Raw genomic sequence first — 1,153,433 nt, 5'->3', positions numbered from 1 at the left:
CTCCACCTAGCAGGATAAGGAAAGTAGACGATAGATAGGACTACCACTACCAGCAACCTCTTCTCCAAGCCACACACCATCCTGACATGGGAAAAAAAAATGTTCCTTCCCTCACTAACGTAACTAAAATACACAAAGTTTCCCAACTCAGCACAGTTTTGGACCCACATTGATAGGAAGCACAGACCAGGTTTCCACACTGAACAAGAATCACTATTTATTGCAAGTAATTAGATTCTAGCTAAACAAGTTAACAGTTTAAACTGTTAGCATTCAATACTACGAATTTAAACTCTAATTCACTTATAAACTGCCACTTAACAACTTACACACATGAATAGGTTATGGACAAAGGGGAAAAGTCTAGAAAGTCAGTTCAGTAGTCTTGGTTCCCAGACACTGTTTTTGAGACGATCTTCATGACTCTTCTGCTGGCCATCACGTTCCTTCAGTCACTTTTCTCTAGATGCTTCTACTTGTTGATAAAGAATACGAGGTGGCTGGGTCCCTTATAAAAAGTCTCTGTCTTAGCAGTGAAAGTCACAGCTTACAATGACAGTTACAGCAAAGTTAAACTGGTTTTCTTCAGGCTTACACTGAGTTTTGACTGCAGAGAAGAAGGGAGCTCCTGAGATGGTTAAGAACTGAACACTTCTCACTTTCTCTTGCTCTCAAATCTTGTTCTCAGCTCCAAGCTGTTCAGAAACCTGAGGACCAACAGAGTTGTTGGCAAGCAAAAAGGTCTCTCCTCAAAGCTGAAATAGTGTTCAGCTTCCAGTGAACCACAGTAGCAAATCTCCTCAGCATACTTACCTTGGACTCGAAACTGTTATTGTAGCGTTACGTTTCTAACTGGATGTAATATTCCACTGATGCCAAACTAATTATTTATAAAATTTTAGAATAAATTACTTGCTTTAAATCCTATGCCTGTATTTATGAAACCAATGTTTCTTATGGATTTAAAACAGCATTCTCAATGCAGCCAGCCATTTTCAAAGAATTGTATAAATGCACCCAAGTCGCTGCAGCATTTTTAAAATGGTACCATTTAGTTTGCATCACTTCTTATCATTCTCATCAAAATTTATCACCTCAAACTTCTCTGCATTAAATTTCATTAGCTATGGGTTTGGCAATTTCACCAGTCTATATGCTGTTCACTGTTTACTGCATTTTCAAACTTTTTTGTTTACAAATTATTCCCTTCATACTGAAGTCCAAGTCACACTGGCAATAGTACAAATGTAACAGAATAGCAGTTCATCTATTATTCCTTTATTCTAACCAAATAGTTTCGTGACATGTAACTTCATCTATATTCCACACAGTACGTCCTTACTTAAAGTTGCAGGTGTGTTTCTGGAAATCATGACAAAGTGAAATAACACTGAAAAATTAGAAGTTAAAATCTGAATTAGACTTTTCCAGGCAAGAAATATCCAAAAGATCCGATGTATATTGTGCAATTATATTGTACATGTGCAGTTACTGGATAAAATTCCTGGATGAAATAATTTGTAAATATTTAATATAGGAAATTATTGTGTGAAGTCAAATTATATAATACTAATCAGCCTCTCTTCCTTCAATGCAGATACTTAGGGTTTGGGAATGATTCACTTCCACTTCAATTTGCCAATCAAGCTGCCACAAGTGGCCCAGGTGTTGGCTGGAGGATCAGACAGATGAGTTCTTTGGACGTTTTTGCGTATGGTCTGCTGTCAGGGAATGCTCCTAACAATGTCTCTGTTCAATGCCTTCCTGAATGAACCTTCTCCCAAGTTGGTTAGTCACCATGAGTTGGTAGATATCTCCAATCTCTTATCTCTTCAGAATGTTATCGGAACATCCCAAAAGTGTTTCAGTGGAGGTGGCTTTGAGACACCAACATCTCAATAGAATGTTGGCTTGCTAGCTTCAGCTTTGTTCACCAGCTATAATAGCCCCTCTGCTTCACCAACAGCAAAAGGTGAAAAAGGACCTGACTTGGGGCTCAAAGTCAAACAGAAGATTGCAGACTCATGGTCCGAAAGACCAAGTACTACATGTAGTATTCTCAGCTAAATGAGCCCAAAACAAGTAAAGGAAGTTTACCTGCTTTAAGTAGTAAATCTCCCTCTCTCTGACTTTAAAAAGGGCTCCTTTTTAAGGTTTGCTTAACGTGAAAGAAACCCTCAGTTGCCCTCAGTTCAGAATGACACCAAACAGGCCAACCTTACGGACAAGAAGTGTAATTGTGAAAGAATACACAATGAGGAAAAACATGAAATTGTATGCACAACAATATTAAATCTAAACTGAAGATAAGATTGGTATTCCAAATTGTAAAAGCATTGAAACTTTAAAGCACAGTAACTCAACAAGGCCAACTTAAAACCGGGCCTTAAAGTACGTACAAGGACAAGGGAGATCATTCTCCAATGTGTTCAAATTTAGACGAAAAAAATCCATCCCCTCCATCACCGCCTCCACAATGGAGAATTTCTTTTCTTTGGCATAAATTGACAAACAAAACTCAATCCCCAATAATGAAACTTACTGCTTTGTTTTGCTTCAAAAGCAATAATTTTATAACACCACTCAATAAGGAAGACACAGTTCCACACAACTTCACACAAAATCTCCCCTTCCCCCACTGCATCCCTAAACCAGCCCAGTTCATCCCCTCCCCCCACTGCACCACACAACCAGCCCAGCTCTTCCCCCCCCACCCACTGCATCCCAAAACCAGTCCAACCTGTCTCTGCCTCCCTAACCGGTTCTTCCTCTCACCCATCCCTTCCTCCCACCCCAAGCCGCACCCCCAGCTACCTACTAACCTCATCCCACCTCCTTGACCTGTCTGTCTTCCCTGGACTGACCTATCCCCTCCCTACCTCCCCACCTACACCTTCTCCACCTATCTTCTTTACTCTCCATCTTCGGTCCGCCTCCCCCTCTCTCCCTATTTATTCCAGTTCCCTCCCCCCATCCCCCTCTCTGATGAAGGGTCTAGGCCCGAAACGTCAGCTTTTGTGCTCCTGGGATGCTGCTTGGCCTGCTGTGTTCATCCAGCCTCACATTTTATCATCCACACAACTTTTATTGCCTTCTGATCTCCAGTTTCCAAGCCCTGTTGAATTCTCCACCAACTCCACTATTTATCCTGTTATCCGAGTGCTTTTTAATAAGGTTTGATCTAAATACTATTTGTGTACAAGATCACCGGATAGTCCGTGACATTTATGCAACTCTTAAAGTATAAAGATCAAATGTTATTCCCCTACGTGCTTTTTATGGATAATCTTATGTACGTTTAGTTTAATATATGTCTTCCAATAGACACTGCGCTAATGTATGCAGTTATACAGCTCATAGACTTCTGATCTAAAAATTGATTAGTGGAAGAGTCTAGAGCTTAGTAACGCTAAAACATCAAAAATAGAAAGTTTGAAAAGACCAGTGCTCACAACACAGCCACTACCATTGGAACAAGCGCAGCAGTTCACATTCATAATATGAACTAACAATTCTGGGGTTTGGTGGCAGGGTATTATTGTGCAACACAAATATACTTTATTGATTCTTTTTTCCACAATGTAACAGCTTAAGGATCATTTCATTTCAAAATAGTTTGCACCACTCACCAATGCAGTCATTCACCTCCAGTACAAATATAAAATATCACAAATAGGAAAGTAAATAAAGAACAAGAATTACTTTCCCTGGAAACCACGAAATAACCAATGACATAGGAGTCATTGCATCTTATTAATGCCAATCTTCTTTCTTATTCTCTGTAAAACAGTTATCTTTCAGACAGTTAAGGAGTGGTTAACAAGCTCAACCCAGCTACAGTTAAGTCAAAGCAAGGAAATGCTCGTGGACAAGCATTTCCATTCTGTAGATATCTTTATAATGTTTACTTCTGCTTTAAATCCTTTTCAATAAATGATAAACACAGTACCATGCTCAACAAATTCCAAAAATAAATAACTGAAAAAAAGTTACCTGGCAAAATAACCTGGTCTTCTCTTTTTCAAATCTTTAGTCTCCATGGTAGAATATTTCAAAGCTGATTACTTTTCCCTTCCACGCTGTTCAATAAATTGCTTTTGTTTCCAGTTTCATGGCATCTGCACAGGAATGGTGCCTGTAATAACAATCTTGTGACTCAGACTGCTTCACAAACAGAATGATAGCTGGTACTTGTTGTTTACCTCGAGATGAACAAGATTTCCAGTCACATGCTTTATTATGTAAAACCCTCTAATGTTCATTCATTTTAATAGATTGTGCAACGTAAAGCATTTTTCACATTGCACTAATTGAAGATAAGCGATATAACCTAAACATTAGCATCAGCAAAGTCAATTTACTTCAATTACCATTGGCACACCACCACCAAAAAAAGGCAGTTATTTTCACTAAACACTTTATAGGAGCATTAACTCCTAGAGTCCAAGATCCCACTGGCTAATATGAAAGGAGGGGCTTTCAAGATGCAAGGATCCTTGCAGAGGTAATAGCCCTAATTGCAAAGGAGTCCAAAGCGCATTCTGAATTATGAGGGCATGGTAACTATTCTATTGCAATTTCCAAATTCAAACTTAAAAATCATCAAATTGTCAATGGTTAATAAGAATGGTATGAAGTAGTTGCAACTTAAATGTGTGAATCACATTTCAAAGAAAACAGACAGTATGGATGTTACTGAAAGAAAATCAATGACATTGGTTGAAGTGGATTGTGAAGTAACCAATTCTAACAAATCTCTCAAATAGCTATGGGAGTGCAGTAGCTGGAAGAGAGATTTTTAAAAAATGATTAAGTAAAACTGATTTTGTGATGTTTTGTCATTGTCTACTGCCTGCCAAAAATTGAGAATGAACCAAATATTTGCCACTTGGTCAGCTCTGACCTCACTGGCAAGGTCAATATTTACAGACCATCTCCAATTGCTGCCATTCCCCATCCATAAGCAAACCCCAATACATATATATGCATGCATGCTGCACTAAACAAAAAAAATGGAAGAACTGCAGATGCTGGAAATCAGAAACAGAAACTAAAATTGCTGAAAAAACACAATAGGTCTGGAAACACGTGTGGAGTTTTTCCAGCGACTTTTGTTTTTGTTGTTGCGTTGAGCAGTAGCTTCGCCAGGTTGGCATTTCATATTTAGGTATATACTGTTTCTGCTTCCCATACTTTTTAGTGAAGTTCTTGGGTTTTTCTTGAAATATTTCTGCAATGCATATCTATATTCAAACTTATGGCTGCGATGTCTATTTTCTTGACGTGTAAAAGAAGTTGAACATTTAGTCAATTCAGGAGTCCAAGCTGCTATTCTTCGAGTTAGCCACTGGAAGAGGTCAAGAAGGCGGAGATTGGTTCTTATTGGGCCATTGGGGAAGTTGATGAATGAAGGTAAACTGTTTAAATTGCCCTCTAATTTTTTTTGTCTGATTAGCTGTAAGCCTTTTCTTTTTTCCCAAATCATTTACTGGCAATAGACAGATTATGTAAATGACTGCTTCAAGTACAGTTGATTTTAAATTTCAACAAGCAGCTCCTGCAAATCAAAAGTAACCTACATAAATAAAAAAGTATCCCTCAAAAGTAGTAACTCATTCTGACCAGTTTCAAACCAATCCAATGTATTTGATGTGTTTATTTTTCAAAACTTATCGGTCTCCAGACCAGACTAGTACAACCTATTATTAAACATAATAACAGCAAAATATATAAAACTGCAAAAACTACACAGACATCACCCCAACATGTAGAGCACTCTACTGCCAATAAGGGTTAAATTTACCATTTTTACAGATTCTTAGGGAACAGAATTTGGGAATCAGTTGTTAATTGGACAGATAAATCATTGAAGAGATAGTGTGATAATCGCAACCTCACCAGACAACTATCATCTCATAATGTCACTGTTGGACTTCTTCAAGTCAGAGAGGTCCTAGGCTTAATCATCTTCAGCTGTTCCATCAAAATCATTAGTCTTTCTACTCCTCTGATGCTGCTTGGCCAGCTGTTTTCATCCAGCTCTATACCTTGTCATCTCACCGTTCAGAATCTGCCTGATTGAGAAAATCATAATGCAACATCCTGCTGTTACCTTCTTGTAAAGGATTTTGTCACGTTTCCATGACAAAAGTCGAACTAAATTACCTATAGTTTTTGCTTTGTCCACCTCCTCACTTGAATAGAGATGTTCCTTGTTATACACAAGAAAGGGACAGTTGGCTTTGCAGTGCACAGACTTTTCAACAGAGATCCTGGCTAGGGAAGTGAAGGAATACAGCAATTGCTATGAACAGGTTGGGGCCAAAAGATTGTTTTTCTGTTTGGCACCAGGCAGAATGCTTCTCAGAGCTTGTTCTCTGGTTGAAGAGATAGGATCTGTGAGAACTTAAGGACACTGGAAGATTTACATTGTTCTAGCCAAAAGAAGACACAGTGGTCCTTACAGGTGGAAATTTTACTCAGTGAATTCTCAAAGTCTGAGGAGAATAACCTTGCTGTAAACATGAGACGCCAAGACTCAACAAAAAAAGTGTTAAAACAAGTCTTTTGGAAGCCAAGTGTAACTTTGGACTGGTTCCTGCTTTTAAAAAAGTGCCATTCTACAGCGACAATGTTGTTAATATAAAAACGTGAGAGGGATCTTTAGCCACATTTCACTAAATGACATATCTTCTGTAGTTCAGTGTATTAGTTGACTACTACGTAGTGTTTAGCCAATGTGATTTTAGTTTGTTGCAATTATTGTTTCAGAGCAAAATTTTCTTTTGTTAGTCTCTACATGGATTCTAATATTGAGCAATAAATGCTACCCTTACCAATTAATGTCAACAAAACACCATGCTATGCTCCCTTTCACACTGGACATATGCTGCCATTCACTTACCATCAATTCAAAATGCTAGAACTCTACTAATGGCACTGTAGATGTACCTTCACCACATCAGAGATCAAATTTGCAAATCAGAGAATGCAGACAAGGCAAAAGGGAAAGATACTAATATGGGAAATGATAATCAGACCACAACAGGAAGGAATTGAAGGTACAAATCGAAATCTAAATTAACAGTTAAGGTTACAGCAGAAACTATGACCCAAGGCCACAGCCTCAGACTGTAGGGACAATCCTTTAGAACTGAGATGAGGAGAAATAAATCCAGCCAACCTGACCGAGTCCCATTTGCTAGCATTTGGCCCCTATCCCTCTAAAACCCTTTCTAATCATGCCTTTTAAACGTTCTAATTGTACCCGTCCCTACCACTTCCTCTGTCAGCTCATTCCAGTGTCTGTGTGGGTTTCCTCTCAGTGTTCCTATTTCCTCCCATAATCCAAAGATGTACAGGTTTGGTGGACTGGCCATGCTAAATTGTCTGTAGTCTCCAGTGATATATATTGGCTAGGTGAATTAGCCATCAGAAATGTAGGGACACAGGGATTGGTTAGGAGGTAGGTTTAAGCAGAATACTCTTCGAAGGGTTAGTTTGAACTCAATGGGCCTAATGGCCTGCTTTCACACTGTAGAGATTTTATGAAAGTGTTTAACAGCTTTGTCAGGCAATGACATTGCCTTGATGCCATGCTGATTCGGCTCTATTTTAACAGGCACTTTTAAGTACTCTGCAATCTCATCCCTAATAATGGACTCTCAAAACCTTACCTACAACCAAGTTCAGGTTAACCAGCTCACAGTTTCCTGTCTTCTGCCTCTCTCCCTTCTTAAGCGGGGGTGTTATAATTGCCATTTTCCAGTCCCCTGGAGCCTGCTTTGACTCCAGTTATTCCTGAAAGATCACCTATGAACAGTACAACAGGACCTTCAGCAGATGGGCTAACAGATTAAGCAGTGGTAGATGGAGTTTAATCTTTTCACCCATAGATATTTAAAGAAGATCTTGCTGTTTATTGTAAGTTTACTCTCAGAGTTTATTTTCCCTTTTTTTATGGCCATTGGTTTTGGTTTTTAAGGCTTTGCTGATCTTCTGGCAAACTTCTAACATTTGTTACATTGTACGGTTTTTCCCTTTCAATTTTTTGCTATGTTTAACATCCCAACTTTTTTGAATCATCCCTTTCCTAGAATTCTTCATTCTCACAGGAATATATCTTTGCTGTAAGCCAAGAATTGTTTCTTAAACGTCTGCCATTATTCAAATATCTTCACTGCTCAACTCCTCTCCCAGTCCACCCCACCTAGCCACAAAGTATTACGGAATCATAGAAGTTTACAGTGCAGAAGCAAGCAATTCCAAATCCTTACAACTCTCTGCATAAAGACGTTTCTCATCTCATTCCTAGCTCCCTTGCTGATAAACTTCAAATTATGATCCATCTAGTTCTCAATATATCAACTAATGGCATCAGAATATCCTTCTTTACCTGTGCATTACTATTGAGCCTGTACTGTCTCTCCATGTCGCTTCGACCGAAATGCATTACCTCACATTTTGAATTATGGTTTGGCGAAGCAGGTGTGGAAGATAATGCAGTAATTTTTGTCAAGGTTCATCCCAAGCAGTTCTGGGATTCAGGACCTTGTGCTGTACAAGCTGCTCCGAGGGACACATAGACATAGGTAAACATCAATTGTAACATGGAGGGTCATCAACCTGCTGAGAAATGCCCTTTGGTCTGCCCAAAACATGTTGGCCACCCACTGAAACAAGCTTATGATGAATGTATGTTGCAGATGGGCACATTCCCAAGTCGAAGGCTACTTACGGAGGGATCCATCAAAACTTGGGACAGCAGTTGCACAAGCGCATGAGTGTGAAAATAACCACTTCCTAAGGCCCAGCGTCAGAACACTTGTTCTGAGGAAGGGTCACAGGACCCAAAACGTTAACGCTGATTTCTCTCCACAGACGCGGCCCAACCTGCTGAGCGTTTCCAGCAGTTTCTGTCTGTTTCTGATTTACAGCATTCACAGATCTTTCAGTTGTTATTCACTGAGGCCCTCCTGCCATAGGATAACAAGAGACTAGAAACTGTGTAAAACCCCTTGGGCCGAATCTTTGATATGGAATTATGTAAACATAAGCTACAACACCTCAGACGACCTCACATTGCAGCAAAAGAAACCGATCTCAATCACACGTCACGTAAAGTCAAATTAAACTGTAATGTTTTGTTAAGTTTAGGAGTAAAGTATATCTTTGGAAATCAATTATGTGACATGAACTGAGTACTCTAAATATACCCTGTAAATGGGAGTGCAATGTTGCAACTCAGAGTGCCAAGTAATGCACTGAAATAAACTGATCTGTTCTGAACTTTATGTATTGTTAAATTTGAACTGTGATGAAATGCACGTTTACAAATTCTATGAATAAAGTACATTTTCGGGAGAAAATTATAAATATCAGCCTCGAGTTTCTCTCTTTTAATATAATTCCCTCATTGCCAGAGGTCTGCTGATCACGGCTCCCATTGGGACAGTTAGAAGAGGACTATTCAAGATCCATCTCAGCTGGTAAACAATTTAAACCCAAGCATCAACATTATTTAGCACCACGTTCTAACCAACTGAGCTAACTGGTCCCCTATCATGATGCATAACACACTACACAACTGAAATATTGTCAATGAATTTCTTACTCAACCTTGCACAGTCAAGTGACAAGCAATTTTTTTAAGTGCAATGTTGATGACAATAATGACTTATCAAGGGTGGGGTAAATGTGTTTGGAAGTCAGCCAATTGACAAATAAGTCAAGTTTTTAAATCAGGTAAGTTCAAATACACATGGTAAAGTCAATAAAATAAGACTGCCCAAAACTACCCCTTGCCAGCTAACGTACAGACACGGTGGCTCAGTGGTCCCCAGTGCCAGGGACCCAGGTTCAATTCCATCCTCGGACGAATATCCGTTTGGAGTTTTCACATTCTCCCCATGTCTGCATGGGTTTCCTCCGGATGCTCCAGTTTCCTCCCACAGTCCAAAGATGTGCAGGTTAGGTGAATTAAATTGCCCATTGTGCTCGAGGATGTGTAGATTGGGTAGGTTACAGGGGAATGGATCTGGGTGGGATGCTCTGAGGTTTGGTGTGGACTTGTTGGGCCAAAGGGCCCATTTCCATCTTGTAGGGATTCTATGAGAAGTCTATGAAAAGAAATTGCCATTGTCTTATCAACCTGCAGGGCTGCTCTCTCACTTGAGAGAGATGACAGGTGATAGGTTAACCTGAGAGTTATCACACCTCAGGTGAGGAGACGGATTGAGAAAAACAGCTTTTCATAATAACCTGAGCCAGTGCAAGAATTGAGCCCACATAGTCTGCATCACAAACCAGCTGTCTGGCCAACAGAGTTAACTGGCACACCAGGTCAAAAATGTTCATGTTAGCCAAATGTTCCAATTAGTGCTTGCTAGACTGTATATCAAAAGTCCTGAAACGGAATTTTAAAATCAGTATTCCTTTTAAACTTTCCTCTACAGCAAGATAAAGTTCTGTGACCGTTACCTAATAAGCAGACTAGGTTGGCCCCTGTTGCCAAGGAAGGGAGCGAGGGAAGGGAAGGGAGCAAGTGAATTTGATGAAATACTCCTTAGAAAATGCTACCCCACCCACCTTTTCATTCCTGTCTGTCCATTCAATAATACTTCTGAATATTTAGTTACCAACTTTGAACTACTTGTAAATATGTCGCCTTAACAGTTGCATAGAAGTGTTTATCTTCCAACAGTAATATCCCTTAACATGACCACATTCTTATTCCATCCTCCAACTTGAATAGACCCCTGTACCAAGGTGCCTTGGTCAGTTTACTCATTCTCCCTGCAGTCTCCAATCATTCACACACCTTGTGTGAATCTTAAACTGCTGAGTAATTGTAGGGGTCAAGGCTCCTCAATATTAATCCCATGGGTCCTCATACCTGCCTCATCTGCAGTCACATCCTCCTGTCCTTGATCGTAGGCCAATTCTGAATTACCTAATCAGATCACCCTCTGGAACAAAGTGTTCTGTTAACTCTCCCTTCCCTAAAATGGCACAATGTTTGCAGCTCTGTTTCCAGTTCTTCAACGCTGATCTGACATTCCTCACGCTGCGAACAAAAATATCATTTTTTTATTGCAAGTGGAATGGAATACAAAAGTAGAAGTTATGCTTCAACATTACACGTATTCGTAGGACCACATCTGGAGTATTGCACACACTACTGGTGCCCTTATTTAAAGGAATGATGCATATACAATGGACGAAGTTCAGGGAAGGTTTCCTAAATACCTGGAATAGGTACAATGTCTAATGTGGAAAGACTGATGTAATAGAATCATACAGTACAGAAGGGGTTCTTTGGCCTATCAAGTCTGTACCACTAAATCTACGCTATTCCCAGTTTTGAACACATGTACAGGCTACTGGAATTAACAACAGCAGGTGACTTTATTGAAAAATGAAAGATCTGAGAGGTTTTGACAGGCCAGATGTGGAATAGATGCTTCCCCTTATGGCAAACCCAGCGCTTGAGGTCATGTTGAAAAATAAGATGTCACTCATTTAAGACAGAAATTAGGTAAATTTTTTTTGCTGAATGGTTCAATGTCTTTGGAACACACTTTTTCAAAAGGCAATGGAAGCAATTTTGAATATTTTTAAAGTGAAGGCAAATAGATGCTTGATGGGGAGAGGTGGAGTGAAAGGTTATCAAGGATATATGGGAGTGCAGAGTATTCATTACAGTCATGATCTTATTGAAAGGCTAAGCAGGCTTGAGGTTGAGTGTCCTATTCCTGATTTTTATGTATATAGTTCAGTTGCAGAAGGCAATACACTATCTTAAAGGACAACAAAAGATGAACAATAAAAATTGGCCTTGCAAGCAATATTAAAGACTGAAGAAATGTAAAAACCCCCCACATGAAAACTCTATTCCAATTCCCTTTTCCACAAGGCTAAATTTTTTTTTAAAAATTCATTAACGGGATGAGGGTATCGCTGGCTAGGTAGTATTTATTGCCCATAAGTGTGACTCCCATTGCTGTGGATCTGGAGTCACACGTAGGTCAGACCGGGTAACAATAGCAGTTTCCTTCTCTAAAGGACATTAGTAAACCAAATGGGTTTTTCTGACAATCAGCAATGGATTCATGGTCATCATTAGATTCTTAATTCCAGAGTTTTTTTTGGTGGAATTCGAATTCCACTATCTGCTGTGGTGGGATTCGAACCTGGGTCCCTGGGATTAACAGTCCAGCAACAACAGCACTAGGCCATCACCTCTCCATACTCCTCAGCTCAGACAATTCTGAATTCATTTTCCTTCTCATGCTTTAAGGTAGCTTTTAAAGTCAGCATTGCAAAGATGAACTTCGAACCAAGACCTGCAATTATACCATTGACAAACCATCAAAATACCAGCTACCCAGCAGTTGCAATTTCTCAATCAGTATCGTTCCCCAGAGCAGACAAATCACTTCTCACTACCACCTCTGAAATCATTATCAAAACTCAGCAATTTAAAAATTTCTCAGAAATAGATCCATTCCCATCCGAAGCCAGCTCATTTACTCAAGGTTTACATATGGCTCTCAGAATTATCAGACTGAACTGCTTAAGTCTGCCAATTAAATCTAAAGTACGAAGTAAACTGATTTTATTTCTACCTGTAAGTTAAAGTAGCAATATATACAAAGACAGCAAGACAAAAGCCCCAATTTTTGGCAGAACGAAGATTATTACAATTTGTGAATCCTTTGATTATATTCAAAATTAAAATCAGAAGCATCAGCTTTTAATCAAAGTGTTCATTAATCAAATGTTCTAGGGATATTAAGCAACATTATTAACTCATTTTCTTGCCAACAGACATAAATGTGACCCCCATTTTGTTTCATGTCAATGATTTGTTTTGTATCTTTTGGGGGACTGGTGGGCATGATCGTCGATACTGGGCAAATGCTATAAATTGCAAAATGACATTAACAAACTTGCAGAATCAGTAAATAATAGGCAAACAGAAACAAATGGGAGATTGGTTAAAACCTTATCTGGGCACAATTTAAAACTTCAGATTATGATGTTACTGCTACCAGAGACAGGTTTCAGAGACATGCAGGATTGGCAGCTCAACAGTCCAGGACATGGGGGTCATCAGGCAAGACAGAAAAGGAGGTAACAGAGGTGGTGGCATTGCAGTTTTGACAAGGGAATCCATTACAGAGTTAAAGAGGAATTACATCTTAGAAAGCTCCTCAAATGAAACCAAATGTAGAACCTAAAAAAACAAAAAAAAGGAGCAATCACATTGTTGCAAGTGCCCTATAGGTCCCCTAACAGTTCAGATAAATAAACAGATGTGTAGAGCAAATTTCAGGAAAGTGTAAAAAGAATAGGGTCAAGACAAGTCAGGATTTCTACTTCCCTAACATTAATTGTGGTAGTCATATAGTGTGAATGGTTTAAGAGGGATCAAAATACTGAAGATAAATCCTAGAGAGCTTAAAAGAGAGGGGTGGCACTGGACTTAATTTATAGTAATGAAACTGGGCAAATGGCTGAAGTATCAGTGGGGGGAGCATTTTGAAGACAGTGATCATAACTCCGTTAGTTTGATGATTATTATGGAAAAAGACAGAATGGACCTGAAATGAAAGGTCTAAACAGAGGGAAGGCTAATTTTAAAAGATCAGGTACGATTTGGCCGGACTGGACCAGGAGCTGTTATTTTCAAGAAAATCTGTCGCAGAATAGTACAATGTACTCAAGGAGGAAATATGGACTTGACCAACATGGTCCAATAAAGAAAAAGGGTGGGAACAATCAAATCTTGTCAATCTTAGATAGAAGGATGTAGAGATTGGGTTAAGAGAAAAAGGTAGGCTTAAGGCTGATTACGGAAGGCTCAAAACAGCAGAAACCATGCATGAGCATAAAATGTGCAAAATGAAACTTAACAAGGATATTAGGAGAACTAAAAGGACATTGAAAGTGGACGTGAAAGGATATTGGCATGTCAAATAAAGGAAGATCTTATCTTATTTCACATGTACATTACCTTGTTATCCTATTACCCTTAAAGAGTAGTGCCAATTAAGGAACACAACAGCCAGAGAATGTTGGTAGGGTTATAAATGAATATTTTGTGGCAGTGCTCCCCAGTGAGAGGGATGATGTAGAGAAAGAAATCAGCAGAGGGTTTGTGATACAATTAAAGACATTAGCATTGATACGGAGGAGGTTCCGAGTGATTTGGCAGGCCTAAAAGTAGATAAATCACCAGGACTAGATGAAATGAATCCTAGGATCTTGACTGAGGCACAGGAGGAAACTGCAGGGCTGCTTGCAAAAATTTTTTTAATTCCTTTTGGGCCGCAGTACAGGTGCTGGATAATTGGAGGACACCTTTTATGGTAGCACTATTCAAGAAGGAAGCAAGGGATAAACCAGGAAACTACAGGCCAGTCAGTCTACCCTTAGTGGTAAGGAAACCACCAGAAGATGGTCTACAGAACAGAATTAATCTGCATTTGAAGAGGCAGGGATTAACCAAAACAGTCAGGATGAATTTAGGAGGAGGAGATCATGTCTGACTAACTTGATTGAATTTTTTGAAGAGGTGACAGGATGTGCAGTAAGGGCAATGCTTTTATGTCATACACCTGGACTTCAGCAAAGTTTCTGATAAGGTCCCAAATGGGCGACTGATAGCAAAGGTCAGAGCCCAGGGGATCCAAGGAAATTTGGCAAATTAGATCTACAATTAGCTGAAAGGCACGATGTAGAGGGCGATGGTTAAGAGGCACATTTGGGACTGGAAATCTATGTTCAGTGGGATCTCACAAGAATCAGTTTTAGGGTTCATCTTGTTTGTGGTTTATATAAACAATTTAGACTTCAATGTTGGCAAATTGGTCAGATGTTCGCACATAATACAAAAACTGGCATGATGGATGAGAGTTTGCTTGCTGAGCTGCAAGGTTCGTTTTCAGACGTTTCGTCACCATTCTAGGTAACATCAATGAACACCAGCGCTTCGTCGGAGGCTATGTCCTGCTTTCTATTTATCTGGTTAGGTTTCCTTGCGTTGGTGATGTCATTTCCTGTGTTGGTGATGTCATTTCCTGTTCTTTTCCTCAGGGGGTGGTAGATTGGCTCCAAATCAATGTGTTTGTTGATGGAGTTCCGGTTGGAATGTCATGCTTCTAGGAATTCTCGTGCGTGTCTCTGTTTGGCTTGTCCTAGGATGGATGTGTTGTCCCAATCAAAGTGGTATCCTTCCACATCTGTATGTAAGGATACGAGTGATAGTGGGTCATGTCATTTTGTGGCTAGTTGATGTTCATGTATCCTGGTGGCTAGCTTTCTGCCAGTTTGTCCAATATAGTGTTTGTCACAGTTCTTGCAAGGTATTTTGTAGATGACGTTTGTTTTGCTTGTTGTCTGTATTGGGTCTTTTAAGTTCATTAGCTGCTGTTTTAGTGTGTTGGTGGGTTTGTGGGCTACCCTGATGCCAAGAGGTCCGAGTAGTCTTGCAGACATTTCAGAAATGTCTTTGATGTAGGGGAGTGTGGTTATGGTTTCTGGGCCCGTTTTGTCTGTTTGTTTGGGTTTATTGCTGAGGAATCAGTGGACTGTGTTCATAGGGTCCCCATTCTTTTTGAATACGCTGTATAGGTGATTTTCCTCTGCTCTGCGTAGTTCCTCTGTGCTGCAGCGTGTGGTGGCTCATTGGAATAATGTTCTAATGCAGCTTCGTTTGTGGTGTTGGGATGGTTGCTCCTGTAGTTCAGTATTTGGTCCGTATGTGTTGTTTTTCTGTAGATGCTGGTTTGAAGTTCCCCATTGGCTGTTCGCTCTACTGTGACATCTAAGAATGGCAGTTTGTTGTTGTTTCACTTTCAATAACAAAACCTACAGACAAACCAACGGTACACCCATGGGATCTCCAATATCAGGGTTCTTAGAGGCAGTAATGCAGAGACTCGAACAAACAGCTCTGCCAATCATCCAACCCAAACTTTGGGTCCGCTATGTGGATGACACCTTTGTCATCACTAAACAAAACAAACTAGAGGAAACCTTCAAGACCATCAATAATACCCTTACTGGCAATAACATTCACAAAAGAGGAGGAATACATAGAAAATGAGTACTGGGAATTAGTAATGAAGGGTTAAAAAAAAAGGCAGACAACTTGAACAGATATTGTGTTGGCCTTCACTACACAGGGTACAAGTAGCATCCAAGAAATAGGTGTAAACCCAGAAATAGAAAGGGAAGCAGAAACAAGAAAAGTACAATTATCAAGGAAGTAATATTTAGTAAATTATTGGAGGTGCAAGTTTACAAGTCCCAGGTCCTGACTAATTTCATTCTTAAGTTTTAAAAGCAGCAGCCAGTGAAATAGTTAATGCATTGGTTTTAATTTTCCAAAACATATTAGATTCAGGGAATGGAAATAGCTAACGTAACTCCTCTGTTCAAAGAGAAGCAGAAAGCAAGAAACTAAAGTCCAGTAAGCTATTAAAGATCTTATAACAGGGAACTTGGATAAGTTCAAGGTCAAGCAGGCAGAGGCAACATAGCTTTGTCAAAGGAAAATCATGTTTAACTGATTTAGTCAAGTTCTTTGATGAAGAAATCTGTCCTGTTCATAAAGAGGAACCAGTGGATACAATGTATGTCGATTTCCAAAGGGCAAGTGATAAGCCACATCTGTGGCAGCAGTGATAGCAGGCAGCTCGAGACCTCTCAGAATCTGAGGCAATGGTGACAGCAGGCAGCCCAAGGTTTCCTGGTATTTGTGAAGGTATCGAGGGCAGTTGAGAATGAGGCAAACAGAGGACACTGAATCATTATGGGGAGTGCAAGCCCAGAATGGCTAAGCACTTTAAGACCAACATGTTGAATTTTTAAACTTAATTTCTTTATTTTTCAACTTTGTACGAGGCAACATCATACCCTTTTCACTGTACTCCTGTATCCCTGTACTTAAATATACATGACAATAAAAATGAATTCTAAATCTAAAAGCTCATGTTATAAAGGATAATCAGTAGTAGATTCGCCAACTTTAAGTACATTTAAGTCGTCATTGGACAAGCATATGGATGTACATGGAATAGTGTAGGTTAGATGGGCTTCAGATCGGTCTGACAGGTCGGCACAACATCGAAGGCCAAAGGGCCTGTACTGTGTTGTAATGTTCTATGTTCTATGATAGAAGATTGGCTCACTAGCACAAAGCAGTGGGTAGGAATAAGGGGTCTTTTTCAGACTGGCGGGATGTCACGAAGGGCGTGGTACCAGCATCAGTGCAGGGGACTCAACTCCTTACAGCCTAGAGAAATGATTTAGATGAAGGAAAGGTATGATAGCTAAACTTGCTGGTGATATAAAAACTGGTAGGAAAATGAGTTGTGAAAAGGACAAAGGAATATAGAATCAAAGAATCCCCACAGGGTGGAAGCACACCATTTGGCCCATCGAGTCCACACTGACCCTCTAAACAGCATCCCGCTCCCTACCCTGCATTTTCTGTAGCTAATCCACCCAGCCTCCACATCCCTGGACACCATGGGCAATTTAGATTGGTTAATCCACCTAACCTGCTCATCTTTGGATCACTGAGCCATTGTGCCACCCATAGGTCAAGTGAGATTCCAAAGATCTGGCAAATGGAGTACAATGCAGAAGTGTGTGCAAATGCCCATTTTGGCAGAAATAATAAAAATGAAGTGTGTTATCGAAATGGTGAGAGATTGCAGAGCTCTGAGATAGAGAGAGATCTTGGTGTCTTGCGCAGAGGGTTAGGATGCATGTACAGCAAATAATTAGGAAAGCTAATAAAATGTTGTGGTTTATTATGAGAGGAATTGCATGCAAGAGTAGTCCTTTTTCAGTCAGGCACTGGTGAGACTGAATCTAGGATACTGTATACAATACAAGTCACTTTACTTCCAGAAGGATGTTAATGTGTTGAGAGCAGATCAGAAGGTTTATTTGACCAAAAGCAAAGATGAATGAATGAGCTCAATACTGAATCAAGACAGGACTGGCTAGGCCTGTATCTTTTAAAGTTCAGAAGAGTTAGAGATGACATCATTGAAACATATAAAATCCAGAGGGAACATGACCAGGTGAACATCAAAAGGATGTTTCCTTTTGTGGAAGAATTTAGAACTAGGGATCAGAGTTTAAAAATAAAGAAGTTGGTCATTTAGACACAGAATTGAGGAAATACTTTTTCCTCTCAGAGGATTAAGAATCTCTGAGCCCCTGCCTCAGCAGGCAGTCCGTGTATAATCATTGAATATTTTTAAGGCAGTGGTAGATAGTTTCTTGATTACTAAAGAGAGAAACGGGGATATGCAAGAATGTAGATTTGGGGTTAAAAATCAGATCAGTCATGATCCTATCGAATAGCAGGGCAGGGTTGAAGGCCAAGTGGCCTACTTTTATTCTTTATTCAGCTCGTGCATTTGATTGGAAACATAGGATGGCAAGCTTGATGAAGGTAAATGCAGACAGAAAAAACAATGGGAGCATGAAATATAAATTCATCTAATACTAAAAGGTTGCACGACTGGTTCACAAGGCCATAAAATAAAGCAAATCAGCGCCAGGGATTATTTCTAGACAGATTAAATTGTAAAGCAGAAAAAAATCTGCACCTAATCTGTATTAAATACCAGTTACACCAAACTGAAATACTGTGTACAGCTCTGGCCACCACAACATAAACTTTGGGGAAAAAGCAAAGATCAACAAGTCCAATATCACCAATATGTGGGTATTAAAACTGGGAAAGGATGAACAAGCTGGGTCTCATTTCTCTTCAGAAAAGTTGATGAATGCTCTCTAAAGTAGGGGTTTCTGAAATCATGAAAGGTTTGGATAAAGACAGAATGTTTCCATTTAAACAACAGCTACAGTTAGAGGCCATCAAAACGAGATATTTACTGAGAAACCCAAGAAGGAATTCTGAACAAACAGGGAGTGGTTGATGATGAAGTAGCTCAAGAAGCTATGAAGGCAAAAAGGAATACATGGTTACACTTTTGGATTTTCCTTATGTTACTAGCCAGTGGTTTTTCTTGCACCCTCTTCATTCTCCTAATTTATTTAAGTAACCCCTGCATTTTCTATGGTCCTTGAGGGTATCCTTTTTTGAGCCTTTGGCATCTACCATACATTTCCTTTTCTTTTCCTTATTGAATCCTGCAAATCCCTTAACATCAAAAGTTCTCTGTACCTGTTAGCCTCACCCTCACCTTCACTGGAACATGTTGATCCTACACCTTCACTAACTATTACCCTTTTGAAAGGCCCCCACTGCTCTGATGTGGATTTTCCTGCAAGTCATTGTTCTCAGCCTACTTTGGCTAGGTCCTGTCTTATTTTATTTAAAAATGGCCTTCCTCCAACTCAGAACATTTATTTTCTGTCCATCTTTGATATCAGTGATTACCATAAAGCTTACTAAATTATGGCTACTATCATAGAAATGTTTCTCTACCGCCACATCGACCACTTACCTGGATTTGTTGCCTAAAATTGGTCCAACACCATTCCGTTCCTTGTAGGACTTCCCATTTGCTGACTTAAAAAGAGCTCTCCTGGACACTTTTTAAAGAAGTGCACACCCCCCCCCCCCACCCCCGCCAAGCCTTTCACACTGATCTATTCTAGCTAATATAGAAAGTTGATATCCCTTATTACCCAGTTGTATCTACATCTCAGGAAGACAGATGGATAAGCAAATCTCTTTCCGTGACTGTTTAGGGGTCTCTCGTACACTCTCAGTAAAGTGTCTGCCCCTTTTTAGTTCTACCCATTTGGTCTCATTTGAAGACCCTATGATATCATACCTCCTTACTACAGTAATTGATCCCTCAGTCAATTATTTCATACTAGCTTCTCTTTAGTAGCCCACCCATATTGCCCATGGGTTATATATATATTAAGCTGCAAATCCTGTTCCTCCTTCAACTGTCTCCATGATAGCAGTGGCACTGTATCCTTAAGTGTTAATGAACATCCTCAACTCATCTGCATCATTTGCAAGACCCAATGCATTAAAATAAATGACACCCAGTCTTGCCAAACTCCCTTGTAGCTGAATTTTACTATATTCACACAGCCTTCTGGACTGACTTAGTTATCTGCCTTTACTTGTCTGTCTCTGTATCATCTTCCTACTGTGTACCTCCACTAGTTGGTGTTAAAACTCCAATCACACCAGCAAACCTCCCTGCAAGGATGTTTATCTCGTTCTGGTTCAGGTGCAACCAATCAGACTTGTACAGGTCCACCTTCCCCAGAAATGAACAAAGTGAATGAGGAACTAAAGCCCTCGCTCTCTCCTGCTCTCTCTCTTCAGCCATACATACATCTGTTCTATCCACCTATTCCAAATCTTATTAGCATTTAGCACCAGCAACAATCCAGAGAGATGATAACCTTTGTGGTGCTGCATTTTAATCTGAAACCTTGTTCCCTTCATTGTTTTGCAGTCAGCACTGTACTCTTCCTGGACTGCTTCCCTGCAATACTGACTGCAGGAAACACTTAAGTATCGCTGTGAAGCAGTCTAACTGAAGGAGAGGCTTCCTTTGGTTTCCACAAGTTGAAACAGAATGCATTCGTACATTGCTCTGTAATTATGAGGACCTGACTTGGTTGTTTCTTGGAAGTCACATCAGGGACAGCAACATTTAAAACAATTAATACATAACAAGTACCAGCTTGTATTTTGAAAGCCTGAACCCAGTGCTATCAAACTTACATGAAATGAAATGCTGAGAATTTATTTCACTTGGGTAGGGCCTGTCTAGGTTTTCCCCAGAATTAAACATTTGAGCTGAACTTTCAGACTATGTTTCAATACATCATGCTTGTGAGCCAAAAGGAGTGTTTCTATCTGACTGAATGGAATTTTCCCACAACCTACAGCAATACCCTCCTTGATCTATGCTTATCTGAACTTTTGACTTTTAACTGATCAACAGCAATAAAAATGGTAACTCATTGGGGGAGATCATTCAGTCATGATCTGAAACCTAAAAATTCCTTTCACTTTTAAAAAAAACTGCTGCACAGGTGCAGATTGTGCATTGTATTGACAGGCAAAATGGAACAAAGTGCTTTCAGATCATGGGAATTGATCAACAGTAAATTCAAGTAAGCATCACGCAGAGTTCAATAATAAAAGCAGCTGAACAAGTGCCTTAACCACTCCAGGAAAACACTGCATTGCCATGAGAACTAAGCATCTTCAATCAAATAAATTTAGTGGAGAAACATCAAGTTAGTGATGTAAATAGAAGCAAACAAAACTCTGTCAAATCAACATCTGTAATTTAGCTGGACATCAAAAGCAGAATAAGTTTCATGCAACAAAACAAACAGGGTGGCTTCAGAATTTTGCCAAATGTCAACATTTTCCAGATTTTCTTGCTGCCTCACCAGTTTTTGCATGGAAACTAATTGGGATGATTAAACAAGCTGAATAAAACAGATTTCTTTGATGAACTTATTCTAGCATTCCACATTTTAGTTCAACCTGAAATTTTGATTATCCCTGCATTGCACACATTACAACTTTCAAAACAAAATCTATACACGTTTTGCATCAATTTGTGTCATGACATATCAATACAAATTATATCTACATGTGGAATATGTACATGGACAATATTTGATAGGACAAATAAACAGGATCCGTTTCACAGCATTTTCTTTAAACTCATGGTTTATTTGATTTTTTTTGTAAGGTGGCAACATGTCACCACAACACAGCAAAATGGTACCATTTATGGGCCAGATGCAAATTGACACGGCGAGCATAAATCACGCAGCCTACGGTCCAATACAGAAAAAAAAATCGAAATATTCTAGAAACAAAAATGCCTCCGAAAGCAGTTAGTCTATTTCAAACATTGCATGTCAGATCACTTTACAAGCAAACCATGTTTAAGATGTCAGAAATGCACACCCCTTCAATTTCATTAAATCCATTCAGCACAAAGAATATCATCAATAACTGTTGGGCTTCGGGAGAATTGACGGTGCTGATCAAACTTTCAGGAAGTGACACAACGTGTTTTCTTTTGACAAAGCAAACATACATTGGTAGGTTTACATGTTGCAGCTGAGGCCAGGGGCGTTTCCAAGACGGCCGAATTTAGGCAGGGAGACAGCAGACTCCTGAGAGGGTGTAGGAGTCTGGTGTGAGCCCACCCCATGTAGAGAAGTCAGGGCGGCTCGGCAGCAAGAGCAGGCCTCTCCCGGGAAGAGACGCGAAGTACCGAGCTCATCAGTCGGGAAGCAAAAGCCGCCCGCCAATTGTCCCTCGGTTTCAGCATCTTATCATCGACACCGGAGCGAACAAGGCCCTCGCAATTGGTCACTTTACTTACACCACGGCTGGGCACAGCACCGGTGCCGCTCCTGGTCCTCGCTCACATCACCCTCCCGCCGCACCGTCTGGATGGACACACACACACACACACACACACACACCTCCCCCCGCGCCTGCGCGCCCGCTCCCGGCGTCATAACGGAATCGAACGTTGCAGACCCGTGCCGATCAACAACAACAGCGTCTGTTGATATAGCGCCATGGGTCGAACTGAACTCCCCAGGAACGTCACGGAGCAAACTTTAACGATGAGCTGTATCAGGCTGGATTTACCAGAGTCTTTGTCGAAGAAGTAGGTTCAGGAGCGTATTTCTTAAGGACTGAGTTATAGAATTGAGGAATAAAAACAGAAATTGCTGCAAAATCGCAGCAGGTCTGGCAGCATCTGTGAAAAATAAATCAGAGTTAATGTTTCGGGCCCAGTTCTTTCGTTTTTCTATTTTATATAGAATTGAGGACCTTAGTACCCGAAAGGCAATGATGGAACGATTAAAATCCAGAATGGTCAAGGAGGTTATAACTAGAGGGGCTCACTGCGGTGTCTGCAAGTCAATCTTCTTTAGATTGTTCTTTTTTCCGACCTCCAAATTCTTCTTTGCCTGAAAGTGTTATCGAAATAAGGTCTCACAGGACCAGGAGTCCTGATGAAGTGATTAAAGTGATAGATTGAAAATCCAATGGACTTTCCCAAATATAGAATAGAATGGAATCCCTACTGTTTGAATTCTGCTGAATGTATTTTTTAGGGGCTTTTATGGTCAGTGATAGCGTCCCTATGTGAAGTCCCATCTGTCCACAGGTATATGTTATAAATGTCTAAGCAGGTTGATGAATAAATTTTTATTATAAAGGCTAATATTTGACAAGAAAACATATGACAGTTATTGATTTTACCGATTATAACCTAGGGCTCGGCTGCAATTGACCTCAACAAGAAGTCATATGACTTAGTTACACATCTAATTAAGTTATGTTTACGTTATAAAGCTTGTTTTCTAGTGACGATTAAACAAAGCCACTATTGTAACTGATGCAATTAAACTTAAAGCTGACAACCCTTTTGTAAAAAAAGGGCATTAGCAGCTCTAATTAGAGCATTCTCAATTTTATATCGTGTGGATTTTTAATACGAATACTTTCTGGATTGTTCCTAATACTACACTTGTCAAAATACACGGAAAATAAATAACATTTTTAAACAATCTTCATTTGTACCCACATCGAAAACGTATGAAAATGACCTGATCGCCATTTGAATCTGTCCCATTTAGCCATTTTAATAGATATATTTGATTTTATAGTCACTTTGTACTTTGATACAAAATACAGTGAAAAGTGTTGTACAGTGTCAACACTCTCTGGCACCGTCCTAAAATAAACCAAACCATAGATTATGAAGACAGAAGAATGAAGAAATAATTTAGTTTGGTAAGACAGCCCCTGATGTTCTTTATTTACTATGCAACATACAAATACCTGAAGAGACAATTTTTTTTCAAATAATTTTAGATGGAAAATAATTCTTCTCTGGCTCATATAGGCAATCAAAAAGAAGTTCCAGAAGTCAACTGTAACCATGATGTTCATCAACCAATATCTCACCTACTTCTTATATACAGAAATATAAATTATAGTCCACAGCACTTAATCCCCAATCTGTATGGGTTCCTCAGTTTAATTTATTTTATCAATCTCTTATTGATCCCTTGCAGTGTAACTAATGTACATGCTGTCTATGTTAAGACACTTTGAATAATTTTAAATAAATCATCCTGAACATAGCATGAAAATCAAAATAAACAATCATTCAATGAAAATATATGCATAGTTTACTGTTGCAATTGACTGTTTATTTTCCTTTAAATAACTGAGTCATAATATATCCTTTAAATAACTGAGTCATAATATATCTTGTTTGCACCAAACATATATCGATTTTAGCACTTCATGTTAATTTTGTAAACAAGGAGTGTTATTTCATTATGTAAAAATATGTTATTGCACAAGTGCTGTGGGAACACTGATGTACCATGGCATTGTTTTGTGGTATTTAAATATGCATATTAGAATTATTGAAAGGTGTGAACGAACTGTTTTGCTGTAAGTAGATTTTGCTGAAAAGAGGTCATGTAAATACAAAACTACAATGTCATGGTGCCTCAGTTTTTGAACAGAAATATAGCATTCATATGCCTTCACAGAATAAAACAGCGTTCTCTACTTTCAAAATTAACTTTAGTGCTAAAATCACAATGTTTGATATAAACAAGAAACACTGGCTTAATTATAAACCATAAATTAGCATTCAGTTGGAGTTGTAAATTGAACATCGTTTTTCACTGCTGTTTTTGTTACATAAAATATGCACAAAAAGAGAGACCTGTGATTTAAACAGATCAGCATTTGCAGAATTTGAGAGCCCTAGATGCAACGTAGCACAGAGCTAAGATGGTTCAAGGGTTAAACAGCAATGGGCAGAGAGTTATGGATAGAAAGATGAGAATAAGCCTCAAAGGAAAGTAAGTATGAGCATCAGGGAGGGAAGTACAATGCCTAAAATGACACCAACAAAGTTGAAATTGATGGGAGAGTAGCAGGTGAGTTATTTTTGTCTGGATTGGTGACAAATCTTATTTCTCACAAATTTAGATAATATTCTAATAGAGGCAGGCAAAGTTCCAATTCATTCCCGTTAAATGTTCCTGCTGTGCCATGTGGGAACTCGAAGGCAGTTCTCGTATCCTAGACAATTATGTTTACAGGATGTTTACAGAACAGTACTGTCAATTGCAGAAACTTAAGCTCAGTTTTTGGAGCATCAGCAACAGCTGCAAACATCACATTTTATTTATAAGTGTGACAGCTATGTGAATGTATTTCTGAGGAGGTGGTCGCTGCACAGTTTGTGAGTCTGCACACAGAATAAGCAACTACTCGACAGACAAGAACAACTACATCAGTAGGGAGGAGTCCCCTGAGTAAATCTAATTGTTATTAAATACTTTAAAAGATGGCAGCAGAGTAGGACTCCTGAGCAGAGCTCATTCTGTCTGTCCATTTCTTTCCTTTTTTTAATCTTTTCATTTGTTTTTCTTCCTTCTTACCTGTTATCCTCAGGCAGAATTGGTGATGTCCAGGGTAAAGCCAGCACAGACTCCTGGCCTCAACGACCTCAAGTGAAACCAATGCAGATTCCAGGCTTTGAGGTGAAACCCGAGTGAACTCTTAACCTTGGGTGAAGCCAGTGCAACTCCCGGCCTCGGGTGAAGCTAACACAGACTCATAGCCTCGGACTGAATCCAGGGGAGACTCTCATCCTCAATGTGAAGCCAGCAAGGACTCCTGTCCTTGATATGAATCCGGACTGGACTCCCATCCCCAAGGTTAAGCCTCAGGTTATCTGGAGGTTTGGTACGATGCTGTCTGGATGTGAGGTCAGGCAAGGTCCTAGCAAGGTGCAGAGCTGATGCCTGGCACAGACTGGAGGTCAGCGCGGACTCGTGTGCTCCCTCTTCTCTGCTTGGAAGGACTGTAATTCTGAAGATTTTATTTCTTTATTCTCATAATTTCATCCTAAGATTTTGTACCTAGGTACGTTTTGTGTCTAACAATGGCATGAAAGTCTGTAATGCTAAATTTTTAAAACATTTATTCCTAAGAATCTGTACCTAGGTAACTTTGTACCTAAGATGGCACGGTATGAGGTGACTTTGTAAATTTTTCACTGCACTCATGTAAATAAATGGGACAATAAACCTAATTTTAATTTTTAAAGAATTCTGAATACAAGTCAGGAAATGGTTATTCTGTGGAGTAGAACCTCAAGTGTGGCCAGAATGGTATGTTGCTTTCATGTGCCAGGGTGAAAGATGTGATTGAGCAGCTGCAAAACATTCTCAGGGTGCTGGTAAACAGCAAATGACAGTGGCCCATATTGGTAACAGAAACACAGGGAGAAGGGCAGATGCAACCCTCCGGACAGATGTGAGGAAGTAAGGAATTAATAAATTGGGCTTCAAAGGTAGTAACCTTCAGATTACCACCATACCATGTGCCCATAAGTAGATAAGCAAGGCAATACAGCAGAGAATCTGTGGCCAGGGATATGGGACAGAAGTGTAAACTTTAGATTCCTGTGCTTTAACTTTGATTCTCAGTGCGGTGGGAGCTTTACAAGCCAATGAGTTGCTCTTGAACAGAACTTGGATCAATGTTGTTATGGAGGGATATACTAAAGATATTGGGGAAGACTTAAAATCAAAGGGGCATGGGAACATAACGATAGATTCAGAAGAGAGAAGCAAAGCTGAAATAAACAAACAAAATTTGAAAGTTATTGCAGGAGAGAGAAGGAATAAAATTTGGAAAGTAGACTGTAAATTAGTTTGGCAATGCTTACTGGTATATATTTCAATACATGGAATCCAATGGCAATTGAACATGCTGGTTAAAGGATTTTCAGATGATACTGTGAGGGTGTTAAGAAAGGAGATCGGAATATTATATAAAGAACATTTACGGCTCTGAAGATGAATGCAGACTCAAAAGATGAAAGAGGTGATACAGGTTGAATGAAGAACAAGATGTAACTCTTGCTGCTTTGTGTAATAATGATCTCCATACCGAGAGATGATCAAAAATTGCTGGAGAAGGGTCACTGGACCTGAAATGTTAACTCTGCTTTCTCTCCACACATGCTGCCAGACCTACTGAGTTTTTACAGCAGTTTCTAATTTTGTTTCTGATTCCCAACATCCATGGCTCTTTGGTTATTTTTCGAAACAGAGAGAGAAGGAAGAATAAATGTTACGACAAATTCCTGAAAAATACAAAACAGTAAGATTAAGTCCAATAGTTGTAGGGTTAGCTTAAAGGCATGAATATGGGCAGGTGGAATAGGTTATCAGTGGGAGGGAATTTATTGGAAATGATAGTTTATTTAAATTTAATAATGAAATGGTAATAAAAAAGCCAGACTAAAAGAAAAATGATTTCAATTGAGTAAATAGTCAAATTTTCTAATTTGAGATGTGATTTATCAAAATAGTTAGAAATAGCTGCCAAAAGAAAATCATTCATGACAAGAACAGAAGGTGCTGGAGAAACTCAGCAGGTCTGACAGCGTCTCCGCAGAGAGAAGCAATTAACGTTTTTCATCTGGTATGACTGTTCTTCATTCTGTAGATGTCATATTGAACTTGAAACGTTAACTCAGTTTCTCTCTCCACAGATGCTGCCTGACCTGCTGTGTTTCTCCACCACTTTCTGTTTTTGTTTTAGATTTCCAGTATCCTTGGTATTTTGCAATTATTCGAAGAGAAATCATTGTCAGCTATATGAGAGTATTCAAGAAGGATGCGCTGGCTTAGTGGTTAGCACTGCAGCCTCACAGTGTCAGGGAACCGGGTTCAATTCCAGCCTCGGGCGACTATCTGTGTGAAGTTTGCACATTCTCCCCCTGTCTGTGTGGGTTTCCTCCGAGTGCTCTGGTTTCCTCCCACAGTCTAAAGATGTGCAGGCTAGGTGGATTGGCCATGCTAAATTGCCTGAAGTGTGGCAGGCCATGTGGTAACAAGGCCTGGTGTGTGGGGTGGGGGGCTGGGACATGGGGGAGTTTGAGTCCAATAATTTTAGGGCCTAAACTCCCCCATGTCCTAGCTCCCCACCCCACACACCAGGCCTTGTTACCACATGGCCTGCCACTACACACCCCCTGTTGTTAGTCACTAATAGTCCCCCTTAACAACTATTCACCCTCCCAGCCTGATCGTTAGCAACTCCTTTGTCTGTCCAACTGTCTTTCTGTCTCTTTGGGCTCTATCCTATCGTTTACTGCCTATCCCACCCACATCCCTAATTTCTGCATATAAACTGACGTTTTCCCTGCCACCATCAGTTCTGAGGAAGGGTCACGAGACCTGAAACGTTAACTGTTTTCTCCTCCAAAGATGCTGCCCGACCTGTTGAGCTTTTCCAGCAATTTTGTTTTTATCCCTTGAATTAATCTAGTCCCATTTGCCAACATTTGGCCAAAATCCCTTTAAACCTTTCCTATTCGGTATGGAGGGAAGGTGTTATGAGGAAAGGCTGAGGGACTAGAGGCTGTTTTCGTTCAAGAGAAGGTTGAGAGGTGACTTAATTGAAACATATAAAATAATCAGCAGGTTAGATAGGGTGGATAGCGAGAGCCTTTTTCCTAGGATGGTGACAGTGAGCACGAGGGGGTATAGCTTTAAATTGAGGGGTGAAAGATATAGGACAGATGTCAGAGGTAGTTCCTTTACTCAGAGAGTAGTAAGGGAATGGAACGCTTTGCCTGCAATGGTAGTAGATTCGCCAACTTTAAGTACATTTAAGTCATCACTGGACAAACATATGGACATGCATGGAATAGTGTAGGTTAGATGGGCTTCAGATCAGTATGACAGGTCAGCACAACATCGAGGGCCAAAGGGCCTGTACTGTGCTGTAATGTTCTATGTTCTATGTACTATTCATATACCTATCCAGATGCCTTTTAAATGTTGTAAATGTACCAGCCTCCACCACCTCCTCTGGCAGTTTATTCTGTATGTGCACCACCCTCTGTGTGAAAAGTTGCCCCTTAGGTGCCTTTTAAATCTTTCCCCTCACCTTAAACCTAGGCCCTCCAAGTTTTGGACTTGCTTACCCTGATGAAAAGATTTTGGCTATTCACCCTATCCATGGTCCTCATGACTTTATAAACTTATATCAGGTCACCCCTCAGCCTCTGATGCTCCAGGGTAAATAGCCCCGGTCTATTCAGCCTCTCCCTACAGCTCAAACCCTCCAACCCTGATAACATCCTTGTAAGTCTTTCCTGAACCTTTTCAAGTTTCACATCTTTCCTAAAGCTGGGAGAGCAGAATTGAACACAGTTTTCCAAAAGTGGCTTAACCAGTGTCCCCTACAACTGCAATGTGACCTCCCAACCCCTATACTCAATGCACTGACCGATAAAGGCAAGCTTATCAAATGCCTTCTTCACCACCTTGTCTATCTGTGACTTCACTTTCAAGTAACTATGAACCTGCACCCAAGATCTTCTGTTCAGCAACACTCCCCAGGACCTTAACATGGAGTGTATAAGTCCTGCCCAGATTTGCCCCACCAAAATGCAGCACCTCACATTTATTTAAATTAAACTCCACCTGCCACTTCTCAGCCCATTTTATCAAGATCGTGTTATACTCTGAGGCAGCCTTCTTTGCTGTCCATTACACCACCAGTTTTGGTATCATCTGCAGACTTACAGACTATACCTCCTATATTCACATCCCATCATTACGTAAGTGACAAAAAGTAGTGAACCCAGCACCGATCCTTGTGATGCACTGCTGATCACAGGCCTCCAGTCTGAAAAGCAACCCTCCACCACCACCCACTCTTTCCTACCTTCGAACTAATTTTGTATCCACATGGCTAGCTCTCCCTATATTCCATGTGGTCTTCATCAGAAGAGAAGCGGGAACAGTGGACGTGAGGGGAGGAGGAAACTGATACGTGGTGGGAGACGTGGAGGCAGGCATCTGGGATAAGGCATCCCTCATTTCATCACTGCCAACTAGGATTGAATTCTGGAGTCTATGAAGAAAAGGAGGAGTGTCCACTTCCTAGAGGCTGACTAAAGAAGGCCACTTGTTAGGTTTGTTTTTCGGAGACCCTCACGGACTTGATGCAACAGCAAGACACTGATGTGGCTACAAACACACAATCCTTCATTATTTAGCAAGCACAAGCTGTGGAGGATCGCTGTACTCAACCCGGCACAGCGCGTTGAGTTTCATAAGCGATTCTCCCCGAACAGCGGACAGTCCCCGCTTTTTATACTCTATGAATTGGCTGATACATAAAACAATTATTTGGAACATAAAGAGAACAGGATACAGCATTGATCGTTCGTGAAGTGACTGATGACGACAGGATACGATTTCAAGTCACCAAAGTGTCTGGCTTGAACAAAGGTTACTGACCTGGCCACTTCAATAGAAACAGAAGTTTCATACCTTTGCAGAAGTTTCACCCCTTTACAGAATTACTGAAGACTCACACCTTTACAAATGTTTCCCACCCAATCCTACACAGGCAGGAAATTTAAAACAGTTTCCACATACCCCTGTTTAAGAAGATAAGGGGCATAAAAATTAATAGGATGTTATCCCATTAACATTTCACACTTTTTAATGTACCAGGGGCATCTCCCTGTTTAATGTCATCTTCTGCCTCATTTTCCTCCTCCCCTCTCATCTGCTGTTCCAGCTCCTCTTCTGATGAATTTTCGTTTTTCAGGGACTCTCAATCTTCAAGTTCCACAACTCTTCCCCCTTTTTAAAAGCAACTTCAAATCCCATCAAGCATATGATAAGCTTTGAAACATTTTTAGTTAGCGTCAATTGAAAGGGAAGTGAGATTCCTGTTCTGCCTTTCCCCAGTCTAGCAATTATTGCCAGCAGTGAGTTAAGCATCTTGAAACCGCCTGGTGCTGGTATTTTTGTGACTTCCACTTCGGTTGCAGTTTTCAGGGGATCCCAAAATTCAGCCAGTTGTATCTGTTTCCAGAATCAAGTGGAAGAAAGTACACAATGTTGTTGGGTGTGAAATGTTAAAAAATTATAGACTGTAGAAAGATACCATTGGACTGGTCAGGTGGGCAATAGAGTGGTAAATGTCATTCAGCTCAGAGAAATGTGAGGTAATCCATTTCAGGAAGATAAGCAGGGCAAGAAGTGCAGTATATGTGGTAAAATATTGAGAAGAGCAGAGGAATATTGAAGTATATGTCCCCAGATCACTGAAGATAGTAGAATGGGTAGATAGATTGTTAAGAAGGCATACAAGATACTTACTTTTACTATCAAAGCATTGACTACAAGAACAGGGATGTTATGCTAGAATTGTATAAGACTATGGTTTTATTCCAGTTAGGCTACAACTAGCATATTGAATACAGTTTTGATCAATCCATTTCAAGAAGACTGTGACCACATTAAAGGGAATACTGAAGAGATTATAAAGGTGGTGTTAAGAGTGGAGAATATTAGCCATGAGGAAAAATTGCATAGGCTGTGTTAGTTTCTTTGGAAGAAAAGCTAAGGGGAAATTTAATTGATGTATATAAAAATGAGGAGTTTGTATGGAGTCAGGGTGGACCTTTGTTTACTGCAGTCATGAGATCCATGCAGGGGCATATATTATAGTAGCTGGTAGAAGAACTAGAGGGGAGTTGAGAAGAAATTAATTCATCCGGAGGATGATGAGGATCTGTATCTCAATAACAAGGCAGAAATCATCACTAGGCTAAAAAAGCACTTAGATTTGAGGTGCTGTAAACTAATGGCTGCCAAGTGTGGACCACAAGCTGGAAAGTGGGATTAGGTTCAATAGCTTTTTTTTAACCAATGGCCTCCCTTTGTACTGTAAACTTCTTTAACTCTGTAATAATGAGCAAAGAAAGTCTGTCGGTGCAGGCTTGGAAGGCTGAAGGGCCTGTTCCTGTGCAGTATTGTTCTTTGTACGTACATGCAGTGGGTCACAACAAATAATGGAGAAGTCATATTATAGTTTGTTTTATCGTGCTAATAATATGTTCGAAATTCATCTGTTAAAAATACAAGAAAATTTGAACTCTGGGAACCTTGGGGGATTATTTCTTCAGAAGGTATATATTTCTCCATTATAATATAACAAGTTTGTTCTAAGTTACAGACTGTAGCTATGTAGCTCAATCCATAATTGCCTCTCACAAATGAACCATTAACCACAAACCATTCTTGGTGAAGAAAGCAGAGTCTAAATGCACAGATGAAGTCAAGAGAAAAATGAACACAACTTGTAGTTTTAACAGAGATAATGGGAACTGCAGATGCTGGAGAATCCAAGATAATAAAATGTGAGGCTGGATGAACACAGCAGGCCAAGCAGCATCTCAGGAGCACAAAAGCTGACGTTTCGGGCCTAGACCCTTCATCAGAGAGGGGGATGGGGTGAGGGTTCTGGAATAAATAGGGAGAGAGGGGATGGCGGATCGAAGATGGAGAGAAAAGAAGATAGGTGGAGCGAGTATATGTGGGGAGGTAGGGAGGGGATAGGTCAATCCAGGGAAGACGGACAGGTCAAGGACGTGGGATGAGGTTAGTAGGTAGATGGGGGTGCGGCTTGGGGTGGGAGGAAGGGATGGGTGAGAGGAAGAACAGGTTAGGGAGGCAGAGACAGGTTGGACTGGTTTTGGGATGCAGTGGGTGGAGGGAAAGAGCTGGGCTGGTTGTGTGGTGCTGTGGAGGGAGGGGACGAACTGGGCTGGTTTAGGGATGCGGTGGGGGAAGGGGAGATTTTGAAACTGGTGAAGTCCACATTGATACCATTAGGCTGCAGGGTTCCCAGGCGGAATATGAGTTGCTGTTTCTGCAACTTACGGGTGGCATCATTGTGGCACTGCAGGAGGCCCATGATGGACATGCCATCTAAAGAATGGGAGGGGGAGTGGAAATGGTTTGCGACTGGGAGGTGCAGTTGTTTGTTGCGAACTGAGCGGAGGTGTTCTGCAAAGCAGTCCCCAAGCCTCTGCTTGGTTTCCCCAATGTAGAGGAAGCCACACCGGGTACAGTGGATGCAGTATACCACATTGGCAGATGTGCAGGTGAACCTCTGCTTAATGTGGAATGTCATCTTGGGGCCTGGGATAGGGGTGAGGGAGGAGGTGTGGGGGCAAGTGTAGCATTTCCTGCGGTTGCAGGGGAAGGTGCCGGGTGTGGTGGGGTTGGAGGGCAGTGTGGAGCGAACAAGGGAGTCATGGAGAGAGTGGTCTCTCCGGAAAGCAGCTTGTAACTGATGTCCATTTCACAGCTTGTAACTGATGTCCATTTCAAGCCCACTGACTCCCACAGCTACCTAAAATACACCTCCTTCCACCCACCCTCCTGCAAAAATTCCATCCCCTATTCCCAAATCCTCCGCCTCCGCCACATCTGCTCCCACGATAAGACATTCCACCCCCGCACATCCCAGATGTCCAAGTTCTTCAAGGACCGCAACTTTCCCCCCACAGTGATCAAGAACGCCCTTGACTGCGTCTCCCGCATTTCCCACAACACATCCCTCACACCCCGCCCCCGCCACAACCGCCCAAAGAGGATCCCCCTCGTTCTCACACACCATCCCACCAACCTCCGGATACAACGCATCATCCTCCGACACTTCCGCCATCTACAATCCGACCCCACCACACAAGACATTTTTCCATCCCCACCCCTGTCTGCTTTCCGGAGAGACCACTCTCCCACCACACCCGGCACCTTCCCCTGCAACCGCAGGAAATGCTACACTTGCCCCCACACCTCCTCCCTCACCCCTATCCCAGGCCCCAAGATGTCATTCCACATTAAGCAGAGGTTCACCAGCACATCTGCCAATGTGGTATACTGCATCCACTGTACCCGGTGTGGCTTCCTCTAGATTGGGGAAACCAAGCGGAGGCTTGGGGACCGCTTTGCAGAACACCTCCACTCAGTTCGCAACAAACAACTGCACCTCCCAGTCGCAAACCATTTCCACTCCCCCTCCCATTCTTTAGATGACATGTCCATCATGGGCCTCCTGCAGTGCCACAATGATGCCACCCGTAGGTTGCAGGAACAGCAACTCATATTCCGCCTGGGAACCCTGCAGCCTAATGGTATCAATATGGACTTCACCAGTTTCAAAATCTCCCCTTCCCCCACCGCATCCCTAAACCAGCCCAGTTCGTCTCCTCCCCCCACTGCACCACACCACCAGCCCAGCTCTTCCCCTCCACCCACTGCATCCCAAAACCAGTCCAACCTGTCTCTGCCTCCTTAACCTGTTCTTCCTCTCACTCATCCCTTCCTCCCACCCCAAGCCGCACCCCCATCTACCTACTAACCTCATCCCACCTCCTTGACCTGTCCGTCTTCCCTGGACTGACCTATCCCCTCCCTACCTCCCCACTTATACTCTCTCCACCTATCTTCTTTTCTCTCCATCTTCGGTCCGCCTCCCCCTCTCTCCCTATTTATTCCAGAACCCTCACCCATCCCCCTCTCTGATGAAGGGTCGAGGCCCGAAACGTCAGCTTTTGTGCTCCTGAGATGCTGCTTGGCCTGCTGTGTTCATCCAGCCTCACATTTTATTATCTTGTAGTTTTAACATCAGCCAAAAGGACAATAATGTGTTCATAGAATGCTTCTGTGTTTGTAGGATATGTTTAAGTGTATTTGTAAGAAAAGCAATGATTTAAATAGCAAAGACAGTAGGATCTGCCGATGCTGGAGAATCTGAGATAACATAGTGTGAAGCTGGATGAGCACAGCAATTGTTTTACTTAGCCACATGTATCGAATCTGACATGCCTCACTTTCAAAACACTACTGTATTCATACAGTCCTCACATTGTGTGGTTTAGTTTTTATAAATTATAATGATGTGCTATGCATCTTTAAGAAAACCAATGCTAGTGAACAAATCCTTAATCTACAATCATAATCACATTTTAAATAAGTTAACCACAATTCTAAATGACAGTCTGTGAAATGACATGCTTGCAGCATATTTATTTTCATTTTCTTGTTCTGTAAACCCAAAGATTACCTTAACTGAGGTGATCAAAACAATGTAACATTTAAAAGTACAGTTTGTCCTTAGAAGAACAAAAATGTTTGGTCTCCATTAGAATGAATCAACATACAATTTGAAATGGATCCGCAAACTTTATTCTACTCTAACTATTATTTTAGGCTGACATTTCATTCTGAAAGTGAGAAACAGTCTGAACAGACATGCAACAGTGTCAACCTCACGCTAATACTAATTGTACATAGTTGTTAGATTATTAAATTAGCAGTTACCTATAAAAGGAGATAACAAAATGTGAAGCTGGATGAACACAGCAGGCCAAGCAGCATCTTAGGAGCACAAAAGCTGTTTCGGGCCTAGACCCTTCATCAGAAAGGGGGATGAGGAGAGGGTTCTGAAATAAATAGGCAGAGAGAGGGGACAGATCGAAGATGGATAGAGGAGAAGATAGGTGGAGAGGAGAGTGTGGATGGGGAGGTAGGGAGGGGATAGGTCAGTCTGGGGAGGATGGACAGGTCAAGGGGGCAGGATGAGGTTAGTAGGTAGGGAATGGAGGTGAGGCTTGAGGTGGGAGGAGGGGATAGGTGAAAGGAAGAACAGGTTAGGGAGGCGGGGATGAGCTGCACTGGTTTTGGGATGCAGTGGGGGGAGGGGAGATTTTGAAGCTTGTGAAATCCACATTGATACCATTGGGCCGCAGGGTTCCCAAGCGGAATATGAGTTGCTGTTCCTGCAACCTTCGGGTGGCATCATTGTGGCACTGCAGGAGGCCCAGGATGGACATGTCGTCTAAGGAATGGGAGGGGGAGTTAAAATGGTTCGCGACTGGGAGGCGCAGTTGTTTGTTGCGAACCGAGCGTAGGTGTTCTGCAAAGCGATCCCCAAGCCTCCGCTTGGTTTCCCCAATGTAGAGGAGGCCACAACAGCTACAGAAAGTGAGCATCAGGCTAACTGGCCTGTAGTTCATGTCCTCTCTTCCTCATCCCTTAAATAGCAGTGGATATTTGCTAATTTCTAAAATAAATGCTGTAAATGCATCTGCTCTGCTGCACAACCTCTTCTTTGCAGTTGGATCATCAAACCACGTACAAATGTAAAAACAGTCACTGATTAAATTTGACTCATCTCCCTCTAACAGGGTCCGATTTGAATAAGGCCTTTTGATGGGAAGTCATGTTCATTGTTTACTGATTCTTTTAACAGAATCATTTATTGCTGGAATGAACACATTTAACCCTTAGAGTTTCACCTCACTCTTAACAATGCTTTTCTTTAGATGTCTCTTAAATCTTTTTTTAAAGGCACAGTACCATCACATAACCAATGCAATTCACAAGGAGATACTGCAAGAATGGAATGGCATACTTACAGGAAACAAGGTGTGAGGTTGATTAGTCTAGATAGCTGGGAGTCAGTGGGTTCATAATGGACATTTATATGGACAAGTATATGTGATGTTCAAACATGATACTCTGTAGGCACATTAGTGTTAGGGCTATATTAAAAGTCTTATTTAACAATAGAAAAACATGTTGCCAGTGGAGTGTCATGTCTCAGATGATCTAGGTAAGATAGAGTATGAGACCTTTATGCTGTCAGGTTATAGATTCTAACTGTATTGTAATTGGGACCTTTACCAAAAAAACAGAACAGGACACCAATAGGAGATAGCAAGAACTGCAGGTGTTGGAGTCAGATAACACATTGTGGAGGTGGAGGAACATAGCAGGCCAGGAAGCATCAGAGGAGCAAGAAAGTTGATGTTTCGGGTCAGGACATGCTTACTATTGTAGGTATGACTACGTGGTTTCCAGTGGCAGTTCCCTTAAGAACAATTACCACTTAGATAGTATTAGAGATTAATCCATTTTTTCACTCTAACGATTACCAATTGAGATTTAGTCAGATCAAACTTCCAATTTTATATCTAAAATCTTTCAAGATGTTATAAGCAGTTTGGGTGAAGCACAATTAAGTCTTCAGCAATATCATCCACAGACACAAGGGACTTTAAAACTGTAACATCAGATCAATGATCAGGACATACTCACATAAATGGGCCAAAGGACTAGAATTTATTTTCTTTGTCACACCGCATTCATCTAATTAATCTATAAGGTTTTGTCCTTTTGAGTTAGTTTATTGACAGGAGGTCCTCTAAAACTAATTGAAGGTTTTAGAACAGAAGGACAAATCTTCCATGTTGAATTATGTAACAAGAACAGATTTTGCTGGAGAAACTCAGCAGGTCTGACAGCATCTGTGAAAACAGAATTAATGTTTCAAGTCCAGTAGTTCTTCTTCAGACCTGATAGCAGCTAGTAAAAGATGGTATCTAAACTGATAACTTGGACAGGTGCAGGGAAAGCCCAGAGAAAGAGAGAAACAAAAAGATAGGAGTTTGGTGACAGCAAACTAGGGTGGAACAGAAGCTGAATAGATAATAATGGGGACTTTGAGTAGTTGAAACCATTCTCCCCTGAGTCCCGGTTATAGTCTCAAAATGAGGGATCTGCCATTTTGGACTAATGAGAGAATTGATGCATTCATTCAAACAAAGATGTGAATGTTGGAGTCTTCTGTCCTAGAGTTAACTGTTGAGTGTTTTCAAGACAGAGATCAATAAAGCTTTGGATTGTAGACAGTAGACAATTAGAGATAATATAGAGAGATGGAGTTGTGGCAGAACATCTGCTATGATCGTGCTGAATGGTGGCATGGACTCAAAGGGCCCTCTCCAGCCCTTTTTCCTATGTTCTGATGTTTTTTGTTCTAGTTTGCCTTATGACGTAAAGATTCAGTGTACGTTTTTATCTTGCATTAATTTAGACGCAAAGCAATTCAGCAACCTTTTGGTTCTAACTTATTAATTAGTCATGTTTCCAATGTCAAATACATTCCTGGAAGCAACTGTTCAATTAACTTGTAATTGAATTTGCTTATGATGAGAATCAAGATGTGATTTAATGCCTGATGGCTCAGTAAATTTGCCTAGTTTGAACCAGCAAATTATCAGACATAATCCATAGTCTGTGCTGAGTTGGCTGATTTCTGTTGAAGTGGTAGTGGGTATTATTGTCTTGCAATGTTCTTGAGGAAGAAGGATAACTGTTGACAGAAAAGATAACTTGCAAATTAAAAGAGTACTTTGCTTTCCAAATGCTGAACATCAAAGTAGAATAGTTGATGAATACTTCAGGGAATATGATTTCAACAGGGTATATCCTGGGAGTTACAGCTGCTGAGCTGGCCTCAAATTCATACTGACAACTCATCTAATTCATTCTTATAGCAACTTTTAGCTACAGCCCTCACCCATATTGGATTGTCTGAGACAGCCAGATTTCAGTCAGGGTAAAGTGGCTTGTGCTACATACCTAGAATGCATCAGTTTTACAATGCAGAACAATTACTTGATTTTGATTTTATTGTCACATGTATTTTACAATAAGAGTACAATAAATTTCAGTGATAAGCTTTCATTTGTCACCACAAAATGATGCTATTTTGAATAATTTAAGAATAAGAAAATAAGAAAGACCTAGCTTGAAGAGAATCCATCAGTTCTGAGCCAGCTCATCACCCACAATGACCCCTGTGACACTATCCCTCCACCACCACTTCACCACTTCACCACTATCTACACTGGACCCAACGAACATCAAAGTCGATAGTCCTCAGGTGCCATTTTTGTTCCTGGGCTGACACTCTTATGCCACCGACTCCTGCAGCAGACCAACCAACGTCAGAGTTGCATTTCACACCACTGGGGCTACGTCACTGATGTTGCTGTGATGACCTTCCACTACTGCTTCGTCACCGCCAGTGCTGGACTCAACCAACATCTACGTCACCAATGGTGCCATCTTTTGCTGGTGGGCCTACCTTGCTGACGTCGTCTCTGGCCATGTAGTAGCTGCCAATTCCAGGTCCCATGCTTGTTCTAGAAATGGAAGTAGGGGGCACTCTCTTCTGCACTGGGCCCAGTCAGTGTCTGTACCCTGGGCCTGCTTGAGGTCTGTGGTTGGCCCTCTGGAATTCTGCGCCCTGGATCCAGGTTAAGGCCACATGAGCTACACACCCCGGGATGGCTTGAAGGGCCACAGGTTAGGGTCTTGTTGCTGTCGATGTTGTCCAAGCTCAGGACATGGTAGGTCAGTTAAAAAAAAGGTACTTTATTTAATGAGTATGAGCAGGAGAATGTTGAATTAACCCTACTTTCAAACCAATCAAAGTAGAGTATGAGATAACATGGTGTGAAGCTGGATGAACACAGCGGGCTAAGCAGCATCAGAGGAGCAGGAGCAGAGCTGCTCCTCTGATGCTGCGTGGCCCGCTGTGTTCATCCAGCTTCACACTGTGTTATTTCAGATTGTCCAGCATCAGCAGTTCCTACAATCAAAGTACAGTAGTTGCTGAATACTTCAGGGAATATGATTTCAACAGGGTATTTCCTGGGAGTTACAGCTGCTGAGCTGGCCTCAAATTCATACTGACAACTCATCTAATTGATTTGTTTGCTGATTATAGCAAATAATGCTTGACTAAGAAAGAGTTCCAGTGAATTAAGGATATATGTTTACCAATTAAATGCTAAAATACAACATTTACACCATTTTGAAGCAATTATTCAGTTAATCGGTTTCCTATATTAACAAAATGTTTCGTGTTCCCCATGTTTTCTGCTCAAACCCAATCGTATGGTGTTAAATACAAAATTGATTACTTGTTTCTGTTGGATTTGAATGCTCCTACGACCAAATTAAGACCCACCAATTTTAATTACGAGGCCTCACTTACATGCTGCAAACCTCTTGCTGGCTGGAATCAGAACAATGTCAGGGGATAACAGCATTAAAATGTTGAAAGGGATTTCAGAGACATCTTGCGAGAGGAAATGTGGGGAGAAGTTTATGTAAAGGAAGGTCAAAGTTTCTCTGTGTTACCTGGAGGTCATTTTTGTAATCCATGATCCATTTTCACTAGCCTCTGTCTGGTGGGCACATTGAAACAGCTTTCCCACTCAGGCTGAATTTAAAATTGCTATCATCAAACTCCAAAAAAGCAACTGTGAATTAAATATGCACCTATTAAAAGCATTACAATTGTAAGCCACTGGATTCAAGTGACTTTCTGGTAGAGAAGGAACCCAAGCATTTTAATTACCCTCTGCATAATGTTGCTAAAATTTGTGCTAAATCAGTTGCAATAAGCAGTTGGTTTATTTGAGAAACGTTATACTGTAACTTTTATGCTTATTCAGAAAAATAAACAAAGTGCATAATGACAGTGAAAATATAAATGGACAGCAGATCAATGTCATCTCAGGTTTATTACCTTTTAGGTTATACTTATGTTTCTGTTGGAGTAAATCATATTGTTTTTTACTTACCAACATATTAATAAACTATTTTCAACAGATCTATTATTGCATTACAGCTACTTTGAATATACAGATCGGAACCAGGCCTTTTGACCCAAGTGGTCTATGCAAACACTTGTGTTTCACATGAGTCTCCTCCCACCCATCTTCATAGAACTCTAAGCAGAACCTCCCATTCCTCCATTCTTTATGTGAATCTGGATTTCCTTAAAATGCATCTGCTTAACTGCACCATTTGATAACAATTGCCATATTCTAATCATCCTGGGTAATAAAAAATGACTCATAAATTTCTTAGGGATGACTCTTTTATATTTATAGACTTTAGTTTTAGATTCTTCCACGAATAGAAAAACTTCTGTATTAAACATTTTCAAAATCTTAAAAGCATCTCTCAAATTCCATTCTGCCTTCTCTTATCCAATGAAAAGAACTCTAAATCTTCCTGTCTCAGACAACCTCTCAATTCTGGTGTTACCTTTTTAAGTCTTTCTTGCATCTTCTCCAATACATCAACATCATTTTTTTAAAGTATATGCTTTTGTACAAGTGTTTTTTTTTAGCTGTCCTATTAACAAACATTCCTATGTTTAGGAACTTTCGTAACTCTGGAACTTTTGGCTGCTCAGCACCATTTAGCCTCTTATTTTCCAAAAAGTATGTGTCTTTATTCTTCTTATGAAAATGCACCACCTCACAACCGACTGCCGTTTTCTTTGGTTAAAGACTGAATGCAAAGCTGATCTGTATTATAAACACTTTTTATGGATTGTCCACTAAATCAAATATCTTGTGCAATTTTTTATTTAACATTTGCGATTTCTATGATGCTTTCCTGAGTGAAATAAGTCAGTTTTATTTTAACTGCCAATTCTGAACCCTTAACACTCTTTACAGCAATCAAAGTCATTTTAACTTGTTGACAGTCTCTGTACTTCTCTATATTTATGTTTTCTTTTTGTTTTTGGATTTAAAATATTTCTGCAACTAGAATACATTTTTCCTTTGGGTAGTGAACAGTTCATTTTGGATAACTTTTGGAACTCCTGAGGGCATCCATGGAACATACCAACATTTACATGGGATCTTTTACCCAAAGATTTGGAAACAATTGAAAAAGAGACATATCTTTCCCTCTTAACTCAAATTTGTTTAAGTTGAAATATTTAAAGAGAAATTTATATTTATGTAGAGTCATAGAGCTGATCAGCATGGAAACCGACCCTTCAGTCCAACTCGTTCATGACGACCAGATATCTTGGAATTAGTCTCATTTCTCAGCATTTGGCCCATATCCCTCTAAACCCTTCCTATTCATATACCCATTCAGATGTCTTTTAGAAGTTGTAATTGTACCAGACTCCACCACTTCCTCTGGCAGCTCATTCCATACACGTACCATCTCTGCATGAAAAAGTTGTCCCTTAGTTCCCTTTTAAATATTTCCCTTATCATCTTAAATCTATGCTCTCGAGTTTTGGACTCTGCTACCCTGAGGAAAAGACCTTGGCTATTCACCCTAAACCTGCTCCTCATGATTTTATAAACTTCTATAAAGTCACCCCTCAGCCTCTGACACTCCAGGGAATATAGCCCCACACTACTCAGCTTTTCCGTGTTGCTCAAATCTTCTAACTGTGACCACATCCTTGTAAATCTTTTCTGAACTGTTTCAAGTTTCACAACATCCTTCCTATAGCTGGGACACCTGAATTGAATGCAGTACTCCAAAAGTGGCCTAACCAATGTCCTGTACAGCTGCCACATGACCTCCCAACTCCTGTACTCAATGCACTGATCAATAAAGGCAAGCATACCAAACACCTTCATCACTATCCTATCTACCAGCAACGCCATTTTCAAGGAACTATGAACCTGCAGTCCAAGGTCTCTTGTTCAGCAACACCCCCCAGGACCTTAGCATTAAGTGTATAAGTCTTGCCCTGATTCACCCTACTAAAATGCAGCGCTTCACATTTATCTAAACTAAACTCCATCTGCTAGTGCTCAGGCCATCCGCCCATCTGATCAAGATTGCTTTGTACTCGTAGGTAACCTTTTTGGCCACTACACCACCAATTTCGGTGTCATCTGCAAACTTACTGTTATGGTGCTTATCATGATAGTTCGACGTCTCCAATGGCTATAAGGCACATGAACTGCTTTCAAAGTGTAATTGTTATTGTAATGTAGGAAATATCGCAGTCAACGTGCACACAGAAAATTCCCAAAAACAGCAGTGATAATGGGAGAATTTTTTTTCTGATGTTGATTTAGAGGTACATATTGAGCTTGACACTGGGGATATCTACATTGCTCTTCCTTGAAGTATTTCCATGGGATGTTTTACATCCACCCAAGGATGTTGATGCAACTTCAGTTTAATGTGGCATCCAACAATCAGCACCTTCAAGAGTCTAACACGGTCTAAGTATTGTGCTGTCGTTAGACTTGATTTCTATGCTCAATCTCAGGCATGGGACCTGAACCTATAACCTTGTGACCCATAAACAAAAACACTACTAACCGAACCATAATAAATTTTTGAGCACGAAATTGATTAACAGTACCGTACAAATCCAAGGCTTCACTCTCCCAATGAAGCTGTAAATTTGAGCAAAAAGGTTCCTTGTGTCATACACACTATCAGGTAGGACATCTGCTGTGTAGGTTACAAACATCTTTCAACTAACGGGAAAGAGATGACTCTCGGTTAAGGCCAACTGACATGTGCAACCTATAGATTTCATTCAAAACTCACTCACTTCTACAGAGTTGCCATTGGGCCTAATGCCTTGTTCTTGGCAGAAAATCCACATTGCTAGTGGAGCTGGTGTTGCAATAACTTATTTTTCTACCCCAGACAGATCAGTGTACCAAACATCAGTAAGACAGTCAAGTAGAATAAGTCTGAACTAGGGTGGTAAGTGTGATCAGAGATAATGGGAACTGCAGATGCTGGAGAATCCAAGCAGCAAAAGTGTGGAGCTGGATGAACACAGCAGGCCAAGCAGCATCTTCGGAGCACCAGGCTTGGCCTGCTGTGTTCATCCAGCTCCACAGTTTGTTATCTGGGGTGGTAAATGACTGCTAAGGTAGTTTTTGCAGTCTCGTTGGAATCATGAATTAGATGTATGCCAAATGTCAGTCTTACATATCTTTTACATTCTATTTCCACCTTTGTAACACTACCCAACTTCATCCCTATCTCAGCTGCAGCAGAAATCTTTATTCATTTCTTCTTGATCAAACTATTCCAACACATTTGTGGTTGATTTCCCTCATTTTATTTTATGCAAATTTGAGGTTGTCCAAAATTCCACTGCTGATGTCTTAACTCAATACCAAATCCTGTTCTCCTATTTCTTATATTGTTCTGAGCTGCACTTGAGCAAACAGCATCTTGGCTTCAAAATTCTCAAATACCTCCTTGACTTTGCCCCGCCTATCTATTATCTCCGCTCCACAACCTCTACCATATCTGTCCTTTTCTAATACAGTCCTGTTGTGCGTTCCTAATTACACTTGCTTCACCATTGATAGTCATGTCTAAAAGGGCAGTAGAAGTGGGAAACTTCAAAACATTTCAAAAGTGTTTAGATGAGCACTTGAAAATGCATACAGGACTTTGGGCCTAATGCTGGAAACTGTGATTGAAATGGATGGATGCTTGATAATCGGTATGGACCTGATGGGCCGAAAGGCTACTTTTAATGCTGGAAATCTCTATGACTGACACTATAAGTGCAGATTAGGCAAATCCTGATATCTGCGGTTCCTTCCCTACACCGCTTCAATTTCTCACCCCGCTTTTCTTCTTTAAAATACTCTTTGACCAACCTTTATCATCTGACCGAACATATCCTTACCAGGCTTGGTGTCGTACTTCATTTTATCACGTTATGAATTATGTTGTTAGCATGCTTTGAAGAGTCAGAAAGTCAGTTACATTACAAGTTCAACAACTGTGAAATCACTTTTTAAATGAATTAAAATGGACAGATTTTAATCTAAAATAATGTGGGGCATGGCAATACACGCACCTGAAGGGGTCAGGATTTAGCATTGTACATTTAAAAATTATTGCCAAGGAACTTGAAACGATAGGAAGGAAGTTTTGTTCGGAACATGCAAATAATAACAGTTTAAGAAAGTCTGTATGCTGGTTCCACAGGGCTGTCGGTCGTTACCAGTTTACAGAACCTTAATCTTTTGTGTCATGTGTACAATTGTTATTCAGTGGAATGAAGGGCCAAAGACCACCAGAAAAGGTCAAGCTTGTACATGTGTAATTTATGGCGGCTGGTTTGTGCACAATGCAGAACATGTAGGTTTTGACAACGCTGCGCCGGATGGAAAGGGAAATTGCCAGTTCTTGTCGAAGAATTATAAAAAACCTGTTTCACAATAAAACTCAGTAACATTTAGCAGCGCTGTCGGCTTTGGTCTGGTGCCCACATCAAGTCCAGTCCACGTGGCGCGAGTAACGTCCGATGGCAGCATTTCAAATAACAGTTAATAATCTACCGTATGCAACTGTTGCTGTCAGATTATATATGAATACCTAGAGCGGGCTAATGGCACAGTTCCCTGGTGGTCTAGTGGTTAGGATTCGGCGCTCTCACCGCCGCGGCCCGGGTTCGATTCCCGGTCAGGGAAAAATGATTTTTTCGTTGCTGTAATTATTGTATTTTAAAAGAAAAGTCGAATTTTTAAAAGTTCTACATATTTAAATATATGACCAGCAACGGTGATTTCCTTTTCTTGGAAATCTATGAACTTTATTTGTACGGATACGTTAAGTGCAATTACTAACTCATTGATCTTCACTGGATAGTTCGTGTTGATTGCGTTTGTGATCGTTATTGTTAACACCCGTCTGCTGACAGCGCAGAGCTAAATATATCAATGACACTAAATTAGAAGCAATAATTTAAGTGGGCTGACTACATAAAAGCACCTTCCACTACCATCTACTGCCTTCCTCCAGTTCTGAGAAAGAGTCACAGCACCTGAAAAGTTAACGCTGATTGGTAGATGCTGCCAGTCCTGAGCTTTTTCCAGCAATTTCTGTTTTTGTTTCTGCTGCCATGCGCGGCGGACGGTAACCAAAGCAACTTCAAATTTGCAAATTTCAATTTACTCTATTCATGTTTTATCCCCAGCCTTATCAAATATGCAACCGGTTATTTTGCGTTCAGTTGCAATTTACTGCTTCCTTCCTACACACCACCATGTTTATTCTGTTACATATAAAATGAGAACATAACTAGTTTCATGAAGTCAAAGAATAGAATCAGAAAGATTATCAAGCAGTCTGACATACCTGTACATCCAGGTTGTAAGAGGGATACAAACAGTTTACAAAGAGATATTCCAAGATAATAAAATGTGAGGCTGGACGAACACAGCAGGCCAAGCAGCATCTCAGGAGCACAAAAGCTGACGTTTCGGGCCTAGACCCCTCTCTGATGAAGGGTCTAGGCCCGAAACGTCAGCTTTTGTGCTCCTGAGATGCTGCTTGGCCTGCTGTGTTCATCCAGCCTCACATTTTATTATCTTGGAATTCTCCAGCATCTGCAGTTCCCATTATCTCTCATACAAAGAAATATTGATAGGTTAGTTAAGTGGACAAAAAATTGGCAAATTGTATATAATGTGGGAAAAATGTGAAGTTGTTCATTTTGGAAGGGAGAACAAAAGAACAGAATATGAGAAAAACTGCAGAAAATTGTGACACAAGGGGACTTGGGGGACCTGTGCATAAGACATGGAAAACTTATACATGGGAAATCAGGAAGGATAATAAAATGTTTGCTCTTTTCTCAGGGGTTTGCAGTATGAGTAGGGAAGTCATACTGCAGCTGTACAAGGTGCTAATGAGACTGCATCTGGACTACTGTGAACAGTTTTGGTCCTCTTATTTAAGAAAATATATAATTTCATTAAAGGCAGTTCAGAGAAGGTTTACAAGGATGATCCCTGCTTTAATAAGGAGAAATTAAACAGGTTGGGCCTCTACTCATTGGAATTTAGAAGAGTAAGTAGTGATCTTGTTCAAACATACAGGATTCTTAAGGGGCTTGACAAGGTAAATGCTGAGAGGTTGTTTCCCTTCATGTGAGAGTCTAGAGCCAGAGGGCATAGTCTCGGGACTAATGGAAACCATTAAGATACTAAGATTATTTTATTCATTCATGGGATAAGGGCGTACGGAGGGCAATCTGGAAACACAATCAGGTCAGACCAGGTAAGGATGGCAGCTGTCTTCCCTAAAGGATGTTAGTGAACCAGAGTAGACTCTTAATTCATAGAATCACTACACTGTGGAAATAGGCCATTTAGCCCAACATGTCCACATCAACCCTCCAAAGACCATCCCACCCAGACTTATTCCCTGTAATAAAGTGTGGAGCTGGATCAACACAGCAGGCCGAACAGCATCTTAGGACCACAAAAGCTGATGTTTCAGGCCTAGACCCTTCATCAGTTTTTTCTGATGAAGGGTCTAGGCTGAAATGTCAGCTTTTGTGCTCCTAAGATGCTGCTTGGCCTGCTGTGCTCATCCAACTCCACACTTTGTTATCTTGGATTCTCCAGCATCTGAAGTTCTCATTAACTCTCTCCAACGATAATACCAGCAGGCTGAGGAGGAGTTTCTTCTTTTGGAGGGTTATGAGTCTTTGGAACTCTCTGTCATAGAATGATGTGGCAGGATGGTGGGGGGAGAGTCATATTAAATATATTTAATGAATATTTAGTGTATATTTAAGCCTGAGATAAGCTCTTATTATAAATAGCATTCTACCTATCAATGTGAAATTTGTGTCTTAAACTTTGAATGAATGATGATTTATTGTCACTTGTACTCTACATTGAACAACACAGTTACGCTTCAAGTGTTGGCACAATTTGGTGCAATTTTGAATTTTTCAAGAATAAAATGATAAAGCTGAAAGACAGTCCATCTTCATTCTGACACCTCCTCCCTGAGCCTGGCTGACTGATGACACCTGCACTTCCACCCCTTCGCTGCCTGTCATGGACCCACAAACAGCAGAGTCCCCAATCTTCAAATGCCACCGTTTTGTCACTGGGTCCACCTCACCAACAGGTCATCAATGCTAGGCCCTGCGCTGGGCCTACACTGTCCCTACAACCGAGGGCTCCTTGCTCCACCTCTGCTGTCCCCTCACTGATAGCTGGGAGTCCCTGGCTCTGCCCTATCACAACCAGAACCTGTCACCACAGCTTCACCAACAACCCCGCTCAAGGCATTCCATACCGCTGCTACTTCAGCCACTGCCTCGTCAACACCTGAAGTCTCTAATCTGGGCCTACCACAACCAGGAGTCCCTGGCTCCACTGACAGGCTAGGCTGTTGCCACGCATAGAGTCCCACCCTGGCCATCCTCCTCCATAATGTCACCTTCTCTGCCATCGCCACCAAGAAGAAAATGAAAAAGAAGGAAGACAAAAAGGGCCAGGAAAGAAGGGAGGAAATGACCAATCTGAAGCAGAAGCGTCCAGGAACCTGAATGCTGCCTACTTTGGCTGTGCACTATCTTGAGAAAACTTAAGCTGAAAACATTATATTTTTCTTCAAATATTCTTGATTAAATGGTTTGAACAATAAAAGAATGTAGCAAATGTAACTCTTGTGGGATAATGTAGTCAGCTAGATTGCACCAAAACAAAATATAAAATTTTACATAACAAGGTGTAGAGCTGGATGAACACATCAGGCCCAAGCATCAGGAGAGCAGGAAAGCTGACGTTTCAGGTCTGGAGATAATGGGAACTGCGGATGCTGGAGAATCCGAGATAACAAAGTGTGGAGCTGGATGAATGCAGCAGGCCAAGCAGCATCTTAGGAGCACAAAAGCTGATGTTTTGGGCCTCGACCCTTCATCAGAAAAAGGACCCTTCATCAGACCCTTTTTCTGATGAAGTGTCTGGGCACAAAACGTCTGCTTTTGTGCTCCTAAGACGTTGTTTGGGCTGCTGTGTTCATCCAGCTCCACACTTTGTAGTTTCGGGCCTGGACCCTTATTCAGAAATCCTACTATCTATAAAATTTTATAATCTTTTTATTTTAAAATAATTATTACTTGGTCTCAATGTAGAGTACAGGAGTCAACCAATCCTTTAGAGTTCAGTGCTGAGCACTTTCATTCCTGTTCAACTAACAAAATAGATCCAATCTTTAGCAGTCCATTGTTGGTATGATTTGCATCAGGTATTGAGTTTCGTTTTTTGACCAGCTAATTTTAAAGAAAACCACATATTTATTGCTACAGCAGTTACAGGGTCCGAATCTATTGCTCTGAAAACAGGTGCCACAAATGGAAGCTAGCGAAAGAAACCAGGCATGTCATTAGGAACAGGGTATCATGCTAGAGGTCATAGCCCGTTCACCAGAAATGTATGTAACCTGACCAAATTTTGTCGAGAGCCAAGAAAGTACCATTCTGATTAAATTTTATGGCCACTTTGGAGCCACCCAGATTTAATATTTGCATCACTGTACTATCTTGTGGGCAGCTTGACCTGCATCTGAGATCAACTATAATACAGTATTTTGGTGTTTGTAGAAATGTAAATCTAATTTCCATGGCTGTTTTCTCTTAGGAGGGATGTAAGAATTTTTACCTGAGCAATACCAACTGCCGTCGAGACATCAATCGCCTCAACCTCTCCACCCCTCTCACCCACTCCAATCTCTCCCCCGCAGAACGTGCAGCCCTCCGCTCCAATCCCAACCTCACCACAAAACCCGCAGACAAGGGAGGCACTGTTGTAGTATGGTGCACTGACCTCTACATTGCCGAGGCCAGACACCAACTCTCCAACACCTCCTCCTACCGTCCCCCTGGATGATGACCCCACCCCCGAACACCAAACCATCATCTCCCAAATCATCCACGACCTCATCACCTCAGGTGACCTCCCACCCACAGCCTCCAACCTCTTATATCTCCTTCCCAAAATCCACAAACCTGACTGCACTGGTCGACCCATTGTCGCCGCCTGCTCCTGCCCCACCAAACTTATTTCCACGTATCTCGACTCCATTTTCTCCCCTTTCATCCAGGAACTCCCTACCTATGTCCATGGCACCACCGACGCCCTCCACCTCCACCAGAGCCTCCAATTCCCTGGTCCCCAACACCTCATCTTTGCCATGGACGTCCAGTCCCTATACACCTGCATTCCCCATACAGATGGCCTAAAGGCTCTCCGCTTCTTCCTGTCCTGCAGGCCTGACCAGTCCCCCTCCACTGACACCCTCATCCACTGAGCCAAACTCGTCCTCACCGTCAATAAATTCTCTTTCAATTCCTTCCATTTCTTACTGACAAGGAAGGTGGCCATGGGCACCCACATGTGCCCAAGCTATGCCTGCCTCTTTGTAGGTTATGTGGAACAATCCCTTTTCCGTACCTACACTGGCCCTAAACCCCACCTCTTCCTCCATTACATTGATGACTGTACCAGAACCACCTCGTGCTCCCATGAGGAGCTCAAAAAGTTAATCAGCTTCACCAAAACCTTCCACCTCAACCTTACGTTTACCTGGACCATCTCTAATACCTCTCTCTCCTTCCTGGGCCTCTCTGTCTCCATCTCCGGCAACCACCTAGAAACTGATATCCATTTCAATCCCACCAACTCCCACAGCTACCTAGAATACACCTCCTCCCATTGCACCTTCCTGGAAAATGCCATCCCCTATTCCCAATTCCCTTGCCTCCGCCATATCTGCTCCCAGGATGAGGCATTCCACTCCCTTAGATCTCAGATGTCCTCTTTTTTTCAAGGACCCTAACTTCCCCACTCAGTGGTCGACAATGCCCTCAACTGTGTTTCCCGCATTTCCCAGAACTCATCCCTCTTACCCCCTTCCCGCAATAACAACAAAAACAGAATCCCCCTCGTCCTCACATACCACCCCACCAACCTCCGGATCCAACTCATCATCCTCTGACACTTCCACCATCTGCAATCCGACCCCACCACCAAAGACATTTTTCTCTCCCCATCCTCATCTGCTTTCCAGAGGGACCATTCTCTCCGTGACTCCTTTGTCTGCTCCACACTCCCCTCCAGCCCCACCACACTGGCACTTTCCCCTGCAACCACAGGAAGTGCAACACCTGCCCATACACCTCCCCCGGCCCCTATGCCAGGCCCCGAGAAGACTTTCCACATCAAGCAGATATTCACCTGCTCATCTGCTAATGTGGTATATTATATCCGCTGTACCTGTTGTGGCCTCCTGTACATCAGGGAAACCAAGTGGAGGCTTGGGGACCGCTTTGCAGAACACCTATGCTCGGTTCACAATAAACAACTGCACCTCCCAGTGGGGAACCATGTCAACACCCCCTCCCATTTCTCAGATGACATGTCCATCCTGGGCCTCCTGCAGTGCCACAATGATGCCACCCAAAGGTTGCAGGAATAGCAACTCATATTCCGTTTGGGAACCCTGCAGCCCAATGGTATCAATGTGAATTTCACGAGCTTCAAAATCTCCCCTTCCCCCTACCGCATACCAAAACCAACCCAGCTCGTCCCCACCTGTCTAACCTGTCCATCCTTCCACCTATCCCCTCCTCCCACCTCAGGCCCCAACCCATCTCCTACCTACTAACCTCATCCCACCCCCTTGACCTGTCCGTCTTCCCTGGACTGACCTATCTCCTCCCTACCTCCCACCTACACTCACCTTTACCGGCTCCATCCCCGTCTCTTTGACCGGTCTGTCTCCTTTCCACCTAGCTTCTCCTCTATCAATCTTCTTTCCACCTCCCCCCCTCCCTATTTATTTCAGACCCCCCTTCCCCTCCCCCATTTCTGAAGAAGGGCCTAGGCCCGAAACATCAGCCTTCCTGCTCCTCTGATGCTGCTTGGCCTGCTGTGTTCATCTAGCTCTACACCATGCTATCTGAGATAGCAAAATGATGTATTTTATACTGCTGAGTAAAGGGGGATGAAGAAATTACATGACAAAGATCCTGTGGCAGAAAAGGCAATGGACTTAAACCCTGACAGAATCACAATCTTCCCTATTTCCAGTTCTGTAGTAAATAGATTAGATTCCCTACAGTGTGGAAACAGGTCCTTTGGGCCAACAAGTCCACACTGACCCTTGCAGCATCCCACCCAGACCCATCCCCATGCCCCTAACCACTATGGGCAATTTAGCATAGCTAATCCACCTAGCCTGCGCATCTTTGGACTATGGGAGCACCTGGAGAAAACCCACCCAGGCAGGGGGAGAATGTGCAAACTCTGCACAAACAGTTGTCTGAGGCTGTAATTGAACCTGGGTCCCCTGTGCTGTGAGGCTGCAGTGCTAACCACTGAGCCACTGTGCTGCCCTAAGTATGAAGCTTTGGAGCTAAGTCTACTGTTGTAGATGGCCAGGATCACCAATTATTACATTTCAGGAAAGTGGTGAGAAAGGACTTTGACTCATAACACTTAGTCATTGCTCTTCTGTTTTTCAGGTATATCTAGTCTTTTTCCTGGTCACAAGTTTGGGGATGGTGAGGTATGGGGTTTGCTGTTCAGTGCTTGCAACTCCGTTTAAATCCCATGTAAATAATATTGGAGCTATGTAACCACCTTATTTGTCAACAATTACATTCTATTTGGGTGTCCTACTGCCAGCTATTGCCTGAAAGTTCCCTTTGGAGCAATTGGAATGAATCACTGCAGATGGTCAGTCTGAAAGAAGCTGGAGGAGAAAACACAAAAGGCCTGCCCGCTGTGCCAACAAGCATTTGCACCCAACTTCAGAAACAGGTTTCCTCTTCTCAAATGCTCCCAATGATTTACTACTATGTTGCTCAGAAATTATTCTCCTGGCTCATTGTTATTCATTTTCTCCCCCAGCTTTTTGTCAAAGAGTTCAGCTGTGGAAATTACTAACCACAGGATTCATACAGTCATAGAAATGTACAGCACAGAAACGGACCCTTTGGTCCAACTTGTCCATGCCGACCAGATATCCTAAATAAATCTAGTCCCATTTACCAGCATTTGGCCCACACCCTATAAACCTTTCCTATTCATATACCCATCCAGATGCCTTTTAAATGTCATCGTACCAGCTTCCACCCCTTCCACTGGCAGCTCATTTCACACACGCACTACCCTTAGTTGCCCCTTAGTGTTCTTTTAAATATTTGCCCTCTCATCTTAAGCCTATGCCCTCTAGTTTTGGATACCCCAACACAGGGAAAATACCTTGTCTATTTACCATATCTATGCCCCCCATGATTTTATAAACCTCTATAAGGTCACCCGTCAGCCTCTGACACTCCAGGGAAAATAGTTCCATCCTATTCAGCCTTTCCCTATAGCTCAAACCCTCCAACTCTGGCAACATCCTCGTAAATCTTTCCTGAATCATTTCAAATTTCATAACATCTTTCCTACAGCAGGGAGACCAGAATTGCATGCAGTATTCCAATAGTATTCCAATGTCCTGTACAGCTGCAACATGACCTTACAGCTCTTATGCTCAGTGCACTGACCAGTAAAGGCAAGCTCACCAAACACTTTCTTCACTACTCTGCCTACCTGCAACTCTACTTTCAAGGAACTATGAACTTGTACTTCAAGGTCTCTTTGTTCAGCAACACTCTCCAGGACCTTATTATTAAGTAAATAAGTTCTGCGCTAATTTACCCCACCAAAATGTAGCACCTCACATTCATCAAAATTAAACTCCAACTGCCACTCCTCGGCCCATTGGCCCATCTGATCAAGTTCACATTGAACTCTGAGGTAACCTTCTTGGCTGTCGACTACACCTCCAATTTTGGTGTCATCTGCAAACTTACTAACCATACTTCCTATGTTAACATCCCAAACCATTTATATAAACAGTGAAAAAATAGACCCAGCATCAATCCTTGTGGTCATGGGCCTCCAGTCTGAAAATAAACCCTCTAACACCACACTCTGTCTTTTATCTTTCAGCCAGTTCTGTGTCCAGGCACCTAGTTCTCCCTCTATTCTGTGTGATTTAATATTGCTAACCAGTCCGCCATGAGGAATCTTGTTGAATGCTTTACTGAAGTCCATATAGATCATGTCCAACACTCTGCCCTCATTAATCCTCTTTGTTACTTCTTCAAAAGACTCAGTCAAGTTAGTGAGACACAATATCCCACACACAAAGCCATGTTGACTATCCCTAATCAGTCCTAGCCTTTCCAAATATGTGTAAATCCTGTCCCTCAGAATTCCCTCCAACAACTTGCCCACCACCGATATTGGACTCACTGGTCTATAGTTCCCTGGCTTTTCCTTGCCACCTTTCTTAAATAGTAGCACCATATGAGCCAACCTCCAGCCTTCTAGCCCCTTGTCTTGACCATCAATGAAACAATTCCGATGCTTTTGTGAAACAAAACAGGATTAATTCAGTCCGACTGGCCTAGGCCATCTGTTTAAAATACTTTTGTGGGACATGGTGTTTTTGACAAGGATCAGTATTTATTACCCATTCTAAATTGCTTCTGAACTGGATAGCTTGCTAGACCTACTCAGGTGGCAGTTAAGAGTCAGAGTCATTGACGTTTACAGCATGGAAAAAGGCCCTTCAGCCCAACTTACCCATGCTGCCTAATTTTCACAATTTAATCTAGTCACAATTGCCTGTTGTTTGGTCCATACCCCTCCATACCTATCTCATCCATGTACCTGCCAACCTCGTTGCTATTGATCTGGAGTTACATGTAAACCAAACCAGCTAGGGTTGACAGATTCCCCACCTCCCCACCAGAGGGCATTGCTGAACAAGATGGGTTTTACAACAAGCAATTATAATTTCATCATCAATATAACGCCATTCCAGATCGTTTTTCCAATTAAATTAGTTTAAATTCCACCAGCTGTCATGACTGTATTTGAATCCATGTACCCAGAATATTAGCCTGGGCCTGTGGATTTCTAGTTCAGTTGCATTACTACGCTACTGTTGCCCCATCACAAACTGTTCATACCCTGCTTCAGTTAAGTCAGATGGAAAACCATGATTTAAAAAGTTTATAATACTTTAAAATGGACATACTGGTAATATTGGAGCTTCATTTTGAAGTAGATAGAGGAATTGGACCCACATGCATCAGTCAGATATTTTACTGGTTTTTCCTTCACGGAAATCTGTCAGCCTCTCTATTCCTTTCTCCCTACATACTCGTCTATCTTCTCCTTAGATGCATATTAGTCTTTGCCAATAAGAAAGTGCCCAGCAGGAGAAATTCTCAGAAGTAGGCGCCAAGCCTAACAGGACAGAGGATTTGGGCAGGAAGTGGATGAAATCCTGTAACGCCAATTACTTTCTGTCTTAGGTTTGTGAAAAATCAATTTGGGCCTGGAGGCCTCTCAGATTGCAGCAGCAATTGGTTTATGACTCCTGCAGTGTGAAGTCCTATTGAGAGAAAGGCCTACATCTTGGTAGGTGCTCAAGGACGAGGGTTACCTCATTACCAACCTGAAACTATGATCAGTTATGGACCTGACAGGTGGTGTGCACCCTGACGTTTGATCTGTTTGACAAGCCCAGTCAGAAAAGGAGAGAAAATTTGTCTTTCAGGTCTTCACTGTAAGGTCACATCGAGTCACCATAGTCTTACCAGATTATAGGGTGAGTAGTCAGTAGACAGAGAAAACTGGTGGTGATTTAACCTGAGAGGCACCATGCCTCTGGCACAGGAAAGATGTTGAGAAGGTGAGTCATTCATAGTAACGTCAGCTGGTGTGGAGATTGAACCCTAGCTGTCAGCATCAAATTGCTTCATAAACCAACTTCCATTACAAGGTATACAAAGACCAGTGACTAATCAGGATAATAAAATGTGAGGCTGGATGAACACAGCAGGCCAAGCAGCATCTCAGGAGCACAAAAGCTGACGTTTCGGGCCTAGACCCTTCATCAGCTCTCTGATGAAGGGTCTAGGCCCGAAACGTCAGCTTTTGTGCTCCTGAGATGCTGCTTGGCCTGCTGTGTTCATCCAGCCTCACATTTTATTATCTTGGAATCTCCAGCATCTGCAGTCCCCATTACCCCAGTGACTAATCAGATTAATATTTAAAGGCAGAAACAACTACTAATGTTTTTACCTGTCTCCTACAACTCTTGTCACATTCACTTCTTAGGAATGCTTTACCCAGAAAAGCATCCTAAATGTGCAGTTTTCCAGTTTGAACCCAAGCACCTTCTTATTTTTCAATTCAAATTAATTTTCCAGATTTACCTTCTGCATACAATTCACTATCCTTTAAATCTCTTACCAGATTTTCACTGATTGATTTTTCCTGTAATTTTATATTTAATTGAGAACAGGCAGGCACAATAAAGAAAACGTCTTACAATAATCTTACATCACTTATTAGCACAAATCACAATCTCAGCTGGCCACTTTGTTAGAATATCCCATAATCCCCTGCTTGGCAGGATCAAACGCTTGGGAATAAAGTACTGTCTGTAAGCAGCTTATATGTACTCTGTGTACCAGAATAGCAGCTTTGATTAAAGAAAAGCATAAACCAAGAAACTAAGGATGTAACAAGCCCCCACAATGGAGAAAGTAATTGGAATTGAAACCAGTGTGGATCTTCCTTTCAGGAAATTTGCCTTACACTACATGTAGGGGATACCTATTGATTACTAAAGCACTCACAGAACATCATTTCAGTGTAGCAGTTGTAATAAATACCATGCCATGATTATTTGCTGCATGCCACAACTAAATGACCGTACATTGTGACAAAACTTAATGTTTTCAAAAACTATGGACTTATAGCTAATTAATGGTGCACCTATGATGTGAGCCCCAAACTCCAAATTGCAGTGCTATATATCCATACATACTGTCAGAGTTATGCCACCTGTGACATTAAATAGGAATGCTCAGTGAACATTCAGGAGACATGCCTGGCATTAGCTCCTATGCCAATTTGGATTGTGAATGACTGAAGTTTGTGGCATTCAGGCTGTGGTCAATTTCTTCAGATGCTGGAGGCTTCCACCTGAAAGGTAAGCTTTGTTAATCTTACGTTGTCATAGGAAAGTTTATTCAGACATTGTATTATAATCTCAAATCACCGCAGGTGACTGCTAATGTCACTTCTCAGTGTCTAACTCTCCTCCTGGGCCCACTTGGAAAATCAGAGAAATTTGACTCTCAATCTTGCTGCCCTTCTTCTACTTCCACTCCAACCATAAAACAATGCACTACCTCTAGGACATGTGACATGCTGATAATAAGTAAATGAAATTTTTGAATAAGATTGCTTTGTTCCAGCTGCCGGTCTCATTAGGCACCTTCAACATACACTGCATCAGCCTCGAGCCTAACTTAGGTGTGATCCAATTTCTTGTCCTACACAGCTCTGTTGATGTCCCTTTTCAAAGTTATTAAGCATTGGTTGACAAAGAGCCATGTTCAACTGGGAAGGTTATCTCAGTTGCTCACTCCACAGCTGCTGTCAGACTTGCTGAATATTTTCAGCACATTCTGTTTTTGTTTCTGATTTCCAGCATCTGCAATATTAAAGGACTGCTCAAACTAGGTATATTTCCCTCCATTTTAAAGGTTATTTTTCTCTATTAGACTTTGTTCCTTCATTTTTGGAAAGACAGATCTGACTGCATCCACTTGAATTGAGCGAGCCTTTCAGAAATGCACAACTGACATTTTGATTCATCCTTGTGAGAAATGTCTCCCCCTATTGGATTATAAAACCCTAAAATAAAGCACTGAGAAGCCTTGAGATAACAAGGTGTAGAGCTGGATGAACACAGCAGGTCAAGCAGTATCAGGGGAGCAGGAAGGCTGACGTTTTAGGCCTAATCTAGGCCTGAAATGTCAGCCTTCCTGCTCCTCTGATGCTGCATGGCCTGCTGTGTTCATCCAGCTCTACACCTTGTTATCTCAGATTCTCCAGCATCTGCATTTCCTGCTATCTCTGAGAAACCTTGACTGCTTCAGTTAAATGTAAATAGCTGACATTTTTTCTGAAATGGGAAAGACTTCCACAACTTCCAGAGAAGGTTGGTTGGAAAAGAAATGCCAAATTAAGAAAAACAGAGAGAATAGTACAGAGGTTATATATCTCATAATATAGGTGCCTTTACTTTTTACTCATTTGATATCTAGGATGGGTAACTATCAAAGGGAGACTATTAGTGATATTGGTAGAACATGGCTGTTGTAAAAAAAAGTCTTGTTACAGTCTTGATATTGAAGTATATAATTCATGCTTCATTTCTACTATTCAGTGTAGGCATCTAACTATAATCGAATGTGATTTAAAAAAAATTAAATCTTGGTTTCTGATAATTACCAACCAGAAAACAAAACAGTTACCAGATTGTTTACTAGTAACTGAGATAATTAGTATTAACTAGGTAACATTTCTTAAAGTATTGCAGATGACATTGAATAAACATCACTTTTTTTGTAAAAACCAGTGTATATTTAGAAACATTTAATGCATAACAGGTTATAGAATGCAGGTACACATGCAAAAAGTGTCATTTTATATTGTATCATCTCCTGCATACAGTAAACATATTCATTATCACTGACTTCTCCACACAGCAGAGAATTCAAGTGCAACATATTAACTACAGTACTTTATCTTTATACAAGCTCTAATTTCTGACTTTACATACAAATTTCTAAGTCATCTGAGTTAACTGGGTGAATAAGCTGCATTTGCAACAGAGCTCAAAATTATATGTCATTTGCTTAACCTTGTTACAGTGTATTAGAAAGAGATTGGTGCTGTGGGAATGTAACTGGAAAAAAAGAATGAAGGAACATATTCTGAGGATGATCCAAGAGTGTAACTGCACACCCAGGAAACTTCTTGTTCAAACTTCTTATTACAAAATTGTCTTCTGCATGCAAACCTAGAAGTATGAACACATTTCAAAATGCTGTTCTAGACTTAGGGTAGACCACAGGCTTCAGCTATGGGTATACATATTCAGCAATATTTAGCATGTGTTCATGTATTAACTATGATGGCTTGCTATGGAGAATGGAAGTTAGCTTTAAACTGAATTGATTTGATGCAAATAGACAAAATGCCCGGGTCATAGAATGTGATCTCTTAAATTCCAGAGAAGCTTAACTGGACATGAGATTTCAGTTTTTGTATAGTTACTGTGTCAGCTAGTGCTCTCATTTCCAAAAGCAAAAGGTGAGACTTCAGCCTGTTTAAGAGTCATTGTGTGACAACATTTTCCTTTTCAATGTGAGATCATCGTATAATCAATATTTTATTAACAATTTTCACGCTTCACTTGAAGCATTGTGAACAATCCCTTCTCCAAAAGAATCATCCCGCAGCAATTGTTGAGCGAATTTATTAATCTAGCATTAATACAAGTATTCTAGGCATGAAAAAGTATGTGATGCAAAACAAGAATGCAGCAAAAGTAAATTCATTGTCAGAATTCTGCTTGCCTACAAATCTTAACAACCATTTACTAAAATGTTCTTTAATTTGGTATTGTTTTGCTGCCATGAAGTGACAATTTCTCTGCTGAATAAATATGTATGAATAATTTTTGCTCACTTCATTGCACACACGTTAGTGTGATATCATAAAAAGTCACTGTGAGAAATTACTTCAAAATATTACATTCAAGCAGATTAGAATAAAAACACACTGGGCAATTCCAAAGAAAATTAGTGAATGGCATCAGAGATTAATCCTAGTACCATAATATTAGCCTGAAGCTTTAGGGTTAAAAGAATAATGACAGGTCATTTGATGTACTCTGAAAACAATTGTATTATAATGGATGAAGAAGGCAAATACAGCACATAAAATTAATCAGAATCCCATCACAGTGCATCTGTTCCCTTGTTCACATTGCTGCACAAATCTCAAATCAAGGTAATTCAAGGATACTGAATATGCAGAGCTGTAAATGACTAACCCATAAAACAGACACAGAGTGTAATCTGGTTTAAAAACATGGATGTTAATTTGCAGGAACTTTCTCACTCTAGGTCACGTTTTAAATGAAATTACCATTCTTACTGTGTGTGGTGGTTCTGAAGATGCACAAAAAGAATCCTTTTCACTCTGTGGTCAGTTCTGTTAATGTTTAATTAATAAGATTAGACATTTATAATCCGGGCAAACAAAATTTTGGATTTGCATCAGTAAAATATATGCAATAGACCAGCGATCAAAGAAGTTAACATCAGGTCCTGTAACTCTTGTTTTGCTCTTTAATTTTATAATACATAAATCGGATCAAACATTTCGTTGCATTGTAGGGAGTGTCCAATTCAGCTTGGAGCTTGAAAATTAGCCCTTTACTAATTCTCCGCGGAAATACAGATGAAACGATATTGCCTTATTTGTTCCCAACTAAATATATTTCTTACAATGGCATCAGGGTCCACTTAGCTGCTGACCATTTTCAAACCAAATACAGGCTAGCATCTGATCAACATTCAGAGGAGAGGCACGGCGGTGTGAGAATGCTTACTCGCTGTTACTGTTTTGGATGCTTCAGATACGGTGACCTTAGGAGAGACCGGCCGATTCTTGGTTCAGCGCGTTTCCTGCAACTGATTCCTCCATCCGATTGTTTTTGGTGATTGACTGCTGTAAGTCCCCATTTCACTAGAAATCGCTCTTGAGAATTCCAAAAGAATACTACATTGAAAATCGGTCAAGACAGCCGAAGCTAAATATATTCCATTGGTCCGCCAAACATTCCAAGCTATATGTTTCTGACAGGCTGGTTCATGTTGCGGTAAAAAGTCTCAAAAGGGAAAGGTGGGCTATGTATTCACAAGAAACTCGCCTGAGTTAGAGAAGGCATACTGTAAATGCAAGAGATGGCGCTACTAATGAGATGGCTTCAAAATCACCAAGGGTTGCTTTACTCCTCTACTGTCTTTATAGTCAACTTGCTGGAGATATGGGAAGGCTTTTTCTCCCCCTACTAGCTGGGCTGAAAGAATAGCCGATTGAAGATAAATCTCTTCAGTGAGTCGCAGTCGATTGGCTATAGTTTGTGTAAACAAAATAGTCAACATTGGGGTATTTAAAAGAAGAAAGCTGCCGAGTCGAATGGCTGTCGACTTGCTGGTAACAGTACTGGTGGCTCTTGCAGTGGGTTATCAGCCAAGGTCCTGCAGAGAGCAAGTGTTTTCAAGCAATTATTTTACTGTTTTCATCAACTTTTTGTTTGTTTCTGTTCAAGGTGTCAGAGGTCAAATAGTTCAAATGCATTGAGTTGGACTACAGGTTTGCCAGCAAGGAGTCTGATGCAATTGGAGGGAAGTGGCAATGGATGGGACTAGCCTTGGCAATTTTCTGCAGCGAGTGCCGGCACCGCTGTGGGTGTCCCTCCTTCCCCCCAACATCCCTCCGGCAGGGCAGGGGTCTGGGGGCAGGATGATGGGGCTGGGGAGAGCGGCGCCCGGGGCAATGTAACTGGTGTCAGTCTTTCTCCCCGTCCGTCCGTTCAGAAAGCTCCAATCTCGGTGCCCCAAGGTCTGTAAGGTTTCCCGACCGCGCCGCCGCCGGCCCCACTGCCGCTCTGCGGGACAGCTGCGATCCCCGGCGGACTGAGACTCGGCCCGCCCGGTGTCAGCACGGCGGTGGGGGCGGGGGCGGGGAAGCTGCCCAACGAAAGCGGGAAGCTGTGAGCGGCGGCGGCGTGCACGGTGGCGGACAGCGAGAGGAGGGAGGTGGAGAGCGGGGGCATGCGGCCACTCATCGCCGCCCCGCCGCCGCACGGGGCCCCTCTCAGCGCCGTGTCGCCGTGAGCTGCAGCCGCCGCCGCCGCCGCCGCCAGCGTGGCAGTGAGCAGAGCGGAGCCTCCTGCTCCTGGAGCCGGGACCGCGGTACCTGGGTGCAGCTCGGAGGAGAGGCCGTGGTGCTGCAGCAAGGCGGAGGGCAGCTGGTGGAAAGCGGCGGTCCAGTGCGGCTGGTGTTGATGGACCCTCTGCTGGTGTTGGTGCTGGTGGTGGTGATGGTGAGCGACCGACGAGGTCATGACAGCTGCTTCCCGCTGGGAGGCGTAAGTGTTCAGGTGGGAGACCAGGCGGAGCCGCAGCGGGTCCGAGCTATCGAGACCCTCCACCGAGCTCAGATACCGGGCCACCTCGGCCAGGCACTCGCGGAAACCGATGCTCATGAAGTCCATGGCCAGGGCGTGTGCGTCCAGAAACCCTGCGGAGCGAATAAATAACCAGGAGAACCGGTCAGGTACCAGTGGCCCAAAAGCTAACATTGGAAGTAACATCGCCACGAGTTTAAACAGTACTGAGGGCGGCTCGTCACGCGTGGGTCTTTCAGCGTTAAATCTCACACAGCGGTTTATCAACACTGTAACCGCTCAGTAGTGTCCGTTCGCTTATATTGCTAACGGCTTTTTTTCGGCGTCCAGCAATGAATATTTGTTAGTAAATTATACTGGTGTATTTAAATATCTGTATTTCGCGCGATGACGATGTGGCAAAAGGATGAAATTTGTTAAACAAATTAATTTATTTGCAGCGAATTGTCTCTTGCCAGATGGAGTCAGCTCTGGACCTGACCGATTTCACAGGGTGACAGATTTGTGGCTCCGTTTTGACATTAGGGGGCAGTGTGGAGACGTTGCTGAAAGACCCTGTTTGAGTCTAATGTGTTTGTTTTGTCTCCCCGGGCAGGTCTGACTGCTTTAAGCAAAAAAAAGCCCAAACAATCTCTGCATGCGGCTCCCTGGTTTTCACAAAGCACTCAATCCCGCAGTGTTAGGAAAGCAAACAGAAGCCGAGGTCAAGTGCTGCTTTTGTCCCGCCGGCTCTTTCCCACGAGCTCAATGATTCTATTAGCATTTCCACTGCACTCAGCCGGACCCGCCCACAATTGTCAATGTGCTATTTGCGCAGTCTACCTCTTCAAATCGCTTCTGAAGAGGCACTCAATTAACTCCTTACCTTTACCTCCGGTCGCCCGCAGCATCTTTAAATGGTCCACTGTCATCTGAAGTATTTCCGCTTTCTCTAACTTGGCTGAACCCTTGGGAAAGAAGGAAATTATGGCAATTATTTTGACAGATTCTCTTTCAGATTTAATCTGGTGACGTGAGCATTGCTCTTAGATCAGCATTTCACTCGAGCATCCGTAAAAGTGGTTATGTAGCACACGATCAGCAATTAAATCCATTATGAATTTACAATTTGTTCGTCACTATGATATGGCAGGGGTCACAAATAACACTTCGAAAACTATTTGACTAATCGAGCGCAAGACCGAAGGACAAGACAATCAGTATTAAGTACCTGTTTCTCAAAAGCGGTCGGAACTAGTCGACGAAGCTCCGACAAACTATTGTTAATACGATCTCGACGTCTTTTCTCAATAATCTAAAAGAAAACATAAACCGTACAGTTACAGCATGTTAAATATTTGAACGAACGTGTACAGGGGTAGATAAAGTAACAACTCACCCCTCTTCTCTTCTTCCTGGCCAAAATTTGCGACGTTGTAGACGGGGAGCCAGCTCTTAGAATTGTATTGTTGCCCTGACTGTTGAAAGAAAAAGTCGTCTCGTCAGCCTGGTTCTCGTTCTAGACAAGTGTCAGGGAATAGGATTAAGAGGTGTCACAAAAGTATATACCAAGTTGAAAACGACCCTACACTTACCTTCCGTAGTTATTTTCGCTCCCCACGTCGATAGTTTCATCAATATCACTCTCTGAAGAGCTCTCTTCGCAAGGGCGCTTCATTTCCACGGGAGAAAACTGTCAACGACCTGTATTTGGAAGCGTGGTCTTTGAGTCGAAAGCACAGATCCTGCTCGCTGTTGGCAGCCTGAACCCGGTCTAATGCTCTTTCCCACGGTATAAGCTATATCAATGTTGCAATGTCTGGCTGCTTTGATTGACAGGTTCCACTGTCGGTCCGCCCCTTCCACTTTCCGATTGGTGGACAGGCGAGATGACGTCTCCTCCGCACGTCAAACACGCGGGTCGAGGGAAGCGTGGGAAAGCTCAGCACAGAGCACACTTAAAAGGGAATCGACTGGTAGAGCAACTTGCAAATTTTGTTTTGGGGAGGGCAAACAGTTCTATGCAATGTTAACAGATGTCTTACATTTGCAGTAAAGCTTCTCGACTCCTTCCATACTGATAGACCCTATACTTAAATCTATAAAATGTAAGTTCATGCAATTGTCTAAGATTCACACTGGATTATTCTTTGGAAAGTATTGAAACATAAATTCTTATTATGTCTGTCTTGTTAATTGGTAGAAGTATGGTTCAGTATTTGGACAGGAACCTGCTTGATTTTAGTGATAAATGAGTAGATTTGTGTAGTGCGGATTCTACTTCGCACAGTTGCAAAAACAAGGTGGCAAATCTCTCTAGAGAAAGAGTATTGACTTCTTTTTCCCTTTACAAAATCACAGTTCAATTAAGGCTGCATTCGAAGGAAACATAGTTTTAACACAAGCTCAGGATCGATAACACAAATAGGCATGTACTCCACGAAGTTCAAGTCCCGAAGTCAAATCTCAGAGGCGATTATAAACGCATGTATATGTACCATGTAAACCAAGCTTGGTTGTTAAAAGTGTCTATACACAGTGAAAGACAGAAGCACCCATTGATTTTCTTTTTTTAAAAAAAGTCGCTTTTGTACTTGGTGCATGTCTAAGCTGCGGTATAACCGTGTGAACAGAAACAGGACACTATTCTTCAGCACTTCCCCAGTAATTTGAACTTTCTGAATTACACGTTGCCTGCACAAGAGGTGGTTTGAAAAAAAACATTACAGCACCCAGTATACATATCTCCAGCCAAGGTGTTCTGGGCAAAAGCACAAGAAAGGAGATAAAACAGACGAGTCATTGTTGCTCAGTCTCAAGGCAGCCGAATTATTGTCCGAAATATACCAACCACTTTAGTCATATGTTCATTTAGCTTGTTATTCCTTTCTTATGTAACGTGCGAAGAATAAATACATCCCTGAAAAGAAAAAAGCAACATTTCCAAATGAACATTTTTTGGTATATTTAACTTCAGGTTGTTTTTCAATGATTGAATCGCCCGAAAACATTGAAAAATATGATTAAATGTCATTTAGTCAATTCCAAAGTGTAGCAAAAGTCGTCCCAGAGCGATTAGTTAATGCACATTTGCGCATTGTATATTTTGGTTGGACGTCTTCCGCATCCATATTTCCACCACACCAGTCTATTGGCTGTTATCCTGACCTCAACTCTCAGACTGTCCCGAGCCGTGATTCTGGTGTCTGTATTCAGTCGGTTTACGGGACTTTGGCAAATCTCCGCAAGTTTAACTCTAACAGCTGTGTCTCAAAGTGCAGACTGATCTCAACTTCGGGAACATAAAGCACCAAAGGGATTGTTGCTTCTATGAAATAAATCCACTGGCAACGTTCATTTGTCGAAGAATTAAAGAATATTTTCTGAGTATGGATAGATATTTATGGAATCGTTCAGTCGCGTAACTTTGATTCTAGTATGCATGCGATTAACTACTTCGGAAGTAATCACCCCTTTTGTAAATTTAACTGAACAACGTGAAAACGATATTTCGCAAGCGAACAGAACAAATTAGTAGAATTTTTAAACCAGTAGATCTCAATTAAAGCAACAATGCATGAAAGGGTAACAATTAACTTTTTTGTTCTTTTATTAAATCACAAGTCTATTGTGTATAAGTATTTTACGTTTACAACTTGCAGCAATTATAAACGATTTTAAAGTAAATTAACTATGTTACATTTCCATGTTTGTAACCTTGGGCTCAACTGCTTCAAACGCAGTGAGTGAGACGAGCTTTTAAAGATGTGCCTGTTAAATGCCTGGAGATCCTGTCACTTCATGGATCAATACTTAGTGGAGTCAAGATCAACAGGCATGTCATTGTTTTGACAGTAAACGCGGATCCAACCTGTTGATCTCGTGATGTTTCGATCACGTTTGAACACATTGAATACGAATGGCCGATTCAAACACTGTAATAAGGGGCGATTTCTCAGCCCGAGGGGTATTTGGATATTGAATTCTATGCATCCCGTGTGTTTGTAATGCTGATGCCATTGACGAGGAGGTACTTGGCCCATTTCAGACCTCATTACTCTGATAGTGTTGCTTGACGCAAAGTTTGCACAACATTTACAGACAGCAGGAGGATAGGTACCAAGCCAATTGCTTTCGCAATATTTCTAATTTTTCTCTTATCCTAAACAGCTCCGTGTAGAAATATTTCCCATATATTTTTATTAGGGGTATTTCATCGTGGTTTTGATTTTGAGACCGCCACAACTTTGCATATTTTACCGCGATTCCTATAAACGTTGGTAAAATCTAAACCAATAGTAAATCGGTCGTTATAATCACAGGACGTTAGAAAACAGCTTGCTAATAATAGCGAGCAAACTGACAAATAATTAGCATCAAGACTCTGTTGGAATTTAATACAAATTTTAAGTGAAAATTGAATATAAAATTTGAAATTTTAAAATGAATCATATAAATTACTGCCAGAAATCACCCAAGTATTAAAGGAAATTCTATACACAGTATTTCGAAGAATGCGCGATATTATAATTTGACTTGAACGATATTAATGATTTCCAACCGACGTTTTCTCGCAGTGATAAACAGGGGCGTATAGGTATTCAATATATTGGCAATTGAAATAGTTGGGTTACACATTCAAATAAAAAGGTTCTGACAAACCGTATCCCATTCCTATTAAAAAATACTTTTCCTCAGTATGCCTGCTTACTTTTGAAACTGATTGCTCTTAGCAAGCAATTTAAATACTTGGGGTTGACCATACTCTTCTCGATGCTTTCAATACAAACAACTAGTAGAACTGTCCTAGGGACAGGTTGAATCCCAATCAAAAGCGAATTCGATTGTTAGCTCGAAAGGAAGAATGTGCAGAATTATGGGGGAAAACAGGGGAATGGGACTTAAGTGAATTGCTGATTCGGAGAGCGGGCAGGCCGAATGACCTTTTACAAATGGATACGTCGACATATCAGCAGATGGGAGTTCAGCAGATATGTCAACAATATTTAATAGAAGCGTCGTATTCCCATGGAGTAGTGAAACCATATTAATCAGCATGGACCGTTGCTTTTCCACATTCATATAGCTGCACAGGCGCAATAAAAATTACATGTATAATTTGCGTATATTGTATCTCGTGTATATCGAACTGAGCAAAGCCAGTTATACTGAAAAGGCTGTTGGATATAGTATATGGATTAAAAAAACTGAAATACTTAGTTGAAAACTAAGTAATTACATTGTGCAACACTGAACAATATCTTCACAAATAAATATAACAATTATTTCAACAAGGAAACAATGACAGTTGCATTTTGTCAGGAATATCAACCGAATTCCTCAAAACGAGTGAGAAGACATTTAAATGCATCGATAACGAAGCCTAACCTCGCACTGATCTAGACTATTATAACAGCTAGGTAATATTAACTAAAACTTTGAAATAAGGGAGAAAGTGCCAACGTTTGGCAAATGATTTATTGAGCTGTGCTCTTGGGGGAAATGCACTGCGTGCAGTATCAGTAAAGTATATCCTGACACAAGCTAAAAGCAGAAGAAATATTTAATTCACCAATTCTGAGAATGCGGTCTGAATACCGCAAGGGTCTTGTAAATCACATTATCTCGGATTCTCTATGACCCGGAATGATAGGTGCAGCAGTGCTAAACACTTCGAGTTGTGGCGCTCAAACACTGGCACGAAGAAGATTAATAAAAACATTATATATTTCTTTCAATACAAACCAAATCATTGAGTTAATGCGATGTCAACAAAATATACTCCTATTAACGTAATGGGGTTATCGATAACAAATTTACCATTGTTTAAGAGTAAAGTTACAACACATTGGTTGTGTAGAAACGTATTTGTTTAGTGCTTAGTTAGTCAATGTCGAGATTATTCTGATTAGCCACTTTAGATATGGCCCTTTAAATGACATTCTTTTCGAGAAGTTATAGTCTATATTGCGAATCAGGTGCAAAGTGCTTAGTACCTGCCGTTGCTAGCGGTCGGGGATTAGATTTATTGTAAGGCTTCAGAAGTGGTCACTGGTCGAATAGACACGTGTTCACTGGTCAAAGATTCTACAAAAGTCAACTGTTCCGGGACTAACTGCAACAATGGCGCACCATTACAGAGATCCCAGGGCAGTTCGGGAGTCAATGTACCCTCCACCAGATCTGTCGCTCCCTCGAAAATCTTCGCAGTAATTTGAAAAGAGAGTGACAACGTATTAAACGACTTTTCCCCTGCGTTTATGACAGGAAGTATTATTGTTCACTTGATAGTGTTATATTTTCAGTTTGAACTTTTAGGCCGAAGTCATAGTTACGAATAGAGATAAAACCACGCTTGGGCAGTAGTAAAGTAGGAATGGTAGCAACATGAACAAATTGAAGTCAGGCAGGTCTAGGCGATAGATAAAGATAGTAAAAGATAAAGATTAGTTCAAATGTTAGGGAACCAGAGATGAGAAGATCCGAAAGGTAGAATGCACGTAAAATATTTTAGATTGTCAGGCATTTGCTAACTTTGAACAGGTTGGAACCTTCTCGTAATAAAAATGATGGCGATTTGCAATCTATTTGAAACTTATAGCAAGGAAAACTGTAGTTTGGCTAGTCAATTATTTATTGTATTAGTGGACCCATTATCTATGCAAACAAATGATACATGTTAACAACTGCAACAGTCAAAAACTTAAAATCCTTCAGCATTTTTATAAAGCGTTTTTGCAAATTGCTACATAGATGAAATACTGGACTGTAATGGTGCTTATTATTGAGAAATAGGAGTGGACTTTACACTTCGCTGTAACTGAGAATTAAGTATTTATATTGAACGATCACTGTTTGATCACTTTTGTTCTGTTGCTGGAGTTCTGATGGAGAGTTTTGCAGCAGTGGGATCTGTGCCAAACTCTATGCGCTTTCCCACAGCTCGCCCTGACTGCAATGTAACTCTATCGCCGTGTGAGCGCCGTGCAGAGCGTGCGCGTCACTCCGCGGGACCCGCCCAGCGAGGCTTTGGGTAGATCACATTGCGCCGCACATGCATCTCGGAGCCTTCAAAGGGCCGCTCCACAATATACACGCACACAGCAACCCATCCAACTGCTGCTGTACTGTGTACACGCACACAGCAACCTAACCGACTGCTGCACTCCCTTCGCCGCGCACGCAGCAACAGATCAGACGACTGTTGTGCAATAGAAAGGCACCCAGCAACGTATTATGCTACTATTGTAAAATGCAAGTTCACACACAGCATAATGTTAAACTGCTTTACTACAATGAATGCCAGTTTTCGACTGCATTATCATACACCTAGCTCTAATGCTGATATGTAACACACAACTTGCACGCTGTGAGTACCGGGATATTTTTCTTGGGATTGGGGTCAGGTGCAAATTTGCACAGAAAAAAAAACTGTTTAGTGCTTTATTCGTTTCATGTTTCACACCTGTGTTGGCCTTTTTAGGTACTTTCAAGTATGTATACTACGTTAAAAGACATTAGATAAGCCATATTACAAAAAAAAGTTTGAACTAGATGCGAAGTGACAATCATACGCCGCACTACAGTTAAAAATAAATTCTTTTTCGTAATCTCAAGAAGTCTCAAATAGTATTTTTTAAAGTAATGTTGATTGAGGGCTAAATGTCAGCTGAGATACCAGGATAACTCAACTGCTCTTCATGGATCAGTGCTAGTCAGATATCGTACATCCGCTTCATAACACCTCCGTCTAAAGTCTCTCTTCAGACAAGCAGTACTCACTGCGAATCGCACGAATGATTATATGCTCACGTCTCTGAAGAAGGGAAAGGACTTAACACAAAGCTTTCAAAATACGAGGTAATAGTACAGCAGTAAGCCAAGCCTGACACGAAGACTCCTTACAAATGGCTTCTGCCAAATTAACCTGATTATTTCTTCAGTCAGAAAGAAGTGTTTATGTTAAACTGCAGCACAAACAGACATAGGCACCCATTTAGAAAGACAAGTCAAAGACTGATGTCAAGAGGCAAGCAAAACTGGAAATATTTTTGAGCAGGGTATAGGAGGCAAAAATTGTTTACGTCATTCTAGAGCGAGGTAGATGTCCTGATGTGGGGATAACTGGTTTCGATGAAATGTTATATGAAATGAATCAATAAGTAGTTATTGATATTTAGCAGCAAATTTAAGTTTGCACTCAACAATGAATAAAGAATAAATAAAAAATATTTACAATATGTGTGCCTGGGCATTAGAATGTAGTGTAAAGTTGTAGATGTGCTGCTGGATCTAGGACTGCTGTCTCATCAGAGACAGACAACTGGCGGTGGTTTAACCTGAAGGTCAGCATCCCTCAGTTGAGGGGAGAGGTTGAGAAGGAGAGTCCTTCTTGATAGCATCAGCTAGTACAACAATTGAATCCATACTATTAGGCTCACTCTGCACTGCAAACCAGTTGGCAGCAAACTGGTCCCTGACATGATGGACATATCAGCTTAATCTATGTTATCTCCCAGATTGCAATTCTGGAGCGCATACTCCTCCCTCCGAAAAAACCTCAGTAGATCTCTGAACCACTGCAACTCCTCTCCACCTATCTTCTCCTCTATCCATCTTTTAACCACCTCCTCCTCTCTCCCTATTTATTTCAGATGCACTTCCCCTCCCTTATTTCTGAGGAAGGGTCTAGGCCCAAAACATCAGTATTGCTGCTCCTCTGATGCTGCTTGGCCTGCTGTGTTCATCCAGCTCTACACCTTGTTATCTCAGGTTCTCCGGCATCTGCAGTTCCTACTATCTCTGAAACAATTTTAACCCCACTGTGAAGCCTCTTCTAAGGATGCCTACCCTGAAGTAGTTACCGTCCTCCTTCCGGACAAACCTCAGTGGATCTCTCTCCCACTGCAGCTCCTCTCCACCTAGTTTCTCCTCTATCCATCTTCTATGTCTCTACACCTTGTTATCTCTATTTACTGAACCACTTTGGATTTCATCAATGAAAGGTGACACCAAACTTAGGAAAATATTAATTGCATTCATTGGTTAAGTTAGACTTGGAATATTACATCCATTTTAAGCAAATCATTTGATCCTGGTGCAGTCAAAATGCATTTATTAGGAATTGGGTCTGCAGACTGTCTGATTTGGCAAATAACTTTGCTATGAGCAAAGAATGCAAAGAATACTGCAGCACAGGAACAGGCCCTTCAGCCCACCAAGACTACACCTATACATAATGACATTATAAACTAAAAATCTTTCGCCTCTAGCTGGTCCATGATGTGAGCAATAGGTTTGAAGGATTTAATAGCTTAATTCTGTAATTGGCTTCATACCTTTGTAAAGTGGTTTGTGTATTCTTGGCATTGGCTGCCAGTTTGCTTGGAGCAAAAAGCATATTTTAGAGTGACAGGTTTTCCCATGCATGCCCAAGTAGGTACATCTGGTTCTGTAAATGTGCATTCTGTGGTAGCGACCAGTGTGGATGTAACACCTGATTTGCTGTCACACCTACAACTGATGTCTGTCTTTAATCGTGTTTTATCACCTCCATTTGGCTGTACTTTAGGAACCTCCAAAGAAATTCCATTCTCACCACTTTATTGTACTACCAATTGCAGAGAAACTTAAAAAATATCAATCGACAAATTCTCTTGCTCATTGAAAAATTGACACCTTACAGAAAAAATAGCACAGGGAGTAAAATATATGTGCTCCCTTGAAAAATAGTTGTTGTCACTTCTTTTCAAAATAATTTGCAGTATTAAAAATCAAAACTGCGTTGGCTATATCAACAATAAGTTAGGCATACACAGTTTACACAACAGAATTTCTGATACTCATTCCTTACTGGGAATGCTTTCTGCCTCTTGTGTCTTAGGGTCTAATGGAATATAACTTTGGAAAAATGGCAACAAGTCTGACTAGTTGCTAAATATCTAAAATGCTTTAAATATATTTTTTCTGGAGTTACGAGAACACCACTTCAATGAAATGTGGTAGAAACCTCTTCAGAGATTGTTGTGTTGATTTACTGCTTAGCTACCGCAGCTGGTATTGCCTGCCAGAAGTGATATTCAGTATAAAATACATCCACCCAATTATGGAAATTGATGGACAGACGCAGCAAAGCAGGTAATATCTATGGAATCAAAAGCCAAGTTAATTATTTAGATGTGGACTCTTAATTTATATGTTGTTGCTTGAACACCATCATCCAAAGACATGGGACTAAATTTTAATGGGTGATGTGGTTAAACCCTTCCCACCATTCCCAGGCTGGCTAAAATGTCAGGATGAGTCTGCTCAAGATCCCACTGTCTGCCTCACACCTATTTGAAACGAGTAGCATATTAATTGCTTTAAAGCGAGATGTCCGCCCTGTCTTCAGAGGGAGCCCATCTTAGTGAACTACTGGTTGAATGGATGTACAGTAGCTCTGGGGGTATTTGGTCACTACAGGCACCACTGCTCGCTCCACCATGCTGAAGATCCCATGAAGTTGGGGTCAAAGGTCTTGGAAAATGGAGTCAGGGATTGATGGACTGGAATCATGTTGCTGCATGGATGATTAACAAGAGAGGAATGACTTTGGAGGAAACTTCAAGAGAGATGGGAATCAGTGGTGGGTGTAGAGTCCATGACTAAGGAGAAGGTACTGGGGAAGCTGAAGGGCCTGAAGGTGGACAATTCACCTGGATCAGATGGACTATACCCCAGGAGGAGATAGCTGAGGAGATATAGAGGCATTGGTGGTGAACTTTCAGGAATCACTGGAGTCAGGGAGAGTGCCAAAGGACTGGAAATGGCTAATGTACCACACCTGTTTAAGAAGGGAGGGAAAATACAGTAAACCAACAGTTGGTTAGCCTGATCTTGGTTGTTGGTAAGATTGGTAAGTCCATTATTAAGGGTGAGATTGCAAAGTATTTGGACATAGTAAAATAGGGTTGATTCATGAGATAACAAGGTGTAGAGCTGGATGAACTCAGCTTTTTTTTAAGAGGAGGTCACACCTGGAAAATCTGTTAGAATTCTTTGAGGAGGTAATGAACAAGTTTGACAAAGGAGAGGCAGTGGATAAGATATATTTGGTTTCTAGAAGGCCTTTGACAAGCTGCCACACTGGAGGCTGTGAAATTATAGCCCACGGTATTTGAGAAAGATGCTGGCATGTTAGAAGATTGGCTGACTGGCAAAGGCAGAGAGCCGGCATAAACAATAGCAGATAGTGACTAGTGGAGCTCTGCAGGAGTTAGTGTTGGGACCACAACTTTTTACATTATACATTAATAATCTGGATGAAGGGACTGAGGGTATTGTTGCTATGTATGCAGATGACAAAAAGATGAAACGACAGTAGCGTTGAGGAAGGAGAGAGGCTGCAGAAGGACTTGGGCAGGCTAGGAGAATAGGCAAAGAATTGGCAGATTGAATACAATGTGGGAAAGTGTGAGGTTATGTATTTTGGTAAGAAGAATAGAGGCATTGGCTGTTTTCTAAGTGAGGAAAGTCTTCGGAAATCTGAAAGACGAAAGGACTAAGGAGTCCCAGTTCAGGGTTCTCTTAAGGTTAACCTGCAAGTTCTGTTGGTGATTAGGAAGACAAATGCAATTTGAGCATTCATTTCAAGAGATCTCGAATACCTGAGCAGAGAGGTATTGCTGATGCTGCAAAGGTTCTGGTTAGATTGCATTTGGAAACTTGTGAACAGTTTTGGGTCCCATATTTAAGGAACAATTTGCTGGCATCAGAGGGAATGTAGAGGAGGTTTACAAGAATAATTCTAGAGATGAATGGCTTGTTATATGAGGAGTAGTTGAGGACTCTGTGTCTGTGCTTGAAGAAGTTTAGGGTGAGAGGAAACTTATACACTACTGAGATACCTGGTTACTGTGAATGTAGAGAAGATGTTTTCACTGGTAGAAGAGACTAGGGCTCAAAAACACAGGTCAGAGTGAATGGTGACTCTTTAGAAATGAGGTGAGGAGGAATTTCTTCAGCTGGAGCTTGGTTAAACTGTGGAACTCATTCCTGTAGAAGGGCCTGGAGGTCAAGTCATTGAGTGTAGTCATTGATAGTGATCGATACGTTCTTGATTAGCAAGGAAATCAAGAATTGTGGGAAAAAGGCAAGAGAATGGGATTGAATGGTGGAGCAGACTGGTTGGGTTGAACGATCTAATTCTGCTCCTATACTGTGTGGTATTATGGTCTTATGGAAAATAATAGTGGGTGAAGATTCATATTGTGAGGGTCACAGCTGAGAGAAAAAAATCTTAGTCATTCCTGTGCTGCAGGTAAAATCAAAGGAACTTTCCATTTGCTGCAGGAAACCAAAAAGCATGCAAAAGTACATTCAAAGGGAAATAGAACAAAGGACTTTTAGACAATCTGCAAACTCAAGCATCTTAAAATCAATAGCTCACCTACAAATATCAGTGCTATGAGTATCACACAGTGTACCATCTACAAAATGCCATTGTCCACTCTTCACAGAGTTCAGAGAGTGATCTGTACACTCTTTCAATGTTTAATTTTTTTGCAGTCACCTCTTATTTATAATCAGTGTGCATGCGTGTTGCGTAATTATTTCTTCTCCCACTTAGTAACTAATAAACTTACTCTTTTGGTAACTCAAGAAAACCTCGTTCAATTGACTTCTTATAAAATATTTGGTCTAGGAGAAAAGTATCCACAAGGCACAGGTCCTTTTTAAGTCAGCATCAGCAACCAGCTGAGGATGTGGTGAGTAATAAGGGGTCCTGACTTATCCCTTTTCACCCAGAAGTTTGACAATTTGGGATAGCCCTTCTGGAACTGTAATAAATTCTGGAATGTCACCTGGGAACTGATTGTAACAATTGGGTGTTTGTGTTCTTGACTGGAACCTCCAAGACAAAACAAAAGAATTGTAGTGAGCAAATTGTTTCTTTGAAACTGTTTCCTTTGAACCTGTCTCTATTTTGTACAACCATTCCCACTCACTCTATTATCTTCTGTGACAGTTTTGATTTCTAATTTAAATCAAACTCTAATCTTCCTTTGACTTTCCTTTCTGTTCTACTTGCTTTTCCTCAGCTTTGTCTGCAATACAAAATCCATCTTTTTTTCTACTCCATTTTTCAGTTCCAGAGAAAAATCATATGGAGTCGAAATGTTAACTGTGTTTTACTCTCTCCACAAATACTGTCGGTATGGCTGAGGCTCTCCAGCATTTTCTGTTTTTATTGTTAAAGAAATAGGCTTTCCTAGCCATCAAAGCAAATCAAAGCAAATTTACTTTTAATTTGCAATGTGCTGCGTGAGTCCATCATATCTGAAACTGGCACCACCAGTACAGATCTTAATACAATATAAACAACTCTTAACAGCAGGAAACAGAGGAACAGCAAGCCAGTGGAAAATTGCAAAAATTATGCAGTGTGTTGAACTTGGCAGGAAAAAAGTCATATGGTAACCAATCCTTGTTCAATAATAGAATATGCACAATTTGACCTTAATTTCGTTCATCAACCACTTACCACTCCCACTGCTGTCAATACCCATAACTTTAAGGCTCACTTATAATCTCTTGAGAGAATAATTACATAATCCTTTCAAGTCATTAATTGAGACTCTGAAGTAATGGTCTATCTTAAGGTGTCATGATGCCATGCTAGATGCACCATCCTTTGGACCATCCTCTCCCACCCCACCTTGGTCAGCAACACAGCAATCATTGTGTACTATGTCTTTGATTGCACTCTATTTACTCTGTATCTTTTAGTTGCTCCTGCTGCAAGTCTCTTCCTCAAGTCCAAAATTCTTTGGGGTAAAAAGTTGTCATAAAATTGGCTGTCTTGACAAAAATTGTGAATTATAAAATCATGCTCTCTTTTTTGTGCTTCAGGTATTTTAAAGTGCACTCTTACTGTCACTGTCATAGAAATACAGATACAGTTTGTGTAGCAAAGCTCAAAGTGGTTTTAAAATTTTGTCATTTTGTTTCTGGTGTGTCTCTCAAGTGACTTCATCAGGAAGCAATCTTGCATTGGTTTGACTTCATATAATGCACAAAAAACTTTATTATGATATTTTCTAGCAGTCACATTTCAAATTCTTGATTAGAAACCGATTGTTGAAAGGAAACTTTTTTATGGGTCCACTTAAATCTGATCAGCTATGCTTCAGGTGACATGTTCATGCAGATACCTGTGTCGATAACAACATGCACAAACAGTACTTGCTTCTTACGGATAGGTTGTTATAGCAATGTACAATCTAAATATTGAAGCTAGAAGCTTCTACATAAACTTAATTAAATTTCAACCTTCTCACAGTTTGTTCGATCACACATATACATTAAATAAAAATCATGTATGCAGTCATTGCAACTGACACTTGATAGTTAAACATTCATAAGTTGGATGGGAATATGTCTTTCTAAATATCAAATATAGGGTGCAAAACATCTAATTTCCTAACTGCCATCATTTCCCTTCACTTTAATTCCATTAGTTAAAGATCATTTTAAGTCTCATCTTCACATTATGGCTTCACAGGACTGATTTTACAGATCTGTAGACCCAATGGGAAATATTTCCCACTGAGGTGGCATTTTTCTAACTCAGGGTGCATTTTCTATTTTTAACCCTTTAATGTTGTTAATAGTTTATTAAATGAATAAAATACAACTAAATAAGTCAAACAGTTATAACCCAAGTTAATTATCAAGCTATCGACTGTGAAAACAGTACCTAACATTTATGCATCATCTTGGAAATCTACACAAGTGTTTTGTAAAATTCTACAAAGTTATGGCAACACCCAGCCCTCTCATCAGCACAAGTGCCTTGCTTTGAAGCAGGTGAAGTACATAAACAGTAACTAACAATTCAATTAACCAATATTAAGCATTCATGGGTGCTTATACTGATATTTTTATAACAGCATAGTTATTATATTTCTTATATATGCTGTATTGGTAAGTAATGTAGATTAATTAGTGTGGATTCTGTTTACCTGAATAACTCATACAGATTTATTTAACTATGTGAGGCTGGATGAACACAGCAGGCCAAGCAGCATCTCAGGAGCACAAAAGCTGACGTTTCGGGCCTAGACCCTTCATCAGGGTCTAGGCCCGAAACGTCAGCTTTTGTGCTCCTGAGATGCTGCTTGGCCTGCTGTGTTCATCCAGCCTCACATTTTATTATCTTGGAATTCTCCAGCATCTGCAGTTCCCATTATCTCAGATTTATTTAACTGTTCAGATTACAGATTTCAAATTTAATTATGCATCCACCCTCCTTCAACCATTCTTCTGCTGGGCTTGCATTTGACAGTTGGCCATGTGATTTTATTTTAGTCCTTTGTTCATTGGCATATCCAGGTCTGAAAGCAAAAGTAGGCACCTGTCCTTTTTTCAAAGTAAAATTAAACACACTGAGAGGGAAAACATATATACATTAGGGAATTTGCAAAACTACTTATACAGAAACACGAATTGAAAAATTGAAGAGGTATAAAGTCTAAGCGTTTGTATAATGCATTAATTATTGACAATCTAGACATGCAATACTATAACTTTCCAGAGATTTAGACTTCACACTTGGTTGTTCCCAACTTGCAGGTGTGTTGAAACATACAAGTTGTAAGCTTGTTGATTGCTGTCTTGATTGTCTTCCAAATCTTCTTTATTTAAAATCGATTTTAAGTGTGAGATTTAAGTACAATTTACACTATTAAAATATTGTGCAATTCCCTGATTTAGCTTCTGCTTCTCCTTAATGTCGCTCTATTGAATGTTGTAAATTGCCACTTTGGACAACTATTCCCTGTGTAGACATATAACTCTGACCTCCTGTCCTACGTGCACACTAAGCAGTACTGCAGTTGCTTAACTGTGGTTGAAGCTTCAAACTGTTCGATCTCATTACATTATGTGTCATATTCACAAGGTGGAAAAACTGTTTACTTTTCCTCAGAATTTTCACCCTAATATGTTTTGTTGCTAAGTTCATGGATGTGCTTGAGTTTCTGTCTCTGTCACACTCCCTGTGGTTGTTGCCGATGTGTTGCACACGCTTTCTTGTTCAGTTGCATACTAAAGTGACCTCTTGTCATATCTTTGGAACTGGATTCCTTGCAAACACGATCCCACTATTCTTTGCACCACATGACTTGCAAGATATCAGAAAGCAAGACGGATTTGCAGTGGGTACAACAACTATACTTCCTACACAGCTTTCTACATCCTGCCTACTGCAACAATACTGGCAGCTGAACTTTGTGCTTGCAGATGTTGATTTCTGGATCTATACATGCATATTTTCTGCCATCTTTAAGCTAAACTTTAATTCCATGACCTTTCTTTTTCCAAGAGGTCTTTACAGAAGGGTTTGATAGGTCTTGAAGCTATAACCAGCTCCATTATCCACTCAGACAGTTTTACCTTTGCCCCTGTCACAGCATCTACTAACAAACTAATCAACTGATTCTTATGGCTGTTGCCTGTAAAACGTCAGCTCGAGAAGGTGAATTTGGAGATTTATTTAAGACAAGGCTGATTCTCTAGATTTTCCTATAGCCTAGCAGAATCCCTACTCTTATCAAAACAGCCCCATGTGTTGATTCTGTGCAGCCCTTTCTTTCCAACCGCTAACTTTATTTTCATTGCTTGCTTATCTGGTTCTCTGACAGCTAAATGTAAAAACAAACTTCATGTCTTGATTAAGGAGCCTACAATCAGATAGGACATATGTAACCTCCAATTCATGCTTGGAAATTTGGCAGTCATCTTTCTGATGTTCCCTGTCCTTACAAGAAATCTAGAGTGTATAGTAGTCTTGCTGCTATAAAGTTACTCTGTGTGAAAATTCAGCATGCAGCAGGTATGTTTCCTTTGCCTTTAAAAATTCTGCCATGTGCTGTTTTCAATCGTGTCTTGCCCCTTTTTGTTTAGCTTTTGTTTTAAGTACAGGAATCATACCCAAGTTTGTTTTGAAGGCCCTTCAGCTTTCAGAGCTCAATTAGAGCCGTCACAGCCTGATGAGGATCACAAATCAAGTACTCGTTGGAGTTGTGGTGATTTTGTTTTATGTGTTCCCAATGCAAATGTACATGTAACTTAGGCGCTTCTTCTGCTGAGACCCTTTCCTGTGGTTTTTGAGCTTGCATTACTGCTTGCTTTTAAAAGGGAAATCTCGAGCACTGATCACCAGGTTGTATTTCTCGTGTAAATAACGCAGAATAAGTAGCATGGATTCAGTTTACTTGAAAATCTCATACAGGTCATGCTACAACTTATAAGTTACAAATGACTATGTATGTGCACATGGCAGTTGGCCATGTGGTTTAAGCCTGATACTTAGCTAATTAGTATACCCAGCCCATAAAGCAATAATACATCAGCTATATTCATTCTGCAACTGCAATAAATATGCTTTTTATATCCAAATAGATAATAAAGTGTGAAATTATCTTTTCTGTTGTAGTTCCACCATAATTTTGCGAAAATATAACGCTTTGCTGCACTGTCAACCACATAAATCTGCAAATTGTTGTCACCATGTGCTAAAGCCAAATTTTTGACATTGGCATCATACGAATGCTGTCAGCAAATTTCAGGTGAAGCAGCCCATCAGTTGAGTTTGGTGGAAAATTGCTGAGCTGGTCGTCAGCGGAGCTTTTAGTTCTGAAGAACTGTCCGTGCATAATCTGACAGCAGAGTGTATTTTTGTGACCCTATGAGAAACAATCAGTTTCTTCTGGTCCTCCAAAAAAATTAAAGTTGAAAATACCTTGTAAAACCTTCTGAAGAAAAAAATGAGTTTAAATCTCCCACCTGCCCAGTTCATGTTTCTTTTTTGTTCGTTCATGAAATGTGCTCATCACTAGTAAGGCCGGCATTTATTGCAATCCCTAATTGTCCTAGTGAAAATGGAACTGAGCTGCCATCTAGAGCTGCTGCAGTCCTTGGGGTTTAGGGGCAAACAAATTTCTGTAAGGAAGGAAGCTCCAGGATTTTAACTAGCATCAGTAAAGAAATGATCATGTATTTCTAAATCAGGATGGTGTGTGGCTTAGAGGGGAGCTTGCAAGGGATGGTATTCCCAACCATCCCAGCAAAACTGATCGACAAAGACAACTATATGGCACTCGATCCCAGCTTTTCCGCAGCAATATGAAATGGAACTAAGAAGATTGATGAAGGCAGAATGGTAGACATTATTTACTTGGGCTTTAGTAAAGCCTTTGACAAGGTTCCATATTGTAGATTAATTAGCAAGCTTAGATCAGATGGGATTCAGGGTGAATTTGCTATCTGGACACAAAATTGGCTTAATGTGAGGAGACAGAGGGTGTTGGTGGAATTTGTTTTTTGAACTGGAGGCCTGTGACCAACGGTATACCACAGAAATCAGTGCTGGGTCCACTTTTGTTTGTCATGTAGGCTTGATTTGATGAGAACATAGATGTGACTTTGATGAGAATATAGAAGGAATGGTTAGTAAGGTTTTGGATGACACCAAGAGTGGTGGTATGGTGGGCAATGAAGAAGGTTATCGAAGATTATAAAGAGATCTTGATCAATTAGGTCGATGGACTGAAGAGTAGCAGATGGAGTTTAAGTTGAGTAAATGCAATGTGTTGCATTGTGTTAAAACAAAGGCAGGACTCAAACAAATAAAAGTAGGGCCTTGGGTAGTGTTGTTGAACAAAGAGACCTAAGGATTCAGGTTCATAATTCTTTTGAGGTTTGCATCACATGTTGAGAGGATAGTTAAAAATCCATTTAGCTGTTTGCCTTCATTGATCAGACCTTTTCGTACATGAGTTGGGATGTTATTGTTGAAGTTGTACAGGGCATTGGTGAGGCCTCTACTGGGGTGCTCTGCAGTTCTGGCTGCCTGTTATAGGGAGGAAATTATTAACCTACAGACGATTCAGAAAAGATTTACCAGGACTTTGCTGGGAATGGATGGTTTGAGTTATAAGGAGAGGCTGAATAGAACGGGACTTTGTTCACTGGAGCATGGGAGGTTGTGGGATGACCTTATAGAGGTTTATAAAATCATGAGGGATACAGATAAAGTGACTAACTGGCATCTTTTCCTTAGGATGGGGTATTTCAAGACTAGGGGACAATTTTAAAGGCAAGACGAAAAAGATTTAAAAAAACACGGGTGGAAATTTTACTTTAAAACACAGAGTGGTTCATGTGTGGAAAGAGCTTCTCGAAGATGTGATGGTTGCGAGTACAGTTATCATGTTTAAAAGGCATTGAGGTAAGTACATGAATAAGAAATCTTTGGAGGGATATGGGCCAAGTGCAGGCAGGTAGGACTAGTTTAGTTTGAGATTATGGTCAGTGTGGACTGTTTGGACCAAAAGGTTGATTCCGGGGCTGTATGACTCTGACTCTATGACCTAGTGTTTTTTGATGGATTCTAGCAATCCTTAAAAGCTGAGTTGGCTGCCCAATACTGATGCAATTGAGTAAAGCATTGGCAATACACTCTCTGCCCATTTGTATCTCAAACTTGAAATTTATAGGGCAATTTTATATGTAACTGCTAGCAAATTGTGGTCCTTTTCAGGACCTCTCTAGATGTCTGAGCTAGATTGTTATTATTATCATGGCAGTAAATGTTCTGACATCATTCTTAATTTTGCTAAGTAATTTAAATTGGCTGCATCAAGTTGTTTCTTTTGGTACAGTAAATTTTACCAACCATACAACAGATACCCCATGCCGCATCCATTTCACAGTGATAATGGTTTTTGTTTAGTCTCAATGTTTTGAAAGAAGAAATGAAATGAGCACAATAAAGTTTGAACCTTCCACAATCCCAGACAAAAAAAATGTTAAAAAGTTAAAAAGATCTGGTGCATTTTTGAAATGAACTCTGTCACCAGTAAGGAATTGTATCGGAATTCTGCCAAGTTGTGTGCAGATTGCTGACCAGAGGAATCAGTTTAATTCCAGAATGAAATTTAACACTTGTTAGAATTCTGAAGACATGTTGACAATTAGATAAATGCTCTGTCCGGTGCAGCACTAATATATATAAATGAAAAGGCTTTAAGTTAACTCTTTACTATACGTAAAAGATAAGACTGAAGCAGTTCTAACATTTTCAGCCAATAGATAAATGGATGATCTGAAAAACCCAAAGAACTGAGGATACTGGAAATCTGAAACAAAAGCTGAAACTGCTGGAAAAACTCAGCAGGTCTGGCAGCATCTGTGGAGAGAAACTAGGGTTAATGTTTTGTGTCCAGTGACCCTTCTTCAGAGCAGGATGGATGATCAATATTGCCTGCTCCTGAGGTCCTGCCATGTCAGTTACTTATATATTCCACAATGGCTGAATCTATTAGATATAGTAAAACAGAATGATAGCTGTAATAGAAAAAACTTGTGCTCAGAACTAGCTTTCCCTCTACAAAGCTACAACAGTACAGCTACAACACTGGCATTGATTCCACAATAACCCAGATATATCTGTTTATTGAAATTCAGCCGAGATTTGCCACTGTCCCAGTAGACCATAACCCAGCATTAGAGAGGGAGAAATGACTGATAATGGTTTAAACCTGAAGGTGACCATACCTCAGGCAAGATTAGAGGTTGAGAACGTGAGTCCTTCATGGTAATCTCAGCTTGTATAGGAATTGAACCCATACTGTTGGTATTGCTTAAATTTGCAAAGCAGCCAACTGAGCTAAGTAACCACCTGCAGTTTGGATTGTCAGTCAGATAATCAAAGGATGTGCTAAATATGCAAAGGAAGCAAGGGTGGTGTGAGGGGAAAGAAAATTTACACAGTGTCTAGTTAGGCTATGGAATTCATGAGGGCATTTGGATGACAATTTGGATAGAAAAGAGTTGTGAGGGGAAAAGGCTGAAAATTGGCACTAGTTAAGAGAACTGGTGCAGGCACTATGGACCAAATGGTGTCCTTCTGTGCCATTAATTGTTGTAGCCTTGAAGAAAATGAAGAAACTATGATGGTATGTAATGCTTAACTTTTTAAACTTTGTTTCTGTCTTTCACTATTTTGTACCCAAGGTGGTGCCGTGTGTGGCAACATTGTACACCTTTCACTGTACTCATGTACTTCTGTACAAGAGTATGTGTGAAAATACCATCTAACTCTAAAACCTAAACCTAAATGCAGGACATACATCCTATTTTAGGAAAAGTAGCCTAGTTTGCAATAATTTACTTGGAGATAGCAAGAACAGGAGTCAGAGACAATACAGTGAGGAATCGGAGGAATACAGCAAGCCATAGCATCAGAGGAGCAGGAAATTTGATGTTTCTGGCCGGGACCCTATTTATTTCGCAGCTTCCAGAAATGGAGACCCATTTCTGAAGAAGGGTCCCAGGCGACATTAGCTTTCCTGCTCCTCTGATGCTGCCTGGCCCTACTGTGTTGTGTCTGTAGTTTGAAATAAATTCATTTGATTGTTAATGTCCTTTCTCCTTGGTGTAAACAGTTACCAAATGCTATTATAATGCTTTATAATCTTTTCTAGATAATTATACTTTCTGACCCCTCTGAGTGAATCTTCAACAACAAAAATAGAAATTGTTGGAAAATGTCAGCAGGTTTGGCAGCACCTGTGGAGAAAATCAGAGTTAACTTTCATGTTGAATGACCCTTCCTTAGAACTGATGGTAGCTAGGAAAATGTTAGTGTATATGCGGAAGATAAGGCGAGGGGTGGGATGGGGAATTGAGGATTAAATGATGGGTGGGGATTAGGCCCAAAAGAGAAAGAAGAACAAAAACGATATACATATTACCTCCCTATACACCTGCATTCCCCATGTAACTGGTCTTAAGGACCTCCGCTTCCTCCTGTCCTGCAGGCCCGACCAGTTCCCCTCCACCGACAACTCCATCCGCCTAGCTGAACTTGTCCTCACCCTCGCAAACTTCTCTTTTGATTCCTCCCACTTCCTACAGACAAAGGGGGTGGCCATGGTTACCCGCATGGGCCCAAGCTATGCCTGCCTCTTTGTAGGTTACGTGGAACAATCCCTCTTCTGTACCTACACTGGCCCTAAACCCCACCTTTTCCTCCGTTACTTTGATGACTGTATTGGTGCTGCCTCATGCTCCCACGAGGAGCTCGAACAGTTCATCCAGTTCACCAACACCTTTCCACCCCAACCACAAGTTCACCTGGACCATCTCCAATAAATCTCTCACCTTCCTGGACTTCTCTGTCTCCATCTCAGGCAACCACTGATGAAGGATCTAGGCCCGAAATGTCAGCTTTTGTGTTCCCAAAATGCTGCATGGCCTGCTGTGTTCATCGAGCTCCACATTTTGTTATCTAGAACAAAAACAAAGTTGCTGGAAAAGCTTAGCAGGTCTGACAGCATCTGTGAAGAAAAAAAATCAAGAGTTCACGTTTCAGGTTAATGTTAGAAAAGGTCACCGGACCCGAAATGTTAACTCTGATTTCTTCTTCACAGACGCTGCCAGACCTGCTGAGCTTTTCCAACAACTTTTTTCCTGATTTACAGCATCCGTAGTTCTTTCAGTTTTTATTTTAGAGAAAGAAGAACAGTTAGAGCAACAATAGAGTTGATAACAATCTGGCTCGGAGGATGAATAGCTATTAATGGAGAAGGTTAGTGGCTGACAATGGGTCATGTGTACAGGCAGAATGTGTGATAACAAGGCCCAGGTGTGTTAGGGTTGGGCTGAGAGGATACAGGAGAGCTCAAATCCTAAAGTTATTGAGTTGGAAGGCTGTAGGGTCCCCAAATGGAAAGTAAGGTGCTGTTCTTCCAATGATAACAAGGTTTAGAGCTAGATGAACACACCAGGCCAAGCAGCATCAGAGGGTTTTGCAGTGGGGTTAAAATTGTTTCAGAGATAGTAAGAACTGCAGATGCTGGACAATCTGAGACAGCAAGGTATGGAGCTGGATGAACACAGCAGGCCAAGCAACATTAGAGATCTGATCTCCGATCTCATCTCTGACGCTGCTTGGCCTGCCGTGTTCATCCAGCTGTACACTTTGTTATCTCAGATTCTCCAGCATCTGCAGTTCCTACTATCTATTCCAGCATGAGTTTTGGTTAGACAGAAAATTGCAGCAAGCCTTAGGCAGAGATGTAGGCCAAGTAACACAGTGGTGCATTGAAGTGGCCAGCAACTGGAAGTTCAGGGTCTTTTTTGCAGTGAATCTTCCCCTGTTAAACTGTTTAAGTTTTAAAATTAATTTTCTGTCCATCAGGGTTAAAAAAATGGACATTTGTATACAGTTCTCAATTGGTCAATGGCAACATCATTCTAAATGTGTGAGTTTTAGTTTTTGAAATGTACTTATTACCATCCCACCAAATAATCAACCTAGCACTGTAAGAACAGGTTTGTAGTAAAGAGGAGGTGCTATCATTTAGCACACTTAGCTGAATAGTATCATGTGTGAGTCGTAAAATGATTTATTTTATTTACCAAACGTTAAGGTGGCAGAGAGGAATGTATTTGTTGGTGCAGCTTCATGGTCGAAATCATAACCATATCTGGGCCTTACTGCCAAATTCAAGCCTAACTAAACAAACCCTTGCTCCCTGGATTCTCTGTTGGTTAGTTTTAGGCCTATCAGAAGCACATTTTTAGGTCTCCTTATTTTTATTCACTTGAAGAATTTCAGTTCTTTAAAAAGTCCTGATCCCACATCTGTGACTGACCGCTGGGCTTTCATGTGCGAAACATTGTGCACTTTAATTCGATCAAAATATTGACATGCACTTTTGAAAATCAAAACAAAATAGGAGGGTACGTCTATTTTGCCCACCGAGTGCCGGAGAAATCCACGCTACAGTGAATGGTTAATGTCAAAACATAGAAAGGTGTCATTGTGCAATACTTCAAAAAGGTGATCCTCTGCAATTTTTTTAATGTTAGAAAACATCAAGGGTTTTCAAACAAAATGGAGAGATTGTTTACTGCGTATTCATCTTGGAAACATTCTTTTCATGCCCACTCATTAAAATAAAGGAGAAATAAAGGTCGACTCACGTCTTCGGCTGAGTGAGTAAAGGCTGTGCCCCTTATACGCCACTCAATCAGCAGTTCCCAAGGCTGGTTGCATGGGAAAAGCTGGATGGAAGTGGTCCAAAATCAGCATTACATGCATTTATTGTTCTCCCTGCGCTGATTAGAGAGCACACAATGAAAACAGCGGCTCTATTTTCTAACGGTTCTCCCAACCTCACGCTGCCATTAGTGACTGCAGTTCAATGCCAACTTTCTCAGTGACTCCCAGACCATATCTGAGCGATATTATGACTCGTTAATTGATGCTTAAGGTCACCGAGAGACACGCAAGTGCATCCTATATCAGGAAATGTCGAATGTCTCAGGAGTGAAATATTTGGCTTTCAGGGCAAGTCTGGCTGTGACTCGGAAATCATGGGAAGTTAGTTTAAAGCAGTCTCCAGGCGCCACACTGCCCAGTGTCATATATAATGTAAGGGAATAATAGAGGCTTTCCTGCCATTCACAATAATATATAGCACTTTCACAAATCTCATGTCAGAGGCTTTAAATTGGGATTTAAAGCTAAAGTATTTGTGCTTCAATTCTCGGTCTCTATAAAGCTGCCCTACTCTTGCAAAGATTCGCCCTGATATTTCATAAGTATCTGACCCAGCAGTGATCTCGGCATTTGAGCTACCTGTGGGACCGACTTCCTCCAGTAAGTTGATCAGAGAAATGAAGTGTAATGAACTTGTGATCATGAAATCAGCGAGAAACAAATTCAAAAGCCTTATGTCAGCGGTTTTGCTTTAACCGATTGTGATACAAACGCGCAAACCTCAGAATGAAAACTCGGATGAACTGCTCAAGTTCTGGTTATCTCACGCCTGGCTTTATCAGATCAGTATCTTGAAGTGCAGTTAATGTGTGCTGTTTTTTTAAAAAAGTATGTATATGATTGACATACAAACCCTTGAGTGCTTCTATGTACCTCCGTATCTGAGTGGCCGTATATTGGACAGTCAAATAAAATATCGGTCAGATATTTTTCCTACTGTTCGGCAAAAAGCAGCTGGCCATAATTGTTGACTACGGATGTGTATTATTCAGTAACACCCTTACATGGGTCAAAATTTCATTTGTATGATACACAGGTGAAAATGTATTTGGAAAATATATTTTGGAATTACGTTTATGTTAAACTTTTCGCAAAATACAGTGATGGATATCTAAAAAGCTAATCCTAGTTAGTCCGCTTCAGTAGGTAACCCAAGAAGCAGTGAGATGAAGTGGAAGTTAAATCTTATCAGTGGATTTAATGAAGGAAGAAAGTTGGTCAGGCAAAAAAGGCATTCTGTTCCCTTTATCAAATGATAGAATACTTTCCAAATTGTAGGTTGTGACCCAGCCTCGACTTGTGGAACGGGCACTGCCCGCCTCCTGAAGCTGCCTCCTTTACCGTCTGCATCTCAGTGTTACCTTCCTTTCTGATATGCTCAGCCGGTGGGCTTTGTGATGCGTTTTCATTGGAATTTATAACAACTGGAAATGTTTGCATTTATATAGCTCTGCTCATAACCGCTGGTCATCTCAAAGTGCTCAACAGCCAGTTCTGAGCTTTTGAGGTGCAATCACTGTTGTCATGCAAGAATCACATTGGAAAAATACGGACACGCACCAAACTCCAACAAACAGCAGTGATAATGAGCTGGCAATACACTTTTAGATGTTGATTGAGAGATAAATAATGGTCAGGACACCCAGGATACTCCCTCATTCGTTTCTTGGAGCCATACACTGGGATTATTTGCATCCAGCAGAAAAGGCAGATGAGCCTCATCAGGCTAGGTAGATTGGCCATGCTAATTTGCCCACAGTGTGCAGGCTACATAGATTAGCCTGGGAAAGGCAGAGTTACAGGGATAGGGTAGGGGACCTCATTCTGGGTGCAATGCTCTTTGGAGGATCAGTGTGGACTCAATGGGCCAAGTGGCCTGCTTCCATGCTGTAGGGATTCTATGATCCTATGAAGCTGTTGTTTGAACATTTCAGCTGAACTGTGTGGATGTCCTGCAATGCATCCATAGGCTGAAATGTCAGCATTGATTTTGTAGGCTCAATCCTTATATGGGACTTGAACTGAAAAGATTGTGACATAGAAACAACCCAGAGTTAAAACAAAACAGTAAAATTGCAAGCAACATTTGGAAAACAATGTACTGGTTATACTTGTCATTTGTTTTAAAACATACAAGATAAGTTAGACCAGTATATCTCATTTACAAGTGTTAGTTTTTCCTTTTCAAAAAGAGTGCTGCCTACTGAGCCACAGCTGGGATTGAGGCGAGGCATGAGGTGTGTTCTTAAATCATCAACAGTTTGTAAATCAACAGAGATTGTGAGATAAGGGACAAATAAGATGCAAGACAATGAATAAATTCAATGTTAAAACAATAAAAATAGGAGCAGGCATACACCATATGGCCTCTGGTGCCTACTGTGCCATTCAGAGTTATCCTCATTGATCTTTTGTCCCAAGTGCATTTTCCTGCCCCCTTCCCAAAACCATGCCAATGTGCTTCCTTTGTTTGGATTCAAATCTTGGTCACAACATTGAAAGCATCAAAGTCTAACAATGAGACTACCAGGGAATGCTAATACCAGCAGTTTAATATTTCAGAACTGCTGAAAAGGCCGCAGCAATAGCTACACAAATTATCCCTGTATGTTTCTGAAAGTCAAATTTGTCAACTGCCATGTCCTCCAGTTAACATGTCCTGCAAGAAGGAGGGCATGTGGTGCAATGGGCTTTGGTGTTGTGGCTGTCATCATTGACAAGTTGGTAGCTTGTGCAAGCTTTGACATGTGGCTATTTGACGTGTCGCTAAATGTCTGAGGCCAAGATGTAACTATAAATGCTGTTTATGACTTCTGATCAGTAGGTGAGTGAAGGGGCATGGCACATTGGGCAATGCTTGTGCTTAGTGGGGCAGTTGTAAGGATATGGCATTTGAGGATAGATCTATGTGGCCATTCGTGTTAGGCATTGAACCTTTTGCAACACAGCATCCACATCATCAGGGTCAGAATTCTGCTACTGATTTTCGCAGTTTTCATATAACACTGTTTTTACAAAATTTGTCTGGTGTGCTTCCTGATGCCCTACGGATAGATCACACTCTACCTGTCCACCACCAAGGCCTTCTGTGCAGCGTCAGAATATCCTGGCATAGGCTACCTCCTATTTTTTACTTTCATTGCTGAACACTCAAAATTACTATTAGAATTTCTCCCAGCAACTGCTCCATTCATAAGGCAGCTGTCCTTGAAGAGATGAAGGCTAGTATGAACTTGTGCTAAATTCTCGTATTCAGTACCTTATCCTTGGCCATGAAGCCATTCACCAGCTGCTTAGTGCTGCCTGCATTTACCTTAGTATTATAGGGGACAACATGGTAACCCATCACAATTCTCTCACACATTTTAAATCATGACTAATTTTGCAACAAACCATTGGAAAGGCAAATGGTGCAGCAAACAGTTAGGAAACAAACAGTGTGTTGGCACTAATTTTAAGGGTATTTGAATACAGCAGGCAACTAAGGCTGGGCAATAAATGTGCCCAGCCAGTGATGTCCAGGACCATGTGTGAATAAAATAAAAACTGTCCTGTTACAGATATGCTTGTGAGTGATATCTCAACTGAAGTAGTGTGTTTGTTTTAGTCTCCATATGTAATGGAGGATATACTTACTAGAGAAGAAGCTCTTTGGAGGTTCATCAGGCTAATTCCTATGATGTCAGGATTGTTTAATGAGGGGTCATCAAGGAAACTGGATCAATGTTCTATAAAGGTTTGAAGAAAGAGAGGTGTTCTAATTGAAACTTACAAAATTCTTACAGGGCTTGTCAGAGTGATTATAAGTTGGATGCCTTTCCTATTTGGTGGCTTAAGAAATAGGACACCATCTCAGGTTTGGTGGCAGACTATTGACAGCAAATATGAAGAATTTCTTCTGAAAATGGTGAATTGTCAGAATTCTGTACCTGAGAGATCACAGAAGCACATTCTTCGAGCAGGTTCAAGACAGAAATTGATAGGTTCCTGGAGACTAACATTAAGGAATATGGGAATGTGGGCAAGTGGCACTGAGATAGGAGATCATTCATTATCTAATTGAATATTGGGTCCGGCTCAACGGGCTGAATGGTCTGCACCTGTTTGTAGGTTCCTATGTTGCCCTTTCAGTGTTTTTCTTCACCTCTGAATTTCTGTCTAGAAGATTCAGGAACAAACAAAATACATCTTTCACTAATTTCAGTTGGTCATGTGCCAGATTTATTGAAATGCTTTTAAAATAATAATTGCTTGCTTTAGGGTCATTCGAATTAACATTTTCAGTATCAAATGCATAATGAAAGAAGTAATTTAAAAATGACACTGATTAAGATGTCTCATGGGCCAGCTGCATTTTACCTTGATTTAACATCATTGATGATAAATTGTAAAATTTGTTATAGTTACAACTGATTAAGTGTGTATTGGCTTATCACAAACTGTATAAGATCCTGACTAGTCTGATGCTCCAAATTTTAGTTAAATTGCACAGCTAAAATAAAAAAAAAGCTGAATGTGGGATAGCCAGATCCTGACTAAATTACATCTTTCACTAATGATCAGACTCCAATGAACTGACATTATGTGTCATTAAATCGGGATGAACAACGTTCCAATTGGTCAGACTGGCATGAAAATCCATCCCTCGTTCAAGAACGTCCAAACTAACTTACTGGGGAATCCACAAAGAGATATCTTCTGCCCATTACAGATTGTGTAGACTGCCCTGAGAGAGATACAATGCACTCATGTGGATCCAGATGGTTCAGGGATGAATCATCAGAGCCAAAGCTCATGAGTTAGAGGTGTGTACCAAACTGCTGCTGAGGTTCAACCAGCTAAAACTGTGCTACTTACCAGTCAGGAGCACCAAACTGCCTACTGCTTATCTGACCAGAAATAACCAATTTGGACATTATAGGCTGAATTTTGCATTTCTTTGGCAAAATACAAGTTGCATTGAGCTTCTAACATCGTTTTTCACCTTGGGGCTAGCATGTTTCCTTGCCATATCTTACCAGATACACTCATTGAATACCTTATTCAATGGCATCCATCATGTCCAACTCCAAATCCATTTTATGACACACTGTTCCCACAACAACTCACCACTGCCAGGATATCCTGGAACTAACAGGCATTCTTGCATCTGTGCCATCTTTAAAAGCCTGTGTGCACACAGACAAGCATTATCAATGCTGACCTGCCCTGTATAGTTCTTGCCATTTGCCTTGTACATGGCAGACAGAGGGAAATTGGCACTCCACTTTGCAGTTTTTTTTCTCTATTCATTCAGGGGATGAGTGCATCGCTGGTTAGGCATTTATTGTCCACCCCTAATTGCCCAGAGAGCAGTTAACAGTCAACAACATTGTTGTGGGTCTGGAGTTGCATGTAGACCAGACCAGGTGAGGATGGAAGTTCCTTCCCTAAATGGCATTCCCTAAGTGAACCAGATGGAGTTTTCTGATGATTGGCAATGGATTCACGGTCATCATTAGATTCTTAATTCCACATATTTACTGAAATCAAGTTTCACCATCTGCGTGGTGGGATTCGAAATCAGGTCCCCAGAACATTGCTTGGGATAATGGGTTAATAGTCCAGTGATAATACCACTAGGCCATTTCCTCTCCATATTCAAGCTGTGACTTGAAACCCCCACAGGAAAAGGAATGGAGGCAATGACACCAGATTTTGCCAGTCTGGTCCAGGTGACCACCTGTGTCAGAGCAGTCTTGGCTGGCTTGCGGAATGCCCTGCAATGTAGGAGGATGGTCACTACTCTTCTCCACTTTGCCATGTAACTGCTACCCTCTTCTCTCATGCCTCACACAATCTATTTTTCCTTCTGTACTCGCCTCCCACCAAGGGTCATTCTTTAACACACTCACTATTACCTGCAGCACCTTCCCTCACTGTTGTCACCCACCACAACCCACAATGTTAAAAGCCCTGCGTGCCCTCTGTGCTGCCTATGCACTGGTTCTGGAAACCTTCTCACCTACAGGGAAATGAAAGGTTATGCCACTTCCTTTCATCTCCTTTAATACCTGCCTTTTTCTCATTTCAAGAGAAATACAGCTCCCAGTAGTACAGAATAAAAATGCCCACAGTGTGGAAGCAGGCCATTTAGCCTATCATGTCCACACCAACCCACCCCCTTACTCTATCCATGTAATGCTGCATTTTCCATGCCTAATTCTCCTAGCCCACACAATCCTGGACACTATGGCCAATTTAGCATGACCTAACCTGCTTATCTTTGGACTGTGGGAGGAAACTGGAGAACCCAGAAGAATCCCACACAGATACGGGGGCAATATGCAAACTGTGTGCAGACAGTCACCCAAGGCTGGAATCGAATGCGGGCCATTGGCATTGTGAGGCAGCAGTGCTAACCACTGAGGCACCATGCCACACCAGGGCAGAAAGAGTCAAGACGTCTTTTGGCCTTACTGAAATATGGCTCTTCAACCCTGATGTGACAAGCATCATGACTCAAACTGACCATGTCCAAGCCCTAGGCTGATATCAGAGACTGCCCTTAACTTGCTGTGCTGGGATCCTGTAGTGAAAGCTATTCCCTGAACCTGACTAACAACTGCTGACAGCCATGATACTCTTCCTGACTTTGCATCTGCACTAAAAGGCAAGGCAAATCAGAATTATTTTGAACCTGGTAACTTTGGCTGCGGAGGCAAAGCACACAAAGGCAAGGCAATTCAAGACAGGAATGCTGTGTGCATCTGGGTAGGTTCAGAATGAGTGAGCACTATGACAGCAAACAAACAGGTCTAGTCCTTAAGCTGGTTACGTGCTCCTGAATGCATTATATCCTTGCTCTAGGATTGCAATGATAGTTGCCAGTGTAGCTAGAGGTACAGCATTGAAGTGCATAAGTGTACTGTAAGTGAATTAAAGATGAGCCATGAACGTTCTCAGGTTGGCTCACATTGGATGCCAATAACCATGAACAATGCAGTATGTGTGGCTGTTGCCCACAGAGTGTGTGCTGAGATATTGGTATTTGATGGCCAACATAGAGGTCATTTAGAGCAAGCAGTGAGTTTGAAATCGTTAGGTACACGTACTAATTTCCATGTCGAGATTTCATAGAATCCTAAAATTGCACAGTACAGAATAGGCCCTTTAGTACATTGAGTAAACACCAATAAACAAAACTATCCTAAATCTACACTAGTCCCACTTTCCAGCCCTTGCCCCATTGCCTTGAATGATACAACATTGCAAGTGCTCATCTAATATGTTTTACCCTGGGTGAAAAAACCCTCAATTTCCCTGTAACTCTCCAGCATTTCACCTTCAAATTATTCCCCCTTGTTACTGTACCTTCAACCAAGGAGACCAGCTGCCTTTTATCCACCCTGTCCATTTCATCAATCAGGTCCCCTCTCAGCCTTTGCTGTTGTAAAGAAAAACAACTCAAGTCTTCCCAGCATCTCTTCACAACTGAAGTGTTCCATCATAGGCGACATCCTGGTAAACCTGCTCTTTATCCCTTCCAGTGTGATTACATCCTTCCTGTAGTTTGGTGATCAGAATTGCATAACTTGCGGCCTAACCAAAGTCCTATATAGCTCCAATGTGACCTCCTTACTCTTATGAACTATGCCATAACTGATAAAGGCAAGCATCCTATATGACTTTCTAACTGCCCTAGTAACCTGAGCAGATGCATTCAGGGACGAGCACACCAAGATCCCTCTGTTCCTTAGCTTCCTGGCGATGTGCCATTCATTGAGTACCCACTTGTCTTGCTCCTTCTTCCAAAGAGCAACACCTCATTTTTCAGAGTTAAATTTATCTGTCGCTAATCTACTCAAAGTGGGCTGGATAGGCTGGGAACTTTTTCACTGGGGCATAGAACGTTGTGGGCTGACCTCAAAGTTTATGATATCATGAGAGGTACAGATAAACATAGAACATAGAACATAGAACATTACAGCACAGTACAGGCCCTTCAGCCCTCGATGTTGTGCCGACCTGTCATACCGATCTCAAGGCCATCTAACCTACAGTATTCCATGTATGTCCATATGCTTGTCCAATGATGACTTAAATATACCTAAAGTTGGCGAATCTACTACCGTTGCAGGCAAAGCGTTCCATTCCCTTACTACTCTCTGAGTAAAGAAACTACCTCTGACATCTGTCCTATATCTTTCACCCCTCAATTTAAAGCTATGCCCCCTCGTGCTCGCCGTCACCATCCTAGGAAAAAGGCGCTCCCTATCCACCCTATCTAACCCTCTGATTATTTTATATGTTTCAATTAAGTCACCTCTCAACCTTCTTCTCTCTAATGAAAACAGCCTCAAGTCCCTCAGCCTTTCCTCGTAAGACCTTCCCTCCATACCAGGCAACATCCTAGTAAATCTCCTCTGCACCCTTTCCAAAGCTTCCACATCCTTCTTATAATGCGGTGACCAGAACCGTACACAATACTCCAAGTGCGGCCGCACCAGAATTTTGTACAGCTTCACCATAACCTCTTGGTTCCGGAACTCAATCCCTCTATTAATAAAAGCTAAAACACTGTATGCCTTCTTAACAGCCCTGTCAACCTGGGTGGCAACTTTCAAGGATCTGTGTACATGGACACTGAGATCTCTCTGCTCATCTACACTACAAAGAATCTTACCATTAGCCCTGTACTTTGCCTTCCGGTTACTCCTACCAAAGTGCATCACCTCACACTTGTCTGCATTAAACTCCATTTGCCACCTCTCAGCCCAGCTCTGCAGCTTATCTATGTCTCTCTGCAACCTACAGCATCCTTCGTCACTATCCACAACTCCACCGACCTTAGTGTCGTCTGCAAATTTACTAACCCATCCTTCTACGCCCTCATCCAGGTCATTTATAAAAATGACAAACAGCAGTGGACCCAACACCGACCCTTGCGGTACACCAGTAGTAACTGCTCTCCAGGATGAAGATTTCCCATCAACGACTACCCTCTGTCTTCTTTCAGCAAGCCAATTTCTGATCCAAACTGCTATATCTCCCACAATTCCATTCCTCCGCATTTTGTACAATAGCCTATTGTGGGGAACCTTATCGAACGCCTCACTGAAATCCATGCACACCACATCAACCAGTTTACTCTCATCTACCTGTGTGGTCACCTTCTCAAAGAACTCAATAAGGTTTGTGAGGCACAACCTTCCCTTCACAAAACCATGCTAACTATCCCTAATCAATTTATTCTTTTCTAGATGATTATAAATCCTATCCCTTATAACCTTTTCCAACACTTTACCAACAACTGAGGTAAGGCTCACTGGTCTATAATTGCCAGGGTTGCCTCTACTCCTCTTCTTGAACAGGGGAACCACATTTGCTATCCTCCAGTCATCTGGCACTATTCCTATAGACAATGACGAGTTAAAGATCAATGCCAAAGGCTTGGCAATCTCCTCCCTGGCTTCCTAGAGGATCCGAGGATAAACCCCATCTGGCCCAGGGGACTTATCTATCTTCACCTTCTGAAGGATTTCTAATACCTTTTCCTTGTGAACCTCAATCCCACCTCGTCTAGTAGCCTGTATCTCAGTATTCTCCTCGACAACATTGTCGTTTTCTAGAGTGAATACTGTTGAAAAATATTCATTTAGCGCTTCCCCTATCTCATCTGACTGCACACACAACTTACCACTACTATCCTTGATAGGGCCTAATCTTACTTTCGTCATTCTTTTATTCCTTAAATACCTATAGAAAGCCTTAGGGTTTACCCTGATCCTATCCGCCATCAACTTCTCATGTCTCCTCCCGGCTCTTCTGAGCTCTCTCTTTAGGTCTTTCCTGGCTACCTCGTAGCCCTCAAGTGCCCTAACTGAGCCTTCACATCTCATCCTAACATAAGCCTTCTTCTTCCTCTTGACCAGAGATTCCACCTCCTTCGTAAACCACGGCTCCCGCACTCTACAGTTTCCTCCCTGCCTGACAGGTACATGTTTATCTAGAACACACAGGAGCTTTTCCTTGAATAAGCTCCACATTTCTACTGTGCCCACCCCCTGCAGTTTCCTTCCCCATCCTATGCTCCCTAAATCTTGCCTAATCTCATCATAATTGCCTTTCCCCCAGCTGTAACTCTTGCCCTATCCCTTTCCATCACTAAAGTAAACATAACAGAATTGTGATCGCTATCACCAAAGTGCTCACCTACTTCCAAATCTAACACCTGGACGGGCTCATTACCCAGTACCAAATCTAAGATAAGGTGAATAGCAAGGGCCATTTTCCTCGAGAGGGGGAGTTCAAAACTAGGGGGCATATTTTTAAGGTGAGAGGAGAAAGATTTAAAAGGAACTTGAGGGGCAACCTTTTTACACAGCGTGGTTAGTGTGTAGAATGAACTGCCAGAGGAAGAGATGGATGGATGGAACTATAGTTACAATGCTTAAAAGACATTTGGGTAAGTACAAGAAGAGGAAATATTTGGAGGGATGTGAGCCAAGCACAGGCAGGTGAGACTAGTTAGTTTGGGAACATAGTCATCGTGGATTAGTTAGAGCAAAGGGTCTGTTTGTATGCTGTATGACTCTATGAAGATTGATGAGGGAGAGTGGTGGATGTTGTTTATCTGGACTTCAGCAAGGCATTTGACAAGGTTCTGCATGGTAGACTGGTTATCAAGGTTAGATCACATGGAATACAAGGAGAACTAGCCATTTGGAAACAAATTGGCTTGAATGTTGGACACAGAGTGTAGTGGTGGAGTGTTTTTCAGACTGGAGGCCTGTGACCAGCGGTATGCCTCAAAGATTGGTACTGGGTCCATTGCTTTTTGTCATTTATATAAAAATGATTTGCATGTGAATATAGGAAGTGTGATTAGTACGTTTGCAGATAACACCAAAATTAGTAATGTAGTAGATGGTGAAGAAGATTATCACAGAGCACAACTAGACCTTGGTCAGCTGGGCCAATGGGCTGAAGAGTGGCAGATGTAATTTAATTTAGATAAAAGTGAGGTGTTACATTTTGGAAAGGCAAACCAGGGCAGGACATATACCCTTAATGGTAATGTCCTGGGGAGTGTTGTCAAACAAAGACCTTGATTGGTGGGGGGTTCCAAGTTCATAGTTCCTTGAAAGTAAATTCGCAGATAGACCGCATAGTGAAGGTGGTGTTTGGTACACCCGCCTTTATTGGTCAGTGCATCGAGTGTAGGAGTTGGGAGGTCATGTTATGGCTATACAGGACAATAATAAGGCCACTTTTGAAATACTGCATTCAATTCTGGTCTCCCTGCTACAGGAAAGATACTGTGAAACTTGAAAGAGTTCAGAAAATATTTACAAGGATGTTGCCAGGGTTGGAGAGTTTGAGCTACAGGGAGAGGCTGAATAGGCTAGGGCTATTTTACCTGGAGCAAGGCTTATAAAAGCATGAGGGGACATGGGTAGGGTGAATAGCCAAAGTCTTTCTCCCAGGGTAGTCGAGTCCAAAACTAAAGTGCGTAGGTTTAAGGTGAGAGGGGAATGAATTAAAAGGGACCCAAGGGGCAACACTTCAACACAGAGGCTGGTGTGTGTATGGAATGAGCTGCCAGAGGAAGTAGTGAGGTGTGGGTACAATTACAGCATCTAAAAGGCATCTGGATGGGTATATGATTTGGAAGGCTTTAGATGGCTGTGGGCCAATTGCTGGCAAATGGGTATAGATTTATACAGGATATCTGGTTGGCATGGTCAAGTTGGATTGAAGGGTCTGTTTCCGTGCTGTCTGTCTCCGACTCTGGCTGCTGTTCCCAGACCTTAAGAAACTATGGAGAGTCGTGAACACAGCCCATCGTGAACATCATGCAAACCAGCCTTTCATCCCTCCCATGTCAGTTTGAATACATGTAGGAATTGATTCAAAAGCTGCTTCTTCCCTGCTGTAAAACTTTTGAACGGACTTCCCAAATTTAATGTTGATTTCCCTCTGCACCCTCTCTGCAGCTGTAACACTGTATTCTGCTACCCTGATGCACTTTGTATGGTACAATCTGCCAGTGTAGCATAGAAAACAACACTTTGCACTATAATTTGGTATGTGACCACAATAAAAAACAAATAAGGGTAATATATGTAAAGAAAAGCATCATCTACAGGTTACGCCCCAAACCACACTCATTCCTAACCTGGAATTGAATTGCCAATCTTTCACTGTTGTTGAATCTAAATCCAGGAACTTTTCTGAATAACATAGAGGGGGTACTAGATTGTACTGGTTTGCAGAATTTCCAGAAGATAGATCACTGTAACCTTCTCAAGGACAGTTAGGGACGAGATTAAATGCTGGCCCAGCCAGTTACACCCACTCCCTGAACAAATTAATAAAACCGGTGAAACCTTGAAAATGTGACGTACAGGATATCTAAAAAACTTCCAACCAGGTTCCCATGATAAGAAAGTTTAAATTAAAGGTGGTGACCATCCAAGTTACACGAGGCAATGGATAATAATTTGTTGCTAGGTAATTGCTATTTATTGGAACAATAACAGTGGTGGGGTAGAAGGGGTGCTGAGTAAGTATCAGGTGTGGTTTAGAGGTACCATGCTTGTCGTTAAACTAGGAGGCTGTGGGTTCAAGCTCCACTCCAGACATGTGAGCCTAAAATCAAGGCTAACACTTCAGTGCAGCTTTGGACGAGGTACTATCCTTTGGATTCGTCCTGATGAATTAAAGATGCTTTAAAAGTAGTTCTTATTTGCATTCTGGCAAATATTTGCCCTCTGACTGACACCACCAAAACAGATGATCAGGTCATTTTCATACAGTATTGCTGCTTGTGGGAACTGACACATTGCTCACATTACAGCAGTGTCAGCACTTGAGGATGGCCTGAGCTCAGGAAAAGCACTAAATAAAAGATTTTATTTTTTAATGATATGGAACCAAATACCTATTAATTTAAAGTAATTATTCAAGTCTGTAAAAATAGAGATAATTGATCTTATAATCAAATGGTACCAAACTAAAATCAACTTTGCACAGGCAGTGAAGAACCCTCAAAAATAATTAGATAAAACATGGATATAGGTGAATTATTGGAATATTATAATTAATAGTTGTGAATTACTGCATATCAGAAGAATCTTAGCAACATATTAAAGGTGAAACTGAAAGTGAATTGGTAACTATATTAGACTTGACACATCCAATGTGGAGCAGTGTGTAGAAAATAAAATAAGGTTAAATTATGTAAGTAAAACAGAATGCACAACTTAGGAAGTCATGATTAAACTGTTTAGTGCTCTTCTCAAGCTGGATCTTAAGCCTAATACGGCTGCCTGAAGACTGTACCTTTGGTGCGAGTCCTATGAAGTGATATTGGTGCCTACACAAAATGGGCTCACCTTGCTGTCTACTACAAAATGATCACATGCGCTTAAATTGTTACTATGTATGTGTCTGCCAAGATGCACCAAGACTGCATTCTTGGATTTTTAATTATTTCTTCATAGCTTGTGGGCATTAATGGCTAGGCTAGGAAAAGTAATGGCCAACTTGTAAGCTTATTCCCAGTTCTTTCTCCAGCAGTTGCTCTGGGGCATTGTGAAAACTTTGAGATAATTGCAGGTTGCAAACCTCCATGCCTGATTATTTGGAGCACCACGCCCAGAAACATACTCTCCCTCGACCACCAACACTCAATATCAGCAGTGAATATTATCTACTAGATGCACTGCAGAAAATTGCCATTGCTCCTTAGACAACACCTTCCAATCCCATGACCACTTCCATCTAGAAGGATAAGGGTAGCAGACACTCTAAGGCACTCACCATCCTAACTTGCCAACAAATTGTTGGTTACCTTGTGTGTTATGCAGAGCTCTGATTATCAAGAAACAAAGGAAACATTCAAATCTTGGAGGGGGTACAAAGAAGGGCTGTAAGACTGATACTGATTGCTTGAACAATTAGAAAGAAAGATTTGACAAATTTGAGATGAAGAGCTGACCAAGAAGGCATGTATATCGTAGAGATGTGTAAAATAGTACAGATGAAAAAAATCCATGAAATTGCTCCAAATTAAGTAGTTGCAGTCTGCAGAGGTCGCACAAGCGAAGAGCAAATTTTGGACTGGAGTTTCTGGAAGTTCTGCTTTACACTTAAGGTGGTCAATATTTGGATGCATAGGTGGAGTAGGAGACAAATTCCATGGCAACATTTAAGAAACAACTAGGCTCTGTGATGGACGTCTTAATATTTATAAGTGAGTTCATAGGTTCATAGAATCCTTACAGTGTGGAAGCAGGCTGTTTGGCCTATTGAATCCCCTTGAAATGCCTGCTGGTAAGTGATGGCTCATTATCTGTGAACAATACATTTGGGAGTCAATGCATTGGAAAAGATGCACACAGTTTTTCTATCATCATCTCTGTGTTTGACAAATGAACTCCGTGTATGTCCAGCCATTTTGAATGGGTGTTCACAATGACTAAGAACATTGAATCCATGAGCAAGCCTATACAGTTAATGTGCAACTGAGTCTAGGGTTTGCCTGGCCATTCCCACAAATGTGGGGAGCTGCTGGTGTCCTTATTGGTGTGGCAGTGTTCAGAATGCCAATGTGGTTAGGGCTACATCCAATCCTGGTCACTAGACCTAACTTCTTGCCAATATCTCCATTTTGGAAACTCCTGGATGACCCTGCCTGAATTCAGCCAGTATCTGGTGGTGACCTTCACTCAGGACAATCACTCCTGTTCTCCATAATATGCCATTCTCCGCTGTGATCTGGTCTCTGAGTCTGAAAAGGTTCCAATTCTGGTTGTGACAGCCTTTGATGTCCCCTATCACCACTAGCTGTTGCAGTTTTGCCAGGACCGGATCTTGCTGTGTCCAAAGTCTGATATTGCCAGTTATAACTGGAAATGTGTCCTGAAAATTTAAAACTCTGAAGAACACTTCCAGCAGCTGTACCGCTGGTGGTGTATCTGCCTGCAGGAGGAGGGTCAATGCATCCTCATTTGCTACTGGGCCTCCTGGATGGTGTTCCAACTTGTAATTTTATGCACATAGTATTAGAGGCCATCTCTTCATGATATGGGTGGCACTGCCTTGTCCTCTAAGTAGATATAGCAGGGGTTTATGGTCCATTATTATTACAAATTTACTTTACATAAAATACTTTGTGGGTATTTATCCAGCTACGAAGAACAGTTTATCATTTGTTTAAAATCCCCACAAGACAAATTGACCTGTTGGGCTTCACAATTAGTATGTTTGGTGCTACCAATTCTACATAGTGGATTGGTTTGATGATTCTTTTGCTTTCCTGCCTTCTAATTTCTGCCTCTATTTTTGCCCTTATGGCACTGGATGGGCTTGCAGAATCATGGAATTACTTCCTGGTCAACATGCAAAGTGGCCTGGGTTGCTTCGATAGTCTCTCGACCTTCCTGAAAAGTTCCATTATTTCACTCAGGCAGCCATTTTCAACACAATGAGATGTTGATCTAATCTAGGTAAATCTTTCTCTTCCAATTTTGCTCCATCAGACTTGGGGCTGAGGCTTTTATTACAATCTGTGGTAAGTGCACCAACTGCTTCTCATTAGAGACTAGAACTGAAATTGTACCATTGATCTGTAAAGGTTCCCCAGTGTAGGTTTCAGTCTAGCTGATGTCTTGCACAAACTTAAGAGTTGGAGTCCAAAGCCGATTTTGTTAAAGGCTGGTTCTGCAATCGCTGAAAGGGTCAAGCTGGTACCAATCTCCATTAGAATTGAGTGACCATTTAATCAGACATTTATTTTAATTGATTCTGATTTTGATTTGCTAAGTAATTTAACTATTCTAAACCTGATGGAGGTGGACTTTACAGGGTGTGCATCTCCTAGATACCGGCCTGTTGTAGGTAAAATAATACCAAATAAAATTTAGTGGTGAGTCAAACACAGTTTTATTTAACAACACCTTTGGGAGAAGGAGGGACCTTAAAGGGGCCTTACCAAACTTCTTGACCTTTACAAACAGTTTCAAAACTTATATCTAGACTCCAAACAGTTGTGGTCTTGCTCGTAGCTTGTCTTCATGCTGTCAGTCACGTACACAGTTCTCCTGCCGCCGACCTACCGTCCGAGCCGTTGGCAAACACCATCGTTAAACTCTTTACTTACTCCTTCAGTTCCCCCCTTGTGGTTAGAGTAATGAATACTCATGGTCTCTAGACCACTTAAAGCCATACTTTTAGTGTTTCTGTGTCACCCATCAAGGGGCGCTCAGCAGTCTTGTCCATGTGCACACTTGCACTTGACATAATTCTCCCAGGCAAAATTTTACAGCATGAATTAAAAATGGCTTTAACAACACAGCACAGAATTACAATTACGATAAGCATAATGAAAGCAAAAAGCAAGTATGACCCCCACGAGCCACCCAAAAACCAGCCGAGCCAACCGTCCCCATTCTTGGGGCCTTGCCTGAAGTTATCAAGCTGTTTTCGTATATCGCTAATGACTTGGGAGGTGTTATAGGATTCATCCATGTCACGCGTGACGCATTTGTCCCTCACAATTGTGCATACTCCGCCCTGCTGGGCCCACTGGTAATCGACGGCGTACCAGGTCTGCTGTGCAAAGTGTGTTAATCGGGCAAGCTCCCGATTTATAGCATCTAAAGGCTTTGCGGTGCTGTTTCCAAGGATGGTCAATCCACAGACAAGAGAGTTCCTATTTTTGGCAGTAATGACACTGGCTGCTCCCCCCCAGAGACAGGGTCCTGAAGAACCCTTAGCCAAGTGAGGACCTCAGTGTTACCGGGTCCGTCCAGTCTGCACAGAATTCTTCGTTAATGGCTCGGGTCACCATCTTCCTGTGGGTGTGTCCTCTCTGGGGGCATGGAACGGTAAGCGGTCCTATTGTCTCCACTGCAAAGAGGACAGGGAGGGTTGGTGTGGCGGTTGTGAAGGTCCCATTGAGGAGGAATACAAAGCAACTCTTGGCTCGATAGCATTTGACCTCCTGATTATTTTTCTGCATGAACTGTTTGTCCCACCAGCTCCTTGGCTGGCTACAGTTTTCGCCTGACCCCCTCAGTTGTTAGGTGTCAAATGGATATGTCTGGGTGGCTGAACTAGCATGTGTCCCCTTACACTGTCCACAAATAAACTGCCCACCTGCAGTTATATTTAAACATTTTCGCTCATCACAAGTGAATGCAAAAGGCTGTTGTTCACTTGGCAATGCTGGAGGGAGCACTGCTCTGCACGCAGCAGGCATCCTTAGGGTCTAGAGTGTATGCGCACCCCCATCTGTGTCCTGAGAGGCAAAGTGGGTAACTTAGCAGGTTTGAACATGTTGTGCCATTCTTTCCACTCCCAACTGGGGGAGTGTACCCTATTTAAGTTTATCAGTTTGACACATCTCCCTTGTATACCTTGTCGGTATGTACCGGTTTGGCCCACACAGGGTGTGTCTGAAATGTCTGCCATGTAAAGTTTAAAGGGGTGCCTCGACTGACTGGGCACACGGTCTGATTACCATGTGGACGAATGTGGGTCTTGTAAAACAAGTTATCCTCCAGACCCGAAATCGGTGTAAACACAATGAGACAGAGCACTGTGACATAGTGCATGACAGAGGATGGCAGATTAATCATCGTCAAATGACACAACGTCTTATAACTCTAAGTTAACAATGTTTCAAAGATTATACTGCCCGCGCGCAGATTCTGCGGTCCAAATCAATTTGCTTGGAGATCTAGTAAAGGGTCACTCTGTGAAGCAAATATATCAGGTAAGATCTTAAGTGACATTCACACATTCTTTAAGTTGCGACCAATGTTTCCAGACACCCTTCCCCCACACATCTATGCAGTCGCAAGTGTCTCCACTGATGATAACTACATAGGGGCCATTCCATTTAGGGGCAAACCCAGGTTTACTGGGTAAGGTCTTTACCATAACCTTGTGATCTGCCGGCGGGACCTCGGGACAAACCTCCAAGTCCCTTTGTTCATCATGGACTTCCTGTCTGTCCCGCACGGCTTGGCGCAAGGATTTCAACTGGGCACTCAGCTCCAGCACACAGTGTCATATTCTATCCCGGAGTGGGCTGACGCGGGAACCCCCTGTTATGATAGACATGGGCAGTTGCATTGCTCTGCCGGTCATCAATTCGTACAGGGTTAGTCCGGTTGTGCGGCTTGTAGTAGCCCTGAGCTTCGTTAGTATCACAGGTAGGACTTCTGTCCATCTTTTACCAGAGTCTTGCAGAGCTTTTGCCAGGCAGGTTTTAAGGGTTCTATTCATGCGCTCTACCAGTGGTAGTGTATGTGGAATTTCTGTTTAATGCCCATCAGTTGGCATATGGTTTTTACCACCCTTCCAGTGAAATGGTTTCCCTGATTAGAGTCAATTTGGAGCAGTCCTCCCCATCTGGGGATTACTTCTTCAGCCAAAATTCGAGCTACTGTGTCAGCCAAACAATTGTGGGTCGGATATGCCTCTGCCCATCTGGTAAACTGGTCAATGATTACCAGGCAATTTTTTTTCCATGGGATCAGGGCAGTGGGCTGGTAAAATCTATCTGTATATGTTCCCAGGGCCCCTTCGGGTATGGCTGGTGTCCCATCCTGATCTTGACAGGCCTGCCCGGTGTGCTGGGCACAGTTTCGTGCTCTATCCCTGCCCATGCCTTTCTACCACCATTCTTTCTCGATACTGGTAATCATGGTGTCTCGCCCCACATGGGATATGCCGTGGTGTAACTGCATGAGGGTACGCTGGATGCACTTGGGGGCCATAACCTTGCCATTCAATCTCCAGATGCCCTTCTCATCAGACATGGCCCCCAGTGACTTCCATATAGCACGTTCTTCTTCAGGGGCATCTGCGTGTAGTTGGATAATACTAATGGTATGGCCGTCCTCAGCAAAAATGGCTGATAAGGGCTGGATATCCTCCATTTCCAAGGCTAACTGGGCTGCTTTATCAGCAGCCTGGTTCCCTTTAAAAATGTGCTACCCGGGATTTTGGTTGTCAGGTTCCCGTTAGTGGGCCTTGACCTTCAGCACTACAGCTTTTGACGGGAGCTCGCTGGTTTCCAGTAAGGTTTCTATTATTTATCTATGCTTGATCGGGGTGCCTCCTGTGGTAACAAAGCCCCATCTTCCCCAAACAGTCATATAATCATGCACAATTCCAAATGCACACCTACTGTCAGTGTAAATATTGACCCTTTTCCCTTTTGCCTTCGTGAAGGCCTGGGTCAGGGCAACTAGCTCTGCCACCTGGGCCGATAAACTTCCTTCAATCCCCCCTGCCTGGACTACTCGTAAGTCAGGACTAACTATTGCCCATCCTGTTTGTGGCGACCCACGGACATACTTCCGTGAGCCATCCACAAACAGGGTCTCATCTGGTGCCTCCAGGGGCACATCATTTATTCTACCTACATTTACCTCAGTGTCTACATTCCCACAGTGTGGCTCACCTTCTCCTAACATCCCTTCTGCCGGGTTATTTCGGGTGTCCCGCAAAATGGTTGTAGATTTGGCAGGTGGCAAGAGGACAGCTTCCCACTTTGCCCTTCTCATGTTGGAGATGGAGCGTAGTTTTCCCATATTTAACATCTCCACCAGTGTATGTTTGGTATGTAAAGCAATATTTCCTGTCATTACTATGGGTTCACTGATCCTGACAGCCCACATGGCATAGTCCAAGACTGCCACACCTTTGGTAAACCGTTCACCACCAGGCCTTCTGCAGTAGAATAGTAGCCTATTGGCCGCTGTCTATCTCCATGGGTCTGGGTTGCCACTGATGAGTAAAATCCTCCCTCGTTATCACAATAAATGTGAAAGTCTTTACCAGCGTCGGGTAGTCCCAGTCCTGGGGCTGATATTAATTCAGCTTTTAGTTTTGTATAAGATACATCTTGTTCAGGCCCCCAATCCACAGGGTCCGTGGCTGGTTTCCCCCCTTTTACCAATCATTGTATTGGTTCTACCAATTTGGCAAACTCAGGAGTAAAATTCCTGCAATAATTAAGCAAGCCTAAAATTTTCCTCACACCACGGACTGTCATGGGTCGTGACATTTGTTGTACAGCGGTTCTCCTACCCGCAGGCATTCCTTTCGTGCCTTGGGGGATCAAATGTCCCAGGTACAGGGCCTTATTTTTCCCTATTTGGGCCTTTTTCGGACTCGCTTTAAGCCCTTTGTCCTCCAAGTGTTTCAGAACTAAGTATAGTGCCTCTTGGTGGCCAGGTTTGGATTCAGAGGCCAATAAGATGTCATTGACATATTGGAGTATCCTCTTGCTGTGGGGCAGTTCGATTTCCTCAAATATATTGCTCATTACCTGATGAAAGATAGCCGAGCTGTTATGGAATTCTTGGGGAAGTCGGGTCCACGTGCACTGTTTGTACCCGACGGTAAATGCGAATTTATCTTGGGAATTGCGATGAAGTGGGATGGACCAGAATCCATTGGCAATGTCCAGTACAGTAAGGATTTTGTGGCTCAGGGAGAGCCCGTTCAAAATTGTGGACGGGCTGGCCATGATGGGGTGCAATTTTGGTGTGACTTTATTTCGGGCTGTGTAGTCAATTGTGAGTCAATAACTACAGTCCGGTTTGCTCACTGGCCAGGTAGGGGAGTTGGTGGTACTTATAGATTCTTGGAGAATTCCCCTTTCCCTCAATGATTTCCACAACTGCCCACTTAGCCTCTGGTTTGATGCGAGACTGACAGTGTGGTTTACGTTCCAGACCTTCTACTACTATGGGGTCGATTTTAATTAGCCCAGTGTCTAGTTTGGTTTCTGCCCAACAATTGCCAATCACGTCCAGTGGCAGATGCGGCTTGGACAATTTCCAAATGGTTTGCATAGGCTCCCATTTTCTCCTTCCTCCCATTGGGACGGGGCCAAAGTAATTTGCCTTTCCTGCGATCAATTAGTACTTCGTACCCTTTCATCAAATCATTTCCCATGATAGTTCCTCCATTATTTTTACACACATAAAATCGCATCAGTATGTACAAGTTATTAATTTCTATCAAAGCGGTTTCGCTCAAGTACGCAGGGGTCTTTTGCCCGCTAATGCCTTTTACCTAAATGATTTTGTTGGTTGTGGGCAGGGGTAAGTCAGTGATGGATATGGAGGCTCCAGTGTCCACCCCCATCTCACATTATCTTCCCCCTACCAGTGCAGATACATAAATCTTACCTTCCTTATTGTCCGTGCCCATGGGGACTGCTGGATGTTGTCCATTTCCTTTTTAGGAGTGGCAGTTGTTGGCTTACCATGTTTTTCCCAACAGCTGCTCTCTAAGTGGCTCAGTTTGCCACAATATTGGCAGATGCCCCCAGGTCTCCCTTTGTTCTGTCTGGGGGTTCTACATTCTCTAGCATAGTGTCCTTTCTTATCACAGTAATGACAAGTGACTTTAGGTTTTATCTTTGTCATGGCAGTCACATTTTCCTGTCTGATACGGACAGGGGGTTTTCCTTCCATCCCTTCCATTATCCCAAATGCCCAATCTACCAATTTATCATAATCTCTGGTGGCAATTACACTCTTTTTCAGAATTGCCTGGTGGGTGGATGATAACCCATCTTTGAAAGCTTGTGTAACAGCCCTATCTGTACAAATTGTCTCTGGCATCCCTGAACATTCTTGGTGTACCTTAAACAATTGTTCTCCGTACTCAGAAGCCCCTTCTCCCTTCTGTTGTTTTGTGTTTGTGATCTTAGACCAATTAGTAGTGGCATTACCCAGGGCCCTTTGGACCTCAGCTTTGAATAGATTGAAGGGTTCCTCCTGTGCCTGTCTCTCTGCTGTTAACTCTACAGCATACGTCCACCGTCTGCCTCGGTAATCATGTCTGGCCTGGTCTTAAGCGTTAGCCTGACCAGAACCATCCCTCATCAATCGCCACTTGTCTTGTGGACATGCTGCCCAAATGAGTTGATATATGTTTCATAAGTGTAGTTGGTGTCCCACCCAGATGGTGTCTAATTCCGCCCAGAACTTAGCATTTGCACTTCTGGGTTGTAATCTTCCCAGGGACACCAAGATCTGCTCCCGGTAGGGTTTGCCAGGGTCCCGCCCCAGGTCACTGGGGTGAGGTTTGCTTCTTCACTTAGACTCCTTTCTGGAGCTTTAGGCCCCTCCCTGGGATGGTGTGGGGGCAGAGACCCCCACTGGCCTTCTGCTAAAACCTGGTTCCTTTTTTCTAGTTCTCTCATTCGTGAATCTAGGATCGTGTTTTCCTCTGTCCACCTTTCAGTGAATTCTAATGTTTCTCTTACAAGGCCGGCCAATTGTTGTATTGAAAGAACTGCAGTTTTTTTAGCCCTAAGGGCGGCACGGTGGCTCAGTGGTTAGCACTGCAGCCTCACAGCACCAGGGACCCAGGTTTGATTCCCACCTCAGGCAACTGTCTGTGTGGAGTTTGCACATTCTCCCCGTGTCTGCGCAGGTTTCCTCCTACAGTCCAAAAATGTGTAAGCTAGGTGGATTGGTCATGCTAAATTGTCCGCAGTGCTCAGGGGTCTATGAGTTATAGGGGGATGGGTCTGGGTGTCTGGGTGTGATGCTTCAAGGGCAGTGTGGACTTGTTGGGCCAAAGGGCCTGTTTCCACACTGTAGGGAATCTAATCTTTCTTGTGGCCTGAGAGCCAATTTCACTGTTGTTCCATGGCCTGGGATGGATCCCATCCCCCTTTTTTCATTTGCTTAATGAGTGAATGTCTATCTGTTGTATATTAATCGATGAGAGACCCAGGGGTTCACCACTGACCTTCTTTTCCTGCCATAATAAATAATAGATTTATACTCACGATCTTCCTCCAATCTCTTGACCCACTGTTATCAGTTTCTAGGTGGTTGCTGGAGATGGACACAGAGAGGCCCAGGAAGGAGAGAGAGAGATATTAGAGATGGTCCAGGTGAACTTAAGCTTGGAGTGGAAACTGGCCGCGCCTCACCCAGGGCCTACCGATCTATCGACTACTGTTACTCATTTGGTCACCTATTCGTCTTGTGCCAGTAACGTCTCACTTGGGATCGATTCTTTCTGAGTCCAGTGATACCTAGTGTGGGAGTGATCAAGTCCCGTATCTTGCTTATTTCACTGGCCCGTGACAGTTCCACACATCACATCCTCGTCTCCTGGTTAAGCATCACACTCCAGGTATGTCTTCCCCAGTCTCTACATGTTTAGAAAGGTCCTGACGTTCGCGTAGGGGGTTTCCCCTTTCAACCGGTTCAGGAAATGTGTTAGAGATGAGGATTTCACACCCAATTTGCTCAAATCAAATGGCAGCCAGCCACACGTTCACTCTCAGCAGGTAAGACACACATTCACTCTCAGCAGGTAAGACACACATTCACTCTCAGCAGGTAAGGCATACATTCAGTCTCAGCAGGTAAGTCATACATTCAGTCTCAGCATCAGATTATTGTAAACTGTAGTTTGACTCATTGAACTTTTGTTCAGTATCCTGTCCCGGTGCCCAGGCCGTGCCCATGCTGTCCGGACCGTAGACAGGATCCTGCCGACTACGCCAATTTGTTGTAGGTGAAATAATACCAAATAAAATTTAGTAGTGAGTCAAACACAGTTTTATTTATCAAAAGCTTTTGGGAGAAGCAGGGATGTCAAAGGGGCCTCACTAAACTTCGTGACCTCTACAAACAATTTCAAAACTTATATCTAGACTCCAAACAGTTGTGGTTTTGCTCGCAGCTTGTCTTCATGCTGTCAGTCACATACACAATTCTCCTGCTGCTGACCTACTGTCCCAGGGGTCAGCAAACTTCATCATTAACTCTTTACTTAGTCCTTCACAGCCTATGTGTTCTTTTACTCAATTGATGTCTAGTGGGTCTCCTTTGCTGTCTTGAGTCTGCATTCCAGTAACAAATACAAAAGCTTGACAGGCCAGATCATGAAGAAAATTTTAATCACTTGGCAGAGGCTTGGCTTTGCTTCAAGGTTTTGCTGTGGGCTGACCTAGAGTCCCTTTGTTCAACATATGTCCTGAGTGAGGCTATGCAATTGCCTTCAGTCAAGGGGTGTTCCCAAAGCTCAGTTGGACTGGTGAGAGTGTTCCCTTCCATCAGCATATCTTGCAACTCATATGCTCCACTTGCTGCAGTTTTGAATTATAAAGCCATTTACAGTGCCTGTTTGAAGGTAAATTGAGCCTCAGCTAATAGACCCTTTTGCCTGATTCCATCATTAATCCCACGGACCAAATTGTCTCTTAGCATCTCATTAAGGGTTGAACCAAAATCACATGCTTCTGTCAGTCATCTTAACCTAGTCAAAAATCCAAATATGGCTTCCCCTGGCTCTAATTTCCAAGTAAAACAGATAGCATCTCAGAGATATAGGAGGCTTGGGGCCCTGAATGAAATCTGTCAACTCTTGAAAGATTTCAGTATCTGGTGCCTCGGGGAAAGCTAGGTTCCTAATAACTGAAAAAAACTGCAGGTCCACAAGCTGCCAGGAGAATTACTCATTGCTTTCCATCTGCTCTAGTGTTATTTTCCCGGTAAAAGTAATACATTCTTTCCACATACTGGGCCCAGCTTCCCAAATAACAGCATGATGCCAGAAATGCTTATCCCAACTCAAAGACAACCGTTGCAACTGAATTTTTTCAGGAGTGTGCATTTTTCTTATCAATACTGAAATAACTCAGCAGATGCTGGTATCCCAGCCTTTATTTCCAGAAGGAACATTTTGGAAACTGGGCCAGCTCTCAAAGTGAGCAGAGCTTCTTGCACTCCTGTTTTAATCTGTCAGCCAGGGCTCCCTGATTGGACCAGATTAACAGCCCCAGCAAGTGAATTCATATTCTATGAGGTCTATGTGGATGGCCTTGTTGCAAACACTGCGTCAGCTTCTGTTTAATCTTTGAAGCAGGTAAAAATTGCTTTCTTAATTATCTCAACTATTATGAGTCTAAAATCCTTTTACAAATAAGGTCTTTATACATCCTGTTTTGTGGTTTTTATGCCCTGAGATTTTGAGATAAGGAACCATCACAATACAATGAAATGTCAATAAGACCAATTTTGTATTTGCACAACACCAACTGAATTTCCACATCTGTTTTGACCGTGGTGAGACAGGAAGTTGACTCAATTGATGCATCATAGTCCTACTTGTAGATAATTTACACTAATGAAAGGGTTTGTGTGTTTCACACGTGGCTGGATTGCTCATATATTAGTGAGGAGTTTGATCAAGTTTTAGGTCTGTCTGGAGTCCAAATCACCCACATGGCACCAACCATTTTAAAAGTTGTTGCGGCACTTTAGAAACAAGCTTTAAAATTTGGAATATGTTCATGCAGTATATTTCAATTGTACTTCATGGAAAACAAATAAACAAGGTCACTTAGAGCTTTTGCTGGGTCAGAAGTGGGGAAGATTGCCGATTATTGCACAATGTTCAACACAGTTTGTGATTTCTCAGATACGGAAGCAGGCATGTCCAAATGCAGCTAGGCCTTGACAATATCTAGGCCTGGGTTGAAAAGTAGCAAGTAACATTCACACCACACAAATGCCAGGCAATGATCATGTCCAATAGAAACAATTTGCCTGCATTCAATAGCATTGAATGAGTCCCACACTATCAACATTCTGGGGGTTACTATTAATCAGAAACTGAACTGGACTAGCCGTATAAATATGGTGACTACAAAAATAGGTTAGAGGCTGAGGATATTGCAGCAACTAAGTCACCTCTTGACTGCCAAAGCATGATCACTATCTACAAGGCACAAGTCAGCAGTGTAATGGAATACTCCCTTGCTTGGATGAGTGTAGCTCTAACAACACTCAAGGTGCTTGACACCATCTAGGACAAAGTATCTTGCTTGACTGGCACCACATCCACTCCTCCTACCGCTGCTACTCAGTATCAGCAGTGAATGCCTTGTGCACTGTGGCAATTCACCACTGCTCCATAGACAACACCATCTAATCCCATGAGAGAGGAGGGTAACTTCTTCAGGGAGGGCATCCTTAGAAGAGGCTTCACAGTGGGGTTAAAGTTGTTTCAGAGATAGTAGGAACTGCAGATGCTGGAGTATCTGAGATAACAAGGTATAGACCTGGATGAACACAGCAGGGCAAGCAGCATCATAGGAACAGGAAAGCTGACGTTTCGGGCCTAGACCCATCTTCAGGAAGGGTATAGGCCCGAAACGCCAGCTTTCCTGCTCCCCTGATGCTGCTTGGCCTGCTGTGTTCATCCAGCTCTACACCTTGTTATCTCACCATCTAATCCCATGACCACTTTAATCTAGGAGGATAAGGGCAGCAGATACATCATCTACAAGTTTCCCTCTAAGGCAATCACCACCCTAACTTGGGAATACATTACTGATCCTTTGGTATTGCTGGGTTAAATTCTTAGAATTTCCTCCCTAATAACATTGTGGGTTTACATACAACACATGGACTCCAGCACTTCAAGAAGGCAGCTGACCACTACTTTGTGCAGGAAAATTAGGTGTGGGCATCAAAGGCTCCCAGCTGGTAATGCCCATGTCCAATGAATGAATAAAACAAATCATAAATCTATTTCTTAAATTAACCCAGATATGATGGAATTTAGTTCTGGTGCAATCCAATTTTTTTCAGCCTGCATAATGTTTGTACATCTGCACTGCCCATTGAAACTTTAGTATGGATTGTTGAGCCAAATTAATTTGGACAAAGGAAGCAGATGGAGATTGCTAAATACCTCATTTTTAATGGGGTTTTCTAATTTTAAATGTATTTCCTGTAGTTCCAAACATATATCAAAATGTCCCACCTGAGTGTTCTCTGATTTAAGGTTATTTTCCTGGAAAATATATTGTGCAGATTGTAGGCCACTGAGCTTGCTTGGAACTAGCCTTCCAAAGCGTTTTCATTGGACAGTGGCCAGGGTAATGACAAGAAAAAGTAAACAGTGAAAGTTGCCTACAAAGACCCACTACGCTTAGCCATTTTGCCATGGCACAGTGCAGAATGCAAGATAACCGTTTGTAGCCTGATATGGTGTCAGAAGCTCTTATCCTTCTCCTGATCTAATTTGTTACTACTTTTGTTATTACAATGTGTTACACCCTGGCTCCAAACTGTGTTATTCTTTGCAATGTTACGAATGCCAAGTAATCTACATTTGGAATATGTTTAACTGCTGCTATCCGGCGATACAGGATAAAGGGAAGTATTCTAATTTGCATAACTTGTTTATAGTGTGAAGGATTTCTGTGAAATTAATTTTATTGTATAATCATGTAAAGCTATTCTTACAGCTAGCTTTTTTTTATTGAAGTGTATTTGTTTTACAGTGTACTTAATGAAATATTCAGGAAGGTTTTTTCTCCCCCCGTTTGTGATTCTGTCACACTGACCTGAAGGTGCAGTGATCAGGGTTCTTTGGCGACAACATAAACATGTCATTTTCCTTCTGAAGTTTTGGTTTTGAGATGTTTTACGTCTTGTTTGAGGTTCAGTCGTATAAGTTAATGTTTGATGTTACTTATAAATCAGACCTTGCAATAAAATTCACTTCTTGTGATTTTGCTCTTCCCATGTAGTTTAGTTTGATGATCACATTTACTGTGTTCAACGCTCACTCCAGACTCAGTATTATTAATCCCATGTCAAAGTCAAGTTTCAAGATTCACTGAATGGTCAGAGGGTTTATTGTCTCATTCCAGATTCAGAGGATTCATGGTGATATCCTTGCAAATTCAGATTCTGCATGACCCTTCTCCAGATTTATAGAGGACAAAATTCAAAAGCATACAAAACAGGTGTGGTGAACATAATGCACAGTTAATTTGCACATTATGCTTCTGATGTAGAGCTAGCTTTTTGAAGTGTTACAGCGAATATACTTGCTAAGTTCAGGCAATACTAACTGCACTGGCAAATGGCTGAATGCCTCAGCAAGGGACCAAGGGCAGCACAGCAGCTCAGTAGTTAGCACTGCAGCCTCACAGCACCAGGGACCCGGGCTCGATTCCAGCCACGGGCAACTGTCTATGCGGAGTTTGCACTTTCTCCCTGTGTCTGCGTGGGCTTCCTTTGGATGCTCCGTTTTCCTCCCACCGTCCAAGGATGTGCAGGCTAGGTGGATTGGCCTTGCTAAATTGCCCATAGTGTTCAGGGGTGTGTGGGTCTGGGTGGGATGCTGCAAGGGGTGGTGTGGACTTGTTGGGCCGAAGGGCCTGTTTCCACACTGTAGGGAATCTAATCTAAAAGTCATGAGATGCATGTGCACTACTTAAAGCCATACCACCTCCCAAAGGCGAGGTACATTTTAACTAAAGAACATGTTAGATATCATTTTACAAATGATTCATATCTAGGTAAGTCATGGGAGACATAGAAAAACAAAAGGCCTTTGACACAACTTCTCAGAGGGCAATGGGAGAAAATTGCTATGGTGGTCACTTTCAGGAGGCTAGTCCCTAAAATGTGGATGCAAAATGGCAAGACTTCCAAAGATCTTACAAGGCTGTTCAAGATCTGTGAATATATTGTCAAAACCATGTCCTTATAACTATAACACTGGCCTCAGCAACTGCTCAATGCATCACACATATTGTGCACATGCTGACAAATTTCTATTAATCACAGCATACCTAACATTTATAGATCAGAGATAATGGGAACTGCAAATGCTGGAGGATCCAAGATAACAAAGTGTGAAGCTGGATGAACACAGCAGGCCAAGTAGCATCTCAGGAGCACAAAAGCTGACATTTCGGCCTAGAACCTCTCTCTGATGAAGGGTTAGGCCCGAAACGTCAGCTTTTGTGCTCCTGAGATGCTGCTTGGCCTGCTGTGTTCATCCAGCTTCACACTTTGCCACCTAACATTTATAGATTTCTTTTACTGTCACATAACCAGGACAATCACAAACTTCATACCCACTTCTCACGCTGCCAGCTATTGCATCAGAATATGAATGATTACAGCAGAAAAGTAAGCTATTTGGCCCATCATGTCTACGCTAGCCCTCTGTAAGAGCTAGTTTCACTAACTGCTCTTTCTCTGTAGTTCTTGCAAATGTTTTCAGTTCAGCTGCTGATCTAATTTCCTTTGGAAAGCCACCATTGAATTAGCCAATGCCACATTCTCAGGTAGTATATTTCAGATTCGATTAATTGACTGGGTGGAAAACGTTTCAAATGTCACCATTGCTTCTTTTGCTAAATACATGAAACATATGCCCTGTAGACTTTGATCATTCTGCTCTGGGAACTGTTTTGCCCAATCTCCTCAATATAAGCTTGCAATGATATTGAAAAACCTATCAAGTTCCTTTTCTTTTATCAAGAGAACAATCCAAGATTTATCAGCCCATCCATTTGACTGAAATTCTTCATGCTAGTAAATCTTTTCTACATCCTCTCCAAAGTCCCCACATCCTTCCTAAATTGTGGTGCTCACAATACTCCATTTGAAATTATATAAGTGTTTTAGAAAGATTTAATATAGCTTCATTGCTTATGTACTCTGTGTCTTTTTTTTAAAGCCTAGGTTCACACTGTAACAACTTCCTCAACACAGCCTACCATCTTCAATAATTTGACAACCCCAATGACACAGATAGCACTACACTCACTAGCAAGCTTCCCTCTCTTTTGCAGAATAATATGGCACATTACTGAAGACAGAAGCAGCTTTCCGCAGGGGGCAGGTTTCCCTGCATGCCCCTTATTAGAATGGCTATTGTAGATGACTTGACCAATGACAAGGCTGAATCAATAGAGAAACCTTCTATTTATATTCCACTGAGCCCTGATGCCACCTTCTCCTCTTTCTTTGAAGCTGCAGGTAATACAAACAGACACTTGCACTGACTCTTCTTCCCACACCACAACTTCACGAAACTGACTTTCTCTTTCTGGCACCCAAGAACTGTTGACTAGCCCGGCAGTGATGATAAAAAATGTTCAACAATTGATTTTCCTCTCATAGTCACCAGTTTAGATATTGACACTATCGGTAATTTTACAGGTTAATTGAGAGGAGGAATTTGCACATGAATATACACTGAAGCATAACAGGCTGCAGGCAAAGGACACACCTAGTACAGGTGACAGAGGGCAAGGCTACATGGGAGCTCTGCTTTGAAGGACTTAGTTGAGAATTTCAATTGGTTAGATATGAAACCAGCTGATGGATATGCATGTTGATGGTTCTTTGGCAGGCCACAGAAAGCTTGCAAATAATGCTCAGGAATGTGGAAGATTTTGGCATCAGTTTTGTGTGGTGTCCTGAAGGAAACTCATTCTCTCCATTTTAGAAGTGATGGCCTACTCTATTAGAACATTTGTGCAAGCAACCATAATGCGGCATCAGATTGCTGATATCTCACATTCCATTGCAACGCAAGCAGTAGCCATCCAACATCTGAGCGCCGCAGAGGAAGCTCAGATGGGGGTTATGCAAGATTGGTTTGCTGTCATTATGGTCATGGTTAGCAATGTTGGAAGAAGAGTGTCACAGCTGTCTATAGCAATTGTCCTTCGATAGATTATAACAATTACTGAGATGCTGCTCTTGTGGAGAGGCAATGGCCCCATGGAATACAAGATTTCTCAGGATGACTGCATTCCTCTTCCTAGCAATGTGAGAATGTCAGTTCTCTTGTTATTGCCTGCCAGCCAGACAACCCAAACTGCTTTCACCTTTGCTGAAATTGCCACAGAGCTTCTCAAGATCAACCTCAAGAACAGTGTTTCAGTGTTTCCGATAGAAAATTAACTGACTTCTGACATCAAATGCAGTAGCATTGCATAGAAGCACAAGAACAGGCATGTAGAATGTACAAGGGTAATTAGTTGATGATTGTATGCACTCGGGGATGGTTTAATTTATAAATTAATTTTGATCGTTTATTTTGTGCTAGCATTTACTTATGCAATGAGTGATGACTAGTCACAGATGGAGGTAAGAATTGAGACTGTTTGTTGGTGTGGAATACGAAATGTCTGTGCTGATATTGCGGTTAGATGAGCTGCTCATAGGCAGTACATTCAGAATGGGGCTGGCTGTGCTGCATGTCTCTTCTTGTTCCTCACCCTCCTCCAATCTTCAACTACTCACCATATAGCTGGTGACAATAGCAGTACAACAGGCAGCATACAACTACAGATCTTTAGAAACCTCAGCTGACTCCTGCAGCAGTCCATGCAGAGGAAATACTATTTCAGCAAGTCACTGGTCATTTTACGTGGGAGCAGGATACTCATTATAAACATACTGTCCGCGAATGTAATTGCGCAACAGAGTCTTGAGTGATGTGGTCAATGAAAATCCCCTGTCATCCGTTAATAATTCTTTGGTTTGCCACAGATACAGATGCCACAGAAAATCACCGCAGAAGTAAGGCACCATAACTGCTGCCAGAATGCCAGGCGTGAGCCCACATTATATGTGTGTACGTTTGCAAATCAACTGGACACTAAGGAAGTTGAGCTCCTTTTGTCTGTAGTACATTTCAGAGTTGACATCTGGCGCCCACAAAGTGATTTGTCTGCAGTTAATGACACCCTGCACCACTGGAAGCCTTTAATCCTTACATAGCGTGTGCCTTCTCCCTCTGCTCGACATTAAAAAGAGAAAGAAAATGTCACAACTACACTCCGGGCACATCCTCAGAATGAGTGGTGAATGAAGGATTTGTGTAAACACGTTTGTAGCTGCCTTTTAATTTTCAAGTGTTTCAATTAACAAACAACTAGCAGCTCATTTTTAAGATTTAAACAAGATAAAATATTAATGTATTACAGAAATAATGCTGAGAGTTATTTAAGTAAAATGTGATGAAGTTAAAATACAGGTACAAAGTAACTAAGGATAAACACTTAAAGATGAACATGAGATTTTTCTCAACAACTGATCCAGGCATTGCTTGCTTGAAGGAAAGGGTTGAAAATGTAAAATTAGATTCAGCAGCTGGAATGACAGGTCCTGGAAGTGAGTGAAGGCTTGTTTGTCTAACTTTACGACACTTCAGATTGTTGTTCCTGGTAGTCTGTTCCAGTACAGAAGTCCTGGGTACCTTCCTCTGTCTCCCATGACTGCTTCAAGATGCTTTTCTCATGGCGTTCAGATGATCTCGCTTGAGTTTTCTGAACAAAATGACTGTTCACAACTAGTGGGAAAAGAGCACTGAGTAGGGTGATCAACCATGATCATACTGAATGGCAAAGCAGGCTTGAAAGGCCTATTTTCCGTGTTTCATAAAATATCTTCTATTTTTCCATAAAGACTCTTACAATTTATTTACAATTGCACCATTGAACTCATTCTATCTGGATGCATCACAACATGGTATAGCAACTACTCTTCCCAAGACCAAAATAAATTATAGATCTATATTTCCTGCTGCTTTGGGAAAGCAATCAACATAATCAAAAATCCCTCCCATCCATTTATACCTTCCTCCATCCTCTACTGTTAGGCAGATGATATAAACATTTGCATACACGTACAAACTAATTCAAGAACAGCTTCTTTCCTGCTGTTATCAGATTTTTGAATGGATGTCTTTAATATTAATGTTGATTCTCCCTCTGCACATTCTCAATAGCTGCAACAGTGTATCCTGCACTATTTTGTTATGCTGATGCACTTGTATTGTATGGTCTGCCTATAAAACACATAAGATAACACTTTTCACTGTACCTCGGTAAATGTGACAATAATAAATCAAATTAAATCAAAACTTCTTAACAAGCTTTCTTATTAAGTGTTGGTTTAGCTTATATCAGGTGCACTGATTCTGTCTTTTAGTTAAGATAATTAACTTTTTATCTGTCCCAGTCATTAGTTTGAATGACTCTCATTCTGTCAGATTTTTGGCGAGGTGGGAAGAATTATTTACACCTGCAGAGAAACTGTTGTCAAGAAGTTTCTGTTTATTCTTGGAAATGTTCATTTAATTTTAAAGACCTGCTTTCCTTGTACTTTTCTTTATATATGGACAGTTTGATCATAACATCAGCTGAATCGACAAGAAAAGTCAAATGATTTATGGGACCCATGATGTAAGACACCAGGGCTAACTTCCTTGATAATAAAATGTGAGGCTGGATGAACACAGCAGGCCAAGCAGCATCTCAGGAGCACAAAAGCTGACGTTTCGGGCCTAGACCCTTCATCAGAGAGGGGGATGGGGGGAGGGAACTGGAATAAATAGGGAGAGAGGGGGAGGCGGACCGAAGATGGAGAGCAAAGAAGATAGGTGGAGAGGGTGTAGGTGGGGAGGTAGGGAGGGGATAGGTCAGTCCAGGGAAGACGGACAGGTCAAGGAGGTGGGATGAGGTTAGTAGGTAGCTGGGGGTGCGGCTGGGGGTGGGAGGAAGGGATGGGTGAGAGGAAGAACCGGTTAGGGAGGCAGAGACAGGTTGGACTGGTTTTGGGATGCAGTGGGTGGGGGGGAAGAGCTGGGCTGGTTGTGTGGTGCAGTGGGGGGAGGGGATGAACTGGGCTGGTTTAGGGATGCAGTGGGGGAAGGGGAGATTTTGAAACTGGTGAAGTCCACATTGATACCATATGGCTGCAGGGTTCCCAGGCGGAATATGAGTTGCTGTTCCTGCAACCTTCGGGTGGCATCATTGTGGCAGTGCAGGAGGCCCATGATGGACATGTCATCAAGAGAATGGGAGGGGGAGTGGAAATGGTTTGCGACTGGGAGGTGCAGTTGTTTGTTGCGAACTGAGCGGAGGTGTTCTGCAAAGCGGTCCCCAAGCCTCCGCTTGGTTTCCCCAATGTAGAGAAAGCCGCACCGGGTACAGTGGATGCAGTATACCACATTGGCAGATGTGCAGGTGAACCTCTGCTTAATGTGGAATGTCATCTTGGGGCCTGGGATGGGGGTGAGGGAGGAGGTGTGGGGACAAGTGTAGCATTTCCTGCGGTTGCAGGGGAAGGTGCCGGGTGTGGTGGGGTTGGAGGGCAGTGTGGAGCGAACAAGGGAGTCACGGAGAGAGTGGTCTCTCCGGAAAGCAGACAGGGGTGGGGATGGAAAAATGTCTTGGGTGGTGGGGTCGGATTGTAAATGGCGGAAGTGTCGGAGGATAATGCGTTGTATCCGGAGGTTGGTAGGGTGGTGTGTGAGAACGAGGGGGATCCTCTTGGGGCGGTTGTGGCGGGGGCGGGGTGTGAGGGATGTGTCGCGGGAAATGCGGGAGACGCGGTCAAGGGCGTTCTCAATCACCGTGGGGGGAAAGTTGCGATCCTTAAAGAACTTGGACATCTGGGATGTGCGGGAGTGGAATGTCTTATCGTGGGAGCAGATGCGGCGGAGGCGGAGGAATTGGGAATAGGGGATGGAGTTTTTGCAGGAGGGTGGGTGGGAGGAGGTGTATTCTAGGTAGCTGTGGGAGTCGGTGGGCTTGAAATGGACATCAGTTACAAGCTGGTTGCCTGAGATGGAGACTGAGAGGTCCAGGAAGGTGAGGGATGTGCTGGAGATGGCCCAGGTGAACTGAAGGTTGGGGTGGAAGGTGTTGGTGAAGTGGATGAACTGTTCGAGCTCCTCTGGGGAGCAAGAGGCGGCGCCGATACAGTCATCAATGTACCGGAGGAAGAGGTGGGGTTTGGGGCCTGTGTAGGTGCGGAAGATGGACTGTTCCACGTAACCTACAAAGAGGCAGGCATAGCTGGGGCCCATGCGGGTGCCCATGGCCACCCCCTTAGTCTGTAGGAAGTGGGAGGAGTCAAAAGAGAAGTTGTTGAGTGTGAGGACGAGTTCCGCTAGGCGGATGAGAGTGTCGGTGGAGGGGGCCTGGTCGGGCCTGCGGGACAGGAAGAAGCGGAGGGCCTTGAGGCCATCTCCATGCGGAATGCAGGTGTACAGGGACTGGACGTCCATGGTGAATATGAGGTGTTGGGGGCCAGGGAATTGGAAGTCCTGGAGGAGGTGGAGGGCGTGGGTGGTGTCACGGACATAGGTGGGGAGTTCCTGGACCAAAGGGGAGAAAATGGAGTCCAGATAGGTGGAGATGAGTTCGGTGGGGCAGGAGCAGGCTGAGACGATGGGTCGACCAGGGCAGGCAGGTTTGTGGATTTTGGGAAGGAGATAGAAACGGGCTGTGCGGGGTTGGGGAACAATGAGGTTGGAGGCTGTGGGTGGGAGGTCCCCTGAGGTGATGAGGTCATGAATGGTGTTGGAGATGATGGTTTGGTGCTCGGGTGTGGGGTCATGATCGAGGAGGCGGTAGGAGGTGGTGTCGGAGAGTTGGCGTCTGGCCTCGGCGATGTAGAGGTCAGTACGCCATACTACCACTGCGCCACCCTTGTCTGCGGGTTTGATGGTGAGGTTGGGGTTGGAGCGGAGGGAGCGGAGGGCTGCCCGTTCTGCGGGGGAGAGGTTGGAGTGGGTGAGAGGGGTGGAGAGGTTGAGGCGGTTAATGTCTCGACGGCAGTTGGAGATGAAGAGGTCGAGGGAGGGTAGGAGGCCTGGGGGTGGTGTCCAGGAGGAGGACTTGTGTTGGAAGCGGGTGAAGGGGTCAGTGGAAGGAGGGTTGGGTTCCCGGTTGAAGAAGTAGGCATGCAGGCGAAGACGGCGGAAAAACTGCTCTATGTCCGACCGTGACTGGTATTCGTTGATGTGTGGTTGTAGGGGGACAAAGGTGAGCCCCTTGCTCAGGACTGACCGTTCGTCCTCAGTCAGTGGGAGGTCTGGGGGGATGGTGAAGATGCGGCAGGGCTCAGTGTGGCTGTCTCCTCTGGGGTTGCTGGCTGTGGACCCAGAGGAGACAGCCACACTGAGCCCTGCCGCATCTTCACCATCCCCCCAGACCTCCCACTGACTGAGGACGAACGGTCAGTCCTGAGCAAGGGGCTCACCTTTGTCCCCCTACAACCACACATCAACGAATACCAGTCACGGTCGGACATAGAGCAGTTTTTCCGCCGTCTTCGCCTGCATGCCTACTTCTTCAACCGGGAACCCAACCCTCCTTCCACTGACCCCTTCACCCGCTTCCAACACAAGTCCTCCTCCTGGACACCACCCCCAGGCCTCCTACCCTCCCTCGACCTCTTCATCTCCAACTGCCGTCGAGACATTAACCGCCTCAACCTCTCCACCCCTCTCACCCACTCCAACCTCTCCCCCGCAGAACGGGCAGCCCTCCGCTCCCTCCGCTCCAACCCCAACCTCACCATCAAACCCGCAGACAAGGGTGGCGCAGTGGTAGTATGGCGTACTGACCTCTACATCGCCGAGGCCAGACGCCAACTCTCCGACACCACCTCCTACCGCCTCCTCGATCATGACCCCACACCCGAGCACCAAACCATCATCTCCAACACCATTCATGACCTCATCACCTCAGGGGACCTCCCACCCACAGCCTCCAACCTCATTGTTCCCCAACCCCGCACAGCCCGTTTCTATCTCCTTCCCAAAATCCACAAACCTGCCTGCCCTGGTCGACCCATCGTCTCAGCCTGCTCCTGCCCCACCGAACTCATCTCCACCTATCTGGACTCCATTTTCTCCCCTTTGGTCCAGGAACTCCCCACCTATGTCCGTGACACCACCCACGCCCTCCACCTCCTCCAGGACTTCCAATTCCCTGGCCCCCAACACCTCATATTCACCATGGACGTCCAGTCCCTGTACACCTGCATTCCGCATGGAGATGGCCTCAAGGCCCTCCGCTTCTTCCTGTCCCGCAGGCCCGACCAGGCCCCCTCCACCGACACTCTCATCCGCCTAGCGGAACTCGTCCTCACACTCAACAACTTCTCTTTTGACTCCTCCCACTTCCTACAGACTAAGGGGGTGGCCATGGGCACCCGCATGGGCCCCAGCTATGCCTGCCTCTTTGTAGGTTACGTGGAACAGTCCATCTTCCGCACCTACACAGGCCCCAAACCCCACCTCTTCCTCCGGTACATTGATGACTGTATCGGCGCCGCCTCTTGCTCCCCAGAGGAGCTCGAACAGTTCATCCACTTCACCAACACCTTCCACCCCAACCTTCAGTTCACCTGGGCCATCTCCAGCACATCCCTCACCTTCCTGGACCTCTCAGTCTCCATCTCAGGCAACCAGCTTGTAACTGATGTCCATTTCAAGCCCACCGACTCCCACAGCTACCTAGAATACACCTCCTCCCACCCACCCTCCTGCAAAAACTCCATCCCCTATTCCCAATTCCTCCGCCTCCGCCGCATCTGCTCCCACGATAAGACATTCCACTCCCGCACATCCCAGATGTCCAAGTTCTTTAAGGATCGCAACTTTCCCCCCACGGTGATTGAGAACGCCCTTGACCGCGTCTCCCGCATTTCCCGCGACACATCCCTCACACCCCGCCCCCGCCACAACCGCCCCAAGAGGATCCCCCTCGTTCTCACACACCACCCTACCAACCTCCGGATACAACGCATTATCCTCCGACACTTCCGCCATTTACAATCCGACCCCACCACCCAAGACATTTTTCCATCCCCACCCCTGTCTGCTTTCCGGAGAGACCACTCTCTCCGTGACTCCCTTGTTCGCTCCACACTGCCCTCCAACCCCACCACACCCGGCACCTTCCCCTGCAACCGCAGGAAATGCTACACTTGTCCCCACACCTCCTCCCTCACCCCCATCCCAGGCCCCAAGATGACATTCCACATTAAGCAGAGGTTCACCTGCACATCTGCCAATGTGGTATACTGCATCCACTGTACCCGGTGCGGCTTTCTCTACATTGGGGAAACCAAGCGGAGGCTTGGGGACCGCTTTGCAGAACACCTCCGCTCAGTTCGCAACAAACAACTGCACCTCCCAGTCGCAAACCATTTCCACTCCCCCTCCCATTCTCTTGATGACATGTCCATCATGGGCCTCCTGCACTGCCACAATGATGCCACCCGAAGGTTGCAGGAACAGCAACTCATATTCCGCCTGGGAACCCTGCAGCCATATGGTATCAATGTGGACTTCACCAGTTTCAAAATCTCCCCTTCCCCCACTGCATCCCTAAACCAGCCCAGTTCATCCCCTCCCCCCACTGCACCACACAACCAGCCCAGCTCTTCCCCCCCACCCACTGCATCCCAAAACCAGTCCAACCTGTCTCTGCCTCCCTAACCGGTTCTTCCTCTCACCCATCCCTTCCTCCCACCCCCAGCCGCACCCCCAGCTACCTACTAACCTCATCCCACCTCCTTGACCTGTCCATCTTCCCTGGACTGACCTATCCCCTCCCTACCTCCCCACCTACACCCTCTCCACCTATCTTCTTTGCTCTCCATCTTCGGTCCGCCTCCCCCTCTCTCCCTATTTATTCCAGTTCCCTCCCCCCATCCCCCTCTCTGATGAAGGGTCTAGGCCCGAAACGTCAGCTTTTGTGCTCCTGAGATGCTGCTTGGCCTGCTGTGTTCATCCAGCCTCACATTTTATTATCTTGGAATCTCCAGCATCTGCAGTTCCCATTATCTCAGGGCTAACTTCCTTGTTCTTGTTTGAAATAGTGCCATGGGGAACTTTATACCCACTTAAGCAGGCAGATAGGGGTCTTTATTTCACATCACATCTCAATGACAGCCCCTCTGACAGTGAAATGCCTTGTTGGAATTGCTCTGGAGTGGCAGTTTTGATTTTTGTGCTTAAGACCTAAACTGGGACTTGAGTGTAGACCATATGAGACAAAGCTAAGTGCGTTAACAACTGAGCCACATCTGACATGAGAGAATGAAATGTATTGCTGAAAAATTATACATTTTGTTGATTTTTTTCATATTGCACTCATCAGGACAAATTGCAAGTATGACAGTTTCAGGTGAAACTAATGAGAATGGAGTACAAGATAACAAAGTTGCTGGATGAACACAGCAGGCCAAGCAACATCTCAGAGTACAAAAGCTGACGTTTCGGGCCTAGACCCTTCATCAGAGAATGGAGTACAGATTAGTTGGCAGTTAGAATTTGATTGATAGAAATGTTACCATGAATAATGCACCAATTAATGATGACTGACAGTTAACTGCCAGGCTTGTTTAAATTTTGAAGCAGCTGGATTGACTGTGACTGTTCAAGTTCTGTCCTACATTCATAATAAATTATAATTTTTGATAATTAATAAACTTAGCCCTCTTGGAATAAAACATCAAGTGATCTCCTTTATGCATTAATATTGGGCAGACTGGATGGTGTTGTAAACATTGCTTTCTGTAGTCTGGATAAAGCCAAACAGCTAAATTTCATGGTCATGCTCACCTTCCAAGTCACTGGCAATGCAAAGACATACTGTTACGAGGCTACAGTTGGTGGCAACATTTGGAAAGGATGTCTTTCATACCATATTGTCTAGTATACTGTTTCTCACTCGGGTTAGTGCTCCTGAACACTCCAGAGGGAATATGGCTAACTGCTAAAAGGCAATCTTTACTTTTTTCTTGACCCTTTCCCACTAGCTTGTTCTGTGTTGCCTCTGTTCATTTTCCAAGTGATGCTGCATGCCAAGTGGAATACAAGAAGCGCAACCATGTGTGTGAATAATTGGTTCTGTGCAGAACCCTTAAATTTAGGACTGAGTCCTTCAGCACATACAATTTTGCGCCCTTTAAAAATTTCCAGAAACCAAAAAATGCTACAATCACAGGAAAACCTAGCAGAAATCAATCAGCAACTTACTTATAAGCATTTGCAACCCAGTTAAGGATCAGTGTGGGCTCCTTTCTGCTGCTGAACAGAGGGTCAACTGTGCAAAATTAAGAGACGGGTCTAGCATGAGGTCGTAACTGATGCTGTAGTGTGACTGGAGAACAAAGCAGGAAAGTTTCTGCTTTGTATTGGTAAATTGCTATCTGTAAACCAACTTCACTAAGCAACCTATTGTTTCTAATATGTTAAAACAGTGTCTAGACTTCTGTTAACTGTGAAGCCCCTTTACAGTTACCCTGAGATTCAGAAAGGAGCTGCAAGAATACAAGTTCCCTCTTTATGTTTTTCTGCAACTTTCTGAGCAGGGAAATGTGAGAACTCCTGTTTATAAATTGTTGGCTGATGGCATGGTAAAGTGGCCTCCTGTGTTTGTACAGTATCATATGAACTGTGGCAATATTAAATTTTGCCATGACATGGAGTTGGTTTGTGGAAACAACCTAATTCATTTTTCCTTGTTAGCAGGTGTCACATTGGACAGTGATGGATGGAAAGTTCCCGTGATTCAATCATGCGATGTGTACTGATGGGCTATTGTATGTGATGTGAACTGTAATAGTATTGTGTTACATTTCAGTTGTGGGGGAATAGGATATCTAACAGGATATCTAACAATACCATTTGGGAACAATGAGCTCTGATTTATACTTTCAGTCATTGTCTTCCCACATACCTCACTCAGACTTGTTTACAATGAGTTTCAGGTCATATCACTGGTGGGATATAACTGTTGGGTCATTGCCCCTTCTGTAATCAGAATGTCGTGTATCATTTATTTAAAAGACTGTTCTGATGAAAGGCAATATGTGGTTTCAAATCATGCTGTTCAGAATGTGCTAAGTATGTTAAGTCAGGAAATTAATAAAAATTATATTCATTCAAAGCAGAGGAACTGGTTTCGTCCCTGATTCACATGTCACAGCCTTAAAGATTTGTGACTTTGCTGCCAGTGAGCAAGGATGAGAAAGAAAACAAACTTACCTCTTAGCATAGTTCAGAAATTGTTAACAGCCACCAGGCTGAGATACCAATCATAGATTCTCTACAGTGTGGAAGCAGGCCATTCACCCCACTGAGTCCACACTGACCCCACTCTGATGCACCCTCCTACCCTTTCCCCATAACCTAGCATTTCCCAGGGCTAATCCACCTAACCTGCACATCTTTGAACTGTGGGAGGAGACAAGAGACCCCAGAGGAAACCCACACAGACAGAGGGAGAATGTGCAAACTTCACACAGATTGTCAACTGAGGGTGGAATTGAACCCAGTTCCTTGGTGCTGTGAGGCAGTAGTGCTAGCCAGTAATTCACCATGCTGTCCCAAATGATGGTTTGCTATTCTTCCGAAGGCATGAGGCAAGAAGTTGAAAACCTTACAAGAATGAATGAAAACAATGTTAACAGAAACAATAATTTAAGTGTGCTTCTTTCTGTTTGTAATACTGAATTTGCTGCCCCATGATGTTGTCTTCTCTAAATTCGGGGCACCAAATGCATCCTGAGAGACTGCTTTACAGCAACCCTCCATGTAGTCTGCAGACATGACCCTGGACTTCCTGCCACTTGTCATTTTAATTCTCCATCTTACACCTGCATTGACCAGTCACTGTTTGAAAATCAGGCGTCTTCTGTTTAAGACAAAGATGGTGAGATTTATTTTTTTCCCAAAGCGACCATGAGTCTTTGGAACATTCTTCTTTTGATATCTTTAAGGCAGAGATAAATAAATTCCAGATTAGTAAGGGGTGAAAGGTTACTGGAGTAGACAGGAAATGGTTTAATCACATCAGCTATGGTCTTATTGAATGGCAGAAGAGATTTGAGGGTTGATTGGCCTGATTATGCTCCTACTGTGTATTTTTGAATGAGATTCTTAAGTGGCTGATTGTGGATAAGCTACTTTTCACCCTTTCTGCCATGGTTTTGACTGCAGGGGGATAAAACGGTTGAGGAGCCCCTTCCTGCCCGATCGAATCATCCCCCTGCCTCTGAAAACATCTCTCAGGGTGGGATCAAAACAAACTGGGTTACATCTTGACAGGACCAGGACTGATGTAAGACAAGTATTTGCTAATGTGATTGGGTGGATTTGAACTAGAATGGCAGGGAAATGGGAACCTAAGCAGGATAACAAGGGAAAAAGAAACAAAGATGTTAATAAAAGAAGCAACAGAAAAATGCAAAAAATGGTACGCAGGGTAATCAAGGGCAAGAGGAAAATAGAGCCACAGTACAGTGAAAAGTTAGGAGGGTAAAAAATGCCAGAAAGGCAAACTGAAAAGCTTTGTGTCTTAATGCATGAAGCATTTGAAATAAATTAGATGAACTGATGGCACAAATTGAGGAAAATGGATATGATTTTGTAGCCAATACAATGAAATGGACACAAGGAGATCAGAACTAGGAACTTAGCATTCAGGGATATTTGAGAAAGACAGGAAGGAAGGAAAATGCGATCGGGTAACATTGTTAAAAGGAGATGAAATGAGGACAGCTGTGAGAAAGATCCAGGCTCCGATCATGTAGACTCCATTTGAGTGGAGCTAGGGAAAGAAACTTTGGCAGGTGTAATGTATACACATTCAAACAGTGGCTGCACTGTAGGAACAGGTATAAATCAACAAATAATAGGAACAGGTAAAACCAAGAGTGCAATAATTATGGATGACCTCAACCTTCATATTGATTGGGCCAATCAAGTAGAAAATGGCAGCTATGATAATAAATTCACAGAGTGCACTACGAATACGTCATGTAGCCGATCAGAGAAAAGGTTGTCTTGGAGCTGGTAATGGATAATCAGGTACATTTAATAAATGAGTTCAGTTTAAAAGATGCCTCGGAAGTAGTGATAATGACATGTTAGAATTTAATATTTCCTTTGAGAGTGAGAAATTTGGGTCAGCAACAACTATGTTTAAATTGAATAAGGGGAATTACAATGAAATAAGAACAGAGTTAGAGGATATAGTAGACTAGGTAGCTAGATTAGCAGGAATGACAGGAAGCAAACAGTGGCAGACATTTAAGGTGGTAATTCACAATTCTCAGCAAAATGGTATAAAAGACAGGGATAAGCCAAACATGGCTAACCAAGAAAGTTAAGAGGAGTATTAACTTGAAAGCAAAAAACACATAAGGAGGCAAAAGTCAGTGATTGCCATGAAGTCTGGGATAAATTCAGAATCCAGCAGAGAAGGACAAAAAAAAGATAAAGAGGAAAAAAGATAAACTAAGACGGCATACTAGTGAAGAATATAAAAACTGACAATGAGGTCATTTAAATATGTGAAAAGGAAGAGAGAAATCAAAGTGAACATAGGCCCCTTAGAAAATGGATCTGGGCCTGTAGTTATGGGGAACAAAGGAATAGCAGAATAGTAAACAGATACTTTGCCTAAGTCTTTACAATGAAAGATACTTTGAACTAATGAATATGGGGCATGAGCTAAGTACTATTACCATCACTGGAAAAATAGTATGAGACCCACAAATGGGGCTAAAGGCAGTTAATTTCCCTGGCCCTGATGGTTTTCATCACAGGATGGAAGGGCAGGTTAAGAGAGAGATGCAAACAGTTTACAGACAGATATTGAAGGTCAAATAAATGGGCAAAAGTTGGCAAATGGAGTATAATGTGGGAAAATGTGAAGTTGTTTACTTCGGAATAGAGAACAATACAATGCATTATTCAAATGGAGAAGAAAGAAAGCTGCAACAAAATGGGACTTGGGGTACTTGTATATATGAAACACAGAAAGCTAATACACAGGGAGCAGAAGATAATCAGGAAGGCCAATGGAATGTTGGGCCTTATTTCAAGTAGATTGAAGTTTAAGAGGAGGGAAATCTTACTTTGACTATACAAGATATTGATGAAACCACATCTGACATACTATGAGCAGTTTTGGTTTCCTTATTAAAGATATTATTTCATTGGACACAGTTCAGAGAAGGTTCACTAGGATGATCCCTGCTATGGAGGCATTATCATATGAGCAAAGGCTAAACAGATTAGCATTGTACTCATTGAAGTTTAGAAGATTAAGAGGTAATCTCATTGAAACTTCTGGGATTCTTAAGGGTCTTGACAGGGTAAATGCTGAGAAGCTGTTTCTCCTCAGAGGAGAGTCTAGGACAAGAGACCTCAAAATAAAGAGGCACCAATTTAAGACTGAGATAAGGAGGAATTTCTTCTCTCAGAGGATTGTGAGTCTTTGGCACTCCTTGCTACAGAGAGCTGAATGGGAAGAGTCCTTGTGTATGTTTAAGGCTGCAATATATAGATTCTTGATCAGTCGAGGAATTTAAGGTTAGGGGAAAACAGCAGGAAGTTCGGATGTCAGATCAGCCATTATACTATTGAATGGCAGCACAGGCTCGACAGGCCATTTGTTCTCTATCTCTTATAGTCTTATTGTCTCCTGGACTCCTCCACCAATACTGCTTCACCATGCTACCTCTGACATGTGAGCATCCAGCTTCTGCCATGGACAGATTGGTGGCTGCATGAGGTGCCAGGTCCACCATGTTCACTGTCTGTTTTATATATGCACAGACCTGCATTTCATCCCTCTAGTCATTGGTGCTCAACACCAACTGCAAGGGAACCAAGAAGATGATAAACATAACTTTATTGGGGAACTGCCTTCTTCATAAGGAGACCAGGTGGTGCTGGTAAGCACCCAGTGGAGAAGGAACCACACAGACAGCCCTCCTAGAAATCTCCTCTGAGGACATTTCAAACGTGGACCCCCAGATTACACTGAAGCCTAGTGGGAAGGAAGGAAAGAAAATCTTCTGAGAGCAAATTGGTGGCATAGGTGAAACTTCATTGTAAATATGTTCCCATGTTTGGAAATATATGTTCACTTTTTCATCATTAGCTTTATAAGGGTCATTCTAATTATAACAATAAGAATGAAAGTGTAGATGCTAGCCATTGTTATCCCTACATCATGTTTTACAGTGCAAGGGGTGAAGTGAGCAGCTCCTGCATTGTGTGCAGGGTATGGCCCCCAGGAATATGAATACTCCTTTGGCAAGTTAAATGAATCTTTCCATGCTGCAATATATTCATGGTGCATCGTAGCCATTAGTGGGATTGCTTTATGGTGTGGCCTAATGGGCGTCATGGATGCCTGGGGCCAGTGTTTGAACTCCACGCTCATCAGGCCACTGTGTAAGGTTCACATTTTGAGATCACAGGTATCTTTCACTTGCTGAGAGATGACGTGATAGAGGTGTACAAAATGATCAGAGTTGGACCTTAAGAGTAGGGTAAATGTTCGGCACAATATTGTGGGCCGAAGGACCTGTACTGTGCTATACTGTTGTATGTTCCATATTTTCTATGCGCTCTATGGGCTATTGCTCTTTGAAGGGCCTCAGATTGTACAAAAGTGGAACGTCCTCCCACACAAATGAAATACCTACTGCATTAATTCTGTTGTAAGCCATTTTCATCTCCCTTGCACACTTGCTATTTGGATCACAATGGAAAATAACAGTGCTTGTGCTTCATAGAGTGAGTCCCAAAGTCTGCTTTCATCTACTCACCCCCCAAATCTTCATATCCCCTTTCTGGTTACCCTTGCTATCAACCCATCAGCTTTTTCTCAGTTCCCACTCAACCTGCCAATTAACTGTTTATCTCCATGCTTTATTCCCTGAACCCCAGGCATCTTGGTTGTTATGCCAGATGAAGTAGTGCACAGTCTCCCATCGAAGTCAAGATGGTACTATATGGTTACACCCTTCCCTTTTTACCCCTTTCCCTCTGATGGTCTATTTTTCCCCCTTATATGCTTGTCTCTCTGAGGGGGCAAAGCAAAGAAGTCAAGACAAGGAAAGGTGAGGCAGAGTTGGTATAAGCATCCAAGCAGACACAAGGTAACTGAGCACTAAGAAAACAAATTGAGGAGCCCTAAGATGTAGCCTGGTCGAATCTGTAAATGGAGTGTCTGTCCTTCTGCGCCAAGTGTCCTGGCGTATCATTCCCATGAAGGGTGCCCATGTGTTCCAAAGTGCAGTGACGAAGTACAGAATCAGCTTGTAAATGGCTTGGAGTTGTGCCATGACAGTACAGTGATGTTGATACATACCTGTTGCCAATAACAATGGACAGGGAGTGCATGCAATTGCTGCCCATGGAGCACTCTCTGAAAAGTTGGTGATTGCCGTCTAAGAAGGAGACTTGGAGAAACAAGTAGAAATCTGGTAACTGCTCTAACATTCCTGTCAATAATAGTCACTGTTGAGCTGCTACCTATTGAGTGGGAGAATGGGAATTTGCACGTGAGGCGAAATTAGCTAACATCAGATGTAAATGCATGCAAATAGATGCAAATAAGCTTTCTGGTTTTATGAGATTCATGTCTCACCATTCAATGCAGAACTAGATTGCTCTTGATTTCAAGAGTTTCTTTACTATGGATCTCAGACTATTTTCCCAACCTCTCACCAACATTCACATTGTTCAGAGACTGGAACTCTCCTGAACCTTGTGGTACTTTACACTTGTGCATAGAACTTAGCCCACCTCAAACAAGCTCGTGACAGAAAACTATAACCTGCTTCTTTATTACTTACTTTCTGGCTGTCCTTAGTGTTGTAGAACTGTAACATGATGAACCATCTCAAAGACCATTGATATTGACAAAATTGCCTGATAGATTTTGATCTCTCTGTTAATCCTTTTTTTGTGGAGGAAAAAGGATAACTCCATTGTTAATAAAATAAAGAACAGTGGATGCTGGAGATCTAAAACAAAAACAGAAATTGCAGGCAAAACTTAGCAACATCTGGCAACATCAGTGGAGAGACAACAGAGTTAATGTTTGGAGTCTAGTGACTCTTCAACAGAACTGATAGCAGTGAGGAAAAAGTGGCAGTTATGCTGAAGATAATGTTGGGGGTGGTGGAGGGAGAGGCAGATAGGTGGAGATGAAGCCCTGAGAGAGAGAGAGAGGTATGAAATGGGCAGGCAGGCAGGCAAGAGGATTAGAAAGCTAGGATGGAAGAGAAGCTGAATGGCTGATAATGTGAGCTGAGAGTAGGCCAGAAAAGGTAGGCTGTGCTGTGACCCACCCATGTAATGGTGGAATAACAAGGTGCAGAGCTGGGTGAACGCAGCAGGCCAAGCAGCATCATAGGAGCAGGAAAGCCGACGTTTCAGGCCTAGACCCTTCTTCAGAAATGGGGGAGAGGATAGGTGTTCTGAAATAAACAGGGAGAGGTGGATAGAAGATGGATAGAGGAGCAGATAGGTGGAGAGGAGACAGACCGGTCAAAGAGGCGGGGATGGAGCCAATAAAGTTGAGTGTATGTGGGGAGGTAGGGAGGAGATAGTTCAGTCCAGGGAGGACGGACAGGTCAAGGGGGGGGGGGGATGAGGTTAGTAGGTGGGAAAATGGGGGTGGGGCTTGATGTGGGAAGAGGGGATAGGTAGGAGGAAGGACAGGTTAGGGAGTCAGGATGAGCTGGGCTGGTTTTGGGATTCGGGAGCGGGAGGAGAGATTTTGAAGCTTGTGAAGTTGAGGTGGGAAGAGGGAATAGGTGAGAGGAAGGACAGGTTAGGGAGATTGGGATGAGCTGGGCTGATTTTGGGATGTGGTAGGGGGAGTGGAGATTTTGAAGTCCATGACTCCCTTGTCCACTCCACACTACCCTCCAGCCCCACCACACCCAGCACTTTTCCCTGCAACCGCAGGAAGTGTTACGCCTGCCCCTACACCTCCTCCCTCACCCCCATCCCAGGCTTCAAAAAGACTTTCCATATCAAGCAGATGTTCACCTGCACATCTGCCAATGTGGTATACTGCATCTGCTGTTTGCATTGTGGCCTCCTGTACATCGGGGAAACCAAGCAGAGGCTTGGGGACCACTTTGCAGAACACCTACACTCAGTTCGCACTAAATAACTGCACTTCCCAGTCGCGAACCATTTCAACTCCCCCTCCCATTCCTCAGACGACAAGTCCACCCTGGGCCTTCTGCAGTGCCACAGTGAAGCTACCCGAAGGTTGCAGGAACAGCAACTCATATTCCGCTTGGGAACCCTGCAGCCAAATGGTATCAATGTGGGCTTCACAAGCTTCAAAATCTATGCTCCCCCACCCCATCCCAAAACTAACCCAGCTCGTCCTGCCTCCCTAACCTGTCCTTCCTCCCACCTATCCCATCCTCCCACCTCAACTTCACAAGCTTCAAAATCTCCTCCCCGACTGCATCCCAAAGCCAGCCCAGCTCGTCCCTGCATCCCTAGCCTGTCCTTCCTCCCACCTATTCCCTCCTCCCACCTAAGGTTCCACCCCCTTCTCCTACCTACTAACCTCATCCTGCCCACTTGATCTGTCCATCCTCCCTGGGATGACCTATCTCCTCCCTACCTCCCCACATACACTCAACTTTATTGGCTCCATCCCCGTCTCTTTGACTGGTCGGTCTCCTCTCCATCTATCTTCTCCTCTACCCATCTTTTATCCACCTCCCCCTCTCTCCCTGTTTATTTCAGAAGCCCCTTCTCCTCCCCCATTTCTGAAGAAGAGTCTAGGCTCAAAACGTCAGCCTTCCTGCTCCTCTGATGCTGCTTGTCCTGCTGTGTTCATCCAGGCCTACACCTTGTTATCTCAGATTGTCCAGCATCTGCAGTTCCTACTATCTCTGAATCATGTAATAGTGGGACCAGGATGTGATTGTTAAAAAAAAACCATGGAAGGATGGAATCAGGCTCCTAAGTTATTGAACTCAATGTTCAGCCCTAGAGGCTTCTGGGTCACCAAGTGGAATATGAGATGCTGTTCTTCAAGCTTGCAATCAGACTCGCTGGAAAACTGCAGCAGTCCTGGCTTGTGGCAGAAATGTTGGCATGGGAACATGATGTGTGTTGAATTTCCAGGCAAAGCACAGGGTCATATTTACATACAGAATGTCATGTTCTCCAAAGTGGATTTATAAAATCATGACAGGGATGGATAGGGTGAATAGCCAAGGTCTTTTCTCCAGAGGGCGTAGGTTTAAGGTGAGATGGGAAAGATTTAAAAGGACCTGAGGGGAAACTTTACCATACAGAGTGTGGTGCATGTGTGCAATGAGCTGCCAGAGGAGGTGGTTAAGTTAGGTAAAATTACAACATTTAAGTGGCATCTGGATGGGTACATGATTAGGAAGGGTGCAGAAGGAAATGGGCCAAATAGGACTAGGTGGAAGCATGGTTTTAGAATTAGAATTCCTACAGTGTGGAAACGGGCCCTTCGGCCCAACAATTCCACACTGAACCTCAGTGCACCCCACCCAGGTCCATCCCCTTATAACCCACCTATGCTACACATCCCTGAACACTATGGGTAATTTAACACGGCCAATCCACCTAACCTGCACATCTTTGGACTGTGGGAGGAAACTCACATAGACAGTTACCCGTGGCTAGAATCGAACCTGGTGCTGTGAGGCAACAGTGCTAACCACTGTGCCACCGTGCCGCCCAAAAGTCAGTTTAGGATATCTGATCGGAGCGGATGAATTGGACTAAAGGTTTCGTTTCTGTGTTGTATAACTCTCTCTCTACGACTGTCTGGTCACCCAATCTGCACTTCATCTCGCCGCGGTAGCGGAATCCATTTTGAGAACAGCGAATATAGCAAACACTGGCTTGAGTAAAGTGCGGGTAAAATGTTGCTTCACCTGGAAGGTGTGCATAGGATCTTGGATAATGAAAGTGAGGAGATAAGCAGGAATGTTACACCATCTATAATTGCAAGTGAAGGTGCTTTGGGAAGGGATTTGTAGCGGAGGAGGAGTAGACCGGAGAGTTCCAGAGAGTACAGTCCCTGCAGAAGGCTGACAAGGGAGGGGAGAGGAACATGTGTCTCGTGGTGGCATCCTGAAGGAAGTGGCAGGAATAGCAGCTCATGCTCCTTTGGAAAAGGAGGCTGGTGGGGTGGTAGGTGAGGAATGGGAGTTCCTATTATTGGAGAGCAGAAATGTGGGAGATGGATAGACACGGCTAGGGGTGGCCCACGCCTCCTGATGTTGGGCCTCAACTGAAATCATATTCACTCACTTTGAAAAAAACAGTTTCAGGCCTGATAGCTGGCACTGTTTAAAATCTGTCATTTCCTTCGTTGCCTGCAGCAACAGTCAGCTCTGATGGTTACCAGAACCACACCCTCAAGCACAGCAAGAAGAGAATTGTTTTTTCTCTCGCTCTGCTGTTCGGTAATGATCACAGTCATGTGAGGACTCCTGTGGCCATATTAGCTTTGCACATACACAGGGGAAAATAACAGGCATTCTGGAATGATTTCTGAGAAGAAGCAAAGCTCAATTCTGGATATGTTCATTTTTGCCATAAAATATAGACATAAATCAGCAGGTGACATCTCTTTAAATGCAACCCAGAGCCTGAAGCCACAATAGGTTTGGTTTGTCCAAGTCAGTATCACAGAAGGTAATGCATTGTCCACATAGAAACCTACAATTGTTGATACAAGGGTTGCCTGATTCGCTGCTGATCATTAATGTTGACTAATGTTCCTAGGTATAAGGAGAAAGTAGCAGCTTTGAAATAAGAAGGTTACAGCATAGCATTCAGAATAAGGCCACGAAGCCCGAATGATGTTTGTAAATTTAGCACAGTTTTTGGTTTTCATAACAAAACTTGATGAAGCCAGTCTCCTGGACCAAGGTAACTCTGAGCTATATCACCTTATCTAAACCTATTTTGTCCAACCTAAGTTTTAATAATGCATTGGGGGTAGACATTTGCTAATGAGCCAACATGATAGAATCCCAAGAAGAAAAGGTACTTACATACTTATAGTTCGGTCGGTGAATGTAGCAGCTGCAATGTGTTGTCTTCCACCCCTGGTCATGGTACGTGTTTCCAGTACGAGGAGTTCAGGTGATACCATTAAGTACATTTGTCTGATTACATTCGCTTAGCTGAAATGATAAAAAGACAATTAGAATGCGCAAAATGCAATGGACATGATTGCTTGATGTGATCATTTTTAGCATGCTTTCCCGGACAATATATGACGTGCTGATGAGGGACAAATTAAAGTGAGCTGTATGGCCTTACTGAATCACTGCAGTCAGGATTATTGCAATTGTCCCTGGCAGGGGCTTAAATTCACAATGTTTTACTCTGTAATTTACTCCACCCATTTTATATGTGGTGTCAGCCATTTTATGCAGTTATTGCTCAGTTCAGCATTGATCCATGATGGCAAGGTTACAACCGTACCCAGATAAGTCTCCTTAACATCACTGAGCAAATCTTCCAGGACTAAGTGTGATTGATCCCCTGGATTGAATTAGCCGAATAGTCCTAACTGAAGATGGCCTAACCTTGGCCTACCATTTCCACCGCACTCTGATTGACCAACCCACAGTCCCCCACTGTTTGCACTTGGCTTTCAGCCTGAGCTGCAAGAACATGGATCCCCAAACTTTGGAAGGTCCGAGTGCCTGACTGACTGTGACTCTAGACTGCAAAAGGGTAAGCCCACCATTGACTTTGATGGAATCCATTGATGAACTGCAGTTATCCTTCATCCACATAGGTCTGCTTTGCTTTGACTTTTGCACATGACTATTTGCTTAAGTACATGGAGTGTGCTTGCTGCCTTAGCTGCTGGCATAAATGTGACCTTGACTGCTCAGCGCTTTCCACCATGACAAGCTGCCTGCGCCTACACGACAAGTGATGCAAAAGACAGCGGCTGGCAGCCCATAACTGAGCCGTGAACTGACTGTGCTCTAAGAGGCTGTGCAAACTGCACAAGTTGGCAGTCGCTGTATAAGCACAAAATGAGTGAGCACTAAGAAAGCAAATTAGTAACCACAGTAGGCACTCTGTGTAGATGCATAAGATACATGCTTGTCAATCCACACAGTGTTACCTGTCTCACCATGTAAGTTTGGGTGTGTTCTGAACTAAAAGTGAAATGATTCTGGTTTTTCCATTTTTACTGTACTGCCCCAACTTTCTCCTTGTTGCCCCCGTCACACCAGAGAGTGGAAATTTCTACTCAATTTTTCAAGCTGCATATTATTCCATTTCTTCCTTTGTGTTTTCGAAAAAAGATGAAAATTGTGCAGAAAATAATGATTGAAACACGCAAGTAATTCCAGTAGTGAAGTTAAGAAAGGTAAGATGGAAACCGTAGAAAAATAGCAGAGTAAAATAGATTTCAAAGGAATGAACGCAAAATGAAATCAAGAATAAAGGAAGCCCTTGCAATCAAATAGCACCTTTCATGGCCGCAAAGACTTTATAGCCAATGAAGTACTATTGATCTGTAAATGTTGTCAGAAAATTAAATGAGAAATTTCAATAGTAAAGTAAAAGAATCTCAACTACGCTGAAACAATCTCTGCTTCATGTGTGCTCGTGAGATGCTGCTTGGCCTGCTGTGTTCATCCAGCTCCACACTTTGTTATCTTGGATTCTCCAGCATCTGCAGTTCCCATTATTTCTGCTTCATGTGTGTTACTTGGAATTATTGTGTCTCAATAAGAAATTTCCCTTTCCCAAATTAATCATGCTCTGTAGTAAGTTGTGAGAAGATGTTACTTTTACTCTGTGAATTATAAGAAATATTGATATGTTAAAGTGAAGGGGCTTTGTTATTATGAAATTAGTTTAAACCCACAGGGAGATAGGTTTGTTTGATAAAAATGGCACCATTATTCAAACTGTAAAAGATTCAAAATTTTCCTGATTGTTTAAAAAAAATCACTTCATTCACTCAACCCCAACCAATAAAAAATTTTGTTGATCTAAACCAATGTTTTTAGATTCAGATACAATTTAGCTGTAATATTAATGCTGACTTACTTGCCTGTTCATTCAAAATACACATTAAGGCAATATCTAAATGATCTCACATTCTGAGAACTAATTATTTTAAAAATCATTTACTAACAGTCAAAGGTTTGTATTTTTTAAAATTTCCTTCACTCAGGTCCTAAATGCAGTTTGCTCCTTAAAGGTACTTCACACAGTTGGACTGAGCTCAGATGAATGGCCGGTGACAATGTCTATTGTAAGGTTTTGGCGCTATTACATTCTTTCTTTTCAGAACAGTCATCAATCTCATTATGCCTCCCCTTTCTAATTCTGACCAGGTTGGAGAAACTTCCTCCAATTCTCACATATCTTCTTAATGTTCTTTAGTTCCTCGTATCTTGAAAGGTGTACTTCAGACTATTGTGGCCCTTTCTAACACAGTTTGTGATTTAAAATGATTTGAACAATATTAACTTAAAAGAACAACATCAGTGAGTACCTGAATCATTAATAATTTATATAAAAAGTTTGATTTTGAAAAACCTTAAATTTAGCTTTATATTTCAGAAAATACATTCAATGCTAAGTAAGAAACAAAATCAATATTTTTTTAAAAATGTGTGTTTCATATGCTGTCCATTACAAGCAAAAAAAAGGGTGCATATTTGGCTTTTATTCATCCTATTATTAGCATGCCTTTTGGCCAACGTTAGGTCTTAAAGTCATCGTAGAGTTCAGTCCAATGCGATTGCACATTTTCTTCTTTCCATTTTGCTTTAAAAGAGAGAGGCCATTGAATCAAATCAATGCAATTGTAGATGTTGCTAAACACGCAGAAAATAGGAATGCAAACTTATTGCAGAGGAAATGTTTATCAAAAGGTCACTGATGGGCTGCTTGCCCAGTTTAATTTAAATTATTTAGTTCAAAAACTGTTGAATTTAACAAAAAAGCTGCTTGAACATGGCTGCAAATGCTAAGTGAACAAAGACAAACTTTCTGAAATTGTTCTATGTGACTTAAGTCTCCACCCATGATGATTTGAAAAGTAATTTATTTTTGACAATTTATTCCAACTTTTCTGTAACTCTTGATGACTCTAGTAAGTAAGTGTAGGGTGTGTGAACAATTGACTGTGAGTTATGAGTTTTCCAGTTCAGTGTTTTGGAGAGGGTTTGAATTGATAGAGCTGTATCGTTTATGCTTACTGTATAGCTGGACAACTTCTTAGCAATTTCCTGGACTATAAAATGCACCCATTCCTAGAGGGCATTCTCATGACAATTTTAAGTCCCAGTCCAGCTGTTACAAGGCTTGATTTGGAGAGTATACAAGACTGTGCCTTGAAGCTGATAATAATGAGATGACCACAATAAATGTATAAAACTTACAAAACGTCGTCCTAAATATTTGTACTGCAGCCTTTTGCGTAACCAAACTGCCTGTCACTTTACTGACCCATCCTGGATTCTCCTTTAAGTAATCTTGTCATTTTGCCAGTCTTGAATGTTTTGTGTAACCGCGCGGGCTTAGAAATGTCTTGCCCAACGTCTGGAACATTTTAATGAATTCCATTTTATTGCCTTAACTGTATGACCTCTGAAACTGTTATTATTATAACTCAATAAAAATAAAACGGATTAAAGCGAATAAACAAACGTCAGTACATTGTATGTATTCTTAAAGAGAATTTCTCAGTCAACACTTTCAAAGAAAGAAAAGGTAAAACGAATTAGTTGTGGCTTTCATATCCTTTTCCTTGACTTGTTTAATCCTGTTGAATACTCCTGGAATCTGGGGTGGGGGAAACAGCTTGGATGAATTAATCAACACACTAGAGAAATTTATGTCAAATTGGCCAACAAATCTGAAATAGCCTATTCAGTAATATTGGGACAAAGTACTGTGGATGCTGGTATCCGAAAGGAAAATGACACTAATTATCTGTGGGAAATGCAACAGAAAAGGGCCATTATTACAACACCATTGGATAGCAGATTTGGAGTTGGCTTGATTTGGGTTGGGAAGAGTTTCTCTCATCAGGTACTCGACCACCTAAGCATTGCAAGATATTAAATGTTACTCCAGAAAAGGAATGAGAAATCAATCTAGAGTTATGGACCAGTTAGCCCACATCCAAAACGATAACAATTTCTTTATCCTTTCATTGGCAAGTGTTTGTTGCACATTCATAATTAAACTGAGATGACTGGCTTGCTGCATCACCTCTGAGGGCAGTTAAGAGTCAATTAGACTGCTGAGGGTCTGGAGTCATATATAGGGCAGGCTGGGAAAGAAAAGCCAATTTTTTTGCCACTTTGTGATAATTGTGATGGTTTTCATAGTCACAAATACCAAGATTAGCTTTATTCTCCATATTTATTTAGTGAATTTAAATTCCACCAGTGGTTGTTGTGGGATTTAAATCCACGAACCCAGAGCATTAGACCCTGGGGCTAACTAATCCTGTGACATTACTATTGAGCCACCATGATATAATGGCAGCGGTATACAAAATATTCATTATTAATTCAGAAGCTGCCCCCACCTTCAATACATTTATTAATTTGCAAACGCATGGTATGATCAACTGGTCCATCAAATCTGAGTAATTTTTGCTCTGCTGCAATGAGGTAACACATTTCCCAAGTATTTTCCACCTCACCAGGAAAACATTTTAGAAACAGTAGATAAATTCAGAGTAAAACTAATTCTGGGAAATTCCTCATGAACTGCCTAGATTGAAGTGAGCACCTGATGCTAACAATATATATAAGGTAATAATCCAGTATCTAACCCACTTTTGTGTGATACCAGTTACCTTCAGGAAATATCCAGCTCCTCTTGAGTATTTTCCTCAAATATGCACATTTTCCCAAGTCAGTGACATTGCCCAAGTGTTAACGGTTTTCTGTAAAAATAAACTTTGGCAGAAAGAGAAGACTGTTTCTTAAATGGAGAGCAACAACAGAATTTCAAAGTGCAGAGTGATTCAGATGTTCTCGTGCAAGACACAAAAAGTTAAAATGAAGACTAATTGAATGATGCCCCTTATTAAAAGAGGAATTGAATGTTGAAGTAAAGATGTTCTACTTCAGTTCTCTGTTCCATTGGTAACACAATAAAAAATATCAACAGGATTAGGTCTGCCCTGCCATTCAATAGAATCATGGCTGACCCCATCCATTTTCCTGCCCTTTCCCCATTGTCCTTACTTGCCTGACTGATTAAGACTCTATCTATCTCAGCCTTACATATATACACAAGGGCTCCATCCCCACAACTCTCCGTAAGGCCATAAGACATAGGAGCAGAAATTAGGCCATGCAGCCCATCCATTCTGTTGTGCGATTCAATCATGGCCGATAAGTTCCTCAAACCCATTGTCCTGCTTTCTCCCCCTAACCCTTGATCTCCTTAATAATTAAGAACCTATCTGTCTCAGTCTTAAATGTAGTCAATGACCTGGCCTCCACAGCCTTCTGTGGCAGTGAATTCCATTGATTCACCACTCACAGACTGAAGAAGTTTCTCCTTATCTCCGTTCTAAAAGGTCTTCCCTCTACTCTAAGGCTGTGCCCGCAAGTCCTAGTCTCTCCTACCAATGGAAGCATCTTCCCAACATCCACTCTGTCCAGGCCATTCAGTATTCTGTATGTTTCAATTAGTTCCCCCCTCATCTTTCCAGACTCCAGTGAGTATAGTCACAGAGTCCTCACATGTTCCTCATATGTTAAGCTTCTCATTCCTGGGAACATTCTCGTGAACGTCCTCTGAACTAGCTCCAGGGCCAATATGTCCTTCCTGAGATATGGGACTCAAAACTGCACGCAATACTCCAAATGTAGCCTGACTAGCGTCTTATAAAGCCTCAGCAGTACATCCCTGCTTTTATATTCAAATCCTCTTAAAATAAATGCTACCATCTCCAACACATCTCTCACCTTCCTGGACATCTCCAACACATCCCTTACCTTCCTGGACCTCTCTGTCTTCATCTCAGGTAACCAGCTAGAAACCGATGTCCATTTCAAGCCCACCGACTCTCACAGCTACCTAGAATACACCTCCTCCCACCCACCCTCCTGCAAAAATTCCATCCCCTATTCTCAATTTCTTCGCCTCCACTGCATCTGCTCCCAGGATGAAGCATTCCACTCCTGCACATCCCAGATGTCCACGTTCTTCAAGGACTGCAATTTCCCCCCTGCCCCGCAGTGTTTGAGAAAGCCCTCGACTGTGTCTCCCGCATTTCCCGCAACACATCCCTCACACCCCGCCCCTGCAATAACTGTCCAAAGAGAATCCCCCTAGTCCTCACATACCACCCCACCAACCTTCGGATAGAACGCATCATCCTCCGACACTTCCGCCATCTACCTTGTCTGCTCCACACTGCCCTCCAACCCCACCACACCTGGCACCTTCCCCTGCAACCGCATGAAGTGCTACACTTGCCCCCACACCTCCTCCCTTACCCCCATCCCAGGCCCCCAGATGACTTTCGATATCAAGCAGATATTCACCTGCACATCTGCCAATGTGGTATACTGCATCCACTGTACCCGGTGTGGCTTCCTCTACATTGGGGAAACCAAGCGGAGGCTTGGAGACAACTTTGCAGAACACCTCTGCTCAGTTCGCAATAAACAACTGCACCTCGCAGTCGTGAACCATTTTAACTCCCCCTCCCATTCCTTAGACGACATGTCCATCCTGGGCCTCCTGCAGTGCCATAATGACGCCACCCGAAGGTTGCAGGAACAGCAACTCATATTCCGCTTGGGAACCCTGCAGCCCAATGGTATCAATGTGGACTTCACATGCTTCAAAATCTCCCCCTCCCCCACTGCATCCCAAAACCAGCTCAGCTCATCCCCTACCCCCACTGCATCCCAAAATCAGCTCAGCTTGTCCCCGCCTCCCTAACCTGTTCTTCCTCTCACCCATCCCTTCCTCCCTCCTCAAGCTGCACCTCCATTTCCTACCTACTAACCTCATCCTGCCTCCTTGACCTGTCTGTCCACCCTGGACTGACCATGCCCTCCCTACCTCCCCACCTATACTCTCCTCTCCACCTATCTTCTCCTCTATCCATCTTCGGTCCGCCTCCCCCTCTCTCCCTATTTATTTCAGAACCCTCTCCCCATCCCCCCCTCTGATGAAGGGACTAGGCCCAAAACGTCAGCTTTTGTGCTCTTGAGATGCTGCTTGGCCTGCTGTGTTCATCCAGCTTCACACTTTGTTATCTTGGATTCTCCAGCATCTGCAGTTCCCATTTTCTCTAACATTGCCCTTGCCTTCCAGACTACTGACTCAACCTGCAAGTTTACCATGAGAGAGTTCTGGACTAGAACTCCCAAGTCTATTTGCACTTCACACTTCTGAACTTTTACCCCGTTTAGAAAATAATCCATGCTTTTATTCTTCTTACCAAAGTGCATGACCTCACAACTTCCCACGTTATACTCCATCAGCCACTTCTTTGCCCACTCTCCTAATCTGTCCAAATCCTTTCTGCAGCTTCCCTGCCTCCTCAGTACTACCTGTCCCTCCACCTATCCTTGTATTGTGAGCAAACTTAGCCAAACGTAGCTCTCTGTGGCAAGCAATTCCAAACACTCACAACCTTCTGAGAAAATAAATTCCTCCTGTTGTGTCTAGCCCTAGAATCCCCCATGAAGAGCAACATCTTCTCAACAGTATCCTGGCAAACCCCTTAAGAATGCTATATGTTCCAGTAAGATCACCTCTCATTATTCTAAACTCCAATGAATGGAGTCCCAACCTGCTTAGACTTTACTGGGGAATATCCTAGTGAATATTCTCTGAGTTGCTTCTGATGAAATAATATCTTTCTTTTAATAAGGGGACCAAAACTGCTCACAGTGCTCCAGATGCGGTCTCACTAGCACTTTGCACAGTTGCAGTAAGACTTCCCTCCTCTTATATTTTAACTCCCTTGTAATAAGGGCCAACACTTCATTATTGTTCCTGATTATCTGCTACACTTGTATGTTGGTTTTCTTTGTTTCATGCATAAGTGCCCCCAAATTTCTTTACATTGCAGCTTTCAGCAGTTTTTCTCCATTTAAATTTTATTCTGTTCTTATGCTCTCACTTCCAAAATGAACAATTTTACATTTTTCCAAATTACACTCATTTCACAACACTTTTGGCCACTAACTTAACCTATCAATATCTCTCTGCAAACTTTGTATGCTTCTCACAATCTGCCTTTCCACCTATTTTAGTATTGTCTGCAAATTTGCCTACATTATGTTCAGTTCCTTCATCCAAATTATTAATATATATTTTAAAAAGTTGCAGTCCCAGCATTTATCTCTTGGAACCCCACTGACCACAGCTGACCAACCTGTGAAAGAACTCCCTATCTCCACTCGCTGTTTCCTGCTCATTAGCCAATTCTCTATCTATGCCAGTATACTACCTCCAACAGTTTAACTGATGATTTAACCCTTTGTGAGGTACCGTATCAAATACCTCTGGAAATCTAAATACAACACATCAACTGGTTCTCCTCAATTTACTCTGATGCAGACTTTCTAAAAAAACTCTAACACATAAGTTAGACACAATTTCCCTTCCATGAAGCCATGCTAACTCTACTTGGTTAGATTATCATTTTCCAAGTGTTCATGAATATGAATGTTCATCAACATCATGAATACAATGAGCAAACTTGGTTTCCTTGTTTAAGGAAGTATGTAAATACATTTGAAGCAGTTCAGTGAGATTCACTATAATGATACCTGGAGTGAATAGGTTGTTTTTTGAGAAATTGTTGGACTGACAGGACTTGTTTCCACTGGAGGAAAATAGAGAAGGAAGGGTGACTTGGCTCAAGTATGTAAGATCCTGAATAGTCTTGACAAACTGAATGGGGAAATGATGCTTCTTCCTGTGCATGAGTCCGGAACCAAAAGTCTGAAAATTAAGGATAACCCTTTTTGGGCAGGGATCAGTATAGAGGTTTGGAACTCTGAAGCCAGTGGTAGTCGGGGTTGCAGGGAGGTGTCATTGAATATTTTTAAGGTGGCGTTAAGCAGCTCATGTTATGCAAGGGAGTCAAAGATTATAGTAGATAGATAGAAATGTGGAATTCAAAACATAGAGTTCAACCATGAGTTAAATGAATGGTGGAGCTGGCTTGAGGGCTGAGTGGCTGACTTCTACTCCTAATTTGTTTCATGCACGACCCCTTCCTTTTTACTAACTGAAACTATAATTATGAACATGTCTTTTCATCAAAAAAAATGCCGGATACTAATCTTGTGACCCTACTCTGAACTGTTTCTGTTGCCTCTAAATTGTCCATCGTGTGAAGTGACTGGAACTAAGCACCAAGCAAAGTATTCTGTTGTTACAATTGTGGCTAATGCACTGGTAACCAAGCCCCACTACTCCACAAGCTGTAACATTGTGTTACTGCTTTGATTCAATTACCAAATGTGAGAACCATGAGTTTCCTGAAACCGAGATTGAATTGCTAAAAAGCCATAAAATCAATGGGTGAACTTCTAAGAACAAAAACAGACATTCCTGGAAAAGCTCAGCAGGCCTGGCAGCATCTGTGAAGAAAAATAAGAGTTAGATGTTTTGAGTCTGTTGAACCTCCCTCAGAACTCTGAGGAACTCTGGTGAACTTTCAACCAGACTTTAGTTTGGTTGAAAAGTCAGTTAGACCTAGGTCTTTGAATAGAAGAAACAGCTCAGCTTTCACTGTTTAGAAGGTAGTCAAAAACAGATATCTGGAACTTGTTTAGCTTCCCAGAAATACTTCATTGAGAGCACATTTCAGCTGATCCTACCTGAAGGTTTCTTCTGATTTTTTTTTAAAAGAGAGAATCTGGCTCAAAGCAAGATTGACACCCTTTTCCTTACTAACTTATCCGAGTGTCCACTGGAAAAACAGAAACTAACTTCAGTAGAGTTCTGAAATGAAAATAGAAATCACCGAGAGAATTCAGCAAGTCTAGCAGCAATTATAGAGAGAAAGCAGAATTAACATTTTGGATCCAATTACCCTTTTCCAGAACAGTACTGAACAGGGATCACTACACTTGAAATATTAATCTGTTTTCTCTCCACGGACGTTGCTAGATCTGCTGAGTTTCTGCAGCAATTTCTATTTATGTTACTGATTTCCAGTATCTGCAGTTCCTTGTTTTTTTTTGTCCAAGCAATCTTCACTTATAGGCCCCATTACTTCCAAACCAAATTTGACTCACAATTAAAGCAATAAACCTCACCTCTCATCTCATTGCTTGTCACTTTTCCAAATTTACTTGAATTTCCAGAAAGAAAGTGTGAATAACAGCTCACAAGGCCTATTTTATTTCTTTTTACAAAAACAGCGTCGCTTCAAACCTTTGCCAAATCCTGTTAACCCAGAATTTATTTTTTTATTTGTAAACTTTTTTACTTATCATTATCCTAATAATCAACTTTCAGTATAGACTCTCTGAATTATTCTGTTCCTGTAGTGAATCATGCAATAAGACCCAAGATTTTCCTTCCAACATTTTGATCATTTTTGTTCATTCAGGTCTTTGCCCACTCGCTTAACCAGTCTAAACCCCTCTGCAAACTCTTTGTGTCATTTTCACCACTTACCTCACCACCTATTTCTGTGATATCCGCAAATGTGACAATAGTACATGCACTTTCCTCAGTCAAGTCATTCACATACATTGCAAATAATTGGATCAACATAAAAGAAAGTGATAACTCTAGAAGAGTGCAATGAAGAGGTGGTAAGTGTCCCCTTTTCTGCCTTGCATGTTTTTTTGTTTTGAAAACCAGTAAAACTGTTGTGCGAATTTCCTTTAAGTAGTATTAACTGGAGTAACTACTGTGAGACCTATTGCCGTTTTCTCAGAGTGCAATAGGCCACTGAGCGCCTCCTCTGTGCCTGGTGAAAACTCAAGGTTACCTGATTTCTAGCCCTATATGTTTTCTATTTTTCTCATTTTGTTGCATTTCTATAGTGTCCTGCATCCTCAGCTGTTCACATGCACTTGTATCATTAATATAACTTGTTTCTTCTGTGATTCTTTCTCTTACCTGAATGAATGATCAGATCAACCAATATTGTTTGTTGTTTGATGATTCTTGGACTATTAGGACTTATTTACGAGGGAAACAAAAATTAGCTTCATTTGAGGAGTGAGACTAGGAGGCAAATTTTCCTGCCCTAGTTCAGTACCCTACTTCCATGATGCTGAACTTGATAGTGCGCACAAACTGTGCTGTGACTATCCAAGAGCAGGTTTGTCTCAGTCTCCTGTCTCAGGCATTAAGATAGATCAGGGACACAGCCCAGCTCAGGACCATACTGCCTTCTAGCTGTGTCCAATATTGGAAACAGGAAGGCAGCTGCAGGCTTGATAGGTCTTCAGTAATATGGTTAGCCTCAGATTCTACAGCAGCCAACCTGGTTAAAGAAGCTGTTCACTGCTTGATGTCAAGAATACTGGACCCCAGACCAGCAGTGCTATGGTGTAGGGTGTTACAATCAGGTGAAGAGGGGTGATCTACTCATCCTTTTAATTCTTCTGAATTGGTCACAACAAAATTTTTTTTTATTTTTAGTGCCCAGCTATCATAGTTCAATTAAACTTCGTTGACTGCCCCCTGTCCAAAAATGAAGGAGATCTAATTCTGAGGTTTGCTTGGGTGAAAGAGAGTGACGTTTCATTATATATTAATCTGAGAAACATTAGAAATGAAGACATCAAACACATACACAAGCATAGGCGTTTAGGTAATAAGCTTGCAAAAGGTGGGTGGTATAAAGGGATGTCTAGTACAGATAGAAGGTAATGATATTTGCAGGTTAAAAATTTTATAGTTCTTGTTGTGGAACTAAAGCTCTTGTTATAATTATGAAAGTAAAATGTAAGTCCCAACATTTAAGCTAATGTCCTGTTTGCTCAGGAGTTGTGAAGCATGCAGATTACCTTGGTTTCTTAGTGAATCGTGGTTTCTCCAGCCTATTTTTTTCACCAGTTTGTGTTTCTGAAATTCAGAGAGAGAGAAGGAGGGGAGATCTTTCAGTTTCCTTGCTGATATCAGTCAAAGTTGCTTTTTGTCTCCTTTGCTGCACAGAGAAAGCTACTGAAATGTGGCTCACTTATATATTCTATGTCTAACTCAGTTATACTTTTCAAACTGAAAACTTTGCAGGTATCCTTTTGTATCACAATATGTAGTTATCATGTAAATGTGACAAAAATAAGAAATGTTAATTTCTTGGCGTTTTACTCAGTTGCATGGATTTGTGATTAAAATGGAAGTTCTGAGCCAGCTGGTTTTATATATTCTATGCAGGTTGCCTGGGCTTGTCAGATTATCACAATAGCCACAATAGTCTTCTGATGGGTGGTAGAGGTTGCGGGTCAGATTGCCTGAGGAGCCTTGACGAGCTAATGCAGAGCGTCTTGCAAGTGGTACACATTGCTGTGACTGTGGATCGATGGTAAAGCGAGTGCATGTTGAAGGTGGTGAATGGGATGCCAAACAAACTGGCCACTTTACCCTGGATGGTGACAAGCATCTTGAATGTTGTAGAAGCTAAACACATTCAGGCAGATGGAAAGTATTCCATCACACTCCTGGCTTATGTCCTGTGTAAAAGATGGACATGCTTTGATCAGAACCAGAATTTCTAGTGTCTGACCTGTTGTTGTAGCTACAGTACTTACACGGTTAGTCCAGTTCAGTTTCTGATCAATGGTAACCCTGATAGTGATGATAGTAGAGCATTCAGGGATGTTAACAGCATTGAAAGGCAAGTGGTGATGGTTAGATACTCTCTCGTTGGAGACAGTAATTGCCTTGCACTTGTGTGGCACAAATAGACCTTGCCACTCATCAGCAGGATATTGTGCAGGCCTTGCAGCATACGGACATGGACTGTTTCAGAATCAGAGAATTCCCAATTATCAAAGAACTTCTGAACCAAGGAGGAATCATAATAAACTCAAAACATTAATGCTGTTCTTGTCTCCTCAGAGGCATTCAGTCCTGCTAAGTTTCTCCAGCACTTTCTGTTTTTACTTTCCCACTGTTTGATTGGCTTTTATGAGGAAACATTATGAAGGAAAGTTAGGAATAGAAATTATAAACTGACTGATTTATGACAATCTCTCATTGAAAGCTTGCCTTACAACTCACTAACAGCCTTCTCTTTCTTTCCAAATATCACATACATCAAATGTAATTATAGTATTTATGTTGACCTATAACCAGTTCAGTGGTTAGTTCCTGGAAAGAATGCAGTCCTTTCAATGAAGCATAATTTAATCACTATTCAATTGAATGGTCAGTTCGAATATGTACTTTGTGATGATTTATAGCTTACTAATGCCTGTTAAATTTGCAGCATTTGTAGATGCAGTGATGCCTTTTGATAAATGCTATACTCCATATAATGAACTGTTTCTCACTGTCAAGTAGCTATTCTAGAAAAAGGTTAAACATTATCCTGCACACAACTCAGAACCTTAATGATAGAAAATTAATGAGGATTCTTAGAGCTGCTAGATGCTGAAGCTGCAACATAAAGTTCGATTGTTAGATTAGATATGGTTCCTACTGAAAAATCCATACATGAACTCAATTTTGGAAATGAAGAGATATCATGTATCTCCATTATGCGGATAGAAAAATGGAAAGATGTCATTCTGGCTTAGACAGGAAATTTTCTAGCAGCTGACTAAACAGCAGGATTGGAAACAGACTGAAATAAGCTTTGTGAACCTAAGGTAAAGTAAGACTTACTGGTCAATAGAGTGATTCATGCTAGTGAGCAATGAACAAATGGGAACCAGGAAGTCAGTTGGAGACCCTTATCACCAGATCCTCTAACCTCTTTTATGCAGTTTATATGCATGATTTTTTGCAAAACAGGCTCACTTTAATATATGTTGAAGACAGTGTGTATACGTGCCTCAAATCAATCATGTCAAAGGGAAAGCCGATTCTGGGCTATTCAGGAAATCAGTGCTCATACTTATAGGTATGGATGGTTCATTGTTGTGATCAAAGTTCTGAAAACGGACTTTAAATTGAGACATCTTCTTCGTCTGAATATCTGAACAAAACAAAGATTGAAGGGAGAGATGCAAAGTAGGTTTAGAGCACAAGAAGTGGGTCATATACTTCCACTCTAACTCATTCAGTCATGTTAAAGATTCAGGTGCTCCCCTCTGGGAGCATTCAAAGGAAATTGTCTTCATGTTTCTGTTCATCAGGGAAGAATTATAGGGAGGTGATGACCTAGTGGTATTATTGCTCGACTATTATTCCAGAAACTCAGCTCATTTCAGGCACTTGGATTCAAAATTTGCCACGGCAAATGGTGAAATTTGAATTCAATCAAAAAAAATCTGGAATTAAGAATCTGCTGTTGGCAGTGAAACCATTGCTGATTATTGAAAAAAACACATCTGGCTCACTAATGGCAGCACGGTGGCTCAGTGTTTAGAACTGCTGCCTCACAGCGACAGGGAACCAGGTTTGATCCCAGCCTTGGGTCACTGTGTAGAGTTTCCACATTCTCTCAGTGTCTATATGGGTTTCTTCTCTAGTTTTAGGTGCTCTAGTTTTCTCCCGAAGTCCAAGTATGTGCAGCTTAGGTGGATTGGTTATGCTAAATCGTCCACAGTGTCCAGGGATGTGCAGGCTAGGTGGATAAATGTGGGGTTACAGGGATAGGATGGGTGGGATACTCTTCAAGGGTTGGTGTGGAATGGACTACTTCCACACTGTAGGGATTCTATAATTCAATGTCCTTCAGGGAAGGAACTCTCCAATGCTCACCTGGTCTGGCTTACGTATGACTCCAGACCCACAACGATGTGGTTGACTCTCAAATGCCCTTTGAAATGTATAGCAAGCCAATCAGTTCAAGGAAAGCTAAGAATGGGCAATACATACTGGCTTAGTAGTGACACCTACATCCAACAAGTGAATTTAAAACAAAAGTGCCATCATCTAGTGTATGAGATAACAAGGTGTAGAGCTGGATGAACACAGCAGGTCAAGCAGCATCAGAGGAGCAGGAAAGCTGACGTTTTGGATCAAGTCCCTTCTTCAGAAATCTTTCCTGCTCCTCTGATGCTGCTTGACCGGCTGTGTTCATCCAGCTCTACACCTTGTTATCTTAGATTCTCCAGCATCAGCAGTTCCTACTATCTCTGTAATCATCTAGAGCATGTTTTATCGTTGAGTTCAGGGTTGGCAACACCAGACAAAGTCAAAGTCATTAAATCCAGATTTTTTTTATTGTTTAAATGACCGTGGGAGATATTGGCAGCATCAGTCTGTCCATGGCATATATCATCAAGCAAATCACAAATACATTATATATAAGACCAATTACCATTATCCAAATCCCCGCAACTAATAAGTAACAGAGGGAATTGTCGATTTTCTGTATCTCAGAATTCCTCAAAGTTTCAGGCATTATTAATTGCTCTAAAAATACTTCATTGGCTCTGCAGGCAATTCATGATTTGAATGAAACATAGTGAATTTCAAAATCATCAATGTACTGATATGCAGCGAGAAATGATATATAGTCATGTACCATAAAGCATCTATGATTTTCTTATTTTTTAGAAATAATTTATACCAGAGTTAATTGAAAGAGAATTCAGATTCAATGGACTTCTTCAAGGAGACAAAGGCCCCTTTTCAATCTGGCTCATATCAATTTTGTGACTACCAGAAAAACCAAATGAACATTGACGTTACATGGTGCGCAGAACCATTATTGAGAAATGTTTACAGGGATATTCAATCTTTTTCTAACATTTATATTCAATTGTCTCTCTTATCTTTGATCATTCAGAAGTTTTCTATCCCTGCCTACCTACAGAAGTACCTTGAGCTTAGTGAAACCATCAAATCCTTCAGCATGTTAAAGTTGGGCATGAGAGTCTGCTGTATGCTAATGCCCAAGGTTTGTGTAGCAATAGTTGAGCTTTCGTGAAAGTTATTTCCAGTCTGCAAAAGTATTCTGTTTTCTTTCCACAGATGTTGCTAGATTTGCTGAATTTCTCCAGCAATGTTGCTTGGTTTCAGATTTCCAGCATCTGCAGGTCTTCCTTTTATCTTTTACAGAAGTAGCTACCCTGGCCTTGGTAAGAGATCTTGGTAAGCTTTTCATGATGTGCCTGGAAAATAAATTGAACAGACAACCTTATGCATCCTTGAGTTCTCACTCCGGTTAGTGAAACTAATAGAATGTCACTTTATACCCAACTGCCAAATTTAAAAGTTTATGTAAATTTCCTCCTTGAACAAACACTTGGTTAACATTTGTGTTACATCAAATATCCTGAATGTAATCTGAAATAGACAAAAAAAATTCAAGAAAAAAGATTCATTTGTGAAGAATGTTTATGGAAAGCAGTGATTTTAATGCCAAATCTTCCATCAACCTTGTTTAACACCAGGCATTTCCATACTGACCCTCATAAATCTTTTTGAATTCAGGGAAGTTCCATAACTTGCTTGCAAATGGGAAATGAAGCAGACACTAGAAATGTTGCCGGAAGCACATCTAGGGTTCCTGCCATTTGATGGAAACCTCTGCTTGGGGTCCTCTTTCACTAAGCTCACCAAAGTATGTGGGAACCGACCTTTGGGCAGTGATGAGATCAGAGAAACCATCGGATCCTTCAGCATGTTGAAGTTGGACATGACAGTCTGCTGTATGTTAATGCCCAAGGTTTCCATAGCAACAGTTTGAGCATTCATGAAAGATATTCCCACTGTGCAAAAGCATTCAGTCACTGTCAGATGATAGAAGCCTGTGGGATCACAGACCACACTTCTGATCAGGTGATTTCCGACAGTACACAGATGTAGGGCATGGGTTTATCCACGGGGATAAAATTTGCAAGGTGTGTTGGAGGGAACTAAATGGCTACAAATAATATTAATTCTCAGACAGCAAGCCACTTCTATATTTAGCCTATGCAAGGTCTGTGACCTAGAGCCCTGTAAATTGAGCAAAAGCATATGGTCGATAGGTTTCTGATTCTCTTTTGCCACCACCACAACCTCCTTGTCACTTTGTGCTCTATTCAGTTATCCCTCAGTGTAACTATGCAAATTCCTCAGGATAAACCTATGCCAATGTTTGCAACAGGCAAACTGCCAAATTTTTCTGTGATGTTGATAGTTCTTGAGAATCCTATGGAAATAGAGGGACATGGTATGCAAAAGCAGAATACTTCGGATGCTGCAAATCTCTATCTCAATGTCAGAAAAACAAAACAACTAATCATTGATTTCAGGAAGAAATCTACACCTCTACCTATATAGGCAGAGGTGAGGTGGAGAGGGTCGAGAGCATGAAGTTCCTAGAAGTAATGATAACCAACAATCTATCGTGGACCTCCCACACAGATGTGACGGTCAAGAAGGCTAGACAATGCACCTCCTTCCCCAGGTGGCTCCAGGAAATTTGGCACGTCCCTGTGGACCCTCACCACTTTATGCAGATGCATCATAGAAAGCATTCTAGCTGGGTGCATAGCAGCCTGGTATGGCAACTGCTCTGCCCAGGACCATTAGAAACTACAGAAGGTTATGTGCTCAGCCCAGACCACCATGGAAGCCAACCTCCTGTTGATGGACTCCATTTACACTTCTCATTGCTGCGGAAAGGCTGCCAACATCATCAAAGAACCCTCCCCCAACACCTGTAATACTCTCTTCCAACCTCTTCCATCAGTCAGAAGGTACGGAAGCTTGAACATATACACCAACAGGTTCATGAACAGCTTCTTCCCTGCTGTTAATAGACTGCTGAATGGACCTCTCTAACTTCAAATAATGTTAATCTTATTCATGTTGATCTTACCTTGTGACCTCCTGTGCAGCTGTACTCTCGTACGCCTTTCTCTGTCTGAGTACCCTATGATGCGTATGTCCCAATTTGCTATGATCTGCCCGTATAAAACTTTTCACTGTACTTAGGTACATGTGACTACAATAAATCAAATCAAATGATATGAAAACAAAGAAATGCTGGAAATACTCAGAGGGTCAGGCTGTATCTTTGGATAGAGACAGAGTTGCTGTTTCAGGCCAAGATAATCTTCCATCAGGTTCGAATGAAAGGTCATCTTGACCTGAAATGTTAAGTTGGTTTCTGTCCACAGACACAGCTTGAGGGATGTAGAAAGTTGACAGCAAAATGTTCCATCAAATATTAATAACATGATACTTTACAGTGTGTCAATATTACAATTAAGCATCTGCATGTGCGAGGGTGAATAAATGAATAGGAATTGGTATAAGAAGATTAGCATAAGTTACTAATAGAAGTGAACTTGGAGGTTATATTTTGCTTTGCAGTGACCCTTTCCCATTCATTTAAGCTGTATTTGGTGCCGTTTTTCTGTGCAACCAGAAAATTGTTTTTGAATTGCGAATGAACTGGCAACAAACATATTTTTGGAAACTTGAGTTGTCAATTCAGCTCCATAGGTCACAATCATTTCTCTTGAAATTGCAATTAAAGAGTTTGACTTGCTGCAACATGTCAAATTAGGAAAGGATTGCAAGGATGTTTGAGTGGTTAGCATAAGTTTGCAATCAATATTTAACAGGTTCAGAGGAAATATTTTGTGCACTTAATTTGTATCAAGAAATGGTGGGTACTCTGACTAGGGCAGATTTTCCAGGAGTGGTAGGGTATTGCGTTATCTGCTATCACTTCATCTGACTGGTATCATTTGAACCCTTTGTTCCTGCTATTCTTGATTCTTATGCATCCCAAATTCCTTTTGCTCTGTAATGGTGGAGATGCCTTCAGCTGGCTGTCCCTTATTCTGTGGAATAGTAGGGCAAACAAAGCCAGAGAATCCTTCACAATGGAAGAGAAAGGCAGTAAGATGAATAATAGAGAGAGTTTGTACGACAGATATCAAGTGATATTCAGGCTGGATATAGAAGCTACAGAGACAAGTAAAAAATAATTAGGGGAGAAAATGAAAAGCGATTGGAAGTTAGCATAAAAGGGTGAGAAAAGCCACCAGGCTTCGCAATGGAAATCTTTCCAAAATCTCAATGCAGCTCAAATTTAGCCATAAAAACATATCCTACATGGTCAATTTTAGGGAAGATACTTTAGGAAGGATTTGAAGGCTTTTGGGAGAGCATAGAACAGATTTATAAGAATAGTTCCGAGAATGGGGGTATTTAAGTTCCATCGATTGAGGAAGTGTGGGTTAGAGATTGAGAGAAGATTTGTTCAAGGTCTTCAAAATTCTGATGGATCAAGAGAGAATAAATGGACAATAAGAGTTCCCATTAGCAAAGGGTTGAGAATTGGAAAACATTGATTTAAAGTGATTGGCAAAAGAATCAGTTGTGTTGTAGAATCATAGAATGATCACAGCTCAGGAGGATGCCATGCAGCCTGTGGTGTCAATGTGGGTTCTCTGTAAGGACAACACAGTTGATCCCACACTCCACTTTTTTCCCTTAGTGCTGTAATACACTTCTCCTCAGTTAGTTGTGCATTGCTCTTTTAAAATCCACATTTGGATCTGTCTCCATCACACTGCCAAGCAATGCATTCCAGATCTTAACTACTCATTGCATAAAAGGTCTTTCCTCACATTAACTTTTGTTCTTTTGCCTTTCATTTTCAATTGGTGCTCTTTGATTCTTGACCGTTGTGCCAATGGGAGCAGTTTTCCAATCTCTTCTGTTTAGACTCCCTATGATTTTGAACATCTCAATCAAATCTCTACCTTTCCCAAGGAAGAACAATCCCTATTTTCTCCAGTCAGTTTATATCCCAAATGTCCATCATCCTGGAACATTCTTGTAAATCTCTTCCACATCCACTCCAAAGCCTGCACATTCTACCTAAAATGTGCTGTTAGAATTGGATGCAACACCTCTATTGATTCCAAAGCATTGTTTTTTATAAAGGATCAACATAACGAGCCTACCTCTCTGCTTCTACTTAAAACCACCTACTTAACCTGGCCCGCTACCTTCAATTAGTGCATATACAACTCTGGATTTCTTTGTTCCCACACCAACTTCAAAATTATACCTTTTGTTTTATATTGTTTCTCTCCATTGTTTTACCAAAAGTATCACTTCTCTGCATTAAATTTCATCTGCTGTGTTAACCTATTCCATTAGGCTATCTGCAACCTTGTGAAGTTTATTACTGTCGTTCACATATTTCTCTGTACTTGCAAGCTTTGCACCATCAACTAATTTTGAAATTATGCCTTACACAGTGAAGTCTGCATTGATATATATAAAGAAGAATTGTGGTCTTGGTGATGATCTCAGGGCAGCTCTACTTTCCTCCTGTTTGGAAACACACATTCACCTTTTTAACATTGCACCTTTAAAATTTAATATAGCCCAACCAGTGTCTAAATCAGTTCCTAGTCCCCTCTGTCTTTGGTATCATCTTTATAGAAAAATGAAACACAGTCCTCATCCAGTTATTCAGATGCTCCCCATGCTAACATGTATAAATCACTTTTTTGCTCTTCAGTCAGCCTCATCCCACTGCTACGATTTACATGGCCACAGAGGGACATGAAGAAAATGTGTTTTTTAAGCAGTGATTGGTTGGACAAGCAGATTCAATCCTGGCTTTGAAAAGGAATTTCAATTTATTCAGCACCTGAAGACAAAAATGTGCAGGGCTACAAGGATAGGGTGTTGAGTGGGATTCACTGAGTTGTTATTGCAGACAGGCAGCAGTAACATTACAGACTGATTCAGCACTGCAAACATTCTGTGATTCTATGCAGACATTCTTAAAACTTATCTTCCTCGATCAAGCTTCTGGTTAACTGTTCCTAACCTTTTTAAGTGGTGGGTGTCAAATTCAATCTGATACTTTGGCCGTGAAATGCTTGGGGTGATTTACTATGTTGAAGGTGCCAAATAAGTGCAAATGGTTGCTGCTGTCGATTTTTAGCCAGAAAACTCCATCATGAGCTTTCAGAATCGAAGAACAAGAAACCTGCAAGTAAGTTAAGTGTTCCAAGGACTTTGCAATTTCAAGGTACAACATAGATTCTGGGCCAGCAGGTAAAACAGTGGGAGGAAGGAAAACATATCGGGAGAACCAAGGAACAGCATGTGTGGAAACAGCAAAAAAGCAGTTCTGCGGGGAATGGAACAGTTAAAAGTAAAGTAAAAATATTCAAAAGAAGAAATAAAGAAAACAGAACATCATTCCACATGTAAAATCTGAATAGAATTCTGAATTGAAGCAGTAAGCCACAAGGGAACTCAGGTTAACCTCCTTGGAAACAGTAGAGCCAGTTGCATCATTGAATATTGGCATTCTATCTTAATTCCTCATGATTGCTTTTTACTGATGTGCAATTGTGAACTTGTTATCTGTGACACTCCTATTGCCAACTAAATGAATGTTAGCTGCAGCATTATTACTATTTCCAGCTGGGGTGGAGGATTTCCTACACTCTACCATTGCTGGGTTAATTATTCTGAACTTAAGGCAACACATAGCTTGCAACCCTTTAGATTTCACTGTTTTGGTATGAGGGTTGTAAGAGGTGACCTGACATTTTAAAAGAAACAATGGAACTATTTATTATATTTTAATAGTATCTTTTAAAACATATTTCAAACATCATATCTGGCTTCATCAGTTTTGTTTTTAACTTTTGACTGAATAAAATCCAGATTTCTTCAATGAGAGAATTACAGATTTCAAGAAATTCCACACTGCTGCATTAGTTTACTTGGAATTGGAAGCCACTGATCAAACTACTCAACGTGGAAACAAAGCAAAAGATCAACCTCTAGGCTTCAACTCAGCAACAAAAGTGTACCAGAGAGTTTCATGTCAAAATTCACAGCAAAACATGAATGACATAGAAGTCAAATGCGCTCTGTTCAATTTCCAGCAAATGGGCATGAGTTCTTATCTTAAAATTTCAGTTTTGCTGTTTTATGACTGGGTCATTTGGAGTTGAAGTGAAAGTGAAATGTCTGTCATTGAGGTTTGGGAGCTTGGTGCAGGTGGTGGTGGAGCGAAAGGAATGGAATATAGTCCAAATGGTACAACTCATTCTAATGAATTGGCTCACCGCCAATTAAAATTCCTGAGAGCTTTCAGCTGAAACTGAATCATTTTAATGTATTTTAATAATCTTTTGTAGTCTAAAAGAAATTGTAACTGACCCTATTTTATCAGTGCGCTGTCTCTTGAGGCGCAATTTTTCAATTGCACTTCACCAATTTAGACATATTGGAAATAAAACAACTAAGAAATCAATTTAGTAATAAAAACTGAAACAGTTGAAGAAGGGTCATTGGTCCCCAAATGTTAGCTCTGCTTTCTGTCCACAGATGCTGCCAGACCTGCTGAGTTTATCCAGCAATTTCTGTTTTTGCTGCTTAGTAACAAGTTTACAAATCAAACAATCCAATCATTTCAATGATTAGGTGCTTGTTAAAAAATCACATGTAATGTTACCTTGATAATAAAATGTGAGGCTGGATGAACACAGCAGGCCCAGCAACATCTCAGGAGCACAAAAGCTTAGCGTAATGTTATCTTCACTGTTTGAGTTCTTGCCACTTCTCTGAACTGTTTTCTGATTCACAGAATTGTTATGGTGCAGAAGAAGGCAATGCAATCCATCATATCTGCTCTCCCAATCCACAACATGACTTAGTGTCATTCCCCCATCCTTTTTCTTTAATCCTGTGCAAAATTTTAATTTAAAAAATCAGCTAATGTCCATTTGAATGCTTTGATTGAACCTGTCTCCACTATACTTCCAGGCAGTGCATTCCAGACCCTATCAATTCACTGTGTGAAGATATTTTATTTCTTGCATCATATATACTTTATTTGTAAATCAATTTGAATCTGTGCCCTGTCATTTTTTATCCATTTATGAGAGGGAACAACTTTGCCTGATCTACACTGTCCAGACGTCTCATGATTTCGAACACTTCACTTAAGTCTTCTCTTAGCCTTCTCCTCTTGATGGAAAACAGTCCCAGCTTCTCCAAGCTATCTTCCTAAGTGAAGTTTCTCATCTCTGGAACCATTCTTGTGAATCACTTTTGCATTCTCTCCAGAACATTCACGTGCTTCTGAGAAAATGGCACTTAGATATGGAAACAATATTCCCACCGAGGGTCTGACTACTGTTTTATGCTCAATCTCACTAGCACTCAATCTCGCTAGCATTTTCTGTTTTATTTTAAGCTCCCCTGCATCTCCAGTACTTTGCTTTTATTTAAGGAAAGCTTGTCTGCTCCTGTGCTCTTTGTCCCTATTGATAAAGCCTATTATGCTTTACTAACCTCGCTGTTTACCTGTCCTATCACTTTTTATGATTTATGAACATATGCACCCAGGTCTCACTTCTCCTTCACCCTTTTTGAATAGTTTGCCTTACTTCATCCTGTTTCCCCATGTTCTTTCTACCAAAATGTATCACTTCACACTTCTCTGCATTGAACTTTATCTGCAACAAATCCACCCGCTTCACCAACATCCTTTTGAAGTTCTACATTGTCCTTTTCATAGTTTACATTGCTTTTGAGTTTTGTATCATCTGCAAGCTTTAAAATTTTACTCTGCATTCCAAAGTCTGCATTTTTGTAGCAAATCAGAAAAGGTAAGACTCCCAATACCAGTCCTTGGAGAACTCCAATACACAAGTTCCTCAAGCCTGGAAAATACCAATTAATCATTTCTTTCTGTTTCTTTTCACACAGCTAAATTTGTATCTATTTTGCTGCTGTTCCTTTTATTACATCAGCTATGATGTTGCTCAAAAGTCTGATATATGGCACTATATCAAATGCCTTTTGGAAGGCCATGTACACTGCAACAGCAATACTCTCATCTCTCTCACCAGTTTGCATAACTCCAGGAATTTAGTTAAACACGATATTTGCTTAAAATTACATGTTGGTTCTCCCTAAATAAACTGTATCTGTCCATGTAACTATTAATACTATCCTGAAATATTGTTCCAGAAGTTACTTCAGCACTCAAGTTAAACTGGCTGGTCTGAAGATGCTGGGCCATTCTTTACATGATTTTTGAACAGGAATTTAAATCTTGGTAATTCTCCAGTCCTTTGGCACCACTTGCTGTGTCCAGGGAAGATTGAAAGATTATGGTCAGTGCCTCTCTAATTTCCATTCACATTTCCTCCAATATTCTCATCTGTTCCAGGTGCCTTGTCAACTCAATGAACCAACATCTTATCTAATATTTATTGAATGTAAGCCCTTCTAATGGCCAGGCTTCTTTTCCAATGGCTTGGGTAACATCTGTTCCTTTCTTTGCTGATCTATTTTATCTTTTGGCTTATTCACAGTTGATGCTAAGTTTGTTTCTTCTTGTTTGTGTTTTATTTCCCCATTAAAAATGCAGAGCATGATTCAATTTTTACTATTAACAATGAATTAAAACTGAGTTTTGAGGAACAACCCCACTTAAGATGTTAGGGAGAATCTTGTGTATTGTTAAATTGCATCATCTCAACATTGGGAACACCAGCGTATTGGGTTCCTTTTGTTGAGGAGAGATTTTCTCTAGGTAGTGGTGAATTGCCTCTTAAGGGGATTATTATTTGTTAAGAATCTTATTAGCTGCACATCTCACTTCATTAATATGCAGCTTTTTATTATACCACCTGTCGAATTCTTGACAAAGAAGTCAGAGCAAGTACTTGATGGCTTCAGCTCACTGCTTACTCCAAAGGACCTCCATGTTGAATACAAGACACCAACATCTTGGAGCATGTACCATGGGCACTGGACACATATAGTTTACCTCCACAGGCATTAGCATTCAACACATCACAGTCTTTAAGAATCTTCATGAAATATGTCCAATCAACTCAAGTATGCTCACAAACAAAAACAAAGTTGCTGGAAAAGCTCAGCAGGAGTGGCAGCATCTGTGAGGGAAAAAGCAGAGTTAATGTTTCGGATCTGGTGACCCATGAGGAAGGGTCACTGGACCCGAAACATTAGCTCTGTTTTTTCCTTCACAGATGCTGCCAGACCCGCTGAGCTTTTCCAGCAACTTTGTTTATGTTCCTGATTTACAGCATCTGCAGTTCTTTCAGTTTTTACCAACCAAAGTATTCTTCTGCACTTCATTGATGCACATCAGGGTGCAAAGGCAACTATCCTATGTTGGTTGGTCTGGTGGCTGAGTGGTTAGCATTGCTGCCTCACAGGACCAGGGACCTGAATTCAGTTCCAGCTTTGGGCACCTGTCTGTGAGGAGTTTGCACATTCTCCCCATGTCTACACGGGCTTCCTTTCATGCTCCCATTTCCTTCCATCGTCCAAAGATATGCAGGTTAGGTGGGGGATTGGTCATAGTGTACAGGGATGTGCAAGCTAGGTGGATTAGCCGGGGAATGCAGAGTTACAGGGGTTGGTTTGGAATGTCTTGGGATTGTTGGTGTGTCCTGATGGATCAAATGGTACACTTCCACGCTGTAGGGACTGTATGATTCTATCATTGTACAGCTGCAGTGAGCCCACTTTGAGCTCAGGCCCATGCACTCAACTCATGGACTGGACCAGGCTGCATTGGTGAGCTCTTTACCTGCTCCCTTAGTACTCACTCACATTGAGCTTACGAGGATGCTCACAACATCCCTGCTTTGCCTTGCCTTGCCTTGCCTTTTTGTGCTTTTTCCCCTTAACCAGGGATACCAGGCTCTCAATATTGCTGTAGTGCCACACTATGTATAAGAGACACAAAGTCAGGATGTTTGACATGCCCTGAAACAGTAAGTCAAGGGTAGTCTCTGATACCAGACCAGGGGCATGGTCAGTTAGTTGCTCAGAGTGGTCAGTGTGAGGATTCTCTCCTCATAAATAGTGAGGAGCTAAATGACAGACAGCCCTTTGCTCACCCTGACTCTTGAGTGAAAGGTATTATGAGAGATGAAAGTGGAACAGCTGGAATTTCTGGTGTAGTTGGGGGGGACATCCAGGGCAAGTGACTAGGCAGCACGCAAGGCATGCAGAATTAATGATGTCGGGGTTTGGGGGATGGCAGCAGGAGTGAGAAGATTTTGCAGGTGACAGTGAGTGTGGTAGGGCATGTGCCTGGGTAAGAGGTGGGTACAATAGCAGAGATTGAGTGAACGTGAGGCACTGGAGAAAAGATGGTGGCATTTAATGCCAGTGGAGTGGAGAAAGTCATTGACCTCCTTCCAACAGTATTGTACATTTCTTAGACAGCTGGGGCTGCGCTGACTTCGATGAAGGGCCACTGCTGGTCCTGCAGGAAGAAAATGTCCTCCTACTCCATCACTCCATCCACTAGGGCCGCTAGGTGGCTGCCCACAAAAACAGGGCACCAATTTATCTTTGTCTACCATACACATGGCAAATGTTTTGTGTATGCGCTCTTCCGAGTGTAAAATTATTTCTTAAGGATGGAGCTGGCACCAGGAATGTTGGTCCATTCTGGGATATCCCGGCAGTGGCAAATCATTCTGGAAATGTCATGTGGTTGAATAGGAATAGAATTGTATGAGAGGGGCACCATTGGAGGTTATCAGTGGGGTGAGCTTTACAAGATACAGTGAGAAGAATTGCTAGGCTTCATGGAGAGAAACCCTCAATAAAATTCAACGAAACTGATACTGTGCAAAAAAACTTAGGCTTTGTCTGGTTGACATACTTTTCTATTCCAGTTACTGACTGATCTGGTGCATATTCCCAGACTTTTTCTGTTTTTCATTCCATTATTCCAATTAGAATGGTAAAAAGTCAATTTCATTCAACTGAAGTGGCATTCTAAAACTTTTAATTGTAATTTCTCATACGAAGAACTAAAGGCAGCTCAAGTTCCCTTTAGACAGACTACAGCCATACAACTCATACCACATTTTAATCACGACTGAAATGAGTGTTACTGTTATCATGTTTGGTTAAAGTTAAGAAAGAGATTGTAAATTATAGTGTTACAGGAAATGATAAGATACATAACTAATTGGAAGGAGAAAATGACAAGCAAATGATCTCAGTTGGCCTCCTGATGGCCTTTTCCTTCCTATGAGCTCCTACTTGGCCTGGGTATGAGACTTGAGTAAAGATCCCGTGGTAAAGGACTGGAAAAACTCCAGACATATCAATCAGAAAAACACTGTGGGTTGACATAGTAGTTAGTGATTTGCTTGTGACCCTGTGCCTGCTCCACTGTTAAACCACTGTCTCCACAACTTCCAGCCACAAGCTACACAGGGGGAGGTTGTCTTTTATTTCAGAGACAATGCCTGAGTGGAAAAAACAATGTCTCAGACGTGTCGATGATCATGTGTGGAGTCGTTGGATCCATGCATGATTTTTCTTACTTTGCTGCAGCATTTATTGTGAGTGTATTTGCGACACACTGGAGGTAGCTCACATTTCAGCTGTGTGTGGGATGGAGGAAACCACACGTTCGCCTTTCAGTCCGGTTTTATTTACCCACACTTGAGTGCCCATTCACTGAAGCACATCTGACGTTGAAGCATAATATGAACTTTTATTAGAAAAAGAGTTGTGCAGGTCACATTTACAGCATATTGTTCTATTTATTCAAACCTAAATAATAAAACAGTAATCTTTTGTTTGTGGTATTGGCAGGGAGTAGCATATCATCCAAATGATGAATGCAGTGCAGTGCAAGTTAATGTAAATCCACTGTTTCCTTGTTTTGCTTAAAGATGATTAAGCTTTAAACAGGTTATGGTAGCTGTATTCCCATCATATGACAGCTATGGTAATCTATTTGGTCATTGAAAATAATCTTGCCTGACAAAAATGATTCACTCCCTTTAAAACATTTTACCCAACAGGACATTCCATTCCTGGATATCACCATTATTTGTCCACAGCAGTATTCTTGTTGCTGTAAAGAAGTGAGTGCCTTTAAGGGATTCCTGATGGATGAGAGGCATAGTTTTGTTTCAGAGGAGTAAATTGTATTTGCTCTTTGAAAGAAACAGACAAGGGTCAAGAAGCCTTCACTCTTATGTGTTTTATTGCATTGCTCATCAACTCACAGTTGAGTTTTTGACTCTCCTTTGATGTGAATATATATATATATATTCTCTGGTACTTCCTATCTTTAAGTTGTTTCCATTGCTTGATTACCCATATTTGTTTTCTGTGATATTTCTCCTCACCTTGTATCAAACCAGAGAGCCATTGGACTTTTATGATGATGAACAAAGGCCAGAGGCTTATAGAATCCTACATGACATGGGCTACAGCTCAATCTGTGACAGACTCACACAGGAAGTTACAGTGAGACCTGTTTCAATGCTGTGAGCAGCTCACTGCAATTTTTTTTATGCAATTGCCAAGCAAAGGGGCGAGTTTCTCATTGGACAGCGATGCATTGCCAATTAAGGAGAATTATTGCTGGTTAACTGCCTTATTAAGGTGCAACTTGCCTGATTAATATTCACACTCCCATTTTACCAAATGTGCCAAAGAAGCTAAATGTTGAAGATTTTCAACATGAAAGGCAGAGTGGATACCTGGCGGCTGCAGCTTGCTCTGAAGGACCTCCATATTGGATACAGGGTTATCAGCCCTCAGAGCACACTCCACCTACGCTTGCCACATGCATCCCATATCCAAGTCCATGACAGCCAACATATGCCAATCTCTAAGAGCTGCTATGGCTCATTGGGGTGGCACAGTACCTCACAGTGGGTTAGCACTGCTACCTCACAGTGTTAGGGACCTGGGTTCGATTCCAACCTCCAGCGACTGTGTGGAGTTTGCATATTCTCCCAATGTCTGCGTGGGTTTTTGCCGGGTGCTCTGGTTTCCTCCCACAGTCCAAAGATGTGCAGATTAGGTAGATTGGCCATGCTAAATTTCCCATAGTGTTCAGGGATTTACAGGTTAGGTGGGTTTGCCATGGGAAATGCAGGCTTACCATAATGTTTGGGTGGAACGCTCTTTGGAGGTTTGGTGTGGACCGTTGGGCTGAGTAGCCTACTTCCACACTGTAGGGAGTTTATGACGATTTCCAATCCACTTACAGTGCACTTCTCTACTTCAAAGCAGTAGCTCAGGCTGTACCAGTGACTTTCTTTGCAATACTGCTGCAAGGACATTGTGTGTTCAGGCAAATGCACCCAGCTCATGGGGTGGACCAGGCTGCATATGCAGCCTATTTTTTTGCTTTCATAGTGTTCACTCACTCTGCGTGTTCCTGAATGCTGATAGTATCCCTGCCCTGTCCCTTCAGCCAGAGATGCTGTGCTGTCAGGGTGTGTTGGGGAGACTTTTTGGCAATGTTGACCAGAATTCTCAGCAGCAAATATTTCTGGTGTGCAGACTGTGTGGTCAAATAGCACTGCAGGAATTGTGCTAGGCAGTGATGGGAAGTGGAAAGTACATTGGGAAATTAACGTTGAGTCAGAAATGTGATCTGAATATTTGGAACACTGGACTGGAGATAAAGTATATATTTTTTGGAGAATTAGAGATAGCATATGGTGAAGGGTACAAAACTGGCAAAGAAGCAATGGCAGCACTTGAGAGGAACAGAGCAAGGGATAACCATTGCAAAGAAGAGAAGAGATTTTGAAGCCAGGTAGTCTAAATGGACAATAGAGGAAACAACAGTTTGTTGTCGGGATTGGAAGTATGGAACTGCTGTACAATTACACAATACAGAAGGATGCACTTTAGACAATTGAAATTGCTCGAGGGTTTTCAGAGATTTGACTGGATAGTCCTGCTCTCCTGTTCATTCTCTATAGTATTCAATTTTTACCCCTTTAGTTATTTGTCCAATTCCACCACTCACTTGGGTGGTGCAGTCCAAGTCCTAACCGCTCATTCAATAAAAAAAAACTTTTCCTCGAACTGGCTTTGGTTCTTCTTCAAATTACCTTAGATCTGTGGAAAATTTGTAACCCTTCATAATTTTTTACATCTATTAAATATCACTTTGTCAAAAAAGGCCATTCATTTAAGACAGATCAAGAGATTTCTTTTATTCACAGAAGTGTGTGAGTCTTTGGAGCATTAGATCATATGAGATTCAGGGGAACTTGTCAACTGGATATGAAATTGGCTTGACGGTAGGGAACAAAGAGTGGTGATGGAGTTTTTTGGAGTAGGGGCTTGTGACCAGTGATGTTCCACAGGCATCAGTACTGGGTTCACTTTTGTTTGTCATTTATATAAACAGTTTGGATGAGAATTTAGGAGGTATGGTTAGTCGATTTACACCAAAATGGTAGCATAGTAGACTGTGAAGAAGGTTATGTAAGATTACAAAGGGATATTGCTCAATTTGGGCTAGCAGGCTGAGGATTGGCAGATGGAGTTTAATTTGGATAAATGTGAGCTATTGTATTTTGGTAAGACAAGCGAGGGCAAGACTTATACAGTAAATGATAGGGCTTTGGGTAGTGTTATCGAACTATGTACCTGAACATAATTCTTTGAAAGCTGCATTGTAGGTAAACAGGGTGGTTAAGAAGGCATTTAGCATGCTTGCCTTCATTGCTCAGATCACTGAGTAAAGGAGTTGCCATGTCATGTTGAGGTTGTACAGGACATTAGTGAGGCCACATTTGGAGTATGGTGTACACTGAGGATGTAGACTTGCTTGCCAAGCCAGTGTATTTCATTGAAGATGTTTCATTACCCTGGTAGGTAACATCATCTGTATGCCGCCGGTGAAGTGTGATGTTCTGTCCCATTTGTTATTTATATGCCTTGGTTTGTTGGCGGCGGTCAGCAAACCGAGGCATATAAATAATAAGTGGGACAGAACACCACTGCTTTAGCACAGGCACACTGATGATGTTACCCTGCAGGGTGATGAAATGTCTACAACCAAATACACTGGCTCGGCGAGCATGTCTACAACCTCACTCACAACCTGAGCTACAAATCTTCTCAAAAACTCTATGGTGTATACTTCTGATCGCCCTGCTGTCGGAAAGATATCATTAGATTGGAGAGAGTTCAGAAATGATTTACCAGGGTGTTGTCAGGACTGGAGGGTTTGAGTTATAAGGAGATGCTGGGATTTTCTTGACTGGAGTGTACTAGGTTGAAGGGTGGCCTTCTTGAGATTTAATACATAATGAGGAGCTTTGATAACATCAATAGCAAAGGATGCAAATAGCTAGGGTGGGGTAGTTCAAAACTAGGGGCAACCTTTTCACCCAGAGGGTGGTTTATATGTGGAATGAACTGCCAGAGGGAGTGGTTGATGCAGTTACATTTACAAAATTGAAAAGGCATTGGAAAAGGAAAGGTTTAGCGGATATGGGTCAAATGCAGGTATATGGGACTAGTTTACTTCGGGAAACTCGACTGTCAAGAACAAATTTGTCAAATGATCTGTTTCTGTGCTGTATGATTATGATTCTATAAAGGATGTGGAAACAGAAACTTTGAATTGATTCTTAATAAGTAAGGGGTGAAAGGTTATTTGCTAAGGTGAGAATGAGCAGTGATCAGATCTGCCTCGGATCAGCCTTGAGGGTCCTGTGACTTTCTCTTGATACTGACCGCATGCTAGCATGTCTCTTCCTAGCTTTGTGTGTTCTGAGGACAATGACCCCAAAGTCTACAGTTCATCTGCATAATTGTAATACTTGGGACTATTTTCACCTGTATACTCTCCAAAACCTTCTTGCTCATTTTAATGAAACAAAGAACTATGGATGCTGGAGATCTGAAATAGAAGCAGAAAATGATGGAGAAACCAAACAGGTCTGGCAGCATTGGTGGAGAGACAAACAGAGTTAATGTTTCAAATCCAGTGACCCTTTGTCAGGACTGAAAAGAGCTGGGAAATGGCAGTACTTATGCTGAGGATGAAGGTGGAATGGGAAGGAGGGAGTCGAGCTGATGGGGATGGTGACAAGAGACCGTCTTCCTTTATTTGACTCAGTACTCACCCCTACCCACTGTTTAAGGCCATTTCCCATATGTTTTCTGTTCTGACGAAGGATCACTGGACTCAAAATGTTAACTCTGTTTGCTCACTTAAAATGTGGTATCCAGAATTAGGTTCAATATTGCAGCTGGTGTGAACTATTATTTTGTAAAGAATAGGTCTTGCACTCAACATCTCTAGTTATAAATCCAAGGATTATTTATCAGCTACTTTATTTAACCATTGTGTCACCTTCAAGCAATTGCACACAAATAAATATTTGTCTCTCCGTTCTTAAGGCCTTTTTAAAATGTGCTCTCTCCTCTGTCTTCCTACCAAGTATGAGATATTACTTTACACTTTGCTGTGTTGCATTTCATTTGGCATCTACTTGCACATTCCACTGGCATGTCTATGTGCCTTTGAAGTCTATGTCTATGTTTCTCACAGCTTACTACATTTGCTAATTTCATGTTGTCTGAAAACTTTGAAATCATATCCTCTGCCAGCATAAATGCAAGTTATGAATCTATATCAAAAACGCCAATGGCCCTAGTGCTAAACTTGGTGCATTCCACTTCTCACAAATCCATTAAACAGCTTTTATCATGACATCTATTTCTTATCCATTAACTAATTTTGTATTTATGCCGCCATTACCAGTTTTATCCTGTGGGCTTCAATTTTGTAAACAAGCCTACAATGTGGTACTTTATCAAAGACTGTTGGAAGCTCACAACCTCACTTGCAAAGCTCTTGGTCACCATCTCTGTCAACTCAATCAAGTTAATCAAACTTTAACAAATTAAGGTTGGCTCACTGAATCATACCTACTAAAGTGTTTTCAACAGGACAGCAAGACAATATGAAGGGCAACTGCTTAACAATCAATGCTGTATTGCTAAAGCAAATATTACTTTCCAGTACCAAAACTATTAACTACTTCACCACAATAGAAGAGGTAAGGTTTATGAGACCAATAATACTTCCCTGCATTCATTGTATATGTTTTTTTAAAACTGCACTGTATTAAATATTAGTTACACCTGCAATACCATCCTCGCTGAATTAAATGGATAAAATATCAACAATCCATCCATCATTACCAGAAACAGTGTAATTGTCAGAATTATGATTTAATATTCCCCACACCTTAAAATGAGTCTGAAATTCCACTACTGTACAGATTGTAGCCTATCTCTGAAGATAATAAGTGGGAGAAGAGAGGATTAAATTCTGAGGAAAATCTACCACCTTAATAGCCACAAATGATGAGAGTCATAGAGTCATACAGCATGGAAACAGACCCTTTGGTCTAACTCATCCATGCCAACCAGACGTCCCAATCTGACCTAGTCCTATTTGCCAGCATTTGGCCCCTACCGCTCTAAACCTTTCCTATTCATATAGCCATCTTTTAAATGTTGTAATTGTACCCGCTTCTACTACCCACTCTAGCAGCTCATTTCATATACACACCACGCTCTGCGTGAAAAAATTACCCCCTAGGCCCTTTTTAATTTTTTTCCCACTCATCTTAAACCTGTGTCCTCTAGTTTTGGACACCCCCATCCTAGGAAAAAGGCTTTGGCTATTCACCCTATCCCTGACCCTGATGATTTTATAAGCCGCTGTAAGTTCACCCCTCAACCTGTGACACTCCAGGAGAAGAAGTCCCGGCCTATTCAGCCCTTCCCTGTAGCTCAAGCCCTTCAATCCTGGTAACACCTTGTAAGTCTTTTCTGCATCCTGTCAAATTTAACAACATCATTTCTATAGAGAGGAGACAGAATTGAACACAGTATTCTAAAAGTGGCCTCACTAAGGCCACAACATCATTTCCCAACTCCTATACTCAATGTTCTGACCAATGAAGGCAAGCATGTCAAATGCTGTTTTCACCACCCTTCTATCTGAGACTCCCGATATGGACCTGCACCCCTCGGTCTTTTTGTTTTGCAACACTCCTCAGAGCCCTACCAAATACTGTACAAGTCTTGCCCCAATTTGCCTTACCAAAATGCAACGGCTCTCATTTATCCAGATTAAACCCCACTTTCCACTCCTCAGCCCAATGACCCATCTGATCAAGGTCACACTGTACTCTGAGATGATTTTCTTTGCTGTCCACAGCACCATCCTATTTGGGTGTCATCTGCAAATTTACTGATCATGCCTCCTACATTCACATCCAAATCGGTTTTATATATATGGCGAAAGGCAGTGGATGCAGCACTGACCAACTCCTATTTTCTTTTAACTTCATTACAAAACAAAATTAAGAACATGTGAGTGTAGGAATACATGATTTGGCCCTTCAAGCTGGTCCACCATTCAACAAGATCATATTTCGTTTTCTACATCAACCTTATTTTTCTAGACTGTCCTCACAACTATTGATTCCATTTGTAGTATAAAAATAAATCTATGAATTACTATCTTGAATTTGTACTCAAAGTTGAGTATTCACTGCTGTTGGGATGAAAGGTTTCTGAAGATTCGCTATGCTTTGAATGAAGAAATTTCTTTTTATCTCAGTCTTAATCAAGGGGTATGATGGTGTAGTGGTCATGTGACTAATATACCGAGCCTAAGTTCAAGTGACACCGCTGAATCCCTGGTGGAATTTATATTAATCATAGAATCCCTACAGTGTGGAAGAAGGCCATGCATCTCATCAAATCCAGAGGACCCTCCAAAGTGAATCCCATCCCCATCCCTGTAGCTCTGCATTTTCCATGGCAAATCCGGGTGGTCTGCATATCCCGCAACACTATGGGCAATTTGGCATGGTGAATCCACCTAACCTGCTCATCTCTAGAATTTGGGAGGAAACCGGTGCACCTAGATGAAACCCACTCAGGTTCAGGGAGAATGTGCAAACTTCACACAGGCAGTTGCCGAGTGTGTAATCAAACCTGGGTTCCTGGAGCTGTGAGGCAGCAATGCTAACCACTGAGCCACCGTGCTGCCCTAAATTAATAAAACCCTGAATTGAAAAGTCTTCTTAGTAATGGTGACCATGACGCTATCATTAATTGCTGTGAAAGCCCATCTGATTCACTCGTTTCCTTTTGGGAAGGAAATCTGCAATCCTTCCCTTGTTTGGCCCACATGTGGCTCTAGATCCAAATTAATGTTGTTGACTCTTAAATCCTTTCTGAAATGGTTGAGCAAGTCACTCAGCTCGACAGCAATCAAGAATAGGCTGCAAATGGCCTTGCAATTGATACCCACATCCCACAAAGGAATAAATAAAATAATGGCTGAATGCTTATTCTATCAGATAAATGTTGTGACCAAGTCTTCGGTCATTTGACAATGTCTACTTATCTGGATTGGTGCCATATTTTGTTTCACAATGATCCTGTGAAGCTTGCAGGGATGCTTTATTTTCTTAAACATGCTACATCAATACAAGTTACTCCTGTTGACAGTCAGAATTGGCAATGTTAGACATCTTGTAGTTTAGCAAGTCAAGAAAGTATCTCATGTATCTTGTAGAATGAATCTTCAGAAACCTTTCATCCCAACAGCAGTGAATACTCAACTTTGAGTACAAATTCAAGATAGTAATCATGTAGGTTTGAGACAAATTAGATGGAATATTAGCTTCAGTGATGACAGATTTGACAGAAAAGATTACGGACTTGGTATCCCATCTTTTGCATAGGTCACCTCTTTACAGGTTGGCATGGTTTCCTTTTACTCCATTACACAGAAATTTGTGGTGTATTTTTGGAAGAGAAATTCTAGATTACCCAATTCTTGTTCCAAGTTCCGAAAATCTCACCATACACTAACACCACTGCCCCGCACCCCTTCCCCATCTGTAAACAACTGCTGAATTTCTAGGCTCCTATCAATGTGTTCAGCCATGATAAGGGTGTGGTCCAGATCAACAGGCAATAACAAGTGGTAATCTTTTCTTTAAAGGAACAATTTGCTGCATTCTTTCATCCAAATACTTGAATAAATGAGTATAATCCTTGAGCTCCCACTAAGTAGGACAAGTTAAATTGATATAGTCATAAAACCTTATTTATATTTTCCACTCGGTCATAAAGTTCAGTGAATTAAAGTAATGAATTAATCACTGCTGCTGACAGCTCCTTAAAAGTAAGCTTCAAGTTCTAAATGACTGCTTAAAGAAGCTGGAATGAACTTGGAGCAATTTTAAAAGGTAATCTGTCTCATAACTTATGGTTTTACATTCGATCTATGTGGAATTGTAACAAGACATCCTGTTCCCTCTGTTTGAATTAAATGATTTAAGAGTGCCATGACTTCTTGCAAAACATAGTTGTGTCCAAATTGACCCTTGATAAAGTTCAAAAGGTTCCACATAAATTCAGTGTTTAAATGAAATGCACAGCTACTCAGTCATGAGGAATTCAAAGAGCTCCTGGTGCTCTGGGTCACTGTCACGCTGCTCAAATTTAATTGACACACCCTTGACTCCTACAGTGTATGCATGATAATCTAAGACAAGGGAATCTAGTCATTGCTGCGATGTGACAACAGTTTGGAACTTTTTGCTCCTCAGCATCAGCTCTCTTCCACAAGACAAGCACTGCAGTCTAGGGATCACTCACACTTTGGCCAAACTGACAAACGCTTCATGTGGGAAATCTCCCACAACACTGATTGCTGCATGTGTTGCTCTGGAAAATAACTGTCATCAGGGCGTCTGTCATAGGAATGTCATTGCATGCATGATGCTTTTACATCTTTGCCTCTTCAGAAAGAAGAAGCATTCTCTGTTTTGTTTTAGAAGTGAGTTTTGGTACTAAAAAAAAGTGCAAAATTTCAGTTACCACAATTTGTGAATTTAGTTTTGCATAGCTATTTCGGTGAAATAAATGTGCAAACATAGTTTTCTTAATCTTTGTTTCAGAAACAAAAGAGTAATCTTTCACCACTCAAACCTAGGATGAAATCTAGTCCGCAATGATGAGATACAAGTCTCTGCCTTCTGATTTTCATTTTCCAATGTGAAAAATATTAGGTCAGTTTCAATTCTATTCTTATTTGGTCTGAGCATTCAGCCCAAAATTAATTTGGCGGTTTCTCTCAGCAAGGCTGGTATAAGAAATGGAGCAAAGTTGCACAGGAGCAGTGAGGGGGTGTGGGGATTGAAACATTCTGTTGCAGAGAGCAGAGTTTATTGTGATGTAGTTCCATTACAATTAGAAAATTTCCATTCCTCAAGCGTTCCTTACATTGAAGAACATTTGTGAAAATATGCAATATGTTTGCCTGCACTTAATAAAACTCTATGTACCAAAAAGAAGGAAACAGGTTGACAAATGCATAATAATAAAGTGTGAAGCTGGATGAACACAGCAGGCCAAGCAGCATCTCAGGAGCACAAAAGCTGACGTTTCGGGCCTAGACCCTTCATCAGAGAGGGGGATGGGGTGAGGGTTCTGGAATAAATAGGGAGAGAGGGGGAGGCGGACCGAAGATGGAGAGAAAAGAAGATAGGTGGAGAGGAGAGTATAGGTGGGGAGGTAGGGAGGGGGTAGGTCAGTCCAGGGAAGACGGACAGGTCAAGGAGGTGGGATGACGTTAGTAGGTAGGAAATGGAGGTGCGGCTTGGGGTGGGAGGAAGGGATGGGTGAGAGGAAGAACAGGTTAGGGAGGCAGAGACAGGCTGGGCTGGTTTTGGGATGCAGCGGGGGGAGGGGAAGAGCTGGGCTGGTTTTGGGATGCGTTGGCGCATCCCAAAACCAGCCCAGTTCGTCCCCTCCCCCCACTGCATCACACAACCAGCCCAGCTCTTCCCCTCCCCCCGCTGCATCCCAAAACCAGCCCAGCCTGTCTCTGCCTCCCTAACCTGTTCTTCCTCTCACCCATCCCTTCCTCCCACCCCAAGCCGCACCCCCATCTACCTACTAACGTCATCCCACCTCCTTGACCTGTCCGTCTTCCCTGGACTGACCTACCCCCTCCCTACCTCCCCACCTATACTCTCCTCTCCACCTATCTTCTTTTCTCTCCATCTTCGGTCCGCCTCGCCCTCTCTCCCTATTTATTTCACAACCCTCACCCCATCCCCCTCTCTGATGAAGAGTCTAGGCCCGAAACGTCAGCTTTTGTGCTCCTGAGATGCTGCTTGGCCTGCTGTGTTTATCCAGCTTCACACTTTATTATCTTGGATTCTCCAGCATCTGCAGTTCCCATTATCTCTGACAAATGCATAAAGCTGTATTTAACAATGAAACAATTTAATTTGTTGAACCAACAGATCTGAGTTGCTCAGTTCAGAGATGCTGCTGCTTCTTAATCTTTACAATCCAAATGGAGCAAAGCTTTTCATCAACAATGATTCTTATTCTACACAATCTTGGAACAAATACAATTTTAATTTGTGAAGTAGATTGATAGATTTTGCAAATATTTCCCAGTCTGGTCTAATTCAGCCATAGTCTGGGAAATATTCTCAGTGAAAACAAATGTAAGGGCAGGTTTAGAAAAGAAAATATATGAATGATTTATAGTTTCTCCAAATCATTTTATTGACAGAACTTTTAAACGAACTCTTATAATGAGGGACATTCGTTTATGACGACTGAATGAGTCAAATTCCACTTTTATTACATGGAATTCCAGGATTTACAAAGTGTTATGGAGTCATACAGCATGGAAACAGACCCTTTGGTCCAACTAGTCCATGCTGATCATGTTTCCAAACGAAACTCATCCATCTGTGTTTGGCCCATATCCCTCCAAACCTTTCCTAATCATGTACTTACCCAGATGTGTTTCAAACATTGTAACTGCACCTGCATCCACCACTTTCTCTGGCAGTTCATTCCACAGATAATATGTTATTAACAGGGAGGGCCAATAAAGAGCACTTAGAGAACTTGCACATAGCCTTAGCTATTTCTCCCAGGCAGGTGTAAGCCTTCGAAGGAGAAAATGTATGTTCCAGGCACCCCAAGTGACCTACTTGAGTTACAGACTTGACAAGACCATTGGAAGATAGAGTGGGGTCAATCAAAGGCACCCCAGCTCCAACGTCTGTACCAGAGCTTACGTCTTTCCTTGAGTTTGTGAATTATTACAGAAAGTATGTATAAGGATTCTAGTTCTCAATTCTTCACATTTTTCTGTGAATGTGACTCAACAAATAGTTAACTTGTTTCCCAAGTAGGAATTGGGGGCCACAAATAGTGTCACAGAATCCTTAAGTCACACAGTACAGAAGAGGCCCTTCAGCCCATTGAGTTTGTCCCAACAAAAAAACTCCTCGAAAGTGACATGAGCCCCACTTTCCTGCATTTGGCCCTTATGACACTTCAAGTGTTCATCCAAGTAATTTTCAAAGGTTCTGAGCTTTCCTGCCTGAACTACCCTCCAACGGGTGCATTTCCACCACCCTCTGGATGAAAAAGAACTTCCTCAAATCTCCTGTAAACCTCCTGCTACCCGCCTGAAAATTGTGCCCAGCAGGCCAAGCAGCATCTCAGGAGCACAAAAGCTGACGTTTCGGGCCTAGACCCTTCATCAGAGAGGGGGATGGGGGGAGGGAACTGGAATAAATAGGGAGAGAGGGGGAGGCGGACCGAAGACGGAGAGTAAAGAAGATAGGTGGAGAGAGTGTAGGTGGGGAGGTAGGGAGGGGATAGGTCAGTCCAGGGAAGACGGACAGGTCAAGGAGGTGGGATGAGGTTAGTAGGTAGCGGGGGGTGCGGCTTGGGGTGGGAGGAAGGGATGGGTGAGAGGAAGAACCGGTTAGGGAGGCAGAGACAGGTTGGACTGGTTTTGGGATGCAGTGGGTGGGGGGGAAGAGCTGGGCTGGTTGTGTGGTGCAGTGGGGGGAGGGGACGAACTGGGCTGGTTGAGGGATGCAGTAGGGGAAGGGGAGATTTTGAAACTGGTGAAGTCCACATTGATACCATATGGCTGCAGGGTTCCCAGGCGGAATATGAGTTGCTGTTCCTGCAACCTTCGGGTGGCATCATTGTGGCAGTGCAGGAGGCCCATGATGGACATGTCATCAAGAGAATGGGAGGGGGAGTGGAAATGGTTTGCAACTGGGAGGTGCAGTTGTTTTTTGCGAACTGAGCTTTTCCGCCGTCTTCGCCTCCATGCCTACTTCTTCAACCGGGAACCCAACCCTCCTTCCACTGACCCCTTCACCCGCTTCCAACACAAGTCCTCCTCCTGGACACCACCCCCAGGCCTCCTACCCTCCCTCGACCTCTTCATCTCCAACTGCCGTCGAGACATCAACCGCCTCAACCTCTCCACCCCTCTCACCCACTCCAACCTCTCCCCCGCAGAACGGGCAGCCCTCCGCTCCCTCCGCTCCAACCCCAACCTCACCATCAAACCCGCAGACAAGGGTGGCGCAGTGGTAGTATGGCGCACTGACCTCTACATCGCCGAGGCCAGACGCCAACTCTCCGACACCACCTCCTACCGCCTCCTCGATCATGACCCCACACCCGAGCACCAAACCATCATCTCCAACACCATTCACGACCTCATCACCTCAGGGGACCTCCCACCCACAGCCTCCAACCTCATTGTTCCCCAACCCCGCACGGCCCGTTTCTATCTCCTTCCCAAAATCCACAAACCTGCCTGCCCTGGTCGACCCATCGTCTCAGCCTGCTCCTGCCCCACCGAACTCATCTCCACCTATCTGGACTCCATTTTCTCCCCTTTGGTCCAGGAACTCCCCACCTACGTCCGTGACACCACCCACGCCCTCCACCTCCTCCAGGACTTCCAATTCCCTGGCCCCCAACACCTCATATTCACCATGGACGTCCAGTCCCTGTACACCTGCATTCCGCATGGAGATGGCCTCAAGGCCCTCCGCTTCTTCCTGGCCCGCAGGCCCGACCAGTCCCCCTCCACCGACACTCTCATCCGCCTAGCTGAACTCGTCCTCACACTCAACAACTTCTCTTTTGACTCCTCCCACTTCCTACAGACTAAGGGGGTGGCCATGGGCACCCGCATGGGCCCCAGCTATGCCTGCCTCTTTGTAGGTTACGTGGTACAGTCCCTCTTCCGCACCTACACAGGCCCCAAACCCCACCTCTTCCTCCGGTACATTGATGACTGTATCGGCGCCGCTTCTTGCTCCCCAGAGGAGCTCGAACAGTTCATCCACTTCACCAACACCTTCCACCCCAACCTTCAGTTCACCTGGGCCATCTCCAGCACATCCCTCACCTTCCTGGACCTCTCAGTCTCCATCTCAGGCAACCAGCTTGTAACTGATGTCCATTTCAAGCCCACCGACTCCCACAGCTACCTAGAATACACCTCCTCCCACCCACCCTCCTGCAAAAATTCCATCCCCTATTCCCAATTCCTCCGCCTCCGCCGCATCTGCTCCCACGACAAGACATTCCACTCCTGCAAATCCCAGATGTCCAAGTTCTTTAAGGACCGCAACTTTCCCCCCACGGTGATCGAGAACGCCATTGACCGCGTCTCCCGCATTTCCCGCGACACATCCCTCACACCCCGCCCCCGCCACAACCGCCCCAAGAGGATCCCCCTCGTTCTCACACACCACCCTACCAACCTCCGGATACAACGCATTATCCTCCGACACTTCCGCCATTTACAATCCGACCCCACCACCCAAGACATTTTTCCATCCCCTCCCCTGTCTGCTTTCCGGAGAGACCACTCTCTCCGTGACTCCCTTGTTCGCTCCACACTGCCCTCCAACCCCACCACACCGGCACCTTCCCCTGCAACCGCAGGAAATGCTACACTTGTCCCCACACCTCCTCCCTCACCCCCATCCCAGGCCCCAAGATGACATTCCACATCAAGCAGAGGTTCACCTGCACATCTGCCAATGTGGTATACTGCATCCACTGTACCCGGTGCGGCTTCCTCTACATTGGGGAAACCAAGCGGAGGCTTGGGGACCGCTTTGCAGAACACCTCCGCTCAGTTCGCAAAAAACAACTGCACCTCCCAGTCGCAAACCATTTCCACTCCCCCTCCCATTCTCTTGATGACATGTCCATCATGGGCCTCCTGCACTGCCACAATGATGCCACCCGAAGGTTGCAGGAACAGCAACTCATATTCCGCCTGGGAACCCTGCAGCCATATGGTATCAATGTGGACTTCACCAGTTTCAAAAAATCCCCTTCCCCTACTGCATCCCTCAACCAGCCCAGTTCGTCCCCTCCCCCCACTGCACCACACAACCAGCCCAGCTCTTCCCCCCCACCCACTGCATCCCAAAACCAGTCCAACCTGTCTCTGCCTCCCTAACCGGTTCTTCCTCTCACCCATCCCTTCCTCCCACCCCAAGCCGCACCCCCCGCTACCTACTAACCTCATCCCACCTCCTTGACCCGTCCGTCTTCCCTGGACTGACCTATCCCCTCCCTACCTCCCCACCTACACTCTCTCCACCTATCTTCTTTTCTCTCCATCTTCGGTCCGCCTCCCCCTCTCTCCCTATTTATTCCAGTTCCCTCCCCCCATCCCCCTCTCTGATGAAGGGTCTAGGCCCGAAACGTCAGCTTTTGTGCTCCTGAGATGCTGCTTGGCCTGCTGTGTTCATCCAGCCTCACATTTTATTATCTTGGAATCTCCAGCATCTGCAGTTCCCATTATCTCTGAAAATTGTGCCCCCTTGTTTTTGACCCTTTTAGGGGGAACAGGGGTTTTCTATCCATTCTGTTTATGCCTCTCATAATCTTATACACTTCAGTCTGATCCCCTCTCAGCCTTTTCTGCTTCAAGGTAAACAACCTTATCCAACCTCCCTTCATAGCTAAGCTGCTCCATCCACAGCAACATCCTGGTGAATCCCTTCTGTATCCCCTCCAGGGCAATCGTATCCTTCCTATAGTGTGGTGACCAGAACTGCACACAGTACTCCAGCTGTGGCCTTATTAAAGTTTTGTGCTGCTCTGATGTTACCTCAGCTCTTATAATCTATGCTACAACTGATACAGGCAAGTGTCCCGTATCCCTTCGTAACTATACTACTAACCCGTTCTGTTGCCTTCAGGGATCTGCAAAAGAAACACCAAAGATCTTTCCATTCCTCTGAGCTTTATAGGCTATAGACAATAGACAATAGACAATAGGTGCAGGAGTAGGCCATTCGGCCCTTTGAGCCAGCACCACCATTCATTATGATCATGAATGATCATTCACAATCAGTATCCTGTTCCTGCCTCATTCCCATAACCCTTGATTCCACTATCTTTAAGAGCTCTATCTATCTCTTTCTTGAAAGTATCCAGAGATTTGGCCTCCACTGCCTTCTGAGCTTTCTTGTATCATTCCATTTACTGAGTGCTTCCTTGTCTTGTTACTTCATTCAAAGTGCATCACCTCATACCTTTCAGGGTTAACTTTCATCTGCCATTGATCTGCCCATCTGACCAATCCTCCTGTGACCTCAGACCCTTCATAACTGTCAACCACCTGACCAACATTCATATTATTCACAAACTTACTCATCACACCCTTGTATTTTCTTCTACATTGTTCACTGGTAGTGTTGGGCCTGGAACTTAGAAGCTGGATGGCAGCCAAGACAGATGAGCTTCAGAGCACAAAAGGAGTAAGAATCTTAAATTTATTGCTTCAGTTATTTCCTTAAGTTTATCATGTGCCATAGGTAGGTTGTGGCATGTGACTCCTTCACAACTACTATTCTATCCAGTTTTAGAGGTGGCATTTTACAGAGTGTATTTGAATGAAGTTCATGTCCATATTACATACTACCATCTGACTGATGGTTTGTGCGTCAATATGAAAGCAAACTTGAACACCATATTCAGAACTTTCTTTTCGATTATTCTAGCAGTTCTCCTACTGCTTTGTTCAAGGAGTGAAAGAACCATCAAGGGCCCCAAACATTCCTTCCAGGTGAAACACATAGCTCTTTCAATTTCTTATATAACATTCACTGTTCATGATGCAATCTGCTCTCCACTGGGGAAGAATAAACACAGACTGGATATTGGGGCCACTAGGGACTATGTTCTGAGATCTGAAATAAAAACAGAAAGTACTGGAGAAACTCAACACGTCTGGCAGCATCTGTGGAGATTGAAGCAGTATTAATGTTTTGAGTCTGATGACTCTTTTTCAGGAATCTTAGGTGATCATTTTGCAAAAATGCTCCATTAAACCCACAAGACTGACTCTGAGCTTCCAGGCACCCATCATTTTAATTGTCCCATTTCAAATCTGACCTCTCTGTTCTTGCCTTAATACAATGTTCTATTGAAGCTGGAAGAGCAACATTCACAGGAGGAATTCTTTCATGTGGGAGCATTTTACTATACATGAGCAGGGTGTTGGTGAAACAAAATCTAGATTATCATGCATTGCTTTTGTCCCCTTGTTTAAGCAAATAATTGCATTGGAAGCAGGGTTCGCACTGAAAAAGTATTTTCCCATGCGGTGAGAGAATAAAATCAGTGGACACAGTTTTTTAAAAAGAGGAGTCTCCCGCTTAAGATGGAGATGAGAGTGGATTTTTTTATTCTTTGAGTTTGTGGAATTCCTCTCCACATAGTGCAGTGAAGGCAGTGTTGTTTCATATCTTTATGGTAAGGTTGGATAGATTCTGGACTATTCAGCGAGCCAAAGAATATAGACAGCGAGAGGAAAGTGCAATTGAAGCCACGCTCAGATTGGCCGTGATCTTATCAAATGACACAATGCACAATTGACTTCCTCCTGTTCCTAATTCATGTGTTTGTCCAAGACTGTATGTTGATGACAAGCTGAAAAATTCATTGTACAAGGAGATGCTTTGCCTCCAGTCGAATGCTTCCGATCAGCTCACAATTTGTTTTTGTCAACTTTTCAACCTATTTGTAAGCATTTTTTTTATTTATGCCACAAATGTTTTCCACATCCTGCTCTAAAGTGATTCATGCTGAGCAACAAAGCAACTGAAAAGGTTTTTAAGGCCACAATAATACATCTTCTGCCAATGAGCTTTAGAAACCATGTTAAATAGACCTTAGCTGCCAGGTAACCTGATGTGTAGGTATTAGAATTCTGACTGGGGTGATGGAACTACTATTTGCTTCAAATGCTTGCAAAGAGCAAATTAACTCTAGAACATACAAGTTCAACCACATAATGCATCATTATTGATCTATTTTTATGAGCTTTAGCTTTAGAGCTGCCAGACACTCAAATGTTCCAACAGTAGTCTCAGTTTTGATTTTGAATATCACTTAAAAACACACACACATTTTGTTAGTGATAATGGGAACTGCAGATGCTGGAGAATCCAAGATAATAAAGTGTGAAGCTGGATGAACACAGCAGGCCAAGCAGCATCTCAGGAGCACAAAAGCTTTTGTGCTGCTTGGCCTGCTGTGTTCATCCAGCTTCACACTTTATTATCACACATGTTGTTGAGGCTTTTTGCCTTGCATTCATCAGGACAGAGAAACATGGAAACATAAATGATCAAAGCAGCAGTTGGCCATTTCATCCTTGAGCCTGCACTCAATATGATCATGGCTGATCATTGGGCTCAATACCCTAATCCTGCCCTCCCCCATTTCCCTTGATCACTTTAGCCACAAGAGCTAAACTTACCCCTTCATGAAAACAATTCACATGTTGCAAGAAAGTAAAATGTGAAGCTGGATGAGCACAGCAGGCCCAGCAGCATCTCAGGAGCACAAAAGCTGACGTTTCGGGCTTAGACCCTTCATCAGAGAGGGGGATGGGGTGAGGGTTCTGGAATAAATAGGTAGAGAGGGGGAGGCGGACCAAAGACGGAGAGAAAAGAAGATAGGTGGAGAGGAGAGTATAGGTGGGGAGGTAGGGAGGGGATAGGTCAGTCCAGGGAAGACGGACAGGTCAAGGAGGTGGGATGAGGTTAGTAGGTAGATGGGGGTGCGGCTTGGGGTGGGAGGAAGGGATGGGTGAGAGGAAAAACCGGTTCGGGAGGCAGAGACAGGTTGGACTGGTTTTGGGATGCAGTGGGTGGGGGGGAAGAGCTGGGCTGGTTGTGTGGTGCAGTGGGGGGAGGGGACAAACTGGGCTGGTTTTGGGATGCGGTGGGAGAAGGGGAGATTTTGAAGCTGCTGAAGTCCACATTGATACCATTGGGCTGCAGGGTTGCAGCCCAAAGGTATCAATGTGGACTTCACCAGCTTCAAAATCTCCCCTTCTCCCACCGCATCCCAAAACCAGCCCAGTTTGTCCCCTCCCCCCACTGCACCACACAACCAGCCCAGCTCTTCCCCTCCACCCACTGCATCCCAAAACCAGTCCAACCTGTCTCTGCCTCCCTAACCTGTTCTTCCTCTCACCCATCCCTTCCTCCCACCCCAAGCCGCACCTCCATCTCCTACCTACTAACCTCATCCCACCTCCTTGACCTGTCCGTCTTCCCTGGACTGAACTATCCCCTCCCTACCTCCCCACCTATACTCTCCTCTCCACCTATCTTCTTTTCTCTCCATCTTTGGTCCGCCTCCCCCTCTCTCCCTATTTATTCCAGAACCCTCACCCCATCCCCCTCTCTGATGAAGGGTCTAGGCCCGAAACGTCAGCTTTTGTGCTCCTGAGATGCTGCTGGGCCTGCTGTGTTCATCCAGCCTCACATTTTATTATCTTGGATTCTCCAGCATCTGCAGTTCCCATTATCACTGACACAAGTTGCAAGAATACCACTTGAAGAGGAAAACCAACTTATACTGCATGAGAGGAGAATGCTGCTCAGTTGGCAAGTGGACTCTGAAATGCAAAGGTATTGCAATGGGGAATTCAGCGATTAATGATGATTGACGGGTAATTCTCAGGCTTTGTTTAAAAGCTAAACCAGGCAGGTTGCCTCTGGATGTTCAATGTATTGCCCTGAGAAATGGACCAGTGAACAGCTATCACTTATTTTGTTGAGTTGAAAGAGATGCAATGTGTGTATGTGTTCTTTCTATCAGCAAAGAACAGGGCCCTATGAATTAATAGAACCATTGAAATCATACAGCACAGATAGGGGCCATTTGGCCCACCTTGTCCAAGCTGATCCAAAGACACTTGAAAGAATCTTTTTTCTAGACATAGCTATAGAAATGAACATACGTAGCTTTTATTTTGTTCAGTAGTGTGGGTGATGGTGAATCAATGTCCCATTTAACATTTCTGATTTTTATATTCATTGCCTTATTGGAAATGTAAAATGTGCTGCTAATTTTCTATACTCTGTTTTACTTAATCGTACAGAGTCAAGCACACCTCTGATCTTTCCTTGGGGAACTTAAAAGCAATCGTGGTCATTAATAGCTTTCACCACGTTGTCTACTGTCAAGAGGTTGTTGATAAACTATGACATGTTTTCTGGCCACAGATAGGTGACAATGACCCATTGTGTTTAAATTGAACATATGGAAGATCGCAGCTTACCAGTGGGAAGGGAAACATGCCCTAATACTTTTGCAACAAGATTAGAATCTGTAGTTTCAATGCTGCTGGTGTTGTTTCATTACCAAAATGACCAACACACTGTGTATGTGCTTTTGGCGGGACCTGTACTGATAATATCTTGGTGAGGACATTGGCATGGATATTAGGAGCGTGCACTAGAAGCATGCCGAGTGGGCACTTTATGACATCAAACAATGTGAAATGTTGCTTTGACAGCTGTAACTATTGACCTTGTTTCTCTAACTAAAGTCTGCTCTTAATCTTGTACAGTGGACACGTGTCAAGGCAGCAGGAAGGACCATGGCCTGACCAGCAGTTCTATTTAAACGGATCATTAATCAACCTCAAATTATTTTCGACTGTTTGAGTTTGTGAACTTGCTGGGTAATCTGAAGATTTGGTCGTAGTGAGGCCTGCAGGAACGGTGCTGCTCTTGACAAAGGCTCTGCTTGTGGCTGTGAGGGCTGTAGTCAGACTGTTTGCTCCCAGTCATAGTGTGATGTTTGCAATACAAGAAGGAGAGGGAGCAGATGCAGCACACAGGGTGGATGAGAAGAAGGGCTCCTCTGCAGGTGGCCTCATTCAACTAGGGACTTATGGTAACTCTTCTTCTACTTTCACCTCAGCCAGGAGCTACATGTGTATTGTCTAAAATTTACAAATGAGGAGCTTGCAGATGTTTGCCACTTCATGGAATCACCGGAGTCATGGAAGGTGCCATAGGACTGGAAAATGGCTAATGTAACACTCCTGTTTAAAAAAGGAAGGAGGTAGAAGACAGGAAATTATAGGCCCGTTAGCCTGACCTCAGTGTGAGTGAGATTTTAGAGTCCTTTATTAAAGAAAAACCAAAAGAACTGCAGATGCAGTAAATCCGGAACAAAAACAAAGCTGCTGGAAAAGCTCAGCAGGTCTGGCAGCATCTGTGGAGGAGAAAACAGAGTTAATGTTTTGGGCCTGGTGCCCCTTCCTCAGAATAATTCTGAGGAAGGATCACCAGACCTGAAACGTTAACTCTGTTTTCTCCTCCACAGATGCTGCCAGACCTGCTGAGCTTTTCCAGCAACTTTGTTTTTGGCCTGTATTAAAGAAATTGCAGAGGACTGTCAAGGGCAACTAGGGACATGCAATAAATGTTGGCCAGCCAGGGACACCCACATCCCACACATGACTATAAAAAATTGATAATAAAACTTAGAAATGGCAAACTAGGGCTAAGCCAACAAGGCTTTGTCAAGGGGAGGTCATGCCTGACAAATTTTTTAGAATTCTTTGAGGAGGTAATGAGGAAGGATGTTAGACAAAGGAGAGACAGTGGATGTGATCTATTTGGATTTCCAGAAGGCCTTTGACAAGGTGTGGCACAGGAGGCTGATAAATAAGATAAGAGCACGTGGTGTTAGGGCTAAGGTACTGGTATGGGTAGGGGCAACACAGTATGGAATTGGAGGAACGCTGCAGGCCAGGAAGCATCAGAGGAGCAGGAAAGTCCATGTTTCAGGTTGGGACCCTCCTTCAAAACTGGGGAAGGGTAAGGGAGCTGGGAAATAAATAGAGAGAGAAGGGGCTAGGGAAGGTAGGTGATAGGTGAGTGCAGGTAGGGAGTGGTGGGGATTGGTCTGTGGGATGGGTGGGGCAGATGGGTGGGGAAGAAGATGAACAGGTTGTTTCAGGTCAAGGAGGCGGGAATGAGAGGGAGGCTTGGACTTGGGATGAGGCCGGGGTGCTGGGAAGATTTTAAAACTGATGAATTCCATATTTAGGCTATCAGGCTGTGGGGTCCATACTGTGTTGTCTCAGACTCCAGCATCTTCAGTTCTTGCTTTCTCTGGTGTGGGTAGAGGATTGGCTGACTGGCAGAAGGCAGAGAATGGGAATAAAGAGGTCCTTTTCATGATGGCAGATGGTGACTAGTTGAATTCCGCAGGGGACAGTGTGGGGACCACAACCATTCACATTAATAATCTGGATAAAGTATCTAAAGGCATTGTTGCTAAATTTGCAGATGACACAAAGATAGATGGAGCGACAGACAGTATTGAGGAAGCAGGGAAGTTGCAGAAGGGCTTGGACAGGCTAGGCGAGTGAGTAAAAAAGTGACAGATGGAGTACAATGTAGGAAATTGTGATGTTATGCACTTTAGTAAGAATAATAGAGACATTGACTATTTTCCAAACATTGAAAAGCTTTGGAACTCTGAAACACAAAGAGACCTGGGTGTCTTAGTTTAAGATCCTCTGAAGGTTAATATGCAGATTCATTTGGCTGTTAGGAAGACAAATGCAGCCTATTCACTCATTTCAAGAGAGTTAGAATGCAAGAGCAGAGATGTACTGCCGAGGCTATATGATGTTCTAGTCAGACTGCATTTGAAAGATTGTGAGCTATTTTGGGTCCTGTACCTAAGAAAGGATGTGCTCGCAATGGAGGGGGTCTCGAGGAGGTTTGCAAGCACGATTCTGGTGATGAAAGGCTGCCACAAAAGGAACAGTTGAGGACTGTGGGTCTGTACTCAATGGAGTTTAGAAGGATGAGAGTAATCCAACTGAAACTTACTGAATACTGAGAGGTCTGGTTAGAGTGGATGTGGAGAAGATGCTTACATGAGTAGGAGAGACTAGGACCTGAGGGCACAGCCTTAGAATAATGGGCCAACCCTGCAGAACTGAGATGAGGAGGAAGTTCTTCAGTTCGAAGATGGTTAAAATGGAGCTCATTGCCACAGAGGGCTGTGTTGGCCAAGTCATTGAGTGTATTTAAGACAGAGATAGATGTGTTTTCGCCATAATCCTGAGTATTGTTTCCATTTAAGTAATGATCAGATAGCGTCTCTAATGCCTAATTGAACCTGGCTCCACTATACTTCCAGGTAATGTGTCCTAGACCTTAAATGCTCATTATGTGAAAAAGCTTTTTCTCACTTCATACTTGCTTGTTTTACAACTTACATTGTATATGCCCTGACTCATTATTGACCTTTTATGAGCAGGAACAATTTTGCCTTACTGCCTTTGTCCAGCATCCTCACGATTATCAAGAATTCTATCAAATCGCCTCAGCTTCTCCTTTTCAGGGAAAACAGACCTGACTTCTCTCTTTATCTTGTAACTGAAGTGTTTCATCCTCGGAATCATTATTGTGAATCTTCTGCACTTTATCCCAATGAGTTCACCTCCTTCTAAAGTGGCACCCAGACCTGTACACAATACTCCACTTTAGGTCCGACTGGTGTCATATACACATTCATCCATTTGCTCCTGTATGCTATGCAGTGCACCTGTTAACAAGGCTAGGATACGCTATGCTTTATTAATGGCTCATCCAATCTGTCCTGCCATCTCTATAGACTTTTGTCCACTTGTGACGCCCCTGCATACCCTTTAAGGTAACATCTATTATTTTATACAGTTTTTTTTCATTTCCTTTCTACCAAAATGGTATCACCACACATTTCTTTGCACTGATCCGTTCACTCCACCAACAATTTTCATGTTCTTGGTAGTCTAATGCTGTCCTCCTCACAGTTAACAATACTTTCAAGCTTTGTATGTTCCATAAACTTGGAAAATATTTCCTGCATACCAAAATCTCGATCAGTATTGGTATAAATCAGAAACATCAAAGGTTTTAAAACTGACATCTGAGTAACTCCACTCCAAGCCTATTGCCAACCTGAAAAATACCCATTAACCATTTTGTTTCGATATCTATTCCTCAGCTAACACTGTATCTGTATTGCTACTGTCTTGCTTATTCCAGAAACTGTAATATTTCTTACAATTACATTGTGTGGTACCATATTGAACATATTTTTGGAAATCCATGTACTCATCTACGGCATTACTCTGATCAACTCTCTTTAAAAATCTCCAGCAAATTAGTTAAACATGATTTTCCCTAATTAAACTATTTCTTTTCTTGTGAGTGTTAATTTTATCCTGAATAATTGTTTCCAGAAATTTCTCTACCACTAAAGTTAGACTGACTGATCTGTAATGGCTGTGCTGAGCCTTACAATGCCCTTTGAACAAAAGTGTTACATTTGCAGTTCTCCAGTTCTCTGGTACTGGCTCTGAGTGAAGGATGAGAGTTTGTGTCCAGTGCCTCTGCAATTGCCACACTCACTTCCTTCAATGTCCTTGAGTAATTGTCATCCAGCCCCCAGTGCCCTATCAACTTTAAATACTCTCAGCTTATCAAATACCTCCTTCTGATCAATTTTAACAGTTTCTGGTTCCTGAGCTTCTTCCTCTGCCACCATGGCCTGGCGACCATCTCCTTCCACAGTAGAGATATGCAACATATTAATTTAAAACTTCAGCCATTTTTCCTATCTTCATGTGTGAATTTCCTATTGCTCCCTAATTAGTCAAGCGCTTCCTTATATCATCCTTTTTCTGTTTATTTACCTATTGGAGATGCTGGGATTCCCCTTTATGTTGTTAGCTGCAAGTTTTTTTTAAATGATCCCTCCTTGTTAGTCTTATTTTAGTTTTTACTCTTTCCTGAGCCTTCTGAATTCAATTTGGTTCTCAGATGATTTTTCCACCTTACACTCATTATGAGCATATTTTTTCCTTTTTATTTTAATCTCTCTTTTTTTAATCCTTGGAGCAATTGTCATCCTTTCACTTTCAAGGGAACATATCACTACTGTACCTGAGCTATTTCTTCTTTGATCTTAGCCTATTGTTTAGCTGCGATATTTCCTATCAAGCTTTGGTTCCAGTCCATCCAGCCCAGCTCCATTTTTGCAACATTGAAGTTAGCTGTTCCTGGGTAAATTATTTTTACTCTGGATTGTTCTTTATCCTTTTCCACTATTACCCTAAACTGTATGATACAATGATCACTCTCTGTTAAATTCTCCTTCTGCAGATGTATGCTCTACTTGGTCCACCTCATTTCCAAAAACCAAGTCTAGAACCTCCTTTTTATTGTATTTGATAGGTACTGCTGTAGAAAAATTCTCTGAATACAATCTAGAAATATTTGCCCCTTGCTGCTTTTTATTTTCCCACTATCCCAGATTATTTGGGTAATTAAAATCCCCTGTTATAACTTCTTTATCGTGTTTGTACCTCTCTGTAATTTCCTTGTGCATTTGTTCCTTTTCATCCTTTCTCATAGTTGGCCAACAGATTTATAGAGCCAGCAGGGCAATTGCTCTCCTTTTGCCCCTCCATTCTAGTTAAATCGACTCTGTTCTTGAACATTCTGAGTCATCCTTTTTCTCCAATCCTGGAATGCTCTCTTCACCATTACGACTACTCCTCCTCCTTTTCTCATTTCCCACATTTTTGAACATCTTGTAACCAGGAACATTTAAAACCCAGTCCGGCCCTTCCAAGAGCCATATCTCTGCTACCACCAGACATTATAATTCTACATTGCAACCTGTAACATTCTTGTTGACTAGACTCCATACATCTCGGTACATTCAGTATAATCCTAATTTAGACTCCAGTACTTTCTTCCCATCTGCACTTCTACTTGGTAATTTAGTATTCTCTATTCTAATGCTGTCTATCTCTCCCAGTGTTTTGTGCACTCTGGTATTACGCTGTGATATTTTCTCCCTACTCCCACACCGCTGCAAGTTAGGTTAAAGGGTCCCCCAACAGCACTGGAAAATGATCTGTCAGGAATTCAACAACTCTGTCAGGTGCAATCTGTCCAGAATGAAGAGTGTCATTTCCACAGAGCCTGTTCCATTGCCCCAGCAATCTTAGTCCTTTTTCCTGTGCTATCTTTCCAGTTATCTGTTCTATACTCAAATTTTTGTACTTATTTGTACATGACATTCGGAGTAATCTGCTGATCATTACTTTTGAGATGCTACTTGCTAATTTTCTCCCAAGTTATGACTGCGTGATCATATTCCTCTTCCTACCTATGCATTTGGCACCAGTGTGAACAAGGACCTTTGACTGTTCACTCTCTCCTGAAGAATATTCTATAGCCGCTCTGTGATTCCTTGACCTTGGCACCTGAGCGAAAAGATACCATCCAAGAGTCATATCTACAGCCACAGAAAGACTGTTTCTGAACAAGAACTATTCCTTTGAATTTCCTAGCATGACTGCTCTGTTCCTTACCTTCCTTCCCTTTTGTTCAGCTGGAGAACACCATTATTCTACGGGCTTGGCTCTTGTTGTACACCTCTATTGAACCACCACCGTCATTAATGTCCAGAACAAAAAGCTGATTAGTGAGCAGGACCTCAGAGGATTCCTGCAATACTTGTCTTCTACCACCATGTATTCATCTACTCCCCATCTTAAGATCCTAAGGGGTGGCAGGGGCAGCCGTGGCTGGCGAGGGAAGTTAAGGACTGTATAAAGATAAAAGAGAAGAAGTATAACATAGCAAAGATGAGCGAGAAGCCAGAGGACTGGGAAAGTTTTAAAGAGCAACAGAAAATAACTAAAAAGGTAATACGTGGAGAAAAAATGTGGTACGAAGGCAAAATGGCCAAAAATATAAAGGAGGATAGTAAAAAGCTTTTTTAGGTATGTGGAAAGTAAAAAAATGGTTAAGACTAAAATTGGGCCCTTGAAGACAGAAACGGGTGAATTTATTATGGAGAACAAGGAAATGGCAGAAGAGTTGAATAGGTACTTTGGATCTGTCTTCACTAGTGAAGACACAAATAATCTCCCAGATGAAATAGCGGCTGAAGGACGGAGGGTAATAGATGAACTGAAGGGAATTTATATTAGGCAGGAAATGGTGTTGGATAGATTGTTAGGTCTGAAGGCTGATAAGTCCCTGGGACCTGATCGTCTGCATCCCAGGGTACTTAAGGAGGTGGCTCTAGAAATCGTGGGCCAATGGTAATCATTTTCCAATGTTCTATAGATTCAGGATCAGTTCCTGCGGATTGGATTGTGGCTAATGTTGTCCCACTTTTCAAGAAAGGAGGGAGAGAGAAAACAGGAAATTATAGACTGGTTAGCCCAACGTCAGTGGTGGGAAAGATGCTGGAGTCAATTATAAAAGATGAAATTACGACTCATTTGGATAGCAGTAACAGGATAGGTCTGAGTCAGCATGGATTTACGAAGGGGAAATCGTACTTGGCTAATCTTCTGGCATTCTTTGAGGATGTAACATAGAACATAGAACATAGAACAATACAGCGCAGAACAGGCCCTTCGGCCCTTGATGTTGCACCGACCTGTGAACTAATCTAAGCCTATCCCCCACACTATTCCATCATCATCCATCTGCGTATCCAAGGACTGTTTAAATGCCCCTAAAGTGGCTGAGTTGAAGATGGACTATGAAGATGGACTACTATAAAGATGGACAAGGGAGAACCAGTGGATGTAGTGTACCTGGGCTTTCAGAAAGCCTTTGATAAAGCCCCACATAGGAGATTGGTGAGCAAAATTAGGGCACATGGTATTGGGGGCAAAATACTGACTTGGATTAAAAATTGGCTGGCTGTCAGGAAGCAAAGAGTAGAGATAAATGGGTCCCTTTCAGAAAAGCAGGCAGTGCCCAGTGGAGTACCGCAAGGTTCGGCGCTGGGACTGCAGCTGTTTACAATATACAGTAATGATATAGATGAAGGCATTAAAAGTAATATTAGCAAATTTGCTGATGACACAAAGCTGGTTGGCAGTGTGAAATGTGAGGAGGATGTTATGAGAATACAGGGTGACTTGGACAGGCTAGGTGAGTGAACGGATGCACGGCAGATGCAGTTTAATGTGGATAAATGTGTGGTTATCCACTTTAGTGGCAAGAACAGGTAGGCAGATTACTATCTAAATGGAGTCAAGTTAGGTAAAGGGGAAGTGCAACGAGACCTAGGTGTTCTTGTACATCAATCAATGAAAACAAGCATGCAGGTACAGCAGGTAGTGAAGAAAGCTAATGGCATGCTGGCCTTCATAACAAGAGGAATTGAGTATAGGAGCAAAGAGGTCCTTCTGCATCTGTACAGGGCCCTGGTGAGACCGCACCTGGAGTATTGTTTGCAGTTTTGGTTTCCAAATTTGAGGATGGACATTCTTGCTATTGAGAGAGTACAGCGTAGGTTCACAAGGTTAATTCCCGGAATAGCAGGATTATCATATGTTGAAAGATTGGAGTGACTGGGCTTGTATACACTTGAGTTTAGAAGGATAAGAGGGGATCTGATTGAGATGTATAAGATTACTAAGGGATTGGACACTCTGGAGGCAGGAAGCATATTTCCGCTGATGGGTGAGTCCAGAGCCAGAGGACACAGTTTAAAAATAAGGGGCAGGCCATTTAGGACAGAGTTGAGGAAAAACTTCTTCACCCAGAGAGTGGTGGGTATATGGTATTCTCAGCCCCAGAAGGCAGTGGAGGCGAAGTTTCTGGATACTTCCAAAGGTCGGAGGTGTCGTTGACAGTGTAGAGGGCTGTTGTAGGCTGCAGCGGGACATTGACAGGATGCAGAGATGGGCTGAGAGGTGGCAGATGGAGTTCAACCTGGATAAATGCGAGGTGATGCATTTTGGAAGGTCGAATTTGAAAGCTGAGTACAGGATTAAGGATAGGATTCTTGGCAGCGTGGAGGAACAGAGGGATCTTGGTGTGCAGATACATAGATCCCTTAAAATGGCCACCCAAGTGGACAGGGTTGTTAAGAAAGCATATGGTGTTTTGGCTTTCATTAACAGGGGGATTGAGTTTAAGAGTCGTGAGATCTTGTTGCAGCTCTATAAAACTTTGGTTAGACCGCACTTGGAATACTGCGTCCAGTTCTGGGCGCCCTATTATAGGAAAGATGTGGATGCTTTGGAGAGGGTTCAGAGGAGGTTTACCAGGATGCTGCCTGGACTGGAGGGCTTATCTTATGAAGAGAGGTTGACTGAGCTCGGTCTCTTTTCATTGGAGAAAAGGAGGAGGAGAGGGGACCTAATTGAGGTATACAAGATAATGAGAGGCATAGATAGAGTCGATAGCCAGAGACTATTTCCCAGGGCAGAAATGGCTAGCACGAGGGGTCATAGTTTTAAGCTGGTTGGTGGAAAGTATAGAGGGGATGTCAGAGGCAGGTTCTTTACGCAGAGAGTTGTGAGAGCATGGAATGCGTTGCCAGCAGCAGTTGTGGAAGCAAGGTCATTGGGGTCATTTAAGAGACTGCTGGACATGCATATGGTCACAGAAATTTGAGGGTGCATCCATGAGGATCAATGGTCGGCACAACATTGTGGGCTGAAGGGCCTGTTCTGTGCTGTACTGTTCTATGTTCTATGTTCTATGTTCTAAAGAGATGGATAGAGCTCTTAAAGATAGTGGCATCAAGGGTTATGGGATAAAGCAGGAACAGGATACTGATTGTGGATGATCAGCCTGATAATAATGAATGGTGGTGCTGGCTTGAAGGGCCGAAAGGTCTACTCCTGCACCTAATGTCTATTGTCTATTGTCTTACCCACTGGTGTGACCATCTGTCTATAAGTGCTATCCAGGTAGTTCTCTGCCTCATGGATGCATTACAGTGACTCCAGTTGCTGACTGAGTTCCAAAATCTTTCACTCAAGCTTGTGCAGTTGACGGAAATTCCTCCACACATGCTTTGCTAGACCATGTGAAGTGTTCATGATTTACCATCTGCCATGGAATGGGCATTCCACTTGGCTGAATTGCCTTGTTGTACCTAAACTCTTTTTTTTGCTCTGATGAAGGGTCTAGGCCCGAAACGTCAGCTTTTGTGCTCCTGAGATGCTGCTTGGCCTGCTGTGTTCATCCAGCCTCACATTTTATTATCTTGGAATTCTCCAGCATCTGCAGTTCCCATTATCTCTTTTTTTTACTGTTTATTTTAAATTTATTTTTCTTATGCGAGGTTTTTTTTAATCTTTAAAATTCCTGACTAGAAGACACAGCCCCTAACAGCAGCAGCTCACAAAATAACACCTCTTCACCTCTTCACTGAACTCTCTGCTCAGCAAACTTAACTTCTTGTAATAAATCTGCTGAAGCACCTTTTCATGCTATTCACTGAAATCCCACTTTAAATTAAGTTCCCCGAGATCTCACTTAGTTACACCTCACGTTGGTGTAGTTTTACCATACACCACTTACAAAAAAACTTTTTGTGGAGGAGCTCATGTTGCAGGGAGTAACATTAAGTGCAATATCACCAGGTTGCCGATAATACAAAGCTGGGTGGGAGAGTGACTTGTGAGCAGGACACAGATGTACACGTCTATCACAAATATTATTCATTATATGATTATAGCTTATGTGTTCACCTTTGTTATAAAATAAAGGTGCTTGGCAATTTAAACTTAAATCAAGGTTAGATGTATGATCTAATGCTTTTCAAGACTCAGTTAAGATGTAAGGAAAATCTGTTAACTTAAAGTACAGACTAGTGTTTGTATTCTTGAGTACTTCACTTTGAATGTCTTTGAATGTCAAAACAAGGATAAATCAAAGAGGGATCTAAGAAATGGCAGTTGAAATAATTTGCGGTAAAAAGAGTCAGAAAGTGCCTAAAAAACATATCACTCCCCTTTCTGGTTCCAATGTGTTCTCACTCTTCCATTCTCAGGGGCTTTATTCTGCCCTTTTTCCTTATTTCTTGCTCACCTTCGATCATGTTCAATTTTCCTTTACAAAATGCAATAAGCTCCCTCAATTACTTCTGTGGCAAAGCTCCAATGACCTGCAACGCAGAGAGGTTTCGGCTCATTTCTCTTCTCTTATGAGACATTGAAAATTCATTTGCACTACAACATTGCTTTTATTTTTCTCTAATCACTTAGTTTTTCAAAAAAAAAGTCAAGCACAATTTACTTTGACCCATCTATATTAGTTGTTGTCAATGAACCTATGTATTTATAAGTGTTCACTAAATTTTGGGTTCTCCAGGGTAGATTTTAACCAGACCTTCCCAGAATTCACTGTCCGCAAAAGTGAAAATCACCTCCAATATATTTGCTTATCCACTAGCTCATTTGGAGCAACTTTCCTACCCAGTATTACCTCATATTTTCTACACTACACTTGTATTCTGATTTGCCTGGTACCTATTTGTGGATCCAGAAAACATGATGTTAAAAACCGATATCTTTTCTGATGTGGTTTGTAATCAATTACTTCCTGATCACAAGGATAGTCTGGTACAAGCATATAATTTGTCTTTGGATAAATTGGTGATCCAGTGGTGGCCCATACACAGCAGGCATCCTAAAATTTCACTGTACTGTTGCTGTATTTAACAGTGTAATTTAAAACATAATAGTATGAGTCAAAGCTCCCCAGAGCACTAAAATCTGACAAAACACAAACACGGCTTATTTAATTCTCATCAACATTATAGCGCACACAAGAATTGCACCCTTCCTCAAATACAAATGTACAGGTGGATAAATACCTTTTCATGTGAGTAACATTAATGTAACATTCCTCACTCCATATGGAACAGGTCCGTTTGTATTTTTAAGGAGGATTATGATTTAATTTGTAACAAATGGGTCCTGAATGACTGGACAGAGAAGGAAGACTCCGAGGCTTAGCTTGCAAGCTATGCATAGTAGGCTCACCTTGCAGAATTTGCACATTATAGATCATAGATCATAGAACACTACAGTACAGTACAGGCCCTTTGGCCCTCGATGTTGCGCCGACCTGTAAAACCAAACTGAAGCCCATCTAACCTATACTATTGCATTATCAAACATATGTTTATCCAATTACCATTTAAATGTCCTTAAACTTGGCGAGTCTACTGCTGTTGCAGGCTGGACATTCCACACCCTTACTACTGTCTGAGTAAAGAACCTACCTCTGACATCTGTCTTATATCTATCACCCCTTAGTTTAAAACTATGTCCCGTCGTGCTAACCATCTCCATGCGAGGAAAAAGGCTCTCACTGTCCACCCTATCTAATCCCCTGATTATCTTGTATGTCTCTATTAGGTCACCTCTTAACCTTCTTTTCTCTCATGCAAACAGCATCGAGTCCCTCAGCCTTTCCTCGTAAGGCCTTCCCTCCATACCAGGCAACACCCCGGTAAATCTCCTCTGCACACTTTCCAATGCTTCCACATCCTTCCTATAATGTGGCGACACATTCTGCTTGGCATTTTTTAAAAAACATCTATTTTTCATTCAAATCCTGTGAAGCAAAGGCAAAACCATAAATCTATTGCATTGCACATATGTGACATGATTACCTTGTGATCATGTCATTGTGCCCTCCACTATGCAAGAAGCATGGCAAAGGCTTCAATACCAATCACAGCAATGTCCAAGAACATTTCAAGTCTAGCATCCTTTGGCAGGGCAAAAAGTAGAAATAGCCAACTTCTGTGAGATTAAGTGGTGATGGTATTAAAGCTGCTCAGAGTAATATATCCACACACGCCAGTCAGATTTTGGTGTTAGACCTGGTTTAATACGTTTGAAAATTTAACATGATATAATTAATTAATTTCTTAATAGTGACAAATAAAGATCACATATACTTTGTAAATGCTCTGAAAGAAATTCACACATTTATTTTATTCAGTCTTCAAAGTCAACCTTTGTTTACTCCAGCATGTGAATAACAGAGAACATTTCTCGAACACTTTCAGCTTGTATTTTGCTATTAAAAATGAAATATGCTCTTACAAAAGAAATCTGCCCTGAACATATAAGTCTATTTAGTTGACAATATGTGCCTTTGTTAAGAATGGAACTCAGTAATGTCTCTGTAACACATAGATAACTACTGGATTTACAGGACTCGTATTTCTTCTTCATTCATAACTTTGATGTTTTCTTAAGCTCTTTAGATATGATATGAGTTTGAGATGGCAGATAGATGTCCCAAGTCAACTGGAATGTTGAAATTTGGGACTGTTTTTCTTTGAGAAGGAGATTATGAACAGATCTGACAGCAGTGCTCAAATTAGGCAAAGGGCAGAATAATATTAAATGTAAGAGATTTAGGGCACAGAGTCAGAGAATATTTATTACACACCAGATTACAAGGATGTGAAATGCATGACAGGAGTTAGCGATTGAAGTATGTTGATAGATGGTTAGATATGTAGTTTAAGAAAAAGGCGACAAAGCATTATAGGAACAAATCAGGCATGTGGGCTGAAGACTGCTACTCCTGTAGAGGGCCAGCATCAACATTGTCTGATTAGGTCAAACAACATATTTTCAGTGTGCAATCCTGTATAACACAGTATGATGTTGTGACAGCAATGACTGCAGATATGCCCCAGTTTGGCAGGATTACTGTGTTTTCTCTCTCTCAATAGTAAAGTAGCCCAGATGGAGTCTTGGTTGGCTGTTGTTCATGACATTACAGCCTGATGTTCTCCTCAGTTGATATCCTCCAGTTTTCAGTTGGCTGAAATTCTCTAGATTAACTCATGAGGTGACTTTAATGCCCTCTTCTATAATAGGTTTGGTGCCTGTATGATATTTAAACAGACAATGGAGGCAGTTAGGGACCATTTCCCTCTTGCCCTCTATAATGATTAAGCCTGTGGATGGGCTTTCCTACCCTATCACCAACTGAGGCCTTTAAGGGAGTAATTACTGGCACAGTTTGGCATGGTGGATAGGTGGTTAGTACTGCTGCCTCATAGCACCAGGGACTTGGCTTTGATTCCAGCCTCGGGTAACTGACTGAGTGTAGCTTGCACATTCTCACCTTGTCTGCGTGGGTTTCCCCTAGCTGCTCTGGTTTCCACCCATATTTCAGCGATGAGGTGATTAGGCAGATTGGCCATGCTAAGTTGCATATAGAGTGCAGGGAAGTGAAAGCTAGGTGGGTTAGACATGGGGATTGCAGGGTTACAGGGATAGTGTGGGTGTCGGTGTGGCTGTGGGAGAGATATACTTAGGAGGGTCAGTGTGGTCTTGATGTGCTGAATGGCTTCCTCCTACACTGTAGGGCTTCTACTTAAGAGCTTCTTGCTACCACTTCTAATATTAACCAAGCAGCAGACAGATAGGGGATGTCAGCAAACTGTGAGGTTTCTTGTAGTTGAACTTCTAGGCAATTGGTTATCAGGTGAACTTCAAGTTGCAACAGATTGATGGCAGTCTTTTCCACTACCTGGCTCTCCCACTTTAAAGGGATGGCTGCTTGGATGACTTGGAGCTAGTTCAAAGGTTTCTGTCTGCAGAACACCTTCAACCTGATTTTAAAGAAGTCACAAAGTGTGGAATCTTATGCTTCTTTTTGGTAGTGGTGAATTGCATTGCGTTCTTTGGAGAGATTCTCACTGCAAGACCTAACGAGATTTCTTGCGATATGATTAAAAAAGTGCATCATTCTCCTCTCTGCCATTGTGAGTGTCACTCTCCTACTTTACACAAACTCTTATAGCTGCTATGCACCCACGTCCCAACAAGACACATGTTCTACTACTCTCAGCATTTCCTTCAATATCTTCCTTTGCACGGTCTTGTTCCCCTGACTTCTCACACTACTAACCCCACATGCCCAGCGTTTGAGAACATGCATTAACAATGTGCCACCCATTTACACCTCAGTCACTCAATCCCTCCCCTTCTCTCATTCCAGGAGAAGACAGCCCACAATAGGGCAAAAAGAACCCAGATGTGTAAAGGCATTTCCGTCATTCAATTCTCCAAGTCCTATGAAGAGAGAATCCTAGTCTGCGCAGAAGGGGGCCAGGACTGTTCCTGTGGGGATGCCGACACGTTCTTGTCCTCTAAGGACCATGCTCTATCCTACTGCAATTCTCACATTAAGCCCCACTGCCAGTCACATTCAATATGCACCACTTCTCATTACTGCCCCTGACCCTTTCTGTCTGTCGTGTCTTACAAACACATCCAGCAAAGTACACCACCTCCGCCGAGAAGCAGCCCAATTTTCCAGAAGCCATGCCCTTTGACTTTTGAGGATGAGAGGCCACAGAGGAAGCATTGACAAAGCTGCCTCCTGCCCCCTCCACTATCGCAGATACACATGCCTTAGTGGGATCATTAGAATTAGAAAGTTTGGGACACTAATCGAGTGAGCCTGTTGATCCGTAGCTGGTCAAAGGAGAGATGCCCCAGGTCATGGACACCTGGAGGGTTTCCAGAGTCCAGGAACCTGCTCAGTCCCAGATAGGAGAGGAGCCTGCGGTGTCAGCAATCACAGACTTTATCAACAAACACAAGGAGAAGCAGGAGCAGAAGATAGGAGTGTGGAAGGCAATGGGTCTCAACATCCAGCAGATGCAACAGTGCGGAGGGTCATGTGATCGTCTGTACATTTCCATGGGCAGGTTAGAAGTTACCATGGAGAGTAAGATCCAGCACCCTCAGGATCTCCTGGAGAGGCGTACACCTGTATTCTACTGCCCTAGCCATTGATCGTCAGACTCAAAGACATGCCAACAGAGGGTTAGGGAATGTACTGGCATGAACTTCAGGTGCCCCTTCTTCACTAGAAGATACAACGGTGCCAACAGGCTCCTCAGATATCTCCTGCTAGGAAATAGCAGAGGTGGTCAAACCTTCCACTGCCAACCTGCCTGTCCTGTTCCATTTTTTTGACCTTCCTGTTTGTTTCCTTGGTGCCTTATGAATAATGGTGTGTTATGAGTTAACGATGGTCATTTGGGTGTTTATAAGAAGGACGTATATTTGTTTTGGAACTGCTTTGTGCTAGTGCATGTTGAGTTCAGGACTGGTGCACGAGACAGCTGCACTGCCTTGGGCTCGCTGAAATGTGGCTGAATGAGACCATCCCTTAAGCTGAGTATGCACCTATAGGTGGCCTTGCCACATCAGGATCCTCCTTTCCTCCTCCAAAGATGCAGCATGCTCTTCCTGGAGCCCCACTTACTGCTGTGCATTGTTGCACAGTGAGTGTTCTGCAAATCCTCACATGTGCATATCGAAATGTTGTCCCAGTTCTATCCAGATGTGGGAATCACAGCTTCTGTGTTTCGACTGCATGTTCATCTGCAACTCAGCTGTTCAAATGTACTGTGCTGTAATTTCCCTGGATGTCAGTATTTGGGTTGCTCACAGCCATCACAAGGCAAACATTCTTAGAGGGTATTCCTGTACTCTGAGATTTTGTCTGCTGATTCTGCTTAAGGGAACAAATCTGTGGGAAAATTTGATTTAGTCAGGATGAATGCAGTGTGGCGGCTTCCTGGGTGCGTTGCGCTTTCCCCAGTTCTGATGAAAGGTCCTTGATTGAAATATTAACTTTGTTTCTCTCTCCACAGATACTGAGCACGGTCTGTTTTCAAACAACATAACCTTCCAATGTAACTAAAATAAAAATTAAAGGAGTGACCCCTCCACTTCGAGCCATGGTACAAAAGAGCTGATATTAAATCAGCCATTTGTTATGCACTTTTCACAATTTTTGCTTATTTTTTACACTATAACTCAAAGCCAAAATTATCCTCAGGATTATCAATTTGAATTTCAGTGGGCTGGACAATGTCCTGTGACTATCCCTTACTCTCACTTTTTCCCAGGCAGCCAAAGAACAAAAGCAAAGTTGCTGGAAAAGCTCAGCAGGTTTGGCAGCATCTGTGAAGGAAAAAACAGAGTTAACATTTCAGGTCCGGTGACTCTTCCTCAGAACAAATGACAATGTCAGCTTCTCTAGGTTTTTTGTGATGTTGTCATTCCAGCTGTTGGACAGAGGTCAGCTCGATGGATTTCTTTGATTTTGTTAAACAAAATTAACAAAGCAAACCACCCCTGTTAATTCTGAGTTGGACAACATAGGTAAAGATATTTTAAAGGTATCGATTGTGGAACTTGGCTTGTTTCAAAGAACTACATCCAAACACAAAGGTGAAAAGCTTAATTTTTGGTCCCACCAGGAATGAGAACTGAGGCTGACAGGGCCCAAGAATGTTTGCTTTGGCCAGGTTACTCATTTCCTCATGTCACAGAATCTCTTCTGTACAGAAAGAGACCATTTGGCCCGTCGAGTCTTCACTCACCCTCTGAAGAGCATCTGACACACACCCAGCAGCCCCCATCCAATCCCATAACCCTGCCATATGCATGGCCAACCCACCTAGCCTGTACATCTTTGGACTGTGGGAGGGAACCAGAGCACCCGAAGGAAAACCACATGGGCACGAGGAGAATATGCAAACTCCACACAGACAGTCACCCCAGGTTGGAATTCCAATTATGTGAGTTTGCCTCCAGCAGGGTATTTTGACATGATGCAGCAGTACTTATATTGTGCCTCATAGAAGAATAGAAGAAGCCATGTGTGAATATTGGGGTAATGATGAATCTGATGGATATTTATTACAGCCGCCTATTATATTCAAAGACATGTTCACATTCACAGGTACCTAAGTATCGGGGCTAGCATCAAGCTCAAAACAATTGCAACAACTTGAACACCATGTTTCCAGTGGCATGGCACGCTTCAATTGATCCAAATTAAGATGGGATCTGACATCTTTTAAGCCTTACAAGACAAGCCATGGTGCAATGATGTTATCATAAGCATGACTCTTAAAGCATTACTTACATGTCTTGAGACATGACGCAAGAGCCGTGACTATCCATTTTTGAGGAGATGAGTTCAGGGCCAGCCAAGCCATTGGCTCCACAAGGTGGCGGCTAATTAAAAGCCCTGTTAACAACAGCTGAAGGACGCTGACTAGATTTATCTGGTTGGTGAACAGATTAACTGGAGGAACTTGATCGGGACATAGCCAGTGCTCAAAACAGGCCTGTGGTTCTTCCTTCCTGCCCTGGTCTGCCAAAGGCTATCTTGTAATCCTGTTGAGAGATCTCTCACCCATTCCCGTCCATCTCACACACACACACACACACACACACACACACACACACACACATACACACACACACACACACACACACACATCCTGGCAAAAATGGTGAGTGGTCACCCTGCTGCTGCACCTCTTACACTTTGATGTGTTCTACTTGCCCTGTGGTTTTGAGATCTGCAAAGCAGTTCCACAGAGAGTATTTCTCCGTGCCATTTAAAAAGGTGACTGTGAAATTCAGGAATGCCAGTTGGCCCAGAGGGAGATTTAGGACCCAGAAACAGTCCTGACACTTATTTCTTGCCTCTAGAGGGAATATCCAATTCTAAATGTTTCAGGCTTGGCAATGCACTGTCTTTCAAACTTTCTTCCAGAGTATCTCTCATTAAGCTTAACTTACGTTCTCTAGTCTCTTATCTGGCAACTCAACAGGGGCTACCTAAATGCAAGTACACATCATTAAAATGTCTGCTGTAATAAATTATCAACTGCCACGTGTGTACAGAAGCTTGGTGTTTTGTTTAACACCATGCTGCTACCTGGTGGAGCAGTCAGTCAGGTTGATGAAATTCTACTATGCATGCTGGGTTCTTGGAGCATGCATGGCAATAAATCCCAGTTATCATTGTAGGCCCAGTCAGAAAGTATAATAATATTTCAGTTTTCAAGTCATATGATCGGATCACAATCATTTATTACCCATTGCTGGCTGCCACAGCACCTGCTCCAATAATAAAATAAACAAGCCTGGCAAAGTAGAAATTAACTTCCACTCATTAATCCCATGAGTAAATTAGAGTAATACAGCTTGGAGTGTGTTTCCAAGAATTAATGCATCTTGACTCTGAGAAGACCTTGATACAATGTGCTTGCTGTTAATGATATAATCAAACACCTCGAAATGCTCCAGCCTGGAGTACATATAATATCAGATCGAAACAGAATGGCTTTTCACTTGCAGAGACACATGTCTCAATTGAAGAGCATTTACACATGCTGTCGAGGCAAATACACTATCTGTTCTGGTTTATCTCCCATTAATAGAAATCATGACCCTGAATCTCCTCAGGGATTCTGCCAGATTCCCAGCATCAATGCTGCAAGAATCTAGCAGAACTCATGGGAAAAATGGCAAGAGCAGAACCGTGCCAAGTCCCTGCTGATTCTGTGGTTTCCCGGCTGGGCTTGTTAGGGATAAAACCTCTGTTCTTTAACAGATACGTCTTCCCACACCGCGCAGTGATAATTGACCTGACAAATTTTGCATCCTTTTATTTTGTGTGAATCATCTGCTTATCCCACCAAGGAATGCTAATAAATGGAACACATAATGTACAGACTAAACATTGTCCTTACCCCTGTTAAGTGCATGGTTTGGTCTAATTGATGAAATAGCATCCTTTTGCCTATAGGCTTCAAGAGTCTTATGTCAAATGCAGTTGGATAATCTCGATACAATTACTGGTAGACAAGACTAAATGGTTCTTAAATTAGACATTTTGCTCAGTGAGGCTGGTACATGCAGTGGCCAAATATCACATTGCTATATGTTCTTCTGTGGTTAGAACTGAAACAATCATTGGTGCAGAGTCATTTCGAGCTGTGGAATAACTGAGCCTATTTTGGGTGCTTGAATTGGAAATGGATGTTAATTAGTCCGGTCGACATTTGCAAGCATAAACTTCATAAAGGATAATTTTATTCTTACATAATTTTAAAATGTCTTTTTATCCTCCCTTCTTTGTTCTTTTCTCTGATATTTTATGACCTTTGCCAATCTCTCTCTCCCTGTGATTGTTACAAGAACAATCTCCTGGTCAGAAAGAGCTCCAACATTTCTGTCAACCCCAATTGTTCATTGGATCGTGGGTATGCATTACAGTGACTCTGTCTTACCTCTTATTCTCTTTCAGTGCCCCTCCACTGCTTGATACATGAATGAAAACTGAAGTGTAGGTGTAAGGTGTCAGCAAATAACTACTTGCTGCTGGGCTATAGGAACACTGAAGGGATGTCTACAAGTCTATTGTGCTGCTAACCCATCGTGTGTGTGTGGTGTGTATGGTCTTTATGGTGAGCATCAGATATGATGTGTTCATTTCCACTTCATGATGCCACTTATTAGTGGTGAAAAATGAGGAAACATTTGAACTGTGGGACCTTTCACAGCCACACCACCCTGACCTGGATTTCTCTCTGCTACCCCAAATCTATCGACAACCCAACTGATAAAAGGAATAGCGAAGGAGAAGGGCTGGGGTTCTAAATAGATTTCCTTAACTTAAAGCTTACTTTCAGGAGGCTATTTCTGGGGATCTGTGGGAACAACTCACAACAAAATATAATTTAAAACAAGCACATCTCTCTGGATTTCTTCATTCAGCATTTAGTAAGAAAGCCAGTACTGCTCCACTGCAAAGGCCTCAGCTTGAGCAGATCAGGGTTTGTGACACAATGTGAACCTAACCTGCGAAGTTACAACAGAGTCACCTAGCTTGGGGAGGCACAGTGGCACAGGGGTTAGCATTGCTACATCACAGGCTCAGGGATGCAGGTTCAATTCTACTGACACGTAACTGTGTGGAGTTTGCACATTCTCTCCGTGTCACTGTGGGTTTGCTCCATTAGTCCAAAGTTGGATTGGCCATGCTAATTGCTCATAGTGTCTTGGTGGATTGGAAATGTGGAATAAAGGGTGGGATACTCTTCAGAGGGTCAGCATGGACTTGATAGACCTCACGCCCTGCCTACATACTACAGGAATTCTATGGCTCTAGCTTGAGGTAAATTCTATCATTTGCATTTGCACTTGGTAGGAAGAGGGTCAGTTTCCTTATTTTAATTCTTCCCTCCATCCCAACATTTTTCAGCAAACATGGCAGGAGTTTAATGTAGAATGTTATCCTAATTTTAGAAGTAAACCAAACCTGGAAGTGAGAGAAAGCATGATGAAAGCAGTTCTCTCTCTGGGCCACTCCAGAGATTTCAGTCTGCAGATCCCATCGCACTCTCATGGATACATTTCTAAATTTCAAATCAGATTACTTGCATTCACAAACAAACACAGAAATTGCTGAAGAAACTCATTAGGTCTGGAATCATCTGTGGCAAGAAAACAGAACTCAGGCCCACCGATGCCACCAGGAATGTTGAGTTTCTCCAACAATTTCAGCGCTTTTTTTTGTTTCAGACTTCCAGCACCTGCAGTTCTATGTTTTGTACATATTTTCATTTCACTGATATCCAAAAGTTTGCTTAAAAGCCCATTCAGTGTCATAAAAATTGATTCAAAAACACTCCACTCTTCAAATGCCATTGAAGAAATTCAATCACAGTTGAATAAGCTGCTGTTTACCTTCGTCACTCCCACACCTTAGTATGGTAAGGCAAATGACCAACACTTGGTCCTGTGCTTAGCGAAAAATTTTTCCTGAAGTGCCTCTTAACTTATAAATACTTTTAAATTCACCTAGTTGTTACGCCATTAGCAAAACCTTCTGAACCATGTAATCTGAATATTAAGTGCACGAATAGCTGAAGTGAATGTAAGCTAATACACCAGAACTTATATCAAAACATTATTTCACGTTTTCCAGGGAGAATACTCTCTGGCAGCCATGGAGGCATGGCACAACCAGCAGCATGATGGGACATCATAACCCCAGGGTAGGACACTGCAAACAGGAAGGGTGTGGATAAGATATAGTGCAGCTGCAGTAGTGCTGCCTGTTTCCATAGTCTTTGATCTGTAGGCAAGGGTTTTAGACCCCAAGATAATTGTGCTAGGACAGCGGATTGTTTATGTTACGCCCGATTTCTTAATGAGATGTGCTCAAGTACAGATTGTAAACACACACAGTGAAACACGCAAACATAAAGGTTTAGCCAGTGAAGGGCATTGGCTTATTTTCCCTCATTAGGTGGTGGTAAATCAGGTGTAGGAAGGGTAAATAATTGTGAATGTTGTTCCCGGAGAGATGCTTGACTTCTTTCTGCCACATCAGCTTTCATGTTCTGGGCAATAAAGTTCATGGGCATTATCCTCAAATTTGTCATGTTGCTCCCCAGCAAAATGTCTCCTTCTTGTGTGACCAAACTCAGGATCACACTTGTTGTTACTTTTCCAGTAACAAATACATTGTGCAAGTAAAGTCTAGTTAAAGGAACCTCTACACATTCTCTCTTGAGTCCGTTGATGAGTAGACAGGAATTCGCCCTGCTCGTGGCTGGGACTTCCATCCTCCCCACTAGCAAAATTTATAATCATCTACATTATCCAAGAATAGAGACCTTTTTCTGTTCTTTTAAACACTGAAAGTCATTTCATCCCTCAATACAAAATCCCGTTAAGTGTCTGTCCACTGTGCTGAGATTGTAGATTTAGTGACTGCAGATATCACTTGACAGTGGATTCCCAAAGGCCAACAGTTTCATTTACATGAGATAACAAGGTGTAGAGCTGGATGAACACAGCAGGCCAAGCAGCACCAGAGGAGCAGGAAGGCTGCTGTTTCAGGCCTAGACTCTTCTTCGGAAATGAGGCCCGAAACATCAGCCTTCCTGCTCCTCTGATGCTGCTTGGCCTGCTGTGTTCATCCAGCCTCACATTTTATTATCTTTACTACACCTTGTTATCACAGATTCTCCAGCATCTGCAGTTCCTGATATCTCTGAAACAGTTTCATTTACTTGCCCTGGTTTCCCACATTGGAAATGTTTGGTGTTTCTCAAATGGTCTGACTTCTGGGTTTTGTCTTTTAAAAGTTAGAGACTGTTCTGCCTTTGTCTCATTGTTTCCCTTTTCTATCAAGCCTACTTCATTCTTGTCAACCTCTTATCTATCTCTCTCCCAATCTGCTATAATTTTCAAGTCTTAGTTTACGCTGGGGTAGAGATCTCAGAGTTAACTCATAATCATCTTCCAGAACTGCTGTCTGTCTGGCATTTGCCATTTTCTGTTCCTTTACTTGAATTTTGATAAAGGGAGGGAATAAATTTTCTAACTCTTAAAGGACAATTATTCCTAAAAGGTTTTCATATGTGGTTTCTACTTGAGGTGAGGTAAAAATATGAGGGCACCTCATGGTATTATCGCTGGACTGGTAATCCAGAGACCCAGGTCATGTTCTGGGGTGCTGGGTTCGAAACCCCCAAGGCAGATGTTGGAATTTGAATTCAATAAATATCTGGAATTAAGAATCTAATGATGACTGTGAGCTGATTGTCGGGGGAAAAACCCATCTGGTTTATTGATGCCCTTTAGGGAAGGAAACTGCCATTCTTACCTGGTCTGTTCTGCATGTGACTCCAGACCCACAGCACTGCAGTTGACTCTTAACTGCCCTCTGGGCAATTAGGGATGAGCAATAAACGCTACCCCACCAGTGATGCTGCCATCCTGTAAAGGAAAATCATTTCCAGCTGGTAAAAGCAAGTTGCTAAGCTATTCAAATTAAATGTATGTCCAGTTAAATTGCTTTCTAAGGGTACACAATTATTGATTCTCTACCCTCTGACACCAGTTCATATGAGCTTACATTACAAGGGTTTGACTACCTCTTGATTTTCTGAATTCTCATCAGGCAACAAGGAATAAACTTTGTCAGCTTTGCCTGTTAGTTTGCACCATCCAGTTATCCTCTGGCCACTTTCACTGCTACTTCTACTTCTTCCTCACCAAATTTAGGGATCACTGTGCAAACCCGAAAAATCCAACATTCAAAACTAAATTACAGATGGTTCCCTCACCAGGGTTGCTTTCAGTGGAACTATCCCTAAGCAGTTCAACCATTTTCAACCCCTATGTGTATTGCTTCTGTTTGGAAAATTCATTAGTTTTTCCTTTCATAGTTTTATCTTTCTTCCTTCCATTCCTGTCTTTCTGTTTTTCTTATTCCTCACTTTTTATTCCTTGAAATTACTTTTCATCTTTCCTTTCCTTCCAGCTGTAATCTCAGCTGCTGAAGTTGTGCCTTTTTGATCAGTGGTCAGCTTATTTCAGATTCAAAATTCAAGTTTTTGAATTTCAGCTTTCCTGATTTTTGGGTGGAATGAGCATTTTAATTGTTGAGCTGAATGCTTTTTAGATTAGACTCCCTCCAGTGTGGAAACAGGCCCTTTGGCCCAACATGTCCACACTGCCCCTTGGAGCATCCCACCCAGACCCATTCCCCCTATAACCCACACACCCCTGAACACTATGGACAATTTAGCATGGCCAATCCACCTAACGTGCACATCTTTGGACTGGGGGAGGAAACCCACACAGACAAGGGGAGAATGTGCAAACTCCACACAGTCGCCCGAGGCTGGAATTGAACCCAGGTCCTTGGCTCTGTGAGGCTGCAGTGCTAACCCAAAGCTTTAATGCCCTTTAACTCTAATGCTTTAACTCTTTGAAGGATAAAAAGGTGAGTTCTTAAACCACCCTATGTTAGCTCATTTTAGCACCAGGGACCTAGTTAGCTCGAGGCGTTAAATATTTCAGAAGAGAAATTTTATTTCTTTCAAACCAAACTTTCCTCCTTCTCCTTTGGAGCTCGTACACTGCTCGCCTCATCAATTCAAAATCCCTCCTCTCTCTACACACATTCTTTAATTTAATTCTCCTGGGACCCTTCGCCACTGTCCCACCTCACTGTCCAATTATCTGCTGGTAGTCCCAACTCTTCTCCCCTCCTCACCCTCAACTACGAACACCAACTCCTTTAGTAATAGGTCTGTGGTCAGCAGACCCAAATCTCCAGATCTCCCTGTAGGTTTTCTCCAGGCTGTCTGGGAATTGCAAAACCATCTGCAGCCTCCAACTGATGGTGAGAAAGACGCTCCTGGCTGACCTCTTGAACAGCGACTGCAGATGAGGTAAGCTCAGGATTTCAAGGTCCAGTTCCACAGGAGGGTCAACAGCCTTAGATTCACCAGGCTAAATGGCACGGTGCCATAGGCAATTGGTGTGCCTTGGTCTTCCGACAAATCCTCTTCTCCTACTCCGAGGTCACAATAATACTGAGTGAATGAGAAGCATCGTGAGTTCCCAAAGTAAATGCAGTGGTGGGGGGAGGGTAAAGTCAGGCAAAGATATGAACACCTCAGTGTACCTGGGCTTCAGAAATAGAGTAGCTGCAACTTACCAATAGGAATTCCTGAGCATCCCATGAGCCATGCCCAAGACTCTTTTCACCTAACAGTGGCAACCTTCCACTTGAACCTGGACTTAGAATCATGGAATTCCTACAGCATGGAAGCAGGCCATTTGGCCCATTGAGTCCACACTGACCATTCAAAGAGCGGTCCACCCACACGCCTTATCCCTGTAGCCATGAATTTCCCACAGTCAAACCACTTAACCTGCACATCTACGAACTGTGGGAGGACACCAGAGCACCCAGATGAAGACCACACAGACACAGGGAGAATGTGCAAACTCCACACAGACAGTTACCTGAGGGTGGAATGGAACCTAGGTCCCTGATGCACTGAGGCCACAGTATGAACCACTGAGCTACCATGCTGTGGACTTCTCTCAGCTGAACTCGTGTTTACAGCAATATTGCCAGACACATCAAGAGTTACCTTGCAACTGCCAGCTATTGTCCTCCACCAACTATAGGTATTTAAGGAATAAAAGAATGACGAAAGTAAGATTAGGGCAATCAAGGATAGTAGTGGTAAGTTGTGTGTGCAGTCAGATGAGATAGGAGAAGAACTAAATGAATATTTTTCGACAGTATTCACTCTAGAAAACGACAATGTTGTCGAGGAGAATACTGAGATACAGGCTACTAGACCAGGTGGGATTGAGGTTCACAAGGAAGAGGTATTAGAAATCCTACAGAGGGTGAAGATAGATAAGTCCCCTGGGCCAGATGGGATTTATCCTAGGATCCTCTGGGAAGCCAGGGAGGAGATTGCCGAGCCTTTGGCATTGATCTTTAACTCGTCATTGTCTATAGGAATAGTGCCAGACGACTGGAGGATAGCAAATGTGGTTCCCCTGTTAAAGAAGGGGAGTAGAGGCAACCCTGGCAATTGTAGTCCAGTGAGCCTCACCTCAGTTGTTGGTAAAGTGTTGGAAAAGGTTATAAGGGATAGGATTTATAATCGTCTAGAAAAGAATAAATTGATTACGGATAGTCAGCACGGTTTTGTGAAGGGAAGGTCGTGCCTCACAAACCTTACTGAGTTCTTTGAGAAGGTGACCAGACAGGTAGATGAGAGTAAACCGGTTGATGTGGTGTATATGGATTTCAGCAAGGCATTCAATAAGGTTCCCCACAATAGGCTATTGTACAAAATGCGGAGGAATGGAATTGTGGGAGATATAGCAGTTTGGATCGGAAATTGGCTTGCTGAAAGAAGACAGAGGGTGGTAGTTGATGGGAAATGTTCATTCTGGAGACCAGTTACTAGTGGTGTACCGCAAGGGTCGGTGTTGGGTCCACTGCTGTTTGTCATATTTATAAATGACCTGGATGAGGGCGTAGAAGGATGGGTTAGTCAATTTGCGGATGACACTAAGGTCGGTGAAGTTGTGGTTAGTGATGAAGGATGCTGTAGGTTGCAGAGAGACAAAGATAAGCTACAGAGCTGGGCTGAGAGGTGGCAAATGGAGTTTAATGCAGACAAGTGTGAGGTGATGCACTTTGGTAGGAGTAACCGGAAGGCAAAGTACTGGGCTAATGGTAAGATTCTTAGTAGTGTAGATGAGCAGAGAGATCTCAGTGTCAATGTACACAGATCCTTGAAAGTTGCCACCCAGGTTGACAGGGCTATTAAGAAGGCAGACAGTGTTTTAGCGTTTATTAATACAGGGATTGAGTTCCGGAACCATGAGGTTATGCTGCAGCTGTACAAAACTCTGGTGCAGCCGCACTTGGAGTATTGCGTACAGTTCTGGTCACCGCATTGTAAGAAGGATGTGGAAGCTTTGGAAAGGGTGCAGAGGAGATTTACTAGGACGTTGCCTGGTATGGAGGGGAGGTCTTATGAGGAAAGGCTGAGGGTCTTGAGGCTGTTTTCATTAGAGAGAAGAAGGTTGAGAGGTGGCTTAATTGAAACATATAAAATAATCAGAGGGTTAGATAGGGTGGATAGGGAGAGGCATTTTCCTAGGATGGTGACGGCGAGCACGAGGGGGCATAGCTTTAAATTGAGGGGTGAAAGATATAGGACAGATGTCAGAGGTAGTTTCTTTACTCAGAGAGTAGTAAGGGAATGGAACGCTTTGCCTGCAACGGTAGTAGATTCGCCAACTTTAGGTACATTTAAGTCATCATTGGACAAGCATATGGACGTACATGGAATAGTGTAGGTTAGATGGGCTTCAGATCGGTATGACAGGTCGGCACAACATCGAGGGCTGAAGGGCCTGTACTGTGCTGTAATGTTCTATGTTCTATGTTCTAACTCTCTGCCACTTTCCCTTTGTACTTTGACTTTCCCAATCTCAGCCTGTGCTTTCTCTCATCACTCTTGAGTCTGCCATCATTAATTTTGACTCGTTGACAGTTTTCTGCTCCTTGGCGAATAGCAGAGAAAGAAACTGGAAGCAGGATGCGCGTGTAGTTACAAGGAAGTGACTGGAAATGGTATTTTATTTAATTCAGTGTCTCTGGCTGTCCAGCATTTATCCCTGAGCCTAGGCACCCTTGAGAAGTTGGTGATGAGCTGCCTTCATGAACCACTTCAGTTCATGTACTGTAAGTTGACCCTCAATTTACTTGGAAAGGGAATTCTAGGATATTGACTCAGGGTCAGTGATTTAATGGTGTTATATTTCCAAGTCAGGATGGTGAGTGGCTTGGAGGGGAACTTGTAGGTGGTGGTATTCCCACATATCTTTTGTCCTTGTCCTTCTAGATGGAAGTGGTCATGAATTTGGAAAGTGCTGTCTTAGGATCTTTGGTGAATTTCTGCAGTGAGGCTTGTAAATCGTATACACTGCTGTTTCTGTGCATCGGTGGTGGAGGGAGTGGATGCATGTGGATACTATGCCAGTCAAGTGGGCTGCTTTGTCCTGGATGATGCCAAGCTTCTTGAGTGTTGTTGGGGCTGCACTCATCCAGGCAAGTGGGGAGTATTCCATCACGCTCCTGCCTTGAGCCTTGCAGATGGTGGACAGGTTTTGGGAAGTGTGGAGGTGAATTACTTCCCACGGTATTCCTAGCTTCTGACCTGCTTTTGTAGCCACTGTGGTCAGCCCAGCAGAGTTTCTGGTCAATGGTAACCCCCAGGATGTTGACAGTGGTGGATTCAGTGATGGTAACACCATTGAATCACAGGGGGAAGTCATTGGATTGTCTCTTATTGGGGATATTCTTTACTTGGCAATTGTGGGTCATGAATGTACTTGTCACTTGTCAGTCCAAGCCTGAAAATTGCCAGATCTTGTTGCTTTTGAACGTGGACTACTTCAGTACTTGCGGAGTCTTGAATGATGCTAAACATAGTGGAATCCTCAGCAAATGTCTGTACTTCTGACATTCTGATGGGAGGAAGGTCATAGTTGAAGCAGCTAATATGCTTGGGCCTAGGACACTACCTTAAGGAAGTCTGTAGAGATGTCCTGGAGCTTAGATGACTGACTCCCAACAACCACAACCATCTTCATTTTTGTCGGTTATGACTCCAACCAGTGGTGAGATTGCCTCTGATACCCATTGATTCAAATTTTGCAAGGGCTCCTTGATACCACATCTGGTTGAAGAAAGCCTTGGTGTCAAGGGCTGTCATTCACCTCACCTCTGGAATTCAGCTCTTTTGTCCATGTTTGTGACTGACTTAATGGGTGCAGTGAGACCGCAAATGGCACGGTGACTATGATTATGGATGGGGAAGTTTAAAAGGAGGGAATTATTGAGGGTTGATAGGAAGGCAGTAACTTCAGAGTGCTCACCAATTCTTTGGGAATGTGTGGCAGCTTCTAGAATGTAAAATTTCCAGAATAAGATGGAGAATGGGAAAAAAAATGGAGCTGTAGGAGCTTCTTCTTTTTTGAGGTATTTTCAGTGTTGTGGCTGATTTCCTCAAATTCCAGGAGCAGTAATTACCGTTCTATTAAATGTCGCATTGCTTTGGAACTTTGAGAAAAATAAGATCAAAACAACTTCACTTTGAATAGGAGGAAGGCAGACAAAGGCAGTGACCACATGGGAAGTGATTCAAACTGAGAAAGATACCTGCATTGTTGTCTGGCCCAGCAGTAACATGCTCAGCTGCAGCCTTTGCTGTCTGGTTTCAAGTATCTCTTGAATTCATTCTAAGAAAAATAAACAAACAGCAAAATTCACAGCTTACCTTGGAGAAACCTATTTGTGTGAGCTCGAAGCAAGGGAGCAGCTAAGTGGCTTTTAAAGTGGAATCTTATTGTTTACCTTAAACTTTAAAAATATATAAACATAGGTACTAACCTGACCTGGGGCAGTGTTTTTAGAGCAGCAAGACTGTGCTATTTTCTGGGTCTGTAGATCGTTAAAGTGCAAAGATAGCCTTCAGTAGAGTGATGCACTCTTCCTGTCGGAGATTAGGTAGAGTTTCCATGTTACTAATGATTATATCTGCAGGAAATGTGTATGGTTGCAAATTCTATTGGATTGCATGGATAGGTCGGAATGGCAGTTAGAGATAATGGGGAATTTATGGGAGCTAGAGGGTGTAATGGACAGCAGTTACAGAGAGGGACATAAACTGAAGATACAGTAAGGTCGATGGGTTATTTCCAGGAAAGGAGAAGGAGGCAGGTAGTGCAGGAGTCTCCTGAACCTATCCCTATCTCAAACAAGTATGCTGTTTTGGAAAATGTAGGGAGTAATGGACTTTCAGGGGAATGTTGAACCGAAGACAAGATTCTGGGACTGAGACTGGATCTCATGTAATGAGGGGTATGTCGGGTTCCAAGCAATCGATTGTGACACAGGCCTCTCTACTCAGAGACACAGATGGGCGATTTTGTGGCTGACAGCAAGATATCAGACTGGTGTGCTGCCAGGATCAAAGATATCTCACAGAGCGTGCAGGATATTCTCAAAGAGGAGAGGGAGCAAGGGGAGGTCACTGTACACATTGGACTAATAACATAGGAAGAGAAAAGGACAAGATTCTGAGGAAAGAATACAGGAAGTTAGGCAGGAATTTAAAAATCAGGTCCTTGAGAGTGGTAATATCTAGATTACTCCCGGTGCCACGAGCTAGTGATAGTAGGAATAGGAGGATAGAGCAGATGAATGTGCAGCTGAGGAGCTGGTGCAGGGGAGAAGGATACACATTTTTGGATCATTGGATAGAAGTGATCTGTAAAGGAAGGATGGATTGTACCTGAATTGGAAGGGGTCTAGTATATGGTGGGGAGATTTGCTAGAGCTGCTCAGGAGGATTTAAACTAGTTGGGGGTGGGGGGTGGGGGGCAACATGGCAAGGGAGATAATGAGGACACAGATCAGTCTCCGACCTGTGCAGTTGGGGAAAGGAGCAAGTCAAACAGTCAGAGTAGGCAGGAACAAATAAGAGAATGAGGTAGGACTGATAAATTAAACTGCATTAATATCCCCCTATGTTTAGAGGCCTAACAGATAAGGCAGATGAGCTCAGATGGTTGGGAACATGTGACTGGCAAATCATAGTAATTCCAGATACCTGGCTCAGGGATAGACAGAACTGGCAGCTTAATATTCCAGGGTATAGATGTTATAGGGAGGATCAAAACAGAGGCCAGAGAGGAGGGGGAGTGGTGTTTTTGATTAGGGATAATATTACACCTCTACTTAGGGACAATATTCCTGGGAATATGTACAGGGAAGTTATTTAGCTGGAACTGAGAAATAAGAAAGGGGTGATCACCTTATTGGGATAGTACTATAGACTTTCCAATAGTCAGCAGGAAACTGAGAAACAAATTTGTAAGGAGAGCTCAGTTATCTGTAAGAATATGGTGGGGTGGTTATGGTGGAGGTCTTTAACTTTCCAAACATATTCAGGGACTGCCACAGCATTAAGGGCTTGGATGGAGGAAGTGTGTACAAGTTTATGATTCAGTATGTGGATGTGCCAACTAGAGAAGATGCAAAACTCTTGGGAAGTAAGGCAAGGCAGGTGACTGAGGTGCCAGTGGGAGTGCACTTGGGGGCCCGTGACCATAATTCTATTATTTTTAAAATAGTGATAGAAAAGGATAGACTGGATCTAAAAGTTCTAAATTGGAGGATTTTGACGATATTAAGCAAAAATGTTTGGAAGTTGATTTGGGGGTGGATGTTAGCAGGCAAAGGAACGGCTAGAAAATGGAAAGCCTTCAAAAATGAGATAATGAGTACCTGTTAATGTAAAGGGCAAGGCTGGTAGGTGTAGGGAATGGTGGATGACTAGAGAATTTGCGGCACGGTGGCTCAGTGGTTAGCACTGCAGCCTCACAGTATCAGGGGCCCGGGTTCGATTCCAGCCTTGGGCAACTGTCTGTGTGGAGATTGCACATTCTCCCTGTGTCTGCGTGGGTTTCCTCTGGGTGCTCCGGTTTCCTCCCACAGACCAAAGATGTGCGGGCTAGGTGGATCGGCCATGCTAAATTGCCCGTAGTGTTCAGGGGTGTGTGGGTTATAGGGCGATGGGTCTGGGTGGGATGCTTCAAGGGGCAGTGTGGGCTTGTTGGGCCAAAGGGCTTGTTTCCACACTGTGGGTAATCTAATCAAAAGGAGGAAGCAAATGTCAGGCATAGGCAGTTGATATTGAGCGATTCCCTAAAAGAGTATAAAGGTGGTAGGAATATACTTAAGAGAAAAATCAGGAGAGCAAAAAGGGGACATGAGACAGCTTTGGCAAATAGGGTTAAGGAGAATCTAAAGGGATTCTACAAATACATTAAAGACAAAAGGGTAACGAGGGAGAGAATAGGGCCCCTGTAGATCCACAGGAGATGGGGAGATACTAAACAAGTATTTTGCATCAGTGCTTACTGTGGAAAAGAATATGGAAGATAGAGAATGTGGTGAAATAAATAGCGGCATGTCGAAAAATGTCCACATTACAGAAGAGGAGGTGCTGGATGTCTTAAAATGCATAAAGGTGGATAAATGCCTGGGAAATGATCAGGTGCACCGTATAACTCTGTGGCAAACTAGGGAAGTGACTCCTGGGCCCCTTGCTGAGATATTTGTGTCATTGATAGCCACCGATGGGTGAGGCGCTGGAAGACTGGAGGTTGGCTAATGCGGTGCCGCCATTTAAGAAAAGTCGTAGGGAAAAGCCAGGGAACTATAGAGCGGTGAGCCTGATATCGGTGGTGGGCGAGTTGTTGAAGGGAATTCTGAGGGACTGGATTTACACATATTTGGAAAGGCAAGAACTGATTAGGGAAGGTCAACATGGCTTTGTGTGTGGGAAATTGTGTCTCACTAACTTGATTGAGTTTTTTGAAGAAGTAACAAAGGGGATCGATGAGGACAGAGTGATGGGTGTGATCTATATGGACTTCAGTAAGGTGTTTGACAAGTTCCTCATCATAGACTGGTTAGCAAAGTTAATTCACACAAAATAGACAGAGAACTAGCTATTTGGATACAGAATTGGCTCAAAGGTAGAAGACAGAGGGTGGTGGTAGAGGGCTATTTTTCAGATTGGAGTCCTGTGACCAGCAGTAGGCCACGAGGATCAGCGCTGGGGCCACTGTTTTTCATCATTTATATCAATGATTTGGATGTGAACATAGGAGGTATGGTTAGTAAGTTTGCACATGACACCAAAATTGGAGGTGTAGTGGCCAGTAAAGAAAGTTATCTCAGAGTATCCTGATCAGATGGACCAATGGGCTGAGGACTGGCAGATGGAATTTAGTTTTGATAAGTGTAAGGTACTGCATTATGGAAAGGCAAACCAGGGGAGTGGTGCTGAATAAAGAGACCTTGGAGTGCAGGTTCAGAGTTCCTTGAAAGTGGAGTCACAGGTAGACAGGATAGTGAAGAAGGCGCTTGGTATGTTTGCCTTTATTGGGTAGTGCTTTGAGTACAGGAGCTGAAAGGTCATGTTGCGGCTGTACGGGACATTTGTTAGGCCACTTTTGGAATACAATGCGCAATTCTGGTCTCTCTGCTATAGGAAGGGTGTTGTGAAACTTGAAAGGGTTCAGAAGAGATTAACAAGAATATTGCCAGGTTTGGAGGATTTGAGCTATTGCGAGAGGCTGAATAGACTGGGTCTGTTTTCCTTGCAGCATCGGAGGCTGAGGGGTGACCTTATAGAGGTTTATAAAATCATGAGGGGATGTATAGGGTAATAGGTAAGGTCTTTTCCCTGGCATGGGGAGTCCAAAATCAGAGGGCATAGGTTTAAGGTGAGAAGGGTAAGATTTAAAAGAGATCTCAGGTGCAACATTTTCATATAGAGGGTGGTGCATATATGGAATGAGCTGCCAGAGAAAGTGGTGGAGGCTAGTATCATTACAAAATTTAAAAGGCAGCTAGATGGGTATATGAATAGGAGGGATTAAGAGGGATGTGAGCCAAAACTTGGCAAATGGGACTAAATTTATTTAGGACAACCTGGCCGGCATGGATGAGTTGGACTGAGGGGGCTGTTTCTGTGCGATATATCTCTATGGCTCTGACTCTTAACAGATTTGAGTTAACAGCCCAATTATCGGTGATAACAAAATGTAGAGCTGGATGAACACAGCAGGCCAAGCAGCATTTTAGCAGCACAAAAGCTGACGTTTCGGGCCGTAACCCTTCATCAGAAAATGTCTGCCTCAGATGTTGTTGGTGGGGCGTGATTCCCCAAAAAATGTTGGAGATGGTGACATGGTGGTAATGTCACTGATCTAATAATCAGGAGGTCCAGGCCAAATTCCCTGGGGTTGTGAGTTCAAATCCCATCATTGCAGCTGATGGAATTCAAATTCAATTAATAAATCTGGAATTAAAATGTAATCTCAGTAATAGTGATCATGGCAACTCATTCGTTTCACTTACGTCCTTTAGAGAAGGAAGCACTCTTTCCTTGATAATCGGTCCGCCTCCCCCTCTCCGATGAAGGGTCTAGGCCCGAAATGTCAGGTTTTGTGCTCCTGAGATGCTGCTTGGCCTGCTGTGTTCATCCAGCTTCGCACTTTGTTATCTAGCATTCTTTCCTTACCTGTTCTGGCCTGCAATATAATGCCGGACACACAGCAATGCAGCTGAGTTTTATCTGCCCTCAGAAATGGCCTGGCAACTTGCTCAATTGAGGGGCAATTAGACATGGGCTACAGATGCTGGGCTTGTGTCACCGAACTCCCATGAAAGTTTATCCATGTTCAGTGCTTGTCCAATTCACATCTGGACAGCACAACTTTGTCCTAATTGAAAGTGGTTGGCAGAAAAGTGAAGATGCAAATTAGTTCAATTTTAAATTTAATTTATTGTTCTTCACAAGAAGAACTCACACCATAAACGGAGGGGGCATTTTACCCATTTGCTATCCTAGATAAATGATCCTCCCTGCTCTGAGATACATATTAATTTGCAAGGAAAAGAGTACATTTCTGAATAAAGACCTGCAGCAGCAAGTCTGCATGTGTTCATTATTTTCAATTGGAATCAGTCCCTTTTAAATTTTCAGCTTTGGAGCCAGAATGGAACTTCCAACCTCCTTCAGCAGAAATCCTGAGCCTATGTGGTGGAAATTTCAAGGTAGCTCAGGAATGATTTTAAATCCCCCTAAAGCTCCTTCAGAGCGTGAGAGGAAGCTCAGCAGAAGATGTGCCCACCCACTCTCAGCTTATTGCCATTTGCTGTTCATGTTAAAGTAGGTGAATGTATATTGAACACACTTTGACCTCTCGTGCCTACACCACTCAACACAGGAATTGCACTGGCATGTTACAATTTTAATTGTTTAAATCTGAGCATTATTCACTTATCTTTCAAACACATATCATAAACACTTACTTGACCTCCCTCAGCACATCTTTTACAAATATCTTTCTAAATTTCTCAGTAGTGATGTCCCTGACTCCCACAGCATATTATAATCTGACTCATCATGAGCAGCACCAACGGAATGTGCACTTGCATTTTCTGAAGCCTCCTTCTCACTCTTAAAACTCACACACAAAGAAAAAGCATCTTCAATTCTTGGTAACACCAAGAAAAATATTCCCTCCAGGCTACTGCTTTAATTTTTTTTTACAATTCTTGCCAATGATATAGTTACTTTTTTTTAAAATGGCATTTTGTTCAACCTTGAAAGTATACATTCCCACATCATTAGAAAAGTCAGATAAAGATCAGCAATTCAAATCTCTCGTAACTGCTGCCTAGCAGCAAATGTGCACATGCAAAAGTTGGTGAATGCATGCCTAATTATCTGTGCACTTTACAACTCTGATAAGGAAAGAGCTTTAGAGAATGGTTAGATGTGAAAGATAAGATCACTCTATGGCTTTTCTCCACACTGCTGACAGCCACCCGTCACACTTGTCCAGTCCTCTGCTTGGTGTTGCTGAATAAAAACAAAGAACAAAATCTGTGCCTGCAGCTTTGATGTTGTATTTATACATCATCTGCACTCGAGCAACAAAGACGCAATTGTTTTTTATTGGACCCATTAGTAATATGTGTTGCTTCAGTGGAAATGCTTAGAAATAATCAACGAATTTTTCGTTAAAAATACAATATGTCCTTTTAAATAGATCGGTTCTTAAAATAATGTTTTTCTTTCGAACGAGTTCCTTTTTCAGTGCAAATGCTAAGTCTCATGCTTGCTAATTTTGTGCCTGAACGGTACGGCGGGAGGAGACCTGTTTATGTCCTAACGACCTGAACAAGTGAATTGAGTTGTGATTGTGTGATAACTTCTATCCATTTTTATGTAAACTGATGTTACTGCAGAGTCACTAAGGTAGAAGCGATATCGAATTGATGAGGAGTCAGGTTATAAGGAATGGGAGGGGTCACCGGACCCAAAGCATTAACTCGGATATTTTCCTTCACAGGGGTTGCCAGACGTGCTGAGCTTTTCCGGATTTACAGCATCTGCAGTTCTTTCAGTTTTTACGCATTTATCTTCTTAAGCAGAAGTAATCAATACAATATAAGCTTGCTTTTATTGTAAAGCTACTGACTGACTTGTTGTGTCTTTAGGAAGATGTTGCACTTTAGACACTAGTCATAGTAGTGTGAAAAAAACATATAACCTCATTTGGCTTGTTTTCCCATCACACAAACAGTATGCATCACATAACAACAGAGCATAGTACAAGGGTTTATGATTGCCATGGGAATTGTAAAGTGCAAGAATGAGATCTTTATAACCAGGGATACACATTATTCCCCCACCTAAACCCTTGTTACTCTTGAATTAATTTAATCAAAAATTTGTTCACTTTTCTTCTCCGGGGAGATTTACTCCTTGTCTGGGAACTGGTATTGGACCCTTCCACGACATTCCTGAATGTTTCCAAGCTACTGCCCCAGGGAGAGTTCGATAAGTAATAAATGGGATGGAATGGCTCATACTGGGTCCCAGACATGTAAAACTATTAAAAACAAAATGCTTGCCTTCTGTATGTCTCAGAGGATTATTTTAGAGGAAGTAGAGCATGAAATGGATTTGTTTGGCACATGCTTGGGGAAAGGTAGAATTAAGCTTTCGATTTAAATTTTGTTCTAGATAAGATTTTATAAAAATGACTGTGACAGTACATTTAAGAATGATGCCTGTAATTTAGTGTAACAGTTGTTGGTGAGTGGGTCTGGCAACATTGCCAAAACAGACCCAGGTATTAATTCATTAACTCTTTATGTGCCAGGGAACAACTGAAAACCCATTTTACTCTGAGAAGGGGGAATTGCGAAAAAGTGTTCAGCTGAATGATTCCAGTCAGCCTTCACACGCATTTCTACTGGAGAATAGAAGTTCAGGGACGGGAGTAAGTTGTTTATTTCTTCTTTTGGTCAAGTAATAGTTGTAGGGAGGGAACAAAATGTTGGCTTCAGAGCTTCATCAGAATTCCATACCAAACTGCTGCCTTCGATTTCAGTGGCAGTGGCTGTGGGGGTAAAGGTGATGTTGATGGTTTTTTTATTTCACTGGCGAGCATTTTTTGCCTGTCCCTAGTTGACCTTAACTAGATGGTGGTGATCTGCCTCCTTGAACTGCTGCAGTCCACATACTGTAGGTCAATTCACAATGTGCCCAGGAAGGGATCTCCACGATTATGACCCAGCAACAGTAAATTAACAGCAATGCATTTCCAAGTCAGCACGGTGAGTGGGTGCTGCCCCTGTCCTTCCAGACGAAGGTGGTAGCGGGTTTGGAAGGTGCTGTCTAAGGATCTTTGGTGAATTTTTGCAGTGCATCCATTAGACAGTGCTGTTACTGAGCATCAATGATGGAGGGAGTGGATGCTTGTGGATGTGGTGTTTGGTTGGGGGTGCAGGTGTTCCAAGGCTGTATGGGATCTTCTTCTTGCACATCCTCAATAGATTTATATGCCCCATAATAAAGATATACATGACCTCATCTCAATATCAGCCAAAGACTTTAGCTTTCCATCTGTTACACTTAGAATTTGGCCCAGGTGAATGAACCTCAAAAGCAATGTCTCAGTAGCAAATTTTCTTTCTTTCTATCTCATTGGCATGAATGGAGAGGAGTATGGGGCATAATGTTATTAGTATCTTGGCAGCTACTGCACTGTTTTTGGCTGCTGAAATATGCCTTTGAAAACTGACAAGAGTCCTAAAGTATCTTATCACTATTATTATTGTCTTCTATGTCCTCCTGTTCTGAGGCATTGATTCTTCACTGGCATGAGTTCACAAGTACCAGACACCCAAAAGCTCAACATCCAGGTGATATTATTTGCACTTGACCTTTGGCAGTGCATGATAAACAGTTCAAATTACCGGAAGAACATAAGAAACAGAAATAGGAGTCAACTACATGTTTCATCAAGCAAGCACCTCTGTTTAATATGACGATGGCTGACCCTTAACCTTAACTTCAGTTTCCTGTCCATTCCCTGCAACCATTAATCCCCTGAGAGAGCAAAACATCTGGCTATCTCATGCTTAAATAGATTAAATGTGGAATATCAACAACTTTCTAGGGTAGAAAATGTCAAAGCGTCACAACCTGTTGAATAAAATAAAAGTCCTCCTCATCTCAGTTGATTGTGGTTGTTCTTGTATCCTGATCTTTGCCACCATGTTCTAGATTCCCTATTAGAGAAGCAACCCTGACATGCTGCTTCAAAATATTGAATATTTCAGTGAGAGCACCTCTAATTCTTCAAAACTTCATGGAACAGTGACTCCAGTATGGGGAATGAGCGAGCTGTTCCAACAGGATGAGCTCTACCTGAGTCATGCTTGACCAGAATTCCGTAACTAGGGCTTTGCCCAACACTTTGCCCAAGAGCTCTTGTTGGTGAGACAGACAAAGGGGCAGAGATTTTGGTTTGCTGTTTAACTTAATTTTATTTACAGAATATTCCTCTACCGGTTTGAGAAAGGATATTACCCATAATGATCCACATGTTTGAGCTGGGCTGTTGGAATATCCGTCCTCTCCCATGTAGGGCTGGCTCTCTTCCACAAAGGTGGGTCTTGCAGGGGTCAGGGTGGATTGTGTTCTGGGTCTTCTTGGGCTCATAGAATCCTATTGTGTGGAAACAGGCCATTCAAGTACACCCAACAAGTACACGCCACCCCTCCAAAGAGCATCCCAACCAGACCCATCGCCATTCCTTTTCCCCGAATCCCTGCAATTCCTCTACCTAATCTACCTAATTTACACACTCCTGGACACTACGGGAAATTTAGCATGACCAATCCACCCAACCTGCACAACTTTGAACTGGAGCACCTGGAGGAAACCCACACAGACATGGGGAGAACGTGCAAACTCTACACAGACTGGTGCCCGAGGGTGGAATTGAATCCGGTCCCTGGCGCTGTGAGGCAGCAGTGCTAAGCATTGAGACACCATGCTGCCCAGTTGGCACATTATCTTCTGCCATGAGTTTTGCTGAAAATCTTCCCTGTGAGTCTTCATTGAGTGATCACCATGTCTTCACTGAGGATCTGGTTTCCAGGTGTATATGTATTTTATCCCCCTTGCCCCTGACATTCAGGAATGTTCTGTGGCCTTTTGCACAAGGGATCCCACCAACACCCTTCACGGTTGGCATATCAGGAGACGTAAAGTGCACAAACTCAAGCAATCAAGTTGCCAGAATATCTGATTGACACTCCTGCAATACACAACCCCTGGGCTGGTCATAACTAGTTCCATTGAAACTGCGTCCTCTTTGATCTTAGTTTCCAGTTTTCTTCATAGTACATAGCTGCTGGCTGCTGTTTAATTTAGTTTGGCTATTTTCGGTCATACCTGATTTTTTCTGGCTGTGGGCCAATTTAGAATATCCAATTTCGGGCCTGTGTTCGCTCGACCACAGGTTCAGTTGCATAGAAAATTATGAAAGCAAAGGTGAAGGAGAAGGTAGATTTGTTGGCTAGTGATGGGGTTGGTTGTTAGCAGAAAATTAAAGGAAGGGACAGAAAATGTAAATGTAATCCTGTATCGGAGAATCATAAAGGTGCAGGGAGTAGAACAAGTGTAAAGGTTTTGTATCTTAATGCCAATGTGTTCGGATCAAAGTAGACAAACTGATGGTGCAAACTGAGGTCACAAAGACTCACAAAGTCAAAACAGGGAGGGCGCAGGAGTGGTTTTAAAGTTCCCTGGACAAGTAATAAGACTGAGAGCTTAGAATGGGTCAGGGACCTAACTTCAGGAACAGCACATCAGGGGACAATTAAGAAAGGTGGGGCAGTCAGTGCAAGACTGAAGTATTTAAATGCTTGCAGTATAAGATAAATGAGTTTGTAGGGCAGAATTGAACCTTGGTGAGTATGATGTTGTGGGCATCACACAGACATGACCTGCAAGGAGATCAGGGATGGGAAGTAAACACCCAAGGATACACGTCCTATCCAAAGGACAGGCAGGTGGGCACCTAGGGCAGGGTTGCCTTGTTATTAAGGAATGAAATTAAACCGATAACAAGAAGCGATATAGGTTGGAAAGTATGGAATCTGTATGGGTAGAGCTGAGGAACTGTAAAGGAAAAGAAGGCCCTGACTGCAGTTATGTACAGCCCTCCTAGTAGTAGTCAGGATGTAGGGCAGAAAACAAATCAGGAGATAGGAAAGGCATGTAAGATAGACACAATTACAATAAATACCAAGGACTTCAACATGCAGCTGGGCTGGGAAAATTAGGTTGGCAATGAATTCCAAGGAAAGGTATTTGTGGAATGTTTATGAGATGGTTTTATTTGGAGGAACTTATGGTAGAGCTCGCTAGGGAACAGGCAATTCTGGATTTGGTCATGTTTAATGAGGCAGATTTGATTACGGAGTTTGAGGTGAAGGAATCCCTAGGGGATAGTCACCATAATGTGATAGAATTCAACCTACAGTTTGAGGGGAAGAAGCTGGAATCAGATGTGACAATATTATGAATGAGTAAAGGTAATTACGAAGACATGAAGGAGCACCTGGCCAGAGTTGGTTGGAAGGGGAGTCTATAATATTAAAGAAGATTGCAAGAGCTTTTTTTAGATATTTAAATGGTAAGAAACAGGCTAGTGAAGAGTAGTGATGGGGAACAAAGAAATGGCGGATGAACTAAATAGATACTTTGCATCAATCTTCATGGTGGAAGACCCAACCAGTAGAATACCAGAACTTCAAAAGAGTCAGACAGAAGTAAATGTGTCACTTAGGCCATGACTAAGAAGAAGGTGCTGGAGAAACTGAGAGATCTGCATATGGATAAATCACCCAGACCGGAAGGATTATACTCCAAAGTCCTGAAGGATACAGCTGTGGAGATTGTAGTGGCATTGCTGGTAATTGTTCTGGAATCACTGGAATCAAATAGACTGGAGATTATAAACCAATTGGCCTGACCTTGGCTGTTGGTGAGATTTTAGAGTCTGTTATTACAGGTGAGATTTCAGAATACATGGAAGTTTGTAATAAAATAGTGCTGAGTCAGCACAGCTTCATCAAGGGCAGGTCATGCTAGACAAATCTGTTAGAATTCTTTGAGGAGGTTATGAGCAAATTAGACAAAGGAGAGCCACTGATGTTATCTATTTGGATTTCCAGAAGGACTTTGACAACATGCCACACAGGAGGCTGCTAAATAAGATAAGAGCCAGTGCCTACTGGAGTTCCGCAGGGGTCAGTGTTGGGACCACAACTGTTCATATTATACAATTACAAAGGAACTGACAGCATTGTTGCTATGTATGGAAATGACACAAAGATAGATGGACGCAAAGGTATTGTTGAGGAGGTGTGAGGCTGCAGAAGGACTTCGGCAGGCTAAGAGAATAGGCAAAGACATTTTGGATAGAATACAATATGAGAGACTGTGAAGTTACCCATTTTGGTAAGAAGAATAGAGGCATAGACTATTTTATAAATGGGGAAATGCTTCAGAAATCTGAAGCTTAGGAGTTCTAGTTCAGGATGTTTTAAAGATTAAAGTGTAGCTTCAGTTGGCAATATGGAAGGCAATCGCAATGTTAGCATTCATTTTGAGAAGACTAGAATATAAGAGTAGGCATGTACTTCTGAGGCCATATAAAGCCCTGTTCAGATCAAATTTGAAAAATTAGGGACAGTTTGGGTCCTATATCTGAGGAAGGATGTGCTGGCCTTAGAGGGAATCCAGAGGAAGTGTACAAGAATGATTCTGGGGATGACGGGCTTGCAAATATGAGGAGCGGTTGAGGTCTCCAGATCTGTATTCAGTAGAGTTTAGAAGGATGAGGGGGATCTGCTCCTATGTCCTATGGTCTTATAGTCCAAAGACTTTAGGCCCAATTTACTCAGTGCCTCATCACAGGACAACCTTCTCATCCCAGGGATATTTGCTTCTGTCTCGAACACAAGCATCCGTGCCATGCAAATGAATCACAACCCAAAAGTACAATTGGCATTGTTAACTTTAACTCCATATTGTATATTTTAGAAGACATCCAGTCCAAATAAAATATGACTGTCGAGCCAGGTAAAGTGCTATGTGGGATGCATGGAATGTTGCACCTGTACAGTGTCAGGGAAACTTCAACTAGGTGGTGAACTGTAGCAGGAAGCAGTATTGAGGGGGACTGACTGTCTCCTCTCTCTCAGGAGAAAGCTACCCCTTGCAGAAAATTTATGGTTTGACCTTCTATGAATACCCAAAAAATCGCTAGCGACTGACTGTGACATGAGTCTGTGTGTGCATTGCTGGCCTGATGTTCCAGAGTATGGACTAGCGTACAGTGAGGATCACAGTTCTGAAAACAGCCAATTAGTACTCCTATACTGCTCTGAGTGTTCCCAGTCAGCTAGAGCTAAAAAGAATCAAGACAAAAGAGTTTCTACCAACATATAAAAAACCAAGAATCTTGGCATTATCTCTTGAACTACCAGTATCAATGCTACCAGTAACATCCTGTGCAATGGCTGCAAATTTCAGCTATCTGCTTGTGAAAAATTCAGAGACTGATCTGTTTATCTTTTGGTAAACTTTTATCTTCTTGAATTCACCTCTTATTTCTGATCTGTGTACGTGTGCATTGTATTATTTCTTCTCATGTTGATTATTAATAAACTCATTCATTTGGTTTATTCAAGAAAGCCTGATTAAATCGATTCCTTTTAAAACATAAGTTAATTTTGATCCCGGGGAAAGTTATTCGCAAGGGAAGATCCTTTTAAAATTAACCTTGCTGCAATAAACCTTTGGAGAAATTCAAACGACAGTCTGCTCATTCTTAACTTTCCTGTGGGTATCACTATGTTGTTGATTATATTAATACTGAGATTATTATAAAATCTAATGCATGCTGGAATTTAAAGTTTTATCTCACAAGCCACAAGAGATACAATATGTGCAATATTCCCACGGATGTAAGGAGTACACGACTTCATCCAAGATGTTTCACCTCCTGTAATCAATTCACAAGGCTTGAAGGTTTTTCAAAAACAGCCACATTTCAGACCTAACTTTCTCAGAAACCAAAAGCCAACTGTTACCTTGGCCTGTATTGGCTGCAATGAAAACTATTATATCCCAATTTCCGCATCTATTAATTACTTACACATATTCCTATATCCCTTCATTCTGATTTCCAGATTGATGACCTCAATTCCCTGAGGTACTGTGCCAATCCCTGGTCTCAACCTCTCACTGCCTATTAGATACTTTAAATTTGGAGGGGTGCTGTGTTGATATTTTTGCAAAACTATTTCAAAAGCAACATGTACATGTTATTTGCTCTGGCAGAAAGAGGGACAAAAAAATACCAATGTTGTGGCAACATGTTCTCTGCCAAACAATGCCTACGCTCATCTAATGCCATGTTAGCTTACGTTATCTAAGTGCTTGGAAGCTATTTAAAATCAACATTTACAATGAGTGTCTATCAAGTGTATCACAAATTTACTCGAAACGCAACAGGAATTCAATCTATCAACTTCTTCTGTGAACTTACTCCTTAAAGGCACCACTGAATACCAGCAAAAAGCAATTTTTATGAGCTTTAACTTATTTAATAAGGAAGCAGAGGAGCAAAGGTACTGCTCCTCACTCCACAGCATTACTGTGAGTCTTTACACATCTACAAGCACTTGTTTTACCACTGCTTAGCCTCTCCCCTCAGAAACCTTATATTATCTGCCTACAAGGACTCAGCTAAGGTTCAATTGCATTACAGCAAACCCACATTGGAGCCCTGATTTGGATAGGTTGCTATAGTGACCAGAGCTGACTTCTACCTGATACCCTCTGTCTGGAAGAATACATACACAAGTTAAAACAGTCTACATTAGCAAGCTAGATTTACACAACGGATATTGGCAGGTTCCCTTGATTGCCTGCACAATGGAAATCTCTGCCTTTGTAAATTTGTATGGGTAATACCAGTGCCAAGAAATGCCACTCAGAATCTGAAATGCCCCAATGCCTTTCAAAGGCTAATAAACCAGTTAATGTCAGTTTTATCTAACTGCATCCAACTTTTGCCTTCAAGAGTACCTGGATGACCTTGGAAATGTATTTAGAGCAACTGGAACCCCCCTTCTGGCAAATACTGTCAGCTAATTTGCTGTTTAATCTTACAAATAGCAAGTTCTTTAAAGCCTGATTGACCTCAAGAACATGTAGCAGGTGAAGAACATGGTATGCCCAACATTGCAAAGCTAGAAGCAATGGCACAGTTCCCCATTCCCAGAACAAAACAGAAACCAAGAGGTTCTTTGGAATGTGTAGATTTTGCTAAAAGTTCACTTGAAACTTCAGTAGATTAACTGTGAAATTGACAGGCCTACTGCAGATAAAGGCAAAGATAGTATGGAACTGAGCAATGTCCAACAACTTGTGAAAAGTTGAATGTTAATTTAACAAGCAAGTCTGTACTTGCAGCTCCAAGCTTTAAACAAGCTTTTAAAATACCACTGATGAGAATGATATCACAATAGGGCCTCTTCTCCTTCAAGGAGATGAGTCTGGAATAGAGACACTAATCAAGCATTTCTCCAAAAGTACTAAACAAATTTCAGAAACGATACTCCACAGGAGAGATGAGAAAGTCCAAAGATGTGCAGGTTAGGTGGATTGGCCATGCGAAATTGCCCATGGTGTCCAGGGATGCTTAGGCTAGGTGGATTAGCCATAGGAAGTGCATCGTTGCAGGGTTAGGGTAGGAAGGAGTAAGTCTGAGTGTGATGTTCTTCAGAGGGTCGATGTTAACTTGTTGGACTGAATGGCCTGTCCCCACACACTAGGGATTTTATAAAATGAAACCCTCAGTTTACCATTGGCTTTTAAACATTTTGATATATATGACCGAAATGGGTACAAAAAGACCAAAATCGATACTGACAACAACTTGTTACCTTTCATGGAAATGTTTAAGGTCCAGATTGCCAAATTACTTCATTGGAATTTGTTCCTTCAGTCATACCACTTAAAAATCACCCATATTGCGAGAAATCAAATGTGATTGCAAACTCCTTGACAGGAACCTAGAGAAACACAGTTGGAACTGCAGACAGAGTATTGACTGAGTCTGGAGGCGTAAATATGTGTGAGTGAATCATATTTCAGTTGTTTTGTGTGGTGCAAATGTCATGACCATGGATCACTAACCCAGATTGCCTATGGACATAGCAAACTTTAATTACAACATCTGTTTTTTTCAAAAGTGGTCAGATATCCAAACATTGACTGCAGATATAAATTCAGTGGTTGCTGGGACAGAGATGAAGTCTGGAATGTCACATTTGATGACCTTCAAATGGAGAAGAGTCACTACAAACTACATTTCTAATCTCCTGAGAGCATCTCAGTCTGTGGGGATGATGGTACAAAAAAGGACGGCAACTTGAATGAGAGACTTCATTTACTTCCCCCTCCCCCACCTACATTTTTTAAGAATACACATGTACAGGGGTTCAGCCCTGCTCTGTGTGTGTTTGTTTCTTGATGTCCGAGTATATGGATTAGTGAGCTGTGAGTGTGACGCTGTGGGAACAGCTTTAAAGCACTCCTGTACTGCAGGTAAAGAAAGTCAAAATAACTATTTCTCACTCTGTTTGCTGCTGAAAGGAATCAGCTCAAAAGTATTGTAGTCAACCCACAAAGCCACGAATCTCAAAACTAACTGTTCAACTACTCACCCAAGCTATTTTTCCATCCCCACCCTTGTCTGCCTTGCGGAGAGACCACTCTCTCCGTGACTCCCTTGTCCGCTCCACACTCCCCTCCAACCCCACCACACCCGGCACCTTCCCCTGCAACCACAGGATGTGCTACACTTGCCCCCACACCTCCTCCCTCATCCCCATCCCAGGCCCCAAGATGACCTTCCATATTAAGCAGATGTTCACCTGCACATCTGCCAATGTGGTGTACTGTATCCATTGTACCCAGTGTGGCTTCCTCTACATTGGGGAAACCAAATGGAGGCTTGGGGACCGCTTTGCAGAACACCTCCGCTCGGTTCGCAATAAACAACTGCACCTCCCAGTCGTGAGCCATTTTAACTCCCCCTCCCATTCCTCAGATGACATGTCCATCATGGGCCTCCTGCAGTGCCACTATGATGCCACCCGAAGGTTGCAAGAACAGCAACTCATATTCCGCTTGGGAACCCTGCAGCCCAATGGTATCAATGTGGGCTTCACAAGCTTCAAAATCTCCCCTCCCCCCATTGCATCCCAAAACCAGTCCAGCCTGTCTCTGCTTCCCTAACCTGTTCTTCCTCTAACCCATCCCTTCCTCCCAACTCAAGCTGCACCTCCATTTCCTACTTACTACCTCATCCCGCCTCCTTGACCTGTCCGTCTTCCCTGGACTGACCAATCCCCTCCCTACCTCCCCACCTATACTCTCCTCTCCACCTATCTTCTTTCCTCTCCATCTTCGGTCCGCCTCCCCCTTTCTCCCTATTTATTCCAGAACCCTCACCCCATCCCCCTCTCTGATGAAGGGCCTAGGCCCGAAACGTCAGCTTTTGTGCTCCTGAGATGCTGCTTGGCCTGCTGTGTTCATCCAGCATCACACTTTGATATCTTGGATTCTCCAGCATCTGCAGTTCTCATTATCACTGCTCAACTACCAATGTCAGTGTTGCAGGTAACATTCACTGCAATGGCCACAATGCTCAATTTTCACACTTCATGAAATATTCAAAGATCTGCCTGGCCATTTTTTGAAACTTCCATCTTTTAGGTTTTGTTTCTTATTTGTAAAAGGTGTGCATGTGTACTTTGTTACTATTTCTTCTCACGTGTAGTGATTAACAAATGCATTTTTTATGAATTCAAGAAAACCTGGCGAGGTTGGCTTCTTTTAAACTTCAATTTATTGGTCTCAGAGAAAGGGATCCACAAATTTGTTAATCAACATTTTTGTGACTAGCCTGGAGAGAAAAAGGAAGGGACGCCAGTTCATCTCTCTTTCCCTTGAACTTGATCGTCTGAGGTATCCAGCCTCCGTCACAAACTGAAGAACTTTACCTGGGGTCCGGTTCCAGCATAATGTCACATGTTCCCTTGGAAATATATCTCTTAACATGAAATGATACACTGGTCGGGGAGAATTGTGGTTCTCTGCGCAAATATTTGAGGCAATCAGGGCAAGTTTGCTCTGAATTTGGAGCTACTTTTAAATGATGAGATAAGTTGGTGACATGAACAAGTCTCCCATAGTTAACTCAGCCACTGAGGATCAGTTGTCTCTTGTATATTCGCCTTTTTATCAATTTTAATAGAACCAAAAATTGAGGGAAATGGCAATAGAGCCTTGATGTGATCTCCTGATATCTGATGGCTGCATTGATTCAGATAGCTTTTGCTAACTTTATCCAGCGTTGTTTTGCTAAACGCTCTGAGACATTTGACATGGTTCACTTTGCTTCCTTCTTGATGTAAATCTGCGTTGTGACCTGTGTGCGCACATTTGCTCTATTTCCACTGCACGAGGGCTCACATCCTTCACCTGATCGAGCAATAAAAGATGCAGAAAAACAAAGTGCATTCAAAATTTTGATTTGTTATTTGTTCCCTAGAAACCATATGAAGCGTAGATATATACATGTAGCTAGAACATGTGATAAATGGAAAAGTGAAGTGTGTTGAGGTTAGTTTTAAAATTTTAAGAGCATGTGCCATTTGCCATAAATATTACCCGAAGAACCCTTGCCCTAAACCAGGATCTATCTGAGTGTATCAACTTAGCATTCTTCCCACACACTCCCAAAGTTTATCACCTTGAATGTGATGAAATCTTTTTCCACATTTTCATTGTGGGTGTTCCAGTTTCATTAAAAACACAGATCGGAAAGTTCCACATCAAAAACAAGGCTTAATAATAACTTGCATATCTTACACCATACACACACCTTAGAGTGATTTGGAGCACTCTGCTTTGAACTGATTTAATTATAGACATAATTGCAGTAAGTTTCCGGTTCAGAGTGATTCTGATCCCTTGCACTGTGGAGAATAAGCAGACCCGTCTTCCTGTAATGGTCAGAGTCAGACGGGCTTCTGAAGAGGAAGTCTAAGGAGGTTGTGATGTAAACAAGCACATCAAACATATTATAAACGAGAGCTGCTTTGGAAAGCCACCTGTTCTTGTTGGTTACAAACAGAGAAATGAGGCACTTGGAATGCATTCACTGTACAATCATTGTACACTTTGACCTGCTGTTATACAATCTTTATCACAATGCTGCCATTCATCTAGCAGCTAAATACCATGTGTTTCACAGAACGCAATGAATAAAAGAGACACATCCAAACACGGGTTGCTATTTAATACACATTTGAAATTGTTCAGCAGTAGGTGTAAACGTCTAAAAAATAGTTAAAATGAAACATTCCAGTTTCATGATACTTCAGCCTAACTTTATTTGTTTTTGTTGCACTTAAGATTCAGAATGAGTGAACATATGTGGCTGAAGAAACAACAAATCTCTCATGGTTGGTTCTGAACTATAAAACAGCAATCTGAATCATGGTTTTGATTGTGGGCTGAAGACTATAGCATTAAGTTTAATTGGGGATGTAGAGACAAGTATGAAGCCAGTATGTGGTCAGTAGGGGGGTTTCCCTTGATACATTAATGGAAAGTTCCAGCCAATTTAACTTCCAGGCCTCATTGAAATGAGCCACACTTAGCCTCTGACTAAACTTTGTTACAATGATGCGGTGCTAGAACAGCTGAATGCGTATAAGGATGTCATTGAGGTATGTGGGAATGATCTCTACAAAAGCTAAGTCTCAGGGAATGGCATTGTTTCTGAAGGCAATCATGAGGAAAAGTAAGTCTGGACATGGGAAGTGTACGGCTTGCTTGTGGGATCTGAAGGAGCCTAGAAAGAAAGCTTTAAATAATAAATATTATTCACATTCCTGGTCTGCTTTCGGACCTCCTCCTCTTGATGCTAGATTTCTCTGGCAAGCGTGGCACTTGGTGATGACTCACTGAAGCTAAAATAGTTTTGTGGTCTGGCATATCATCAGAACCATTGACGAACTTTGAATCTCAACGAGTTCTTCAAACTTGGACCAAAATGCAGTTGTTAAGATTGCACAAAATGATTGAAGATGAGTGTGGAGCTGTGATGATGTAGCCTCTGACAGCTTGTTTACAATGGGTGGGTCTGGAGGGTGGGTGAAGCGTTGGGAGCATTAAAAGTGTGTGTGTGTGTGTGTGTGTGTGTGTGTGTGTGTGTGTGTGTGTGTGTGTGTGTGTGTGTGAGAGAGAGAGAGAGAGAGAGAGAGAGAGGAGAGAGATGGGTGGGGGAAGTTCTTGAATTTCATTGTAGCAACAGGCATGTACATGAGATGAATCATTTTGCTGAGCTGACCAGGAAGAACAGCTGTCAATGTTGGACACCAACAGGGGAATAGAGGGACAAAATAGAGTGGGAGAGGAGAGTTATCAAAAGAACATCCTAGAACAAAAGAACTGTGAGTGAACAGCTCCTTAATTTTCCCTTTCAGTGAAGGCCTTTGATTGTGTTCTTTGATCGTTTTGTGGGCTTTTTCTTAACAGTAATGTATTTCTGGTGAAATCATTTTGTTTTACAATAGATGGCTTACTGCATTCACTCAAGGGATCGTGTGAGTAAGAGAAAGGTCCGATGAAATAGCCATACATCGCTTGTCATAGCACCTATTATACAGCGTTTTGTTCAATCACAACCCAAATTCTGACTAGCCACTCCCACACCAAATTATAATGTTTGAAAATAATCCTTTGGATTGAGTACCAAAACTGGCAAGACAGAGGCTTTAAGCTTTTGGTTGTGTTTTGCCCTCTAAAGTACTTAGGTCCTAAAATGTAATAGCTTGACATTTTTGAAAAGTATCTTACAAATTTCATTTGGATGGATATTTCTGCAAACCTAAGCTGTGTCCCTGTCACTGTGCACATTTACAGTGGTTAATGGATCAGAGCGCAGTGAGGTAGGACTGTGGAATGTGTTTTGTCCCTCCCCTAGCGCAATCCCCCATAGAAGACAGAACTCTCTAATAACTGCCATGATTCACACATGTGCAGAATCGTTTCCCAATATTTAAAATTTTAATGCCACAATATCAGTTGAGTAAAGCCTGTATTTTCAAAGCTAAGCTATGATTTTGGTACACAATTGGCATTTAAGATGTACACACACATCAGATTTGGGCTGTGCCTGCTTCCATTTTCGGTCTTTTGTAAGCATGAGTGCTGGGGGCGACTGTTGGAAAAATGCTCATTGACTAGATCATACAACGAGTTGACTGTGGCGGAGCCTCCATGCTCAATCACGTTCTAAACACTGTCTCTCTTGAAGTCTTGGAGAAGGTAATGGCATCATCCTCGCCTGTCTTGGTGTGTGGCTGAAATGCAGGCAGCAGTTTTCACCTTTGTGGAACTGCTGAAACCACCATACTTTGCACCGTAATGCAAAGGCATTATGTCAGACATCTGTCAGAGGGGTCAAGGGGGCTGACAATGTTAATGGTTGGCAATCACTTGCCCTTCAGTGGCTGTCTCAGCTCTTTGCTTGCACACTATATGGTGAGAAGGGAGCACAAACGTTTGCACAACAAGCGTCCCTTCCTGTGTCACTAACTAGTCCATGCAATATGGTGTACAATAATGCATAGTTCCTGAATACACTCTAACTATTGCTGCATATGGCTTTCCACAAGGTAGACCACTCTTTTAAAGGAAGAGTTCATGCACTCAAAGCCTTGACATGATAGAATTGAAGGGCTGTTCTGCCCTGAGTTCCAGGCCATTGTCTAGCCTAAGACATTTCAAGTTTCTCTGAATCTTTGATCTTACAAACAGTTGTACAACAATAAAATAACATTGCAGTTATAGATGCCTTGATCTGCATGAATTGGTCCTATACTTGAACAAACCTGTCCCTCTTTCCAGACCCACAGCCAAAAATTGGCCATTAAATCTGTCTTCAGGCTAACTAAAAGGCTACTCCAATAAAACTTGGGGCTGGGGGCAGTTTCCACCAAGTTCAGAACTTGAATTCTGTTGCTTGCATTCAGGAGGAGATCCCTTTCCTGGGTATTTATTGCTGTGAAAGAGGGTATGCTTGCAGGACTGGAAAAAAGAAGTTATCTTCTTCTGTGACTTATTAATTTTCTTTTGTAATGACCTGAAATGGGTGAAGAAAAGTAGATCGTAGTGGATGAGGGATCGAAACAATGCTCCAGACATGTTTACACTGAGAGCAGATGCTATAGTCTGGCTTCAGGAAGGACATGTGTACTCCTTCTGGAAACATAGAAGTCCAGCAATTGCCATTCTTTGAAATCTGCTGCTTAGCCTCTGAACTCTTTGTTTCCTGCTGTTTTGGTTGCTAGACTCCCAGATAGATCCAGACCCCCTTCGTCATGAGTGTGAGAGAGCTAAGGAAGACTTGGCCATATATGTAACTTCATCCCTGATGTTGTGCATCATCATCTCTTAGATGTACAATGGTGAAAACTGAAGTAGACTGTGTACAAATGGGTGAGAACATGTGTTACAAACTTAGAGATGCATCGAGAGGTGTCTTTGGACTTTCCTGGGAGGTGGTCAATGTAATTTCAGTGGCTGACCTTTGAGAAGTGGAGTCTAACTTCAATGTTTATGGATAACTCTAATGTGTCAGAGATTTTGGTCATGTAGCAGCCATGGTCTCAGTAAATCATGGAGACGCATTAATGGGCTAAATGGCCTACTTCTGCTCTTATTTGTTCTGGTCATTCCTTAATATGGTCAAGACAGACCTGACAGAGGACAACCAAATCAGTTCTGCATTTGGTGCATTTCTTTAAGCAGTATTGAAACTTCAAGATAGGGCATGGGACTTGTACAAAGTAAAATTAGATGACAGGTCCTGAGTAACTTTAACTAGATAAAGGCATCACAGACAAAGAAACTTGCAGGATAGGTTTAACCTCTCTCTCTGGTGGATTTTAATATCCTAAGTAAGAGATTTTTTTATCAAACTCAATCCAATTCCAAACTTGTAACACTGTGTTGAGCTGTTCATGTATCTAAGCTGGAAGCTAAATGTCTTTTTTCTCCTTTATTTATTCATGGGATGAGGGCATCACTAGCTAGGCAGCATTTATTGCCCATCCCTAATTGCCCAGAGGGTAGTTAAGAGTCAACCACATTGCTGTGGGTCTGGAGTCACACATAGGCCAGACCAGGTAAGGTTGGCATTTTTCCATCCCTAAAGGACATTAATGAACCAGGTGGGTTTTTCCCCAACAATTGACAATGGGATCACGATCATCATTTGACCATTAATTCCAGATATTTATTGAATTCAAATTCCACCATCTGCCATGGCAGGACTTGAACCCAGGTCCCCAGAGCGTTATCTGTGTCTCTGGATTAACAGTCCATCGATAACACCACTAGGCCATTGCCTCCCCTTAATACACAGTAAGGGGAGGAACTGTTGAGAATGTTCCCCGATATAACTGAAAATATGTGAAAATGTGGTAAAATATTACACTATTGTTGTGACTCTTCTTGAGGAAAATCAAAACATTCCAAGAATCCAAGGATTCCCTATTTACGTTTAAAACTTTTCCATAAATAAACATACATGGAAAAACTTTGGTATGGTTTTGCAAGATAAACATCCTTAATCAGATCACATTACATCCCAGTCATAAGCACCATGTTCAACACCGTGATCGACAACAAAAACAAAAATTGCTGGAAAAGCTCAGCAGATCTGAGAGCATCTGCGAAGAGAAATCGGAGTTAATGTTTTAGGTCTGGTGACCCTTCTTCTAAAATGACTTAGCTCTGAAAATGTTGGTTTATATACAGAAGATAGGGACGGGAGTGGGACAGGAGTGACGAGTACACTATAAGTGGGGATACAGTTGGACAGACAAAGGTGAGGATAATGATCTGGCTAGGAGAGTGAATAGTTGTTAACAGAGACTGTTGGTGGCTAATAATAGGTAGTGGTGTAATAGCAGAAGATTTGGTAACAAGGCCTGATGGATGGGATTGAGAGAGTTCAGGCCCTTAAATTATTGAACTTGATACTGAGTCCGGAGGGCTGCAGGGTCCCTAAGCAGAAAATGAGGTGTTGTTCTTCCAGTTTGCACTGAGCTTTGCTGGAACACTGCAGCAAGCCAGAGATGGAGATGTTGGTCAGGGAACAGGGTGGTGTATTAAAGTGGCAGGCAACAGGTAGCTCAGGGTCTTTTTTGCGAGTAGAACGTAGATGTTTTGTGAAGCAGTCACCCAGTCTATGCTTTGTTTCCCCAATATAAAGGAGACCACATTGTGAGCAGTGAATGCAGTTGAGTAGATTGCGTGAAGTGCAGGTTAAGTGCTTCTTCACCTGGAAGGTATGTTTGGGCCCTTGGATACTGATGAGCAATGAATTAATTGGGCAGGGGTTACACTTTTAAAGGTTGCAGGGGAAGCTGCCATAGGGCTGTGGGTGAATGTTGGGGGTGAAGGAAGCGGAGACTAGGATGTCACGAGGGAACAGTCCCTCCAGAAGGCGGGCAAGGGATGGGAGGGGCATATGTGTCTTGTGGTCGCATCTTGCTGGAGGTGGTGGAAATGTTGACTGCATCACACAATTTGCAAGTTTTAGTCCAATGACACATTTCTTGAATGATATTAAATTACTGCATAAACAACTGAAAATCCACTACCTATTTTGACAGGTTTTCTGAGGTCAGTAGGGGTGCAGTGGAGTGAAAGGAAAGATTGTTTGGCTTTAAAAGGTAATTACAAAATTATTGAGTGATCCCTTGAAAGAGATGAACAATACTGGAAATGTTTTTAATTCCAAAATATTTGATGGAACCAGATCAAACAACGACAGTCAGAATCAATGGTTAGAACATAAAGAGGATCCACGTGATTGTCAATTTCATAAACCTCATTACAATATGCATACAACATCACATCATTTACTGTGCTTAATGCGGTGCATTGGGCAGAGGCTATGGAGAGGGGATGTGGTGCAGTTGAGGGAAGGTGGTCAAACTGAAATATGCTTCAATTATGCTGATACAAAAATCATTAGTATAGAGCTTCAGCAACACTTAAATTTCATTGCAACTTTTATCAGTATAAAGAAATATCCTGACATCCTTCACAAATAGTTGTCAGAGTCATAATTGATTAGTCAGGAAATGACGTAAGAGAAAAGATGACCAAAAGCTTTGTCAAAGAGATGGGCTTCAAAAAGGTTTTTAAAGTTGGCGAGTGATGGAGAGGTGATGGGCAAAATTATTTTGGGAATATTTAAGGCATTAGGAGATTATAAAAGTACAGTGACACAACACTATATTGGATCTACAAACAAAAATAAGCATTTTAAATTTAATGCCTTAGTGTTGGAAGCTCATGAAGATTGCAACATGCAAGAAGCATCTGTATGAGCACTTAAATGCCAGGACACGGTAGACTATGGACCCATGGACACATTAAATGGGATTAATGTAATTTGGTGATTGTTAGTTGGCATGGACTCAATGGAGTGAAGGACCTGTTTCAATGCTGCATGACTATGTCTCTATGGCTCTATCAGCAAAGTTTATGGGTAGATGAGGCATACTGCAAGGACGTATCTGGAAGCTATGGGTTGGATTTTCTTCTGGCCAGACAGTGATTATTTCACCCAAGGCAGAAGATGAGCATGGTGAACCTGAGGAATTCCAATCATAGTATATAATGAAAAAAATGCACTGGAAATTCAATATTCCACTGGGCAATTTCCCTACTTGGAACTCCCTGAAAGCCTCCATTTCAATCAGAGAATCTGGATGTTTCCAATAAAATTAAGTAAAATAGTTACTTAGGAGAAGGTACACCATTAAATAAATAAGTCTGGCCTCTGAGTAAGTATGACTTCACACACTCCTAACTACACCACTCTCAGACTACTTACACCTCTCAGTGGGCCTGGTGGTATTTTCATTGGACTACTAATTCAGAGACCAAGCTAATATTCTGGGGGCCTGGGTTCGATTCCTAGCATAGCAGACAGTGGAATTTGAATTCAATAAAAATAACTTCTGGAATTAAAAGTCTAATGACTATTGTCAATCAATGGAAAAACTCATTTAAGGCTCATTAATATCCTTTGGGGAAGGAAACTGCCATCCCTACCTGGCCTGGTTTACATGTGACTCCAGACCCACAGCAATGTGGTTTAGCCAGTGACACCCTCATGCCATCAATCCTACAACCCCAGAACATGATCCCGCTTCCCTTCTCCATCATGAAACACCACAGCTAGACCCAACTTCTCTGTTCATTAACCCTTTGTGGCCCGATTGAATTTTTCCACACCACTTACTGGACCTGACCTGACTCTCAACCTCTGCCAGGCTGGATTTCTCCCATACACCCTACATACCCTTAGTACTGCATTACTTGCCTGGCCACCTATCCAACTTGTACCCTACCCACCTGGCACCCTACCTCCTTCTGACACGGCATCCTTCCTACCTAGCACTCTATGCAGCTGGCACTCTACTCCCTACTCATTTGGCACCCTGACCCTGCCGTCCTACTCAAATGTTATCTCTTTATCTGGAACCCTGCCTACCTGTCATCCTACCCCTGCACAGCTGGCACCCTACTTAACCAAGACATTTCACACTACCCCATCACTCCGCTGGCACCGTACCTTCTCCGCAACCAAACATCATTCTTACCATTATGTATTGACTACAGACTGTCAGAGTGGCTGTCAGGGCCTTCAAATTCCAGAATATGGCTACTGGCTCCTTGGAAAAGGGAATACAGTTTGCCTTCTTCTGACATTTCTGCACCATCAGAATAGAAATGCGGCTCCACATTTCTGAACGAGCCCTGCTCAGAATCTATGGGAGATTTAATGGATAAGTTAGAGCTGACGAAGATTGAGTTAGGAGGTCTGCTGGAGAGTATTAAAATAATGAAACGAAAACAGAAATTGCTGGAGAAACTCAGATTTACAGCATCCACAGTTCTTTGTTTCATTCCTGTTTAGACTTGACAAAGGCATGTTTAAGGTTTTTATAGCAGAACCACTTACAGGGAAAAGCAATACACTATTGTACTTAAAAAACAGATCAAAGTCAAACAAATTAGAAAAATCACAAATTGTTTTGTTCAGTTTCTGTGAATTTCGGTAAGGTGGATGGTTAGTGACAAAGAAATAGAGTTTGCGTGGAGGCTGGAGACAATGGGATAACATTCAACTTCAATGAGAGGGCTAAATTTGCTGCATAGATCAGTGGAATATATAATAGCATGTTGAGCCAATACTGTCAGTTTGACACCCCTGCTGAATTTGAAAGTTTACCTCTAACAATTTTGTTCTTGCTGATTTTGAGCTGCAGGATGCTGATGCATCAGGATCTGATTTCAGGTAAGACATCTGGTAGAATGGAGCCTTGCAGAGAGTAAAGAGAAGGATTGAAGAATTAGACTGACTCTTATTAGAGTACATTAAAATGAAACAGACATTGGGTTCAGGAGAGATCTTTATCAATACTCTTGCTAGAAGTACAAACACAGCAGAAATCCTGTACTCTAGGTCTTTACCATTTTCCACCATTCTTTTAAGCTGGAAACTGGTGTACATGAATAGTTTGAATTTTGCCCTGGAGGCAGGACAAAGAGTTTGGCGTTGTTTTGTTTTCCACCAATTAAAGTTGGCAGACAGGCCTTGAAGCAGGGATGGGGTCTGGGTGTGCAATGAATGAATTTTTAAATTGCAGCAAACTATAATAAGAGGCAAATAAAAGACAAAGTATCTTAAAATGAAAGTGCCATCTCACCAACTATTTAAAATCTTAAATTAAGAAATGACTGTTAGAGACAGGTCATCATTGTCATATGGGGTTACAGGAGTGAGTATGTAGGGGGTAGAACCATCCAGACAGGCAAGAGTGCTGGCTCACTGCCTGCGGTTGGGGGGCTGCTTTCAGGCAACTAAATTAGCCTCCACTGCCTCCAAAAACACAGTTTATTGGAAAACTCTGGTCAACCTCTTTGAACTGGCCACATGGAGTTCTTCAGGAGCCTGATCGGGTAATTGTCAAGTGTAGACAGATAGTCCTGCTACCCTTCCTAATCCCCCTCGCAAAAACTGGCACAGAGCTGGAATGGAGCTGTGGACCCAACTTAGCGGCCAGTGGGGATATTCCTACCTGCTTCCTTTTCTGGTGCTAACCTCAAGGGTTGGGAAGTGAAAACTTTGCCCCTATGTCATTTCAAAGAAACACTGAAAATAGGAGCATTTTTGTCCATTGAGCCTACTCTACCATTTAACATGATCATTACTGATTTTCTGTCTTAAAGTCATATTCCCACTCTCTCCCTATGCCTCTTGGTGCTATTAATGTGTAGAAATCTATTTCTTTCTTAATGGTATTCAGTGATTTGGCCGCCAGCACTTAATGTGGTAGTGATTCCCACAGGATTACCACCTTCTGAGTGAAGACATTTCTCCTCATTTCCATCCTACATTTTATATCCTGTCTCTCTAGCCTGTGCCCCTTTGTTTCACACCTTCACCCCTTCCCCATGGTCAGCGGGAACCCAGCGTATAGTGCGTCCAACCCTGGAAGAGAATTCCCTCCTGACACATGAGAGATTACTATCTTATATTAAAATACAGCAAGAGCATCAGACAATTCAATGCTCCTGCCTGTGTTATATTGAATGTTCAGGTTTCAGTAAGCTCTTACAAAGTGGGCTCTCTTTCATCTATTTAGAGGATCACTGACATATGAAAATTATTAGAGTTTCCATTTAGTACACTGCTACTCAACACTGTACTGACATTGTCATTGAAATCTGTACCATTCCATCAAATGAAGTGACTAGCTTAATGCAATCATTATTTTCTGCAATTAACCACACATAATTTGAACTACTTAAAATAGAAACCCAAACTGGTAAATTCCGATGTTGTACGTCTTGTCAAATAATATATTCGCTACCTATAAAAATGTAGTAATGTGGGTTTGCTAGAAATGTCAAACACTGCTTCAAGTTTAACTTATTACATTTCTGCAACAGTATCAACAGGACAATAGCAGTGTTGCCTGCTAAAGTAAGGTGCCTGTGAATAATTGTTTTAATTGCTGTTTTAGTCAACTGACTAAAACTATTCAATATAAATTGTGTTTACTGCATGAAGTATGTGGAATGGCAATAATTACCATAAGTGTTGGATTATAATTGCAGTAACACAAACAATCTGCAGTAAATGTGTGCAGAAACATTATTTGCATAAAACAATGTAAACAAAAGAGTGGCATTTTCCCAAATCACTGGTAATGTTTTAGTCACCCTTTAGACAGCATGTAACTGTCATGGTTCTTTTTCTAGATCAGTGCTTCAAACTATGGAAGCTTTGAATAGGTTTTATGCTAAATTATGGACTGCTTTCTATTACACACTCGTGGTACAAGCAGATGTATTGAGAGTTTGTGGGAGAGAAACTGGAGACCTGCTTTAGGAGATCAAACAAATTAATGTAAGTTTATATTGCTAGACTATGGAGCAGAGCAAGTGATTTGGAATCAATTTCTGTACTGAGTGTCATCATCCATGGAGGTCTTCCTCCATATTTGTCCCAGGTTTGATGTGGGTCTCTGGGTCTGGACTCAATGGAGGTTAGAAGGATGAGGGGGGATCTCATTGAAACTTACAGAATGCTGAGAGGCCTGCATAGAGTGGACATGCAGAAGCTATTTCTCTGAGTAGGAGAGACAAGGACCTGAGGGGAGAAACCTTTAGAACTGAGGTGAAGAGGAATTTCTTCAGCTAGGAGGTGGCGACTCCATGGATCTCATTGTTGCAGAAGGCTGTGGAGGCCAAGTTATTGAGTGTGTTTAGAGAGATATATAGGTCCTTGATTAGTAACGGGATCAAAGGTTACAGGGAGAAAGGAGTAGAAAGGGTTTGAGAAACATATCAATCATGATCAAAAGCAGAGTAGATTCAATAGGCTGAATGGCCTAATTCTGCTCTTATAATCTTTAATCTGTCATACCAAGTGGCTGTGATAGGGAACTATGGTACTTCATGGTCTACTGATATTTATTTTACCTATATTTAATACAATATGCATTTATTGAGAGCAGTTGACAGTAATCTAAGAGTCAACATGTTTTCCTGTTTTTCTACTTGCATCCTAGAAGTCACTAACTCTGGCTGGAGCACATCTTCACAGGTAGCCACATGTTTTGTATTTCATTCAAATGAATCACGTTTACACGTGAGTCAAATCAATGATGGCAACATATCATTTCAGTAGAGCAGAAATCAAAGGTGATACTAAATTCTTTCTCACCCAATCTCCACACTTTCACTTTGGACAGGATTGGAAGCAGGAGCTCCAGTGGTTAACAAAAACACTCTGTCAACGTGCTCAACACAAAGTTCTTTGGAGTTGGGTTGCCATTTTTCTTTCTATCTCCATTGGGTTTTTATATCCTTCAGGATGATGCCAAAGCATCAGAAAGAGCGTAAGGGGAACATTTACATAGAAATAGAGGGAATGGTACCTAGGAGAGAGATTTCAGAGGGTCTAGAGAAGCTGGAACCATTTTCCTAAGAGGCGAAGAGTTTTTTCACAGCAAACTAATATGATTTAGAGTGTGCCCATCTGCATGAAAGCATTTTGCATCCTATGGACATGATTTGTTCCTCCCTGGACAAAGGTCAAGAATATGGCTGGAGGGCAAATAATTGAGTGGGTAGGTCCTGGAAGAAGACAATTCCATCCCAAGAATTATGTACTGGGTAAGAATCTTCCTAGGTGATCTTCTCAATGAGCTACTAATTAACATCCTTAAGTAGTTAGTTAATGGCTAATTAAGGGTTTCAACTACCAGCAGCAAACCCCCTCTCCACTCTGAAGCCTACTGACCTCAATACTCATCATCCTGGTAGGAGAGAAACCAGACTGACTTGCCTATTGAACTACCGCTGGAGGCATCCATTTGCTTTTTTTCTGGCAGGCATAGAGGGCTCGTAGCGAAATTCAAATGCCATCTCTGTGCCCTTGCCTGCAATACCTCAAATCCCATTTCCCCATGGCTTCCATCCTGCAAACCTTCTGATAAATATACAAATTTACTCACCAATGCAGCTCTTTCTGGTTGCAAAGCCTGGTCTCTGAGCAACTCCTTTGAACTCCCTGTGGCTACTGGAAAGCACTTCAAAAGCAAGGTTCCTGATTCGATATGAAGCTTGCCACACAGCACTTAAGTGCACAACTGGTGCTTCACATTCCCGCTGATGAGCATGGGGTATGGAAGCATGGGGTTAATCACCCATATATTTGCCTGCCCCAACTATTTCTTACCACTTGTTGTTTGCACAGTCAAGCATATTTCACCTTGTGCCCATAGAAGTACACTTTCAATGATGACAATATAGTTTTCAAGAGTAGAAATTTGATAATTATCCTCTTCTAGAGTTGCTGAGACCAACAATAACATTCCAACTGCCAATTTTCATGTGAGATCATCATGCAGTCACACAAAGCAGAATGAAATCATTTGGATCATCATTCTTGCCCCAGCTCTGAAAGGACAATCCAGTTAATGCAACATCCCTTCTGACTGCCCTTAGCCATGCAAATTTCTCAAGTTGCTATCGAATTCGCTGTTGAAAAATATTAGGACAATTTCCAGCATCATTTCAAATGATGCAATCCATATCAAAACGCCTTCCTGTCAAAAAGTAACATTTCTTTTGAACTTACCTCTGACTCTTTTGCCAATTATCTTCACTACAAATACTTTCAATGCTATGGAACACTCTTTCTGTCCTGGTGTTTGCTTTGCAGCAATTTACATTCCAGGAAAAATTTTAAACAGTTTCCCATTATAATATGAATAATACTGCCAGCACACCCTGCAGCATGCCACAGGCTGCTTGGAAGTACAGATGTCATATTGGAACAGCTTAGGTCAACATTACAATCATGTTGGCATTCCTCATGAACAAACATTGCGCCCTGAAGAATGTGGGTAAGCAATGTCTAGCTTTTAATGTCTAAGGACAAAAGGAACAATGGTCATTTGGCAGAAATACGACTGAGGAATGAACTAATATCTGAGAAATAGTATCGGAAAAGTAAGAGCCAATACCATTAAGAAATGAAGGATAGAAAAGAAAGGACCTTGGTATCTCAATGGGTAAATCCACCATATGAAATGGTATTGAGAATAATATGTCAGATCCTTACTTAATTTCTGATTTGTGTTGAGTTAACTAATCCTGGGTCAGATCAGCAAAGCTTTTATTTGAAATTGCAGCTCTAATACATGAACAGCTTTGGGGTGACACAGAAACTCCAAGAACGTTACTTTTATTTACAATACTCTTCAAGGTGTCATATCCTGGGATGTAAATTTAGTTTGCAATGACTTTCATGAACAACAATTGCAGTTAATTGAGTTTGTAGGTGTGAAAGATTTCCTGTGATTTGTGACCTCTTCCTTTCTGCATCAGCTAATCATTTTCCTGTCAAAATTCCATTTACAGATTCTCTTGACATTAAGCCAACATACTGATAAAGTTCAATGCACTTAGGCATAGAATGCAACTTGTACATCTTACCTCCAGATTTTCAATGGCATAAAAGTTTTCATTTAAAATCTTTAAGGAATTTTCTCAGTTTATGGTGGCTACAATGTTGAAATGATAACAAGTTTTTGCTGATACACCTGGCAAAAAACACCGAGGTGTGCATCTTAAGTCTTTATGGTCCTAAGATGTTAACAAGTCAGAACTTTTCAGTAATCAGCTTGAATGTATTGAGTCAATGTGCTCTGTTGAGCAATGAGCAAATATGCCAAAATATAATCACTACTGTGAAACGAAGGGTAGAAAGCATAATAGCTCGATTATAAACTTCCTTTTTTACTGAAAAGAAATATTGTTTTAATGCCACTGTTGTGATGGTCAAGTGTACCACAGGAATGTGTCAGCAATTATGGCAATCAGTACAGCACACATTACTCACATTAACTTATCTAAAATCTACTAAATACTAAAAGCTGCAGTGTCCTTCTTGGCTTAGATCACACAGTTAAATGAGAAAGCTCATGCAACTGGAACCAAACTAGAGTATAAAGAGTAAATTCAGCAAAAATATCACCTTATCTGACTAACTACAGGTAGCTTTCTGAAAATGAAAAATGGACGAAAACGTTTGGCTGTAAAGTAACAATTATTAATAGTTCACAATTCACATTTATTGCATGTAAAGGGCCTGAGAAAATAACTCAATTTTTACAAAGGCATTGGATAACCATAGCAACTAGCCTGCTACTTATTGTTTTTGCAGGCGTGTATGGATCAAGTTTGTTTTTGATGCATTGATATACATGTAATTATTCTTTTAGTAATGTAAAACATTCCCAAACCCATATACAATTGTTTTTAAATTGGTTGTTGGAATTAACAAAGGCAAGACTTGCATTTGTTGACCTATAGCCTCTTAGCCATCTCTCAGACGCTTTTTGATTAGTGAAGCATGAATTGTTTTGCAATATGGGTGAGCAGAGCATGATTCATAAAAATAGAAGTGGGTTGACTAACCAATTAGCCTGTTTCTAGTGACATTGGCATTGAAAGTTGGCGAGAACATTAGGAGGATTTCTTGTTCATTCAAAATCCACACGAGCTGCTGTGTTGGGTACGTGGACCAAAGATTAAGATTTAATCCGAAAGACAGCACTTCTAAAAATGCCATGCTTCCTCACTATAAGCATGTTCAGAATTTTAAAAAAGCATCAGTTTTTTGACAGAGAGTATAACTGCTAAGTGTCAAGATATTTAGCTATGCCAACATAATTGCATTCTTGCAGGTGTCCAATCATGGTAAAACTAGTTCATGTAAACACATGTTGCAATTAACATCTGTGTGCTGAACTTCAAACAGCTTCTCTTTGTTATAAGCTGGAATGCTAGAAGTTCCTGATGTCTTTGGACTACATTCTGGCATTCAAATTCCAGAATGAACAAAACTTTGTGGAAGTGATATATAATGTTTGGATACACAAAGAATTATCCAGTTACATTATTTGTTGCCCTAAAAATCAGCCACATCCACTTTTGGAGTTTGTTTATCTATTAAGACTTTTGGTTTGATAGTCCCCAAAATTACTAGTTGTAAAATAGGACCTATTAATCAAGCAAGCACATTTTAAATGGAAAATATTCATCAATCAGGCTCAGCTATTTGGTACTTTCACTCATAGTGCTACATGAAATTTATTTGCAAGAAAAGAATTCAAAAAATGGAACTTTGAAGATGAAAAGTAAATTCCATTCATATTGATATTTTTGAGCGACCCTTCGCTAGATATTGTGACATTTTTCTGATTTTAACAATCATTTTTGATGATGCACCATCTATCCACAAACCATCGGTTTCCATTATAGTGAGTCAGTAAACAGTTCCTTAGAATACGCAGCAGTGTGTCCAATAGGCACCACAATGTTTGGAATGTTTGTTGTTCACAAATATTACTGTTTTTCTTTAAGAATTAATTTACAGTAGAGGCATGTTTTATTTGTCTAATAACATGGGTCAAACCCAATGTCTCCTTCTGCCTAATTAAAGAAAAGTTATATCTACTACATTGCAGACTGCTAAGTATTGTTTATTCTGCTGCAGATCATTTTTCAACTGGAGGAGGTCATACACTCAAAAATATTATGAGCTAACATTAAGCATTAGAATACTTAAACCTCCATTATTATACATTGGGGAGATTTTAATTCCTCTGTATAACGTCCTTTCACTGCCAGTTACTGAGCCATTGAAGAAAGCGCCTGACAAATGTAAAGCTGGGCTCCATTCCAATTGTGCTAACCACGCATTTTAGCAGCTTTTGTGGAGCAAGGAGGAGTGGCATAATCAAACAGAGGAAACTCCTTTTTAAATAACACAGGTGCACAATTTGATTCTTCCAACATTTTGCACCTTTAATGTAGGGTAGCAATCGACTTTTGGTGAAATTAACGTCTCAGATCTGAGCATTCCAAGACACTTGCCAATGAGCATTGCATGTAAACAGGTTCGTCTAAAGTTTCTGGGCATCCCTAGATCTGTTTCTGTAGACTTTTAATCCTTCATGCCCATTAGCCCTAAAATTCCATTTTATTGGGATTTTCTTAGGAGCAGAATCTCATATGGGCCTGAGTGATGTGGGCTATCTCAAGCTTTGCGGCAGAATCAGACAAGAAGTTTGACAGGGCCAATGTCAATGTTGGGAGCATCTTGCTGCATCTGCTAAGTGGTGAAGCACATTTCTTGCTAGGCAATGGTGAGCTGCCAATTATGGTGGATTATTATAAAAGCAAAGGGAACTATAGTATGTTAAATGTCTTATTAAGAACTCACCTCATTAATATTCAACTTCCTCTCTTACCACATGCACCAAACAAGCTAAATGTCAAGAATTTTCATTGGACCTTCATGTTGGACACTGAGCGCCAACATTCCAGGGCATCCTCAATGTGTCAATGTGTACTAGCCACATCCACCCTTCACAACAGGCATTGGAATCTGATATGTGCCAACCTCTAAGAACAGTCATGGCATAATTGTGATTCATTTACAGGAAGCTTCTACACTTCAATGCTACACCTCAGGCTGCACCGGTAACTATCATTGTAAAGCTGCAACAAAAACACTGTGCACCCAGATCATGGACTGAACTAAGCTGCATCACTGTGCTCACTGTACTCTTCCCTCACTATTGTAGTGTTCACTTTCTCTAAGTCAGCCTGGACGCTCACAGCATCCCTGCCTTGTCTTGCATCATCTTCTTGCATATTACTCCCTCATTCAGAACTACTAGGTTCACATTACTTTTATCTTCCCTTCCTGTATAGCACAAAGCAAAGGCAGCAAGCTTATTAACAGGCCTCAATCAAGTCGAGGGAAATAGCTTTTCCTCAGGAAGCCCCAGCACAGTTAGGGAAATGCCATCTCTGGTATCAGCCCAGTGGCTTAAACATGGTCAGTCAATCACTCAGGGCAGTCAGATCCAGGAGGCATCCAGACAATGGGTGAGGAGCTAAATATCAGACAGTCCAGGTCCCGCTCCCTTGACCTGTCCGTCCTCCCTGAACTGACCTATCTCCTCCTGAACTCTTGACCTACACTCACCTTTACTGGCTCCATTCTCACCTCTTTGACCTGTCTGTCTCCTCTCCACCAATCTTCTCCTCTATCCATCTTCTATCCGCCTCACCCTTTCTCCCTATTTATTTCAGAACCCCCTTTCCCTCATCCATTTCTGAAGAAGGGTCCTGGCCCGAAACGTCAAGCTTTCCTGCTCCTCTGATGCTGCTTGGCCTGCTGTGTTTATCCAGTTTCATACCGTGTTATCTCAGATTCTCCAGCATCTGCAGTTCCTACTACCTCTCATTCTAGGTTTCCCCACAAGAGGAAACATCCTTTCTACATCTCAACTTAGACAATCCCATTTAGTATATTATATGCTTAAATTAGATTCCTTACATTCCTCAAACTCCCTTCATAAAACAAACTCCTCACACCTGGAATTAATTGAGTGAATCTCGTTCAAACTGCCTCCATTGCAACTTCATCTGGCTTCAACTAAAGGGGCCAAAACTGTACTAAGTTCTCCAGGTTGGACAGAAGATGGTACATTTATGCTACAGAGTGAAATGGTCATTGTTTTAATTCCTTCACTGCTGTGAATTCCTCCTGACAGCTGAGGCTGCAGCGAACCAGATGGCAACCTCAGACTGGCATGGTGTAGTGTCATAGCTTCACTACTGGTCCTGGATGAAGAGGATGTTTCATGGCCACAGCATTTCTTCAATGGGGCCTCTGGGTCCCTGCCTGCACCACATTTCCTCTTACTGCCATGACTGGGACAAATGACAAGGCTGTGCAGGGCAGTCCCAGGCTGACAGTCCTTGCCCCCGTGCACAATGGGATTTTACAAATGGCATAGCTGCAAGGGATGTTGGTCTTTCGACAAGCATCTGCTGAGTGGCAATCATTCTGGAAATGGTATGTGCTAAGATGGGGATAGAACTGGGTGTGGGGTAGGTAGTTAATGAGGTGTGTTTGGTAACATTTCACTGGGCTTCATCACGAGAATTCCTCCCAAACACTTGACAGAACTCACAGCAAAAAAAAATGCACGTTTCAGCCCTGGAGCTTTAATTGTTGCAATTCATTTTATTAGAAAATGGAAGTTGCTTCTGCTGTCGCAAAAAAAAAGTAAAAAAAATGAATTTCCGAATGGGATTTCAAGCTTCCTACAATCTGATCACTGAGCCCCTCAAACCTGAAATTCATTTAATTGAAATTTAGGGGCATGTCAGCTCCAACTTGCCATATTTCCATTTGCAATGCTTGAAGGGAAATAGGAATGAGAAATCCAAGGTTGAGTATTTGCCACAATCCTAACTGGCAGAAATGAGCAGAATGTTTTTTCAACTGAAGGTAGCTCCAAGTTTGAGCAGAGTTGAGTTGAAAATTACTTTCAGTTTGATTCTTTTTGATTGCCTTTAAGCATAAGCAGTCTTTAATTAGTTCATAATCACCTGTCGGAGGGTAACACCACTTGGAAATTTAAATATCTTCATTACAAGAGCTAAACAGGTTCAGGTTAAACCTCAGTCCCCTGCACAGCCAACTTTCACTTATGATGACATACAAACAACGCTGCATATTCCTGAAGCATGTCCACTCTACGGATTAATTGGTAGATTAATTACCTTAAACTCACCAAGCAAAGAGGCTATCACTTGATTTCAGGAATTTTAATTTCTATTCACAAGGGTAGGTTGAGTGGGCATGGTCACTACCTTGCTGGTTACAAACAACTGGAGGGAATTTGCTGTTTGATACAATCATCCAGCCTTTGAGATGTACCCTTCACATGCCTGACCTCACGCCAACACTGAGTTTCATATACCGCATCACTTACTGTGTGATAAGCAGAACATCTTTTGAGTTTGATGGCAGCATTCAGTTAATGGCAACCATCAATCATGTCGCTATTTCATCGTAGCAGCAAGAAACAGCTAGCTTCATTTCTTGCTCAAGTCTTTGAGATACCTTGCCCTTCCGGGGTAATCTGAGGTTGAATGGAAACTTTTCAAGACTAAGCATGGTTGCCTGCACTTGCGAAACCCTCAACAGTATGTCCAACATTAGATATGATTCTTTGACATTTGCAAAGGAGGTAGGGGTGTAATAGTAATATACTAGACTGGCATTCCAGAACCCAAGGTTAATGTTCTATAGACAGAATACCTTGGCAAATGGTAAAATTTAAATTCAGTAAGAAGTCTAGAAATAAAAGCTAAACTATTAGTGACTATGTAACCATGATTCGTTGTCATTTTGAAAGAAAAGTTCACTGGTGTCCTTTAGGGATCTCATCCAGTCTGGTCCAATGTGACGCCAGACCCTTAACAATGTGGTTGAATCTTCAATACTCTCTGGCAATACGTGCTGACTTTGCCAGTGATGCTCACATTCCGTGTGCATTCCAAATTGAAAAAAAAATTGCTGGATAATCCTGATTGTGTGAAGAATTGTGTCGACAACCAATGTAGAATTGTCAGTCAGACTCTGTGTGTGCATTTTAATGTTGCACTGGAGTTATATTCCTTAATACACAGCACCCTGTAAGAAAGCTAATATACATGTTCTGTCTCTGTTTTAACACAACAAAATAGTTAACGCCTATTCACTGGTTCATTCCTCAGGGTAAAGCACTGACCAATCAGAGTCAACCTGCCTGGTTTAAAGTTTAAACTAAGCTTGGCAGTTAACTGTCGATCAGCATTGATTCGTGCATCCTCCATAACAATACCATTACTACTACCAGAATTTGCTGAGCAACCAATCAATACTCCCCTCTCAAACAGTAAAAATATTGGTTTTCCTCTTCTAACTTCTCTCGATGAGTTCAAGGCAGAAAGCTTCAACAAAATGAGTTTTGTTTTCAGTAGTATTTATGATCGTCGTACCAAATGTCAAGTTTCCACATTTCAACCATATCACCTCTCATTGTTCAAAACCTTTAGAGAACATCGGCCCAGTTTTTTTGGCTGGTCTTCATAAGGTGTTTGATCTATTCTTGTTCCTATTTCTTGCATTCTTGTGAATCCAGTTTCACACCACAGTGCTATCATTTTCTGAACTCACGAGCTATAGCATTTCAAGAGGTTAGCTCACAAAGTACTTTCTGAAGTGACGTTAAGGATGGGCAAAAAATGCTGGTTTTGTTAGAAATGCTGATATGCCATGGAAGAATAATAAAAAGCAAATGAGTGCAAGGGACGAAACTACAATATTTCCACCCATCTTAAGCCAAAAACATGAAGTAGAAAACATTAAGCAACCTTCTCCTGAGATTGTCACTGCTGCTGGTATCAGTGTCAGCAAATATAGCCTATTCTCATGGTCTTATGAAAGATGAGATGCAGAAAAGTCTGAGTCCTGACATCATTCTAGCTACAACGAAGGTAGCATATTGTTAATGCTATTAGATTGGTAGTCCAGTCACCCAGTGTGATATTCTGGGAATATGAGTACATAGCCACAATAATGCAGCTCAAGGAACGCAAATTCAATAAATAAGACCAGAACTGAAAGCTTACTTCAATAACGGTGACTATGAAACTATCATTGATTGTTGTGAAACCATATCTGATTTGCAAATGTCCTTCAGGACGGGAAATCTGCTCTTCTTACAGTATCTGGCCTACATGTGGCTCCAGACCCACAGCACTGTAGGTGTTTCTTACCTTACCTCTGAAATGGTCTTGTAAGCCACTCATTTCAAGGGCAATTTTGAGGACAACTTTCTTAGCTAACCCCTTCCATTAAAGCCATGACACTTGCATTTAACTCATCTTGTACACATTTGCCCAGGTGTGTTATATCCACAAAAGTACGGGATAACTCATTTGATGAAGAGTCAACACTGGTGCCCTACAAGTATGCATTCTCAGCCCCTAACTGTACTCCCTGTACACCATGAATGTGTAGCCAAATTCCAAATGAATGCCATTTACAATTTTGCTGATGACACCACCGTGGTAGGACAAATAATAAACGATAATGAGCCAGAATACAGGAAGGAGATATCGTGCTTGGTTATGTTGAGGAATGATAACAATCTCTCAATGTCTGCAAAGCAAAAGAGCTGATCATTGACTTCAGGAACAAAGGAGCTGAGGTGGAGAGGATTGAGAGTGTCAAGTTCCTAGGGGTGACAACAACCGACAATCTGTCCTGGAGCTCCCATGTAGATGCGACAGTCAAGAAGGCACAATAACGCCTCTTCTTCCTCAGGTGTCATATTGAAATTCAACATTATTCAATCAATATACATTAGAGGGTACACCAGGGTCATTTGGGCAACATGGGCATCATGCCAGAGTGTGAAATTCTAATTGGTGGTCTGGCCTTTCAAAATCATTAGAAGAGATAATACTGAATTGCTCACATGTGCTATCCATCAAGAGGAGCAAAGTAAACTACGGATGATGTCTTCATTTCCACTTAAACCATGGCAATGTCCCTGAATGGATATTCTTGAGTTCAACGGGAAAAAGGATTTTAGATATCGGATGACTACTATTCAAGACAGATAGACGTAAAATGTTCATACCTCTGAAGTTGACATTGCATTATTGAAAGAAGTTCCTGAACTTGTGTTTTTGAATAAGGACCCACAATTTGGGAACGAAAACTTCAAACAATTCACAGAATTTTACGGGTTTGTCTAAACCACCAGCTCACTGAGAAACCCATGCACTAATGGTGAGGCTGAAAAGGAAGAATGGAGTGTAAAGGCTTTATTAAAAAAGAACAACGGCACCAACCTGGCTGCACTAAATTATCATTCCACCCCAGAATAATGTAGTAATGTACGAACTTTTGATGGGAAGGAGCCTGTGGTCATGACTTTCAACACATACACATTATCATAGCAGCAGAGTTGCGTAAGATGAATGAGAAGGAAGATGCATATAGCCTTTTAATCAAACGTAGGATTACAATCATTGCCATAGATTACTCCAGGTCAGAGCACTGATGTCAATTTGTGGACAAAATCATCATTTTTAAATTCTTGAAGAAACATTACACCCACGGTCTTGCCTCATGGAGATCAAAAATGGGTAAGTATAAAGAAACAGGAGCGCACAAGTTTCTACAAAGAGGAAACCTCCCACAGAGTCAATCAGATCTTCAAGAAATCTGGAAAATGGTCCAAATGGTGAACTGGTATCATCACATAATTTTTTATTCCACCCAATGGAGTTGGAGGGAATGCTTTGAGAAATCAAATTTGCAATCCTCTGAGAGGGAGCTCAGAACACAATTGAATAGCGTGGTATAACTGTCACAGGGGTTACCTATAGAACATAGAACATAGAACATAGAACATTACAGCACAGTACAGGCCCTTCGGCCCTCGATGTTGCGCCGACCTGTCATACCGATCTGAAGGCCATCTAACCTATACTATTCCACCTATAATCAGGTATAACATCAGAGAATTAAGATTGGGAAGTGGTTGTGGAGAAGGAGCATGAAGGGTTAATATCAATATTGAGTAAGATAGTTTACATTGTCAATGGAAATGATATACAATTATACAACTACTTTGAGATTGTTCTCTCTAGCAGCCCTGAAACAAGCATGAAGCCTTGATCCGTGTATAGTGTTACCATGTTTAAATCAAATGATAATGTTTGACACTACACTAAAAGACCTTTGCAATGTTTATTAATCATAAAACCAGCAGGTGTAGGCCATTCAATGCCTTGAGGCTGGTCTACCATTCACTATGATCATGACTGATTATTGAGCACAATACCATAATCCTGCACCATCCCCTCCTGCCAAATCCCTGATCTCTTTAGCCACAACAGCCATATCTGCCTCCTTTTTGAAAATACATAATGTTTTGACCTCAACCGCTTTCTACAGTTGTGAATTCCACCAGCTCACCACTCTGTGGGTAAAGAAATTTCTCCTTGTCTCAGTTCTAAAACCATATATTCCTAAACTATGACCCTGGTCTGGACTCTCCTACCATCGGGAACACCCTTCCCACATCTAGTCCAGTCATAATTTTATATTTTTTATATGAGATCCTTGCTCATTCTATTAAACTCCACTCCTAACCAATCCAATCTGTCCTCATATGTCATTCTTGCCATCCTAGGAATTAATTTAGTTTCTCTTCAGGACCTAAATTTAACATAGAGAGTGCTTGCCATGTCTACAGGGGTGAGATTTTGATTTGATTTGATTTATTATTGTCACATGTACCTAGGTACAGTGAAAGGTTTTGTTGTGTGTGCAGCAGAGACAAATTACAGCATACAAAGTGTATTATTCTAATAAAACAAAGTGAAGAATACAATGTTACAGCTGCAGAGAAGGTGCACAAAAGAGTGCAATCAACATTATGTTTAAAATTTGAGAAGTTCATTCAGGAATCTTATAACTGCAGGGAAGAAGTTCTTCTTGAATCTGTTGGTGCATGTGTTTAAGTTTTGTATCTTCTGCCTGATGGAAGAGGTTGGAAGAGATTATAACAGGGTGGTAGGGGTCTTTGATTATGTTGGCTGCCTTCCTGAGGTAGCGAGTAGTATAGATGAAGTCAAGTGTTGGAAAGTTGGCTTATGTAATGGACTGGCCATGTTCTTAGCTCTCTGTAGTTTCTTACAGTCCTGGGCAAAGCAGTTGCCATACCAAGTCGTGATGCATTCAGATAGAAAGCTTTCTATGGCACATCTATAAAAATTGGTAAGAATAACAAGATTGCTTGGGTTCTTTCTTGCAGGAATTTTGTGATCAGATGAAGTGGTAAGTGGTGTTGGGATAACTTCATGTTTAAGGGGCCAAAGTCTGAGATCTCCTTGTGGGTGCTAAAGAAGGCCTCTTGCACTATGGCTCACAAGAAGAGTTCATTTAAAAAAGAGTTGCATCTACAGGCCATTTTGTTTTTGGTCTGAATCTGTCAGATTTATCTGATGGTAAACTCGTTGCCAATTTAAAATTGTAGCCTGGTTTTGATGATCGCGTCAAGATCTACTTGCATTTTTATCTAAAAATGGACTCTGCTTTAAGTAGATGTCCTTGTTGCTTTCTCAGTCAAGTAGGCTCCTGCTAACTACAGTGCAGGAAAGTAACTTCATTTGTACCGGATGGATAGAGTTAAAATTGCTCCGAATTCTAACTTGCAAAGTTCCTGGCTTGCATACCTCATTATCACTGGGACATCTATTTGTCATTACAGAAATTTCTTCCATCTGTGCAAATATATTTTTGATTCATATTCAGTTATAATTACTAGGGACAAAGAAGTATCAGTCACCACAATATGAATTGAAGATAGTCATTTAGATATTACTTCAGAGTGGTCAGTAAAGCCCTTAAGTAAAAGAGCTCAATAAATAAGGTACCTAGATTTCACGTATTTACAATGTCAATTGGATATTTATTGTGTCATTGTTAATAATTCACCCTATAGTTAATTAAAGTGACAGTTATTTAGGCCTGTGTCTTGCAATCCAATTAGAAAATAGAGAATAAAATTCCTAATGTACATGTTATAATTAACATTATTATTACCAACCTAATAATGAAAATTCTGATGGTTAAAAGCCAAATTTGTGTCTGACATTTTGCACCGCAGCCCAAATACCATATGCTGAAAAGTAGCCTCTCCCCCATGTTCAGGAACTGACCTTGTCTGAAAATTCCCCACTGAGCCAACACCACTATTTTAACTGGGTCAGGACCAAACACATCGAAGTGACCCTTTCCCCGCTTTTTAACAAGACAATTAGGGGAAGTCTGAGGGAATGTTCTGTACAAGATTTGTAGAGAGTAAAAATATCAATGTGCAAACTTAAATTGTGTTCTTTTGGCTTTGTTGCAGATGTGGATAGAATGGGCTCTCCTCCAGATCAAATCCCAAGAGCCTCTGTCATTGTGCAGTCTAAATCCTTTTCCCAGAATACTAAACTGTTGATACATCCATATCCACATCAGTTAATTAATGCTAAAGAGCTGAGACCAATCCTCCTGTTGAACAGTTATGAATTTAAATATATGACTCGTACATGTGCAGCAATTACTGTTTGAACCTAGAGAACATCTTTATACTAATCTGCAAAAAAAAGAATAAATTGGGTTCTTACTGAGAAAATGGCATTACTAGTGCAGAAACTATTTTAACAACCCAATTTGAAATAAATGGTGGCAACAAGGATTAAACCTGAAATCAGCAACTGAGATTGTGAACTCACATTGTCCACCCAGAGATGTGAAACACTGTGACTTGAGTAAAGTAGCCACAAGTCTCTGATTCCGTGAGTACAAGTTCTCAGTTATAACGTTGTGGAAATATAACTTCATACAACATGTGGGAGTCTAATTTGAAGACTCAAAACAACAGTTTTACAAAATAAGTTTGCTTTTCATCCAGCACTCCATGGCTTTTTTTTTGAAACACCCTTCCCTAATTTCTTTTCTTGTGTCAGCGGGTTTGTAGTTTGGCAGGACAACATTGTGCTGAGCAGCTGCCAGCTCTGACATGTGAAGAGGAACACAGCAAAGACTGTGAAGCAGTGTCTGTATTTGGATCTACTTGTGGGTTAGCAGTGGAAATGAGGGGGCCTGTGAAAAGAGCTGACATGCTGGCTACATTCCAATAAGCACTTCTCACAGGCTTGTTCTCATGGCTTTCAATTCTGGGGTTCAAGAGCGAATATCAAATGAGTTAGCAGTTTATGAACATCACAGGGATATGTGTTTTTACGAAAACTCCAAGTTTGTTTGCTTCCTTCCCATTCGATCCCAAGAAAGAAATTGACCCACTGCCCACAGGATTGACATTGGTATTTGAACAGGTGCCACTTCAAGCCTTTCTCAGCTCATGAGAGCATCCTAATGAGAAGTGCGGGTACTTTGAGCAACTCCAGAAGCACTGGAAGTAGTCATAAGCCATTCATTTGCAGCGGGCAAAAACTGAATGTGCACTTAAGTTTCGCACATTGAATGAGAATAATTAACAACCACTTACTGTAAGGACCCTGCAGCTGCCCTAAAACATGCCACCTATCAAAGGGCTGCTTTCCTCTTGAACTCATTCCCTTTTTACTGCTTATTCAAATGAGTAAATCAAGTATCAAGAGAATTCAATTTACTTAGAGAATTTTATATTTTATACGTAAATCTTTATAATACTAATATATTTTTATATTTTAATTGATGTGAATTCCTTAACTCTACTCTCTCCCCATGACACTTTCACTTCTTGGAAACAGTGGTTGTTACATTTCCAAACTGGATCCAAAACTAATACATGTTTTGTTAAGCTTCACTGCACATTTGTCCCTTGTGTATATGCTGTTCTTTCATACTGTTCTAGAATTTTTCATATTTTTGAAGTCACCATTCTGGGAAAGAGGAAATCTAATGGGAAGAAAATATGTATCTCTAGCTAAAGAGAGACCATTTTGTTCAAGTGTTTAAAGTCATGATTTTCAAAATTGCTGTTTGTGTACAAGTCAGGGTGAGCAGTCGGCTACAGAAAGCTTTGGTGTTAATTATAGCATGCTGATTAACTCCCATACGGCTGTAAAATTATGCACAAAAATGCTTTCCAACAGGGAGACCAAAGAGTTGTCTTTCCATAATAAGCCACAAGAGATCATAGGCATTCTGTTCATTCTCACAGGCTGTCTGTTCTGAGATGGAGTGAGAGAGACGAGTGTTTATAGCTTGAGGAACATCATTTAACATTAAGCATGGCAACAAAGAAATTTTTTCTCTTTTATCGTACAGCTTGCCACAGGAATAGCATTTTGGTTATCACCTTGTTTGGCTGCTTCAAAAATATTGTTTCCAAGTCCTGGAGTGGTGTTTTGACCCAGAGCTTCTGGCTAGAAGGCAGCGACACTATCCACGGAGCCAAAAGACCAAACTAAAAGAGCCATTCAATATTGACCAGATGGGCACACTATCAGAAGACCCTGCTGCAATAGTCTCAAGAACTCAATAGCCTTGGAGAGATGGAAGAATAAAGATGGCTTATCTCAAGAAATCATCTAAGTCAAGGAAAAAACACTTTGGAATACCACAAGTAGCCATGTAACAAGATGTACTTTCACAGGCTGTAACTCATTTAATGCCGAACACCACGATAAACATTAGTAGTACGGAAATGGGTTTGTATGCCTCCCATGCACGTTGATACCTGGCATGGTGACATACAGTGACTAACTGCACAGAAAAACAAACTGTGGGCAGCAGAAGTTCTTAACTTGCACAGTAATTCTTAAAGTGAACTTAACAGTATGAGTCTTGTTCATTTTATGTGCGACAGAATGGCATGGTAGATAGGCAACTAGGTGACTGTGTCTGTGTTAATATACAGAATTTCAACATGACTTACCTACCCACAGAGCAGGATGGAACATTATAGAAGGGAACAGAGATTGAGCCAATTCGAGAATATGTCTTCTTCTCAAGAAATGACTCTGGATAGGATGTTGAGTGTGTTGGGGTGGGATGATTCATTAAGTATGAATCAGGGCTAGCAGCATTATTTTCTTCATAGAATGTCTACAGTGTGGAAACAGGCCGTTTGCCCATCAGGTCCACACTAACCCCCGAAGAGCAGTAGTACTAACCACTGAACCACCATGCCGCCCTATAACTGTGTTATGTTTTGTCTCATTTTACCTTTTGACTTCAATTATAAGAGAATGAGCAACTGGCTGCAAGTACTTACTGAGGTAATGTTTTCTTTTCTTGATTTTGTAGGTGAAAGAACACAGTGACATTACAGCCAATGTTTCAAAGCAGCATTTCTAACATTTTAAAAATATATTTATTCACGGAATGTGGGCATTGCTGCCTGGGCCAGCATTTATTGCTTATCACTAGTTTCCCTTGAGAGGGTTGTGGAGAGCTGCTTTCTTGAATTATTGTAGTTCATTTGGTGCAGGTCGACACATAATGTTGTTAGGGAGGGAATTCCAGGATTTTGACTCAGCAACATTGAAGGAATGGTGATATATTTCCACTCCAGGATGCTGAGTGGTTTGGAGTTGAACTAATAGTGGTGATATTCCCATATATCAGTTGCTTTTGTCCTTCTAGTAGGTAATATTCATGATTTTGGAAGGTCCTAGATGAACACAGCAGGCCAAGCAGCATCTTAGGAGCATAAGGTGCTGCTTGGCCTGCTGTGTTCATCAGCTCCATACTTTGTTATCTCGGATTCTCCAGCATCTGCAGTTCCCATTATCACTGCACCATCCTTGTATGATCACCTACATGTTGACATAAAAAGCTCTCCTGTATACTTTAAGAAATCTGCCCCCTCTGAACCCTTTGTAGTATGTTCATCCCAACTGATATTGAGGTAGATGAGGTCCCTTACTATAATTATCCTCTTATTGTTTATATGCATCTTCATGAATTGACTACGTATCAGCTTCTCAATTGGCCGCTGACTGGGGCTTATATTACTTTCCTAACAGTATGGTTTACCCCCATTTTTATTCACATACTAAATCCCTCCACATCTTCACCTTACCCTTCTTCTTAAGATCCTGCTTAAAGCTCATCAAACTTCTTTGTCACTCCTCCTGCTTTGGTTCAATGAACTTGTGTAAAACGTAAACTGTAACTGGAGCATTGTGTCCAATTATAGGCACAACACACGAGGATGGATGCAAAAGTTTTAGAGCAAATGCAAAAAAGATTTAAGAGAATGCTTTAGGGTAAGAGACTTTGCTTTTATGCATAGTTTGGAGAAGCTAAGGTTGTTTTCCTCAAATGAAGTTTGAGAAAAGATTTCATTGTGGCGTTCGAAATCATGGGGGTTTCAGGTAGAATAGGCAGGGAGAAATTGTTACTATTGTGAGAAGGGTCAAGAATCAGCAAACACGGATTTAAAGTTATAGCCAAAAGCAATAAAAGAAAATTATATAATAAGTGGTTATCATTTGGAATGCATCCCCAGGAGTGCGCGAATGAAATTTCAATTGGATCCTTCAAATGGGTATTAGATAAGCACTCTAAGGGAATAAAGTTACAGGGCTACATCAAATAAAAAATGAACAGAAACTATAAGAAACATTTTAAAATTATTTTTTATCCAATTAATGCAACCAAATGATTGAGGCCTTTATTTTGCTGGAAAACAGAAGACAATCAAGTGAAATAACACCACAGAGGTCAGTATCCTGTCACCAAATCACCCTTTACTTACTTGTGAAGTGTCCTTGACACTGGTACAGCTCCCTCAGAGCCAACTCACAGAGTGAACAGGCTAATATTCGTCAGTCAGGATTCCCTGATTGGGCCAGATGAACAGCCCCAATCAGAGAACTCATATTCTATGAAGTCCACCTGGCTGACCTCATTACAATCATTACATCTTTCCCCCTCTGAGGCCTTTTTTTTGTAGCACCAGCTCAGGTACCTCCAACTTGGCCTCTGTAACACACAGTAGCTCACCTCTTGTGCCTGGAGCATCTCGGAAGAAATTAATTCTTTTCTCAATGGCAGCAAAGGCGTCGAGGTGGTGACATCTGCCATGTACATCTCAGATTCTGAGATATTTTCAATGCCTGGCAGAGAGGGAGAACTCACGGGCTTCGGAACAGTCAGAAATTCTGTCGAGGAACTCGGCACATTTTACTCCCGCACCGTTTGCAGCTTTGTTATGGTCCACCTGGTTGTTCAGGACCATTGCATCTACCCCACCTTTAAATGTTACTGGATCTGACCTTGCGTCGACCATGACTCTTACCCACACAGGCCATTCCCATTATTCCTACACCAAACTTCGTCTCCTGAAATAAACTGTCTCTCTCGCTTAGTGAAGTCTTGTGTCTGGACTTGGTATTTCTGATGTCATTTCAATCTCTCCACCAGGTCTAGGAAGACCAGATTTAGCTTGTTGTGGAGTCTTCTCCCATTAGCAACTGTGCTGGAGCTATCCCTGTAGTTGCATGAGAGGTTGTCCTATAATCAAATAGAAACTGGGACAGTTTGGTATGTAGTGGGGCTGTAGGCTATTTCTTTAAGCCTGCCTTCAAAGTTTGGACTGCTGTTCCGTTGGATGATGGATGGTATGGAGCTGTCCTTACATTAGAAGGTATGTGGATTCCCTACCAGTGAACGATGACCCATTATCTGTGACCAACACTTCAGGCAGTCTATGTATTGCAAAAGATTTGCACAGTTTTTCTATTATTGGGTCCTTGTGTTTGATAAATGAACTGTATGCACATCCAGCCACTTTGAATGGGTGTCCACAATGACAAAGAATGTTGAGACCATGAAAGGACCTGCAAAGTCAATGTGTAACCGAGTCCAGCATTTACCTGCCCATTTCCATGAATGTGGGAAACTGCTGGTAGTAATTTTTGTCCTTGTTGGCACTCTGGGCACCGCTCCACCAATGTGGCTATGACTGCATCCAATCCTGGCCACCAGACATCTCACCAACATCTACATTTTGGAAACCCCTGGATGACCCTGGTGGATTTCAGCCAGAATCTGGTGGTGACCTTTACTGGGGACAATCACTCTTGCTCCCCACAATATACTGTCCTCTGTGGTGATCTGGTTTCCAGGGGTCCAAATAAGTTTCACTTCTGGTTGTGACAGCCCTTTGGTTTCCCCATCATCACCAGCTGTTTCAGTTCTGCCAGGACCAGATCTTTCTGTGTCCAAAGTCTAATATTGTCATTTGTGACTGGAAATGTGTCCTGAAAATTTAAAGCTAACATGGACTTTCCAGTGGTGGTACCACCAGTGGTGTTTCTGACAGCGGAATGCAGCTCAATGCATCCTCATTTGCTACTTGGTCTCCTGGATGGTGTTCCATCTTGTAATTATAGCCACTTAGAATTAGAATTAGAGCCCACCACTCAATTCATACTGAAGTTATGAGTGGCACTGCCTTGTCCTCTTTAGGAGAGCTATGACCAAATGCTACCCTGGTGCCGAATGGAGAAGCATCTTATGTCAACACCAGATCTTGTTTGGGATCTTAGTGTGCCAAAACCTTAGAGAATGACAGATGTTTCTTCACTTCCCTGAAAGCTATGGTGCGGCCACACGACCATTTCCAAGGCTAACCCTTTAAGAGTTGACACGAAGGTACCAGGATGGAGGCCAGGTGATGAATGAACATCCCACAATAATTCACCAGCCCAGGGAAAGACCTAAGCTCTGGTACTGAGGTGAGAGCCAGAGAATGTTTGATCGCCCTAACTTTATCTTCCAATGGGTGTAAACCGATCTTGTCGATTCTGTAGCTCAAATAGGTCACTTGGGGTGCCTGGGACACATTTTTCCTTCTTAGGTGTACCTGGGAGAAACATCTAAGGACTATATCTAAGTTACCTAAGTACTCCTTATTTGTCTACCTGTTATTAGCATGTCACCTAGATAAATGACAACCTATGGTAGACCTTGTAAATTATTCTCCATGAATCCACTGACAAATTGCGTGGGCTGACGATACCCCCAAAATCACTCTCCTATATTGATACAAAAACACTTATGGGTATTAATTGTAGCATAGTTCTGGGAATCCTCATTCAACCGCTAGTGAAAGTATGCAAGGCACATGTCCAGCTTTGTGAATGACAGCTCCCCTGCCAGCTTTGTGTATAAATCTTCAATGCAGGGCTTTGAGTATTTAAACAGCTGTGAGAAGCGGTTCACTGTTTGTTTAAAATCCCCACGAAGACATACCAATCCACCGGGCTTCACAATCGGTATAGCCAGTGCTACCCATTCTGCAAACTGCACTGGTTTGATGATTCCTTCGCTTTCCAGCCTTCCGATTTCTGCCTCTACCTTTGGCTATATGGCAAATGGCACAGGGTGGGCCTTGCAGTATCATAGAATTGCTTCCTAGTCAACATGCAAGGTGGTTTTGGCTTCTTTGATAGTCCCTAGACTTTCCCAAAAAACTTCCAGATATTTAATTAGAACTTCACTCAGGCAGGCATTTTCTAATTGAGAAAAGTTGAGCCAATCAAAGTGAATCTTTTTCAATTTCATCACGTCACGTTTGGGCCCGAGCCTAGTATCACAATCAGTGGTAACTCAACCAGCTGCTTCTCTAATGAGGCCACAATCAAAGCTGTACAGTTACCCTTGCAGGGCAGCAGGATGGCACGGTGGCTCAGTAGTTAGCACTGCTGCCTCACAGAGTCAGAGACCTGGGCTCGGTACCACCTTCAGGCAACTGTTGTGTGGGGTTTGCATATTCTCCACATGTCTGCATGGATTTCCTTTGGGTGTTCCGGTTTCATCCCAAAGATGTTCATATTAGGTGGATTGGCCCATAGGGATGTGAAGGCTAGGTGGATTAGCCATAGGAAATGCAGGGATACAGGGATAGGATAGGAGGGAGAGTGTGGGTGAGATGCTCTTCAGAAGATTGCTGTGGACCTGATGGGCTGAATGGCCTAATTCTGCACTGAAGGGATTCTATGATGAATCTGTAAATGTTCCCCGGTATAGGTTCACAGACTAGCCAAGGCCTTACAAAAACTTAAGGGTTGGAGTCCATAGTAATTTTTGTTAAAAACTGGTTCTATGATCGCTGAAATGGCCATGCCAGTATTGCCCTACATTAGAATCAGGTGACCACTTAATCAGATGTTTATTGTTGATTGACTCTGAGTTGGATGTTGCTAAGCCATTTAAATGTTTCAAGCCGGATGTAGGTGGATCTTCCAGGGTGTGCACTCTCCTAGATACTGGCCTATGAGTTCTCCTATTCAATTCAGGTCTGGTAGGACTCCTTTGCTGTCTGGAGTCTGCACACAGGCAGCAACTACATTAGCTTGCAGGCCTGGATCCTGAAGAAATTTTAACCATTTCACCAAGGCTTGGCTTTGTTTTGGGTTTAAGCAGTGGGCTGACCTAGTATCCTTCTGTTCAGGCTAAGTCCTGAGGGAGGTTATGCAATTTCCTTCACTAAAGTGGTGTTCCCCATGCTCAGTCGGACTGGTGAGGGTGTCCGCTTCCATCAGAATACCATGCAACTCATATGGTCCACTTGCTGCATTTTCTGATGATAACGCCAGGTATAATGTCTGTTTGAAGTCCAGATGGACTTTAGCTAGTAGGTGCTTTTGTATAGATATATCATTAGAGTAGGATGCGCCAGCTGGAGTTGCTCTGCTTCACCTGTTTTTTTTCCTTCTTTTTCTGGTTTTTCTCCCTCCCTCCTCCCTTCTCTCAGATCAAAGTAATGACCAGTGGTCCAAAACAGGGATTCCAGCAACTGACCAGTTTGGAATGTGTTGTCAGTTAGAGGTTAGCCACATGGAGGGCGCCTGTGCTGGTCTGCGTTTGGAGCTTTTGGAGAAAGGCTGTGATGTTTGTGTTTTTAATTCTTCTTCTTGTTTGAGGGTTATATTGTGATTAATTATAATGTAACTTTATTATCTTCATTTCTCTATTCTGTAGCCAAGAATTGCACCTAGTTGCTTTTGTACCTAAGATGGTGCAGTAAGTGGCAACATGTAAATGTTTCACTGTGCTCATCTGAGTACGTGTGACAATAAAGCTAATTCATTCATTCATTTGTAATCCCACTTACCAAATGGTCTCTCAGCATCTCAATATGGGTTAAACCAAAATCACATACCTCTGCCAGTCATCTTAACCAAGTCAAAAATCCCAGTATGGAGTTCCCTGGTTTTAATTGCCGAGTAAAACCGATAGCACTTGATAATTAGAGGAGGCTTGGGGTCACAATATTCCTGAACTAAATCCACCAACTCTTGTAAGATTTTAATGTCTGGTGCCTCAGGGAAGGTCAGCCTCCTAATAACCAAAAATGCTGGGGGTCCACAAGCTGTCAGGAGAATAACTCATTGCTTGTCATCTGGCCCAATGTCATTCGCCTAGAAAAGATAATGCATCCTTTCGATATACTGGACCCTTTGACAGCAGGATCAAATGAGTCAAGCTTCCCAATTAATGCTGATTTCAACTCAAAGTCGGCTGTTGCCAGTGAATTTCTTCAGGTGTGTGCTTTTCTCTTGCTATCACTGAACTAACTCCACACAGGCCGGTATCCTGTCATCAAGTCACCCTTTATACACACATGGAGAGTCTTTGAAACTGATCCAGCTCTCTTAGAGGCAGCTGTCAGAGCGAACAGGATGTATGACACTCCTGTTCTTATCTGCCAGGCAGGGCTCCTTGACTGGAACAAATTAACAGACCCAGTTGGAGAACTCATATTCTATGGCATCTGCCTGGCTGACCTCTTTACATTCATTGCAAATAGTAAAATTAAGCAATGTGGTAACAGGCAAGTGAAATAGGTTGTGTTGAAGGAAATCACAAAAGTGTTCTCTTATAAAGCCATCTGGTTGTTCTATAAACATCTCATTGCAGTATTCTGTTAGAGTACATGTTGCCCCAAACCCCAAAGGCAGAAGTCTAACACAGCTGATGATGGTACTGTTGGTTTTAGTTTAGGACATGTTCACTATAGACAAACAGCGACATTCCCTTGCCGAGCCAGGCCTCTAACAATATAATGTATGAGAAAGGAGAGGTTGTTTATACTAACAGAAATAAATTTAAAATCTTCCTTATCCCTCGTGAAGTCTATAGAGAAGATTAAGGATTAGAGGTGTTTTTAAAAGTTTACAGGTAAAGAAAGACTAAAAGAACAAAAACAGAGCGGTATAATTTTAAATATAGAGTATAATTCCCAAAAATATAGTCTGGAGAAGATAGCCTGGGAGAAACACATTAAACAAATATTCACTGTGATTACACTTGCATGAAAATCATTGTGAAAAGAGAATGGATCTGCAATAGGTAGATGTTTTTGTTCAGTGATTCCTTGGAACATTATAAGATTTAAAAAATAAGATATTGGTCCTGATTTACACCAAAACCAATTACAATCAATTTCAGTGTATTGATGGGTATTTATACGCAACTTGAAGAATAGAATTATAAATTGTTTTTCTTCCCTCAGAGTCATTCCAGCTTCAAACCTGTCAATACATGTAGTTCAGAACAACAATTTGTTAACCCCAGCCAAAGACTTACTTCCAACCTCAGAACGCTTTGTGCTCCCTCGGAGTGATATTTTTATTTTCCATACTAAATATCTTTATAAACGCTAAGTGAGACTACTCAGTGACTGTTGAATTATGGTATCCTTCCTCTGGGACTTAAGCTGAGACTGCCTGTCACAACAGTCTGGAACTGAACTGGAATCAAATCCCAGAGATTAAAGGGCAGTGTTCCAAGTTAATGTACCAACCACCAGTAAAGTAATTTAAAATCAATAGTTTTCTTTCAAAGCCTCTTATAAAATAGATCCATTTGGGATTTTGAAAAGCGTGTTCATGTTATGACATTACATTTAATTAAACTAGATACTGCAGATCATTTGCACTCAAAGCAAGATCTTGCATTGGAAAACATTATCCAGATTGTGTTAGAAATTGAGATTTAGAATAAACCACAGAACAACCTGAGAAACAGGAAGACAAATCTACACCAGAAGATCATCAGAATCGATTAACTTGAGGTACAAACATGTAAAACAATCACATGACAAACTAAGGCAAAAAGAGTGTTCAAATCTTTTGATGCTAAGAATCACTATCCAAACATTGAACAGAAAAAAACCCAAGATAAAAGCAATCTGTTAATGGGTTGTGGGACTTGAAACATCAACACTGTTTTTTCTCTCCATAGACCTGCTGAGTTTCCCCAGCACTTTAATTTTGTTCTTTAACAAAGATGTTCCTTCAGCAAGAAAGTGCATTATTTTCAAATATGTTAAAAAAATCCATAAATAATTCTTAAAAAACAAAAACAATACTAATTTGATTTGGGAAGAAGGCATACTTTATAACAAATAGAAAATTTTGATTCCAAAAATATGAACATGCAAATGAGAAGCAGTGTGCTGGACAGGAACATGGGTTCGATTCCAGCCTTGGGTGATTGTCTGTGTGAAGTTTGCATAGTCTCTCTGCGTCTGCATGGGTTTCTGCTGGGTTCTCCAGTTTTCTCCCACGGTCCAAATATATGCAGGTCAGGTGGCTTGGCCATGCTGAATTGCTCGGTAGCATCCACGGATGTGTGGATTAGCCACAGTAAATGTGGGGTTTTTATGGGGAAGGGGTGGGATACTTTTCGGAGGGTCAGTGCAAACTTGATGGGCTGAAGGGCCTCTATCTGTACTGTAGGGATTCTAAGTTACAGCACAGTTTCCTGTGGGACTCCACGTGTCACTTTGCTAATTAGACAATGATACATTTATACGAAATTATTATTTTTGGCCATCCAGCCAGATAACCTTCCATCAATGCAAATATCCATACATCATGAGCATTTATTTTCTGCAATAACCTTTGATGTGATACCTTATCGTATGCATTCTGGAAATGCAGGTGTTGCATCTCTACATGATCCCCTTTATTGAGAGAACATGTTATTCCCTCAAAGAACTAAATATACTTCCAGCTGAACATGTATCCTTAGATGCTGACATACCTCTTTTAGAAGGAACACTACAGCCACTGAAACATATTGTCTTGTTTTTGAAAAAGAGGCTTTCTCGGTCACATGGGCAGAAGAGAACTTTTCAATTTATATAAAAGCCGAAAGAACTGCAGATGCTGTAAATCAAGAGCAAAAACAAATTTGCTGGAAACGCGCAGCAGGTCTGGCAGTATCTGTGAAGGAATAAACAGAATTAACGTTTCAGATCCAGTAACCCCTCCTCAGAAGGGTTCTGAGGAAGGGTCACCGCACCTGAAACGTTAACTCTGTTTTTTCCTTCACAGATGCTGAAGAACCTGCTTAGTTTTTCCAGCAACTTTGTTTTTGTTTTTCAGTTTATATATTTGGCCTTATGGAGAATGTCTATAAACCATTGGTCTCACCCTGAGATCAGAGGAAATTGGCAAAGATGCTTTCATGGATATAAAATTTCTAGGGCTACCTTGCAAGGTTTGCTTATGAGATCAAATACAAGCATCAGCAGATGGCCTCTTCAGAGCAACTACAGGCAACCTAACAATAGCTGATCATGACTTTGATGGTGAATTTAATTCATACAATCAAGCCACAGTACTACAATGGCTAGCTATACCACTCAGACTCGATGAAATCAGAAAATGAGCAATAAGATTATCCAGAATACATTACCATCCACTGATATTGTTTTGAAGACTGGCCAGATTAAAACCCAATGGTTTTACGATGTAGACTTACTTCAATGACAATATTACTGAAGTAATAATGGTTGATCTGAATTTGGATCCTGTATGAGAGAAGATTGTGAATAATTCTTCTGGTGATAGTCATTGTTTGGTGCATCCCACTATAGTGGTCATGGTCTATCATTGTGAAGTAATACAAGCTTTCTACAATTTCTGCACCTGCTTCCCTTTGACATGCAAATCCTGTGAGTAGGAAAGAATTCATATAGGACCCTGCCAATGCATCAGTGGTGATGATATGTAACTGTTTCACCTTGATTCACTGTAAGAAATAATTAACATCAATGGGATAAGAGCAACCATTGAACAAGAATATGTCAGTTCCCGTTAATTCTCATGGCCTAGTATGGAAGGTAGTAGGGAATTAATGTCTGTCTGTGTTCAAATCTGTGGATAGAACATGTTTCATTGGGTGCTCTGGCTTCCGACCACAGTCTAAAGATGTGTTAGGTGGATTGGTCAGGCTAAATTGTTTGTAATGTTCAGGGATGTGTAGATTAGGTGGGTTATGGGGGATGGGTCTGGGTGGGATGCTCTCAGGATCGGTGTGGACTTGTTGGGCCAAAGAGCCTATTTCCACACTGTAGATATTTGATGATTCTATGACTCCAAACCTAGGACAATGCAGTGGACTCTTAAATGCCCTCTAAAGTGGTCTAGCAAGTGATTCAGTTTGAGAAAAAGCAAGGATGGGTTATAAATGTCAGCCATGTCAGTGATGCCTACATCCCATACAAAAATAAAGAAAAGGAAGGCCTCTTATCTTGGTTAGAATTTTGTAAACCTATTCTTGTTACTCAAATAAATTACTTTTCCACTGAAAATTAATCCTTCACCACTTAACATTTGTAAGTCTCAAGAGACTTGCATTATAAAAAGGATTGGCTGCGGCCTATCTACCCAAAGGAGATTCTAGCAGAGCCAGATTATCAGCTGAGGACATCTCTCATGTCATTAGTAATCTCTTACGTGGCTTATTTTGCCTCAACTAAAGTACATATCCCCGTTCTGTGAAATCAAAAACACAAACAGGGAATCATGAAGTAGGATTTCATGGTCATTTCTTTCAGTCAAATTCCCCTTTTCACTCCAATTCAGGACAAAAATATGGCCGAGGTTTTAGGCATGCAGCCTCATTAAATATATTAATTATGGGCCTGTCTTTAGAGACCAGGTTGTTCGCCCATTCTCTGACTTGAATCTGATAAAACAAGAAGTGGTCAAATTGGAGGCATATTGAATTTTGTTTTCCCAATTTTTAACTTTTGAACTCAGCAATCCAGGAGTGTTAAGATTGCTGTCTCATTTCCTGGTGAGAAACACAACTTCCTGGTGTATGTCTCCCTCCATCCTTAAATAATGGAATCATACTTGCAATTTCCAAATCCAAGAATACAATTCAAGAAGCAAAATATTGTATACACGATTTTTGAATCTGTGTTATTCAGTACGGGACCATGGCGAACATTCAGTTTCTGATACTTTAAAGAATAGTAGTTTTGAAACTTAATAGAGATCCCCTCTGGCTCAGTTTATAACACCAGTACAAAGTTGAAAATTTAGGCCCGAAGGATCCATGTCCAAAATTCTTTTTTCTTAATTCATAAGATGTGGGAGTTACTGGCAAAGCCACCTTTTCATCTCCATTTCATCTTGAAAAGATAATGATGAGCTGCTTCCTTGGACCAGTGCAGTCCATACATTACAGGTACATCCAGAGTAATGTTAGATGTGGAGGCACAACAATTTGACCAGTGATGAAGAACAACAATAACGTGTGTTTTGGAGACTGGAGTTTCCATGCATTTTCTGCCCTTGTCATTTGAGGGGAATTTAGAAGGTGCTGTAGAAAAGCTATTACTGCATTACAACCTTTTACATGATGTACACTAATGCCACTGTGCACAAATGGTAGAGGGATGCTTAATGTGATGAATTGGCCATTGATCAAGTTGACTGCTTTGATCTGGATGATGTGAACCTTCTTCAGTATTGTTGGAACTGTACTTAGCCATGCCAGTGTAGAATGGTTTTGGGAAATCAGCGGATTCAGCAAAATTCCCAGCTTCAAAGCTGCTCTTGTAGCCACAATAATGAAGTTTGTAGTAAATGGAGATTTCCAAGATGTTGATTGTGGGAAATGTAGCAATGGCAAAGCTACTTAAAAGTCAAAAAAAAATTCTATGTTGTTGAAGATCATTACCTGATACTTTTGACTTGGTTGTTAAACAATGAGCGTTATCTAAAGCTTAGGTTTTCACAATGGCTTAGAGTCTCTGCCAGAGAAAAAGCGGTAAATGAATCCCAAAATTACAAGATCCATTCACTAACATGGCATTCCCATCATCATGGGGGTGAAATGGGGTCATGTTAGTATTTTTATATAGGCAGTTCATTGCCAATATAATCATCAGCTCCCTCCATGAAGTCTGATTTTGATAGCCCAAAGTAGTGGACAACCCTATATATGTAGATTGGCCAGGTAAGAGCAGAATAGAACTTTGTGCTTTTTTTTGCATAGTCAAAATATTGTTTGGATATGAACCAACTTGACAGGAGGTCAGATGACTTTTGGGGAGATAAGGTGCACCTTTAAGTGAAGAAATGTAAGCAAGAATGTACATAAACCCTTTAACAGCCAAGCTTAGTGAAACAGTCAACCAACCTGTCAAAATCAGCTGCCAAAAGTGTCAAGAGCAACTATGAAGAGGACCTTTTGAGAAGATGTGTAAAAGCAAACTGTCAAAGTGATCTGTCAAGACATTTAAAAGTATGGTCCTTTAAATCTGGACAAAAAGTACCAGGAGTATTAAAAATATTGTTTGCTATTATTCTCTGTGATAAGCCTAAAGATTTTCATTACTGGATTACTTCTCAAAACATGATTTCATAGCCATCCAGTATCACAGTGGGGAGCCTGCCATTTCATATTTTGTTTGACAGCTCCAAGTAGTTATAGGCGTTTTACAGTGTGACTATAATAAATGTGAAGGAGCCTCATGTTAGAAAGGATTATAGACTCAAATGAAATACTTGTTTGATGTAATTGAAAAATCGTAAATGAAATAAATTGTTTTTTTAAATAGGAATAGTGTGTTTTCCAACACAGCAAAGACTACAATACACCCTCAGAACTTTATTTTAGTTGAGGTTTATTTCATACCATCTCATATGCATGCCCATGAAGCAATTAGGAGAATTGGCATGAAAGGTACAAAGGGAAAGAGTAGTGGCTGGAGAAGAGTTGTATGGTATGAACTGTTGTATGGGCAGAACAACAACGTGTGGTGGTCTTCAGGGTGTCATCTGGCATAGTTAATGGGCTAGAATTAAGTGCATCGGTTGTCATAGGGCATATAAATGGTATCTTTGGTGGGTAGAGGGATACAGGTTGGCATGAAGGGTATGAAGGATTATGGTGGTTGCATATAGGGCGAGATCAGGTATGGATTGAGCGTGGGGATTGTGTGGATGATGGAATGTGAGGAATGAGGGATGGACGGCTCTTCTAATTTTTGTTGTTTTCTTCTGAAACTTCAGTTCAGTGATCGTGCATTGAGGCAGGCCTACTATCCAGCTCATCTCTGCACCTGGCAGCCACCATTTACATCCTGGCTAGGGTTCTAGCCAGTCCCCCAGACTAAAAAATCAGGTCTGCAAAGCTGAGATTTATCCCAGATTTGCACGTGGTACTCACAGACAAAAGTCTGGGTTTACATGTGTGCACAGACTGTGTCATTATTTGTTGAGTTGTGAATGGAAAGGAGACTGTACCTCATTCCACTGAACACATGATGGATGGAAGAATTTTCATGACAGAACTGGATGTGATTGGACGTAGGATGTGACTCAAATGAACTTTGACAAACATTATCCAGCCAGAGTTTTCTCCCTGATTCCCACTGCCTTCAAATTTTATGAGAGCTCCTTGATGTCTCACTTACTCAAATGCTATCTTGGTGTCAAGGACATTTTCTCACCTCTGGAATTCAGTTTTGAACATGCTTGCACCAAAAATAAAGATAAATTAACTTCGCTGTTTGGAGGTTCCAGAATTATGGGGCATAGCCTAAAAATTATGGAATGTGGAATTGTTTTAGTTCTTGATTTCAGAGGACAGGGGCATATAGTCCATTTGAGGCAAATTAGGAAACATAAGACACTGTTAAGAGATGTCCTCAGCTAGAATACCTGGTTCTGCTAGAATATCTGCAGAAGTTTGTCAGGGTAGAAATTGAACTAGACTAGCATAGACATAGATAACAAGATGTAGAGCTGGATGAACACAGCAGGCCAAGCAGCATCAGAGGAGCAGGAAGGCTGATGTTTCAGGCATAGACCCTTTCCTACTATCTCTGTAGCAATAGGCATTATGTTACTACTCAACAATGGGTCAGGGGCAAAGATTCCTGCAACAAGTGGCCCGCCAAAGCCTGCCCACCATCTACAAGGCACAAGTAAGGACTATGATGGAATACTTCCCACTTGCCTGGATGAATGTAGCTTCAACAGCACTCAAGAAGCTTGACATCATCCAGAATTAAGCAGCCCACTCAACTGGAAGCTCATCCACAAACATTCACTCCCTCCATGAACAATGCTCAGAAGCAGCTGTGGGTGCCATATACAAGATACACAACTAAAATTCACCAAGAATTTGACCTTCCTACGACATGAACTTTACCAGTTGAACAAAGGCAGCAGATATATAGGAACAACAGCTCTTGTAAATACATCTTCAAGCCTGTCACCATTCTGACTTGGAAATATATTGCTGTTCCTTCAATGTTACTGGGTCAAAATCCTGAAACTAACTCACTGACAGCATTCAACAAAAACAAAGTTGCCGGCAAAGCTCAGCAGGTCTGGCAGGATCTGTGAAGGTTAAAACAGAGTTAACATTTCAGGTCCGGTGACCCATCCTCAGAACTGATCGGGGCTGGGAAAATATCAGTTTATATGCAGAAAATAAGGGGTTGGGTGGGGTAGAGAGTAAAGGAAAGGATAGAGCCCAAAGAGAGAGAAAGACAGTTGGACAGACATGCTAACGAATAGGCTGGGAGGGTGAATAGTTCTTAATGGGGGCTATTAGTGACTAGCAGCAGGGGGCGTATAATTGCAGGCTGTGTGATAACAAGGCTTGGTGTGTGGGTTGGGGGGCTGGGACATGGGAGAGTTTAGGCCCTAAAATTATTGAACTCAATATTGAGTCCGGAGGGCTGTAGGGTCCCCAAGCGGAAAATAAGGTGTTGTTCCTCCAGCTTGCGCTGGGCTTCACTGGAGCACTGCAGCAAGCCAGAGACATAGATGTTGGCCAGAGAGCAAGGTGGTGCATTGAAGTGGCAGGCAATGGGTAGTTCAGGGTCTTTTTTGTGAGTAGAACAAAAATGTTCTGCAAAGTGGCCACTAAGTCTACACTTCGTTTCCCAGTGTAGAGGAGACCACATTGTGAGCAGCGAATGTAGTAGACTAGGTTCTGGGAAGTGCAGGTGAAGTGTCCTTGGATACTGGGGAAAGAGGAGGTAAATGGGCAGGTGTTGCGCCTTCGCCGGTTACAGGGGAAGGTTCCATAGGGCTGTGGAGTGGTGTTGAGAGTGAAGGAAGTGTGGACCAGGGTGTCCCGGAGGGAACGATCCCTGTGGAAGGCGGGCAAGGGAGGGGAGGGGAATATGTGTCTGGTGGTGGCATCTTGTTGGAGGTGGCGGAAATGGCATCTGATGATCTTCTGGATGTGGATGCTGGTGGGATAGTGGGTAAGGATAAGGGGAACCCTATCACTGTTGTGGGAGGGAAGAGAAGGGGTGAGGGTGGAAGTGTGGGAGATGGCTTGGACCCGATTGAGGGCCCTGTTGACAACTGAGCTGGGGAAACCTCGGTTGAGGAAGAAGGTGGACATTTCAGAGGGTCCCTTGTCGAAGTTGGTCTCGTCTGAACATATGCGATGGAGACGGACAAACTGAGACAATGGGATGGAGTCTTTACAGGAACTGGGTTGCCAGGATGTCTAGTCCAGGTACCTGTGGGAGTCAGTGGGTTTGTGATGGATATTAGTGGCCAGTCTATCCCCAGAAACGGAAACAGAAATGTCGAAGAAGGGAAGGGAGGAGTCAGAGATAGACCAGGTGAAAGTGAGGGCAGGGTGGAAATTGGAGGTGAAATTGATGAAGTTTTTCAATTCCAGATGAGAGAGGGAAGCAGCACCGAAGATATCATCGATGTATTGCAGAAAGAGTTGGGGGTGGGGGCCGGAATAGGATTGGAACAAGGAATGTTCCGCATAACCCACAAAGAGGCAGGCATATCTAGGGCCCATGCTGGTACCCATGGCAACCCCTCTTACCTGAAGAAAATGAGAGGAGTTGAAGGAGAAGTTGTTCAGGGTGAGGGCAAGCTCAGCCAAGCGTAGGAGGGTGGTGGTGGGTGGGAATGATTCAGGTCTTTTCTTCAGGAAGAAGCGGAGAGCCTTAAGACCCTCCTGTTGGGGAATGGATGTGTAAAGGGATTGCACATCCATGGTAAAGAGGATGTGGCTGGAGCTGGTAAACTGGAAGTTTTGAAACTGGCATAAGGTGTCAGATGAATCATGGATGTATGTGGGTAGGGATTGGACCGGGGGGAGAAGACTGAGTCAAGGTATGAAAAGATGAGTTCTGTGGGGCAGCAGCAGGCTGAAACAATGGTTTTGCCTGGACAGTCCCATTTGTGGATTTTTGTCAGGAGGTAGAAATGAGCTCTGTGGGGTTGGGAAATGATTAGCTTGGAAGAGGAGGGAGGAGATCACCAGATGAAATGAGATCCATAACCGTAGTGGATACAATGGCCTGATGTACCATGGTGGGGTCATGGTCCAGGGGAAGGTAGGAGGAGGGATCCGAGAGCTGGCGCTCAGCCTCTGCAATGTAGAGGTCAGAATGCCAGACTACAACAGCACCGTGCTTATCGGCAGGCTTGATGACAAAGTCAGGATTAGATCTGAGTGCATGGAGTGCAGTCAGTTTGGAGGGAGATAGGTTGGATTTGTTGAGAGGGGCAGAGAAATTGAGGCAGCTAATGTCATGTCGGCAGTTCTCAATGAAAAGATCGAGTGCAGTAAAAGGCCAGAGGGAGGCAGAAGGTTAGGAGGGATGGTGAATATCTGACAGGAGGTGAGATAGCATTATGGGGGCACTTACACCAAGTGAACTGCAACTGTCTAAGCAGGAAATTCACCACCAGATACCCAAGAGAAACTAGGGATGGGCAATAAGTGCTGACCCAGCCAGTGATGCCCACATCCCATGGATGAATAATGAAAAAATGGCTCACTAACTAATCACTTACCCATCACCCTGTGCTGTTCGCATTCATGCTTATTGGAATGTGGTTAGGGGTAGCGGGGTTCACAGAGTTTAACTTCCATAAACTCCCTGTTCCCTTTCATGCAGCTTCCTGGAGGCTGTCAATGTTAGAAATGGAGAAAAGGGCCTTCCCACTGCCCCTTATTCTCCGGTTCCTGTACACCCAAGAGTTACAGCCTATTTTAATGGACTCTAGTATTGTTTATTTATATAACTGACATTTAGATGAGTGACCTTTCCGGGGTTACTGATCTGGATCATTCCAGGTGCTGAATGAACTGATCTTACCTGCTCTCCAGCAGAGACGTCGTTTAGCCCTGCCCATGTCTGAAAGAAATTTAAAACAGTAAAGCTAAGGTAAATCCTCATTATAAGAAAGCAATTCTAGATTCTGTAAAGAGATCAGCCTTTAAGATTTATGCCCTTGCTCCTGAACTTCAGGGTTTACATCCTGTTCTGCTGCACATTGCACTCTTAGATCTGTTCCAATTTAACTCAATTAACATGGGTGGTGCTACATAACACAACTGTGGGTATCATCTCTGCACAGGTAGTGCTGCTGTCACTTCTCCCATTGCAAGTATGGATAAGTGCCTTGGGAGCAAGAATGCAGGTGAGGATGAGATTGGGTAGGTTGTTCTGTCTTGTTTGTTCTCTCACCACCTGCTGCATGTCCATTCTCAAAGATACATCCTTTAAGACTTGTCCAGCTTCATCAATAGTAATGCCATGGAATTATTCCTAATGATGAACGTTGAAATTTCCTATCCAAAGTATGTTTAAAATATCCCCAGTGTTTCTTCCAAGTGTTGTTTAATGTGAAGAAGTTCTGATTCATCAGTTGAGGGCTCAGCACTGGGTGATAACCAGCAGGCGGCCTCCTTGTCCTTGCTTGATTTGATCCTGTTAGACTTCATAGAGTCAATGTTGAGGTCTTCTCACTCAACTGTATATCTATGTCGTACCTGCATTGATGTGTTTGCCTTGCTGGTGGAACAGAATGCTGAGATGGCAAAGGAAAGTTCTGGAACATTGGCTGTAAGGTATGATTCGATAAGTATAACAATATCATGACATTGCTTCCCGAATCTGTGGGGCTGTAGCCAAGATTTTGAGACAAGCGCCCAGTTATTAAATGATGAAGACTTTGTAGGGTTCATTGGGCTGCTTGTGTCTTTGTTCTTCCAGGTGGACGAATTAATGCCAGGCAGGTTTTATTCTTGCTATGCCTGACAGAGTGATTTATTACACCATTTCACAGCAGAGATAAGAATCCACTGCATTGGAGTACTACAGTGTATAGAATTATAGAATTCCTACAGTGTGGAAGCAGACCATTTGGCTCATTGAATCCACAACGACCCTCCAGAGAGCATCCAGACCCACATCCTACCCTATCCCTGCATTTCCCATCCTAGACACTACAGCAATTTAGCATGGCCAATCCACCTAACCTGCGCAGTTTTGGACTGTGGGAGCACCCAGAGCAAACCCACACACACACGGGGAGAATGTGCAAACTCCACACAGATAGTCACCTGAGGGTGGAATTGAGCCTGGGTCTCTAGTGCTGTGAGGTAGCAGTGATAGCCACTGAGCCACTATGCCATCCTACATATGTCCAACTGAGTGAGGAGTATTGGTTTCATTCCCTCAAGGACATTGGTAAGACAGATGTTTTTCTTTAATACACAAACACAGAAAATGCTGGTGAAAGTCTGCAGCTCTTGCACCATCTGTGGGGAGAGAAACAGATTTAATGTTTTGGGTTCAGCATGACCGTTGTATATTTTATGACAAGCTATTGGTTTGATGATCACTAATGTCAAGATTTTATTCCATATTTATTAGGTTTATTGAATTTAATTCCACAGCAATTCCTGGGGGATTTTAACCTATATGGCAGTATTAGAAGACCAGGTCTCAAGAATACTAGTCCAGTAATGTGACCTCTTAATTTCCATAGTCCTAAGTCTGTAAACTGTTTAGAATTAATTTCAGCATCTTACAGATTGTATTATTTTCCTGGCTTTTACAGCAAATCCAACAGGTAGGCTTAACACCCGCATGGGCCCCAGCTATGCCTGCCTCTTTGTAGGTTACGTGGAACAGTCCCTCTTCTGCACCTACATAGGCCCCAAACTCCACCTCTTCCTCCGTTACATTGTTGACTGTATCAGCGCCGCCTCTTGCTCCCCAGAGGAGCTCGAACAGTTCATCCACTTCACCAACACCTTCCACCCCAAACTTCAGTTCACCTGGGCCATCTCCAGCACATCCCTCACCTTTCTGGATCTCTCAGTCTCCATCTCAGGCAACCAGCTTGTAACTGATGTCCATTTCAAGCCCACCGACTCCCACAGCTACCTAGAATACACCTCCTCCCACCCACCCTCCTGCAAAAATTTCATCCCTATTCCCAATTCCTCCGCCTCCACCGCATCTGCTCCCACGATGAGGCATTCCACTCCCACACATCCCAGATGCCCAAGTTCTTCAAGGACCGCAACTTCCCGCCCCCCCACCCCACAGTGGTCGAGAACTCCCTTGACCGTGTCTCCCGCATTTCCCACAACACATCCCTCACACCCCGCCCCCGCCACAACCGCCCAAAGAGGATCTCCCTCATTCTCACACACCACCCCACCAACCTCCGGATACAACGCATCATCCTCCGACACTTCCGCCATCTACAATCCGACCCCACCACCCAAGACATTTTTCCATCCCCACCCCTGTCTGCTTTCAGGAGAGACCACTCTCTCTGTGACTCCCTTGTTTGCTCCACACTGCCCTCCAACCCCACCACACCCGGCACCTTCCCCTGCAACCGTAGGAAATGCTACACTTGCCCCCACACCTCCTCCCTCACCCCTATCCCAGGCCCCAAGATGACATTCCACATTAAGCAGAGGTTCACCTGCACATCTGCCAATGTGGTATACTGCATCCACTGTACCCGGTGTGCCTTCCTCTACATTGGGGAAACCAAGCGGAGGCTTGTGGACCGCTTTGCAGAACACCTCTGCTCGGTTCGCAATAAACAACTGCACCTCCCAGTCGCAAACCATTTCCACTCCCCGTCCCATTCTTTAGATGGCATGTCCATCATGGGCCTCCTGCAGTGCCACAATGATGCCACCCGAAGGTTGCAGGAACAGCAACTCATATTCCGCTTGGGAACCCTGCAGCCCAATGGTATCAATGTGGACTTCACCAGCTTCAAAATCTCCCCTTCTCCCACCGCATCCCAAAACCAGCCCAGTTCGTCCCCTCCCCCCACTGCACCACACAACCAGCCCAGCTCTTCCCCTCCACCCACTGCATCCCAAAACTAGTCCAACCTGTCTCTGCCTCCCTAACCGGTTCTTCCTCTCACCCATCCCTTCCTCCCACCCCAAGCCGCACCTCCATCTCCTACCTACCAACCTCATTCCGCCTCCTTGACCTGTCCGTCTTCCCTGGACTGACCTATACCCTCCCTACCTCCCCACCTATACTCTCCTCTCCACCTATCTTCTTTTCTCTCCATCTTCGGTCCACCTCCCCCTCTCTCCCTATTTATTCCAGAACCCTCACCCCACCCCCTCTCTGATGAAGGGTCTAGGCCCGAAACGCCAGCTTTTGTGCTCCTGAGATGCTGCTTGGCCTGCTGTGTTCATCCAGCCTCACATTTCATTATCTTAACATCTGCTTTGCTGTGTTAAAGAACAAATGGAAGACGTGATTGCATCAGCTTATTAACTTATTGTACAGTGATAATTATTATTGATTGTCCAACAAATAAGGTCATCTCATATATTGAACAACTTTCTTTGGTATGAAAAGGAAGATTAGAAAAGAAAGTTAAAGCTAGTGTGGGGTATGTGGATATGAGTTTCAGTGGAAAATATAGGTTTTTATGATTGAGAGTACTCTTCTCAGTTAATTATAATTCACATTGACATTTATCTCATCCCCACATAGGTACTGAGGTCCGCCCAAAGTGGATACTAGTTGAGTTGGCATGGTAGATGATGAGTAGTGAAGATGGGTTAGCATGAGATGTCACTATGTAGGCGCAGGGGTTACAGAAGCCATTGAGGTCAGTACAGGCATAACTTGGCATTGGGCTACAAAGCACTATGGAGTTGGGTAGAGAGGCAAAGATGTGGGCACAGGGGCGGAGGTGACATGGTTTGGCATGGATAAGGGTGGAAGTGTATCTGGTGTGGTGATCAGTCTGAGGGCTAGAGTGGTTCATTCATCTTCTATTCCTTCTTCTTAAATATTGGACTCAGTGCCAGACCCGTAGGTAGGCCTTTTGGCCAATTCATGTCTAAACTTGACTGCCTCAAGAGTCTCTTTGGGGTCGTTTATCTTGACTTGCAAGCTATAGGATCACTGCTTTTCAGTTCTGTCCTTCTAGAAATGAATTCCAGTACTTATTTTTCCTCTAATGGGTTTATTAACCTGTACCCCTTTCGGCGATTTTTCTTTCAGTCCCCTAAATCCCATTGTCTTTCTGTCCCATACAGATTTATAGATTTCAAGGAATCTGTACCCATTTTATTCTTTCCATTAAAATACAACATCTCACACTTAACTCATGCTATTGCTTCAAGAAGAAGCAGTTCTGCAATCAGATTAATATAAAACAAGTTGCTAAATGAAGTAAAAATACAAATTACATTCTCATTTGAACAACCTGTGGAAATATCAAGAAAAATATCAATGCAGTGTCAACTGGGGTAAATCTATTGGAACAATATTATGCTCTGAAGAAGAGTACTTTAAAAAAAATGATAATGGTCGGGGAGCAACAGTAATAAATGTAATACAGGAGCAAAATGCCATGGAAAAGCAAAATTCAAACATAAAATGCTGGAAATACTCAACTGGCCAAACAGCATCTGTAGAGAAAGAAATAGAGTTAATTTTTCAGACCAGTGAGTGTTTCGGGTTCCGGTGATAAATCATCTGCCTGAGACGTGAACTGTTTCTCTCTCCACAACTGCTGTATAACCCATTATGTATTTCTAGCATTTTCTGTATGTATTACATTGAAAAAATATGCTCTGTTCTACAAAAAAAGAGTCATCAGTTAATTTCTAATCTTAAGTATTCAAAATAAACAAAAATTTACAAAACCACAGCACTATTTTAATTACTGGTTTAGTTTCTAAAATTAAAATATTTACTGCTATAAATTGTAGAATTTATGTTCTGGGAGTACTATTTAATAATTTGAAGATTTCAAACAAAGTAAAACTCCAGAGAATATTTGTCCATAGCCCTATAGGAAATTTTTCTCTTGTTGAACTAATGTACTGATAAATTTTTAAGCATATGTTATTATAAGCATATTCTGACTCAGTGCTCGATAACAAAAAGACAAACAATTTGTGGAAGGACATTGAAGTGGCTTCCAGGTGTCTGTCTTGTTACATGTACGTCTGCAGTCATTGCAAAGGAATGCAAAAGGCTAAACACTGAGAATGAAACTACAAGTTTGCAATAAGCAAGTATGGTAAGCGAATATTGGGAAAGAATGTGATGCATTTTTCTCGAGTAGTTAGGATTTTAAATTAAAAATGTTGTACTCATGTTTTGCAATGTTGCACATGTCTTTCTATCAACCTTCTGTCTTGTTCTGACAGATCTTATGCGGATTCTCTTTGACAGATAAAGTGGTACACATCACGTGTCAGAAAATAAACACTTGTCAATCATAAATGAAGAGAAGAACGAGAAGATCATCTGGAAAAATTGCAAGTGTTTTTTTTCCCAGGAAAGCTTTCAAGCTATTTTTGTTTCTCATAAAATCTCAAGGACCTTTCAGGGAACATATATATCTTTTCCTTTGCTTCCTCTGAGGCTGGAGTTTGGTCTATTATCCAACTACTCCTCCACATACCCAAAACTTTGTGCAAACTGGCTGCAAAGGCCAAGTGAGCTGGCATGCAGTGCCCTTTTGGCACATGACCGTGTGTGTGTGTGTGTGTGTGTGTGTGTGTGTGTGTGTGTGTGTGTGTGTGTGTGTGTGTGGGAGTGGGGGGGGGCTGTGGGGGCAGGGGGGTGGGGGGGAGTGGGTGCAGAGCGGGTGTGCGGTGGGGGTGCGTGGTACCATGCTTTTAAACAGGGCTAGAAAACTTCTGGCCCTGGGCTGGGTTTCAGACTTTTGGGCTGACAGCATGCTTGGAATTTAGAGATCTACAAGTAATGAAGCCATGGGAGTAGACCTTGGGAGGGCAGCAGCATGCTGCAAGCCTCCCCTTTCCCCTTTCATTTGTTTTTAATCAATCAAAGCTTCTAAAAGGTCAATTCCAACTGTTGGAGAGAAATGAACATGTGCCACTAATATCAACGGGCGTAGAATTTCTGCACAGAGCATTCGTTGCTAGAAAAATGCTTTCAGCTAATAGTGCTGAACTAAATGTCTCAGACTCACAACAGCAACAAAATTGGAGGAGGAAACAGTCGCCCCCCCCACCGCCCCATCCTTTCTCCAGAGCGTAAATTTAGTCAGTATCATCGAGCAAATCTACATGCCATAGCTTTGTTCCATTGTCAGATTGTGTTCTGGAAGTGTCTTTTCAATGTTTTAATTCGAAAGATCAGCATCGAGTTTCAAACAAAATGTTTTCGGAATATATAACATGTAATTATTAATTCCAGTCCACATTGAACAAAAATAATACTTGCATTAATCATTTTTAAGAAAATCAATTCTCGCTCAAACTTCTCCAAAATGCAATTTCTGTTTGTTAACTTATTCAAGCATATAAAATGTACATAGGACATGAAATGGCGTAATTTCGTGGAATATAGCATTTCTGACAAGACATTCTGTGATAGACTTAAATTTTTAGTAGGAAAGTGAAGAAAACAAGCAAGAAAGCCTTTTTCCCATGTTTGAAGATCTTTTGTCTCAATAAAACTATGCTATATTCTTAAAACTCCAACTTTTTCCATCCTATATCCAGAATATTGTGTAGTCTCGGTAATTGTTTTCCAATCACAAATAGGCTCATATTTTATCTGCAAAAGCCCTAACCTCAACCTCTTCACACACAAAAAAAGAAACAGAAGCCTCTGATGTTTGACAGAGACTTGACACAATGGCCTGACATGAGAGTGCAAGTGATGCCTATTTGTTTGCCACAATTTCCACGGTATCAGCACTGACACATCGTCCTCAGCAAACAGCATGCTGTGGCATACAGAATAACCAGCTGGGAAGATTCCAGATGATAATATCAAGTACTTGTTCTCCTAGCAACACACAAGAAAACGTAATGTTTATTTATCGTCTGAAAATGTTCAGAATTATCAAAAGACAGTCAGAAGCAAATGGAATGTTGCATATATAGGACAATGACACCACAATTTAATACAATGCAAAATGAAGCTTTATCAGATTTATGTTATCATTGATGATTTTTTTTGACATAGTTGAAAATGTGTTATTTTCTCTTTAAAGTTTAAAAGCTGTGAAAATTCTGAATGATAAACCTCATGTGGAGTATTGTGTACAATTCTGAATCCCACACTTTTGGAAGGATGTGAATACAATTAAGAGAGTGCAAAAGAGATTTACAAGAATGATTCCAGGGATGTAAAACTTCAGTTATGAGGATAGTTTGGAGATGTTGGGACTGTTTTCCTTGGAGAGCAGGAAGCTAAGCGGAGATTTGATGGAAGTTTTTGAAATCAAACCTGGACAGAGTAGACAGTGAGAAATTGTACATTGATCAAGGATGAAAGGGCACAGATTCAAAGTGATCTGCAAAAGAAGTAAGTGTAACGTGAGAAGAATGTTTTCTACATAGCGAGTGGGTTGAGTGTGCAGTACATTGCCTGGGAGTATGGTGAAAGCAGTTTCAGGTATAGGAGTTTAAGAGGGCATTATACTGTGTAGGTTTATGGGGAAAGGGCAATAGGGTGGCTCTAAATCCATAATATTTATTTGGAGAGTTAGTGCAGACGTGAAGGTGTGACTGACATTCATTTGCATCAGAATGATTCTATAATGGTGTGCCCCTTGGCTTTGAATCTACAATATAATTCCAGAATGACTCATGCCAATGCTGTACAAACCTATTAAAAGCAACATTGCAATTTTCCATGCCATACTGTTTCAGTAGCTACAAACAGCATTAGGTGAATAAATGCACACATTGAGTAGAATATTCCTCTCCCTAGTCGTGTTGACAGAAGTCACAAGAGAGGGAAATCATTGGGTAAGATGGCTCCACAGAGATATTCATCCTTTTCTCAACTCATCACCTATTAATTGCTGGGAAGAAAGTCCATGGCAGACTTTATGGACACCAGTTAAACTGGTAAATTAATGGCCAAAAAAGGTCCTATTCTACCATCACCTAATCCTCAACTTCGGGGCAATTGGAAGTACAAGAGGAGTCAAGAAGGTGGTGTCTGAAGGCCACTTCCTACTTTTGCCACTGACTCCCCTGACCTCCCTCATGCCATGGCTCTCAGCCTGGGAGGCCCAAAAGAAAACTATTTACTTTCTCAGCACTGGATCCTTTGAAAAGTAGACCTCAACAAACAGGCTTTAGGGCCCAAAGCCCACTAATTTCTAGCTGGGAGCTTCTGTTGTAGCTGAGGCCTGTCATTCACCAAGAAGCACTTTGGTTAGTTCTTTACAAGTTGATTGAAGCCCAATCTGTTAAGTTCTTTTGGTGATGGTAGTGGCAGGTTAGTTGTCACTGAACATACTAGCCTTCACATTCATGCTGTTAATTGGTGAGTCACAGCCATTTCTCAATCAGGCGTTTAATCTGATACAAAATGCTCTATGTGAATTTGCTTGGTAATGTCGAGAATAGAAAATAGAGCCAAAAGTAGTTGTTGGGTCTTGATGGGGAAACCTTTATAACTAAATTACTCTAACAATGTAAGTAAATAAGGCAAAACTGGTCAAGCTTCAATCCTTCATTAATTAAAAAAAAATTGAGAACAAATTTCGACGGAGAAATGAAAAAAAATTGATGAAGCAGCATAAAAGAATGACATTGACTACCATCATGGTGCACTGTTTTGGGACCTTGGTATTGTATCGGTATACTTAAGGTTTGCACTGTGATCTATGCAGGATTAATTTGTGACAATTGCAGAAATGGGAAGAAAAACTGGAAGGAAAGCCTTATCGGACTTTGTTAATGTGTTAAAGCAAAGAGAAAATGTCCAATTGAAAAACTCGCACTAAAACAAATGGGTAGTTATGAAGGGTCTAGGCCTGAAACGTCAGCTTTTGTGCTCCTGAGATGCTGCTTGGCCTGCTGTGTTCATCCAGCCTCACATTTTATTATCTTGGGTAGTTATGAATGGTTGCCATCGGCTTGTTCAATTCTATGACCTTAATATAACTCCTGGTGACTGACTATGGAACAATATTAGCAGAGGCCTTGATTCTTTGCCTGTTCGGTAACCTGATGAATGTAACTGATGATGTACAAATGATAATGTACAGAGAGAAAAACGGAACAGCAGAAGATATGAACCTCCCAAAAATAAAATAATTCAATATTTTGTTCTCTACTGAAAAACTAGGAAAACAAATCATGAATGACTCATTTTATTTGGCTTTAGCTAAATAAAGTTAAAGTAACAAGAATATTGCATGTGTGCAATTGTAGAAACATCTGCATTGGATGGAGAGACATGTAATTTGTCTGACTGGATATCAAACATATTGCACAAATGTTATCTTGTAAAATTGTGACTGTATTCTTACTTGGCCTTTCCCCGTCAACCCGATAAAATACTATTTTTTGCCAAACCCATTGTAATGGTGAACAGTGCTTTTTACATTTGAAAAGTTCCACCAGGTTCTAAATATTGAACTCTTGGAACAAGAACTCTGTTGAACTCTTTACTATTCCCCATAGTTCATGACCTGACTGTTGGGAAGTGAGGTTACATTAGAATCTGGTCTCATGAGAAACTCTGCAGACAGAATGTATCTGTGTCACATACATGCGTATTTAGAGAGCAGGATGGAATCTCAGCATTGAGTAATGCTCCAAATCCTACAGAAGATTATTTCCCAGGCTATTTATAGATTTCAGAGTCATTTATAGCACAAGTTAAGTACAGAAGGTAAATGTTGTGATTTGTACTGCAAAGAAAAAGTTAAAAATAATGAAAGACAATACTAATTTCCAGTCTTGCTGTAAGATGAATGGTACTTGGCTGTTCTCTGTCAATCTATGATTTGTCTATTTTCTGCAATGCAGTTAAAAGAGCAATGTTAGGAAGGAACCCTTTGCTTCCTGAAAATAAAAAATGTAGCCTTAATTGTTTGGACAATGGAAGCCCAGGGAAGTTTGCAAAAGGCATTTTCTGACAGGTTCCATGTCACTCATTCAAACACATCCTCAGGCTTTACTGTAGGCAGATCTAATGGTTTAACTGGTAACACATCTGAATGTCTAAGTATATTTGGATCTAATTGTTAGCACCTTGTTCAAAAGGAATCTGGCAGTGTTTTGAAGTCAGTACTTAATGAAGACGACAATCTAGCACTGTGCATGTTTATACTTGAAATAGGAAATAGGTTTAACCTTGTTTTCACAGCTTGAAGATCTGCAGTTGATATTATTAAAGAACATATCCATTATAAAAATTATCATTCATTTTTGCAGGAAAACAGCAGTTTTGTGTAAATCCTAAAATTAAATTGTTGCTCCTGATGTCATAAGAATGTATTTTACTCCTTATTTTCCTTCAGCCTGATGAGAATAAATATGGAAAATCATAAAACTATGTTTCAATCTCCATATCTGAGGGAAGAGCGTGTGACTGGATTAGTAATTCAGAACTCCAGACTAATATTTTGGAGAAATAAAAATAGAAGGTGTTGGAGAATCTCAGTAGGTCTCGAGAGAGAAACAGAGCAAAATGTTTTGATTTTCGAAATGCAATTTTATTTCTACCTCCATAGATGCTGAGTTTCTGCAATATTTTCTGTTTTTATTTCAGAACTGCAGTGTTTAGTTTTTCTTTAATGTTCTGGGATATGGGTTTGAATCCAATCCATGATAGATAATGAAATCTGATTTCAATAAAATCTGGAATTAAATGCTTGCATACTGGTTGTTATAAAAACCTATCTGGTTCACTAATGCCCTTCCCTTCCTTTAGGGAATCGACCATCCTTACCTGGTCTGACATTTTGTGACTCCAGACCCACAGTCATGCAGCTTGTTCTTCATTTCCCTCTGTACGGTAAATACTATCCTGGCTAATGATGGCTATGTCACTGTGAACAATTAAAAACAAATTAAAGTGAGTATGTTAAAGATTTATGTAAACATAATTTTCTTTTGCTTGGTATGGAATATACACAATGAGTGAAAACTTAAGTGGGGACAGATGATGCAGGTAATAGCAAGATTTGTAGCAGAATTGGACAAGATGTTCAGTAAGGTCTACCTTGAGTTTGGGAGCAACTTGCTACTCCTTTTATGCATTTCCAAGCAGCAAGGTGACTTCCGCAGTAGACAGTGAGAAGTTCCAGTTAAGGTGCATTATAGCTAGCTAAATGCCTTATTAATGCCACGCTAGTTTCAAAAATATTCTTGCCGAACAAGCTAGATGTTGACATTTCTCGATGTGAATTTCCAGTGGGTGCCTGACAATTTCAACTCGCTCCTAAGGATCTCATTTCTGGACACAGGATACCAATACCTCAGGGCATGCTTCACAGGCAGCAGCCACACACACCCTACATCCACAAACATAAACACCTGACATGAGCCTCTCTCAAACAGCCCTTGTGACGCATCTCCAATCCACGTGCAGGATGCTTCTGCACTCCAGTGTACCTCGGGCTGCATTGGCAACTATCATTGTAATACTGTTGCAAGCATGCTATGCCCTCAGGGACGATATACCCAGCTTATGGACTGGGCCAGGCTGTATCTCTGGCTTGTTAGCTGCTGTTGTAATGTTCCCTCATTGAACCCACCTGGCTACTTACAGCATCCCAGCTTTGCATTACCTTTCCTTATCATTGAATGGTTTGACCCCTCAGCCAGAGTTCCCAGATTAATGTTACTTCTGCCTTGCCATTTAGTGCAGTCCTAAAGCTAGGAAGCTTATTGTGACCATCAGCAAGCCTCAGTCTAGGCCAGCAGGATGGCTTTTGGTCAGGGGGCTTGAACACTGTAAATCAAGGGCCTCCAATTCATGTCCAGCAGCTTAGATGCAAACACCTGGGGTGATTGGAGTCGGGATGCTCTCCATATCAGGGGGAAGGAGTTGAATGTGAGGACCCACTACCCATTTTGACTCTTTCTACCCAAATTGTCTCCGTTTTCAGCCTGGATTCTTGCTACAATACAGCAAGAAAACCCACTGGATGCAGATAGCCCCCTCCTGCTCCTATTTCTTATGTTTCTGGCGTTCTTATGAAAATGGGTGGCACAGCTGCCACTTTTGGTGTATGTAGGGGCTGAGGTGGGTGATAGCAAGTGAGGGAAGATGCTGCAGGTAATATTGAGCATGGGCGATGAGTGTATTAGCAGAGTTAGGTTGGGGTGCTAATTACCCCCTGCCTGCAGGGCACATGGCAAATGTTAGGAATTGTGCAGGGTAGCTCTGGACTGACAGTGCTCGTCCAGGTGCACTATGGATTTTTACAAATAGCACCAGCATCAGGAATGCTGGCCGATTCCAGAATATTCAGTGAATAGGGAATTAATCCCAGAATCGCGTGTGGTAAGAATGGAATAGAACTGGGCATGAGGGAGGCTGCCAGGATTGGGTATGTAGTTAATTCGGAGAGTTTCTTCCAGTAACAGCAAGAAAGCATTTAGTCTCACACCTCAAAAGTCTCCAAAAAACTTGCACAACCTGCACTTAGCCACAAAAACATAAGGTTCGGTCCTTTCTTTCCATACAACACATTCCTCCCACACAGAAACATGGACGTAGGAGCAGAAGTGGGTTTTTGGTCCATTGAGCTCACTGTACTACACAACATGATTACATCTAGTCCTCTATCTCGATACCATGCTCCTACATTGTCCCTGTACACCTTCACACCTTTAACTGCAAGAAACCCATTTCTTTCTTTAATATATCCAGTGACTTAGCCTCTACAGCTTTCTGTGGCAGAGAACGCCACAGATTCACCAGCTTCTGTGTGAAGAACCTTCTCCTCATTTCAGGCCAAAATAGACTATTCTGTACCTGTGATGACGCGGTATGAAGCTGGATGAACACAGCGGGCCAAGCAGCATCGGTGAGTGTGACGTTTTGGGTCGGGACCCTTTTTCAGAAATGTTTTTCATTCTTCCGTTTTTCTGAAGAAGGGTCCCGACCCGAAACATCAAGCTGTCCTGCTCCTCTGATGCTGCTCGGTGCCTGTGCTCATCCAGTTTCACACCGTGTTATCTCAGATTCTCCAGCATCAACCGTTCCTACTATTCTGTACCTGTGTCTGTGACTCCTCGTTTTGGACCTGCAGTCAGGGAACGCATCATCTCTGAACCCATTCTGCCCAAACTTATCAGATTTTCGATGATTCAATGAGATCCCCTCTCATACTTCTAAATTTCAGTGAATACAGGCCCAGTTAACACAATCTCTGCTCATATAATAAATCTGCCATTCCCTGGAATGAGACTGATGAGCCTTTGCTGCACTTCCTCTACAACAAGTATCTATTTTCTTAGATAGGAAAACAAAATTGCACACAATACTTCACGTGGGGTCTCATCAAGGTCCTGTACAGCTGCAATAAGACTTCCTTGCTCCTGTACTCAAACCTCTTGTAATGAAGGCTAACATGCTATTTGCCTTCCTAATAGTTTGTTGTCCCTGCATGCTTGTTTTCAGAGACCAGTGTACAGTGACACCCAGGTACCTTCGCATGTCAACATTTCCCAACCTGTCATTATTTACATAATATAATGCCACTTTGTTCTTCTGTCCAAAGTGGACTATTTCAGATTTATGCACATTATACTGTATCTGCTATGCATTTGCCCACTTACTCAAGCTGTCTCGATCACTTTGAAGGCTCATGTCACTCAGAATCCCACCTGGTTTTGTAGCATCAGCAAGCTTTAAAGTATTACATATGGTTACCTCATCCAAATTGTTGATATTTATTGTGAATAGCTGTACTTAAACATTAATCCCTTCAGTACTCCACTTCCACTCCAAAATTGATTGTTTATTCCTGCTCTCTGTTCCTGTCTGCTAATTCTCAATCCATGTCAATATATTAACACCAATACTGTGTACTTTGAATTTGAGCAATAACTTTTTACGTGGCAATTTATCAAAAGTTTTTTGAAAATTCAAAAGTATCATGTTCACAGGTTCTCACTCATCTATTCTGCTGGTTACATCCTCAAAAAACTCCAGTAGCTTTATGAAAAATGGTTACCCCTTCATATATTCACATTGACTTTGTGTAATCTCGTTGATATTTCTAAGTGTTTTGTTATCACATGCTTTATACCAGAGTCCAGATATTAGAATAGCCAGTCTGTAATTCCCTGTTTTCTCCCTCGGTCTTCTTTTTAACACTGTAGTAATATTATATATGTCACATTCCAATCTGCTGGGGCTATTCCAGAATGTACAGAAGTTTGGAAGATGACATCCAACAAATCCACTATTTTAGGAAGCAAGCTAAAAAGTAGGACCTCAAAGATAGTGATCTCAGGATAGTGCTCCATATTGGTCAGATAGAAATAGCAGGATATTTCAAATGAGCACATGGCTAATGAGATGGTGTGAGGGGGAGGGTTCCAGACTCCAGGGGCTTTGGGGCCGGTTCTGGGCAGAGGTGGGACCAATATAAACTATGAAATACAAACAGGATTAGACACATTAGATGCAGGAAGGATGACGGTAGAGAAATCTAGATCCAGGGATCAGAATTTAAGGATAAGAGGAGAAATGGTGAGCCTGTGTAATTCACTACTACAGAAAGTGGTTGTGACCAAAATATTATGTGTCTTTAAGAAGGAGGTAGATATATCTCTTGAACTAAAGGGATCAAGGATGTTGGGGGGGTGGTGCGGGGCGGGATTAGGGCATAGAACTTAGTGATCAGCCATGATCATAATGAATGCCAGTGCAATCTCAAGGGCTCAAATGATATACTCCTAACTCTTTTGTTTCTGTGTTTATGGTTTCAGATGGATTACTTTACTTCCTGTCTTAATGAAGAATTCTAACATGTCATAATCACTTTTCTTAAAAGACCTGTCATAACTTATGTCTGGAGAATCTAGATTGGCTGGAGCTAAAGCTTAGGAACCGTTTTCAGAACACAAGGATACCATTAGAGTGTAACCAGTTAAGACACTGAATCATACCAGAACAGAGCACTGGGAAACCTCTGTATTGTTTAGTCAGATATCCAAGTGTTAACTCAAATCCCAAGCTTACTTTCTACACAGTTTTAATACATGTTCTCATCTATGGATTTCGGTAACCAAAGGACGAGCTCCATGTTCTGTTTTGATATCCCAATGGTGTCACCCTTGTCATTAAACTGCTCAACAGAGACTTGAGTAAACAATTTAGGCTAAAGATTCAGTTAAATGATCAGGGAATACTACACTGTCAGTGGGTGCTGCCATTTTGATGAAGTGTTAAGATCTGTCTGCTTTCTCCAGGAGGTGTAAAAGATTCTATTCCATGACACTTGTCTAAGAAAAGCAGAAAAGTTGTCCTCTTGTTCCACCTAAAACATTTGTTACTCAAATTTGGTAAAAACATTCCAAGTGGTGATTTACCTCATTACCATTTGATAATTCATCACGTAAATAAGCTACTCATTTACCTAAGTCACAACATAGAATCAGAAGTAATTCATTGGCTGTAAGATTGGAATATTGCAAATTCATGAGAGGAACTATACAAATATAAGTTTGTTGTTTTTTGCTAAAGTACTATGCCATACAACCCAAAGACAACTATATTGTTGCATACCTTTTGAGTTCTAAATTATGAAAAATTGGGGTTGAAATAATTCTTGCACATTACCAACATGTCAATTTTACTCTTGATGAAGAAAGGTAAGATCAGCCAGTGGAAACACCGTAAATGTAAGAAAGTTAAAAAAAAAGTTAAAATTGTTCTCAGGAGATTACAAATATCTCATGACAGCAAAATTAGCAGCATCACAGAACTATTACAAAGTAAAGAAGCCTTTTTGCACATCATGTCTGTACTGGCTCACCATATATACAATTTCACTAATGCCACTCTACTGTCTTTTCCTAATAACTCTGCACCTATTCCTTTTCTGATAAAAATCCAATTCTGTCTTGAAATTGTCTCCGCCACATTCTCAGGCTGTGCATTCCAGATCCTAAGCACTATGAGGAAACATTTTCCCGCAAGTTGCCATCACTTTTTTTTGCCAATCAACTTAAATCTATGTCTTCTTATTCTTGATACTTCTATCAATGAGAATATTTTCTTTCCTATATCTCTTCTGTCCAGGCCCTTCATAATTTTGAACACCTCAATCACATTTCATCATAACTGTCCCTTCTCCAGGAAACACTGTCCTAACTTGTCTAATCCACTTACAGAACTAAAGTTTGTTATATGTGGGACAAGTCCTGTAAATAATTTCTGCACTCACCCTGATGCCTTCACATTTTTCCTAAAGTGGGGTGCCCAGTCTGTCCCAGTATTCTGTTTGAGGCCAGATCAGTATTTTATGCAAGTCTAACAAAATTTCCTGGCCATTGGTAAAGGATGTTGTCTGTTTTACTAACTATGCTCTAGCAGATGAAGAACAGCTTCTTCCCTGCTGTTACTAGATTGATGAATGGACTCTCTAACTTCAAATAATGATCTTGTTAACGTTGATCTTGTTTTGCACACCTCCTATGTAGGGTAACCTGCATGCCTCACTTTGCCCAAGCACCCTATGTTCTGTACGTCCTTGCTTACAATAATCTGCCTGTACTGCTTGCAAACAAAGCTTTTCACTGTACTTAGGTACATGTGACAATAAATCAACTCAAATCAAATGAAACCAACCTGTTCTGCTACTTTCAATGATAGATGATGTGCAAGTAGAGAGGGCAGAAAGTGATGTAGCAGGTGGACAGATTCCTATATGAATGCAGCTGTTGGTCATGTTGTTAATGGCTAGATTGAAGCTGGAAATATCATAAAAAAGAGATTTCGAATTTCTAAATAGTCGCACTTAAATGCAAAAAGAGTGAAGAAACTATACAAATTCATGTATCGTGTACAGTTTTGTAACAAATTACTAATGATCTTATCTCCAGTATTATCAAAAGAAAGCTTGTGCATATTTCATGACATTCGATGTCTTTTTCATTTTTCCTTGCACCTATTTATAATAGGATGACCCAATTTAATAAGTGACAAATGGTGCAAGACTATAAAAAGCTGAACAGATTGGCAAGTGAACAGAAATGTGATAATATAGAAGTATTATATATTCTTCAATTCATCTTGGTGCAGTGCTTATCAAATATAAGATCTCTGAATGTAAATCAGTTTTTCCCTTAATGTGGCTGTAAAGAAGCATAGTTGGAGATGAGGAACATATTTGAAGGGCTAAATGGCCAATTCATTTCCTATGTTTCCCTGTGGGGAAAGGGTCAAGACTGCAAACCTCATGAATTCCTAATTTTTACTGAAGAGCTGTGGCTGCAGAAATCTTTTCAATGAATATTCATTTTGTGAAGCTCCCTTTCCTGGCCTACCTCATACTGTAAACTCGATATTTATCTGAAGGATTAGCCTGCCACTAACACCATGCTGCTCAGCCACTTTGGGCATTGCTCTTTGTGTAGTGATTTTCAGATCATTGTTGAGCCATCAAAAAGTGAAAACAGCTTTTTAAAATAAATAATCATCTGGGATACAATACCAAGTATTCAAAAGGAAATGTTACTCCTCCTAGAAAAACTATTTGTTTTACCGTAATAAATTGGTTTTCTGGTTTATATGCTTCCCCATGTATTAGATTTCTTCGATATATGCTGCTCCCCAACTTAAAACTTGTTTAACCAAGAGATCAAAGCAGAAAAGGTAGCATACCTTTGTACAGCTGCTGCAAAGCTACCCTTTAATCAGTCAACAACCAATAACGTAGTTTATGTATAAAGTGGCAAAACATGGCAACATAGTTGAGCAAAGTTTGTCATCTCTCTGCCTTGCACCAAAAGCTATGCACCACAAACAATGAAACCTGTGAATCTCAGCACAGCCGAGGATTAAAATAATAGGTAGCACAGTCTAACTCACTGAATTAAATGTGCAGTCTCTGAATAGTGAAGTGAATGCTTCTCCCAGTGCAGCCAAAAAGGAAGACTCATTTTTAAATTGACTGACTGCTGTTCAAAGAAGCTGCGGGTGTTTAAGCTGTGGTTCTTGCTGTACTTATTGTTTTAAGTGTTTTATGAGGTGAAGGGCACTGTCGAGTACATTTTGCCTTTTTAAAAGCAGGTTTAATGTGTTGGTATTAATTATGAGAGAAGATGGAAACAGATAAGTTACTGTACCTACACGCAGTCTAAAGTTTTGCCCAACTATGGTACAGTTTGTGCATACTAAGAAACAGCAGAGCACAGTACAAGGATCTCTTTGATAAGCTATTTTGCAGCAGTATATTCTGTTACTGTTTAGTATTGATTACTAGCAAGTTATTACTGTATTAGTAACCTGACAACAATTTCAGCACTCATTCTATTTCATCATATTGATCCATGGGATGCCTTCAATTTTAAATAAACTTATGAACAGTTTTGTCCAATGCGATTTTGACAATTTCTAGAGTATCAGACAATATCAGTGCAGCTTGAAAGAATAGACTGTCACCAAAGGAAGAAAGAATCAAATTGCATCATACTAATTCCCACTAGAAATGCAGTACTAGAACTATGTACAGTTCATGTACATGTAGATAATCAGAATATTTGATCTAAGTTGTAATATTGTGACCAGGATTGATCCGTATTATTGAGTGCTAGTTCAGCCATTTGTTCATTTTCAGCCTTGACATCAGGAAGAAGTGTGAAGAGATGAATGTTTCTCCATAAGAAGTTGTGAATGTAAATCAGAGGCAAGTCTGAAATAAAAACAGAAAATACTGGAAGTATTTGTCAGGTTAGGATTCACCTATTGAGAGAGAAACAGGGGTGCTGTTTCAAGTTCAGTACCTTCAACTGAGGGGAGGGGCAGTCTTAATTGTCTGTTTTCATGTACTGTCCTTGGCAAAGTGTCAGGACATGTTTCCTCCCCACCTTCTCTCATGGGGTATGATATGCAATCCATGGACTACTAAAAGAGAGAGTTGAAAGTCAAAGACTGCACTAAGTACTTAATCACCATGAATGAAAATTTTCATCTCCAAATTTCAAAGTTCCTCATGGTCTACACTACAGACGAGGCTGGCACTGACCCACTGTCCGTTTGGTCAGCTCTACTTTTTATTAACCTCTCCTGTGCAGTTCCCAAGCTTGAAATGGTGCAAGTACTCACCAGATTTAGTAAAATGTGCAGGACCCTCCCTGATCTTTTCTTTCAACCTTTTTATTTTCATTGCTGAAGGGAGTCCTGTTTAAAGACTCATGATACCTAAATGTAATAAAACACAACTCTAAAATGTCAAAGAAGGTGGCACATTGATGCAGACGTTCCATAGCACCAGGGACCTGGGTTTGATTCCAGCCTTAGGCGACTGTTTGTGAGGAGTTTGCACGTTCTCCCAGTGTCTGCATGGATTTGCTCTGGTTTCCTCCCACAGTCCAAAGATGTGCAGGTTAGGTGGATTGGCCGTGCTAAATTGCTCATAGTGTTTAGGGCGGGAAATACATTGATTGAGTAGGGGGTAGGTCTGGGTGGGAGGGTCAATGTGGACTTGAATGGCCTGCTTCCACCCTCTAGGGATTGTATGATCCCCAGATCTTCATTATTCGATCCTGGCTGTTTGCCCTCCACAGAGACAGCAGTCCTCTTCTGGTCTCAAAGCACAGGAAGTATTATGTCTTGTGGATTATTTCACCATTTCTGTTTATACTTATCCTTACATCTTTCAATCCCAATTCCAAACATCTATTTATCCAGCTGTTTGGTTTTTTGAAGAAGATAACTGACACATAATTAATTGCTTTTACTGGGAGTCTGGTGTACATAGTTGCTTCTCTGCGGGAAACAAAAATCTTCCATTGTGGAATTTCTGTCTTTTCTAGTCCTGCATTAGACTCAAACTGGTAGTAAAATATCACACTAAAGTGCATAAGTGAAGCATAAAGCTGAATAAAAGCCAGGGCGCTGAAACAATACTGTGGCAGTATTAGCATATAATCGAGCAAAGAATGTGTCTGAAATTTTTCCACAATTTAGCAGAGACTTAAAGTGGGTTAACAAAAGGCTCATATTGTTGAGGGGAAATTTCAAATAAATGTATTATGCAACTGTCAGCTAACATCCACCATGTAATTTCCCTGTGAATTTGCAGCATGCAACATCAGAAGTTTTCTACTATATTGAGACTATTCTGCTCCTTGAGTTAATGTGCACTGCATATATAATCATGTTTTCTTCATATAAATGGTAGCAAAATAAAACCAAAGAATAAAGGTTGCCGGAGTTTTAAATCCTAGCTCCTCCTGTGTTCTCTGTCCCTCTGTTGAAGATGCTAACTCATGTGTAGCCTCACAAGTGGTATCCGCTCCCCAGCACTCCATCCAGTTGGCTATTTTCATCCACAAAATTGAAATTCAGGGTCCAAATCCGTTAGCCCTTCCACTACACAATTATTGTAACTCTAGCAGAGGACAACGGAAAGATCAGAAAACAGGCTGTTTTCTGAATTTTCCGAAGAAGGCTCCCCAGCCAAGACGTCAACTTTCCTGCTTCTCTGATCCTGCCTGGATTGTTGTGCTTCTCCAGCTCCATACTGTATTATCTCTGACTCCAGCATCAGCAGTTCTTACCATCTGATTTCTGAATGCATCAGGATGTTTGCAGAAAGTAGTTCAGACCTCAGACTGTTCCCAGGACCAGGGCAGCAAGGCCTTTTGCATCTCCTGAGGAAGGAAGGTTGTTAAAAAGGGGCATTCAAATAGCGTAATATGTAGCCCAGTGGGATCCATGCCTACATTAACATAGGGTCCATATGGCAGTAATTGTTTCCCGAACATGTTTTAAGGTTAACATAGCTTCGTATTTTTCAGGTAGCATGAAGCACAGAAATCCATCTATGTATAGCAAGGTCTCACAAACATGAATGAGCTAATAGCCAGAAGAAGATAATAAAATGTGAGGCTGGATGAACACAGCAGGCCCAGCAGCATCTCAGGAGCACAAAAGCTGATGTTTCGAGCCTAGACCCTTCATCAGAAAGGGGGATGGGGTGAGGATTCTGGAATAAATAGGGAGAGAGGGGGAGGTGGACCGAAGATGGAGAGAAAAGAAGATAGGTGGAGAGGAGAGTATAGGTGGGGAGGTAGGGAGGAGATAGGTCAGCCCAGGGAAGATGGACAGGTCAAGGAGGTGGGATGAGGTTAGTAGGTGGGAGATGGAGGTGCAGCTTGGGGTGGGAGGAAGGGGTGGGTGAGAGGAAGAACAGGTTAGCGAGGCAGAGACAGGCTGGACTGGTTTTGGGATGCAGTGGGTGGAGTGGAAGAGCTGGGCTGGTTGTGTGGTGCAGTGGGGGGAGGGGACGAACTGGGCTGGCTTTGGGATGCGGTGGGGGAAGGGGAGGTTTTGAAGCTGGTGAAATCCACATTGATACCATTGGGCTGCGGGGTTCCCAAGCGGAATATGAGTTCCACAACCGCAGGAAATGCTACACTTGCCCCCAAAGCTCCTCCCTCACCCCCATCCCAGGCCACAACATGACGTTCCACATTAAGCAGAGGTTCACCTGCACATCTGCCAATGTGGTATACTGCATCCACTGTACCCGGTGTGGCTTCCTCTACATTGGGGAAACCAAGCGGAGGCTTGTGGACCGCTTTGCAGAACCTCCGCTTGGTTCGCAATAAACAACTGCACCTCCCAGTCGCAAACCATTTCCACTCCCCCTCGTATTCTTTAGATGACATGTCCATCATGGGCCTCCTGCAGTGCCACAATGATGCCACCCGAAGGTTGCAGGCACAGCAACTCATTTTCCGCTTAGGAACCCTGCAGCCCAATGGCATCAATGTAGACTTCACCAGCTTCAAAATCTCCCCTTCCCCCACCGCATCCCAAAACCAGCCCAGTTCGTCCCCTCCCCCCCACTGCACCACACAACCAGCCCAGCTCTTCCCCTCCACCCACCGCATCCCAAAACCAGTCCAGCCTGTCTCTGCCTCCCTAACCTGTTCTTCCTCTCACCCATCCCTTCCTCCCACCCCAAGCTGCACCTCCATCTCCTACCTACTAACCTCATCCCACCTCTTTGACCTGTCCGTCTTCCCTGGACTGACCTATCCCCTCCCTACCTCCCCACCTATACACTCCTCTCCACCTATCTTCTTTTCTCTCCATCTTCGGTCCGCCTCCCCCTCTCTCCTGATTTATTCCAGAACCTTCTCCCCATCCCCCTCTCTGATGAAGGGTCTAGACCCGAAACGTCAGCTTTTGTGCTCCTGAGATGCTGCTTGGCCTGCTGTGTTCATCCAGCCTCACATTTTATTATCTTGGATTCTCCAGCATCTGCAGTTCCCATTATCGCTCACCAATAGCCAGAAGAAATCTGTTTTGGGTGATACTGGTTAAGGGGATATTATTGATTAGGATACCAGGGATAACTATCCTATTTCTAGAAATAATGTTAGGAAATCTTTTTCACCCACCTGAGAACGATTCAGTTTAATGTGTCACCTAAAGGTGATACCTCTGACAGAACAGCACTTGGTACTATCGGGAAAGGTTAGAAAATGTGTGTGAGTCCCTGGAGAATGGTTTGAACCCATAAACTTCTGAATTATAGATGAGAAGGATAAAACTGAGCCATGGCTGACATCCAATCGTTCAAGAAACTGAGATCATTTGATCTGGTAGAGAATAATTAGCTCAACACGGAACAAAAACTGAAGTTGGGACATTTGACCAGCGCAGGACAGTGCAGAAGCGATCAGAGAAATCACTACAAATTATTTTTAAAGAAATCAGTAACAAGATTGAATTTCTTAGCTTCAGTGGAGCAAAAAAAATGCTGTTATGAGCATAGTAATAAATATCTAGAAACACTATTTAACTTGGGAGAGTATAATTGCATGTTTTATTCCACAAGGACAACTTAAGTGTCTGTTTGAACATCTAGCTGACAGATTTCTCCTCAGTGCAGTTCCCAACCATCTGTAGCCCGAGAGCACTTCCCCTTCAAGAGATATCGACTGCCTTGAAGTTGCATCAGTGAAGCACAGATTCTCACTCGAATGTTCCCCAAAACAGATTTGCAGCCTATAAATAGAATAGTGCTGGTTGAATGCAAGAATCTTCCTCCCCTAAGACAGTCCCTCAGGCTTGAAAATGGCTGGCTCCCATTTCTGGATAATTTAAATTGGCCTCATCCTGAGGTCCCCATCATCACAAATGGCAGGTGTGCCCCAATTTAACTCTCTCCTCATGATATCTAGAAACTGTTGAAGACATTGGATATGGCAACAGGTATGGGCCTTGCCAATATTCTGGCAATAGAAGCTTTTCCTAAAACACTGATAGTTGCTGAACGATATGTAAAGTTGCCTAGGTGTGCCCTATGCTCAAAAAGCAGGACATATCCAACCCAACCGATTAATTTTCTATCAATATACTGTCAAATATCAGCTAAATGATGGAAAGGTGCTACCAAACAGTGCTACCAAATGGAACTTGCAAAGGAATAGCCTGTTCACTGCTAACCAGTGTAGCTTCCAGCAGGGCAACTTAGCTCCTAACCTTCTTACAGCTTTGAACCAAGCATGGGCAAAAGAGATGAACTCCAGAGGTTAGGTCAGCATAGCTGCCCTCGACATCAAGACAGTATTTGATCAATTGTAGCATCAAGGAGCCCAACAAAATTGGAATCAATGAGAAATAGAGGAAGGCTCTTTAGTGGAAAAGCTCAACAGGTCTGAGTTTGGAGTAAATTTTTCTTCACAGATGCTACCAGATTTGTTGAACTTTTTCAGCAACTTCTGTTTTTGTTCCTGATTTACAGCATCTACAGTTCTTTTGGTTTTTATAAAGCTCTTTATTGGTTGCAGTTGTATCTAGTACAAAGAAAGATGGTTGTGATTGTTGGAGGTCAGTCTTTTCAGCTACTAGATGTTACTGCAGGAGTTTCCTAGTGTTGCTTCCTAAGTCCAACCATCTTAAGTGGCTTCATTAATGATCTTCCCTCCATCATAAAGTCAGACATGGAGATATTCGTTGAAGATTGTACAAAGATTGGTGAGATTTCATACTGAAGTACCCAATTCCAAATGCAAAAGAACAATATCCTGGCTTGGGCTGAGAAGTGTCAAGTGACATTTGTGCCATGTAAATGCCAATCAATGACCATCTCTACCCAGTGAAAATCTAACCATTGGCTCAACATTCAACGACATTACCATTGCTGAATACACCCCAGCCATATAAATCCTATTGGTACAAGACAGATCAGATACTAGCATTTCTGCAGTAACTCACCTTTTGACTTCCAATGCCTGTTGAATATTACAAAAGCTTAAGTCAGAATTGTGATGTAATACTTTCCACTTACCTGTTTAGGCGCAGTTCCAACAACACTCAAGAAGTTTGAGACCATCCAGGACAAAACATCCCCACTTGATTTGTGCCTCTCCACCATATTCAACATTCATTGGTTTCGGCAAAGAATTGTAGTAACAGCAGTATACAATACCATCTGCAAGTTGCACTGCAATACCTCACTAAGGATCCTCTGACAGCACGTTTCAAACACACGAACTCTACCATCTAGAAACCCAAGAGTAGCAGGAATATCATGGTGTGCAAGTTTCCTCAATGCCATATACCATCTTGGCTTGGACCTATATCACTCTATACTGGTTTCACTGAAACTCCCTTCTTAATAGCAGTGTTAGTGTCCATAGTGGTTAAGTTCTGTAATGGTTTAAGAAGGAAGCTCATCATCACCTTTTGCACGAGTGTAAAATATTGGCATCTGCCGTTGGCTTAGCCAGTAAGGGCTACACCCTTTGAATGAATTTTTTAAAAAACCCTCATTCAATACATTGGTAATTTCAAGATGCAGTTTTCTACATATTAGGTAGCTGGTACTTGAAAGGTTTGCAAGATGAGGTTTTTGCACTCTTTCTGATGCATAACTTTACATCTGAATATTCCTGATGAAGTCTTTAAATGCGCTGAGCCTTCCCGATTGACCTTGTGCAGTGAGTTTATACAACAAAGAGCTGATCCAAATAGATAAAGGAAGCCAAAATGTAGTTCCCGTATTTGCTGCTGAATTAGAAGATGAAAGAAGAGACGTGAAATTTAAAAAATAAAATCATGGAATGTGAATATTGCTGGGATGGCCAGTATTCATCACCCAGGCCTTTTCTGTTTTGCACAGTGCAGTCAGGGGCTCCCATGAGAAGTTTTACATCTTCTACAATACTCTGAAGACATCCGGACAGTTCCTGCTGTTCTCTGGCAAGTTTCCTGCCATGACTGAGTTCTGTCAGGAGAAGTAGTTTTATATGACTAAAGCCAGGCGTATGAATAACATATCCAGTATAGCAGTGTTTGTTTTGAATGATTAGCGACTCAGTAATGGGCATTGTGCTTTGGGAGCAGATGCTGCTATTGAACTGTCTTTCTGGCCATTAGATTTTGGCCAGTGGTGGTCCCAATCGTTATAACGAGGTTGTGGCCACCAATTACAAAAGGCCCTGTAGACCATGTGAACATTACAGTACCTGTCTCCTGTGCGTCATTGTACACAGCAGAATTTCAATGGCATGATGTTAAGCTTTTTGATTTAAAATAGAATGGTGGACAAAGGTAAACATTGGTAACTGGTGTTATGTCTAGTCCCCAGGCAAAGTTCCCCAATTTGTTATGGTCCCGATTGGGTACCTTAAACTGTTAAGTTGCGTGGGTGATCACAAGTGGACTGGAAGCAGGAAAATCTACATGAGAACAGTGGGAGTGTTTCTAAAAGGAAATGTTGAACGTAGAGTTGTAGCATGTTCTTGAAAAGGCAAAGAGTGGGACCAAAAACTCCAGTGATTCTTGGATATCAAGGAATGTGCAGGATTGGATAAGAAAAAGCAGGAAGCTGGTGAGCTTAACATCAGTCATAGGGAAACTATTGGAAAAATCCTGATGGACAGAATTAATTAATCTCTACTTAGAGAAGCAAGGATTAATTAAGGACATCAGCATTGGTTTGCCAGGGGAAAGATCAAGTCTCACAAGTTTAACCAAATTTTTAAAGGAGGTGTGGATGAGTATCGTATAGTGGATGTTGTCTACAGCATCATGAGTAAGAGACTAATCAAGAAGGCAAGAGTCCATGGGATCCAGTGTGATTTGGTAAATCCAAAGTGATTTGATAGGATTCAGTACTGGGTCCCATGTTGTTTATAGTGTATGTTAATGATCTAGACATGAATTCAGAAGGTATGATCAGTGAACTTGCAGATGAAGTGATAATTAGTGGCAAGTTTAATAGCGATGCAGAAAGCCTTAGGCTACAGGGCAATAGAGGTAGGCTGGTCAGATGGGCAGAACAATGGCAAATGGAATTAATTCTGAAAAGTGTGAGGTGATGCATTTTGGAAGGACAAACAAGACAAGAGAGCACACAATGAATGGTAGAAAGTACAAAGAATCAATGGATCTTGTTGTACATGTCCATAGATATTTGAAGGCAGCAGGACACGTGGATAAGGTGTTTAAGAAGGCATTAGTATACTTACCTTTATTAGTTGAGGCACTGAATATATGAGCAGGGAGATTGTGATGGGGCTGTTTAAAATGATAGTCAGGACGCTGCTGGAGTACTGTGTGCAGTTCTGGTGACCACACTATTGGAAAAATGTGATTACCCTGAAAGGGGTTCAGAGGAGATTCACCAGGATGTTGCTGGGACTGGAGTGACTCAACAATGAAGAGAAGCTAGATAGGCTGGGGTTGTTTTCCTTAGGCTAGAGAAGGCTGAGTGGGACCTGACTGAGGAATGCCCAAAGATCAATAACAAGGGACACAGATTTATGGTGAAAGACAGGAGGCTTATCAGGGTTTTAAGGCAGAACTTCTTTCACCCAGAGGGAGGTGGGTAACTGGAACTCATAGCTTGAAACGATGATAGAAGTGAGAACCATCATGTCATTTACAAAGCATTCAGATGATCGATTGTAGTGCCATCGTGTACAAGGCCAAGTGTTAGAAAATGGGACTAGAGTAGATCGGTGCTTGATGACGAGCTTAGACATGATGGACTGAGGGGCCTCTTTTGTGTTATAAAACTCTATGACTGAAAGTTTATTTGTTTGTATTAAATTCAGGAGATTAGATTAGATTCCCTACAGTGTGGAAACAGGCCCTTCGGCCCAACAAGTCCACATCGCCCTTCGGAACATCCCACCCAGACCCACCCCCTTTAACACATACACCCCTGTACACTACGGGCAATTTAGCATGGCCAATCCACCTAACCTGCACATCTTTGGACTGTGGGAGGAAACCGGAGCATCCGGAGGAAACCCACGTAGACACGGGGAGAATGTGCAAACCCCACACAGACAGTTACCCGAGGCTGGAATCGAACACGGGTCCCTGGTGCTGCGAGACTGCAGTGCTAACCACTGAGCCACTGTGCCGCCCCAAAATATTGATATTGTTGGTAAAGTATGCCCATAATGTAGTTCTCTAGTTGCCCTGATAGCAGCTTGATACAGCTGAATTACCTGTTAAACCACTTTAGCGGGCAGCTACGAGTTCATCAAATCGGTGTGGGACTGCAGTCACAAACAGGCTAGTTTGGGTAATACTGCCAGATTTCTTTTCCTAAAGGATGTTAGCACACGAATTGGGTTTTTACAACAATCCAATAACTTAATGGGTTTTTTAAAAACTGGCAGCCTTTTTTTTATTTCCACATTTTTTTAAAAAACCTGATATCAAATCTTCAAACTCCCAGTGGGATTTGATTTCTGCATTAGTCCAGTACAAAACCAGACACAGCATTTAGCAATTTTCTCTGTAATACTCCTCATTACTTACAGCAAAGCAAACCTCATTTTGAGAAAATAGTACTCAAGTGATGTCTACTTACATCGAAGCTCTTATCCCAGTTGGTGCATACTACCATCTATTGCTCAAAGGTAGATCCTGCAGACTGCTCCTCTGCATCTTTTGATCTTTACGTAAAATAAGGTTAGCACAAAATGGTACATTCATCAAATTATACAAATTAGATGTTTATAAACAACATCGATTGCATTTATTGTATTTTTCTTTAAAACCATAGCTTGTTATGCTCTGGAACTGGAGAAAGACATTTGGGAAATAATCTAACCGCAAAGAATTTGGATGAACAGATTTTTTGAATGAATACTATGTTTGATTTAGCATTTCTGCAAATTGCCAATGAAACAAAGCTGAAAAGTATTTATAATTTTTGTACCTGATCCCACAAAATAACTCTGATTGTCAATTGAATTCCTATTAAACACTAAAAGCAAATCTTCCCAGTCATTGAATGGTGTGGGAATTGGCAAGAACATTTGTAAAATTACATGAGACCAGGAGTGAGGATCTTCTCAATGTTGAGAGCAAAATGTCCAATTTGCCAATCAGGTGTTGAATGACAAGACTGATTTTCATGTAGTAACATCTTTAAAATTACCACCATCTTGTTTCATTAACACAAGGGAGGTAGTAGCTGAGTGGTATTATCGTTAGACCATTAATCCAGAAACTCAGCTCATGTTCTCGGGACACGGTTATGAATCCAACCATGCAGATGGCAGAATTTGGTTTCAACAAAAATATCCAGAATTAAGAACCAACTGGTGACCGTAAACTAGCCGAACGCGTCCTCACCCTCAGCAACTTCTCCTTTGATTCCTTTCACTTCCTACAGACAAAGGGGGTGGCCATGGGTACCCGCATGGGCCCAAGCTATGCCTGCCTCTTTGTAGGTTACGTGGAACAGTCCCTCTTCAGCACCTACACAGGCCCCAAACCCCACCTCTTCCTCCATTACATTGATGACTGTATCGGCGCCGCCTCTTGCTCCCCAGAGGAGCTCGAACAGTTCATCCACTTTACCAACACATTCCACCCCAACCTCAAGTTCACCTAGGCCATCTCCAATGCATCCCTCACCTTCCTGGACCTCTCAGTCTCCATCTCAGGTAACCAGCTAGAAACTGATGTCCATTTCAAGCCCACTGACTCCAACAGCTACCTAGAATACACCTCCTCCCACCCACCCTCCTGCAAAAATTCCATCCCCAATTCCCAATTCCTCCGCCTCCGCCGCATCTGCTCCCACGATGAGGCATTCCACTCCCGCACATCCCAGATGTCCACGTTCTTCAAGGACCGCAACTTCCACCCCCCCCGCCACAGTGGTCGAGAACTCCCTCGACCGTGTCTCCCACATTTCCCGCAACACATCCCTCACACCCCCCCCCCCCCGCCACAACCGCCCCCAGAGGATCCCCCTCATTCTCACATACCACCTAACCAACCTCCGGATACAACGTATCATCCTCCAGCACTTCCGCCATCTACAATCTGACCCCACCACCCAAGCTATTTTTCCATCCCCACCCTTGCCTGCCTTCCGGAGAGACCACTCTCTCCACGACTCCCTTGTCCGCTCTACACTCCCCTCCAACCCCACCACACCTGGCACCTTCCCCTGCAACCGCAGGAAGTGCTACACTTGCCCCCACACCTCCTCCCTCACCCCCATCCCAGGCACCAAGATGACCTTCCATATCAAGCAGATGTTCACCTGCACATCTGCCAATGTGGTATATTGTATCCATTGCACCCGGTGTGGCTTCCTCTACATTGGGGAAACCAAGCGGAGGCTTGTGGACCGCTTTGCAGAACACATCCTCTCGGTTCGCAACGAACAACTGCACCTCCCAGTCGCGAACCATTTCCACTCCCCCTCCCATTCCTCAGACGACATGTCCATCATGGGCCTTCTGCAGTGCCACAATGATGCCACCCGAAGGTTGCAGGAACAGCAACTCATATTTCGCTTGGGAACCCTGCAGCCCAATGGTATCAATGTGGACTTCAGAAGCTTCAAAATCTCCCCACCCCCCACTGCATCACAAAACCAGCCCAGCTCGTCCCCTCCCCCCACTGCATCCCAAAACCAGCCCAGCCTGTCTCTGCTTCCCTAACCTGTTCTTCCTCTCACCCATCCCTCCCTCCCACCTCAAGCCTCACCTCCATTTCCTACTTACCACCTCATCCTGCCTCCTTGACCTGTCCATCTTCCCTGGACTGACCTATCCCCTCCCTACCTCCTCACCTATACTCTCCTCTCCACCTATCTTCTTTTCTCTCCATCTTCGGTCCGCCTCCCCCCTCTCCCTATTTATTCCAGTTCCCTCTCCCCAACCCCCTCTCTGATGAAGGGTCTAGGCCCGAAACGTCAGCTTTTGTGTTCCTGGGATGCTGCTGGGCCTGCTGTGTTCATTCAGCTCCACACTTTGTTATCTTGGATTCTCCAGCATCTGCAGTTCCCTTTATCACCATAAACTGATTGTTGGAGAAACCCATTTGGTTCACTAACATACTTCAGGGAAGGAAGCCTACCATCCTTACCTGGTCTGGCCAACATGCAACTCCTGACTACAACAGTGTGGTTACTCTCAACTGTCCTCTGAGATTGCCTAGCAAGCTATTTAGTTGTATTAATCGCTACAAACGAAAGGAAATGGACAGATTACCTGGAATTGACCTTGACACTGGAAATGAAAACCGCATAAACAGCCGCATCACTTCTGCAAAGTCCTCCTTACTGACATGTGGGGATTGGTGCCAAAACTGGGAGAGTTGCTTCACGGACTAGTGAAACAGCATCCTAATATAGCCTTAATCATAGCCATACCTCAGAAGCAATTTCTCAGACACCACCTTCACCATCCCATGATACGTCTTGCTCCACCTCCAGCAAAGGTGGCGACACAGTGGTATACAGCCGGGGAAGGGGTGGGGCAGAGTTTTCCTGGAAGTCCTCAACATTGACATCAGACCCCATGAAGTGTCCTGGCTTCAGGTTAATCATAGGCAAGGAAACCTCCTGTTACCACATATTGTCCTCCTTCAACTGCTGAATCAGTCGACCTCTGTGTTGACCTACACTTGGAGGATGCACTGAAAGTGGCAAGGACACAAAATATACTCTCGGTAGGGGATTTCAATATTCACCACCAGAAGTGGCTCAGCACAGCAATACAGATCGAGCTGGTCAGGTCCGAAAGGACAATGCTGCTAGACCGGGTGTTTGGCAGATGGTGAGGGAAACAACAAGAGGGGAGAACATACTTGACCTCATCCTTACCAATATGCCAACAGAAGGTACATTTTGTCCATGACAGTATTGGTAAGAATGACCACCACATTGTCCCTTGCGGAGACAAAGTACTGCCTTCACATTGAGAATGCCCTCTATCCGGCTGTGTGGCATTATTACCTGCTAAATGGGACAGATTTCTAACTGATCTAACAACTCAAGACTAGGCATACCTGAGGTACCTGAGTGCCATCAACACCGACAGAATTGTACTTCAGCATAATCTGCATAATCAAGTCCCGGCAAATCCCCTTTTCAACCATTACCATCAAGCCAGAGGATCATCCCACTGAGACAGTGCAGGACAGCATACCAGGAGCTGCAGCAGCCATAACTGAAAATGAAGTTTCAACCTGGTGAAGCTGACAAATAGGATTACTTGTGTACCAAACAGCATAAGCAGCAAGTGATAGGCAGAGCTAAGCCATCAACCAACAGATCAGATCTAAGGTCTGCAGTCCTGCTACATCCAGTTGTGAATCGTGGTTGACAATTAAGTGGAGATCACTGGAGAAGGAGGCTGGACAAATAACCCCATCCTCAATGATGGAAGAGCCAGGACATCAGTGTAAAAAATAAAACAGATCGATTTTGCAGCAATCTTCAGCCAGAAGTGCTGAGTAGATGATCCACCTTGGCCTCCCCAATTGTCCCAGCATTACAGATGCCAGACTTTAGCAAATTTGATTCACTCCAAGTGATATCAAGAAACAGTTAGAGACACAGAATACTGCAAAGACTATGGGGCCTGACAACATTCCAGCAATAGTACTGAAGACTTATGCTCCAGAACTTGCAATACGCATAGCCAAGCTATTCCAGTACAGTTACAACACTAGTATCTACCCAACAATGTGGAAAATTGCCCAGTTATGCCCTGTACATAAAAAGCAGGACAAATCCAAGCCAGTCAATTACCATCCACGGTCAATCATCAATAAAATGATAGAAGCTATCATCAACAATATTATCGAGCAGCACCTGCTCAGCAATAACCTGCTCAGTGACATTCAGTTGGGGTTCCACCAGGGCCACTCAGCTTCTGACCTCAATGCATCCTTGGCTCAAACAAAGAGAGTTGAATTTTGGAGGTGAGGTGAGAGTGACAGCCCTGGACATCAGACAGCATTCAACTGAGTATGGAATCAAGGATTCCTAGCAAAACTGGAACCAGTGGTAAAAAAGAGTAAACTCTCTGCTGATTGCAGTTATACCTGAGACTCAGGAAGATGGTTGTGGTTGTTGAAAGCTAGTCATCTCAGCTCCAGGACATCACTGCAGGAGTTCCTCAGGGTAGTGTCATAGACCCAACCATCTTCAATTGCTTCAGCAATTACATTCCCTCCATCATAGGGTCAGAAGTGGGGATGTTCACTGATGATTTCACAGTGTTTAGCACCATTTGCAACTACTCAGATCCTGAAGAAGCCCATATTTAAATGCAACAAGATCTGGGCAATATTCAGACTTGGATAGACAAGGGGCAAGTAACATGCAAAGCAGATGAATGCCAGGTGATAACCATCACCAGTAAGAGAGAATTTAACCACAGCCTCTTGGCATTCAATGATGTCACCACTACTGAATCATTGTCAACATCCTTGTGGTTACCAATGTCCAGAAACTAAACTTTACTTGTCATATAAATACAGCGGCTACAAAAGCAGGTCAGAGAGTAGGAATGCTGCAGCAAGTAACTCACTTGCTGACTTCCCAAAGCCTGTCTATCATCTACAAGTCACAAGTCAGGAGCTTGATGGAATACTCTCCACTTTCCTGGAATATCTCCAACAATACTTCACACCATCAAGGACAAAGCAGCCTGCTTGACTGTCAGAAAAAGAGCATTTAGTCTGACTCTTCCATGCTGACCAGCTTTCCCAAATTAGTCCCATGTGCCTGCGTTTGGCTCATAACCCTCTCAACTTCCCTATTCATGTACTTGTCCAAATATCTTTTTAATTGTTTTACTGTACTTTCCTCTACCACATCTTCTGGCAGTTCATTCCATAAACACACTACCCTTTGTGTAAAGAAGTTGCCTCTCAGGTCCCTTATTAATCTTTCCTCTCTCACCTTAAACCTATGCCCCCAGGTGTGAATTTCCCTACCCTAGGGACAATACCTTTGCTACTCACCTTATCTATGCTTGTCACAGTTCTATAAACTTCTATAAGGTCACTCCTCAACCCCCTATGCTCCAGTGAAAAACATCCCAGCCTATCCAGCCTCTCCTTATAACTTCTTAGGCTGCATCTTCCAAATGCATAACCACTTCTATGAGAAAGGACAAGGGCAGCAGATACATGGGAATACCACCACTGCAATTTCCCCTCCAAGCCACTCACCATCCTGACTTGGGACTGTATTGCCATTTCTTCCGCTGGGTCAAAGTCCTGGAATTCCCTCCCTAATGGTATAGTGAGTCTATCTACAGCACATGGACTGCAGCAGTTCAAGAAAGCTCACCATTACCTTTGCAAGGGCAACAAGGGACGGGTAATAAATGCTGGCCTAGCCAGTGCACCCACATCCCACAAGTGAATTAAAAAAGAACTTCCCATTCTCCTGTCAGATGAATAGAAATTACAAACTGCCATTCCTGACATGGGTGGATAAGTGGTAACTCCAGATTGTGACTTACTCCTCTGGGCCTCCATCTTGGACAGCAGTTTCCAACATCTGAGGGCATGTTCCATAGGTGTTGATCACCCATGACAGACATTGGCATTAGACAAGTACTAGCCTCACTGCAGCTCTCAAAGCAGGTCTCTAATCCACTTACAATAGTATTCAGTACTGCAATTTAGAGCATTAGGACACTTTTTATTGAAATGCTGTTGTAAGGGCACTTTGCATGCAAGGACTCATTGAAGGATTCAAACAGAGTGCACACCAGGGCTCCTTGTTTATTCACTCTCTTGCCGTTAACTTTCCTTGTATCTATTTCGATGCTCACAGTATCTCTGCCTTCACCTGCTATCCTTTGCTATGCCCTGTATTGTTTGCACTGTTCCTTCTCAGCCAGAATATGAAGCCATTCAAAGAACAAAAGCATTATATAGGCACCCACATATTAAAACTGAGACATTGCTGTGGGAACCTTCGGCATTAACCTCCTGTGTGAAGTCCAGATCGTTGCCCCAAACTCTTGATTATGTGATAAAACATCAGGAATCAATCTCACAAATGGCTTCAGTGTATTTGGATTATTTTGGTTGCCTGGCAGAATTGATCCTCCTTGCCAAAGTAGCAATTACCTTCCAAGCTCCAGTAGCACGCGTATGGTGTAGTGTTTGCTCACTTCTTACCTTAGACCATAAAATACTGTGTGCCACTAAGGATGGTTAGTCTCTGCACTTTCAGTTTTATAGTTGTGGACAGATATATATTTGTACACACAGTGAGTAAATAAAAGTAAACATATACTTACAAATATCGGAATGTACTTAAAATGAATATCGCCTAAATCATCTATGTGTCCTTATAACATAACAAAAGTACATAAAAGCATAAGAACTAGGAATAGGATTAGGCCATCTGGCCATCTGTTGAGCCTACTTTGCCATTCATGGCTGATCTTTTCATGGACTCAGCTTCATTTATCCATCTGCTCACCATAACCCTTAATTCCTTTACTGTTCAAAAATATATCTTTACCTTAAAAACATTCGATGAGGAACCCTCAACTGCTTTACTGGCCAGGGAATTCCACAGATTCACTACCCTTTGGGTGAAGAAGCTTCCTCTCAACTCAGTCCTAAATCTGCTGCCCCTTATTTTCAGGTGATACCTGCTGGTTCTAGTTTCACCTGGCATTGGAAACAATCTCCCTGCTTCTATCTTATCGATTTCCCATAATTTTATATATATCTATCAGCAAGGTCTTCTTCTTTCTTTCTCTCTCACTACAAGTCAGTGCAGTCCAGGTTCCACAGCTGTGGCGAAGAAACCTGCCCTTATAGCTCGGCCTGCTGGTCCTAGAGATTTGGTTGGGGACCCCTGGGGGGTATTTCAGTCCAGAATGTCCTCACATGTTGATTGTGTCCTGCCCAGCAGCAAATGCCCTTTCCTTGGATTGACTTACCCTAAGAATGGAGGTGGCAGGCAGGTCGGATAGCCCAGCCACTTCTGGATTATTCAACTGGGTGTCTAATGATACACAGTCTCACTGTCTGCTTGGGATGAAAGATCACCTGGGGTGAGGCCTCTTGTCCCTCTGTCGCCTTGCTGTGGTACTGAACACCACCAGTTAGAGGGATGGAGTGCAGGTCTGTGGGCCGACCCAGCAGACTCACACCCTTGGGCCCAGCAGCCACCAACCTTTCCATGGAGGCAGCTGGACGTGACTGAGGCTGCAGCAACCCAATGATGTTGCTGTAGTCCTGCAGCCTGTGTGTCATGTTTCCCACTGCCTCTGACAGACTTGCATGCTGCTCCTGTTTGTGTCTGTTCATGAATTGCTGACTCTATGGGGTGCTCTCCTGCCTGGGGCTGAGCAGGTACCTGGTCTGTGACAGTCCTCCAAGTGCCAGTGACGTGCGGTGTTTCTTTTCCAATGAGTTGCGGGAGACGTGGCAGTGAAAAGCTCACCAGCCAAATCTCTGGACTCGAATCTAGCTGAAGTTCTCTCTGCGGGAGGCAGCCTAAATGGTGTTTCCTTTGAGGTACGTGGGATCTCTTCCAAAGAGGTGGAAGAGCATCTATCTTATGGTGCTGTGGTCTGGAGCACAGAGACTATTGTAATGTTCCTCATTCCTGCAGGAAACAAAGGAGAGAATGCATTGGGACCAAGGGCTAAAACCTGTAGCATGTTAACAATACATTCACAGCAGGGTTAATTGGAGAATTGTGCAGCAATAGAAAATGCTTCTCCAAGGAATGGATGTTTCTGTGTCTCCACAGCACCAGTGTTAGCCTCTCATTGTAACAGAATTTTGAAGGGACAATAGATTAGTTCTGAGCAGACACCTTATACATGTAAGCAATGGGAAGCACCAGGTTCACAAATACTTTTGCCACATACACAACTCACTCATAATAAAAATTAACTGCCAGCAGTTTGTTTAAACTTAATGCTTGTTTCCACAGTCATCCATTAAATGACCCGGGCTTTCAGTGCTCCCTAGTGCACATGCAGTGCTTGAGACGAAGGCTGACCTCATCAGATTCTGCAGAGCTTGCTCATATAAATAATTGAACTGTACTTAATGCATTCTTTTTACTTAAATGAGAGCTTTGTAGTTCTGAGTGGTATGAAAACAGGAAGGCTGTCACTCTTAAAAGGCAGGCAATACTTTAATTGAAGGCTGAGTCTGGCCAAACAGACAACACTAACTCCTGATCACCCAAATTCACGGCACGGTGGCTCAGAGGTTAGCACTGTAGCCTCACGGCACCAGGGACCCAGGTTTGATTCCAGCCTCGGGTGACTGTCTGTGTGGAGTTTGCACATTCTCTCCGTGTCTGCTTGGGTTTCCTCCGGGTGCTCCAGTTTCCTCCCACAGTCCAAAGGTGTGCAGATTAGGTGGATTGGCCATGCTAAATTGCCCGTAGTGTTCAGGGGTGTGTGGGTTATAGGGGGATGGGTCTGGGTAGGATGCTTCAAGGGGTGGTGTGGGCTTGTTGGGCCAAAGGGCCTGTTTCCACACTGTGGGGAATCTAATAAAAATGTCCTTTCTCCCATGCAGCAATATGTAACACATATCAAAGCCTTGAATCATAGACACTGGGTAGATCGATAATAGTGAGTTTTATGCCATGCCTTCTTTGGAGATGATGCACTGATTTAAGGGCCTGTCAGTGTTAAGCAATGGGGCCTTCCCAGGATCGAAGATCTCAGACAGTGGTGGATGTGTGGAATTTTTTTTCTCAAGGCAGCCACTGATCAGTCAGGATCCAACTTCTGTGCACTGCAGTTGGCACCAGCAAGTGACTGCTGTCAGTAAAGCCCTCACCAAGAGGCTTTGAATTGCTAAGGGACCCAGGCCATGGATCAGGAACAGCGGAGCAGGTGCATTGGAATAGGGAATGTGCTTACGAATAATACCAAGGAGTTTGTTTTCCCTATTTTAGTTTGAAAAACTCCCTTGATTTAGGAAAGTTCCCATTAAATTTGGAAGTTTGTCAATGTAATTCCTTTATTTAAAAATGGAGGGAAACGAAAAGCAGGGGTCTATAAATCTACCAGATTAACATTTGTCATTGGGAAATGCTGAAAAGTATTGTGAAAGAAGATGTAGGTCCTTAGATGATTTCACTGTAATCAGGCAAAGTCAACATGATTGTGTGAAAGGGAAATCATGTTTGGGGGAGGTCACACAAGTTGTAGATGGAAGGAAACTTGTGGTTGCAGCTGATATGTAGATTTCTAGAAGACACTTGATAAAGTGCCACAACAAATGTTATCATTGGAAAATAAAAACTAGTAGGAGGTAGACTGGCTGGCTAACAGAAAGCAGAGTAGGCGTATAGAGATAGCAAGAACTGCAGATGCTGGAGTCAGAGATAACACAGTGTGGAGCTGGAGGAACACAGCAGGCCAGGCAGCATCAGAGGAGCAGGAAAGTAGACACTTTGGGTCAGGGACCTTCTTCAGAAATGGAGGGGGTGGGTGGAGGAAGGGAGCTCAGAAATAAATAAAAAGAGGAAGGTTGGGACTGGGGAAGATACGTGGGATGGTGATAAGTGAGTGCAGGTAGGCAGTGGTGGGGATTGGTCAGTGGGATGGGTGGGGCATAGGTGGGAGAGAAGATGGACAGGTTATTTCAGGTCAAGGAGGTGGGAATGAGAGGGAGGGTTGGGTATGGCATGAGGCCCAGGGTGGGGAGATTTTAAAACTGGTGTAATCTATGTTTAGGCCATTGGGCTGTAGACTCCTGAGGCAGAATATGAGGTGTCGCTCCTCTAGCTTGCATGTGGCGTCATTGTGACACTGGAGGAGGCCCAGGATGGACATGCCACCCAGGGAGTGGGAGGAGACATTGAAATGGTTGGCAACTGGAAGGTCTTGTCGTTTGTCACAAACACAATGCAGATGTTCTTTAAAACAATCTCCAAGTCTCTGCTTGCTCTCAGCGATGTAGAGGAGGCATATAGGCCTTTTTCACTTTGGCAAGATATATACAGGGACTTGTGCTGGCACCTCAAATGCTTAAAATTTAAATATCTGACTCAAGAGAAGGGATGGAAGATATGGTTGTAAAATTTGCTGACAACACAAAAATAGGCAGAATTGTGAAGAGGATGTGAGGAGGCTGTAAAAATAATAGATTAGTTATGTGCATGGGCAAATATGTGGTAAACAGGGTATAATGTGGAAAAATGTGAAGCTGTCTGTTTTGATGGGAAAAACAAAAAGCATATCTATCTGCGCTGTAGGGATTGTGTTATTCTAGGCTTTTGTGAGACATTGTAATTCTAAGATACAGAAGGATCTAGCCATCTAAGTGCATCTACCAGAAAAAAGTTAGTGTACAGATACAGTTAGTAATTAGGAGAGCTAATAGTATGTTATCATTTATCGTGAGGGAAATTGAACACCAAAGTACAGAGCTTATGCTTTAATTATACAGGGTGCTGGTAAAGCCACATCTGGAGTATTGAGCGTAGTATTAGTCACCTCATTTGAGGAAGAATGTAAATGTGTTGGAAGCAGTTCAGAGAAGGTTAAACAGACTAATAACTGTAATGTTGAGATTGTTTTATGAGGAAAGGTTGACAGCCTAGGTTGTAACTGTGGTAGCTTAGAAGAATGAGAGAGATTTGATTGATGAAATTAGAATCGAAGGCACCTTCACAGGGTAGGTGTGGAAAGGATGTTTCCTTTTATGAGTCAGTTTAGATCTAAGGGTCACTGCTTAAATATTAGAGGTCATCCATTTAAAACACAGTGGGCCGTGAGTTTTTGTAACTCTTTAACTGAAAAGGGGGTGAAAGTTGATGGGGTAGCTGGGAATAAGATTACATGCTGATCAGCCATGATCTTATTTAAAGATGGAGCACGCTCAAAGGGCTGAATGGCTCACTTCTGCTCCTTGTTTGTACATTTATGTCACTGAGAAGCCTGGAGCAACTCTCAGGCAACCCAATCAGCCTGTTACAACAGTGTGAATTTGGAGAATTTCCATTGGATTTGTTGTCCCAATGGAGCAAACTTAGGGGGTTAGGATCAGGCTTGGTGATTGGGGACAAGTAGCACAGCAGCTCATGAAAGTATAAAGATCAACAATTCAAAGATGTAAGTATCAAAAGGAGGCTTTCAAATGCTTGAAAAAAACTTTTGAAAATTGGCGGGCTTCTGCTTCTGGTTCACTTGATACTTAACTCTTGGAAAGTTCTATTGGTGTGTGTAATGCAAAGATGGAATGCAACAATACTTAATTCCTTATCGGTATTGTCCCACTTATAAGTGCAAATTAGGTAATGAACGGCTCAAAATTACACCCTCCTGACCATATATAACTTAGACAAACAGGAGGCATTTAGCCTTCCCAATAGAGAAATGTAAGGAGTAGGTTAAAATTCCAAACATCTAAAACCAGGCCCTAACTTGACTCTATGTACCCATTTCCAATTCTCAAAGAGGAGGACCGGGGAGCAGAGTACTAGCCTGCTCTTGAGAGATGTGATCAATTAATTAAATGCATTTACGACGCTGATGTCTGTTCTTCACACCCTGCCCCCTCCTGCACCCCAACCAACCACATTGACTCAAGATCTTCCTCCGAGCCTGAAATCTACCCTCTCAATCCATGAACTTACCCCAGGTGGAATCTTTTCCCAACCAGTGATCTCCCTGTCTCAGTCTACAATTGTCTTTCTAGAGGTTCAATCTCTCCCCAGATTAACAATCTTCCATTTCCCACTTATTTGTAATTAGTCCAAATTCAGTTAAGTGTCAAAAGCGTCAGACACCTGAGCTGCGAACTTTGGCAATCGCCCTTTATGAAATGAAACAACAAGAAGGCTCTTAATTGTTTGTTTTACCTCACTCAAATGAAATGTCCAATTGCAGCAATATACCTATCCATGAGTTTTCGTGGCTCATCCCTCCCTATTTCTGTAATCTCTTTCAAACAGCAGTAGCCCCTATCTCCTCACTGGCTGACCAATGAACTGCATTCTTCATATTCTGGCCTTCTGTGTAGCATACCTCCCTTCACCTCATTATTGATGACTGTGCATACGGACCCTTCTTAAAACACACCTCTTTGTTTGAGCTTTTGGTCATGATCCCGAGCACCTTTGTTTTACATTCAGTATCTTTTGTTTCCAAATCATAGAATGATGCAAAATAGAAAGCCATTAGTCCCATTGTGTTTGTTCTAGCTCTTGATTGTCCTTTCCAATTAAAGTCACTCCACAATTTTAATACAGGATCACAGTCTAAGGATATAAATTAGGTCATTCAGGACTGAGATGGGAAGAAACTCCTTCAGCTAAAGAGCAGTGAGCCTGCGGAACTCTCTGTCACAGAAAATAGTCGAGGACAAAACATTGCAGGGCTTCAAGAATGGGTTTGACCTAGTTCTTGGGACAAAAGGGATCAAGGGGTATAAGGAGAAAGTGGGGACAGGACACCAAGATAAATGGTCAGCTGTGATTATATTGAATGGTGGAGCAGGGTGGAAGGATTGAATAGCCCTCTCCTGCTCCTGTTTTCTATGGTTCTATGTTAATAGTCCTATAAATTATACCTCTGAGCAACAACAGTTAACATTTTTGTATAATTGATCTCTGCAAAAGACAAGTTGGAATTTTCTTGTCAAAAATGTATAATTGTGTTGGAAGCAGAGAAGTCACCTTAACTCATTCCTGGAATGAAAGGGTTATTTTATGAAGAAGGTTTGAACAGCTAGTCCTATACCGGTTGAAGTCTAGAAGAACGAGACGTGATCATGTCAAAACATATAAGCTCCCGAGGGTAGATACTATGAAGATGTTGGCTGTAATGTGAGAGACGAGAACTAGAGGAGGCAGTTTACCAAATAAGACATCTCTGTTTTAGAAGAAAGGGGGAGAGACTTGTTTTTCAACAAGGTCATTTGTGTTTGGAGTTCTCTTCCCCAGCAACCTATGAAGGATAATTTATTCAAGCCTGAGTAACGGTGGATTGTTGAATAACAAAGGAGTCAAGAGTCCTGGGGCAGGCAGCTGGGTGTAATTTACATCACAACCAGACCAGCTATGATTATATTGAATGGTAGAGCGCGCTTGAAGGGCTGAATAGCCTAAACCTATTCCTAAGACTTATGGTTGACAATATGTTTTAATCAAGAGCATGCAGCAATTTGTGTCAGATTCCCACTGGGTCAGTTCCAAGGTCAGACTAATTAGATCTATCAGTAATTATGGGCTTATTTCGGATCTGAAAGCAAAACAAATTATAATATGAAAAGCCGGACATGATAGAACTTCCTGTTAGAGACATCCTTCTGTGAAAATACATATTTAATGAGGAAATGATTTTCCAAGCTGCATGGCAGAAAAAGGCTTTCAACAACTATTAATTTTTTTGCATTAGGATATGTGATACACACAGCCATTCTGTTGCTCCACCAGACACTAAACCACCCTTGACAATACGCTTCATATCATTAAGTTACCATTTGTGCAAAGAAGATTATTGGTAACATAAATGTTTTGTGTACTCCCTCAGAATCATTATACATAACTTTCTCAGCAATGATAAACAATCATCTTTGATGGAATACTTCACACTTCTCTGGACAAGTGCGTATCCAACAACACTGTAGAAGCTTCACGTAATCCAAAGTTAAGCAGCTTGCTTGATTGACACGCGCTGCCCTCGTCAGTCCATCCACCAAGACAGCATTGTGCACCATCCACAAGAAATACCACAGTATTTCAACAGCCCATATTGTTTTCTCTGTTTTCTTCCTTATTTTTTGATTGGATATAGGCGGCACTGGCAAAGCTAGCATTTGTTGTCTGCTCCTAATTCCCCTGGTAGTAAATGGCTTGCTAGGCTATTGCAGTGGGTAATTTAGAGTTAACCTTTCAGAGAGTCAAGGAAGAAGATGCAGCAGATGCCTATGCACTGGACTTTTGTTGGCCAGAATGTACAGCCACTTCAATTTGAGCCTGGATGTGCCTCAGTTTCTTTTTTCCAGAATCATGTTGCTTTTTTGCAGATGCTGGCAAACACTCATCTCTTATTTCTGCACACTTTGAGACAAAATCTGCTGCAGCAAGTTAGCAATAGCCTAATGTCTCTCACTACCAACATGCTGGTTATGATTAAAATAAAGGTTAATAGAGCCAGTCTCTGAATTGCTCAAAATCTCAAAAGACAGCATTGTGGCTGTTTTTGGGCTGCACTGGTAACTTTGATGTTGGCAGTTGAACTGTTGGTTTTCAAGATTCTTGGTCTGAGGAGTGCTTATCTCAAGCTGTGAATTCCACAGTGTACCAGATAGACTCCAGTCCACAGCAGCCTAACAATAAAACACAGACTAGCATTGTTGCTCAAGTTAAAGCTGTTGTTTGTATATTTCTGATGATGTGGAGGTGTCAGTGTTGGACTAGGACGGACCACCTCACCTGGAGAAGGAACAACACTCCAAAAGCTCCTGATTTCAAGTAAACCTGTTGGACTATAAACTAGGGATAATGGGAACTGCAGATGCTGGAGATTCCAAGATAATAAAATGTGAGGCTGGATGAACACAGCAGGCCAAGCCTGCTGTGTTCATCCAACCTCACATTTTATTATCTTGGACTATAAACTAGGGTTGTGTTACTTCTGACTTTGCATATTTCTGGAAGGGGAACCCACAATGTTTGCAAAACCACAAAATGTTTGCAAGAGGTGATTTCCTCTGTGCAAATTGGCATGTGGTATACTAAATTAGAGTGATGAGTGTGTGGCTCAAAAAAGAAACAATGTAGGAGAAGTATGTTCTGACTGTGGGCAAATGGAACAAAAGCTTGGGAAAGTGGGAACTGTGCCATTGGAACAGTCTTGTGATGATAATCAACACAGATACTGTGAAATATATTCAAGGGGATATGTTAGAATACATAGAAATGTAGCAGCATAGAAAGTAATAGCAGGAGAAGGCCACTTGGTCCTTCCAGCCTATTCCCCCATACAATATGATCATAACTGACCCTCCAACTCAATATCCTGTTCCCACTTTCTCCCAATTCTCTTTAATCTCTTTTGCCCTAAGACTATATATAACGCCTTCTTGAAAACATTCAATGTTTCAGCCTGAAATGTTTTCTGTGGCAGGGAATTCCATAGGCTCAGCACTCTCTGGGTGAAGAGATTTCTCCTCATCTCAGTCCTAAATTATCTACCCCACATCCTTAGACTATGGCTCCAGGTTCTGGACTCCCTGGTCGTGAGGAACATCCTTCCTGCGTTTATCCTGTCTAGTCCTGTTAGAATTTTGTAGTTTTCCATGAGATCCCCCCTTATTCTTTTAAACTCCAATGAATACAATCCTAATAGGCCTACTCGCTCTTCATACATCAGTCCTGTAATCCCAGGAATCAGTCTAGTCAACCTTTTCTGCAATGCCTCTGCAGCAAGAATATCTTTCCTCAGATGAGACCAAAACTGCATGCAGAGTATTTCAGATATGGTCTCACCCAGGCTTTGTCTAATTACAGCAAGACATCCTGCTCCTGTCCTCAAATCTTCATGGTATCTAAGAATCATAGAATCCTTTCAGTGTGGAAGCAGATCATTCATCCCATTGAGTCCACAGCACCCTTCTGAAGAGCATCCCACCCAGACCAACCCTTTTTCTGTAAACCTACATTCCAACATATCATTTGCATTTTTTTATTGTTTGCTGCTCCTGCAGGCCTATATTCAGCGACTGATGTACAAGGATACTGAGGTCTTTTTGCATATCTCCCTTTCCTGATAAATTGCCATTCAGATAATAATCTGCCTTCCCATCTTTACTGTCAAAGTGGATAACCCCACCTTTCACATGTGTTAAACTTGTAAAAACACCAATTCGCAAATTATCTGTCCTCCAAAAACTGGCTCAGTGATAGTAAAAACTGCAGATGCTGGTGTCAGAGATAACACTGTGTGGAACTGGAGAAACACTGCATGAATGACCCCAACCTTCAGAAGAAGGGTCCCGACCTGAAACAACAACTTTCCTGCTCCTCTGATGCTGCCAGGCCCGTTGTGTTCCTCCAGCTCCACACAGTGTTATCTCAGAAAACTAGCAACTGTTTGCAATTGACTAAAATTAACAAGAGCAATTGTCAATATACTATGCCAGCGAATTCTAAGAAAGCATATACCCAGAGACATGGGAAACCATGATGACACATACAAATATAAATCTCTTAGCATACAATAGTTTACCCATTCCATGTGCAGCATCAAGTGTGCTGGAGTACAAGTAAAATCAATTCTTTTGAATGCACCTATGTTCTGCCTCAAAGACGCTATTGGACCCTGCAAGTGCAGGTATTAATCTAGTCATGATCAACTGCATCAATCAATGAGAGGCAAGAAAACAGAAACTGCAGAAGACTATTCAAGAAACACTTGCAGAACTGAATATGAAAGAAGAACAGAAGACATCGATTTCTTCTGTAGAGAGAAAAATAAAAATACAAGAATAAAAGGCTGAATAACTAGCTCAGGATAAATCTAAACTAGAGAATACAAAGTCTTTATTTGAATTCTTCGCTCATTTCAAAGGCGGAAAGCTGACACCTTTTAGAAAACACTTTGTCATCCGTCTAGTTAACCCTGATCTCCCGCTGTCAGTCCTTAAGGAAGTCATGAAATTCTGCATGACGGCTTTTTCAGTTCTCTTCTCTTTCAGCTGAAAGCTTTCTTTAAATGTTTCAGATGAATGACTCCAAACAAAAAATAGGTTTCTCCCTGATTCTGGTCCTGGCGATTGCACTTTGTGATTTTCTAGTGCCCTGTCCTATTGAGGGAGGTAGCGAGCAAACTTTGTGATGCCTCAATTTCCCTGACTATAGCATTCAATCCATTCAAACGCAACTTTGAGGCATCCACATACTTCCAGTATCTCAGTTATGCCAGCGCAGCAATCAAACACAGTACAACACAATCCCTGATAATGAAATGTGAGGCTGGATGAACACAGCAGGCCCAGCAGCATCTCAGGAGCACAAAAGCTGACGTTTCGGGCCTAGACCCTTCATCTGCAGTTCCCATTATCACAACACAATCCCTGACTTCCTTTTCCCTCTTTCAAAGCACTGCATTTGGCATGACTGCAGGGAACAAAGCAGAACTGGTGAGGTAAGGTTGCCTCCAGCGGCTGGTAATCCACGTGATGCAGATAATCACCATAGGTGCCTGTTTACTTGACAAAGTTGCAAACATTCTGAATTATGATATGTTCCTGCCTGTGCTGCTTCTCAACACATAATTCAACCCATTTTTAATGTATGGTGAGAAGAGAGAGTTGCTGATAATGCAACCATTCACTGCTTGCCTTTCATCACGCATCCTGTTTTCTTTTGGTTTTCTACTTTCGGATTCCCAAGAACTGGTGCCTAGACCATCCCAGCAGCTGCAGGCAGAGGACTGAAATCCATCACTGATGTAAAAACATTGTCGCTGAAGTTGTGTAAAACAATCAGCTTGGAAGATTTAACTGAGGAATATTTGCTTGGCTCCGTCCACTGAAACTTATGTGACAGTCTCTAGGAGGAGCTACTTAGTTTGCATCAGTATACAGTTAGACCCTGCATTTTGTAATCATGTAGCTTAAACCCAGCTACTCTCAGAGGAGATAACAATGTTTCTAACCTGGTGCAAATGCAGTTATCTGATTTTACTTCGCTGTAATTTGCTCTATTACTACTACAAAATAAGCCTTTCCTGTTACTCAAGAACATGCCCCTTCTTCTGTGACTTCCATGTGGTCATCTTTCCCCACCTAGCACTGGTAATCTTTAGATTTGAAGTAGAAAGGAATTGGTGGCAGCTTTCTACCTAGAGTCTTCATACATCTTTGAGGTATCTAGCAAAGTTCCTCTTACCAGCTATGGGCATCTCCTACAACAACTTCACATGACTTGCTACCAACAGTGGAAATGTTGGAATTGGTTGATCTTTAGGAGGGGCTATAATTTTGGATATGCCTGTGGCAGATCATGGGAAAGAAACAAGCTTCAACCAGGTCAGGGAAAAGGAGAGGCTATGATCCAGTTCCCTAGAAAACTTGGTGGCACACACTTTATGTTACATATAAGGATATCAATGGGACAGTATGCAGAAGACTGCTAATGACCATGGTGGTTGGTGCATTGATAGGTCAGTAAGGCCATTTCCCATCACTGTCAAGGAACATGGAGGAAGCTAGATCAGATGTGTTAGAAGGCTTTGTAAGGAGCTTAGAGATAATACTTTACACGATGGAAATGGTAGCTAACACTACAGCAGTGCTTTTACACCCAGACATGGTGCTGCATCTGGTGACGGATATTTCAGCTTCATTGTAGCACAAACAGAACACAAACATGGCAGTGTTCCACTTATATTGAGGGTGTGCTGGTGAAATTGGAAGGAATGACTGCAAGAGATCAGGGTGGAGTATGAGGAAGAGGGTTACTGATGAAATCCGGGAGATGCTGGTAGCTTGGGGTGGAATCCCACGTACTCACCCACACATGAAAAGAATTAGGCTCTCTGCGCATATCACCATTTAATAACTAATGTTTGCACTCCCAGAGGGTTTTACTACAGCTGGGCAGTTGTAGAGATTACAAAATAAATTGTAGCATATATAATTTCTGTTGTATTATGGCATAGATCCTGGATCACACATGCATTGTACCTTAAAGACAGCATATGACATCATGGCATGTGATGTTCTGCTTGAAAGGTACCTGCCTCAACTTCAGTCAACCTATGATTGGACTCGGTGTTGTCGGTCAATTATGCCTATGTAACAGTAAATCAATATTCACAGACCATGTAAATCTGTGATATCACAAATAGTATTATAAACAAACTTCAAGAAGAATTCAACTATTTGTAAAATGTCAATTTAATAATGTGCCATCTAACAGTGAAATCACTACTGAAGGCATTTTCTTTGAGGTGGAGGATGGCTCTGGGTATCATTGAGATTTAGGAAAGGGGCAAGTTTGAAGGCAAATCAGGCAAGGACATTGTGGAATTCAATCTAAAGTCAAAACAACTATCCAAGAAGGAAAAACCAGTATCATTTCTGTTCTTAAATAAAGTAAAATACATTCTGCTTAGAGGTCTTCCTTCTGTTTTAATGTTTAAAATGGCAGAATTCCCATTATTTCATAAACATTATGTTGAACATTTGTTTTATCAAATATTGAAAGAAATCGCTACAAACTAAATCTTATTCTAGGGGATTTTAATGGATTTCTGGATGTTCTTTAGATAATTTATTTTCATTGTTTGAGGTTCAATGCAGTTTTGTCCAGATTTTGAAGTATAACAAATCCCGATTGATTTGTTACATTCCTTGGCTTGCACTCAAAAAGGCTAAGTCATAGCCCAAGATTGAGATGAGAGAAAGACCTACTGTCACATAGAGACCAAACTCCCCATTCCTAAGCCTCTTTCATGAGTAACCAGAATGAACAAATATAGGACCACCCCTTTGCTGCCTTTGTGTGGATTTCATTTTGGCCTTAGGGAACTGCTATTAATTTTAGTTAAGCCTTGAACTATTTTGTAATATTTCAGCAACATGAGTCTCTTACTGATTTTTTCAGTGACTGATTATTATCAATTGTCTTATATAATGCTAAACATTACTCAATAACAGAAGTTAATTACAAAGGCACCACTTGAAACTATTAAATGCACTAATTCAGTCGATAGTCCTAAGTCTTTCATACATCGTAAATCCTTGTATTTACTAACTTATGTACTGCTTCCCAATGCACCTACATCTGTACAATATGTATACTTTATTTGGTTAAGATTTCTGTGACAAATTGTATAATTACAATTTAACTGTGGACAGTTGTAAAAATGAAGATAATATGGTTTTGCATATCTACAGGATTCAAAGGAACCTTGCAAATTACAAAACTATAGGTACTTGTAAAAGTGAGTACATTATCCTGAATTTACCATGTCAATTACAGAGCACATGCGGATGATGGAAATATGCCACTGTGTTTTTTAATTATTGCTGGTTTAAAACTAGGCTTTTTGTTTGTTTCTCCACCACAACTGTAGAGGGTGCTCTTGCTGCTGCAATGCCTTCACCATCACTGCCAGTGACCACACAGGACTGATTTAATGGCTTCGTATTTTCTTTCATGTAGCAGCCTGAGATCCTGAAATGATTTAGAAAGCTTCTCACCAATGGAAGTACTCAGAAGGAGCATGCTGCTCCAAAACAGACATTTCAACCCAATCTGTGCTAACGTTTATAGACTACATGAATCTCCCCACGCTCCAACTGTCTCACCCCAGCCTTACATATCTTGCTATTTCCTCTTCTCTCGTGTACTAGTCTGGCTTCCTTATGAAAACATCTCTGCTATTTGTCTGAACCACTTCCTATGGATGGTCTTTCTTCTGGCAGGACCTGTGGTTGAGAAATCACATCACCAGAGATATTTGGAAGATTCAGTGTGCTCTGTACATTCCAGGTGATGAAATTTAATGTTGAAATAATTACCCAATAAAGCCTTGTTAGGGTGTGGTGGACAGTTTCAAGGCAGCAGCTACCTTGTTTGCAAAATCAGTTCTTCTGCCATGTTAGACAATCCTTTGTAAATTTCTGTTCAGCTTGGCTATTTTCAAGTCAGGTGACTTGGGTGCCCATTTAAAAGAATTATTTTAAATGTTGTATCTCAAAACAATGTCCAAGTTTGTAATTTAGTGAATGAGTTTTCAAGGGTAATAGTCTATATTTAATATCATCATGCCATTGTGTATTAGTTATTTTAAAGCAGAGGTTGACACCCCCCCATAACTAAAACTGAAACACCCCAGAGAGGAGCACCGTGCCTTATAGTCTGCTAAAAGGAAGTGTGAAAAGTGGTGTAACCTGCTTCTCAGCAATGCCTAGTGGTTAAATAAAACAGGTCCCTGGCACTCACTTTACAATCAACAAGTAACAATTTTCTAACACTAACAGTGAACAAATTAACTATTTTATTAACAAATAAAGCCCTTCTGACTATTAACTATTCCAGAGTAAAACAAGATACTATCAGTATGCTGTTCCAATAAATATGAGTCCCAATTGTGTAAAACAAAAATAATAAAAAAAATTTACTTCTCCAAAACACAGCCAGGTTATGTGTCTTCCAGAATGTTCTGTACATTCTCCATCAAACGTTCTGTCAGAAACGTCTTCTCTGTCAAATTCTTCTGTCAGGGATATTAACTTATTGTGCTATCGGCACCTTTGATTTAAATGGTGCATTCCCTCAAACTTAGAGAAGACTGTGAGAGCTAGTAATTCTTTCCTGAGAGCTGAGAGCTGTTAACTCTTGCAAATGGCAGTTCGCTCTTCTGTTTTTGCCCAATTGCCCTTCCTTTCATACGCTAGATGACATATCAATATTGACAATAAATGGACCATGAACTGTTTTCTCCCCCCACCACCAGTATTTTATAAATACTAATATTTTATAAATGCCAAATTTTAACATCCGGCCTTCCAATCCACAAATACTCTACCCAACGTTGCAACATAGTACTTTCAGAACTAAACACATAGAGAAAATAAGCCGTGATACAACTAAATGACAGAAGGCTTGAATGATCTATTCCCCTTAGTCTGCTGTTGATCTCAAATACAAGGATCTGATCAACTATAAATGATGACATTGCAATATGATTATAATTGCAGACAAATTGTGTTAATTGGGAGGTAACGGCCTCGTATTATTGCTCTATTGTTAATCCGGAGACCCAAGTAATGGCCTGGGGTTCCGGGTTTGAATGTTGCCATGGCAGATGGTGAAATTAAGAGTCTAATGATAACCAAGAAACGAATGATAACCATGGGGGAAAACCCTTCAGATTCACTAATGCCCTTTAGGGAACAAAACTGGCATCCTCACCTGGTCTGACCTACATGTAACTCCAGGCCCACATCACTCTTAACTGCCCTCCACGAAATTGGGAATGGACATTAGTTGCTGATCTGACCAGTGACACCTTCATCCCATGACTGAGTGAAAAAAAAAATGCCTGATACAGAGTGGATTCTTAAACACATACTTTGCTGCTAATTTAAAAGGCCATTTGCTCTCGGCTTCTTGCCTTGGCAACAAAAACCAAGGCAACCAACATCCTATTTTACGATTGTACTTCTCGTGTTTTTTTTTATTTTTACATAGCTGGAAGATCTGGAAGAGCCTGTTACTTAATTGATGGACCAATCCTAAATAATTCTACTAAGTGCCTGTTAGTCACATCTGCAAGGAGAGACTAGTTGTAGATAATCTGTGCAAAAATCTAAAGACTGCCTTCCATCCAGCATTGCATTTCTTTCCCAAAAGATTGCAAAACTAACTCAGCCATAAACTGACAAATATTTCTGAGGTAATTTCTGACTCAAAATCTATTTTCAAGCTTTTATTTGAGCTTCAGGTATTGATTAACATTTATACTTCCAGGACTTTGTCATTTCACTTCAGATTACCAGTATCTAAATGGATGTTTTTATTGATATTGCTGAATGAAAAGGGAAGTTGGCTTTTCACCTTTCAAAACAGTAGCAACATCATACACAAACCACAACTCATCAAAATGCCTGCCAGTAACACTCTATTCTACATCTAAGCTGCCAGTTGAGACCTTTTAAGCAGCAAAGCTACCCTATGTCCATGAAATCAATTTTGTGGAAGCTTCTAAATGTGGAAAGAAGAAGGTAGTTAACAGAGTGACTCCAGATTTCAGACAACTGAGAGTTCTCTTCTCAAAGGTACAGCAGAAAACAAAAGACACAAAGTAGAGCAACTTGTGAGCAGAGTATAGCATGCTATGATGTAAGAGTGCTAATGTTTGAATTTGGTGTGGTTGTAACAAAAAAATAATTTTTTCTCAAGTTATAATTTATGTTAACAGCCAGACTTTGAGTTAGAACTTTAAAACTACAAGTTAATTAAGAAACAAACATAGAAAATGCTGGAGGAACTCTGCAGGTCTGGCAGCATCAGTTGAGAGAGAATCAGTTAACTTTTCAAGTCCAGTATGACTCTTTAGAACTGAACTACAGAACTGCTGGCTTTCTCCAGCAATTTCTGAGTTCATTTCACATTTCCTGCATCTGTAGAGTTTTGTTTTTATTTAAGCTAGTTAAGGAGCGTGGTAAAAGTAAACTACCTGCATGTGGTATTTATTAATCAAATGAAATTAAACAGATATAAATTATTGTAACAGGAAACTTCCTTAGTAGTTGTGATTTGCAAATACATCAGCGAGGATGTAAGTTACCTGGACACTTCTGTTCCATAAGACAGACACAAATCTTAGGCTACTTCAGATTTGGTCCAATGTGAGATGTAGAGGGGTGACACTGGATGACACAGTATGGTATCCAGAAGGCAACAATGGAGGAGTCTCAGGCTTTATAAATAATCAAAAAGCATGAGACATTTGCAATTTGTATCTGCAATAGGAGTCTGAAGTTAACTAGGGCACTGTTGTGCTGGGAGCCATTAAAGTTGTGGAGTTAATAAGAAAGTAGAAATAGTTTGGTACAGTGCAGTTACTGGAATACGTACTGTTCTCTGTATCTGATAATGAGTCCCAAAGGCTGTGTTGCGTGCCTAGTATCATGTCCAAGGACATCTCATGTCTGAAGACAAGATTGGAATGAAAGGAAAATAAATTTTTTTAATTCACTCATGAGACATGAGCATCACCATTTGGGCCAGAGTTTACTGTCTGTCCGTAGTGGCTGTTGAGAAGGTGGTGGTGAGTTGCCTTTTTGAATCAGTTCAGTCTATGCGCTGTAGTCAATCTTCAGGATGAATTTCAGATGTTTGACCCAATGATACTGAAGGAATACCAATATATTTCTAAGTCAGAACTGTTCTGAGAAAGGGTCACTGGACCCAAAATGTTAACTCTGATTTTATTTCTTCACAGATGCTGCCAGACCTACTGAGATTTTCCAGCAACTTCTGTTTTTGAACCAAATTGCTCCACCTGACTATGTGTCAAATTATTTTTGAAGTCTTTCTTTATGGCATTTCCTCCCTGTGATGTTTTGCAAAAAAGGGCAATGCCTGTTTTTGGCCCATGTAATTTGTGTTTAATTATATCATTATCCTGTTCAAGGCTATTGCCAGCTGCATATTCTATGACCTCCCTTTACAAGGTCACACTTGAATAGACATAAGCAGTCATCTGGGCTGGTACCCCTGACACTTTCATCAACTTCTGGAGTGGAGCAGGCAATTTATGGTCACAGAAACAATAGGGCTACAATTGTCACAATTCCAGCACAGTTTAAAAATTATTTTGCAAATTTTGGAATATCTATGTTTTATGTCCCAACCTGTCTCTCTGTTCTCATATCCACAATGCAGTCTTTCAGTCAGGGTGCTAATTTCTTCTTTGACATTCCATCACACCATCATAACCACATTACATCCATTAACATGAAAGAAAAAATACATGATTTGCAGTGATAAATACAAGAGTAAAAAATGCATTACCTTGTCCTTGTGTGAACATTGGCTTATAGATGTGAGCAAATATAGAAAAATGTGAGGTTCATTTCAGACAGAAAAAACCCCAGAATATTATTTAAATTCAAAGAGTGTAGAAACAAGCAGTTGAGAGGGATCTGGCTGACCTTGTACGTGAATAATGCAAGGTTTGCAAGCAGGTATAGCAAGTAATTAGAAAGGCGAATGCAATTTTCATCTTCATGAAGGGGATGGAATATAAAGATAGTAAAGTCTCACAACAATTTGGGGCTTAGTGGTTAGCACTGCTGCCTCACAGCACTAGGAACCTGGTTTGATTCCATCCTCAGGTGACTGAGTCGAGTTTGCACATTCTCCCTGTGTCTTTTTGGGTTTCCTCTGGATGCTCTGGTTTCCTCCCACCATCCAAAGATGCGTAGACTAGGTGGATTGGCCATGCTAAATTGCCCATAGAGTTCAGGGATGTGTAGATTAGTGGGATGGGTCTGGGTGGGATGCTCCGGGGGTCAGTGTGGACTTATTGAGCTGAAAGGCCTGCTTTCCACACTATAGGGATTCAAAGATGATGAATTGTATAGAGCACAGAAGTGACTTCTCCAAGTGTGTACAATTTTAGTTTTCTTACTAAAGCAGTGATATATTAGTGCTGGAAGCAGTTTATAGTTTAGCTGAGCAGATTTTTGGGTTGAAGGGTTTTATCTAATGTGAAAATATTGAGCAGGTTAGTCTACATACATACTGGAATTTAGAAGAATTAGGTGATTTTATTGAAACATATTCTCAGAGGAGTTGACAGATAGATGTTAGGTGAATGTTTCCTCTTGTGGAGATCGAGAACGAGGAGATACATTTTACAAGTAAGAGATGGACCTTTTAAGACAGAGATGAGGAGTTTCTTTTCTCCTACAGGTTCATTCATCTCTGGAATGCAACGTTTCCAATGTGCAGAAAAGCCAGAAATATGTTTCTTCTGCGATCATAATTTAAACTAGAGCCATTAGTCAGTGCTTTTTGTTTTTATAGATCTAGTCTCTGGAAAGCAGCATAGGAATAAAGAAAGCAAACTGAAGTACATACCCTTTAATATTTGCTAATGGACTATTCATGTCTGACAGGGCTATGACTATTTAACATTGTGCGGTGAAATGATTAAGGGCTATCTAATTGCTCTACCAAGTTCTTTTAGCTACATGGAACAGTTAAGAATTTGCTAGTTTGTACTGTGTGTATATTGTTGTTGATTGTCCCTTAACTGTTCTTTAAATATAGGAAGTAAAGGAGCCTTTACCCCATAAGAAGTTTAGAGCAGAAGGACTTATTCAGTCTTAATAGATCCTTACATTTAACTCACGCAGTTATTTCAGCCACATTATTTTTCCGGCACATTCCTTGGCCAGTTGGCCTCCATACCTCAACTAAATGAACATGATATTTTAGCAAAAAAAACCTTTTATTTAAAATGAGGAGTGGCATAATTATATCTAGCAGCTGCACTTCCTTAGAACAGTAAGAAATTCTCTCTGTTGATACATTGTGAAGGTTCATGTTCTGCATTGCAAAATATACATTCACTGTACATCAGTGAGTAGCTGTAATAGGTGCTCGTGCAGCACTGTGGGAGAGCAAAGAAAGAATCCGTTCAAAGGCAGTGGTGTACTTGTGCAAGCTACATGAGTTCACAGTGACTGAGTTTGCTGTTATCGTTGATCCATCTTAACTCCAAGTCTGGGAATGGAATAGGCTGAGTCTGGTGCTGACTCTGCGTTTCATAGCCTCTACTTACTTCCAGGACCAGGACGAACAGTAAAAATAAAACCATGGTGGATAAAGATGTTAATAACTTTGCTGGTTGATTAATCTTTAAGATATTTTGCTGCAAACCATCTGCAAGAAACAATGGAAATAAGTAGCTTGATATTTTCTAACAAGACAGTGTTGGAGGACTTCAGCTGGTCTGGCAGCATCTGTGAAGAGTGAAGCAGGGTTAATGTTTCGAGTTCAAATTAGCACTTCTTTAGAACGTTCAAATGTTACAATCAATGATTTTGACAAAACACTTCAAACAATCTCCATCTTGTCCAGGAACACTCTTCCAGTCGCGAACCATTTCAACTCCGCCTCCCACTCCCTGGGTGACATGTCCATCCTGGGCCTCCTTCAGTGTCACATTGACACTGGAGGAGCAGCACCTCAGATTCTGCCTTGGGAGCCTACAGCCCAATAGCCTAAATGTGGATTTTACCAGTTTCAAAATCTCCATAACCCTGGTCTCATCCCATAACCAACCCTCCCTCTCATCCCTGCCTCCTTGACCTGACACAACCTGTCCATCTTTCTCCCACCTATCCACTTCTCCCACCTCACTGACCAATCCCCATGCTACCTTCCTGCATTCATCTATCACCATCCCACCTACATTCCCCAGTCCTACCCCTCCTCTCTACTTATTTCTAAACTCCCTTCCCCCACACCCCCACTGCTTCCCCCAGTTCTGAAGAAGGGTCCCGACCTGGAACGTCAGCTTTCCTGCTCCTCTGATGCTGCCTGGCCTGCTGTGTTTCTCCAGCTCCACCACACTGTGTTATTTCTGACTCCAGCATTTACAGTTCCTACTATCTCTGACGTTTGATGTTGTTTCACCAAGGATGTAGTCACTGAGCTGTGCCACTTCCTACAACAGGATCTATCGTTGCACAACAGGGCAAGGATAATAATGCCATTGACTATAAAAATCAATGTATCCCCTAACTTTCATGTTATTGGTTCAGTCCAGGCAGGAAAATTGCCAACAGTTCATAATTCATTGCACATCAATGCATCAAGGAAGGAATAATGGCCCTCTGGCACTGGATTGGTGGCAGCTTCACCAGAAATTCCATGTGCGCCAACAGCATTCCTGGAAAGAAGCAGTGGATTTACAGCAAGTGAATTTTCTGATTTCTGGCTTTCGTGCCAGCCCTCATCATTCAGAACCCTTACCAGGGTGGAAGAAACATATCAGCGCAGCTCTTCCCTTTCTCTTCTGTATAATGCATTCAGGAAAAGGGTCAAAATTTAGCCTTTAACTCTGAATCCCCACAGAGGCTAAATAACCCCCTTTTTTTTCAAGATTCTGCTTCACATCCTCACAATTCTCAAGGGGGACAATCTTTGCTGCTGCTGTAGTCCTCACTCTCCAGGATAGCCTTGTCTCACAAGCCCCTTCCCTCTCAATCTCTTATTTGTAACATCAGCCAAGAAAAACGAAAGAAATTAAATCCACTAATGGCACTAGATTGCTAATCCAATCTCAATATTGTGTATTTTACCAAAGAGCAGAGAGGGGTTGTGGGAGGTGAGGAGGTGGCCTGCTTGCCTGATTTATGGCTATAAAATCTAGTCCTACGGTTTATACATGATTCATCACCAAATAACACAAAATCATTTCTTCTATCAGTTTCTCCCATTTTGTTTAAGTTATCACATTGATGGCTGACATCATACATGTCTCAATCTCGTTCTGTCAGTCACAAACTCTTTCTTCCTTCTCCTTGCTATCTGTCTCATCTCCATCACCAGCTTCATCATGTTTCCTCTATCTTACTGCAATATTAAATCATTATCTTACAAGTTAATGGTACACTAGATTGAGATGACATAGATCTAATTAAAAATTTTATTCAAAAGAATTTTGTTTAATTTATTATACTTTGAAAACCAGTCTCCCACTTAACAATCACTTGCTGTGGAGAACAAGAATGCAGTGAAAAAAATTCTGAAGCAGTATCTCAAAATTCACTTCAAAATGTACAACAAGATGCAATCAGGCTAAAAACATGTATGATCTGTTTGCTTAAATCCATTTATAATTATAAGTCAGTCAGAATATGGTGTAATTTTGAATCAATGTGCCAGAATAATGCAGGTCAATTCAACTTGGTATTCTGAACTCCCAATAAACTCCGATCTCAGAAGCAGTTAACAGATTGAACCAAATTTATTTTCTGGCAAATGGGAGATCTGGGTGAATCACTGCTCCCTAAAAGATAGTAAATTAGTAAAATCATAGAATCCTACAAAGCAGATAGAGGCCAGTTGGTAAATTGAGTCAGCACTGACCCTCCAAAAAGTGCCCCACCCAGATCCATTCTCCCACCCTATCTCATAACTTCATATTAACCATGCGCTATCCAACCTAGCCTGCACGTTGTTGGAGTATGGGAGGAAGCCGGGGCACCCAATGGAAACACATGGAGAAAATACACATTCCTTACAGAGTCCCCCATGGCTGGAATTGAACTTGGGTCCCTAGTGTCATGACACACCAATGCAAACCACTGTGTCACCATTAGTAGTCACCAAGTAGGCAGTAGTTGTTGTTCTGATCACTTCACCAAATGATTTTCAGACAGATATAGCTCACAGAAATTGTTCTGTGTATCTGAAAAACCTTACATAAGTGTCTAATGTAAATGCAAGGAGTATTCTCTTCTGTAAAAATTTTCCTTCTATACCACTATATTTTTGATCGTTACCTAGTGAACGTTGACAATAATCTGGATTAAAATAAATTGGCATTTGTGGATCTATGAGCTAATAAATGAAAGTCAGCATAGATTTATTAAAGGCAAGTTGTTTGGACTAACTGATTTAGGGCTTTGACAAAGTAATGGGGAGGGTTGATATGGTTTAAATTAGATTAGATTCCATACAGTGTGGAAACAGGCCCTTCAGCCCAACAAGTCCACACCACCCTTTGGAGCATCCCACCCAAACACATCCCCCTATAACCCACACACCCCTGGCCAATCAACCCAGCCTGCACATCTTTGGACCAGTGATAATGGGAACTGCAGATAGGAAACCGGAGCACCTGGAGGAAACGCATGCAGACATGGGGAGAATGTGCAAACTCTGCACAGACAGTTGCCTGAGAGGCTGGAATCGAACCTGGGTCCCTGGTGCTGTGAGGCTGCAGTGCTAACCACTGAGCCACCGTGCCGCCCAGTTGATATTATGCATCTGAATTTTCAGAAGGGTTTGACAAAATTTCACATAATAGACAATCAAAATTAAAGTTCATGTGATTAATAGGGAAGGATCTGTGTGGGATAGAATCAGTAAATCGGGGGACTTTAGGCTGGTTGTTCAGCCAACTGAAGTATTACAGAAAAAGGAATGGAAAAAGTCATTACAATCAGAATATAAGAAGGATTTTGAGGCTACCAGAGAAAGGGCTAATTGGAACAAACATCTGCTGTGGATTGGCCTTTTCCACTGCCATCACTAAATCATTTTATGAAAGTTCTTGTTTACAGATATCCATCCTTAAACCACATTCTAATAATGCATCTTTGTTTTAAAGTGTTCTACTCAGTTGCGAACTTACTAGAGTAGCACTGCTGGCTACAACCTCCATTTACAGCACATTCATCAAGAGTTATTTATTACTGCATATTTATTACTGCAATAAGTCATCACTGCACATGTAGTAAGAAACAAACCAATATATTTAATAATCGTTGGTCTAAAACATTGTTCTGTAGAAGATTGTGTATGTAGTTTGAGATGTATGAGCTAATAAATGAAAGTCAGCATAGATTTATTAAAGGCAAATTGTTTACACTAACTGACTTAGGACTTTGACAAAGTAGTGGGGAGGGTTGATGTGGTTTATACAGTTGATATTATGCATCTGAATTTTCAAAAGGGTATATAGTTATGTTGTAGTCTTTCTTCTGCATTAGTACGTTAAATTAGTATTATAAAGGTAAGCTTTAAATCTAAATCATTGGGGTCAGAAATTTAAAATATTCTTCTTACGTGCTTTCTTAATGGGCAAGGGATTTTTATTCAGCAAAGTATATTTTTGGAACACATTAGCAATGCTAAACAAGATATAGCTGTATTAAAACAAAAACATGAAATGTTGGAGAAACACAGCAGGTCTGGTGACATTCATGAACAAGAAACAGCATTTTGAGTCAAATATGAGTTTGGTTTTAAATTAAAGTGAAATGAAAAAGTGGGGTAACAAGGTGTAGAGCTAGATGGACACAGCAGGCCAAGCAGCATCTTAGGAACAGGAAAGCTGACGTTTCGGGCCTTATCTCTTATATGTAAAAGTGTTGGATTTATGCTGTGGAAAAAGGTGGAGTGCCGCAAGTTGAACAAAAGGAAAAATCAGGGAGTGGTTAGAGAGTGAAAGTTAGCAATCAAAGGCTTCATGGAATAAAAAGCAAAAATTGTGGCACTTTTCCATTTCACTTAAGTTCCGAAGACTCATATTGGACTTAAAACTTAAATTCCAGACAGAAACTTCCTGACCTCAAAAGACATGGGCATTGGCAAAACATGGGAAAATTAGATGATAAGACTTAGCCCTCTGTCCCTCTCTCCACAGATTCCATCAGACTTGCTGAATGTCTCCTGCAATTTGTTTTTACTTCAGATATCCAGTATGCATAGTATTTTGATATTATGACAGCTGTTTTGAGACAGGGTCCAGGGAAGTGCTTAGAAATAAAACAGAAGATGCTAGATACATGCAACAAAAAGAAAGAAAAATAAAGAAAATGGTTTTGGAGCAATAGCTTTTCATCAAAGTGGACAGTTTCAGTTTTCTTCGTTTGTATTTCAGATTTTCAGCATCCATATCATTATTGCCATATTAGTTGCTCAGAAACGCAATGAGCTGAGTTTAGGACATCGTAATCTGTGCACACTTCCAGAAACACCAAGTTTGCATCCTTTATGTGTGATGTTTCATTTCGGTTTAGTTCTGATTGGTTTCTGCCAGCCACTTTTGATGTGCAGTGTCTAAGTCCAGACAAGGTTTGACCAAGGCTCTCAGCTGGATATCACTCACACACACCGTGTGGGCTCAGTGATGGTGATTAAACATTGCATGCGCTGGTGAGTCTGACCACACCTTGTCCCAGTGCAGGGGATTTTGGGCATTCATCCGTTGACAGGTGTACGTCTCTAGGCAGATTATTCATTTTGATAGGATTAATACCTACAAACACAAATAATCCTGGTGAAGTTCCGCAGGTCTGGTAGCATGTGTGGTGAGAAAAACAGAGTCAATGTCTCCAGTTCGATATGATTTCTTCAGAAGGTATTGCCAGACCTGCTAAACTGCTCCAGGATTCTGTTTCAGATTTCCAGCATCCGCAGTATTTTGATTTTCAGTATAGTACAAGTTGGTTAGATAGTGAGGCTCAACATCTCCCCCCTCTTACACATGGGCTCTGAGTGAATGATAAGATTGGTTACAGCATTGGTATTACTGTTAGTCACTGGGTAACCCTAGTCAGTTACTGTGGGAGTTCTAGTTCTTGTAACTCCCCACACAGCCGCTGGCGCAAAAAGCACCAGCAAAACTTGTATAAACTGAGTGTGTTGAAATGGGGGGCCCGAGAACTCAGCCGTACTGACCCGGAAACGTCTTAATAAAAGAAAACCGAAAGCACTGGGGATGCTGTAAATCAGGAACAAAAACAGAAGTTACTGCAAAAGCTTAGCAGGTCTGGCAGCATCTGTGAAGAAAAAAAATCAGTTAACGTTTTGGATCTGGTGACCCTTCCTCAGAACTGGAGACATCTTTGTTTCGTTTCGGTTAATTTGCGTTTGTTGACAGTGCATCGGGGGGGGGAGTTCTCTCTCAGCTGCTCCGCGCTGCCTATTGCAACCCCCGGGACTGCGCGGACAATGGGCCCACGCTGTATTCCTGAGAGAGATAACGGGAACTGCAGATGCTGGAAAATCCGAGATAACAAAGTGTGGAGCTGGATGAACACAGCAGGCCAAGCAACATCTTAGGAGCACAAAAGCTGACATTTCGGGCCTTGACCCTTCATCAGAAAAAGGGTCTGATGAAGGGCCAGAACGTCAGCTTTAGTGCTCCGAAGAAGCTGCTTGGCCTGTTGTGTTCATCCAGCTCCACACTTTGTTACCACACTGTATTCCTCACGGATTCTCCACCATGTGCAGTTCCCATTACCTCTCTCCCCCACCTTCCGCTGCGGTTCCAACCCCGCCGGGGGGGAGCTATGACGTCACCTCGTTTCCCAGAACATGGCTGCGAGCACGGGAACGGCCAAGTTGAAGACTTTGCTGCAGTTCATCCATTGCATGGGACAGCTGAAGGTGAGAGCGCTCAAAGAGTGTCGGCTCCCCCGCCCCCCGACGTGCAGGTCTTTGGTTTTTTTTCATTGCAACGGAGTTGCTTCTCCAGCGGCTGCATCTGCAAGCCCAGCGCACGCGCGAGCGCGAGCTCTCGCTCTAGGCCGGCTCGAACCCATTGTCTCCATTGTTTCCCTGGATCGCGTAACGTTCCACGGACGGTTCAGCTTCATTGTTCCCGGGGCGGGGAAGAGAAGCAGCCCGCTGCACACTGTCTCCTCACATCTTCACAATAACACCACAGTCCCAGAACCTCCTGAAGTCTTCGACGGACAGTAGAAGTATAATCACTCGTGTAATTTGGGAAACGCAGGAGAGCCAGCTTTTGGGTAGAGCAAAATGCTGTTTCATAACGTGGATTCATACCGTAGTGTAAGGACGCCAAAGACAGTCAATTGAAACAGCAATAGTTGGAGAAATTCGGCGCGCCTTGCAGCATCGGTGTGGAGAACTAGAAACAACTAGGGAGAGGTGATAGTAAGGGCTGCAGGTGTTGGAAGTCAGAGACGGTAAAAGGTGGAGCTGGAGGAACCCAGCCGGTCAGGCAGCATAAAGAGGAACGGGAAAGTCGACGTTTCGGGTCTCTGCTGCCTGATCTGCTAGGCTCCTCCAGCTCCACCTTTCACCGACTAGGAAAAGAGGGTATCTGTGTTGATAATGGAAAGGAGGAATCAGAGATGGGTGGAGACAGAGGCCGAAGAGAGAGATGGGAAAAATAAAGGGGTGGGTAGACGAATGGATTATTGACATAAGCATGGGAGGCCGAGAAGGTGATGATGGGGACTGGGTGGTTGAAAATTGGGTGGTTGTACCTCTTTTACAACTCCTCCTAGTTCTGAAGAAGGGTCACTGAACTCAAAAGGTTAACCCTGTTTACTCTTCACAGACGTTGCCCGACCAGCTAATTCTGTCTTTTGTTTGTGTCAGATTTTCAGTACCTTCAGTCCTTCGTTTTATCTAAGCGTAGCTAACTCCCCTGCTTCTGTTTAAAATAGCGCTGTGCAACCTAACAATCAGGAGTTAAGGGGAAATGGGGACCTCAGTCTAACAAGATTGATCCAAAGGAATTAATAACAAGCTTGAAAATTTCAGTACCGGAACGGGTTACTCGACCTAAGTAGAATGTTATGGTGCTTATAACTACAAGGCTTTGCTCAGTGATAGTTCTTTCACCTGGGAGATTTATTGGTCAATACAGAGACAGGAAGACAAAAGCCTGGAATGAGACTGCAGCGCTGAAAGAATGCTGCGCTATTGGAAGTGCCGTAAGCGTCTTTGTAGATGGACTTAAAATATCCCATGGAGCGTTTTCCCAATATGCTGGCTCAAGGTTATTCCTCAATCAATGCCAATGATAGCAAATGATCTAGTCAAAGATTTCATTGCTGTTCAGTGATTTTCTATGTCGTTTGGTACCACTTCCCAGCAGCAACTACAATTCAAATGTAATGATAATAAAATGTGAGGCTGGATGAACACAGCAGGCCAAGCAGCATCTCAGGAGCACAGAAGCTGACGTTTCGGGCCTAGACCCTTCATCAGAGAGGTCTAGGCCCGAAACGTCAGCTTTTGTGCTCCTGAGATGCTGCTTGGCCTGCTGTGTTCATCCAGCCTCACGTTTTATTATCTTGGAATTCTCCAGCATCTGCAGTTCCCATTATCTCTGATACAATTCAAATGTATTAGCTATAAAATGCATTGGAAATTCCTGAGGTTGTGAAAGAATTTAGCATTCATTTTCTTCATCATTTAATTCAAATATTCATAAGAAAACTTCAAATGAAAGGAAATGTTATCACATTCTTTAATGTAAATAAACAATTAGATTAGATTCCCTACAGTGTGGGAACAGGCCCTTCAGCCCAACAAGTCCACACTGCCCCTTGAAGCATCCCACCCAGACGCAACCCCCTATAACCCACCCACCCTTCCCAGGCGCAACCCCCTATAACCCACACACCCCTGACCACTGCGGGCAATTTAGTGTGGCCAATCCACCTAGACTGCACATCTTTGGACTGTGGGAGGAAACCGGAGCACCCAGAGGAAACCCACGCAGACAGTCACCCGAGGCTGGAATCGAACCCAGGTCTCTGGTGCTGTGAGGCTGCAGTGCTAACCACTGAGCCACCGTCCTGCCCAAATTGATTGTGAAAGACTAGTTTTCTTTTTGCTGGTGAAATGTGCAGCAACTGGACGGCTACTTATTGATATGCTTGGGCAGATTTAAAACTTTAGTTTTATCATTTAAAATTTGATTGTTGAAATTATTTGTACTTGATATGCTGGAATATCAGACTTCTGACAATATATTTTTACATTTGCTTGTTGAATGATCGAAGTTATGATACATGTGTAATATCACCATTTAGAAATACTCTGGGACCAATGAATAATCTCAATAATGGTGCAATTATTACACAACCAATTTTATTTTGGGATCTGTATCTGTGTACAGTAAAGCGGAACTGGCATCATCCAGATAGGTGGCAGATGGAGTTCCATCGAAGAATCTGGAGAGACTGCATAAATCAAAGAATACTGTTGTAATATGTTCAGGAACAAAGAGACCAAGGTGTATATGTGGGTGAGACACTAAATGGAAGGACAGGTAGAGAGAGCTATTAAAAAAAATGCAGTATTCTAGACTATATCAATAGGGGCATACTGTACAAGAGCAGGAAAGTGCTGCTGAACTTATATAGGACACTAGTTAGATCTCAGCTGGAGTATTGTATACAGTTCTGAATGCCACAGGCGAGGAAGCGTATGAATACTTTGGAGAGAGTGCAGAAGAGGCTTATGGGAATGGTTCCAGGTTTGAGAAATCTCAATTATGAGAGTAGATTGGAGAAATTGGAACTGTTTTGTTGGACAGAAGGCCGAGGGGAAATTTGATATGCTTTTGAAAACTTCTGAGGGATCAGGACAAAGATGGCTGAATGGCCCCTGCTGCAATGAAATTATTCTGTGATCATCATTTGTATCAGGTAAACCTCTGCATTTGCGTGCTGTTATACAGTCATTCCGGTGCTGGTTAGAATTGAATGTTAATTTTTAAAAAAAATCAATGGGATAAGAAACAAGTTTTTTTAATATAAAGATTGTTTTCATCTTAAATTTCCAGGTGAATTTTAAGCACAGCATTTGAGATATGTGTGGTATAAAGATTTTGTTTCTGGTTTAAACTAAATTGTTTGTGTAACTTATTTGTTATTGTAATCAGCAGGTTTACATGTAATTCCAATTTCTCTGTGGTTAAATATAAGCAATTTATGGATAACCATATGTACAGGTTGATTGTTATGGCACTCTTAACTGAAGGTCAAGAAGGAAAAATGCAGTTTTTCAATACATCATTTATTTAAAAAAGAAGATTGATATACAGAGTGTTGCCTGGATTTCCACAGTTCCATTGAAGTTAGTGGTTTAATGGGAAATATTATTGTATAAATTTAATGTTTCATATTTTCTAAAAATAAGGTGGCTAGTGGAAATAAATTAGATTTAGTTTGGGCTCCACCAGTGTTACTTATGTTGAGTTTTAAGGTGTTAAGTGTAAGCAATCTCCAGTATTTTGAACAATTTGAGTAATATCTAGAGGTAAGGTGAATGTGAATAAATAATAATGTCATTATAAATACATTAGGAGCCTTTGTACATAATTGACCATTTCTTTGTTTCTTCAGAGAGTACCTCGAACAGGTTGGGTATATAGAAATGTAAAAAAGCCTGAAAGTGTGTCAGATCACATGTACAGGATGGCTGTTATGGCACTCTTAACTGAAGATCAAAAACTTAACAAAGACAGGTGCAGTATATTAGAAACTTTACCTCAGCATATCATTTATTTAAACAGAATTAAGTTAAACTTGTATCTAGTTTCACATTTAAGTTTTTCATAATATGCTGTAGTTTTCTATTTTTGTCAAAATGGCGACACTTGACTGTCATATAAATCTCAACTAAATTGGTTTTTCAGACTTAAAGGTTTTGTGAATTGAGATAAGAACAATGGTATTTTCCACATGTTCACAAACAGTAGAACCAGTAATTCTATAATTTTTGTTCTTCAAAATTTAAAATTTAATTTGTGTTGTGGATTATAAAGAGGGACTTGCAAGTTTTGGAAGCTTGCTCAAGGGAGCAAAGAGACTGCTTCATGTTTTATTTAAATGGAAAAGCACTCCTTGCCGTACCCCCTTCCATTCAAATTGAATTATGTGCATTTCATTTGCAGGTGCATAAAATTAGCATTGGTTCATGATATGGCCGAATGCATTGTAGGTGATATAGCACCAGCAGACAACATCAGTAAAGTGGAAAAACACAGGAGAGAAGAAGTAAGTTCAAGAGTGATTTCTTCTGTTGAGTTTCTTTGTGGATTTCTGAGGAAAGCAATGTTATTTCTTATAGTTTGTGGATTGAGTATTGACAGTACAGCGAACACTATCAATGACAGTTGGACAATTTTCAAAACGCAACTTGAATTGGTTACAATATTGTTATTGCTGACTTTAGTCTCCTTGAAAAGAGGGCTATGAGGTTCAGATTTCATTACTCTTTGTGTGATTTTGCTCTTGAAAGTCCTGATTTAGAGATTATGCACTGTTGTTCATAAGGAGATAGAAAAGAAACATTATCCAGTCAAAATGCTTTCAATCACAATACACCAACCATCAAAACTCAAATGAACACAAACCAAGTTTATGTATCTCATAATGCTAACCTCTTTAAACCCGGATATCGTTCTGTTGAATGTGTATTGCATCTCTTCCAGAGCCAATGTACTTTTTTTTTAGGTTCATTGCTAAAAACTAAGTGTAGTACTTTAGAAGGCATCAGAACAAGTCTTGCTTTCAAAAGAACTTGAAACAGGTTTTCTATAATACTTTAGCACGTGTCATTTCTCAGTATATACTGGGGTATGAAGTGAGGGCTGGAATTACAGCAGGCTTTCCGCAGCACTGCATACCAGTATCTGTTGTATAGGCAGGCGAGGTCACTGTGCTCTGTGATCTGCTGCTCACCTCGAAGATGGCTGCCACCATCCATTTGCAGTGTAGGAATCTGCAGGGCCTGCTCGATCTTGAACGACAGAGGAAAACCACTTCATCATCTACTAGAGGAGTACCTTGTTGCTGACAGGATGTGCTTTATTTCATGTTAACAACTTATACAGGTGGAATGACTTGAACAACTTATGCTAATATGAAGATATAAGATCCTGAACCGTACAAAATCCTGTAAGGTATTGACAGGGTGCATGTGGAAAGGACTTTTCTGCTTGTGGGAGAATATAGAACAATAGGTCACTCTTGAAAAATAAGGGGTAACCCATTTAAACCAAAATAAATGATTTCTTTTTTCTCTGAGCATGGTGGGTTCTTGAAACTCAGTTCATCAAAAAGCAGTGGAACCAGAATCTTTGAATATTTTAAAGACAGAAGTATACCAAGAGGTGAATGGTTATTGGAGGTTACTCGGAATGTGAAGTTGAGGTTACAATCAGATCAACAATGATCTTGTATTTTTTTCTTGAAAGGTACAGCAGGTTCAATGGCCCAATTGACTCACTCCCATTCCTATCTTGTATGTTTACGTATGATGGATTTTAAAGAGACTTCTTTAGATCTCACTCCTTCAAGGTCCAAAGCTGTTTTCCTACAAGTCCGTATAACATTATCATTGTGGCCTGTGTTTAAGGCACAACTCAGTTTCAGCCATCTCAGACCCATGTACAACTGAAAATGACAGAGGCAAACACAGTGTTGGAGAAACTCAGATCTGGCAGCATCTGCGGAGAAAGAAACAGTTAATGTTTTGAGTCCAGTATGACTCTTCTTTAGAATTGAATGGTGTTTTCTCTGTTTCTTTCTCCTCAGATGCTGTTAGACCTGCTGAATTTTTTCCAGTATTCTGTGTTTGCTTCAGATTTCTAACATTCGTAGTATTTTGCTTTCAGTAAATAGTGGAAACTTCCCTGCTTTGAGCTGGCACTAACACGTCACTTCTGGAAAGTGAAAGGAATTAACTCGCTTTTCCAATTTTTTTCAGCTTCTGTTATTTGTTACCAAGTTGTCTGTTGGTACTTTTACCTTCCACACTTTCCTCTAGCACCTTTCCATGCAACTGTAGGTGACGTAAAACCAATTCTTCTCACTTCCAGCAGACAAAGGGGGTGGCCAAAGGTACCCGTATGGGCCCAAGCTATGCCTGCCTCTTTGTAGGCTATGTGGAACATTCCCTCTTCCATACCTACGCTGACCCTAAACCCCACCTCTTCCTCCGTTGCATTGATGACTGTATCAGCGCTGCCTCTTGCTCCCACGAGGAGCTCGAACAGTTCATCCACTTCACCAACACCTTCCACCACAACCTCAAGTTCACCTGGATTATCTCTAACACCTCCCTCACCTTCCTGGACCCCTCTGTCTCCATCTCAGGCAACCACCTAGAAACCTACATCCATTTCAAGCCCACCGACTCCCACAGCTACCTAGAATACACCTCCTCCCACCCACCTTCCTGCAAAAATGCCATCCCCTATTCCCAATTCCTTTGCCTCCACCGCATCTGCTCCCAGGATGAGGCATTCCACTCCCGTACATCTCAGATGTCCTTGTTATTCAAGGACTGCAACTCCCACCACTATCCCCCCTCCCCCCGGCACAGTGGTCGAGAATGCCCTCAACCCTGTTTCCCACAACTCATTCCTCAAACACCTTCCCTGCAATAACCACCAGAAGAGAATCCCCCTCATTCTCACGTACCAGCCCGCCCAACCTCCGGATCCAACGCATCATCCTCTGACACCTCCGCAATCTGCAATCCAACTCCACCACCAAAGACATTTTTCCTTCCCCACCCTTGTCTGCTTTCCGGAGGGAACATTCTCTCTGTGACTCCCTTGTTCACTCCACCCTCCCAACCCCGCCATACCCGGCACCTTCCCCTGCAACCACAGGAAGTGCTACACCTGTCTCCATACCTCCACCCCCCCCCCCAAAATCCCAGGCCCCAAGAAGACTTTCCACATCAAGCAGATGTTCACCTGCACATCTGCCAATGTGGTATACTGCATCCGCTGTACCTGTTATGACCACCTGTACATCGAGAAAGCCAAGCGGAGGCTTGGGAACCGCTTTGCTGAATACCTACGATCAGTTCGCAATAAACAACTGCACCTCTCAGTCGTGAACCATTTCAACTCCCCCTCTCATTCCTTAGGCAACATGTCCATCATGGGCATCCTGCAGTGCCACAACGATGCCACCCCGAAGGTTGCAGGAACAGCAACTCATATTCCACTTGGGAACCCTGCAGCCCAATGGTATCAATGTGGATTTCACAAGCTTCCAAATCTCCCCACCCCCTGCTGCATTCCAAAACCAGCCCAGCTCGTCCCTGCCTCCCTAACCTGTTCTCCATCTCACGTAGCCTCCCACCTCAAGCTGCACCCCCATTTTCCTTCCTACTAACCTCATCCCACCCCCCTGACCTGTCTGTCCTCCCTGGACTGACCTATCCCATCCCTACCTCCCCACCTACACTCACTTTTACTGGCTCCATCCCTGCCTCTTTAACTTGTCTGTCTCCTCTCCACCTATCTTCTCCTCTGTCCATCTTCAATCCACCTCCCCCTCTCTCCCTATTTATTTCAGAACCCTCTTCCTCCTCCCCCATTTCTGATGAAGGGTCTAGGCCGGAAATGCCAGCTTTTCTGCTCCTAAGATGCTGCTTGGCCTTCTGTGTTCATCCAGTTCTACACTTTACTATCTCAGATTCTCCAGCATCTGCAGTTCCTATTATCTCTCTAGCTTCTGTCTTCGCAACATCCAAACCCCTCAATATTCATTCCAAGTGGGACAGTGAGTTACTTGCATTCATTTGGATTTAGTATACTATGTTCAGTGCTCACATGTGGAATACCAAATGAAGATGTTGTGATTGCCTTGCTGAACATCTCTGCTCAGTCCCCATACATGACCTGAACTTTGTTGCCTGTCACGTTAATTGTCTACCTTGCTCCCACACTAACCTATCTGTGTCACACTAGTGTTCAAATGAAGCTCGGGACTCAACTTTTAACTTCATAATTTTGGATCATCACCTTGGTTCCCATATTGTATTAAAAGTATTTTTGTTAGTTCGTTTTCTACTCCTCTTAATTCCTTTACTTTGCATTCACACAGCTGCCACTCTGCTATTTACATCTAGACATATTTGTCACTTCTTTACTTGCCCCAATACCACATTATAGGCTTTTGTAATAGGATCATTTTTCAACTTAATCTGTTATGCCCTTCACCCTCTTAAGTGCCTTCACTTATGATTTTCCCTCTGCCCTTCCCTCTTCCGCTTGCACAAAAGTTATTATAAAGGTCATTTTTCTCAGTTGTGATGAACATCTACTGTTTCTCTCTCTACACGTACTGCTGACATGCTGAGTATTTCCACTATTATCTATTTTATTTCAGAATTCAGTATCTGTAGAATTTTACTTTTGTTACACCAAACTCCATTCATGTGCCACCAAAGAGGCATTTTAGAAAAGGGAGAGAGCATAAAAACAAATTTATCACGAAGTTGACTGATGTTAAAACTCCTTAGAGAAAATTCTTAGATGGCATTATGGTAGGATCAATAAGGAGTCGAAGATATGTAAGAAGGACAAAAAAAAAGTTCAAATATTGATGAGTGAAAGAGACCAATAGCCCACAAATTCATCAGGTGATAAAGTTGTGTCTTGAAAAACATTATGTATAAATATATGTTCTTCTTGTTTTGACAAATGGACTTTGAATCAGAAATGCTATCCTATCCTGCAGGAAGCTATGAAACATTTAACTGGACTATTAAGTGATGAAGTTGGTAAAGAGGTCCTGGGGCTTTGGGAGGTGAGTTGCGAATTGAACCATTTTTATCAGTATAAAATGAACTAAATGGCCTCCTTTGGTCACAGGTTTTCTGAATAGACTTTTTAAAAACTAAATATTGCACCAGTGCTTACTAAATTTCTTTATTAGACAAATTAAGTAAATACACAAACCCTGTAATCCAGAGTGTGCTCTGATTTGTATTCTACCGTTCTGATTCTGAAGGAAATTACAGGCAACCTAAGCATACTGCTGATAGGCTTAAATAGTGCTTGAGGATCATAGGATAGAAAGGACATCAGAAATGTGATGTAGATATAGAGAACTGGTTGAGCAAGACTTTCCTTTATAAAATTGGGGTGGGAGGTGTGTTGAAAGATAGAGGCATACTTAAGAAAGAAATCAGAGGGGAAAAAAGGGGTAGCTGAAAGAGAGAGCTTTGACTGATTAGGCTAAGGAGAATCCAAAGAAATTCTACGAGTGCGTGAAAAGCAATAGGGTAACTAGGGAGACAATAGGGCCCCTTTAAAGATCAATGAGGACGTCTACGTGTGGAACTAAGGAGATGGGTAAGCCACTAAATGAATATTTTGTGTCAGTATTTACTGTGGAGAAAGACATGGAAATGAGGGGACTTGAGCAAATAAATATTGATGTCTTGAAAACAGCCCACATTACAGAAGAGGAGGTGCTGGAGGTCTTAAAAAAAGCAGAGGTAGCTAAATCTCTAGGACCTGATAAAGTGTATCACAGGACATAGTGGGAAGCTGGAAGAAATTGCCAAGTCTCGAGTAGAAATATTTATATCATCTACAGCCATGGGTGAGATGCTGATGGACTGGAGGGTGGTTAATGTTGTGCCTTCATTTAAGAAAGGCTGGAAGGAGAAGCCCGAGGACTGTAGACCAAGGAGTCAGATATCTGGGGTGGGTAAGTTGTTGGAGGGGATTCTGAGAGACAGGATTTACGTGTATTTGGTAAGGCAAGAACTGATTAGGGATAGTCAGCATGGCTTTGTGTGGGAAGCTGTGTCTCACAAACTTGATTATTTTTTTGAGGACGTAACCAAAAGTATTGATGAGGGCAGAGCAGTAAACATTGTCTACATGGACTTTTAGTAAGGCCTTTGACAGGATTCTGCATGATACTCTGGTAAGTAAAGTTAGATTACATGGGATCTAGGGAGATCTTGCCAATTGCCTACAAAATTGGCTTGACAATAGGAGATAAAGGGCAGTGGTGGAGGGTTGTTTTTTGGCTGGGAGGCCTGTGACCAGCAGTGTCCATCATCTATATAACTGATTTAAATGAGAATATAGGAAGTGTGATGAGTAGGTCTGTGGAAAATTGGTGGTGTAGTGGACAGTGAAGAAGGTTATCTAAGAGTACACAGGATCTTGATCAGCTGTGCTAATGAGCTGATCTCATAAGAGAGCAGATGTCTTAGTCTGTTTTTTACAGCATGGAAAGAGGTCCTTTGGCCAATTGTGTCCACTGGTCATTAAGCAATCCATCTACTTTAATCCCATTTTTCAGCAATTGGCTTTGTGTGTTCCTTACCATAAAATTGTTTATTGACACACCTCTGTCGAGGGAAAAGAATTTCCCTATCTACCTTTTGTTTATGCCTCTCATAATGTTGCATATCTCAGTCAGGTCCCTCCTTAGCTTTCACCCCTCGAAGTAAGACAACCCCTGCCTATCTAGTTCCTCCTTATAGCTGAATTGCTCCAATCCAGCCAGTGTCCCAGTGAATCACCGTTGTACCCTCCAAGTAAAATCATATCCTGTAATGTGGTGACTAGAACTGCATACAATACTCCAACTGTGGCTTAGCTTCATTGTAACCTCCTTGCTTTTGTTTGCAGTGCCTTGAGTGCTAAAGGTAAGTATCCTCTATGCCTTAACCACCTGTTCTGCTGCCTTCAAGGATCTATGGACACACACACCAAGGTCCCTCTGGTCGTCTGTAATTCAACATGTTCTCCCTTGCGTCAGTAAACAGCAGCAAAGGGCTTGGGAGGAGTGTAAATGACAAGTATTTTCAAGAGAAGTGGGGTCCCTTTAAGGGATGAGAAAAAGAGGAGTAAGGGGTAAGCGGAGGGGAATTTTGGTGGTTATTATTGCCACAATAACTTCGGTGGGGCGGTCAGTTGAACGCACAGCCCGATGAAGAAGTCTGAGGGAGAAATACTCTCCATCCATAGTACAGTCAGCTGCTGATAGCAAGCTATTAATAGTTTTTATTGATGCAATCATGGATAGCAAAGATTTATCCTGAAAGGGCCAAATATTCTGGAGGCTGAGACAGCAAGGTTGTGATTAGATGAATGATGGGCAGGGACAGTAGCTTTTGTGGTGCAGATCCTGCTGTAATGTAGGAACCCACAGCAACGTGATGGCAAGGTCTAAAATTGTACTGAGCTAAATGACCAAATCGAACTGTAATTTGCAGAGTAAAATTTGGATAAACTTGGATTTTGGTTTAATGTCACATCCAAAAGACAGCATGTCTGACAGAATGCACTTCACTTAGAGTTCTATACTGAAGCGCCAGGCTACATTATGCTGAAATCTCTGGAGTGGGATTTTTGAATCAAGACTCTATGGAAAATAAAGTTTTTAGGTGAAAACAGCAGTTAAGTGCTTGTAATGAATTATAGACTTGTACAGTCGTACTCCAAATTCAGTGCTCATGTTTGAAATAAAAGGACCATTAACGCTTGTGATACCTTGTGCTAAATTTAACCCACTTTCTTTTACCTTTGCTATGCAGTATATTTATCATGTACACATAGTGGCAAATATTCCTAACAAAATGCACCTTTCTACAGGAATATGAGAACCAGTCCAGTGTTGAAGCCAAGTATGTGAAAGAACTGGATCAATTTGAAATGATTGTGCAAGCTTTTGAATATGAAGAGCTGGAACAAAGACCTGGTCAATTGCAGGACTTTTACGATTCGACAAAAGGTTAATGTTGTTTTTGACCTGTATTAAGCAAGGGCACAAGTGATTGCTTATACCCTAGTTCACGCTGCTCCTAATAATTTTTTTATGTAATATGAGTGCATGGTATTTTCTTTCTGCTGTTTATTTGTTCACAGCATAGAAATGGGCATCCTGTTCGGTGAATTGTAGGCACAGGCATGAGAGCACTTCACAGCTCTGAGGCAGTGTAAAGGACATTCCTGCAGTCTGTCCTGTCATTGAATGGTTCAGACATGGTTGTACACACCTGAGGCAACTCCATTTTCAAGCTATTATAATGTATTTCCAATAGTATACCTGGGACTTGTAGCCAACGTAGTACATTGTTCTTCAAAACTCAACTGAAAGATTTAACCTGAGGCGTTCAAGACAACATTGGATAAACAAAATGTTTGAGATTGGGGGAAGAGAGCAGGCGATTGTCAGTAGGTAATAATGCTCATTTAATGAGCTGGAGCTAAATGGCCTCCTGCAATTCCCATTCTTTGCTTGGAAGGCCACGGTAGCTCAGTGGTTTGCACTGCTACCCACAAAACCAGGGACCTGCTTTTTTTTCCCCCAATCTTCGGCAACTGTTTCTGTGAAGTTTGCACATTCTGCACGGATTTCCTCTGGGTGCTTCAGTTTCCTCCCACAGTCCAAAGATGTGCAGGTTAAATAGACGACTATGTTAAATTGCACATAGTCCAGGGATGTACAGGCTAGGTGGGTTAGCCAGTGGAGAAGGGCATGGTGACAGGGATGAGGTGGCAGGGCTGGATGCTCGTTGGAGGGTCAGTGTGAACTCAAAGGGCCAAATGGCCTGCTTCAACACTGTAGGCATTCTGTATATTGAGGGTAGAGTCTGAATTTCACAATATTGGTCTGCACAGAGGGATAGAATTCCATTATTCTGCTCTTTGTAATTATTGCACCAAAGTCTATTATATAAAAAACAAATAATATGAAGTTTTTCTTGTCTTGCATTTATATAAACTTGTATCTTACAGAAAAATTTCATCACCCTGAAATTCTTCAACTGGTAGCAACATTAAATGCAGAAAGAAATTCCAGGCGAACAAAGGACAGCACTTCAGATTCACAGTATGCTTGGGAGAACGGGCCACGCATATTACCTCAAAGCACAAAACTCTAGCACAGCATTGTGGATTGTAGGAAAAAATGTTTTTTTTTCCTATGATTGTATCTATTTATTTTGAACCAGCAAATACATGATTGAGCAAAACCAAATATTTAGCATTTGATACGTTCTCCATATGCTGGAAGTCAGTGCATGTATTATTTCCTTCGACAGGAGTGATTATTTAAAATTTTAATTGATTTTCTAACAAGTTAACATTCAATTTCTTTATTTTCAAAGAGGCATTTTTAAATATTTGGATGAAATGGATATAAAGTTATTGATGGGAGCGGTGTGTTCAAATTTTTAATTATGCAAACTATGCTAAAAATCCATAGCAAAAGAGACCCACCCAGTTGGGGGGATGCTTTATTTACTGCAGGGAAAAAAAAAATCATACGTTTGGAGCAGTGGCCACTCATTTGAACTTGAAAATTGGAAAAAAAGGATCTAACAGTGAGCACATAACTTGGCTTGTTTTGGTTGATGAGAAGTACCTCGTGCCCATGAATAAATCTGTTAAAGACAACACTTGAAGTGGCAGCCACTGTTTCCTCACTTTTCATGGGGAAGTTACCATTTTAAAATTTTCCGCAATATCTCAGCAGAGATGTTTTAATTAAACAGTGGTCCTAGGAAAACAACCAAAAATGTCATTAGGAGCAAATTACTGCAGATCCTGGACTCAGTACTGAAGACAAAACAAATGCTGGAAATCACAGCATCCATGGAGAGAATAATGGAACTGAGTCCAGATGACTCTTTGTCAGACTCATCTAATGAAGAATGATCTAGACTTAACATTAGCTTGTTGTCTCCCCATGGTTGTTGCCTGACCCGCTGTGATTTCCAGCAATTTTGTTTTCAGAAAATGCCATTAAATGTGCAACTATTTAAAAGTGAACTCTATTTTGAATCCTTACAGAGCTGCAAAAACTCTGAGGGCTCATTGTTTGAAGGTCTCCATGGTGATAAAAATACTACAGTTGCACCACGTAAAATACGTACTACCTTTTATGGACTTACTTAAAGAACTGGGAACTTCTGGTGCCACATACCTTACCTGTCATCTGGAGAAATGACTGGAACAGCAGAGAAAGGTAGTTTTGTATTTTGCAGGTTGGGCCTTGATCAGTCAGTGGTAACAACCCACCCACATCTCCACCATACAAAATCACCTCTTTCAATTCTCCAGTCATTCTGCAAGATGAATGAGGAATACCAATTTCTTTAAGGAACTCTGCTGCCGTAACAACAAAAATGTCCTGTGATGTAGCCATAAAGTCAGAGTTAAATGACCTCAGATAGCATTATAAATCTGCTCCAATAAAGCCAAGTGGATTTTAGCCTCGTTTTGTTTTGTGTCTCTACAGTGGTTATTAAACATAAACCTGAAGCAGGCTCGGTGTATACCTGATTATTGAAATTAAGAACTACAAGTAAGAGTTAGTCAGGGCCTGAGTAATTAGTGGAACAATCTTGAGAGAACTTTCAGCCCCAATACCTTGGGAATGAACTACGACCAGTGTTCTGGAGTGCAACTAAACAGTTAAGTAATGCTTGCATGTATTATCAGGGCCATTTGGATGAAGTACTCAATGGAAACTGGTGTCCATAGAAAATTAATCTGGCAGCAACTTCCATGAAGGCAAATAAATAGGGGGACAAGTGTCTCAGTTTTCTTATACAGGTTGTGAGATGAAATAGAATTGAACAGTCATCTTCCACTCCTAAAAGTACAGAAAAGGCTAACTGTCACACAGTACTGAAAGGATTAACTTAATTTGCTCCTCCCATAAAAGGGTATTTTCCCTGGGCGGGGGAGTTCTGAACTAGAGTGCATCTTTTTAAGGTGAGAGGAGAAAGATTTTAAAAAGGACATAAGGGCCAACGTTTTTACACAGTGGTTAGTTTGTGGAATGAACTGCCAGAGGAAAGTGGTGGACACAAGCACAGTTACAATGTTTAAAAGACATTTGGAGGGGTGCAGACAACTGGGGCTAGTTTAGTTTGGGAACATGGTTGGTGTGGACAGATTGAACTGAAGAGTGTTTTCATGCTGTGGGACTCTATAAAGAGGTAAAGCTGAGACTACATTAGAAATACTGTCTGTCTGTTCTGATATTATATCTAAAGTGCTCAAGTTATTTTAACAGAACAGATTGGTAATATCTATAACACGTTGTAAATAGTTAATTCTACTTCCAAATATATATTTTCAAATCATTTCACTTAATGAACAACAAGGAATTACAAATGGACCCTTCAAGAAATTTATTTTTTTTCTGTAAGACTTCAGAAGCACAATACATTTTGGTTCAATTAACATTCATTTAACAGAAGTGGTTTGACAAAACTTGTAAACTTACTGCATTGCAATACAAGTACAAATGGAGTTTAGAGTCAGCACTTCATAAATTAGAAAGACAGTCCAAGAATAAAAGTATGTGAAACAATTTTATATTGATATAATGTAGCAAGTTCCTTGCCACTATTTTGTTTTAAATAATTCCAGGCTATATTTCTCAATATAAACAGGAGACATAGATATACTGAATTTTAAATAAAATCTAATAACACCAAGATTTATGCATTTTAAATCCTACAGAATTGTAGAAAAGATTTAAAAAAATTCGATATCTTTAGTTGAACGATTTCCTGAAATTGATTCCTGAACACTGGCATTGGCAGTAGAATTCAGCACATCTTCAAAACTTCCACTGCTGTGGGCAGGTACACCAACTTTACACTAAACAGACACAAGATTATTGAAAGTGTTTTAAAAAAAACTACTACCAGACACATGATAGCTTATCAAAATCTCCAAACAGCAACATATTTTTAATCAGACTGAATATTATAGTTGCCTTTCATTGGTTAACTTGGAGATCAGGACTTTTAAAAATAAACAATTCTAGAAAAGCTACACATCCAAGAATATATAACCATATCACCCAAGGTAAGTAGCTAAATCACTCTGGGGTGATGACTACATTGAGAAATGCAATGCAATAGGCCAACAAAAAGATGATTACCAATATGAAGTGGTCGAGAATCATAATCACTGCCAGGAAAAGCAGCACACAACAGGTAATATTAGCACAGAAACTCTCACATGACCTTAATGTAATCTTAGATGGGGGTGAACACCAGGAACTCAACAGCCTTCAGAATTCTGAAACAGTAATCTATTATTTAGTCTGTTGATTACTTATGAGTATTAGGTTCCCCTAGCTTCATTATTAGTATCGCTGTTGGACAAATTTGAGATACAGACAATTTAACAAAGTAACACTAGTTACTAAAATACTAGGCATTCAGCTGGGTTAGGCAGCATCTGCGGAGATGCTTCATGTCTGTGACCTTTTATCAGAATTGGGAAAGGTTGAGAATTGTGATTTGTTTTAGGCAAGGAAAAGGGAGGATAGGAAAAATGTCAAAGAGGTTGTCCTCTGACACCAACCATCTGATGATGGATTCCAGCTGTGCATGCGCAATACAAACCCAACTTAAAAGTTTTTTTAAAAACCTTTTCTCTGCACCTTCATATTTCATAATGTAATTTTTTTCATTTTTTAAGGGTATGTTAGATTTGTAATCATTCTTTATTTCAAATATTTTGCTGTTAATCATGGTTCTGGATGTAGGCAAAAGCATCTGAACAGAATAGTTGCATCTGATAGCAGGCGAAAGACATGAGACAAAATAACTCTGTTTTCGCCTTTGCTTTTGGGTACATCCATTCATCCTTCAGCCAATCACACCATTTCCAGATACATCCTTTGTATATTTCCTTAATCCATTACAACTTCCTTTGTCCTTGTGCGATCAAAACATGTTCTCACTCTAAACTCTGAAGTATGCTCCTTTTCCAGCCAGTCTCCTCTCACTTGGTTAGAGCCTATTATAATTCTAACAAATTCCAGTTCTGATGGAAGATTACATATCTGAAGCATGAATATTGTTTCTCCAAGATGCTGCCAGACCCTTTAGGTATTTCTAACATAGGGTTGCCAACTCCAGCTGGCCATATTCGGGGGAATGATGGCACAAGTAACATCATCGAAAGCTGGTGAGGGGACAAGGATTCACTTGCCTCCACTCAGGAACTCAAACACTCTCCAGAACCTGCTGTAAACACATCGTAGCAACTAGGTTAAGCTCTGTTCTTTAGCTTTCAGAGAGGTTAACATGAATAAACACAGAACCCTCCAGCGTGGAAGAGGCCATTGAGCCCATCAAGTCTGCACCAATCCTCAGAACAGCACTGCAGTCTATTCCTGTGACAGAAACATTTGCAGTAAAAGCATATAATTTCGCCAACATGAGAGAAGAATTTAGATGTTGGCTTCCTCACTGACCTGATCAGAAGTCCCCCTTCAGTGGGAAGCTCCAAAACCAGCCCACACTAATCTCCCTCTTTCCAGGCCCATCCCACCTCGTTGCTCCATGTTAGTATGACTTCGATACTCCACTAAAGTGTCAGATTACATTTCTCCTTCAAGTCTCTGGATTGGGATGGAACCAACCTTCTGACTCAAGTGCAAATCCTGTGGTGAGCTTTCTCAGAGGAAATGCTAAGAACAAACACATTTTCAAAATAACATTTTATTTGAAGAGCTCTGACAGACTTTCACTGAAAGGGGCCAATAACAAATGGGGAATATGGCCATTCATTCCCCTTCTCCACCCCCTCCAAAGTAAGTCACTTTTTACACTAATCTATATTGTGAAAGGAGTTGAGGACTTGTGTTTCTTTGAAGTCGAGTTTGCTGTATGGGAGAATGGGTAGGTTGGTGTTCTGGCTGTGGCAGGCACTGCAGCACTCTGTACTTGATGCTGTGCAGCTTGACTGTCTCACTGATGACACAGATTATTCAAAGCAACCATTGACTGGAGCACCATTGAGATCACCAGGCATTCCTCTGAGCACCTTGCCAATGGTTGGGTCCTGCACCCACTCTGCCACTAGTCTAATCCAGGAGAGTATCCCTGGCCTATCCTGCCTTGTTCACTGTTATTGGGTCAAATTCCTACAGCTTCCAACCTCACAGCATCTTTGATTTATGTACGTTATACAGACTATAGAAATTTAAGAAGGGGACTAACCACTGCTGGTCATTCCGTTATACCAGATTCAACATTAAGGAATCAAAGTTTCTTCACAGCAGCAAAATCTGAAATCCTGAAATGTGACATGACCCCTATTTGCTATCTCTCTCCTTTCAGTGACGGGGTCATACTAGAGCCTTTCCCCCCTCCCACAGGGTAATTTTGATTTAGGACAATGGTGTAAAATCACCTTCTCTAATTTGCACTTCCACAGAACTAAGTGACTAAGTTCAAACTTAAGTAAGTTCAGAGAGTTGGGTATATTTAAACTAAACTTGTATTGAACTTTTGCCTGCACCACACCTCGAGAATCATGTTCAATCCTAGTTGCCATTTCATATAAATGACAGGCGTACTGGGGACAATACATTGAAGAATTACAAGGATGTCATCAGAAATGCATAGCTATAAATACCAGTAAAGGATTCTATTTTTAAATAGGACCTAGGGGTTGTAATTTTTTAAATTATGAACAGCTCGACAGAGTGGAAACAAATAGAATGTTACATCTTGGCAGAAAGAGCATAATTCAAAACCATGGATGTAATATAGTTACTAAGAAAACCTATCAGGGAGCTCATTCTAAAGATTGAAAATAAAGTAGAACCCACCACTTTAGGGAGCAGTTGAAACAAACAGTATAATACATTTAGAGGAAGCTGTATAAACAAGTGATGGAGATAGGAAAACATGTTACAATGCAAGACTTTTTTCAGAAATGATGGGAGGAAACACAAATAGAGCTTAAACACTAGCATGGACTGGTTGTTATGTCACATATCCTATATGATATGACAAACCACATCCTGTAAATGTGAAGCTTCTGTACTTTAATCAGATGAAATTTTGACAAAAAAAATCTACAAAATTCAAATGCCTAAAGGAAAGATCAAACCAAGCTAATTGGCTTGGTTTAGGAAGTAGAGCAATGCTGGCAAATTCCACCACCATATCATGGCAGTCAAATCTTTACCTTCAAACTGCTAACAGTAGTTTCCACCTGTTCTTCAAAGGACTTGAATGCTGGAGAATTTCTGTGGCAACAAGAAATATAATGATTTTGTGTTCTGCAGTTTTATTAATTTAATAGAGACAATTTTAAGTGGCTAACACATTTTTATTCATATTTTATAAATATTAACAATCTTATGAAGAATCATGTTTTATACAAACTAGTCTGCTGTATGCACTTCCAGTTTATAACTAACTTCCAAACTATTGATGTAACAGTAAGCCCAAAAACTTTCTGGTGAGTCAAAATAAGTTGGCTTTATGAAGAGATGCCCAGACACGAAATGGATAGCAGTCCAAGATTTCTCAAAATACAGGCACAATCAGTAGAAATTACAGAGCTACATATACTCTTACGACAGAACTAAAATTTAACATATAATAGGAATCTTTACCATGCTAGCAGATAGTGTGGTTTCATCAAAAGAAAGACAATAACAGAACTGTGAGAGAGCTGAGGGGCCAGCAGGTATGAAGCACAAGGGGATGCTGGGTGTGGTGAATGAGGATAGTGTGGGAGCTAGGGTGAATGAGAACAGTACAAGGCATTAGAATATGAAAGTGGGGCTTGGGGGAGATGGGGTGGGGATTTTGGTGGTGGAGGGGAGAAGATTCATTCTGTGGGCTAGCCAAGTTGAGAGAAAAATCCAAGAGTGATGCCAGTAAAACAGGTGGTTGATTGATTAGTTAGCTTTTCGTTCTATTTGTTTTTCATAATTCAAGTGATGTTTTTGAAATTGTAATTTTTATATCTGCTCTGAGCTGAAGAACAACATCCAGTGGGAAGACGACGATCCGGTTATCATGGGCAGTTGTTAATATCACAGGGAGGGCCAGAAAAGATGTTCTGTTCAGGGTTTATGAGTAGTCTGGGGCTTAACTAAAAAGCCAAACCTCAAAAGTACCTCTGAAATCAGAGCCCTGAGTGAACTGGAGTAGGGTAAAAGAAACTAGAGAGTAATGGCACGAGTGAAAGATTGTGATGGCAGAAATGGGTTTCAATATACGGAGCACTTGAACCATACTGGAGAAAGTGGGAGCTGTAGATTTGAGATGGTCTTCAACTGACCATATTGCTCAGCCTAGCTATATAAGTAGGTAATGGATTGAATTAGATGAAATAAATTAAAGAAGAGCATGGGCAATACAGCAAGTAACAATAACAGTAATAATAATCTGAAATAAAATCAGATTTGGCAGCATCTGTTGATATTTCAAATCCAGTGAACCTTCTACAGGTAGACAAACAGGAGGCTGGAAGAACACAGCAGGCCAGGCAGCACCTGGAGGAAAGGAGCAGTCAACGTTTTGGGTATAACCCTTCTTTAGGACTGGACTGGTGCAACCACAAACAACCCACTATCAGCCACTAACAGTTCCCTTTAGCAGCTATTCACTCTCCTAGACTGACCATTACCCTTTCCTTTGTTTGCCCAACTGTTTCTCTTTGGGGTCCATCTCCACTTATCATTTACTCCTCTCCCTACCCCATCTTTAGCAATATATACCAATTTTTTTCCAAGCTACAATCAGTTCGGAAGATGAGTCACCAGTCCTGAAACATTGGCTCTGCTTTCTCTTCACAGATGCTGCTAGACCTGCTGAGCTTTTCCAGTTATTTCTGATTTTGTTTTCAATTTCCAGCATCTACAGTTCTTTGGTATTTTGCTTACTGATAATCAGAATGTGGCAGGAAGTGACAGCATGTAATCTTAAGAGTGTGCCTGCAGATAAGGCTGTAAATTGAACACTAATAAATGATAGACCTAAAAGCATCCAAATGCATATCACCTTCAAAGGAAAATTGGTGAATTGTCAGTTCAAATAGAAATAAATATGTTAGATCTAAAGCAATTACAGAGATATGGCTGCAAGATCTGAATATCAAGAGCTACAACATTCCTGAAAGCTAAGGAAAGGGGGAGAGTTCTGTTATTTAAGGATGACATTAGTACAATACAGAGAGATGACGGTAGTTCTAAAGATTGATGTGAAATCAGTTTGGTTGTGGATAAAAAAAACAGCAAAGGCAAGAAGTCACCTATGGAAAGCACTGTAGCCCTCTGAACAGTAACTACACTTTCAGTTTTTACTACACTATAGGATTGGGAATACAGGACGAACTAGTGGGAGCTTGTAAAATCATGGGTAATTTTAATCTACATATTGATCAGACGAATCAGATGGAGTAAAATAGCCTAGAAGATGAGTTACATAGAATGTTTTCTTAAAACAGCACATTCTGGAACCAACCAGAGAACGGGTTATTCCAGATCTGACTGTGCAATTAAATAAGACTAAATAATAAAGTCACCCCTCTGTGGCACTGATAATGACATGATTGAATTTCACATTTAATTTTAACAGTGGGTCTCAGACTCATGCTTTACACTTATTTAAAGGAGATGTTTCATAACACTCTGCAAAGACAGATTCCAGCGAGAAAGAAAGACTCTAAGGGAAGGACACACTATCCATGTCTAACTAAGGAAGTTAAATGTATCATCAAATTAAAATAAAGTGAAGATAGTTGTAAATCTGACTGGATATAACATAAACAAAAACAACAAAGAATTACAATAACCACAGCCCAGTCCATCACAGAAGCCAACTTTCCATCCACAGAAGCTATTTACATGGCTCGCTACCACAGAAAGGCGTCCAACATCATCAAAGACCCATCGCATGCTGGTAATGAGCTCAACCTCCTCCGTCAAGCAGAAGATACAGAAGCCTGAACACACGCACAAACAGGTTCAGGGACAGCTTCTTTCCAGCTGTTATCAGACTGCTGAATGGACTCCAGCCTCAAATAATGTAACTTGTATACTTCCAAGTCTTTTTAATCTGTGCATCCTTTTCTTGCTGTGATCTGCCTGTATCGCTCGTTAAAAAGCTTTTCGTTGTATTTTCGTACACGTAACAATAAAATCAACTGTTGTTGGGTGACAGAAAGCTTGGTCAGGTTCTAAAATCTGCCTTATGCACTTGACGAACGTATTGCATTTGTCTACATCCTTAAGAATTTCCTTGTAGCCAGTCTGATGGTGTTATACTGTATCTGTGGTGAATTCTGTTTTGTTCCAGGGTCTGCTGTGGCTTTTCGAACCAGATTTCCTGTAGGTGCGTCCAATGTCTTTTGAAGCTGCATGCTTTGCAGATGTGAAAAACTATTAGACAGCTTTTGGCTCTGCCCAGGAGTGTAAAAAATTACAGAAGGTTGTGTGCACAGCCCAGAGAATCACGCGAACCAACGTTCCATCCATGCACTCCATTTATGCTTCCCGTTGCCGCAGAAAGGTTGGCCACATCAAAGATCCCTCCCACCTCTCTCCTTCAACCTTTTCCAGCAGGCAGAAGATACAGAAGCTTGAATACATGCGCCAAAAGGACATAGACAGATCAAGTTACTCACCAAAAAAGGCAGATAATACTTTTTCATTTTGACAGGAAGAATAGAAAAAGCAATGATAACAAAGCCAAATACCAATAACAAGGCACACTGGGCATGCTGTGGGTTGTAATCAAAATCAAACCAATAAAAGTAGCGTATTATTTAAATCAACCGAGAAATTGCAGACCATTGACACAGAAGAATGTGGGTATTCTGGTAGATGAATAATAAAAGGTTAGTATTCAGATACACAGCAATGTAGATCAACCATTTTTAGAACACTTGTACAATGACTGATATCTAGAACTGACAAATCCAGATGATATTGTTCAAAATTACTGTTGCTAGTACGAGTGAATAAATGCTTAATATGTTTGAGTAGCGTTCTTCTGTTTACTAATTAATTAAATGTCTACATTACAGGCAGAAGTAAAGTATTGTGAATGTCTTATTGTCTGCAAGTTATCAATAAATATGTTATTGTCTTCTAGAAATGTTAACGAGGCTAATGCTTAACAACTGCTTTCTCTTCTTTCTTCCAGCTTAAACACTTTTTGTAGAAGCTGTGGTACAAGTAGATGATTAAAATGACTTCAGATATTTTCTAATCCAAAACCACTTCAACGGAGGATCAAGAGGACAGCAATCAAACCAAGCAATACGATGTTTTCTGGTTGCTGTTACTGCATTCATATTAAATGGGAAAGTACCTTGTCAAGCCAACTAAAAATTTATGTTTGTTTGAAATTGCCTTCCTGGACCTGTGACGTTCATAGCTGGCAAAAGGGAATGACTAGGTACCATGCATTTATTAAGCAGCTGTTTATTATAATTACCAAATTAAAATACATTATTAGCAGCTACAAATATTAGTTCAGGTCTCTGACATCAATGGGCCATATAATTCTTATAAGATAGCTACAGAGTCATAGACTAATAGAGCACAGAAACAGACACTTCGTCCTATTCATCCATGCCGACCAGACAATCCATAATGACCTAGACCCAGCTGCCAGCATTTGATCCATATCCCTCTAAGTGCTTCCTATTCATATGCTCAACCAGACACCTTTTAAATGTTGTCACAGAGATAGTAGGAACTGCCGATGCTAGAGAATCTGAGATAACACGGTGTGAAGCTAGATGAACACAGCGGGCCAAGCAGCATCAGAGGAGCAGTAAAGCTTGACGTTTCGGGTTGGGACCTTTCTTCAGAAAATGGGTCCTGACCCGAAACGTCAAGCTTTCCTGCTCCTCTGATGCCGCTTGGCCTGACGTGTTCATCCAGCTTCACACCGTGTTACCTTTTAAATGTTGTCTAATTACGTTTTTAATCAAAATAAAACAATTCTAATGAAGGTGAAAATTGTTAGAGGAAATCACAAAATTATTTTGATTTTTAAGAGGCAAATGATGTTAACATTTAATTTTAGGGGAAGAAACCTTAACACTTTACAAAGTCCAAAGTGAATTGATGTGATTCTATTGATGATCTGGTTTTACAACCTTAATTGATAAAGCGCAATCCACCACATTTGACAAGCATACATCTCCGTAAAACAAGACAGAACACACAAGAAATCAACATTACTGGCTTAACAAAAATATTCCTAAGTATTGCAGAAAGTTTCAAAAGACTTGGTTTCTCCCCAAAATGAAAAAAAATGTATAGTTAAAGCAGTTCAAACAGAACTCAAAATTTTAAATTTAGCTTGGTCTTAGTTACATTAACACATATGACATTACCTCTTTGCTGGTGCGCTAATTGAATGCTGCACAGGGTAACTGACACATGGAAGCATTAAGGGAAAAGAATTGAATGCGCTTAAGTCAAGCAGTAAGTATACAAAAAAGGCAGCCACTAAAACATTTATCAAAGCTACTTAACACACAAATTGGTGACAATGTTAACGTATAAGAAATATTTTAAAATGGTAGTATAAACATAAAAGAAAGCTATTTGTGCCTTTGCGACGCTGCGGTCATCCAATATACTGTCCAGGCATTTCCTCCAGCTCTGCATCTCTGATGAAGGGTCTAGGCCCGAAACGTCAGCTTTTGTGCTCCTGAGATGCTGCTTGGCCTGCTGTGTTCATCCAGCCTCACATTTTATTATCTTGGAATCTCCAGCATCTGCAGTTCCCATTATCTCTGCATCTTCCATTGTTTTATTTATTCACTCATGGGACATAGGCTGTCCAGAATTTACTACCCATTCCTAGTTGCCCTTGAGAAGGTAGTGACACTCGTCATAGAATTTCCAGATTGGGGCAATAATTCTTTATTTACTCTGAAAACACTTCATAAAGTTAAAGCTGTACTAAATTTCTTCCTAGCTGGCTGTATTCCTGAGATAGTTCTCCACATGTAATTTCATAACATATCATTTCTCTATTCTAATGCATCTGTAGCTTTAATGTCCTTTAATTACAGGGGCATCTAAAACTGCACTGAATATTTCAACCACGGTCTAACCAACACATTTATTAATACTACTCCTCAACTTTTGTACTCTGCCTTTCTACTAATATATACTAAAACATTACTGGCTTTAAAACTGTTTTAACTACTAGCACACTCACTGTTTGAGATTTATATATAATTATATTTGCCTCTCCGCTTGCCATTAATGCAGATTTCACTCCCTTTCCACGAAATATATATTCCTGTTCCTGGTTATATGTTTCAAAATGTATTAACTCATTTATATAGACAATAAATTGGTTCTCCCTCCTCCATGAACTTTCCCCTTCCTGGTGTGGCTTGAACAATGGTCAGCTACCCTGCCAAGCTCACCAACTGAAGCACGAGACATCAACCTGCGCTTTTTTTTAAAATCAAGGTAAATTCAACTTTGTTTCTAGTCCTCAACATTCCTGAGGTATTCACAAGGAACAAGTGCCCACAGCTGGGAGTCTGGTTCATGAGTGCCAGAGGGTATCTACAGGACAGTGGCCCTGCAAGCTGCATGTCTAGAAGGTAAACTTCCTCTAATTTATTTGAAGTTTTAGATTTCTAGAATCCCTACACTGTGGAAGCAGACCATTTTGCCCATCAAGTCCACACCAACCCTCTGAGGAGCATCCCATCCAGACCCACTCCATCCTTGTTACTCTGCATTTCCCATGGCTAATCTATCTGGCTTGCACATCCCTGGACACTACGCACAATTTAGTATGGCTAAACCACCTAATATGCATATCTTTGGACTGTGGGAGGAAACCCATGTAAACATGGAAAGGGTTAGCAAACTCCACACAGTTGCCCAAGGGTGGGATCGAACAGCAGTGCTAACCACTGAGGCACCTTGCTGCTCTTTAGCTTTGTTTTGAAGGAGCCAGTTGCCACAAAGAGACACAGCTGAGGATTCACCCATGGAAAGGCTGTGTACTCTTCCTCTTCTATGAGAACGGTGGGATCACTGAATATATCAGTATCTTGTCCCACTTGAAAGTTGGATTAGAGTTCTCAAAGCTGACAATGTCAAACTTTGGGAATTTTGGCTGCTTATCTAAGTGGTTTTCTAACCAGAAGACAGTAATCTAGCAAGAATCTGCATTAATTGCATCTTAATCATTTTCACATATTTAACTAATAACTGTTATCTCTCCATCCTTAATCCTTCATTTGTTCAAGAATGGTCTTCCTTTGACCTCGATGAACACCTCCACATTACCTTGATATCCTCTATCATATTAATACTTTACCATTCTTAAGTGTTAATGTCAAGTTCATGCCCATGAAAGATTTGGAGAATACACACATCTGAAAATGATCCTTTGGTACTTCACTTGCCTGTAGCTTCAATCTCTTTCTTTCTCTCCTTACTGTTGTTTTTCCCATTTTATTGATAACGAGGTGGAAGGAACCATTCACCACCATTCAAATGCACAGCGCTTCTTTCTTGGACACAAAATAATGCATGAAATGCATGCGAGTACAGGGAATATATACTAATGCAGAACTTTCTGAATGAGATGAAACTTAGTGTTAACATAATTGCTGTAGTTCTTAAATCAACTGAAATTTCCAATAGTATTGGAGATAATGGGAGCTGCAGAATTCCAAGATAATAAAATGTGAGGCTGGATGAACACAGCAGGCCAAGCAGCATCTCAGGAGCACAAAAGCCGACGTTTCGGGCCTAGACCCTTCATCAGAGAGGATGACCCTCTCTGATGAAGGGTCTAGGCCCGAAACGTCGGCTTTTGTGCTCCTGAGATGCTGCTTGGCCTGCTGTGTTCATCCAGCCTCACATTTTATTATCTTGAAATTTCCAATGTTGTCTTTCATACTTAACTTATTGATCCATGCTTTGCTTTGCACCTGATACATTACACAGCACAGAAGTATGAAAGATAAAAAAAAACTGTATCTAGCTACAAAGAAAAGCAAATGAAAAACAACTAGAAGATGAAAATAAATAATTCAAAAAGGTTACACTGATGTATTACATCTGAGAAATATCACAGCACAACACAAAATGTCGTCAACTATGCGTTATGTAATTGAAGTACGCATACCAGTCGTTTGACAATTTAATTACATCTTGTATACCACATGCCATGGGTTAATACTTCCTTCAGGTTTAGTGATTTCAGCTGTTGCTCAACAGTTAGTTTCACTTTATGAACCCTGGAATCTCCACAAACTGGGATAAATTGAAATGGATCTTCATATGAATCCTTTCCAAAAACTATAAGCACTCCCTGACAGTTCAATTTTAAAAGAGTATGTATATTTTAAACATTGATTCTTTAGTCATAAAAGATTAATAAGAACACAGTTGAAAAAGGAGCTGAAGTCTTTCTTTCTAACTGGTTTTGTAAATTTATCTAGTGAGTAGCTAAGCCACATAGACTGGACAAACTTCTAAGTTTGATTTCAGATTTATGTCAAACTGGATAAACTCAACTATTGCTCCAGTTGTGATGCTATTTTGGTCCTCTGTATCAAATGTTCAGGACAGAAAGCTACATAAATGCCTTCTCAACAATATTAAGTACCACTGTGGGAAATGTCCTTTTCCTTGATTAGTCATCAGGTTTTCGCTGCAGTCTTGTTACATGGCCCGTGTATACCCAACATTAAACAGCCATCAAGCATTTCAACTGGCTCAAGTGTGGATAGGCCCCCATGACATTTGCGCTACCACTAGTAAAATTGCAGCTTAGAAAGGGAGGCATTGACCTCTCAACAGCTCTCCATCCACCATACATATCAGACCGAACAGACTACCAAGCCCCAACCACTAGTCAGTCTGCTTTTGACCTGAGGGGTGGGTGACTGCACTATCAGGGACATTACGCAGGGTTCAAAATTAATCTCATAGTGACAAGATGTGCCTGGCAACTGTACAGCTGAAAATCAGTTCACACCTAGGAGGTGGCTGCAGGCAGTAGAAAAACTGATAGTAATGAATTACAAAACAAAAACAAAATCAAAAAATGCGACATCACTATTCTGGCCAACATCGTTCAAAAATCCTTTTCACTTCTCACATTCTCTAGAGGCGCAATGTATCACTTGATCATTCTACTAAAATATCAGTTAGTGAAAACTAAAACATGCTCACTGTAAATTTAAGAGATAAAACAACACTTAGAGCTTCGAAGTCTTAACATGATTCAAAATGGTAGATTATCACACAGAAAACAACATCACTCAGAAAGAAATGTCAAGAAGAAAAAATAATGATCAACTCTTCATGCATGGACCAGTACATTAATCAGAGAGGAAATGAGAATGTGGAGTTGTGTCAAACTTGCATTTCCACATTAATATCTCAAAAGACAAATCAAAATATCAAAACTGTTTGATCTCACCTGCTTGGGAGCAGAAGTCGGAGGTAATATAAGCTATAGCAAAACAGTCAGTCAATCAGTAATCAATATCAAACAGCACAAATTGGAATAGTTGGAAAAATGCATGATTAAAAGTGAAGCTAGCTAACATATTTGCGAATTCCACAGACTTCCTGATAAAGCTGCCTTTGGGATACTTGTTACTTTCCCACCAAGACTGATAACTTTGAAAAAGATATTTGACTTCCAACATCGAACTGAAAAGATCACATAACTTGAAATTTGCTTTTAGGATTTTTACTCTGACTAATAAAATAAAAGCAACACCAACTAAACCTATTTTTGTAGGCACCATACTCCAAAGGATCTCTATTTAATTTTGCTATCAATCAAAAATATCACACCACAATTATACATTACAGAGTCTTTAAACAGATGCTTTCTTCTCCAGGAACCAGTCCAAAATTAATCCAAGTTCCTGAAGCTTGCTTCTTTTTCCCTTTACCCACCATTTACCTTCTAATTCCAGAACTAATTTTCATTTTGAGAGTTACTTTAGAGATTCCTTCTCTCTAGCCCAAGCTAGGCAAATTGTCAATGTTCCTTTTGATTATCACAATCTATCTGTTCAACCCAAGTCAGACAGTGTAGAAATAGACCCATCAGTCCAAGCCATCGATGCCAAGCAAGTTTGGATGTAAAATTGGCTTGATGGAGGGAGACAGAGGATAGTGTTTGGGGGTTGTTTCTCGGACGGGAGGTCTGTGACCAGTGGTATTTCGCAGGGATCGGTGCTGGATCTGCTGTTGTTTGTTACTGCCTGCATTTAGCACATATCCTTCCAAACCTTTCCTATTCATGTACCTCTCTAAGTGTCTTTCAAATGTTGTAACTGTACCTTCATCTACCACTTCATCTAGCAGTTCATTCTACATGCAAATTATCATCTGTGAAAAAAGTTGCCCCTCATGTCCCTTTTAAATTTTTCTCCTCTCACCTTAAAAATATACCCCCTACTTTTGAACTCCCCTTCCCTTGAGAAAAGACCTTTACCATTCACCTTATCTATGCCCCTCATGATTTTATAAACCTCTATAAGATCACCGCTCAACCTCACATGCTCCAATGAAAGAAATCCCAGACTATCCAGCCTCTCCTTAAAACCAAAACCCTGCAGTCCTGGCAATAAGCTGGTAAATCTTTTCCGAACCTGCTCTGGTTTAATAATTACCCTCTTATAGTACAGCAAACTAGGTCTGTACTCCAAAAATGGCCTCAATGTCCTGTACACCTGCAATGTGACAATCCAGTTCCTATACTCAATGGCCCGAGCAATGAAGGCAAGTGTGCTAAATGTCTTCTTAACCATCCTGACTACACATGGTGCAACTTTCAAAGAACTATGTACCTGAACCCCTCGGTGTCTCTCTGTTCGACAACAAAAAAATACCCGGGGCCCTGCCTTTAACTGCACAAGTCTGACCCTTGTTTGTCTTAGCAAATGCAACATCTTGCATTTATTCAAATTAAACTCCACGTATCACTCTAAGGAGTTGGCCCAATTGATCAAGATCCCTTTGTAATCTTAGATAGCCTTTTTCACTGTCATCTGTACCACCAATTTTGGTGTCATCCACAAACTTACTAATCATGCCTCCTATATTCTCATCCAAATCGTTTACATAAATGATAAACAACAGCAGATCTAGCACCGATCCCTGCGAAATACCACTGGTCACAGACCTCCCGTCCGAGAAACAACACCCAACCACTATCCTCTGTCTCCCTCCGTCTAGCCAATTTTACATCCAATTGGCAAACTCTCCCTGATCTAACTTTACTAATCAGTTTATCAAGCAGAATCTTATCAACGGCCTTACTAAAGTCCATGTGGACAACATCTAGTGTTCTGCCCACATCTTCCTTTTTGGTCATGACCTCAAAAAACTCAATCATGTTTGTGAGACATGATTTTCCACACGCAAAGCCATGCTGACTATCCCTGATCAGTTCTCGTCTCTCCAAATGCATGTAAATCCTATCGTTCAGAATCCCCTCCAACAACTTACCCAATGGTTTATAGTTCTCGAGCTTCTCCTTACAGCCTTTCTTAAATAAAGGCACATTATCCACCTCACACACAGCTGTAGATGATACAAGCACCTCTGCTAGGGGCTTCACAATTTATTCCCTAAGTTCCCACGATATCCAGTAATACAATTGATCAGGGCCCAGAGATTTATCCACCTTTATATTGTTTTTAAGACTCCAGCACCTCCTCTTCTGAAATGTGGACCATTTTCAAGACATTAATACTTATTTCCGAGAGTTTCCCAGGCCTCCATGTCCTTGCTCACAGTAAATACTGGTGCAAAATGTTCATGTCATATCTCTCCTATCTCCTGTGATTTCACACATAGATGACCTCATTGGTTTTTAAAGGGTCCTGTTCTCTCCCTAGTTGTTCTTTTGCTCATGATGTACTTAAAGAATCTCTTTGGATTATCCTTAAACTAGTCTGCTAAGGCTATGTCATATCCCCTTTTGGTGCTCCTGCTTTCTCTCTTAAGAATGCTCCTAGACTCTTTACACTCTTCAAGAGATTCACGTGTTCACCGTTGTCTATAACTAACATACGCCTCCTTCTTATTCTTGACTAGAACCTCAATATTTTTATTTATCCATTGTTCCCTTTTCCTACCAGAATGTTCAACTACATACTGCATGGTGAACAATAGGGTTAACATTTCCTCTGCTTTAGTTGCAATATTGGTTTGTACACAGACTCGTTTCTGTTAGGCTAAGCAGCTTTTTATAAAGAGCTGTAACTCAACAAAACATGGCTTTCTGTGGATTCTTCCCTCCCAAAGTACATGTGTGGTAATGTGAATCACATGGGCAATGTACACACGGTAGAAATGTTCAATGGCTACATCTTCGAGATCTTCATCCCTATTTTATTTAGGAATTAAATAAGACAGTTTAAAGTAAAACTGTTTACAAAACCTGACATTCCTTGTACTTCCCACCGTCTACACAGATGTACACAAGTGTAAACATCTAGCACTTTCTCAGCGGATGGAGAGAGTTGGGCACCTCTTGCCCAATAACAACTAAGCTACCCAGGCTTATTATCAGATAGAATTTAAAAGAAGAATTATGTGACTTAGTTGTTCCATTTTGCTTTAAGCTAAGAACACAGAGCCAAAATGTAGTCTTCTGTACTAATCACAATCTTCAGTGCTAAGTTATAAGTAGAATGAAGGGACTAATGTATGTGCTACATAGAGTACGGAAGTTAGAATTCAAATCTATTGATTGAATAACATTCACTTTAACTTACTTCATTTCTCCCAGTTTCTTGCCAAGTGTAGAGCTTACATTATTCAATGCTGCTGAAGCCTTCTGCCCAGTGGCATTAAGAGTCTCCTGTGTTTTTTTATATCTATGGAGGGAAAGAAATAAAAATAAATTAAGTATATATGCTGCGGAGAGGAAAGTGATGACTTCTATCAGACTTTTTTCTTTTAAAAAAGCTTCAAGTACTATCTAACAACATACAAGAAAGAACATAAAGTCCAGATCATTTATTTCATTTAATTGTGATGAATATGAGTAACAATCTTCACAATGTAATCTCCAGAGAAGCAAAAAAAGCTCGGAAAAAAAGACACCAGTTTAGGGAGAAAACCGTTCTGGGAAATACTTCCCCATCCTGTGAAGATAGTCAAAACAGGGTCCAGAACAGTACAGTGACCAAAATATATAATGCCCAACATTGTACCTACCACATATCATTATGGGTGGGCTTTTGTGGTTGTATCTCTACTTTTGAGCCAGGAGATTGAGGTTCAAATCCTACCTGTTCCAGAGTTGAGTAATAACATCTCTGATCAGGGTGATCAGAAAATAGTTTTCTAATGCATGGTAGATTGGTTAGTGAGGTTAGGTCACATGGAGTCCAGGGATAGCTAGCCGTTTGGATACCAAATTGGCTCAAAAGGAGGAGCCAGAGGGTGATGGTGGAGGAACGCTTTTCACATTGGAGGCCTGTGACCAGTGGTGTGCCACAAGGATCAGTGCAGGCTCCACTGCTTTTTGTCACTTACAAAATGCTTTGGATGTGAATATAGAAGATACAGTTAGTAACTTTTCAGATGACACCAAAATTGGTGGTGTAATGGACAATGAAGGAGATTACCTTAGAGATCATAATGGGATCTTGATCAGATGGGCAATAGGGCTGAAGAGTGTTAGATGGAGTTTAGTCGAGATAAATGACCTAGATTAAATGGTAAGGCAAATAAATCAACATACATCTTATACATTTAAGGTAAAGTCCTGGGGAACGTTGCCGAATAAAGAGACCAGTGTGTGCAGGAGGGCTTCCTGACACAGTATGTAGATAGGCCAACAAGGGGCGAAGCCACATTAGATTTGGTACTGGGTAATGAGCCTGGCCAGATGTTAGATTTGGAAGTAGGTGAGCACTTTGGTGATAGTGATCACAATTCTGTTATGTTTACTTTAGTGATGGAAAGGGATAGGTGTATACCACTGGGCAAGAGTTATAGCTAGGGGAAAGGCAATTACGATGAGATTAGGCAAGATTTAGGGAGCATAGGGTGGAGAAGGAAACTGCAGGGGGTGGGCGCAGTAGAAATGTGGAGCTTATTCAAAGAAAAGCTCCTGTGTGTTCTAGATAAGTATGTACCTGTCAGGCAGGGAGGAAGCTGTAGAGTGCGGGAGCCGTGGTTTACGAAGGAGGTGGAATCTCTGGTCAAGAGGAAGAAGGCGGCTAATGTTAGGATGAGATGTGAAGGCTCAGTTAGGGCACTTGAGGGCTACAAGGTAGCCAGGAAAGACCTAAAGAGAGAGCTCAGAAGAGCCAGGAGGAGACATGAGAAGTTGTTGGCGGATAGGATCAGGGTAAACCCTAAGGCTTTCTATAGGTATTTAAGGAATAAAAGAATGACGCAAGTAAGATTAGGCCCAATCAAGGATAGTAGTGGCAAGTTGTGTGTGGAGTCAGATGAGATAGGGGAAGCGCTAAATGAATATTTTTCAACAGTATTCACTCTAGAAAACGACAATGTTGTCGAGGAGAATACTGAGATACAGGCTACTAGACAAGGTGGGATTGAGGTTCACAGGGAAGAGGTATTAGAAATCCTTCAGAAGGTGAAGATAGATAAGTCCCCTGGGCCAGATGGGATTTATCCTTGGATCCTCTGGGAAGCCAGGGTGGAGATTGCCAAGCCTTTGGCATTGATCTTTAACTCGTCATTGTCTACAGGAATAGTGCCAGATGACTGGAGGATAGCAAATGTGGTTCCCCTGTTCAAGAAGGGGAGTAGAGACAACTCTGGTAATTATAGACCAGTGAGCCTTATCTCAGTTGTTGGTAAAGTGTTGGAAAAGGTTATCAGGGATAGGATTTATAATCATCTAGAAAAGAATAAATTGATTAGGGATAGTCAGCACGGTTTTGTGAAGGGAAGGTCGTGCCTCACAAACCTTATTGAGTTCTTTGAGAAGGTGACCGAACAGGTAGATGAGAGTAAACCGGTTGATGTGGTGTACATGGATTTCAGAAAGGCGTTCGATAAGTTTCCCCACAATAGGCTATTGTACAAAATGTGGAGGAATGGAATTGTGGGAGATATAGCAGTTTGGATCGGAAATTGACTTGCTGAAAGAAGACAGAGGGTGGTAGTTGATGGGAAATGTTCATCCTGGAGACCAGTTACTAGTGGTGTACCGCAAGGGTCGGTGTTGGGTCCACTGCTGTTTGTCATATTTATAAATGACTTGGATGAGGGCGTAGAAGGATGGGTTAGTAAATTTGCAGACGACACTAAGGTTGGTGGAGTTGTGGATAGTGGCGAAGGATGTTGTAGGTCGCAGAGAGACATAGATAAGCTGCAGAGCTGGGCTGAGAGGTGGCAAATGGAGTTTAATGCAGACAAGTGAGAGGTGATGCATTTTGGTAGGAGTCACCAGAAGGCAAAGTACAGGGCTAATGGTAAGATTCTTAGCAGTGTAGATGAGCAGAGAGATCTCGGTGTCCTTGTACACAGATCCTTGGAAGTTGCCACCCAGGTTGACAGGGCTGTTAAGACAGCATACAGTGTTTTAGCTTTTATTAATAGAGGGATCGCGTTCCGGAACCATGAGGTTATGTTGAAGCTGTACAAAACTCTGGTGAGGCCGCACTTGGAGTATTGCGTATAGTTTTGGTCACCGCATTATAAGAAGGATGTGGAAGCTTTGGAAAGGGTGCAGAGGAAATTTACTAGGATGTTGCCTGGTATGGAGCGAAGGTCTTACGAGGAAAGGCTGAGGGACTTGAGGCTGTTTTCATTAGAGAGAAGAAGGTTGAGAGGTGACTTAATTGAAACATATAAAATAATCAGGGGGTTAGATAGGGTGGATAGGGAGAGCCTTTTTCCTAGGATGGTGACGGCGAGCACGAGGGGGCATAGCTTTAAATTGAGGGGTGAAAGATGTAGGACAGATGTCAGAGGTAGTTTCTTTACTCAGAGAGTAGTGAGGGAATGGAACGCTTTGCCTGCAACGGTAGTAGATTCACCAACTTTAGGTACATTTAAGTCATCATTGGACAAGCATATGGACGTACATGGAATAGTGTAGGTTAGATGGGTTTGAGATCGGTATGACAGGTCGGCACAACATCGAGGGCCGAAGGGCCTGTACTGTGCTGTAATGTTCTATTACACCTCTATTACCTTGGGGTGCAGGTTCATAGTTTCTTGACAGTCAAATCACAGGTAGACAGTGTGGTGAAGGTGGTGTTTAGTTTGATTGCCTTTCTTGGTCGGTGCATTGTCTATAGGAGTTGGGAGGTTTTGTTGCGGCTGCACAGGACATTGGTGAGGTCACTTTTGAAACATGCTGTTCAATTCTGATCTCCTTGTTACAGGAAGGACGTTGTGAAACTTGAAAGGGTTTAGAAGAGATTTACAAGGATATTGCCAGGGTTGGAGGGTTTGAGCTATAGGGAGGGGCTGAATAGGCTGGGATGTTTTCCCTGCAGTTTCGGAGGCTGAGAGGTGACCTTATATAGGTTTATAAAATCATGGGGGGCATAGATTGGGTGAACAGACAAGGTCTTTTCCCTAGTGTAGGGGAGTCCAAAACTTGGGAGCATAGGTTTAAAAAGTGAGAGGAGAAAGATTTATACGGGATCTAAGGGGCAACTTTTTCACGCAGAGGGTGGTGCATGTATGGAATGAGCTGCCAGAGGAAATGATAGACAATGGTGCAATTACAACATTTAAAAGACATTTGAATGGTTACATGAATAGGAAGAGTTTAAAGGGATATGGGCCAAATGCTGGCAAATGGGACCAAATTAATTAAGAATATCTGGTCAGAGCTGGACCAAAGGGTTTATTTCTGTGCTGTACATCCCTTGATCCTCTGACACTTGGAAGCAACTAAAATTGTTGTATACAAGTCCTCTTCCAGTTTCTTTGGAATGGTTGTAGTGAAACCTAACTCTCTGCATACTGCAAATCCAACAGCATGGCTACAGTTGCTCACCATTCTAGTTTACCCCTTTTGTTCATTAAGAATTTTTTTCGGTGATTACGTATGACAAGTATGTTTTTTAAGAAAACAATTTTATAGTAAACACACAAAAGAAACAATTTAAATATTTTAACAACAGCAAACAAGTATCCTGGGCATAGTTGAAAACTAATCATAAATTCATTGAGGGATCAGTTATTAAACTTGATCTCCTGGCCTTCTCATGGTCAGTTCTCTTAAATCACAACTTTACTATCATTAATACGCCTTCTCACATGCAAGTATCTTCCCATAGCAACAATGACCTACGCTTGGAGAAAGAAGTCTATTGTACTGTGTTTTGGATGAACCCAAGGTCTGACTGAATATGGCATCAGATCAAGGCTGCACATGCTAATTTGCTGTTTTGACAAAAATTAAATCGGTACAACTACCCTTCAAAGTATGAGGATACTGAAAAATGTTGTTCAAAGTTATAAATAGGGCTGATATACCAAAATGTTCAGAAGTAAAATAAATTCAACCCAAAATTTGGCATTTAATTTTATCATTGTTGTGTTCAGGGATTTTCAGCTTTTGACCTTTGAAGAGGACCTTGGTATAATTGATACAAAAATGTGTTTTTAAGTTAAAGCTTTCTTTCAAGGAGTAGAGTCACAGAATAGCCACATGCTGAAGATACAGATCAAAAATCAGAGTAAACATCTCTGCAAATATCCCAGAAAAAAAATTACATTCTACAGCTGAGAATGTCTCATCTTTCTATGTCTGCAATGAAAGGCAGGTAATGCCTATGACTGTCTCCTGGAAGAGGTCTGAATTAATGACGTGGTCAGTCATATGACATGCAACTTCATCCACCAGCTAGAAGAGAATGGCACATCTTTTCCTCATCAAGAGATAGTCTACAGAATAATTTGAAGTGACAAGTGTTAGAACAACGACTGCTTTGTTCAGTTACAGACAAAAATAAAGTAGCCTAACAATTTTTACATAAACACATCTCACCAAAATATTAACTAACTGCTTTCTTGAAGATTGGAGAAGCGTATAAAAAGTTCAAGATGCCGAATTTAAAGGACAAGGGGAGCTCATAGCCACAAGATCCTGGTTATACTTTTTAAGTATTAAAATATTTTTGACGAACCCATGAACACAGATGTTGTTTATGGAAGTGGCTAGGGTCCTTGAATCTGAAAGAATATCAAACATGTATCCAAAGTATGTATCAATCTTGGATGAGCTTACAATACCTGAGATAAACAGGAGGAAAAAAGTCTACCAAATTCCTGTCTTACTACTTTGCAATACAAATTCTGTCTACCCTTTTACAGTTCCACCAGTCAGCAGGTAAAATTCTGGCATCATCTAACATTGAGGAGAACTGCCCATTTATAACCTGTATAGATAAAGCAAAACACGTCCAAACTGGCCAGTTAGTGCTCTATCAATTTAGTCCAAATCATCAGCAAAGTGGTGGAAGCTGTCAATGACAGCAATTATATGCCAATTACTTGCTCACTGATACTCATTAAATCAGGTGGAAAATGCTCTACTATTTGGAGTCATACCCAGAAATTTGGTTGGGATTCTTGGAGACAAATCTTAAGTCTAAGGTCATCAATGCAGGAGTTCCTCAGAGTATTAGGCCAAAACATCATCAGCTGCCTCATCACTATACCTCCATTATAAAATCAAATGGATGATGTTTACTGATTGTAGAGTGTTAAATACCATTGACAACTCCTTAAATGTTGGAATACACCAGTAAGTGCTAAAGAAACTCGGCAGGTCTGGCAACAGTCGTAAACCGAGAAACAAACAGAGTTAACTTCCTCTTTCCAGAGAACGGTCAGACTTGCTGAGTTTGTGATACTTCGTTTTTATTTCAGATCTCCAGCACCTGCAATATTTTGCTTTTATTTCCTGAAATATTGGAGAAGTCTTTGCCCAAATGTGGCAAGACCTGGACAACATTCAAGCTTGGGTTGATAAGTGTTAGATAACACAAGTGCCAGGCAATGATTGTCTCCAAGAAAAGAGAAGCTAACTACCTTCACTTGAAATTTAACACCATTACAATCACTTACCCCTCCATCAATATCCTGGTTGTTATCACTGACCAGGAAAATAACAAGAGTAGCTAAATAAATACTGTGGCTACAAGAACGGGGCAGAGATTCCAATTTGGCAGCAAGCAATTCTGGTCCTGATTGCCAAAGCTCACACACTATCTACAAAGCACAAGTTAGGAATTTAATAGAATATTGTCCACTTACTTGGATTGGTCAAGGTCCAACAACATTCAATTATTTCAACACCGTGCATGACAAAGCAGCCTGTTTGACCAGCCTATCCACCACCTATCGATCTGATCCACCAGTTTTCAAGCATTCACTCCCTCTGTCACCACTGCATAGTGGCAATAATGTACTATATATGGGATGCACCACAACAACTCAAAGCTGTTTGTCACACCTTGCAAACACGTGACCTTTACCACCTAGAAGGTCAGGTACAGTAAATGCATGCGAACACCACCAACTTCAAGGTCCCCGCAAAGTCACACAACATCCTGAGTTGGAACAATATTGCCATTCCTTCCATTTGAAATAAGTCTTTCTTTAAAAATGAGTATAGTAATTGCAAATGTAATCTAATACTGAGATGCAAGCAATACATAAGAATTAAACCACAATGAACATGGTCAGTTCACTCAATACCTACTGCCACTCAGCTGTGGTGTGGCAACAGTATAATCAGCTTTCAATTCATATCTAATAGCAATATTTCTTCAGCACAAAATGCAATCAAAGCAAAGTTGTGATTATTTTCAAAAACAAAAGCAACCACTGGTTTTACATCAATGCTTTCATCTCATTATTCATTTCACAAACATTCTAACTGTAACTTTCCAACATTTTTTAAAATTTAGGTTTTGAAATTGACATTCAGCATAATACATGCATTATCAGCCAATCTTATTTCATAGTCCAAATCCCAAGAAGGTGAAAAGGCCACAGTGCTACCTTTAGGCCTAGTTGTTGATCTGAGGAAGTTCTAACCCTTACAACTCAAATGCTTACTTTGAAGGAAACACTGAGGTGAAATTAGGTCCTTTCAATGGTACAAGAAAGTAAAATATGTAAAACTAAATTGCAGCATGTGGCATTTATTTTATTTGGCTTAAAAAGACTCCAATAAGACAGATAATTTGCAAAGATTGCAATTTTTCCCAATTTACTCACATTAAGGAAAGTGAAGCAGGTTGAAGTTTGTATGACCTGCATTTATCTGCCATTAGCTTTCTCATCTTCAAATAGGTGAAAAATACATTTCTTGTGAAATATTCACTCAACACACTTTCATGTTTAAAATAAACTACTTGTTAATAGAAAGCTTTCCCCTAAATTTATTAATATGGAGATTCCAATTCTAGTATAAATCTATCTGGATGCAGACAACTTACAGGTACTTTGACCAAGTTTGAGAATACACAATGATGATGGAGAGCATTCAAATGTGGCTCAGTCCAACTCAATCCTTGCTGATGATGTCAACGAGTGCAGTTTTCTCTTTTTCATCTGGACAATTCAGGATCAAATACAGCAAATTTACATCACTAACATAACTGGGAGAAATGTTCATTTTAATTTTTAATAGATGCTTCCATTAAATAGTTAAAAGTTACCCAGCATCTAAAAATATAACTTGTATCGAGAAAATAAATATTTAGATGAATATAGCAGCAGGAATACAGTACACTAGGTTCAATCAAGTATCAGCAAACTCCTTCACTCAAAAACTTACATCACAGAAGTCTGCATGTCATGCCAGCTTTTGCTTATGTTGTGCTTTATTTCATTCAGTGGGGTAATGCCCATCTTCTGCTTTATTTCCACTAGATGTTTCTCCTTGGCACTTAGAGCTTGTCTCAAGGTAGAGATTTCATCTTCTAGCTGACATTTAAAGAAAACATTTAAATTCTCCATGCACAACTCTAAAGTAGAAATTTCAGTAGGTTATATTACAATCAAAGTCAGAACTACCTTCTAGCCTACTGGGCATCTTGTTGAGGTAAACCACTGCATAAATTACAGCAGCGCTGAGTGCACTTACTTTGCAAATCGTTAAGTCCTGACCTCTCAAAAATAACTGAGTGTAGACAAAACGTGAGTTGGATTCTTACTTTTTTTAAAAAAGAAATTCTCCTAAGTGTACCTTTTTTCTCGAGAATTCTTGACAAGCTATGCAATTTCTGTCATTGAAAAGGCAACCTGTTCCCATACTTTTCATCAGCAGGCCACTGCTCCCAAACTTAACAGGGCGAAATTTGTGCTCCAAGTTCTGGATGCCAGATAAGCAATCTGATAATTCAGCAACAGTAGGAAAGTTGAAATAAGTGCCAGGAAGCTGCAACTTAATGTTGTCAACAGACGAGAAAGATAATGCTGTGTTTATGGTTAATGTAGGATGTAGAGACTTGGGGGACATCAGAGATAATGGTGCAGAAGTCGGAAGGCAAGCCATAATTGCAGGGATACACTGTCTATAATAAATAAGCGTACAAGTGCATTCCTGTCCAACGTGACAACGACGAAGAGGCACTAAAGGAGGACTTTGTGGTCAATAATGTCAAAGGCAGTGGATGAATCAAAAAGGATAAGCTGCGAGAGTTTAGCAAAAATGCCCGCATCTCAACAAAAGCTTTTTTAAAATTTTCATCTTGATATTGGAAATGTTGCATTTACAATCCAATATTTGTTGTGTGAGCATCTTATTATAAGTTTTATTCAGAGCTCGCTGGTGATTTGCTCCTGTAATAATGCTACAGAGTACTAGAATGCTGACACACCAATATTGAAGGAACAGTTACAAATGTCCAATTCAGCTTTCAGCATGACTTGAGAGCAGTCTGTTTCTGGGGGGACAGGGAAAGATTTGAAGGGGGAACACATTTCCTTATAGATAAAAGCAATAGGAGATGAAGTTGTTGCAATAGTCCACGCCAACTATGTTCCCAAGCTAAACTAGTCCCACTTGCCTGCACGTGGCCCATATCCCTCCACACCTTTCTTATTCATGAACTTATCCAAATGTCTTTGAAACGCTATTACTGGACCAGTTCATTCCACGTATGAACCACACTCTGTTAAAAAAAAAAGTTGCCCCTCGTCTCTCATTTAAATCTTTCTCCGCTCATGTTAAAAGTATGCCCCCTAGTTTTAAACTCCCCCACCCATGGAAAAAGACACTTGTCATTCACCTTATCTATGCTCCTCATGATTTTATAAACTGCAATAAGATCACCCCTCAACTTCTAGGCTCCACTGAAAAACGTCCCAGTCTTTCCAGTCTATTTTTAAATCTCAAACCCTCTATTCCTACCACCAGCATGGTAAATCTTTTCTGAACTGTCTCCAGTTTAATAATATCCTTCCCATAACAAGGCAATCAGAACTGACACAGTACTCCAGAAGAGGCTTCAACATGACGTCCCAACTCCTATCCTCAAAGGTCACAGCAATGAGGGTAAGCATGCTAAACATTTTCCAACCATCCTGTCTGCCTGTGATGCAAGTTTCAAAGAATTATGTACCTGAGCCCCTAAATCTTTCTGTTTCACAACACTACGCAGAGCCCTCCCATTAACTATACAAATCCTGTCCGAGTTACTGGGCTACGTTCACATATTCTGCAGTCATACTGTGCCAGTGCAAGTGAATGCAGTTCAGATCTAAAGACAAAGAAGAATCGAGCAAACTCCCCCGTTCTGGTGAAGAGCAAGCTTCTCTACTATTGCTGCAATTATTCAGATAACTGGCAAGCATCTCATCGAGACTACTAAAATGCAGACATGCTGGAGGGTTTTGAGATATCAAAGTGGTGAACCACAGAGTTCCCAACATACAAACATATTTGATTCTGTTAAGCTTCTGGTCAATGATTGTGAGGGTGACAAAAACTTTGGGTCACCACAAGATAGCTTTGCTTTTTGCTTTTGTGATGTCATTATCAGCAGTTACATGATGCAAACATTATCTGTCACTTGGACCAAGCTGGAATATTACCTACATCGTACTGTCAGCTGAGATGGTGGCCTTCATGATCAAAAGGACTGTGAATGGAGCAGTACACTGTGCAGCTATCTGCAAGAAGATTCCTTTCCTGACATCATAAAAACAATCTTCCCAGCAAAAATGAATTAACTACGCAGAAACCAGGAACCAAATCCAAGACACTGCAGATCCCCGTGGCTCAACTAATTTCTGGACAAACTCAAAAGTCATTGGGAAAAGCTTGGAAATTTGGGTATTATGTCAATTTTGTTTTAAAGTGAGTTATTTTCAATTGAATTCAAGGCAATAAATTTCATACTTGTGTGCAGTTTTGTGGAATTCATAGCTAAAGTTTTCTCACCAAAAAAAGTATAATCTCTGATTACCTTTGCCAATTCTACACCAAGATCTTCTTTTTCCTCTTCAGGGAGCACTCCGAGGTCAATATCAGAACCCAGATCAGAAAAACATCTGGCTTCAAAAAGGGCTGTTAAAATATAAAAATATTGTTGTTTTTGTCTTCCAAGGTTAGAATTTGAATTACATAATCATACTTGAGCTGCTGAATCTTTCAGTACCAGCGTTGAGAGTTATGAAATGTTAACTGCCATTTAACATTACTGCTGTAGATTGGCATGAGCTGCTTTATTACTAGAAAAGTTGGAAACTTGAGCTAAAGACTGAAATCATTATTCCTGATCTTCAGATGGATGGAAGATTGTCAAATTATCAAGCATATATCTTGTGCTCACATTTGAGCATTTATCATTACACATTGAATAGCTATAAGTTTTAAAAAACTAAGTCAATATATTTTATACTTAAGCACATACGATTCCTAGGTATTAATCCGAGGGTTTAGATTGCTGAGCCATTATGCATGAGGAAATTTTTACAACTTATTTTTGAGGTAGGAGTGGTGTTTCTGGCAGTCTCAGTTTAAATACAAACAGGGAAAAGGCAGGAGATTAGCACCAAGGATAAATTGTGCAGCAGCTGGTGCAAATGACCTCTTTCTGGCACCATAACACACATCCGACTGCACTTTTCATTGAATAAGCACCAATCTCTTGGCTTGATGCCAATTGTAGAGTGGGGGTACGCCATGCCATGACATGAAATTGCAGATAGTATTTGAGTACAATTATGCTTGCTGACGGTCCACAGTGCTTCAAAGATGCTGAGTCTTGACTTGCTAGATCTGCTTAAAGTCTACCCCACAGAGCATGGTGATAGTGCAACATACTCAATGAAGGGTATCATCACCAAAGAAAGAACTTTGCTCCCCAAGGACTGTGCAGTAATCCCTCTTATTGATGCTCCAGCCCTCCTCCTAATCCCACCTCTCCCATATATTCACTTTACACCTTGACTTTTGATATGTGCTCAGCAAAGGACTTTTACACCTCCTTTATAACTCCACCTCAATGAATTTCAGGCACATGACGTCAAAGTCTTCCTCCATTGACTTTGGCTCCATGCCCACTTCTGTGGATAGGGGTCCTCTCTCTATTTCACATTATACTAGCCACCTTCATTTCTCTGCTCCCTTCACCCACTCTAATCTCTCTTCCCCTGAACTGCCTGTACTCCATTCTCTCAGGTCTAACCCTGATTATGATATCAAATCTGTTAATGAGTATGGTGCTGTTATAATCTAGCTTACTGTCGTCTAACTTAGAGGCTGACCGTCAACCCTTGGACACTTCATCCCATCTCCTCAGCATTGTGACCCGACTGACGAACATCAAGCTGTTGTTTCCAGGACCGATGCTGACCTCGTTGTCTTTGGACATCTCCCCACCTCATAATCCCCCCAAGCCCTGCACAGCCCTTTTCCACCTTCATCACAAAATTCACAAACAGGACTGGTCCTGGCAGACCCATTCTTTTCAGCATGTCCCTGCCCCACTGAACTTACTTCTTCTCATCTTGATTCTACGTTATCTCGTGTTACTCAGTCTCTTCCTGCTTACATTCATGATTTTTCTGATGCTTTACTTCAGTTCCATCATTTACAATTTCCTGGCCTTAGCCACCCCCTCTTCATAACGAATCTGCAACCCCTCTATATGTCCACCGCCTACTAGGACATGGTGAGCTTTCTCCATTTCTTCCTTTAAATGAGACCCGAACAGTCCAATCAACCACTATCCTCCTTCGCCTGGCTGAGCTTATTCTCATTTTGTACAACTTCTTCAACTCATTCCTACTTTCTCCAAGTCAAAAGCATAGCTAGGAGTATCCACTTGGGTCCCAGGTGTGCCTGTGTCTTTTATGCAGTATGTGGAACATTCCTTGTTCCAGTCCTAATCAGGCCCCAACACACAATTCACTCTCGTATACGCTGATGATGTCATCATGATGTTTCCTGTTTATGCAGAATTCGATAAATCCATCAGTTTTACTTTCATTTGCATCCTTCACTTACCTGGTTCATCACTGATTCTTCCTGTCTTTGACTTCATTGCTTACATTCTTCGTGACAGGCTATACAGTAATATTCACTACAAACCTACCAAATCTCAGTTATCTTGACTACAAATGCTCAAAACCTGCTCCTGCAAGGACTCCATTCTATTCTCCCAAATTCTCCATTGCATCTGTTCTGATGACGACACCTTCCACTGGTATGCCTACAACATCCTCTCCTTTTTCCTAACCAATGATTTTTCCACACCATGTCTAACCCATTTCTGTCTTCTGTCCCCACTCATTCGCCTCCTTTCCAGAATAAGGATAAGGTTCTCCTGGTCCTCACTTCCATCCGACCAGTCTCCATGTTCGAGTGATCATCTTCTTCCATTTCTGACACCAAACACATATTTCCTTCCCCTCCTCTGTCAATATCCTGCAGAGACTTCTCTCTGTGACATTCTGCTACACTCTTTCATCATTCCTTACACTTCTTCATCCCCCCAAGACACCGTCCAACGCAACTGCAGAAGGTGCAACACTTGCCCTTTTACCTTCTCCTTCTTCACTGTGAGGTCCCAAACACACCATCCTGCTGAAGCAGTAGTTTACTTGTACTTCTTTCAATCTACTCTACTGCATTTGATGCTCACAAAGTAGTCATTTTCAGACCGTTACACACGTGAGACCAAATGCAGCCCCAGTGACTGTTTGGGAACACATCGGCTCTCTCTGTAGGATGATCCCTATCTTCCAAGTGTTTTCCATTTCAATAAACCATTTTGTTTACATGCTAACATCTCTGTCCTTGGTCCGTTGCAATGCTCCAATGAAGCTAGAGGAACACCACCTTACTTTCCACTTAGATACTTTACAAGCTTCAGAACCCTCCAACAATCCACCATCCAGGCACTCCCACCACATCTTACTTGTCTCTTTTTGCTATCAGCAAAGCCCATTTACATTTTTCTAATCAAATTTATTATTCATACTTATCCTACATCTCAATTTCTCCATCATTAATAATATTACCTTTCTCTTTGCTTAGGGCACCTTCACCATTTGTTCCATCTGCTTCTTCTCCCAATTTGTCAATAACATAATCCACTACAGTGTGGTGAAAAAGTGTGTCTGGACTTGAAGCATTAAATCTCTTTTGCTGTCCACAAACGCAGCCAAAGCTGCAATTTTTCCAGTATTTTCTGTTTTTTTATTTCAGATATCCAGCATCGGTAATATTTTGCTTTCATTATGTTGGTAAGAATGGCTTTGACAAGGCTGAGATCCATCCTGTTTAATTGCATTTTTGATGCTTTTAATATGCTTAGAGTCATAGAGATATACCACACAGAAACAAACCCTTTGGTCCAACTTGTCTATGCTGACCAGACATCCTATTTCAATCTGGTTCCACTTGCCAGCATTTGGCCCATACACCTTCCTATTCATATACCCATCCAGATGCCCTTTAAATGTTGTAATCATACCCACCTCCACCATTTCCTCTGGCAGTTCATTCCGTATAGACACCACCCTCTGTGTGACAAAGTTGCCCCTTAGGTCCCTTTTATATATTTTCCCCCTCGCCTTAAACCTATGACCTCTAGTTTTGGACTCTGCACTCTGGAGAAGAGACCTTGCCTGTTTACCCTTTCCAAGCCCCTTATGGATTTTATAAGTATCCATAAGGTCACCCCTCAGCCTCTGACTCTCCAGGGAAAATAGTCCCAGCCTATTCAGCCTCTGCCTACAGGCAAACCTGCCAACCCTGGCAACTTCCTTGTGAATCTTTTCTGAATTTTTTTCTAGTTTCACAACATTTTTTCTATAGCAGGGAGACCAGAATTGCACACAGTATTCCGAAAGTGGCCCGGCCAATGTCCTGTACAGCCGCAACATGATCTCCCAACTCCTATATTCAATGCACTGACCACTAAAGGCAAACATATCAAATGCCTTCTTCACTACCCTGCCTACCTACAACTTCACTTTCAAGAATCTATGAGCCTGGTCTCTTTGTTCGGCAACACTCCCAGGACCTTACCATCAAGTGTACAAGTCCTGCCCTGATTTGCCTTTCCAAAATTCAGTACCTCATGTTTAAATTAAACTCCATTTGCCACCGTTTGCCCCATTGGCCTAACTGATCAAGGTCCCATCGTACTTTGAGGTAAACTTCTTGACTGTCCAGAACGCCATCAATTTTGGTGTCATCTGCAAACTTACTAAGTGTACCTCCTATGTTTACATCCCAATCATTTATAAAAAAGACAAAAAGCATGGGCCCAGCACCCATCCCTGTGGCACACCGCTGGTCACAGTCTTCCAGTCTGAAAAGCAACCCTCCATCACCACCCTCTATCTTCTACCTTTGCCCCAGTTCTGTATCCAAATAGCTAATTCGCCCTGTATTCCGTGTGATCTAACCTTGCTAACTGGTCTAACATGAGGAACCTTGTCGAATGCTTTACTTTAGTCCGTATAGATCACATCTGCCTTCATCAAACCCCTTTGCTACATCTTCAAAAAACTCCAAGTTCGTGAGATACAATTTCCCATGCACAAAGCTATTGACTATCCCAAATCAATCCTTGTCTTTCCAAATACATGTAAATCTTATCCCTCAGCATTTCCTCCAACAACTTGCCCACCACCAAAATCAGGCTTATCAGTCTATGGTTCCCTAGCTTCTTCTTACCACTTTTCTTAAATAGAGGCACAATGTTAGGCAATCTCCAGTCTTCTGGCATCTCACCTATGGCTATCAATGGTACAAACATCTCAGCAAGGGGCCCAGCAATTTCTTCCCCTGTTTGATAGAACTGAGCTTTCATTTTAGAGTTAACAATATTTATCGGGGTCTAGACTTGCATGAAAGTCAGACCAAGAAAGGAAAGCAGATTTCCTTCCCTTAAGGAATTCCCTGGTGAATCAGTTGGGGTTTTTTTTAAAATAACAATTGACATTGATTCATAGTCATCATTAGAATTTTAATTCCGAGTCTTTTTTTGAAATAAAATTTCACCATGTGCTCTGGTAGAAATCGAACTTGGGTCCACAGAATACTATTTTTAGGTTTCTGGATTACTAGTCCAACAACAAAGCCACAACACTATTGCCTCCCTCAACTAGTAACAATATTCCAATATTCCAGTATTAGAACTCAGCAACTGAATCACCTCTATCATAAGGCTGTAGATGAATGTTCCACTGAACGAAAAAAAAACACATACTTCAGCCAGTAGTTTCTTGTGCATTTTCACAAGGTGTCTCCATGTGTTTGAGATACAGGAAAGCAAATATTTAGTATTTACTGAGTTGTTCTGTAACTGGAACCTGAGACACAAACAACAGAAAGAGTAAAGAAAAGCAGAAATGAATACAAACATTATAAAGATAAAATAACCTGTTTAAAATTTCAGAAACAAATTCAAGACAGTCTCTGAAAGTATAAAAACAAATTCTTCACTTCTAATTGTTGTATTTAGGCCAGTGAATACACACGTTTTGAAACACAGACAACCAGGAAACAACTGATTTTTCACCTGACCTTTCCATTAGGTTGGTGTAAACAACTATGCTACAATTTAAACAAGAAATGATTGACAATCATACTTGGTTACAGTAGCAGCTGCTTACGTGACACTGCCACGGTTTTACTGCTTTTGAGGTCAGATTTAAGGTAGATAACTGTAGTACAAAAATAGTTTTACCTTGAGGTCTGATCTGAACTACTGTGATTTCCCCCAACCATTTTAGGGCATGCTTAGTTCTAACATTGGAAAGTTGTGAAAGTGTTCTACTGTGCAATGCTTTTATTTCTGAAAAACATAATTTATTTTTGGCACAGTTTCAAACTGAAAACCGCACTGGAAAGAACTCACATTGCATACATCCAAGGTATCTTAATTAGTGAGTCCTAAGAAACTGGAGAGAAGCCAGCCTCAAGACTGACAAAACTCACACCTTTTCAATTGCATTAACTTGTAATTCTTCTGGCTAAACAGTGATTAGCTTCAAACTAATTAATCAACTGCACAATACTTGGGCAAGTCACAAGACCATGAAAGGTACTATGTAAATACACATTTCTTCTTCTGAACATCACATTAACTGTTTCCTTTCCAAATACCTTTGGAGATGAGGTGCTCACTTTACATTTAAATTAAACCGTTAAAACCCTTTGTGCTGCTGCGTTTGGTGCAACTTTTCAAGATTCTCCCAACTATTCTGCATGGTGACCGAACAAAAAAAACAGTTCATTCAGAATCCTGAAGCAAAACAAAAAGAGAAGTTGCTGGAGAAACTGAGCAGGTCTGGCAGCATCTAAACAGAGGGTTAGATAGGGTGGATAGGGAGAGCCTTTTTCCTAGGATGGTGATGGCGAGCACGAGGGGGCATAGCTTTAAATTGTGGGGTGAAAGATATAGGACAGATGTCAGAGGTAGTTTCTTTACTCAGAGAGTAGTAAGGGAATGGAACGCTTTGTCTGCAACGGTAGTAGATTCGCCAACTTTAGGTACATTTAAGTCGTCATTGGTCAAGCATATGGGCGTACATTGAATAGTGTAGGTTAGATGGGGTTCAGATTGGTATGACAGGTCGGCACAACATCGAGGGCCGAAGGGCCTGTACTGTGCTGTAATGTTCTATGTTCTAAACAGAGAAAAAGCAGATTCCAAACGGATGCTGTCAGACCCATTGAGTTTCACTAGTAATTTCTACTTTTCGTTTGTTCCAAAGTCTCCAGCGTCCACTGGTGTTTTATTTTGAGTTAATTCAATTTCCCCTCTGTCCAAATCATGGAAACAGGGAAACGGATCCACAAGGCTGCAGCTCCAAGGCAACCGCATCCCCTCGTATTCAGCCTAACACTGCCGATCGTATCCAATCAGAAATTAAGTTTTCCCAAGTCAAACATTCAATGCCAAATTAGAAAAACACGTCAGATTTAAACTAGATAGTGACTCCAGCCTTCAATGACATTTTAAGATATTAACAAAACATTCCTGCTGCACTGGAAGGTTTTGGGAAAATAAGAAAAAGAAACAGTAGGAAAATTTAACGACATTACTTATGGGAAATTTCTCTTTCTCCTCTCTCCTGTGAGTATACTGTGGAGATGGAGGCGAGCCCTTACCTCTCTCGTGGAGCTCCATTAAATTCGCTCTCAATCCCGGATCCGTTGGGAACCGAACTCTTGATTCACACCTGCGCTCCACTTCACCTTCAGGATACGGGACTCTCACTTTACATCCGATGCTGCAACGACCCCGCTGGCTGGAGGGACTCTCACTTTCAACCGATACTGCAGCGACCCCGCTGGCTGGAGGACTCTCACTCTCGTCCGATACGTTAAAGTCAACTCTTTACACTGGAAGACCAACAAGTTTTGGGCAGATGTAAGAGTGTTTTTCACTGAGTTGATTGTCCTTCAGGCGCAGTTAATGTTTGTCTCAGTGTACATCGTGGGGAACAGCCTGTAAAGCACAGATCCTGCGTAATAGAGCTGCTTGTGACGAACCTTAAAAATCTCTCTAACCCTGTTTGCAAGGGCACATTCCAGAAGGAGATAACAAGTTGTAGAGCTGGATGAACACAGCAGGCAAGCAGCATCAGAGGAGCCGGAAAGCTGACGTTCCGGGCCTAGACCCTTCATCAGATGGCGATGTGTTACAGTCTCTACCTCCACCGCCCCCCATAGCTGCTTTGAGGGCAGTGTGTGGTGGCACACAGACCAGGCATGCATGAAGAAGCTGACAGGCAGTGCCCTTCTCACCACTCACCAAATGATGTCTTGGCCCTTGTTAGAAAGTTCTGATAATGAGACATTCTGCCAGATGACTTTGACAGTCTGCCCAGGGAACAACCTGACAGGCTCCATCCTCTGTTTTTCCTGTAGTGTCTGGAGCACGCTACTTGCTGAAACAAAGTTGTTTCTCTGTGCAAATTTTTCCGTGAATGACAGGTGTTACAGAATGATCCAAATACTTGGAGCATCCCATGGCACTGAGGCCAGGCCCATCCTTCACAACACCAGGGGCAGGTAGATCCTCAGTACATGGTGACTGTCGGTGTTTGCGTACTGAGGGTCTATGCCCAGCTTGTTGTAGCCACACACAAAGGTGGCCATCAGAATGAGGCAGTGTTGTGTACATCCTAGCACTTTGTCCAGAGCATTGTCCATGGTATCCCTGCAGCCACAATCTATTTCTGACCTCCAGATGCGGTTGAAGATGGCTTGGGGTACTACAGTTGCGCAGGTTTGTAGATTGCCAGATCTGTGCAACACACAGCAACAACAGGAGTATCTCATACTTAATGACCATGTTTTTACCCACAATGGAGAGGGAGTGGTGCTCCCATCTGCCCAGTTTCTGCCTCACTTTGGCCATACACTTCTCCTAAGATTCTACGCATGCCCCGGCCCTCGTGAACCACGTTCCCAGCATCTTTAAGTAATCTGTTTCCAAAGAAAATGGCCTCTTCTTGTCTTAATTTACCTTGGTTTCTGAGACAGTTCGAACTGGTTGCAGATGCTCACGAGTCAATGCACTCACAGCAGATCTGAGCAGAAAACTGTGCTATCAATCATGTACAGGGAAGCTTTGATCTGCAGGTCTTCACTGCCTGGAGCTTGTATCTTTCTTGATCGAGTCAGGAAAAGATCTATGTGACACACAAACAATACAGGAGACAGTGGGCTCCAGATCCAATCAGGAAGATTTCTGATTCCTATCCTTTCATTGAGATGGTACTAACAATATTAGTGTAGGGCAGTTGGATCCAATTTGGGATCCCCTCACCAAAGCCCATTCTGGAGAACATGTTGCACATGGAGGTGTGTGCTATCCTATCAAAGGCCTTCTCCTGGTCAAGATTGATGAGGCAGGAATCTTCACCCCTATCCTGCGCATAGGCAATCATATTCCTGAGGAGGACGAGGGTCTCAAAGGGTCTTATCCTGCCCAGTACAGCATGTGTTATTTGGGCTGAACCATGGATATGATTCTGGAGCAGGTGGAACATGTACCTAGACTTCCTGGTTCAGAAGTAGGAACATCGTCACTGCACCACAAGTGTCCCCTTTAAAGTAATATTGATGTTTCTGCTTAGTTTCCAGCTGACAATCTTTGGCATGTTACATGAATGCGATGGCCACTACACCTCAGAAATGCAAGTGCTGAGGGAACCTATTCACCACTTCGTTGCAGCCTTGTAAAATTTCCTCTTCAAATAAGTGGCCTGTTTTTTAAAGCCACAATTGAATCTGCCTCCACCACATTCTCATGGAGTATATTCTGGACTCTGTGTAAAAATGTATTTCCTCATGCTGCTGTATATGGGTCTGAAAAGCTATGAAAGGGTTAACACTGAGGAGTAACAGAAAAACCACTGGCGATGTCATATGGTCAGAATAGTTTATGATCTGAAATGAATGAGACCTCAACATACAGCCCTGCTCAATATCTCTGTACCAATGTCGAGCGTAAAAGGCCATAAAATGTAGGAGCATAAGTAGGCCATTCAGCTTATCAAGCCTGCTGCACCATTCAATGAAATCATGGCTGATCTGATAATTCTCAACTCCTGTCTTTCCTGTCTTTTCCCTTTAACCCATGATTTCCTCACGGATGAAAAATCTGCCTGTCTCAGTCTTAAATATAATTAATGACCCCGTCTCAATAGTCCTCTGCGTTAAAGAATTCCACAGGTTCACCACCCTCTGATAGATTAAATTTCTCCTCATCTCTGATTTAAATGCACCACTCCTTATTGTGAGATTAAGCCATAGACTTTTCGATGAAAGGAAACAATCTTTCTGTTTCTATCCTTGCAAGCACGCTAAGAATCGTTCATGTTTTAATAAGGTCGCTTCTCATTCTTCTAAATTCCAACGAGTACAAACCCAACCTGTTCAATCTCTCCCCATGGTACCAGCCTGTACTCTGAACTGCCTCCAATGCTGGTATGTCAGTTAATCTATCACTTATACCAGTTTTGTTAAGGGGTGTTCATCTGACCAACTTGATTGAATCTTTCAAAGAGGTGACCAGCTATGTAGAGGAAGGTGATACAGTTGAAGTAGTCTACTTAGATTTCAATAAGGTTTTGATAAGGCCCTGCATGGGAAATTGATTGAGAAGGTAAGAGCCCTTAGGAACCAAGGAAATTTGATTAGTTGGATCCAGAGCTGTCTGAGTAGCAGGAAGCAGATGGATGTTTTTGTGACTGGAAGCCTGTGTCCACTGGAGTTCCACTGTTGGGGACTTTGCTGTTTGTGCTTTTATTACAAATGATTTAGACTTAAATATAGGATGGTTGATCAGTAAATTTGTGGATGATGTGAATTGGTGAGATGGTGAACAGTGAGGATGATCACATCACAGACTACAGGAGTAGGCAGAAGGGGTTGGTCAGATGGGCTGATCAGTGGCAAATAGAACTCAATCTGGCCCAGTGTGAGATGATGCACTTGGGCAGGTCAAACAAGAAAAGGGAATCCATGATGATTGGTTGGACCTTCTGAAGCAACAATGAGAGATCTTGGTTTGCATGTCCCTTAAGGTAGATAATGTGGTTAAGGTGGCATGTAGGCTACTTACATATATTACCTGAGGCATAGAATTTAAGTGCCGGGAGGTTATGCTGGAACTGTATGAACAGCCTGTATTGCATGCAGTTTTGGAAACCACATTATAGGAGGGATGCGATTGTACTCGAGAGGGTGCAAAGGAGATTTACCAGGATATTGCCTGGCCTAGAAAGTTTTAGTTATGAAGAGAGATTACACAGACACAGACTGGGGTTATTGACCTCAGAGCAGAGGAAACTGAGAGGGGACGTGATTGAGATGTGTAAAATCCTGAGGAGGATGGATGGAGTAGACAGGAAGCAACATCTCCCTTGGTGAAGGGATCAATGACCACGGGGCGTAGATTTAAAGTGAGGATCAGAAGGTTTAAAGGGGGCGTGAGGAAAAACCTTTTTAGCCCTGAGGGTGGTGGAAATCTGGGATTCACTGCCTATAGGCATGGTAAAGGGAGAAATTCTCATAACATTTAAAAAGTATTTAGATGTTAACTTGTCAAGGCATACAAAGCTATGGGCGAAATGCTGAAAAATAGGATTAGAATAGTGGGGTGGCTGTTTCTGACTGGTGGACCAAAGGGTGCTGCAGACCTCAACAACTCCATCTTTCCATAGAGAAGGGGTAGTAGCTGTTCACACTAGTTCCAACATGTAATGTAACCTGGAGCTAACATGCAATAAACCTCATCTTGTTAACTAGTAGAAAGTTTCCTGGTTAGACCAAGCAGGCCCAGCAGTTTCCCATTCTTAAAGAGGATGATAGTAGTAAACACCATCACAAGTATCAGCTCATACAGTGTAATGAGTTGGCATGTCCTTACAACAGCTGCTTTTTTTGGGTGCTTTTTTTGCCAATTATTTTACATCTGTGCTCTCTAATTCTTGATTCTTCTGCTAATGGTAAAAGTTTTTCTCCCTAATTACTCCATCTGGACACTCCTAATTTTGAACTTCTCCAACAAATTCCTCAGTTCTGCAAGGAGAACAGTCTCAATTTGACCAATCTTCATCAACACAAATTAAGTTCCACATCTTTGGATCTATTGTCATGAACTTTCCTTTGACCCCCTTGCTTGACATGTGCTACCATTTTCAATAATGTGTTCATGCATTCCCCAATGTCCTTCTGCCCCTTCAATTACCCCCTCTTTAGAATTGCACCCTTTGCTTTGTGTTGTTTCTTCTTGCTCTTCCTGTCAAAATGAAGCTCTTCAGCAGAGTTCTTCATATCCAACAGTAGCTGGGCAGGCTTTCCTTCAGGCATTTAACCTAATTCAGTCCTGATAAAGAGTCAGACCAGCCTCAGAACGTTAACTCTGTCTCCTTCTCCGCAAGTGCTGTCAAACCTGCAGAGTTTCTCTGGCAATCTCTGTGTTTGTTTTAGAATGGTTGTCACAGTTCTAGGAGCTCATTTATTTAATCAGCTAAAAGTAGTGTGATACAAAGGTTAATTTTAAAAAGATCCAGAATTGTGCTCCTTTTAATTTAGTTTCAAATTTGTCATTAATTATAACATTGCAGGAAAGAATGGGCACAGCAGCATAACGACTTTGCTGAACAGTTTGTGTGTTTGGCAGGTTTTGGTGGAATATAAACTTAATGGAAAAGCTGAATAACTGAAAATTCATCATAATGCTAAGCATTTACTGTAACTATAAATACTTTGCTAAGGAATCTACGATCAGTCCTGGTGCCTCAATTATCTACATCAATGACTTGGAGGAGGGCACAGAGTGTAATGTATCCAAATTTGCTCACAGTGCAAGAATAGGCATGAGATGTTGTAATGAGGCAGATGGAGTTTAATGTAGGAAAGTGTGAGATTGTGCACTTTGGGTAGGGAAAATCAAAAAAACAAGTTAATTAAATGGAGACAGATTCCAAAAAAAGCATCGCAGAGAGATCTGGGTGTTCTTGACGATGAAATATAACAAAAAATGTATGCACGCTAGCAAGTAATAAAGAAGATAGAATATTGACCTTCATTGCTAAGAATTGCAGTTTAAAAATAGCGAAGAGAGATAATGGGAACTGCAGATGCTGGAGAATCCAAGATAACAAAGTGTGCGGCTGGATGAACACAGCAGGCCAAGCAGCATCTTAGGAGCACAAAAGCTGACGTTTCGGGCTTAGACCCTTAATGTCAGCTTTTGTGCTTCTAAGATGCCGCTTGGCCTGCTGTGTTCATCCAGCCCCACACTTTGTTATCTTAAAAATAGGGAAGTCTTGTTATAATTGTACAGGATTTTCTAAGGTCACATCTAGACTACTGCATGCAGTTTTAGTGTTCATATTTAAGAAAGGATGCGCTGGCATTGGGGACAGTTCAAAAGAGATTCACTAGCCCGATTCCTGGGATGATTGGCTTAACAGGTTAGGCCTTTATTCATTAGAATTTATAAGAACAATTGGGGTTCTTGTTGATTTTGAGAGGGCATGACAAATAGATATTAAAGAGATGTTTCCAGTAGAGAGAGAACTTTCAAACTAGGGGACGCAGTTACAGAATAAGAAGACTCCAATTTAAGACTGAGATGCAAGGGAAATTCTTTTCCCATAGAGTAGTAAATGTCTGGAACTGCCTCTTCCAGAGAGCTATGGATGCAAGATTACTGAAAGTATTTAAAGAGGAGTAGATATCTTTTTGAAAATATTGAGGAGTTTAGGGCTATGAGCACTTGGCATGGAAGACAAGTTGAGGCATAGGACAGATTAGCCATGATCGTATAAGAGGGAGGTATAGAAACGGGCCGTGCGGGGTTGGGGAACAATGAGGTTGGAGGCTGTGGGTGGGAGGTCCCCTGAGGTGATGAGGTCATGAATGGTGTTGGAGATGATGGTTTGGTGCTCGGGTGTGGGGTCATGATCGAGGAGGCGGTAGGAGGTGGTGTCGGAGAGTTGGCGTCTGGCCTCGGCGATGTAGAGGTCAGTACGCCATACTACCACTGATGAAGGGTCTAGGCCCGAAACGTCAGCTTTTGTGCTCCTGAGATGCTGCTTGGCCTGCTGTGTTCATCCAGCCTCACATTTTATTATCTTAGCCATGATCGTATACACTGGTTAGGCAGGCTTGATGGGCTAAATGGTCCATTCTTGCTCCTTATGTTCTGATGTTAATATGAAGGGAACCAAATGCAATGCAACTTGCTGATAATAGATGGATGGGAAAGTAAGTTCTGAACTGTACTTAAGCAGTCTGCAACAGAATGTGGGTAGGTTAAATGGGCAGATATTTGTTAGATGGGAATAATGTAAGAAATAGTGGACTTATCAGGAAGAATCTACAAACATCATTATTGTATAAATGGTGAGAGATTACAGAACGCTAAAAGTTAATATGCAGGTACAGCAAGTGATTTTCTTTGTTCATGGGATGGTGGTGTCACCAGCTTGGCGAAGATTTATTGCCAATCCCTAATTTCCCGAGAGAAGGTGCTGGTGAGCCGTATTCCCAAACTGCTGCAGTTTGTTAAGGTGCAGAGAAACTCAGGACTTTTAGTAAAAACAATTTCCATGATTTTGACTCAGTGATATTTCACAATACTGAGAATAAGCATATTTGCTTTTGGTTTCCTTATATTGTCGTAAAGTATCAGAGTCATACAACACGAAAGCAGACCCTTCGGTCCAATTAGTCCATGTTGAACAGAATCCCACTTGCCTGCTCAGGGCTCGTATCCCTCCAAACATTTCCTATTGGTGTACTTATCCAAATATCTTGTAAACATTGTAATCATACCCCCATCCACCATTGCTTTAGGAAGTTCATTTCACATGCGAACCACCCTCTATGTAAAATATTTGTCCCTCATCTCTTTTTTAAATCTCTCTTCTCTCACTGTAAAAATTGTGCCCCTAGTCTTGAAATCCCACATCCCAGAGAAAAGACAACTACTATTAGCTCTTTTTACGGCCCTTGTTATTTCATTAACTTCTATAAAGTCATCTCTCAACCTCCAACGTTCCAATGAAAAAAGTCCCAGCCAATCCAGCTTTTCTTTATAACTCAAATTTTCCATACCCGGCAAAATCTTGGCAAATCTTTTCTGAACCACTCCCTCCCTCCCCCCAGCTTAATAATATCCTTAATCCAGAGAGTTGTGAGCGCATGGAATGCTTCGCCAGTGGTAGTCGTGGAGGCAGAGTCATTAGTGACATTTAAGCGACTGCTGGACATGCACATGTACAGCAGTGAATTGAGGGGAATGTAGGTTAGGTTATTTTATTTTTGGATGAGGATTATTCCACGGCACAACATCGTGGGCCGAAGGGCCTGTACTGTGCTCTACTTTTCTATGTTCTATGTTCTATAACTGGGAGACCAGAATTGGACATGGTAAAGGGGAGAGGGAACTGGAATAAATAGGGAGGGGGGGGGGGGTGCGGACCGAAGATGGAGAGAAAAGAAGATGGGTACCTATCCCCTCCCTACCTCCTCACCTATACTCTCCTCTCTACCTATCTTCTTTTCTCTCCATCTTCGGTCCGCCTCCCCCTCTCTCCCTATTTATTCCAGTTCCCTCTCCCCATCCCCCTCTCTGATGAAGGGTCTAGGCCCAAAACGTCAGCTTTTGTGCTCCTGAGATGCTGCTTGACCTGCTGTGTTCATCCAGCTCCACACTTTGTTATCTTGGATTCTACAGCATCTGCAGTTCCCTTTATCACAGGAGTCTCCATTTATTTATTTATGGTTATCTATTGCAAAAGTAAAGTGGTATCTGTGACATGGTCACTGTAGTGAGGAAATGGTAATTAGAAAGACAGAAGAAGAAAAATGTAAATTATTTTACATACAGGTGGATGCTGAGTTTTGGACTGAAAATCCTCAAATTAACAATCCTTATGCTGAATTCCACTCAGTGGATTAGAAGTAGGTTCTTTAAGATTAAAAAAAAAGCTTCTCTCATCTTTGAGATCCAGGTCTTTTTTTGCAAAACAATTAACCAGCACTACTGAGTAACAATAAAATATTCAAGGCTGTGAAGAGTTACGATAAGGTGAATAATAACAAATTACCTTTTTCACTGGTAGGACAAAAGCAAGTAAATATAAATATTGTCAAGAAATAATTAAACAGGAGGTTTACATTTGGTATGGCTTGAATGTAATTCTTTTTGAGATAAATCCTACTGCGAATTAAGTTTAATACATTCTTTACAAAGACAATTTGAAAATATCTTGAAAAAAAGAATAGAAATCGTAGTGGGGAATAAGCAGGTCAGTGGGACCAAATGAAGACTTGGAACAAGAAATCAATAACAGAGATTGAAGGGCAAATGATTTATTTCTGTGATATATCATGGTGGGGGGTAGATGCTGGTGAGATGGGATTCCTGCTCCTAACACCATGCTGGAAAGCTGAGAGCACCATTTCAGAAACCTCTGACTGCATCTTTTGGCATTCGGGCAATTAACTGCATGGTGTCCCTTTAAAAGACGGTATCTTGTCTCAAAGAGCCGCTACCCAATTGGAACAAGGCAGTAGTCACGACCCAGAGTTCAGCAGTCCAAAACAGAAGCTGACTTCTCCACAAGTTAAGTGGAGTCAGTGGAGCCAGTGAAACAGAAATTAAGGTCAGATTAGTGAGGGGTTGGGTGGAGGCTTACTTCCATGGTTTTGGTCACTGTTGGTTCAAGTACCCAAAACATAAAGATTTCCTCCATCAGTCCAGAGTGAGTGCCACGTTTTACTGGGAGCTCTCTCCATGTGGCACGAACCACTGGTGAAATACTGGAACCAGTGGGGAGAGGTGGTCTCCAGTGGTCTTTAACTGGTCACTAAAGGGGCTCATCTGGTCTTTTGGTGGGAAGGCCATCCTCCTGCCTCACAGCACTGACAGAGTTCCACGGCATCGGGAAGTTGAATGGTATCTGACCTCCTCATAATCTTTCATTTGTTTCTGGCTGCCACTAACTCCATCAAACTTGTCTCTCGAGGGGCTTGTAGAATATCACCCACTTTGTGCCAACCCATCAGACTTCCAGGTAAGAGTGATACTGCCACAGTCAAATCATAAAATCCCTACAGTGTGGAAGTAGGACATTCAGTCCATCAAGTCCACACCAACCCTCTAAAGTGCATTCCACCCTACCCTATCCCTTTAACCTTGCATTTCCCATGACTAATTCACCCAGCCTGCACATCTTTGGACTGTGGGAGGAAACCAAAGCACCTAGAGGTGCAGGGAAAATGTACAAACTCCACACAGACAGTCGCCCGAGGGTGGAATTGAGCCTGGGTGCCCAGGCATGGTGAGGCAGCAGTGCTAACGACTGAACCACCATGCTGCCCCTAGACTGATTCTTAAACGGGAGCCCAGAGGGGCAAATGCACTGTGGAAAGTTACAGGGAAAATTAAATCGGTGACAGTAACATCTGGCAGTCTTCCATCTCATGAGATGATGGTTTGCACCTTTTTGGTCAACTCTCGGTTAAACACAGGGTGACTACAGTAAAAACAACCTAATCTGCGGATTTAAATAAATGTTAAAAGTCACCATATTCCTAGGAGACCAGATAACTGGTGGTCAGTTCAATGCCATGGTCACCATGCCTCAGATGAGAGGCGATAGTGAGAAGATGGGACCTTAATGGTGATGTCAGCCTTTGCTGGAATTTAAATAACAATTCAGTTATGACTAATCACTTCACCCATTATTCTCTATTTTTATCTCAAGGCAGAGGTAGATGCTGTGGAATGTGTTAGTTATTTTAACAGTGTTGGCAAATGTTAACAAATTATAACATGGAGAGAGCAAGTATTGGCTGAGTATTTTATCAACAATAATTATGTATGTGGTTTGATACTGCACCTATTGAAATAAAAATAGGGAGAGGTAGAAGGTGATCTGCCAATTTGTTATCATGCAATTAACATTATCATACAGCCAACATGACCTCCAATGTGAGGATATCTGTAGAAAGGTTATTATGTATTAAATGTGATCAGGAGGGTGTAAGTTTAAGTAAAGATACATTATAAGAGCCATACTTACAGTTTATATTACATTTGTGATAACTGCGAGGTGCAGAACAGCGTAACTTACCACAAAGTCTTCAAACTTGTTAAATCTTGTATGATCACCATTATTACCTTTCTTCCATTCTTCAATAAAAGGTAAATTTTAGACAGAGCATAGTACTATAGATTTCTTTGTGTCCACATGAACCTTCTTCTTTATTAAAACCGGCTCATAAATGACCATATGGCACCCTGCTGTTCTTGTATCATGCCTCCCAATGGCATGTAAGCATGTTTCGCCCATATCCCTTTAAACCTTTCCTATTCATGTACTGGTTCAAATGTCTTTTAAATGTTTTAAATTTACCTGCATCTACCACTTCCTCTGCAGATCACGCCATGTACACACAACCCTCTGCATGAAAAAGTTGCCCCTGAGGTCCCTTTTAAATTTTTCCTGTCTCACCTTAAACCTACGCCTTCTAGTCTCAAATTCCCTTAGCTTAGGGAAAATAGCTTTGCTGTTCACCTTATCTATGCTCCTCATGATTTTATAAACCTCTGTAAGGTCACCCTTCAACCTCCTACATTCCAGGAAGCAAAAGTCCCAGCCTATCAAGCCTATCCCTACAGCTCAAACCCCCCAAGTCCCTGTAACATCCTCATTCTTGCTCTAATTCCAAAGTTCTTCCTGAGTGAAGTCTTGAAAAGCAGTTGACTATTCTTGTGCTACATCTGTAACTGACCTTTCTCTTTTGCTACCTTGGTCCAGGGAAGAAACTGCTGCTGGATGAATTTTCTAAGTTTCTTTCTTCTTGGTGGTCTTCTTGCATGTTACTTGCACAAACAACTGCAACTGTTTTCAAGTACAGCAGCCTCATCCAATAATGTTTCCACTGGCCAACCATCAAATAAAACCTGTAACACGCTTTCGATTGTACGCTGTTGCATGATATTGATGGGTTTGGGTGTGAAAAAGAAAGCCTGGTGTAGCATACAACATTGGCAAACCTGGCTCAGTGGAATTTAAGTACCATTATATTTTTTAAATGTAACATTTATTTAAATCTGCACAATATAAATCTAGCATTACTGAAACTGAATAACTATACAGTTTCAGCACTTACTCCATTGCCAGAGCTGAGACTAAAATAGCTCACTTCAGCCCTCTGCTGGGCGAGAACATCCACTGCCCTCTTTATTCAAGAAAAAGATTTTCCGGCTTTCATTTTAATCCCAGTACTTTAAACAGCTTACTGTGGTTTTCAATCAGGAGTTATAAAAACATGTTTCATAAAATCCTTGGCAATTTAGCAAATGATTTTTTTCAATTTCTTTAAGAAAATTGTGAACTTACAGAAGGAACTATTATAATACTGCAGGCCTGGAGTTGGGAAGATATTGGGGATAGTTGGGTTGTGATGGACAGTTTTCACAGGGATTGGATGGGATGTGGGGCGGTTAAAAAAAAAATCAAAGTTGGTGCAGCAGAGAAAGGGTTTTATGAGCGGCTGGCCTGAGGCAGATTGTGAGCTTCATGGCATTATTGAAGTGGAGCAGATGGTCTTGAGTGATGGAGATGATATAGGGTTAGAAGCTCAGCTTGAGGTCAAATGCAACTCTGAGATTCCACACAATTTGGTTTAGATCCAGACAATGGCTAGGGAGAGGGATAGAATCAGTGACTGGGGCTGGATCAAAGCCAATTGACTTACAGCCTTTCCAGACTGAAATACAAGATTGCTTTCTGTTCACCCAGCGATGGATGTCAGACAGCAGGGTGACAAGGAGAAGACAGGGAGATCGATGGTAATGAGATAGAACTGCATGGAACCTGACATTGTACATGTGGAATCTTGCTGAGGAGGCAAAGTCTGGAAAGCCATTGGACAGGAGGCAAGACATCCACACTGACTCATCAAGGCAAGGGTCAGCGTACCTAATGCCAGTCAGGCATTGGTGAGACCACCGGCATGTCTACTGCTGGAATTAGGGCCCTTGAGATGGAAGTCCCACCTAGCAAATGATGCCAGCCAATCAGAACGCCAAAGAGGGCGTCATGACTGCTGCCAGAAAGACACCCAATGTCACAAAGGAACAAGGTGTAAATTGTATGAATTGGGTGGGGAGGCAGTGGAATTTCTGGGGTTTGGCATTATGGGGAGAGGGCAGCAGAGAGCATAAGCAAAGACAACAGGGTTGTTCATTGTTCTTTGTTAAGTTAACTTATTATTTAAGGGCTTCAGTTGGATGCAAGTGTGAAGGCCAATTATGCAACTTCCTGCTCTGAACTTAATTCCACTGCAAGCAGGGATGGGGTTTAGGAGCATCACCATCCCGCCTCTAAGATCACCAGCTCTGGGAGCAGAAGATTCCACTCAATGTTCCCAGGAGCAACACGTATAAAACATGGAAGTGATACTAGAGAAACCAGAGGGTTGAAAATATTATATCTCTGTTCAAAACGTGGGGTGTGGAGATGTTGTGGTGGTGGAAGTGTATTGTCCTGCGTTATCCCACTGTCTGTCCTTGACCAGTTACAATTTCAAATGAAGCTCAATACAAGCCCAAGGAACAGTGCCTCATCTTGCAACTCAGGACCCTACAGCACTCTAAACACACTGATTTCCACAATTTTAAATCATAACCCTGTGGACAGGGGATATCTGTTCAGTTTCTACTGAATTTGGATTGGAGTGGTGAAGAGGAGGAAGTCAGGAACATAAAACTGCAAGCTGTTGAAGTGATGAAGGGAATCAGAGATGTTATTAATGTAGGTTGGAAGACTCTGAACGAATGGAGAAAAAATAGTGTCATCATATGAGGAAATAAGTTCCATGGGGCAAAAATAGGGAGGTATCTCATTCTGGATAGGAAGTAGAAGTGCACTGTTTGCAGATTGGTGATTATGAGGTTTGAAGATGCAGACTAAAAATCTCCAGTGGAAACGAAATATGATAGTCCTGGATACAGTGCCATTATGCTCATTAGTGAGGTTTTCTTTCGACTGTTGCTTATTATTTCAATTATCCTGCGTTATCCCACTGTCTGTCCTTGACCTGTTACAATTTCAAATGAAGCTCAATACAAGCCCAAGGAACAGTGCCTCATCTTGCAACTCAGGACCCTACAGCACTCTAAACACACTGATTTCCACAATTTTAAATCATAACCCTGTGGACAGGGGATATCTGTTCAGTTTCTACTGAATTTGGATTGGAGTGGACAGTGAGGAGTTACTAACCCTGCATCTCTAGCTGCACTGGTAGTCCACAACGCCCATAAATGGCAGTGGATCTTTACATCATTGCTCCAGTAATTTCTTTTTGCTTCATGTTTTTTCAGGGTTGACTGCAAATGGAAACATTTCAAGAAGTTCACTTTCACACAGCAAGGCAGCACAGGTATTCATATAATCATAGAAAGAAAGGAATAGGTTTTGTAGTGATTGTAATGAGGTCAATCAGGTGGCCATCATAGAAAATGAGTGCTCTGGTGGGGCCATTAATTTGGTCCAACCAGGGAGCCCTGACTGTCAGATAAAAACAGGAGGGTCAGGAGTTCTGCTCACTCTGAGAGCTGGCTCTCAGTGTCAAGGACTCTCCATGTGTAAATACAGGGCAATTTGGTGATGGGATACCAGCCTCTGTGGAGTTATTTCAGTTGTAACATTAAAATGATGTTCAGTTTTATTCAGCTTGTGCTATTCAAATGACAGCAACGTGTAAAATGAATATTTGTCATATGTTTAGTGACATTGGCAGCTTGCTTGCAGATTGAGATGAGCATTTCTGAGGTATAATAGGGATAGAATGAAATGAGTTCTTCATTACAACAATACATGTCATTCATGGAAGGAGGGGAGGCTTTTGTTTAATGCTGCTTAATGGCGATTAGGTAGTTGGAAGTGGGTCAGTATGAGGATATCTCTTGCTCACAGACATCAACTTCTACTCGTTGAATATTGGCAAATTTACTCTCTACTTCCTCATCCTACCATCACATGTGGCCTATGCCTCCTCTTCATTGACATTGTCCACTTCTGCATGATGATGTTGTGCAGTGCGGTGTGCCACAAATATCTGTGATACCTTTGCTGGGTATCATTGGAGAGAGGCGTTACAATGATCATGACAACAGAAGTGTATCCTAAGCAGTTTCATGGTTTGCTCTGTGACGACTCGTGCTGTGGCATTAAACTTGGCATTGAACCTCTCTCCTGAAGGCTCCCAAAAGGCTTCATCAGTCATGTGCAAAGAAGGTCGTCCATTTCATCTAGGATCCAAGCTTTGATTTATGGCCTTGGCACAAATGAGTACAGAAACTGAGTGTTGGAGCAGATTGCCATTGCAATTGCTGCATTAAAACAAGCACACACATGAATGATTTGTATCTCATGGTCACAGATTAGCTTGCAGGAATAGAATTATTGTCTGCTGCTAAACACTGCAAGCTGCTCACGTTTGCCTTGATCACAACACCTCGCAGATAGGGAAAGCCAGCATAACCTTCTCCTCTCTGCATGGCTGCTCTGGTCTGTCTGGAATCTTATCAATCCCCTTGTACGGTGCACTATTCATCTCTTTGATACAGTGGCTAGTGGCTGCTTGAAATGTCACATCTATGTCATGGAGTTAGGTTGTCTTGAATTAGGGCAAACAATCCTGTGATGGTCTGTCTGGGGGTGTGTGGGGGGGGGTGGTGCCCTAGTCTCCTCAGACACGCTGTCTGTGATTTTTTAAATACATCATCCCAATTATGCAATTTCCAAGATGCCCTGGGGTTAATTCCCAATTCTGCCTTGCTGCCTGCTCTCCTGTTATTGTGCTCCTTCCTGTTGCTGGGCTCCTTGTACTTGCTCCTGCACCATACAGTGTTCCTGCACAGTGCTGATGGACAGCACTCAGGAATGAAGGATTACAAGGTGAATGATTCTCATTGTATCCTAACATCATCTTTTCTTTAGAGGCAGCCACCAATGTGCCTTCTTCTCTTAGGGATTCTGAAACATATTGCCCCTTCCATCAGCAGCTTCTGTATCCCTTAGCAATGCACGCCCCATTCATTTTTGGGCCCAATACTTTTGGCTTAGGTACTTCCTACCTTTGACTCTACTTTTCATGTTGTCAGAGTATCATGCTTAAATACAGAGAAAATCTCCAAGACAGTGCTCCCTGTGAGTCATTCTCCTGTTAGTCAAAACTGCTTTCACCAGTGTAATATAAGGTCCGAACACTTCTGAGTGAACATTAACAGGCTGTGTTAAGTATAACTATTTACAATATCTGGTAAAAGAGGTAATTCTGCTGGAATTTTAGAAACTCAGTCTTGTGCTCCACCCTATCACTTTTTACAGAAGCAGCTTACGGCGGCTCTTCACCTGGTCTCTGGGCGACTCGTGGTGGTGCCTCAGCTTGGCACCTGAGGGGATCCTGTCTGGGCATGTGCTCGAGGCCCTAGGGGAGAGATTGTGGAGCTGACAGCTTCAGCAGCAGTGATAGCATTGTGGCCCAATGCAGGAAGAGTGAGAAGTGAGGGAGGTCCCCTAGTATCTGTGGTGTTGAGAACACACAGCTTAAGTCTCTTGGAGAGCAAGATAAGCAGAGGTTGCATCAAAGACTGTTGAACTTTTAACTTAATTCCTTTATTTTCTAGTTTAAATTAAGAAAGACTTTGATATTAACTGTTATCTGACTTCTTTATTTTTCTGCTTAATCTATGAAGGTAATACTTAACCTTTTAAGTCTGATTCTATTACTACTTTGAACCTAAGTTTCTGTACCTGGATGGGGAATGGTGGAGCCTGTGGAATTCATTACCACAGGAAGTAGTCGATGCCAAAACATTGAATGCATTCAAGAGGCGGCTAGATATAGCACTTGGGATGAATGGGATCAACGATTATGGGGAGAAAGAAGGATTAGGCTGTTGAGTTGGACGATCAGCCATGATCGTGATGAATGGTGACAAGGCTCGAAGGTCCAAACGGCCACCTCCTGCTCCTATTTTCTATGTAGTCACCTAAGGTGGTGCCATGTGTGGTGACATCAGACACATTTCAGTGTACTCCTAGATTTCTGTACCTCAGTACATATGACACTAAATTTAAATCTAAACATGTTTGTTAGTTATTCTTGGAGTTAGAATATAGTTAATCCTTTATTTCACACTCAAAATGAATCAGGTAATCCACTTGTAAATTGCCAGTGTTCAAAGTGTTGTTTATTGAAGACACCAGTGACTCATGTCAGATTTCTTTGACTGGCGAAGTACATTCTTTGTGGTGAATTACATTTAAATTGCATTCAACCAATCAGTTTTGGATAATTGAGTTTCCTGCCGCTAATGGGTGAGTTTCCTGTTTGCTGACCTTCCTGCCACTGATGTAATCGGGATCCATTTTCCTGTTGCTAGGGATGAGACACACGGCTTCTTTGCAATATTGCACTTGGCCACCAGTTTTACAGCTCCTCAAATCCATCCCAAGATGTTAGTAATGTCAAAGGTGAATCTTCGGAGGAGGATAGATGTCAGCTTGCATGGGACCAGGAAGTGAGTTGAGATGTCAATGTGGAAGTGGAAATGAGGTTAAGGAAGCAGAAAGCGGGACTCACTTTCTCAGGAAATAAACACAGAAACATTGTTGGGGTCAAATGCCACGATCGGAGTTAGAGGTGGTTAAAACTTATTACAAATGAGCAGCTGAACTATTCAAACATCTACTTATTTCTCTCAAAGTCTCTCTGTCAAAGTCTGCCTGTCTGTTTTTTCCTGTTCCTTGAAGCCTGTCTCTAACATCAAGTTTAGCACAGTTTTATTTGTACAAAATTATCAAAAACAACTGACTTCCAAACATTCTTGGTCTTATCTGGTCTGCACATTCCATGCCTTTATCTACAGAAGAGCACATCCTATCACATTCACATTGGCAAACAGACTGGTAAAAAGAGAATAGCTTGAGTTTATAAACTACAGTAGTGTAATATGCAGCAACTCTATCAATAGCTTAATTTTCCATATCATAAGGAAGAGGAGCTAGAGAGGGATGGGATTCCCACACTAAGGACTGGGGAGGAGAGAGGTTATGGTGTGAAGCTGAGTTTAGTGGCAAGGGGAAGGAGACTGAATGGATGCTTACCATCTCATGAAAGAACCCATGATGTCATAGAAGTATGCAGCACAGAAACAGACCCTTGTGGCTAACTCATCCATGGTGACCAGATTTCCTAAGCTAAACTAGTCCCATTTGCCTGCATTTGGCCCACAAACCTTCTACACCTTTCCCATCCAAGTACCTGTCAAAATGTCTTTAAATGTTGTAGTTCTTGTAAATGTGAGAGTATATAGCACAGAGATAAGGGTTTAATGAAACAGTTGGAGATAGTGAAAAGAACGTGAGGGTAATGTTTGCTTCCACGGTGGTTGGAGAGTAGTAGGTGATTTTGGTAAAGGACAGTGAGGCCTGATAGACATTGATATGGTCCAGTCAGATCCAAAATGGATGGTGAAATTATTTGTGCACCAAATACACCAGAGTGTGTATTCCTAGGGCTTGAGAGAAAACATAGCTACTTCATTTGTTATGTATTACAGTGTACTGGTATATATTAGCAAAACAGTCAGCCAAAAATCGAAATTAGTTTTCAGTGGAAACGCTTACTAACATATTTTCAGAGACACAGGTTTTTTCTTATTTATTTCATCCACATTCATGGTAAATAAGTCTGTAACTGTCCCACTTATTAGTTAGTCTTTGTTTTAATATTTCTCCTAATTGGTCCAGTTAATTCCATCACAGCCTGTCGCTTTTGCGAGTTGCTGCCATTTTTCAGAGTGGAAGGACTGGTCCATTGCGTCCTGAGATTTCAAAGCGGAAATATCCTGATTGTATTTCTGAGTAGATTTGAGAACGTTCTTCCTCCTTACTTGAAAGCTGCATTGAAAAAATTTAAATTTTAAGCAGATGAACGTGATTTTGAAAAACAAATTACTCTATATTTCAGTTTTAACGAATACAATTAAAAAAGAAAATGAACTTTGACACAGAATTTGACCAAGTTAACTCAAATCAAGCTAAATTTAGTCCACAATTATGGTCAATAGCATTCCAATATAGTAGACCTAAAGTTTAAATGTAATGGGGTGGGTTTTCAATTTAATATCCAATCTCAATTGTGAGCATGAAAAGTGACATTTGGGATTCTGGACAGAGACAGGCAGGTTTTTAAAAAAAGGGCAGAGAAGCCTTCTAGGATTCCTGCACCATTCATGTCACTTGAAATTTTTTCATATTAGTATTGTAATACCTCATGATGAGTAGCAAGCCCACAAGCAGCATTCTCTTGCCTACTGGCTTGATTGAAGGTGGGTTTTTAGAACCACTGCCATGTTTCTTTAAAATAATCATTCATGGGGAATGGGTATCACTGGCTGAGCCATCATTTATTTCCCATTCCTAATCGCCCTTGAGGAGAGTGGTGAGCTACCTTCTTGAGCTGCTGTGGACCTAGGGGGTGTAGGTATTCCTACAGAGCTGGTAGGGAAGGTTTTGACTGGGCAAAAGTGAAGAAATGGACTTATCGATCCCAACCAGGATGGTATGTGGCTTAGAGGGGAACATGTAGCTGGTACTGTTTCTGTACATCTGCTGCCCTTGTTTGAGGGTTTGGAAAATGCTGTCAGAGAAGTCTGAATGAATTACTCCAGTGCATCCTGTAGAAAATACATACGCTGCCACAAAATGCCAGTCATGAAGTGAAAGTGAAAGTGGAAGGCAGTGGATGGGGTGCCAATCAAGCAGGACACTGTTCTGGATGGTATTGAGCATCCTGAATGTCGTTGGAGTTGCATCCATTCGGGCAAACGGAGAGAGTATCCCATCACTCCTCACTTTGTCTAATCAATGTTGGTCAGGAATTGAGAAGACAGGAGGCAAGTTACTGGCTGTGCAATTCAGTTTTTGACCTGTTCTTGTAGTCACAGTATGTGTGAGGTGGTCTAATTCAATGTCTGGTCAAAGGTAAAGTCCCTCCCCTCCCTTCCCCCACAGATGATGGTTGTCGGGAAATTCAATGATGGTAATACTGCTGAACAATAAAGGACAATAGTTAGATTTTCTGTTCTTGCAGTGGGTTATTGCCCAACACTTTTGTGTCATTTTTTCCCTCATGCCTACATGTTGTCCAGGTCATTCTGCTCATAAACATGAGCTGCTTCAGTATCTTGTGGTATAGACTGGAATTTTGGATTTTGAATGAATGTCATATTGGCTTCTCATGGGTCTGAATCAATTAATAATTAACTTGAATGTTTCTGAAGCCATTGTATCTTTTCTAAACAAAAAATAATTTATGAGAACTAGTTTTCAGAATAGAATGGATTTTTATTTACCTTGTGAGTTGCGGTTTACAATCAAGCAAGGTAAACAATTTATGCCTGATAGATTTTGATCAAAATTTCTGGACATTTTTTATACTTAGAGTAAACACCTGTAAGCTTAGAAAGAGAGACTTCTCAGTGTCACTTTCAGTTTGAGCAGTTCTACTGAAGTTTTCACGAGTAAAGTTGCTCCCAAGAGAGGGAGAAGATATTGTTAGATTTGTTAACACTAGATTACTTAGGGTGAGAAGCTGATGATAGTCCTACACCAGAAGTGGTTGGATTAAAAGCTTGAAGACGTTAGTTGAAGCTGAGACCACTTAAACTTAGGTGTATGATATCCCCAGGAAGAAGCTATCAGATTTTCCAGACTGGAAGTTTTCTGATGTGAGTGCTGTACAAATTTGCTTTTGGGTACCAGACAGGGGTGTTTAGGGATCTGTAAAGAAGTGTTTTTGGGATTAATGTGATTATATTTCATCATGTGTTTCAAAATTTTTGTTTGTGTTTATAATAGTCTGACTTATGCTCTACGTTAATTCTTCTTGATTAATAAACATCCATTTTATTGTTAAAAACAAAGCTGCAAAATCAAGTGCTTATGTTTCAGTTAAAATCAAAACAAAATATGACCTACCAAGCCAGATTTTAGTGTGGGATCTGACCTGACCTGACCAGTAATAACATTAGCTGGGATCAAACCATCTGGGGAGCTACAGATGTTGGTCAGCATTGTGCAATCATCAGTGAATGTCTCACACTTGAGTGTATGATGGGAGGACGGTCATTGATGAAGCAGCTGAAAATAGTTATGCCTAGGATAGTACTTTCTAGAACTCATGCAGAGATGTCCTGCCACTGAGAGGCCTGACCTCCAACAATGTTTCACTGGAGTATATGCAATTGAAAGGTGACCTTATAGAGGTTTATAAAAGCATGAGGGGCATAGTTAAGAAGAATAGCAATGGTATTTTCCTAAGGGTTGGGGATTTCAAGACTAGAGAGCATATTTTTAAGATGAGTGGAGAAAGATGTGAAAGGAACCTAAGGAAAAACTTTTTCACTCAGAGGATGGATCAGATTAGAATGAATTGCCAGAGGAAGTGGTAGATGTAGGTACATTTACAACATGTAAAAGACATGTGGACAGGTACATGAATAGGAAAGGTTTAGAGGAATATGGGCCAAAAGCAAGCAAGTGGGTCTAGTTTACTTTAGGAAACTTGGCCAGGGGCTAGGATGTGATCAGTCCACTTTTTGGAGCGACCAGGATCAGTGGTACCATATTACACCACGTTGTTAGGCCACAGTGAGTCCTGCAAGTCCAGTGCATACAGTTTGAAGAGTAGCAAATAAAAACCAAAAGAACTGTGGATGCTGTAAATCAGGAACAAAGACTGAAGTTGCTGCAAAAGCTCAGCAGGTCTGGCAACATCTATGCAGAGAAATCAGAGTTAATATTTTAGATCCAATGACCCTTCTGTTTTTGTTGTTAGCAACATTAGTTGGGATGCTGCACAGAGATCAGTCAAGAGTCTGGGTATTCACGAGCTGAGGTGTGTGCTAGTTATACAGGAAACTGATTCATCAGCCAAGAGATTTCAGGACAATTTTCTCCTGATTATACACCACTGTCTTGCCACCTCTGGTTGGGCAGGATATAGCAAGAGATGATGATATCTGGGACATAGTCTCCCATTTTGGCACATGCACCCAGAGGCTAGTTTGGAAGGCATTTCTGTTGACATTGTCCTTGTCATTTTTCAATGTCTAGATTGATACTGGGTTATCCATTCTGTTTTATTCTTTGTTTCAGACCATACAGTGGTTTTGATACAACTGAGTGGTCAGCTAGACCATTTCAGAGAGCAGTTTAAGAGTCAGTTATAATTCTGTGGGTCTGAAGTCATACATAGGCCAAACCAGAGTTCCTTCCCTAAAGGATATCAGTGAACCAAACAGGCTAACATGATTGCAATTAGATGAACATTTTAATTCACTCAGAGATAGTAAGAACTGTAGATGCTGGAGTCAGATGTAAAACTGTGTGGAGTTGGAAGAACACAGCAGGCCAGGCAACATCAAAGGAACAGAAATGGTGACATTTTGGGTCAGGACCCTTCTTCAAAAAAGGATCCCAACCCGAAGCATCAACTTTCATGAGTCCCTACCTAAAAAGTCAACTTTCCTTGTCCTCTGATGCTGTGCTCCTCGAGCTCCACTCTGTTATTTCTGAGCATTTTAATTAGTGGTTTTTAATTCAATTTAAATTTCATGATCTACTGTGATGAGATTCAAACTCCTGATCTGAGAGTATTAGCTTGGTGCTCTGTATTACTATCCAATAAAATCATCACGATGCTACCACCTCCCTTTCAGGATTCAGGCTTGTTTGGTCGAGAGCATGGTTCATGACAGCTCAAAGAAGCTGTGAAAAATGGGAATGCTAGTCTGAAGTTGGGCATTTTTTGAATTGCATATACACAGTTACTAACTTTTCATGTCATACTGTAAATGGTTGTGATAAATTAATTATTTTCCTAATAGACTGAATTTTAATTGCGCTTTGTTTTGAAAAGTGACAAATAAAATGAACTGACATTATGAAAGAGGAATAGTCTTCGGGTGCATTGTAGTAAATTATGACTGATTAAAGCACCCTTTGGTATTGAATAGTTTTGGGCTTCCAGTTTCCCTATGTCAACTAGTCTTCTATTATCGAGGTCAGCCATCTGCTTAGTTTTGAAAACAGGAACAGTAAATTAGTGTAACATCTTCAAAGTCGTTAATAATTCTCTGCCCTGGAGACATTGTTGACACAGCTGTGGAATGGAATTTTATTATCAATGCTTGGTTGAACATTAAATCCCAATGATAGTTTCAGCTCAGCAAGGGTTGTTGTTATAGCTATCAAGAGTACCATGAGTTTTATTCTGATTGACAATTTTACGAGCTCTGAGATGATTATGTTTATTGATGAGATTTTTGAATGCTTCTTTTATTTTGAGTTTTGTGAATATGATTAATAACTGAAATTTGATTAACTACATTTGAATAGTTTTATGCACTCCTGTAAGGAGAGCAAGGCAGATTGGGAGGGAACAGTGAATGAGAAAGCTGAGATGTAAAATACTGAATGGAGTAAGGTTTAGTGTTAGGGAGAAAGAACTGGTGAATGAGAAGAAGCAAAGGATTGCGGAGTAGGAAATGGAGAGCAATGAGGAGTAATAGTGGCTACAAGCACAGGGCAGGAAGAGGTGAGTTAGAGCAAGTAGTAAGAGTATTATGTCAGAAAAAGCAGCAAGTTGACAAAGTATTTTTTACCGATTAAGTTCAATAGGTTTTTGATGTAAAATTTGCAGTCATGAAGTTAAGCCACCCTTCTTGCATGTTTTCACATGTGAAAGTGATTTTCATTTAGCATGCTGTTTTTAGGAACACATCAGGAGCTCCAAATGAAGGGTAGCTATTTCCAGTTCATATGTCACTGAGCACACATTGAATAACCCAGGAGATAAATTTCAAGTTGGTATTGAATGTTAAGAGTCAAACATGGAGTTTAAAAGTAAGTTTTGAGAAGATTTGTAGCTCAGGTTGAGGTTCTGGATGTGAGTTTGCTCGCTGAGCTGGAAGGTTAGTTTTCAGACGTTTCCTCACCATTCTAGGTAACATCAACAGTGAGCCTCCGACGAAGCTTCGTCGGAGGCTCACTGATGATGTTACCTAGAATGGTGAGGAAACGTCTGAAAACTAACCTTCCAGCTCAGCGAGCAAACTCACATCCATGGAGTTTAAAAGAATAAGAGATGATATAATTGAAGTACTTTATATACTGATGGATTGTTACAGGGTAGATGTATAGAGAAATTTCTTCATAAAGGAGAATCTAGCAGTAAGGAACTACTTTTTAAAAATGAGGTTGCCCATTTTAAACAGAGACCGAGATTATAGGGTTGTGAAACCTCTCAGTCTACAATGATTCTTGTTGATGAAAATGAATTGCTGACAGCAGTTGAATGATGGAAAAGTCTCCAACAATTCTGTTTGGATGGAAATCAAGCTGACTCTGTCTTTGGAAACTGCTCAAAGTTTAGTTTCTTAGGACTTACAAGTGCGTCAAGTGACTAAAATGTAGAAACTTTATTAGGTTCCTGAGTACTTCAACTAAGAGAAGGGCAGAGCCTTGCAGCCTTACTGCAACTCTAGAGACTTTCTAACTTATGATTTCCAACGTAACTGAAACAGAAACCTACTCTGGAAGTGGTTGCAAGGCAATCATCAGCACACAGACCCTATAGTCTCTTCTAAAGCTAGATTGCCAACAATTCAGGACAGAAACCCTATCTGTCATCTCCTGAAAAAGATTTGCTTGGCTATTTTTCAAAATCACATTGTAATCAGCTGTTGGATTGCAGCCTGATTAAACTGTTGACATCATTTCCAAGAAGCCATTTTGGTTCCCTCCAACCTTAATTAAATACCATGTTTAATCCAAAAAGAGTCCAAAGCTGCAAGGAAATTTCAATGAGGTGCAATAACTACCAAATAGTCATTACGAGAGAGACTTTAATTATTCTCTTATTTGAAGGGTCAGTAATCGTACAAAGGGTAGAGAAGGGGAGACTTTTGAAAGTGTTTTGGGAAAATTTTCTACATCAGTCTGTCCCTAGTTCAATAAGGAGAGAAGCACAGAACCATTATGGTGCATAAAGAGGCCATACATTGTGTCTTTACTGGCATTAAGCCAAACTACTCTAAGAACCACTGTCCTGCTTTTGTAAACTTGTGCATAGTTTTTCTATTTAAATAATCATCTAATGCCCTCTCGAATAGATCCATTAAACTTACCCCTACCCGAGGCTCCCATTACTCTTTGTGAAAAGTTGTTTCCCACCTCACGTTCTTGTCCCTTGAAGTCTGTTCTGAAGTCAATTGATTGCTCGTAATCTGGATTGATTGATGTAATTTCCATCCCTCTTACTAAACTTTACGACGCAATAATTAATCCCCTAAATGCTCCCCCATTGTCACTTTATCCACTTGACCTAACATATTTACAAGAACTGTGTCGAACAGTGGTTCTTTTCTTGTTGGACTGGACTCATGCTACAGTAGGAAATTCTCCTGAACATAGTGGCACGGTGGGTCAGTGGTTAGCACTGCAGCCTCACAGCACCAGGGACCGGGGTTCGATTCCAGCCTCGGGTGACTGTATGGAGTTTGCACATTCTCCCCGTGTCTGCATGGGTTTCCTCCGGGTGCTCCAGTTTCCTCCCACAGTCCAAAGATGTGCAGGCTAAGTGGATCGGCCATGCTAAATTGCCCATAGTGTTCAGGGGTGTGTGGGTTACAGGGGGATGGGTCTGGGTGGGATGCTTCAAGGGGCGGTGTGGACTTTTGAGCCAAAAGGGCCTGTTTCCACACTGTAGGGAATCTAATCTAATATAAGAATGTTTTTCCTCCACTGCTGTTTATATGTTGACTGGGATAGTGGTGGCATAAGTAATTAATGTTCCACATTATAACTTCTCAATGTTTACAGCTTCTTATAATTCTCTTGGTTCTTTGGAAATAGGTGAGTCAAGTGGATCAAGTGTCATAAAGGGAAATTTATGGGATGTTAATTATAATAATCAGAATTTTAAAATTATCTTTACTTGCCCAAAGACAGGAATTCACAGGAAGATATAACTGGAGGGAGGAATAAATCCAATGCTGTGAGAATGATTGAGGCCCAGGTAAAAATCAGATTCAAAAACTGACAGGCTCAACTGGAATGGAACAAAACACTGCCTTTAAAGAAAGGAGTGTTTAGTTCTCACAATCAGGAAAAATATGACCATCCGCACCTTGGATTATGAAAGAGCTAGGTGAGGTAAGCTAAAGCAGAAAAAGCATGTGCATGATAGATTCCAGTTTGGTATTACAAGGAAGAAACAGACGGAATATTAAATGTTCAATTTGGAAATGGAAAATGAAACAAGAGCACAGTCGACAGAAAATGAGACTTGCAGCTAACATTAAAAAGTGAATCCAAATGTTCTCCAGCAGCACATACATAGTAACCATGCATTCACAACTACATTTTCTAAGGAAGGCAAAAGGAGGACTGGGGTTATTCAGGTACCAAAAAAATGGAGTCACACATGCAGAGCACATAGCTTGAGATAATAAATGAGTACTTTGTCTCTGACTTCACAAAGGAAGAATATGTTGCTGAAGTCACAGTCAAAGATGAGGTAGTTGAGACAGTAGATGCATTCAAAATTGAGAAAGTTGTTAGAAAGGCAGATAGAGATTAAATTTGGTAACTCTCCAGGACTAGATCAGATGTCTAGATGGATACCGAAAGTAGTGAGAGGAAATAATACAGAGAGCAGCTAAGTTTTCTAATGCTGCCTGGATACAGGGAGGTGGTATTGAAGAAGTGCAGATGTTACAAACCAGTTCAGAAAGTGTGCAAGGATAAACACAGCAATTATGGGACAATCAACTTCATCTTGGTTGTGGGCATGCTTTTCAAAGCAATAATCAAGAATAAAATTAACAGAATTCAGTCAAATGTGGATTACTTAAGGAAAGCCAGCATAAATTTATGAAGGGCAGATGGTGTTGATGAAAGATGCAGGGGCGGCACGGTGGCTCAGTGGTTAGCACTGCAGCCGCACAGCAACAGGTATCCACGTTCGATTCCAGCCACGGGCAACTGTCTGTGCGGAGTTTGCACATTCTCCCCGTGTCTGCGTGGGTTTCCTCTGGGTGCTCCGGTTTTCTCCCACAGTCCAAAGATGTGCAGGCTAGATGGATCGGCCATGCTAAATTCCCTGTAGTGTTCAGGGGTGTGTGGGTTATAGGGGGATGGGTCTGGGTAGGATGCTCCAGGGGTGGTGTGGGCTTGTTGGGCCGAAGGGCCTGTTTCCACACTGTACGGAATCTAATCTAAAATATGGTTGACGGAATTCTTATAATAAGGTGCCATTTAACAGGTTTGTGAACAAAGATGGAAGCCTGTGGAAAGAGGAGGCAGTGGCAGGAAGGAATCAAATTTTGGTCAATGACTGAGAACAGAAAAATAGTGGTGAATGATTGTTTATTGAGAGTTGAGGACGCTGTGCAGCGGGTTTCCCCAGAACGCTGGAATTAGGACACCTACATTTCTCGAACTGGATTAATAATCTAGATTTGGGAGCACAGGAAACCATTTCAGAATTTGCAGATGACATAAAACTTGAAAGCTCTGTGCCCTGTGAAAGGTCTTGTGATAAATTTCAACAGGAGGTAGAGGCTGTTAGGATAGGTGGACACATGATGAATGTAATTGAATGCAGGGCAGTGTGAAGTGATATATTCTGGTAGGAAGAATAAAAGGAAAAACAATTTTAAAAGAAGGGCACAATTGTACAAACATACAAGATCAAAGAGACCTGCTAGCTAAAATGTTGGCTGGGTTACAGTCAAAAGGAAGGAGAGTAGGATTAGCTGAGTAGCCCTTACAATGAGCTGATACAACCACAGTGGTTGAATAGCTGTACAGCAGCCATTCTATGACTTGACACTCAACACTTGAAACTAGCGGGATGAATGTGCCCTCTCATGTTTCCACTGTCCCTATTAAAAATCCAACTGACTACTGGTATAATTACCACCAGTCTCTCACCAGGAGGTTAAAGTTGACACCATTACTGGGAGATTTATAATTAATGGTAAGTAGAAAGGGAAAGATGCAGGAAAGTGATTTAAAATGTACAACGGTTTACATGTTCAGATGAACAGTAAAGCATTTACTACTTTTGCTGCCCTATTCTCATATTCAAACAAAAATAACCACAACATATCATTAAGCTTCCACCATAACCAACAATGCAGAAAGACTCAAGCTGAAAATCAACTGCAATAAACTCTTCTAATCAATCAATAGAAGTAAGGGTGGTTAACTTGACATCTTTTTCAAACTATTGCTTAATGCAAGTGTCACCAGCCTGGTGTGAAGAAAATGAAGATTATGTGCTGCCTTGGTAAAACCATGATTTATTTGAATTAATTTTAAAAATTGGATGACATTGCAGTTTACAGAATTCGACATTACTTTCAGTAACAAACTAGGAACAGTTTTTTTTTGCAATCTTAAGGCTGAAATGCATTTAGTTCTAGTCTGCAACTGGTTTTAGCCACAACTGTTCAAGCACTGACAGGGTCCCAAATTGAAGAACCGTGCTGCCAGTATCAAAGACAAGAATCTGTGCCATTTACCACATTCTCTCGGACCAAAGAAACTCAGGCATGTCGTAACTTCATTACTGGGGGTGGATGGCAGTGTTGAAGGAATCAAGATAATCAAAGAAGTTGAAACAGTTCAGGGGTATTATTCTAATCCTTCTTAGGATGTGGCCATTGCTGAAAATTAATTGCCCTGCCTGGGAGGGAGGGAGACCATGAGGAAGAGAGGATGTGTAAGTCAGCAAGGGTGAGAGTGAGAGAGAGAGAGAGAGAGAGAGAATTTGAGAGAAGGAGGAATTGAGGGCAAGTATGTATAACTCTGAATCTGAGTGTAAGTCAGACACACACCCCCCTCTCTCGCTTGCCTGTATCATCCTCATTCCCTCCTTAAAAACCTATCCGTGAAACTGACTGGGACAGTAAGAAAACTCAGGCTAAAATGCAACCTGCTCCGAACCCCCACTTTTGTGTGAATCCGGGTTTAATTCCAACTTGGGCAACCGCCTGTGTGGAGTTTGCACATTCTCCCCGTGTCTGCGTGGGTTTCCTCCCACATCCAAAGATGTGCAGGTTAGGTAGATTGGCTATTGTAAATTGCCCATAGTGTCTAGGACAGGAAATGCAGGGATAGGGTATTGGTTGGGTCTGGGTGGGATGCTCTTTGGAGGGTCATTGTGGACTCAACGGGCCGAATGGCCTACTTCCACACTGCGGGGATTCTAAGGAAAAAATCTGGAATCATATGTAGGCCAGTCCAGATGAGGATGGCAGTTTCCTTCCCTAAAGGACATCAGTGAACCTGATGGGTTTTCTGAAAATTGACATGGATTAGCTGTATCGCACACAGTTTGGCATTTATTTTCACCAGCTTGGTACCTAATTTCTAGTTATGTCCAATACTGTTCCTGAAGTGCCCTCATGGACACTCCTTCAAACTACTCTGATCTCCCAACTTAATGGTAATGGAGGAATTTGGCCATGGTCCTACAACTTGCAGTTGAATGCAATTCTACTACTGCTGATGGTCTGCACCATCTCGAATGCCCAGTTTGATTTGCTAGGTCTATTCAAAACCTATTCTATTTGGGACAGTGCCATTGCCAGACAACATGTTGGAGGGTATTATCAACATGGCACCAGGTCCTCACCTCCTCAAGGATGGTACAGTAGTTACTCCTACCAATACTGTCAGACAGACTGACGCATCTGTGTTTGGTAGGTTAATGAGAATGAAGTTAAGTAGGTTTTTTTCCCCCCACTTGGTTCCCTAAGATCTGCTACAGATCCAGTCTGACAGCTGTTCCCTTTAGAACTTGGCCAGGTCTGTCAGTGTGGTTCGATCAAGCTTCACTTGGTGATACTCTCAGAATATATTCTAGGTGAGGGACTTCAACATTCCTTTAAAATGGTCAAGAAGTGCATTGTGGTAAACAGCCGGAGGATTATTTTGCCTATGTTTCTCCTGGTAGCATGAGATATAGTGGGGTTTGGAGTCAATGTTGAGGATTTCTAGGGGAACTCCCTTTCTGACTGTATACCACTGTTCCACAATCTCTGATGGATTTGCCCTGCTCATGAGACAGGACATTAATGATAGCTGCAATAATGTATGTAAGATCCGTCAGGCAGGTGTTTTACTAGTCTGTCAGCTCTGCCAATTTTGGCACATGCATCTACATTTTAATGAGATGATTTTGCAAAGTTGTCTGTGCATCTGTTATTTCTGGCATCTAGATTGATGCTGTGTTCAGTTTTACTCATCTTTGACTTTTTGTCATATTTTGATACAATTCAATGGCTTTCTAGGCCATTTTAGAGGGCAACTGATAGTAAGCATAGTTATACGAGCACAGAGTTACATGCAAGTCAGATCAGTTAAAGATGGCAGATATCCTTCCCTAAAGATCATTGGTGAACCAGATTGATTTTAAATGAAATCTGGTATTCATGGTCACCATGACTCTCTTTAAATCCACATTCATCTAAATAATTGAATTTAAATTTCTTAGCTGCAGGGTTGAATTTGAATGCACGACTCAGGATCATTAATCCAGATTATTTGTTGAATGTCTTCTGAATGCAGACATCCACAAAGCTTTGAATTCCAGTAGAAAAGTGGGTAAGTACTAGAAGCTCTGAATATGGGTTAAATTTTATTTCCTTGTCTAACTTGTAAAACAAATGAAATAAAAAGCTTGAATTATCATAAGCCCTCTTGGCTTTACCTCTACCAGACCAAACCTGTTTTCTTTTAAGGTTCTGTTTGCATTTAGCTGTGATCCTAAATCAAGGTTGAAATTTATCCTGTAACTTTAATGGCCTCCAATTAAGTAATTGTCAGAGGCAGAGGTGGCAAGAACTGTAGATGCTGGAGTCAAAGACAACACAGTGTGGAGCTGGAAGAACACAGCAGGCCAGGCAACAGAGGAGTAGGAAAGCTGACGTTTCAGGTCGGGACCATTTTTCAGAAACGGGGAGGGGCAAGGGAGCTGGGAAATAGATACAGGGAGCTGGGGTGGTGACAGGTGGGTGCAGGTAGGGAGTGCTGGGGATTGGTCAGTGGGATGGGTTTGGTGGATAGGTGGAGAAGATGGACAGGTTGTGTCAGGTCAAGGAGGTGGGGATGAGAGGGATGTCTGGACGTGGGTAGAGGCTGAGGGCGGGGAGATTTAAAACTGGCGAATTCTATGCCAGATGTGGGCAAGTTTATTTCTTTTCAGTTTTGATCCACTGCTCAATAAATGTTGGAAATGTTTTGTTCAGTACAATGCTGTGTCTGACATTTAAAAAGTACATTGACAAACTGATTTTATTTTCTAATCTGCTCTATTCTGTAAACCACCTTGGAGTTTTCAAACCAGAACGGTGGAAATAATAAAGGCTAATGTTCACGTCTGCTGATAGCTCATTATCATTGATCTTTTACTTCCATGAAACCTTCTGTATTATTGATGTTAAGTGAACAGATTGCTTAAATCAAGCAAAGATAACCCTCAATCTGCATGTTGCCAGTTGAGGTTTGTTCTTTGAATTGTATTATATTTCAAAATGGCTGGAATTTCAATATCAGTCTTCATAACTTGAAGTAGGTTGTGTACAATAATGTTTGATTCTAAGCCATTTAGAAGTTAAGATGAATGGTTCTGAGCTCTGAATTTCCTTTGTAAATCTGTTGTTAATAATATCGAATTTTCCAAATATTGGAGGTAGGAATATAAAGTTAACTCTCAACAATTTCTCATTCTGCATCCAATTGTCAGTATAAGAACAGCAGGTGCAGGGTAACATAGGTTAGACAGAATGGAGCAGAATCGGGGAATGGTTACAGTACAGAGGGGGCATTTGTGCCAACTCTCTGCAAGAGCAATTCAGTTGGTCCTCTTCCCTACCTTTCCCCCAAAACTCCATTAAAAAAACCTCTTAAATGCTTATACAATTCCCTTTTGAAAGCCGCAACTGAATCTGGCAGCACCAGCGTATTAGGCTGTCTATTCTAGATCATTACCAATCACTCCTTTAAAACTCCCTACATAATTAATCAGGATGAGCAACTGAAAAATGCTTAGGAAAGTAAGAAAAGAAAATAGTGACCATAACTCAATTTAGATCACTGGAAATTACCAAAAAAACCCCCTAAAAAAATCCTCAGTCCTACAGCACAGAAACAGACCCTTTGGTCCAACCAGTCCATGCTGAACATAATCCCAAACTAAACTAGTCCCATCTGCTCGCTCCTTGCCCATATTCCTCCAAAAGTTTCCTATTCACGTACTTGTCAAAATGTCTTTTCAACATTGTAATTGTACCCACATCCACCACTTCCTCAGGAAGTTCATTCCAGACATGAACCTTCCAATTAGTTCACAAAATAACAGGACAAAAGTCACATCATTTGTGATCTAACCACTGTTTTTTTTAGAAACTGAGAAATGGTTGACAGAGCATGGAAAAACATTAAAATAAGTGACAACTGAAGTGAAGAGTTTGGAGATAACTTAAGATGGTATACGAGAGTGAAGGGTAACTGGAAGCTAGTGTAAAGTTGGGACGTATGCAGCAGTGTTAAGTATGAGCTTATATTTATGGAGGGCAGATAGTTAGTGGCTGGTAAGGGTTGACTAGAATCATCCAGTCTTAGTCAAGTCTGGAGGTAACAAAGGCACGGATTAGAATTCCATCAGGATGAAAGCAGGCCAAGTTAAGGAGGTGGAAACAAATGCTCCTCATTATGACATGAATTTAAAAGTAACTAATTTCATCCCCAGGTTAGGTATGTCCCAAAAATTGTGAACAATCTGGTTTATACTGAAACCATTGCCAGGGAGAGGGATAGAATTGATGATGTGGCAGGTGAATTCGTGGCAGGGACCAAAGACAATTATTTCAGTCTTTCCAATATTTAATGAGAAGTAGTATCTGCACATCTGGATCTCAGACAAGCTGTTTGACAATTTAACATCAGGTTGAGAGAAGTGATAATGAGGTCAAGTCTTGAGCTGTCGGCACGCACGTGGAAACTAGATGTGTTTTGGATGTTGTCACCAAAGGGCCGCATAAAGGTGACAAATCAGAAGAGGCCAAGGTCAAATCCTTTAACTGGTAGAGCAAGAAGAGAAACCACTGCTGGAGATTCTCCAGCTATGATTAAATAAATAAGAATAGAGCCAAGTGAAATATGAGGAAGCACTGCTTACCTAAAATCACCATTGGACTGAATGATATTGGTGAGTTTAAAAAAAACCGTTTCAGTTCTGCAGAAAGGTGGAGATCTTTTTGGAAGAGTTCAAAAATGTGGAGTTTCAGCAAAGATGGGAATAAATTTGGGAGGCAACAGTAGTTTCAAGGATTATAGGAAAGGGAGGTTGGGGATAGGATGGGAAATTGCAAAAGCAGAGGAGTTAAGGGTAAAATTTTGAAGAGAAGGGCGATATTGACATGTTTGAAAGAGAGCTTGCTCCCAAAGAAAGAAGGCTGTAAACAAACTCAGTAAGAATGACAGGAAAATCTAACTAGAAATACTATCGTTTGAAACATGTTCCATACCACAGGTGCTAAACATACATTGGGGAGTGGTGCCAAGACACATAAGTTGATCCCTTCAGTTAAAATGATCTCAAGCCAGGTCATCATCTTCTGTGGGCTTGGAATTATGAAATCTGATAGTTTTTCCCACTTTGATTCACACAGATGTCAACAAAAACAACATTGAGGTGGGACCTGATTGGGGCGTACAATAATTTTAAAGGAACACAGACAGGGTGGATAGGAACAAACGTTTCTACTAACTACAGGGTTCGAGAACCGGGGCATTGATTTATGTTCAGGGGCAAAAAGGTTTAAGAGGGGATTTCAGGAAGAATGCTTTCACCAGAGGATGGTGGGTATCTGGAATTCATTGTCCGAAAAGGCAGTCCAGGTATAGACCCTCAAAGTGTAAGATGTATTTAAATGAACAGTGGAAATGCCACAGCATACAAGGCCTCAAGCCAAGTACTGAAAAATAGGCCTAGATAGGTGCTTGATGACAGAAACAATGGACTGAATGGCCTCTATGTATGCTATAAAAGCCTATGTCTCCATATCTTTATTGAAATATAAAAGATTCTGAGCAGTCTTGACAAGGTGGACATCGAAAAGATGTTTCCTCTTGTAAGTGAGTCCGCAACTAAGGGACACAATTTCAAACTTAGGACTCAGCCTCTTGGGACAGAGATAAATGAGAACCTCCTGTCTCTGAAATGGCTATGCAACTTTGGAACTTTCAATGGAGGTAGCTTCTGGTTATGCAGGGGAATCAAAGTTTAAAGTGGGGGGGGGGGGAGAGAAAAAAGGAGTGCGTGTGGAAGGTGGGAATGTGGAATCTGATAAAGAAACACATCAACCATGGCCTTATTGAATAGAAGCACAGGCTTGAGGATCTGAATAGCCTACTGTTACTCCCAGAGCTGCCACTACATATGAACCAGGAATGGCAGTGTTCCCTCTACCATATAGTATGGGCAACCTAACTCATTAGCTTTGCACTACCCACCTAAATGAGTGGCACAGTAGCTTGTAGCATTGCTACTTCACAGAATCAGGGACCTGGGTTTGATTCTGCCTTTGGGTGACTGTCTGTGGGAAGTCTGCACGTTCTCCCCGTGACTACGCGTGTTTCATCTGAGGAGTGCTCTTGTTTCCTCCCACAGTCCAAAGATGTGCAGGTGAGGTGGACTGGCCATGGCCATAGTAAATTGCCCATAGTGTCCAGGGATGTGCAGGATAGGCGGGTTAGCCTAGAGAAATGCAGGTTTACAGGGATAGGCAGGGTGGGTCACTCTGCAGAGGGTTGGTATGCACTCAGTGAGCTGAATGGCCTGCTCCCATTGTAAGGACTCTATGAATCTAAAGGATGGCCTGCTTCCTTAGCAGTGACAAAGTTAGTCTCATCACATGATGCTTTGAGAAAGTTGGGCCTTCATTGGTTTCTGTGGAAGGTAGCTATTTTCTTAAATCAACCTGTTCAGAGATGTTGAACTGTGGAGATGTGATTTGGACTCAGGCTCAGAGCTAGGGACACTATGACAGCATTAAAAGAATCCCTCCCTTTCGAAGGTACTATTCTGCTGCACATTGTAAAACTCAACGGAACAATCACACATTCAACAGGTCTCTGGGTCCCTTTCCTGCAACTAAAAGACAATTTTCATTTCCTAGTTGGCCTTATCCTGACCATCTGATCTCACACTATTAGAATGTGTTTTTCAATTTGTTGTTTGTTACCATAAAAAGATAATATTGCATATAATAATTGAATTTAGAGGCATGGTGAACTTTATATAACGTCTATTACAAAACATTGAGAGATTTTAATGTTGATTAATGAGTTTGTTTTGTCTTCCGTTTTATTTCATAAATACCAATGAGTAAATTTAGTTGAAACATTACTAAGTCAATTTTAAACTTGTTCTGTCAACTATGACACTTCAAATTTAATGGATGATTAACTTTAATCAAACCTTTTTGAAACTAGTCACTTATCGGAGAGTGGCATTTCACCTTTGGATGTTGGGTAAACAAAAGTCAGGAGCCTGTATTGTGTGGGTAAAGTTGCCTAGCTATGATTTACCCCAAATTAGCCACTTTAGTGGTCAGAAGCTAGATCTACAGTCCAATTAAGGTCCTTAGATCCAGAGGGCCAACAGGAGGCCCAACAACACTGAAGTGGTGCAGCAAACTGGCTTCTCAGGGAAGAGGGAGGGTCCCGAGGTTGGAGGCATCCTCTCTTCAAATGCTTGAAGTTTTAAATTTAAAAAAAAAATCAGAAGTCAGAACACCAAAGGAGGGGGGTTGGGAGGGATTGGAGTGCAGGGAAGTCATGCACTGTAAATTGCTGCAGCTGAAGCCAGGTAGGGAGGGAGAATCTCTAAGCTGCACATTTGTGCTGGGAGGCTGTCCTGACCTTTTTGGGGACCTTGTGGGGTCTGAGTTCAGCCTCTAGTTTCAAACCCTGAATTTTGCACAAGACAACTTTTCAACATACCCTTTCCAATTGCTTATTAAGCTCAAGAGTCTGTGAACGTAGCACAACATTCTCCTTGGTCATAGTAGCATGGTTATCTGCTATTTTATTCCTGAGGAAGCGGTGATGCGTTCTCATTACCTCTTTCTCACTGAGTTGTTGGCAAACATGACGGATCTTATCTCTACAGGAGCAAATAACATCATAACGTTTTATAATTTCACACATCATTGCAATACATTGTCAAAAACATTCTGACAAGAGTATTCACTGATACCAAGCTCAGACTGGTGTAGCTGGGTCCTTTTGAGGCCTTCACTTATTTCGCTCAGTTCACAATTCTTCATATTGTTTACACCATCCTCTGGATCATTAGGTGAGATAGCAACAACAAGCCTTTCATCACCAGAACACTGGTTTACAAATACTCGTTGCTAAATCAGTGAAAAATCTTGACAGGCTTTTAATTGATCGCCAATTATCTCACTTTAAATTTTCAAAAATCCTATGGCTCAACAACATGAAAATTTTACCTGGAAGGTTTGAAAATTATTACTGGGGAAAAAAACTAGCATGCACTGGATATGGCATTGTTTTGATTCCTCCTTATCCTAAATTTCTCCCAATCCAGCCTGCCTATGAACGTCAGAATTTTGTACACCTCCATTAGGTTCTCCCTTCGCCTCAGGAGAACAAATGTCAGCCCATCTCATCTGTGAGCAGAATCACTCCAGTCCAGGCAAAATCCTGGAGAAGCTCTTCTGCATCCTCTCTCCAGTGCAATCACATTCTTCCCATGGAGTGGCAACCAGAAGTGTGCACAGTACTGGAGTTGAGGCCTAAATAACATACTGCTCTATCATAACCTCCATGCTCTTGTATTCAACACTAACTATTAAAGGTAGGTATCCCATTTGCGTTCTTGACCACTAGTCCTGTTGCCTTCAAAGGTCTACAGATATGCACATCAAGATCCCTCTAATCCAGCATGCATCTTAGGAGGATACACACGTCTGCCTTGTTAGGCCTCCAAAAATATATCCTCACACTTTTCATTGTTAAATCCCATTTGCCACTGTTCAGCCTATTTATATAACCCTGTCATTTAAGGCTTTCCTCCTTGCTATTTACCACAGCATCAATTCTCCTATCATCTGCAAACTTACTGATTACTCCTCCCATGTTCATATTTGGATCATTGATGCACACAACAGCAGCAATGGACCAGCACCATATTTAAAAGGTGGCTTTTACACTGTATTCAAACAAGTTCTTGTGGCCCTTAGAATCTGTTGAGGTACATGAAATGGCCAAACCAGCAACAATTTTAAGTAGCTTAGTATTCCTGCAGTTTTCTCCAAGAACCATATTTTATTTGTTTCAAGTGAGATAGAACATTGCTTAACAAATATGCTTTTACATTATTTTAAAAACATTTTACAGCAAAATTTTTCTTTCCATTTCCCAGCTAGAAATAACTAGTCATAATTATTTCACGGAATAAAGTATTTGTTCGTGCACAGCATGCATGATGTTTTAAAATCTATGAGACAGCAGAAGTGATGTCTGACATCAGATAGAATACCTGTAACAGCATTGACGAAAGAGAAATAACTCCACCAACTTTGTGTCTTGCAGTTAAATTATGTTAACCTGACTCCACTGTAGCACCCTGGGTGTTGGGGATTCACTGCATTCTAACGTTTAAACACATGTAGCCATATTTAGCAGCCCCCACCAGTATAGCTGAAGGGAACAGGGCTCATGCCCACTTTTCCTGTTCACCATTCTCACACATTGTGGAGGAGAGTTAGGGAATCAGGAATACCTCCCAAACTGTGCACCACGTAATAGCCTCATGGTGATCTCACTTTGTTGCTATTATACATGAGATAGTGAAAGGTGGAAGCAGGTTGACAGCCCAGCAGTTTTCACTGTGAGGGCTACTGTTGAGCAGGAAGGGAGATCGCTTCTTTGATAATGCGCTGCGCCCATCAGAAGTGCTCCTTTGTTTTACACATTTGAGGGAGGAGTATAAACTATCACCTACATTCCTCCTTTCTCCTCAAGGTCTGCCAGATAGGCCCACCTAAAATCCCCAGAATTACCTGACATATGGAAATAATTACACTTCTTCCTCATGGACTGCTGTAGTCCAAGCAGTGGCTACAACCCGATCCTTACGCTGTTTGAACTGCAGAGTTACCAGTTAATGTGATTAAACAGCAGCTCTCCAGGGTGAAACTTTCACTTTTCTCAGATTGGGGGCAGAAGTCCCACTCTGGCTTAATTCAGGATATTCTGAAATTGCTGCAAGGCAGCTGGGTTTCTGGTGGTTTGGCCTAACACTTTGGCGGTTGGGGTGGAGAGGATATGGTCTCCTGTATAATTCATCCAAAGTCTCACGCATGAAATCAAGGATTTAATATTCTTCCTAAAAAGTGTGGTGTTTGAATTTGGCACAATATTCCAACGGAGGCCAAACCAGTGAATTTGAAAGATTTGACATAAACTGCACAATACTTCATGGGATTACTAAAACATAACAGGCAAGGTATTCCCTGCGTTTTACTAATGGTCTAGTTTAAGCACAGAAACATTACATTTATGCTTTGGCTAACGTGGCAATATAGATATTGAGTACAGGAAAGATAAATGTACCACTATTGCTGGTGAAAACAAACACCCATTTCCTTCATGATAGTAAATGTTAAACCATTCATGTGGTAGTCTGTTAGCTATTTACTGTAAATAATTCATGTAAAAGCATTAATGATCTGTGATGTTTGATTGATAGGTAGATTAGAATTTAGCATGCATTAAACCAGTACATGTCTCCAAAAAGGAATAATGAGTTATTTAATATACAGCCACTGTAAATCCATAAACTAGAGATGTATTAGTTTTAATGTGGGGAAGTATGCTGACAGGGGTAGATAAAGTGAGACATCTTGGCGTGCAAGTGCACGGGTCCTTAAAATGTAGCAGTACAGGCAGATGAAGTTGTAACGAATGCAAATAGAATGCTCTTCTTCATTGGCAGAGATATGGAATACAAACGTATGAATACAATGATGAAACTGTACAAGGCACTGGTGATGCCACAGCTGGAGTCTTGTTTGCAGTTCTGATCACCACATTACACAGAAAGGGCATAATTGTTTTGAAGAGACAGAGTGTAGAGAAGATTTGTCAGAATGTTGCCAGGGCTGGAGGATTGTGGCTATGAGGGGAGATTGGAAGGGTTGGGGATGTTTGCATTGGAGGAGAGAAGGCTAAGGAGTGACATAATTGAGGTATACGAAATTGTGAAGGACAGAGACAGAGTAGACAAGAGGAACCTCTTTCCCTTGCGAGGGGTCGTAGGTTCAAGCTATGCGGCAGAAGACTTAGAGGGCACAAGGACAAATTTTTGGTTTTTCTTATAAACGCAGGAGATGGTGGGTGTCTGGAATTTGCTACCTGAGTTTTTCATAGAAGCAGAGAACCTAAACTCTTAAAACTTACCTGGATCTGCCCCTCAGGCATTGTAAGCCACGGGGCTGCAGACCACGTGCATAGGAAGACGGGATTAGAAAGGTAATCCGTGTTTTTGAGTCACATGGACAAGACGGGTCAAATAGACCTTCTATGCTGCATCGTTTGTATGGGTCTATGGAGTATGTCAGAAGTCACATGACCCCAGGTAATAATCCAACAGGCTTTTTTGAAATCACAAGGTTTTGAAGCGTAGCTTCATCAGGTAAGCAAAACCTGACTTTTTCCACCCCAACCCAACACCTTCAATCATGGCTTCCTTGGAGTATGACAGGTAAAGCAGATGACCTTATAGTCTGGATTAATACATAACTATTTTGAGTTTGATTTTATGGTCATGTGTATTTTACAGTAATACATTAAAAGATAGTAAAAAGCTTTCACTTGTCACCATGATAGGGTTCTATTGAATAATTTTAGAGAAAAAATATAGCCTGAAGAGAGAGTCCATCAGTCCTGAGCCAGCTCATCACCATCAATGCCATTTGCACCGCCATCCCACCACCTTGCCACTGTCTACGCCAGAATGAACCTACAACAAAAACGCTGATCCTCAGGCTCCATCCTTACTGCTGGGACGATACTCTGCCACCAACTGCACTGGCCCAACCAACATCACAGTCGTTTCTTCCACCTCACTGACATTACCATGAAGCTCTTTTGCCACCACTCTGCTGCTGCCAGTGCGGACCCCAACCAATGAATTTGCTGATCCTCAGGTGCCATCCTTTGCGGCTGGGCCTACCTCGTTGATGTCACCTCTGCCTAATGTAGCTTCCACCAATTCCAGGTCCTGTGCTTGCTCTGAAGATGTAAGTAGGGACTCGCTCAAATCCACACTGGACCCACTCTCCTCACACTCTGGGCCTGCTCAAGGTGTGTGGTAGGCCCGCCTAAAGACCGCACCCTGGACCCAGATCAAGACCACTCTAAGTCTGCACGTTGGGCTCTCACCACCTCCAATGCCATTCCAAGCTCAGGACAAGATAATTAAGTAACAATAAGAAAAGAGATGAGATTTAAAAAAAAGAAAAAGCAAAACAGCCAGAGCAGATGATCTCTGGCACAGGAGCCCTACTTTGCTGCTGTTTTGGACCTGAACAATTATGTTGTAACCAATGAAGAGACTTAGATCAGAGAGGGTCAAGTTTGGCAGCTTAACTTTGAGATGTAGATGTTTCAGGTGTGATAGAGAGGAATTTAGAGTGGTGGGGGAGTTGCGTTACTGATTAGAGAGAATATCACCTCCCTATTGAGGGAGGACACCTTGAAGGGTTAATCCAGCAAGGCAACACCAGAGGATAAGAGGGTTGAGAAAGCATATGGCACACTTGCCTTCATCAGTCAGGGCACAGGGTATAAAAATTGGCAAGCAATGTTACAGCTGTATAGAACCAGAGTTAGGCCACATTTGCATAGGGTGCGCAGCTCTGGTCACCAAACTACTAGAAATATTTGAAGGCTTTGGATACGGTACAGAAACAATTTACTAGGACGTTACAGGGTATTGGCTGTGAGGAGAGATTGGACAAATTTGGTTTGTTTTCACTTGAAACAGAGGCTGAGGGGCAACCTGATAGAAGTTATGAAATTACGAGAAGCATGGATAGATTGCATTGTCAGAGTATTTTTAACCAGGGAAGAAGTGCCAGCTACTGGGGGACATAAGAAGTTTAAGGTAAAAAGGGAAAAGCTTAAAAGGAGATGTGAGAGGCTAGTCTTTCACACAGAAGGTGGAAAGTGTCTAGAATGTGCTGCCAGAGGCGGTGGTGGAGACAGATGCAATAGCAATATTTAAGAGGCAGTTTGACAGATATATGCATGCATAGGCAGAATTAGAGGGATATGGGCCACATGGAAAGCTATGTGTCAGCGCAGTCTGGGTAGGCTGTAGAGCCTGTTCCTGTGCTGTAGTTCTTTTGTTCTAGCAACTTCTGTCTAATAATAAATTAGAATTTTAGTACAATAATGTCTTTCAACTTAATGGAATTCAATTAACAACAAAAAATGGTACAGATCAGCCTATTTTTAATTACTTCCTAGCAAGGAGGTTATGACACTTGCCCAAGTGCCTCTTTTTAATTTATACACTGATTAGCACTTCTTGATTAAATTAGTACTCTCTCCTTCAAATGTTAAATGTTGTAAATTTAAGTTTTAAATTACAAAAGCATATATTAGTATTGAAGTTAATATACATAATGACTAATTATTCAGATGTACTTAGTAATTTATTCAATTCGAGGAGATTCCCAGTTCCAGAAATTGAAGTGCACAAATTTTTATATTGATTACTGTGATATTAAAAATTTTTTTTTTCTTCCAGGATTTTCCTCCTTTTCTCCTCATAATTTGATTCCTAATGGTACATTACTGGGATAACAAGGTGTGGAGCTAGAGGAACACAGCGGGGCAAGCAGAGGAGCAGGAAAGTTGACGTTTCTGAAGAAGCATCTAGACCCAAAACGTCAGCCTTCCTGGCCGTCTGCTGCTGCTTGGCTTGCTGTGTTCATCCAGCTCTACACCTTGTTATCTCAGATTCTCCAGCATCTGCAGTTCCTACTATCTCTGGTATATTACTGGGCCTTTTTTACAATGAGAAATGATCTGGCTAGGAGAGTGAATAGCCACTAGCAGTCTCCATTAACAGCTAACAATAGGTAGTGTGTGTCATAGATAACAAAAGTGTGGAGCTGGATGAACACAGCAGGCCAAGCAGCATCTTAGCTGCACAAAAGCTGACGTTTCGGGCCTAGACCCTTCATCAGAAAAAGTGCGTCATGTCAGGCAGGTTATTGTTAGACACTAATAGTCCCCATTAACAACTATTCAATCTCCTAAGCAAATCACTGTCAACTCCTTTGTCTGTGCAACCGTTCTTTTCTCCTCCCCACCCCCCCAGCTCTATCTATCATTTACTCTTTACCCTCTTTCCAGGCGCGCCCCCCCCCACCTTGTCTGCATATTAAAAAATAAATCAACATTTTCACAACTATCAGTTCTGAGTAAGGTTCACCGGATCGGAAATATTAACTGATTTTTCTTCACAGATGCTGTCAGACCTGCTCAGCTTTTCCAGCAACTTCTGTTCTTGTTCCTGATCTACAGCATCCACAGTTCTTTTGGATTATTTTTATGATTTTTCCTCTTAGCTTGCTCCTCAAATACACTTATTTCTTTATGAACGCAGAGGTACAACTATTTAGCAGCAGGAGCACGGGAAACATTCAGGGCTAAATACATTGTCTTTAACATGGGAGAGGGTCTTCGCCATCTGGCGGATCACATCTCTCTTTTTGGAACATGCCTTATTCATTCTAGAATATCAAGTTTCAACAAGCAATTTTTCAAAATGAATTTCTGAAAGGTTGAGAGCATGGTTTTTATTTCTTTTTGTGTAGGCCTTCTCAAATTATGCATCTGTTAGCAGGAATGTACATTATGTAAGAAGCAGTTCTTACCACACAGCAACCAGCTCAGTTATAGCTACCTGAAGTGGCTCAGATTGTGATATAAGAAGAAAGATGGAGGCAGCTTTTGAAACACAGAAAAACCTGAGAAGGAGCAAATTTGAGCTAGTTTTGGTTTTGGGCATTTTTGGTTTCTTATGGTCCAGCATTATCTGATTGCTGATGCATCGGGCATCTCCAGACATGAGTTGTTATTATGGGCCTTGATGGTTATAATTGTTACACAAACAAGGTCCTAAATATGTTCTGAATGCAAGTGACTTTGTGCTAGGCATGCAAATAATTAACCTCCTGTGTCAAATGCCCTTTACCTCGATTCCAAAAAAAGTGCTAAGATGCTGATCAAGTGCAGCTGGAACAATGATTTTTGAAGCTCAGTGGAAAACCATAGCATGGCAATAAAGTACAGTATCATTGTGGAATTCTTGATCTGGTCAGTTAGCTTAAATTTTGAAATCTGGTACCTGAAATCAGAAGTAATTTTATCCAGCATTGTGGCTTTCTTGGAATAATATTTTTCCTCCGTTTCCTGGAGAGCTGACTGTACTTTTAATAGCTCCAAAACTCTTTTCTCCTAGCTGTGTCTCAGTCATCTTCTCTTGTTCTGACCTCTCTTCAATCTGGAAGCAAATCCAAACAAACAGTCATTCTAATTAGCATGGTTTAAATTTTTACACTACGTCCAAGTTTTCAACATTAATTTAGAAACATATTGATCAAATTTGAAAAGATTATTTTAACTTCTTAAAATGACTGTTTACAGTGAAATGCGGGCTTCACAAAAGAGCACAAACTGAGTTGTGCCAGTTACTATGTAGAGGAACACTGAGTTGTAGGAGTGGCCTGGAGATCTTGGAACATGAGCATGCAGTATCAGGATCTGTCCCTTTTTAAAGAGGCTGCAGAATCAAGCACTTTCATGAAGGCTCTTAAAGTCCAAGAACACTTTAGGTAAGGATTCAGCGTGCTGAATGCCTATGGAGGCATCGCTAGGATTTGACATTCTTGGATGGATATTTTGTGAAAGCTTTGAAAAAGGATATTTTTGTGTTACATAGAAATGACAAAGTGATATAGGACACTAGGTCCAATTATTCCACCTAGTGTTTATACCTCAGTGTAAACTCTTCTTTCTAGACTCAGACAACATCAATAGATTGTTGGTAGGACTGGAGGGTTTTATTTAGGAGAACGCTGTGGGTACCAAATGGACTAATCAGCAGGGTGTGACAATTTGGGACAGTGGCTAACTCCTACGAATAGCCAAGCAGCTGGCAGGCCTGTCTGGGTGAAAGATAGTGACGAGATGTTGTTGATCTCACATGTGCCTTCAAATGATCTGGCTCAGGCTTGAGGTTTTCTTATGGATATAAGCAGCACAGACCTGGCTCCATTAAAGTAAACCATTTCCAACTTTATTTTTTGAACAGGCCCGAAGGTCAGCTAGTTAAGTACCTCCAATATTTTTATGCAAAACAAATGGCATTAGCAATTGATGTAGATGCCATGGTTTGCATAGCTAAGTGGTCTACATTTGACAACAGGCAGGCATCCTGCTTACCCATTTGCTGTTGCACTCAAAAGCATCATTGCTTAATTTGAATTACCAACTAATTAACTTTACCAAACATAGGTACTGGTAGACTTGCTTAACTGACTTATTGCTTTATTACTGTAACTTCATGCTCATTGTTCTTTAGTTTGGCGACTTGTCTTTCCAGTTCTTGTTTGCTTTGCAGCAATTCCATTTCTTTGGTGAGAGATGGCCATGTCCATGATCTCCCTTATCTTCAATTGTACTACTGCTTCCACAAGAGAGATTGCTTTTCCTTCAAAACAAGAATCTGCATATTTTGAATAACTTATGCTGTTAACTACCAGCAAGGGCACCAGTTGGAGAGAGAACACTTTGTAATAAAATTAAATCCATTTCATTGTACAGTTGTAAACCATGTATGGCAGATTTATCAGAAATTGTGCACAAAGTAAGCTGATGAAAATTATACCTTATTTGGCACAACAAATATTGCATTTCCATTGTTAGAAACATACATATTCATGGATTATGAGAATTCAAAAATGAACAGTTTAGTCAAAAAATCAAATGCCAAAAAGAACTGTGGGTTATTCACTGCTAACTGGAAAAGCAAATAATTTTGCAGGAGATAAACCAAAACTTGAAAAGAGAGATAAGAAAAGATAAACAGAAAAGACTTGATAAACAAAAGCGCCATACTCTGTAGACAATGATTAAAATGTATTATCTTGAACATCTTCAGAATTGAACAAAGGTTTGGGTTTTCTCCTGTTCTGAAGAAAAGTCATCAGGTCAATCAGGACCACAGCTCTCCAGTACTTTGGAACAGAAGTGTACAGTGTTGAATTGGATTTTAGTCAGTGTCTGGGGTCCTGTCAGATACCAAGTGGCAAGCCCCTGTGAAGCCAACAGGAGCTCAAGCAAGAGAGCCAATACAGGCATGCAAACTTTACATCATCAGCAGCCCTCTGAGTCTAGGGAACCCATTTTGGAGAAATCCATTCCTTCTCACCACCAGCCCAAGGAGAGAAACCCACTGTTTCAACACAAAGCATAGGCCTTTCCTGCTGGTTCTTAAATCCTGGCAGCAGAGCGATGCTGTCATAAAGCAGATGTTGACTGCCCACTTAAGGGCCTCCATCTGTTTGCAGATCATCCACACCACCACTGCTCCTGGTACAACTGCCACTGCAGACAATCAGCAGGTAAGCTAGTTGCTGAATTTACTGAGTTCCCTGCCTTCAGACCATTAAGTAGATACCATTCATCCCACTGAACAACTTCTGTGTTGTCTGTTTTTTAGTCTTTTCTGTCTCGTCACTCATTTGCTTACTGAAATTTCATCTCTGTCTGAAGCCTTGCTTCTCTCTGTTCCAGATGTTCTTAATCTTCTCATTCTCTTGCCTGACTAGTGTGAACACTTCCCAGGAGTACCAACAAATTTCTCTTCAATAATATTGGCCTTTTACACGCTTTATGGAACCACTTCACAGTATGAAATGCTAATATCCCAGGAATCTACATTTCTGCTTCCTCCACATTTCGGCACCCACATATTCACAATTTGCTGTGGTTTCCTATTTCTGTACTCACTGATGCATGGCACCAGCAGTATCTAGAAATGACTTTATTTGGGTTCTTGAGTTTTAATTTCATTTCCTAATTTTGTAAAATCTGTGTGTAGGATCTTACTCTTCATTCCACCTCCGCAATTAAGATTGCTATCGACCACGGCCTCTAGTCATGCATCCAAGCCATTCAAAGTGCTCTGCAACCACTTAGGGATATCATTGGCTGTGACAAGATGGAAGCACAACATACCATCCTGAAGTCAGAACTGCCCTGCAGAAATGCCTGTCTGTTCCAGAGTATAGAACACCCTATCACAATCTTTTGTTTATCCTTCTTACTATGCCACTCTACTGCTGAGCCACTCATGGAGCAGAGGCTGGGCTCTGGCTGTATTCTGCATAAGAGCCATTACTCTCTCCAGCACATTCAAAGCTGAACATATATTCCAGAACAAGATGCATTCAAGAGCCTGCTGAGTAACTCGATTGGTCCTCCTTATCTGTCTGGTGGTTTTCACATTTCCCCTCTGTCTGCACACTGTTAAGCTGTAGGCTAACCACCTCCTGAAATGCACTGTCCATCTAGCTCTCAGTCTTGCTAGTTATGGCATGGATGGCTGCTGCTGCTATAGCTCTGAAAGACAGAGTTCAAAACTCTGCAGCCAATAACACTTTCTGCACACATAGTTGTTTAGGACCTGAGACACTTCCAAGAATTCCCACAGCAAGCAAGATAAGCACTTAATAGGTCTGAGGTGGTCTGCCTTACTACTTCATTTATTTATTCAACTGGAGGCCGTTGCTTGTATCCACTCAATGTGTGACTGAGCCTTTGCCAAGTCAGAGGATTTGCTGGAACCTGTGAGCTTTTGAGCACAATTTTAAAGATGCTGCGCAGCATTAAAATATCTGCTTTCCACATGATCTCCTGGTTACCTGTCAGTATAATTCCAGCTACTTAGTCAATATTGCAGCCAAAGATCTGCACTCGTGTAATGCAGACAGAATGGGGAGGAACACTGCAGCAACTTGACTACAGAGACTGCCAGGCCAGACCGGTGCCACTTTAGGGATATGCAAACTAACTTAACAGAAGTAAAACTTATAACTTGAAGACTTAAGATTTAAAATTAATAACCTCAGTTCCTTCCTTTGGGTTTCACCTCCCCTTTCTCTCTGCACTGATTCTCATACCACTCTTCAATGTTTGAGTCAGGTCCTACTCCCTTTGGTGCTCACCCCAGCTGTATTGCCAGGCTTGAATCACTGACTCTACTCTTGCCCAGTTGCTGCCTTTCTGGTCTCAGGACTCCTCTCTGCTACCACTTCTTACATCCCATAATGTTCTCTTTTACATCTTTCCCCTCCTGGTCTTAGGGCTTCTGTATTACTGTGCTTTCCATTTCACTCAACTCCCTATCCTCTCGATGTTAGTCTTTTCTCTTGCTGAGTTTCATATATTACTTTGTTATTGTTTAACTCTCATTCTTCCTGATGTGGCTCAGAGTTAAGTTTTGCATTATAAAAAACTCTCATGGGGATGTTTTGTTATGTTAACTACACTGTATAAACCCAAGATTTTAGTACTGTAAAACCATCTTTCAGATTAAGCATATATAGACAAATTTTAAAAAAGTGAAAAAAGGTTTTCATATTTCATGTGCCAACCACAGAACTTGCCTTCTGAGAGATTAAATTCATTGCCGAGCCTCTCAGTCTGCAACATATTTAAATTGGATTCTTTTCTTTTCAGTTCTAAGTGCAGACCATCAAGTTGAGTACGCATCTCCTGAATAATTACATACAAGTCGATAAGACGGCTTGAACAGTTGTGATCAATTAAATATTTCAGTGCCTTCCCCCCCCAAATACTTGAATCAAGAGTCTTTAATAACAAAGAAAATAACAACTTGTAATTATGAAAGCCCCAGGATGGCCAACAGAATTTCATGGCATAAGCATTTTTGAAGTGTAGTACCTATTGTCATGGAATGCAGTGACGAGTGACAGGAATTTGTTAACACCAAAATTCCACAAGCAGCAAATGAGAGAATTACTAGTTAATCTGCTCAAAGCCTTATCTAAGGAATAAGTCTCGGTAGGACTCCCTCTGCAGTGCACTATTTTACCCTCATTTAAAATATTTGTTCCTCACATATATTGTTAAAAATACAATAATCTAAACTCTTGTTATCATATGGGTAGAAAACCAAGAGGCCAACGGTGATTTTAAGTAAAATAAGTGGCATGGGATCAAAATTTGCAACATGGCAACCTGGGTCCACAAGCAGAGGCACATTTGTCATTCAACAAGTTGCTGTTGGATGGGTCCCTTTACGATTTGAATACTTATCCACTTGCAGTGTTGAGAGTTTCTTACCATCGACATTGCCCCACCCTCTGTGGCAACAATTCTACAGATTCACCACCCTCTGGCTGAGGAAATTCCTCCTTATCTCAGTTTTGAAGGGTCGTCCCTTCACTGAGGCTGAGCCCTCAAGTCCTAGGTTCTTTTCCACTAATGGAAACATCTCCACGTTCACTCTATTCAGGAAATTTCAATGAGATGCCCCTTCACCCACTGGGCCACAAGTCCCACTTTCTGCTGTAGATGTTGCCTTGCTGATGCCATCTTGAAGAGTCTGGTGCTATTTGCCCAAGTGCCAACTGAACCTGCATGTTAACCTTAAGAGAACCCTGAATTAGGAGCACCAAGTCCCTTTGTGCTTCACATTTCCAAAGCCTTTCCCCATTTAGAAAACAGACTATATCCCTATTCTGACAGCACAAGGTGTAGAGCTGGATGAACACAGCAGGCCAAGCAGCACCAGAGGAGCAGGACGGCCGACATTTCAGGCCTAGACCCTTCTTCAGAAAAATGATACTGCAGATTTTTTAAGTCTGAGCGCCAGTATGTTTTGGTTAAGATATTAAAAACAAAAGCAAGCAGATAATGAGCAATATTAGGGCATCACTGAGATTGGGTTCCTTTTACTGCCTTAGTTTGTTTCAGATTTCTGATAGTCTGTCAGCTAAAATATTTTCAGTAATTTAGAGAAAGGGAGCACTTTCAATTTACGAATGAATATATTCAAACCCTGGCTATGATACTGCCAAAGTGATACTTTGCAATTCTGCACTTCCTCAGAGACCTGTGCTATCAGGGAACACTTACATTGCCAAACAAAATTTCGTTAGCGTTCCCTAAATTCAAAGGTGAAAGCATGATGAGAAGTTTTGAAAACCTCTGACTACAAACAGTTTTAATTACTGAGACTGGCAATGCCTGGCATGTTTGAACGATAAAGGTGCCCTTCTGGAATCAGGACTGGCTGAGCCAGGCTACCTTACATTGCATTGAATGAATTGTTCCATTGCTGCAATGGGTCATATTTCAAATATGGCCTGATATTTGTCCATTAGAACTTTTGAATGAGAATCAAATCAGGGACATGACCTGAAGCCAGTGAGCCATTTACAATCAAGAAATAAATAAAAGATTACACCATGCAATTACTTACAAGTAATTACTAAGCACAAAAACAGACTTGATGTAGGAAGGATATAGAAAGTTGGCTTCAAGTTCCAGATAATATATCTGTCGCTGGATTCTTTATGAACTCAGTCTCAACACTAGCCAAATGGCTTTCAGCTGAACTACGGAAGGAAAGGAAGACATTTGTGTATTATGCTGATACAATATTATTTTTACAGATGTGTAGAAGTCAGAATACATGTCTTTCATAGAAAATAAAGTTGTTTACTGTAACTAAGCCAGCCTGAATCACCCTTACAACATTGTCCATTATGAATTATCTAATTTGTCCCACATTAGGTGGTCACTAAGTACTCCCACTAGTAAGCGATTTTATACACTTGTGGGACATGGGCATTGCTGGCTGGGTCAGCATTTACTGCTTTTCCCTAGTTGCCCTTGACAAGGACAAGGTGAGGGGCCTTCATGAAGCACTGCGGTCTATGTGCTGTAGTTAGATCCACAATGCCATTAGGAAAAGAATTCCAAGATTTTGACCTCACGATGCTAAAGGAATGTCAATGTATTGTTGTGTCAGGATGGCGAGAGGCTTGAAAGGGAACTTGCAGATGGTGGTATTGCCATGTATTAATTGCCTTCTCCTTCCAGGTGGAAGTGTTTCTGCGTCTGGGAGGTGCTGTCCAAGGAGCCTCGATTAATTTCTGCAGTGCATCTTGTATAGTACACACTGCTGCTCCATTGGTGGTGGAGGCAGTGGATGTTTGTGAATGTGGCACCAATCAAATGGGTTGCTTTATCCTGGATGATGTCAAGCTTCCCTAACGTTGTTGAAGCTGCACTCAAAACAAGTGGAGAATATTCCATCACACTCCTGATTTGTGCCTTGTTGATGGTGGATAGGTTTTAGAAAGTCAGGTGGTGAGCTATTCGCTGCAGTATTCCTAGCCTCTGACCTATTCTTGTGAGCACTGTGTTTATGTGGTCCAGTTCAACTGTAACCCAAATGATGTTGATAGTGGGGGATCAGTGATGGTAATGCCATTGAATGTGATGGTGGTTAGATTGTGATCTGAAAAGTACTTAGCAGAAATAAAAGCATTTGTTTTCTGTAATCTTGCTTGAACCGTTTGGGGAAAATGTTCATGTTGAGTACCAATTAGCTCCTTTTCCAGATGAGCCTGAGAAAGTAGAAAAGCAACAGGAAAGTTAGAAGTTGGACTGTTTAGGAACAATTCCACACATTTAGCTCCCCCAATAATAATGGAACACTCATGCCATTCACAACCAGCTCTTGGATCATTTTTAGCTTTGAGCTGACCAGGTTGCTAAAATTCATGTTACTCAAATGCTGGGCTCAATAAGGAAGCGAGCAATTCTCACTATTCTTGGTATCCCCTGCTGGGACGATAAAGCTATCAGCCAGCCAGATTGGATAGCAGCTTGGTAAGGTAAGAATTCCAAATCAGCGAGCAGTGGAGTGCCATCTCTTGGTAAATGATGCTTTATGGCAGCTGGCATTGGTGGAGAACTCTTTTGGAGGTAAAGCAAATTCTGACCTGGGGAAGAATGACAGGAACAAAGAAAAACATGGCAGAAGAGCCAAAGGATGGCAGCTAACTTTAGGGTTTTGAGCTGGATGATTGCAGGTGAGAAATAGAAAGTAGGAATGCGATGAAATAATTCTAAGTGAGGAATAGGAGTGGGGTGTTTAGCCTTTGAGCCTACTCTGCCATTTAGTAAGACCATAATTGATTTTAACATTATCTATATACTTCTACAGTATTCCTACAACTTAAGGATTTCTTCTTTCTCAATTTCTTAGTTGAACACACTGAACATCCGGGCAATATTTGTGGTAGAAAATTCTAAAGATGCACAGTTCTTTGACTGAAGAGACTTCTACTTAATTTTAGGTCCCTCAGTGAGGTGAAACATCTTCCCAGTTTTGACCCTCTTAAGCCCCTCAATAATTTTATATGCTACAATGAGATCACCTGTCTTTTTAAAAAATATTCTGGATAATACAAGACTACTCTACTGAATCTTTCCTTGTACAATAATCCCAACATCCCAAGAATCAATTAGCAAGCATTTTATTATGGGAGGTAATGGCCTAATGGTATTATCGCTAATTTATTAATCCAGAAAATCAGCTAATGTTCTGCAGACCCAGGTTTGAATCCCAACACAGCAAATGGTAGGATTTGAGTTCAATATAAAAAAATCTGGAATTAAAAATCTACTGATTACCATGAAACAATTGTTGGAAAGTCCATCTGGCCCACTAAGGAAGTCTGCCATCCTCACCTCGTCTGGCCGACACAACTCCAGATTGGCTCTTCACTTAACCTGTATGTCCTTTTGCAACATTTTAGCACTCTCCTCACAGCTTATTTTCCAATCCAACATGTTATCATCAAACTTGGATACAGCACACTCAGTCCCCTCATATAAATTATCAATGTAGATTATAAATAGCTGAGATTGAGGCACTGATCCTTGTGGTGTCCCACTGGTTAAAGCCAGCTGACCAGAAGTGGTTGGTTTATACCCATTCTCAATTCACATCCATCAACTAGCCCTTAATCCTAATTGATAAAGATCATGGAACTGTGGCATCATAAAAGTTCAAGCAATACCTCATTTGTGGTACCCGATTGATCTTTTATTTGAAAATCCAAATACACAGCATTCTCTATTTCTCAACTTCCGTTCTTACATCTTATGGGTTGTATCCACTTAAAAAAAATTCAAGTTGCGACTAGTTAAGAGATTTAGCAAATTGTTTCCTTTGCATAGAGTTGCCTTGACTTTGTCTAATTGTGAGATTTTTCAGGTGTCCTTTTACCATGATTTGTATTGATTCCCCTATTTTGTGTACTATGGAGGGGACTCACTTGTGAGGACATGATAAAAAGGCAAATCAGAGATGGAGCACTTGTGAGGTCATACATATCCCCCATTAAATTGCAGACCAGTCAGGAATGGGTGAGAGGATTGCTGGTTGGTCACCCAGGGATCTTTTTGGGCTCCTCCCTGCCTGCAAAGCTGCCTGTGGGGAAGAGCAAAGTTCTACACCGAGTGCAGTCTAACCAAGGATCCATACACATTTAACATAACCTGTGTGGAAGGGAACTTCAACAGTTGAAGATAACAAAGTGTGGGGCTGGATGAACACAGCAGGCCAAGCAGCATCTCAGGAGCACAAAAGCTGATGTTTCGGGCCTAGACCCAGATGCTGCTTTGCCTGCTGTGTTCATCCAGCTTCATACTTTGTTATCTTCAATAGTCGAAATCATTTTTAAGTGGCTTAGTTTACATGCATCACAACTTTTAGTGACTTGACTCCTAAATTCTTTGTTCCCCACCCCACCCCCATTTGAACTCTCATTTACAAGGTGCATGTGGCTCCCTTGTTCTTCCCATCAGAAACGCACCACCTTACACTTAATCTCTAATAAACCTCAATTGCCAATGTAAGCGAGTTTGAAAATGTACACTGTCAGGTGCTGTTCAGTTTTCAGAATAAACAACCCCCTTCTCAGGTTTTCGATTAGTATTTCGGTAACTTGGCAACCCTCATATTAACTTGACCAGAAACATGCTGCTGATTCTCTGAAACATTTAAAGCACAATTAAAGTTTAAAAACAATTCAAAAAACTGAGATAAAATCTGTTTTAAAGAACGCTAAAACATAAACATTTGCCGTTTTAACCCGAACTGATTGAAAGTCAACGGTGTCCGAACAGCTACAAAGCGAAGACAAAACCGCATGCGATAGGGACACCTATTGAACGGCAGCATATCCAGGGACTCTCCAGTTATTAGAATGTCACTTCTCTACACTGTATCCCAAATTAGAACGGCAACACATACCTGCAGATTCTGGACTGTTCCGGAGTTGGTTTTCTCAGCGCTTCGTTACTAAGAGGAAACCAAACATCCACCTGACCCAGGAACTTATGCTAATATACCTGTTCCTCGCGCAAGCTGTTTTTACGACTTTTAAAAAAAAATTGAACGGAGCTCATTGTGATAGGGAACAATGCAGATTCCCGGACTTTTCACGTTACCGGTTTTTCCTGTTTTGATGCAGAATTGCTTCATTAGCTCTAAAGTTGCAGGAAGACCTCACTAACTGTATAGCACTGAATGAACTCGGAACCACACCAATGGGACTCAATTAGAATTCACTCTTAAAACTGGACCCGTTTTTCTGTTATTGTTAATTGCATCACTGTTACTGTAACGATGTTCATTCTTTTCCATTTGTTGGGAAAGTTAACTGTATATTTGTCCCATGACCAATCTCAGACAAACAAGCCGCTTCATTGTCCATTCCAAGTCTGAATCACTCACATTTTCAACTTATTCACGGAGATTCCCTTGGCATTTCTCTACAACGAAAAGTCGTCAGGCATGAACAATACGGTTTCTTAAAGTCCTTAATCCTCCACCTAGCAAACCCCTAGGCTATTCTCACAGACATCTTGACAAAAATCTAATTTTTTTAAAATCCGCTACCACGTAATTCCTCTAAGGGTTCACACTTTACATGAAGAACTTCCTGGTTATGACGACTTATCTAATAATAATTTGAATTCTTCCCATTTCTTTCCTCAGTGGCGTGCAGAGTAGTTTTTCCCCATTACCCTTCTCATTACAATTTGCCGCTATCAGAGTCCCACGCAAGTCATTTTCTCCCCAAGTTCAAATCAAACCACAAGTTTTTTTAAATTGACGTGAGTCAGCAACATGCTCTCTTGCTGGTCTGGCTTCACCACACTGTAAATGTAACAGAGATTACCAAACTAATCCACTTATCACGTGGACATTGAAGAGGCTTTCACTTCTTTCCGTTTGTGGACTGACCAGTAATAATCCCAGCCTGAAGGACTATTCCTGTTATTGGATATTAACACTTACTTGCCTCCTCCTGGTCACAGATTTTCTGGCATCCGTGACACCATCATAGATTGCAAATTTAATAAGAGCTTAAGCTGTACAGGAAGGTGCTAGTCATCTGCGATGATTTCAATGACTATTATAATAAAGTATAATGTGAAATTATTTAGAATGTATTTATTCAGAAGGGGGCTTTCCAAATTTTACATGCTTACACAAAATTGCATTCTTTTTGGAAAACAAAACTAAAGTTAAATTTACCTTTCGGGTTGGTTTTCCGGGAGATAAACAACATTTGATTTCGCCACAGGGCCAGCGACCATTCCCATTCCCCGTGTTTCGACAGTCGCCATTTCTCTTCGTGGTCGAACTTTCTTTCACAATGTTTGTGTAACTAAATGATACAATCCTTTGCTGTTGCTTGAGAGAGCAACATATATACAATGCTTGCAGCAAACTGACCACAGCTTTCAATTCAGACAGCATGCTGATGCCCTTTTCTCCTCACACCTATTTAGCCATGGAAAGTTCAGGTTGGCTGAAACAACAGAGGAAGTCAAGCCTTCGCATAGCTTTTGTATTTGGAATTAAGAGCTTTTAAGACTTTTTAACAGGATGGAGAGACCCTTCAGTCTCTTGGTTCGATACCTACAATCAACCATCCACTACTCTAATCCTATTTTCCAGCACTTGGCTCGTATTCCTGTATGGTGTGGCATTTCAAGTGCTCTTATAAATATTACTTACATGTCATGAGGGCTCCCATCTCCACTACACTTTTATGCAGCCAGTTCCAGATACCCACTACACTTCTGGGTGAAAAAAAATTTTTCTTCAAATCTCCTCTAAAATTCTCCACTTTTTACACTGTGCTCTTGGACTGAGGGGAAACATTTGCCCCTCAAAACACTGTTCAACTCAACAAGGACTCTACTCAGTTTTCTCGGCTCTAAGGAAACCAACACCAGCCTATCTAGTCTTGCTTCATAGCTGAATCATTCCAGGCCAGGCAACATTCTGCTCAATTTATTCTGCATCCCCTCAGGAAAAATGTGACTGTACCATTTTTTTGTGAATTCAACCTAATTTTTCTAATCAGGACATTCAGAGAGGTTATTACATACCTCTGGAGCAGGTGGGACTTGAGCCCAGGTCTCCTGGAACAGAGGTAGGGGATCTTACCTCTGTGCCACAAGGCCCCTACACATCCTTCCTATAGTGTGGCAACCAGAACTGCAGAACAACCACAGGCTAACTAGAATGATATACTGCTCCATCATAATCTCCTTGCTTGATTAATAAAAACAAGTATCCTATTTTAAAAAAAATCTTACCTAACTGTCTTGCTGCCTTTCAGGGTCAATGGACATGAATTCCAAAGTGCCTCTGATCCTTCTTAAGGACCTACCAATCAAGGCCCCTTACCCTGTTAGACCTCCCAAAATGCATCACCTCGAATTCTCAGGATAAAACTCCATTTGCCACATATCAGCCCATCAATGTAAGGCACTCATCAAGAATTCTAATAGGGAATTCAGAAAAGAACTTATTTCCCAACTTAGGTAGTGGGTATGAGAGGTCACGGGGGAATCAGTAAAGATTTAGTACTGGTATAGGTTAGCACTTACGGGGCATAGGGAGTGTGGGGCTGAGGACTGTGACCTGGAGGAATGTTTTAGATCTGTTTTATTTTAAATATTTGGCGACAATGCTGGAGTCCCAAGGTAGGTGCCCCAATCAGTTCACCTTAGGAATTGGCAGTCTCTCTCTCTTCATCATGGGTTGCTTGAACTCTGCAGGATTGAAAACAGAAAGTGCAAACAGCAATAGCTTTAAATGTTGCATTCACAGAGAAAATATTTCTTCCAACTCTGTGTATCTAACCCAGGAAATGAGAGTCAGGTACTTTACACACACACACACACACACACACACACACACACACACACACACACACACACACACACACACACACTTAGAATAATTGAGTAAAGAAACAAAATGTGCTTTGTTGATAGAATGGAAATGATCACATTTCTACGACCATCCCAGATAACATTTCACCTGAATTGTCATTAAAAGGCCTGTTACCTATGCATAAAAATGTGGTTCACTCTTAATTGCCCTCTGCACAATTACAAATGGGCAATAAATGTCAACAATTCTCACATCCTATGAATGAATAAAAGTTAAAAAAAGTACATTCTTTATTCCCCTGCGCTGAAAAATGAAACATATTGTTTCAGATGCTGTTGAACAGGCATTACATTTCTAGAATTTAAGATAATAAAATGTGAGGCTGGACGAACACAGCAGGCCAAGCAGCATCTCAGGAGCACAAAAGCTGACGTTTCAGGCCTAGACCCTTCATCAGAGAGGGGGATGGGGGGAGGGTTCTGGAAAAAATAGGGAGAGAGGGGGAGGCGGACCGAAGATGGGGAGAAAAGAAGATAGGTGGAGAGGAGAGTATAGGTGGGGAGGTAGGGAGGGGATAGGTCAGTCCAGGGAAGATGGACAGGTCAAGGAGGTGGGATGAGGTTAGTAGGTAGGAGATGGGTGTGCGGCTTGGGGTGGGAGGAAGGGATGGGTGAGAGAAAGAACAGGTTAGGGAGGCAGAGACAGGTTGGACTGGTTTTGGGATGCAGTGGGTGGAGGGGAAGAGCTGGGCTGGTTGTGTGGTGCAGTGGGGGGAGGGAACGAACTGGGCTGGTTTAGGGATGCGGTGGGGGAAGGGGAGATTTTGAAACTGGTGAAGTCCACATTGATACCATTAGGCTGCAGGGTTCCCAAGTGGAATATGAGTTGCTGTTCCTGCAACCTTCGGGTAGCATCATTGTGGGACTGCAGGAGACCGATGATAGACATGTCATCTAAAGAATGGGAGGGGGAGTGGAAATGGTTTGCGACTGGGAGGTGCAGATGTTTATTGCGAACCGAGCGGAGGTGTTCTGCAAAGGAGTCCCCAAGCTTCCGCTTGGTTTCCCCAATGTAGAGGAAGCCACACCAGGTACAGTGGATGCAGTATACCACATTGGCAGATGTGCAGGTAAACCTCTGCTTAATGTGGAATGTCATCTTGGGGCCTGGGATAGGGGTGAGGGAGGAGGTGTGGGGGCAAGTGTAGCATTTCCTGCGGTTGCAGGGGAAGGTGCCGGGTGTGGTGGGGTTGGAGGGCAGTGTGGAGCGAACAAGGGAGTCACGGAGAGAGTGGTCTCTCCGGAAATCAGACAGGGGTGGGGATGGAAAAATGTCTTGGGTGGTGGGGTCGGATTGTAGATGGCGGAAGCGTCGGAGGATGATGCGTTGTATCCGGAGGTTGGTGGGGTGGTGTGTGAGAACGAGGGGGATCCTCTTTGGGCGGTTGTGGTGGGGGGGGGGGGGGGGTGGGAGGTGTGAGGGATTTGTTGCGGGAAATATGGGAGACGTGGTCAAGGGTGTTCTCGATCACTGTGGGGGGAAAGTTGCGGTCCTTGAAGAACTTGGACATCTGGGATGTGCGGGATTGGAATGTCTTATCGTGGGAGCAGATGCGGCGGAGGCGGAGGAATTGGGAATAGGGGATGGAATTTTTGCAGGAGGGTGGGTGGGAGGAGGTGTATTCTAGGTAGCTGTGGGAGTCGGTGGGCTTGAAATGGACATCAGTTACAAGCTGGTTGCCTGAGATGGAGACTGAGAGATCCAGGACGGTGAGGGATGTGCTGGAGATGGCCCAGGTGAACTGAAGGTTGGGGTGGAAGTTGTTAGTGAAGTGGATGAACTGTTCGAGCTCCTCTGGGGAGCAAGAGGCGACGCCGATACAGACATCAATGTACCGGAGGAAGAGGTGGGGTTTGGGGCCTGTGTAGGTGCGGAAGAGGGACTGTTCCACGTAACCTACAAAGAGGCAGGCATAGCAGGGGCCCATGCGGGTGCCCATAGCCACCCCCTTAGTCTGTAGGAAGTGGGAGGAGTCGAAAGAGAAGTTGTTGAGGGTGAGGACGAGTTTGGCTAGGCGGATGACGGTGTTGGTGGAGGGGCACTGGTTGGGCCTGCGGGACAGCAAGAAGCGGAGGGCCTTGAGGCCATCTGCATGCGGAATGCAGGTGTATAGGGACTGGAAGTCCATGGTGAAGATAAGGTGTTGGGGGCCAGGGAATTGGAAGTCCTGGAGGAGGTGGAGGGCGTGGGTGGTGTCACGGACGTAGGTCGGGAGTTCCTGGACCAAAGGGGAGAAAATGGAGTCCAGATAGGTGGAGATGAGTTCGGTGGGGCAGGAGCAGGCTGAGACGATGGGTCGACCAGGGCAGGCAGGTTTGTGGATTTTGGGAAGGAGATAGAAACGGGCCGTGTCTGCTTTCCGGAGAGACCACTCTCTCCGTGACTCCCTTGTTCGCTCCATTTCCTGTTTTTAGTTGATTTCCACAGATTTTTTTTTCTTCTCTACTCTAATTATGCCTAACATTAATATCAAGAGTTAGTGTTTGGAATTTGTAGAATCACTGAAGAATTGACTCTTGTTACAGCTTGATTAATGTAGCTCCGTTCCCAGACAGAGGGATAGACCTTGTGGCTTTGTTTTTCTCGTAGTGAGGACTCATGGCAGAGTCAGGGGAGTGATCTGGACGTCTCCTTTTCTTCTGGCTGTTCCTTTTACTTGTGCTTCTGTTTTTAATCCTATCTTTTTTATATTAAGACAATGCTGGAGAATGGTGACTTTGTACACTTTTCACTGTACTCCTATATTCCTGTACTCAAGTACAAGTGCCAATAAAATGTAAATTTAAATTATTGAGTAGTTGCAATTTTGCACTTCCACGGATATTTCTCTGGGTATGTAAGTAGGTTGGCAAACACTTGTGTTCACCGTTTTTGTTCCCTGCCACATTGTCCGAAGCTGACCAGAATGCCAAGTCAGACATAAGGCTTCTGACAAAAGGTTAATATTGGCAGTCTGTTTCAAAACTGCTGATCATATCCATTAAAATATAGTATAATATTAATGTTTTCAATGTGATCAACACAGGTTTGACAAATACATTTTGTTTAACAATTAAAGCATATAGTTTCAGATATAACTTACGCTAGCTTCAATTAAATGATCCTTCAGTCTTAAAAGTAAGAAAGCTTTTAGGAGAAAATTGTCAGCATAATCTTCAGAAAAATGCAGGTAATTGATCTATAACAATTGCATACATAAGGGTTGCATATATCAGATTTTTCTGTAATGCAATTTGTTTGCAATCTGAATCATTGCATTACATTCAAATCCATTTTGCCACCAATCCTATTTGTCTTTCCGAGATTCAGTTTGTGATAATGAATCTACCATTATCGAAATAATTTTAAGCCTATGAGAAAAGATAGAGTGAATTCATTCAGGTCCTGGTAGGACAGACAATGCCAAGTAAGCTGGGGAAAATAGCAAGTTCAGAATAATAAGATTCTTGATGTCAAGAGCAAAAAGTCCAATTTTCCACCCAAGGCTTGACCAGCAAGATGGCAATCTCACTAGTGAGCTATGAGAGACCTATTTACAGCATTAATGTTTCATTAGCACTTAACTTCACCTCATTGATACGCAGTTTGAGATTCCCTCATGCACCAGAAACTAGACGGTGGCAAATCCTGTCGTGGGTACCTGGTGTCTCCACCTTGTCACTCACTCCTCTGCCTTCCATCATAGTGGTCAATATCCAACGTTTCAGGCTGTGGTCTGTGGACACAGATTCCTGCACACTGATGGAAGGTGGCATCAGATATACAGCAGTTTCACAATATCATCATAGTTAATTCTGGGCCCACTTAAAATACTGTTATGCACTTCTGAATTGCTCCAGGGAATAGCACCTTATATTGTAATGCTGTCAGTAGGCCACTTTGTGTGCAGCGAAAGGCATCCTTCTCATGGTGTACCTGAGGGTCTTCATTTTCCTCCGTAGTGTTCAGTCATTCTGCACCAAGTTGGATGATCACTGCTTCCCTGCCTTGGATTTTCACACTTTGCCATTAAACTCAGATCTCCCAGTCTTCTCTTGCCTTTTAGCATAGACACAAAGCAAGGCAGCTTTACATGTCTGAAGCAATGATCTGTCCAGATGATTGATATGTCTCACATCTAATCCATATGCCAGCAGCCTACATGGCAAACACAATGCATGGGCTGCTACCAAATGGGCACAGCTCAAAATCTAAGTGAAGCAATCCTTAATCGAGGGGACTATTATCAATCAGAGGTGTTGACACAGTATGCCTGGGGCATCCTCCAAAATCAGTTCAGGGCCTTTGACACCGTTATTTGGGTGCTTGTGTCAATGAGAGTCAAGGGATCCATATCATTACAGTTCAGAGAGTGGATCACAGTCAATCCTGAAGGTCCAATTTAGCAGAAAATCAACCTGAGAACTGCACAATGGTTAGTCAGGGATCTGTTCACTCATCAATCAGAACTGCCTTTCTGAGTCAGTCAGGGACAAAGTGGTCAGATCAAAGGGTACATACACTGAAATTTGGTGGGGGCGTGGGGCTATCAGGAACCAATGCAAAGATGTTGACTTTGGAGAAATCAGTTGTGGATTGGAGATTGGAGGCAACATGTGGGGATGCAGAGAGGTAATAATGCTCTGCTGGACTTGGGCCCCCATGGCAGTCATTCACTTGTCAATAGAGGCAGCCAAATGTTCATGACTAAGTCAGCACTTTTCAGGGAGAGTTTGTAGTCTCCTCCAATCCCGGAGTCAGTTTCCCTCAGTGTCTCAGACACTTCTGCCTGCTTTAGCAGGTGTCTGGTCTCTGAGTTTCAGAAATCTGCGGCCAATGTGGAGACGAACCCCTAATATAACTACTGAGGTATCAGTATCTGAGCTGGTGGGAGGGGGGCAGTGTAACAGCTTTGCCAATATTTCATCTAATGGATCTGTGGCTCCTTCCTCAGAACTGGAGGAGATGATGATGTCCTGAGGGACCCCATGCTTCAGGGCAGCAACTCTTGGATGCTGCCTGTACCTGCAGGAGACAAGACAATAAGTAAGTTGTCAAATAGGAGAGTTTGAGTATGTTAAGTATTCAGTTGCTGTGGTGGCAATAGGAGAGCAGTGCAGTAGTTCAGTGATTTTATATGAGGGTTCCAGCCTTACCATGAACAGTCACAGCCCTTTTGCACCAGGACAAGGTTGATCTCCTTGTCGGGAGTGAACAGATGAATATTAGATACCTTTCTGGCTCTCTTCGCCCAACTGTGGGCTATTTTCTCCTGGACTAAGACAGAGGGTGGGATTGAGTGAGATGAAAATGAGTGCCGGGAAGGGAAAGTTAATGAGGTGGCTTAGTGAGTCAGTAGGAGACGCAGAAGGCACGCAGGGTTAATTTCTGAGGGGTTGTGATGGGGGAAAGAGAGTGATTGGAGGAAGATACTGCATGTGGGGTAGATCATGAGCCCTGGTGGGGGCTGCAATGTAAGGCATTCCTGTTGACACCGCACTAGCCATGGTGGTAACTTTGAACCACCCTGGTAGGGTCCAGTGGCATGATCCCTTCTAGCAGTATGGAGGAAAGATGTTAGATCTTCTCTCAAGCATCCCATCCACCAGCACCACCAGGTCCCTATCAGCAGAGCTGGGTGCCAATTTACCATGGCCAGCTCTTTTTGGGACAATTCTTCACACACTACAGTTGCAAAGGACTGTTCCTGGCTGGCAGCAATTTACCTGGTGCACAGCTGGTGTTTAAAAATGGTGCCAGCAGAATGTCTGGAAGGTACTGGCACTGATAAGCATTTCTGTTATTGCTGAGTACAAGATAACATGAGACAGGCAGCAGAGGGCATATTGCATGATGAGGTGATGGCCTAGTGGGATTATCACTGGACTATTAATCCAGAGATCCAAGTAACGCTCTGAGAATCTGGGCTCAAATCCCACCATGGAAGATGGTAAAATTTGAATTTGATTAAAAAATAAATCCAGAATTAAGAGTTTAATGATTACCATGAATCTATTTTCAATTGTCAGGAAGAACTGATCTGTTTCACTGATGTTCTTTGGGGAAGGGAAGTGCCATCTTTACCATTACATGTGACCCCAGATCCACAACAACGTGGTTGATTATCATCTGCCTTCGGAGTAATTAGAGATGGGCAATAAATGCTGGCCTAGCTAGTGATGCCTTCATTTCTTGAGTGAATTATATTTAAAAAATAACAGGTGAATAGAGCGCTGTAAGAGATGTCATTGGAGCTCACAGAGAGAAACCTTAATTAAACTCCCCAAAATTGAGACATTTTTGTAAAAGGCAGCCTTCAGATTTCCTACTCCTGCAGCATTGAAGCTGCACTCAGGAAACACGGGACAGACATTTTCAGCTTGCTGCTTCCAAGAAACATTCCAAATAGGGAGTTAATTCACATATTAACATATGAAGGTAAGGCAAAAAAGAGTTTCAATTTGTAGAAAACATACAAATCAGAAGTGAATAGAAGACTGCAGTGAGGAAATAATGTGGAGCCAGAAGAGCACGGTGTACCAATGACAGACACCCTTCAGAAGCCTGGGAAACACTTCCGGTAGGTGAAAGCAGCATTCAATAGTTTATCACATTCTCATTAGAAAACTCTCTATCCTTTGATTGTGTACCCTATATTCATCTTTCTGCACTCTTCAAATAAAAATTCCAGAACACTAGGACATGTCTAATGTTGTTCCACTGTTTAAAGGTAGCAGAAATAAGCCAGGGAACTACAGGCCAGTGAGCCTGACATTCACGGTAGGCAAGCTATTGGAGACGATACTGAGGGTACAGGGTCAACCAACATTTGGATAGTCAAGGTTTGATTAGGGATAGTCAGCATGGATTCGTGTGCTGATGTCGGACAAATCCGAGTTTTTCCAAAGAGGTAACCAAGAGGGTGTATGAGGGAAGGGCAGTGAATGTTGACTTTTGGATTTTAGTGAGGCCTTTGACAAGTTCCCGCATGGCAGCCTAGTCATAAAAATTAGGTCACATGGGATCCAGGGAAAGGTAGCTAATTGGATTCAAAATTGGCTTGCTGGTAGGAAGCAGAGGGTGATGGTTGAAGGTTGTTTCTTGGACCGAAGGCCTGTGACTAATAGTGTGACACAGGGATTGGTGCTGGAACATCTGTTATTTGTTATTGACGTAAATGATCCAGATGTGAATGTACAAGGCATGATTAATAGTTTGTGGAGGATAAAAGAAAATTAGGAGGTATCGTTGAAAGCAAAGACGATTATCAAATAATACAGAGGGATCTCGATCACATGGGCAAGTGGGCTGAGGGTTGGCAAATACAATTCAATACAGACAAGAGTGAGGTGTTGCACTTTGAAAAGTCAAACCAAGGTAGGACTTATACAGTAAATAGTAAGATCCTTAAGAGTGTTGTGGAACAGATGGACCGAGGAATACAATCACATAGTTCATTGAAAGTGGCGTCACAGCTGGACAGGGTGATGAAGATCATGAAGGCATTTAGCATGCTGGCCTTCATTGCTCGAGGCATAATCGGGATATTGCGTTACGGTTGTATAATCCATTAGTGAGGCTGTACTTGGGAGTATAGTGTACAGTTTTGGTCACCCAGCTATAGAAAAGACCTAGTTAAACTGGAAAGTGTGGAAAGATGATTTAGGAGGACTAGCAGGCCTAGTTATAGGGAAAGGTTTGCCAGGATAGGACTTTATTCCTTGAAACATAGGAGAATGAGAGGTGACCTTATTGAGGTGTATAAAATCATGAGGGGCATAGATGGGATGAATGTATATCATCTTTTTCCCAGGGATGGGGAATTGAAAACTAGGGGGCATAGGTTTACAATGAGAGGAGAAAGATTTAAGAAGGACTTGAGGACAATTCTTCATGCAGAGAGTGGTGCATATATGGAATGGACTGCCATAAGGCAAGAACAATAGCAACATTTAAAAAAAAACATTTGGATAGGTTCGCAGATGTAAACGGTTTAGAGGGAGAGGTACCAAATGCGGGTAACTGGAATTAGCTGAGTGGGCACCCTGGTCAGCATGGACCAGTTTGGACCAAAAGGCCTGTTTTCATGCTGTATTACTCTATGACTCAAAGTGAATTCCAACAAATTTGCAAAGCAACCTATTTAACTGCTAACTGCATCATTTATTCCTCAGCTTGTATAGGAGTTGGGACATTATGTAGAGGTTGTACAGGACATTAGTGAGACCTCGTCTGGAATACTGTATCCAGTTCTGGTCACCCAATTATAGGAAGGACGTTATCAAGCTGGAGAGGGTTCAGAAGACACTTACCAGGATGTTGCCGGGTATGGAAGGTTTGAGTTATAAGGAAAGGCTGGGACTTTTCCCACTGGAGTGTAGGAGGTTGAGAGGTAACCTGATGGAAGTTTATAAAATAATGAGAGGTATAACCACAGTTGATGGTAGTTGTGTTTTCCTTAAGATAGGGAATTTCAAAACTAAGGGGCACACTTTTAAAGGTGAGAGGAGAGAGATTAAAAAAAATACATTAGAGGCAAATTTTTGTTTCAGCAGAGGGTGGTTTGCATGTGGAAGGACTTTCCCGATGAAGTGGTAATAAAAGACATTTGGACAGATATAGGAGAGGTTGAGGAATACAGGCTCGAAGCAAGCAGGTAGGACTAGTTTAGTTTGGAATTATGTTCGGTTTGGACTGGTTGGACTGGAGAGTCTGTTTCTGTACTGTATGACCCAATGACTCTAAGTAAATAACCATAAAATTTATAGTCATTCATGTTTTATTATACACACACACACAATTTTTAAGTCTTTAATTTTAAATGTAAAATTTGAACCGGTCTCTCACCTTTAATTTAGCAAGCGCTTTATGGCGCCTGATTATAATTTACTTTTCTCCTCTACAGTGTGCTTGTCCTTGATATTTCTTTCTTCTGTTCCATTCTTGTACCAAACCAATTTATATCATGGTCACTATTTTCTAAATCTCTTTGTTTTACAGACAACCTCCAGATCTACTCCATTGCCCAGAATAATCCTTTTTTCAGTGGTGTGACCCTTTGATCATTTCCTTATAAATTCTGTCTGATGGCACCTGTCTCACTAACACCTGAAGGGGCAGCAAAGCTCCAAAAGCCTGTGCTTTCAAATAAAGCTGTTGGACTATGACCTGGTGTCATGTGATTTCTGACCATGTCCACCCCAGTCCAATGCCACCACCTCCACATCATTTATTCCACAACATATTGACTAAGAAAACAGATGCAGGCTAGAGGACAGCAAGCCTTCCGTTAAATAAATTATTTCAAATGAATTACGATAGAAGAAGTTAACCATAAGGGACTGTGAAGAAAAACAAAAATGTTCTTGCTTTTACTTTTATCTATAACTGAATTTTAAATGATCATTGCAACAACACCAGGATGTATTGCAACGTTGCTCCTCAGAATTGTTTGGGGAGATCGGGGGGGGGACAGTTAAATGAGACATTACTAAACCCCTGCCCTGTGATTGGGAGGCATTTTTCATTTATATGAATTCAGCAAGTTGGCCCAGAGTCAAAAACATGTTGGCAGACTGGCATGCCCACTTTTGAGCTTGTTGCCTTCATTAAAATGAAAATTCTACCCCGTGTAGCCCCCTCATCCTTGCCAACTGGGACAGATATGAGGCCCAATTAGGGGTAGAGGACTGAACCCCATAGATTGGGTGACAACCTTCTTCCAGTTCTCAAAATAGCACATTTAGAATGGAGGCCAAAGATAGCTGCCAGTTTTGTGTTGAGTGGGGGTCTCTGTTAACCCATTTTGGCACCAAACAATTTTGTGGTCTTAAACATGTTGAGCTGCATCAATTCAAGCAACTTAAGAACCTCAGATAACAAAGTGTGGAGCTGGATGAACACAGCAGGCCAAGCAGCATCTCAGGACCACAAAAGCTGACGTTTCAGGCCTAGACCCTTCATCCTCTTTGAAGGGTCTAGGCCTGAAACGTCAGCTTTTGTGCTCCCGAGATGCTGCTTGGCCTGCTGTGTTCATCCAGCTCCACACTTTGTTATCTTGGATTCTCCAGCATCTGCAGTTCAAATCATCACTGATACAACTTAAAAACCTCGCCTGATTTGCAGCAAAGGTTCCCACTAGGTGTGATCTCAGTACAACTGCCCAGATCACTTGATCCACAGATTAGAATCTATTGATTCTGGTTTCAAATTTGAACATGCTGCCACTGGCTGGGACTTAAGTTCATTTTCCTCTGCCATTGTACCTACGGCACGCTTACATGTAGAGGTCAGTCACATAAAGCTTTAATCTGCAGTTGTACTGCAACAACTTTTGTATCCAGCATCCTGGCTCTTGTCACTTCTGGACACGAGCATTCCAATGCCTTCCCCACTTGCCTCTCATTCTTCGCACTCCATAAACCTCATCTGCTCTAAGGCTCCTGTTGTACACCATGTCCTGCTCACCTAGGGTCCCTGTCCCATTGACTTACTTTGGCTGTGTTCTCCCAATATAGACTATTAGAGAAGGACACATCTGTAATGGAAACAAATATGGTAATCTTTCCCTGTATAGCGGAAAGGTGTGAGGATACAGAAAATTAATGAGCTGAAAAAGTGGCTTCCCTTCAAAAGGATGTGAATATTTTGTTGTAACTTCTGCAATGTTGCTATGTGGAGAAACGAAAACAGGTTTGAGTTTTATCAATTAAAGCGCCAATAAATCAAATCATAGGAGAAAGTACAAGTATTGATTTAAAATTAAAAACATGGCACAATGTAATTCTGCTTTATTTTTCATTGGAATAGTACATTCGATATACTGAGTCACATTATTTCAGCTATTGTTTTTGTACTGGTAGTTGTCTGTGGTCCAGTTGCAAGTCACTTGAAGTACCCAAGCTGTTACTTTTAGTTTATGAATGCAGACGTGTCATTAATCAGATGCATTTATATAGGATGCATTTACTTTATTTTTTTATTAATCTGATTAATTTAAGCATATTATTTATCAAATTGGCTGCAACAGTGTCATTGGATCAACAGCTACATCACTTGTTTAAACTGAACATAAAATTCAAGTGAAAAAGCTTAAATATATCTTGTCGGCATGATCCACAATGGAACTATCTTGTAAAAGTAAAATTGTTTGTGTTTTCTTTTGATCCTGACCAGCAGGACCCTACAATTGGCAGATCAACCAATAAACATTTACCACAAGTGCAAAGTACCTCTGGACTCAAGTTCTCCCTGCTCCTTCCTGCAAGGGATGGGTGGAAATGGGGAATGAGAAAAGAGGATTTTAAATTGGCATTAAAAAAAGAACACCTTTATGGATTTGTACTCAAACACTGCCGGAGTACCTGTAGCCATAATTCAACTTACTGAAAACAAACTTTAAAGAGGCTACATTAAATAAAGAGGCACATGCTTTGGTGATGAATTAGCCAATAAAAGTTACAAAGAGAAACCACCTTTGTTTAAGGGTGCCAAACAGCATTCATTCTACTGCTGATATTTGGAAACAGAAAAATGTGACCATGTTAGTCTACTTAATCAATGAACTCAATACATCTGTCCAGCTACAAAGGTGACTCAGACAGTTAAGCCTAATAATCAACTTGAAATAAAATCAAAAACTTTGTAACAGAAACAAAAATGGAGATGGAACGAATAAAAAACAAATAACTTAAACAGAATGCCACTGATTGAAAGAAATATTGTACAAGATGTCATTTCGGGCTGCGGTCTCACTAAATTGGTTCCTTCATGGATCAAAAAAGATCCCCAATACCCGGTTGACTATCCAAATCAACAAAGCCTTTAAATTTTTTTTTCCTGTATTGCTCAGGATATCATCTTCCAATTTGTTATACGTGCACAGGCTAAGTCAAAGTTGGAAGTATTTGTGTTAGAAGTCAATCCAATTAAACAATCTCAGAAATTGGTTTGGAAGTCTTCACGCTCGGCTGCTGTAATATTGGTGGAAATCCATTTAAATGAGGTTTCCAGGGGCCTCCTACCCAGTGACAGTGGTCAACCAGGAAAACGAGGGAATTTCAACATTTATATCATCCGTTTTAGTTTTACATGGCCAAACATACTTAGCTATTTAGAAGTTGCAGGTGACACCTTTTAGTAAGTTACAAGGAGGTGAGATCACTCTCCAGTGGAGGCTTTGGAATTAAATAGTTTTCCTTTACATGTTCTTTTCATTAATGAGTAGGATATGGAAATTAATTCACAATTCAATATGCTTCTAAGATATTGTGAAAATGTGACCAATGAAGAAACATTTCTAGCAAAACCACAAAACTGTCCCACACTACAGCTTTGAAGTTCTCTGCAATATTAGTCACTGTTAAGACAGTTTCTCTTTTAATTAAGCTTGGACTGTCAAGTGACCTATTTAACCTACAGAATTAGAGTTGAACTATATCTTATCTATGGCATGGCTGTTTAGCAGCTGAAAGACTCTCCTCAAAAAAAAACTTGCAAATAAGGCACTAAAAATTACTTTTAGATAGCATTGTCTAATGTTATTAGATGGATTTCAAGCAAGTGAAGGTGATTGCCACATCTCATCTCAGGATATTTTTTACTTCCATTATCCTAACAATTAGTCATGAATAGAAATCAAGTGAGGTCAAGCTCCTTGCCAGTCATGTGAATTGTGCTAATTGATATGCAAATTGAAAAGATTCACTTTTACATGACCAAGGCAACCAGGTCTAGGCAGCATAAGGACAGGGGCTATTGCTCAGCCAGACTGCCCACCTCCCTACTTAGGTGTGCTTTAAGAAGCACATTGTGTCTATGGATAAACTTGAGGCCTCTGTGATTGGTGAGCACTGAAGAGACTGTAATGTCAACGGTCAGGGACAAATTTTAATTTTCTTTAATATCCTACACATTTTTTCAGCTTGATGTTCATGCCCCATTAACAAAAAGTGAGCTTGCATATGCATGAACCAAATTTGTTCCGCATGTTCACACTTTCACATCCACTTAGTTTTGACTTGATTCCGGATATATTCCACTCCTGAAGTAAAGCATGCCTGTATACATTATTTTGGCTACAATTCAGAGTCATGCTGTTGATTTTGACTCCAGAATTTTAAATATCAAGCATGCTCATTGCTCAGGCCGATATCAATATTGGAAAGTATTCTGATACTCCAGTTTATTTCTAGTGCCTTAAACTGAATTAAAATTGCCTTCTCACGAATGTTAACTGCTGGAATAGCTGTGTATAAAATATCCAATTGGATTAAATCTGAATGAAGTGGCATTTCATGGCACATTGGCATCCCTTGAGATGATATAATTTTCCTTGAAAAGAGAATAGGAATATCACACCGTGCAGGGAAAAGTTCTCTTCAGAGACTGAGGCTCAAGACAGTGTTAGGACAATGCAAGAGTGCAAACATTGCCAGAGACCTATATTGTTCATGATTACGACTGAGTAGTACTAACATGTGCAAAATGGAAAAGACACTCCTATCTCCAGCGCTGATCTGTCGATTCATCAATAAAAACATTGGAGTCTGATTAATTTCTTCTTTCTTGAGTTGTACATCACAGTGCTTGAAGCCAAGTCTTTGGAAATCATTCCAAGAATTTGTACTACTTGGCAATATGGCCAAGAAATAATTCATGACAACATTCCCAACTTCATGTCTGTTTGGTATTTGGATGTTAAATACATGCTATTGCTTCTCATTGCAGAGTTCTGAGAGGTCCCTGACACATTGTTGTCTCCCATGTAAACAAGGCTTGTTTTTGTTTTATGTAAACATACCAGTCTGTGACCTTTTCCTTTGCTTCTTACACATGTAATAGATAGGAAAGATAAACAAACCTACCGAAAGAAAAGAAATAGTGTTAGAAGTAAACATTTATTAGCATAGTGCTATAGTTTGCACGTATAAGCAAGAGCTGTCATTGTTAATTGAGTTTCATGATAGTGAGCTCTTTCAGTAACGATTACCTTTCAACTATTTAAATCTACAAGTGTCATTAATACTTAAAAAGATAAATAAATGTATCATTAGGTACAAAAATGCACATTTGGTATTGGGTAATTATAGTGGTTTACCTTTTTTTTAAACAAAGTCCTAGGAATGGAATACTCAAAATATTCTCGTGATTACAACTATGGTCCAAGAGAATGTGGTACACAATCTACCAGATGATACAATGTGATTTAAAACTAAAGAAGAAAAATATCGGAAGTAAATCCAATTATTGCTCTACTACAGTCAAAACCATAATTCCTCTTTCACTGTTTGTGCGTTCTAAAATGCCAGTTAATGGATAGAGGATACCATCTCAACAGCACAAAATGCCAGTGTGTTCTGCAAAACACATACTTTAAAGAATTTGTTGGATCACAATTGAGAATCTGGGAGAAGTAAATTAATTGATCCTCATGTATTCCTTTGAATTTGATAACATTAATATAAATCAAATACAAATTTGCAGGTCATTTCTTCTAAATTGGTAAAACAAATTGAAGTGTTACTCTGCTCGTATTTGGCAGCGTCAGTTACAAACAGATGAATCTGGTGCAGGTGAAGGCTGTTTGGCCCCTCAAGTCTGCTCTCACATTGAAGCTCACCTAACCATAGCCACATTCCCAAAAACTTGAAGAACCTATCTACCTGTGCCTTGGAAATGTTCAATAACTTTGCCTGCACTACACTCTGGACAAGACAGTTTTAAAGACTCTCAACCTCCAAAGAGGGGAAAAAACCTCTCCATATCTCAGTTTAAAATATGGGGGTCTTCCATTTCATTCATTGTATCCTAGTTCTCACCTCTCCCACAGGGGAAAACATCCTGTTAGCATCCATCCTGACAAGGGTCTTCATGCCTCAGTAAGATTACTTTTTACTCATCTCAACTACGTTGGGTAAAGGTCTGGTTTATTCAAACTTTTGTTACAATATAACTATCACAATCCCAGAAATCAGTCACATTAATCTTCTGTGAACGACTTCTAAAGCATTTTTATCTCTTTGTAAATAAGGAGACCAAAATACACTCAGTATTCCAAATGTGGTCTCACCATTCTGTTACAACTGTGGCAAAACATTGTCACATTACATTCCCTTTGCAGAAATGAGAAGTTTCCATTTTCCATCCTAATCACTGACTAACTTTGTGTGATTTATTGCATTAGGATCTCCAAATTCCATTGTATCTCAGAATTCTGCAATCTGTCTCCATCCATGTAACATGCTGCTTTTCTATTCTACCTGCCAAAGTGGACAAATGCACATTTTTGTACATAATACTCCATCTGCCAAATTTTTGCCCACTGATTTATTAACATCCCTTTGCAGGCTCCCAAATCCTCCTCACAACTTCCTGTTCTAACTATCTTCGCGTCGTCAGAAATTTAGCAACTGTATATTAGGTTCATTCATCTAAGTCACTGGTGTAAACAGTTAATACTTCGGCACTCATCCATGGCAGTCCACCTAACCCATCATGTGGGCCTGAAAATTACTTATCAGCTCCTGTTATCTGACAAACCATCTAGTTGCTGTCATGCTATTTTCTGAACCAAGAGTTCTTACTGTGCCTTTTGCCACTGACATGGCAGCTTGTCCTGCCCTTTGAAAAATCTAAGTGCAACATAGCCACAGGTGCCCCTTTATCGACCTTGTCTATTACTTCCTCAAAAGATGCTAATCTATTAATAAAACAATGTCTCATTTATAAAACCATTCTGTCCCTAAATAATGCACTGAAATTTTCCAAGTGCCTGCCATATCCTCCTTAATAATATGTAAATTTTTCCAATGGAAAAGGTTAAGTTAACTTGTGCGTACAGAGTCAGCACCATTAATAACTGTTTGACATGGATGTGCAAGGCCATTTTGCCTGTCCATGTTACTCCCTGCTTTGTAGCATCTGATAACCTCTAGAATTTTCGCAATTTTGCTCTCAATATTCTAGCTGGAAGCTTATTCCACATATTGATTACTTTTATGAGAGGAACAAGAGTTTAAAAAAAATTATCTATCCAAAAATAAAATCCTCTTATAGACCGAGACATCGAGAACTGCAGATGCTGGAGTCTGAGATAACACACAGTGTGGAGCTGGTGGAACACGGAGCACCAGACGAACAAGAAAACCGATATTTCGGGTCGGGACCCTTCTTCAGAAACGGCTGAAGGATTCTGACCCGAAATGTTAGCTTTCCTGTTCCTCTGATGCTGCCTGGCCTGATGCGTTCCTCCAGCTCCACACTGGGTTCTCTTACAGACTGCACCCCTTATTCTGGCAGTTTAAAATAAAATTTCTGTAACAATTTTATATGCCTCTGTAATAACCAGTTTACAAAAAAAAAATTAAAGTTTCTAAAGTCTCTTCTCAAAGCAGAATTTTACAGTTCTCTAGCTTCAGGTTTGCCTGAGTGGCCTTCGAGGCCCCGCAACTCAAAAGAAAAAATGTCCTGAATTTTACACTCAGTGGGCAAGGTTTAGCTAGGCCTGTCTTCCCTCACCCCACTGAAGCCACTATAATAGCCACTTCCCAGATCAGACAGCAGAGATGTAGGTAATGTCAGATCAAATTCCCTTCATGGATCATGGAAAGGGAAGGGTGCCTCTCTCACTGGTCCCATTCCTACTCTGGCTGCTTTTTCCATCTCCACCTCCTCCCCAAAAAATAATCAATGCCTGCCCTGCCCATGTACTTACACCCCCACCTGGCCTTCTCTTCAGGATTCTCACTCCTCCTCACTGTGTGAATCCCATGCTTACCTTGACTCTGATGAGATCTGTGGCCCCCTCGGTGACTATTACACCCAGTGGTGCTCCTGTGCCTACAAAGATGTTGGCTAATCAAACACTTCTTAAAGGGCAGCAGGGAATCTGGCATTTGTGGGGATTTGTTCTTTTTGACTCTCAGCCTCTAACACTAATATTTAGATATTTGCAGAACAGAACAAAGGACTAGATTTACATGCCCACCTTGAGTCACGAATCAATGAAACTAATTTTCACAACAAATTTAAAGTTCCTGTATTAAAATGGGCTTGAGGCATCTTTCTGTAGGTGCGAGGAGGTTGGGTTATAACCTCTTGTACTCTGATGTTGAGGTGTCCATTGACAACCCTAGGGGAAATTCACTTTGCCCATTCACTAATGTTTGCATCAGGTCAAGCCAATTTTGGAAGGTTTCCGAAATCCATAACTGTTTAAGAATTCAGTATCCTTCACAGAAACTTGCTGAGAAGTTGGCAAGTTCTGACAAGTTATCAAATGTCATTATTTGATATAATTATAAGTTGTATGCACTTTTACTGCAATGATTGACCATAAAGTTTTGTCTTGCAAAGGCAAATCAGCATTGCTTAGATTACAGAGATAACAAGGTGTAGAGCTTGATGAACACAGCAGGCCAAGCATCAGCAGAGAAGCAGGCAGGCTGACGTTTTGGGCCTAGACCCTTCTTCAGAAATTTCTGAAGGGTCTAGGCCCAAAACATCAGCCTTCCTGCTCCTCTGATGCTGCTTGGCCTGCTGTGTTCATCAAGCTCTACACCTTGTTATCTCAGATTCTCCAGCATCTGCAGTTCCTACTATCTCTTGCTTTGATTACACTTGTGCAAGTATTGAGGTGGTTTACAATACTTCTCCCCACAGTAGTCAGTGTTATTTGGCATTCAAAACTGAAGAATAAAGTGAATGGTAATTCTGGTTGTCAATGATCTGAAGTCGTTTAAATGTACAGTGTTTAAATTGAAAGAAATCTGCAACTTACACATTGGGGAAAAAAGAAATCAACTGGTCCTCGAATGCTTTGACTGCAGGCCATTGATGTAGCTTAGAAAAAAAACTAGCCATTTTGCTTCAATTTCAACAGGCTCTACTGTGTGGCAAATGAATGTTTTTTCAAAGATGGTGATCTGAGATAATGGGAACTGCAGATGCTGGAGACTCCAAGATAAAGTGTGAAGCTGGATGAATACAGCAGGAACACCTGGTTGAGTTTTAAAACTTGGTTAACAACTTGTCTCAGCAGAAGTTTCCACACAGTTTTATTGACAATCTTAAGTAAATATTATAGGATTAACAATATTTTATGTCATTACTTAATAGATGCTTGGCTCCGTAACAAATACCACGAGGGGATTTAAATCATTTTCATTTGGTCCTGATATTTTTCCAGTATGAATGGTTGTGTTGCGAGTGACAGCCAACATTTCCTCCAAGCTGGGTGACTGTGCACACAGCTGCTCCATGGTTCAGCGCATGGGAATTGCCATGCCAATCATAGCATCGCTGCTACACATGGACCACAGGGCTCCATGCAGCTACAAAGAAAATTTGAGGGACCGCTGTCTTCAATTGTTGCATATTTATTTTATCATATACAGATTTAAAATACCCCATATTGTTATTACATGGTCCCTTGAGCACTGTATAGTGGATACTGAATAACTGGAAATTACGTGGAGTCACGGAGGGAGATGGAGAATTACGAAGGGGTGTGAGGAGAGAGTTAGGGCGCATAAGAAGGATGTGGAGATGCCGGTCAATGTCTCAATAAATCTAGGCAGGCCTTTGCCACCTGCACGTCTCCAAATGCTGACCTGGGTGTTGGAAAACCTGAACATTGCTCGTTCAGATTACACAAGGTGAAATTATGTGCATAAGCAACAGGTTCAGGGAACAGAAGTTGAAGTTAATCTGACTTGCGTTTCTCAAGCCCAAACAAAAATCCACTGAAACAAACAAAATGCTTGTTCTGACCAGAGTGCCATAGAGTTCGATTAGCTCCTCTAACTTAGATTCAGCTGCTTGGGTTATTAACTTAATTAATTGCTACTTTGTATTGATGGGGTATTTCAATGTTGAGCCCCAGAGTCTTTTAACACCATTCATGGCATACGTATGTTGGCAATCTTTCCTTCCAATGAATTGCAATCTACATTTGTCTGTATTAAATTTCATCTAACGTTATTCTCCCTACGTGAATGGCAAACTCACCAACTTTTAAAAAAAACTATAAAAAAAATGCACCATTGGCCTGTGACCGAAACTGAAAGGACACACACAATCAACACTTTAGTGGTATTATAACGCAGAATTGGCAAGATTACATTTGGACATTTGAGGGTTCCCACAAGGTTTACATTCTGAAGACAACAAGGAAGTTTGTTGTCCCCAATTCTTGTTGCTCCATTTGTTACCACAACAAAACTAAAACCCTTACAATCATTTAGGAGAAACTGGTAAATAATACTTAAAATTAGAGTGTAATAACAATTCTGCTTATGTTATCATACCAGCTTTACTGAGTCTTAGAACATATTGTATTACGTGGATATTATAATTATTTTTCCATATATTCAGAATTTAAATCTCTTCACAAAAGACTTAATCTGCAGCCAACAACAGAACAAGTCAAATCAGAATTATTTGTGGGGGTTTCGGACTGCAGAGAGCATGGAATAGGTTTTCTCTTGAGAAAATATTGCTAACGTCAAACACTACTCTACTTAATATGGACATTACATTCACACATAATAGATCCAAGTTTATATAAGTCAACAATCCTATTTGGTCTTCTCCTCACTGTATTCTTAACTGCACTGAAATTGCCCAATTTCACCATTTTCAAATTTAGCTAACTCTTTATCAGCCTCTGAAACCATGGAACTGCACCATCTCTTTCGGTTTCTATCCTTCCTAAAATCGATGGATATTTAGAAGAAATGGTATTACATATTGATTCAGCCTGCTGGATTTGATACACATTTTTAAAGACTGACACTGTTTCTTCCTCTGAACTTCGGTTTCACAATAAAAAGCCAATGATTAGCCTTGGAAACTGTAGACCTACAATATTGTTAGCATTCACCACATCCAATCACCAATGTTTTGAGGAGAAATGGAGACAATAGCCAAAGATTCTTGAGACTCCACGTCAGGAATAGGTCATCTACTGTATTGGAAGCTGTGCCAATAGCACAGGGCCCTGGGATGGTACTGTTGGGATGGGCTCCACCTGAACTCATCTGGGATCATGTCCTACTGGAAAGGCTAAATAGGGTGGTCACAGGAACTTTAAACTGGGAAATGGGAGGCAGGGCTCAGGGAAAGTCAATACAGTTTCAAAATAACTAACAGGATAGACAGCAGAGAAAAAGAGTCAGGAATCCAACTTCAGATACAGCAGGTAATAGCAAAACTAATCAGAAATGCTTTGGTTAAACTGGAAGAGAGAAATAAACAGGTGAATAGTGTCCCCAATAACAGTTTGGCCTACAAATACATGGAATGTAAGGAATCAATTATATGAGCTGTAGGCACAAAATCTAATTAGAGTTGATTGTAGCCGGTACTGACACATGACTGCAGGATGTTTGGGACAGGGGACTAAATATACCAGGATAGAGGATTTATAGAGAAAATTACAGAGGAGACAGAGTAGCTTTACTGATTGGAAATAAATATCAACTCAAAAGTGGCTGGATTTGGCCAGTGGTGTCACACAAGGATCTGTGCTGTGCTCGGGCTTCAATTATTCACATTATTTGTTAATGACTTGGATAATGGTATAGAAAGTCATATATCCAAATTTGCTGATGACACAATGTTAGGTGGTATTGTAGACATGGGTGTATTGAAGCACTGAGTGAATGGGTAAATCTGTGGCAGATGGAGTTTAACGTAAAGAGATAGGAGATTATCCACTTTGGAATGAAAGATCAGATCAGGGTACTTTCTGGATGGCATGAAGTTACATAGAGTGGTTGTCCAAAGAGTCTTGGGGGTTCAGGTGCATAGGTGTCAAAAACATTAAAAAAAAATCAAGAAAGCTAATAGATTGCTGGCCTTGATAGCTCAACATCAGGAGTACAAGGACACAGAAGTCATGCTGCAGTTATACAAAACCCTGGTTAGATCTCACTTGGAGTACTGTCAGCACATCAGTGCATCACACCTCAGGAAGGATACTTTGGCCTTGGAGGGAATACAATGAAGGCATACAAGAATGATACCTGGACTTTAGAGGTTATGTCTTGAGGATAGATTATACAATTTAAGTCTGTTTCTCTCGAATTTAGAAGGTTAAGGGGTGATCGGATCGAAATCTTCGAGACATTAACAAGACAGTGTAGATAAAGACAAACTATTTCCACTGGTTGGGGATTTTCAGAACCAGGGGTATAGTCAGAATTAGGGCCAGGCCATTCAGGAGAGATGTTAAGAAGCACTTCTATACACAAAGGGAAGTGTGGAACTCTCTTCCACAAATGGCAGTGAATGCTGGATCAGTTGGTAATTTTAATTCTGTGATAGTAGTTTTTTTTGTTAAATCAAAGGTATTAAAGGGATATGGTTCAAAGATATGGAGTTAGGCCACAAATCAGCCATACTTTCCTTGAATGGTGGAACAAACTTCAGGGGCCGAATGGCCTAGTCCTGTTCTTATGAAGATCTGCTCACCATGTAAACACACCAGTATCAGATGATCACCAAATCCTGCTCAGCTTAATGTACAGAATAATTCACAAGGAAATCTACGGTGCAGATCTGGGCTGAATTCACACAATGAATTCTTAGTATTCACAGCCAGCTGCCATGCATGCCATTCCTCAAATATCTGGTGACTATAAATAATGGACAGCATCATGCAATGCAATATGTGAAGGTTTTCAAGTGATGAAATTGAAAAATAAACCGCCCGACCCACCCAGCTATCAACTTAATACAAAATCTAGAAAAGTTCAAAGGCACACAGCTGTTTGTTACTGCACAGAGCATGTCCTGGATATGTTCAGACTGCTCCCATAACATCAATCAAAGCCACATAACGTGTGAATGCAAAACCAACGGGACAGTTTTTGAGATAGGGAAATAAACTTCTTAAATGAAAGAAGGTTGTTTTCTGTCTCAACATTTTCACTTATTTCCTATGATTGGTGTCTCATGTTGAAGTACAGTTCCACAGGAAGCCTACTGGTAGAACACAAGTGCTCATCCTTCACCTTTGTGTTTAGCTGGAGAGTACTAGCAGTTTACTCCAACATATGGGTGTGGTTCGGAGGGAGGTAGGGGATACTACAGTGAAATACTGTCTTGTCCTCATCTTTGTCCTTTTTGGCATCAGTCATTACAGGATGATCTGAAATGGGAGTCTTGACACATTCCCAATTAAATCCATACACAATGCAGTACACCCACTGGACGGTATTTCAACTGAAATCAAACTCTTTTCTTAAGTGACATACGGGAACTAATTTGTACTGCAAGTATTGTGCTGGCTTTGCTTTGTTTAAGCAGTCAAGGTGAGACTTTTAAATGATAACATTTAAAATCAGCAGTCCTTCATTTAAATGTGTCTTCAATGCCACCATTCACATAATGCTGATTGGAATGTAGTCAATAGCATCACAGGTCTTCAATTGTATTTTGTTTCAAATATTTCGCTTTGAGAAGGATTAAACCCGTAAATTTCGGAAACAAGTTTCACCAAAATATTCCTGTCGTTCTTTAAAAAATGTAAATTAAGTGGAAAAGTTAGATCTAGCTTGGTTTAAAAAAGCTGCTTTTTCTTTAGCACAGCCTTGGGCTTGGGTTTGTCTTGGCCTTGAGAATTTGTGGCTCATCCACTTCGAATAAGCAGTAGAGCCTGCTTACAATTGCTACAAGATGACATCAGAGCTCCATAACATCACTAAGTATTTCAGAGAAGACATCTTGTTTTAAATACATTTTTAAATTTGATAGCATTAAGTAACGCAGTACTGTTTTACCTGCCAAAATGAAATTAATTTTAGATAGCACTCCATTGTACCAAAAACTAATGAAAATTAACAAATGTTAATATTCATGGTTCTATGCTGTACGAAAGAACAACAAAGTAGTCAGCAGTTATCAGAAGAACCTACACACTCAATTTAGTTATCTGATTGTTGCTTTTTATAGCAGTGAACGGCTTAGTCAAATTTAGGAAAGGCTACATGTCAAATCCACTAACTGCTATAAAGCTATTATAAAAATATCATGTGATAAGCGTAACAAGGTCCCAAAACGGTTTTGTTAACCACTGCATTATAGCTTTCATACAGGCATGTTAGATCAGCATTGCTGCACATTTTAAATATAATTAATTTGTATCAGTTCAACATTTGCCCACATAAGTGAATAAATATATGCCCTAAAATAAGGTATCATTGAACCATTGAAAAGTGGCAGCTCAGCAAGAGGCCTTTCAGACCATTTGTCTGTGCCAGCTGAATAAACTATTTGCTGATTCTCAACCCATTTTCCAGCACCTGGCCTACAGTCCAGGCACAAATCCAGAAATAATCTAAATGAGTCAATGGCTTCTGTCTCAAACAGTAAACTGGGCAGCAAATTCCAGACATGCACCACTGTCTGGGTGGAAAAGATTTTGTTCATTTTCCCTTGAATCCTTCTCCCTAGTTTTCTCATGGTCATTAGCCCTTGACCCTTCTCTGCTGTGGGAAACTGGTCTTCACTGTCCACTTTACCCAAGCCCTTTGTTCTGTTGTACTCCTCAATTAAGTCACCCATCAGCCTCCTCTGTTCTAAGGAAGACAGAGCTAGCCTACCCAATCTTGCATCTTGGCTACAATTTCTAAGCTGTCACAAAATATTTCTGTACTCTTGGAGAGCAAAAGTTCTGCCTAAACACGGTAACAAGACAGACATAGACTGAACTTGAGCTATAGTTTAGCCAGGGTCTTTTACAGTTTCAGCATTCCAGCCTTGTTTTTGCATTTAATACCTCACCGTATGACAGAAAGCCTCCAACACAACGACTTTACAATCCTAACAAACTGTCCTGCCATCTCCAGCAACTCGAACATGCATTCCAACAATTCCCACTTCCTTTGTTTTTCCTAATAGCCTCCCATTTATTGCTTTGTTTATCCTTCCCAAACTTTAATCAGATGGAATACTATCTGCCACTTCTGTCCATACAACGATTAATTTACATCATTTTGTGGCTGTTAACCATCCTCTTTGATCAACTTCCCAGAAAATTTCCCGATCATGCTGCCCACTTTGGAGTCCAAATAATTAAAATTTGCCACAAAACGACAAAGATCCAACACCGAGTACCAACACCACTGGAGACGTTTGCCACTCACAAAGACGTAAATTGATCATTACCCTTTGTTTCCAGTCCCCGAGCGAATTTTGAACACAACTTGTCGCTTACCCCATATCCCTTGAGTTTTTTTCTGTGCTGCGAGGGATCTTATTAAGATGAGATCTTTTGCAGGCCACTTATCTAACTGAGATCTACTCTAATCCACAGTCTCTGCTTGGTCTGTATTTTGATGTGAAGTACAGGCTACCAAACAATATTTGGAGGGAGTGGTGGAATATCTGTAGTCCATTCAAAGACATAATGGAGGCTTCACATCTAAAATGCCACTTGTTCACAATCTTTATAAATACTGATTGATTGATAAAAACTAAAAAAAAAAGAACAGTGGATGCTGTAAATCAGAAACAAAACAAAGTTTCTGGAAAAGCTCAGCAGGTCTGGCAGTATCTGTGGAGGAGAAAACAGAGTTAACGTTTCGGGCCCAGGGACCCTTCCTCAGATAGATTGATCTCCTGTGCATTTTTTTGAATTTTCTCTTTTTGCTCAAGGTGCAAAGTAAAAAGCATTGCTGAATACAGCTCTAAGAAATGAAGCATACAAAAAGATTAACATTGAGCGAACATAGGAAATAATGGCTGTAAGATATATTGGCTGCGGAAACAGACACCCACAACAACCCACCAGCAGGCACATTCACAAACAGCAATACATGGCCACTGTTGCTCATTAATCTTTTATTGCGCTGTTGGCACAGTATCATGTCCAGAGATTATGCGTATTAATGTTGCAACATACATAGGGAAAGATGCCACTGAGTTGTTGCCAAGCCAGAATGATTATTTTTCTTCCTCTGTGTGGAAACATATTGAGGAAATCCACCACTCCTTTGTCTTCACTGAGTTCTGAAGGGTCACTGACTCTGCTTTCTCTCCACAGATGTTTCTCAAGTTTTCAAGTTGTCAAGTTTTTCCATGCAATTTCTGTTTTTGTTTCAGAGCTATTTCAGCTGTTGCAAAGTCAACGCAGCTGTTTTCGACTCTTTCTAGTCATGCTGCAGCATTGAGCTACAGTTGGAAACAAGACCAGCCTTACTGTAACTATCTTAAACAGCACCCTTTCCCACTTTAGGAGCTGATAGGAGAATTAACTCCTGGTTTATTGTTACTGGTTTGTAAAGTTCCAAATTAGGCTCATTTTTCTTTTGACTTGGTTTGTCATTGGTTGATCTTTTGAGCATCTCCCAAGATCGAGCAACATTGGCCTCCTATTCTGCAGTGTCATTTTTTATTCCTCAAAATTTTACTTTAACAGGAATTTACCACACCCAATATGATATGAGCTGTCTGTGTATAATCTAAGCCCAAAGATCTGTGTATCAAGAATCAACTTGTTCAGTCACAGAGAGCTGTGACAGGAACTGACAACCCCAAGTTGACGTCATCCTTAAAGTGAGGGATAGATAACAGTGGCATATGCATGAAGCTTGATGTGAAGTTATAAATAGCTATGACAATAGCTATTACAGACCGGAACCAAACAAGGTCTTCACTTGTTTCTTGCCATTCAGATATAAATTAGACCTGCAACAGAAAATCCAGTCTGAGGACTTTTACTTAGTCTGTATCTGTTCTCAAAAGTTAGCTGCAAAATCCCTTCTTTTTAACCCAGTGAACAAGTGCAGTACACAGCCAAATCATCTCAATATTCTTCACCACCTAAGCATTTATGGTGATCACAGCTAAAAATCTGTGTCTGACTTCCTTGTGATACTCTGTCAATTGACATCAATTAAATAGATTTATAATACAATGCGACAACCTCATACTCTGCATTAATTCATGCTTGTTGTGTAAATTCATTGAGCTATCCAGTGGATGACACCATATAGCTCTTTAATCCATTGAAAGGTTTGGTGGTTGCAGTCAGAAGGCCAAAATCCTATCTTTGTATTTCAGCGATGCCATCAAATAAGCAGGTTACTCCACCCTGCCTTGAACAATCTCTCAGTCAACCTACCTTGCTTAAGGCAAGGCCCCATTGCTCACATTTTTTGTCATAACTCACACAGCTAAAACCATTCAGGCAAATGGAAAAATGTTCCATACATGCTATGTAAAGGTGGACAGGCTCTAGGGAGTCAGGGTACGTTTCACTCGTCACAAATATCCAACCTATAACTTTTCAAGTGGCAAAGGCATGTATGTAGCTAGTCCACCAGCTGCCAGTCAATGCTGACTCCCAGTACAAGACAGAAGCTGGTAAAAATGCCATTTAATGTTATGGGTCAATGGCTAATTCACACCTCAATACCATCCCCATTAAGGTAAAGCCTAACCATCTCCCCTTGATACTCGATTTCCATTAGTAAATCCCCATACATTAACATAAACACTGCACCAAAAGGGTAGGTAAGAAGCAGAGTATTTTGCATCTAATAACTCATTTCTCCAAAACCTCTACCACCTAGAAGGGTGACTAATCACCTCCGAGCCACACAAAGTCAGATTTGGAACTGTATTATCACTTTTTATTACCCTGGGTGAAATATCTGGAACTTCTTCCCTATCAGAATTGTGGCTGTACCTAAATCACTCAGGAAGCAGTAGTTAAAGACACCTCACCACCATTTTCTCAAAGATAATTTGGGATGCGCAACAAGTGCCCTCTAGTTGAAGATGACATTGCCCAGTATGCCAGTGACACAAATATTATTCCTGCTTAACTTTTTCTAGGTCATGCTACTAAAGGGCACTAATTGCAATACTACCCCAGTAATTACAAATGGAGATGATTGATGAAACATCAGTGAACAGCCTGATCTTATGATGGACAGACATTACATAAACAGGCTTGCAAAGAGGAGGCAAGGATGACGCTGGAAAGATGTTTGTGTGATTGGAAGCCTGTGACTAGTGGTGTACCACAGGGATCAGTGCTGGAACCCTTGCTGTTTGTTATGTATATTAATGACTTGGATGTGAATGTACAAAGTATTATTAGTAAGTTTGCAGATGACATGAAAATTGGGGTGTTGTTGATACTGAGGAGGATGGTGTCAGGCTCCAGTTTGATTTTGATCACAGCAATAACAGATGGAACTTAATCCTGATAAGTGCGAGGTGATGCATTTTAGGAATAATAAGGGGAGAATATACACAATGAATGTTAGGTCTCTAGGGAGTACTGAGGAACCAAGGGACCCCAATATACAAGTCTATAGAACCCTGAAGGTATTAGCACAACAGACAGGATGGTGATGACGACAAATGGGATATTTGCCTTAGTTAACTGGGGCAAACAACGTAGGAGCAGGGAAGCCTTGTTGCAACTTTACAGAGCGTTGGTTAGGCTACACATGGAATACTGTGAGAGATAATGGGAACTGCAGATGCTGGAGAATTCCAAGATAATAAAATGTGAGGCTGGATGAACACAGCAGGCCAAGCAGCATCTCAGGAGCACAAAAGCTGACGTTTTGGGCCTAGACCCTTCATCTGATGAAGGGTCTAGGCCCGAAACGTCAGCTTTTGTGCTCCTGAGATGCTGCTTGGCCTGCTGTGTTCATCCAGCCTCACATTTTATTAACATGGAATACTGTGTGCAGTTTTGGTCACCGCGTTACCAGAAGGACGTGATTGTATTGGAGGGTGCATAGGAGATTTACTAGGATGTCACCTGGGATGGAAAGTCTCAGTTATGACGTGTGACTAGGTAAGCTGGGTTTGTTTTCCCTGGAGCAGACGAGGCGAAGGTGAGATCTGATTGGGCCATGCAAAATTACAAGAGGAATAGATAGGATGGATCATGAGGATCTTTTCCTCATGGCACTGTTGACTAAGACTAGACGGCATAAGTTTAAGGTGATGAGTCAGTGGTTTGGAGGGAATCGGAGGAAAAATCTTGTCACCTAGAGGGTGGGAGGCATATGGAATGAACTGCCTGGGAGGGTGGTGGTGGAGGTGGAGGCAGGTACTTTTGCAAAATGAGTATTATCTGGACAAGGAGTTAAAACGTCAGGGCTTTGGACCAAGTTAAAGTAAATGGGATTAGCATAGTTTGATGTTTGCTGGTTGGCACAGGCATGGTGAGCCTGTGACTTGATGACTGATGGGCTATGCTGTATGACGCTATAAATCAGACAACTTTATTATCACAGTTTCAGTAGCACTGTCAATACCTAAAACACAGTCAAACAAATTTTAAAGGCACCTCATTCATTTGCAAATTTGAAGGCTAGTTATGGAGGGAACATTGTAAAAATGGCCGAAGATCTGCATACAACTTATTTTCTGCTCGATCCATTTCTCTCTATCAAGTGTAGACATTGTGCAATTGTTTATTTCGTTCTCCAGTTTACAGATTTCCACAACTGAAAATCAAAAACTGCATTCAGATGGCACGTACCATGAAATCTATGGTTTATATAAAAAAAACTCACTTTAAAACAAGACTAGGCATAAAAATTGTTGTTAACAACAGGAAGTCTCTCAAAGCAACTGTAGAATATCCTGTTCAAAATTATCCAGAATTGATGTTGGTTGTGGAAAGACTTGAAGTCAATACCAGTTCTTAGCAGTTTTAAATCTCTTTAGTCTTTTTGAATATATTTTTGGAGCCTGGTTAAACAAAGAGTACCTTGCATGCAATCAGGCTTGAATGTAAGAATCATGAGCACTTGAGAATCTTTGATGCAGTTATTTCTGGCTTGCAGTAGAAATATTGCTCAAGATTTTGCAAAATATGTAGAAGAGCTTTAAGGAAAACCTTGACAATGCAGGACAGGATAAGCCAGGAACTGTTCTCAATAACAGCACTAACCTCTTCACCATTTGACGACATAGAATAAATAAGTTTTCCTTAGTAATCATTTATTCAGTGAAATAACCCAAGTTTGAGAGCAACATAGCATTCTTCAACTGTTCTGCATGTGTTGGTAAAAATCAGTATTTGTTCTGAAAGCTTCTCAGTTTAACAAGTATATCAATCTATCAATGGGATGGCTGATTTTTAGGCATCCAGGCAAACAGATACTAGACAATACATATATTGTTGGGGGGCCCAAATTCCAGACTGTCCCTCTATAAAATTTCTTACAAAGATGTTGGATAGGAATGGCGCACACTCATCCGAGTCTTCTCTGGACAATTAATCTGTTCTGCAGGAGTGCTCCCCTCTATCCTCAAGAACTTTAGAGACCTTACTGGTTATCTCTGCAGCACTATCTCCACTGTCTGATAATTGTCACATCCAAAGCCGCGTACCTGAACCAGTCAGTGAGCTGCTGTCAGCTGCCTGAAACAGATTCTAGTCATGCTATAGGCTCTCTACGGTGCTGTCAGTCATTTCCATCTGGGTTTCCTTTTCATCCTCCAAATGACTGGAGTTTGATTTAATAAGCATGTACAAAAAGCAACTTCAGGCTACATAACAGTAGTAATTCAAATTCAGAAAACAAAAATCTAACAAGTGTCTTTGAAGGAGTACATTTGCAAAGAAAAAAAACTTCGTGTAGTGCTTCACTAAAATTCCAGAACACTTACTAAAATATTATTTCAGTATTAACTGCAATGAAGTTACAAAAGAGGCTGCGTGACTTACCTACTACAAATGTTATGGCTCCTAGTACTACCACCAACACCAGCATCAAAGGAGCTATAAGTAACTTTCCAGCTGTAAAACAAAAATTGTTCTTAGAGGGATTGTGTCTAAAGACATATCCATCCTTCCCTATCACCTTAGCAATAAAGCATAAACATATTCATAACTGCTTTTAGAACTTAGGTGCAGACACACAACACACACAGTCTTGGTATCAGTTCAGATGTCAAAGATGTTGGCATTGACACCAAGCATAATAATCGACAGTAAAGTTGATACTTGGAATATTAAAAGTCATACTTGCCTCATTTTATGGCCCAAATAACTCAACAGATGTTTGATAAATTGTGCTGGAGGAGCAGGGGATCACTTAATGCAGAAATTGATACAAGAATCACTTCTAAGTTGTCTGCAAGATTTCACTAAAAAAAAAACCAAAACTGTTTCATTCTATTTCTTTCGATTTTTCTGAAGGCATTGTGCCTTACATGTGTCCATTCTTCACAGGTGAGCTTGGGTGCCTGCATGGATCATGACTGAGTCATTACAATCCATACTTGTCCACCTCCTAGTTGTCCGGTAGCAATTAGGAACAACATGTAACCCGTGTTTCCAATTTTAATGTGATCAGCTAGCACAGTGCAAACCACAATTTGAACCTAAGAACTTTGTTTGTCCGTAGAGATCAGCTAGTCAATGCCTTGACCATTTGTGCAGTGCGTGGGAAATATTAAATTGGTTATTTTAATCCTGCTGCTGCTGTACACAAGTTCGCAGCACAAAACAGCCTAGAATTTGGTACCACCTGACTGGCTGGCAGAAGAGATGGACAAGTTTATGACAATGCAGTGGAGGATACTTTATTGAGCTTCTTGCCCACATTGAGCACATTATTGCTGCAAAAAGACACCACAATCTAAGGTCATTAGACATTATAAAGGATTTGCAAAAGATTGGGAGAAACTGTATTTTTACCAAGTTCAAGGAGATGCTACCCCTAGGGTTTAAGATTTTATTAAATCTTCCAAATAATTAACTAGCAGTGTTAGGAATCATCTTGCTCACTGTGCCAAGATTATTTCTTCTTTCCTTTCTTCCCATTGTGTAGAATTCTACATCCTTTCCAGCAGAAAAACAGGCAAGAATTTGCATTTACACAGCCTTTAATGAAGTCCTTGGGTTTTTCAGTGACTCATGACAAGGAATTATCTTAAGGAGCATAAACAATAACAAAGTTGCTGGGAAAGCCCAGCAGGTCTGGCAGCATCTGTGAGGGGGGGAAAACACGATTCATGTTTCGGATCCGGTGACCCTTTCTCAGAACTTGCTTCTGTTTTTTCCTTCACAGATGCTGCGAGACCTGCTGAGCTTTTCCAGCAAATTTGGTTTTATTCCTGCTTTACAGCATTCACATTTCTTTCAGTTTTTATTTTAAGGAGCATAGAATCTGTGAATGAAAAATACTAAGGCATATCTAATTTTCTTTGACTGTTATGAGGCAAATTGAGGACGCGGTGGGGATAAATGGGCTGTAGAGACAGCGAGAGTACAGCCAGGGGAAATGATAAGATTGAAGCCAACAGCAGTGATAAGATTGGCACACAGGCAGTGAGAGTGGGACCAGTAGATAACACATCAGGGGAAGCGACACCCACCAAAACCAGAAGGCAGATTACTACCTGAATGGCTATAAATTGGGAGAGGGGAGTGTGCAGCAGGACCTGGGTGTCCTTGTGCACCAGCTGTTGAAGGTAAGCATGCAGGTGCAGCAGGCAGTAAAGAAGGTAAATAATATGTTGGCCTTCATTGCGAGAGGTTAAATAAAGGAGCAGGGATTTGTTGTTGCAGTTATACGGGGCCTTGGTGACACCACACTAAAGAGAAAGGAGACCAAAATTGCACACAATATTCCCATGAAGGACACTCTTCTCTCGAGGGAGTGCAGCAAAGTTCTACTAGGCTGATTCTGGGGATGGCGGGTCTGACGTATGAGGAGAGATTGCCAACCCAGTCATTGTTTTTGGAGTTCAGACAAATGAGGGGGGAATCTCAGAGGCTTATAAAATTCTAACAGAATGTGACATGGTAGATGCAGGGAGGATGCCCCTGATGTTGGGTGTGTCCAGAACCAGGGGTCACAGACTGAGGATTTGACATATACCATTTTAAATGGAGATAGGAGACATTTCTTCACCAGAAGAGTGGTGAGCCTGTGGAATTCATTACCATGGGAAGTAGTTGATGCCAAAACTTTAAATGTGTTCAAGAGACGACTAGATATAGCACTTGTGGTGAATGGGATCAACGGTTATTAGGCAGAAAGCAGGATTAGGCTACGGAGTTGGATAATCAGCCAAGAATGGCAGAGCAGGCTCAAAAGGCTGAATGGCCTCCTCCTGCTCCTATCTTCTACATTTCTACATCAATCCCTGGTCTCCAATCACTTTGGTTATATCTGACACTGGCCAAATTCCTTACCTCAAACTAGTGGCAGGGTAACAGCCATCCCACGAGATTATTTCACACACAGACACCTTTGATTCTGTCTAAATTAAATTTTGGACGTCAGAACCCTCTGGAGATGACGCCAGCAGTGATAGCACTGAGCTCTGGCACTGACACTGGTGTCTTGACAGAGACACCACAGGCAAGAGAAGGTATGTTACACACATTCTTCTGGAAGAACTCCTCCAACCCCATAGGGATGCCACGGCCAGGAAAAACAAGCTAGTGGATCATTTCAGTGAGCCTTTGGGGGAGAAACACGTGCCTCATGATGTTTTGAGTCACCTAGAAGCAATAAGCCACAGTCAATGACTGAATCTTAACCCCAGCAGAAACAAGTGAGGCCAAAAGATACATTTTACTCTAGCTTTGATCAATTATCCTGCGTCACAAAGCAAGGTGAGCTGATATTCCCTTGGTGATTTCAAAGCCAGAGTTAAAAGGGATACAAACATCTAGAAAGGGGCAGGGGCCAAGGAAGGTGTAGGAAATGCTATCAGCTACAGAGTACTTGCCTCCTGGCAAAATACCCAGAGTATGACCTTGTCACAACTAAAAGCTTTTTGTTTCAGACAGGCTAATGCAAGAGCTCATGACAACACCCTCACTCCAGACACTTGCATCTGCTCAACTATGAGCAACAGGCTGTAAGAATATTCCCATCGCCAGCACCATGATGGGAGGTGATAACTGGAGGACTGAGCTTCACTAATCCAGTCCTCCAACTCCTGGCCCAAAATTGGCAGTGGCAGCAGAAACATCTCCACAGAAAATTTAACTTTGATGGACTCATGGAACATGCTGAGAAAGATCAACTCAGACAATGCAAAATCCAAAATATCAGCACTTGCAAGGAAACGTAAGCTTCCTCTACCAGAAAACGTCAAAACCAGTTTCATGAGCATGACTAGGAGATCTAGGAGCTATTAACCCTCAGGCACAAGGAGTTCCTGAACTGGACACACCATCAAAACACGAGGGAAAGAAACAGGTGTAGCTAAATGAAGGCCCAGTTCCAACAAAATCCCACGATGTACAGAACAGATAGTAGACAGAAAGAGTGCAGCAAATCCATCCTCGTGAACAGCCATGACACGTGTAGGTTCTTCAGCATGGTCAAACCACCTACGGAGAGCTGAGGACGGAGTGGTGAACATCAAGGACAGAGAGGCTGTTCGAAGATCTCCTCGTCTAAGACTCAGTCCTTATCTGAAAAGTCCTTCACCACACCTACAGTATGTAAATCGGTCGCTACTTCATGCACAGCCTCAACCTGAAATGAAGTTGGAAAGGTTATTGGTAGACCTAGAACCAAGGGAGCTGACCTAGGCAGAATACCTGCCAAAACTCTAAAAGATGGCAGACAAGCACTCTTGTACACATGACTTCATCTCCCTTCTTTGGAGGCAGGACAGCATACATGGGGATCTCCAATGTGCCACAATTTTGGCAATCATGAATTATGAAATGCTGCAAATCATCACACACTTCACTTCAAACTCTATAATAATAATGTATACTGGACCTTTATTCAACTCCTTTAAGAATCTTTATTAGAAGCATATGAACATTCAGACCAGGAGTAGAAGGTCAAGTGAAGGTCAAATGGCCTTTGCTCAGTCATTCAATAAAGGGTCGTGGCTGATCCGACTAAGGCCTTAACTCTGTTAAGCTTTAATATCCTTGTCTGTCAATCTACCTCATCCTGAACCTCCACTGTTATCTTGGCTACAAAGTTACAGAAACGGTCTTCATCTCTGTCTTCAGAGACACTTTTATTTGAAAACTGCTGCACAGTTCCCAGCCACAAGACAGAACACCCTTTCAGCATCGGTCCTCTCAATCCCCTCAGCATCTTATGTTTCAATAAAATAGAATAAAGGACTGTGGATGCTAGAGATCTAAAACAAACAAAAACAGGATTCCTGGAGAAGCTCAGCATCTGGCAGTACCTGTGAACAGAAAGATCCCTCTTTGAGGGGTGGCCATGAGAACATGAATGCTGTTGTTTTCTCTTTACAGATGCTGCCAAACCTGCTGAATTTCTCCACTAAGTTCTATTTTCGTTTGTATGTCATATCTTTCTGTAAGTTTGACTCTATTCTTCTAAACTTCAATGGATAGAGGCCTAACTTGCCCAGCCGCTCTCGTAAGGTAACCCCACCCATCCCAGGAATCCATTGAGTGTTCTCTGAATTGCTTCTAATGCAATGTTTTGGAGTGCCTCTAATGCATTTGTAACCTTTCTTAAATAAGGATTCAAAACTGTACAGAGCATTCCAGACTGTCTCACTAATGCTCTTTACAAATGGAGAAAACATACCTATTTTTATTCTCCATTCCTCTACAAAAGGCAACATTCCATTTGACCTCAATAATTTGTAGTATCACCATACCAACTTATTGCAATTCATTTACCAAGACAAACAGATCTCTGCAACTTGCTCTCTCTATTAAATAAATATACATTTTTTTCCTCTGCTTCCTGCTAATATGGACATGCTGACATTTTCCAATATTGTACTCCATCTGCCAAACTTTTGTCTACTCAATTAATCCATCTATATCCCGTTGCACACAAGTCCTTTTCAAAAACTTACCTTCCTGCCTATCTTTGTCATCAGCAAATTTAAGAACTATACATTCAGACCCACTATCCAAGCTATTGACGTATTTTGTGAATAACTGAAACCCACAGCTCTGATCCTCAAAACATTCCAGTTGTTCTATCTTGCTTCGGATGTACTTGAATCTTTGGTGGTGTTTTATCTCTTGCACTTCATCTTGAAACTGCAATCGCTCACAGTATCAGTAAACAGTTGGGAATTACATAGACTCCTCTTGGCTGCAGAGAAATGCTATACAGTAGGGAGTTCCTCAGTTGTCCCATCACATGCCATCATCAGGGTGATCTGGCTTTGAGGAATTACTGAGCTAAAAAGCACAGTCATTCGATACACATGGAGCTGACTCAAGCCTTAAATGAAACTTTTTTCTCTGACTGCATGCAGAATAACAGTACATTCTGGCTCAAATTAAAAAAAAAGAAAAATAATGCAATGAATTTAGAAACCAGGACTTTACAAAATGCTTTACAACAAATTACTGTTTTTGATGTGCAGCCACTGTTGCAAAGCAGGAAATAAGGCATTACTGACCTCAATGATCTGTCGTTCCAACATATTTATGATTAGCGAATAAGATTCACGTCAGGATTTTTCCTGCAATGTCAACAGACCCTTGCAAGTACAGTAACCCATGCTTGTAACCCACATCAGTCAGAAGCTGACCTTGAATTCTAACTTTCCCCTTGAAGATTGAGAGAACTCTTCATTCCTTCACATTCTGTGCCTTGTGAGAATTCCCTGGAGAGTGAACATAAACTTGAACATTTCTTTGGCAGTGGCAACAAGCACATGGTTTGAGAATGCAGAAATAGGCCTCTGGCTAAAAAGGCAGATACTGGTCAGAGGTGCTCAAAAATGTTTTTGGGAATGTAGTTGACTCCCTTATATTATTAAGATTGCCACATTCATGGTAAACCGTGATCTGCTTCTCCCAGCTGTTATTATACACTGCTGGTGCATTTTTACACCACAATGATTGTCTGAAAATTGCTGCATGAAATTAATAAACTTCCCCACATCCTGGAACAGAACAATGCATCTGAACCAACCAGTGCTGGAATTTTTTGTTTTAAATATAACTTTTTTTAATAGAATCCCTACAGAATGGAAACAGGCCCTTCAGCCCAACATGTTGACACCGATCCTGACAGCAGCCCACCCAGACCCATCCCCCTATAGCCCCACATCCCCGAACACTACGGGCAATTTAACATGGCCAATCCACCTAGCCTGCACATGTTTGGACTGTGGGAGGAAACCAGAGCACCCGGACGAAGCCCGCAGAGACATGGGGAGAATGTGCAAACTCCACACAGACAGTCACCCGAGGCTGGAATTGAACCCGGGTCCCTGGCGCTGTGAGGCAGCAGTGCTAACCAAAAGAGAAAGTGGAATTCCAAGTAGATTGGATAGTGAAGGTGGCATTGGTATGCTTGTCTTTATTGGTCAGTGCATTGAGTATAGGAATTGGGAAGTCATGTTGTAGCTGTACAGGACATTGGTAGGTCAATTTTCAGAACAATGCGTTCAATCCTGGTGTCTCTGCTACAGGAAAGATGTTGTGAAACTTGAATGTGTTCAGAAAATATTTACAAGGATGTTGCCAGGGTTGAAGGGTTTGAGCTATAGGAAGAGGTTGAATAGGCTGGGGCTATTTTCCCTGCAGCATTGAAGGCTGAGGGGTGACCTTATAGAGGTTTATAAAATCATGAGGGGCATGGATAGTGTGGATAGACAAGGTCCTTTCCTCAGGGTAGCAGAGTCCAACACGAGAGGACATAGGTTTAAGGTGAGAAGGGAAAGATTTAAAAGGGACCTGAGGGGCAACTTTTTCCACACAGAGGGCGGTGTGTGTGCGGAATGAGCTGCCAGAGGAAGTGGTGAAGGCTGGTACAGTTACAACATTTAAAAAGCATCTGGATGGTTACATGAATAGGAAGGGTATAGAGGGATAGGGGCCAAATGTTGGTAAATGGAATGAACGATTTATTTAGGATATCTGGTCGGCATGGATGAGTTGGACCAGAGGGTCTGTTTCTGTGATAGTATAATGTAGGGGTGGAGGTTAGATGGACCTTATGATGAGGATAAAAATTCGGCACAACATTGTGGGCCAAAGGGCCTGTACTGTTCTATGTTCTACACTGTATATATATATCCATGACTCTATGACTCAAACAGTTTACTGTCCAAAGTAAAGAGCTGGTTAGGTGGATTGGCCATGCTAAGTTGTATTGTAGTGTCCAGGGAGGTGTAGGCTCCATGGGTTTGCTGTGGTACACATGGGCTTACAGGTATGGGGTCTAGGTGTGACGGTCTACAGAGGGTTGGTGAGACTTGATGGACAGAATGGCCTCTATCTACAATGCAGGGATTCTATGATTCAATGAAAATAGATATTAAACTAGAAAGGGTGAAGCGAAAGATTTACTAAGATGCTATCTGGATTGCAAGGTTTGAATTACAAGGAGCGGTTGAGTCGGCTGGGACCTTTTACCCTGGAGTGTAGGAGGCTGAGGGGTGACCTTACCGAGGTCTAGAAAATCATAAAAGAGGGATAGATAAGGCAAACGTCACTTGTTTAAGCTGTGAAAATTGAATGGCACGGACAAGCTGAAGGGCATGTTTCCTTGCCGCAGATTTCTAAGGCACTGAAGTGCTGGAACTCGAGAGTAGGTACAATGGGGCACTTTAATTACCTGGATAAAGACTAGACTAGTGGTTGTTCAAAGGGTAGAGGGGGACAAGTGTTCCTAGCGTTTGTTCAGGAAAATTTTATGCAGCAATATATTTTCTGTCCGATGGGAAATGAAGCATTGCTGTACTTTGTTTTTCAGATTGGGGTGGGACAAGTGGATTAGATATAATTAGACAAACAGTTAGGTGACAATGATCATTGCGTCATAAAGCACAGATTGGTTAAAGTGCAGGGAACAATCCAAAGTAAGTGCAATTAACCAAGGAAAGCCAACTGCAATTGGACGAGAATGGATCTGGCCAAGATATTTTAGTAGACAAAACTCATGGGCTGCCATTAAAGAAGAGACAGTTCAAGTACAGTCAAAATATTCCTATGAAGAGAAAGGCAGGACAAACAAATCCAAAAGCACCCAAATGAAGGAGGTAAAGTTTGAAATAAAAAGGAAGAAAATTGTGCCAAGAGCCATTAGTCAGATCAGATTATTGAAAAGCAGGTCAAATGTAGAATTTTTTAAAAGGGGAATTGAAGAAACAAAAGACAGTATGAGAAGATGATGGTTGTCAACATAAAAAAGGAATTCAAAAGTCTTCTATAGTGATAGAAATAGTAAAATGGTGTTCAGAGGATGTTGGTATTCAATTAGTGACCAAAAAGGGGATTTATGAATGGAAGCAGAGGACATGGCTGAAGTATTAAACAAATATGTTGTACTGGTTTATACCAATGACGATGCTGCTGCTCAGATCTTGGTCAAAAAAGGTGGTTCTGAAGCTTGAGCGGTTTGAAATTGATTGAAATGGTGGCATTGGTTAGACTGTCTATTTGTTATCTTGAAGATACTACTAAAGGTACAGCATACTGCAAAAGTAATGGGTCCTGACAACATTCCAGCAGTGACACTGAAGATTGTGCCCAGAACCTGCTACACCTTTAGCCAAGCATTTCTAGCACAGTTACAACATCAGCATCTACTTGACAATGCAGAAAATTAACCAGATATGTCTGAATCCCAGAGGTAGGATAATTACCATCCTTCGTTCTAGTCTCAACCATTAGTGGTTTGCAGACGACACCAAAACTGGTGACACAGTAGACAGTCAGGAAGGTTTTCTAAGATTACAAAAGGGATCTTGATCATTTGGGTCAATCGAGTGAAAGACTGCAGACGGAGTTCAATCTGGATAAATACAGGTAATGCATTTTAGTCCAACAAACAAGGGTAGGGCTTATACAATTAATGGTAGGGCCTTGGGTAGTGTCGTAGAACAGAGGGACCAACGGGTGAAGGCACATAATTCTTCGAAATTTGTGTCACATATAGACAGGGTGGTTAAAAAGGGTTTGGCATGCTTGCCTTCGTTGCTCAGTGCTTTGAGTATAGGAGTTGGGAAGTCATGTTGAGGTTGTACAGGACATGGTTGAGGCCTCGTTTGGAATACTGTGTCCAGTTATGGTCACCCTTTTATAGGAAGGATATTATTAAGGTGCAGAGGGTTTAGAAGAGATTTACCAGGATGCTGGCAGGCCTGGAAGGTTCGAGTTGCAAACAAAGGCCGGATAGGCTGGAACATTTCTCACTGGAGTGTAGGAGGCAGATCTTACAGAAGTTTAAAATAATGCGGGGTACAGATAGAGTTAATATTAGTTGTTTTTTTTCCCCTAGAATGGGGGATTTTAAATCTGGGGAGAACATTTTTAAAAGGTGAGAGGAGAAAGATTTGAAAAAAGATAATAGAGGCAAATTTCTTACACAGGGTGGTTCGTATGTGGAATGAACTTCCTGAGGAAGTGGTGGATCCAGATACAATTACGTTTAACAGACTTTTGGTTAAGTACGTGAATAAGAAAGGTTTGGAGGGATATGGGCCTGGAGCAGGAAGGTGGAACTAGTTTAGTTTGGGATTATGTTCGGATAGATTGGTTGGACTGAAGGATCTGTTTCTGTGATGACTATGGCTATGGCTCCAAATGGAAGGGGTCATCGACAGTGTTATCAAGTGGCACTTGTTAAGCAATAACCTGCTCACTGATGCTCATTTTAGGTTCTGCCAGGGCCACTCAGCTCTTGACCACATTGCAGCCCCAGTTCAAACTGGGACTGAAGAGGTCAGGTGACAATGACTGCCCTTGACATCAATGCCACAAGCATACAGTTGAGAAGCCTCACAAAACTGCAGTCAATGGGAATCATGGGGGCATATTCTCCATTGGTTGGTGTCATGCCTGGCACAAAAGATGTTGGTTGTGGTCATTGGAGGTCAATGTATAAGTTCCAGGATATCTCTGCAGGAGCTCCTCAGAGCAGTATCCAAGTTGCAACCATCTTCAGCTGCTTCATTAATGATATTCTTTCCATCAGAAAGGTTAGATGTGAGGACATTTGCAAATAATTGCACAAAATTCAGCACCATCCACAACTCCACAGATGCTCAGAAATCTGTATCCATATTCAGCAAGACCCAGACAACATTCAGGATGGAGTTGACAAGCGGCTAGTAACAGTAATACCAGATAAATGCCAGTAATGACCACACTCAGTATGAGAGAATCTAACTAGTTATCTCCTCCTGTATTCAATAATGTTACCAGCACTGTATCCCCCACGATCAATATCCTGCAAGTCGACTACAAACTGAACTGGACCAGCCATAGTATTTACATAAATATTGTGGTTGCAAGAGTCACTCAGATACTAGGATGTTTGCAATGAGTAATTCATCTCATGACTCTGCAAAGTCTATCCACTGCATGCAAGTCACAAGTCAGAATTATGACAGAATATTTCCTCTTGCTTGGACGAATGAAGGGAATGAGTTATAGTCTTTTATCAAGACAGTGTGTGATTTGGAGGGGAACTTGAAGGATGTTTCAATCCAACACGTGCATTTAAAAACTTTCCCTTATAGATAGTAGAGCTTGGAAGGTGCTGTTGAAGAAAGTTGTTGCAACACTACACTTGCAAAGTATGAATGTATGTGAAACCACTTTCAACTGAAGGAAAAGTGGTTGTGCAATTGGCTTATAACAGACTGATTAATCTTTGTTTTCACTGACATAAAATATATGCTTATTTCACCAAAAACAGAGCCTCTACATTTAATGCTAACTTGTATTTATGTCACTGTATAAATATGGAACAATGGAATGGTCAAAATCCAACCAAACTAAATATGCAAAATATCTGGTGTCAACATTCAACAAGTTTGGACCGAAGTGCACTTACTTACAGTCTATATTTTAAGCTTTTTTCCCTATTTTCATTTATGGGAGGAGGGTGCCGCTGGCTAGGGCAGCATTTATTGCCCATCCCCAATAGCCCAGAGGGTAGGTTAAGAGTCAATCACATTGCTGTGGGTCTGCGGTCACATATAGGCCAGACGAGGTAAGGATGGCAGTTTCCTTTCCTAAAACTCATTAGTGAACCAGATGGGTTTTTCCAACAATAGACAATGTACTCACGGCCATCTAGGTATTTTCTGAATTCAAATTCCATCATATGCTGTGGTTCCCAGAACGTAATGTGGCTTTCTGGATTAACAGTCCAGTGATAGTACCACTAGGCCATTTCCTCCTCATGTTTACAGGCAGTGTAACGATTGTGCCAACATACAATTTAGTTATTAAAAATTAACAGGGAGTTTTATATAATATTACACTATACATATTATTTATTTGACTGTATCAAGAATTTAGGCTTAAGAGTAACAACAGAGGCAAATTCACATAATACTTGACAAATCACCAACTACATTTTAATCAGAACATTGTATTCAAAAAGCACGTTTAACATCAAAATATTCAAGGCGCTTGTCTGGACCATTATATAGTAACACTTAACAGCAAACTGATCGTGGGGTAATTGCCCAAAAGGTTTGATCAAAGATGCTGGTTTTAAGGACACTCAAAAAAGTGAGGCAGTTCTGGGAGAGAAAATTCCAGGATTTAGAAAATATAGTCACTGAAGGCATGACCATTAAATGGTAGACAATTAAGATCAACGAAGCTCAAGAAGTCCTAATTAGAGAAGCCATGAAGTAACTTGCAAACACACTTGAGAATTTTAAAATAAATTATATCCCTTGACCAGTGAGCAGGCAATAGAGAGGTAGGTAAACAGCTTGGTACATGCAGGGTCATGGAGAGTTGAGTTTTGGATAACCTCAAGTTTGAAAAGTCTAAAATATGGGAAGCCAACTAGGAGTGGACAGGAAGAGTCAAGTTGAGAAGCAGCAAAAAAAGCATGAACAGGGGTTTCAGCATCAGATGAGCTGTAGAAGTCACATAGGTAGAAATGGGCAGTTTTAATGAAGGCACGTGATTAGAAGCTCATCTCAGCACTGATTTTAGACCAAGGTCGCAAACTCCAACACAAGCTTAATAAACAGTGTATTACAATAGGTGAAGGAACAAGTCTGAAACAAATAATTAATACCATCAGATTTTGGGCCCCAGTCTTATTCCACTGTCTCTCCCCTACATCAATTCCATCAGGCCCAAAAGAACAGATTTCAGCTGAGAAGGCCTCACTGCCTTCAGTACCCATCACAAATACAGTTCCTTAGTAAACGCTCTCTCGCTCCACAACGACTGTTCAAGGCTAAGTCAGACTGGTCGCAAACTTGTTGCGGCATTTTCCAAGAAAATGCCTCTTTAATATTGTGTCCACCAGTACCTTAGTGCTAAATATTAATTATCGATGAGTTTCATTGTTCTTCACAGTAAATGGCAGTATACTCTTGTATGTCCTTTGTTTAAGTAGCATGCAAAAGAGAGAAAGATGTACCAGTTCAAAAAAAATGCAAGTTAGTCAGATTATTTACCAGGACAGACTGATTGGAGAGAATTGTAAACCTGTACAAATGGCACTATGTAGATGGCTGTCAAGAATCAAAAGCTTTAGATGGTGATCAACATTCAGTCCTGTAATGAGCTGATATCACGAGGTGCAAGCTAATTTTATTGATTTATTGTGTAATACACGACTGATTTTTTTCTCATTTTCCTTGCATTCAAAAACTTAAAGATCGAGTTTGTACTTTCTTAAAAAAAGTGTGATATTCACAAAAGAAATTTCCTTCCCCTTTCCCACTACACTTAAAGACTAAAACAATTAAAATCCGCTGCTTACCACAGACAGAACCCCGAACTAATCTTCGTAAATGTGGCCGGTCAGGGAGGTAGCGATACTTGCATCCAAAAATACTTAGGTTTGAAGTATGGTCGCCAAAGAAACGAAGCTGCCGGTATGTCTCCCCACAACGGTAGCAAAAGTTGGTGTTGCACTGTGAACAGTTCATGTGATCACAGCCTTCTGTCCTCTGGATGTGAATCTTTTAATGCAGTTGTTTATAAAGAAAACAAAAATTACCAGCATTAGGTTTCAGTATTATTCACTATTTTAAAGAAATATCACAGAAAACTCTAGAAGGAGTTAAGCTTTGTGCCTACTGCTCTCAATCCACACAGCACATCAGTCATTTATTAAATTCATTAGAAGTGAAAAAGAGTTTTCTTACTCCCTCCCCATAACACTGAGCTTAGGGGCATATGCAGCTACATCTCCAAGAGGGATAATTTTGCTGTAAAAGTATTCCACTCAAGCATCCACCAACACTATGGTGACAAGCAAGTTTACTGTGCGCTTGCAGCTTTAATTAAAAGTTAATAAGAGTGCTCTGTCATAGCTCAAGATCTGAACAATCAGGTACACTCTCCAGTTTGGCTGTTGTTGGTACAAATTGCACACATTCTCTGAAGAGTTTTCTTTGTCTCCTCAGATTAGACAAGGATACGGAGTCTGAAAAAGTTTATGAAGTAATTTGAAATAGGGTAACAAGGTGCCAACTATACATAACATGGGAGATATTTTAGTAGGCAAGTTAGCAAAGGAGAATACCTGGATGTGAGTTTGCTCGCTGAGCTGGAAGGTTAGTTTTCAGACGTTTCGTCACCATTCTTGGTAACATCATCAATGAGCCTCCGATGAAGCGCTGGTGTTATGTCCTGCTTTCTATTTATCTGTTTAGGTTTCCTTGGGTTGGTGATGTCATTTCCTGTTCTTTTTCTCGGCGGATGGTGGATTGATTTGGAACCAATCCACCATCCTCCGAGAAAAAGAACAGGAAATGACATCATCAACCCAAGAAAACCTAAACAGATAAATAGAAAGCAGGACATAACACCAGCGCTTCATCGGAGGCTCATTGATGTTACCTAGAATGGTGACGAAACATCTGAAAACTAACCTTCTAGCTCAGCGAGCAAACTCACATCCAGAACCTCAACCTAAGCTACAAATCTTCTCAAAACTCGCTGAAGGAGAATACCTTTTGAATGAGAAGCTATTATACAGTTGGTGTTCAGAGGGCTCTGGGTGTTCTTTGTACATGAAGACTGAAAGTTAATATACAAGTACAGCCGAGAAAACGGAAGATATTTTTAATCAACTTATTCAGACACAATCCAGGACAGGTGGAGCCATAGGCAAAGGCTGTTTTTTATTGCAAGATGATTAAGAATACAAGAGTAAGGAAACTTTTCTGCAACTGCAGTGTTTTGAGGAGTCCAGATCAGGCACGTAGATTTTCATAAATAAATTCTTGGGTCTTAGTATAATCAATAAGGCCAGTATTTATTAACAACTTAATTTCCCTTGATAGGTAGCTGTGAGTTACTTTCTTGAACTGCTGCATCAACCTGGGGCAGCACAGTGGCTCAGTGGTTAGCACTGCGGCCTCACAGCACCAGGGACTCCGGTTCAATTCCAGCCTCGGGCACTGTCTGTGTGGAGTTTGCACATTCTCCCCGTGTCTGCGTAGGTTTCCTCTGGGTGCTCTGGTTTCCTCCCACAGTGCAAAGATGTGCAGGCTAGGTGGATTGGCCATACTAAATTGCCCATATAGCGTTCAGGGGTGTGTAGATTAGTTGGATTATAGGGGGAGTTTGGGTGGGTGCTCCTTGGGTTGGTGTGGACTTGTTGGGTCAAAGGGCCTGTTTCCACACTGTAGGGATTCTATGATCTATCTGGGATTGATACAGCCACAGAGCTGCTAGGGAGGGAGTTCCTGGATTTTGACAGTGGCAGTGAAGAATCCATGATTGAGTTCCAACATAATGTGGCCTATAACTTGAAGGCCTTGCTGCAGTTGCCGCTTCTACATGCCTGCATGGCATTCTACTTCCAGATGGTCGAGATCATGGGTTTGGAAGGTGCTGTCAAAGAAGCCTTCACATGTTGCTGCAGTACATCTTGAAGATGGTATGGACTGCAGCCACTGTGCATTGGTGATACAGACAGTGAATAGGTAAGATGGTGCTGATCAAATGAGCTGCTTGTTCCTACAGTAGGGAACATTCTTCAGTATCGATTTGGTCTCCTTACCCAAGGAAGGATATACTTTCTTTATGCAATCAAAACTCACTGGATGGAAAACCTCTCCCATCTCAGGAGTTAGTGGGGGTGGGAGATTGAGGAACATGCGCCTACACTCTCTTGTGGTGATGTCGTAAGGAGAAAGGGGAAACGACGTAGGGCTGAGACGAGGAGAAATTTCTTCACTCAGAACTTCAAACCTTTGTAATCCTCTCAGTCCCAAAGGGCTAAGAATGCTCAGTTGATTAGGACATTCAAGGCCGAGATTGACATAAATTTGGGCTTTAAGGGAAGTGGTGTTAAGGCCAAAGATCATCAATAATCTTACTGAGTGGAAAAACCATGACAAGAGGCCATGTGGTCTCTTGGGTACAGAATTCCAAGGATGCTTAACCCTCTAAAAGATGATATTTCTCCTAACATTAATAGCAAATGGTTGAACTCTAATCTTGAGACTCTTACCTAGTTCAAAATTCTCCAGAGACAGGAAATAACTTCTCAGCAACTATCCCTACAAGCCTTCTCAGGGTCATGTCAATAAATACAAGCAAACACCACTACCTGCTATCCTTCTACAGTCCAAAGGACATAGACCCATTCTACTTAATCTCTCCCTATAGAATACCTTCTTATCCCAGAAATAAATCGAGTTAACCATAACTGCTTATCCTCTAAGGCAAGTTTCACATTAAGCTGTACACAGCTCTCCAGATGTGGTCTCACCAAAGCCCCATGTAACTACAAAAAGATTTCTTCATTTTCGCATTCCCAACCCCTTGCAGCAAAGGCCAGCAAACCAATTACCTTCCTGATTACATGCTATACCCGAAAGTTAACTTTGTGATTCACATACATGGATTCCAAATTTCTTTCAAAAACCAACAGAATGGTACATCGGTCAATTTATTAGCAAACAGAAAAGTTGTGTGGGCAGAGACTGAACCTAATTTTAAAAAGGAGCTGTAGACGCAGGAAATCTGAAACAAACAGAAATTCATAGAATCCCAGCAGTGTAGGAGCAGGCCATTCAGCCCATCGAGTTACACTGACCCTTCAAAGAGCAACCCATCCAGACCCACCACCCCTATTGTATCTCTGTAAACCTGCACTTCCCACAGCCAATCCATCTAACCTGCACATCTTTGGACTATGGAAGGAAACTGGAGCACCCAGGGGAAACCCACACAGACATGGGGAGAACATGCAAACTCCACACAGACAGTCACCTGAGGATGGAACTGAACGTAGGTCCCTGGCACTGAGGCAGCAGTGCTAACCACTGGGCCGCTGTGCTGCCCCGGATGTACATGGAGATTGCTGGAGAAATTGCTGAGGAAGCTCAGCAGAGAAATGATTTTCAGTTCTGAATAAGGATCAGTGGATTCAAAATGTTAACACTGCTTTCTCTCCACTGGTGCTACCAGATCTGCTGAGTTTCTCCATCAATTTCTGTTTTTGTTCCAGATGCGAGCTAATTCTTTTAAAAACTACTGCAAAGACTCATGGAAACTCAATTTATACTGAATATAATCTGCACCAAAATAAACTTATCTTTTGAGAGAGTTGCAGGGTAAAACATAACATAACTCAAAATCCAGGCTAGGATATCACTTCTTCACTGTACAAAATTGTGGGACACAACTAGTTACCTGTTAACAATTCAAAAAAAAGCCCAACATTCTGCACACAAATAGTACAATACATTATTAATTAACCCAGTTTTAAACTCACCTTGCATTTTGGGCATTTCTGAGCATTTCTTTGTCCATGTTCAATCTCACTAGCCCAGTGACGCAAGAGCTTATCTCCCTTTCTGTATTCTTTGCAGTTTAGTCCTTCATGCCAAGGCGCATGACACTTAAAGCACCAAACAAATTGGCACACAGGACACTGAATCTGTAAGATCAAGGCATAAAATATAGTAGAACAATCCCATCGCCAGGAAGAGAGGGGAGAGTTTTCAGAAGGCTTGAGGAAAGGAAAATCAGGCCTAAGAAAAATCCTTAAAATGAACTTATAGTGTACTCTGTCCACAATTTTAAGTTATGAGTTTCCTTTAAACATGGCCTTGGTATTGTCTGCTTGAAGGGGCTGTACAGTTTAAACAAAAAAACCAGTAAAAACCTGTGACACATATTTAAAATTCAGAGTCAGAACAGATGGGATTAGGTCGTAATGTGACTGTGATAGAAGTGTTTGACAGCAGGGACATGGATCAGCTTAGATATTAAACTAAAATTAACATATATCGAGATAGAAAACAAAAAAAGCAGTACACCAGAATTACAGAGAGTGAACTGAACTATCAGAGTTAGAAACTGAAATAGAGGTCATGAAAACAATAATTGGCTTGTTGCATGGTTGAAAGAAAGGGAAATATAAAGGATTCTGTGCATAGAATAGAGGTGAATTGTTTAATTTCTACATATCAGTTGACTTTTGATATCGTACATCACAAAACCTCTTAGTCCACAAGATAAGGAGGCATTGATTCGGAGAAAAGCTTCTGAAAGGAACAAAACCAGCCAATTAGTGACTAGATCTATACTGATATGGAAAAAGGTAATCTGAAGGTTTCGACTAAGGAAAAATACCGACAGCCCAAATGACATGCAGAGTACTTTCCTCCAAAATGGAATTGTATCCCATGGCACCAGGATCTGGAGGGTTGCTAAATAATTCTGCAAAGCACTTCCTCAAATTGACAATGGTTATAATAATTATAGCAGGAGCTCACTGGGCAAAAGAAGAAAGCAATTGTTATCTGTGCATGAAGAAAAGCAAACTAAATTTTTGACTGCATAAGCAGAAAGATAGCATACAAAATCAGCAAGTGCTAAGTTGCCTGCTGAGGCTGCTAATCTGGCCATCTATAATATTACAGAAATGATAGTCTTGTCCTGACATTAACAAAGAAATAAGGAAGCAACCACCAGATACCTTAGATACGAGGAGAAGTTTACTCCAGAGAAGAGGGAATATTATTTCAATTTTGACACAGCTTAAAGAACAGGTAGACGAAGCATGAGTAATACATTTTAGAGATTCCAAAGGGACGGAGTCAAAACATTCAGAAAATAGACGGTACACAAGGGACAGTAAGTAGTCCAGAAACCTTTGTCTGAAAAATGGACAGATTTAGTTATTTGCAAGTGCCTGAGTACTGCTGAAATAAGACACATTTTGTTGAAGTGTTTCATCTTGCACTCATCAGGTATCGTCACTGAACTAATAAACCAGAATCCCCAGCCTAATGTTCTGGGCTTACAGATGAATAATCCATGCTAAATCAATTCTCAGAGCAGCAGGACCCTGCTATGGTCATAAGCAGGAAGGGAGGGAAAAGAAATGAACATGGTAGGCTGTATGTGTATAGTACTGAGTGTGCACATTTGACATGCTTCTGCTGAGCACAAACTACACTATAAATCAGGTGCACTACTGTACAAATATGATCACGTACAATCAAGATTGGGTTCAACATCCACACTCATACAGCATGAATTAATGTAACCAATGCAAATCTGTTCATGCTTCTTGAGAGGTTTCTCATGTACAGATGCAATGACAGCGCAGTGACCATCCTAGATCACTTCAGTCTTGCAAGTTTCACAACTTTGCAGCATAAGGTAGGTAGGATGGAGGAAAATTGACAAATGGGTTCAGCATAAGGTACAAAAATACAAGTCAAGGTGAAGCCATTCAAAAAAAAAGGCATGCACAGTCAAGTAAACCGAGAAGCCCAACACTTATTCAACATGAACTCAAATCAAGCGTCCAGGATACTTATTTTAGAAAAGTAAACCCTTCTGTCCATATTGTATGGAGGTCATGACTCCAGACATTTTTTGCCACAACTTTCTTTGTCTATCACCTGCCTGTGTGGTTCCCCTAATTCTCGAAAATTAGACCATTTTCTAGAAAAGGTCAAAGCAGTGTAAGAAACTTATTTGCTCCCATGTAAGTGACGCAAACTTATTTTTTGATGGCACTGCTTCATTTTGTGTGGTATGTACATTAAATTCTTGATGTAGTTTATTTGGAGAGGAGACATGACAATGAGGTCAGATCTGCCTTCTTGGGTAGATGCAGGTACAACGGAAGTATTTACCGAGAAGCAGGAGAGTACTCACTAGCGCTCTGGCCAATTTTAACGCCTTAGCTAATGTCAAATTATCTGGTCATGAATTCTTATATCACCGTTGGGAATTGAGCTGCTGTACCTACTGCATGACAACACGGCAAAAAATCTCCCCTGAAGGAGGGTCACTGGACCCAAAATGTTAACTTTGCTTTCTCTCCAATGATGCCACCAGACCTGCTGAGATTTTTCAGCAATTTGTTTTTGGTTCTGATTTCCATAGCTTTTTGGTTATTTTAGTACAAAAATGCACTGACAAACATATTGAGGTCTCCTGATGCAGTCTAAGTGAGTAAGTAAATGTCCTTTCCTTCATATCTGGTATATATAGTTATAAGAGTGTAAGAATGGGGCAGCAGGAAATAAATTAGAGATTATGAGCTAAGATTTCGCAACATATTGGCAGGGAAAGTTGTTCTGTTTTCCTGGTGGTTATCTTTAAGTTGGACAATTCAATCTAGATTCCTTGGATAGCAAAGTAGGTAGGAATTCAGAACAGAAAATGGTTCTTGAGGTCCTTTAAATCCTTGTCAGTGTGACTGTTGAGAGAAAGAACTTATACAGAATAGGTGAAGTCTTGCAGCAATGTGTGTTGAATTCTGCAATGCAGTGTCTGTGTAACAGGAAATGTGCCATATTTGCAAAAATAGACTATGGCCTCTCGGCATATTACTGGGCCATAGTCTATTTTTGCAAATATGGCACATTTCCTGTTACACAGACACTGCATATGCTGAGGGACCATGAATCAGTTGTTCAAGAAGTTGGGTCGCTATGACAAAAATTGATGAGAGATTACGAAATGCCAGCCAATCTCTGAATTGGAGATGACTGGGTCTGGACCTACTCCACGATCATCCAGCATTGTTAAGAATTGCTGGTACCAGGAACTTGGACATCAGGTCACAGCCACCACTTTTAAAAGGCCTCCAAACTTGATCCAACACCACACAAAAAATAATGCTCCGAGAATCATAAGACAGGGCTTGATGTGAATGAGGCTCTTGGCCAAATGTTTATTTCCTGTTTCCAAAGTCTCTTGTACTGAAAATCACTTTAAATTTTCAAATTAAGTATTGATTTAAAACAAGAAATCCCTGTTATAAGTCAGTCTGACTCAATTCCTTTTAGGCTTTTGAACCTATATTAATGGATAGAGACGCTGCTTTTGTTGGCTGATGCAGATCCTAAAATTTCCCTCTTGGATTTCACCCGCTGGGTAAAAATTGCTCTCCTGTTCTCAGTTTGCTCCACAATTCTGCAAGTAGACTACAGCTATTTTTTTTCCCGGTTGGGAAGGCAAAATGCTTAAAAATGGAGACAGCTCCACAGGAGCCATTATTGTGCATTTGATTGATCTACCAAGAGTTATCCTAGCCTGAAGGCACTGCTTGTATGTCAATCAGCTTTTCTAACTCTAATCCTGACAACCTTGTAAAAACCACTAACCTTTTATGCAAATAGCCAAATTGACACTTGGACTTGACTCAAGCTCAGGTATTATGCTTAAGAATCAGCCAAACTTACCAGCAATCTACAGTGGACTCTTCTATTCAATGACTAAACTATAACACCTCAAGACGAAAAGATGTAGCAGAAGATGACCATCTGCTCCACAAGACAATGGATGTTCTGATTGTCCTCCGCTTTCTTGCTTTATTATCATAAACATTGATTATTTGCCTGAAAATACTGAAGAATCCAGCCTCAACAATTCTCCTTAGTGAGGAATTTCACAGGTTCACTGCCCTGAGGGAAAAAAATCCTCCTTATCTGTCTTTACTGGGCAAGCCCGTACTGTGAGACCATGCACTCTAGTCCAAGACTCTTCTACAGGGGGATACAACCACTCTGCATCTATCCTGCACAGGATCCCAAGAATCTCATGTTTCAATAAGGTCTCTTCTTGTTTTGTTAAACACCAATGAGAATAGGCCCAACCTACTCAATCTCACCTCATGAGAAAATCTCCCTATATCTGGAATAAACCAAGTAAACCTTCTTTGGACTGCCTCCAATAACAGAATCCTTAGATAAGCGGTCCAAATGTTTCATATCATCCTTGGTATGATCTGACCGGTGCCTTGAATAGTTTAGTATGACCTCTCTATTTATATACTCCATTTTCTTTGAACTAAAAGCCAATAGGCCGTTTGATTTCCCCATTACCTGCTGAACTTGTGTACTTGCTTTTTGCAATTCATGCACATGGATCCTAAATTCCACTGTGCTGCAGCTTTTTGCAACCTTCATGCAGTTAAGTAATAATCAGCTCTTCTCTTCACCCTACCAAACAGTGCACGACATCATATTAACTCACATTATATTCCCATCTGCTAGGTATTTGCCAACTTCTTTAACCTGTGTATTCCTCCACAGACCCTTTGAGTCATCTTTACCACGTCCTCCCATCTATTTTTGCATTGTCTATAAACTTGGTTATCGTTCATTCACTTCTGTTGGCCAGGTCATATATATTGTAAATAATTATGGCTCCAACACTATCTCTGCTGCACTTCACTAAATATAGGTTGCCATCCTGAAAGTGTCCCCTTCAACCCATCTGTCTTCTCCTAGTTAGCTATTCCTCTCTGCATGCTAATGTATTACTCCAGCACTATGGACTCTTATCTTCCATGTAGTCTTTTTTGCAGTACCTTATCAAGCATCTTCTGGGAATCTAAACACATTACATCTATTGGTTCGCTTTATCTAGCCTACATGCTACCTCCACGAAGAACTGTTAAAAGTTTGCTACAGATGCTCTCCTCTTTGTGAAGCAATGCTGACTCAACATATTTCTAAGCACCTGCTATTGCACAGACTGTAGCATTTTCCCTTTTTGAATAACTGCGTTACACTGGGAGTTTTCCAATTCTCTGGGGCTTTATCTGAATCTAACAATCCCCATTATTTGTCACGACTTCTTTTAAAATCTGAGGATGTAGTCTGTCAGGTTAAGGGAACCTATCAGCCTTTCGTCCTTTTACTTTATCTCCTCTGATATTTACTGTTTATCTCCACCATCACCCTCTCCCCAACCATAGTATTTCTGGAATGCTATTGGCATCATTTACTGATAAGACTGATACAAAGCACTTATTTGACTCCTCTGATTTCTTGTTTCCCTTTCCTTGTTCTCTAAAGGGGCCTGTATTCACTTTGGAGAGAGATAATGGGAACTGCAGATGCTGGAGAATCCAAGATAAAGTGTGAAGCTGGATGAACACAGCAGGCCAAGCAGCATCTCAGGAGCACAGAAGCTGACGTTTCGGGCCTAGACCCTTCAGAGAGGGGGGATGGGGTGAGGGTTCTGGAATAAATAGGGAGAGAGGGGGAGGCGGAGGCGGACGCGGACCGAAGATGGAGAGAAAAGAAGATAGGTGGAGAGGAGGGTATAGGTGGGGAGGTAGGGAGGCGATAGGTCAGTCCAGGGAAGACGGACAGGTCAAGGAGGCGGGATGAGGTTAGTAGGTAGGAAATGGAGGTGCGGCTTGGGGTGGGAGGAAGGGATGGGGAGAGGAAGAACAGGTTAGGGAGGCAGAGACAGACTGGGCTGGTTTGGGGATGCAGTGGGTGGAGGGGAAGAGCTGGGCTGGTTGTGTGATGCAGTGGGGGGGGGGGGAAGAGACGAACTGGGCTGGTTTTGGGATGCGGTGGGGGAAGGGGAGATTTTCACTGGTCTCCATTTTCCTTTTCACTATTTTTCAAGAAGCTGTTATTATCCACATTTAGGTTACTTCCTAGTTTTCCCTCAGTGTATTTTCTCCCTCTTTATTAATTTTTTGGTCTTTGTTGTTTATACAAACTCTCAATCCACTGGTACCTCCGCTCTTTGCCACAGTACGTTTCTTTCCTTCCAATTTGATACTATCCTTAAATTCCTTGGTTAACAACAGTTCATCTATCCTCTTTCTAGAACCCAAATTTATCACTGGAATAACGGCTGTGAATCATGACCTTAAATGTCTGCCATTGTTCCATAACTGTTTTCTGTTAAACTCTTCGCGAAGTGTATTCCAAGTAGGTATGCCCTCCCACTAATGAGTCCCCTTATTTAAGTTTAGCACAGTTATTCCTCATTCGATTTTCTTACTCTCAAACTAAATGCTAAATTCAACCATGTTATGATTATTATTGCACAAGTGATCTCTTACTTTGAGATTACTTCTGAAACCTACCTCAGAACACGTCACTCGATCAAAAGAAGCCCGCTCCCTGTCTGGCTCCACAACCCTGTTCAGAATACATTCTATAAATTTATCCTGATGGCTACCTTCGATTTTCCCCAACCCACATTCAAATTAAAGTCACTCAAAATTGGTGTACTGCTTTCTTGTAAACCCTCATTATTTCACAATTTATTATGTGTCATACAGAACAGCTACTGTTATGGGGCCTATGTACTATTTCCATCAGTGTCTTCTTCCCCTTGATATTTCTTACCTCCAATCATTTGGAGTTAGAACAGAATTTGAGAGAAAGATGCTCACTTTGAACTTGTTCTCTGATTTTGTAAGTGTTGGAATGTTGCTCTTCCGTCTGAAAGTAGTGAAATGTTTGCATTGTGGACAAGGTTTGGTGCTTGAATCCACCCTGCTGAGCTCCAGAAAGTAGCTGTATTTGACAATGTCATCACGAGGCAGGTTGGAGATGACAGTGCTTTCATCCAAGTATTTGCTGCATTCTGTAATGGGGCATTTTATCTCTGCTCTTCCCAGCTGCACCTGCATACAGATAAGACAACGGTTTGAACAAGTCATGTAGATAGCTTTTTATAGATCTCTCTCTCTCTCACACACACACACACGTGCTGTAAAGTAACAAATTATTAAAACTACAGTCCCATTATACCAAATAATTTTGTGTTGATGGGAAATGGTTTTATCTTTGATGAAAAGATGAGAGCCAACTTGAACAATAGTATGCAAGACAGGACTCACAATCATGTAACCACAAACTTAACACTTGCTACAACGAACTGCATGTGAATTCTTGAAAAGTATTAAAAACTTTAACACTGAAGTTTAATAATATTTTTAAAAAATGTATTTACTCGTGGGGTATCAATGTCATCGGCTATGACAGTGATTTTTGCCCAATCCTAATTTCCCCGAGTATGGTGAGTGGTGCTGAGCTGAACTTGAATTGTTATAATCCATTTGATACAGCTTCATGCACAGTGCTGTTAAAAATGGAGTTTCAGGATGTGGGCCCAGCAACAGCAAAGAAATAGCACAATTACATGGTCTGCTTCATTCTGGATGGTGTCAAGATTCTCGAGTGTTGTTGGAACAACACTCAACATGGCAAGTGGGGAGTATTCCATCACACTCCCAACTTATAGGTGATGGACAGGCTTTGGAGGTCATGAGGCAAGTTACTCGCTGCAGGATTCCTCCCCCCGGTCTGCTCTTGCAGCTGCAGTACATCTATGACTAATCCAGTTTAGTTTCTAGCCAACGGTAATCCCCATAATGTTGATAGAGAGGGATTCAGCAATGATATTTTCTTTGAATGTCAGGAGGAGATAGCTAGACATTATCTTGAAGATGCTGCCTGACAGTTGTGTGCATGAATGTTAGATGCCATTTTTCAGCCCAAACCCGAATGATGCTCAGATCTTGCTGCATACAGTCTATTTCACTATCTAAAAAAATTGTGAATGGCGTTCAGCCTTTAGTATAATCTTTCTGAAGAAGGGTAATACCCGAAACATTGACCGATCCTTTCCTCCAAATGCTGCCTGGCCTGCTGTGTTATTCCAGCCTACAGTTTGTCTATCCTGAACCTCTGATATTATCAAAAAAATGTTCAAAAACTAAAATTATAAATTGCATTAAAAAACCAAATATAAAATTGAAGATGTTGGTTTCAAATAAGATTTATACTAGAAATGTTAACCGTTTCTTTCTCTTTAGCGCTGCTGACCTGCCTAGTTTCTCCAGTACTTTCTTTCTAATTTTATTTCTCGCAACTCTATCAGCCACAACGTTTGGCTTTTGTTGAAAGTTGTCTTTTCCCTCTCAGGGATCATCAAACTGCTTTTTGAGACCATTTTCTATTCAGTGATCGAGTGTTATATTGCTAACATTAAATCACATCCATCCTCAAAATAACAGATCAACACACTCCTTCAAGTTTGCAGATGAACTCAAAATTGTTTTCTAAATGGCAACAAAATCTGACAGGAATGTCACTGCCCAGTTATGAATATTGCTTGGTGTCATACTTGGCACAAAGGAAAATGGTTGTGATTTTGGGAGGTCAATCATCTCAACCCCAGACGTATCTGCAGGAGTTCCTCAGGGTTCTGTCCTCGGCCCAACCACCTTCAGCTGCTTCAGTGATCTTGCCTTAGAGGTGAGAGGCGGGGATGTTTACTGATGGTTGCAAATGTTCAGCACCACATGTAATTCCTAAGAAAGTAGCCCTTGTCTAAATGCTGCCTGACCTAGACAACATTCAAGTTTGAGCTGACGAGTGGCAAGTAGCATTCACACATTAAGTGCCAAGCAATGACTGCCTACAATGAGAGAGAGAAAATCTAATCCTTGACGTTCAATGGCATGGCCATCACTGAAACCCTACTATTGGCACCTTGTAGATTGCCAATTGACCAGAAATTGAAATGCATCAGCAATATATCTATTACAGCTACAAAAATCAGTTCTGGAAAGTATCTCACCGATACCTTCTCAAAAGGCATTAAGTATGGGTAATAACTGCCAGCCTGGCCAGTGACACCCACACAAACTGAAGAAGTAATTCATATTTGCATGCAGCAAGATCTGGACAACATTCACGCTTGAGCTGAACAACAGCTCAACACAGGCCAGCTGGGTAAAGTGCATCTCTAACGTAAACCGGGTGTTATCACCTCCCCTTGGTGTTCAATGCAATTACGATCACCAAAGTTCCCATCAACATCATCATGGTCACTACTTAACAGAAACCTATTGAGACCAAGTATATACTGTGGTTACGTGAGCGCATGAGCAAGCATTCTGTTGTAACAAAATTGGATTCTGCCTCCCCAAAGCCTTTTCACCACCCAAAAAGCATAGTTTAGGATTATGATGGAGTGCTTCTCTGGATGAAGATAGTTCCTACAATGCTCAACACCAGAGTTTACTTGATTGTGCTTGGGTTGCCAATCTTTAATATTCACTCCCACCTCCACTGGGGCACGACAACTTCAGTGAGTACAGTTTACAGATGCACAGCAACAAGATGCCATGGTTTCTTCAACATCACCTTCCAAAAGCTGGCATGCTAGCATCTGTAAGGTCAGTGGCAGCAGGTATAAGAACATCACTATCTGCAAGACCCCCTCCAAAATCATATACCATTGATTTGGAGATATTGCTTCACTGTCGCTTGGTTAGAATTTTCAAACTTTCTTTTTAACAGCACTGTTTGACTAACTTCATTATACAAACTACAGTGGTTCTAGAAAGTATCATAACTTTAAAGTAAAATCGGGATGAGCAGAAATGCTGATCAGCTTTGCCCACACACTACCACAACCAAAAGAATTCTCATTGATAGAAATTTACAAGTTAAAAAGTATGTGCAAAAGCTAGAAGCCAAAAGTTAAACCAGAAAATGGGAAATCCAGATTAGGTCAGTCAATAAGTGAAAACGAAAGGTGGATTAACATTGTGTCTCAGAACTATTTTCTATTTTAAAACTAAATCCATAGGGACAGGAATAGAGGAGGCGAAAAGTACTGCAAACAGTCACCCACGGAATGTGCACCCCCTATAGTGGGCAAGTATTCTAAAACAATGCAAAATGATTGATCAATTCCTGGAGGTCACATCGACTATAGGAGATGTCGACAAACAAGAAACTCCTGCGCAAAATAATATCAGCTACAGTGTTTACTTTTTTCTTAAAATAACTTGGTTTCAGAAGATCTTTTCTCCGGTCCAATTTTACACCATACTTTAATAAGGATTTTCCCAGTGCTAACTTAATTCCCAAAACTCCTCCAATACAAATAAAGAAAATTCTACTCTGACCAGCTTTGACTCAAGAAAATATAATGCTGAAAAAAAAACATTAAGAGGAAAGAGAAAATTTTTGTATGGTTGGAAGGCAAAGTAATGGCGGGGGTGGGGGAGAAAGAGTGTGAAAGTGAAAGAAGTAGCAGTAAAATAGTTTGATTTCCAGCTAAGGAATTAATTGAAAATATAAACACAATAAATCAAAACTCAGTTAAACCCAAATTCTGTACTACTGAAAAACAACTAGCACATACGCATGGAATATTTTAACAAACTCATTCTATTTGCAACTCAGGAAAATGGGGAAATATCCAACTGTTAAAACACTAAGTCTACCTGCTGACAAAGTGCAACAATTCTAAGCTTAAATGTGGCATGAAACAAAAACATACACATATGCATGTTTCATTCCAATTCTTGTCAGCTGCCAGTAGATATGTTGAGGACAGCAAATAAGTCACAAAATCATTTTATAAAACTTTATAATCTCAAGTTGTTACATTTTACAGTTATTTGTTGCTGAATGTTTAATGACTTAACTATGGAATCAAACAAGTCAACAAGCATCTGTAAACCTTGAAGCATTCAAATCTCTGCTGCCCTTATCCTAATTGACATCATCTAACTCAGCCATTATCCGTACTCACTGACCTAGGTTGGTTGGTCGGTCGGTTTCTAGTTCAGCAACATCTCAATTTTAAAACTAGCAATTTTTTTCCCCTCATTCTCAGTGGCTTCATTCTTTCCTATCTGTAAGTCCTTCCACAGCCTTACAACCAGCTATATGTGCACTCCTCTAATTTTGATATCTTACTGCACCTCTGAAATTTAGTTGCTCCACCCTGGTGGCCATGCCCTCAACTGCTGAGGCTCTAACTTCTGGACGACCAAGGGCATGTTCTCCTGACTTTTTTTTTGAATCCTGGTACAGTGCTCTATTAAAAGCAGCCTTTGCTAAAAGTCTTTCTACCTAAGGTTTTGGTCATCCGCCATAACACCTCCATTTGTGGCTTGATGCCAACATTTACTTCATAGTACTCCACTGAGATGCCCTGGAGATTTGGTTCTAAAGCTGCTAATAAAAACACACATTCTGCTGTTGCCGAGCAGGAGCAAGACAAGAGTTGGATGCAGTGTCAGTTAATAACAAATTGCATTTGTACAATTTGTCATGGCATTTCCCAATTGAACTAGGTCTCCAGCCTTTACAGAATCCAAAGCTTGGGTGAAGAGATGTGGGTTGAAAGCCTGGAAAGCAGATAAGCAGAGGGGTTTAGGGAGGAAGATCGAAGGAGCAGAGCTCAGGTTGGTGACTGTGCTAGTACTAAAACTGACGTAGGAACGCTGATATACTGAAGTCAGAAGATTAGAGAATACTGAAGAAATACAGAGCTTGAGAAAGATTACAGAAATGCAGTGGGATGAGGGCATGGAAAATTACAAGGTTATTTTAACTAACTAAAAGAATGGATGAACATTTTAGTCAGCCTACGTCCATACTGAAGAGATAATTCACTCATTAACTTTGTCAAGCATTGTCCACTAATGTCACCCATAGAAAAGAATGGCTCAGTTTTTACATCATTCTTAGTCTTTTTTTTAAATTCAAAAAATACTTCAGGGCAATTTGTGAGCTACTGATTGTCCTATCAGAATCTTACATTAAAAAGTAGGATCTGTACTTGTTGACCAATCCAAACTTCATTATACAAAACTAAAATAGGACAAGCAAACAACTCATTCGTATATAACATCTTTAAAAGTAAGACATTTCACAGGAGCATTACAAAGCAAATCTAACAAAAAGGTGCATAAGAAAATATCAGGTTCAGATATCAAAAAGGTTGGCCAAAAAGAGGAAGGTTTTAAGCAGTGTCTTAAAGGAGGTAAGCAAGGTTGAGAGGCAATGATATAAAAGAGGGAGTTCCAAAGCCTGAAACCTAGACAACTGAAGGTGCAGCCACCAATGCTGCAGAGTTTAAAATCAAGGATAAAATTAGAAGACTGTAGAGTTACTGCTGGGTAAGTAGACGGAGTGGGAGAAAGGCGAGACAGTGGAGGAATTTGAAAACAAGCATTAGAATTTGAAAACAAGGTGTTGCTTGATCTTGTTTCAGAAGGTCTATCACCCAAAATCTATGGTCAGCGTGCATAGGGGGAATTTGTGAACCTAGATCTGGTGAGAGTTAAGACATGGGTAGCAGAGTTTTGCATGACCTTAGGTTTACAGAGGGTAGATGCAGGAGACCAGCCAGGAATTGTTGAAATAGTCAAATCTAGGAGGTAATAATTACAGAACAACATGAGGCAGTTGAACATTGCAATATATATTGAAAGCAATTGATCAAGCACTTAAAGTGAACAGTAACAGGAAGTTAATAATATATGGAAACACAAACACAAGTGAATAATAAAGTGTGAAGCTGGATGAACACAGCAGGCCAAGCAGCATCTCAGGAGCACAAAAGCTGATGTTGTGGGCCTAGATGGGCACCCAGCTATGCCTGCCTCTTTGCAGGTTATGTGGAACAGTCCCTCTTCCACACCTACACAGGCCCCAAACCCCACCTCTTCCTCCGTTACATTGATGACTGTATTGACGCCGCCTCTTGCTCCCCAGAGGAGCTCAAACAGTTCATCCACTTCAAACACCTTCCACCTCAACCTTCAGTTCACCTGGGCCATCTCTAGCACATCCCCCACCTTCCTGGACCTCTCAGTCTCCATCTCAGGCAACCAGCTTGGAACTGATGTCCATTTCAAGCCCACCGACTCCCACAGCTACCTAGAATACACCTCCTCCCACCCACCCTCCTGCAAAAATTCCATCCCCTATTCCCAATTCCTCCACCTCCGCCGCATCTGCTCCCACGATGAGGCATTCCACTCCCGCACATCCCAGATGTCCAAGTTCTTCAAGGACCGCAACTTCCCGCCCCCCCCCCCCCCCCCCCGACAGTGGTCGAGAACGCCCTTGACCATGTCTCCTGCAACACATCACTCACACCCTGCCCCCGTCCCCACCACAACCGCCTAAAGAGGATCCCCCTCGTTCTCACACACCACCCCACCAACCTCCAGATACAACGCATCATCCTCTGACACTTCTGCCATCTACAATCCGACCCCACCACCCAAGACATTTTTCCATCCCCACGCCTGTCTGCTTTCCGGAGAGACCACTCTGACTCCCTTGTTCGCTCCACACTGCCCTCCAACCCCACCACACCTGGCACCTTCCCCTGTAACTGCAGGAAATGCTACACTTGCCCCCACACCTCCTCCCTCACCCCTATCCCAGGCCCCAAGATGACCTTCCACATTAAGCAGAGGTCCACCTGCACATCTGCCAATGTGGTATACTGCATCCACTGTACCCAGTGTGGCTTCCTCTACATTGGGGAAACCAAGCGGAGGCTTGGGGGCCGCTTTGCAGAACACCTCTGCTCGGTTCGCAATAAACAACTGCACCTCCCAGTCGCAAACCATTTCCACTCCCCCTCCCATTCTTTAGAAGACATGTCCATCATGGGCCTCCTGCAGTGCCACAATGATGCCACCCGAAGGTTGCAGGAACAGCAACTCATTCCGCTTGGGAACCCTGCAGCCCAATGGTATCAATGTGGACTTCACCAGCTTCAAAATCTCCTCTTCCCCCACTGCATCCCAAAACCAGCCCAGCTCATCCCCTCCCCCCCTCCACCACTGCATCCCAAAACCAGTCCAACCTGTCTCTGCCTCCCTAACCTGTTCTTCCTCACCCATCCCTTCCTCCCACCCCAAGCCCCACCGCCATCTCCTACCTACTAACCTCATCCCACCTCCTTGACCTGTCCGTCTTTCTTGGACTGACCTATCCCCTCCCTACCTATCTTCTTTTCTCTCCATCTTCGGTCCGCCTCCCCCTCTCTCCCTATTTATTCCAGAACCCTCACCCCATCCCCCTCTCTGATGAAGGGTCTAGGCCCGAAACGTCAGCTTTTGTGCTCCTGAGACGCTGCTTGGCCTGCTGTGTTCATCCAGCTTCACACTTTGTTATCTTGGATTCTCCAGCATTTGCAGTTCCCATTATCTCTCTCAAACACAAGTGATCCTGTTTCTTTGTGGACTGCATTCGCAGGGTTCAAAGTCAGTCTTTAGGCTTTCTGGCTAGTAGTTCTTCTCTTAGTGATTTGTATCTGAGCACTTATTCGTATAGAACCAAACAATTTCTCAGAGGGTCTAATGCCATTAGCAACAGTCAGTTATACTGCATGCCAGGAATGGATTTGGGGTAAAAGATCCTTTGTGCAATCTCAACTCTGGCTAAACTACTAGATTAAAAATGCAGCACATGCAGAACTGCCAAATTCTCTGGTTCAATGAATACTTGATAAGTGCATATTGTACTAAACCATGTTATTGCCTCCATAGGAAAGCTTCAGGAAGCCTCTATTCCGAGAACAGTTTATTCTGAAAACTATTGTAAATTCAGTGACTGTGGTGAAGACTAAATCTGTGAAAATTAAACATTTTTATCCAAGATTTTCTTTGAACTATCGAAAAAATTCAGATCTCCCCTTACTTCAACTTAGCCAGTTGAACATTTAGAAGACTGAAGTCACTGTCTTCTGCCCCTGCCACAAACTATGCTTACTTGCTACCGACTCGATCCTCCTTTTGGCCACTGTCTTAAATTGAAAGGTTATTTGTAATGTCAGTGCCCTGTTCAACATCAAGCTCCAATAAAATCCCAACTACAAAGACTACCTTCATTTACCACAACATCAAGTCCTGCCCCTACCTCAATCCAAGCCTTCATGCAAGTTTTAACAATCAGAAAAGAATATTGCAACATTCCTCTTACTCCCCTCCAAATTATCCACCTTCTATAAACTCCAGTTCACACTCCACGTAATCCTGCTTGCCCATCATACCAATTTTCACTGACCTACATGGATTAATCCACAGCTCCAAATCTTCTCATGAACACTGTTTTCTACCAAATCTTGTCTTTTGAAAGTGTCTCTCCTTTTTCACTCCATCATTGGAAGCTGCTCCTCCAGTTTCAGAGGCTCTTTGAACTCTGAACCAGTTTCCTAAACCTGCTAATTTGATCTTGAAGTGAGGAAACTGAAACATTCACCACCTCGTCTAAGCTCTGGTTCAGTATTTGAAGAAAATAAAATGCATTTGGAAAATATAAACACCAGTTCTAAAAGTTACGCAGTTTAAAGTTTGAGGGTTTAGACATTCCCAAACCTCTCAATTACAGCAAACACTTCAAATCAGAATTCCTAAATACAGGGAATTTATATTTGTTGACCCATTGACATTAGAAAAGCAAACAAAAATAAAACAAATTATAATAACATAATATTTGCAACAGATCCTCAAAGAGAGAATTCTGAAGGTGACATTATTGAAGCTCACTGTTTATACGGGAAGTTACATCAACTGGCCATTTAGCACATTAATCTGTGGTGCGTCATTAACATCAAATCGATATTTTAAAAAGGTTTGGAAAAATCAGTGGAAGCAAATATTGGTTTATTTATTCATACTGCCTGGCATTCTGCTGACCATGCTGTTTTTGCTTGTGGTCTTAAATTTTTTTAAGTTACATCCATTTAGAAGTTATGTACGGTAATTTCCAGCCAAACTCACATTCCAAAAAATCTCAATACTGCCCATGTAGTTTTAGGACCCGTCATTCCCAATGAACTCCAGTTACTTTGGTAGGTTCAATCAAGTGATCTTCTAGCATGTACGAATTCTCTGTTGTGACGATGCTGCGCCTTTAAAAGGTGTGTTTTGACCTTCTCCTTACCAGTTCCCCAAGAGAACATAAATGACTTGTGAAGCCTTGAGTAATTTTTTTTGAAGTTAGAACAATAGAAGCACAAGTGGGGGGGGGGGGGCTCACACAGCGCTAGGATTTTGCAGGTTTTGCTTCAGTTAGTTATTGGGGGTCTCTCTCTCTCTCTCTCTGGGGAGCTGCTGCATGTATCTCTCCCTTCTTGAAAGGGCTACACAGGGATAATCTGTGTTCTGAATGAGCCTTTTGCCAAGTGTGTATATGTGTGAGGCTACCATATTGGTACTGGTAATTAGTAAGTCACTGTATCTAGTATTCTGTTAAGTTTTCCAATACAGTTTAGTTATTGAAACCCCTTCTTTCTTTTGTTGTATTGGTACTGGTAATTAGTAAGTCACTGTATCTAGTATTCTGTTAAGTTTTCCAATACAGTTTAGTTATTGAAACCCCTTCTTTCTTTTGTTGTATTTTTACAATAGCAGATGAATAAGGTGCATTTGACCAATCTGGTAGTTTGACCAATCAAATTGCACCTGCAACACAAGACCTTACATTTACCTTTAAAATAAGAATAGTTAGGGTCTAGATTATCTTCTGAATATTTTGAGGGGGTTTGATCTAGTCCAGGGATGGGGAACCTGTGGCCTCAAGGCCACATGCAGCCTCTTAGGGTAATAGTTACGACCTTCTGCTAATTGTCCACAAATACTAAACCCACCTTTTTAAAATCTGCGTACCATCGTTTAACCTTTTACTAATAACCCAGTCATGTCAAAAACTTTGAGAAGAACATTAAAAGGAAGAGAGCAGAACATTCAAAGAAGAATGGGAATGGCAGTATTACATAATTGAAGGATAAAATGATGCGTTTGCTCTGCGTTGCCATAACTGTAACTGTGAAGAAATATTGTGTATTTCAGCATTATGTAACTCGTAAAGACTACAAATAAGCTGAACTGGGAGGAGAACCCCAAAAATCTGCACTTCAGAAAATGAAAGACCAAAAGCAGCAGCAAGTGTTTAAAACAATGTTAGGACAAGGGATTGACATCACTTATAAAGTAGCAGTACTTGGAAGGTGTAAGCCATTTAGCAATATGGCAATCATAAAACAATGCATTGTTGAAGCTGTATGATGTTTACATTCAGATAAGGTTAATAAGTACAAACAACTACTTCTTTCAAGAAGGACCATAACTGATCGGCAACATGAATTAGCCCTTCATGAAACATAACTTCATACAACATGCCAAAGCGAAGACATGCATTATTTGGTTGCCTTGGGCGAATCCATTGACATTGCTGATTCAGCACAGGTGTTTTTTTTATTTGTGTTATAATTGTGGATTTTCATTGCCACAAGGAGTTACTGGCATTGGGTACCCTTACAGCAAAGATGCATGGAATTGGCATTTTCACTGTCTTCAAAGAACAATGTCATAAAGCGAAACTGAATTTATGTAATTTGGTAAGTGTATGCACAAGACAGGGTACCTTCCATGAGAGGAAAATGTGAATGATTTGTTGCGTAACTACAAAAAAATTGCCAGATCCAGATACTTGGATTTCCTTTCATTGGCATAGAGATTCTGTTGATGCAAAAGATAATCTATTGTTTTAAAGTGACACATTAAATGAATTTATAGGCATTGTAAACTACATTCGAGCAAATGCATCATGGTATCACCAACTGTGCACAATGCTTCAGCTTGATGATGAAATGTTCAGTGTGGATCTGCCATATAATTCTAATACTGGTTGTCACCGGGACAAATCACAAGAATTTTTTGGGGAACTGAGTGAACCATGAAAAGTGTCAAAAGAGGGTTTGTGCAGAAATGCTGTATTTTTGTGTGATATAATCCGAAATGTTTTACAAGGTAAAACATAATCAATATGTGATACGTGGCTAAAAATCCAGGCATTTCAGAAAAAGCTGGCTTTTTGCAAAAAACTCTCCTAACCAGATTGGGACCTTCGGTTGAATACTATCCTGAACCGGCAAAGATTATTAACGAACAGGATACATGCAAATCATTAAGGAAATGCAAGGTGAAAGAATACACAACTGTTCTAGGCTCCCTGACTGAAGAATACACAGGAAAGGTTTGCAGATTTTGAGAAACATGATCTCACACTGAAATTAGCTTTTCAATGACACCCGGATGATATCTCCAAAGCACCTGATGACTTACGGATGGAATTGATTGAAGATAATATTCTGAAGTCTCTATTTGATGCTAAGATGGATTCCATTGAAATATGGAAAAATGCTGATGAATGCCCACATCTACATCAACATGCTCGTCAAATGCTTCTTGTTTTGGCACAACCTACTGTTGTGAATCAACGTTTTCATATGAGACACAAATTAAAACGCTCGACATGTCAGATGACAGATATTCACCTAGGAGGACCAATTAAAGCTACAGTCAACGATGCTGGAACCAAATATATGACTCTTATCTCTCAATAAGCAATCACAAAATAAAGTCATTAAATGGTTTGTGTCTACATTTTTCACTTATTATTAGTTCTATTGTCAACATTGCGAAACAAATGTGTCTTCATTAAATTTTTGTTTTGTTTAAAGTCCTCATATAATAGCAGGCTTGAATTAACATTAATAAATATGTTGACAGAAATATGACATTTTGTTGTATGTGTTACATTTTCAGCACGCGGCCTAATTGGATTTCCTTATACTCCGAAAGTAGTCTCACTAGATCCGGTCATTGTCCCTCTAAATATGACAGTAGTGCCAAATGGTACCAGTATTTATGTAAACTATTCAAATTGTAGGAGGGCTGCTTTGAAAACAGTTTCCCTCTCCTTCCACCTTGCCCTTATTATCTTGCTCATCCTCCATTATTACCAACTCGCTTCTTCAATCCTGCCCACTGCAATGATATTGTTTCAAGATTATGTTTATGCGACATAACTGATTCTTCTTCCTGCAATCAGGGGTAGCTTTTAGAAAAATCACTTTACTGACCCTCCTAAATATCTTGTATGGACCAGTGAATTTTGCTTTGCAAGATGAACCTCTAAAAGTCAATAAGAGTATACTGGTTTCTTGTTTTCATTTTCTGCAAAGGTCCTACATAATCTGTTAGTACTCATCTGAACAGTTAAATCAGAAACTGGTATGGGTATTAAAAAGGAACAAAAACAGAAGTTGCTGGAAAAGCTCAGCAGGTCTGGCAGCATATTTGAAGAAAACAATCAGAGTTAGCGTTTCGGGTCCAGTGACCCTTCCTGATTTATTTTCTTCACAGATGCTGCCAGACCAGCTGAGCTTTTCCAGCAACTTCTGATTTTGTTGCCGATTTACAGCATCCACAGTTCTTTCGGTTTTTTGTGGGTATGAAAGGTTATGGTTTAATTACATGTTGGGGTTGACTGCCACCTGACACGTATGACACTATTTACAGATTAGTGTGTCCTTGTACCACACGAACAAGCATGCAACTTGCAAGATCTCATGATATCTTGGCAGGGCCACTATTTTATGAACAACTTTCTGTTAATCATCCCCAGGTCTGAGGGGATGTCGGCACTTCATCAGAAGTCTAATTCTGGAAGTCCTTGAACTTCCATTCGCCAATTCAGTAAATCCGGCTTTTGTAATTTATTCTACGTCAGAGACAACTCTGCCATCCGCAAGTAGTCTTTCACAATTTCTAGTGCCATTTTGGATCTTTTCCACTGACATTGAGGATGGCAGCTGGTGGATTTTAAATTCAAAATGAAGCTGCTATTACCTTCCTCACAAATAGTCTGCTCCAAACAATTCTGTGAAATAATCCAAATTTTCACCCTTCATCACTGGACTTTATCTTGAGAAACGGTTATGGTTTGTAAATAGTGCCAGGTTTTTGGCAGCAATACTGAAACAGTCACACACGATTTTGTTTGAGACCTCAAAGGCAATCCTACAATGCAACAAGCTGTCAATGGAAATAATCAGAGCATTGTCATATCAAATTTTTGCAACCAATCTTACATTAATTCCATTTAAATATTTTCATTAGCAGCACTATCACCACACCAGGACATGAATGAGTGCCTCAACTTGACATGCCAGGTCTAGCTAGTGGCACCCATGGAAATGTTGTCAAATAACAATATGAGTCTGACACAACTAAAACAGATGCAGAGGAACATCCTGCACTTAACAGTCTGCGTTTCTGTGGTCACAGGGAATGTTCACATTTTATCAAAAGCCACATTTAATAATGTCTAACTCACTGTGGTCCACCACCATTGTCTTTCAAACTTAATTTTGCACTTTATTAAATCCAAAAGGAAAAATATTCCATGTATTCTAAGACACCAATGGATTAAAGTGAATCAAATATAAAAAGGAGGAAGATCTTACCCTTTCTGCCAGAGCAAGCACATTAAAGTACCTTTCCATTGCTGGTAGTAGTACGTAAAAATTTCTGAAAATATAGGGCAGGTCTGACAGAATCTGTGGAGGGAGCTTTACAGGTCAATGATAAAAGGGTTTTAAGCTATAAAGTTAACTCTGCTTCTCTCCATTGATACGGATTCAGAAGCTGAGCATTTTCTAGCTTCTTTTTTGATTTTGCATTTCCACTAACTTTTCTTCATGCCAGCTAAATGGCTAGACAAATCAGAGCTTGGAGTACTTCATCTGTGTGCAAATTTTGCTGACAACTACTTCAACCCAACTGCCAAAGTTGAAGTTAAATTACGTACAAAGAAAACTAACTTTTGTAGCTTTCCCTTTTGCTTTATTTTGATCATTAAGAAGATATTATGATCACCTCACACTTGTCATCCGTACTAACCAGGATTGATATATTAATGAATGGTTGTTTAGAATCACAGAATGCTTACAACACAGATCCTAACCCTTCGTGTCTACGTTGGCTTTCTGCAAGAGTGACCCAATTGATCCCACTACAGTATCTTTTCTTCATAATCCTGTAATTTTTCCCCTCATCAGATAATGATCCAATTCTCTTTTGAAAAAGAGATGATTGGATTTGCCTCCATCACACTCTCAATGTTGCACTCTTTAAAAAAAACTCACTTGCTCCTCAAGTTGTCTTTGATTCTTCTATTATTCAACTTAAACCAGTGGTCTCTGGTTTTTGACCCTTCCAACAAAATTTTCCTTTCTATCTAAACCCATCAGGATTTTGAGCATCTTTATTAAATCTGCTCTCCAGGAGGCTGCTGTATTAGGACATGTTTCTGAAAGGGTTTTTGGTTACGTTACATTACTAACACCCATTCTACTAATGTATGTTGGCATGGACAAGGAGCCTTTCTCTTCAGCTGATCTGGTGAATAATGGTAAAGGATACACCACCATAGAACATATCTACAAAACTGCTACTTGGCTAGATAAGAGTTCTATTATCACTTTTCAAGTGATTAAAACATGTCTGTGCCGGTTCCCTGAAGGCCCAGCAATTGTACCTAATCAAAATGTATCTTACTCATTACCATTCTAGAGGCACCATTCTTATAATAAGGTTTACAGCATGATGGCAGAGAAATGAACTTTCTGTTGACTCCTGCCCCAAAGAAACAACTTTAGGTTTATTATTTAAATCCAAAATGCTCCTTTAACTATAAAGTTTCCGCCCAAGTTCTTTTAACTTCAAGATAAAAGTAAATCTAAGAAGGCCCAGTGATAAAAGACAATGGAGCGCTAAGCCACATTCCAAAAGTCTAAATAAATTTAGACTGAAGGTCTCCTGAAAGTTAAATGTAGTAAAAATGATCAATGGTTTCTTCAAAATAACTGGTCTAGGAAGTAAATACTTCCAAATACTGTACAAGAACCATCATCAAATTAAATCTCGTCAAGAGAAGTCACAGGCAATCAGGAGCATTTGGACACTTTGTTTTGTTACCTGAAGGAAGAACAGCAAGCAAAGAAAACACCTGTCAGGGAATCATTAATAATATTGGCATCAGTCTTGTCATTGGAAGGAGTGGCTTCTTTCGGTATCAAATACTAATATTGAAAATTATATTTAAAGTAATCACACACATATTGCACCCACATTCGACAGGAGCTCTGCATTGCCCCAACAAGTTTAACAATGATTAGTTGAGTTACAAAGTCCAACATGTTTCTGGTCAACGCAGAGTTGCACATTTCAGCTAAGACAGCATTATGAGCTGGACAGTTTGCCATAGTCACCATGTTAAGGTATGAAAAATAATCCAATCATGAAATTCACACAGATGTTGCAAGGATAGCAGTAGTTTGGTCAGTGCCAATTTAAAAGATATGCCAACTCCCTAACTGCATTAACAAATGACTAATGCCCATTTGAGTAAGACATTGATAGCTTACAAACTAATCCCAATATGGAGTCAAGTTATTAAAAGAAAAGTTTAAAAAAATCCAAGTGAGTGAGAAAAGGAGAAAAGACAAAAAGAAACAAAAAAACTTCTACTTATATAGTAGTCTTTAACATAATAAAATGCATCGATGTGTTTCATAAAAGCTTTACAAAGCAAGGTACAAAAAGGAGATCTTACAGCAGATGACCAGGAAATTGAGTCAGAGAAAATCTGAAGGTGCACTAAAAAGGAGGAGAACAAGTGGAGAAGCAGACAGGTGGCGAAGGTATTCAATGTGGTAGTTGAAGCCGCAGCCACTAATGGTGGAGAATTGAAATTAAAATTCCCAAGGCATGAATTAGAGCAAAGATATTTTGAAGGAGATTGAAGTAATAGGAACAGGCAATGCCTAAGATGGAACTCGGTGAAAGTTTGGATACAGGCAGTTTTAGATAGCCTTACACTTGCAGTGGATTTAGCACAACACATCAGCCACTGATGTGGGGTAAGGATTAGAGGGGACATGAGGAAATTTTTTTTTTTTTAAAAGACGCAGAGGGAGGTGGGGATCTGGAATTCCCTGCCCGAGTTGGTCTTGGAGGGAGAGACCCTAAGCTCTTTCAAAAGGTTCCTGGATTGGCACCTTATGAGCTACAAAAGTCACAGTGCCCTTATCCATATGCAGGAAATTCAGATTTGAAAGGTTACTGCAAGGTGGCACAGTGGATTGCACCGTTGCCTCAATGCCAGGTACCTGGGTTCAATTCCAGGTTTGAATGGCTGTCTGTGTGGAGATTGCACGTTCTCTCTATGTCTGCATGAGTTTTCTCTGGGCACTCCAGTTTCCTACCACAGTCCAAAGATGTGCAGACCAGCTGGATCAGCCATGGTAAATACAGGGTTATGGGGATTGGTTGGTGGTGTGCAATGCACTTTGGAGAGTTGATGCAGAATCTATGGGCCAAATGGTTTTTTTCTGCACTGTAGGGATTCTATGATCTGGGTGCCTTTGTGTCAGCATGGGTGAGATGGGCAGAGTGACCCATTGCGCTGTATCATTTCTACAGTTCTATGGATCTACGATGTGTAAGAATAACAAAGTTTAGAGTTAACAAAGCTAGAAACAAGGTCATCAACAGATGAGCAGAGACAGACACAAAAGGCAGTATGTTGAGGATGTGTGGTTGATTCTGGGTTTAGGTATGGCACAAAGTTTTCAACAGTCTGGTTCGGCCTCAGACAATGGCTTTGACTATCTACACGTATTTTGGCCGAGCAATCTGACAATTCAGACAATGGAGAGGTTGACAGTATTGGTGGTGACTTACAGTTGCGTATACTCAATATCAATATAGTCAATGTGAAAACTGATAAGTTTTCCAGTGCTGGTGAGAGGCACTATGCAAATGAGTAATAGAATATCACCATTAGAGTCACTAGAGGTAGGAGTGCAGACAGAGGAACTGAAGACATGGCAGCTGATTGTCCAGCTAGATTTATTTAGGCAAGAAAGGGACTAAGCTAGCGCAGTCTCACTGCTGAACAAAATGGAGAAACATTATGCACTGTAAGAGAATAATATGGTCAATTGTGTGCATTAACGGAATAGCAAATGTACTGATTTCCATATACAGTTTATGAACTTAAATTAGGTGCAAGAATATGAATTTGTTACTAGACGTTTAAGTTTCTTCATTTAAATCAAATGATCATAGTCTTGTAAGAATGACAATGGCGAATTATGTCTTAAATGTGATTTACAGATTTGCTTCACAACAGATATAATCTTGTTTGTCAAAACTGTTGATGTAAAATCTCTCTTGGTTGTGGATCCTGTCAAACTGGCCTGTTTAGATTTCAGGGCAGGTTCCATGGCATTGATAGCAACACAAAAGCAATGACGTGTTTGTAAGCGAACAATTTGTGTATATACACCTATCAAACACACCTTCCAAATACTTTAACGTACATTTGGACCAATTTTAACACATCGACCTTCATGGATCCAGGCATACCTTGGATCCACATATACCAATTTTAATGAAGACCAACAAACCACTTGGGAAAGAGAAAATTCAGTTGTTTTGTACATGCGTGCGTGGGAGCATGCATGTGTGTGTATGTGCATATTAGAGGGGACATGTGTGTGCGCATTGGGGTTGGGGCGGGGGCGGGGGGGGGGGGGGGATAAGAAAAATCAGGGAGCGAACAACATAACCCACAGGACCTTTGTGTGTATTAGGCTTCTGCGAAGACGACTTCAGTCCCATCATAGTCCCAAGTTCAGCTCTGGGATCAGTGATAAATGAAATCTACCTTAAAAACACTGAATCTAAAGTCCCAACAACTATTTTCATTTTACACAAGAAAAGGCTTGCATTACACAGTGCTTTTCATGGCCAGAAGATATCTTCAATGTTCTGCTAAATACAGTACCTTTTAAATATAGTGCAGCCTCTTTTGCAATGCCAAAAAAAATGCAACATTACATTCGGAGTTTGCTGTGTGCCACAAAAATTTGATAATCTGTTTTAGTGACATTGATTGAGGATCAATTACTGGTTGCAGTAGTTGAGATCATTGCCATGTTTTTTTAAAACTAGTGCTATGGAATCTTTTATGTCTGCCTGACATGGTAGAAGGGGCCTTGATTTAATGGCTCATTCCAAAAATTACACTTTTGGTCAAGTAGCACTCCCTCAGTAGCACACCTGACCATCACTCTAGATTCAGTGCCGAGAAAGGGCACTGGACTCGAAATGTTAACTGATTTCACTTCTCCTTGCTGCCAGATCTGCTGAGCTTTTCCAGCAACTTCTGTTTTTGTTCAATTTACAGCATCTGCAGTGTTTTTTGGTTTTTAATCAGTTGAGACTGCTGCATTCAAAACCCACCCCACAGAAAGTATTTCATCTTCTCGCCATTGGCCTTTGGCTAAAGACCTTTAATTTGTCATTCTGGTTTGTGATTCTTTGAACAGCAGCAAGTTTCCTTATGCCTACTCTTCCTAATAATTCATGATATTAAACAGCTCTACTAAATGTCCTCTCAATTTTCTCTTTGATTACACAAAGTTCATTATTCCTGGAACCACAGTTGTGAATCTTTTCTTCACCTTCTAATATCTTTACTTCATTCCTAAGTGCGGCACTCAGTACTGGATGCAACTCTTCCCAGCAACGCTGAATCCAGTATTTTAATCAGGTTTAACATAGCTTCCTTTCTTATATGCACATCTATGGGGCAGGTGAGACTTGATTTAGACTTGCCAGCCCAAAAAACTGGAGCTTACAATTTCTACACAAGATCAGGCAGTTTCCCATCCGATATTAACTAGATCACACAGTGTTTAGCTTTCAAGCTCAGACAAGATCTGGCATTTTTCAGATTAGTACAGGTGTAGGCCCCAGGATGCTATATATGATATGATATGCGCTCATTCAATCTGTCCTGCCACCTTCAGTGATTTTTTTTTAAAATTGACTTGTCAGGTGTGGGCTTCGTTGGCTGGCCAGCATTAATTGTCCATCCCCATTTGGTCTTGGAGGTGTTGGTGGTGAGCTGCTTTCCTGAGCCACTGCAGTTTGCATGCTGTAGGTTGACCCACAGTGCCCTTAGAGAGAAATTCTTGGGATTTGACCCAGCGACAGTGAAGGAACAGCAATGGATTTCCAATCCAGGATTGAGTGTGGTTTTGGTGGTGGGGGGAAAGAGAGAGAACTTGCAGGTGGTGGCATTTCCATGTATCTACTGTGCTTATCCTTATAGATAGAAGCTGTTATGGATTTGGGAGGTGCTGTCTGAAGATCTTTGGTGAATTTTTGCACAGCATCTTTTAGATATACAGGCTGCTGAGACTGAAAGTGATTGAGGGGCTGGATGCTTGTGGATGTGGTGCCAATCAAACAGGCTGCTTTGACCTTGATGGTAACAAAATGTGAGGCTGGATGAACACAGCAGGCCAAGCAGCATCTCAGGAGCACAAAAGCTGACGTTTCGGGCCTAGACCCTTCATCAGAGAGGGGGATGGGGGGAGGGAACTGGAATAAATAGGGAGAGAGGGGGAGGCGGACCGAAGATGGAGAGTAAAGAAGATAGGTGGAGAGGGTGTAGGTGGGGAGGTAGGGAGGGGATAGGTCAGTCCAGGGAAGACGGACAGGTCAAGGAGGTGGGATGAGGTTAGTAGGTAGCTGGGGGTGCAGCTTGGGGTGGGAGGAAGGGATGGGTGAGAGGAAGAACCGGTTAGGGAGGCAGAGACAGGTTGGACTGGTTTTGGGATGCAGTGGGTGGGGGGGAAGAGCTGGGCTGGTTGTGTGGTGCAGTGGGGGGAGGGGATGAACTGGGCTGGTTTAGGGATGCAGTGGGGGAAGGGGAGATTTTGAAACTGGTGAAGTCCACATTGATACCATATGGCTGCAGGGTTCCCAGGCGGAATATGAGTTGCTGTTCCTGCAACCTTCGGGTGGCATCATTGTGGCAGTGCAGGAGGCCCATGATGGACATGTCAACAAGAGAATGGGAGGGGGAGTGGAAATGGTTTGCGACTGGGAGGTGCAGTTGTTTGTTGCGAACTGAGCGGAGGTGTTCTGCAAAGCGGTCCCCAAGCCTCCGCTTGGTTTCCCCAATGTCGAGGAAGCCGCACCGGGTACAGTGGATGCAGTATACCACATTGGCAGATGTGCAGGTGAACCTCTGCTTGATGTGGAATGTCATCTTGGGGCCTGGGATGGGGGTGAGGGAGGAGGTGTGGGGACAAGTGTAGCATTTCCTGCGGTTGCAGGGGAAGGTGCCGGGTGTGGTGGGGTTGGAGGGCAGTGTGGAGCGAACAAGGGAGTTCCGACACTCTCATCCGCCTAGCTGAACTCGTCCTCACATTCAACAACTTCTCTTTTGACTCCTCCCACTTCCTACAGACTAAGGGGGTGGCCATGGGCACCCGCATGGGCCCCAGCTATGCCTGCCTCTTTGTAGGTTACGTGGAACAGTCCCTCTTCCGCACCTACACAGGCCCCAAACCCCACCTCTTCCTCCGGTACATTGATGACTGTATTGGCGCCGCCTCTTGCTCCCCAGAGGAGCTCGAACAGTTCATCCACTTCACCAACACCTTCCACCCCAACCTTCAGTTCACCTGGGCCATCTCCAGCACATCCCTCACCTTCCTGGACCTCTCAGTCTCCATCTCAGGCAACCAGCTTGTAACTGATGTCCATTTCAAGCCCACCGACTCCCACAGCTACCTAGAATACACCTCCTCCCACCCAAACTCCTGCAAAAATTCCATCCCCTATTCCCAATTCCTCCGCCTCCGCCGCATCTGCTCCCACGATAAGACATTCCACTCCCGCACATCCCAGATGTCCAAGTTCTTTAAGGACCGCAACTTTCCCCCCACGGTGATTGAGAACGCCCTTGACCGCGTCTCCTGCATTTCCCGCGACACATCCCTCACACCCCGCCCCCGCCACAACCGCCCCAAGAGGATCCCCCTCGTTCTCACACACCACCCTACCAACCTCCGGATACAACGCATCATCCTCCGACACTTCCGCCATTTACAATCCGACCCCACCACCCAAGACATTTTTCCATCCCCTCCCCTGTCTGCTTTCCAGAGAGACCACTCTCTCCGTGACTCCCTTGTTCGCTCCACACTGCCCTCCAACCCCACCACACCCGGCACCTTCCCCTGCAACCGCAGGAAATGCTACACTTGTCCCCACACCTCCTCCCTCACCCCCATCCCAGGCCCCAAGATGACATTCCACATCAAGCAGAGGTTCACCTGCACATCTGCCAATGTGGTATACTGCATCCACTGTACCCGGTGCGGCTTCCTCTACATTGGGGAAACCAAGCGGAGGCTTGGGGACCGCTTTGCAGAACACCTCCGCTCAGTTCGCAACAAACAACTGCACCTCCCAGTCGCAAACCATTTCCACTCCCCCTCCCATTCTCTTGATGACATGTCCATCATGGGCCTCCTGCACTGCCACAATGATGCCACCCGAAGGTTGCAGGAACAGCAACTCATATTCCGCCTGGGAACCCTGCAGCCATATGGTATCAATGTGGACTTCACCAGTTTCAAAATCTCCCCTTCCCCTACTGCATCCCTAAACCAGCCCAGTGCATCCCCTCCCCCCACTGCACCACACAACCAGCCCAGCTCTTCCCCCCCACCCACTGCATCCCAAAACCAGTCCAACCTGTCTCTGCCTCCCTAACCGGTTCTTCCTCTCACCCATCCCTTCCTCCCACCCCAAGCCGCACCCCCAGCTACCTACTAACCTCATCCCACCTCCTTGACCTGTCCGTCTTCCCTGGACTGACCTATCCCCTCCCTACCTCCCCACCTACACCCTCTCCACCTATCTTCTTTACTCTCCATCTTCGGTCCGCCTCCCCCTCTCTCCCTATTTATTCCAGTTCCCTCCCCCCATCCCCCTCTCTGATGAAGGGTCTCGGCCCGAAACGTCAGCTTTTGTGCTCCCGAGATGCTGCTTGGCCTGCTGTGTTCATGCAGCCTCACATTTTGTTATCTTGGAATCTCCAGCATCTGCAGTTCCCATTATCTTTGACCTTGATGGTGTCAAGTTTCTTCAGTATTGTTGGAGATGCACCTATCCAGGCAACTGTGAACATTCCATCACATTCGTCACTTGTATTTTTTAGACAGGCTTTGGGGAATCAGGAGGCGAGTCACGCTCTGCAGTATTCCTACCCTCTGACCTGCTCTTGTAGCCAGTGTCTGTAGGACAAATCCAATTGAGTTTCTGGTCAATAGTAACCTCAGATGTTGATAGTGGAGGGTTTCAGTGATAATAAACACCATTGAATGCCATGGAATGCTTGTTAGATTATCTCTTTTGGGAGATGGTCACAATCTGGCATTTGTGTGGTGCGAGTGTTATCTGGACATATACACACACCTTTGCTGCTGCACCTACTTTAGAATGATTTCTTTATTTTCTAATGCTTCTCCATATACATCCCATCAAAACAAAATAGTGCACACTTCTCTGCATTAACTTTCAGTTATCAACTCAGTCACCAACTGGCCCTTGCTCATTTTGAAGTTCTGCAATGGCTTCCTCTTGACTCAATGCTTATAAATTCTGTCTCATCAGCAGATATTGAAATTGTGCCTTGCACACCAGGATCTGTCATATTGTGAAAATCATGGATTTTAACAATAATTGCTGGAGCACTCTATTAGAAACGTTCCTCCAGTCCAAAGGACAGCAACTCCGCACTAATCTTTGCTTTCTATCCCTCAGCTGATTTTGTATCAAAGTTGCTACTGTCTTGTTTATTTTATTGAGCTCTAACTTTGCTTATAAATCTGTTGTGCACCACACTTTGGAAGTGCTGACAAAGGGTCACTGGACTTGAAATATTAACTGTTTTTCTGTCCACATATGCTGCCAGACCTGCTGAGTTTCTCTAGCAATTTCTGTTTTGTTATCCTTTGGAAGCCCATGTGCATCACATAATAAGTTTTACTACCACCCTCAGCTACTTCAGTTAGTTAAAAGTAATTTACTCTTCAGAAATCCATGTGCCCATATGACCATTTACTTTTACTATGGAGTTTAAACCGTCTGCCACGCAGGTGCTGAACCTCTCACTACACATTTTTTAAAAACAGGTTTGTAACATTTGCAATTCTCCAGTCCTCCAGCTCTGCCATTGAGTCGAAGAAAGATTGAAAAATTAAATGGTCAGTGCCTCTGCCACCCTCATACCCTTCAGTTTCCTTGGGTGAATTTCAGCTGGCCTGGTCAACATTAGAGACAGCTTTTCTAATACCGCTACTTATAATTGATTTCAAAATCTTCAATAGTGTCTGGCCAACTTTTTCACCAAGACCTGATCAGCAACATCACCTTCTGTATAAACTGATAAAAAATGTTCACTTAATACTTCAGTTCTATCCCCTGCCTCCATGTGTAAATCCCTTTTTAGTTACTGATTGGACACATACATCCTCTTGTACCCTTTGACTATTTCTATCCGAATAGTAGGCTTTTAAACTCCCTTTGATATTAACTGTCCATTTATTCTCATATTTTCTTTCTGCTGTTTCAATTCCCCTTTCTCTATAGGAATATCTTAACCACACGTGAACCACATCTTTAAAGGCAGCCTATTGCTAAGTTAGAATTTTGCCTGTTAATTTATCTCAGCCAGATCCATTCTTACCCCATTGCAGTTAGCTTTCTCCCAGTTAATTGCCCTTATTCTGAACTGTTCCTTATCCTTGAGCCAACTCACATCTTATGGCACAATGAGCAATGTCACTTAAATGTTTCCCCAAACGTAATGTCATTTAAGCCACTTGTTCCACCCCATTCCATCGATCCAAGTTCAATAGCGCTTCATTTCTCATTGAACCACACGGCTGCATAACGTTTTCTGAAACACACTCAAGTAACTCTTGTCCCTTCTCTACCATTTAAACAACCACTATTTATATCCAGTTAATGAAAGTCCACCATCATGCCTACTCTCCAATTCTCATAGTTCTCTAATTGCAAATTTGTTTCTCCCAATAGTTGGTTGCCTTTAGACTAAGTGGATTAGTGTTTATGGTATCATTTTTGTTGCTTTAGCCAAATAGATTCTGTCCTTGATCTGTCTGGGACATCTTCTCTCCATGCACTTCAGTGCTCTCCTTAATTAGAACATTTAAAAGGCATCTGTTTGGGTTTGTGAATTAGAATGATTGAGAGGGATATAGGACAAATGCTGGCAAATGGAACTAGATCAGTTTAGGATATCTGATTGGCACAGATGAGTTGGACCAGAGAGTCTGATTCTATACAGTATGACACTATTACTCTATAATCAATTTTGTCAAACTCCACCTTTCCACACTTCCCCATTCTTCCTGAACACCTTGTTTCCACAAATATTTAATACCTAGTCCTGTCCTTCTTGGAGTCAAGTCTCTGTTGTTACCACAACATCATATAATGTGCAACTCACCAAACCCCTTATTTATAGCACTCCACACATTCACATACATGCACTGTAGAACTAATTCCAACTTGATTAATTTCCTTCTTCTAAATTCACCCTTTTTTTAGTATTAGACAGGGAAATAGTATCTATCTTCCAAATAGTCTTTACAACTTGGTGTCGCTCTTTTGTATTACCTCTTTATTGCCACAGCTTGGATCACAGTAAATTAAAACAACTCCAAAAAAAATTAAGTCAGGAAAAGGAAGGGCTATGTTTTTGTTTTTGATATTAAGAGACTAATAATGATGCAATACTTTATAGTTTCAAATGACTACTTTAACAGAAAGAAGCACCATGCTCTAATTAAACCTTGGTATAGTTATACAATTGCTATTTATAACAACTTTAGTTAGAGAAGGTTTTAAAGATTGCAACTGATGTTTATAAATGAGTAAATAAGTTAAATTATTGAGCATTTTTAACTACCAGCAATAGTCCAAAAAATCTTTAATTCTATACAATTATTCTAATAAATCACAAAAAACAAAAATTCAGTAAGGGCTTTTATTTTTCAATCTTTGGATTTTATTTATTATGTACGCAAAATTTTGCATGTTAGAGACATTTGGCAATTCTCTAAGTACTATGCTTGGTTTATTTTTGTGTCTTGCTGCTCCCGATAGTTTTACTTGAGCCATTATTTTGAAAATAGCTCCCAGACAAAAGAAAGTAGTTGTGGAACTCTGATCTAGGCTAATGCTTGAAAAGAAACATTGAGAAAGTGCTGCACTGTCTTTTGGATGAGGCCTGTCTACTGAAATAGAAAGGATAGGTCATCTAGAGACACAATCCAAAACAGACTGCCTCTCCATTTAGCTCATTTGCAATGTGCCAGATCATTCTATGCACAATTGGCTGCTAAATTTCAATGTATGACAGTAATAATTACATCTCACATGTATTTCATTGCCTGTAAAAGCACTTTCAACATGCCAAAGACAAGCTGATTCAAGTTAAGAATCTACCTTTCTTTTCTTTTCAAGTGGTATACCTGTCAATGTTTACTTGACTGCATAAAATAAATATCTATGGCTGAGGACTAGCTAGTGTGACTGAGAAATCATTTACCTCAGCAAACCATAAAGGCTCATAAAGACTCCCATCACTTTTCACTCTAGCCAGATACAGTGGTTTGTGTTAAACTCTTAGCTTTTCAGATTCGAAATGTGGTGAACAGGTTTTGGATATGCTTCACACACCACATACCTGCCCCTGCATTGTCAACTTTTATTTGCTTCTCAGTCTCAGTTCAAAGGTTGAGAAGTAGTAGATAATTTTCCTGAAAGGTGCAACTTCTGAGATGGGCAGAAAGAAATTAAAATTTAAAAAAGGTTAAAGATAACACGCCATATTTTTGATGCGGGCTCAAGTATTGATAACAGCCTTCTACATAGTAGCACCTCAAAAAAAGTGATAACAAATAGAGATATCAGTACACATTAGTACAGTTCTTAAGTTTGCAAAACCCCAAAATAAGTAAAACAACTGTAATAGTGATCTTAGCATTTAGACCGAAAAAGAAACTGTATGCAGATTGCATGGATCAAATTAATTACTAAGAGCTAGACTGGTTGCTACTCAAAAATGTTGCTTGCATCACTGACAGAAACCGTAGTTCAATGTCCAAAAGAGAGACAGACTAATTTTCCAGATGTAGACTGAAGAATGGGCTCCACATAAAATATCAATATATAACCTTGCTTGTTTAGTTGCTGACAAATTGTATATCTACAATATCTTCCACCATTATTGAAATATTCTAAATTTTATCATATTTACTTTCTTGAAATTTGATGTTGCTTATTTGACGTTCTATAAAGCTTTCAACAAATACCAGGCTAGACTTCAAACCAAAGTAACAATCACAGGAATCCAAAATGAATATGGAACTGGGCAATTGCGTGCTTTGATAAAGAAAATTTAAAATGAAGATCCACAGAATAGAAGTAAAATGGATTCTACATCTGGAACCAAGCCTCTCTGCCTATTATAGCCTGGATAGAGAACACAAAATTGACTCATCGCAAGGTATATTGGCAGAAAGTCAGCATAATGGGTCAGTGGTTTTATAATATGCATAAATGGCAGGCAAGACCGTCTGACAGAAGCACAAACTTATAATAAAAAACCTGAGGATTTGGCAGACAATTTGCAATTAGTTATGCACCTAACTAGACATATAGAAATTAAATACCAATATTATATAAAGGTCAAAAACTCATGGAATAAAATGAATCAAGTTGAATTATTAGAGTACTCCAAGTGTTCTGGGAATAGTAGTCAGCATGTCACTTTAAGATGTCCAGACTATTTGGCAAGGCAATTAATAAAACTGCATCAGAACTGGTTCTCCACAATGGTATCAAAATAGGCAACTATTATAGAAATAGGAGGGCTTTATTTCTATTAGTAGGAGAACATTTAGTATTACTGCATTTGGTTATGACCATCGTGTTAAAAAAATTGTTTACAACAGTAAGAATTCCCGAAAAGAACACAAGAATGATCCCAGATTGAGTGATAATCTAGGAAGAATTCTCAGAGGAATGATAAAAGGACAGCAACCTCTAATGCATTATACGATCACGTCATACAGTCCATACAAAAGAATTAATTAGAAACTACACCAAATTTGCAAACACACGCTCCCGAATTCCCATTCATACCCAGTGGATGAAACACTCTCAAGGCAATGTGAGTTCATAGAATTGCCTTGAGTGAAGACAATTTTTACTTGAGGTAAGAAAATGTGTACTGTCAAAAGTAGAAAATAAATTAAGTAGTGATAAACATAGGAGGAGTCTAACAATGTAAGAACAGAACACTGGGAATTTTGAACAGAACTAGACATCATGGCAAAGGTGTTAGAATGCGAGCTAATGGGCCAACTGATTTTCTTACATTCTTGACTAATGTAATACCTCTGGTCTATCAGAAAATGCTACTTTATACTTTTATAGAGTGCAGTTTGTACAGCAGGTAGTACAGTACAGAAGTTTAAGCAGAAGGCAAAAATTTGCTTTGCCTGGCATTGTACTTTTTCCGACTTCAGTGACAGCTCTGCATGTGCAATTAAATACACATGCACAACTGTGTGTATATTACAATACACTTTTATTTAGAAAGAGAAAAGACTTTAACTGATGGAACAGATTACCTCAGCTTCTGGGAACTTCAACAGTGAAGTGTAAATACAGTAACAAAATTAGAGTTTTACAGCACAGAAATAGGCCAATCTGTCCAAGTGACCCATGTTGGTGCTTACGCATGATGTGAGATTTCCCCTCCATCTACTCCCTCCAATTGATCCTTCCATACCGAACTCTCACTGGCGCAATGGACATATATTCATTTTCTTATGCCATGAGGCTATATGACCTGTTCAGAAACTCTTATCAAGACGCTAATTACAAAACAAGTCCAATGGAACTTCAGAGTAACACAACCAATGGCATAGTGAATATGCTGTAGTCAGTATGTTACCGCAATCCAGAAACATTCAAAAATTCAAATGGATACAGGAGCATACTTTACTATTTACTGAATATCAGAAAGTAATTTCAAATAAATCTCTTTGCAAATCAACTCATTTATAAACTCTTTATCAAGGCTTTCAGCCTGAGGACAGATCATGTATCTGGAGACTATATGTGTGCAAACACCAACAATACTTATGTCTCATTAGTTTTTGTTCTGAATCATTAATGGACCGAGCATTCCGCTTCCCAGCAGAATTTGAAAGCAAAAGACCAGTGGAGACAAAAAAAACCAAGAGCTCAGATTTCTCTGTGCAGGGTAAAGCATCTCACGTGTGCTGAGAGACAGTTTTCCCTTACCCTTCTGCCTGAATAAATTTGTACTACAAATGACTGGAACTTCAAATTGTTAATCACACAGAAAGACTCCATCGACAGGGCTTTTGGAACCTTGGCAAACAATTGAAGCAATGGTTTATCTGCTTAACCAATGGCAATGCAAGGACTTGAATGGGTAGAAATGCTCTGAAGTGGCAGCTTGGACATCTGGTTAGGTCAACAATGTTTACTAAAATATAAATGAATTACAAGCAGAAATTTTGTTTTGTGATTGACACGGTGGGAAGAGCCACATAGCACTCGGAAGAGAGTTTTCAATCCTGAATATTGGTTAGGAGATGGCACCTTCAAGGAGTGCACTCCAGACCAATCCCCTCGCAACATGGGACAAAGGGTTACATGGGGGCATAGCAATATGCAGCAATACAATAGTCATAAGGTGATTTCATAATCCATGATAGAACAGCTGTTTCCACAACTATATTCAAGAGAGCACATGATGTGTGGTCTCTCTGGTGTCAGGCTGAAGCTTGTCATAGAATGGATGCAGAACATTCTGCCAGGTGGAATGGCAGGAGACACTGTCATAGACTGGTTCATGTTGCAATCAACAAAGCACAGTAAAAGCTTGATGTCTTTCAATCAGACTTCCAGGAATTAGGGAACAAGGTAAACAGGAGGACCTCAAAAGCAGTAATCATTGGATTATTCCCAGTCACAAACTTGTTGAGGGCTTGGGAGAGTGGAGCGTAGGCTCACAAAGCAAGAGGACATGGCAGCATTATGGTGAGGGAGGAGTCTTCTAGGAAGGAAAAGCCAACCATAGTTAACAGGCAAGATAAAGATATCTAGTCGAAAGAGGGGAAAAAAAAACAAAAAACCTGGCAAAGATTATTCCCAGAGGGCTGGAATATTTTAAAAACCAAATGATGAGCAAAAAAAAAGGAGAAAATAAACTTTGAGGATAAATTTGCAAGTGATAAAGACAGATTGCAAGAGCTGGTTAAAAAGAGAAGAGAGAAGCCAAAAAGTGAACATTGGCCTTTCAGAGGCGGCGGCTGGGGAAAACAGTAATGTGGAATCAGGAAATGGCAGTGGAGTTGAATAAGTGCTTTGCATCAAAGTTTTCATAATAAAAGACATTAATAGCATTCCAAAATTATTTAATATTCAAGGTGTAAAAGGAGTGGAAATAAACACAATAACTAACATTACGAAAAAGAGCGTTTGGGAAACTTAATGGGACTAAAGATGAATAGGTTCCTTGGGCCTGATGGGATGCTTCCTAGGATATTAAAGGAAGTAACCACAGAGGCAGTGGATGCCCTGGTAGTAATCTTCTAGGAATCCTTAGATTCTGGCAAGTCCCAGGAGGATTCTAAAACTATCAATGTAATACCTCTATTTTCAATGCAACAGAGAGGAACAACATCAGATCACAATAATTTAGTTGGCTTAACAACTCCTACTGGGAAGATGTTCGCATCTATTATAAAGGATGATATTGTACATTTGGATACATTGCATTCTGCCTCCAAGTCATTAAAATAGATAGGAAATAATTTCAGGGCTATAGGATTAATCCTTTGGCACTGTTAGTTACATCTTTCTAACCTGAAAAACAACCCATTAATCCAACTCGGTCTTCTGTGTGCTAACTAATCACCTATTCAGTGTAACAATATTGTGTGCTATCTTGTGCACTAGCATTTCACATGGCACCTCATTGAATGCCTTCTGGAAATCCAAATACACTACATCTACTGGTCTCCCTTGATCAAATCTGTTGGTTATGTCCTCAACACTTCAGCTAATTTATCAAACGTGGTTTCCTTTCAGAAAAGGATGTTGACTGTTTGATTGTGGTAAACTTTTCTAAATGTTCTGCTATTTATTCCTTAATAATGGGCTCTTGTATTTTCACAATGACAAGTGTTTGGAAACTTTTGGACAGTTAGCCTATTTTCTGTCTGCTTCCCTCCTTGAACACAGCAGTCAGATCTGAGGTTTTCCAATTCACTTGAACTCAAAGCCAGAGTGTTCTGGAATACCTTGACCATTGCCTCTGCTATCTCTGCAGCCACTTCCTTTAAAACCCTTACATCATAAGGTCCTGATGACTTGTCTGCCTTTAGTACCACCAGTTTAATCAAATACTTTGACCTTCATGAGACACTGCAGAGACTGTTAGAAGATCTTTCCTCCCATTAACACCATATTTATCTAATATATTCAGCATGTTTATAGTGCTCTGTACCATGAAGGCTTAATTTAAAATCAGTATTTTGCCTAACATTTCCATTCTCAGTGAATAATTCCCCATTTGTGTCCACCAAGTGCCCCATGTGCTTTAGCTGCAGTCTTTTTATTTACCCAAAGAAACTCTTGCTGCCTTTTTATATTTCTTGCTAATTTATTTTCATAGTTAATTTTCTTCTTCTTTATTAGCTTTTTAATCGTCTGCTGCTGGTTCCTAAACATTCCCAATTCTCTGCCTCACCACTAGTTTCCACCACTGTTCTACTTTAATTTTACTGGATATTTTCCCCGATCATCTTTGTTAACTATGGTTTGTTCGCCCTTCTCACCAAGTCTTCCTTTTTGACTGCAGTAAATTTCTGCTGAGCATCCTGAAATATCTGCTTAAATGCTCGACACTGCTCATGCACTAAACTTCCCAGTCTGCTTTAGACAACTTTCTTCATACCTCTAATTACACTTCCTTATGTTGAGGATATTGACTCAGGGCCCAAACCAAACCATTCTCCCTCAAATTGAAACTCCTGAATTTTTACCATGTTGTGATTGAGACCTCTGGCAAGATAATTAATCACAATAGCTCCTAGTAATCATACATCAGTGCGCATTTAGGAGAGGAGAGAGGTAGTAAGTTTAAAAGGGAATGCATGAGGCAAGTTTGTTGCGCAGGGGGTAGAAGGTGCCTGGAACACTGCCAGGAGATGTGGTTGAAACAGATACAAGCAGCAACATTTAAGAGACATTTAGACAAACAGGCAGGAAATAGAGGGATATTATGCAGGCAGATGGGATTAGTTTATAATGGCATCATGGTCGGCACAGACATTGTGAGCTTAAGGCCTGTTCCTGCGCTGTACTGTTCTATATTCTACATTAACAGCTTTGAAAAAGCCTGCTCGTGCATAGAAAAACAGGAATTGCTGGTCAAATAAAAACTCAGGCGTGGTAGCACCTGTGGAGAGAAATCTTCAGAACACGGTGTCTAAATGTGAAACATTGACTCGGATTTAGCCTCACAAATGGGCTGCCAGACTTGCCGAGTTTTTCTGGCAATTTGTTTTTGTTACTGACTTACAGCATCCACAATTCTTTCAGTTTTTAAGTCTTTGAAGTGACAGGACGATTTCAGAAGGAAGTTATGCTAAATTTCTTATAAAACACTAATCAGGACTCTGATTAATTGTATGCAGGAAGTATGCAGCAAATTCAGAATGCACAGGCTATCTACTAGATTGGTACCAGGAGTGTGGGGCCTCAGTTAGTACATATATTAGAGAGAGTTTGGAACTGTACACTGTTGAACAGAGAAGCTTAAGGGAAGAATTAACAAAGATGTTCAAGACCATGAGAGTTCTTTTGGAATATACAAGGAGAAATAGTTTTCAGCGCCAGAAGGATCATTGAAGAGATGAAGGTTAAAAACTGATACAAGAACCAGAGGCAAGCTGATAATTTTTAAAAGGAAATCAACAAATAGTAATGTTGTGAAACAATGCTTTATGAAAAATGTCTTAATTAAGTTACCTGCTGGAAACCACTAACTGAACTTTAGAAAGACCAAAGCCCCATACAAATGGCTTGAAATCACAGTCAACATGGATACACATTTGCATTATTGTGCTTTCTACATTCTAAGGTCATTAGGTAGACATTAACTTTCTGCAAAACCTCAACAGGAACAACTGTCTTTAGAAATAGGAATGGGGCCATCTCCTACCAATTAGTGAAACACCAAGACAATCATCTGGTGACTCAAATGAACAGAGACAAACAAACAGAAATGATCAACTTGGGCAAAGGAACTTTGGAAGTGAAAAGAACATGTCCAGAGATCATCTATCCTGAAAGTAATGCAACTGGAGTCATGACACCAAAAACACATCTGACATAACTGGGCAGTCGGAGGAAAAAGGGGCCATGTAACAAGTCAATGAATCCTTTGTTTCAGCAGCCATTTTCTCAGCCCAGCACATTAAATGTTGAAGTATTAAGATCCGTGTGTGGGGCTCACTCATGTGCCAGACCTGAGAACTTGCACATTTTGAACAATCTGATTTTTGATTCTCGATGTGCTTCTGAGATTTTAAAAATAACTCAAGGCAGTAGCTGCTATCTTCAGAACATATCAATCAAATTGCCTCAATGCTGACTCAGAAGGATTTAGTTCAGAACAAGGCATCAATTCATGAATTGCATATCCTTTTTACAGTAATGGGCTTAAATTTCTTAATCTACCCTCTCACCAAGTCATTTCTGTGTGCATGGACTCCAACTATATCTGCAAAACCCAAGGCCTTATTTTTCTTAGATTGGGGCAAGTACAATTTTTAAAAACCTGTTTTGCAAATTAAATTGAAGAAAACCTGCCTCCTTCCGCCTTTTATAGTCAAACCATGTACAAATTTCTCAAGTTAACATGTGTATTCCTTAAAAAAAATGCCGAAGCGGACAAATTAATGTCTAGAAGGAGGGAACTATTTGACCTCTCCTCACCCAATTGTAACAGTGATGATCAGAATGTACTACTGGAACAGGCAATATATGCAAAGATTACTTAGAACTGTAATCATTATTTTTGAGACTGACACCCAATAAACTGATGGGTCCATTACTGGTTATTGGCCTTCACTTTATGCTGTTCGCAAAGCACCAGCAGAACAACATGCATGTTGGGAGTAGAACAAAGTGCCAAGTTATGGGAATCTGGAGAAAATCTAGCACCATGTTTACTCACAGCCAGAATCCATGATAAAATCAAACTTAATGACCATCCTCTTTGCTAATTAGAACTATTTCATGCTTTTTCAGCCAATTACTAGTCCACATATTCTCAATCAACAAGATTCATATCGAGTACAGCATATGCTAATCTGTGTTCTTTGTCTCAGAGTTCTTAATTCAGTGATATTTCCCTAATCACTCTGCTTTAAGAGAAAATGAGGTAATTATTTATTTGTTACTTCCCAAGTATCTCCATTTTTCATCAATTTTCTCCTCTCTTGATGATGTTGATTTTTTGCTGGTCAGTATGTTCACTGGCTATTCAGTGTAAAATCAATTAGGAGTAAAACTAAAATGCCCATTTTCATCTTTCCCTAATCTAGGATAATGAGTCATGTTTAGGAACTCCATCATTTTAGCTAAATCACCACAGATCATGGGATTGGTGAACAAAAATTCTGGTCTGTAGGGCTCAGCTACTCGTTCTTCAACTAATTGGTCTTTAATGGAGCAACTGAAAGAAGAAACAGGAATGACGGACACAAGAACAACCAAAAAGAATATGAAATTATTTCTGCATTGCTGACCCCTACATATAATTAGTGCTAAAGGTCTGTACACAATGAACATCATTATCAAGGTGAAAGTTGGTCAACAACTTAGGGATGCGTTTACACGGCAATCACCCATTAAACACACCATGGAAAATGAAGTCTAGTAACTTTCAGGACATGGAAGACTAATTTATCGTTATTGGTGAAGGTATTTAAATATCTTGTCTGCTACTTTCTTCCCTTGACCCAACACTGGTGGCGATGTGTACAACTACCTAACACCTCACCCCCATTCTCGATGTCACTATCTCTCCTTAAGATTTTTCTAAAAATGTTGGTTTCATGACTAAGCATTTGATCATTTCTCAGTATTTTTCCTTTGATTTCACTCCACTGATATCTGATTATTCCTGTGAAGCACCTTGAAACAATTTTCTATGTAAAGAGAAGCTAAAATCAATTAGCTATTGTTGCATTGATACAAAATGCGCTGTTATTGTTAATCCAGCTTTAATTCATGGCTAATTTTTTAACCTCTTTCGTGTAATTGCATCCTTTTTTTAAAAAATCTCGAAAAGAATGAATACGTAGCTTCTTCGTGATCAGTTAAACTACCACTATATCTCCAATGTTAAAGGATAGCCAATTGTTCAACCCTTTTCTAACATTAGAAACATCAACTATCAAGGACCAAAATTATTTGAGGGTTTAAGCAAATATGCTTATGGCCTGTTGTGTCTAGAATCACAAAATGGTAGAGTACAAAAGTTGCCACTCCCCACAGCTCTACAAACCTAACCTTTTCGGATAATATTCTGATTCCCTTGGTATCAATTGAAATTTTCATATCTCCACCGTATTCTCAAGCAATGCATTGCATTACTGGGTGTAAGAGAATTTCATACTGTCATTGCTTCTTTTGCCATTTACCTTGAATCTGCACCCTTTCTTTAATTCATCCAGAAGATTTATCAGTTTCTCCCTATCTACTTTGCCCTGACCTCATGATTTTGAATAACTATCATATCTCCTCTCGACCTGCTGTTTTCTAATGACAACAGTCCCAACTTCACCAATTGATCTTCATCACCGAAGGTCTTCACTCCTAGAACACTTTTCATTCATATTTTCTGAATAGTGTAAACCAAAAGCACCATCCAGCCTTGGTGATTTTTAAAAAATATTTATCCATTTTTCCCCAACAATTTAGTTCACTGTCTGAACAATAACCAGAATGTTATATGTTTCAAACCTCCACAATCTTCATTGAGATGCTAAAAATTTGATGTCGGCAGGCTTGTGCCATCTTAAAGAATATTTGTTTTAAAGGGATGTGAGAATTGCCTAACTGCTCTCGAGAAGGTGCTGACAAGCTGACCTCTTGAATGACTGCAGTCTGCTTCGTGTAGGCATATCCACAATGCTGTTAGCAACTGAGTTTCAGGACCTTCATCCAACACCAGTGATGGGAACTGTGATACAGCTGCAAGTCAGGACAGTGTGTAGTTTGAAGCAGAAATTGCAGGTGATGGTTTCTTAGGGATCTGTTGCTCTTGTTCTCTCGCATGGTTGAGGTTTGAAATGTCTTGTCAAAGGAGACATGCCAGTTTTTGAACTGCATCTTGCAGGTGGTACACATTGCTGCTGCTGTACAATTTTTGAGAAGTGGATCAATTTTTTTAAAAGTCAGTGGCAGCAAGCATTTATTTTAAAAAGGGCACCACTGAACAGGAATAAAAAGCTAAAACTCAGCAGGTCTGGCAGCATCCATGGAGAGAGAAACAAGGTTAACATTTCAAGTCCTGAACAATTCTTCTTTGGAATTACTGAGTATATTTACTTAAATACTCAAAACAACTTTGATTCCTGACTGCTGGCTACATTTCTAATGTCAGAAAATGACTGAAGCACGCCCATGTCCAGATGCAGCAAGGTACGAACAATACCTAGGTTTGGATTGATGAACAGCAAGTAATAATCGGCACCACACAAGTGCCAGGAAATGTCCATTTCAACCAAGATGGTCAACAGCATTTGAATTCCTCACTATCAGCATCCTGGGGGCTAGCACTGATCAGAAACTGATCTGGGATAGCCAGATATTGTGGTTACATCAGAAAGTCAATGTTGAGAATTCTACAAAACGAATAACTTATTTTCGATCTCCACAAATTTTGTCACCAAACGATAGGTAGAGCTAAGCAATTCCACAACCAGCAGTTCAGAACTAAGCTCTAAGTCCTGCACATCCAGTTGTGAATGGCAGTGGACAGTTAAAGAGGAGTGTCCACAAATGTCCATTCTTCAAAAGTTGACACTAATGCATTCGGAACCACCTTCAGCCAGAAATGCAATGATGATCCATCTTGGCCTCCTCCTAGGGTGTCAGCCTTTAGCCAATTCAATCCACTCCGCTTGATAACAAGAAATGGCTGAAGGCAGAAGGCAATCTGAGAACATGCCAATGACTTTACTGTAAAAATGGAATTCCAGAAACTGCTGCACTCCCAGCCAAGTTGTTTCACAACAGCTACAACACTGGTATTACTCAAAATTTAAAGAGTTCCTCACGGTACAGTCCTAGGCCTGACCCTTTTCAGATACTTTGTCAATGATCTTCCCTTCATCATAGGGTCAGAAGTGATGATGTCTGCTGATGGTTACACAATGTTCAGCACCATTTGTGACTCCTCATGTATGGAAGCAGTCTGTGTCCAAATGCATCAAGACCTGGGCAAAATCCAGACTTGAGCTGACAAGTGGCAAGCAACGTATGCATTAAGTGTCAGGTGGTGACCTTTTTCAGGGGAGAAATCTAACCACTGGTCCTCGAAGTTCCATGGCAACACATTCAATAAATCCCCCACTATCAATATCCTGGGTGTTATCACTGAACCGGGCTAGCCACATAAATATTATGGCTACAAGAGCAGGTCAAGAGGTAAGGAATCCTGCAGACAGCAATTCACTTTACAATTCACCAAAGATTGTTCACCATCTAGAAGGTACAAGTCAGGAGTGTGATGGTATGCTTCCCATTTACCCAGCAAAGCATAGATCCAACAACACTCGAAGCTTGACACCCATCCAGGACAAAGCAGTCCGTTTGACTATGCATGTGGTGCCATTCACTCCCTCCACTACTATACCATGACAGTAACAGCATTGTGTACCATCTAGAAGGAGCACTGTAAAAATTCTCTGCACTTTCCAAACACATTCACTCCACCATCAAGAAGAAAAAAAACAGATGTGGAAATATTACCATCTGCAAATTCCTCTAAGCCATTCTCTAACTCGATTTGAAAATACATTGCCAGGAGTTTGATCCAGAGATTGTGAAAGAATGCCAGTTTGCTCACTAACAGCATTTTGGGTGTACCTACTTACTGATTGAAACATGGTCAGCCAGGTAGACCTTGTAGAATACCGGTTCCCTGACTTGGGCTGTTAATCTGGCTGACAGATAAGAACAGGAGTACTGGACATGTGGTTCACTCTGACAACTGGCTCTGATGGAGCTGGATCACTGTCAAGGACTTGCTGTGTGTAAATAAAGGGTGACTTGGTGACAGGATATTGGCCTATGTGGAGTTATTTCAGTGGTGACGACAGAAAAGCACGCTCCTAGAGAAATTTGCTCATAACAGTTGTCTCTAAGTTGAGACAAGTATCTCTGGTATCATGCTGTTATTTGGGAAGCTTGACTCATTCAATCCTGCTGTCAAAGACTGTGCCCAATATGTGGAAAGAGGAAGTTTTTTTTTCTGGGCAAATAGCATTGCAGCAGACGAAAAGCAACAAGTAACGCTGACAGCTTGTGGACCCACAGCTTTTTCAGTTAGTCGGAGCTTAACTTTTTAGAGACTGAAACCTTTCAAAAGTTGATGGATTTAGTTAAAGAATATTATGACCTCAAGCCTCCTCTAATTGAGACATTTTTGGTTTTACTCAGCTATTCAAGAATCAGGAGAATGTCTCAGGATTTTTGATCAGGTTAAGATGACTGGCAAAGGTGTGAGACTTTGGTTTAACCCTTAAAATGAGATGCTGAGAGACTGTTGGTACATGGGATTAAAGATGTAACCATGCAAAAGTACCTACTAGCTGAAGCCCAGGTAGACTTCAAGCAGGCACTACAACTGGCTTTATCATTGGAAAAATATGGCAAGTGGAGCATATGGGTTGCAGGGTATTCTGATGGAATTGGACACCTCACCACACTGACTGAGCCTGTGGAATATCAATTGACTGGAGGCAATTTAATAGCCTCACTCAGGACATATCCTGACCACAGGGTCTCTACGTCAGCTCACAGCAAAACCTTGTTGCCTGGCTGCTTCCCTTGACAACAATTATTGTCTCAGCACAAAGAGGACAAGAGTCAAATCTACATGAAATTTCCACGACCTTCATTACTTTAGTTAAAGCAGACTTATGATCCACACCATTTGGTTAGAAAAAGGATAACAGCAAGCATGTGATCCATCACTCCTCAGCTCATTCAAGCACTGGTGGCCTTCCACAACAGGCTCACTCCAAGGACACCTTTAGGTTTGATTCATTACTCTTCCATCAAATAAGGATTTCACCCTTATATCATTGCTCAGAGATCAATCAGCTCCAACCAGGCCCATGCCAGCAGCTAGGGCTCAGCTATCTTCAGTTCACAGCTACTACTATCTGTGAGCAGCTCGTGGCCAACAACCCCTAAACAAAGCCAATTCTCGGCCAAACTGTTAAATTTTTCTTCAATATCCAGACCAGCAGGCTACTGTAGTTGCTGCCAGTATGCAGGCTTGAGAAAAGAACTCATAGGCTGGTATCCAGGACAGTGCAGAGCCTGGAAAAGCAACCTACATCTGACTTGGAACAGTTAAATTGCTTAGCAACATCCAAATCAGAACCAACCATCTGCTGAAATGGTCACCTTGTTCTAATGTGGTTGATACCTGTGCTGCTGTTTCAGGGATCGCAGAAGCAGTCTTTACCAAAATTCGCTCTGGACCCCAACCATTAAGTGTGCACAAGACCTTGGCTAGACAGAGGACCTATAAATGGAGAACCTTTACAGATTAGAAGATTAAGGGTACAACTTTGTTTCCGATCTCTACTGGCAAACAGTTGGTTCAGTAAAAGCTCAGGCCAAAGCTTGATGAGGCGAAATGGGTTGAGAAAGATTCACCTAGATTGGCTCAACATTTCTCAATTAGAAAATGGCTGCCTGATTAAAGTCCTAATTAAATACAAGGACGCTTTTCAGGAAGATCCAGGGGCTTTCAAAGGAGCCCAGACCACCTCGCAAATTGATCAGGAAGCAACTCCTGATTCTGCAAGGCCTGCCCAGTGCCATTTGCCTTCAGGGCAAAAGTAGAGGCAGAAATCAGGAGGCTGGAAAGTGAGGGAAGCATCAAACCAGTCCAGTTTGCGGAATGGGCAGCACCAGTCATACCGATCGTGAAGTCTGACAGATCTGTTTGCCCTTGTGGGAATTTTAAATAAATAGTAAACAACTTTTCATAGCTGGATGAATGTCCAATACCTCAGAGGATTTATATGCAAAGCTGGCTGTGGATTGTGGTTGTGGTGGTGGTGGGGATTGTTCTTCACAAAGCTGAAGATGAGCCATGTATACTTGCGGTTAGAGGAAGATTCAAGAAGTGTGTTACAATTAATACCCATAAGAGTTTGCAATATACAAGAATGCCATCTCATATCAGAAATTTTTTAGCAGACGATGGAGAACATTTTACAAGGTCTTGATTTATCTAGATGACGAGCTAATAACAGGGAAGACCAATAAAAAAAGAAGACATTGTCCTTAAATGTTTCTCCCAAGCTAGTGTATGTCTTAGGAGGAAAAAGTGTGTTCCCGAACCAGGTGATCTATCTGGGCTGCACAGTTGACATGACTGGATTACACCCATTGGAAGATAAAGTGAGGGTGATCAAAAATGCCCTGGCTCCCATGCTGGTGAATTATTACAGAAAGTTCATACATAACTTGGCCTCCATCCTGGCACGTTTGCATAAACTCTTAAAAAAGGGGGTCAGCCTTGGAAATTGTTGCATTGACAAGGTGCAGTGGACAATATGAAAGCTCCAAAATTCCAAATGGTGTGGGAGCAAAACATGTCCAGCTCCTCAAAAGCCTTTCAACTGTTCTGGAACCTGAGAGTTTTACTTCTCCGTCAAGCGTTGAAGATGCCTCCGAACCCAGACATGGCGGATGGTGCCATCTCAAATTTGCCAACAAAGTGAATGGATTTCTTCTGACATGCTCTGAGCACAAGAGGCAAGCTATTGTGCATTACACACCGCCTGTATCAGAGGCAGAGTTTGAGAAACCTGACCTGATGTCCAAACGCCCCAAGAGGAGCTACAAAACAAAAAAGAAGAGTCCACCTCTATCCTTGGACTCAGTGGGGGATGGATATAGTGACTGTAATGAGGTCAGCCTGGTTGACCTCAGAATGAGTTCCTTGATTGGGCCCAATCAATCAGCGAGACCTGGCTGACAGATAAGTACAGGAGTGTCAGACATTCTGCTCACTCAGATGCCTCCGAGGGAGCTGTATCAGTGTCAAGGACTCTCCATGTGTAAATAAAGGGTGACTTGAAGATAGGATACCAGCCTCTGTGGAGTAATTTCACCTGGCATTTATGGATTGTAGCAGTTCAAAAAGGAAATTTACTACGACATTCTCAAGGACAATTAGGCAGAAGCAATAAATGTTGGCTCGGCTGCTGAAGCCCACATCCCTCCAAACAATATATAAACATTATAAGTTTGAAGGTAAAAGATTGTTTGGTAATGGGAAGACGCCAAATGCAATGTAGCACATCATCTGAATCATTAGTTTCACAGTATAAACACACAGAACAAAGGTCCCTTATCATTTTGTAAATGTACTGTGGCCACCAAATTAACATACTTTTGATGTTGTTATGATACAGATAATAATTTGAATTGCAATTGAAACTCAAAATACGTTTTGGTAGGAAGGTCAAGGGATGGCAGTATAAAACAACATGTACAATTAATAGAGGGGTCAAGGGTTTCGGAAATATATGTGTATCATTGACTGAACATGGCAGGGCAAGTTGAAAAACCAGTTAATGCAACATTCAGGATCCTGGATATTGTAAAGAGAGGCTTCGGGTAAAATAAAAAGGAAGCTATCTCTAACCCATATAAGACATTAGTTTAGCTTCAACTGGAATACTGCATCCAATTCTGACACCACATTGAGAAGGATATAGAACATAGAACATAGAACAGTACAGCACAGAACAGGCCCTTCAGCCCACAATGTTGTGCCGACCATTGATCCTCATGGATGCACCCTCAAATTTCTGTGACCATATGCATGTCCAGCAGTCTCTTAAATGACCCCAATGACCTTGCTTCCACAACTGCTGCTGGCAACGCATTCCATGCTCTCACAACTCTCTGCGTAAAGAACCTGCCTCTGACATCCCCTCTATACTTTCCACCAACCAGCTTAAAACTATGACCCCTCGTGCTAGCCATTTCTGCCCTGGGAAATAGTCTCTGGCTATCGACTCTATCTATGCCTCTCATTATCTTGTATACCTCAATTAGGTCCCCTCTCCTCCTCCTTTTCTCCAATGAAAAGAGACCGAGCTCAGTCAACCTCTCTTCATAAGATAAGCCCTCCAGTCCAGGCAGCATCCTGGTAAACCTCTTCTGAACCCTCTCCAAAGCATCCACATCTTTCCTATAATAGGGCGCCCAGAACTGGACGCAGTATTCCAAGTGCGGTCTAACCAAAGTTTTATAGAGCTGCAACAAGATCTCACGACTCTTAAACTCAATCCCCCTGTTAATGAAAGCCAAAACACCATATGCTTTCTTAACAACCCTGTCCACTTGGGTGGCCATTTTAAGGGATCTATGTATCTGCACACCAAGATCCCTCTGTTCCTCCACGCTGCCAAGAATCCTATCCTTAATCCTGTACTCAGTTTTCAAATTCGACCTTCCAAAATGCATCACCTCGCATTTATCCAGGTTGAACTCCATCTGCCACCTCTCAGCCCATCTCTGCATCCTGTCAATGTCCCGCTGCAGCCTACAACAGCCCTCTACACTGTCAACGACACCTCCGACCTTTGTGTCGTCTGCAAACTTGCTGACCCATCCTTCAATTCCCTCGTCCAAGTCATTAATAAAAATTACAAACAGTAGAGGCCCAAGGACAGAGCCCTGTGGAACCCCACTCACCACTGACTTCCAGGCAGAATATTTTCCTTCTACTACCACTCGCTGTCTTCTGTTGGCCAGCCAATTCTGTATCCAAGCAGCTAAGTTCCCCTGTATCCCATTCCTCCTGACCTTCTGAATGAGCCTTCCATGGGGAACCTTATCAAATGCCTTACTGAAGTCCATATACACCACATCCACAGCTTGACCCTCATCAACCTTACTAGTCACATCCTCAAAAAACTCGATAAGGTTTGTAAGGCATGACCTACCCCTCACAAAGCCGTGTTGACTGTATTTGATCAAGCCATGCTCTTCCAGATGGTCATAAATCTTATCCCTCAGAATCCTTTCTAACACCTTGCAGACGACAGACGTGAGACTTACCGGTCTATAATTGCCGGGGATTTCCCTATTTCCTTTCTTGAAGAGAGGAATTACATTTGCCTCTCTCCAGTCCTCAGGTACGACTCCAGTGGAGAGCGAGGATGCAAAGATCTTCGCAAGTGGCGAAGCAATTGCATTTCTCGCTTCCCAAAGCAGCCGAGGACAAATCTGATCCGGGCCTGGCGACTTGTCAATCTTAATGTTTGACAAAATTTTCAGTACATCAGCTTCCTCTATCTCTATCCATTCCAGCATGCACACCTGCTCTTCAAAGGTTTCATTCACTACACAGGTCGTTTCTTTCGTAAAGACAGAAGCAAAAAACTCATTTAGGGCTTCCCCTACCTCCTCAGGCTCCACACACAAGTTCCCTATGCTATCCCTGATCGGCCCTACTCTTTCTTTGACCATTCTCTTATTCCTCACGTAAGTGTAAAATGCCTTTGTGTTTTCCCGGATTCCTTCTGCCAAGCCTTTCTCGTGCCCCCTCCTGGCTCTCCTCAGACCATTTTTGAGCTCCTTCCTTGCCTGCATGTAATCCTCTCTAGCTGAACTTGACCCTAGCTTCCTCCACCTTATGTAAGCTACCTTCTTCCTTTTCACTAGAAGCTCCACCGCTCTCGTCATCCAAGGTTCCTTTATCTTACCCCGTCTTGCCTGTCTCAGAGGGACATATTTACTCATCACTCCCAACAACTGTTCCTTAAACCATCTCCACATGTCTATAGTTCCCTTACCATGGAACAACTGCTCCCAGTCCATGCTTCCTAACTCGTGTCTAATCGCATCATAGTTTCCTCTTCCCCAATTAAATATCCTCCCATTCTGCCTAATCCTCTCCTTCTCCATAGCTATGTAGAATGAGAGAGTGTTATGGTCACTATCACCAAAATGCTCTCCCACCACAAGATCTGATACCTGCCCCGGCTCGTTTCCGAGCACCAAGTCTAGAATGGCCTCTCCCCTCGTCGGCCTGTCAACGTACTGCGTTAGGAAACCCTCCTGAACACACCTTACAAAAACAGCTCCATTCAAATCTTCTGCTCGAAGGAGGTTCCAATCAATATTAGGAAAGTTAAAGTCACCCATTACAACAACCCTACTGCGTCCACACTTTTCCAAAATCTGTCGACCTATGCTTTCTACAATCTCCCTGCTGCTATTGGGGGGCCTGTAGTAAACCCCTAACGAGGTGACTACTCCCTTGCTGTTCCTAATTTCCACCCATACTGACTCAGTAGGCAGATCTTCCTCGACAATGGAAGCTTCTGTAGCTGTGATACCCTCTCTGATTAGTAGTGCTACACCCCCTCCTCTTTTTCCCCCCTCCCTATTCTTTTTAAATGTTCTAAACCCTGGAATATCCAGCAACCATTCCAGCCCATGAGAAACCCATGTCTCTGTTATGGCCACAACATCATAGCACCAGGTACTGATCCATGCTCTAAGTTCATCACTTTTATTCCTGATACTCCTGATATGAAGACTTTAAATTGGGAAAAATTATTTACAAGAATTATTTTGAGGACAAGGGACTACTATTATGTAGAGTTATTAGCACCGTTCTCCATAAAAGGCAGAGAGTTTTGATAGAAGTGTTCAAGATGACGAAGGGTCAAGACAGGTGAGAAAACTGATGATGCCAATTTAAAATGACTGACAATAGGGCTGAGGGTGACATGGAGAAAAAAAAACTTATGCAGTGAATGGCTAGGATCTGGAATGCACTTCAAAGCATAGTTGGGGGCATATTCAATTATGGTTTCCAAATGGAATTTAAGAAATTGGATAAATATTTAAAAAGAAACATTTGCAGGGCTACGCTCAGAAATACAGCAGAAAAGCACAGACATGGTGGGCCAAATGGCTTCCTTCAGTGTTGCAACTATTTTAAAGTATTTAAAAACTGTCTTACAGAGAATCAAGTTTTATTTAATAATGTTATAACTTCCATCTCTACAGATCGAATATAGTTAGTTTGCTACAATCTGCAACCAACTGATTTTTATATTTTATGTTTGGTTTATGTCCCGGGACTCAGATGATTAGTGTTGCTTTAACAGGAATGCAGTCAATTAACTATAAATGCAGAGTCATTTATCAAGGACCCAGAGCGAACTACATCAGTTTAGCGTGGACTGATTAAATTTTGCTGATTTTTTCCCCTTTGCATATATTGTTTTGGAACATAAATAAACCAGATTAAAAATACAAAAACCAGGAAAGAAAATACCATCCTTTCAGATAAAAAGCAAACCACTATAATTATAAACAAACTACCTGACTAAATTTAAAGTTTCACCTTTACTTCGCTGGTTATGGTCTAGTTTTCAGGATCTTCTGATGTGCTAGCTGAGCTCCTGATATTGTCGCAGAACCACAAGGTCGAACAACAAGAAACAGTACCTCACGATTTAAGAACGTACGTTTTGTAACCAATCCATGTTGGATTCAGCTCATGCTAAAATCGTAAATATTTCAGCACTGCTGGGCCTCAATGTCAGCTCAACATTAAAATGGCAGGAAACTATTTCAACCCTCTCTATTACTTGTCCCATCTCTTTACACGTATACTTCATTAATTCCATATCCAATTCCGTCTTTAAAGCTCACAACTTATTTGACCTGAAATGTATTCCATATCTTAATTTCTGATAAAAGACTGACTTTCCCTTTGTTTCTAGCGTTTAACCTACAAGTAGGACCCGAGTTCAGCTTTATTTACAGAAAGAACCAGAACTCGTTCAATTCAAATATTACGAGATTAAAAATCCCAACTTCATTTGTGTTAGTCTGCAACATATTAGAAAACATTAGGAAGGTTGCGCTACACTTTTAAAAACTAAGTATACCGATCCTGAACAGACCTCAGCAATCGAGATGTTAAAAAACTGTTCTTAATCTAATTTAGCAAGCTATATGCAGAATGTCAGTCCTTCTGGTTGACTGAAGGTGCACTGAATAAATTTCCCAATTTCTAACTGTATGAAAAATAATTCACTATTTAAATTAGTTCTAAACAAAAAAACCACACATTCTAAATCAAGTGCGCTCAAAAGGTGAGCAAACGATTTTAGATACTGTTGTTAACAGCGAATACGTTGTTTTGGAAAGGGTTAGTTGTAACATGACTTAAACATGAATACAAGATACGCTGCGTGAATTATGAATGAGCCCTGTAAAACTTCATGTAGCAATCAAGGTTTCAGTATCAATCTCTGTAGGGTTATGGTTTCTTGCATTATCTGTGCAAAGGGGATACCTAAAGTTACTGTTCTGCGAAGCGTGACGGTGGGACTGACCTGATTACTGAGATACCTCTTCAAACACTCCTCGCAAACAGCCTTCTTGCAACATGGAAGTGGTCGGATGGGTTTGTCATCAAGACAAACGCGACAGGTCAAAATAACAAGGTGTTTATACTCTCCAGCATAAGGGTTCCCCTCCGATTCAATGTCGACCTGCCGAGAGATACTGAAAGGTTCCCGAGCGGAAGGTCCTAAACTCGCTGGTGTCAGGGACGGGGCAGTATCCCGATCTGTCTGTCCGCCCCGATCAGTCGGTGTGGTTCGGCCCGAGGAAGACGGCTGGTTGCTCTGCTCCCCTGCCTCGGCTTCCAGCGTTGAGTTGTGGTAGTTCTCATTCTCCACATAATACACGGTGCAATAAACGTGCTGCTGGTGCCAGGGTTGAGTGGCAGGCGTGAGCCGGGTGGAACACTGCCCATTGTCCAGGGAGCCAGCTGTAACATTCTCCATTCCAATCCCATCCGGGCCACGTTCCATCTCCTCTCTGCCACCAGCCGCCTCTTCATCCTCGCTGCACGCAAGCATATCTCCCCCATCTCTTACATTTACATCTTCCATCACCGACTTCAATCCCATAGGCACAGCTCCAAATGAGCCCAGCTACTCCCGCTTCTGCTTCCGGGTCCTACCCTTTTTTTTCCACGATTTGAAAACATCCACTCACACTTGTGTTATTTTGCGGGGGGAGGGGGCAGTAATGGGAGTTGGTGTGCAACTTTGTTTTTTTCCGTTAAAAGGTGATATTCAAGAATACCGTCTTTCCCCTTCCTGTGATTGTAACTTTCTCCAGCAGGAAGACCACACTTCACCTCCACGCCGATTTACAAAAAAAAGCTGGGTTCAAACACAAGTGAAAACTCTCGGAGTCCCCCTTAAGCCACCGTACAGACTATTTCCCAGATTCATACTTTCACAACAAAGTCACCCAGGTTCAGTTCAGCTGTGCGGAGTTCGGCGCTTACTGTATTTATCATAATAAACAGGCATCTTCCACTTACCGTAATTATCAGGTTAAACCTGTAAAAGAAATTTACTGGAAGAACCGGCTTGTGCCCATATTCGTTGAACTGATGCAATTACAGATAGCCACTGAATTGATTATGTCTATTTTGATACATGCCAGTCGTCTCTGGGATCAGTGACTCGTGCTTCCCATTTTAAAAATAGCATATGACTGGTATTTTGCAGGAATATGGGTGAAGGGTGGGTGCAGAGTGCCTCCGAACAAGTGCGAAGGATAACAAACAAGTTCAGAATTGTGAAGTTAGTTAAGAATACCTCCAGGACTCCAAAAGGTTTAAGTTTTTCAATGTCTGGAAATGTGATATGTTCGATTGAGGCTTTCAAGAGGACATTGGATTTTTTTGGATAGTAATGGTGTGCAGAAATATGTGGAAAAGGCTGAAGATTGGCATGAGATATTAGTGCCAGACTAGATAATAGAATGGTACAGGCATGATCGGCTGAATTGCCTCTTCTGAATTGCTGCATAATTCTGTGATACTACGCTAATGTCACCATATTTGTTGACAATTACAACATGCAACAGTCAATCTTATAAATGCAGAAATTTTCCGAGCAGATTGAAATGTGGATAGGTGATTTTGTACGGCTGAAATGGATATGCAGCACAGAAATCTGCAATTTACAGGCCGGTATGGCACACAGCCCTCTTGAACATAAGTACCACAATCTTCTGGAAGAAAAAAATCCAGTTACAAACTGGTGTATAACTTTTTTGCCATAAGGTTGTATTCTCAAGAATAGCATCTTTCCCCTTCCCGTGATTACACCTTTCTCCAGCAGGAAAACCACACTTCAACTCCACGTTGATTTACAAAAACTCGCAAATAATTGGTGCTGTTAGTGTCACAGGATTGATGAAACATCCTTGTTTGAAGTTGAGATTGCAAGATATGAAACAAAAGGATTTTTAATTCAAGTTAGTTGACAAAATCCAAAAGAAAACCCCCAGATCAGACTGGGGGAAGAAGGAGGTGGTCAGGTCATGTATCACTGAATGACCTGTTTGTAAGATTCTTTCATTGTACTTCAGAGTCAAGTTTGGTAAGATCAAATTTGTTCAAGTATTGGTGAATGGAATCAAGGGACAGGGTGTCAAAACAGAAAGTGGAACATAAAGTCTTTCAAGTATTTGCGCATCTATTGCATTTTGCAAATAGTTACATTTCTAGAATTGATAACACAATTAACAAAAGCCAATTGTTTCATTAAGCAGCAGGACAAACAGTACTTTACTCCCACAACCTTTCAGGATCAATTTCTGTAAGTATATTTTATAAAGTGTCAAATTGACATATATAACAAGGAAGGAAAGTTCTGTTTCTGAGCAACTGATTCTGATGTTGTTTAGTTTTTTATTCACTATTATTTCTTGTGTTACATTATGGATTTCTTGCAACTGGGAAATAAAAAAGTAGTTGTTGCATAACAGACGATCTAAAGATTCACCCCTTTTCCCCAACCATAATACACTCTACGTATACGGGGTGATGAACAGTAAAGATAAAGTCACCAATAGCATTACTGGATAATAGACTCTCTCTCATTAGATTGAAAGAGACAGAAGGACAGCCAGTGGTGGTTTTACCTGATGGCCATCTCTTATGCAAGGGCAGAGGTTGCAAAGGAGAATCCTTCATAGTAACCTCAACCAAGTGCAGGAATTAAACCCACTGAGTTGACACAACTCTGCATTGCAAACAGCCATGTAGCTAACTGAGCCAAGCAACCCCAGAGGGGGGGGTTGAAAAAAAAACTCAGTGAACCCAGTGCTTAATTGGTGTTCTTGGAAATGTTTGTCTTGCTGTATTCATGACCTCAGACACGTACATGGCACAAAAAAAAATCAAATTATGTTATGGTTAGGTCAGGAGAAGTGAACCAACCTCTTTTTCTCAGCCTACTCATTTGGCGCAAAAAGATTTTATGCTTTATAGCACGCAGCCAAACTTTAGTTCAGTGTAAATGTAGTTACTATTTTACCAGAAGCAATAAGGAGCCAATTACAAGATATTCATGCATGAAGGGAACAACAATTGAATAACTTGTTAACCTCAAGAAAAAAAATAATAAAAATGCAGCAAACATACATAAAATGTGGTTATAAAGTTACAAAGGAGATCGTGTTCAGTACAAAAAGGAAGAGTGAAAAATATCAGTTAGAAGTCATTTCTTGAGGTGTAAGGTTTTAACTTAAGATCATCCATGCATTTTGTGGATATATTTGTATCTTTGGTATTTAGATGTTTCTCCAATTTGTCCTTCTTGACAGAATTGAGAGAGAATCTTTTACAGTTCCAGTCACAGATCTGTCTTCCTTCATGTGGCAGAACTATTTTCCGGAAATACAACTGGTTTGTTATTCCAATAAATGAGTTCCTTGTTTGTTTTCGAGGTGGATGATTATCAGAAAGGTCTTTCATTGCTAAAATGTGAAATGTAACATAAGGACCAGTAAGCTGAAGATGGAGAGATCACACCTGAAGTGACACATAGTTAAGTGAGTGTATAATTTGAGGGAATTCAGAGGCAGCATGGGAATAGAACTGGGAAATCTCTCTTTTCATTCTCCATTACAAAAATATAAAATTCAGTAGCCTAGTTAAAAGCTAAATAAAAGATAGCTGACTCAGTTCTGATCCAGAGGGACAGTTACCACCTGAAGACTGAATAAGGTCTCAAATGGGTGTTAAAATTACTGTTGAAGCTCAGGTCATGTGAGTCATCTCAGCCCCCTGAGCTCTATTTAAGGGAGAGCTTGTTGAAAGCACATGACTAATATGCTACATCTGGTCAGGAAGAAACGATCACAGCAGGAGTGAGTATGTAATTCTGAGAATTTAGAGGCTGTGGGAGATTTCAGTGTAGAAGGGAAGTGATGCATTTTGTTTGCTTTCTTGGTTCATAGTTTGTATAAATTGAAGCCCAGGATTGGGTGTGCTGCACACAACATCACAGGAAAACTGTAAGTTCTTAGGTTGGGAATGGTTACTAATTTGACAGTTATTCTAGGTTACTTTACAGATCTAGATAGATTTGTTGGTGAAGAGGGGACAGACTAATTTTAAACATCAAATTAAGAACTCTGTCAATGAAACAGAGACTTGGAGACAGTAAGGACTGCAGATGCTGGAAGCTAGAGACAATAAATGTAGAGCTGAAGAAACACAACCAGTCAGACAGTATCTGAAGAACCAAGAGTCAACATTTCTCTTGATCATCAGTAAAGTGATGGAAGTTGCCATCAACAGTGCTATTTAGCAGCACCTGCTCAGTGAGGCCCAGTTTGTGTTTGGCCTGGGCCACTCAGCTCCTGACCTCATTACAGCCTTGGTTCAAACATGTGAAAAGAGCAGAGTTTCAGAGGTGAGGGGAGAGAGTGACAGCCCTTGGCGTTAAGACTGTATTTGTTGGAGTGTGGCACCAAAGAGCCCTAGCAAAACTGGAATTGATGGGTATTGGGCACAAACTGTCTGGTGGTTAAAGCCATACCTGACACATAGGAAGATAGTCATGGTTGGAGGTCAATCATCTCCACTCCACAACATCTCTGCAGGAGTTCTTCAGGGTAGTGTCCTCAGCCCAACCTTCAGCTGCTTCAATGACCCTACCGTCAAAAGATCAGATATGGGGATGTTCGCCCATGATTGCACAATGTTTAACACTATTCATGACTCATCAGATACTGAAGCAGTCCATGTTCACATGCAATGAGATTCCTGACAAGTGGCAAGTGACATTCATGCCACACAATTGCCAGGCTATGACCATCACCAATAAGAGACAGACAATCTAACTGCTGCCCCTTGACAGTCAATGGTGTTAACATCACTGAATCAACATCCTGAGGGTTATCATTGACCAGAAACAAAAGTGGATGCACCACATTAACACAGTGGCTAAAAGAGCAGGCTAGAAAGTAGGAATACTACGGGGAATAAACCCCCCCTCCTGACTTCTCAACACCACCATCTACAAGGCACAAGTCAGGAGTGTGATGGAATACTCTGCACTTACCTGAATGAGTACAGCCCCAACACCACAAGAAGCTTGACACAATCCTGGACAAAGCAGCCCACTTGATTGGCACTACTATCTACAAGCATCAACTCCCTCCACCACCAGTGCTCATTGCAGCAGGGTGTACCATCTACAAGATGCACTGCAGAAATTCACCAAAGATCCTCAGACACCACCTTCCAAAGCCCCAACCACTTCAACCTCAAAGGACAAGGGCAGCAGACATATGGGAACACCACCACCACTACCCCCAAGTTCCCCTCCAAGGCACTTACCATCTTAACTTGGAAATATATTGCCATTCCTTCACTGTTGCTGAGTCAATATCCTGGAATTCTCTCCCTAATGGCAAGAAAGCAGCTCACCACCACCTTCTCAGGGCAGCTAGAGATGGGCAAGAAATGCCAGCCAGCAATGCCAACATCCCACAAAGGAACAGGGATAGAGAATTTTAGGACTGGGGAGGGCAAGGGGTGCCCAGGAATAAATAGAGGGAAAGGGTTGGGCGGGGGGAGGGTAGGTGAGATGGCTATAGGTGGATACAGATTCGGGTAATTGGTCGGCACACTGGGTTGAGCAGATAGGTGAGTCAGAAGCTGAAAAGGTGGGGATGGAGCCATTTTGAAGGTGATGAAGTCAATATTCAGGCCATTGGGACTGTAAGGTCCCAAGGTAAAATGTGAGGTGTTGTTCCTCTAGTTTACATCAGGCTTCACTGACAGTGGAAGAAGTCAGAGATGGACATGTCACCAGAGTAGTTAAAGTAGATGGCAATTGGAAGGTTGGGTTGGTTGGTGCGTGCAGACTGTAGATGCTCTGCAAACCAAACCCCGAGTCTGGGTTTGGTCTCCCCGATTATAGAGGGATGAGAAATGTAGTTATAATCAGGGATAGTATAGTCAGGGGGATAGATATGCTCTCTGTGGCCAGGTTCAAGAGCCCTGAAGGCTGAGATCCCTGCCTAGTGCACAGGTTCAAAATATTTCATCTGGGCTGCAGGGGAATTTGGAATGTTGTTGTGGGCGGGGGGAGGAGGAGGAGGAGGAGGGAAGCATGGAAAGATCCAGTTTTTTGTTGTTGTTGTCCAATGATACAAGTAGAAAGAGGAAATAAATTCTGCTGAAGGAATTTGAGCAGTTTGGGAGTAAATTACAAAGTAGAACTAAAATGATGGTAATCTCCAGATTGCATGGAAAATGATTGAAAAAGTGAAAAGGTGGTGGGAGAGGGCTCAGCAGAGGTTATTAAAGAATCCAGAACAATGAATAGGACAGAGTGTGGAAATGGTCATCAAACTAACTTTGTTGTCCCATTATCTTCTGTACCCAATGAGAAGCGGGGACGGTCGTCAATGCAGGAATGTGGGGTGTTGTACTTAAATGCTCACAATGTGTGAAATAGTGTAAATAAGCTTGTAACACAGATTGGAATTGATGGGTATGATGTTGTGGTTGCAAGGGATCACGGCTGGGAACTAAATATCTGAGGATATAGATCCTATTGCAACAACAGGCAGATGGACAGAGGAGGCAAGGTTGCCTTTTTTTTAGAAAGAAATTAAATTAAATTTATAAGTTGAGGAACTGCAAAAGGAAAAAGACTCTAATGGGAGTTCTATACAATCCTCAGTAGTAGTCAGGATGTGGTGCAGAAAATAAATCAGGAGATAGAAAAGGCTTTTGAAAGGATCTATTACAATAATCATGGGGAACTTCAATGTGCAGATGGACTGGAAAAATCAGGTTGGTAGTTTATACCAAGGAAGGGAATTTGTGGAATGTTTTTGAGATGGGTTTTATTTGGAGGAACTTATGATAGCTTCCAGTATGGGACAGGCAATATTGGATTTGGTAATGGGTAATGAGGCAGACTTTATCAGGGAGCTTAAGATGAAGGAATCTCAAGGAGGCACTAACCGCAATATGAAAGAATTTAATCTACAGTTTGAGGACAAGCTGGTTTCATATGTAACATTATTAAAACTGAGTAAACGGAGCTACAAAGACATGAGGAAGGAACTGGGCAGAGTTGATTGAAAGGACAGCCTAGTAGGAAAGAAGGTGGAGTAGAAATGCAGGAGTTTCTGGGAGTAATTCAGGAAGCACAGCAGAAATTCATCTCAAGGAAGAAACATATTAAGGGGTGGAGGAGGCTACCATGACTGACAAAGGAAGACAGGGCTAGCATAAAAGCAAAAAAAAAGCATCTGTGATAGCAAGTATTGCAGATTGTGGAGTCAGAGTCAATACAGCGGAGCTGCAGGAACACAGCAGGCGAGGCAGCGTCCGAGGAGCAGGAAAGTTGACGTTCCTTCAGAAGGGTCTAATCCGAAATGTCAACTTTCCTGCTCCTCTAATGCTACCTGGCCTGCTGTGTTCCTCGAGCTCCACACTGTGCTGAAAAGAAAAAAGCATACCATGCAGTGAAGATTAGTGGGAAGCCAGAGGTATAGGAAGCCTTTTTTTAAAAAATACAGTAGCGGATAGCAAAGAAAGCAATAATGGGGAGAAGATGAAATATGAGGGTAAGTGAATTAATGATATAAAAGAAGATTTGCAAGAGTTTTTAGACATCTAAAAGGTAGGAGAAAGGCAAGAATAGACATTCGACGGCTGGAGAAATAGTAACAGGGAACAAAGAAATGGCAGAGGAACTGAATAGGCACTTTGCAGTAGTGGTCATGATGAAAGACACCAGTAGCATACCAGAACTTGAAGAGAGTTAGGGCAAAGGTGAGTGTAGTGGTTATCACAAAGGAGAAGGTGCTGGGGAACCTGAAATGTCTGAAGGTGGATAATAACCTGGACCAAATAGACAACACTCCAGGATTCACAAGGAGATAGCTGAAGAGATTGTGGAGTTATTGGAGGTGATCTTTCAGCAATCACTGGAGGCAGGGAAGGTTGAGGGGACTGAAAAACGGCTAATGTAACACCCCTATTTAAGAAGATAGAGAGGCAGAAGACTGGAAACTATAGGCTGATTAGCCTGAACCTGGTTGTTGCTAAGATTAAAAGTCCCTTTTTGAGGATGCAATTGCAGAATACTTGGAAGTGCAGAGTAAAATAGGGCTTTATCAAAAGGAGACCATGCCTGATAAATCTGTGAATTCTTTAAGGGGGTAACGAGCAAGTTAGACAAAGGACAGCAAGTGGATATGATCTATTTGGTCTTCTGCAAGGCCTTTGACAAGGAAACTGCTTAGTGAAATAAGAGCTCATGGGGATATGAGCATGTTACTGGCATTGTTACGGATTGGCTGACAGCAGAAGGCAGAGATATAAAGAGGTCTTTTTCAGGATGGCAGCTGGTGACTAGTGGAGTTTTGCAGGGGTCAGTGTTGGGACCACAACTATCACATTATACATTAACAATCTGGAACAATGAACTAAGGGCTTTGTTGCTATGTTTGCAGATGACACCATGTAGATGGAGGGACAGGTAGTATTGAGGGAGCAGGGAGGCTGCACAAGGACTTGGACAGGCAAGGACTTTGGGCAAAGAAGTGACCGATAGAGTACAATGTGGTAACGTGTGAGGTTATGCACTTTGGAAAGTAACCTATGCCTCTAATCTTCTTTTGCGGTTTTGGAATTCTGAAGCACGAAGGAAATTGGGAATTCTAGTTCGGGATTCTCTTAAAGCTAATATACAGATTCAGTTGACAGTTACAAAGGCAAATGAAATTTTATTAATTTCAAAATTTGTAAGAACTGCTGATGCGGGAGTCAGAGTCAACACGGTGTGGAGTGGGAGGAACACAGCAGACCAGTCAGCATCAGAGAAGCAGGAAAGCTGATGTTTCGGGTCAGGACCCTTCTTCAGCCTGGCCTGCTGTGTTCGTCCAGCTCCACACTGTGTTCTGTCTGTCATTCATTTCAAGATGGCTTGAGTACAAGAGCAGAGATGTACTGTTGAGGTTGTATAAGTCTCTGGTTAGATCACCTTTGGAATATTGTGAGCAAATTTGGCCGCCATATCTAACAAAGTTTGTGTTAGCATTGGAGAAGGTGCAAAGGAGGTTTACGAGAATGATCCCGGAGATGAAGGGCTTGTCAAATGATGAACAGTTGAGGACTCTGGGTCTGTATGCGATGGAGTATAGAAGAATGAGGAGGGATCTCATTAAATGCTGAAATTTTAGCCAAGATTTGTAACTTAGGTTGTGAGTGAGGTTGCTGACTTGCTCACTGAGCTGGCTTGTTTTCGTTCAGACATTTTGTCACCATGCTAGGTAACGCCATCAGGATCTCATTGAAACTTACAAAATATTGACATGCCTGGATAGGCAGACATGGAGAAGATGTTTCCACGAGTAGGAGAGACCAGGATCCAGATCCTGGCTCTAGAAAGGATGTTGTGAAACTTGAGAGGGATCAGAAAAGATTTAAAAGGATGTTGCCAGGGTTGGGAGTTTCGTGCTACAGGGGGAGGCTGGACAAGCCAGGGCTATATTCCCTGGAGCATCGGAGACTGAGGGGTGACCTCATAGAAGTTTATAAAATCATGAGGGGTATGGATAACGTAAATAGCTAAGGTCTTTTCCCCAGGGTAATGGCATCCATAAGTAGAGGGCATACGTTTAAGGTGAGAGGGGAAAGATTTAAAAGGGACCAGAAGGGCAACTTTTTCACATGTGGTTTGTTTATGAAATGCGCTGTCAGATAAAGTGGTGGAGGCTGGTACAAATACAACACTTAGAAGGCACTTGGTTTGGTATACGAATAGAAAAGATTTAGAGGGATATGAGCCAAATTTTGGCAAATGAGAATGGATTAATTTAGGATATTTTTCAACCTGGATGAGTTGGGCCAAAGGGTCTGTTTCCATGCTGTGCAGCTGACTCTGACTTTGAGTGGCAGGTCAGATAATCTGGACATAAAGAATGGTAGGAAGTGACGAAAAGATTACTCAGGAAGAAGAAATTATTACATTTTATTGCATTTTACAGAGCTAGCTAGAACTCTAAAAATGGATAGCATGTGTTTCTACAGTTGTTTCAAAAAGAGAAGAGTAAGGAAAACAAGTGCTGGCTCACCAGAGTGTGAAAGTAAGGTGTTAATCATAAATGATTAAAAAAAAGCAGATAAACTTTAACCAAGTTTGTTTCTGCCTTTGCTATAGAGGATGCAAAATACATTGCTGTAGTTGCTTAAAAACATTTGAGGTAAAATGGAGCGACGAGCCTGGTAAAATTATTATTACTAGGAAGCAGTACTGAACAAACCGATAGTGTTGCAGGCTGACTAATCCTATGTCTTGCTGGAGTTCATCCTAATGCTTCAAAATAGAATGCTGATGCAATAGTAGATCATTGTTCTTAATTTTCCAAATTTCCCTGATTAGACTGGAAAGTAATGAAATATAACATCCCATTTCAAAAGGAAGGAAAGCACAAAATGTGAAACTATAGACTAGTTGGCTTGATGTCTCTCTTGAGGGGAGTATTAGTTTCTTCAGTAAAAAGTTTAGAGCTGCGTAATTAGGAAAATCCAAGGTAATTGGGAAAAGTTAGTGTGGTTTTGTGAACAGAAATGTTTCACTAATTAACAGGAGTTTTTTTAAGGGGTAAGCCTGCCCTGTGAGTAAACAATCTATAGACATTCTGTGCTTGGATCTCCATAAGGCTTTTTAGGAGGCACATAAAAGTATTAAAAGTAGTGTAAGGTGTAACATATTAACATGGTTAGAAGCTTCACTGGGACAGATGAGAGGAAAACTTTTCGTACTGTGCAACGTTGGAACTGTCTTCCTCAGATGGTAGCAGATGTGGGCTCATTGAATATATTTAAGGCAGAGCTATACAGATCCTTGTTAGGCAAGGGAACAAAGGGTTTTTGGGGACAGACAAGAATGTGGAATTCAAAACACGAACAGATCTGATATGATCTTATTGAATGACAGAGCAGGTTTGAGGGACTGAATGATTTACTTCTGCTTTGTATACTTGTAAATTTTTGGTGTTTTTTGTTTGCTTGTGACTTAATTCATGTAAATGTATATAGCATGTTGGTCTTCATTGTATCCCTTGAATCTTGGCTTCCTTCTTTACTTTGAAGCACAGTAGTTGTTTAGTATTTCTAACAGTGTAGCTGCTCTGTACTTTATACCTTTATCTGTTTTTCTGAATGCAATTCTGTAAATATTTGCTATTAAAGTTAACACTCCTTTCTTGCCCTTTTTATTTTTGATCACCTTCCATGATTTTTATTTCTCATGGCTACAACATTTTTAGTAATACAAGCACTTTCTATTTTAACAGTGATCCATGCTGGGCAAGATTATATTGATGCTTTTCAGTGTCATTTGAAGAAAAAAACATTTTTGATTGCTTTGTTGTTGAGCTGTATGCAGTGGGGTTAAGACAATGTAGACAACATTAAGGGAATTGTTTTTATTATTTGTGTCCAACCCTACTGTATACTGTAATGTAAACACTGTGCAACTGATGTAAAGCAAACTGCATAACAACACGCACATTGTAAATTTATCAATACACTCCTAGTTCTCAGCTGTCCCTGAATCTAGGTGGGTAAGTTGAAGTTTGACCTCTTAAATTCTTGTCTTGAGGGTGGTGATGTTGCAATTCCATTGACAGGTACATAAGTTACCTCTACAAAGAGTAGATTACCACAATTAAACCATTCAGCTATTTTGAAATTGGAGATAGGACTCATGTATGATTTTTCATGTATGAAAAAAACCATGTTTGTGGTTTGCTGTTTATTCAACTAAATCTACATTCTGATATAAGAGAAAATGAATAAATAGCAAAGATGATGAAAATGTTTAAAGAGAGAGCCTGTGGAAAGGGAATATAAGGAATTACATTAGTTTCTATGAAGCCTCTGGAAAGCAACAATTAAAGCACAACTGACACAATAGTCACGATATGGATATTTGCCATCGTGATGTTGTACTGGATAATTACTTCTCTACCTGTAATATTAGAATTCCGTTAAATTTCATTTTTGGTGGTTGGAAGCCTTAATGTTGGTATTTTATAGTTTGTCTTTATGGCTGGACGACCACAGCTGTAGGCTGGAGAGATTTTTATTTTTCCACTTATGCGTCAAGTATCCGCCATGCTTTGTGCAGTTTGGGTTTTCCCACAATCTTTGTATAAGGTTGAAGCCAGGTTAAGTTCTTTTGTAAAGTCTGAACTCCATGAAGCTTTCTTTAACTTACTTTAACTTTAGGTTTATCAAGTTGGATTGTCAAAGATTGAGGCCATGTGTTTTCCAACTTTAGAGCAGCACTAGGGGATGTTACAGAGGGCCTGGTGGATGTGGAGATACTTCTTTTCCTGATTCACTGGATTGCCTAGAGTATTATGACGTTGTGGCAAATGTTTGTGGGAATGGTGTGCAACACCGCAGCGTGCTGGTATTGACTTGTTGTTCCAGGAATAGACTTTAAACTCAGTTCAGGTGGACATCAAGCTGAGATGGTTACTTCAGGTAACCATCTGGCCAAAGATGCACAAGGGCCATAGATGCCCAAAGCACTAATGGTGATGCTCCCCAGGTTATAGACCAGACTGACCCTGATCTTAGTCTATCCGTTAAATTTCCTTCAGATTACCCTGGAGTGTTACCATGCAGAACAAGCAATTCTGAATTGCTTACTATTTGTTCTTGGGATGTGGGTGTGGATGTGGTTAGGCCAACATTTATTGTTTATCCCTAATTGCATAGTGGGCAGTTAAAAGTTAATCACATTGCTGTGGGTCTGCAATCACATGCAGGCCAGACTGGGTAAGGATGGCTGATCAACCATGATCATATTGAATAGCAAAACAGGCCAAATGGTCTACTCCTGCTCTTACTTTCCATGTTTTCCAGCCTGGCCAATCGACTGAGCACTTATTTTTTTATAGATTATTACGAAAGTTTTTTGTGCACCTGTTGAATTCTTTTGTCTATTATTAATAATTATTGGCAAAAACAATAAATTTCACTAGTTATCAGAACAGCTATGATTTTATTGAATGATGGAGCAGACTTGAAGAATTGAACAGTCTGTGCTGATTCTATATCTTATGGTCAGTATAGGTGAAAGCTTTAATAAATGTAATATCACCCTCTAGTGGCCAAATTCCTTTAAGCATTGGCAGAACTGCATGTGTGCCAAACAGCATTAGCAGCAAGTGACTGATCGAACTAGGGGATCCCTCAACCAGTGGGTCAGATCTAACGTCTGTAGTCCTGCTACATCCAGTCGTGAATGGTGATGGGCAATTAAACAACTCACTGGAGGAGGAGGCCCCATAAATATCCCCATCCTCAACGATGGAAGAGCCCAGCGCATCAGTGCAAAAGATATGACTAAAGCTTTCGCAGCAATCTTTAGCCAGAAGCGCCAAGTGGATGATCCATCTTGGCCTCCTCTAGTGGTCCCCAGCATTACAGGTACCAGATTTCAGCCAATTCGATTCACACTGTGTGAGATCAGGAAACTGTTGGAGACACTGGATAGTGCAAAGTCTACAGGGCCTGACAACATTCTGGCAATAGTACTGAAGACCTGTCCTTCAGAACTCCCTACTCCCCTGGCCAAGCTGTTCCAGTACAGTAAAAACACTGGTATCAACCCAACAATGTGGAAAATGGCCCAAATAAGTCCTGTAAATAAAAAGCAAGACAAGTTCAACCCGGCCAATTACTGCCCTATCAGTCTACTCTCTAACATCAGGAAAATGACAGAAGGTGTCATCCACAGTGCTATTAAGCAGCACCTCCTCAGCAATAACCTGCTCAGTGACACCCAGTTTGGGTTCTGCCAGGGCCACTCAGCTCCTGACCTCATTACAGCCTCGGTTCAAACATGGACAAAAGAGCTGAATCCAGAGTCGAGGGGAGTTTGAAAGCCCTCTACCAAGGCTACATTTGGTAGAGTGTGGCATCAATGAGCCCTAGCAAATCTAGAATCAATGGGTATCAGGGAGCAAACTCTCTGGTGGTTGGAATCATACCTGACACACAAAGATGATGGTTTTTGGAGGTCAATCATCTCAGTTTCAGGACGTCTCTGCAAGAGTTCCTCAGGGTAGTGTCCTAAGCCCAACCATCTTCAGCTCCTTCATCAATGACCTTCCCTCCATCATAAGGTCAGAAGTGGGGATGTTTGCCAATGATTGCAGAATGTTCAGCACTACATGTGACTCCTCAGATACTGAAGCAGTCCATGCTCAAATGCAAAAAGATCTAGACAATATCCAGGCTTGGACTGACAAGTGGCAAGTGACATTCGCGCCACACAAATACCACACTATGACCGTCACCAATGAGTCAATCTAAATGCTGCCCCTTGACACTCAATGGTATTGCCATCACTGAATCCCCCACTGTCATCATCCTGGGGGTTACTGTTGACCAGAAACTCAACTGGATTCACCACATAAACACAGTGGCTACAAGATGAGGTCAGAAGCTAGGAATACTGCGATGAGTAACTCACTTCCTGACTCCCCAAAGCCTGACCACCATTTACAAGGCACAAGTCAGGCATGTGATAGAATACTCCCCACTTGCCTGATTGAGTGCAGTCCCGCTAACAGTCAAGCTTGACACTATCCAGGACAAAGCAGCCCACCTGATTGGCACTATATACCCACAAGCATCCACTCCCTCAAACACAGACTAAGTAGCAGTAGTGTGTACTATCCACAAGATGCACTGCAGAAATTCACCAAAGATGCTCAGACAGGACCTTCCAAACCTACAACCACTTCCATCTTGAAGGACAAGGGCAGAAGACATGGGAACACCACCACCTCCAAGGCACTTATCATCCTGACTTGGAAATATCGCTGTTTGTTCACGGTTGCTGTGTCAAAATCCTGTAATTCCCTCCCCAGTGGCATTATTGGTTAACCCACAACAGGAGGACTGCAGCATTTCAAACAGGCAGCTCACCACCACCTTCTCAAGGGCAACTAGGGATGGGCAAGAATTGCTGGCCAGCCAGCGACACCCACATCCCACGACTGAACATAAAATTTGAGTCAAAACAGTTATGCAAGCTATATCAAAAAGAATTGGGTAAAGGAAGAGGAAAGAAGAAACCCAGAAGGCCGAAGAATAGGAAAAAGTGGAAAATTTAGTTCCAAGTGGGAAGGAGATTTAACAGCTTACACTGTTTCTTTCTGGATCAGAAAGGATGATTGGTTTTGTTTAAGAAGATACTTGTGCTGTCAGTTAATTACAATGTCCTGTTAAATAAAAGCCTTAAAGTACGGTGTTGAGCTTAATGGTCAATTAATGTGTTAGTCCGATGATCTCAAAAATAATGGGGTGTTTGAAGCAAAGCTGTTGTTTACATTAGCAAATAGTGGAGCAGCAAAATACAGCAGGAAGCTGCTGAGACTTGCAACCCACAGCCTATCTCTTCTAATCCTGAACTCGTTGTCTGACCACACATAGGGTGTATGACTTGAGCAAGCCATTAATTTTTCAAGAGGTTTGACCCATGATGTATTGACGTATTTCTGGAGCTGAGATGATTCAAAAAGCAGAGGCATAATTGCCAAAGGGACCCCTATAGAGACACACGAGCAGGATGAGGCCATTCGGCCCTCCAAACCTGCTCTGCCATTCATCATGTTCATGGCTAATCATCCAACTCAACAGCCTAATCCTGCTTTCTTCCCATAACCTTTGATTCCAGTAGCCCCAAGTGCTACATCTGGCTGCCTCCCTTGAATACATTCAATGTTTTGGCATCAACTATTTCCTGTGGTATTGAATTCCACAGCCTCACCAATCTTTGGGTGAAGAAAGAAATGTCTCCTCATCTTCATTGTAAATGGTCTACACTGAATCAGACTGTAACCCCTGGTTCTGGATGCACCCACAATCGGGAACATCTTCCTTGCATCTACTCTCTCCAGTCCATAAGACCATAAGACGTAGGAGTGGAAGTAAGGCCATTTGGCCCATCGAGTCCACTCTGCCATTTAATCATGGCTGATGAGCATTTCAACTCCACTTCCCTGCACACTCCCCCTGTTTAGAATTTTAAGTATCAGAGCCCCTTCATTCATCTGACCTCCTTACATTTCCAATAGCCATTTGCCAGTAGTCATAATTTGTGTGAATAAGACGTTTTGAAATTTGGGAACTTTGCACAAAATAAGGTAGATATTGTTAATCAATAACATCCTTTTCCTGTAGCTTTATTCAAATAAGAGATTCCAAGTAATGCAGATTGTACAGTAACTTCTGTGATACAAACAGACTGAATTTCACATTTTTTGGGTAAGTGTCATCTGTGCCAAAAGTTTTGGAAGATTTTCGTATGAGACTTAGCAAGATCTCTTGTGCATTTTACGAATCTCACTTCATTAACTACCCACACTGCTCCTATGGTGTCCTGCTCATCAGGTTTAACTCCATCTTAGCAAGTGTTACCCCCAGAATAACTCACCACCCAATCCACATTTGCCAAATGACTGGTAGCCCTGGTGTCCACACTGTCTTTATAAGGCTAGTGTGTCCCTGGACAGTTGGTCATTGTGTTTTCCCTTCAGTAGCAATGAACAGCCACAAAGCCACACCTGCTCATGGCACAGTGCAGGCATAGCTGGCACACTCACATGCAACACTATTCTTTCACCCTAGTTCTTAAACCACCATGTCACACAGTCCATAGCTACAGTCTATCTAACAACCATCTGTAGTTCGCTGTTACTGTCTCCCCATTGCCCATGGCTGACGCACATCTTGTCATGGTCCAGTTAGAAACAATCGGGCAAACAATGGGGCAATCCCAGACACTTCTATTTGCAGCAAGCAACATACAACACAAATGAAATGAATAGAGACTACTGTTTGCTCCTACCATATTGGCATCATGACCAGTCATTATTTTATTTTCCCAATTATCTGCTGTACCCAGCTCTCATCTTCTGGAAATGAGTGTCATTCAATTTCTATCTGACCTGTAATGCCCAATGTATCAGAGATCTGTTATGCACAAGGAGAGCATCCTGAAGTCCTCACTCTCCTCCTTGGAAAGTTGCTCACAGTCTCCCAGTTTCTCTAGGTCCAACTCCACATTGTCTCGGTGCCTGCTTCAATTGTGCAGAGCACAGGGTGCCAAGATGATGCAGCACTATACTGGGGGGACCCTCCGAACCAATCCAAATAGCAGAACAATATTGTCAGGAGCCTTATTATCTGTTCCACCACAGCCCTGAATGCAGCATGTGCACTAACTTGGTGAAGGTGCCCTGTTAGCTCAGTGACCAACATATTACCGTACATCAGAAAGAGAGTACTGACTGCATTCCAACTCACTCCCCGTCCCAGACCCAATTAACCATTCAACTTTTCATTGTATTCAGTACAGCCCATCATTATACTCTTATAACATATAGTGAAGTGATGTTCCTCCCACGGCAACCTTGGACATTTCACAAGTGATGGGACACTTTAGCTAGCATGTGTTTCTTTTTGAGCCATTGCTATTTAGTTCAGCTTTGTGATGCTGGTGGCATGGGGCAAATTGCCATTGGCCAGCATCTGAACTGTAAGGCATGTTTGCTCTGCATGCATTGTGATGGATGAAGAAAGCATTTGAAATTAAATGTAGCTGGAGGTAGAAAACCCTTGCTTCATGTAAGTCCTGGTGTCCAGCAGTCATGGATCACATACTATTTTCCAGAAAACTGCTACTTACTTTGCCCACTCTGGGCATTGTCCCAGTCATTTTCCAGTTGTAGTTAGCATCTAGAAAACAGCAAATGATGGGGATTGCAACTAAAGGTGAGCATGTGAGCACTGTCCTTCACTTTGGCACCAGGCATTCTCCCTCCATACAGCCTCTGTCCACTTTGACCTCATACAATGCTGACTGTTCATTTCTGTCCTCCCGCACCTCCCCATGCACCAAGGAGGTCACCAAGCATGTTGAACTTCACTTCCAACTGTCCTCTCTACTGTCTGAGCTCCAACATTGCCTAAATGATGCCCAAACTGGTGCTCAATGCTCCCAGTCTGGAGGCCACTGTGGTAGTAACTGCCCGATAACACATGCTCCTATACCCTACCATGCTCACCAATGCTGCTTTGCCCACCCCTTTATACCTTGAGATCCCCTCATGTAACCATCCCTTGCCTCCAACTCAACACAGGACTGTGCCTTCTCCCCATACCCACCTTGAGTGCTCCAACCTTTTTGGCAGTAAATCCCCCTTTTACATCTACAGCTTCCACAATGGCCATTATGCGTGATTACAGGGTGGTAGTTTCCCTAGACTTCTAAGTGACTTCAAGTAGCCTCCAGACATAACTGGACGCTGTGTTTGCAGCTCTCTTACAGATGATATGATTCCATTGAGTGCTAGTGATGGCCCCACAACACTGACTATAACCAATTCCCAGATAGTAGTTTGACATATCACCCGACACTAGGTCAAGCAGATGAATGACCATGGCCAAATCCCTGGACTGTGCCCTTGACTGATGGTGCTTCCCATTTGATTGGATTGAGGACTAGCCCCCAGTCACTTTCCAACATAGTGACTTGGTTGAATAAATGTGCAGCTGTTTGCATACGTGGAGCTAGCACATGTAGATTGGATTGATGGCTTGGTAGGTTATACAACAAGATGTCCTCCATCATCCCAGACAGATTCTTTCTGGCAATCTTTACAAGCAGCCTGGCTGTGTGACTGCACAAAAGAGCATGTCAATATGGCTGAAGCACTGACGAGCTAACAATGCACAATATGGCAAGGTGAAACCAAAAAAAACTGCAAGCATGCAGATCTGCATTAATGTTTTAGTGCTAAAAGAGTAAATGTGCAGCTGAGTAACCTGCCCGTCTTCTCTCCCACCTATCCACCCCTCCCTCCTCTCTGACCAATCCCCACCACACCCTACCTGCACTCGCCTATCACCATCCCACCTACCTTCCCCAGCTCCAACCTTCCTCTCTATTTATTTCTGAGCTCCCTTACCCCACCCCATTTCTGAAGAAGGATTCAAAACTAAAATGCCACCTGGCCTGCTGTTTTCCTTCAGCTCCACACGACATTGTCTCTGAATTGCAGCCTGGCCCAATGCATGAGCTGGGTGCCTGTCCCAGTGTTCAAACTGTCTTTGCAGCAATCTTCCATTGCATGGTTCACCAGCAAGCAGCAATGTAGGTCTGTGTTTCCTCCGTGTCCTTAAGAGGTGCCATGAGGATACTGAGGGCTTGGCAAATATTGAATACCATTGTCTGTGAACGAGGGATGCATCACAATGTTAGGTGTGAACAGACATTGGAAATTTAAGTCAACTTAAAAATATTTTACTTTTCACTTCCTGTTTGAGAACTTTTGAATCATATTGCATAACTGAGGTGCATTGTCAAGAACATCAACGTTTATTCTGGATAGGGTCTTCACCTAAAAAAAAGTAAGTACTGTGCTACTAGAACATAGAACAGTACAGCATAGAACAGGCCCTTCAGCCCACAATGTTGTGCCGACCATTGATCCTCATGTATGCACCCTCAAATTTCTGTGACCATATGCATGTCCAGCAGTCTCTTAAATTACCCCAATGACCTTGCTTCCACAACTGCTGCTGGCAACGCATTCCATGCTCTCACAACTCTCTGTGTAAAGAACCCGCCTCTGACATCCCCTCTATACTTTCCTTCACCCAGCTTAAAACTATGACCCCTTGTGTTAGCCATTTCTGCCCTGGGAAATAGTCTCTGGCTATCAACTCTATCTATGCCTCTCATTATCTTGTATACCTCAATTAGGTCCCCTCTCCTCCTCCTTTTCTCCAATGAAAAGAGACTGAGCTCAATCAACCTCTCTTCATAAGATAAGCACTCCAGTCCAGGCAGCATCCTGGTAAACCTCTTCTGAACCCTCTCCAAAGCATCCACATCTTGTAATGTATTGGACAGATTAGGCTCAATTTTCAGAAACAAGTGTAGAAGGGGCTTCAATATCACACAGATGGCCTGCAAGTATGATTGCCTCCTGATTACATTGGCAAAGTCAGTCATTTTGACCACCTCATTTTCATGGTCCAGGAATGCACACAAATTTTCTCATTTAAATGGAGGCTGACTCTGTTTTCAGACAGGGGTCCAGTCATGGGGCAGCACGGAACCTCCTGGAGTGGGGTCTGACTGCTTTCCTTTATTTCTTTATATAAGATTTTCAAAGTGGCTGAGAGGGCATTTTCTTGTTCAAACAGCTTCCCTGTTACTTACTTTGTACCGTGACTTGTGCTTTTCTGAAGCTGGAAAACATTTGGTTGGTAAAGTGTTGAAAGGGTGTTATCAAGAAGCATTTACAAAGCAATAACATCCTCGCTGATACTCTTTTTGCCTTTCACCAAAGCCACTCAGTTCCTGAATTCATTACTGCTGAGTTCATACATGAATGAAAGAACCGAATTCAAGAGTGGAGAAGAAAGTGACAGCCCTTGTCATCAATGCAGCAGTTGACAGAATGAGGCAACAAGGAACCCTAGCAAAACTGATGTCAATGGGAATCAAGGGGAAAGCTCAATGCTAGCTGTAGTTTTACCAAGCCCACAATGGAAGATGATAATGTTTTCTGGAAAGTCAACCATTTCAGGCCCAGGGCATTGCTACAGGAGTTCTTCAAGGTAATGTCATAGGTCGAACCATCTTCAGCTGCTTCTGCACTGACCTTGCTTCAATCATAAGGCCTGAATTAGGGATGCTTGCTGATGATTTCACAATGTTCTGCACTGTTCACGACTGAGATTCAGACTCAGGCAGATAAATGGCTAGAAACAGTCATGCCACATAACTGCAAGCAATGCCCTCCAACAAGAAAAGAATTTAACCATCTTTCCATGATGTTCAATGACATTTTCTTCACTGAATTTCCGACAATCGATGCTTCGGGAGTTAACATTGAAAAGAACCTTAGTGTATCAGTTGTACAAATACTGTGGCCACAAGTTCAGATCAAATGCTGGAAATCCTGAGGTGACTAGCTTACCTCCTCAATTCCCAGAGCTTACCCATCAGGTGTGTAATAGAATACTTGCCTGGATGAGTATTGTTCTAACAGTACTCATGGATCTCTACTCTACTGATGGAAAGCAACCACTTAATCGGCACAACATTCACCAACTTAAGCATTCACTCCTTTTTATCGCTGATGTGCAGTCATGGTAGTGTGAACTTTATGCAAAATGCATTGCAGCAACTCACCAACTTCTCTTTTGACAGCACCTTCCAAACCTGTGACTCCCATCACCTAGAAGGACAAACACAGGATCTGTATGGGAACACCATGGAGCTGCAAGTTACCTTCCAGTCACCCACTATCCAAACTTTGAACTATTTTGCCATTCCTTCTCTCCCTCTTGCTCTCCATCAAAATCTTGGAATTCCTATCCCTGCAGGATTACAATGTACCTGTACATTGAAATTGTTCAAAAACCTGGTTCAACACTACCGTTGAAAGGGTGAGGATTACTCAGAAGATACCATAGTTTAAAATAGAATAACCTTTCAGCCTACAGGTGCACAGAACCAATGTGAATTGCACAGGCATGGTCTTCATGACAAATTGCACATTTGTAGAACGCGTTCATATTGGCTTAGAAGTGGTGAAGTCACGAATATTAACTTCAAGTAAGAAAATTAGCTGCAGCAATCTATTCTTAGTTTCTGGATCATTACTCTGCCTTCTTCAAACTGCCTGTTCTACACCATTGGATTCATTAATTGCAACTGCTCAACTTAGTCTGTGTCTTCATATCCTTCATGTTTGATCTGATTAGAATTTTTGCTTTCTAAATCTCAGTTTGCTTTTGATTCCTTACATACTGGGAAGATGTGCTTCCTTTTTTTTCTGTTTTTTTTTTCCGGTTCTACTTTCAGTTAGGATCTGCCCCAAGAAGTACTAACTATAGATTCCATCACAGTATGATACATGTTTTGTCCATGTTTTTTTTGAACAAAGCTGACCTGTACTTTTATCTGCAAAGGAGGTCTTTAGTAGCTTGATTTATTAGTTTGACTGTAAATTTTATTTGGCTTCACTTTCAATGAAAGTGAATCTCAAAGAGATGAGTTGCTTTGAAGGAATGCCCAATGCATGACAATTGTTTGCAAACGTTATTATAATTTCTTCAGAAACTCAATATGCCAGATTTTCATTCCTGGGTCATGTGTGCAGAAGCTGGTGAGAATTTGGCTCTACAAACATGATTTTTAAAAACGGCCTCCTGCTCTTTCTATTTTTGTTCCAAGGTTGATTGAAAATCAGACCAGGTGATGCAGGAAAGGGGGAGGGGGAGAGAAGGGTGCCAGTTCTCAACTTAGACTGGGCAGAAAGCCTGCATGTGAACTTTGGCACTGTGCTCAAAGTTTAAAAGATGAAAACAAAAATACCCCATCTGCTCACTCCTCTTCGGGCTCTGTGCATCATCTATGCCAACTTGTGCTAACAAATGTCCTATACTGATCCCTTGCTCCTACATCATCCATGCCAACATCTGCCATTGTACCAAACCACATGGCCTCTTCTACCTTGTGCCCATCTATTTGTCTTTCATGGCCCTTCATTTCCTCAAAGCTACCAGAAGCACATCTACCTACCACTCAGTCTCTCATAGTTCCTGTGTCCCCTATCATTTCAATGACCCTTTATAGCCTCTATCTCAAACCATTCCCATACCCAGAACCATATGTCCATCTCTCTCTGTCAACTCACCTTACTTACAACTAATCAATCATGGCCATACGTCAGCAGAAAAGCTGAAAGAAAATAAAGTTGTCTATTGGAGATTCTACTCGTGAAATAAAACACTCTCATTGATTTTATAAAAGTTCAACTGACTGAAATTCAATTAACTAAATCCTTAAGAAAACAGATATTTCACTTAAATGCTTAATCCCTTGTGCAAGTAAATATTTCACTTAAGTGTTTAATGCCCTGAATTCTTGATCCATATCTTTAATCAGTTGGAGCTATGTAGCAAAATCTTTACTTGGTGGGCAGCGCAACACAGTTAATGGTACTCTGTCAACAGGAACACGAAAATACCTGGCACTGCTTTTTTTTTCACTGCACACACTGTTTTGGACAGTTCCTTAACAATTTAGGCCTTCTTAAACATTATCTCAGTCATCAGTCAAGTTATGGAAGGGGTTGTTGACAGTGTTATTAAACACGTGCTCAGCAATGACCAGCTTATTGGTGCCCAGTTTGAGTTACACTAGGCGTACGCAGGTCCTGACCTCATCCACTGCTTTGGTTCAAACATGGACAGAAAAAGCTAAACTCAGCAGGTGATGCAACAGTGACTGTTTTCTCATCAAGGAAACATTTGACTGAATACGACATCAAGAAATCAAATGTGAAGTCACTGGGAATTGGGATAAACTCTCTGCTTGTTGGAGTTAAACCTAGCACAGGGAAGATGGATGAGACTGTTGGCGATCAATTAACTAAATAGTACAAAATGCTGCAAAATAAAAATAGGAGCAAGAGTGGCATTCACCTCATCGAAATTCCCCTGCCATTCATTATGGTCATGGCTGATCAAGCAACTCAATAGCCTGTTCCTGCTTTTCTGTCTGACAGGGAAGACTGCCCCATTCTTGCACACAAGTATAATTGAGAAGGCATGAGATAGTTGACTGAAAATGCTTAAGTTAGGCTTATTTGGGTGGAACAATGTGGCCTACTGACTATGTTGAAATGGCAACACCTCTCTGACATTTCACTTCAACCACAGGACCGTGAGCCCTAACCATTAGATAGCTGGTTGACAAGATTAGGTAGGATGGGAATAGCAGACAAAGTAGTTAGCTGATTAAATGATCAAACTCTGATTAAATTAACAAACTAAAATGAAAGCACATGATATGCCTTAGAAGTAACTGCACTAGAAAAGGGGATGGAGATAAACTCCAGCTGATTGCTAGATAAGCTGTAACTCATGCTCATGAATCAGAGTGAGTTAGATATTCCTGGTTGTCTACTTAGAACTTCTCTCCCTGCATTTACTGGTAACTGCTCATATTAAACTGTTTGATTCACTTAAACAAACTCCCCCATGTCTGAGTAGTTACTGCCTCTGACAAGTTTGCTCGAATACCCGTGTATCATTTGATCTCTTCAGCCCAAGTGGTATATCCAACTACTTCTTGAAATCTTACAATGCTTGGCCCCAACTGCTTTCTGTGGTAGCGACTTTCACAGGCTTACCACACTCTAGGTAAAGAAATTTCTCCATCTCCTCTAAATAGTTTATCTGTATTCTTAGACAGTAATTCAAGGTTCTTGTCTCCCCCATTATTGGGAACATTCTTCCTACATCTACCCTGTCTAGTCCTATTCAGAATTCTATAGGTTTCTATGGGACTACACTCTCATTCTTCTAAACTTCACATATAATCTTAAACAATTCAACCTCTCTGATTATGTCTGTTGCACTACCCAGGAATCAGGCTAGTAAACCTTTGCCACATTTCCTGTATTGCATGAGCATCCTTCCTGAGATAAGGAGACCAAAATTGTACACAATATTCCAGGTGTAGAGTCATCAAGGCCTTGTATAATTGCAACAAGACATACCTGCTCCTGTCTTAGGATCCTCTGATTGTGAAGGCTAACGTACCATTCGCCTGCTTCATTGACTGCTGCCCTCAGATGCTTACTTTCAGTGGCTGGTGTATGAGGAGATCCAGGTCCATTGCACGCTCCCCTTTCTCAATTTTAAAGCCAGACAGTAATCTGCCTTCCTGTTTTTGCTGCGAAACTGGATAGCCTCACATTTATCCACAATGTACTTCATCTGCCACGCAATTTCCCACTCACTCAGATTGTCCAAATTATGCAGAAGCACTGTTGCATCCTCCTCACATCTTTCTCTTCTACTCTGCTTGTGTCATCTGCAAATTTGGAGTCCCAAGACAGCACTGTAGGAGCTCCTTGGATCAAACAAATTCTGCTCCTTCAGCCATGACCTTCCCTTCATCATAATGCCAGAAGTGGAGGTTTTCACTGATCGTTGCATAATGTTTAATATTATTCATTACTGTTCAGATTCTAATGAGTTGTGCGTCCATATGCAGCAAGATCTGGACAACCTTCAGGCCTGGGCTCGTGAATGGCAAATATCATTTGGTATCTCTCAAATGCCATGCAATGACGATCTCTAATAAGAGAGAAATTAACTATCTCAGTTGAATAACCCACTATCAAAATTCTGGAGGCCACCATTGCCCAGAAACTGAAGTAGACCAGCTATAGAAATGGGACGGTTGCAGAAACAGTTCAGAGGTTAGTAATTTTGTTGTGAATAACCCACCTCCTGACTCCCTAAAGTGTGTCCACCATCTACAAGACACACCTTAAGCATATGATGGAATATTCTCTATGTCAAGAAGGTTGACACCATCCAGGACAATGCAGATCACTATCACCTATTCCATTCAATCTCATCATCACCGATGCATAGTAGGAGCAGTGTGGTCAATCTACAAGATACTTTGCAGTAATTCACTAAAAGGCCCTCTAACAACAGCTTTCAAACTGCAACTTTTGTCATCCAGTAGGACAAGAGCAGCAGCTATACGGGAACATGACTATTTGCAAGTTACGCTCCAAGCCGCTCACTGGACTTGGAAATAAATCACTGTTCTATCAGTGTTGCTACATCAAAAGGCTGGAACTCCCATCTAAATGGCATTACATCAAGAAGGCAGCTCATCTCCACCTTCTCAAGCAATGTGGAATTGCAGTAACTCTTGCCTAACCAATGGCACACACATCTTGCACAAAAGAAAAGAAACTTAAATTGCTAGCTGTTCTTGAATCTGCACATGCATGAACAATAGACTATCTGCAACAAATGCTGCATTTGGTACTTTTTTCTGGACTTCCCAAATTCTTCCTGTAGTTTTGCCATGGAGGAGATGTGCCCCCATTGGGGTGAAAGGGGAATCAAGACGTATTGGTAGAATTCGCATTGCATTCATGTTCAGGAAGTGACTTTTTATAGAGATCAGGCACTTTTTAATTTTGTTTTCTTTCTTTAAGGGTGCAGATTCCTATTTGTTACATTGGTGCCCTTAGCCGTTAGGTCTCTGACCCAGAGTGAAACTTTCCCAGAAGGAAAAATCTACTCAACTGTCAAATGAGATACCTCATCTTCTATACTTAAAAATGTGGCTCCACTAAAATCAAATATTTAGCACGAAGTATTTGAAAACAGTTTTTTTCCCCTCTGGGCCATGTGTGAGCCAAGACAGGAATATTGGTGAGCTCTTATGCAGTACTTCACAAATGGCTCTAATCTATTCTTGTCTGATGCGAAAGCATCTGCAACATAGTAATTGAAAGTAGGCACCATAACCACTTTATCTCCTTCTTCATCAAGTATTTATGTTGCATCTCACTGGGGTAGGATACAGGAAATCAAGCCCAGCTATTCCTGAAGTCCTCATGGAAATTAAGGATTTTTAAAAATATGCAGACTTTCCCAATTTACCTGTCTCTTAGACCTAGGTTGACAGAAAGAGTGGGCCAAGTTTCAGTATTTAACAATTAGTACTATTTATTAGAAATAAATGACTTGAGCTATAAGTAAGTAATTATGAACCATTGGCACACAACTTTGCTGGTTAAATCTCCAACTTCTTATGTACTCCACCTTTATATACACACACACACACACACACACAAAGAAAAGACTTGGGCATTATAGGAGTGGGATACCAGGAAGGCAGCTCACTGGTTCCTGTTCATACGTTCACTGAGATGGTTCTTTTGGCCCATCATGATATATCGCTCCTTGATTCTCCCCCTCCAGATTTTTCACTTGCTTATGAATGGTACATAATGGCTTGTCCATACTTATAAAGCCTCTGGCCTCTTACTTATGAGCTACAGCTTACAGTAACTGTTGAGGGAGTAATAAACTACTTTATTTAGACTTAAGATGGTCTTTACTGGCAAGTAAAAAAAGAGCTCCTTCCTTTCCAGAGGTCTGATGGGGTTCCTGCCCAAATGTTTATACCTCAAATCCGTTTAGCTATGTGACAGCTAATTGCATAGTTGCTGGTGGGGAGAAAGCCTTTGTCATCTGGTCTGATAACTGTCACTGGTTCACAAACCAACACCTACTTGTTGCTAGACAAATCTCCATTTCCAAATGCCTCGGTCCAGTTCATCTTAATTAAACTTCTGCTACAGTTTGAACAAGCCACTGGGTAAACAGCATTTACAAATGTCAGGTTACTTGTTTTTAAAATGTTTAGTAATCCTTCAACAATTCTTGTTTATTTTTTAAACAGTACTTTCTTTTTTCCCTATTTTAGTCCATAATCAAGAACCCTGAAAAATAAAAAGTAGTGTTTATACTTTAGAAAAATTATGTCACCGTAGGTGAGATCAACTACGTTAGTACAGGTAAGACCTGAGAGCAGAATTTAATGTTTTTCATCAAGGTGGGTTTGATGGTTGGGTAATATGTAATTAATGGGATCATGATGCCTGAGGATGCTGCTGAGTTTCCATGTTTGCAAAGTTAAGTACAGGCCAATTAAGGACAAGTTTGTGACTGGCTTTCTCTTCTGCCATTGAGACCTTTAAATGGGTATTAATCCTTGTTGACAGCCTCAGTTTAGCCCTTCTGCGAAGGCGGAGGAGGTTCCTTGTTAAAACGCAATCAGTTACTGAAAGATACTCGACCTGCCCTTTTCTTTTGCTGATGCTCTCCAACAGCTCCCCCTGTGACCCCCCTAACCCACTATCACTCATCTATAGCTTGAGCCTTTCAGTAATCCAAGGCCCAGGGGGTTTGATTTAGCGATAGGAGCACTGCCTTCCCAGTGATGCAAAGTGATGCAAATTTGCTGGCCCCTGCTTAGCTGGCAGATCGTGAGAGCAGGATTTATACCAATGGAGTCCTTGATCCTGGGGAAGGCCTGATGTTGCCCAGTTAAATGTCTGATTTTCCATGTGTTCCAATGGGCCTTTATCCAAGGAGATATGTGCATCTTGGCTGGCTCTCCAACTAGCAGGTGAGATACCCCATCACCTCTGATGTTGTTGTGAATCTGTGATTTTCAGGCTTGTATGAATTAGATTAGATTAGATTACCTACAGTGTGGAAACAGGCCCTTCAACCCAACAAGTCCATACCGCCCCTTGAAGCATTCCACCCAGACCCATCCGCATCCCCATCCCCATCCCCATATAACCCACACACCCCTGAACACTACAGGCAATTTAGCATGGCCAATCCACCCAGCCTGCACATCTTTGGACTGTGGGAGGAAACTGGGGCACCCAGAGGAAACCCACGCAAACACGGGGAGAATGTGCAAACTCCACACAGAAATTTACCTGAGGCTGGAATCGAACCTGGGTCCCTGGCGCTGTGAGGCAGCAGTGCTAACCACTGAGCCACCACGCTGACCTTATCACAAATACAATAGGCAGAATTTTAGCCTAATCCATTAGTAGGGAACTGGAAAGGATTGACTATGTACACTGACTGTGGTCATGATTTGGAATGAGCTCTGTGTCTTCAACTGTGTACAAATGGAGGTTAAATTCTCCTGCTGACAGGTGTGCTCCTGAGAATTTCAAAACCTTAAACATGAAAACCCAGAGGAGGAAACAAGAGCATTAAAGTTTAAAAGACAATGATCCATTTAAGCCAGAAGATTTTTGTCAGTCTTTGGCCCTTGATTCTGCTATGGCATATGAACAGTGCACTCAAGTACACCCAGAAAGCTCAGGCACTTAAAAACATCAAGGTCCCACTAAAGTAAGTTTCCAGAATCCTGCCTGGCATGTGACCAAATTCACTAACAGGGTATCAGGGTAAATTTTAGCAGTGAATCAGCTCCAGGACGTTGCTGTTGTCATAATCCATCTCCAGCTATCAGTGGGAGCAGGGGTCTGAAGAGTCTTGTGGCTGGGAGTGTTCGAGTATCACTAAGAGGTGAGCATTGCAGAAAGGCAATTTTTATAAAGTTATTCTGATCTCTTCTGACCGGTAGTTCTGCCACGGTTATAACAGTGCAGGACCAACCCTCTCTCACTTTCATGTTCAGTAGGTCTCCACTCACAAGAAAAAAAATATTTTGAGAAATATGGAAATCAAATCAAGCATTTATATTACAATGGCCCCCAAAACCTTAATTGAGCAGAAAACGTTAACGTAAATATTGGTGAATAATAAGGCATCTAACTTTGAAACAAAGTTCCATTTGGAACACTCAATGTTGATAAACAGCTATTGCTGTTATTGCAATTAAATGCAAGATTCACCTTAATGGAGGTAGAAAGGTCAGCCAGGTAGGGTCAGTCTATACACATGATACAATGTGCCTGACTAGAATTACTAGCGTTAGATAGTGGAAATTGGCAGGCTTCACATGTACATGTCATAAATAAATGAATTTCCCCACTCAATTTCTAGGTTTCACCCAAGTGATCCTTTAAGTTCAAGTACAGTAAGAAAGGAATATCTGTCCATGAAGGCTGGTTATCACACTCTCCACTGGGTTTGTAGGGAGGGATGATCCTGAAGCCTTGTGGATGTTCTCCTACCACCTAACTTTTTTGAATTTTCACAGAATGAGGGGAGATGCAGAAACCAAGGTACTTTTCAAACAAATGAAGACCACTTTTGTGGGTCCCTGGGTCATCATGTCCTTTGCACCACCACACCCCCTTCACCCCCATTCTAAACCTCCTTTTAGTTGTGTGAATGTAACCCACTGTCCATCTCATCCTTGACTTACCTGGTCATCTCATCCTGACGGGTCTACCAGTATTCTCAATTGTGATCACTGCACCCAACTGCTGGGATTACAGAGATGGCTGACATCTCTCCAAAGTGGGAATTCCTCGTGAGATAGCAACACAAATCTTGGCTTAAAGCAATTAACGTTGCTCCCACCTTCAAACTGTGGGGTTGCCATCAACATCATGGGCAGGCTGCCCTCCTCCTTTTTAAATGGCTATTTGGCGGAGGCGGCGGCGTGGGTTGGGGGGGAGGATTTTGGTAGGAACCACTACATTCTGTGAAGTCCAGTCCTACGCCTTTCTTCCCAGATGGAAGATCTAGGGAGAAACTTCATGACCACCTTTGTTCACATTTGTCATGGTGTTGCAACGTAAATGAGCTCATCTCTCTGAGTTTTAAAGTTTGCAAATAAAATGTGTCAATTCAGTTGTTTAGAGGTGCAAATCCATCACATGAATTGGCCTGATCAGTATATGAATATTTGTTGTGGGGAAATAGAAATTATCATCTTCACCTTAATTGGGGAGTTGTCAACTCCTTAAAACATGGTGCTACTAATATGCACCTTCATTACAATTGGCCAGCTTTTTGCTAGCAAATAGAAGCAGCAGTCATTTTGACTGATCATAGAATCAATTGATTGATTGATTCAATCAAATGGACCTCACACCTACCAGTGAATTGATGTTTTCACTGGATGATGGTCAAGAAAAAAATGTTTAGTTTTTATTCCTAGTAGGGACAATAATAAAATCAGTAATAATGGCATTTTTTGAGCTAATGATACTTTGTTAAACATGATTTTATTAAATATTTAAAAAATTAAAATATATTATTTTTGTAAAATGTATTTGTTTTTAACAAAAGACTTTTCCAAAGTGCCCACACCACATGGGTGTGCAAGTATATAGGTATCAAACTTTCCTTCAAAGAAGAGATCCGATAGTAAAAAGTCAGGTGTTAGTTGTTAAAAACAAGTGTAAATTAAATATTGTTAAATTTGGTTTCAATTGCTCGATTCTTTAGATGTAAATCCATCTGTTCGCATTTCTTTTTGTAGTTGAACATGAAGCAAACACTCTTCAGTGCAACTTGTGACCATAAAAATAAATATTTAACTCTAACATGAAAAAGAATGCAGGTCAATTTCCATCTTCATTACTTGAACAGACTTCTGGTGAAGTGGATGATCTGCCTAATATAGAACATGCCTAACTTTCATTCCATGAATAACATCAGCTGAAGATGAATATCTATTTGATGCTCCTGTTTCAACTTCCCTGCAGAATTATACAGACAAATCAAGATTGGGTTTAATGATTTAGCATGCAATCATTGTTTCAAGATCTGACTAAGCACTAATAGTGTTAAATTGAAAGTGTGCTACTCTTAGTATTGTTCAGTTTTGGATAATGTTGGTAGAGATTCTTGTGAGAAGGAGGGGTGTTGTAGAAATTCATGAAGTGGCAATCAAGTGTGAATGATATCCAATTCGCCGACATCCACTATCTCCTGTTCAGAGTTTTTGAAGTCGATGGGATTGAACACTGAACTGGGAATCTAACTGGTGGCGTGTGATAATGTCAGTACCTCAAGCCAGGAGGGCCACATTCAAGTTCCGCCTGCACCAGAGGTGTGTCACAACATCTGTGAATAGATTGATTGATTGTTTTAAAAAGTCTGGAACAGGTGGCTGTTTTGATATTTTATCGTCCCACTCAAGGTGAATGTCTGCCCCATGATGTCCAGACTATGTTAGGGCAAGAAAATTCCACGTAAGTCAGGATAATAAAATGTGAGGCTGGATGAACACAGCAGGCCAAGCAGCATCTCAGGAGCACAAAAGCTGACGTTTCGGGCCTAGACCCTTCATCAGAGAGGGGGATGGGGAGAGGGAACTGGAATAAATAGGGAGAGAGGGGGAGGCGGACCGAAGATGGAGAGAAAAGAAGATAGGTGGAGAGAGTGTAGGTGGGGAGGTAGGGAGGGGATAGGTCAGTCCAGGGAAGACGGACAGGTCAAGGAGGTGGGATGAGGTTAGTAGGTAGCTGGGGGTGCGGCTTGGGGTGGGAGGAAGGGATGGGTGAGAGGAAGAACCGGTTAGGGAGGCAGAGACAGGTTGGACTGGTTTTGGGATGCAGTGGGTGGGGGGGAAGAAACCAGTCCAACCTGTCTCTGCCTCCCTAACCGGTTCTTCCTCTCACCCATCCCTTCCTCCCACCCCAAGCCGCACCCCCAGCTACCTACTAACCTCATCCCACCTCCTTGACCTGTCCGTCTTCCCTGGACTGACCTATCCCCTCCCTACCTCCCCACCTACACTCTCTCCACCTATCTTCTTTTCTCTCCATCTTCGGTCCGCCTCCCCCTCTCTCCCTATTTATTCCAGTTCCCTCTCCCCATCCCCCTCTCTGATGAAGGGTCTAGGCCCGAAACGTCAGCTTTTGTGCTCCTGAGATGCTGCTTGGCCTGCTGTGTTCATCCAGCCTCACATTTTATTATCTTGGAATTCTCCAGCATCTGCAGTTCCCATTATCTCTCCACGTAAGTCAGCCCAGGTTTCCATTTTCAAAACACAGCCAAAAGGCAGTTTTTGTTCAAAACAATATCTAATTTTTTTACATTGTCTGAATTGGGTTCATCATCAATCACAGGACCTCAAAACTACATCTTGTACAGATGGTAGACTCCCTTTTAGATGTTTTCCTATAATTGGTTAATAGTAATATTGCCAACGAGAATTATCAAGCTGCTTTTACTCACGAAATCATCAAATGTGTATCTCAAAGAAAAGATTGTGAAGTTGAAATGCTCTGGTATCATGTTAAGAAATGGAACAATCACTGTACTCCTGTAGTGTCATAAATAGTGAGTTTAAATTTAAAAAATGGAAATATAACTCCCAGTTGCAACATTTTTCCATTGATCATAATAATTATCAAAGAAAAACGGAAGGGGTTTTGAGTAGGCAGTTAGAGAACATTTTCACAGGCACATTTTACTACAGCTTGATTCTTAATAGCCCTGCCAAAATACCAAATAAAGCATAATAACAAACCACAAATACAGCTAAGACACATATTTGAGACATGTTTTACTGCAGATTTAGTTTCCCCAAATACTATAGGAACAACACAACACTAATACAGATATGAAAATCATGTTCCTTTGATACAGATAGTAACAAATTTGATCACCACAGAGTATTTCAACAGATTGTTGCATTAAAAAAAATTAAATACAACTTCTAGCCTTTAATTTGCAATAAATGCATGTAAATGTACATATATCCCTGTGTTCAAACTCAATATTTGTAGTATATATTAAGGTAGAAAACAAATCTAGTTTTACCGATAATAGCACAAGCAGTGGGAATAAGAAACAAATTTCTCTTCACTAATCTCAACTACCACATTTGTTTGGCTCTTACCTTTCATCTATAATTTCACGTGACCTATAAAGGCTTTCAACTATTCACATATACTATCACTGCCTATTTCTTCCACAGCTTCACATTTACTTTTGTGTAGGAATAGGAAACAATGTTGTTGGCTATTCACTGAAGACCTTCGGTATTCAAAGCATTTCCTGAAAAGCTATATGATAGCAGTTTATCATAGAGTGCTAACTCCTTCCGTTATCATTCAGGAAAAGTTCTAACATTGTAAAAAATGCCCAGAGTTTAACTCATTTACAGACATTTAGACTTTCATGTATTAAGGCAAATGTGCTGCTTGTATGAAAAGAAGCTCACATTTGGTTGTACTACTTAATCCTCAGTAAATTTATGGCACTGATTGAATTCACCGTTTCTGGCTAATCCAGAAAATACATATTCAACAATGACCTTGAAACATAAACAATTAATCTAATTTGTCGATGAACAGTTGGTTATAATTGGCAACCTGGAGAATTATGCCATGAGATTTTCATATTAGCCTGCAGAGGGCACCAATACTTTAGTTTAATCTTCGAGGCACCAAAATTCTGCAATTCAGCATGTTCCAACCAACTGGAGGAAGATTGCTGGTTGTGGCGTATGATTTTGCATCTTTGAAGTCCCACATCTGTTTGCATTTTGGTTGGGTCTTCTGTTGTCCCAAGACTCTGGGCCAGGCCATCATGTGAAGAATGGTCAGCCAAGTTCCACATTGCACAATAAAAGTTATCACCATTAGAATCTTTCAAATTAAGGTGTGAAATGTTCCGAGTCAGGAGAATTTTAAGGCATCCAGTTGCCAGTTTATTTTGACCTAAAATGATAAATTGGAAGATAAATGAATTAAAGATTGCACAAATGTTCAAGTATTTGTAAAACTTCAAATAACAATTACATTTTCAACACACTTGATAACATCAGTAATACTCTGAGATGTATTTGATTTTTAGAGGGCAGTTCCACACCGGCAGTACTGATGTGCGACTGAAGAATGATTTCAATCATCAACTTTTTTTAAGGATCCAACTCATCCAAGTTGTTGGAATCAGAAATCAAGGTGCATTGCCAGTGAAATTTAGATGTTTTGATGCATGCTTTGTCACTTTTTACTAATGTGTCCAGCAACCTGCATTGCAAAACTTAATATGACTTGTTACAACTGAGGGGCTCCCTGCCTTTTAACCATGCCCCCATCCCCTGTTCACAACAAATATTTTCAATGCCTTTTTTTAGGCATGCAGCCATATCACATTTCAGTTTAAAAATAGCACCAAAATGAAGCTGCCAATTACTAGATTCTCTTAAGTGGAAGAAATAATAATTTTATTCTTTCTAACCCTAACAAAAATAATGAAATGTGTCACCGAACACAGACAAACCAGGTATAAAATTTAAAAAGAGGAGAATGTGTAGTACAAAAGGAATTTCATTAGAGTCCTTGAAGTTTTGGATTTCAACCTGAGACCACAGCTGCTTAATTGATGACTTATATCATCAGCAGTAGTAAAATCTGTTATCACCATTGAGTTCTTGACCAAATGTACTTCCAATTTGCTTTATCACTAGGTGTTTTTTGTTTGAGACTAAGAGGAAACACTGGAAAGTAAAGGGAGAGAAAGAGTCTTCCAGTGTGCTGTTACTCAGCCACTTTCCTTCCTCATTGCCTAAAAGCTTTTGTCTGAAATACAGTTCACTTATGTATTCCCATATTTGGCTTCATTGTATTTTAAAACTAGAAAAAAAAAATTAGGTGGCTTTCATCCAAATTTTTCAAAACTCCAGAAAGATGTAAATCAACCAGAAGGTACCGATCTCAGTCTCAATGCTTCTTTTTAAAACAATTAGTGTCTCTTATGATAACACAGTGTGAAGCTGGGTGAACACAGCAGGCCAAGCAGCATTTCAGGAGCACAAAAGCTGATGTTTCGGGCCTAGACCCTTCATCAGAGAGGCCCGAAACGTCAGCTTTTGTGCTCCTAAGATGCTGCTGTGTTCATCCAGCTCCACACTCTGTTATCTTGGATTCTCCAGCATCTGCAGATCCCATTATCTCTGATCACAAGTGTCTCTTATGAGCTTGGTTTAACCTGGCTACCACTGTGGCCACCTTAAGTCAGTGCTTTTCCTTTTGTAAAATCATCATCCATGAAAGGTCTCCGTGTAAAGACTATCTTTTTGTTTCTCCTGTGTTTTTGATTGTAGGCTGAAATGGGAAGAGACTGTTTTAAAGATCAGGGATTGCTGCACTTTTTTTACAAGCAAGATACCTGACACTCATTTTAAGCATTGTTTACACTGTTGCTCAAGCAATGTGGGGGTGGGTGGGGGGAATATAGTTACAGATGAGCTGGAATGAAAGGCTGTATGAGAATGGAGATTTGGATTGGGGAGTGGTCACCTGTTGTCAATGACAAAGACTTTCTGCTTCCCAACACTGTGATTGGCTCCCAGGTAGCTGAACAGCTTGTTCGTGTGAATGTTTGGACAAAGATCATTGGACTGCCAGATAGAAAGGAGCTGTGCTTTCTCTGCAGTTTAAAAAAAAACTCCAGTCTGAAGACAGACAGTTTATTTCCATAATGAGTTGCTGTCAACTGTGGTTATTAATTAATATGTTACAGGTCTTACATGTGAATAAGTTACCATGTGCTGCCCGCAAACAAGTGAAAATACCTGAAGAAGGATTACTTAGGAGCAGTAAGACCTCACAAGCTAAAAGGATCATGTCAGCGAACTGTGTGGACAGGAACCATTGAAACACCTTCCTTCCATTGGTGACAGCCTTTTTTTTGTCTGTCTGTATATGTATTTTCATACCATCCTGTTAAGAGATGTTATGATAAACGTCTCAAGCAGGTGGGACTTGAACTCAGGTCTCCCGGCTCAGAGATAGGGACTTTGCACCACTAGTGCGGTTATATGTTGACGGCTCATTACTATTTATGTGTAGCTTAGAAGCTATTGATTTGTGATATTTTTAAAATAAGTATCTCTTGTTAAGCACAGAAATTTGGTCCATGCTTTCCGTCAACCTAGGTCTGAACGACAGATAAACTTGAGAATTTTACATCCTTGTCACAAAAATTAAAGATTTTATACAACTCTGGGAATATTGGGGCTTGATTTCCAGTGTGTTGGCCCAGTGAGATAGAACATTGAGTATTATAATCATATCATTGAAATTGAAAATTGATATTTTTAACAACATCTAAGCATATTTAAAATTCAAACTATCAGATCCAGGATCCATGGATTTATAGGTTTGATACAGCAATGAACCAAAACGTCTGTTTAGCTAAATTAATTGTTGGAAAAATGCAATAGTTATAATTTTATAACCTTTTCCTTGTCCTCAATACAGATTATTTATAACCAAACCCTTGAGAACAAATTGCTCCTGCAAGTCTGGTGTCCTATAACAAAGTACATTGGGAAGGGATTAGACAGTTATTATTATTTAATATTTGGAAAATAGAGCACAACACTAAATATAAATAACTAGGGAAAAAAAAACAACAGCACTAATAGAATGTAGAGAATTAAACCCTAAATCTGAGACTAGATGAGAACTACACTGGTATTCTCACCAGAGAAAGAAATTTGAGACAACGAAGTGTGGAGCTGGATGAACACAGCAGGCTGAGCAGCATCTCAGGAGCACAAAAGCTGGCGTTTCGGGCCTAGACCCTTCATCAGAGAGTGCTCCTGAGAGTGCACATCATTTGTGCTCCTGAGATGTTGCTTGGCCTGCTGTGTTCATCCAGCTCCACACTTTGTTTTCTTGGATTCTCCAGCATCTGCAGCTCCCATTATCAAAGAAATTTGAGTGCTGGTACACCAACCAATGTGAAGCTATAATATTTGTGACTGATTTAGTTTATTTTAAGTTAATTCGTGGTTGAAATTTGTAGAACCGATTCAACTCAGTGGCAGTGTCGGTAGTGTAAATGAAATACAAAAGGCTATACAGAAGCTGACCAAACATACCAGCATGCATTACATAGGTCATAACGCTTTTAAATTAAAATGGTGTGTGTTAAAAGCTGCAGGCTTTTCTCTCTTGACTGATTTAGTTTATTTTAAGTTAATTCGTGGTTGAAATTTGTAGAACCGATTCAACTCAGTGGCAGTGTCGGTAGTGTAAATGAAATACAAAAGGCTATACAGAAGCTGACCAAACATACCAGCATGCATTACATAGGTCATAACGCTTTTAAATTAAAATGGTGTGTGTTAAAAGCTGCAGGCTTTTCTCTCTTGACTGATTTAGTTTATTTTAAGTTAATTCGTGGTTGAAATTTGTAGAACCGATTCAACTCAGTGGCAGTGTCGGTAGTGTAAATGAAATACAAAAGGCTATACAGAAGCTGACCAAACATACCAGCATGCATTACATAGGTCATAAAGCTTTTAAATTAAAATGGTGTGTTAAAAGCTGCAGGCTTTTCTCTCAAATGATTAGTCATTGATTTGTTACAAATTGAAACAAATGAACAGACATACTTCAAAGCTGTTATATTTTGAGAACAAGCTGGTTTGATAAATAACAAGAAGCCAAAGTATCTGTTTAGCTAAATTAATTGTTGGAAAACTGCAAGAACATTGCCCAGGGTGATGTTGATGATATTAGAGTTTCTATTTTTTTAAACGCAGAGAAACTTACGCTATAGGAGTCCACAAGTGAAATTTTCCCATTTTCAGTTAGAATTTTGGCGAGTGAAATTCATGGCATCAATTTCATACCACAGATCGCATTAAATTTCTCATGCAGTCTTCAACTCTTTACCCCATTAGTTATGCAAATGAACTCTTGGATGCCATTCTTAGGGAATCATGCAGGTAGAGAGGGGGTGTGTTTGTCACTGCTGGGACCTTCCTGTATTTACACTGCTGATACCATATTTAAAGTCAAACTGCACTTCAGATACTGCAAACTGGGAATAACCTCACTCACTGTGATTTGGCCCAAAGAGAGCTTTGCAAATCGGGACCTGGAGGCGTAGGTAGATTGTGCTGGAGAGAAGAGCTTTTCAGCTGGCTTCCATAGGAGGACACACCAGCAGACCAAGCCAAGCTGTGCACAAATTATAATCCACATTAGTGCTGAGTCTTGAGTGAAACAGGGTACTCAGTGCAGGAAGAAGTGCACAAGTATTCACAAGAATAAGTGCCACCTCCTCCTCTCTGCTACCTCACACTCAGAAGCTACCATTCGCTCTAACTCTGCCATTACACACACATCTCATCAAGGGTCATGGAACAGACCTCTCAGTATTACAAACCCCATGTCTCCTTAATCTCTCTCACTCACCCTCATCTGCACAAACTACTAATCTTTCCTGTCCTCTGTGCCTACTGTTTATTTTCTGGGGCCAGTCTATCACTTCTGATAGTACTTTTTGTGATGATGCATATCCATCATACTCAGGTCTTCATTTGTCTCAAAACTGGGAAATCTGGCCCAAATTCCATAGATTCATATCTCCATGTTATCCCAACTGACCATAGATTAATCCCCGGACTGGTTGCACTTGACCTGCAGGACTGACTGTGGCCCAATCCCAAGAATTTCAAGACAAAGATCCCCAGAATCTGATTGGACTGGCACCTGATCAGCAGTGGCCAATCTCCTGGACAGGAATCAGATGAGCTCCTTGAATAACTGGTCATGGACCCTTTCACCCCATTAAGGACTTTAACTTTCATACAGAAAGCTTGAAGCACATGCAGTATATTTTCGACATGAGCTGCAGGTACATGCTGTGATGTTGATATGCCATTGAGCTGCACAGTGACATGTCTATCCATTGCTCTCCACCATTACAAACTGCCTGCCTCTCCACCATGCTAACATGCAAAGCAAGCTACAGAAGCTAGATGTAACTGAGTACTGAAGAGCCGTTGTGCTAAGAAAGCAATTTGACCTGCATTATGGATGGCAGCCCATAAGTCAGTGAAGGTGGTGACTGTGCGCTAAGAAAGCAATGTTAAATATACAGAGATGGCAGCCTCCAAGCAAGTGCAAAGTTGAGGGGTCTCTTTTAAAATCTCTGATTTTGTTTAACTGCTATTATAGCACTAATTAGTTTACCAAATTTCTCACATGAAAAAAACAGGAAAAATAACAGTTTCACAAGAATGACTGAGGTCACAATGCCCCATTTAACTAATGTCAACAATCTATCTGGTGCCATCTGCACCTTGTTATCAATGAATTGTTTGGGAAAGGAGAAGTTTATATCTTAGAATGGTAAACTGACTTTCAAATGAAGGTGGTCAAGGAGACCATGGTCACCCTGATATCATCAAATCACTTGTAGTCATTGGCCAAAACAATTCAGGGAGTTGATTGCCAGAGATTGCCAGCCCCCAAAATAAGATATATTAAGAGAAGTAGATGGGAAGTGGATGAGAAAGAGGGTCCAGCAAAATGAGTCATCACCTTCTTGGGAGAAGACCAGATGTTTGAGGAGACAACAAAGATAGAGACTGTGAAACAATCCCACCACACCAAACCATAGGGGCCCACTGCCACTTTCTCCAATCTAGAGAACCACTTCAGATTTAGTCGAGTGTTCTCATCTGTCACAGGTTGTACTTTTCATTTTCTTTGTCTAATTAAGTTAATTATCATATGCAAACTGCTGCTTCTTAACTAACCCAATAAGTTATCTGAAAATTGCTCACAACTGGTTGACTGCATATATTAGGTAACTGTGATCATGAAGATCCCAAATCTCACAGCAATAAGATGCATGTCCGTACTTTTGATCAAAGCATATGAGTGCATGCAAGTTATAGGTGACTCTGAGTTCCAAAGTAAAGTGTTGAAGGGCTGAAGTGGTGTGAGAGTTGGCCCAAGAGAAGGCGTGATGTGGTGAGGCTGGTGGCTTACTGTTTATGACTTGCATTGTCAAAGTGTCAAGGAATATGGTAGCCAGGGAGGGATGCCGATGTGAAAAATCAGTTGGATGATGGCTGGAACAGCATTTAGAGAGCTGCAGCTGCCAGGTACTCGCTCTGGTTTATGTCAGAAATCTGAACCATCTATATTCTCAGAGAGGGAGCAGAATTAGGAATGGAGCACAAGCAAGGACTTAGGGCTTTAATGAGATGCATATGCATGAAAATAAGACAGTTGCAATTCAATGGCAGGATTCTGGTCACCATTTAAGGCTGGATGGGTAAATCAAAATCTCAACATTGAAGACCTGTTTTATTCACTCCCCATAATTTCCTAGCCTCCCATCATTACTTAAACCACAGAGAGGGGAAAATTCCACACAGTTACATATTTTCTTTTACATCATTTATTAGCTAAGCTCTGTCTTTATTTCACAAAAAAGACTTGTTAAAGCTCAATTATTTTAAGGACTGTGTTTGTTTAATTATCTTGAGATTCTAAAACATGTCACCAAGGGAGGAAGTTCTGTAACCCATTCTTTCTGGGTCTGATGATTTTAGCCCAGATATCAATGGTACACAACAACTTGGACACAGTTCCACTTAATGTGCTCCTCCTTTATTACACTTCTAACAGTAATACATACAATGAAGTAACGCAAAGAATGGTGGATGCTGGAAATCTGAAGCAAGAAATTACTGGAAAAATCCAGCAGGTCTGGCAGTATCTGTGGGTAGAAAGCAGTTAATGGTTCCAGATGAAGACCCTTCCTGAAGAAAAGTCACTGGACTCAAAAAGTTAACTCTGTTTCCCTCCACACATGCTGCCAGACCTCCTGAATTTTCCCAGCAATTTCTGTTTTTGTAATACACACAATGGCACTGGTTGCTGAGAAGTCCCACAAAGCAAAGTCTGTCTCATGTGGTCAATGTATCAACAGATCACTTTGTGTGATTTTTGAGCAGCTGGCCAAATTGCTCTAGCTGGCTTCAGCGCCAATTTTGATTTTTATAGACCTTCTCTTGCTTTGACTCCGTCATAAAAGGCAATACCTGGTTTTAGCTCATTTAATCCATTTTCAATTACATTACTGGCCTGTTCGAAGCGATATGCAGCTGTATATGCTCTAGGCCTTTCTCAAAGCTATGCTTGAATAAACAAAAGCAACTGTCTGGGTGCTATCTCCAATTCCTTTATATTCTTCAATGCTGGAGTGAAGAAAGCATATTTATGAAGTAATGGGACATAGTTCTCCAACATTATTTTTAAAACTACTTCCCGAGCCTTCCTATAATACAGTTTGTCAATCAGGATAGCTTTCTTCTTTGATGTCATGATCCATGAGACAAACCCAGCACACAGAACTCCTCCACAATCAGTTTACATTCATCAACAAGAAAGAAATAAAAGCACGGTTGCAAGATTCAAAGTGATTAATACAATACAAGTGCAAATAATGCATTGGCTTAGAGATTTTGTGTCTGTATATATATATATATGTTGGCTTTCAGCTGAATACAATCTAAGGGCATCTGTATCATGTAAAAGTAATGGAAAGTTACTGAAGGAAGTTTAAAACAAATGAGCCAGATCATGGTAGACTGTTTAATATTTCATTTGAAGAAAGAATTTGATGCTCCCCCTCACCTACAAATGGACAATTGTAGCTTAAAGTGAGCTGTTATCGAAACATATTGCCCACTTTGGAAAGAAAGTGTATAAAATTGTTGCAAAGGAAGATTTGGTGTTCTAATCAGGCAAAATGATCAGTCGTGGAGGAATACAGTTGGCAGTAGGTTGACAGTTCGCTGTGTGATCCAATGTAAAACTTCCTGCAATGTACACAATGAGATCTAGGTGTTCTTGTACATCAATCAATGAAAGCAAGCATGCAGGTACAGCAGGCAGTGAAGATAGTTAATGGCATGCTGGCCTTCATCACAAGAGGAATTGAGTATAGGAGCAAAGAGGTCCTTCTGCAGGTGTACAGGGCCCTGGTGAGACTGCACCTGGAGTATTGTGTGCAGTTTTGGTCTCCCAATTTGAGGAAGGACATTCTTGCTATTGAGGGAGTGCAGCGTAGGTTCACAAGGTCATTTCCCGGAATGGCGGGACTATCATATCTTGAAAGATTGGAGCGACTGGGCTTGTATACTCTTGAGTTTAGAAGGACGAGAGGGGATCTGATTGAGACGTATAAGATTATTAAGGGATTGGACACTGTGGAGTCAGGAAGCATGTTTCCGCTGATGGGTGAGTCCAGGACCAGAGGACACAGTTTAAAAGTAAGGGGTAGGCCATTTAGAACAGAGTTGAGAAAAAACTTCTTCACCCAGAGAGTGGTGGATATATGGATTGCTCTGCCCCAGAAGGCAGTGGAGGCCAACTCTCTGGATGCTTTCAAGGAAGAGCTAGACAGAGCTCTTAAAGATAGTGGAATCAAGGGTTATGGGGATAAGGCAGGAACAGGATACTGATTGTGGATGATCAGTCATGATCATAATGAATGGTGGTGCTGGCTCGAAGGGCCGAATGGCCTACTCCAGCACCTATTGTCTATTGTCTATTGTAGTTACGACCAACAAGTGCATTGTTATCAGGTGAATTGCATTACTAACTGACAGTCCTACCAAACCTAGCAGAAATGTTAATGTTTAATTAGAGCTTTGGATGTTGTCATTACTTCTCATAACTCTCACTAAGCAGGAAAGTAACATGTCATGAAAATGAGATTACATTTTACAAGACTACAAAGATTTAAATGTACAGATTATTATTAGATGCTCAAAGTATTAGACAAGGTAAACATGCAACAACTAAGTCATTGCACAAAAATGAATACCTTTGTAAGTGCAAGTTTTAAAGATAGAATTTTTAAAAATGCAACTTGATTCATTAATTTTAAAGTACTGGAACTGTTACAAAGAAAAACTGTTGCTCTGAACCATAATGCATGATCACAAGCTTAGATTTATTTCAAACACTGAAATGAATGTAATTTCTGATTCAGGTGCCATTTCTTATTTATGCATATGTAAGATAACTGATAAAACATAATCTTTTTTCCTGACAGTGAGAGTATTCACCAGCAAAATGTAATTTCTATTCCATTGCATGACCTTTTTTTACTGAGATCACGATAACCTTGAAGTGATGACATTTTTTACATTTATTTGCACATTGCAAAAATATGACATTGTACTAACCAGTGAGATTGTAAAGAAAACACATAGGAAGCACAGCACAGGTACAAATGATCAGTTCTTCTGATCTATGTTAAACTTCACATCAGCAGTAGTCCTAATTCATCATCTCAGCATTGTCTTATCCAATTATTATTTTGTAGAAATTTTCAGCAAAATAGTAACAAAACTATCATGAATGAAGCCGTTTTATTTCATTACAGAGTAGTAGTGATTATTACACTTACTATGTATCATACAAGGGAAGTGCATTCCTCTGAATTGATGCCTTTGCAGCTCATGAGGTAGAGAAAACATGCACTTAAAACTGTGTTTCAACAGTTAGTTTCTTCCTGGAACAAGGCCCTAGGATATAGCTTGAAGGGTGCCCTCATAAAGCATGGCTGTCCAGGAGACTGCACCCACACCCCCACCCCCCACCTATTCTTACCATTTGCCATGGACATATTGAAAGGATTTATATGTTAATAATTAACCTGTTTGGCCTTGTTATGAACACATCTTAATATGGCCATCATGTCCTGGAGTGAGACCTGAACCTGGTGTTTCTGAATAACAGGGAGGGATGCCAGCTACTGTGCTATAAGATGTCTTTGCAATATGTAAAAGGAGGACGTATTTAAGTTTTTGTAACTTGAACCAAGCAGAACATCCTGTACGTGAACAGTTTGGTGTAGTCCGAAGGATAATAACACTACAATAAATCAGTCATAATGTTACCGGAAACAGGGGAAGATGGAAACTATGCTTAAAAAATGTGTTCAATAGACACACAAGGTTTGAGAGATCTGCTTATAAGAAGAAGTGATATGATGCTAAAGATGTTTAAGAACAAGTGAAGATTATTGCAATGACTCAAAAGATGCTATAAATGATAAATCACATCCCTTATTGGTAACATATTTTGCCATAAATGCTTTCACTGCAACTTATGCACTTCAACAGATATTAAAAACAATTATTTATAACTAAGTGCATTGATCTTTCCAGATCATGCAAAAACTTAAAATATTTGTGAAAGGAAACATAGTATAATGCTCCTTTTCTTACATAGGAAAGTCTACAGAGCGGCTTGACCACTGGAGCTGTGGAAGGAGGATGGGGGAAAAGGAATCATCATGGCCATAGATGATGTGGCTGTTGAACTAAAGTCTTCCTCACAAAATGACTATAGAATTATATTTCATAAATGTACAAAGGGGTTGTTTGTCCCAAATGTAGTCAGCTCAAGACAATGCTGTAAGCTAAACATTGTCAATGTATACATGGGACAGAAAGTTAGGGGAAGAAAAATCGGCTGGAAACCAACTCTTCCACTGGAAAACAATCCATAATTATGGGCTGGTTAAATTGGTTAATTGTAGGACTCCCGATCTTCACTTAGGAGTAAGTCCTGCCTTCAGAAACTACTGCAACTTGTTTAATTGGCAGTTCCATCTTTTATGTCAACACCAGAGTTAAGTAGTGGGAGCTATGGGTAGGCAGGAAGAAGCCCAAAGAGGATTACTGCTTTCAAGGGTAAATCTTCAAGCTTTAAGGGTGGTAGAGATTCTAGATATCAGGGAGGGGTGAGAGGGGCTGCAGGGCCCAGGTTCAATTGGGCATCAGAAGTAAAGGTGAGTCAGTATCCTTTTGAGGGGGAACGTCCTCGAAACATGCAGAGCATGCCCTGAGTGAGTTGCCCCCTTTCTTCACACCTTTCTTCATGTAAACATTTAAAAGTAGGCTCCTGGTTCATGTCCCATTGCCCACATATCGGTATTTTGTCACGAGCAGTGTATTATGGGGTGAAGTGAGCTTTTAATAAGTTTAACCCTTAATTATTCACTTATGGATGGTGGAAGAGCTGTTGATTCTAACACCTGCCCACCCTCCATATTATAAAGTGGGTGGAAAGAGAGTGGTCTAGGCACCCAAACCTTCATACCCCCGTGCCAAAACAACACTTCATGAGGATATGTAATATCCAGCCCCTGTTTGTACTTCATTTGCATAATGGCAATTAAGTGGTCTATTGTCTGATTCAATAGCTGTACTCCTTTTTGCATCATACTCTGGAATAGTAGTTAGAACTGTAGAAAAATCTTGCCATGATGATGCATTCTAACAAAGCGCTATTGAAGATTTGAATACTGGTGATGATGATCTGCAACAACCTGCCCTCCTTCAGTGATTGCAGATGATGCCTCCTTGCCAGTGAATTCAATACGGACTGGTACTTTACCATTCTCTTAGGAGAAGGTTGGGTTCTCTGCAGTGGATGAGCAGGGTGATGGGTCATCTGTGGAGCCAATAAATGACAAAATGCAAATGTACATTTGAAAATACATGCACAGAATTGGAAAGTTGCACATGTCATTTTGCAAGAAACCTTCAATTGTTGGTAAAGAGCAACAATTGTATAAAGGACATAATTCTTAACTATTGTTACTAATATATAAATAACTATTTACAACAGAGAAATAAGCCATTTGGTCTTCTTTAAAGGTACACGTTCTCTTCTTTGACCAAGTTCTGTGTCAAAGCATTGTATAGTATTTACAATGTTATATGTAAAGAAATTTGTCCTAAACTGATTTTACTCCCTTGAGATGACTTTGTATTTCAGTTATTACCATTGGTCACTACTCAAGCTAAGGAAAATATTATTTTCCATTAATTGATAGCTTGTCATCACATTTAGTATGCCCTTAATTTACAGCATGTGCTCACTACAGTTGTAAGGTCCTTTCTATTATGAGATGCTTAAAACTTGCATAATCATACAACACTGGCTCGGGTGGCATAGTAATCAGTGGCTGGCACTACTGCCTCACAGTACCAGGGACCCAGGTTTGATTCCACCCTCGGACGACTATCTGTGTGGAGCTTGCACATTCTCCTCTTGTCTGTGTGGGTTTCCTCCGGGTGCTCTAGTTTCCTCCCACAGTCCAAAGATTTGCAGGCTAGGTGGATTAGCAATGCTAAATTGCCCATAGTGTCCAGGGATGTACAGGCTAGGTGGGTGAATTGTTGAAAATGCAGGGTTCCAGAGCTAGGGTGGGTGGGGGGGTGGGAAGTGGTGTGTCTGAGTGGAATGCTCTTTGAAGGGTTGATATAGACTCAATGGGTTGAATGGCCTGCTTCCACACTGTAGGGTTTCTATGATTCTAAATGGTGAAATTGTTCTGTCCCTGGTGTCAAGCAAATGAAATATTGTTAAATACTCTTCTACTTTTCTATTACATGTCCTATATATAAAATTCAGAATGCTTTTGGCATTTCGTTATTTTTATGCAAGATGCCTATCTGTGCTACACCGTGTTAACACAAAATAATTTGTCAATTAACCAGATAGACAATCAGGGTTTCAGGTTAGTGCGTTGGTCCAATGGTATAATTTGAAGATCTCTATAATATTGCACAGTATTTCAGTCATGTTAGACTTTTCTTTGGTAACAGTAAACATTAACAATTTCCATCCAATGTTTCAGCATTAAAATTCCAATTTTCTTCCATCACTTTTCAAATTGTTGACCCTATTTTGATATTCCTGCAGTGTTTGTCACTTTGCAACTTTGTTGTTTTTAGCTATTCAAATAAATGTCTCCTTTTCTGTTAATTAACATTATCAAAAATTGACAATGCCTTGTTATATCTCACATGTTATCATATGAAGCAGTTTCTCCTTTGAGAAACATACCTATTTTTGACTGCCCATGAATTTCATTGTACAGCAATGTCACTAGGACCAATTGATGACACACTAATTTGATTCATTATTATTTGTTAGCATATGTACTTATGATAACTAGCTGTTGATTGCTGCCTTAAACCTACCCTGTTCACCAACTTCATCAACAAGTGAGGGAGCTCAGACTTTTACTAGAGATTGAAAGCTTCAGGTTCAGTTGTCACTAGTTGCCACCCGCCTTTCCCCTCCAAACCAGTCTTCCTCTCTACCTGAAGCTATGTAATTCTCTGATTTTCTTCCTATTTCATATCATGCCTTTCGTAAAATAATTTTGTCTGTAATTACACTTCTTGCTTGCTTGATTAATTCCCAGTATATGGCTGCCCCTAACCCACCCAATGTTTGCACCTTCCAATGTAATATGTAAGAAATAAACAAGTAATTTCATTAATTTTCCTTCCAAGGTCACCACTTGCTTCTCTGGACCTTCACATTGGGCATTTGTCACCGGAGCTTCAGTGCACAAACCAATAGGCAGGAGTTGCAGACACTAACATGTGACATATCAGCCTCTCTGCATCAACATGGTCCATCTCCGATCCACTTACAGAATGCTACTGCACTGCCATGCTGCAATTTAGGTTCTGCTAAGGCACAGAAGTGTGTTCTTTGGCCCGTCATACATGCACTGGCTCTTCAAATAAGCATCATTCCCTCCTACCAATTCTCTGCTTTTTCGCCATATTGTGGCACATTATTTCTATTTAAATAATCAGCAATGCCCTCTTGAATGCCTCAATTGAATGTGTCTCCAGCCTGCTTCCAAGCATTCTATACCAAAACTACTTGCTGTGTGAAAGGCTTTCTCACATCATATTTGCGCTTTTTGCAGTTATATTAAGTCCGTATCCTGTCAGTCTTGATCATTTTACTCCCTACCTACTTTATAAAGTCAGCTCATGGTTTTTAAACCTCTAAGTCTCCCCTTAACCTCCTTCTCCCCATGGAGAACAGTTCAAATTTATTCAATCTATCCCTATAACCGAAAATACTCAACCCTAGAACCATACTTGTAAATCACTTCTGCACATTCTCTAATCTGTTCACATCCTCCTATAATATAGCACCCAGAACTGTTCATAATAGCCCAGCTGAGGTCCAAGTGTCTTATGCAAGTTCAAACTCATCTCAATGCTCTTATACTCTATGCCCCTACGATAAAGTCAAGACTACTTATTCTATGCTTTATTAATTACTGTCTTCACCTGTACTGCCACCTTGAAAGGTCTGTGCACATATTCATGCTGGTCCCTTTACCTCACACCTCCTTAGAATTTTATCCCCCATTTTATGCTGTCTTTCAATGTTCTTCCCACTAAAATGCACCAACTCACACGTTTTTGCATTCTGATATCTTTCATTGCCAAAGCACTTTGAATGCAGGGACAGGTAACCAGCTCATGGATTGCACCAGGCTGCATCTCAGGGCTGGTCACTGGCATTCTTAGTGTTCACTCACTAAGCGTCTACCTAGATGCTCACAGCATCCTTGCCTTGCCTCGCTTCTGCTCTTTTTTTTGCTTTGCCACCTCAGTCACAAGGCCCACAGTACCTATGTCTGGCCTTGCTGTTTAGTGCAAATAGAGACATAGGCAGTTTATCGTGTCTGCCTGCACTCATCGGTCAAGGAGGTGAACATGTTGCTGTCTGGCTGTATCATTCTTACACCCAGAGCATTCACCAGCAGCCTATGTGGCAAATACACTGCTTGTGCATCAAACAAATGATTGTTTTTTATTTAAAGTCAAAGGTGAGTAACCTTCAATTAAGTTATAGGGGCTGCCAACGTTCAAGGGGTCATGGTAAAGTTGGTCAAGGGCTATCAGTGTGAGCGTTTAGACATGGTCAGTTGGCCACTTGTGGGGGTCAGGGTCAGGGGAGTGCATATCAGTCTGGGAACGTGCCACAGTCAACACTGTATGTCTGGTGCAAATAGTTCAGGGAGTCACAGTAAGTCAGTTGAATAGCTGCAAAGTGATCAGTTAGGAACCTGGTCATAGAACAGTCAAGGCTGCTTGTCCACGTCAGTCAGCAGTGGTGGGGTTTGGGATCATGATCAGTCCTAGGGCAAAACTCAATGGAAGTCAGGGGAGGGGTGTGGTTATCAGGGGCCAAAGTCTCCAGTCCTCAGAATGGAATTTTCCCAATTCCCTGTCAGATCAACGCGCAGGGATGTGGCAGCTGAAAGGTGTAAACATAACAGATAAATAGGAAGAAGATGGTAATGCATCAGAGGATATGTTACTGTTAGGGGTGGGGTGTGGTTTCCTTCAATGGTCACCAACACTCCATATACTGAAACACTGAGCGTACGTAGCTCTTTGGAGTAGAGACTCCAAAAGATTTAAGACCCTCTGAGTAAAAGAAATTCTACTCATCCTGTTCCTTAATGGTATCCTCCTTATTTTTAAATGGTGTTCCCGAGTTCTGGACTGCCCAGCTCGGGATAAGACTTTATCTGTTTCTACCCTGTCTGTCTCTTTAAGTATTTTGTCAGTTTGTTTGAGGTGACCGCTCATTCTTTGAAATTCTAGAGGATACAGGGCCAGTTTTCCTAATATTTCCTCATAGAACAATTTCATACCAGGCACAAGTCTGACAGGCACCCTCGAGGATTAATCACCATTAACATCTGATTGTGAGCAAGGGAGTGTATAGCCACCCTCTCCTGTGGCCGCCGAGGTTACAGCTGCATTAACATTTTGGGCTCCTTCCAGGGAGCCACCGGACACCTCTGTGTAACTTCTGGATTTCCCACAAGCATATCAAGCCTGGATGCCATTTGCGCCAGATCAGATTGCTTCATCACATTTCCATGTGATGAGGTGAGTGCTGCCTTATTACGAGGCCTGGGCAGTAGGATTTGTAAACAATGCTGCCTACCCCCAGGGTCAGGGCACATGTTGTGCTGACAAGGTTTTACTGTAATGTAATAGTGTTCATCAATTGAAAAGGATCCCATTGCATCGATAACGCTTAGAAAATAAGAGCAGAAGTAGGCCAATAGGCCTTTCAAGCCTGTTCTACCATTTAACATCATCATGGCTGATCACCTGACTTTGAATCCTATTCCCACTTCCTCCCCTTACCCTTTGATCCCTTTTGGGCCTGAGAACTGTGCCAAACCCAATCTTGAAAACATTCAATGTGTTGGTCTCAACTGCTTTCAACTGAGAATCTGTAAATGATCTCTGATCACCGATTCCACTTCTTAGGCATTTGTGCCCAGCTGCTATAATTCATACTTCCTTGAGAATTTTCACGTTCCTGATGTATTTGATGATTCAGATGACTTCAAAAATGGTTACTAGGAGACAAAAACTACCCACCATGACCATAACTGATGACTCCATTATACAACTCCTAACTGAGGCATAGTGTAGGTACTATGTAGCCCATTCTCTGATCAGGGTCATAGTGGAGAAATGATAGGCCAATAGAAGATGAGGTTCTTCTGTTTGGGATGGACTGGTGGGGTCCTGCAATATGTTCCAGACAAGAATGTGCCACATAGGCATGCATGCTGTGATCTGCTTATCCGGAGCAGGCAACAAAGGGATGTGATGGATACTGAGGAACTGGGAGAGTGGCAGCAGTCTTCTGAGGAGCAGGATGAGAGCATTAAGCAGAAGGAACATCATCCTCTGCATGAAAGATTGCAGCTGTGTCAGAGACTACAAGCCAGACAGAACTTAATTGACTCTGGTTGCAATAGGATATGGTGATCAATCATTGACTGTAAAATTGTTGGTGTTCAGCATGAAAGCAGTTTCTTTTTGTGTTCCAAAAGGCAAATGGAACTTCTGTTTATTTGATATCTGTTTGTTTTTGGTGGTTTTAAATAAAAATTAATCTTTTGAAGGATTTGAAGGCTCTCCTGTATGTAGTGGCCCCAGATTCATCACTGAGTGGTCCTGGGCTATGGTGGCTATTTGGGAAAATGTGATTATGAATTAGAGAGGGTACATAAGCTGGAATGCAGCATGAGGATCAGTGAGCTGTGTGGCCCAGTGCTTAAATAGCCATTGATGTAGGAATATACAGCTTTATGTTCAAATAAGTATTAGCTGTGTCACCTATTTGCAGTAAGATGTCATCTTTTACAACTGCTGTATCACTGTGTCAACAGTGAAGGGCAACTCCAGGCTACCAATGGTTTTCTGGATGTATGGTTGGGGTTCCAAGATGGTGTCAGCTGGCTAGTCCAGAATTTATTGTTAAGATAGTTTACAGCCAACCACATTTTATGGGTCTGGAGTCACATGTAGACCTGACCAGGAATGGACAGCAAACTTCCTTCCCCAAAGGGCATTTGTCCTTACAACAATTGACAGGGGTTGCATGGTTGTACATTATTCCAGATTTTAAAATTGAGTTTAAATGTCACTATCTATCACAGTGTAACTCAAACCCTTGTCCCCAGAACATTGGACTGGAGTTTGGATTACTAGTGACATTATCACACTAGTGACAGTGTCATACCATCACCAGCATTTGAGTCACACATATTCACTTCTCGAATATTACTGACCATTTGCCAATTTGCTTACGTCTCAGATAATAATCTAGAGGTACTGGCTCTGAGGTTCTGCCATTTAATTCAGAATGTGAGGAAGTGTAATCAGGCTATCTATGGGAGTGGGGAGAGATAATGGGAACTGCAGATGCTGGAGAATCCAAGACAACAAAATGTGAGGCTGGATGAACACAGCAGGCCAAACAGCATCTCAGGAGCACAAAAGCTGACGTTTCGGGCCTAGACCCTTCATCAGAGAGGGGGATGGGGTGAGGGTTCTGGAATAAATAGGGAGAGAGGGGGAGGCGGACCGAAGATGGGGAGAAAAGAAGATAGGTGGAGAGGAGAGTATAGGTGGGGAGGTAGGGAGTGGATAGGTCAGTCCAGGGAAGACGGACAGGTCAAGGAGGTGGGATGAGGTTAGTAGGTAGATGGGGGTGCGGCTTGGGGTGGGAGGAAGGGATGGGTGAGAGGAAGAACAGGTTAGGGAGGCGGAGACACGTTGGACTGGTTTTGGGATGCAGTGGGTGGAGGGGAAGAGCAGGGCTGGTTGTGTGGTGCAGTGGGGGGAGGGGACGAGCTGGGCTGGTTTAGGGATGCAGTTGGGGAAGGGGAGATTTGGAACTGGTGAAGTCCACATTGATACCATTAGGCTGCAGGGTTCCCAGGCGGAATATGAGTTGCTGTTCCTGCAACCTTCGGGTGGCATCATTGTGGCTCTGCAGGAGGCCCATGATGGACATGTCATCTAAAGAATGGGAGGGGGAGTGGAAATGGTTTGCGACTGGGAGGTGCAGTAGTTTGTTGCGAACTGAGCGGAGGTGTTCTGCAAAGCGGTCTCCAAGCCTCTGCTTGGTTTCCCCAATGTGGAGGAAGCCACACCGGGTACCGTGGATGCAGTATACCACATTGGCAGATGTGCAGGTGAACCTCTGCTTAATGTGGAATGTCATCTTGGGGCCTGGGATAGGGGTGAGGGGGGAGGTGTGAGGGCAAGTGTAGCATTTCCTGCGGTTGCAGGGGAAGGTGCCGGGTGTGGTGGGGTTGGAGGGCAGTGTGGAGTGAACAAGGGAGTCACGGAGAGAGTGGTCTCTCTGGAAAGCAGATGGGGTGGGGATGGAAAAATGTCTTGGGTGTTGGGGTCGGATTGTAGTTGGCGGAAGTGTTGGAGGATGATGCGTTGTATCCGGAGGTTGGTGGGGTGGTGTGCGAGAACGAGGGGGATCCTCTTTGGGCGGTTGTGGCGGGGGTGGGGTGTGAGGGACGTGTTGTGGGAAATATGGGACACGCGGTCGAGGGCGTTCTCGATCACTGTGGGGGGAAAGTTGCGGTCCTTGAAGAACTTGGACATCTGGGATGTGCGGGAGTGGAATGTCTTGTCGCAGGAGCAGACGCGGCGGAGGAATTGGGAATAGGGGATGGAATTTTTGCAGGAGGGTGGGTGAAAGGAGGTGTATTCTAGGTAGCTGTGGGAGTCGGTGGGCTTGAAATGGACATCAGTTACAAGCTGGTTGCCTGAGATGGAGACTGAGAGGTCCAGGAAGGTGAGGGATGTGCTGGAGATGGCCCAGGTGAACTGAAGGTTGGGGTGGAAGGTGTTGGTGAAGTGGATGAACTGTTCAAGCTCCTCTGGGGGGCAAGAGGCGGCGCCGATACAGTCATCAATGTACCGGAGGAAGAGGTGAGGTTTGGGGCCTGTGTAGGTGCGGAAGAGTGACTGTTCCACGTAACCTACAAAGAGGCAGGCATAGCTAGGGCCCATGCGGGTGCCCATGGCCACCCCCTTAGTCTGTAGGAAGTGGGAGGAGTCAAAAGAGAAGTTGTTGAGGGTGAGGACGAGTTCGGCTAGGCGGATGAGGGTGTCGGTGGAGGGAGACTGGTCGGGCCTGCGGGACAGGAAGAAGCGGAGGGCCTTGAAGCCATCTGCCTGCGGAATGCAGGTGTATAGGGACTGGACGTCCATGGTGAAGATGAGGTGTTGGGGGCCAGGGAATTGGAAGCCCTGGAGGAGGTGGAGGGCGTGGGTGGTGTCACGGACGTAGGTGGGGAGTTCCTGGACCAAAGGGGAGAAAATGGAGTCCAGATAGGTGGAGATGAGTTCGGTGGGGCAGGAGCAGGCTGAGACGATTGGTCGACCAGGGCAGGCAGGTTTGTGGATTTTGGGAAGGAGATAGAAACGGGCCGGGGTTGGGGAACAATGAGGTTGGAGGCTGTGGGTGGGAGGTCCACCTGAGGTGATGAGGTCATGAATGGTGTTGGAGATGATGGTTTGGTGCTCGGGTGTGGGGTCATGATCGAGGGGGCGGTAGGAGGTGGTGTCGGAGAGTTGGCGTCTGGCCTCGGCGATGTAGCGGTCAGTGCGCCATACTACCACTGCGCCACCCTTGTCTGTGGGTTTGATGGTGAGGTTGGGGTTGGAGCGGAGGGCTGCCTGTTCTGCGGGGGAGAGGTTGGAGCGGGTGAGAGGGGTGGAGAGGTTGAGGCGGTTAATGTCTCGACGGCAGTTGGAGATGAAGAGGTCGAGGGAGGGTAGGAGGCCTGGGGGTGGTGTCCAGGAGGAGGACTTGTGTTGGAAGCGGGTGAAGGGGTCAGTGGAGGGAGGGTTAGGCTCCCAGTTGAAGAAGTAGGCATGGAGGCGAAGGCGGCGGAAAAACTGCTCTATGTCCAATCGTGACTGTTAGTCGTTGATGTGTGGTTGTAGGGGGACAAAGGTGAGCCCCTTGCTAAGGATTGACCGTTTGTCCTCAGTCAGTGGGAGGTCTGGGGGGATGGTGAAGATGCAGCAGGGTTCAGTGTGGCTGTCTGCTCTGGGGTTGCTGGCTGTGGAGGTTGTGGGCGGAGCGATGAGGTCGTCGGCCGTGGGCGGGGTTCCGTTGGCGTCGGCCGTGAGCGGGGTTCCGTCGGCGGTGGGAGTGTCGGGGTGGGCGGCAGCAGCGGCTGCGGTGAGGGTGACTGCAGCAGCGGTCCCGGAAGTGGTGTGGCCGGCGGAGGCGGATGTGACGTCATCGGTGGGGTCTCCGGCCGTGTCCTCATGGCCAATGGCGGCGGGTGCATGGTGGGGGAGGGGCAGGGACAGATTTGGGATTTGGGAGGTGCAGGAATCCTCTGGTGGGTGGCAGGGGCCAGTGAGTTGGTTGTACTTACGATTTTTGGTGTCCAGTAAAGCTGATTGGAACTGGGTGTTCAGTCTGTGGATCCTGCAGAGGATAAAAAACAGCAGGGGTCCTTTGCAGGTCTGGGAGAGGGAGGCTCTGAGCTGGGGCAGTTAGAGTGCAGTGTGTGGAGGTGCCGGCGCATGGCTGCGAGTGTCTGTTTCAGGACTCGCAGGGAGAAACGCTTCTGAAGGGTCTGAATATTCTGGGTGTAGAGGTGGTCACGGTTGGGGCCAAATTGGGAAGGCTGAAATGTGGACTGTAGTCCCTTGGGGATGATCCGGTTCCGTAGGCAGGTGCTGAGGAAGGTGATGTGGCTGTGGTACCTGGTTTGCTTCAGGACATGGTCGAGCAGTTTCAAGGCCGCAGAGATTACAAGAGAGTTGCAATGGGAGAGAGATTCCCTGAGGTTGGTCCGGAGGGAGGAGGGTAACTTCTTCAGGTTAGGCATCCCTGGAAGAGGCTTCGCAGTGAGGTTAAAATAGTATCAGAGATAATGGGAACTGCAGATGTTGGAGAATCCAAGACAACAAAATGTGAGGCTGGATGAACACAGCAGGCCAAGCAGCATCTCAGGAGCACAAAAGCTGTCGTTTCGGGCCTAGACCCTTCATCTCCCCTCCTCTTCCCCAACTGCATCCCTAAACCAGCCCAGTTCGTCCCCTCCCCCCACTGCACCACACAACCAGCCCAGCTCTTCCCCTCCACCCACTGCATCCCAAAACCAGTCCAACCTGTCTCCGCCTCCCTAACCTGTTCTTCCTCTCACCCATCCCAAGCCGCACCCCCATCTACCTACTAACCTCATCCCACCTCCTTGACGTGTCCGTCTTCCCTGGACTGACCTATCCCCTCCCTACCTCCCCACCTATACTCTCCTCTCCACCTATCTTCTTTTCTCCCCATCTTCAGTCCGCCTCCCCCTCTCTCCCTATTTATTCCAGAGCCCTCACCCCATCCCCCTCTCTGATGAAGGGTCTAGGCCCGAAACGTCAGCTTTTGTGCTCCTGAGATGCTGCTTGGCCTGCTGTGTTCATCCAGCCTCACATTTTGTTATCTACGGGAGTTGTGGATTTGTAATAAATATTACTTCATAGCATAGCAGTATTTTGTTTTGGCTTTAATGTTTTTCAGGAACTATTGTTTCATGGTATACTTTTGTGTGGTTAATAGTGTTAACTTTATCTTCACACTTCAAAATTATTCACAATATACACCAATGATTTAGATGCAAGAATGTATTGTACCATGTCCAAGTTTGCAGATGAGAAAAGGTGAATGGGAGGGCAAGCTGTGAGTATGATATGGAGATGTTTCAGTGTGATTTGGACAAGTTGGTTGAGTGGACAAATGCTTGGAAGATGAAGTATAATGTAAATGAATGTGAGGTTACCCACTTTGATAGCAAAAACAGGAAGGCTGATTATTATCTGAATGGTGATAGTCTGTGAAAGAGGGACATCCAATGAGATCCGGGTGTCCTTACACACCAGTCACTGAAAGTAAGCATACAGGTGGAACCAACAGTGAAGAAGGTAGAGGTAATATTGGTAATCACAGGAAGAGGAATTTGGAATGGGAGCAGGGCTTTCTTGCTGTAACTGTACAGTGCTTTGGTGAGACCACACCTAGAGTATGGTGTAAAGTTTTTTAGTCTGCCTATCTGAGGAAGGATATTTGAGCTATGGATCGAGTGCAACAAAGGTTTACCAGACTGTTTCCTGGGATGGCAAAACTGATGTTCGAAGAGATCCTGGATCAGTTAGGGCTACATTCACTGCAATGTAATTTAGAAGAATGAAATGGAATCTCAGAAACCAATAAAATTCTAACAACAAGATTTGACAGGGTAAACACAGGCAGGATGTTTCAATGACTCAAGAAGTTCTTAGGGCTAAAGGGATCCAAGGATATGGCGAGGAATCAAAAGAGCTCCATTGGAGCAGCAGCAGGAGAGGAATGGATCGGACTCATTTGGAGTGGGAGTGGAGTGGATTGAGCAGAGTTGGAGCACCGGCTGGAGAAAGTGGTAAGTGTGTGCAGGCAGCTCCTGTCTCAAACTGATACATTGTATTGGATATTCCTCCGACACTTCCGCCATCTACTATCCGACCCCACCACCCAAAACATTTTTCCATCCCCACCCTTGTCTGCCTTCCGGAGAGACCACTCTCTCCGTGACTCCCTTGTCTGCTCCACACTCCCCTCCAACCCCACCACACCCGGCACCTTCCCCTACAACAGCATGAAGTGCTACACTTGCCCCCACACCTCCTCCCTCACCCCCATCCCAGGCCCCAAGATAACGTTCCATATTAAGCAGATGTTCACCTGCACATCTGCCAATGTAGTACAGTGTATCCACTGTACCCGGTGTGGCTTCCTCTATATTGGGGAAACCAAGCGGAGGCTTGGGGATCGCTTTGCAGAACACCTCCACTCGGTTCGCAATAAACAACTGCACCTCCCAGTCGCAAACCATTTTAACTCCCCCTCCCATTCCTTAGACGACATCTCCATCATGGACCTCCTGCAGTGCCACAATGATGCCACCCGAAGGTTGCAGGAACAGCAACTCATATTCTGCTTGGGAACCCTGCAGCCCAATGCTATCGATGTGGACTTCACAAGCTTCAAAATCTCCCCTTACCCCACTGCATCCCAGAACCAGCCCAGCTCATCCCCGCCTCCCTAACCTGTTCTTCCTTTCTTCTATCCCCTCCTCCCACCTCAAGCTGCACCTCCATTTCCCACCTACCAACCTCATCCCGCCTCCTTGACCTGTCTGTCCTCCCCGAACTGACCTATCACCTCCCCACCTATACTCTCCTCTCCACGTATCTTCTCCTCTATCCATCTTCGGTCCGCCTCCCCCTCTCTCCCTATTTATTCCAGAACCGTCTCCCCATTCCCCTCTCTGATGAAGGATCTAGGCCCGAAATGTCAGCTTTTGTGCTCCTGAGATGCTACTTGGCCTGCTGTGTTCATCCAGCTCCACACTTTGTTATCTTACATCGTATTGGATACTGTTGGGGTGCAATTGTCTCTCAGTGGAAAGCAGAAACAGCTACTTCTGTGGCACTGTGGTTGGCTTTGCTGCACAGCAAAGGGTGGATGCAAAAAAGATTGGGGGCGCTTTGGTGATAGGGGCCTTCATTGTGAAGGGGACTGACATGTGGTTTTGTGGCAGCAAACAAGACTCTCAAATGATATGTTTCTTCCTTCGTGCCAGGGTGATCAAGGTGTCAGAGCGACTGCGGGGCATTCTGAAGGCGGCTGGTAAACAGCCAGCAGTCATGATACATGTCAGTACCAATGACAAGGATAAAGAAAGAAATGAGGTCCTGCAATAGGAGCTTGGAGAGTTAGGTCAGAGATTAAAGTGGAAGAGGACTAAGGTAATGCCTGAATTACTCCAGAACCTGGTCATGCTGAGTTTAGGAATAGGAAGATAGGTCAGATAAACAGGTGGCTAAAGGGATGGTGGAGGAGGTAGGCCTTTAGATTTTTGGATCATTGAGGCAGCTTGTGGGGTATGCAGGACCTGTATATTTTGGAAGTGTTGCACTTGAAGCAGAATGGATCCAATATTGTATCCAATATCCTTGCTAGGAGGGTGTTCATGCTGTGGCAGTGGATGGGGCACAGACTAGATGGTAAAGACAGGAGTACAGTCCAAGCAGATGGAGAATGAATGGTAGGAAAATCCAGTAGGTGAAGAAGGTATGGACAGGATAATGCAAATGAGAGGTCTGGAAAGCTAAATTGAATCTATTTCAAGTACAAGAATCTTGACTGGTAAAGTGGATGAACTTACAGCATTGATCAGCACCTGGGAATATGATATTGTTGCAATTAGTAAGTCATGTCTGAAGGAAGGACAGGAGTGGGAGCTCAACATAGGAGGGTATAGAAGTTTCAGTTATGATGGATGGGACCATGCATTGTTGGTAGAGGAAACCATTACCGCAGTAATGAGGGGGTAACTCGCCTCCTTATTAATTTTTAACGTCCTCACCATTCCAACTGAAACTTCTCATTACATGCCTTCTTCAATGTGAATAGAGATGAGAAGTATTCACTTAGGACCTCACTCACATCCACTGCCTGCATGCACAGGTGTCCCTTTGGTCTCTAATAGGAACCACTCTTTTCCTGGTAATCCCCTCATGCGAAACATACTGGCAAAAAGCCAAGATAATAAAGTGTGAAGCTGGATGAACACAGCAGGCCAAGTAGCATCTCAGGAGCACAAAAGCTGACGTTTCGGGCCTAGACCCTTCATCAGTGTGGCAAAAAGCCTCATGCTTTTCCTCGAACTAATCTGCTAAGTTATTTTGTACCCCGTCTTTGCCCTTAATTTCTTTTTCTAAGCAATACCCTATACTCTATACTTTTGAAGGGCATCTCTTTTTGAAAATGTGCTCCACCTGACATATACTTCCTTCTTTTCTTTATCAAATTCACAATATTTCCTGACATCTGAGAATCCTTGGACCTCATACCCTTGCCCTTCATTCTTCAAGGAACTTGCTGACCTCCTGACTGCCTAAAGCCTGCCTGCAAGGCACAAGTCAGGAGTGAGAGGGAATGGTCCCAACTGCCTGGATGAGTGCAGCTCCAACAATACTCAAAGCCTGACACCATCCAGGGCAAAATAGCTTGCTTGACTAGCATCACACCAACAAGCATCAGTTCCTGCTACCATTCACACTCAATAGCAGCAGTGTGTACTATCTACAAAACACCCACCGTCGAAATTCACCAAAGATCCTCAGGCAGCACATTCCAAACCCATGACCACTTCCATCTAGAAGGACAATGGCAGCAGACTCTTGGGAACATACTACCTTCTTGAGGGCAAATTCCCCTCCGTGCCCCATCATCCTGACTTGGAAATAGGTCACCAGTCTTTCACTGTGGCTGGGTCAAAATCCTGAAATTCCCTCACTTACAGCATTGTGAGCCAACCCACAGCAGGTGGTTGCAGCAGTTCAAAAGACAGCTCACCACCACCTTCTCAAGGGCAGCTAGGATGGGCAAGAAATGCTGACCAGCCAGCCACACCCACATCCCATGGGAAAATAATACAAAAAAAATTACATGCTTTGGCAGGCATAAAGGTACATAAATCCCCAGGACTCGATAAGATGCATCCAGGCTGCTATGGGAGATAAAGGAGGAATTTGCTGGGGCCCTTTTGGAGATATTTTATACTTTGCTGGCCACAGATGAAGTGCCAGATGATTGGAGGATAGCTAAAGTGATTCCTTTCTTCAAGAAGGTCAGCAGAGATAGGCCAGGTAATTACCACTAACTGGTAGGTAGTGGTAGTTAGATGTCAGTGGTAGTGAAAATATTGGGGGAAAAATTCTGAGGGATAGGATTAATTGGGGATGTTTAACACATATTTGTTCAAGGGAGATCATGTCTGACTAATTGAGTTTGTTGTAAAGCTGACCAAATATATTGAGGTAACAAGGTGTAGAGCTGGATGAACACAGCAGGCCAAGCAGCATCAGAGGAGCAGGAAAGCTGACGTTTCAGGCCTAGATCCTAGACTCCAGCATCTGCAGTTCCTACTATCTCTAAATATATTGAGGGTCGCGCAGTTGTTGTGGTTTACATGGATTTCACTAAAGCCTTTAACAAAGTCCCACGTGGGAGGCTGATCCAAAAATAAGAGCCCATGGGATCCAAACTGGCAAATAAGATCTAAAATTGGCCTGCTATTAGGAAGCAAAGGGTGATAGTGGAGGAACGTTTTTGTAATTGGAAGCCTGTGACCGGCAGTGTAACATAGGATTGGTGTTGGGACCTTTGCTATTTGTAATAAACATTTACAACTTGGATGTAAACGTAGAAGATATAATTAGTAAATTTGCAGATGACCTAAAAATTGGTGGTGTTGTTGATGCTAGGAGGACGGTGCCACACTAGAATCTGATACTGATCAACTCATAAATTGTATAGAGCCATGGCAGATAGAACTTAATCCTGCTAAGTGTAACGTAAAGCATTTTGGGAGGTCCAACTAGGGAAGGATATACACAATGAATGGTAGGTCACTTGGGTGTACTGAAGACCAGACAAACCTTGGTGTACAAATCCATAGATCCCTGAAGGTGTCAGCACAGGTAGACAGGGTAGTGAAGAAGGCAGACGGGATTCTTGTCTTCATTAAACAGGAGGTAGCCTATAGGAGCAAGGACGTTCTGTTACAAGTGTATAAAACATTAATAGGTCACAGATGGAATATTGTGTGCAATTCTGGGTGCCAACACTAATGAGAAGGCATGATTGCATTGCAGAAGGTGCAGAAGAGATTCACCAGGATGCCTCCTGAGATGAAAAGTCTCAGTTATCAGGAGAAACTGAATAGGATGGGTCTATTTTCTTTGGAGAAGAGGAGGCTAAGGGGATATCTGATTGAGGGACACAAAATTATGGGAGGCATAGACAGAGTAGATCATAAGAATCCTTTCTCCAAGGTAGACATGTCTAAGATCAGAGTGATATGTTTAAGGTGAGGTTTAAGTAGTTTAGAGGAGAACTAATAAAGAAATGTTTTCACCTAAGACGTGATGGAAACATGGACTGTGTTGCCGGAGAGAATGGTGGAAACAGGTACTCTTGCAGCAATGAAGAAGCATCTGTATGAGCACTTAGAATGCCTGGGCATAGTTAGATATGGACCAAGAGCAAATAAATGGGATAAGTGTAATTTGTGTTTGTTGGGCAACAGATAAATGGTGGACCAAAGAGCCTGTTTCTATGTTGTATGATTCAAAGACAAAGAAGCAAATGTCGGCCAATCACCCCATCCAGTCTGCTCTGCCATTCAGCGAGATTGTGGTTGATTTGATAATCCCCAACTCCACTTTTCCTATAACAATTAATTCCATTACTGAATAGAAATACATCAGGGTGCTGAGTGATCAGCCATGCACACATTGAACTCATGCTCCTATTTTCTACATTTCTATGTAAAACTGTCTAGCACTGAGTACAAAATTATATAAGATTTAAAATGTGTACTCTGTGCAGGCAAATCAATAATAAATTGTTAACATATTTCTTGCAGGACTGATGATATATTGTTCCATTGAATAGAGGGGGTAAATCCTCTTATAAAAATTGTAGATTTTAAATGCCAATGTTATCTCCTATCCGTTAGAAGTGAATTATTCTTTTCATCCGCTTTACGTTTTAAGAATTTCTCAATGCACTGTTCTTTGGTGTGAAAGCTTGATCGTGACCAGATTGTTTAGATTCAATTATTTTCTTGAAGTAACACCAACATAAAATGGGGACTTTTAGCTTCTTAAAAGTTTAATGATTTACATGAGGCGAAACATTGTGTGCGCTGCATTAGAGTTTAATTCTGATTTACTTGTCTGTAAGACATGCAAATACAGGGAGCTGCTGGAGATGAAAATGGGTAAACTGATATGTCATTGTTTGAGTACGATTACAGGTATGACTAACCCTTTTCAAATATGTGAGATTTTGAATTGGTGAGGTTACATCCAATTAAAAATTAAAAATTGGATCTGATCCCATTATTGGTCATTACTAAATAAGAGTGCTATTCATTTTTCTGAAGTTTCTTCAGATTTGCCACTGAAATTAAGACAGATGATGAGGGAATTCCCATTAAATTAACCCTTGAAATATAATGGAATAAACTTATCTCCTTCACAGCACGTTGCAACAGTTTGAAGCCACCTGTACAGTCAAATCAACAATACAATTTATCAAACAATAAAGAAAATGTGGTAGAAATTTAACTTAAAAATAAAGTGCAGTTAAAAGATCTACTTACATGTACATGGGTTGCAACTGTAAATGAGATGTTTTCTGTGGGCCCTGATAGCCATATGAGTCAAATCCTCCGATGAAATCAACTGTTGTGTAAAACAGAAATATCATTAGATTCCAGTGATTATGTAATAGAATCCTATTTGTATTCACAAATAAAAATTCCCTGCTGTAATAGAATTAAGGCAGAATTATCATTTTCCATTTCTCCATGTTTCACCTTGGAAACAGCATGTGAAAATATATTAGCTATCATACATCCAAAGATCTACTTTTAACAGCCCCACTCATGGTATGTCTATTATTGCAGAATTTGTGAACAGTTTGACTGTGCTGTCAATATCCTGCCTCACGTCAAGTCCAGTTCAACTGCTATTCATGTGCTTGCTGACCTATAGTCATAGGTATAGGAAAGTGTGATTACAGATTCAGAGTCAGAGTTTTTACAGCACAGAAAGAGGACCTTCAGCCCATTGTGTCCATACTGGTCATCAAATATGCACTTATTCTAATCCCATTTTTTAGCATTTGCCCTGTAGCCTCGTATACTGTGGCATTAAGTGCTCATCTAAATACATCTTAAATGTCTTGAGGGTTCCTGACTCTACCACTGTGTCAGGCATGAGTTCCAAATACCTATAACCCTCTGGGTGAAATTGATTTTCCTCAAATCCCTTGTAAACATCCTGCTCCTTACCTTAAAACTGAACCCCCTGTATAATGACCCCTCTTCTTTGGGGTAAGGTTCCTCCCTGTCTAAGCTGCTCAGAACTTTGTACGCCTCAAACAGAGGCCCCTCAGCTGTAACTGCTCTCAGGAAAACAAACCAGGCCTATCTAGTGTCTCTTCTTAGTTGAATCACTCTAGCCGGGCAACGTCCTGGTGAATCTCTTCTGCATGCTCTCTAGTGCAATCATGTCCCTCCTATAGTGTGGTGACGGAACTGCAAACATTATTCCAGCTGTGGGCTAACTAACGTTATATACAGCTTCATCATACCCTCCTTGCTCTTGTAACCAATGCTTTGACTAATAAAGCCAAGATTCCATTATGCCTTCTCAACCAACTTATTTCCCTGTCCTGCTGCCTTCGAGGGTCTATGGACAAGGCCCATTTTGACCCGCTATATTTCCAACAGTCCTATCATTAAATCACAATCCCTTATCTCATTAGTCCTCCCAAAATTGATCATCTTGTACTTTTCAGGATTAAATTTCATTTTCCACTATCAATGTTTATATCATCCTGTCATCTAAAGCTTTCCTCATTACTGGTTAACACACCACCAATTTTCATGCCATCTGCAAACTTACTGACCATAACTCCTACATGCATGTTTCGATTATTAATGTACACAACAACAGCTAAGGATCCTGAACTGAACCTTGTGGTATGCCACTTGAACAAGTCACAAAAAACACCCTTTGACTATTACCCTCTGCTTCCTGCCACTAAGTAAATTTTGGATCTAATTGCCAAATTACCCTGGATCCAATTTTGGATCTTAACTTTCTAACCAGCCTGCCATGCATGATCTTGCCAAAAGCATTACTGAAGTCCATTCAGATTACGTCAACTGCCCTATCCTTATCTGCCCACCTAGTCACCTCCTCAAAAATTCAAACTTGTTTCACATGATCTGCTCCTAACAAAGCCATGCCTGACCTTTGGTACCCCTCCTATGGCCAAGAAATAGTTGAAAATTAATGTCAGCAAGTAGTTGTATGTGCGAGGTGGTGTCAGCATGCCACTGTGTGCAGTGATAAGTGTTGGTTGGTGGCTGCTATTTCATTATGTTGCTGAATGACAAATTCAGATTGCAATGCTTGACTGGATACACAACTGGGCCTCCAAGATGGTGCCACTTCAGGGATGATGGCTGTAGTAAGCACTTGCAACTGTAGCAAACGGGAGAATCCATCTAGCATCAGGGGTGAGGGAAGGTAGTTAATGAGGCAGATTTGGGACCACAGTGTGAAAACACTAGGCCTTGCATGGAATTTGACAAAAATCTTTTCACCATCAAAGAAATAAGGGATGTGGCTCAGAACTGTAAATCTCCTTCTTGAATACAGCAACGAGTATTTTAATGAGGGCAGGAATGGGGGCTGATTATGTCTTACACATGTAAGTTTTGTGGAGGCAGCTGTCCATAAAAATCAAAATTTGCTACATTCTCATTAATTTTAGTGCCCTCGGCATCTGAAACGTAAAGTGAAACACAAATAAAATTAAATGTGGAAGGAGATGATCTACACTTTGCAGATTTGTCTGGATAGCTAAGTCATCTTTTTTTAAGACGTAAGGCATCGCATTTGGCTATAGTTCCAGGATGTATTTGGATGAGGTCAGGTGTCCTTTTAAGAAAGTAAGATGCCCTTGGGGATTGTTAAGAATAGCCATAATTGTGCACAAGTGCGTCAATTTATTGGAACCTGGAAGTGAATTGGATCTGTTATGAGGAACTGTCAAAATTATAAAGAGGACTTATTAAAAGGAGCTGTTAAAAGTGTGAAGGATCTGTCAGAAGGAACTACCAAAAGTGAAAGTCATTTAAACATTTTAAAAAAATTAAACATAAACGATCTTTAAACGTGCCAAGAATGTTTGTTAAAAGTTATTGCTTGCTATTTCACCCTTCCTGCTGACAGGTTTGATGGCGAAAATTCCAGGAGTAATGCTGCAAAATTGATTTCACATCCTAACATTATCACAGTGGGATGTCCACAGTGGTGCTATTAAACTCCTGCACCAATACACCAGGATAATGTTCCACCTCAGGATTTGATGGCCATTTAAGGTCTGCCATAATGACCCTAACATGCTGATAATCAAACTGCCAATTCTTTTGATACATCTACGGCATGTAGTAACTGCAATAAAAGCAGCAGGTCAACCGGAACGAGATGGTAGTTGTAGTGCAACAGCTTCCTCACGTCAAAAGACACAGGTTCATGCCATGAGCAAGTCACATTCTTATTCCAAAGGCCTACCACTCACAGGAGGTTTTCAGTTTGACGAATACCTATAGAATCATTAACGTGGGCAAACGAATTTCAATGCTTTTGGGTATTATGCATTTGAATAGAATGTTTGTGGATGTAAGGGATTGTGCAGTTGAAAGAAATTGAATGTAGAGAATGTATTTTTATGAATGAGAGTGAGAGATTTTTAAGAAAATAAAGTCTGAATCTTCTGAGCCCCTCAGCAATATAGGCATTGGGGAGAAAGTTGGAAAGTTGGCAAAATCAGCAAGATGAGAATATTTCTATTGAGTGGTGAGATACCTATTTGCATCCCTTTCCATTTCCATGGATCAGCACCTAATTATTAGCTGATTTATATGCACTTTCATTGACATGCAATTTCTCATTCTCCCACTTGTTGGGTAGAAGCGAGATGATGACATGAAATGGCAACACCAACTTGACACTTTCCTCCAGCCCTTCAGCTTGAATAGCAGTCTCAGTTATCTCAGAGCATGCTCCATGGGCAGCAATTGCATGTTTCCCATCCATGGACAGTAGCACTGAACATGTATCAACCTCACTGCACCGTCATGGCACATCTCCAAGCAACTTGCAAGACAGTTCTGCACGTCCATGTTGCAATTTGGAGCACACCAGCAGCTTTCATTGGAATGTTGCTAATAGGACACTCATAATGAATTTGACTGGGGTGCATCTCCGAGCTCCTCACTTGTTTTCTTACTGCTCACTCACTTTGTGACTGTCTGGATGCTCATTGTACATTCCTTGCCATCCTGCATTTTGCCTCATACAGAACCTGCAGCCTCACAGTATTTCTGACTTGCCTTGCCTTTTAGTGTAGACATGATAGGAAGTAGCTTGTCATGGTTGTCAGCAGTTATCAGTAAAGGGGTTTGATAATGCTGCTATATGGGAGCTTCTAAATGAATCTATCTCCTGCACCAGAAGTCAGAAGTGTTTGCAACAAACATACTGCATTATGCTTCAAACAAATGGCTGTACCTACAGACTAAGAGAACAAGTCCTCAGTCAGATCAATGTAGACAGTCAGCGGTCCCAGTACAGTGAGCCAATGGTAGTGTCCATTCTCAGTCCAGGGCTTGAACATGGTCAATCAGCCAGTTGTAGTAGTCAGGGGTTCCCTATCACTACAGTCTGTGAGTGTGCCATGGTCAGCCCTGTATGTCTAACACAACCAGGCTAGGGTGTTGCAGTAAGTCAGTGGATAGCAGCACAGAGATCAAAGTCCCAGGCTCATACAGCAGGCAGGACTATAAGACCAAGTCAGTCATGGAGCTGGACCATGGTCAATCCTGAGGGAGAGATCAATAAATGTCAAAAGGGGGGACCATTGCTGTGACAGGGAACTGGGTGAACTCAATTTTGAAGGTTGAAGGAGCCATGCTGGAAAGCAGAGGAGGCAATAGTTGTGGAAGATGGGACCTCAAAGAATAAGGTGAGGACTACAGTACATTGGAGGGCGTAGGTTACTGCATGGTCTGGGGATTATCGAAGGTCACCACCACCCTGACCTAGGCAGGGCCAGCTAGCATGAATAAGCTATAGTGCTGGTGCTCAGGGGTTAATGTCGAGAGATGAAGTTGTAATTCAAAGTGGTGTGTTGGATGGTTTGGAAGGGTAGTAGTGATGGGCTCAACAATAAATACCATGAAGAAAGGAACATGGAGATGTAGGGAGTTGAGGGCATTGTGATTGCCAAGCTGAGCCTGAGACTTACTGTGCTAACCAACATCTGAGTTGCCTTCCATAATCATGCAGCCTGTAAATGTGCGCTAGAATTGGAAAATGGCTGCTATCATAACTCGAGAGGCTGGAGCGACTGTGTTTTTCTCACTGAGCAAATGGGATTTACCTGTCAGTAATGCAAGTGCTTTAATCAGGGACTTTCACAGCACAAAATGAAGTCATCTGTATTCATAGCATCCTGTCTGTGAAATGTATGCTGCGTCAAACTGTATGGGATAGAAATCCTGAACATGTCATTGGTCACAACAGACTGATCATAGGCATCTCTCTGAAAAAGAAGTAATCAGAGAGCCCAAGACAATCTAAGATCCTATAGGCTACATCAGGGCATGGAACTAATTTCTTCTCAATGTGAACTGCGGGCTTTCACTAAAATGCTCTTACTTCTAACGCTGCCTTTATCAAGTGATGTGGGGCTGGTAAGGTATCAGTAATCATACAGCACTTTCAATCTCCTACTGTATTTGCACAGCATGGCTTGTGTTGCCTTCATCAGAATAAGGTCCCTATGTCAAAGGTCCATGTAGAGGCATTCCATGACCCCTTTTGATGGAACTTCCATGTCCCATTGAAGGAAGGATTACGTTAAACTGTCATTGGTGAATATGAATTCTGATTGCTCATATTACTTAGGATTTGTTCTGTTTCTTTTATTCGTCACACAGGCTCACGTGTGAACCTATTCAGAAGCAATTATTCTGCCACAGCAGAGATTATTGTCGCTGTTGCTGTGGTGCAACAGGGACACAGAAATCGATGAGAAACAGACCTGCCAGCAAAGCTCAGGACTAGTAGTGACCTCCAATGGCTGCTGATCTGCCTCCACGTGAAGTGGTTGCAGCTGAAGGTCCCCTCAAGATGCACAGAAGGTACAAAAGGCCCTGAATTTCTCAACCTCAAAGTCATTGCCTCCAGGTGACAAAGGTGCAGTGTCGCTGCAAATTGAGGATGTTCTGGTACACTCACAGAACTAGGCCCTCTGCTGGTGTGGGACCTGCAACTTGATGGAGTGAGTGGCCATTCTATCCCCGGTGGCTGTCAATATGACAGCTGTAGCAATGTTCATGCAACTGTTACTTCCAAGGCTCCACTTGGGGGCCTGAGGTCTGATCTCACCAACCTTAACCCACAAATATCTCCAAGCTGTTACTGAAGCAAATGTGCCAGATCACACCTGGGATATGATTAGATTCCTTTTAGATTAGATTCCCTACAGTGTGGAAACAGGCCCTTCGGCCCAGCAAGTCCACATCGCCCCTTGAAGCATCCCACCCAGACCGATCCCCCATAACCCACACACCCCTGAACACTACGGGCAATTTAGCATGGCCAATCCACCTAATCTGAACATCTTTGGACTGTGGGAGGAAACCGGAGCACCCGGAGGAAACCCACGCAGACACGGGGAGAATGTGCAAACTCCACACAGACAGTTGCCCGAGGCGGGAATTGAACCCGGGTGCCTGGTGCTGTGAGGCCGCAGTGCTAACCACTGAGCTACCGTGCCACCCTAATATAAGTTTCAACGTTTGAGCTACAACTGAGATTGAGATTATAATGAAAGTTCTGGTCAGAACATTAAATAATTTGCTTCAGTGAGGGCCCTGATGCCTGATTAAAGTGAATGCTGGATAAATTAATCTGTTCAGTGCAAATGTGATGGGTTGGTTATGTGAATTGGCATGATCTGGCATTAAGTTGATGTTAGGGCTGTAAAGAGCAATTGGGAGCATGTGGAGGGGAAGAGATTGGTATGAAGGGTATGAGGCTAGGGAGTTGCTTCTAGGAGCATTGATTGGCATGGCAGGTATGAAGGTTTATGCAGTTGGGTAAAGGGCATGGATTTGCAAGGGGGCTATAAAAGGCCAAGGAAGGGTGGAAGGGCATAGGTTGGCATAGAGAGTCTGAGGAGGTACCAGGGTTGGGCACAGAGTCATCAAGTGGCATGAAGGATAAAAAGAGGCAGAGTTTGTGGGGTTTGTTTAGAGGGCAGGAGGTGGCCTGGATGGGAACTATGGAATGTGTAGGGAGAGAGATAGATGGGTTGGGAGTGGTGGAATTTGTTTTCATTTTATTGCTTTTTTTCACGACTTTAATACCATTCTGGTGCACTGAAGCAGATATTCCACCTCTGCATCTGGCAATTTCTTCATTCATTCTGGGTTTGCCAGGCCTGGCTGACTTGTAATAAAAGACAGAGCTGTCATGATGCAGTCAGAAGCCTTTCAGCTCATCATGTCTGCACCAGCTCTGAGTATTTTGGCTTGGCACCAAACTTCTACGTCTCCCCCCATAACTCTGCACACTATTTCTCTTTAAGAAGCCATGTAATGCCTTCTGGAATGTCTCAATTGAATTTTCCTTCCCTACACTTCCAAGCACTGCGATGTTAACCTGAACTATTCACTGGGAAACCTTTTTTGTCTTATCTGACATTTATTTCTTTTGTATAGTACTTCAAAATAGCATCCTTTGGCTCTTTATCCTTTCTCAAAGCAGGAATGGTTCTCTCCTAATACGCTTTCCAGATCCCGCATGATTTCGAAACTTTTATTAAATCTCCCCTCTGCCTTCTCCTCTCCAAGGAAATCTGTTCCAAATTCTCCATCTAATTGAAGACACCTGAAGTTTCTTATCCTCGGAAGATTCCTTGTAAAAATCTTCAGCACTCTCTCCGGAGCGTTCACATCCTTCCTATTGCATTCCACCCAGAACTGTACGCAATATTACAGGTAAAGATTGACTTATATCCGCCCAAGTTCACCAATACCTTCCTGATCTCAAACTCAAAGGTATTATTAATGAAGCCTGTTTATTTTAACAGCTCTCGTTACCTGTCTTAGCACATTTTATTGACTTGATGTACATAACACCTCAATGTCTCTGTTCCTAAACACCTTTTGGAATTGTATTTTTTTATTTTATACCAAGTGTCCATGTTCTTTGTACCGAAATGTATTACTTCAAAGTTCAGTTGGTTGGATGGTTGGTTTACGATCCAGAGTGATGCCAACCACATGAGTTCAATGCTCATACTAAGTTTACCATGAAGGAATTTGCCTTTTCAACCTGAGGAGTGGCAACGCTCAGATTAACTCACCTTTAGTCCTCTCTCTATATACGGAGCAGCCCTATGGTCTGGTAAAACTATGGTGGCTTTGTCGCACATTCCTCCATATTGAAATTCAACGGTCACATATCAAACCTCCACCAAATTGTCAGAACCTTTTTGAGGTTTTACATGACCCTCTTCATGGTTTACAAATCTTCCAATTTTTATGCTGTTTGAAACTTTGAAAATGTTCTCTTTTTACCAATATTTAGATCATTTATTTTTATGATTTTTTTAAAATATACGCCAGTAAAACCTACAAACTCAATACTGACCCCCAGGAAAACCCAGTGCAACCATTTCTGTAGTTTGGAAAGTAGATTTTAACCGTTATGCTGTGTTTCTTAGCTCAATGTTATATCTATGTTGCTATTGTCCCTTTAATTCCTTACTTATACTTTTCACCACAAGTCTGTTGTTTCGCAGTGTATCGAGCACCTTTTTGAAGTTTATGCATATCATGTTAACAGCCTTGCCTTTATCAACACTTTGTTACCACTTCAAAAGTCTCCAGCAAGTTAGCTAGATATAATCGTCTCTATGCAAATTCATACTGACTTTTTCTGACTTAACCCACATTTTTTCAGTGTGACTTTAATAACCATCACAACAGCTATCCAATTTGAGTATTAAAAATGTTTTCTAAAACATGATTAATGTAAGACATTACCAATTGTTTATAAACTCCCACAAGGAGCTCAAACAATTCATCCACTTAACTAACGCCTTTCACCCCAATCTTAAGTGTACCTGGGTCATCTCTGATACCTCTGTCTCCTTCCTGGACCTCTCTGTCTCCATAAAAATCAAAAGAACTGCAAATGCTGTAAATCAGGAACAAAAACAAAGTTGCTAGAAAAGCTTAGCAGGTCTGGCAGCATTTGTGGAGGAGAAAACAGAGTTAATGTTTCGGGTCCGGTGACCCTTCCTCAGAACTGATGCCTCTGTCTCCATCTCTGGTAACCATCTGAAAACTGATATCTATTTCAAGCCCACTGACACTATTCATTTAGGTGGCTACTCCTCCCTGCATAAATGTAATTATGGTTTATTTCTATTTGAATATAGTTTAAATTGTAACAGTTTAACTTCTAAACAATTTATAACAACAATGGAGGTCGGTATTTGGCAAAAAACCACCGTTAATTATTCAGGATCTGATTCCTTGGCAGAAGAAATCCCACGAGGACAAGCTAGAACTGAAAAATGATCGCAAATTGTGTTTGCATTTGCTAAAAATGGAACCGAATTTAAATAGAATATAATTTAAAAATGGTACATGCAAAATATGTCCGTTTAAATTACAATACTTGGGGTATCATGCAAATAACAATCTTTGTGAAGTTGGCAGTTTTGAATGGCACCTGCTCAGGTGACCAATGCACACAAAAAAAATCTCTTCATTGAAAGAGTTAAAACGTATTGTTTAGTTGTTTTAAACCCAAGCGTGACAAATCCAGTGGGAAATGAAATTAACATGTACAAAACCATCAAAACACCTCCGCCCCATTTAGTTTTTGTGTACGACTCTGGTCTCTTGAGAGTGCTTTCTGCTGCACTTTCATTATTTATGAAAGCAGCAATCCATAACCAATTTTCCTCCCATGTCAACCTTATCTGTGTACGAGCTGAGGCTCCCAATCTAAAATATTGGCAATTAATTGTATAAACAAAGAAAATGTAAATCTCACTGCCAAGTGACTTTTATAATCAGACTTTTTTAAATCCACCTTTGCTCCTCAAAGCTCGTTCTAAATTCTTTTAAACCAAAACTAATTTTCATTTGATAATGGAAGCCAATACTGCCTGTATGTAGTATATTCTGACAGCAACATCTTATTTCATGTTCTTAGAAAATGGTTCAGCGATACCTTACATTATCAGGGATTTATCTCTCAATTAATTGTAATTAAATGTATAATGCAATCAATGATTTACGGTAACTACTTGGATGGAGTACATACTTCTGCCGGCAAGTGGCTGTTACCAGTTTCAAAGTCACAATGCAAACCTACTGTACAAATCCAGCTCAAGCTGGAAGGGCTTTAAATATAACACACATATAAAGTGAATTTCCAAACTGTCTACTGCAATTTTGAGTGAAGAGCACAAAAAAATTGCAACAATTGGATTAAGAAGTTAGTGTTGGAAAAAGAGCCATAGGCATTTCGGTGCTGCTGCACAAAATTCACCCCAATTTGCTTCACTTGAGTAAAGGTTGTGGGGTAAATATATTCTGAAATTCCCACGCTGTCTACTCTGGTATGTTTTCACTCTGCCAAGAGCATTTTATACATACCATTCATGCCAGTGTTCTATAGTGATGTAATCACATAGTGATTGGGAATGAGGGTGGTTGGGAGTGTAGTTTAGTGTAGTGTGCAAGACAGAAATTCAGAATCTGAATTAAGAAACTCTAGTCATTCTAAAAGAGAATAGGACTGAAATTCTTTATTTCCCTTTCCTGGAAATAGTGCATGAAGAAAATATTCCCATTCTAATGAAGTTAAATGTCAATTTTATTTACTGTTTGATCTTTTGTGGGTTCTGCTCTTGGGGGCCTGCAATTATTTGGATAACTGGAATTGTGCCAGATAGACTGGGATCCCTGGCCCTTTCTTTATGGGACATTGTAAAAGGCTGCAAATCTTTGTATGAGTGGGCTTCATTATCGTTTCTCAGGCCAGATGTTTTCTGACATTAACAAGCAGATTGTCAACGAAAGAATGAGATCTCCAGCAGATCTAGCAGCAACGAAGATGTGGTAGGCTTATATTTGTATAAAGCTCGAGGCCCTGCAGCAGGATCACAGCAGGGGCCTGGAGTGGTGCTTTACCAATGACCGCCATTAACAGCTGGGACCCCTGCAAAATCGAACACAGAAACCTTTCTCCTAAGCTTCCAAGGTCATCCCTCAGCCTCTGATGCTCCAGGGAAGAAAACTCCAACTGAGTTAGCCTTTCCCCATCACTCAAACACTCCAGTACTGGGAACATTTTGTAAATCTTTTCTGCACCCTCATAAGGTTAGAAACACCCTTCCTATAGAAAGGTGACCAGAATTGTAAGCAGTATTCTAATTCAATGTAAGTCCACTTAGACTTAGGCCTGGTGGCACGGTGGTTAACACTGCTGCCTCACAGCGCCAGGGACACACAAGTTCAATTCCAACCTTGGGTGACTGTCTGTGTGGAGTTTGCACATTCTCCCTGTGTCTGTGTGGGTTTCCTCTGGGTGCTCTGGTTTCCTCCCAAAGTCCAACGATGTGCAGGCTAGGTGGACTGGTCATGCTAAATTGCAAACGTACTAACCATACCTCCTTATTGACATCAACATCTTTTATATAAATGATGCAAAGCAGGGGACCAGCACCAATCCTGTGACACACCACTGGTCACAGGTCTCTGGTCTGAAAAGCAACCTTCCACCACCACCTGTCTTCCAACTTCAAGCCAATTTTGCAACTAATTGGCCAGCTCCTGCATGCACTACCCCACCCTGGATCTTTGTCCCTCAATCATATCACAGGTAATAATAATACCTATGTGAGATATTTGTTTAGGATCTGAACCATCTCCTGTAGTTCCAGACATAGATGGACTTTGTTGATGTTTAGCAGCCCCTATTCTCTCTCTCATTAGTCTTTTGCTCTTCATATATTTATAGTTCTTTGGATTCTCCTTAACTCTATTTGCCAAGGCTATCTCATGTCCCCTGTTTTGCCCTCCTAATTTCCCACTAAAGCCTACTCCTACTTCCTTATACAGTAAGGTTGTCTAATCAAGTGAATTGCAGCTGTCCATACCAGACACATGCCTACTTTCTCTTAACCAAACTAGACACAGACTGAATGCTCCCTTTACAGGTTTCTACCGATTTCACAATCTTTCATTAGCAAAGTGTCAACTGCCTGTCAAATCCAGTTGACTGACAGTTCCAAGTGGCAATACAGTCATTGATTCATACAGCACAGAAGAGGACCTTCAGCCCATCAGGTCTGTGCCAAGCTATCAACACTAATCTCACTTTTCAACCCATCATCTTGAATGTTATTTCAAGTATGCATCCACATACTTTATTAAGGCATGTGAGGATGTGATACAAAATGCTTATTTTCATGAAGGATTAAACAGTTGAAGGAACTTAAATGTAGTGAGTTGGCTTTTATCAAAAGAAGTGTTTTGTTTTAAAATTAATCACAGAACAGCAATTTACATAAACTCAGCAAGAGTCCTCAGGTTTGCTCATGGTGGAAACTGGGAGAGTTAGCATGGAGGGAGAAAGACAAAGGGTTATGTATAGAGAAAATGTGTTTGCATTAGTTGGCACTAAATTGAAATTAAGGTTTTAAAAAAAAGTGTGTGAGGACATAGGTTGGCATAGAATAAGAAACCATAGAGTTTGGATACAAGGGAAATAGTTGTTATGGAGTGGTGATGGTCTATGGGGATGTGTGGGAACTGAGGTCGCATTATTTGGCATGGATAGGGCTTGGGGAATATGCTTTTTTTAAGGGAGTGTAGAAGTTGACAGTTAGAAAGCAGTTTTTTTTGTTTTATTACCTTCTCCACAAGATCGAAAGCATCAAAGCTAGTCTTTCATACACAGCCTACCTTGCTACCCAGCAGCCTCTGCACTGTTTCCTGAGGCAGCGGTCCACCTTATGACTCTTCACATGAAAATATGGACATCTGGGCACTTTCTCCTGAGTCAGAAATTTTCTGAACTCTGTGCTCCTAACTCGGGAACCAGGATCCAGGCCTGTCATTCATGTGCAGTTCGACAGTAGATTTGAAAGAATATTTGAAAACTGATGATAGGCATCCACCTCACGTCCAGGACACTGCTTCAATACCACAAGGAATTTAGCTATCTTACACGTTTAGCAGAAATAGGGATTGTTAAAAGCTATTAATCCTTTACATGAAAACTTGTCATATGATTTACCCCCATATCACATCAAGCACTGTCATTCTGTTTTGTATCTGCTGACACTTTAATGAATAATGGAAACAAAACCCATCCTCCTCTTGCTTATGGCTGAACTAACTGCAGCTACTGTTTCATTTACAAGAAACAAGTATAACATTTTTCTGTAACTCGGGTGCACTGGAAATGCTTTGCAGTCTTTTCCTTACCATCATATGACACCCTTGCGGTGTGACATATTTCATTCTCCCCTTTTCTTGTTCAATGACATGTATTAGTATACCTCACAATAAAACCCCATTTCTTAAGTAATGATTCTATCGCTCTCCCTGACAACAGTTGGAGATTAACCCAGTCTATTCACAAATGTGATATCATGTTTGACCCCGAAATGAGCTTTTGATGTCTTATTCTCCCACATTCTAAACCTCTGCTGTCCATGTTCAATTCAGACCAAGTCTTATTAACGTTTGTTGACATAAGTTCTTAATCAAGCAACATCTTGAATTTAAGATTCTGATCTTTTATTTTCCAATCCCTCTATGGTCTCAACCACCCTCCCCCGCCCCGGCGCACCCGCCCCGGCGCAACCCCCCCCACCCCAATCTCTCAGTAATTTCCTCCAGATCTGCAACCTTCTGAAATAATTATATTCCTTTCATTCTGGTTTCTTGAACATTCCTGATTTCAGACCACCATTGTTTCAGTTGTTCAGATCTCAATCTCTGCCCTCCTAATACTTCTCCAGCCCACATTCCTCCTTTAAAGCTCGCTTTAAAACCCACCCTTTGAGCAAGACTTTGATCATCAGACCTTCTAACTTCTTATGTGAATTCATGTCAGATTTTGTTTTATGATGTTGCTGTGAAGTGCCTTGAGACATTAAAATCATTACAATAACATCAGTTGTTGTCACCGTTACTGAGTTCCTCATTCTATTTGCACATCACTCTATCACTCCACCAAAATATGAAAATTAATCTGACTCCCTAAAACAATTGTCAAAACACACATGTTTGCATAAATTTTATGTAATTATACTTTGAAGCAATAATTGGTTTGTAATGTCAGAAAGTGATAAATTAGTTGTCTTGGTTTTTAATAGACTGCCATGTGTCAAGTTCAACATAAAATTCTTGAGACCAGTGTATCATTGCATTCTTGCAGAAAATGCAAAATTTGAACATTTTTATTATAAACATTTGGGTTTAAATTCAGGTTGTTGGAAATATTATTTTGTTAGTTTGTGTTTGACTGCAGGTAAGTATTTTAACTCCTCAGAAGTATAAATATTTCTCTGTCTAGTAAAAGATTGCTGCCAGAACAAGTTAAACTATTACAGCTCAACCGTTACAATAATATTTAATTTGATCAGACTATTAATGAATAATGAATAATGAACATTGTAGTGCCATTTGTGCTGGAATAAATAACTTGAAATTTGCTCTCAGCTCTTAACTCAAAGTAAATTATCCTGGAAATACATTCAGTATTCAGGAGGATAATTACACAAAGGTAGAGTTTTTGATTTTCTTCATCTTTACTATCTTGAGTACTTACAGCTGTCCTCTTCTTCAGCAACAATTTTGATCACGTAACAGGCATAAACAAATCCAAGAAGCTAGAAAAGAAACAAAACATTCATCACTGACAACTGCAATAGCTAAAACAAAATGAAAAAAAAATTAAGCAGTTACAAAACACAAGCACTGAACCCTCAATCAGAGGATCTAAAGTTCAAATCTTATCTCACATGGTGATTTCATTCCCTACCTGCTAAAATAGTTTCCCTAGTTATTTCACATATTGCCGTAACAAATTGTTTTGTTCAATTAGAATTTGGCAAAAGAATCCTTGTTTTAACAACAAGTTCAACAGAAGTGAAAACAATACCAGAAATGCAGCTATGCAACATATACACAAGCATGTTTGCTTATGGCAATAGTAACCTCAACAGAAGCACAGGCAAACTCAGCTTCCTCCCTCAAAAGGTGCATTTTGTTTCAATAAGAGCTCACTATAGCACTACTTGAGAGAAATTAGAAACTCATCATATGAGGAATCACAAATGAGAAGCTGTGCTTTGTAACTGTTTGATGGTGCGTAGTTTTCGAAACTGTCCTGGCTGTTGTGTCCAGAGATTGTAGGAACTGCCGATGCTGGACAATATGAGATAACGGGGTGTAGAGCTTGATGAACACAGCAGGCCAAGCAGCATCAGAGAAGCAGGAAAGCTGACGTTTCGGGTCTGGACCCTTCTTCAGAAATGAAAAAGGGTCCAGACCCGAAATGTCAGCTTTCCTGCTCCTTTGATGCTGCTTGGGCTGCTGTGTTCATCCAGCTCTACACCCCGTTATCTCAGGCTGTTGTGTTCTTGTTTTTTCACACCCTCCATTTGTTTGTTGCTGTCCCTGAATAGATCAGAAGCAAGATAATATACCCAGTGACAAGTTAACACAGTTCACCAATGGTAGATTGTAAACTGATATCTTAATTTATAGAAAGCAAATCTCATTTAAAGGTCTTCTGTACCCAGGAGTGCCCAAAAGTATGCCACAAAATATAACAGCTCTGATCTTGGATTCTAGGGATTTCAGTCCTTTATACACTCATTTCAATGCATCAACTTCTCTTTCACAATGTGGATCTTAAGGTTTTAAACAGACTGTTTCCTCGTTGGGTGATAAATCTACAGTGAGTACATTGCAATCTGATAGTATCAGTCATTTAAGATATGTGCAAATTAATGGGTCATTGATTTGATCTTTCTAAGCATTTCCCAAGACTCCACTATACACACCTAAGACTAACACTGGAAGCACAGGCATCTCTGCAGTGTGTACAACTTATTTATGTTGTTTTTTATTGAAGAGAAGTCACAACAATAGACACAGAATCGATCAAAGCATTGCAAGCATTAGCAAAAAAAACTAAATTGAACGTGACATTAATCATCAAAATATGCAGACACTATTTATTAGTTTAAATGGGATAGCACAACTAATTAGAGGCAAATGAAGACAGTTGTGAGATATGATCTAGGCTTGGATGAAGTAGTGTCTGTTTAAATGGAAGGAAAAACAGCAAGGCAAAGAAGACATTTGGAAGGAAAAAGCAAGTGGGGAAATAAGGATTTCTTTTTCAGACTGGCAACCCGTGATCAGTGGGGTTCCTCAGCAATCTGTGCAGTGATCATAACTGTACACAATATATATATTAATGACTGAGAAGAAGGAAGTGAACATTCACTCGCCAAATTTGCAGATGACACTAAAATAGGTGGAAAGGCAGTTTGTGAAAGGAATATGAAACAGTTTGCAGAGAGATATTGTTAGGCTAAGTAAGTGGGCAAATCAAATGTAATGTGGGAAAATGTGAAATTGTTCATTTCGGACTGGAGAACAAAAGAACAAAATATTACTTAAATAGAGAAAAACTGTTGATAACTATAACACAAAGAGGCTTGGGGCACTTGTACATGAAACATAGAAAGCTAGCACACACAGGTGCAGCAGGTAGTCAGGAAGATTAATGGCTCTTATTTCAAGGCTGTTAGAGTATAAGGGTAGAGAAGTCTTACTGCAACTTTATAAGGCACTGATGAGACCACATCTGGAATACTGAGAACAGTTCAGACAACATGCACTTGGATGATCCCGATATGGAGGGATTGCCTTATGAGCAAAGGCTGAACAGGTTGGGATTCTATTAACTGCAATGTGATCTCATTGAAATGCATAGGATTCTTACAGCGTTTGACAGGGTAAATGCTGAGAGGATACCCCCTCTCACAGGAGAGTCAAGAACCAGACAGGCTAGTCTCAGAATAAAAGGGTGCCAATTTAAGATTGAAATAAGGAGGAAGTTCTTCACTGAGAGGGTTATCAGTCTTTGGAACTCCTTGCCACAAAAAGCTGTGGGGCAAACCTCTTGTGTATGTTCAAGATGAGATAGGTAGATTCTTGATCAGTCGGTGAATCCAGGTTTATGAGGAAAATGCAGAAAAGTGGATGTGCGCAATGTCTGATCAGCCATGATCCAATTGAATGGTGGAGCAGGCTCAAGAGGCTTAACCACCTGTTCCTATTCCCAGTTCTTATGGTCTAATGAGTTTTCTCACATGAATATTTCTTCCTTTAATGCCTTTTGGAGTAATAACAGCAGAACAAATGAAGGAAGGAATTACAAACTGACCAGGATGTGTCAAATGGATTCAGTGCACCTGAATCTACAGGCAAATCTTTATCAGAGAAACAGTACCTCCAGAGCCTTTACTTTTAAAGGAATGCTGTGGCTGAGAAATACCATTGGCTACCAAGTACATTTTCCTTCTTAGCCTCCTATTTATGGAAAACTTCCAGCTGCTATGGAGGGAAACATCAATATAAACAGATTATCTATTCATAGGTGTCTAAAATAATCACCTTGTTGCTCAGTGAATCAGTTATTTGCTTTTATCCAAGACAACTGTCAGCAGCATGGGAAAACTTCTCCATTTTTAGGTGGCAGGATATCCAATGGCTCATAATATGAAAGAATTCTTCACTAAGGGAGAGCGTGAGGTAAAGGATTCTCAGACAAGGTTGCACAATCTAATATAAAGGAAGCTACAATAGTATTTAGACCCCAGCTATTTACTAATATATAAAATGATTTAGATGAGAGGAGTAAATGTAGTATCTCCAATTCGCAGGTGTCTAAAAACTGAGTGGGAATAGTGAGATGTGAGGAGGATGCACAGATGCTTCAATGTGTTTTGGAAAAGTTGAGTGAGTGTGCATGATGATGTATAATGTGGATAAATGTGAGATTATCCATTTGGTAGCAAAAACCGAATGGTGGTTTTTATCTGAACAGAGATAGTTAGGAAAAGGGAAGGTGCAAAGAGATATTCATGTCCTTGTACACCGGCTTCTAAATGTAAGCAGGCACATGCAGTCAGCAATGAAGAAAGCAAATAGTCTTCGTAGCAAGATGATTTGAATAGAGGAGCAGGGATTTCTTGCTGCAATTGTACAGGGCTTTTTTGAGGCCACACCCAATGTATCGTGTGCAGTTTAGGTCTCCTTTACTGAGGAGGGATGTTTGGCTGTGGACGGAATACAATAAAAATTTACCAAACTGATTCCTGGGATGGCAGGGGTGATGTATGAAGAGAGGCTAGATCAGCTAGGGGATATTAACTGAAGTTTAGAAAAATGAGGTACATCTCATAGAAACCTGTAAAATTCTAACAAGACTAGAAAGGGTAACTAGACAATGATGTTCCCAATGACCCCTGATAGAGAATAACAGTATATAGGGACCATGCAGGGATGTTGTGATGAAGCCAAAGATAGATGAAGGCTTGGAGATGCAAATAGCGAGCTGTCGCTGCCAGGTAACTGTTCAGACTTTCATGCCGGTACTTGGGTTGTCCAATTTTTTGAAGCAGGAGAATTGGAAGCTATATAGAAATGAGGTGGGCTGGGCTATTGACCGGATAGAAATACATAGAAGTAAGGTCACCACTCATTAGTGAGATTCTGAACTCATCATTTAAGTCTTCTGGAGGAATGTCTTTCTCGACATCAAGGTTCTGAGTTTTTTTTGGCCGTATTTTCCCAACTTTCTTACATCATTCGCTTTGCTCAATGATGCAGAAAATTCCACTGAAATATCTGACTCTTGACACAAATCTACCTCCAACCCACCTTCTTCCAGTTTTAAGGGTGTGGAACAAACAGCTAATGTTACCCAAGGATGCATGCTGACAATTTAAATATAATATAAACAAAAGTATAATGAAACTGGTAGTCTCATACTGATTCATAATTTAAACTGGACTTTGGCTAGTTGGGCACATGAAGTATTGGGAATTTTGTCAGATAAAAAACAAAAATTTGTTTATTGATTCATGGGCTGTCAGCATCACTGCCTAAACTAGCATGTATTGCCTATCTCGAAACATTCTTGGAAAGGTAGGGGTGAGTTGCCTGATTAAAAACGCTGCAGCCTTTTGGATAAAGGGATACCTAGAGTGCTGTGTGATGTAAGGTGTGTGATTTATACACATTAATATAAGTTGATTTGATGTTTGGATTCTAAACTAGTGGTGAGTGGCTTTGGGTCTATTGTGTCTGAAGGGGTGAATAATTAACTCATCAAATCTTTCTGAATCTATGATTCTTAAAACAGTATGTGTCAGAGAGCAGGTGACTGGATGTCCTTCTCAAGTGAATTTATTTATGTTTTGACAGTTTTACAGTCAGAGAAAGTTAGACTTTGTTATGGTTTTGTCATAACTGAAAGGCTTGCTGGACTATTTTGGCTGCAACTCAGAGTCAACCACGTTGCTGTTCATCTGATATCACATTTAGGCGAGACCAGATATGGATTGCAGATTTCTTTTCCTGAAGGGTATCAGTGGAGCAAATGGATTTTTATGAGAATTGATTATGGCTACATGGTCAACATTAGACAAGCTCTAATTCCAGATTTAATTGAATTGTAGTTTGAATGATTGAGTAGCTAATTGCATTTCCACTAACCTGGTGAATTCAGTGTTCCCACCTTGCAGAAATATCCGTTTAGATATCCCACCTCACCCCTTTCTGCTTTCTCCACTACAGCCCGACTCCACCAGTACATTCATTTCCAAGTATTAATGTTTTCTTACTGCCTTTTCCCTCTAACTACCTTCCAATGCACACCTTTCATTGGCGTTCAATTTCCATCCACCAAAGCCTCCATTTCCTGCCTGCCTCTTCTTTGTGGGCCAAATTTGGCCTGGTACTGAACATACAACCCTATATCTTCACCATCTCCAAGTCCTGTTACTTCTACCTCTTTAATATCACCTACCTTCACCACAGCCTCAGTTCATTTGCTTGTGAAATCCTCATTCATATTGTTTCTAGATTTGACTATCCTAGGCATACTGGACTTAGAACCTAGCTAGCCTATATCCTCCAATCCCAATAAACTTCAGTTTATCCCGACATCTGCTGCAATTATCCTAGCCTGTATCAAGTACTATTTAACTATCAATTTTGTTAAAGCTTACCTACAATGGAACCTGTCAACTAAATTGCCAAATTAAAACAAAGTAATCTTCTATCCAAATCACCTCATGGCTTGTCCTATCTTTATCTTTAGTCACATATTCAGATGGGATGCATGCTTTTTTTGACATTTCATTTAATGCAGAATTCATCAAATGTGTTTTGTTGATTTGCATACCAGCTGGGCCCAATAAGTAACAAAGTAAGCTGTGAGATAATAGCAGTCTAAACACCTATTGCACCCAGGCCTTTTCTATAATTTTTAATTTATTTTCTCTCATTAGGTGTTCAATCTGCAAAAAGTATACACTGACTTAAATGGATTAATTTGTTATACTAAATCGCAAGTATCCAAACAAAGGTTTACAAGACTTCATCACTAAAAACCCAGCCTGAAAATGCAGTACGTGCTGTCAAATCAGATATAATTGCTGTACCTCAGCTTTGTCAAAGGACAATAGAAAATCAATTTTCATCACTAAGAAACTGCAGGAGGTGATGTGATGTATGCGACACTTTGTAATGTCAAATGACATTTCATTTCCAAGGTTCTTGATTGGTGTTAGAAACCATTACTTGTTCTAATCAAAATAAATTACGTTATGCATTGCCTGGATGAGTGCATTTTGGAGCACAATCAGAAGAAATATAAATACATAGCTCATTTTAAGTGGATAAAAAAGATAAAAGTGGCACATAAATTTTAGAATATCACATAAGAGTAGCAGATATAGTGAAGCACATTTAACAAAAAGTATTTTACACCTGAAGACATACAAGTGCCATCTATTCCTCATACAATATAATTCATTGGCCTGACAGAATTGTGCACTGTTTTACTTCTCAAGATCAAAACATTAATAACGGGGCACAAAATAAATAAAATCTACAGCGTTATGTTTGTTCTTTAAGTGTCTGTATGAGAAAATGTTTTCATTTATAAATATGATTAATTGACAGAATCCCAAGAATTATTTATTTCGTTTGACACAGTTTATGTCAGAACTATAAACTGATACATCCTATAGTTGGCATATTGTCTTTTCTCAACTTAATTCTCCAAATCAGAATAAAATAATTAAATAAGTTAAATTTGAGAAAAAGCTTATGTAAGTTGTTAGATAATATGTTTTTAACATTTTATGTTATTCTAGGAATATCAATATTTGAGATAAATAATTGTTATCCTCAATTTCTCTGAAAATAGAAATAAAACTAAGGAATTAATTTGTCACACAGCTGCCAATTTCCAATAAAAATGTATCTGTATTAAAGAGAACAAATTTCATTGATGGCTGCTTATTAACAGCTCAAACTGCTATGCTGAAATGGTTCAGATTGCAAGCAGCTATGTTTTACATTACAGCATCATGAACTCAAGCAAAGAAAAGAATATTTTTTCATTGGTTGAAGTATTTAAGGAAAGATAAGGCTGGAGCAGGAATTCTCACAGCATGATTTGTTGGAATTTTTTCTGCTGTCTTCAGCCCAAAGAATTATTGCTCTGCAAGTAACTAGGAGTGCAAGCTGAAAATGCTGCTGTCAACTCAACAGGGAATCTGGGTCCTTAGTGAATGACAGACCCTCGACATCAGACTGAGGTGCACATTTATCTTGAGCCAAATCAAATGTGATACAGTTAGAATGCAAACCTCATGACTCCTGCTCACTATTAGTGGCGCGCAGACCAGTGCTCACCACATTGCTGAGTAGCTGCAAGCCTCAAGAAAGGAGTTAAATTACTTGCAGAACCGTGGAAGACCTGGAACAAGCAACAGAAATGACATGATAGAGCAGGCAGCTTGCTCCATGTTCTCAGCACAAAAGACTTTGGAGGTGGGAGTGTACAGAAAGAGAGAGGTTCTCTTCAGTATGGGGAATACTTGGTACTTGAAAGTAATGATGTGAAGGAAGCTGGAAGAGATGGAAGTATATGGACAATATTTGGGTTTGCAAAGGGTTTATCATGTGCCTCCGTGGACCTGAAAAGTTAAAGTTGGTTGCAGGTTACTTACTGTTTCCAAGAAGTCATATGACTTTGTATAAAGTATGCAAAGCTTTTAGCAGAGTAAAGAGTTTCCTTACATTCATTGCCAGGCAAACTAGATTCAAAGAGGCTTGTGCTGAAGGGTGCCTAGCAAAAGCCTCTGGACTGGTTGTTGCTATTTCTCTGGCATACTTGGGGTATCAATTAAAGCAAAACAGCCAAGCTGGAGAAAGCCAGACTCTGAATCTCCAAAATATTAAGCAGACTACCCTAATGTAGGATCAGCTAAAAAAGGTCTTTCTCTCTGTTGAAATGTTGTGGGAATGTGATAAAGTGAAATACTCGACTGCTAACTGATTCCCAACTGACTTTAAGTCTGATTTGAAAATGTCATTATTCTACAAGCTGACAGCGTTTCAATCACATCATCAGGAAATAGACCAGATTGTGAGATGTGTTCCAACTTTATGATTTGAATTTTGACTCTTGGTATACTGTGGTGTTTTTCCCTTTAGTTTCTTTCATGAACACATAGCAGTTCTGCAGAGCTGTATTGTTTTGTTTGTCATGTGAATTTGTTTGTTTGGGATTAAAGTGTAATTTAATTGTTAACTAGTTTTGAAGCTATTGTAAGAACGAGTTTACTTCGAATAAAGGAGTAATTCAGTTGATTACAGAAGTCTGATGGTCATTTCTTTTATACTAGATTGTAATACAAAGAAAAACAAATTGATTATTTTGAAGGTGAAATAAAACATTTGTACTCTGATGTGGCTCAGGAATTGTGAGTCTTTGCCAGCACACTTCTATTATGGAAGTGACAGGTGTCTCTTGAGAAACACAGAATTAGATTTATTGTTACATGTACTCACGTGAGTACAGTGGAAAGTGAAAAGTTTATAAGTCACAACTCCTGGCATCATCTTAAGCATCTTACCTGGGTAATTTGTACTTAAGTACAAAGACAAATAGGGGAAAGAAATGAAAAAAAAACGAAACAAAAAGTGCAGCAATAAATTAGAAAGATGAGAAATAGGAGTTCAGAATAATTTCCAACCCTGACCCTGCGAATCTTCGCCTCAAGGACCTGAGTCAAGTCTATGTGGAAGCCAGGAGTACACACCGAGGCCGGGAGTTCACACCGAGGCCGGGATTTTACACCGAGGCCGGGAGTTCACACCGAGGCCGGGAGTTCACACCGAGGATGGGATTTCACACCGAGGCCGGGAGTTCACACCAAGGATGAGATTTCACACCGAGGATGGGTGTTCACACCGAGGATGTGATTTCACACCGAGGATGTGATTTCACACCGAGGATGGGAGTTCACACCGAGGATGGGATTTCACACCGAGGATGGGAGTTCACACCGAGGCCGGGAATTTCACACCGAGGATGGGTGTTCCCACCGAGGCCGGGAATTTCACACTGAGGATGGGAGTTCACACCGAGGATGTGATTTCAAACCGAGGATGGGAGTTCACACCGAGGATGGGATTTCACACCGAGGATGGGATTTCACACCGAGGATGTGATTTCACACCGAGGATGGGAGTTCACACCGAGGATGGGAGTTCACACCGAGGATGGGATTTCACACCGAGGATGGGAGTTCACACCGAGGCCGGGATTTCACACCGAGGATGGGATTTCACACCGAGGCCGGGAGTTCACACCGAGGATGAGATTTCACACCGAGGATGGGTGTTCACACCGAGGATGTGATTTCACACCGAGGATGGGAGTTCACACCGAGGATGGGATTTCACACCGAGGATGGGAGTTCACACCGAGGCCGGGAGTTCACACCAAGGATGAGATTTCACACCGAGGATGGGTGTTCACACCGAGGATGTGATTTCACACCGAGGATGTGATTTCACACCGAGGATGGGAGTTCACACCGAGGATGGGATTTCACACCGAGGATGGGAGTTCACACCGAAGCCGGGAATTTCACACCGAGGATGGGTGTTCACACCGAGGCCGGGAATTTCACACCGAGGATGTGATTTCAAACCGAGGATGGGAGTTCACACCGAGGATGGGATTTCACACCGAGGATGTGATTTCACACCGAGGATGTGATTTCACACCGAGGATGGGAGTTCACACCGAGGATGGGATTTCACACCGAGGATGGGAGTTCACACCGAGGCCGGGATTTCACACCGAGGATGGGATTTCACACCGAGGCCGGGAGTTCACACCGAGGATGTGATTTCACACCGAGGATGGGATTTCACACCGAGGATGGGAGTTCACACCGAGGCCGGGAATTTCACACCGAGGATGGGTGTTCACACCGAGGATGTGATTTCAAACCGAGGATGGGAGTTCACACCGAGGATGGGAGTTCACACCGAGGATGTCATTTCACACCGAGGATGTGATTTCACACCGAGGATGGGAGTTCACACCGAGGATGGGAGTTCACATCGAGGATGGGAATTTCACACCGAGGATGGGAGTTCACACCGAAGCCGGAAATTTCACACCGAGGATGGGCTTTCACACCGAGGTTCGGATTTCACACCAAGGATGGGAGTTCACACCGAGGCCGGGAGTTCACACCGAGGCCGGGAGTTCACACCGAGGATGGGATTTCACACCGAGGATGGGATTTCACACCGAGGATGGGAGTTCACACCGAAGCCGGGACTTCACACCGAGGATGGGAGTTCACACCGAGGCCGGAACATCACACCGAGGATGGGAGTTCACACCGAGGCCGGGAGTTCACACCGAGGCCGGGAGTTCACACCGAGGCCGGGAGTTCACACCGCGGATGGGATTTCACACCGAGGCCGGGAGTTCACACCGCGGATGGGATTTCACACCGAGGCCTGGAGTTCACACCGAGGATAGGAGTTCACACCGAGGATGGGAGTTCACACCGAGGATGGGAGTTCACACCGAGGATGGGAGTTCACACGGAGGCCGGGAGTTCACACCGAGGCCGGGAGTTCACACCGAGGATGGGATTTCACACCGAGGATGGGATTTCACACCGAGGCCGGGAGTTCACACCGAGGCCGGGAGTTCACACCGAGGATGGGAGTTCACACCGAGGGTGGGAGTTCACACCGAGGCCGGGAGTTCACACCGAGGCCGGGAATTCACACCGAGGATGGGATTTCACACCGAGGTTGGGATTTCACACCGAGGATGGGAGTTCACACCGAGGCCGGGAATTTCACACCGAGGATGGGTGTTCACACCGAGGATGTGATTTCAAACCGAGGATGGGAGTTCACACCGAGGATGGGAGTTCACACCGAGGATGTCATTTCACACCGAGGATGTGATTTCACACCGAGGATGGGAGTTCACACCGAGGATGGGAGTTCACATCGAGGATGGGAATTTCACACCGAGGATGGGAGTTCACACCGAAGCCGGAAATTTCACACCGAGGATGGGCTTTCACACCGAGGTTCGGATTTCACACCAAGGATGGGAGTTCACACCGAGGCCGGGAGTTCACACCGAGGCCGGGAGTTCACACCGAGGATGGGATTTCACACCGAGGATGGGATTTCACACCGAGGATGGGAGTTCACACCGAAGCCGGGACTTCACACCGAGGATGGGAGTTCACGCCGAGGCCGGAACATCACACCGAGGATGGGAGTTCACACCGAGGCCGGGAGTTCACACCGAGGATGGGAGTTCACACCGAGGCCGGGAGTTCACACCGCGGATGGGATTTCACACCGAGGCCGGGAGTTCACACCGCGGATGGGATTTCACACCGAGGCCTGGAGTTCACACCGAGGATAGGAGTTCACACCGAGGATGGGAGTTCACACCGAGGATGGGAGTTCACACCGAGGCCGGGAGTTCACACCAAGGCCGGGAGATCACACCGAGGATGGGAGTTCACACGGAGGCCGGGAGTTCACACCGAGGCCGGGAGTTCACACCGAGGATGGGATTTCACACCGAGGATGGGATTTCACACCGAGGCCGGGAGTTCACACCGAGGATGGGAGTTCACACCGAGGGTGGGAGTTCACACTGAGGCCGGGAGTTCACACCGAGGCCGGGAATTCACACCGAGGATGGGATTTCACACCGAGGTTGGGATTTCACACCGAGGATGGGAGTTCACACCGAGGCCGGGACTTCACACCGAGACCGGGAGTTCACACCGAGGCCGGGCGTTCACAGCGAGGCCGGGCGTTCACACTGGCTTTCACCCCAGGCATTGCCAATGCCACCCCAGAACATGAAGTGAAAAAAACGGAAAAGAGGGAGAAAAAGAAAAGAAGTGGCTCGAGCAGTTGCGATGCTAACATTGTAGCTCCAATAAGGATTTGGATGCCATTCCTAAATAAGTTTAATGACCTCACTCAGAGGATCGAGGTCAGTGAATGCATCCTTGGATGGTTATGCTTGTAGTTTCACACACACTGCTCTATTCATAGAACTTTCATCATTCACCCATGAACAATCCGCATGAACTGAATTCTCACACCTCATCCTGCATGCACACACCGATGGAAGCTATATACTCACTTCTCACAGCTTTTACATATGGAGACGTATTCAGCACAGCTGGAATATCACCTAAATATGTTGCATCACATTCATTGATACATTTCCCTCTTTCCTGCGGGACAAGGTAACCCCATAATAGATAGCAGCACAGCAAACAGTTGGCACAACTTCATGTCCTCATAACTATGGAGAAGACCATATTGAGAATAACTAGAGTACTGTAACTAAGACAATGACAGGCAGAAAGTATTGTAGATGACAGTATGTTTCTGTATTATCACCTTCTCAACCCCACTTCACCCTCATCTTGCAATAGGTTATAATATACAAGATGCAAATGGTCTAACTGTGCAACTCTTGTTCCTCCCTCCAACTCCCAGTTGCCATCTCTCCCAACGATCTTTCATTCTAATCTCATATCAGGTCATTTATGCTTTCAGATACCAAACACCTATGTCCTGGCCAGTCAGTAGTATGGAAGACTGGTGGCCTAGAAGGAGAACATACTGGAAGAAAAAGAACCATTGATTGGTCTCACACTCAGAAGCCCTGCACTAACTTCAGAGAGCAGCATAGATATGATCAGCATGCAGTTAGTCACTTGTCATAAGGTAGCTATAGCCCTGCCAGGGTGAAAGGTTTGTGCAAATGCTAACTTCACAGACAGTGTCACTGCATAGGAGTTCTGCTTTAGAAGATCAGATGAGGAATTAAGTGTTGTGGCATTTTGAAAAAGGCTTGCAGACATTAACAGAGAGATGCGTGGGCACAAGCAGGTGCACCACACAGCCTGCTGCCCCTGTCAAAGAACAGAGAAAATTTTGATTCTGACTTGATGCCAGGCTTCCATACAGCATGATGTGCTCAGTCTAGTCACAAAGCAACTGTATATTGACTGAGTGGTAAACTTAGCACCCGGAGGAGGATCACTATTTGAGAAAAGCCATTTTTCACCAAAATGGCAGGGAAATGCCCTCTCCAGGCATATAGAGCCTCTACCACCCTTGTTACTGATCAGAAATCACATGACACCAGGTTACAGCCCAACAGGTTTATTTGAAATCGCAAGGTTTCGGAGCCTCAGTCTTTTTTCAGGTGTTAGTAAGAGAAGTAATATCAGACACATTTCATACGGAAAAGATCAAAGGTTCATACCATTGATGAGGATGTACTAAACAAACTTAAGATCCTGGTAAATCTTTAATCAGTTAAAAGGCTCTAATTGATAAATACGTATACATAAACCCCAGAATTCTTTTCAACTCACAGTCCTGAGAAAACTAAAGGGTTTATCATTGTAAAAAATGCAGAAATTTTAAGACAGACAATGCATGTTAGGTGTGAGGCCTTGTTTAGTATTTGTTCGTGTTCTTGTTTGGAGTCCGGCTGGTTTTATTTCTAAAATAGGAATTTATAAAATGCCATATTGACTGACTGTCTACAAATCTTGTACTTTTTGGACAAAATAAAATGTATCTGCAAATACAAATTCACCTCATAGATTCAGTTGTGTGTGCGTGTGAGCGCGTGTATGTGTCTGTGTGTGAGCGTGTGTGAGAAAGAGAGAGAGAGAAGGGGTGAAAGTGTGTTGGGGGAGAGAGAGAGAGAGTATGTGTGTGTTTGTGTGTGTGTGTGTGTGTGTGTGTGTGTAGAGGGGGAAGGGGGAGAGAGAGAGTGTCCATATGTCTGTGTATGTGTGTGGGGAGAGGTAATGTCTGGGAGACACTGTGTGTAGTGTGTGTCTGTCTGTGTGTGGGAGAGAGAGAGAAAGAGTGGACATGTGTGTGGGAGAGGGAGACACTGTGTATGTCTGTGTGTGTGTGTGTGTGTGTGTGTGTGTGTGTGTGTGTGTGTGTGTGTGTACGGGAGAAAGTGGGAGAAAGAGCATGTGTGCGTGTGTGTCTGCAGGATAGGCAGTGTGTGTGGTGGGTTGGAGAGAGAGAGAAAGTGTGTGTGTGTGTGTGTGTGTGTGTGTGTGTGTGTGTGTGTGTGTGTGTGTGAAGGAGATTGTGTATGCAGGACAGACAGAGAGAGTGTGTACATGTGTGTGTCCGTGTGCGTGCGCGAGAGAGAGTGTATGTGTGTCTGTGTAAGAGCAGGGGAGAGAGATTTGAGAGACGGTGTATGAGAGGGGATCTGTGTGAGAGTGTGTGCATGTGTGGATACATTTTATTTTGTTAATCTATGGGGTGAATTCATATTTGAAGATGCATTTTATTTTGTTCAAAAAAACACACCATTTATACGCAGTCAGTGTGGTCTTTTATAAATTCCTACTTACAAGATGAAACTAGTCTGACTCCAAACTAAAATACAAACAGATTCTAAATGAGGTGTCACAACAAACATTCATTATCTGTCCTGAAAAGTCACCCCTTCTTTACACCAATAAAGCCTTTCGTTCTCTCAGGACCATGACTCGGAAAGAATTCCAGGATTTACATATACACATTAATCAATTAAAACCTTTTAATCAATTAATCATTTGACAGCATCTTAGGTTTGTTTAGTACATCAAATCAATGGTGTGACCCTTTTATCTTTTACTTATAAATTCTGTGTCTGATACTACTTTTCTCACTGACATCTGAAGAAGGTCTATGGCTCTGAAAGCTTATGTTTTCAAAAATTCCTGTTGGAATATAACATAGTGTTGTGTGATTTCTGACCTTGTCCATCCCAGTCCAATACTGACACCTCCACATCATGATCATTGTTATAGAAATGGTCAGTGAACTAAGAGATGTTTACTTTGTCATCTCTTGCAGCCTGAAAGGGTCCAGTTGTGAAAAGTTTCAAGCCTGTAGAATAGAATATAGATTAGAATATCCTTTATTCTCCAGTACAGGAATACAATGAAACGTTTAGATATACCTATGAGAAGTAATATTGAGCTTCTGCACTGCTTGGTGAATCACAGCTACTCCTGGCTTAGATGCAGGGAGGAATAGAGAACCTGAAAGATTCTATGTGTGTAAGGCTTCCTACAAAGAGTACTGCAATCTCTACTACCTCCCTCTCTGAATAGTTTTCCTTCCTTGTTCCACTGTTTTTTCTCCCGCTGATACTGAAACCCACAATCATACATAATGGGATCAACTGATGTACACGAGCCTTGCAGTTGCAATCTCATCAACATCCACATCCAGGAGTTTTTTAAAACTCCTCCAAAATTGCTAAAAGGTGATAAATGTTGCCGAGACTTTTCTAACTTGCATTCATCAGGACAAAACATCAGGGAACACTATAGTTTGAGTACGATAGATGGGTCAGTTTTTGTCCAGAGTGTGCAGGAGGGCTTTCTGACACAGTATGTAGATAGGCCAACAAGGGGCGATGCCACATTAGATTTGGTACTGGGTAATGAGCCTGGCCAGGTGTTAGATTTGGAAGTAGGTGAGCACTTTGGTGATAGCGATCACAATTCTGTTATGTTTACTTTAGTGATGGGCACTGGGCAAGAGTTATAGCTGGGGGAAAGGCAATTACGATGAGATTAGGCAAGATTTAGGGAGCATAGGATGGGGAAGGAAGCTGCAGGGGATGGGCACATTAGAAATGTCGAGCTTATTCAAGGAAAAGCTCCTGTGTCTTCTAGATAAGTATGTACCTGTCAGGCAGGGAGGAAGCTGTAGAGTGCGGGAGCCTTGGTTTACGAAGGAGGTGGAATCTCTGGTCAAGAGGAAGAAGAAGGCTTATGTTGGTATGAGATGTGAAGGCTCAGTTAGGGCACTTGAGGGCTACGAGGTAGCCAGGAAAGACCTAAAGAGAGAGCTTAGAAGAGCCAGGAGGAGACATGAGAAGCTGTCGGCGGATAGGATCAGGGTAAACCCTAAGGCTTTCTATAGGCATTTAGGAATAAAAGAATGACGAAAGTAAGATTAGGCCCAATCAAGGATAGTAGTGGTAAGTTGTGTGTGGAGTCAGATGAGATAGGGGAAGCGCTAAATGAATATTTTTCAACAGTATTCACTCTAGAAAACGACAATGTTATCGAGGAGAATACTGAGATACAGGCTACTAGACGAGGTGGGATTGAGGTTCACAAGGAAGAGGTTTTAGAAATCCATCAGAGGGTGAAGATAGATAAGTCTGCTGGACTGGATGGGATTTATCCTCGGATCCTCTGGGAAGCCAGGGAGGAGATTGCCGAGCCTTTGGCATTGATCTTTAACTCGTCATTGTCTACAGGAATAGTGCCAGATGACTGGAGGATAGCAAATGTGGTTCCCCTGTTTAAGAAGGGGAGTAGAGACAGCCTTGGTAATTATAGATCAGTGAGCCTTACCTCAGTTGTTGGTAAAGTGTTGGAAAAGGTTATAAGGGATAGGATTTATAATCATTTAGAAAAGAATAAATTGATTAGGGATAGTCAGCACGGTTTTGTGAAGGGAAGGTCGTGCCTCACAAACCTTATTGTGTTCTTTGAGAAGGTGACCAAACAGGTAGATGAGAGTAAACCGGTTGATGTGGTGTATATGGATTTCAGCAAGGCATTCAGTAAGGTTCCCCACAATAGGCTATTATACAAAATGCGGAGGAATGGAATTGTGGGAGATATAGCAGTTTGGATCGGAAATTGACTTGCTGAAAGAAGACAGAGGGTGGTAGTTGATGGGAAATGTTCATCCTGAAGACGAGTTACTAGTGGTGTACCGCAAGGGTCGGTGTTGGGTCCACTATTGTTTGTCATTTTTATAAATGACCTGGATGAGGGCGTAGAAGGATGGGTTAGTAAATTTGCAGACGACACTAAGGTCGGTGGAGTTGTGGATAGTGACGAAGGATGTTGTAGGTTGCAGAGAAACATAGATAAGCTGCAGAGCTGGGCTGAGAGGTAGCAAATGGAGTTTAATGCAGACAAGTGTGAGGTGATGCACTTTGGTAGGAGTAACCAGAAGGCAAAGTACAGGGCTAATGGTAAGATTCTTTGTAGTGTAGATGAGCAGAGAGATCTCGGTGTCCATGTACACAGATCCTTGAAAGTTGCCACCCAGGTTGACAGGGCTGTTAAGAAGACATACAGTGTTTTAGCTTTTATTAATAGAGGGATCGAGTTCCGGAACCAAGAGGTTATGCTGCAGCTGCACAAAACTCTGGTGCGGCTGCACTTCGAGTATTGCGTACAGTTCTGGTCACTGCATTATAAGAAGGATGTGGAAGCTTTGGAAAGGGTGCAGAGGAGATTTACTAGGATGTTGCCTGGTATGGAGCGAAGGTCTTACGAGGAAAGGCTGAGGGACTTGAGGCTGCTTTCATTAGAGAGAAGAAGGTTGAGAGGTGACTTAATTGAAACATATAAAATAATCAGAGGGTTAGATAGGGTGGATAGGGAGAGCGTTTTTCCTAGGTTGGTGACGGCGAGCATGAGGGGGCATAGCTTTAAATTGAGGGGTGAAAGATATAGGACAGATATCAGAGGTAGTTTCTTTACTCAGAGTGTAGTAAGGGAATGGAACGCTTTGCCTGCAACGGTAGTAGATTCGCCAACTTTAGGTACATTTAAGTTGTCATTGGATAAGCATATGGACGTACATGGAATAGTGTAGGTTAGATGGGCTTGAGATCGGTATGACAGGTTGGCACAACATCGAGGGCCGAAGGGCCTGTCCTGTGCTGTAATGTTCTATGTTCTATGTTAATTTATACTGAATGAGAACAGGGTGCTGACCAATTGGGCAGTTGACTCCAACGAGCTGAAGAGTTGTCAGGTAGAATGCAACAGGGAAACATTGACTCCCCAAGTTTGTTGGTAATTCAATAAAGGTACAGGACGTCAGTACATTTATCTTGTTTCAGAGATATAACCCATTAAAGCAATCCTGAAGGATAATGGGTATCCTGATCAAATCTTTGTTCGCAGATGGACCAACTTTCATGATTTTCAAATCTGAAAACGAATGTTCTACCCTAAATTCACCCAGAAAGGCAAGATATCTTAATAAAATTGATGAATAGATTAAATAAGGCCACTTTCTGCTGCTACTATGCAGTAGCTATGAGAGTGGTACCTTCCAGTGACAAGGTGCTGATGTCAGTACGGAAAGATGTTCTGCCTACTGCACAATTGAACAATAATGCAAATGAATTTCACTGCTGTGCTTGCCAGATATGTTGTTTACATATCCTAGTGATTGCTTGACCTAATCAAATCGTGCTTTTCTTTAGAGATAGCAGGAACTGCAGATGCTGAAGAATCTGAGATAACAAGGAGCAGTGCTGGACGAACACAGCAAGCCAAACAGCATCAGAGGAGCAGGAAGGCTGACACTTCGGGCCTAGACGCGTCTTCAGAAAATTTTCCTTTAGTTGTTTGGAAGAGGGAGCATACAAGCTGTTCTCAACCAGCTCACAAGTGCAAAACCTAAAAAAGTCTATTGTTAGATATAATTCTGCAATTTTTTAGCATTTATAGAATTATACAATTGTACAGTATGGAAACAGAACCTTTGGTTGAAAATACATTTGTGCATGAAACCCTATTCCATGTAAACAATTATGTTTAATAATATCTTCTTTGAATTACCATGGAGCATGAGGACCCTATAGCTCTGTACCATTTTCTCCTGGACAATGGCTACCAGAGATGACCTAGAATATTTAAGGAACTGGTTCTAGAAATAACCGTTGCATTAGTGGCCATATTTCAAGATTCAACAGACTTCTCAATAATCCCAATGGATTAGCGTGCAGCTAATGAAATTCCAAAATGTAAAAAAGAAGGGAGAGAAAGCAGAGAATTATAGACAGTTAGGATGACATTGGCAATAGGGAAAATATGAAGTCTATTCTAAAAGATTTAATAGCAGAGCACTTTTAAAACAGTCATAGGATTGGACAGAGGCAGCATGGATTTATGAAAAGGAAATCATGCTTGACAAATCTACTGGAATACTTTGAAGAGATAACTATTGAATATGATAAAGGGAGCCAGTGGATGTGGCATTCTTGGATTTTCAGAAGTTTCCACAGAAGAGAATAGCGTTCAAAATTAAGCACGTGGGATTGGGGACAGTGTCATGAAATAGAGAGAAAACAGTTTGGCATATAGGAAACACAGAGTAGGAATAAACAGGTCATTTTGTGTGTGTGTGTGTGTGTGAGAGAGAGAAAGAAAGAGTGGGTGTGTGTCAGAGTGGGAGCGATTATGTGTGTGGGTGTGTGTTTGGGATGGAGAGAGAGAGTGAGAGAGAGAATGCGAGTGGAAGTGTGATAGAGAGTCTATATGTGTCTGCGGCACAGATGGAGAGAGAGAGAGTCTGTGTGTGTGTGTGTGTGTGTGTGTGTGTGTGTGTGTGTGTGTGTGTGTGTGTGTGAGAGAGAGAGAAAGAGAGAGAGAGACAGAGACACACATAAAGTAGGTAAGGCCAAAACACTGAATGTTTTCAATAAAGAGTTAGATATATTTCTTAGGATTAAAGAAATCAAAGGGTATGGGGAGAAAGCTGGTTACTGAGTTAGATGATCAGCGATTATCATATTAAATGGTGAAACAAGTACGAAGAGCTGAATGGCCTATTCTTGTTCTTATTTGCTCTCCTTGTATGACCTGTCACCAATTGGCACATTCTTCTCCTGTAGTATAAATTGTTTTGATCATTTTGAATTTGCATTCTTGCTTTTGTCCAGGATACAATAAGATGAAATATTTCTTCAACATGTCTCTCTTTTCAGCTATGTTGACGTCTTCCAAATAGTCAGTACTTCCACAGGCTCCAAATGTAATAGAAAGCAATAAACAACTAATCTGCAAGTTGAATGGTGATACCTTTAAATAACACTTGTAAGAGGGTGGGAAGTCTCTCCTACTGCTATAAGCATATCCAGCTGTCTGTGTTTAAGAAGGAGTGTTGACTAGCATGGCAAGATCAAAATGTCAGGTTAGTTATTAAGTCAGTGTTATATCCTGACAGATGCTATCCTGCCTATTCTGCATGCTACGTGCAAACACACAGAGCACCCTTACTAATGTCCTCAATAAAGTCTCTCAGTTTGCATTAGGATAGGCGTGAGGAAGAGCTGGACGCATGCATTTTTGTCTCCGCATTGGCACTGTAACACTCCTAAGAGTACGGCTGAATTTTGAGACTTGAATCTTCTACTGCAACTGAAAAGTAAACATTGACTATAAGTCAAGGAAAGACGGAGAATAAGAGCAGGTGAATTCAATTTCACATAAAGAGATGGAAGAAATATTCGATGAAGTGAGAGAGAAAAATGTGATAGAAAGGAAATGTAAGAATAAAGGGTAGCATTTCCAGGTTGATATTTTTTGAACTCTCCACCTTACAGAATTGGAGGAAACGTGGAAGTCATATGGTGTCAGACCAGACTATTTCCAAACATTTATCACTGAACATTGGTAAGGCAGAACTGGAATAAGTCACCTGAGTGAATGAGACTCTCACCCTGTTATTTGCTCATTCCTGGAACTGAATGATTGATTGGTAGCCTCTTAATTATTATATACTTAAAAAGATTCTCATGCAATTAATTTAGTGACATAACCTTTTGTGAAAAGTTCAACAGGCAATTAATGTCCAAATACATTAACTTTGTGAAACTGACTCAGAGGTGATGGGCAAATGTTTTTGCAAAGCTAACAGCAGAATAGCAAAAATCATCCAGCATCTTATTTGAAATTCGTAGGTTCCATTTCCCCGCCACAAGCTACTTGTCAATTTGCAGATTGAAAACAGCTCGGGCGTTCACACTGCACCAATCTTCAGTAAATTCCAGTCCAAGCAACAAGTCAAACTGAAAAATGTAGCTGATATTTGCTTTATTAATTGATCTGAACTATCCAACAGAATCTCTGTATTAATCATCCTAAAAGTCTTGAGAGGATGCTTTCACTGTATAAGAGACCTTGGCACATCAGGGTGCTGAAACACAAGGACATAATTACAAATACTAACTCAGTGAGTACTTAATCATAGAACCACGGAATTATTAAGTGCAGAAGAAAACCATTCAGCCCATTGTGTCTGCACCTATTTGAGAGAGATCCAAAGTGGCCTTACAGAATTGGAGGAAACGTGGAAGTCATATGGAAGTCAGACCAGACTATTTCCAAACATTTATCACTGAACATTGGTAAGGCAGAACTGGAATAAGTCACTTTAATGTCCCCTTGACACAGGAATGCATTTTACCCAATGCCAAATCCTGCTTTAAGGCAGGTAGAACTTTCCTTAGGGAATAGGACTAAAACTCTACCTACTTAATCCAGTTGCAGTCTCATCCAAGTCCTATTTAATTGCAGCAAGATTTTCTTCCTCTTATATCCCAACACTGGCATCTTTTTTGCAGCTTAATTTGCCACCTAACTTTGGTTCATCAACAAACTAGGATATATTTCATTTGGTTCTCTCCTCTAAGTCATTGGTTTCAATTGTAAATAGCTTAAACACTGATCCATGCCACACTAGATTACTTATACCTTGGCATCACGAAAATGACCCATTCATTCCTACACTTGTTTTCCAGCAATTAATGTGCTGTATAAGGTAATGGTTCTGAAAGGATGAATTTTGGATACTGAATTATTTTCCAATTGATAGCATCATACTAGTTATGGTGGAGATAAATCAGAACATTTTAGGATCTCATGAAATGAAGACCTATATCCTAGGTCTCCCAATTATCTTAGTAACAGTGTTTATCTTACTAAGGTAACTGTACTCCTAATTACTATCATGTAATAAACTGCATCTTATTCTGACAAGATCCTCATTATGTTAAGTAAGTCTCAATAGTGGGTAATCTTCAACCATTGTAAACGCTTAGACTCAGTCAAGCAAAGAGGATTAAAAGCACATGACCAGTTCTCAGTCTATGCTGATATGTTGCCCTTACTTCCATGAGCCCTAAACTGACACTTACATAAAGAATTCTTTACATCTTGTTCCATATGTTTGACAATATTATACAAATTTCTACCAAATACACTGAGGAGGTTAACAGTACAAATTTACACTTCATATGCAAGCCACATTTTGGCCTGTGTACTTTGGTGAACTCAGCAATGTGGCATCAGTGGATGACCTTCTTTTTCCTGTTGCATTCATGCTAACTTGGATGATTTGTCAGAATTCATAAGAAGCTTGTAAGTTACATGACTAAACACATAGCTAAATTGTATTCTGCATAACATCACTTGAGTCTGGGGTATGCAGTTGTCACTTTCACAGTCAGAACTATGCAGGCCAATAATGACTTTAGTCCCAAGTTTCCAGGCAACAGTTAGCTCAGTCTCCTGTTGACACATTCACGAACAGCACTCCTGTAACATGCAGCTTTGCTGATCAATATTTTGCATGGAGGATCAAATGTATTGTACTTAGAACCTATGATTGCGAATTGTGGCAAAAATGTTCAATTCATCTGTGAAGTTCTTGAGTTGTCAGACACCGGTCCAGCTTAATCCACGCATAAGGCAGTGTAATATTCTAACAACGGTAACTCATATTTAAAAACTAAAACACAACGAGAAGCTCTTCTACAACTCAATTTCTTTCTCTTCACTTTTTTCTTGAAAAGTGAAATATTTTTATTAGCACCAGTTGATGACTAAATTATCTAATTCCAAGCTAGCCTTGGTGAATTTGGAATACAATCATGGGAACTGGGGACTCTATTCCTCTTCATTGGATAAAGCTAATGAGCCCTGAGTGAAATTAATGAATGCACAGCTGAAAGTCTTCATATTGTTGAAGTGACAGCCCAGTAATTAAAGGATAGAAACATGACAAGAAAGTTTGTTGATTTGGAGAGAGAAACGCAGAAAATCTCATTTTAATTCATGAACTCAACAAAAATGATGATGACAGGACTATAATCTCTAGTGGTATATTGCTCAGGCATAACAGAAAGCTGCTTACACAGGCTAGCTCATTGAATTGACATGAATCTGCTCCTGAGTAACTTTTAAGTAACAGAAAAATAAACAGGATAAGATTGTTCTCTACTACTAATAACAAATGGACTCATGATGGAATGGCAGCTTGATTGCACACATCACTTTTTCTCACTAGTATGCTCTTGAGAAAAAAAATCAAAAATCACTTTTGATCTAAATTTTTTCCATGTCTCCACAGGTCATTCCTTCACCCACACTGCACCAACCCAACCTGAGAATTTTCCAGGACAATGTCATTTTAGTTCCAATTATTTCATGATTCAAAGTATTGACACATCAAAACTAACTACTTTCATCATCACAGTAATGTGTGACTATGTTACCTGTGTAACCAACTTTGAGTGCAAATCACTTTTTCGTCCCAAAAGAATAGCCATTCAACTTCAACCCAGCGATGCATTGTTGTGTGCATTAGATGATGATTTACACCAAACTCATTTTACATGTGTCTACTTTCCAGGAATGTGGAACGTGGTTAAAATGGTATTTGTAGGCCTCAATCTTATTCATGATGAACTCCTGCCCACTGCAATTGTAACAGTTTCTGTCAGTATTAAGAATGTCTGCTGCAAGCAAACAGGGATCTCATTAATGCATCAATACTTGGATTTACTGACAGAATCTCAATGTGAAGCTATCTTAGGAACATGACTGTGAGACACAATGCTGGATCTAGGTCTAAACAGGCAAATGATATCACAAAGTTTAAAAAGTAACTACGACAGGCAGGACAAACTGCAATGCTTCGGCAGAATTCTCAAGTAAATCTTGGGTACTCTCTTCCCAAATGTTTTCATTCTACTCACACTATGCTTACCCCGGGACATATGTATCAGTGTCTTAGGCCCCGGGAGTTTAAAAATGTGTTGAACAGCTCCATGATCTTCCACATTTAATTTTCCTTTACTCACCGTACTATTAAAAAAATCTGACATCCTAAAATACAATAATGAGCAAATAGAATTGTAGGAAATTTATAGATTTAGTATAATGTAATTTAATAGTACGGAATAAGTAAAATATTTTAAATCTGACTGAACACAATCTCTTCAATAGGAATATAGTTTGTAAGTCCAGTGGTTACTTTTAGCTTGCTGATGGCAGTTAAACATTCATGTACAAAGCCTCTAAGATAAGGTACTGTGGAATTTCTCTCTGACTTGTAAGTATAATTAATAAAGGTTCTTGTTAATATTGATGGCTCGGGTTGTGAATGAGATGGTTGACTTGCTCACCGAACTGGCTGTTTATCATACAGATGTTTTGTCACCATGCTACGTAACATCATCAGTGCAGCATCCATTGAAGCGATGTTGTTCTACTCTGCTTAGTACTTATACAATCCAGTCTTTGGAAGTGTTTTGTGTCATTTCCTGTCCTTTTTTGCAGGGTCTGTATGTGGGGTGTAATTCCAAATGTTTATGGATCGCATTATGGGTGGAAAATCAGGCCTCTAGAAATTCCCATGCATGTCCGTGGTTGGCTTGAGTGAGGATGGTCACGTTGTCCCAGCTAAATTGATGGCTTTCATTGCCCGAATGCGCTGAGATGAGGGAAATGTTTGTCGTGCTGTTTTGCTGCTGGATGGTGTTCATGTATCCTGATGGCTACTTTCCTTCCTGTATGGCCGATGTAATGTTTTTGGCAGTTTTTGCACGGTATTTTGTACACTATGTTGGTCCTGCATGTCGTGGGTAGGGGGTTTTTGGTCCTTGTCAGCATTTGTCGTAGTGTGGCTGTGGATTTGTGTACTGTCCTGATTCTAGTGGTCATAGGAGTCTTGCTGTCAGTTCTGATGTATTTTTGACATATGGTAGTGGGGCCAGTATATTAAGGTGTATTGAGTCCTCTTGGTGTTGTCTGTCTAGTACGGATCTGCAGATGAAGTTGATGGGGTATGCATTGATAGTGAAGACCTTGTTTCAGTGCTCTTCCTCCTATTTGTGACGTTCCGGTGTGGTGCAGTGGGCGTGGCCCATTTGAATAGTGTCATCATTAAACACACAAAGTTAGAAGAGACACACCAGCTAATAACAATGTATTCACTGCGATACATATGTATATATGTGTGTGTGTGTGTGTGTGTGTGTGTGTGTGTGTGTGTGTGTGTGTGTGTGTGTGTGTGTGTGTGTGTGTGTGTGTGTGTGTGTGTATGTGTGTACATATGCGTGTGTATAAATATACAATACAAACCCACAGCCACACTATGACAAGGACCTAAGGCCCCATACTCACGACATGCAGGACCAACATAATTTACAAAATACCATGTAAGGATGGCCAAAAACATTGCATCGGCCAGGCAGGAAGGAAACTAGCCATCAGGATACACAAGAACCAGCTAGCAGCAAAATGACACAATAAATTTTCTCTTGTTTCAGTGCAACCGACAATGAAGGCCATCAATTTAACTGGGACAACATGGCCATCCTAGCTTGAGCCAACCAGAGACATGCATAGGAATACATAGAGATAACACAGTGTGGAGCTGGAGGAACACAGCAGGCCAGGCAGCATCAGAGGAGCAGGAAAGCTGATGTTTTGGGTCAGGACCCTTCTCTGGAAAACCGAAAAATACTAAGCAGAGTAGAACAACATCGCTTCATTGGATGCTGCATTGATGATATTACCTAGCTTGGTGACAAACCATCTGTACAATAACCAGCCAGCTTGGCGAGCAAGTCAACAACCTCACAATTAATAAAGCTCCAAGATATTAATTATATTCCAGAGGAACAAAGGCTGTTCCGTTCCACAGGGTGCTTGATAATTTACGATTCTACTTACTTTTAAATTTTTAATCACATTTTTAGTTTGATATTTATCAAGCTCTTATTAGGCCAGGTAATTGAAATTACATTATCCACATCTATTGGGAGCTTAATCTGCATCTTCACTGCTCTATGGACAAAAGTATTTCCTACATTCTCATGTCACTCGAGACTAGATAATTCTGTTCCTTTATCTTCTACTCTATTTTCTTTATTCATTCACAGGATGTTGCTGGCTCGGCAGCATTTATTGCTGATCCCACTTGCCCAGAAGGCAGTTAAAAGTCAATCACATTTCTGTGGGTCTGGAGTCACATGTCGCCCAGACCAGTTAAGGATGGCAGTTTCCACCCCTAAAGGACATTAGTGTACCAGATGTGTTATTCCAACAATTGATCATTATTCAAGGTCATCATTAGACCCTTAATTTCAGGGCTTTTTAAAAAAATTGAATTCAAATTTCACCATATGCCCTGGTAGGATTTAAACCCTGGTCTCCAGAACATTATCTGGGTCTCTAGACTACCAGTCAAGCGAAAATACCACAAGGCCATCACCTCCCCTCTATGTCACAATATAAAACCCTCCATCTGCCTTTCAGTATTTTAAAGTTCTAAATCATAGATGGAAACTTCTGGTAGTAGGAAAATTGTCAGGAGGAGGAAAAGAGCAGACTAGTAGTTGTATCATTTAGTAGTGCCTCGCTCTAGGTTCTCCCTCAGGCCATCCGGGAAACATAGGGATCCTGCGTAGGGACAGCAGCGTGAGGCCCTCTCAGGGCAACCTGAATGGAGGTGACAACCTAGTTTACTAGCCATGGGCATGAAGGAGAACCTGGGCACAGTGCACGAAGAAGGCAAATGATCTGCTGTGTTTTGCAAAGGTGCATGGAACTTTGCAGTTACTGTAAAGTGAAACTCATGAGCGCATCAAGTAGTGTCATTGCGCGTGTAAAGAGATTTCAGATAGGAATGTTGATTACAAGACGAAACACCATGTGAAACATTAAGACTGAATGCATGGGAGCCACTTTATTCTGTAAACATAGCAACAATCGCAGGCTAAACACAGGAAATATGTTTCTGATGACTGGGGAATCAAAAAGGGGATCACAGTCTAGTGACAGAGGTTGGTCCATTTAGGACTGGGATGAGGAGAAATTTATTCACCTAGACAGTGGTGAGTATGTGGAATTTTTGGCAGAAAAAGCTTTCAAGAAAGTGTTATATATTGTTTTTTAGGGATAAAGGGATCATAAGATATGGGAGAAAGCAGGATAATGAGTTGAATGATCATATTGAATGTAAGGATTGACTTGAAGGGCTGAATGGCCTACACCTACTCCTATTTTCTGTTCCAATGTGACCCATTAGGTAACGTTCACTTAATTACCATCTTTTTTGAGGTTGTTTTCTGAGTAGAGTCTGCAGCCAAGCCATTGCATGAATAACTTATATCCACATGACAGACTGCTTGTAAGGTATTGTCCCCCATATGCAGAATATATCAGTCAGATATGAGTGTGACCTTGCCATACACTTTTGGCTGCACATTCAAAACACACAACCTCTATGAGCTCCACGACAATGTGAAAGCACTACGAATTGCAAGTTCTCCTCCAAGCTACACACCCTACTAATCAGGAAATACATTGTTGTTCTTGAACTGACACTGGTTCTTAATTCTAACACTCCGCTTCTAATAGCATTGGTGTGCACCCATGCCCCACGGACTACCGCTATTCAATGGAGCTGACCACCACTTTCTCAAGGCAATTAGGGATGGGCAACAAATGCTGGCCTAATGAGTGATGTCCGCATGCTGTGAAAGAATAAATTAGAAAGCAGAGCACGTTACTTCCAATATGTTGTGCATATAGGCTTGCTTGTATCAAGGGTCAGCGCCATGTTGTCTTCCAGGTCTCAGAGGGCTCACGGGAATATAGAGTGCTATGTAGGGAGCGTTCCAATCCTGCTGACATTAACGCTGCAATTTTAACTGAGCAGCAGACCTGGAGGCCTGTAGTTTGTTTTGAAATTTCAGATTGGCACATACATCAGCAGTACTGAAGTGAAAACACCAATGTTAATGCCATCAGCAAAAAAAAATTGAAATTAAACAATACTAGCAAGGCCCATGAGAGAAGCCTGGGTCCTAGTCACTAGAGACTGATAACCTGTAGTGGCATAGAAATGTTGTGGTGTTTCACTCGACCTGGAATGTAGTGGGAATGAGTATGACAATGATTATGATCCCAGAATGTAACATCGCCCTCATATTTCCTGCACCAGCCACTCCCTCATGAGCAGCCCTATGCCAGACGGTTGCATCTGCACTCAAAATTGCACACCTAGCACTGAAAAATGCATACTACTTACTGATCAAAGGGAAGAAGGATGGGAAATTTTGCACTTAAAATCTACAGTAGCACACAACCTTTTACCCTTGCCGACAATAGATTTTATCAGTCATTGTTATGCCAGTGTATCTATTTTGTCCAAATGATCGTATGAATTCTCCCCTGATTCTTGCAATTCCCTGCCTAATTTAGTATCAGTTACAAACTTAGTCACTTTGCACTGACAACAGCAGAATTGAGGTTTTGTAAAGGCTGGATTTCAAGTAAACTTTCACACAGACATATATTTAAATAAAGTCTAATTAGAATTATTAATATTCCACTTAATAACATTATCTTCATCTTCTAAAAGACATGACCAGCATTCTGAAAGCTATTTTGTAATTAACCTGTTTGGAAAGGTACGTTCAGTCTAATTAATGCAGTCTACCCCATAAACGTAATGATCCCACTCCAAGTTTGGTAACGATAAGAGTGCTAAATTAATAATAAAATGCTGGACCAATAACTTAAAATATACCTGCTCTGAATAAAGGTCATGAATTAGAAAATTTGTCCCAACAAAGAGATGGGATCTGGAGATGGTTGGGAAAGGGAATACAAACCAAGGAGTAGTTTTAATTTCTGAAATTTCTAAAGAAGGGTCTCGAACTGAAACGTCAGCCTTCCTGCTCCTCTGATGCTGCTTGACCTGCTGTGTTCATCCAGCTCCGCACCTTGTTATCTCAGTAGTTTTACATGTTTGAATGCCCAATATCAAGATGGAACCCTAATTACCACTTAGTCTCAGAGATTCATATCTTTAATGCTCATCAGTAAACATAGTGCGGACCCACATGACCCAGTCTAAGAAGTACTGCTTTTCAGGTAGGCCATTGAGCTGAGCTGTAGAGATCTGCAGACTCTGCTAAGTGAATATTGCTCGGCATGAGACCCTTCAGGCACACTCCTCTATGTTGACCATCTTTCGCTGAAGTTCACTCTGCAGCATTCCCTGTTGCTGCTTTTGTTAATTATTTTCCCGCCTGAAGCGCAATCTAAAACATATATAGTGTTAACATATGGTGTGTCAAAATCTGGTATGATGAAGGGTTGGAATCACAAAATACTAAACATGACTTTAGCACTTAAGAAGCTTATTTTGGAATTAAAACAGGCCTGCCACTGAGATAAAATATTTTTAGATATAAATTCAGTGACTGGGTGGCAAGAATTCCATGTGTTGATAACTGATAGTTTAAAACACCTAAAGACACTGACGAAATATCAACAGGGAGACAGCAACTTGAGACAATTAGGAAGCTAGCTATATCACCTCCATCAATACCCTCTCAGCAGACAGTTATCTCGTGCAGACATTTTTGTGGTTTTGCCTTCCATTAATAAACAAAAAGGGAATAAAAATGAACTTCAATGGTAGTCAGCATGTCATTATTTGGTTGCCATGGGTGTGGTATGCTGTGGAAGTCACAGTTTGAGGGCAATCTGTAAGCTCTGCTGAATTGCAGGCAAGTAAAATAAACTAAGATAACAGAGTGTGGAGCTGGATGAACACAGCAGGCCAAGCAGCATCTCAGGAGCACAAAAGCTGATGTTTTGAAGGGTCTAGGCCCGAAACGTCAGCTTTTGTGCTCCTGAGATGCTGCTTGGCCTGCTGTGTTCATCCAGCTTCACACTTTGTTATCTTGGATTCTCCAGCATCTGCAGTTCCCATTATCAAGGAAAATAAACTCACTGTTTACCCTGAGTGCTGAAAGCCAAGTTAAAAATGAATCAGGATCAATGAATGTCGACATTCTTTGAAGCTAAAAATCTTGAAAATCGACCGTTCAATTGCTACTGTCAACACTACTGGTCAAACTAATAAGGGATACAACATCAACCTATCTGCTCTTCGCAAATAGTTCAGAAGTTGATCCAATAAAGTTTTACATTTTTTTATCTTTTTGGACTCACCTCTTATTAATAAAGAAGTGGAACCAGTTCATTTCCTCACTTGGGAGCTTAACAGTTTGGGCTATTCTTTCTGGAACTGTAACAAATTGGGATATGTGGTCATAACTAAACTTGTAAACCATATAAATAAATCTTTCACAATAAATGCTAGAATTTATTTCTCATGGAAAACTAATAAAGTACCTTAGAATATCAAACCTTTATTAATCTCAGCAACTCCAACACTTAACCATCCCAAAGAAGTACTGATCAATTTTGCCACTCTTCTAATGCTGAGCTTCCCAACATCCAGAAAATTTGTGAACGAGGTGAGCATTTCAAATATAATTAATTAATAATTTGAATTTAATAATTCATCCTAATTTAGAACCATCGGGTTGGATGGGGAATTGAGAGTAATATTTCCAAGTTTGCAGAAAACATAAAGCTAGGCAATGGTGAAGAGGATAGGCTTCGGGGTTTGTAGAAAAGTCGTGACAAATATATGGCAGATGCAGTATAATGAATAAATATAAAGTTTTCCTGTCTGGTAGAAAAAGGGAATGGCAGAATATTATTTAAATGTTGATAGGTTAGGAAAGGTTGAAGTAAAACAAACTTGGGTTTCCTTGTCATTGAAAACTAGCAGAAAGGTGCAGCATGCAGTTTGGAAGACAAATAGATGTTGGACTCCATTGTAAAATAGATTGAGTAAAGGAGCAAACAAGTCTTACAGTTGTACAGGGCCTTAATGAAATCACACCTCAAACATTGTGCGCAGCTCTGGTTACCTGACCTAAGAAAATATGTACTTTCCATGGAGGGAGTGTAGTAAAGTTTTACCAATCTCACTCCCGGATTGGTAGGTTTATTGCACAAGGAGAGATTGGGTCAACCGGGCTTGCATTCGCCAGAGTTTAGAAGAATAAGAGGAGAGCATATTGAATCACATAAAGTTCTGACAGGACTCGACTCAGTGGATACAGGAAGGTTGTTTCTCCTGGACATGGGTGGGGAATGAATTAATGGTCATAGTCTCAGGAAATGCAGTAGGCCATTTTGGACCAAGGTATGGAGCTGTTTCTTTATTCAGTGGATGCTGAACTTAGCTTTTTAGATGAATTGAAATAATTTTGTCTGGGTTGCTTTGACAGTGTCTACTAGTTAGCCTGCTTCTAACATCCAGACAGCGGAAGTCTTTCTGTTATCCTGTTTATCTTTTGAATACTTGCTGGATGGTTGACTTCTGGCACTCAGAATGAGGGACTCTGTTTACTTCAACACAAGGGTGACACATGGGTGGTCCTTCAACTGTGTCCTTCACAGCACACTAACATCAAATCCAGAACAGGACATGAGACCCTCAGTACACAGGAATTTACAAGCATCTCTGTTCTCTTAGCACACTTTTTTCCATCAGTGCACAGAGGTCATGGTTGAACTAATAGTTAACCTCTATTCTTGTGCAATCTTGAAGAAGGAAGATTTGAAAAATGTCACTTGTCCAGATTAGGATGTGTTCAGAAGCTTCAAAGAAGGGTCATACTGGACTTGCAACGTTAACTCTGCTTCTCACTCGACAGATGCTGCTAGACCTACTGAGTTTCTCCAGCATTCTCTGTATTTATTTCAGATTTCCAATATTTGTTTTTATTTGATGATTTTGTCCCAGACTGATAACTGACCATGGCTAAACCTCTGGATTGTGTACAAACTATGCCCTTAAATGTTGGGCGCTGGGACCCCCTGTCCAACAGTGGTCTCCCTCTTGACGCAAACAAAGATCTACATCCCTATCCAGTTTGACATAGCTATCTGTTTGAATAACAATGTAGTGTATTTGCCACATAGGTCACTGGCACATGCTGTAGGGGTTAATCTGATGTCATGATGTATCATTCATCAAGATGTCCTCCCTCCTGACAGGCCCATACTGACAGTCATGACAAGCAGCCTGTTTGTATGACTGTGCAGAAGAGCACGTCTGTTCTGCAGTAAAGATAGCCTTTGAATTTGGCTGAAGCATCAATGCATGAACAGGCATTGCATGGCAGGGCTAGGCATGAATAATGCAAGAATGCAGGTAAGCACTAAATGACTATATGCAAAGACAGAAAGTGAGCAGGCTTGAGAGGCAGCTTGGTCCAATCTATGTTCTGGGTGCCCAACTCTGTGCAATGTATTCTGTTTTATCCCTACAACACTATTTGTCTGTCATTTGTCTATGGCCTGCAAGTGAAACAGAGAAGTGCCATTACAGCAGTGATGATTGGTAAATGACCTGTTTAATTGACATGACTTTAGGATGTGAGAACATATTTTTCCTGAAGAATTATGAATAGGTGCTTTTTCCTGAAGCAGTTTCACACATGCCACTGTGGCCAAAGGATTTGTTATATGTTTATATTGTGTATATTGGGTGAATAGGCATGAATGGACCATGAGTTGGAGTAGAGAGCTTGGGTTGGCATAAGTTGACATGGAGGGGGTATGGAAGGCATGCGTAAGACCATTTGAACTTCTCTTTTGAAAAGTACCTAATTCTAGTTGTTGAATTGTGACTTCACTAAAGTCTGTGAATCATGAATCATGGTAAAGTTGACACAAAGCAACACATGTTAAGGAGCAGTTCAGAAGTGCCTAGCCCTATAATGTATCTGGCTTAGCCCGGCATGCAAAGTGTGAGCTCACTATCTGCGCCCTTATCCTGTGCGGGGGAACATCAAGGGCACAGAAACAGGGTGTGAATGGCAGAATCAGGTGTCACCTACCATTTTTTAAATGGCTCCCTGAGTACTTCTGACACTGCAGAGTCAGAGGCTGCAGTTATAACCTGTGAATTGCAAAATTTGACATTATAAAAATGAATTTTACCCGTAGGATAAAGGTCACTAGATTTGTTTTTCCCTATTAAATGCTGTGTAATTAATTAAGGGCCTGCTGTGCCTTCAATTACCAGGAAGAAATATTTGATGATATTGTATTACATTAGTAATATACTGTGCGTTTCATTTTACACATCATGTATCGAATGGAAACAGTCTTACATTTTGATTTATTTTAGATCAAAACCTCTTTCCACACATATAATATGCTGCAATTATTTATTGATATTGTAAACTTACTGACAGCATCTATCATTGCTTGTAGAACATTTCTGTCTTGCCTATGGAATTCTACGCTTAAAAACTAATTTGGAAAGCGCAATGATTGAATTTTCAAATTTTTACAACTAAATTACAGAATGAGGGGTCATTTTCAAACCTGTGTTTCTTATTCTATCTATTATTCTAAGCAAGATTATCTCTGCTTTTGCATTGGCAAAGGTGGTGACCAAAATAATGGGAAATTTGTTAATGGGTCCTATTGTTGTACTCTTCCCAGCTCTTAATTTTAGTTTTAATATGGGCACTGGAATGCACGGCCTATTTGCACCTGCTAGATGTGAGTACTCATCGGAAGATGGAACCCGAAAGTCCACACTCTGACCTGGCTGTGTTTATTTTATAAGCATAACCAGGCATAATGAAGCCCAATGTCTTATACCTCTGAAAAAACATCTAACCAAAAATTGGGTCAGGCTATTTTTCAAATAAGCTTGTTGATCAGCTAAAACTGGCATTAGGATTTTGCAGAATGCTTACTTTAGATTGTCTCAGAAGCCAAGCAACAAAGCCCAAGTCAAGATTATTCAATGGTCAATTCACCTTAAACAATTACCTGTGACTAAAAAGTTCTATTTCTCCAATTAAAAATAGGCTGCAGAGCCAAGAGAAATCTACTCTACAGTTTTCGTGATTTGTTGCCCTATTCCATTTAGGCTGATAGTATTTACCTTCTGGCCGCTATTGCATAAAATTAACAAGTTGCCTTTGGAAGTGCTCTATCCCTCTCACTATTGCATGCAACATCATCCCTCTCACCACCATCCCCATCATCCCTCCAATCCACCAAACTACTAACTCTGTACAGCCTCTGCGCTGTCTATTTACTTACTTGGGACACTTCCACCATTTCTGCATTGTACCTGCTTTAATAACAGTGCAGGCCTCTTTCATTTACTCAATCCCTTCCATTCACTCGGTTCAGGAAAACCCGGCACATAGAAGGCCAGAGAAAGCCTAAATCTCAATTGCTCACCCACTAATGACAAGAGGACTCTGACCCTAACCATTATGAATGGCTGACTGTGTCCATGCTGTGGACTGACCTCAGAGGCTGCCAGTGACTTGCAGTTGTCAGACCACTCACTAAAGCCAGTTTCCCTTGATTTGACTTAAGACTACTCCCCTTCAACTTCAAGGCATGGCCATTTCATCGACGCACATGTCGTATGTCTTATTCTGTAATCTGTTGGCGCATGGTACAGGTGGAAGACTGTGGTAGCAGTGTTGTATCTGTGACTGATCATTGCTGACAACCAGGACCCACTGACTGACTTTCTGACTGTCCTAAACAGCAAGGCAAGACAGAAGTATTGCGAGTTTAGTATCTTTTGCTGCAGTGGAAAAACACGTAAAGGTAAGGCAAAGCAAGGCAAGGTTGGTACACTGTAAGTATTCAAGGAATTTCAAATTGAGTGAATAATTTTGAAATACATCCTTGTCCAATTGATGAGCCAGGTTTTTCTCACTGAAAGCAATGCGGCACCACTGTAATACTAAGTGCTAACACACCTTGAAGTGCACCATCGAAGTGTGGACATGTGCTGTAAGTGGATCAGAGATGCATTATGATAGAGCTGAGGAACTGACGTGTCGGATGCCAGCATCTGTGGATGCAGTGTGTGTGCTGTGAGATCACATTTGGAGTATACAGTGAGCAGTTTTGGTTCCCATACTTAGGAAAAGATATTACTTCATTGGAGGCAGTTCAGAGAAGGTTCATTCTGATGATCCCTGGTATGGAGGGACTGTCTTACGAGCCAAGTCTAAACAGGTTGGGGCTCCATTCATTGGAGTTAGAAGAATGAGAGTTCATCTGATGGATTCTTAATGGACTTGACATGGCAAATACTGAGGGGGTGTTTTCCCTCATGGGAGAATCTAGGAGCAGAGGGCATGGTCTCAGAATAAAGGAGCGTTAATTTAAGACTGAGATGAGGAGAAATTTCTTGTCTCAGAAGATTGAGTGTCTTTGGAACACCTTGCTGCAGAGAACTGTGTGGGGCAGAGTCCTTATATATATTTAAGGCGAAGTTAGATAAGTTCTTGATCAAAAGGAGAGTCAACGTTTATGGTAAAGGGGCAGGAAAGTGGATGTGAAGAATGTTGAATCAGCCATGATCCTATCCAATGGTGTAGCAGGCTTATGGGGCCAAATGGCCTATTCTTGTTCCTATTTCTCATGGTCGTATGGATTTTAAACTAACCATACCTTTAGTTTAGAGTCTCAGCTGAGTATTGATCCCTTTGTTATCCCTCTCACTTCATACGTGTCACTCTAAAACTGTTAGAACTTTCATATTAACCTCACAGTAGCTGAAATAATACTTTGGGTTCATCCTGCATATTAAGTAAGCTGTGTCATATGAAAAGATACTAAGGTTGGTAGCTGAAGAGATAGGCAGAATCAATATCATGCTGCTAATCGTCAACAGTAGGGAGATGAAATGTTGCCAAATTAAAGCAGCTAATAAAAGAATATATTGCAAATGATTTCCTCAATCTACCTTCTCAATCTCTAAATTTATTCTGACCATTTTAATTAAGTTATTGATTTTAATTGTTTCTTTTGGATCCACTTTTTTTAGTACAAGGAATGCATCCTGAGCTCTTTAATCTCCTGATAAAGTTTGACTCCTGCATACAATATTCTACTTTTGTTGTTTGTCAGTATGGAAGTGGAAGGTCCATGCTTTGGACACTTCTTAGTGGAGCAAAGAAAATGCACTATCAAATCAAACAGTATTGATCACCCAGGTCAGTAGCCATTGGTAACAATGATTAATGTATCTGTCAACTCACAAGAGTAGCTATACTAAAGGCACTTTATAATGAAGGAGAAATAACAAAGAAGGTTCTCTGCGATTCTCATTTAAAATCATCTAACTTATACTGTATCAGTTATTCATTTCAGTGAGATACTGTCAGTGATAAATATGTGAGTTTAACACTATGAAAATTGACTCAGCTCTGCCTAAATGATGTACTTATGCTCTTTGCTGCTTTCTTTTACATTGTGTCATAAAAGAGATGCAGTGCAGAAAAATGGATAAATAAGGTCATTATTATTCATGACAGGGTAAAATATATTTGAATCATATACTGGGAACAAACACAACTTTGTTAAAATAAGAAATCTAAAGTAAACTGGCGCAAAATTCAGTTCTATGCTTAAACACTGCGGCATGATACGCAAGTATGCATTTCTTACATGGGATTAGATTATTTACACAAGGTACAATTTTTCTCTGATTATTCCAAGCTATTCATACTTTACATTACACTAAAATTATTTCACTGAGTGCACTTTGCATCTAAGTTTTGTTTTTCCTGTTCAAAATTGGGCTTTCCAACAATATGGTTAAATTACTAACTCAATTGATTTTTATATGCTTCAATTTCTTCTCTACAAATGGAAATTTTGTCTTGGTGCCAGAAATTGCTTTAATTTGCTTTGTGGATTTATTTATCCAGGTTTCTTAATGATGAGTAACATTCATCTTCACATCTTAACATGCATCTCAATTTTTGTAGTCAAACTCTGAAGTTTCTTTGAGATGTTTTAAGATATTTACATTTTCTTTTTCAGTTCCCTCATATTCACAAGATTTACAAGAATGGTTCCAAGCATGAGAAAATTCAGTTGTGATTTCAGATTAAAGAAGGTGGCACTGTTCTCCATGAAGAGAAGGCTGAGAGGAAATTCGATAGATGTTTTCAAAACATAATTAAGCTGGATAGAAAATATAATGAGAAGCTGTTCCCTCTGGTTTAAAAAAAAACAAAATGAGAGGGTACAGATTTAAAGTGAGGTGTGAAAGAAGCAAGGTTGATGTGAGAAAAATGCCTTTTCACTCACTAATACATAGAACATTACAGCACAGTACAGGGCCTTCGGCGCTCGATGTTGTGCCGACCTGTCATACCAATCTGAAGCCCATCTAACCTACACTATTCCATGTACGTCCATATGCTTGTCCAATGACGACTTAAATGTACCTAAAGTTGGCGAATCTACTACCATAATTAGGTAATTAGGATTTGGTATACAGAGTTTGTGTGTGGTGGAGGTTGATTCAACTGAGGCATTGAAGAGGGCAATGGGTGATCATTTGATAGAAATAGTGTGCAAGGGTATTGGAAAAAAGCAGATTGGCACCAGTTGACGATGCTCATTTGAAGAGCTGGTGCAGGCTTGATGGGCCAAATAGCTTCCTTCTGTGTGATCACATTTCTGTGATACTGTGATGTCACAACTAGTTTCCCAACTGAACCAACAGACTGTGATGAGCTCTGCTGGCTTTGCCTTGATCTCAGCAAGTGTCTTAGAGATAATGAAAATGTTTTATTTGTGTTCAGTTATGGGAAGTGAGTGTCGTGGCTTTAGTATTTACTATCCATTCCTAAGAGCTTTTGAGAAGGTGATATGAACTACCTTCTTGAACTGCTGCAGTCCATGTGGAACAGGTGCATGGTGACAGGAGGCACTTTCAGAATTTTGACCCAGTGACAGGGAAAGAATGGTTATATTGTTTCAATTCAAGATAATGTGCAGTTTAGAGAGAAGCTTGCAGGGAGTGGTGTTCCCACGTACATTGTGTCCTTGTCCTCCGAGGTTTTAGAACTCAGAAGTTTGGAAGAAGCTACCAAAGGAGCCTTGGTGAGTTTTTGCAGTGTATCTTCAAGATGGGAGAATGTGGTTTGGGGAATGAATATTGAAGGTATCCTGCAAATCTTGAAAATGTGCTGGAATGGCATTGATGTGCTCGGCTCACAATCAAGTCTGCCACGTAACCTATCAGACGTTGGGAGCAGAGAGAAGGGAAAGTTCTATTTTAAGGAATTACTACTCTTTAAAGGGGAAAAATGGTACTCAGCGAATATAGAAATTAAACTGATTTGGAGAGTAGGACAAGGGAATATATATTGCACTGATCTGATTTACGTTGTAAGCCTGCAAAAGAAAAGGCAACTTCTGATCATTCTCCAACCTATAGCTATTCTCTTTTCCACAAGCAATGAAAACACAGATGGACTTAACACCAAACTAATTATCTGACGTCGTGTCTGCACAAGCTTTGAGATGAAGGGGGTATTGATGGGCTGCTACATGTTTGTGCACATGAGAAAATTTCTGAATATAACACCTTTTTAGAGTTGGATAATGTACTTTATGCTCTACATCACAATCTGTCTTTCTTAAATAGTTTTTTCCCCTTCCATTCAATGATTTTTCAGACTCCCTATCAATGGATCTTGTTGCCTACATTCCAAATACTATTATTTTTTGGAAAAAAAATGCTTTTCCAGATGTATATGACTTGAAGATAAAAATAATTCTGTTTTGTGAAATAAATACAGATGTGGTTAGCCATGAGACTAATTTCATCCCTCTAAATGGCCGCTAGTGTCCCCAGTCACAGTAGATTATTGCTTTGCAATTTTTTTTACCATTAGTATGTCAGGGTATCCATTTCAAGGAACTTTGTTATATTAGTCCTAAGTTTGTTTTAAGCTATTTTGAACTGATGTTCATTTGTCATGGATAGGGCTTAGTTTGAAACAATATTTCAGATTTTTTCAATTGCTTCCTCTTAAACCTTAAATCCCAAGTTTCTCTACTCTTTTCTGAGCTATTTGATGCTTGGGATCAGTTACGTGGATCTTCTCTGATTTGCCTCCAAGGCTTGAATATTTTCTGTGTGCCTGTGTTCAGGGCTATATACAGGGCATGGCAAAGTTTAAACTGAGTTAACACAGTGTGGAGCCGAAGGAGCACAGCAGGCCAGGCAGCATCAGAGGAGCAGGAAAGTTGATGTTTTGGTTTGAGACCCTTCTTCAGAAAAAAAAATCTCCCTGAAGAAGGCCCCAACCCGAAGTGTCAGCTTTCCTGCTCCTCTGATGCTGCCTGGCCTGCTGCACTCCTCCTGCTCCACACTGTGTTATCTCTGATTCCAGCATCTGCAGTTCATACTATCTCAGAGTTTAAACTGGGCTCTGTCAAAATTGTGTCCTATTGTTTTGCTTGGATGGTATTTGCTTGGCATTTGTAATCTTGCTTTTATTTTATTAAATGCCTTATTATATGACCATGACATCCACATTTCAGAATATTGGGCAACAACATATATCAATTTTATCAAATATTATTAACTAGTGTGATCACGGAGAGTAAAACAATGTTATATCAGCAAATTATTACTTTGCTATGTCAATATAAATTCAATCAGAAATGCTCATCATGATAACATACCATTTTAGGAATTCTGGAAGAAATACATTTTCAATTTGAAAGATTGAAGTGTTCTGGGGAAGGTGTTTTGCTTGGGAGACCTGAAAGTTTTGTTTCCCCATTGCCATTTACTATTTACTATTTTCACTAATATTCACACAGAACTGCACGGGATTCAGAAACAGAGTAACCCAAATCCATCAAACTGTCTGGCTGCCATTCCACACCTATCCACTATACCAGGTATCTTGCCCATCTGGGAGCCTAATGAGGTACTTAAGTGGGCAATTAATTATTTCACTACAAAAAGATGTAACAAGCAATAAGATAATTGCATGCCAAGCATCCAGCCTGACTAGTTTCTCTGCCTAACCTGGTGCCAGCCATGGCCCTTTGGCCCTTTGGAGGGCCATCTCAGGGTGTGACATGACCCAACTTCCCCTTCTCCTTTGGGCCTCTCAAGCAATGGCTCCCTACTAGCCTTTTACCTGGCATGACACCGAGACACATGCTGGGTTGGATTCAACACGACTTGCTGCCTTAACTCCCCAAATGCAGCATCAACATTGGCCAACAATCCTTGTTGTGCTACTACCATGAGGAGGTTTCTGGCTTCTGATTTGCTGACAATTCTGATGCTGGACTTTTTAATCTAGAAGTCTGGAGATTTGGCTTCCAGCCAATATATAGCTATGGAGCAACTGGCATTAAAATAGCTGGCTCACCAACTTTTCAATCAGGGAATGGGAAATTTGGGCTCTGTGTACTTCTGCCCTTTCTGTTTAAACATGGGGACCACATATTTGAAACGATGTGAAGGATTTGGAAAGGATGCAGAACAACAGTTCCATGAGGGAATACAGTTGTTGGTAGGCAGAAATCTGGGCTTGATCTTCTAGAAACGGAGAAGGTTAAGACTTGAGAGATAATAGGAACTGCAGATGCTGGAGAATCTGAGATAACAATGTGTAGAGCTGGATGAGCACAGCAGGTCCTGCTCCTAAGATGCTACTTGGCCTGCTGTGTTCATTCAGCTCTACACCTTGTTATCTAGCCTAAGTGTTGACTTAATGGATCTGTTTGAAACGATGCCTGGAATAAAGAAGAAGAATCTGTTTCTGATAAGTTAGGGCTGATAAACAGAGGAGGCAAATTTAAGGAAATTGGCAAAAGACCCAGAGGCAACATGGAAAAACAAATTCTGACCAGTATAAGAACATTTCCAGGGCCATTTCCTTCAGTACTTTGGGATGCAGATTACCAGGTCCTTAGGATTTGTCAGCCTTTAACCCCATTCATTTCTCTCGTATTACATTTCACTAATACTGATTTTCTTCAATTCCTCTCTCTTATTAGGCCCTCGGTTCACAAGCATGGGAATGGATTAGGCCATTCAGCCCCTTGTGTACGTTCCATCATTCAATGGCATCATTGCTAATCCCAGACCTAACACAATACACCTGCCTTTGGTCCTTATTATCTTGTCTCAACAAAAAAATGATCCATCTCAGATTTAAAATGAACAATTAACTCAGCATCCACTGTCATTTGTGGAAGTTTGTTCAAAACATTTACCATCCTTCGTGTGTAGAAGTGCTTCCTCACATCTCTCCTTAATGGTCTGGTCCTAATTCTCAGACTATGTCCCCGAGTTCTGGAATACCCAACCAGTTGAAATAGTTTATCTTTATCTATCCTGTCTTTTCTTATCTTGAAGACTTTGTTCAGTTGCCTCTTAAACCTCTAAATTTTCAAGAAAACATGCCTTATTTTTGTAATCTCTCTGCATAATTTAATCCTTGAAGACCAAAAAGCAGTAAGAAATAGGAACAGGAGTAGCCCGTTCAGCGCCTCGAGCCTGTTCCACCATTCAACAGGATCATGGCTTATCCAACCATTCCTCACATCTACTTTCCTACCCATTCCCCGTAACTCTTGATTACCTGACTGATCAAGAATCTATCTATCTCAGTCTTAAGTGTACATAAGGCTAGCATTTCATTAACTTCCTTGATTATTCTCTGCACGTGTTTGTGACATTAATTATAAAGATCTATACACTTGAACCCCAAAGTCCCTTTGGACATCCACTGTCTTTAACTTCATACCATCTAGAAAGAACTCTGATTTATCCACTTTCAGTTCAAAATGAATAATCTCACACTTGCTTATAATGATTCCATCTGCCACAGTTTCGCTCATTCACTAAGCATATCAATATTGCTTTGTAATTTTATGCTACCATCTACAATGTCTACAATGCCACCTAACTCTGTGTCATCACAAATTTGGATATATGACTTTGTATGCTATTATCCAAGTCATAAATGATGTGAATAACTGAGGATGAAACACAGATCCTTATGTGACACCACTGGTCACATAGAGCCAATCCGAGCAGCTATCTATTATTTCTACTTTCTGTCACCTGCCACTCAACCAATTTCCCAACTATGTCAGTAATTTTCCCTTAATTCTATGGACTTCTACATTGGTTAACAGTTTGTCATGTGGGACTTTAACAATTGTCTTCTTCAAGTCCACATTATCAAGATCCATAGACAGCAAGCTGCCCACTACCTTAATCACCTCTTCAGAAAAAATCAGTGATATTTGTCAAATGCGATCTACATGTCATGAATCTCTCCCTGATTAACTGAAAATTTTAAAGGTGTTCAATTATCATAGAACATAGAACACAGAACAATACAGCGCAGAACAGGCCCTTCGGCCCTTGATGTTGCGCCGACCTGTGAACTAATCTAAGCTCCTCCCCCTACACTATCCCATCATTATCCATATGCTTATCCAAGGAATGCTTAAATGCCCCTCATGTGGCTGAGTTTATCCTACCCTTAATTGTAGATTCCAGTAGTGCCCCATTACAAATGTTAGGCAAACTGGTCTGAGATTCCTGGTTTTCTTCTTTCAGCCTTCTTAAAAAGTGAAGTAATATGTGCAAGTTTCCAATCCAGAGGGACAACATCTGTATCTAAGGTTCTCTGAAAGATTATACCTAGGGTATCTGCATTTCCTCATTACACATGTTTTACTTAAATTCATTTATTCCATTCCTGCTCCCAATCCATTATTAATTTCCTTCGGACTTCTGGCAAGCTATCCTCCTTTTCTTCTGTAAATACTGAGGTAAAGTAATTATTCAACATGTCTGCCATTTCCCCATTGTATTTGACAATATCCCCACGCTCCTGACTACCCACTTTCCCTTTCCCTTTAAAATCTCTCCTTACTGACTTTGATGTGCCTGGCAAGGTTATTTCATAATTTCTTTTAGTAGATCTTATAAGCTGCATTGTGGCCCTTTGTTAGTCTATACATCTTTTCCATTCAGCAGGATCTGTGCTATATTTTGCATTTCTAGAAAATGATGTGTCCTTGTTTGTGAAAACAGGACCAAAATATGTGTTCAATTCTGCCAATTCTTTGATCCCCATTACAATTTCTGACAATAAGGGACCTACATTCATCTTTACTATTGCTTTCCTCATCACATATTTATAGAAGTCATTTTTCATGTTCCTTTCAAGTTTACGCTCATACTCTATCTTTCCCCTCTTGATCAATTTTTTTTTGTCCTTTTTTTTGATAAATGCTCAATTTCTCCCAGTCCTCAGGCTTGCTGCTTTTCCTGTTAATTTTGTACGTCTCCTCTTTAGATTTAATATCATTCCTAATTTATTTTGTAAGCCATTTTGAACAAACTTTATGTTTTATTTTTGTGTCAGATAGGAATAATTATTGTAATTAATGCATACATTCATTAAGTATAAGCCATTGACTATCCACTGCCAATCTTTTGACTTATGGTTCCCTAATTCATCACTTCAAACTCATGTTTCATAGTCTCATAGTTCCTTTCATGTAGATTCAAGATCCTAGTTTTGGATTCAACTCCTTCGTTCACTATCCCAATGAACAATTCTATCATTTTATGGTCGCTCTTTCCCTACAGACACAGACAAAAAAGTTGTCAATTCATCCTTTCTCAATGCACAACATCCAGTTCAGGACAGCCTACTCAGTGTATGGTCAAAGTAAACAAAATTCCGAATACACTCAAGGTAGTCCTCCTTCACAGCATTTTTATTGACTTGGTTTGTCCAATCTTTGCATAGATTAAAATCATCTATAATTACAATTGTGAACTTATTGCGGGTGTCTCTAATCTCTGGCTTAATCCTTTCCCTTACATCATCACTACTGTTTAGAGGATTATGGACATTCCCCACTAATGTTTTCTGCCCTAGGTATTTCTTATCTCCACCTCCAGGACTTCACATCATGACATTCCAAGCCAATATCCTTTCTCACTATTGCATGGTTTTGACTCCTTTATTAACAATGGTTCCTCACCTTTTCCCTCTATTTAAGAAATAACATAAAAGTGCTCCTTGTCTATGGGGAATTATCCTGCACTGTACTCTATTTTCTTATCAACAGTTTATATGTAGATTGGATCTAGTAAAAAACGATAATGGTACCTATATCAGAGATAATGGGAACTGCAGATGCTGGAGAATTCCAAGATAATAAAATGTGAGGCTGGATGAACACAGCAGGCCAAGCAGCATCTCAGGAGCACAAAAGCTGACGTTTCGGGCCTAGACCCTTCATCAGAGAGGGGGATGGGGAGAGGGAGCTGGAATAAATAGGGAGAGAGGGGGAGGCGGACCGAAGATGGAGAGTAAAGAAGATAGGTGGAGAGAGTATAGGTGGGAGGTAGGGAGGGGATAGGTCAGTCCAGGGAAGACGGACAGGTCAAGGAGGTGGGATGAGGTTAGTAGGTAGATGGGGGTGCGGCTTGGTGTGGGAGGAAGGGATGGGTGAGAGGAAGAACCGGTTAGGGAGGCAGAGACAGGTTGGACTGGTTTTGGGATGCAGTGGGTGGGGGGGAAGAGCTGGGCTGGTTGTGTGGTGCAGTGGGGGGAGGGGACGAATTAGGCTGGTTTAGGGATGCGGTGGGGGAAGGGGAGATTTTGAAACTGGTGAAGTCCACATTGATACCATATGGCTGCAGGGTTCCCAGGCGGAATATGAGTTGCTGTTCCTGCAACCTTCGGGTGGCATCATTGTGGCAGTGCAGGAGGCCCATGATGGACATGTCATCTAGAGAATGGGAGGGGGAGTGGAAATGGTTGGCGACCTATATATTTATTTGCAATGTTTCTGATATAAAGCGATCTTCATATAAGCAAACTCCTTTGCTTTCGGCCAAAAATACTAAGAAAAAGAATGTTTGAAAAAAGGACAACTCATCAGTAATTGTAATTACTGAAATTATCATGGGATGGATAAATAGGAAGCACAGACTTGGGTAAAGGAAGTGTGAGGTAGAACAGTGACTGGTCCTCGAGAATTCAACATAATCAGTAGAGCAGAACCAGATTCATCCAGTATGGTGTGCTCCCTGGAATGTACTGTACCATGCAATGCAAAGACTTACATGTAAGTTGACTCTAAAGTGGACCCCATTGTTTATATAAAGTAATGTTATCAAAGGGAAGAGATAATAGGAACTGCAGATGCTGAAGAGGCTTTGCAGTGGGGTTAAAATTGTTTCAGAGATAGTAGGAATTGTAGATGTTGGAGATTTTTTTCTGAAGAAGGGTCTGGGCCCGAAATGTCAGCTTTCCTGCTCCTCTGATGCTGTTTGGCCTCGTGTGTTTATCCAGCTCTACACCTTGTTATCTCTATTATCAAAGGGAAGTTCTGTTTGAGAAGTGTGATTGACTCAAAGTAAATTGCTGGTAAATCATCCATCACTTATTCAGATCACTGTTCTCTTTAGCTGACTAATCTGATAATTGCATGGATGTTGGCCATGTCTTGGCTGCATCAGTAGAAAATATTTTCAATTTACTTTCAGGATTGTTTATGTGAAGTCCTTCCAAGCAAACATATTTCTTTTTATAACAATTCAATGAATAGTAATGCAATACATTTCATTTCTGCCTGATATAATGAACAAATTCTCATTCTAATCTAAAATCTGTCTGTAGCCTCCTAGGTAACTTTGAAATAACAGTGATCTTATTGAGTATGCATTTCCCACTCTTCCCCATCCACTATAAAGCAGAATCATTTTGAAGAAACAAGAACAAAGTTCAATACTGAAAATAATAAATTGCTAGCAGATTGCATTATCACAACTCACTGTTTTCATGAAGCTTAAAACGGCAGAAAAAGCAAATAATTTAGTCCAAAATTTGCAAAACAATAGCAGTGAAGCTGTCAATGCTCAAAAGTTTCTGTTATCATGAAAGAAACCTACAGCAATGTCGAGGGTCAGGAGTGTTTGCTGAGAGTGGAGTGTAGGGGTTGGAAGGGTGGCCACACATGTGGTTAGTTATGGGAATTGGAAATCAAGTAGTTACAGTGAGGGATACACTGAATTTCCACTGGATGTGATCTCATAGTACTTGCTAATCAACTTGCTATAATAGCAATTAGTTTTATACAAAAAAACTAAAAAGTTAATACTTTTATGTTAACAGGTAATTGAGTCCTTTTAGTGCCCTGACAATTGATAATCGCTTATACACTACTTCTCTGGCCTTATAATAAAAAACATTTCCTCAGAAAAAAATGATCATTGGACCGTTCCAAAAATATAAAATTTAAAACTTTTGTCCTTCCTTATTATGTTTTCTTTATCTCTCTCTAATCCCATATGTACTTCATAGTCTTTACTTTTTCTCTTCTATATTATTTAAATCTTATTTATATTTCCTGCTTTATACTCCTTGGCCTCAGCCTCTGTCAATAAGGATACATTACATTGATTCTTTGAAGAGCAAATTCTTGTTCCTTTCTGTTCCTGTTTACAAATGTCACATACTTGCTGTGCTGGAAAGGATGTGGGATTAGCGGAAATCTCCACTGTCAAACTAGTGAAGTGTCTGTGAGCAGTTCTTAATGAGGTGAACAGTAGGTGCTGTTTCTTCAACATGGAGAGTAAAATCTCGGTGAATGGAGCAACAGAATAAAATAACCAAACTTCCCCAGGGAAATAAATTCCTGAGGTTTTGCAGAATTCCTGTCATAAATTCACAGGCAGGGCAGTTTACAGTCTAACTATAACATGTTAGCTATTCAACAATTATTAATCATCTACAAACATAGCAGACTTAAACTTCCACAAAAACCATGGCCATGAATTTGAAGAGAGAAGACAGCAGTATTTTTTATTAATGAGGTTTGTGTCAGGATATTTCCTGATTAGCTGGACTCACTTAATTAAATTGTAACCTGGATCACATATGTTGGGGTGTGGTTTGTTCAGAATAGAATCAGACCCTTTGAATCCAACAGAGTTGGGTGAATGCCAAGGTTGGTTAGTCCTTTAGTATCTTGTCTCAGTTATTTCAGAAGCTGAAGGGCCCTCTATCCCTTCACCTTCTCATCTCCCCAACCACCCGTATGGCCACTCGTACCCTCTACGCCAACTCAATGATAATCCTAACCCACTCTGCTGCCCCCTCATTCCCTCTCTGCCGCCTCCATAGCCACTCACTCAATATCCACCATGGGAAAACCCTTAGGAGCCATCTGAATATGAAAGAAAAATCTCGAACAATCCAATACAGCTCTCACTCCTACACATTATATAGTGAAAAAAATCCATCCCTGAAATCTACAAGGTCTTTAAGTCTCCACAAATGGTTAATTTCTTGAAAAACAACAAAAAAACTCTGTTCAGCTCTCCTATCAAAGTAAGTTAATAATCTATAGTTTCTTCAAATTAGAAATCAAACTGAACTTAGAACTGCTTGTTGGGATGGCTATAGATTTGGAAACTGAGCTAGGCGTTAATATTAACATAATGATAGCCCTTGGACAAATGCCAATAAAGATATTCTAGTGAAGTTCTAATGACCAGATGCTATGGTTTTCATTTATGCAGCACATGGCCAATTAAAACTGCATCAGAAGATTTTCCTTTAAATTCTCAGTGACAGCTGCAGCTGTTTTGCTTCAAATTTAAAGGGTAGGGGTTTTAAAACACTTCCGATTAGTATATCAAGCACGGGGCCTTTGTGTGGTTACTTAGGCCCTCACAAGCATACCCTCAATGGATAGTGATCAGTACAAAAGGAAGATAAAGGAACACATATGTTTGAATCCTCATGATGTCCTTGAGGCATAATATTTTAATCTGAAACCGTGATTGATTAGTTTTTTTAAAGGCAGTAAACAGTAGAAAATGCTGCACTTATAAATTCTGGGTTTCCTGATTTATTTTTTTCCCAGCCAGCATTACCACTGGATATTTTCCATTTCAGGAGAGAGAGAACCTTCTTCACGCTGTGATAATGGGAACTGCAGATGCTGGAGAATCCAGGACAATAACATGTGAGGCTGGATGAACGCAGCAGGCCAAGCAGCATCCCAGGAGCACAAAAGCTGACGTTTCGGGCCTAGAAGGCCCGAAACGTCAGCTTTTGTGCTCCTGGGATGCTGCTTGGCCTGCTGTGTTCATCCAGCCTCACATTTTATTATCTTCTTCACGCTGTGTTTAGTTCTACAGTCTAGATTCCATCTCTTTTATTTCCCCAAAAACTCTCAAAAAATTGGCTTGTTTGTATATTTGACCTGCTGAGTTCAGTATCCAGGTTGATAATTGTAGGTGACATTTTCATTTCCAAGTGAGAAGATAATCATAATTATTTAACTCAAGTAAAAAGCAGGATCTTTTCACAGCCACAATGGTGGTTGGGAACCTGTCTGACTGGTTTCATTGTAATGGCGAAAATGGTAATTTCAGCTCAGGTTGTCTGTGACATATTTTGTGTCGAGTTTCAGGAAACTTTGCCAACCCGTGTGAGTCAGGAACCATCTGTAGAGCTTGCGAGCCAGTGTTTTTAGTCCCTTTTTAAAAACTTCAAGTCCATGAAAGTCCCAGGTTTTATTCAGCCAATGGAATTCAACGATCAATAGCCCAAATCTTATATCACCGTGACATTGTAGAGTTTGGGCTTCCCCGTTGTGTGAGTCACACTCTTATTTCACATTTCCAAACTTTTCTTCAGTTGAACTATTCCTGTCTACTGTTAGGTTAATGCTTTATCCACAGCCCAAGTTATATGATTTTCTAGGACACTGATAATATCCCGGTTTAAGTAGAGTCCAAACAAAGGAATAGTTCTCACATTTGTAATGCTGCTCCTTTGCCAAGTGAAGTGAAGGGAAGTGCACAGGCACAGAATTTATAAGCAGAGAGATTCTTACAAGAACATTCCAGGTAATTAAGATTGTCAAAAGATAGTCCAAATGGTGTGAGTGGAGTGGCGACAGGCTGAATAACAATTGAAGGGATGACCCATGATCCAATTAATTAAGGCAAAGAGATAATTACAAAAAATCAAAAATGAGATGGTGCTAGAGATAAACCAAATGGATATGAGAGTTGCATGATGAAGATCTAACCAAAGTAGGAAGTATTCCAAAACTGTACAAACTAATTAAGGTAAGGAGATCATAACAAGTTATCAAAGTGATGGTGTCAAAACAGGACCGTAAGGAAGATTTTTTAAACACAGTCCAGTATGGTGGGGTCATATATAGCACAATATGAACCCAAGATCACATTTGAGGGCGTCTTCATGGGTACAGAACTTTGCTATCAGCTTCTGCTTGGCAATTCTGCATTGTGTATCTCGAAGGCTGCCTTGGAGGAGGCTGAATGGCTTTGGCCACTGAGGTGTTCCCTGACTGAGAGGGCATACTCCTGCCCAGCAATTGTTGTGCAGTGTCCATTCATCCATTATCGTAGCATCTCGCTGATACACCACGCCTCGGGGCGTTCTTTTCTATGAGATAGACAACACTCAGCCGAATCACGTGAACCGTGTACGTGGTGGGTAGTGTTCCCGCGAGTGATGATAGTGTCCATATCAATGGTCTGACATGTCTTGCATAGTTTGCAGGGTTGTGTGGCGTTGTGGTCACTGTTCTCCTGAAGGCTGGGTACATTGCTGCAAATGACGGTCTGTTTGAGACTCGGTGGCTGTTTGAAAGCAAGAAGTGAAGGTGTAGGATGGCCCTGGCGAGATGTTCGTCGTCATCGATGACATGTTGAAGGTTGAAAAGACCACGGCGTAGTTTGTCCACTCCAGGGAAGTATTGGATGATGAAGGGTACTCCACTGCTTGCGTCCCGTGTCTGTCTTCTGAGGAGATCATTAAGGTTTTTTGCTGTGGCACATCGGAACTGGTGATCGATGGGTTGAGCATTGTATCCCATTCTTTTGACGGCATCTTTCAGCATTTGTAGGTGTTCTTTGTGTTTTTCCTCATCTGAGCATATCCTGTGTATACACATGGTTTGTCCGTAGGGGATGGCTTCTTTAATGTGTTTCAGTGGAAGCTAGAGAAGTGAAGCATCATGTGATTATCTCTAGGCTTGAGGTAGAGTGGGGTACTGAGGTGTCTGTCCCTGATGGAGATGCATTTGTCTGAGAATGAAACTGATTCTGAAAAGTAGTCCATGGTAAGTCTAATGATGGGATGAAACCTGTTGATATCACTGTATTGTTGTTGCAGTGATTCCTCGCCATAAGTCCACAGGAGGAAAATATCATTGATGCATCTGGTGTACAGCATTGGTTGGAGGTCCTGTGCAGCAAAGAAGTCTTGTTCAAACTTGTGCATGAAAATGTTGGCGTATTGGGGTGAAAATTTGGTCCCCTCGCCTGTTCTGTATGTCTGGATACACAGCACGTTGTCAAAGGTGAAGATGTAGTCGCAGATGAAGAGGATGAGTTGTAAAATGGTGTATGGAAATTGGCAGTTGTTGGTGTTGAGTACTGAGGCTGCTGCAGCGACGCTGTCATTGTGGGGCAAAATAGTGGAGAGTGTCAAAACGTCCATTATGATGAAGAATGTTCCTGGCTTGTCTGGTCTGTGGGTGCTGAGTTTCTGTAAGACGTCTGTAGTATTGTGACAGATGCTGGGGGTTCCCTGTACAATGGGTTTCAAGCTGCCCTCAAAATAACTAGAGAGGTTCTCACACAGGGTTCCACTGCTTGACACGATGGGGTATCAGGGTGTGTGGGCTTTGTGTACCTTCGGCAGGCAGTAGAAGTCTCCTATGTGAGAAGTACGTGGGATGAGAGTGCATAGGATAGTCTGAAGGTCTGGATCAAAGGATTTGATCAGTCTGTTGAGTTGACGGGTGTGGTCTTTGGTTGGATTGGCAGAAAGTTGTCTGTGGTACTCCTGGTTGGTCACTTCGCCTGACAAAGGAGCAGCGCTTCAAATAAACCTGTTGGACTATAACCTGGTGCCATGTGACTTCTGACCTTGTCCACCTCAGTCCAACACCCGCAGCTCCACATCATCACTTTTGTAAGTATTGGTGCTGCTGCTTTATGAATCAAAACTCTTTCTTTCCACACCTCTCTATGGCCACACATTAATGTTGTGAATTTGTATGAACCTATTTCATTTGAAGCATGCCTCAGTTTGCAATCCAGAGATGACTAATTTTATTTTCATTTAGACCTAACTCTTCAAACTTTCACAACAAAAAATCATGTCTAGTTCAATTTATACTATCAATTCTTACAGGATCCATGACAAAAAGATCTTCTTCCTCCACTGGGCCTCCTCCAGTGACCCAACGACGCCATCCGCAAACTGCAGGAGCAGCTCTTCATTTTCCACCTCAGAAACCTACAACCCAATGGCTTAAATGTGGATTTTACCAGTATCAAAATCTCCCAACCTCCAGCCTCATCCCATGACCAATCCCACTCATCCCCTCCTTCTTGGCCTTACACAACCTGATGCAACATGTTCATCTCCTCTCCCATCTATCCGCCCCTTCCATCTCACTGACCAGTCCCCACCACTCCCTACCTGCACTCACATATCACCATCCCACCTACCTTCCCTAGCCACACCCTTCCTCTCTCTATTTATTTCTGAGCTCCCTTTCCCCTCCTTATTTCTGAGGAAAGGTCCCGACACAAATGGTCAACTTTCCTGCTCCTCTGAAGCTGCGCCTGCTGTGTTCCTGCAGCTCCACACTGTGTTATCTTTTCCTCTTCCATATAATGTGCTTAACTGACACCGGTCAGGCAACATAACTTTCAGACTTCTAGTAGCGGCTACACAGAACCTTAGAAATTCCTCTGACTCAATTATCTCATTCCTTATTGATTCTGCACCCCTCCAACGCCCATGGCATTCTGAACTATTGTGCAATGATCAATATTTTCATTTACCATGCAGCCCTTCTTTTCATCCATATCTCATACTTGTTTTTGAAAGTCGAGGGTTAAGATCTAGTCATCCCTGCTGAGTGTATCAGCATACATGCCTGCCTTGAGGCCATACCTTTAGCTGCTTTAGGGTTCAATCTACCCTAAAGAGTGTGGCTGCCTTGTGGAATAAAAGGTCCAAGTCACTCTCCCTCTCCCTGATGCTCCTCAATGTCTATAACTGGGAATCCAGCTGAGCACCTTCAAACTGAAACTGGGCACACACGGCTATAGACACAACTGCCTTGGACTACCTTTTTTCTGATGAAGGGTCTAGGCCCGAAACGTCAGCTTTTCTGTGCCTAAGATGCTGCTTGGCCTGCTGTGTTCATCCAGCTCTACACTCGTTATCTCGTTACCTTGGATTACAATGTATTTCTCAGATTCCCACATGTTGTAGTCACAGCCTACCATCCTCCCTGACATGTCTGTCTCTCCTCATTTATTTAATTTGCCATTCCATTAATAATTTACACAGCTAAATTAATAGCAAGTCTCACCGCTTGGAGAATGAAAAGAGCATTAACCAAGTTCTAGGGCCTGAAAAAGTGTATAAAAAAGGTCACCTGTTTCCAGCTGTACAAATTCTCAACTTAATACTCATTCCTGAGCATACTCTGTGCTTCCTGTCTGTGTGCTGGCTGAAACCATTGTATTTTATAGACAACTGATGATTCAGGGCCATGTTACAACTGCTTCCTCATACAAATATTAAATCTGTTTCATGCTTCAGAGAAGTTGCCTAATCTGCTGAGTATTTTCCAGCACAGACTGTTTTAAGTTCAGATTTCAAGTATTTTGATTTTGTTATTATCATTAGAATTTCCATTTCAGTTAGTGAATCACATTCCGTAAATCATAACATATTTTATGTTAGTATTAAAAATACAATATTAGGCCAAGATTGTCTATATCAGTTTAGGAAATTTAGGAAAACAAGGGTCTAGGGCCGAAACGTCAGCTTTTGTGCTCCTGAGATTCTGCTTGGCCTGCTGTGTTCATCCAGCCTCACATTTTATTATCTAGCAGATCTATGTTGAATTCTTTTCATGTACTCGAGTTAAAATGCTTTAAATGCTTTGACCAGCTATAACAAAACATCTGCCAGAAACAATAAAACAAAGACTATAACTAGTAATAATTTTTAAATGATTTCCATAGTAATTATCTGACTGAAGCTGTAGCAACTTCACAGGTAGACTTTTATGACCCTAGTTGATTTTGCGACAGGAGCAGTCAGGTACCAGAATGAAACATGGCTTGATAGATTTTTGTTTTATTATTTAACATGGTGGTCATTCACAAAATCATTGGTACACCAGGTTTAAATCCAGAGAAATTATACTTCTATAGCAAATCCTTAGGTTTGATTTAGCCACTTCTGCCCAGTTTTGTCCAATGAACTCTGCGGACTTCTTGCATAATTACTTCTTCAGTCTTTTAATAACTTGCAGATTTCTCACCAAACCTCATTGTCTTGAATGCCAGAAGCTAAACTTTCACACCAAGCTAACTGATCTTTCCCTGAACTGTCATGTTCTCCTTTCTAGAAGTGAAACTTTGTTTGCTTCTGAGCCAGCTAGATCTCCTCCTAAGCTGCCTTAAAGCCTTTCAGTCTAGGTGTTTTATAACTGGAATTAATGCTTGATTATTCCAAACCAAAAGCAAGCTAATGCTTTTCATTGTTTACTCACCCTGTCATAAACCTGAAATTATTAACAATCTTCCATTTACACTCTAGGGGATTTGAAGACACTGGCTGTTGGATATATAGTGGATAGGTCCCTGTTCCAGAATAATTCTATGACCTTGTTTTATTCACTATGCTTCACAAAAGTAACTAACACACATCTGCCATATTCAAAATCCGACTCTAAAAATGGTACATAAATCACACACCACCCTTCACAAGATTAAAATAGAAAAGGAGTCAATAAGCCATGGCTCATGCAGGTTCAAGTCAGTCACAAAATGTCTTGGTTCAGATTCCCTCCTTGTTAGGCCAAAACAAGGTCTAAGAAAGGCTCCCCCCAACCACATACCACCATGCACCAGCCTCTTGTTCCTCACCACGAGCAAAGATAAAAAGTTTAATTAGTTTCTTACAGATAATTTTGTCCTGCATTTTTTCCTCTGACATACAATCTGCTGTCTGCTTCAATTAGACAAGTACAGTACTCTGACTAATAGTCACGACTGATTAGTTGTAGGATTGTATTCCCAAAGTATAAGATTGCTCCCCTTACTTTATGGGCAAAATTTCTTCAAAGTAGATTTGTATGCAGTTGTTTGGAGGGTAGTAGATAGGGAACTCATTTATAAATGTAACTGACTTTGCCACGATTCCTTAACTCAGCCATGATATGGAATTGTTGGGTTTCCTGACCAGACATATAATACCGATGCACAAATTTGTCAAAAACGGATTTCAATTTCAAGAACTCTGATAGGAGTCAGAATAGCTGCGAGAAACCTTTATTGTGAAGATTTGTGGAGGCAAATAATGGAAGGATGATGTGGGAAGGCAGCCCCTATCACTGGTTCTTTGACTCGTCCTTAGAAGTCATGCGCGAGGTGGAGATGGTCAGGGAGGGCACCATTTTTTCTCAGGACAGGAAGAGGAAGTAAACCATCCAAGCGCAAAAGCCATGGCTGGGTGTAATACAAGAGTATGGTCTCCAGGACTTGCAATCAGTGCCAGAAAAGGTTCAACAGCCTTAAGCTCATAACTCTCAATTTTCTCTAATTTCACAAAACTATGCATAAACCCATCAGAGATGTTAATGTTATTCCTGACACAATGCTGATATTTAAAAAGACAAACAATTAACAGGAAGGTCGGTTGTCAAGTTAGAGAGACCCCTGCCAAAGATGTAAACGTTGAAGGTAAGCTCCTGTCTAATTGGCAGGCTCGCCCTGCAGCCATTTAAATGGCCTTAGAGTGGGTAATTGGGTTGAGATGATCTGGCAACCTCCAGGGTCTGCAGCCAATCATGAAGATGTCATACTGCAATGTTAGGCAGGTTTGGGGTCCTACCAGGACCAGGAAGGTAGGCCCTGGCAAACAAGGCAAGGCTGTGAATATATAGGGTAGACAGGATAGAGTGGCAGGCGAAATAAGGTTGTTTAAAAGCTTTGCAGGGGCCTCCAAAAACAAAATGACAAAATGACTACATCTTACCACATGACCAGCCACCAGCCCTAGTAGTGAAAGTCACCAGTTTGTAAAACTGGCAAAAGCCTTCTCTCATCGTGGATCAAATGTGAGAAGAGGCAGGAGAAACCCATAACTGACCATTAATTTGCCACTTAGAGCTCCAAATGAGCCAGGTCTATAAGATGTCTCTTCACTGTTGATAAAGTTCTGTGGAGCAACAGACAGTTGCCAAGAGTATGGCCTGGCACCAAATTTTAAGGGGCCTTCCATCTCAGAACCTGCTCCTGAGGATTGTAAAATCTAACCTATAGGTTACAAAAATCCGAAAGGAGCTGTCATCAAGTGAATCACGACAATAGAGGTAAAATGCACTTTTGTTTATTATGAGAATTGACTGACCCAGTCATGCAAAATGGCATATGCTGAGGAAAACAATTGTAAGATTACACAGGATACCATGAAGTAATATTTGCACAAAATTGTAGTACGATTTATTTGTTTTCTGGGCAGAAGTTGATGGTTGAGTAAAGCCGAATAAGATAGAGTGAGATGGGAGATAAGAAATTGACAAAGTGGACTGAGCAAGGTTGGTTGCTTTCCTTCAGCCAATGTATGGCCAGGACTAGATTTAAGATGGAGACTGACTGCAGCTCTCCAACGTGTAAATGATCTGTTCTGTATGAAGAATGGGTGACTTCTGAAACCATGCCATTACTTGTGTGGTTGAGGATATCACATCAGCCTCATCAGTTATATGTGGGGAGGGATGAGCGTCTCCAGTGTTACTGTGTGTTGCAGTTGTCAGGCTATGTCTGGTTGTTCATGTTCAATAAATAGAATCAGGATAACCACATTTCTAAACAGGTCCAACTGTGCCAGATTGGCTAACATTTGTTAAGAGTGTTTAATGTCTGCACTCCGACTGATTTTCAACTCTCTGCTCTGACAATGATTTATAGGAGTTTGTTGCTCACCCATGTTATTACTTCCATCTTCAGTAGCTTATTTGTTATTGACAAAGTCATTTGGATGTGATGTGATTGGACTACTCTCCATGACTCCAGTAGGTGTGATTCTCTTCCCAGGGTTACCTTGTACACATCTTAGTTGTGCCCCTATACCATTGAAAGTAACAAAGTAGGCAAAATGTTTGTGAGATAATTTACAAATATAACACCACTTGCACCACTTTCACATCTGTTCTTGTTGTATCTTTACCACACTTTATCAGGATCTGGGTGAAGATCTTTTGTTGTTAAGTATGTGAGCAATGTACTTGACTTCAGGTTTCTTCAGGTTCATCTGGTGAATTCTCTCTAGCAGCATCACTAGAATACGATCATAGTATGCAATGGTTCCTTCCATTACATTTCCATATTAATTGACTAATAGATCATCACAATCACTTCTATTCTTGCAATATATCGTGGTGTCTGTGCTGTTGCAATGATATCAAATGTCATGTATGGCTATCTGAACCTCCCACATGATATCCGGAATGCAGTTTGAAAACTCCTGCTGCTTCCATCTAACTTCACCAGTATCCATCCTTTCCATTTAGTGTGGTGAAGACCTGTGCCTAGCAAGTTGTGGCAAAAGTATAAGATTATCAGTGAAGATTTCATACCAGTTTCAGCTGAAATGGGTGGGTTTAGTTTAGTGCCTACGATCCAGATCGGTGGAACTTAATTGTTCCAATGGCATTGGCCTTGCAGTTTCTTGCCCTCTTGGTTTGAGAATTGTTCCTTCATATTTACCTTTGATGCCTCCAGTTGTGAGCCACCATTTTTAATTACCCTGCCCATGTCTGTGAAGCATATGATGTCTTATGCAGGACTGGTGCCAATTTGATGCTTTATATTCAATTGATTCTCTTTGTCTGCAGTCATCATTCTAGCAAACTAGTTATCTCCTTTACAAATGATGGTGCCAAACTGTTATTCCTTGGTGTAAAATAAATGATCAGAATTATTGTTGAACATCTCTCCAACAATCATCTTTGCTTCTTTCCATCAAAAGCCTTATGTGTAAAGTAATTCAGCTTCTTGCAGTCAAAGCATTGTTTTCCTTGTGCTCAACATGTTTTCTTTTCTTTCATGTGGTGTCCCCTGCAATATTTACAACCTATACACTGCCCTTGATCTTTCTGCTGGCCCTTCTGTAATTCCTTTTTTCCTGATCTCTAATATTAAACATTCATAAATAAGAGTAGAAAAGGATTCAAAGTTGGTCTTCAGGATTTTCAAAATCCCTCCAGACTTGTATTTTCTGTTCCTATGGGCGTCTAGAATGCAATACGGCTCGAAGGACTGTTTTCCCAGGTTTGTTAAGGAATTGATCTATTTATCTTTTTTCACACACACCGCAATACAGTGAAAAGCATTTCTTTAACGAGCAGTACAGGCAAATCATAGTAAGCAAGGACATACAGATCAAATTAGATTTAGAGGCATGCAGTTTACTTCACACAGGGCATACACTAGGTGAGGTCAATATTAGCGAGATCAATTATTACTTGAGGCTGGAGAGTCTCTACATCAGTGTGATGATGGCTGGGAAGAACTGGGTCCCGAACCTGTTTGTGCATGTGCTCAGGCTTCTATATCTTCTGACTGACAGAAGAGCTTGTAGGAGGTCATTACCAGGGTGGGAGAGGTTGCTGATGATGTTGGCAGCCTTTCTGCAGCAGCAAATTGTATAAATAGAGCCCATGGATGGAAGGTTGGCTTCGGAGATGGTCTGGGCTGTGCACACAACCTTCTGTAGTTTCTTATGGTCCTGGACAGAGCAGTAGCCATTATGCACCTGGTCAGTTTGCTTTTAATGGTGCATTTATAGATGTTGGTGAGGGACATTATGGATATGCCAAATTTCCTGTCTGAGGAAGAAGAGGCATTGCTGTGCCTTCTTCTCTTTCATGTCTACGTGAGAATTCCAGGACAGCTTGTCGGTTATTGTCACTCTGGGGAACTTGGTGCTCTTCCTTCTCTCAAACTCAGTTCCGTTGATGTTGATGGAGGCTTGTTGTCTTGCTACTCTCTTGGTTTTGATTTCCTATTTAATGCTGTAGCTGTCTCATATTCTTGTCTCAATGAAAAAAAAGTAAAATTCTTCTTGTAGCATTTTCCTAGATGGCCACAGTGGCATCTTGCAGTATTTGCCACCCTTAGTAGTCTGTGCTACTTGGTAAACGTTATTTTGAAGTAGTTTGCTAGCAACAATTCTTGTTTGTCTTTGCTTGCTCTTAGGCCTAACTAGTGATTAGTTGTAGAAACACTATCACCTTAGAGCATCTGCAGATTAGGCACCTTTCTTGGATAACAAGAAGATTTATTACAATAATTTATTGAAGACGGTTTATTGTACTTACAGCAGAAAGGGCATCTACATTTGGTGAGGCGCAATTACTAGCACCTTAGGGAACTGGTACAAATGCAGTAGCTCCCTCTGAAAGCCAGAGGCTAACTCCTTGCTTCACCCATGGACTGCATATGACGTCAGTAGAATAGGTGGAGCCATTATAAGATAAACATTAACCCCCTCAGCTGTATTACTTTATTTAAAATTCTGGTCGCAAATTGCCATCATTGCCCTGGAAGAATGGACTGGAGAATTCACTGGCATAATGATTCATATAACAAGTACAAAGTTACATGTGAGAGTTCTTAATTATTCCAAGCAATTTCTTACAGCAGCTGGCTCTTTTACATCTACCATCCGCACAACTTCAGTTACAAACTTCTGACACTACATTTTATGTTTCATCTTTAATGGCTTCTGTCCCAAATTTCTCAACAGAAACCAACAATTTCAGACATCACATGATGCGCAGAGTGAAAAAATTGCAGTGTACAAATGCATTTCTCCACACGCGGTTTGTGCAACATTCTTCAATCACATCAAGGAAAAAGACATGCAAGTAAACACAAGGCGAATTAACTTCCAATATAAATTTCTGTAGCAGCGTGGCTCATCAAGTAAAATGCATTGTAAATCAAACACCACCACTTTCCAAGTTGTTACACATGTGGAAGTTAGATTAAGCCAGCAAATTGCCCCACTGAGCCTAACTGTCTGATTCAGGTTAGCGGCATATGCTGACCAGTTTTTGTTTCCATTACCAAGAAAATATCAATTCTAACTAACTTTAACCAATGTTAAATGAATTTCTAAAATATAATTGTATAATTTGGACAAGAACAGTAAAAGTGCACGATTGCTAAGTAACTTAGACCCCGATAAAAACTCTCACTCACACAATCAAAATGAAGTCAGAAATCACATGAAACCAGGTTATAGTCCAACAGGTTTATGTGAAAACACAAGCTTTCAGATCCTCAGTCCTTCTTCAGATGTTAGTGAGAGAGAATATCAGACACAGAATTTATAAGTAAAACATCAAAGGTTCACACCATTAACGAGGATGTACTAAAACAAACCCAAGATGCTGTTAAATGATTAATCAGTTAGAAAGTTTAGAATCGGTTTAATTGATTAATATGTACATGTAAATCTCCGAATTCCTTTCAAGTCAGTGTCCTGAAAGAACTAAAGGCTTACCAGTGTAAAGAAGAAGTGACATTTTAGATCAGACAATGCATGTTATGTGTGAGTCCTTGTTTAGAATCTGTTTGTGTTTTGGTTTGGAGTCAGGCTGGTTTTATTTTTCAAGCTGGAAATTATAAAATGCCATATTGGCTGACTGTCCATAAATTGTGTGCTTTTTGAATAAAACAAAATGTATCTGCAAATACACATTCACCCCACAGATTTGTGTGTGTGTGTGTGTGTGTATGTGCTGGGTGGGAGAGAGTGTGTGAGAGAGTGGCGAGGGAGAGGGAGTGTGTGTATGTGTGTGTGAAAGAGAGAGAGGGAGAGAAAGAGTTTGTGTGTGTGGAGGTGTGGAGAGAGTGTGTGTGAGGGAGAGAAAGAGAGAGAGAGAGTGTGTGTGTGTGTATGGGAGAGAAAGAGAGAGAGAGAGTGTGTGTGTGTGTGGGAGAGAAAGAGTGTGTATGTGAGGGGGAGAGAGTGTGTGTGTGGGAGAGATTGTGTGTGAGGGAGAGAGAGAGAGAGAGAGAGAGTGTGTGTGTGTGTGTGTGTCTGAGGGATGGAGAGAATGTGTTTATATATGTGTGTGTGAAAGAGAGTGTCTGAAGGGGAGAGAGAGGGGTGAGTTTTCTCTCCCCTTCACACAATCTCTTTCACACACACACACACACACACACACACACACACACACACACACACACACACACACACACACACACACATAATCTCCCCCACACACACTCTCTCATTCACACACACACCTCTCTATCCCACACACACTCACTCTCTCTCCTACGCACTCACTTTTTCTCTCCCACACACACACTTTCTCTCTCTCTCTCACACACACACGACACACTCTCTCTCCCAAGCACACACTCTCTCTCTCCCCCACATACACAATCTATCTCTCTCTCTCCTTCACACGCATACTCTCTCCCACACAAAGTCTCTCTCTCTCTCCCACACACATACACACACTCTCCTTCACACACACACATCTCTCCCTCTCCCACATACACACACACTCTCTCCCATACACACTCTCTCTCTCCCACACGCACACTCCCTCTCTTCCACACACACATAAACACACACACACATAAACACACACACACACAATCACACTCACTGTCACCATGCCCTCTCTCTCTCACACACACATACACACACACCCTCTCACTCTCTCCTCCCCTCACACACATAAACACATGCTCTCTCCCCTCACATACACACACTCTCTCTCTCCCCCCACACAACCCTCCCCCCTACACACATACACATGCACACAAATCTGAATCAATGGTGTGAATTTGTAGTTGCAGATACATTTTATTTTGTTCAAAAAGTACACAATTTATAGATACTCAGTAAATATAGTGTTTTATAAATTCCTACTTTAGAAACAAAACCAGTCTGACTCCAAACTAAAACACAAACAGATTCTATACAAGACCTCACACCTAACGTGCATTGTCTGATCTAAAATGCCACCCCTTCTTTACACTAATAAAACCTTTAGTTCTCTCAGGGCAATGACCTGAAAAGAATTCAGGGATAATAATTAGTTAAAACCTTCTAACTGTTTAAAGATTTAACAGCATCTTGGCTTTGTTTAGTATATCCTCATCAATGGTGTGAACCTTTGATCTTTTATGTATAAATTCTGTGTCAGATACTACCTCTCTCACTAACGCCTGAAGAGGTAGTGAGGCTCCGAAAGGTTGCGTTTTCAAATAAACCTTTTGGGCTGTAACCTGGCATCGAGTGACTTCTGACCTAGTCCGCCCTAGTCCAACACCAGCATCTCTATTTCATACAATATGAAGTAAAACAGATGCGTACAAATACAGCAAGTGGAGGGGAGGGACAAAATAATCATAGGAATTGTGTCGCCAATTCAAATACATAGAACTTGCATGCACGGTCCTTTTCCTTCCTTCATTGATGTCTCAATGATATTTGTGCAGCAATGAGCAGTCTTTAGTTTACTGGTTAATTTAATCAATCCAGGGCTCTTTTTTACCCCTGCAAACTTTAGTATTCTTTCTTATGGCAACTCTGAATGTAGATTTATCTACATGTTTAACAGAGGTGGAAAGGACAAATTTTTTCGGAGCAAGTGAACTTTTGAGAGGGCGACTTCTGTTTTCTATCCCTTCCACAGGCATGTTAAACTATGTTGAGTTTTCCTGGACACAGGACCACTGCTGCCAATCAAAAGACTGCATTTGGGCAGAGATGTCCTGAACATACAGGTACCGTCAGTTTGTGTGCCTCTGGGGTCACCAAAAGTAACACCGTTGCATATGTATTGGTGTGCTTCGCTTGCCTTGTAAGCTGCAAACAACATTTCTTCCTCTATTTAAAGCTGAACCTATTTCTTCTCATTTTCAATTCAAAGTCCAAAGAAACACTTTCTCAACAATAGATAGATCTTTTCCATTGTTTAAAGCTATATCCCCACGTTTTCAGTTCATTAAAAGAATTCTCTGTTACAACTGATAGATTTGTTGCTTGAATGTTGATTTGCTCATTCAGACAGAAGTCTGCCTTAAACTTCTTAAATGCTTGGCTCTAGATGTCTTGTGGGGATATTGGGGCATAATATTGTTTTGTACTCAGAAGGGCTGCTTTATATTCGCAAAGCTACAAGTTCACCTAGAAGTTCATGATGTCAAGATATGTCCTTACACTTCTTGCGGATCTCGTAAAGATTAAACAGTGGACTCAGTTGACTATGTGAGAATTTGCAAAAAATATCCCTTACGTGAAAGTACAACAGAGACCAATTCAGGCCTACTGCCCAGTTATAATGAGGCAGCATTAACACATTAATTTAGCGTAATGAACACATTGCAAAGAAATACACCATCTTGCTTTGGTGATTATTGGATTTTAGGCTAAATTTAATATCCTATTTCTGTGGTCCTGCCTTATAATCTTTAGCATTTCTGCCCCTCATATCAAACCTTAAGCTTCATGGAATAATTTAGTCATCACCTGAGGCAATTGAAAAATGAAAGAATTGACTGCTGTGCACAGCTGTGCGAAATGGAAATTTTGCAAGGGTAGTGTGTTATTCGCATCAAAAAGGAAAGAGCACATTTTAGGCATTCTAATCCTCACTTGTCTTATCAGGACATGGCATTGCGAACCTGAAACAGCCTCTCCTCGTGAAAAACAACATTATGCCCCAATATCCCCAAAAGACGTCTGGTGGCAGTCACACTGGTGACATTTCTCATTAAAGACCGTATGCATCAGATAAATATCAAGTGAGTCATCACTACAATAATGGCTTAATCTTCAGAGACCAGGCTATATTAATTGTGCAAAATATTGCATGTGAAATGAACTTAGACTCATTTTCCTGAGCATGAGCTTTTTTTTTATGAATTGAAGTAATTAAGTTCAAAGTGCTGGAAGGTGTGAATTTATGCCATTAATCCCATGAGATACAGACAATAAATCCTTGTACGATTAACTACTACTACTTAATTTTATAAAATAAACCCCATTTTAATCAGAAAAGGCTGTTTAATCCAAACTACTTTAATCAAATTTAATTTTAATCCAGAGAAGAAATTTGACATACTTCAGTGTGTCATACTTATTTTTACGCAGTTGCGTTTGCATTGTTTAAAAATAAAACTCATAATTTTTTAAAGACAAACTTGGCTTCTTATGCAAAACACCTGCTGTTTGGAGCTTATTCACATTTTAACACGTTACACTTGGCTTCAAAAGCTAATTACATTTGTAACAGGTTTCCTTTGTCAACATCAGTGATGAACAGCTTTGAGTAAACCAGATGAATCTTTATTCCTGCAGAAAAATGAAAGCCCATTGAGACATAATGGGACAAGTGAAGCTGAAAGAAAAGTAATCATTGAATGCCAGTTAAAATTATCATCAGGTAATGATGTAGGCAAAGCTGATATTTATGTGAGACTTGAGCCTTTACATTGATGCAACCTATAAAAGTTCATAAAACGCAAATCTATAGTTGTCCAATAACATTTTAAAATTTTCCAATGCTTTTCTGCAGAAAGTACAAACTTGCCTTGCTTTATTAAAAAACTTATAGGGGATGCAACTGTGCTTGATAGCACTTGCGATTTGGACATTTTAAGACAGCTTATGAATTCAAAATGGCAGCCTGTGGTGCAAGCTCATATTTCTAATGGGAAGCGCATTGAACAACATACTTAGAAGAAAGGGGTAACACGCGTGAATCATTACTCAATATGACTGCGAAATGACAGGTCAAATTCTATGACACCGACATATTTTAAAGTACATGATAAGGGATCTAAGTATGATGAATAACAAACACAACAACACAAGAATGCAGAAGATTGGCTGATAGCTCGCCAGATACTGAGATCATATACCAGCTCCAATGTGAAGAACTCAAAGTCAGACTTTGAGTCCTCAGGCTACTGGAAAATGCTCATGCGTACATATGAAGAAATTCTAGATGAACTGGGTAGGTTGCTAATGAGCTGATGCACAATGGCTTGGAGCATTGACGATTCTAGCATCAACTTGTGCTAGAACTTTATTTGGTATTTGATGACCATTCTGTTCTATATGTCACTTCAGATGGTATCAGTGAATGTGACCACAATGTAAACCAACCACAGCACAATCTTCCCTCAACCCATTTGCAAGTTCTACACTTGCCGTTGTTACTTTTAGACTTTTTCAATGAAATTATTAGGCTGGGGCAATGACTGTATACTATATGGAGTGGATATTCACAGAAATGAACACAATGGTGTCCATTATATGGCACTTCCACTAAAAAACAATCGGTCAAAAGGCTGCCATCTTGCCTCTGGATGCTAGTATTAACAGATGCTTCAAAGGCATCATATCATGCTGAATTCTGCCCTCATGCAAGGCTGTAGGAATGCTGAAACACAATACAATGTGAATGACCCTGATTCCACTGGAAAAGATATCTGCTGTTGTCTGACAGGATTGGCAGTAACAAGTAGGGAAGAATGGTAATAGGAAGTCAAAACAGAAGAGACCCTTGCTCTTGATAAACAGAATATGTTCACTGCATAGTACTAAGTAGTTACATTACATCTGAGTTACATGAAAGTCCCTACTCACCCACCACCCAATGCCTTTGTGTCCCACACTCAGTCAGACCAGACTGCTCATGTAGACTTTAACTGGACCTTCAAAACCTAAAGCTACTCAAGGTCAACTATAATGGTTATCTTCAGTGTCTTGTATGGAAGTGTAGCAGCTTCCACCTTCCATGCAAACTAGATAAGTGACATCATTATTGTAGGAGTGATTCTTCACTGAGGTATTTTACGTATTATCAATGAGAAAGCCTGTGTCCAATTCCATTACAAGTCTTGCTTTGTTTCCCTTTTGAGTTCACTGGTGGTCAGGATTTGACCACATTTCTGGTCAAAGAAGCATGTTTTAATGTATTTTTTAGACAGGCAAGTCTGGGGAGTCAGATTCAACCAGGGCTTCCAAAAGGGAACTGGAAATGCCTCTTAAAGAAAAAATAGGGCTATGGAGAAAGATCTGTATAGGGAGTGGTTGAGCTGAAATGCTCTTCAGTGAGCCAGCACAATATTGGCAGGGTCAATGGCACCCTTTTATGCATTAAACATTCTGCAATTCTATGATTCTTTATTTGGGCAGGTATGTTGGATAGGTCAGGAAGATCACTCACCAACTTTCCCACTCACCTTTGAGCTCACTCCGATAATTAAGTGTGAGTGGGCATTGAAATTGGCAGTTCACCCACCATATGTTAAAAATTGACCAAGAGCCAACTGAGCTTGCTCAAAGCACAATTGTCCATAATAACACTTTTCCCACATCATAAAGTGATAGGCCTAGGCAGGTAGTTGGGAATTGGTGTTTTGTATCTCTTCCTTTTAAGGCATTTACAAAGGAGGATGGAATGGTGTGTTATCTTCTGTGGGGGCAGTCTGCTTATTGGGAGCACCATTCCTGCCCAAGAGGATCACACTCCCTTCATTCTTGGCGCACTTTTTAAAACTCTAAACCCCTCCAACATGGTCTACTATTCTCTCATCTAGGTAGGATGTTTTTAAACACCTTATGCTTCCCTACCCACATTACACTGGAATCCATCAGGCTTTCTTTTTGAGCCTGCCACAGTCCTTCAGTGCACATTCCAGAAGTCTAGCAATGCCAGGACAGCTGGAACTACCAGGCAGCTCCAGTGGGTAGTACATCTTCCCACTGAGGGGCAGATGTACCACAATCCATCAATTTAGCCTGCCTGAAATGCTTTATGGTCAGGGGGCACCTTGCTGTTGGCCTTTCATCTCACTACCTATGTATCTGCCCTGGGTTCTACATGGATTGGGACTCATGATCATTCTGTTCCTTCTTTGGAGCAAAGATTACCATTCTTGATCCTGCTTGATCGGCTTAATGGTTAGCACTGTTGCCTCACAGCACCAGGGATCTGAGTTAGATTCCAATCTCCCCGTGTCTGCATGATTTCACCCACAGTCCAAAGAGTTGCAGATTGGTGGATTGGCCATGCTAAATTCACCTAATGTCTAGGGTGGGAATTGCAGAGATAGGGTAGGGCGTGGGTCTGGGTAGGATGCTCTTCAGAGGTTGGTGTGGACTCAGTGGGAGAATGGCCTGCTTCCACACTGTAGGGTTTCTATGAACACTCTTTCTATGTCGTGTGTCTTATTCCATTCTAATTTTATTCCCATAACAGTGTCAGCATAGCATGATCTCCTTCAAGTCTCCTTCACGGGAGCAATGGCAACCTTGTTTCTTTCAATCCTTCCCAGATAGTGGGCTGAATACTTTCCTTGAGGGAAGGCCATATAAGGATACTGGGGTAACTCCATTTTCTCATGTGTTCTATATGATGCAAAAACAAAGTTGCTGGAAAAGCTCAGCAGGTCTGGCAGCATCTGTGAAGGAGAAAACAGAGTTAACATTTTATGTCCGGTGACCCTGCCTCAGAACAGGGGTAAGGATGTTGGGCTGGAGTGGGGAAAATGTTCCAGTAAAATATGTCCACACAAATGTTGGAAACAAAGTCAAAATACCTATAAATAATGAAAAATTAGAATATGTCATAATTTTCATCATTTATGCTCTCGTCGTGCTTAAACGGATATCTGATGTGTGAAGTATGGAGGAGATGTACAGAAGTGAAAGAACCAGAAGGCAATGAGTTCAAACACAGGGTGATCAGATTGCAGTGACCAACCATGCTTTTAAAAATTTACTGTTTTTTTAACCTATCTGTGGGCATCAGTAGCCACAGCACAAATAAGAAACCATAGGCAATGACCCCTCTGTCACCAAGGTTAGGGAGTATAATTTATTGAAATAGCCTCGAAGTAGAAGATCAGCCAGGATAAGTGAAGTATATTTGCAGCTGGATGAAGTCCCACACATTACGCTTTGAGCAAACCTTGGCAACAATATCATCATAATTTTAACTAAGAGTTCTGCTTCAAACATTTCATCCAGCTTTCACTAATGAAGTACTCTTGGATTCACAATGCACTCTCAACTCAACTGGAGCTCTCACGCCTCCAAGAATCTTTTCTGTGACAAGAATCAATTTTGTTTTCCCCTTCTGGTAGTTGAAAGTAGCTCTCATTTTACATAAAGGTTGCTGTCTCCCATTTCTGGACATAAGAAAAAGCTGGGCCCAGTCAACCCATGAGTTGGGATCATTTTGTGATCTCCAGATGTAGGATAAGCCCTTCTTGTGATTTTCTCAAAATATCTTATGAAATGAATTATATGAAATTTCCCTTGACGTTGTATTCTCTGGCATAAAAAGTAGTGTAGACAGCAAAGCATTGCATGTGCATCAACCAGATGGCTGTGTCTCAAATCTGAGTGAAGTAGTCTTCAGGCAAGTCAAGGGAGACACTCCTCAGTTATGGCCATGGTAGCAAATCAAGATTAGCCTCCATTATGAATCCAGGGGCTTGGACGTTGTCAGGTTGTCACTTGGGGCAGTGAAGCTGAGGGGCTTCGTATCTCTACAGTCTAGTGTGCCATAACCAGCTTTGTAGGTCCAGTACAATCAGTCTGGGGAATTGTGGTAATTCAATCAAGGAGTTGAATACAGAACAGTAAGGACTCTTGTCAATCATGGGTCAGGGCAGTCTGTCAAAGTTGATCAAAGAGTGGGCCACAGTCAGTTTGGTGCATCTGTCCACTAAAAATCAAGGGGGCATTATTAGGGGCAGTTGACACAGATAGAAGCTGGGGAAGTTAATTGTTGGGGATTGGAGGCAGAATGCTGGAATGCAGAGGGGATGCAGGGAGCCAGTCCTGCAGTGGAGCCTCTTGGTCTTGGAGTTTTGGTTGAACAATCCCAAGGCTGTTTGTGGCTAGATGTCCCAAAAATGCAGAGAAATGCAGAGTGTGTCCCACACTGAGGCAAGTGCACCCTCTTCTGCTTGTATTGAGGGTTGAGGGTTGCAGGCAAGTGTATGGCCCAGGCACCTTTGGAGTGTCCAGAGGGGAGGCTTCTACGTGGTTTCTTTTCCGAGTGTGTGCCTACAGAGATGACAAGAAATGTACCATCAAGAAGTACTGCATAGATAATCAGCTGAGTTTTGGAAAATGGCATGAGGCATCTTGCTCAGGCTCACAGAGAGACACCTTTCATGAAATTCACTGAAATTGACTGATTTCTGGTTAACTCCATTCCTGAGGATACCCTGAAGCATTCTACTTCTCAACCCACTCCCTCCCCCCCGCCTGAGGTGTGGTGACCCTTTGGTTTAACACCACCAGTTGTCTCTCTCTCTCTCCCCCACACCCCCATCTACCTTTCTCTCTCTCTCTCTCTCTCTCTGTAATGAGAAAGAAGCCTATGGTCTGGTGCAATGATGTTGAATTTTTAAAAGTTCAGCTCAATGTCTAACTAGTTTAACTTGTGCCCAGTTGCTATTATGCAGTAAACTGCAACTTGTCCAGCCAAAAGCCTCTTTTCGGTGAGACTCACATTAACCACTGCAATACATTTAGACCCTCATTACTATCAGGGAACGAGGAAAGGTAGCTGTATCCTTCCACCCACAAATATTACATCACCAAATACAGGAATCTTCTGGATGCTGCACATACAGTCTTCTTGGCAGGGGTCCACTCTATTGAAATAATTACTCGTCTCCTCTTCTGGCTTCTAGCCATTAATGCATGAATCCAGGATGACCCCATTTGTGTTAGGAGGCAGCCTGAACACCATGACTTATGAGGCTCATTGTTGGCAAGGCCTTGGATTACATTGAGGATTGAGGTTGTAGAAACTCTCAACTTTGGGAATCCCCAGCTCCATTTCTAACACTGTTGTCTCTCTAGAGCCTAGTTAGAGGTTTTGTTCTTTAACCAAGCCAATGGCCATATTCCTTGCTCTTTCAATACGGCCTGCAGAATTATAATGGAGAAATTTTCATTTCACGTCTGGAATCTACTTCTACCTAAATGCCAGAGGTGCATTTCCCTCTTCTTATTTCCATTTCGATTACTGCTGAACTCTCCTTCCCCACTTGACTTCTGTGAATGATGGAATCATAAAGTTTCTACAGTGTGGAAGCAGGCCATTTGGCCCATCAAGTCCACACCAACCCTGCAAAGAGAATTCCACCCAGATTCAACACCTACCCTATCCCTGCATCTCCCATGGCTGATCCACCTAACCAGCATCCCCTGGATACTATGGACAATTTATCATGGCCAAAACGCCTAACTTGTGTGCCTTTTGGACTGTGTGAGGAAATCAAAGCACCCAAAGGAACCCCACACAGACACTGGGAGAATGTGAAAACTCCTCACAGACAGCTGCCTGAGGATTGAATTGAACCCAGGTTCCTGGCACTGTGAGGCAGCAGTGCTAACCACTGAACCATCATGCTATCCAAAGTAATGGAGGAGGCAGGAATGGTGGCACTGATCTTTAGTTGAAAAATCATGAAGCAGCTTGTAATAATCACTGGGAAATAATTCAAACGTATCTTGGTTAAGTGAGGCAGCTTGGCTTTTTCCTCTCTTCACACTTACACTGAAAGCATCACCTGGACACAGTCTCTACCCTTCAAGGAGTGTTTCATGTGCTTCCAGAACTGCAGTGTTGTTCTTCTACTGCATCAGAATCATCAATATTTTGCTTACTGCAAGTTCCATATTAGTGATATCAACTTCACCAAGGCACCATGGGGCATTTTGAATTCAAGTCTCAACTTGTAAGGAATTCATTACATAAAGGATAATCATGGACTCATCATCAACACAGTTTCCGATTGCATTTTCCTCTTTCCCAATTCATCATAACTATACACTTACCAATCTCTATTTCCTTACCTTTGCAACCTGCATGGGTTCAAAACCCAGGTTTGGTGCCATGTGGTCACTTTTGATTTATAGCACTTTTAAAAACATCTCATCAACTGTCCATTGTCCTATATCAACAATCTTCACTCTTCATCTTTCTTAACAAGAAAAACATTACTACTAATTATTTTCTTACATTACATAATCCAAGACAATGCACACAAATCTCTATAGCAGTTCTTCACATCACCTACTGTAGCTTTTCTGGAAAAGTTCTGAAACCCCATTAAAATGTGCTAAATGGTGTTCACATTTTCCAAAGGTTTCTGTGATCTTCCTGTGAAATTTAAAGTGGGTATATGGGAGAATATCTATACAATAAACACTTCCGCTATATAAAGTTACACTAAGTGGACTGCTGAAAGGAAATGGGTACTTACTGCAAGGATAACTTGTAGTGAACTATGTGCCACCTCTATATACTGGTATTCTAGGAGGCACCCTCTGATATAAATGTAGCGGTGATCCTCTGGTACCCATTCTGGAGTATCAGTTATAGTCGCTACTGCACATCCTGGTCCATTCTCCATCCACCAAGACCGATGCATAGAAATGTTAAAAGTCATAATCAGGTCAGTATCCTGTGACAGAAAAAGATGACGGATTTAAAATGATGTTGAAATGTATTGTATCCTGTGATACAATGTGGTGAACATTGGCAATTAGTAAAACTCCATTTTTAAAAAATCATTTGTGGGATGTGGGCTGGCCAGCATTTTTTGCCCATCCCTAGTTGCCCTTGAGAAGGTGGTGGTGAGCTGCCTTCTTGAACTGCTGCAGTTCTCCTGCATAAGTTTACAAGAAGACAAAATTCTGCCACTTAAATTCTTTGAAAGTTAGTTTTGAGTGAACAAATTGCACTTTGTTTCAGTGAGAAAATACCAAAATACTGACAGAAAAACATTTAAATGTATAGCGTTATCACATATTTGTTACTTAAATGTATCATGGCCTATACAGCAATAAGTAAGTTGGTTGCCACGATATAATTGAATAATTTAAGTTTGAAGAGCTGAAGGACAGATTTGAGCTTGAGGGAAGATGGAACTTTGGAAAGGAATACTCTACTTCCAGAGATTGTTTGCTGTGGTTCCTGGCATATTGTTAGATATACACCTGTTCGTATGAACTGTGCCATCCCTATCATTGGTGGCTACATATCTAATATGGTGATCCTGGCTAAAATCAGATACTTAAGCTCAGAAACAATTATTTTTGTGTTGCATATTCTATGTAATGCGATGTTGGTAAATCTATTTTTGAATATTGGTCTCGCTACAGCATTAAATTTGGGGTCTTCACAAAGTCCAGAACCTGTGTCTGTTTGCAGCAGATGAGATCTATGCCAAAGATACTTCAGGACGTCCATTGCAAATATCCTCAAATTGTTTAATAAGAAATCTTTACTCCTAAATACCCCGGTTACGGACCTGGCCATAAATTCTGACTCTCACACTCTCTGAGCCCATCTATGTCAGAATTTTGTTGTTGAGTGAAATTTCTATGTTGTTTATTTTCAAGAGTACCTTAACCCTGGGAATTATGATCCTTCTATTATTCTGCTTTACTAGGGATTATGGAGAATAATTTCTGCTACAGGTAGTTTATGACCCAGACAGAAGCGAATAAAAAATCAATAATATACAACAGAAACTCATATATTGTTTGATCCTTCTTGACATTCAACATACTAAGGGAGCTGCTAACCATCACTCTTAATATAGACTTTAAAACATAAACTCACTTTTCACACCATGATATGCTACGATTCAGAGATAATGGGAACTGCAGATGCTGGAGAATCCAAGATAATAAAATGTGAGGCTGGATGAACACAGCAGGCCAAGCAGCATCTCAGGAGCACAAAAGCTGACGTTTCGGGCCTAGACCCTTCATCAGAGAGGGGGATGGGGTGAGGGTTCTGGAATAAATAGGGAGAGAGGGGGAGGCGGACCGAAGATGGAGAGAAAAGAAGACAGGTGGAGAGAGTATAGGTGGGGAGGTAGGGAGGGGATAGGTCAGTCCAGGGAAGACGGACAGGTCAAGGAGGTGGGATGAGGTTAGTAGGTAGCTGGAGGTGCGGCTTGGGGTGGGAGGAAGGGATGGGTGAGAGGAAGAACAGGTTAGGGAGGCAGAGACAGGTTGGACTGGTTTTGGGATGCAGTGGGTGGAGGGGAAGAGCTGGGCTGGTTGTGTGGTGCAGTGGGGGGAGGGGACAAACTGGGCTGCTTTAGGGATGCGGTGGGGGAAGGGGAGATTTTGAAGCTGGTGAAGTCCACATTGATACCATTAGGCTGCAGGGTTCCCAAGCGGAATATGAGTTGCTGTTCCTGCAACCTTCGGGTGGCATCATTGTGGCACTGCAGGAGGCCCATGATGGACATGTCATCTAAAGAATGGGAGGGCGAGTGGAAATGGTTTGCGACTGGGAGGTGCAGTTGTTTGTTGCGAACTGAGCGGAGGTGTTCTGCAAAACGGTCTCCAAGCCTCCGCTTGGTTTCCCCAATGTAGAGGAAGCCACACCGGGTACAGTGGATGCAGTATACCACATTGGCAGATGTGCAGGTGAACCTCTGCTTAATGTGGAATGTCATCTTGGGGCCTGGGATAGGGGTGAGGGAGGAGGTGTGGGGGCAAGTGTAGCATTTCCTGCGGTTGCAGGGGAAGGTGCCGGGTGTGGTGGGGTTGGAGGGCAGTGTGGAGCGAACAAGGGAGTCACGGAGAGAGGGGTCTCTCTGGAAAGCAGACAGGGGTGGGGATGGAAAATGTCTTGGGTGGTCGGGTCGGATTGTAGATGGCGGAAGTGTCGGAGGATGATGCGTTGTATCCGGAGGTTGGTGGGGTGGTGTGTGTATCCGGATGATGGTGGGGTGGTGTGTGAGAACGAGGGGGATCCTCTTTGGGCGGTTGTGGCGGGGGCGGGGTGTGAGGGATGTGTTGCGGGAAATGCTGGAGACGCGGTCAAGGGCATTCTCGATCACTGTGGGGGGAATGTTGCGGTCCTTGAAGAACTTGGACATCTGGATGTGTGGGAGTGGAATGTCTTATCGTGGGAGCAGATGCGGTGGAGGCGGAGGAATTGGGAATAGGGGATGGAATTTTTGCTGGAGGGTGGGTGGGAGGAGGTGTATTCTAGGTTACTGTGGGAGTCGGTGGGCTTGAAATGGACATCAGTCCTCTACATTGGGGAAACCAAGCAGAGGCTTGGAGACCGTTTTGCAGAACACCTCCGCTCAGTTCGCAACAAACAACTGCACCTCCCAGTCGCAAACCATTTCCACTCGCCCTCCCATTCTTTAGATGACTTGTCCATCATGGGCCTCCTGCAGTGCCACAATGATGCCACCCGAAGGTTGCAGGAACAGCAACTCATATTCCGCCTGGGAACCTGCAGCCTAATGGTATCAATGTGGACTTCACCAGTTTCAAAATCTCCCCTTCCCCAACTGCATCCCTAAACCAACCCAGTTCGTCCCCTCCCCCCACTGCACCACACAACCAGCCCAGCTCTTCCCCTCCACCCACTGCATCCCAAAACCAGTCCAACCTGTCTCTGCCTCCCTAACCTGTTCTTCCTCTCACCCATCCCTTCCTCCCACCCCAAGCCGCACCCCCATCTACCTACTAACCTCATCCAACCTCCTTGACCTGTCCGTCTTCCCTGGACTGATCTATCCCCTCCCTACCTCCCCACCTATACTCTCTCCACCTATCTTCTTTTCTCTCCATCTTCGGTCCACCTCCCCCTCTCTCCCTATTTATTCCAGACCCCTCACCCCATCTCCCTCTCTGATGAAGGGTCGAGGCCCGAAACGTCAGCTTTTGTGCTCCTGAGATGCTGCTTGGCCTGCTGTGTTCATCCAGCCCCACATTTTATTATCTATGCTACAATTCATGCTGCTTGTCAGGTAACATGAAGTTGGTTGGCTCGCTGAGCTGGTTTGTTGTTCCGCAGACGTTTCGTTACCATGCTTTGTAACATCCTCAGTGCAGCCTCTGATGAAGCATTGGTGTGTTTTCTCACCTGGTTTTTAAAATCTGGGGTCCGTTGCGATGGATTGCCTCACTTCCGGGTTTCCTCCAAAGTGGGGTCGAGTTCAATGTGTTTATTAATGGCATTCTTTGTGGAGTGCCACGCTTTCAGGAATTTTCATGCTTGTCTCTGCCTCGCGTGTCCCAGGAGTTTGGTGTTGTCCCAGTCAAAGTCGTGGTTCTCCTTGTCCATGTGGATTGAGATGAGTGAGTATTGGTCGTGCCTTTTTGTAGCCAGTTGGTGTTCATGTATTCTTGTTGTTATTTTCCTTCCTGTTTGTCTGATGTAGTGCTTCTTACAGTTTCTGCAGGGGATCCTTGTAGATGACGTTGGCCCTGTCCATGGTGGGGAGTGGTTCTTTAGTTCGGGTGAGCACTTGTCCTAGGCTTGATGTGGGCTTGTGTGCCACTCTGATGCCCAACGGTTGATAAGCCTTGTGGTGAGTTCCAGTGTGTTCCTGATGTAGGGTAGTGTGATGAGTGTGTTGGGACATGGAGAATCGATCTGATGCTGTTCGTGTAGGCACATCCTGACACAGCTCTTTGGACATCCAGTATCCTTGAAAATCTGGAAGAGGTATTCTTCTTCCTCTTGGCATAGTTCCGTGTTGCTGCCGTGTGTTGTTGCCCTTTTAAATAGTGTTTGCACGCAGCTTCATTTGTGTGTGCTGGCATTGTTACAATTGAAGCTAAGTACATGGTCTGCATGAGTGTCTTTTTTGGTGTACTTTTGAAAGTTTTTAAACTCTTTCAAACTTACAAATAATACCTTTACCGGAATAAAATTCAACAGAGAGGAGGAGAAGAACAAACAGTTCCCATTCCTGGGTGTCACGGTAGAGCGCAGGACAAATGGGGAACTGCAAATGAAAGTACACAGAAAAGCCACACACACAGACCAGGTACTGAACTTCAACAGTAACTATCCCAGCGCACACAAAGCTGCATGCGAATACTATTTAAAAGGGCAACAACACACTGCAGCAACACAGAACTATGCCAAGAGGAAGAAGAAAATCTCTTCCAGGTTTTTAAGGATACTGGATATCCAAAGAATTGGGACAGAAGATGCCTACACGAACAGCATCAGAAAGAGACTACATGCCCCTACACACTCATCACACTACCCTACATCAGGAACGCGTCGGAACTCACCACAAGACTCCTATGACCACTGTGCATCAGAGTGGCACACAAGTCCAAGTCAACCCTGCAACAACTGTCCACCTGAACTAAGGACCCACCCCCTGCCATGGAAAGGACCAATGTCATCTACAAGATCCCCTGCAGAGACTGTGAGAAACATTACATCGGCAAAACAGGAAGGAAACTAACAACAAGAGTACATGAACAGCAACTGGCTACAAGAGGACATGAGCAATACGCACTCATCTCAGTCTACATGAACAAGGAGATCCACCACTTTGACTCGGACAACACCAAGATCCCGGCACAGTCTAGGCAGAGACAGGCACGAGAATTTCTAGAAGCATGGCATTCCACAAAGCATGCTTTTAATAAACACATTGAACTCAACCCCATATACATTCCACTATGGTGAAAACCTGGAAGTGAGGCAATCCATTGCAACGGACCCCAGAGTTTAAAAACCAGGCAGGAAAACACAGCAATGCTTCATCAGAGGCTGCACAGAGGATGTTACCAAGCATGGTAATGAAACAAATCTGCGGAACAACAAAGTAGCTCGGCGAGCCGACCAACCTCAACACCCACAACTCAAGCTACAGATTTACTCCAACCTTAGATAACATGAAATTTAAATAATACAAACCAGTGTGGTACTGGCTATTTGAGAATCTGACTGCAGACAGAGACACAAGGCTCACATAAACCTCTAACAGGTGACCCTTGGACAAACCAAAAGATACTACAATTGGTCGAAGACCTGTGTTGTCAGGATTGTCAGAGATATCTGCCGATCAAACCCACTGTAGGTATCAAATGGTAATTGAAGTGTGACAATGAATAAGCTGAACAACAAAAAGCAAGATGCTCCAGAATGCTTCTGAGGAATAAAGCTTCTCTAAGCACTCCTTCTTCATGCTTTAACTTGGATGTAAATAGGCTGCAATTCATTAACCAAAAGCAAACCATGATATGTCTTGGAAAGTTGGTGCCTGGCCTGGGTGATGTGGACATTAATCGCCTCAACGTCTTCAGCCTTTGCACCCACTCCAACCTTTCCCCCAAAGGATGTGCAGCCCTCCGCTCCTTCCGCTCCAATCCCAACCTCACCATAAAACCTGCAGACAAGGGAGGCGCAGTTGTAGTATAGCACACTGACCTCTACATCGCTGAGGCCAGATGGCAACTCTCCGACAACTCCTCCTACCACCCCCTTGATCATGACCACACCCCGGATCACCAAAACATCATCTCCCAAACCATCCACAAACTCATTACCTCAGGTGACCTCCCACCCACAGCCTCTAAACTCATTGTTCCCCAACCTCGCACCGCCCGCGTCTATCTCCTTCCCAAAATCCACAAACCTGACTGCCCTGGTCAACCCATTGTCTCCACTTGCTCCTGCCCCACCGAACTTATCTCTACTTATCTAGACTCCATTTTTTTCCCCCTTGGTCCAGGAACTCCCAACCTATGGCCATGCACCACCCACACCCTCCACCTCCTCCAAAACTTCCTATTCCCTGGCTCCCTAACACATCATCTTTACCATGGACGTCCAGTCCCTATACACCTGCATTCCCCATGCAGATGGCTTCAAGGCCCTCTGCTTCTTCCTGTCCCACAGGCCTGACGAGCTCCGCCTCCAGTGACAACCTTATCTGCTTAGCCAAACTTGTCCTCACCCTCAACAACTTCTCTTTCAATTCCCCCCACTTCCTACAGATAAAGGGGGTGGACATTGGTACCTGCATGGGCTGAAGCTATGCCTGCCTCTTTGTAGGCTGCGTGGAACTGTCCCTTTTCCAAAGCTACACTGGCCCTATCCCCCACCTCTTCCTCCTTTACATCTATGTCCATATTGGCACTGCCTCATGCTCCCACGAGGAGGTCACATGGTTCATGCACTTTACTAACACCTTCCACCCCAACCTTAAGTTCATCTGGACCATCTCCGAAACCTCTCTCTTCTTCCTGGACCTCGCTACTTCCGTCTCTGGCAACCACCTAGAAACCGATACCCATTTCAAGCCTATCAACTCCCACAGCTACCTAGAGTAAACCTCCTCTCACCCATCTTCCTGCAAAAAGGCCATCCCCCATTCCCAATTCCTTCGCCTCTGCCGCATCTGCTCCCAAGATGAGACATTCCACTCCCAGACATCCCAGATGTCCTCATTTTTCAAGGACTGCAAATTCTCCTCCACAATGGTCAAAAACACGCTTAACTGTCTCGGTCACATTTCTCGCAACTCATCCCACACAAACCCCACGCAATAATAACCAAAACAGATCCCTCTCATCCTCGTGTACCACCCCACCAATCTCCAGATCCAACACATCATCCTCCGACACTTCCGCCATCTGCAATTCAACCATACCAGCAAAGACATTTTTCCCTCCCCACCCTTATCTGCTTTCCAGAGGGATCACTCTCTCTGTGATTCCTTTGTTCACTCCACACTCCCCTCCAGCCCCACCACACCCGGCACTTTTCCCTGCAACTGCAGGAAGTGCCACACCTGCCATACACCTCCTCCCTCACCCCCATCCCAGGCCCCAAGAAGACCTTCCACATCAAGCAGATGTTCACCTGCACATCTACTAACGTGGTATACTGTATCCACTGTTTCTGATGTGGCCTCCTCTACATTGGGGAAACCAAGCAGACGCTTGGGGACCACTTTGCAGAACACCTACGCTCAGTTCACAACAAACAACTGCATCTCGCAGTCGTGAACCATTTCAACTCCCCCTCCCACTCCTTAGACGGCATGTCCATCATTGGCCTCCTGCAGTGCCACAACGATGCTACCCAAAGGTTGCAGAAACAGCATTTCATATTTCACTTGGGAACCCTGCAGCCCAATGGTATCAATGTGGACTTCAAAAGCTTCAAAATCTCCCCTTCCCCCTCTGCATCACAAAACCAGCCCAGCTCATCCCAGCCTCCCTACCCTGTCCTTCCACCTCTCCACTCCTCCCACCTCAAGCCCCACCCTCATCTCCTACCTAGTAGCCTCATCCCGCCTCCTTGACCTGTCCGTTCTCCCTGAACTGACCTATCCCTGCCTTAACGCCTCACCTAGACTCACCTTTACTGGCTCCATTCCCGCCTCCTTGACCTGTCTGTCTCCTCTCCACCTAACCTCTCCTTTATCCATCTTCTACCCCACTCCCCCTTTCTTCTTATTTATTTCAGAATCCCCTTCCCCTACCCCATTTCTGAAGAAGGTCTAGTCCACCTAACCTCTCCTTTATCCATCTTCTACCCCATTCCCCCTTTCTCCTTATTTATTTCAGAATCCCCTTCCCCTACCCCATTTCTGAAGAAGGGTCTAGACCCGAAACATCAGCTTTCCTGCTCCTCTGATGCTGCTTGTCCTGCTGTGTTCATGTAGCTCTGCACCTTGTTGTCTCAGATTCTCCAGCATTGGCAGTTCCTATTACCCCTAAGACAGAGATGTTGGCCAGGGAACAGGGTGGTGTGTTAAAGTGGCAGGCAACTGGAAGTTCAGGATTTTTTTTCAGACAGAACGTAGATGTTCTGCAAAGTGGTCACCCAGTCTCCGCTTTGTTTCCCCACTGTAGAGGAGACCACACTGTGAGCAGCGAATGCAGTAGACTAGCTTGTGGGAAATGCAGTTATAGTGCTGCTTCACCTGGAAGGTATGTTTGGGCCCTTGTATACTGGGGAGGGAAGAGGTAAATGGGCAGGTGTCACACCTTCAGTGGTTGCAGGGGAAGGTGCCATGGGGCTGACGGGTGTGTTTGTTGGGAGTGAAGGAAGCAGGGTGTCCTAGAGGCAATGGTCCCTGCAGAAAGTGGACAGGGGAGAGGAGGGGAACATGTGTCTGGTGGTGGCATCTCACTAGCGGGGGCAAAAATGGCACCTGATGATCTTCTGGAAGTAGATGTTGGTGGGGCGATAGGTAGGGACAAGAGGAACCCTATCACTGTTGTGGGAGGGAAGAGAAGGGGTGACGGTAGAAGTGCAGGAGACAGGTCAGACTCATTTGAGGCCCCTGTTGATAAAGGTGCTGGGGAATCCTCAGTTGAGGAAGAAGGTGGACATTTCAGAGGCTCCCTTGGCGTCGTCTGAACATATGTGACAGAGATGGAGGAACTGAGAGAATGGGATGGTGTCTTTACAGGAGGCAGGGTGTGAGGAGGTGTCATCCAGGTAGCTGTGGGAGTCAGTGGGTTTATAGTGGATATTATTGGCTCGTCTATCCCCAGAAATGGAAATCAATGAACTTTTCCAGTTCCAGACAAGAGAGGAAAGTAACACCATTGATGTCATCAATATTTCAGAGAATGAGTTGTGGGTGGGGGCCGGAATGGGACTGGAACAAGGAATGTTCCACGTACCCCATGAAGAGAAAGGCATAGCTGGGGCCCATGCGGGTACCCATGGCCACCCCTCTTACCTGATGAAAATGAGAGGAGTTAAAAGGGAAGTTGTTGACGCCGAGAACGAGCTTGTCTAAGAAATGGAGGGTGGTGGTGGATGGAGATGGTTCAGGGCTTTGCTCCAGAAAGAAGCGGAGAGTCCTAAGGCCCTCCTGGTGGGGAATGGATGCATAAAGGGATTATTCATCCATGGTAAAGAGGAGGTGGCTGGAACCTGCAAACTGGAAATTCTGAAACTGGCTTAAAGTGTGAGGGGAATCACAGCTATATGTGGGTAGGGATTGGACCAGGGGAAAAAAGACTGAGTCAAGGTAGGAGGAGATGAGTTCTGTGGGGCAGGAGCAGGCTGAAACAATGGGACTGCCGGGATAGTCTTGTTTGTGGATATTTGTAAGGAGGTGGGAGCGAGTTGTGTGGGGAAGGGGGACCATCAGCTTTGAGGCAGTGAGGGGGAGGTCATCAGACAAAATGAGGTCAGTTACCGTAGTGGATATAATGGCCTGACATGCCATAGTGGGGTCATGGTCCAGGGGAAGTTAGGAGGAGGTATCTGAGAGCTGGCGCTCAGCTCTGCAATGTAGAGGTCAGTGCGCCAGACTACAACAGCACCACCCTAATCAGCAGCCTTAATAACTAGGTCAGGGTTGGAGCTAAGCGCACAGAGTGCAGTCAGTTCGGAAGGATTGGGTGAGGGTGAGGGCAGAGGAATTGAGGTGACCAATGTCACATCAACAATTCTCAATAAACAAATCAAGTGCATGCAAAAGGCCAGAGGGAACCGTCCAGGTGGAGGGAGATCATTGGAACTGGGTGAAGGGGTCTGTGGGACAGGGAGAGGTCTCTTGGCCATAGACATGAGCATGGAGGCAAAGACAATAGAAGAAGAGTTCGATGTCATGTCGTTCCCACAATTTGGAGTGGAGACTCCAAGCTGAGATCTTTCTTGAGTACAGAACATTCAGCATTAGAGAGCGGAAGGTTAGGATGGATGGTGAATACCCGACAGGAGGCGGGGTTGGAGAAGAGGGTGGAGTCAGAGGAAAGGGGAGGAGAGGAAGGTTCCAGAGGGCTGTGGGTACTCCAAGCTGTTGCATCATGTGGGCCTTGATGCTTGAAAGGAAAAAAACGTTTCTTGTTAGCATGACAAATGAGCTGGAGGATAAATGGAACTGCGGAGTTGTGCAGCCCTGAGCCAGCACTAACCGCCTCTCTTCCTTCCCACAACAGTGATAGAGTCCCCTTGTCCTCAGCCACCATCCCACCAGCATCCACATCCACAAGAGCATGAGATGCTGTTTCTATCACCTCCAGCAAGATGTCATGTCCAGACATATTCCGATTTTCTCCCCTATCCACCTTCCACAGGGACTATTCCCTCCAGGACACCCTGGTCCACTCTTCCTTTACCTCCAACACACCCCACAGCCCCACAGTGCTTTGCCCTGCAACTGCTGACGGAGTAACACCTGCCCATTTACCTTCTCCCTCCACAGTATCCTAGGGCCCAAGCATAGCTTCCAGGTAAAGCACCGCTCTACCTGCACTTCCCACAATCTAATCCACTGCATTTGCTGCTCACAATATGATCTCCTCTACATTGGAGAAACGGAGCATAGACTGGGTGGCCCACATCTTGCCTGCAAAAAAAAATCATGAACTACCTGTTGCTTGCCACTTTAACACACCACCCTGTTCCCTAGCCAACATCTTTGTCTCTGAATTGCTGGAGTGTTCTAGTGAAGCTCAAATCAAGCTTGGGGACCCCGCAGCCCTCCAGACTCAATATCAAGATCGATAATTTTAGGGCTTAACCTCTCCCATGTCTTAGCCCCCTCCGCCACACACCAGGCCTTGTTATCACATAGTCTGCCATTACACACTATCTGTTGTCAGACAGTAACAGTCCCTATTAACAACCATCCACTCTCATAGCTAGATCATTATTAACACCATTGTCTACCCAACTATCTTCGCTCTCTTTGGGCTCTATCCCTACCTAGCGTTTATTCTTATCCCTGCCCCCCCCACCCTATTTTCTACATATAAACCAACATTTTCCTGGCTACCATTAGCTCTGAGCAAGGGTCACTGGACCCGAAACATTAATATTGATTTTTCTTCAGAGTGGCTGCCAGACCTAATGAACTTTTCCAGCAATTCTGTTTTTGTCTCTGTCATGATTGGTTTTTGATTAATCTTGATAATGCAGGCAAAATAGCCCCAGCCTATTCATCCTCCCCCTATAGGTCAAATCCTCCAACCCTGGTGACATTCTTGCATATCTTTTCTGAACCCTTTTAAGTGTCACAACATTTTTCCAATTGCAGGGAGACTAGAATTGAATGCAGTATTCCAAAAGAAGCCTAGCCAATGCCCTGTACAGCTGCAACATGACCTCCCAGCTCTTATATTTAATGCACTGACCAATAAAGGCATGCTACCAAACACCTTCTTCACTATCTTGAATACCTGTGACTCCACTTGCAAGGAATTGTGAACCTGCACTCCAAGCTCTCTATGTTCAGAAATATTTAGTCCTTAAAGATAAGAGAGGGCTTTTGCAGTTGCCACAATACATTTAATAGCTAAAGGAATAAGCTAAGTGGATTTTTTCCTTTATTATCTTGGGCACACTTCTGAAAGTTTGCCTAAACTTAAAGCTAAGATGGCCACACCTTAAAGACGTAGGGAATTGGGGTTCACCCATGAGACAGATCTTCGATACGAGTGTCAAAACAACCTGGAATGCAACGACAGGAAATGGTCCATAACATGTATCCATTACTCTCAGTATCAAAACAAAAATCCAGTCTCTTGCAAGATAATGTCTCTCATTGTAAGGAATCAAAGATTTTATTTAAGAGAAGCAAAATCAAAAATGCACGTTTTTATGGAAGAGCTTTTCATTTTAAATAAGTTTCTATTCATAATTCAATGAATTCTCATGACACAATGGGTAGCATCCCTGCCTTGGAGCTCCAGGTTTGAATCCCTGAACTTGATGGTCAAGCTTATAACATGGCCGAACAGGATGAGTATCAACCTGCAAATCCTTCTAAATACACCAATGATATGCAGTACGAGTAGAAGAAAGTTCTGGGTAGCCATATGGTGGAAAGAATGTTGGAACTTCTACCTTCACTATCCATAGCTCCAGATGACTACATGTGTTAGGGCTGCCCATGGCTGAAACTGCATAAAATAACCAAAAATGGTCCTCAGTTGATATAAATGGCTGAGTAAGAGTTTTTAGCTGAATCAGCAGATTGAAATAGTCTGCTATTTCAAGTCAACCTATAAGTTGGAGTCATTAGAAGTGTTCATAGAGGAACTAGTCAGAGATAACACACAGAGGATCCAGTAAAATGTATATAATGGGCCCGGTTACACAGAAAAAGATAGAGATGCTTGTGTAGCGGACCATGGTGAAGCTACCAATAGAAAATGCACAGTCATGTATTTTATTCTTTAGTGAGGTGGTATAGCAAAATGTCGCCACCTACCAAACATCGAATTGGGGTTTTTATATGTACAGTCATTATGGGATTTATCTGTATTGCTGAGAAAGTTCAGTCCAAGGCGAAATGAAGTGATACCTTTTTATTAGGAAGGGAGCACTGTCTTTGATCCTAGAAGTTGACCTGGATGCTTAGTGATTCAATTACTCATTCCCCCACAGCTATAGACGTAATGGTACACATTACTACTACAACTCCAGCTCCCTGAGTGAACTCTCACAAAACAGCACCATATATAGCAAATGTGCTTTTAATACCATTTGCTTTAGATTTCATTCAGACTCACTTCATACAGTTAGACTTTAAAGGTATATTTATAATTGTACATCATGTACAATATATCAAATGTTCTGTTTTAGCAAATGACTAATATATTGATTAATGTATTGCGCCATTTGATAACAATCATCTATTGTATCCGGTTGAATGGCTGATTATCTCACTCAGTATACTGTTCCCACTTTCTCTCCATCCCTTTTGATCCCTTGAGCTCTAAGTACTGTATCCAGCTAATTTGTGATAACATTCAATGCTTTGGCCTTAACGGCTTTCTGTGGCTCACAACTGTCCTGATGAAGAAACTTCTTCTCCTTTTAGTCCTAAATGGCTTATCCCACATTCTTAGACTGTGCTCACTGGCTCTGGACTTTGACAGCATTGGGAACATCCTTTCTGCATTGAACCTGTCAAGTCCAGTTAGAATTTTTACAGGTTTCTTTCAGATCCTCCCTGAGTATTCTAAATTCCAGTGGCTGTAGGCCTAACTTATCCAATCTGCCTCCATATATTAGCCCTGCCATCCCAACAAAATTTCTATAAGCAGTTAAATATAGTTAAATCTAAAAGTCTGTTTAGCATTTTCCAGTAACATTGTTGTAAACATAAGTTTATGACAATGTTTGTATATATTTGGCCGAATATATTTTATCATCACAGAAAATATATAGTGGGAATTATTTTGACTACATCACAGATTGAAAGGTACTATAACTCATAAAAAACTGTAATGTATGAATGAGAAATATAATTTGGAAATGATCTATGGTTTAAGCATTAGCAGCCACTGTACAAAATGAACATATAATTAGGAGCAGAGGATGTTCATGATGATATCAGATCAGGATGATTCAATCAAGTTGAGAAGTTGATTAATCCATACTGTCACCAAGATTAAAAAAATGCTTTTTGATACTTGCTGATGAAAAGACATTTGCAGTAAAAAGTTTTCCTCGATGTAAAGGAACAGTAGAGGTTATTTTGTACTATAATATTCATCAAGCATTTTATTTAGAGAAATACAATTTAATATTTTTGACAGAATGACAAATGAATCCTGCAAAAAGCCTGGGCATCTTGAAGTGGATATGGAAGCAATCAAAGAAGCATTAAATGGGGTAAAGGCTACAAGTTGTAATTTTCATCAACAAAAACTTAAACCATGCCTACACATAAAATGTATTAATATCCATCGTACTATATGCCCCAGAATCACAAACTGTTTCTGGTGCAGAATTAGGCCATGTATGTCAGCACTCACTATCTGAATGAGCATTAATACCTCGTGCCATTCTCATGCTTTTTCCTCAGAACCGTGCATATTGTTTCTGTTCAAATAGTCATTTAATGCCCTCTTGAATCCCTCAATTAATCTATATTCACCAGGTTTCCAGGCAGTGCATTGCAAACACTAACATGCTCTGTGGAAAGAAGATTTTATTCACTTCGCACTTTCTTCTTTTGTACATTCATTTCAATTTATCCCCTGCGCCAATCCTTTTACGAGAGGGTAACAGTTTCACAGTATCTACTGACCTTGTCCTGACCCATCATAATTTTGAAAACTTCTTTGAAATCTCCTTTAAGCCTTCTCCTTTGCAAGGAATGCCGTGCATTTTTCTCCAAATTACCTTCATAACTTTTCGCATACCTGGAACCATTCTGCTATATGTTTTGTGCACTGTCTCCAAGATGCTCACATTCTGCTGAGTTATGGTCCCCAGAACTGTCCACAATACTTGAAATGAGATCAAACTAGTGTGTGTTTGCAAGTTCAACATAACCTCCTTGTTCTCACACACTATGCCACTATTAATAAAGCCTAGAATGCTGTATATTTTATTGACTGTTCTCCCCACCTATCTTTCCATCTTTAATGACTTATGCACAAGGAAATGTTTGTGATAATTGGAAGTCAAACATATCATACCAGGACATTACTATGGGAGTGCCTCAGGGTAGTGTTGTAGTTCAACCATCTTAATCTGTTGTGGCTATCCCTTTTATTCTATGACGTCTATCTTTGCTTATAATTCTATTGTAGCACTGTATCAAATGCCTTTTGGAAAGCCATGAGCACAAATCGACAGCATTATGCTCAACGACCGTCCTGTTATCTCTTCAAAGCTCTCCATTAAGTTAGTCAAATATGATGTTCTTTTAAAAAATCCATGCTAAATTTCTTAGTTAATTTACATTTCTTCATATGATGATTCCAAATTATTGTTTCCCCACCAATGAAAATAAACTGAGTGTTATTTAATTGTTGTCTTATTGTTACCTCTTTTTGAAGTAAGGATTAATGTTTATCATTTTCCAGTGCTCCGATGCCAACCTTGAGCCTAATGAGCACAAAATTTATGGCCAATGCCTCTGCAATTTTCAATTTTACTTCCCTCAGTATCTTGGATACATCTCAACCATTTCTTGTCAACTTTAAGTGCTGACAATACACATGAACATATAAATCATGAATAGATCATTCAGAGAAAGCATGGCTGTAAGTGAGTAACTTTTTTACAGGGTTTGCATTGGTGGTTCTGTGGTGGAATCCTTGCTTGCCATGTAGAAGACTTGACTTAAATTCCCAGCCAATACATGGTGTCCTTTCCTTTCTTCTATTCTTCCTGACAAAGGAACCGAGTGCATTATTGCCAAGTTTGCAGATGACACAAATATAGGTAAAGGGACGGGAAATGGGAAGGCTGCAGAAGGATTTGGCCAGGCTAGGACAGTGGGCAGAGAAGTGGCAGATGGAATGCAATGTGGGTAAGTGTGAGGTTATGTGCTTTGAGGGGAGGAATAGAGGCATAGACAATTCTATAAATAGGGAAAACCTTCAGAGATCTGAAGCAGAAAGGGACTTGGGTTTTTAGTTAGGAAGTTTCTTAAGGTTAACATGTGGGTCCAGTTGGCAGTCCGGAAGGCAAATACAATGTTAGTATTCATTTCAAGAGGGCTAGAATGCAAGAGCAGAGATATACTGCTGAGGCTGTACTGCTGAGGCTCTGGCTAGATACCATTTGGAACATTGTGAGCAGCTTTGGGCCGCGTATCTAAGAAAGGATGTGCTGGCATTGGAGTGGTTTACAAAAATGATCCAGGGGATGAATGGCTTATCATATGAGGAGCAGTTCGGGACTCTACATCTGTTGGAGTTTAGAAGGATGAGGGGGCATCTGATTGAAAGTTACAAAATACTGAGTGGCCTGGATAGAGTGCCTGTGGAGAAGATGTTTCCAGTATTAGGAGAGACCAGGACCTGAGGGCATAGCCACAGACCGAAGGGATGACCCTTTAGAACTGAGATGAGGAGGAATTTCTTTAGCCAGAGAGTGGTGAATCTGAGGAACTCACTGCCACAGAGGGCTGTGCAGGCCAGGTCATTGAACATATGTAAGTCAGAGATGTACAGGTTCTTGATCAGTAAGGAGATCAAGAGTTAAGGGAAGAAGGCAGGAGGATGGAGTTAAGAAACATCAAATGGTGGAGCAGACACCATGGGCCAAGTAGCCTATCTAGCATATATCTCTTATTGTCTTATTCAGTCTCACAAGGATTTCTGACATTGACTTCAATTACAGCTAATCTGATTGTAGCTTCAAATCCACATTCTTGCCTATGCTTGACAACCTTCCATCCCCTTGATTAACAAGAATCTATCCCCCTTTGCTTTAAAAATATTCATGTAGTCTACTCTACCACCTTTTCAGGAAGAACATTCCAAAGACTCACAACCCTCTAGGAGCAAAATATGTGTCTGTTTTAAAAATGAGATCCCTGATTGTTAGCACAAAGCCTTAGTTCTAGATTGTCCCACAGCAGGAAACACCATTTCCAACCTACCATATCTTTTATATATCTGAATCAAGTCAACTGTGCTGATTAAACTACTGTGGACATTGGAACGTGTTGAACCTTTCCTCATAAGAGAACCTGTTAAATCCAGATGTAGGTTGACCGAAGCTTCTCTGAATCACCGCCAATGCAGTTATGAGCCTGTTTAAATAAGGTGACCAACACACAGCCATCTCATCAGTGCTCTGTATAACTGAAGCATAACTTCCCTACTTTTGTATTCAGTTTCTCGATAACATTTGGTAACATTTCTTGATAACATTTCCTGATTGCTTACTGAACTGTATGCTAATTTTTTTTTACTTTCATGCAGGTAGCAGACCCCAGATCACTTTATATTCAGTCTGTTCAATACCTCCTCTTGATCAATTTGACCCCTTCTGGTTACTGAACTTCCTTTTCTCCTGCCATGTCCCAGATAGCATCTGCTTTCTTGTTGAAAATTTTTGCAAGTATCTATTCATACCTCAGCCATGCTTCCTGATTTCATTAGACCTTTCTTTGGCCCCTAATTGGCCCTAGCCTTTTTAGCATCTCGTTACTACGTTTGTACTAAAAGAAGACTACCTTTTCCATCTTTCTTCTGAATCTTTTGCATTCTCAACTATGTTTCCTTTTTATTCTACATCTTAATTTCTCTTTATCCATCTACATAGCTCTGTATTTGTTTGTTCTACCTTTCTTATCTCTGAAGGTAGCCATTGCAGCTATAGGTTTTCCCACCAACTTTACGTCCAGTCTATTGAGCTCAACTCTGTTTAAACCCCCATTAGAGTCAGCTCTCCTGCAGCTAATTATTCTTACTCTGATTGTTCATTGTTCTTTTTCAGCATCAGCCTCAACCTTGGGACACAGTAATCACGATCCCTAAATGATTCCTTGACACTTAATCTACTTGGCCCATCTCTCTTACGTGAACCATGTAATTTATTACCTCATTTCTCATTGCATGGGACACAAAATACTGTCTTAAATTCTGCTAACTACTATCTAGGAATGCACACCCCTTTCTGCTCTTTGCATTGTGAATATTCTAGTCAAAATTCAGATCATTGAACTCCCCCGTTATAACTACCCTGTAATGCTGTAAATTAATTCCTTTGCAACCTTCCCGGTACTTGCTGTTCTATAGACTATACCAAGCAATATTACTGGGCCTTTTTTGTTCATTAGCCTGAGCCAAATTGAATTTGTCCATGAACATCCCAAGACACCACTGCCAATCCCAGTGCTATGTTTACTCTAAATTCTCTGGGTGCCGTGAGGGCCTCTGGAGTCTGTGTGTGCTAGCAACTTGCTGAATTGGAAATTAAAAGGTCCACATGATGATTACCACGCGCAGATTTTCTGAGATGCTGCACAGCTCGCTTAGAGGGAACATTGTCCCAGTATCCAAGGAATTTAATTCTTGCCCTCCTGCACCATTCTTTCAACCTCTATTCATTTGTCTTATTCTTGTATTCTCCTTCTTATTCTATTACTCTCCACTTACTAGTTTTGAGGTTTTATTTGCTCATTTTCTTCCTAGTTCCTATATGCAGTGCCACTTCCCTCTTCCTTCCAAGGTTCTTGGTACCAATGTAAGCCATGAACTCTGTCGAATTGCCCTCCCTGAGAAGAATATCCTGCAGCCATTCTTGGCTCTAGCACTTGGAACATGTTCATAGCCAAAGAAATCCCTGTCTGTTCCCAAAATAAATAATCCACTATTAACCCACAGTTACAGCTTGTCTGCCATTCTTCTGCTTTCCCACCTGCATAGTTGCAGCACTTGCCATGTTAAGGATTTGGCTCTTGGTGCATTCTTCTGAAGAAGCAGCATTCAGAACAGAAAGTTGTTTAAACAGCAATATCATCTCAGGGTACTTCCTGCACTACCTGCACAGTTGTCTTTGACTGTTGGCAGTCAATTATTCTTACACGCACCTATCTTTAAAATGTAGTCACCTCCGTGAACATCAATGAAGAATGTAAATCATGCCGTAAGGTAGGTAGAATAAGACTGAATCAATCAATAATGTAAGCATTGTAAAAATGACTTGCAGGTTTGAGATATTTCATGAATTTCCGGGCCTAATAGCGAAAGCTCACTGATAGTATCTAACTAGCATAAAGCAAACATAAAGGAGGAAAATTAATTGCCATTTCCAAAAACAAAGATATATTTGGCAAAAGAAAATACAAAATTAAGAGTTGAAACTGTTGGATTGACTCAGTATTTGTGGAGCGAGAGGGAGTTAATAAGCCGGACTTTCCTGAGCACTTGAGGGTAAGAACAGAGAAGCCAGATTCCTCTAGTACATAACGATATTTTCAGTAGGAGGGTGGGAAGGAGGGACACAGCAATTTGCACATTTCCAGTTAACATATTGGTGAACATGATGTGGAGTCCATAAAGAATCTTTAAAGCTGGAGTTTTAAATTTTAAATCCAAAGGCACAGGGAAAGTGGAGATGGGTTCGCCTGCAGTTGTCAATAACACAGCAGGGAACTACAAGTTCAAATGAATGCATTTTTCCAAACAGCTGTGAAAACTGAGAAAGCTGTACTAAATTATTCAATCAGTGCTTCAGGATTGTTATTGCTGGTGCTGGGAAGCCTGAATTGTGAATGGCTGAACAGGATGTATACTTCCTGGCATCACTTAAACATCACTGCGGTGCAGATGAACACTTGACCAATCAGATAGTAACCCACATATTACCACCTTGGAGATTCTGCTTTTCACATTAGCTTCTAACTTATGAAAATCTTTCACCGGAAACCACTTCCTAGTGCGGCCAATGTTGTCAGTACCAATGTGGGATGATCGCTACCAAATCCCTTACTTGCCTCTCCCGAGGATATGTTCATAATCCTGGCTCTGGGCAGCAACACAACCTTTGCACTCCCGTTCACATCTGCAGAGATTGGTATCTATTTTCCTTAATTATACAGGCCCCTACTCCTACCACAGTCTTATTCCAGCCTCCAATTGAATGGTTCCCTGTACCAACCTGCTGTAACAGTTTGATCATCCTCCTTTCAGCCCCACTTCTATGCACACATCTTGCAAGAACATAGCTATTGGATAATTGCATGGACTGAAGCTTTTTAGTGATTGTAAACCTCAGCTCATCAAACCTGTATTTGCATCTCCTATACCTGAACATAGCACAGTTTTCAATTACCTAGTCTTGTGGGATGTGACTGCCCCTCTGGAACAAAGTGTCCAGGTAACTTTCTTTTTCCCTGATGTTGCGTAATGTCTGCAACTTTAGATTCCAACTCTTCACCTTGGAATCAAAGTTCCTCAAACTGCAAATACTTAATGCAGCTGTCTTCACTTTGGTTCACACTGGTGCCCAGCTGGTTCCACACATTGAAGCAGCAACACATCATTCATCTACTGGGTGGCACAATAGCTCAGTGATTAGCACTGACGCCTCACAGCGCCAAGGATCTGGGTTCGATTCTACTCTTGGATGGGTTAGCACATTCCCCCTGTACCTGGGTGGGTTTCTGCCGGGTGGCCTGGCTTCAACCTACAGTCCAAAGATGTGTAGCTAAGGTGGATTGGCTGTGCTAACATTGCCCATAGGGTCCAGGGATGTGCAAGCTATGTGAATTTTCATGGGAAACGCGAGGTTACAGGGATAGGATACTGGATGGGATACTCTTCAGGGGATGGTAGGAACACAATGGGATAAATAGCTTCCACACTGTAGGAATTCTATGATCCTTTCATCATAATTGTATTCGATTTAATGTATAAATCAATGACTACTCTTTATACTTAACTGTAATGATGTTTCATTTTCATAAACTAAAATGAAAAACAAACACCAGTATCAATGTAATACTTAAGTATTAGGAAAGAAAGAATAAAATACTGGCAAGCAAGAATATTCCACTATAATGGCAAAAGACAATTTATATATTGAAGTCAATCAAATGTAGGTAATATATTTTAATGTTTATTATGGATTAAATTTCATATTAATAACATTTTTGAGGGAAAACATGGCAATGAAGAGATATGCTGGACTTCCTTGTGCTTACATCTATTTGACTCTTACTTATATTTTCACAATGGTCTCGGCTTTGGATTTTCATCACCATTTCGCCGAGTACCTTAATACTCTAGAGATAATGGGAACTGCAGATGCTGGAGAATCCAAGATAATAAAATGTGAGGCTGGATGAACACAGCAGGCCAAGCAGCATCTCAGGAGCACAAAAGCTGATGTTTCGGGCCTAGACCCTTCATCAGAGAGGGGAATGGGGTGAGGGTTCTGGAATAAATAGGGAGAGAGGGGGAGGCGGACCGAAGATGGAGACAAAAGAAGATAGGTGGAGAGAGTATAGGTGGGGAGGTAGGGAGGGGATAGGTCAATCCAGGGAAGACGGACAGGTCAAGGAGGTGGGATGAGGTTAGTAGGTAGATGGGGGTGCGGCTTGGGGTGGGAGGAAGGGATGGGTGAGAGGAAGAACAGGTTAGGGAGGCAGAGACAGGTTGGACTGGTTTTGGGATGCAGTGGGCGGAGGGGAAGAGCTGGGCTGGTTGTGTGGTGCAGTGGGGGGAGGGGACGAACTGGGCTGGTTTAGGGATGCGGTGGGGGAAGGGGGGGTTTTGAAACTGGTGAAGTCCACATTGATACCATTAGGCTGCAGGGTTCCCAGGCGGAATATGAGTTGCTGTTCCTGCAACCTTCGGGTGGCATCATTGTGGCACTGCAGGAGGCCCATGATGGACATGTCATCTAAAGAATGGGAGGGGGAGTGGAAATGGTTCGCGACTGGGAGGTGCAGTTGTTTGTTGCGAACTGAGCAGAGGTGTTCTGCAAAGCGGTCCCCAAGCCTCCGCTTGGTTTCCCCAATGTAGAGGAAGCCACACCGGGTACAGTGGATGCAGTATACCACATTGGCAGATGTGCAGGTGAACCTCTGCTTAATGTGGAATGTCATCTTGGGGCCTGGGATAGGGGTGAGGGAGGAGGTGTGGGGGCAAGTGTAGCATTTCCTGCGGTTGCAGGGGAAGCTGCCGGGTGTGGTGGGGTTGGAGGGCAGTGTGGAGCGAACAAGGGAGTCATGGAGAGAGTGGTCTCTCCGGAAAGCAGACAGGGGTGGGGATGGAAAAATGTCTTGGGTGGTGGGGTCGGATTGTAGATGGCGGAAGTGTCGGAGGACGATGCGTTGTATCCGGAGGTTGGTGGGGTGGTGTGTGAGAACGAGGGGGATCCTCTTTTGGCAGTTGTGGCGGGGGCGGGGTGTGAGGGATGTGTTGCGGGAAATACGGGAGACGCGGTCAAGGGCGTTCTCGATCACTGTGGGGGGAAAGTTGCGGTCCTTGAAGAACTTGGACATCTGGGATGTGCGGGAGTGGAATGTCTTGTCGTGGGATCAGATGCGGCGGAGGCGGAGGAATTGGGAATAGGGGATGGAATTTTAGTGGAACAAGTGGAACAGTCCCTCTTCCGCACCTACACAGGCCCCAAACCCCACCTCTTCCTCCGGTACATTGATGACTGTGTCGGCGCCGCCTCTTGCACCCCAGAGGAGCTCAAACAGTTCATCCACTTCACCAACACCTTCCACCCCAAGCTGCAGTTCACCTGGGCCATCTCCAGCACGTCCCTCACCTTCCTGGACCTCTCAGTCTCCATCTCAGGCAACCAGCTTGTAACTGATGTCCATTTCAAGCCCACCGACTCCCACAGCTACCTAGAATACACCTCCTCCCACCCACCCTCCTGCAAAAATTCCATCCCCTATTCCCAATTCCTCTGCCTCCGCCGCATCAATTTATGAACAGAAAAACAAGAGTAGGAGTAGGTCATTTGCTCCATTGTGTTTGCACCACCATTTATTAAGGTTGTAGTGGGTCTGACTGTCACTTCAAATTCACACTCCAGCTTATCCCAATACCTTTCAACTCTGCCCAATCATCCACCCCTGCCTTAAAAATATTTAAAGATTCTGCTTCAGTGTCTTTTCAGGAAGTGAGTTCCAAAGACTTATGATCCTCTATGATAACAATAAAATCATCTAGTCTCAGTTTTAAATGGGTGACGTCTAGTTCTGGATACGTTAATAAGAGTAAACATTGTCTGACACCCATCCTGTTAAAACCTCTTAGGTTCTTTTTAGTTTCAATTAAGTCACTTCCAAACTACAGCAGAAACAGCCGAGCCTGTACACCTTTTCTCACAAGACAACTTGCCCATTGTAGGTACAAGACAACATTGATTTAGGTTATTGAGATGTTTCCAATAGCTTTTCAGCTTTGCTGACATAGGAGACCATTACTGGCTTTGCTAATAATTAACCGCATATTTTTAAGATCGAACAAGTGTTGGTTCATTGTGTTGGTAATGTGATTACAAAGTTTTTGTTTAGACTTTTCAAAGAATGACTTTCCTGCCATTGCTCCTGAAGAACACTGATGGAGAGGAGCTTAGTAGAAATTGGTTTGAGGTGAGCTTCCAACCTATCATTTGTGTCATCCCTAAGACTGCCTATTGCCATTTCTTACTTTCCACCAGAGTTCTGAAGAAGATTCATATCGGACTCAAACTATTAACTTTGTTTCTCTCTCCACAAATGTTGTCAGACTGATTGATTTTCTCCAGCATTCTCTTTGTTTATTTTCACCCCTTCCTCGTGTTGCGAGTATCTGATTTCATGAATCATATGTATCAGAAAACAGTTAGAAGTTTAGGAATTGAAAGTTAAGCATAGATAAACGGAACTACTGAGTTGAGAAACGGGTAGGTAGACCTGGATGAATATTTTGTGGGATACTGTAATGAGTATACCAGTTAAAATATCATGGCAGAGCTCATGCATGGAAAGGACTATCCTATTGTCAGTTAATGGCTAATTCATTACTTATAGATTAGAAGTGGAAATTAAGTACTTCCACAAAGATCTGCTAGCCCTCTGATGCCCAACATGTGTGTGATCCAAGCAGTGGCTCCTGGGATTGCAGGCAGTCACCATTAGAGAATGAGGCTAGAAGTGGTAAATTCAATATAGTGGGTAGTTGATTTTACCAAGGTCAGATACGAGCCCCAGGAAGAAGGGTGAGGGTGTAAGTGCTGGGGACCACATTGCAGAGGCCGGGGAGAGTGTAAAGGGGAAAATTTTATATTTTGGGGACATGGGGGAGGTGGGTGTCACTAAAGGGCACAGAATACTCACAGAAAGGCTCTCACCTTTACTGAGGCCAGGTTGAGCAGCTTCCTGAGCTTCCCATGTTTCATGGGGCTCCCGAGGACACAACTGAAATAGCTGACGGAGCCTGATGAGGTTCTCAGGTGACCATTAATTTTATTCCATTTCAATTAACTTTAAGAGCTCCACCCTCCTAAATCCAATCAGAGGGAGTGTAAAATTCAGTCCCTTGGCTAACTGCAGTTTAAAGACTTTTGTTAATGTCACAGTGGGAAGTGAGAGGACTTAAACAATGGATGATCCATTTTTGAGGGCTTGGTAGGGAGAGTAGTTTTTTTCAGTTAGTTCAGCTAAAACATTATGTTATTCATATGGCTTCCTGATGAAAGAAGCACCTTTGCAAATGGCTTTTTTTTTGCTAGAATCTGGGAATCTTGATGTAGCCCTGTTAACTCCATTAGCAACATAGATCATTCATGAAATCACATAATCAATGGATTGTGCTGATGGTGAAGAATATTTTTTATATTTTAGTTTGGAGCAAAGTATGCCACATTGCCATGGAGATGAGCTGCGAAAGGTTCAGGAGGTGGTTTTCTTTATCTGTTCACATCAGCTCACAGACTCAGGCAGTTGGCAGTCAGCATTTAGGTTGGATGAAGTTGGAAAACAGCAAAGATAGAGCCTGTCAGGAGCTGCAATACAGGTGTGGAACCTGGAGTTGGTTAGGAGCTGTGGAGCAGATTGCGAGAAAGTCTGTTCTCTGCTTACCATTCCAGTGAACATTGTATTGTCAGCAAATCTGGATACATTAGACTCAGTTTCCTCAATGGAAAGCTTAGAAGATTACTCCACCTGGCAAGATGGTTACCCTGTGGGAGGCAGTGAACATTGGACAGGGTTTTTCAAGTCCTGAGATAGCACATGGAGACCACACAGTGCTCCTGTGGAGCACAAAGGCAAACACCTGGGCTCCCTAAAAATAATTTATTTACATTTCTGGGGCCATTTTTGTTATATTGTTGTTAAACATGGATTAGAACGTGTTGTTTCACATATTGAAAGGATACAGCATTTGAAACAGGCTTAGTCAGTCTGAGGGAAATCCGTTTGGGGTTGGTGATAGTTATAGCATTGGTATAAATGAGATGGCAAACCATATTTAGGCTGTGATTGTGTCATTCATTCCAAGCTACTCTACTTATTATCTTCCATCTGGTTTCTACATTCATAAGGGGAATAGAGGTGTTGGCTGTTATGTAATTGGGAATGTCTTCAGAAATCTGAAGCACAAAGGGACTTAGGAGTCCTAGTTCAGGGCTCTCTTAAGGTTAACATCCAGGTTCAGTTTGTAGTTAGGAAGGCAAATGCATTGTAAGCATTCATTTCAAGAGCGCTAGAATACAAGAGCAGACATACACTGCTGATGCTGTATAATGTCCTGATCTGACTCCATTTGAAATAATGTGACCAGTTTGGGCCTGTATCTAAGGAAAGATGTGCTTGTATTGGATGTGGCCCACAGAAGGTTTACAAGAATGATCTCAGGGATGAAAGGCCTGTCATATGAGCAATTGAGGACTCTGTGTCTCCCCTTGATGGAGTTTGGAAAGATGAGGTGGAGATCTTACCGAAACTTACATAATACTGACTGGCACAGATGGAGTAAACGTGGAGAAGATGTTTCTACTAGTAGGAGAGACTAGGATCAGACAGGACAGCCTTAGAGGGAAGGGACAACCCATTAGAACTGTGAAGAAGGGGAATTTCTTAAGCCAGAGGGTAGTTAAACTGTGGAACTCATTGCCGTGGAAGGCTGTGGAGGCCAGTGAGCAACAGTTTTTAAGATTTGATTAGTAAGGGATTCAAAGGTTACAGCAAAAAGCCAGGAGTATAGAGTAGAGAAAAACATTATTTTTGACTGAATGATGAAGCAGACTCAATGAGCCAAATGGCCTCATTCCACTGTTATATCTCATGGTCGCAGGGTCTTCATTGAGTTTTAGCACTTACTTATTAATAACTATATATCCTTAAATGTAACTAATACCAATCAAATGAAATTCCTTGAATGGCTGCATACACATTTAAGAATGAACAACCTTCCTTTTTTGGTTGGCAAGATGTATCCGGTGTGGTGCCATAGGGCTCAGTTCTCGGGGTCCAACTATTTACAATCTATATTAATGTCTTGTATGCGGGAATAGAAAGTACTATTTGCAGATGACACTAATTTAGATTGGAAAGTCAGCTACAATGAAGAAATAAAAAAAATTACCGACAAATATGGATAGGTTAGGTGACTAGGCCAAAACCTGACAGATGAAATTTGAAGTTTAAAGTGGAAAAGTGTGAAGTTATTTATTTTGGTCAAAAGAATACAAAGGCAACTTATTATCTAAATGGAGATAAACTTAAGAGTACTTTGGTGAAAAAGGATCTGGGTGTGATCTAGAAATCTAGGATGCAGGTACAGCAGGAAGGTAAATGTAAAATTTTGACATTTATTGTTAAAGGATTGGAGCATAAAATTAGGGAAGTATTCCTGCAATTGTAAATGGCATTGTACACCGCACCAGGGTAGTAGCTACAATTTTTGTTCCTTCTGTTGTGGAGGGATATAGTTGTATTGGAAGAAATTCAGAGGAGGTTCATTCATTGATACCAAACATAAGGGGTTTGTCTTATGAAAATAGATTCAGCAGATTATATTTTTACTCTCTCAAACTTAAAAGAATGAGAGGAGATCTAATTGCGGTATATAAAATGTTAAAGCGGACTGGCAAAGTAAATGTAGGAAGGATGTTTCCCTATGTGGGCAATCTAGAACAAGAGGTCATAATTTTAGGATAAAGGATGGCGTAGTTAAAACAAGAGATGAACAGATCTTACTTCTTCCAAAAGGTTTTGAATCTGTAGCATTCACTACTCCAGAGTATGGTGGACATGTTGACACATTAAGTAAATTTAAAGAGGAGATGGATTTCTAAATAGTAACAGGCTGAAGAGCTATGGAGGGTGGGCAGGAATATGGAGTTGAGGCTGAGATGACATCAGCCACATTTGTAACAAGAAGCATAGCGGGGTCTAGCGGCTGAATTGCCCACTCCTGCTCCAAGTTCTTCTGTTCTTATCACTTCTTTCCGGTGAAAATTGCTGTTTCACACTAAATTGCAGGCAAGTTTTGATTCGGCCTGCACCCAATTCAGGATTGAGTAATAATTGTTTTAAACACATTTCATTCAACTTTAGCATACTTAGAGAAAGAAATGTCTATCCAATTACTCCAGATTGAATTTGGAACTGAGTTCAGAGTAAGAGGATTGTTTATTAATCCATTGTGTAACCAATTTACTCCAGCAGAGAATTTCTTTTAGCCATTCTTTCATTTGACTTGGAAATGAGCATCCAAATACGATTCAGTGATTCAACCATGTCCAAGCTTAAATTAGTGAAAGTGAAATTCTTCGGTACAAGGTATTCATATTGCACCCTACAATTTTACTCACAAAACAAGGTAGCAATTTCACTGTTTGTCTTCTATCTGGAAGTAATGTGCTTAGTTGAAAATGTATTTCATCTACTTAAAATTACACTAAAAGTCAATAGCATCATAGGATTAAATTAGAATTTTATGTCTTTAACATTAACACCACCTTTTAGTCATGTACATTTTTTTCTCTTATTGTTCATCAGTTGAGGTGAAGATGACCAAATTTTCCTTCAGGGATGTTTATTAAGGTACCTGGTGTTTTGCAGGGATTGAAAAACTGGATTTGCACCCAAAACGTTCTGCTGCAATTTACCGCAGATGATCAAGCTTTGAATAGGTTGATGGCTCAGTATTTCCTTTTGTTATGTCTTTTTTTGTTTGCCTCGGATATGGATTTGCCTTCAAGGGATGGCAAACTATTTTATATTTGGCTGTATTAGGTGCAACCATCCAGGGTAAGCTTTTGTCAGGACTCACAGTCAATATCAAAATATGTTTTGGCTACACGTCAAGACGAACTCAGTTGTGACTGCCTCAATATAGTGGGGATGCTTGGCATGCCTGCGAGGGTGAGCAACTCAGTAGCTGATATGCTGTCCTGCCATCTGCTTCCAAGGCAGCTCAAGTGAAAGTGATTTAATTTCTTGGCATGATACTGGTATGCAGTCCAAGTCTCAAATGCATAAGAAGAGTGCATAGGGCTGTTGTGCTATTCACTATCAGTTTGAAATGCAGGCTTATTCTCCTGTACTCCTGGATTAATGTGTGAAATCTGCCAAAGGCTACAGTTGCTTTGGCAAGTTTTCCATGTGGCACACTGTCAGTATAGGCAGCTTGATAGATGTCGATGGAGAGCTAAGTGAACTTAGCCTCTGTTGATATGTTAAAGTTGCAGAATAGTTGGGCTCAAGATAGGGCTTTCCTATCGCAGATTGGCATCAAGCAAATCTGTGCCACATGCCCTGCTTTGGACTGACAGCTAGTTATCAGCAAACTTGAAACTGCTAGGTATGGCCTTGAAAGCCCTTCGTCTTTATAAACAATTGTCTCAAACTGAGCAGCTTTCTATCCAAGCCATATCTGATTTCACTGCCAAGGTAACTATCATGGAAGGCATTGAAAATCTTGCTGGAAAAGAGAAATGCAGTTAAGAGTTGACATGGGTGCATAATCTTGTTTAAGGTGAGGTGCTGCATTTTGGAAACGCAAATCAGGGCAGGACTTATACACTTAATAGTAAGGTCCTAGGGAGTCTTGCTGAACAAAAGAATCTTGGAGTGCAGGTTCATAGTTCCTTGAAAGCGAAGTTGCAGGTAGACAGGATAGTAAAGCAGGCGTTTGGTATGCTTGCCTTTATTGGTCGGTGCATTGAGTATAGGAATTGGAAGGTCATGTTGTGCTGTACAGAACATTGGTTAGGCCACTTTTGGAATACTGTGTGTGATTCTGGTCTTGTATTATAGGAAGGATGTTGTGAAACTTGAAAAGGTTCAGAAAAGATTTACAAGGATGTTGCCAGGATTGGAGGTTTAAGATGAGAGGGGTAAGATTTATAAAAGCAAAAAAAAACAAAAGTACTGCAGATGCTGTGATTCAGGAACAAAAACAAAGTTGCTGGAAAAGCTCAGCAGGTCTGGCAGCATCTGTGAAGGAAAAAACAGAGTTAATGTTTTGGGTCTGGTGACCCTGAATTCTGAGGAAGGGTCACTGGACCTGAAATGTTAACTCTGTTCCTTCCTTTCCAGATGCTGCCAGACCTGATGAGCTTTTCCAGCAAGATTTAAAAGCGACCTTCTTCATACAGAGTTTGGTGCGTGCATGGAACGAGCTTCCAGAGGAAGTGGTGGAGGCTGGTACAATTACAACATTTAAAAGTCATCTGAATGGGTAAATGAATAGGAAGGATAGAGGGACATGGGCAAATGCTAGCAAATGGGACTAGATTAATTCAGGATATCTGGTCAGCATAGATGAGTTCAACAAAAGAGTCTGTTTCCATGCTGTACAGCTCTATCTATGACTGAATAACTCACTTGGTGACTGTGAATGGGTTAAAATGCTGACTGTCATCTAGAACACAGATAAACATGCCCTCATGGAATTATTGAATTATTGTGATGAATTTCTTAGGGCTGCCAAATGCCTCCACTATCTTTCAAAGATCCTCATGCTGACTGTGTCAAAGCGATTGGACCAGGTCAACAAATGTAGTGTAAAGGCCCATGTTTTTTTCTTGGGATATTTTTCCTGGAAATGTCTGTATGCAAGCACCATACCAATGGCCCCTTGACCTTTATTGAAACTGTACTGGCTCTTTGGCAGCAGATCTTGATCAAGACTTAGCACCAATATAGTCTTGGAAGATCCGGGTTTAACTTCTGCCAGTGATGGGAGGGATTTGTCTGTGACTACTTAGTTCCCTATTGCTTCTATAGGTGGACAGTGGAGGCATTTTTGTATTTTTTCTTGCACCTATGTAGACTGAGACCATTGAATGAGTTTCTTGGCCAAGTACTGACCTCCAAGACCTGTGGATCTCGGCTGAGATAGTACCTTCTCCAAAATAACATTGCATACGTCTTCAACATGCTGTGTGTCCATTACTACAAGCTACCTTTCATGTTACCACTTATTGAGAAAAGTCACAGACAATCTCATTTCAAAACAATTATTTAAACTTTATTGCAAGGACCAACAAAAATAAAACCTCTCAAGTAAGCAAGCTAAACATCACAACTCAACTCAGCCATTACCTCATTAATGGTGGAATTTAGCGACGATTCCAACCAAAAGTGTCTGCCGCTAGAAATACCCAGGGTTCTTGTGCACCATTGTTCTTCTTCTGCTGAAGAATGCTGATGTTGAATTTTTATAGGATCTTCTGTCTGGTTGAGCCATAGTGTAACTTTATTTATGACAATTCTGAAGCCATCAAGTCTGTAGCTTGCTTTCTTATTAGTAGCTTCCCTGTTCTTTGATCCATTTGGTGTCAGTTGACTGTTCAAAGTCTGTTCTGCATTAATTCCTTAAATTTTTCTGCAGGGCAATTATTTCTCCCTGTGACATATGGCAGCCTGTTATCACGCAGTTGTTAAAATAGTATGCTTATGGAACCTTGACTTCTTCTTTTCCGAGGGATGGTTAATTGGCATATTGCTTTTAATTCCTTGTCCTTTTTATCGCAGGAAACAGTTAATTCCAGAAAGAGTTATCACTGATTCTTTCATTTCATGAGCAGTCACAGTCCCTCATGTTTGTTGGTTATTTTTGATTTGATGAACAAACAGTAGTATAATTGATCATTTTCCACCGTATTGGTTCATATCCAAGTTAAGTTGCTAAACCATGCACAACTTAAATAAAATGCATCATTTCATTTTGCAGATAGACATATGCAAACAAATAACCAATAAATTAATTACAAAGTGATGAACAGTAAATAATGCATGAAACAAAACAGGGTAATAAGCATGCCAATAAAGAAAATAAGCAATTACTGTGAAATAACGTAATGCTACACCTGAAGTATTTCTAACATACTCCATACTCTGCAATTGCACTTGTCACTGACACGAACAGTGAAACATAATAGGAATAAAAGAAAGATATTGTTATGGAGTGGAGATGAAATCAAAGAAATCTCTGATACTCACTTTATAAGCAACAAGTAACAATTTATTTATCTAATGCTAACAGTGAACAATTTAACAGAAATTTGTTAGTACTAACAAATAAAACAATTCCTCCTCAATGACTAAGTATTCCTGAATAAAACAAAATTCTCTTGTTATGCTATTCCATTAGTTACAAGCCCCACTTATATAAACCAAATATATAAAAATATACTAAAGCTTAATATCTTGAAATTACATCCATCCTCCAGTTAGGAACGCCTTCCTCTGTCGAATTCTTGAGTCAGGAATATTAGCTAAATGTGCCGTAGTACTTTTGTTTAATAGTGCTTTCTCTGAGATCTTAGAGATTTCTGCGCGATCCAATGATTTTCTCTTTCTTTTGAGCTGATGGCTATTGAGAGCTGTTCTAAACAGATGGTAGTTTCCTGTTATCCCAATTTTCAAATGCACTCTTCTTTTATATCTTGATGACCTATTAATTTCTAAACAATAGATTGGTCTGAGGTTGTCAAAACCATCAGGTTTAAATTTAATTGGGCTTTGGTATCTAGGGCCTGGTTTAAATTAATTGGCTAAATCCAGAAACGTGTCATCTTGGTAAAAATGATGCTTTGCCTGCTATTGATATAGCCTTTTGATAAAATGTTTCAATTTCAAGAACTTTCTGTGCATCTGCTGCTGCCTGCAGGCATTTCTTTTAAATTTACAAGCCTAAAAAAAACCTTTTTAAAGGGACCATGCACTAACGTCTTGCCTTCCAATTCACAAGTACTATACTAACTTGGCAAAAACTCCCCCCTTAAGAAAGAATAAACCATTATTATAAAAAGATGGCTCCACTTTTTCCCTCGAAATTTTAATGCCATTATTACTAGATACATTGATCGTTAATCTATAGTTACACATTTCATACTAGTTCTATACACACATAAATAAAACATTGAATACCACGATGCCTATTTTATATGCACATTTTCATTTTAAACCTTCAATAACTCATCCGCAATAACATTTTACCAACTCAAAAAATGTACAAATTGTAAATTAAATGCTTGTAACATAAGACTCCAGTGAAATAGCATGGTGTTCTTGTCGTTACATTTTTCAAAATATCTCAAAGCATTGTGATCAGTGTACACAGCCATCTCCAATTAAAAAGTTGTAAGGCCAGTACCAAACTCAATAACTCCTTTTCAGTGGTTGAATTTTTTTTCTGCTGGATGTCGAGTTTATTTCAAAAATAACCAATTGGCCTTTCACTCCCACAATCATCCTCCTGTAATAACACAGCTCTAACACCTATATCGCTTATGTTGATGGTGAGTTCAAAAAGTTTCAAGAAATTTGGCATGGCTTAAACTGCTGCAGTGCTTTTAAATTCTCAAATGCATCCTGGCATTTTTCTGTCCACTGAAATTTCATGTTCTTTTTTAACAAATCCATCAGTGGTGGCACACCGTTACTAAAGTTTGGTTCAAACTTCCGGTTGAATTCACTCAGTCCCAAAAATCGTAGCACTTCCTTCTTTGGGGATGGTCTTGGAAATTCCTCAATGGCCTTCGTCTTCACATTCCTCGGGGTCATCTTTCCATATCCAATGTCGCGACTTAAATACATCACTTCTGCTTTCGCAAATTCTGACTGCCAAAATTTATGACCAAGTTAGCCTTCCATAATCTCTCAAAGACCTCTGCCAAATGCACCTTGTGATCTGTCCACGAGGGGCTAAAGATCACTAAGTCATCTATATCAGTGGTACAATTCGTCAATCCTGCCATAACTCTGTTCATAAGTCTTTGAAATGTAGCTGATGCGTTCTTCATTCCAAAGGGAATTATTTTAAATTGATACAGCCTATTTTAGCTCACAAATGCAGAAACTTCTTTCACTGTCTCTGACAAAGAAAGTTTAACTTCGTAATGTAAGTGGCCTGTCTAACTTTTTCCACACAATCTTCCAGCTTTGGAATTGAGTATGAATCTGACTGAGTCACAGCGTTTACCTTCCGATAATCTATGTAGAATCATTGAGTACCATCAGGTTTGAGAATCAACGTGATCGGGAAACTCCACTCGCTTTGACTTGGTTCTATGATGTCCTCTTGGAGCATTGCTTCCATTTCCTTCTGTACCTGTGCTGCTTTGAGAGGATTAAGCCCGCAGGTGTGGCAGACACCTTGACAGACTGACCTATCCCCTCCCTACCTTCTCACCTATACTCTCCTCTCCACCTATCTTCTCCTCTATCCATCTTCAGTCCACCTTCCCCTCTCTCACTATTTATTTCAGAACCCTCTCCCCATCCCCCTTTTCTGATGAAGGGTCTAGGCCCAAAACGTCAGATTTTGTGCTCCTGAGATGTTGCTTGGCCTGCTGTGTTCATCCAGTTTCACACTTTGTTATCTCGTGTTCCCAGTGTGGTCTACTTTTTGTTTCTCATTGAAAGATCTCCCTTTTCCCCCAATTCCTATCCCTCTTCCCCCAATTACTATCCCCCTTGGAATGAAATTGCTCTCAGAAGCTAGGTTTTGATTTATATTCTAATGCGTATTCATCCTCTATCTCTGCAGCTCTTGTCATTGTTTTAACTTCCAGTTCCTCAACATGAATTCTTATCAGTTCTGGAAGTGAATTTTTGAACTCCTCCAGCAGAATAATCTCTCTAAGATCCTTATATGTCTTTTCAATCTTTGATGCTCTCACCCATCTGTCCAAGTTGCTTTGTTTAATTCTTTCAAATTCGATATAAGTTTGACCTGGTTCCTTTCTTATATTTCTGAACTGTTTTCTACACCTTTCTGGTACCAATTTTGTAGGGACTCAAAATAGCTTGTTTTACTGCTTCATAATCTCCAGACACCTTTATTGACAGTGCTGCAAACATCTCACTAGCCCTGCCCACCAACTTGGCCTGAATTAGTATTACCCACACAATCTCTGGCCAGTTCATGTGTTTAGGCAATTACTCAAAGGAAATGAAAAACACTTCTACATCTTTTTCATTAAATTTTGGTAATGTTTTGACACATTTATATATTTATTTATATATATATCCCTACCAGGTCTTTGGCTACAATGGGTCTGCTCATCATCACTCTCCTCCTCACTAAGCCTATCTTCTACCTTCGTTTTAATCATTTTAAGCTGGCTATCCTGTTCGATTTGCAACGTCCAAAGTTCAAACTCTGTCCTTCTCACTTTACTTTCCTCTGCTTGTAACTGTATGCAAACAATTCCCTTTTCTGTTCAAGCTGCTTCAACTGCAATTGAATTCTAGCCATTTCCAAAAATTTCTGATCGCCTTTCTGGCAAACTTAAATGTTTGAGCTATTGCTGTAATTAAATCTTCTTTTCTCATAGGCAAAGGCAACCCCAACTCCAGCTTGTCCAACAATTCCAGCAGCTGTCCCATGCTTGCCTTTCATAAAACACCCAAAGTTACTTCTTCCCCCCGCAGAAAACCTATAGCCATTACCTCACTTTTGATTTAACTAAGCACAAGTAACTGAAATTAAACAAATTTTCCACTTACTTGAATTTTATTTAAAGATCTAGGACATTAATCCCCAAATCTGTTCAAATCTGCTGAGACCTTTCGTATTCCAAATCTGTTTAAATTTGTTCAAATTTATTCAGATCCCTCCAGATCCCACACATGAACTGCCCAGATCCTGGACTCAAACCCCTAAACTGTTTTGGAGGTGATGGTTAAATCGCCCTGATACTTACTTTATTAGCAACAAGTAAGAAATTGGCTATCTAACTCTGACAGGGAACAAATTAATAGAACTGCTAACAAATCAAACAATTCCCCTTAGCTACTAACTAGTCCTGAATAAAACAAAATTCTAATAGTATGCTGTTCTAAATAGATACAAGTACCACTTATATCAACCAAATTAAAAAAAAACGAAAGCTAATGTCTTGAAATTATGAATGCCTTCCAGTCAGGAACACCTTCCTCTGTCAAATTCTTGAGTGAGGAATATTAGCTAAGTGCACTGTAATACTTTTATTTAGATGGTGCTTACTCTGGGATCTTAGAGATTTTTGTGAGAACCAGTGATTTTCTCTTTCATTAGAGCTGTTGGCTGTTGAAAGCTGTTTCCTCTCATCCCGATTTTCAAATGTCCTCTTCTTTTATATCCCTGATGACCTATTACTTTCTAAACAATAGGATTGGTCTGAGGTTGTCAAAACCATCAGATTTAAATTTAATTGGGCTTTGGTATCTAGGGCATAGTTTAAATTAAATGGCTAAATCCATAAACCTGTTGACTTGCTACAAATGCTGCTTTGCCTGCTATCCGTATAGACTTTTGATACAATGTTTTAATTTCAAGAACTTCTGTGCATCTCCTGCTGGCTGCAGACATTTAAAAAAAAATCTCCAAGCCTTAAAAACACCTCTTCTATAGGGACCACGCAGTCTCCCCCCCCTATCATTTTACACACAATTTCTAAAATCCTGCCTTCCATTCCACAATTCTATACCAAATTCACAACAATGTAGCCAAGTACACAAAATACTAATAACAACAAGTAAGGAAATAATGCAAACCCAAGTGGTTATGCATTTCAGATTCCAGGTATCATCCCATCAACCATGTTTCTTAATGGCTTTGATATCTGTCTTGAGTTTCTGATTATTCTACTGAACCTTAACATGTAACCTGTGTGCCTTCCTCAAAATAACTTTTTATTTCTTCTAAATGTTCCCTTTGCTGGGCAATATAGACCCCATATTTTTGACAAGATATAACAATTGTTCCAGCTGTGTCTATCACACCAAGAGTCACGGATTATTTTCTTCCTGATATTAACCAATTCCATTGTTCCTCTGCACCTGAGTATTCGAGGTTAAATGCAAAATGATGAATCAGTAATGGGACAAAACAGATAATGATAATGAAATTCATTTAGGGATGTTGTGATACAGTGTTCTCCTTCACCTGCACATCCAAGTCTTAGTATATTTTCTCAAATGGTGCTTGAAATTTCAAGACTGCAGTTAACTGTTTTATTACTACTGGAATCAAACCGTGTGTGGCTTGTCCAGTTGTGCAAATGGGATGGGAACATTCAATAGTTTATCAGTTAGTTGGCACTCCTGGAGTGCTGTCCCAACAAGTCTCCCCATTTTTCTACTGAGATAGAACTTCCTTAACTCTCATCCAGATGGTGTTTTGGATCACTCCAATACTTTGCACTTTTATAATGGTTTTCCATCTTCAGATGTAACAGATATCTCTAACACAACACCTATTCTGCACCTTCCAATATAAGTCCACATTTTTGTTAATTGCCTTAACGCACAAATAAAGATTTTACACAACATTCTTGCCTGACCTCTCAGTTTAGTGTCATCATTCATTGCATTTAATATACCTTTAACTTGAAAAATTAACTGATTTAATTGATCACTTATTGCACAATATCTAGGCCTCTAACTGTAGAAACACCTGAAGTGCCTGCAGTGTCTCCTATCAGTCTTCTGCACTTAGTATTTTTCCTCATGATTTTCTAACTCTCTTGATTCAGCAACGCCTTGATCAATTTCGTATAAATGTTAGGTGAAAGTTTTGGACACCATAATGGTAACAGAATGCCTGAGAGATTCAGAATTACTGGTACCAATTCGTGATGGACATTTTCATACAATACCTGTGCTTCACATAACTACCCTCCTCTGGGTCCTTCTTTCTCTCTAGGACACTCAAAAGGGTTTTCAGTTGCTTCTGACGCAAGTGTGAGTGTGATTTGAAGTTCTGTGCAAATGGACTTGACTTCCTTGTTACCAATGCATATAAAATGAATGCCGGAAGTGGTCAGCAGAGGGTCCTTGAATGCTGTCAGTTTGTCTAAAGCTCAAAGCTTCTGGTATTATAGTTTATCAGTTTACACAGATCCCAAATCTGAATTTTGCTCTTCCAAATTTGTACTCATCTTGCTTGTGCCCGTGAAATAAACTAAACAGACACTTTGATCAATTCAATACTCCACCAATATGTTTCCCCAGTGATCTTTGCTTTATTGAACAAACCGCAGTTCAACTTTAGATTTATTCTTCTTTATTTGTTTTTCTCTCTCCCTCTCTCTCTCGGATTCTGCACAGGGACTTGGGAATTGATTAGGGTTGGGGTCCAGCTTTCGCTAAATTCCCATTCCGGGCTCTTTATGTCTAAGGTGTATCAGAAAAGCACATTACACTCCTCTGACACTCGAGGAGGTCAGTCATAGCCCTTCTTGTGGCTGGCTATAGAGTTTACTCACACCCTTAACTAACATCACTTCAAAGTCTGCGATTTGTTTGAGTGATAATGGGAACTGCGGATGCTGGAGAATCCAAGATAATAAAATGTGAGGCTGGATGAACACAGCAGGCCCAGCAGCATCTCAGGAGCACAAAAGCTGACGTTTCGGGCCTAGACCCTTCATCATAGAAGGGTCTAGGCCCGAAACGTCAGCTTTTGTGCTCCTGAGATGCTGCTGGGCCTGCTGTGTTCATCCAGCCTCACATTTTATTATCTGCGATTTGTTTGGCTCACTTTTCAAAACACCTGGTTTATTGCCCCATTACTGATCAATCGCCTCTATTCTTATTTGTGTTTTTAGATTTTTATTAAATCTTCATCTTTATGTTGGGTTTGTACCAGGCTGGTGTGGGCGCATACAGGGCACCTTTATCTAATTATGGCAGAGGGGTACTGGGGTCGGGTTTACAATCACATTCCCTGCCTTCATCTGAAAAGTATGCAGCTTCACTCTCAATTGATTGCCAAATGGGATTACCCCTTTCATCCACTAATTCCTTCACAGGTACCAAAGCACAGAGAAGCCTTCTCTGGCTGGAAAGCTGTGACCTCAAGACATCAATTTAACATTTGGAATGATCAGCATTCTGCACTTGTTACTTAAGTTATGCTTGGTGCAGTTCTTTAAATGCTGCTTGGAGATCTTTACATTTCCTTTCACAGTCCTGCATCTTAGCATCCGAACCTGCTAGAACCTGCTTCAGTGCCGTCTCAGCATTTCTGTTCACTGTCTCAAAATTACTTTGATAATTTGAGGGGTAAAATATCTTCTCTTTAGTATCCATTTCTGGGGGTTTGACCTTTGCAGTTACTTTTGTGTTTTCCAATTGAAAAACAGCCATACCCACTGCTAACTAGAAATCTCTAGGCCTTCAAGTTTCCATTTTAGTTCTGTGCCTTCTGACTGTAATTCCACATTTTTGACTTTATTTCCTGACTTTCTGTCTATAATTTCACATTTTCTGACTTCAACTCACTTTTCTCAAGATTTCTCTATTTCAACCCATACTTCATGTACCAAGTCTCCATATTAAAACAACAAATTCACATCAGACCGTACTCTTTGGGTGCACGCTTTCCCAAAGATTTCCTATCTGACTCTAACAAATGGGTTGAGGCACCAGAATTCTTAATATCACAAGCTTCACAACACTGTATCTGCTTTGACAGTTTCTGATTCAAATATTCCTGATCAAGTTCTCCTATTCAGGTTGACCGTCTGTTGAGATTTTGCAGCGAAGTTTCAATGCCAACTTTGAGATAACAAAAGTTTGAACGTTTTGATTAAATCTGAAAAAGATGGTTCAAATTCTATAAATGTCAACTGTGTGTGCATTGCTTTAATTTGGCTACATATTAAGAAATGTCATAGATATCAAATACTGAAACAATCACTTAAACTTTATTGCATGAAGCAACTAAAACAAGATGCCTCAAGTAAGCAACTGAAGCCAGACAACCCAACTTAGCCATTGAAAACAACAAAAGATGGAGATCACAACAGGTCAAACAGCATTCATGGAGAGAGAGCAAGCTAATATTTTGAGTCTAGGTGACTCCTCATCAGAGCTGAAGTGAAGTGTGCAGGGGACAGCATTTATGCAATAGTTTTGGGGGATGGTGGTGGTAGCATGTATAGGGTGATGGTGCAGAAGAGATGTTGATAGTTCAGATCAAGCGATCAGAATGCAAGAATGGTAGAACAATGGTGTGTCTGCTGCCAGTCTGTGTGGCATAAGGCAGCTAGTTGTCAAGCAGTTGTTAAAATAGTTTGTTTATGGAGCCTCAACTCCCTCTTTTCCAGGGGTGGCTAATAGGCATATTGCTTTTAATTCCTTGTCCCTTTATCTCAGGAAACAGTTAATTTCAGAAAGAATTATTGTGATTCTTTCAATCCCTGAGCATTAATTAAAGTTCTGAAGTTTACATTGTCACAATGGACCAGACAGATGATGTAAGAATTATTTAGAAATCAGTTAAATCGGTAACAAAATCCAGGTGTTTGGGAAAATTAGCAAGACCATATTCTCTGCTAGGGTAGAACAATGTTGTTCTGTTATGAATGGTTTATGTTTACTGTAGGATCATATTAATAAAGACATTTTTGTGATGTGAGCAATGTGAACAACATATAAGGTTATTTTGATGTCTTGTCTGTTCAAAGCACATGGTGCTTTTTTTAATTGCATAAGCTTTAGAGTCCAGGAGGTGATAGTTTGTACAGCTTTTAATTTTAGGTTTATTGAATTCAAATTTGAGCATCTGCTATGGTGAGATTTTAAAAGTGTAAAGAGAGTGATACTCGAATAATTTAATTAATAACATAAATATGATGAAGATGGCAGGTTAAGTGATGTGTTGCAACTACAGCATCTGGGGGCTATTGGATGTCAAGGTGATTCACAACTGGAAGAAATGTTTGCAGCTAGTGCAATGTCAGATCTGAATTGATGAACTGGAGTCAGAGCTGTGAACATTGCACCAAATCAGAAAGGGGAAAATTAGCCAACCCATTGCTCCAGGAGGTAGTAACATGCCTTAGATAAGGTCATTCAAATCTGTTCTATGATCAAGGACAGTAGGACGTGATTGTAAGTGAGGCACGTATGGTGCCCCTATACAGTATATAACAGCATTTATCCCCAATTAAGCTCTCAAGCAGCCATTGTCTCTGCAGTTGTGCATCATTTATGAGGTTCTTCTAAGCTATGGGGAAAAGAGTATGGCCATCAATGAGGGTGAGTGAACTGCCCATAACTGTGGCAGAAGAAGCCACTTAATGTGGGATTGGGGGAAAGCAAGATGAACATGGTTGGGATATGGGACAGCATAATTAGGGGGCTGTGTATTGTTCCCTAGTGCTTTGAGCAAGGGTCCCATGGACTGTGTTGCCTGCCTTGTGGTAAGGTTAAGAACATCTCCTTTGGGCTGGAGAGGAATCTCTCAAGTGAATGGAAAAATCCAGTTGCTGTCACCTATGCTGGTACTGATGACATTGATCAGACTAGAAAGGAGGTTCTGCTGAAAGAATTTGAACAGTTACGAGCTAAGCCATAAAGCAAGTAATAATCTGAGGATTACTATTGGAACCATGGGCCAACTCGCATTGAGTAATAGAAAACAAGGTGTTAAATGTGCTGTTGTTGGTTCTCTCACTGAGCTGGTTTATTAGTTAGCAGACGTTTCATTACCCTGCTCGGTAACATCATCAGTGTAGCTTCTGATAAAACACTGCTAAGTTTTCTCGCCTGGTATTTAACTTCTGCTGGGATTCGTTAGCTCATTTGCGGTTTTTCTTCACAGTGGTGTATACATAGGGTCTAATTCTATGTGTTTGTTGATGGCCTTCTTGGTGGAGAACCAGACCTCTCGGAATTCCTGTGCTTGTCTCTGTTTGGCCTGTTCTAGGATCCTGGTGTTGTCCCAATTGAACTGGTGGTTCTCCTTATCCGTGTGAATGGAGATGAGGGAGTATTGGTTGTGTCTTTAGTTGCCAGTTGGTGTTCATGTACCCTTGTGGCCAGCTTTCTTCCTGACTGTTCAATGTAATGTTTGTCATAGTCCTTTAATGGCCAAATCTGCAAACAGATCAATGGGTCACCCATGGGGTCACCTATCTCCAGACTAATAGCAGAAGTGGTGATGCAGAGACTGGAAAGCATGGCCTTTCTGCAAATCCAACCCAAACTATGGATCCAACGGACTATACTAGAGGAGACACTCCAAATAATAAACAACACTCTCACTGGTATCAAATTCACCAGGGAAGAGGAAAAGAATGAATAGCCCCCATTCCTGGATGTCATGGTAGAACCAACGGGGAATTCCTGACGAGGATACATAGAAAAGCCACACACACTGATCAAGTAGTGGATTTCAACTGTAACCACCCCAACACCCACAAACAAAGTTGCGTGAAAACACTACTTAAATGAGCGCCAACACATTGTAGCAACCCAGAACGACACTAAAAAGAAGAGTGCCCTTACCAAGTATTTAAGGGCAACTGATAACCCAACAACTGGGTCCAACGATGCCTATCACACGAACAACAACAGGAAGATGCTGCACGCCCTAACACACTCATCACGCTACCATACATCAAGAACGTATCTGAACTGACCACAAGACTCCTACGACCATTGGGCATCACTGTAGCACACAAACCCATGTCAACCCTACATCAACTGCTAACTCAAACCAATGACCCTGTATCCCACCTTAGACAGAATCAACATAGTATACAAAATTTCGTGCAAGGACTACAACAAAAATTACATTGGACAGACAGGAAGAAAACTGGTTGCAAGGGTACATGAACATCAACTAGCAACAAAAAGACACCACTAAGGGACAGGTGGTCTGAGGTGCATTTGTTTTAATGCAAGAAGTGTAGTAGGTAAGGCAGATGAATTTAGGGCTTGGATTAGTACTTGGGAGTATGATGTTATTGCTATTACTGAGACTTGGTTGAGGGAAAGGCAAGATTGGCAACTCTATGTCCCAGGATACAGATGCTTCAGGAGGGATAGAGAGGAATGTAAAAGGGGTGGAGGAGTTGCATTACTGGTCAAAGAGGATATCACAGCTGTGCTGAAGGAAGGAACTATGGAGAACTTGAACAGTGAGATAACATGGGCAGAGCTTAGAAATAGGAAGGGTGCAGTAACAATGTTGGGGCTGTACTACAGGCCTCCCAACAGCGAGCGTGAGATAGTGGCACACGTATGTAGACAGATTATGAAAAGATGTAGGAATAACAGGATGGTGGTGATGGGAGATTTTAATTTTGCCAACATTGACTGGGATTCACTTAGTGTTAGGGGTTTAGATGGAGCAGAATTTGTAAGGAGCATCCAGGAGGGTTTTCTAGAGCAGTATGTAAATAGTTCAACTCAGGAAGGGGCCATACTGGACCCTGTATTGGAGAATGAGCCTGGCCAGGTGGTTGAAGTTTCAGTAAGGGATTACTTTGGGAATAGTGATCACAATTCTGTAAATTTTACAATACTGGTGGACAAAGACAAGAGTGGTTCTAAAGGAAGAGTGCTGAATTGGGGGAAGGCCAATTATAGCAAAATTTGACAGGAGCTGGGGAATGTGGATTGGGAGCAGCTGTTTGAGGGTAAATCCACATTTGATACGTGGGAGGCTTTTAAAGAGATGCTGATTAGAGTGCCTGTGAAAATGAGGGATAGAAAGGGCAAGATTAGGGAACCATGGATGACAGGTGCAATTGTGAGACTAGCAAAGAGGAAAAAGGAAGCATACATAAGGTCTAGGCAACTGAAAACAGACGAAGCTTTGGAAGAATATTGGGGAAGTAGGACCAATCTGAAATGAGGAATTAAGAGGGCTAAAAGGGTTCATGAAATATCTTTAGCAAACAGGGTTAAGGAAAATCCCACAGCCTTTTAGTCATACTTAAGGAGCAAGAGGGTAACTAGAGAAAGGGTTGGCCCACTCAAGGACAAAGGAGGGAAATTTTGCGAGGAGTCAGAGAAAATGAGTGAGATTCTTAATGAGTACTTTGCGTCAGTATTCACTGAGGAGAGGGACATGACGGATGTTGACGTTAGGGATAGAAGTTTGATTACTCTAGGTCAAGTTAGCATAAGGAGGGGGGAAGTGTTGGGTATTCTAAAAGGCATTAGGGTGGACAAGTCCCCAGCACCGGATGGGATCTATCCCAGGTTACTGAGGGACACGAGAGAGGAAATAGCTGGGGCCTTAACAGATATCTTTGCAGCTTCCTGAGCACAGGTGAGGTCCCAGAGAACTGGAGAATTGCTAATGTTGTCCCCTTGTTTAAGAAGGGTAGCAAGGATAATCCAGGAAATTATAGACCTGTGAGCCTGACGTCAGTGGTGGGGAAGCTGCTGGAGAAGATACTGAGGGATAGGATCTATTTACATTGTAAGAAAATTGACTTATTAGTAAAAGGCAGCATGGTTTTGTGCAGGGAAGGTCATATCTTACCAACTTGATAGAATTCTTTGAGGAAGTGACAAATTTGATAGATGAGGGAAGGGCTATAAATGTCATATACATGGACTTCAGTAAGGCATTTGATAAGGCTCCTCATGGTAGGCTGATGGACAATGTGAAGTCACATGGGATCCAGCGTGTACTAGCTAGATGGATATAGAACTGGCTGGGCAGCAGGAGACAGAGAGTTGTATTGGAAGGGAGTTTCTCAAAATGGAGAACTGTGATCAGTGGTGTTCCACAGGGATCCGTGTTGGAATCACTGTTGTTTGTGATATACATAAATGATCTGGAGGATGGTACAGATGGTCTGATTAGGAAGTTTGCAGATGACACTGAGGACAGGATGAGGTTAGTAGGTAGGAGCTGGGGGTGGGGCTTGAGGTGGGAGGAGGGGATAGGTGGGAGGAAGAACAGATTAGGGAGGCGGAGACAAGGTGGGCTCCACTCCCCACCTCATTGACCTATCTGCCTCCTCTCCACCTATCTTCTCCTTTATCCATCTTCTATCTGCCTCCCCCTCTCTCCCTATTTATTTCAAAATCCCCTTTCCCTCCCTCATTTCTGAAGAAGGGTCTAGGCCTGAAACGTCAGCCTTCCTGCTCCTCTGATGCTGCTTGGCCTGCTGTGTTCATCTAGCTCTACACCTTGTTATCTCACATAACCTGTGGTGGTGATTTTGCTTATTATCACAGCATTGTTTATGGGCTAAGATAATAAAGTGTGAGGCTGGATGAGCACAGCAGGCCAAGCAGCATCTCAGGAGCACAAAAGCTGACGTTTTGGGCCTAGACCCTTCATCAGATTGTTTATGGGCTATTGCCCATGAGCAAACTGGTCTCCACATTTCCCACATCAGGAGAATACACTTGACTGTAAAGCGCTTGGGATGCTTGTAGTCATGAAAGGTGTAATTCTATAAAGTTTAATTCTATAAATAATCAACGATTTTCCAAAAAAATGTTAATTGAAGATCATTGATTTTATAAAGAGAGTTGTTAAAAAGTTGAGTATTTGAAGATATATGTACTGTATTATTTCAAAAGCCTGGGTAAATTCTACATTATACATAAATAATATTTTTCTTTTGATTTACCTTTTGTGAACATTGTGATAAATGGGTCTTGCTCACAAATGGGCATTAGTATCCTAGTGGATAAATTAAAGGCACATCTTTGATTCTCCCCGCAATGACAATTGGGTTTTATCCAACGAAAATGTGGGCAATCACTGGGATGCTAGATCACTATTCATAACATTTAAAAATCTAGTGCTTGTGTACACATAACGTAGATCAATTGACAAAACACACTTCATGATCCAAAGAATCAAAAATATTAAGTTCTTTATTTATTATCATTACTACACTAATTTATTTAGTCTGGCTTGCTGGATCATTTATATGTCTGAATCATGTTTCAACTTTGAGTTTCTAAACTAAAGATGCAGCTTAGTGATAAACAAATCATACATTTGAAAGGTACAGAAAGGGAGGTACAATTAGCAAGACTCAACATTTTGTACATCTTGAATGTATAATTGCTCATTAATTCAACTGAGTCAGGTCAAGACTGATAATGAGGATAACGTAAGAGTCCAAGTCACAACTGAGAGGATTAATCACTCAGCATATATAAATTCATGAAGCATTCACAAACAAGTCAAGGTGAGTTAACTGAAGAAATATTGTCTGTTTCCTGTGAGTAAATGGTTTTAGTTTGACACAACTCCACAGCAGTTTGAATCTGCACAAAGGGAAGAGGCAGCATAGCAGTAATTACCAAAGACTAGGAGGGGTCAGTGGTAATTACTGTCTGATAAATGTAAACAAGACAAGAATTATAGTCTAGAGAGCCCTAAACTCTGTCATATGAACCTTGCTTTTAGGTCCTGTAATATGCATCGTGATTGTGCCATCTTCATTAACAATTGAATGAGAAATGTAATGACATCTTTTAGCACTTCAGCACAAAATTATGAATGTTTTGTGATGCATAAGGATTAAGCACAGCTTCAAAATGGCTGTGCTCCTCAGTGATATATACATGTGTTCTTGAAATACATTTATTGCAAGCATCAGTAAGAATGAACTACATTGTGTAGCATTTCAGAATGAAGGGAAAATCATGGATTTAATGCACGGTAATTCTTGAGACTGGTCACATATCAGTTAAAAAAAGTATAAAAATGTTTTGGTTGGGATATGTGATGTTAATATTGGGGATTGCAACATTTTCTCATTTGAAATATAGGGTGGAATTGGTCTATAGGCTCATAGCAAATCTGGAATCTATTATATTTTGTCTTTGCCCTCATGAAAAGGTTTCACCCTCACAATGTCAGTTTCATGCCATATGCAGCAGATGCTGAATAAAACGTTTGCCACCCTATGTTCAGAATCTCCCTTGATGTACAGATGACATGTTTCAGTTTACTGCCCAAGCCAAGCTGTGGCTCCTCTGAGTGATGCCATTCAGCTTTGGGCAGTTTTTTGGTTTGTGTGAATGTTAACATGGAAATGGGTTAAGAATACCCCCACTCATTTTAACAAGGTGTAGAGCTGGATGAACACAGCAGGCCAAGCAGCATCAGAGGAGCAGGAAGCCTTCCTGTTCCTCTGATGCTGTTTGGCCTGCTGTGTTCATCCAGCTCTACTACTTGTTATCTCAGTTTGTCCAGCATCTGTAGTTTCTGCTATCTCCCACTCATTTGACATGTGATTCATGCAGACAACAGGAAAAATCTCTTATTCTTTCTGACTTAGATGGCAATTCCTATTTTCTTATTTTGAAAAGTAACAATTTTTATTCGAAAACTAAACGTTTTGTTCTGATATAACAGAAAGCATGGGTTATAGGTACAGAGTAGAAAATGTGTTTTTATCCACTCCTCTCTTTCCAGTTTCCTAACATATTTGTGTGCCAGTAAAATGCCAAGGAGCCAGATTTTAACAATATCTCAACACTCTCAACATTGAAGAATTTCCCCAGAGCTTGGGCATGGCAGGAGCTCAGCCATTGCTGACCAGAAGTGTACATCCAATTCAGCCAATTAAAAGCCTGAGGGCAAGTCATTTTCACGAGCTATTGGCCTATTGTTGACAGGAAAATGCAACACATCCCTTCCCCCCTCGTAAGGCAGTCTGTATTGAAGTGGCCATTCCAAGAGGTCAGAGGCAAGATGGATGCACCCTCAGAATATGCTTGCTACACAGCAATGACCATATCGCTTTGTGGTTCTGTCAAGGCTTCTCTGCTCCTGACCATCAAATTGACCTGGCAAGGTCTATCACTCTTAATAGGAGCCAAATTGTGCTTCTGGGAGGACTACTGCAATCGTGCTGATCATACATGAAGACTTGGAATCTGCACGTTGTCTGATGGTGGGATCAATCCCCTTCCAATTAAATCCCACCCCATATATTTGATCTAGATCAAATGGCTCATATCTTTACATCAAAATAACCCAGCTGTTAACTGAGACAAAGGTTGTATTTTGGTTTAACTCATGGATTTTGTACTTTGCGATTGTAGTGCTGGTGGAACTAGCAATATTTGCTGTGATTATTCTGCAGAACAGACCACATCTTTTCAATACAGACATCCAAAAATTGCTGATAGTAATTTTCCACTCCTCCACAGCTGAAGTCTGTTGAAGTACTTGCAGATAGAAATTGGTTGGAAACCATTGTATTGATGTGAACATCTACTTTTTAAGTTATTATTCTTGTTAAAAAAACCCAAGAAAACTTTCATTTGTTTCATGAAATGCAAACATTTTCGTTAATAACATTCTGTGTTTTAATTACTGCTAAACAACCTTTCTACAAGCTTTTTTAAATTTGTGGAATGTTGCATGTTTCCCGCCCATTATAAAAATATCATAGATTCTTAAAATAATATAAATAAGCTATTTGAGGAAAAGATTTCTGATATTTTAGACTCTGCCTTAATCCCATCCCATATTTCATTTTCTTTAAAATTTCAAAATATAAATGTGAGATCCTGTTTGGTTTGTTGTCTATAACGATTTAACTATTTGATGATACTAGACACCAGAGACCCGTTATAGCTGGAGCCAGCATGAGATTATCATTAGAAATGGGGAAATCCATGCCACAAGACTTGCTACAGCTTTGTTGGTAGCTTTCTTTGGGGTCAGCAATAAGCATCATTGCTTTATCGCTGCCCTTAAAATCTAGGCCTTTGTGTTTATTATGAATTAAGATACCAGCTGGATGTGTAAAATCATAACAATAACAGAAAGTACTGGAGAACCTCTTTAGCTCTGATAAAGGATCCTGAAGAAGGGTCACTCGACTTGAAATGTTAACTCTACTTTCCCTCCCCGGATGTTGCCAGACCTGCCTGTAGCAGGTTTTGTTTCAGATTTCCAACATCTGCAATTCTTTGTTATATTTTATGTAAAATCATAGGCTGGCACTACATTTCTGGTACATGAGTACATTGGAGTATGCCAGTTTTGAGCGAGTACTGATGGTGGCATTATCAGTTTTCACTGTCGTTACTCTTCTCAAATGGATAGCAACATCTGGAGACTGGGCATGCAAAACAATACAAATCCAAACATTCAAAAATCGCTACAATTATTCCTTCTTTATAGGATATGTTCTTTCAGTTATTCGTAACAGTCAGAGAAGTAACTGTACTCAACCAACCCGGAGTTTGCAAAATCCAATCAAAATTACTGGGGATTTTTATGGTTCCACAATTGAACACCACTTGTTGAACAATCCTGAGCATACTAATTATCTATGCTAGCAACAAATTTAAGTCAATCAGTTGAGCTCATAAAATGACTCAATTGTTGCTCCTAGACATTCTGTACATTCCTATGCAGAGATATGTTCTCCAAAATCAAAGATCCAAGCCTCAAATGTTTATTGAATTACCCAGGAACCTTGTGAGTCTTTAGTTTAATTTTGCTTTCTCCATTTCAACAATTTGAATAAATAGAGTCAATTTTCCAACCGCTTATATTCAAATAATACTAAAGAAACCAAACTGAAAATTTTGACTTGAAAATTTACCATTCTATTACTACATCTAAACTAATGCAACGCTTTCACACTTTGTTCTTTTGCCTCTGGCTTTCTTTCTATCATTGTTGGCAAAGTCTTTAGTTTTCTTAATCTTTCTCTCTAAGATTTCTGTTTTAGATTCCACTACCTGCATAGTGGCTTGCAATTGGAGCTGCAGGTAGATGGGGTGGTGTAGAAGGTGTTTGGCATGCTTGCCTTCATTGGTCAGTGCAATGAGTATAAAAGTCAGGATGTCATTGGTGAAGGACATTGGTGAAGCCACGTTTTAGAATACTGCGTTCAGTTCTGGTCTTGCTAAGGGAAAGATGCTGTTAAATTTGACAGCGTCAAAAAATATTTACAAGGATGTTGTTGGGATTGGAGGATTTGAATTAAATGTAGAGGCTAGATAGACTGGGGCTTTTTATTTCTGGAGTGTCGGAATCAGAGATGAGACCTTATGGAGGTTTATAAAATCATGAGTGGCATGAATAAGGTGAGTAGCCAAGCTCTGTTTCCCAGGGTGGGGGAGACCATATCTAGACGGCATAGGTTTAACATGAGAGGTAAAAGATTTAAAAGGGACCTGATGGGCAATATTTTCATGCAGAGAATGGTGTGTGTATTGAATGAGCTGCCAGAGGAAATGGTGACATTTAAAAAGCATCTGGGATGGGTACATGAGTAAGAGGGTTTAAGAGATAAGGGCCAATGCTGGCAAATGGAACTAGACCAATTTAGGATATCTGGTTGGCATGGATGAATTCAACTGAAGGGTCTGGTTCTGTGCTGTAAAACTATATGACTCTATGACCTCTTTCTCCCCATTTTAAAACCTATTAATGGTGTTTTTGGTGGATGTCTCAATCTCTGCCTTCCCTACTCATGTCTATTTTTGTAAAATATATTGGAATATTTATTGTATTTATGGCATTACCTAAATATAAATTATTACAATTAGAAACATACAGGAGAACAGTTGGCTTAGGAAAAAAAGACAATAAATGAGTGCCCACTTTGTGGGTCAAATGACAAATTTATGTGCTGCAGCCTTGCCTAATCCTACAGTGGAAATTGCATTGACATGAAAATGACAATAGTAGAATAATTGAGGCAATTAAACTTGTTTGTTAAACTTACTTTGGCTCTCCAGACTAACCTATGTCTTCTCAATTTTCAATGGCACCTTCAACTATCACTGAGACACTAATTGTTTCTTGACTACATGAACAATACACAAGAGGAATGAAATGACATTCACGGATACAATTCAACAATAATTCAAGTCACCGTTGATACGTAGGGGAAATCATTATTACTAATTGTGCATATATTCATGCAACCATTTGCTTCCCTAATTTCATGCTCGGGATTACAAACAGCGAATGTGACAAATGTATTCCTTAGCCTTTCACCATCCACAACATGTGATAGGCTAATTTGAAATATGTCTCTGGTGATAATAGGAAACTTCTGCTTAATAACAAAGTGCCTTCATTACAAAACAAACATGAAAGCAAAGCTTTGTCATTTCATCAAAGAAACTGCACATAAACTGGTAGAAGTTCCATCAGCATGGGTGGTATATAGCTGTATTAATAAACTTAAAATACTTTGAAGCAATTTATCCATTAAAATGCATAAATCCTATGGATAGAGAAAATACATTGTTATTGTTTCTTTTAATGTTATTTTGTTTCATACCAATCAAGCAATTCTAAGATGATTGGAAAACAAAATAGTTGGGAAAAATTGCATACCAATGAGAACCTTAGCTCATCTACTAAAGCTTTATATCTCATAAAGATTTACCCGCAACAGAAGTGCCAGATACACTGCAGCTTTAACATTGCACAGCATTCTAGGACATTTAGTGAAGGTATGGAATCTAGTAGAAGAAAAGTTATTGCAATTTTCATAGTAATTGGTGAAAAAGTGGATTCTGAGGAGCCTTTTGTAAGTGGTAGACATAGCATAATGAAAATTTTTAAGGGTGATCAGTAAGGAAATAAATTGGCTGCACTGTCACAAGTGCATTTGGAGAAAGGGTCCCTGAAATATCATGGGGATTCTGCAGGACTCCAGCAGGAGAAAACTGCACAAAACTAGGATAAATGACTAAAACCCTTGCCTATACTAGTTCTCTAGGAATTAACTAGTATCAGCCACAGATTAGACCTCTGCAGAATTTCAAGACCAGGGTATTGTAAAATAACAGGTGAGACAACGTGAAAGGTTGGTTAAGAAAGTAGATCTAATTGTAATATATTGTGCTAAGTAGGAAAGGTCTGTTCAAGTTGTTCAAGGTGGCAATGATCTCATTGCATTTACCCTTAAAACACAATCAAGTGAGGAGGGAGGCGGTGGAACCGAAAATTAAAACCGAAGAAGGGAGTAAACAAGGCCAAGCCTCAAGTGTTGTGGTACTTACCTTGAAGACTGTAGCAACAAAGTACGTAGGATCTGGCAACTGCAACTGTGGGATAACAAGTCAATGTCATGGGAATGTTGTGGATAAATTGGTTCATGAGTTACTGCTGTGTAGGATTGTGTCAATTTTAAGGTATTTGCAAACAAAATGTAAACTTTAAAATGTCCATGTTATCCTGAATTAAGAGATACAAGGAGAGGGAAGGAAAAAATTGTGAATCCACTGTGATTTTATTCCTAAGTGGTAAGGTTTATTGCATTTTCAATACTTAGGTTAGAATGATATATAGTTTTGAGAAGAGGCAGTAAATGATTCAATAAATAATCAATAATGCCTTATTTCTTAATAAAAGCAAAACAAAAATAGCAGGCAGATGCAAGCATTCTAGGGTTGTTGAGGGATTGGTGCTGGGGCTAGTATTGTTTGGAGAGCAGGAGTAGGGGGGAGTGGGATTAACTGGAATACATTGTGCCAGCAAGCAGTCGCACTGCTTAGGAAAGAGTCCTTTGATTGACACTGTTCTTTGCAGCAAAGTCAAAAAGCTGTGTTGCCTACCTGTTGCCAGGGTTGAGGACATTTATTTAGGATTACTTAGGGAAAAAAACATGCAAGGCAGTAGTGGAGTGTATGTAAGTGACAGGTGTAAACAGGCGATCTTGCAGTTGCTGACATAACTCCAAGGTGGTCTGTTAAGTATATCACTGAATGGCTGAAGGGAATTCTGAAAGGGAAAGGAAAACAGTCAAAAGGTTGTGTTCATGTTGATACCACCAACATAGGTAGGAAAAAGGATAGAGCCTCACAACAAGAAAATAGGGATCGAGGTAACAGATTTAAAAGCAGGATCTCAAAGGCTGATATCTCTGGATTACTCGTGGTCTTATGCGCTAGTCAACATAGGAATAGTCAAGTTGAATATATGAATACATAGCTAGAGAGTTGGTGCTAGAGGGTTTTAAATTTCTGGATCACTGACTCTGTTACTGGGGAAAGTGGGACCTGAAGAAGTCAGACAGGTTACCCCTGAATCAAACAGAACCAATATCCTCGTAGAAGATGAAATGTAGAAGAAAAACCAAATCAGTGTGGAAGGCGCAGCATATCTAGTCAGATTAGAACACAGGGGGAGCATGGCAAGGCTGAATGGCATTTCTTTTAATACAAGGAGTCTTGGGAGTAAGGCAGATGAGTTGAGGGTGCTGATTTATAGATAGGGTATGACATTATTGCTGAGGGAAGACAGGTCAGGTAGCTCAATGTACTTGCCTGCAGAATCTTCAGGAGAGGGAGTTGTAAAAGAGGAAGTGATGTTGCAATATTGACAAAGAAGTCAATTATTACAAATAAAGAGGGATAGTACCTTAAAAGGTCCCTCAATTGAGGCACATAAATATAACTTAAAACAAATAGGGTGCAGTCAGACTACTGGGGTTGTACTAAGACTTCCAAACAGTCAGGGAGATGTAGAAGCACACTGGGTTTGGAAGATGCTGTCACAAGATATTTGGAGAATTAATGCATTGCGTCTCATAGATAGTACACACTGCTGCTACTGAGCTCTGGTGGTGGAGGGAGTGGATGTTTGTGGATGTGGCACAAATCAAGCAGGCAGCTTTGTCCCAGATTGTAGCAAGCCTGGAGATATGGGAATCAGGAGGTATGTGATTCTTTGCAGTGTTCCTAGCCTCTGGTTTGCCCTTGCAGCCACTGCATTTATATGGCAAGTCCAGTTGAGATTCTGGTCAATGTTAACATCCAGGATGTTGATAGTCGTGGATTCAGTGATGGTAAAACCATCGTATCTGAAGAGCAGTAGATGGATTGTCTCCTACTGGAGATGATCATTGCCTTGCATTTGTATGACACGTGTAACTTGCTATTTTTCACCCTAAATCTGGATATTGTCCAGGTTTGTTGCATTTGGACTGCTTCAGTATCTGAGGAGTCACAAAAGGTGCTGAATATTGTGCAATCATCAGCGAACATCCCATTTCTGGCCTTAAGATGCAGGAAAGGTCATTGGTGAAGCACCTGAAAATAGCTGGGTCGAGGACACGACTGTGAGGAGCTCCTGCTGAAATGCCCTGCAGCTGATATGATTGACCTCCAACAACTATAATCATGTTCCTATATGCCAGTATGACTCCAAACAGTGGAGAGTTTTTCCCAGTGATTCCAACTTTGTTAGGGCTCCTTGATGCCACATTTGATCAAATGTGGCTTTGACATCAAGGACTGTCTGCATTCACCTCACCTGTGGAATTCAGCTCTTTTGCCCATGTTTGAACAAAGCTGTGATGAGGTCAGGAGGTTAGTAACCTTGGTGGAATCCAAACTGGTCATCACTGAGCAGATCATTGCTGACCAAGTGCTGCTTGACAGCACTTGTTGATGAGACCTTCTATCGCTTTACTCATCATTGAGAATAAATTGATGGGGCAGTAATTGGTAGGGTTGGATTTGTCCTCCCTTTTGTGTACATGACATACCTGGGCAAATGTATGCCAGAATATTGTGGGAAGCTGGGAAGTTGGAATGGTCCCCGAGCAGATGTATCTTCATCATCAACCACCACACGTGAGGTGCGGGAAGACTGAAGGGTGGCTAATGTTGTGACATTATTTAAGAAAGGCTGCAAGGAAAAGTCAGGGAAGTACGGAGCAGTGAGCCTGATGTCAGAGATGGGTAAGTTATTGCAGGGGATTGTCAGAGACAGGATCAAATCGTCACCGCATGCCACAGACCCAGTCTAGCAGTAATGCTGGTTAGGACCCAACCAGATTAATCAGTGATGTTGCTGCCAAAGCACTCTTGGTGGTGGTGGACATTGGAATCTTCCACTCAGAGAGCATTCTGTGCCCTTGTCACCCTCTGTGCTTCCTCCAAATGTTGTATAAAGCGGAACACTGATTTTTCAGCTGAGGGAGGACGGAACAGTAATCTACAGGAGGTTTAATTGCTCACAGACTTCATGGGGTCCAGAGTCAATTTGAGGACTCCCAGAACAAACTCCCTCCCAACAATATACCACAATATACCTCTGCTGGGTCTGTCCTACCAGTGGGACAAGACATATCCAGGAATGATGATGATAGTATCTGAACATTTTTGGTAGGGTATGATTCTGTAATGTCAGAGTATGACAATGTCTTCTCTATAGAAGATAAAAGTAACATCCCAGAAATAGCTGTAAATCAGGAGGAGGAAGGGAGGAAGGAACTCTTGAAAATGGCAATCACCAAGAAAATGTGAATGGGAAAATTGTTGAACTTGGGCTATCACCTCAAGGTTTTCCCTAGCAATTGCTGAACTTGTTTGTTAGCTTTTTGCTTCATGCTTGAAGACTTCCAAATGCCTCTGTTCTGTTGTTTTCTGCTGTCTTTAAACTCCTCTATTCAGATCCCCTAAGTTTCCTGCCAAACTGCACAAACTCATATTTTTCCATATTATATTTTAATGCTAAGTTTTCTCCTACTTGGTTAACCCATCTATATATCCCTCTGCAGACTCTTTGTGCTATCCCGACCATTTACCTTACCGTGTATTTTTTGTCAACTATGAATTTGTCCATCGTACATTCACTTTTCTCATCCCAGTCATTAATATATTTAGTAAGTAATTGTGGCTCTAGAACTGTTCCCTGCAGCAAATCACTAGCTACAGATTGCCATCCTGAAAATGCCTCCTTATTCCAACTGTCTGTTTTTGATTAGTCAACCCATCTCTATCTATGCTATGGGATGCTTTCCTATTAAGTAGCCAAATATGTGGTACTTTATTAAATACCTTCTCAGCAGTCAACTTTGTCACCTGTGAGAGCAGGACAGGTGCTCTGAAATAAAAGATGGCTATCCCAGTGGCCTTCAAGCTTATTTTCTGTTAATTTCAAGGACAACCAGGTTAAGCAAGTGGGGAGAAAACTTAGCAGTTGGAATATAATATGTGTGGCATCTCCCAATGCTTGACCCATAAATATATCTGAGATGTCAATGATGCCATTTTTATCCCTTCCTCTGGACAAGGAGAGTCAAATAGTCCTGATATTGGGATTCCTCGCCATCACTGGCTTCTTCCAATTTGCAGTAGGCTCTAGATTGCACTGATGTTGCCTTCATTGTGCTCTATCACCAATCTGCAGAAGTAATTTTGTAAAAAAGGCCACCACTCCAGCAACGTCCAGCTTATATGTGACCATCATGCAAATTCTGGAGCTCTGACCTAGATATCCTGGAAACTGTCATGATGCAATATACTGAAGAATTCAAAGAGTTCTGCATCTTTCCAAGTTCCTCTGGTCATAGAGGGATAGCTTCAGGGAGACCAGAGCTACCCTCTCCACACCATGTCCGTTAGACGTCTTTACAAAAGTCTCAGATTCACATGGAACCGAACTACATGACACTCACATTTCTCACAGGGTCCTAGTGAAACAGACTATCAGTTGTGTTAAAATGAGATTTCAAATCCTGTACTACTTCAGCAGGGCCTTGCAGTATAGTCTAGAAAAGGTGTGCCTTATTAATGTAGGATGCTGTGGTCTTCACAGCTGGAACCAACAAAGTGGGTATGTTCTGAATGTGAAGAAATCTGGGATCAACAGCAACTTTCTGAGGCTGAGGATAAGAATAATGTCCAGGGCATTGACAAGAAAGGCCTTCAGAGACAGCATGACAAAGCTATGCATCATGAAGCACAAGAAGCCAGATATTATTAGAAGCCATTTTATTGTGCAATTTTCTGATTATATAATTAGCATCCCCACTCAGTTGAAAGTATATGTGATCATGATTATTTCTGCTTTTCTGAATTATTTCTCATGCTGAAAAAATAGTCACAACCATGGTCTTTATCTGGATCTGAATGGATGCCTGGTCTCCAGCAGTCCTCTGAGCAGCAGAGAACTGGGGCATTTCTTTCTTGGTCTGGTTCAGAGTCATTTCAATGTGTTCACTAGATTGTGCTTCTGAGTCTAATCTAGATAGAGAACCTGGATTGGCTGGTGCAGGGTGCAGGTAGAAACAAGCTTGGATAAGAGGGAGAACTTGTTGTATACAAGGGATGAAAGCTTGTATGGACTGAGAATGAGTTAACACTTGAGTTATTGGGAGAGCAGTGCAACACAGATAATGACATTTATTTTGTCGGTTGGCCATGGAGATCTACACTTTGAGCAGTCTATACTTTGCCAGCCAAATTAAGCATTTTCTTCTGATATGGATTAGGAGCCTTATATGTGGCATTGCACCACTAGTCTTTATCCTTTCAGGCCAGTTATGATTTTTTTTTCTCTGCAATGAGACAAAAGCAGAGACTGAGTCTGTTGAAAGTGGATGGAACAGTCATTAGAGATTATGAAGGAACAGGAGAGATTGGGAGATATTTCCAGTGAGAGACTAGGAAGTTCAGATGGCAGGAGTTGTCACTAATTTGGGACAATAAGGTGGATGACAGCCATTGGCAGGACATGAATGCACAGTGCATTTTGTAGTCCATGACCCTTAGTGAGATATGGGTGCAGTGGCAGGGTTCAAGTGTGTGGTGGTCCAGTGAGTGTGTGACAGCAGAGAGAAAATGGTGGCACTGCAGAAGATCATTGACCTTCTTGTTGTACTAGTGCAAAATTCTTTTAACCTGGGACACCATACTAAGCTGGGCTGTTATATCAGCTCTGGTGGTATGGCCTTCTTTGGCAGCCAGCTCGAGAAAGAATGGCCTTCTTTTCACCAACCTGTTCACCAGCATCTCCAGCTACCTGTCAGTGAATAACATTTGAGGAAATGTGAAAGGTACTCCCTAGTTTATAGCACATGATGTGCTGTGGAGTTCAGGTTTAAATATGTAGCTTGAATATCATGGAGTTCCAACACTGATGAACATTTCTGCCTATCTTATTGCATGATGCTGAAGAAACCAGTTGCGTAATTGATAAGAGATAATGGGAACTGCAGATGCTGGAGATTCCAAGATAATAAAATGTGAGGCTGGATGAACACAGCAGGCCAAGCAGCATCTCAGGAGCACAAAAGCTGACGTTTCGGGCCTAGACCCTTCATCAGAGAGGGGGATGGGGGGAGGGAACTGGAATAAATAGGGAGAGAGGGGGAGGCGGACTGAAGATGGAGAGTAAAGAAGATAGGTGGAGAGGGTGTAGGTGGGGAGGTAGGGAGGGGATAGGTCAGTCCAGGGAAGACGGACAGGTCAAGGAGGTGGGATGAGGTTAGTAGGTAGCTGGGGGTGCGGCTTGGGGTGGGAGGAAGGGATGGGTGAGAGGAAGAACCGGTTAGGGAGGCGTAATTGATAAACTCAGAAGCAGGAGATTGAGTAGAGTGGGTGCCATGAATCTGATTTGAGAAAACACTGCCAAAAAAAGGGAAATTTCAGCTGATTTGTCCATTACTTAAGGAAGATAGAAAAAGAGGCAGTATTGCAAATCCTTGGTCTTACTACTTTGAATAAGAGTGAAACTGTAGGAAAAAGGTAAAAATTAGGCTGGCTCTGCTGAGGATAACATGAACTCACTTAAAAGATTCAGTTTTAATAATCCAATACTTTAATCAAATTGGTGAAAGAGAAGACTTTACCTTTGAATTAAAACATGGGGCAGGATGATATTCATGAGGTCTTACATTTTAGGGAATACTTCTTATTTATTACAGGATCAGGACATTGCCAGCATTTATTGCCAATCACTAATTGCTCATAGGCACTTAGAGTCAACAACATTGCTGCAAGTCTGGGGTCACAGGTAGGCCAGACCAGATGGCAGTTTCCTTTCCTAAAGGACGTTAGTTAGTCAGATGGGCTTTTTCCTGACAACGGTCTCATAGTCATCAATACACTTTTAGTTGAAGAGTCTTTTTGAACTCAAATTTCACCATCTGCCATGGTGGGATTCGAACACGGATCCCCAGATCATTAGCTGGTCTTGGCATTAACAGTCCAGTCGTGATACCACTAGCCTGTCTCCTCCAATTTTATATTGATGCCATTCTTACTAATGCTTTTATTGACAAACGTTTGTTCAAGTTTCCACAGTAAACAAGGTTTCTATCACCTTTTTTGAACATCAGCTCTGACCTATTTAGAAAATATTTTGCAGCAGAGATTCAGAAAGCATCTGCAAAATGGACATTTCCTATCATGTTGTACTGCTTCAGGAAGGAGAGAGATGTCTCATCCACAGCATTTTATGTGTTTTGAGTCTGTTACTTGGACCTCTGACTGGATTTAGCAAGATACACTCTTTTAATGTATGAATGCCTCACAGGAACACCATCGCTGAATTAGTCCTCTGCTTCCTTGGACACTGAGGTATTAGAAATTGTTTTCTTATGGGCATGTTAGGTGAAATGCTCTGACTTTGTTTTTCTGGTGAGAGGTGTGCTGACACTGCATGTTGAGCTTCAATCATCAGACGGTTAAAAAAAATCTTGAGCTGTACATTCCATAATTTCTACTCAACTTCACAGCAGCTGAGACTTGCCATCAAGGTTGTGCTAAATGGTCCCTTTCTTGACTGTGGCTGCAGTAATATCACTCTTTCAAGTTCAGTTAAAATATTTTTAGCTTTTATTAAATAGAGTTCTTAACAGTGTGGCACTTGGAAGATTTCACTGCTATTTTTGATAATCCATTCCAAAAATGAAAATAATGTAGTCATATGCTGTCATCCAGCAACAATTTATATCTTTGAACTTAAATATCAGCCTTACAAATGTTTTTTAGAGTAGTAAATTTAGTTTGCATTTACATGTTGGAAACACATGGTCCTTCAAACAGATCAGATCTTTTTGTAGATGCTGCTGCTTTCCTATGTCTCAATTTTACTACTGCTTTGTTTATAATATATCTGCATTTTTCATACATAGAATTGATCCTTTGTTTCATTTCCCAATTTACTACTGAACTTTAGCTGATACTGAAATGTTTTTCTCAGATTGGAATGGAAGAATGACATGACTTTCTACTGAAACATTTTCATTATTAAATTCTTAACTTGTTTATTTATACAATCAGTATGCCTTGTTCAATATTTCAGGAGTGTTATTTTGGTTAACATATGAAAATGTGTTAAATCTCTGTCTTCTAGTAAGACATTCCTGTTTCAGATGTGGTGTGCAACATCTGCTTCAACTGTGTGAGGATTCTTTCCCCACAATTTGGGACATGTGAATAGATGGCTGCCAGAAGGGCACCAGGATCAAAGTAAAGGACATATGCTAATGAAGACAGCAATAATATCTTAGGTACAGGTACATCATTTTCAAACATTTAACTTGCTGAAAAATATGAATCGTGACTCTATATACTGGCAATGATTTTGATCAAAACAATATAGTGTGAGTGTGTATATGTATGAGGGTGCTGTGTGTGTAGTGTAAAGGACACAGTGTGAGTGTGTGTATATATGTGAAGGTGGTGTGTTTACACTGTAAAGGACACAATGTGAGTGTACGTATGTGAGGCTGATGTGTGCATACTGTAGAAGACACAGTGTAAGTGTCTATACATGTGAAGGAACAGTGTGTATACTGTAAAGGACACAGTGTGAGGGTGCTGTGTATATAGTACGGTGGCTCAGTGGTTAGAACTGCTGTCTCACAGTGCCAGGGACCTGGCTTTGATTCCACTCTGGGGCAACTATGCGTGTGGAGTTTACACATTCTCTCTGTGTCTGTGTGGGTTTCTTCCGGGTGCTCAGGTTTCCCGCTACAGTCCAAAGATGTGCGGAGCAGACACTGGCCTTGCTAAATTGCCTGTAGTTTCCAGGAATGTTTAGGTTAGGTGGGTTGAACATGGGGAAATGCAGGGGTAGCAGAATGAGTCAGAGTGGGATGCTCTTCAGAGGGTAGCATGGACTTGTTGGGCCAAATGGCCTGTTTTCACACTGTAGGGATTAAATGCAATTTCAAAGAGAATTGTTAAATTATATACTTGAAATGTTACTTGAAATCTATTACTAAAAACATTGAAGATGAAATTTCCACTCCTGCCTTAGCATTTGCTGGCCTTATTTCCAAATCGCAGGAATGTGTACATTTGACATTTGTGGTTGATATTTGTTTCAACAATACCAATAAAGATGTGCGCTCTTTGTAGAAGTAATGGAACTTGGAGCAACAGGCAAATTTATTACTTCTGTCAAGAAACTATTCTTCACTAAGATAAACCAGCTTGAAATTTTGCCTTAAATATTAGTAACTACTCCAATGTTCATATCATTGTTTGGTTCATAGAGATGTTGGTTACTCACTTAAATAATGTAATAATCCTGCCCCTAATACTTGAGATGAAGTTAATTTGGAAGGAGCTGTATGCTTTCGAAAGTCCTCTGAATATACCACATGCTCCCAATCATTGGATTACAGTGTCATTTCTCTTGGGCTGCAACATCAGAGACAGATGGAACAGATGCACCAAAAAAAAACCAAGCCCTTAGAGAGAGAGGAAGCAGAGGCTTCTCAGCAGTTGATTTCCATTGCTCAAGGCACAACCCTGCCTCCAGGAACGCCAATAGCAGAGTACTCAGAGCCTACATCAACAAGGAGGTAGCCTGGATCATTGATAATTGGTCAGTAGTCCACAGATCAACCAGCTATTTGTTGCCCAGATGAAGCTCCTTTTGTACAAAGCCCCTAACTCCAGCTTGTCTCCACTGTTTGAATCAGCAACTGCATAAACAGCACTTACGATGAATGTCAGATAACTTGCTTTTCAAAACTGCAGAAAGTGCACTTATGACCTGCCTCCTCTTTTGCAGACTTGACTCCATGCCAATCCCTGTCTCCCTGGAGCTAAAATTAAGTTTAACACAGACCTTTAAACCGCATTCCTGTGTTAAGTTGACTCAAACAATCTGCCTGGATAATAAAAATGCAGCACTTGATATCACACACATTAACAGTTTTAGAGGGAGGATTTGTTGATATCCGCACCTTTAAGTGATGACAGCAGTTTCTATTAGAATTTTCCATGAAAACAAAATCATAAAATCGACATAGAATGAGAATATGGAAACATACTGGAGGAGATATTCATAACGTCAGATCTTTCTGCAGTTGACAGACTTTCAAACTAATTCAGAGCTTGTGTTAAAAATATCAACCAAAAAAAAACCTGAGTGTTGTCATGGCAAAACAGCTTGAAACAGACTTTGTTATGTTAATACTCAAGATTTGGTCCCATGGTCAGGTGCTTTCAGTGGCACCACCCAAAGAGAAAACTTGCACGGCTGTAGTTCATTAATTTTGAGATTACACAGGACTTCTCAATTTATGATTGTAAAACATTAATTTTCTAATCTGATTTCTCTGACAGTCGCTCCTTGGTGTGAGTATCTCATCATGCAATTTTCTTTCTTCCCACAAAAATATTGATTGTACTTACCATTTAAGAAATGTACCGATAGGGTGACTCGATGAGTCAGACACTGGTCCTTTTCCTTTAGATTCTAATTCAAACCATATTGTTGACCTATGCTCCGCGGAAAGATTGCAAATGAAATGGGTCTGCAGATACCGATCGACATCAGGCCTTATTTAATTTAACACCCACAGTGGACAAAAATCTTATTCTCAATGGGAAAGAATTCCAACCAGACATGGCAGAAATGTCTAATTCTTTCACAAACATAAAGATTGCATACTACTACACCTGTTTGCACCTCCTTTATTACTTATTTAAATAAGTTGAAACAATCATTTGCAAATTTACATATAATAATGGCAGATGATGCAGGAAACTAAGGATTTGGAGTTGTTCCAGAAGAAATAAGCCTCTCGGGTTCTGTGGCATCCATGAAATCTCAGTCAATCCACCTGAAGTTCAAGAATTCAGTTCCTCCTCAGTTTTATAATGTATTGAAATTTCAGTCCTATTAATATAAAAAAGTCTAATAAGGATTTTTTTGCTTCCCTTTTTTCCTACTGTTTCTATTTGAAGGAACTGCTGCTCAGTAGTTAAAAATAAAGGGGTAATTTCAATAAGGTACAACACTCACTTTATTTTTTATTTCATGCATCTTGTCTTAACAGCTAAAACACTAATCACTGAATTTGCTGTCTGAGCTCAATAAAAATTATGCCTATTCAGCAGGCTATAGGTTAAAAGCTATGTGAGATCTATTTTATTATTCACCGCACCAATTCCTTTAAAAGCACTGAAGGTAATAACAGCAATGGCTCGCATCCAAAATGGGACATCCAAGAGCAATTTTGATTAGTAGTTTACAATGACGCAATGAGGTAAGTGCAAGTTCAACTTTGTTAGGCCTCAGCACAAATGAAATCCTCATGTTATTGAACAGAAAAACCAAAAATGTTGGAAATATTCAGCAGGTCAGGTAGCATCTGTGGAGAATTTATCAACAGAATTTGCCAGTTCTGTGGAGGCTGATTTGGGCGTAAAGGGGTGGACTGGGGAAGGAACACACTGGACAAAAATGTGTCAGATCAGGTTTCCAGTTTCTATCATTTTCTCACAGTTTTGCTTGAGGTGGGCCCTCATCAGTGTCATCGTTCCATGCAGCAGTGACATCATCCCATGCAGCAGAAGTGGGATTCCAGTCAAGTTAATTAGACAGCCAATTATTACCAGTTATCAAAACACAACAGCAATTTGTGGCTGCCACACAGGCCCCAGCTGCGTCTGTATGAGAACGGGGCTGTACAGGTTGAGACAATACTACAACAGTAAGTAGATTGCAATGTTTCTTGTAAGATTGTTATCTTTTCATGACGAAAACAAAGTTGCTGGAAAAGCTCAGCAGGTCGGGCAGCATTGATGATGGAAAAAAACAGTTAACATTTCGGGTCCGGTGACCCTTCCTCAGAACTCTGTCACACGATCCGAAACGTCAACTTTTCTACTCCTCTGATGCAGCCTGGCCTGTTGTGTTCCTCCAGCTCTGCACTGTATCATCTCTGACTCCAACATTTGCAGTTCTTACCATCTCAAAACATTAACTCTGTTTTTCTCTCTCCACAGATACTGCCAGATCTACTGAGTTTCTCCAGTATTCACTGTATTACACAATAAATATGACAATTGTCTTAAAACAAAGGACTTGTTTCTAGTAAGAGTATATTTGAAGTAAATATGATGTAAATATACCTGGCTCAGGAATAATAAAATTACTATTGCTTTTTATGACAGTGTTCAGAAATACTTTTGAAGGCATCTATAACAAACAGTTTCATTATTACTACAGTAAATCTCATCAAATATTTTTTAAAAATGACTTCACTGTTATTTTCTGTTAAAACAGTATGATTGCCCATCCTAAAGTGACAGGATCAGATGACCATTAGAAAGCACCCAAGTACTACCATTGCAATTTTTTAGAAAAACATTTATTTAACCAATTTTTCCAAATCAACCTGCTCAGAGATGCTATTACACACCTTGGAGCAGGTGATTCGTGAACCTGGCCTTCCTAGTTGAGGAGTAGGAACACTACAACTATGCCACAAGAGGGCCCCCAAAACTTATCGATTCACAATTTTTTGTTTACACAAGGTCTTCAGGCATGTTATGACCTCTGAAGAAGGTGGGACTTGAACCTGTATTAACTAGATCAGAAGTGGGGTGTGGAAGAATAATTAAAGTGTCAAGAGCAATTAGATGTAGAATATAGCTAAAACGAAGCCATGGCAGTGATTGAACATTTTGCAGCTGCTCGCCGCACTGGGTACGAAGACATGTCACTGTCTAACCCAAATATCTCCTTCCGCGGAACTCACTCGCTAAACCCTGCCACCCTTCTCCCTGATAGTACCACTGTAGGCAACATTGAACACGACTGCTGGCAGCTTGTTGACTCTGTCACAACTTCCCTCCCTGACTTACTGTCAACACACCTTGCTAATCCCGATTTGGTGCTCTTCACTGATGGCTCCTCTTACCGACCTTACGACACTGCCACTCTGGCAGGTTACATTATTGTCACTCCCTTTGCAGTTCTGGAAGCATTTGGTCTACCTCCTGGCACTTCTGCCTAGGTGGCTGAACTGCTCACCCTCACCCGTGCTTGTATTCTTGCTAAGGGTCGCACTGCTAACATTTATACTGACTTGCGGTATACTTTTGGGGTTGTTCATGATTTTGGCACCCTATGGCAGCACCATGGGTTCATCAACCCTTCTGGTAAGGCCATTCAACATGCCACCTTGATTAGTAACTTGCTTCGCGCCATCCTTCTCTCCTGTGGATTGGCCATAATTAAGTGTGATGCGTATACTCATTCTCGAGACATCTCAAAGATGCTGCTTTGTCCTGGGCAACGGTGGTGTCCTCTTTTGTCCACCAATCATTATCAAAGTACATTGACCCACACTCGCAGTACAGGTTCAACAGGGTCCCCCCCACAACCGGAAAAAGAGATCTGGGTTATGAAAGGCTGTGCCCAGGACCCCAACCTTTGTGGCACCACCCTGATGGAAGGGTTGTTTGCCCGAAAGGTCTCCGCCATGCACTTGCCCAACTCGCGCATGGGCAAGCGCATGTAGGATAAGGCGGGATCTTGCATCAGGTCACACAACAATGGTTTGCACCCGGTATAACAACCGCTCTTCAACAAGTAATCGACACTTGTGCTATTTACCAACAGTACAATGGGGGAAAAACACCAGCCAAGTTTGATCACTTGCCAGTACCAGCTGTACCCTTTGGAAATTTACAAATAGACTTTGTGCATGTGCTATTTTCTGGAGGTTTCAAATATATACTAGTGCTAGTGGATATGTTCTCCAAGTGGGTGAAAGCCTTTGCAACCAGAAGAGATGATGCTAGGACAGTGATAAAATGATTGATAAAGGATATCATCCCTAGATTTTGAATACCCGTTAAGGTAAACAGCGATAGAGGGGCACATTTTACAGGAAAAATATTTACAGCCCTGGCTCAGGCCATGGGATTTGAGTGGAAGGTGCACATACCTTACCAGCTCCAATCGGAATAGTACAGCAAGTCAATGGTACCCTAAAAAATACCCTTGAAAAAGTCTGTCAGGAAACTGGCTTAAAATGGCCCAAAGCTCTGCCTGTTACCCTTTATGCAGCAAGAAATCAGGCAAATAGAACAAAAGGCCTAACCCCATTTGAAGTCTTAATGGGAAGGCCCATGGCCACAGGCACCAAGCCCACAGTGACAGGGGCTGATGTAACATTAGTTTGGGTTGATGAGAAAACCTTATAGTATGCACAGGCCCTAAGTGAGGCGGTCTAGTCAAATCATGATAAAGTCCTTGCAGCACTGCCAAAGCCGAAGGAGGGAACTACTCATCCATTTAAACCTGGTGATTTTGTACATATTAAAGCACTCAAAAAGAATTCTTTTTCTCCACGGTGGCAAGGTCCCTATTAAGTACTACTGGTCACCCCCACTGCCGTCAAGGTAGAACAGCATCAGGACTGGATTCACACACTCGGTGCAGGCTGCTGAAGAAAGATAAGGTCGCTCTGGAAGACTAAAGACCTAAAAAGATGCAGCAGCTTCTAATGACACTTGTATGTCTTCTGGGCAGACCAGTTAGATCTGATGCACTGGCATCAGTTGAAGAGTCCACTCACCCTCCAGCCCCTAACTCCTTTTTATCCCTCACCTATGAATATGCAGTACGACCAAATGTCTCCTTATGCTGGTTGGGCACTCACGTCCCGAATCACTCAAAAGTGGGAATCCCCTTACAACTGATCACCTTTAATGTCTCCGAAGTGGCAGAATGGGTCATTCGACAGAATGAATCCCTAAGGGCTGGTGATTGCATCGCTGCTACATATTCTGCAGAGAGGGGGATATATTGGATGGACGTTACAGCCACCCAAGATAAGTGGGAATTGGCAGGGTACAACCCTTCAACATTCAAAGGTTGATGTCAACTTTGATTTAATATTGCCCGTATCCCACTATATGTCACCATCGCTAATACATCAAGGGTGGGAAAACCAGTAAATTCCATTTGCCTCACTGGATCTAGGCTTAGGGTTTGGTTTATGGGTCAGAGTAATTGCACCCAATATTTTAATGTTACACCCGAGGCTTGGCCTCCATTCAAGCTTAAGTTTATTAACCTCACATCAGCAGGAACTTTTGACCATGTTTTGTTTCCTGATTATATAACTCAATTTATCCCTTATAACAGTACCTATTTTGTTTGTGGCCTTAGGACCTAAGCTTGGCTGCCTCCTTCAGGACCAGATCTTGCTATGTGGCCTATATCGTTACTCACATTCGTGATCTCCCCATTTTAGCACCTCTCATTGACCAGATGTAACATGCATGCTATGACTAAAACCAAGTGGTTCTTTACGATTGCCTTACCCATTTACAGGTCCGGGAAAGCAGCACACAAATTAATTAACATGGCATTTGCCTTGGAGAAACTTGCCATCAAGATTGCCTATGCTTTTGAGGAAACTTACCAAGTCATTTCCCGCTTATCCGCTGAACTTGTGGTAATCCGCACTGTAGACTTACAGAATCGCCTGGTCCTTGGCTTTATTCTGGCCGAGAAAGGCGGCAAATGTGCCATCATTGGCCAAGAGTGCTGCACCTATGTCCCGGATGAATCTGAAAACATCACTCATTTGGCTGATCACATCCAACCAGATCAAAGTTGTTGGTGAGCAATTTCATAACTATAATCCTTCTGGCTCTGGTTGGTGACCATTCTGGAATTTGTGGAGTACTTAACTCATTATGGTATAATCCTGGTTCTTATTATTATTTGTTATCACTACGCGTCTGATTTATTTCATCCTACCCTGTGGACCTCAAACCCTGTCCCTTTATTCCCCAGCACTGTAACCAGCAATCCTGATTATGATGAACAGAAATGCCTCAAAATGAGACCCTTTCCTGTGGGGTATGATCCCCCAGTCGATAACAGTGGCTATTGTTGTTGATCCGAAGGATCAAAAAGGAGGGAATTGTTGAAGAATAATTAAAGTGTCAAGAGCAATTAGATGTAGAATGTAGCTAAAATTTAAAATTAGAGGTTGGAATGATGAGAAAATAGGTCAAGTAAGAGATATGTGACAAATACTATCTGTAGAAAGCTTAGAACCTGTTGTTCAATGTTGACCCAAAGCTTAAGGCACGTTTTGCTTAAAGATAATGTATCAGTAACCACAAGTTGTGGAACCATGACATATGGCAATATGATCTACCATAAGGGGACGTGATAAACTGTGTACATGCTTATCTGCTTGCAACAACTGTGTGCCAATCTATAACGATGGGTCTGAGTATTGCCTTATTTTTGTACTCAGAGACTATGGAGCTGACCTTTTGTCAGCGTTGGCTCCCCATGATATCATGAATAAAGCCTCTTTGCCTTGAAGTCTGCACTTGTAATGTGTGATTCAGTTAGTTTCTTTGACATGGGGACTCTATCACTGCACCACAAGAGTTTCATATACTCACTTTTCTGTGATTGATCGCACACTGTAGTCAACAATTCCCAATTGATCTGACTTTGGTCCAAAATGGGAGGGCCTGCCGAGGTTTTCAGAATGGCCCGGGTGTCGAGTACACCAAATTATAAACAGCACATGTCCAGAGCCAGTTCCTATCTCAACTGTTGGGATTCAGACAACAATTTGATATGAGCATCTTATTCTAATATATTTGTGGTGATGTATTGTTTCACAACCCAACTTGCCAGTTATTGTATCGTATATCTGCGCAGGAGCAAGAGTCAATGTCAAATTACTAAGTAAAAGATAAAGCTAGGTCAACTGATATTAATTTTAGATTGGCGTGGGATCATTAAGATGTAGAGAACTTCACTTGTGCTGAGAGTGACGTGGGCTTAATGCATGTTGAGCATGAGATGTAGTTAAGTTCCCAGGTCTCTTAGATATTCTTGCAATTATACACGTTAAAATCGATCTGTCAGTCATTAGCCAATTCTCTTAATTTTTCTACTTTCTGTTGAATACAGCAGATTTGCATATGTTGATCATGTGGCCAAATAATACACATAATCAGTTTTTAGTACTCTCCTACTTGTTTACGAATAGGGCAAAAATGTTGTTAATCTGTTTTGATTAATGGTTATTGGAAGCTGATTTCAATGTTAAGATGAGATTGCAAGTAAACAAAAACATAGTGATTTTAGATCCTGAATCTGATAAACCATGTCCTCCACACAAACTATGTGGTTCTTAATGCTATTACTGGCTCACCAAAATTAGTTTTTCTAATGCCCATCCCTCCATAGCTCTCCAATGAGATCAGTAAGTTTCTTGAAATGTAAGTGAAATTCACCAACATAATTCAAGTGAACTTCAATCATGAATATTCTCTGGATCTCTGAGCATTTCCACCAGTTCGATCATGGTATCACACTACATGTTTTCCATTCCCACTCAATGGAAGCAAACACATGAGTCCATGGGTGTGAATCTAATATTCCCTGAATAACTTAGTATCTTTACCTGAGCAGACATTTTTTTCCTTGAGAGCAGAAGTTACACAGTGACTTGATAAAAGGCGTTTACAATTCTGAATGGCTAAGAAATTGTACATAAAACTATGTTTTTCTGTAATTCAGGGTTTAGATTGAAGGAATATAGTTACAAGATTAAGTATGAAATACATCTGACAGAAAGGATGTGATACATTTTGAATGAAGGATTATGAGCTGTAAAATGCATGACAAGCTAATGATCAAAACCAAGGCTATATCAACATTGCAGGCTATTTTATAAACAGATATTTGAAGAAAAAAGATGTCACAACTGGATGCTACCATTGGGCTATGATTATTGCTAATGAGGAGAACAAGTCCTATTTGATTCCACTCCATGTTATCATTCTTATGCCATGTTAGATAATATTTGGTGGAAACCCACTGAGATGTTCAATCTTCAACAAAATTGTTTACTTCCACCTCAAAATATTGCATTTCTTCGTCACTACATCCCTCACTGTCAGTGAAATGCCTCTTGTTAATCAATGTCTTTGTTGCTAGCCTTCTGAATATCACCTCACACAACTCCAATTCAAAAGAACTTCACCATTTTTATTCTATCTCATATTAAGGCCTGTTTATTTCCCATTAAAGTTATGACCTCCAGGGAACCCCAGTTTCTAAATTCTAAATCATGCACATCCTATCTCTACAACCTCCACCCCTAGTTATACACTCTGCTTCAACTTCCTACAAGCCTCCCTGTTGTTTCTGTACTGCAATCAATAGTAAGCGCTTTAGCCATCTTTTTATTTTTTAAAAAATATAGAATCCCTACAGTGTAGAAACAGGCCCTTGAGCCCCACAAGTCAACGCTGGCCCTCAGATCATCCCACTCAGACCCGTCCCCCTAATCTGCACATCCCTGAACACGACAGGCAATTTAGCATGGCCAGTCCACCTAGCCTGCACATCTTTGGACAGTGGGAGGAAACTGGAGCACCCGGAGGAAACCCACACAGACACAGGGAGAATGTACAAACTCCACACAGTCACCTGAGGGTGAAATTGAACCCGGGTCACTGGGAGGCAGCAGTGCTAACCACTGAGCCACTGTGCCACTTCATTCTGGGTTAATCTTCCCAGAATCTATATCTGTTCCTTGCTAAAAAGTGACATTAAAGCATACCACTCTTAATCCAACTTCAGGTAGCTCCCAGGAATTTTCTTGCTACTTTTGTTGGGCTGAATCCTTTTTAGTGGCTTTGGATTTTTTCATGACTTAGTATTGCTATACAAGTGCCAATAGTTCTGCTGATGAGACAGCCATATACTGAAGCCCATTTATTTTGCATGGGTAGTGATTCAAAGATGGAAAGCAGCTGTCAAGTTTTCTGACTGCCCTTGCCCTATTGTAATCATTGTGAAATCCTCTCTTTGGAAATTTATAAAATATCCTAAATAAATTTTATCTGTTTACAAAGCAAATTACGATTACACTACTATAGCACACAGCTTTTTCCGTCTAAATTTCATGATATGTATATTTTTACACATTTTTTACATAGGCTTAATGAATGTTGACAAAGATAAACGATAATAGATAACCGTCAGAGTTACAAGACTGTTTATTCAATTGAGCATTTCAGATTGCAAATCATAACAGACAAAGCACAACTGGTTTATAAATGTCAGCAGAATGCAAGAGATCAAATTACAACCTTCAAGTGTCTGCCTGTTATACTTTATAAGCAGAATACTTGTTTAACATTTGGTTGTAATCCTGTTTGTTTTGTTAGTGTATTGAAAACCAGCTATACTCTTGCAAGTGTCATCATGATGTTTCAGAAGAGCACGCATCTTCAAAAGTAACAATTAGGGGCACATTCCCGATCCATTCAAACTGAGCCAAAAAGCTAAATTCACATGATGGTGAATAAAGAATAAAGTTTTTTTTTAATGATCTCAGTTTGAGAATACTGAACAAATCAGATATTTGTTAGGATCTGGCTAGATAGACCATAATTAATTAAATTCTACATTCTTACCCTACAAATGTGTTCAGAATGTTGTTGACGCAATTTGTGACAGCTCAATGCTTCACTACATTTCTCTGTGATGAGATAGGTACTGCAGACTGGGGAGTCAGCTTTTCCCACTTAGCTGGTCTTCCCAGTTGTAGGAAGTTGTAGACTTCCCACACTTTGTGTTGTGTTCACAATGTGGCTGACTTCATCAATAGAAAAGGGTTCCATTCCATCAAACTACAAATCATCTGTAATCATTGGTATCACATATTGGAAGCCTAAGCAAGTTGCCTTGGGAGCTGCCATGAAGCCTCTGTCCTTCATTTCCAAGGCTAGATGCTTACAAGAATGGTGACTTGGAAACATACTTTTTTGCTCTTTTGTGCTTTTCCTTTGTTCAATAAATGATAATGGATTCAACTCCTTGAACACGTTACAACATGTGATACTCCTACATTGAACAATGATGCGATATTATTCCATGCTGGGCATTATGAAATAAAGTAGCACCTCCTTAGATAGGATTCTAACATGGTATGATGCCAAGAATGGCTATCCTATGCAGCTTCATTCTCATGGTTGCAGTTACAATGACGATTATCATTCAGATAATGATGTAAAGTAGCAATACACTTAACAAATATGAGATTCTATTCCTAATTAAGTATCACTTCATTACCTATTTTTCCAAAGAAGCTTTTCTTTTTTGCTTTCCTCCAACCATGTGCACTGTGAAGAGCTTTTTGTGCCTGGCAGTGGTTTAACTGGGGCATAGCTAGGCTTTAAATATGGTGCCATTGGTGGAAATCCTGGATTGTTCCAGCAGTGGTGAGTATTACTGCTGGTGGTGAATGCAAGACAGCGTGGGAGTGTGCCACAGAGGCATGGTGCAGACATAATGAGGTGAGCAGCAGAAAAATGCATAAGAAAAGTTTGTTGGCTCTCACCGAGAGAAAACTTCTTTGGCAGGTCTCTAACATTGACATTTAGCCGATCTTTGGTAAAATTCAGCTGAGTGTAGCTGGAGCTCACCAATTGTGATGGTGCCAAAATCTTTGTGATTAGGGTTGACTTGATTGAAGTTCATTGGCAGGTTCCATTCAATTATCAAGCTAAAGAAAAATCTGTATTTGAGATCACTGATTACAGTCATGCCAACTGGAAAGAAGAATCACCAGCTACATCTTCAAAACTAACAATCAAAATCATTCAAGGAGTCTACTATTGTGATGAGTACAATGATGATGTTGTGATGTACAAAAAATCTTGGGAAGAAAATGTGGGAAACCCTGAATGCACTATTTGGCCTGTTGTGTTTAGTGACATGTTTAGCTGGAAGTAAATCTGTTAGAGTTAAAATAAGTCAGTTGTGGAATATTGAGGGATGAGGGCAAGTATCCCACAAAGGGGTGAAAGTACAAGCAATTTTGAACATTTTCTGTCCAAGGGTTGAAGCAATGATGAAATTCTACAGTATCTTGGAATTAATCACAATGAGTTATGGTGTAGAATAAGGCTATTTGGCCCATCATGTCTGCAATGGCTTTTCAAATGAGCATCATTACCAAATGCCAATCACCTGCTTTTTCATGGTTAGTTGTTTTCACAGGATATTAATTCAAAAGTCAGCACTATGGTTGCTCCCTGTACAAACTCATTAAAGAAAGACAACAACATGCTTAACTGGACAGAGTCTTCTCAAATGAGTTAATTGTCCTGGCAGTTCCAAACTGCAATAAGCCATTCAAATGGATACTGAAGCCAAAGATATGAGTGTATGAACAGTGCTTTTAGGAGCATCCTGCTGGAAGTGGTATCTAATCAGTTATTTGTCAAGTAAAATTAACCCTTCCCAATGGAAAAACTTCACAATTGAAACAGAAACACTGAGTCTGGTCTTAGATTTCCAATAATTTAGAATATATGCTTCAAGCAATCAAGGAAAACAATACTAGGGTCATAATTGTTTAGAGTTTTTGCAGGAGTCTGACACTAAGAACCCTTGGTTATTTGATTTAAATCTGATGTTACACATTGCAACTTGTTAACAGGAAAATCAACATAAACACTGGCATTTATTGAGAGTATGATTGCTAAAGTGACTCTGTGCAGTGACATTGAATTTATAGAATTAATTTATATATACAATTTTCCAATTTTTTTTGTATTTCAGTGTACTACAACAAGAATACTAGTGTATAAGATATACAGGAAAAAATTAAAAGATATAGCATAAGGTACATTATTTGAACCGTAAATAAAACACTCATTTATAGACATTTTTGTAACTGTTCGTATTATGTGGTATATTAATGGTAAAAATACAGCATTTATGTTTCAGTTAATGGTGGATCAAGGCCAACTTAAGGATTTCTTTCCACCATGTCTGGTATTAAAAGGGCAGTAGTTGAATGATTCCCTGTTCAAAGGTATCCAATGCCTGATTGAGGGTCCTGGCATTGGGAGGTTGTGTGGTCTGGTGAGAGTCACTGACCTGCCCTTGCTGTTGACCCACCCTACAACCCCTTACTTCATGGTTCAAACTGAAAAATATCTCTCATATCAGTTTACTGTGGTTTGGATTGCTTCACTATCATGGGCCACCGTTGGGTACATGTTCAACTACAGCCACTCTTTGCTTGGCGTTTCTACTGAGCATGAATTGTGAGCCTCTGGTTGGTCTTGGCAGATGGTACTTACTACCCTCTGAGTTTTGATCCTGTGGTGGGTCCATGGATGGTCTGCTAAATGCCTGACTGTCTTGTAATTTGGTTGACCTTCCTGTCTTTAATCCGCTCTCCAGCAGCAACCTTCACAGAAAGATAGTGAGCAACATTTTTAAAACAAAATCTTACATGAAAGCTCGTTATCTGTGAATTCACACCAGTTGATTAAAATCAAAGGTATAATGATGATCCACAGGAATGTCTGTGAAATTGATAATGTAACAAATGACTAGGGCATTGAAGTTCATGAAACATTTTTCATAAGTAAACATGGATAGTGTTCATCGAGTCAGGCTTCTTTAGCATTTCAAAATGATTTACTGCCACTCATCTGCTAATAAGTGAGTGTTCACCTTTACCCATCTAAGTGCTCGCTGTACACCAGAAAATAATGAAGAACTATATAATTGTGGTTCTATCAAATGTTATTATCTATTTGTTGTATTATCTTCAACTTTTTCCATAATGTTATTCTTCGTGGTTTAAAGTAATGAAGATTAAAGATGTTGATGAAATAATAACAAATACGATAATTTCTTCTGAGAATCTGGGATACACTCAGAATTAAACTGACCCAGCTAAATTTTTTTTGTATTGAACTCAGAAAGAAAACTGGTTAGGGTTCAATCAGAATGATCAATTCGTGATCATCCATTTTATGCCTTGCCAAAACAAAATGCTGGAATCAGTAATGATATCCATGAAAGTCCTGAATTGCCACAAGAATCCATCTGGTTCATTCATATTTTTTCAGAAAATCTGCTGTTCTTTCCGAGTCTGGTTTGAATGTGACTTCAGATTCACAGAAGCCTACTTAACTTTTATCTGACCTCTAAAATGACCAAGCAATCTGGTCAGCTGTGCGATCAGGAATGGGCAACAAATACTTATATTGCCAATCAGCCTCAGAAACCTTCAGAGAGTAGACAAGAAAAACTTCGAGTGCAATAGCTTATGTGACTATGGTATGAAGATCTCACTAGTTTAATTCACAAATAAATGAAGTGCAAATACCCTGCACCTGGTCTGTCTGAGGCTGGGAGCATGTAGCCTCCTTGCCACCAGTTCATCTAAATGGTTATTTGTAATAGAGGTGGAAAGAGGAGAAACACTGCATTTCCATGGAAGATCAGGTATATCCCGGTATATCCTTACAAGAGAATGAGGGGCAGATGACAATCAGGTCAATTGCTGGGATCCGGTTCTTCGGTGTCAGAAAAGATTTCACTGATCAGATGCTTTAGGTTAAACAATGCATGTTCACATACTCCATTCCATACCACGCTGCTCAATACACTGAAACACCATTATTCACTCAATAGGAATCAGAACTCATGATTAAATACATTGCAACACACTCACTGACATTCTTCCCTCTCTCTTGAAGGGCAACTTCGTCCATAACCACAGGAAGCAGAAAAAAAGGAGAGGAGGATAGGTATGCTTGCATCTCCTGGGAGGAGATGGAGTTCGATATCATTGGACCGGTTGAATTAAAGCATTTTATTGCATAAACTCACCTGATTCATTTATGTTGTTTCAGGAAACCCACCATCCTTACAAGGTCTGATCTATATGTGACATTCCTGAAAGCATTTAGGATCACTGTATGTTCCTGTCTTATGATCAGAGATAATGGGAACTGCAGATGCTGGAGAATCCAAGATAACAAAGTGTGTAGCTGGATGAACACAGCTGGCCAAACAGCATCTCAGGAGCACAAAAGCTGATGTTTCGGGCCTGGACCCTTCATCAGAGGGTTCCTGTCTTATGTCTGGTCATAGAGAGCATCTCATCCTTTTCCTGCTATGACATTCGAATAGTAAGCTGCAAAGATATGATGTTTTGTTGTGCATCCCAGCACTTCCCTTCTGTATTATATTTTCAGACACTCAAATACTACTCCTGAGCCACATTGTGCACTCTCTTGAGTAGGGCCAACAGCTTCGCCTGACATCTGATGAAAGACTATTATCTGATACCAGGAGGGACCCTCTCAAGTAGGAGTTAGCAGTGCATTTAATTTAGATGATAGCCTAGAACTTTGATCATCAGAAGGAAAGACTAATTTATGCACCAAAGCGTCAGGGGCTAAGGTTATAGACGACTCCTGCCATAGAGGCTTAGTTCACATCCAAAGCCTCAGTGCTGCAATTGAAGATCAGACTGAAATCTTGAAAGTCACACCAGTTGCCATTCAAGCACAGATTGCTGCCATTCTGTCTGTGGATCCCAACTCTGTAGGGCATGCAGGTTCATCAGCAGTCTTTCAATGTGCCCCCAAAGGGTTGCTGGGATAGCTGAGGTGCATCCTCAGTAGAACACTAATGGCTGCAGGGTGCACAAACTGACTATCCTCGTTCAGGATTTGTATTCCAACTGCTGACACTCTATGTCAATGTCCTTAATGTTTTGTCTGTTTGTGGCACAGATCAGAAATGCTGCTGCCTCTGCTGAGATTGTCTAGCCTGAAACTTGACTCTGAAGGACTAGAACAATTGCATTCCACGAGACCTTTTGCTAATGAAAGTAGGCAGCCTTGACATGATGCAGTCACTGGGATAACACTATGTTGGAGCTCTAGGACAGGCAAAAGAACCTGTAAGATAGGTGCCAAATGAATACATTTGCATGCGTTGTCCAATTTTGCATTTTTCGAATTTTTTTTGAATAAAGTTAGTGTAGAATGTCTTTTTCTTTATGGCTTTTATTTAATGCTTTTAAACAAGCAGATGTTCATTTCATATTGTATCTGAGGGAATCTCTACAATCCTGCAAATCCACTTATTCTTTCCTCCTGTTTCTCTCTGGAACAGTGGGAAAACTCTCTGTCGCTGTAGTCTATTTCCACATCATGTTACCAGAAGAAGAGGGATTGTAACTATAGCACCAATTGCTGAAAGAGACTTCTTCCTGACTAGCCAGCCAACTCTTTTGGCTTTCTTATGAAGATCCAGCAACACTTTGCTGAAAATCCAAAATGTGCTTATACTCCAACAACTCAGAACACTGACTTTGTAGTCCTGAACATGTAGATGTTAATAAAGTGTGCAAAGCCTAGAATTTAGGCAGTGAGCTTCATAAAATGTGTTGATGACTACCCTGGAGTGAGGGGTACTTCATGCAACTGGATGCATTTTCATTACCACCTCGGAGAACCAAGGGAACAGGTGCTTGGGAACGTCTACAGCCGGAGGTTCCCCTTGAAGTCCTACACCTTCTTGACCTTGCAATATATAGCTGTTCCTTCAATGTCATTAGGTCAAATCATGGAGCTCCCTTTCTAATAGCAGCTAATGGAACACTTGCAGCACATGCGTTGCAGTTGTTCAAGAGGGAAGCTCACTACCACCTTCTCAATAGCAATTAGGGATGGGAAAGAAATATTAGTTTTACGAGTGATGACCACTTCCCACAGCTGGTTACAAAAAACAATGAAAAGCATTTAGGACTGAACAGATATATTATAGAATCCTAATAGAACTGAAACAGTAAAATGGAAATGTGCTGGTTGATATTTTCAGAGTTCTATTATTAATGGGGCAGGAGCTGGGGACAGTAATTTTCAAAAATGGAGTAAGCCATGAGTTTGACAATTAACCTGACTTTCATAGTAGTTAAAATACGTGAAATTTGAAATACCAACGTAACAACTCTTTCCACTTTTTCTACTCTGCAGGCTCTTTGATCCCACTAGCAATCATTCCAATACCATCCTTCTCAGAATAAATTGAAGTGAAGTTACAGCCTCCAACACTTTAATCAAATATAAAACCACTTGAAGAACATACCACAGCTCAAATCACATGCTCTGAATGTTGAACCCCAATGTATCAACTTTATATATAGTCTCTGAACCATGCTGACACAGCAATACCTCAATCACTTTTTTTGCAGTGGTACTGATCGTTAAAAAGCAGTGATGCAAGAACTGAGTTAGAATGACAGTAACTCAGTGATGTGTGAATGTGGTGATGAGCTGCAAATGATGCACCATCTGCTGCACTGTAAACCCCTGTTCCAGTCCTATAAAGTTGCTGACTGTTGCAAATGTAATCTTAATGTAAAGGTACACACAGGTATAGGCTTGTTGCAGGGAGAGTATAAACTACTTCCTAAAAATTCTTCAATTATTAATTTACAGCAGGCAACTACAAATACAAAAATGATTGAACATCTTCAGTGACACTTTGTTATACAAGAAGAGATATGTCATACAGATTAAAGTTGGGGTAGTGTATTCAAAAAGTAGTAATAAACAAGAAAAGTTTAGAAAGATCACTTCTGAAATGCTAATAAAATTAAAATACTATGGAGAAAGAGAAAATGCTGGAGAAACTTAACAGGATTAGTAGTGCCTACGCAGAGAAAAACAGCATTAATGTTTCAAGCCTGCAAAAGCATCTTGTCGAAATGAAAGTTACCAATAGAGCAAAGTGGATGCCTTATGCATCCAGAGATTTTGGGTTACAAATGGAAAACATTTATATTCAATGTATGCACAATATTGGTAAGGCCAGTTTCAGAGCTGAGTGGGATAAAAACAAAATGCTGGAGAAATTCAACAAGTCTGGCAGCATCTTTGGAGAGTGAAACAGAGCTCTTCATAGATACTGCCAGAGGTTCTCCAGCAAAAAGTACAGAGTAACTGGTTGCATCTATGCAACTAGTCCAAAATAAGAAGACATGATCATGAAGTAGCCACTAAAAATCAAATAAAGAATTTAGGAATTTTCTTTCAGTGGGAGTGATAAGAATGTAAAACTTACTGTTACTTGGGGCAGTTTAAACTGATAACACAGACAACTTTAAAAAGTGAGATAATGTATCTGGCTGGGGTGGGGAGATGGAAGGAATAAAGACATTTGGGATTGGGTAATAAAATGTAGTTAGAGTGTGCAGAGCGTAAACAACAGCTAGAGCAGTTGTGCCAAATGGTTTGTTTTAGATTCCAAGTAATACAGTTTTATTTTTAAATACTCAAAGCTGAATTTTCTCATGGGCTTCAGGAGCCAAATACTGGGACGATATGTAGATCCTGATGCTAAATGTATAATACTGTATATCTGCATAACCTTCCAAGAGTAACAAACATCAACTAACTAATTAAGGATTGCGGGCAGATTCCACAGATGAGACTTTCTGGCTGCCCCGTCCGAAGAGGTGGGTAATACAGATGCTTTTGGGACACCATGAGGGTGCCCTAAAATGGAAATGCTTTCTAAATACTTCTAATGTTTGGTTAAATAAGTGAACCCACACTAGCCAAGGCATTATTGTGGAGGTGGGCCATTCACAGGATAGCCTATGACTGTAGCTATACCAAACTATTCCCACTGAGAGGGGAAAATTTAAAGGAGGTATCAATAGCCCTTTGAATTGCTTTCTGGAGGTCACCTCCAGGTAATTACTGGGTTTCTGCTTCAGTGAGGGGTCTCTGCATTGTATAAGATGGAGATGTGAGGGGATAGACCACTCAGTTGGATTATTAATGAGCCTAATTGATGTCTTGGACCTCCCAGGGGATAGTTTTCTTCTGCATGATACAGCCTCCGGAAAATTGCATGGAGATGGCAATACGTTAGGTATCGAAGATAACAAAATGTGGTCCTAAGATGCTGCTTGGCCTGCTGTGTTCATCCAGCTCCACGCTTTGTTATCTCTGATTCTCCAGCATCTGCAGTTCCCATTATCTATGCTACGTATATCGAACATGCTGGGCTCGTGTGCAAAACTCTGGCATGCTCACCTTCTACCTAGTCATTGCCCACATGGTCAAATCCAGCTCCCAAATCCAAACAAAGTTAGTTATTTGCAGCTGGAGACATAGACATTGAGAAAATGGTTTCAGGTTTGCTTTCACCATCCTCGATAAGAAATTTGAAAAAGACTATAATGTGGCCACAGTTGCAAACTCTTGGAATCCATAAATTAAATTTATTAAACAAACCACCAAAAATTATATCTATATAATTATAATATTCTAATTAAATATAATATATTAATGTGTATCTATATAAATATTATACTTACACACACACACATAATTATTTATATTTACGTATGTGTATGTACAACATTTACACAGATACACATTATGTGGACTACAACCCTATGTTGGGAATGAAAGCAAATGTGTATAGTAAAAGTCCCATTTTTCACATGTGATATGTTCCTGGATAACCTTGTAAATGGAAAGATCATAAAGGCAGACATATTTTATAATTGGAGTCAACTGAATGCATTTCCACCATCCAAAATTTAGACACCTACAAACATTGTTTCTGTAAATACAAGTGACATTAATGGAATACTTGTCCATTAACAACTTCCAAAACAAAATCTCAGCTGGAGATTAAATGCAAACTTCTGCTAAAGAATGCCAGGCTGAGAGGATAAGTCTCACTTTGAAGAGAAATGTTTATCAGAATTCAGCAAAAGTTAATTGAAAAGCTAATAGCCTGCTTAAAAGAATTAACATTGGACAATGGCTCTTCACATGAAACTGGCCACATTCCCAGCAGAATTAATCACCTTCAGGGAACCTTCATTACTAAAATTAGTTCTTTTGGGTGCAAGGACACAACACAATTATAATTTTAAAAGCTTTTGAGTGCAACTGCTTTCCTACTTCATCAAGAATCTGAATAACGTGGCCGATTCTACTTAGCTTGTGGTTTTGTGTACCCTCCAAATGATATTTTCAGTGAGTAAGATCGGACTACTCAAAGCTTGTACATCAATATTGTAAATAAAAATGTTTCTTCTTTGTGTTGGTAATCAAGGTCTGAAAGGCACTGACTGTGAGTGTGGTGGACAATTGACGCATTCTAAAAGGTCAGCATGATTGTACGTTGGAAAGTCTACACGCCAAACTCTCAGACGCTTCCTTTTATCACTCCAGGAACCATGACTCCACCACTGAAACATCAATTTAGTATATTGGACTGTTGCTGATCTCATCTCCTCTGGAGCTGACCCCTTCACAGTTTCCCACCTGATAGCACCCAACACTGCAAGGCCAGCTTTTAATTCCTTCTCAAAAGCTGAAAGGAGGGTTTTCCTAGCAGACCCGTTATTTCAGCCAGACCAAATTTAACTCTTCTTATCTTGACTCTACTTCCCAATTCCACCCCTCATCCCCAACATCACTCCATCCCCTGTTCAGTCTATTCACACCTACATGTTTCTTCTGATTCTGACTGAGCTCTTTCTCACTTTGAAAAACTTCTCCTTTAATTTGTTCTACATTCTCCAAGTCAAAGTGGTGATGGAGGTCCTTATGGGTTTCAGTTAAGTCTGTCCCATTGTGGGGCAATGTAGAACATTCCTTATTCCAGGTGTATATGGGCAAGCTCCTACCAATCTTTCTCCGATACACCAGTGATATCATTGGTGCTGCTTCTTGCTGTCATCTGGATTTGAAAAAAAATCAGTTTGGTTCCAATTTCCAACCTTCTCTCATCTTTACCTGGTACCTTGACTTCTGTGTTTCCTCATCTGGGGTTAGGCTGCCTACCTGTATTCACTACAAACTCACTGAATCTCATAGTTACCTCAAAGACACTTCTCACACCCTGCTTGCTGCAAGAATTCCATTCCATTCTCCCACTTTCTCAAACAGAGTTATAACTGCTCTGATAATGCTACCTTTCACTTGGGTGCCTCGAACTTGTCCTCTTTCTTCTTCACCTGTGGATGCCTATCCAATGTAGGTGACAGGCCATTCAGCCATGTCAGAGTCATTTCTTCCATTTCAGCCCCTCCACACATTCCCCTCCATGCCAGAACAATGATACTGTTGCCCTTGTCCTCACTTTCCACAGAAGACCCTACATTCAAAGGATCATACTCCATCAACTACGCTACTTTCAGCAAGATCCCACCACCAAACACATTGTCCCCTCCCTTTCACTGTCAGCACTGCACAGGGACTGTTCCCTCTGTGAAAAACTAGTCCACCCCTCTATTGCTCACAACAACCTTCCCCTCCCAATGTAACTTCTCATACATTTCTGACAATAAAGGATTGCCCTTTTGGGACAGAAATGAGGAGGAATATCTTCATCAGAAAGTGGTGAGCCTGTGGAATTCTTTGCTATATGAAACTGTTGAGGCCAAAGCATTGAAGACTTTCAAGAAAGATGTAGATCCAGTTCTTAGGTCTTAAGGGATCAAAGAGTATGGCAAGAACGTGGGGAAGAGGGTACTGAAATGATTGATCAACCATAATCAAATTGAAGGTGGAGCAGATTCAAATGGTCTACCCCTGCTCCTATTTCCTGTGTTTCTATTGCAGGAGGTATAGCACTTGCCCTTTTACACTGCCCCTCCTCACTATCCAAGGCCACATACACACCTTCTGGATGAAGCAGCATTTTAACTGCATTTCTCAGAATTAGGTCTACTGTATTCAATGCTTAGGATACGATCTCCTTTATTTGTGTGAGATCAAATGCAGGTGGGTTGACTGTATTGCAGAACACATCTACTATCCATAAAAATAACCCTGGACTTTCAGTTGCTCACCATTTCAACAAACTATCTTACTTCCTTGTCAATTCTACATGTGTATTTCTCTTTTACCACCATTCGGATTCCCTTTATCTTTTGCTCGGGGCAAACTCACCATCTGTTGCATTCACTCTCCTTCTCCCTATGTCCACAGCATATAAACCACCATTTTCCTGCCCACTTAAGTTCCGCACAAGAGTCATATTGGTCTCAAAATGTTAACTCTGTTTCTCTCTCCACAAATGCTGCCCGACCTGCTGAGTTTCTCCAGCATTTTCTGTTTTTATTTCATATTTCTGGCATCTGCAGTATTTTGCTTTTACTAAAGGGAATTAAGATTTTTAGTTCTGTTTCGTAAAAAGTGGAATAATTTTGGTCAAAGTTTTTTGTTTTGATCTCCAATTACACTTATATAAAATATTTGTCCATTTCTCTCAATACGTAGAAGAACCTTTAGCATTCCTTTTTCAATACATTATCACAGGGTACCAAACAGATTGCCTGCAATTTACAGTACTTGCAGTGAACATACGGGTACTTGCTTTTGCCACATTTTCATAAGTGTGAGACTTACAACATTGACTGCTTCAGTGCACGTGATGCTTTTTAATTATGGTGTACTATTTTAGTTGAATCTCTACAGCTACTTTGTTGGTTCTAGACTTTCTTGCTAAAAAGGTACTTGCCAAATTGCTCATGATAGTGTGTGGTGTATTTCTTGAAAGGAAAAGGAAATGAGAAGGGAATACCCACAAAAGAGCTGAAAATAAGGGAAATAATGAAATGGATACTGTAGTCATTTGATCAAAAAGACCATAGTTAAAAAATACTCTAGTCAAGTGCAGTTACATGCAACGTGAGATCCATTGCTCATATCAGTAATAATAATTCCTGATCGGCTAGGAGCGATATTATGATTTGTAGTCTGGTGCTGAGATTCTAGTGATTCTCCCATCACCAACTGTCAGACATTCAGGCCCTCCAGCCTGTTCTGCCATTCAATGAGATCACGACTGATCTGTGGTATAATTCCACCTGGGTAGCATGATGGCTCTGTAGTGAGCACTGCTGCCTCATAGTGCTAGGGACCCACATTCAATTCCACCCTCAGGTGACTGTATGTGTGAGTTTTCACGTTCTCCCTGTGTCTGTATGGGTTTCCTGCAGGTAGTCTAGTTTCCTCCTAGAGTCCAAAGATGTGCAGGGTGGGTGGATTGGCCATGATAAATTGCCTGTAGTGTCCAGAGATGCTTAGGTTAGGTGGGTTAGACTTTTAAAAAATGCAGGACTAGGGGAATGAGTTAGGGTGGATTGCTCTTCGGAAGGTCAGTGTGGACTTGTTGGGCCGAATAGCCTGTTCCTACACTGTAGGGATTCTATGATCCATATTCTTGACTTTGGCCTACATCCCTTGATACTTTTGCTGAACAAAGGTGTATCTAGCACAGATTTAAAATTAAAAACTGATCTAGCATGCACTGCTGCCTTTGGAAGGGGTTTCTGAACATGGTAAATGTTTTGCATGTAGAAATGCTTTACAACATCTCTCCTGAATGGTCTGGCCGTTAGTTTTAGATTTGCAGAAATCCCAGAAAAATAAGCGTAAATGGCTGAAAACAGACGTTCAGGACAGTTACATTTTGATGTAGGTAATAGTGATATTAATATTGTAACAGCTGCAACGGACGAAAATGTTAACTCAGCCACCGTACGTCTCCTAGTAGTGTTCTTAATTGCAATGTTGTGCATGTGGCTTGGAAATTAGTTTTGTTCTATTTTGGTGTAGATCCAGTGTCAAATATGGCAATTGTTACTATATTGAGCGTCATACACGATATTGATTCTCTTGTGTTATCAAAAAAACGCACTTTTCACAAGCACCAGATGTCTTAAAGTACTCGATAGCTGATGAAGTATTTATAACTGAACTACATTCACTGTTGTAAAATAGGAAACACAACGGCCAAAATGTGTTCTGGGAATCTCCCACAAACAACAATATGGTAATAACCAAAAAACTCTACTTAATCAACTCTGATGTTGTTCGAGGAAAAAAAATAATGTCCAGCAAACCAGGGATAACTCTTCCACACTGCTCATAAATAGCGCTATGGGCTCACTGATATCTACACCGTTATAAATGAATTTTTATGTAATAGCTATATTTTAAACTGGCTCTTTCCTTTCAAAGTAAGATTGAATTGTGGAGAGGAGTATATCTTCTGTCCAGTGAGAAGCCCATTTGATCTGGTTGAAATAGAGAGAAGTAAACAGCTTAAAATGTTTTCAAAGTAAGTGTCAGTTTTGGACCAGAACCCAAAGAAAGGAGATCCTGGTCAATGCTGCTGGCTCATCCACTTTTATGCACTCTGGATGACTGAGGAGACCTTTAAGAATTACTGACTGGTCCAGATTCCAGGATCCTGACCCTATCTCATGGTTTTTGGCTTTCAGGAATGCCTTTTCACAGTGTGAGGTGGCTCCAGGCTCGAGCTAGTTTTTTGTGTTCCCAAACTGAATGCTTCCATTGTGTGGATACGGTTGTCCTATCATATGCAATTTACAAGGGCTTGGGCCAGGCTTTAAAGGGCTTGTGTCTCACAACTCCTAGCAAGTGCTGTGAATCATAGCCTGCACATCAGAATCTTTTGAAAAAAAATTCAGGAAGTCCTCGATATACACATCCCAATGCCAGGTTTTGCCCCTTCCAACCTCCCAAGGGTATTCATGGCATCATAGTAATCTATGGCACTTCTACATCTATTTCACTGGTATAGACTATAGAGAAGCAATAAACCCCATAGTGACAATTGGGTATGTGCAAAAGAATTCATTTCTGCATTACATTTCACATGCATTTTTTTTAAAAACTGTTTTTACTACGACCCAATAAAAATATTAATCACTCAGAGTCTTTAATTACCAATAGTAGAAACTGGAAGCACTTGAGACCTCTTAGTCTTGTGTAAATAAACATTGAGCAATTGACACCAAATATAGGAGAGCTACAGCACTCATTCATGTAATGTTTTCTCTAGGGTTCAGATATTTCATCAGTCTAATAGACATCTGGGCTCTCAGCCAAGATTCCTGCTTTTACTGTTTACCTCAACCAAAGCTGTGCTGCCGGAATCTTAACTCACACCAGGTACAGATTACTCTCATTCATTGCAATTGAGCATGCTGACCTACATTAGTGCCTGGTCTAATATTGACTTGAATTTAATCTTCTCAACATTTTATTCAAATTATTTCATAGTTTCATCTATGCCTAGTTCTGTAACTTCATCAAGCCTTATCATCTCTGCATTGTCCCAATCCTGGTGTCTTGCACTCCCCAATTACTCGCTTAGGATCACTGCATGATCATTAGCTCACAATAAATATTACATATTGTACGATATTACTATATAGCAATGTGATGAACTGTAAGCATTTCATTAAAACAATAAATGCCAAACTATTTCTCATCACCTTTTGATATCTTCCTCCAGAGCCTCCAAAGTCATAGTCCTTCAGCTCTGAATAGCTTTTTTTCTACCTCCTTCCAAAAATTCACAAACGGGGTTGTTCTGGAGGTCCGATTGCTTTAGGATGTTCCTGCTCCGCTGCACAAATATCTTCCTATCTCAATACTATTTTTTTCTCCCCTTGTGTAGTATCTTCCTAATGCATGACTACTCTCTATTATTCTAGAAGCTTCCAGTTTTCTAATCCGAACCATTTCCTCTTCATTATAGATATCCAATCCCTCCACAACTTTATTGCCCACATGGGAGGCAATGGTCTTTTGGGATTATTGCTTGTTAATCCAGAGACCCAGGTAATGTTCTGGGGACCTGGGTTCAAAACCCATCACAGCAGATTCTGGAATTTAAATTCAATTTAAGAAGTCTGGAATTAAGGATCTAATGATGGAATAAATCCATTGCTGATTTTTGGGAAAAAAAACTTTAAGGTAAGAAACTGCCATCCTTACCTGGTCTGGCCGACATGTGAGTCCTGACTCAAAGCAATATGGTTGAGTCCTAACTGCCCCTGGGTAAAATTAGGAGCGGGCAATAAATCCTGGCCTAGACAGAGACACCCACATCCCATGATGTATTTAAAAAAAGTTTGAGAACTCTGCATTTCTTCTTCTAATGGAGACTTAACCAACCCCTATCTAACAATATCCTCCTCCATCTGGTTGAACATTGAACAACTTCTTTTACAACACTGCTCAAACCAAATAGAACGTACATTGCTTAAAGCTTTTGAGATTTTTAGCTTAGGTTGTGGATGAGGTTATAGACATGCTCGCTGAGCCAGTGGGTTTGGTTGCAAACATTTCATCACCTTGCTAGGTAACATCATCAGTGCACCTCCAGTGAAGCATCAGTGTCCTGTCCTGCTTGTTACTTACATGCCTCAGTTTGTTGAGGTCTTCGGTACCCCTTCCAGTTCTGTTTCTCAGTGGTTCGTACACAGGGTCTAATTCAATGTGAGATAGTAAGAACTGCCAATGCTGGAATCAGAGATAATATAGTGTGGAACTGCAGGAACATAGCAGGCCATCCTCTGATGCTGCCTGGCCTGCTGTGATCCTCCAGCTCCACACTGTGTGATGTCTAATTCAATGTGTTTGTAGATGGAGTTCCAGTTGGATTACCAAACCTCCAGGAATCCCCTGGCATCTCTCTGCTTGGCTTGCGTGGTTATGTATATGTTGCCCCAGTCAAATTTGTGTCTCTCATTGTCCGTTTGTAGTGAGACAAGTGAGAATTGGTTGCATGACAAATTCTAACTGGAACTCCATCAACAAACACATTGAATTACAGCCTGTGTACAAATCACTGAGGAACAGAACCAGAAGCAATATCAACCACAGCAGCAAGCTGAGGCATATAAATAACAAGTGGGACAGAACACCTATGCTTCATTGGAGATGCACTGATGATGATGAGGGTGATGAAACATCTGCATCCAAACCAATTGTGAAGAGTAGCCACACAGATCTTCCTGCCTACATTTTGTTGGAAATGTGAGATATTCTTCTTTCCAGTCCTATGTGGATTATAAAGTCATTGAGGTCTACAGCTCAGAAGAAAAGCCCTTTAGCTCATTGAGACTGCACCAGACAAAAACAACGACCTAACCATTCTAATCTCATTTTCTAGCACTTGGCCCATTGCCTTTTATGTCTTGGTATTGCATGTGTATGTCTCAATACTTCTTAAGTATTAGGTAGGGGCCCCTATTTCATTTCTTTATCTAGTTCATTGATGACTGCATCAGTGCCATTTCCTGCACTCACCTTGCAGGGGCCCTGGGATAAAGTTGGAGAAAGGGACTGACTGGATTGCTCTATTGGGAGCTGGTGAGATGTGATGGGCAGACCTCTCTCCTGTGCCATAAGTTATCCTAACATCTTGTCTTGTATCTCTCACAGGCCCTGACATGAAGCAGGAAAGGCAGATTTTTGTGTCTGCACCAAGGCAAGTGCTGGCATAAGAAAACCCAGGACAAGGTCATCACACCTTACAAGGTCATCTTCCACCAGATTCAATGCAGTCTCTTCCTTGAAATTAAATTGCATGGGATTGGTCAAGAAGCACATTATGAGCGATCAGGAGATGACAGAGGCACGGTCAGCTATTGGTATTCCTGCCCTGACCACTGAGTGGGAGGAAAAAAAGACATGCTCAATTGGACATAGGTGCAGGGCAATGGGTGCAACCAGTGTTGCCCGCATTTGGAAGAATCCAGTGAGTAAGTGTAATTTACCGGGTTAATGCCAATATAGATATAAGATAGGATATATTATCAGTAATACAACACCACATAACTATTGTAACTACGGGCAAATGCACCTACAGAGGTGACTGCCTAAAGACTTGCCCTGTACAGTGTTTTTTTCCCTTCACTCTTGGGATGTGGACTTCACTGGCTGGGCTAGCATTTGTTGCCCATGCCTAGTTTCTTTCTTGAATCACTGTCATTCATTTGTTGGAGAGCATGCACAATGATGTTCAGAAGGGAGCTCCAGAAATTTGACCAAATGGCACTGAAGGGAAGCTGATATATTTCCAAGTCCATGTGTTTGGTTTGGAGAGAACTTACAGGAGATGGTGGCATTCCCATGTACCTTCCATATTGTTCCTAGATGGTACAAATTGTGGGTTTGAAAGGTACTCCCTGAGGAATGTTATTGAATTAGGGGACAATGTTCAATAAAAGGTAGAGTTTATCAACAACCAGGTTTTCTGGAATCATTATCAATCCCAATCCCAGACATAAACAGATGATAATTACAGATAGTAATAGCGGAGATGCCCTAGGTGCTTATGAGGTTTAATCTGCCTGGATTTGAATATATTGTCCAACTGTCATAAATGGGCATCAGTGATCTGTGAGATGCAGTGATGTAACTTTGTTTGTGAAAGGTGCCATTGACGTCTGCAGATTATCTTTGGAGGGAGTCACAGGAAAAATGATTCAAGGTTCTGGTAACGTTTCAGGCTTCAGCAGGACAAGGCAAAGAATGCTAGAAGGTGTGAGATCTTTACCTCTGAAGACACAAATCTCAGGCTGTCAGTCTGGACAGTCACAGTCTCTTATATATGGGGTTTCTAATACTGCAAATTAGTTACATCTTCACCAATCAATCCTTTGCTGAGGGAATTGTGACGTAAGATGTGTCATTTATATATGTTTTAATCTCAGTTATTTTAGAGTTGGGAGTTTTGAACTAATGGCATGTCAGTTTGAAACGTGTCTATGGGCTTAATTATTAACCTGTGAGTATTTTTGTAGGCATGGTGATTTTTTAAAAAAAACACAGAAATGAGAAAGATAGTTCTTGAAGGCTAATGGTAATTTGTCTATACTCAGAAAGGATTGCAAACAGAATAAATAGGAAAGTGTATTAGGCTTTGGTTAGAATATTCTGGATTGCTTTTTAAACTTGGAGGAAATACCCACAGCTAGAAAAAGTTTTCAGTTCAGTTTGAACAGTTTTTGCACATGTCTTGGCTGAGCTGAATGTGAAAAACATTTGCTCTTAAAAAAGTGAGATACTTTAGAACTGTTAATAAATCAATTACCTCAGTATAAGGAGATAACAAGGTGTAGAGCTGGAAGAACACAGCAGGCCAAGCAGCATCAGAGGAGCAGGAAAGCTGATGTTTCGGGCCTAGAAGCTTCTACAGAAATGGGGGAGGGGAAGGGGGTTCTGAAATAAATAGGGAGAGCGGGGAGACGGATATAGAGGAGGTGATAGGTGGAGAGGAGACAGACTGGTCAGAGGCGGGGATGGAGCCAGTAAAGGTGAGTGTAGGTGGGGGGTAGGGACGAGATAGGTCAGTCCAGGCAGGACGGACAGGTCAAGGGGACGGGATGAGGTTAGTAGGCAGGAGATGGGGGTGGGGATTGAGGTGAGAGGAGGGGATAGGTGAGAGGAAGGACAGGTTAGGGAGGCGGGGACAAGCTGGGCTGGTTTTGGGATGCAGTGGGATGAAGGAAGATTTTGAAGCTTGTGAAGTCCACATTGATACCATTGGGCTGCAGGGTTCCCAAGTGGAAGGTGCGTTGCTGTTCCTGCAACCTTCGGGTAGCATCATTGTGGCACTACAGGAGGCCGAGGATGGACATGTCGTCTGCGGAATGGGAGGGGGAAATGAAATGGTTTGTGACTGGGAGGTGCAGGTATTTAGTGTGAACTGAGCGTAGGTGTTCTGCAAAGCGGTCCCCAAGCTTCCACAATGTAGAGGAGGCCACAACGGGAACAGCGGATGCAGTGCAACACGTCAGCAGATGTGCAGGTGAACATCTGCTTGATGTGGAAAGTCTTCATGGGGCATGGGATCGGGGTTCAGTGGGAGGTGTAGGGGTAGATGCAGGACTTCCTCCGGTTGTAGGGAAAAGTGCCGCGGGGGGTGGAACTGGAAAAGACTGTGGAGCAGTCACAGAAAGTGTGGTCCCTCCGGAAGGCAGATAAGGGTGGGGAGGGAAAAATGTCTTTGGTGGTGGGGTCGGATTGCAGGTGGCGGAAGTGTCAGAGGATGATGTTTTGGATCCGGAGGTTGGTGGGTTCGTACATGAGGACAAGGGGGATTCTGCTTTGGTTTTTATTGTGGGGAGGGGGTGTGAGTGATGAGTTGCAGGAATTTCAGGAGACATGGTTGAGGGCGTTCTCGACCAGTGCAGGAGGGAAATTGCAGTCCTTGACAAACGAGGACATCTGAGGCATCCGGGAGTAGAATGCATCATCCTGGGAGCAGATGCCGCGGAGGTGAAGGAATTGGGAATAGGGGATGGCATTTTTGCAGGAAGATGGGTGGGAGGAGGTGTATTCTATGTAGCTGTGGGAGTTGGTGGGCTTGAAATGGATGTCAGTTTCTAGGTGACTGCCAGAGATGGAGACAGAGAGGTCCAGGAAGGAGACAGAGGCATTAGAGATGGTCCAGGTGAACTTTAGGTTGGGGTGGAAGGTGTTGGGAAGTGGATGAACTTTTCGAGCTCCTCGTGGGAGCACGAGGTGGCACCGATACAGTCATCAAGGTAATGGAGGAACAGGTCAGGTTTAGGGCCAGTGTAGGTACGGAAAAGGGATTGTTCCACGTAACTTACAAAGAGGCAGGCATAGCTTGGGCCCATGGCCACCCTCTTTGTCTGTAGGAAGTGGGAGGAATTGAAAGAGAAATTTTTGAGGGTGAGCACGAGTTCGGCTAAGCGGATGAGGGTGTCAGTGGAGGGGGACTGGTCGGGCCTGTGGAACAGGAAGAAGCAGAGGGCCTTTAGGCCATCTGTATGAGAAATGTAGGTGTATAGGGACTGGATGTCCATGGTAAAGATGAGGTGTTGGGGACCAGGGAATTGTAAGTTCTGGAGCAGATGGAGGGTGTGGGTGTTGTCACAGATGTAGGTAGGCAGCTCTTGGACCAAGGGGGAGAAAATGGAGTCGAGATAGCTGAAGATAAGTTCAGTGGGGCAGGAGCAGGTTGAGACAATGGGTCGAACAGGGCAGTCAGGTCTGTGGATTTTGGGAAGGAGATGGAAGTGGTCAGTCCGGGGTTGGGGAACAATGAGGTTGGAGGCAGTGGGTGGGAGGTCACCTGAGGTGATGAGGTTGTGAATGATTTGGGAGATGATGGTTTTGTGTTTGGGGGTGGGGTCATGATCAAGGGGGCAGTAGGAGGAGGTGTCAGGGAGTTGGCGTCTGGCCTTGGCGATGTAGAGGTCAGTGCGCCATATCACAACTGCCTCCCTTGTCTACGGGTTTTATAGTGAGGTTGGGATTGGAGCCTCCACAGCCAGCAGCTCCAGAGGAGACAGCAGCACCCAGCCCTGCCGAGTCTTAACCATTCCCCCAGACCTCCCACTTACTGAGGGCGAATGGTCAGTCCTCAGTAAAGGGCTCACCTTTGTCCCCATCCGCCCACACATCAACGAATACAGGTCCCGCTTGGGCCTTGAGCAGTTTTTCTGCCGCTTCCGCCTCCGCGCTTACTTATTTAACCGTGAGCATAACCCTCCCTCTACTGACCCCTTCTCCCACCTCCAACGCACCCCTTCCTCCTGGACACCACCCGAAGAACTTCTATCCTCCCTCGACTCTTCATCTCCAACTGCTGTCATGACATCAATCGCCTCAACCTCTCCACCCCTCTCACCCACTCCAACCTCTCCCCCGCAGAACGGGCAGCCCTCTGCTCCAATCCCAACCTCACCATAAAACCTGCGGACAAGGGAGGCGCAGTTGTCGTATGCCGTGCACCAACGTCTACATCGCCGAGGCCAGACACCAACTCCCCGACATCCCCTCCTACCGCCCCCCACCTTGATCATGATCCCACCTCCAAACACAAAACCATCATCTCCCAAACCATCCACGACCTCATCACCTCAGGTGACCTCCCACCCACAGCCTCCAACCTCATTGTTCCCCAAACCCGCATGGCCCGGTTCTATCTCCTTCCCAAAATCCAAAAACCCACCTGCCCTGGTCCACCTTTTATCTCCACCTGCTCCTGCCCCGCCGAACTTATCCCCACCTATCTCGACTCCATTTTCTCCCCCTTGGTCCAAGAACTCCCCACCTACGTCCATTGCACCACCCATGCCCTCCAACTCCTCCAGAACTTCCAATTCCCTGGTCCCCAACACCTCATCTTTACCATGGACATCCAGTCCCTATTCACCTGCATTTCTCATACAGATGGCCTAAAGGCCCTCTGCTTCTTCCTGTCCCACAGGCCCAACCAGTCCCCCTCCACTGACACCCTCATCCGCTTAGTCGAACTCGTGCTCACCCTCAAAAATTTCTCTTTCAATTCCTCCCACATCCTACAGACAAAGAGGGTGGCCATGGGCTCAAGCTATGCCTGCCTCTTTGTAAGTTACGTGGAACAATCCCTTTTCCGTACCTACACTGGCCCTAAACCTGACCTGTTCCTCCATTACCTTGATGACTGTATCGGTGTCGCCTCGTGCTCCCACGAGGAGCTCGAAAAGTTCATCCACTTCCCAACACCTTCCACCTCAACCTAAAGTTCACCTGGACCATCTCTAATGCCTCTGTCTCCTTCCTGGACCTCTCTGTCTCCATCTCCGGCAGCCACCTAGAAACTGACATCCATTTCAAGCCCACCAACTCCCACAGCTACCTAGAATACACCTCCTCCCACCCATCATCCTGCAAAAATGCCATCCCCTATTCCCAATTCCTTCGCGTCCGGGGCATCTGCTCCCAGTTTGAGGCATTCTACTCCTGTACATCTCAGATGTCCTTGTTTTTCAAGGACCGAAACCTCCCCCCGTCAGTGATCGAGGATGTCCTCAATCGTGTCTCCCGCAATTCCCGCAACTCATCCCTCCCACAATAAAAACCAAAACAGAATCCCTCTTGTCCTCATGTACCACCCCACCAACCTCCGGATCCAAAACATCATCCTCCGACAATTCCGCCATCTGCAATCTGACCCCACCACCAAAGACATTTTTCCCTCCCCACCCTTATCTGCTTTCCGGAGGGACCACTCCCTCCATGACTCCCTAGTCCTCTCCACACTCCCCTCCAGCCCCACCACACCTGGCACTTTTCCCTGCATCCGCAGGAAGTGCTACACCTGTCCTTACACCTCCCCCCTTACCTCCATCCCAGGCCCCAAGGAGATTTTCCACATCAAGCAGATGTTCACCTGCACATCTGTTAACGTGGTATACTGCATCCGCTGGTCTCGTTATGGCCTCGTCGACATCGGGGAAACCAAGCAGAGGCTTGGGGACCGCTATGCAGAATACCCATGCTCAGTTCGCACTAAACAACTGCACTTCCCAGTCGTGAACCATTTCATTTCCCCCTCCCATTCCGCAGATGAAATGCCCATTCTGGGCCTCTTGCAGTGACACAACGATGCTACCCGAAGGAACAACAATTCACATTCTGCTTGGGAACCCTGCAGCCCAATGATATCAATGTGGGCTTCACAAGCTTCAAAATCTTCCCTCCCCATCCCGCATCCCCAAACCAGCCCAGCTCATCCCAGTGTCCCTAACCTGTCCTTCCTCCCACCTATCCCCTCCTCCCACCTCAAGCCCCAACCCCATCGCCTACCTACTAACCTCATCCCACCCACTTGACCTGTCCATCCTCCCTGGACTGACCTATCTCCTCCCTACCTCCCTATCTACACTCACCTTTACTGGTTCCATCGCCGCCTCTTTGACTGGCCTATCTCCTCTCACCCTATCGTCTCCTCTATCCATCTTCTTTCTGCCTCCCCCTCTCTCCCTAATTATTTCAGAACCCCCTTTCTCTCCCCCATTTCTGAAGAAGGGTCCAGGTCCGAAACATCAGCGTTTCTGCTCCTATGATGCTGCTTGGCTTGCTGTATTCATCTAGCTCTACACCTCGTCATCTCAGATTCTCCAGCATCTGCAGTTCGTACTACCTCAGTATAAGGAGTTTAGTTTTAAAGTTCCAGTAGGGAAGTATTTGTTAAAACCCTGAAGGGGTTATTTGTAAGCTGAGAAAGTCTAAGCTCAGTTTTATGATGATTCACAGAAGTGGCTGTCATGTCTAAAGGCATGTAATTGTAGCTGTCAATAAAACACTGTCAAGTAACAAATCTTAATAATATAACCTTCATTGCCTTCCTGCCCCTCATCCTTCTGTGCTATTCGTCTCATGCCCAGAATTTGGCTTCTGCCGCTGATGATGTTAATCCTCATCGCTAGTGGACTCAAAAACTGAGAATTGTGTTCCCTTTAATTGCTATTGCCTTCCTCAGCCAATGGCAACTGTCTGCCCTTCCCAGTCCTTCTCCACTTAATGGATCTACCTAATTTATGGCATAGCCATGACTGGATCCCTGATGTGGCACCAACTGTATGCATCTGATCTGCCCCTGACCTAGTGTGCAACTTGGGTGATCCCATGAAGTTCCAAACTCGCTCTTAATGAGCTTGTCAAAATTGATTTTAGTGCTAAATTGGGTGGGTTTCCACAGAGGCCTTTCCCTGTCCTGATGCAACTTGCCAGCTGCAGGAACAAAGGTGGGAAATGGCATAGGAACCAGCTCCACACAATCAAATAACATAGAAATAAGTCCTTTGGTCCACTACGTCTATGCTGACCAACGAATACCAAACTTCACTAATCCCATTTACCTTCACTTGGTCCATAGCCTATTATGGCCTATCATTTTAAGTATTTATCCAGATGCTTCTCAGATGTTGTGAGTTTTTCTGCATTCACTACCCTCTCAGGCAGCACTTTCCAAATTTCTACCACCCTATGAGTGCAAAATCTTTCTCAGATCTCCTTTAAGCCACTTGATTCTCATCTTAAACTTATGCCTTCTGGTCTTTGACATGTCTGCTATAGGGAAGCGATTCTCATGATCTACTCTGACTACATCTCTCATCATTTTTTGTATTTTAAACAGATCTCACCTCGGACTCCTCTGCTCCAAAGAAAACAAATACATTCTATCCAGTTTCTCCTCGTAACTGAGACTTTTCCTCCCAGGAAACATCCTGGTGAATCTCCTCAGTACCATCTCCATTGCAATCACATCTTTCTCATAGTGTGGTGACCAGAACTGCACACAGTATTGCATCTGTGGACTAATCAAGGTTTTATTCAGACTTCTTTCTTTTATATTATGTGTCCCAGCTAATGAAAGCAAGCACTGGTCACCAATCTGTCTGCCTATGCTGATACCTTCAGGGATCTACAGACTTTGTACATAAAGATCCCTTTGTTCCTGCATACTCCCGAGAAACATATGATTCATTGTGAGTGTCCTTTCTTTATTATACCTCCCAAAATGCTTTACCTTGCACTTATTGGGATTAAATTCCATCTGCCATTGCTCTGCCCAATTTAGCAGCTGATCAATATCACACTGTAGCCTGAGGCTACCCTCCTTACTATAAACAATACCCCCTCCCCATCCCCCTCTCTGATGAAGGGTCTAGGCCCGAAACGTGCTCCTGAGATGCTGCTTGGCCTGCTGTGTTCATCCAGCTTCACACTTTGTTATCTTGGATTCTCCAGCATCTGCAGTTCCCATTATCTCTGACCACCAATTTTCCTGTTGTCTGCAAACTTACTAATTATACCTTCTACATTCACTTCAAATCATTAATGTACGTAACTACCACTGAACCCTGTGGTACACCACTGGTCACAGGCTTCCAATTACAAAAGCAACCCTCCACCATCACTCTTTGCCTCCTATTTCTTGTCCAATTTTGGATTTAGTTTGCCAACTTGCCTTGGATTCCCTGGGATCTTACCTTTTGGACCAACCTTCCATGTGGGACCCTATCAAAGGCCTAAGTGAAGTCCATGTAGACCATATCAATTGCACTATTGTCATCAATACATTTGGTTAACTTTATAAAACGCTCAATTAGTAGGGCAGGATAATCCTCTAACAAATCTGAACTGACCTCTCCTGACTAATCCCTGCCTTTCCTAGTGTTGATTAATCCTGTTCCTCAGGACTTTTTCCAATAATTTTCTGACCACGGACATAAGAGTAACTGGTATGTAATTTACTGGCTTCTTCCTGCTACTCTTCTTGAACAAAGAAACCACATTAACTATCCTCTAGTCATTTGGCACTTTATCTGCAACCAGTGAGGTATTAAACAGCTCTGCTAGGGCTCTAGCAATCTCTTCACTTGCTTCCCATAGCAGCCTGGCATCTCCTCATCAGAACCTGGGGATTTGTGCACCAGTACGCTTGCTAAAACACCTAATATCTCCTCCTTATTAATCTTAACATGTTTGAGAACATCACCATCTGAGCTGAAATCCTTGGCTACAATGTCTTTCTCCTCTGTGAATACAGAGAAGATTTATTCATTTAAGATCTCAGCCACATCCACTACCTCCATGCACAGATTTCCCCTTTGGTCTCAAATAGATCCCATCCCTTCTCTAGTAATCCTCTTACTCTTAACATACTTGCAAAAAAGCCTTGGGATTTTTCTTGATCCTATCTGCCAAAGATATTTCATGGCTGTTAATTTTTGCCCTCTTAATTGACTTCTTAAGTGACCTCCTATATTCCCCATACTTTTGAAGGGCCTCCCTTGTTTATCACGTGTTGTACCTAATATATGCTTCTTTTTTTTACTTTATCAAACTCTCAATACCCCTTATCATCCAGGATTTTCTAGACCTGATGCTCTTGCCCTTCACTCTTAGAGGAAAACACTGACCCTGAATTCTAACTACGGTACTTTTAAGAGACACTCATTTTCCAAATGTAGACTTACCTGCAAGTAGTTGCTCCCGCACGGTGTTTGCCAGATCCTATGTAATGATATCACAATTGGTTTTCCCCCAGTTTAGCCACTTAATTCTGCACTAACATTTTTTGCTTTCCTCGATGTCTATGAAGCTATGGTTACTACACCCAAAATGTTCACCCACTGTAACTTCAACCACTTGACCGGGTTAGGTTTAGCATGTCCTATCTCTAGTATGATTATCAAGAACCAGCACAAAAAGCTCTCTGGGGTGAACTTTAAAAATTCCACCCATCTGATCCTTTCACACGAATGCAGTCCGAGTTAATCTAGGAAAGTGAAGACCCCCTCAACTATAACCCTGTTTCTCTCACCTTTCTGCGATTTCCTTACATCTCTTTTCCTGTATCTCCCTCTGAATGTTGGGGAAGCCTGTAACATAATCCCAGCAAGATAATCACCTTCTTTTTATTTCTAAGCTCTACCCAGTTGGCCTCATCGAAGATGCTTCTACAATATCTTTCTTCATTATGGCAGTGATGGCTTCCTTTACCAATGCTTACCCCATCCTGCTATATAACTATAACCATGTCTCTCCTTTAAACATGTCTCAGTGATTGCACCAATACCATATTCTCATTTGCTGATCAATGCTCTAAGTTCATCTACCTTACCAGTCAAAGTCCTTGCATTAAAATAGATACAATTTAGCCTTCCAGATCTCCAATGTGCTTTGCCCTATCCATGTCTTCTCAATCTACAGGACTTTCCTGACACATATTCTATATCTGATTGGGCCGTGCTCCTGACTTAATATCTGCTCTGAGCCGCATTGTCCATGAAACCAGTTTAAAACCTTCCCAACAGCACGAGCGAACCTCCAAACAAGGATATTGGATCCATTCCAGTTCAGGTCCTACCTACCCCAGAAGTTGTCTCAGTGATCAAAAAATCTAAAGCCCTCCCTCCTACACCATCCCTTAAGCCATGCATTCACCTGACCTATCTTCCTATCCTTACACTCAGTAGTGCGTGGTACTGGAATTTGGAGATTACAACATTGGTAGTTTTCCTCTTTAATCTATTACATAACTCTCCAAACACCTGCTACAGGATCTCATTTCATTTTTTACCCATATTTTTGGTACTGACATGTACCACGACCTCTGGCTGTCCACCCTTTCCCTTCAGAATGCCCTACAGCCATTCTGAGACATCTCCGATCCTGGCACCAGGTGGGAAACATAACATTCAAGGATCTCATTTGCTACCACAGAACCGCCTGTCAGATCCCTCTGCAATTGAGTCCCCTTATCATTAAAATCTCTTGTCCTTTTCCTCCCCTGCTGTGCAGCAGAGCCAACTGCGGTGTTACAAATTTGGCTGTAGTTTGTCATTTCCCCAGAGAGGCCATCACCCTCAATAATATTCTAATGGTACATCTGTTTGAGAGGGGGATGGCCACAGTGGACTCTTGAATTGCTTGCCAATGCTAGTCTTCTGCATGGTCACCTAACACTGGTCTGCCTGTATAGCCCTTACTTGTGGTGTGACCAGCTCATTAAATGTGCTATCCATGACATCCTTAGCACCACGGATGCTACATAATGAGTCCATCTGCAGCTTCAGCAGTTCGATGACATGAATCAGGAGCTGCAGCTGAATACACTTCCTGTACACGTGACCACCATGAACACAGGAATTGTCCCTGATTTTCTGCATATTGCAGGAGCAATTTTCCATACGTCTGAGTTCTCCTGTCATTGTGAAACTAACCAACTACAAACAATAAACTAGGAGTCAATTACTCAATCTTGCCCAGTAGTCACCAAATCAGAGTTTTCTCTCTTTCTGTCTCTCTTTCTCTGTTCCAAACAAACTACAAGTAAGGACTTCACACTGTCTCTCCATCCTGGTATTATTCACTCAGTCTCTAAAGCTGTTTCCTAGGCAGCCAATCCACATTCCCTACATAGCTTTTTGAATTGTGAAATCACCTCTGGAGTTCGTCCTCTCAATTCTACTCTGCTCTGCTCCTGCTGCTGCTATGACTGACCTCAACACAGGCCCTGCACCTCAGTCTTTTATCTGGAAACTCTGCTGCTACTGTTCACCTTCAGCTTCACTCTGCTCTGCTCCACTCCTGCTGCCTCTCTGACTGAGTTCCTATTACTATTAGTGCTACAGTTTTCAGCCTCTACTTGTTCCTTTACCAGCACCTGGTGGGATATTGAGCTCCAGTCTGACATCTCAAAATATGCAAATAACATAAAAATAAGAAGTGTAGTTATCTGTGTGGGAGATAAGAAAAACCTATGAAGGATTTAGATTATTTAGAGAAATGGCAGATGCACTTTACTTGTGATAAAATGTAAAGTAAAGCACTTATTGTCAAGCATTCACTGAGACAAGACAGCAGTCTTGGAAACGTACTAACTAGGATGATCAGCAAATAGTCCTATCTAGTCATAATAGCTAAATCCATGAAGCTATTAAGCCAATGTCTGGCACCAGTCAAAAAGCCAAATGAGATGTTACATTGCATATAAAAAAAGAAAATAGACAATAAATCAAAGGAAGTAATGCATTAGTCAGGCCCCATGTGCAGTACTGCATGCATGTCTGGAGACAGACTATAGAATGGATATTGCAGGGCTGGAAAAAGTACAAAGAAGAGCCAAAGTGAAAATGAGAATGATATATATGAGGCTAGAACTAATGATTATGATTATTTACATTGAAAAGAAAATGTCTGAAGGAGAGATATGAATGAGAAATTTGAAACAGTAAAGTTTGAAGATACAGACGATGAGTCATAAAATTTTGTGTTGACACACAGTAGAAGAAAAGTGGAAAAGTGATAAAATGGAAAAGGTTGCAAGGAAACATTACTTTGCTGAAAAGATATAAAAATAAAATACTGCAGATGCTGGAAATCTGAAATGAAAACAACACAAACACTCAGCACCATTTTGGAGAGAAGGAATTTTAATGGGCTGGATTTTACAATGAGTCGATCATCAGACCCCCTATATAAATATAAAATATGGGATTATGATATCAAGTCTACAATATAAACCTTATCACACCACTTCATGGAAAGTGAGCAAGTGACAAAATCTGAAGACCTCTCACCATTATGAAATATCTAATTGGTAATTACTTGAGCTTGTTAAAGAGCTAGTTGTGTACAGTTTTCCATTGTCTGCTGCATTTTCTGACTTCAGATGAGAACAGGTTTGAGAGTACTTTACAGCTGATATGATGAGAAAGGACATGGTTGGAAGAAAAGGCAAACCAAGTAGCAGCCTACGTACATTATAGCATGTCAGTAATTAACTTCTTTGAGACTGCAAGTAAAAGCAGTCTGAGAACTCAATAATTTGGAAAGAAATGGAAGGATTGTTGACTGTGCAATCAAGCAGAACTTGCAAAGGAATAACATGCTCACTGATGCTCAGTTCGGTTTCCAGTAGGGCTACTCAGCTCTTGACCTTATTAAAACATTGTTCTAAACCTGGATGAGACAGCTGAGCTCTAGGGGCAAGGTGAGAGTGACTGTGTGAGACAGGGCAGCATGGTGGCTCAGTGGATAGCACTGCTGCTTCACAGCGCCAGGGACCCGGGTGTGATTCCACAATTGGGCACCTGTCCATGCAGAGTTTGTACATTCTCCCCATGTCTGCGTGGGTTTCCTTCCACAGTCCAAAGATGTGCTGGGTAGGTGGATTAACCATGCTAAATTGTCCGTAGTGTTCAGGGATGTGTAGATTAGATGGTTTACAAGGAGTTGGGTCTGGGTGGGATGCTCTGAGGGTCGGTGTGGACTTGTTGGGCCAAAAGGCCTGTTTCCACACTGTAGGGATTCTATGAAGATGAAAATAAGGCAACATTTAATTTGTGTATGACATCGAGAAGTCCCAGCAAAACCAGAGTCAATGGAGAGCAAAGAAATCTTTCCTTTGCAAAGGATAGCTGTTGTGATCGTTGGAAGTCAATCCCCTGGACATCACTGCAGGAGTTCCACTGCAGCTCAATGTCACAAGTCCATAAATATGAAGATGCTTCATCAATGACTTTTGCTCCATCACAGGCTCAGAAGTGGAGATGTTCGCTGATGATTGCACAATGTGCAGCACCATTAATGACTCCTCAGATACTCAAGCAGTCTTCATCCAAATCCAGGGGCTAATAAATGGCAAGTAACATCTGGGCCACAAAATTACTGGGCAATGGCCAATTTCAACAATGGCATTACCATTGTTGTAAGCCCTGCTATAAACATTCCTTTGTTGACCAGAAACTGAAGTGGTCCAGCCATACAAAGATAAAGTTGCCATGTCTTACCAGGACTCAGGGCTGTTTGCTCACAGAGAGAAATGACTGGTGGTAATTTAACCTGACGGTCACCACATCTCAGTATTCAGGAAAGGTTAAGAAGGAGAGTTTTCACGGTGATCTCAGCTGGTGTAGGAACTGAATGCATGCTGTTTGTCGGCATCACTTTGCAACACAAACCAGCCATCTAACCAAATGAGCTAACCAACACCCTCCAGCCATGTAAATATGGTGTGTACAAGGGAAGGTCAGACAGTAGTAATTTTATAGTGGGTAATTTATTTCCTTTCTCCACAATATCTGTCCAATGTCTTACCATAAATCAGGAATGCAATGGGAAACGTTCTACTTGCCTGGATGGGCATAGTTCCAACAACACTAAAGGAGCATGACACATCCAGACAAAGCAGCCCAATTGACTGGCACCTCATTCATCACCATCACCATTCATTCCCTTGACCACCACAGTACAGTGCCAGCAAGATGCACTGCAGTAACTCACCAAGGTTCCTTACCTGCCATCTTCCAAACCCATAGTCTCTACCACCTAGTGGGACTAAGGCAACCAATGCATGAGAACACCATTATCTGTAAGTTCCCCTTCAAGCCACACACTACCCTGACTTGGAAGTATATCTTCAATCCTTCACGCTAATAGCACTGACTGCTCCTGCATCCCAAGGGCTGCAATGGTAAAGAAGGCTGGTCACCACCAATTTCACAAGGGCAACTAGGGATGGGCAATAGATACTGTCATAGCCTGCAACACCCACATCTCATGAAAAAGAAAGAAGCCCCCGAGGCAGAAAGAGGTATTTAATTGGTTCAATTGGCTTCTGAATGGGAGAGCCATCTGGCACCTTCCACATCTCTGACGCAATGATATGGAGATAGGAAGATGACAAGCATCCCACCTGCATGACTTCTTGTGCTATTTACCCTTTCTCAAGTACCCACAAAATTGGCAGCTTTCTTGAATAAAGTCGTCGCAACATTAGAGCTTCATGACTTCAAAATGGATCAGGTTGAAGTAATGATTAATTCCTGGACACCAATCTCTTTAAGACCACTATTATTTTACAAGGAAAAGGGTAGAAAACCAGGGAAATCAATTTAATTAATTAAGATATACGAGCTATATGGCCATGTGAACACAAACTCTTTGATGTTTGTAATTTCTCAGTTTTTGTTTGATGACACTCATTTAGCTTTTTATTGTCAATCATAAAAAAATTGCCAGCATCAGCATCTTTTTTCATAAATGGTGGGTGGATAGGGTTTGATGGTCCTTCTTCTGGAATCTGCAATCCAGATCTATGCAAATTTACAGGATGATTATTCAGCTGTCAGCAGTGATTCACTTTAACTGTGATCAGGTCTTCACTTTAAGTGAACCGAGTGGAACAAAGGAAAGGAAAAGCTCAGAAATTGTTTATCTGACAGCACTAAATGTACTAACTGAAGAAACATTGAGTTGAGAGTTGTGGGCCTTTAAAAACAATGTAATAGTGAATTATTTGCAGTGAAACAAAAAACATATTTCAAACATTTTATTATTATAATATACTGACTTAAAACAATTTCCTTATTAAGTCAGTCATCATCTATAAACTCATTTCTTATTGCTTCATTATAATTTTTAGGCTTATCTTCAACAAAAAGTCAGTGTGAATCACAGAACTTTATTTCAAATTAGCATATTGCATGAAGTCAGATGCTATCTCAAAAAAACGAACAAGACCTGTTTTAGAGAAGAAAAGTGAAGGAATAAAAGAAAAGTGACGAATAGTAGGCAGAAAAAAGCCTCAAGCAGAATAATAAAGATGCAAATTATATAGAGCGGAGACAATGGCTTCAAAATTAATTGGTGCCATTCTTATTCTGAGGTGCCTACGCCTCCTGCTTAGCAAGTAGGAAACACATACTCATTATATATTGGAAAAGCATTGCCCGCCATAATGATCTAAGGGAAAATGATAGGTGTCTAAGGTCCATGTATGATAATAATGTCAGGTTCATTATAGGAACATACAGGATTTGACACACTGTTAATTGTAAATAAACATGAGGTTAAACCTACAAATTAAACACAAGCAGGAACATAATTGGTTAGATGTCAGTAACTTAAAACATAACAGAGGAAATGATGGAACTTATTGTTGACCAAATCTTCAGGATATGATAGTTTCCATTTAAGTCATTAATAGAACAGGAAAATAGCATATGTGATGGTAATATTTTACAAACCACCCAAGATTCAGGTAAAATGCCCTTGGATTGGAAACTGTTAAAAATTATTTACCTATGGATCAATTAATTTACTATCAATTGTAGAGGTGTTACAGAGATCTGTTACCAAGGACAGATTAATTTAGCATTTGACCAATTACAAGTTAATTAAAAAGGGTCAGCATAGATTTATGAAGGATATTTCATATATGTTATTCCAGTTAGGTTTTTTAGGGGATAATTAACAAGATGTACCAGGGAAAATCTATGAGTATGAATTTACAGAAGACATTTAATAAATTTCCACCAAGAGATTAGTGGCAAAAATGAGAGCACAGAAAATTGGAGTTAACCCTAGGATATGCATTGCAAATTGGTTTTCAGATAACAGTGACAGAGCATGGATTAAAAAAAATATTCACTTGGCAGAATGTGACATGTGATATCCCTCAGGGATCTGTGCAGAGCCATAACTTTTCAACATTTATATCGATAATTTGAATGAATGGAGAGTTACTTATTCAAGATGGCACCAAGGAGGTACATTACATTCTGTCAACAAAAACATGTTTTGCAACGACAGTGTAAGGTCCATACCTTCTTATTTTTTTCTCTATTTTTGATCACAGGCTGATATGGGAAAATAACTGATTTAAAACTAATAATGGTTGAAGGATTGCTGCACATTTTGTTGCAAGTTAACTGACACTCATTGAAAATGCTACTTACACAGCTATTGGTTCAAGCAGTGGTGAAAGCCAAGGATCAATTGCACTGAAGCCAGTGGACTGTGTACAAATGGATGCTCGACTGCCAGTCAAATATGCAGGCCACACTAATTTGTGGGCTAGTTGTTGATGAAAACAGTCTCCTGTTTGCCAACAACTTTGTGATTGGTTTCCAAGGCGGGGTGAATGTTTGAGTCAAAAACTACAGGACCTCTGAAGGGAAGGAGCTCTTTTAAAAAATCTCACATCTGAAGACAGTCAGTTTACTTGGCCCTTCCAGTTCTTGCAATCTATGATGTTTAGTTAACAAGTCAAAGACCTTTACAAGCATGAAGGTGTCACCCCGTGCTTCCTGAAAACAAGTGAATACATCTGGAGAAGGAAGATTGAGAAGCAGTTTTCTGAACAGGAAAAATGATCATCTCAACAAACTCTGCAAACAAGGAGCACTGAATGCCTTTCCATTCTTCCCATCTGCCTATAACACCCAGTTTTCTCTTGTCTCTGTCTGTATGCATGTGTGGATGGTGAGTTTATAAGTGGGACTAGAGGTACAACTAGTAGAGTTTCATGATGACAGCTCATAATTGTTTGCTTACAGTTAAAATATATTTATTTACAATAAATACTAATTCTAGTTAAGTACTGAAGCCTGGTCCATGCTTTCTGTCAACCTGGGTATGAAAGGCAGGTTAATTTAGGAAATTTGCATAATGTAAAAAAAACTTTAACTTTTATGACAGCTCTGGGAACAACAGGCCTTGATTTCCAGTGCACTATCCCACAGAGCCATAACATCAGGCAATTTAAGAGAATGGACAAACTGGAAGATGGAGTTCAAAGAGTGAGGGTATGAGGTAGTCCTCTTTGGATAGAAAAAAGACAAATAAGAATGTTTTTAGAATTGGTGGTGGATGGTTAGTCTTTGGTTCAAGAAGTTTAGAATAATACAGGCAGGAGGTCATGCTTCAATAATGTCAGATCTCACCCGGAGTACTGCACCCAATACTAAGCACTATACCACAGCAACAATGTATTGTTCATTGAGTGAATCTTGCGCAGATTTATGCAAATATTGCTAAATGAAAGGGTTTAATTTTGAGGCTATGGTGCAGAAACTTGGGATGTAAATTGTTCAGTGTTCGGAAGATGATTGAATTGCTGTTAAAAGTGATAAAATAAAAGTTCAATAGAGGGTGTGCAGAGTTGCTACATTGGTTCAACTGCAACAGAAAATCAACTGAAATGTCATTTCATTTACACAGTCTTTCCAATTTTCATATTTACATTTCTTTCAGTTTCCTACTAACCTAGTTCTACACAGCATATGAAACAGTATGAGAAATTATTTAACCTGCAGATTAAAGAATTAACACTACATTTGTGCAGCATCTTATCCCGTCTTTAGTGTTTTTAATGGTTTCTTTTGAAACTTCATTAAAATGTTTGATGCTTTTTGAGAATATCTTGCCGTACTTTCACAGCCTTACATCTGAAAACAATGCACACTAATTCTGCTACACATGCACTCACTGCAGAAACAGCATATAAAATAAATAAAAACAAACCCAAAAGGATGCTGTAAATCAAAAACAAAAACAGAAGTTGCTGGAAAACCTCAGCAGGTTCGCAGCATCTGTGACAAGAAATCAGAGTTGCTGTTTCGTGTCCAGAGACTCTTCCTCAGAACCAGAAACATTTATTACTTTGGTGCTGTTGATTGAGGGAAGGTGTTCAGTACATCAGGAGAAATTCCCTGATCTCCTTTGGTAAATACAGTTGAATCTTTTATTTCCATGTGAATGAGTTTTACATCTCCTGTCAAAGACTGAACTTCTAGTTGTACAAACATTCCTCAAAAGTGTACTGAACTGTCAGTTCATGATGTAAGCTCAAGTTCTTCATCAATCTGAACACAGAGACAAGTTTTTTTACAAAGTGAAAGAAACTGATGCTTAAGGAAAATCGTGCCTGGTCAATACTCTTTATGACCATGGATCTTTGGAGAAGTTTCTCAAAGGGTCAATCTCGAATGGAGCCTATTGTGCCAACTTGACTGCTGTGATAAAATTTAACCCAGTGTTGGAAATGTTTTTGGAAGAGGATGAAGTCCTGGTGCTGAGTGTAAAAATGGGAGTCAGCCCTGTCCAGTTGCATTTTGCAGGAGGCTGCCAGTTGACAGTTGGCCCCCAGGGCCACCATCCAAGCATACATCTGTAACATGGATCAGTAAAATATATCTCCACTTTGTTACAGAATTGGCAGGTTTATTTTTCCAAAATGATCTCTGTACAGTGGTGACTACTGCTGAAGTAGCGGTGTTGGTGGGCTGTGCCTCAATCTTGAAGAGTGGTTAAATTAGGCTTGAATAGTTGGGGTCAGTAGTTGAAGCCAGTAGGCAGGCCTTGGTGAATGGGGGCACACTGGGGGTGGGGTGGAGGGTGTGGTTGGTGGTGGAGAAGTTGTGGTACACCAGCAGGACCATACATGCACAGGAAATCACACTTCCTCCAGGGTCTATGGATTGGCCTCAAATGGGAGGTCCCTAGGAAGCCAGACGAAGGTTGTCAGATTGACCTGGTGGTGCCCAACACAATAGGCTCACTGAAATGGGAAAAGTGTTAGTGTAAGGAAAAATAGGTGCACAATCATACAAAGATTTCTGCAATTTCATCTCCTTCCTTCCGATACCAAACTTTCACATTGAACATTTTCAGTGCAGTCAAACCATGAAGATTTTCAGTTGTGCATGACATGTTTTCTTTATGTCCGTGTGCAATGTAAGTAATTAGGAATGATATGTTGGCCTTTATCTCAAGGGAATTTGAGTACAGGAGTACGGATGCCTTACTTCAATTATATAGAAACTTGATGAGATGTACCTGGAGCTTTACATGCAGTCTGGTCACATTACCTAAGGAAGGATAAACTTTTTATGGAGTGACTGTAGCACATATTCACCAGACTAGTTCCTGGGATGTTTCTGGATGTTCAATGAGGGGAAGTTTAGGAGATTGGGCCTTTATTCTCTGCAGTTTAGATGAATTAGAATGAACGAAATGTGCACAATTCTTAAGAGGCTAAACAGGTTAGGTGCAGGAAGATTGTTTAGTCTTGAACCGGAGGACAAATTCACAAAGGAAGAGACAAGCCATTTAGGACTGAGCTGAATAGGTATTTATTCAGCTTTGGAATTGTCCTCCACATAGGGCAAGTTCAAACAATGTGTATGTTCAAGTCAGATCAATAGATTTCTAAACGGTAATGACAATATGACATATGGCTCTAGGGGACAGCACTAAAAAAAGGCATTGAGACATATAATCAGCCATTATCGAGAGTGGCATAGGATGTGAATGACCTACTCCTACTTCCATATTCCTGGAAAGGCTATAATTTGTTGTCCATCCTTAATTGTCCTTGAGCTGACTGGCTTACAAGGGCACTTCAGACAGCAGTTTACAGTGAATCACATGTCTCTAGTGTGGAGTCACATGTAGGGAGCTTTCCTTTCCTAAAGGGCATTAGTGATTGAAATGGGTTGTTATGATAATCAATGAAAAGTTTCATGGCTTTCAATTCCAGATTCAGCAGTGAATTCAAAGTGAAACGGCTTCTATGGTTCCACTCTCTCTCCACATGGAATATATTGGATTCACTGTTATTTGGCTGATACTCTTGTAATTCCATTTCTGTGCATTGATAAAAAGGCAATTTTTTTTCAGTGTTTGCTGCAGTTTGATTTCAGAATGATTGCTCACATTCTTTTTTGACATTGTGTGGCAAGGTCTGCACTTGCACTACCCTGCAGCCAGGTGGTTACAGGGCACTAGTCTCTTTGGTATGCATTGTATTAACTGTGCTTGCTTTTAGATTTCTGGCAGTTTCACAGTACAGCCAGCATGTTTGGATAATCAGCAGTCAACCCTGAAGTGTGCATGATGTATTTCTCTCCTGAGGCAGAAATGGCTATTCCAACTGCTTTCTGTTGAGTTGCAATTGTTTAGTGAAACAGAGAAACAGAAAATTAGTTTCACATGCATATTATTTTGAATAAAACCTGGCAAATCAAGAACAAAATGGTTATCTATTGTACTATTCTAGGCTATGGTTTGTACACTGATATGAATTTGGTATCAATTTGCTTCATTAGCTGACTGTTTTTATGGTGCTATATAAGATCTTAACTGTCCCCAAATGAGTGTTCAATATTACCATAATAGAAATCCTGAGGGTCTGACATTGATTTACTTGTCTGGCAAGCTTTAGCAATGTAAAGCTTCATACTGATAACAAAAGATATCTTGACTGCCCAGATGATGGTCTCCTCTTCTTAGCAGTTGGTAGAGTTAACATTGACTTAAACCTGACTTGAAGTTCCAGTTAATCAGCCATTTCAGGGTGAGCACCAGAATATCAAATAATATAGCATTCAATCAGGATACTTCATAGAAGATTGTCAAATGTTGCTGCACTGCAAATTCTCTTCTCATTATACCACATGCTTATGAAAAGCTAAATGACCGGAAAGATGGACAGCAAAGAGGAGGGGATGGCAACAATAAATAATTATCCCTGCCAGTTTCAGTTGCAACAGGTTCTGAGATTGGGTGCTACATTGACAAAACTTCTGATCATAAGCTTCCTGTTGCCATCTAATAATTCATTCATTTCCTATGAGGCTGATGTCACCGTATTCTCTCATTCTGCACATGCTGACAATGAGACCTGTACAATCTAAGCATCTTAGTTGCTGCTTGGAAAACTGGAATGGTATGGAAAAATATTGCTTGATAATCTAATCACTTCCCTTGTATGGCATTATTTTGCTGCAAGGCAGATAGCCATCAGCATTGTGGCGTTGCTCCCAGTGGATGTTAATAGTGGCACAAACACATGTTTCCCATTACTCCCCCCTCCTTTAAGAAATAGAGACTAGTTGAAACACCTATGCTAGTTGAATGCTGCTAGATCTCTTGTTTTGAATGCAGGCAGTCATCAATGGCATGGGTCTTACAGGGATGCACACTGAAATCATTCAAATGTGGAGGCAGGACAATATCCACATGCTGCCTGCCTCAGCTGATATAAGTGTGGGCAGACAATGAATCATGTGCTCAAGTAGTCAGCCCAAGTCTCTTTCCTTTTCACCAAATGAAAACAACAGTTGAAAAAATTAATCTGCAATCTGAAAAGATTTGTTGGCACAACATCAGAGAAGTTGTAGCAATTTAATCAACTTATCCCTAATCAAGAGCAAGAACAATTAACATTTATCACACAGAAGAATACTTAGCAACAAACTATCAGGAGGCTTTATTTGCAAACGAACATCAGAATGTTATTCTTAAGAAGTACAGCCATCCATGTAAATAAAATTTTATGACTCATTCTAAGAGTTATGGAAACAAAAAGCACAGAAGAAGGCTATTAGGCTGATCATGTCCAATATAAAACTAATTTAACTACCTTGTTGTTTCTGGAAGAGTCTATGTCTTCCTCTATTTCAAACATCTATACTCCTTTCCTTCAAAATCCACAGTATTTCTCTTCCTATCATTCTAGAATAGTTCAGTCTCTGATAATATACAAACTTCTTCCAAAGGAGATCCAGTAAATATTTAAACAAGTGAACATAATAAAATTCATAATAACTTTAACAAATCACAGAATAGGCTTCATATAACAAGTTTCTTTTCTTGCAGTTAATGAACATTAATATTGTAAGGTGATTTTTAATTGCTGAAATTAGTGCTCTTGCAATAGTAACTTAATATGCAGGATACAATTTGGTGGCCAATTTAAAATTTCTACAACCGAAAGAAGCAAAACCGATATATCTGAAAAATTAAGAAAAGCAAATTGTACCAAAGTTTCCTTTGAGATTTTGATTTCATACTTGACTATGAAAAGAAATTCCAAATTGTACAGTTGAAATTTTAAAAAAATTACGTGTCTCAAAGAAACTAGGCTGAGACTTAAGACAAATGGCATTGGCAACCAAACTCTTCAATACGCAATTACTCTCACCAGCAATACTTTAGTTTAAACCAAGTAAATATGAAATGGAGATACCTGTGACCAATTTGATCAACAGGTTATTTGAATTTTTCTGAATTCTCTTGAAGTTTTCTGAGCTCTCAAAATTGCTAATGTTCCGGGGAGGTCAAAGAAAATGCTCCAAAGACACATCCAAAGATGAGAGAATATTTGAAAGGAGAAAATATTTGAGCTGCCTCAGTAAAGGGGCTGGTAGAAGATTTGATGCTCAACTCAGAGTAGCAGAATGCTGACATCTGCTCTTGTTAATTCTGAGCAAGAAGGAAGGTGATGGATTTTTTTTCATAAATTTACAGGAAAACTGTGTCAGTATTTAACCGTAAGAATTTCTTTACTATCCACAACTGAACACTTGGTAGACAATCAGACAGAACAGAATTGTCACAATAACTCAGCATTTCTTTTTATTCATTAATGGGATATGGGTGTGGCTGATTGTGTCAGCATTTGTTGCTCAAACCAAGTTTTTCTTGAGAAAGTGTTGGTTAGCTGCCTCTAAGAACTACTGAGTCCATTTTGTGCAGGTAAATCCATAATGCCACTGGGAAGGAACGTCCAGGATTTTGCTTCAGTGACTCTAAAGCAAATTAGGATGGATATTTTCAAGTCAGGATGGGTATTTCCAAGTCAAGCTGGAGTGTAGCTTGGAGGGAAATTTGCGGGTGATCGTGTTCCCATGTATCTTCTATCCTCATCCTTCTCAATGGTAGTGCTTATGGGCTTGGATGTTGCTGTCTGTGGAGCCCTGAGGAGCCCAAGGAGAATTTCTACATGTGTATATTGTAGATGGCACATGTTGCTGTTACAGTGCATTGGTGGTGGAGTGGATGAACATTTGTGGATGTGGAGCCAAAAGCACGTATTTCATCGGCACATATATTTTAGAAGATCATATGAATATAAGGATTAGGAGCAAGAGCAGGTCATTCAACGCCTTGAGTCTGACTTGGCCTTAACATAAGATTTTGTTTATTTGATTATTCCACATTCCTGTGCATGCCTGATAACCTTGCATCCCCCTGTTTATCACAAATCTATTTAATTCTGCCTAAAAAATATACAAACATTCTGCTTCATCACCTTTTCAGGAAGTGAGTTCCAAAGACACACAATCCTTTATGAGAAGATTCGACGTGTCTCTGTCATAAATTGGTTTTAGATTTGCCACATTTCTTTAAATATGTATCAAACCTAATTCTGGAGAATGAAGCCACATAGTTGTTTAAGGTGTTAGTGAGGCAGTATCTTCATGATATCGACCACTATGCTATATATTTTATGTTTGTTATGGAAAAGGAGAAAGATCATCTGCAAAAAAGGGTTTTGGATTGGGGTAAGCTATATTTTATAAAGATAAGGCAGAATCTGTCCAAAACAGACCGTGAACAGCTACTTCAGGATAAATTTACAGCAGAACAGAAGAGGCACTCAGAAAGTTCGGGGGAGGGTACAGGCCTAATAGGTTCCCTTGTGGGTGAAATGTAGGAGTAGCAAGCCCAGAGAACCCTGGACGTCTAGGAATATTCAAGACTGGATAAACCAGAAAAGAGAGATGAATAACGGGTACAAAGAGAGCAAAACAATGGAGGCCTACAGGAGTATAGGAAATGCAGGAAGGATCTTAAGAAGTCAATTCAGAGAGGAAAGCGAGGCAGAGGAAAACACTGTTGGGTAACATTAAGGAGAATTCCAAGATATCCTATAAGTACATCCTCTAATCTGAGATTGTGCTGGAGCAATCCCTAGCAGATTGTATCCTTACATCTACCAGAATTGATCAACTCTTTTGAATCTCAATTTTAAGACTGTCAGAATTACTCTGTAACACTGTACTCTGCATTCTGATTACTCTCTGAGTTGCCTCAAAACAAACTCAAAACAATACTTTTCACTGTATCACAGTACACGTGGCAAAACTAAAATCAAATTAAATCAAAGTTTGTTAAGAGGAAGAGAACAATCAGGGAAAGAGTAGGGCCTACTGGAGATCAAGCACAGATCAATCTGTGCATGAAGGTGGAGGGTATTAATACGGTGTTAAATGAATACTTCACATTTGCCATTACTGAGGAGAAGGAGGACACAAGTACAGAACTTGAGAAGGTGAACTGTGAAGGTCTTAAGCAGACTGACGAAAGAAACAGGGAAGTATTGGAGGTTTTAGCTGCCTTAAAATTGGACAAATCTCCAAGTCTGGGTGGATCATATCTAGGCTGTCATGGCAGATAAGGAAGGAAATTACAGAGGCCCTGACCCAAATTTTTAAAACATCTCTGGTCACAAGGAAGGTGCCAGAGGACTGAAGGACAGGTAATGCTGTTTCTTTTTATAAGAAGGATGTAGACATGAATCAGGGAACGATAGATCAGTTTAACATCAGTGCTGAAAAATAATTGGTGTAAACAGTGAAGGAGAAAACTAATTTCCATTTAGAGAGGCAATGTTTGATCAGGGGTAGTCAGCAGGGCTTTGTCAGAATAAGGTCACACCTGGGATTGTACTCATTAGAGTTTAGAAGGTTGAGAGGAGATCTAATAGAAACTTACAAGCTAATGTATGGTTTAGAAGGGGTGGGTGCTAGGAAGTTGTTTCCGTTAGGCAGGGAGACTAGGACCCATGGGCACAGCCTTAAAATTAGAGGGGGTAAATTTAAAACTGAAATGAGACAACATTTCTTCAGCCAGAGAGTGGTGGTCTTAGAACATAGAACATAGAACAGTACAGCACAGAACAGGCCCTTCAGCCCACAATGTTGTGCCGACCATTGATCCTCATGTATGCACCCTCAAATTTCTGTGACCATATACATGTCCAGCAGTCTCTTAAATGACCGTCTTGTGGAATTCATTGCCGCAGAGTGCAGTGGAGGCCGGGATGTTGGATGCCTTCAAGGCAGAGATCGACAAATTCTTGATCTCAGAAGGAATCAAGGGCTACGGGGAGAGTGCAGGGGAGTGGTGTTGAAATGCCCATCAGCCATGATTTAAATGGTGGAGTGGACTTGATGGGCCGAATGGCCTTACTTCCACTCCTATGTCTTATGGTCTTATGGTCTAACAAATTTGGTGAAATTTTTTGAGGTGCTGAACACGTGTTTGGATGAGGGTAGGGCAGCTGATACAGTTTATATGGATTTCACTGATGCCTTTGACAAGGTCCTGCGTGGAAAACTAATAAAGGTAAAAGCTCATGGGATCTAGGGTAACTTGGCAAGATGGATCCAAAATTGGCTTAGTGGCAAGAGGCAGAAGATGGTGGTAGAAGGTCTTTTATATGATTGGAACCCAGTGTGCAGTGGCAGACAACAGGGATCAGTGCTAGTCCTTTATTGTTTGTTATATTCATAAATGATGTAGATGAGAACGTGAAAGGGATGATTAAGTAAATTTGCAGATGACTCAAAAATTGATTGGGTGGTTGATAGTGAAGAGGAAGGTGATAGGTTACAGGAAGATATAAACAAACTGGTCAGTTGAGCACATTCGTGACAGATGGAATTTAACCTTGATAAATGCGGTGTGATGCATCTTGGAAGAAGGAACAAAACAAGGGAGTACTCAATGAATGAAGTAAGACACTAGGAAGCTCAGTGAAATGGAAGGATGTCGGGGCGCTTGACCATAAATCTCTGAGTGTGGCAGGACAAGTTAATGGGGTGGTTAAGAAGGCATATGGGAAGCTTGCCTTTGTCAGTCGTGACATTGATAATTGGAGCCGGAGGTTATATTGGAACTGTGCAGAGCTTTGGCTAGGTCACAGCTGGAAGTGTGAAGTTTGGTTAGCACATTATAGGAAGGATGTGATTACACCGCAGGATGCGTAAAGAGTTTCAACAGCATGTTGCCTGGGATGGAGCATTTTAGCTGGAAAGGCTGGATAAGCTTGAGTTGTTTTATATGGGGAAGAGAATGTTGGGTGGGGACCTGATAGAAGTGTCTAAGATTATGAGGGGCGTGGACATGGTGAATAGAAAGCAGCTGTACTCCTTCATTGAAGGGTTAATGAACATAGAACATAGAATAGTACAGCACAGCGCAGGCCCTTTGGCCCACGATGTTGTGCAGAACTCTTACACTAATCCTAAGGTCTATCTAACCTCCACTCCAGCTTATACTCTCATCCATACGTCTGTCTAACAGCCGCTTAAATGCCCGTAATGAGGCCAACTCCATTACTCTCTCTAGCAATGCATTCCACGCCCCGGCCACTCTCTGAGTAAAGAACTTACCTCTAATGTCTCCCCTATATCTACCTCCACTCACTTTAAAACTATGTCCCCTCATAATAGCTACCTCCACCCGAGGAAAAAGTCTTTGGCTGTCCGCTCGATCTATACGTCTGATCATTTTGTACACCTCTATCAAGTCACCTCTCATCCTTTGTCGTTCTAAACAGAAAAGCCCTAGCTCTCTCAACATTTCCTCATAAGACCTTCCCTCTATTCCAGGCAACATCCTGGTAAATATCCTCTTCTCTTTTTCCAATGCTTCCACATCTTTCCTGCAATGAGGCGACCAGAACTGGACACAATACTCCAAATGTGGCCAGCCCAGGCTTTTGTATAGCTGGAGAATAACTTCACGGCTCTTGAACTCAATCCCTCTATTCATGAAAGCTAACACACCATACAACTTCTATACAGCTCAACCCACCTGGGTGGCAGCTTTCAGGGAACTGTGGACATGAACCCTAAGATCCCTCTGCTCCTCCACACTGCCAAGAATCTTTCTGTTAACTCTGTATTCTGCTTTCAAGTTTGTCCTTCCAAAATGAATCACCTCACACTTTTCAATGTTAAACTCCATCTGCCACTTCTCAGCCCAGGTCTGCATCCTATCAATGTCCCTTTGTAACCTAGAACAGGCCCCTGCGCTATCCACAACTCGACCCACCTTTGTATCATCCGCAAACTTACTAATCCATCCTTCCACTCGTACATCCAAATCAATTACAATGGGCAATGACAAGGGGCACAATTTTCAAGTGAAAGACATACGGTTTATAGGGGTTTTATAGCGTCATAGAGTCATACTGCATGGATACAGACCCTCCAGTCTAACCAATCCATGCTGACCATGTTCTCAAGCTAAACATATCCTACTTGTCTGTGTTTAGTCTATATCCCTCCAAACATTGCCTATTCATGTACTTATCCAAATGACTTTGAAATGTTGTAACTGTATCTGAATTCACTACTTCCTCTAGCAGTTCATTTCACACATGAATCACAATCTGTAAAATTTTTTTCCCTCATGTCCTCTTTCTCCTACTTTAAAAAATGCTACCAGTTTTGAACTCCCCAGTCAGAGGGAAACGACCCTGGCTATTCACCTCATCTATGAGTTGAGGAAAATAAAAATACACCTAAAGTATGGCAAATAGTTGAAGTGGAGAACCTCACAATCTTTAAGAAGTACTTCAATGGGCACTTAAAGTGCCATACCATTTAATTTTGATGGGATTGGTGCATAAAAGTAGGATGAGTATAGGTGTTACATAGATAATGTAGAGGGGTGGCACTTTTGGCATTACAGGCTTGATGGACCAAAGGACCTCTCTTGTACCCTATGATTCTAAAGTTCTATGACAAGAAGAAAAATCTTTTCCACATGAACCCTGTCAAGCCTACTTAATCTTATATGTTTTAATGAAGTTACTTCCTGTTCTTCCATACTCCAGTGGATACAAACCTAGCTTTTCCAATCTTTCTTCATGAGACAACCTGCCCAGTCCAGGCACTCATCTCCTAACCTTTCTTTGACGTTCTTTAAATGCATTTATATCTTTCCTTAAATAAAGAGGCTAATACCAAATACAATACTTCAGGTGTGGTCTCGTCAATACCCTGTAGTAATGAAGCACAACCTCTCACTTCGCGATTCAATTACCTGCATAATGAACAATCACATTCTATCAGACTTCATAATAATGTGCTACACTTGTATAGCTTTGCAATCTCTCGCCATTAAGATAATATGCTTCTTTGTATGTTCCTTCGAAAATGGGCAAATTCACTTTTTCCCACATTGTAGAACATTAGACAAATCTTTGCCCACTTACTTTTCTATCTTTTGCCTCTTTATGACCTCTTCACAACTCACTTTCATAGCCATTTCATGTCCTCATGAAATTTAATAATTATGCCCTCAGTTGAGGCCCCAGCACTAATTTCGGTGACGCACCATTCAGTACTGTTCAACACACAGAAAATAACCCATTCGTGCCCACTCTGTTTCCTGTTAAATAGCTAAATTTCTATCTATGTCAATATGCTACAACTATATCATTTGCCCTTATTTTCCATAATAACCTTTGATATGGCCGTTTATCTAATCCCTATATTCACAACACATATTACTTGCTCAAAGAACTCCAATAAATTTGTGAATAATGATTTCCATTTTGCAAAACCATAGTGAATCTATTTAATTGCCTTGATTTTTTTCTAAGTGCCCTGCTGTAATTTCTTTAGTAATATCTTCTAATATCTTCTCAATGATAAATGTTAAGCTGGCTGACATGTAGTTTCCTGTTCTTTGCCTCCAATGCTTATTCAATAAATAAGTTACATTCGCTCTTTTCTAATCGATTGGACACTAGCCCAAATCTAATTAATTTTTGGACATTTACAACTAACATACAATCTATCTCACCTGCCATTTCCTTCAGTACTTGAGCAGGATGTCCATCAGGACCCAATGATTTTTCAGTCCACAGCTCAGATATCACAGAATATCTATAAATCGCTATAGCAGGCCATTCAGCCCATTGGGTTCATATTGCCCCTCTACTGAACATTCCATCAAGGCCCCCCCCCCACATTATCCCTGTAACCCCGCATTTCCCATGGCTAACTTGCACAACCCTGGACACTATGGGCAACTTAGCATGGCTAATCCACCTAACCCCACATCTTTGGTCTGTGGGAGAAACCAGAGTACCTGAAGGAAAATCATGCAGACACGGGGAGAATGTGCAAACTCCGCACGGATAGTCATCTGTCGGTGGAATCAAACCTGGGTCCCTGGTGCTATGAGGCAGTAGTGCTAACCACTGAGCCATCATGCTACCTTAATTTGTGTGATACAATTTCCCTAATTAATGTAAACTTCTTGAGTTCCTTCCTCCCTTCCATTTGCAGATTTATAGCTATTTCTGGGACGACTCTAGTTACAAAATACTTTTTCAATTCATCGGACATGTTTGTACTTTGCATGATTAATTCCACAGAATAGTTTTAATAGAAGTGATGCTCACAACATCTATATGAACTCATAGTTTTTTTCTATATTTCTAGCAGACACTTATTTTATCCCTATTAATACTCTAGTCATTCTTTGCTGTTTTTATGCCTAATCTTCTGATCTCCCAACCAGATTGTGTAATTATATGCTTTTGATACTAAGTTTTAGTTTGATTTTAAAATTAACATGTTTAGTTAACACTTGAAGATTGATTTGCATCAAAAGTGGTTCTGCAAAGTCAAATATTTTAATCACATGTAGATTATCCACCTCAAGTGTTTAGAGGTAAAATTGCTGGAGTCATGTTAGAAATGAAATTTTACAGGTTCTATGAGGAGCGGGTGATTTGCTTGACCAGTTTATTGGCTGAGATCAAGAGTGCAGCAAAAAAAAACTGCTTCTGCTGTCTTTAAAAGTTTAGAAAATGAAGAAATACTTATTGCATGCTCCATAACATTTTTCAGTTTTTCTAACACTGAAATGCATCATTAAAAAAGGTTTATAATAAATTTGCTGCAAATATAATCTGTATATGCCTTATTCATATTGTGCTGTTAGTTGATGAGATCTATAAAACACCACATATTTTAAAAACAAATATTGCAGCAGCCACACATAAATAAAGTCATCTGAATAATTTAATTAGCTGCAGTTCTCAAATTAGTTGTCATGGGAATAGTTTATACATATGTATATAATAAATTTATTTATTTTTGACAATTCCGTAAATAGCATTATATCATGTTCATATACAACTGCAATTTTTTTTCCCGACTTGTTGATTTTTGTGGTTTTACTTCCTTCACAATTCAAAAAATGAATCTTGCCACTCTAAATGAATACTTCTACCACTCAACTGCAAAGATCAACGGGTATTGTATACATGAAATACACCTGTTTGAAAATTTGATCTTAGCATGCAATTTTGGTCTTGAACACTGCTTATAATAATTTGAAATTGCCTGAAAGCAATAAAGCAAACACCTGCATGTTTCACTCTCAAGGTACAATGTAATTTTCACGTCACAATATATGTAGGCTACTTGCACTCACTTGTACAGAAGCTGAAGAATGCACTTGCTAGCAGACAGCAGCAGGTTTCAAGACATTTTAGGACATGAGGAGGAAAGGAAGGTTGTAGATGGGGCACGGGTTAATTTGAAAGGGAATGGTGGCAATGTTACTGGTACTGGTAATCCAACAGCCCAGGCTAATAGTCTGGGGAGAGAAGTTTAAATTCCAAATTGACAGGTGGTTGAATTTAAATTTAACTAATTAATACATGGAATTCAAAGCTTGTCTCGGTAACGATGACCATAATGTTATCAGATGACAGTAAAATTCCATCAGATTCACTTCGGAGAAGGAAATCTGCTGTACTTATGTGACGTGGCTTACTATTGACCAACGTTCCCTCTAAGTTGTGTGGCTGGAAGTGTTCTTATGTTCGACACACGCCAGTTGGAAGGCTGACGTTTTGGGCCTAGACCCTTCTTCAGAAATTTGTTTATAAATGGTGACTGGCTTTGTGAAGAATACAAGCCAAATCTTTTAAAAGAGAGATAAGAGATTATTATTACGCTATGATTGCTTGGCATGCAAACTAAGTATTGGAAAGACCCTCGTGCTGAAGTTGTTTTGTCATAGCCCCTGGGCTTTGCTTTCTGTTTTGCCAAATTTCGGAGCTGTAAAAGACTTCAAAGGTAGAAGGAGCAAATTGTATCTCTCCCGAAAAATGGGATTTAGAAGAAAACTGCAAATTGCTGGAAAGGTTTGCCAAAAATAAAAGACACTGCTCTCTTTCCCTCAATGATGTATTTGTGATTCCTAAAAGTTTCAGATATAAGTTCTTAATTGTTTCCCAGCTGAATCTGAAATTTGGTCTGAAGACTCTATCACTGCGACGAACTAGTGATTGGATCTTGTTGACAGAAAATCAAAGTAGCTGAGCGGAATCAAGCCATCCTAGTTTTTATTCTTGAACTATCAACCTGGACAGGCATTGCCTTTTTCTGTCTGTTTTCTCAATCCCAGAATATTCTGCAGAGGTCTGCCATCTTGGCTCGCCTGCATGACTATCTTTTTTTTGGGGTAAAAAGGGCTATAGTTTAGTTCTGCATATGTTAAGAAGAAGTTTTAGCACTTTTTGTAGGAACATATGTTGCCTTTAATAAACAGCCTATTTTTGAACTTATTGAACAAACCTGGTAAGAGTTTCTTGTTCTTGCAAATAGTAATAATGGAAAAGAAAATGACCATTTTGGTATTTAAAGAAGACATCCACACTTTTGATAGGGCTCCTGGAGTAGTGGGTTCAATTTCTTGTGCACTTCTCCTGTCAGGGTCCTAACAGCAGCAACATCTGGAATAACACACAGGGTAAGGCTGATAAGCGTCAATTCACACCAGCACTATACTAGTGCCAGGCATTAACCATCTCCAAAAAAGGGGAATCCCACACCATCACCATTCTGGAGTTTACCACTGACCAGAAGCTTAACTGACTTAGCCACGTAAACGCTTTGGCGAAAGAGGCTGAGTACTCTGCAGAAAGTAACTAACTCTGACTCCTCAAGCCTGTCTACCATTTACAAGATGCAACTCAGTACTATTGTGGAATACTCTGTACTTGGCTGGAGTAGTACAGCTCCAAAAACCATCAAGAAGCTTTACCCAATTTAGAACAAAGAATTCTAGCTGATTGGCACCCCTTCGACTAATAATGCAAAATGGTACCAGTGTGTACCATATACAAGAAACACTGCAGGAACTAACCCTCCAACAGTCAACCTCTGCTACTTAGAAAAACAGGATCGCAGATGCATTGTAATCTGTAAATTTCCTCTAAGTTAGACACCATCCTGATTTGGATTATATCATTGTTACTTCACTGCCACTGAGTCAAAATCCTATAACGGTCTTCGTGGCAACACTCTGAGTGTACCTACCCCCAGTGGTCTGCAGTGGGCCAAGAAGGCTGCTCACCAGCAAAACTAGGAATGGGCAATAAATGCTGCCATTGCCACAGGCAACCTCCATGAATGACACAGTAACAAAATAAAATAGTTTCTTAAAAAAAGGCTCATATTAATGTGAGCTAACATCAGAATTGGAAGTTGGATAGTTAGACATTTATTAGAAATTAAATCAAGAGACGTTTTCCCTTATGACTGAGAAGAGTTTGGGACACTTGGAGAACAAACTGCACAGGGACAAGGATGCACAGCCAGGGAAGGGAGGGCATGGTGAGGTGGGAGTGAGGTAGGATTTACATAATAAGGAAGAGGTAAGGGAGAAAAAACCCCAAAGAGTATAAGAAAGGGGATGTGTTTGTGATGATTGCTTGTTAGAAAATGCAGAATTCTTTTCCTCCTCTGTGAGAAACATAACCTCATGCTTGATCTGCCTCCATAAGTGCTGACCATCTATTTTTGCATACTTTAGGAGGAAGCAGAAACCTGCAAGTTCTCTAGGATCTAAGTATCATGGCAGCTCCCAGGATATTTGGCAGATCCTCAAAGGTTTGATGCTGATGGTCACATATAATTTAAGTTTTAACGGAGAGGAGGCCTTTTATGTGACTAAGTCAGCAGGTTGATGACAGCTCGTTCTCAAAACAATAACGGTAGAGTCAATACCAGCCTGCACCAAGGAGGCCAGTAATGGTGAAGTATCCCACTTTAAGAATAACACTGTATGTGCTGCTTGATTCTCCTTATCATAAGAAAAGGATATGAATAGCCGGGATTTCTACAGAGTTGCATCAATTATGTCCTGGATGCACTTATGGGTCAAGGATTGGGAGATACTGCACTGGAATGGGATTGTTACCAAGTTCTTCCCAGTTTCGTCTTGCTACAGTAGATTATACAGGTTTGTGATGGCAGCCCATGACATCCTTAATCAGCAACTGCACTGCCTTTTAGAGAATTGAAGACAATGACAGTGAGGTTTGGAGAAATCAGGATTTCAAACGTTTTCCTCAACCTTCCTGGTGAATCTTCACTTGCTGCTTCTTCCTCTGGAGGCTATGCATCAATTGCTTGAGGTTGGCTGTTCTCACTTGACTTGTTTACAAAGTTGAAGTTGCTGTCTTCTCCTACATTGTCGTTGGAGTTTTAAACAAGGCCAGAAGGACTCCATCCATAGTGATGTCCAAATATGATGCATAAGCAGATAATCTGTGGGAATCATCATGAAGATAACAGAATTCTATTGAAGAAATTCCTGAACCTTCACATCTATCACCACAAGCCTCGTATTATGTCCTAATACAGTGTGGCGGGGGCATTCTAAGCAGGTCAATGTTTTAGCTCGAAAAGGTGCACTGAGGAATGTAACCTTATCCAATTATACTGTGCACAACCAAAGTTTTTGAGTTTCATTAATAGAGAGAATTCTGCCAGTAAGCCAACATGATAGTTGTCCCACAAAGAAAAGGTTCCTTCCACATCACAGACCATATCCTTTCATGCTTAGATCAATGTGGGTAAATGTGCCAGCTCGCTTTTTTATTTGCTCATGCACCGTGGGCATTGCCAGGGTTATTGTCCATCCATAAATGCCCTTGACAAAGTGGCTCTGACAAGAGTTTGACCCACAGTAGCAGTGATGGTGAAATGGAAAGCTTAGGTGCCACTTTTAAGGACATTTGGTTAGCTGACATAACAAGGAGGCAATTAACACAAACAAGGCAAAGGTTAGCTTTGATAGCTGATGACTACCATTCATAATGTGCAGTAATGCTGATAAATTGTAAATTGAAGTCAGTTAGATGGCATTGCTGGACCACTGTTGTCATGATTATTTACAAATTGCCTATGGCAGCATGTCAGATTCCAAAATTTTCACTTTGCCCTTGAAGAATTAAACTGCAGCTTACTTTGAAATAAAAGCATAGCACTGGAAATGCCGGAGATTTGAAACAAAAACAGAAACTGCTGGAGAAACTCGCAAGGTCTGACAGCATTTGTGAAGAGAGAGACAAAATTAATGTTTCAAATCTAATATATCTAAACCTAATTTACTAATAAGACCGTAAGACAATGGAGAAGAATTAGGCCACTTGACCCATCGAGTCACCTCTGCTATTTAATCATGGCTGATATGTTTCTCAGCCCCATTCTCATGCCTTCTCCCCATATCCCTTGATATTCTTACCAACAAGAACCTAACATTCTCTGTGTTAAATGTACTCAGTGACTTGGCCTTCACAGCTCGGTGTTGTAACGAGTTCCACAGAAGGACCATGCTCTGGCTGAAGAAATTCCTCACCTCAGTTCTAAAGAGTCATCACTCTGAGGTTGTGCCCTCTGGTCTTAGTCTCTCCTGCTGATGGAAACAGTTTCTCCACAACAACTCTATCTAGGTCTTTCAATACTCTGGAAGTTTAAATCAGATCACCCCTAAACCTTCGAAACTTCATTGAGCACAATCCCAGAGTCAACAACTGTTGCTCCTATGACAAGTTCTGTATCCCTAGGATCATTCTTGAAAACTGCCTCTGAATTTCCTCCAGCACCAGCGTATCCCTCAGCCCAAAACTGAGCACAATATTCCAAATGCAGTCTGGCCAGAGACTTATAACAGCATCAGCACTACATCTTTGCTCTTGTATTCTAATCCTCTTGAAATGAACGCTAACACTGCATTTGCCTTTCTAGCTGCCAAATGAACCTGCATGTCAACCTTAAGAGAAACCTGAACCAGGACTCCGAAGTTTCTTTGTGCTTCAGATTTCCGAAGCCTTTCCACATTTAGAATATAGTCTTTGCGTCAATAATTCCTACCAAAGTACATAGCCGCATACTTTCCCAAATTGTACTCCATCTGCCAGTACTTTGTCCACTCTCTTAGCCTGCCTAAGTCCTTCTGCAGCCCCCCCCCGCCTCAACACTCCCCGTCCCTCCACCTACTGTCGTGTCATCTGCAAATTGAGCAACACTGCCCTTAGTTCCTTCATTCAGATTGTTAATATGTGACATGAATGGCTCAGGTCCCAAAATGGACTCCTGCAGAATTCCTCTAGTCACCGGCTCAAAAATACATCTTTGTCTCTTCCCTTTGCTTTCTGCCAGTCAGCCAATCCTCTATTCATACACATTGTCTCTAACACCTTTGGCTCATCATATTTAGTAGGCTCCTGTGCTTATCTTGTCAAAGGCCTGCTACAAATCCAAATAGATCATGTCCACTGGCTTTCCTTTGTCTAACTTATTCGTTGCCACCTCACAGAATTCTAATAGGCTTTTCAGGCACGACCTTGCCTTGATGAAGATATACTAAGTCATTCCTATTATACCATGTACTTGCAAGTACTCAGCAATCTCATTCTTAATAGTGGACTCTAAAATCTTACCAACAACACCAGTCTGTAATTTTGTGTCTTCTGCCTCCTTTCTTCCTTAAGCAGGGGTGTTCCAGTAGCCATTTTCCAGTCCTCTGGCATCTTTTATGAATCCAATAATTTCTGAAAGATCACCACTAATGCCTGACAATCTCCTCAGCTATCTCCTTCAGAACTCGTGGGTGTAGTCCATCAGGTCCAAGTTTCAGACCTTTCAGCTTCCCCAGCACTTTCTCCTTAGTGATCACGACTACACTTACCTCTGCCCCCATCTCCCTCCCCCAACCCCCGAGTATCTTGAAGTTCTGATATGCTGCTGGTGTCTTCCACTGTGAAAACTGATGCAAAGTATCTATCCATGTCTTCCATCATTCCTTTAGGCACTATTACTACTTCTCTAGCCTTATTTTACAGTCGTCTAATGTTCACTCTTGTTGCTTTCTTACCTTTTAGATATCTAAAAAGAACACTTGCAATCTTCTTTACATTACTAATTAGCTTACTGTCATGTTTCATTTTCTCCCCCATTATTGTGCTTTTTAAAATTATCCTCTGCTGATTTTTAAAGGCTTCCCACTAAACGGAAGGGAGTTGGTTAACTCGGTTGGCTAGACAGCTATTTTACGATGCTGAATGACCAGCTGAGGCCACCATGAATGTTCTGCCGTCGCAACCACACCCTTCGCTTGATGTATGGTGACTGTCAGGTCAAACTTACTGCCAGTTGTCTTTTTCTAATGGCAGAGCAGTCCTATGGTTCTCTGTGGCTATGATGCTTTTGCATTTAATTGATGAACCATCTATCACGTTGGGGTTTCCTGCAAGTGCATGAATGCACTTCAGTTATTTGTGGAAGTTGGTGGATTCTTGTTGGATTTCCAAATGCTGGCAATCTCTGATATTTTCACCTCATTGATGAACAACTGTCTGCCCATCCTGGCATGTTAAAATTCATCCTTGTAACTTTCTCGTGCCAGAAACAAAATTTCATCTCCTTATCAATGCTGCTCACAGTATAATTGTTGTTTCAGTGTTATTGTGCTTTCAGCTCCTTATTGTGCCTTGAAGCCAAAAATTCAGCATGATTCCCATTCAATTAATGCATGGTTGGAGTTCAGAAGTCCAGAATTGACTACACTTTAAATATTGAACAGTGAATCCCACCACTCCCTGCTCTAACAACTGCTTCACCTTAATTTCCTGCTAAGACCTTGATTCTAACAATACATAACGTCCATTCAAATGCACACAACTACAACTTTTATAAGCTTTGTGATTTGTTTGGACTTTTGAAAAATTGTGATTTCTATAATTTAGCAGCTAAAATGGCTGCATTTTATCATTTTGGTGCAGCTAAACATTCAGAGCTCTTTTATAATTTGACATTGTTAAAGTCATTCCTTCTGATTACCTTGATAACAAAGTGTGAAGCTGGATGAACACAGCAGGCCAAACAGCATCTCAGGAGCACAAAAGCTGATGTTTCGGGCCTAGATCCTTCATCAGAGAGGGGTTTGGGGAGAGGGTTCTGGAGGAAATAGGGAGAGAGGAGGATGCGGACCGAAGATGGAGAGAAAAGAAGATAGGTGGAGAGGAGAATATAGGTGGGGAGGTAGGGAGGGGATAGGTCAGTATGGGAAAGACGGACAGGTCAAGGAGGTGGGATGAGGTTAGTAGGTAGGAAATGGAGGTGCAGCTTGAGGTGGGAGGAAGGGATGGGTGAGAGGAAGAACAGGCTAGGGAGGCGGAGACAGGCTGGGCTGGTTTTGGGATGCAGTGGGGGGAGGGGACGAACTGGGCTGGTTTTGGGATGTAATGGGGGAAGGGGAGATTTTGAAGCTTGTGAAGTCCACACATTGGGCTGCAGGGTTCCCAAGCGGAATATGAGTTGCTGTTCCTGCAACCTTTGGGTGGCATCATTGTGGCACTGCAGGAGGCCCATGATAGACATGTCATCTGAGGAATGGGAGGGGGAGTTAAAATGGTTCGTGACTGGGAGGTGCAGTTGTTTATTGCGAACCGAGCAGAGGTGTTCTGCAAAGCGGTCCCCAAGCCTCCGCTTGGTTTCCCCCAATGTAGAGGTAGCTGCACCGGGTACCTTCTGATTATCTTATTCATTTATTAGGATCTACACAGCATACATTTCCCAAAGAACCACTATAAGTAGAAAGGCATCTCAAATGGTCAGACATTTTATTCTAAACAATGAGTTTCATATTTTATTGACTTTATGCCTTTTTGTATCAAAATAATTAACAATTCAAAAGGCAATATAATCAGGAACAATTGATCAAAGCTTATTCTCTTTTTCTTATTATTGATAGAGCGTTAAAACTGACACACACTGTTTATTTCAATCGAGTGTTCTACGTAACCATGATATTATGTGAAGTTTGATTTATTTCTAAAATTACTCTTGCTTTAAAACAATAAGTGACAATACAACCTAATACAATTATTTAACTGTTAGTTATCCCATGGCATTATACATGAAATGGTTAATATAGTAGGCAGAGAGAGGATGGAGTACAATATGTATATGTTTGTATGATCATGAAGTCATATTAATTGGCCTTTATTATATTTTAGTAGTAAAAACTGTATCCCTCTCTAATGCTATGAAATGTTATATTTCGGCTAAATTTCTGACATCGTATAAACTGTCAGAATTAATCCTGGTACCCATTTAGTCAACTAGAAAAAAAAATACATGTTATACTTGAGATATTTTACTTGGGGGAGCAACATTACTGTTTGATCTCCATTGCATTTGACTCTATTTTGCAGAAGTCCTGCACCAACTATAATCCTGGAATATTTACAGAGTTAAAGTTAATCTTGCTAAAATCTTGAAAGCAGAAGACAAAAGGGTGAACCTTTTTACAAATAAAATATATTACTCTGAACAGATCATAAATCATCAACAATTGCTAAAAATACCTGTTGTAAGTTATTTTGTTTACATTGGTTAAAAATCTTATAAACATGCCTTGCACAATAAAAGAATAGCCCTACTGAATATTTGAAACTGTTTTTAAAAATCTATTAGCTGATTGGTCACATTTTAAGTTCCAGAGTGCCAAATTTTCATACTTTAAAGAGGCAATGTTATTTGGCTATGAAGGGGAACAAATTCTCCTGCATTGTCTTTAATCTGGGAGTAAAATAGATGGAAAGTATGCAAATTTTGTCACAGGATGGCCTGCACACAATTTGTACCGCTATTTCTCCAACTTCAAAATTCATGAGGCTTTTCTTTGAACCAAGTGGATACTCATCACACAATCCTTTTTAAACATGCAAATCACCGATTGGTAGATGCAGGTACAGCTGCAACATTTAAAAGGCACTAGGACAGGTACCTGTCTAGGAAACATTTAGAGGGACATGAGTCAAAAGCAGCAAACAGGACAGGTTTAGTTTGGGAAACCTGGGTGTCATGTGCAAGTTAGACTGAAGGGTCTGTTTCCGTGCTGTCTGACTCTTTGAAAAATTAGTTTATGATTAGTGTGAGAGTTTTTGGGCTTACTGCATTCAAATTGAAGCTTGCCACACCTCCCTTTTCAGGAATCTTCAGCTATCGCTGTGACTGCTCATTTCAGATAAGTTATGAAAAACTTGTATTAAAACAGTCCATATTGTGGGGCCAAAAGGAGACGAAAATCTCTTCCAACATCATTACTGTGATGATCACAAAATCTCTGTCCCCAAACTTGGAGTTTAGAATTTACCTTAGAACTGCTGTCAGAAAGTTGGCAAACTCGTTATTGCTGTTCTCACATAGGAAAGATGCCTGAGGCAGCAGTACCACTAGTGTGTGATGCGCATGCTGATGAGACCCATGGGTTATTTCCAGTGACACTTGGGCCTTCTGGTTTGGGTATACAGTCATTATTCCGTGCCAGCGTTATGCTCTGGAAAAATATGAGGCCTGAATGTGTTAAAGGTGATAGTAAGTGACCTGACTGTAGAATTTGCTCCAAGTGCAAAAGCTGACCTGCCCAGATTCAGTTATAGGCCGGAGGCTTCTTGAAAACAATGAGTTATTATTCATCGGTAAGGAATAAAGTAAATTGTGAGGGGTTTTAACCTACTTATGCATTGTTGTTCTGCCTGAAATAAAGACTGCAGCAATATCATCACTAATGGCGAAAAACCACATAGAATGTTAAAAGAAATGTATTCTTGACAGTTGTTGTGATCTAGCATTCATGCTGTCAAAATTCTGAACAGAAGGTTACTCAAGCATGTTTTGGATAGGAGTTTGAGGCTGTCAATGTCAAGGATCTCTCATTTCACATCATGAAAGATCATGGTCATGAACCTTGTATTCCTTGGAAGTGCATTTTCTTAATTCTCTTGTCAATGCCAAATTCCAATCACTGCATGCAAATTTGATTTTTAATCAACTTAAGAGGTGTTTGTTAACATGCATAAAATTCTAAGTGTTTTATCACTCAAACCTGACATTATTTAATCACTATTTCTTAATTTACACTATCTGTCATGTTTTTTTAACTGAACTGCATAGTATCCTGAGCTATGGACATTTACCCATTTCTAAAGAATAATGAATGTTGAAATGATACTTCCTAGTGCAGCATTATTTCACTGTCATTTCCCAAATTAGAAATGTGTCGTCTTTCTGAATTTCCTACAAGTTAATAGCAAACTAACTATAAGAACTTCAGTGGCCACACAAGTGGTCAAATTTAGTATTAGCATCTTCAAAAGTTGTATCCATACTAACCATATCTAAAAATCATAACTCATACCTAACAATCACTGTTTTACCTCACCTTCGCACATTTAGCATTGTTGCATTTAGAAAATCATCAGAAGTTGAGAATCACTTCGGACTGGGTCCAAGGAAAATTAAACGTCTCATTAACTGACAGTATAAATAATACCTGTGAAGTGACTTTTACAGTTGTGGTAAAAATAAAAGCCGGAATTTGCACTTTCAAATAAAAACTTACCCTCGTACTTTTCTGTTGAGGATACTCTGGTTCACCTCCTATGTCGTCATCTTTTTACATCCCTAAATTTGCAACTAAATCCACAATTCAAAACAAATAACAAAGCCAATAAAAACCAAGTCCCATTTAGAATCTGGGACTACCAAACAAAGTTAATTTATCAATTCATGAAATGGAAAATCTTTTGTTTGTCAGTTATGTTCATTGCAGAAGCATCATAAAGTTTAGCATCTTTGCATTTCAACCAACTTTTATCTCAGTGTCTTTTACACTTTATACGCATGCACTTTATTTTAAAACAAACCATATAAATGTCATACTTTATTGGCCCATGATGACCCATAATGATATTGTTCAAAAATTCAAGACATTTAACTGTTATTAGGATTAGAAAGGTTAGGTAGTTGTTTTTGAATGGCATGGACACAATGGAGTCAAGTGCCTTTTTCTGCGCTGTATGCCCCTATGATTCGAAGAACTCTCAAATTATCACATTTTTTTTAAAAGCTGATTAAGGGGCATGTTATCAAATATCACATCTTATCTACGAAATAAACTTATATTAAACCAATTATAAATTACTCACTGCAACTTATAATACCATAAAGTACAATTCAGTGTACTGTTACTGATTTCAATTCACAGGGCAGATGGAGTGTATGTGACTCATCTCCCAAAATATCTTGTTGCAGTTTGTTAATTATCTGGTTAAGCCTTGCTTTTCCTTTCCAAATCCCGTGCTATTTTTAGTTTTCTGTTATGACAATCTTTCTAAAATACAACCTGCTACAACAATAACAACTGAAAATTGTACTTGATGTATCAACCATGGGCTCAGTTGGTTGCATTTTGCCCTCTGAGTTATAATGTTATGACTACAATTCACAATTTAAGACTTGAACACAAAAATGAAGGTTGTTACTTTGCAGAATGTAGGGAGTGCTGTACTGCTGAACGTGTTGCCTTTGGGTGAGATGTTGAAGTTGAAAAAGATCACAGCACTACTTCAAAGATCATGGGAATTAGCCTCAGTGTCCTGGCTATCATTTATTTCTAAATCAATACAGTATTGCAGCAACAGAATATCTGGGTATTATCGCATTTCTATTTTTGAGAGCTTGATGTGCTCAGGTTGCCTTGTTTCCTATAAAACTGAAGCTCAAGTAACAATGGGTCAATGTCAGCTTTGGTAAAAGACTGGCGTAAGGACAGAAAGCAGAAACTCTTGGAAGATGGCAGACAGTTGTTTCTCAATGTTCAGTCCTTTGACCTTTATATATACATATACAATATATAAAACTTGCCCTCACACTTTTCCATTTAACGTGTAACATGCATATCACTTTGATTTTGTGGAATACAAAGTAAACTTTCAAAATTTCTTAATGAGATCAAATTTGGATACAAATCAACTTCAATAGGGTAGATAGGCTAGCTGAATTAGTAGACAAGGAGCAGATGGAATTTAATACAGACAAGTCAGAGGAGAGGTACTTTGGCAGAAGAAATAAATAGAGGTTATACAACCTTAATGGCACAGTTCTATAGAGTGTGCAGGGACAGAGGGACGCCGGGGATTAAGATGCACAAATACTTGAAGATGATAGAACATACTGACAGAACTTGTGCAAAGAATATGGGATCCCTGGGCTTCATAAATAGAGGCATTGTGCACAAAAGAAAGGGACCTATGCTGAATCTACTAAAAACTGTACATAGGTGTTATAATGTCCGTGGAGATTGATAATCTTTATAAAAAAATTAAAACTTTCAGCTGAAAAAAACAACATGACAGGATTTCAACTTTTTAAAAAACTTTTACTGCGATAAGACTAAAATCTGTTCCCTTCACCTATAGATACAAGGACTTGGGGACACAGATATAAGATCTGAGGCAAGACTTACAGGGGTGGGTGAGGAATAACCAAATATTTCTGAAGAAGGGTCCAAAGCTGAAATGTCAGATTTCCTGCTCCTCTGATGCTGCTTCAGCTGCTGTGTTCATTCAGGTCTACACTTTGTTATCTCATTATTCACCGAAAATAATTTTTTATAGCCAAAGTGTACATTAAATGACAGAACAGAATTTTCCCCTTTCACATTCAACACCACAGAAAAAACTCACTTCACAGGTATACTTTACATTGTCTCATAAGCAGTCATTTGATTTTCCCTAGATCAAGTCCTTGCTCCTGACCGACTTACTTCTGTTCTTTTCCTTTATCAGTTTATTATTTTTAACCCCAAAACTACCTTCACCACAGGGGTTGGTTTTTCCTGGTGATTCTCCCTCTAGCACAATGTGGGTAATTATCCAGCCTTGACTGAAATCCTCACAAATATGATCTTTTCAATTTAAACATAAGTTCCCATCAACATTCCAGTTGTAAGAGCATAGAGACTTCATGTCTCTAGCTATGCTCCGTCTCCTGGATCCTGACAGACTGACTTACCTAAGCAATTCAGTGACATTTTAGGAAAACCTATATCTCCTGTTTTTAAGCTCTATCTCAAGGCCATGTGAATCATATGGAACTTATATCTAAGTAGAAATACTAATCAGATATACTTTAGAATACAGATTCGATCTATCCTGGAGGCAAAAGGACAATTTAAAGTATAGATGTTTACAACTAACATTCTCAACACCTTCCTGAGAATATTTGGAGTTTATAAGTCTACCAGTGTAAACACTGAATTGAAGCCTTTATTGTCACGTGTATTCAATGTAAAAATACACTGAAAAGTGCGTACCTTTTCAATACATACATAGTGCCATTCTCATTACCTTAGAATAAGATAAGAAAAAAAAGACAACTTAAGAGAGTCCAAGAGATAATGGGAACTGCAGATGCTGGAGAATTCCAAGATAATAAAATGTGAGGCTGGATGAACACAGCAGGCCAAGCAGCATCTCAGGAGCACAAAAGCTGACGTTTCGGGCCTAGACCTTTCATCAGAGAGAGGGATGGGGAGAGGGAACTGGAATAAATAGGGAGAGAGGGGGAGGCGGACCGAAGATGGAGAGTAAAGAAGATAGGTGGAGAGAGTATAGGTGGGGAGGTAGGGAGGGGATAGGTCAGTCCAGGGAAGACGGACAGGTCAAGGAGGTGGGATGAGGTTAGTAGGTAGATGGGGGTGCGGCTTGGGGTGGGAGGAAGGGATGGGTGAGAGGAAGAACCGGTTAGGGAGGCAGAGACAGGTTGGACTGGTTTTGGGATGCAGTGGGTGGAGGGGAAGAGCTGGGCTGGTTTAGGGATGCAGTTGGGGAAGGGAAGATTTTGAAACTGGTGAAGTCCACATTGATACCATTAGGCTGCAGGGTTCCCAGGCGGAATATGAGTTGCTGTTCCTGCAACCTTCGGGTGGCATCATTGTGGCACTGCAGGAGGCCCATGATGGCCATGTCATCTAAAGAATGGGAGGGGGAGTGGAAATAGTTTGTGACTGGGAGGTGCAGTTGTTTGTTGCGAACTGAGCGGAGGTGTTCTGCAAAGCGGTCTCCAAGCCTCCGCTTGGTATCCCCAATGTAGAGGAAGCCACACCGGGTACAGTGGATGCAGTATACCACATTGGCAGATGTGCAGGTGAACCTCTGCTTAATGTGGAATGTCATCTTGGGGCCAGGGATAGGGGTGAGGGAGGAGGTGTGGGGGCAAGTGTAGCATTTCCTGCGGTTGCAGGGGAAGGTGCCGGTTGTGGTGGGGTTGGAGGGCAGTGTGGAGCGAACAAGGGAGTCACGGAGAGAGTGGTCTCTCCGGAAGGCAGACAGGGGTGGGGATGGAAAAATGTCTTGGGTGGTGGGGTCGGATTGTAAATGGCGGAAGTGTCGGAGGATGATGCGTTGTATCCGGAGGTTGGTAGGGTGGTGTGTGAGAACGAGGGGGATCCTCTTTGGGCGGTTGTGGCGGGGGCGGGGTGTGAGGGATGTGTTGCGGGAAATACGGGAGATGCGGTCAAGGGCATTCAAGGACCGCAACTTTCCCCCCACAGTGATCGAGAACGCCCTTGACCGTGTCTCCCGTATTTCCCGCAACACATCCCTCACACCCCGCCCCCGCCACAACCGCCCAAAGAGGATCCCCCTCGTTCTCACACACCACCCTACCAACCTCCGGATACAACGCATCATCCTCCGACACTTCCGCCATTTACAATCCGACCCCACCACCCAAGACATTTTTCCATCCCCACCCCTTTCTGCTTTTCGGAGAGACCACTCTTTCGGTTACTCCCTTGTTCGCTCCACACTGCCCTCCAACCCCACCACACCCGGCAGCTTCCCCTGCAACCGCAGGAAATGCTACACTTGCCCCCACACCTCCTCCCTCACCCCTATCCCAGGCCCCAAGATGACATTCCACATTAAGCAGAGGTTCACCTGCACATCTGCCAATGTGGTATACTGCATCCACTGTACCCGGTGTGGCTTCCTCTACATTGGGGAAACCAAGCGGAGGCTTGGAGACCGCTTTGCAGAACACCTCCGCTCAGTTCGCAACAAACAACTGCACCTCGCAGTCGCAAACCATTTCCACTCCCCCTCCCATTCTTTAGATGACATGTCCATCATGGGCCTCCTGCAGTGCCACAATGATGCCACCTGAAGGTTGCAGGAACAGCAACTCATATTCCGCCTGGGAACCCTGCAGCCTAATGGTATCAATGTGGACTTCACCAGTTTCAAAATCTCCCCTTCCCCAACTGCATCCCTAAACCAGCCCAGTTCGTCCCATCCCCCCACTGCACCACACAACCAGCCCAGCTCTTCCCCCCCACCCACTGCATCCCAAAACCAGTCCAACCTGTCTCTGCCTCCCTAACCGGTTCTTCCTCTCGCCCATCCCTTCCTCCCACCCCAAGCCGCACCCCCAGCTACCTACTAACCTCATCCCACCTCCTTGACCTGTCCGTCTTCCCTGGACTGACCTATCCCCTCCTTACCTCCCCAAATATACTCTCCCCACCTATCTTCTTTATTCTCCATCTTCGGTCCGCCTCCCCCTCTCTCCCTATTTATTCCAATTCCCTCTCCCCATCCCCCTGTCTGATGAAGGGTGTAGGCCCGAAACGTCAGCTTTTGTGCTCCTGAGATGCTGCTTGGCCTGCTGTGTTCATCCAGCCTCACATTTTATTATCTAAGAGAGTCCAACTTTGCTTTCCACCGTCACAGTCCTGTCCTGGGCTTTCCAGCACTTGCCATGCCTTCACCAGATTCCCACTCCATACATGCTTCCGCCATTGTTGACAAGTGTGAAAACCTTACACTTTCTTTCCCACAAAGCAACCCAGTTGTCGCTTTAAATTTTAACAATCATGTCACATAAAAATTCTGCTCCTGTGTCTTATGGTCTCTTGTCAAGTTCACCTTTGAACAGGGCACATAAGCCCATTCATTGTGCCTTAGATTAAGAACATTTCCCTCAAAGCATAGTATTTGTATAATCCTCATGTCTGACAAAGTATACGATTGACTACACTTTTGAAAAGCGAGATTGTTCTTAAGAGGATTGACAAAGAAAAGATTTATCAAAACCATTTAATTGATGGGAATTTTACAATCAAAGTTAGGTTGATGAAGCTGAGATTGTTCTCCTTGGAGCAAAGGAGAGATTTGAGATTTGACAGAGGTATACAAAATAATGACATATTTAGATAAAGAAATGTGTTCCCTTCACCTATAGATACAAGGACTCGGGGACACAGATATAAGATCTTAGGCAAGACTTACAGGGGTGGGTTAGGAATAACCTCTTTACGAAGCACTCGATGATTTGGAATAACTGCATTTGCAAGGTAGCAGAAACAAAGACATATTATATTCTAGAGGCAAATACGTTACAGCGCTATCAGGATGTAATTACGAAATAGGACTGATTGGATTGCTGTATCAAAAGGTGGCATGGATTCAATGGGCCCTTGACCGCGTCTCCCGTATTTCCCGCAAAACGCCATTGACCGCGTCTCCCGTATTTCCCGCAACGCCCTTGACCGCGTCTCCCGTATTTCCCGCAAACGCCCTTGACCGGGTCTCCCGTATTTCCCGCAACACATCCCTCACACCCCGCCCCCGCCACAACCGCCCCAAGAGGATCCCCCTCGTTCTCACACACCACCCTACCAACCTCCGGATACAACGCATTATCCTCCGACACTTCCGCCATTTACAATCCGACCCCACCACCCAAGACATTTTTCCATCCCCTCCCCTGTCAGCTTTCCGGAGAGACCACTCTCTCCGTGACTCCCTTGTTCGCTCCACACTGCCCTCCAACCCCACCACACCCGGCACCTTTCCCTGCAACCGCAGGAAATGCTACACTTGTCCCCAGACCTCCTCCCTCACCCCCATCCCAGGCCCCAAGATGACATTCCACATTAAGCAGAGGTTCACCTGCACATCTGCCAATGTGGTATACTGCATCCACTGTACCCGGTGCGGCTTCCTCTACATTGGGGAAACCAAGCGGAGGCATGGGGACCGCTTTGCAGAACACCTCCGCTCAGTCCGCAACAAACAACTGCACCTCCCAGTCGCAAACCATTTCCACTCCCCCTCCCATTCTCTAGATGACATGTCCATCATGGGCCTCCTGCAGTGCCACAATGATGCCACCCGAAGGTTGCAGGAACAGCAACTCATATTCCGCCTGGGAACCCTGCAGCCATATGGTATCAATGTGGACTTCACCAGTTTCAAAATCTCCCCTTCTCCTACTGCATCCCTAAACCAGCCCAGTTCGTCCCCTCCCCCCACTGCACCACACAACCAGCCCAGCTCTTCCCCCCCACCCACTGCATCCCAAAACCAGTCCAACCTGTCTCTGCCTCCCTAACCGGTTCTTCCTCTCACCCATCCCTTCCTCCCACCCCAAGTCGCACACCCAGCCACCTACTAACCTCATCCCACCTCCTTGACCTGTCCGTCTTCCCTGGACTGACCTATCCCCTCCCTACCTCCCCACCTACACTCTCTCCACCTATCTTCTTTACTCTCCATCTTCGGTCCGCCTCCCCCTCTCTCCCTATTTATTCCAGTTCCCTCCCCCCATCCCCCTCTCTGATGAAGGGTGTAGGCCCGAAACGTCAGCTTTTGTGCTCCTGAGATGCTGCTTGGCCTGCTGTGTTCATCCAGCCTCACATTTTATTATCTTGGAATTCTCCAGCATCTGCAGTTCCCATTATCATGGATTCAATGGGCATTTAGTTAAAGTAGTGTAATATCAATTTCACAGTATATTGTTCCATAAATTAGAAACACATAAGTAACATTAAGCACAGGGGTGCACAGAGGCCATGCAAAATAAGAAGAGTTAATACTGGGCAAAACCAAAAGACATTTTAAATGCTATTAAAATCAATTAGGCATCAATCTTATAAATATTAAACATTATGCCACAATGTATGTGCTGTGTAATTACTGGAGAAATTCTAAATGCTTGATGGTGTAATATAATTTATTTAATATGGTTTAATAAAATGATTGGTGCATCTTTCCCTGACATTGTCCATGGGTTTACTAGGGCACATCTTATAATGGAAATTCTGGCAGGGAATGTTAAAAAATGCCCTACTTGTTTTTCAATCGACTTTCATTGTTGGCTGGAAAATTGAATAAACTCACTCAAATATAAGATCTGATAATTCTTGAAATCATTGATCAATATTATTTCATTGTTTAAACTCCAGAGAATAATTTGTTTGTGTCCATCTTATCATAGACTGAATGCTAAATGCATTTATCAGCAGTTTGCAAATGGCATGTACCATGTAGAATTTCTATAATACATCTGTGCAAAAATGACCTTTTTTCTGCATGGTAGAAATGAAGTGCTGTCTCCCAAGCTTTTATGGGCAAATGAGATACAGTTCAAGAAGCAGCTCAGTGTGACTTTCATTTCCCATCACTGGAACGTAGATTTACTGTTACTTTATGCAGAAGGGAATGAAGTGTAGGCTGCACTATTGCTGCATTGTGGAGATCTGTGTAAACAGCAGGTTGCTATGAATAGCAATTCTGTCAGACATGTCTGAAATGTATTTTAACATGAAGTGTATTGAAGAATTTTTAAAATTTGTCTTACATCTTATAAAATTTTGTAAAAAAACAAGCACACCTGTACCACTTTTTCTATGACTTAAGGTATTTTACCCACATGTCTAATTCAAGAATTATTCTGAACTGTTTTATTATTAGAGTGCAATTCAGAGTTAATGCATTTATCATCTGATCATTCACTTCAAAAGATAGCAACAATCATGAAACCAAATGTGCCACATACCTAGAGGAAATATACATAATTAGGTATTTGCTTTCAGAACTCAATTCACTTCCGGTAAAACATCATCTTTTAATGCCACATGATTAAATGTTGAGATATTTTCAATATGTTAAAAGATCAGAGGAGAAATGTTCCTGAATCTGAGGGTGTATACCTCAAATATTAGGAAAGTGAGCAATACAGAACTGTTGATCACATTGGCCAAGGAACTTGCTTATTTTTTTCTGTATTTGGTATATCAAATGATCCAATGTGGCTGAATCCAGCAGCTGGAACTTTCTGATCATAAGGCTGATTACAACAATATGTTTTTTGTGTCAGCTCATTGAAACTATTGTTCTAAAAAGTTTTGCACTTTGAGAGTTAATTAAATCATGAAAAGGACTAAAGAACTGAGGATGTTGGAAATCAGAAACCATAGAAATTGCTAGAAAAACTCAGCAGGTCTGGGAGCATTTGTGGAGAGAAATCAGAGTTAACGTTTTGTGTCCAGTTACCATTCTTGAGAATGTGACTTTCTGAAGAAGGGTGACTAAATCCGATGATGTTTATTAAATCATGATTCATTTTGCCAAATCTATTCCTTTGATACCATTAAAGATCACCAAACAAGCTGAGCAAATAGTGTCCATGTCAAGCCTACCCCAGGGAATCACCATAGTCTGCAAAGCTTTGGCAAAAGTAGAGCTTAGTGACCAAGTCTTTCCTCAAATGAAACAAAACGTAACCCAGCAGTGCTTGCTATTAAGGTAGCATAGTTCTGTAAATCAGTAACAAAGACATAGAGAAGAAATTTCTGGATAGTTTACAAGATGACTTTCTGGATCAATAAGTTTGGGAACCAACGAGAGAACTGGCCAGCCTAGACTGTGTAATCAGAAAGGAATAGTTGGCAGCCCAGCTGTGAGGCCTCTTCGGGGATGATAAATTGCTTCATTAAGCTGGAGAGAGACATAGCTGATTCTGAGACGAGGGTCCTGAATCTAAATAAACAAAACTCTGAAGTTGCGAACTAGATGTGAACTAGCTATGATAAATTGGGGAACATTACTTTGAGTGATGACAGTGAAAAGACCATGACGCAGAGGAACTGCAACAACTTTTGTTCCTGTGAAGCACAAAAATAAATCGGGAAAGGTGGCCCACCTGTGGCTAACAAGGGAAATTAGGGATAGTATTAGATCCAAGAAAGCAGCATGCAAATTGATCAAAAGAAAGGAGCAGATCTGAGGATTGGGATCAGTTTAGTTTTCAGCAAAGGAGAACAAAGTGGTTGATTAAGAGGGGAAAATAGAATACAAGAGTAAGTTTGCAGGGTAAACTAATTGTAAAATATTCTATGGTTATTTTCAGAGAAAACAATTAGTGAAGACAAATGTAGTCACTTACAGTCAGATTAATATGAAGTTATGATGGGGAACATAAAGATGGCAGACCAATTGAATATATATATCCTGTCTTCATAAGGGATGATATAAATAACATCTGGAAAATGTTGGTAAATACAAGTTCAAGTAAGAGGGAAGAACTGGAAGAATTCTGTATTAGTAGGGAAATGATGTTGGGGAAATTGTTAGGATTAAATGGCAATAAATCCAAGGGCTTGATAATGTACATCACAGACTACTTAATGAAGTGGCCACAGAAATAGTTACTGCATTGGTGGTCATCTTTCAGGATTCTATAGACTCTGGAACAGTTCAATGGACTCAAGGCTAATTAATAAGTCCCCACTATTTAAAAAAGGAGATAGAGCACAAACAGGGAATTACAGACCATTTAGGCTGACATCAGTAGGCAGTAGGGAAAATGCTAGAGTTCATCATTAAAGATTTAATACCAGAGAATTTGAGATTGGAAGTACTGCCCTGACAAAGTTAGAGAACTGTTTGCCACACGTGAAACAAACTGTAGGAGTAGATGGGTCATTTTCTGAGTCCCAGCCAGTGACACTTGGGCTACTGCTGAGATCAGAGATTGTTCCCCAGATACTCACAATATGTATTAATGATTTAGATGAGGGAACTAAATGCATTATCTCCAAGTATACAGAAAACATAAAGTTGGGTGGGAGCTTGAAATGTCAGGAGGACACAGAGATGCTTCAGTGCGATTTGGGCAAGTTGACTAAGTGGGCAAATGCATAGTAATTGAAGTATAATGTTGGTAAATGTCATGTTATTCACTTTGGTGGCAAAAACATGTAGGCAAAATGGTGATAGCTTGGGAAAGGGGTAGATGCAATAAGACTTGGGTGTCCATGCATGCTAGTCACTGAAAATAAGCAGGCTGGTACAGTAGGTAGATGATACATTAGCCTTTAAAGCAAGAGGATTCGAGTATGGGAACAGGGATGTTTTGTTGCAATTGTACAGGGCCATGCTGAGTCCACATTTAGAATATTGTGCGCAGTTTTGGTCTCCTTATGGGAGCAAGGAGGTTCCTGTTGAGGAGATAATGCAGCAAAGTTTTACCAGACTAATTCCTGAGATGGTGGGATTGACAAATGGAGAGGGACGGGAATGGTAAGGACTATATTCACTGGAGTTTAGAAGAAAAACATGGCTTCTCATAGAAACCTACGAAATTCTAACAGTAATACACAAGAAGGATGTTCCTGAGACCAGAGAGTGCAGAACCAGAGTTCACAATCTAAGGATATTGGTCAGGTCATTTAGGGCTTAGATGAACCAGAGTGGTCAACCTGTGTATTCTCTGCTGCAGAAAAATGTTGAGGCCGAAGCATTGTTTTCAAGAAGAACTAGATATAGTTCTTTGGGCTAAAGGGATCATAGGGTATGGGGATCAAAAGGTATGGGGATAAAACTGGAACAGGAAACTGAGTTGGATGATCAGCCTTGGTCACGTTGAATGGCAGAGCAGACTTGAAGGGCCAAATGGACTGCTTCAGTTCCTATTTTCAATGTTTCTACATCTCTATACTTCTGATGGCACATTAGGATCCAACAATATAAATATCTAACAATATCATCACCGATTAATATGTAAAATATCCTTATTAAAAATGCTACTGCATATGTTAGAAATTTGAAATGAACAAAACAAGGCTTAATTAATGTAATTGTAACACATTTGATGAAAAAATAAGCTTCAGCATACTGATGAATGAATGAGCATAATCTGTTGAGTTTGAGGTGAAATTTTCTTTTGTTTAATGTCTGCAATCAAAGCATTAACTTACACCTATATTCTGAGGATTTTGATTGCTCACCTAAACTAAAACAAGCAACTATCTGTATATGGGCTGGAGTCTATAGGGTCCCAATGATATTGAGAAATGTGGGAGAATTGCATGAGAAGTCAGCTAGGGGGACACCTGTTCCATTTTCAAACAGTACTGGCTGTTGAAATGATATTCTTGCTAGGAAGTAACAAGATGTCTACTAATGGGTATTGTCATTAGTTAACAGGCTTATTAACAATGAATCTCACCTCATTGAATGCAGAATCCTATTCTACCACCTAGTGCAAAGAAACTAAATATTGACAATTCCTAACATGAAAGTCAGAACCCAGACCTGGCATTATGCCATTTGCCTCTCCAGGCCACCATCTCGGGGACCCAGCAACATCATCTCAGGGCACACTCCATGGGCACCAGCTGCATGCACCCCATGTCATCTACATATGCCAGCCTGTCAGTACACATATGTCCCCTCTACAATCCACTTTCAGGAGTCTTAGAGTGGCACGGTGGCTCAGTGGTTAGCACTACTGCCTCACAATGCTAGGAACCCAGGTTCAATTCCACCCTCAGGTGATTGTCTGTGTAGAGTTTGCACATTCTCCCTGTGTCTGCATGAGATTCCTGTAGGTGTTCCAGTTTTCTCACACAATCTAAAGATGTGCAGATTAGGTGGATTGACTGTGCTATATTACCCATAGTGTCCAGGTGTATGCAGGCTATGGGAAATGCAGGGTTATAGGGATAGGGTGAGTGAAATGCTATTTGGAAGGTTGATGTGGACTCAATAGCTGACTGACATGTTTCCACATTGTAGGAGTGGCAAACAAGCATTGAAATGCTGTTGTAAGAATATCTTGCTACTAGGGACAGACACCCATTTCATGGAAAGGATCAGACCTTATATCAGGGCTGTTCCCTTATTCTCTTAGCGCCCACACACTTAGTGCCAACTGCATGCTCACAGCTTCCCTGCCTTGCCTTGCTGTGCCATGCCATTTGTCATCAGTGCATTACAGCTGGACACTAAATGCCCAAGTTATTGCTGTATTGACTTGCTGTTTAGAACACAGAGATCCAGGCTGTTTTGCCAGCAATGATCAGTCCAGGGGGTGGATATCTTGTTGTACGGCCCACCAAGACATCAATTTCACACCTACAGCATCTGCCAGCTGCCTGCACAGTAAACATATTGCATGATTCTTCATTCAAATGGCCATGTTGCAAAATAATTGGGGCTTGAACCTTCATTTAGTCAAGGGGAGCTCACCACTATCAGTAAAAGGCAGATTCTGCACATCAGAGGCTTAGCCATGCCAGTCATCCTTTTGCGATGGTCACAGTCAGGGAATATGACTAACTATAATGTAGGGAATGGGCTATGTCCTGCAGAGCCATCACACAAGGTCAGGCGATTCGTATACAGTCAGCCAAAGAGCTTCAAGAACAACAGCTAGTGGTCTGATCAGTCCCATTGCTGGGTCTGTCCATCAAAGATGGTCAGGGGATTGGACAGCAATTGGTCTTAGGGGGTCAATACATTGACAGGTGGACAGGGGAAAAGAGGAGCTTGGAGTTTAAAGAAGTGCCTTGTTATGATGGGGAGAAGGCACTGAAAGCTAGGTTAAAGCAGAAGCATGTGTTGTGGTGGGGCCAAGAACAATGATGGGTGGGGCAAGTCAGAGTATAAGGGGTGGTTACGTGGTACAGAATGGGAATGTTTGATTTTCTCTGTGGAGGGATTATTGGCAATGGCCACCATCCCTGGCCTCCATGGCAAGAGCATTCAGGACCACAGTGGCCATCATTGAAGAGTAATTGCAGGGTTCAAAGTTGAAGGTGGTGTTTAATATGATGGGAGTCGACAAGGGGTTGGGGAAATTGTTGGAAATGGGCTGTGCATGTACAGGAACGTAAAAGGGGACATTGAGACTCTGGGGTAGTATGTGCTGGCCAGGCTTAGCAGGTGCTGAGGGCATCCACCTGCCAGCTGTGGTTTCCCACCAGTACTTGTCATTTGCTAGAATTGACCTGCAACTGGAAAGTGCCTGGGCCAATGTCCAGGTGGGTGGAGTTAGTGTCAGTTTACTGGGCAAAGCTACGTGCTCTTCTTCTGCTGGACAGGAGGACACTGTTAAGACATCAATCATTCACTGGCAAAATACAGCTACACTTCATTGGCAATCATATCATTGTGCATATGAAATGCATGCAATCTGAGTGTTTGAGGTTCAATTGCTGGTCATAGGTGATATCAACTATGTTATAGTCCTATGCAAATCAAACACCTACAGCTCAATGAAACAGATTTTATTGTCACTGACTTTAAAAGAGGAGAATACTGGCTACAACCAACACAGTACTTGCAAGACTTCCAAGAGTGCTAAGAGGCATGAAATTACGCCCCCTGGCCTGAACTGAGAGCATAACGATAGAGGCTATATGCAACAATATCTCCCTGGTTTTAAATTTCTTGGCAAAATGCTGCTCCAGAAAGTTTTGTTAATTTTGTTAATTCGCTCCTAGGAAGTGGGTATCACTGACCAAGCCAGTATTAATGATCCCTTCCCGATTTTTCTGGAGAAGGTGGTGATGAGCTGTCTTCTTAAACTGACTCAGTCTATCAGGGAGGGTGGGGTGGTGTTTGGTACACCCAAAGTGCTGTTAGGGAGGGAGTTTCAAGATTTTGACCCAGTTACAGGGAAGGATTAATGATACAGTGCCAAGTCAGGTGGTACCTATGCACCTGTTGCCCTTGTCTTTCTAAGTGGTAGAAGTTGCAGGTTTGGAAGGTGCTGTTAAAGGAATGTTGCTGAGTTTCCACAGTGTACCTTGCGGATTATACAAACTGCTGTCACAGTGGAAGCAGTTAATGTTACAATGGTGGTGGAGTAACAATCAAGTGGGCTAATTCGTCCTGGATGTTGTTGAACTTCTTGTGTTATTTGTGAATTTTGAATGTAGAACTTTAATACATAGATAATTTGAAATAAGAACAGAAAGTTAAATTGTTTTTGCATATAAAAACAATAGGATGAATTTTATTTTGTTTCATGGCCTTGATACTGGGTATATGTGCAGGTCATGAGACTGCACAAGCAAGTTACAGGAAACTCAAGCTAAAGCCACAATCTGATCAATCTTAACCCTACTAAATGATAGAACAGGGTTAAAGGACCAAATGAATCCTGCTCCCTTTGTTTCTGTTTTTGTTGTATTGCAATTCATGAAAAGATAGGGCTATGATGAAGCACTGTGGTTGTTACAACATGGAACATTTGATGTTGTATGGAGCTTCATCACTGGCCACTTTGACATCCACAAGGTTTCCCTTGTGAACATGTCAATGGCTCTGGTCCTTGCTTCTTAGCGTATGGACATTACATATGGGTTTTAGATGTGCTTCCCCCTCAAGTTGCCTCAATATTGTCTTCTATTAGCTGGTCAACTCCTTTCTGAAAAGCTAGGTTGAGTAGAATGCAACATTACTACAATATGCAAGATTCATTAAAATAAAGAACTGCAGACTCTGGAGATCTGAGGGTCTCTGGACTTGAAATGTTCATGCTGTTTTCTCTCCACAGAGGCTGTCAGACTTACTGAGTTTCTCTATCACTTTCTATTTTTGTTGCAAGATACCTTGTAGGTTTATATTGCTGGATTCTCTCTGAAGCATCTCATCATCTGATCATTTTTTTCAGATGCTTATCTGACAGTCAGACTCAAATCCAATTGGAAGTGGTTGTATATTTCCTTTACCTTAGTGTTGGGATTCCACACTTACTGAATAGCTATGTCTTTAGTAGATAACCTTTGTCATACAAGGGTCGATCAACAAAGGCATCTGAGAGGTGTGAAAGTTGGATAATCTCAGGATGTGCGAATCAAGGCAGCTTCCAGGAGCCTTTCACAAACCTCTAAAATCCTCTGCGATGGCCTCAGAGAAATTTAAGAGAGAATAGAAACTTCATGGATAAAATGAGACTGACTGTTCTGAGGGAGAATTGATGGCCACATTGTTTTGAAATTCTAGCACTGCATTGACAATGAACATCCTTGTAGCATGAACTGTCTGAATGATGCAAAACCTGTTGCATTCCCATGTCCTCTCAAATCAAACATCATTCATTCTCTTGATACATCTATGGGTCACTGACTGAGAAATCTCACAAATGCCACCCTGCAAAAACCGTGTAGTGAAGAGGTTGAGCACCATAATCACTTTCACCACACTACCTATTATCTACTACATCCCAGCAGCGTTGACTGATCTTCTAGCTTTCCACATCAATCAGCAATGATTTATTTTTATAATTAGGGACTTTGGAGACACTGATCAGAATATTTTGGAGAAGCAATGGCTCCGATAAGCGTGCATCCACAAAACTGGGAAACACAGTCTGATTTTACAGTGGTTGGCTATTAATAATTTCAACCAGAAGTTTGTCTCCATATGGGAAGAACTTCTGTTTCTAAGCACTACCGGTCAGTCATGTAGCCAGTGCTGGGACCATTGGTGGTCACACATGATAAACATTAATGGAAGATGGCTAGTGAGTTACATGCTACTTCACCACAGACAGTACTCCGGAGATCAGGGCAGCATGCGGTCTTCAGAAGCAATCACCACTGGGATGGCCTCTGTTAGACATGGGGCGCCTGACTGGGAGGCCACCCGCCATTACCCACAGTGTTACCGTATAATTTGCTTGGCAGTTCCAGCACACAGGCTAGGAGCACCTCTACTCCTAAACTAACAAAGCATTCCTGATGTGACTATTTACTGCTCACTCAATGATTTTAAACGGTCTAAGGGCAGGCAGGTCACCTGATGTCTGTCCTGCCACTTCTAAAATACCAGCATGCATGGAAAGACAATAGGTAATAATGCCTCCCAACATGTCACTCTGTTTTACAGCACCCCAGCCTGTATCTGGAGGAGCTGTGCTGGAGAGAAAAAAATCCAGCCACTGGTTCTCTGACTTCCTATAACCTAAGCCCTTCTCTGTACGTCCCTTGCACTAGGTGCTGACTTTTTGGAACATTCGACTGGTTTATTGCTCTTGTGAACCTTCCTCATGCCCAATCCGACACAGTTCAAGCTACTGATTTTTACTGCTTCCTAAGGGCCTCTATGCCCCAATGCCTTCTCACATCATTCCAAGCTGACCTCTGGCAGTCTTCTCTCTGCCTGTGTCTATGAGAAAACACACAGATAAACTAAAAGCAAAAGACTTCCTCCAGCAGTCCACCTTTTTGGAATGACCAAGGTAGAAATTTCAATTCATTAATTTCAATTTTAAGCTAGTCCTTTAATCTGTGCACATATACATATATGCTTTAAAATCTTCCCTTGTTTACTATTGCTTGCAGATCTTTCTTTGTTCTGGGATCCGCATGAAAAATATAAACCCCTTTGTGAAGATGATTGAAGACATCTCATCTCAAGCAAAATTTGGAAAAGGATTACCGCTCCATGTTTCTATACTTCCACCTCTGATCTCTCAGTAAACGTGGACTGTCCCTTGAATAGTAATTATCATAAGGGTGTTACCAGTTTTTAAAGCCAGTTTTTTCTCACTTACCTTACATTTAAATATTCAATTATCAAACTATAAGTTATATATCTGAAACTTGTGAACTATGAAATTATACATTCATAATACTTTTCAAAATCCAATGGGTCCCACAAGATACAACCCTGGCAAATATGCTTCCACCTCATGTAGGTATGTTTATTGCTAGTGGACCATATGAGAATACTGACAAAGGCCACAGTCCTGCCAGCCATTCCTCTTAATGTAATTAGCCAAAGAGTTAAATGCAAGGATCATCTCTCCATTATTTGAGAATACACGGACATATATGTAAAGGGATAACTTGATAGCCAACACTCCTCCTCTGTTTCAATCAAAGCACCACAATTATGCAACGAGTTAATGTATTTTTGGCTAAATGTTAGTTTTAGTTCTGTTTCTTCTGCTCTGAAGCCAAGTGTAAAGTCAACATTACTCAACAGCTTATCAACCCATACTCTTAGTTAATGAACCTGAACCCTAAATAACATGTTACAGAGTTGTAGTATTGTTTCCAGTTTTGAGTGTAAGCCAACAATTTTATTGCAGAAAAGGTTTTACCTGCATAGTACTTTACTGCCTGCTAAATAACATTTAGAATGATAACACAGACATATTTAAACAAAGCACACAACACACTGTGTGTCATTTTCTTTCAAGACAAATGTCTTCCTCTTTGTGAAGGCTGTTTTTATGAACACTTAATTCCCACTGTGCCTAATTCCTTGATTCCATCTGTGGATCTATATTCTGATAGCTGTCTGAGTCACTGATGCATGAAGATAACTAAAGGCAGCTGAGAGGGTACTGCATTGATATGCTGGGTTTTTTTTTTACCCCTGAGGCTTCCTTTCAGATTAATCATATCTTACGATCAGAGTGAGCAGGGTATCGTTTGACAGCTCTGCCCTAGACATTATTTATCTGGGCAACCAAACACCCTGGAAGATTCTTGATATACACAATCTTTAACCTCAAATGTGTTAGAAAGTCCACCATCGCAAAAAAGTACAATGAAATTGGCTAAAAATAGGTGTGCACATGTGTATAACTATGAAGATAGCATTGCATAATTTAATTGCCACATTCTGACATAATTAAATATTTTTTCAATGAGGATTAATTGAGATGGAAACATATTTGACTGGAGTGAAGACATTAAAGACTGAAGCAATTTCAATGATTTCAGGAAGGTATGTATTTAATGTATGTGAATTATGAGTAGCCTATTTCTTGCAAATGCATCTATAAACTAATCTCAATATGGCTAGATAGTTTGTCTTTCCTGTGCAGAATGCAACAGAAGTACCACCTCAGAGTCATCCCTCTTCCTGCTGTTATGTCTTACAGTCAGCATATCTTTAAAAGATATATTCATAATGTCATAACTGTATCATAGCATGTGACCTGATGATATAAAGGTCTCAGATCCATTGCAACATTATTGGAGTAAATTACTGCAGATGCTTGAATCTATACTCGACACAAAAAATGCTGGAATTCACAGCATGTCAGGCAGCGTCTGTGGAGAGAGAGCAAGCTAATGTTTTGCGTTTAGATGACTCTTCATCAGAGTCTGATGTGCCTGTGAATGTAATATCTGTATAGTTAATGATTTGTAATAAATGCTCGTTGGATCTTTCGATATTACATTACCCACATTCCAGTGTGTCTTGTTACAAGGGAAATATATACATTGCTGCACCTGGTAAAAATACCTGCCTTTTTTAAAACTGCATTAATCTATTTAACAAAATAGCTGACATAGAAATATCAGACGTCAGGATATAATTTTCTACGGATTAAACTTGGAAAATTCGTATTCTCCATTCAACAACAAGGGCAGAGAACTTTTATATCAAGCTCAGGCTGGCTCTGAATTACCAATGGATTTTCAGGGACCCCCCTCGAACCTTTGGATTACAGTAGTTGAGAGGTGAGCAATTCAATGAGAAGAACTGCTTTTAGGCTACTGGCTCAAATCTCATGAAGATGTGATTGCTGGGAGGCTCTGCTGGGCTGTGCCTAAAGATGCCTGATGTATAGTCCTGCTCCCAACCCCACATGTGTCAATGGATGTCCTGGAGCCAAGCCAAAGACTCAAGAGAAATGTTTAAATTTTTTATTACGCACTGCTTCTGGTTGATCTTAAGGCTCTGATCATCAGTCTTGCAGATGCTTTTAAACTTGCTCCTGTAGTTATTTTTATGCAGAGTTCAGTAGAAGCATAACCTGTGCCTGGAGGCCTGCTGGGACATTTGCATGGCCAAGGGGCTGTAAAACGTAGGCAGCTGTCTTCTTATAAATCTAATCCAATATAAGTGTACAAACCAAATCTCCTCAGTTAGAAATAAAAAGTTAATATTAATTCATTGTCAGGTATTTTAAAGATTTTGGAAACAAAATGCATCTGGAATGCACAGCAATGATAAATATCTTAATGAGAAAAATACAAGCAAATATTTGAATGTGACACCTTAACAGGATTTGGTTCCAAAGTTTTACTGCATTGATATTGGAACACTTAGTCCTCCTGTGGTTAATATATTATTTTTGAATCTAATTAGTAAACCCTTCGTATCTTCACTTTAAACAATCTACTGCTCATCCCCAGGCTACACAAGGTCACAGGAAAGTTTGTCTTGAGTGTGTAATGCACACTGCTGGTTTATGTTATTGTATGCTATTTTTACAAATAATTCTCCTGACAAACTATTATGATGTATAAAGGTTGAGCTCATTAAAAATCATTAACCTATTAAATTTATAATGAAGACCCTAGAATTACCTCACTTCTGGTAAAAATACATGGATCTCCCTGAGAAATTAATTTTCATTTGAGAAGGCTGAAGCGCATAAGACTTGAAAATGTCTAAAATTAAGCTTAGTAAATGGGAATGTAAACATGCAATTGGCTACGATCATATTGTTCCAATTTTCTAATTCATAATTCAAAAGCTCTGTGAGATGTAATTTCTGTGTGAAAATCTCTGATTTAGAGCTGTATTGCACAATGGAGGATGCCCTCATGGCAGATCAACGCTTGTCTCCACAAGGGCTAAGGAATTGATATTTAGCTTCTATGAACAGGCATCCACAATGAGTAGGTTGGTGGGGTCTAAAACAAGAAAATTATCGGAACAAAAACAAAGTGCTGGAGAGACTGGGGTCTGGCAGCGTATGTAGAGAGAAAAAAAAGTCAACGTTTTGAATTCAGCTCCCTTTTGTCAAAACTTGCTTCTGATTCCAAGCATCCACAGTTCTTTGTTTCATTTTAAGGAGATTACTGGCATTTCTTTATCTCTAACAGACCACTTGCAGAAATTAGGTCACAAGTAGTTGGTCAGTACTGGAGGCTCTAAACCCGCTCAGGTTTTGGAGTAGATTTGTAGCTCGGGTTGTGGGTGTTGAGTTTGGTTGGCTCGCTGAGCTGGTTTCTTGTTTTGCAGATGTTTCATTCCCATGCTGGGTAATATCCTCAATGCAGCGTCTGATGAAGCGTCGGTGTATTTTCCCGCCTGGTTTTTAAACTCTGGATATGCTACGTGGACAACACCTTTGTCATCATTAAACGGACCAAACCAGAGGACCAGCACTCATCGGAATAAAATGCACCAGAGAGCTTGTTCCTGGATGTCACTGTAGAGCGCAGGACAAATGGGGAACTGCAAATGAAAGTACACAGAAAAGCCACACACACTGAACGTCAACAGTAACCATCCCAGTGCACACAAAGCTGCGTCCGAACACTATTTAAAAGGGCAACAACACACTGCAGCAACACGGAACTATGCCAAGAGGAAGAAGAATACCTCTTCCAAGTTTTCAAGGATAATGGATATCCAAAGAATTGGATCAGAAGATGTCTACATGAACAACATCAGGAAGATACTACACGTCCGGACACACTCATCACACTACCCTACATCACGAATGCTTCAGATCTCACCACAAGACTCCTACGACCGTTGGGCATCAGAGTGGCACACAAGCCCACATCGCCCACATAAATCCTATGACAACTGCTCACCTGAACTAAAGTTCCACTCCCTGCCATGGACAGAGCTAAAGTCATGTACAAGATCCCTGCAGAGACTGCGAGAAACACTACATCGCACAAACAGAAAGGAAACTCACAACAAGGGTACACGAACACCAACTGGCTACAAAAAGACACGGCTAATACTCACGCATCTCAATCCACATGGACAAGGAGAAGCACCGCTTCAACTGGGACAACACCAAAATCCTGGGACAAGGTACGCAGAGACAGGCAGAAGAATTCCTAGAAGCCTGGCACTCCATGAAGTGTGCTATTAATAAGCACATTGAACTTGACCCCATATACACTCCACCACGAAGGAAAACCAGAAGTGAGGTAATCCATCACAAATGGCCCCAGAGTTTAAAAACCAGGCGGGAAAACACACCAACACTTCATCAGAGGCAGCACTGAGGATGTTAGCCAGCATGGTAACAAAACATCTGCGGAACAAGAAACCAGCTCGGTGAGCCAATCAACGTCAGCACTAAACCCTTATTATGATGGATGTTGACATACTCATCCCAATTTCATGAAACCGCTTTAGTATTTTATCATTTATATATCATATTGGGAACAATAATAGCACTCAAAATGAAAAATAAGTTATTGATCATTCACCACAGAATAGTTGGAGTTCTTGATCAATGCTCCAGACGTTAAGTATTGGAATGACCATTTGAAGGAAGTTGGTCATGAAAATTAATATTGCACTTTGGTGAATCTCTCATTGATGAATGTCCAAGCTGTTCTTTATGTTTTTATTTGTCCCCAAACATCCAAGTCTTGCAAAGGGACTCTAACAAGGGAGATGTCTTAGGGCAGCCAAAAACTCCACACTGCCTTCTGTTGTTCAAGGTTCTATGTTGGGATCCCAGTCCATCGTGTGTTGGAATTGTGAATGCCAGTTAATTAAGTTTACTTAATAAACAAAGGTCAGTTTCTTTGTCATAAGTTTGTCAATAGCTCAAGACAACTACTTGAATATTGAATGGGAAACATTTACCTTGATTTTTGCAGTACACGGCTGACATACGTCTTCCTTGGAAACTAATCACAAACTTCTCAATGAGCTGGTGAAAATTATTAATTAGTGCACCATCAGATTATTGAACTTACTCATTAAAACACAAGGCAGGTCCAGGCAGCGGGCCGTGAAGGGGGTCATTTATGCTGAATGCCTGCCCCTCTTCTGCGGCTTGTGTTCGTGCCTGGGTGTTTCTGGAGAAGGAGCACATGGTGTCCAGCAATACTCTTGATGTCTTTTGAGAGGCACTGCAGGGAGTGGAGTGTTTTATTTCCCCTTCCGACTCTATTTTCATCTGATCCCTACTCACCCCTTCACTTTTTCTTTCACATAGGCATTGCTCATTATGAGCTTTTCTTGTTACTGGTTTACTGGCCAAAAGGGTGTTTTTCCTGGTGGTGTGTACACATTGTGTTTTTAGTGACTCCTGTACTTACATACACACACACACACACACACACACACACACACACACACACACACACAACATGGGTGCTGTGGGGTAAAATATGCACTACGAAAAATATTAAAATACTAGACTATGACTGTGATGTATGTTACAATTTGGGTCATTTCACTGTCACATCTAATGTTTTAAATCAGTTACTCAATTTTTTAAAACCATGGCTATTTCCTTAGAATTACAACTAGATCTCATGGACGCTAAAAAAAGACAGATCAAATAAAATAAATCTTATAAGTTTCGGGTTATACAAATTCTGACAACTTCTGAGAGCATTCTGGGACAAGTCAGCTCAGTCACCATGACTGAACAGTGGAAGATTCCTCCTCAATGATAAACAGGAGGCAGACTATCCAACAGAAGGTGGCAGAGAGGTGTCACGAAGGAGCATTCGGGATGCAAAATGTCATAGGATGACTTTAATGTTCCCAATATTAACTGGTACTTCCTGATAGCAAAACGCTTAGGCAGGGCAAAGTTTGTTGGGTGCATCTAAGAGGGCTTCTTGAAACATTACATGGATTGTCCAATCAGAGAGGTGACCATACTGGACCTTGTATCGACTAATGAGCCTGGCCAAGCAACTGACCTTTCAGTGGGAGAATATCTTGGAAACAGTGATCACAACTCCTTAAATTTTAAAGTAGCCAAGCATAGGATAAGTCAGCAACCTTGCAGGAAGGTACTAAATTGGGGAATGGAAATTACAACAGTATTAGGCAGGAGTTAGGAAGAGTTAATTGGGAGCAGCTGTCATTGGGTAAGTCCACATTTGACATGTAGGAGTTGTTCAAAGACATATTGATGAGAGTTCAGGACCGGCATGTTGCAGTAACAAAAGGACAAGGATGGCAAAGTAAGGGACCTTTGGATAATGAAGGCAGTTGTGAATTTAGCTAAAAGGAAAAAATAAGACATGTAAGGTTTAGGAAGCAACAATTGGATAGGGCCCAGGAAGAATATAAAGAAAGCAGGAAAAAACTCAAGCTGGAAATTAGGAGAGCAAGGAGGGGCATAAAATTACCTTGGCAAGTAGAATTAAACAGAATCTCAAGGTATTCTACTGATACAATAAGAAAAAGAGGATAACTAAGGAGAGTGTAAGACCACGCAAGTATAAAGAAAGAAATTTGTGATTGGAGGCAGAAGGTGTCAGTGAGACCCTAAATGAGTACTTTGCATCGGTATTCACCCAGGATAAGGACATGGAGGATAGTGAGATTTGTGTGCAGCATACTAATATGCTAGGGCGTTTTGAGATCAAGAAAGAAGTGGTGTTGAGACTCTTGAAGAGCATTCAGGTGGATAAGTCTCCAGGATCTGATGGTTGGTGTGAGAGGGAAGTGAGAATTTTAGTAAGACTTTCAACAAGGTTTTTCATGGTAGCCTCATACAGAAGATTAAGATGCTTGCGATTCACTGTGTCTTGGCCACATGGATTCAGAATTGGCTTGCCCAGAGAAAGCAAAGAATAGTGGTGGAAGAGAGAGAGAGAGATAATGGGAACTGCAGATGCTGGAGATTCCAAGATAATAAAATGTGAGGCTGGATGAACACAGCAGGCCAAGCAGCATCTCAGGAGCACAAAAGCTGACGTTTCGGGCCTAGACCCTTCATCAGAGAGGGGGATGGGGGGAGGGAACTGGAATAAATAGGGAGAGAGGGGGAGGCGACCGAAGATGGAGAGCAAAGAAGATAGGTGGAGAGGGTGTAGGTGGGGAGGTAGGGAGGGGATAGGTCAGTCCAGGGAAGACGGACAGGTCAAGGAGGTGGGATGAGGTTAGTAGGTAGCTGGGGGTGCGGCTGGGGGTGGGAGGAAGGGATGGGTGAGAGGAAGAACCGGTTAGGGAGGCAGAGACAGGTTGGACTGGTTTTGGGATGCAGTGGGTGGGGGGGAAGAGCTGGGCTGGTTGTGTGGTGCAGTGGGGGGAGGGGATGAACTGGGCTGGTTTAGGGATGCAGTGGGGGAAGGGGAGATTTTGAAACTGGTGAAGTCCACATTGATACCATATGGCTGCAGGGTTCCCAGGCGGAATATGAGTTGCTGTTCCTGCAACCTTCGGGTGGCATCATTGTGGCAGTGCAGGAGGCCCATGATGGACATGTCATCAAGAGAATGGGAGGGGGAGTGGAAATGGTTTGCGACTGGGAGGTGCAGTTGTTTGTTGCGAACTGAGCGGAGGTGTTCTGCAAAGCGGTCCCCAAGCCTCCGCTTGGTTTCCCCAATGTAGAGAAAGCCGCACCGGGTACAGTGGATGCAGTATACCACATTGGCAGATGTGCAGGTGAACCTCTGCTTAATGTGGAATGTCATCTTGGGGCCTGGGATGGGGGTGAGGGAGGAGGTGTGGGGACAAGTGTAGCATTTCCTGCGGTTGCAGGGGAAGGTGCCGGGTGTGGTGGGGTTGGAGGGCAGTGTGGAGCGAACAAGGGAGTCACGGAGAGAGTGGTCTCTCCGGAAAGCAGACAGGGGTGGGGATGGAAAAATGTCTTGGGTGGTGGGGTCGGATTGTAAATGGCGGAAGTGTCGGAGGATAATGCGTTGTATCCGGAGGTTGGTAGGGTGGTGTGTGAGAACGAGGGGGATCCTCTTGGGGCGGTTGTGGCGGGGGCGGGGTGTGAGGGATGTGTCGCGGGAAATGCGGGAGACGCGGTCAAGGGCGTTCTCAATCACCGTGGGGGGGAAGTTGCGGTCCTTAAAGAACTTGGACATCTGGGATGTGCGGGAGTGGAATGTCTTATCGTGGGAGCAGATGCGGCGGAGGCGGAGGAATTGGGAATAGGGGATGGAGTTTTTGCAGGAGGGTGGGTGGGAGGAGGTGTATTCTAGGTAGCTGTGGGAGTCCACAAATAGTGGTGGAAGGGTGTTTTTCTAGCTGGAGGTCCGTGACTAGTGGTGCTCCACAGGGATCTAAACTGGGACCTCTCCTGTTCGCGATAGAAATAAATGGCTTGGATGAAAATGTAGGTGAGTGGGTTAGTAAGTTTGCAGATAGCAAAAGATCAGTGGAGTTGTGGATACTGTAGAAAATCGTCAAAAGATACAGTGAGATATAGATCCATTGCAGATATGGGCGAAGCAATGTAAGATGGAGTTTAATCTAGGCAAGTGTGAGTTTCTGCATTTGGGAGATCAAATGTTAAAGAAAAGTACATAGTTAATAGTAGGACCCTGAACAGCATTGATGTAAGGAGGGATCTTGAAGTTCAAGTCCATAGCTCCCTGAAAGTGGCCATGCAAATGGATAGGGCGGTAAAGAAGGTGTATGGTCAGGGTGCTGAGTATATGCGTCTGGATGTCATGTTGCAGCTTTCTAAAACTTTGTGGGTTAGGATGCACTTAGAGTATTGCATTCAATTCTGGTTACCATGTTACAGGAAGAATATGGAGGCATTGGAGAAGGTTCGGAACAGGTTTACCAGAATGCTGTCTGGATAAGGAGGAGAGGAAAACTAGGGTTGTTTTCTCTGGAGCAGCAGAGGCTAAGGGGGCACTTGGAAGAAGTCTATAAACTTATGAAATGCATAGATAGGGTTGATAGTCAGAATCGTTTTTCTGAGTTGAAATGTCTAAAACTAGGGAGCATGAACTTAAGGTGAGAGGGGTAAAGCTCAAAAGAGATGTGATGGGCAGGTTTTTTACACAGAGAGTGGTGGGAGTCTGGAATGTGCTGCTGGGATGGTGGTGGTGACAGATACAATATGGGCATTTAAGGATCTTTTAGATGTATATGGACTAACAGCAGGCAGAAGGGATTAATTCAATTGATTAAGTCATAGAAATGAACACTCAGAAACAGACCCTTCGATCCAACCAGTACGTGCTGACCATATATCCTAAATTAATCAAGTCCTATCTGCCAGCATTTGGCCCATGTCCTTCCAAACTCTTGCTATTCATGTACCCAGCCAGATGCCTTTTCAATGCAGTAACTGTACCAGCCTCCACTACTTCCTCTGGAAGCTCGTTCCATATGCACACCATCCTCTGTGTGAAACACTTCTCCCTTAGGGCCCTTTAAAATCTTTCCCCTCTCACCTTAAACCTATGTCCTCTAGTTTTGTATTCACCTATTTTGGGGGAAAGACCTTGACGATTCACCCTATCCTTGCTCTTCATGATTTTATAAACATCCCTAATGTCACCCCTCAGCCTGTGACACTCCAGGGAAAATAGCCCTAGCCTATTCAGCCTCTCCCTACAGCTCAAACCCTCCAACCCTGGCAATATCCTTGTAAATCTCTTCTGAACTCACTCAAGTTTCATAACATCCTTCCTACAGCAAGGAGACCAGAATTGAATGCAGTATTTCAACAGTGGCCTAACCAACATCCTGTACAGCTGCAATGTGACCTCCCAGGTCCTATATTCAATGCACTGACCAATAAAGGCAATAAAGTGCTTCCTTCACTGCTCTGTCTACCTGTGACTCCACTTTCAAGGAACAATGAATCTGCACTCTAAGATCTCTTTGTTCAGTAACACTCCCCAGAACCTTACAATTAGGTACATAAGTCCTGCTCTGATTTGCCTCATCAAAATGCAACACTTCACAGTTATCTAACTTCAACTCCAGCTGCCACTCTTTGGTACATCTGATCAAGGTTCTGCTGTACTCTGGGGTAACATTCTTCGCCGTCCACTATATCTCCAGTTTTGGTGTCATGTGCAAACTTAGTAACCATACCTCCTACACTCACATCCAAATCATTTATATGTGGCTTCATATTTGGCAAACATCATGGGCCAAGGGGCCAATTCCTATGCTGTACTGATCTTTGTTCTAATTTCAACAGGGATTGTTTAATAGTCTCCTATCCAAGCAGAAAACCGAGGCAGTAAGAGCTGATCTTTCTTGAGGTTTTTTTCAATGTTGGAGCTGGTTTCCTTAAATTCTTGGAGAATTAGTTACTATTTTATGAACTATTGAATTGTTTCGTAGAAAAAAATCAAAACAAAGGCACTTTTAAAACTGGAGGATAGAAGAGCAGGTACGATGTGGGAGGTGATAAAAGGAGGAGTGAACCTGTACAGCTGACTGCCTGTACTGTTTAGTCTCAAGTATCTCTGGGCAGTGAAGTTGGGTCTAAGAAAAATAAACAAACAGTGAAATTCACAGCTGACCTTGAAGAAAGCTCTGGAGAACTGCTCACAGAAGGGGAACAATGAAGATTATTTTTTAAAAACTAACCTTACTTTTATTTTGTAAATCTACAATAGTTTTGTTTATATGTTTTATTGAGATCTGTCTCTTCCTTAAACTTTTTAAAAATAATAAACCTAGGTACCAAGTTATCCTAGACCAGTGTTTTTGACAGCACTCAGGCTATTCTATTTTATGCGTATGTACATTGCTAAGGTTCAAAGATGGCCTTTGATAGAATGATGTGCTATTTCTGTTGGATGTGTGATACTAGGGAGAATTTCAATGTTACTGATGATTATGTCTATAGGAAGTATGTTTGGCTGCAAATCCTACTGGATTGCATGGATCAATTGGAACAGCGGTTCGAGGTAATGAGGAATTTATAGGAGCCAAGGGGTGTGATGGATGGCAGTTTCAGGAAGGTAGAAAAAGTGCAGATACAATCAGGTAGATGAGTTACCTCTAGGAAAGGTAGAAGAGGGAGGCAAGTAGTGCAGGAGTCTCCTGTGGCTGTTCCCATCTCAAACAAGTATGCTGTTTTGTAAAATGTTAGAGGCAATGGACTCTCAGTGGAAATAAGCACCAACAACCAGGTTTCTGTACCGAGACTGGCTCTACCATAACGAGGAGTACGTCAGGTTCCAAGTGATCGATTATGATAGGGGAGTCTAGTCAGGGGCACATATACTTACTTCTGTGGCCAACTACGAAACATCACAATGGCCAGTCATCTCTCGAGTGCCAGCATCAAGGATGTTTCGGACAAGGGACAAAATATTCTTAAAGGGGAAGGAGGTAGTTGTACACATTGGAACCAATGACATAGGAAAAAAAACAGAATGAGATTCTGAAGACAGAATACAAGAAATTGGTAAGGAGGTTAAAAGGTAGGTTTTTAAGGTTCATGACAATCTGGAATAACTCCCAGTGCTAACTCCTAGTGAGGGTAGAAATAGGATGAGAGAGCAAATGAATGCATGGGCGAGAAGCTGGTGCAGGGGAGAAAGATTCTCATTTTTGGATCCTTGGAATCTCTTCAGGAGTAGAAGTGACTTGTCCAGGAAAGAAGGGTTGCACCTGAATTGGAAGGGGGCTATTATTTACTAGAGCTGTTCGGGTGGGTTTGTAAGGGCGGGGTGGTGGGATCCAGAGAGATAGTGAAGAAAGACATCAATCTGAGACTAGTGCAATTGGGAAAAGAAGCAAATCAAACAGCCATGGCAGGCAGAAACAAAGTTGAGAATGAGGTAGGACAAATCAACTAAACTGCATGTATTTCAATGCAAGAAGCCTGAAAGGTAAGGCAGATAAACTCAGGTGCTGATTGGGAACATGGGACTGGGATATCATAGCTATTACAGAGATGTGGCTCAGGAACGGACAAGACTGGCAGCTTAACGTTCCACGGTATAGATGCTATAGGAAGGATAGGAAGGGGGGGAAAGAGTGGGGGGGGGAGTGGTGTTTCTGATTTGGGATAACAGTGCGGTTGTAGTAAAGGAGGATATTTCAGAGCGTGCATCCTGGGAAGTCATTTGGGTGGAACTGAGAAATAAGAAAGGGATGATCACCTTATTGGGATTGTGCTTTAGATCACCCAATAGTCAGTAAGAAATTGAGAAAGAAATTTGGAAGGAGATCACAGCTATCTGTAAGAATAATAGGGTGGTTACGGTAGGGTATTTAACTTTCCAACCACAGGCTGGGACTGCCATAGTGTTAAGGGTTTGGATGGAGAGGAATTTGTTAACTGTGTACAAGAACGTTTTCTGATTCAGTGTGTAGATATGCCAACTAGAGAAGGAGCAAAACTTGACTTTGTCTGGTGTAATAAGGCAGGGCAAGTGACTGAGGTATCAGTGAGGGAGCACATTTGGGCAAGTAATCATAATTCTATTAGTTTTAAAATAGTGATGTAAAAGGATAGACCAGATCTAAAAGTTAAAATTCTTAATTGGAAGAAGGCCAACTTTGATGGTATTTGGCAGGAACTTTCAATAGTTTATTGGGTGTAGATATTTGCAAGTAAAGGAATGAATGAAAAATTGGAAACCTTCAAAAGTGAGATAATGAGAGTCAGAGACAATATGTTAAGGTGAAGGATAAGACTGGTGGGTGTAGGGAAAGCTGGATGACTAGAGAAATTGAGGTTCTGGTCAAGAAAAAGGAAGCATATGGTCAGGTATAGACAGCAAGGATCAAGTGAATCTCTGGAAGAGTATAATGGCAGTAGGAGTACATTCAAGAGGGTAATCAGGAGGGGACACGGATATCTTTGGCAAATAGGGTTAAGGGGAATCCAAAGGGATTCAACAAATACATTAAGGACAAAACATTATCTACACAGAGAATAGGTTTACTTAAAGATCAACAGGGCCAACTATGTGTGGAGCCACAGGAGATGGGTGAGATACTAAATGAGTATTTTCCATCAGTGTTTATTGTGGAGAAGGATATAGAAGCTACAAACCTTGGAAAATAAATAGCTATATTATATAGTTATGTAATATTATACATAGCTAAATAATAGCTGTAGCTGAAAAGTGTCCTTATGACAGAGGACGAGGTGCTGGATAAATCCCGGCGACCTGTGCTGCAGTGTGTGGTGGCTCATTGAAATAATGTTCTAATGCAGCTTCGTTTGTGGGTGTTGGGATGGTTGCTTCTGTAGTTCAGTATTTGGTCCGTATGTGTTGTTTTTACAGGAAAAGCAACCATCCCAACGCCCACAAACGAAGCTGCATTAGAACATTACTTCAACGAGCCACCACACACTGCAGGACAGAGGAACTATGAAAAGCAGAAGAAAATCACCTATACAGCGGATTCAAAAAGAACGGGTACCCAATGAACACAGTCCGCCGATTTCTTAGCAACAAACCCAAACAAACAGACAAAATGGGCCTAGAAACCATAACCACTCTCCCCTACATCAAAGACATTTCGGAAATGACTGCCAGACTACTCAGACCTCTTGGCATCATGGCAGCCCACAAACCCACCAACACACTAAAACAGCAGCTAATGAACTTAAAAAACCCAATACAGACAACATGCAAAATAAACGTCATTTACAAAATACCTTGCAAGAACTGTGACAAACACTGCATTGGACAAGCAGGCAGAAAACTAGCCACCAGGATACATGAACATCAACTAGCCACAAAACGACATGACCCACTATCACTAGTATCCTCACATACAGATAAGGAAGGACACCACTTTGATTGGGACAACACATCCATCCTAGGACAAGCCAAACAGAGACATGCACGAGAATTCCTAGAAGCATGGCATTCCAACCGGAACTCCATCAACAAACACATTGATTTGGAGCCCATCTACCATCCTCTGAGAAAAAGAACAGGAAATGACATCACCGATGCAGGCAATGACATCAATACAGGAAATGACATCACCAACTCAAGGAAACCTAAACAGTTAAATAGAAAGCGGGACATAACACCAGCGCTTCACCAGAGGCTCACTGATGATGTTACCTAGAATGGTGACGAAATGTCTGAAAACTAACCTTCCAGCTCAGCAAGCAAACTTACATCCAGAGTGAACAAGACTTTGTGCGTGGGAAATCATATCTAACTAAGTTGCTTGAGTTTTTTGACAAAGTAACGAAGAGGATTGATGAGGGCAGAGTGGTGGACTTGATCTATATGGACTTCACTAAGGCGTTTAGCATGGTAGACTGGTTAATAAAGTTAGATCACATGGAATACAGGGAGAACTATCCATTTGGATACATAACTGGCTCGAAGGTAGGAGACAGATGGTAGGGGTAGAGGATCGTTTTTCGGACTGGAGGCCTGTGACCAATGGTGTGCTGCAAGCATCAGTGCTGGGTCCACTGCTTTTTTTTTCATCAATTATACTAATGGTTTGGACGTGAATATAGAAGGTATGGTTAGTAAGTTTACAGATGATACCAAAACAGGTAGTGTCATGGAAATCCAAAATAGTTGTCTCAGAGTACAATGGGACCTTGATCAGATGGGCCAATGGCCCGACGTGTGGCAGATGGAGTTTAATTTAGTTGAATGTGAGATGCTGCATTTTGGAAAGGCAAATCAAGGCAGCACATATGGATTCAATGGTAAGGTCCTACGAGTGTTGCTGAACAAAAAGACCTCAGAGTGCAGGTTCATAGTTCCTTGAAAGTAAAGTCACAGGTAGACAGGATAGTGAAAAAAGCATTTGATACATTTGCCTTTATTGGTCAGTGCACTGAGTACAGGAATTGGGAAGTCATGTTGCAGCTGTACAGGACATTGGTTAGACCGCTTTTGGAATACTGCATTCAATTCTGGTCTCCCAACTATTGGAATGATATTGTGAAACTTGAAAGGATCAGAAAAGATTTACAAGGATGTTGCCAGGATTTGAGGGTTTGAGCTGTACGGAGAGACTGAATAGTCTGGGGCAATTTTCCCTCGAGCATTAGAGGCTGTCAGGTGACCTTACAGAAGTTTATAAAATCATGAGAGGCATGGATAGGGTGAATAGCAAAGCACTTTTCCCCAAGGTAGGGGACTCCAAAACTAAAGGGCATAGATTTAAAGTGAGAGGGGAAAGATTTTAGAAGGGCCTGAGGGGTAAGTGTTTCACACAGAAGGTAGTGTATGTATGAAACGAGCTGCCAGAGAAGTGGTGAAGGCTGGTACAATTAATACATTGAAAAGGCATCTGGATGGATGCAAGAATAGGAAGGGTTTAGAAGAATATGGGCCAAATGCTAGCAAATGGGAATAGACTAATTTAGGATATCTGGTCAGCATGGATGAAATGGATCAAAGGGTCTGTTTTCATTTTCTATATCTCTATTACACTACGACTAATTATGGAAGACTGCAATTAGCTAGTGGTCAGGGCTCTTCCAAGACATTCCAGAGATTCCAAGACCATTTTGGCTTTACAATGATTGGCTTGGAATATCCCAAGAAAGTTCTTGTTAAAGACAAGCCAGTCCTTATTCCAGAATCCTTTAGACCTGACATCATTCAGCAATTGCAATAAGAGGGTATGAAGTTAAATAGAACCAGGAGACTGGTGAGAGAAACACTATACTAGCTAAGGATGAATCAAAACATGGAAATAACCATGAGTAAATAGAAGGCTTGCTGAGCTGACATGCCCAGTCACCAGAAATTGCTATTATTGACTCTTGAAATACATGCGCATTCATTGACCAGAATTGCAACTGATCTTATCAGCATCAATGGAGGTACTTCCTTTCTTGTTGCTTCCTTTATTCAAAAAAAATCAAGCTTGGAATGTGCTGTCGAAAGAACCTCAGTGAATTCCAGCAGTGCGTTTTATAGAAACACATCACTGACAGTGCGCGTCTGTGATAGAGGAAGTGAGTCTTGAAGATCTTACATAGGGTGCCAATCAAGCAGCCTGCACTGTCCTGGATGATGTCAAGTTGTTTTTTGTATACTGTTAGAACTACAGTAATCCAGGAAAGTGGAGAGTATTCCATCACATACCTGATGTCTTCCTTGTAGATGGTGGACAGGCTTTGAAGTCAGGAAGTGAGTTATTTAGTATAGAATTCTCAGGGTCAAACCTGCTTTTGAAGCCACAGAATTTATATGCCTTTTCCAGCTCAACTCATGATTAGTGGTAATTTCCAGATTCTGATCATGGGGATTTACCGATGACAATGCAATGAAGGTCAGGAGCTGATGTTTCTTTTTCCAGTTGTAGATGAGTTTTACTTCTCACTTGTGTGGTGCAATTATTACTTGCCACTTAGGAGTGCAAGTCTAAAATTTATCCAGGCCGTCTTGCACTAGTACAGAGACTACTCCAAATCGTGAAAGTCACAAATAGTGCCAAAAATTGCACAATCAGCATTAAATAACTCCACCCCTGAAATTTCACAGAATCACTGAAGCATTATGATACATATAGAGGCAACCAAACAATGTTTTATAATGGTGGAAAGGTCACTGATGAAGTGATTGAGAATTTTTTAGCATAGGACACTACTCCACAATCTCAAAGAGTTATCTCATACTGCGGGGATGATTGAGCTCCAACAATCACAACTATCCATTGCGCTAGGTATTACTCAATTACTTCAGATCTAGGCATGAAAAGTCAGCCTTCCTGCTCCTCTGATGCTGCTTGGCCTGCTGTGTTCATCCAACTCTCCACCATGTTATCTCAGATTCTCCAGCATCTGCAGTTCCCACTATCTCTGAGAGTTTTCCTTAATTTCCTTTGACTCCAGTTTTGCTAGTGCTCATTGATGCCGCACTTGATCAAATGCAGTCTTGATGTCAACGGCAGTCAGTCTCACCTCACCTCTGGAATTCAACTCTTTTGTCCATGAATTTGAGCGAAGGCTGTGATGTCAGTAGCTGAGTGGCTCTGGTGGTATAAACATCTAGAAATATTTATACAAGGAGACCTCCTTTTAAAGTTTTTACCTTTATATGAAAGGTAGATCAAGAATTCAAGTTAAACCAATGCTGACACCAAGAGAATACAGGTTGAAACACTTTATTGTCAGGCTGTGAATAATTCAGGGAAGGATTCACATATTGTCCATCTCTAATTGTTCCATACAGATGGCAATTGTGATTTTCTTTACGACTGAGTCACCAGATAAGAGGCTTTTAATAGACTGCACCTGTGACTTTGTGTTCACACCCAAGCCAGATCAGGCAGGAAAGGCATATTATCAAGGTTACTGATTTATTGTAAACAGATCAACTAAATTTTTGTTATGGGAATCTCAACACTGTTATGATCTGCATTTCTTTGTTTATGTGCACATATTTAAGTAAATTAGAATCCTTGATCACTATTGAATGAAATAGTTACATAATAAATCTTATATTTTTAAATATCAGTTAGTAGGGGATTGAAGCAAAGGGAAATTTCAAGAACAGTTTCCCTAGCAACAATTTGAGTGAAATTTGTAGTGGATGAAACTGATCCACAGCAATAGTACAAAATGTTTTCACAATGAATCAGCAACTGGGCTTTCTTTTCCATTAACATCTAAAGTCTAGTTGTATGGTGGCATTATGAATGTACCACTTTCACACCCTGCACCACAACCTGAGTATTGGCCTGAGATGATGACTGAAAGGAAATAACATGTGCGGTTAAAAAATGAGAAAAAATGTATACATAAAAATATCACCAACTTAATGAAAACAGTGATTCACAAGTTAGAGAGTGACATTTTCTACGAAGAGTGCAGCCATCGTCCAGCTACACAAGGTGGGAGCATAAAGAGAAGGAGAACAATAGTGGTAGGAGATTCAATACTGAAGTGTACAGACGACCATTTGTGTGGCTGAAGAGGTAACTCCAAGGTTGTGTGTTTCCTCCTGGGACCATAGTCAAGGATGACACTGAACAACAACAGCGCATTCTGATGGGAGAAACAGTCAGAGATCGTGGCGCACATTGGGACCATTGACACAGGCATAAAGAGGGATGAGGTCCTGTAACAAGAACTTAGGGAGTTAGATGGCAGATTAAAAAGTGGGACATCAAAGACTGTAATCTCTAGATTATTCTCAGTGCTACATGTTAGAGAGTGTAGGCAGGCAGAACAGATAAGTGTATGGCTGACAAGTTGGAGCAAGAGAAAGGGCTTTAGGTTCCTGAATGGTTTGCTTCTGGGGAAGGTGGGAGTTGTACAAGTCTGACAGGTTTCAACCGACTTGAACAGGACCAACATCCTTACAGGGACAAAATTAGTTCTGAGGAACGGTCACCGGACCCGAAATGTTAACTCAAAATGTTTCCTTCACAGATGCTGCCAGACCTGCTGAACTTTTCCAGCAATTTCTGTTTCTATCCCTGATTTACAGCGTCCACAGTTCTTTCAGTTTTATCCTTACGGGGATGGTTGCTCATGCAGTTGCTGGGGTACTAACTAATTTGGCAGATTATTTTTGTTTATTCACTCATGGGAATGTGGGTGCAGACACCAATTATGTTCCTGTTGCTGAGGGTGAATCTGATGCTGAGGAGGAGGAACAAAGCTCTGAAGCAGACATTGTCAATGTCTGGAGAAGCATGGTTTGAGTTTTGTGCATATTGTACTCTTTTACTTAAATACCCATATGTAGACAGCCTAGGACATGGGCATCACCGTATAATTACCAAAAAGTAGACAGGGGTCAACCACTTTGCTTGGGTTTGGAGTCATATGTAGGCTAGATGAGATAAGGATGATAAAATAGGGCACTAGTAAACCGTGATAATGGGAACTGCAGATGCTGGAGACTCCAAGATAATAAAGTGTGAGGCTGGATGAACACAGCAGGCCCAGCAGCATCTCAGGAGCCCCTGAGATGCTGCTGGGCCTGCTGTGTTCATCCAGCCTCACATTTTATTATCACTAATAAACCAGATGGGTTTTTACAACAATTGATGTGCTGCCATTAGGACAGCTCTTTGCTGCTTTCAATGCAAATTTCACCATCTGCTATGGTGGGGTTTGACATTATGTCCCCAGGACATTGGTTTGGGGTTCTGGATTTGCTGGTCCAGTAACATTACCACTTCACCACCACTTCCCCTTTTGGGGAATGGAATATGGAGTGGAGATACGGTAGGGGGTGATGCACATATGAGTATAGAAGAAGAACAAAATCAGTATAGAGGCAGGGCAAATAGACTCAAATTAAGGCAAAAGGGAGCATGACAAAGCTAGATGGCATTTATATTAATGCAAGGAGTCTTGCAAGTAAGGCAATGATGTGACATTGAGAAGGTATTTCAATTATGTGACGATATTCAGTAAGATTGAAGGTAATTTTGCATAAGATGGATCATAAATAAAGGTTCTAAATTGGAGAAAGGCAGAATCTGGCTAAAGTGAACTGGATGCAACTACCTACAGGAAAATCCAAATTGGACTTGACAGAGACATCACAAGGATAACAGTGGAAGGCCAACATTTCCTGCAAAGAGGGAGGATGGGGCCAATAATTGCAGAGAACTCAGGATGCCAAAGGATTTACAAGATTGGATAAGCAAAAACAAAAGTTAATGTTAGATGCAGGCTCAAAACAGTGGATGCCCTACAGGAGTTTGGAAGTTAAGGAAGTTGCTTATTAAATAAATTTGGATAGCAAAGAAGGGGAATTAAAGTCACCGGCAGGTAACATTAAGTAAAATCTAAAACGATACTATAAGTAAACTAAAGGAAAGAGAATAGTCAATAAATGATTAGGGTTTATTCGGGACCAAACTGTCAAACTGTGTGGATCTAGAAGACATAGCTGAAGTTTTTTGAATGAATACTTTGCATTTGTATTTACAATAGGATAGGATAATATAAGCCTTGAAATCAGTCAATGGAACTATTATGTAATGAACAAATTAGCATTGAGAGGGAGAAGACATCAGTGATCTCAGATGACTTGAAAGTAGAAAATCCCACAGTCCAATTGAGATGTATCCCAGGCTGCTGAGAGAGGCAGGGGAGTAGAATGAATGGGCTCTGATATTTATTTTCGAATCCTGCCTGGCCACAGGAAGAATACCAGAGAATGGGAGGACAGGTAATGCGACACCTTTATTCAAGAAGGATGGTGGGGATCAACCAGTAGACTATAGGCTGACATCTGTGGTAGGAAATTGTTGATAGAGCTCTCTTTGTGACTGGAAGCCTATGTCCAGTGGAGTACAGAATTCAGTACTGGGATACCTGCTGTTTGTAGTGTACCTTCATGATTTAGACATGAACGTAGGAGGTAGCTGCCTACTGCTAACAGTAATTTCGAAGATGACATGAAAATTTCTTCAGTCGTAAATAGCAAGGAGGAAAGCCATAGTATACGGGATGATGTAATTTGGTTGAACAGCAGCAAATAGAACTCAACCTGGTGTGTAGTTTCAGAGGATTAACAAGGCAAGGGAATATGGAGGGAGGCAATTGTGGACACAAGGATGTATAGATGATCAGAGGGATCTTTGTGTGCATGTCCATACATCCTTGAAGGCAGCAGAACAGGTAGAAAAGTGGTCAAGATGGCATACGGGATACTTGCTTTAAATAGTCAAGGCATTGAATACAAGAGTACGGAGGTTATGATGGAATTGGATATAACATTAAGTAGGCCACAGCTATAATACTGCATGCAATTCTGTCACAACACTATAGGAAAGATGAGATTGCTGTAGAAAGGGTCAGAAGAGATTCACCAGCATGTTGTCTAGGCAGGACAGTTTCAGCTATGAAAAGGGCAGGGGAGATCTGATTGAAGTGAACACAGTTCTTAAGGGTTATGGGTATCTGAAACTCAGTGCCTATGCGGGTGGTAGAAGCAGCAACTCTCTGGATATTTAAGATGTGCTTAGATGAGCACTTGAAAGAGCATAGCATACAAGGATAAGGGCCCAGTGCTGAAAAATGGGAGTAGAATAGTTGGATGTTTGATGACCAACATGGACGTGATGAAGAAGGGCCTCTTTCCATGCTGTTAAATCCTATATGATTCTGAAAGAAAGCAAAGCCTTTATATTCTAACTTCTCTTCATACATATAAGTAGTCAGGCTAAAGACGAATAGTTCTGGTTAAGACAAAAAAAAACGGAATTCAAAGCAGAAAGTAGTATTGCACGTAGAAGATTAGAACCAAGATCAAAAGGATAAACAAAGGCCTGGAAGAGAAGCTACAAAATGAACATAGTTGAAACACATTTTAAAAACTCCGAAGATCATGAACGGAATTTAGAAAATATATACCTCAATGAATAAGGGCAAGACTAAAATAATCATGATAACATGAAGTTTAATCTAGACTTGCAGCAAATTGGAGCACAGGTTAAAGCTTAGCACATAAACCATTTTAAAAATATTTCCTCAGGCAATGATGATGTTATTGGCAAAGACATTCATTCTGGTCACCCAAAGAAAATGGTGACAGGTCATTTCCCCTTTCACTTTGAACTGCTATTGTCCTTGTTGCTATGGTTCTTTGACAATGTAGGAATTCCAGGACACTAGCAATGAAGGAACATCTCTAAATCAGGATAGCCACAGATTTGAATAAAAAATTAGAGATGATTGTGCTTGCATAACATAATAGTAAAATTTGAAAAAGTAAGCTTGTATGGCTTAAACAATGTGGTTTTCTGCAGAACAGCTTCTGGCTTCCACTATCACAAACAGGTAGTTCTCTGGTAACACGATAGTTGCGCTCTTGTGTGACCTCGCACGATGGAAAATTGCACTATAGAAAATCGCGTTATAGGGAAATCACTTATAAAATTGCTATACGTGTATAGTAGAATGTTTGAATAATCTAAACAACATCAACTATGCATCAATCGCGTTACAGCCAATTATAGCTGAACTACCTGTGAAAAGTTGGCCTTATTGTGATGCTATGGGAAATGTGCATTATAATCCTGCCTTATATGGAAAATAGTTACCTTTTGACTGTCCTGAATTGACTATTTTGAGCCTGAAGATGAGCTTGCTATCATATTACGGCATTCTAGCTCAGAAGGAGCAGCAGCCTGCAGTTCAAACAAGGGAGGAAATGTCTCTAACTTAAGATGCTCTTTCTCCAACATTATAAACATTTAAATTAAAAAAAAAACTGCCAGGGCATCCAACTGAGGGAGTATCACTGGCACTTGTAGCTCAGCAGGTAGGGAGACATAAATCCTGTTTTGTGATACTGTCCCTCTGTCTGCCACAAGCAGGCCAACTTCAGCTGCATGGCCTAGCAGCAAAGTAAGGCTACTGTGCCAGAGCTCATCCGCTCCATCCATTTCTTTTCTTTCTTTTTCTCTTTTCTTGTTTTTCTTTTCCCTTTCTACTTTCCTTCTGTCCTCGGATGGCATAAGTGGTGACGAATTGAGTTGGCGCTGACTTGATGCAAAGCTCATCGTGGACTCATCAGACTCACCGTCTGCTTTTATTTCTTTATTCTTTCTTTGCTTTATTTTAACTTTAACCTTCCCCACCTTCTGTGGAGAGCACACGGCAGCTTCGGTGGTCAGTTCCATTGTGGAGATCGGTCCAGCGTGGTCTCACGATGGCCGTACCGTCAGTAAGATGGCATTGAAGAATCGCAACACAGTTTTGCAGCAGTGGTGCAGTAAGGGTGATGGTCTCATTGTCAGGGTGCACAGCCCAGTTCCAGGCCCATAGCTAAGCACTTAATGAGGACTGCAATGCTAAATTTTTAGCTTGATTTCTTTATTTTCTACTTCATACCTATGATTTTGTACCTAGGTGCCTTTGTACATATGGCACTAGAGAACTGTACTCCTGTATCTCTGTATTTGAGTACACGTAACAATTAAACTTAATTCTAATTCTAATTCCAGTTTCTAACACCTCAGGAGGTTAGGAGGGATTGAGGTAGACCAGCCAACTGGAAAATCCCAGCGGGTGTCTGACAATAGGCCTTTAATTCCCATTAACCAGCTATTTTGCAGGGGGTATTCCTGCTAACCTCAATGCAACTTCTGGGAAAATGGCCCAGGGCAGATGGTACAAGCAAACTGGCAAGCTAGTTGGCAGCAGGAATTTTTATGCTTATCCTCATTTGTGTACTAGCCTCCATATGTGAAAGTTCATTCGTGAAAATTCAACCCTTAACTTTAGCAGCTGCTTTTAATAATTCTTTATCTGTGAAAAAACATCTCACGTTCATGTTTCACGTCAGATGAATAAAGGACTGAAGGCAAGATGATGCTGTTTATCGAATTAAACAATAAGTGCCAATATCATGCACATATTCATAGTTAAAAATACAAATAAGTAATCAAATTAAAGTACATTAACATTTCCCACTAAGGCTGTTAAAATACTTCATTTAATTATTTCAAAAAATGTGATGAGACACAGTTTGAACGAGAGTAATGTTTTTCTTGGAGTTGAGATCTTGAGTTAGCATCTGATAAGAACCGTATTATGAAGGTTTGATTTTTCAAATGATCGCTTCCCCACTGTTAGTCTGGCAATATTGATCTAGCAACAGAGAAAGCAGAAGCAAATCCGTGTTCAACATCCATTTATTCACACTCCATAAGTACATCATAAATGTAGACCACCATTCTCTTCTGCAGATTAGCCCCCTTTCCAGTGCAGAAACTGATTTTTTGAGTTATTTTCAATTAACTAGGTTTTCAGATTAAAAAAACTTCAATCTACCGTTTAGATGCTATGATCGATCTCTGGAGCAGATAGGGCTTGAACCAGGATCTTCTGGCCCAGAAGTAAGGATACTACCACGATGCCACAAGACCATGGAAACTGATTATTAAAGTTTTTTTCAAAGTCAATCACATTGCTGTGCATCTGGAATCACATGTAGGTCCACGGATATTTTCCTGGAAGGAATTTAGTGAACGACATGATTTACAATAATGACTTTGAAGTCATCAATAGACTTTTATTTACAGATAATAACTGAATTTAAATTTCACTATCTGCATTAGTAGGATTTGAACCTAGGTCCCCAGAATATTACCTGGGTCTCCAAATCACTAGTTCAGTAATCATATCACCAGGCCTTTGCCTTGCTGAAGACTAATTTTGTTTTTGTAAAACCACCACCAAATCACCATATTCGAAGAGCAATTCTTAATGTTATAGTGTTAGTTGTACCCTTCGAGTCAAACAACAAATATTATCTGAAGTAGATGGGATTTGAATTGGGGCTTCTTGGTCCAGATCTAAGCACGATGGCTGAGTGATTAGCACTGCAGCCCCACAGCGCCAGGGGACCCGGGTTTGATTCCAGCCTTGGGTAACTGGCTGTGTAGAGTTTGCACATTCTCCCCGTATCTGCGTGGGTTTCCTTCGGGTGCTCCAGTTTCCTCCCACAGTCCAAAGATGTGCAGGCTAGGCGGATCAGACATGCTAAATTGCCCATTGTGTTCAGGGGTGTGTGGGTTATGGGGGGATGAGTCTGGGTGGGATGCTCCAAGGGGCGGTGTGGACTTGTTGGGCCGAAGGGCCTGTTTCCACACTGTAGGGAATCCAATCACACTAGCACTGTGACACATGAGCCCTCCAAGAACTGATTTCCTTTATGTTTGGAAATGTTACCATACAATATTGCCATTAAATCATTCCATGGTATTTTTCATTCATTAACCATAACTAGCAAATTACCCATTTCAAATTGTTTATTGCACAGACCCCATTAATGGCATTGTAATAACACCAAAGGTGAAGGAGGCAGAGAGACACAGAGAGACAGAGTTAAATAAAAATGGAGTTGGAAGGTGTGAAAACTAATTTTTTAATGTCCAGAACTGCTCTTACACACAGACATTTTTTTTTCTCCCACCACCAAATTTTACCTGTTAATCATCATCAGTAAATTACCTGTGTTTTCCAACTGATTAATTTACATGCAAAATCTGTTGAGGGCAATGCAGACCATCAAAGGTGAGGAAGAGGTAGGGAGAGGAGAAGGGGCTTCAGTAAAATAGTGCTAAAAGGGGTAAAACCAATTGTTTTTTCTTAAAACTGATTCTTAAAAATGTACTCAAATTAACATCAGCTCCTCATAACCATACCTGGAACATGTACAAATCCACACTCAATCATCTCCCTAATGGAAATGCTAGCACTCACCCCAATAGAAACTTACTCCATTCCTGCAGTAGATGATTAAGAGATATTACTCAGAATCTGATCATAAACGCACTGTCACTCACAACACTTAGATGATTTCTGCAATCATTCATCAAGGAATGGCTGGTTCCTGTATTAATTGAGTTCATGATTTTCTGATATTTGCCAGAGTTCTGCTTTCAGAAGCTGGCCATTCTGTGTTCAGAAACTACTGTTTTTATCTACTTATCTAGAGCTCTGAAAAGCAATTTATCACAGAAAAAAAAATTGCTAATTTTGACTTTTTGATTTTGAGGGATGGTCGACAGAGTCCTGCTTGGGAAGATACAGATGCAATCATTAAAACTACTGGCAGACGTCACTTATAATTGTGTCTGCTGCCTCTAACTTTATGACAGCTAAAAAAAATTAACCTTGCATATTTCAAGGGTCAGCAACCGACACTCGCTTATCCCATTCTAGTTGAATCCTATCCTGCTGTCTCTGCACAACGGGGAAGTGGACCTCATAAATTTTATTGTTTCCAATTGAAACAGGCTGATGATTCCAACTTTTTCCAGGACATAGGTGAATATTAATATAACTAAATGCATAAACCTGCAAAATGTATATTAAAGTAAACCTTTTGTCTTTTTTTTATCTAAAACTACATGCACTTGCATTTATGTAGCAGTGAAGCTTGCTATCCAGTCTGGTACTCATTGAAAGTGATTTAATGTGACTCTGGAGTACTAATTAAACTTTAAGTGCAGCACAAATGATGTGAAACTATATCAATGGAGCACTAAATATTTTTAAAAATTATCCAGGGAACCTATTTATATCCGCAAACTCTATGACAGTTTTCCCATTGCCCTCAGTAATAAAAATGGTGAAGAACAACAAACCTGATTCCTGTGGGACTAACTTTCCTTTTGATCAGCAAGCTTGTGAATGAAAGGGAATTATGTGCCTAGATAAGAAACCTTAGCAAAGAAAATCAGGTAAGCAGCACCACTGGGGAAATGGTACAGCCAATAATTTTTAATACAGACAATTGTACTTTGATTATGTTTATTTAGTTTCTTCTCGCAGTAGCTAACCACTAGACTTTCAGTTGAGGAAGATTACAATTAATATTAGCTATTGCATTTAATGTCCACTCCCAGATGCAGATGCAAAAGTGGAGAGAGGGATTGAGCAGGAAGAAGCATTATGGGTATCCCAGTTCTTTAACAGAAACATAGAAAAATAGAAAATATGAGCGGGAGGTAGGTTATTTGGCCAACCGAACCTGCTTTGTCATTCAATGGTTGATAGTCCAACTCAGTATCCCGTTAAAAACCAAAAACACTGCGAATAAATTGGGAAAAAAGAACAGAAGTCGCTGGAAAAGCTCAGGAAGTCTGGCAGCTTCTGTGAAGAAAAATCTGAGTTGATATTTTGGGTCCAGTGACACTTCCTCAGAAACATCAACTTTGATTTTTCTCAACAGATGCTGCCAGACCTGCTGAGCTTTTCCAGAAACTTCTGTTTTTTTTCCATATCCAGTTTCCGAATTCTCCTCATGCCCTTTGATTTCTTTAGTCCCAAGAACTACTAACTACATTTGAAAACATTCAATGTTTTGGTTTTAACTGCATTCTGTGGCAAAGAATACCACATGCTTCCCACTTTCTGGGTGACAATATTTCTCCATCCTAAATGGCTTACACCATATCTGCAAACTTTGACCCCTGGTTCCATACTCTTCAGTCACTGGGAACATCCGACAAAGAACCAATTACAATGAGCAGGCTCTATCGCCCACCAAGAGTACATTGATGCATGATGTCTTTCCAAACTAAAAACCTTTCGTATCAACAAGAGTCCATATCTCTCTATTCCCTGCCTATTCATTTATCTGTTGAGATTCCTCTTAAACATTGATACTGTAGCCTCCTCCCCACCAGCACATTCCAGGCACTTAGCACACACTGTATAAAAAACCTTGCCTCTAACATCTCTTTTAAATTTACCCCACCTTACCATAAACATATGATCCCTAGTAAGTGAAATTTCTACCCTGGGAAAAAGACTCCAACAATCCTTCTATCCATGTTTTTCATAATTTGTACACTTCTATCAAGTTGCCCCTCCATGCTTCAACCTTAGAGCGATAACAATCCAAGTTTTTCCAATCTCTCCTCGTAACTAATACTCTCCAAACCAGATTACATACTGGTAAACCAAGTAAACCAAGTCTCCATACTCTTCTGATAGTGTGGCAACCAGAACAGTACATTCTATTCTAAATGTGGTTCAACTAAAGTTCTATATGACCCACTAATGTTTATATTCTATGTCCTGACTGAAGAAGACAAGCATGCCATAAACCTTCTTAACCAGCTTATCCACTTGTGTTGCCACTTTCAGGAAACAGTGGACCCATACGCCTAGATTTCTCTCTAGGTCGATGCTATGAAGGATTCTGCCATTTCCCGAATATTTCCCTCCTGCATTAGATGTTCTAAAATGCATCACCTCGGATTAAACTTCATCTGCCATTTCTCCACCCAAGTCTCCTGGCTATTTTTGTTCTGCTGCAACCTCTTGCAATCCTCCTCATGATCGGCAGCTCCCCCATCTTTGTGTTGTCTGCAAACTTACTAATCAGGCTACCTATATTCTCCTCCAAATCATTAAATGTATATGGATATATTACAAACAATGGACCACAGACTTCTTCTGTGAATAAACAGGCCATAAAGATTTTGTACAAGGCTCCAGAAATTTCCTCCCTTGCCTCCCTCATCATTCTTGTCTAGATCCCTTCAGGTCATGGGGGCTTGTCTATCTTCATACATTTCAAAACACTCTACCCCTTCTCTTCTACATGAACATGCCCTAGAACATCAACATACTCCTCTCGAGACTCAGCATCCCCCACGTCCTGCTCCTTTGTGAATACCAATGCAAAGTATTCATTAAGGACTTCATGGACTATCCCTTGCTGCATGAATTACTTCCCTCCTTTGTTTTTGAGTGGACCTACTCTTTCTTTAGGTACTTTCTTACTCCTGATGTATGCATATGTAAAAAAAAGTCTTAGAATTTTCCTTAATCCTGGCTGCTAAAGACACTCCATGGCCCTGTTAAGTCTCCTAATTCAAGTTCAAGTTCTTTACTGCTTTATTTGTATTCTTCGAGGGTTCTATCCATGCTCTGTTTTCTAAATCTTATGTATGCCTCCTTTCTTTTTTTGACTAAGCTCTCAATTTCTCTTGTCATCCGAGGTTCCTAAATTTTGTCATACTTATCCTTAATTTTCAGAGGACCACGATGGTCCTGAGCTCTAATGAGCTGGTCTTTAAAAGATTCCCACATGCCAGATATGGGTTTACCCTCAAACAGTCACCTCCAGTTTACATTCCCCAGTTCCTGCTTAATATTTTGGTAGTTAGCCTTCTGTGTTTACCCACTCTAGTCCTGTTTGAACTGTATTGTTTTTATCAGGTTCCCTCATTTTTCTAAACTCCAATGAATACAGTCTTAACTATAATATAGTGTCTCTTCTTATATCAGTCCTGCCTTGGTAATCAGTCTGCTTAGCACTCCCTCAGTAGGCAGAACATCCTTCTTCAGATGAGTAGACAAAAACTGCGCACAATACTTCAAATATCGTATCACAAAGGCCTTGTACAATTGTAGCAAGGTACCTCTGCTCCTGTACTCAAATCCTCTTGCTTTAAAAACATATAGCTGTGTACTTGCTTTCAGCAGCTGTTTGCAAGAACACCCAGGTCTTATTGCACCTCTTCCTTTCCCAATCGAGATGTTTTCAATCAACTGGTTTAACGATGTTATTACACACCTCAGGAGCAGATGGGACTTGAACCTAAGTCTCTTGGCTCAGAGGTGTGGACACAACCACTATGTCAAAACAGCCTTTCCTTTCTAAGTGTATCACCAGTCAGATAATAAACTGCCTTCCTGTTTCTGCTGTCTTCCCTTCTTCCTTCAATTAGATCCAGGCAGGAAGGCTCAAGAATACTCTTCATGTCCAAGATCAATTGAGGCATTTAAGGGACACATTCAGCCTCCATTGGTAGTTAACTAATGGTGTATGAAATGCCCTGGCAGGCAACATTCAGGTATGTTTGGGGAGTTGCTCCTTGCCAGGTAAGCCATGCCTTCAAGAATGGGTGGACCTGGAGTCATCTGCCATTCAAATTGACCCCTTCATCTTGAGAGAGGCAGGCAAAATCATATGAAAATTTACTGGTATACACAACTGTGAAATTCTGGATATTCTACGATATAATTAATCTCTTAGCAAGGTAAAATGGTTACAATGCATTATCTCACATTATTGTTTTATGTTTCCATCAGCAGTACCTCACATTCCGTTCTAGCATTTACTTGTTTATATATTGCAATAATTAATGCGTGAACATAACAACAAAAGGAGTTTATTTCCCTTAAGGAGAGAATAGAACACAATCTGTCATCGTCAGTACAGAAAAACATTCAAATTCAAATTATCAAGAGAATTTAAAGGCTGATGCAATTGTCACTGGAATCAATGCTATCTTCCTGCAGATTTCTCTCAATTAATGAATTTATAGTAAATTTTACCTGTTTTTTTTACAATAAAGTTTGCATTGGAGACTTAACTCAGTGTGCTAAGCTATTCAAAATGACATGATTATCTTTAAAAATATCTCAGGATGGGGAACATTTCATAAAACTCAAGATTGACTTAATAGCTTGTAGAACTAGAGAGTGAACAGCTTCAGATCATCAGGCGGCAAATTACCTTCGCAAGGCCTCCAACCTCCAAGTAGAAGCAGATAACAAACACATTCCATGTGACCCAGAGGACCATCCAGATGGCATACTTTGGGGAAGAGGAAGAAAAGAGAAAAACACTTTGTAAAATGACTGATTTGAAGATGATGCACCTTAAACAAAATAAAGATTTTGATGCGTGCAAATATAGTCGTCTAAGTTAATCAATATTTCATGTAAAGATCTTGTATATATAACTAGTTGTAAACATAATAATTACTATTGAAGAAAAACTTATCCTATGATGACATAACAAGCTTTCAATACTCTTTTTAAACACTTAGTTGTAGATTTAAATAATCTAACAATTTTGTGGGCATTCATTATTATGTATTAAAAACATATGTAACTCCAACTAAATTTATTGAAATTTCACACAGATATTTTCCTTATTCTCAGACATAAACTTCACTTTTATAAGTACTCCCTATAAATGTGATTTATTTGTGCAAAATCTGGCAGTGTACCACAGCCAAGGGTCAAATAAAATCTCCTGTTGCTGTGTTAAGCTTACCTGATATATCACAAGCTTTCTTATGATTTCATAAACTTCAGATGGGGTAGAGTAAACATGATTAGGTTAAAAGCTACACCACAAATACATTAACAATAAATAAATAAGAAAGTAGTAACAATCACAATTAGCATATCAATATTAACTTAAGTTATTTCGCTATTCCTTCCTTTGTGGAGAAAACAATAGGAAGCATTACTGTGCTTAAACTCAAACTATAATTGAATATTACATATAGTCCCTTGATGACAACTGTCAGCCATAATACTACGTTTAATAACTCAGGTCATAACTACCATGACAATTCTCTCATACAGTCAATAATGGCTGTGTTTATATCATTTACACTTCCTCTGAAACCATCTTTTGATTCTTTATTGTCCCTTTAACATCCCTCATTTTGTCTTGCATTATTTTCCCTTGTCTAACTCTGAGATACTAACTGCCTTATACAACAGATGCAAAAAAGTTCCATAGTCTGTGCATAAAATTTCCAGAGTCACTAGCAATCACAGCCACTGGTTCTTGCTGAGCATTGAATTTGCAGTTGTGGCTGCAGCAGGTGGCAGATTTCACTGAGATCATTTTACTGAACTGTTGATGTTTTTGTTTGCTCGGTTTCAATCCCTGAACAGCCCACTTGGTTAAACCCTCAGCAAGAAACAATGCACAACCAAGGCATAGGTGAGTGCCACACATACTATGCTATGCTGCCAGACAAAATTTGCGCAAGCAGCTTATTGCCACACTGATACATACTTCTGTTGCTTGTATGGTTCTAGAGCAATGCTGTAATATGTGGCAGAGAAAATATCAAGTTTTCTGGTGGTCTGAAGTATGCTGCATCACATGCCAACATGAGAATACGACCAGCTAAATGTTGAGATGTTGAAGAGCAAAAGCAGAAAGAGGAGAAAGGTCAGAGGTAATTGGCAAAGCCCCTTGAGACCTGGGTTGCCTATGAAAAAAATTCAATTCTGCTACCATTAAAAATAAATACGATCACAATTTCCCATTTCACAAGAGTTCCACACCTTATCTTACCTCACACTGTCACTTGCTATCACAGTCTTTGCTTGCCCACGTTGCAAAAACAAAAGTCACCATACATAAAAATTACGTGTTGTATTTATAAATTAATCTGCCATAATGCATGAAAAACATTAACCGATTACTCCCGTGGCTGATTATTATCACTAGCAATGTGTGGAAATCCTTCTGGAACAGTACATTCCCAGTCCTACCAATGAGGGAGCTGTGCTGGATCTGGTCTGAAGAAAGCGAAGTGGAGAATGTCAGAGTATGGAGGCGTTTGGGAATTAGTGATCATAATATATTAAGGATCAATATGAAGTTGGAATGGATGAAGTTCAGTCAATGATTAAGATTCTCAACTGTTAAGGGCAGATTTTGGGGATCTAAAAGTTGAACTGGAACAGGTTGATTTGAAATGCTTTTAGCAGATAAAACACAAGATGAAAAATGGAAGACTTCCAAAAGAGAGATAAATAGGTTACAAGATAGGTGCATACACATGATAAATAAATACCGATGAGAAATAAAGTGTATCTAAAACAAGAATACCTTGGATGATCAAAGATATTGATGAGAAAATAAGGAAGAAAAGGAGGCATATGATGCATAACAGAATAATTATTGCAACAGAAATCAGGAAGAGTATCTCAAGTGCAGCAGACGGGCTAAGGTTGGAATAAGGAAGGCTAAGAGGAAGCACGAGGAAAGGATGGTGGGGTGCATGAAACCAAATTGTAGAAAGATTGATTTGGGGCCCATAAGAAACAAGCTCAGTAAGCTGTTCACTGAAGCAAAGGGTATGTCAGAGATACTAAAAGAATACCTTGCTTCTGTTTTTACGAAACTAGTAAATAGCTTAGTTGAAAATATGGGTATCCTGCAACTGAACAGTATAGTGAGAGATAAAATAGAGGCACTAAAAAGCATGGCAGCACTCCAGGAAGAGAAATTACCAGACCCAGATGGAATGGATCCTAAATTATTGAGAGAGGTAGGAGAAAATTGTGGCGTCATTGACAGAAATTTTCCAGGCCTCTCTGAAGACAGGACTAATCCAGGGGTACTGGAGGATTGTAAATGTGACACCTTTGTTGAATAAAGGAGAAAAGGATAACTTAGGGAAACCACAGACTTGTCAGATTGATAACAGTCATGGGAAAACTGATGCAGGGCACATTACGAGATAAGCTAAATATATATTGCGAGAAAATAAGTTAATACTTTACAGTCAACATGGCTTTGTCATAGGCAGATTGTGTCCGGCAAATTTGTTTGAGTTCTTTGAAGAAATGACACAGGTAGTAGCTGAGGGTAGGGCTGTGGATGCCGTATATTTAGACTTTCAGAAAACACTTGACATGATGCCATATGGCAGGCTGGTTGGCAAATTAGAAGTGTTTGTGACTGATGGTCCTTTACAGTATGGATTAGCAATTGGCTAAAATATAGAAAATAGGAGGTGGGTACATTTGGGCAGCTATTTCACCACCTCTAGTTTCTAATTTAGACAAAGTGTGGCATAAAAAGACACTAGAATATGAGATGGAAAATCGAGTATAAAGATAATCATCTACAATGGTTTGAATCCTACTTTTGTTCACCACATCATCAATGGCTACTCTAATGATAGCAAAAACCATCTTCTTCATGGGACATGCACTTGTCCCCTCTCAGTACCTGCTGCTTCTATTTGGGCAGAAGTACATTGTATAAGACAGAGGGGATTGTATGAGTGAGTGAATATCATGAGTCTAGTGATGTTGCTGTGCTGGTTTAAAAACCTGGAAGTATGTTCAAGCTGTGCATTTTGGGTGTGAGGCTTCTGGGTCATTGTTTGAGATATGTGCAAAATTACTGCTCATTCTGTATTTGAAATAACCTTACCTGCCCATGTTTCCATTTCACGATGTTGGCACAGGGTAATCTAGTACTTTACAGATGCAACATTATTGATCTTCCAAATCTGTATTCCTAAATCCTTCAGTTGCAATGATAGTTATTATATCTAGCACACAAATGCAGATTAAAATAAAAATCATTGCCGTTCTGGAAAATGATGATAATCATTGTCAGTCATTTACATTTTATATCAAATTTGTTTCTTTACTCAAACACCTGCTAATCTTGTGCTGTCATGCAGACTCTAAAAATTTAAATAAGGCTTTCCATAAATATCAGCTTCAGTAGAATAACTGCTGCAATAAATTATAAATGTTTGTATTTGTGCAAATATTCATCATATTGTTAATAGGTGAGCAACTTTCATTGAAAATGCAAATTTGAGAAAGCGGTAATAAACCAGGTTTTCCAAAGTGAATTTTCACATAATAGAATGAAAATCCTAGCACGGGACAATCAAAACATATTCTTATTTGGCTACGAAATTTCCATGAAAGGAACATGATAAATGCACCTGGATAAATGCAAAGTGATGCATTTTGGAAGGTCGAACTTAAATGTTGAATATAGGATTAAAGGCAAGATTCTCGGCAGTGTGGAGGAACAGTGGGATCTTGGTGTTCAAGGGCATAGCTCCCTCAAAGTTGCCACCCAGGTGGATAGGGTTGTTAAGAAAGCATATGGTGTTTTGGCTTTCATAACAGGGGGATCAAGTTTAAGAGCCGCAAGGTTATGCTGCAGATCTACAAAACCCTGGTGAGACCTCACTTGGAATATTGTGTCCAGTTCTGGTTGCCCTATTATAGGAAAGATGTGGAGGCTTTGGAGAAGCTGCAGAGGAGGTTTACCAGGATGCTGCCTGGACTGGAGGGCCTGTCTTACGAGGAGAGGTTGACTGAGCTCAGACTCTGGAGAGAAGGAGGAAGAGAGGTGACCTGATCGAGGTGTACAAGGTAATGAGAGGCATGGATAGAGTCGATAGCCAGAGACTTTTCCCCAGGGCAGGATTGACTGCCACAAGGGGTCATAGTTTTAAGGTGTTAGAAGGAAAGTATAGAGGAGACGTCAGAGGGAGGTTCTTCACCCAGAGAGTTGTGAGTGCATGGAATAATTTGCTAGTGGTAGTTGTGGAAGCGGAGCCATTAGTGATATTTAAGCGACTGCTGGACATGCACATGGACAGCAGTGAATTGAAGGGAATATAGGTTAGGTTATTTTATTTTTGGATTAGGATTATTCCATGGCACAACATTGTGGGCCGAAGGGCCTGTACTGTGCTGTACTTTTCTATGTTCTATGTTCTATGACCACATAGTTCAATGACAAAGGAGTTCTGAACTGGCTCGAGTCTAACAGTCACAGACAACACAATGCTTAAAAATTCAAAGTTAGTTGTAATGCCCCAAAATCATGATGGAAGATGAAGTAGCTGTATTGAAGGCAAAGCTGTCAAGGAGCATCATTATTACTGTATAAAACTGACAGTAATAGCTGGCATACACAAAGACACAGTTAAGCTCCGTTATATCCAAAAGTTAGTGTCAAAAATATATTTGCACTATATAAGGCACACTGTTACAGTCTTTGCAGATGCACGTAGTATTCTTTTATTATCACTGGGGTCATTATCCCGGAATCCCTTTCCTAACAACTCATCACTGCATCCCATTCCGGATGAACTGCTGCAGTTCAAGAAGGTGGCTCATCACCTTCTCAAGGGCAATTGGTAATAAATGACAATGCTTGCTTTGCCAATGTGCAAATCCCATGAAAGAATAAAAACAAGCACAGAATCAGTGAATTGATATAAATCTGAACATTTTATGCATTATTCCTACTGAAAAATCAAACAAAAATATTTTGCCTTTTGAATAACTCGAGTTTTTATTGGTGTCCGAAGTCAGGGCCAACAAAGCCAGGGAGTACGTACAGTCATACAGCATGGAAACAGACCCTTCAGTCCAACCAGTCCATGCTGAACATAATCCCAAACTAAACTAGTCCCACCTGACTGTTTATACAATCGTAGGAAGTACGTAGGATGAGAGAGACCTTGGTGTGCATGTTCATAAGAACATAAGACCATAGGAGTGGAGGTAGGTCATTCAGCCCTTCGAGTCTCCTCCACCATTCAATGAGATCATGACTGGTCTAATAATCCTCAACTCCACTTCCCTGTATTTTGCCCATAACCCATGATTCCCTTAAAGAGTCTAATGTAGCCTTGAATATATTTCATGACCTAGCCCTCTGCAGTAAAGAATTCCACAGATTCACTCCCTGTTATTTATAGATCATTGATGGTACCAGGATAAGTAAAAAAGCTGGTTAAGAAGGTATATGGGATACCTATTTTTATTAGTCAAGTCAGTGAATCTAAGAGCAAGGAGTTTACGATGCAGATATGTGCAGATAATTAGTTCAGCCACAGAGGGTGCAGTGTGTGCAGTTCTGGTTGCCGCATCATAGGAAGGATGTGGTTGTACTAGAGACGTTGCAGAGGAGATTCACCAGGATATTAGGTGGACAATCAGGAGGCTGGAAGAACACAGCAAGCCAGGCAGCATCTAGAGAAAAGGCGCATGCAACATTTCAGGTATTACCCTTCTTCAGAACGCGATGTGGGGTAGGGGGAGATGCCAATAAAAGAGGTTTTGAGGGGGGAGGGGGTGGTGGCAGAATGGTGTTGATAGTGGACACTGGTGGGAGGTACGACCTGGTTGTTCAATGGGAGGGATGAATCCGGTTGGTGGCTAGAAGGGCGGGTCAGAAGGTGGATTGGAAGGGAGGAAGTGGGGTTGGAAGGAGAGACAGGGATGGATGGGAAAGTTATTTGAAATTGGAGAACTCAGTGTTGTGTAATCCAGGCTGCAGAGTGCCCAGGTGGAAGATAAGGTGTTATTCTTCAAATTTGCACTCAGATTCACTGCAACACTGGAGCAGATTGAGGACAGACATGTCAGAGGGAGAGTGGGGACGCTGTTGAAATAGTTGGTGATTGGGTGATTATGCTTGCCATTATGGGCAGGGCGAAGATGCCCAGCAAAACAGTCACCTACCCTATGTTTGGTCTCACTGATGTAGAGAAGACCACATTGGGAGCACCGAATACAATAGACTGGGTTGGAAGAGATGCAGGTGAAACTCTGTCTCACTTGAAAGGACTGTTTATGCCCTGGGTTGATGTGAGGGAGGTGGTGTGTGGGTAGGTGTTGGATCTTTTACAGTTACAGGGGAAGGTACCGGGCAGGTTGGAGTGGTTGGTGGGGAGTGTGGCAAAAACTAAGGAGTGGTGAAGAGAATGGTCCTTGCAGAAGGCAGAGAGAATAGGGGAGTGGAAGGTATTCTCCGTGGTGGGGTCGAATTGGAGTTGGTGAAAGTGTTTGAGGATGATACATTGGATGCGGAGGCTGGTGGGGTGAAAAGTGAGAACAAGGGGGACCCTATTGTTATTACGTTTGGGAGGGGGGTGGTTAAGAACTGTGGAATGGAGAATGGAGGAGGCATGGTTGAAGGCTGTCTGGGTGAAAGAGTGGAAAAAAGGCATTGTTTGAAAAAAGAGGATATCCGGGAAACCTGGGAGTGGAACGTCTTCTCATCACAGCAGATGTGACAGAGAAGGAGGAGTTTTTGCAGGATACCGGGTTGGTGGAGGTGTAGTCCAGGTAGCTACGGGAGTCTGTGGGTTTATATTAAATGTCAATCTGTAAACTATCACCAGAAATGGAAATGGAGAGGTCAAGGAAGGGGAGGGAGGTGGCTGACATAGAACAAGTGAATTTGAGGGCCAGGTGGAAGTTGTGAACCAAGTTGATGAATTGCTCCATTTTAACCTGCATGCAGGATATAGCACTGATGCAGTCATCGATGTAACGGCAGAAGAGTTGGGGAACAGTACTGGTGTATGTACTGAAGAGGGACTACTCAACATTACCAACAAACAGGCAGGCATAGCTGGGGCCCCTGGAAATCCCCTAGATTTGGAGAAAGTGCAAAGAATTGAAGGAAAAGTTATTGAAGGTGAGGACTACTTTGACAAGCTGGGGGGGTGGTATTGGTGGGGATTTTGGATGGGTCAGTTGGAGAGGAAAAAATTAAGGGCCTGTAGGCCATCCTTGCGGTGCATGGCCATGTATAGGGATTGAACATCCATAGTAAAGATAAAGTGCTGGGGGCCAGGGAACTGCAAGTTACCAAAGAGGTGGAGGGACTGGTTTGTCCCCCAGATGTAGGTGGGATGTGCCTGCACCAAGGGGGAAAGAATGGAGTCCAGGTAGGATGAGATGTGTTTGGTGGTGTAGGAATACACGGAAACGATGGAACAGCTGGGGTGGTTGGGCTTGTGGATCTTGGGGAGCAGATAGAACCAGTCAGTACGGGGCTGGGGGACTATAAGGCTGCAGCCATGGAGGGGAGGGAAACAATGAGGTCATGGATAGTGTGGGAGACGGTGGCTTGATGGACAATAATGGGGTCATTGTCAAGGGGGAGGTTGGACATGATGTCAAGGAGTTGGTGTACAACCTCTGCAACATAGAAGTCCATCCTACACATTACCAATGTCTTACTTTGTCACTAGGTTTGGCAGTGAGTTGGGGATTGGTTCGGAGTGAGTAGAGTGGTAAATGTTTGGAGGGAGAGAGGTTAAAGTGTGTGAAAGGGTTGGAGAAAGCGAGGCAGTTGATGCCATTGTCGGCCGTGAAGAGGTCCAGGGCACGTAAGATGCCGGCAGGGTGCCTCCAGCAGGAGGAGGAAAATTGGTGGTGGGAGAAAGGGTCCCCGAAGGGTAGTTGGGAGTCTTTATCAAAGGAGGCAGACACAGCAGAACAGTTCCACATCATGGCAGGCACGGAACTCATTGAGGTGGGGTCGGAGGGGCACGAACGTGAGCCCTTTACTGAGGACAGACCATTTGGCCTCAGAGAGTTTGAGGTCAAGGGAAATTGTGAACATGTAGTAAGGTTCAGGGGTAGGGTTTTGGGTGGGTCTTGAGGTGTTCTGAAGGAGGAGAGGGAGGAAGGCAATAGGATGTGATGGATACGGGTTGGACACGGTGTGATTGGGGGGGGTAGGTGAGTAGTTTTGGGAGGGGAACTAGGGTGGGAGGGTAGCAGGCCGGGGAGTAGAACGGAGAATTGGATGGGGGGAGAGGTGGGGGAGAAATGAGTTAGAGAGGAGGGAGGAGAGGTGGAAGGACAGGGTGTACTGTTGGTGTGTAGGGATGAGGAGGGAGAGGTGTTCTAGCTAGCTGCATGTGGGCTGTGGGACCTAGGAGTAACCCCAGGGATAGGAATCTGTGTGTTGATTGGAGAGTGGACAGAGTCTGGAGTGGAGGTAGAAGTGCAGGGAAGTTGAGCAACTCCCACTCCTTTTATTGGTGGAATCCGGGCCAGCGGTTGTGGAGTTGTCTGGAGCAGAGACAAATGTTGAAGGTAAGTTCCTGTGGGTCACAGTCGGTTGTTGCAAAGGTTCAGGTGCCAGGCCAGAACTGAAATCGGTGTCAGAACCAGAAGCAGGCCAAGTGCAGGATGAGGTTTGCACATGAGTAATGGTGGCAGCAGTGTGGGGTCCTGGAAGTGGCCAGATACAGATTGCGGATTGTGCATGCTGAGTGGGTTATCCAACTGGAGGCGAATAGGGGAGAGTGTTGCAAACTTATGATTTTTACTGTATGGTATGAAGTCCCGGTCACCACCCATTTCACATCTTTGCTTGGCCTGTAATGGCCAATCTCCTGGTTACAGCCCATTTCAACTCCCCACCTCATTCCCCCTCCGACATGTCTATCTTCAGCCTCCTCCAGCGTCGCAGCAACTCGCAACACAAATTTAAAGAACAACACCTTATCTTCCACTCTTCTACTCCTTACAGCCCGGAGGACTGAATTCTCCAATTTCAAATAACCTTCCCATCCATCCCCTGACTCCCTTTCCAGCCCCACCTCCTCCCTTCTGTTCCACCTTCTGACCCTCCTTTGCATCCACCTACGGGAATCATCCCTCCAATCAACCAACCAGGTTGCACCTACCACCAGTGTCCACCTATCACCACCATTCTGCTAACCCCCTCCCCCCCTCCTTTATCTGCATCTCCCCCTAACCTAGTCCTAAAGAGGGGTAATACCCGAAATGTTGACTGCTCCTTTTCTCCAGATGCTGCCTGGCTTGCTGTGTTCTTCCAGCCTCCTGTTTGTCCGCCTTGCAGTCCAGCACCTGCAGTGTTTTCTGTCTTTCACCAGGATGTTGCTTGGCCTGGAGTGATTCAGCTATGAAAAGAGGCTAGATAGGTTTGGATTGGTTCCCTTAGAACAGAGAACACAAAGGGGGTCACGGCTGAGGTTTACAATGTTAAGAGGGTTAGATAAGCTAGATAGAGAAAACATTGCACCTTGGTAGAAGGGTCAAATAACTGGGAGAACAGTATTAAATTAAGAAGCAGTATTTTTTTGAGGTTAATAAAAATGTCATCTGGAGGGTGTTGGATGTCTAGAACGCACTGCCTAAAAGATTGCAGAGGCAGGAATCCTCAAGGCTATTTAGAAACATTTAGAAGAGCACTTGAAACATCATGGCATACAAGGCTACGGGTCAAGAGCTGGAAAATGGGAGTAGAATAGGTGCTTGTTGACAGGTATAGATATGATTGGTCTTTCTCTGTGCTCTAAAAAATTCCATGACTCTCTAAGACTGTTAGTTAAACAGCACTCATGTTGCTACTTCATAGCAACAAGCTGACTAACTTCTCTTATTGCTCAAACTTCCAAGGTAACCAAGGCAATCAAAAGCATCTTTCAGGGCCAAAGTGATGGCCTTGGCCCATTCATGCATTTGTCTGATAAACTGTGAGAAATGATCTGATCAGGATAGCCATTTTTCTGCAGGATGGCTTTGATATGTCCTATTTCACCATGAGGTTTACATGGTGAACAAATGACTCAGGTCCTATTTATATGGTAGCTGGTACGGGGCAATCTTACAGCACATTGAACTGTAGTAATCGCAATGCATATAAAGTCCAGTGAAAGTAGCTCTGCAGTTGACACAAATAGAAAAATTCATGACTCATTTCTTAACGAGGACTTCAAGGAAAGGGATCTCATTAGATTCCTCCTTTGAACAGTGAGTTGGAGTGCAGAAGACAGACTGGTATGACAAGTGAAGAAATTATTGCAAGCAGTGGCAGATTCGCTACAGCATTTACAGATAAGAAATGTGCAAGGGGTAGGAGATTAGGTGTCATTCCATTATCAATAACTCAACAAAGATGCCTGTAAAAGCTGTGCCCCTGTGGAGATCCGAAAGGTAACACCGTCTATTTTGGCAGACAATGTGTGAATTACTGAATTCAGAAGTTCAGTGAATACTGATTCACACAATGGCAGCATTTCTAAATCCTCATTACATTATGCTCCAATGGTACATTGGTGAAGAGGCTAGGAATGTCAAATGAATAGAGGGATACCGCATTGTTAACAATATGAAAGTCTGCTATGGTCTCCACAAGTGTGGAGGAATCCTTCACCATAAATGTGTAAAAATTGTGGCAATTCTCCCCAAGACTTAACATCACTTGAAATGTTTGTACTCAGTGATGAACAGTTGTTGAAATTTTGAAATTTTATTTGTGGCAACTTTTCTGAAGCCTTTACGCTATATTTAGACAGTTTAGCAAATAGAGTATATTATATGTGCTAAGTGAAACTGTGTGCAGTGAAATACAGTATGTTTAAAGCCTATATACTTTTTGGACTATTTAAAATTATTAGAGCAACTGTATTTATTTTGTTTATTTGCAAGTATCTGTCTTTACTTATCCTGGAAAGATTTTAGCCTATTCCTGAGATCATATCGAGGTAGGCAGTTTAGAGAGCTGCCTCAATTACTGGGACTTTTTCCTATATGTTTCAGAAGCTGTTAGGTCCTCTGTTCCTCAACCCTCAAACCAGCTCACAGCCTCACTCACCCACAAAGGCCCTCAGACCCTCCATGTTAACTCAATGACAACTCAAGACCCCTTGTCTCAGCCTGCCTCACCTCCTTGATCCTTGTGTCCTCTACGGGAGACAGTGGCATTGTGACAATCTCGCAAGACAAGTTCAGCAGGACTGGCAGCACCTTTGAAGAGAAAACCAGAGTTAATGTTCCTCAGTTCCACTTCGCTGAATGTCCTGCCACACCTTTCCTCAGAACTGAGGAAGGGTCACCAGACCTGAAATGCTAACTCTGATTTTCTCTTCACAGATGCTGCCAGACCTCCTGAGCTTTTCCAACAACTTTCTGTCTTTGTTCCACTAGTTAGACCATACCTAATTTTGGCATCCGCGTCAAAGGAAGGATTGACTGGTATCAGGGCACCTCACAGCAGGTTCACTAGGTTCATCACAGGTATGAAGAAATTTTCTTGAGGAAAAGTTGAGCAGGTTGGGCTTGTACTTATTGGACTTTAGCAGAATGACAGGTGACTTTATGAAGCATATAAGACTGTCTGAAGGCCTCAAAGATAGTTGCAAAGGCAGTGTTACCCTTTTATGGGAGAGTCTCGGAGCAAAGGATATAACCTCAGAATAAGTGGTCACCCAGTTAAGACAGAGATTAGGGTAAATATCTCAGATGGTACTGAACCTATGGAATTGTTTCCCACACAGAGCTGTAGAATTTGGCTTGTTAAGAACATTCAGGGCCATGATAGACAGACTTTTAATCAGTAAGGGAATCAAGGGCTATGAAGCAAAATCAGGAAAGTAGAGCTGAAGATTATCAGATCAATATTATCTTATTGAATGTCTACGGTCTTATATTCAGAACAGAAAACTGTGTAGTGAGAACTCCCTTGAGTGACCTCCTGCAATATCTGCGCGTTTCTTCTGGTCTGCTTGGTGTAACCCCCATTCCCTATTTACTTGCTTATCGATAATTTGTGATGTGACCTCCTCTCTTAACATTGCATTCATGTGGTTCTCTGACACATGGGTGCATCTCATGTGACTTGAGCTCCGAAACCCAGAACAGAAGCTTGAGTAGCTGGTGACACGTCCTGCACATGGGTTTGTCTAGCTCACAAAAAGTATCCAGACTCCCCTGAGGCCACAGGAAGGGCATTCTGCTTCATTGAATCCTACTGCTGTATTATTAAATAAAAATTAAAGATCAATAGAAAGTAAAAATTCCTCATCCTCAATCACAAGTGAGCTCCCTCTGCATTACTCATAATTACTTATTATTCCTGTGCAAGTTTAGAAATTTTTCAAAAGTATCGACTGAAACACAGTCCAGAAAAGCAGCTGTTTAAAAATTAATCAACTCATGACTTCCCTGCAAAGAGTCATTTTTTCTCGTCTCCTCATGTTGCAAACAGTTAGGAAGGCAAATGGCATGTTGGCCTTCATTGCAGGAGGGTACAGAGTACAAGAAATCTTACTGCAGCTATACAGGGCCATGGTGAGATCACACAAGGAGTATTATGAGCATCAGACTGATTCCTGAGATCACAAGTTTATCTTTGAGGAGAAAGTGAGTCAATTTGTCCTGTATTTACCAGAATTTAGAAGAATGAGAGCAGTTCTCACTGAACAACTTAAAATTCTGACAGGACTGGACAGACTGGATGTAGGGATAATACTTCCCTTGGTCAGGGAGTTCAGACAAAGTGGTTTCAGGACATGTGGTTAGCCATTTTGGTCCAAGAAATTTCTTCACCCAGAGGGTGATGCATCTGTGGAATTCCCTCTTACAGAAGGCTTTGGAGGAAAAGTCACAGAAATGAATTTAACAAAGAATTAAATCAATGCATTTCTGGAAGCTGAATGTATGGGAACAGTATGTTAATGTGGAGTTGAGATAGAGGATCAGCCATCATAACACTGAATGGCAAAGCCACTCAACAGGCTAAATGGTCTACTCCTCCTATTCTCAATGTCTCTACATTTTATGTGATACCCACCCATGTGCTCTCCCATTCTTGAGAGGTGTTGATTGTCTGCAGACCCACAATTCTCCAGCTTGTTTAGATGCTGCTAGCTGTCTCTGGATCTTTCTCTCTCCCTTTCATTGTTTGAAAATTGTAAATAACGCACATTAAATTTTATTACTTATTTCCTGTAGTACACTTTGATGGAAACCAACAAGTCCTTGAGAGTTTTCATCATACTTTTCATTGTTATCTCTGCAACCATTATTCAAAAAAAACTTTTGCTAAGTCCAATATCTTATCTCTGTACAATAGGCTGTCTTGCAGGTATTTGTTTTCTTCCTGTAATATAAAAATGTATCAAAAGTAATCATTTAATACATCTGTAAATTTTTTTTGTCCATTAGAATCTTACCTCCATCTGTCTTTAATGGACTCATATGACCCATTACCATTCTTTCTGTTCTCATATTCCCTTTTTACACCTGGAGATGTATTTTGAATCACAGTGTTGTTTTCCATGGCTTTCTCAGCATGCTCAATTTTTGTTTATTCTTGCATTTGACTAGGCATTTTCTTTTGGTTAGATATTTTCAATATGCAGTTTGTATACAATCAAAGAATCAAATTATAGTAAGTAAGGAAATGAATGAGGGAAAAAAAAATGAAAAACGAATAATGAATCTAGCAGGGCAACAACTTACAATCTTCTATTTGCTCTATTCCTTCTATTGCACCCTCACTTAATATCCACGAGAGAAGTCATTCTAAAGATTATAAATATCTACATTTTTGGTTTCTCTGTAAAGTTTTGAATAGTGAATTAAAATAATATAAATTGGGTGGCCAAGGACATTTTGAGGCAACAAGCTTGTAATCAGAACATGATCATTTTTCTTGCCAATATGTTGACTTGCATAATTGGCTAGACAAATTCTACTATTACCAGATATTTGAGAGCACAAGCACACAATTATGCCCTGAGTGAATTTTATTCCAGAAAACTAATTAAATAAATTTTGAAAAAGACAACAAATTACCACCATCACTTTGAAACTTGCTTGATTGATGGCAAAGATTATTCAATTGAAATAACTACTAATAAGTAATGCTGGTATAGGTTTTGCATCATAAATTTTGCTGTCACTCTCAATTAGGCAAGTTATGAAGAAATGGTACCAAAGCAACAGAAGCGGGAAGTGTGTAGCAAATTTGTATTTGGCATTTCTTCAGGTTGCAATGAGACTAGAAAATTAAACATTTCATATTACGTGGAAAGAAAATGCACAACAAGAACCAACAACCTTGTCAGGACACATTTATTTGCATTTGATAGTAGACAAGAAAGATACAAAAAATCATTACATTTGTTTAATCCAAGAGATGAAAATACAGTGCATTTGTGGGGATTTTAAATTTGCGTGTAAATCCTAATGAATCTGTTGGCTGAAGATGGCAACTTTAATCAGTTGCTTGCCTCAGAGTGGAAAGATTGTAAGGTTCAATTCCAACACCACATCTGATATCTACACTACAGACAATTAGCAAATGAATGTTAATTGTCAAAGGTGCCATTTTTCAAATGAGAATAACACTGTATCAACTAAATGTCCTCCTTCAGCCAGAAGCAAAAAAAATTAAATTGTCTTATGCTCTTTATAGGATACAGTTTTATCTCGAACACATTTTGTGCAGATTTCAGCGCCTGTTCATGTTCATTATATTGTGTAAAGACTAATTATTTTTGGACTGTGGACTTAAAAAATGTGAAAAGATACTGCTTTAAGTCAAGGGACTTTGGAAGATGTCACAGCTTTTTGAAAAAAAACAAGTTACCATTGTATGTTGTATTTACAAGGTGAATACATTCAAGTAGTGGGTACAATGTTAGACAGCTCAGTACTACGGCTGTGTTTTCAGGGCAGCTTTGCTCAGTGACAGACTTTTTGATTGGTTTTTCAACACCTGTTGTGCACGTGTTCAGCAGTAGCATAGCATCAATTTCTTGATTGGTTCCTGAGTGTATGGCTGCAGCTTTGCATTTGGACAAAACAACAGTAACATCCAGCCTGTAAAAGAGAAAACATTTCTCTTTCTTCCTCAGGAGTAGAGAAGTAAAAGAAAATCCCAAATACTTGGCCTCTCTCTCTCTCTCTCTCTCTGAAAAGTCCCCTCTTGTAACAAATGAAGCAAATTCACCTCCAGGGATAGTAAAAGGCCAAATGCTGAATTGGGACCTGATGCAAAATCTATATTTCATTGACTATTTTAGTTCCTTTCCACCCATAATGTTTGTATCTTGCCTGTTTTGTCTCTTTGTGTTCTGTTTGTATGCATATGGGAATTTATTTGAAAGCAACAGAATTTAAGTTATGGAGAGTCATAGGCTAGTTGTTCATATTTCTTTTCTGCTGTCGATTAATAAACAATCTGCTTGCAATAAATAGCTGTTTTCTCTTAAGCACAACAATCTGATGATTATTTTACTTTAAACTTAATTTGACAGTTATGTAGTTTGGGGATTTTAGATTATTTGATATCCTCCTCACATTGTTGACAATTCCAGGAATAGTGGGGCAGCATTTCCAGCATACCACCCTAATTTCTTCTTTTCACAATGATTTAATCATCCCAGGAATTTATTAATTGAAAGTATATCATCCAAAGAAACACTAATTTGTAGTTAATTACCTGCATAATTGGATTTGTTTTGCTCTTCCTCTCTAATGTAGCTCTTGGTGACAAGAAGAGCTTTACATCTACACATGAACATATTTCAATGAATGAAAAGATTCAACTCTGAGTAACAGTCTACATTAGGACCTGGATTCCACAAGAAATGAAACCTTTGGCAGTTAACAATCAACCAATGACATATCAAAGTTATAGTAGATTCTCTATCAGCAAACCAAAATGAGTCATTGACAGGGCCGAGGGGGGGAGGGGGGAAGGTATATCAGGAAACACAAGCTGTACTCTACAACTCTACAACCTCTCTGATGAAGGGTCTAGGCCCGAAACGTCAGCTTTTGTGCTCCTGAGATGCTGCTTGGCCTGCTGTGTTCATCCAGCCTCACATTTTATTATCCTGTACTCTACAACCACCATTTTCACCCAAATATAGAAATTATCCATGTCATTGAATCATAATTAAGTGGCTCTAATTATTTTTCCTACAACGTCATTAAAAAATCAGAGTCTCAATGTCAAGGAGGGGCTTTTCAATTTTCTTGTTAAGCTTTAAATGGTGTTTTCAATATTGAGTAGCTACCTTATTTCCATGCACTGACATTTCAATGAGACCCTGACTTGTCTGATGTCTTCATCACTTCCAATTCTCCTCTCCTTTGTAAGAATCTAAACATTGCAAATTTCTGACAGATAAATATAAGCAGGTACCCAGTGGCTGCAACACGGTGATTGTTTGCTTTGGTCATCATCTGACTACATCTTCAGCACAATGTCCCTGCATTTTCTATGGTCACCATCTTCCTCGACCCTTCACACAAGCAGGTCAGCAATGGCAAATTACCAGCCTCATTGCATCACTATGTCTATTATTAGACCAAATCATATGCCACTTTGATCATTCAACACTTTACTTTAGAGCTCAAGGAAGCCTACAAATTGCATGATTCTGCCAGATTGTTTTGTTTGCAGGGATGTATCTCACCTCATAGGTCTACACAGGTTGCATCTATGGCTCTTAGTTTAATTTGAATTGAATAGAATAGCCCTTGTTGTCATGTACACTTGAAAGAGTGCAGTGAAAAGTTTGTAATGTTGCCTCTTGGTGCCATCTTAGGTACAGGGTACTTAGGTACAGATGTTTTAAGTGTTGTCACAGAATTGAAATAGTAAAATAAATGATTAGCATGGGAATACAGAGTTTTAAAGTCCAAAATGAGAATTAAAAAGCGTCTATGAAGTAGTCAAGTTATAGCCCTATAGTCCTTTCCCAACATAACTTCAGCCCATCGGGATTCAGAACACAAGGCCATGCTGCCTCCACATACTGGCCTCTGTCCAGGACTCATTCTGCTCCCACTTCAGGCTTCGGCTGCAACTTGCTCTGCACCTCATTCTGAGAATCAGCCCATGAGCTCTGCTGCTGGCAGGATTTGGCCGTGACTCATCTTCCTTCCTCTCGCCTCCACTCTCCAGCTAGGGTCGGGTTGTTTAAGAAGTTGGAGGGGGAGGGAAGTGGGAAGAAAATCTGCTGCACTGAGGGAAAAAGCAGAAAGTAAAAGGAAAAGGAACTGGCGAGCTGAGGTGGTCCGACCGGACCGTTTATTCTGCCACCATCTTGCAAAGCACTCACTCTTAGCACTCATTGACTATGCACTTACTTGGAGGTTTTCAGCCTCTGTAGATTTCAGACGTTTTTAATGCACAGACTATTTAGTGCTCAGTGAAAGCTACCATATTCTGCAGATGGATACGGAGCACAATGTCACACTGGAGTTAGGGTTAGCAATGACCAGCCAACGGAGTGGACATGCCATTGTTCTGCACCTTTCTACAAGTCAACATCGCATTTGCAATATGCACCAGCAGTTTAGGTGGCAAATATACTGCACATCCAACAATAGGCATGTCTGAAAGTCAAAATGTAATGATCATTAGTGAGGACAAGGGGAACCACATTCAATGAGGGGTGCCATCACAGTTCGTCAAGGGGCTCATCTAATTACGGGTTAGGAATTTGGGCTACATTCTTTCTGGGTGGGGCGCTTATTGGGTTGTTGTGGGGAAGGGAAGAGGTTCAGTCCTGAAAGAAGGGGACAACTGAAATTTGGGGTTGGGCTTCATTAAACTGGCTTACTGAGAGAATGATAACAGTAAAAGGGGGCACTCCTGATAGAAGGGTAGGACCACATAGATCATAGGACAACCAAGGCAGCTCTGGAAGTACGGTGGGGCATGTGTTCACAGGTCACTATCACTCTGGTCTCTAAAAAGGGAAAATGTAGGGGCATTGAGTGCATAGCAGTTTGAAAAGGCATGTGATTTGAAAATAAAGTGGGGACATTACTAGTTTTATAATGGGGCTCTATAGAGACAAGGGGAGGTTGAAAAGTCATGGGGTGACAGGGATAGCAACACTAATGGTAACATGAACAATGGAGGATTTATCTTGCATCTCAGGCAAAGCCTCCAACTTACTCACAAGAAGTTAGAATTTTGGCATCTCAGATCAAAATTGAAATGCATAACAACTGCACATAATGGCTGATTCTGAGTGTAAAGTGGCTGAGTAAGTGTTTCTTTCTTGGGGTACAGGTGGAAAAATATTAAGAATTTGAGATCCTGCTCAGGGAAGTTGTATTAATCATATGAACATTTTAGGATATCAATTTTGGTTCTAATAGAATTTGAGAGGTGGTAATTTCAATGGACTAGTAATCCAGAGCTGGAGGCTAATAGTTCTTAGAAGATGAGCTTGAATGTCACCATGGCATGTAGGGCAGCATGGTGGCACAGTGGTTAGCACTGCTGCCTCGTAGTGCCAGGGACCTGGGTTTGTTTCCAACCTTGTATGCTGGGTGCTCTGGTTTCCTCCCACAGTTCAAGGATGTGCAGGTTAAGTGGATTGGCCATGCTATATTACCTGTAGTGTTCAAGAATGTGCAGTCTAGGTTGATTAGCCATGGTTAATGCAGGGTTATGGGGATAGGGTGGTTCTGAGTAGGATGATCTTGTTGGTCAGTGTAGGCATGATGGGCTGAATGGCCTCTTTCTGTCTAGTAGGGATTGAATGACATAGCAATATTTGATTTTAATAAATAAGAATGTTGGAAAAGGCTGAAGATACAGGAACTGATAAGAAGCCTTATAATATGCTATTATATAAGTGGAATTGCGCTGAGTTGTTCATGTCTGCTGACAGTTGAGATTGCAGGAAATCAACAACTGCTGTCTCTACCAAACAAGGGCAAAACATTCAGGATCGGGTATGTGTATGGATAATTCCAAATAAGGCAAATACTTGATATGGAGACTTTGTACAAAGCAGCCCAGCAAACCCTTGAGTTTTTCAGCAGAACTGAGCAGTACAATAGCTCAGTGATTAGCACTGCCGCCTCACAACGCCAGGGACCCGGGTTCAATTCCACCCTTGGGTGACCGTGTGTGGAATTTGCACATTCTCCCCTGTGTCTGCATGGGTTTCCTCCCACAATCCAAAGATATGCAGGCTACATAGATTGGTCATGCTAAATTGCCCATAATGTCTGGGGATGAGTCTGGGTCGGATACTCTGAGTATTGTTGAGGACTTATTGGGCTGAAGGGCCTGTTTCCATACTGTAGGGAGTCTATGAACTCTGGAGAATAAGACTGCCAGAGGTACACTACATCAGGGGACATAGTGAAGAATCATAGAATCCCTTACAGTGTGGAAGCAACCCATCGAATCTACACCGACCCCCCCAAAGAGCATCCCACCCAATCTCTGTAAACCTTGAACTTTCCATGGCTAATCTACCTAACCTGCACATTTTTGGACTCTGGAGGGGAAACCAGAGCACCTAGAGGAAACTCATACTAACACAGGGAGAATGCACAAAGCCCACATGGTCAGTATCCTGAGGGTGGATTCAAACCTGGGTCCCTGGTGCTGTGAGGCAGCAGTGCTAACTGCTGAGCTACCTTGCCTCCCAGATGTTGAGGTAATAATGTTTGGGGTTAGTTACAGAACCAAGGTAGTGAAAGAGAGTGATTGAGATATCTCTAGTAGTTAAAAGCGTGTATTATTCATTTAAGTACTTAATAACTTAATTGGATTTTATAGACCTCTAAGTGTCTCCACTGTATTTTTGTCTATGTATATACTGTTGATTCACAGAAATAGCCAACAGGGAGCTCGCCTAATAATGACCATTGCTTTAACAACTTGTCTGGTTCACTAATGATCTTTAGCAAAGGAAATCTCATCTGTACCTGGTCCGCAGAGATTGAGTAATGCCACCCATCTGAACCCAATTTGCACTTCATCAGCAGGTCAAACATTGTCCAAAAATACTCGGAGCAACCATGACTCTTACATTTTATGCACTAATGGCTTCCTTGACAGGTCAGATAACAAATATAATCAGACCAAGGCACTTAAAAGCAGCACCTGTGCATTTCCTATCAATGGCATATTCCATAGTTAGATCTGTAAAGTAACACGTTACAGCCACCACATTCAAACACTGAACATTAGCATGGAATGACATGGTCTACGACGCACTTTTTGATAGAGTGAGAGGTTATGATATCATGTTGGTTTACTGGCAGATGGTTTACTCACCCAATGCTGCATCAGAATGTGCAATGTATATTTTGATCTGGTTAGATACGTAAAAGATTCTGAGGAAGGCATGACAACTGTTCAACTTAGAAAGGTTCTTGACACACTGTGTGGCTTAACATAAGCCTTCATTGTGATGGATTGTGGACTCAAGAGTTCCTTCAATAGAATCGTATTATCTTTCTGTGCTTCTCCATAGGTTATCTGCTCACACATCTGACAGGGGCATCACCGTGGCTGGAATCCTTATGAGCTTACTTCAAATGTGAAGATGGCGCAAAAGGAAACAGCAATCACAACATCAGAAACTCCAGCAACCACCAGCGGAAGAAACAGACTTGAAGATCCAACAAGGAAGCGGAGGACAACGATGCAATCCCTCATCTACTGGTGTCTCTGGTTTCTGCAGGTTATTTTATACAGCTCTCAGAAATATAATGCTGGCACAGATTAAGGGCCAACTTATCCACATACATAAAAATGAAAAGGAAAGGCAAAAAACTACTACATTTTGGCACTTGCATAAGATAGAAGTGTTAGTGGAAATTAATTTAAGCACAGAATAGCACAAATACTCTCCAAAACATTGTGACATTTTAATGAAAACGTATCTTAGCAGACAACATATTAATTTTGTTCATATCATTATTCTGCTGCACCAGAAGTACACTGCAATGGTTTTGATGGATTTGTTCTTCCGTGTACACTGTTGGCACTTCATCTTGAGTTGCTTTCTTTCACAATTTTTGTCAATGGTGGTCTGCTGTTGCCTTCCACTCTCAGTGACAAAGTAAGCAGGCAGGTCCCAAGCTTACCGCTGTCTAAATGGGAATTTTAAACTGCACCATTCGCATTATTCTGAACCATACACAGGCTATTGAACCCACTGAGCAAACTAGCATGTTGATGGATGAAAAGCATTTATTAATTATTAATATTGTGCAAAACAATGCAATCAATATCACAACATAAGGATGTTGTTGCCCATCATTTTCAGATCTTATAAAAGATTCATTTATGAAATGAGCTTGTGTTTTGAATGCCAATGATCACCAATTTATAAGTAAATAAGATAGTCCAGTTCCTCTACACTTAACTTACATTTTTCTACTGCAATAATGGGTTTTGGATCTTCTTGACAATGTCAATGTTTATTGGCAATTCCTAACTGCCCTTGAAAAATGGTGGAAATCCCTTTTCTTAAATCAATATAGAGCCTGGAATATAGGTACATCTATTATGTTTTCGGGAGGGATTTCCAGAATTTTGACTCAGCGACAATGAAGAAATGGCAATGGATTTTTTTTAAAGTCAGGACAATGTGAGATTTGAAAGGGACTTAGAAGTGATAGTGTATACACACACATCTGTTGCCTTAGTTACTCAAAGTGGTTTGGCGTGGGTTAGGAAAATACAGGCAAAGGAGCCTTGGTGACTGACTGCAGTCTATCTGGAGCTGATACTTGGTATGCCAGTGATGTAGAAACTGAATGTTTAAGGTGCTGGTTGAAGTGCCATCAATTAAATCATCCTGAATGATGTTGAGTTCCTTGAGTGTTTCATGGAGATCTACTCACCCAAGCAAGTGGAAGACATTAAATCATCTTCCTGACTTGTGCCTTGTGAGTAGTGGACATGCTGCAATGAGTCAGACGGTAATTTACGCCCTACGGAAGAACTAGCATCAGATGTACATTCCCTCTCATTTTTCCTGCTGCTGTATGAGCCTCAGAGACCTGTTTCTGGAACCTGGAGTCAATGTGGCTGCATGTCAAAGAATGTGCATGGACCCTCCAAGTAGCTGAATAGGTATAGTTATGCTACAGTACTTCTATGGCCAATCTAGTTGTTCTTTTGGTCAACGATGATTCTGAGAATATTGATTACACTGCACATATGGCACAAAAACAGGTCATTTAGCCCAATCAGTCGAAGTTTCACTCAATTCTCCTATCACGTTCCTCAGTTAAGTCCATCATAGATATATAGAAACAGGAGTAAACCATTTGCTACGTCAAGGCTGCTCCACCATTCGATGTTGGTTGATTGTTCAATTTTATCTTGTCTTTTATTCAGCCTATTCCCATATCCTTGTATGCCATTGGTATTCAGAAATCTATCAATCCCCACTTTATACAAAGTCAAGGATTGAGCTTCAACAGATGTCTGTGGTCCAGAATTTCAAAGGTTCACAACTGTGATTAAAAACAAAAATCTCCACACATTGGCATCCCCCTTATTTTCAAACAGTCCTCCCTGGTTCTAGACTCCCTAACTAGGGTAAATATCTCATGTTCATCTACACTGTCTAACCTTTTAGGTGTCTTGTGAGTTTCAATGAGATCACCCCTCATTCTTCAAAACTCTAGAGAATAAAGACCCCATTTGCCTAATCTCTCTTCATAGGAGTTCTGCTATTCCAGGGATCTGGTGAACCTTTGTTGCACTGCCTCTATGGAATCAGTCTTTCCTGAGGTAAGGAGACCAACTACTCAAAACAATTTTAACCATGTGTGCTCATCTCGCTCATTTCTTCATTTAGCTCCATTTAAAATGCATTTATTCATGTAACCCATCTTTTGTGGTAGTAAGTTCCATACTCTCATGATTCTTTGGGTAAATGCGTATTTCTTATGGATTCTGTACTGCAGTCCTTCATGTCTAAGTTATACTGAAGGCCCCTTGTCATGTTCTTCATCATAAATGGAAATATTTAATCATTTGAAACACCTTAAAAGTCACCCTTCATTTTCTCAGGATGGTAGGGTAGGGGTTGCAGCAATGTTAATTCCCTTGACTGACAAGAATAGTTAGTTCGATTCTATTCTGTTGGAAATGATCATTGCCTGTCATTTTTGTTGCCTGATTGTCACTTATCAAACCAACTCTGAACATTATCTCAAGTTTTCTGAATGAAGGCATGGACTGCTTTCTTCTTTGAACACTATACAATCCTTAATAAACATTTTGGCATCTGATTTTATGAAAGAATGAAGGTTACTCATGAATCTACTGATGATGACTAGGTCTAGGTCACCGCTCTGAGGAATTCTAACAGTTATGTTTTGAGGTTGAAATGATTGGTTTCTTTTGTGCTGGTTGGGACTCCAGCCTCTTGAGAAGTTTCCCCAATTCCCATGAGCCATTACATTACTGGGGTGGGGGGGGGGGGTTCCTTAGTGTGACTCAAAGAGAAATTTTTTTTAAAGTTTTAACTTTCAACTTTCTTCTGGAATTTATCTCCTTTGGTCGAGTTTGGACCAGACAAGAGTGAGCTCTTGAGCTGAGTGATCCTGGATTTTTGTAGACAGGACAAAACTGGGAAAATTAACTGCATGGTTGGAAAGATGTCAGCATTATAGCAAAACTAGAGTAGTAGGGTGAAGGATATGGCTTGTTGTGATCCATGAATTATCATATTCGCAGACAGCATGTTGTTATGGTCTGTAGTCTTTTCACTAATCAGTGTTTCCAGTCATTTCTTGATGTGGAATGAACCAAATTTGCTGAAAATTGGCATTTGTAATGCAGGGAACCTCAGGAGGAGGGCAAAATCAATCAGGAGTGATAGTTAACATTTAGGGAATAGGCATATTTGTAAAACCTAACCCTTCTGGTAGTTGTTTAATTGTCCATCACCATTCTCAACTGAATTTTGCAGGACTCAGAGCTCCGATCTATCTGTGGGTGTGGAATTGGCTCACACTGACTATAGCAAGCAGTGGAAAGAAATAAAGACTTTTTATTTCCACCAGACATCCCAGCGTACTTGATAGCCATTGAGTAAGTTGGAAGTGTAATCTCTTTAGTAATTCAGGAAAGTCAACAAGCAACCTACACACAACGATGTCATATAAACAACAATATGATAAAGATGAGATAATTTGTTGTCATGATTTTGACTGAGGGATAAAGTCAACCTGGGCCAGGACACTGAAATAACTTTCCCCTCTCTACTTCAAAATAATTACATGAGATTTATTACTTCCAAATAGTTCTGGGATTGAGTTTATTTTCAACATGTGTAAAGATTAACAAGCAACGTATTACTGTAGCATGCGAGTCTTTGTCTGTATTTATTTTTGATTTTAAGTGAGTTTTGTCATATGGTTCAGGTCAAAAGGGAGGTCATAGTTTCATGGTTTAATAACTGCTTTCATGATGCCAGTCTAACATAAACTGTAAAATAACTTTGAAATATAAGAACTTTAGGTCTCCCACACAGTTTATGTCCTAGATTAGTTTAGCTTTGTAACTTAAAGTACCTTAAAGAGAAATTGTCACTTTCTTTTTAAGAACATTGGAAGTCGAGATAAACTTTGGAAGTAAGTTGTAATGCAGTACATTCATAAGGTTTGATTCTTACTAATGTGCCTCTACTTCCATGGCAAATACAGGAAGTAATATATTTAATTAACTTGTTCCAGTTTCCATAGAAACAGTGGTGTCATGTTATGGTTAAAAATATGGTTCTTCTAACTAACATGAATGTTAGGCTGTGGAATTCTCCAGAACAGTTAGATGTATCAATTAGATGTAAGAAGACAATAATAACTTGTATTGCTTCATTATCTTAGTTTACCATGTTTATAGCATGCTACTAAAGGGGGAAAGTTGCAATGAAAAGAATATTCCCACAAATAACTTACATCTTAGGGAAACAATCTAACAGGAAGTGACAGCTGTAAGATGACCAACACGTCTTTTTTAATTTTTGTTAATAAACCTGTTCCGGGGTGTTATTACACTCCTCCGGAGCAGGTGGGGCTTGAAACAGGCCTCATAGTCCAGAAGTAGGGACACTACCACTGTACCACAAGAACCCAGCACTGATTTTTCCCATCCGTACGTGTGTGTTCCTCTTACATGCCCCAAATTTAACAACTGTTGGGACAGCAAAAGATTGACAATCATCTTTAAAAATGCAACTAGAAATTGGTCACATAACCGAGCTAATCCAAGACTGATCATGAGCTGTTTATGTACTAGCAAGCCAAAAACAGCTCAAGTGTTATCACTCATCCAAAGGACAGTGGCTAACATGAGTTAGAAAGCATTGGCTCTGTGAATTTGGTACACATAAAAGAGAAGACAGAGAAGAAGAACTTCAGTCAACAGAACAGATTAGAACAAGAGACATGTCCTGTCAACCAGAAGTCACAAACTAGTTATCCAAGTAAACCACTTGATCTGTTCCTTAATGAATATCTTTTTTGTAATTATTATACTACAGTGAACATTCAAGTACAATGCCTCTTCTTCGGAATTGATGGAGGAGAGAGAGCCAGGGTGTTGCAAAAGAAATGATCCTTCCAAAATGCTGACAATGGAAAGAAGGGAAAAAATGTTCAGTGGTCGCATCCTTCTGAAGGTGGGGTTATCTGTTTGACATTACAGTATATCCTTTCCAGAAAAATGATGCAATTTTCCAGGCAGCAGATGGGAACTATCCTGAACAATGTGTACAGATTTGAAAGTAGACTAGTGAGCGAAGACTTGCCTATCATACCAGTACATATATTCGACACGCAGTTTGAGATCGCATACAACTAAACTCTGTCTACCAGCAAGATTTAAATTAACTGCTTGACCATGTAAAGCCCTCAAAAAAAGCCTTGATGCTCTTTCATTGCACTTCAATTATATGCATAACACAATAGAGTTCACTTTTAAGATGCATTCTACTTGACAGCCTTGCTGAATTTTCTTCTTCCAAGGGCATCACATTTTAAATCTTTGTATGATGCACTATCGTTTGCTGGCACTCAAGCTGTGTATGTGTGTCAATGTTGAGGTACTGCTTCAACTTGTAGCATTTTGAGGCTTCATTTTTGCTGGTAGCACAAAATGACATACAGGAGATAATTTTCAGATATTGTGCTTCTAGCTGGCAGCCATGCTGTTGAAAATGGGCCTGTTAGAAATCTAGAAATATGTGGTGCACAATTTTCTAATCATTTGGGAAATTGTGAAAAGCAATTGCCCAGATTGCTGATGTGCACTGTTGAGGTGAAACATTTGAATGAGGAATGAAAGATCAATTCAAAAATCACAGTACTAACTTGCAGAAAAGCCCATTTGATGAAGAATAGATAGCAAAGTTACAATCCCTCTGTCATGTCTAATCGGTCTGACAAGTTCAATGGATCTACATTGTTTAAAGGAAAGTCATATGCAGCACACTGCATGTACAAGCTGATCTTTCTTGTCCATTTCTATGCATTTCACAATCAGCCTTTTGTCTTTTGAGAGTAAGAAACATTTGCAGGAGGAAGTGTACTGCAATGGAATGTAGGAAACAAAAAAAATGTAAAAATGTTTAAAAAAAGCATGCAATAATGAGAATAACAATCTTGGGCCAACAAAGTAAGGCAAAGTTAATGGTCTAAGGTCACCATTTGTGGGCACCTCAAGGCATTAAAAGAAAACTTACTAGCTAAACTAACTGAAGAAAATAACGAGTCTACTCCATACATTAACAATTTGAGTGTTTAATGAATTTCTTCCATCTGTCAGTGAGAACTTGGAGAAAATATATTGAGGCTAACCTACCCTGACTTGAAGAATAAATTTGGCATCTTGAACATTTAACTAAGCAGGTATAATTGAATTCACTTTGCTGGTCTCATCCTAAGAAACAGGACATTCATGATGTTGTGCCCTGTTAGGACCACACTGCAAGTATCAGCTGAGATAAGACAGTTTGATAAAAAACAGAGATTGCTGGAACAGCTTCTCAGGTCTGGCAGCTTGTGTGTCCAGTGACCCATCCTCAGAACTGATGGTAGCTAGGAAAATGTTGGTTTTTATGCACAAGATAGAGTGGGAGAGGAGATATGGAGTAAACGATAGGTGGAGATAGAGCCAAAGAGACAGATGGGCAGTTGGATAGACAATGGAGTGGATAATAGTCATTCCGGGAAGATGAATAGCTTTAATGGAGATTGTTAGTGATTAACAATGGGTTGTGAGCAATAGCAGGTGATGTGATAACAAGGCTATGTGGGATTTGGGATAAGAACATGGGAGAAGCTCAAGCCCTAAATTCTTGAATAGTTGGTAATCAAACTGACATACGTAGCTATGAGGCTGGGTCTCACCAACTTCCAATCTTCAAGAAACTGGTTGATCTCTGGTGGAAACCCAGAAATTCAAACATGAGATAAAAGCTTACATCTTAGAAGTGTTTATATAATCGAGGAATAATGCATGCAAGAAACAACGCAACAAAACTCGGGAGTAGAAACGGAACACTGACAATGTGATGGTGAAAGTTCAAACGTAGTTTTTGCCAAAAAGGGAGAAAAATGAGAAGTGGAAAAAAATCATTGCAGCAATCAATTTGTAGCTCCAGCGAATTCTCGAGGAGGTGGTGAAACTATTACCTTTCTTATCTGTATGAGGCTAAATGAACAAATTGACATAATGCAGGAACAGGAAACTTAAACAGTTTAATTATTTGGCCAGGGAAAATTTTGACAAACATGATTTGGGGAACCACTATAAGAAGCTAATGAAAGCAAAGCAAATTTAACAATAATTGTACAGCAGATGTACTTTTCTCTGATAAGTTTATTTCAAGGCTGTTGCAAAAACAAGAATGAAAAAGAAACAAACCTACAATAGACCTTTAGAACATTACCATTGTTTGCATTTTCAAAGCCTGTAAATCTATCACAAAAGAATCATTAAACCACAGAACTGAATAATAGTCCCGATCAAACTTCTTTGAACTTCTAATTTATATTTTACAGCAACAAAAGCTGTAATTGTGGATTCTTTGTTTTTGTTCTGTGTATTATCATTTTCTTTAGTGGAATTGCATCTGCTTTGTCATTAAAGCCAGAATCTTTTTCTGTTCCTGCAGTTTCCCTGTGAATTTACAAATAGAGACCTACTGCCTTTTACCTTATTCTGTGATATATCATACCCTTCAGCCAGGACTACCAGTGATAAGAAGGTGTACTGCTGGATGAACACAGCAGGCCAAGCAGCATCAGAGGAGCAGGAAAGCTGACATTTCGGGCCTAGACCCTTCTTCAGAAAAAAAGCCAGGACTACCATTTCCCTTAGTATATGAATCCTGTGGTCTTCCAAATATAACCTAATGACTATTGCAATATTGTTTTGAATTTTCCATTATTAATATCCTTCATATTCTCAAAGGTTTGCTCTTACTTCAGTGAATGAAACAACCTGTCAAAAGTTCTTTCTCCCTAGCAAATTGTAGAATTATTTCCTTTAGTTCTTTTCTTTGAATCTGAAATTTAAATGTATTGCAGGGACAAGCTTGTCACATTAAATAATTAAGCTTTTATAATTTGAAGAGTTTTCTGGAAAACTGGGATAAACACTCATTGCTTTCCCCAACAAAATACTCTGCAGATAAGGGTCCTTGACCACTCTTCCTGTGCAGCCACTCTTCTTTTTCCAGATGGAGTAAATATGTCTTTCCTCCATGAATCCTCAGTGAATTTAGGCACAAGGCACTAGATTCTTCATTAAATCAAAATTCCAAGTGGATTCAACATGCTTTCTGAATGATTAGCTTTCCTTTCAAATCATAAAGTTCAGTTTTTCTTTCTTCTGGGGCAAAGTGTCTCTTTTTTCTTTCTCTTTGAAACCCTCTGTCTTTTACCTGGTCCCTTACTGCTCTTTCTAACTTCTTTCTCTGAAGTTCAAATTCCTGCTTTCAGATTTATGTTTTATTCTCCTTTTCAAGTTCATGCTTTTTAGTTTTGCTTTCCTGTTTCAAGTTGCTTCACCTTCAACTGAGTTCGAGCTGAATCAAGCTGCAACTTAGCTGTGTCAAACTTTTTTCTAAGTTCTATGATGCAACTTAAATTACTTACGTTTTTAATTCTCTATTTTTAACACTAAATTCAACCATTTCTGAAAATTAATCTAACATTGTATGAGCTAATAAAGCAAAAATCAATATGATCAATCTTATACTCAAGTCACCAGAAGTAACAGGAGGTAAATATGAACTGAGAGGTAAAATTTTAACAAACACATCATAAACATCTTCTTGAATCAAGAAGTTAAGATAGATTTTACGAATTCTGTTAGCAACACATACAGATGTCACTGTCATCCACAAAAAGCCCTGTTTATCCTATCAGGAATTTCAACTCCACTCTTTCAGAATATACAGTCTAATATTATTTCAAAGTTGATCTAACTCTGGCTGCTCCAATTGCTGCTCAACTGTCGGCTGCTCAATCTCTTCTGAGTCAGAATCCCACCGGATTTACAAAACTTCACGCCAGCATCTAATCATCAACATGATCCAAATTCTCTGGTGGACAAATGCTGTTAATGAGACTTTCTTTGATTGGAATGCTGGATTCATACAGAACCTAGCATCACTTTAGATTCACAGCGCTGCCAACTGCTCAAGAATTTCACTGAACCTTTGGTCCCTCAGGAGCTTGAGGTCAATGACAGCACTTCAGCTGTATGCAGCCAACTCTTTTCTTTGTCTGCTCCCTACTTACTTTCACCTGGGCTCCCTTTCTTGGTGCTGTGCATGTATTTTTGTACAGCACATCCAAATGTGATACTTTTGCACCAAAACGTTGGCCTCTAGCCATATTTTCAACACAATTAAGCTGCAATAAGCTATTTTTTATGTTTATGTGAGTTGATCCCCATGGCACATTCTTGTGCTTGTGCTAGAGGTCTGGGCATACTGTATTATAGTCCTCAGTCACCATTCAGGTCCTCTCCCAGCTGTGCATTGTGACTATTTCTCCCTGAGACCTGCAGATGCTGTCACACCATAACTCCAAGTGGCAGATAGCAATTTTACATTTCCACACAATTTGGACCTTCTGTCTGCTTCCTTGAGCACATCCTGTTGATACATATCTTTTATCTTCTTTCTTGAGTGTTCCAGTGAGAGATTTTTCATTGGTTTACATACAGAATATGGATTGTGAAAGAACTCATGCACATGACCTCAAGCTCTTCTGCATAGGGATTGGTTAGATTGCTTATAGATTGGTTAGTGTATTCCCAAGTTGTCTTTCATTAGTTTAGCTGCACAAATACTTTCTTCTGTGAAAACCTCTCTGGTTTCAATCTGATTTCAACCAGGTTGGATAGGATTGATGTTATTTTCCAACATGTGTAAGATCAGCAAATGAGGTAATAATAAATAAGTCTGTTCCATTATGGTCAATATAAGACATTTGTGTTATAGCATGTGAGTCTCTGTGATTGTATTTTTGCTGTTAAATGCCTTTTGCCATATGGTTCATGTAAAAAGAAAGATCATACGTTTATGGCTTTTTAAAATTACTTTTACGTCACCAGGCTGGCAAACTGTAAAGCCACTTTGAAATTAAACAGCTTTAGGTCAAGTTACACTGTTCTATGCTGGATTAACTTTGTAACAAAATATTTTGAAGAGCGATTGTAATTTTTTTTCAAATTATGTCGCAAGCCTCTGGAATTAAACGTTCTTTCACTACATATCATAAAGTTGGATTTGTGGTAATGTAACCCCTATTTCTCCAAAGAACAAAAAGATGGCATTGTCCTTTTCAAGTTACCTTTTAGTTAACTTCATACATGAATGAACAATTAAATGAAATCACAAACTGAAAAAAAATTATAATAATTAAGTTTTAATTATAGGTTCTTGAATTCACCAGAAATTTTAGATGTATCAGTTAGACATTTAGGGTTATATTAATCATTCAGATGTTACACTACATATCAACTAGGCAGATACAAATTATTTTGCAGTGCCTCATTACTTTAATGGTGAGCTATGAAATTAGTAAGTTAATAGGCAAAAGCTGCCATGAAAAGGTTGTTCCTACAGTGACTGATAGTTTGGGAACCAGTCAGGAGATAACAACAAGTGGTATTAGTAAGTTATCCATTACATTTCAGAAAGCAATCATAAATTGGAAACATATCACTTAGCCCATCTGAGACTGATAATTTACTGTTTACACATTAGCGTGCCAATCAAAGATCAAGAATTCCTTTGTCAGACATCACACAACACCAAATTATAATCCGACAAGTTTGTTTGAAAACACGAGCTTTCGGAGCCTCACTCCTTCTTTAGGTGTTAGTGAAAGAGGTGGTATTAGACACAGAATTTATAAGTAAAAGCTCAAAGGGTCAGACCACTGATGAGTATGTATTAAGCAAACCTAAAATGCCATTAAATTTTTAATCAGTTAGAAGATTTTAATTGATTAATATGTAGAGGTAAATCACCGAATTTCTTTCAAGTCACGGCTCTGAGAGAACCATAGGTCTTATCAGTGTGAGGAAGAGTGATGTTTTAGATCACACATTGCATGTTACGTGTGAGGCCTTATTTATAATCTGTTTGCGTTTTAGTTTGGCTTGACAGATATGCTCAAGCCATCAGAGAATATGTGAATGCCAGATTCATCGCCTGCACTTGCAAGGTAGTACAAAACATCACCCAAGCACAACGCAAAACCATCCATGCTCTCAAGACCAATCACAACATTGTTATCTAATCAGCAGACAAAGGAGGAGCCACTGTCATTCAGAATAGCACAGGCTACTGCAAGGAAGCGTACTGACAGCTAAACAACCGGGAACACTACAGACAACTACCTTCCAATCCGACCAAAGAACACACCCATTAACTGAACAGACTGGTCAAGACTTTTGTTCCAGTCCTTCAGAGTACCCTACGCACTCTCATCCCACTTACTTCCCACGTACGGGACTTCCACTGCCTTCTGAAAATATATAAAGCCAATACACTTGGATATCCCATTGTATCAGGCAATAATGGGACCCAACGTGAGAACTTCGCTGGCTGTGTCGAAGACATCTTGAAACCCATTGTACAGGGAACCCCCAGTTTCTGTTGCAACACTGGAGATTTCTTATAGAACCTCCATGGACCAGTCGAACCAGGAACATTTCTTATCACAATGTAAGTTTTGGCATTCTACACCAGCATTCTCCACGACGACAGCATTGCTTCAACAACCTTGCCACTCAACACCACCAACTGCCAATTTCCAGATGCCATCCTATAATTCACCCACTTCATCCTCAATCACTCATCCTCAATCAGCTCTTTATCCAGACGTACGGAACAGTCATGGGGACCAGATTTAATTCCCATAATGCCAACATTTTCATGCACAGGTTCGACAAAACTTCTTTGCTACACAGAACCTCTGACCAACGCTGTACACCAGATACATTGACGACATTTTCTTCCTTTGGGCTCATGGCGAGGAATTACTGAAACAACCACATAGCGATATCACAAGTGCTAGCGCGTTTTGAGAAGATTTGTAGCTCAGGTTGAGGTTCTGGATGTGAGTTTGCTCGCTGAGCTGGAAGGTTAGTTTTCAGACGTTTCGTCACCATTCTAGGTAACATCATCAGTGAGCCTCCGACGAAGCGCTGGTGTTATGTCCCGCTTTCTATTTATCTGGTTAGGTTTCCTTGGATTGGTGATGTCATTTCCTGTTCTTTTTCTCAGGGGATGGTAGATTGGTTCCAAGTCAATGTGTTTGTTGATGGAGTTCCGGTTGGAATGCCATGCTTACATTGTGCTAAGCATGGCATTCCAACCGGAACTCCATCAACAAACACATTGACTTGGAACCAATCTACCATCCCCTGAGAAAAAGAACAGGAAATGACATCACCAACCCAAGGAAACCTAACCAGATAAATAGAAAGCGGGACATAACACCAGCGCTTCGTCGGAGGCTCACTGATGATGTTACCTAGAATGGTGACGAAACGTCTGAAAACTAACCTTCCAGCTCAGCGAGCAAACTCACATCCAGATATCACAAGTTTTATCTCACAAGACTTCCTATGCATTACACTTTAGAATCATTCTCATTCTTGGGCACACATGCATCTCCATCAGGGATGGACACCTCAAAACCTCACTCTATCGCATGCCCATGGATAACCTCATGATGCTGCACTTCTCTAGCTTTCACCCAAAACAATATTAAAGCCGCCATCCCCTACGGATAAACTCTATGCTTACAAAGAATCTGTTTGGATGAGGAGGAACATGATGGACACCTGACAGTATTGAAGGATGCCCTCATGGGAACAGGATATGATGCTCAACTCATTGATCACCAGTTCCGACGTGCCATGGTCAAAAACCATAATGACCTCCTCAGAAGACAGACAATGGATATGTCCGATAGGGTGCCCTTCATTGTCCAGGACTTCCCAGGAGCAATTATGCCATGTTCTTTGCAGCTTCAACACATTATCGACGATGATGAGCACCTCACCAAGATCTTCCCCACACCTCCACCTTCAAACAACCACCAAACCTTAAACAGACTATTGTTCGCACCAAACTACCCAGCCTTCAGGGCAACATCAACCACAACACTCTGCAACCCTGCCATGGCAACCTCTGCAAGACATGTCAGATCTTTGACACGGACACTGCCATCACCCGTGGGAACACCACACACCACATGCACAGCAGATACCCATGTGGCTCGGCCAACATTGTGTATCTCATATGCTACAGGTAAGGATGCCCTGAGGCATGTTATTTTGGTGAAATCATGCAAACACTACAAAAATGGATGAATGATCACAGCACAAGCAGGAATGTTCCCTCCCAGTAGGGGGACACTTCAGTGGTCAAGTATATTCAACCTCAGATCCTTGGGTAAACATCCTCCAAGGTGGACTTCTGGATACACAACAACTACTGATAGCCTAGTTTGGTACCCATGAGGATGGCCTCAGCTGGGATCTTGGGTTCATGTCACACTGCAAGTGACCCCACCACATTACACACACACACACACACACACACACACACACACACACACACACACACACACACACACACACACACACACACACACACACACAAACACCACTCACTTTCTACCTCATACACACTCACATATAAATCTATGGGATTAATTTGTATTTTCAGATACATTCTATTTTGTTCAAAAAAAAACCCAATTTATAGACTGTCAATCAATGTGACGTTTTATAAATTCCTACCTTTGAAATAAAACCAGCCCGACTCCAAACCAAAGCACAAACAGATTCTAAACAAGCCCTCTCACCTAACATGCACTGTCTGACAAAAATGTCACTTCTTTATACTGATAAAACTTTTAGTTCTCTCAGGGCCATGGACTTGAAAGAAATTCAAGTATTTATATATATATATTAATCAATTAAAACCTTCTAACTGTTTAAAGATTTAACAGCATCTTAGGTTGTTTAATACATCCTTGCCAGTGGTGTGACCCCTTGATCTTTTTACTTATAAATCCTGTGTCTGAAACTACCTCTCTCACTAACACGCAAAGAAGGAGCTAGACTCCATAAGCTTGTGTTTTCAAATAAATCTGTTGGACCATAACCTAGTGTTTTGTAACTTCTGACCTTGTCCACCTCAGTCCAACATCGACACCTCCACATCAAGAATGCCGTTGACCATGAACAGGGGATAACAGTTAACAAGGGTGATTAAGTAGCAACTTTTAACTACATGTGATGTAAAAAGAAGAAAATATAGGAGAATTTCACACAATAGAACAGAACAAAGCAAGAGATGTGTTCAGTCAACCAAAAGTTGCAGGTTGGTGACCTTCATTCAGTATTATGCTTTTGTACTTATTGTGGTAACCATAATAAATTCCGTGAAACATGTGAAAACATATACATATCCTGAAAGGTCTTGTAGTTAGTCAGGGCTGAAACACTTTAAATTTGGATCTGTCATTTCAGTCTATACTTGTAAGACCTGAGTCAGTTACAAATAAAGTTGAATTAAACTCTCCAATTCTTCCACCCACTGTCATTAATAGTTCTGCTAATTTTAAACCATTCTCTTCAATTTCATAGTCTCACCACAATCAACAAGGATTGATTTAATTAACAAGCATCACAGCCATCTCGGTTCCACATAACAAACACTGAACTCAAAGTCAGCATGAATTTACAAAGGGGAAATTGTACTTGACAGATCTACTTGAACATTTTAAGAATGTAATGAGTAAGCTACTTAAGGGGAAGCTAAAAGACGCGGTTTACTTGGATTTTCAGAAGGCTTTCGATAAGGACCTAGTGAAGAGATCAACATCCAAAATTAAAGCACGTGAGATTGGAGGTCATGTACTGAAATGAATAGAGGACTGATTGGCAGACAGGAAACAAACAGCTGGAATACATTGGGTCTTTTGCAAGTTGCAGGCAGTGACTAGTGGGGTACCACAAGGATCAATGCTTGGGGCCCAGCTATCATAACATATCTTAATGATTTAGTGATGAAACTATGTGGCATATCTCAAAGTTAGCAGATGACACAAAGCTGGGTCAGACAGTATGCTGTTAGGGAGTTGCAAAGAAGCTTCAGTGTAATTTGAACAAGTTAAGTAATGGCAAATGTATGTTAGATCGAGAAAAATCAGAGGTTATCCATTTTGGTAATGAAAAGCAGGTAGGTAGATTATTATCTGAATGGGAATTGACTGGGTAAAGGGGAAATGCAGCAATTTTGGTGTTCTTGCACATCTGTCACTGAAAGTAAGCATGCAGGTGCAGCAGGTGGTGAAGGCGGCAAATGCTATATTGGCATTAGGTCACTTTTAGAATACAGAGTACAATTCTGGTCACTCTTCTCGGGAATGATGTTGTTAAGCTTGAGAGGATGCAGAAAAGATTTACAACAATGTCACCAGAACTGGAGGGCTTGAGCCATAAGGAGAGGCCGAATAGGTTAGGACTTTTTTCCCCCTGGAGCTTTGGAGGCTGGAGGCTGATATTACAGAGGTTTAGAAAATCATGAGGAGCAAGGTTAGGGTTAATAGCCAAAGTCTTTTTCCTAAGATGGGGGTGTCCAAAACTAGACGACACAGGATTAAGATGAGAGGGGAAAGGTTTGAAAGGATCTGAGGGGTAACTTTTTCACATAGAGGGTAGTGTGTGCATGGGGAATGAGCTGCCAGAGGAAGTGTTGGAGGTGGCTACAATTAAAATGTTTAAAAGGCGTCTGGATGGGCATATGAATAGGGAGGGTTTAGAGGGAGATGGGCCAAATGCTGGCAAATGTAACTAGATCAGATTGGGATATCTGATCAGTGTGGATGAGTTGGACTGAAGGTCTGTTTCCAGGTTGTGTGATTTTATGAGTACAAGAGCAAGGATGAATTGTTGTAAATATACAGGGCATTGGAAAGTCCACACCTGGACTACTCTGTGAAGTTTTCGTCTCTTTCTCTGAAGTATATGTTCTGGCTATTGCAGGCATGTAAAGAAGGTGTAGCAGACTGATTCGTGGGTCGAAGGGTTTGATGTACAGGGAGAGACTGGATTATTTTGAACTATATTCACAGAAAGTCAGAAGAATGAACAGGGAGTCTCATTGAAACCTATAAAATTCTAACATAATTAAACTGGGTAGATGCAGGAAGGATGCTCATGAAGACCAAAGAGTCCACAACCAGGGATTATAGTCTAAGGATAAGGGATAGATCTCTTAGATGAGGATAAATTTCTTCCCCCAGAGATGCCAAGCCTGTGGAATCTTCTCAAAGAAACCTTTGAGACCAAAACATTGAAAAATTTCCAAAGAAAAATGTAATTATAATTCTAAGGTCTAAAAGGATTGAAGAATATGGGGAGCTGTGGGTACCGGGTACTGACTTGGATCACACTGAATGGCGGAGTCAGCTTAAAGGGCTGGATGACACTCTCCTGCTCCTTAATTCGATGTTTCTATCCATTAAATCTTTGCATTTAGCAAACCTTAATTATTCATTTAATAAAATATTAATTTCAGAGTTTCTTCCTTTCGATGCTTATTGCTTAAACCATAAGGAAACTACTACAACTGAGAAGTGCTACAACCGTACAAGGAAAAAGGGAAAACATTTCTCCCCTTTCCTTGGATTTTCCACTTTCACGAAATTCTCAACTCACTATTCTGTTTACAATGAATTCAGATCACACTGTGATCCATGTTCTTGTATAGGTAAACATTATTACTCCCAAATTAGCAAGATTTAACAATTACAATTGTTTCAAAGATTTGTAAATTTAATATTTCTTGGTGGACGCAAGTTTTAAGGCATTGTGGAAACACCAGTTTATTTTAAGTTTTGCTGAAATACCTGGAGTTGGTTGTTTAAAAGAAGTTATAGAAGACCTCTGTGGACACTGGATATCTTTATATAAGTTTCCCAAAAATTACATGATTGGTGATAACTATTTGCTTTGTTGTAGGCCCCTGCTGGGCGTGTTTGATCAATGATTGGATGTATGGTATTTGGAATCTGGAAGGTAAAGCATGTGAAGAAGGGCTGCCCAGGTAATCACTGCTATTTTCGAAAAAGAGCTGTCTTGCTGAGTTCAGAATGAAATCGAATTATTATTCTGAAAAAAAATTCTCAATATTGCATTTCTTGAGCAAGCTATGTCTGCCAAGGCTCCAATGCATCATTAGTGACCTGATCTTATGCGCCTAACCTTCAGGACAATCGAATTAGGAACTTATTTTCTTTCTTTTTGCCTTCAAGAATAACCAATTGGACAAGATGTTTTACTCAGAATGCCAATCACTGCAGAGAAATATGTGTTTTTTTTTCATTCTTTCCCTGGTTTGTGTGATTCAGAGGGATAAAAACGTATACTTCTATGTGATCAAATGTATATATTAGTCATATAATTCCATCTTCACTGAGTACATTTTGGTTTGATAACAAATCAATAATCATGTTTATTAAGAAATCTCGTTGAGAGATCTTTTTACTTAAAATCTAATAGAGACGAGGTACTCGATTAATCATCCTGGTAACTGGGAAATTTATTTTTCTTTTATATTGTGACTCATGGATTAATAGGGTTCGAGTGACTGTGCCTCCTCCAGCCGTGATGGTAACACAATCACAAGAACATAGGGCAAATGAGGCAAAGGAAAATTTGAATTATAATCATTATGTAAGAAATGTGGGATGAAAGTTTTGTTTCAACATTGCCAGTCAGGTCTTTATGAACATATCAATGAACTGCTCACAAACCATTTGATGTTCGAGTAATTTAATTTCACAATTTGTGCTCTTCTGGATGGGGAATAGTGACATTCTTTTCCATCCTTCCTACTTTCACAAGATAAAGTCCTTGTGTTCTTGCTTAAAACATTAAGAAACATAGTGATCAACGGAAAATAAGATGATGTTCATCTTTAACATATTTAAAGTCTCTATAGGGACTTTTACTTCAGCACTGAAATGGATAACAGTGACACAGTTGTTACCATGCACTCAGAAATGCTTTATCTAGTTATATCCATCTCAGTGTTTTGACTATTTAATGTTAGGAATTTTGAAGTTGCAATAAATATGTATGTATTATAAATCTCTTGGTGATATCACAATCTTAGCGTAAAAGTTTATTGTAAGGTGTATGCTATCAATTTAAAATAATGGTCTATAGCTACAGAAAATATTACATTAACAAACCAATGAAAGTAACTGATCCTTTGCATCAGTATATCAAATTAAAATGGTGGAAAATTATATCATTATTTAATACGATTCGAATGATTAACCTGAGGACCAAATAAGACAAAGTTATTTGCGATCTTCTCTGTTTAATTTTCAAGTTCAATTATTTCTTTAAGTAGCATGAAAAATGAACATGCTCTTTTTGACAGCATCACTGCCCTCTATATCTCTTGCCTCAGGCAATAATACGATTTTTAGGACTTCAAACATTCTACTCACCCTGATTACATATCGTTGTCTGAACTGGATGGTCCCAAAAAGGCCAAAAATGACTGTGACGATGTGTAAAAAATTGGCCAGGATTGGTGCCCATTGGTAGCCAAGGAAATCAAAGATCTGTCTCTCCAACACACATACCTGTTTCATAAAAACAAAATTTAAAAATAATCCTGAATATAATACAACTGCAGAAGAATTTCAATTACAGACTTCACACCATTTAGAAGCTGTATTATATACTTCTGTTTTAATCATTTAATTTAATAGATGCCTCAAGAATAACCTAGGGGCGGCACAGTGGTTAGCATCAGGGACCCAGGTTCAAATCCACCCTTGGGTGACAGTCTATGTGGAGTTTGCACATTTTCCCCATGTCAGTGTGGGTTTCCTCTGGGTGCTCTGGTTTCCTCCCACTGTCTAGAGATGTGAGAGGTTTGGTGGATTGGCCATGCTATATTGTCCATGGTGTCAAGGGATATGCCATGGGAAATGCTGGGTTGCAGGGAAAGGGTGGGGGGGGGGGGGGAATGAGTCTGGGTGGCATGCTCTTTGGAGAGTCTGTGTGGACTTCATGGGCCAAATGGCCTATTTCCACAGTGTAGGGATTCTATGGAAATATTTAGAGTATAACAAAAACAAATATTTTGCTCATAAGTCTGCACATTCTTTTTGTTTAGATTGTGATTGGCTAACAGATAATGCTTTACAGATAATGTTAATTATTATGAAAAGGCTAATATATATATTACTCAACTCAAATCAATAACATTAATGATCTGGACAAAGGGATAGGTTTTATCATAGCTGAAATTGCTGATGTTACAAAGTTAGATGGGCAAGGAAGTTGTGAGGAGAGCACAAAGAAACTTCAAAAAGATAGGTTAAGTGAGTGGGGGAGAAAAAACTGGCAGATGAATCACATAACAGGAAAATGCAAGTTTATCCACTTTGATAGGAATGAATAGGAAGCAACACGTTAATTAAATGGAGAGAGACCAGAGGGCACTGAAGTACAGAGGTATCTTGGAGTTTCCACATCACAGAAGGTTAGCAATGCAGTCACATCAAAACAAATGTTTTGCCCTTTATTGCAAAAGAGATGGAGTATAAAAGTAAGGGAGCATTGCTCAACTGTACAGTATATTGGTATGTACATACCAAAAATACTGAATACGGTTTTGGGTCCATTAAAAAGGGATGTTATTTTTTAAATGTATTCTTTTATTGGATGTGGGGGTGAGGCTTGCACCCCTAAGTGCCCTTGAACTGTGGCTAGTTCACAGGTCAGTTAAGAGTTAGACCCATTAGTTTCGATCTGAAGTCATACAGAAGCCAGAGCAGGACAGGACTACAGATTTCCTGCCCCAAAGGATATTAGTGAATAAAATTGGTTTTGTTGGTATCTTTATGATCACGATTACTAACGGGAGTCTTTTAATTCAATACTTAGTGAACAGCAATTACATTCCACCACGGTGGAATGCTGCCACGGTAGGGTGTGAAAACATGCATTGGGTGGCACAGTGGCTCAGTCGTCAGCAGAGCTGACTCACAGTGCCAGGCACCTGGGTTTGATTCCACCCTCGGTTGGCTGTCTGTGTGGAGTTTGCATGTTCGTCCGGCGTGTGCGGGGGCTTCTTCTAGGCACTCCTGTTTCCTCCCACAGTCCTTTGATGTGCTGGCTAGCTGGATTAGCCATGTTAAATTGCCCATAGTTTTCAGTGATGTGTAGTTTAGGTGGTTTTTAGGGGGATGGGTCCGTGTGGACTTGTTGGGCCGAAAGGCGTATTTCCACGCTGTAAGGATTCTATGATCCATGAACATTAGCCCATGCCTTAGGATTAGGCAAGGGGCATTCCCATAATGCCACCAACTCCCCCTGGATTACATTGGAGGTATTTCAGAGAGGTTTACTCGGTTGATTCCTGGGATGTCTTATGATGAAATGTTGATTAGTTTGGAGCTGCTCACTTTGGACCGGAAAAATGAGAGATCATTTTATTGAGGCAGTGAATAACTTCAGCAGATTTACCAGGGTAGATGCTGATAGAATGCTTTCCCTCATGGGGACAGTCAAGTATTAAGGGCAATTAATCTTCAGAATTCTCTATCCAAAACAACAGTGAAGGCTGAATCAATGAATATTGAAAAATTGAAGTTGACCTTGACAAGTATTAAATATATATAGAGTACCAAAGGTGAAGACATCCAGACAGAAAAGTGGAGATCACAATTGGATCAGCTATGATCTGATTGAATGATGAAGCAGGGTCAAGGGGTTGAATGGTTCAGTAATGGTTCCTATTTTTTATGCTCTTAAGTCATAGAATTATTATGCATCTTTATTTTCTCATGTACAACTTAAAGAAAGTAAGTATAATTAAGGTAACCAAAGAACGACTTTCCAAAAAAATCGGATGGGAACATGATCTTTGTAGTACAAAGTTAGGAAATAAATTAGGTGCAACTGCACCAATGAAGATAACGATTGTCAGCTCTGAAGAATTCACATTTTTTCTAACCCGGGAAGGCATTAAGCCTTAACATAACAGCTGCAACATGGAACAAAATACATTTTCATGTTATGTATTTTTATCATTACTGCTCCAATATCCGGCAAGTTCAGACAAAGCACCATCCCTACAAGGATTATAGTGTGCCAAAGACCTCCTTCTCAGTGCAGTTGGAAATGAACAAAAAAGTGTAGCTTTACAATTGTCATCCCTACTTCATGAGAGTTCATGTTTCATAATGCTTACAGGAGACCATTAGGTTGGAGAATATGTTTAATTTTATTGATTATCTCAGAAGAAGACCAATTTTATAACACATCTGAAATCAACACTTCTGTCCTTCAGAGGAAAGCAGTTCAGAAAATACCAAGTGTATTTTGCAACTAAATTGTTACTATTCAAAAAAAGAAAACACATGAGGTAGACTTTACATTCTGATCACATTAATTCTGGGCTTGATTGAACCTTAACAGATCAGATGCTGAACAAAAAACAAGAATTAGCATTCAGTTTCAGATGGAATCTAATATGTACTAAGGACACAGAGGAATAACAAAGCGCTTGCTGAAGCTGTACATTAATTTTGTAACCGTGATTAGGTTTTCATTTTAAGCTATTAGTAAAAACATTTAAACTGTTTTTAGAAACATGAAAACAACACCGTGCTACTGCGTCCTTGATTATCGTTCACAAATGTAATTTTGATGTTGTGACAGTCAGAGAGCTGAATTTAACTAGAAATCAGTTAAGTATCAATATTGGCAAGTTTCATAAAGGGTCTCTCTCCATGAGCCCAGGTGAGTTTTCTCACATTACTTTCTGAAACTCACATTATTAGCTAAGCATCACACCTCTACAGCACACTTTTGTTCTGTCTTTCCTCTTGTTACAGCCAGAGCCTTCTGTGATTCCCAGTGCCTGCAATGTATCAAAATGCAGTTGTACCCCAGGTCCAGCATTATCGGTCCAGAGCTGCCTGTTCAGTTCCTTCATCTCATGAATTGCCCCAGGCGTGGGAAACAAGAAAATTGGCATCTTACTTTGTCAACAGGGTCCTGGTGGACTGGGTGGTACAGTGAAGGCCCATCCACTTTCCTCAGGACCTGCAAAGGATACCAAGGCACCAGACCCTGCTTGCCCAGTCTAAGGTTGCCACTAGGTAAATAGTGTTGACAGCCCAGAGGAACATGCTTTGCGAGTAGATGTGCCAGGCACATCTCTCTGCTACCTCACACTTCTGCCACTGCATGCTCCTCCTCCCAAGGCTCATGGTCTATTACTCTCACTATTGCATGCAAATATTTTCCTTATTTGCTCACTCTCACCCTCCCCCAATGCTATTAGTCCTGCAAGGATAATCCTGTACCTCCTACTCACTCATTCAGGACCCTCCAACACCTTTCCCCCACCTGAATTCAAGCTATGCTAGGCACTTTCATTTCAGCCAATCCTCTCCTTCTTTTGTTCAGAGACACAACTGGCCATAATAGGGCAGAAATGGCAAAGATGGATGGTAAGAGTGCCTGACACATTCATCCTCTCACTACCTACAAGACGAGGATCTTTCCCTAGCTGGTGAAGTTCATGTGATGATGAGGAAACCTCCATTTCCCACTGACCAAGTAAGAATCATTGGCCATTGTTCTGCTGCTCACCGAACACTACACTGTGAATGCATTTTTAACGTGTCCAAGCATCTGCCGTTAATGGAACGCAGTCTCTCTTTTATTCTCTGCAGGCATCATTGGATTCTTGAGCACATTACAGTCACATCTCTGCAGCTGCTCAAGGAAGAAATGCGCCATATCACTGGCACTCTGAGGACTGCTGCAGATCATATGATTGCTCAGCCCAGTAAGGGAAAAAGTCAGTAATCAACAACTTTGTAAAAATGCACAGACAGACACAGAAGCAGCAGGCAAGTTTGTCAGAGGCAACAAGCAAATTGACTCAAAGTTCAGAAGACTCAATGAACGCTCTTATACTGAGCCCACTCCGATATGCAAGCAACTGGCTGCCTCCATGGACAGCTTGGCATCCCCTTTGGGGGCTGGGGTGCACATTATTCAAGGAGCATGGCCTGAGATGTTGGTGATGCTGTCCAAGATGAAATACCAGAGCAACAAGCAACAAACTGGAGTCTAATTGTTCCGAAGTTCATGTGAAAAACTTTCCCTCGCCTAGTTTTATCCAGGGTGGGAGAATGAGAACTGCATGTAAGTGAGGTGAGATTAGGAAATAATTACATGCCAATGCATGTAAATTGATGCAAATAGGCCTCTTGCTGTTTAAAAGTGAGATTCTTGTTTCACTGCTAAACATTTGGTTGGAGAATCAGATATTTTGCCACAGATGTCGATAAGCTCATTACTGATGATCTCACTCTATTTTCGTAACTTTTTCATCAATATCTGTATCATTCAGGGGCTTTTCTTGCCCACGAAATCCAATCCCTACTAGCATTGCATTAGTTTTCCAATTAGGTTTCAGAGCTAAAAAAAGAATGTGGTGTTGACATGAACAAGCCTCATTTGAATTGATTTAAATCAGATCCTGTTTGTTGTATTAAGATGGAAGGGTATGAAAGGATTAATACACAGAAGTATCTTAAGCACTACCCACTATGATGGTGCTACAAGGTTTTGTAGGGATAACATTTCAGGATCTTGGAGAAGTAATACATAACATCCAGGTCACTCATCATCTCTGTAACTAGTAGCTAACGTGGAACACGAGACAAAAATACACAATTTTGCTCGCTACAAGAACTTTTTAAAGTTACACTAGTAAGTTGTTCCACCTATCATACTAGACCACTAAATGCTATACTTAAAGAGTATGCAAGCAAACCTAGCAATGGTGAGTTACATACTCTGTATAACTTCAGAAACAACACTGCACTCAATCATTTCAGTTCAGGCAATGTTCTAACCTTGGTTTACATTGTCCATATAACTGAAATTAATAGATAAAGCCAATTTTGGTTACCTCCAAATGATTTCTGAGATTTAATTCAAAGGCAATCCCTAATAACAGACATCTTTCTAATCTTTTGGAATGCTGCTTCTAATTCGTAGGTTTCCTCATTGGATCTTTGGTACTTCAACTGTATTTCTACTTCATCAATACACATATTTTGAGTTTAATACTAGCAGTGTTACATCAATAATGGGAAACTTATGGAAACTTGTAGTTCATGTTTAATGAGCCCTGACCCAAAAATAGTATTCCTCCAGAGAAAATTCCACTGTGGATTCAGTCCCATTTCATTTTAAAGAATTATTTGCATACTTTCAGTGAAGATCATTGGTAGGCCACTTTTGAAATACAGAGTTCAAATTTGGTCTCCCTGCTATGGGAAGATGTTATTAAAATATACCAAGTGCTCAGAAAAGATTTGCAAGGACATTGTCAGGTTTCGAGGGTTTGTGCTACAAGGGGAGGCTTTTTCCCTAGAGTTGGAGGTTGAGGGGTGACCTTACAGAGGTTTATAAAATCATGAAGGACATGGATAAGGTAAATAGCCAAGGTTTTTCCCCAGGGTAGAGGAGTCTAAAACAATAGGGCTTAGACTTAAGGTAAGATGGGAAAGATTTAAAAGAGCAACTTTTTCAGTGTGTGTATGGAACAAGCAGCCAGAGGAAGTGTGGAGGGTGGTATAATTACAACAACCAAAAGGACCTGGATGGGTACATGCATGGGAAGAGTTTAGAGGGATATAGGCCAAATGCTGGGAAAGGGACTAGATCAGTTTAGGATATCTGGTCAGGATAGATGAGATGGACCAAAGGATCTGTTTCTAGGCGGTATAATTCAATGACTGTTTGATTCTATCTGTTAAGTACAGGATTATGTACTAAATCTTTGACATTAATAGAAGGACCAGGATTGACATGGTATCAGAGATAATGGGAACTGCAGATGCTGGAGAATTAAAAGATAATAAAATGTGAGGCTGGATGAACACAGCAGGCCAAGCAGCATCTCAGGAGCACAAAAGCTGATGTTTCGGGCCTGGACCCTTCATCAGAGAGGGGCATGGGGAGAGGGAACTGGAATAAATAGGGAGAGAGGGGGAGGCGGACCGAAGATGGAGGGTAAAGAAGATAGGTGGAGAGAGTATAGGTGGGGAGGTAGGGAGGGGATAGGTCAGTCCAGGGAAGACGGGCGGGTCAAGGAGGTGGAATGAGGTTAGTAGGTAGATGGGGGTGCGGCTTGGGGTGGGAGGAAGGGATGGGTGAGAGGAAGAACCGGTTAGGGAGGCAGAGACAGGTTGGACTGGTATTGGGATGCAGTGGGTGGGGGGAAAGAGCTGGGCTGGTGGTGTGGTGCAGTGGGGGGAGGGGACAAACTGGGCTGGTTTAGGGATGCAGTAGGGGAAGGGGAGATTTTGAAACTGGTGAAGTCCACATTGATACCATATGGCTGCAGGGTTCCCAGGCGGAATATGAGTTGCTGTTCCTGCAACCTTCGGGTGGCATCATTGTGGCACTGCAGGAGGCCCATGATGGACATGTCATCTAGAGAATGGGAGGGGGAGTGGAAATGGTTTGCGACTGGGAGGTGCAGTTGTTTGTTGCGAACTGAGCGGAGGTGTTCTGCAAAGCGGTCTCCAAGCCTCCGCTTGGTTTCCCCAATGTAGAGGAAGCCACACCGGGTACAGTGGATGCAGTATACCACATTGGCAGATGTGCAGGTGAACCTCTGCTTAATGTGGAATGTCATCTTGGGGCCTGGGATAGGGGTGAGGGAGGAGGTGTGGGGACAAGTGTAGCATTTCCTGCGGTTGCAGGGGAAGGTGCCGGGTGTGGTGGGGTTGGAGGGCAGTGTGGAGCAAACAAGGGAGTCACGGAGAGAGTGGTCTCTCCGGAAAGCTGACAGGGGTGGGGATGGAAAAATGTCTTGGGTGGTGGGGTCGGATTGTAAATGGCGGAATTGTCGGAGGATGATGCGTTGTATCCGGAGGTTGGTAGGGTGGTGTGTGAGAACGAGGGGGATCCTCTTAGGGCTGTTGTGGCGGGGGCGAGGTGTGAGCGATGTGTTGCGGGAAATACGGGAGACGCGGTCAAGGGCGTTCTCGATCACTGTGGGGGGAAAGTTGCGGTCCTTGAAGAACTTGGACATCTAGGATGTGCGGGAGTGGAATGTCTTATCGTGGGAGCAAATGCGGCGGAGGCAGAGGAATTGGGAATAGGGAATGGAATTTTTGCAGGAGGGTGGGTGGGAGGAGGTGTATTCTAGGTAGCTGTGGGAGTCAGTGAGCTTGAAATGGACATCAGTTACAAGCTGGTTGCCTGAGATGGAGACTGAGAGGTCCAGGAAGGTGAGGGATGTGCTGGAGACGGCCCAGGTGAACTGAAGGTTGGGGTGGAAGGTGTTGGTGAAGTGGATGAACTGTTCGAGCTCCTCTGGGGAGCAAGAGGAACCCTGCAGCCTAATGGTATCAATGTGGACTGCACCAGTTTCAAAATCTCCCCTTCCCCTACTGCATCCCTAAACCAGCCCAGTTCGTCCCCTCCCCCCACTGCACCACACAACCAGCCCCGCTCTTCCCCCCCACCCACTGCATCCCAATACCAGTCCAACCTGTCTCTGCCTCCCTAACCGGTTCTTCCTCTCACCCATCCCTTCCTCCCACCCCAAGCCGCACCCCCATCTACCTACTAACCTCATCCCACCTCCTTGACCTGTCCGTCTTCCCTGGACTGACCTATCCCCTCCCTACCTCCCCACCTATACTCTCTCCACCTATCTTCTTTACTCTCCATCTTCAGTCCACCTCCCCCTCTCTCCCTATTTATTCCAGTTCCCTCTCCCCATGCCCCTCTCTGATGAAGGGTCCAGGCCCGAAACGTCAGCTTTTGTGCTCCTGAGATGCTGCTTGGCCTGCTGTGTTCATCCAGCCTCACATTTTATTATCTAGGATTGACATGGTGTTTGCAATAGAAATACTGGGAAGGCTATCAGCACTCATTGTTACTTAAGGATTAAATTGGAAAGAAACTTCTTTCTCTTATCCATGTATATACAGTTAAACATAGAAACTGTTTCAAGTTGTAGTGCAACTCGACAAATATTGTTGTGACCATATGCCATTGTCAATTAAGACCATTCAAGAATAGATGAGTTATCACCCGTATTTATTAAATGTGAATTTAAATCTCTGCTAGTTGAATCACAAGTTTATGAAAAACTTTCTCGTGTTATTGCCGTTGGAGTCAGCTCAGTGTGTTTCAATTGTTTTAATGAAGAAACATTTACTAAGTTTGATGTTCTACTTCATATGGCATCATTTTATGTACAAATAATATTGTCCAAAATAATTTTACACTGATTCTCCCGGAAACTGCTACAGTATGTTGTTTGTGTTTCCTGTTCAGCAATGAAAATGGTGACAGTGATAATTATACAATTCATTTATCTGAAATCTGTTACATTTTAATCATGTCATTTATTAATCTGGAGTTCTTATCTTTCATCTATGCCAATTCTACATTTGGGTTATCAGACCATCTTCTTCCAGATTGGCTGTGATGTCTTCTTTCTTTTTCAGTTGCTTTTCTACTTCCATTATTCCAGAATTGTATTACAGAGTTCTATTCTGTGGCCATTGCAACTACTAATTGTTTTTTAATAATTTTGGTTGTTGATATGTAAGTAACAGGTTAGTGATGCACTCACTCAACTGCCTTCTGAAGTTCCAAGATTTTGAAAGGGGGACTGGTATGAACAGTATGCTAGAGAATTAATAATATTAAGTTTTTGATTCGTTTTCTCTGCATACTGAGAATGAAGATGACATTGGGAAAATTAAGGAATAGTTTGGGATAGCTATGACAGATGAGTCACTAAGCTGTAACAAATGTCTGTTGGATTCTTCAATACCATGAAGTCCACACCTAATCGACAATGGAGATTAGATAAGCATTGCCACATCAGGTAAAATACAATGCTGGAAGCAAATTCACATCCCATCTTAAGGACTGCAAACTCTCAGGAAAGTAGCTCACTGCCACATTTTTAATGCAATCGGACCTGACTGGTGGCACCCTCATTCCATGAATGAATAAAACCATTTTCAAAACCCGAATTAACATAAGACGACTTGCTCAGGTGTGTACTGTTAAGATATCCAGTGTGTAATCTCTGCAGCAAAACCTCAATTAACGACTTTCCCCATTATTAAGGAAATTTCCACGGTTCCTATTTAAAGTCATCTGTAGTCGTGCGGTGCTATGGTGGAAGGCAGTGTTGTGGGAAACCATGTATAGAGGACATATTCCTGAGCTCTCATATTGTTTGTCTTGGAGGCCTGTAAGAGGCAAGATATGTACAGGATGTAGAATGATGAAAGCATCATGGGTACTTTCAAGAAAGTGAGCATTCACCACAATGCATTTTTTGCTTTGACTCACACCAGCTCCACATTGGCTATCAGCACACACATGTAATATCCCTCCTCACTGACTGGAATGTGGTGGGGAGTGATGTATGCTGTTGATGTTATTCTGCAGCACTTAGAATACCACTATCCTCACAAACTCACCGTATCGTCTTACATTGGTTTTCATTCCTCAGGCAGGAGGTGATGAGATTCCCTTTCCTTATATCAAATATCTGCATCACTTCCATGATGCCAGTGTGGATTGAAAACTGTGACACCTTGCTAATGTCACCTGGTGCAGCTGGAAGGAACCAGTTACAAATAATAAGAAGGTAATGCAGAGCTTCATTGACATTGGATGGCTGAACTTACCCTATTTTGAGACTCCAGTCCTTTGGTTCGCTCACCGATCTGGTTCGTTAGTTTGCAGACATTTCATTACTCCGCTGGGTAACATCATCAGTGCACCATTCTTTGTGACTAGAATTAGAACTTCCTTACAACATCTGTGGTAAAGTGAAGCTTCCTGAGGCACTTTTCCCAGTTCAGCCCAATGTAAGACTGACACTCCTAGAAGACACCTATTAAAGAAAGGCCCTTCTTTCCTTCTTGTTTCAAAGGTTCCCCTTTCTGCCTCCTATTTTGTTTGTCCTGCTCATGTTTCACTACAATGGCTGCCTACCTTGCTATCAAAGGTTGAACCAGGAGGCCTGGATTCAAGTTCCAACTGCCCAAGGGGTGTCCTGACATCTCTGAATAGGTTCAGTATAAAATATCTATAGTTTTTTCTGTATTCAGCAAAAACCTTCAAACATAGAGTTTCCATTATCTTTGTTTGAGCTCAAGCAAGTAAAAGGCACCTTAATCAAAAATTGCTGAATGACCCTTTTAAATGGTCCCACAACAGGCCTCCCGTTGCTTTCTAATGCATTGTGTTTCTCAAGAAAGCAAATAAACAATTAAGTATTCTTTTTCCTGCGTGATCACTGACATTTATGAAATTATCATCTCACCTTACAATCCCTTCAGCTGACAAAGGGGATTCATCGATTTGCTTCACTTCAGTGACCAGACACAATGCAGCCATGCACAATGTGACCTATGATGACCTTTGCGCTAAGAAGATGAAGGCTTGTATGCTGAAAAATTGTGGCTGCATTTCACATTCTGTATTCCTCCAATTTCAATGTTGAGTATTCCCTCACCCATTCATGCTTTCAATTGTTTAATCCCTGAACTTGAAGTGCCTCCACAAACAACTTTGACTTTCCATATCTTCTCTTTAAAACTCTCCTTAAAACTCACCTGTTGGACTCAAGCTTTTAATCACTCCATCTAATACATCCTACTTTGGAAAGGTGTAGATTTTTATCTGATTAAGTTTCTTTAAAGAAGCAGAACTTTTGTTTAAAAATCAAAAGAACTGCAGATGCTGTAAATCAGGAAGAAAAACAGAAGTTGTTGGAAAAGCTCAGCAGGTCTGGCAGCATCTGTGAAGAAAAAAGTCAGAGTCAACATTTCGGGTCTGGTGACCCTTCCTCAGAAGGTTCTGGACCCGAGATGTTAACTCAGATTTTTTCTTCTCAGAACTTTAGTTTACATTGCTATGTAAATGCAAGTTGATTCCTAATTGGAAACTGATTGAAATATATTTAGCCGAGAGCATTGTGAATATCTGAATAATCATAAGTTGTGGGAAAACATCAGAATTTATTATTAGGAGCATACTATCAAGCTACTTATAAAATCAGACTATGATTGAGCAGAGTCACCACTGATTTATGAAAGCAAAATAATGTTTGATAGATTTATTAGGGCGTTTTGAGGTTGCACAAGCAGGGAAGGTAGGGATGAGCTAACCGATGCGGTATATTTGAACATTCAAGAAGCATTCACCAATGAGACACACAACAGATTATAACACAAAATTCTGGCTCATGGAATTGAGAATAATGGACATCAAAGGAAGTAGGAAATAAATGAGTCATTTTTGTGTTGGTAGGTTATAAATACCGTAATGATTAGTGCTTTGGCTTCAGCTATTAACAATCTACATCAATGTTCTAGATTAGGCAACTAAGATCATTGTGTCCACCTTTGCTGATGATACAAAATTAGGAGCAAAAGTAAGCTTGTTGGAAGGATGCAAACAAACTGCAAATGAATATGGACAAGTGATTGGGCAAGAAGATGGCAAGTGTAATCTAAAATGGAGGAGTATGAAGTTATCAACTTTGGGAGGAAAATTCAAAAGCAGGTTGTTTTTAAAAAAGAAAGAAAATCAAAACAAAATTGGCATTCTGAAAACTGGTGGCCCATGCACACAAATTGCAAAAATGTTCATATACATTTTTGTCAAACAACTAAAAAAAAGTATTATATTTGAATCCCTTTTGTAATAAAAGTAGCAATGTCTTACTAAAATGATGTAAATCCTTTTTCAGTCTAGAATATGGTGTACAGTTTTGTTCTCCTTACTCAATTAAAGATATATTTTCCTTATAGAGAGATTTCACAAGACCAATTACTGGGAGGAGTGGACTGTACTATAAAATACATTGAATGGAAACTATAAAATACTTTGAATAGACTAGACTTTTATCTAGAATTTAGAAGAACGAGAAGTGGTCTTATTGAAATATATAATTCAAGAGATTTAAGATGAAAGAATGTTGCCCCTGACTGAAAACTCTACAACTACAAAGGACAGTCTTGAATAAGAATCATATTCACTAAAAAGGTTGGAAATATTTGGAATCCTCAATGCTAAAGAGCTTCAATGCTCATTCGTTGAATATATTCAAACAGGGATTCATAGATTTTGGGGCTATTGGATTTAAGGGATATCAGGCATGATGCAAGTTGGTGGAATTGGAGGTAGAAGTAAAGCAATAATTTAAACGAAAAGCGGTACAAACTTTAAATGAGTAAACAACAACTCAAGCTCCTACTTCTTCTGGTTTTTGTCTCAGCAGGAAACTGGGCATAAGAACAAAATGGGTGAGGTGTTTCAGCACTTTGTTACTAACATGCAGGAAAATAGAGCTTGAACACCTAAGTGTATGTACTTTGTCAATGATACCATAAGTCTTAATTCAATCAAACAAATTTCCGGCACAGAAAATTTAGTGAGTTTTTACCTTTTAGTTTTTTTAAAATTACAGTCATATAAAAGACAATTTTAGAAGAATCATGACAAATTATGCAAATTATTTTCATTTTGTACGATTGTTTCATGTTTTGCATTTGATTTAAGGGAAGCATTTTAGATAATTGGATAATTTCAGAATTTTTAAAGTTGAGTTGCCTCAAATGAACAAATTAATATTGGAATTTGTAACCCAAATATAAACTCTCACCGTTCAATTGCAGCTGACCACATAATGCATGCCATATGAGTAATTTATAAAATTAGACCAGCTAATGATTACTAATTTTTCATGTAAGCAGCAACCTGTATAATCATCTCAGCCACAGAACATCACAGCAAGAGTTCCTCAGGTTAGTTTCCTTTGGGAGCAGAACAAGGCTATATAGCCCATCTAGTCTGCTCCATCATGCAATGAAATCATGGCTGATCTGATAATCCTCAACTTCACTTTCTTGCCTTTGCCATAACCCCTGTTCTCTTGCTCATTAAAACTCTGCATACATCTGCCTCGAACATACTTAATGACCCAACTTCTGCAGCCCTCTGCAGTAAAGAATTCCACAGAACCACTATCCTCTGACGGAAGAAATTCTTCCTCACCTGAAATGTAAGATTATGGCCTCTGGTCCTTAACTGTCCCCCAGGGGGAAATAAACTTCCTGCATCTACCCTGGCTAATTCCCTTAAGAACCTCATAAGGTTGCCTTTCATTCTTCCAAACTCCAATGACTACATGTCCACCCTACTCAATGTTTTCTCATAAGACTGTCCCTCCGTATCTAGAGCCCTTCCAAGGTCAAAGCTAACCAAGTAACTGTTCAAAGGATAATCCAATTTTTGGCTCAATCTCGTGGTTCTCTATGAAGCAGCAGGCTGCTCCACTGGACTACAACCACCACACTCAACAATAAGTTAAAGAAATATTCCTCTGTGATATAGTTTTAATCATGAAACAAGACATAATGACCAAAGTTACATTTCATATAGGGATAACATCAAATACTACATACCACCAGCCTTATTTTTACAAACTGTTCGGGAAGCAGCAAATCTCAAGAGGCAGCCACTTTGTCTACCTCTCAATTTGTAATCTAAGCAAGAATTTTTGTGATTTGTTCAATGAAAGCCTAAGTTAAAAATGAAAGAGATTGCTACAAATTATTATTTTGCACCTAAAATTAATAACATTATAAATTACAACACAAAACATAATGTAGGTAATTTCTAAAGGATTAGAAAGTAAATCTGCTGTTCTCACTAAGTACCTGCCTAATGTTACACCTTCGATAATTAATGGTTGCATCTCCTACGTCTTAATCTGCTTATACCAAACAGAAGGCAAAATTAATAACTGATGGTTTCCTAAGTAAATACTGTCTACTAAAGAGGACAGGTTCCTGGCACAGTACTGAGAGTCACCATCAACACAATTCATCCATATATGTTATGTATTCTAATAAGGACATTGTGAATAACATAGCAAAGCCTCCAAGATATATTTTTGTTGTTGTCTAATACTTGGGAATATTAATGACAGTGGAGATTAATTTGGTAAATAAACTTTTCTTGGCATTTCACAACATATTAATATTATGTGTATATTGGGTAAATCATCACCTCTGCCACAAAAGCAGCACATCTTAATGAGGGATTTTTTCCATCCTCTGTACTCTTGCTGATTTAACAGAATCATGCTCCTAACATTTAGGCGGTCACTTGCACAGTTTACAATCATTGCAATGCCTACTTAAGCACATAAGAGGAGATCTGTTGTAATTTGTCAGACTGACGTACTTGCTGCTATCAGCTGAAGATCTGTAATGACAGTTCCTGCTTCTTTAAATTGTATTTCTGAGCATGAAAAATAAATAATTTTAACTTTTCATAGCACTGTCATAGGCACACTGGACTGGCATTTCTTGTGCACAGTAATATACAAATGACACACAATATGCTATTTGCATCTGGAAAGAAGTAGTGACCGATAAATTGTTGAGGATAGGATTAGGTGTGATGCTGTGCTATACTTATTGCCTCATTACTTGACAGAGTCAATCCAGCAACTTTATGGACTTGGCCAATTCAGGCAATGGTCTAACCAAAGTTTGGTATAACTTCTCTACAATCTCTTTAGCGTCGATGGAGGACAGGGCAACAGATACGTGAGAACATAATTATCGGCAAGCTTCCCTCCATGTCACACAGCACCTTGATTTAGAACAAAACAATGTCCCTCTTTCTTCACTGTTGCTGGATCATAATCCTGGAAGTCCCTTCCATGGCTTGTTGCTGAAACTCCGTTACAGTCTCCAACTGTTATTAATGCAGATCAACACATATTGAATTTTGAATATTGGCATGATCCAATTTGGGCTTTTCTCTCGATAGCTTTTTAAGTAGCTGCTTATTGCTGTTGTTGACTTACCACTTCCCCAAGAAGATTGTCCCTTTGTTGTGCATACTATCACCTTGGATTGCTGCAGATTGAAATGACCTGTTTTTAAACTTCCTTGCTGCAGATTAAAATCTACTATTTCTGCTTCAGCAAATCACCTGAATATGGCCTAATCTAAGGCATAAATGGCATTTCGCATTTCTAACTGGGCATGATTGGTACACTGGAACTTCACTGCCACAATGCTTAGAAAAAGCAACAACAGGATCAGTACTCGCTTCGTCCAGTGTTTGAGTAATTTACTTAATTGTTACAACCAGTAAATACGCTTATCATAGACAAAACATTCAGAAAGGGGACATATGATGGCTTCCTCTCTTCCTCCTTTTCTGCAGCTGGCTTGATGGCGATATCCCAGTCACAGAATCAGTAAAAGGATCTTTGGCCCATCGCATTTGTGCCGCTCCAACTAATTATTCTAATCCCTATTTCCAGCACTTGGCTTCGAGCTTCTTATGCCTTGGCATCACAAGTGCGCATTTAAGTTCTTCTTATATAGAACATCGAATCCCTACAGTGTGGAAACAGGCCCTTCGGCCCAACAAGTCCACACTGACCCTTGGTGCATTCCACCCAGACTCATCCCCCTCTAACACACCTAAGCTAAATATCCCCGAACACTACAGGCAATTTAGCATGGCCAATCCACCTAACCTGCACATCTTTGGACTGTGGGAGGAAACCCGAGCAGGCAGAGGAAACCCACGCAGGCACGGGGAGAATGTACAAACTCTACACAGACACTTGCTCGAGGGAGGAATTGAACTCAGGTCCCTGGAGCTGTGAGGCAGCAGTGTTAACCCCTGAGCCACCAAGCTTCCTGTTATCACAGATCTGCTGCAGTCTAGGGTCTTAACTTGCACTGTCATAAGACAAAGAGCTACCTAGGAGTGATGCTGTGCGGTTGTGTTGCTGTTGCAGTGAAGTATGTGTTTCCTGTTTGAAGTTGTACACCTGATAACATGTGACGAATTTCAGCATACCAAAGCAGTGTTTCTGTCTGGACTGATATTTCTGTGTCACACTGGAAATTCTACATTTAAGTTGCCAGATCAATGGGTTGGTATTCCACCTTGTCATTCACAAGCTGAATTCCAACAATGTTCAGAGTCTACGGGACTGCTATGCAACAATTGTACAGAATTAAAACTAGTCCTGGTATTTAAACCAGTGATTTTCTTTGCATTATCAATAAATTTTCAGATTCTCTGAGAAATTAACTGTTGCTATTTCTTGAATTGGGAACTGGAGGGGATTGAACTGGAAAAGTTTGACCAAGATTTTATTTTCCAGGTCCACTCTTTTCAAAGTGTCTACAAATTCGGCAAGTAAATTGCAAGTAATAAACCTTTTTAAAAATTATACTTGCCATTCCAGTGCTTCAGAATAGACAGGCTTGTTTTTTCTCCTGTGCTCAAGGTAACTGCGTAAGAAGCTGTGGAATTGGGTTTGAACCATTTTTCAGATTCTCAGTTGAGAAGTGGAGTGCTATTGAAGACCAGAAAGCTTCATCTGGAAGACTAGTTGAGTAGCCATCACTTTTTAATATTTTTAAACTCCTGTTAAATCAAAGCTTGGAATAATTAATTCAGTTCTACCTACTATGGAACGAGTAGAATGGGAATGGCTTCGAATTAGCTGTCTCTGGTTACTGCGATCCCTAATCATGTTTCATAGTATATTCCCCACACTTTTGTAGGGTGGATTGAATGTCAGTTCTTGGGTTTTATATTTTGAGGGTTTTTGCTTCTAGCACCCTTATAGACAGTGATTTCCAAATTCCCACCACCCAGTGGTTGATTCAGGTTTTCCTCATATCTCATTTAAACTGTCTGCCACTTATCCAATGCCCCCTGGTCAATGTTTCTGAACCCTAACCCTATTGCAGGCCAACACCTCCTCTCTAATAAGTCTCAAATCTGAAGAAGTCATATTGGGCTTCTTATAGAAAGAAATAACATTGTTTTTCTTTCTACAAAAATTCTTCAACCTTCTCTGTGTTGATGTCACATTTCCGGCATCTGCAGCATTTTATTTTTATAACAACCAAGAGTATTTGCTTAGAATAGGGCATGAAGGACATCAATTGCAGTGATTCATTTATTGTAATACGTAATGACTGGAGACTTTATACAAATGATGGGTGATGGTAGTAAAAGACTTTGATGACTAGTGTGTGATCATCAGCAAAATAATATATGGGACCTGGATAACAAGTGAAAGAAGTCATTGAAATGACAAAGGAAGGCAATATGGACAAAATACAACCTTGTTCATCTTCTGAGATTGAGAAAAAAAAGTCAAATGATAAGCTATCAAATTGTTATCAGCACTGCAGTTTAAGAAGATAGATTTGTTTTTTTCTCATTCCCCTTTACAAGTAAAGTGCACAATACCATTAACAACAAAATACAAGCAAGGTATGATGTTGATTTATGAGTAATAACTTCTGGGACTTTTAAGCTTGAATCTTCAATTGTCAAATTCATTACAACGCCAGGTGTAACAAGTGGCCCTTAAAATAAACAGCATGACCAAATACAATCCATTGTTTGCTAGACTGTGTGTACAGGGTTTGTGCACAATGATCACAATAATTTACTTTGAGTGCTTGTCTCAGTAGAAATTGGAGAAAAATTCAGCAGTTCCTTGAATGCAATTTATTCTGTTATTGCATTACAAATAGATCTTTACCAATGTTTCAACAATGAGTACAGAAGTCACTTTTAGATTTTTACAGAGCATGTGTAAAATTACAGAGCTGCTCAAATAACTAGCGTACATCTGTTCAATATTAATTATCAAATAAATAATAACCTAAGACTTGTGACTTGAAGTGCAATATATAAATATCTAGTTGGTTGTCAAAAAGAATTATACGCTCCAGTTCTGAAGCTTATTCAAATAGCAGTATATAATATTTTTCAATTAAGCTGGAGGTTAATGGACAATAACAAGACGTAAAACAATAAAATCTACAAAATGCATTCTTTTTGTAAACAGATTTCAATAGAACATGTCAATTTTGGAACTGTAGCATTTAAAATACCATAGAATTATTTGCTCCACACTGATTGATAAATAAACTCAGAAACATTGTTAGGAAATGGACTGAGATTTTATCAAGGTCAAGAGTTACATTTTTTAAAATGACGCTTCAGAAAATCGACACGAGGTAACAAAATTGCAAGATTCAGACCCCAAATATATTTCATGAAGCACATAGAAATGTAGTTCTAAGATCATGGGCACAATTTAATGGGCTGGAGAGCAAATGTGAGAATGGGGCAGGGGTGGGTGCTGCCGCAAGTGGATAACTCCTGGCCTCTGATTGGTCAATAAGTCTCCAGGGCAGACTTCTGTCTTACCAGAAACAAAACAGAAGTTGCTGGAAAAGCTCAGCAGGTCTGGCAGTATCTGTGGAGAGAAATCAGAGATAATGCTTTCGGTCTCGTAACCCTTCCTCAGAAATGTTAAATAAAAACCAAAAGAACTGCGTACGCTGTAAAGCAGGAACAAAAACAAAGTTTCTGGAAAAGCTCAGCAGGTCTGGCAGTTCTGAGGAAGGGTCACCGGACCCAAAACGTGAACTCTGTTTTCTCCTCCACAGATGCTGCCAGACCTGCTGAACCTTTCCAGCAACTTCTGTTTTAGTTTCTGATTTACAGCATCTGCAGTTCTTTCAGTTTTTATTTTCTATCTTACTGGTTTCTTGATCAGACAAGACTGCTCTTGCAATCTAATTTCCATAATAATGGAGAGAATTTCCAAACTGTTTATTAAAAAAGCAAAGCAATGGCTTGAAAATCATTACATGGCATTTACCTTGGTTTTTTAAAATTGAAATCAAAATTAGATGGTTTCTATAATTAGGAGGTGATCCTCAACACAATGAACTCAACAGTCAAATACACTTCTGAAATACAGCCAGGTCCCAAAATCAGATTAATCCTGGAATTCACAAAACTTTTTTTGCAATTGAAAATCAAAATTACCTGTTGTTTCATTGACACTTTTGCTAGCGACACTGTGCATAGAGTGGGAGGATACAATGCAATGTGGAACAAGCATTAACCTAGGAATTTGGTGCAGTGGGCGTAGCAGGTGCTGCTTTGTACATCATTTTGCAGCATCTAGTAGCTGTAACTGTTTAAAGGCATTCATTAGGTGAGCAGGTAGCTGTTTGTTTGTGGAGTTTAAGATTTTATCTCTCTCATTAGCAGGAGTCATTTAAACTGATACCAGTAAGTACAGACATTGCATTAAATTTGTAACTTCAATAAATATAATACTTAGTACAACAAATGACAACAGCAAGTTACATTCCTAAACTTGAAATCCAATTTGCTAAACAAAAATCAAAAGAGTTAGCTGGGCAGGTGACAGTTGCAGCATGTGAAGGCTAATGGACACTCATGAGATCCACAAAATCCACACCTGAAGAAATGTCTGCAGTTTAAGAAACTTTATGTCTGAGATGATGAAGTGGATTCTGAACTTTGAGCATTGAAATGTATTGTAGAGGGGGAAAGTGAGTTGAATACTTTATTTTTGGAGGCAATCCTAAATACTAATCTGTTCCATTGTTAAGGCAGGAGGGTCTGGTACACATTATGCAGGTATAGAGATCTAGCAGGTGTAAGGAGTATCAGACTTGCAATTGTCCAAAAGGTTTGAAGTTCTTCTATCATGAGTGGATGAGAGCAAGGACTCCAGGGTGGATGTGCAAACTGATCATTGCACATTGGTGGAGTGAGTCATTCAAGAGGGGAATTGAAAAGGATGTAATTTTAGTACAAATTAGTATAGCTAGGGGATAGACACTGTTGTCTGCAGTTCAGAAGGGAGTCTTAAAGGCTGTGTTGCTGCCCAAAGTCAATCTTAAGAACTTCTACTCTGAGCTGGAGATGTATATGGAGAGGGAAATGAGGAATTTTTTTCTTGGTGCACATAGGTATCTATACATGGGATCTACTGAATCAGTACAAATAGGTTGGAGCTAAATTTAAAATCCAAACCAATAGGTAATTTCTACATTACTACCTAAACATGAAATAATTGGCATTAGGTAAATAAGATCTGAGAGTGGCATAAAAGAAGGAACTGCAAATAATGGAGATTTGAAACAAAAGGCCTGGCAGCGTCTGTCAACAGAAAAACAAAGTTAACATTTCAAGTCCAGTGACCCTTCATTAGAATTCGAAACATTAACTCAGAGAGTTGAATGTGTACCTTAAAGATTGGTGTGGGAGAAATGGATTTTAACTTGTGAGGCACTAGCAACCATATAAGGGAATGCAAGAGCTGTACCATTTCAAAGGTCTTCTCCTGAACTGCACTAGGGCTAGTAACTCAGGCTGCATCAAGGATTTTAATCAAAACAAGGCAGGCTTCACAGAAGTGGACAGTTGGAAGTTAAACAGAAAGGACAACACAATAGTGCAATGTAATAACATAAGTAAAGATATGCAGAGTGTGACAGGAATGGACAACACATACAAACATTAGTTATGGTCAGAATAAGACAATATAGTTTTATACTGAGGGCAAGGAGACTTCTTGTGTAAAGAGAATTAAAAACAGAAAGAATAAACTTGAGGCAATAGAAAACTATATGTATAAAGGTCAGGATGGTAAAAGGGCTTTACGATGATGGTGCGTCTCACAGGGAACAGTGGGAAAATAAAATGACTTTTACCTGATTGTGCATGGAATTAAGATTTGGATAGATGAACTAGAGGCACAAAGACATAAATGGTTTAGATCCGATCACCATTCCAGAGGCATGGGTATACAAGGTGATCAGTTTGGGAAATAAATAATCCAGGGTACAGATTTCTACAAGGCAGAAAGAATGGAAAACAATGTGAAGTAGCTTAGATAATAAAAGTTTCATATGAATATTTTTAAAGAGGATCCTCAATAAGAAAGGTTGGGAAATATAATCAATATCGTCGGGAATTATAAATAGCAACAGTTAAAAATTACTGGTGGGAAAGCTTCAAAACAGTCTTCTGGAGCATTATATTGCGGGAATAATTAGAAATGAAGATATTTTAGATCTAGTATTATGTTATGAAAATTTTTAAATTATGCCATTGTGAAATATCTCCTGGGAAATAGCAATCATAATATAATTGAATTCTGCATTATATTTCAAAATGACCTATTACAGTTATAAACATGAACTTAAACAATTAAATAGATGCGAGGCTAAATTTGATTAGGTAGACCAAGGTAATGGCAATAAATAAGCTGTGGGCAAGGTTTAATGACATAATACAAAATGTTGATCCAAAAAATACATTCTATTGAAAAACAAAAACTCAACAAAAAAGATTCATGTGTGGCTGACTAAGATGGTTAAAGTCAAAGTGGTAGACTAAAAAAGATTAAACTGTTGCAAAAGGTGAGATTAGGTCAGGGGTTTAGAATGTTTGTACCAACCAGAAAAGTACAGCCATATAAATGATTAAAAGGAAATAGGAAAATAATAACCTGGAATATAAAAAACAGATTGTAAGAACTTAAAGTGTACAAGTAGTTCTGCTATAACACATGTTTTGTTAACATGAATTGGCTCTAATGCAAACTTTCTGAACTTCCTGCTGTACAGGTATAGCGATTTCCCTATAATGCGATTTGCTATAGCGCAAAATCACACAAGAACACAACTACGACATTATAGGAGAACAACCTGTATAGCACCGAAAGAGTAGTGAAAGTAAATATCGGTACCTTAGAAGCATAGGCAATAAGAAAACCATACATAATGAGGAAATGCCAGTGACATCTGACCAAATATGCTGTGTCTGTCTTCACAGTAGAAAAGTAGTTACATTAGGATGTAAGAGAGAAATCATATAGGGCAATGGCTATCTTTGCAATAATATTAATCAGTACAGCGAGGGCGAAATCAACATCTCATTCCTTTTCTTTACTCTTACACAAGCAGTGCAGTGAGCTTCTTGCTTTTCAACAGCAAATTTCCAATTACAGTCATTATTGCTTGCTAAGCATCTTTTTGCCTCATTGACCTTTTATCTTACCAAACTCACCAAACTAGCTAGATGTTGAGAAAACGTGACAATAATAGTCTGAAATGAATTCAGTGAACTGTTGTCTGTTAGATGTGGGACTAAGGTCAGATAGGAGGTTGGTCATTCAGCTGCCCCAGCTCCTTTACCAAGTTTTTGCACATACTGAGCCTGAGTGTGGATGGATGATGCAAAAATGCCCCTCATTATCAGGGTGCAGCATGTCTTGCTTTATGGAGAAGAACGTCCAGCTTTCATCTTGTTCTACCACCAAGGAGATTGAGATTGAAGAATATTTTTAGCTCCTTCTGTTCACACGTAGGTCATTTGTTGTGTGCATTTGCTGATGATGTTGGCCACTGTAGCTGCTTAACTAAAAGGGCAAAGTTTGAAGCAGAATGACCAGGGATGATGGCAACCACAAGACAAGCAGCAGACCACCAGAGAGGATAAGCACTCAGCTCACAGAATGGTCATCGTTGAGGGCCTCTCAGAATATGTAAAGTGCACAGGAGGCCCAGAGTTTTTTTGGCCTGGCTCCACTTCTTATAATGTGCAAGTTGCAGTGCTCCCCATCTCTAGGGTCGTTATGATGGAACTGAGCTGGATGGTGGAATGGGACCTGAGGACTGAAGGATTGAGAGGCCAACTGCTCCTAGTGGCTACAAAAGTGACTGCCATTTTGAAGTTCTGTGTTACTGGATCCTTACAAGAAGAAATGGGTGATCTGTATGGGATATCTCAATTGTGAAATCACAAATGCATTATGACAATGACTGGTATAATCTATGAAAGATCACACTGGCTCATCTTTATCCCCAATGAGAAAGTCAGTATGGAATCCAGGCATTATAATCAGTAAGATATCTGGTTTTCCCTGACTTCAGGGTGCCATTCATTACACACACAAGTAGCACTGAGAGGACCATATTCACAACACTGTGAAATTAATAAACAGGAATAAAAAAATCAAAATTAAAAACATAATAATGAATAATTAGTATGGATGAGTTTTTTTTAAAAATCCTGAAGCATATAAAAGGAAAGAGAGTAGCTAAAGTTGATTGCTTGTCCTTTGGGAGGATGAGATTGGGACATTCAATGGAGGAGTCACTGAATCAAGATTTTGAGATAACAAGGTGTGAAGCTGGATGAACACAGCAGGCTAAGCAGTATCTCAGGAGAACAAAAGCTGACGTTTCGGGCCTAGACCCTTCATCAGAGGCTCTCTGATGAAGTGTCTAGGCCCGAAACATCAGCTTTTGTGCTCCTGAGATGCTGCTTGGCCTGCTGTGTTCATCCAGCTTCACACTTTATTATCTTGGATTCTCCAGCATCTGCAGTTCCCATTATCACTGAATCAAGATTTTGCTTCAGTTTCCATGGTGAGGGTACTAGTACCATTAACAGATATTGCAGAGATTGTAGAAAGTTAAGGACTTACAACAATTATCATTATCACTAGGGAAAAAAAGTACTAAGCAAGCTATTACGATTGAAGGTAGAAAATTACCCAGGGCCTGATGGTCTACATCCTAGGGTCTTAAAGAAAGTGGTAGTAGAGATTGTGGCTCCATTGCAGCAAAGGTTCCAGTGGATTAGAAAAATGCAATTATAACAACCTTATTCAGAAAGTAGCAAACTACAGACCCGTTTGTTAACACACATCATTGGGAAATTGTTAAAATCTATTATCAAGGAAGTAATAACAGGGCATTTGGAAAGGCAAAATAGAATCCATCAGAGTCAACATGGTTTTATGAAGGGTAAATCTTGATAAATTTGCTCGAGTTCTTTGAAGATTTAACAAGCAATATGGATAATGTGAATCCTGTAGATGTAGTGTATCTGGATTTCCAGAAGGCATTTGATAAGGTCCTGCACAAAGGTTGATACACAAGGTAAGATGAAATAGGGTGCGGCATTATTTATTAGCTTGGATAAAAGATTGGCTAACCAAAAAAAAGCAGAGAGTCAAGATAAATTGATCTTTTCCTGGTTGGCAGATGACACTAAAATAGGTGGGAAAGTAAGTTGCAATGAAGAATGAAGAATGTGGATAGACTAGGTGAATGGGCTATAATTTTGCAGCTGAGTTTAATTTGAGTAAGTGTGAAGTTATCCAATTTGGTCAGAGGAATAGAAAGACAATTTATTGTCTAAATGAAGAGAAACCTCAATGTGCTTTGATGCATGGAGGACTAGGATGTTCTCTGTAATGAATCACAGAATATTAGTATTATATTAATATTAGTATTCATATACTAATATGAGGTAACAAGGAAGGCAAATAGAATTTTGGCACATACTGTTAAATGAATAAAGTATAAAAGTAGAGAAATGTTGCTGCCACAGTACATTAACAAGATGGCATGTGGAGTACTGCTGCATACGACATTGGTCCCCTTACTTGAGGAGGGATGTCATATTGAAGGCAGTTCAGAGGAGGTTCACTGGATTGATTTCAGAGATGATGGGTTTGTCTTGCAAGACTGAGCAGTTCAGGCCTGTACTGTCTGGAGATCAGAAGAACGAGAGAAGGTCTAATTGATGTAAGTTGCAAAAAGAATTGACAAAGCAGATGAAGACAGGACATTTCATCATGTGTGGCAATCTAGAACGAGGGGTCATAGTTTCAAGATAAGGGACAACAAATTTAAAACAGAGATGTGGAGAAATTACTTCTCTCAAAACATCATGAATCTATGGAATTCACTACCTCAGAGTGCGGGAAATGTTGGGACATGGGGTAAATTTAAGGAGAATATAAATATATTTTTGATTAGTGATGGGTTGAAGGGTTATGGAGCACAAGCTATACAATGGAATTGAAATCAAGATGATATCAGCCATGATCATATCAAATGGCAGAGCAGGCTGTTAGTGCTGAATTACCTACTCCTGCTCCTAGTTCTTTATTGACCAACCAAATTCCCTGTTTGATTTTTGATTACTTTATAAAGTAATGTTGCTTCAAAGTGTATCTAAAAATACAAGTTATTGCTTAATCCATTCTTCCATACATCCAAAATGTATTTTGGGAAACACTTCAGAAAAACTTGGCTTGTCCTGCAATGTTGTTCATAATCTGATTTTCTCACTGGCCTCTCAACATTCAGCATCCAGAGGTTTGATCTAATCCAAAACTCTGTTCCCATATCCTAGCTCCTTTAAAGCTTCATTCACTTTTGCCCTCTCTGACTGAACTCATTTCCAAATCAATGCAAGGATTTTAACATTCTCATCCATCATGGACTCACTTACCCTATCTCTGTGACCTCTGTGATCTCCTCTGAGAACTTTGACTCAGGTTTTTTTTAGCCTCTCTCATTTATTTTGCTCCACTTTTAGCAGCTGGCCAGAATAAAACAAAATGACTGATTTTTTTTGGCTACTAATCCTTTGTTGATACATTTTGATGAGTTCACATTTGGTATTTGATTGAACTTATTAAGAAGTGATTATTTTCAACAACTTATTGTTGCTGCAAAGATCTGTGATAAGAGTTGTCATATTCTGAAATATAAAATGTTGTTTCTCTGAAGCAGAACCACTTCAATGTATCAACAAATCTGTAAATATGTCTTGACACATTTCTTCACATAAGTGATGTGTTATGATTGCATTTAATGGTGTTACTGGACAAGTCAGATCACAGAATATAATCTGATTTGGATTTGTTTTGTTTGAGTTAATGTCACTGAAATATATTCATAATAGGCTGCAGTGTTTCTTTAAGTACAGGATAGATGTTTGTTATACAAAGGACAAAACAAAACAAACGAAACCAAGGTATCTAGATATAGACGGTTGTTCAGAAAAATCTTAAAACACACAGCAAAACAAAGTGCGTCCTCAACACCATCAATTCACAGAGATTCAAGTCCAGAGAAATTACACATCTTTTTCAAATTTGAGTTCTGCTTAACTGATTCTCCCTAGCTTCTTTACTGCAAACATGGTAGTTATTTTACATGAATACATGGAAAACTGAGATCTTAAATTTTCTCAGCCTCTAACTTCCTGCATATTTCTGACCAAATGCTTGTTTAGAAGTTTTACAAACTACCCTTCAGTTGAGGTAACATTCACTGAAATATTCTGAAAAATGCTTTTCCATGAAAAAAAAATTGTATTTGCTTCTGACCACTACCTTGGTGTTTAATGAAGTGAACTGAAAAAAAATCTGGCTTCTGTCGGATACAAATCTAATGGAATAGAACATAGAACATTACAGCACAGTAGAGGCCTTTCGGTCGTCGATGTTGTGCTGACCTGTCATACCAATCTGAAGCCCATCTAACCTACACTATTCCATGTGCGTCCATATGCTTGTCCAATGATGGCTTAAATGTACTTAAAGTTGTCGAATCTACTACCGTTGCAGGCAAAGTGTTCCATTCCCTTACTATTCTGAGTAAAGAAACTACCTCTGACATCTGTCCTATATCTTTCACCCCTCAATTTAAAGCTATGCCCCCTCGTGCTCGCCGTCACCATCCTAGGAAAAAGCCTCTCCCTATCCACCCTATCTAACCCTCTGATTATCTTATATGTCTCAATTAAGTCACCTCTCAACCTTCTTCTCTCTAACGAAAACAGCCTCAAGTCCCTCAGCCTTTCCTTGTAAGACCTTCCCTCCAAACCAGGCAACATCCTAGTAAATCTCCTCTGCACCCTTTCCAAAGCTTCCACATCCTTCTTATAATGCGGTGACCAGAACTGTATGCAATGCTCCAAGTGCGGCCGCACCAGAGTTTTGTACAGTTTCAATTTTTACCAAGCTGTTATAAGCCACCATTGCAAAAAATAATTTTCCATTAATACTACCACAGTTATGGTCATTTGCTTTGTGTGCAATCCTGGAGTAAGGTCAAGGTTTCACAAGGACTCTGACCTTGATTTTATGTCAAAGAAAACCTCCATAGAAAATTCATCAGCCTCTATGGTAAAACTGACCTTTCAAAAGTGATATTAATAAATATACACTATGTATCTTTAATTACAAATGATTTGGTCCAAACTCAGCTTATTTTTGCTCAGATGAATGATTTTTCATTGCTCAATCCCCTCAGAAACCATAAATCTTGCAACTCTCATCTTTTCAAGACAAACTGCACATTTCAGTGTCAAATCACGTTATAGATAGCAAGTATGAAGGTTTGTGGGTTATGTCATGGTCCGTTGCCCCATCCCTTCTCACCAGGGTATCATATAAGGATCACCCTTGCATACTGTTAGCTATTACATAAGATTTTCACAACAAGAAAATGTGGTTCATAATGTGTCACATAACCAAGTTAAATATTAAATTAGACACCATCTTTGACAGTACAGCACTCCCATAATACCATACAGGAGTATCACCCAAATATTTCTCTGAAATGAGTTATGAACTCACATTAACTCAGAACTGAGCCATACCTAACAGAGCTGATTCAGCATCTAAATTCCAGGAACTCTCTTACTCATGTCAGTCTCCCGGAACTTGAATTAAAACAGTGCCAGCAACAGAGCTGCTTTGCAGTGTTGCAAAAAAACTTGTTTAAACAGCAGACAGCAACGATTAACCTTTTGATAAAATGCAAATGCAGGAACAATTAGCTAAATGTACTACTATGCTCTGTCCTTTTACCCCTGGGATGGTAATTTGAATACAAAATAGACAGATGAGTTGAAATCATAAGTGAAATCAGTCTGATGGACTCTATCCAGTTCTCAATGGTTGCATTCTGCAATACAAAAAAATGCCCCGATTCAGTATTTGTTGACATAACAAAATAGTGGTAGGGTAAAGTATGCAAAATGAAAACATCACAGTGATTGCATCCTTTCATCAGGTCAGTGTTAACAGCAAAAAAATTGAAGGTGCAAAGTGTCCTTGTTTACAAATTCTCCCCAAAACCATGATTACATTTTTTTTAGATCTGTAAGCTTGAATTTGTTTACTGAAGTATGACAAAAACAAGGAGGGATATCTTGTACACTGAACTTTACAATAGATTTCCAAAGAAAGATCATGGACCCAGATTTCTCTGTTGCATGTAGCAGTTACCAGAAGATAAATAATGCTGTCAGAATGAGATAAAATGTTAGGTCTACCATTATATAAAGCAAACATGGTATAAAAGGTAAAAATCAACCAGGACCAAAGCAGCTTAGAATGGTTTGAGGGCTACAGATTTGTCAATTTTGGGTGCAATGGTTGTGATTTATAATTGCTCTCAGCCATTTCCATTGAGGAAGGCAGAATGCAAACTTCTGTGCAGCGTAATGTAACCTCCACAGCCAAATTCACACGAGGAGACTTCACACTTGTAATCTTTATAGGGTTAACCAAATCTTTGTAGGGTTAGAGATAATGGGAACTGCAGATGCTGGAGATTCCAAGATAATAAAATGTGAGGCTGGATGAACACAGCAGGCCAAGCAGCATCTCAGGAGCACAAAAGCTGACGTTTCGGGCCTAGACCCTTCATCAGAGAGGGGGATGGGGGGAGGGAACTGGAATAAACAGGGAGAGAGGGGGAGGCGGACCGAAGATGGAGAGTAAAGAAGATAGGTGGAGAGGGTGTAGGTGGGGAGGTAGGGAGGGGATAGGTCAGTCCAGGGAAGACGGACAGGTCAAGGAGGTGGGATGAGGTTAGTAGGTCGCCCCGCCCACAGCCGACGCCGACGGAACCCCGCCCACGGCCGACGGAACCCCGCCCACGGCCGACGACCTCATCGCTCCGCCCACAACCTCCACAGCCTGCAACCCCAGAGAAGACAGCCACACTGAGCCCTGCCGCATCTTCACCATCCCCCCAGACCTCCCACTGACTGAGGACGAACGGTCAGTCCTGAGCAAGGGGCTCACCTTTGTCCCCCTACAACCACACATCAACGAATACCAGTCACGGTCGGACATAGAGCAGTTTTTCCGCCGTCTTCGCCTCCACGCCTACTTCTTCCACCGGGAACCCAACCCTCCTTCCACTGACCCCTTCACCCGCTTCCAACACAAGTCCTCCTCCTGGACACCACCCCCAGGCCTCCTACCCTCCCTCGACCTCTTCATCTCCAACTGCCGTCGAGACATCAACCGCCTCAACCTCTCCACCCCTCTCACCCACTCCAACCTCTCCCCCGCAGAACGGGCAGCCCTCCGCTCCCTCCGCTCCAACCCCAACCTCACCATCAAACCCGCAGACAAGGGTGGCGCAGTGGTAGTATGGCGCACTGACCTCTACATCGCCGAGGCCAGACGCCAACTCTCCGACACCACCTCCTACCGCCTCCTCGATCATGACCCCACACCCGAGCACCAAACCATCATCTCCAACACCATTCATGACCTCATCACCTCAGGGGACCTCCCACCCACAGCCTCCAACCTCATTGTTCCCCAACCCCGCACGGCCCGTTTCTATCTCCTTCCCAAAATCCACAAACCTGCCTGCCCTGGTCGACCCATCGTCTCAGCCTGCTCCTGCCCCACCGAACTCATCTCCACCTATCTGGACTCCATTTTCTCCCCTTTGGTCCAGGAACTCCCCACCTATGTCCGTGACACCACCCACGCCCTCCACCTCCTCCAGGACTTCCAATTCCCTGGCCCCCAACACCTCATATTCACCATGGACGTCCAGTCCCTGTACACCTGCATTCCGCATGGAGATGGCCTCAAGGCCCTCCGCTTCTTCCTGTCCCGCAGGCCCGACCAGGCCCCCTCCACCGACACTCTCATCCGCCTAGCTGAACTCGTCCTCACACTCAACAACTTCTCTTTTGACTCCTCCCACTTCCTACAGACTAAGGGGGTGGCCATGGGCACCCGCATGGGCCCCAGCTATGCCTGCCTCTTTGTAGGTTACGTGGAACAGTCCCTCTTCCGCACCTACACAGGCCCCAAACCCCACCTCTTCCTCCGGTACATTGATGACTGTATCGGCGCCGCCTCTTGCTCCCCAGAGGAGCTCGAACAGTTCATCCACTTCACCAACACCTTCCACCCCAACCTTCAGTTCACCTGGGCCATCTCCAGCACATCCCTCACCTTCCTGGACCTCTCAGTCTCCATCTCAGGCAACCAGCTTGTAACTGATGTCCATTTCAAGCCCACCGACTCCCACAGCTACCTAGAATACACCTCCTCCCACCCACCCTCCTGCAAAAATTCCATCCCCTATTCCCAATTCCTCCGCCTCCGCCGCATCTGCTCCCACGATAAGACATTCCACTCCCGCACATCCCAGATGTCCAAGTTCTTTCAGGACCGCAACTTTCCCCCCACGGTGATTGAGAACGCCCTTGACCGCGTCTCCCGCATTTCCCGCGACACATCCCTCACACCCCGCCCCCGCCACAACCGCCCCAAGAGGATCCCCCTCGTTCTCACACACCACCCTACCAACCTCCGGATACAACGCATTATCCTCCGACACTTCCGCCATTTACAATCCGACCCCACCACCCAAGACATTTTTCCATCCCCTCCCCTGTCTGCTTTCCAGAGAGACCACTCTCTCCGTGACTCCCTTGTTCGCTCCACACTGCCCTCCAACCCCACCACACCCGGCACCTTCCCCTGCAACCGCAGGAAATGCTACACTTGTCCCCACACCTCCTCCCTCACCCCCATCCCAGGCCCCAAGATGACATTCCACATTAAGCAGAGGTTCACCTGCACATCTGCCAATGTGATATACTGCATCCACTGTACCCGGTGCGGCTTCCTCTACATTGGGGAAACCAAGCGGAGGCTTGGGGACCGCTTTGCAGAACACCTCCGCTCAGTTCGCAACAAACAACTGCACCTCCCAGTCGCAAACCATTTCCACTCCCCCTCCCATTCTCTTGATGACATGTCCATCATGGGCCTCCTGCACTGCCACAATGATGCCACCCGAAGGTTGCAGGAACAGCAACTCATATTCCGCCTGGGAACCCTGCAGCCATATGGTATCAATGTGGACTTCACCAGTTTCAAAATCTCCCCTTCCCCTACTGCATCCCTAAACCAGCCCAGTGCATCCCCTCCCCCCACTGCACCACACAACCAGCCCAGCTCTTCCCCCCCACCCACTGCATCCCAAAACCAGTCCAACCTGTCTCTGCCTCCCTAACCGGTTCTTCCTCTCACCCATCCCTTCCTCCCACCCCAAGCCGCACCCCCAGCTACCTACTAACCTCATCCCACCTCCTTGACCTGTCCGTCTTCCCTGGACTGACCTATCCCCTCCCTACCTCCCCACCTACACCCTCTCCACCTATCTTCTTTACTCTCCATCTTCGGTCCGCCTCCCCCTCTCTCCCTATTTATTCCAGTTCCCTCCCCCCATCCCCCTCTCTGATGAAGGGTCTAGGCCCGAAACGTCAGCTTTTGTGCTCCTGAGATGCTGCTTGGCCTGCTGTGTTCATCCAGCCTCACATTTTATTATCTTTGTAGGGTTAACCTTTATTTCTTAAAAGGCAGCCTCGCTTTTATAAACGGAAGCTGTGCTAAATTACAGAGGATACCTTCAGAGCGGAGAGAGGGCTCCAAAGTTCATTGATATGGCCATGCATTCTTCAGTAATGAAAGTGAACAGGAGGAAAGAGGCACAAGTGACATGCAAAATGAACAACTGGAGTCCAGCGTGAAGCACTTAGCAGCAGAATCATAATATGTTTAATGACCTCGTGTGGATGATCAAGGTAAATGAATTCATTTTTCATGTAATATCTTCTTCTGGGCACTGCCAGACTTTCACTCTAATCTCAGCACCATAACCCTATTACTGTGCAGTCTCTAATGCTCAGGAGTTGTGTCCAATATTAGTGCTCCACCACATATTTACTTTCCATTGATCACAGCTCCATACCCATCACCTGTTGTCGCCACCTACCTCCAATTTTCAGCTATTGCAGTCTCATCCCCAAACAGAAGCAAGAAACATAGGCCAAGCAGGTGTCTGTTCAATGAACCCAATAGAAGAGGCAGGACTCCACATTACGGGGCATGCTATAACAGAGGCTATTATATTAGATGTCATTGAAAACATTTCCAACGATGGAATGTTACCACCCAATTGTCCTCCTAATCACCCTCCTCACCTCATCCTACATCTGACTCGATTGGGGCAGTGGTGGGACAGTGGTGATGTCTTGGACTTGTAATCCAAAGCCCAATGGTAATGTTCTTGGTAAATGGGTCTGAGTCCTAGTTTTGTAGGCACTGAAATTTGAACTCATCTGTTCCTATGGCAGTGTAGTAGTGTCCCTGCCTCTGAGCCAGAAGGCCTGGGTTCAGGTCCAACCTGTTTCAGAGGTATGCAACATGCAAGAAGAGTGATCATAGGTCTATTCCTTTTCTCCCAAACCTTTTGCTCTTGATTTTATTCTTTGAAATACCTCATAATTAAAATCTAGTCAGCAATAAAGGATTTAGAAATAATGTAACCCACACCAGTCATGAGCAAATATTGTTACTTTATGGGATACTTGCAGCCATTAGCTCAGGTAATGGAATTGCACAAACCTTGAGGCACATGCATAGAGTTGAAATCAGCAAGTGAGTTTACAGAGCAAGTACGTACTGCAGTCAAGCAGAATGAAAAGGTAAGTACTTTTGTCAGCTCCCTAGAGGGCTATATGAAACTCAGATGTGGACTTCAATGGCGCAGCATACAAGAGAATGATAATGATAATGCATGTCAAATACTTAATCCCTGTCAAGGACCAAGGAGGAATCTAACATCAACGTAACTCAGGGGCATTACGCAGAGCCTGTAGCTGCATTGTCAAAGTGGTGGCTGACTTTGTGACTACAATTTGCTATGCAGCTGTAATGTAGGGTTTGCTTATGGCTGTCTCAGCTTTCACTGACGGAAGATATCCAACATTTCAGTGTTGCAATGGAAGCTCAGAGGTCATCAGATCCACTTTTGAAATTCTATTAGCTCAGAAGACTACCACCAACATGACTGAAGATGTTTCAAAGCAACATGCAGACTTTCATGGCAGGCTTGTAGATTATAGGATTATTGGGGTTCCTGAAATGATGGCTAACGGTGTGATGCTAGTACCATGGAGCACAGGCCTTCTATCCTCCCTTATGTTACAACCTTTCTGCTCCCACCACTGCCACTTGTCAGTACCCCTGCTGTTAAGTTTCAGCCAGCGTATCCAGGCTTAACAGCAAGGTAATGTAAATCCATAATGATAAAGGGAAGCAGTTCTTATTAAAATTTCAGTTGTAGCCGGTGACATCTGAGGACATCTGAGCAAACAGATCCAAAGTTCCACCTTGGAGGTCATTTACAGACTCGAGAAGAAAATGATGCTTATGTTATTCAGTGCACAGCAATTCAGAAATGTAAATGTCACATATTAATAGAACAATAGCCCTTGCAGTTTCTAAACCTCTCCCACTGAGCGTGGTGGTTTGTGGTTGTCAGGAAAATCACTATGTGTCCTCTCATCCAGTCTCTTTAATCTGGGGGGAGAAAATGACTTACTCCTTGCCTGGTATAGGTGATCTCCTGGATGGTCTGACAGATGGCATATTGGGAGATCCTTGCCCATTCTCACCTGGAAAGATCCAGATATACAAACATTTAATGCATTGGTGACTGTCACCATCAGTATGATTCCTGCTATAGGTTCCAGGTCAGGTTGAAAATTCTAAATTCCCCTTCCCCAGTCCGACTCAACACTATCCCAGACCTGGCAAAAACCTCCCCTGCTGCCAGATGTGAACCTCTCCCACTCCTGAACTCAACTCCCAACCAGACACCAACCCACCTTGCCCTACTGCTGGGCCCAACTTTTCCCACCAACCCCTACCTTACACATTGCATCACTTACCTTGACACGTTGAACCTACCTATCTTGTACCCTTACCCACTTGACACCCTCAATACCAAACACCTTTCCTCTCCTCAGCTTGCACCATAACCCGCTGGCACCCTACTCCTCCTCATGTGGTATCCTACCTACAGCACCCTGAGCCTTAACATCTGGCATCCTACCCTGTTGGCACTCTCCATAACTGGCACCCTACCCACCTGGCATTCTATTGAGATGCCACCCTTTCCAGCTGATATCCTACTAACCTAGCACACTAGCCCATCCATCTGGCGCCCTGCCCTCCCAACATCATAATATCATGGTTACCTTATGCAGTTATGGTTTCTTAGCAGCTGCCAAAGTGGCTGTCAAGATCTTCTGAATTACAGCAGCTGACTGCGGTGAAAAATGAATATGGTTTTCCTTCCTCAGTCAGTTCTGGGCTGCGAAACTGTCAAAATGGAAGTATGGCTCTGCATTTTTGAGCAAGCTCTTCTGAGAATCTGCATGCGACAGCCACTCATTGTAAAATCCAGTTGAATGTGGAACATACCAATGTTACTTGAACATAACTGCTATCATTCAACAAACGCACAATGTTTAAAACAAAACTGTCTTCTCATGAGACTAGCAGGTGAGTTACCCTACCGCACTAGACCAGTAACGCCCTTTAAATTTCCAACTAAAAGGAAGACAGTGGTAGCAAATCTACTTGATGTGTGTTCTATCAATGTAATTGCGAAAATGGTCTATCATACATAGCAGTGCAGATTAGATTTGATGGTTCATACAACATAATGGACAGTGCAGCAGCTATCAATGACCTTTGAAGAAATCTACAGACAGACCTTTAAGAAGGATGTTCATGCAAATCGTCAGGAGCTCCGAAAGCTGAATATTCAAATAACATAAAGAACAATTCATAACAAATTCAACAAGACAGAAGCTACAGTCAATTATAAAATATATTTAAGACTTGGCAAGACATGCACAGAAACAAGTATGAACTAGATGCTAATTGGAGCTGAAACACAAGTCATACTTGGCTGTCACAAATTGCACCATGTCTCAACAGAGTGGGCTGGAATCGGGGTTCGGTCAGAGAGAAAACATGAGTTACACCTAAGAAAGTTACAAGAAAAAATTGTGCATTTACACGTTATAGGAAGGACTGCCTCTGTTATGGTGGACACCATGAGTTATGGCTAAATTAAGAGAAATCAGGGGCCACTTAATAGTTTTAAAATGAAGATGCTGCATTTGAAATGTTGCAAAGCCAGAATCAGTGATGTTACAGCAACTTGAAGATGAAGCAAAGAATGTCTAAATGGAAAGGAAGTTTTAGAGACTATGGAGGATGCAGAAAAAAGTGGGTGATTTATCATTTAAATAGCAGTAAAGGTGGTAAGAATTCACTAGACGTAGAGAGTTGAATCACCTAGGGAAAGAAATTATTGACAATGAGGATCATTAGTAGCACTGCAGACAGTGTGAATTATTGAGGGAAATCTGTTAAAGAGCATGGGATTCATTTTATGGAACCATGAAGAGCAAATTCAGAAAAAAGCTGTTAAGAGAACAGAATTTTTTTTAAAGCAACGGGATTCATCCAGTAAAATGGTTAAACAGAACTACAATCATTTATCAGATTAAGTAGAAATTGTCCATTGTACTTGTAAAAAGGTGGGAATCATCAATTTCTTCAGAAAAGGCAGTAATTCTCCATTTTAATTACATAGTGCAGGAAAACTCTCCAGTACAACGGGACACAATGTTGTAATGTGCAGGTTACAGTGTAGATTTCTTCCCTCTGACTGAAACCAGAAATATCTTCCAGGCTCCTTCAAATTCTCACAAACTCAGCATCTTCGATATAAGCATGAGTTTCCACCTGTATTCTGTGTACAGAGCAATAACATCAGCATTTTCTCTGCTTCAGATGAGTGACCAGCTGCCTCTAACTCCTACTCTCGGCTTCTCAGGTGACTGCAGTGATGTAGATCTGTGATATTTAATAATATATTATAAACCAACAACACAATACTAACAATTCCTTGCTATTAATGATTTCTTTTTGAAAGCTCTTCTCCACGGCAACATGAGTCACATGGATCTTGACTTGAAGTTGCAATATCAGCTTGTTATCTTCTGGACCCCGAATTCCATTCAATCTTGCAGTGGAACAAATAGTTCAAAGCATAAATATTTCAGAATAACTTATATTGTTAGCACAAACACATGAAGTTTGGGGATTGACAATTTACTCACAATCAGCACAAATTACCTTTTTGTTGTCTACAAGTATTAACAGTTTCTACAAATATTACAAATAGAAAGGAATGAATGAAATGAGAGCTTGTTCTGTTGGAAGTGAGAAGTGGAATTAATAATAAAAAAAATGGCAGATGAACTGAACAGGTAGTCTGCATCGATTATCACTATGAAGGATACAAGTGACACCGCAGAAACAGCTGTAAACTAGCAAATGGAAGAAATGGAGGAACTCAAGAAAATTACTATCACCAAAGAGATGGTACTGAGCAAATTATTGGACTTGTAGGCTAACAAGTCCCTGGGTCCTGATGGAAATTATCCTACTGTCTGAAAAGAAACAGCAAGTGACACAGGTGGTGCATTGGCCTTAATTTTCAAAAACTCCCTAAATTCAGAGAAGGTTCTATTAGTTTATAAAATGGTGAATATATGTTCAAAAATGGAAGGAAACACAAAACAGGAAACTCCGGGCAAGTTAGTCTAATATATGTCAGAGGAAGTATGTTAGAAGCTATTACTGAAAATATAATAGCAAGGCACTTAGAAACTTCGAGGTAGTCAGGAAGACATGACATGGTCAACAGTCATTCACGATCCTATTGAATGACAGTGCAGATTCAAGGGGCCAAATGGCCTAATCCTGTTCCAATTTCTTATTGTGTTATGGCCTTATGTTTTCTGACAGAAAAATTACATTAACTAACTTCATTAAGTTCTTTGAAGAAGAATAATATGCTGTGAATGAACAAGAACTGGCAAATGTAGAGCATCTAGTTTTCCAAAAGACATTCAATAAGATATACAACAAAAGCTATGGTGGAACATAAGAGCTGATGATATAAGTGGTATCATATTGGAAAGAATAGAAGATTGACTACTTAACAGGAAACAGCAAGTAGGCATGAATGAGTCATTTGTGGTTACCATGGTTATAACAAATGGTGTGCCACAGGGAGCAGTACCAGACCCCAATAATTTACATTTGATGTAAATGATTGGGATGATGAGAATGCAAATACAGTTGCTAAATTACAATTGACACTAATATAGGTAGAAACATGAGGTGTGTAAAGAACATAAATTAGCTACAATGAGACATTCAGTTGCTTTATCAATGGCTTTCCTTCCATTATGTGGTCAGAAGGGTGAATGTTCACTAATGATTGCAGGAAATTCACTGATGTTTCCACAATGTTCAGCATCAGTTATAAATCAGATAGTGAAGCAAGTCCCAGACAAAATCCAGGCTTCGGCTGATGAATGGTAAGTAACATTTGTGTCACACATGTAGTAAGCAATGACTGACTCTGACAATGGAGAATCTAACCATTGTTCCTTGACATTCAAAGGCAGTTTCATCACTGATTCCACTTCTAGGGTTTTCATTGATCAGAAACTCAGCAGGATGGGTCATATAAATAGAGTGGCTAAAAGACCAAACAAGAGGCTAGGAATCCTGCCACAAGTAACTTACCTGCTGACTACCTTGTACAAGGCACAAGTCAGGAGTGTGATGGAATAATGCCCAATTGCCTGATGACTGCAGCTCCAACAACACTCTAGAAGCTTGACACCGTACAGGACAAAGCAATCCTTTTGATCAGCACTCCATCTAGAAACCCCGCCACTAATGCTCAGTAGCAGCATGATATACCATCTACAATATACTTGTGGAAATTCACGAAGGTTCTTCAGAAAGCACCTTCCAAACCCATGGCCACATCCATCAAGAAGACCAAAGGCAGAAGATACATAGGAAAACTAATACCTGCAAATTTCCTTCCAAGCTGCTCATCATTCTTATCTGGAAATATATCACAGTTCCTTCAGTATCAATGAGTCAAAATTCTGGAATTCCCTCCCTATCAGCACTCTCAGTCTACCTAAAGCACATGGATTGCAGTGGTCCATGAAGGCAGCTCACTACCACCTTCTCAAGTGTAATTAGGGATGGGCAATAAATGCTGATCCAGCCAGCAACACTCACATCCCATGAATTAATCAAAAATAAAACATGTTGATTGTGTGGACAAGATTCAGCGAGTGGAATACAATGTGTGAAGATGTAAAATTGTCCAAAAACAGTGATAGCTTGCAGAGTTCTACAGGCTCACAGTGCTCAGGGTAAACTAGTGCATGGACTGCACAATGTTAGCTTGCAGATGCAGCACATAATTAGGAAAACTAACCAAATGTTTTTATCATTTATTGCACAGGGAATTGAACACAGAAGTACAGAGGTTATGCTTCAGTTATTTCAAGCTTTGGTAAGACCACATTTGGAGGTCAGAATGCAGTATTCATCTCTTAATTTAATGAAGGATGTAAGTGCATATGAAGGACCTCAGAGTTTTACCAGATTAACACCAGGAATGGGCATGCTTTCATATGAGGAAAGGTTGGACAGGCTACAGTTGTGTTCACTGGAGTTTGGAAGAGAAGAGGTGGCTTGATTAAAACATATAAGATCCTATGGTTGCCTGTAGAAAGGACTTATCTTGTCAGACATTTTAGAATTGGAGTCACTATTTAAAACTAAAGGTCACCCACTGAAGACAGAGATAAGTAGAATTTCTTTTCTCACACAGGGTCATGAGGATTTAGAATACTCTTCCTCAAAAGACGCAGAGTTTTTTTTAAGGTAGATGTAGATAATTCTTGATTAGCAAGGGGGTGAAACGCTATCATGGGAAAATGGGAATGTGGAGTAATCAGAACAATAGTTGTTTTGTTGAATGTTGGAGCAAGCTTGAGGAGCGAAGTGGCCTGCTCCTACTCTTAGTTTTTAATGTTCATACATTTGTAACATCTTATACCTTTATCCCCCAAAGCAACAAGGCTCCTTGTCGGGCAGAATGCAGTCCAGGTCACATGACCCACTGAATTCTTGCAGCTTACTTTCATGAGACTGTCCCAAAGCACTGTTATAAATTCTATAATTGGAACAATCTTGACTTGAAACATATAATTACTCCATCATTGTTGTGCATCCCATTGTTTGAATTCTTTACCTAACATCATTGTAGGGTCAAATACAGAACCTGGCTGTAACCGTTTTTGAAAACTGATAAATACCACCTTGAAACTGGAGTCGCAAGTCGACAAGGTGGTGAAGAAGGCAGAGATAGTAAGAACTGTGGATGCTGGAGTCAGAGATGACACAGAAGAAGGCATTTTGTCTGTTTGCCTTTATTGGTCAGTGCATTAAGTATGGGAATTGGGAGGTCATATTGTGGCTGTACAGGACATTGATTAGCCCACTATTGGAATACTGTGCACAATTCTGGTCTCCCTAATGTAGGAAAGATATTGTGAAACTTGGAAGGATTCAGAACAGGTTTACATGGATGTTGCCAGGGTTGGGAGGGTTTGAGCTATAGGCTGATTATGCTGGAGTTATTTTCCCTGGAACATCAGAGGCTGTGGGATGACCTTATTGAAGTTTATAAAATCATGAGGGGCATGGATAGGGTGAACAGTCAAGGTCCTTTCCTCAGGGTAAGGGAGTCTAAAACTAAAAGGTATAGGTTTTAAGGTGAGAGGCGAAAGATTTAAAAGGAAACTATTGGGCAATATTTTCATGCAGACAATGCTGAGTGCATAGAATGAACTGCCAAAGGAAGTGGCGGAGGCTGGTATAATTATAACATTTGAAAGGCATCTGGATGGGTAGATGAATAGGAAGGGTTTAGAGGGATATGGGCCAAATTCTGCCAAATGGGACTAGCTTAATTTAAAGATAATGGGAACTGTAGATGCTGGAGAATCCAAGATAACAAAGTGTGCGGCTGGATGAACACAGCAGGCCAAGCAGCATCTCAGGAGCACAAAAGCTGACATTTCGGGCCTAGGCCCTTCATCGGAGAGGGGGTTGGGGAGAGGGTTCTGAAATAAATAGGGAGAGAGGGGGAGGAGGGCCGAAGATGGATAGGAAAGAAGATAGGTGGAGAGGAGAGTTAGGTGGGGGGGTAGGGAGTGGATAGGTCAGTCCAGGGAGGACGGATCTGGCTTCCTCTGGGGAAATCAAGCAGAGGCTTGGGGGCCACTTTGCAGAACACCTCCGCTTGGATCGCAATAAACAACTGCACCTCCCAGTCGCGAACCATTTTAACTCCCCCTCCAATTTCTCAGACGACATGTCCATCATGGGCCTCCTGCAGTGCCACAATGATGCCACCCAAAGGTTGCAGGAACAGCAACTCATATTCCACTTGGGAACCCTGCAGCCCAATGGTATCAATGCGGACTTCACAAGCTTCAAAATCTCTCCTCCCCCCACTGCATCCCAAAACCAGCCCAGCTCGTCCCCGCCTCCCTAACCTGTTCATCCTCTCACCTGTCCCCTCTTCCCACCTCAAGCCGCACCTCCATTTCCTACCTACTAACCTCATCCCGCCTCCTTGACCTGGCCATCCTCCCTGGACTGACCTATCCCCTCCCTACTTATCTTTTCTATCCATCTTCAGTCCGCCTACCCCTCTCTCGCTATTTATTTCAGAACCATCTCCCCATCCTCCTGTCTGATGAAGCGTCTAGGCCCGAAACGTCAGCTTTTGTGCTCCTGAGATGCTGCTTGGCCTGCTGTGTTCATCCAGCTGCACACTTTGTTATCTAGCTTAATTTAGGTTATCTTGTCAGCATGGATGTGTTGGACTGAAGTTTCTGTGCTGTACATCTCTATGACCTTCTCAAGTATCATTAGAATTGAGCATTGAATGCAGGTCTAACCAGCAAAGTTCAGATTACATTCACAAATAAAAGAAAAAGGCTAGTTGCTTTCCACCGATCATTACTGTCTTCCTTCCTACTGGCCATTAACATTTCATCTCCTCAGGCTATGCTTTATCCCTCCCAAAGTTATTCCAGTAAAACTCTTAAATACTCATCAAACCCAGCGAGTTCTCAATTTCATTCAGTAGAATAACCACTCAAAATCAACAGTACATGAACCATTGTGATACACAGAAAGAGAAAATGGATCATTCACAGTAACATTTTTAAGTCAGGGTTTTCAGTGCTGAAACATAGATTTTGCAATTTTATTCTGAAATAGTTTCTCTTCTCCTACCATATTCACCACACCTCCATCTGCCTGCCTCTGGATGGACAGAATTCTATTAGTCAACCTCCCTCTGTCAACAAGTCCACAAGGACAATTTATTTCCAAAGATCAATTGCAGTGTTCTGTCTAATAGTCAATGCAAATACTTTGTCTAACAACCTGACCCACTTTGGTACTCCCATTAAATGTGTAATAACCTGATTGGGAAACAATTACTTGAAAACTCAGGTTATCACTTACAGTTAGTAAATTTCTGTTCCTATATGATAATCCTAAAAACTAGTTTTCATGAATTTTAAATCAAAGATAGCATACAAATTAAATACACCACAGTAGTAAAATGGGTGAAATTCTATTCACCCATGTGGTACATTTAATTATTTAGCTTGCTGCAGCTGTCACTTTATAATTAAGCCTGATTTCATAATAAAACACATATTAAATCATTAACTGAACAATCTGTTTCATGCTCAGTGCACTAAATTTTTGTTTGGAATGCTTCATTTCCTAAAGGAATAACATTGAAGAATGTGCCCACGTAAGTATTACCAGTTTAAAATATCCTTTACCGTTTTAACAGGTTTTATTATTACATTATTCACAAATAGTTCAACCTATCTGTGCCTACTTGGAATAACAACTGGGGCACTAATTTCACTGCCTGATGTCATGATATGCCTGCTTTCAATGTGGTCATTAGGTATATGGTCAGAAACTCTATTACTGATGTGGTATCTGGCACACTCTCTTCTGGGTCCTAAATGCCATCTTTCACTATTAGGAGACTATGCAATACTTAAACTTGGATGCTCTGGAGCCCAAATTCTCCCCAATGCCATTTTTCATTTTCTGACATGACTGCAGTTTTAATTCCTGTCTTCATTGTTGCAAAATTAAAGAAGAAAATAAAATTAAATTTAATATTTTGCAGCATAATTTATTTTCCAAGGCAATTAGAGGTGAGCAAAATGTGCTGACCTTGCCAGTCAAGTCCATACTTCCTAAAATAAAGGAAACCACACCATCCACAAACTAAAAGCCTGCACATATTGCTTAGCCACTCAGTAAGGGTGATTTTTTTTATGCCCCACCTGGAGCTGGAATGATTGATGAGATGAGGGCATTAAGTGGCCATAATTAATTTGATGAACCATCGAGTGATGGCGGAGCAGGTGGAGCTTCAGACATTTTGCTCAGAACTTAATTCAATCTGTATTGAGAATTTGTCAGGGTTCTGCTTAATTAAGTTCACTTCCAGCCTTCTGTCTCTGAGTGCAGAGAATGTCCTGTGACTACAGATGTATGGGATGAGGTTTCCATTTCAGGGTCTCGACCCTGACATGTTAGTCACTTTCATCTTCCAACTCCATAAACACGGACCTGTTACAATTTTGCTGTGCAAGTTCAATAATTAGCAAATATGGGGAGGAGGAGACACTGAGGGAGTATTATATCTGTTTTAAAGGGTGAGCAGAAAACATCACTGAGGTTGCCATTTGACTCAAGAACAGCATTGCATTTAGTGAAAAGGGTGAGGTGAGTGTGATAGTCCTTGACATCAAGATTGGACCAAGTGTGGTGTCATGGAGCCCTAACAAAATTGGAATCAATGGGAATCAGGGTCAAACTCTCTGTTGGTTGGAATCATACCTAGCACATTGAGAGATGGTTGTAATTGTTGAAGGTCAGTAATTTCAGCTCCCGGACATCTCTGTAGAAGATTATTAAGCTAACCACATCAGCCTAACTGTCATCAGCTGCTGCACCAATGATCATCCTTCCATCAGAAGGTCAGAGGTGGGGACATTAACTGATGATTGCACAATGTTCAGCACCTGGATGTGAGTTTGCTCGCAGAGCTGGAAGGTTAGTTTTCAGACGTTTCTTCACCATGGTGACGAAACGTCTGAAAACTAACGTTCCAGCTCAGCAAGCAAACTCACATCCAGAACCTCAACCTGAGCTACAAATCTTCTCAAAACTCGCTAATGTTCAGCACCATTCACTACACCTTCAAATACTGAAGCAGTCCATGTCCAAACGCAATGAGATCTGGACAATATCGAGACTTGGGCTAACAAATGGCAAATAGCATTTGTGCCACACAAATGATAAGCAATGGCCATCTCTATTAAGAAATGGTCTAACCATGGGAATGGGAATGAGGCATTGTCAATACCTAGAATTGTGCAGCAGGCTTCAGGGGCTGAATGGCCTACTCATGCTCCTATCTTCTTACTTTTCAGGGGTGAAGTGAGTACGCCTCACTTGAAGGCAAAGTTTGACTGAGTATGGCATTAAAGAGCACTTGGAAAACTGAAGCTAACTGGTAACAAAATTGTCTTTCCATGATTAAAGTTCATGGAACAATGTGCCTGGCAGAAAGGAAAATTATTACGGTTATTGAAGTTCAATCATCTCCAGGACAAACCTGCTAGAGTTCCTTCGGGGGATATTTTTGACCAACCTTATCAGAGATGTTATCACACTCCTCTGGAGCAGGTGTGTCTGGAACCCACATCCCCAAGTTCAAAGATAGAAATATTACCACTGTGCCCCATAAGACCCTATTCCTTCAATTTAGTTATTTTCTGATCACTATTGTTCAGAGATGTTTTATAACATTGGAGCACGTGTACTTTGGACTTTAATCTGAGCCGAGTACATCAAGGTGGTTTTTTTTTAAATCAGCCTGTCCAAGGATGTTATGACAACATTGGCATTGGAGGGTTACAGGAATGATCCCAATGATAAAAGGTTTGTCTTATGAGGAGTACTTGAGGATTCTGGGACTGTACCCAATAGAGTTTAGAAGGATTGGTGAGAATCTCATTGAAACTTAGAGGATGTTGAGAGGCCTGGGTAGAGAGGACTTGGAAAAGATGTATCCACAGATAGGAGAGATTTAAAACCTGGGCCTTCTAGCTCAGAGATTAGTGCCACAGAAGCACCAAGTTCCTCAGGGTGAAATATGTGGGCCAAACACTTCTAGCTGCTTTCTCTCCATTTTTCTGTCAAAGATATAATTTGAATGGGGAGAATTGATGATCATTGCACAATTTTCATAACCAATCGTAGTTCCTCACACATTGAAACGGTCCTTATATGCAACTTTCAGTCATGTGCTGATAAAAGGAATGCTGCACAAGTGCCAGGGAATCGTCATCTTCATCAAGAGCTAATCTAACCATCTCTCTCTATGACACTCATGGCATTACCATTGCTACCATCAATATTTTGGGGATTACCATTGACTGAAACTTGAACTGAACTACAAATACATTTTTTAATTCATTCACTGGCATGTGAATGCAGGAATCACTGTTAGGCCAACATTTATCACCCATCCCTAATTTCTACTATCCGACCCCACCACCCAAGACATTTTTCCATCCCGACCCTTGTCTGCCTTCCGGAGGGACCACTCTCTCCGTGACTCCCTTGTTCGCTCCACACTGCCCTCCAACCCCACCACACCCAGCACCTTCCCCTGCAACCACAGGAAGTGCTACACTTGCCCCCACACGTCCTCCCTCACCCCCATCCCAGGCCCCAAGATGACTTTCCATATTAAGCAGAGGTTCACCTGCACATCTGCCAATGTGGTATACTGTATCCATTGTACCTGGTGTAGCTTCCTCTACATTGGGGAAACCAAGCGGAGGCTTGGGGACCGCTTTGCAGAACACCTCCGCTCGGTTTGCAATAAACAACTGCACCTCCCAGTCGCGAACCATTTCAATTCCCCCTCCCATTCTTTAGATGACATGTCCATCATGGGCCTCCTACAGTGCCACAGTGATGCCACCTGAAGGTCGCAGGAACAGCAACTCATATTCCGCTTGGGAACCCTGCAGCCCAATGGTATCAATGTGGACTTCACAAGCTTCAAAATCTCCCCTTCCCCCACTGCATCCCCAAACCAGCCCAGTTCGTCCCCTCCCCCTACTGCATCACACAACCAGCCCAGCTCATCCCCTCCCCCCACTGCATCCCAAAACCAGCCCAGCCTGTCTCTGCATGCCTAACCTGTTCTTCCTCTCACCCAACCCTTCCTCCCACCTCAAGCCGCACCTCCATTTCCTACCTACTAACCTCATCCCACCTCCTTGACCTGTCCGTCTTCCCTGGACTGACCTATCCCCTCCCTACCTCCCCACCTATACTCTCGTCTCTACGTATCTTCTTTTCTCTCCATCTTCAGTCCGCCTCCCCCTCTCTCCCTATTTATTCCAGAACCCTCACCCCATCCCCCTCTCTGATGAAGGGTCTAGGCCCGAAAGGTCAGCTTTTGTGCTCCTGAGATGCTGCTTGGCCTGCTGTGTTCATCCAGCTTCACACTTTATTATCTTGCCCAGAAGGCAGTTAATTTTCAACCACAATACAACCCACACATGAATGCATCAGAGGAAGCATCAGCAAGACTGTTTCCTGAACACCTTACCAGCCCAAATACTGACACTCGCAGACAACTGCAGACACAAAAGATTGTGGAGACACAACCTGATGAATATCTCATAGCAACAGCACCACAGCTGGCCATAAAATAAACATTCCACTTTGCTGGGGGGGACTGACAGAGACTAGTCCCTTCCACAGTCAGGAGGTGAGTCTGTGGTGTCAACAGTCAGGGACTTCATCCAAATGCATAAGGCACAGAGGCAGTAGCAGGAATGCATATGGGACTCAATGGTCCTCATACCCCTGAAGCTGCATCAAAGCACCGAGTCCTTGAAAAGTTTGGAAGCCTCCATGGACAGGTTGGCGGCTGCCATTTTAAGCCAGGTCCAGCGCCCTCAGGGGCTGCTGGGGAGGCATACACACTTCGTCAACCCAGTCAATGATCCTGAAGAATGAACACATTGTGTCATGGCGAAGGGAATCCTTAACCCCTGTCAGGTTCAAACAAAGATTGAGTGATCACTAATATGGCAGAATATAATACAAGGGCAAAATCTTCCCAGCCCTTTGTGGGGTTTAGTGAAAAATCTGGGAATATTAGCTGCTTCTCAATGTTAAGAGCAAAAGCTCACAAATTTCAATTGTTGAATGCTGAGTCAAGATACTCACTCATGAATGGTGACAGACCTATTTTCAAAGGGAGGCAATGGCCTAGTGGTATTATCACTGGACTGTTAGTCCAGAGACCTAGATAACGTTCTGGGGACCTGGGTTTGAATCTCACCATGGTGGAATTTGAATTCAATAAGTATTTGGAATTAAGAGTCTAATGATGACCATGAATCCATTGTTGATTGTCAGGAAAAACCCATTTGGTTCACTAATGTCCTTTGGGGAAGGGAACTGCCATTCTTGCCTGGTCTGGTCTACATGTGACTCCAGAACCACAGCAATGTGGGTAGCTCTGAACTGCCCTCTGGGCCATTAGGGATGGGCAACAAATGCTGCCTGGCCAGTGACACCCTCATCTCATTAATGAATAAAAAAAAGCACGGGCATTTCATTGTTAATTAATCTTCCCTCATTATTAAGTAGTTTCCTATTCTCTACCTACCAGTTAGAAACCAGACAATTCCTTACGTTAAAGTTAGGGCAATACCTGCTAATTACTAACCTCCAGATCACCATCTTGGACTCACAGTATCAATATTGCAGGAAAGTACACACAATGCACAATTCTATTCTCAGCCAACATAATGAACAGAAAGAGCACTCTGGCATATGAGGTGACGATGCCAGATGTGGTCATTCTCTGCACCATACCCCACCCCATCACCCTGAAGACAGAGTGCTCCTGATATAGATGGCCCCACCTCTTCTGCATTATACCTTCCCAGTCATCTCTTACTGCATTCCACATCCAGGCACCCCCTGGCCAACCTTGCTAATTCTACTGCATTCTTGCCCAGAGCCTGCAGCCCTCAGACCTGAACACAATTCAGCTGAAACTTTGTTCCACAGCAACAGCCACAACCATTTTACACACAAATCTATATGGTTGATAAATTAGTTGAATATATCGGGTGACATGGTGGCACAGTTGTTAGCACTGCTGGCTCACAGCACTAAGAACCCATGTTCAATTCCAGCTTTGGGTAACTATTTGTGTGGAGTTTGCAGATTCTCTCTGACTCTTCACGGTCTTCTGCCAGGTGCTCCAGCTTCCTCTGACAGTCCAAAGACGTGCAAGTTAGGTGGATAGGCCATGTTAAGTTGCAACTTAGTGTCCAGGGGTGTGTCTGGTAAATGCAGGGTTACAGGGATAGGTAGGATGCCCTTCAGAGAGTTGGTGCAAATTCAATGGGCTGATTGGTCTGTTTCTGTACTGTAGGGATTCTATGATGTACATATGTGTAGATTTTTTTTAACACAACAGCACAGTTTCATTAGAGCTTACTTTATAAATTACATCACTAATATTAAGTGACTAGCCTGTGAAATTAAGAGCTGAATGAATTTTACATTAAATCAGTCTCTGCTATGCATCATGTCAGTTGCTTGCTGACAGCCAGGCGCCCTGTGGATTCAGAAATAACTCTTCATGTTATATTAGCCATTCATTTTACCAGAACATTTCACTTTTCAAAATTGGCCCTAATGACGCCTGAAGAATGACTGCACCTGACCCTGTCAGATCCAAACAAAGATTTATTGATCATGAATATGGTAGGTTATAAAAACAAGAGACAGAATCTACCCAGCCCCTTGTGGGCCATAGCAAAAAATGTTAGGAATATTGGTGCTCCTCGATGTTAAGAGCAAAAGCTCATAATTTCCAAGTGTTGAATGCCGAGTCAAGATACTCACTCATAAAGGGTGAGGAGCCTATTTGCATGCATTAGCAGCATCTCACTGTTAATTGAGATCCCCTCATTATCATGTAGTTCCCCATTCTCTCACCTACCAGTTAGAAACCAGACATCAATTCCTGATATGAAAGTCAGGGCAATAACCTGTTGATTATTAACCTACAGACTTCCCTCTTGGACACCCAGTATCAACATCTCAGGGCAGTACATACAATGCACTATTCTATTCTCAGACAATACAGAGAAGGCTCCTCAATGTGATGGGTGAATTACCCAAGACAAGTGATTAGTCATACTGAGAAATGAGAGACTCAACATACTTTATTGGTTGCAACACAACATATTTTTTTCATTCACAGGGTGGGGGTGACATTGGCTAGGCGAGCATTTATTGCCCATCCCTAATTGCCCAGATCACCATTAAGAGTCAAACATATTGCTACCAGTCTATAGTCAAAGCCAGACAAGGTAAGGGCATCTCTAAAGGACATTAATGAGCTATGTGAGTTTTTCTGACAATTGGTAGTGGTTTCATAGTCACCATTAAATTCTTAATTCCAGATTTTTACTGAATTCAAATTCCACCATCTGCCATGTTTGGGATTTGAAGCCAGGTCCCCACAACACCACCTGGATTACTGGACTCAAAGCCTAGTGATAATACAACTAGGCATCATTTCCCCAAAATCACAAAATGTTGAACCAAATATTCTATTTGAAGGCTATGTCTCTCAAAGTCATTAAAAGAAATGACTTCAAGATGTATTACTTGTGTTATTTATCATCAGGAGATGCCTTCCTTTCCATCACAACTACATGAACTGCTCATGTGTAGAAGACTGAGTTCACTTCTCCCTGCTCTCCCACATAAATTTATGCCTCACAATGAACCTAATGATATAAATAAGGTGAGAAATATGGAGGACAAATATCATTCCAGTCAGATGTACAACTCTGACAAAGAATGTAAAGCATAGAAATTACTGGATGACCATTTAGGAGAACCAGTTTGGATTTGAGCTAAAGTTCATTATGGACAGACATCTCATCCAAAGTCCAGTTTTGTCCAAACAGTAAATAGAACAACGCAAAGGAAATTATGTGCATTAATTACTACACAGAAACAACTTCTGACACAGTCAAATAGTCATCTCCCAAAAATATTTTAAGGGGGCATGTGAGGGCACAAGTTGGCATGGAGAATACAAGGAGGCATGTAGGTGGATGGGAGAAATTGTGGGCAATATCAGAATTTACATTGATGGTATATTTGTGTAGTTAATAGCTTTAAAATCAACAAATTATATTTAGGTTTTTTGCGCAGAAAATCTTTAATTGCACATCTCTTTTGGAGCTCAATGTTATGATATTGCGTGAAGAAAAGAAATAAAATTATGATCAGGAAGGCTTCAGGGCACAAGGGCACACTGTTAACATAGGAACTATAGGTGGTAGTCAGAATGGATGCAAGCCAATTAGCTCAAGGTCCATGCATCAATTTATATAGAAGTTGACTAATATCTGTCCCAAAGTTTTGTTGGGATAGACACAAGTAATCAATTTGAATGTTACAAATTCACCTTAAAAAAGGAACATTAATAAGGCATATAACTGAGACACTTGCATTATCCCAGGGGATAGCATTGATCAAGAGGATAGTTGCTCAACGAGTCTTCTAAATAAAGTAAGTGAAAGCGTGAAGGCAAATGATGAGTGAAAAAAACCATGGCAAAGTGTACAGCTCCAGCAGTTAAAGTGATCGAGAAGTTTAAGTACTCAAGATAGATCAGAAAATTAAAGTTGAAATCTTCAATTTGTTTTTTTTTCCCTACTGGTTAGCACAAGGTGCTAACTGAATTGTGAAAACAGCTGTAGACTGTAATTTCAAGTGGTAAGTACAGGAAACCAATTTTTCTCCCAAAGTTGCAGGCCAGGGGACAAAAAAGATTTGTCCAGATTACAAGCTGGAATGAAAGTGGAGGGGTGGTGCAGTGTCAATGTCACCAGACTAGCTGTCCAGAACCCTGGGCTAATGTTCTGAGGACATGGGTTAGTATCCCATTGTGCCAGATGGTAATGTCTGAAAGTTAATAAAATTCTGGAATAAAAAGTTAGCCTAATGGTGACCATGTAGACACCCTTGATTATTTTAAAAGTCCGTCAGGTTCACTAATGGCTGTAAGGAAAGGAAAGTTGATGTCCTTTCCTGGTCTAGCCTCCAAGTGATTCTAAATTCATAATGATGTGATTGATTCATAATTGTCCTCTGGACAATTCAGAATGGACAATAAATACTAGCCAAGCCAGCGACATGCACATCCCATGAGTAAGTTTTTTAAAAAAGTCTATTGGATTAGCACACCAGATCCTTTATATAATGTCAGCCACATCTTATTTTGCCATCTTTTACTTTTCTCTACAACTGCCCCCTTTTCACTTTCTCTTATGCATTTTGTTCCACCTTTTACTTGACTGATCTCTGCATTCCTTACTCTCATGATTCTATTTCCTTCCTGCTTCTCTCCATGACCTCTCTCCCATTCTTCCCTTACACAATGCTTGTTGGATTCACTAGTTGAATTCTATGGAAGTTCTGTGCACTGACTAATGGGCATAGAAAAAGACGAATCACTGAGATGCAGGTCAACCATCACTTGGATGTGATAGCCCATGACAGTTTATCTCATTCTGTGCCATCTTCCAATAGTGAAGATTCATCCAGGCTGGAAAGTGCATGTCTACACTGAATTTACTGTCAGACAATTCTCATCATTTCCAGTTGGAATTTAAGGTTTTATTACTGGCTTTTCAATTAAACTTTGACCACTTGCTAGAAACCCCCTTTTTATGGAAAGGAAAGAGTCGACTGAGGAGCAGCTCTGAAAAATGCATATTTATGTATTTTGTGGCTGGGAAGTAATGAATAATGGTGGAGTATGACTATTGAGATAAATTATCAGACACTATTTTAGCCAGAATTTTATATCAAATGTTCATGGCCAATGTAACTTCCAATATAATGAAATGTATGAAAAATTACAAAGACCTTCCAAAACAGACACTGAATCAGAGACAATGAAGAAGTCAAGTAACTAGAAAGAGAAATCAAAATTATATTTGGGTTTCAAAGCAAATTTAAAGAATATATCTTGAGAAGGTTGTCATATCGACCTTATCAAAGCTGTTTTAATACAAGTAGTACTAACAAGTAGTTCTATTACAAGCAGTAATACGAGTACAAACAATTTTGCGAGACTAACAAGTCACTCAAAACTAAACTGCTTTCCAATATATGTAGCTGAAAAAAGCTTTGAAAATAAATCATGTGACAGGAAACCATGAGAGAATTGTTACCCTGAAATGCAAGAGTAATTTCATTAAAAGTCAATGACTTTTCACAACAACCAAGTGGACTCTCCAGGCCATGGGTGCTGAGAAAGATGATGGGAGGTGTTGAAAATTTGGAAGGTTGTGACTGGGAGCAATATCTGAGGCCTTCCTTTCTTGTGCCACCTCGACCTACGGTCCTTAAGTTGTCACACGACAAGTACTTCAGGACCTCTATCCACCTGGGCTGCACTTTTCTCAACTCTAGGCAGGGTAGATAACAGGTAGCCTAACCCAATGTGTACATCTATTTGGGCAATTGGAGGTGTGCAAAGCCTTTATTTGTAATAATCAAAACATAATTAGGGCATGGACATGGAGTACGGAAGTGTGCTGAGAGCCAAACCCTTGCATTACAATTCAACCCTATGACTCTACTTGCCCAGAGACCCTGACTTTGTAAGACTTCTGTCCCCAACCCAACAAGACCCACCTGCTCCCTGGTTCGCACCTCGATCTTGAGACTCCAGAGGGTTATTGTATCAATAAAAAACATAGCTTCCTTTGTGGCGCTGCTGAGCCCTGGAACTGCTAGCCTCTGCCTGGCTAGTAGCTCTATATGGGTGGGACATCCAGTCAGGAGGAAGGTCCATCAGTGTCTATTTAAATACTTGATAGGCACAAGACATTGCAGGCCTTTCTTCTACAAGTGGCTGAGATTGTCTGGGTGCTTTTGCAGGCAGTGAGAGTGATACCAAGCAAACACAGAAACTTCCACCCATTGTCTCCAACCATTAAGAAATTAAGTTCCCACTTCCTATCGGTGGCACAGTGGCTCAGGAGTTAGCACTACTGCCTCATTGCACCATGGACTCAGTTTTGATTCCAGCCTTGGTTGACTGTCTATGTGAATTTGAACATTCTCCCTGTGTCTTTGTGGGTTTCCTCCAAGTACTCGGGTTTCCTCCCACAGTCCAAAAATATGCAGATTAGGTTGGGATGGATCATGCTAATATGGCCTATAATATCCAGGGATGGGCAGGGTAGTTGGGGTTAGTCATGAGAAATGCAGGGTTACACAGATAGGATAGTGGGGTCAGTCTGGATGGGATGCTCTTCAGAGGGTCTGTGTGGACTTGATGGGCAAAATGTCCTGCTTCCGTACTGTACGGATTCTATGATGCTATAAGTTTACTAACAATAATAGAAAAGTAAAAGTTGAAATTACTCAGCGAAACTTGGTAAATGTTAAAATACACCGGTATTAAAAGTATTACATTTGTTACATTTATCAAAATTCAGAAAAGCTAGTATTGATTATAGGTAATTATATTTTTGAATGAAGAGTGAATATTATGGACATCACTTCCATTTATGAAATTTAGTACAATGTAACAGAATTGAAAACCTACCAGATGTTTCAACAAAAAAAAAGCTTTAGAGTGATTACTTTGTTTGCAGGTATTAATATCGGCCACAAAATTGCCACAATCACCATTTGAGCATGAAAGCAGCAATTACTGCAAATCAACGCTTTAAACAATAAGTTAAACTTTAGTTAGGTACTGTATTATTATGTTGATAAAATATTGCACTATTCTATCAGTACAGCTGTTGTTGCAACAATTTAAGTAGAACACATACTAATGAATGCATATCAATACAATATCATACAATACTGAAGGTACTTCCATAAAATTGTAAGCAGAATGTGATTGCAGTCACATTTTTTTCTATAATTACATATGTAAGTAAATAGATTCAGCACAAAATGCAACTAATGCTGGAAGGTCAGACAAAAACATAGACCCCAGTGCTTAAAACTAAAATTTCCAAATTTCAATGAACATCACTTAAGACTATACATCAAACTTAGGATGTGCAAAGGATTGTGGAAAAGTATGGAATCCAACACACCAAAGTTGAGTTACATTGGAGTTTCTTTAGAGTTGAAGTCAGGAACTATACAATTACGTGAGGACAAGGAAATGAATACGACGATTTCCAAGATCTTACGAAAGACCAAAACGTTCACCTCATTGCCCTAGATAACAGAAAAGTTTAACCTTTCAATTTACTTCTTTGGTGCAGTTTCCTGGTGTAATTCAGGTAATTAAAAATGCATAAAAATAAAGTCAACAGCATATCAAAATTGCTGATTTATAATTAGGCTGAATAGTTAGTATTAAGTGGCTTGGGGAACTTTGGTTAAAATTGAAAAGATGTCAATAAACAGAGTAGAAGTGAAGCTCATTTTGGCTGCAAAATTGGAGTTCCATGGTTGGTACTGTTCATCACAACAATTTGGATCTAGTGTTAGAGGAAATGTATGGAAGCGATATTAAATTAAAGAAAATGAGGTAAGAAATTCTGAAGGCCAAAGGCCAATGCAAAGGGATAGTGATAAGGTAAACAAAGTAATAGATTGAATCGGATGTCAGTAAATTTATGTTTAGGTAGAAACTAATAATGACAAAAATGCTGATTACATTTATTTCCTATATGTGAGGTCATGATTTGTTCAGCAGAGGCACGACAATAAAGCAGCATGTTAAATAAAGTCTGATTAATTCCTTTTTGTTATTTTTGTTTTAGGAACCAGCATTTAGTAAAAATTGTAACATTCAGGGCATAGACAGTACTAATGGGTTGCTACAGTGGCTATTCCAAAATATTAGATATACTAATTTTAACTCTTAACAAGGATAGGGCTTCTTGCAAGGTTTTCAATAAGTCACTTAAAACAGTTCATAGGCCATAGTTAGTTGGAGATGAAAGACAGAGCCAGTCAGAGGCAGACCCCATGTAACAAACAACTGTTTAGCTGGATTGCTAAAATGGCAACTGGGGTCTGAGAAGTTTGTGCCTCAGTGAGAAGTCAGTAGCAATTAGACAGCTCTGTGCAGTCAGAATTCAGGCAGAAGTTTTCGCAATTAGTACAAAGCTATGTTTCTGGATTTGTGCACGAAACCATCCTGTCCATAATTAATAGTTCAGAATAGTTGTGAATGAAGGTTCAAAGTCCACAAAGAGTAATAATTTCTTTGCAATTGAGTCAAATTAGAGCTTAAAAGAAAACCCAGGAGGACCAGATCTTTGGCCTTACTTCTTGGAGCTCCTAGACTGCTCTATCCAACTGTGATGTCCATTGACATCTTTATACTGATGCTGTGTATGGAACTCCTCAGGAGTAACCTTTCAGACCAATACACACAATTACCCCACTCTCCCAAGCTTTTCTTTACTAATATTAAAAATTTTGTATATAGTTACATTTAGCATCTGGTCTGACACATTCAAGTGATCTAGCGGTTTCATTATTCTCTTGGAATGCATTTTATTTGGTTTGATAAGACCAATAGCTTGCTGAGTGGAAAAGAGTTGTCTTTGATTCTCTTCCTGACAGTCTGAGATATTGTATTTAGTCTTTTGGATTTTCTTGATGGAGGACATCTTCCCTGCCTATACTCAATTTCTTCTTTGCAGTATTTGGAAACATTAGACTTTGGTCGACCCTTCACAGTGGTAGTTCACATGGAGTTGTATGCACCACTACTTCAATCTGTCAGCAGATTTTATTCTCAATCTGCCTGTACATTGGTGCTATATAATTTGCTGAATGGTTTGAACACTGTCATTTGGCCTGAGTGATTGTATTATCGGGGAAGCCAACATGTTCACTTTTCCAGTTCTGCTATTTGAGGATTACTACTGATTTGGAATGATTGAAATCACAGTTACTGAGGATTCTTCCTGGGAAGTTTAGTAAGTCAGATACTCTGCTTGAACTTGTCTCTTCCAAGCCACTGCAGCATTTAAAATCAGACCTAAATTTGACAAAGCTATTTGTTCACTAACCTGTATTACACTTTGAATTACCACAGGTATAGATACGTCAATTGGCTGACATGAGGCATGTTATTCATTAGCTATTGCATTGCTTCTTCTTCTTCATAACTTTAATGTATCTTACAGTCCAAGTCCACTTCAGTGTTAGCACCAGTGGAGAAAGTTTGTATCAATTCAATATACTGTCAGGTTCTATCTTGCTGATAATATGAAACAAATTTCTAATGCCCACACAAACGATCTCAATAGTATTCTGCTTTTTGTTCAGGTTCTGCCATGCATCCACAGAGCTCTGGGAAAGATTCTACCAACTGTCTTTTCACAGGTTATTCCTTGAGAGGCTGTTCCTTAAGTTTACATATTTAAATACCTTGCATCATCTGAAGAGACAGAGTGTAAATATGCCTTTCTACTCAAGGGTGAGAATTCTTGACTGTAGAGTGCTTATAGATTTTCTAATATTTCATGTCACCTACAGTGACAATGCAATTCATTGTTATTGATAAAAGCCAGCGTTTTCTCAACCATGTTTCACCTTCTAATAATGTAATGCCACTTGCTCTCATGAGTAAGTTGAAATCCATGGGATGGCTATTTACATAAATATCAGCTTTCCAAAAGGTAAGGTCTTGAGCACCTATTTCCTCTAGGAATAATTTTACTGTCTAGACACTTTGGCCAATTTATGTATTAAAAACTTTTTACCCAAGCAGTCTTGTCAGTGAAGCAGAAAAAGAGATAGAGAATTCAGTTTGCTGTTCAATTTGATTTCATTAACAAAATATTCCTTATTTAAAACACCATTTCAGAATTTCCCATATTCCCACAAGATTCACTCTATCTACCTTTGTCTTTCTGAGAAATGATATTACCCACAAGAATATTACCAGTGTTTGAGCCAGGTCTTTGGAATATCCTTCCTTTCCAATGGAAGGGTGGTTCTCTTTCATGAAAGTGGGTCTTGCAGAACGGTGTGGATCTTCTCCTGGGTCTTCTTGGGTTGCTGCACAGTCTCATGCCATGTGTCTTGCTGTGAGCTTTCCCTGCGAGTCTTCACTCGGAGGTTGGCTTCCAGGTGTGTGTATTTTTATTCCCCCTCATACCAGACCTTCAAGAATGTTCTGTGGCCTTTGGCCAATGGAGTCATGATGTGGGTTCAAATCATCCAATGGGTCGCGCCAACACCCTTCCGTTTTGTCTTGCGGGGGGATATAAAGTGCACATACTCAGGCAATCAAGATACTCAAACAACAGACTGACATATCTCCCATGGAGAACCTTCAGGTTGGTTACCCTTGAACCTTTGTAACGTTTTTGATCTTGGTTTTCACTGTTCTCTTTAGCCAATAGCTGTTGATTAGGTATTAGATATTAGATTCCCTACAGTGTGGAAACAGGCCCTTCGGCCCAACAAGTCCACACCGCCCCTTGAAGCATCCCACCCAGACCCATTCCCCTATAAGCCACACACCCCTGAACACTACGGGCAATTTAGCATGGCCAATCCACCTAACCTGCACATCTTTGGACTGTGTGAGGAAACCTGAGCACCTGGAGGAAACCCATGCAGACATGGGGAGAATGTGCAAACACCACACAGACAGCTGTCCGAGGCGGGAATTGAACCTCGGTCCCTGGTGCTGTGAGGCTGCAGTGCTAACCACTGAGCCACCGTGCGGCCCAAATTGATTGCTGTTTAATTTAGTTTGGCCAATTTTCTGTCAGGCCTAACTTTTCCAGCTATGGGTCAATTTTAAATGCCTGATTTTAGGCCCATGGTTGTTTGACCATAGTCCCTCCTGCTGATCCCCTGAAGTGTCTCTCAAAAATGGGATAAGAGGCTCAGACTATGTTCTCATGTAGGCATGATTCAGGTCTCAGATGGACAGCCAAACACCCTGAACTGAAGAAAGGTCACTGAATCTGAAAGGTTAACATTGCTTTCTCTCTACACAGCCTACAAGACCTGCTTAGTTTTTTTAAGTAATATCTGTTTTTCTCCCTGGTTATCTGGATTGCCCCTTGTACAGAGACAATAGAATCCTACATACTAATTATCTTCCTATACACATCAACAAGCTTAACAGGGCTATACACAAATAATTTAATACATCAATTGAAAATTAGCGACTATTTACACACACTGATTCACCCTCAAGACACTATGGCAATTATCAGCAATTTACATTGTCCTTTCACGATGCAGTCTGGGTTCACTAAATTCTCAGCTTCCATTGCAGGTGCACAGAGTCCACAGTTAGTTTCTGGATGAGCTCCTTCTTCCAGCAGACAAATTAGGGTAGATCAAAGTAAATAGGATGAACACATAGCAAGGTCTGATAGGAGATGGGTGTATCTGCACATGTGAACCCCAATCCCAGAAGCCATCAAACAATTGGTCACTTTGTTTTTCATGAATTTGAATTTGTTCTGTCTGCTGACCAGCAGCAAAAACTTTATGTACATTTGCTAATTGTGTGTGGACCTATTGTACTTTTACTGGTAGGAGTTCATGCTAGTGTCACACTTCTCCCAACAATCCCCCAAAGTTTATCCCTTTCCCCAGAACAAGTACTCTAGCTGCTTGTCACTGATCTAAGTTGGGACCCATTCTTTGTTAGCCTGCCTGAGGTTCTCCTCAACTGACTGATCATCTGCGGGCCACTGCACAGGGTTCTATTCTGCTGCCTACTGTCATCATCTATATCTTCCCAGGTGTTCTTGTTTTATGGTCCTGTTGTGACCTTCTAGCACCATTACCAGGTGTTAGTCTGCCTGATTTTCTTTTACTCCCAACTCGGCTTCTTCTCAATTGTCCAGATTAATTCTTTCCAAGATCTGTTTAATTTGCTGGGTTAAACATCTGAGCCTCTTATCCAAAATAGTTAAATCACAGGTACTGACTGTGGACACTCCTTGCTCCGTAAACTGTTGCCAAATCATTCAACATATCCCTTTTACTATGCTCCACTGGCCTGGTTCTGGCTTCCCAGTGCCAATCCCTGTTTTCCATCCCAATAGCCGATAGGTCAAATATGAGTTAAAAATTCTGAAGTTGGGAAGGGTACCACTCTGGTGGCTGGGTTTCAGATATAGCCAACACCACCAACTCCAATTTGAAGTGTGTGCTGTCATACAGGGTTTTGCCTGTGTGTTTTTAACAATGCCATTTTGTGGCCCTGGGGTAGTCCTTAGACAAAATGCAGGGGTGCTCTTCTAGCTGTTTCTAATTTTACAAGAATCATATAATCCGTAAGGTACAGTAAAAGGTCATTTGGCCCATCAAGTCTGCATAGATCCTCCAAAAAGCATACCATCCAACCCCCACCCTATGTCCACAGCTCTGCATTTAAGCAGGGCTAATCTACATATCCCTGGGCACTATAGTTCAATTTAGCATGGACAATCCACTTAACCTGTACGTCTTTGGACTACGGCAGGAATCTGGAGCACCTGATGGAAACCCACATAGACATGGGGACAACATGCAAGCTCCTACCAAACAGTCACCCAAGGCTGGAATTGAACCTAGGGCCCTAGCACTCTGCCATTACACAGCCCCTCTAACATGACCTTCTGAGGGCATCACTACCTAATTTAATGTCCTTTCCCTGGGCCGATAGCCAAAGATTCCATTTCTGTATATCTGTTTTTTTGGAAAAACCTCACTAGTTACTCATGGTACCTGTGCTCTAGTAGCAATAATCTGAGCTCCCATTTGTCTTTGAAACACAGCCCACTGGTTATTGCACCCGAACAACCAACAAAACCCATGGAGATATTTTTCTAACACTGCCTGGTCTCGGCCTAACTCTTCCCAAAAGCTGCTTTTATTAAATTCTCCCAATTCTCCTTCAGTCAGTCAATTATGTGAGTGCCAGGCCTCACTTCAGCCTGAAATTTGTTCACCACTGAGAGAACCTGAATATCTTGGGGGACAAGAATATTCCTGGCTGGAAAATTTGTAACATTGCCCACTGCCCTACCTTGTAATCTACCAGGATCACCTTCCCATAAAGTACACCTTGTTCCAGCTTTCTCTTTTCACCAGCTTGATGGTTGCTGCTGTGTGTGTGTAGCCTGTACATTTTCCAGTTGACTTTTGACAGCTTTCTTGTGGCAGACGGCTCCAACGGTGGACTTTGTCAAGTCCAGTACTATTAAGGGTTTGATACCTCTCACACTGTGTCCAGTCACTTGAACATGAGGAGGGGAATCCAATTAAACTGAAGATTGAGTTCCTTGTGAGCATGAAGAAAAAGGGTAAAACTACGTTCCAGGTTAAGAGTTTTGATGGGCTTCTTGTAGCATTCCTTTGAAGTTGTAAATGATCATCTCTACAATCCCTCTGGACTGAGGATTTGAGGAACTTTCGGCTGACAAAATATATCCACTGCCACCTGGATTATTTGGGCTGTGAAATGGGTCCCCGATCCAAATCTGTAACTGTGGGGAAGGCTCCATCTAGTGAAAACTTGCTGAACTAAAATGTTCGTTTGAGTGGGGAACCCACTACCCATTTGCTAAAAATGTGCACAATGACCAGGATGTACTCATGTTCCACTTTTCAAGGTGATAGGAAGCTGGCACAGACTATTTTAAGGGCAGTCCGTGGTGCTGATACTGGCCAAGTATACCTTAACTCTCCTTTATTGGCTTACTTGTCTGATTGTTCTGGGTATAGATGATACAATTCTCTACACGATGTTTTATGTCTTCTCCCTTTTCTGGCCACCAACACAAGCTGTCAGTCACGTCTCCTATCCCTGGATGATCCTGGGCATCATGGCTCTGATAAACCACTTGATTTCGGTCCATACCAAGTACCATCCATCCTTGAGAACAAGTCTGTCCTTGGTATTTGACTTATTCTCCCACTTGCTATATGAGGCAGTGGTTGTTCCTTGCTATACTTGATGTAACTCAGTGTCACTCCTCGCCTATACCAGATCTTTGACCTTGGTTTGGCTCAGAGCCGGAATGGGGGGATGCCCTGGTTCTCCTTCATGGGTGCACTGCTGAGCTAATTTGACTGCCTTAGTGTTCCCAGATTAGAAGTTCGGTGATGGGCTCTAGCCTTAATGATACTGTGTTCAAGGCCTTGGGCAGTTTGGAGAATAAACTTGAGCAGGGGTGCAGACAGTAATGGTTCCCCATCCGCTGAGTTGAATTCTCAAGCTACCTGCAGCAGCAAGAAGTCATTTAGAATGTCCAATTTTGGGTCCGTGGTTGTTTGACCACACTTTATGTTCTTTTTCTTTTGTAGACTTTCCTATCTCATTCACCCCATTATGCTGAATGATGTTAGATGCTGAGGTGACTTGGAAGAGAAAAGTTCCAGCAGAGTATTTGACTTCCCAATCTTTTCAGGAAGAATCCTCAGTAACTGCAACAGCAATCATGCCAAACCGGATGTAATCCTCAAATAGCAGAACCAAGAAAGTGAACATGTTGGCTTCACCAATCATGCACTTGCTGAGGGCAAAAAATAATGTCCAAACTGATCAACAAGTTGAAGTCAAAAATCCACATTATTCAGCACAACAGATAGCTACTTGATTTCTTTTTTGTGAAACTATGTCATCCTTTTGTACATTTTCTAAAAAAACTGTCACGTGACAGATACAGCACTGGCTTTTAATGTCCCAGCTCTATCTGCATCCAAGCTCATAGTCTACCAATCCCACAAAGTCCACTTCCCTCCCACAACAATAGAGTCATAGAAACTTTGAAGATAGGAGCAGGAGAAGGCCATTCAGCCCTTTGAACCTGCTCCGCCATTCATCACAATCGTGGCTGATTGTCCAACTGTGTAACCTAATCCTGCTTTTTCCCATAACTTCTGATCCCATTCACCCCAAGTGCTATATCTAGATGACTCTTGAATACAATGAATGTTTTGGCATCAACTACTTCCTGTGGTAATGAATTCCACAGGCTCACCACTCTTCTGGTGAAGAAATGTCTCCTCATCTCCGTTCAAAATTGTCTACCCTGAATTCTCATACTGTGATCCCTGTTTCTAGACAGGCCCACCATCAGGAACATCCTCCCTGCCTCTACCATGTCTAGACCCGTTTGAATTTTATAAGTCTCTGAGATTACACCCTCATTTGTCTGAATTCCAGCAAAAACAATCCCAACCAAGTCAACCTTTCCTCATAGGTCAGACCTGCCATCCTCAGAATCAGCCTGGTAAATCTTTGCTGCACTCCCTCGACCACAAGAGTATTCTTCCTTAGAAAAGAAGGCCAAAACTGTACACATTATTTTAGGTGTGGTCTCAACAAGGCCCTGTATAACTGCAACATCACATCCCATTCACCCCAAGTGCTATATCTAATTGCTACATCTAGAGGTCTACAAAATCATGAGGGGTATAGACAGGGTGGATAGCAAAAAGCTTTTTCCCAGAGTGGGGGCTTCAATTACTAGGGGTCATGAGTTCAAAGTGAGAGGAGGAAAGTTTAAGGGAAATATGCGTGGAAAGTTCTTTACACAGAGGGTGGTGGGTGCCTGAAACGCATTGCTAGTGGAGGTGGTAGACACAGACACGTTAGCGTCTTTTAAGATATATTTGGACAGGTACATGGATGGGCAGGGAGCAAATGGACACAGACCGTTAGAAAATAGGTGACAGGTTAGACAGAGGATCTTGATCGGTGCAGGCTTGGACGGCCGAAGGGCCTGTTCCTGTGCTGTAATTTTCTTTGTTCTTTGTTCTTTATCCCTGCCCCTATACTCAAAACCTCTCACAATGAAGGCCAATGCAACATTTGCCTTTTTTACCCCTGCTACACCTGCATGCTTACCTTCGACAACTGGTGCACAAGGATGCTCAGGTCCCACTGCACACACCCCTCTCCCAATTTACATCCTTTCAGGTAGTAAATTGCCTTTTTCTTTTTGTTCCAAAGTGAATAACCTCATATTTATCCAAATTATACCACATCTACTATTGATTTGCCCACTCACCCAACCTATCTAGGTCATGCTGAAGGATCTCTGCATCCTCATCACAGTTCACCCTCCCACTCAACTTGGTATCATCTGCAAACTTGGAGATGTTACATGTTGCTCCCTCATCCAAATCATTAATGTGTATTATGAATAACTAGGATCCAGGCACTGATCCCTGTGGCATCCCACAAGTTGCTGACTGCCAATTTGAAAAGGACCCATTAGTTTCTACTTTCTACTTTATCTCTGCCAATCAATTTTCTATTCCTATCAATGCACTTCCCCCCATCACATGCACTTTAATCTTGCACAATAATCTCTTAAACAGGACTTTGTCAAACACCCTCTGCAAGACCAAATACACCCCATTGACTGGCTCCCCCTTGTCAACTCTACTTGTTACATCATCATAGAATTCAACAGACTTGTCAAGCATGATTTCCACTTCATAAATTCACACTGACTCTGTCTGATCCTGCTACCGCTTTCTAAACGCTTTGCTAAAAAGTCCTTGAAAATGGAATCAAGAATTTTCGCCGCTACTAATTTTAGGCCTACTGGTCTATAATTCCCTGTTTTCTCCCTATCTCCCTTCTTGAATACTGCAGTGACATTAGCCACCCTCCAATCTGCAGGGTCTGTTCCAGAGTCTGTAAAATCCTGGAAGATAAGCACCAATGCATCCACTATTTGTACAGCCACTTCCTTCAGCACTCTGTCTCCCTGTCTTCACCTATCATTCCCCCAGTATCCACACACAGAAGATCATTTGCTGCCATTTTTACCACCTCTAATGGAGTGCCACCACCACACATATTCCCTTCCCCTCCCTTGTCAACATTCTGCAAGGGCTGTTCCCTCCAGGACATCGTGGGCCACTTCTTCTTCATTCCCAACACATCCCCACAGCCACATCCCCTGCAAACACAATAAACATAACACCTGTCCATTTACTTCCTCCCTTCTCACTATCCGAAACCCCAAACACACTTTCCATGCTTTGCCTGAATTTCTCTCAATCTAGTCTATGTACTCACTGCTCAAAATGTGGTCTCCTCCACACTGGGGAAATGAAGCTCACATTTCATGACCACTCTGCAGAACACTTATGTCCTGTCAACAAAAAAGACCTTGAGCCTCCACTTGCCTGCCACGTCAATAGTCTACCCTAATCCCGAGCCACCATCTATCTCAGGCTTGCTGCAGTACTCCAGTGAAGTTCAGTACTTCTTTTTCTGTTTGGGAACTCTGGAACTTCTGGATTTAATACTCAGTTCAATAATTTTAGGGCTTGAGGCCATGTACTTAATCCAAATCCCATTTACCAGGTCTTGTTTTCACATGAGCTGCTACCATACACAACCCATTGTCGGCTACTAATGGTCCCCAATAGCAGCTATTTTTTATCCCAGGCTGACTTTTATCCACTCGTTTGTCTGTTCAACAGTTTTTCTCTGTCTCTGTGTGCAATCTCCACCTTTCATTTATCTGACCCCCCACCTCCCTCCACCCACCCCATCTTTTGTATAAATATCAATGTTAACTTTGTTTCTCTCTCCAGAGATGCTGATAGACATGCTGAGATTTTCCAGCAGTCTCTGTTGTTGTTTCTAATTTCCAGCATCTGCAAATCTTTTGGTTTTTGATTGGCTTTTAACAGTTGGTCAACATCTGAGCCAGTGAGGCTTCTTTGTTCCACAGAGCTGATAAGATCTTATACGGTCTAGAGCCTGTGTTACTTGCTGTTCTGGCTTCTCGAATGCCATATGTGGCTTTATATCTTAATAATTGAATGTAATATGCTGATCAATTTAGGATTGATCTATGCTACATTGGGACTTCTGCCCCAGTCACCAGCTCTCTAGATTGCATTGAGTTACTGTCTCCCGCATAATGCAGGCTTCTGATCCCCATTTGTTCAATGATAGCAGAGCTCAGAGGCCTGTGAGGAACTTCCTCAAAGTTGTTCCCACTCAACCAACTGAAATTTGCCAGAAATGTTGGAAAAACCCTTAAAAATTACTGAAATATTATAATATTAAAGGCTACGGGCCAAGTGCTAGAAAGTGGGATTAGTGTAGATTTAGAATAACTTCTGTCAGCGCAGACTAATTGGGCAAAGGGGTCTCTTTGGTAGTGTATGATTCTAAGGACATATTTAATATTTGCGAAAGGGTTTGTGTGGCACTTTTAACTGAGAAGAGAGTTGGAGTTACAGCAGTTTTGAGTGAATTCCCTAAGTTATAGATTGGTAACAAAACGTAAATGATGAGGGAAAAGGAACAGAATTAGGACATCTACTCACATTGTGGATAAAGAGTAACACAGGCAGTCTTGCCCAATCAAACTATTCGTATGGAATCATTTCTATGTAATTCAGACTATCACTATAAGTGACCTGTCTTCCACATTATGATCTATCTTTGAAATCTCAGATTTGTAAATGGAAAGATTTTGTGCAACAGCACACAGTTGTACATCACTGGAATATTATCATTTCCAAAATGACATGTGCACCTGCAACCTCAGATCATGTTCGTTAATAAATAATAATCTGCCTACAATCTTTTCTATCTCTATGAGTTATGTTCTCTCAGATTGTATCTATTCATTTTACACTGCATGCAAATATTTCTGAGGATAGTAATGAGGTATGAGGAGGAGGAATACACTAGCAAGGAAGAATAGTCTCCTGTGACTATCTGGCTTTGTTAAATGGAGATTGCAATCTGTCATAGTTCAGAAATACCTCAGGTCATCCTCAAAGGAATTATGTCAGCTTGAGATAGCAAGCTGGTTCCATATATTCCAAACAATTATTATTTGGAATTGGGCATAAATGGGCTGCAAGGAGTCACAAGACATACTGGTGTGAAACTAATTATTTTTTCCGCATATCTGGATGATAAATCTGGTTAGCACTTTGCACTGAACCTCAAGATATTACTTGATATATCTGAGTTGGTCATTTCCCCCTAACATAAAAATGCCATCTGATGATACATCTTTTAACAGATACACAGCCACTTATTGCCATTATTCAATCTGAAGAGAAATGAATGTCCTCTGATGGGTTAGCAGAGAAAATTCTAGGAGTTTGCTCCCAATATGGAGCCGTTTCTACAAAAAACATACATTGCGCCAATGGAATTTCTATCAAATGTTGAAAATTGAGTGCTGGTGGCATTTTTGATTTTTCATTCTCGCGTGATGGCAATTCTTGTCAGGAACCAAAAATCAGAAACTGAGGACCCTAGTGGCAATGGTAATTCCCCTACCTCTGAGATGGAAGACCCAGGTTCAAGTCCCAACTAAGGTGTGTTATTAAATGTCTGGACAGGGTGATGGGGAAAATATTAAAATCAGGAAAAAAATTGCTCTGGGTGAAGTGCATTGCTTGAGTGTTACTAAAAAGACTGATTTCTCCTTGTTCTAGGGCTTCAGACTATCTCTCAACACACCATAACCATGACCAGTGTTGCTGGGTTAAGAGTAATTTCACAAATAGTCTTTCATTTCAATTCTTGACTGTCAATACAATGGAGGCAGAAAACTTACAAAGCATATGGGTCCTGAAGGCAATTATAAGTTTCTTCTCAGGTCTTGTACACAATAGGTGAGGTTTTGGGAAAGAATACAGGCTGAATTTTAGGGGGATATTATAGTGTTCATCCCTTGCCATTGGAATATAAGCCATGTACATTTTTCCCATACTGTCCCAATGTAAACATACCTGATGGGTGTTATTATTATCCCTAAAAGTAGGCAAGATTGTTACTAGTCTGCCACTTTCATTTAAATAATTTACTGTCATCCTGTCTTTGTCTAGAGTCTATTGCCTCTTTCGAGCAGGTAGTCCTTCCGGCAACTGAAATGGATGGAACAGGAAGTAAGTGGTGGGAGGGAGGAGAAAATAAAGTCAGCACATTAGATATTCAGAACAAGAGGGATCACTGACTCTGTTTCCTCTCCACATATGCTTCCCACCCTGCTCAGTTTCTTCAACAATTTCTCTATGTACAATGATTATTCTTTCTGATCATATTATGATTTCCTAAATGTCCTTTCATTACATCTTCAGAAATCAAACCTACTCCTTTCTTAATGACTGATGTTAAACTAACTTGCCTACAGTTTCCTGCTTTCTGTTTCTCTTCTTTCTTGTAAAGAGATGTTACATTTGACTTTTTGGAACTCATCGGTATTTTTTGGAATCTGGGGAATTTTTGGAAAATTGCAACAAATACATAGACTTAGCCACTTTTTACGGACTCCAAGGATACGGGCCATGACAGAGGATATGTCAGCCTTCTGTCCCATTTCTTTCTCTTAGTGTACATACCAAATACAATTATGGTGCCACGACCTCACACTCATAACATTATGCCAGCTCCCATTTTCTGCCCAAGGTTTAATTCAGTAATTTCATTAAGTAAGAAAGAAAAGCCAAATTGTCTCTCTGCCAAAAACAGAGGTGATTCAAACAAAAGAAATCAAAAAATACACTTCACAAGCAGGAAAAATAATATTCACAAGAAATCACTGATTTGCCTGGGGTTCCCTGGTTATTTTCCTTCTTTTTTAGCTTTACAATAGAGATAAGGAATTTCAAGAACTGTATTGGACAAAAATCAAAAATATGCCAATAATGCTTAAAACTGGAAAGTTCCCAAAGTACATCACAGAAGGTTAATCCAGAAAAGGTATATCAAACTAAAGGAAGAGGTATTGCGCATGCACAAGTTTGGTTTAACCTAGCAGTGGCATTAATCAAAGCCTTACTTTTTCCTCTCATGATAATGATTATTCTTTTTTCTCTCCTGATTGTCTAATATTCTTGTTTCTTTTATCTTCTGTTGTGAAGGGGAGAAAGATACTTGCATAGAATTCCTACAGTGCGGAAACAGGCCCTTCAGTCCAACAAGTCCACACCGACCCGCGGAGCATCCCATTCAGACTCATCCCCCCATAACCCACCTAATTTACACATCCCTGAACACTGGGGACAATTTAGCATGGCCAATCCACCTAAACTGCACATCTTTGGACTGTGGGAGGAAACCGGAGCAAACCCACACAGACACGCAATACGCAAACTCCACATAAACAGTTGCCCAAGGCTGGAATCAAACATGGGTCCCTGGCCTTGTGAGGCAGCAGTGCTAACCACTGAGCTACTGTGCCGCCCGTGTATTTATGGGATGAGGGTGTCACTGGCCAGGCAACTTTTATTGCCCACCGGGCAGGTCATTGCTGTGGTCTGGAGTCACAGGTAGGCCAGATGAGGTTTTTCAACAAATGACACATGGTCATCATTAGATTCTTAATTACAGATATTGTATTAAATTCAAATTCTACTATTTGCCATGGTGGGATTCGAACCCAGGTCCCCAAAACATTACCTGGGTCACTGGATTAACAGTCTAGCGATAATACCACCAAACCATCACCTTCCCTTTCTCCCCTCACTTGTTGAAAGTCTGTGGCATTTCCATGTTCTAATTATGAATCCCACCACCATCCCCCTCACCCACCAATGTCTTGGCCTCCAAGGAACCAATGCTCACTTTAGCTATTCTTTTCCTTTCTTATATATTTGCAGAAGATTTATTGTTTGTTCTTATACCTCTTGCAAGTTTTCTATCACGCTGAAAATTTTCCCTGCCTAGTATTTAAAACTTTTTCCAATTTACTGCCCCACAGCAGATCTTGGAAGCTTGGGTGGGGGAGCAGTGGGTAGTAGTTAATATTTTTAAGGAGAAGGTAGATAAATTTGTGTTTTACAGGGAAAATCAAGCATTATTGGGCATAGATGGGAATGTGGAGTTTAAACACAAACAGATCAGCTGTCACTTTATTGAATGGCACTGTGGGCTCGAAGGACTGAATGTCCAGCTTCTGGTCCTAATTCATATGTTTATACGTTCTTCAAACTTATTACCATTCCTTATTTAGACACGGATGGTACATTCTGTACAGACAGAAATTGTACCACGTTCTACGAAACAGTCTCCAAGTCTACGCTTGATCTTGTTGATGTAGAGAACGCCATATTGGGGGCTGTGGATGGAGTAGACCAAGTTGATGGATGCTGTGCTCTGTATGTGATAAATGACAACACCTTCTGGTCGCAAACCATTTTAACTCACCCTCCGACTCCCTGGGTGAAATGTCTATCCCGGGCCTCCTCCAGTGTCATAATGATACCACCCGCAAATGGAGGGAGCAGCACCTCATATTCCACCTTGGGACCCTCCAGTCCCATGGCCTAAACATGGAATTCACCAGTTTTAAAATCTTCCCACCCCCAGCCACATCTCATGTCCTACCCTCCCTCTCATCCCTGCCTCCTTGACCTGATACTACTTGTCCATCTTATCTCCTACTATTCGCCCCCCCCACCCCCACTGACCGATCCCGACCACTGCCTATGTGCACTTACCTACCACCGTCCCATGTACCTTTGCCAGACCCACCCCTCCTCTTTCTATTTATTTCTGAACTCCCTTCCCTCTCCTCATTTTTCAAGAAGGGCCCGGAACCCAAGCATCAACTTTCCTGCTGCTCTGGTGCTGCCTGGCCTGCTATGTTCCTCTAGCTCCACACTGTTGTCTCTAATTGTTATTGTCTTCACCAGAGCATCACGAATATAGGATGATGTGGAAAACTGAACAAAAATGTTTCCACGACAAATTTCTGCCACTGACAATGGAGGGTCAAGTATAGTGAACTGAAAATAGTGTGTAAACCAGATAGTTAGATGGGTAAAGAAGCGAACCTTAATGGTTAACATATTTTATAAAATCTAGTATTCTTTTCCTGAAATTAGCATTTAACCTAAATTTAATGTTTTAATTTTCCAATGTTCAGACTTGGGCAGGGCTAACTAAGCTTACTGAGATTAAGTAATCATGTAAGTGGTCTGATTTGGTTCTGTAATAACCAGAAAGCTTTGTAATCTAAGTCTCAATAGGTATAAACTAGGGAAAGAGTGAGTAGTGGACAAGGAGAGCATCTGAAACAGAGTGCAAACCTGACAGCCAGAGGAGGAGGTTAACATGCATCAGCTACTTGGCACTTAGCAGCACAAGGAACTTTTACCTTAAAGGAAGGAAATGCTGACCACGGTCCAATAGTTTAGTTTGCCAGCCTAATTTATCACCTTTTGCTGCACTGCTTAATCAGGAAGTATGTTGCAACATGCCTGAAAATTGTCCAATCTATATAAAAATGATCTTCTTTCCTGATCTGGCTGCTAATCGCTGTAGAGTCATCCTAATTGCTAAGTTGTCATCTTTATCACTCAGTCCTGCATTAACTGGATTGGTGTAATGTTGCAAGGACCAGTTGAAACATATCTAAATGAGAGGTTAATGACAAAGAGGAGTTGATTTTCACTTCAGGGCAACTAACAGTTCATGTGACAATGAAACAATCATAACTTTGAAGCAATGGCCAAACTGAAGAGGACCTGTGAGCTATGAACATCCAGTAGGCTTGTAATGCTGCCTGTCAAATTAATGCTTGCTAACAATGGTCTGCCTCAATCATCGAGTAGTCATTGGGATGGATGGGGTAGTAGCTGAAGTTGGGAGTAATGCAGTTTAGGTCTTGATTCTGGAGTAGGGGGCCTGAGGTACACAGTAGACCAGTTAACTTTGGCAACTCTGGAAAAGTGCTACTGCTTATACGTGACTGCTCCTACCACTACCCAGACAGAATGATAAAATTTATCTTCTTGGAGTCTTCTCTATGACATACTAAAATTATAGGTTGCACAATACATGGTCCAACCAATTCCACCTAAAAATATCAGTTGGTACCCTCAGATCGCAATTTGCTTAATGGTATGCACAGTGTTTCATCACTTTTGAAATACTAGACATTCTCCATTGGTAATGATCACCCTGCCATTGGTGAAAATTTTATGATCTTGACCAAGAGAAGTCCATGGAGGCAAAGACAAATATTATTTCCCAGAGAATGGGTAAAGGACAATACAATCAGAAAGACTGAAGAATTGCTCATGGAGAAAAAGAAAAGTCATGGCATGACATCCGAAATTAAAGCATTGGATGGCCATTGTCTGATGGGATAAAATGATCAGCTGACACAGAGGAAGTGATTGACTAATGGAAATCATGTTGCTGCTATTTCTTCAGAATGCTTTCAGCTATTTTAGGATGCTTTCAATGGAAAAAAGCTGTACATGATCCATGTCCTGGTACGTGAGTCATTTATAAAAGCATTTTTCTGGTTGGGAGATCACATTTTTCGTCCTGTACCCACAGCCATTTTAAAGCTTGTTCTCGTCAATTATGTACCAACAGTTCCGCTGTATTCAGTTCATCACACTTCACAACACAATCATTGAAAAATAAATTCTCACTTTCTACTGTACAAACAATCATTCCCCAATGGCATCCGGACAGTGCAGTGTCACTTGTACTGTACAATCAGATGCCAAAGCAGATTTGAGGAACTGTACTTGCATATCACCTCATTCAACAGTTACATAACTATCTGGTTGACAAAAATATATGCATCTATCGAAATAAAGTGTAGGTTTCTTTCTCAGTCAGAGGAAATGCTAGCTTGGCCCCCATGAGAGAAGATTTTGAGCCTGACGTTATGACGGAAGATATCTAACCCTCTTAGACAGTTTGGTACTCATAAACTGCTAACCTTCAGCTTAAGCAATCAAGGATGGTTCTTCAAATTCACAATAGCTAAGGATAGCTTTGCACAGGTTATTTCCATGGGGCTGGAGTTCTGTTTCAATATCACTGTTTCAATAATTTCCTGAGTGATTTCACCATGTTCTTCTGTGCTAAAAGAAGGATAAGTTAACAAAATATTTGCAGACATAAATTTCCAAAACAGACCTTAATCAAGCACTGAATCTCTAGTTATGCATCTTAGCAAGATCAAAGATCATTTAAGGCACCTGCTAGGACTACCTAAAGTACATCTTAAATGATGAAAGGCCCACCTGTTCTTTTTTGATGTAATTCTGGTGCTGAAGTCCCAGTGTAAAATTGGTAAATGGAACCAAGATTTTGTGCTCAAAAACTTGATAAAATGTAATGAAATTTCTAATTCACAACCTCTGCACTTAATTTGACCAACTGGTCTTCCACTGTGCTAATACAGCTGATTTGCTGGATTACATGAGATGTTCAAGGTAATTTGTTCAGTGAGTTGATCTGCCATTGTGGTTTACACTGCTTAAACATTTTTGTTTCCTGTTTCTCTATTGAAAATAATAGTTATTGCATTCATGCAATATCCCCCCTAACTATTCACTAAATGTCACAGTGACAATTCAGCATCTTATTCAACAGATTGTTTTATTTTGTGTAAGAGCAAACTGTTGACAGTGAATATTTATTTTCTTGAAAACAGTAATGGAGATAATAAAAATATAGATGGCATAGATATTGATCAGGAGATTTTTAAAAAAATATTTCAATATTAAGCAGTAAATATTTTGAAATGGTGTTACAATTGAAGTGACTGATAATGTTGAAATGGATATTTTCTATTCTAAAAGAAATCACAACTCACTCATGGGAGAATAAAATCAAAATAGCTTTTAAACAAAAGATATTTTCCATTGAAAAAGATTGGTTTAATAATAACTTTCAACAGTTTCAAATTTTATGTATCCATATCAATAAAGAACAATTTTTTTAGTCAGTCTCAGGGACATTTTTTTAGAATATGAAGGAGACGTAAACCTATCAACGAATTTAAGTTTGCAATATGTTTATTTGATTGATAGAAAGGGGAAAACAATTTGCAAATTCTACAGTTTTGAAAACTTATTCATGGGATGTGGGCATTGTTGGTTGGGCAGCATTTATTGTCCATCTGTAATTAACCTTGAGAAGGTGAGCTGCCTTCTTGAACCATTACTAATTATTTGGGATAGGTATACACACTTTTCAGACATTTTGTCGCCATTCTAGGTAACATCATCAGTGAGCCTCCGACGAAGCGCTGGTGTTATGTCCCGCTTTCTATTTATCTGTTTAGGTTTCCTTGGGTTGGTGATGTCATTTCCTGCATTGGTGATGTCATTTCCTGCATTGGTGATGTCATTTCCTGTTCTTTTTCTCAGAGGATGGTAGATTGGCTCCAAGTCAATGTGATGGTTGATGGAGTTCTGGTTGGAATGCCATGCTTCTAGGAATTCTCGTGCATGTCTCTGTTTGGCTTGTCCTAGGATGGATGTGTTGTCCCAATCAAAGTGGTGTCCTTGCTCATCTGTATGTAAGGATACTAGTGAAAGTGGGTCATGTCAAACAAACAGACAAAATGGGCCCAGAAACCATAACCACTCTCCCCTACATCAAAGATATTTCCGAAATGACTTCCAGACTACTCAGACCTCTTGGCATCAGGGTAGCCCACAAACCCACCAACACACTAAAACAGCAGGTAATGAACTTAAAAGACCCTATACAGACAACAAGCAAAACAAACGTCATCTACAAAATACCTTGCAAGAACTGTGACAAACAGGCAGAAAGCTAGCCACCAGGATACATGAACATCAATTAGCCATAAAACGACATGACCCACTATCACTAGTATCCTTACATACAGATGAGGAAGGACACCACTTTGATTGGGACAACACATCCATCCTAGGACAAACCAAACAGAGACACGCATGAGAATTCCTAGAAGCATGGCATTCCAACCGGAACTCCATCAACAAACACATTGATTTGGAGCCAATCTACCATCCTCTGAGAAAAAGAACAGGAAATGACATCACCAACGCAGGAAATGACATCACCAACCCAAGGAAACCTAAACAGATAAATAGAAAGCGGGACATAACACCAGTGCTTCGTTGGAGGCTCACTGTTGATGTTACCTAGAATGGTGACAGATTATCTGGGAATGAACCTTCCAGCTCAGTGAACCAGCTTACATCCGGAACAAAATAAAGACCCACTGTTGTGGACCGAGAGGAGGAGAGCGTGACTGTGTTGGAGGTGGAAGGAAGATGTCGGGTTGGCTGTGCAGCCTTGCAACCGGTGGATCTTAATGCTGGATTCGGCCTAACGCTGGTTCAGGGGAGCAGCCAACCTGCAATAATGGCTGTGGCGAGTGCTCGTGCTCGTCAGGGGGTCCGGAACACCATCCGCGTTTCCGTGAAGAAGGTGGATGAAGGTGCACCTGTGGACTGGCTTCGGCCTAACGCTGGTTCAGGGGAGCAGCCAACCTGCAATGATGGCTGCGGCGAGTGCTCGTGCTCGTCAGGGGGTCCGGAACACCATCCGCGTTTCCGTGAAGAAGGTGGATGAAGGTGCACCTGTGGACTGGCTTCGGCCTAACGCTGGTTCAGGGGAGCAGCCAACCTGCAATGATGGCTGCGGCGAATGCTCGTGCTCGTCAGGGGGTCCGGAACATTATCCACATTTCCGTGAAGAAGGTGGATGAAGGTGCACCTGTGGACTGGCTTCGGCCTAACGCTGGTTCAGGGGAGCAGCCAACCTGCAATGATGGCTGCGGCGAGTGCTCGTGCTCGTCAGGGGGTCCGGAACACTATCCGCATTTCCGTGAAGAAGGTGGATGAAGGTGCACCTGTGGACTGCACCTTCTTCGTGAAGAGGGTCCTGTTGGACTGTTGTGGGTTCGCTGCTGCGGACATTTGCTGCCTGCAGGATTTCCCCAGAGGAGGTTTTTACGATGTAACCTTCAGGAGTGCCAAGCTTTGCAAGCGCTTCCTGGAGGTTTTCAAGGAGAAAGGAGGTGAGGGCCCCCTCTCTGTATTGACCGCAGTCCCGCTGTTCGTGATGCTGGTGCAGAAGAGCCGTATGGTGACTGTACACATGTACAACCCGCATGTGCCAGCAGTTGATGTCCTGACCTTCCTTGGAAGGTACGTGAAGGTGGAAGGGGACCTAACTGACATCATGGATCCCTTCGGGATCTCGAGCAGTAAGAGGCAGGTCCAGGTGACGCTGGGGACGGGCGCGAACGGGAAAATCATACACGCACCGTCCTGCTTCGCGATCGGCGGGAGCAAGGGCTACCTGACCTACGCAGGGCAACCTAGAGTCTGCCATGCCTGTGGTAGGTCAGGTCACGTGGCGGGTGACTGCAAAGCCACCATCTGCAGGAACTGCAGGGAGGAGGGATACCTTGCAAAAGATTGCCCACAAGAAAAAAGCTGCAAACTTTGCGGGGAAGCGGGCCACCTCTATAGGGCATACCCGCGGCGGGGGACCACCTACGCCCAGGTCGCTGGCAGGCGCAATGCGGGGCAAGCCCCCCTGGAGGAGAGGAAGACACCAGGGCCCTGCAAGGACCCCCCTAATGTGCAGGAGGGCCATGTCGTGCAGGAGGGCCCAGCCCCGCAGGATGGACCCGAGGCCAGCAAAGCGCCCCTGCAGGCTCCGTTTCCCCCGACAACCCAGAGTCGATGGAGGTGGTGACAGGTGACCCAGGGGAGTGGACGACGGTCCGGAAAGCGAGGAGGAAGGCGCGCCGGCGGGCCCAGGCACCGCAACCATCAGGCGGGAAGAGGCAGCTACGGGGGCATATAAGAGCTCCTCAGATGAGGGAGATTCGGAGGAGGCCCACCGAAAGCAGAAGCTAAAGATCTCAAGGGAGAAGGAAAGCAGCACCCGCTTCCAGGTGACAGGAGGCATCCTGAGGCTCCGTCCGACACCCAGCCATGCGCCGCTGGGGCCCTGGAGGCGCCCCCGGAACATTCAGGCGGGAAGGAGGAAACAGCATGTCCCCAGCCTGACCCAGAGCCAGACTCTCCTGCCTCCGTACCCCCGACGGGGAGATGCCACCTGGAAGGCAGCACGGAGGGTTTCCTGAGCCCGGAGAGCGTCCAGCAGTTAGCCCGGGCAATGGGCATGAAGGGACAGATGGAGGGGCTAGACCTTGGGCTTGGGGAGGGTACTGCGGTCACTGCCCACATTGGGGGTACGAGTTGCGAGCATTAATGTGCGCAGCATCAAGTCCACCGCAAGATGTGTGTTCACGTTGGCCTACCTGATCACTGTCAATGCGGACCTACTGTTTCTGCAGGAGTGCGGCATACCGCACCTCAGCAGGTACGGGAAATAGTCCGGCACCTGGACCTGTGGGCCTTCGATCTGGTCGGGGGGTAACGACTGTCGCTCCTCGGGGCTGGCTATTCTGCTGCGGGGGCGCAACTTCACCATCTCTCAAGTTCAGGAGGTGGTCGGTGGGGGTGCTGGTGGCACCTCCTCGTGGCTGATGTCACCTACAGGAACGCTCCCCTGAGGCTGATCAACGTGTACGCCCCAGTGGTACGGAGTGAGCGGTTGGCTGTCCTGCAGCGGCTTCCACCCCTGCTGGCTACGTCCAAGCCGGTCATCCTAGGCGGAGACTTCAACTGCATCATCAATGCAGATGGAAGATCCGGCGAGGGGACAGCGGGTGGGGGGAGTCAACTGGACGTCACATCCAGATTCCTGATGGGCACGGTGCAGGACGCCAAGCTGCTCGACGTCTTCAGCACCCCTGCAGACGGAGCGCAGCGGAGGTACACCTGGTCACGGCCAGACGGGTCTATCCGCTCAAGGATAGACTTCCTGTTTGTGCCACAGGCGTTCTCGGTCAGGTCCACCGGCGCCGAGCCGGTGTTCTTCTCTGACCACTGCCTCCTGCTGGCCAACTGTCACTTACAGGACGACCAGCAGGCCAGCAAGGGGACGTGAAGCTCAACATGACTCTGTTGACCCCAGAGAACATCGAGGAGCTTATACGTTGGTTGGAGAACCGTGAAACCCCTCTTTGAGTCTCCGGGCGACTGGTGGGAGACGGTGAAGGAGAAAATAAAGAGGTTCTTTGTCCTCAAGGGTGTTCGGAAGGCGAGAGAGAGGCAGGGAAAGCTGTCGCGACTCCAGAAAAGGGTGCAGAACCTGCTCCTTCTGCAGTTGATGAGGGTCGATGTCACAGAGGACCTCCGTGAGATGAGGGGCCAGCAAGCCTCGCTCTTCGCCGCAGAGGCCTCCAGGATAATCTTCCGGTCCAGGGTCTGCTCTGTGGAGCAGGACGAGACGTGCTCGCGTTTCTTCTTTCAGAAGGTGCACAAAGAGAGCTCTGTGCATAGCCGGCTTAAGGAGGACGACGGCTCGGTGACGTCGTCTCGGCCCGACATTTTGAGGATCGACAGATCCTTCTATGCCGGACTGTACGACGCGAAGCCCACGGACAGCAGGGCCTCCGAGTCGTTCCTGTCGTCTATCACGGAAGTCTTAGACGACGGCACAAGGGAGTGGCTGGACCGGCCGATATCTCTGGACAAGCTGACCAGAGCCCTCAAGTCCTTGGAGAGGAATAAGACTCCCAGGTGCGACGGCTTACCGGTAGAGCTGTATTCCGCTCTGTGGGACCTGGTCAGCCAGGACCTGCTGGAGGTGTACGATAATGTGCTTCGGACAGGGGAAATGTGCAAGTCCATGAGGAAGGGCATCATCACCCTCATTTACAAGAGGAAGGGGGAGAGGGAAGAAATTAAGAATTGGCATCCCATTTCACTATTGAACGTGGACTACAAAATCCTGGCCAAGGTCATAGCCAACCAGGTCAGGTCTGTCCTGAAGTCGGTGATTCACCCTGACCAAACCTGTGCTGTGCCGGGCAGGAAGATTGCTGAGAGCCTCGCGCTCATCAGGGATACGATTGCCTTGCCTCATCAGCCTGGACCAGGAGAAGGCCTTCGACAGGGCCTCTCATGCTTACATGAGGGACGTCCTCTCCAAATTGGGGTTCGGGGAGGGCATCCGCAATTGGATCCGGCTGCTCTACACCAACATCGATCGTGCAGTCTCTATCAACGGGTGGGAATCGGACAGTTTTCCCATCAGATCTGGAGTCAGGCAGGGCTGCCCGCTCTCTCCTGCCTTGTTCGTGTGCTGCGTGGAGCACTTCACTGCATCCATCAGGAAGCACGTGAGCCTGAAGGCCGTGACTATCCCAGGCAGCGGAGGCCTTCAGGTCAAGACCTCCCTGTACATGGACGATGTTGCCATATTCTGCGCCGATCGTCGGTCGGTGAGTAGGCTGTTGGACATCTGCGGCCAGTTTGAACTGGCTTCGGGTGCCAAAGTCAGTAGGGGTAAGAACGAGGCCATGTTCTTCGGGAACTGGGACGACCGCTCCTTCATCCCCTTCACCGTCAGGACAGACTACCTGAAGGTGCTGGGTGTTTGGTTTGGTGGAGCTGGGGCGTGCACTAAGACTTGGGAGGAGCGTGTCACCAAACTGAAGCAGAAGCTGGGCAGGTGGACGCTCCGGTCCCTCTCCATCGCGGGTAAGAACCTGGTTGTCGGGTGCGAGGGGCTTTCGGTACTGTAGTATGTGGCGCAGGCCTGGCCTATTCCCTGGACCTGCGCTGCTGCGGTCACCCGGGCCATCTTCCACTTCATTTGGGGTTCGAGGATGGACTGGGTCTGCAGGGACACCATGTACAAAGACCTGGAAAATGGGGAAAGGGCGTACTGAATGCCACCCTCGCCCTGTTGGCTACCTTTGTGTGCGGCTGCATCAAGCTGTGCGTAGATCCTCAGTACGCAAACACTAAGTGTCACTACTTACTGAGGTTCTACCTGTCCAGGGTGTTGCGAAGGAAGGGCCTGGCCTCGTTGCCGTGGAACACTCCGAGTAGTTGGACCGTCCCGTACCACCTGTCCTTCATGGAGAAATTTTTGAAGGGAAACACCTTTGACCACAAGGCCGTCAGGCAGTGGTCAGCACGTAGTATCCGCGAGACCCTTCGGTAAAAGGAGAGGGTGGATCCCGTCGTGTGGTTCCCCACGCAGACTGCCAAAATCGTTTGGCAGAATGCCTCATCGCCAGAACTTTCAAACAAGCACAAGGACATTGCTTGGTTGGCGGTGAGAGGGGCTCGGCCAGTGAGATCCTTTATGCATGCTCGGAATCTCTGTGCCACTGCACGCTGCCCTCGGGGCGGCTGCGGTGGGGACGAGACTGCCGATCACCTCCGTCTGGAGTGTGCCTATGCGCAGGGGTTCTGGAGGGGGATGCAGTGGTATTTGTCGAGGTTCGTCCCAAGCAGCTCCGTGACGCGGGACTCGGTGCTCTACAGGCTGTTTCCCGGGATGCGCACCGAGACCAACATCAACTGCACCTGGAGGACCATCAATGCGGTGAAAGACACTCTTTGGTCTGCCTGCAACTTGCTGGTCTACCAGCTGAAAGAACTGTCCCCGACCGAGTGTTGCAGACTGGCGCACTCCAAGGTCCAGGACTACGTGCTGAGGGACACGCTAAAGCTTGGGGCAGCCGCCGCCAAGGCGCGGTGGCGAAAGACCACCATATGAAACCCCTCGTCTAGAATAGAAAAAAGGGCCCTATCTGGTAACTGGGCCCAGCTGGCACCTTCCCCAACTGGTCAGGGGGCCAACGGGGACTGTGCGGGGAGACGACTGCCAGGGTATTTTCTTTGCTTTGTTTTTTTTTCTTCTTTAGTTGGTGTACGTACCCCCGGGTAACCCGGAGTGGCTTGCATGACTGGGTAGGTGTATAAATATGTTTTATTTTTTGTACATCTTATGAATAAAGTATATCTTTTTCAAATAAAAAAAGGTGACAAAACATCTGAAAACTAACCTTCCAGCTCAGCGAGCAAACTCACATCCAGAACCTCAACCTGAGCTACAAATCTTCTCAAAACTCACTAGGGTATACACACTGCTATTAAGGAGGGAGGCCCAGGATTTTGTCTCAGTAATGCTGAAGGAATGGCGTTATATTTCCAAGTCAGCATGGTCAGTGGAATGAAAGGAAACTAGCTGGTCATGGTGTTCCTATATTTCTGCAGCCTTCCCCTTCTAGGCTGTAATGATTATGGATTTTGAAAGTGCTAAGGAGCCGTCATGAATTTTTACAGTGCATCTTATAAATGGTACACAAAGGTACATCAATGGCATAAGGTATGTATATTTGTGGATGTGGTGCCAATCAAACATTGCTTTGTCTTAGCTGGTGTTAAGATCCTGCAATGTTGTTCGAGTTGCACTCATTCAGACAAGTGAACAGTTTTGACTTACACTTCGTAGGTAGTAGACACAGTTGGGAGGAGGGTCATGAAGTGAGTTACTCACAACAAGTTTCATAGCCTCTGACTTGTTCTCGTAGCTCTAGTATTTATATGGCTAATCCAGTTCAGTTTCTGTAAGCAGTAACCACAAGGATGTTGACAGTGATGGTGATATCATTAGATGTTAAAAGATGATAGTTAGATTCTCTCTTATTGGAGATGGTCATTGTCTTGCACATGCGTGCCAATAATGTTACTTGCTACTTGTCAGCCTGAATTGTCTAAGTCTTCCTTCATTTGGACATGGACTGCCTCAGTACCTAAGGAAGAATGAATGGTGCTGAATATCCTGCAATTATTTGAGAATACATTCATGCCTGACCTTAGGATGGAGGAAAGATGAAGCAGCTAGAGATCACCGGGTTGGACATTCCCTTGAGGAACTCTTGCAATTATGTCATGCAGTTGAGATAACTGACCTCCAACCACCAAAACTGATTTGCTTTACACTAGATATGATTCCAGCAAGCAGAGAGATCAAGCATCCCCACTCCTCGCAACATGCCCACATTCCAGATTTGCTAGAGCTCCTTGTTGCCGTACCAGTGTGGCCTTGATGTTAAGAACAGTCATTTTCACCTCACCTCTGGAATTCAGCTCTTTTGTATATGTTTGAAGGAAGTCTGTCTTGCTGATAACATTTCATATTTGTAACAATATTTTTAAAGTATATATATTTTTTAAACAATTGCACTGATATACATTGTGTTTCAAATGATGTGTTGGATTTTCAAAGAGATATTAATTGCAAGATAACAAAGTGTGGAGCTGGATGAACACAGCAGGCCGAGCAGCATCTAAGATGCTGCTCAGCCTGCCGTGTTCATCCAGCTCCACACTTTGTTATCTTGGATTCTCCAGCATCTGCAGTTCCCATTATCTCTGAGATATTAATTGCAATTTACCAGATTCATGGAAACCTGTGTCTAGTGGTGTGCACAGAGCCTTTGGATCCAGGGAGAAAAGTTGCACAAATGCCATTGCTTGGTCTTTATGGTCACTATTAAAACTATTATCATGTCAATTTTGCCCTTTGAACACCTGTGTTTAGAGTGTTCATGTTTTAGAATCAGAAGACTAATACCTCGTTTTTAATTTAATGGTTAATTTTCATGAGTTTTGTAAGTTGTAATTGTGGTTGGATAGAATATTGTTTAAGATGAACAATGCTTTCCATTGATTTTCATTACTTTTATACAAAATTGCACAGCACACTCAAATAACTCTCACCATACACCAGTGTGCTGTGGCACATCTGTTGAAAAGCACTGCTCGAGGGAGATGTCACTGAAGGTTGAGGTTTAACTTCTGGCAAGTATATTTCATGTTTATAAGTGGATGGGAGTGATGGTCCAAGCTTCACTGCTGACCCTGGATTGCAGAGCCTGAGGTGCTATCTGGATGCTTTTTAGATATGGTACCTGGAAGTTGAAAGCCATTAGGCCCCAGTGGGTTTCAGAACTTCTTCCTGCCTGCCACTAAAATTTAGTGCTGTAGCCACATTTGAATCTATAATGAGCTTAAAATAATGAAATTTCCCTGGAAAACCCAGATAAGGCACAAGAAGTTCAGAGGGGATGTGAGAAACTTTTTTTCACCCAGAGGCTGATGGGAATCTGGAACTCATTACCAGGAAGGGTGACAGAGGCAGAAATGCTCATAACATTTAAGAAATTGAAATAACTGCACAAATGCTGATAACCCATCACCAAGTCACACTTTACTTAGAAGTACACAAGCTATGAGTAGCTGGGTCAGAGCCAGGCCCTAGAATGAGGAGGCTCTCTGAATCTCCTGTTTCTATCATTCCACCAGGGCTCCCTGATTGGTCCAGATTAACAATCTCATACTCACTTGGCCCTCGTTCCAATCACTGAGTAGTATTTAGATGTGCACTTGTAATGCCAAGGTATTGAGGCTCTGGGCCAAGTGCTGGAAAATGTGATTAGAATAAGTGCTTCTTTTTGACTGACCCACTTGCCCTTTTTCTATGCTGTAGATCTCCACGACTCTCTTACCTACTCCATACCTACGCTGAAGTCCCTTCCACTTTTGACTCATTGTCACTGAAATGAAAATTCCACCCATGACTCGATCATAACCACTTTATTTTTGGCAATAACAACTGCAGAGACGTGGGCTCCTAATACGCAGAAAAAAACATCTTAAAGAAGAACTAAAACAGGGTGTGACAAGCAGGATTTAGATACAGAGGAACCATATGACTGCACAAAGAGAAAGGTACAGTGATTGAAAGGATTTTGAAGGTAGATTTTGAAAGCAAACGGAGAATGACAAATGAGTTAAAAAAATGAATTTCCATTCTTTGGGCACTAATATTTGATTATATTATTTACCAGTGGATGGAATGAAAATTTGTTGTGAGGTAGAAGAAATTAGAACACTACCCTTTCACCTTCGGATAGTGAATTTGATTCTTAGGATTTGTATATTAAAAGATTTACAAGAGTATATCTATGATTTTCTAACATTTTCTGCTGCCAGTGCGTGATATTCTCTCCTGTTAGGTCAAACTGAGAAAACTGCTATTTATATTTCTAACAGAAATAAGCTTGAGCATTCAAATATATTAGGCATGTGCCTATAATACGAAACTGCCAATAATTCAACAATTAGTGCCACTAAATTGTTTCGGAGTGAGAAACTAACTGTTATTGCCTATGATGCTGAACACACAATTACGCTATCTCCAGGGAGCAGACGCGTTCCGACATTATGAAATGTTTCCATCATATGAACTGAAAAAACAATTTGCTACAAATCTGGAATACATAACAATTACCGTGGGAACAATTACTGTGTTCAGTCCACCTTTCTGGAATTTGACAGGTAAATATTCATTTCTGTAATAATATAATTTTCAAGTGATAGTTAACACCTATTTTTCTGTTAATTCTTTATTACGTAAGAAACCTTGCTTTTCAATTGTTGCTGCCATTGCCCCAAGACGATGAAGGAAAAAGACAATGATTGGGTTGGAGGTAAGTAGGAGATGGTATTTTTCATAAACACTTGACATATACGATAATTTTGGAGATGCAGGAGTATTGTGAAACCTTGTTCACACAGTTATGATTGACAACTCCTAACAGGCAACAGTCTTACCATTTTAGTAAGAACACTTTCCTACTGATTCATTAAGGTACCAAACTTACCCCTCTGCTTTTTTTTTGCTGGCTAACAACTACCAGCTGACCTTTTAATAGATTTTGATTCAACCCCCTACCGAGATTTGCATTAAGAAACTTATACATAGGGACTTTCACTTGTGGTGAGGTAGATTAACCTCTTCCCTTTGACTAAATTAGTTACTTAATAGGAAAATATCAGGGTGGCACAGCGGCTCAGTGGTTAGCACTGCTGGCTCACAGCACCAGCAACCCGAGTTGGATTCCACCCTCGGGTGACTCTCTGTGTGGAGTTTGTACATTCTCCCCGTGTCTGCATGGGTTTCCTCCCATAATCCAAAGATGTGCAGGATCAGTAGATTGGCCATGTTAAATTGCCTGTAGTATTCAGGGATGTGTTGATTAAGTAGGTTACAGGGGGATGGGTCTGGTGGGGACGTTCTGAGGTTCAGTGTAGACTTGTTGAGCTGAAGGGCCTGTTTCCACACTATAGGGATTCTGTGATGCTCTATGAATATTTCAGTATCGAGCATCACGCAATCCTGAAAGATATGCTCCAGCGGGGAGCGGGTGCCAAATTCTCCTCATTTTTGTAGCTCATCTTGAAACATGTAGGCTTTTTCACAAACATGCATCATATGTGTGTGTATAGTAAAGCATTATCCAAAGTTGGCAAATATATGGATCAGGTCAAAGAACAAAACACTATTGAGGTCATATGAAAATGATATGTTTTGCCCAATGCTCCACGTGTTGGAGGCAAGGAAAGGAGCAGATTCATGATGATTGCCTCATCATTCAGGCTGGCACTGTCACCATTCCAAGCTCCACTCCGGACAACCCAAGACAAGTCTACTATCTTCAGCAAAGGCAACACTAAGCAACTTAATGTTACAAGATGCTTTTCATTTCAAAAAGGGGCTATAATTTAATAATTCTCTCCACTGTATTCCACATGCCTAATCACTAGTCACCCTGTTGCAGAAGTCAGATGGTAAGACTGAGTTGTTCTTGGCCTGGCAAAAATGATTACAAATAGACTCAAGGTACGTGGGACCAAAGGAGATGGTTGTTTTCTAGGTTTGGCACTCTTATGAGGCTCTTACAGCACTCACAAAAACTTAGAAAAAAGTTACTCTCTGATTGGTGAGCATGACTGGGCACATCATTGAAACCCAAAACTAGATTGAAGGCTTTATCCATGTACTTTTATTTTCTCTAGTCCACTTGCATGAGCGATGCCCTTCTCTGAAGGGTCAACATGTGCGAGTCTATCCTTTGCTCTGGTTACGTTAAGTCCATGACACGTATCATTTTATTAACTCAGAGAAAATAGCGCCACTACATGTAACTACCAAGCACTAAATTCCTATTCTTGCCAAATTTCTCCTTTTGAAGGCTCTGTTTTCATTCCCTGCCGGCCCTTACTTTTTGATGTACTCTGTACTGCAACTTACTTATCTCTCACTGCCATACACACACGAGCATCCTCCAAGTTTAAAAGAATATCGGCTGGAATTGTCCCCTCCCTAGTAAGGAGTATGCAATTCCATGAAAGGTGGGAAAATAGAACAAGTATAAAGAAAATCAATTTTCAATGTCAAGAAATTTTTTTCTGCTTTGTCCCCTCGGGGTGGCACAGTGGCTAGCACTGCTGCCTCACAGTGTCAGGGACCTAGGTTTGATTCTACCCTCGGATGACTGTCTGTGTGGAGTGTGCATGTTCTCCTTTGTCTGCATGGGTTTCCACCCACAGTCCAAAGATGTGCCAGTTAGGTGGATTGGCCATACTAAATTGCCCAGCGTCCAGGGATGTGCAGACAAGATGGATTAGACACAGAAAATGCAGGATTTCAGGAATAGGGTTGGTGGGGGTGGAGGAAGAGAGAGAAAGAGAGACAGAGAGAGAGAGAGAGAGAGAGACGGCTCTTTGCAGAGTCAGTGTGGACTCAATGGCTTGCTTCCACACTGTAGGGATTCTCTGAATTTGCAAACAGCTGCGACAGAATCTTGCCATTACTGGCAATGACCTTACTTCCATGTATTTACATCTCATTTAAAGTTCAATTAACCCTTTTTATACATCCAAGACTCTGACTTCAACATTGTCTTACAGGTGGACAGTCTTTGTGTGGGTCAAAATACATTATTGGAGCATTGTACTTTTAGTGCCCAGTTATAGGCTGCCAGCTTTTCAGCACAGATGAAGAGGCGGGCAGCTTGTCATGGAAAACACAGAACAGTCAAGGGGGTAGACATGTCAATGTGCAGCACCTTGTGTCAAAGGGAGAGATTACATATGTTCCAAGTGGATGCAACAGTAGCTAATGGTGATGAATGAGCAAGCGTCATGATGAGGTATCTCCAGTGAGTGAGTAGGAAGCACAGAAAGCAAAATGGTTAGTAGTTTAGGAGGATGAGGTATGTCAGCGCCAGGGATTGGTTATCATGGAATCAAATACAGACAGTTGTACTCCATGAGCCTCGGTGAGATGTACAGCAGCAGAGTCAGAAGCAGTGATGGTCCTTTTAATTTGGGGTTGCAGAGCAAAGATGGTCACACTTTGCCTTGTCAAATGCAGAAGATCACTGACCTTCTTCCTTTATTGTTAGGCATTGTTAGGCTACTAGACTAGGTGGGATTGAGGTTCACAAGGAAGAGGTATTAGAAATCCTTCAGAGGGTGAAGATAGATAAGTCCCCTGGGCTGGATGGGATTTATCCTAGGATCCTCTGGGAAGCCAGGGAGGAGATTGCCGAGCCTTTGGCATTGATCTTTAACTCGTCATTGTCTACAGGAATAGTGCCAGATGACTGGAGGATAACGCATGTGGTTCCCCGGTTCAAGAAGGGGAGTAGAGACAACCCTGGTAATTATAGACCAGTGAGCCTTACCTCAGTTGTTGGTAAAGTGTTGGAAAAGGTTATAAGGGATAGGATTTATAATCATCTAGAAAAGAATAAATTGATTAGAGATAGTCAGCGCGGTTTTGTGAAGGGAAGGTCGTGCCTCACAAACCTTATTGCGTTCTTTGAGAAGGTGACCAAACAGGTAGATGAGAGTAAACCAGTTGATGTGGTGTATATGGATTTCAGCAAGGCATTCGATAAGGTTGCCCACAATAGGCTATTATACAAAATGCGGAGGAATGGAATTGTGGGAGATATAGCAGTTTGGGTCGGAAATTGGCTTGCTGAAAGAAGACAGAGGGTAGTAGTTGATGGGAAATGTTCATCCGGGAGACCAGTTACTAGTGGTGTACCGCAAGGGTTGGTGTTGGGTCCACTGTTGTTTGTCAATTTTATAAATGACCTGGATGAGGGCGTAGAAGGATGGGTTAGTAAATTTGCAGATGACACTGAGGTCGGTGGAGTTGTGGATAGTGACGAAGGATGCTGTAGGTTGCAGAGAGACATAGATAAGCTGCAGAGCTGGGCTGAGAGGTGGCAAATGGAGTTTAATGCAGACAAGTGTGAGGTGATGCACTTTGGTAGGAGTAACCAGAAGGCAAAGTACAGGGCTAATGGTAAGATTCTTAGTAGTGTAGATGAGCAGAGAGATCTCGGTGTCCATGTACACAGATCCTTGAAAGTTGCCACCCAGGTTGACAGGGCTGTTAAGAAGGCATACAGTGTTTTAGCTTTTATTAATAGAGGGATCGAGTTCCGGAACCAAGAGGTTATGCTGCAGCTGCACAAAACTCTGGTGCGGCCGCACTTGGAGTATTGCGTACAGTTCTGGTCACTGCATTATAAGAAGGATGTGGAAGCTTTGGAAAGGGTGCAGAGGAGATTTACTAGGATGTTGCCTGGTATGGAGGGAAGGCCTTACAAGGAAAGGCTGAGGGACTTGAGGCTGTTTTCATTAGAGAGAAGAAGGTTGAGAGGTGACTTAATTGAAACATATAAAATAATCAGAGGGTTAGATAGGGTGGATAGGGACAGCCTTTTTCCTAGGATGGTGACGGCTAGCACGAGGGGGCATAGCTTTAAATTGAGGGGTGAAAGATATAGGACAGATGTCAGACGTAGTTTCTTTACTCAGAGAGTAGTAAGGGAATGGTAGTAGATTCGCCAACTTTAGGTACATGTAAGTCGTCATTGGATAAGCATATGGACCTACATGGAATAGTGTAGGTTAGATGGGCTTGAGATCGGTATGACAGGTCGGCACAACATCGAGGGCCGAAGGGCCTGTACTGTGCTGTAATGTTCTATGTTCTATGTTCTATGCATTCAGCTTCACCTAAGATATAGCACTAATTCAGGTTGCAACCCAGGCTGATAGAGTCACCTCCTTCAATGGTCTCCTGGAAAAGAAATTGCTCTCCTTTCCACTGTCACAACCATACACATCTCTGGATCCTTGTCCACAAAATGGAAAAGGAGATTTTTCGTCACGGGGTCACGTTTTCAGTGTCATTGATCAAGCAGCCCAATGTAAGCATGAGCTTTTGGCTTGCAGCATCTGAAATCGTATGCAGATAGCTGTTAAATATGGCTGGGATCAGGAGAGTGAGTGTCAGAAGGTCCATGAGGGGCAAGCTCTTCTGCCTATCTGGCCATGCAATTCCCAAGAAAGGCACCCAAGAGCCCAGATGTATAATTTACGAGGCAAAGAGAATGAGAAAAGTGCTAAGACAAGGTGTGCAGACAATGAACTCTACTTGATAAAATACTTTAACTGAAAATGTGAAAATTCCACACCTGCTTTACAATAATTGCTTTTATTGTGTCTCTTATTGCCTTGTGTTGATATTGCTTCAAGCATTTTATAGCTTCATATTTCCCATTTAACTAGCGCATGGATCACTATTTCTTTGCAGGTGACCCTCTTTTTGCTTTGTCCTATTCATTTCTTGTTCATTGCTGTTCAGTTATATGCTTTAAGGGTAGCTCCCATCTGAAATATTACTTCAACTGTTCCATCCCCAGATCATCACTGATAAATTTTAAGTTTCAAGAATTTCTACAGTAATATTTGGAAAACAATTTTTAAAAAGTACAATTAGAAGAAATTCTAGAACACAATATACAATTTAAAAACAAATCCAATTTACCACATTAACCTTTTAAGTATTTGTTTGGATAAACATTGCCAGGCCTTTGTGAGAATATGTTTGAAATCTAAGTGTCAGACAGCTACTACAGTTCATCAGTTTTATGAAATATTGTTTTTATTCAGAATACATTGTGAAAATCATATTGCACAATCTACCTTCATCAGCTTGTTTGATACAGAATGATAGGCGGCATAAATTATGATGGTTGCTATAGGAACCTTTTACCCAAAGGCAATTTATTAAAACAGCAATATGAACCTATTACCAGCAAAGTGACAAATGGGTGATAGACTGAAATATTGAAGTAAGAAATCAGACTGAGTTGTGTTTTCTTCTGGGTGGGTTCAAAATATGAACTTTTGTAAATCAAGGCCAATCTGTGAAAAATGTTTTGTTTCAATCTAATCAGTTTATAATCTCCAATTTAAACACAGCACCCATAAACCTAATATTCCAATTAAGGTTTTTATGCAATATTTTATTCAAAACAGACTTGCAAAATGTCCAAAGATAGGAAAGAGAGCAAGGAATATGAAAATGATAATTATCAATATTAAAGGACAACATTACAATTTGTGCACATGCTAACATTTCTATCCAAGACCTGCTGCAGTATTCCAGCAAAGACCAATGCAAACTGGAAGAACAGTAGCTCATGATCTGTATGTTCCTATGAGGAGAAAGCAGAGATCACTAGTACTGTTACAGCATGGACTTGCACAGTTGCAACTGGTAGATTTGTGATGACATGCACAAGTTTTTCTCTCCTGCTGCAAACCCGGTCCAATGACGATGTCAGGGATATTAGGAACCATCGATGCTGGAGTCAGAGATAACACAGTGTGGAGCTGGAGGAACGCAGCAGTCCAGGCAGCATCAGAGGAGCAGGAAAGTTGACATTATGGGTCGGGAAAGATCCTGTTCTGAAACATCAACTGTCCTGCTCCACTGATGCTGCCTGGCCTGCAGTGTTCCTCCAGGTCCACACTATGTTATCACCAACAACTATATCATTTAGGATTTAATCATCTCAGTCATTCGCGATGTTACTGACTAACTCTAACAAAACAATACAGTATTGCCCAGGGATGGTATATATCCCTCTATTTACCTCACTTTCATTTGTCTATCAAGATTTGCCTTAAACATTGCTAACATGCCTGCTTCCACCACCTCCACTGGCAGTGCATTTCAGACAACCACAACCGTCTGTGTGAAAACTTTTCCCCCACTTCACCTTGAACCTGTGCCCTCTTGTCGTTGACCTTTCCACCCTGGGAAAAAGCCTCTGACCATCCATCCTATCTATACCTCTCATAATTTCGTAGACCTCTATCAGGTTGCTCCCCCTCAGCCTCTCCGTCTTTCCAATGAAAACAATCCAAGCTTATCTAAACTCTCCTCAGAACTAATATCTTCCAGACCAGACAACATCCTGGCAAACCTTCTCTGAACCCTCTCCCTCTGGTGGTGTGGCAACCAGAACTGCATGCAATATTCTAAGTGTGGCCTAACTAAAGTTTTGTTCAACTGTAACATAATTGCCAAATTTATATCTGACGTGTTGGCCAATGAAGGCAAGTATGCTGTGTGCCTTCTTGACTATCTTATCCACCTGTGTTCCCAATTTCAGCGTTCTGTGGACACCAAGATCCCTCTGTATGTCAAAACTCCTAATGATTCTGCCATTTATTGTATAATTCTCGCATGAATTTGATCTTCAAAAATGCATCAACTCGCATTCTTGGTTAGGCACAGTGAAGTTTGCAAGCATACATTTTGTGCCCTTGTCATCCTTTTTGCTTCCTTCATGTGTTTTCAACATGTATGTGCACTGACACATCAGCTGAGGCAGTGAATGGTGGGAGATTGCAAACTGCTTCTAGCATCTTCAATCATGAAGCAAGCTACAAATTATTTATTCAACATCATTGTCATACCCTTGTTTCCTATTTTTAATCCAAGTCTCATCATCCGAGCGACTAACATTTACTTATTCTCTTCACTTTAGATGCATGATAGGGAAGTTAAACAAAAACTTTTTGACACACTCTTCTCCTTAAATGTTTGTAACTGCTCTTTCCAAATTTATTCAAGATGTGCAAATGCTGCTTGCCAGGACAGTATTTATTGCCCATTCATAATTACTATTGACAGTCACTTTCACGAACACTTGTAGTCCATAAGATCTCACACACTCAAACCGCTGATCTAGGATTTGACTCTGTGGTTGTAAAATAACGGTAGGCTGAATCATAAATTTATTCAATTAAGTGTCAATTTTGTCAAGATTCATGGAAAATTTATTTCCGTGAAGACATACCATGTTTTCTCACCAACTTTTACCAAAAGTGTCTCATTAACAATTTGCTCTCAGCTGTGCAGCTGCTCTGAACTCCTCTGACGTGCCACACACACGCTGATCAATGTGATTGGTTTTACAACATACTGATTTTTGTTTTGGAAGTCATTGCCACAAATAAGGAGGGAGTTATTCATAAACTACCCACCTTGTCTCCACAGCAATGGTTCCCAACCTTTTCAGTTTCAAGGCACACAGACTGTATCACCAAGAAGATTTCTCTTTTTCTGTGTATGCGCAGTGGCAAATGTCAGCACATACTGCTTTCAATAATAGACATGAAGGCTCCAGAGGAGATTGGAAACATAGACGTGAAAATTTTGCAGCAACCATCTCATTGTTGTTATGGCACCCCTCTTGTCTGAATCTAGCCCCATTCTACAACTCACTGTAACTGGAACAAATCTCCACTGCCTGATATCCTGGACTGGGCTGATGTCCTTGGTTGTGTATCCTGACAAGCATAGTTAGTCTGGATCTACCCTGCATGGCTCCTGATATTTGCCACAGATGTGGCACAGAATGAAAAATTGGTGTCCCATATTCCCAGCAGGTCTTGTTGGATGGGGTGGTGCAGAAAGGGACATCCAACACCTCAAGGACTGGAATTGGAGGCCATAAGACATAATGTACCAGCCTGATCTGAGGTTCTCAGCCATCTGACAGAATGCTCAGCAATGGACAAAGAAGGTCAATAACTTTCTTCAGTCCATGAGAGTCAGTGCAAATATCTCCTCTCATGCTCGCTCTATCTCTGCTACTGCACACACCTTCCACCAATGCCCATGCTGTACCAATTTCACTACTGCCTGCTACACCTTCCCTCACTTGTTCTCACCTAATCCAACATATCTCAATAGTAGAACAGTGGGAGGCGTTCCAAAAGGTACTGCGGGAAGTACAGAACCACCATGTTTTCTTTAGGGAGAAATGCAGGAGTAGCAAACACAGAGAACCATAAATGTATGGGAGTATTCAGGACTGGATAAAAAGACAAAATGTCTAATAGGTATAAAAGGGAATAAAACAACAAAGGCCCTACAGGAGTATAAAGAGTGCAGGAGCGGGATGGTCTCAAGAAAGCAAATCGGAGTGTAAAGACTGGATGTGAGAAAACTGGCTGGCAAGAGTAGGGAGAATCCCAAGATATTCTACAAGTATATCAAGGAGAAGAGGATAGATTCAAAGATTCATAGAGTCATACAGCATGAAAACAAGGGAAAGAGTTGTGTGTGTTAGAGAACAAGGGAGCAATCTATGTGCAAAGACGGAAGACATTGGTGGAATGTTAAATGAGTACTTCGCGCCTGGCTTTACTTGGGAGGAGGAGAAAGCAAGTACAGAATTTGGGAAGATGGACGGTGAAGGTCTCAAGCAGATTGATATAAGACATGAGAGGAGGAATTGGAGATTTTGATGGATTTAAAGGTGACTAATACCCCTGATCTGATTGAATTGTATCCCAGGCTGCTGTAGGAGATGAGGCAGGTAATTATAGTGACCTTGATGCAAATTTTTAAATTGTCTCTGGCCACAAGGGGAGGATTGGAGGACAGCCAATGTGATTACATTTTACAAGAAGGGTGATATTGATAGACTAGGGAACTATACACCAGTGAGTCTTATATCTGTGGGAGGGAAACTATTGGAGAAAATAGTGAAGGAGAAAATTAATGTCCATTTAGAGAGACAAGGATTGATCAGAGATAGTCATCGTGGCTTTATCAAAGGGAAGTCATGCCTTACAAATCTGGTGGAATTTTTGAAAGATGTGACTGAGTGTTTAGATGATAGTAGTGCAGTTGATGTAATATATATCAATTCAGCAAGGAATTTGACAAGGTCCCCCATGGGAAACTGATTAGGAAGGTAAAAACTCAATGGATCCAGGGTAACTGGGCAAGTTGCATCCAAAATTGGCCTAGCGACATGAGACAGAGAGTGGTCATGGCTTTTGGTTAGGTCACAGCTGGAGTACTACATGCATTTCTGGTTACCACACAATATGAAGGAGGTGATGCACTGAAGGGGATGCAAAGCAGATTTACCAGGATGTTGTCTGGAGTGGAGCATTTCAGCTATGAAGAGAGGCTGGATAAGTTCAGATTGTTTTCTTTGGAGCAGATGAAGTTGAGTGAGGACCTGATTCGGGTGTAAGGTTATGCCATGCATGGATAAAGTGAATAGAAACCAGCTGTTCCCCTTCGTTGAATGGTCAATAACAAGGAGACATAATTTTAAAGCGAAATGCATAAAGTTTAAAGGGGATTTAAAGAAAAGCCTTTTCACTTAGAGAGTAATGAGAGTCTGTAATGCATTGCCTGGGAGGGAGTTGAAGAGGGAAACATCACAACTTTGAAAAAAAGGTACGTGAATGAGCAGTTGAGGTGTCATAAGATTCAAGGATATGGACTAGTGTGAAGAAGTATAACTAGTGTAGGTAGTAGTATATTTTTGTGCTACAGACTCAATGGGCCGAAGGGCTATTTTCTGAACTACATAATTCTATGCTCCTACCTCATGCTCCCCATGCCACTAACACCTGCATAGCCTCTGCCCTGCTTTCTCATTCACATGTTATATTTCACCAATTGTTCAGGAAGCAATGGCTTTGCCACCCACATTCACCTCCTTTATTACCTGCCTCTCTCTCTGGAAAGCAGCTCATACTAGGGCAGAAGCATTCAGGATGTGTTGGGCTCCTGATATTCATTCCATATGACGTGAGGATCCTGACTGTAAATGCCCAAACCATCTGACTGACTATGTAAAAGTACCTAGACTGATGTCTGACACTGCCCTCTCCTTATTGTCAGATATCCCCCGACCGAAGGCTATCTCCGTTGACCTAACTGAGGACTACTGACGACCACAACAAGCTTCCTAGTTTTATGTCTATGCTAAATGGCACAGCAACATAGCAGTATTATAAGCTCATATCTCTGGCTGAGCTGCAAGAAACAAAAAGATAAAGCAAGGTAGGAATGCTATGAGCATTCATGTGGACTCAAAGTGAGAGAGAGTGGAGAAAGCACACTAACAGGCTGGAGATGCATCCAGGTCCAGTCCACGAGCTGGGTGCACGTGCCTAAGTGCAAAGAGTCCTTCCTGCAGATGTATACATAAATGCCATTGGACCTGGACGTGCAGCATTGATGTGCAGAAGCCTACAGTAAGTTGATCACAGATGTGGTATGAGAATTCTTGCAGAGCGACTGACCTCATCTAGGAGTTCCTTCTAAACCTACAACTTGTACTGTCTGAGTTCATCTATCATCTTATCCTTTAACCTATTTTTCCAGCACACTTCAGCCAACAATATCTTTGTACCTTTGTAACTGCCCTTTTTCAGTTTAACATTAGTTTGTAATACAGGTTCTTCACCAGTGATATTAAAATTTTATCATATTATGATCACTGGTCCCTCGAGAATGTTTTGCCACTTAAGAGATATGGTTAGCTCTATCACATATTATTCTAAAAATACTGTTAATGAACTTGTCCCCAAGGCTATTGTTAGCAATTTGATTTGTCCCGTGTATATTCTCATTAAATATGTTGCTTTGTGATCTTGTTGATAGGAATAGCAAAATGTACACAATACAGATGCAATAACGATTATTGAAATACCCAGACAGTAATGAGCCTGACACAAAGGTCTGAAAATTCATCATGAAATAGGAATTTGAAATGACAAAAGGAGAATGGAAAGAAGCTAATTTGTCTGAATGACCATCATTTTAAAACATTTATTGTAATTTTGTAAAAACAGTCAAATCAGGATTCCCAGGTCCCAAATTATAGCAAAACCCTCCAAATCGTAACAATTTTACTCAATTTGTCAAGTATTTATATCATTGATTTGATTTCAAAGAGTGAGAAAATTCTTATCTTTGAGGAAAAACTATATTTTCTGGCTTTAATTCAGTTGAATGTTTTGTAACTATTCTTAAAAATTGCATTACATAAACTGTTTTATTCGAACCAGCACAGCCTTTCTATGGTTCTTTTAAATCTTGTCTAATGTACTTGCTGTACATGTACTTTTTATAGTGACTGGTGAAACAAAATTGTTTCCAAACTTTCATTAAATTAGCTCAGAGAAGGACTAGCTGACACAGTTTAATAGTTTGCGCAAGGCCTCAGCTAAACTCAGAACATATACTGAGGAACCTTTACAGATTAGGGGTACAACTTTGGTACCAGTCTATTATGAGAAGCAGCTATTTCAGTTACCACTGATTTTCACACAAAGCTTAGGCCCAAGCTTGATGGGGTGAAATTAGTTAAGAAAGATTCACCAAGATTAGCTCAACATTTTTCCATTAGAAAATGGCTGCCTAAGTGAACTCCTAAATGAATACTCAGAAATTTTTCAGGAAGGTCTAGGGACTATCAAAGGAGACAAGGCCACTTGCATGTTGACCAAGAAGCAATTTCATGATTCTGCAAGGCCCATCCTGTAAGTTTTGCCTTACAGGCAAAAATATAGGTAGAAATCAGAAGGCTGGAGAGTGAAGGAATTGTTAATCCAGTCCAGTCTGAGAATGGGCAGCACCAGTCGTACTGATTGTGAAGACTGATGGGTTTTGCTTTGTGGGGATTTTAAAGGAATGGTGAACTGCTTTTGCAGCTGGATAAATACCTAATCTTTCGCATAGAGGATTTATAAGCAGAGCTAGCAGGGTGGCAGTCTTTGACAAAGTTACACATGAGCCATGCGTACCTGCAGTTGTGGTTAGGTAAAGCTTCTCAGAAGTATGCTACAATTCATACTCATAAGGGTTTGTAGCAATATACAAGATTGCTATTTGGGGTACTGTCAACCTGTGTAATTTTTCAGCAGATGATGGAGAACATTTTACAAGGTCTACCTCAGGTTGCCATTTATCTAGATGATGTGCTAATAACAGGGAAGGCGATAAGGAACACTTAGAGAACTTGGACAAAGCCCTTAGACACTTCTCCCGGGTGGCTGACACCTTAGAAGGGAAAGTTGTGTGTTTCAGGCACCCCAAGTGACCTACTTGGGCTACAAATTCAACAAGGCCAGGTTATACCTATTGGAAGATAAAGTGACGGCAATCAAAGGTGCCTTTGTTCTCACATCAGTATTGGAACTTCCTGGACTGGTGAATTATTTTGAATAGTTCATACATAATTTGCCCTCCATCCTGGCAGCTTTGTATCAACTCTTAAAGGGTCAGCCTTGGAAATACATGTTGGCACACTGTGATCCCAAGCGTGATCCCTCCGCGTAGGGCAATGGGGTAGTATTAGCTCATAGGTAGCCCAACGAAGAGGAATGTCCAATCGCATATGCATGCAAGACTTGGCTAACGCAGAGCATAAATACACCCAGACAGAGAAGAAAGGTTTGAACATAGAACACAGAACATAGAACAATACAGCACAGTACAGGGCCTACGGCCCACGATGTTGTGCCGAACTTTTACTCTAATCTTAAGATATATCTAACCTCCAACCCTTATACTATCATCCATATGCCTATCTAATAGCCGCTTAAATGCCCCTAATGAGGCTGACTCCACTATCCTCTCTGGCAATGCATCCTATGCCCCGGCCACTCTGAGTAAAGAACCTACCTCTGACATCTCCTCTGTATCTACCTCCACTCACTTTAAAACTATGCTCCTTGTAATAGCTACCTTCACCCTAGGAAAAAGTCTCTGGCTGTCTACTCTATCTCTACCACTGATTACTTTGTACACAAATGGTTTGACAGTCATATTTGAAGCAGGATACTCCATCAAAATCATTTGGGACCTAAATTTGAAATAATGGACCACAAACCCCTGAAAGGTCTACTTAAAGTGGACAACGCAGTGCCACCTACAGTTTCAGACCAAATTCAGCAGTGTGCTCTAATATGAAGTGCACAACTAGGAACCGTTTGGGAGGCCAAGTAGTCAACGCGGATGCACTGAGCCACATCCTGTTGGTGCATATACCACCAGTGGAACCATCACTGGAAGGGTCCTTAATGGCTTTAAATTTTCTGGACACACATCCAGTCACAGCTGACAATATGAGACTTTGGATGCAGAAAGATCTGGTCCTGGCAATATTGAAATAGCCGGTGGTGATGGGAAAAACCAGAGTGCTGTCACATGCTGCTTGGCCTGCTGTGTTCATCCAGCTCTACACCTTATTATCACAACTAGAATTAAAATATTTTTGGACTCAGAGACACCAGATTGCTGTAAGGCATGGCATGTTCTTATTGGCAGCAAGAATGATTGTCCAGAGCAAAGTTCACTGCCAGGTACTGGCTGAATTGCACCAGGGCCATCCAGAGGTTTCCAAAATCAAGATTTTGGCAAAAGGTTATGTTTGGTAGCCAGGATTGGATGGAGACATTGTCTGGAGTGTCTACAACGACACAAATAAACACTAGCAGCCCCCCCAGATTCATGGAAATGACCAGGTAACCCCTGGACTCAGTTACACATCAATTATGGTCATTTTCTTATTTTGACATTCTTAATCATTGTGGATGCCCACTCAAAATGGCTGGACATGCACAGAGTTCATTCATCAAATACAGGAATGACAATAGATAAACTGTAATAAACAGGCTCCCAGAGTTTTGGTTACAGATAATGGGTCATTGTTTAGAAGCAGGGAATTTGAGCATCTCCTAGAGTTGAATGATTTTAAAATACAAGGGCAGTTCCATATTATCCATCATCCAATAGTCTGGCAAAAACAGCAATCCAAACTTTAAAGGCAGGCATAAAAATAAATAGCCCACAGTTTCACAAAATATCAAACTGTCCCTGTTCCTATTTGATTCTTAGACTACTCATGCATCTACAGGGATGGCTCCAGCTGAGTTGTAATGAACTGAAGACTCCACATTAGGTTAAATCTGATCTGGTTTTTGGGGTGGTTGGGGATGAAACAGCATCAGGAATACCAATGCGGGACACAAGACTCTGCTGACCAAGAGCAACAGTTTAATTCAGGGGACAAAGCCTGGTGTAGGAACCACTGGAATGGCCATGACAATAACTGCCTCAATGCAAAAGCTGTTGTTATTGAACAGCAAATGTCATCACAGAATGACAGCCTGGGATCAGGAAAACAAATCTGCCCTCCTACTTCAGATAGTAAACGTTTTGTCCAGGACTATGTCCTGTTTAAATTGCTTTATTCTGCTTTGAAATCAGTAAATATAAATATATCTGGGCTGGAATAGAGCTTTGATGACAAAAACCAACACAGCCTGCTTACTTATGCAAAACGTCAAAATTAGTGAGGACTGGAAGTCACACAACATCTAACTGAGGATAATTAAAATGATTTGGAACTGACAACAAATTAACCAGGTTGAAATTGAAGATTTCACTTCAAAATTGAATGGGATAAGCACTAAGATGGGTTCTGTCTGGGCTATGGTGATTGTTCTGCAAAAGGAAGGTTAAATTCCTTGCTGTATATTCACTATTAAAATTACTCTACTTCTATTAATAGGAACCTGTGAGTTTAAGAAGACTCATGAAAACTGATTTAGTAGAGATTTAAGAAAATGTTTTATAGAAATATATGAACTGGATTCATTCATTCAGCCTTTAAGTATGGGGCTATTCCATCACAGCAGGAATAATCTGAAAGGAATTGATTGTGAGCACAAATCCAAGTGAAACCATGACTGCAGGACATTCAAGACTGATATCAAAAAGTACTTGCTGATATGAAGAAGCAGATTTTGATGTACCTTTTCTGGTTAAAAAAAAGGAGCAGCACCATCACAAAAATGACCTACAGTGTCATTCCTACCATTAATGTGGCCACCACAACCTTACCATTGTGATTCAGAGTATCCAATATCAGGCAATTCAAGTGGTGTGACCTTCACTTGTTGGGCAAACTATAATTCCCATTTCTAATTGCTTGCAAGAAGATGGTGATGAGCTGCTTCCTTAAAACAATGCAGACCATACATCTACAAAGCTGTTAGGGAAGGTGTTTCTGAAAATAGTCAAGGAATATATTTGATTGAGGATGGTGAATGACTTGGGGATGAACTTGCAGGTGGAGGTCTTCCCACATGTCTGCTGTCACTGTCCTTCCAGACTGCACTGGTCATGTGTTTTGGGAAGTGGTATCTAAGGAGGATCCAATGTCTTGCATGGACTGGTGCTGGATGGACCATGTACGGGGGATAAATCTATCTCCAAACAACATGGTAATGAAATGGGGTCCAGGAAAAAATACCAAATCACAGGGTCCAACACAGACCTCAATTTAGACAGTCAGTATTCAGCGAGAAAGAGATGGAGCAAAATAAAAATATTTAAATATCTGCCAACTGATGTTATTGGGACCATGGGCATATTAGGGCATTTTATGTCAATCAGCTTTGTCACCTATATGTTGTTATCCATCCAGAACTGCCAGAACAGAAGAACAAGAAACAAGAGTTAGTTACTTGACCTTTTGAGTCTCTTCAACATTCAAAAAGATCATGATTGATCTGATTTTAACCTCAACTCTATATCACTGCATCTCTCTGAAAATCTTGTACCCCCTTAGTCATCAAGGATCTATCTCTACCAAGAAATATTTAAATATCCTGCATCCACGGCCTTTTCAGGGAGGGAATTCCAAAGATCTTAACCCTCTGAGACAAAACATTTTTCTTCATCTGGCTTAAATGGGTGGCCTCTTATTTTTAAACTACGGCCCTCAGTTCTCAATTCTCCAACAAGAGGAAACATCCTTTCCACATCCACCCAGTCAAGTTCCCTCAGTAATATATTTGTTTCAATTAAGACACCTCTGACTCCTCCAAACTCAAGAGGATACAGGCCTAGCCTGTCTAGCCTTTCTTCATACTAGAACAAATGGAATGAACTCATTATAAATATCAGAAAGACAGAATCAAACCTACTGCCCCCTCAAATGCGTTCCAGATGCTCAACCCTCAATGAAGCATTTCCCCTGTCTCCTCACTAAAGCTCAACTGGCACAGCTGTAATCAGCTCCTTTTTGGCAAAGTTTCATACGTTTACTCGATGTTATTCTCTTTAAGTCTCTTCCCAAAACCTTTAAATAAGCTGCTAACTCAGACAATGGTTACGACTGGACATCAGGTCCTTTAATATGTCTTCAACAACCTTGTAGGAGGTTTTCCTCTTCGATAACCCCACAGCCTTCTGCCTCTATAATAATAAAATGTGAGGCTGGATGAACACAGCAGGCCAAGCAGCATCTCAGGAGCTCCTGAGATGCTGCTTGGCCTGCTGTGTTCATCCAGCCTCACATTTTATTATCTTGGAATTCTCCAGCATCTGCAGTTCCCATTATCTCTGATACTATTTTAGCCTTCTGCCTCTAAAGTTTTCTGTAATGGACCATGAGTAATGCAGTATGGGTGAGAGGCGCTGTCAGCCATTTATAATGGTATTTGAAGAGATTCTATCTGTTAGTCTATTTAGAGAGCGCGGAACACAGGTGTCATCACATCTTCTGAGGTCCAATCCCAGGTGGATCACTTTTCACTTCCTTCTTAGTCCTACACTGCCACTGGCCCCAGCACACTAAATCTGTTGATTCCTCAAAATGTATAATCTTGCAAACCCTTAGTGCACATTGACTTGCCTTGTTGAATATCCTCTGCTGCTAAATACTGAGCTATCTATACACAGTCTGATTGCAAATGAAAACTCAAATCTTCCAATGGGACTGACCACTGACATCATCAGGTGGCTATAGCAATGCCCTATCCAGTCTACATACCCATAAAAATAAACTCCTTTCTTACCATGTAATTGCTGAGCTGTTGTACCTTCACAACACATCATGGTCAGTTTCAAACCATTCTCTAAACCAATATTTGTAAATTTATTTAGATTGTGCAAAGGATAATGCAGCAGCAACAATAGTTCCCATTGAACAAACCTCAAGTTCACTTGAGATGTTGCCAATAATATCATTAGTTTCAGCTCTTCAAGGATGCATGAAGGTCTGCCTGAAAAATACGATTACTCTACACCTCCCATCTGCTACACAATGCACTTGTTGCATTATGCAGCTGAGATGTAGATGTGGGCCAGTTGGTATATGTTTGCTTGCTCTGGTGTTTTGGACAAATCCTTCATAGCTATTTCTTCCCAATAGCTGTAGCTGAAAGTACTTCATGGACTTTGCAACCAGATATCCTAATTTATATTAAAGCTGCTTAACTGAAGCAGTTCACATTGCTCCCAGCTAATGTGTTAATTATGAGATTCTCAGTGTGCTTCACTTGAAGCAATTTTCCTGTGACTGACCCCAGGAATTGATAAACAGGTAACTATCTGGATTTGTATGCCTTTCTTCTCCATAGGAAATATGTAAGCCATAGTATTTTAAAGGGGTAGATTAGCATAGCTGCTAAACATCACAACTGTGCTGTAGATACCAAGTTGTTCATCATAAATACAACATACAAGAAAAATTAAGGATTTTACTGTAAATGTATTCAGAGGCATTAATAGCTCAATTCTGATAGATGAAGGCAACTACATTTTCTAGCACCTTAAAGACACCCTGAAAATGTTCTCCAAAATCTGAGGAAATTGTCAAGGCCGAGTAAAACTATTTTTTGTTTAATATTCCTTGAAACTACCCACACTAAATGATAAGTGATAACTGTTATAAAATGTGACACATTTTAGAATGATAAATTTCAAATAGAGGGATCTAGTTGCACCATTCAGAAAAAAACCATGAGATTGAAAAGCTTGTAACAGGCCTGTTGGTATTTTCATTGGTCTCGTAAATCCAATATTCCAGTAAAGTTAATATTCAAGTTTGTTATGCTTACACACAAGTGAATTGATGTTGAGAATTAGAAAATCCAAGTTAATTACACAAAATAAAATTCTCCAACACAATCATGGTAATTTTCCCCGAAGGATGAGAAAAATCTCAGCCTTGATCAGCTCAGCAGTAATCATTCATATTCACTTATCATAACTTGATTTATGTTTAAAAATACACAATAATGGATATTACTAAGCTGCATGTTCAGATATGCTGTGACAGACCTCTGCAGCAATTGGGACTTGAACTCAAGCCTTCTGGTCCAGAGGGATTTCTGAGCCACGAAAGGTCCGAAATAATACATAAAAAGGTATTTATTGTGCTTTCAACACAGAAAGTGGTTTTCACCAAAACTCAGTATATTTGAATGAAAGCGTTTCCAATAAGGATGAAATCACCAGCATAGGCATTTAAAACAGAAGAACAAATACAGCGAATATTGCTCCCCAGAGCACTAGAATGGAAAGTTTAATATTAGAGTGTCAGGAAATGACAGCTGAAACGAACAAATATTTTCCTTCTGTCTTCACCATAAAGGAGTCAAAAATAAAAATCCAGGAATAGATGCAAATCAAGAGGTGAAATTATGATGACTAGGAGAGAATATTGAGCAAACTGGTAAAGCTTTGTCTGCCAAGTCTCTGGATAATGATGATTTTCATCTTGGGATTTTAGAAAAAAAGGTTAATGAGATAGTAGATAAGTTGACGATTACACAATATGGAGTTGGGGAAGCACAGCGGGCCAGGCAGCAGAGCAGCAGGAAAGTTTACGTTTTGATTTGGGACCCTTCTTCAAAGATGGGGAGGGTGAAGGGAGCTCAGAAAGAAATAGAGAGAGAAGAGGTGGGGCTGAGGAAGGCAGGTGGGATGGTGATAGGTGAGTGCTGGTAGGCAGTGGTTGGCATTGGTTAGTAAGGTGGAGGGTGGATAGGTGGGAAAGAAGATGGACAGTTTGTGTCAGATCAAGGAGGCAGGAATGAGAGGGAAGGTTGGACATGGCATGAGACCAGCAATGAGGCGATTTTAAAACAAACACATTCCATGTTTAGGCCATTTGGGCTGTAGGGTCTCAAGGCAGAATATAAGGTGTTGCTCCTCCAGTTTGCAGGTAGTGTCATCGTGATACTGGAGGAGTACAGGATGGACATGTCACCCAGAGTGGGAGGGGGAGTTAAAATGGTTTGCAACTGGAAAGTGTTGTCATTTGTTTAATCTGGAGCACAGATGCTCTACAAAACAGTCTCCGAGTCTCTTCTTGGTCTCGCTGACGTAGAGGAGGCCAAATAGGGACCAGCGGATCCAGTAGACCAAGTTGACACATGTGCAGGCGAACCCTTGTCTACTGTGGAAGGTTTGTTTTGTGCCTTGAATGGAGGTGAGGGAGGATATTTAGGGGCAGGTGTAGCCCTTCCTGCGGTTGCAGGAACAGATGCTGAGGGTGGTGGGATTAGAGGGAAGTGTGGAATGGACGAAGAAGTCATGGAGAGAGCTGTCCCTACAAAAGGCAGATAGGGGCGGGGAGGGAATTATCTCTTTGGTTGTCGGGTCAAATTGTAGGTGGTGGAAGTGGTGGAAAATGGTACTTTGGATATGGAGGTTAGCCGGGTGATATGTGAGGGGAAGAGGAATTCTGTCTTTGTTTTTGTTTGGGGGGTCAAGGATGTGAGGGCAGAAGTGCAGGAAATGCAAGAGATGCAGTTGAGGGCATTTTCAATCACTGGAGGACATCTGGGATGTGTGGGAGTGGAACACCACACCTTTGGAGCAGATGCAGTGGAGGTGAAGGAATTGGGAATAGGGGATCACATTCTTTCAGGAGGGTAGGAGAGAGGTAGTGTAGTCCAGGTAGCTGTGGGAGTACGTGGACTTGAAATAGATATCAGTTGAGGCGGTCAGCTGCGATGGAGACAGAGAGGTCCAGGAAGGATAGAAAGGTACCAGAGATGGTCCAGGTGAACTTGAGGTTGGTGTGAAAGGTATTTGTAAAGTTGATGAACTGTTCAAGCTCCTTGTGGGAGCATGAGGCAGCACTGATAGTCATTAATGTAGTGGCGGAAGAGGCGACGGATACAGCCAGTGTAACAACGGAAGAGAGCCTGTTCCATGTAGCCCACAAAGAGGCAGGCATAGCTTGGGCTCATGTGGGTGCCCATGGCGAGTCCTTCAGCCTGTAGGGAGTGGGAGGAGTTAAAGGAGAATTTATTAAGGACAAGTTCGGTTAAGCGGATAAGGGTGTTGGTGGACCTGAACTGGTTGAGTCTCTGGGACAGAAAAAAGCAGAAAGCTTTTAGGCCATCTGCGTGGGGGATACAAGTGTACAGGGATTGTATGTCCATACCGAAGATGAGGTGTTGGGGACCAGGGAATTGTAAGTCTTGGAGGAGGTGGAGGGCGTGGGTGGTGTCCCTGATGTTGGTGGGGAACTCCTGGACCAGGGGTTAAAAAACAGAGTCAAGATAAGCAGAGATAACTTCAGTGGGACAGTAGCAGGCAGAGACAATGAGTCGGCTGGGGCAGTCAGGTTTGTGGATTTTGGAAAGGAAACAGAAGCAGGCAGTGCAGGGTCAAGTAACGATGAGGTTGGAGGCTGTGGATGGGAGGTCACATGAGGTGATGAGGTTATGAATGGTTTAAAAGATAATGGTTTGATGGTCAGGGGTGTGGTCAGAATGAGGGTGCAGTAGGAGGAGATGTCAGTGAGATGGCACCAGGCCTTGCCTGCATAAAGGTCAGTGTGCCATACCACTACTGCGCCCCCCTTATCTGGGGGTTTGATGGTGAGGTTAGGGTTGGAGTGGAGGGTTGAATGTTGTGTGGGGTAAGAGGTTGGAGTGAGTAAGAAGAGTGGAGAGAGTGAGGCGATCAATACTGTGACGGCAGTTGGAGATGAAGAGATTGAGGGAGGGTAGGAGGCCTTGGGGTGGTGTCCAGGATGGGGTGTGTTGGAGGCAGTAGAAGGGGTCTGCGGACTCGCGATTAAAGAAATAGGCAGAGAGGCGGAGGAAAAAATGTTTGACGTCCAAACGTGAACTGAATTCATTGACGTTCGGATGGAGGGGGATGAAGGTGAGTCCTTTGTTGAGGACAGATCGTTGATCTTCAGAGAGAGGGTGGTCTGGAGGAAGATGGTGAACACCCGGCATGGCTTGGGGTTGGGACTGGGACTGGGACTGGATATAAAGCTGGTGGCTGGGTTGGAGTAGGCTGTGGGGGTGGAGTTCGCAACATTGTCAGCAATGTCAGCAGTGGTGTCGTCATTGGCGGTGGAAGTGATGTCGTCCCTTATGTGGGCAGTGGGAGCAGTGTCGGCAGTGCTCTCGGTGTCAGTGTAGGAAGTGGCAGCTTTCGCGATGTAAGTGGCGGCAGCAGTGACATGGTTGGTAGCAGTGGAAATGACGTGAATGGCATCAGCGGAAATGATGAGATCAGTGGTGTCAGTGGGAGAGGTTGTAGTGACCACATGGTCAATGGCGTCAGGCACATTGAGAGAGGGGTCCTGGGCAGGATTGAGGACTTGCAGGGCGGAACAGGCCTGTGTTTGGTGCTAAGCACAAGTACGCTTCGTATACTTACTGTTTTTAATGTCAGCTAGGGTGGAGAAAAAACATTAGCTATGGATCTTGCACAGAGTAAAAAACAGAACAGGTCCTTTGCAGGGGTGATAATGGGAACTGCAGATGCTGGAGAATCCAAGATAATAAAATGTGAGGCTGGATGAACACAGCAGGCCCAGCAGCATCTCAGGAGCTCAAAAGCTGACGTTTTGGGCCTAGATCCTTCATCAGAGAGAGGGATGGGGTGACGGTTCTGGAATAAATAGGGAGAGAGGGGAGGCGGACCGAAGATGGAGAGAAAAGAAGATAGGTGGAGAGGAGAGTATAGGTGCGGAGGGGATAGGTCAGTCCAGGGAAGACAGACAGGTCAAGGAGTTGGGATGAGGTTAGTAGGCAGGCGATGGAGGTGCGGCTTGTGGTGGGAGGAAGGGATGGGTGAGAGGAAGAACAGGTTAGGGAGGCAGAGACAGGCTGGACTGGTTTTGGGATGCAGTGGGTGGAGGGTAAGGCTGGGCTGGTTGTGTGGTGCAGTGGGGGGAGGGGACGAACTGGGCTGGTTTTGGGGTGCGGTGGGGCAAGGGGAGATTTTGAAGCTGGTGACGTCCACATTGATACCATTGGGCTGCAGGGTTCGCAAGCGGAATATGAGTTGCTGTTCCTGCAACCTTAGGGTGGCATCACTGTGGCACTGCAGGAGGCCCATGATGGACATGTCATCTAAAGAATGGGAGGGGGAATGGAAATGGCTCACGACTGGGAGGTGCAGTTGTTTATTGTGAACGGAGCGGAGGCGTTCTGCAAAGCGGTCCCCAAGCCTCCGCTTGGTTTCCCCAATGTAGAGGAAGCCACACCGGGTACAATGGATGCAGTATACCACATTGGCAGATGTGCAGGTGAACCTCTGCTTAATATGGAAAGTCATCTTGGGGCTTGGGATAGGGGTGAAGGAGGTGGTGTTGGGGGGCAAGTGTAGCATTTCCCACGGTTGCAGGGGAAGGTGCCGGGTGTGGTGGGGTTGGAGGGCAGTGTGGAGCGAACAAGGGAGTCACGGAGAAAGTGGTCTCTCCGGAAAGCAGACAAGGGTGGGGATTGAAAAATGTCTTGCGTGGTGGGGTCGGATTGTAGATGGCGGAAGTGTCGGAGGATGATGCGCTGTATCCGGAGGTTGGTGGGGTGGTGTGTGAGAACGAGGGGGATCCTCTTTGGGCGGTTGTGGCGGGGGCGGGGTGTGAGGGATGTGTTGCGGGAAATGCGGGAGACGTGGTCAAGGGCATTCTCGACCACTGTGGGGGAAAATTTGCGGTCCTTGAAGAACTTGGACATCTGGGATGTGCGGGAGTGGAATGCCTCATCGTGGGAGCAGATGCAGCGGATGCGGAGGAATTGGGAATAGGGGATGGAATTTTTGCAGGACGGTGGGTGGGAGGAGGTTTTTTCTAGGTAGCTGTGGGAGTCGGTGGGCTTGAAATGGACATCAGTTACAAGCTGGTTGCCTGAGATGGAGACTGAGAGGTCCAGGAAGGTGAGGGATGTGCTGGAGATGGCCCAGGTGAACTGAAGGTTGGGGTGGAAGGTGTTGGTGAAGTGGATGAACTGTTCGAGCTCCTCTGGGGAGCAAGAGGCAGCGCCGATACAGTCATCAATGTAACGGAGGAAGAGGTGGGGTTTGGAGCCTGTGTAGGTGCGGAAGAGGGACTGTTCCACGTAACCTACAAAGAGGTAGGCATAGCTGGGGCCCAGGACTGGGAGAGGGAGGTTCTGAGCTGGGGCAGGGTTGATTGTAGTGCCAGAAGATGCCAGCGCATTGCTGAGAGCATGTGCTTGAGGATCCATAGAGAAAATCATTTTTGGAGGCTCTGGACGTTGTGTATGTAGAGGTTGTTGGGGTGAGAGCCAAATTGGGATGGCCTGAATTTACATTGGAGTCCATGGGGATGATCCAGTTCCGTAAGCAGGTACCCAGAAACAAAACGTAGTTTACCTTGTTTGCTTGAGTATGTGATCGAAGAATTTCAGGACCAAAGAGATTACCAGCGGGTTGCAGTGGGAGACAGATCCACCGAGGTCTTTCTGGAGGGAGGAGGACAGCTTCCTTAAAGTGGGCATCCTTTGAACAGCCTTCGCAGTAGGGTTATAACTCATTCAGAGATAGCAAGAACTGCAATTGCTGGAATCAGAGATAACACAGTATGCATCTGGAGAAGCACAGCATGTTAATTTTCTGAAGTTTGCTTGATTCTACAGGAGTTTAATCAGAATGTGAAGTAGTAACCTGAAACGTCAGCTTTCCTGCTCCTCTGATGCTGCTTGGCCTGCTGTGTTCACCCAGCTGCACACCTTGTTATCATAGTAAATATAACTGTTCTATTCAAGAATGGACAGAGGAGAAAAAAGGAAACTATAAACTAGTTAGCTTAGTAACAGGCAATTTGTTAGAATTAATCAAAGTGGTTTTACTTGGCACTTAGGAAAACTCAAGGAAATTGGGAAGAGTCAGTGTGACATTTTGAACGGGAAAACATGTTTAGGCAACCTATTGGAATTTTTTGAAGAAATAACATATGCTAGGGCAGCCCTGTGGCTTAATGGTTAGCACTGCTACCTCACAGTGCCAGATACCCAGGTTCAATTCTATCCCCGGGTGATTGTCTGTGTGCATTCTCTGTGTGGGTTTCTTCTGTGTGCTCTGGTTTTCTACCACAATCCAAAGATGTGCAGGTTAGGTGGATTGGCCAACGGTATGCAGGGTTACATAAATAAGATAGGGAGCGGGTCTAGGTGGGGTGCTCTTCAGACAGCTGGTGTGGACTTCCGTGGTCAAATGGCCTGCTTCCACGCTGGGGATTCTATGATTCATTGTGGAAAAAAGGGATCCTGTTGTCACACTTTACTAGAATTCCAGAAGGCATCTGACATGATGCTACACAAAAGTTTCTGTACAAAGTAGGAGTTCACGATGAAAGTGGTAACATATTTGTGTGTGAAAGAACTCCACAGAGGCCAGTATCCCTTCACCAAGTCACCCTTACATGTGGACAGTCCTTGACATTGATCCAGCTTTCTCAGAGTGCACAGATTCGCTGATACTCCTGTTCATATCTGTCAAACAGAACTCCTTGATTGGACCAGGTTAACATCCCTAATCAAGGAGCTCATATTCTATGCGATCCATCTGACTGTCCTCAATACAATCACTACATTCTTCTAATACTGCCTCTAATACAGGCGGTGTGTAGCTCTCCTCTTGAGGCTGGCGCATCTCAGAAGAAATAAATTCTCTTCCTCAGATGGCAAAAGTTTCAAAGCGGCAATATCCACCATGTCAATCTCAAATTCTGAGGTATCTCCAATGTTTAATGGAGAGGGAGATCCCACTGGTTTCAGAATAGTTGGAAAGGCTGTTGAGAGCAGAACACATTTTGCTCCTGCACCATTTACAAGCCTGCAGTTTTCATATGGTCCACGTGCTTGTTCAGGACCTTCGCACCTATCCAAACTTTACGTGTCTCTGAACCTGACCTCGCGTTGACCATGCCTCTTGTCACACAGGCCATTCCTGCATTTCCTACACCAAATGTAGTCCTCTGATGTAAACTGTCTCTCTTGCTTAGCAGAGTCTTGTGTTCAGCATTGGTTTTCCTGATGCTATTTCACTCCTCCCCCCAGGTCTGGGAAGATCAAATTTAACCTGTTGCAGATTCTTCTCCCCGTGAGCAACTCTGTTGGAGCTATCCCTGCAGTTGCATGAGGTCTGGTCCGATATCAAATAGGAACCTAGACAGTTTGGTGTCTAATGAAGCTGTAGGCTGTTTTTTTCAAGCCTGCTTTCAAAGTTTGGAGTGTTCTTTCTGTCAAACCATGACATGATGAATGGTGTGGAGCTGTCCTTCAATGCAGAATACCATTTGAAGTTAGGAAATACTCAACATCCTTGCTGGTAAATGATGGCCTATTTTCTGTGACCAACACTTCTGGGAGTCCACATGTTACAAAAGATACACGCAGTTTTTCTATCATTAGCCCCGTGTTTGACGAATAAACTGTATACATGTTCAGCCACTTTGAATGGGCATCCACAATGATTAGGAACATTAAGCCCTTGAAAACATCTAGCACAGTTGACATGTAACTGAAGCCAGTGTTTACCCAGCCATTCCCATGAATTTATGGGAGCTGCTGGTGGTAATTTTTGTTCTTGTTGCCACTGTGGGCACTGCCCCACCAACGCAGTTATGTCTGCATCCAATCTTGGCCACCAGACATAATGTCTCTCCAATATCTTCATTTTGAAAACCCCTGGATGACCGTGGTGGATTTCAGTCAATAACTGGCTGTGGCCTGTGCTCAGGAGAATCACCTGCGCTCTTCGTAATAATATGCCATCTTCTACTGTGATCTGGTCTCTTGGGGTCTATACAGTATTAATACTGGTTGTGACAACCCTTTGATGGCCTCCACCTCCACCAGCAGTTTCAGTTTTGTCAGCACCTGATCTTTCTTCATTCAAAGTCTGATATTGTCAGCTGTGCCTAGAAGAGTGTACAGAAAATTTAAAACCATTACACACCCTTTCAGTAATGGTATCACTTGTGGTGTATCGCTAGCGAGATGAAGCTCAATGCATCCACATTTGCAACTTGGTTTCCTGGAAGGTGATCCAACTTAAAGTTATACACCCTCAATATTAAAGACTATTGCTTCATTCAACCTGAGGCTATGGGTGCCCTGCCCTCTTTAAATAGACCAAGAAGGGGTTTGTGGTCCGTTATTATTACAAATCTATGTCCGTATAGGTATTGATGGAATATCCTGACTCCAAATATGACCACCAAATCTTCCTTCTCTATTTGGGCATATATGTGCTCTGCATTAGCCCAAGTCCTGGATGCATTCACTATTGAGCAAACCTCTCCATGGGGCCACCTAAGAGCCAATGCTACCCCAATGCCATATGGGAAGGCATCGCATATTAATACCATATCTCGCTTGGGATCATTGTGCGCCAACATCTTAGAGGACAATAGTTGTTTCTTCACTTCCCTGAAAGCTATGGCTTGGCTATATGAGTATTTCCAAGGCTCATCCTCTTTTAAGAGTTGATGCAAAAGTGCCAGGATGGATGCCAGGTTATGTGTGGACTTTCGATAATAATTCACCAGCCCAAAGAAGGACCTAAGCTCTAGTGCAGACACGGGGCCTGAGGCACGTGTGATCACCCTTGCTTTATCTTCCAACAGGTGTAATCAAGTCTTGTTGATTCGGTAGCTCAAGGTGGTCACTTGGGGTGCCTGGAAAATCCCTTTTTCCCTTCTAAAGCCTAGCCCACCTGGAAGAAACCTCTGAGGACTATGACCAAGTTCTCTAAGTGTTCCTTATTGATCTTCCCTGTTATTAGCACATAATCTAGATAAACAGTGACCTGGGGTAGGTTCTGTAAAATGTTCTCCATCATCCACTGAAAAATTGCACAGCTGATCATACCCAAAATGGCAGTCTTGTATATTGGTACAAACCCTTATGGGTATTAACTGTAGCATAATTCTGGGGCTCCTCAGCAAACTACAGTTGCAAATACTCATGGCTCATGTCCAGCTATGTGATGGGCAGTACTCTTACCCTTAATCTGTAAAAGTTCTCTAGCACAGGTTCTCAGTCTACCCATGGTCTTGCGTAGACTTAATGGGAGTCCAGAGCAAATTTTGTTAGACTGCATCTGTGTATTACAAACAGCTGCTGTGATATCAACCTCAATTAGAAACAGGTGACCATTTAACCATATGTTCATTTTGATTGATTCTGGTTTGGATGTTGCTAAGGAATTTAACTGTTCCGAACCAGATGTGGGTGGACTTTCCAGGGTATGCATTCTCCTGGTTACCAACCTATGAGTTCCCTTGCTCAGTTTAGGTCTAGTAGGACTCCTTTGCTGTCTCAAGTCCTAATGCTGGCAGCAACTACAATGGCATGCCGACCCACATTATGAAGAAAATTTTAACCATTTGGCCAAGTCTTGGCTTTGTTTTGGGGTTGTGTAGTGGGTTGACCTACAGACCTCTGTTCTGGATGTGTCCTAAGTAGGGCATTGGTTCACTCAAGTACTGTTCCTCAAGCTCAATTGATGTGGCGATGGTGTCTACTTCCATTAGAATAGCCTGCAACCCATATTCTCCACTTGCGGCACTTTTCAATGACAAAGCCAGTTGTAATATCTGTTTGAAGTCCAGTTGGTCTTCAACTGGTAGATGCTTTTTCATAGTGACATCAGTAATCCCACATACCAAGCAGAATCTCACTATCTCATAAAGGGTTAAAGCAAGTCACATGCCTCTACCAGTCATCTTAACGGAGCCAAAAATCTCAATGCGGAATCCCTTAGTTCACAAATTGCCAAGTTTTATCCACGAATTATTCTTGGATAAGCATATGGATGATGACGGTATAGTGTCGGGAGGGGCTTAGATTAGTTCACAGGGTCGGCACAACATTGAGGGCCGAAGGGCCTGTTCTGTGCTGTATTGTTCTACGTTCTATGTTCTAAAATCGATAATGTCACAGAATTAGGGGAGGCTTTGGCTTGTGATATTCCATAACTAAATCCATCAACTCTTGAAAGGTTTTAGCATCTGGCACCCCAAGGCAAGTTCGGTTTCTAACAACAGAAAGAGCTGCCAGTCCAAGGTGTCAGGAGAATTACTCTTGCTTTTCACCTGCCCCAATGTCATTTGCTTCGGGAAAAAAATGCATTCTTTCCACATACTGGGCTCAGTTTTCCATGGCAGGATCAAATAAGGCAAGCTTCCCAAATAGCATGATGCCAAAATTGCTTGTGCCAACTCAAAGATGACTGTTGTGAACAAATTTGTCCAGGAATGTGCTTTTCTCTTATCACTACTGAAATAACTCCACAGAGGCAGGTATCCTAATATGAAGTTATCCTTCATTTACACATGATGATCCTTGACACTCATCCAGCTTCCTCAGAACCAGCTCTGGGAGTGAACAGGATGTCTGACATTCCTTTTCTTATCAGATTAATAGCCCCAGTCAGGAACCTCATATCCTCAGAATCCACTTGGCTGACCTTGTTACGATCACTAAGGCATGGATTGACTTGCTGATTGGATACACACAGTCTCAAGACATGAACGGATCCTTTTCTGACCGGCAGTATATAACAAGTGGAGTCCTGTAGGTGTCCGTGTTATGGCCTCAACCTTTTACAATTTGTACCAATGACTTTGATGAAGGAAATGAGTATGGTATCTAAGTCAGATTTGCAGATAATACAAAGACAAGGAGAAAGTATGTTCTGAAGAGGATGAAGGAGAACACAGACAGATTCGAGAGTATATTGTTAAACTTGAGAAAGTTTGGAAAAGATTTACAAGGATGTTCCTGGGACTGGAGGGTTTGAATTATAGAGAGAGGCTGAAGAGGCTGGGGCCTTTTTCCCTAGAAGGAAAGGCTGAGGGTTCATGTTAGGGTTAGGGTTAGGGCTAAGTGGATAGAAACTGACATAGCAAGAAATTAAGGAGGCTAATGGAAATGGATTACAGTTCAATTATGAAGCACATTGGTGAGACCACATCTCCATTACTGTGTGCAGCTTTGATATCTTTATCTGAGCAAAAAAGTAAAAGTGTTGAAGATTGTTCATCTATAATGAGTTGAGAATAGTGCGGGGTCATTTGTTGAAGAATGTAACATCCTGAGCGGTCTTGACAAGTTGTATGTTGAAAAGATGCCTTCTCTTGTGGCCTAGTCCAGAACCAGTTTTAAAATTGTTTAAAAATTAGACAGTACCCTTTTAAGACAAGGATGAGGAAAAATGCCTTCTCTGAGAACAACACAAAACAGTACAGTAACAGACCCTTCAGCCCACCATGTGTGCACCAACCACAATGTCATCCTAAATAAATCTTATCAGCATACACCTGCTCTGTGTCCGTCTAATGGCTGGCTGTTCATGTGTTTGCCCAAATACCTCTGAAACATTGCTATCATATCTTCTTCTACCACGTCCTTTGGTAGCATATTTCAGGTACCTACCACCCTCTGTGTAAAAATATTTGCCTCACGCATGTCCTTTAAACTTTTCCCCTTTCACCTTAAAACTTATGGCCTCTGGTATTTGGCATTTCCGTTGTAAAAAAAACTCTGCCTATCCACTCTATCAAAACTTCTCAGAATTTTATGTGCCCTTTAGCCTCTAAAACTCCAGCAAGAATGGTCTGAGGTTATCCAACCTCTCCTTACAGCTAATACACTCCAATCCAGGCAACATCCAAGTAAACCTCTTTTGCATCCTCTCAGAAGCCTCCAAATCCTTCCTACAGTGTGACAACCAGAAACTGGACATAATACTCCAAAATGTGAGCTAACTGAAGTCCCATACCAGTTTCATGACTTGCAAACTTTTATTCTCAATGCCCCAATCGATGAAGGCAATCATGCAATGCACTTTCTTTACCACCTCATCACTTGTGTTGCCACTTTCAGGGACCTATCGACTTGTACCCTAAAGCTCCTCTGTATGTCAGTGCTTCTAAAGGAGCAGCCATTTACTACATACTTTCCCCTTTCATTTGACCTCCCAAAATGCATTACCTCATTTTGTTTGAATTAAACTCCATCTGCCATTTTTCCATCCAACTTTACAACTGATCAATATCCTATTACACTCTGACTTCCTCACCATCCAAAGCCCTGCCAATTTTTATGTCACCTATAATTTCATCTGCATCAACTATATATATCATAAACAAAAAACAGCACTGATCCTTGTGGAACACCACTTATCACAGTTAGAAAAACAACTCTCTACAACTACCCTCTGTCTTCTGTGTTCTCCTAAAATCCTCCTCAGGTAGTTCTTACTATCACCATCTGAGAGTTGTGCACCACTGGAACAGTCTGACTTGGAAGGTGGTGAAGGCAGGAACAATAAATACTTTTAAATTAGAGGTGATTATTATTATCAGGCAAGGGAATCAAATGTTTTCTTAATTTGTTCATGGAATGTTAGCATCAGTAGCTAGGCCAACACTTACTGGCTATCCTGAGGGAGATGATGGCCTAGTGGTATTATCACTAGACTATTAATCCAGAGACCCAGCTAATGTTCTGGGTACCTAGGTTTAAATCCTGCTAAGGGAGATGGTGGAATTTGAATACAATTTTTTTTAAAATTTGGAATTAGGCGTCTGATGATGACTATGAATCCATTGCTGATTATAGCAAAAATCCATCTGGTTCACTATTGTCCTTCAGAGAAGGAAACTGCCATCCTTACCTGGTCTGGCCTATATGTGACTCTCATCTGCCCTCTGGACAATAAATGCTGGTCTCACCAGTGTTGCCCACATCCCATGAATGAGTAAATAAAAATTGCTGAGAGGGCAGTAATGACTACCAACAATGGGTACAATTTTATTGTTAGGCCATCTATTTTTATACTCCAGCATTTTGTAAATTTAAATTTCATTATCTACCATGGTGGGATTCAAACGCACATTTCCAATCCATTTTCACCCAGTGCTGGTCCCCAGTAGCAGCTTTTCTTTCTTCTGTGGCTCATCATTATCCAGTCTTTTGTCTCCCAAACCACTGCTTTTTCTATCTCTCTCGGCTCCTGGTCCACCTCAAGGGCAACAGTTTCAACATAAAGGGGACTTAGAACTGAGATGAAGAAAAACTATATGGTTGTAATTTGTCAAATTCTCTATCCCATAAAACTGTGGATGCTTCAGTGTGGAATGTAATTACGGTTAGGAGAGACAGAATTTTGGTGGGAGACAATGGCCCAGTGGATTTTAAAAAATCTGGAATTCGGAGTCTGATGATGACTATGAATCCATTGCTGATTATAGCAAAAATCCATCTGGTTCACTAACATCCTTCAGAGAAGGAAATTGCCATCCTTACCTGGTCTATATGTGACTCTCAACTGCCCTCTGGAGAATAAATATTATTCCAGAAATTCAGGTAATGTTCAGGGAATAGGGGTTTGAATCTCACCATACCGATGGTGGAATTTGAATTCAATTAATCTCTGGACCTACAAGTCTAATGATCAGCTAATCAGGATGGCTAATGTAATGTTGGCCCTTATTGCAAGGGGCTTGGAGTGGGGAAATCTTACTAAAACTGTACAATGTGCGTTTGAGACAACACCTGGAGTACTGTGAACAGTTTTGGTCCCCTTGTAACATTATCATTTCATTGATGGCAGTTCAGAAAATATTTACTCGAATGGACTCTGGCCTAGAGAAATTGTCTTATAAGTAAAGGCTAAACAAACTGGGCCTCTACTCACGGGAGTTGAGAAGAATGACAGCAGATCTCAGTGAAACATATAGATTCTTAAGGGGCTTGACAGGGTTAATGCTGAGAGAATGGTTCTCTTCAATGGCATGGTCTAGGCCTAGAGGGCATAATCTCAAAATAAAGGGCTACCAATTTAAGACTGAGATGAGGAGGATTTTTTCTATCAGAGGGTGGTGTGTCTTTGGAACAGATTCTTAATTAGTAGGGGAGAATGAAGAGTTATGGGGAAAGGACAGGAAAGTGGATGTGAGGAATGCTGGATCAGTCATGTTGGATGGCAGAGCAGGCTAAAGGGGCTGAACAGCCTACTCCCGATCCTATTTCTTATAGTTTTACAACGAAAATGAAAACATTGACAGGAAACACTCATTTGGTTCATGTCCCTCAGGAAAGCAAATCTGTCATCCTTACCGGGTCTGGCCTGCATGTGACTTCAGAGCCAATAGCAATATGATTGACACTTTACTGCCGTCTGAAACAGCCTAGCAAGCTACTCAGTCCCAACAATCGCTAAGAATTCTCAAAAAAAAAGAAATGAAACCAGAGGGACTACCTGGCATCAACTTAGGCACCAGAAACAGAAATGGCAAAACAGCCTTGTTGCCCCTACAAAGTTGTCCTTATAACATCTGGATGCACTGGCCAGAATTGGGAGACCTGTATCACAGACTAGTCAATCAACATCCTGACTATTCATACTTATGGAATCATACCTTACAGACACCAGCAGCAGGGCTGACCCAGCAGAGGTGGTATACAGTCAGGAGGGAATTGCCCTGGGAGCTTCAACATTAATTCTAGACCTCATGAAGGGTCATGGTCAAACATGGGCAAGAAAACTTCTGGCTGATCTCAAAGATCTGTCCTCCCTCAGCTAATGACTCTGTACTCCTCCATGTTGAACAACTCATGGAGGACACACAGATTGGTAAGGACACAGAATGTACTCCCACGAAGAGTAGTTTGGCGGCAGCACTGCTGGTCAAACTGATCGAGACTTAAAGGAAATTGCTCCTAAACTGGGTCTGTAGCAGGTTATGAGGGAACAAAGAAGAGAGAAAAACATACTTGACTTCAAACTCACCAACTTGCTGGCCATGGTTGTATTTGTCCATGACTGTATCCTTAGAGTGACCATCACACGGTCTCTGTGGAGATGATGTCCTGCATTCACACTGATAATAATACCATATATTTTATTGTATGGCACATCACTGTTAAATGAGACAGACTTTGCACAGATCTGGCAAATCAATCGGCATCTACTGATCCACCCTGGTTTAATTAAATATATAAGGAGGCATGCCTGGAACAGCAAGAGGCACCTAAAAATGAGGTGCCAAATTGGTCAAGCTACAGAATAGTACTGCTTGCATGCAAAATAGTATAAGAATCAAGTGACAGACTGGGCTGAGAATCCCACATTCAGTGGATCAGATCTAAGCTCTGCAGTCCTGCCACATTAGTCATGAATGTCGGTGGACAATTAAACAACTCACTGGAGGAGGCGGCTCTACAAATTGCCCCATTCTCCAACATGAGAGACCCCAGCACATTAGAACAAGAGGTAAGGCGGAAGCATCTACAAAAATCTGCAGCCAGAGGTGCCTAGTGAATAAATCTTGGCCTGCTCCAGAGGTCCCCAACATCGCAGATGCTAGTCTTTAGCCAATTCATTCACTCCGTGAATTGCTAGATGCACTGGATAGTGAAAAGTATACGGGCCCAGACAACATTGTGCTTCTGAATTTGCCATGCCCCTAGTCAAGTATTTCCAGTATACCAACATCCACTTGTCAATGTGGAAAATATGTACTGTGCATAATAAACAGGATAATTCGAAACCAGCCATACACCACTACATCAGTATACTCTTGTTCATCAGGAAGGTGATGGAAGGTGTCATTATCTTTGCTATCAGTCAGCACCTGGTCAACAATAAGCTACTCACTGATGCCCAGTTTGGGTTGTGCAAGGGCCACTCCGGTTCAAACATGCACATCAGAGCTGAATTCCAAAGTTGAGATGAGAGTAACAGTCAAACACTCTGTCAAACATGGCCTTGAGATCAAGAACTGTTACTCTCATCTCAACTTTGGAATTAATATCAGATCATTAATAGTATATTTGGATTAACTGTCTATCAATAATACCATGTGGCCATCACCTCTCTAGTGGTAGGTACATCCATGGTGTTTTAAGGAAGAAAGTTCCTAGCGTAAGTAAAGGAGTATTCATATGATTCCAAGTCAAGATCATGTGTGGCATGGAGGGGAACTTGAAGGGAGTGATTCTTTTTTGCAGCTGCTGCCTTGTTCCTCCTAGTGGTAGAGCTCATGAATTGGAAGGTATTATCATTATGCATTATGTTACATGCTGCTGTCATTTTGCATTGGTGGTGAAGGAAGTGAATGCTTTAAGTAATGATGGGGTTGCCAAAAATGAGGTGCCAAATGATCTGCCCTGAACAGTGTGGCACTTCTCAAGTGCTGTTGGAGATGCACTTGTCTTCACAACTACAATGTCTTGAAGACATTGAACAGACTTTGAGGAGCTAGTAGGTGGCTAACTCACCACAGAATTCTCAGTCTCAATGCTGCTCTGGTAGCAACACTCTTTATGACTAGTTGACTCAACCTCAGGATATTGATAGTGGGGGATTCAATAAAAGTACAGGTATTTCTGTTATAATGTGTGTTTCATTAAGGCGACTTGGCTATGACACAATTGATGAATAGTGTCTGGACAATGCAAACTTTCTGCTGTAGAGGTTTAGCGATATTTTTATGGTAATTTCCCTATAGCGTAATTTTCTATGGTAATTTTCTATAGTGTGAGGTCACACAAGAACACAAATATTCTATTATAGGAAAAATAACTATTAAATTGACTGTCATGGGGTGATGCTTAGATTCTCTCTTGTTGGAGATCATCATTACATTGCATTTAAATGCACAGAGGTTACTTGATCATAGCTTCCTCTGTGAAGAGGATAGCTAGATTGCAACAGGCCGCTTCAAGTGGATCACCTTCACCTCAAACAGCATATCACCTATCAGCACCAGCTTTCACCGGAGAGGAAAATGAAAGACAATGATTCTGAAGGGAACACAAACACCAGAAGTTACAAATCAGTGAGGGATAATGATATGCAAATACAGCGAAATTAATTTTCCACCACCTGATGTTACTACTTGTTCCCACTTCCTCTCCATCACTGGGATAATTTGGCCTTTTTATCCTAATGTCTGAGAATTGACACAACATTTTCTATACAGTTCACTGAATACCCCTTACCCCAATCCTCAGCTAAAATTCAAGTCTGACCCACATCAAGTGTAGTTTCGCTTCATTCAGTTTTGATCTCTCCATTTTAAAATCGTTAGTTATTGTGTTGGCTAAAGGGTTGATTCCATTACTTAAAGTAGCTTTGTGTAAGGAAAGAATGTGAGATTAAGAAGGAGGGTTGTGCAGTTTTTCAGACATGCACTGGTCATCACAATTGCCATAGTGATAATGGTGGATTCCTGCAGGCAGGTTGTGGTGATGGTGGACAGTGCAGAGCTCAGAGTTTTCTTTGGGGTGATGGAACAGTTCTTCCAGCAAGCTTGTAAAAATGACCATGGGTGACATGCTTGTGGGCCTGAATCACGGACATGCAGGGTGGTGAAAAGGGCTGACAAAACATGAGGCAGCAGCGGTTTTACAGCATGTCCATCATGAAGGTCAAACCTCAAGATGTTGCAGCCTATGGGAAATGCATCCAAAGACTTCAAGGTAATGTTCATTACCTCTTGCTAATTACAACTTGGGGTTAAATCTTTAATCAAAATTACCATTGCTGTTAGCAATGGTCCTTTCTCACATTCACAAATCTCAAACTGGCAAAAAGGGATAACTGCAGCCGATGATTTCAGGATGGAAGGTTCCTCTTGTTGGTTCATGAGCTCAGGACTCTCTAACCCTTTGTTTAGGAGTTGAGATCTTAGCTTGTTAGCTTGTTTTTTTTTATTTTTGGGAGTATTCAGCTATCATCAGCAACCATAAGAAATGTGTTTCTTCAAGATAAATTGTCCCATTTGTATACTCATGTTTGGTGTCAGTGGAATAAAGAGTAACTAAACGAGAATCTTCATGTTTCATTATTGTGTGTTCTGCAATGATTGACTGCTCTAGCCTTTTCTTTCTTGAAGAAAATCTGAGAAGATATATATTTTGAGAGCAGTTGTATTCCCTGTGGGGTGACTGGTTACTGTAATTAGACAGAACATCTGTGGAACCCCTTGGGAAACAGAATAAAACATGTGGCTTTTTTTCTGTCCAGTGTCTGTGGATCTTGCTCTGAAATCACTGTGGAAAATCAGAACGTCTGCAGCAACTCAACCCTTATAGTATATCAACAAATTGTTCATCCTATTATTTGTGATGGCATGAAAGCATCCTAGTTAAGGGCTCTGCAGAGCCAATGCAACCAACTTATTTCACTTTATCATTTACAATCACAATGGGATGATTTAAATCATATTTCAATTTCTTGATGTAGCTACTACTATAAAATTAATGTAAAGCTGTGCTACTCAATTTTCTTGCTCCCATCTAACAAAACTTTTGCTAATAATCTATTTTTTGTGAAAGCATTATCTATGAAGCATTCCTTAATAACTTGATCACACAAGAAATTATTTTGTGCCTTGCATTATTTGTGGCCTTCAACAGTCAGTGACCAAAATTTTTGATGTGTCTGTCATAACTACCAGTCAGTATGAAATTACTCTTGAAGCAACTCATTCATGTGAATCATTATTGAATTGTTCATTGTCCCACATGTTTTAACAAAATCGAGTTTTGAGTATTATGAATTCTGAAGCTTTGTTCATAGTCAGCATATGATTTTGTGAAAGTACAGTTCAACAGAGTAATTTTTTTTAAAGAAAACTCTCTTTCACTTTGTGATATTTAGATCAGACTATACTGAATGCTCTACATGGCCATGCCAACACCCTACCAAATAGCAGTAATGCAGCCACCACCAGAGATACTTGCACCTCATGTGGCATCTTAGTACCTGAAGTAAGCTTAGATAGTTCAACTTTGTTATTCAAGTAACTGTTTGGTAGTACACAATTCGAGTACTGCTGAAAAATTATATAGTTTGTCAAAGTTTGTGTGTGTTCCATGCAGCAGGGCAATTCACAAGAAGTCAATACAATTGGAAAAAAAAAATCAACATTTAAGAACATAGGAATAGCAATAGGCCATTCAGCCCCTCTAGCCTGTTCCATTTAATATCATAGCTGATCGGTGGTCAAATTCCATATACCTGTATTTGGCCAAATCCTTAATACCACTGCTTAACAAAAAATATTTATATCTCAGATGTAAAATTAGCAAATGATCAAGCATCAACTAGCAATTGCGGAAGAGAGTTCCACACCTCTACCACAATTTGAATGTAGGTGTGCTTCCTAACATCTCTCTTGAATGGTCTGATCATAATTTTTCAACTAGAAACAGAAATGACAAGAGGATCAGGCCATTTGATCCCCTGAATGTGTGCTAACTTTCAATATGGAGCAGCATGGTGGCTCAGTGGTTAGCACTGCTGCCTCACAGCACCAAAGACCCACATTCAATTCCAGTGTTGGGTGACTGTGTGCAGTTTGATGTTTTCCCCATGCCTGTGTGGGTTTCTTCCAAGTACTCCAGTTTCCTCCCACAGTCCAAAGATTTGCAGGCTAGGTGGATTGGCTAAGGGGTATTCAGGGTTACAGGGATAGCGTTTTGCTGGGGGTGGGGGGGGTGGGGGGGAAGGGTCTGGGGGGATGCTCTCTGTTGTGAGAGTGTGGACTTGTTGGGTTGAGTGGCCTGTTTCCACACTATAGGGATTCTATGATTACAGGTGATCATTGAGATCAACAACCTAATCCTACCTTGCAATGTTTGCTATATCTACTGCTTCCTAAAAACCACAATATTTTGGCTACAGCCACTTCCTACCATTGTGAATTCCATAAACCTACCATTCTCTGGCTGGAAAAAAAAATTCTCCTCATTTCAGTCCTAAAAAGGTTTGCCCCTTATCCTTAAACTATGATCCCTGGTCTGGACTCCCTGTCATCAGGAAGTTACTTCCTCATCTAATTAGATCTGTTAGAATTTTAGACTCTTTTCTAAGATCCTCCCTCATTCTTCAAAATGGCAGTGAATACAAATGTGACTTAATTTCTCCACATACATCAATCCTGCCATCCCAGGAATCAATTTGCTAACTTTTCACTACACTCACTAGCAAGAATATCTTTCCTCAGATAAGTAGTCCAGAACTGAACACAATATTACAGATGTGGCCTCACCAATGCCCTGTGTAATTGCAGCAAGACATCTTTGTTCCACAAATCCTCATGCTATGAAGGCTAATATCCAGTTTTCCTTTTTTTAAAATAAAACTTCCTACTGTGCCTGGGCAGTTACTTTCAGCAACTGATACTTGTGGATACCCAGGTCTCATTGAACATTCCCCTCTCTCAGTTTGTAGCCATTCACATAATAATCTGCCTTCTTATTTTTGAGAGAGTGGATAACCTCACATTTATTCACATCATACCATCATGCCATGTATTTGCCCACACATTCAGCCTGCAACATCACACTGCAACATCTCTGCATCACCCTCACAATTCACCCTTTCACTCAGCTTTATGTCATCTGCAAGTTTTTGAAATATTACATTTAAATTCCTTTGTCTAAATCATTAACATAAATTGTGAATACCTGAGGTCCTAGTATCAATTCCTGATGTAGCCCTTTAATTACTAACTGCCATTCAGAAAAAGGCCCATTTATTCCTACGTTTTGTTTCCAGGCTGTTAACCAATTTTCTATTCATCTCAATACACAACTCCTAACATCATGTCCTCTAATTCTACACATTAATCTATCACGTGTGACTTTGTTGAAGCCTTCTGATAATCCAAATAAACCACATCTACTAACTCCCTGATCAATCAACTAGTTACCTCCTTGGAGAATTCCATTAGATTCGTCAAACATGATCATTTCCCTTTCGCAAATTCATGGTGAACATGCGTGATTCTACCTCTGGTTTCTAAGTGGTCAGTTGGTTGGACAACTGGTTTGTGAAGTAGTGTGATGCCAACAGCATGGTTTCAATCCCCACACCAGCTGAGGTTACCATGATGGACTCTCCTTCTCAATCTCTCCCCTTGCTGCAGGTATGGTGGCCGTCAAGTTAAATCACCACCAGTTGTCTATCTAATGAGACAGTAGCCCTATGGTCTGGTAAGACTACAGCTAGTTGACTTGACTGTTAAGATTCAGGATCCTCTTCTCAGAATCAATTATCTCACTCTCCACCTTGATGAAGAATTCTATCATATTATAGTTGGTATTCCCAAGCAGTCTCTCACAATTATATTAACAATTACTCTTTCTCATGGCAGAACACTCATTTTTAAGATGGCCTGTTCTCTAGGTGGCTCCTCACCATTTGGTCCAGAGAACCATCCCGTCTGCACTCTTTAGCATTCTGACTAATTTGATTCTCCCAAACTACATGTAGATTAAAGTCACCCTTAATTATGCATGTTTCTTTACTGCATGCATCTCTGATTTCCTGTTTAACACAAATCCTGGCATCAACATTACAGTCTATATACCACTTCCACTAATGTTTTTTGCCCCTTGGTATTTCTCAATTCTACCCATACAGATTATATATTTTTGAGTTAATATCATTTCTCAATATGTGTTTATCTCCTCCTAACCAGTCATGCAACTCCACCATCTTTTCCTTACTGCCTGTATTTCTTAAATATTGAATAATGCTCGATGTTCAGTTCCCATCCCTAGTCACCCTGCAGCCATGTCTTTGTAATCCAAACTATTTCATGTCCATTTACATCTATTTGTGTGATTAATTAATCCACTTTATTTAGAATTGTCCACGCATTCAGGCACAAAGTCTTAACGGCCTGTCATCCTGACGTCCCTTGAGCCATTCCCACTATTTTTTCCATTGCTATGATTCTGCTTTTGATTCTTCTGGACATCACATTTATTATTCCCCTTTCTGTCTTGTATTTTTGTCCTTGATTCCTCTTCCTTTGACTCCTTACACATGCTCCCATTCCCTGACAATTCAGTTTAAACCCTCCAAACCATTCCAGTGAATGCGGTCTCTAGAAAATCAATGCAGACCTACCTTGTATAACCTGGCCAGCAGACCTACCTCCCGCAGAACTGGTCGCAATGCACCCCCAAGAATCTGAAACCCTCCCCTTTTTAGCCACATGTTCATCCAATATATCCTGTTACTTCTACTCTGACTAGACTACACCCCTAGTTCTATAATCACCAAACAATGAAAATAGTTTATTTTTTATCTACTCTCTCTTTTCCTGCTAATATCTTAATATTGCATGAGGGGTCAGTATGGAGTATTAATTAGCACTCTTCTCCAATCAGGCAATGTAAATTCTGGCTTTCCCTTTGAATTAGTTTACTTGCAAATTGCCCTGAGTGGAAGTCAAAAAGCTTCAACAAAATGCATCTTTTTTCAACAATACCCAAAGAGTTAATGTTGATTGCTATTAGTTTGGCATTCTCACACAAAGACCGCAAGAAGTCAGATATAGAACCTGAAATTAATGCAGTGATGCAACAGGGGACATTCTGCTTTAAAAAAAATCCCTGCAGTGTGGAAACAGGCCATTCAGCCCAACAAGTCTACACCAACCCTCCAAAGAACTTCCCACCCAAGCCCACCCCCTAATCTTTCCCTGTAACTTTGCACTTTCCCATGGCTGACACACCAAGCCTGCATATCCCTGAACACTATGGGCAATTTAGTCTGGCCAATCCACTAACTTGCATGTCTTTGGGCTGTTAGGAAACCGGAGCACCCAGTGGAAACTCACATAAATACAGGGAGAATGTGAAAAAAGTCTGTTGAACACTAAATTAAGGCATAGATAAAACAAGAATTGCTTGATGTGCTTGGCACCAACACTTGGTGCAAAGAAGTACAATCATTCGCATTAATAATATCCAAGGATATTATTAGGAATACAGGAAGAAAATTCAAACTATTCCAATGTCCCAAATAAAATGGGTGACATGATTTTAAAACAAGAACCTGATGGGTCTTGCCAGGATGTATATGGAAAGAATATTTCTTCATGTGGGAGGATCTAGAACGAGGTGTCACAGTTTAAAAATGAGGTGTCCTCTATTTAAGATAGTGATAACACAGTGGGTTAGGAGGCTTTGGAGCACTTCTCTAAAAAAATAATGACGGGGCATACTGCTTGAATATTTTTCAAGAACACTGAAAAGATTCTTGATAAGCAAGTGGTAAAAGATTAATGTGTGTGGGGGGTGAACTTGGATTAATCAGATCAGCCATCACCTTACTGCACAGCTGAGTAGACTGGAGGGGTTTGATTCACTTTTTGCATTTGTCCAGTCATTTCAAGCAAAAATATGACGAAAATTGTTCCTTATGCCTCATCTGATTAAAAATGACAAGCTGAAGATGTTTTAAAATACTAATTCTGACACAAAAGGTCATATACAGAAACTCAAGAGCATAGTTCGTAATGGAATAAGAACAAAAGTTTACAGCGATGCATTGAGGAACCGAAACAAGCATTCCCTCCTCAAGTATTATTGCCCGAGTTGATACTAATGTGGTAGTTGATATTAAACTGTTCACAATGGATAGTCACTTAAAAGACTGACTCACAATAAGTTCCTGATACCACTAAGGTCTCCCTAACACTGGGCCCACTGAGGGCAGAACCTAGAAGCTACCTGAAAGACACCACCCATTTCCTCTCAATTTCACCCTCACCAGGCTTCCCCTCCACAAAGACAGTCTGTTGATGATGACCATTCATTATCTTCATATTTTCAGAAAGCTTCAGACAGCACATCCTGTGTGAAGTACCCTTGCAGTTTTTATCTGCCTCAGCAAAAGATACCTCTCAGTGAGGCTGGTGGCCTTCCCCAACTTTGAAGCCTTTTGCTGATCCTCTGACCCAAACACTGTTCTTAAGTGGGCAGCAAACATGGAGACAGTTTCTTAATGAGACTCCTCCATAACAGTGTGATGCCATGCGGACAGTTTATTCCAGTGGCTATCTGAATTCATGTTTGGTCCTGTCAGCAAAAATATGAAGGTTGAATTTTACGAAATTTGTCTGGATTTTGTAGCACCAATCCAAATTTTGCCTTTCATTAATTTGAAACTGTTTTCCCACCTTGTCATTTCTGTTCATTCTGCTGTATATTACAGGAAATAAATTCCAAACTGTTCAATTTTTAAACTTGCCAATGAAACAATTGATACATTAGTTACCAGAGGTTATAGCTCTCTAACCCAGCAGTCTTAGGGCCTGGGCCTTTGCCCAGTTAGAGGTCAAGTTTATTCAATGCATAAACACCATAAAAGTAAAGACCTCACCTTGACGTATCAATTTCAAACATTTTGCAACTGGACACGACAAACAGAATTTACAGTTTTCAAACAAAGTGTAGCAAATGGTAATCTGAATAAAGATCAACACAGAGCCACTACATGGAAAACTGTAAGTACTGCAGGTACTAGACCACAGAATAGATCATCAGAACAGAGACTACCAGATAGAAACAGAAAATAGGAGGGGATTCTGCCTTTCAGCCCTTCGAGCCTGTTCTGCAATTCAATATGATCACAGCTGATTCTCTCTCAATAATCATATTCCTGCTTTTTCTCCATAAGCCTTTAAGACTTTAATGTCTAAATATTAATCAATTTCTTTCTTGAATATACTTAGTGTCTTAGCTTCCACAACCTTCAGTGGTAATGATTTCCATATGTTCAATAGCCTTTGAATGAAGGTTTTCCACATCTCAGTCCTACACTGCCTACCCCATATCCTGAGTCTGTGACGCCAGTTCTAGACTCCCAAAACCAGAGAAAGCATCCATCCTGCATCTAGTCTGTCCAGCTGTTAGAATTTTATATATTTCAATTAGATCCCCTTGCATCCTTCTAAACTCGAGTAAATACAGGCCCAGTCAAACCAATCTCTCCTCATACGACAATCTGGTCATCCGTGGTATCAGCTGAATGAAACTATCCCACACTCTATCTATGGCATGTATCCTTTGTTAGGTAGGCAGACCAAGAACAAGTGCAATACACCAGTGTGTGGACTCACCAAGGCAATACATAACTGGAGTAATACATCCCTACTCCTGAACACAAGCCCTCCTGTAATCTAGGAGAATGTACCATTTGCCTTCCCATTTGCTAGCTGGACCTGCCCATCTACATTCATTGATGGTGTACAAGGACACTCAGATTCCTTTGTACACCCACATTTCCTGCATATCACCATTTAAATAAGACTGTTTTCCATGTTTCACACTGAAGTGTATAACTTCAGATTTAGCCACGTTACATTGCGTTTTCCATGCATCTGCCCACTCACTCAGTGTCTAAATTACCTCAAAGCCTCCTTCTGTCCTCTTCTCAATCCCATCCAGTTTTGTCTCATCAGCAAAATTGAAAATGTTGCATTTGGTCCCCTCATCCAGGTCATTTATACATAGCCTGATTAACTAGGACCCAAACCCTCAACCTTGAGGTACCCCATTAATCACTGCCTGCCATCATACCATACCATCATTAATATCGTTTTCAGTTCTGTTGTTGGGCAAGGTGTTGTTTGAAGAGGAGAATGAGTGTGATGTTTGGATTTCCATGTGCTCCTTCTGCTGTTTGCTTTGGCCTACTTGTATAGTATCTCATACAAGTTCAACATAACCTTCTTGTTCTTTTACTTTATGGTCTGCTTAATAAAGCCTAAGATACTATATCAGTTATCATCTGTCCACCATAGTTGTCCTGCCACCTTTACTGCCTGAAACATAAACACACCCAAGTCTCTCTGCACCTGCACATTTAGGATAGCACCCTTTATTACCCTGTCTCTCCATGTTTCATCAAAATGCATCACCTCACACTTCTCTGCATTGAAGCACATCTGCCACTTACTTGCCCTTTCCAACAACTTGACCTTTTGTTGTTTTACTATGCCCATTTAACAATGGCTTTTACTGCATACACGTTTTATATAATTCCCAAAATTAGACAGAGGCCCTTGCACATCAAAATCTAGATCATTATCATATATTAGGAAAAGTTAGAATCCCAAAACTAACTCCCACAGAACTCCATTACAAACCTTCTTCCAGTCCACAAAATATCCATTAACTATTACTTTGTCACCTATCCCTCGGACAATTCCACACAACCTGTATTCTGAACTTTATGAAAGTGAATTAATATTGAAAATAGATAATTGAACACAAGAAATTAACATTTCTAACTATAATTACATAAATTGTGTTCAAGTATGCCTTAGAATTATTTAATCATCTATTTGTCAGTTATATTAATCCATTGCAATGTTTGAAGTAAGCATTCATAGAGATCCAAATTTAACATTGTTATGAACTTAAGGAAAGTACAACCATGAGCAATTTTGGAATTCAGAACCATGACAGCTCATCTAATGCATTAGACCCAGACTTTGCCTTAATTAAATATTCCCATATGTAAGCCTTCACTGACCTTTCCAGCACCTTAAGTAAAGATCATTAAACAGATCAATGAAGGCTTGTTGCAAAGGATGAAATCACACAGGAAGTAATAGCTTATAATGTTGGAAATGAACAGCAGTAGTCATCTTGACTCCACAAAACAGAAGCAGATTCCCATCAATCTTCAATTACTCTAGTCCTAATCATGGATGTCTTTTCCGAGTACACATCAAAATTCACAGGCACTCTGCAGGTGAGCTGACTTGGGCAACGTCATTGATAACCACAGAAAATCTGGCTTTTTTCGGATTAAATCCAAAGGCAAGGTTACTGTGGTCCTGTACTTTCAAGTTTATCACTGAAAATATGCACTGTTTGGTTGCAAGGGGCTTAGGCCCTATTTCCAATGATGTTTGCATTGCCATTTACTGCTTTCCTAATGCTAGATATTAGTGAACAGACAAGAAATACACGAATTCATGGATTGTATCTCAATTAATGAAAGTCTCTTAATGTAGCTACGATATTAACTTTCTAACCCTTCCACTACCTTCAAATCCTCTCAGGGGCTTACTTGTTAAACCTTGCAGGCAAGCTGAATTCCTTGGGAAAATCTGTCAAAATTTATCATTTTCTAGAGAAAAGGAGTACTGTCTTTAAATTGAAATGTTACACCAAACTGTGGCACATTAAGTTACAACAATTTTCTCAGAATGCTGTGCCTTCTGGTTTATACTTATTCTGAGGAGATGCACTTTATGTTTTAAGAACTCATTGAATCTTTATCTTAAATACTGCACACAAAGCTCAGTACATTCATTCATAATTAGTTGATCACAATATCAGGCTTTCAGAGCACTGCTTATTTTCTCTAGTGACAGATCACACTTCCAAATTGCTTTCACATGGAGTTCGTGCCCTGAAGCAATGAAAAATCCAACACTGTCCTTCAGTTTTGTCACCTGGAATATTGGCAATTACAGTGAGGACTGTTCTGCTTCCACAAACAACCTTGACTAACAGAAGGTAAGTAAAGCATTCAACCAAGAAATTAACACATGGCAGATATTAACTCCATTCCCTGCAGTAAAACATACTACAATACTGCACTTTAAAAAAAGTTTGCTTAAATATTTATTTATTTGGTTACCCATGAAAATATTTCATTGAAATTTTTAAATAGTTTGCTGAAAAAAATAAATCCAGAACACATCGCAGATATTCCAGCCCCACCCCCCAACAAGATGATTTCATGCAATTCTGAAGTTCTTAACTGCACAAATGAGTAAATGAAACTCAATTAAAGGTACAATTTATCACAAAATACAGGAGCCAATTCTGCACACCAGGCTGAATAATATGAGAAGATCATCTGTTCTTATTTTTCAAAAAATTCGCTTTGGATCTTTTAAAGTCATCCAACTGGGCAGATGTAATATCTCAGCTGAAAAAGACAGCAGCAGCAATAACTTAGTGCTATATCAATATCAACTTCCTTAGAACACGTGCTCATATCCATCCTAAACCCATCATTTACTGACTGAGGAAACAGTTCATTGAGGCAGGCCCTGACACTTCAAACCCTTACTCCAAAAATTTAGCTTACCAGAAACTATAAGTCTTACAAGTGAAAGAACTCAATTCTCATGAAGGAGAGGTCCTGATAAAGAAATACTTTATTTGTTCCATTAGTTTGTAAGTATTAGTTTGCCTTTTTGTCGAATTTACATCAATGTCGAAATTTAGTTGCTTCAAGTCTATTATTAATTAACATTTTAAATTTACATTAGTTTAGCTTGAAGATATGTTCCTTTTCATAATTTTAGCACTAAATTATTTAATCCTTTTTCAGTTAAATTTCTGGAACCAACAATCATTTCATAACAAAAAAAACGAAAGAACTGCAGATGCTGTGAATCAGGAACAAAAACAGAAGTTGCTGGAAAAGCTCAGCAGGTTTGGCAGCATCTGTGAAGGAGAAAACAGAATTAACATTTTGGGTCTGGTTGCCTTCCCTCAGAACATACAGTGACTGGGAAAACACTAGTTTATATGCAGAAAAAAGGGGGTGGGTGGGAGAGGGAGTAAACAATAGGATAGAACCAAAAGAGAGAGAAGAGCAGCTTGGTAGACAAAAAGTTGATAATGATCCAGCTGGGAGGGTGAATAGTTGTTAATGGGGATGATTAGTGACTTACAACAGGTGGTGTCTAATGGCAGGCTATGTGGGAACAAGGCCTGGTGTGGCGTAGGGGGCTGAGACATGGGAGAGTTGAGGCCCTAAAATTATTGAACTCGATATTGAGTCCGGAGGGCTGCAGTGTCCCCAAACGGAAAATAAGGTGTTGTTCTTCCAGCTTGCGTTGAGGTTTGCTGGAACTCTGCAGTAAACCAGAGACAGAGATGTTGGCCAGGGAACAGGGTGGTATGTTAAAGTGGCAGGCAACAAGTAGCTCAGGGTCTTTTTTGCAAGCAGAACATAAATGTTCTGCAAAGTGGTCACCCAGTCTACGCTTCTTTTCCCCAATGTAGGGGAGACCACATTGTGAGCAGCAAATGCAGTAGACTAGATTCTGGGAAGTGCAGGTGAAGTGCTGCTACACTTGGAAGGTATGTTTGGGCCTTTGGATACTAGGGAGGGAGATAAATTAGCAGGTGCTGCACCTTCGGTGGTTACAGAGGAAGGTTCCATAGAGCTATGGGGTGTGTTGGGGGTGAAGAAAGTGTGGGCCAGAGTGTCCCGGAGGGAATGGTCCCTTTGGAAGGCACACAAGGGAGGGGAAGGGAGGGGATTATGTGTCTGGTGGTGGCTTCTTACTGGAGGTGGCGGAAATGGCGTTTGGTGAACTTCCGTATGTGGTGGCATGGTAGGTAAGGACAAAGGGAACCCTATTGCTGTTGCAGGAGGGAAGAGAAGAGGTGAGAGTGGAAGTGTGGGAGATGGGTCAAACCTGGTTGAGGGTCTGGTCAAGAACAGAGCTGGGGAATCCTTGAATGAGGAAGAAGGTCGACATTTCGGGGGCTCCCTTGTTGAAGTTGGCTTCTTCCAAACATAAACAATGGAGATGGAGTAACTGAGAGATTGGGATGTCGTCTTTACAGGAAGCAGGGTGTGAGGATGTATAGTCCAGGTAGCTGTGGAAGTCAGTGGGTCTGTAATGGATATATATCCCCAGAAATGGAAGCAGAATTGTCAAGGAAGGGAAGGGACTAGTCAGAGATAGACCAGGTGAAAATGAGGGCAGGGTGGAAATTGGCAGCGAAATTGATGAAGTTTTCCAATTCCAGGTGAGAGAGGGAAGCAGCACCAATGATATCATTGATATTTCGGAGAAACAGTTGTGGGTGGGGGCCGCAGTAGGACTGGAACAAGGAATGTTCCACGTATCCCATGAAGAGACAGGCATAACTAGGGCCCATGTGAGTACTCATGGCCACCCGTCTTACCCGAAGAAAATGAGAGGACTTAAGAGAGAAGTTGTTGAGGGTGAGGACCAGCTCAGCCAAGCGGAGTAGGGTGGTGGTGGGTGGGGATGGTTCAGGTCTTTACTCCAGGAAGAAGCAGAGAACCCTAAGACCATCCTGGTTGGGAATGGTCGTGTAAAGGGATTGCATGTCCATGGTAAAGAGGAGGTGGCTGGAACCGGCAAACTGGAAGTTTTGAAACCAGCGTAAGGCGTCGGAGGAATCATGGATATATGTGGGCAGGGATTGGACTGGAGGGAGAAGACTGAATCAAGGTAGAATCATTCCAAAATCATCACTTTGTTTTGAGTCAAATAGTTAAATATCATTTTATTTGCAATACTGAAATATGAAAAACTCACACTAGTCATATCATTCACAAACACCAAATGTCTCAAACCATCTCTCAGTTAATTATTTTTGAAGTATAATCACTGTTGTAACGTAGGAAATGCAGCAGCCAATTTGCATACAGAAAGTTTCTACAAACAGCAGTATGAAAATGTCAATGTAATCAGTTTTGTCGCGGTGTTGATTGAACACCACTACCAAGAACCGGAGGATAACTTACCTGCTCTTCTTCGAAATAGTGACAGTGGATCTTTAATGTCTATCTTAGCTGGGGTCTTGGCTCAACAGCTCAACTGCATAATGACATCTTCAACAGTATAGCATTTGCTCAATCCAGCACCAGGTTGTCAGTATGGATTTTTTTAAGCCCTGGAATGTGACTTGAAGGTAAATCTTTTGATTTAGAGTGTAACAGTAGATGATTCAGTGAAACAAATATTACTCACGTGTAAAATTATAATGACATCACACAATAACTGAATACCCTCAAAACTTTCATATTTAACAAGCAAGAGTATTCTTGGTTTATTGCGCAAATAGTACCATCACTAACAGCATGTTATGTTTGCTTCCTTTTGTACATTCACTTCGCATTAAATGTCATTTTTAATATGTCCACAAAACTCTTGCATATTGTGCATTAGCTTCAGTACGTTCTTTATTGCTATATTTGTAGGTGTAATTATGGACAATAGTTCTCAGAAACAAGAGCTTTTTCACATTATATTAACATATTAGAAGATTAAAACATCCAGTGATATACTGCCCTCATATAATACCAATAGATTAATGTCTTTCCTCAGGAATATTCAAGTTCAGTGGTCACAAAAATGCAAGTAGCAACACTAAGGCAGAAAGTATTTCATAATTCTAATTTCCTGCCTCCATACAATGACTCTGGACATATTAACAGCAATGCTAAATAATGTTATTTTTTGTAATGCAGTGAAACAGAAATCATGCTATTAAACACATCACAAACTTTTCACTGTACAGATCAAACCAGATTCATTCATGATTACATATGCATAACTTTAGTTTCTCAGCAACTGAACTAAACATTTGGACAATAAAATTGAATTCAGATCATTTTCAGGTGCATTGGGTGCAGTACAAAAACCTGTGTTACGGAAACAACTGGAAAAATATCTGAAGAATAGAATTAATCTCCACTTGGATATGTAAATATTAATTGAGGATATTTGGCATGATTTTGTAAGGGGAAATCACATCTGATAAAGCTGAGTGTTTATTTTTGAGTAAGTGGCTAAATATGTAGATGAGGGTAGTGAAGTTGATGTAGCCTACACTGACTTCAATAAGAAGCAGACTGGTTAAATAACTATCAGACCGTAGGATCCAAGGCAATTTGGAAAATTAGATCCAAAATTGGTAGAAGGCAGAGTGTGTTTGTGTGACTGGAAGCCCGTGTCCAGTTGGGTACCACAGGCTGCGATGTTTGTTGTGTACTTAATGATCTAGACCTGAATGTAAGAAAGATCAGTAAGTATGCAGATGACATAAAAATTGGTGGTATGGTAAATGGCGAAGAGGAAAGCCGTAGACCACAAAAATATATAAACAGGCTGGTTAGGTGGGATGGACAGCAACAAATGGAATTTAATCTTGTAAAATCTAAAGTGATGCATTCTGAGTGGACTAATGAGGCAAGGGAGTATATGTTGAAAAGTAAGACCCTAGGAAGTATAGTGGACCATAACAATCTTTGCATGCATAACCAAAGATCCTAGAAGGCAGAAGGACAAGTAGGTAAGGCGATTAAAAATGCATGTGGGTCAAGGTATTGAATACAAGTACAAGGAGATTATGATGTAGTTGAATAGAACATTAGTTAGGCTACATCTGGACTACTAGGTGCAGTGCTGGTCTATAGGAAGGATGTGATTGCACTAAAACATGGTGTAAAAAGAGATTTCCCATGATCACAGGATAACAAATTGTGGAGCTGCATGAATACAGCAGGCCAAGCAGCATCTCTTCACCATGATCAGCCTGGGCTTCAACGATTCATTTATGAAGTGAGTCTACATGGGGTTGTTCTCTTAAGAGCAGAGAAGGCTGAGGATCTGATTGAAGTGTACAAAGCTCTGATGGCCATGAAGAGGCTTGTGATTTCTTGAACTCACTGCCTAGAGGCTGGTAGAGGGAGGAACCCTCACGACATTAAAGAACTAATTATCCAAGTGCTTGAAATGCCATTGCATACATGGCTAAGTGCTGAAAAATTGATTTAGTTTAGACGGATATTTGATGACCAGTGTGGATATGATGGGCTGAAGGCACTCTTTCCGTACGGTGAAATCTCAATGGCTCTACTAATAATTAATACTAAAGAGACAGGCAACATGCAAATTGTCAATCAAATTCACAGACCAAACACCAAGATAAAAGCAAAATATTCTGGATACTGGAGATCTGAAACAAAAGCAGAAAGCACTGGAGAAACTTAGCAGGTCTGGAAGCACCTGTGAAAAGCAAAACAGATTTCATACTTTGAATCCAATACGACTCCTTCAGAAATAAAGACTAAAAGTGATGCTTTTTTACACTGATGTAAAGCAGAGTTGGAGAAGCAAGTGGAAAAGATGGGAAAATTGCCCAGAGCAAAATGCAAAGGGTGTGTTAATGATAATTGAAATGGGATATACAAGAAGAATAGGTGTTTATGTTAATATTAATAACTGAAAACGGGTCAGTTCTTCTGAGAGAAAACTTATGGAAGCAAGACATTGATGGGTGGGTGGATTGTCTTATATCGAAATCAGGATATCGTTCATAGTCTGAATTTGTTGAACAGAATACTGTTTTTGGAAGGCTGTGATGTGCCCAAGAAGAAAATGAATTACTATTCCTCCACCTTGTATTATCCTTTGCAGTATTCTAGCTTTTTGCATTTTACTTTTTGCTCTGAGCACATTCATCATCTCTTCTGGGATCAAGGGAATATATAGGGTATATAGGGGGTACAGGAGTTTGCCAAAGAAGGAAATCAGGAGAGCAAAATGGGGGCATGAGATAGCTTTGGCTGAGAAGATTTGGGTGAATCCAAAGAGATTCTTTAAGTATGTTAAAGGAAAAAGAATAACTAGAGACAGAATAGGACCTCTCAAGGACCAAAGCGGACATGCATGTGTGGAATTGCAACAGATGAGCGAGGTCCTCGATGAATACTTCTCCCCTGCGTTTACCATGAAAGAAATTAAGACTTGGGAAATTGCAGAACTCAGTAGTAATATCTTGGGGACAATCCATATCAGAGTGCAGGAGGTGTTGGAAGTATTAGAATGTACAAAAGGTGGATGAGCCTCCTGATCCTGACTAGAAATATCCATGAACCCTACAAGAGGCTTCGGAAGAAATTGCAGGTGCCCTAGCTGATATATTTGCATCATCGCTAGCCATGGGTGAAATCCCGGAAGACTGAAGGGTAGCGAATGTTGTGTCCTTATTCATGAAGGGCTGCAAAGAAAAACCTGAGAATTATAGACCAGTTAGCTTAACATCTGTGTTAGGTAAGTTACTTGAGAAGATTCTGAGGGATGAGATATACATGCATTTGGAAAGAGATGGTTTGATTAGGAGTAGTCAGCTCGGCTTTATGTGTGGGAGATCATGCCTCACAAATTTATTAGAGTTTTTTGATGAAGTGACCAGGAAGGTTGATGAGGGCAGGGCATTAAACGCAGTCTATATGGATTTCAATAACGGCTTTGACAAGGTTCCACAGGGTAAGCTGCTCTGGAAGGTTAGATGGCATGGAATCCAGGGAGAGCTGGCAAACTGGATACACAGTTGGCTTGATGGTAGAAAGCAGAGAGTAATACTGGAAGAATGTTTGTCTGACTGGAGGCTTGTGACTAGTGGTGTGCTTCAGGGTCAGTGCTGGGCCCACTGCTGTTTGTTATCTAGATCGATGATTTGGGTGAGAATGTACAAAGTGTGATTAGTAAATTTGTGGATGACATTAACATAGGCGATATCATGGACAATGAGGAAGGTTATCAGAAATTGCAGCAGGATCTTGATCAGCTGGGGAAGTGAGCCGAGAAATGGCAAATGGAGTTTAATATAGTTAAGTGTGAGGTGTTGCATTTTTGAAAGTCAAATCAAAGTAGGAGTTTCATGGTGAATGGCAGGACCTTAAGGAGAGTAGTGGTAGAGAGGGACCTTGGAGTTCATGCGCATGGTTCTCTGAAAGTGGAGTCACAGGTAGACCGTGCAGTGAAGAAGGCTTTTGGCACACTGGTCTTCATTAGTCACGGTATCGAGTATAGACGTTGGGAAGTTATGCTGCAGTTATACAGAATGTTGGTGAGGCTGCGCTTGGAGTATTGTGTTCAGTTTTGGTCACCTTGCTATAGGAATCATGTTATTAAACTGGAAAGAGTGCTGAAGAAATTTACAAGGATGTTGCCAGAACTCAAGGGACTGAATTATAGGGAGAAGTTGGACAAGATAGGAAATTTTTCCTTACAGTGTTGGAGACTGAGGCATGATCTTACAGAAGTGTATAAGATTATGACAAGCACAGACAGGGTGAATGCATTCAGTCTTTTTCTCAGTGTTTGGGAATCAAGGACTAGATGGCATCAGTTTAAGATAAGAGGGGAAAGAATACATGGGAACCTGAGGGGTTTTACATAGAGGGTGGTACACATATTGAATGAGCTGCCAGAGGAAGTGATTGAGGTGGGTACATTAACAACATTTAAAAGGCATTTGGACAAATACATAGATAGGAAAGGTTTAGAAGGATATGGGCCAAGCGCAGGGAAATGGGATTAGCATGGTTGGCTATTTTGGACAGCACGGACCAATTTCGGCCAAAGGGCTTGTCTTCGTGCTGCAGGCCTCTGACTTCTGCCTGTTCCTCTTTACCCTTGGCCAACAACACCTCCAGTTCTGAATGAGCATCATCTTGGACTCAAAATATGAATTCTGCTTTTCTTTCCCACCATAGATGTTGCCAGACCCACTGTGTTTCTCCAGCACCTTTTGTCTTTATCACAATAAATAGATCATGTGATAATTTTGCTGCAGCTTGCTCATTTGTCCAATTATCATGGAGCCAAGTAAGCTTATCCTGCTAACTATCTGCCATCTCAGCAGGGCCGTTTTACTACAACATTTGTTTCTCTTATATGGTGTAGCTAAACTGCTCCTCTTAAAGGCAGTATGCTCCATTTAAAAAGAAGCAGCAGTCAGTAGTAGGCTGCTCACTGCCTACATTGACACTAAGGTCAAACACAAATTTCACAAATGGAACACCAATGAAAAAACATGGTTCCTAATTTCATATATGCAGCATAGGAAATTTTAGTCACGGAAGAGGACAAAGACATTAGATAATGGGCAGGATCTTTGAATTTAATTTGCATTGATTAGATAATTTTATAGCTCCTGGTCCAACATGGCCCAAAGCAAATTTTCTCATGCAATCTTGTACTCTTCATATCATTAATTACACTACCAGTCTGTTTGGCACATTTCTTGGAGATACTGTGTGATTGGAGAGATAAAAATGCTTGCCACTGATAATGCCTTCCACCTTACATGTTTCTGGTGCTACTTTAAAGCTTAGATGCACAGCTCTTCAAATGCTGCAAGCCACGAATCTTCCCTCACACTCTAGCACTTGTGCATGATCACCAAAGGTACTGTTCTGAAGAAAGGCAAGCTAACTTCCCACTAAGCAGACAGTGAGCTGGAGATGTTGATGGACGGACAATAGGGCAGTGCTATTCCAAGTGGATCACCACAAAAGTCTACACCAACAAACACAGACTGCAGCATGTTTCAGTGCTGTGTCCCAACTGAAGTAGGACTTCCAGCAATACTTAAAAGAAGGCCAATGATCACAAGAGTAAGTGTGACCTCTGCTGCCTCACACTCATAAGATCATCGCTCGCTCTAACTCTGCCAATGTGCACACATCTCACCAAGGGTCATGGACTACAATATTCACATTAGCATGACCATGTCCTCTCAGCCACCTCTGACCCACCTTATCCTCCAAAACTACATTTTGCACTTGCAACTTACTCACTGTGGACACTTCACCACCTCTCATGCATCACCACCAATGCTCCTGCATCCTAATCATGCTTACTTAATCCCTTCCTTTGTCTTATAGTAGGAAAAATGGAGTGGTGTAATGGGGGACCACTGTTAATAGGTATCAGTCTCCTGACTTCCTGCGAAGTAAGAATCAAAGATTAGCCAGGGGAAGAGCAGGACCGCTGATGTGGGAATGGAGGGACCTTAGTAGGCCATCAACCTAGTAAGCTTCATTGCAGAGTGCCGCACTGGTCTTCCATTATCATCAGTGTTAGTGAATCCTTAATCTGTGCACGCTTTTCTGCGTCCTCTACAACTAATGCAGTCATTAAAATCACTGATCCAACGGCATTTTTTTTCTCTTTTCTCTTTGGAAAAAGGGAAAATGTGCGTTCACTGTTTGGCAATATATATGGGGATAGTTTTTTTTTTCTTTATTCACAACTAACACAGGCAAAATAAAGTAGTTAGTTGCACAACTGCCTCCTTTTTTGTGATAATGTTAGTTATTGTCGAAGGTGGGCAAATAAGTTTAACAGCAACTTGCCTGGTATAAGTAGTGGACGGTATAAAAATTAAAGACAATTTAAAAATAAATCATTTAATATTAGGCAGAGTTGTGGAATTTATACCAGAAAGCAGCAAAAAATATTCCAGTAAACATATTAAAAATAGAACTTGAGTTACTCAATCTCTGTGAATTGACTGTCCAGAGGTCATACACAACATAGCATACACATGCCAGTCATGAAGGACTTATGGCTTATCATGAGTATACTGACAACTTATTATTACATAGCATGTTTAGCATAATGAAACACTGAAAAGTGCTTTACGTAATCATTGTAAAACAAGTGTGACACTGAGCCACATAAGGACGCATTAGGCCAGAGGACAAAAAGCTTGTTTGAAGACCACTTGAAGAATTGTCTTAAAACTAAGTGAGGTGGAGAGGCAGAGAGGTATGGGAGGTAATTCCAGAACTTGGAGTCCAGCATCTGAGGCCGTGGCCGGCAATGATGGAGTAGTTAAACTTGGGGATGCACAATAAGCCAGAATTGGAATGCAGATATCTCAGAGTGTGCAGTGGCTACAGGAGATTACAGATACAGGGAGGCACAAATCCATAGAGAGGTTTAGAAATTAGAATGAGAATTTTAAAACCAAGGCATTGCTTAATCTGGAATCAATATAGGTCAACCAGTATAGGCGTAATAGGAATATGGTACAAGACATAAATACTAAAGTTTTTGACGGTTTCGAGTTTACATTTTCAACATAAACCTGAATTTTGGAATTCATAGTTGAAAGAAATTGGCACAACTAATAATTTAAAATGTTAAACTGACACCCCAAGTGTGACAAAATTCTCAAGCAGTGAGAATTCAGAGATAGACTAGGAGCAGCAATATGGGATTTTTAATATAACCTTGACGAACCAGCATCACAGGCAGGGGGCTTTTTGTTGGAAATCAAAGCGGTAATTTTATCACTTTTCACTCCCAATAGAAAGCTAAGCAGCGCATATTGGAAACCTGGGCTCTCAGAATCAGTGTGAGATCACTGCTAATTATCAGAGACTGCAAGCACAGGATGAAAAGTAAAGTTTATCATGCTCTAAATCCCCCAAATATTGGCAGGTAACCCAGATAAACAAGCTTTAGAAAAGTAGCACAACTCATACACCAGGGGATGGAAAAATGTCCCCACCCTTGTCTGCTTTCTGGAGAGACCACTTTCTCCGTGACTCCCTTGTTCGCTCCACACTGCCCTCCAAGCCCACCACACCCGGCACCTTCCCCTGCAACCGCAGGAAATGCTACACTTGCCCCCACACGTCCTCCCTCACCCCTATCCCAGGCCCCAAGATGACTTTCCATATTAAGCAGAGGTTCACCTGCACATCTGCCAATGTGGTATACTGTATCCATTGTACCCAGTGTGGCTTCCTCTACATTGGGGAAACCAAGCGGAGGCTTGGGGACCGCTTTGCAGAACACCTCCGCTCGGTTCGCAATAAACAACTGCACCTCCCAGTCGTGAGCCATTTCCACTCCCCCTCCCATTCTTTAGATGACATGTCCATCATGGGCCTCCTGCAGTGCCACAATGATGCCACCCGAAGGTTGCAGCAACAGCAACTCATATTCCGCTTAGGAACCCTGCAACCCAATGGTATCAATGTGGACTTCACCAGCTTCAAAATCTCCCCTTCCACCACCGCATCCCAAAACCAGCCCAGTTCGTCCCCTCCCCCCACTGCATCACATAACCAGCCCAGCTCATCCCCTCCCACCACTGCATCACAAAACCAGCCCAGCCTGTCTCTGCCTCCCTAACCTGTTCTTCCTCTCACCCATCCCTTCCTCCCACCCCAAGCCGCACCTCCATTTCCTGCCTATTAACCGCATCCCACCTCCTTGACCTGTCCATCTTCCCTGGACTGACCTATCCCCACCCTACCTCCCTACCCGTACTCTCCTCTCCACCTATCTTCTGCTCTATTCATCTTCAGTCCGCCTCCCCCTCTCTCCCTATTTATTCCAGTTCCTTCTACCCATCCCCCTCTCTGATGAAGGATCTAGGCCTGAAATGTCAGCTTTTGTGCTCCTGAGATGCTGCTTGGCCTACTGTGTTCATCCAGCTTCACGCTTTATTAACTTTTTGGGTCCAGTAACGCTTTCTCAGAATGGTTCTGAGACGGACCCAAAATGTTAACTCTGTTTTCTCCTCCACAGATGCTGCCAGACCTGCTGAGCTTTTCCAGAAACTTTGTTTTTGTTCCTGATTTACATCATCCGCCGTTCTTTTGGTTATTATTTTAAAAGCTCACCTCGTTGATGGTCATCTAATTGCTTACAGTATAAACACTTTTGAAAAATTTGACCTGACATTTATTCTGACATCCTCTGGCTTTCATTGTTTCCTTCCCAACCTATTTAGATGTAGATTCTTAGATAATAAAACGTGAGGCTGGATGAACACAGCAGGCCCAGCAGCATCTCAGGAGCACAAAAGCTGACGTTTCGTGCCTAGACCCTTCATCAGAGAGGGGGATGGGGTGAGGGTTCTGGAATAAATAGGGAGAGAGGGGGAGGCGGACCGAAGATGGAGAGTAAAGAAGATAGGTGGAGAGGAGAGTATAGGTGGGGAGGTAGGGAGGGGATAGGTCAGTCCAGGGAAGATGGACAGGTCAAGGAGGTGGGATGAGGTTAGTAGGTAGGAGATGAAGGTGCGGATTGGGTGGGAGGAAGGGATGGGTGAGAGGAAGAACAGGTTAGGGAGGCAGAGACAGGTTGGATTGGTTTTGGGATGCAGTGGGTGGAGGGGAAGAGCTGGGCTGGTTGTGTGGTGCAGTGGGGGGAGGGGACGAACTGGGCTGGTTTTGGGATGCGGTGGGGGAAGAGGAGATTTTGAAGCTGGTGAAGTCCTCATTGATACCATTGGGCTGCACGATTCCCAAGCGGAATATGAGTTGCTGTTGCTGCAACCTTCGGGTTTGCATCATTGTGGCACTGCAGGAGGCCCATGATGGACATGTCATCTAAAGAATGGGAGGGGGAGTGGAAATGGTTTGCGATTGGGAGGTGCAGTTGTTTATTGCGAACCGAGCGGAGGTGTTCTGCAAAGCGGTCCCCAAGCCTCCGCTTGGTTTCCCCAACGTAGAGGAAGCCACACTGGGTACAGTGGATGCAGTATAACACATTGGCAGATGTGCAGGTGAACCTCTGCTTAATATGGAAAGTCATCTTGGGGCCTGGGATGGGGGGTGAGGAAGGAGGTGTGGGGGCAAGTGTAGCATTTCCTGCAGTTGCAGGGGAAGGTGCCGGGTGTGGTGGGGTTGAAGGGCAGTGTGGAGCGAACAAGGGTGTCACGGAGAGGGTGGTCTCTCCAGAAAGCAGACAAGGGTGGGGATGGAAAAATGTCTTGGGTGGTGGGGTCGGATTGTAGATGGCCGAAGTGTCGGAGGATGATATGTGGTATACTGCATCCACTGTACCCAGTGTGGCTTCCTCTACATTGGGGAAACCAAGCGGAGGCTTGGGGACCGCTTTGCAGAACACCTCCGCTCGGTTCGCAATAAACAACTGCACCTCCCAGTCGCAAACCATTTGCACTCCCCCTCCCATTCTTTAGATGACATGTCCATCATGGGCCTCCTGCAGTGCCACAATGATGCCACCCGACGGTTGCAGGAACAGCAACTCATATTCCGCTTGGGAATCGTGCAGCCCGATGGTATCAATGTGGACTTCACCAGCCTCAAAATCTCCCCTTCCCCCAACACATCCCAAAACCAGCCCAGCTCTTCCCCTCCACCCACTGCATCCCAAAACCAGTCCAACCTGTCTCTGCTTCCCTAACTGTTCTTCCTCTCACCCATCCCTTCCTCCCAACCCAAGCCACACCTCCATCTCCTACCTACCAACCTCATCCCACCTCCTTGACCTGTCCGTCTTCCCTGGACTGACCTATCCCCTCCCTACCTCCCCACCTATACTCTCCTCTCCACCTATCTTCTTTTCTCTCCATCTTCGGTCCACCTCCCCCTCTCTCCCTATTTATTCCAGAATCCTCACCCCATCTCCCTCTCTGATGAAGGGTCTAGGCCCGAAACATCAGCTTTTGTGCTCCTGAGATGCTGCTGGGCCTGCTGTGTTCATCCAGCCTCACATTTTATTATCTTGGATTCTCCAGCATCTGCAGTTCCCATTATCATAGATGTAGATTCTTGCTTTTTTATGGATACAATAAAACAAATCACACGCTTTTCAGACTTGTAGAATGAGGAACAACATCACGTTTTACTTATAGATTTACTTGCCACAAGTAAAAGTCTAATGTCATTGCCCACAGTGAGTCACAGGAAATTCGTAAATAACTACAAAATCAGAAATTCCTGGAAAAGCCCCACAGGTCTGGCAGCATCTGAGGAGAAAAAGCAGAGCCAATGTTTCAAGCTCAGGGACCCCAAGTTATGAAGAAGAGTCACTGGACCCAAATTGAGGGTTTAAACTAACAGGGATACAGAAAGACAGTAATGTCCCAAACATTTTTGGGAACACTTGGTTCAGTGAGATACAGGAATCAAAGAAAATCAGTATTGGCAGAGAAATAGAGTGGGCAAAATTGATGGGATTAAAGGCTGACAAATCCCCAGGTCCTAACAGTTTACATCCCAAAGTACTAAAGGAAGTAGGCCATGAGACAACGGATGCATTGGTGGTCATTTTTCAGATTCAACAGACTCTGGAGCAGTTCCTACAGACTGGGGGGTAACTAATATAACCTGACTGTTTAAAAAAGGAAGTAGAGAGAAAATAGGGAATTTCAGATAACAAAGTGTGGGCTGGAAGAACACAGCAGGCTAAGCGGCATCTTAGGAGCACAAAAGCTGACGTTTTGGGCCTAGACCCTTCATCAGAAATTAGCCTGACATCAGAGATAAGGAAAATACTAGGGTACATTATTAAAAAATTTAACAGCGGAGTGTTGGAAGACAATGACAGGATTGACAGAATCAGCATGCATTTACAAAAGGGAAATCATGCTTGACAAATCTACTGGAAATTTATGAGGATGTAACTGAAAGAATTGATAAGGGGGAAGCAGTGGATGGAGATGATTTGGACATTCAGAAGGCATTCAATATGCTCCCACATGAGAAATTAGCATGCAAAATTAAAGTGCCTGGGACTGGGAGTAGTGTACTGACATGGATAGAGAACTGGTTGGTAGATAGGAAACAAAGAGTAGGTATAAATGGAGCATTTTCTGAGTGGCCATCAGTGACAGTGAGTCAGTGCAAGGATCAGTGCTTGAAACAAAGTTTACAGATGATACAAAGCTGGGTGGGAGGTGGAGCTGTGAGGAGGATGCAGAGATGCTTCAGTGTGATTTGGACAAGTTGAGTGAGTGAGTCAGCAAATGCATGGCAGATGGTGTGTAATGTGGATAAACATGAAGCTATCCACTTTGGTAGCAAAAACAGGAAGACAGATTACTATCTGAATAGCAATGGATTGGGCAAGGGGAGGTGCAATGGAATCTGGGTGTTCTTGTACACTTGTCACTGTAAGTAATTAGGCATGCAGGTGCAGAAGGCAATGAAGAAAGCAAATGGCATGCTGGCCCTCATAACAAGAGGGCACAGGAGGAGAAGAAACTTGCTGCAATTGTCCAGTGCCTTGATGAGAGCACACCTGGTGTAGTACTAGTAGTTTTGATCTACTTCTGTGAAAAGATAGTCTGGCTATGCAGGGGTGCAACAAAGATTTACCAGGCTGATTCCTGGGATGGCAGAACTGACTGAAAAAAGACTTGATTGGTTAGGATTATATTTGCTGGAATTTAGAAGAATGAGGGGGGGATCTCCTTAAAGATTTAGAAAATTCTAACACAACTAGCCAGGGTAAATGCAGAAAAAGATATTCCAAGAACTGAGGAGTCCAGAACCATGGGTCACATTCTAAGGATACTGGGTAGGCTGTTGAGGGCTGAGACGAGAAGTGTTTTCACCCAGACGGTGTTCAGCTCGTGGAATTCTCTGCCACACAAAGTCAGAGAGGCCAAAACATTGAATGTTTTCAAGAAGAAGACAGGTATATTTCTTAGGGCTAAAGGGTAGGTTTGATAGGTCGAATGACCTATTCCTGTTCCAGTACTCAATGTTTCTACGAGTAACAGACATTTAGTCCGAGCCCTTCACTGTTGTTTAGAAGGGGAACTGGAGGAAGCAAACAGTCTGCCTGCTCTAAAGAAAACCTGTTGCATCAGAAATTATGAAGCCAGTGGATCAGGCAGCTAGGCTTCAAGTTGCTAGTGCCAGGCCTGGAAGAACATGAACAACAACAACATGTATTTGTGTAGTAGTAATAAAATGTAGGAGCATTACATATGAGTCCTATGAAGCAAAATTGGTAGTTAAGTCCAAAAGGTTAAGGCATGACAGATGGCAAAATATGTAGGCTTTGAGGGACATCTTAAAAGAGGAAAGATAATTTGTCCAGAGCAAAGGTGGCAGGAAAGAGCTTTAGATTTCATGCCATAGGCAACAAAGTGAATAACTACAGCCAATAACAATTATAATGGAAGGTAATCATGGCATCATTATTGCAAGAACATTTTCAGGATTACAGGCCTGAAGGAGATTGCAGAAATGAGGTGGTGTCAAGCCATGAAAGGGTTTGAAAACAAGGATTGGAATTTTAAAACTGAGGAATTGCCTGACCTACCACCGACACAGCTGAGCAAACACAAGGTGGATAGGTGCAAATAACTTTGAGAGAGTTAAGACATAGTCAACTGAGTTTGTAATGATCTGAAATTTACAAAGAATACAATGTGGGGAGGCGAGTCTAGTTTGAAAGGCTGAGAAAAGAAAAAAAAATATGCACTGGCGAGCTGGGAATGCACTCGTCAGTAGAGAGGGAAGTGGGTCCTATGTTGAAGATATAGCTCTGGATTGTACATCTCAAATAATTGCTGTGCACTGTGGTTCAAAGAGTAGACCTGATCACTGAACACTGAACACTGTGGATGGACAGGAACACCTGTCGATTGACTCCCTCTATCTCCTCCCTTTCAGTGGCTTATCCTATTCTGATTCACCATCTGTTCATTCTCAAAGGTAAACCATGTTTGAAGCAAAAAACTTCTGATGCACCCTCAGAGATCTAGGAGCATATGGCTTCTGCAGAAGCCTTGAAATCAGATCAAACTCCTTCAGCACTTGCCTCTATACACCCTGTACACATTAACAACTTTATACTCTATAAAAGACCAAACACTTGAAGAACGAATGTAACTGCCAGGAAATAAAAAAGGTTACCTAACCCGTAATTAGTTCTCTAGCCCATCAATTAGTATTGGCAGAGGAGGGGCCTCCTGTCATTGAATGTGTGTTCTGCTGTGCAAGCTTAAGATCGGCATTTAACTGGAACATGGAGCCTCAACTAGACACAGCCTATATCAAATCAACACTGCACATTCATTGGTGTCATGAACTGCCTATTGTACAGATTGTCAGCAACTGTTCACTGAGTGCTATTTGCATAAGTGTTTGCAAATGCCATTTCAGAGCTATGTAAGATCATAACATGGAGAAACAGAAGTAGGTTACTCAGCCCATTGAGTCTGCTCTGTCAATCAATATGGGCAGGGCTGATCTGATGATTCTCAACTCCACTTTCCTATCTTCTAACTATAACCCTTGATTCCCTTACTGATTAAAAATCTATCTAAACATCAAATATATTTAATCACCCAGACTTGGCAGACCTCCGGGTATAGAATTCCAGATTCATGACCTTCTAAGGGATTGAATTCCTTCTAATCTTTATCTTAAATGAGTGACTTCTAATGATGAAATTATGGCCTCTTATCCTAGACCCTCCACAGCGGGGAAACAACATTTCCGCATCTAGCATGTCAGTTCCCTAAAGATCTTTACATGTTTCAGTAAAGTCACATCAAATTATCCTAAACTTCAAGATGTAAAAGCCCAAAATACTTAATGCCTCCTCATAACAAAATACCTCCAAATATGGGATTGATCCAGTGAATCTTCTCTGAACTGCCTCCAAAGCCAATATATCTTTCCTTTGATAAATTGACTAAAACTGTTCACGGTACTCCTGCTGCGGTCTGAATATTTAGTGGCTGACATGGTTTTAGAAAGACTTCCCCATTTTTAATACACTATTTGCTTTGAAATAAAGGCCAACATTCCATTTCCTGCCCTATCACATGCTGCACTTGTATGCTAGCTTCTTGTGATTTATTTGTGAGAATACCCAAATTGCTCTGTGCTGTGGCTTTCTGCATTCTGTCCCCTTTTAAATAATATTCAGCTCCACATTTCTTTTTAGAGAAGTGCATAACCTTTACAGATTCCATCACCCTCACTACTTGCCTTCTTGCCGATATATTTGTCATCTGCAAACCTGGTGATCAAATATTCAGTTCTGCCATCCAATCATTTACATATACTGTAAATAATTATTACCCTGGTACTGATCCCCACAGCACTCTACTAGTTACAGATTACCATCCTGAAAATTTTCCCTAATCCCTATTCTCTGTCTTCTGTTCATTAGCCAATCCATTTAAAAAGTAGTCTACACCTCTAATCTTCCTACCAAAGTGTGTAACCTCACACCCACCCACATTGTATTCCTTCTGCCACTGCTTTTTCCATTCTCTTAGCCTATCCATGTGCTTTTGTAACCTATTGTCCCTATTTCCTCAAAACTACCTGTTCATCCATCTATCTTTGTATTATCTGAAAACTTACCAACAATGCCCTCAGTTCCTTCACCCAGATTGTTAACGTATAGCATGAATAGTTGTGGTCCTAAAACTGACACCGCCGAAAATCCACAAGTACTGGCTGGCATCCTGAAAAATACCCCTTTATCTCCAATCTCTGCCTTCTGTCAGTCAGCTAGTCCTCTATCCATACCAGAACCTTGCTGCTAAGACTATGGGCTCTTTTCTTACTTAGCAGTCTACTGTGCGGCATCTAGTCAAAGGCCTTCTGGAAATCCAAGTAATTCATATCCATGGACGCTTCTTTATTTAACTTGCTCATTACATCTTCAAAGAGCTAGACCATGAGACCATAAGACATTGGAGTGGAAGTAAGGCCATTCGGCCCATCAAGTCCACTCCGCCATTTAAATCATGGCTGATAGGCATTTCAACTCCACTTTCCTGCACTCTCCCCGTAGCCCTTGATTCCTTCTGAGATCAAGAATTTGTCAATCTCTGCCTTGAAGGCATCCAACGTCCCGGCCTCCACTGCACTCCGTGGCAATGAATTCCACGAGCCCACCACTCTCTGGCTGAAGAAATGTCATCTCACTTCAGTTTTAAATTGACCCCCTCTAATTTTAAGGCTGTGCCCACGGGTCCTAGTCTCCCCGCCTAACGGAAACAACTTCCTAGCGTCCACCCCTTCTAAACCACACATTATCTTGTAAGTTTCTATTAGATCTCCCCTCAACCTTCTAAACTCTAATGAGTACAATCCCAGGATCCTTAGCCGTTCATCGTACATTAAACCTACCATTCCAGGGATCATCCGTGTGAATCTCTGCTGGACACGCTCCTGGGCTAGTATGTACTTCCTGAGGTCTGGGGCCCAAAATTGGACACAGTATTCTAAATGGGGCCTAACTGGAGCTTTATAAAGTCTCAGAAGCACATCGCTGCTTTTATATTCCAACCCTCTTGAGATAAACGACAACATTACATTTGCTTTCTTAATTACAGACTCTACCTGCAAGTTAACCTTTAGAGAATCCTGGACCAACACTCCCAGATCCCTTTGTACTTCTGCTATGCAAATTTTCTCACCATTTAGAAAATAGTCCATGCCTGTATTCTTTTTTCCAAAGTGCAAAACCTCACATTTACTCACATTGAATTTCATCAGCCATTTCCTGGACCACTCTCCTAAACTGTCTAAATCTTTCTGCAGCTTCCCCACCTCTTCAGTGCTACCTGCCTGTCCACCTATCTTTGTATCATTGGCAAACTTCGCCAGAATGCCCCCAGTCCCTTCATCCAGATCATTAATGTATAAGGTGAACAGCTGCGGCCCTAACACTGAACCCTGCGGGACACCACTCGTTACCGGTTGCCATTCTGCCTTCTGTCGGACAGCCAATCCTCAATCCAAGCCAGTAGCTCACCTCGAACACCATGGGCCCTCACCTTGCTCAGCAGCCTCCCGTGAGGGAGATTTGTTAAGCATGATCACCCCTTAAAGCCGTGCAGACTCAGTTTTATTTTGTCATGCACATCCAGTACTCTAAGCTCAGCGTAATAATGGACTCTAAAGTCTTGTCAACAACTGGAATCAGACTTATTAGCCTATAATTTCCTATCTTCTACCTCCTTCCCTTCTTAAGCAGTGGTGTTGCTATAGCCATTTGCTAGTCCTTTGGGACCCTCCCTGCTTCCAGTGATTCCTGAAACTGCACCATCAGTGCTTCCACAACCACCTCTGCTTCCTCCTTCAGAACCCTGGGGTATAGCCCATCTGGAATGGGTGGTTGATCTACCTTCAGACCTGGAAGATTACCCAACATCATCTTCTTAGTGATGACCACCAAACTCATCCCTACTCCCAACACTCTCAAAGTTCTAGTATGCTACTGACGTCTTCCAATGTAGAGTCTGATGCAAATTAACTATTCAATTCCTCTGACATTTCTTTATTCCCCACTCTACTTCTACACCCTCATTTTTCAGTGGTCCAACGTCCACTCTTGCTTCTCTTGCATCTTTCATCTAAAATAAATTCTTGCAATCCTCTTTTCTATTACTAGCTAGTTTACCCTCATACTTCATATTCTTCCTCCCTTTTTGCTTTTATTAGATGTCCTCTGCTGGTTTTTAAGGGCTTCCCAATTCACTGGCTTCCAGTAATCTTTACCACATTATATGCTTTCACTTTTATACTGTCCCTGACTTCCCTTGTCCACCATGGTTGCCTCATCCTCCCCTTAGTATGTTTCTTCTTCCTTGGGATGAATTTATGCTGTGCTTCCAGAATTTCCCCCTGTAACTCCTGCCATTGCTGTTCTGCTGTTTTCATTGCTCAGCTCCCCTTTCAATCAACTCTGACCAGCTCCTCCATCATCTTTTTGTAGTTATCTTTACTCAATTATAATAACGGTATATCTGATTCCAGCTTCTCCCTCTCAAGCTGCAAGATGAATTCTATCATATTATGGTCACTGTCCCCAAAGGGTTCCTTTACCTTAAGCTTCCTAATCAAGTCTGACTCATATACATCACATAAAACAGAATTACCTATTCCCTCGTGAGGTATACCACAGGCTGCTCCAAAAAAAATCTCACAGACATTCTACAGATTTCTTTTCTCAGGATCTGTTACCAACCTGATTTCCCTAATCCAACTGTATACTGAAGTCCTTCTTACATGTCTTTTCAGTCTCCTGATTTATGTTCTGCCCCACATCCTGACCATTGGTAGGAGGCCAGGACATAACTCCCACCCGGGTATTTTTCCTTTTGCAGTTCTTCAATTCCACCTAGGCAGTTTCTATGCCTTCTGATCCTTGCTATTGATCTAATTTAATTTCTTACTAACAAAGTAGCTCTGCCCCCTCTGTTCATCTGCTTGATCTTTCCACAGGATGTTTTCCTTGGATCTTTAATGCCCAGCCCTGTTCTCCGTGTAGCCACATCTGTGATGCCCAAAACATCATACCAACCAATTTCAACCTATGTTACATACTAATTTACCTTATTTCTGTACCTCATTTACCATACCTCATTTAAGTACAATACCCTCTGTCCTATGTTGTTTGCCCCACTTCTCATAATTGTGCCCTTATCTGCTGAGCCCGAAATTAGACTCCTGATCCTCACCATACTCTCTGCCCGAGTGATAATGGGAACTGCAGATGCTGGAGAATCCAAGATAACAAAGTGTGGGGCTGGATGAACACAACAGGCCAAACAGCATCTCAGGAGCACAAAAACTGACGTTTCGGGCCTAGACCCTTTCTTCATCTGATGAAGGTTCGAGGCCTGAAATGTCAACTTTCGTGCTCCTAAGATGCTGCTTGGCCTGCTGTGTTCATCCAGCCCCACACTTTGTTATCTGATATTATCTGCCCTATCCCTGTTCTGAAATCTTTAATCTCCTGAGCATCCACCAACACCACAACCCAACCTCCCAACTTTAAAGTTCTTATGACCACCCTATTGAGCCTTTCTGCTAGGATCCTGGTCCCAGATTGGTTCGGGTGGAGCCCATCTCAATGGTACAGTTCACTCCTATCCCTATATGACATTGAACACCAAAGGGAAATGATTAGATTCTCTCTTGTTGTAGATAATAGTCATTCCCTGGCATATGTGTGCAGTAAATATTACTTGCAAATTATATCAGCAAAGCCTGAATTTTCTCCAAGTTTTGCACCAGACCTGGACTGCTTCCTTATTTGAGCAATTGTGAAGGATACTGGACTCTATGCAATCACAATTGAATGACTGACCTTAAAATGGAAGAAAGTTGAAGATGATTGGATCTAATTGTGATTTGTTTTAAATTTGCATTCATTATTTGTATGGTGTGTTAACATCAAATCAACATACTTGCCAGATTGAGTAGTGCTTTGAATCAACATGAGTTTGCTCATTTACATTAAAAACAGAACTTACATGAAGCAATTAAATGGTAAATATTTACTCTATTAATCCTAATGCATTAACCACAACTGGTACCTTTGATTGCTTTAAACTCTTGCTTATAACACAAGGTTAAAGACAATTAGTAACCCTTAATAAATATTCCAATCATGTAAAACATTTACAAAAAACCTATATTTATACTGAGAGATATTATCAGTTATGAAGTTGATTTGAAATGAATTGTGTTGATCAGACAGCTCATCAGACTTCTGCCTGTGGCTCTCTCACAAATTAACTGTGTCAGTGTCAATTCAATATCATTCAGATGTTTATGGTCAGAATGGCTTGCTTATCAGAGTGATGATGGAGAGACCCAAATCAGAGATGGGAAGTCTGCAGGAAATAATTTACCACCTGACTCCCAAGGCACATGGCAGGGGTACAGCGACAACAGTTGCCTGGACGAGTACAGTTTGAACAACATTCAAAAGAGGTCCATAGCATCCAAAATAAATCAGCTCATTTGACAGCATTTCAACAACCATGAACATTGATTTCCTCCCCCAGTAGCAAATAGTGTCAGGAGTATGTATCATATGCAAGATGTACTGCAGCAACAGTCTGAGGCTCCTTTTTTTAGTATTTTCCCCAGCTAGGGCCAATCCTGGCACCTTGTGACATTTGTCATGTTTAGCACTATATGACCTATGTAGGGTTTTTTGAGATGGTTTGTGGCCATCATTCCCGTTTTGCCTTTGCCTTGTCTTGGGTTTATCAAGGGGTTAGTGGAAGAGATTACACAACCATTGAGTATCTTTGGAAGGGGCACGCTTCTTAAATAAGCTGAAAATACATTTGATCACGCAGTATTGCTAAGACATTTAAGACTTGTTACCGATACATCTATTCCTTAAAAGCTAAAATAGAAATCCTTATCTCCATTCAGACGAACTATGCTATTAATAGAATGAGTTCAGCCAGTGTAACATGAATCTGAATGCCTTCAGAACCATTACCTTATACAACACCTTTCATTGCACATTCCAAGCATGCAAACCCTACCATATAGAAGGACGAGGGCAGCAGGCACTGAGGAACAGCATTGCCTGCCAGTTCCTCTCCAAGAAGCAGTACACCCTGATACAGAATTATGTTACCTTTCGCTCATTGTCACTGGGTCAAAATCATAAAACTCCCTTCCAAAAAGTACTGTTTGTGTATCTTCATCAGCTAGACTGTAGTGAATCAACATCGAGGCTAGCAACACCTTTCATCTTTATGAAAGCACAAAGAAAAATTCAGTGCAAGTAGGAATTTGGAGAGATAAGGAAGTGTTCAGTAATTTAGTCCAAGGGCAAACAATAGATATGTATACAATCAGAACAATTAATTAGAAACAAGTAAATAAAATTAATCTTGCCCAAATGAAGTTAACTAACACTGAAAGAATCTAAATTGTACTAAACATGCCTTTGGTACATATTATGAATATGGGACACACATGGACACACAAGGAGCAGGAAAGGTGACATTTTGGGTCTGGGCCCTTCTTCAGAAATGGGGGAGGGGAAGGGGATTCTGAAATAAATAGAGAGGGGGGGGGGAGGAGGATGAAAGATGGATAAAGGAGCAGATAGGTGGAGAGGAGATGGACAGGTCAAGGAGGTTGGGTTGGAGCCACTAAAGGAGAGTATAGGTGGGGAGTTAGGGTTGGGGTTGGTCAGTCCAGGGAACACGGACAGGTCAAGGAGGCGAGGATGAGGCTGGTAGGTTGGAAATGGGGGTAGTGGTCGAGGTGGGAGGAGTGGATAGGTGGGAGGAAGGATGGACACGTTCGGGAGGCAGGGATGAGCTGGGCTGGTTTTGGAATGCAGCCGGTGGGGGGGGGGGGGGTAGATTTTGAAGCTTGTGAAGTCCACATTCATACCATTGGGCTGCAGGATTCCCAAGTGAAATACGAGGTGCTGTTCCTGCAACCTTCGAGAGGCACTGTTGTGGCTGTGGAGGAGGCCCAGGATGGACATGTCACCCAAGGAATGGGAAGGGAGTTGAAGTGGTTCAAGACTGGGAGGTGCAGTCATTTGTCACAAACCTAACATAGGTGTTCCACAAAGTGGTCGCCAAGCGTCCGCTTGGTTTCCCCGATGTAGAGGAGGCCACATCGGGAACAGCAGATACGGTATAGCACATCAGCAGATGTGCTGGTGAACATCTGTTTGATGTATAAGGTTTTCTTGGGGCCTAAGATGGGAGTGAGGGGGGAGGTGTAGGTGCAGGTGTAGCGCTTCCTGCGGTTGCAGGGAAAAGTGCTGGGGGTGGTGGGGCTGGTGTGGAGTGAACAAGGGAGTCATGGAGAAAGTGGTCCCTCCGGAAGGCAGATAAGGGTGGGGAGGGAAAAGTGTTTTTGGTGGTAGGGTCAGATTGCAGATGGCGGAAGTGCAGGGGGAAAATGCTTTGGATCTGGAAGTTGGAGGGGTGGTGCATGAGGACGAGGGGTATTCTGGTTGGGTTGTTACTGCGGGAGGGGGTGTGAGGGATGAGTTGCGGGAAACAATGAAAGACGCGGTCGAGGGCTTTTTCGACCACTGTGGAGGGGAAGTTGTGGTCCTTGAAAAACGAGGACATCTGGAATGTCCGGGAGTGGAATGTCTCATCTCAGGAGTGGATGCGGCAGAGCCGAAGGAAGTAGGAATACGGGATGGCATTTTTACAGGAAAGTGGATAAGAGGAGGTGTATTCTAAGTAGCTGTGGGAGTCGGTAGGCTTGAAATGGATCTTGGTTTCTCGATGATGGAAACACAGATGGAAACAGAAACGTCCAGGAAGGAGAGAAAGGTATTGGAGATGGTCCAGGTGAACTTAAAGTTGAGGTGGAAGGTTTTAGTAAAGTGGATGAACTGTTTGAGCTCCTTGAGGGGACACATGTGGCACCGATACAGTCATCAATGTAACGGAAGAAGAGGTGGGGTTTAGGGCCAGTGTAGCTATGGAAGACAGATTGTTCCACATATCCTACAAGGAGGCAGGCATAACTTGGGCCCATGCGGATACCCGTGGTCATCCCCTTTGTCTGTAGGAAGTAGGAGGAATTGAAGGAGAAGTTGTTAAAGATGAGTACAAGTTCAGCTAAGAGGATAAGGGTGTCAGTGGAGGGGGAACTGGTCAGGCGGGCAGGACACGAAGAAGCAGATGGCCTTTAGGCCATCTGCATGGGGAATGCAAATCTAGTGGGACTGGATGTCCATGGTAAAGATAAGATATTGGGGACCAGGGAATCAGAAGCTTTGGAGGAGGTAGAGGGTGTGGGTGGTGACACGGACGTTGGTGCGGAGTTCTTGGGCCAAGGGGGAGAAAATGGAATTCAGATAAGTGGAGATAAGTTTGGTGGGGCAGGAGCAGGTGGAGACAATGGTTGACCAGGGCAGTCAGGTTTGTGGGTTTTGGGAAGGAGATAGAAACGGACCATGTGGGGTTGGGGAATGATGAGGTTGGAGGCTGTGGGTGGGAGGTCACCTGAAATGATGAGGTTGTGGATGGCCTGGGAGATGATATTTTGGTGGTCAGGGCTGGGGTCATGATCAAAGGGGCGGTAGGAGGAAGTGTCCAAGAGCTAGCACCTGGCCTTGGGAATGTAGAGGTCCGTGTGCCATACTACAACTGAGTCACTCTTGTCTGCGGGTTTTATGGTGAGGTTGGGATGGAACAGAGGGCTGCACGTTCTGTGGGGGAGAGGTTGGAGTGGGTGAGAGGGATGGAGAGGTTGAAGCGATTGATATCTTGATGGCAGTTGGAGATAAAGAGGTCGAGAGAGGGTCGAGGCCTTGGGGGTGGTGTCTAGGATGAGGGGGTGTGTTGGAGGTGGGAGAAGGGATCAGAAGTGGGAGGGTTAGGCTCATGATTAAAGAAGTAAGCGCGGAGGTGGGGGCAGTGGAAAAACTGTTCAACGTCCAAGCTTGAGTTGTATTGGTTGATGTGTGGGTGGAGGGCAATAAAGGTGAGTCCTTTACTGAGGACTGACCATTTGTCCTCCGTGAGAGGGAGGTCTGGGGAGATGGTGATGGCGCAGGGCTGGGTGGACTTCACAAGCTTCAAAATCTCCCCTCCCCCAACTGCCTCCCTAACCTGTCCATCCTTCCTCCCAACTATCCACTCCTTCCACCTCAACTCCCACCCCCACCTCCTACCAACCAGCTCATCCCCGCCTCCTTGAACTGTCCATCTTCCCTGGACTGACTTACCCCTATCCTAATTCTCCACCTACACTCACCTTTACTGGCTCCATCCCCGCCTCCTTGACCTATCTCCTTTCCATCTGTCTGCTCCTTTATTCATCTTCTATCCGCCTCTCCTTCTCTCCCTATTTATTTCAGAACCTCCTTCCCATCCTTCATTTCTGAAGAAGGGTCTAGACCCGAAACATCAGCTTTCCTGCTCCTCTGATGCTGCTTGGCCTGCAGTGTTCATCCAGCTCTATACCTCATTATCTCTCTTCTTCCTGACAGATGCCTTTTCTCCCAGATTAAATGAATTTAAATCTTAAAAGAAGCCAATTTAACTAGACTTTCTTGAGTTAACGAAAGATTGTATTTATTAATTACTAAACATAAAAATAAATAATAATACAACGTATAGGCCTAGGTTAGGCATAAGAACTGAGTCCAATAAATGCTAAAGGCAGTCTGGTGATGCACTAGTAGCATCCCTACCTCTGAGATGGGAGACAAAGGTTCAAGTCCCACCTAGTCCAGGAATGTGTAACAATATCCATGAACAGGTTGATTAGAAAATATCCCCAAGTAAAAGATATACAGATTAGTTCTTTGGATGGTTTGTGAAAAGCAGGTAGTTGAACGAGTTGGCTCAGGGATTTATAACTTTGTTTTTTGTTGAAAGCCTTTTGTACTGTTGCCTTTTTACAGTGCTTGGCAAACAGAACTCAGTGTATGGGTTTCCTGCTGTCCTGTTTCCTTTTGACAGGTTTGTTGGCTAATTGGTTTCTAGCACTTGGAGCAAAAGAATTCTTTTACCTGCAATGCAAAGATGATTAGTGGATGACTGTGACCTTCACAGTAAGCTAGTTTTCCGAACCCAGTATACTAAACTGTAGGTACTATCCACTTATACTTCCACAAGCATACAGAGAGTTGCAGTTGGCTTTTAACTCTTTTTCTTGTATCATCCAAGAATGGCACAAATGCTCAAAAAAGGGTCTGCAAGAGATGGTTTTCTGCTGAGGGAGCAAAATAGTCAGAACTTCACTATCACTTCCTGCTAATTACCTCGTTCTCTTTGTCAGTTCCCTAATACTCTGCAGGTGCAACATTCCATCGGTCTTTAATCAGACAGCACCAAATTTATATCTGCAGTTTGTTCTTCTGTAGTAGTCATCTCTTAAAAGAAACACATTCTGGAATTAAAAGTTTAAAAATAGTCACAGTACTTTGAGGTTCTGATTCATCACCATGACAACCTACTGCCTGCAATTCCTATACCATTGGGTCTCTTCATGTGTGCAGGAAGTTACTGCAGCAGCTTAAATTGAAGCTCAGGGTTGCTGAGCGTAAGAAGTTACTGTGGTCACTGCAGAGCATATGGGAGGAATATTATTGAAGGGACTATGTCACTTTGAGGAATATAGTCTATACATAACAGGAGCAAGATAGGACAAACGAACAACACATTATTGAAATGCAGTTATCGCAGGTGGTTTCACAGTCAGAGAATAGGTAGGTGTTCTCGAGATGGCCAACATGAAATACATTGACAGGTTCGATAGGAAGTAGCTGTTCCTCTTGGTTGAACAGATGATAACCAGGGGACACAATTATAAGGTGATGGCAGGAAGTTAAGAGAAGATTTGAGGGAAAAATATTTCACCCAGACGGAAGTGGGAATCCTGAATGCACCTCCCAGGAGGGTAGTTGAGGAAGGAAACCTCACAATGTTTAAAAAGTACTTTAAAAAGTGGGTTAGCATTGAAATGCCATAACATTCAAGGCAATGGACCAAGTGCTAGAAAGTGGGATCAGTGCAGATATTTGTCACAGACTCAACTGGCCATAGGGCTTCTTCTGTGCTGTATGACACTGAGTGCCAAATGGCGTGTTAGTTCCCTTGTGTCAAATGAAATCATTGAACTGTGAGGTTGCTGACTTGCTTGCTGAGCTGTCTTGTTCTCGTTCAGACGATTTGTCACCATGTCAGGTGACATCATCAGTGGAGCCTCCGACGCGATGTTATTCTATTTTACTTGGAATTTATACTGTCTAGATGTAATGCAATCAATAAACATTTAGAACTTGAGCCCATATATAAACCCACACAGATCAAACCAGAAATTACACTACTCACCATAACGGACCAAACCGTATAAATTCCAAGCAAAGTAGAATAACATCATTTCATCAGAGGCTCCACTGATGACATCACCTAGCACAGTGATGAAACGTCTGAACAAGAACAAGCCAGCTCAGCGAGCAAGTCAACAGCCTCACCCACAACCCAAGCTACAGACAATTGCCAAAACTTTAAATCATTGAACTGTTGCAGAGCATTTTACATTAATGGTGGCAAGGGCGGGGAGAAGAAATTTCAGAAGTTGTAGTTCATATGTGAACCAGTAACATTGGGAAGAAAATCGAAAAGTATTAAGATCTTGCAGTCTAAGTTTCCGAAGCGCGTGCAAAAATCAAAGCTCACAAACTTCAAAGACATAAACTTCTCAAATACTGCTTGTGTTACATACAGTTCACTATAAGAACACAATCATAAGACAGGTTAATACGTAACTAAAGGAATGGTGCCAGACAGAAGTCTTCAAAATCCTTAGGTTACACAATCAGTTCCAGGACCAGAAGGAAGGTCCTGTTCAACAGGGATACATTAAACTTCAATCAAGCAGCACCAGATGTCAACTCAAAGAATATGATATAGTGGCACTAACAGAGACCTAAGTTCAAGAAAAGGAAAACTTTGAAACGTGAGTCTAAAAATTGGTGACACGGACATACAGTTTCTAGGGTGACCCCACCACACTATATACTCTCATACACACTCTCACACACACACATGCACATAAACTCTCACACACACACACACACACACACACACACGGGAATTATTTCACCAAGCTGTTTGTGTAGTTGCAGATTCATTCTGTTTCGCTCAAAACAAAACCTGACCCCAGTTTAAAACAGCGACTGATTCTAAGCGAGACCTCGCACCTAAAATACATTGTCTCACCTGGGATATCACCTCTCGTATTCATTGATAAAACTTTTAATTATCTGGGGACGATAACTTGAGAAGAATCTGGATTTTGCATTTTAATGAGAAGTCTCCTTCCTAACTGATTAAAGATTCAACAACAGGCAGCCAGTTTTAGGGTTGTTACCTTTCTACTCATAAATTCTGTCTTACACTCTGTCTCTCACACTACCCCTGAGGAAGGAGCTGAGCTTTGAAAGCTTGCCATTTCAAATAAACCAGTCGGACAATAACTTTTTGTCGTGTGATTTTTGACCTGGTCCACTCAGTTCAACATCAGCATCTCCACATCATGACCAACTGAAGCATCAAAGGAGAATATGCTCGTTGATGTGGACAGATGTGGAGGCTTCATTCCAGGAGCTCAATGACAGCAGTGATCATTTGATTTGATTTGATTTGATTTATTACTGTCATGTGTACTAAGGTACAGTGAAACATTTTGTCCTATGTGCTTTACAGGCAGATCATGTTTCAATTGAGGGTAGGAATGAGGAGAATACCCTCTAAAGGGAATGGGAGCAAGTGGCCAAGGAGGTCTATTCGCAGCGACTTCCACTTGGAGCACACAATAGTATAACTGCAAGAAGTTCAATGATTTCACAGCAGCAGTCAAGGTAAGTGAATGCATTTTCACATGATACCACCAGCACATCACCTTTTCATACTACTGAATGCACCAAACTCCTGTTATGCACTCATTTACAATATCTAGCACTAAGGTCTCACACATAATATCCAGATATTCTACCTCAAACTCAAACTTCTAATGATGCCTTCATTGTACTCAACTCATTAATGCTTCCATACAGCTCCAACTGTTCAGCTGTGGCAGGCATATCAATTAAACATGCGGCAAGACAATCATTGATACTCTTTCTCCTCTTTTGTAAGACAACGTGACCTATAAGTGCAGGGACCAGAGCAAAGTTGGACAGTAAAAGACAGCAACAGAAATACGGTGAGAGTGGTGTGGGGTGGGGGGGGAGTAGGAACAGCACAGATGAACCCACCCATAAGATAGTCCAGTAAAATATATTGATGGTGCTTCCAATCAGTGATGGTGAGAAGCTGTTCCGTCAATCATATGCCAATTCTCTCCCATGCTTGCTGTTGACTACTGAACCTCAAATAAAAGCAAATACCACAGATGCTGGCAATCTAAAGAATTTCTGAGGAAGTGTCATGCTGAACTTGAAACATTAACTCTATTGCACTCTCCACGTATGCTTTCAGATCTGCTGAGCTTTTATAGCATTTTCTGTGCTTATTTCACTCATGAAGCTATCATTAATCTGTATTTGAAGGAGTCAGGAGCACAGTATGTAAATGAGGGATTCGCCTAATGCTGGCAGCAAGCCGTCTTTATGCAAAGGCTGAAAGCACGGAGGGGCCAAGATGCAGGAGCTGAGTCCAAGAGCCTGCAGCCATTTTGCCCAACATTTGAATAGGGAGCCAGGAATCACCCTCTCACGGAAGGCAGAGCCAGGAATCACTTCTTTTGCTGAGATAGCCATTGTCTGCTGGGCCTTATAGAACAGAGAGCAGTACAGCACAGGAATGGGCCCTTGAGCTCATAATATCATGGCAAACATGATGCCAAATTAAACTAATCCCTTCTGTCTGCCCTTTGTCCATACCCCTCTATTCTTTGCATATTCATGTGTTTATTTAAAGGTGCCGAGAATGCTTCTAATATATCTGCCTCCATCATTACTCCTGGCAATGTGGTGCAGACTCCTACCACACTCTGTGTAAATAACTTGCCCCTCACAACACCTGTGAACTTTCCCCTACTCACCCTAAATGCCTGCCCCCTAGCATTAGACATTTCAACTCTGTGGAAAAGATTCTGTCAACCCTATCTACCCATCTCACAATTTTGTAGACTTCTATGAAGTCTCCCTGCATGCTCCACCAATCCAAAGAAAACAACGTAAGCTTTTCTCGCCTCTCTCTCTAACTCATACGCGCTAATCCAGCAACGATCTCTTCAAAGCCTCCACATCTTTCCTGCAATGTCGTAGCCAGAATTGAATGCAATACTCTAGGTGGCCTAACCAAAGTCTTATAAAGCTGCAATATGACATCCTGACTCTTGTACACAACTCCCTGAACAAGAAACCATGGATGCCATACACCTTCTTTATCACCCTATCTACTTGCATGGTTACTTTCAGGGAACTATGGACTTCAACCCCAAGATCGACCTATGCATCAATGCTGTTCATGGGGTTCTGCCAGTTACTGTATACGTTTCCTTAACATTCGATCTTCCAAAGTGCAGCACCTTACACTTACTCAGTTTAAACTCCATCTGCTACTTCTCCGCCAATATCCACGCCACTGATCTACATTCGACAGTATCTTTTGAAAACTTTCCATTTTATCCACAATTCCACCGATTTTTGTATTGTCTGCAAACTTACTAATCCACCCATCTACGTTTTCATCCTAGTCATTTATATATGTCTTATATAGCAGAAGTCCCAACGCATATTCCTGCAAAACACCACTAGTCACAGAACAAAAATAAAGTTGCAGGTCTGGTAGGAACCGTGAAGGAGAAAACAGAGTTAACTTATCAAGTCTGGTGACCCTTCCTCAGAATTGATGGTGGCTGGGAAAACGTCAGTTTATATGCAGGAAATAAGGAGGTTGGTGGGGTAGGGAGTAAACGATAAGTTAGAGCCCAAAGAGAGAGAAAGACAGTTGGACAGATAAAGGAGTTGCTAACGATCAGGCTGGGAGGGTGAATAGTTGTTAATGGAGACTGTTAGTGATTAACAACAAGGGTATGTAATGGCTGGCTATGTGGTAACAAACCCTGGTGTGTGGGGTGGGGGCTGGAACATGGGAGAGTTTAGGCTCTAAAATTATTGAACTCAATATTGAGTCCAGAGGGCTGTAGGGACCCCAAGCGGAAAATGAGGTGTTGTTCCTCCACCTTGCGTTGGGCTTCACTGGAACACTGCAGCAGGCCAGAGACAGAGATGTTGGCCAAGGTACAGGGTGGTGCATTGAAGTGGCAGGCAACAAGTAGTTCAGGGTCTTTTTTGCAAGCAGAAAGTAGATGTTCAGCGAAGCGGTCACCAAGTTAATGCTTCGTTTCCGCGGCGCAGAGGAGACCACAATGCGAGCAGCAAATGCAGTGGACTAGATTCTGGGAAGTGCAGGTGAAGTGTTACTTCACCTGGAAGTTATGTTTGCGCCTTTGGAAACTGTGGAGGAAGGAGGTAAATGGGCAGGTGTTGCACCTTCACTGGTTACAGGGGATGGTGCTGTAGGGCTGTGGGGAGGTGTTGGGGGTGAAGGAAGTACAGACCGGGGTGTCCCAGAAGGAACGGTCCCTGCAGAAGGCAGACAAGGGAGGGGAGGGGAATATGTGTCTGGTGGTGGCATCTTGCTGGAGGTGGCAGAAATGACGTCTGATTATCTTCTGGATGTGGATGCTGGTGGGATGTGAGGATAAGGGGAACCCTATTGCTGCTGCGGGAGAGAATAGAAGGGTGAGGGTGAAAGTGCAGGAGATGGGTCGGACCTGGTTGAGGGTCCTGTCGACAACGGAGCGGGAGAATCCTCCGTTGACAAAGAAGGTGGACATTTCGGGGGCTCCCTTGTTGAAGTTGGCTTCATCTGAACATATATGACAGAGACGGAGGAACTGAGAGAATGGGATGGAGTCTTTACAGGAAGTGGGGTGTGAGGATGTAAAGTCCAGGTAGCTATGGGAGTCGTTGGGTTTGTAATGGATATTAGTGGCCAGTCTATCCCCAGAAATGGAAACAGAAATGTTGAGGAAGGGAATGAAGGAGTCAAAGACAGACCAGGTGAAAGTGAGGGCAGCGTGGAAATTGGAGGCGAAATTGATGAAGTTTTCCAATTCCAGACGAGAAAGGGAAGCAGCATCAATGATACCATCGATGTATCAGAGAAACAGTTGTGGGTGGGGCCGGAATAGAACTGGAACAAGGAATGTTCCACGTACCGCACGAACAGACAGGCATATCTAGGGCCCATGTGGGTACCCATGGCAACCCCTCTTATCTGAAGAAAATGAGACGAGTTGAAAGAGAAGTTATTGAGGGTGAGGACAAGCTTGGCCAAGCGTAGGAAGGTGATGGTGGGTGGGGATGGCTCAGGTCTTTGCTCCAGGAAGAAGCCGAGAGTCCCAAGACCCCCCTGGTGGGGAGTGGACGAGTGAAGGGATTGCACATCCATGGTAAAGAGGAGGTGGCTGGTGCTGGTAAACTGGAAGTTTTAAAACCGGCGTAAGGCATCAGAATCATGGATGTATGTGGGTAGGGATTGGACTGGGAGGAGAAGACTGAGTCAAGGTCAGAGGAGATGAGTTCTGTGGGGCACGAGCAGGCTGAAACAATAGCTCTGCTCGGACAGTCCTGTTTGTGGATTTTTGGCAGGAGGTAGAAACAAGCTGTGTCACACTAGTCACAGTCCTCTAGCGTGAAAAAACACTGATCCACCACTATCCTCTTCCTTCTATGGTTGAGCCAATTCTAAATCCATGCAGCCAAGTCATTCGAGATACCAGATCTTAATCTTCTGGATGAGCCTATTATGAGGGACCTTGTCAAAAGCCTTACTAGGTTCCATGTAGACAACATCCATTGGTCTACCTTCATGAATCACCTTTGTCACTTCCTTGAAAAATTCAGTCAATTGATAAGACATGACCTGCCCTGCACAAGCCATGCTGATTATTCCTAATTAGGCTTCGCTTTTCCAAATGCGCGTAAATCCTATCCCAAAGAATTCTCTCCAATAGCTTCTCAATCACTAATGTGAGGCTCACCATTCTGTAGTTACCTGGAATATCTCAATTTCCCTTGTTGAAAATAGGATCAACACTAATTACTTGCCAGTTCTCCAGGGCCTCTTCAGTAGCAACGCTGCTATAAAAATCTTGGTCAAGGTCTCAACAATCTCTTCTCTTGCATCTCTCCATACCCTAGGGTCGCTATCAGCAGGGCCTGGGGACTTACCCGCCTTGATGCTCTTCAAGAGACCCAACACAATTTCTTTCTTGATCTCAAAATTCCCTAATGTATTAGAATGCTCTGCACAAATCTCATTATCCTCCACGTCCTTCTCCTTGGTGAATACCGATGCAAAGTACTCATTCAGGATCTTGCACACATCTTCTGCCTGCAACCACAAATTCCTTCCTTTATCTTTAAGTGGTCCTACCTTCTCCCTAGTTATCCTCTTGGTTTTAAAGTATATATAGAATGCCTTGGGGTTCTCTTTTAGCTCTACTTTCTACGTCATTTCATGGCCCCTTCTCACTCTAATTCCCTGCTTTCTTTATATTCCTCATGGGTGCTGTCCGATTTTAGCTTCCTAAACCTTACGTTTGCATTTTTCTTCTTTTGATGAAATCCACAACCTCCTTCATTATCCAAAGGTTACTTAGCCATTCATGCCCTTCTTCCTTATTGGAATATGCTAGTCCTGAACTCTGATCAGCAGGTCTTTAAAGAACTCCCACGCATCAAATGTGGACTTGTCCAATAACAGCTTTTCCCAAATAACACACCCTATCTCCTGCCTAATACTGACATAATTTGCCCTCTCCCAATTTAGTACAATTCCACAAGGTTCTGATGTATCCTTATTCACATTTATCTTAAAACTTAAGAAGTTGTGATCACTGTTTCCAAAATGCTCTCCCACCGAAAGGTCAGTCACCTGGTCAGACTCATGAGCCAATAGCAAGGGCCGGTATGGCCCTTCCTCTCGTTGGACTATCTACATACTATTTCATGAAACCCTCTTGGATACACTTAACAAATTCTGCCCTATCTAATTCTTTTGCTCGAAGGAAGTCTCAGTCAATATTGGAGAAGTTAAAGTCACCCACTATGACAAACATTTTTCCGCATTTTTCCATAATCTGTCTACTTATTTGTTCCCATATGTTTCAGCAGCTGTTGGGCGGCCTATAGTATAATCTTGTCAGAGTGGTTGTATTCATCTTATTTTTGAGCTTTATACATATTGACTCAGTGGATGAGTCCTCCAGCATGTCCTCACTGAGTGCAGATGTGACATTCTCCCAGACTGAAAATGCAACTCCTCCACCTATTCTATTTTCCTCCTAAATGTATCCAAAATAGTATACCTTTTAAAGACAAGTATAGCCACAGGAGACTCCTGCACTACCTTCCTGCCTCTCCTGGCAGTCACCCATCTACCTGACTGAATGTACGAGGTGACCACCTCCCCGTAATCAGTGTCTGTCTCGTGGGAGACAGAGAAGAGGCAATCGGGGATGGGTGGGGATGAAAAAGGAGCTGTAGTTAGGGAACAATGGCAGAAGGAGAACTGGGAAATATCAGCAACATTGCTTGTTCTTGCCTCCAAGGATCATGTCACATAAACTGAATGACATTGATAGCAACTGGGAGTATCATCATCACCTTCATGTGATGCTGAAGATTTTGGAGGAGATATCAGAGTTTTCTAAATAACTCCAGTGAATTATGAGGAGCTCAGGCATTGGTCTTACTTCAGGTTGAAGTCAAAGGAGTATTCCTTGAAGACCTTTGGTGGGCAAGTGTTCTTCCTTTCTCTCTGAAACCGCAGTTCCAATTCCCTGTCATTTTCTAGATTTGAAAAAGACTAAATCTATGGTTAGCAGCTTACATCAGCAGCCTGTGGATGGTTTCCTTTAGAATGCAATATACTTCCAAAACCAGTCAGTCATCAAAACCCCTCTACAATACACAGCAGTGCTTCCACAATCTTTGCAGAGTAACAATAAGTCAAAAGCGTATCACGTAGAAGTCAGTTAGCTGTACTTTTAGATTGTGAGAGCGAGATTTCTGTTATAGCTGAACACATGACCAACTGTGTGATCAGAATAGAATATTCACTAAGTTTGCAGAACATGCATCAATCATGATGTTCCAATTTGGAAAGCTCCTGGAACATACATGGGATAGTAACTTTAGTTCCCCTCCCTACATGGGATGCCATTTAAGTTCGACCAGAAATGGCTGAAAGTCCTACACTTGCCATTTTGAGTACTTCTAGCTTCCATGGAATTGACTCCAGTTATGCTATGAAACCAATTCATATGGGAATGGCGTTTGTGACAACAAGATATTCAGGAACGGAAAGGAGCTAGTAGGAGGCAGTGTTGCTATTTAAACTATTATCGTATCATAGAGGACTGTGCATTCAATTTTCAAAGTCAGAATCAAACTGTTTAAGATTCTGGATTGATAAGGTTGCTGTTATACTACTGGGTACATATCATAGACTATTAAACTGTAGATGTTTGAACAGCAGATTTGCAGTCAATTTACAGAAAAATACAACAATCATAGAGGGTCCTAAAGGTTGATGAACAGGTATTCACCTGTGTAAGGTTAAGAAAAGGTACAGGCGAGAGAGTGGAGCTTCAAATGGACAACATTGGCTTGCTAAATGACATCATGTTCTGTCGACATCTGTTGATTTTAGCTGATGCACAGAATATCTCTATTATTATTATGGCATCTGATGTACCATGTGTCATAAATATTAAGGACTCCACTTTGGAGCCCAAATAGGTACCCAAAGAATCGGTGCTCCCAAGCCCATTTACACAGTTCATAATTAGACCCCTTAACAAACCGCACTTTCTGTGATTAATAATTTGTGAAACTCATAAATATAGCGTTAATTTTTTTTGTAATCGCATCAACAGTGCTAAAAACAATCTGTGGAAGGATCAGGAGAGGATTTCAAAATCTCAGCTTGGGTGCAGATGAGGTTTACTAGAGTGGTGTCAAGGTAAAGAAGAGCAAGTCTGTGGAAAAAACCTAGAGAATTTTGCAATGATCTCAGTGTAGCAAAGGACAAGTTGATTGAGGTTTGAAAAGTCACAAGCAGTTTTGATAGAGTAAATAGCTGTCTCAAATGGCAGATGATTTAAAGGGCAGAGACTTTTAAAAGGAAATTTTACAAATACATGAAAAACCAATGGGAAAGTCCGTCATGGAGGTGGGGCAACCTCGATAGTTCTAAGGATCAACTAGTTTAAAACCCTGCTTTTGCATCGTATCATTCTATTACCCAATGCTGCAAAGATTCAATAAGAAAGGATGTCATAGAGTTTTAAAAAATTGTGCAATGTGACATGCTATTGAATGACTTTAAGATTTGTTTTATGTATCTCAATTTTATTGATGCTTTTCTTGGCTGACTAAATTGAATGCCATTAATAATCTACACTTTTATACAGGAAGATTTTATACAGAGCATTTACTGCCAGTTCAGGTTACCAATTCAATACAATGACTGACTGTAATAACTATTGCCAGAATGAGTAAGAACAAACTAGCTCAATTAAAGGGTGAAATGATGGAAACAAATTCTTATTTACAATTTTCAAACAGCTAAAGGGTCTCTTCCCTTTTCCCCTCAGAAACAAGATAATTGACTGAATATTGTTGAAAATAATAACTCAAATTAAAACCTGGCAGGCATGTGTTTCCCTATCAAATTATCACTGCAGCATAAATCCACAAACAGCAATTGATCTCCAGAAAACATTGTACCTCTGTTAAAACTACTCACATTTCTCAGCCAGCTGAGGCAACTGGTGTAAACGTTAAATATTTTGTTCATTTAAGTGTAGAATTTTCAAGATTTCTCCATAACAACTGACTGAAAATGAAAAAAAAACCCAATTTACTTGAAATGTTTTGCCTTTCAGTAAAGGATTCCAAATTCCGAACTTCCTCAATAGCATCTCTCCAATTCCATAACTATTAACTGTAGAAATACACTAAAAAAAAGTGTTACCTTGTGAAGCCTCTCAACAAAGCTTTCAATTATGTATTTATTTTTTGTAGTAAGTGCATAATTCCATCCTCAATTTTCAGAGTCCAGTACAAGCTGAGAAATCAACACAAGAGTCTCGATTCGTCCATGATGGTGCATGCAGAATTTCTTCCTGGGATATATACAACTGCACTACTGTGAAGATATCTAAAGTTAAATATTAAGAATCATTAGGTCCAATGACAGATCTACATCATCAGGTATTATTAATGCTCAAGATGGTTGGTGAATTAGCAGCAGTTTCACGGAATACAGTTGCCCAGGTCAGGTCAGTTGATTTGGTCATGAATTTCAATTGCTTAACATAATAGGAGAATTTTAACTTCCTATGCCAGGTTGAGCTTGTTACTTAATATGATCAGACCATCCATATCGAGCAGCCTTTGGTTGTTAAGGTTTAGTCTTTACACACCTTCTCATGTTCACTGTTCCAGAATCATTTTCATATGCAATCTCTTGCTTATGACAAGTCAGACTGCAAATTTGTGGATACAGTTTGCTGAATTTTCAAGCAACTAACCTGTGGGAAGAAGAATGAATAAACAGTGGTTGATCCCATTTAGCTGGAATCTTCTAAATGGGTGGCCTGAATGATTACTTGATGGAGAGTGTACACCATTGATTGTATTATTTAACTCTAGATTCTATGATGTGAACAGGATCTCACAGCACCTTATTATGTGCTTAACTGGGAAGAATATGTACAGTGTACATTCAGGCTATTTCATTTAAGTGTAGAATTTTCAAGATTTCTCCATAACAACTGACTGAAAATGAAAAAAAAACCCAATTTACTTGAAATGTTTTGCCTTTCAGTAAAGGATTCCAAATTCCGAACTTCCTCAATAGCATCTCTCCAATTCCATAACTATTAACTGTAGAAATACACTAAAAAAAAGTGTGTTCGCGACCACTGTGGGGGGAAAGTTGCGGTCCTTCAAGAACTTGGACATCTGGGATGTGCGGGAGTGAAATGCCTCATTGCGGGAGCAGATTCGGCGGAGGCGGAGGAATTGGGATTAGGGGATGGAATTTTTGCAGGAGGGTGGGTGGGAGGAGGTGTATTCTAGGTAGCTGTGGGAGTCGGTGGGCTTGAAATGGACATCAGTTACACGCTGGTTGTCTGAGGTGGAGACTGAGAGGTCCAGGAAGGTGAGGGATGTATTGGAGATGGCCCAGGTGAACTTGAGGTTGGGGTGGAAGGTGTTGGTGAAGTGGATGAACTGTTCGAGCTCCTCTGGGGAGCAAGAGGCGGCGCCGATACTGTCATCAATGTAACGGAGGAAGAGGTGAGGTTTGGGCCTTGTGTAGGTGCGGAAGAGGGACTGTTCCACATAACCTACAAAGAGGCAGGCATAGCTGGGGCCCATGCGGGTGCCCATGGCCACCCCCTTTGTCTGTAGGAAGTAGGAGGAATCAAAAGAGAAGTTGTTGAGGGTGAGGACGAGTTTGGCTAGGCGGATGAGGGTGTCGGTGGAGGGGGACTGGTTGGGCCTGCGGGACAGGACGCACCATCCTCTGACACTTCCGCCATCTACAATCCGACCCCACCACCCAAGACATTTTTCCATCCCCATCCTTGTCTGCTTTCCGGAGAGACCACTCTCTCCGTGACTCCCTTGTTCGCTCCACACTGCCCTCCAACCCCACCACACCCGGCACCTTCCCCTGCAACTGCAGGAAGTGCTACACTTGCCCCCACACCTCCTCCCTCACCCCTATCCCAGGCCCCAAGATGACTTTCCATATTAAGCAGAGTTTCACCTGCACATCTGCCAATGTGGTATACTGTATGCATTGTACCCGGTGTGGCTTCCTCTACATTGGGGAAACCAAGCGGAGGCTTGGAGACCGCTTTGCAGAACACCTCCGCTCGGTTCGCAATAAACAACTGCACCTCCCAGTCGCGAACCATTTCAACTCCCCCTCCCATTCTTTAGATGCTCCACCTTCGGTCCACCTCCCCCTCTCTCCCTATTTATTCCAGAACCCGCACCCCATCCCCCTCTCTGATGAAGGGTCTAGGCCCGAAATGTCAACTTTTGTGCTCCTGAGATGCTGCTTGGCCTGCTGTGTTCATCCAGCTTCACACTTTATTATCTTGGATTCTCCAGCATCTGCAGTTCCCATTATCACGAATACAGGCCACCTTGTTCAACATTTCATCAGGTAATACTTTCAGTCCTGGATTAAATTGACCGAATCTTCAGTGAACTATTCCAATGCTATAATGATATTATTTCTCAAATAAAGAGATCAAAACTCCACACAATACTCTAGCTGTGCTTTCACTAACACCATGTACAGCTGCAGTAAAATTTCCCAATTGCATATTATGATCGCTTTGTAATGAATGCCAACAATCCACTTGTCTTCCTAATCATTTGCTGTACTTGCACAGTCTAATTTTTCACAAAAAGTTGTTAACTATCTCCATTTGACTCAACAGCATTACTACTGACAATCCACTTCTTTAAACTCCCAAATGACTGGAAATTTAACTTGATCAGTCACACAAATATTAACTACAGAACAGGTCAAAGGAACGGTGAGTAAGGGAATCTCGATCCGCTAAAGTTTTTCCAACATCAACAAGGCATATGAAAGGAATATAACATTCAAGTCGACAACAGTCTAAAAGCTCAAAACCGACCATCACAAAGCAATCCACATGATTGACACCCCATTATTATATTTAAACACTTGTCACCACCAATACACCTGTGGGTAGTGTTTATCGGCTAAAAAAATGCACTACAGCTTTTTTCCACGGTTTCTTTGACGGCTGTTTACAAATCCCTCATCTCTTCCATATAAAATGTGAAAGGAGTAAGAACATAGGAGTAAAAACACCGCCCTCATAGATGCATACTGCATCCTAACTCGGCAATATACTGCCATCCCTTCATTTGTTGTTAGCTCCATCCTTCATGGTGATGGGAACCTGGAGTGCACTACATGGAGTTTATAAGTGGGGTTGGGTTTAGTTGAGGCTGGAAACCTCTCAAACTTCAAATGGATGAGCACTTCAAATGTTATAACATTCAATGCTTTGGGACAAGTACTGGAAAGTGGGACTAATATAGATTTCGTAGTTCTTGTTGGTGCTGACACGACAGGCTGAAGGTCGTTTTCTGTGCTGTATGGTTCTATGATTCTAAGCCACTCACTGCCACCTTTGGAAGAAGAATTAGGTATGGGCAGGAAATGCAGACCATACTGGCTAGCATTCCTCATATAGTGTGAATTAACAAAAAAAATCTAACCTGATATGTCTATAAATATGAAAATCAACTGTCAGAGCTTCTTCCTTTCAAGCAAGATATGCTTAACTAATACTTACGGTCAGCTTGATTTTGTAAACATAATTAAGTAATTTTTTTCTCAAATCCATGAGATTGTCAGATTCATTAAAGTAACAGAATCAAGTTGTTTTTACATTGTGAAGACTACACGTTGCCGAGATACTTTAACCAGTACAGCTTTTGATTTCCTGAACCTAAATTTTAACTGCCAATGAAACAGTAGCATCCTAAACATGGTGTTGGTTCATGTACTACTCCTTTTATACTCTATTATCAGCAGTTGCCAATTTGAGTAGTTTCTTAAGAATGGTGACTAAGACTCTCTTTTAGCGCAGTGGTGGTGTCCCTAAACATGAACCCGGAGGCTCGGGCTCAAGTCCCACCTGCTCTAGAGGTGTATAATAACATCTCTGAACAGGTAGATTAGAAAAATAAAACAGTCCTAGAGGGTTCTCATGGCACAGTGTAGTGTCCCTGCCTTTGAGCAAGATGCCTGGGGTCAAATCCCACTTACCCCAGACGTGTGTCATAACGTCTCTGAACAGAATTAGAAAAACAGGAGAACAGAGACTACAGCAGCTGCTGATTTCAAACAAACGTAGAACTTGGGATCCTAAGCATAAGTAAAATCCAAATTACAATTTCAAGGTGCAAATGTTGAAAAAAAAATGCATGTTCAATATTTGCTGCACCATCTGTGTGTCAGCTAATCATCAAATGTTTGAATGCAGCTATTACAGAGAAAGCACAATAAGGGCTTTTAACCTTGATTCACTTTTGCCTAAAACTTGTCTGGCCTTGTGCCTCCTCAGGATCATTTCTCCCAAAGCTCTGAAGTCAGTCAGTTGCACATAGCCATCAGCTAACTTCTCACTCTCCCCAGCTGGCAAGCTGGCTCAAAGGAACAGATTATTACACATAGCTTGTTGAGTGCATGCATATATCTGGTTTTATATTCATGCATGCATATAAGCAAAGTGATAGAGATCACAGCTGATCAGTATTATCACTAGCTGTGCCAATCCTACATGTTTGGAGAGCTGCAGGTGTCCTTGCAGCAGATGGCAAAGCTCTGTATTTGTTCGCCACTGTCAGACATTGTGAAGACAGTTTCCCAGAGTCATTATCTGATATGTGCTAGGATGCCTGCAAATAAGGTTGGGCAGAGGGGTGTCTTGGGTGGATGTAACCAATCCAGTTATGCATCTAACTAATAATTTGACCTGTGTGTGTAATAATTTGCCTGTCTTCTTTTACTCACAACAACCAAAAATAACACAGTTTGATCTAATAGCTCTGAGGAAGCATTCAGTACTTGCATGTTTCGGGTTTCACTTTTTGACAGGTTACGTTTGTGGTATTTGTACAGGTTTGCTGAAGGAGCAGGAGTGACTTCAATGAGCTGGGCACTCAAAACTTAGTACCAAGTAGAGTGCATATGCTGAAATCACCATCATTTTTAATTTGAATTTGGGATCTGTTTGGCGAAATGCAATTGTACTCACTGCCTCATTACCTGGCTATAGTCACGTGACCTTTACTTTTTTTATTACTTGTAACATTGTATTAGCAATGGTGCAGTTGAGACTGTGGGATATTAAGAGCTGTAAGAGAGAAAACTACTGTGAAGAAAGACAGCAGTGAACATCCACTGAAAATGTGTGCACTTACATAGCTGTAAGAGTTAATTACTAAAAGAAATAGCATGGAAAAACAAACATTTTAAGATGTTAAATGACGGGGCAAGTAAAAATAGCTATTTTTTTCCTCCCTGCTGCTCTGGAAATGAAGAGAGACAACAAGGTGCAGAGCTAGACAAATGCAGCAGGCCAAGCAGCATCAGAGAAGCAGGAAGGCTGACATTTCGAGCCTAGACCCTTCTTCAGAAATCCTTCATTTCTGATGCTGCTTGGCCTGCTGTGTTCATCCAGCTCTGCACCTTGTTTTCTCAGATTCTCCAGCTCTGGAAACGAAATTTGATTTGTGATTGGAAATAATTCAAATTTGCTCAGTAGCAAAACAATGAAAGAGCTACAAAATAATAAACCTGAGCAAGTAGAAGTAGGAGTTCTGCAACTAATGCAGGTTAGAGTGCTGTAAGCTGTACTGCAGTCTATGTCTCAGTGAGGAGCAATAAAGCCAGAATATAGAAATTTTGAAGGTTTTTAAGACATCTTTGAACTTAACATGACTACTAATTGTTTTGTGTTCAACATCAGAGGCCAAGGAATGGATGAAGACCATTCAGAAAATTGTTCTGACAGAGGAGGCCATTTGGCCGATCATGCCGACACTAGTTCTATTACCTAAAGCCAAACCCTACCCTTTCCCCCACACCCTTGCATGCCATCTCTATCCAAATGATCATCCAACATCTTACTAAATGTCTCAGTTGAACCTGCCCCCACCATATCTCCAGGTAGTGCATTCCATTCCCTCAATACTTGCTGTGTGAAAACGATTTTGTCATGTTACCCTTAACTTGTTTGCAAATCGCTTTAAATAAATGACCTTTCCTTCTTTTTTTCTTATAGGGATGGAGAAAGCTCCTAGCCAACTACCTTGTTTGGGACACATGATTTTGAAGACCTCAATCAAGCCTCATCTCAGCCTTCTTCACTCCAGAACTGAAGTTCCTCATTCCTAGAACCATTCTTGTAAATTGCTTCTGTACTCTCTTCAATGCATTCACATCTTTCCTCCACTGGTCACAGTGGTCACCACACTGAAATATCAAGCTGAATTCCATGAGATTGGACCACTGATAAATGACCTCATCAGAGTTGGATCACCTTAGGCATCAGAGATTCTACTTTGAGAGTACATTTACTGAGAGAAGTAAAAATTACTGTCAAACAGCTAACATATTAAGAAGCTCTGAGATAGTCAATCAACAGGTGGAGCATATCAACAGAAGAAACAGATGAGATTCTGCAGCATGATGAGAGACATTAAAGACCAAATGAAAATAGATTCAAAAATTGGAAGATATGTAAAAATAGTGGCAACACAAAGATCAAGGCCAGAAGACAGAATGTAAATATTTCAGAGGACGCTACAGAAAAGAAAATGAACCACGTCCAGATTGAGGGAAGTAGTCTCTAAATGTTACTTCAGGTTTTTCTAAGTACCCAGCCATATCCACTTTTATGATTAATAATAAAACCTTCCCCACAACAATGGTTAAGCTAAGTGGTCTTGAAGTTTTTGGTTTTTGCTTCTCTCTCTTCTTGAGCACAGCATGCATATTTGTTAATTTCTCATATGATGGAATACACCACCTCATTAACCACCTCCTTTAAGACCTCATGAAGAAGTTCATCTGAGCATGGAAACTTGTCAGCCTGCAGCACCACCAGTTTGCTCCATACTGCTCCCTAAGTGACTGTAGTTTCACCTAGTTCCTCTCTTTCTTCCACTTCCTGATTTACAGCTATGACTGGAATGCTTTGTTAATCTCCTATAATTAAGACAGTAACAAAATGTTTTGTTCATTTCATCCACCATTTCCTTATTAACTACATATTCTCAATTGCTACAGGATAAAACACTGATGTGTTTCTAGATGCATTCCTAGAAGCATGGCATTCCAACCGGAACTCCATCAACAAACACATTGATTTGGAGCCAGTCTACCATCCTCTGAGAAAAAGAGCAGGAAATGACATCACCAATGCAGGAAATGACATCACCAACCCAAGGAAACCTAAACAGATAAATAGAAAGTGGGACATAACACCAGCGCTTCATCGGGGGCTCACTGATGATGTTACCTAGAATGGTGACGAAATGTCTGAATACTAACCTTCCAGCGAGCAAACTCACATTCAGAACTGATGTGTTTATTAAATACTTGCAGAAACTCTTGTAATCTGTTCTTACATTTTTAGCTTGCTTCCTCTCATACTCTCAATTATTTCTCCTGATTAATCTTTCATTCATTTTGTTTTTTTAAGAGTAGTTTTGCAGCTCGGGTTGTGGATGTGGTGGTTGGTTGGCTCGCCGAGCTGGTTCATTGTTCCACACATGTTTCATTACCGTGCTGGGTAACATCATCAGAGCACATTCTGTTGAAGCACTGTTGTGTTTTCCGACCTGTTTTTTAAACTCACGTGTCTGTTGAGCTGGGTTACCTTACTTCCGGTTTTTCTTTGCAATGGAGTGTATATGGGAGTCTGCGGAACAATGAACCCACTTGGCGAGCCAAACAACCACGTCATTCAGTTTGAATTTCTTTATATTCTGACCAATCATCTAAGCTGATGATTATAATTTTTCCTCAAGTTTGTTCTTGTCCTTAACTTCTCTCATTAACCAGAAATGTAGATTTTACCTTTCGATGCTTTTCACTAAAATCTGAATATAGTTTAAAGATTCTGAATTATTCCCTTAAATATCTGTCACCGTGTCTCTACTGATATATCCCCTAGCTTTGTATGGCAGTTCAATTTAGCTAGCTCAGCTTTCATGCCTACATAGTCACACTTATTGAAGTTTAAAATGCTAGTTTTAGACAAGACCTTCCCTCTTTCAAACTGGATGTACAATTCAATCATATGTAGCTGCTGCTACCCATGGGAACATTTATTTTGAGGTCATTCATTAATCCTGCCACATACACAATAAACTAAATACAACTTGCTCTGCTTGGTTCCAGAATTTGCTGAGAGTGTTCTATGAACACCTTATCCAGGCTAAAAATGGCAATCTAATTTTTTAATTTTATATGTAAATTCACCCATGAATATTACTATTCCTTTACTCAACTACCCAATATTTCTTCTTTTTTACTTTGTCCTATATCGGGGAGGTGGTAACATGCTGGTAGTACCGTGATGCTATTAATCCAGATGTCAATTCCTGCCTTCACAGATGGTGGCATTTGAATTCAATGAAAATCTGTAATTAAAGGTGTAATGATGACCATGACACCATCTGATCCATTAACGTCTTTTAGGGAAGGGAACTATTGGTTCTTATCTGGTCTGGCTCACTTGTGACTCCAGACCACACCAATCTGATTGACTCTTAATTGTCCTCTGGGTAATTAGGGATGGCCAATAAATATTGACCTAGCCAGTGACATAGATATTTAGCGAATTAAAAACAAAAGTTTGTGTTTAGGGGCCAGTAAATGGCTCCCAAGAGTAACTTCTTTCCCCTTCTATTTCTCATCTCCATTCAAACCAATCCTACATCCTGATCACCTGACCATTGGTGAGTTGCAACTATTGTACCAACATCATCATTGATTATCAGTGTTAACCTTTTCAGTTTAGCCTTCTAGTCTTCTTCAATGATATATTTCCCTCAATTTTCAGAACCCAAACCTTAAAACCCTGCAGCCACATGTCCACAATGGCTGTCAGATCATATCTATTTATTTATTCATATCTATTCATTCACTTTACTAATGTTGCACACATTCAGATCATATCTTCTTTAACATCTGGTCTTGAGAGATAGAAAAGGCACGTTAGAAAGTCACTACTACAACAATCGTGGGGGATTTCAATATGCAGGTGGACTGGTGAAATCAAGTTTATAGTGGATTCAAGAAAAGGAATTTGTGGAATGTCTCAGGTTTTTTTGGAGCAACTTGTGGCAGATCTGTGGATGAAGCAACTATGGCTGACAAAGGAAATCAGGAACAGTATTAAAGCAAAAAAGAAAGCAGTGTGGTGAAGACTACTAGAAAGCCAGAGAATTGAAAAGCCTTTTAAAAAATGACAGAGGACAACTGAAAAAGCAATGGGGGAAGAAGGTGAAATATGAAGGTAAGCATTATAATAATATAAAAGAAGAAAGTAAGAGATATATAAAAGTTGAGAGACAAGACTTGGCTTGAAAATGATGCTGGAGAAGTTGTAATGAGGAACAAAGAAATGGTAGAGGAAGTGAATAGGTACTTTGCACCAATCTTCACAGTAGAAGACTCCAGTAGCAGACCAGAACTTCAGAACGGTCACGGTACAGAAACGAGTGGAATGGCCACCACTAAAGAGAAGGTGGTGGGGAAGCTGAAAAGTCTGAAGGTGGGTAAATCACCCGGATCAGAATGACTACACTGCAGGGATTTGAAGGAGATGGCTGAGGAGATTGTGGAGGCATAAGTGGTGATTTTTCAGGAATCACTACAGTCAGGGAAGATCCCTGAGGACAAGAAAACAGCTAACATAACAGGCTGCAGAAGGATTTGGACATGCTAGGAGAGTGAGAAAAGAAGTGGCAGATGGAATAAATGTGGGAAAGTGAGATCATGCACGTTGGCAGGACAAATAGAGGTGCAAACAATTTTCTAATGGGGTAAAGCCTCATGAATCTGAAACACAAAGGAACTTTGGAATTCTTGTTCAGGATTCTCTTAAGATTACCAGGCAGTTTCAGTTTGCAAATGCAATGTCTGCATTTATTTTGAGATGTCTAGCATACACAAGCCGGAATGTATTGATGGGGCTGTAAATGGCTCTGGTCAGAATGCATTTGGAAAATTATGAGAAGTCTTGGGCCCCATTTTAAAGGAAGGATATGCTGTCCTTTCAGAGGTCCAGAAGAGCTTCACAAGAATGATCTTGGGATCGAAAAGCTTGTCATATGAGCGGTGGTTAAGGATTCTGGATCTGTATCAATGGATCTCATTGAAGCTTACAGAATACTGACAGAAAAGGCTGGACATAGTGGACATGGAAAAGATGTCTTGACTTGTAGAAGAGACAAGGACGCAAGGACACAGCCTCACAGTGAAGGAACAACCCTTGAGAATTGAGGTTAGGTGGAGATTCTTCAGCCACATAGTGGTGAAACTGTGAAACTCATTGTTGCAGAAAGCTATGGAGGCTATGTCATTGAATGTATTTAAGACAGAGATAGATAAGTTCATGATTAGTCAGAGCATCAATGGTTAAGGAAGAAGGCAGGAGAATGGGGTTGAGAAATATATCAACTGTGATCAAGGGGCCTAGTTCTGCTTCAATATTTATGGTCTAATTGTTGGGCATTTTCAGGGTATATCTGTCCTTTCATTGAGTGGCTGAAGATAGAAGGTTGTAGGTAGAAGTCTGTTTGTCTGAATGGAGAGCAGTTTCCAGTGGTATACCACAGAGATCAGTGCTGGGTCCCTTTCTTATTTATGACAACTATAAATGATATAGATGAGAACATATACTTATCATCCACCTGAATGACTGTTTGTGGATGGCACAAGATTGATGGCTAATAGTAAGGACAAGGTCTTTGGTTACAGGAAGACATAGATAGGTTAATCAGTTGGGCAGATCAGTGGCAGGTAGAATTTAATCGTGAAAAATGTGAACTTGGAAGAAGTAACAAGACAAGTGAGTACTCAATGAACAGTAGAACACTAGGAAGCTCAAGGAACAGAGGGCGGTTACAATGGAGCTGTGCAAAACTTTGGTTAGGCCACATCTGGAGTACTGTGTTCAGTTCATGTCATTGCACTAGTGGAAAGATCTGAATTCACTGAAGGGAGTGTAGAAGGGATTCACCAGGATGTTGCCTGGATTGGAGCAGTTTAACTATAAAGTGAGGTTGAATAAGCTCAGGTTGTTTTCTTTTGAGAAGAGAAGGCTGAAGGGGGAACCTAATTGATGTGTATGAGATTATGAGGGGCATGAAGAGGGTGGTTAGAAAGCTGTTCCCCTTTATTGAGGGTCAATAATGAGAGGCATAGTTGTAAGATAAGGACAGGAGTTTTAGAGGGAATTGGAGAAGATTTTACACACAGAGTGTGGTAGGAATCTGGAATAGATTGTCTGAGAGGGCAGTAAAAATGGGAACTCTCACAACCTTTAAAATGTACGTGGGTGACAATTTCAAATGTCATAACATTCGAGGTTATGGGCAAAACGGTGGAAAGTGAGATTCATATAGCTAGATCAGTGCAGACTCAATGGGCCAAAGGACCTCTAAGGTGCTGTATGATTCTACTCTTTCTCTGACCCTCATTTCCTGTATTACTACTTTCCTCTACTTTTCCGTCTTCCTTGTCTCTTATATTCCATTTTTCCACATTTGATCACTTATTATACTACTTAAGTTTAAAATTCTCTCTACTGCCTTCATTATGCAGTTCATAAGAACATTAGTCCTAACATCCTTCAGATGTAGATGATCGCAATGATCCAGCCCACACTTTCCCCAGTTGCAATGCTGGTGCCGCTTTGCTCTGAAGCAAATCTTTAATACACGTATTAATTTCTCTAACTTCATGGTTTTTTTTACAATATGTATGCCATATTGTAGGCATTAGCAATAAACTAGAGATTGTAACCAATAAACTAGAAATTGTACCTTTGGGTTTCTGCTTTCTAATTTAGTCTTTGGCACCTCATACTGTCTATGCAAAATCTATTTCCTAGTTATGCTTATATTATTGAAATCTACATGGATGACAACAACTAGATCCTCCCTCTCCCAAACAAGTTCCTCTTCAGGTCCGAGCACAAGTCCCAAACCCTGGCACCAAGCAAGGCACACAGCCACCTGGTCTTTCTTTGCTGCAGAGGACATTTTCAAATCCCCTTACTATACTGACCAATGCTACCACTGCATTCTTTGTTGATCTCCCATTTGAATATCTTTCTGTACTATGGTTGCTATGGTCGGTTTGGTCATCAGGTTACAGCCCCCGTTATCATCCTAACACAAAGAGAAATGTTTTTTTTTTAAAAAATCCGTTCTACAGGGATAAATGTTATGCTTTTTACAAATAAGAAGGCCCATTTTGTAGCCAGTGCTCCAGCTATGTGTCACCAAAGCTTAAGCATTTTTAAAATTTGATTTACCTTGCAGTAAACCTCAAAATTCCATTTGCCTTTCAAAACAATTACTGATCCTGCATGCAAACTATTTGCAATTAATGTAAAACTACATTAATTATTTGTGATTCACACACACCCAAATATCTCTATGGCACTAAGATTGGAAAAAAAATGAATATTGGACATTGGAGCAGGAGTATGCCATTTGGACCTTCAAACCTGCTCAAAAATCATGGCTGATCTGGTTGTGGTCTCATCTCCTTATTCTAATTTATCTCCCATAAAACTTGACTCATTCACATTTAAAGAACCAGCCTTTATCGCCTTCTGGAAAGCCACATTCTAATAGCCATCTGAGAGGGGAAAGAATTTACCAATTTTTTATTTTAACAATGACCCCTCATTTTTAATCTATATCCACTAGTTTTAGTCTCCACAAGAGGAAATAGCCTCTTGATATCCATCCTAACCAGACTCCCCAAAATCTTGTGCGATCCACCATTTCAATCTTCTCCATTTAAATAGTATTTTTTTTTGTCTGTAAGTGATATGTTATTAGAAGTGAAATGCCCGCATTGTGGTTTTGTGCCTTAGTCCATTAGATATATCATGTTGGAAATAGAAAAAACAAACTGTGGAGGTGATTTTTGTCATCCGTACAGAACAGCTCTGATTTAGATGGTATTTCTTGAAAATCGGCCTGAACCTTAATACTGGTTGTTTCACGTGACTTTCTTTGTGTAAGTGTTTACATTCTAATGCAATTTCACTGGATGTAGGAATGATAGCTCATGTAAAGAAGAAATGTGTAAACAAATTAATTTTAAATATTAATGAATTAAAAGAATTGTTGGAAAGAAAAGAACAGAAGTTTAGAAAAGCTTCTGCAGAGCATGAAAAACCATCTCAATCCATCAGTAACCTTTACTTAAGCTCATGAGAAATGCAAATAGGAAGTGGCAGCCTAGGATAAGGGGCAATGATGCAGGCATGAATCTGCAGACAAGTGGCAGGGACGTCTCATGCTTGGTTGTCTTTTTGCTACCACAGTCATGTGCTGCTGTGTGAGATCCTAAAAGAGAGTTTTCAGTTTCAGTCCATTGGTCAGTATTGTTGAAATCCTGAAAAAAGTGCAACCAAGTTTTAGGCCGGCGGTAGCTTTTACTGTCCCTGTATGTGTGTAAGTTTTAATTTCAAATACAGGTGCAGTGTGGTTGAATTAGTGGAGGGGAGGAGTAGGTAAGTATTACTCTAGTGCAAACATTTCTCTACAGATGATAAGCAATCTATTAGTAAATTCACATAATTTTAATTGTTATTAAGGATGATAGTTTGAAAATTTTAGATGTCTCAGTCACTTCAGGCAGATTTTAATAGGGTCCTGAATGACACTAGCTATGGTAAGACATCTGGGAGTATCATGTGAAAAGTCTAGCATGGCCTTTCTTGACATCAGGAGCAAACAGCTGCATTTTCCAACTAAATTCAGACCATTAGGCCAAGATTCTGAACAAGCATATCATTCCTCCAGACAGCTGTGACTGCAATGATCCAGGTGGCAACCTTTGACCAGGCTTTCAAGGACCTGTCCTGGTACTGGGAGCAAGAGTACATCTGGCTCTGCATCACCTGTCAAACATGACTTCAAGGTGCCTGACCACAAACTTGAACACAGATTTTTCCTTATTTGTCACATCCAGGGCAGAGTTCATGAAGCATGCAGAGAAACTCCAGATTGACAATGCATATCTAGGTGCATGAGACAGCAAAATGCTGTCAGTGCTGGAATCACAGTCAATACAGTGTGGAGCTGGAGGAACACAGCAGGTCAGGCAGCATCAGAGCAACAAGAAAGTTGATGTTTCAGGTTTATACCCTCCATCAGCACAGGGGGAAGGAAAGGAAGCTCAGCAATAAATAGAGGGAAGAGATGGGGCTGGGGGAAGGTAGCTGGGACGGTGATAATGATTACAGGTAAGGGGTAGTGGAAATTGGTCAGTGGGAAGAGTGGGACAGGTAAGTTGGAAAGACGACGGACGGGTTGTGTCAGGTCAAGGAGGCAGGGATAAGAGAAAGAGTTGGACATGGGATGAGGCCAGGGATGGGGAGACATTGAAACTGGCAAATTCTACATTGAGGCCATGGGGCTATAAGCTCCTGAGCTGGAATGTTGTTCCTCCAGCTTCCGTGCGGAGTCGTTGCGACACTGGAGTAGGTCCAGGATAGACATATCACCCAGGGAGTGAGAGTGGGAGTTAAAATGGTTAGCAACCATAAAGCTATTATTGATTATAGCATACAAAGCGCAGATGCTCGTGAATCGGTCACTCGGTCTGCACTTGGTCTCACTTATGTAGAGGAGACCACATCAGGAGCAACAGATACAGTAGACCAGGTTGGAGGACATACAGGTGAATCCCAGTTGGATTTGGAAAGATTGTCTGAGGCCTTGGACAGAGGTGGTGGGGGGGGGGGGGGGAGGTGTAGGGGCAGGTGTAGCACTTCCTGTGATTGCAGGGAAAGGTACTAGGTTTGGTGGGGTTGGTCGGGAGAGTGGAGCAGACGAGGGAGTTGTGGAGTGAGCAATCCATATGATAGGGGTGGAGAGGGAAATAAATCTTTGGTGGTTGGGGGTCGGATTGCAACTAGCAGAAAGGGTGGAGGATGATGTGCTGGATGCAGAGTTTGGTAGGGGATGCAGAGTTTGGTAGGGTGGTTTGTAAGGGCTGGGGGTGTCTGTACTTATTTTTATTGTGGGGGGGAGGGAAAAAGTGCAGAAAAGCAGTTGAGGGTGTTATGAATCAACGGGGGTGGGGGGGTTGTGGGGGGAAGTTGCAGTCCTCGAGAAGTAAGAGGATATCTGCGATGTCTTGGAGCGGAACACTCCATCTTGGGAGCGGATACGGCAGAGGCCGAGGAATTGGAAGTAAGGGATTGTATCCTTGCAGGAGAGTGAGTGAGAGGAGGTGTCATCAAGGTAGCTATGGGAGTCAGTGAGTTTGAAATGGATGACACTGCTGAGACGGTTCCCATACACACACTCACTCCTGAGACACTCTCCACCCCAACTCCCAGCTCCAGTTCTACATCTAGCCCCAGCCCCAAGTCATGCCAGGTATTCACCATCACCCCCCAGATCTCCCCATCACTAAGGATGAACGGTCAGTCCTCAGCAAAGGGCTCGTCTTCATTCCCCTGCACCCTCACATTAATTAATTCCATTCACGTTTGGGTGTTGAACACTTTTCCGCCGCCTCCGTGCCTATTTCTTTGACTGGGAGTCTAACCCACCCTCTGCAGTCACCTTCTCCCACTTCCAACATACCCCATCCTCCTGGACACCACTCCACAGCCTCCTTCCCTTCCTCAACCTCTTTATCTCCAACTGCCAACACAATATCAATTGCCTGAATCTCTCCACCCCTCTCATTCACTCAATACTCTCTTCAACAGAACGCCCAGCCCTCTGTTCACTCTGCTCCAATCGCAACCTTACCATCAAACCCAGTCATAAGGGGGAAGGGCCCACTGGTGGTGTGGCATACTGACCTCTATGTCAACTCCCTGACATCTCTACTACCTTGCCCTTGATTATGTCCCCACCCTGATCACCAAACCATCATCTCCCAGACCATCAATAACCTCATCACATCGAGAGACCTCCCACTCACAGTCTCCAACCTCATTGTTCCCCAACCCCATAATGTTCATTTCTATCTCCTTCCCAAAATCCACAAACCTGACAGCCCCTGTTGACCCACTGTCTCTGCCTGGTCCTGCCCCACTGAACTCATTTCTGCTTACCCCAAATCCACTTCCCCCCCCCCCCCCTCCACCTTTTCCAGAACTCCCCACCTATGTTCGGGACACTACCCATGCCCTCCATCTCCTCCAAGACTTTCAATTCCCGGCTCCCAACACCTCAGCTTCACCATGGCCATCCAATCCCTGCACGGCTGTATCCCCCATGCAGATGGCCTAAAAACCCTCTGCTTCTTCCTCTCCCACAGGCCCAACCAGTCCCCCTCCACTGATACCCTCATCTGCCTAACAGAACTTATCCTTACCTTCAACAACATTTCCCATAACTCATCCCACTTCCTACAGAAAAGGAGGGGACGCTATGGGCACCCGTATGGGTCTGAGTTATGCCACCCTCTTCATAGGCTACGTGGAACAGTCCCTCTTCTACATGTACACTGGCACCATCCCTCACCTCTTCCTCCATGACATTGATAACTGTATTGGCACTGCCTTGGGCTCCCTTGAGAAGCTTGAGCAGTTCTTCAACTTTACTAACACCTTTCACCCCAACCTCAGATTCACCTGGACCATCTCTGATACCTCCCTCCCCTTCCTGGACCTCTCTGTCTCCATCTCTGGTGACCGCCTCAAAACTGACATCTATTTCATACTGACTCCCACAGTTAACTTGACTACACCTCCTCTCACCCACCATCCTGCAAAAACGTGATCCCATGCTCCTAATTCTTCTCCCTCCACCGCATCTGCTCCCAAAATGAAGCATTCCATTCCAAGACATCTCAGGTGTCCTCCTACTTGAAGAACCGCAACATCCCCCCTCTGTTGATTCTTATGCCTTCAGTCACACATCTTGCATTTTCCAGACTTCTGTCGTCAAACCCCTCCCCCCAACTAAAATAAGGACAGAGGCCCCCTGGTCCTCACATACTATCCCAGCAAACTCTGCATCCAGCACATCATCCTCCACCACATTCAAACACCAAAGATATATTTCACTCCCCAGCCCTATCTGCCTTTTGTAGGGAATGCTCACTCTGTGACTCCCTTGTCCACTTCACACTTCTAAACAACTCTACCACACCCGGCACCTTTTGTGCAAGCGCAGGAAGTGCTACGCCTGCCCCTACACTCCCCTCTCACTTCCGTCCGAGACCCCAAACAATCTTTCCAAATCTGAGAGGGATTCACCTGTACATCCTCCAACCTGGTCTACTGTATCCCTTGCACCTGATGTGGTGTTCTCTACATCAGTGAGACCAAGCACAGACTCGGTGACTGATTCACGGAGCACCTTCCTTCTGTATGCTATAATCAACAACAGCTTCCAGTTGCCAACCATTCTAACTCTACCTCCCATCCCCTTCTTGACATGTCCATCCGGGGCCCCCTCCAGTGTCATCATGACATCACATGCAAACTGGAGCAACAACACCTTATATTCTGCCTTAGGAGCTTACAGCTCGAAGGCCTCAAAACAGAATTCACCAGTTTCAAAATCTCCCCATCCCTGGCCACATCACATGTCCAACCTTCCCTCTCATCCCAGTCTCCTTGACCTGACACAACCTGTCCATCATCTTTCCAACATATCGGCCCCTCCCTTCCCACTGACCAATCTCCACTACTCCTCTACCTGCATCCACCTACCACCATCTCAACTACCCTACCCTAGCCCCACCCCTTCCCTCTATTTACTTCCAAGGTCCCTCCCACCTCCCCAGTCCTGATGAAGGATGTAAACCCGAAACATCAACTTTCCTGCTCCTCTGATGCTGACCTGCTGTGTTCCTCCAGGTGCACACTGTGTTGACCTATCTAGGTACAGATTAGTCTTTTAGAGATGATTCTAGCACCAGGTCCATTCTGGTATCGCAGCAGTGGTGAGTTCTTTCAGGTACAGTGATTGATATAAATGGACTAGCATCAGATGTAAAGGATGCCACAGGGGCAGTATAGGTGGATATTGATGTGAGTTTGGAATGATAGTGGAGCAAAACACATAAGGACTCACTGGAAGAAACCTGCTGACACTTTGCCAAAGAATTTAGTCCTTTGTCATATTTTGTAGTCTGCTTTAAATTTTCATATTGCAGACAGCCTAAGAACAGACATTTTACTTAGACTGCCCCAATTTCTGGCAATGATATTTGGACTAGAACAATTGTCCTTCAAAGCTCTTCTATATTGTAAAGTTAAAAGTGAGTTTTCTTCGTTTCCAAAATAAAGAGGTGAGGTTCAAGTTCAGGTTTCTGTACAAACCAAAATATTTTCGTAAACTATTAGAAAAGATTGAGAGCTGTAAAGTGCTCATTATCACACCAAATCTCAACCTTCATGCTGCTTGCACAAACCAGAAGATCCCTTTTCAACTATCAGATCCTCATCCAATTTGGCAAAAGCTGATCTCAAATCAATTCATTCTGGCATGTTGAAGATGTTAACAGGTTCAGCTAATCCTCCACAAATGTTAGATTACACCTTTTCAGGGTGTGAGTATATTTACTTGCAGACCAGGCCCATTCCTGAATATGCAGCAATATTCTTGAAATTCTTGTTAAAAGCCTTTTACAGGGAAAGAAAAAAGAAGATTAAAAAAAAGAGGCTGACAAGCTAGACGCATTAAACTAATGAAGAAGGAATAGCATGAGACATGAACATTAGGTTAAAATCCTGGAACTCCACTCTAATGGTACTGTGGCTGTGTATCTATGCCAAATGGAATGTGGAAGTTCAAGAAGGTAGTCCATAAAGGGCAATTTGTGATGGATAATAAATGCCAGCAAAGCCACTGAAACCCACATTACCTAAATGAATTCAAAAAGGATTCTTTGCTAACATGATCATCTGCAGAAGTAAATACACGGTACGTAATACATATTACTGATTTCTACAAGTTTCAGTTTTCCTGACTGAATCATTGCTCATGGGGCATCTGACAGATGAGCAACTTTGTAGATTTATTCTGGTGAAGATCACATTCAGCCATCTAAATGGCAGCTGAGGAGACCATGATAACCAGTATCCATTCCAACAGTCCCCATTTTAATTGCTCCTATTTGCTTAAGATACAAGCCAGCTCCCCACTGCAGGCTTTTCTCTGTCCTGGCAGTTGCAAAAAGCTGTATGCTCCACTTCAATATATTAAAGGTACACCTACATTGTTAGGTTTTTCGGCATCATACTTACATATAACAGTCATTGGCCAATGAGGCATATGGTCTTTGCAACTAGAACCATTTAAAATCATTGATAAATTATTTCAACATGAAGAGATGTTCTATTCAGAAGTTATCATATTATTAAGAGCCCATTTATAATCCTACACAAGTGGTGTTTTTGTTGAAACAAAATCCACAATGTGTGAAAGACCCAAAATGCCAACAAACTGGAGATACATGGAGAATTTGTTGCTGATATCAACTACAGTATTGTCTTGGAATACCCCAAATTTTGCATATCAATCTACAGCTTGTTTGCCATTTTAGACATACGGTACGTCTTTTTCCCCTGAAAGCTTACCAGAAATTACAAAACCTTTCTCATGGGTTAAAGTTTCAGCATTCTTACTCCAACTAATATTTGAGATTTGTTACCATTTCTAATAGCACATAGAGTCATAATAGAAACAGCCACTGCGACTACTTGCAAAGCAGAAATCAGAATAAAATGGTCCGACTGATAAATATTAATAAGCTAAGAAATGAAACTAATTTTGTCCTAACTTCGTTTCAACCTGATGCTATAAATATTTTACAACATTTTACTAAAACATTACAAAGTTTTATCTAATACTTAAAACCTTGCGAAGGAAATATCTGTAATAAGTTGTTGTCTCAATCCATAATAAGAAATAACATTGAAGAAATGTTGCAAAGTTACAACATGTTACGCGCAATAAATTTGAATAGGAACTGGCTTCGCATAACCACATTAAAGATTCGACAATTATACGCACAGACTCTCTCGTCGAGTCGCAGTGGAATTTCATCACAGTTTTTGCTTCAATTCTGGAAAAAAGCCGATTTCAGTAACTTTCATATTGAAAACAAGGCCCACTTAAACGACAACTTCAGTCCAGTGAACAAATTTGATTTTAAAATAAAACTGTACTGCTGGTAGTTTTCGTAGATAGAGGATGTACATCGATTGCAACTTCGACGTATGATCCTAAATTCTTTTAATAATTAAGGTCCCATTGGCAAAGAATTTACATCCTGGCAACTGCTCTGTCAGATGGTATTGATAGGCATGCTTGTTTCCTTCTTTATAAACAAAGAATTTCAAGCACTATTAAAACTTTCTGGTCTCACGCACATCTGACATTTGGGAAGGTAATAGATAGCACAATGTATCAACTGAAGGAAAAAGAGAAACGCAGTCTATTCACAATTCATGGCACCATTACTTTATCCACTGGGAATGTAACAAAGCATGTCTGCTAGTCCACACCTTGCCCAGTGCAGAACCGGACCACAAAACTATACAACTCTGTTGTCACTGTCGACAGTAAATAAAGCTGCGGAAAATCACAGTGGACGTGAATGTTTACAAGAAAACTCCTGTTCGTCTTGATCGCCTAGATACGGCTGTGCCTGGATAAAGACTTAATAAACGTATAAATCGTTCGAAAACAGACACCCGTCATAGCGACTTCCAACATGAATCTGTTCACCAGTCTACAGTCTGACCGCACTGCCACTCAGCACTTCGACAACTGCCTAAAAGTGACCGAACATTTATATCGATAAAAGCACATGCATGGGTGTGATAAAATAGCGGTCATGTGCCCTCAACATGTACTCTTGAAGCTGCATATCTTGAACGAAATCACGTTTCAGATATTTAAATTATTAAACAAATGTAAACTTTATCTATAAATCTTGAAGGTAAACACGATCGCAGACAGCTGTGAAAATCGTTAAACACGTGGGTTTAAGACACGCCAAATAAATGTATCAACAAAATATTCACAATAGTTCGCTGGTGATCCACGCAAACAATTAAACTGGACGAAGATGTGAAAGTTTCCCGTATGCAACTCGTCCAGTTGTTAGATTCTTAAGTGAGAAAAAAAATAAACATCATTCGAGCACAGAGGCACAAAGTCCCCTTCGAGCATACACACAGTATATCATAAACAAGAAAGTTTCCGTTTGCACTTACTAGCTGCAGGCTGGAGATGAAGATGAGGGTACACCTGCCGCTGCAGCAGCCCATGGTTGGTGCTGATGTGAGAGTGAGGACGGGTGGGGGGGAGGGTGTCCAACAGGGGCGCGAGATCCGGCTCTCTGCAGCTTTCCCGCCCGCGGCCCGGCCCGCTCCTGATTGTGACGCTCGTGAACACCTGGGCTGGCGGACTGACGGGCGCGCGCTCTCTACCTCCCTCCCTCCACCCGGCCTCAGCGCCGGCCACTGCACGTCACTCCCGTCCTGACCATCACCAAAGCCGGGTACCTGGTCCTGTGCCAAGCAACCACAAGAGCAAGAGGAGGGCTGGCCGTCCGGAGGTGGAGGTGGGGGTGGGAGGGCTTGTGCAAACTCTCTTTCTGTTGCGGCTGCTCTGGTGTTACCGGAACCCGTGTGCACGGTTGGGCTTCGCCTGTCGACAATTCACTTGTCAGAAGACTGGCAGCGGCTCCCCTCCTTTATCTTTGATGCTAACTGCTGGCGATGCTTACTAGGGGAATGATTTCCCAGCTCTGCTGATGCCGCGACTCGTGGGGGTGGTGGTTGTGGTGGTGACTGGGTTGGGGAGGGGGTGGTGGATCTGCTGATGGCGAAATGAAGAACAGACCCGGATCATAATCTCGTTTCTGCAAGCCAGTCGGTCTCGCTCTGTTGTTCGGTGCCGGCGCTGAAATGGAGCTGGGTTTCTGCCAACAACGAGAGAGACAAGAAAAAAACCTCTCTCGCTCCCGCCGCTGCTACTCGGTGCCGAGATGTAACTGGACGCGAACCTGCTCGGTTTCTCCTGCTGGATTAATCACTCCAGCAACTTGTTTCCCTGTCCTCCAGTTATTTTCTCCCTTTCTTTGCTGCCACCAGAATAGAAACAGCAACGGAGCTCATACAGATGGGAGACACCATACAATAACTGCTCAGATATGCCATCTGACGCTCCAGACTGGCAAAATCAGCACCGTCACCCCCTTGTTGGAAATCCGAGACTTGCCATTGCAGCACGAATAGCTCTCACAGTACGCCTATCCATGGGCAGATAATAGCATTCAATAGTTCCATCTCTCCATCAGTTTGTGTGAAATCTTCATATTTTAAATCTTAAATATAAATGCCATTCCACAATTAGAATGAACAGCAGAATGACAATGCCATAAATCGTTTCAATGAATCTGCTTTTTAAAACTGTTTAGTTTGTACGCTTGCAATATTATATCGTTAGCACTTTCTTAAGATCCATATCTCTTTACGCCATGTCTTTATGTAACATTGTCAGTGTTAACGTCGAACTGTGGTTGTTGTGCCATGAGCAATTAAATCTGACACCACTGAATATATTCAATATTCAGCTGGAAAGTTGTTCTTTTTCTAATAAATTACTATCGAACTTAATGCTTTCAAAGTGTAACGTCGATGTTTTAAATCGATCTTATTTTACATTGGAAGGATAAAGCTAATTTTGTCCGAATTATATTCTACCGAATAATTTCTGAGTTAAAGGAGGCAGGGAAAAAAAACAGTCTGAAATGAACTGTGAGGTGGACATCCTCTCTCCGGAGACTGGTTGACCTACTGAACGCTCGCAGCACGTTCTGCTTTTATTAGCCACCCAAAGACAGTCGCCGCCTCGCACCGAGGGATGCATTTATTTCCACTACACAATATTCACAAATTTATGTTCAACGTTATACATTCTTTTCCTCAGTAAGAAAGTACAGGATATTCAGTTTCATACCCAAAGTCAAGTACTTTCCAAGTCGCGCGCCACCGAAAATTGAAGATTAAAGGCAAGTGAAAGACTATTGGTTAAACCAGAGGGCTACATTATTATTGTATTTGTAAGTCTGTTCGACATCAGGTTCTTCCCCCAACTCACATACGTCCTTCGTACTCCCGACGTCGTATAGTAATTTGCAACTGGTATCTGTCCACACAAATACTTTTCACACCTCTAGTGTGTGTACGCCTGTAGTTATAATATTTTTACTTATCTCCGGTGAGGGTGTCAGGCTGGAACTGCAGGCAATTTCTGGCAATCAAAGCGACCTCTGCCGGCAACTTCAATCAGGGACATTACGAGAACGTCCCAATCAGTTGCTTGAAGGCTTTGTTATATCTGCATTTAAAATCCAACAAGATTACATTTGAAATAACAAAGAGTAATTCATTTTAAGCACTGTTGCATGCAGCACCAATACTGGGTTCAGTCTCACCGCCAGTTGAACTAATATGAAAACTTACACTAATATTTAGTCAAAAATTGTGTTCGGTAAATTAGGACGGTCTGTCCGTGGCTGCGATACTGTCCAGTCGTGCAAAATTCTAAGGAAACGCTTTTCTTTCATTTTGTTGGAAGTCTGTGTAGTTCCTGATGAAGCATTGCTGATAAGAACAATTAGGTCCGAATCGAAATATGCTAATAAACCTAATAATTTATAACCAGCTGTCACTTAAATAACAGTTCGGATTTACCATTACCGCATGGGGCAGATTTGAAAGTTTTAGTTTTGCATGTGAAAGAAAATCTGCTCTTGAATATTTCTGTACAATCCATTTCAGCATTTTTACATTTTGTCTTGCGAAGATTGAGATAAGAAACGTTTGATTCATTTTAAATGGACAACTGCAGCATTGAAGAAAGTACTTTCGCTAATAATCCAGATTGCTCATTTCTTATCAAACGTTGAAGAGCGAGATAAACCTAATAAGATTGTCGTTTAGAAATTATGTAGTATTATTACTGCAGGAACGCTAATAAGGTCGCTCTGTCAGCTATTTTGAAGGACTCATTTGTTTTCAATAGATTAAGAACTCCATTAAAATAGCTTACAAAGTAATTCTAGAAAAATACATTAGGTGCTCATATGTTAAGAGAGGCAGTGTATTTCAGGGCTGATTTCTTTAGAATCAGGAATACAGGACAAACATAAGAGCAGGAGTAGGCCATTCAGCCCAATAAGCCTGCTTCACCATTCAATATGATCTGCTGAATGTCTCTTTTTTAGTTCATTCATGGTGTCATGAGGACCTAGCAGAACCTCTAAATACTATGGACATTATAAAATTATACTTCCAAGGTATGTTTTCTGTATGACTTTATGACTCTAAGGCTGATACAATCAAAAATGGTTGCAGATGTAAATCAAGTGGGTCTCTAGAGGAAGAGACCTACAGAATATCAAATCTAAAGATGCAAAGGGAATTACAAATAACAGCCCTTCAAAGAAGGGAAGAATCAAGTTAAAACAGAATGGACTGTTATCTTGTGCGATTACAAAGTTAATGAGGGTCTGATGACCCCTTACTCAATGGCAAGCCACCTCCTACTATGTCCAAAACTGCAGACACATTTTGTGTTTATCCCTTTAAGGAATACAGAAAGAAAATGATTAAAAAGCCACTTTCAACGCTATTGAGTGAGCCCGTTGAATTGAGGAGTTTATATTACCCAAGAGTAAAGGCTGGGTTCAAGCATTAGCATGTTATGAAGGGCCCTGTCAAAAAAAGTATCCACGAATCATCTGTATATTGCAAGCTAAACAGAAGGAAATAGGATAAAAAGGACACTTTTTCACTTTCAATGCTGAAATTCAATCATGGTCAAAAGGAATCAGAGCAACAGAATCTCAAAAAAATTGCAATATTGAGGTTTCTAAAATTATGAGCGGCATGATAGGTGAACAGCCAATATCTTTTTTTCCCAGGGAGGGGTTGTCTAAGCGAGACAACATAAGTTTAAGGTGAGAAGGAAAATATTTAGAAAGGACCTAATGGGTAACTTTTTCAGGCAGAAGGTGGTGCATGTATGGAATGAGCTGCCAAAGAAATTGGTGGAGGCAGATATAATTACAACATTTAAAAAGTATCTGGATGGTCATCTGAATAGGAAGGGTTTTGAGGGATATGGGCCAAATGCTTGTAAGTGGGACTAGGTCAAATTGGGATGTCTGGTGAGCGTGAACAAGTTGGATCAAAGGGCCTGTTTCTGTACTGTGTGACTGTATGATGAAGAATCTTGAAGTCAGCTGTTCAACTAACAAAGTCAATGCTACCAGTAACCTCAACTGCAATGGCTGCAATATTCAATTGTTCTCTCTTCATGAACAGTCATTTACACATTTATATATTTTTAAAAAGCTTTTATCTTTCTGTACCCTAATCCTTACCATTTTAATAGTTAATAAGTCAACTCTTTGCCAATCCAAGACAGCCCAGACAAATTGGCTTCTTTTAAAGCATAAATTAATTTGATTCTGGAAGAAAGCCATCCCCAAGCAAAGAGATCTATTCTCAACTTTACCTTGTTGCAACCACCTATTGACTGTCCCTAATTAGGACATGCTTTTTCAAATGTACATAATCCCTATTTCTAAGTATTTTCTCCAATAGCTTCCCAATGACTGATGTGAGACTCACTGGTCTAGAGTTTCCTGCATTATCCCTTTTTCCCTTCTTGAACAGAGAAGCAACATTAACTACTTGCCAGTCATCCAGGACCTCTCAGTGACTAGCAAAGATGCAAAGATTTTGGTCAAGGCCCCAGCAATCTCCTCTCTTGTCTGTCTCAATAACTTGGGGTAGATACCATTGCCCCCTGGGACAACAACGCTTCTTTAGATTATAATAATTGTCTCCATTTTGTTTTACACAATAAAAATAAAGCTCACATGGTGACTAAATATATAGAATTTCAATTGGCACATTGATGTAACTGCAAAACTTCCAGTGACTTGATCAAACTAGCGTGATGATCATATGCATGTTTGTGATTTAAGCAAATCTTCAGGAACAAAGTAAATCAATGTTCCTGAAGGGGTGGTGCGGTGTCCTTTCTAGTATTCTTATGTGTGTAAATTTTAATGTTCTATGTGTCTGTTTTTTCTGAAATATAATATTGCCTGCATATTCAGAAAACTGTGGCCATCTCAGATGTTGACAATTAAGCATAAATAATTTACTTTTCTAAATAAGGCAAATTATGAAGATGTTGGAATAATTCCTGCGTCTTCCAATAGTCCAAACACTATTGATTGTTTTAAATGAACAAGCCTCTTCTAAATTGCGTTGGTTAGTCAGATGGTGACATTTGCATAAAAGACATCAAGTTTCAATTCAACTCACCATACTAATACCCAACGTGGTACAATGTGATGAATGATGCCAATTCTTCAATAACTTACATGTTTATTCATGAAGACTGACACTATACGGCTAATTAAATCTCTATAGATTTGACTAGTTGTATTTCTCATGTTTAGACGTAGTTCCACTTGGTAAAAAATTTGCTACATATCACTGATTTTTAAATAAATACCCAAGCATACTGATTCTGTTGATCTTGTCAGTCTCTAAGCTTTGCATGCAGCTTCTAATTTTAAAAAAAGACTGTTTTATTTAATGTGGTTTGTCATGAATACAAAGGAGTTGGACAAAGTAGGCGCGGCGGCGCACAAGTTAGCACTGCCGCCTCATAGCACCAGAGATCTAGGTTTGATTCTCACTGGGGTAACTGTCTGCATAGAGTTTACACATTCTTCCTGTGTCTGCATGGGTTTCCTCCCACAGACAAAACATGTGTAGGTTAGGTAGATTGGCCATGCTAAATTAGCCTCACAGCACCAGGTTCGATTCTACCCTTGGGTAACTGTCTGTGCAGAGTTTGCACATTCTCCCCATGTCTGCGTGGGTTTCCTCCAGGTGCTCCGGTTTCCTCCTACAGTCCAAAGATGTGCAGGCTAGGTGGATTGGCCATCCTAAATTGCCCGTAGTGTTCAGGGGTGTATGGGTTATAGGGGGATAGGCCTGGATGGGATACTCCAAGGGGCGGTGTGGACTTGTTGGGCCAAAGGGCGTGTTTCCACACTGTAGGGAATCTAATCTAATATCTAACCTAATCTAAATTGCCCATAATTTTCAGAATATGTAGGTTATGTGGATTAGCCATGAGAAATGCAGGATTACAGGGATAGTTTAGAGGGTTGCATCTGGGTAGGATGCTGTTTAGAGGGCCAACATGAGCTTGATGGGCCAAATGGCCTGGTTCCCTAATGTCAGGTTTCTATGATGACAGAAATGTGCTGAGAACAAAGAAACAAACTTTTTGGAGGAGAAATTCAGCAAGATTTGGAAACAGGAATGAAATGGGTGGTATAATTGGAATAAAAGTAATGACAAGACTTGCTGAGTTTCTCTAGTACTTTCTGTCTACAATACAATATATGTTGATTGAGTCAAGGGAATGCAGACTAAAATGTATGACATATTTCTTTAAAATTTGTGAACAGTCAGTGATAATTGGCAGCATACTAATGGGTAGCAATTAAGTTTTTTGAAGAAAATTTTCACTTCTTAAAGGGGATGTGCACATTGCACCTTAACAAAATGCCTTTTATGCAGTAAAAGTAGCCAGTAGATTCAGTGCAATAAAGGTCCATATAATTTAAATGCGTTTTTTTAGACCAGAGGACATATGAGCAGAAAAAGACTATTTGATCTGAGTCTGCTGCATGATTCAATTTAACAATGGATGATCTAATAACCTCAATTCCATTTTCCTGCCATTTTCCCAAATCTCACCTTGATTCTTCACTGATTAAAATTTTGTGTATATCAGCCTTGAGCATAGTTAAAGACTCAATATCCCTGTGGTAAAGAATTCTATAAATTTACTATCCTCTGACAGAAGAAACTCCACCTCATCTCAATATTAGATGAGTGACTCTTTACTCTGTGATTATGTCTTCTAAATCTCTTTTAAGGGGCAACAACCTCTAAGCGTCTGCTCAGTCAGGCCTCTTGGAGTTTTATGTTTCAATAAGGTCACCGTTTATTTTTCTCAATGAGTACAAGCCCTACCTACCCAACCTTTCCTCATTAGAACATGCTTCTAATCCTGGAATCAGTCCAGGGAGCCTTCTCTGGAATGTTTTTATTGTCAGCATATTTTTCCTTAGATGGGAGGACCAAAACTCTTCACAATATTCCAGCTGTGGCTTGACTGCTGCCTTGTGTGGCCTTAGTAAGACGTCTCAATTTTTGTACTCCCTTCCCTTTGAAACAAATGTCAACATCCTATTCTGTGGAAGGGTCACTGGACTCGAAACGTTAACTCTGTTTTTTCCTTCACAGATGCTGCCAGACTTGCTGAGTTTTTCCAGCAACTTTGTTTTTCTTCCTGATTTACAACATTTGCAGTTCTTTTGGTTTTTATTTGGTCAACATTCTATTGGCTATCCTATTACCTGCTGGAATTATATGCTAGCTTTCAGTGTTTTTTTCATGAGCACTTTCAAATCCTTTGGTGTCACTCTGCAGTCATTCTTAATTTAAATAATATTCAGCAAATCTACTCTTCTTGCCAAAGTGTATAACCTCATATTTCCCCACGTTTCTTCTGTGAAGATTTAGCCCATTCACTTAACCTCTGTATATCCCTTTGTAGACTCATGTCATCCCCACCAGCTGCCCATGCACCTACTTCTGCATCATCTGTAAACTTGGCTGTCATGCATTCCCTTTCATCATTGAAGTTACTAATACATATTTTAAATAATTGGGGCTCCAGCACTGATCTTGGCACTTAACTAGTCCCTTGTCCCAACTGTCTTCAATTGGTTAGTTAATCCTTCATGCATGCTAACATACTACTCTAATACCATTAGCTGTTATCTTATTGGATAGTTTTGTGTGCAATACCTTCTTGAATGCTTCTTGGAAATTCAAATCTATTACATCTATTGGGTCTCCTTTATCTACCTTGCTTGCTACTTCCAAAGAATTCTGATCAGTTTGAGAGTTATCATTTCCCATTCATGAATCTGTACTGATTCTGCTTGAAAATATTATGTAACTTTAAATGTTCCGGTATTCCATCTTCGATAATCAACTCTAACATTTCCCAATGACAGATGTTAAGCTAACTGGCTTGTAGTTACCATTTTCTGTCTCCCTCCCTTTTGGAGATGGACGTTACATCGGCAGATTTCTAATGCTCTGGTACTTTTCCAGAACCTAAGTATTCTTGAAAGGTTACTACCAATGAATCCAATATCTCCCTGTCTACTTCCTTCAACATCAGATTTTAGACTCGTTAATTTCCTATTACTTTTTTCTCAAATGATAATTTTGCACATATTCCCTCCCCTACATTTTCCCTTGATTATGCAGTATTTTTGGTGAGCAAATAATGTCTACTCCTGTGAAGACTGATGAAAAATATTTATTCTACTCCATTGTCATTTCCTGTTTCCTAATTTCCCTGAGTTCACTTTGGCCTCTCTTTCTTCCTTTGTTAGATATTAACAAAAACTCCAACTATCCTTTTAAAAAAAAATGCAAGTACCCCTGAAAGGTTATTTCCTTCCTTTTGATTATTTTTCAACGTGTTTTGTTTAAGAAACATTCATAATCCTCTGATTTATCAATAATTTTTATTGCGTTGTATGTTTTTGTCTTTCAATTTGATTATACTCTAAACTTCCTTGATTAAGCATAGTTGATTGAATGCTTTCCTGGAATCTTTTTTTCTTACCAGGGAATGTTTTTGTTGTGAGTCATGAAGAATTTCCTTAAATATCTGCCATTGTTCATCAAGCATCTTTGTTGCTAAATCTCTTTTCTAGCCACTCCAGCCAACTCTGCCTTCATTCTTTTGTAATTACCCATATTTAAGTTTAATGAAGTTATTTCCCATCCAAGTTTCTCATGCCCAAAGTGAATGATAAATTTTACCATTTTATAATCATTGTTTCCTAGGGGACCTTTTACTCTTTTATTAAACCTGCCTTTTTACGTATTATGAGATCCAAAAAAATACCCATTGAGTCTACAACATGTTTGAGGAAACTGTTCTGATGACATTCTCTCAATTCTGCCTTATGGTGACCACTGCTGTTTAGAATTTCCTAGTCTATGTGAAGATTGAAAACATCCGTTACTAATGTACTGAGTTTTTTACATGGCCTCATTATTTTTTGATATATTGTGTGCCCTACATTATAGTTAGGGGCCAGTAGACGACTCCCAGCAGTGTCTTCCTTCTCTTTTTATTTGTTATTTTCACTCCCATGGATTCTACATCTTCTGATCCAAGACCATTCCTGCAAGCGTATCTATTCTACCTTGTATTAACAAAGACACCCTTCCACCTTTTCCTTTCACCTTGTCATTTAGGAACATTACATGCCCTTGGATATTTATTTCCCAACCCTGGTCTCCTTGTAACCATGTCTCCGTAAAGGCTATAAGGTCATATCTGGTTGTTGAATTGCTCACCAAGCCGATAAGTTTGCTGGCAGATGTTTCATCACCATACTAGGTAACATCATCTGTGTACCTCTGGTGAAGCTTTGGTGTTCTGTACCGCTTGCTTTTTATGTGTCTCAGTTGGCTGAGATAGTTGGCATCACTTCCAGACTTGTTTCTTAGTGGTTGGTATATGGGGTCCAGCTCTACATGTTTGTTAACAGAGTTCCAGTTTGAGTGCCAGGCCTCCAGGAATTCTTGTGTGTCTCTTTGCTTGGCTCATCCTGAGATGACTATGTTGGCCCAGTCAAATTGGTGGCCCTCTTTGTCAACACCTACACAACAGACCACAATGGAAAGACACAACATACCCAGAGACACTAGTCACCCTACCACATGTTAAGGATATACCTGAAATGAACACCAAATTACTCCACCCCCTAGAAATCAAGGTAGCCCACAAACCGACAGCTACGCTGCAACAGCTGCTGACGAGAATAAAGGATCTGGCAATTACAACTAACTTAGCTAATGTTATTTATAAGATATCATGCAAAGATGGCCAAATCATTACATAGGGTAGACCGGAAGGAAACAAGTCTTCAGGACTCACAAACTCCAACTCGCTACCAAGAGATATGACTAACTATTAGTCATTTCAATACACATGGACAAAGAGGGACACCAATGTGACTGGGACAATGTAGCCCTCCTAGGACGAGCCAAGCAAAGACATGCACGAGATTTCCCTAGGGGCCTGGCATTCCAATTGGAATTCCATTAACAAACCCCTATAGCAACCACTAAGAAAAAAGTTCAGAAGAGATGCCAACTACCTCAGCTAACCAAGCCACATAAATAGCAAGTGAGACAGAACACTGACGCTTCACTGGAGGTGTACTGATGATGTTACCGAGCAGGGTGACAAAACATCTGCAAATAAAACTTACCAGCTCGCTGAACAAGTCAACAACCGCATCAACAATCCTTGCTACAAATCTTCTCAAAAACCTTGAAGATCGTATCTGTTAACCTCTATTTGAGCCATTAATTCTTTTTATTTCATTCCCAATACTATGTGCATTTAAATAAAGAACCACTATTTTTACCTTTTTCCCATTTTCCTCCTTTGCTCATATTTGCTTTCTTTTTATGTTTTTACGTGCAGTCCCTTCCTATCCCCCTTTGTATGTTATTATTGAAACAGTTGCCCTGTCACAGTGCCATATCCTTTTGCTTTTACATCTATGCTCCCCTCTCCAGAACGCTTCCCAACTCCATCTAATATAAAGCTGTCTCCACAGCCCTATTTATTTAATTAACCAGAACACTGGTCCTGGCATAGTGCAAGTGAAGCCCATCACAACTCCCTTCTATCAGAGATAATGAGAACTGCAGATGCTGGAGAATCCGAGATAACAAAGTGTGGAGCTGGATGAACACAGCATCTTAGGAGACAAAAGCTGACATTTCGGGCCTAGACCCTTCATCAGAGATCACCTTGGAGATTCTGATTTTTAATTTAGCACCTAACTGTTCAAAATCTTTCAGCAGAACCTTATTTATAGTTCCACCAATGTCATTGGTACCTACATGGATGACAACAACTGGTTCCCTGACCAACCATCCCATGTACCTCTCCAGTCCTGGGGAAATATACTTAAGTCTGGCACCAGGCAGGCAACACAGTCTATTGGACTCACTCATGGCTGCAGGAAAGATGATCTATTCTTATAATTGTATTGTTCTCTGCCACAACGACATTCCTATTTCCTCCCCCAACTTGAATGGCTCTTAATGCCATAATACCATGGTGCCATAGTCAGTTTACCCATCCTCCCTGCAGCCTGCATTCTTGCCCATGAAACTTGCCAGAACTTTGTAACTGTTAGATGATTTGCAGGAGCCAAAGCACATTGAATACTCTCCATCGCTACGTCACCTGCCAGTGATCCTGTCCTGATTATAGATCGAATTTGGATCACCTAATTGGAGCTGAGTGACCGTATCCTAGAACACTGCGTTCAGGTAGTTTTCCCCTTTCCTGATGGAGTGCAACACCTGCACCTTGGTGAAAAAAGAAGTATTTGTAATCATCCTATTCAGAGTGGTATCACACACCTCTGGAGCAGTTGGGACTTGAACCTAGGTCTCCAGTCCAGACGTTGGGATGCCACTACTGCAGAAGAGGGCACCTCTGACTCCAACTCCTCAACTTGGATCCAAAGTTCTTTGAGCTGGAAACACTTAATATATGTGTGTAGCAGGAACTGAACTGATCGCCCTTCTATAGGAAGGATGCTGTTAAACTTGAAAGGGTACAAAAAAGATTTACAAGGATGTTGTTTGGACTGGAGGATTTGAGCTGCAGGAAGAGGCTGAAAAGGCTGGGGCTATTTTCCATGGAGCGTTGGAGGCTGAGGGGTGACATTATAGAAGTTTATAAAACTGTGAGGCGTATAGATAGGGCGAATATTCAAGGTCCCTTTCCTAGGATGGGGAGTCCAAAACGACAGGACATGTGTTTAAGGTGAGGGGGGAAAGATTTGAAAAGGACCTGTGGGTCAACGATTTCATGCAGCGGGTGGTGCATGTCCAGAACGAGCTGCCAGAAGATGTGGTGGAGATGGATATAATTACAAATTTAAAAGGATGGGTATGTGAATAGGAAGGGTTTAGAGGGATATGGACCCAATTGCTGGCAAATGGGACTTGGTCAGATTGGAATGTCTGGTTGGTTCGGATGAGTTGGACCAATGGGTCAGTCTCTGTGTTGTGTCACTCTATGACTGTATGACTTTATGCGAACTTCCAATCTTACTCTGTTGTAGAAGGAACACATTCTGAATTCAAGGATTAAGCCTTCAGAAGAAGATGAATGTCTCTGCTTCTCCAACCACTGAGTACATTGACTTGCCTGCCTTGGAATCTGCACATGCTGTCATAGAACATGGAGGAGCAAAGTTTCATCTCCTGTGATCGACTTGCACAGTGCAGGAAAAGAATTGTTACTACGCAAGGTTTCTTTGGTTTGGTGTTTGCTTGACAATGCCTGTTGATGCAATTTCAATTTTGTTACATAGAATTTTGAGACTATTTAAGTGAACAGTGTGAGGATTGAGTGCGATATTAGGAAACACTGTTGGAGTAGTGAGGAGTGATTGTTCAACAGAAACATTTGTCCACAACTTTATTCCACACGACAGAAGAAGTTGGGATTAGTAGTCCTCGTTCTTTCTTTTCATTTACTGCTTCTTGCTGATGTACTTTCACTATTTTCACCTAGGTGGATTTTGCAAGGCAATGTTATGCAGCACACAGCATACTATTACAGAATTGAGGACTGCTCATAAGGCTGCAAGGTGGGATACATCCAGTAGTTTCTGTTAATGAATGGCTGCTTTTTCCTTAACAGCAGTTCCCTTAGACATGTTTCCTATTATGACATATATCACTATCTGTGCTCAGACTTCTGACAGGATTCATGTGACATATCTTCAAGGGACAGCTGATGGTGTGAAAGAAACAGACAAGGTTAAAGGCTGTTGCAGAATAAAGGGAAAATCATAGTGCCAGCAACCAAGCGCAGGCATGTGTGATTCAATTATTGTTATCTCACACCAGCTGCACATTAAAAGAGTCAAAGCACTTCCTGCTTAGGAATACTCTTAAGGCTTCATATCGAGTAATCAAAACAATGTAGGTACAATAATGATGTTCTGTTTGATTTGAGAAGCATACTATTCTGGCACTACCCACAACAATTTTTCTGATTTTGTCTCCATGATAACATAAAAGTATGCAAATTGGGAGAAGAAGTGGAATATTTGACTCTTACAGCCTGCTCTGTCATTCAGTAAGATCACAACAGGTCTTCCTCCACCCCGAAATCCACATGATTGCTGTATCTTTCAATACCCTTGGTATCCAAAAATCTACTAACCTTCATCTTATATATACCCAAAACTCAATCACTCAAAGCCTTCTTATTATAATGATTCCAAATTATCATCTCCTCATCTCAGTCCTAAGTGTTTGACTCCTTTTTCTAAAACTGTGAATCCCACATTTAGGTGTGTGGTTGCATCGTAGTCATGTTACTGAACTAGTGACCAGAATCCAAGACTAATGTTCTGGCATCATGTTTAATCCCACCGTGACAGACAGTGAAACTTGAATACAGTTGCTAAAAACCTGAAATTATAAGCTATCCTAATAGCCACTCTATAACCACTATGGTTAATATGCAGTTCTAAAGAAGGGTCACTGAACACGAAGCATTAACTCTGTTTTCTTTCCAAAATGGCTGCCAGATTTACTGCGTTTCTGCAGCAATTATTAAGAAGTACGGAGGTGACCGCTTGAAACACCAAAACATACAAGGATATGGATCAAGTGCTGGAAAATGGAATTAGTGTATATGGAAGCTTGATGATTGGCACAGACATGATGGGCTGCAGGGTCTTTTCTGTGCTGTAAATGACTCCATAAAATGTACACATGTGCATATGTACACTTCCAACAACACTTCAGGCTCAGAATGGCGGCAGGCTCATTTAAAGATGAGGAGGATTTTTTTCACTCAGATCACAAAGAAATTTTGGAATTCTTTGCTCCAGAGGGCAGTGGAGGCTCATTCATTGAGTGAAGTCAGCTTCAAAGCTCATTGAATAGTGAAGCAAGCTCGGAGCATTAAATGGCTGACTCTCACTCCTGCTTCTTATGTTCATATACACTTCCAGCCAGTAAACAGCATTATACATTCACCAAAATATAGCATGAGTGCTTGCCTAGAATTTTCCAGATTATTCAGGGCTGTAGAAGGTCAAAGCTCTCATTTATATGAAAATTCAAGGTCCTTATAGCTCACAGGACAGCAACTGAGAAGAAATGGTTAAGTCAAAGTGACAGATTAGTCAGGGAAGGAAAACTTCTCTGGTCTTTGAGTAACTGCAAAGTGATGGTATTAGGAATAGATGGGACTTCATTACAATGTATGTTTTATAATCTTTCACACTTATATTAGATAGCATGGTTTTTAAAATGTTTATTTATTTTGTGTTTCATAGTTAAGAGGTAATCTGTAGCATTGTGTTCATGTTTCAGTGAGACTACAATGTGAGCCAAAATAAGCAAAATAACATCAACCAAGCCAGATTTCAGTCTGGAATCTGACTTATCCAGCAGTGACATCAGCTGGAAACATCATAGACTTCACATGAAATGAAATGGTGCTAGGATGTCAAGGGTAGTCACTCATCTCTAGAGTTCAGCTCTGTTGTCCATGTTTGGACCCAGGTTGTAATGAGGTCAGGAGTTGAATGGCGCTGACTGAACCCAAACTGAAGGCCAGTGAACAGGATACTGCTTTGAAAGTGCCACTTGGCTGCACTGCTGAAGGCCCTTCCATCACTTTGCTGAATAGCCAAGTGTAAACTAATAGGACAGTAATTTGATTAGTTCTGCCTTTTGTGTATAAGACCTACCTGGGTAAGTTTCAACATTGTCAAGTTCATGCTGGTGTTCTAACTGAACTAGATCAGCTTGGCTAGGGGTGGTGAGTTCTGGCATAATAGTTTTTAGCATTATTGCTGGATTGTAGTCAGGGCCCATAACCTTTGCAGTATCCAGTGCCTTCAGTCATTTATTGATATCACATGGAGAAAATAAAATTGTTTGAAGATTGGCACCATTGATCTGGGGATGTCAGGAGGAGGCCAAGATGGATCATCTGCTTAGCAATTGTTACTGAAGATGGATACAAATATTTCAGCTTTATCTTTGCACTAATGTGCTAAGATCCCCCATTGTTAATGATGGAAATATTTCGGCAGACACCACCTCCTGCTAATTAGTAAATTGTATACCACCACTTATGACTGGATGTGGCAGTACTGCAGGGGACAGATCCAATACTATTGTTGCAACATTGCTTATCACTGTTTATTGCTTCTGCTGTTTAGCGTGCAAGTAATCCTGTGTTGAATTACTTAATATTTTTTATTTATGCCTGGTGCTACTTCTGTTATGCCTTTCTGCACTTTTTATTAAACCTGGTTTGATCTCCTGACTAGATAGTAATAGTAAGGGTTGTGGAATGTACTGGTGGAATATGCTGGACCATGAAGTTATAAATTGTGGTTGGATGCAATTTTTCTGCTACTGATGGCCCACACTGTCTTGTGTATGACCAGTTTTGAGTTGCTAGAACTGTTCAAAGTCTGTCCCATTTAGCCCAGTGGTCACACCACACATATGGTGGAGGGTATATCAAAAGCAAAGATGGGACTTCATGTCCACTGGGTCTTTCTGGAGGCCTCTCTAGCTAACACTGTTATGAACAAATGCTTCTTTGGCAAGTAGATTGGTGAAGACGAGGTCAAGTAGATTTTTCCCGCTTGTTAGTTCCCTCACCATTTGCAGATCCACTCTATTAGCTATGTCTTTTAGAATTCAACTAGCTAAGTCAGTAGTGATGCTACAAGCCTCTCTTGGCAATGGACGTTGAAGTCCCTCATCGAGATAACATTTGTGCCCTTGTCACTGTCAGTGCTTTTGCCAAAATGCGGTTGAAATTGGCAAGTGCTGATTCATCAGCTGAGGGGTTCAGTACACGATAAGCAGCAGAAGGTTTCACTATCCATGTTTCACCTGATGCCCTGAGACTTTCTGGAGTTATTGAGGATTTCCAGGGCAACCCCTTCACAACTGTAAACCATTAAATTGCCACATTTAGTGAATCTTTCCTGCCCGATGAGGAAGAACATACCCAGAGATGGTGATGGTGGTGCCTGAAACATTGTGTAAATAATTCAGTTCAGGTTAAGCTCAGCTCTTTAAGCCATGAGGTCAGGACATTAGACATCGTGTAATCCAGACTGAGTATCAGTAAGTAGGTTGTTTGTCAATTAGTGCAGCTGGATATAACTGTTGAAACCATCTTCTATTTCTTTGCTGATGATACAGAGCAGACTGATAGGGCTGTGATTGGTTGGATTTGATTTGTCCTGGTTTTTGTGGCCAGGACATATGTGAACAATTTTGCACAATGTTGATTGGATGCCACTGTCGTAATTCTACTAGAACAGATTGCTAAGACTTGAGTACCATTGCTGGAATGGTGTCAGGGCCCATTGGCTTTTGCATTAGCCTTCAGAAATTTCTTGATATTATGTGAAGTGAATCAACTTGTTTGAAAATTGGCGTCCACGATCCTGGTGACTTCTGGAGAAGATACATCATCTAAGCAGCACCTCGAGGGATTTATTCTCTTCGAGGGTGATATGCCTTTGGAACTCCCTTCCGTAAAGTGTGATGGAGGCAGAATCATTGAATACTTTTAAGGCAGAGGTCGATAGTTTCTTGACTAACAGGTGAGTCAATAGTTATTGGGGTGGTGGGAGTGGGGTGATGTTTGGCGGTGGTAGAGTTCAGCAGGAATGTGCAGCTGAGGCCAGAATCGGATCAGATCGGTCAATCATGCTCAAAGAGCTAAATAGGCTTTGCATGTTCTAATTTGTAGGTTCATAATCTTCAGAACTAGCCAGGTACCTTTGGGAAATCTAACTATACAAAAAATACCATTCTGAATCTATGATTCAGTAATCAAAAGATTACAGAGGAAAAGCTGGTTGTGCTGTTTATTAGAGATAATGGGAACTGCAGATGCTGGAGATTCCAAGATAATAAAATGTGAGGCTGGATGAACACAGCAGGCTCTCTCTGATGAAGGGTCTAGGCCCGAAACGTCAGCTTTTGTGCTCCTGAGATGCTGCTTGGCCTGCTGTGTTCATCCAGCCTCACATTTTATTATGTGCTGTTTATTACGCTGGCTATGGGATCTGGGTACCTCTTAGTGGCAACTTTGCTGAATTAATGCAAGGTGTTCCTTCAGTTTCACAACATTGTGGTGAGAAAAATAATTAAAAAGAAATCTGGACTGCCAACTGAGCCCAGCCTAATTGCATACCTTACAGCACGGCCTTGTACTTTTGCAATGACTGAATACAGAATGATAATTCTTTTGTAAATGTGATGAATAATTGAATACTTAAATTCTACTCCAATGTTTCCCTATGCTTACCTCCTTTATTAGTAACGTATACAAGCGGTCAATGAAAAAATGAAACTCTTTTGCTGCTGATAAAATTCACTAAGTCTCCTTCTTGTTCCACAGCAGACTTGTGCAAAAGCAGGTGTTACAGACATCTGCTCCCGACATGATGAGAGTATCTAGGTCAGTGAAATGTCAGTTAATTAGCATACAGGAGGCAAGCATCTGCTCCACTCCTCCTTCAGAGGAGACAGGATAAACAACAGGCAATCTGTTGTTTTAGAGGGTGGTGACACTGACCATTTCTGGGCAACTTCCCTGACCACCTAGGATCTCTAACCTTAAAAAACCTCAGTCACCCTCTCAACAGCTGAATACTCATAAGAGTCTAATCAACATGCCCTGAACTGACTCCGTGGTTTTACTCAGGGAAAGTAATTGTCCTGGTGCAGGAATGATTTCTGTCCCAAAGAAGCCTAATTGCTTCAGTTGGAGCAGAAAATAAAAAGAAGAGAATTTTCTTCAGTGTTGTTGCTGGATTTCCCCTCTGCCTTTGGACTGCTATTGGAATGGGAGGGCTCTGTAATTATGACCCAGAGTTAGGAACACCAAGATTGTGCCACAAGAACACTTTTTTAAAAGTAGCACGAAGCTGATGTAACTGGAACATGTAACATGCTAACTTGGAGTCAGACATACAATGCACCACAAACCCACAATGGCTTTTATCCATAGCTTTTCAAATTTATGTCTTCCAGTGCTTACGCAATTACTTTTTTGAAAATTATTATCGAACCTCTGTCCACCTCACATTCAGATGGTCCTTTCCAAATTGAGACACACAATTCTTAAAAAGGTTTTTTCACTCATCTGTTTGCCTTAATTTTCTCTCCTGTTGAGTTCCTTAAGGAGCTTGTTAACAGCTCATGGAGAGCCAGAATTTTCAATACATTAGTTGCCAAACCTGAACATTAGTGCAGAGGAGCCAGTTATAACCTGAGGAATAACTAAGTGAATTTTTCTGTAATAGTGAGAAACCTTTGGCACCAAGGGATTTTGTATCAGATCAGGCAACAGGCAGAGCACAGTATACAACATTTACATGTTGATGTGCACTTTTCCCCTTTTTAAAGCACCATATAAACATTGACACCTGAAGCTAGATGCAAAGCTTTCCTTTTAATAGATGCACAATTGAAATAGGATGCAGTTTTGAAGGGGGAGCAAAGGCCCTGAACGATGATAGTGAAGCCTTTGAGCAGATGAGCATCCATCAATGCTGGTAAGAATTGAACTGTTTCAAGCTGCATCTTCAATGAAAGTGTTCTGAAATTCAGTTTCATACAAATGAGTTCTATTCCATGCAGTTTCTCCTGGGTCAGAGGAGCCTAGCTGAAACAAGCCTGACTCTAACCATCCCTTACATATTGGAATCTAGATAAGAGCCTCAGTTTCGTGCCAGTCCTGGTCACTGCCCAATGTAGGTGGTATACCTCCACTTTCAGCATCTTCCGCCTCTTCCTCTTTTCACATCTTGTTTCTCTTCCTCTTCCCATGAGCTGTGTCCATATAGCTTCAACACCATGAAAGGCTATGTTATGGAGAACATAGTGGACCACCATTATGTGCAGGTTATTACAGTAGCACAGTACGGAGCAATCTATCCACCAGAACCCCATCTTTATGAGGTTAATAGCATGATAACTTTGGTAGTATCTATGTGTGCCTCTGCCTCAAGATCTTCTTAATAAAAGAATAGCAATTCCTTAACAGATATCCCTTCTCTCTGAGCATCCATCCACATAATTACTGGAAAGAATGAAGGTCTCCCAAACCTTGGACCTCTGGAGAATGAAGGAGGAGTAACAGCTACCAGGAAAGTGAGCACATATATCTGGGGAGCGCATGTTATGATCACAAACCAATTGAATAATAAGAGAATGGAAGCTGTTCCTTTTAATGAATCTTACAGATTGGACAGTAAATGCTTTGATGACCACATGCGTACACATCAATGATATCCTGCAGGGGAAATTCAGTAATGCTGATAGAACCCACTACCATCTGTTCATGTGAATTACTAGCTGACAGGAATTATATATGCTACCCAATTTTTTACAAAGAGGACATCTGTTATCTATGAGATGCGATGGTATGCAGCCACTTGCGAGATTCCACAAAGGTCTGTAGCTGATCATTTCAGGGAGACAGTGGTGAAGAATTTCAAGACCTGGGTGGCTTTACAGACTATTGGTCAGGTTCAGTATACAAGGCTGAGAGATGTGAGGGATTCCAAATTTGTATCTATGACCATTTGCCCCGATAGGCATAGTCTGTTCCAACACTGGTTCCCAGTCATCTCAGGTAGATCCTATGCTGAGGATTTACTGGTAGATCCTATGTGAAAGGTATGGCCTCTGTTCCCTTCCTGTCTCTTGCCTCCTTCTCCTCCCCTTCTGATGCCTACGTCTCTACCCTTTCTGTGAATGTTTCATCCTCAAAATCACTAGATGCAAAATGTGAGCATTGTGCTCCCTTTGCCAGTTGCAACCTTCCTTGTGCTCACATGAAATTCCAAAAGTGCTTGGATACCTTGCCCCCTTCTCTTATGCTAGCCCCTTTCACCACTGAATCCTCAACCTCTGCTGAGACATTTGACCTTTGTTCTAATAGCTGAGTGGTCCTTTGCACTATTCTCTCGTTCAATGGATTTGAAATTTGTTGGGGCAGCCATAACTGGCACCCATTGAATTGCCTCTTCAATGCACCTGATCAAACCCAGGGACTGTGTGCAGTGCATGTGCAGACATCTGGACATAGGCTTCAATGAGCTCTTTAAGTGTGCTAATTACTCTATCAGGATTGAGCATGTCCTTGGGACCACTGTCCCTCAACCACATGTGAACTGCTACAGCTGGAAATGATAATGGGGAACCAGTATACTGGCCTGCTCTGACATTGTCATCACCTCTGTTTAGCCTCCAGGTGGTCATCAAAACTCAGCGCACAAAATGTACCTTATAATTAACACACTTAAGATAGATAGCTTGCAGTTACCAGCTTATAGTCATGACATTGGGAATCATATTGAAATGTTTTTTTCAGAGCGTATAAATTAAGAATAAGTTTAAAATTCACCTTCATGTGCATCCATGGCCTGAACTTTCTGATTGGAGTCAGAATTCTTATTTCCACCCCAGATATGGTTACAAGTAGTTCACTCACCTTTGGTACGGTTTTTCAGGTGAACTTCTGAACAAGACGTTGAAGCAAATTTGACAAATGCAAAGTTCCTCACAGCCAGCGGCAGAGTAGATCAGCACTGACACTACAACCCTTTTCTTCAGCAGTGGTGTATTCTGCAGCTTAAACAAGCTGGATGTTCCAAGGAGGGGCAAATTCACATGGATTGCCACTTGGCTCCTATTTTACGCAACAGAAGATTCTGCACGTCCGACATGAGATTCGGAATAGCATTCCTTCAGAAATGCAGGGTCATGCTTCCATTCGGAAAAGTTCTTCACAATGTGGCACTTTCAGGCAAATGATGTGCTTGGAGCAGTTAGCTGCAGTGTTCTGAAATTTAAACACCTAGAATCACACACAACCACTTTGACAACCACTGTCAGTTAGTAAGTATGTGGTAAGAATGCTGGGAGGGAAAGGAGAGTGGGATGACAAAAGGAAAGATGTACTAACTAGCATGTCAAAGTGTAGGGCGCCAGGTGGGTTGTACCTAGAGGGTAGGGAATTGTGTGCCAAGTGGGTACAGTGCCATGTGAGTAGAGTGCACATGGTGCAAAGGGGTACATGATGACAAGGCAACCAGGTGAGTGTTTATTTTAGGTCAGGGTGGGTAGGAGCTATAAGCAGGGAGTAGGACAAAGTCGTGTTCGGCCCCAGTAGGAATGGGACAGGTTCTGGAGTGGAAGTGATCATGCCCAGCAGCATGGGAAGCGATTGCCAAGTCAGAAGTGGGAAAGGGCGGATGGGTGGGGGAATGGGGGGCATATGAAGTAAGGGTGAAGCCCTAGTTGGGGTGATTGAGTCTGGCAACAGGGAAGGCAGTGGGATATATTGCAGGAAAATGTCAGGTCCTAGGCATGGAGAGGCTGGTGCCAGATCTGCTGTGGAGGAGATGGGATATCAGTTCAGAATCAAAAGAGCTTTGCCTCTGAGTTTTAGATTTTGGAAAATAATTTTCTAAATAAGAATGGAAATGTTGGAACTGTACAGCAGATTGGACAGAGCTCAGTTCTGAGGAAAGGAATCCATCCACAATATCCTGACATTGAGTGATCTACTGTGTATTTATGGAGTTACAAAAATATGAATTAGGAGCATGAGTAGAGTATTTGGCTCTTCTAGCCTGCTTTACCATTCATTGAGATGATAGTCAATCTGGTTGTGGCCTTAACTTCATTTTTCTCCCCACTCCTTTCTTAGTCAAGAATCTATCTCTCTCCACATTGAAACATATTCAATTACCCTATTTCTTCTCTCTCAGGGGAGGAGAGACTGCCTGGGAGGAAAAAAAACCTCTTCATTTCTGTCCTAAATGGGAGACCCCTTATTTTTAAACTGTGTTGCCTAGTTCAATTTCCTCCAACCTAATGTCAATGGTCATTAGATTGTTGGAGGAAATTCTGAGCGACAGGATCTACATGCATTTGGAAAGGCAAGGACTGATTAGAGATAGTCATCATGACTTTGTGCATAAGAAATCATGTCTCACAAATTTAATTGAGCTTTTGAAGAAGTGATCAAGAAGATAGATGAAGGCAGAAGCAGTAGACATTGTCCACATGGACTTTAGCAAGGCCTCCAACAAGGTTTGGCATGGCAGGCTGGTTAGTAAGGTTAGGTGATATGGGATCCAGGGAGAGCTAGACAATTGGGTACAAAATTGGCTTGGTAGTAGGAAACAGAGGATGGTGGTAGTGGGTTGTTGTTTAGACTGGAGGCCTGTGACTAGCGGTGTGCCGCAAGGATTGGTGCTTGGTCTACTGTTTTTTGTCACTTATGTAAATGATTCGGATGAGAATTTAGGAGGGATGGTTAGTAAGTTCGCAGATGACACCAAAATTGACAGTATAGCAGACAAGAAGATTATCGAAGAGTACAAAGGAATCTTGATCAACTGGGTCTATGGGCAGACGAGTGCCAGATGGAGTTTAATTCAAATAAATGCAAGATGTTGCATTTTGGTAAGACAAACCAGGGTAGGAATTACACATTTAAAAGTGGTGCTCTGGGGAGTGTTGTCAGACAGAAAGACCATGGGGTACACGCCGATAGTTCCTATGCCACTCGAAAGTGGCATCACACATAGAGAAGGTGGTGAAGAAGCTGTTTGGTGCACTTGCTTTCATCAGCCAGAGCAATGAATACTGGAGTTGGGATGTCATGCTATGGTTGTACAAGATATTGCTAAGTCCATATTTGGAGTACTGTGCAAAATTCTGGCCACCCTGCTATTTGAAGCTTGTTATTGAATGGGAAGCATTGCAAAAATTATTCACTAGGATGTTACCAAGACTAGAAGGTTTCAGTTATAAGGTGAGGATGAATGGGCTGGGACACTTTTCCCTGGAGTGTAGGAAGCTGAGGGGTGACCTTCTAGAGGTTTATAAAATGATGAGGGGCAGAGATAAGGTGAATAGTTGATATTTTTTCTCCAGGGTAGGGGACTCCAAAATGAGTGCATAAGTTTACATTAAGAGAGGAAAGACTAATAAGGACCTATGGGGAAACTTTTTCACACAGAGGTTCGTGCGAATATGGAACTAACTGTTTAAAAGACATGTAAACAGATACATGGATAGAAAAGGCTTTGCAGGATGTGGGCCACAAGCAAGCAAATGGGACTAGTTCCATTTCGGAAACGTGGTTGGCATGGATGAGTTGGGCTGTAGAGTGTGTTTCTGTGCTGTATGACTCTGACTCTCTAAGTGGAGGGATTGCCAGGAGCCTGTGGCATTCAGGATAGAAGTCAAAATGGTCAATGATGAATCATGGGGATTAGTTTTACAGTTAGCTAGGCATTAGAGCAGATTTTAATTCCTCTAACGTTTGCTTGCTAACTATCCAGGTATGTCAAGAAGCAACTGAAGTCACTGACTATAATTCAGATATGTTGATATTTTTGGAGTGTTCAAGATGCTGTGAAATAACTACCCATCAGGATTTCAACTTCTGGCTCCCACAGGGTCCTGACACCTGATTCCTATTCATATTGCTGCAGCAATTATTTTCCTACCAGAAGTTTTGGGCAAATATAAGTATGAAGTTCAACAAAAACTTGGAGAAATTTCAAGAGTGCTTTAATGCGACAATTCTCTTGTTAAATTATTTATGCTGATACAATTCATTCTAATTTTATAAAAAAAAAACATATCAAACATTCACTGAGTCTACATCAAATGCTGGTACCTCTTGAATTCATAGACAATTTGTTGGAGTAAGTTTTTTTTGTGCATAGGAAAAGATTAATAGCAAGTATAAGAAGTTTAAGTCCATAAGATCTGAAATTTCATGAAACTGTAGAAACCAAATCCATACCTTTCATATTTAGATGTTAATTCTGTTCTTATCTAGAAATAACTCACAAAAATATATTTCTGCGTTTGAAAATAAGACAATCTTTCAGAGTTGAGAAATTATGCATATTCTCACATTACATGTGGACCCCTCAATTACAGTTTAATTACCACTCTTCCAATGCTTCCATAGATTTCTGGTTTGTTACTTCCAGTGCCTTAAACTTGCCTTGATGTTTTGACAGTTTGAAAATATACAACTTATTTACATTTTTCAATTTGAGTGGTAGATATTGTTAGTCCTGATCTGGACAAAAATAAGCCAATGTTGCCTATCTGAAGCTAGTAAAATACCTAGCAAATTTGTATAAGGGTCAGGGGTAGACCATTCAGCAACCTGAGTCTGCTCTGCCATTTTGTTTGTATTTTAACAATAGTGTTTAAATAAATTGTGTTTTCATTAATGTTGAGTAGTTTGACAGTCACATTACGTCTGGAAAACAACACTTCATATCTACCTTTAAAATAAGAAAAAGTTATGGATTAGGCTATCTTCTTAAAATATTTTGAGGGGGTCTGGTTTAGTCTAACAAGTATGACCAATCATCTATTTGAACAAAATAAATAGATTGTGTTTAGAAACCATCCTATATCATAGAACATAGAACGTAGAACATTGCAGTTCAGTACAGGCCCTTCGGCCCTTGATGTTGCACTGACCTGTGAAAGGAATCTGAAGCCCATCTAATCTACACTATTCCATCATCATCCATATGTTTATCCAATGACTATTTAAATGCCCTTAAACTTGGCGAGTCTACTACTGTTGCAGGAAGAGCATTCCACGCCCTTACTCTCTAAGTAAAGAACCTACCTCTGACATTTGTCCTATACCTATCAACCCTCAACTTAAAGCTATGTCCCCTCATGCTAGCCATCTCCATCCGAGGAAAAAGGCTCTCACTGTCCACCCTATCTAATCCTCTGATCATCTTGTATGTCTCTATTAGGTAATCTCGTAACCTTCTTCTCTCTAACGAAAACAGCCTCAAGTCCCTCAGGCTTTCCTCACAAAACTTTACCTCCATATCAGGCAACATCCTGGTAAATCTCCTCTGCACCCTTTCCAATGCTTCCACATCTTTCCCATAATTCAGCAACCAGAAATGTGCACAATACTCCAAGTGCGGCCGCACCAGAGTTTTGTACAGCTGAAACGTGACCTCATGGCTCCGAAACTCAATCCCTCTGCTAATAAAACCTAACACACTGTACACCTTCTTAACAACCCTATCTACCTAGGTGGCAACTTTCAGGGATCTATGTACATGGATACCGAGATCTCTCTGCTTATCCACACTACCAAGCATCTTATCATTAGCCCAGTACTCTGTATTCCTGTTACCCCTTCCAAAGTGAATCACCTCACACTTTTCCACATTAAACTCCATTTGCCATCTCTCAACCCATCTCTGCAGCTTATCTATGTCCCTCTGTAACCTGCAACATCCTTCCGCACTATCCGCAACTCCACCAACTTTAGTGTCATCTGCAAATTTACTAACCCATTCTTCTACGCCCTCATCCAGGTCATTTATAAAAATGACAAACAGCAGTGGCCTCAAAACGGATCCTTGTGGCACACCACTAGTAACTGAACTCCAGGATGAACATTTCCCATCAACCACCACCCTCTGTCTTCTTACAGCTAGCCAATTTTTGATCCAAACCGCCAAATCACCCTCAACCCCGTGGCTCCGTATTTTATGTAATAACCTACCATGGGGAACCTTATCAGATGCTTTACTGAAATCCATATACACCACATCAACCGCTTTACCCTCATCCACCTGATTAGTCACCTTCTCAAAGAACTCAATAAAGTTGATGAGGCATGACTTACTCTTCACAAAACCGTGTTGACTATCCCTAATCAAATTATTCCTTTCTAAATGATTATAAATCCTATTTCTTACTATCCTTTCCAATACTTTACCCACAACCGAAATAAGGCTCACTGGTCTGCAATTACCAGGATTGTCCCTCCTCCCCTTCTGGAACAAGGGGACAACATTTGCTATCCTCCTTTTTTTTCTGGCACTGTTTCTGAACATAATGACAGCATAAAGATCAAAGCCAAAGGCTCTGCAATCTCCTCCATAGCTTCCCAGAGAACCCTAGGATACATCCCATCCGGCCCAGGAAACTTATCTATTTTCACACCTTCCAGAATTGCTAACACCTCCTCTTTGTGAACCTCAATCCTGTCTAGTCTAATAGCCTGTATCTCAGTATTGTCCTCGATAATACTGTCTTTTTCCTGTGTGAATACTGACGAAAAATATTCATTTAGTGCCTCTCCTATCTCTTCAGACTCCATGCACAACTTCCCACTACTGACCTTGATTGGCCCTAATTTACTCTAGTCGTTCTTTTGTTCCTGAAATACCTATAAAAAGGTTTAGGGTCTTCCTTGATCCTACCTGCCAAAGACTTCTTATGTCCCCTCCTGGCTCTTCTTAGCTCTCTCTTTAAGACCTTCCTGGATAATTTGTAATTCTCAAGCACCCTAACTGAAGCTGCATGCCTCATCTTTACATAAGCCTCCCTCTTCCTCTTGACAAGAGTTTCAACTTCTTTAGTAAACCACGGTTGCCTCGCTTGACCACTTCCTCCCTGCCTGAAAGCTACATGCTTATCAAGGCACACATTAGCTGTTCCTTGAACAAGCTCCATATTTCAATAGGGCCCAGGCCCTGCAGTTTCCTTCTCCATCCTATGCATCCTAAATCTTGCCTAATCGCCTCATAATTGCCTTTCCCCCAGATATAGCTTTTGCCCTGCGGTATATATCTATCTCTTTCCATCGATAAAGTAAATGTAACCAAACTGTGGTCACTATCACCAAAGTGCACAGCTACCTTCAAATCTAACACCTGGCCTGGTTCATTACCCAGTACCAAATCCAAAGTGGCCTCACCTCTTGTTGGCCGATCCACATACTGTGTCAGGAAACCCTCCTACACACATTGGACAAAAACTGACCCATCAAATGTTCTCGACCTATAGCATTTCCAGTCAGTATTTGGAAAGTTAAAGACCCCATAACAACTACCCTGTTACCTTCGCTCCTATCCAGAATCGTCTTGGCAATCCTTTCCTCTACATCTCTGGAACTTCTCAGAGGCCTACAGAAAATTGCCAGCAGGGTGACCTCTCCTTTCCTGTTTCTAACCTCAGCCCATACTCCCTCACTATACGAGTCCTCATCAAACGTCTTGTCTGCCACCGTAATACTGCCCTTGACTAACAATGCTATACCTCCCCCTCTTTTACCACCTTCCCTGATCTTACTGAAACATCTAAACCCCAGAACCTGCAACAACCATTCCTGTCCTTGCTGTATCCATGTCTCTGAGGTGGCCACAACATCGAAGTCCCAGGTACTATTCATGCTGCAAGTTCACCCACCTTACCCCGGATGCTCCTGGCATTGAAGTAGACACACTTCAAGCCACCTTCCTGCCTGCCGGTACACTTCAGTGACCTTGAAACCTTATTTATGACTTCACTACTCTCAACCTCCTGGACACTGGAGCTACAATTCAGGTTCCCATCCCCTGCTGAATGAGTTTAACCCTTCCCAAAGATCATTAGGAAATTCCCCCCCCCCCCCCCCCCAGGATATTGGTATCCCTCTGATTCAGGTGTAGACCATCCCTTTCATAGAGGTCCCACCTACCCCAGAATAAGCCCCAATTATCTCTTCCTCCTGCACCATCCCTGCAGCCTCATGTTCAACTGCTCTCTCTCTCTATTCCTTGCCTCGCTAGCATGTGGCATGGGTAACAAACCAGAGATAACAACTCTGTTTGTTCTAGCTCTAAGCTTCCACCCTAGCTCCCTGAATTTCTGCCCTACTTCCCCATCCCCTTTCCTACCTATGTCGTATGGTCTTCGTCATTTTCCATTTTCCTTTTGTCATATAACATTCATGCATTTAAACTTTTCAGCACGCATTACAGACCTGCAGTCAGGAGCAACAAACCTAGCTAATTTCTTCTCCCATAGAAATCAGCTGTAACAATCTCAGTGCAAATGTAGCACAGACCAGCTGTAGCCTGACAATTGAATTTCAGCCCTGTTGTCCATGTAATGTCCAAGGGGCATAATTGCATAATACTCCATCAAAAGAACTTCGTCTAGTCCGTTATGAATTATAATTTTTGGAGGGTAATTTCTTAAATAAAAACACAACAATTGGAATTCAACAGCAAGTTGGACAAAGATCAGTTCTGAAGAAAGAAATCTGTCTAAAACATCCTGATGTTGAGTGATCTGCCGTGTATTTATGGAGATACAAACATGTGAATTATGAGCAGGAGAAGGAAATTTAGCTCCTTCAACCTGCTTCACTATTCAAAAAGATCATGGCTGATTAGATTGGGCCTGAACTCCACTCTCTCCCCACACCCAATAATATCTGACTCCTGTCTTGGTCAAGCATCGACCTCCCTCCACATGAAAAATATTCAATGGCATCATCTCTACCTCTCTCTGAGGAAGAGAGATCAAAAGACTCACAAATATCTGAGAGAGAGAAAAAAAATCCTCTTCACCTCTGTTACAAGTGGGAATTTTTTTTTTAATCTTTAAAGAATCATTCTGAAGTAGGGTTGCTGGACCTGAAATGTTAACTCTGATTTCTTTCCACAGATGCTGCTCAGTTTCTCCAATAATTTTGGGGCTTTTTTTTCAGATTTCAAACATCTGCAGGTTTTTTTTAAATTTTTCAAACTATTGGCCTTGGCTGCTTGAACTCAGTCCAGGGAAAACACTTGAAGTGTTTCTGACTGTTCTGTTTTTTTTCGCAGCATTGTAGATAGTTTTGGATTTGTAGTTGGAGCGAAGCATGATAGAACAAAGAAATTTCCTAGTTCATTTTTCCTGTTTCTGGAAAAGTCCTTGTTGTGACACCTGAGGGTACCTGACTGTGCTCTCGAAGGATATCTGGAAGAACAGATGTGAACACATTTCCTGAGCAACTACATTTGCAAAGTTCCCAGAAACCTCTGCCCCTATTAGTGACAGCTGTGTGCATGTGCCAGAACACCTGACTGACAGCAATCAAACATTTTCCACCTTGTCAGTTCATTTTTTTTCCAGAATTAGGGCTACTTTGCCATTAAGTGTTTTCTTCCCCAAAGATAATCTTTGCAGAGAGAAATCAATTTGTTTTTCTTTCCTGGTGTGAATGGGCATATGCATGTTTGGAATTATTTAGAGGGGTAAATATTTAGATTTTCATTTTGTGAAATAAATTTTGTTGTGTTACCCATCAGTAATGTCATGTTTATTTAATAAATCTGTTTCATCTTTTTATTCCGAGTCTAATATAGTGAAAACATTCAAGTAAACATGTAAGGAACTGAATAACTCAATAATATTTAAGTTGTGACCTGTGGAGTAATGAGACAGTGCACTCCTCTAATCTTGGTCAAAAGACACAATGTTTCATTTCCCAATTTGTAGTATTTGTATTTACTGCTTGCTATTGAAAAATAATTTCATGCCAAGAGAATCGAGGGGAAAATCCTGCATTGGTTGGAGCATTATCCGATACAACGCAAGATGATTGTCACTGTTGGAGGTCATCCATCTCAGCTCGAAGAATCTCTCTAAGAGCTCCTCACAGTAGTGTCCTAGACTCAATGATCTCCAATTAATTCATCAATGATATTCTGCCCCTCATAAGGTCGGAATGGGTGATTTTCAGTGGAGATTGTATAATGTTCAGCACCTTTCACAACTCCTCAGATACTGAAGTAGCCCATGCCTGAATACAACAAGATCAGGATAATGTCTGGGCTTGGACTGACAAATGGCAATTAGCACCTATGCCACACAGCACTAATCAATGACCATGTCCAACAAGAGCAAATTAAACCAAATTCTCATTAAACTCAGTGACACTGCCATCACTGAAAAAAGAAACGTTATCAACATCCAGAGGTTTAGCATTGATCAGAAACAGATTTGGACTAGCCATATAAACAGAGTGGCTGGAAGAGCAGGTCAGAAGCTATGAATACTACAGGAATACTAACTCACCTCTGGCTGTCCAAATCCCATTCATCTACTACAAGGTACAAGTCAGGAATATTATGGAATATTCCTCACTTGCCTGGGTGAGTACAGCTCCAACAATACTCAAAAACTTGACATCATTCAGAACGAGGGAGCTTAGTGGTATTATCACTGGACTGTTAATCCAGAGGCCCAGATCATGTTCTGGGGACTTGCGTTTGAATCCTGCTATGGCAGATGGTGGAATTTGAATTTAATAAACATCTGGAATTAAGAACCTAAAGATGACTGTGAACCTGTTGTCGACTGTCAGGAAAACCCCATCTGGTTCACTAATGTCCTTCAGGAAAGGAAACTGTCATCCTTACCTGGCCTGGCCTACTTGTGACTCCAGACCCACAGCAATGTGGTTGACTCTTAACTGGTCTCTGGGCAATTAGGGATGGGCAATAAATACTGCCTAGCCAGCAACGCTCTCTTCCCATGAATGAATAAAGAAAAGAAAAGCCTAGCTGATTGGCACCACATCCACAAACATTTATACCCTCTACTACAAGTACACAGAATCAGCAGGGTGTACCATCTATAAAATGCAGAAATTCACAGGCTCCTTAGATGGCACTTCCAAACCTACAACCACTCCATCTAGAGGGCCAATGGCAGCAGATGCATAGGAATGCTATCTGCAAGTTTCTAAGTCACTTATCACTTGAGCAGTTGCTATAATTTCATTTCTTCAGGGTTGTTAGGTCAAAATCTTAAAACTCTGTCCCTAAGAGCATCATGGGCGTATTTACTCTAATAGAGTACAGAATTTCGAGAAGGCAGTTCACCAGCTTCTCAAAGGTGGAAAGGAATGGACAATAAATGCTGGTCCAGCCAGCAAAGCCACATCCCATGTGTGAATAAAAAAAGTCAGTCTGAAAATTTAATCATCTTTTACTCAATTCATCCCACATTAAATTTTGAAAAATAACATTTAAATGTGGAAGATCTTAGAAATGATTGTGGGAGGTTGCTCATTTTGGAAGGGGCAATAAAAGAGTAGAGTATTATTTAAATGGTGAAATGCTACAGAAAGCTACAACACAAAGGGACTTGGGCGTTGGGAGAGATTGTTTTATGAGGAAAGCTAAAAAGGCTGTGAGTCTACTCTCTTGAGTTTAAAAGAATGAATTCATTGAAACCAATAAAGATCCTTAAAGGGTTTGAAAGGCCCAATGATGAGAGACTGTTTTCCCTCATGGGACAGTCAAGAAGCAGAGGGCATAGTCTCAGAAAAAAAAGGACAAATTTAAGACAGAGGTGAGAGGAATTTCTTCTCCTAGTTTGGGTGTCTTTGAAACTCCTTGCCACAGAGATCTGTGGAAAGAGAGTTCTTGTGCATATTTAAAGCTGGGATAGGTGTATTGTTGCTCATTAAGGGAATCAAGGGTTTCAGAGGAAATACAGAAAATGCACATTGGGAATATCAGTTCAGCCAGATCCTATTGATTAGCAGGTTAGGCAAAAGGGTGAAACGGCTGACCTCAGTTCCTATTTCTTATGCTCTTATGATGAGAAATGAACCTGATGTGCCCTCTCACATGGGTGTAAATTATTCTATGTCAATATTTCAGGAAGAACAAGGCATTTTTGTCTGGTGTTCTGAATAGTACTTAGCTCTTAATCAACTTCACAAAACTGGTGACCAAATCTTCTGAACTTTGGAAAGTAGATATACAACTGAAGATTTACATTGAGATACTGTGGATGTCCTTACATCCTTACCTATGTAGGTATTACCCTGAACATTTTAACTTACAGTGTGCAAGTTCCCTGATCCTCAGGACCTTCCTTGAATATCTTTAGCGACATCAAAGCCAGAGATTAGGAAACAGTCCTGATGCACTTACCTGAGTAGTTACACAGGACATATTTGTGATGATTTGTATTTTTTCAGACTAATGGCCATATTAAAGAACACAGTGGTACTTACCTTGCCTCAGGTGGCAAAATGTTTACCCCCTCACTATCATAGATCGTAGAATAATAGAATCCCTGCAGTGTGGAAACAGCCCCATCGGCCCAACAAAGTCCACACTGACCAGTACAGCATCCCACCCAGGCTCATCTTCCCATAACCCATCTAATCTACACATCCCTGAACACTATAGGCAAGTTAGCATGGTCAATCCATCTAGCCTGCTTATCTTTGACTGTGGGAAGAAACTGGAGCACCTGGAGGAAACCCATACAGACACGGGGAGAACATGCAAACTCCACACAGACAGTTGCCTGAGGGTGGAATCAAACCGGAGCCCCTGGCACTGTGAGGCACCAGTGTTAACTGCTGAGCCACCATGCAGGCCTTTTTCACTGCTTCTCATCCTCTGTTTCAGCCCCTTGGCTTTTCATCGTCTATATTCGCCCCTCAACTTTTCATCTTCTGTTTCTGCCCGTCTGTTTGTCATTCTCTGTTTCTCATTCTCAGTTTCTGCCTCTCTGTTTCTCATTCTCTCTTTCTGCCCCTCTGTTTCTCATCCTCCGTTCCTGACCCTCTGTAGCTCATCCTCTATTTATCATCAACTCTTTCTCATCCTCTGTTTCTGCCCTTTCTTTCTGTCCCTCTGTTTCTCATCCTCAGCCTGCCCCTCTATTTCTCATCCACTATTTCTGACCCTCTGTTTCTGCCACTCAGGGATGTGTGGATTAGATGGGTTATTGGGAGATGTGTCTGGGTGGGATAGTCTGAGGGTCAGTGTGGACTTTGTTGGGCCGAAGGGCCTGTTTCCACACTGTAGGGATTTTATGATTCTATGATCTATGATAGTGAGGGAATAAACATTTGCCGCTCTGCTTCTGCCTATGTTTCACATCCCCTGTTTCTCATCCTCTTTACTACCCCTCTGTTTCTCATCAACTGTTTCTGACTCTCTGTTTCTGACCCTCTGTTTCTCATGCTCGGTATCTGCAACTATGTTTCTCATAGTCTGTTCCTGCTCCTCTGTTTCTGCCCCTCTGCTTCTGCTTCTCTGTTTCTGCCCCTCTGTTTCTTATCCTGTGTACATGCCCTGTGTTTCTTCCCCTCTGTTACTCATCCTCTCTTTCTGTCCCTCTGTTTCTCATTCTCTGTTTTGGCACCTCTGTTTCTTATTGTCTCTTTCTGCCTCTGTGGTGCCGGAAAGTCAGCAGGGTAGGCCACCTGCCAGCAGCTGAGTAGCTGCAGTCACCAAACATGAGGAAAGGAGGGGCCCCACCTTGACTGACAACAGCCTACCATCAGCTCAGCTGCAGCACTCAGGGAACTCACAGATTTGCTGAGTGAGAAAAGTTAATCAGAAAAACAGTTTAGATTGGCACATGAGACATTTCATGCCGGGGAGGTGATGGCCTACCAGTATTATCACTAGACTGTTATTCTATCAAATGAGGTAATATTCTGGAGAATCCAGGTTCAAATTTCACCAGGGCAGACGGTGCAATTTGAATTCAGCATAAAAAAATCTGGAATTAAAGGTCTAATGATGACCATGAAACCTGTTGTTGTTTGTCAGCAAAAACCCTCCTGGTTCACTAATGTCCTTTATGGATGGCAACTATTGTTCTCGCCTGGTCTGGTCTACATGTAACTGCAGGCGCACAGCAATGTAGTTGACTTTTAATGGCCCCTGGGCAATAAATGCTGACTTAACCAGTGATGACTGCAGACCCTAAATGAATAAAGAATATAGAGTGTATGAGTCTTTATATTAATCTTCCTCTATTTGGGCTCCAGAGTATTTGTCATCAAGTTTATGAGTATATGTTCTCAGTAAGGCTTTGATGTCAAAGCTGGCTGAATACTTTTAGTGTAGTGGAGAGGTGAATACATTGATTAGGTCTGTTACTCTAAGAGTTGTTGATTTCCATTTCACTGGCTGGAGACAGATGTATTTCATGCATTTAGGGTAATTAAGTACAGATATCAACCCCAAGACTTTGTACACTAAAGATGTTCATTACTTTATGCACAACAAACCTGCAAAGCATGCTAAAAAAAAATAAGGTGACAACTTAAATTTAAACCAGAGACAACACAGTACTGTTGGAGGAATATGGTAGGCCAGGCAATAACATCATCCCTTACATTTCTGCCTGTAAGGGAAAATCATAACTGTTCTTCCTCAGTTCTGCATTATATTCACCTATCTGCTTCAGTTTTGGCGTTTAAGACATGCTCAATTGCCTCCTGAATCCATAATCCTCCCAGGATAGCTACACTCTGTGAGATGCTGAACTATTCTTAAGACTTATTTGGGAAGTGTTGGAAGAAGCCCCAGGCTTGTCAAGGTGCCTGAAGCATTACGTGAAGAATTTAGTGGCAAGCTTGATAAACATCCTAGTCCTTTTATTCTGAAGAAGTGTCCCAACCTGAAACATCAGTTTTCCTTCTCCTCTGATGCTGCCTAGCCTGCTGTGTTCCTCCAGCTCCACACTGTTATTTCTGACTTCAGCATTGGCAGTTCTTACTATGCCATTGTGATGATAATGTCATTGTTGGAACTATCTGATCTCCTGGATCATGGTGGACTATAATTAGAGGAGCCATTTTTCAGATAAGCCTGTAGTGAACTGACCAATAGATGGGACTTTTTGTTTAAATTAAAATGGCTTTGAGGTCTGAATTTCATTGGAAGATCCTAATCTACTTGGTTGTCATGTGGCACACATCTGCCTATGGTGGAACACTTGGCCAACTATAAATCAGTTAAGACAAGGTATGGTCAGCAGGAACGGTGGCCTGGAACTGATGAGCTAATGAAGGGCATCTTAATCCCTCAACACACTCTTCCTGCTGACAGATGAGTCTAAATTTAAGAGATAGCATGAACTGCAGATGCTGGAGTCAGGGATAACACTGTATGGAGCTGGAGGAACACAGTAGGCTAGGCACCTCCAGAGGAGCAGGAAAGTTGGTGTTTCAGGTCAGGACCCTTCTTCAGAAAAAGGTCCTCGGATGGTGCCTGGCCTACTGTGTTCCTCCAGCTCTGCACTGCGCTGTCTTTAGATTTAAATTTAAGTTGTCACCTCATTTTTGTTTCTTAGTATGTTTACAGGTTTGTTGTGCATGAAGTAATGAAAATCTTTAGTGTACAAAGCCTTGGGGTTGATATCTTAATGACCCTGAATGAGATAATGATGCTTTTTTTGTACCAAATTTATTTTGAACAATATTGAAGCTGATGTCAGGATAATCTTTGAAGGTTCATCATTTTTCTGTATTCAAATCCATCACGTCCACCTTGATGATTTTATGTTCCTTTTTATGAGGTAAGAGTTTAGTTTTATGCTTCATCATCCTTTAAAAACAGTTTAAATATTTTCTTGAGTAATTGAGGCAGGTATACCCTTTCATTTTGATAGCTACAAATAGTACGTCCTTATTTGTGTTTGTAATTTCCTTACGACTATTTTTATTTGAAATATGATCTCATTATTCATTTCAAGCTATATTTGATCTCTTTACTATTATACTGATGGTGCATGATTAGTTTGTGAAGTAGATTCTTTGTCACCCATGTGTGAAATATTGATTTCATCTATCTTATTTTTGAAAATTGCGTTTGCTGCATTTGTACTTATTGTGCAGTCTATGAAATAGCACATCTTCCTATCTGTGGTATGTGTTCCCATAAAATTAGTTTATAAATGAATTACTCATCATTGACATCAACAAACATAAAAATAATGTAGATGCTGCCTGTGGTGAAGATTTGCATAAATAAGTCGTAAGAGAAAACCAGTTAGCAAGTGTTACATTTTAATTAAAAAATGTACGTTGTGTAAATCAAGTAGTATCCATCAATTGCATTTACTTTATATAATTGATATTCCTTAATTTAATTTAGATGTGAATTCTGTTATTAGTCACCTTTAAATCATCAGTTTGTGTATACCGTATGCACTTTTATTATTATAACTTCAGCAAAATATTTGTGTGATATGACTCAATAAAACTGTGTTAGTCTGGAAATGCTATTAACGCTTGCTCTCACTTAGCTTCTCACTCAAAGTGATTCATTTTACAAAACATCTTTCTTTAGCAAGTGATTTTTCTTCATTGACAAAGGTCAGAGGAAAAGGAATAGAAACAAGCATTTGAATACAATTTGCTCAATTCTTTGGGGTATGGGTACAAAACAGATCTGCAATAGATGAAGTTCCAACTTGGTTCTTGAATTAGGCCACAAAGCCTGTTCTCAGCCTTCTTTTTATTTTCTGTTTTTTGTCAACCATTGGGCTCACCTGAAGTTGCAACATAGCAGGGCTTGCACCAATACTTACAGGCAATCTGTGGAGCACCTGTAGGTGGAACGGGAGACCAGGATCATGCTGCTGAAGTACTCGCTGTTTCTTCCCCTAAGCCTCTACCTCCACCATCTCCTTCTCTCTACTTCCTTCCAACATTTTCTGGTTTTAAAACTTGCTAGGTTTTATTGAGCCAAAGATCGTGGGAAACTAACTAACTAAAACCTTCTGGCAGTTAAATTTCAGACCCATGTAATTCCTGTTCTCAATACTTTCCATTCCAGCACTGGAGTCCAAATCCTATTCCATAATGTGTTTTACTTCAAATCTCCCACCTGGTTTTACACTGCATATCTACTGCCTTTTCATTTATCTCCTTAACACTTTATGTTTGATTATGTCTTGAGCATGCAGTCCTAATAATTTCCATTTTTTGCTTAATCTTTTCTACTCCTGCTTGGCACTTGCCATTCCATTCTTGCTCAACGTAGCTCTGTGCGAATTTTCCTTGCGCAGGCACCACAGATAGAAAATTAATATGTAATTGTATAAAAGAGATGAAGCAGAAAGTCCCTTAAAGAGTATTGAGTTAAAGTTGTCCATTATTACCTATTCAATATCTTCTTAAATGATGATGGATGACATTATAAGGACAAATAATTACATTGAACACGCAATACCGAAACAGGGCATTCTGCCAAGTAGTCTTTTTTTTATTAATTCATGGGTTATGGACGTTGTAGGCAAGGCCAGCATTTCTCACCTTGAGAAGGTTATGAGCACTACCTCAATCCATGACAGACCTCTGGTGAACTTGCACCACCATACCTTTTGCTAGTGAGTTCTGGAATTCTGACCAATGTTAAGAAACGCATGGCAATACAGTTTTGAGGTAAGATAGTGCATATTTTAGAGGCAAACATACAGACAGTGGTATCCCCATGTATCTACTGCCATTTTGCTGGAGGCAGTAGCCTAGTGGTATTTTCACTGGGCTGCTAGTCCAGAGACGCAGGTAAGATTCTGGGGATCTGGATTCGAATCCTGCCATGGCAGCTGGTGGAGTTTGAATTCAATAAATATCTGGAAGTGTCTAATGATGATCATGAATCCATTGCCAATTGTCTGGAAAAGCCAATCTGGTTCACTAATGTCCTTTAGGGAAGGAAACTGCCATCCCTACCTGGTGTGGCCCACATGTGACTCTAGACCCACAGTAATGTGGTTGACTCATAAATGCTCTCTGGGCAATTAGGGATGGACGATAAATGCTGGCCTAGTAAGTGATACCCTCATCCCGTGAATGAATAAAGAAAAAAAAAACTTCCTGCTAGTTAGCAGATACCACAGACTTGTGACGTATAGTCAGAGATGCGTTTGCAAGTTTCTACTGTATAAATTGTAAATCGCACTCTCAGAAACCCTGAAGGGCTGATGGTGCAGGGGCTGAATGTTTACATAGGGTGTCAGTCAATAAGGCTGCTTTGTCTTGGGTAGTATTGAGCTTTCTGAGTACTGCTAGACACGCACTTATCCAAACAAGTGGAAATATGCCATCACTCTGCTGACATGTGCCTTGTAGATGGTGGAAAGTTTTTGGGGATTCAGAAGATGAATTTCCAGAAATGGATTGCCAGTCACAGATTGTAGCTCAGAAACTGCTAATGGCATGAGTATGTAAAATTACCATACATTTTGTGATATGAAACAGGATAGTGCTTTGCTTTGTTGCTGTATCTTGAGTGATTAAAATTGTTTGGCTGAATTGATTCATCTAATATTTTAAAAGGAAAATTGTCATATAAATTTGGAGCCAGATGTACACCCCATTCACACAAAAGCTTTGGAAGTAATCACTGCTACTGGATTCAAGCACAAGGGTATGGATTTTCAGAAGTCCACAAGACCAAAGTTGGCTTCAGGACGGCTTTGAATTTTTTTTATTACTCACTTTATGGGATGTGGGCCTCGTTGGCAGGCCAGCTTTTCTGGCCCATCCCTAGTTGGCCTTAAGAAGGTGGCGGTGAGCTGCCTTCTTGAACTGCTGCAGTCCTCCTGCAGTAGGTTGACCCACAATGTCATTAGGGAGGGATTTCCAGGATTTTAACCCAGTGATAATAAAGGAACAACGACATATTTCTAAGTCAGGATGGCGAGTGGCTTGGAGGGGAATTTGAATGCGGTGGTGTTCCCATATATCTGCTGTCCTTGTCCTTCTAGATGGAAGTGGTTATGGGTTTGGAAGGTGCTGTCTGAGGATCTTGGATGAATTTCTGCAGTGCACCTTGTAGATAGTATACACTGCTGCTACTGAGCGTCGGTGGTAGAGGGAGTGGATGCCCGTGGATACAGTGTCAATGAAGTGGGATGCTTTGTCCTGAATGGTGTCAAGCTTCTTGAGCGTTTTTGGGGCTGCACTCACCCAGGCAAGTGGTGAATACTCCATCACACTCCTGACTTGTGCCTTATTGTCAGGCTTTCAGGAGTCATGGGGGAAATTTCTTGCCGCAGTATTCCTAGCCTCTGACCTGCTGTTATAGCCGCTATGTTTATGTGGTGAGCCCAGTTGAGTTTCCGATTAACGATAACTCACAGGATGTTGACAGTGGGCGTTTCAGTGATGGGAACACCATTGAATCTCAAGTGGTAGGGTTAGATTGTCTCTTATTGGTGATGGTCCCATACATTGACATTTGTGTGGGATGAATGTTGATTGCCGCTTGTCAGCCCAAGTCTGGATATTGTCCAGATCTTGTTCTATTTGGACACTGACTGCTTTAGTGTCTGATGAGTCATGAATGGTGCTGAACATTGTGCAATTATTGGCAAATGTCCCCACTTCATACCTTATGATGGAGGGGAAGATCATTGATGAAGCAGCTAAACATGGTTGCACCTAGGGCACTACCTAGAGGAACTTCTGCAGGGATGTACTGGAGCTGAGATGACTAACCTCCAAAAACCACGACCACCTTACTACGTGACAGGAATGACTCTAACCACCAGAGAGTTTGCCCACTAATGCCCATTGATTCTAGTTTTGCTAGGGTTCCCTGATGTCACACTCAGTCGAATGCAGTCTTGATGTCAAAGGCTGTCACTCTCACCTTACCTCTAGAATTCAGTTCTTTTGTCCATGTTTGAACCAAGGTTGTAATGAGGTCAGGAGCTGAGTGGCCCTGGCAGAACCCAAACTGGGCATCATTGAGCAAGGTATTTCTGAGCAGGTACTGCTTGATGGTACTGTTGATGGCACCTTCCTCCACTTTACTGATGATTGAGAGCACACGGACGGGATGGTATTGGCCAGGTTGAATTTGTCCTGTTTTTTATTACAGGGCATACTTGGGCAGTTTTCCACATTATTGGGTAGATGCCAATGTTGTAACTGTACTGGAACATCACAATCGCAATGCCATCATTGGATCTCGATGCCATCAAAATTAAATGCATTTTCAAAAGTAAGATGATAGTGGGGAGGTAACAACCAGTATGCCTCCAATTAACAGATGGTTGAGCACTTTGTGGAACTCATAAACAGTCACTGGGAGAGCAGTTTTAGATTTTCAATCTGGATGCACAGGGAAAACAGAGGTCTGGAACATATTAGGGAACAGCTGTCGTGAACACAATGGGGAGTTTTGAGTGCTAATAGTCAACAGATGTGATACAGGAAATAAGCTCAGCTGCTTAACCAGTGGCACAGAATTGTCAGTCTCTAATGCTGAGAGGCATATGTTTGTGAAAAGCAGCTGGTTGGATTCTTATAGGCAACATAGAGTCATAGACTGAAAAAAACACAGAGCTATTTGTATCACTTTGAACGCAGAAATAGGTAGAGGAAGACCTAGTGAACGAAAGAGCAGCTGGTGACAGTATACAGGTCACTCTGATGTTGAACCGAGTAACATGGCAGAGCCACTGCTGATGTGTCCTCCTGGTCAGTAGGGGCCCAAAGAAAAGACAATAGCATGCTGCACGGGGAAGAATACATGACCGAACATCTTGGGCATACCACCCAAAAGCCAGATAGCTGCAAATTATAGATTACCCGTACTGTGCCTACCCAGAATTTAGAATTGGAATTTGTGCTGTGATCTGGTATGGAGCCCTTATCTACAGGGGTCTGAATTTTTATGCCACTAAGTCATTCCAGGGACCAGTTATGCACCTGACTGTCATTGCGCAGCTTGGCAGGCCATCATGCCATGACATAGGTCATAGGTTTCACAGGGTGGGATGCTTAATCAATTTTAATATAGATAGGCTGGTGCCAGAACAGAAAGCATTAGGTTTTACTATCATCAATAATACCTCCAGGTCCAACGGGATTGTATTCAAGTAGCCATCAAGACATTGACAATCCAACCAGACAAATCCCTGAACAGAAAACAAAACTTTCATCCATTGAATGTCCAGTTTGCCTCTGACCACAGGAGGTGCACCTTGCAGGTGGTCTCCTGGCAGATGTTATGGTGCCTTTATATCAAGAGAGTTTTCAGGTGTCACACCTATTCAGGCCAACATCCAGATTCCATGAGTAATGACGAGTACTATACTCTGAAAAAAACTGGCTTCTAAAATCCATTCAGTCCTTAGACACAGAAGTTGAATGGTATCAGGACCAAAGTCACCCACTCACATGAACCTTCATTGTTTTGATATTGTTTCTTCAATTCTTCATACAAGATCAGGCTAGATTTCTAGATTACCATTAAACAATGTTTGTTAATGGAATGTACAGGATGCCAAGTCAACAGAGAAGCATGCTCTGTGATGTACAGTTTCCAACGATCTAATGTAGAACAAGCATATAACTACTGAGATCACAGATACATTGCAGCTTATCGCAGAGGCTCAATTGCATACACATTACGTCCTGTCATTACATAGAGCACAGGACTCTTGACAATTTGCTGTTATTCACTTGGGTAGTCAGGTCATACCATCAGTACTTGTGTTGTGGTAGACACAAAGTGCTGAACAATGTGACAGTTAAAAAAGATTTGGAATGTGATACAGAGAAAATTTAGAATGACTCTGTAGTTTATTTTTATTGAAATTGAAAGTTATCCGGCACACATAAAATATTGAATAATTTGTTCATCACAAATATTGACTTTGTTTGGGGTTTCCACTGCCAACAGTCTCTGCCACTCTCATGACACTGCATTAACTCTTCTCCACTTTGCCTCAGCTCTGATCTCTCTTGTTGTTTGACATCAAACAATGATAATACACAAATCTGCTCCTAATGATACAATGTAACAAAGGGCAATTCAACGGAAATGTAAGCCAATAAAGGAAAAACATTCATGATGATGTGGTGCATTGTGAAGCTTTCTATTTTGTGCTCCCATGGTGAAGGATAAGTTGGAGGTGACCTGCTCCACTGTCTTTGTCATGAGTGAGATGCCCATGGTTTCCATCATCATTGTGCGAGTGGTTGTGGGATTTCAACACAAGCTGATAAGAGTATGTCATTGCAGGGTTAGGTTCTGGAACAGGGTCTTGCTGCATGGATGGTTTCCTAGTGACAGCAATAGAGGAAAATGATGGATAATGCTGGTGGCTTTTGAGGGGTAACCCTCTACCAGCCTCTTTGAATGCCTCAGACATTTCATCATGCACTTGTAATTCCATTTGAGACCTCCAAATGAGACAAAGTGGCATCCACTCTAAGCATCTCTGTGCCATCAGCAAAAATGAGTGATCAATGCTACAGAGACTATCAATCTTTCTAGGCATTTTAATGAGTTGTTCTTGCACCAAACTCTTGCACATGGCTCCCCAAGAGCTTGACTTCACTCTCAATGGAGATGTTCTATGCACTCAGGATCCTGAGTCATCATAAAACACATGCACTGTCTACTTCTCCATTTTCTGCCCATGACACCACAATGCTTCATGAATCTCTGACATTCAGGATCATATTTGCCTCTGATGCTCCAACAATAGTATCCTTGACTAAAATATCTAGAAAGAGTGATAGTCTCTGTAGCATTGATCGCTCACGTTTGCTGATGGTACAGAGATGCTTAGAGTGGATGCCAGCCTTGTCTCATTTGGATGCCTCATCTGGAAATACAAGAGCATGATGAAATGTTTGAGACATTCAAAGAGGGTAGAGGGTTACCCTTCAAAGGCCACCAGAATTATCCATCATTTTCCTCTACCACTCTCACTAGGGAGCCATCCAAGCAGCAAGACCCTGTTCCAGAGCCTAACCCTACAATGACATACACTCATCAGCCTGTGTTGAGATCCCAAAGGCACTAGTACAATGATGATGGAAACCATGGGCATTCTTGAGTGTGACAACCGAGGTTCAGCATCACTATCCACACCTTGAAGAAAGACAGATTGATGAGAAGACTGTCTACTCTTATGTTTTCCACATGATATTCACATGAAATTTTGCACGCCTTAGTGATATTCTACATTCAATAATGTATTCAATTATAATATGTGAGAGCTGCTGACAGTGATTAACTGGCCATTTGCTCTGACAATGTAAAGGAGAATGCACCAAATCTGCTTAGTTCATGTGTGTACTCATTTAGAGAGAGGGGGCCAGTTAGTGCTGTTGGTTGGACTGTAGTTGGTTTGTGACACAGAGTGATACCAACGGCAGAGGTTCAAGTACCCCACAAGCTGAGGTTGCCATAAAGGTAGCCTCAAATTCTCAACTTCTCCCCTCACCTGAAGCATGGTAAGCCTCAAGTTAAACCACACCATTGTCTTTCTCTAATGAGTGAGCTGCCCTTTAGTCTTCTCAGACTATGGAGACTTTACCTTCACAGTATTGATCTACCTTTAGGACAATTATCCCTGGTAACCTTTCTGATCTTTGTCAGTTTTTGAAGCACTTTCCGTAGCACTTATTCCTTGTGCCTGACCTCACCTTGAAAGCTACCTTCATCTATGTCCTGTTGGCCTTTCTTGGAGGATTTTGTTTTCCAAACTGAGGAAAGGGCACAGCTCCCCTCTCAGAGACTGTGTCCATAAAAACCACAAAGGAGGCATCTTAAAAATATAGCGCTGTCTGTGTCACCTGCCAGGCCAGTGCTGGCTCTTTGAACTCTCTGCTGCTCTACACCTACAGTCAATAGGAAACCCAGCTGTGGCTGCTTTTTGTATTTTAAATTACCCCCCATTACTAGATTCCATGCCCAGAACCTCTAACCAAGGGCCAAATTTGCATTAGAGCCAGTTAGGGACTCTGCATTTGAGAATCACATTAAGCTGCATCACTGAAGCACATATGACAGCGTCAGAACCTCGAACAGATCTCAAATCTAGATTTGAGACCCAGTCCCAAGATCATACTTCCTGTTCAATCTGCCTTTGGTGTTAATAACTATCTTCTTTGGTTTATCACCAAGGATAAAGCACCTGCTACTCATCATAAACATAGAAATCTATCCCAGTGTGGGATTTATGTACAAAAGGCTATCAGTCTCTTTACTTTGTGACTTTACGTGAAGGGATAAGTCAATCTGAGTTCAACAGATTGAAGCAAAGAGCAAAACATTGCAATCATTTGTAAGTTTATTCTGAAAATCTCAATTTCTTTTCCTCTCATATTTAAGTTCTGCATTTATTGTTTCCATGTTACTATCAATAAGGCAGTTTCTGTAGTAACTTGCTCACTACAACCTGGTGACCAGTTACTAGTGGTGTACCGCAAAGGTTGGTGTTGGGTCCACTGCTGTTCGTCATTTTTATAAACGACCTGGATGAGGGCGTAGAAGGATGGGTTAGTAAATTTGCAGATGAAACTAAGGTCGGTGGAGTTGTAGATAGTGACGAAGGTTACAGAGAGACATGGATAAGCTGCAGAGCTGGGCTGAGAGGTGGCAAATGGAGTTTAATGCGGCCAAGTATGAGGTGATGCACTTTGGTAGGAGTAACTGGAATGTGAAGTACTGGGCTAATAGTAAGATTCTTGGTAGTGTAGATGAGCAGAGAGATCTCGGTGTCCATGTACACAGATCCTTGAAAGTTGTCACCCAGGTTGACAGGGCTGTTAAAAAGGCGTACAGTGTTTTAGCTTTTATTAATAGAGGGATCGAGTTCCAGAACCATGAGGTTATGGTGAAGCTGTACAAAACTCTGGTGCGGCCGCACTTGGAGTATTGTGTACAGTTCTGGTCACCGCATTATAAGAAGGATGTGGAAGCTTTGGAAAGGGCGCAGAGGAGATTTACTAGGATGTTGCCTGGTATGGAGGGAAGGTCTTATGAGGAAAGGCTGAGGGACTTGAGGCTGTTTTCATTAGAGAGAAGAAGGTTGAGAGGTGACTTAATTGAGACATATAAGATAATCAGAGGGTTAGATAGGGTGGATAGGGAGAGCCGTTTTCCTAGGATGGTGACAGCGAGCACGAGGGGGCATAGCTTTAAATTGAGGGGTAAAAGATACAGGACAGATGTCAGAGGTAGTTTCTTTACTCAGAGAGTAGTAAGGGTATGGAATGCTTTCCCTGCAACGGTAGTAGATTCGCCACCTTTAAGTACATTTAAGTCATCATTGGACAAGCATATGGACGTACATGGAATAGTGTAGGTTAGATGGGCTTCAGATTGGTATGACAGGTCGCCACAACATCGAGGGCTGAAGGGCCTGTACTGTGCTGTAATGTTCTATGCTCTATGTTCTATACAACAAATTGCAGTTCGTGCTCAGAAGCTCTTTGGGTTTATACCGGCACAGTATAGCTGGCTTGAGTGAAAGTTAATCATTTAGGCCTAAGAGAGGGGAGCAGTATAACATAAGCTCAGTCAATGGGATGGAATAATTATGAACTCATGTGTTACCATTTAATTTATATTTACACTGCATGTGTCATATTTTAGTTGGTTAACAAGATGATATTTTTCATTATTTCAAGTGTTTGGTTTCTGAAACAATAATGTTTCAACTCTAAAGATTCAAATTTAATACAAGTTTTGGCAATTTAAAGAATATCTTGGGGTATACTGAGTAATTATAACACCATTGAATGCAGAGTCAGATCATTTTTAAAGTTATCATGGCAGCTTTAGCTTATCACAAGATGATGATAATGGGACGTCATGCAGCGCAGCAGTCGAAAAATGTCAGTACTTTTCCCAGTGCTGTTCACGCTGCCATTACTGCATGTACCCTCTGGAACTGTTTTTGTTGCATATCAGAAAATAACTGCCAAAGTTGCTGGCAATTTGCCCACAATTTTCACATGTAGCAAATTACATCAAAGCAGAAAAGTTGGTGTGAAATTAATCAATAGTAACAGACTATCAAATTTAAGAAAATCATCCCACATTCAACATTAGTCTCTGAAAGGTTTGTTGAACTGGGCAGACCAGTACAAATTATGAAAATTTATGCAAATAGTTGGCAAAATATTGACCAAAACAATGAGGTCTTATTGTAATTCAACTCTTATTCAGTTTGAATGTTAGATCAAAAATTTATTGATTCATGGTTTTTAACATTGGTATAAACATATTGTGAGTTAATTTCAAGTGTCCAGCAACAGAATGACAAAAGAATTTGAAGAGTAAGCAAGGAAAGCATCATAATCATCTTGCAGCCATTTAACACTCTAATGAGGCCAAGATGGATAATTTATGCCACCTATCTGACTGAAGGTGGGTGTAAATACTTCAGCATTGTCTTTTGCACTGATCTTCTGAAATCATCTATCATTGAAACAGACTCTTTGTTGCACCTTACCCATGCTGACCAGGTTGACTAACCTGAACTAGTTCCATTTGCCTGCATTTGGCACATATCCCTCTAAACTGTTCCTATCCGGAACCTGTCCAAATTTCTTTTTTAATGTTGTAATTGTACTCACCTCCACCACTTCCTCTGGCAGCTCATTCCATAAATACACCAACCTCTACGTGAAAATGTTGGTCCGCAAATCTCTTTTAAATCTTTCCCCGCTCATCTTAGATCTAGGCCCTCTAGTTTTGTACTCACCTACACTGGGGGGAAGACCTTGACTTTTCACCTTATCTATTCCCCTCATGATTTTACTAACCTCTATTAATGCCAGACCTCAGCTCCTATGCACAAGGGGAAAACATCCCAGCTATCCAGCCTCTCCTTACTACTCGACTCTTCCAGTCTTGGTAATACCTTTGTAAATTTTTTTTGCACTCTTTCCAGTTTAATAACATCTTTCATAAAACAGGGCAACCAGAATTGTACGTTGTACTCCAAATATGGCCTTCCCAATGTCATAATATGAAGTCCTAACTCCTGTACTCACCCTTGCAGTTAGTTGTTTAATTGTCAATTACATATTTCAATTGCAACTTGATCAAGTGTTTTGCACCTGCTGTCACTGCAGAAAATGTAAAAAGCATCCCAAGAGGAGTCAAAAAGTATTGAGTAAAATAGGGGGAGGAGCTTCAACAATCGTAATCTCTATAGAGTATTCAGAAAACTAATGGACTCAGGGATGATATTAGTCAACCAAGGGCCAACGAATATTCTGGAAATAGGGAAGAGTAGGGACCATAATGCTAATCTCTGTGTGGATCAGGAAGACATGGACATAATCCTTAATGAATCCTTTGTGCTGGTCTTCATAACAAAAAGCGATGATGCAGATATGGATATCAGGAGGATTCTCAAAAATTATAAGAAATTCACATACATTGAGAGGAGGCATGAGCAGGTTTAGCAGCTTTAAAATTGTATAATTCTGTAGCAAAGGGAGGGTGGTAGGAGACTGCTTTGTCTGGGCATCTTAGGTATATATCTGACTACAATCCCGGCAGTGAGTAAGATTTAGGCCTGTAGGGTCATTAGGGAAATCGCATATCATCACTTAGGGAGCTGCAAACACAGTGGTCAGGCGTCTGGCCAGTCACGTCCAGAGGCTGTTCGCTTCCAAAAGAGAAACAAGCAAATTGATTGTCCAAGCGTGTGAAAAACTTTTGTAGATTAAGAAAGAGTTAACGCTGGTGGTAATGGGAGACCACCATACCACAGCACAATGGAGGTAATTGAGTTGATTGACCATTGAGATCTGTCCATCCCCAAATGAGTGTTTTTGCTGTTCTCCAGCCAATTCTATTTTTTTTTCTTCTTCATAAGGAGTGAGGAACCTGACGTCTGCTATCTCGCCAACATAAGACCCCATCAAACCCCAAACACCAAATGCTTGTCCTGGACTCAGCCTCATTTTTTTTTACCTGCAATGAAACAAAGGGAAGGATTGAGTGTGGTGGAAATGGATGCAAGAGCAGTTAATGGTGATGAAGGGGCAGGGAAGGTAGTGAAGTAGCCCTAGTGAATGAGTAGGAAGAGCAGAATGTAGGAAGCATCAGTAGTTTGAGAGGATGAGGTGAGTGAGAGCAGTTAAGTGATCATGATGCATGCAACTGTGAGAATTTTAGTCCATGTGCCTTGACGAGATATATGTGCAATGGCAGGGTTAGAGTGAGTGGTGGTCTTGTGGGTGCAAAGGGGATTGTGACAGTTGCGTCTGTGAAGCATAGAAGGTCATTAACATATTTGCTGCACGGCTGGTCTTTCTTATTAACCTGGGACACAGACAAAGCCAGGCCACTATCTGTGTCAAGGCCAGCTTGATTTGGAGGTGTGGACTCCTTTGGCTGTCAGTTGGGTAAGAACAGACTTGCTGTCACCACCCTATTCACCAACACCTTCAGATTCCTGTCCATGATACGGGGTACAAACTTTCCTTTCTGGGCCGTGTATCCAGTAATAAAGCTGGAAAATCACAGCATAAGAAGCTTGTAGCAATAGATGTGGTGTGCAGCTTGAAAAAAAACAGTGTCAACATCACTCGGTCCCAGTGGAGTGATTGCTTCGAAGAAGAGTGCCAAAGAGTCCAGATATGCAACCTTCTGCATCATTATTTGTTTGTCCTTCAACTGCTCAGCCCTCAGGTTCTGGGTTTTTACTTATGCCCATCTTTCGTTGGCTTGCAGTTGATGATAGAGTTTTCAGTATCAACCCCACTCTATTGAGCATCCTTCCTTAACCATTTTATCTCTTTATCTGTCCCGTCCTTATTAAAAACAATCAGCAAACCGATCCTTTTAACCCAAATCCATCATGTATTTCTCTCAAATCTCGCAGGATGGCTCTTCCCTCATTTATCTAATTTTGTTCATATCTCTTATCCCAACCTTGCCGTTGAACATTATTTATGTTACGGGCACTATATAAATGTAAACACTAGGTGGTGGTTAAATACAGACTGCAGGGAGAGAGTGGGGGAGAGAGAGAGAGAGAGAAAGAGAGAGAGAGAAAGGGTTGCCATCATTTCCATTATTAAGCATATTGCAAGCCACCAGTTGTCATTATTCATCATGATGGCACATGATACATCAAGTCCAAAAAGATGAAACAGCTCATTGATGCCTTGCAGCTGATGGGCATGTAGTACAGGCTACCTGAGTAGATTTCAGAACTCCTTCAGTGTTTGTTAATACTGGGGTTATTCTTTTCAAAATACTGATCCAGCTTCAGAGAAGCAGTTGGCCTCCATTCAGTCCCTCCTTCTGGAATGAAATTTAATACAAAACTAGAAGATTGGATAGTATTATCTGTTAAGTTGTTACTTTGATAAGATTTGCCACGATTTCTGGCCATTATAAGATCATTACGATATGTGGAATAGCAAGTAATTCTTTTTATTCCATGCATGAGCTTCACTTTCAATGACAAATTTACCTTGGTTAACTGATCATAAAAATCATAATACTTTGTGGTAAGGTCGCAGCATTTTTGATAAACTCTGATTTATCACAAAATATATGATGAGTGAGAAATGGAATGACAGGAAACAAAAACTTTTATATTAATTGGTAGATCTGTCAAAGTATCAACTGTACAAACAAAACAGCTGTCTCTAAATTTAGGACACTTTAGTTCACTGTTAAAATTTTGAACAATTCCAAGAGGTTTTGTTAAATGTTTGGATAAAACTGAGCAAATGTGATGATTCTTTGTCAGTTTAGACAGTATGAGGACATGCATGATAAAATATGACAACTCAGATTAATAACTCATACTACTTCTAAAACAAGTTGCAAATTTTAAATGTGACTTTTATCCAAATATTAATAATATTCCACAAAATTATGATTTGGCAATTAGCAAACTTGTTGGACAAAGAGAAAAGTACTACAACAATAATTTGCATTTGTACAGCAACTTTAATATAGAGAAATATCCTAAGGCTTTGTTAAGCAAAAGTAAATCCAAAAACAATGAGATATTAATAAAAGTAACAAAAAGCTTGATCAAGGAAGTGAGTTATAAGGAACACCTAGAGGGAGAATATTGAAAGAAGGAATACAGAGGGATTTAAACTAAAAGAGATTAAATATGAAGGGGAGTGAACTGTGGAACAGTTAGATGAAGGGAAATGGGTTGCATTATAAATTCGAGTTGAAGGAATGGTGAGTTTGAATTAAGCAATTGCAGAGATAGGAAGCAACAAAGACACATAAGGGATTAAAATGTAAGAGTGAAAATCTTAAACTTGAGATGCAAAGGAACTGGAAGCCAATTTAGATCATTGCAGGAAAAGCAGTTGAATGAATTAGATGAGTTGACGTTAGCAGAGAATGGATGATGGAACATGTGAACAGAAAACCTTCAAAATAATTGTCTGGTTTTGCAATATCAATGGAGTTAGAAATAAAGTTAACAGTTCAGGTCATTAACTTCTTTGCAAAATTCTGTTAACTGAAACTCCTCTGACTCCAGTCTATTTCTCCTTCTAGGGCCTACATTGTTGATCAGACATTTGAATACCTCTACAATTAAGATCTTGGCAGAGGCCAAATCCAAAAATCCTGGTATTGGGAAAACAAATGACACCACAAGATTCATGGATTAAAACAAAAGATGTTGCCACACAAAAATCAAAGAACCTGAACACTAATTACATGTCAGTTATGTTAAATACATCAGAAGCACAATGAATAGTTACATGTGCTTTTAAACCATTCTTCTTCATTTAAGTTTTTGTCTAAACTCATTTGCCTTAGACAGCCAGAACTTCTATTCAGATATTTACCAAAAACTGAGGATTAACCTTTCGGTTTGAGTACAGCTTCAAAAATTCTTGGAAATTTGAGAATCCTTGTATATTCTGATTATTTTTGACAAGGTTTTCCCTTTTCCCTTTGTCCCATGAATGTAAAATGCCCATTCAATGTTAGTATTGCTAACAGCTCGACAACAGGTACCTTGGCTGAGACCCCTCCTGGTTCTGAAGTTCTCTAATTCTGTAGCCTTGAGTCTAGGAGTTCCTTTCTCCTCAGTTTGACTATCCCAGAAGTTCAACTCACAATCAGTAGAATCTTTCAGTCATCAAATGTTTTACAACGTATTTTGCCAACAAACTGGGCTGGGCCCCGTTCTTTGTAGCCAGCTTATTTTAAACGAAGCCCAACTGTTTGAACACAGAAGTACAACTAAACTCTCATAATTAACTTTTGTCTCAAACCTGCTGCAGTGCTCCTGTGAGGGTCAGTGTAATATGGAAGAACAACATCTTACTTTCAGCTTGGAGACACTGTAGCCTTCAGGAGTCAACACTGAGTTCAATAACTTTGGAACATGAACACCTTCCTCCATGTCTTTTCTGACCCTCATACCCCAGGTCGCCGGGTCCTGAGATGACATGGGCTACTTACAGCACATTCAACCCATTTTCATCTAATTCTGGTCCCCACGATTAGCTTTCCTTATTTCCAGGCATACTAACATCCATTCCTTTGTCTCATTAATTGCTTTCTTTCTAAGGTCCGCCTATCCACTCACTCTGTTCCCCTCCCCAACCCTCCAACTTCACTAAACATATTACCGTTTCCTAGGCACCACAAGTTATGGAGAAAGGTCACTGGGCTGTAAATGTTAACTGTGTTTTCTTTCCACAGATGCTGCCAGACATGTTAAGTTTCTCCAGCAATTGTTGTGCTTACTTCAGATCTCAAGCAGCCACAATTTTTCATTTTATCCCAATAATTAACTGCTGGTAACTGTTTTTTTCTAATGTTCAAATCCAGGTTTCTTGGTCACTTGATCAGCTGTTAGAGGAAATAGTTTCTTTGTAGTAAAAATCTTTCAGAGAGAGGGACCATTGCCTCCACCATAAAACATATGGTTCAATTTTACAATACGCCCACTAGTCTGAGTTTGAGTTTGATTTATCGTTATCACATGTATCGAAATACAGTGAAAAGTGTCATTTTGCGTGCTATATAGGCAGATTGTACCATACAAAGTGCATCAGGGTAGCAGAGTAGGTCTGCAAAATAGGGCTTTGTGCCATTGGTCATAAAACCTAAAGCCAGTCCACCTATCCCTGCACTGCCACAGTACTTTCTCATTGGACATCCCATGCCAATGAAAGGACTGTCTTTGACAGTCTCTCAATGTCATCACCTGTGTCCTTTCCAACATGGCCTACATCTTCTCACTCCTGGAGCCTGTTTGTTCCATTGCTGAATGCAATTCCTGTCTAACCTGGCATGCTCAAAACATCCCCCACTCCTGTTTGGTACTGCTGGTGTGTCGAGCTACCAGCCTCTGATTTGTCTGCAGCTCTATGAGATGGTCTGTCAATAGATAATAGACAATAGACAATAGGTGCAGGAGTAGGCCATTCAGCCCTTTGAGCCAGCACCATCATTCATTATGATCATGGCTGATCATCCACAATCAGTATCCTGTTCCTGCCTTATCCCCATAACCCTTGATTCCACTAACTTTAAGAGCTCTATCCATGTCTTTCTTGAAAGTATCAAGAGACTTGGCCTCCATTGCCTTCTGCGGTAGAGCATTCCATATATCTGCCGCTCTCTGGGTGAAGAAGTTTTTCCTCAACTCTATTCTAAATGGCCTACCCCTTATTTTTAAACTGTGCCCTCTGGTTCTGGACTCACCAATCAGCGAAAACATGCTCCCTGCCTCCAGAGTGTCCTATCCCTTAATAACCTTATACGTCTTAATCAGATCCCCTCTTATCCTTCTAAACTCAAGTGTATACAAGCCCAGTCGCTCCAATCTTTCAACCTATGATAGTCCCACCATTCCGGGAATTGACCTCGTGAGCCTATGCTGCACTCCTTCAATAGCAAGAATGTCCTTCCTCAAATTTGGAGACCAAAACTGCACACAATACTCCAGGTGCGGTCTCACCAGGGCCCTGTACAGCTGCAGAAGGACCTCTTTGCTCCTATACTCAATTCCTCTTGTTATGAAGGCCAGCATGCCATTAGCTTTCTTCACGGCCTGCTGTACCTGCATGCTTGCTTTCATTGACTGATGTACAAGACACCTACATCTTGTTGTACTTCGCCTTTACCTAACTTGACTCCATTTAGATAGTAATCTGTCTTCCTGCTCTTGTCACCAAAGTGGATAACCAAACATTTATCCACATTAAATTGCATCCGCCGTGCATCCGTCCACTCACCTAGCCTGTCCAAGTCACCCTGTATTCTCATAACATCCTCCTCACATTTCACACTGCCACACAGCTTTGTGTCATCAGCAAATTTGCTAATATTAATTTTAATGCTTTCATCTATATCATTAATGTATATTGTAAACAGCTGCAGTCCCAGCACCGAACGTTGTGGTACCCACTGGTCACCGCCTGCCATTCCGAAAGGGACCCATTTATCACTATTCTTTGCTTCCTGTCAGCCAGCCAATTTTCAATCCAACTCAGTATTTTTCCCCCAGTACCATATGCCCTAATTTTGCTCACCAATCTCCTATGTGGGACTTTATCAAAGGCTTTCTGAAAGTTCATGTACACTACATCCACTGGTTCTCCCATGTCCATCTTCATAGGTACATTTTTACATCCTCAAAAAATCCCAGAAGATTAGTCAAGCACGATTTCCCCTTTCTAAATCCATGCTGACTCTGACCTATCCTGTTACTGCTATTCAGATGAGTCGTAAAATCATGTCCTACTGAAGGTGAAGGGAAGTACCACTTCATACAGATTAAAGATTTGACATGTGCAAAATTAAAGTGGTTAAGTGGGCTTCAGCTCACCCCCAAGATTTGTCCCTCTGTTGCGGGTCTGCCCTCAACCCGAATCCAGTCCATGGATTTTTTCACAGCTCATCGTATGTCCCCTCTTAAAAGAAAACAAGTAAAAACATTTTTCACCAACGTACTGCCAGGATTCAGAAGTCCTTATTCTTGGCCTTTATTTTCAGGGAATGAAATATAAACATTGAGAGGTTTTTGTAAAATTATATAAGGCACTAGTCAGGCATCAGCTATGGATTGTGAAAAGGTTCAGGACTCATATCTTAGGGAAAATATACCTGCAGATTAAAGGCAGATTAGATAAGGCTCACGAGGCTGATAACAGGTATGAATGGACTGTCTTATGAGAAGAAGTTCAGTAGATTGAGCCTGTATTTGATATCATATAGAAGAATGTGAGGTGACCTTATTGAAATATTTAATATTTCAGACTTTTAGCGGACTTGACATGGCATAACCTCAGAATAAGGGATGCTACAGTTATGATAGTAGGAATTTCTTCTCTCAATGAATAGTGAATCTGTGGAATTCTTTACCATGGAGGACAGTTGAGGCTGGATCACGAAGTATATTCAAGGCTGCGAGAAACAGGTTGTGGTTCTGAATTGTATTTTCTGCTTTACACCTGTTATAAGCACACTTTTTCTTTCTAATGTAAATTTCAACCTCCTTTGTCATCCAGAGGACTCTGGATTTATTTGTCTAAGAAAATCTAAACTATCTGCTCTTTGGAGGGAGCCCACTGTTCAATGGCTGGTTTTTCTGCCAACATCTTATAACAATCAACCCTGCTCAACTGTCTTCTTATCCCATTAGTTAGGTCTCTACAAATTGAATTTTCTTACTTTGGATCGTTGCATGTCATTTTCTAATACATTGTGAACCTTATGATACGCAATACATATAACAACCCTCTCCCTGCCATTGACACAAAATTGAAAGAGCTGTAATAGTTGTGGACAGTCATGAAACAAAGTAGGAGTTCAGTTCCAAAGGCACACCTACCACTTTTTGTCCTTCAATCTAAAGTAAGCACTGCCTTTTCTAAAAAAAAATTCACGGGATATGAATAACATGGGTAAGACCATAACAATCAACTTGACAGCAATAAAGAGTTAACCTCATTGCTGTGAGCCTGGAGCTTTATGTAGGACAAACCAGGACAAGATGGTGGTCTACCTTCCCTCAGGATATTAATGAACCAGATTTTCCTTATGGCAATTAAAAATAGCTTTATGCTTGCCATTACTAAGGCTAGATTTCGAAGTAAACTTTCAAATTACATCTAAATTCCAGACACTACCATGTTCAGTTTGAAACTTGTATTCCAAGGGCATTGTCTGAGCCTCGAGATTGCTAGTACGGTGACCTTACCACTATGCCACCACCTTTTGAAAAGTGTTATTAATCTTATTGCATGCTGATGGAAATTATAACCACCATTGAATCATTTGAGTTCAACACAACGGTGAACTGTTGTTTAGCAATGGAGTATAGCAAAAATTAATCTTAAAGATAAAACATAACTATGAGTTCAGATAACAAAATATATGATGGCAATAAACCTTATTTTAAGTAGAACAGGCAGAACTAAAACACTTCCAAAAACAGAGCTTTTTTATCGTATGTCTTATCACAAATGAAGAATAATTACCTGTATTTATTTTGTTGCAGAAAGTTAATGGTCTTTTCATAAAAATGCAAGCTGCTCCTACTGTGTTATAGAATTAGTCCTATTTATGCAGTGCCAAAATTAAACTGCAAATTATTTTCTCCCTATGATGTTGGAGAAATTCACATAGAATTTCACATTTGATTTTAAAATTATAGCTTAGGATATGTACATTTGCAGTATTGTGTATGAAATGGTAGTCATTACTACATCTGCATTAGTAGCACAGAATGGCATGAGAGGCATGCAGTGCACAACAGCTGATCAAAAGGTCATGTGTGTACTATATATGAAAAGAATAAACTGTAGATCTCAGAAGAATATTTAGATAAGCTTAATCATCAAGAATCATTTTTGATGAACTTCTAAAAATACAGCATTTGAAAGTATTATTCTAGATTGAATAAATTCTTTCAATCTAATCATTTTTTGAGGAGTTGTTTTTTATTCAAAGTTTTATTTTACTTTCCATGAACTTATATAGACATTTGGATAGTGGAGATTACTGATCAGACAGTCAGAGGATTGGGTTTCAGACTGGTCTTTCTTCAGCCTGTCTCCCTCTGGAGTAATAAGCAGAATACAAGCCTGGCCAAATGTTGAATTGCTGTAAGGCTATGTACAATATGCAATGTTCCATTTGGGAGAGATGCAACATGGAAGGCATATTTTTTCAGCCCTTATCAAAAATAAAATTAGAAACATTGGTGAAAAAAGTTTACCCTCTCATGACATTATCCTTTCATACTTTACTGTAGCAGAAGTCATTTGGCATTTATTGCAAAGAGAATGGAATGTAAAAGCAGGGATATTTTGCTGCAGCTGTACAGGGCATTGGTGACTCCACATCTGGAGTACTATGTGCAGTTTTGGTCTCCTTATTTAACAAAGAATATAAATGTTCAGAAGCAAATCAGAGAAGATTCACTTGACTGACTCCTAAGAGGAGGGATTTATATTATTAATTCATTTGGAAATGTTGAAGTTTAGAAGACTGAGAGGTAGTCTGATTAAAATATGATCCTGACGACTTGACAGGGTGGATGTTGAACTCTTTTTCTTGTAGAAATGAGGACACAGTTTAAAAATAATAGTTCTCCCATTGAAGATGGAGATAGGAAATATTTGGTTCTCTTGGAGATGTGAGAATCTTTAGCAGTCTGCCATAGTGAGTGCTGAAGGCAGTCAGTCAATATTTTTCAGGCAGAGTTCGATTGATTCTTGGCTAACAATGGAATCAAAGGTTATCTGGGGTCAGGTAGAATTTGGCACTAAGTCTACTTGCTGTGAAATATTCCACACAGACACCTTAACAAGTTTATTACTCATAAACCGATTTACCCAGGTGTTTTTATATTATAAGACAAAGGGCTGCAGACAAAATTTAGTTTTATTAAAACACATTCGGTGTCCATGTACACAGATCCTTGAAAGTTGCCACCCAGGTTGACAGGGCTGTTAAAAAGGCATACAGTGTTCTGGCTTTTATTAATAGAGGGATCGAGTTCCGGAACCAAGAGGTTATGGTGAAGCTGTACAAAACTCTGGTGCAGCCGCACTTGGAGTATTGCGTACAGTTCTGGTCACCGCATTATAAGAAGGATGTGGAAGCTTTGGAAAGGGTGCAGAGGAGATTTACTAGGATGTTGCCTGGTATGGAGGGAAGGTCTTACGAGGAAAGGCTGAGGGACTTGAGGCTGTTTTCATTAGAGAGAAGAAGGTTGAGAGGTGACTTAATTGAGACTTATAAAATAATCAGAGGGTTAGATAGGGTGGATAGGGAGAGCTTTTTTCCTAGGATGGTGACAGCGAGCACGAGGGGGCATAGCTTTAAATTGAGGGGTGAAAGATATAGGACAGATGTCAGAGGTAGTTTCTTTGCTCAGAGAGTAGTAAGGGTATGGAACGCTTTGCCCGCAACGGTAGTAGATTCGCCAACTTTAGGTACGTTTAAGTCGTCATTGGATAAGCATATGGACGTACATGGAATAGTGTAGGTTAGATGGGCTTGAGATCGGTATGGCAGGTCGGCACAACATCGAGGGCTGAAGGGCCTGTACTGTGCTGTAATGTTCTATGTTCTAGACATGCAAGTTAAAGAAACAAATTTTACACAACAAATTAAGTTAATTATTCACCAAAATAGGCTGAGTGTCTGACAAACACAAATACTATCAGCTCTGGAGATTGGGCTACTGGATTCAATTCAAGCCGATGTGTGCACTCAGGGTCTTCTTGGTAAGAAGGTGGGTTTCGCACAGAGTCCTTGCTACCCAGTGTTTTTGCTGAGGGAATGGCAAACAGGGCCCCTTTCTTATCCCCTCTTTCTGAGCACTTCTGAAATGTTGTCTGACTTCAGCCAATGGGGCCATAGGGCCAGAGTCAAGGCACCCAATGAAGTTAGACCAGGTCATCCTTGGTGTACCCATCGGCTTTCCAAGATATGATTATCCCATGGTGCCAAGGGGTCTGGCTCAAACTGGGGAATACGCAAACATAATGTCTCTCCTACAATAGAGATGGGGTCCCCCTTGTCCTCATCTACCATTCCACCAGCATCTACATCCAGAGGATCACTAGACACAATTTTGGTCACCTCCGGCTGGTTGCCACCACCACACATAAATTCCCCTCCCTGTTGGCCTTCTTCAGAGAACATTCTTTCCTGACACCTTGGCCCACTCCTCCTCCATTCCCAACAACCCCCACAGCCCCACAGCACCTGCTCATGTCATCGCAGAAAGTATACTACCTGCCTATTTACTTCTGCCATCTTCACTATCCAAGGTCCTGGACACAACTCCCAGATGAAGCAGTACTTTATCTGCAATTTAGTATACTATATTTGCTGCTCACAATGCGGACTCCTCTATGTTGGTGACTGGGTGACAACTTTGCAGAACACCTACCTCAGTTCGTGAGCATGGCCCTGATCTTCCAGTTGTTTACTACTTAAAAACACCACCGAGTTTTATAGCCAACATCTTTGTTTCAGGCTTGCTCCAGCGAAGCTTGAAGAACAATACCTTGTTTTCCTTGGGAACTCTGCAGCCTCTGGACTCAATATCAAGTTCAATAATTTTAGAGCCTGTGCACCTTCTCCCAACTCCTCACCCAAACCCCCACATACAGGCACTGTTATCACATGGGCTGCTACCACACACAACCCATTATCAGCCACTGATGGTCCCCATTAGCAGCTATTCATTCTCCCAGGCTGCCCCTTACCCATTCCTTTGTCACTTCAACTGCTTTTCTCTGAAATGGAAACTGAAAACTCTGAATGCTGTAAATCAGAAACAAAAACAGAAATTGCTGGAAAAGCTCTGCAAATCTGGCTACATCCGTGGTGAGAAATTGGACTTAATGCTTTGAGTCGAGGACCCTTCCTCAGAATTGAGGAAGTTCTGGTTCTGAGGATGGGTCACTTGACTCAAAACATTAAGTCTGATTTCTCCCCATAGATGCTGAGGTTTTCCAGCAATTTCTCATTTTGTTTTTGCCTTGAACTGGGCTCCTTTTCCACATTTTGTTTCCCCTTACCCTCTGGCCCCACTCTGCCTCTAGCATATATACCATCCTTTTCCTAGCTATAGTCAGTTCTGATGAAGGGTCACTGGACCCTAACATTAACTCTGCTTTCTTTCTACAGATGCTGCCAGGCTTGCTGAGCTTTTCCAGCAACTTCTGATTTTGTTTCTAATATCTCACCCTACTGTTCTGGCTGAGTACTTCTTAATGAGTTTCAAGCATTCCTGTTTAATATGCATGAGTGGTTTACTTTTGTCCTTATTTGCATTTGGCCTTAACCTTGGCCTCTTTGCATGCCTTCAGGCAGTCATACCAAAAAACTGCTTTAGGCAATTTTATGGTGGGTCAATGTTTAGGTGATTGGCCACTTGCCACAAAGCTGCAATCAGACCAACTGTGATCTTATAGAATACAATTCAAAGGGCTGAATGGTCTAGTCCGGTTCTATTTTATGCATATACATACATATATTCATAAGTTTGAACTAACGTCATGAGTATGTGGGAATCTCTTCATTTGCCCGAAAAGGAATCGTAGCTGGAATTTGCTACATCAAGATGAGGAGTCAGCTCCTCATTTTTTTAATCATCACTGCCTTAGTCACAGCATATCCTTTTCATTCTGTTTTGGCATGCAGATATCACACCTCAATTAAAACAAAGGACCATTCAAATTTAAGGATCCAATTACAAGATTTTCTTGAACAAGTGTAAGATGTATTTCATTAATTTTTAAGCCTGAAAAGAATTCTAAAAGGAAGAGCAGGTCTAGTACAGACAAGAAGAATAAAGGCAATGCATTTTGGAAGTTTTTAGAGTCCTCGAGATTTTTGGTTTTAGTCGAAGGTCTCAGGTATTAATATCAAGCAATTACTAATAGTCCATTTTTTACCATTATTGTTATCAATTTCAGCACTATCCAAAACATGGAGCTGAATTTTGCTGAAAATCAGCTAAGACCCATTTTTGTCTAGTTCAGCACATTTTCTTGAACAAATGTCCCAACCTTGCATTGATAGAACTGCAAGAGTCAAATGGAGTGCTTAACCTTCAGCTTCTCACCCCCTACGTGGAGAGGATTTTTGCTATCATTGGTCGGGACTTCATCTTGCAGAGATGCAGAAATACCCAAGCCCCAGAGGCTGAGTCAGAAGCATTATCTTTCACCGTGTTACGTTCCTATTACCCCCACTGTCATTGTATTCTTAACTTAGTCACAATACATTTTCATTTTTATCTAATGCAGTTAACAGCGTGAAGTCCATGGCCAACACAGCAATGCCACAACACATTTCTTCATCCATCTCTGAGAAAGGGAACACAGATGCCTTTGAGGAAGCACCGGCATGGCTGCCTCTTGCACTCCCTTCCTCCTGGACCTCTGCCAGCTCAGATACCGAGATCTCATTTGAAACAGTACTTAAGTTTAAGTCAATGGTATCAATGTGGATTTCACAAGCTTCAAAATCTCCCCTCCACCCACTGCATTCGAAAACAGCCCAGCTCGTCCCCGCCTCCCTAACCTGTTCTTCCTCTCACCTATCCCCTCCTCCCATCTCAAGCTCCACCTCCATTTCCTACCTACTAACCTCATCCCGACCACTTGACCTCTCCATCCTGCCTGGGCTGACTTATCCCTTCGCCACCTATACTCTCCTCTCCACCTATCTTCTCCTCTATCCATCTTCGGTCCACCTCCCCCTCTCTCCCTATTTATTTCAGAACCATCTCCCCATCCCCCTTTTCTGATGAATGGTCTAGGCCCGAAACGTCAGCTTTTGTGCTCCTAAGATGCTGCTTGGCCTGCTGTGTTCATCCAGCTCCACACTTTGTCATCTCGGATTCTCCAGCATCTGCAGCCCCCATTATCTCTGATCACAAGTTTAATGGTGGCATTGGTAGCCTGAGACAAAGGTAGTGTAACAGCAGAAATGCAGTTGGGACCATGCCGCCTTGGGTAATCAAGCGTCTGGCTGACACCATTGACAGGATTTTGGCTGCCGTGGAGAATCAGGTCCAGCAGTCTCAAAGACAGCTAGTATGTTCACAGACATGCACTCCATCACTCTATCATTGGTGGTCAGCGCCAATGAAAATGTGATAGGGGGAATTTGACCTCACTTTAGGCGTCCATTCCTCTCAAGGAAACCAGGCAGTGCCAGTAGGCACCCAGCCAGAGGAGGGACCACATACAGCCACTACTCTCCCCCGCCAACAACACCCACCAACCCCACAACCCAGGCCATACCTTCACTATCACTAGAACAGATTCTAGAATGCTTTACCAAGAATATACAGGAGCCATTTTACCAAAAGTATTTCAGTAGCTGAAGAAAACCTGTAGTATAATGGAACATTTATTTTACGAGAGAAAAACAGTAAAAAAGAAGTAATATTTGGAATTGAATATACTGATAATACTGGAGCTCCATTTTTGATGTATACAAGACCAGTCAGACTTTGTGGGTGATTCACAGGTTTTCCTGCTCTTTTTGGGATATCTGATGATGTTACATTGACATCAGCGAGGCAGATTGGAAGAAAACATCATACTAAAAGTAATATGTAAAGCTAAATGTCTTAGACACTACACTAGACAACTGTGGTGCATGTAAAATACAGATAATGTATAATGCTACACTAGAGCAGAAGTTGAGGAGTCTTAATCTAAGGTAAGGAGCCAAAGCCTTGCAGGAGGTTTGTGTAGTCACTGACAGCCCAGAGATACTAAGGAGTAGTACTAACCTTAAGAATAGAATAAAGGGTTGGGCTATAAATGTCAGATTTTCCAACAACACTCACATCCCAAGAATTACCAACTAAAAATTACTCTTGCATACTCTGGAATGCAATGTTCTGTGAGTAAATGTGAGTTGGGTGTGAATAGGATGTTAACCTGCCTACCTTTCAACCTTTTTAGGTAGATACACATGTTTGCACTGCATTTAGGAAAAGTGTGGAAGAGTGCTCTGCCGTGCCCTTGTCACCAAATATCTCTCAGCCAAGACCTTAGACAG

General features: G+C 41.6%; 6 protein-coding genes and 1 non-coding gene across 25 annotated transcripts in view; 2 read left to right on the top strand and 5 right to left on the bottom strand.

The window, feature by feature from the left end:
- LOC125452606 (nuclear receptor coactivator 7-like) overlaps window positions 1–22,496 on the bottom strand; it is a 113,793-nt gene extending 91,297 nt beyond the window's left edge. For 4 of the 6 annotated variants that reach the window (XM_048531237.2, XM_048531242.2, XM_048531239.2 and 1 more), the window contains exons 1-2: window positions 22,383–22,496; window positions 3,994–4,135 (exon numbers count right to left, since the gene is read on the bottom strand). In XM_048531237.2, the coding sequence (XP_048387194.1) occupies window positions 3,994–4,040 (47 nt within the window). In that variant the 5' untranslated portion in view covers window positions 4,041–4,135; window positions 22,383–22,496. Of the gene's footprint in view, window positions 1–3,993; window positions 4,136–5,898; window positions 6,075–22,382 lie in introns of all 6 variants that reach the window. The other 2 variants (XM_048531238.2, XM_048531241.2) reach the window with 2 other exon arrangements.
- Window positions 22,497–44,963: 22,467 nt separating this feature from the next.
- On the top strand, window positions 44,964–45,035 carry trnae-cuc (transfer RNA glutamic acid (anticodon CUC)). The gene has a single exon. It is a non-coding gene; the product is annotated as a tRNA-Glu (tRNA).
- Window positions 45,036–60,448: 15,413 nt separating this feature from the next.
- hey2 (hes-related family bHLH transcription factor with YRPW motif 2) lies at window positions 60,449–63,423 on the bottom strand. The gene is made up of 5 exons (XM_048531761.2): window positions 63,075–63,423; window positions 62,879–62,957; window positions 62,711–62,794; window positions 62,366–62,447; window positions 60,449–61,613 (listed from the first exon to the last, which is right to left on the bottom strand). Exons 1-5 carry the CDS (start codon window positions 63,155–63,157, stop codon window positions 60,904–60,906), a joined length of 1,038 nt encoding a protein of 345 aa, XP_048387718.1. The 5' UTR covers window positions 63,158–63,423; the 3' UTR covers window positions 60,449–60,903.
- A 273,518-nt stretch (window positions 63,424–336,941) lies between these two features.
- Window positions 336,942–351,627, top strand: hddc2 (HD domain containing 2). 2 transcript variants are annotated; one of them, XM_048531184.2, is made up of 6 exons: window positions 336,942–337,255; window positions 340,981–341,102; window positions 341,532–341,634; window positions 346,123–346,191; window positions 349,005–349,143; window positions 350,151–351,627. In XM_048531184.2, the coding sequence occupies exons 1-6, from the start codon at window positions 337,184–337,186 to the stop codon at window positions 350,294–350,296; spliced, it is 651 nt and encodes a 216-aa protein (XP_048387141.2). In that variant the 5' UTR covers window positions 336,942–337,183; the 3' UTR covers window positions 350,297–351,627. The 2 variants fall into 2 exon arrangements, with proteins under 2 accessions (XP_048387141.2, XP_048387142.2); XM_048531185.2 differs by lacking the exon at window positions 336,942–337,255 and adding an exon at window positions 339,669–340,281.
- A 921-nt stretch (window positions 351,628–352,548) lies between these two features.
- Window positions 352,549–386,911, bottom strand: tpd52l1 (tpd52 like 1). 3 transcript variants are annotated; one of them, XM_048531373.2, is made up of 8 exons: window positions 386,771–386,911; window positions 379,602–379,702; window positions 376,967–377,115; window positions 368,946–369,047; window positions 365,624–365,656; window positions 361,545–361,583; window positions 356,367–356,427; window positions 352,549–353,030 (listed from the first exon to the last, which is right to left on the bottom strand). In XM_048531373.2, the coding sequence occupies exons 1-8, from the start codon at window positions 386,787–386,789 to the stop codon at window positions 352,905–352,907; spliced, it is 630 nt and encodes a 209-aa protein (XP_048387330.1). In that variant the 5' UTR covers window positions 386,790–386,911; the 3' UTR covers window positions 352,549–352,904. The 3 variants fall into 3 exon arrangements, with proteins under 3 accessions (XP_048387330.1, XP_048387332.1, XP_048387333.1); XM_048531375.2 differs by lacking the exon at window positions 365,624–365,656; XM_048531376.2 differs by lacking the exons at window positions 361,545–361,583; window positions 365,624–365,656.
- A 66,617-nt stretch (window positions 386,912–453,528) lies between these two features.
- rnf217 (ring finger protein 217) lies at window positions 453,529–543,184 on the bottom strand. 6 transcript variants are annotated; one of them, XM_059645387.1, is made up of 7 exons: window positions 542,244–543,184; window positions 496,303–496,536; window positions 489,400–489,564; window positions 485,425–485,626; window positions 472,464–472,535; window positions 460,533–460,751; window positions 453,529–456,614 (listed from the first exon to the last, which is right to left on the bottom strand). In XM_059645387.1, exons 1-6 carry the CDS (start codon window positions 542,823–542,825, stop codon window positions 460,552–460,554), a joined length of 1,455 nt encoding a protein of 484 aa, XP_059501370.1. In that variant the 5' UTR covers window positions 542,826–543,184; the 3' UTR covers window positions 453,529–456,614; window positions 460,533–460,551. The 6 variants fall into 6 exon arrangements, with proteins under 6 accessions (XP_059501370.1, XP_048387821.1, XP_048387822.1 ...); XM_048531864.2 differs by lacking the exon at window positions 460,533–460,751; XM_059645388.1 differs by lacking the exons at window positions 453,529–456,614; window positions 460,533–460,751 and adding an exon at window positions 468,129–468,445.
- Window positions 543,185–575,165: 31,981 nt separating this feature from the next.
- Window positions 575,166–1,094,251, bottom strand: nkain2 (sodium/potassium transporting ATPase interacting 2). Of its 6 annotated transcripts, XR_007247637.2 has the most exons (10): window positions 1,094,206–1,094,251; window positions 1,091,950–1,094,080; window positions 904,135–904,272; window positions 864,698–864,778; window positions 689,309–689,509; window positions 619,188–619,248; window positions 604,835–604,916; window positions 603,105–603,205; window positions 587,833–587,889; window positions 575,166–576,315 (listed from the first exon to the last, which is right to left on the bottom strand). XR_007247637.2 is itself a non-coding variant. In XM_048531958.2 (8 exons), exons 2-8 carry the CDS (start codon window positions 1,092,001–1,092,003, stop codon window positions 576,306–576,308), a joined length of 627 nt encoding a protein of 208 aa, XP_048387915.1. In that variant the 5' UTR covers window positions 1,092,004–1,094,080; window positions 1,094,206–1,094,244; the 3' UTR covers window positions 575,166–576,305. The 6 variants fall into 6 exon arrangements, 2 of the variants coding, with proteins under 2 accessions (XP_048387915.1, XP_048387916.1); XR_009445687.1 differs by lacking the exon at window positions 587,833–587,889; XR_007247638.2 differs by lacking the exon at window positions 603,105–603,205.
- Between the last annotated feature and the right edge of the window lie 59,182 nt (window positions 1,094,252–1,153,433).

The sequence above is a fragment of the Stegostoma tigrinum genome, chromosome 4, assembly GCF_030684315.1.
Source record: "Stegostoma tigrinum isolate sSteTig4 chromosome 4, sSteTig4.hap1, whole genome shotgun sequence".
NCBI lineage: Eukaryota > Metazoa > Chordata > Chondrichthyes > Orectolobiformes > Stegostomatidae > Stegostoma > Stegostoma tigrinum.
Note: the sequence above shows the minus strand (reverse complement) of the source record. Positions and strands in the feature narration are given on the sequence as shown.

Bases quoted from the DNA above. Each gene is read 5' to 3' on its own strand.
- hey2 (XM_048531761.2), bottom strand. From the start codon at position 63,157: ATGAAGCGCCCTTGCGAAGAGAGCTCTTCAGAGAGTGATATTGATGAA. The intron at 62,958-63,074 runs GTAAGTGTAGGG...TTCTTTCAACAG, and splicing joins AGCGAAAATAACTACGGAAG to TCAGGGCAACAATACAATTC. The intron at 61,614-62,365 runs GTAAGGAGTTAA...TTCGCTCCGCAG, and splicing joins GCGGGCGACCGGAGGTAAAG to GGTTTCTGGACGCACACGCC.
- hddc2 (XM_048531184.2), top strand. From the start codon at position 337,184: ATGGCTGCGAGCACGGGAACGGCCAAGTTGAAGACTTTGCTGCAGTTC. The intron at 341,103-341,531 runs GTGCAGTATATT...TTTCATTTGCAG, and splicing joins CAAAAACTTAACAAAGACAG to GTGCATAAAATTAGCATTGG. The intron at 341,635-346,122 runs GTAAGTTCAAGA...CCTATCCTGCAG, and splicing joins AAAAACACAGGAGAGAAGAA to GAAGCTATGAAACATTTAAC.
- tpd52l1 (XM_048531373.2), bottom strand. The intron at 356,428-361,544 runs GTAATGTCATAT...TTGTTGCCACAG, and splicing joins ATTAGCGCACCAGCAAAGAG to AAATTCTCCAGCATTCAAGT. The intron at 353,031-356,366 runs GTAAAGATTTGA...GTGTCTGTTTAG, and splicing joins CTACTGTTAGCAGTTTGAAG to TGTAAAGTTGGTGTACCTGC.
- rnf217 (XM_059645387.1), bottom strand. From the start codon at position 542,825: ATGGGATTGAAGTCGGTGATGGAAGATGTAAATGTAAGAGATGGGGGA. The intron at 496,537-542,243 runs GTCAGTCCCACC...ATCTGTATGCAG, and splicing joins AGAGGTATCTCAGTAATCAG to GTGCAGCTGGGAAGAGCAGA. The intron at 460,752-472,463 runs GTAAGTCACGCA...AAACTCAACCAG, and splicing joins AGCCATAACATTTGTAGTAG to GTGTTCCTGCTGTATTCATC.
- nkain2 (XM_048531958.2), bottom strand. From the start codon at position 1,092,003: ATGGGCTGCTGCAGCGGCAGGTGTACCCTCATCTTCATCTCCAGCCTG. The intron at 689,510-864,697 runs GTAATTTGCCGC...TTTCTGTCACAG, and splicing joins AGGTTGGAGGCCTTGCGAAG to GATACTGACCTGATTATGAC. The intron at 604,917-619,187 runs GTAAGTACTCAA...TTTACACAACAG, and splicing joins TGCTGAAGAAGAGGACAGCT to TTGATTTCATCGGAGGATTT.